The following is a 1,153,433-nucleotide window of genomic DNA, read 5'->3' as shown; positions in this document are numbered from 1 at the left end:
CTCAGGATTACCTTTTGAAAAAAAAAGATTGTTCTATTTATTTTATTATTTTTGTTGAGATATAATTGACATGTAATCGCAATATTTTAGTTTAAGGTGTGCAATCACCATTTGATGTTTGTATACATTGAGAAGTGATCACCAAAATAACTTTAGTGACATCTGTCACCCTCCATAGTTATAAGAACAATTTTTTTCTTGTGATGAGAACTTTTAAGGCATACTCTCTTAGCAACTTTCAAATATACAATACAGTATTATTTTTTTAATATTTATTTGTTTCTGAGAGAGAGAGAGAGAATGAGCTGGGAGGAGCAGAGAGAAAGGGAGAGAGAAAATCCCAAGCAGGCTCCACACTGTCAGTGCAGAGCTTGATGAGGGGCTTGAACTCACAAACTGTGAGATCATGACCTAAGCTGAAATCAAGAGTCAGACTCTTACCCAACTGAGCCACCCAGGTACCCCTACAATACAGTATTATTAACTTAAGTCACCAGGCTATACATTACATCCCCCAGGCTTACTTTTTTTACAACCAGTATCTTTGGACCCCTTTCACCCATTTCACCCCACCCCCCACCCCACCCACTGCCTGTGGCAACCACCAGTCTGTTCTCTGTATCTATGAGTTTTGTTGTTTGTTTGTTTAAGTTTCTGTATATAAGTGAGATCATACAGTATTTGTTTTTTGAGTCGGCTTATTTCACTTAGCATTCTGCCCTCAAGATCCACCCATGTTGTTGCAAACGGCAAGATTTCTAAAGATTTACTTTTTGACGTAGAACTTGACAGAATGCCCCAAAGTATGATTGACATGACAGAAGAATTTTTCAAGCCCTTAAGAAGACCAACTAGTGTTCATTGTTTGCCTTCCCCTCGGGATTTCATTCGGATCGCCATATCATGGACCTTGGAATTTGAGCAAATTCAGAGAACTTTACTTAGGGACTCACTTTATGGGCACTGCCAACTTCATGTAATTTATGACCTAGAATCACCCCAGTATATTTTCTTGAGTCAGAACTCTAGCAGCCCACAACCTGGATTTTTCTGTTGTACAGCCCAAACCTCCAGTTTGAAAGCTGGGCCTGGGAAGCACACCGGCCCCAGTTTATATTTCAAATAAACGTTGGACTTCTAGTTTACCAAATCTAATACCTAAATATACCTAACCATATTATAAATTTGTGTATGTAAAATAAACATATCTAATGTAGTATATTTAAATCTACCCAATATAGTGTCTAAAAAAGATTACATTATTGGTCTTTCTAGTACTTAAAACTCTCACATGTCTAGCAAGTAGCAGAAAATGCACAAACTCGGCTCTAATCATTTCCTAACGACTGTGTTTGTCTGTTTTGTGTTTTACTTGCTAATCCCGGGATCGAGAGCCTCTACTTGATATACATTTATCTCCCATAAAAGTCCTGTTGCTTCTAAAGCTTCATTCTCTCTCTCTGACTCCCCTATTCATTGCTCCACTGTGCCCCCTTGTTGAGCTCCAGAGCCACTTGGTCAACCTCCTTCTCCAGATCTCAATTTGGATTTCCCACCCGCACCTTTGTGCTTTTAATCCAGAAGAGTGCTTTGACTCTCTGTCCTATGAGAATTCTGACTGAATCCTATGCCTTTTTGTCATCATCATCCAGGCCACTCACCACAGTGTGGGATATAGATTTGATTTGTACCTATTTCTTGTCACCTGTATTATAATCAATAATTAATTAAATCAGGTAAATCCGAAGTTGTCGGGCGTCTGACTTCTGCTGCCACTATCACTGTCCTATTTCAGACCTTCATGCCTTCTTTCCTGGGCTATAGGGATCCTGCTAGGAGACAATTGCAATAACTCAGGCCAGAGATTGTGGTTCGTGCACCAAACTGGTGGATAGGTTTCATGGAAATAGTGGGAAATGATCTCATCTGGATAATGGGTTTTGAAGAAAGAGCATAAAGATTTCCTGACAGATTGGACATGGGGAGTGAGAGAAAGAGAGAGGTCAAGGTTAGCTTCTAGCTCAGTTCGTGCACTGAGCAGCTGAAAGGAGGGGCTGTCATTAATTGAGATGGGGAAGACCGCGGACAGAGTGCATATGGGGAAAGGAAGAGGAGGATTTCACATATGGATGTGTTACATTTGAGATGTCTATTTCACATCCAAAAGGAAATGCAAGCAGGCCACTTACTGTAACAAGACTGGCATTGAGAGGAGAGATTCAAGCGAGAGCTACAACTGTGAAAGTCATTAGCAGAGAGATCATGCTTAAAACCTTGAGACTCGATGACATCAATATAGAAAGGAGCATCAAGGGGCGCCTGGGTGGCTCAGTTGGTTGAGCGTCTGACTTCGGCTCAGGTCATGATCTCGCGGTCCGTGAGTTCGAGCCCCGCGTCGGGTTCTGTGTTGACAGCTCAGAGCCTGGAGCCTGTTTCGGGTTCTGTGTCTCCCTCTCTCTCTGACCCTCCCCCGTTCATGCTCTGTCTCTCTCTGTCTCAAAAATAAATAAATGTTAAAAAAAAATTAAAAAAAAAAAAAGAAAGGAGCATCAATAAAGACATGAGGGGTCCGAGGACTGAGCTCGCATGAACTCCCACAGACACAAGTGAGATTGACGGGGAGAAACCAGCAAAGGAGGAGAGGTTATAGTGCCCACTGAGTGAGGGGGGAAACCAGGGGGGTTTTCTGAGAACTGAAGTGAGAAAAACTATTCCCAGAGCTAATGCATCAGTTTACTTTAGGGTAAAGCATTTTCTAGCCATATCACATGGATGTCACCTAAGACGCATTTTATTCTTGAACTAGATGGGACCAGCAACTATTGATGAACCACGTTCGAAAATTTCTTACCTGTGTTCAAGCTTTATCTATAAAAAGAAATGCTGTCTCAACATTTCAGTACATGAAGCACTTCTTAAACTTTCAATGACACGTATTACCTAAATATGATATAGCATGGAAGAAAAAAGAGTAAATGCAAATAAAGCATGCTACAGACTGAATGTTTGTATCCCCCGCCCCCCACCCCAAGTCATATGTTAAAATCTTAAACTCTGGATGTGAGGGTATTCGGAGGTGGGGGCCTTTGAGCAGTGATTATTAGGTGATGAGGGTGGAGCTCTTACGAATGGGATTCGTACTCATAAAAGAGACTCCAGAGAGTTCCCTTGCCCCTTCTATCACGTGGGGATGATATGAGAAGTTGGCTGTCTATGAACAAGGAAGTGAAGCCTCACCAGACACTGGATCTGATGGTACTTTGGGTTTGGACTTCCCAGTCTCTGAAATTGTGAGAAATAAATTTCTGTTGTTACACCACCCAGTCTGTGGCATTTTGTTATAGCAAAATGTCTCTCTCTTTGTCTCTAAGACAAAGCATAAAAAAAAATTATCCTGAATCCAATAATATGAATATAACCATTTATTTAACTTGTTTATACATTTTGATGTAATGAACATCATTTTGATGAGCTTTTTTTTTTTTTTTTAAATTTTTTTTTTCAACGTTTATTTTTGGGACAGAGAGAGACAGAGCATGAACGGGGGAGGGGCAGAGAGAGAGGGAGACACAGAATCGGAAACAGGCTCCAGGCTCTGAGCCATCAGCCCAGAGCCTGACGCGGGGCTCGAACTCCCGGACCGCGAGATCGTGACCTGGCTGAAGTCGGACGCTTAACCGACTGCGCCACCCAGGCGCCCCAGATGAGCTTTTAATATACATATGTATATCTTTAAAAAAATTTTTTTAATGTTTATTCATTTTTAAGAGAGAGACAGAGCATGAGTGGGAGGGGCAGAGAAAGAGGGAGACGGAATCCAAAGCAGGCTCCAGGCTCTGAGCTGTCAGCACAGAGCCTGACATGGGGCTTGAGCCCATGAACTGTGAGGTCATGACCTGAGCCAAAGTCAGACACTTAATGGACTGAGCCACTGAGGCACCCTTGTATATCTTTTTGGGTAATATAAAATAATTTCCTTCAGGTGAATTTTTAGAATTAATATTTCTGGATCCAAAGATTTTGAAGAATTCCATTTAACTGTTTAAGTTAATAGAATCTGTGATGTATTTTAATTCTTGGATGCTAAGTTTCTTCTATTGTTTTTCACTTTATAAGTATAGATGTGTGCATGTGAGTGTATATATGTACTTGCACACTGATTTTTTTCAGATTTACTTGGTATGTAAAAATCTTGCTGGCATTTTAATTGGAATTGCTTTAAACTTGTATGATAATTTAATTTTAAATACATAGATTTTTTCAGCTAGGAACATAGCATGCTTCTTTTTTAAAGTTTATTTATTTTCAAAGAGAGAGAGAGAGGCAGAGAGGAGAGAGAGAATCCCAAAAAGACTCCCATTGTCAGCGCAGAGCCTGACATGGGGCTTGATCTCATGAACCGTGAGATCGTGACCTGAGCCGAAATCAAGAGTTGGATGGTTAACTGCCTGAACCACCCAGGCATCCCCCCGCCCCCCATAGCATGTGTCTTTATTTAACTAAACTTACTGAATATCCCTTAGTTATTTTTTATCCCTTTCTTTTATATGCCAAAGTAAAGATTACATGAATAATACAAAGGACATTTTTTTTCCAAATTGTTTTAGAGTAAATTATCCATATGATGTGCTATCACCTCAAATACTTTAGTAATTCTTACAAGTAAGGACATAATCACAACATAGTAAATTACCATCCAAATCAGGAATTTAACTTGTTAGATTTCTAGCATGCATTCCATAGACTCCATTCAGATACTGCCAGTTGTCCCAATAATGTCTTTTATAGGAAAATAATCAAATCTGGGATGAAGTGTTGCATTTAGTGGTATGTCTTTTTAGACCTATTCCATCTGGAATAGTTTCTAAGTCTTTCCTTAACTTCCATGACTTTGGCACCTGAATATTATAGACCTTTTTATACACCATCTGTCAACTTGAATTTGTTTCTTCATATGGACCTTTGGCAGGAACATCACAGAAGTGTTGCTGCATCCTTCTCATTGCATCCTATCAGGCGGTGAATGATTCTGTTTGTCTCATTACTGATGTCCACTTAGATCTCTTAATTAAGATGTCTTGTGGGTTGGATTATATTTCCCAAGAAGATAGGTTGAAGTCTTAAGTACCTGGCACCTATGAATGTCACCTTATTTGGAAGTAAGGTCTTTGTGGATGTAATCAAGCTAAGATGAGGTCGTGCTAGACTATTATGGGCCCTGAATCTAATGACTGATTAATACAAGGTAGTATCTGCCAGATTTCTCTACCATAAAATTACTTTTTAAATAGTAAATATGCTTTTTCTCACCTGAGGACTGTCTCTGAGATTAGGTAGGAAAGTCCCTTGTAAAACTTCTACTCACCAGTTTTTAGCATCTAATGGTGCTTCTTGACTTAGTATTTATCTTCATTATGATTGTCAAATGGTGACTTTTCTAATGGCATCATTCCTTCTATGTGTATTTGTTGGCATTCTACTCTAAGGAAGAGATTGTGCCCTCCATTTATTTCTTTGTATTTTTTTACCTGTATAGATTCACCAGTCAAGGGGTTATAAGTTGCTATTATTACAGTGATGCTCAGATTGTCCCAGCAAGAAAACTCCTTCCAATGGGTTCCTATGCCCTTTTGACATATTCCATTATTCTTTGACACAACAAAACTGTTCACGTCCACTCTGTACTTTTCTGCCCTTGCCCTGGCCTTGTAGTCAGCCTCTTCTACAAGGAGCCACGGTTCTTTTTAGTGGAGGATATTTAAGAACCAGGTCTAGGTGCCAGGTGTACCCATTGTTGTGGAGGTGTTGCTGCACGCAGTCTCTCTCAGGGAACAGTGTTAAGAGGATACATGCATCAGGGATGCCCGGGTGGCTCGGTCAGTTAAGTGACCGACTCTTGATCTCAGCTCAGGTCGTGATCTCACAGTTTGTGAGATTGAGCCCAGAGTCCAGCTCTGCACTGACAGCATGGAGCCTCCTTGAGATTCTTTCTCTCCCTGTCTCTCTCTATGCTCCTCTCCCACTTTCTCTCTCTCTCAAAATAGATAAACTTTAAAAAGAAAGAAACATACATCGATACAGGCACACACATACCACCGACATCTGTATGTGTTTCTCCATCTATTTATATACATGCTGAAGACCATGCTTCACACTCAGTACCTCCAATTTGAGTCCTGCAACATAGGGTTTATTTTATTTTCTCCCTTTTCATACTTATAACCCTTTCTCTGACAGTAAGATGTATGGCTTCCAGTATTTTGTTATTCATTTAACATACTTGTATTTAACCAATCTCTTTCACTGCTTCCACCTCCAGAGCTTTCCCACACCCTGTGTGGAATGCTTTTGTCAAAAATCAAAACAAGCTGCTTCTGCTTCTCTGTGTAGATACACCCCAAAGGTTTGGAGACCCTGATGGACCATAGATGCACTGCAGTGCGAACCTCTTTTCACAGGAGGCAGCCAGGCCTCCATGATCCATGCACTGTGTGGATACCACCTTCACCTTGACTCCAGTAGCCTTGTCGTGTTGTGAGGAAGGAAGGAAGGAAGGAAGGAAGGAAGGAAGGAAGGAAGGAAAGAAGGAAGGAAGGAAGGAAGGAAAGAAGGAGGGAGGGAAGGAAGGGAGGGAGGGAGGAAGGAAGGGAGGAAGGAAGGAAGGAAGGAAGGAAGGAAGGAAGGAAGGAAAGAAGGAGGGAGGGAAGGAAGGGAGGGAGGGAGGAAGGGAGGAAGGAAGGAAGGAAGGAAGGAAGGAAGGAAGGAAGGAAAGAAGGAGGGAGGGAAGGAAGGGAGGGAGGGAGGGAGGAAGGGAGGAAGGAAGGAAGGAAGGAAGGAAGGAAGGAAGGAAGGAAAGAAAGAGGGAGGGAAGGAAGGAAGGGAGGGAGGGAGGAAGGAAGGGAAGGAAAGAAGGAAGGAAAGAAGGAGGGAAGGAAGGAAGGAAGGAAGGAAGGAAGGAAGGAAGGAAGGAAGGAAAGAAGGAAGGAAGGAAGGAAGGAAGGAAGGAAGGAAGGAAGGAAAGAAGGGAGGAAGGAAGGAAAGAAGGAGGGAGGGAAGGAAGGGAGGGAGGGAGGGAGGGAGGGAGGGAGGGAGGGAGGAAGGGAAGAAAGAAGGGAGGAAGGAAGGAAAGAAGGAGGGAGGGAAGGAAGGAAGGGAGGGAGGGAGGGAGGGAGGGAGGGAGGGAGGAAGGGAAGAAAGAAGGGAGGAAGGAAGGAAAGAAGGAGGGAGGGAAGGAAGGGAGGGAGGGAGGGAGGGAGGGAGGAAGGGAAGAAGGAAGAAGTGAAGGCAGGCATACTATGTCTCATCATTTTTCAGTTGATTCTCTTAGATTTTCTAAATCGCTCATAATAACATCTGGAAATAATGATAGATCTCTCCTGACTTTCTGATATTTTATCAAATTGCACCTCTGGGAAAATGTTGACTAATATGAAGCTAATCTATTTTGTCTTACTTAAATGGAAATGTTTCTAGTGTTTCAACTTTGTGCAAATATTGGCAGTTTGCTTGAGATCGACTTTCTTATATTAGAACTAAATACTAATTCTTGTTTTACTTAGCTTTTTTTTTTTTTCAACGTTTTTTATTTATTTTTGGGACAGAGAGAGACAGAGCATGAATGGGGGAGGGGCAGAGAGAGAGGGAGACACAGAATCGGAAACAGGCTCCAGGCTCCGAGCCATCAGCCCAGAGCCCGATGCGGGGCTCGAACTCACGGACCGTGAGATCGTGACCTGGCTGAAGTCGGACGCTTAACCGACTGCGCCACCCAGGCGCCCCTTACTTAGCTTTTGTTAAGAATAAATGTTGAGTTGTAGCAAATGTATTATTGGCATCTATTGAGATACTAGTTTGAGTTTTTCCCTATCATATAGTGATATACTCAAACACATGAATAAATATCTTACTATTAAAACATCCTCACATTTTTAGAAAAGAGACTAATTGTTTAAGGCGCATCGTTCTTTAACTTTATGACTATTTTAAATGTGACTATTTTTCAGGAATTGTATATCATTTATCGTGCTGTCTTCTTCATATGTTGGTGTCGGGGTTATACTAATTCTGGAAAATACACCTAAAAGTTTTCCTCTCTAATTTATGCTTCAAAACACTTAAGTAAAATAGAAGTGACTTGAGTTGTGGGCAACTTGTTTGTAAGACATTAGCTCACACGGCCATTTTGAAAGGAAGAAGGTGTACCTCTAGGACAACTTTAAGTATTTCTTCCATTGTCGGCAAGCTATTCAGATATTCTGCTTCTTCCTGATAACATTTTAGTCATGTGTATTTTCCTGAAGAAGAATTTGTTTAATCGATACTTTTAAATTTACTTTCAAAGAGAGCTGTAACGTTTACCGTCTGTTCTGCATTCATGTGCATGTTCTTTTTAAAATTTTCTTTTAATGTTTATTTATTTTTGAGAGAGAGACACACACAGTGTGAGTGGGGGAGGGGCAGAGAGAGAGGGAGACACAGAATCCAAAGCAGGCTCCAGGCTCTGAGCTGTCAGCACAGAGCCCGACGCGGGGCTCAAACTCACGAACCGCGAGATCCTGACCTGAGCTGAAGTCGGACGCCTCACCGACTGAGCCACCCAGGCGCCCCTCATGTGCATGTTCTTTTGTAATACATGTTGTGTATCTTACTTCTCTCTCTTTTGCTCACATCTCTCAGGCAATTCTACCAGAGGTTTGTTTTTTCAGGGCTCAGCACATTGCTCTGTAAAGGGCCAGGGAGGAAAATATAGTCTTTGTGGGCCATACGGCCCCTGTCACAACTGTTGGCCTCTGCTCTTATAGCATGAAAGTAGCCAGAGACAGGACATAAGTGAATGAGGGGGGCCGGGTTCCCACACAACTTTATTATGGACACTGAAATTAGAATTTTGTATAATTTTCATGTGTCATGAAATATTATTCCTCATCTCACCCCCTCCCCCAAATATTTCAAAATCTAAAAACCATTTGAACTCCAGTATAATACAAAAACAGGTGGCAGGCAGGATTTGGCCTGGAGGCCACAGTTTTCCAGCTCCTAAGCTATTTCACAGATTTGGGCAAAAAACAAACAAACCAAAACCCACTTACATTCCTTTATCACACCGGTACCTAATTCTTTGTTCTCTAAGTTACTTGACATTGAATAATTTAGTCATCCCTTCCATCTACTTCTATTAATGTTGATTTTTCTCTGTCTTCTTGAGTCAAATGTTTAGTTTTTCTCTCTTATTTTTCATGAGTGTTCAAGTCTACAAAAATCTGTATAATAATATAACAAACAACCGTATCTTTATTGCCCTGCTTAATAAGTAAGAGATTGCAAAGAGAGAAAAGCACTTCCATGGTTGGCTGCCTGGTGGACAAACTAACTTTCATACCCTCCCAATGGAAACCATTTTAAAAATAAAAAAAATGCTGGATTAATTGTGTTTTGAAATCTATCACTGAGCGACATAAACAGAAGGAGCCAACAGAAGGTTGAAAACAATTTAAAATCAGGGACCTCAAAGGGTTGATCAAAAAGTGTCAAAGCAACATTGGCCCTGGGAGGGTTATTGCCAACTCTTTGTGATCCAGAGCCTCTGTTGTGATTCCTAAGGGAACACAGAGGGAAAGAATTTCTCCTGGGCTCTCCGGAGCAAAGAGCTAGGGCCTGAGGGCTGCCCCTTAGGAGAGGATGAATACACATTAAAATAGCTCGACTTGAACTGGGCTCTGTGGGTGAAAAAAATCACCTCCTGTGAGTACTTGTAACCCAGAGCGGCTTTCACACCCCCTTGGAGCCTGAATTCATCCCACCTATGTGGCTGAAAAGCTGGAATTGAGAGTGTAATATAAAGTGGTCTCAGATTGATAATGCTTTCAAGTGATTGGCAGAAAAGCAAATAAAAACCTTCTCGGAGCAATGTTATTTTCAGGTTGGTTTGAAAAAATTTCTGCCAGGCACATGGACATACATTTTAAAGTCTCCAAAGGAAATTACAGAAATAACTAAGCATAACTCAGTCTGAACATGGTTAAGATAGTGGAACTATCAGATTTAGAATATAAAATAAATAAGTAGGTTTAGGGGCTCCTGGTTGGCTCAGTCAGTTGGGCATCCAACTTCGGCTCAGGTCATGAGCTCGTGGTTCACGAGTTCAAGCCCTGCGTTGGGCTCGGTGCCGACAGCTCGGAGTTTGGAGCCTGCTTCGGATTCTGTGTCTTCTTCTCTCTCTGCCCGTCCCCCAGTCATACTCTGTCACTTTCTCTCTCTCAAAAATAAATAAAACATTAAAAAAATTTAAATAAAATAAGTAGGTTTTAATGTAGAAAAGAGTGTCTTGAAAATGAGAGAATGTTGTGTGATATTATAAAATGACTTTGAATATTTGAAAAAGAAGAGGATGAAGCAACTAGAAATGAAAGATAGGATTTTTTTCAAGGTTATAAACAGCAAATTAGACCACACTAAAGAGAGATTTGAATTCATGAATAGAAGTTAGACTAAAAATATTGCCCAAAATGTAACCCAGAGAAAAACAAAGAAATGGAAGGATGAAGAGCTGGGTAGAGAGAAAATGACCAATGTGTTATATACATGTAATATATATTTCACATAAAGGTATTTGTATTGATATGTGTGTATGTGTATATGTATATGTATATATGTGTATATAATAAACATACATGTATATATCAGAGTTCCAGGGGGAAAAATAGTGTGAGGATGAGGCAAATATATTTTTGTGAAGATTACAAATATATTTTACATTTGTAAAATATAATGGCTAGTAATTTTACAGAATTGTTGAATGATACCAAATTCCAAATCCAAGAAACCCCAAAATTTCAAAGCCAATTGCAGAGAAATGTACACACAATTAAAACCTTACAACACCAAAGGGAATGACCAGTTAGAAAAGGGAGATCACTGGGACGCCTGGATGGCTCAGTCAGTGAGGCAGCTCAGGTCTTGATCTCGCAGATCGTGAGTTCGAGCCCCATGTGGGACTCTGGTGCTGACAGCTCAGAGCCTGGAGCCTGCTTCAGATTCTGTCTCCCTCTCTCTCTGTCCCTCCCTTGCTTGTGCTCTGTCTCTCTCTCTCTCTCTCAAAAATAAACATTAAAGGAAAAAGGAAAAGGGAGATCACTTATAAGGAAATAGAAATGATACTGACAGCTGAATTTCTAGCAGTAACAGTGGAAGCCGGAAGGAAAATAATGCTTCAGTGTGCTGGGAGGGGCCAAAAAAGCAAAACGATATTTCAAGGAAATAAGACCACTGTTAATTATGTAGTACAGGTAGAAACAATATCTCTGGCGGGAAGGATGAGATTCCAAAAGGAGTGTGTGTAAAGGCAATGGTAAACACGTAGACACAATTTCATATTGTGAATTTTACTGCATCTCGTGTTGTTCTGTGGCTCCATGATTATCTGTTTTCCAGAATTCAATAAGAGGAGTTGAATGCTAGACTCAAGTCTCCACCTTGAAAGAAAAATTTGTTAGTTGAAAAAAAGTTTTAAATAAATGTAACGCATGCATGTGGCACACAAGTAAAGAAAAAGCAGAAAAACAAATGTAAGGTATCGGGGCGCCTGGTGGCTCAGTAGGTTAAGCGTCCCACTTCAGCTCAGGTCATGGTCTCACCGTTCTCCAGTTCGAGCCCCCCGTCAGGCTCTGTGCCGACAGCTCAGAGCCTGGAGCCTGCTCTGGATTCGGTGTTTCCCTCTCTCTGCCCTTCTCTGCGTGCGCTCTCTCTCTCTCTCTCTCCCTCTCTCTCAAAAATAAACAAAAAAATAAATGTAAGGCCTCATAATTTATCAATTATTAATATTTCAATATATTACTTTTAGTCTTACCTATCGAGACTTTTCACTTCATTAGATTCATGTTATAATAAAATGAGGCTTTTTCCATAATGTTGAATATTCTTCAGAAATACCCCCTCCATACCGCTGCTTACGGTATCCTTTGAGTGTGCAGTAAAGTATCTGAGGGTAGCTACATGCTCACCAATCCCATTTCTTCTTCTTGGGCACACAGGTTATTTTTCCTAGCCTTCTGGCATTAATTTTGGGCCAGTGATTATGTTCTGGCCAGTGACATAACATGTAGAACTAAAGTATATCACACGCAGGGAAGGCCCTAAAATACCTCGAGGGATCCTCCTGTAGCTGAAGGCAGGGCCAGCGGAGGGCTCTGATGATGCCCTAGCGGTTGGCCAGGAGTCAGGATCTAAATGTTCTCATATTGGTGCTGATTTAGAAGTAGACAGCTAGGGCCAGAGGACATAAGAATCAGGTTATAGAGGGACACCTCGGGGGCTCAGTCGGTTGGGTGTGCCATATGGGAATTATAATTGCCTAGTGCAAAATTTCACTGTGCTATTTAAAGGAAATACTACAGGGGCGCCTGGGTGGCTCAGTCGGTTGAGCGTCCGACTTCGGCTCAGGTCACGATCTCACGGTTCTTGAGTTCGAGCCCCGCGTCGGGCTCTGTGCTGACAGCTCAGAGCCTGGAGCCTGCTTCGGATTCTCTGTCTCCCTTTCTCTGTGTCCCTCCGTTGCCCACACTCTGTCTGTCTCTCTCAAAAGTAAATAAACATTAAAAAAAATTTTTTTTAAAGAATGAGGTTATAGAATATAACACAATCATCATTTGGGTAAAATAACTAAAAAAAAAAAAAGCTTATATACTGCTGTCAATTAATTTCAGAAGAAAAACCCCAATCTTAGGTAACCTCTAGTTACAGCTCTCATTAGCTCAGGTGAAACCATTTATTTATTGTTTGTAGTGACCACACCCTTTCCTGGGCATCCAGAGCAGATGTTTTAGAAAAAGTGCCCTAACAGCACTTTCTTGATATGTGACTTGACATTCTCTACCCTTTGTCATTTTACTGTTGGGTTTAGAATATATTTTTTCAAATCCATGAACTTTTCATATATTACTGGCATGTTTCCCACTTTACTGGTAGCTTTTACAATTTATGGTGTTTTTGATGCAAAACTTTTAACTTTTTAAATCATAGGAAGTCAGACTTCTAATTTTTTTGGTGTTTATAATTCCTTCCACTGATTTGATTCCTAGAACTGTGCTATCCTAAAACAAACGTTTTTTTTTTCCCCCCTAGACAGGCTTCAGGTTCTACAGTCAATTTTTTACCCTGCCTGGAATTCGTCTGGCTATGTTTGCAGGTGGGAGTTCATATTTAACATTAACATTAAAAATAATTTTAGAAAACAAAAATATAATTCTGCTCATCGATGGTGTGCTTATTGAGCAAGTGCTAACCGCTTTATGGGAGCCGCTTAATTTATCCTTGCAACAGTCCCATTTGAGAGATGAGGACAAGGACCTACAGCACTTTCAGTGACCAGCCTATGGTGACGGGGCTGGGAGGTGGGGCGGGGGGAGGCGTGGGGGGCAGCTTACTCCACACCCCCGAGCTCCCACTCTTGGCTTCTGTGCTGCCTGGCATCTTTTTCACGGAGGCGTGAGGGTGATATCTGTAGAGTCAAGCCGGTACTTTATTGTACATAAATTCTTACCCAAACTCAGTGCAGTTCATGAAGTATCATTTCTGTTCCGTTTCTCTCTCTGACTCCTGCATTACCTCATTATTAAAATATGGGTGATTCTCAAGGAAATTATATGAAATGTCACTCTACGTTAAGCTTTTAGCATTTCCTCAACCTAATTGCAACTTCATCTTTTTTTTTTTTTTTTTAATTTCAGTGATACCTTATTGACATTTTCTTTGCTAATTGACTCTTGGGAAATGTTGAATGTCCATCCTTTTTAATTGAGTAGTTATTTGCACACTTGTCTTAGATCCTATGGCGGGTTGCAACCTTTTTTTAAGACATAGGATTTATCTGTAACACCTACACTGTTTTCTCGTGCTTATTCAGTAGATCATTGTCTGATTTGATTCTTTTAAATTGGAGCACGTGGATTGAATTTAGTTTATTTAAAAAATACTATTGTAGTGCCTACGATACTACCTGCTGGATTTTGTTTTGATGCGCACAGCCACTTAGTAACGCAGGAACTATTACTGCCCCATTCTCAAGGTGGGGAAATAGAGGCACGGGTGAATCGGAATTTAAGCCCAGACGGCTGGCTCTGGCTTGCGTGTTCTGTATTCACTGCGCTATTCAGTGCTACCCAACCTGATGATTGGAGCGTTAGGTGGTTGGAGATGGCTGGTATTTGATGTTACCGTAGAGGCTGTAAGACTTCACTTAGACAGATGGTAAAACACAGGTAGGCTGAGAGAGGGAGTAAGAGCTTTCTCAGCAGAAGAAACCGCTTACATCACACGGCCAAAGCAGGAGCATCTCGTTTGTGGAAATCAAGCAGACTTCGATGGCGGCTATCTGTTGAGAGATCACATAACTTTGGGGGGGAAACATGTTACCGACAAGTCCTTGTTATTTTAAAAAATAATTTCTGATCCCTACTTTTTTTTTTTTTAATCGGGTCTCAGCAATTTACAATTCCACTCTCCCCTTGTAGTCCACTATTTTTTTCCCCCGCTGTGTGCACAATGCTAAAAAGAAAAACGATGCCAAGTGGCAGGAAAATTTGCATGTTAAGTTTGGCTTGCATTTTCCAGGCTGGGGTTGTGGCAAGTTGAGGGAATTATGTGGTCCCCAATTTTTTCCAACAAGACATCATCGTCGATTATCTGGCTGCCATCGCTCATCACTGTGCAGCTGCTCCCCTGTTCTGTTTGTCCTAAGCTCTCTCGGACTCCGTGGAAGTCAGATGGAGGCAGGGCATCCCGGGAGGCAGGCTGGCTTAACAGCCATAGGAGACAGGTTGGGCATCAGTGAGGAGGCAGGCAGGACTGGCGGCACTGGTCTGCCTTCTGCAAACTATTTTCTATTTGATATGCTAACACATTGCTGGAGCTGGTCTTCCTTAATGCAAAAGGAAAAAAAAATAAAGCTTTTTTGTGGGAGACTCGAAATGGTCCCCCGAAATCTCTTTCCTTGTCAGTGTTTGACCTTACTGCAGACGTCCCGTGACCGTTCCATTTAGAAAAGGGGGAAGTTGGGGAGATGTCAGAGAGCGAGAGAATGAAATTTTGCATCAGGTAAAATTTCTGCACAGATATTTCAGAAGGATTCATAATTCTGTGGCTGTATACAAATGATCCATTTTGTTAATCTGAATTTCTAGGGTCATTAAAATTTTTTTCCTCTGCTCTGGCGTAGTTTATTACTTAGAGAGAGGGGGGGGGGAAAGGCCAGTTTAAAACCAGGTAAGGCAAGAAAGCTGACAAAAACATAAATTAGAGGAAGAACTTAATTTAAAAAGTGTCAAAAAGGATAGATAGTCTTAGTTCAATAATAAAGCTTGGTTCAAGAGCCTTCTATCTTTAAATAAAGCGTTCAAGCACTCTATTACCTGTATACAACCAATCTTTGATTTCCAATCTAAGTCTATTTTTGCTTCTCGTGATTAGCATACAAATGTGAAAAAAAGAAAAAAGTGGTTACATGCGTGACGATTAGGACATGCCTTTGACTTTAATGTCACTGATTTGTCAGGTTAGAGGTAAGGAAATGAATTGCTGCTTGACGGGCTCCTTAGAGGTAAATCTCGTCCGAAAATGACTCCTATCCGTCTCCTTTCATTCGCATTGTAAGTTCATCACGCGAACCACAAGCACATAAGCATATATTTGTTTTAAAAGAAATAAAGCGCGATAGCATACGGCAACTTGCGAACGCGGGCAGGCTGTGAGCCGTGGGCAGTGCTGTCTCCCTGCACGGTAGCTGTGGGTCCAGACACGGCCTAAACGTGGGGCCGTGGGTCAAGAACCGTGCGCGCTAGATACAGGAAATGAGAGGGTGAAGCGTTGAGACAAGGCTCACGCTGGCTGCTGGCTCAAAGACAGGAGTGCCTGAGGCCGAAGGAGTCTTCCCTGGGCTTTATCTCTGGGCCCGGTGTTGAAAGGCACCACCTGTCTGCAGGCTTTCTGAAAACGGCACCGCATTTACTCCTGTCTGTGCGGCGGGCAAGCCCGCACACCGGCTAAAAGGGGAAGCTCCCTAATAAAGTTGCTCCCAAGGGACACGTGTCACCTCCCTGCCTACCTGTCTCCCCTGAATCTTCCGGGGAACCTTCTCCAAAGAGAGGGTCCTCGACCGCGAGAGCCTCCGGCTGGCTTCTGGTGCCTGGGGTGTGCTGAAACAGCAAGCTTCCTGGCGGGGTGGTCCCGGGACGGGGGGCCTTGCGGAAACACAGTTTCAAACACTGTTTCGCCTACAGCATCGGTGGCTGCTGACGGATGGCCCCATTTACATCAAAGGCAGTTATTATGCATGAAACCGCTCAAGCATCATTTGTTTCAGGGAGTTCAACCAGTCCATTTTTCAGTTCCCTTCTGGTTCAGGGTCAGAAGCAAATGAAGGATCTCAGGCTGGCTTCACTGAGGGCCAATGATACGTCCCCTGTATTTACAGCAAAATTGTTTAAAGAGTCTCAGACTTAGAGTATGGGACAGTGTCCTTTCTGTGGGAAACTGTAATAGGGCTCGAGCCCCTATTCACGCTGCACACAAATTAGTCTAAACAGATAAACTATGCCTGGGACTCACTCAGACACTCACGATTGTACACGTGTGAACAGTGTGGAGTAAAGATGCCCACCGTGTGCAAATACGTGTGGAAAACCAGGCCACGGGCCACTGTTGGAAATGCCAAGTCAGTGAATTTGAACTTAAAGGAAACCATCTTATTTCACTTTTTTAAAAAGTTGTTTAGAGAGAGAGGGAGAGTGTGTGTTTGTGCACGGGGGTGCTGACAGGGGAGGACAGAGGGAGAGGGAGAGAGAGAATCTTAAGCAGGCTCTACGCCCAGCACAGAGCCCGACAAGGATCGTGACCTGAGCAGAAATCAGGAGTCAGGTGTTTAACTGGCTGAGCCACCCAGGTGCCCCTTATTTCGCTTTTAGATAAGGCTTCAGGTTTCATTCCAGGACAAGAGATGACTGATGTGGGTTTGGAGCTCCACTCAAAAGATCACTAACATTTGTACAGTGCGTTGTAGTTTTAAAACAATATATTATGTATAAATAGTGAGTAAGGCATTATCCCCACTTATCATCGAGGGAACCAAGTCTCCAAGATGTGTTAGCGCTAAGCAGGTATGAAAGGACATACTGAGCACTATACGTGTTGTGTAAGTTACTCGCCACAGCAGCGTAAGTTGTGTGTGTGAAATGTTCTTGCTTTTTTCCTTTTCCTTAAATGGTCAGCACAGCCGGCTCTGTCTACACAGCAGTTGAGGGAGCTCCTCGGTGCTGATGGCCGGGACCTCCAGGACAGGGTTGAACTGTGCATCTACCTACATTTTATCTCTCCTGCTATCCCATATTACCTTTTAAGTAACTCTCTAAGGGATCATGAAAGTTAATGGAGAAAAAAAAACACTTCCTATATAATTTTGCAGAAGTGAGGCTTCTGTGACTTTGCACATGTACCAAAATCACATTTGGGGGAGGGGATCTGTACGGATGTATAAATGTCTACCCATATGGAGTTCAAAGTCCAGAGGGAACAGGCATAATTCTTATGATCTTCCCACCTTCTGCAGATATTGTTGAGGCCATGATAGAATGATGTATTTTAAAAAAATTGTTCAATGTTTATTTTTGAGAAAGACACACAGAGCGTGAGTGGGGGAGAGGCAGAGAGAGCGGGAGACACAGAATCCAAAGCAGGCTCCAGGTTCTGAGCTGTCAGCACAGAGCCTGACGTGGGGCTCGAACTCACAAAACCGTGAGATCATGACCTGAGCCGCAGTCAGGCATTTAACCCACTGAGCCACCCAGGTGCCCCGATAGAACGATATTTAATTTGATGGGTTCCGTGTGCCTATTTGTTCACAGGAAAGAGGCCAAGAGAACTTCATTATACACAGATCCCATATCTGAGATTTGCTTCCTTTATTTGAAGGGAGGAGGCAGAGTTGATTGACAACCTAATTTCTAAGCATTAGTGTCTCAGTATTACAAAACCAAGGCTCTGTGTTTATTTGCTTGTGTAAGGTTTTGTAGATGAGCCCCATCATTTAAAAACACTCAATTGTAAATCTGAATAAAAGTAAAAACAATTAAACTCAATAGACACGCACTGGCATTAAATGCCTCCCTCAGTATTCCCAGTGATCGCTGAAGGGAATGTCGAGCCAAGACTGTTCCCTATAGGACGGCGTGCCGTAGCCTTATTCATTTTATGTTAATAACGCGGTAGAGTCCAGAGTGAGAAGATCCTGCCCAATGGATACACACCTGAGGCTGCTTAAGGCAGTAGGTGGATATACTCGTAAGAAATCCTATCTTCCGGTGTCATCACATCTGCTAGCAGATATTTGGTGCCCACAGAATATATTTAATGAAACATTTCTTCTGTTGGTCCACACACATGCACAAAATGTAGCCAGTCCTGTTTGTCTTGGTGCTGTTGTATGCTGTGGTCCCATCTGGCTTCCAAATCCAGCACCTCTTACATCAGGGCATTTCTGTGTGTAAGTGAAGCGATGCTGCTTTATTAATGCACACGAACAGGTGCTTCTTAAGCGCTGTGCCAGAATGAATGTGGGTTTTTTTTTTCAGCATTATTGCACGGACCACTAGAAATGGTACCAGTGAACATATTTCTAAATTTTGAAGTTAAATATTTTTCATGAGAAGAGAGTTAGTAGGATCTGTTTTGGTGATTTTCAGTAAATACCAGAGAAGTTTATGTACATTTCCAGTCATGGTATGAATACTATGCAAAAGAATGGCGAACGGGGGCGTCGGGGTGGCTCAGTCGGTTGAGCATCTGACTCTAGATTTCAGCTCAGGTCATGGTCTCACAGTTTGTGGGATCGAGCCCCACGTTGGGCTCCAAGCTGAGAGTGCAAAGCCTGCTTTGGATTCTCACTCTCTGCTCCTCCCAACGTGCTCTCTCTCTCTTTCAAAATAAATAATAAATAAACATTAAAGAAAGAGGATGGAGAACATACTTATTCATGAAACTGGAAAGTTGAGAAATAGAAAGGAAACACACTATCATAAGAGTTATTGTAAACCAAAAGATGAAAACATACAAAAGTATTTTGAGCAAAGATCAGCAGTTACAGATCTTTAAAGTGGATGAATTCTTCTGGAGTATAATTAATGTAGAGTGTTTATCAGTGGCATTATTACAGTGATACCACAAAAGAGAAATAGTCAAGTTTGCTTTAATATTTTACTCAGTTTCCAACAGTCTGAAACTTTTTTTTGATAAACAGTAGGTTAATTTTGTTTTTCCAAAGCAAACCACAGCAAGCCTCACAAGCACTCAGGACCTCAACAAACTAATTGAGCTTCCGTGACGTGCCGGGTCTGGCCAGCCACTGTGGGCAATTTAACAGAGCAGTGAGACAGACAGCTCAGAGATAGAGCACGTGTGACCTGTACACCGAAGGGAAGGGCATCTGCCAAAATATTGCAGTTCTTTCAGCAAATATTTGATAACACCTACTTTGTGCTCAGCACTGGGGGTGAGACAGCGCACGAGGCTGATGGGGTCTTCTGCCTGGGACCTTAAATTGTGGTGGGGAGGAGACTCTGAGGTGATGGTAAGTATCAGGCAGTGATTGGCACTGAGATGGAACCGGCAGGGTGTTCTGACGGAGAGAGATGAGGGCGGGGACTGAGGTGGTACTCTGGAGGCTTCACTGAGGAGATGCCGTCCAAGCTGGTGATGGGCAGACAACAGCATCCAGACACGGTAAAACGTGCCCTTGAGGGAATGATCACGCACAGCCCTAGCATGGGGCCAAGGTCATAGGGAGCATTACTCAGCCTTAAATGTACGGTGTTTTTTTGTTTTTTTTTTTTTTGAGATTAAACCCCGTTTTTGTCATCTGTAGCGAGGTAGCTTCTAAGTTGTTTTCTGGCCAGCAAGAGTTGGAATTCTTTGATTCTGCGGGCAGGTTGCTTGCTACAGTTCTGTTATGTCTCACTGTAGTACAGATACCAACAGAAGGTTCCCTAACGGCCACTCTGAGGATCATCTAGGAAAACAGGAAAAGATTTCAGGACTTCCACCCAAGGACGCGGCACCCAGAGCCCGAGGCTGTATCTTGAAGACGATGCTTCCCGCCTGTCCTTACCACCCACCAAATCTGATCGCTCGTTCGAAGCCCAGAGAGCCTGAGTTGACTCCTGCAAACTCTGCGTGAATTAAGTTGTAATATTGAGGAGTCCCTGCCCACTCGTTCCAATAATGCAGCTTCTTCACGGCTCTTCTCCCCCTTTGACCTGTTCTGTCCGAATTTCATCTGGTACTGCTGAGTCTGCTCTGGCCAATATATTTTTTTAAAGTTTATTTATGTGTTTTGAGAGAGAGACAGATGGAGCACAAACGGGAGGAGCAGAGAGAGCGTGTCTGTCAGCATGGAGCCCGATGCAGGGCTCGAACTCATGAACTGTGACATTAGGACCTGAGCTGAAATCGAGAGTCGGACGCTTAACTGACTGACCCACCCAGATGCCCCTACTCTGGACAGTATTTTTGATGGCCTTTTTTGCTGTTTTGAGAGTTAATTACCACAGTCTTTATCTTTCAAAACTTTCTGGTGATATTAGCACTACTTTTCAGGCAATGCGGAGTGACAATCTGTATTTCTTTGAGACGCTTTTCTCATCATACTTTCTCATTCTGGCCTCATCTTGTGCTCTAACGCCCTCCTCTCTTTCTTCAGTCTTATTTACAGATGCTCTAAAGCTGTATGAGGATTCGGTGTTCCTACCTGATGCGTCAAAGTCAGTGACTTCTGCTGCTGATGGAATGGTTGTCCCCTGAGAGGGAGTTTTTGATCTAGTTACAAGAGAACGCCATTAGGTTCAGGTCTGAATGGCCAAGTGGCCATTTAACATCTACTTTTTTCATAATGTTTGCTGTGGCTTTTTCTCAGAAAGGTTAGCTGGGGGAAGAAAGTTTTTCAAAGTGCTTATATAACATGCTTTATTTAGTGACAGACATGTCATGGCCCTTTCCTGCCCTCCCTCCCACCATGGTAGTTGCCCATAGCTCCTTTTGCAGCCACAACCCACTATGTCGCTCTGTTTCTGGCTGACCACGAGACAGCTGCTTGAAGCTGCTGGAAGCTGTGGGGTGGGTCCCGGAGCCTTCAAGTTGGTCTCTGATCCTTCTCTGGAAGCCCAGAAAGACTGAATTGACTTCTGTAAAATTTGTGTGTATTAAGTTGTAATCGTGGGGGAGAGGGGAAAATGGGTGATGGGCACTGAGGAGGGCACTTGTTGGGATGAGCACTGGGTGTTATATGGAAGCCAATTTGACAATAAATTATATTAAAAATAAATTAATTAAAAAATAAAATGGAGGTTATTGCTCTGAAAAAAAAAAGTTGTAATATATAGGAGTCTCTGCCCACTAGTTCAGATAATGTAACTTTATTTTATAAAATGCCTTGTAGTTTCTAGTTCAGAACATCTGTTATGCTGGATAGGCAGAAAAACCTAACTTCAATCCTACCCACCCGGTCTTCCCGACCCCACAGGCTGATACAGTGCCCACGCTTGGGGTAGGAGTGACCTACTTTTGGTCCACACAGTTTACTTGATATGTAGCCCCTGAGACCTGACCACTCCCTTTCCCATTTTTGCTATGCTGTCTCCCTTTCTCTCTACCTCTTCTGAGGGAAATTCTATGAAGAGTTAGTTTGAGATATTTATTTGTGTCTAAAAAATCCCTGACGGGACTATGCTTTTAAATTGCATCTTTGTTTGTTTGTGTAAAATAAAGTTAGAAAAGTTTTCCAGCCCTCCCCTACCTTGTCTCTAAGACAAGGAGCACAGAGACATCACCTTCTTTCATACAATTTAACACAAGGACAAAAAGAAACTCATTTAGAGAGCAAAACGTTATCCAGACAATCTTACTATATGCTGTTAGCATGTAATGTGATTATTTAGGACATATTCAGCAATCCTTGCAAAATTTTTGGTATCTTGGATAGATTGAATGTACATTAAAATTGGGGGATGACTATCATTTTAATATCTTCTATTTTATCTGGACCTTTATGTATTTTGATGTTAACCTTTTAAAAGGCTTCCTAGGGGCGCCTGGGTGGCGCAGTCGGTTAAGCGTCCGACTTCAGCCAGGTCATGATCTCGCGGTCCGTGAGGTCGAGCCCCGCGTCAGGCTCTGGGCTGGTGGCTCAGAGCCTGGAGCCTGTTTCCGATTCTGTGTCTCCCTCTCTCTCTGCCCCTCCCCCATTCATGCTCTGTCTCTCTCTGTCCCCAAAAAAATAAACGTTGAAAAAAAAATTAAAAAAAAAAAAAAAGGCTTCCTAGAGGGGTACCTGGGTGGCTCAGTTGGTTGAACGTCTCACTCTCCGTTTTGGCTCCGGTCATGATCCTGGGGTCGTGGGATCAAGCCCCGAATTGTGCTCTATGCTGAGCGCGAAGCCAGTTTGGAATATTCGGTCTTTCTCTCTCCCTCCACCCCCCCCCCCCCACCATTTGCTCGCTCTCTCTCATATAATAAATAAATAAATAAATAAATAAATAAATAAGTAAATAAATAAAGGCCTTCTAGAGTAGGTTTTTATTTTTGAACAGTTTTCTTATAAAATTCAGTAATACGTTTCTGCCATAGATACTGTGGATAAAGTATGTTTGCCCAGTCTTTCCTTTAGACCAGTGGTTCTCAAACTTGAGAGTGCGTCACACTTAACCAAAATCACCTCACGGGCTCGTTAAACCACAGACTTGCCAGTCTCACTCGCAGAGTTTCTGATTCATAGGTTTGGAAGAGAGGGTAAGAATTTGCATTTCCGAGTTCTAAGTGATGCTGGTTCAGAGCCCAAACCTTGAGAACCACGGAGTTGGTGATTATCTAGAGGCAGTGTGGTTTGGTGAAATGAGCATGCGTTTTGGAGTCAGACATGTCTGGGTTCAAATGTGAGGAAAATCCCGATTGCCTGGCCGTGCATAATTAGTGCAGGATGAGGGCAACCGCTCTTCCGGTACTCATTAGCATATCCCAGCTAGTGGCCAGCTAGTGCAATGTTTATAATCCTCATCCCCTGTTAAATTAAAAGAATTTGCAACAAGGAACAAATGATAACAATGATGATACAAATGCTTTCTATTTACGTGGAATTTACAGCTTAAAAACTATCACGCATATAAGGAAGCGGCATGGCACAGAAAAACTATGGAACTTGGGTCCAACACCTGGATTTGATATCTGCTGTTTTATGCACAGTGATATGACTTTAGGCAAGGCATTTCATCTCTTGAATGCTATTATTTCTTACATGTAAAATGGAAAAAAAAATCATGCCAGCTTCATACAGTACCCAATACCAGATGCAATGTTTTTTTTTTCCTTTTAAAGTTCACCTTTTTCTGTGTCTAAATGTGGACAGTTGGAAATTGACTAAAAGCCAACTTCCTATGAAGGGATTTTCAGTTGTATATAATTTCTTACATTGTTGTGGAGTAACAGGAGGAGAATCAACCTCACAACTGGCACTTAGACTTGTCAATGACCATTTCCTAGGAAAGACGTGCTTCTTGAGGGAAAGAGCTAATGAACACCAATAGAAAATTGTGGTAGAAATTGGATATTTTCCACAGACCCTGAAGGACTAGATAGTATTCTCTGGGATCAGTGGGGGGATGATCATTTCAGGTTATGCTCTAGATCATTCAGGGGGCTCTGTGTCTCCCCCCCCCAAACATATGTCTTCAGAGTTATGATCTCTCCCTCTCTCCCAGATCAAAAGCTGTGTTTATTTCTTGCCACCAACAGCTACATGTATGAAAGGTTTGGAAACGCATGTTTTGTTTTTGTTTTTGTTTGTTTGTTTTCTTGCCATGCAACCCCACTTCCTCCCAGTCTAGGTCAGAGCCTGGCAGTCTGACCTCTCACTTTTAGGAGGAGAGGTTGGACACAAGGGAGAAAGAGAAGGAAAATACAAGGTAATTCTGTTGTTGAGGTAGACACATCTCTCTCTGCAACAGAAAGTTAAACTAAAGAAATGTGCTGGATATGTGGGATAACAATTTCTATGTTCATTACGTATTTCTAGACTTTATTTCTAAGAGTAGAAGACTGGAAAGGGAGAAACGACGAAAATCATAGCCTTCAACTTGGACCAGAATCAAGCCTGGTGGTAAACATGAATATAAGGATAAATAATCAGTTTTCTTGTGTAATAGAAACCAAGTCCTGAGACGCTTGGAATTGAAAGAGATCTTAGAAGCACCACCCCGCCCCCTGCCATCCACCTTTACTCTATGTAGAAAATCTTCTCTGAAACATCTCTATAGACAACCATACAAACTTTCCCTACACGTTTCCAACAATAAGTTAGCATGTTCCATTTTCAAATATCTCTCATTGTTCAAAATGTCCTTCCTGATGGTTGGCCAATATTCTCTTATTACCTGAAATTATTGTCTTTTTAAATGTTTATGTATTTATTTTGAGAGAGAGAGAGCACACAAGCAGGGGAGGGGGCAGGGAGAGAGAGAGAGAGAGAGGGAGAGAGAGAGAGAGAGAGAGAGAGAGAGAGAGAGAGAGAGAATCTTAGGCAGGCTCTGCTCGGTGAGTTCAGAGGCTAGTGCAAGGCTCAGTCCCATAAATCATGAGATCATGACCTGAGCCAAACTCAAGAGTTGGATGCTTAACCCACTGAGCCACCCATGCAGCCCATATTGTCTTAATTGTGCCTTCTGATGGGATACAAAATATAGGAGAAAAAATACCTTCCAGATATGATAAGCAAGTTTCCTAAAGATGTTTCCAAACAAGAATGGGCAACTCATAAGTAAAGCTACCTTTGATTTTTTGGGGGAAGAGGGAAGTGTATTTTCTCCTTCACTCTAATCCCTATTAGGGTTTGCAGATTCTCTATTCTAATCCCATCCTTCCTTTTTTCTCAGTGCTTGAAACCCTGATGCCCTGCCCTTTGGGACTCATAGTCTGTCATCAGTAATATTCTTTATAACCTCATCTTCTTTAACCTTCTGTTCTAACCCAAACCTTGCTTTCCTCTCAGGACAGTGCATCCCCTGCAACTCTTGAGAAGTGGTGGCTGTTTTCTCTCTGATATCCATCAAGATAATGGGCATAGAGGGAGACGGGTGTCCTTCTTAATCCTTCCCACCATCCCTGCCATCCCTTCCCACCATCCCTGCCATCGCTGCCACCATCCCTACCATTGTTGATTCCAGAAGCATTCTCCTGTCCCTCCCTAAACAGCTACAGCCCTGCATCCTCACCCAGGGACAGCCATCTGGACATCCCTCCATCACTTCCTCTGATTCCTTGAAGATTTTAGCTCCAGGCTCAGAGGCACGCTCTTAGACAACTGGGTGATTTTTTCAGGGTGATTTCAACATCCACATAGAATGTATGTCATAGATGATTCCTTTCAAAACCCTAGCACTTCAATTCTTGGATTCATTCCAGCCACTCCCAGGTGTGCCCCTGGCCAGGAACCATGGTGCTTCGTTGTCTCACTTACAAGAATCTCTTCTGAGCACCCCGCCTTCTCTCTCCCAAGCAAGGCCATTCCAGCTCCCACATCCTCGGACTGCCGTGGGGACCCAAATCTTTTACCACTGGTCACCTAACTTTCTGTGGTCAAACTCTCAGATCGTGTCCGTGCATAGCACCCCGGCTCCATGCCCTCTCTTCTTCCTCTTACTCTCTTGAAAAAAAAAAAAATCTTTGGTTAAGAACTTGATAAAAAACCTTGGTTAAATCCCTTTTCTGCCTTTTTGCATCTGCACCAGAGTGGCTGAATGGGCCTGGATTGCCTTCCAGCCAGGCTGACTGATCTGATTTTACTTTATTGTATTTTAAGTTTATTTATTTATGTTGAGGGAGAGAGCAGGCAAGAGAGGAGCGGAGAGGGAGGGAGAGAAAGTGTCCCAAGCAGGCTCCACAGTGTCAAGGCAGAGCCCCATGTGGGGCTGGAACCCACAAACCGTGAGATCATGACCTGGGCGGAAACCAAGAATCGGACGCTTAACTGACTGAGCCACCCAGGTTCCCCTGACTGATGTCATTTTGAACGAGACCGCAAATCTCAGCCCCGACTCCACATGCCCCCAGTTTGTTCATGACTCTCCTTGTAGATCTGTGTCTCCAAACCTCCAACACCTCTTCCTTCGTCCTCACTCTTAGTCGATGAACTTTTACCAAGAAAACTGGTGCCATCAGAAGAGAACTTCTGCAGGGGCGCCCGGCTGGTTCAGTCGGTTAAGCGTCCGACTCCTGATTTGGGCCCAGGTCACGATCCCAGGGTCACAGGATCAAGCCCCGCATCTGGCTCTGTGCTGAGCGTGGAGCCTGCTTGGGATTCTTTCTCCCCCTCCCTCTGCCCCTCTCCCCTGCTCTTAATCTCTCTCTCTGAAAGAGAGAGAGAGAGAGAGGGAGAGAGAACTTCCGCAAGCTACCATCTACCAACCTGACTAGCAGACACTCAGCTTTCCTGTGTCAACTGTCAGCGCTCTGATCCAAGGCCAGCCCGCACTTTCCCACTAGATCCTATCCCATCTCACAGGTGCAAGGGCATCTCAGCACACCAGCCCTCCTCCTACGCTTCCTCTTACGTCCCTCCCCCCCTTCCTCTTGGATCATCACCAGCAGCATAGAAACCCTCTATCATTTCTCCCTTTTTTACGAGACTTTCGGAAGCTGCCTGGACTACCCTTCTTTAACCTTCACCTTGTGCCACACTCCTCTGCTTTCCTTGCCAGCAGACCTCCTCAAAAGACTTGTAGGTACCCCCTGAACCCGATTCCCCATCCCTTCTCTCAGACTTGGCTTCCACTCAGGCGTTTGCCCATCACGCTACGTAAACTGCTCTTAGAGTCAACGGTGACGTTAACATTGTCACACCTCAGTCTTGTCTTTGCCTGAATAATCAGCATATAATTGTGTATGGTTAATCCTTCCTCAAAGCATTATGTTCATTATTTCTGACTCCTGGAAATTCTTTCCTTTTTTTCTTTTTCTTTGCTTTTCTTTCTTTTGTCCCTCCTTCCTTCTTACCTCCTTGCTTCCCCCTTCTTTCATTCCTTTCTTTTTTCCTGCCTCTTTCCTTCCTACCTCTTTTTTTCTTTCTTACTTTCTCTTTATCTTTTTTCTTTCTTTCATCTTTCTATCCCTTCCTTCCTTCCTTCCTTCCTTCCTTCCTTCCTTTCTCTTCCTTTCTTTTGATTTCTTTCTTTCTTTCTTTCTTTCTTTCTTTCTTTCTTTCTTTCTCTGTCTTTCTTCCTTTCTATCATTCTCTTCCTTTCTATCTTTCTCTTCCTTTCTTTCTCTTTCTTTCTTTCGTTTTTTTCTTTCTTTCTTTCTTTCTTTCTTTCTTTCTTTCTTTCTTTCTATCTTTCTCTTCCTTTCTTTTTATCTCTTTCTTTATCTTTCTTTCTCTTTCTTTCTTTCTTTCTTTTTTCTCTTCCTCTTTCTTTCTTTCTTTCTTTCTTTCTTTCTTTCTTATCTTTCTTTCATTCTTTTCTTTCTTTCTTTCTTTCTTTCTTTCTTTCTTTCTTTCTTTCTTTCTTCCTATCTTTCTTTCATCTTTCTATCTCTTTCTTTCTTTCTTTCTTTCTTTCTTTCTTTCTTTTCTTCCTCTTTCTTTCTTTCTTTCTTTCTTTCTTTCTTTCTTTCTTTCCTCTCTATCTCTGTCTCTCTCTACATAAGTTAGACTTTCAGGTCACTGCCATCTCTTACTTATTTCCCTGTCTTGCTGGCTTCTCCTTTTCAACTTCCTTTGCTCCTGCTTTATCACTCCCTTGACCTGTGAACTGTTGAGGATGTAGGCTACCTGGAGCCATCTCACTGTCTTGTGGCTTTGAACCCCGTTGTTGTATTGACAATCCTCACATCTCCAGTTTTCCCTGATCCCTAAACTCCTATACCAAACTTTCCTCTCAGCATCTCCATCTCAGTGTTTAACAGACACTTCAGTCACGCCATGCCACACATGCTCCTTACCTTCCCCTCAACATGGGGCTCTGCCTTCCCTTTCTCAGCTGATGGCAGGTCTATCTATCTGTTGTCAACTCAAAGGCTTTGGAGCCTGAGCTCCTGGGTGGGCTCAGTCGGTTAAACGTCTGACTGTTGATTTCCTCCCAGGTCACGATCTCACAGTTTGTGAGATTGAGCCCCATATCAGGCTCTGTGCTAACAGGGCAGAACCTGCTTGGGATTCTCTCTTTCCCTCTCTCTCTCTCTCTCTGCTCCTCCCCCACACACACTTGCCCTGACACTCTCTCACTCTCTCTCAAAATAAATAAATATTTTTAAAAAAGTACTTTGGAGACCTCCTTGATTTCTCTCTTTTCTTCTGTTTTATATCTAATTAATCAACCAATCATCAATTCTGACTGCAAAATACATCCAGAAGGTGACCACTTCTCATCACCTCTCTCACGAGTGCCCTGGTCCAAGCTATAATCACCTCTTATCCGGATGATGGCTCCTTAACTGGTCTTTTTGCTTCTACCCTTATTATCTTATACACACTCTCTTTTTTAATACACTCTTCATAGTACAGTAGCTAGAGAACTTATTTTAAAACTCAAATATGTAACTCTTTTACTCAAACCCCTCCATTTTTTTAGGAGTGAAGTCCAGTTCCTTAAAATTCAAGGTCTTAGATAATCCAGCCGGATATAGTAGATATGCTGCTTTCTCAGAGCCTCTGCTGTTTCCTGACTCAAGCAGGTACTTTAGGAACTCTAGCTTTAACCCACGACCCGCTCGAGGGCACCTGTGGCTTTGGAGGATAGTTCCGGTACTAACCAAGGGATCTGTATCTCAGGCACTTCCCTTTCTCTGCCCGGGGACTACTCTCTGACCACTGGATTGTGCTCAGCCTACACAGGGCAGGCCGGGAGTACCAGGGAGGGAGGGGAGTACTCCAGCTTGCTCATGCCCTGATGGGGCTGTTCTGAGGTGTGTTTTTTCCAGCCTCTCACAGGTTCCCAGTGGGGCTCAGCCCCAATGGCCCACAGTGATAAGCCAGCCAACAGAACACTATTTTTCTATTTTAAGCTGTTATATAATTAGAATTTTCAAACACTATTTTTTTTAATGTTTATTTATTTTTGAGAGAGAGACAGAGCCTGAGTGGAAGAGGAGCAGAGAGAGAGGGAGGCACAGAATCCAAAGTGGGCTCCAGGCTCTGAGCTGTCAGCACAGAGCCCAACACGGGACTCAGACCCACGAACAGTGAGATCATGACCTGACCTAAAGTCGGACACTTAACCGACTGAGCCACCCAGGTACCCCAGAATTTTTTAAATGTTGACTCATCATTACTGAATGAATTATTGAAATTAATTAGCCCAACTTTGTCATGATAGATTATCTTTTTGATATATTATTAGATGAGTTTACTAATATTTTGTTTAGAATTTTGTGTCAAAGTTCACTAGTAAGATTATCCTGGAATTTTCTTTTTCCTACTATTTTTTTCTCTTTCTTCCTGATTTTGGTATTATTATTCTACTTCATTTCATAAAATGAGTTGAAGAGTATCCCCTCTTTTTCTATTCTCTGCATGAATTTACATATGCTGGAATTACTATTTGTGAATGCTCTGGTAAAATTCATTTGCTAAACCTTCTAGAACCATGTTTTTTCTTTTTCAAGGTAGAATTTTATGTACCATTTGAATTTAATTAATGCTATGAGATCATTGGAAATCTAGATGATTATGAGTCAGGCTAATCATTTATGATTTTAGGGGAATCTGTTTGCTTAAGCAGTCTTCAAATGTATTGGCATAAAGTTGATAATATTATTCACATTCCTAATGCATCTCCAAGTACTTCCCCTCTGCAGTTCTAATATTGTTTCTTTGTACTGTTCTTTTCTTAATCACTATTACCCGAGCTTTCCCTTTGTAAATGTCTTTTCTTTTTTAATTTTTTTTTAATGTTTTATTTATTCTGAGAAACAGAGAGAGACCCAGAGTGCGAGCTAGGGAGGGGCACAGAGAGGGGGACAGAATCTGAAGCAGGCTCCAGGCTCTGAGCTGTCAGCACAGAGCCTGGTGCGTGGCTCGAACCCACAAACTGTGAGATCGTGACCTAGGCTGAAGTCGGATGCTTAACCGACTGAGCCAGATGCCCCTGTAAATGTCTTTTAAAACAACTTTTGACTCTGGTGAGCCCCTCGATTTGATCTTTATTTTCATTTACATTAATACCTGCTATTTATTACTTCCTTTCTTATCTTTCCTTTATAATTATTCACTTGTTTATTTTTTTAACTTTGTAAACTGGCTGTTTAACTCATTTCTTTTCAGATTATCTTCTTTTTTATGGAAAGTATTTAAGGCTAAGTAGTACATGCATTTCTATTTCCGGTATACATACATTTAAAGGCCTAAGTCGACACTAGTTTTTATATTCCACCGTTTATAATACCTCGTACTTTTGTTATCTTCTTGTGTTTTCTAATAGCCTTGTGTCAGTGAGTTAGTTAAAAGTATTTCAAATTTTGATTTCTTAATGTGTTTTTCTTTTAAGTTGCTCTTTGTTATTGATTTTTAACTTAATTGCCTTATGCTTAAAGAACATGATCTTATGATATTAATTCTTTGAAATTTATATTCTAGTGTATCATCATTTTCATAATATTCAATGTATTTTTTATAGTTTTTATTTAAATTCCAGTTAGTTAACATACAGTGTTATATTAGTTTCAGGTGTACAATATGGTGATTCAACACTTCCCTAAGACACCCGGTGCTCATCACAAGTGCCCTCCTTAATCCCCATCACCTGTTTCACCCAGCCCCACCCCCACCTATCGTCCAGTTATCTATCTATAGTTTGTTCCCTATAATTAAGAGTTTGTTTCCTGATTTGCATGTCTCTCTCTTTTTTCCCTGTGCCCGTTTGTTTCTTAAATTCCACACATGAGTGAAATTGTATGGTATTTGTCTTTCTCTGATTTATTTTGCTTAGCATAATACACTCTATAACTCCATCCATGCCATTAAATGGCAAAATTTCATTCTCCTTTATGGCTAATATTCCATTGTCTATATATGCATCTTCTTTATTCATTCATTAGTCAATAAACATTTGGGCTCTTTCCATAATTTGGCTATTGTAGATAATGCTGCTATAAACATTGGTGTTCATGCATCCCTATGAATTAGTATTTTTGTATTCTTTGGGTAAATACCAGCAACATTTTTCACAGAGCTAGAACAAACAATCTTAAAATTTGTATGGAACCATGAAAGATCCCAAAGAGCCAAAGCAACCTTGACAGAAAAAAGCAAACTGGGAATCACCACAATTTCAGACTTCAAGGTATATTCAAAGCTGTAGTCATCAAAACAGTATGGTACTGGCATAAAAATAGACACATAGATTGGGGCACCTGGGGGGCTCAGTTGAGCTTCCGACTTCAGCTCAGGTCATGATCTCACAGTTCGTGGGTTCGAGCCCCACGTCAGGCTCTGTGCTGACAGCTCGGAGCCTGGAGCCTGCTTCGGATTCTGTGTCTCCCTCTCTCTCTGCCTCTCCCTTGCTCAAGCACTGTCTCTCTCTCAAAAATAAGTAAAACATTAAAAAAAATAGACATGTAGATCAATAGAACACAATAGAAAATGAACCCATAACTACATGGTCAGTTAATCTTTGACAAAGCAGGAAAGAATATCCAATGGGAAAAAGAATGTCTCTTCAACAAATGGTGCTGGGAAAACTGGACAACATCATGCAAAAGAATGAAACTGGACCACTTTCTTACACCAGACACAAAAATACATTCAAAATTGATTAAAGACCTAAATGTGAGACATGAAATCATGAAAATCCTAGAGGAGAACACAGGCAGTGACCTCTTTTTTTTTTTTAATTAATATTTACTCATTTGTTTATTTATTTTTTTAATGTGAAATTTATTGTCAAATTGGTTTCCATACAACACCCAGTGCTCATCCCAACAGGTGCCCTTGACATCGGTCACAGTAACTTTGTACTGGATATGTCCCCTGAGGCAAGGGAAACAAAGCAAAAATAAACTATTGGGACTATATCAGAAAAAAAAAAGCTTCTGCTCAGCAAAGGAAACAATCAGCAAAACTGAAACACAATTTACAAAATGGGAGAAGAAATTTGCAAATGACATTATCTGATAAAGGGTTAGTATCCAAAATATATAAAGAACTTATGTATGTTTTTAAAGAATTCTGGGTTCTACAGAAGTCTGTTAGTTCAAGTTTGTATATTGTCTTAATTATCTACAGCCTTACTGATCTTGATCTGCTTTATCAGTTACTGAGGGAATTACGTTCCACATAATAATAGCAATTTGTCAGTTTTTATTAGAGTTCTCAATTTCTGCTTTATATATTTTGAGGCTACATTATTAGATGCTTATAAATCTAGAATTGTTACATGTTCCTGAAAAACTGTTATCTTGATAAATTGTTATGTCATGACAAACCATAAAGAGAAATCTTGTGGTTTCTCTTAGCTTTTTCTTTGTTTTTCTTCTTTCTTGCCTTATTTTGAACTGATAAAAATTTTTTTCTTCAATTGATAGTTCATTTTTACTGGTTTCCGTAGGAACCATCACATGTGTTTTACTTAATAAGATTAAAATTAATATCTTCACCATCCTCTCACACAACACAACCATAGGCTTCTTTAAATAAATTCCAATCCCCCTGACTCCTATCCTATTTTCAAATTACGTTAAATAATTCTTCCCCAATTTTGATATTATTATTATTGATCTATGCGTCAGTGTTTGTTTCGTTTGCTCACATGTTAACCTTCTTCATTTATTAATGTTTTTGCCTGTCGGACTTGCATTTGGGATGTTCTGATTCTTCCTACAGCACATTGTTTAGAAGACCTCTCATGGGTGGGTCTATTTGTAATAAAGTCTTTATTTGTTGTATTGTCTGCAAATGGTTTGCTTTTCCTTCTGTTTTTGAAGATAGAATTGCTCACTCTACAGGGCTATGTTGGCAGTTATTTTCTTATGGTTTCTCCTAGCCTTTGGAGATGGTCTCCAGAGTCCCAGCTTCCTTTCTGGTTGCAGAGAAGTCCCCTAGCAGTTCACTACATTTTCTTTCAGATAATATCGTACTGTTTTCTAACTTTCCTTAGTGATTTACTAAGTAGTGGATCTTCACTATCATGTGGGCAGGTATGGATTTTCTTTTATCTATTTTGACTGGAATTCACTGTGGTGCAGAAATGTGAGGAAATTTTCAACCACTTTCTCTTTGAGTTCCTTGATTCTTCCTAATATTTCTTTTTGAGATTCCTATTAGACATATGTTAGCCCTTCTCATTCTATCTTCCATATTTTTGAGTCATTTTAATATTTTAATTTATCTTTTTGTGCTACAGTCCGAGTAAATTCTGCAGATCTCCCAGTTCTTCAAATGTGTCAGTTTTGTTGTTTGGCCCATCTGCCAAAATTCTTATTTTATTTGTTACATTCTTCATTGCTAGGTGCAATAATTAGTTCTTTATCAAACCTGCCTGGTTGTTTTTGATACGTTCTTGTTCGTTAATCATAGATTAGATACATTCATTTATTTCTTCAATGATGCTGAATTTATTTTATATTTTATAGACATTATTTCCACAATTTGCAATTTGATGAGTCTGCTGTGGCTGTCCTTTTCTTTTGTTTATTGTCTTTCATTTGTTTCATTCTTTTTATAATTAGTTCTTCACACGTTTTCTTATTGTCTTTTGGAAGAATGTGCATTCATATGCATTGGAGCCTTATCTGTAGGCATTCTTTGATGATGGAGTAAAGATCTGTTCCTTCAGGAAAACTGGTGTTTGCTTCCACCAGGAGGCAACCCAGACCACTTTAAATTCTTAACCTGGGTTTTGGGGGACTACAGCAGTAGGTGGATTCAGGTGCCAAACCCACCCAAGACTAGTTGTTATTACAACTTACTATTCTTGTTATTTGAAGGTGGAATTGTTCACCATGCGTATCTAGGTTAGTGGCTATTTTCCACCTTCCATCAAGAGCCAAGTCCAAGGCAGGCAACTTTACTTTTAGTTACCCTAGATGAGGCATTTTTTTCTCATTAATCTTCTCACTTGGGGCATTTCTTTCTGTGGGCCCAGGCTTCTCAAGTAGTGGGGGATGATATTTCCAAATGTCTTTCTCACATTGCGTGACCATACGCTTCGTCACCATTTTCTGCATAGCCAACTGAAACCAAAGCTCCAGAGAACCAGGGATTGGCAGACGTTCCCAAAATATCTGTTAGCATCCGCTCGTGCTCACATATACATATATTATTTATTTATTTAATCATCTTGCCTGTGTTCAAAATTATTTTGTGTTTTTATCTTTCACGGGAAGGTGTTTTTTAATTTAATTAATCTAAATATTGCAAGCAAATGGAAACTACATAATGTCTTCTCATCTTCTGTGCAAAAACAAAACAAAACAAAAAGCCCTCTTTCCCCAAACTTCTGATGCCTAGGGTAATCATTATGCTCATTCTTGGCCAAGACTCATTTAGTAGGATAATGTCGGCATTTAGATCAAAATCCATAGCATCCAGTTACAGATAAATAATCCAAAATTCGTGGCTATCACAAACATTAGTAGATATGGTTTTGTTATTGTCAGCTAGAAAGTTCTGCCTACATAGTGTATCTTCACAAGATAATTGATTTTATAATATTTTGTGCATTTGTATAATGTGCAAAACATGATAATGTATCACACTCACTTCAATAGTGGAATTGCTATCAGTTCTATGTGGTTGTCCTGGAAACAGAAAATTGAGGGTTATAAGATAAAAATGGTCCTTTTCTTCGTGTGAAATGTATTTATCTTAACAACAAACCCTAAAAATCTTAATAAGAACTTTAAAAGTAATCCTGGAGTTTAAGGATGAGCTAAATGCTTTGGTTATTTAATATTTTCTAATTATTGCTGATGATACTAGTTTTGTTTCTGCTCTTAAAGTTCTAGTTTTTTTAGTATTAACCTTGATGAATACAGTAGCATGCTTTGAATTCTCTTTGGGACGAGTCATGGCCTATATAATCCGATCACAAACACAGAGACCAAATGATGTTAATACATTTCTTCTGAAATCTAAGAACATTGTGAGAAGGGAAATCCTTTTTTTTCCGTTTGAAATTTCAACATGGCAGTGTAGGAAAGAGGAGGAATGTGCTGTCTTCTGCTGTTCTGTTATTTTATTTTAGGATAAACAAAAGAGCTATAACTTCCAGGATTTCAGGTACCTGAAACAAGAGAGAACTTGGACTGGTTTGTGATGTTGCCAAGAATAGGGCTCAGGGTGAGTGGGAACAAATGTAATGGTGTCTTCTGCTGGTCTGTGTCATGCGAGGACATCATAGGCCACTCTTTGAGGCATTGTTCAGCACCAAACGACCCCTACTGTCGTCTGTCTGCAGGCGATCTCTAATCTAGAAGGTGTCAAATACAGCTAGACAAAAGAGAGTTTATGGCTTTGGCCATAATTTGGAGAAAGAGTTGTTTTCCACTCTCAAAATAGATTATTTAGTTCCCTGGAGAATTAAAAGGTGTGGAATTGGTTTTGCGAACAGTGACTGAACTGGTTAGTTACGGTAAGGCTGTGCGTGCAGATTCTGAGAGGGGCCAAGGGACGGAGTCAATTCCTCTCCTGGGACAAGGTGTCTGCTGAGAAATACAGGATCCTGGAATGTCAAACATAACTTATCTAAAAGAACGGGGGAGATAACTTTCATTTTGGGTTTCGTGGAGGACCGTCAGATGGGAGAGAGAGAGAGAGAGAGAGAGAGAGAGCGCGCGCGCGCGCACGCGCATGTATGTGTTTATTTTTTCCCGAAAACACGGATCCCTAGAGAAGTGTTTCTCACCTTTGTGTCTTGCTACACTAGTGGGCTCTGACCTTCTAAATTTCAGAGGCCGCCAGCGTTTTTCTTTCATCTTGCTTATGTGATCTGGGGATGAGAAACACTGTGCTGTGGGGCTGTGAAAAATCTCATATTTATCACTATATGCGATTTGCTCAGGAATGGGGTCCACAGCTTTTATCAGCTTCACAAAATGGCTTGTGATACCCTCCCCTTAAAAAATATTAAATGATTTATTATAACAGCCTATCTTACAGATAAGTCTCTTTAGTTTCCAGAAATCATGGCATATTTTCTATAATTCCTCCAACTTTTTAGTTAGGAGGATAATAATTTACCACAGATAAACATCTACTTGCACTGTACTTGCATTTCAGTAATGAAGAAATTATTATTGTTTGGACCTTCAGCAGTGATGGATTGGATTTGGCAAAGCTCGATGATATGGCACACTAAACGCACTGAGACGAAATTGCTTCAAAGTTGATAAAGTGAAACAAATGAATTTAAACTTGAAATGAACTTTAACAAAAGTCATCCATCTGATTTTAGTTATAATTTACTTTGTAAAAGGACATAATAGACACCATTGTAATCTAGATAGTAGAAGACAGTGTGCATTTCTATTCACAAGGTCAAAAAGCTTTTATTTACTTATACTTTCCCTACTTTAGTTTCAGAGTCAAGGCTTATTTTAAGTTTTGGCTTGCAGTTGAAAAAAGGACCAGATGTGTCCCTCATTAAATTATTTCTTAAGCATTTGCATTTAAAACCTACATCAGTTGATATCTGGGGTTTTCACTATACGTCACGCAGAAACCAAGCCTGACAACAGTGGAAGGTTTTCAGTCTGCTGGAATAAATAACATTTTTAGTAAAAGAACATCAGAATGAAAATGTTATAAAGCCCTGTATATGGTTTGGCTTAAGATAAAAAAAAATTTTTTTCTGTATATTTCACATACTTAGACTAGTAAACATGTACGATTTATACAAAGTTGTATTCTTTCATTAAATAAGTAATACGAATTTCAAATCTTGAGGAAAGAGAAAATAACACACCAATTATTATACTATGAAAGTAACTGGACTGTTTTTTGCAGACTTCAAGGCTGGATGGTACATCTGAACAATTTTTTCTTTTTTTTTAATGTTTCTTTATTTTTGAGAGAGACAGAGTGAGAGCAGGGGAGGGGCAGAGAGAGAGGGAGACACAGAATCTGAAGCAGGCTCCAGGCTGCTCACCACACAGCCCGACGCGGGGCCTGAACCCACGAATCGCGAGATCGTGACCTGAGTCAACGTCAGACGCTTAACCGACTGAGCCACCCAGGCGCCCTAGATCTGGACAAATTTTTAAAAGTGGGTTGTTATTTGTTATAATTGGATGGTTTTTTTTTTTTTTTACAAAAAAATTGATTTATTCCATATCAAAACTAGATGCAACTACAATGTGGAATACACTTGCTGTGAGAACAGGGGTGACTAGTTTGGGGTTTTGTATTTTGGGGTAAGGTGTTCAACAAGACAGAGAAAGCAGGACCGACCCCTCACCTCCTTCCCCTTATTATATATGATTGGAAAGGATCTAGTTTTTTACAGAACAAAAAGCATTGTGTCATTGACATACCGTATAACTCTTCCTTCCTTTATGTTACACTCTAATGAAATTTTGCTTAAGAGATGTTGATTTCTGAAAACTAAGTTTTCACGTAAAGGACATATATATTTGATATATATACTTATGTATTTTTGTATTTGATACATTTAACATGTATACGTATGTCTTGCTTTTACATATGTATGGTTTACCTATGTGTATATATTTTACGTTAACCGTTTGGATGTATTTTCTTCTAAAGGAAATCCGGACAGCATATAAATATCAATGACTACATTTCAAGAATGAATGTGGAAAAGTGGGAAACTGCTTAGTGCTTATTGCATTTGATACATTTTTCTCTTTTTTTTATTTTTTATTTATTTTTTTTCCACGTTTTTATTTATTTTTGGGACAGAGAGAGACAGAGCATGAACGGGGGGGGGGTAGAGAGAGAGGGAGACACAGAATCGGAAACAGGCTCCAGGCTCTGAGCCATCAGCCCAGAGCCCGACGCGGGGCTCGAACTCACGGACCGCGAGATCGTGACCTGGCTGAAGTCGGACGCTTAACCAACTGCGCCACCCAGGCACCCCACATTTTTCTCTTTTAATTGAAATTATTTTCAACATTTCTACTAGCAGTTGATGTATTCTTTTTCAGCCACTCCAAGAGAAGATGTCAAGTTATCTGGAGTAAGGTGAGAAGTATTATATGTCTGTAAAGGCTGCCAGTGCAGAGAGGATACACAGATGTGTCATGATTTAAAAGAAATTCACTTAAGCGAGTAGTGTCAATGGGTTATAGAACTGCTGAACTCATCTAAAGCATTGTGGAATAAAATGTATGAGAAATATAGTATCCGTAATTAAGATCTTTAATGAATTGCCTTGTTAATCCATACAGTGTATGCATGTTGCAACATTTTCTAGGCTTAATTAGTGTACTTGATGATTATGTTTATTTTCGGATGTACACACTGATTAAGCATTGTCCATACACTGGAGCTTGAAACAAGATCAGTCTGTAAAGTAGTACCTAGTCGCCTAACTGGGGACTCAAAATGCAAATAGATCAACTTATGTAAAATTAAATTAGTTCTAATAGAACCCATTTTGCCTGAGCAGCTGGTGTCACATTATAAACAGCGTTCTCTTGTTGTAAGAAATAAAGGGCTTCTGTTGACAGATCCTTATATCCTTTTAAGCTTAAAAAACTGAATGCGTACAATGCGAGGGTTGAACTGCAACTCTTAAACACAAGGAACCATGGAGTATGTTCAGTTAACTCATTCTATTGTGCTCTAGAAATGCAACTCATTATGCCATTATGGCATTCGGAGGAGTGAGTGCCAGGTTTCCAAATGCTTTTCATCAAAACTCCTGTTTTTAGTCACTTCCAACTTTTGTGAATTATCTGTGATGTTAAAGTTCTCCAGAGAGTCTTAGCTCAGAAATTCAAAATAATCATATATTCCAAAATTTATTGAATACTTCTCTGCCTTAACTTGCAAATGCTTTTCTGCCTTCTGTTTAAGGTTACATTCATAAAGTCAAATTTAGGATTTGGGAAGATAATAGACCAAAATTTATTTTAAAGTTACCTTCAACACTATTGGGAAAGCGTCTGTTCATTCATTTGCATATTCCACAAACATTTATTGAATAGTTCCTGATCCGTAGCATACTCTGGACTTGTGTGAAAGACAGCTCCTGTACTCAGGGAGATGGTGACTTCATGAGGAATAGATTCAGAAGGTAGATAAATGACAAATGTCATTCTGGATGCCATTTGGAGGTATTAATAGTGCACTGGTGGAGAACAGAGATCCTAAAAGGAAAATCATTGCTATAGACTACATGGACACTCATTCACACAACTTCTGTAAGATCTATTTCCTGGAAAACCGTAGAGGTCATGAATCCATGAGTTTTGGGGGAGAGAGAGTTGGGAAAAAGATATTACGTGGTGATATTGTGTATCCATTGATAAGCTACCAGATGGTAAGCGTCATAGAGAACAGCACCTTCAGGAGACTTAAGAAATATTCAATAGCACTATGCTTCACCATTCAAAGGATAAAATGACAAAAGACTCTTGCATTAATGGTGGCAGTATCCGTTGGTGTTACCATAGTATAGAGCCGCCTGGAAGAAGGTATCAAATACTTTAAATACATTTAGACACTTTGGTGAAGTATTTTTATTTTTGAGAACCTTTTCTAAGTAAAAACCCTAAAAGGGAAAAAACATTTCCAACCAAGGATGTTCACCACAGCGTTGTTTATAATGGAGAAACACTGAAAAAACTTTGTCATGCGACCGGGGAAGACTGAGCATCCCATGAGATAAACATTTGATAAAATGAAGTTGGTTGACCCCGTCCACTAAAATGACTTTTACAAAGACTTGAAAAGATTTGGAAAATGCTAATTCTATGATGTTACGTGAAATTAGCAGGACACAAATTGTGTATGCAATGCATTAAAAAAATGTAAAACAGGAAATAACCATTTTTTTTCCCATAGGAGAAATTCTGGAGGGAAATAAAACAGATTATTATTGTTCTTTTACATTTTTATTTTCCAAATTTTCTCGAATTCCATTTGTTGAGGAGGGAAAAAAACCTATTAAAAATATAGACCAGCTATAAGAAGTAAAAATATGGTTTTGCCATGATTATTGAATTTAAGTTTTTAAGGGCTTTCAGGTACTCACTTGGCAGTCTTCATCCCTGAACTTTGAGAGAATGTTCCAGAAGAAAGGGCCAGTAATGAAAGGACATTAAATTCTGGGTAAGAGATTCGGTAAATAACCTGGAAAACTTGGCCCAGAGCAACTTCTGTCAATTTCTTCATGTAAAATGAAGAGCTTGTGCTAAGTGACTTCTAAAGACCCTTGAACATCTCCCATTTGGATTTCATGATCCCACCATGAAATTGGCAGTGCAGAGAAGAGTGTCACTCCCTTCTGATGCAGAAGATACGAATACTCAAACTCCAGATGGAGAGTCACTCAGAGGAGAATCCAAGCAATTCCACAGTGCACTGTAGTCTGCCCAAAGACGGCTCCAAAGCGTGATTTCCAATCACATTGAACCACACCTATTGGCACTGAACTCATACCAGCCCAGCTGCTCATTGGCCCAAAGGGCAGTGATAAAATCATGCCTTCATGTAGTGCTAACATACTATTATGTGACTTGCTATTAAGTTCTTTAAGAAGCCTGGTATCCCAGGATATGCTAGTCTTATACCTTAGAATTGAGCATTAGGGTATGTGCCTGCCTTCACCATCTTTGTGGAGAAAATCAGCAGTCATGCTGTGTGAGAATGCATTCACCCATTTATCCATGCATTATGGTTCATTTTATATCCTTTTTAAATGTTTATTTATTTTTGAGAGACAGAGTGTGAGCAGGGGAGGGGTAAAGAGAGGGGGATACACAGAATCATAAAGAGGCTCCAGTCTCTGAGCTGTCAGCACAGAGCCCAACGTGAGGCTCGACCCCACGAACTGTGAGATTGTGACCTGAGCCGAAGTTGGACACTTAGCAAACTGAGCCACTCAGGCGCCCCAATTTATGGTTCATTTTAAAGGTTTCCTAGGAATAAACCCCCAGTTTACATCCAAATGGAGGATGATGGGTCATCTTTCAAGGTATACAGTCCTGGTTAGGGTCTTGGATCTTCTCCTGAGTGTGGGCGTGTATTTAACTGACAGCATTAGAGAGTTTCACTCATGAGGAAGCATCATTGAAGCCATCACCACCTGGCACTGGTCTAAATCTTCTCCCACAGAAATGACATTTAGTGATGAGTACTTGACGGGCATCCTAGAAATGCTAAAATTTATTCGTAGATTGAGTCACAACAGCAAAACTCTGTCCGGTTTGGACTCCGTGTGCTATAGCTTGATGTGATCAGCCTATACGGAGAGGCAGTATGAAAAGTCCTGTGTCCTGTGAGGGTATGGCTGAGTACACTGCCCGTCGTGTTATGTGGGGTCTTCTTATGACTCAAAACTCCAGCCAACTTCAGCTCCAGGAGCAGCTGCACTTCTCCCAAGCAATGGGTCTGTTGTAATGTCACAGGTACTATGAGCTGTGTGACTGCTGTCCCTGCACACTGCTGTGAAAAAGCTCATAGCAATGTTGCTGGAATACCCACAGCAAGGGAACAGGGCTTTCTGTCTGCATTCTTCAGCCATATCCCTGCGTAATTTTATATCCCCCAGCTAGATTTTTCTTTCCTTTACTCCTTCTTTAGATGTACTGTACATTCTTGTATTTTATGAATTCTTATTAATATTTATTATGATCATGATTACTTTGAGAGTGAGAGTGAGAGTGTGCATACGTGAGGGAGAGAAAGGCAGAGAGAGAGAATCTAAAGCAGGCTCCACACTCAGCGCAGAGCCCGAGGCGGGGCTCAGTCTCACAACTCTGAGATGATGCATGACCTGAGTCAAAATCCAGAGTCTGATGCTCAACTGACTGAGCCACCCAGGCACCCTGCATTTTATGAATTCTTATAAGTTGCTTTAAGTTCTTTCTGGAATGAACAATACATTCGTAAATAAGTAAATAAATAAATAAATGGTCTTCTGTGCTGCAGCATCATCACTCAGTGACCTGGAGGCCAGGCCGGCTAAATGTTGGGCAAGGTCTTCCCCCTCAGGCATGTCCTTAGCTCCAGATTTTGAGACCTGTCGAGGAAGGACGTAGCTTATAACTTAGTCAACAGTTACTACCATAAGTGAAACACGGTAGCAAGTTGGATATGAGGAGACTTGGGAAGGCCGCTTGTGGCTGCTGTCTGCATTAACACTCAGTTTTTGAAAATGAAGAAGGAGAGGGATTTGTTTTTATGCGTACAGACACATTCACACTGGACCAAAATGCTCTCTGAAATTTCTCAATATTTGAATGTTGTCATCATCAGCAGGTAGGTAGTGAGGGATCCTTCGTGCACTCTTCTGTGCCCAAAAGGAGCTTGCTGGTGAACAGGAAGAAATGACAATAAATTAGCACATTTACATTTCGGGGTGAGCTATGATCATTACACTTATTTTCATGGGCTGTTTCCTTTTAATCTCACTCTGATCTCAGATGTCTATGCCCAGATGAATTAGACACCGAGATGAAAGGCAGGAATGAAACAGCAGTTGAGGGAAGCCCAGAGAGGATGCATCCAAGATAAGCTTAGGGCCCGGCAGCCAGAGAATGTTCCTGCTCTTTGCCACTGAGCCTGACAGCCGTGTGTTACCTCTGGACTCCCAGGTGAAGCGTGTTCACGTGAATACCCTGCTTAAAATTTATATGCGGCCAAGAGAATGCATAACGCTCGTCTTAAATACAGGCTGCATAGTGATGATTCTGCCGTGTGTTTTGATTATTTAAGAATAGAGATAGATTTTCCCATTAGGTGGTTTCATGTTCTCTTAACCACTCTTACTGCTTCTTGTTATTTTTCCCCGCATAATCACTGAAGATTGCAGCCCCAGATCACTGTCTTCCTCTCCAGCCTCCTAATACTACTGTTGGCAATATGGTAGCCCATCTCACACACTGGTCTCTCACTCCTTGGCCTCCCTGCCCCACTGATCTTTTCTTCTATCCCCCTCATGGTTCATGCTCACATTATGCCCATGACCATATCATCACCAGTAGCTTCAGTGTCTCAGAAGTTTACATTTTAGGCATCCATTCCTGCCTGAGTACTTTTCCTTCTTTCATGAGCATGGATGCCATGATGCATCATTACACGCCACTGAGACCACCCCAGCCCTCACCCCCACCTGTTTAAAACTCACCTGTTTTAACTTATCGTACTCACCTGTTTAAAACTCAGTCCTTCTTATAACCAGCCCCACCTCAACTCTGCAGCTGCACCAAAGCAGAAACACAGAAATGGGACTGGTCTGTGTCCTGGCTGTCCTCAAGCCACGGCACCCCCTTACTTTTCTAAATAACAGTGGAAAGTGGAAGCTTCCTTTGCTGTTCTGAACATGTACATTTCCTTCACTGTGCAATGGATTTCACATCTTCCACTTCCTTAAGGGGTTCGTTCTAGTTACAGTGCCCTTTTCCATTTCATCATCAGCTTGTCCTCTCTTCTGTGTCATTCCGTAAGAACAAAATGATACATCGTTTTTAAACAAATTTTCCTTGACCTCATCTCCAACTACACTTATATTCCCATCACTCGGCTCCTGTACATGGTCACAGTAACACATCTTGATAGAACCATCTATTGTCCTGTCACCACTTCTGTGCATCTCATTTCTTCTCAGTTCACTCCATGTTATTCATGTTCCTAAAACTGCTCTTGCATGGTCTCTATTGACCTCAAATTGCCAATTCAGTGGTTACTCTCGTCTTCAACTCATCTGACCACTTGCCAGTATTTGATGTATTTGAGGCATCCTTCTTAAGCAACTCTTTTCTCTTGATATCTGTGATATCACCTGCTCAGTCTCTCCTACTGGCTTCTCCTTGTGCTCTTCCTTAAGTATTATTTTGTCTCATAGTGTGGTTGTTGGGTCTCTACCTTTCCCTACAGTGACACTTTCCCTGGGGAATCTTAGCTAGTCCTTTTGGCTCTAAACACGATCTTCATGGCTATGATATCCAAGTTTATATCTTCTAAATTGGAATTTCTGCTGAAATCCAAAGTAGTATCAATAGGTATCTTAAGTTTGGGAGAGTATCTTAATTTTAATAATTTTATTTTATTTTTTATTTTTTTTTAATTTTTTTTCAACGTTTATTTATTTTTGGGACAGAGAGAGACAGAGCATGAACGGGGGAGGGGCAGAGAGAGAGGGAGACACAGAATCGGAAACAGGCTCCAGGCTCCGAGCCATCAGCCCAGAGCCCGACGTGGGGCTCGAACTCACGGACCGTGAGATCGTGACCTGGCTGAAGTCGGACACTTAACCGACTGCGCCACCCAGGCGCCCCAATTTTAATAATTTTAAAGACAACCTTTATTTTCCCATACCTATCAAAACTTATTCCTTCCAGTTTCCCTGTCATAAATGAACTCCCTTCTATGCAGTTGCTTGGGTCCACAATAGGAAGTAATTCTTTTCTCATTTCAACAAATTATCCTTGGATTCTGTCTCTAAAATATTTCCTGAATCTGACCATATTTCTCTATCTCTGCTCCGGTTCTAGAACATAAGCTACCTTATAGCTTCCTGGATTATTTTAACAGCATTTAATTGGTCGTTTGCTTGTCCTCTGTCTTCCCTCAGTTTGTTCCCATGTAGTGTCTAGCGTGATCTTGTAGACGTGTATGTAAGTCAGTCTGTGTGTCTCCTCTAGCTGGAGCCTTCTAGTAACTTCCCCTTGCACTTGAAGTAAGTCTAAGCGCCTTGCCACAGCCTAAGCCCCAAATCATCTGACCTTACTTCCTGTTCTGCCCTTCGAGCCCATTCCTTCTGCTCCATGGTAAGGCTTTCCTGTTTTCCTGCTTATTCTGGAATTCAGGCTCTTTGTGACAGGAACTTTGTCCCATTCTTTGTAGCATCTCCGGAACATAGAGCGGTGTCAGGAACAGTGCAAATACTGTCAACACTGATAGTGACACAAATACTGATAAATATTTGTCAAACATATGCACCTGTAGAGCTTAAAACTTATACCTTAATATAACCTCAAGAAACCAGATACTTACAGAATTGACTTTTACGGTCAATTTAATTATATGGTGACTAAGTATAGACAGTTTATATTCTATGACACTTGATGAAAATATTTGTAAGATGTATAAGCAATCTTTCTTTTCTTAGTGAATACCTAATTGTAGACATTTTCTTCTTCTCAAGACAAAACACTGAATTATTTTTACTGTCTTGACTGTTTTATTTTTATTTTTGGTTGTTTAAAAAATGAGCTCTTTTGAGTTTAACACCAAGTATTCTTTTCGTATTTACACATTACCATGTCATATATTTATAATGAGATAAGTCATTTAGATGATATTTAGATGATGTACATACTCAAATTTTGACCCCAAAGGTTTTTTTTTTTAATTCAGTGTATATTCCCTGCTAGAGCAATAAGTAATATAAAGTGAAATTGTCTATGTGCAGTTAAAATGAGTTGGGTAGAGAGCTCGTGCAGAAAAGTTTGCTCTTGGGGCGCCTGGGTGGCGCAGTCGGTTAAGTGTCCGACTTCAGCCAGGTCACGATCTCGCGGTCCATGAGTTCGAGCCCCGCGTCGGGCTCTGGGCTGGTGGCTCAGAGCCTGGAGCCTGTTTCCGATTCTGTGTCTCCCTCTCTCTCTGCCCCTCCCCCGTTCATGCTCTGTCTCTCTCTGTCCCAACAATAAATAAACGTTGAAAAAAAAAAAATTAAAAGAAAAAAAAAAGAAAAGTTTGCTCTTTATTTCACAATAACTGCTCCTTGTCTGGACAATTTAAAAAATTATTAAGATTTTCATTATGTTAACATTTATTTCTTTTTCTGCGTTCTCTTTAGCAAACTCTGTGCCTTTGCGATGCCGCGACTAATCCCAGGAGATTAGAGAGGCATATTTAGGACAGGGTGGAGGAAGCATTTTCTGGAAAACAGCTGATGGCAGGAGAGAATTCGCACACATTGCTGGTGTTCAAAAGCCAGCTTCTCACATTGCCCTTGAGTCAGTATGTCTCCTCCAATCTGGGTCTTAACTCTTTGAGCATCTTTAGATTCAGGTGCCCTCGGTGGTCTGGGTTTTGCTTTAATAAACTTCCACTTAGTTTTTTTCTCTTTTTTTCTTTTATTTAGATTTTTTTTTAAATATATAACTTATTGTCAAATCGGTTTCCACCCAACACCCAGTGCTCATCCCAACAGGTGCTCATTTTCAAACCCATACCACTTTGGAGACAGTTAGTTTTTTACAAATCTAAACATACTTTTACCATACGCTCTACAGTTGTCTTCCTCGGTACCTACCCAGAGGGGCTAAAAACAATTACGTCTCACAAAAATCTGCACATGGGTGTTTGTGGCAGTTCATTGCCAAAAACTTGAAAGCAACCAAGAGGTCTTTTGGAAGGTGAATGATATATCTCGACAATGGAATATTAGTCAGTGATTAAAAAAAATTAGCTATCAAATCATGAAATGATGTGGAAAAAACCTACATGCGTATTATTAAGTGAAAGAAGCCAATCTGAAAAAGTCTATATACTGTATGATTCCAACTATGTAACATTCAGGAAAAGGTAAAACTGTGGAGATAGTGAAAAGATTAGTGGTTGTCAGGGGTTGGTGGGGAGGGAGGGATGAACAGGCAGAGCACAGAGGATTTTTAGGGCAGTGAAACTACTCTATATGATATTATGATGGCGGATACATTTGCCCAAACCCATAGACTATATACCATCAAGAACGAACCCTAATGTAAACTGTGGACTTTGTGTGATAATGATGTGTTAGCGTCAGCTTGTCTGTTGCCACAAATATACCACTCTGGTTGGGGGGTGTTGATAATGAAGGAGGCTCTATGTCTCTGGGGGCTGGGGAAATATGGGAAATCTTTGTACCTTCTTTTCAAGTTTTCTGTGAACTTAAAACCTCTCTAAAAAAGAAAGTCTTATAAAAAAAACCTTTTTAATTAAAAAATGATTTTCCATTGGAAGTCCAACAAGTATCATTTCATTTGTTCATTTTGGATCAGTGGTTTTGAAATTTTGAACTTTTAACATTATTGACCTGTTTGGAACAATTACCTTAATGAATATTTCCTTCTTAATTTGTAAGGCCTTTTGGAGACTTATTATTTATAAATTCCATTTGGCTATCACTTTTCTTAACATCTTATTTCTTAATGTTTAAGAAATAGGATATCCTTACCCCCAGCATACTGGGGCATAAATTCAGCTGGAAAATGTCACTATTTAGAGAGTGTAAAATAGTCTTCACTTTAAAAATCTGTATGGTATTATAAGAAATTAGAAGGGTTGGGGCGCCTGGGTGACTCAGTCGGTTGGGCGTCCGACTTCGGCTCAAGTCATGATCTCGCGGTCCGTGAGTTCGAGCCCCATGTCGGGCTCTGTGCTGACAGCTCGGAGCCTGGGGCCTGCTTCGGATTCTGTGTCTCCCTCTCTCTCTGCCCCTCCCCCGTTCATGCTCTGTCTCTCTCTGCCTCAAAAATAAATAAACGTTAAAAAAAATTAGAAGGATTAAATACACACAGCAATGTAGTAACGACAGATTTCCTCGCAATAATAATTAAATGTGAGGAACAACATTTTGCATACAGAGCTCTGCAAAGATAGAATGGATTCCCTCAACCCTGTCACCTGAGTGCATTCTCTTCAAGGGTGTTAGCTGGCACAACTCTAAGTACTAGCCTTAGAAGACTACAAAATCTTCTTCCAAAGGCAATGGTGTGTGAACCTGTCTTAACTTTTGGGGATTATGTAGCTTTTTTTTTCTCTGAAAATCTCAAAGTACTTTTGAGCTATCCGTGTATCTATCCGGGAGATATTTCAGTGGAGAAGAGGAGCAAACCACACTTTCTGTCTGTGTGTGGCAGAATAATCCGATGTACTCACACCGCAGTATGCGAGTTGCCTGTCAGTTCCTCAGTCTGGATGTGGGTGGGAAACGGACACCAGCGTTTGCATCATCGTACCAGAAATTTACACCGTTCGTTCCGATGCTCCAAAGAGGCAGAAGAAGCCTTTCACAGAAGCACTGAGGCCTCAACAGCTTGGCTCTCTATATTCGGGTTTCTGGAGAAAAACCACAACCAGTATAATAGCCTGAGTACGGGAGTAAGACAAGTTTTAGCATCTTTGGAGAAAAGTATTCTGGGAGACAGAGTAACATTTAATGCCTCTCCTGTTTCATTATGAAAGTATCTTTGATATATAACATTATATAACTTGAAGGTGTACATCCTTCAAGTTATATATATTGATGTATTGTAATATGAAAGCCATGGTCTCTTTTTTCAACGTTTTTTTTTCAACGTTTTTTATTTTTTTATTTTTGGGACAGAGAGAGACAGAGCATGAACGGGGGAGGGGCAGAGAGAGACGGAGACACAGAATCGGAAACCGGTTCCAGGCTCTGAGCCGTCAGCCCAGAGCCTGACGCGGGGCTCGAACTCACGGACCGTGAGATCGTGACCTGGCTGAAGTCGGACGCTTAACCGACTATGCCACCCAGGCGCCCCTATAACAATAGTCTTCAAAGTTCTTGCTTCATAAGGGAAGTTGGGGTTTGGTCTGTGCAGTCAGTCAGGACTCTGAGTGACTGGGGCCCCACCATCTTCATCACATGGCTTTTGAGGTCATCTCTGTGCGCTTGGTGTAAGAAGAGCTTGGAGACGCAGTGTCGGGGAGTTTATAGGCTGGACTGGAAGTGACAAACGCATCTGCCTTGGTACGCAGCCATACCCAACCTCAAAGTTGGGACACAGCCTGGTTGTCCCAGGAGGAAAAGGGAAGCCATAAGGAGGGCCATAACTGGATACGCTTTGTAGAAAAAAGTGCTGGAGGCAAAGAAAGAATGTCCTGGAAGGAGGCTGTCAGAGAGATTGGGTATGAAGACATGTTAGGGCTCTGATAGTGGATGATGAGAGCTTGAAACAAGGCATTGGAAATAGGGTTGGGAAAGTATAGTGAAAGGAGTTTGTGAAGGACTGTGACAGTTGGGAGCACGCTAGAAGCCTTGTCGGAGCCCAGGGTTCCGGTTTTGGGGGGGGGGCTGTCGTATAGGGCCAGTTGGAAGCAAGGTGACTCGTTGGTGACTCAGCAAGATGAGGACTTTAAAATCTGCACTTCCTGATAAGATTGAGAAGGTTTATGTTGTTTGGGACTTAACCCGAAATGGAACGAACAATGAGAATGAAAAGCGCCTTGGACCTTATGCCAGTGCAGTGGCTAAGGAGGCTCATCAAACAAACTTGGCATTTTCGCGCTGTTCAGAGCCCTCCCCCGTGCTGTCAAACAGAGATGAAAACTGAATGAGACAGCCCTGAGTTCACACCACATTTACCATCCGTACCTCATTTCCTGGGTGTGTGTCCAGAATAGTCTCTGGTCATGACATCGGTTCAGCAGAGTCTAAGAAAAATGTTGTGTGATCTCTGGAAATACGTTCACCATTTTAAAGGGCTTTGCAAATGATTTAGATGTGTTTTCTCTTTTTCTCACCCCTTTAAAAGTCAGTGGCAGCAGCTGGGCATTCAGAGTGCCATGTCGGTCTCACCTCCCATCCGGGGGGATATTCCGAGCGTTAGCCAACAGCCTTGTTTGTTTTGCTTGGGCCATTCTGAAACCAGCCTTTCGCTCTTGCTGTGTCTTTTCTTTTTGTTGTTTTAAATGCTAACTGTTCAGTCATGAAGACACTTACTTCAAACACATTTACAGAACTAATTGTAGAAGCCACAGAGAATCCTTTGTTTGAGACATTGTGGTCTACTCTGTCAAATCACAGTAAGAAGGAAACCGGGAAGTCAAATGATCCGTCTGCAAAATGTGGGTTTTTTTCCTAAGTGGAATTTAATAGGCTTGTCTTGCCCTTCTGTGAAGAGAAATAAACTGATTATTATGGTCTGAATGTTTGTGTCCCTCCCCCAAATCCATATGTTGAAGCCCTAACCCCCAATGTCATGGTATTTGGAGGTGGGGCCGTTGGGAGGTAATTAGATTTGGGTAACGTCATGAAGGTGGGGCCACCAGTTGGGATTAGTGCCCTTAAAAGAAGAGAAAGTGACTATGCATCTCTTTCTGCATCATGTGAAGACACAGTGAGAAAACAGCCATGTGCAAGCCAGGAGGAGAGTTCTTACCAGGAACTAAGTCACCTTGATCTTGGATTTCTCAGCCTCTAGAACTGAGAGAAATAAATGTCTGCTACTTAAGCCACCCAGTCTGTGATATTCTGTAATAGCAGCATGAGTTAAGACACTAGTTTAAGGACAAATTTATCTAACTAGAAGAATTGCTGTGTGTGTGTGTGTGTGTGTGTGTGTGTGTGTGTAGAAGGAGGGAGTATGCAGAGAAATGAGAAATCAAGGACACACACACCTGGAATGACTTTATAAATGCCCTGTGTACTTATACTGCTGGTCTTTCCATGGGAACATGACCCAGGACAGGCAAGGGTGCTGAGGAAGAAGTGGATGAGCACATCACCATGACGACTCTTTTCAGAGCACCGAAGTCCATGACCCAAAGCCACCATTTTGCCACATGTATAAAGTATATAAAGAGAATTTACCAAAGACTTTATGCAGCTGAGTGATGGTCCACATCACTTGGTGAACGAAAACAAGGCCGACTGAAAGTGAGCTGGCCACCAAGTGCATAGACAATATGAAATTCAGCTGCTTGGTGACAAAATAAAACGTTATCTATCTGACATTAAGTCTATGTTGCAAATACATCCATATACATGTAAGAGATACAGAGGCAAGTGTAAACACAGGTGTAGGTATTGGCATAGGTATAGTCAGAGATCTACACATAAGTAGAGAAGTATATATGTGTATATATATATATGTGTGTGTGTATATATATATAGTTGTGTATATATATGTATATGTGTGTATATATATGTATATATATATATGTGTATATATATAGTGTGTGTGTATATATATATATATATATATATATATATATATACCATGCTTCTCAGCAAATATTTTATGCTTGACTATATTTTAAACTATATTTAGTGTTCATGTGGTTCCTCATAAACATAAACACTTGACAAAGGAAGATCTTTAAAATCTCTTATTGATTCCGTCCATTTTACATGAAAGATCTTCACTTCCTGAAGGTAACAGCTTTGTAAAGGTGTAGGAGACACAGAATAAGATGCAAAGGTTAGAGGCAAACCTCTTTCTCTGGCGTCAGTTTCTTGCAAAAGCACCAAACGGTAAAAGGGAAAGAATTTGCCGGAGAGTGTTCCCATCAGATCTTTAGTGGTTGCCCCTGATCTGATATGATGTGCAGATAGGAGTGACATTGGCAGTTCTAGTGGTGAAGAGTGTGAACCTAGGGGCAGAGCACCTGAGGTCGAGTCCTACTTCAATAACTCTACTACAGTAGGTACCTGGGAAATTTGGCGAGAGTTTAGTGCCTCGGCTTCCAGATTAATCCATGAAAAGCACCTCCCATAAGATAAGCACGAAGACAAGTGTTAGCTGCCATTGCTGTTGATAATGGCATCACCATTACAGGAATCATTTGAGCTAATATGTAGCTGCATTGGGGATATCTCATCATCCATTTATTATCAAAATATCATTTGATTCTGTAATTTTCCTAATATCTGATTCCATTTTGCTACATTTTATTGGCTATAAGTACATCTACTTTTGCAAACAATTATAGCAGATACCCAGAGTCCATATGTCGAGATTAAAAATGGGAAATGTGAACCAGATGGGCAATATTCTTATGGCTGAGCTTGCTTCGTTTGACCTCAGGCAGCGGGTGGAGTTTAGGTGTTCTGTCTACACCTGACCCTCACAGAGCATGCTCACAAATGTTAGCGTGAAAAGCGGAAGACCTAGAAGTCGAACCTGTAGCTTGAACTTGCAGCATCACTGAACTCTGGTCAACCTGACCTTTACTACCAGAACCTGAGACACATCAAAGAAAACTTAGCCACTTATCCCCGGGGAGCCACTGCTGACTTCCTTGGGAGAGAGTCTGAACCACCAAAGCAGCCTGGATCAGGGAGGATGAACTCCCTGTGTCAGACCGCTCTAGTCATTCCTAAGTCACTTTCAGTGGGGGAGCCGGGGAGCAAGTATGACCAGCACCTTGAGAAATCCCATGCCAAGTACTTGTAAAATTTTAGAGCTAGAGGATTTCTTTTTGGTCTCCCTAGGGATTACACCAATGCTGGACAGTTTACTGTGCCAGGCAGCAATTAGCTTTTGAGTTTAAAATGCATTTAAATGGAACTTTCAGAATTCCAAAATTAGCTTGACATCATGCTTAGTGGTGGAAGACTGAATTCTTTCCTTCTAAGATCGGGAAGCAAAAAATGATGCCTGCTTGTGCCACTTCTATACTATACTGGATGCTCTAGACAAGGCAATTAGGCAAGAAAATGAAATAAAAGTCATCTGGATTGAAAGGAAATAGGAAAACAATATCCATTTGCAAGTGACATGCTGTTGTATATAGACTTGTATACAGAAAATGCTGGGCGCCTGGGTGGGGCTCAGTCTGTGAAGTGCCCAACTTTGGTGTAGGTCATGATCTAATGGCTTGTGAGTTCGGGCCCTGCGTCGGGCTCTGTGCTGACAGCTCAGAGCCTGGAGTCTGTTTTGGATTTTGTGTCTCCCTCTCTCTCTGCCCTCCCCACTTGCTCTCTGTCTGTCTGTCTGTCTGTCCCTCAAAAATGAATAAATATTAAAAAAAAAGTATGAAAAGAAAATGCTAAGGAATCCACTGGAAAAATAATTAGAACTAAAAAAGTTAAGTAAGGTTTGAAGTTACAAAATAAAGTTAAAAATTAAATATATCTCTATACAGTAGCCATAAACAAAACATGAAAGAAAACAAGTTTACATATAGTAACATCAAAGAGAATAAAATACTTAAGAAGAGATTTAACAAGAGAAATGTAAAACTTTGAATACTCTAACACATTGTTGAAAGAAATTAAAGAAGGCCTAAATAAATAGAAAGATATATTCTTGGATTGGAAGTTTGAATATTGTTTAGATGGCAATAGTAAGCAAAGTGAGCTACAAATTCAACACATTCCCTTTCAAAATCACAGCCGGCTTCTTTGCAGAAAGTGACAAGTTGATCTTAAATTTCATATGGAAATTCAAGGGACTCATAATAGTCCAACCTTGAAAAAGAACAAAGCCGGAGGAGTCACACTTCCCAATTTCAAAAGTTACTGTATTCAAAGTAGTGTGGCACTGGAATAAAGATAGATGTGTAGAACATCAGAATAAGATATAGAGTCTAGAAATAAATTCCCACGTATGGTAAATTGATTTTCAACAAGGGTTTCAAGACGACTCAAAGGAGAAAGAGTAAGAATCACACAGAGAAATTGGATTTCATCAAAATTAAAAACCTTTGTGTTTTAAGAGACAAAATCAAGAAACTGAAAAGACAACCCATACAATGGGAGAAAGTTTTGCAAATTATATATCCAATAAGGGACTTGAATCTACAATACATATATAGAGAATTCCTACAACTCAATTACAAAAAAGACAAATAACCCAATTTAAAAATGGACAAAAGATCTGAATAAACAGTTCTCCAAAAAAGATATACAAATAACCGAGAAGCACCTGAATAGATGCTCAGTGTCATTAGTCAATAGGGAAATGCAAATCAAATCCAAGAGATACCAATCTACATGCCTTAGGAGGGCCATAATATAAAAAAAAAAAAGACAATAACAAGTGTTGGTGAAGATGTGGATAAATTAGAACCCTATACAATGCCTATAGGAATGTAAAATGGTGCAGCTGTTTTGGAAAACAACCTGAAAGGTCCAGTTAAACATAGGGTTATCAAATGACCCGGCAATTCCACTTCCAGGTGTATACCCAAGAGAAAGAAAAACATATCTTCACACAAAAACAGGTAAGTATGTGTTAGCAGCATTATTGGTAGATGCCCCTCAGCTGGCAAATGGATAAATCAAATGTTGTATGTCTAAACAATGCACCATCATTCAGTAATAAAGAGAAATGTATGGATACATGCTACTACAGGGATGAAACTTAATGGTATCATTCTAAGTGAAAGCAGCCAGTTACAAAGGGAAAGATACCGGATAATATTGTGAAATGCCCCAAAACGCAGATTCGTAGAGACCGAAGGTAGATTAGTGGTTGCCTGGACTTGAAGGAGGGAATTGGCCAGTATTGAATGAAGAGTAAGTGACTGCTGACAGTTATGGCATTTCTTTTTGGGGTGATAAATGGTCGCATAACTATAAATATATTAAAAATCCTTAAACTGGATGCTCTAAATTGGTAAATAATTTGGTGTGCCGTTTATATTTCAATAAAGCCGTGATTTAAAAATTTTCCAATATTAGATGATACGTATCTTTCAGTGTTAATAGCATCCATTAAAATTCTGAAACTGATCAGGTGGCTCATGTCTCAGCTAGAAATACATGTTGTCATCAGATGTACCTGGGGCAACATCGTTTCCATCTTGTAAGGGTTCACTAATGGTATAACTGATACCACAGTAAAGGCATTCATTTGAAAGAGTGGCATTTAAGGGACTGTATACTCCCTGTATGGGGATTTTCATATTGGACATTGGCTGTCCCTAATTTGTCCTTGCACTGTAGTATTGCCTTTATTTAAAAAAAAATTTTTTTTATTAGTTTTCTTTATTTTTGAGAGGCAGAGAGAGACAGAGCACGCATGGGGGAGGGGCAGAGAGAGAGAGGGAGACACAGAATCCGAAGCAGGCTCCAGGCTCCGAGCTGTCAGCACAGAGCCCGACGTGGGGCCCGAACTCACAAACCGTGGGATCATGACCTGAGCCGAAGTCGGACGCTCAACCGACTGAGCCACCCAGGCGCCCCTGTAGTATTGCCTTTAAATAGCACAGTGAAATTTTGCACTAGGCAGTTATACTATTAACAATGCCAAATGTATTGCAAAAACCTTGATGGATTGATAGCCCTCATGTTAGGAAGGAAAGTGAGCCTAACTATACCCACCCGCTCACACGGCCCATAGATCTACTTTTTTTATATTTCTAATGTAATTTATTTATTTTGTGAGGGAGAACAGTGAGCAGAGGAGGAGCAGAGAGGGAAGGTGAGAGAGAGAATCCCAAGCAGGCTCTGCACTGTCAGTGCAGAGCCCCATGTGGGGCTTGAGCTCACAAACCGTGAGATCGTGACCTGAGCCAAAACCAAGAGTCGGGCACTTAACCGACCGGAGCCACCCAGGTGCCCCCAAATGGAACTATTTTTAAGGTCAGGTTGTAAAGTATTTAATGTTGTACCCAATTTAAGGAAGGAGTCAACTGCTCTATTTTAATTAATACAGACTTGGAGGACATTAGCATAAGAGGCTGAAGGAATTCTGTCTCTGGGCATGTGCTTCCGATTCCTTGGAGGGCATGTGCTCAGAAGGCAGGCCAGGGCCAGCCAGAACAGGTGGGAGGTGGGGAGGGGGTGCCTTTCATAAAACCAAAACCGGGTAAGGGAACGATGGGGGGCAAGGGTCTCAAACTATGTATTTAGGTCCTATTGGAAGAGAAGACTATCTTTTACCTCCCTTTTCCCTCTTCTGTACAGAGAGCCTAGTACAGTGTCTCTGAGGTTTCTTACATGTTGAATGGATGTGAGAACGTTTAAATTCTTTCGAAAGACCTTTCATAGCTCTCCTCTGGTAGGGCAGTCAGTTCTTATTCATGTGTTTTCTTTTCCTTTTCTATTATACACAGAGTCTGATGAGCTCTTAGGAGACGGCCATGGTGGTTTTTCTTAAAAACTGCTTTTAAGAAAAGTGAGTGGACTCAAACTTTAAAAATGTGGCTGTGTGGTTCAACCCTACAAACAAACAAAAGTGAAATCTTCATTTTTTTTATTGGTTCGGAGGAAAATATTGCCAAGGGTGTTTTAAAAATAGTTCTGGGGAAATATTTGGAGACAAGACTCTTCACTCAGTGTTTCAGCCTGACACGTTTCGTGAGAGCCCCACCTGTTTTTGTGAGTTTGGTAGTCATTCCTTAAAATGGAAAAGGGCTCGTTGGAAATTCTGAAGGATCGGCTGTTTTTCCATTATTTAATTTATTTAATACTATTGGGGGCCGGAGAAACACATCAAATAGCCACTCGGAGTCAAGGCTTGAAGCAGCAGTGTGAAAAACCTCCCCGGTGAGGACTGAGGACAGCGCGCCCCGCAGAGGGAAGGACAGCAGCGTCCGGTCCTGAAGCCAGTCCTGGAGACAGTGCTGTGGGGCTCTGAACTAAAAGCCCATTCTGTGTGCGACTCACACGGAGTCTGGTGCGGAATAAAGCTCTGCTAAGCTCCACCCAGAAGTGTGGTTGCCTTTGTCATTTTAATTGGTCTGTGTTTGTGAAGTGGGGCCTCTATTTACTTGTAGCTTGGGGCTTGTGTTTACCAAGCCTGGTGGAGGCCAAGTGACGGGGCTCCTGCGAGCTCTCCCGCTGTATCTTGAGGCACTTTTCTTTTCAGTATCTGTGCCTGTCTAATTCGTGAGCTTCTGTGAAGCAAGCACAGGAGGGTACAAGGCCTACAGGGAGGAATTATACCTAATTACTCAAATAATTGCTAGGCTGTTGCCTTCTTAGTCACTGAAAATAATTTCCAGGTCCCTGGCTTTTATAGATAGTCTTCTAGAGGCAGGAGGACACAGCCCCCTTTTTAACGCAGCCCATTCACTCACAAAATCAGAACACTCGAGCCTGCAAAATTAATAAGCACCACTTCCATTACATATATTTTAGGTTGTTGTTGCCGTGGCGATAAAGTCAGGGACATTGAATCTCCTCTGTTGAGCCATTGTTATCATCCCTGGCCATCTGCTGCAGAGGAGTGATATTCGGTCTCATTTGCATGATGACTGATATATGGGAGGTTTGGAAGGACATATGCCACAGCAATCATGTGATGGAAATTAAAGTGAAAGTTTTGGGCCCAGAGCCGAAAAAAAATCTGTGTATGCGCATGAGGCTGTTGATGTGCAAATGTGAATCATATTGAGAAGGTCTGAATAGGGAGGTGTGACGTAAAGAGGGGACACAAACGGAGGTGCTTATCTCTAAGCAGTCAAAGGCACTGGATGTCATATCATGGGAACTACCTTTCAAAGACACAGCTTTAGTGTTTCCGTTCAGCACACGAGGGAGGCGAGAAATATAAGTTTTGGAAACAAACAAAAAAGTAAGTTTAAAACTTTGGAGCCGCGTACTGTTTACGCTGACGTTTAAGGCACTCGGAATTTTAGTAAGTTTTCGTGTCTTAAGTTGTAACGTTTAGTTTTGTTTCTGGGGGAAGAAAAGCCACTACTAAAGGCTGAAGTTTAGAAGTGGTTGATGGTTTTTCTGATGTTTGTTTTTGAACTTCTCTGGTTTCTGCTGTGATGTGTATATGCTTGGTCATTATTTTAAATGCTGTTTCTCTCTCTCTCTCCTTTTTCTTTTCTTTCTTTCCTTTTTTTTTTTTTTTGGTAAAAAACGTTATTGTATCTGCTTTGAGAAGGATTTCAGAATAAAATGCCATGGTGCAATTGCATTTATACTGCATCAGTAACACTTTTGTTCATATACATTTTTGAAATGTGCAAATTTGCAACAGAGAATATTTGATATGAAGTCATACTTGCTACACTTTTTTCTTTGCGACAGAAAAATTACCAGCAAGATCCCACATCCGACATCTCACTAGAATAGAGGAGATCTTTGGCGGGGGGGAGGGGGGGCTGTCAACACAATAATATCAGTTATTTCTATAAATGAATAACCAACATCAAAAGGATGGTTTTGTTGTGAAAAGTCAAAATTCTGGTAGTGGCTGCACATAGGCAAAGAGTTTATGGGAAGTCCCGAAGAAATTTGAATTGATAAGTATTGTATTTATAATCTGGTCTTTAAATGTTTCGAGAATTGAATAAGAGCAGCCTCCTTAAAAAATGATACGGTTCATTTTTTGATAAATGCAGATGTCAGAAGACTCTTTCGAAAGTTAAAAAGTAATATTAGAAAAGGCTGAAAAATGAGAAAGACTTAATACTAGCCTTGAACAAAATTTTACAGAAGGATGAGTTCAGTGAAGTAAAAGGAGAGAGAAAATATACCCTGATAAACAGGACTTTGCCTCATATTCCTTTCGTCCTAACAAGGCATTTATTAATCGTGCTTGCTTTGATACACGTGAAAATAATAGAAGTCTCGTAAGAGGGTGTAGTGAGCTTTTTTTCAGTTTCAAGGAACAAAGCAGCTAATAGCAAAGTATGTAAAATAACTTCTCCAGTATTGATTTTTGAAAAGATAGAGGCTTCTCGTCAGAAAAAGTTATATCAAATCTCATCTTAGGCCATAACTAGCACTACAACATCCAGGAAACAAAAAAGAAAAACCAATGGTGAACAAATCTCGAATACAGTTGTGTATGCTATTTTTATGTTAGAAGAAAAGTAAATGAGTTCCAGGGAATAATCAGATTCATAGTCTAAAATAAAACTGAAACTAGACTTTGTCTTCTTTTTTTTTTTTCCTTGCAGCAATCATCTGCATATGATCTTACTTTCATGTATGTAACCTAAGATTACCAGTGATCTTTTTTCTCCTTCTTCTAAATATTCAATTAGTCAGTGGTGATTATGATGTGGCCTTCTTGGCTTACTCCAATATTAGATTAATATAGATTTCTTGCCAAATTAGCGGAAATCACTGTTGCACATAAGAGTGACTCACTCTTTTTTAGTTGTATTCATGTTATAGAAGCAGCATCGTTTTAAGCTTAAAAGCTTTTATATTTTAAATCTGGATATACTGTACCTTGGAGAGCATAAGGTGGTTGTATTTAAAACGTTTCTACAGAACACATTGGAACTTTTATGAGATTCTAATTTAGTTATGTTTAAAGGAATCCTCTTTTTTTTTTTTTTTTGAAAAGTGGTTGTTACTATTCTGCTCTAACATCCATCAGTAAGATTTAAAGTTTCCTGGTTCTTTTTGAATTAGACATTTGGAAGTGTAAAGAACTTGAAAAGGAAGAGAAATGTTTGGAGCTGTCCATGGTGGCATGCTCTTTAAAAAGTAAACAGTTCTATAAATTGCATATCTACATACTCTGTGGAATTGGCTTGATTACCCTTTTTAAAGGTTGGAATTAAATTCTTATTAGATAAATTAACCTGGTACACGCAGTAGTTCGCTGCAGAAAATGTAACTATGGTACTCATCACTAAATTGCAAAACTTTAAACTTCCATAATGTTAATCAGTGTTCCTGTCTACAGCTTTAGAGTGTTTATGAGTAAACAAAAATCACAATCTATTAAATACATAATTCTTTAGGTTGACATTAATATGAGAGCTCAGTGCAAATAGTTTCCATGGTAGTAGGGCAATGTGAGCAAACATCAAAAAATGTAACTTGCATGACTTTATTGCTCTTGAAATTAATTCTTGTCCTTATGTGACCTGCCATGTCTGCTATAGAAATCTAAAAGATCATAATTGTTTGATATGAAATGCAAAAAGAATAGTTAAATTGAAAGTTTAACATCATGAAATTCAAAATCCCAAGCGGTATATAAACATTAAAAGAAACTTTGGACTGCTAATCCTAGGAAATGAGTTTTATGGATTGAATTCAACAAGGCTTCAGAAATGGTTCCATCTGCTGCCTAGCAGCTGGCGAAAGGATAAATTTAATTCATTAATTCATTTGGAAAAAAGGATCCAAGTAGTAAAGACTTCATTGCTCATAATGCATATAGGTGAAAACACAAACTGAAAGCTGGTCCAATTGATCATCCTAGATAATGAGCTACATTTTGTCTTCCCTTTTTTGGTAAAGGTCTTAGTGATTGAGTCAATACGGTGTTGATTTTTATGACAATAACCAATCATTTCCAATCATTTCAGTGATAGAAAAAAACTCAGGGAAATTTAAAGTCAGTCACAGTTTTTAATGTAGGGGGTTGTAGGCAATAGAAATTATGCATTTCTGATTTTGTGCACTGTATACATGGGTAGCAGTATGTGTATCTCTGTTTAAAATATATGCACATATATACCCTGAGTCATATACATTCTGAATCACTTCGATGAACTACTTATGTTAGGTGGCATTCTCCCATTTGTTGAAATAATCACAATTCTTGGGTACTCAAGATCAATATAAGTAAAGCATATTTTAGCTTCAAAATTCATAGTTACTCAAAAGTTGCAAGGTTCAAAATAACATTTGTTTTGTTTTCTTATCCTTCTACCCTTCAAATTATTTGCCTCCGTCTCTGTTTTCACTCACATCCTGCAGAGGACTTCAAAAGATACCAAGTTGTACATGAAGTAGGCTTTTCTCAACTCCTCTGTTGTTAGGCACTTTGACATGGAAAAAAAGATCTCGTTGGCTACATTGCCCGGGACTTTTTAGTATCTTTATGTAAAAGTAATGGAGGTTTAATGCCCAGTTTCTTGAATCATTTCAATGAAGTCAATGTGATGAGGCGTGGGAAAAGTTAATGTTGAATCCTCTTTAACTTATGATTGTATTGGTGGATTTTTTTTTTTTTTTCCGTCTGCCAGCATTTTAATGAGAGTGAGGTTTCCCTTAGAAATGTATAGCTTGCCTCTCAGGCAAGGTAAATGTTTCCTGGTTGCCAGTTAATTGATCCATGATAGAGATAAGAACATCCCTGGAAGGTAGGCGGCTGCAGCAGCCTGCATACATTTTAGCACTTCTTTTTGGACGGTGATTTCATGAATGGTTTTTGACTTTTCTTTCTCTGTGGCCCATAGCTCACTGTGGTGGGTTTGTTGGATTTACTATAAAGATTCTGTCTGCACCCTGTGGGTTGGGTTAAGAATCAGGGTTTATGCATTTACTTGTACTGTTGCATTGTTTATACAGCTTTGGTTTAGTTTTGATCTTTTTTTTTTTTTTTTTTTTTTTTTGCCTTTGAGGCTCTTCCACAGTGTCAGCTGCTGACTGATAGTAGGAAAACGGCCTCGTGGTGTGAATGAAAGGGACCTAGCGGTTGGTAAACAGAGATAAGGAATAAATAGAGCACAGGCAAAAGGAGATAGTTCTGTGGGGGCCCAGATTGCTGCCAGTCTGTTCAAGGGAGATGCAGAGGCTGTCCTTTTCCCAGATTAAATTAGTGTGCGAAATCTCCAGTGACCTCCTCCCCTTCTCCCCATACTCTTTAGCCAAGCTGAACAGCCTCTGCTGTAAAGTATTCATTTTATCCAGGGACAAGCTGGACAATAGAACTCTCCCTGATACTTATGGACAGCTGTCCTCATTCATAGTGCTCTCAGTATTTCATTTTTCATAGGAGTTAAAAGGGTTTTTACCTTGTAACTGAAAGAGGGCATAAATGCAACTTTGCCAGTTCTGAGGCTGCTGGGGCAGGGGGTGGGACGGAGGTGGGGGTGACTTTGGAGTGAGGAGAAGCTGCTAAGGAGAGCAATTCTTTTTTGTTTTGCTAATATGATTATCCCAAGGCAGAAATTACATTCTAAATCGGGGTTCCTCGCAAACAGAAAATATCTTTGATTCTGAAAGTTTCCTAAAATTAAGGTCACCAGTGCAAGCTAGATAATTCATCTTCGCCTGCTCTACCCTTGTTTTGGCTAAATACGCATGCATTTTATTACCTGCAAATAACCACCCGTAAATAGTAAGCCTGTAAGATACCTCGGTAGTCCCATATATTTTTTTTCTTTTTTTTTTAGTGATTTACTGCAAATATATTCAGCATTTGACTGATTAAATAGACCTTCGGCAACCTTGAGGGTCACTGTGTAGAGTATGTACATAGAAAATGCATCAGCCCATTGTACCCTGGCAGCTAATGAGATTGGTCGTTAAGTAAATGACACAAAGCCTACAAAAAAAGCTTAGCAGCTCACTAGAGTATCACAGAGTGTCCCTGCACACCACACAACGACACAAACACTGGACTAACCTAGCCCACCCCTGCTTTATTCTACATCACTGCTTCCCTGATGTCAGCGTGAGAGGCAGAACAAAGGCTAGGAGGCACGGGTAAGTCAGTCTGGCAATTAAGCCCTAGGGAGAAAGTAGAACAAATCTGAGCCTAACCGTGGGGCTGAAAGTCCGGTTCTCGACAAGTAGGTCAGAATGAAGGGATTTTGCTATCACTTCTGGAAATGTTGCTTCAGTGATCAATGCTCTTGCGTTGTTGTTATTGTTGTTTTGTTTTGCCGTTTCGTAAAAGTTTTTGAATTTCAGAAGTAAAGTGTACCCCAGAATGCAAGTGAACTTGAATTTGGGAAGGTAGGCTGTTTGTGGGAGAGATGGTGCTTTCACAAATGATGACCATTCAGGTGTGTGTGCAGGTTTGAAAAACTTTCAGAGGCATCAGGCAACTTTGATTTTAGTTAGTCCTACTGCTTTTAAAAGATAATGGAAACCTTGAGCAGGAATGCGTGCAGTGAGGTTCATTCTTGTCAACGTAAAATCGTCCCATCTGCTAAGGTATATTTAATTTCATTTGTGGGATAACCGTTTCCTTGATCAGTATCTTAAAAATCAATCCATCAAACGCAACAAAACAAGAAAATAAAGGCGTCTCTGTTCTTCCTGTGTTCCATTTCTCTTGGATCTGCAAATAAAATCATTGCTGCAAATCTGTAATATTGAATAGGATTAGTGATTATTTGCTTGCTGTACTTGGGAAAAAAATCAAAGCTCTCTGACACTGAGCAGCATGGACTTACTGTGTCCCTTGGAAAAATGCATTTGCAGTGTTGAAGTATAACATTGCAGGATCCTTTAGAGAAATATGGCAACAGGAAGTTGCCAGAAAGTCTTATTTGCCTTGCTGAAATGTCTGTCTGCCTTAGACTTGTGTACTCAGAGGACGTTTAGTTCAAGAGAGGATGATATTGTTACAAGACATTCAGGTAAATGAACTATTTTATTCTAAGAACTGCCAGCTTAGCGGATTGTCAGTGGCTTAATAAACTCTGACAATCTCACAGAAAACATTTTAAAAAGTATTGTTAACATAAGGGTGGTGTTTTTAAAATGGATGGATTCATAGTATCAGTGTCAGGATTGAATTTTTAAAACCACTGTCATTTAATATTAGAATGGCATGTCCTAATCATTTGTTCGTAAATTAAAACTCTCCATATTATGCAGAAATCAGTTTGCTAACTGGCATGACTTGCCCTGAAACATTTTTATTTACATAAGAATATAGAGATTTTAGGATACAGAATAAATCACTTATTGTTAATATTCACGAGAGATTCATGATAGAGGTTTATAATATGGTCTGGGTGACCAGAGGTCACATACTTCGTCCTTTTTTTTTTTGGTCTCAAAGTACTTTTCTTCTTCTAAATGTGTTCCCAACATTCACTCTATTTATATAATTCATTTAAGACTGTGTATATAGTATATAACCTATATTATGTATTACAAACTCTATTATTTTTATAGTAGCCAGAACTGGGAAGGAAATAAATTTTGTGAACAGGTATGACAGTGTCTTAGTAATGCCAATTAAAATATATGTGGGGAAGATACACTACAATTTTACTAAATTAAGATCTTTCTCACAAGTAATCTCATCAATGTGGGAGAAATCATGGGAAAAGCAAGCTATCTGACAATGGCTACAATTGCAACCTACCAATTTTAGTTTCAAGTAGAGTTATGCAGCTAATTTCCTCTTCCAGGCATTCTAGATATACCGGGGATTTTTTTTCTGTTGTGAAGATTTTGGATTTGGGTCTCAGGTATTATAAGATATTTTTCTGTACTTGCTAATGTTCATCATATTAATACAGGAGTGAATTGTTCCAAAAACACACAGTCCTTCTGGTTGGCTATAAATATTTTTCCCCTGTCCTCACCAGTACAACAAAGGGTGGGAAAACTTGACTGAAGTCCGTGCAGTTGCCTCACTGTGGACAGAACTGAGTGGAACTTTCACAGAAAGGTAGTTGCTATCCCTCAACACAAAATAGGGCTGTGCTGTAATTAAGATGAGAGGGCACAGATCATTACTTTGGCTGATTTGAACTTGTTTCTCTAAGTATTATTCTTGAATTTGAGAGAGTTTAAAAAATTTCAACTATGGAAATACACCAAGAAAGTGGATTTATCTGCTTTATAACTTTTTTCTTTAAAGAAATTTAAGGAACTTAATTTCTGTTGACAGAAGGAACTTTTATTTAGATCCGCTTATTTGACAAATAAGTATTACTAAAACTACGTGGTTCAAAGGATTGTACTGGGTGCTGTGGGTGATATCGGAACCTCATTCTCACACCTAAGGGTCTACGATCTAGGAAGAACTATAAAGCGTTTCCTAGAGAAGAAGTCACTATAGGTGCCACATGAGCGACACAAGCAACAAGAGAATCTACGACATCCCCTTCTCAAGTTCATGTGTTTGAGACCTGGTTCCACCATTTACTAAGTCTGTGGCCGTGAATAAGTGATTTAACTTTTCTGGGCCTTGGTTTCCTGGTCTGTTAGATGGGGGGCCAGAGTAGATAAATCTTGCCTTATAACTCATGTGAAAATTAAATAAGATAATGTATCTAAAGTCCTTGGTATATGGTAGGTGTTCAAAAAGTGTTTGTTTTTTAACTTTCACTTGGAGTTTGAGACAATAAGTGGACATCCCAGTATCATGTTATATACTCGCTATGCGTCCGCTTCCATCAGTACAGAACTCTCTCATGTTTTCCCTTCCAGAGCCTTAAATGTTGTGAGATTCCTTGAAGGATTGTGAAAATTCCATTTTACATGGCTGAGTGCCCATATCCAGTCTAAGGTAACACGTTAAACATACTAAGTGTATATATACTAAGTATATATGATTAAATTGGCTTATTGTGCATACTTTTATTAATGGCAATCAAAAGTATACGTTAGAATTTCATGACATGTCAACTTTAACTTTCTGTAAGCGGAAATACTTAATTTTATCTAATTTCAAATGACATATCTATAATTTAAGTAGTTAATTACAGCAAAGGTCTTCAGGTAGTAAGATTATTAGGTTTACCCCTCATTTCTTTTTTATTTTTAAAATTAGTATCTTTATTATTTGCCCCTTTAGGATTTATTTCATAAGGTTTTGGCTTGGGTGGTTTCTTTTAGTTGATACTTTGGATTTGGTTGAAAAAAATTCCCTTTCCAAAGACATTATGATTGAAAAATATTTTAGCACCTGCATAAAGAAACTTGAAGATAGTTTATTGTCGAATGTCTTAAAATTCCATTTCAATGAACTCTTTTTTTTTAATTTCTTTGTAAGTATTTGAATGTTGTGCTCTCAGGTTTTGCGTCAAACATGTAAGCTTCTGGGCAAGAATTATTACTTTTTCGGTTTAATTCTCCAGACTGTGATTGTAGGAATATCTCTTCTCATAGGATTCGACCTGCAACATATAAGGTGCAACTTTGAGAGAATTTTGGAGCTAAGAGCTCATAAATCCTGTATATCCACAAGTAAATTGGGTTGACCCACAAAACTGTCAATGCCTTCAAAGTCTTATTAGTAACTTATTTATACTCTTGAATAGGGTTATCTACAACATATAATAGCTTTGTAGATCAGAACATTTTAATTTATTTGATTTATATAGTGTAAATACGAAGGGGCCAGAGCTAACTGCACAGAATACACGTTCTCCAAAAACTCCCACATATTATATTTGTTGGTCTGTCATAGTGAACTGCATGGTAATTGATACACTATTGAAGAGTTACACTTGGTAATTCCATGAAAAACATTTACAGTATAATTTCATTAAAAAATGAGTATACAGATTTCTGTGATACATTTTTCCACTTTTTCCAAAATTTAAAACTTTAATTTCATTTCCTAAATTTTGGGTTTTTCCCCATGAAGGAGAAACATGGCTAAAGGCCAGTAAACCTTGCCTTATCTTTTTTTTGCAAAGGTATCACGTATGTATCCAGTTTCTGTATGAGTGAATTCATGCTTGGCATGAGACAAAACTTAGTTATCGATACTTATGATGTTATGCAGAAATGAAATAGTTAATTATTTAGATAGAATAAGCAGTGTTTTCTTTCCTGGAATGTAGATTAAAGAGAACCAGAAAACAAAAAATGAAAAATTGTGTTATTGAAAACCTAATTTGTAAAGAATGCCATCAGCTAGAAAGATGCATCTACTGTTTGCTGTTTTGTTTCTGTGGTCTATTTGGTATGAATTTGAATGAAGGCATTTACCTCTTTTAAATTTTCTTCTTTCAAATATCAGACAATGGTAGGAATTAGTCGAAACATTTCTATTCTGGAGGGTGGAAAGGGGGTGAGAAGGAAATGTGTTCATGAAGAACATGAAATCAAGGAAAGATTGAGGCTGACAATATGACTACTTTAGAAAGGGGGCAAAAATTAGAGGATGCAACCTATTTTGTGCACAGCCCTTGATCTTTTTGTGTGTGTGAAAGATACCAGTGTCTACCAAAAGGGTTAAAGAAAATGCATTCTGTTGCATCTGCTTACTAAATCCCTTACTTTAGTAGAAATTCAAATTTTGTAAAGATTATTCGTTTTATTGATGCATATAATTATAATCACAAGCCATCTGCTGATTTGGCAGGCATGGTTAAAATTCTCTAACTCTCATAACCTTTCAAGTACAGTGCCCTTGGGACTCTATTTCACTTTTATATTTTGGAAAACATGTAGGGACAAATAAGGGCGGTCATCTGCAGAATGTCAGACGTGAGGAAATGAAAGGATGGAGATCGGGGTTGCTGTTGTGGTTATTTTTAATGGTAGAGGAAGTTATTTTTCTCTTTTTTTCTTTTTTTGCTTCTGACTTCATGAAGGATTATCCTAGATTCTATGATGTATTTGGGAATTTTTTTTTTCCTAGGGATTAAAGCTCTCTCATTTTACTCCTGAAAGGCAGGTTCCAAGTCTAAACAAAACAAACAAATAAAAAAAAATCTTCCCAAATGCTGCCTACATTGGTTTTCACAGGTAAATTAAGTATATTTCCCTTAGACTTTTTGAACTAATAGAATATTCCAGCGGCCTTATTTTTCTGAAATACATTCAATCGAATAACCTTCCAGGCACAGATTTCAGATTGTAAAACAGTGTGTACGTGTTGATGCCAACCTTTTAGCTTAAAGGTCAGATTTTCAAATGTTTTTTTTTTTCCTTTTCTGCATGAAATTATGTACTGACCGGATTTCCCCTGGCAGGTATCTTCGTGGGGCCCTTCCTTGCCACCATAAACCTCTGAAGTTTGGTGATGTTCCATAGCTGATTCGCTTACTTCCTTGGGAATGTTTCTTCTGTAATCAAACCAGGGGATTCCAAGGGCCAGGATTTGCAGATTAGAGTTGATATATAGGCCATATCACAGCAGACTACAAGTGAGGTGAGGGCAATCTGAAAAAGCCATAGGATCCCAGGACTTGGCTTTGTCAAATAACGGAAACGTGCGCATATACGTCCCCTGTTTCCCTCTCTCTCTCTCTCTCTCTGTCTCCCTCACTCACACACACACACACACACGCACACGTGAAATTATTGACCCAAGAACTATTCTTAGGGTTCGGCAAATAAGAAAAAGAACTTTCGGTACAAACATTATGGATATGAATTTTTTTCGTAACAATGATGATACGTATGACAATATTAACAATAATATTTACCAGGTGCGTACACTGTGCCTCCCAGTGTGTTAAGTTCCTTGTAGGTATTCTATAAATCAATACCCATGGTATTTCCACTCGTGTTCCCCTTTTGCTGGTGAGACAACTGAAACCGAGAGACATTTAAGACATTTTTCCTTCGGTTACCAGTCTCCAAATCTATGCTCTTAATCTGTTCCTATGCTACATGGTGTCTGGGCACAGAGGGGGGGTGGAGGGGGGTGGAAGGGCAGAAACAGTGTCAGCAACGTCGTATCAAATGACAGTGGGTCTCAAGTGTGCCTGGGTTGCACTTATAGTTAAATATCATTAAGTAGTCAAATGATTCTGACTTGACAAGTTGCTTCATTTTCCTTATTGATAGCATCTGTCATATTAAGAGTTAATGCTGGGTAAACCCTATGCTCCTTGTCATTCCCCAAATTCTATAACTCTGTGAACTTTTTATAATGCAAACATCCCAGCAGTTTGAAAGATAATTCAGAGACAGCCTAAGCTTTTATTATACCTCTCTAAGACATCCATATTTAGCATGCCAATTAACCTTGGTTTCAGAAGTAGCCTGTGCTAAGAACCATATGAGCTGTAGCTCTGATGCTAAACATCAGATCAAAAGTTAAACATTTGGCCAAACAGCCAGAAATCTTGCTCGCAGAATCTGTGAGCATCCACACAGATACTTAGAAGCATCTGATAATTGAATTCTGCCTCTGAGTACTTTGGTGTCAAGCAGAAGACATGTTTTGTTTTGTTTTGTGTTGTTTTTTCTATTTTATAATGATAACAATGACACGGTGCTAACCACCCTCTTGAGTACTTTCCATCTATGAATTGTTTTAATTCACACAACAACCACGAGCAGAGCAACAACCTATAGGGTAGAGTGAAGGTCTGTCAACGGCCCCTTTTTACGGATGAGAAGACTGTGCCATGAGGAGGTGGGGCAACCAGCCAGGGAATCCGGGGCTATAGGGTCAGGGCTCCCACTGACCCGAACATACGTGGCCTCGGGTGTGATGTACCAACCTCTGTACATTTGACCTCTGAGCCTTCTCTCTGTGGGTTGGTTAAGATTTCTCTTTGCTCAAAAACTGTTTCAAAACACAGATTGCAGTTTGCAGATATGTTTAGACACCGTAATATTTATTTTTGTATTTTGGATCTCCAGCAATTACTGTCACAACACTCAAATAGTTTCCTTCTATGACTATGGAAGATTATCGTCAAAGCATTTTTACATCCTTTGCAAATACCATGTTGAAAATATAATACTAACTGAAAAGAGCCAACTTAATAAGGTTTGACAAAAATCCTTTAGAAGAGAAACTATATTTAAAATCATTTTATTCTTGGGACGCCTGAGTGGCTCAGTCAGTTGAGTGTCCGACTCTTGATGTTGGCACAGGTCATGATCTCACGGTTCTTGACATCAAATCCCAAGCAAGGCTCTACGATAACAGTGCAGAGCCTGCTTGGGATTCCGTGTCTCCCTCTCTCCCTTTGCCCCTCTCCCGCTTGTGCTGTCTCTCTGTCTCCAAATAAATACACTTAAAAAAATAAAGTCATTTTATTCTTCTCAGAATCTGGCAGAGAAGCTTTGAACATGGTGACAATTGCACAAGTAATTGTTGTAAGAAAGAAAGAATGTAAGAATGAAGACTTTTAGTCACAGCGGAACTCCTCCTAGGTAGATAGCATATTAAGTTCACAAAAGATTAAAATAGTTTATTCATCTGGGTATGATTTTCAGATATCGTTTGCATTTTACACGTAAATTTTCCAAGAAAGCCAAGCACTAAGAAATTGTGAACAGGTTACCTAGGCTTCTGTACCACTGCGCCTGTGCAAAGGTAAAACAGGATGTGGTCACAGGCAGTTCCACTCTGCCACTCAACCTTGATGTAGGTGGGGCCAGGGCATCTCATCAGGTTTTGTCAATTCTGTTTCTCCTCTGAAAGGTAACGTTATGGCCTGAAGAACAGAATGACCACCTTTGCTTCGAGGTAGCATTATTTCAAAGAAGAGGCATTTACAGAGCCTTGAATCCATCCATTCAAAAAACTAACTAAGAACCTACTATGTTCCAGAAGCTGTGGAAAGCAGTGTAGACAGACATAAACACTGTAAGATCTCACACCATAGTAGGTGACACAGCACATTGATATTCAGAATACAGTGGGACCTATGCCATGCAAGAGGCAAGCCCAGGACATGAATTTGAAAACTGGTCAGGAGTCATAAATGACAACCATCTGGCTTGGATTACATAACCAAGATAAGAGATTCAGAAGGAAGAGGTTATTTACAGGAAAAGATGATGTACACATTGAGTACAGACAAACAGGCGTGATGTTGAGTATACATTTGATCAGTGGATCAGAAATTCAAGAGTGAGACATGGGGTGGAGAGATGGGCATTTGGATGTGGCTTCCAAGGATAATATAGGGAGAAAAGGACCCAAATTAGAAACCCCAGGGAATATCAGTAGATAATGGGAAAACAGGAGGAGAGTCCATGAAGAAGGAACTTAGAGAAAGCTGAAGAAATCCAGGAGTGACAAAACAAAGACGTGAACAGCTTCTTAAGGAAAGCAATGACTTAAGACCACAGACTGAAAATGCATGACAGGCTACTCCAAGTAGGAAGCCACTGGTGATCTTAGAGAAGCTTCAGTGGAATGAGGGGTTTGAAGCCAGATGGCCATGAATTGCATAGGGAAGGGAAGGTGACAACAAAAAGTCTCGAGGGATTTGAAGAAGTTTGACTCTGAAGCACAGAGATATCAATATAGAGAGGAGAAATATGTTTATATACTGATGGAAAGGAACCAGAGGAGAGAAGAAGGCTCAAAAGTTTGAAGGTCTGGAAGGAAAACCAACTAGATGAAGTAGGAAGCAAATGTTAATGGAGCCCCATGGAGAACCTACCCTTAGAAGGAAGGAAAAAGCCTCTTCCTCTACAACTAGAGCAAAGGTAGGATGGAGACAGAAATACACTTGTAAATGTCGAGGTAAGAGGCTAAGACCATTCAGAGTTGATAGCCTCAACATTCCCTGTGAAATCAGGCAACAAATTCTAAATCATCTCTATGTGAAATGGTTTTGTATGGCAAGTGCCTTTAACCTGGTACTTTGTATTATTACACTCACATCCTATTGTTAAAAACAAAAGGTTTTACCTGTTATGTGTAATTGATACTGACACAGAAACTCGGAAGACTAATGGGAACCAGAAGAGCTGGGGACTTTCCTCTTGGATTTGAACCGTTTTAAGTTAGGAAGGGTGAAGGGGACGTGGGGAGTGTCCTCTCCTCCTCCGCGAGGAGCAAGGAGTGAAAAGCAGGAGGAAGAGATTGGCTTTTCTCCACGAGGACAGTGTCCAGCACGTTAGGGGCAACGAATTTGGATCATAGCAGGCAGCGGACCCATTGCTGCGCTTAATGTCTCTTCTTTTGGTACTTTTTTCCTTATTTTATCTGGGAGATAGAACTGCCAACTGTTAGCTTTCTTACTTTTACCACCTCTGTCCCAGACAAGGTCCCGCTTTTCATACCCGGATGACGCTGTGGCCTAGAAACGGATTTCCTTCCTTTCACTTCTCTGCTCAAAGCCATTCAAGGACATCCTATCACACTTAAAATAAGATGCAGATTCCTCATTCTAGTCTGCATGGCTCCACCTGTTTTATAAAACAGCTTTATTGAGATATAATCCACATACCGTACAATTTGCCCATTTAAAGTGTATGGTTCAACAGTCTTTAGTATATTCAGGGCTATATATCCATTGCCGCAGTCGATTTCAGAACAATCTTCTTCCCCCAAAGAAACTCTACACCCTTTAGCCATCACCTCCACCCCAGGGTCTAGGCGACTACTAATCTACTCTATGTTTCTGTAGCTATGCCTATTCTGAACATTTCCTATAAATGGAATCATGTAGTATGTGGTCTTTTTTGTGACCGGCTCCTTTCTCTTAGCATAATGTTTTTCAAGGCCTCATCTCTGTTTTAGCACATATGAGTACTTGATTCCTTGTTACTGATGAATAATACTCCCTTGACTGGATATACTTAGTTTTATCCATTCAGTAGTTTATGGACATTTGGGTTGTTTCTGCCTTTCCACGATTAAGAATAATGTTGTTATGAACATGCCAGTAAAGTTTTCTGTGGACATATGTTTTCATTTCTCTTGGGTATGTACCTAGGAGTTGAATTGCTGGATTATATAGTAACTCTATGTTTAACCATTTGAAGAACTGCCTGATTGTTTTCCAAGGCGGCTCCATTGGAAAACACCATGCAGTAAAATTACATTTCCACCAACAGTTCTGTGGAGGTCTGATTCCTGTACATCCTCACCAACACTTGTTATTGTCTGTCTTTTTCATTATAGTTACCCTAGTGGGTATAATGTGGTATCTCATTGTGATTTTGATTTGCGTTTCCCTAGTGACTAATAATGTTGAACATCTTTTCATGTGCTTATTTCCATTTGTATGTCTGTTTTGAAGACATGTCTATTCAAGTCTTTTGCCCATTTCTTTTATTTTTATTTTTTACCATTTATTTATTATTGAGAGACAGAGAGACACAGAGCATGAGCAGGGGAGGGGTAGAGAGAGGGGGAGACACAGAATCCTAAGCAGGCCCCAGGCTCTGAGCTCTCAGCACAGAGCCCGATGCAGGGCCCAAACCCACAGACTATGAGATTATGACCTGAACTGAAGTCAGATGCCGAACCAACTGAGCCACGGAGGCACCCTGTTTTATTTTTAAGGTTTATTTATTTTTGAGAGACAGAATGTGAGCAGGGGAAGGGCAGAGAGAGAGGGAGACGCAGAATCCAAGGCAGGCTCCAGGCTCTGAGCTCTGAGCCATCAGCACAGAGCCCGATGCGGGGCTCGAACTCACGAGCCATGAGATCATGACCTGAGCTGAAGTCAGATGCTCAGCTGACTGAGCCACCCAGGTGCCTCATCCTTTGCACATTTCTAACTGGGAACTTTGTCTTTCTATTATTTTTTTTTACACCCCCCCCCCCGTCTTTCTATTATTGAATTGCAATTGTTCTTTATATATTCTCAATAAGAGGGCTCTGTTTTCACAGAGCACATGGTTTTTCTGCTCTTTCTCAAATGAATAAAGATTATTCCTTCTTCAATCTGAAATACCCCCAACTTCCAGCTTGCATTGTTTCCCAATAGTGCATATCACTGCTTAGATTGCTCTGTATATTTATTGTTTCCTTGGCTTTTGGTTTGGCTTCCACACTGGAATATAATTTCTGCTGTCTATCCCTACTTCTCTGTCACCGACCCTGTGATGATGAGAGACTGTTGTGATAAAATACTTGCACCTTGGAGCTAGAATTCAGTTCCCTGCACTGCTCCTCCCTAGCTGTGCAACTCTGGGCAAGTACTTAACTTCTCTGTTTTAATCAACTCATTTGAAGTATGAGAATAATAAGTTATCCCTCATCCATATCATTGTTGTACAAATTGAGTTAACATCTAATATACATAAAACATTTATAGCAGTATCTATCACAAAGAAATAATAGAATTTAAAAAGTTGACAAGTATTTTTGACTGATACTTAAAAGAATTTTCCTACTGTTTAATATCCAAAGATTTAATCAATCTTATCAACACATGGCCTCACCATGACCACACAGGGTTATGAATTGGGTACTACCTACCTGTGGGCTTTGCCTAAGAAGTGAGTTTGGGATCATGGAATTTTGTAGAATTTCTACGGTGTGCCTTGCCTTTTATGTATGATTTATCATGGTAATCCTCACAGCTCTAGAGGGAGGTTCTGTTATCACAGCTTTTTAGAAGATGAAGAATCTGATGATTAGGGAGGTTACAAAGTTCTGAGATCTAGAACTAGCAGCTGTCAGAGTTAGGATCCCAGTTCGTATGGGTGTTAGTTCTGTGACAAAGCATGGAACCCTCTAAATCTGCCTTGGGCCAGGGCTCAGGATCTCCCGTCATTAACAAATCATTTCCAGGTCATTTATCACTGTCTTCCCTATATACTGGCTTTATTATTTTTTTTAATGTTTATTTTTGAGAGAGAGAGAGAGAGAGAGAGAGAGAGAGCGAGCACTAGCAGGGGAGGGGCAGAGAGAGAGAGAGAGAGAGGAAGCCACAGAATCTGAAGCAGGCTCCAGGCTCTGAGCTGTCAGCACAGAGCCCAATGTGGGGCTCAAGCTCATGAACCTCAAGATCACAACTGAGCCACCTGGGCACCCCATGGCTTCGTGATTTTTTAAGTCATATTTCAGTGTCTTTATTATTTTAACACTTATTACTGATTTTCTGAACATTCTGTGGAGCCTATAGTCTAAATGCGGCACAAAACATTCCTTGACTTCATTCTATCCTTGTAGGTCTTTCTACGCTTTGCTCAGAGAAACACATAGTTGTCCAGCATCACGCTGCCTTCTTAGCCAGTGCTACATAGCAGGAATAAACACTGGCCTCAGACATGCTTTTGAGTACTAGCTCTTACTGACAGTGTGACCTAGGTTTGCGTAGCTTCCGGGACTAACAATGATGTCAACCTCCCTAGGTTCTTGTGAGGTTTAGATAAGATAACAGAAACAGAAACTGCCTAGTCTGGTGCCTGAATCAGTGTCGATGCACAAATTAATGGCAGCGATAGCTGAAAGCCTCATCTGGGTTTTGTTTTTACCTTTTCCCTCCTAAATGTATTTCACTCAAAGCATCATCTACTTCTTTCTGTCCTCGCCACCTCCAGTATTGTAATTCGAGATCAGTCTGCCTCATAGAACATTCATTTATATTTTCATGGTCAATATTATGTTTCTTTCATTATCTTTTTATTTTATGGTTTTTAAGAACTGCTCTGTGTACTCTTTTTAGGCATTTGTAATGTGCTACTCTTGTAATTTTAACATGTGGTTCAACTGGCAGTGGCGTTTCTTAAATTTCAATACCCCCTTCCCTTTGTGTCAAATCTCTAGTTTTGTGTGTTAAAGATATAATAGTATTACATGTGCTTTTTGCCCATTTTTTAATTTGTCAGATTAATCTCAGTTTGGAAGCAAACTGTTTGTAAGATTATTGTTTTCTTCTTTTGAGGTTTATTTATTTTGAGAGGGGGTGTGTGCATGAGCAGGGAGGCCAGAGAGAAGGACAAAGAGAATCCCAAGCAAGGTGCATGTCCAATGCAGAGTCCAACGTGGGGCTCGATCCTGTGACCATGAGATCAGGACCAGAGTTGCATGCTTAACTGACTGAGCCACCCAGGTGCCCCTAAGATCATTATTTTCTACTTCACTAGTCATCAGATACACCATCAATAATTCAATAATCTACTTTAGAGCATTGCATCTATTACCCTTAGCTAATCTAAATGTGTGTTTTCACCAGCACAACTTTTTGCTACACTGTATGGCTATTTTCGCGGCTCATCTCTAAATACTACATTCATTGTTTTCCTAAAATCCCTATCACAGAGGCAGTGACTTCAGTATAGTTCCTGTTTTCTTAATTAGTCACCTGGTACTCAGTCAGCATTCTTGTTGAGTATCTTTTCTATGAAGGGAAGCCAAAGGGAGGTTGTCCTTGCCCTGCAGGAGCGTCTTGTCTAGAGCAGATGACGTACATGTCAACAGTGACTCGTCCTGGTGGGCCAGGTGCTGTGATAGGTGTAGGCGAAGCTTCCTATGGGAACACGGAGCCAGACCTGAAGCAGGAGGTCTTAACAAGATGGAAGGAAACCCATACAGGTTCCTCTGACGTAGAGCCTACGTTTCACGAGCACTCTTATCATTCGCGATGACAACACATTGTGTCTGTGAGGTCTCTAAAAGCAGGGATCCCATAGTTCTTCCAAGACACTTTCTTCCCGCACACGCTTTTTTGGGAAAAACGTAAGGCAGCCCGAAAATATGTAACCTGTTACCTCTGACAGCACACTAAGGTCAGATTCCCTCACTAGTCTGCCACTTTAATGAAACACTGTAATAGGGAGAAACCGATTGGCCAATGAAAACCAACAAAAATAACAGACTGGAATTGAATAAGCATAGGACAAAATGCCTGCTGTGAACTGTACTAACCTCTGATTAATCACAGGAGGCAACTATAAAACCAGATGTTCAAATGACCAAAGGCACGCATTTAGTCGGATTCATTGTAACCCTTAAAAACCATCCAAGGAGAAAGACCAGTTAGGAGCTTGATAGTCACATGCAGGTTCAGCCCATGACAACAGTGTGTATTTTCATTCTAAATGGGTCTGATTGTGAGTGCTTTACTCCAACTATACATGTTGCTGTTTGTGCTTTTGGAGGAGAGTTCTCATCAGAGCCATCAGGTGATTCCCCCATGTTACCAAGAAATAAATTCAACACCTACATCTCCTCAAAGATTTTCATTTTATTGCCTCTCTGATTTGTACAATGGATATATCTGTTCTATTAGTGTGGCACACACCATATATCCCTCTCTACTCACCTGTTGACGTAAAACTCTACCTGTTGACGTAAATGTTTTCCCTCTCATCTCCAGGAAGGTTCGAGTAAATAAGTTAATGAACTTATTAAATAATACTGTTCTATATCAAGAGGGTTGGTTACACTGATATTAATCCAATTCCTTATTTGTGACATTATCATTTTCTTGCATTTAGATGAGATTGATACATTTATTTATTTATTTATTTATTTATTTATTTATTTATTTTTTAATGTTGATTTACTTTTGAGAGACAGAGACAGAGACAGAGATAGAGCACGAGCACGAGAGGGGCAGAGAGAAAAGGAGACACAAAATCCAAAGCAGGCTCCAGGCTCTGAGCTGTCAGCACAGAGCCCCATGAGGGGCTCGGACCGTGATAACATGACCTGAGCCAAAGTCAGATGGTCAACTGACTGAGCCACCCAGGAGCTCCGAGATTGATACTTTTAAAGTAGCTTCGTTAAAAAAAACACAAACATCAGTGAGATAGCAAACCCCAATGAGTGATGGCAAGGATTCAGAAGGGGCATTGATTCTTTTTAAAATCTTTCTCCTGTGCTTACTGATATTTCTTACATTGTGCCATTGTCTCCCAGCTTTACCGGAGTATAATTTAATAAGTTCATGTTTCAGGATACTGAGTAGTTTTTCCTGGCCTGAATAAATCAATGCGGAAGCATCTAACTTCTGCTCAGTGAGAAACTTGGGGTTTGGGCGACTCACCCTTCTCTCTTTACTAAATCACATTCGGCAATGTTTCGTTCCATAATTTACCTTATTATCAACTGGTTGTATTCTCCTCTTCCTAAAACACGTATTTTTATGAATGATGTTGCAAAATGCCCTTTTAAGAGCTTTATCACTGAGATATTTACATGAACAGAAATGCAAATGTATTTTTAGTATTAGGCTAAAAGGTTTTTTTTATCTTTCAAGATTTCAGGATAGTGTGTTCCTCAAAATAGCAATGATCGAAAAAGAACTTCACATGGTGTATATAAGAAACTTGTTGTACCCGTTAGAAATTGTCAGAATTTACTAAGGCTGGTAAAACGTTGAAGTCTCAAAGAAATTTGCATCATTGCTTGACATTAAAATTTGTTTTTATGATATAATTTTTGTTTAATTCATTCCCATATTTTATTTGCTTTTGGCAAGTTTAAATATTGTGCAGTCTTAGACTCATAATCTGTGAGCTTACATTTGATAATGGCACCTGTAATGAAGAAGTACTTAATTGCTGTTTCTTTCTTGACATGAATGGCTTCCTCTGAAGGGAAGATCACGTTCAATAAGCTATAAAGTGGTTCTCAGAACGTGTTTCAGAACATTCACGTTTTCTCTGTTTCTTCCTATCATAAACTATTAAGAACAGAGCAAGTAAACACCTCTAGAATAGAGTGGAAGTGCTTCTGTTCCGTGTAGAGTATTTTGCCTTTGGGGATTAGGATTCTTCAGTGCATTTAATAGTGACTGTCTAAGGCAGTGCTTCTCAACATGTGATCGACAAACCATCAACACCTGCATCATCTGGGCACTTGTTAGAAACGTATATTCTCAGGCCCTGCTCCAGAGTACTGAATCGGTAGCCTGTGCTTTAACAAGCCCTCCAGGTGATTCTGACACCGGCTGAAGTTTAAGAACCGCTGCTGTGACACTCCACTATTCAAAGTGCAGTCCTGGAAGCACCTGCACCCTCATTAGAAATGCAGGACATCAGGGTGTCAGAATCAGGACCCGCATTTTAACAAGGTGTCCAGGTGATCCTTATGCATATTAAAATCTGACAGCCACTGATCTAAGGGTTAAAGCAGGAAACTTACCAGTGGGAGCGTGTCCTCTATTCTGAGGCATTTTGGAGGCTGTCAAAATGGACCTCAATAGATACTTTACGTTTTATGTTGCCTCTCAGTTCCCTCTGGAATTAAAAAGGGGGAAGAGATGTGTGAGCCGCTTGGCTGCGATGTTCAAAAATACATAAAGGCACACTGTGTCTACATTATGAGATGGAGAACAGAACCATTATCTGGGTAGCAGAGCTATTATCTGTGTGATAAATCATATGTGTGTATAAATGTATGTACATGCACACATGCCTGGATACATATCACGCGATGACCTAGAAATATTAGGTGAAGGCCTAGTTTTCAGGTCTAAAGTTCTCTGAAAATTCAATTTTCTCATTCACTTTTGATGTGCAGATAAATCTATGTTTTCTGTCCTTTTGTTTTTGTTTCGCATCTTTATATGTTAGATTACCTTTGACCTTCTAGGAATCTTTTTAGAAAGTCTTTTTACCAGTCAAGGAAGTTGCGAACTTTCAAGGCTCCGTCTCATCCCCATAGGGTCATTGTCACGATGCTAGGGAATATCCGTGAGACAAAACTACGCGTGGGGTGACGAAGTTTGCCTCTTTCCAAGGATCTGGCCTTTTACACAGACCGCTGGTGAATCCAGTGGCCTGGGAGGACAAGAACAGTGGACCCAGAAAAATCTTACTTGTAAAACAATGTCTTTAGCGTGGAAAACGCATGAAAATTAAAGGAGTAAAAAAAAAGATCCTTTGAAGTCTTTGCACAACAAACACCCCCGTATGTAAATAGGACTGTCACTCGGTGTTTGTCCACAACTAGAGCTCCAGATGAACCAGTGTAGTGCGCGGTGACAGGAACAGCTGACTCATTAGCAGAGAGCAGTGAAAGGTAATTAACCCTGGGAAAAGTACAGCTGCCGTGCGGGCTGTTCCTTTCTGTAGGATCTGATTAGAAATTAGTGTTAAACCACTGATTCTTTTTTTTTTAAAGACTTTCACTCTCAGGTGTGTCCCTAGAAAAGGTTCTCAAATGTATTTATATACAAAAGAGCTCAAACCTAAAAAGCATTTTCTGAAAACAGCAGACACCTGTTTTTCTTGTCGAGAGGGAGTTCTTTTGAATGAATACTATGTTTGATGATTCAAGATTGGTAGTATCCCCACCCATACTCTAATAGTCAGTATGTAAATCACTCAAAAGGATTGTTTTATATAGTTAATAAGCTGTAGATAATTGCCATTTAATTAAGTTTTCTCTCTCTTTTTTTCTCTTTCCATTTTTCCTCTGTCGACGCTTCTCATCAGTAGCAATGGAAACTCTCCAGTTCAAATCCAATGAATATTAGGGAAGGTAAGTGAAGACTATTTAAAAATAAACTTTGCCCTCAAAGAGAAGAGATTCCCAACTTTTCACCAGCCTTCAAAAACTTGAGAAATTCAGGAACTTCGTTTTAGCGGACAACCAAAGATATTCCGTTTTGCTAATGTTGGTATCATCATGGTAATTTGTGTTATATTCATTTTTTTTTTGAGGGTGCGTACACCTACTCATCCTGATTGTGACTTCGCATGGCTCATATGAAGAGCATTAAATCTTTAACACAGTCAGAATTCATGTATGTAGCTAAAAAACGTGGTAGACAGAATAATGCCCCCCCTCCCCCCGCCCACAAAAGATGTCTGTGTCCCGGTTCCTGAACCCTGTGGATACGTTACGTTATGTGGTAGGAGGAGGGTGATGAAATGAAGAATTTAATGATGGCGAGATTATGCTGAATTATCCAGGTAGGCCCAATTAATCATATGTTCCATAAGAGAAGGGTAGGGGAATGAGTCAGGGAGATGCCACATAAGAAAAACTCAACTCAACCCACCAATGCTGGCTTTGGAGACAGAGGAACACAGCCATGAGCCAAGGAATTCAGCCACCTCTAGAAGCTGAAAACGGAACGGCTCTCAGTTTACAGCCAGCAAGGAAACAGGGACCTCAGTCCTGTAACAGCAAGGAACTGGAGTCTGCCAACCGCCCAAATGAGCAAGGAAATGAATTTTTTCCTGCAGCCTCCAGAAAGGAGTGCAGCCTGATTTGATTTGAGCCTAGTGAGACTGTACCAGACGGTGGGCCTGCAGAGCTGTAAGAGGACATACCTGCATTGTTTTAGGTCCATAGGGTTTTAGAAATTTGTTACAGCAGCAATAGAAAACTAATACAGAAGAGAAGCCAACCGAGAGATGGGATGTATTTTACAGTCGGCAATATAAATCCCGTGAAGAATTTCCTGTGTGTGAATGGAGAGGAGAAAGATCCCTCAAGAGGCTAAGACGGGTGGTCTTTAGGAACTGGAATATTCATTTCGTAGATCCCAATGACGGTTGCCATCAACTCTAAGATTTCTGTCTTCTGCTTTGCAACCCTCCTCCCCGCCATAGACACACACAAAAAGTCTTCACATGATACTTTTGTAAAACACGGTGCCTGTATCATTCAAAGTGCCAATGAGTGCCTAGCTTCGTTGGAATGGTCAGTGAGTCTGTGTTTAACTGAACAAAGGCAAAAGGAGTGGAAAGTCGGGGGACGGAAGGCCAGGTCCCTGCTGCAGAAGGAAAGCTGACTTGACAGTCCCTAAGTAGGCTGAGCCTAGTGCTTAGCAGGAGATAGTGATCATGGGGAGCCTGGTTCTACCCCCGGCTACCTGTGTGAGCACCGCTGGGTAGGGCAGCGCGTTCACCTGGTTTCCTTACATCACGTGTAAAATGGACAACACCGCCTCAGAGGCACATCGTGCCGACTAAGGAAGAGGGCGAGTGAGTACTTACCCTAGTGCCTGTCACGTGATAAGAGTTCAGGGAGGGTGAGCTAAATTTATTTAGAAACACCGTGTCACTTTACTGTTTTGATTAAAAAAAAAAAAAGTAGATGGGGCGCCTGGGTGGCTCAGTCGGTTGAGCGTCCAACTTCTGCTCAGGTCATGATCTCGCAATTTGTGGGTTCGAGCCCCGCGTCGGACTCTGTGCTGACAGCTCAGAGCCTGGAGCCTGCTTTGGATTCTGTCTCTCCCTCTCTCTCTCTGCCCCTCCCCTGCTCATGCTCTGCCTGTCTCTGTCTCTCAACAATAAACATTAAAAAAAAATTTTTTTTTTTAAAGTAGATTACTTTTGTCTTTCCTCATGGCTAATGCCATTTTCTCTCCAACACACAAGTGATCAGCTTGGCGTGTATGGGGAGACGTTGCTTCAAATAAGATGTTTGAGCGCTTAATAGGTTTTTCTGTCACATGGTGAATAAGAAAAGTGAGAAATAAAAACCGGAAACTGGAAAGAGTTTACAAAAATTAGAGATCTTCCTAGATTGTTTTCTTGACAAATTTGGAAAAATAAGACTATCTTCTAATTTTACCTTTGGCTTTTATTCCCATAAGAGGGTCAATTTAAATCACAAACTATAACTTTTCATATAAATTAGATAAAAGTAGACATTGGGGAAACCTGACCATAAATTCTGTTACATTTCATGCCTGCTCTTGTTTGAATTTTTCGGGAGCTGACATTTTCAACATGAGGGAAGACAAAATTATAAAATCTCCTTAGCTGGGAGAGCAATCAGAAAAAATCTAGAGAGTTCCGGATGCTTTGTGTCTGGGATGTTTTGTATTCAAATACAATTAATGAAGTATTATCTCAAGCATCTGAAGAATATTCTTTTTGATTTAACTCAGTAATCGTCTACTGAGTACCTACGCCGGCCGCAGCATTATGTTGAATGAAAGGTCAACAGAACACAGCCTCTCGCTTCCATGAGCTTATACTGACGCGGAGAAGGTCAAAGCGACATGAGTGAGATAATATTAGACCCAGCGGACAAATCGAGATGAAGGTGCCATCAAAACACTGTTGGGATGCAGAATTCTGTGAGATGCTGTCACTCGATCCACTACACGAGCGACAAATCCCTTTTTTGCAGACAGATTTTATAGGTCTGACACTAAAGGGGACAGTTCCTTTGAAAGTTACAGTTGAAATGAACAGATTCTAACCATTTAATTGTAGCTATTTAATTTTGACCATTTAGTCGTCTTTGACCCTTGTGTAACTATATAAAGTTATGGCTGTAATACATTGTTTAGCCAGGCCGAGTACAATGTCAACTATTTGTATCTTTTCAATTGGCCTTTGGGGACATTTATTTATTTTAGTCAAAGTTCTCTGAATCTCTCTAGGGATGAATTCTTCAGGAAACATCATTTTCGAGAAGCTTATCCAGTTTGGTCCCATTGTGCCCTCTGCCTCCCTCCATAATCATGCTTGCCACATCTCACTGGAATCCTCAATTTGCTTGTTTGTACTCGTGAGGACAGGAGTTGTGCTTTATCTGTCTCTTCATGCTGACTGTTGCGTATGGGGCAATCCATCGGTTGGTGCTCAAGAATTGTGTATTAAGCCAATAATAAGTAAATTTTTCCAGGAGAAATATACTTATATTAAAAGAATCTGTATTCAACTAAACACTGCACTGAGAATAAGACCCAAGGATCATTCTTCAAAAATCCAGTGCCCCACAGGCCTCAACAATTGAGGGTCATGTCACTTGCTCTGTAGATTTCAGTAGATTTTCCCATTCCATATTTCGTAGTCAGATAATAAAGATAAATGACTCTATCCTTTTCATTTAAATGTACAGAATGTGGTGAAGATATTAGTGATAAATAGTTACTGTTGGGAAAAACAGCAGACTTGTGGGGAAAAATTCTTTAAAAATCTCTTAAAAATGGATCAGGAAAATGGAACATGTCTAAGCATTATTATAGAGCATAGTGTATAGCAATCTATGTAATCAAATAGATTAAGTAGAGAAAATTCCCTTTCCATAACATAAAGGGAATTTTTGAATCAACAAGTGCCCTTTGAACTTTATTAAAAATGTTTTGACCTTGTAAGGTTGTTTAGTGTGGACTCACCCAAAATAGCACCTTTAGTTGCAACACAAGCCTTGAAGTTAAGTGGTTAGTTTAATAAAACAGAGTTTCCATAGTTACCACAGGAGAACAGAGGATAACTTTTATTTCTTTGGCAGTCAGGAAGGAGCTTTAGAAAAAAGATTAAGCAAACAGATCCAAGCAGGTTCATTACGTGGGGTTCACACCTGATTGGCTTTTTGAAAGAGGAAACTCTTGATATAACAGGAAATTAAAGTTTTTGCCACTAAAATTAAGAAATGTGAACACCCCCTTTGGGCATTTGCAACTTGATTTTGAGTCAGAAGGAAAGCTAGTTTAAGAAGATATCTCCACGAGATGCAGTTTTGCTCACAGCGTTACATTAATAAACCACGCCACAAACAAGTGGTTAAAAAAAGCCCCTCTAGAAGACAGCGATGCCTTGTTCTACATGACAGATCAGACAACCGTGGGGCGAACATTTTGTTGAAAGGCCCGATGGAGGGCAGGTGGACGTCCATGCTGGCGAAGATGCCTCCCTTGCCAGCTTCATTGTTTTCTCAGCTTCGCCTTGAGATGCGCTGTCTCCTAGAGCTAACGGAGGTCGCTTTCCGTGTTGTCCTCTGCTGTGTCTCAGCCGAGGAGTTCTTCCCGGTTGACTGTTGAGAAACAAAATGATGTGGTTCCACGGATCTCACCTTCAGCTCCTGAGCCTTTAAAGCAGCAGTGATTAACAGGACTTTTACAAAGTTTCTGTGTAGTTACAAGGACAGTTTCAATCTTCTGTCATTTTTTTGCATTAGCTATGATTATGCTTTTACCACAAAAATGCATTTGTTTTAAAGGTAACAATACAGACTAGGAGAATAGCTTATGTTTCATCTATATTTATCAGCACTCACTGTACATTTGTGTCTTCATTACCAGGAAATATTAAGGGACATTGTGCCATCTATTCCTGTTTACAGTTTATTATGCAGAGATAGGAAACACTTAGCATGTAAAATGAATGTAGAAATTATTCCTGGATAGAAACACGGACATTTCCCACTCGTTGGCTCTTTCTCCTCCATCACCGGATCAGAGTGTAATTGTCAGTAATCAGGCCTGCTTGCTGCTGATAAAACCACTCTGAATGCTAGCAGCCTTCTTTGTGTGATGACTCAATTATTCCAGAAGTGCCTCATCAAATCTGCCCCATCAGCTGGGCTAATAAATAAGGAGAAGAAACTGGCCCCCCAAAGCAAATTATAAATCCATTTGCATTAACCATTTCGCTGGTCCATGATCTAGGCAGAAATAAGCATGGCACATTGTGTTAAGCTTATTTGAATATGTTTATAATGTTTACAGCATGCAACTTTTTTTTTCCCACAAGGTGTTGGAATTATCAGTCATGAATGGCATCTAAATGCAGTTATGTTAATTGCAGCAAGGCTTTAAGTATCTTTGAGGGCTATTTTGTTACTTAAATCAGGTGAAAGTGAAATCTTCTTGCAGGGAGAAATATGGGTGTTGCACAAGTTATTGGCATTGCTTTCCAGTTTAAGGAGAAAAGGCTTGTGTTTAATTTTTGCAGGTACTGGAAGGACAAATACAAATACTATAATGACTGCTAGTACAAGTACAATTACTTTATATCTATCACAGTGGAAACCAGAAGTGATTTTGATGCTCTGTATGACTTCAGCAATTTGCAAAGCAAAAATTGCATTTTCTGGGAGGAGATCAGAGTTGCCATAGCACTCCTTGGACTTAAAATTCCTTGAAAGATTCTAGAGGGCGGAGATATCAAAAAGCCAGGCAAGCCAGTAAAAATCAGTTAAATCCACTCATGGAAATGTTGTACGTTGGCAGATCTCATTTTTATTCTTTTAAAATGACAAACTACGCTGAGTGACGGGAAGGCTTTTTTATAGTTGAACTTCAGTAATCCGTCAGGGAAGGAAAAAATGTTCAAAATGGATCATGAACGGCAATTTGGTTGCTAATATCAAAGAATTAGTCTTGCTGAATACGTAAGGATTTAAAATCCAGACGTTCTCCCTAAAAGTGAGTGATACCGTTGACCCACTTTGGAGTGGGGGCTGGTCCCTCTGCAGAGTAGCTCCCCATTTGCTGAAGCTCTTTCCGCCACCCCTACTATGATCAGGAGCCGAATCGGGGTTGATGGTAAAAGGAAAGCTGGTGGCCAATAAACAGTATTTATCTTTGCCTAAAACAACTTAGACGAAACTCACTGCCCCTCTTCATTTGCTCCAGCCAGTGAAGCATATCCTCTAATCTCAACCTAGAGAGCTAAACAGAAAGAAGTCGCCTTTGATGGCGTGAATATACGGTGGCGATAGGCTGACATAATTTTTGGGTATTGATTTGGAAATATATAATCTGTGACTATGATGGAAAAGCCAGTTGTATAGCTCATTGGTTAGACATTCCAAAATAAGGGCTTTGGAGTTTCATTAGATATTTAATGAAGCTACAGGGCGAATGGGAAAACAAGGAATTTGTCTAGGGAACCATAGCATTCAGATTTCTACAGAATTTGACTCTAAGTTAAATTATCATGCTGATTCGTATAAACATACACCTGGAAACTTAGGACTGTGAAGGATATTTGCCTTAGGGTTCAAAAAAATGAACTGAGCCAGGATACCCTCCCTCCCCCCAACCCCACTTTCTCATCATTCCCCCTAATGAACAATCGGTAAAGACTTGAATCTTTGAAAAGCGACTTAGGAGATTAAAGCTATTAGAAGTTGTGCAGACACGGCCTCAAATGATGGCAGTGCTGAGGTGAATATGCTGGCATCCTTCTGGTTTTATTTTACTGCTGGAAAGACTAAGAGTGGTCTGTCTCTGCAGCTTATATTAACATTCCAAACTTCCGAGAGGACCCGGCCGTGCGTTTCCATCCCGAGTGAAATACAGTGGTCTGGTTCCATCAGGCAGCAAATTCCAAACAGAAATGGGCGGAGGTGGTGAGCTCCTATTATATTAGTTAGTACTTGTAGGGCTACAAGTGTAATAGGCCTTTCATATTAAATCTATTGGCCCTGCCATCAGATTTTTCACTTTAGTTGGGAGTTTTTGTGGGTGTGTGTGTTTTTTTAATATTACGTGTTTTGTTGTTGTTGTTGTTGTTGTTGTTGTTTTTAACCATAAACCAACGTGTGGTTCTCTGCTTAAGGATACAGTGGGCATATACATCGTATTACTTTAGGTCATTCACTCCCTCACTCCCCCCACCCCGACCACCTTTAAAATATAATCTGATATACCCTTTGAAAAAAACCACAGAGCAGATCCATTCTATCGTATCGTTGGTTGAAGGGACCGTCTTTTTCAGAAGCAAGTATTCACCCATGAAGCAGCTGTAAAGAACTAAGAGGCCCTAATTATTGGCATATAGTAAAGCAGACAAATGAAATACTTTGTGATGACTCCATTTAACAAGTAAAGCCACGTCTTAATTAGAGAGCACATTTAAGGACTCTGTAGCCCATTAGGCTATGAACCCTTTGGTGCTCGGCACGTAGTTTCACGTTTTAAGATTGGGTTTCATAAACATCTGAGCTTTAATGGAAAAGTGTTCATCCTGGCAGGGGGATAGAACTAACTGTGTTGCGAGTCGTGGGAAGTTGGTCAAGATGCCAGGCCTTAAGTTCACTGTTCCACAATGTCTATTCCCTATGAATATATGAGTTAGTCCTCAAGTTTTACAAAATGGTTTAAGAGCAGCAAAAGAGATTGAAGTATGGCCATTGATAAAAATGTTTGTGGTTTTTGAATAAGGTATCTCCCTGATGTAACAATAGGACACTCTTAAGGAACAGAAGGAACCGATTTCAGTGGAAGATTCCTTTTAGCATCAGCCACCAGTGTGTTTCTATGAGCGGGTGGGTGGAGTTATGAATGATAGGCACGTGCACTGGGGAGCCTCTGAAAGGCTCCAATTTCCCATTTGTATTTGGGCGTACCTGGACTTCTCCAGCCCTTTTGTGTCAAATCGTATTCCTAAACTTATATTTTGTTGGTGCCCTCCGTGCACTTCTCCAAGTCGATCTCAGCTGTGCTGCCTTAACTCTCCTCCCCAGGGAGGGGAGAGACAGCAGATGGGGTTAGGGCAGAGGGCTGATGCATCTGACAGCAAACGGCCGGGTTGTTGAGTGGAAGCTGCGAGCGTCAGGAAGCTACTTTTCCCCTGAGAACCAACTAACCACTGAAGAAAGTTGAAAATGAGCCCTTTGAGAAACGCTATTAAAAGTAGTAAAAAATTGCAATTGTGCAGATGATGTGCTGCTGTGTGCTTATTCGGATGCTAATGAGTTTGACATTAGGGAACTCACAGGGTTTACAGCTACTCCCTTATGTGATTCAGTTCTTTATTGGCAATCTTTGAGAAAATAAATGGAAAATGTATTGCTAATAAATACATAACACGATAGGGTATTAGACAAAAAGCCATTACTTTCAGGATTTAGAAAGAGCTTTGCTCACCAGTGTGACTGTTTTCCAGGATCTTTTGTTTTAGGTTAGAGTGTGGCAAACAAAAGGGAATAGGCAGGTGGAAAGCTTCGGGACTCTTTCTGAAGTGAGAGTGAGGTAGAGGAAGCCAAACGCATTTCCAGAGAAAGCCCCCCTCCCTTTTATCCCCCTCGGTGGCAATCGAAAACAAACTAAGAATTCCCAAGCCCCTGTGCCACTTTTCAATTCTTACACCATGTGCAGTAATCTGCTCTATCACTGGAGAGAGTTTTATACCTATTTTTCCCCAGGAACTACGGTTGCTGACTTGCGTTGAAGAAGCATCTGCTTAATGTCTGGTCAAAGCTTACAAGTGATCCAGAAATCTATGGTTAAAAAGCCAAGTACTTCACAATCTACTGCAAAGGGGGAAATACAGGAAGATAGAAATCTTCTGCAAGGAAGGTTGGTGGCTCGTGTTTGACCCAACAGCAGAACTGCCGGAGATAAACTCTTTAGATGCGCATTGATATATGTGCTATTTGTATAAATAGCCCCTCTCTAGGAGGCTGAGTGCGCTGTGCTGAACTTCAGAGTTTCCTCTCAAGGGCCAAGTGGCCTAAAGACAGATTCTGTTCCCAGCCCTGAGACCAAATAGAGGAGAAGGAGCTCTGCGTTCTGTGGGTGCAAAGTAAACCAACGGCAAATTGTTTCTATGGAAAGCGGGTTGGAATATTGGCAAATAGCGTGATTGCGACAGCCTCGTTAAAGAGAGCTCTAAACAGCAAAAGGATGAATTTTGAATCTGTCTTTTGTGACTTCTTGAGTATAGTACTTTCCAAATCTTGCTTGAACTTTTTTTTTTGGTGGTTAAAAGTAAAAATACCAGTAATAATAGAGTCCCTTTTACCCAATTTGTCTATAAATTGAAGACGATATATATATATATGTGTGTGTGTGTGTGTATATATATATATATGTCAGTAATAGAAACAAAAATGAATTTGGCTACCTTTAAAACCGTAAGAATCTTTTTCTGATTGATATTATAGCATAAAATTTTTCTGTTTAGAGTTAGAGCCCAAGCAAATTACAGGTAAAAGTGTCAGTGTGTTGCCCATTGTCCACTTCAGGGTTTACAGCTGGTCTTCTGTTTCATCTGTCCTCTCTGCTGTGCCTCCTTTCTTTTCTTTTTTTTTTTTTTCCTCAATAGAATGAATTTAAGGACTTCTCACTAAAGTGGACAAACACATTTAGTCACTTTGACAAAGCAGGGCAAACTGAGTTGGCATACAAGTTACCTGAGAAGAAGAGAGGTAAGGCAACATTTTTTTTTTAATTAAAAGGAGAATATGTTGAAATAAAATGCAGCCAATCAAAGCATTTATATAAAAGCTCTCCTTTATAACAGCACTTTGTGGATTTGCTTTGAAAGGAATTTGTTAGCGCTGAATTTAGAACTGGCATTTTTGTCAGAAGCCTGATTGCTTTAATATTTAAAAGTATGAAACAGGTGAAGTCCTTTGAGCCTACAAATGCTTTTGCATATCGATTGGTATATATTATCTGTTCATACCTGTTTACCTTTAAAGAAAATTTCAGCATTAAAATAGTCTTAAAAGTCCATTTAAATTCATTTGTACAGAAATTAGTTTACTTAAGGATTAAGAATAAACAAGTGAGATATTTTAAAAGCACTGTGGGTGACTTCTATAGTTAATGCCTACAAACACTGGGAAGTAAGGACTTGAGTTGACCTTGGGAAAAACCTATTTAAAATAACTTATCCCTATACGAAGGAGCTTGTCTTCTGACAATTACGTATTTGGTGCACAGGCAGCTCAATACATCAGCAAGAAAAACAATTTTTAAGGCCCTTTTAGGGTGTTACTTACTCTGAGCTATCTTTAAACAGAGCCTATTAAAAACAATACCAAAAAAAAAGTCTCCTAAAACATAAAGCTGGCGATTGCCCCCTTATGTCACAAAGCTGTGACTCAGAGGCCATGGTACAGCGACTAATAGAAATCCTTGGCACACGTTGGCTACCTAAGGGAATAATAGAACTATTTGCTGGAGTCGTTTGGCAAAAGGACACAAACATATGGCTTTGGTTTATATTCCGCTTTGCCAGTTGTGCGAAGTTACAGGATGAAGTCTACAATAGCAGTGACAACTCAGAAATGAGAAATGAGGCTCAGAATAGATCAACTTCCTTGTAAAGCTCCCCAAGCTTGTCTCTGCTCTAAGGTTGCTTTTATTGCAGGGAGTTTCTGAGTGAGTCTGGAAATCCCTGTGAGAATCACTTCCTCTAGGGGGAATGTGGTGCCGTTGGCCCTCAGAAAGCGCAATGTTGCAGAGCACTGGACTTGATCTGACCGAGGACTGAGGGTGCTGCTTCCTGAGGTGTGGCGGTTGTCGGGGTGGGAAGGATTAGGGCAGACAAGAGATGAATCCTCAATCTAAAGAGGACACATCATTTGGGGCGCCTGGGTGGCTCAGTCAGTTGAGATTCCGACTTCAGCTCAGGTCATGATCTCACATTCTGTGAGTTTGAGCCCCGCGTCGGGCTCTGTGCTGACACCTCGGAGCCTGGAGCCTGCTTTGGATTCTGTGTCTCCCTCTGTCTCTGCTCCTCCCACACCCGTGCTCGCTCGCTCTCTCTCTCTCTCGCTCTCTCTCGCTCGCTCTCTCTCTCTCAAAAAGAAATAAACATTAAAAATTTTTTTAAAAATTTTAAAGGGAACACATCATTCAATTCTTTGGCTTTCTTACAGGATCAAAGACTGTATCACAAGAGACATAGAGGTAGGAACAGAGAGTTGGAATCAGGGATAATTGTGCCCTAATAAAGGAGCCAGAAGATTTTCATTGTGTTTAGAATAAGGGATTCTTATTCTAAGAATAAGTGAAAATTATTAACATGACAGCTTGGATGATGTAAAGAAGTTTTTTACTAGTTGACATTTTTTAAAAAGTTTATTACTCTTTTAATACCCTTTCTGAGTAATTAAGAAGCATATGGGAAGAAAATCAGAAAAGTAAAAAGAGGGTCCAAAGAGAGACAGCAAATACTTGAACATTCCATCTCAGTATTCCTCTCAACAAGTGAACTATTCTTTTAGTATCACAATTCACGTTCCCCGTCCTTTCCCGGTGTAACAGGGAGACAGCTTTTGCTGCCGTTTTGGGCTGATCCAAACCTGTATTTAAAAGAAAATGATGCCAGGATCAGAAAAAGAAAGGGCACTCCGTGTAAGGTTCTTTGTTCTTCAATCTGGCCAAATTGCATCCCAAGACACTGGCCTCCTCCGGTTGTTTCGTTTTCTGGGGTTCGCCTTTTCCAACTTCCTGAGTTTCTCTTTGTTGATTTTTTTTTTTTAATGATTTTTGTAAAGGAAGCATCCACTGAGGATAAAAGGCTCCTCATAGAGAGGACCCCAGGACCTCTGCTCGGCAGTCACAGAGCTTCCTCTCTCCACTGCCACGTGTTCCCCGGGATTGAAACGACATCTAACACTAGTCATGTGGCACCAGCTACAAAAATGCATGGCCAGTCCAAAGCCCTGAGGAGGGCAACACAATGAAATCTTGTTAAAAGTGAAAATTATTGCAAGTTGGGTGTATGTGGAGGACTTCTCAAATTAAAGGTAGCTACCGTCAGAGATTATGTGTATTTAGACAGTATTAAGATTAATTAAATCAAGATGTATACTCAGAACGTTATGATCACTATAGCTTTTTCTGTTAATATTAAGAAATTCGTGACTACTTACAAATATAAATATGTGTGTGTGTAGAGAGAGAGAGAGGATGTCAGTGTCTACAGTGCTATTGAAAGGAAAACTAAAACTTCAACATCACCAAGAGATATTTTTTTAAGAAGTGATTAAATATTTACTTGAAAAGAAATTTTTTTACCATTATGTTACAATGAGATTTTGAGCGAACAATAAAAATCAAAGGGAAGTAAATCTCCTCACATACCGGTACTTTGCTTGTGTGAATGAAAGCAAAATTGGGTTTACGAATCCTGTGTCCTGCCCCTTGATGCTCTCGTTCCTACAAACCAGCAATTTCAGCCCAAAGGAAGGCACCGGGGCGATGTGGACAGGAGACTCGCTGATTGTCCCTGATAAAAGTGCCAGTAAGAAAAGATGGTCAAATAAAAGTAACTAGGAATTTACGACGTATGCCTGTATGTAAGTTTGTAAGTATATAAGGATGTTAAATAAGAGGTTTCCAAATTCAGTTAAGTAATCAACTTTCATTTTATGGTTATTTTTCTTCTTCATTGTCTATCGACATGTTTCTATTGTTGGTTCTTACATGTCCTTCCTACAAGTTTTGCGTTGTCACCTTCTTTATCTCATAAGTGTCTTTCCCTCTTGTCATTTCTCCTTGTTATTAACTCCTCTTCCCAGAGAACTGAGAAGTGAAATCTTTTAAAATTTTTCTTCATGGCTTTATTAGGAAACCGAAGAAAGAACCACTTTTTTCTCCTTTGCATATAAATGTTGTACGTAAAATCTTCATACTTGTAGGTTAAATGTACTTTTCTCAAAGTAGTTTCAGATCAAGAAAAATAAATGGCAAAGCTTACCTTTAATATTTTATATCTATTGAGATATAGATTGTCAGAGCGAGGAGGTATCTGAGAAAATGTCTTGTTCCCATCCATAAACAATGAAATGAGATAGACAAAGGTTCTAAGAAACCTCCAGAAGAACAGCTTTTCAGAAAATCAAATCTCTGTTTTGAGAAAGGAAGTGATTCATTAAGTGTTGCCAAATTCATTGGAGCCTTGTCAATAGCATTTGGGACTTAAGCAGTAAAAATGATCAAGTCTTCTTTTCCAACAGGAAAAAAAAAAAATGTTCCCAGAGAGAAATGTAGTTTCCCAGATCGTAGCAGGAGTTAGTTAGGTCAGTCTTCCCTATAGCCCTGGGAAAAGTTTAAAGGAGGGGAATTCTATCCCCACCCCCATCCTGGTCTCAACGCACGCCCTGAGGCAGAAACCTCTTCTTACCTTTAAGGAGCCGTTCCCAGAAGGAGGTACACACTGAATCTGAGGTTTGATTCTACCAAAATTAAGTCTGCTTATTGGGAATGTATTAAAATCCATGAGAGTATTCCATATAAAGAATACTTAGAAATTTCCACTCCCATTTATAAGGTTTTGGAAAACAAAGACTTACCTTCAGATTGAGATCTGTCAGGAGAGCGAGCCACCTCATGAATGTTAAAACCTTCGGCCCCTAAAAAGAAAGCACATTGCTTTAGGTTTCTGATGTCCTTATTCCCCAGTGAGCTATCAGACAGGACTAGGCACGGAACTTAGTAACTTTTATTATTTTTCGGTTGTGAAGCGGAGAAAGAAGGTGAAATATATATTATGGCCTCCGTCCATTTCACTCCTACCCCTTGGCCCACAAGTTAAATTTGAAAACTTAGCTTAGTTACCAGTCTTTAGAATGTTTACATAGGATGTATATGCTACACCGTCAAGAGGACAATTGTGCCACAAAATACAATTATGGGGCTAGCATTCCGAGCATAATCAAGCAGAGGTCCATGAATATTTATGCATTCCTTCCAATGACTGTAATGGGGAGGCGGCTGCATGGAGTGGTTGCAGACCAGGCGGGTCCAAGGGGATAGCTGAACTGCAAAATGGAAATAGTCTTAAAGCTGTTATAAAGAAGATTACATTGAAGGAGGTGTCTGAAACTTTTCTGCTTACCTCGGGGCACTCTTTGCAACCTGCGTTTCAGTTTCGATTAAGAGACTCCTGGAGTTCAATCTTCACTTGCCTTTTTGGGGGAGATTTTTCAGAGTGGTTGGGGAGAGCTCATAGCACCTGTGTGGCAGGAGACTGTTAGAGTTATGTTGAGTCACTACTCACCCACTGGAGTAGCTTCCTCAGAAATAGTTGGTGGTTTTCGTCATTTGAACTCTCCTTGCTACTGACCTCTCTTAATCGAGTTACTCCTGTAGCCCATGGAGGGGAGTTTGCATGAGTTGAGCCAATTTATATGCAACAGAGATACTCGTGGAGGAGGAGGATTTCACAACGCAATGCTCACCATCCTGAGTAAACCGAGCCATTTTAATCCCAGGCAGTGCCACATCTGTCATAAATTCATGTGGTTTTAAAAGAAGGGAAAGCTACAGGCAAAAAAAAAAAAAATCACCTCTGTTTTATCGTTGTTTCCTCTCATCATGTGGTTTTCAAATATTCCTAACGATGGACCGTTTTATTTAGACGAAAGTGACTGCTGCTTAGCAAAAGCAGTGGACACTTTTTTGTTTGCTAATTTAAAAAAACAGTTCAGTGATTGGTGTGGTGTTTATTATGAAATGATGACAAAAGGGTACTGGTGGTTTTAATAGTTTTAGCTTACGAGAGCTGTCGTTAATTTTGTCTGTAGTGTTGCAGGTGAAAAAATGCACAATGGATAAATAGTCTATATTGGTTTAACTGAACATAATATATAGTATGTTCTGGAGTTGTTTGTCTCAATAGACTATAGTAATCAAAAGTAATGAACCTATTATGTGCAGGACCTTGGAGAGCGTCGAATGGCAGTAAAAGTGTGGCACATAAAAGGTTTATTAAAGGAAATTAAAGTCCATCATTGCCACACCTGCTCCCCTATTATAAGTCTATGGCAGGTCAGTGCCTTCAATCACAACCCAGCCTCAGAGAGCAGAGATGCGTCTCCCATTACCATTGCAGTCACACGGCATCCACACTGGTGTCAGGATTTAAGGATGGGCGCCACGGAGAGTGCCTTCTGCCTGCCTCGCGTTCCCAGCAAGCAAAACAACTTCTTTGCGTTGAAGAATTCCTTCTGCTAGTGTGCAAAGGTGAATTAAGCTAGCGATGATGGCAAGGTTCTAGTGAAACGGATGGGAGTAGTCATGTCTGACTGTTATCTCCAGAGGGGCAAAAACAACAGGCTTTTAAAAGTCTTTCCATCCTTTCGGTAGCTTATTTCATCGCATTAAAATATTTAGTAATGATGCTGTAGGGAGTTTGGTGCTGACACACATGATGCTCAAATTTCACTTTCCTTATAGATTTGCATGATTATAGCCGGTATTTATTTCTGGAATTCTGGGAGTCAGTGTATGTCATTTGATGATCAACATTTCCAGTGGTATTTTGAAATGCCGGTATTTCAGGGGGTTGCCTTCGTGTTGCTTTTTACCCAGGGGATTATTTTTCCCGAATTAGAAGGAGGTATGTATCAGAAAGGGTCTAGAAATGCAAAGGAATCAGATTTTAGTAAAATCAGCCTGAAACCTTTTGGTTTGGCATTTGAGGTTTTGTCTCCCTTGCAACCACTGTTATTCAGACAGTCCTTTTTGTTGTTGTTTTTTTTTCTATCTGCGTAATGCCAGAAGTGTTTGAATCGCTAGCAAACACTTACGGACAAGGACATCTGCCCTCTTGTCACTGTTTCCTCTGCCTTCAGCATCTGTAAAAGTATTTCCAAAATTCATGGACTGCAGGAGCAGTCACAGGTCTATACCTGCCGAGGATGAGTGCTATTCAAGGGCATGGAAGGCTGGTCTATTTTTCATAATGACCTTCAGAACTTGTAAGGACACGTTTTCATATTTTGGTCAATATCAAAGGAATGACCTCAGGACTTTGTGTTCATGTTACAGATGGATGCAGAGACTGAAGATAAAACGCTGCGTACCCGCTCTAAAGGAACCAAGGGTGAGTTAGTAAGCAGGTTCCATGACACCGTGCCCACCACACCATGAAATATGGGAGTTCCAATGCTCAGTCCCTAATGGGTAGTCAGAATGATTACAACTTCCTCCGGGCTTCTTTTTTTATTTTTTTAAATCAAGCTAGGACACTGGATCGTGGCATTGAGAGCTAAATATTATGAACCAGGAGCTAAAGGACTCAGAAAAGTCCCAATGGTGTATGATGCTGATTTTTACAAAATGCGATCATGAGTAGATTTAGACATCATGCAAAACGACACAAGGGTCAGCAAGGGAAGGAGGATGCTTCACAGAGACCTCCAGATGATTGAAGTGACCTTTAATGGGCAAGGGAAAAGACAGAATTGTTAGTTTCCTGCCAAAGCCAGTTTTGATTTTTATGTTACCTGGTTTAGTGGCTCCCAGTCTAAACTTAGTTCGAGTAAAATGACGATGTTTGTTTTTTGCCTGTCCCTGCTGGGAATTTCCGGCAGCTCGGCAAAGTAATGTTTGAAAGGTTTAACTTGCTGGTTATCCTTCTCTTTTTGGAGCCAACAGATGGTAATGTAATATTGAAATATAAACAGGCCCTTGATGATCTAAACATCTGGAAAACAGGATTGACTGGCAATAATACCCCTTAAGGAAAATAACTTTTATTATAATTAGCTATATTTTTGTGACCCTTAATTCTAAATGGAGAACTGTAGCTCACCATAGCCTCTGAAAACACTCTGGATAGCTGTTTCTTACCCAACTCTTCTCCCCAGAGGCCTCGCTAAGGAAGACCTGAGTCAGGAAGCGATAGTGCAATTTGTTCGGAAGGGTTTGAGATGTACGGTCGAAAGTCGCTAATCAAATGGAATGCTTTCCATAGTGATGTTCATATTTGTAGTCAAGTTAAATAATTCCTGTTTGACTTGAAGTCCAGAATCCCCTCAATTTTTTTTTTTTTTTTTGAGAGAGAGACAGTGCGAACAGGGGAGGGACAGAGAGAGGGAGAGAGAGAGAATCCCAAGCAGGCTCTGCTCTGTCAGCGCAGAGCCGGATGCGGGGCTCAAAGTCACGAACTGTGAGATCGTGACCTGAGCTGAAGTCGAGGGTTGGACGCTTGACCGACTGAGCCACATGGGTGCCCCTGGAATCCCAGAATCTTTAATAAATTCCAGAATGATGTGTTTTTTAGTTCAAATGCAACCATGGTTGTCTTTAGCGATGATAACCAAAATGCAGAATGCTATGCAAGATGCGGCAGCATTTTCTACCCAAACAGAAGTTTGATACCATGTCAGTGTCTAATTTTACTTCAAGTTACCTTAAAGTTACTACATTATATATCATAATATTTAGAATGCAGTAATTCTAGACATTAAACTTTTACGCAGCAAACTTCTCAACAGAATACAAATTTAAGAGAAGAAATGACTCGTATTGTTATTTAGGATAAGCTCACATCCGTCATACATCCGGCATACTAGAGACAGTATTTGGATTATACGAATCTCTTGTTTTGACTTCTAAAAGCACACTATTCTAGCAGACTTTTAAAATGTGGGTCTTTTAATTTGCAATTCTTCTTGTACTTTGAATTCTTTTGGCACATGATATCCACCCTTAAATAGAGCCAAAATGTTCTTCTAGAAATGAAACAACTGTTTTCTCGTGCGGCATGAGTAATCTTTAAAACCACCTGTTGTCTTTCTCAATATGCTGCTTACCCTTGTGTAGGCAGGTATTTATAAACATGAACTTCTTTCATTCGCATCATTTGTCAGAAAAATCAAAGCTCTTTTTTTTCTACAAGATTCTTATTTTTAAACCATTCTTGACATTAGCTCAGCTGAACAGATCTTCCTTTCTGCATACAAGTGACATTTATGGAGCATCATCTTGGGACACATTTAGTAAAACTTTACGCGTTTTATTTAAATACTTGTTTAATGTCAATAAAAATGTAAGCTTGGGATCCTTCTGAAAAACTTCATATAAACAATAGACTTGATATAAAAAAAGAATTCAAGTCCTTCAAATTCTTGTAAGTTTTCAGTGACTCGTTAAAGACAGGCCTTTGAAAAACCCAACCCATGACTGTAAGGCCCCAGGGTCACCTGAGGCACTAAAGCCAGAGTCATCTGTTCTGGGCCATATTCATCTACCCACTGGTTTCCAAAGACGCCAGAACCAGAAAAGATCAATCTACCCAGCAGGAAATTAAGCGGGGTCTGCACTAACCATTTATCGGTCATTAACTCTGGGTGCGTGAAAAGTTTTCAGAATTATACGGTTTTCAAAATTATAAACTGATTTTCTCTTTCTTTCTTTTTGTCCACAGTGCCAATAGATTCTCTAATTCAGGAGCTTAGGTAAGATTTGCCCATGTTACTTTTTCTAATATCGATTGGCTTTAATCATTAGAACGTTTTGTACTTTTCAAAGCGGAGAATCCCTGTGTTAGTATGAACCATAGGCCAACAGGCTTCTTTGTCTGTACCCCAAAGGAGAAGAGAGGGGAAAACCACCGATAATTGATTCAAAACAATTAGGGCTAATATTTGGATAAGAAAACACAACCACATTTTGCTGTGATGTAGTTTCCCCACTTTTCTCTGTGGAGTATTTGCTTTTTCTGTGCCCATACCTCACCCGTGGCTTGTGTGTGCCCTGGTGGCCAGTGAAGAACTAGCTGTCGTCCGTGAACCTGAGCAACAGATGGCCCAGGTGCTAAGTTCTCCAGTTTCTGTTTTAAATAGATAATTCTATCATCAGTTTTTACGTGTAGACATTGGAAGATAATAGGTTTGTGGGTGCGTCCATACATTTCCACCTCAGATACTGAGAATGCCCCCCCACTCCAGGCAATGTTACGAAAAGTCCACTGCAATAGGTTTTGCAAAATAAACTCCAATTCGAATTTTTGTTTTGTAGCGTCTCTGTCAAGGTGTAGTGTATGAAAAAATACATTTTAAAAAGAAACATGTGCCGACGATACATATTTTGTACTGATGATATTTTTTTAGAGAAATGGTGTCAGGGCAAGATGAGTCCTTTGTCCCTCGTCTAGATTTGCTATTGCAAACCCAGAAATCCTCCAACCTACGATCTAACCCACCTTTCTGAAAACAACGATGGTCTATGTGCGTTCCTCCGGAAAACGTTTGAAAACCGTTCTTGACGTGGTTATTTTTCCAGGCAACTGTGTTCTGTCATTTCCTGAAGCAAAGGCTCTCTCAGTTCCACGTTTCCTAGGATTCATTGTGTCGCGGTTTCAGTCCACTTGCTTCGTGGAACACGTGTCTATCAGCACCGTTAGACACCCATGCTGATCTCTTCTCTGTGCAAGTTAGTGGGGAATCGTCAACGAGAAGTTTATATTTGAAATTACTTGAGCAGAACGGATAGCACGCTCACACTAGGACAGGATTAAATGAATGAATTGTCTGGCTCGCTTAAATTCTCGCTTTGTAAGCCTGCTCTCATGTAAAATTCCTATCTGTTTGGAGACTTCATGTTCCCTATAGAACGATCAAAGGAAGTTTAAAACGATCAAGGGCTCACAGCACATGAGACGTTTGCCATTCCAGTGGTTTCCTAGTGGCCCACTGCCGGGACGGGGCACCTGTGAACTCGCGGTCTTTCCCCTTGTCGAAATAACTGTGTCTCCAGTCCGTCCTTCCAGGGAATGAAACCAATCTGGGAGGGAAGAGAGCCTTTTGAGTCAGAAGTCTTGAAAAATAACTTGAAAGAGAAAAGAGAATTTTGAAGGAACAAATAAGTGTGTGCTTTGGCTTAAGGAGAAATCTATAATTCATAGAGAAAAAGGAAGGAATCAGCAGAGAGCAGCAACTTTGTGGGGGAAAATGTGTAATATCACCTTTCTAGGGCAATGGAGGTTACTATTTAACCACGTTGTTAGCTTTAATAATTATAATAAAATGCGAGTGCCCAGGTGGCTCAGACGGTTCAGCGTCTGATTCTTGATGTCAGCTCAGGTCTTGATCTCCGGACTGTGAATCCAAGCGCCACACTGAGCTCCGCACTGGGCGTGAAGCCTACTTAAGATAATCATTATTGGGGCGCCTGGGTGGCGCAGTCGGTTAAGCGTCCGACTTCAGCCAGGTCACGATCTCGCGGTCCGTGAGTTCGAGCCCCGCGTCAGGCTCTGGGCTGATGGCTCAGAGCCTGGAACCTGTTTCCGTTTCTGTGTCTCCCTGTCTCTCTGCCCCTTCCCTGTTCATGCTCTGTCTCTCTCTGTCCCAAAAATAAAAAAATAAATGTTGAAAAAAAAATTAAAAAAAAAAAAAGATAATCATTATTATTGTGAAGCAAAACTAATATATATTGAGCTCTCGTGTGCCAGACACTCTTGAGCGTTCTTGGTTACGTTATTATTTGGCTTAATCCTCACAATAACCATTGAAGGTAGAAACTATGATATTTCCAATTTTTAGATGAAGAAAGCGAAAAGAGTTTTCGTAAATAGGTCAAGATTATGCAGCAAGTAAGTAATCCAGTCTTTTAACTCAGGCTGGCTTCTCAATTGTCAGGCCATGCTTTCTCCCATGCACAATTAATACTAACCATCTAGAATGTAAATCAAAAAGACATGGTCTGTTGTTCATATTCCCAGCAGCTGGATTTTTTTAATTCTGTATTTTAACCGTATGGTTTGCTTTTCAACAGCTTAGTTTTCTGAAATTCAAACAAAGAAGGTGGTTTGATTAAAAGTGATAATATTTCCTGTTTTCCTAATTCTCTACAAGTGATTTTTTTGTCAGATATTCAACTTTACCTAATTTCTCATTAGACCAACTCAGAAAGCTGGTGATAATTGCTGGGAAAATTCATAAACAAAACTAAGTCACCTATTTTTTCTTTAATACGATCCAGTTTATAAAAATTACTAACTGATGATTGTTTGTTTTATAATTACGAATTTTCAACAGAATATTCATGCTTAGGTGTGTGTTCCAGATTGTTTCTTAGATGGCTTTAAGTTGACCAAAGTATCAACCAGAAGTGTTAATTCTATATAAATCTTGGGAAAATGTTCTGATTTATATGGAAGGTTATGTTTTTAGTGTCTTTTAAATTTTTGCACAACTTTATCCATTTGCTGCAACTACTCCTCCAACTTATTCTGCAGATTTGCTCCAGAATCCAGGGTTTTTGTGCACCTGAATTCTGAGTATCTTAGGAAATGGGACACATTTTCCCCAGTGTAAAAGTTACGGCTGTTTTCTAGGGAACATTGGCAACTTTATTTAGTTCTTTTTAGAATGCATTGGACATGTTATTGCTTCTAGAGCTACTACTTACAAAAATACTAATACAAATGAAGCTAATTTAAATATACTGTATATTGTTCATGACACTAATAAAAATTGATAGTGACATTCTCATCTTCTTATTATACTCTATGTCAGCTACGATCATCACCATTAAAAAAGCAATTTATAACCACAGGCCCACCTTTAATCACATTCCTTATTAGCATTTCCAGTCTTTCCTCCAGCACAATACAGGTTACAGGTGGTGTGGAGAAGGCGCTGTCGTGTCTTTCTAAATCATGACCACTGTATTATCTCTGCTTTTCTTTTATTACTAGTATCCTTAATCTGACCCGAATGCTATTGCATCTACTAACATTGGTAATTGTCTCATGCATTGGCAAAGTGTTTTACACCAATCCAGCCCTTTCCTCTAATTAGGAAAATATATTCTAGCCTCTGAAACGGCTTTCCTATGTGACTACTTAGAGACACAAATGAATTCAAGACTCTTAAGTGTATTAGATTCAGATCCCACTGTCCTTTCGTGGCCTTATTACCGCTTACTGATTTGTTGGCTTCAGTCTTTTAATGAAAATTTCAAGTTAGTTGTCTTTTTACATTTTTTTTCTTTTGTATAATTTGTTTCTTCATTTAAAACCACGTTATTTGGCATTTTCTTGTAAATTTTAAAATGGTATTTTTTTTAAGTTTATTTATTTGCTTCGAGAGAGAGCACAAGAGAGCACGAGTGGGGGGAGGGGCAGAGAGAGAGGAAGAGAGAGAATCCCAAGCAGGCTCCCTGTTGACTGTGGGGCTCGATCCCACAAACGTGGGGTCATGACCTGAGCCTAAGTCAAGAGTCAGATGCTTAACTGACTGAGCCACCCAGGCACCCCTAAAATGTTAAATATTTTCTAGGCTTACTATAATCAATAGGCTGTAGATTTAATCATAACATTTAATCAGCATGTGAAAAAAATTGCAACCTACAGATTTAGATGGCTTTCTCTCTTTCTTTTTATCTTATTTCATTCATGACAGTCTTCATATCAGTTAAATGTTTTACTCAATAGCTTTTCCAACTTGGAGGGTGGATAAAGTTTCTTTTAATAAATATGATTTTATTGCAACTACTTATGGCACCGATTTCTGGAGATGACAACTAAAGGAAATAAAATGGACATAAGCTGATTTCTAAAATTAAGTGTCCCATAAATCGATCATCCAGGTTAGAGGAAATACGTAGCTGTAATCACGAGGTTGGAGGAAAGAAGGAAGAAAGCCTCGTCTTTCCTTTCATTGCTGTGATTTCCAAATGCAGAGCTCAGTTCATGCTTTGGGTATTTAATAGCATATCTCCTACATTTGTGTCTTTCTAAATGTTGTTGCCAAGCCTATAAATTAGAATCCAGGAGCCTGACACCTTAAAGAAAACTCATTTTCTTATGGGCTATTCTGGGGGGCAGGTGAGAGTGACAACCAAGGCAGATGATGGTAAGGATTGGATATCGAAGAGAAGTGTCCATCTGGGGGTGCCTGATGCGTCCCCATTCATTTGCCTGCTCTCCGCCTTCCTCGTCCTCACCTCTGGGTAATGGATAGGCTCTTGTTGGACATATGACATCAAAGCATAAGATCAGTTAATCACTCCAGAGAGATCATTTGTGCCTGCTAGGGTAAGAGAGTGTCTTAAAATAGATTAGGGAGTCTTTCAATAAGAGTGAAATTTTTAAAAGAGTTTGTTATTTAACAAGAAAATCCCATTCACCATAATTCTATCATATATTTATGTACTTACATAGCCTTTAATAGCATTTAGCACTGAACCTGCTATTGAGTGGGCCTTCAATAGGTGCCTATTGAGTGAGTTGTTGAAATAACACGCAGTGTCTAATTGGATCCATACAAGCAGCCTGGGGGATAGTCAGGACAAATGACATGAGCCACATTTAACTTATGAGCCGAGTAGGGGAAGTTAAGGGATTTATTTATACAAGGGGTTTGAGTAACAAGTGACTGCACTGGAAGTAGAACTTAGATTCTGTTTGTGGTGCAGGGCACATCCCACACATTCCCAAACCCACTGCAGTCGGTGTATTATTTTCCATTACCACAAGCCCTCATAGAACCCCTCGCCTCCCCCGCCCCTTTTTTCTTTGACTTTTTGGAGCAGTTTTAGCTTCACAGAATAACTGAGCAGAAGGGGGAAGGTACAGGGACTTCCTGTAGACCCGGTGCCCCGACACACACAGCCTCCACCAGTATCGACACCCCCACCAGAGCGGCTCATTTGTTACAACTGATGAACCTACGTTAACACACCAGCCTTCCATGTCGTCAACCACATTTGGAGGAAATAATTACTTGAACTTTATCAATAAATTAATAAATCAGGTTGAAATCTATCTGCCAACTGACCCCGGCACATTTTCTTTATTCACCACGGTGCCAGTGATAAAGAGGCCAGTGTCCTTCCTTTCTCGATTTTTTCCATGAATTGATCATGCGATTTTAAGTCTATGTTAAAGTGTCAGGAGATGATACAAATCTGTCTCCTCTATTTGCTTTTCCTTTCAAAATGCTACCTCCGGGTGATCTACCATGGGCTTTGTACTTCGCAGATTGATTTTTATTTTTTTTTAGTATTTATTTTTGTGAGAGTGCAAGTGGGGCAGGGCTGGAGAGAGGGGAACGGAGGATCCAGAACGGGCTCTGCAATGACAGGCTGACAGCAGCGAGCCTGATGTGGGGCTCGAACTCAGGAACTGTGAGATCATGACCTGATCTGAAGTCAGACGCTCAACAGACTGAGCCACCCAGGTGGCCCTCGGGGACTGATTTTATGGTATGGGAGGCGTGTGTCACTTAACATTCACCTGAGACTGATGACAGGCATTTAGAAATAGGCCAAGGATGGGGTCCTGTCCCTTCAAAGCACGTTGAACTTAGAGACTAAATGGCTGTATGTGTTCCAGTTGGCACATCGTTTCTCTATTTTTATATCAATAGTATATACTATATATAAAATTGTGATTACATGGGAAGAGGCAATGTAACTTAATTGTGTATATTCTATTTTAAACTAACATTTCTGCATTTCAGAAAAATGCTATGGAGCTTGTAAGTAAATCCTGAGAGTGAAGTTTCTCAGAAAAAAATAAGAACAAGAAAATGTGCTTTCTTTACCTTTTAGTTTTACATTCAAATATTATCGCAAGGATCATATTGGAGCAGCCAGGCTACGGGGTCACACCTGCTCCTGATGTTGGAAGTGATATCACTGGTCCGTGTCAACCAATAGCTTAAAAGAGTCTGAGGCACTAACATCTCTAGAAATCTGACATTTTCTAAAACTGTGACAAAACACTGCCACTGTGGGCCGCACGTGAAGATTTACCTCACTGTGGCTTTCAGATTTGTGGAGCTCACCCGCCGAGATAATTTTTTCCAGCCATTGAGCGTTTCTTTTTGTGTAACATAAATCTTTTTACACAGCAGTGTTTGCCACTCTTGACTGAGGAGTGAACGTTTCCTCTGCTAGCTGTTCATTTGGGGCTCCCTCCGCATCAGTGGAGTGCGGGTGTTGCGGGAGAGAGAACACTAATGGTGTCGGCATCATAACCCCGGGGAGTTATGTGATACTGTCACCGTGGGTGACGTGAGCAAAGTGCGACAGGCGTGGAGCAGGAGAGATCACTTCCAACTTGGGGATCGAATGTGGCCCTGTAGCCTGGCTGATCAGAGTATCTGCGTGGCTGGCATGCCCTGGGAGCTTGCTGGAAATGCACTCTCAGGCCCGGCCCAGATGCATTTTCTCAGATCTCTAACCTAGTAACATGCATACTTAACTTTGAGAAGCACTAGCTTAGACTTTGCTGCTTACTTGGACTCTCTATTGCTAATTTTCAACAGTGTGGATCAGCAGGGAAGTCAAATGTTTGGGCTTCTTTGGGATTTTCCTAGTTCGTGGATTCATGGGTTGATATAGAAGGCTCCTTAGCCAAGAAGCAGCAAGACTTGACCTTGAACACTTCTCCAAGGTCACACACCAGCCACTGATAGAACCCCCAGACCTAGGTCTGGGATTAACCCATTGTTTGCAATTTCATTCGTCGAAAAGTCGCAGAATACTGAACAGTTTTAACGGCAGTGTAGCAAAAAGTACGAGCCCTGGTCTCCTGTGAGTCTTTGTTTTGACCTCTTGCAAGTGTTTGAAATCAACCAAATCTTCCTTAAATATTTTCCACAGATCATTAGAAAGCGAAAATATGTAAGGATGCTTTGTAAACAGCGTATTATATGCCTCCGTGGATGACTTCATAGTCATCCAGAGTTTGTTCTCAGAGTATTTAATGATTATGTCTCAAGCAAAATCCAAAATCTCCGTCAGCTTCCGTACGTCACATGACTGCCTTGCCATTTTGACACCTTAGTAACTAATAGGCTGAGGTTCCTTCTAACTTGCCTAGGCACTTTGTTCCCTTTGGTCGCCATCTTCTCGCCCTAATGTACTCTTTTTATTTAATTATTTTTAAATTTACATTCAAGTTAGTTGACATGTAGTGTAATAATGATTTCAGGAATAAAATTTAGCGATTCGTCACTTACATATAACACCCAGTGCTCATCCCAACAGATGCCCTCCTTAGTGCCCCTTGCCCATTCAGCCCTCCCCTCCCCCCAAACCCAACGCCCCTCCAGCAACCCTCGGTTTGTTCTCTGTATTTAAGAGTCTCTTATGGTTTGTATCCCTCTGTTTCTATATTATTTTTGCTTCCCTTCTCTTATGTTCATCTGTTTTGTATCCCAAATTCCACGTGAGTGAAGTCATACGATATTTGTCTTTCTCTGACTGACATAATACACTCTACCTCCATCCACGTTGTTGCAAATGGCAAGATTTTATTCTTTTTGATCGCCGAGTACTATTCCGTTGTATATATGTAGCACCTCTTCTTTATCCATTCATCAGCTGATGGACATTTGTCGCCCTCGTGTGCTCTCGAGCACCTCGAACACAACGTGGAATTATTTAACACTATTGCTTGTTTCACCTCAATCTTTCTGGAAGGGGAGGCATTGACTTTAATCTTCAGGCAGAACACTTCATGTCTTCCTGTTATGTTTTAGGTAAGCGATACCCATTTGAAGTCCCATCTCAATCGCATTGTATGCTTGCAAAAATAATGTTTCTGACATCTTGCAGTATTTTTCCTGCATCAAGTGTAAAATGAAATACGTATGTCCCACAGCGTTGACAGATCGGCTCCCGCAACTAAACCACGGTGTGCTTGAATTTTCAGTACTTCCTCACCATGGGTGACTTCTCATAACACGAATGCAAACCCCACTTAGGATGTGACCAGTTCACGTGGTAGAAAGAACAGTGGATTAATAGCAGCCCTGGGTTCTGGGAGTTCTGTCAGTGGTTAGCATGTGACTCTGGAGAGGTTCTCAAAGTCTTGCTGTCTTGTTGGCTCAGGAAACTTCTGTAAAGCATTTTGAGTCCGGGCCTCTGAATTCACCCAACTTCCCTCCATCCCCATCCCAAAGTATAGCTACATTGAAACTCTTGCTTTATTCGGACCTGTCCTCTGAGTTCATCTTTGCCTTAGAACCTCTCCTTGGCTACCTTTTCACCTGTTGGTGTTTTCCTTGCATGATCTTTCTCCTTGTTTATTTTCTCTTCTTGAAAGAGAAAGCGTTGTTTTTTGTTTTTTTTTTTTTCTAATCACCTTTATCCTCACGTTTTGGTCTTCTAATCTCACCACGATGTTGTTTCCTACAGGAAACCCCAAGGCCTAAAGCTACTACTTATCCTTCTTTTTATAAAGTGCTCTTTTCATCTCAACTCTGTTGTAATCGATTCCTGGCAAAATTCTTTCCTTCATCTTCTCCCACGTGGGATTCATCCTCATCCTTTAAGGCAAATGACTAATGTCATCTTCTCCAGGAACTGTCCCCGTGACCTTCCAGACTGACTAACAATTTTTCCATTGTGTACCCAAAGTACTTCTTTTCTTGTCTGTGTTAAAGCAACTGATCACATTGAATCATAGCTATTTTATTATTCATTCGTCCATCTGTCCACCCATTCAAAAGAAAGCAGATTCCCTGCCTTCAAGTTTACAGTTTGATTGGGAAAAATTAAAAACAAAAACTAAAACTAAAAACTAAAAAATTTTAATTAGTCACACACAATTTTGCCTCAATACACTTTTATTTGCTCAACTTTTTAAGGACAAAGAATCTATTTTATTCACCAGTGTATCCCTAGTACATGATGTTACTAGAAAAAAATTTATTTTGCATTGCCTACCAATGTTTGCATTTAGAATAAGTAATGTAGTTAGTAACTCATTGTAAAGGAATTTCTATTTAATGTCAGTACTCTTTAACTATTTTTATATAGTGCCCACAACTTCTTTGGTTCCAAATTCTTAGATTCTTTCCCTCATTCTGTCCCTTTAAAGTCAAGACTGTTTAGCTAGCAAAACTCCCTGGCTCCTTAACTACAAACCAGCCTCCTCTGGCTGGCTTCGAATTCACTTCTCAGTCATATTTCTATCGTCAATAAGTGTCTTCCTCTACAAATATATTTTATCAAAGTATCAGACAGAAAAGTGAGGTGACTTTAATTCTGTTACTTCTCCTTTGGTCTCATTTGGTCATTTGCAGCCAGGAAGAGAAACTAGGACTGGAATAGAAATTCACATTTCTGTATTTGTATGAAGGATCAGCCAAACGAGTCCTCGGACAGGAGTGGCCTCATGCCACAAGGTCAGAAAGTAAAGCCACCCCTGGACATGTGATCACTTAGAAGGAATCCAAGGCTGGGGCAGCCAGGTACAGAACAGTGTAGATAAGGAAGAATGTCTTGAGCTTGGGGTTTTTAAAAAGACCCTCACCCTGGTTCTCAGCCTGAGGCACAGGAGCACATTCTCATCAGTGGGGGAGGCACTTTGGAGATGTTTCTCAAAGGTGGGGTGAGAAATGCATTCTAGGGACTTGTTTCCAACTCAGGGTCAGGGGAGTGGGCCTATGTGAGGAAGTGATTGCAATACGTCTGTGAGGTCACACTCTCCACCACCTTTCCTGTGTGGGGGTCCCAGAGGAGACTCCGTTCTGCTAGGTCAACTCAATGAGAACAGAGAGAATTTAGACTCCAGAGCCCTCAGGGTGTTTGTGGTCATGGCTCCAGAGCTTCTGAGGACCCTGTGTCCTTGTAGATGGAAGCTAACACAAAGCCTTCAGTCTCTCCTGCAGGATCGCTAAGCTCTGGGTTCCTTCAAGTAAGGACCGGCGGGTTCATTCTGCCATGATCATTTTTTTTAACGTTTTACTTTATTTGTTTTGAGACACAGAGCGTGAGCAGGGGAGGGGCAGAGAGAGGGAGGGAGACACAGAATCTGAAGCAGGCTCCAGGCTCTGAGCTGTCTGCACAGAGCCCGACGTGGGGCTCGAACCCACAAGCCGTGAGATCATGACCTGAGCCGAAGTGGGAGGCTCAACCGACTGAGCCACCCAGGCTCCCCTGCCATGATCATTTTTAAAGAAACTTGGCTTCCCGACACGGCACACTTCCTGATTTCCTCTTAGTTCTTCGTATCTTCTTAGTTCTCATTGATAGTTCACCCTCAACATCCCAGACTCTAAACACTGGGTCTCCCCAGGTGTGTCCTTGATCTTTTTTGCAGTTGATCCTTTGATGATCTCATTCAGGCTTTTAATATATTTACACACAAATAAACCCTTTCTCCCTAAACTTCACACTCCAACTGTGTAGTCAACATCTCCAAATGGATCCCTAATGTGTATCTCAAACTCAATAATCCCAGACCGAAGTCATGATCTTCTATAAATTGGACACACCCGCAGCCCTCCCCGTATCAGTACCTGGGAGGCACAAGAGCCCTGGAGCCATCCTTGACTTTTCCCTTCACACTCTAAATGCAATCTCTCTGGACATTCTTATGTGTTGAATTTCAAGATAAGCCCACAGTTTGACCCTTTCTCCCCACCCCCACTGCTCTTTCCAGGCTCCCAAACCCTCACTGTTCACTTGAGTTACTAAGATAACTTCCTCACCGGTTTTCTTCCCTCTGCCATTAGCAACTTGCAGTTTACTCCACAAGGCAGCCAGAATGATCTTGTTAAAGGGAAACTCAGACCATGTCACCGCTCTTCTCAAAACCTTCCAATGGTTTTCCCTTTTCTGAAAGAAAAGAAAAAAAATTATTACTCTGACCTGGTCTCTCTGACCTCTCCATTGTCTCTTGTGTACACATGCCGTTCCCTGGATCAGACTTGCTGATGCCTCAGGCTTTTATGTGCTGTTCTCATTGCCTAGAATGCTGTTCCTTGCATTACTGCAAGTCTCTGTCCCTCTCTTGCTTCAGGTCTTTACTCAAATGCTTCCTCGTCAGCAAGGCCTTCCCTGACCTCAGCCTTTAAAATGCCAAGCCCTCATTTCTCAGCTTTCTCTATTCTCTTTCCCTGTTTTATTTTGGGTGGGCAAAAAAAAAAAAAAAAAAAAAAAAAAGAAAAAAATACCTTTTCACATGTGGTACAACTACTTACTACCTTGTTTCTAATCTGTCTTTTTTCAAGGCATCGTTAAGTTTCCTGAAAGCAGGAATTGTGATCTTTTATTTCATTGATAATATCCCCAAATCTAGAAACGTGCCTGACACTCGCATAAGGAGCTAATGAAAAACTTTGCCTAAATGTGTTCCAAGTACTATAGAAAGCAATGGAATAAGACAAGAGCTCACAGTTTTTGAAATAGCCTGCGGGTCATGAAAACACAGTGTGATAGTCCCTATAGAATAGATTTATGTAAGGGAGCACGCTGGAATGAGCAACTAATCCTGGTGGGGTTTGTCCCGGGTTGGAAGGTTGAGAGGGTGTCTGCCCAGGCAACTCCAGTGGGCAGAGAGAGGGCACTCTGTAAAGATGAGTTAAATTCGACTGAATGGCAAAGTCTTCGATCAGCCTGGTTCTTGGCCTGCTGTGGGTTTGGGTGGCTGGGGGGTCAAAGGAAAAGGAATGGAAAAGAACAGAGGTTGTCCCTCGAGCGTATATGGAGGCCAATTTCCTCTGTTACTTCAAACTCACTTCTATTTGCCCATCCTGAACAAGATCGCCCCATATTTTTAAAAGCAATGAAAAAATCATGTATCCGAAGAAAGATTATACTGTAAGATCCAAATGTCTTTATTTTTTCTGATTTTTGTGCTTAATGAGTTAAGCTTTGATAATCAGTTTCTCTCTACATCTAAAAACAAGGGATGATTTCTTAACAACACTGTAGACCAAGCCTGCAAATAGGTTTTTAACCTCATGATATCTATTAATCATGGAAACATCCCTATAAGTACTGATTTACAAGATGGCTCCCCGAAGCCCAGCCAACCAATGTGTGGGTCAAATGGTGAAATGAGTATCCTGAGCCCTCGCGTCCCCTGAAGCACTACTGTCCAACTGGTCTGGATGAGCGAGCTGTGGCTCAGAACTGGGTTCCCAGTTGCTTTGGTGCTCTCAGAGAAGCAGTTTTGTAATACTCTGAATGAGGCTATGAATTACAAAAACAAGACTACGTGATGGAGTATTAAATTCGAATGGAGTCACTGATAAGACTGTCACTCACTCCTGCCCCCGCTGGTGAATGGAACTGTGGGGGCATCTTATGAGTGGCCCAGGGGGTCAGCCAGCCTGCTAGCTTGGGAGGCAGGAGAACCATGTGGTGACCAGGCCTGTCTGCATGGGGGCAGTCTGGGGAAGTGGCTCCTCAGAAGCTCTGGTGGTAGATAGCAAGGAAGGCACAGGCACATGTAGAAGGGGCTGGGTTACCGGAAGTGAGGTGTGGGACTTACAGCTTCATTGGTGGTTGCATGTTTGTAAAGCAGGGACAGCCTTTCTGAGTAAGTTATTTCTGATTCAATAGGATGCTTGGCTGCTGAAACAGTTTGCAGATCTGTGTGTGTACCTACATATACCTTCACATACACACACACACAGAGACATTACACATACGTTTATATACACGTAATTATACCAATATATTAAAGTAGGTGATGGCTACTAACTCAGTACTCACTTTGCTGTTTTAACCCTGGTGCTTCCTTTTAAATGTTACTCCAGAACAGCAGCCTAGTTCTGTGAAATGACTCATAATATGTCCTCGTGAAGCTGGGAAGGATAAATGGGAACATTCGATGTATCAGACAGTTCTTTCTCATAGCAGAGACCTTGTGCATATCTGTAGGTTTCTAGTATGTCAGTTCAGAGGACTAAGAAAGGAACCTAGGTTTATGGACCGAATATCTGCATTCAGGTAAAGGTCAGGAAATAAAATTGGCATTTATGATAGGAGTCGTGAAACAGCCATGTGCTCTTAAAAAGTCATTTGTCCTAGTAGTTACTCACATTATTTGATGAAGTTCTGTCTTTGTATCTGTATTTGTGCCTGTTTGTTTCGTTTTCTCTCAGTGGGTATACCTCTGCCTCCTAGAGATGTGTCTGTGTCTCCCAGTCTTTCCCACTCTAGACTGCTCTCAGTATCTGTATTTCTGTTCATCTTGGACAATCGAGTTGTTCCCCTCCCCCACCCCATGCTTGGTTTCCTTCCTTCCCCCTCCCAACCTTCCTGACTTCCTTGTGATCTCTTCTAGCTCATTCTCTCATTCCCTCTCTCAGCTCTCCTTCTTTTCATAGTATCTGTCCTTGTGCAAATCTCTTTTCTACACGTCCACGCTAGATCTACCCTACTTGAACTTCAGAGGAACATTCTTTTGAACACCGAAAAATGTCTATAATGGAAACCACAGTGGGAGTTGCCAGAAAAAAAAATCAGCGACTAGTGAAAGGGTCAACTTTGATAAACTCTGTTCTAGATGACAAAAATAACATGACTCCCCCTTTTACTACAAAATAGTACCAATATAAATAATACCTGGTAAAACTATTCGCATATAAATTTCATCCAGGAGTAGTGAATTCATTACATTGCAAAGAAAAGCAGCCACTAGATTAGCTTTTAATATGCAAGATATGGTTATAATTATCCATAGTATGTGAAAATATTTGATTCTGACATCAAATTTTTACACATGTATTAAGCTTTATTCTCAATAACCATTCAAAACCTACTCCGTAGAGAGAATTCATATATGCACATCTTGGGAAAAAGAAAATAAAGTGTTCATACTAGAGAACAGAAGGACACCTATACTTTATTCATTATAATACTAATTAGACCTTTGTGTTTCCTGATCTTCATTTAGAGCTCTACTAAATTAACTTGATATTACTTATGTGGCTCTGATTTGAGTGTTTCCAGGAGTGATTGACCCACAGAAACAAAGAAGCTTCAAACCCCATCACTAGTTAATGGTTTTTACTTTGTAAATAAATGAGATCATTTTCATTAATAAGGCTACGCCTGCATCACAAACATGTAGGAACTTGATATTCAATAGATTTGGGCATGGTGTACAATAGAGATAAGTTTTGATAAAGTTGTCCACAATAAACTTTTTTTTTCTCCTCTGAGTTGTCTGGCTAATTCACATGATCTTGAATTTTTTCACATAGTCATGTGTTAAATATTAATTACCTTTGTATTTTTGTTCAAAAGTAATTTTTTTTTTTGAGAGAGAGAGAGAGAGGAAGCTCAAGTGAGGGAGGGGGCAGAAGGAGAGAGAGAGAATCTCAAGCAGGCTACACAGCATGGAACCTGATGCAGGGCTCGATCCCACGACCTGGGAATCACGACGTGAGCTGAAATCAAGAATTAGACACTCAACCAATTGAACCACCCAGGCACCCCATTTTTGTTCAAAAGTAGTTTAAATTATTTTTTTTACATTTATTTATCTTTGAGAGATAGAGAGACAGAGCACAAGTGGGGGAGGGGCAGAGAGAGAGGGAGACACAGAATCCGAAGCAGGCTCCAGGCTCTGAGCTGGCAGCACAGAGCCGGATGTGGGGCTTGGACTCACAAACGGCGAGATCGTGACCTGAGCCAAAGGCGGACGCTTAACTGACTGAGCCACCCAGGCGCTCCTGTTCAAAAGTAATTTTAAAGCAGACGTTTTCTATGTGTATTTTATAATCACTGTCCCTGTCGCCTTTCTGACGTTCTGTTCAAAAGTGAGAGCTGAAGTGGGATTTTGGCAGGGTCTACGCTCTGTTCTGCACCCTCCGTTAAAGCCTGAAGTTCTCGTTCCGATTATTAAATAACTGCAACTTACTTTGAGCCCTAAGTTTTATGACAAAGTTAACTGGTGTTTTTCTTTCCTTAGAAGCATGCGTGGAAGGGTCGTTTCTCTTCCAGCTGCAGAGAGCACTTGCCCGGTGTCTAGATGATCAAAGCAGACACTTCATTGTCTCTAGGAAGCCCGGGCCCCATGCTACACACACATATGTAACGTCTAAACACGTATAAGTAAAGTATGAATAAGGTTTAAAGTCAGGGAGAAGACGTACAGGGTGTCAGTCCTGGCGAGACACGCGCCAAGCAAAATAAAACGGGATGTTGATTAAATGGCCAGATGATTGAAGCTTTTCTACAGACTTCACGGGGGTGATTTGAAAATAGTATGAAGATACTCGTATTTAAGATTTCTTTTTCTTTCAAGTTTGAAGTTTGGGGCTTAAAAACCATGTCCCCCAGGGAAGATCCAAGCCAGCATGGCTGGTTCCTCCCGGGAAGCAGGGCTCCCTGACATCCCAGTGTCTTGTTGGCCGAGCTTAGGCAAGTGGGAGGGGTCGGAGGTGGAGCAAAGGCACGGCCCAGCCCCCCACGTCAGTGGCACCTAAGCCTTCCTGTTTAAATTTAACCATTTTTGAAAGCATTTTCTGCTAACAGGATTTCTTCTAGTAGCAAAATTGCTATATAAAATTTTATAAAACATGATGCTAGGGAAATTAAAGGAGAGTACATTTATTTTCCTCTAAAACTAGGCATTTGTGAATATGTCAAAGAAATGAATGTATACGGTTTTATATACTAACATAAGATACACAAATACTGTATTTTTATCCCCATTATCATGGAATTTCACAGCTCTCATTATTTTAACTTATTTTATGTTATTTTATTGGCTAGGAATAGAAGTTACAAATAAAAGAATTCAGATTGTTGACTCATTAGTTACAATAAAAAGAGTCACTTTGAACTCAACTCTACAAATGCATTAACTTGAATTGTCACAATGCTATTCTTATTCAACCACATTTAATTTTTTTAGCAGATACAATCTATAATAAAATACTTATAGATCAATTAAGATGATGCAATAATCTTAAAGTGTTTGTTTTTTTTTTTAAGTAGGGCTTATTTTAAATATCTTCTCCTCAGAAAAACTATTCTGAGGGGCGCCTGGGTGGCTCCAGTCGGTTAAGCGACCAACTTGGGCTCAGGTCATGATCTCGCGGTTTATGAGTTCAAGCCCCGCATCGGGCTCTGTGCTGACAGCTCCTAGCCTGGAGCCTGCTTCCGATTCTGTGTCTCCCTCTCTCTCTGCCCCCCCCCCCTCGCACTCTGTCTCTGTCTCTCCCGAAGGTAAAAAAATGTTAAAAAAGAAAAAAAATATATACTATTTTGATAAGACAAACATTAATGAACTATGTGAATTTCATTTTTGTATTTCTTTAGGATTAAAATAAGATCCCTACATTCCATTTTTCTTAATATTTTTAGTTTTATACTGATACTTGACAAAATATAAAACCACATATATTTTTTATTTTATGTACTTATAAAAGTATTTTGAAGTATTAATAAATTAAAAAAATGTTTTCATGTTTATTTATTTCTGAGAGAGAGAGAGAGACAGAGAGACAGAGTGTGAGTGGGGGAGGGGCAGAGTGAGAGGGAGACACAGAATCCGAAGCAGGCTCCAGGCTCTGAGCTGTCAGCACAGAGCCCGACTTAGGGCTTGAACCCAAGAACCGTTAAGATCATGACCTGAACTGAAGTCCGATGCTCAACCAACTGAGCCACCCAGGCACCCTGAAGTATTAATAATTTAAAATAACAGTCTGGCTTCGATGAAGCTAGATTTCCCAGCAAACAATGACGAATCTCTTTCTGTACTTAAATTCTTTCTGAATTCTTTCGGTACCCTCACCCTGAAATGCACAAACTGATCATCTCTTGCTGTCTTCAATTTTCTGATTTTATCTTACTATATCCAATTTCTTTTGGGAGAAATCTGTATAACCCATCACATTATGTTTCTGAAAACATGAATGAACTATTTATATATTGCATGGCTAAGCTGTTGCTGTACGTTAACTAAATTGTTTAGTCAATCTATAGGCAATTAAAAGAAATTTGGTGGTGCACACATTATTTACCTGAGGTACGTCATTTGCCTGTGGCTATAAATTGCAGGAAATGTATATTTTATGTTACACCATATTCCAAAGTTTGGTGTATTGTGTTTTACTGAACGGTTGAATAGTTCTTTCTATAAAATTCTTGGGTTCGTGTGAGGATTGAATTATTTGTAAAAAGGCATGATTGTTGTGCATTCTTGGAGAGCAGAGTTTGGAACTGATTGGTTCATGACATCATGGTCGCTTGGTCAGTCTTCACGGGGACCGACTAGGATTTCTTGACTTACCTGCTACTGTCAGCTTACCTCCCGTCTCTTTCTGCCATGTTGCAAAAGCACATCCTCAGTGGTGAAGGGAACTAGAAGCAAAAGTTCACAGAGGTCAGTGAACTTCTGTTGCAAGAAGGTGGGCTAGCCACGTCGCGCGCACATTCAGCGAGTAGCTTTTTGGTGCGTCTCCTGGAGGAAGGCAGTTCCCTCGATTCGTGTTTGAACTGCTGTCATTTTTATATGCTTCCATCTGGGTGGAGTTGAAGTGTTCACCAGCACGGAGAAGCGACAGGAGGTCTTTAGGGAGATTGAAGAGTAGGTTTTTATTACTATTATTGTTGCAGTGTGGCTTTGAATGGCTTGACTATTTTATGAAAAAAACTGTTGTGGATGTTAGAAAATTAATCTACCATTCGTAAAACTTAATCTCAATTAAATGAGCCAAAAGGCATCTATTAGTTCTGGCCTTATGGGGAAAAACCTTCCTCCCTCTTGTAAACCTGATATTATCAAATAACCTTGCCCGTGGAATCAGTGTTCCATGACGGCAAACCAACCATCGGTAAATAGCAACAGCTTAGATGCTGAATTTATGACATGAGTAGTAGGAGAAGCTTAAATTATAGGTTTACTGTTGGGCACACTCTAGCTTGACATAGCTCCGTAAACATGAGCATGGCCACAAGTTTCCAAGACAGAGCTGAGAGCCGGCTCATGAATTGCAGGCACTGTCCTCAAAGAATGAACAATATCGCTATAGTCTTCCTTGTAGATTTGCCATTTACAGTAGCCTTTAGGTTCTGTCGGGAATCACGAGACCCATTTCAAATGAAGACGGGATTTTCACTTTCCCACAGGGTCCTGTCTCCTGAGTTGCTAAAAATGCAGTCAAGTAGCTATTGTCGACTATGGGTATCCATACCTCAGAGTGTTGGGGTGCAGAGTTTTAGGAAAGAAAGTGACGCTTCTTAAATTAAAAAAGAAAAAACCTGCAGAGAAAATATAACATTGCATCAGATGTAGCATCATGTCCGGGCTAAAAATTCCTGCACATTTGCCTATATTCTTACCAGCAGTGATTTAGGCATTTAGGGTAATCCGTTCACTTTGTGGAAAATACAGTGGAAAAATATTGAAGACCCAATTTTCTAGCACATAACATTAAGATTCCATTTTCTTTCTTGCTTTTTTTTGTTCTTTTTAGTGAGGTTCTTAGACTTCAATAGGTAGTGTTTTAGATCACTAAAAGGAAGTTTGTTGAAACACAGGGACAGGCGAGTCGATCCTGTCTACCTCTTCTCTGAACTACTGTCTCATATATTTGTTGTCACTCATTTCAAACATAATTACAAATTCCCTCCCGTCAGTTATTTTTGTCTCATGTGTTTCCTTTCTCCCCCGAGTTAGATTATGAGTTCTTAACGGAGATCATGTTTCACACTTTTGCATATTTTATTCTGCTGAGCTAATAACAAGCTCCTTGAAAAAGTCACTGAAATATGCCAATTTTTTCAAATTTTAAAATTAAATATATAACGAGACTCACCACGAATGGCTATCCCAATGGAGTGATGTGAAAAACATATGTCAAAACAATACGCTATGTTGTCAAAGAAACTAACATGGTTTTTACTATCAGTCTTCCAAGTAGAAAGCATCAATGTTTCTTGGTTTTCTAAGTGAGTAATAATGAATTGTGCCTTCATCTTCTTGCCTCGAACGGAGCCAAGAGCAAAGCTACATACTGCAGCCAAGATCATAAATTCTCTCAGAACAAGAACTGCAAGAGAGACCGTATCCAGTTCTGTAGGTCAGGGGTGAGCTGCACACCTACCAGGGCTTTCAGCCTAGCAGGTACCTGCCTGCAGCCCCCAGGGCTAACTTCATCAGTCCTTACCCAACATTAGACCCCCTGAGAAGCAGACCGAGACATGAATGTGCCACACGATGTTTTGTGTTTGTTTTCGGTGGGCAGGGAGGCATGTTCTTGGGAACAGCACCCATCAGAAGAAAGGGCGGCAGGATTGCACATGGGGAGATGAATTGCAGTGCGGTTGCAACAGAAGCCTCGGCCATTTCTACTGAGAGCTCTGAGATTGCTCTTCAGAGTTCGTCCTTCCTTAAGGCCAGGGTGAATGCGGGCTGCCCCTGTGGGGACGTGTTTGGAGTTACAAGTTCTCTCAGGGCAATTCTCTTGGATTCAGCTAAGAGCCATTAGAGTCCAGCACTCTCTCTAGGCGGGGGAAATGAGCACCTTAATCCTGAATTGGAGCGAGGGTAAGGGCATATCATGGCAACCACTACAGTCTACGTGTCACACTTCGGATCCACCTGCTTCACATATCAAGCTTAATTTCTATTTACTCGTCTAGTCATTCCCTACGTCCTTGTCAAGTACATCTGCTTATCTAGATGGCTTACTTGGTGGCCTGACTCAGACCTTCCTCCTTAAGGGATCTGAGCCCCTGGTCAGCGTAACATTCAGATTCTCTGTGTGCTGCACATGTTGATTTGTTGCCGGTTCGGCTAGGAAAAACCAGGAGACACCTCGGTGGATCACTTGGGTGCTAAATGTATTCTTCTCTGTCCTGAAAATGTAACAGCCACCTCACTTCTCCCAATGATCAGGGTCAGTTACTCTTTCCAGGATGATGACTCTTCTTTGCCTGCGCAAGAAGCCCAAGTGACTGAGAAGCATTTGGGGCTTAAAGTTTAACAGGACTTTTACTATGTTCCCGGATGTAAGCATTCTCCTTTTGGGGACCGAGATCATCAGACCCACAGAGTCTAGATTTAGGGTAAGGGATATATAAGTCCCTCAAGTTGGCCGCTGGAAGTCAGGGTACACCGAGCCACTCCTAATCTACTTCATAGCTCTTGGACCCATATATTCAAACTATCAAGGACATAACACTATGCAATAATCATTAAAACTGCATATTGCCAGGGGCACCTGTGTGGCTCAGTCAGTTAGGTGGCTGACTCTTGATTTCATGATCTGACCGTTTGTGAGTTTGAGCCCTGTGTTGGGCTCTGCACCGACAGTGCAGATTCTCTCTCTCCCGCTCTTGCTGCCCCCCCCCCCCAAATAAATAAACAAACATTTTAAAAAAGTGCATATTTCCAGTTGACAGGCTTACCCTGGCCTGGTGCTCTCCCCTGGCCCTAAACCCAGTGGGTGGTGTACCGTAACCCAGAGCTTGTACACAGTCCACACAGGGGACATCCCTTGAATGCCTGGCTTTGTGTGAGGGCTTGTGTTTCTCAGTGTCAAGAGGCTGAAACATTGTAGAGATAATTCTTGGCAGGCCACCTTATTCAGGGCCCTGAACAGACAGGCAGACACTCCCTCAGTCTTCCTACAACCACCCCTTGAAGCCTGGGAGAGGTAGCTGTTCACCTAATACATAGAAATAAACACAGAGTCAAGCAAAATGAAGAAACAGAAGACTATGCTCCAAACAAAAGAACAAGATAACATCCCAGAAAAACAAAACAAAGCCACAACACACACGCGCACACACACACACACACACACACACATACACAACCTTTAATGGAAGATAAGTAATTTACCTGATAAAGAATTCAAAGTAATGCTCATTAAGATGCTCACTAATCTTAGGAGAATAGATGGACACAGAGAGAACTTCAACAGAGTAATAGAAGCTATAAGAAAGAACCAAACTGAAGCCACAGACTGAAGAATACAATAACTGAACTGAAAAATACGCTAGAGGGGTTCAACAGCAGACTAGGTGAAACAGAAGAAAGGATCAGCGACCTGGAAGACATGGCAGTGGAACTCACCCAAACAGAGCAACAAAGAGAAAAAAGAATTTTATTTTATTTTATTTTTTTTAATTTTTTTTTCAACATTTTTTTTATTTATTTTTAGGACAGAGAGAGACAGAGCATGAACGGGGGAGGGGCAGAGAGAGAGGGAGACACAGAATTGGAAACAGGCTCCAGGCTCTGAGCCATCAGCCCAGAGCCCGACGCGGGGCTTGAACTCACGGACCGCGAGGTCATGACCTGGCTGAAGTTGGACGCTTAACCAACTGTGCCACCCAGGCGCCCCGAGAAAAAAGAATTTTAAAAGGTGAAAATAAGGGACTTCTAGGACAACATCTGTTAGAAAAGCATTCACTTATACGGCTATCAAAAGGAGAGAGAAAAAAGAACAGATAACTTATTTGAAGAAATAATGGTGGAAAACATCCCTAACCTGGGGAAGGAAACAGACAGATCCAGGAACTCCACAGAATTTCAAATAAGATGAATCCAGGGATCCACCTCAAGATACATCATAATTAAAGTGTCAAAGATTAAAGACAAAATCTTAAAACAGCAAGAGTAAAACAACTTGTTATGTACAAAGAAACCCATAAAACTATGAGCAGATTTTTCACCGGAAACTTTGTAGTCCAGGAAGAGGTATCATGATATGTTAGCAATGCTGAAAACAAAAACTTGCAACCAAGGATATTACACTTGTAAGGTTATTCAAAATTGAACGAGAGATACAGTGTTTTCCAGACAAGTGAAAACCAAAGTAGTTCATCACCATTAAACTTGCCATACAAGAAATGCTAAACGGACTTATTTAAGCTGAAAGAAAAGGTACTAATTAGTAACAAGAAAATGTATGGAAGTAAAAGCTCACTGGTAGAGGTAAATATATAGTTAATTCAGTAATTACTTATAAAGCTACTATGAAAGTTAAAAGACAAGAGTGGTAAAAAAAAAGTAACTATAAATGTAAAAATTAAGAAATAGACAAAATAAAAAGATGAAATGTGACATCAAAAATACAAAATGTGGGAGTGCGGAATAAAAATGTAGTTTTAGAATGTGTTCAAACTTAACTTGCTTTTGACTTAAAATAGACCAGTATATACAGGCTGATATATGCAAGCATCATGGTAACCACAAAGCAAAAACCTATAGTAGATAAAGAAAAAATAATGAGACCGCAATCTAAAAATAACACCAAAGAAAGGAATCAAACCACAATGGAAGAAAGCAAGAGAAAAAGAAAGAAACAGACAGAAACTACAAAAACAGCCGGAAAACAATGAACAAAATGGCAGTAAGTACCTACCTATCTATACTTTTAATGTCAATGGATAAATACTCCAATCAAAAGACAAAGAGTGGCTGAATGGATAAAAAACAAGACCCATCTCTTCGCTGCCTACAAGAGACTTACCTCAGATGTAAGAAAACACCCAGACGGAAAGTGAAGTGTTGGAAAAAGATGTTTTATGCAGATGGAAACCAAGAAAAAAGAGTTGGGGTAGCTATACTTATTTCAGACAAAATAGACTTAAAAGCAAAGATTATAATAAAAGATAAGCAGGGGATTCAGCAAGAAAATGTAACATTTATAAATGTTTATACATCATGCATAGGAGCACCTAAATATGCAAAGCAAATATTAACAGACCTAAAAAGAGAAATCAATGACAATACAATAGTAGTAGGGGACTTTACCATCCCACTTACATCAATAGATAGGTCATCCAGACAGAAAATCAAGAAGGAAACACTGACACATTAGACCAGACAGATTAAACAGAACATTCCATCCAACAGCAGCAGAATACACATTCTTATCAAGTGCACATGGAATATTCTTCAGGATTGATCATATGTTAGGCCACAGAATAAGTCCACATAAATTTAAGAAGATGGAAATCATATCAAGCATCTTTTCAAACCACAATGGTGTGAAACTGAAAATCAATCACGGCAAATAAACTGGGAAAAATCACAAATATGTGGAGATTAAACAACATGCTACTAAATAACCAAAGGTTCAATGAAGAAATCAAAGGAGAAATAAAAAAATACCTAGAGAAATGAAAATGAAAATACATCATACCAAAATATATGGGATGAAGCAAAGGCAGTTTTAAGATGGAAATTCAATTGCAATCCAAGCCTACATCAAGAAACAAGAAAAATCTTAAATAAACAATCTAACTTTACACTCAAAATCTGAAATAAACTGACTTTACAGCAAAAGGAACGAGAAAAAGAGGAAACAAATGAAGCCCAAAGTTAAAGAAAAGAAGGAAGGAAATAATAAAGATCAGAGCAGAAATAAATGGAATAGACAGCAAAAAGACGATAGAAAATATCATTGAAACTAAGAGCTGGTTCTTTGAAAAGATAAACAAAATTAATAATCTCCTAACTAGACTTAATAAGAAAAAAAGAGAGGGCTCAAATAAGTAATGTCAGAGGTGAAAGAAGGGAAGTTACAACTGATACCAAAGAAATACAAAGGATCGTAAGAGACTGCTATGAACGATAATATGCCAACAAATGACAACCTAGAAGAAATGGATAAATTTTTAGAAACATAAAATCTTCCAAGACTGATTCATGAAGAAATAGAAAATTTAAATAGACCAATTTTCAGGGATATGGAAGCAGTAATCTAAACCTCCCAACAAAACAAAAGTCCAATCCCAGATGACTTCACTGGTGAATTCTACCAAATATTCAAAGAAGATTCAATAGTTATTCTTCCCAAATTTTTCAAAATGTTGAAGAAAAGGGAGTATTTCCAAACTCATTTCACAAGGTCAGCATCACCTGGCTACAAAAAAGCAGAAAAGGATGCACAAAAAAGAAAATACAGGCAAATATCCATGATAAACACAGATGCAAAAATCCTCAACAAATATTAGCAAACTGAATTCAACAATACACGAAAAAGATTGTGTACTGTGATCAAGTGGACTGTATTTCTGGGATGCAAGGATGGCTTATCATCCACAAATAAATCAATGTGACACACTATATTAACAAAATGAGGGATAAAAAATGTTATGATCATTTCAATCAATGCATAAAAAGCATTGAAAAAATTTAACATCCATTAATGCTAAAAATGCTCAACAAAGCAGGTATAGGAGGAATGTACTTCAAACAATAAAGGCCATATATAACAAGTACACAAGAAACATCATACTCAATGGTGAAAAACTGAGAACTTTTCCTTTAAGATCAGGAACAGGGCAAGATGTCTACTCTCAACACTTTTATTTAATATAGTAGTGGAGGTCTTAGCCACAGCAATCAAACAAGAGAAATAAATAAAAAGCATCCAAATTGATAAGGAAGAAGTTAAACTGTCACTATTTTCAGATGACATGATACTATACATAGAAGACTTTTCTAAAGCCTTCACCAAAAAACTTAGAACTAATAAACAAATTCAGTGAAGTTGCAGGATACAAAATCAACGTACAAAAATCTGTTGTGTTTTTATACACTAACAACAAACTATCAGAAAGAAATTTAAAAAACATCCTTACAATTGTATTAAAAAGTATGTAGGAATAAATTTAACCAAGGAGGTGATACATCTGTACTCTAAAAGAGGAGGACGCAAATAAATGGAAAGATATCCCATGCTCATGAATTGAAAGAATTAATATTGTTAAAATGTCCATGTAACTCAAAGCACTCCACAGATTCAGAGTCATCCCTATCAAAATGCTAATGACAATTTTTCCCACAGAAATAGAAAAAAAAATCCCCAAATTTATATGAAACCACAAAAGATTCTGAATAGCCAAAGCAATCTTGATAAGAATAAAGGTGGAGGCATCACACTCCCTGATTTCAAACTATGTTACAATGCTGTAATAAAACAGTATGGTATTGGCATAAAAATAGAAACATTCATCAATGGGACAGAATGGAAAGGTCATAAATAACCCCCCCACACCCACCCACACACACACACACACACACACACACACACACACATATATATATATGGTGAGTTAATTTATGACAGAGGAGGCAATAATATGCCATGGAGAAAGATCAGTCTCTTCAACACATAGTGTTGGGCAAACTGGACAGCCACATGCAAAAGAATGGAAGTGGACCACTATCTAATACCATACACACTAATTTAAAATGGATTAAAGATTTGGATATATGACCAGTACCCACAAAACTCCTAGAAGAAAACATAGGCAGTAAGATCCTTGGCATTTCTCTTGGTGATATTTTTTGGATCTGACTCCAAAGCCAATGACAATGAGAGCAAAATAAACAAATAGCACTACATCAAACTAAAAAGCTTCTGTACAGTGGAGGAAATCCTTAGGAAAACATATAGGCAACATCTTCAATGGAAGAAGATATTTGCAAATCATATATCTGCTTAGGGATTAATATCCAAGATATATCAAGATCTGCAACTCAATAACAACAACAAAACACAAACCATCTGATTAAAAATGGGCAGAGATCTGAATAGACATTTTTCCAAAGATATGTAGTTTGCCAACAGACATATTAAAATATGTTCAACATCACTCATCATCGGTAAAATAAAATCAGAATCACATTGAGATATCATCTTATACCCACCAGGATGGCTATTATCAAAAAGACACAAAATAACAAGGCTGGTGAGGATGTGGAGAAAAGTGAATGTTTGTGTACTGTTGTTGGGAATATAAATTCATGGAGCCCCTATGGAAAACAGAAAGGAGATTTCTCAAAAAAGAATAATTAAAAAAAAACTTTCGTATATTCCAACAATTCCACTTCTGGGTACTTATTTGAAGAAAACAAAAAAAATTATTTGAAAAGATATATGCACCTCTATATTCATTGCAACAATATTCACAGTAGCTCAGATATGGAGACAAAGTGTCTGTCAGTGAATGAATGGATAAAGATGTCACACACACACACACACACACACACACACACACACACACACACTGGAATACTACTCAGCCATAAAAAAGAATAAAATCTTGTATTTGTAACAACATGGATGGACTTTGAGGGTATTATGCTTAAGTGAAATAAGTCAGATGAAGAAAAACAAATGCCATATGATTTCATCTTGGCAGGGTATCACCTCCAAAGGTAGCATCTCAGCTATGCCTTCAAGAAGCCATTGTATCACTCCATCAGGCCAGCAATTTCTGCGATGTATGGTAAGTGATAATAACATGTACCCAATTATTTTGTTCTCATAGTCATCTTCCTAACAGGATCCTGTGGTCCAATGAGATGTATGAGAATTTCTTGTGTGGAACAAACATTCCAGAAGCCCTCAGAGAGTGGTGCTATGAGGCTCTGAAGGCGAGAAAAACAAGTCCATATCCAAAATATGTGTCAATTCCAGTCAAGTTAAATTGCTGCCCCTTCCAGAATGAAAAGGGCCCACTGGCTGGTTGGTCTTCTCAAAGGATGGTGTCATACTGGGCACGTGCCATTTATTTCTTTTGCTGACACACAGGACATTGGGCTGTGAGAGTAGCTAATTCAGTCTTGGTGGGAATCCGTGTTTTCGGTATATTCAATGCCTCCTCCCCTGCCCCTGAGTCTACTCCATTAATGACTCCATTGCAACAGCATCTGAAAGCTAAAGAAAGGGCCTGGCTGATGTCTGACAAGGCCATTGTGTCTGGAAGGTGGTTTAATGCTCATTTCCTGGTATGTGCTATGTGGTGGGTGTCATTGCACAAGACAAAGGCCTTCAAATTTCATCCTAACTTTCATAACTGCATTCACATGCCTTTTCCTCAGACCTTCTTGTCCCTGATTTTCCAGCTAAACCATTCATCTCTGTCCCTGCCTGACTAACTAAACTATTCGCTGTGCCTATGGGCACCTATATTTCCTTTCCTTGGCAACTTTTCTCTTCATGCAAAGTGGAGGGCCAGCTGCATCCCTGCCCTGTCCTGTAGCTCCGCCCACTGGGAAGTTTCTTCTCTCTGTCCTTTCAGAGCCACCCTTACATGGTGACCTGTGGCCTGCTTTCCAGTTGCCCTCAGATGCTGAGCCAACTCATTTATAAATCAAGTTCATCCTTTTTCTCCCTTTGTGTCTGATATTCAAGACCCCTATATGTGGCTCATCTGTGGCTGTTGATGGTGAGGTACTGCCACCATAGTGGTGGATGTTATGGAATCTGATCGCTGATCTTGCTTGTTTCCTCTAGACTTGCCTCAGCCTAATGGTGGGCCTTCCATGACTTCTATGCCTGCTTGACATCATGACTTGGTAGATCTAACAGAAACTAGTTGACGATGGCCATCTCTGGCCTCAAGTTCAGGGATTCTATCTCTGCCAGTGCTGTTTTTTGAGAATTTCTAATTCTTTGCTGCAATGTTGTGGCCCTCCCCCAGAGGCCTGTGGATTTATGTTGTGATTCTTCCATTAGGTTGTCATTTTCTTATTTATTTGCAAGAAATCTTTATATATTCTGTATGTAAAGTTTTTTTTTTTTTAAGTAAAGATGAATTGCAAATACCTTCTCCCATTCAATGGATTGCTTTTTCCACTCTCTTCTTAGTCTTTTAAATCCATAATTCTTCTGGGATTGTTTGTTGTATATGATATAACGTAGAAGTCAAGACATTTTTTTTCAGATAGACAGCGAATTGACTCAGTGCCATTCACTGAGGAAACAACCCTTTTCTCAACAATACCTTTGTCAAAGATTGAGCACATATGTGTGAACCTATTTCTGAACCCAGTGGATAGAATATCTGTTGTGTTACATTGGTCTATTTGTTTATGCTTGCACCACAACACCCTATGTCAAGTACTAGAGATTTATGATAAATTTTGACATTTAAAACTGTAAGTCTTTCAACTTTGTTGCTTTCTTCAAGATGGTGTATGTTGTTCTTAGTTCTTTTCATTTTCATAGAAATTTTACAGTTAACTTGTTAATTTCTATTTTTTAAGTTTATTTATTTATTTAGAGAGATAACAATTGTGAGCAGGGGAGGGGCAGAGAGAGAGGGAGAGAGAATCCTAAGCAGACTCCGTACTGTGAACGCAGAGCTCCATGCGGGGCTCGATCTCACAAACCATGACATCATGACCTGAGCCGTGACCAAGAGTTGGATGTTTAACCCACTGGGCCATTCAGGTGCCCCTTAACTTGTTACTTTCTAAAAAAAAAAAATTACTCTTGGGACTTTGAGATTTCACTGAATCTAATAGATAAATTTGGGGAGAATTGAAATCTTCCAACACTGAGTTTTTAATTCCATGCACATCTTATATTTCTCTGTTTAGTTCTTTAGTTTTCTTTAACTGTTGTTTTGTGTAAGTTTTATACATCTTTTTTTAGATTTATCCCTAAGTATTTTGTATTTCTATGCACTATAAATGGTTTTATTTTTTAACTTTTTTTCTAATTAATTTTTTTTTATTTGAGGGAGAGGTAGAGAGTGGGGGAGAAGGGAAGAGGGAGAAAGAATCTTAAGCAGGCTACACGCTCAGCACAGAGCCTGATGTGGGGCTTGATCCCACGACCCTGGATCATGACCTGAGCTGAGACACTCAACCAACTGAGCCCCCAGACCCCCCCTCTAATTTTTTATTGATGGTTTATAGAAGCTCAAATAATTTGTAATGACTTCATTAAATTTGCTTTCTTACTTTGATATTTTATCTGTAGATTCATTTGGATTTTCCTTAAATAAAAGGATACCTCTGAAAATAATAATTTTTTTTCTTTTTCAATCATCATACTGTTGTTTTTTTTTCTGAATCATCCTTAATTCAAATTTATACTCCTTGGTTCCTTTCCACAAGTCTGTGGTGTTCTTCCTAGTTAAAAGAAATCCACAGGAATACCTATGATGAATATTCCATAGAAATGGAACCTATCAATAATTTCCATAGGCTCAGGGATTCATAACTTTCATTGACTTTTGTATTTTATTTTTTGAGGGGAGTGTACTCAGAATAGATCTATTGCCGAACCTGCATTTTTTAATTTGCTACATGTCTTCTTGTAACTTGCATTGAGAATTTATGACTGGAAAATAAGCTGCAAAACTGTAGACCCCACTGTTTATTGGACAGATTTTGGGAATTCACAGTTTTCTAATTTGTTGTGCTCTTCTTTGAAATCTGAAAGATCAGTGGATGTGACTTCTAAACATACTTCCAGCCCTGAGTCTATCATTAAAGTTATCTAATTGTTGTTTTTCTCAATCGTTGTTTTGAATGAAATTTCAGCCATATGTTGTCATCAAAGGGAATGCCATTTCAAATTAGACTCTGAGTTTCTAAATGGAAGCGTTTCTCAAATATGTAACCAAAAATTTCTCCCAAGTAAACATACAGATCTTTTAAAGATATTTTAATAAAGTCAAAACCACAGATATGAAAATGTGCTGTTGAAAGGTATTTGGTGCATTGATAAAGTTCCCTCGAGGACTGTGGATGTTTAAAGCAACAGTTTGATTGAATAGAACAATCAATGCAGGGCTGAGTGTATTTTTTCTCTTTCTTTCTCATCTACTAGAAAAATATAGATAATAGAGCTCATTTATTTCCTTAACATTTCAGAGCTCCGCAGATGGGAAAACACAACCCAGTGGAAATTATTTCTGGCAACCTTGAGAAGATATGTTAGCATTTTGTGGCATTTCTTTCAGTGACATGTAAAGCATGGCTTTCCCTCATTGCAGTGTCACAGTGAAGTGTCACAATAAAGCCAAAATAGTGTGCCCTCAGGGAAAACTAGGGAAAGGGACCATTTTCCATGCACACACAAAGGGTAATATTTGTTATAAAGCCTTTCCTTTTAGCTCCAAATGCTGCCTGGGCCATGGCTGCTTTGCAATGGAGAAATGCACAGAATGTGAGATTTAAAGCAAATGTTATGTATAAATCTCGTGTAATTTATGTAAATATAAATAATATGTAAAAAATTAGAATGCATTTACGGACATACCAGCGTGCATAAATCTATGCAGTATGCTAGGGAGAGAGTTTGTGATGTCGCATTGTGACAGCATCAGTCTCATGTTGGTGGAGTTCAAGGAGCACTGAGCCGGGAGTCAGAACAGTCCTATCGTAACCTATTTTAGTCAGTAACAGCACAGATGTTATCTTCTCTATCCACCACATGTGATATAGAAATTATTATCCCTATTCGAGGGATAAGGGATTTGATGTTCCAAAAAATACAATTATTTTTTCCAGGTTACACAGATAATACTCCTTAAGGAACTTCCTACCCACTATCAAACACAATCATTTATTTTAAGCTAAATTTGTACTTTCAGTAAAACCTTACATAGCCCCTTCATCCTTGCACAGTTAGTATTTGGACCTAAACAGTGAACTTGAGTTTTATTACCATTAAATATCATCTCATTAGGTTCACCCTACAACCCCAGACTATGGACACTTTGGGGATCTTAATTACATTTTGCAACATGATTTTCATTGCTGCAACTCAGTACTATCTCCGGATCTGACGAGCGTCCTACATACCTGCACCTAAATCATTGGGCAAAGCCCTGCGATAGCTTCCTTCCAGTTAGAGACGTGGCTGGTTGACTCAGGTATAACTTCACCCAGTTGCCAAATGCATATGGAAATTAGCAACTTCATTGTTTTAATCTGGCAACACATAGGAGAAAACATGAGCTTTGGGGTCCAGCAGCCTGGGATTCGAGTATCAGCCACACCATTGACCAGATATGTGATTTTGAGAACGATACTTGTCTTTATAAGTCAATTTGGATAACAGTGTTAATGACACAAAGTTTGTAAGGATTGTCCAAGTAATAGACGGTCAGCCTCATTCATCAACCATCAAAGCAAGAAATGACAGTTTCCTCATCAACCAGTTAGTAAACCAGCCCCGCCACCCAGGTCTTACTGATCAGTGTTTCCTGCCGCTGACAAATCTTTGTTTTGATAAACTTTCTTGGCCTTTTCCCTGGCACAGATGGTATGCTTAAAGTGGTTCTTAGAATCCGCTTTCTTTCCCTGCTTTAATACCTGAATGACATTTGCCAGGAGCCTCTCTCATTTTCTACGCATCTTCTTGGTTTGAGATCATAGTTTAGTGGTCTGGTATATTTTCTGAGCATCTTTAATGGAAGTTCACTTGACTCAGGACACTTTAACTCGTTTGGGGAAGTTCTTGAACTCTCCTCCCATACCTAGGAAATGTACCCATTTTGATAAGTTTCTCTGTCCCCCTTCCTCCCCAGGTCAGTCTCCTTGACGAAGAAAACTCGTGTCAGGCTAGTTCTGCTTCTTTTTGCACATTCCCATTACCTCCCCACGTTGTAGACTTTTCCTTGAGAAACCAGCAGATTTAGGCCGTGTAGGTTTCCACTTTCTGCAGTCTCCATATGAATGCTGTATATCCACCACCATAGAAAGGCAGGTTTTTGCTGCCATGGTCGTCTGATTACATTCTCTCTTGTTCCATCTTCTGTTCAGGGTCGCTTTAAATTTGGGCTCATCAGAGAGATTTTGCAAAGGGAAATTAGTTTATTTGGGAAGGCCACTGTTCTCTTCTGGAGGATAATTTTCAATTACCCGCTTTTTAATCTTTTTTTTTTTTTTGAAAGATTTCTAACCCTCTCGGATTATCTCTCTTTCTATATTCCTTTTTTCCTGAAAGGAATAGCCTTTTTTTTCTCCCTCTGAAGTTTTTTAAATCTGCCGTTCTAAGTTCAAGAATTCACGTACAGCTGTAATCACATAATTTTTGTGAACGGGGCCACTGTCTTTGCATTGATGTTCATAAGAGAACAATTTAAGTCCTTTATCTACTTGATAATATTACTGAGTATTCAGTCATTTTTTTGTGATGGAGTAAGTAATATCTTATTGCTCTAAGATTCTCTGTTCTGGATCTTTGCTTCTAAAGCTTTGTGCTTTTCTTCAAAGAGCATTTAATATTTCTCACAGACTCACTGTGGGCTAAACCCTCTGGTCTTCCTGGATCTTGCCAAGAGAATGTTTGTCTTAACTTCAGCACATAGAGTGATCTGCATTAATTCTGAGTGAGCTATAGGTAGGAAATCTGTTTTGAAAGGGCCGCCCTCAGGAGCATTTCCAAATAAAATCATACGAGGACAAGAATAGGGATAAACTGTTGTCCATTTTTGTGAAATCCAATCTTATGTCTCCTCCTTTTATTTGTTTGTTCTGTGTGCCAAATGGGTGAGAATCAAAAGGCAGAATGCCACGTAGCATCTTTCCACCTTTTTTTATTTTTTTATTTTTTTATTTGTGACTGGAGATGGGCTGACAGAGTGTTCCTAGCTTACCCCTCCCTTTATGCTTTTTCCTTTCAGGTCAAAGCTCAGGATGTGGCATCTCAAGTTTGGTGCACAACTGTGGGAGAGATAAGCAGTTTGGGTAGCAAACAACTATTTGAAAAACCTTGTGGTTTATCCATACTGGACAGGTTTTGTGTGTGTGTGTCTGGTGGTATATTTTTCACATTAGCTGTTTCTTAGGATTAGCAAACCAGTACAAATCTTGTTTCATCCCTCCCTGGGTATTTAATGTAGTGCCAAGCAAAGCACAGATTAACATATGCTTACTCAGGATTAAGGATGATTTTTTTTTTTTTAAACTCTTCTGATAGGCAGTAAAATAGAATCCACACAGTTCAGTAGAGTCAATGGATGGGCTGTTTTCATTAGTGCCAACAACTAACCCTAAACCTTTGGTCCCAGGTGTCCACAGGCTTTGGGTTGCACTTCATGGAAATCAGATGGCAAGTAGCAGTAAAGTCTTTTCTCCATGTTCTTAATTTGCCTCAATCACTACAGTGCTGCGTACGATTGTTCCATGGCGAAGAAGAGGAGAGCTGCAGAGCAGGCTTTGGGCGTCCCAGTCAACAAGAGAAAATCCCTGCTAATGAAGCCCCGACACTACAGCCCGAACGTGGACTGCAGAGAAGAATGTGACGACAGGACCGAGGCGGAGGAGGAAGATGGCCTCCCGGAAGCCAGCGATCACACCGCCTCAGGTAGCGAGCAGGAGTGGCCCAAACTTTGTCTACTCCCTGGCACCAAAGACCCAGTCTTCACTTATGTAGAACATAGTCTGTGTGGCTGTGAAGGCAGATTCCCATTTGGAAGCAAAAGCAAACCTTGCTTTCACTCAGCATCCATTTACTGAGAGCCGATGTTTTTCAGTCGGTAACTGTGGAGAGTCTAAATACAAGCCACGGAGAGTCCTTGCCCCGAGTCCATTTTCAAAAGTATAGAATTGGACTGTGCCTCTTTTTGAAGAAAATAAAAGATACTAAGCCTTAAAGAGAACCTCGACTCCCTAATAGGACGGATGTCTATCCCTGAAAGAACCCTTAGAAATAAAAGGGCAGACATATTTAAGCTTAAGGTATCTAAGATAGGACATATATAAATAAAGCGTTTACTTCTTTTGTTTTATAAACATGCAGAGTATTATTTAGCCACTACCCCCCCCCAAATATATTTGGTAATAACACAGACTAATTCCGGTGGCCTGTGACCTTAATATTTTTACCATTCTAAAAATAAGTACTTACAGCAATGGACTTAGCAGAAGGGACCTAAAGTTGGCCGTCCAGGGTCTCCTTCAGTGGGAAAATGATACATTATAGAAAATGTATCACTGTGCCCATTAGTTCAGAAATAAATAATTTTCATTTATCTTTAGGCATGCATTATATTTCGTGAATTTGACTCTTCACTCACTCATGACATGCCATTTGCATGCTAAGTGATATGTAGTTACTCTTTTGAAATTTTAGGATGTGTTTCTCCCCAGTTCACAGTTGCTTCTATTCGGCCCATGGCACTCACAGCACCCCCAGGAGTTGGACCAGCACCAACCACTTTATGCATGAGGCTGAAATCGAAGGACACACAACATATCTCAAAAATCTATGAAAAAAAAATAAATGGAAATCTAAAGCTTGACTGGTTAGAAAATGAAATGAGGTGTACATCTATTCTACGAAATACGTCTTTTCCGAATGTGACTTTTTAAGGAATCAAAATGCACTCAATAAGATGTTATTTGAAAAGAAGTATGTATTATACAAGCCAAAGGCAGTGAGTTCTTAGATCATAAATATCTGTTATTGAAAGAATCATAGTAATAGCGATAGGTATTACTAGAAAAGATGTAAAAGCGTACTGACTGAATGAACACAAATGTCAGGTCACAACCATCAGATCTTCGGTAATTTGGGCTTGTGAGTAGTTTGAGATTTTGCAGTTAAAACAAAGTTGTATTCTGATTTGACAGTGTTTAAGTAAACGTCCTGGCTTTTCTGTAGTTAGCATATGGCTTACAGCCTCATCGGTCATCTGTAAATTACAATCATTCTTGACTCTTTGTTTCCTTGAGCTGGTCAGTTTTTCGTTGATTTATGAAAATTGCGGGGTGAATCCGGTATTAGGGAAGGTCCTTGAATCGATGTGGTTAGGCTTGAGGCATAATTCATCTAGTTGACATTAATTCACCGAGTATTTTTTTAAACGGGCATCTTTTACACCAACCCATTCTTGTAAGTACCATGAGGACAGGACTGTTCTGCCCACTGACTTCCTGCCTTTCACGTTAGTCACGTGGTCATCATAGATGCATAATATCAACCTAGAAGATGTACTGTCAAAATGTTCTCAGTGAAACATTCTGTTACAAGCACTGATGGACATCTATTTGCAGGTTCCCAAATGTTATCTATTTTTATATTTAGCACTCGAAGCACTACTAGTAATGAATATGGTGAAATTATAGTGGTAGTGGCCATTATTTTTGCATTCTTAATATATTCCAGGCACATAAATTATATCACTTAATCTACCCAACAATGACATGAGGTACGCATGATTATGGTCATGATTTTACAGATGAGATCCCTGAAGACCAAAGAGATTTAATGCTTAAGGTAATGCAGCTCATAGGTGTTGAAAAGAAGATAATTAGGACACAACTGAAGGATAAGCAAAATAATTATTTCCCAGCTAACCGTGCTCCATAATCCAATTCTCCCATGCTCTGACTACCTCCAGAAAGTAGACAGGGCAGCATTTTACAACATCAAATCACAAAGTCACATTTCCAGAAATGACAGGTCACAGATGCTCCTATCCTGGCTGAAAGAGCAAAACTCTCCGTTGGCTTCAGTCTATGAGCCCGTCACCCCCTCTCGCCAGAAGGAAAGAGAGCTGAGTTAGGGCGCAAGTCAACATCGGGGCTTTCCACCTGTCCTCTCCTTTACTCCGGGTACCCCAAGGTCTTTACCTGCCCAGGGGTGTGGCCAATTGTGTCTTCAGCAGGCAGTTCAGACGACAAAGAGAGGGAGCAGGGCTCAGGAAGGCTAAGGCCCTAAGCTTGAATTCATTTAATGGCACAACTGCGTCTCCTACCCTCAACTGGCTATCTCTCAAAGAGCTGCAGGTGGACATTAGTGGTGATAGAAGAGATTGTGGAAAACCCATACAGATGCAGCTTCTTCACTGGGGCAAAGGGAAGACAAGTTTGCAAAGTACTACCAGGAGGTAGGTAGGGCAAGCGCGTGCTTCCCCAGTGCAGACGAGGAAAGGAAGGTCACCTGGAAGTGAGATTAGCCAAATGTGTGGAGTCCCTCCTCAGTTTTTTTTTATTTAATTTTTTAATGTTTATTTATTCTTGAGAGACAGAGACAGAGCACAAGCAGGGGAGAGGCAGAGAGAAAGGGAGACACAGAATGGGAAGCAGGCTCCAGGATCTGAGCTGTCAGCACAGAGCCCGACGCGGGGCTCGAACCCCCGGATTGCGAGATCATAACCTGAGCCGAAGTCTGACGCGTAACCGACTGAGCCACCCAGGCGCCCCCCTCTCCTCAGTTTCTAAGCATGCACTGGTGACTCAGGGAAATCTGTCACAACTGTAAGAGCTCTAGGGGCTGGGATGATCGTTTTAACACATCTTACCTCTCAAAAAATTGCAAATAGTGAATAAACCACCCCGATTTTAGAACTTTGAAGGATAAATTCATTTTTCTAGGGCTTTTGTTCCCAGCAGAGTTTACATATGCAAGAGACCTGGAAAACTAATTTGTCTATAGAAGCAACGTTGATAGTTCCAGAAACAGAACTAAAATCCAATTATAATAAAATCCACTTATATTAAAGGAGGCAAACTCCAAACTTGTGATTTTCAGGTGACTTTTTAAAATTGTTTTGATGTAGAACAGCAGACACGTAATGTGAGAATCCATTAACATAGACTTTCTAGGATGACCAGACATCTCAGAGTAGAGACTTTGATTTAAAGCAAATAAACAAATGTGAACTTTTACATATTGGGCAAAAACATTTATTTTTTTTTTACCCCAAGTTGCAGAAGGTGTCCTCCAAGCTCCGTCCCCTCCTCCCTACTCCACACTTTGAGATGCTCTCAGGGGGAGGGAGGGGTGTCCTAGGTAATCACCCAAGGCTCTGACCGCCCCCAGGAATGTACCCTAGGAATTTTCTGACCTATGCTGCTGTGGTGCTGAGAAAGCCGAGGTGTGGTTCCTTGTTAATTTTTGTCGTGTGGTTGTTGTTGATTCATCTTTACATATTTTATTTATAATTTTATAATTCAGGAGCCATTCTTCCTTACTGCAAGTCAGCTGACAATCGTGTTTTAGTATCTTCCTATAAATTCACTCTTGAAAGCATCCAAACTTGGGAAAACTTGGCTATTAGTACGCTGAACAGTTTCTCCTAAGGGTCGCTGTGTTTTGCAAGCATCACCCGTGGCGTATGCACTTCCTGGGCTGTGGGATGTGTTGCAGAGGGATGGGCATGGAGTTGGGAAGCACGTGGCTCTGGGTCTGGATCTGGAAGCCCCCAAACCACACCCCTGCCGCCACTGGTTAGCTGTGTAATCTTGAGCAAGTCCGTAGCTTCTGAGAAATAGTTTCCCTTCTGCAAAATGGAATAGACCTTTCTTGTCCTTGTTGTAAAGATTAAATGCAATAAAGCACCGAACACCATGCCAGGAACATCAGTTTATTGTCCTAGGATGTCATTGGATCATCCTCATTTACAAGAACAGGACTCAGAACGCAGAAAGGCGCTGCCGGGCCAGCAGTCTGGCCCCAGTCTCTGGACCTCAAACCTATAGCGGTCTTCCATCCGCATTGTGCATTGTGCATTGAAACTCCAGTTTCTTTTCTTTTTAATTTTTTAAAAATATTTTTATTATTTTTGAGACAGAGAGACAGGGCATGAGCAGGGGAGGGGCAGAGAGAGAGGGGCACACAGAATCCGAAGCAGGCTCCAGGCTCTGAGCTGTCAGCACAGAGCCCGATGCGGGGCTCGAACTCACAAACCGTGAGATCATGACCTAGGCCGAAGTCGGACGCTTAACCGACTGAGCCACCCAGGCACCCCTTGAAATCCAGTTTCTAAAGGCAGTTGGTGGGAAGTTCCATAGTATGTGTGGTGTCGGTGAGGAACTGGCTGAGTTCCCTTCACACTGGACCGTGTGCCCTTTCTCAGACGTCGGATTCACTACTTATTATCTTTTTTAAATTGTTGTTTAAAGTTTATTTATTTTGAGAGAGACGGAGCACATGTGGGGGAGGAACAGAGAGAGAGGGAGAGAGAGAGAGAGAGAGAGAATCCCAAGCAGGCTCCGCAGTGCAGAGCCCGATGTGTGACTCGAACTTAGGATCTGTGAGATCATGACCCAAGTTGAAATCCAGAGTCGGTGACTTGACCAACTGAGCCACCCAGGTGCCCAGATTGACCACTTATCCTAAACAAAAACCAGGGGCACCTGGGTGGCTCAGTCAGTTGAGCGGCCGACTTCAGCTCAGGTCATGATCTCGCAGTTCGTGGGTTCAAGCCCCATGTTGGGCTCTGTGCTGACAGCTCAGAGCCTGGAGAGGGCTTCGGATTCTGTGTCTCCCTCTCTGTCTGCCCCTGCCCCCTTTCAAAAGTAAATAAACAAAAACCAGGCCCCACCTCATTTAGGTGGAGGGGTCCACGTATCCTCTGCCGTTACTGTCTTCTGAAGTTGTATCTGGGGGAAGGGAGAAGAGAGCCACCGTTTACGAACACCTGTTGTGTGGCACCCTCTTTGCATGCACTCCCGTGGGACCTCCGCAGCGGGCCTCACTATGCGCGTGAGGACACAGGCTTCGGAAAGGTGCAGGATGCCTTCGGGGTCTGCACAGACGTGAGCACGGGAGCCCACAGTCAAAACCAGGTCAGCTGTTTTTAATGGCAAAGGCACAAAATAAATCACCAGTGGCCCGGTGAAAATAAAAACACACTAACCTAAAAAGGTAGGCAGCCCATTACAAAGCTAAGAGAAGTGAGCAGCCCACCACAGATCTATCAGGCTCAAAAGCTGACTCAACTTTGTTTTGTTTTTGTCTTTTTGTTTTTTCCCTTGTAACGACAGAGAAAGCCAGAGAGGGGTGGGTCCGTGGAAAGTTGGTTTGCAGATTTGCGAACGTCCCCGGAAACCGTCGCGTGCCACGCACGTAGGCACCTCTATCGGCAGGACTCCTCTCTTTCTGAAGAATAATTAATAAATATTTTCTTTTAGCATGTAGCAAACAGTTGAACCAAACAATTATGTAAACTGGAAATGACCCAAAATGCTAGCAGTTAGCAGCGGCACAGTGAAACGCATTGTCGTGCACATGTGCGTTTTTGTCGCTCCCGCCTCTCTGGTGATCTGCACTTAATAGGAATATTTTAAACTATGTAGCTAAGCAACAGAGGTAATTGTTGCTTTCTAGAGCTTTTGTTAGCACTCTCACACAGCCCAAATATGCATAATTAGGTATAATGTCTATAAATCATTATTGTACACATGTGGGTAGTTAAGTGGAGTGAGAGAATAGTTCAATGAATTGAGCATATTCACTGAAAATGCTTTTTATTTGTTTTCTGTAGTTCATAATACTTTAAAATTATCATAACCCTTTACACTTTCTCCTAATAGCCAACCGTGACATTGAGAAAAACTTCATTTGCATTTTAGACTATGTTTAATATATTATTTAAACTTGGAATTCCTCTGATATGAATTCAGGAGAGAATAGACCGTCCTATCAAATATTATGTGCTTGTTTTTCCAGCCTCTTTTCTAGGAAGTAAAATGTTAAATTTTTCAGTTTATGTTGAATAGATCCCCACAAAAGGCTGCACCCTATAATCAGCATTATTTAAAGGGGCTAGTGTTGTGACTAAATTCTTCCCTGCATCCAAAAATGCTTTTAGTTACTATGGCAATATTTACTTGATCCTGGCAGTCCAGTGTTGATTTAGGGAGATAATTACCAGAAAGGAAGATGATGGAGATGTATTTTTGAGTGTCCTTGTCAGAGACAATGTTTATAAAAAATTAAATGAGACCAAAAAAGGCACATTGTCTTGGGCGCAGACACTCTCTCCTGCAGCCGTCACACAGGATGGCTGCCCTTTTCTTCCCTCCAAAGATGTTTATTAACACAGAATGCACTTCACTTGGTGTCTTTCACAGTCTTTAAGGGGGCTTATTATTTTGCGTTTTCCATCCCCCACTCTGCCTTTAGAGACACAGAGAGGGCCCTGCTTCCTCTCCTTTTTTTTTTTTTTTTTTTTTGTCTTAGTGAATATTAGGGGACCACTGCGGGGCTGTCAGGTGCATTTCATAGCCGGGGCTGGGTTACTGGGAAATCTGCATCTCTGCACCCTGAACGGGTGCGTTTGCCCTGGGACCGGCTTGGGTAGGCTGACTGTCGTTATGCATATACGTGCACACACACACAGCTAAACACACACACGCATACGTGCGACTATACACGCACACACTGTCCCTGCAGCTGGGCCACTGCCAAGAGCGAAGGGGGGACACTAACAACTGGACTAGGACCACAGAGATCCGGTGGACTGTTCTGGACGGAGCGGCACGTGGAGGCCTGTTCTTAGTCACAGGGCTCTTGACGGTCAAGACTCCAGTTGACCCTCTACTGAAAACGATGAGTTCATGTGCCACATACTGCGGCCACTCACCTCTGGTCTCGTTGCCTTCTTACACAAATGTGTGCAAATACCAGGCCGGAAAATGTGTTACTAGTTAAGATATACGATCATGCTAATTCATCCCATTTGCTTGTATTTCCCTTGGCACGGAATTTCCGCGTGACAGTTATGAAAGTGAACAGGAAGCCTTGAAAGCTTCAGAACTCTTCGTCACCATCTCTCTGTGGATGTATTTTGCATTTTAGCTAACATTCCACGAAATCTGAAAGTGTGCTTGAGAAACTGTGGAGGTAGAGAACAGAAACCAAATAAGCTTTGAAGATACATTGCCACGCCAGCAGAGAAATCTGATGTTTCTGTTATAATGCATAGTATTATGCATATTTGGTTTCCTTCTGGCTGGCTAGGATTTGCAAATAAAGAGGTATAGTAAGGGCGCCTGGGTGGCTCAGTGAGTTAAGCGTCTGACTCTTGATTTTGGTTCATGTCATGATCTCATGGCCATGGGATTGAGTACCGCATTTGGGCTCCGCACGGAGCGTGGAGGCTGCTTGGGATTCTCTCTCTCTCTCTGTCTCTCTCTCTCTCTCTGTCTCTCTCTCTCTCCCTCTGCCCCTCCCCCACTCATCCACACACACTCTCTGTATGTGTGTGGATACAACAATTTCACATGCAGCACTCTGTTAAGTATCTATTTCAGCACCCTGGAAACAATTAGCTCTTAATATACTGAAAATTCTCCTAGCTCACTTCTTTAAATGTAATTCTCAGACTATTAAGGTCTGTTTTGTTTTGTTTTATTTTAAGAAGATACATATTTTTCTCTTCAGTGTTTATAAAATTGATAGAGCTCACGTATTCACATATTGTACTTACTCTATATATGTATCTGTATCAATGGATCTACATCTATTTGTGCAATTTTCTTAAAATAGTTTTTGCTTTTTTTGTTTGTTTGTTTTTTTTGTAAATATTGGCTTTCTTTTTCCACAGAAGAAACCATGATAAAACCTATGGATGAGCACCTTCATTCAACTGCCCAAGAAAACTCCAATGGGAAGGAAGACAGATATGGCTGCTATCGAGAGCTCGTGGTCAAATCTTTAATGCACTTGGGGAAATTTGAAAACCATGTGTCTGTTCAGACCGTGAGTGAGAATTTAAATGGCAGTGGCCTCCAGTGTGCCCAAGCAGAGAGTGATGAAGCGGACGAGCACTTCGTGGTTCATTCTGATGACGGAAAAGAAAAAATCAATGATCCCCAGCTTCGGTTCTGCTCTTCAGATGACAGCGAGAGTAACTCTGAAAGTGCGGAGAACGGATGGGACAGTGGCTCCAACCTCTCAGAAGAAGCCAAACCGCACAGGGTCCCAAAGTATATCTTGGTGGATGATGGAAAAGACCTCCTGGGAGCTCCTGAAATCAAAACCGAAGGTGACAAGTTTATCTCTTGTGAAAACACGTGTGACCCCGAAACGGACAGGAGAGACCCACAGAACACTCGCGTGGAGCCACTAGATGGCACAGGCCAGCCCTCGTGCGCGGGCGTGGAGGGAGATGGTAACGGGAGCCTGGCAGCCATGAGAGAAGAGTCCCTTGACCTGGAGAAAGCGAAGGGGAGCTTGAGTGTGCTGGAGCAGGCGATTGCTCTGCAGGCTGAGCGAGGTTGTGTTTTCCATAACACCTACAAGGAGTTGGACAGGTTTCTCTTGGAGCACCTGGCTGGGGAAAGGAGGCAGACCAAAGTTATTGACATGGGTGGAAGACAAATCTTGAACAGTAAACGTAAGACACATTTTTTTTTTTTTTTTTTTTTTTTTTTTTTTGCATTTCTTTTAGGAATAAAATGGCTTTAAGGGTTGGGAAAAAAAAATTAGTGAGATTTGATGATCACGTCCAGGTAGCTTTTGACAACTTGATGCAATTTAAAAAACCAATATATATTATAAAATAAACGATTTCTTTCTTTTTGTTTTTTTCTGCTTTGCTCTCTAGATTGTTGTCAGACCAAACTGGGTCAGTTTTGCAGTGTTCTTGCACACAAAAAAAGGACCGTTGCCCCTATTTCTTTGAATATGGCTGCTTCTTAAAAATATATAGTATTCCTCATGCACTACTTGATTGGACATGTTAGAAGGACATTAGTACTTACTGGGTTTTAAATCCTTTTATTGATCCAATCAATTCCAGAAATTTCATTTTTCTTTCCCAGCCTCTTTTTGGGGTCATCTGACTGCTTCGGAGCTTCAGGAACTGGCAAGTCAGCCAGGATGATCCTTCTTGGATGAAACTGGATGTTAATGCTGTTTTAAGCCTGTGCTTTTTGCCAGGGCTCTAACTCAGGGCCCCAAATATCTGGGCCAGACATGAATGAGAGGATAGATGTGCCTGGACTTTAAAATTGTTCCTCAACTTTAGGGAAAGTGTGTCCCCTGTCCCATAAGGGTATTCCTCCCCCACCCCAAGTGTTGCACCAGATGGGCCTGGTGGTAATTCTCAAGTGGTGGTTCTCAAGGGCCTAGAAAGCTTGTTTCAAATGGGTATTTCCCAGATCCCATCAGACCTACTGCTCCAGAACGTGCATTTTTAAGCACATTTTTCGGATGATTCTTGGGTGCCCTAAAGTCTGAGAACCATAGAATTCGGGGAGGCATATCTTAGAGAAAATCAAGCTCATGGCCCCGGGGAGCTTACAAGAAAAATGTCTTAGTTTAGATGATCTTCTTGCTGAGATTTATGCGAAAATGAATTGCACAGTTTGTCCTTTTAAGTCGATATTAGTACTCACCTGCAATCTTGTCAGTTATTGTCTTGCAGCTCAGAGCTGAGAAAATTAAAAAAGAATAAAATAATGTCATGTAGTGAGGAGCAAGGTAACAATACTATGCAAGCATCCTGCCAGCGTCGGGAGCAGGATGGACTATTAATGAGCAGTGCGTGTAGTTTGGGACAGGACCTACTGAATACTTAGCTCTGCGCGCTCCACTGGTATGCAACTTGTTGAACTTACTTGTGCATGTGCTTATTGTTGTTTTTTTCTTCTTATGAACTACAAAATCAGAAAAAAAAAGATAAAATTGACTTCAGATTCCAAAAAGTCATTATTTGTGAGATACAACATTTCGTTCATTCTAAGATACACAGTTTTCCCATTTAACATCTCTGAAATCAGAAGGGTACGCCATCATTTAACTTCTAGTTGTTGTTGTTTTTTTCTTACTAGCACACAAAATGAGGTTGCATCTTACAATTGATGATATCTTCCAGCCCATGACATTCAGTGTTTGGAGACACTTTAATTACTTGTGCCATAGCTTAAAATATTTGGTCATTTCTATAGAACTTAAAAATTTTGTTTGTCTGTTTTCAAAAAGACAACAAGGCCAGAATCTGTGTTTGTGAACACGGGTCATGTAAGACTTAGGGAATCGCTAACGAGGGCTGGGTGACTCAACAGCGTAACCAGGCGTGCCTTGGTGCCATGGTCCTGCCTCGCGGTGTTAGAAGCCTATGCAACAAGATCTAGACCAGACCCGTACGAAACAGAGACAAAGAGAGGTAAAGCTCATAACGCACGAGAACCACAGGCTTCGTCTAGAGGGTGCCTGCAGCGTCCAAGGTAGGCATTCATTTCCCTGATCCGTGTTCCAGGCGTGGGAGCCAGTGGCTTAAGAGGCGCCTCTTTGTCTGCTGTGCAGTCCACACTCCGAGGTCAGTACTCACGCCAAGGGCCATTCCAGCTCTCCACGAGACTGTCCTAACTTCCCATCCGCCTTGGGCGTGCAGCCCCACTTGTTAAGGGAGAGAGTGCTAGCATCTTAAAATATCGTTTCACTCCAGCCTTCAGATGAGCCAGGAATCCCAAACTAATAAAAGTTGGTCTCGTTGACTAAGCATTTAGCGAGGCTGGAGGTCGCAGCGGATAGAATTTATCGGACAGCCTCAGACGCTGGCAGAGCCATAGGAACAATCACATGAGTATATCGGGTGTGAATAAGACTGTCCCAGGCAAACGGGGACGGAAGGTCACCGGGGGATGAGGTCACCCTCATGAAGATGCATCCGGCAGAGAAGATCAAAGGAAAAGAGCCAGGCCTGAGAGTCACCTGAGAGCGGGCTCCGTCTTCTTATCATGCAAACAGGTTCTGCCCCACGGAGCGTTCCATGGCATCCGTTTCACCCAGCGGAGGAGGCTTCCAGGCAGACGCGCCTGATGGACTGTCAGCGGACCACACCTGGTCAGGTGCCAGCCCTGCCTTATCTCCCACACCCTCTCTGGCTGCCTATAGACAAGTAACGTGGCGAGGAGAGGAAACAAGAGGCGCCAGACCTTTCAATGTGGTTTAGAAATGTGGCCTCACCTGGACGGGATCCAAGGGAGGGAGGGCATCGAAACCCGCACGGCGTCTCCTTTGCTCTAATTCCCTCTCGTCAACCCTCCTCATGTCACCTGAGTCGAACCTCGAGGATTTTTGATTCTCGGTCTACAGACACGATAGGCCTGAATCGACTCCAGAGTTGGCAGCGTTGGGGGATTTACGTACCCATAAAACCACAGAGCAAGTCAACACTCTTAACGTGCCTCTTGGTGTCTTGCAAAAAACAGAGAACAGTCTGGACACCCTGGCATTTATAGCCTGTGCCTCCTTAAACGTAAACGCCCACGCGAGGCCTCCCTGTCTTCGGGCTGTTCATTTCTCACTTGCAATTTCCAGCTTTCTCTCTGCCCACCGTCCTTCCCCGGCAATGCGTGCGGAACTTGAAGGGTCCTTGGCCCCTCCCGCTTTGCTGGAAGCCTGCCCCCAAATAATTGCATTACATACAACCTGCTGTGCCCATCTGCCCAGGACCGTTAATAATCCAACAACTGGGGTGGCGTGGTATCACACAGGCACGTCTGCTCGTCGCAGCAGCCTCCCCCCCCGCCCCCCCCCCCACCGGAGACGGCTGTCGCATCCCGCGACATCGCTCTGCCGTCGGTGCGGTGCTTGGGGCGGGAGCATGTGGGCCCCCTCCTCCAGTGCCCGCGGCCTTCGGGCGGCAGGATCTCGCAGGTTATTTGCTGTGGCTCCCAGCATCGAGTGGGTTCGCTTTCTGGACCCTGGGCGTGCCCAGAGGCTGGCGAGCCAGCCTGGGCTGTGCACCAGCCCTGTCTCTGGGGCTCCCAGGCCTGCTCTGATTCTGGTTCCTCTGTCAGCACCGGGAGTGCCCCGTGATTGGCCTTACCGTTCCGCTCCCGAGCTAGGGGGTGGCCTGGGCTCTAAACACATTTCTGTTTTCAGTTTACGTACCGTCGGAGTCACGACTACGAAAATGTCTCCAGAAGGCCTCTTCTGTGTCAGTTCCAATCCCACCGCTATTCGTGCGAATCCTCGTTTATTTCACATATTTTATTTGTATTTGTACTCCTATCAGGCTATGTTTATTTTTATTTTACACAGCCCTTTATCTAACCCACCCTCAGCACGGCTCGATTCCCGCCCTCGCCCTCTAGGCCGCGGCCCCCTGGTGGCCTGACAGGTGGTGGCGCAAGGCATCCCTGCGGTCCCCTCTTCTACCCCGATGTTCCCGGCACTGCAGACCTCTCGAGGCTCCTCCACTCCGTACTTCCGTTCCCCCTAGAATGTTTCCTGGCCGGCCCACCTTCCTGTTGCCTCAGGTTTCAGTTCCCGCATTCAGAGTGAATTAAGTAAAAAAAGCTTCTCCTCAGCTGCTCCGTCCTGATCCAGAGTGACAAACCGTGGGGGTTTGGGGACCTTGGGCCTCGGCGGCAGTGCTGATCGGTGGGGCATGGCACCAGACGGCCTTCTTGACTCCTGCCTAACTCTGGTCAGAGCAGGCTCCGCCCCAGGTAGGACCTGGAACCTTAGGGCAACATGAGGGCAGGGGGCCACAGGGCCGAGACCAGAGCAGCCCTTCTAGACATGGTGGCTTCTCAGTTTTCTAACTTTGAATCTGGCTTTCTTGAAATTCCTTGAATACGACATCGTTTGGGTTTGAATAAATTCATTCTTCTTTCTCACTTTCTTTTCTTTTCCTCCCCTGGCGGTGGGGTTCGTTTCTCATCATGAGACTCTAACTACAAGACAACTTTAGACCATCTCCGTTTGTTAACACTCGCCTGCCCCGTGTCAGCCTTTGCTCAGGAAACCAAGAAAATTGAAAATGTTTTTCATGCTTCCACAGGTCTCAGTTGAGGGTCTGATTCAAGGCAGCGTGAGAAGAATGTTTATGATGTAAACACGGAACGAAGTGAAAATGTCACCCCACAAGGCCACTGTGTTGAACGGGAAGGGAAAGAAGGCGTGTCGAATGAATCTCTTGATTTACTTTCTCTGTAGATTCACCGAGGCCTGAAAAGAGGGAGACCAAGTGCCCCATCCCGGGGTGCGACGGCACGGGACATGTGACGGGACTCTACCCCCACCACCGCAGCCTTTCGGGGTGCCCCCACAAAGTGCGGGTTCCCCTGGAAAGTGAGTACTGCTTATCCCCAAAGCAAGTAGGCCTCTTCCCATATGTGCCTTGGCATCGGGGTGTTACCCTCTTTCTCCTCCACTGTGGACTTAGGGATGCAAATAGATTCCTCTCTGCCTCACGATAATTTGCAAGTAACTAGATTAATAGAAAACTTGAAGTAAGGGTGCCTGGGTGGCTCAGTCGGTTGAGCCTCAGACTCCAGCTCAGCTCATAATCTCACGGGTCGTGGGTTTATACCTCACGTCACTCTGTGCTGACGGCTCAGAGCCTGGAGCCTGCTTTGGATTCTGTTTCTCTCTCTCTCTGTCTCTCTCTCTGCCCCTCCCTCACACTCTGTCTCTCCCCAAAATAGCTAAACATTAAAAAATTGTCTTTAAAAGAAGAACACTTGGGGTACAGTTAGGTCAATAGAACAGGAGACAACCGACGTTGAGAAAAGAATTTGTTACCGTTCCTGAGAGAAGGGTGCGGGCCACGCCAGGCAGGGCCACGCAGGGAAGCGCAGGCGTCCTCCAGCGGTGTGGGGGTGGGGGGGGAGGGGTTACCTGCGGCTTCTGTGGGAAGGCGCAGAGGAAGCAAGCTTAGGACTGGCTAGTTTGAATATTCTCAGTAGGCTCTGGGGCTTGGGGGTTGTCCATTAGTGTCTGATACCTGGCAGGGGGAGAGTGCGAGTCTGATAAAGGAGGCGGTTTTGGGTGTGGGCTCACGATTGGTTGCTTTGCCTTCGAAAGCTATTTGAGAGGGCAGTCTCTCCGGGGTGTGCGGGGCCCCAGGTGTCCAAGCATCAGAACACAGAAAGTAAAAGGCACGGTTCATACGCTGTGTGACCGCACAGCCCTTCCTCACCCGCGGGTGTGGCTGCCTTAAGCCCACGAGCGGTCTCAGCCTCGGTGCTGCATCTGAGTGTAAGGGATGCATCCCACCCAGTGTCCACCTGGCCCCCGCTCCCTGTAGAAGCTGGTGTTGGCGGCCGTGGCTCCCCAGGGCGTCCTGCAGGAGCGGAAGGCGCTGAGCAAAAGCAAACATCGGTTGGTCTCACGAGCCACAGCCTCGCTCTGACGCTAGGAGACTGGGGAAAGGGCGGGCTGCCTCCTCAGTTTCGAAGCATCGATGTGCCACATCCTCTCCTCTCTGAACCCACTTATTGAAATCCCTCTTGGGTCATCCAAGCCACAGTGGTGGGGATGCCTCAGCGTCCGCTCTCTCCAAAGGACGCTTTTGCCAATCACCGAATCTGATCTGCTCAGCACGGGCCTACCAGATCAGCCCTTCACCCGCCTGCTTACCCGGTCGTTCACCCGGCCGTGCTGTTTCACCAGTAGCTGGATGGCGGTGGGGGTGGGCAGTGGGGGGCAATGGACAAGGAAGCAAAAGAATACCTCTTAGAAAGTAAAGAAGACTGTATTCAGGTCACACTGTGGGGAAAAGATGGAAAGAACGATTTGACAAGGAAAGGCACATACCCGTAAAAGGAAGTTTTTGAACTTCTCAGGTTAGGGAAAACAGAAGCAGAATAGTCTCGTTTGAGCCTGGTGTTACCCACACCGTGAAGTTTAGAGAAACTAAAACTTGAACAAGCTTGCTGAATTTCATCGTTGAAGTTCTTCAAGGGCTCATTGATTTCAACCCAAACACCTGTGGGAGGGAGCGTGGAGGGTTATATAACCAAGTTCGTGTGAATGCAAAGCTGGGAAGTCAGTCTGTCAGTGCGTTATGTATTTATGGTGTATTATTCTCTTCTTTTATGTGACATTTTGTGCTTAGTTCTTGCCATGCATGAAAACGTGCTCAAGTGCCCCACCCCGGGATGCACAGGAAGAGGGCATGTGAACAGCAACCGCAACACCCACAGGAGGTAATGGTGATGAGGCGCCAACCTTTTCCCTTACAAAGAGACGTGGCAGAACCTTTCCCCCAAGAAAGGAAGGAACTAACAATGTGTTACCAAAATCGCTGCATCGCTATCAAATATGTTGCCACTTGAAACAGAGAAGTATTCTCAGCATGTGCGGAGTGAATCAAACAAAAAAACACAATTTACTTTCCTAGAAATTTTCATGTAGCAGCCAGTTATGCAAACAAAAATGTTCTATTTGAAGACTAGAGTTATGTATTCATACAGTCACACAAATAGAACGTGTTCTGTTTTGCTCTGGAATCTCACCATGGCTGTTTTTGCATTGAAAGGAGTTGCGTAGGGTTTATCTTGGACTCCGTCCAGTAAGCACTAAAAGGTACAAAAGAGGGGCGCCCGGGTGGCTCGTTCGGTTAAGCGTCCGGCTCTTGGTTTCAGCTCAGGTCATGATCTCACGGTTCCCGAGTTCGAGTCCAGCGTCGGGCTCTGCACTGACAGTGCGGAGCCTGCTCGGGATTCTCTCTCTCCTTTTCTACCCCTCCCTGGCTGTCTCTCTCTCTCTCAAAATAAATAAATAAACTTAAAAAATAAAAAAAGGTACCAAAAGGGCTTCAACGTACTGTGGTTCTCACTATGAACCGGGATGAAGATTCCAGATGCATTACATTGAGATTGTCACCCACTTAAAACACATATGTGCATTTACACACAAATGTGTTGGGTATATGTAAATGCTTTTGTTGGAAATTCCTACTGTTTTATGTGTACTTTATACTATGTATCGATTATGTGGTCATGAGATACCATTTGACTCGTAAGCATATGGCCAGAAAACTTCGTATTCTGTACTTTAAATTTGAACTGATTTAAAATTAAGTCCCTAGGGGCGCCTGGGTGGCGCAGTCGGTTAAGCGTCCGACTTCAGCCAGGTCACGATCTCGCCGTCCGTGAGTTCGAGCCCCGCGTCGGGCTCTGGGCTGATGGCTCAGAGCCTGGAGCCTGTTTCCGATTCTGTGTCTCCCTCTCTCTCTGCCCCTCCCCCGTTCATGCTCTGTCTCTCTGTGTCCCAAAAATAAATAAACGTTGAAAAAAAATTTTTTTTTTAAATAAAATTAAGTCCCTAACATTTTTCTGAAGATCTTAAGATAAACCATGGAATTTTCATGCTAGCTTCTATAGCTGGGCACATTCCAATTGGAGTGAGTGCATTCTACTTAAAATGTTACGGAGTTTCAGAAGAATTTAGATTTTTCTCCCTTACACAATTTTCTGATTTTAAAACTGAGTTTCTTATTCATCAGTTCTGGGATGTGATTGGGGGGCGGGGGAAATGATGAAGGGGGGGAAGGGGGCTAATGTTAATATGACTTCACATTTAACGTATGCCAAGTACGCTGTAAGGTACATGCCAAAGCAAATTACTTCATCTTTTTCACTCAGATCCTCCTTTTTTTTTTTTAAACAGTCTTTCTGGTTGTCCAATTGCTGCAGCTGAAAAATTGGCAATGTCCCAAGACAAAAGTCAGCTTGATTCGCCCAAAAGCGGCCAGTGTCCTGAGCAGGTTCACAGGTATGACCCTCCCATGGCGTTCCTAGTAGGCTGCCCGTGCCATGCTCCCACACGATGCCACCCATGTCCCCTCGTGTGCCAGTTCCCTATGGCCTGACCTTCGTTCTCAACTACCAGGGTCTGAGAGGCTGGCCCCGTTAATTGTACTGTCACTTAAATGGGCTTAAGTGGCCAGACCCTCCAGAAGTTCACCATGAACTTGATCTGCATGTAAAGGAAACATAATGTGGGTGAATCCAAAAGAAATAAAGTAAGGGCTCCTGGGTGACCCGGTTAAGCGTCAAACTCTTGATTTCTGCACAAGTCACGATCTCACAATTCATGCGGTCAAGCCCCGTGTTGGTCTCCGTGCCGATAGCCTGATAGCATAGAGCCTGCTTGGGATTCTCTATCTCTCTCCCTCTGTCCCTCCCCTGCTCTGGTGCATGCGCTCTCTGGCTGTCTGTCTCTCTCCAAAATAAATAAGCTTAAAAAAAGAAATATATGTTTATAACATATATTAATCAAATTCTCTGTCACGAAGTGCAACCCATCCCCCACTAGTTAGGTAAGCACTCCCGATGATTAACCTTTATGCCTGCAGAAAATGCCTTCATAAATCCCTCATACCTACCCAAAGTATGTGATGGTGTATATTCATTCTTCTGTTCCAGCTATACATGTAGTTCCTTTAAAACAAAAATTCATTCCATGAGTTGATAACTATTAATGAAACCTCTCCTATTTGCCCCAAGTACTTCATAAGTTCTAGCAGGTTGGAAGACCTTACATATCCCTAAAAAATAAGCTATGTGTGATGGCACAATGAGAAGTTGTATGTTTATTAATATACAAATCGTATATGTAGGAAAAGTGATTTCGGGGTTAAAATAGATGACCAGATCTTCATTGTTGTTACTGAGACACTGAAATGCAAAGTAATTATTAGGAGTATTTTCAAGATAGGACTTCCCTTAATATGTGCTCTTATAGATTTAATTAAAAGAGTCAAAATCCCATGAGTGGAGAACATATGTCAAGCAAAGATCATGAATTACCAAATAGCAATGAAAAATCTTACAACAAAGGGGCACCTGGGTGGCTCAGTCAGTTAAGTGTCCGACTTCAGATCAGGTCATGATCTCACGGTTTGCGAGTTTGAGCCCCACATGGGGCTCTGTGCTGACAGCCCTGAGCCTGGAACCTGCTTCAAATTGTCTCTGTTTCTCTCTCTGTCTCTGTCTCTCTCTCTCTCTCTCTCTCTCAAAAATAAATAAATAAACATTTTGAAAAAAGACAAAAACATCTTACAACAAAGTTCTTGGGTAACGTGACCATATTCTCTTAGTTTCTCCCTAAGCAGGTTATTTATCAAATACAGAAATAGCATGATGTTTTATTTTGCAAATTTCTGAAAAAAATAAATGTTGTTTTAGGCTAGAACACTGATATATTAGGGGTAGAAACCAAGTTACATATACAATAATTAGACCAACTAACTACTCAAATATTTTTATGTAGCAGCTAAAATGTATTTTACCTAATCCGAGAAATATCATTGAAATTTTGGCGTTCGGATGAGTCAGGGAAGTTTTGGTGGAAAACGAAAGAAAAACACATACGTATTTTCGATGTTGCTAAATCCTGAGAGGTACACTTGTTTATGCTCTTTACCATTAGACGCATATTTGTGTTTTTCTTGGTTACACAAATATGATGCCCTTGTTTAATCTAAGTACAGTGGTTCTAAGGAAATCGTTAATTCAGATGTAACTTGGATTAAGATAATTCTATTGAAAAATGTGATAGCTGTGACAATATGGTAACTGTGATTCATACTGAAATGATGGCAGTTTAATAGATAAAATAATACCTTAAGTATTATTTACATCAACAAAAACATTCAGACGAAAGGGGGAAAAGGGTGAAAAGCCTGAGAAACTCCTAATTCAGAAGTCAAGTTTCTGGTGCCCATACTGCCCCTGCCCCCGTCAGGCTCCCATCAGCTCTGCTGAAGGAGAGCAGGGCCCAGCATTGCTTCTTCCGAACTGACTGTAATGCCATCTCGACACCAGCTACAATCGTGACTTTTCGTGAATCAGCCAATCTGATGAACAGTCCTAACAAGCAGAATGCGCACACCTTGTCAGTGCCCTAATGATAGTCACATGGCACTTTCCTCTGTGGAGCTCAAAGCGCCAACAGTCATCAGACACTTGTTCCTCATTGCATCCGCATAAGATGCGTGCAAAATTGCACATTCCTCTTTTACTCATGGGGGACTCGGACCCATGACATGCAGCCTTACCATAGCCACCCGGAGTCCTCAGTACCTCCTGTCTCTGGCTCCTGGCACTCTGTGCTTTATCCTGCTGTGACCACGGCTCTTTTCCACAGTGCACTGTCTCTGTGGGTACCAACAGGCATGACACATTCGGTCTGCTTTAAATTCTGATGCTAATATGCTCACCAAGAGTTTCACCATATTTCTTCTGAACTCTCCCCTTTTTCTTCAGGACGAGCTTGGTGAAACAAATTGAATTCAATTTCCGATCACAAGCCATCACCTCTCCCAGAGCCACGGTGTCAAAAGAACAAGAGAAGTTTGGGAAAGTTCCATTCGATTATGCCAGTTTCGATGCCCAGGTTTTTGGCAAACGCCCTCTCGTACAAACAGGTCAAGGACGAAAAACACCACCATTTCCTGAATGTAAGCTTCAAATCCTAATCCTTATTCCAAAACCAGCACCTTGCCTGAGTGTGTTGGGGGGGGGGGGTGTACTCAAATGTAGAATATTGCTCAGTGTCGCTCAGTGTTCTGATTTTGCATGAGGTTACACTGAATATGGTGAATAGTTAATGGACTAATTATTTTACAAACATTGTGCCATTGCTGAATCGAAATACAGTAATTTACTAAAGAAATATTTAGTTCACATTTAGGTGGGATTGGGATTAATATATTGAAACTGTAATAATCATCACAATTTTGGTTCATACTGAGATTATGGAAATTTAATACATAAAATGTTGAAATGCTACTTCAAATGGTACTTAAATCTGCAAGAGGAATTAGTCCGAAAGTGAGAGAAGAAGTGAAAAGTCTGAGAAGCTCACGGTTCAGAAATCAAGATTTTACTAGAGAGCAATATGGTAACCGCGTATTTAAAAATGACTATAGAGTCACTTGAAGTGTGTTAATACTCCAATGGCGTCACATCCATGTAGAAGATCAGAGCTCAAAGATGCTGGGATATATACAACTTGGGTGTTCTTACTAACACATTTCTCCAAGTGTTTTAGAGTCTTTGAATATTCTAATGAAAAGGTAAGAGAGTGAGCGTTGGGAGAAACCCAGGCATGACTTCTTTGTCGTGGTAACAGTCATAAGGAAAGAAGTGAAGTGATTCCCCAGTTTGAGTTCTCCATAGACCATGGATTAGTTACAACATACACATCCATGGAATCTCTTCGATCTACCTAGTTACCTAGACTGAGAGCTCTTAGGACACATACTATGTGCTTCATTCTCTGGTGTTGGTCACTTCCTTCCAAGAACTGGCGTGTTATATAAAACCTAGCAGTGATAAACAGACTTGAAAGGAACTGGCCCATCGAGAACAAGTACATTCCACTCCAAAAGATATTTTATCTATTCTTTCCCAAAATAGGCCCAGCCAACATAAATAACACTGACAATAATCCTGTTAGATCCAGGAAAAAATTCGTTTGCACCTACACATACACACGCAATGTTCTCTATTATAAAAATGCAGAATATACCCACATGCATGCACATACACATACATGTTTGATTCGGGTGAAGCTGGTTAAGGGCATTCTATACACTTACGCAACACAGATGTTGGTTTAAAAATGCAAACCATTCAGTGACATTCCTACGTTTTTACAACCATAGGAACAACATTTGGTAATGCTTTCAATTACTTCATGAAAAATAATGATCCAATATTTAGAATAAGCAACACTTACAGCAAAATAAATAAGTACTTCTATGTTACCCCACTTAAATCTTGGGTGTTTCTCCCATGACCTTGAGTGATGTTTACAAACACCCAGAGTGAAGGGAAATATGGTTAATTTTCTCTCTCAGTAATGCCTTGGTGCCACAGCAGAAACATAAAACCGAAACTCAGCCTTGATAACTAAATTGCCTTTCTGTTCACCCTGAGAACATTTTCTCTGTCCTTTACTTATCGTGCTCTACCTAAATATGCAAAATGCCAGCTCATTAAAGACACTGCCGTGTATGTAGTCCCATGTAGTTGGACGTGAGGAACAACTTCTGCTGCTTTAAGCACAAAACAAACCTGAATGTCAAATAATAAAAATGCAATTCGATGTCTAAATATAAACGGTTACTATGAAAACAAATGTCGAAAGGGTACACTTCTTTCTCTACAGGAATCACTGGTCCTCACACATACACGGTTCACAGATGTACGAGTCTTAAGCTCCCGTAGTCTCTGATGGGTTTTGCTAATGTGGTTTTTAATCTACAATTTTTGCCACAAATGCTTCCAGTGCACCTGCCCCATCACGTGAGTTACAGAGTTTTTACCATCAGACGTGTAAAGACGAGAAATATCAAGAGAATAGACCTTCTTCCCCAGCAATCACAACGTTTGGTCTGGGAGACTTCTGCGAAAACCGATCTGAATCCCCTTTGTTTAATGTACCAGTAGACAATGGATCGTGTTTTTTTAAAATCTGTTCTTAACGTATTTCAGTGCAAGAAGTTGTATCTTTAAAACAAATCTATTTAATGACGAAAACCACGTCCGTGCAATTGCTAATCAAATCTCTCTTCAACAGCAAAGCATTTTTCAAATCCAGGGAAATTTCCTAATCGACTGCCTAGTGCGGGCGCCCACACACAGAGCCCTTGTCGTGCCAGCTCTTACGGCTACGGTCAATGTAGTGAAGACACCCACATAGCAGCAACTGCTGCCATCCTGAACCTCTCCACCCGCTGCAGGGAAACTGCAGACATCCTCTCCAACAAACCACAGAGTCTGCATGCCAAGGTAGGCCAGTCCAAGAGCCCGGAGGGTGGGCCAGCGACTGAACCGTGAGAATAAACTGCCTTTCGTGTTCCTAACCACATTCACTGCCACGCCGCTCCCCCACCCCTGAAGCACATCCCTTCCCCGTCCTAGGAAGAGGGCCTGAGCGTAGTGGCTTCGGGGAGGGGTGAAAGAGTGTTGTTCTTGAAGGCGGTACCCCGGAGTCTGGGGAGACGTGCGTTGAGGAGATTTGTAATTTCAGACCTGGCTTTGTGTTGGGGACTTTGTAGATTTCAGACAGACCTTTGTGTTGGGCGCACAGGAGAGAGGCTTGCCGTTAAAACCAGTGTGAACAATGGAAGCTTTCTGCTGTGAAAGATGGTAGGGAATGTCGGGGTACACAGGGACTTGTGAAACAGTTGCAAAACTGACCCGTGCGATTTGGTGATGGTCCGCATTACTACTGTGTCATGGAAGGTAGTCTCAGCTGCTATGGTATTCTCAAAGGACACATAGTAAAACCTGGATACACTAAGTTAACATGAGATGGTTTGGGAGGTGGGGGGCACTTGAGAACTCGGGGCGTTCAAATCCAAAATCAAATTCTGCGAACTTTCTGAAGATGCCACATTTCTGAAGCCCATGAGATTAACCACGTCTCTCCACTAATCTCTCCTCTCTAACAACGAGAAGTAGACATCCGTGTTTAGGATACCTTGATGGCAACAAAAAACAAAGATGTCCCAGTTCTTGCCTTTTGAAGAGGAGGGGTTTCTCACGCTCCAGGGTAGCCAGCGAGCCTCAGAGCCCCAGAGGGACTAGAAGAGCCTCTCCGCAGGCCGTCAGCTGGAGCCTGTAACTCCTATCTACGCAAAGGGCTCAGTTAAAAGAAATGCTTGTCCTCCTTAGATGGCTGAAGCCAGCTGAAGCAAAGTGCCCAGGCCTGTCTGGAGAAGAGACTTTTTACCCTTGCTTTAAGTGGGAGATCTCCTGGGTTAAACTCTAACCCCGAAACTCAGGCGATTAGCGTGGATGGCTCTCTTTTTCCCTGTAAGCTCAACCCCATCCCTGGTGTGGTCAGCTGCTCACCTAAGCCTGCCAGGCCTTCAGGAGAGCAGGGAACGTGGTGCCATCGAGCATTTGACAGAAGAATCAGAATTAGCTTCTGGACAAATCTGAGCCAAGTAAACCCCAGGAAGAGTTGGTGGCCAAAAACCACTCAAAAACAATTTTTAAACAAATGAGGTTCTTAAACAAAGAAAAATGCATCCTCTGAAAACGGTAAAGAAAATACCGAGCTATCCGAATTCAAAAGGATTCAGGTCAGAAATTATTTGTACAAACGAATTATTATTTAGGGTGCTCTCAGGGCTGCTTTAGTTAATTTTTATTCATTTTTTAAAACCTGAGTAAATTTCTCCTTTTGCAAAGGGATGTTCTAACACGCAGCTAGTTGGAGAAAGCCTGAAATATCTATCGTCTTAGTATTTTAGCTTTATAGTATTTTAGCTTTATAGTATTTGTTGTTAAGGCTGTCCTTTGAGAATAATGATTAATGCTACCTAAATTACTTGAGCAAAGGGCTGCAGAATGAAGGCTTTCCATCTGCGTGTGTAGATATTTTTTTGTTGTTTTTTGGAATTCTGCCTTTAACCTTTATATTCTTCACGTTCTGTTAGTTGCTGGGGCCAGATAAGGAATCAAACAAAGATGACCGAAATCTGAGAGTTTGTTTTTTTTTTTTTTCTTATTGCTATACGCGTTTTGTTCTTTTCTTGAATACTTTCTGGTCAGAAGCGTGACTGTTAAATTGGCGCATTCCAAAAATCCAAATAAGTGGCTTCTGCGTCTGTTCTTACACCCCGGTCGGGAGCACTGTGCGTGCCAGGGTTATTCTGCGGAGCGGATGCCCCCGCCCGGGCTGACAGGACGCACTGTGTGTCCCAGCCCCCAGACAGCCAAGCAAGTCTTACCCGCAGAAGCCAAACCACTGATGTATGATGAGGAAGAGGAGACACAGAGTGCAACAAGCGACTTTCAGGCGGACTTTATTCCACTCGCAGTTCCAAAAGCCGTTTTCCTACAGCGGTGGTGAAAACAGGACAAACAGGCCCCCCCTACGGCGTCACTACGGGCGAATCCCTCTTCCAGGCACACGTTCGCACACGACTGCAACGTCTTGCAGAGCTCTCTCCTAGCTGGACCCTGTGCTCCAGATATAAAAGAGGACCTCATAAATCCCTGAAGCCACAGCAACAACGACAAAAATAATGATCGTAGCGAAACAACGAGAAAAGGCCGAAGCAATTAACCCCGCCAAGTGGCCTCTGATCCAAGAGTGCCCAGCGTAAGCTAGTTCTACTCGGTGTTACACTTTGCTCCGTGCCCTTTACCTAATCTAGGATTCACTACATATGAACAGTCCTCCCCTCCATGTTGCATGCTAGCCGGATTCTCTATCCACTGTGATTTGATTTTTCCTCCGTGGTGGTTCCCGTGCTTATTCCTGCTAACCCAAACCCGCAGATCTCTTGAGCTCCTTGTCTGGTTGGAAGGATGTAGAGGTATACAGACGTGCCCTCCTCTACTCTTACAGCTGAGCAGAGGAGCGTTTTTTGATGTCCTAGAGAGATACTCTGGCAGCTGGACTCTTAGCCGTACCCACGAAACGGTCTACGAGGGTTCGACTGGCCAGCTGCGTGTTAAATCCTGCCACAGACCCTGCCTTCAGGGAGCTTATGGGCAAGGCAGAAAGAAAGAAAGAGTCGTCCCGGGTGGGGAGCTAGGTTTCCAGAGGTGACATTTCTAGTGTGAAGGGGAGGCAAGAGTGGCTTTTATGAGAACTTGGCTGAGGGCAGACCGCTCACTTCCTTGATGGCATGGGCTTCTCTGACGTTGCCTGAAGAGCCCGGTCGAAGAACAAATTAGAGACCACGCTGTCACGTGTGGAGGCCACCTTTTTAAAATCAAGCCAAAGGACACTAACCTTGAAATTGCCTTCCTGCCCAGCTGTTGGGGGCACATACAGGTTTTCTCTGTGCCACGCGTAAGCTCACGACTGCCTCCGAGTTCAGTGGCAGGTTCATGGTTTCGTGCGAAATCCCTGCTCTCGTAGAAAACAAAGGGAGCAGAGACCGTTCAGAGAGTCAACGCAACTGTGAGTTCCTGCAGAGTCTAGAAGCAGTGAAGGGACAACGCGGATACTCTACGTCGTTCTTCTGAAGCCGCGCGGCCCCAGGCCGCGGTCTGCCCGACGCCGAGACGCTTCCCTCAGGGACCCTTTCCCCACACCGCGTTGAGAAAAATCAGTGCTAACATTGCCCGTCACTGCCCCACTGAGTCCATTAAAACTTGAAAGCAGAGGTTAGGAGGAATTGTGTATTTGTTAAAAGACAATCCGGCACGTTCCCAGCCCATGTACACCACCCACATCACCTGTATGTTGTCTTAAATATCTCTCTAAGGCATCAAGTCAGAAGAAGTAGTCAGTGGTACCCATAGTGGTGGGTATCGTATCGTTGGTATAATGTCCTTCGTCTTAATAATAGGAGTTTGTAAAACGGGCATGGGCCACAACCTCAAACACTCCCTCTTTGGTCCCACGGCCGTCGCTGCCGTTAGGGGCCCCGCATTAGCAGAAAGGGGCAGCAGGCGCAGAGCAAGCCCGGGTTGGCTGAGTTGGCCGAGCGCTTTCCTCTGGCCCCGGAGCGCACGGGCCAGTGCTTGTTGGAGACCCTCCCCGCGGCCTTCCTTCCTCCCGCCCTCAGCAGCAGAGGTAGGAACACGCACGCGGTCTATCTTTATCCCGATCGCTTCTGCTTGCCAAGCATTCTGTTGTTTGTTTTGGTGTTTTCCCCACCTGTTTAGACGAAGTGGCATATGCACAGTATGCCTTAAAAGACAACAAAAAACTGACACTCGGTTGAAACGCTTAAAGTTCAAAATCTGTTTTGTGCTTGAATAAGGCCGAGAAACAACATGATAGCACTTCACCATTCTTGCTGCCCGGTATCAGAAATCGCCTGATGGCTCTTGGGATGCTTAGAATCCAAAAGCAGCCTTTTTCAGTAACTTGAGTATCGTGTCAGATTGTATCACGTATTTTCAGTGAAATGTTTCAAGAGACGTGGGTCACAGATCACAAGGAACCAACTGATATGTGTGATTACATTTAATAATTCTCTCCTTGCCCCTGAGTGCAGTAGCAGTGGGATGTCTCTTTCAGCATCGAAAACCCAATCAAATTGTTATTATTATTAGCTGTCATTTATTGAACACCTACTATGTGCCAGGCACTCTAAATAAGCACTTTGCCTATGTTAATTCTTTTTTTTCATTTTTTAATAAACATTAATAAACATTCATTTAATGTTTATTTAATTTAATAAAATTTAATAAACATTCATTTTTGAGAGAGAGACAGAACGTGAGCGGGGAGAGAGAGCGGGCAGAGAGAGAGGGAGACACAAACTCTGAAGCAGGTCCCAGGCTTTGAGCTGTCAGCGCAGAGCCCCACGTGGGGCTCGAACTCACGAACCATGAGATCATGACCTGAGGTGAAGTCGGGCGCTTAACCGACTGAGCCACCCAGGCGCCCCGCCTATGTTAATTCTTTTTAATCCTTCTAGAAACTCTGTAAAGAAGGTATCATCCCACTTAGCAGATGAAGAAATAGTAGCATGGAGACATTAAATAATTTTCTCTTATTAATTGGAACTAAAATTTTAGTTCATACCTGTCCAATTTCTTACGCTCTTGAAGTTCTTATCATTATCTTATCATTATCATTATCATTATCTTATTATGTGTTATGTAGACTGCTGTCCAACTTAAGAATCTTCACTGACTTTGTTTCCGAGTCTCAGACAATGACTTTCGGGAAATGGTTAGAAATTTTATTTTAATTTCATACCTTATGTCAGACACTGATTTCTCCCCTGAATTCCGTCATTCTATTTATATTGAGCACACTTTGTAAGCTAATACTCTGAACTTAATAGTTTTGATGCTCAGGTACTACATAGTAATATATACTATATATATATTTTTTTATTATTAATACCCTACCTGCTTTGACAACATCAGATAGCTTTCAATACAGAAAAGATCCAAACAAAGCATCTGGCAGCAAAAGTGGAAGAACATGAGCCAGAAGGTGAAAGTCGGGGGCTAATCGCAGCAGCAGCCTAAGCGGAGGGACGCTTAATGTCTGCACTCCTGTTAGCCAAGTCAAAAAGGGAAAGACGGCCTATCCTGTGTTCATGGAAACCTTGTCGAATAAGGAAAACAAGGCTGTCCTGTTATATCTGTGTTTTGAGAGTTAATAAATTTAAGATAAAGTTCTCTTTTTGCTTTTACTTCATCGCCATCTTTGAATGTATACTTTTTCATTATTAAAACAATTGTAACACTGCCATTTGCCTGGATAATATTGGAGGCTTGCTTTAAGACTACCTTCTAAATCCAAGCACAGTAATTTCTGTGTTTTCCCTTTTGTTCTTCAGAAAACGAATGTCTACCCTTTCCCCCTGGTTGTAAGCATAATAGGGATTCGGGGTTGTTTCCTGCTTTCCGTGATAGACATCTTTTCCTGATTGCAACAGAAGCCTCATCAATATCATTTTACTGGTTGCATAATGTGCCATTAAAAAATGCAGCATAATTTCATTAATCATTTCGCTCTTGGTGGACATCCGAATCACCTCTTATTCTATAATACCAATAAGGATTTTAACGAATAATTATTTCAACTTTCAGTTGAATAATAACTTATATTTATTAAATTACCTTTCCTGACAATCTCCTCTATGCATAACACACCCTTCCGGAAGGCAGGAACAGTATTTTTCCAATCTTCTTTTCCCAAATATGGATTCTCAATAATGTAATTAATAAATGCATCCTGCGTGGCACCTGTACCTCAAAAGTGGCTGAAAGTGATGGTCCTTGGTGTCGCTCCTAAGTTGGAGAGTGCATGGATGGTATTAGACCGACGTCTACCCTCAAAAAAACCTTTAAATTTAAATTGATATGATTAAAATAAGGGTCTGGAATGGCACTTTGAGAAATCAGAATATGAGAAGGTGGCGGTGGGGGTCCACATCGCGGCCTCTCCCACCACCCCCTCCTTTTTGCGCATCCTTTTGGAGGTTCAGGCACAGACAGAAGTGGCGTCTATTGATACGGCTGTGAATAAAAATCCATGCAGTAAACGTGTGATCCACCCATCTATGGGCAGAAAGGGACCCTTCTCTGGTACTGTGTGTAATTGTTGAATGCATCTGTGCGCTCACTTAAAGCCCATCTGTACCCTGCTACCCAAACGTGCTTTCTCCCTGTCAAGTCAGGTGCTCAGAGCAGCCGGCTGGGGCGCGGGATGTACAAGAGTGCCTCTTTTAAACATTAGGAGTGATTTTTCCCCCCAATCAGCTCATTATTACTCAAGATGTAGAATCATCACAACTCTGAGAATCTCTAATTTTTTATTTACTATTTGGATTTTCTTCCGTAAAAACTAAAATATATATATCAGTGTTGTCTTGGAATAGTTGATATTTTTTTCAGGGAGATCGAATCTGCACTATTTATGGGTTTTGCACTATAAAACTCTGCAGCCCAGTCACATGGCTTCTTTTTCCTAAGCCATCTGTCACAGAGGTCTGGAATTTTATGTGAATGTTGGTTGTGCAGTCTTAACCCAAGTTTTTTATTTTTTTAATGAAAAATGTCAGCAACTACAATATTTAGCATTTTACTTCACATTGGCCATTAAACTTGATTACTATAGCTCTGTTTCATTGCTATAGTTACATATCAGCTATGATGCCAAGAATTATTTCGATGGGCTCACGGCAGAATACATTGTTAGATCCCGGAGAAAGCACGTGGCACGGATATGGTTAATATCTTGGATTTTTGTAACTAAGGTTTATTAATGCTGGTATAAAAACGTATTTGATATTATACAGATGGCATAAGATGTTGTGGTTACTAAGTTATTATCCCGGATAAGCTGCACTGTCAAATTCAGGGCTTAAAACTATCACAGGAGATTAAACTATTTACTAAAAAGGACAGAAAGATATAGCCAAAGCATCTTAGCACAAACATATTAGAAGTATATTTACCTCCCGCAAATTTAATAAAGCATATCTACCTCATGGGCTGAGAGGTTGAAAATAGGAACTTTGCAGGTGAAACAAGCGAACAGAAGAGGGGTTTTATTTTCTGATCAGGTGCAAGCAGTGAGCCTTTGGAGGCGGCTACCTTGGCCCACCCTTCAGTGGCAACTGTCGGGGGGGCGGGGGAGGCAGAGTGTAAATGGGGAGTTAAAATAAATCCCCCGGGAAGTAACTGGCTACCATATGTGTTAGGGATCTTGCTAACGTATTCAAAGAGACCTCCTGCTTTGCCAGCCAAAAGGAAAAAAAAAAGCGGAGACATTGTCCAAGATTTAATTGTGAATTGGTAGATGATAGCGAGAATACCCGAGAGGTATTTATCTGGCCCAGTTAGGAGAGAGCCCAGCACGCTGTCCCGCGTTCTGAGTTACTGGATGGCGGTGACCACAGTTGACGAGAGCACAGAGGCCGTCCTTAGGAATGCATCATTTGGACGACCCGGAGCACCTGAGCAGTTGTTGGGCCTCGAACCTTAAAAAACAACAACAACGGAAACATAGCCAGAGGTATCCCAAGGAGAAAGGCTGTGAGGTGCCGTGAGTTTTAGTTTCATACTAAGTATCTGGAAAATCGTCATCTTTATTGTGCAGTTTCACTGTATAATTTACTCCCAAGCAGTCCCGATGGCAACTGCTACCTACCGCCCCCCCTTCCCCCCAGTCAACGACGGTTTGCCCTATCTGGCCTCCCACCCCCGCCCCCACAACGTAACAAAGCTTTTCTGGCTTAAGTCACCCAGGGTAAAAGGTCACGTTCCTATGAATCTCATATTTCAATAAAAATTCTCTTGCAGCTGGTTATTTTTGCATTTATTTGTGTTAGGTTAATAGTGTGATGGGGGGCCGAGCTGGGAAGGAGCGCTGTGCCTTTTTATAAACTCAAGTGTTAATGCTATAAATGATGAATTGAGAGTGATAATTCTGCAAGCCAGGACAGGAGATTTAAAGCTAAACTTCAAAAAAATACATAAAACAGGGTTAGCCAATACATTTAGCGTTTGGAACATCTTATTTATATTAGGCTCTACTTTGTTTAAACCCCGAAACACGAAGCTCGCTAATGGCACTGCTCTGAAAAGTCTGCCTAAGAATTGAACATTAACCAAAGCAAATCAGAAAGCTAGATTTTAAATCAGATATACTTACATAAAAGCTTGCATTTAAAATGATCCCTTAAAAGCCCCACGTGGCTAGCTGTAACTGCAAACTGCTTAAATGTTTTTCTGTTTCCTATTGTATACCAGGGAGCCGAGATAGAAGTGGATGAAAATGGCACATTGGACTTAAGCCTGAAAAAAAATCGAATCCTGGACAAAGCTGCACCCCTAACTTCCTCTAACACTTCTATTCCAACTCCTTCCTCTTCCCCATTCAAAACAAGCAGCATTTTGGTCAATGCAGCCTTCTATCAGGCTCTCTGTGATCAAGAGGGCTGGGACACTCCTATCAACTATAGCAAAACTCATGGGAAGACAGAGGAGGAGAAAGAGGTATTGTTTCAATGTCAATCACTAAGTTTAAGACACAGCATGGTTGGACAGTATTCTTAGCTTTTTTTTCCTCCTGAATTATTTTTCGTATTCCTGTGTAGACAATACATAATTCTGTACCTTGTTTCAGACTTTGGTAAAGTGGTGATCTTAAAATTTCATCAGAAATTGAGAAATGTATCCAACTTTTCCTGTCACTTACCTAAAATGACGTCGCCATAGTACATCGTATCCCCATTTGGGCTGCAATTGTGTGCACTGAATGAGAGATTATATTATTCATCCCTTCAGAACACAGAGGCCTGTAAGGTGCCATATATAACCCAGCACTGAAATGCCAACGTGCTCGTTCTTTCTGAACCAGAGGGTAGAAGATGAAGTCAAATCAGGGATAAGTTAGAATCAGGGATAAGTGTCAGATTCATTCCCTTGGTTTCATGAAGGAACTATTAGGATATCTACATATAGAGCCATTGGCCGAGGTATGTGGATCATGAACGTTGGGCGTCTTGGGCGTCTAGATTGTATCAATCCCAAAGTCAAGGAGATGCATCTGTGTATTTGGTTCTCTTTGGAGTGGTTTCACCCTTGAAAGCCAGATGTCACTGTGCAGGATTCATCAAGCCTTCATCTCCATAGTTTGAGCCACCTGGCTTAGTCTGATTAGTCCTGACTTAGAGTCATTCAAAAGAATTCATGGCCAGAAACCTCCACTGTTTAGACTATATCATTACAAATGGGACCCTGTTACAGGAGTGGTTCATTTTGCTTTGCTGTCAGGAAACTTGTTGATACTTGCTGGTTGGTACGTTCAAAGAACTAAAATAGCTACTGTCTTTGGAAGTGTCCATCACCTTTTTGAGCTTTTTGAAGTTCAGAAAGTTTGGGGGGAAATACTGATTTGATTTTTAACATCTGAGAGCTTAAGTTGACGTAAAGAAGCATAAATGTGACATAGTGATCACAAGACTGGGTTGTTTCTGCAATTCTCCTTCCTTCCTTCCTTCTTCCCTCCCTTCTTCCTTCTTTCTTTCTTCCTCCCTCCTTCCTTCTTTCTTTTCTTCCTTTATCCCTTCCTTCCCCCCTCCCTTCTTCCTTTTTTCTTTCCTTCCTTCTTTCTTCCCTCCCTTCCTTCTTCCTTCTTTCTTTCCTTCATTTATCCCTTCCTTCCTTCCTCTCTCCCTTCTTCCTTCCTCCCTCCCTTCTTCCTTTTTTCTTTCCTTCTTTCCTCCCTTCCTTCCTTCTTTCTTTCCTTCCTTCATCCCTTCCTTTCCTCTTCCCTCCCTTCTTCCTTCTTTCTTTCCTTTCAAGATTGTTGATTCAGTCCCCCTCTGTAGTAGCCAGCTGTAGAGAATGGGCCTACCCTCCCAAACCACTCAATCACCAGCTAGTCCAAGAGCTGAGAAGACCACGGCTCATCCCACTCTATACCACCAAAAGGAAGCCGAATCCTAGTCAGAAGATCTATTGTTGAGGGTTTGGTAAAAAGTCTTATGTCACATGAAGTATGGTATTTACAAAGTAAGCATAACTGTGCCGTATTCTTGGATGGATCCCATGAGGACAACACCCACCTTGTTTGGGAGTATCTCCATGTCATGTGCAGGGTGGGATGTAGACTTTCTGTCCCCACCCTTGTGACTGTGCTATAAATGGACCATGGTCAACAGTCACCAGAAATCTTCCCTCCGGTGTCAGACATACTGATTCAGTCTTGAGTAGTAATGAAGAAAATTTGTGTCAAGTGGGTTCTTGTTTTCCTTTAGGGTCTCTTGTATTGTTTGATCTTGGTTATAATTTTTGGCATCAGCAACAATGTCAACATTGCATTCACATTCTGAGACACACTTCCCATTTGGGGGTCTAGTAAGTGCCTGAGGAACCCTCCTTGGCTATTCGTCTTATCAGCCAGAAAATGAGGTCTCATAATAAATACTTTATCTTTATTTCCAATCTCATTTATCTATGTAATTCCAAAAAAAATCTGGATTCACCCTGGAGATTCAACTAGAGTATGTTCTTATCTAATGCTTATATATCTGTGACAGTGTTTTGTTTCCCAGCAAAATCGTGGAGAAAATGGATTTGTTTAGATTAGATTTCTGCTCTTTTCAGAAAGGCTAGCTTACTTCAGGTCTGACAGTAGAGACTTTTACTGCTACTGTTTACAACCTAAGCATTCTGAAATCTGGAATCCAGAAGCTGTGTGGAAATTCAGTGTCACTAAGAATAACAAAAGAGGACGTTGAAGATGCTAAGTGAGTTCTCGAGGTCAAAGTGCTTGCCCTAAGTTTGAGTTGACAATATTTTTTAAGCTTAATATTTATTGTCACAGTTATTTGACCATGAGCAATTCATTGCTTGGGGAAACTATACCTGATGGGGACACACACACACACACACACACACACACACACACAAAAGTGTTTCTAAAGCACTGTGACTCCCTAAGACAATTTCTCAGCCCTCGTTCTTTGTGCCTCCTTCTGCGCCAAGGTAATCTACAAATAGACAATGTTTTTCTCCCTGTTCTGAATCTTGTAAATGAAAACTGTGATACTTGATAGTTACTATTTTGAAAAAATAGATTGTATTCATTGTCCTCGTTGCGAAAGTAACAGAGGGACACCGTAAGGATAAAGATAAGGGATCTTTAGACACAGTGTCTCATCATCCTAACAATCCTGAAAAGCAGGATTATGGTCAGAGTTTTTGGAGGAGAAAATTGAGACTCGAGGAGGTAAAGTTGTTGGTCCTTGGTCATACAGAAATTAAGAAATGGGCCTGGGATGTCCTAAAATGAAGAAAGAGGAGAAGGGTGAAAATAAAGAGAAGGAAAAGATTAAAAAGCACATCAAGTAATGGTGACAGCCGGGAAATATTGAGAAATTAGAAAGGAAAGGGAAGAAGAGAACAATGAAGAAACGGTACTTGTCGGGAAGTGGCCAAGGCAACAGTGGACCAAGCCCCCCTTGACCCTGATCTACAGGACGTGACCACACTTTTCCAGTGAGCCCAATGGGATGTTGTGCTCCGCCCAGGCCATAAGCTGTGAAGGGTGGTCAGTTCTGCTCTGACACCCCCGTCCTGCCCGTTCCCACCTCCACCACCTCCCCGCGCCCTGCCACACAGGACACTCACACACGTACACGCACACACAACCAGAAACAGAGCGATTATTTCTAATTCATTGTTATCTAGTTCATATGCACAACAGTTGCTTAATTTTGGTGGTAATTTTCAGAAAATATTGTCTGTCTCTCTCAGTGAAATAGCCTGTCCAGATGCCCCCTGCAAAAAAAAATCCTGAATCTGGAAAAAACTCAAAATATCTCGAAAGGAAAGTGCGGAGAAATAACTAGGGCTGTCAGTTGCATTCAACTGTCAGTTCTCCAAAGATTTCAGGGCTTAAAATGTTAAAAGTGCCAGATGCTATTATCTGTTATTCATGTTACCATTATGTTCTGGCCTTTACTGAAATCAATATAAACTTCCATCTGTACATTAAAGGAATTTCATTGCACCCATATACTCTCTAAATGCAATGCATATATACCGCATTCTCTCTTACATGTCCAGAGGATAAAATTATTATTTTTAAAATTATAGCTGAAATTTTGAAAAAAATTCTTCCAAATGATATTGACTTATTTTTTACTGGGTGCTGTTTAAAATTTTTTCTAGTATAAAATGCTTGTGCAACAAAATTAGGAATTCTTTCAGTGATGGTCGTCTGTGTATATGCTCTCTGCAGGTTTCTAGGGGTAGGATGCTGAGTGAAGAAAAGGGAAAAAGACAGTTATTTCATAATGTAATTGCGTGCATAAGAGTCCATAGTTTTTCTAAGAAGCTGCGAAATATTTAAAAGGTCATATCCAATAAAATTATCCTATTAAAACGTTACCACATGTTCCTATTCCAAATTAAATGCCATACATTCTGCAAGCATTATGTTTATATACATTTTAGTCACAATAATAGCATAAATTTTCATAAGTGATCATTTCTTTCAAAATCCCTTATTCTCTTGCCTCTCATAATGTATAGATTCCGCAGTTCAACAATAGCTTATAAACTTTATATGTTTTTATGTTCATCTATAAATGTACACGCCTTTAGGAATACTTTGTTCTTAATTTTATCATGAAGAAAATAATAAAAGGCTCTTTTTCATTTTATGCCATTTTTAAAAAAAATTCAGCACCTAGACAGAAAAACAAAGGCTGTTTCACACTGAGACAATGTTGGATTCAGCATTTGTGTCTACTTTCAAAAAGCCAAGACGTTTATAAATTATAGCAGAAAACACTCCCCGGGTGGACTCCAGATAGCCCCAAATGGTGGTATTATCAGGTTTAAGGTCTTATAATTAGGAGTTGCTTCATGTTAGGCATTTACACTGTAGAGCTTGAAAAAGATAAGCACCATCCGTCTATTTTGCTGTAGATTCCATGGAAGGGGCGTCAAAGGAGCATTTCTTTTTGTATCTTAGAAGGCAACTACTAGCAGGCATCCATTTCTCTTTATTTTTAAACGGTGCATTATGATCTCCTACTATTTTCAACATATATCCATTAAATACAATGGAATACTTAGCACTATAAAGAATATACAGAAAGAAGTTGGACCAAACCAGGTTTTATTAATTTGGTCTGTGGATGGTGTTACTTGAGATGGTTTACCAATGTATTTACCGCTGTGTGGTTTTGTGGAAAACAGCCGAATTGTTATCCAAGTAATTAATGAAGATGATTACACGTGCCTTTATGACTGAGCTCAAGGTTTGAATTTTTCCTTGGTTGGGAAAACCCAGGGATTTTGTTTTTCCACTGATTTTGAGTGTAGACTCAGAATTATTAAAATATATACGTTTTATTATATATATTATATTTTGCCATCACATTTTTATATCCATTTGACTTAAATGAGATTTACCTTGAATAATTCAGAATAGTTTTCTCATTTTCAACAGATCAGTACTTTTGAGAATTAGAGTAGTTTTCCATATTAGTTAATCTGATTTTAATATTAAATCCAGGAAGCATTATATTTACTGGATATAAGCTTAAGGATGAATGTAAGCTAATTATGTAATTGAGGAAAACCATCATTAGTTTTCTGTAAGATAATATATCAGACGGTATATAAATTATTTGAAAGGATTAATAAATCTTCCTTATGAAATCAAGATCAGTATTAAGCTTAAAAGAAGGCCACAAAAATGAGGGGTAAGCCAGCAAGAAATTCCATCCAATGAGTAAAAACATTACAAGATACTAAGCAAAAGAGGTAACTTAAGAAAATAGGAAATGATGTGAGGATAAAAGCGATTATCCAGAAAGATCAAACCAAATGCCTACATATTGTGGACCAATTATTACATCTTTAAACAATTTAAATGTTAACTTTTTGTATATCAGAAAGAACATTTTGTTAACCTAAATTTACTTATTCTTTTTCATTTAAAAATTTGTGGTTCACTTTTGCAATATTTCTTTTGTTTTACCAATGACTGCTGTGTACGTAAAGAACTATTTCTACATTCTCCAGGAAACATTCATTATACAATAAAATCAGAAACATATTCACTATATAGCTCAAGAAATGCCTCTGTAGTTATATTTGCCAAAATGTCCTCATGAATTATAATTTTCTTTTCTTCACCAAGGATAGAGGTCCATCCTAATCAGGATATCATTATACTTTATTAGCTCATTAATTTTGAGTACAAATCCAATGAGGAACTTCAGCTAAGTCATTAAGCTAAAACTCAAATTCCACCCTAATGACTCCATATACAGTTGTCTTTTCAGGTTCCCTAATGCCTTCTGTGCTTCTGTATTTTTTTTTTAATTTATTTTTTCCAGAAAGACCCTGCGAGCTCTCTAGAAAATTTAGAGGAAAAAAAGTTTCCTGGAGAGGCCTCCATACCAAGTCCTAAACCCAAGCTCCACGCGAGAGACCTCAAAAAAGAGCTCATTACGTAAGTCATCCTCAACGGCATATTCTGCGAGATTCTAGAACTAGGAGACTCAAGTTCATAATTTTGAGTAATCATATCCTGATTTGTGTAGCTGATTTTCGGAATGTTTTAGGACAATTTCAACCAGTCGATAGTTAAGTGTTCGATATGTACCGAAATTTCTGCTTAGAACTAAGAGAATTACAAAAATCAAAGTGTACATGACGAGACTTCATGCTAAGAAATGATTTAAAAACACAAAACCAATATAAAACAATTAGAAATGTTTACATTTTTTGTTCTGTTTGGCTCATCAAAATCTTTCGTTGTGCTTTGTTCTATTGTGTCTTTATCGTACCAGTTGCTAGTCTCATGGCCTTAGACAAAGTTTTTTAACTCATTTGAACCTCCAGTTTCTTAAATGTAAACCAGGGATATCAATAGTCATCTCATGAAATTGTGAAAATCTAGTGAAATAATCTATAAGAATATATAAAATGCCTAGCGGGCAGAATGTTCTCATTTTGTGATAACTATTACTACCTGTGGCATAGACTAGGTCACAGTATTCTACGTAAGATTATTGCATTTTGTCCACTAAAGGCATAAATATTTTTTTAATGGGGAAGTACATTAATTCATGTTCCTATTGAAATTTTTTTGATAAATTAATCACATTTAATGAGAATTTAAACAATTATTACATTGAAAATTTTAAAATATTACACCTGTGTTTGAAATACAGGCGGCAGCCATTTTCTTTTTGATTTTACAATAAATATTAAATACCTGTCAGTAAATTAATGTTCCTTTCCATAACATAATTAACAGTATTGTTATCACACAGATGATACGAAAAACTTACTACCCGTCGGTCTAACCTCCCTCGCAGACTCACAGATTTTCCTGGGAGGCGGAGACCGGGGGTGCCTGGGTGGCTTAGTCGGTTGACTCTCGATTTTGGCTCAGGTCATGATTCCAGGATCGTGGGATCAAGCCCTAAGTCACGTTTCATGCTGAGTGTGGAGCTTGCTTAAGATTGTCTGTCTCTGTCTCTCCTTCTGTCCCTCTGCCCTGCTTATGCTCTCTCTCTAAAATTAAAAACAAAACAAAACAAAAACAAAGCAGAGTCCAGCTTTTTCTTTTTGAAGAGGAATTTTTACATTTAATTTGGGGATTCTGTTAGAACTCAATTACCATTTTCACCATGATGAGTGTAGTGATGCTCTACAGTCAGTGGTGATGATGGAGTGAGAGATCCAGAATCCATTCTTCTTTATTTTCTATAATTTTTATTATTTTTAAGTTTATTTATTTATTCCGAGAGAGAGAGCACAAGCAAGGGAAAGGCAGAGAGAGAGGGAGATAGAGAATCCCAAGCAGCCTCTGCACTGTTAGCGTGGAGCCCGACACGGAGCTCAATCCCACAAACTACGAGATCGTGACCTGAGCCAAATCAAGAGTTGGATGATTAACCACCTGAGCCCCCGGGTGCCCCAGATCCAGAATCCATTCTTAAGAAGGCACATCTTTTTAGGACTACTTGGGTCTAGCTATTCTCTCTATGGCAGTGGAACAATTGTTAATTTATTCAGTAATAATTAAAAAAAATTTTAATGTTTATTTTTGAGAGAGAGAGACAGAGCATGAGCGGGGAAGGGGCAGAGAGAGAGGGAGACACAGAATCCGAAGCAGGCTCCAGGCTCTGAGCTGTCGGCACAGAGCCCGACGCGGGGCTCGAACTCACGAGCGGTGAGATCGTGACCTGAGCTGAAGTCGGACACTTAACTGACTGAGCCACCCAGGCGCCCCTTCAGTAACAATTTTTCGCATGCCTACCATGTGTTAGTAGGCACATATAGATGCTGGGAATATAGGAGCAGACAAACTCTGCCCTTCCAGAAAGTGTCTCCAAGGAAATGAACGGGGTGTAGGGCTAGAGAATGTTGCTTCTGGGTTGGTTGAATGAGTTGAAGAAATGTTTATGTTTTGATCAGAGGTTCTTAATCTGACCCTACTGACCCCAGAAGATCCAAGGCAGTGCTTCAGGGAGTGTGTGAACCCGACAGCATTTCATGTAAATGATTTCTTGGGTAGGGGAGGTAATGGTTTCCATCACCCCTTTGAGAAAAGGGTTCTGTGACTCAGAAGAGTTTGAAGACCAGGGCGCCCGATGGCAGTAAGCACCAGCTAAGACTGCGGTAGAGGCTGGGAACAGGGACCAGGTTCCGGGGGGGGGGGGTGGTGCAGAGGCCCTGAGCTGAGCCCTGAGGGCCAGCTGGACCTGGAGAGAGAGTGAGAATGGAGCCAAGCAACGGAGAAGAGGGCCTGGCTGCAGGTTTGCACTAGCAAGCCATGGGTTTTAGACAGAGAAGTGAGCTAAGGGTGTAGACCTCAGGGGGAACAGTGCACAGAATTATTGTGAGGCTGGAGGCCCTCGGGGACTGTGTCAGGAAGGTCACCTAAGACACCGATGTAGAGATTCAGACATGAGATCATGAGGCAGTGGCCCCTGGGAGAGGATGCTAGAGAAAGTCTAGAAAGAAAGGGACAGAGTGCTCATTACAGAACTTGAGGAACACACCTGAGCAGTGTGAAAACAGAAGCCCACAGAGAATGCAGAAATGAGGCCGTTTAGAGGTTCGGGAGGGTGACCGTGGCAAATGATTGCCATGGGAGCAAAAAGCTAACAGAATGCCAAACTGGGCATCATTGGGTATTATTGGCTTGCACCCTAAGTGCAAAGAGGTTAAGAAAATGCTGAACAAACCTTGGGAAAACGGGTCTTACAAAGTCACGGAGGCAGAGAAGGGAGCACGAGGTGGAGAAATTCAGAGAAGTTTGTGCGCAGGGACAGCACAGGGACAGCCACCGCATCAGTGCGGTGATAAAAACTAAGATTGTGGACCTTGCCCGGCTCGCACAGCCTCATTCGGCCAGCCTTGGAGACGGGCCACCGTGTGTCGTCAGATTTTAGGGCGCGATTCACACAAATTCCTTACGGACATGAGTTGACCTGGGCCTGTCAGACCGGAGGCGCCGCTAAGTTCCTTCTCCCGAGTTGTCGGGCAGGGGAGTAGAGATACCAGGATAGACGGTGGTAAGTGAGGAAGGGGAGAGGCGAAGGGGGTTTCAGGCAAAGACGAGGCAGGAGCCGCTGGTTTCCTACATTTATATCCCCAGCAGGCGGGATAGTCCTGGCTGGGTTGTGTTTAACGTGAGTGAGGGAGCGAAATGCAAGCAAATATTCTCTCTGTGTACGTGGTGAAATATTAAAGCGCATTCTTACACAAATATATTTAAAGCTGCCGATCAGTGAGACTTTCTAGCAAAAAGTAACCCTTCCACTTAGGCACCAGCATCTGTTCCTTCTCTTCTGAATCCCTCAGCATAAAAGTATGTTTAAATTTTTTTAGTAAGAAGACTTAAAAGCCCTCTCCTGACCCGCCTTTCACCTCAGCCCCCGTGTCTTCAAGAAAGCTGCCTCTACTGCGTGACTCAGTTTCTCCCCTGAATTTCTCTCAGACAGGCTTGTGCCTTCACCGTTCCGCCCAAAGCGTCCCCAAGTTCTCCAGGGGACCCATCTGGTGTGAGTTCTTGGTCCCCTTGACCCTACTTGCCGGGGCTGCAGGATTCAGCAGAGCTGATCACGTCCTGCTCTGTCTCCAGCACCTTCTAGGGAACCACACCTCAGGACAGTTTCCCACCTCACCGAGGACCCCTTCTTAGACTCCTGGACAGCCTTCCAAAGGCAGAATGTCTCAGAGCTCAGTCCTGGAACCTCTTCTCTCCTCTGTCTACACTCAGTCTTTTGGATGTAGGATGATGTTGGAACCATCTCTACTCCAAGGACTCCCAGGCCTATGTCACCTCCGCTTCCAAGGGCCCGTGGCCAATGAGCCGTCCCTTCCCGGTAGGACCCTGCCCCTCCCTCCCCACCAGCCACCCCTTCTGCTTTTCCCCTAAGGCTTCACGGCCTCACTATTGCCATTCCATCCGCCACACCACGGACCTCTGCAGGGATCTCCCTCAACTCTTCTCTCAGATGTCACTGCCCTGACGGGTCTTCCTGGCTACTGTAGCCGCCCCCCACCCCCAGCCCTCGTGCTCCCATCCTCTTTCCCAGATCTCCTGCGGTCCCTCAGTATTTAACACACTCCTACATTTTGCTCACCTGCATTCTCTGTTGTCTGCCTCCCCCACTAGAGCAGGGGGGCAGGAGGGCAGGGGGGCAGGGGGGTTCTTCTTTCACTGATTTTGTGTTCTCCTACATCCACGCCATTGGTAAATAATATTTACCAGGCTGCCTCTTCGTTCCCAGCTGCACGAACATGAATCGGGAGCAGGGAACACATCTTAAATGCTGTTGCAAACCTTGCACCTAGGAAGTGTTCGATGAAATTATTCCTAGGGCAACATCGATTTATTGGCTTGACCTGTGACTGATATTTAAGTAATCTCAGATTACATTCTTTATGGACTTCATAAAGAACTTAATGTTCACCTGGAGCCTGGTGGCTGGAACAGTGTGATGGGTGTAGTACCAAACACACTAAAGGTTCAATTTCACCGAACACTGTTTCTTCCCAGAGGTGACCTGGGGTCAGCCATATACTTGCCTCCTCGTGGGAGAAAACTTTGTATGGATTTTGTGTCTGCATCTTATTTTAAATCCCTTCAAAAATGGCAAATTTTCATCCTTTAAAGGTCAATATTTGCAAAACGTCAGAGTCATTCCAAACTAAATGTAGTGTGAAAGATTGATAATTAACCTGCATTGTCATTTTGAACAGAAAAATGAAGTGAGATTATTTTGTGATGGGCACTTCTTTTTTTTTTTAATTTTTTTAATGTTTATTTTTGAGAGAGAGAGAGAGAGAGAGAGAGACAGACAGACACAGAGCAGGGGAGGGGCAGAGAGAGAGATACACAGAATCCAAAGCAGGCTCCAGGCTCTGAGCCATCAGCACGGAGCCCAGTGCGGGGCTTGAACTCACGAACCGTGAGATCATGACCTGGGCCGAAGTCGGACGCTTAACCGACTGAGCCACCCAGGCGCCCCTTGAAATCCAGTTTCTGAAGACAGTTGGTGGGAAATTCCATAGTACGTGTGGTGTCGGTGAGGAACTGGCTGAGTTCCCTTCACACTGGACCTGAAAACATTGGGAACAGTTTTGGGAATACAGTCTTGAATTCCTGGGCAATTAACTCTGTAGAGACCTTGTGGCTCTTTCCGCATCTTCCAGATGAGATACCGCTGATCTTCATGTAACTGCAGTAGTTCACGGGTTTTGTTAAAGTCTGACTACTCTATAGTTTCATCCTTTTTAAAAATTATGTTTTGCTTTGTGTTTCTAACAGATAAATGTACCTTAATTACTTACCGGAAACCATTTGCAGAACAAGATTTTTTAAAGTTTTTTAATTTATTTTGAGAGAGAGAGAGAGAGAGCACAAGTGGGGGAAGAACGGGGGGGGGGGGGAGGGGGAGAGAGAGAGAATCCCAAACAGGCTCTACACAGTCAGCACAGAGCCTGATGAAGGGCTTGAACTCACGAACTGTGAAATCGTTAGCAGAAACCAAGAGTCAGAGGCTTAACTGACTGAGCCATCCATGTGCCCCAAAATAGGATTGTTTTTAATGTTTGTTTATTTTTGAAAGAGAGGGAGGAAGAGAGTGGCGGAGGGGCAGAAAGAGAGGGAGCGAGAGAATCCGAGCAGACTCCCGCTGGGCTTGGAACCTGAGAGGGGCTCTATCTCACGACTGAGAGGTCATGACCTGAATCTAAATCAAGGGTTGGATAATTTAACCAACTGAGCCACCCGGGTGCCCCTCAAAATAGAATTTTTTAATGTTGATTAGAATAAACTGTCTTAGAATTTGAGGCCACTTACTAAAGGAACTAGCGTGTTTCCTTTCTCCAAGGTTAATACTTTCATTTGCAAACCTTCCCAGAAGATTTTGCCCAACTAGTTAGGCCCATGTGATTGGGTAAGATTTTTCATTGCAGACTTGTTTTTGTTTTGTTTTGTTTTGTTTTTTCATTTAAAAAAAATTTTTTTCAACGTTTTTTATTTTATTTTTGGGACAGAGAGAAACATAGCATGAACTGGGGAGGGGCAGAGAGAGAGAGAGAGACACAGCATCGGAAACAGGCTCCAGGCTCCGAGCCATCAGCCCAGAGCCTGACGCGGGGCTCAAACTCACGGACCGCGAGATCGTGACCTGGCTGAAGTCGGACGCTTAACCGACTGCGCCACCCAGGCGCCCCTGTTTTTTCATTTTTTAATGTTTATTTATTTTTGAGAGACAGAGCACAAGCGGGGGAGGAGCAGAGAGAGAGGGAGACACAGAATCCGAAGCAGGCTCCAGGCTCCGAGCTGTCAGCACAGAGCCTGACGTGGGGCTCGAACCCACAAACCGCGAGATCATGACCTGAGCTGAAGTCGGACGCTTAACCGACTGAGCTGCCCGGGCGCCCCTGAAGATTTGTAATTTAAGCCAGCTATCAGAATCTGAAACAAAAGCTTTTCCGACAACACCGACATCTCCAATCCTTTCTTTATTCTTCGACCTCTTTATACCACCAAACTTAAAAAAAGTAATTAGCAGCTAATTAAATTAATTAATTGGCTTTATTATTTTATCTCCTAAATAATTTTAGCTGATTGATTTAAAAATCACTGGCACTTCCTTGCCTCTCCTGGCAGTATTAACAGGAGTCATTTAAAAATAGAAATGAAATGAAATAATAAAATAAAGTACATACAATGCTGTTTTTGCACACTAGGTGGCCATGCATTTCTAAAGCGAGGATTCCCAGGCAATTAAACACATCTCTCACGCTCTGAATATTCCAGTTGCTTTAGTGTTCAGAAGAGATTGTTTCTTCCTTTAGTGGGTGAACGGCACTTGCAAGATCACTCAGCTCAAATGTTGATCGTTGTTCTTTTTTTTTTTTTTTCTTTACTTGTTTACGTACATCTATAGCTTTTGCATTTTCCTTTCTGAGAACCCATCTAGGGAAAGTGATGGGGGAAGAGCTAGGCAATTCAGCTTAGATCAAGCCCTGAGAATCAAACATCTCCCTGAGAGATGGAAATGTTCTGAGTCTTCTAGTCTCTTTAGATTACCTGAAATTGATTAGAAAGCAGCTCACAGGGGAAAAACACAAACGAAAAGAAACTTAAAAGGTGGTATTTCAAAAAGCCTTAGATGTTGGCAATTTGTCTCTAAATGTCCCTTCAAAGAGGTAAACTCTGTATTCTACACATACGGGTAAGCCTTCACGTTAGGCAGCGTGTCAGAGAAAACCAGAAGCCTGAATGATGTAACTGAGTTTTCCTCTGATTAACATGGCCACAAACAGCACTGAGTAGGCTGGGGTCAATCTGCTTACTCCAAATGAGTGACTTTTGAGCAGCATCAGAGGAAAATAAATGACTGGGAAACCAAGGGATCTATTAACTACAGAAACAAATCCCCTTACGTTATTTTTAAAACACATAAGATGTGCAGAATGTGACCAGCTTCTGAGATAAAATGGAGTGCACCAGTACCGACTCGGGGCTTTGGCAGGTAGCCTGGAGAGCCTACTGCTTTGGTTGTTAATTAGCAATTGTCTATGTTGGTTTCAAGCTTTAGATGAAACTGGTCCCAAGCTTTAATAACTAAGTTTCTTATCTGCTTCTGTATCGTCAGCAACTTTCCCATCTAAAATGTTAGCTTACCTTTCCAGAGATAGGTAGTGTGTTCAAAGATTTTCTTTTTCAGGCAGTTTTTAAAAATGTATATGAAGTTACTCTGATGCCCTTCCCTTAAAAACTCACAAAAATTCCTTCCTAAAATCTGGTATGTACTTGGTGCCAGTATGCCCAAGAGCCATTCTCATCATAAAGCACGGGTTTAGGACATTTATGTTTTCAAAGAAATCAGACATCATTGGTTGTTGACTCATAACATCATGAGGGCATATATTTGCGCATCGCTTTCCTACATGATTCGAGCCAGAGAACTAATGTGATATTGAAAATGAATACCTTCAGGGGCACCTGGGTGGCTCAGTCGGTTAAGCGTCTGACTTGGGCTCAGGTCATGATCTCACAGTTCATGGTTCAAGCCCCTCGTCAGGCTCTGTGCTGACAGCTCGGAGCCTGGAGCCTGCTATGTCTCCCTCTGTGTCTCCCTCTCTCTCTGCCCCTCCCCCACTCATGCTCTGTCTCTCTATCAAGAATTAATCAAGGTTAAAAAAAAATTTTTTTTTAAAGGGTCTGACACTCAACCAACTGAGCTACCCAGACTCCCCTAGTTTAAAAAAAAAAGAAAAAGAAAAGAAAACGAATACCTTCAGATCTGGCCAGTCTTCTCTAGCTAGTCTCCTGGTTCCTGTAGGACATAAGTCCTTAGTTCGCTAGCCCCTGCGTGTCCTGTACTGTGCTAACCGATCTTGAAAAGAGACGATACATCATAACCTATAGACACAGCAAATGAATCTGTGAAAAGTGCTTGACTTTATGTATATATTTTTTGACTCAGCTGTCCAACGCCAGGATGTGACGGAAGTGGCCATGTCACAGGGAACTATGCGTCCCATCGCAGGTACCTGATAGCCTACAACATCTTATTCTAATGTAAATACTTTGTAAATTCTTATTGTCACCCATTCTAGAAAGGCAGTATCTGGATCCCGAATTGAAGAGTGAGTTAGTTGTGGTTGGGGGCATTTTGGGTTTTTTTGGTTTTTGTTTGTTTTTTTTGTTTTTTGTTTTTTGTGGGTTTTTTTTTTTTTTCAGAAATAAAGTGAAGTTAAATCTTCTGGCTTTTTATTTATATGGTGTAGAAATCATGATTTTTGGTCAAAAATGTTTTTCTGGTCCTATTATGCAGATCATAAACCAAAAGCTAGAGTTTATGTCAGGGCTTTGGTTCTATCTAGCTTTAGGACTCAAGTGAAACCAAGGTAAGACAGTAGAGTCACTTGGGTTGACCATTCACCTTGTCAGATGTGGCATCCTCCGTCCTGGGCAATTAAAAGGTCAATGTGTTAGATGAAGCAATGCAAAAAAGCTGGGTTTAGCGTCTCCACTTACCTCTTTGTTGATGTGATTCGCTTTCCCTTTGGGCATTGGTTTCAACCTTTAAGCCACCACAGCTCGGCGTGCAATGGAAATGAACTCCAAGTCAGTAATCATCGTATCACTGAGTTCTAGAGTCGGAGAGACTCATTGGGTTAAAGCCCTTCATTTGATAGCAAACCTGAGTCTGTGGGAAATAACTGAGGGGCCCACAAGCCCAGACCGGTCAGGGTGGCAAAGCCAGATTCAAACCTGGTTGTATTTTTCCCAGTGTTCGGTCACCAGTAAATGTAGCATATATTCACAGACTCAAGATGCCATTTGAGTGGGATTTGTACATGTCAGTGTTGTGTGTTTTGCTTTTGTTTTTCTCATCCCTCTTTAGTGTTTCTGGATGTCCTTTAGCAGATAAGACTCTTAAATCCCTCATGGCTGCAAATTCCCAGGAGCTTAAGTAAGTATTGGAACCAAGACTTCCTTGCCCTGCACCCACTGAGTCAGGACTCCCCGCGTTCAAGACCTGTGGGGTCCGTACTAACAAGTAGTAAATCACACCTAATGAAAGTATGACCAATGCACTCTTTCACCAAAAAGTTCAAATGACTAAAACCAACTCCCTCTAATTTAATTTAGTTAATTTGCTCGTTTGGGGGATTTTTTTTTATATTATAGTATTTTTTAAAGTAACCGTGTAATAGTTAAACATAATGCTTTTTTCTGTTGATTTCAGAATTTATACACTAAATCAGAACTATGAAGTTGTGGCAAAGCCCTTTCATCATCTAATTTTAAGTAAACGGCATAATATTTTGCCTTATGGGAATTTTGAATCATATGATTGTCTTTCACTTTTGGGAGCTAGGCACAATTCTAGCTCATTTCAACCTAGTGTACAGGATCTCAAAGTCACATGTTTATTATCTTTTACTTAATGATTTTATTTTAATTTTTTTTAAATTTTTTTAATGTTTATTTATTTTTGAGATGGACAGAGACAGAGCATGAACGGGGGAGGGGCAGAGAGAGAGGGAGACACAGAATTGGAAGCATGCTCCAGGCTCTGAGCTATCAGCCCAGAGCCCGACGTGGGGCTCGAACTCACAGACCGTGAGATCGTGACCTGAGCTGAAGTCGGACGCTTAACTGACTGAGCCACCCAGGCGCCCCACTTAATGATTTTATTTTTTCCTACTTTTCTCTTCTTTTATTCCAAACTTCTCACTTGTTTATTTTCACATCTTGTTACATTATATATAGAATAATAAGTTATAATCCATCTGAATAATAAGTTATAATCCATCATTATATTTAAAAATATAATAGGGCATAACTTTAGAAAAGATAAGGAATAACATTAAAAAATTCATGAAACTTATTTGCAAATAATAATATTTTAAGAAAACTGAGTGTTACTAAGTCTAGTGATAAAACAATATTTGTATAAATAGTAGAATAAACATTTGATGTCTAAATCACAAGTAAAAATGCAGAGATTTTATTTTCTTTCTTTTGTTAGTCTTTCCATTCTCTAACTTGTTTAAAATTCTCTCTCTAAAAATTACAAAAGACAAATTTATGAAATAAGAGGTGATATTAAACAGATATAAAACTGGGGAATTTTGGTACCAGAAATAGTGAAGTGAACTATGAAATATGCAACTTTTCTCATTTTCAATATGTAAAGTCCAATTGATTGTGTCAGTATAGACTCTGGAAATCGTTCTATACATTGCCGTTTTTCTAGACTGAAATGTCAGAATGTTAGGTTGAGAAATAATTAGCAGATTGGAAAGAGAGAAGTGCCAGTGAAAAGAGAGAAATACTCAATCAGACTTATCTTACTTGGTACTTTTATTCAGTCTTACTCAGTTGTTCTAAATGTCTACATTTCCCTGCCTTAATTGTAACTGTGGGTTTTCTGAAGTATTTCCTCTGAGCATTATTTCTAGAAAAAAAAATGTTGATAACATATTGAAAGCATGTAGGTCGAGAAGTTCTATAGCAATATTCAGTATTTACAGGTTTTGTACAGCCATCTGATAGCTAACATCTTTGGGGTTTTTTTCTATACAAAAAAGAAAAAGAGACATTTCATTGACCTCTTGTTTAGATACTCCAGTAGAATTCCAAAACAAGGTCACTGAGTTTTCTGTAATTGCAATATACTAAGAAACCACTATTTTCCTAGAAATGTTAATAAAAAAAAGACCAGCTTTCAGTCCTCTCCTACAATGTAGAATATCAACTCGGTCTTTAAAAGGTCGGTTAAAGATACAAAGCCGGTTTCTCTGGTTAGCTCGCCGAGATGTATGCCGATTTTAAATTTCATTTGGGAAAAAAAGCATTTACACTCTATGTTCTGCCTCGGGACTGGATATAAAAGTATTTTCATGAAAGTTCAGTGGGTTAGAGTTTCAGAAAAGGAATGGTATTCATGTTGCTTATTATTATTATCATTATTATTATTATTATCTTCAAACTCTTGTTTGGGGAGAAATCTGAACCAGGGTGAGCATACAAGTGGAACACTAACAATGATAATGTGTACAGCAACCTTCAGAAAAGCAAACGTCTTATATTGGCCACTGTGTTTTCATTAGTATTGGGGATATTTTAGAAAGGTAACGATCGGTGAGAAGTTGTATCAATTTTTACTTTCAAGTATGTTTTGAAACCTATTCCTACTCAGCGTTCCAAGTAGAATTGGATTCCCCTTCCTCTTTTTCCCCTTCTCATTCCAAATTTAGTGGTTGATTGTCGATAATAGCTATTGGTAGATTTTCCAAAAGGCCATTTAAGTTGGGCCATGAGGCAGAACAGACCAGGTGCAAACGACTTGGGTTCTTTGGCAACTATATTAATGTGCCAAGTGTCGGGAGCTCACACATACCACTCTCGTCCGTGTGAATTTAATAGATTATCACGGTCGTGGAGCAAATCAAAGAAAATAAATCGTGCACAAAAACAACTTGGAAAACTTTTTTTTTTTCTTAAGTGAGAAAGAAAAACTTTGCATGATGTAGACAGAAGGCCAGCAGTAGGTTGCGGGCCAAATTTCCGATTCCTCCCAAAATAAAGTCAAAAAGAGGAAGAAAGAAAGAAGGTAGGATAACAGCTAATGCGTTGTCTGCCAGGCATCACACGGTAGTTATCTTATACATCTTAACATATTCTTTATTTTTTTACTTTTTTTTTTAACATTTATTCATATTTTGAGAGACAGAGAGAGAGCACAAGCAGGGGAGGGGCAGAGAAGGGGGGAGACACAGAATCCAAAGCAGGCTCCAGGCTCTGAGCCATCAGCACAGAGCCCGACGCGGGGCGCGAACTCATGGACCGCGAGATCATGACCTGAGCCGAAGTGCGACGCTTAACCGACTGAGCCACCCGGGCGCCCCCACCTTAACATATTCCTTGAAAATGTATTCTTAGGCAAAAACTCATTACATTTAAGGGGGAAAAAAAGAGCCCCACAAAAAGCAACTCGTTCTGTTTAGTTCTACTTGAACGTGGCATGCTCCCCTTCCCTCCCCCACAACCACGCGGCCGGCACTCTGTTCCTGTGTTTTCCAGGTGTCCAACCCCGGGTTGCGATGGTTCCGGGCACGTGACTGGAAACTACGCTTCCCACAGAAGGTAAGATCGATTTCATTTCGGAAGTAGCGAAATCAGAACTCTGACGCAGCGGCCAGTGAGATCACGTGGTTTGGTTTTGTTCTCTGTCATGCACATATTTAGTTTGTCCGGCTGCCCTCGTGCCAGGAAAGGTGGTGTCAAAATGACTCCTACAAAGGAAGAAAAAGAAGATCCTGAGCTCAAGTGAGTGTGACCGTTGAGGTGGGGCACCGGGGCCAGAAGCCGCTTGTTGGTCAGATGGGCAGGACATTGGTTGGGAAGCAGACGAGCGTTTGGGGAGAGGGGGTAGCCTATGAAACGCACGGACGCTTGCAGCAGCAGTCAGAGGGCTTAAAAGCTCAAGAAAATTGTCTTATTCCTAGCTATGTGTACACAGTTCTTTGATAATGCAAAACAACAGTAATAATAAAGAAAAGAGGAAGTTTATGCTTTTTCCAGAGTTTTAAATGGAAAGCAGCCTGGTGGAAGGGCCATAGCGTGATAAATATGGCAACATTTCCCCCCAACACTTTAATTTTCATTAAGGTACAATTTTGTCTAAATTAAGTTCCCTCTGCTGAGAAATGTGCTACCAAGTCTTGGATAATATAGGCAGCTACAGATGTAGAAGTTTGTAAATTTCTTGCTCTACAACATTTCTAAACGCGTTACTTCGGCATTTAAGAAACCAGCGTCCCCATTCTACGGGCAGTGTGCCATACAATGTAGGGCAAAGTGGTTAACGTTTTATGCACTTGGTCTTTTGTTTGGAGGCAGCCTAACACAGTGCTTACGTGATTGGCTCTAGACCTAAAACGTGTGGGTGTGAACATGACTCCATTTCTAGGGAAATGGGTGGCAAGTTACCTGAGCTCCAAAAGTTTTCCCCACCTAAAAAACGGGATAATAACGCTCTCTGCCCGACGGGTTTACAGTGAAGATTACCTGAGATCAAGCAACGAACCTTCCTTAGCTTGGGCCTGTGGACCACTCTGACTGCGAATACAATGCTGTTTTGCTAGTTGGACTGGCATTTTCAGAGCTCCTTAATTTCACCACTTGCCATCTATTTGGTATGGAATCGCCGCTGCCTTCCCATTCACCTAGTTACAGTGCTTCCTGTAGAGTTTTCCCCTGGCTCCCTGCTGGTAACATCTCTGCTCTGTCTCTCTAGATGTCCTGTGATAGGGTGTGACGGCCAAGGTCACATATCAGGTAAATACACGTCCCACCGCACAGCTTCTGGCTGTCCCCTGGCCGCCAAGAGACAGAAGGAGAATCCTGTCAATGGGGCCCCCCTCTCCTGGAAACTGAACAAACAAGAGCTGCCACACTGTCCCTTGCCAGGCTGCAACGGGCTGGGCCATGTAAATAATGTTTTTGTCACCCACAGAAGGTAACGTCTGTTTTCTGTCTTTTGTTGTGTTGTTGTTGTGAGGGTGTGTCACCTCAGTGGCTTTGGGTCGAGGTGGGGAATCCCTCCTTGGGGTCATCAGTCGTAGCCCTTCAGATGTTGCGACGAGTCTTGCCGGATCGATGTTTGATGACTTCGAGGAATGAAAAATGCTATTTTCTCTGTCTCTGAAACTTTACTCCGTAGTTTGCAAGGGCTGTAGAAATTGCATTTGGTTTTGGGGTTCTAAAATTTGCTTATGCTGCTACTTTTTAATGGTTTAGTCTTTTAACGGTCTGCTTCGATTTCAAGTGGTGATATTTACTCCGTTATGTGGCGTAATTGTAAACTTTCTCTTTACATATTTATGTCCCTCCCTCTCGTGAACTGGCTCGATTTCAGGCCGAATTGTAGTTATTTTGCTGCTGGGGAGATGTGACTCATCCCCAGCAGCCAGAAAGAGAATGACACAGTGACTACTAAGGATACCACAGGATGAAAGAGGTTTAGAAAACCCTTTATAGTTTCACAATGACTTAATTCCTTTATCACTGGGTGTCGTGGATTTCAATGGAGTCCTTTGTTGGGAACACTGATCTTCGTCCAGCTTTTTGGTTCACATTCTACCTAAAGAAAAGAGGCTAGAAGATTCACCACACACTTCTCTAATCAAGGAGGGCCCTTCTAGTCTTCTGGCCCCCTGTGCACGATGCGGATTTGACATCCAATGGAGCTTTAGTGAGCCCTGATGTTTTGCGTATGCAAATTGAGCAAAGCGGGGGTGTTCTAGATTTTGTTTGATTTTAAAGATACGTATCAATGGCATCAGAAAATTAAGCCTTTCAGGAATTGCTGTTTTAAGTGGACGTATAGCCATATCTGCTTATCAAGAAAACCTAAATTTTTGAAGTGTTTTTTTTTTTCTGATTTTCAAATGCACGGTCATGTTCACAACAGCACACACTGTCCTGAGTTTGAGTCATTATTTCATATTCGGGAAGGACAGTCACAAATCAAGTGTGCCTGATGGCGTATTAACTGCCAAGTGGCGTTACTTTCTTATCGCGGACTCGGTAATATCCATGTTAACACCGATAATGAAATATTAACGCCGTCCTATGGGGGGCACATCCCTCGGTCAGCAACAACAGAATGATCTTTAAAAATCATGAAGTTTTAAATGATGACACTGAGGCTTGGTGAGGATAGAGAGCAACAGGGACTCTCACTAGAGGTGCAAGAGAATCGCTAGAGCCGATCCCTTCAGGAAGTCAGGTTGAGAAAAGAACAGATGAACATTCCCAGCCCCCCAGACACCGAGCTGATAGGCTTACGCCTTGGAGAGTCTCCTGCACACGGGAGCCCAGAGACATGTCAGAGAATGTCTATGGGAGCGTTGCCCTCCTAAGTCCAAACCGTGACCCACCCACATGCCCGCTGACAGTCAAGTGCATAAGTGAGCAGTGGTGTCCACGGTGAAAAGGAAGTGAAGCCTTAGTGAATTTTAGAACACAGTGCTGAGTGGGAGAAAATGCTGAAGAATATGTGTGGTGTGATTCTGTTTCCAAAAAATTAAAAACAAGGAGAAGAATTGCATTTTAGAAAGCTAGGTCCTCATTCACCTACAGGCAATGGTGATCTCTGGGGGCAGGAGAGGTGACTGTTGAGGGCACGGGGAGCTTCAAAGTCATTTTCGTGTTTGAAGGTAAAAGGTGTTCACCTTGACGGTGTTCTTTAAACTGCGAATATACGTTGTATGTATCAATGCACATATTACGTGCTTCATAATAAGAAAAAGGAAATTATGAGTCAAAAAATATAAGCTTCAGTATTAATGCCAAGATAGAACTTTGTAGGAGAAAGAAAATAACTGTTTAAACAAATGAATAATTCAGATTTCACTGTTCTTTACTGGAGAGTTCTCTTGCTGTTTAAAGGGTTTAAGAGACTGACTTCACTTTGGCGTATTCTCTTTAAGGTGGAATGCTTCTCTTTACTCTAGATAGAATTTAATGAACTAACGTAATAAAAGGCCTAGCTTATAGCCTGGCACATAATGGTGTTTAACCCAGACGATTTCCTTTCCCTTTCATAAAAATTATATTAACATCTGCATATACATACATCTATATATATATGCAGTAATTCATTAATAATTCATTAAAGTGAGAATGACTTATGCTAAAATAGCGCGTTTTAACCTCGGATACACTTTTATATATTCTGTATTTTGACCCTCAAATCCCTGAGGTTTTTTGGTACTCTCTCCGCTCGCGGACAATAGCTAACATCTATTCAGGGCACGCTCTGTTCCAGTAGAGAGCACTGTTCTAAGTACCTTACGTGCTTTATTCCTTTAATCCTTTACAAAACCCTGTGAGCTACAGAGGTAGTGCAATTACCCTCCACCGACAGAAGAGGACGAGTGCAGGGAGGTTCAGGAATCGCCCTTTGGCAGGCGGTGTCGGGACAGCAGCGCCCCTGTCGTGACCCTCCTTGGTGTTCGGTGAATCTGTGTGCCAGCCTCACGCACACGGTTTGCCCCCAGCCGTTCTCTAAGGTAAATTCTGCCGTTTTTTTCATGCTAACGTTCCGCAAAACGGGAATAAGTACAAAATTTACCTTAGAGGATGGTCGAGAACAGTTTGGCCCATGCATTTACATCAGCATAATATTTACAGACTATTTGAAAACCTTGCTTTAAGTCTTACATGACAAACTTCTACTCTGAAAAAAACAGCAGTCTGAGAAGACAAATGATTTTATATTAAAACACACACACACACACGATGGATGTTTGTAGTTTCAGAACCAGAACTTCTATGACCTCATTTAGTGCTATGCCAGAACTTTGTAATTTGTTTGAGAGCTTTAATATACACAGTGATTTCCATGCAAATCGTGTCATCTGCTATTTCACTTTAACAAGGCAGATGAAGATATAGTTTAACATCGCGCTGATAAGTGATAGACTTATACACTGGGTCAAAACCATTGTGACCTGCCCTTTCTCCTGCCTTTGCAACTCGGAGCCCAGACCGTGATGGTGACACCCCAGCCAGCCTCCACCTACGCAGCAGGTGGAAACCCCGTGGAGGAGTTGTTCATCCTCAAATGGGAAGACAACCGTTGATCGTATTTTCCTATCCCGTTGTTTTAAATTTAAGATTTGTTTTACCCCCTGGAAGATATAACTACGTTGGAAAATACAAAATATCAAGTGGTATTTTGAAATCATATCCTCACTTTCATAACTTCCCGTACGCTTTAGCTCTAAGTCACACAGCTGCGGACGCGTCACTAACTCTCCTCACCACTGTTACAACTGGACGTGTGTTGCCCTACGGTAGAAACAGAGCAGATTGTTTAGAGGACAGGGCCAGAGAATGTTCCTGAGCTGTTAAAAGCCATCACTGTTCCACTACAAGTGGACTTACAGGTCACTTTCAAAATCCACCTTACCAGCAAATACTAATCTTGTTCATGACAGTTTTCTGAGAACACACTATGTGACATAAAATAAGACAGACTTGTGCTAACTTTGCAGAAAAAATACAGATAATGAAGCTTATAGGCCACACTTTACAGTGAGAAGCTTACAAAATAAGGAGAATCCAGTTCACGGTTCTGTTTGTGCTTTTTCATTATTTTCTTTTCTGATGCTAAATATTTCATAACTTAGCAAATTTTGGCAAACCACATGGCCTTCTTTTTATATGTAATATTATATATCTATTATTTTTATATTTCACATAATCTCCATATACAATGACTTAGAAGTCATTTAAAAACATATTCATTTAGCAAACATTTATAAGGGGCTTTGCTTCAGAAATATTTTCTTTCACTCTGCCGAGTGTCCTGATGTTCAGGTCGAAAATGATTGTTTCATATACGAATTGTAACCAAATGTCTGTGGGGAAAAATATTTGAAGTGGCTGATTTGTGACCAGTTTTAATGGTGCTTAAAAATCCTGTCTCTAAAAATATAGCAAAGTTGCAACAGAATTAATGGTTGCTTAAAAGAACAAAACTGTCTCATCATGTACTATAAGATACAAGTTTTGTTCAACGTTGTCATGATCATTTTGGTGCAATTTAAATAAAACGGGTGATATTAAAGAAAGGAAGCATAGCAGAAGGATGTAGCTATTAAGGAAAAGGGGTAAACCCCACTGCAGGAATAGACACTGCCCACAGGGAGCGCATCTGAACATATTTACAGTGCTTCCTTTTAGTCTCCTTTCGGAGTAGAGATTTTTTAAATGACAATTAACGTTTTAAAAGCTAGAGGATAAATTAGAAACAGTCCCGTGCCCAAATGGTATGCGCTACACCTGTTTATTTTTATTATTTTGGGTGTGTATTAATTCAAGCCATTCTGTAAAGGTCAGACTACAGTATATAAGAAACAGGAGGAAGTAGATTCTGCTGTATTATTCATGGAATTTTGACTAATTTGGAACAATTCTTATTTGTAGCACATACGTACAGTCTTACATTTATGGAAAATAAAGGGACCACTACAAAAAAGGCACTTATATGAATGCAGAATAGTAACTTTAACAAAAGTAATTAAATGATAGTATCAGCAGTAGCTATTTGTGTTTTGATTTAAAGAACAAAAACACAAAGCACTACTACATTATTTGAGGGCCTTTGCTTTCGTTTTCATAGATGTTACGTGTTATTTCTACAAAGAGACTGCAGATTATAATGTAATTACTTGGCAGGCAAAGACAGTAAGTGGGAATACAAAATTTTAATTTTTGTAAGACGCAATGCATGTGAAAAGGGAGAAATAATATGTATTTCACACATTGGTATAATTTCCATGTTCACAGCTTATCTGGATGTCCTCTAAATGCACAAGCCATCAAAAAGGGCAAGGTCTCAGAAGAACTGATGACCATCAAACTCAAAGCGACAGGCGGTAAGAGCACAGAGCTGAAGGCCGCCGTCCCCACCAAGGTCTCAGCCGGCTCCCCAAAGTGTTCTCGCGCCAAAGGACTCTCTAAGTGGGAAGTGCGATTTTAATATACAAGAAGGAAGCTTTCCTTGAATTTGAACTAGAGCCATAACTTCGTCTAAAATGCAATTTCTTGGGTTTTTTTCCCTTCCTTAGTAAGGATCTCCAACGGAAAATCAAGCAATGCTATTCAAGGGATTAGGAAACACTGGGTGAACTTTTGTTTCCCAGTGCTCAAAACGACAGCTTTTGCATTAGTGTGTGTGTGTGTGTGTGTGTGTGTATGCGCACACGTGCGCGCGTTCCCAGTATAAGTCTTCTATTAAATTCCAAGAAATACAGTTTTTGGCATTTATCTTTGAATCCTCAAATTTTGTTCCGTACTCAGAATGATATTTTTATGATGAATCTGGATGATTTAAATTTATATCCAAATCTGTATCTGTATTTCCCTGGTGTCAATGCCTCATCGAAGTTAATAGATGCAGTTTCTGAGCTCTGTCTTTGGATCCTTCAATTTCCCTTTGATTCTTGAGCGCTTTCCCCAAGATTTCTCATCACTATTATCTCAGGCACGTGTTGTTTCCTTAGAACATCATTCTAAAGCATCCGCAAACCATGGCAAAGCAATCGTGTTTGCGTTGGAGATTTATTTGATGGTGTCTTTGGCACATAACTGGAACGGAGCAACCGTTACTTTACTTCTTTGAAAGTGTTGCTCCATTTTTTTAACTTGCGTATGAGTGTTTAGAACGAAGATGCGCAATATCCACAAGAGGGCAACACTTTTGAGCTTCCTACTTCCCTCTAAGTCTTTCATCTGCCATCAGATGTGTTATTTCAAGTGGCCCCTTGGGGACCTGCTCTTCCTCCCGCAGCCACCGCTAAGAGGCGAAGGGGGTTGGGGGAGGAATGGACACGCTGGGGGTTAGGGGCTGCGCTCGCCATTCTGTCCCACATTTAGATGCTCAGCGAAAGTGCTTTCTCCAGGTGTCTTCCTTGTTCTTTAGAAATACTCCTCACTTCTCAGCGGCCTCTTAGCACATTCTCTGTGAAACTGGCACAATTTAATATTTATTTATTCACGTGTCACCTTATTTCAAACAATATGTAAATGAAAGGGAGTGCGATGCTACATTAAAAAAAAAAAGCTACTTAGAAAGTAATTCAAAAAAAAATGAGACAAAAGGAGATCGAAGATAAGGAAGCCAGGTGGGCCAAGCCTGAGGATCCCGGAAGGAACGTGTGAAGCAAGGCACTTCGCAGTGGCTCAGAAGGGATCTCGGATTTGACTTCCGGCTTTTCAGAAGCCAAAGCAAAAGGAGAATATAATCGCTATGAGAATCACACCGTCAGCAAGTAAATTTGGAGCAAAGAGTTTCTCAGGAACTGAGTGCGTGAAGAAAACATTTCCCATGAATCTTCATTATAAGAACCCAGCAACACCTTGAGCAGTAAAGGTAACGGAAGTCACAGAAGTCGCAGGCTGCTCCTGATAAAGAACAAGACGCCCAGCTGTTGGCACTACAGCAACTTACAGCGAAGCCGTGCGGGGCACACGGCTCTGCTGGGCTGCCCAAACCCCCTGGTAGACGGTCACAGAACCCTGGGGGCAGCTGGACCGCACACACGTCCTTCGAAGGGTGCTTTATAAATTGAGCATCTTCAGCCGAACTTTCAAAGGACATGGGGCAGCAGCAAGATGGCTAGAAAACATTGACAAGTGTCTGATCTGCCTCTGTTCCAAATGGGCCAGGACATTGGAAACGGCACAGCCTCACAATCTAAGGAGCCAGGGGCCGATGCTCATCGAAAGCCTGAGAACCCACAGTGACTTGTGTGTGAGGAAAACCCCACCTGGTTCAAGTCAGGGTCAGGGAGGACATAAGTTCATTTGAGGTCCTCTATAACAGTGGGGCATCATCCCGTAGTCCCCTGGCCCCCTGCCTTGAAGCTTGGACACAGCCGTGGTTCCCTGGATGACTTACAAAGGGGGTGTAACCCAACACTCTCTAGGCCCTAAGAAGAAAGTCAAATTGCAGTAAACTCAAGAGTGCATATGACTGTCAGCCTCCTGGTGGGCTATATGAAGTTAAACTGGGTACCGATCATTCAGGCAAATTGGTTAGTTGCAGGAGACGTTGGGAGCATTTTACCGACAAACTAGTCAAAACATGGAAGCTCTACACCAAAAGCACTTACATTCACTTTAGAAGAATTGATCTTTAGTTCTCTGCCCTTGCCATAATTAAATTGCCACCATGACTAGTCCTTGATAGTAAAATTACAATGTCTGTACATGAACAAATGCTTGCCCTTCTATTCTTTGTGGGACAAGTAAAAGTTACGATGGTTGACCTACGTATACGTTCTTATACTTAGTAGACCTTTCTAGGTCTTTCCGTGTGGCAGAGTATCATGTTCTAAATATTGTTATACATCATTCTTTTCTGGATAGAGCTCTAACTACTTAAAGCCCCTTACAAGTTGAGTATGTCTGCTGTATACAAGTATATGCATCCCTTATAAATTTATACAGAATATAAAATATCGTTATAAATTAGGTAATCCCTAGTTATATATATTAGGCACAGATTTAACCTAAGCAAAGAAAGCATCTTCCTTTGCTTTTAAACAGGTACACCCTTTAAAGAAACAGGGCCACTGAATAGTTCAGCAGAATACTCTTTGGAAAGTTTATATGGCTTCCTTGGTTAACAATACATAGCTGACCTACCCCAGGGCCCTACTTCCACTCTACGTTCTGTTGTGTGTGTATCTGTCAGAGAACATCAGTGCACACATTTTATGGATACTTTCAAAACAGATTAAATATCTATGCTAAAGGTAGCATTATAATGGTTGAGAAAGCATATTCTCGAACCGGAGAGCTTGTGTGCTGAATCCCAGCTCTACCGCTTACTACTTAACCCCTTCATGCCCTGGTTTTCCCATCCTTAAAATGAGTAATAAGCATACCTGCTTCATGGGATCCTTAAGAGGATCCAGTGAGTTCACACTGGCAAGTGCAGGTGTGAAGTTCATCGGTTGCAGCCTCCCAGCTCCACTCAGTGGTGGAGGCTCTTAAAGACCGTAGGTAAGGAGAGGAGGGGGGCAGACAAATAAATCAGTAGAAATAAATAAAGTCATGTATTCATGGGAAAAAAATTACAAAAAGATTGGCTGAAATGCCTCCTCCCCCAAAATAAAATATCTCCCCCAATCCCAGAAGTCATAATGAAAACATTAGTTCATGTATTTATTAATTGCATGAGGATTTATGGAATTTATGGAATTATGGAGAATTTATGCTATTACCCTTTTGTGAGATCTCGTCTCCAAATCATACTTTTCCCATAGGTGTCCAGGTACCTTTTGTTACGAGGCATCTTCTAAATGGCCCCATCGTGGTCAAGAGACGTGAGCGTTCTCACTCTCATTGGATGCCAGGGGAATGCAATCCTAACTAGATCTCAGTACTGAGAATCGGGGCTGTCAGAGTCTTCTCGCAAGCATCCATGACTTAACAGCCAAAATTAAACCCTTGGTTTTCCCTCTGGAAGCTGCCATTCCGCTAGCCTTCCTCATCCCAGGGATGCCACTAGTCGCCAGCTGCTTGAGCAGAAACAAATGGTCTTCCTTGAGGCCTCCATGTACTCATCCCCTTTCTTCCATCCGTCACAAGTATTGCAAATCCTACCTGCAAGTTTTATTTGAGTGCACTTCCGTCAGCCCTGCTTCCACTGCCATGGGGCAAAGGGCCATCCGACGAGCCAGGACCCCAGGGATAATCTCCTAACCAGTCTCCTGGTTTCTACCGGCTCCCTTTCACCGCATCCTCTACTCAGGACTGAGCTATGCTTTTGAAAAGCCAACCAGATCGCATCAATTCCCCTGCTTAAAACTCTTCACGGGTTTCCACTGCCCGAGAATAAACCCAAGCTCTTTGTGAGGTGGCCTGCTTTCGTCACTCACCGTGTGTTCATTCACAGGGCCCTTCTTACAGTCCGGGGAGCAGACCTTCCCATTCATTGCCTTCCCACCCCAGGCCTCTGTGCTTTCTACCCCGTCCCCCGGGATGCTCATCCCACCCGGGTCCCAAGCTTTTCATGGGCCTGCCTTTTTTGTAGTGGTAAAGGCTCAGATTAAAAGAGCCTTCCCCAGTGAGGGTTCTCAAAGCACCGCGTGTGTTTCCTTCCCAGGTCTTCATCTTTTATCAGACTTAGGGTCTGCCTCACCAGATACTATGTAAGAAAATGCCATTTTCTGAAGTGGAATTTTATTCCAAAGAGACAGAAAGGAAAAACAATTTGACAAAGAAATATAGCAATAGAAGCTTTCGTCTGCTGAAATCAGAAAAATGCCAAGTGCTTAGAGCACTCGGAACATGTTTAATTGGGAATCTGCGCTCCCTGGTGTCATCCAAATCAAGTATCTCAGACCCAGTTGTCTGAAGAAGATCCTGTCTAGGGTAGCAACCAGTTGAGCTCGGTGCTCGGAATTCTCCAGGTGCAGCCAGCCAGTTCGGAATAAATCCTGAGTCCCGTATCCCGGATGTTACAGAACCATTAGTGTGGTCCTGGGGAATTGTGTATTTTTTCTTAGGAGCCGTGTCCCACGGTTGACTCATATTCAAAACGATCGAGGTCCTGAACTGCCGGGATCTTAGCTGTCGGTTCGCTTTTCTTCTTTCCTGAATCTCGGAGCCCAGTTGTAGATCGATCTTGTGAAGTACTCTCTTCATTGGTGCCCGCTTGGCCCGTTTTGATCCAGGCACTTAATTCCTTCCAATAAGGCAGTACGTGCCCACAAAACGCCCACCTGGTTTTTCCTGCTGTGTGGAAAGCTTCAGGGCTTACGGGTTCGTTTTAGCATTATATTGGTAAGCGTTGTTCGCGTTGTTGTTGGTGGGCATGCCGTGTGTTGCCAGGTTGGGCTTTTGTGAATGTGCCGCGTATGTCTCATGCCCGCCTCCCATTGCACACAGGCGGCCGTTTGTCTTGGGTGTGGACCTGGGAATGGAGTTGCTGGGTCACAGAGCATGGGAGGCTCACCTTCAGGGGACAAGGGACTCTTTTCCAGGGTAGTAACCCCAGGGCAGAATGTAGAAATGTAGAAAAGTAGAAAAAGCTCTTTTCTACTCCCTCGTCTCACAAAGAAATCCCATCTTGTAACTCTAGAACCCACTCTTTTAGAATCTTGAATATGGGTCAGGGTAAAAATTCAGCATTTCGAATTAACACTAATTTTCCCTTAGCAAACCACAAACAAAACATAAAATGACTTGTATTCTCATTGTCTCACATTTCCGTTTGCACTCAAGAGGGTCTGACTCTTTGTAGGTATAGAGAGTGATGAAGAAATTCGGCACCTGGATGAAGAAATAAAAGAACTGAATGAATCCAACCTTAAAATTGAAGCAGATATGATGAAACTCCAGACGCAGGTAAAAACAACAAAACGACAGAAAGCTATTCGTTGTCTTTAAAGTGATCACGACCATTAGTGGGGGCAAAACACGGAACCGTTAAACCCTATGATGAAAGATAAACCGTTACCTTACTATGAATACACTGAGCGTGCCTCTGTGACACCATATTGCAAAGCTTGGGTAGGTAGGACGGTCACCCCGGGCCACCACTGGTTTGGGTAGCTGGAGGCAAAGCTACTCGTGCGTTTGTCTTGGGTGCGTTAAAGGATTTAGAAGCAAAGCCGATCGTCCTGTAATTAGAGTCCCGCAGAACACATGGTGATTTAGAAAAATTGTCACGAAAAAATACAAGAAGACTTAGTTTTATTCAAAACTCAAATAAAACAGAGCAACTTTTCCCATTTACTTTTTCTGGAACACCTCTGAACGTGTGTTTGTTAGAAACAGGTCTTTCTGGAGATTTTCCTGGACAGAGTGTTTACTGAAAAAACCCAAGCAGTTTCTCAGTTCTGTAATCTCCTGTGTTATGTCTGCCCCACCCCCTGACTAAATGTATCCAAATGGAAATTAAAAGTTCAGTCCAGGATTTTTTTTTTTTTTTAAACACGAATAATGACCATATTGCAGCAAGGCAGAGGGATGAGAATAATGAGACAAAGCCTGGGCAGAAGTTTCTTCCCCCCTTCTGTCTTCTCCTGAAACATGGGGTTTTAGGGCCTTTCTGGTTACTGACTCTCAGAAGTCCTCACTCACTGTGGCTTCAAACAGAACTTGGTTTCCTAAGCCACCGTGACCAGTTTTATAATCTTCCTTTAATAGCTAGCAGGTATACAAAAGAGCTTGACGCATTGGTTTACAAATCATGGGGACTCCTCTTGGGAACCATTCGTGAAGCAAGCAAGACCTCTGCCCTCAACGAGCTTAAAGTCTAGAAGGGGGAGATACAGGATAAAAAAATCGTACATGACAAATTACATTGTGTGAGACAAGGGGACATGGAGAGGTGGCCGGATTTTAACCTGGGCCTGGGAAGAAGGAAATGTGTTGACAAAGACTTGAGAAGCCGAAGGGGGTCGTCAAACAGGTATGGGGGCAGAGCATTTCAAACCGTAAAAACCACAAGTGCAAAAACCCTAAATCCTGAGAAGGCCCAGAGTTCTGAGAAATAGCAGAGGGGAGCATGTGCAGGTGAGTGCAGGTGAGTGATTGAGGTGGGGATCCCAAGAGAGGTCACCCATGGAGCATCCCAGAGGCCCGTTTAAAGAACTTGGTTTTTATTGCAGAACCATTGGGTTTTTATTATTATTATTATTATTATTTTAATGTTTATTTTTGAGACAGAGAGAGACAGAGCATGAATGGGGGAGGGTCAGAGAGAGAGGGAGACACAGAATCCGAAGCGGGCTCCAGACCCCGAGCTGTCAGCACAGAGCCCGATGCGGGGCTTGAACTCCTGGACCGTGAGATCGTGACCTGAGCCGAAGTTGGACGCTTAACCCACTGAGCCACCCAAGTGCCCCAGAACCATTGGTTTTAATTTTGGCTTTAATGCAGAACCATTACGGGGTTTTGAGCCAGTATCAATCAATAAATCCATCATATTTGATCTATTTTCGGGCTTACATTTGAAGAGACTGGTATTGGTAACTGTTGAAGACGAGCCAAGAAGAGATTGCATGGGGCCAAGCCAGGTGCAGGGCCACCTGTGAGAAGGCATCCACGGTCGCTCCAGGGGGTGGACCCAGGGGCCGGCAGTGCAGGTGGGGACGGTGTCCATCTTGGAGACTGCGAAGGAGGAGCCCAGTGGGTGTGCAGTGAGAGAGAAAGAGAGCCTTCAGGGACACCTCGAAGGTCTGCGCGAGGTTCAAGTTGCTACCGTTTGGGTAGGCGAGGACTGCGTGTGGAGCGGGATTGGGGGGAGCAGCGAAGGCTCCCTCTTGCACCTGCTGAGCTGGAGACGGCCACCGTCCGGCCACGTGGAGAGGCGGAAGTGGCGACTCACGGGAGAAGTCCGGGCTAGAGATGTAAACTTGGCGATGCGATCCCAAGACTTAGAGTGGTCGCATGGGCTGCGGTTTGGTGAGGAGGAGCTGGGGGGCACGCGCTCCTTGGCAGTGAGGGTGAGCAGGCGCCCTTCCCCCGGGGAGGGAAGCCTTTCGCGCTCCCCCAGATCAGCCGCTCCTACCCCGGGTCCTTTCCGTTGCAGATCACCTCGATGGAGAGCAACCTGAAGACCATAGAGGAGGAGAACAGGCTCATAGAGCAGAACAACGAAAGCCTGCTCAAGGAGCTGGCTGGCCTGAGCCAAGCTCTCATCTCCAGCCTCGCGGACATCCAGCTCCCGCAGATGGTGAGTCCGAGGCGGCACCCCCGCAAGCAAGGTCGCCGCCGGGCTGCCGGCCGCGGCCGCTGCCCGGCGACGACCTCCCCGCCGGGGACCGTGGCGGATACGCAGGCCAAGTTACAGTAAGGCGGAGCGTGGTGGATCTCGCCCGAGTCCTTTAGAGTTGGCGGCTGATTCAAATCTCGCTTTACGATGTGAGATGAATGTCGGAGGCCAGAGCCCCCTCGCTGAAAGTTTGTTTCTAAATGGAAAGCTTAAGCCAGCCACCCAACTCAAGAACCATGTAAAAAAAAAAAAGTTTTTTAACTTGGTGGGGTTTTTTCCTGCTAAGCATGAAGAACATACTTAAGTTCTCCCATGGAATAAAAAAGTGAGCTAGACATCCTTTCAAGACCGAAACGTGTTTGAGTTTTGGCAGCTATTTAAAATGCAGAGATAACGGGTTTCTATCACGTTTTCGTAAATAAAACACACATTTGGAAGAGAGGCTGCATTGTTGAATGCTTTTCATTTCATTAATGCATGCATTTTTAGAACAAGTTTTTTAAAGCTGCAAATTTTTTGTACAGAATGATTTAAAGAAGCAGCAGTTTAGTGACAAAAGATGACCGGGTTTCCTGAAAGCACGAAATCCTTCAATTTACCCCACTTTCCAGCATGGAGCCCTCATCCGACTCAATTCCAAATGTGTCTCTTGACAATAAGAAAAGAAAATCGATAATGTCATAGTAGAGAACACAAAGGAAAATAAATTATTACTTTATGGCCAGTATCAAGGTAAATTGTTGGATATTATTATGATACTATTTATGAACGTTTGTGTAATTCCTACTTGAAATTTGTATTCATTAGTAGCTCTTCCTTCACAAGTGTCATAAAAATAATCACTACCATACAAGGGACCATGTACCCCATACAGCTGTCTACAAGGCATTCTAGTGGTGAGATTTAGGGCTGATTACACTACCCGTTCACACACGCAGACACCAAAGACTGAGCCTTGGCATTCGCATTCCGTAGCTGAGGAAATCAAAGTTCGGAGAGTTCGTGTAATTTGATCAAGGTTCAAGAGCCAGGTGAACCCGGCTTTACCGTGTGGCCTTTACTCACCTTGCCGCCAGGGTCGTAGTCGGGTTACAGACTCTCCAAGACACACACGACAGGGCAAACAGGAAACTGTCGACAGGGCAAACAGGAAACTGTCGTTAGATGACATTCATGATTTAAATCAGCACTTTGCTGAAATAAGGCACAGAAAGACAGACATCATGTTTTTTCACTCACATGTGAGTTGGGAAACTTAACGGAAGACCATGGGGGAAGGGAAGGAAAAAAGAAACAGTTACAGACAGGGAGGCAAACCATAAGAGACGTTTAAATACACAGAACAAACTGAGGGTGGAAGGGGGTGGAAGGGGGTGGGGAAAATGGGTGATGGGCATCGAGGAGGGCACTTGTTGGGAGGAGCACTGGGGGTTGCATGGAAGCGATGAGTCACAGGAATCCACTTCCGATGCCAAGAGCACACTGCACATTGTATGTTAGCGAACCTGACAATAAATTACATAAAAATCAATCAATCAATCAATCAATCAGCACTTTGCTCAGCACAACAAAATAACCGTCAGATTTAGCAAGCCTGCTTTCTAAATAGCAGCGATAACAATAACATCCTTTATAGTATTTAGACCTTTTTAAATGCTTTATTTTTGAGAGAGAGAGAGAGAGAGAGAGAGAGACAGAGCAAGAGTGGGGGAGGGGCAGAGAGAGAGGGAGACACAGAATCCAAAGCAGGCTCCAGGCTCCGAGCTGTCAGCACAGAGCCTGACGTGGGTCTTGAACCCACAAACGTGAGAGGGTGACCCGAGCCAAAGTCGGCGCTTAACCGACTGAGCCACCCAGGCGCCCCCAAAAATAAACTTTCTTTTTAAATTTTTTAATGTTTATTTTTGAAAGCGTGAGAGCATGAGTGGGGGAGGGGCAGAGAGAGAGGGAGACACAGAATCCAAAGCAGGCTCCAGGCTCTGAGCCATCAGCACAGAGCCCGACGCGGGGCTTGAACTCACGGACCGTGAGATCATGACCCGAGCCCAAGTAGGATGCTTAACGAACTGAGCCACCCAGGCGCCCCGTATTTAGACCTTTTAAAAGTCCTTTCTTCCAAGCATTTTGTGAAGCAAGTAAAGCACGTGTCACACGTTTTCAAAAACGTGGGGAAATGGAGGCACCAGGAGGCGGTTAGTGGCATTCCCCCTGTGTCATCCATTTCCCTTCAGGCACACGTGCGACTTACACGTATCAAGTGACCACTGTGTGAAGCACCCCACTAGGCAAAGGAGCTACCAAAACACACAAAAAGGATAAGGCACAAGCAGATCCTGACTTTGCGAATCTGAAATGCTACCGAGAAAAGAAACAGAAAAATAAAAAGTACGTTACAATGATGTCGCAATGCATCGAGGGAAAAATGGACAAAAAAGCGTCTGAGGATGAAAAAGGAACAATTTCCACCCGGTCTGTGAGCAACTTGCTCCGATCTTAGCCCTCAATCCCAGCCCAGTGCTGCCACAGGAACCACCTGGTTCCAGCAAAGCATTCCTCCGCAGCCCCTCGGACGTTCGCCTTCTGCAAACAGGGAGTCTGGGCTGTGCCGAGCGTGTGCAGTTGCTGAGGCTGCGTCTGGAGGGAAGTTGTGCAGCTTCGAGGGGTCCAGCCCAGTAGCTAGACATCCACCTCGTGTGGCTCCAAGCTGAGCACAAAATTCCGGACAGTCCATCACATCCAGCCCATTAACGGAGTAAAGACGGAACAGGTGAATCCCGACACCCTCCGTGTAGCCACGGGCACCCTTCCCTTCCCTCTCAGACTCTGGGGCCATTGCTACCCTTTGTGTTACTCGGTCCCCCTTTTGTCCCAGCCTCAATCACTCTGATTCGTTCAATGTGTTTTATCTTCATTTAGGGACCTATCAGCGAGCAGAATTTTGAAGCATATGTAAATACGCTGACAGACATGTACAGCAATCTGGAACGGGACTCTTCCCCAGAATGCAAAGCTCTGCTGGAAAGTATCAAACAGGCAGTGAAGGGCATCCATGTGTAGGACCACAGCGCCGCGGGGCAACAGAAATTGCAAACAGCAGGAACACAGCCGGATCTGGAAGGGGCCCCTGTGCTGCGAAGGCGCGCGGGTGGCCCTACTGCATTTACGATTGCAACATTGCACTAATCCCCACCCCCCTCCCCCCCAGCTGACATAAAAAGGAGAGAAGAACTATGATAGACTCTGTGGATTAAAAGCAATGCAGTCAAATATTAGATCTTATTTATTTTCATATGTTTTTATTTTATTTCTTCATTGCACTCTTTTGGGTTATTTTTGTTTGTTTTTGTAAAGTATATGTAAAATAAATGTGACATTTTTATATTTTATTTATTTCTAATCAAAGAGTTTTTTTATCTTTTAACTGCATTTTGAAGTCTGCCATATTTTTACAAGTGTGTTTATTAATTTATTTTCCGATAGAGTTTAAAGAGAAAGGCACCTCTCACATCACATATCTTGCTGGGTTTCAATGAGAAAACCGAAAAGCAAGAAGGAAATCCTTGGCGAAGGACTGCACTATGGTCCGGTTTGATTTTTATTGCGCACTTCTTTTCCCCCCTTTCACTGGCTTTTGTATTTGTAAACGGGCTTGCAGCGAGGAGCGGGGAAGAAATAAGATAAATAGCGCCCACTAGTGGCAAATGCGCACTCGCAGAAGCACAGCGTACTGAAAGACCGCCTGTTCAGAATTTGTCAGCAATAATTAAATATAGCAATCAGCAAAGTATTCGACTTGGCTGTACGGTCTTAGTTACTATGGATTATTTATTTGACATGTTTTAAAGAAACATAAGCTTTTTTAGTGATGCAGATTTGTCTGTCTGTTTTTCAAGTCGTATCAGATAGTTGGCAACTCTTATCCCAAGATGAGAAATAAGGCTTGATGTGACCAGCCAGGCTTCCCTGCCATATGTGGCTACGCTATACAAGTGACAATATTGGTGTAGATTTGTACTTAGCAAATACAAACACGTCCAAATGGGAGAATTTGTAGGTACCATATCCCCTGAAATAGCATTTATCTTACTGGGTGGACTAGAAAGGAATGGAAAATACACGAACACGCGAAAGAACGTTACTCCTATGTGAGTAACTGCTTTGAACACTGGCGACGTTGTCTTACCCTCCTTAAGCAACAGGAAAACTTCCAATCTGATAAAAACCAAACAGGCACTACAAAGTGTACACAACTCACACCCACGCAACACCCACAGATACACGCACTCACACACACTCACGCACACGGGAAATTGAGCCCGCAATCTTGAATTTCCGGGTGGATCAGAGTTTAGTAGTTGCTATAGTAAAGGCAATGTCTATTTCAGGGATTGTAAAGTAGTTAAGCATTGTTTCAAAAGTTTTTTTATATTTATTTTTTTTAAGAAAAAGGTATAGACAACCAGCTAAACTGCCTTTTTGGTGTGCACACACACCTCGTGTGCAATGTGCCTCCGTGTAAATGGACACTTGAACTTAGTGTGGGCTTCATTTTCTGTGCTCTAACAAAAGTGTTTATTTTTTATTAGCCTCATGGATACGTAGATTGAAAGTGATGGCACTCACAGGCTTGATATATTCCACTGTTATTACTGTTACCTGCACAAATGAAAAGGAGTATCGACAGTAATTCCACTCCCATGACACTGTGGTCATTGTTATGTACTAAGTGGGGCTTATCTTCGGATTGGGGTTCATTTGAACCCTTGAACCTTAGTTTAGTGAAAATGAGATGTCTGTTCTTAGGTAGGAACGGTGTTTATTTACAAATCAATTTAAAAAAAAGAAGAGCTACCATATGTGCTGTCTATTATAAATGGGACGCCAAACAAAGTTTTCTATTAAAAGTTACGTACTTGCAAACATTTTGCTATACAGTCCTCGATAGATGCATACGAATAAGTTCACTTATGACAAAGACGAAAGTTTAATTTGCTAAATATTTTAACAAGTCTGTTATATATTTTATTTAATTTAAAAGAAATCTCTTACCGACCTATGTATTTATTACTATAATTTACTATGGCTTCGGGTTAATTTATTTGTGTTGGCATAGTTTGAGCAGAATGTTTGGTGAAATATGTTTGTATTTATTTGCCTCCTTGGTACTTGATGTGTTTTGTCATGTGCACTGATTTTTTTTTCCTTTCAACTCTGTTAAAGGTAGATACTGTAAACTGGGTCTTTTGTAAACCACAAAAAGGCAATGATGTATGCATTTTTTTTATTTCAAGTAGCTTGTTTGTACACTGTTTCTTCAAATGATTAATATTTCTTACATCAAAGCAACGGAATTGTGCTCAGTGCTGTACGTTTGATGTATGGTAGGAAATAAAAATTGATAATGAGCTGTGCTGTGATCTTTCTCGGGCCACTAGCTACGGCCCACCGTCGCCATGCCACGGAAAGTTCGATCCCCGAGGAGCTCCGCTGAGGTGAGCTACCGCGGAGTCGAAGGGCCCTGGTGCCTTTCAGTTGTGTCAGCCGGGCCCCTCGGCTGACGGCCTCTTCCCGAGTGGACAGGAGTTTTTGCCAACTGATCAGTTGTCTCGGCCTTCGGTTCAGTACACACATGCGGGCCAGCGGATGCCTTTGGGGCAGGGGGGACCTGCACTGGCACGAATGGGTCACCAGATCCCCTGTAGCTAGTAAGCAGGAAGACAGAGGCCCCACCCTGCGAGTTCCACAACCGCTTTGGGGACTGGGTACATCCCTGTATCCATCCAAGCCCGCTGAACTCAAAGGAAAGGAAAGTCATGGTGAGTTCTCGACAACGTCTCCTTTGCCTCTGTGTTCTTCCTCGCTAATGTCAAGCGGCCAGCTTCATTTAATTGTCCGGTTTCTGCCCGGCTTTGCCCATCTGTAGGACTAGCTGACGTTATACTCCATGTGGTAAAACCCCTGTACTCCATGCAATGAAGCAGAATTGACCGAAGGGAAGTCTGGGTGGAACCCCAGAGGCACGCCCCGGGTTGCACTTGAGGGGACCTCCACGGGGCGGGGGTTGGCGCCCGGCAGTTAGTGACCAACATGGCTCTGAGTCACGAAAGTTATTCCTGTCGAACGGGCACATGACGCCCCCTGGGAAAACGGGTTACCAGGTGCAAAGCTGCTCGGCTGTTCTCAGCTCACCCTCCGCAGCATGTGTGCATCCTGCCCCGACTGGGATTTTCCATCAGTAACTGGGGTCTGTGGCCCTGTCTCTGAACACGCCAGACGAGGAGCGCGAGTCCTCTGGGAAATAAGAGCGTGATGGGTAGGCCTCATACAGTCACACGACAGAGGTTTAACCGGAGGACACTTACGCCGGCCCCGCTTCTGGCTTCCGTGCCCATCGGCCCGGCGAGGGACAGCGAGGTGAGTACCGGCTACCGCGATGGCCGTGCAGGCTCCCGTGGAGACCGTGTGCACAGGGAACTCAGGTCCCGGAAAAGCGCCGGTTTCAGGGGCCCTGGGCAGGTGCGCGGACAGGCATTGCGGGCAGCAGGAACTGCATGTGCGAAGGCATACTGGTGGGACCAATCGTCAACAGAGCAGACTAAGGCAGTGAACAGATCAAAAACGTCGGGAGAAGCGAGGAGGCGAGTGCCCGACCGGGGCTGCGCTGTAACCGGCCACCTTGAGGGGTGTTCATTTCCAGGAACAGACTCCAGAATGCCAGCGGAAGCTTCAGGACCACGGAACGGCGGGATCGGATTTCCGCTGGAGGTAGTCCTGCAAACAGTTAACGTTTTCTACGTCAAAGCGAGGCAGTTGGGCTCAGCGCTGTACCTTTGCCGTCCGGGAGAACCTAACAACTGACGGTGAGTGTTGTGCTTGTCTTCCAGCTCAAGACGTTCCCACCTAGAGACCGTTCCCACCGCTGCGTGGAAGGTGCCCGGGTCTTCAGGCCCAGAACTAAAACGTTTCCACTTGAACCGATGTCCTGGACGAAACGAAAGGCGCCGCATGAATCTCCCACTTGCCTCGCTGGAAGAAGTTCTGAAAACGAACCTTGCGATGATACCTAGATGATTTCTTGACAGTCACAAAACTCATGTTTTCCACCTCTCCTCCCACACAGCATGACCATTTTAGTGTGCTCTGGGAATAGTGCCCTGCTATTTCCTCTCATTATTCAGCAGATAATTATAAAGTAAGCAGATTTAATTGGCTAATAGCTGTCTACACTGTCACACACCATCAGTGGAGCCTTGGATGCTGCGTCTGGTGAAATCCTCAAACGCATTCATGGAGTCAATAGTGCCCCGTCCGATTAAACTGATGAGGAAACTGGTGCTCCAGAAAGTGAGTGACTTGCCCCAGACCAGAAAACTGGGAAAAGGTGGAGACAGGATCCGACCTCTTTCTAACCTTTGGAAGGTCCAGTCCACGGGCATCAGTCTAGTTACTGACGGTCTAGAATGGTCAGATGCCGCCTCACGGTTGGTAAACAAGAGCTGGTTAAGACGGCTTGAGCCCCTGGGCTGGCTCGCCTACGCTTCACGGCCACAGTGCATGGGATCACGATCCACATTATACAAATAGAAACCTGAGGCTCAGACGGGATAAAGAGTTTGCTTGAGGCCCCGGAGATAAGTACCAGGGTCAGGATTCAACCCAACTCTGACCCGGAGGGCAGCTCCTGTCCCTTCTGCAGACCGTCATTACTGTCTTTAGCCAACCCCTGGCTCGCTGGCCGCCATCCCCCCCGCCACAAGTCGCAGTCGCTGGGCAAGAGGCGGTCATTGGAATCACCACTCCAGAGAAAGTTGTTCGCAGAAGCATCATTTTTCACATTTAAACCACACTCTTATGATGTATTTCTCTTGTAAGGGCGTAGCAGAAAAATATGACACTTTAATAATTTATTTGATGAATTGGGATTGAAAATCTTACTACGCATTGTATTAACAGCCAAAAAAAAAAAAAAAGAAAGAAAATGTAAAAACTCATTTTTTTAGGGCAAAACAACATAATTACTGTATTCTGGCACCAGCTGCTTCGTGTGTGCTCGACAGTTTGGGATTGACCTCTGCCCAATAAAAGGCCACTGCACTGACCTTTACCAGCTATTAAATATTCAAAACCATAAAGAGAACGTGAAGTTCCCTGGTCTTAAGAAACAGCTGTTGTTTTACAATTTTCCACTCAAATATGTATTACCATATATAAATACAGTCATCTTTCTTCTGTGACTGATGATTTGGTTTCAGACGAAATCGGGGGTCGGACGTATGAGCTAGATATGCACTTTGGGGATTTGACACCTTAATAATGCTTTTAAAGGACCACACTTTTAACCATGGGACATCCTTGTAAACACTTATTTCCAAGACTGGTGTACTTGAATTTCAAAAACGAAGAGGAGAACCTTCAAGGACCAGAAACATCTCCACCCACACAGCTGGCTGTGCCCAGGACACAGGTCACTGTCCTCTCCGACATGTCTCCACTATCGGGTTGTGTCCATTAGCATGAGTTTACTATTCCGGGAAATCTCTGCCCAGGGAGAAAAATTGAAAATATTTTCATTATTTGTTCCGGGAACTTCTTCACAATGCCTTTATCTGAACAGGAACTGCTCAAGGTACTCTCAGAGTAAATACCCCTCTCAGGACAACAGCCAACCCGAAAGGGCTATTCTCTCTTCTAGACTCACTTTGACCCAGCTTTGCTGTGGCGTCTCTTCTAAACTGTTATGTCGTGAATCTATCCCATTCCAATTGCACTCTTATTAAAAAGTCTTCCTTAAATCAGACCCCCCAGACCACACAAACATCCCCCCTTTGCAAAGACTCTGCCAGGGTAAACTGAGATTTGTGTTATCAACAGATCATTTTGTCTGGATTCTGTGGGAACAGCATTCGACACACCCAAGTAATTCCCACACACAGCCAGGAATCCATATCTGGATCTTCAATTTTTCAGTAAGCAGGTACACCCCTGGATCAATTTTGAATCAGCCAGCAGCTAAGAGCTTGACTCTAAACATTTTCCACAACCTCACTGGATACTTCTGCAAACGTAAACAAAACTGAATGCTTTTACTCCCTCCCACATGCCCTTTTCCATCTCCCTCAGATCATCTAAATCGGTAGGAAAGGGTAAATAGTCCACAGAGCCAGGGGAGGAAGAAGAAAAGGAGTAGAGGGTGGAGGGGGTGAAGGGGGAAGAGTGCCGGAAGCCGAGCAATCCCACCAGCCTGACGGCAGGGCCTGGGCGGTGGATGGATCGGGACTGCAGGGCGGCCCGCCGACAGCGAAGCTTCTTATATTCCCGCTTTTATGTAATTTGGCCTTAATAAAAGTACCTGGGGAACTGTCTCTTGGAGAATTGCCCTCCACAGGCCCCCTGGGAAAAGAACCATTGGGGAAAGAAAATAAGGTTCCGCAAGGAAATTGTGCGGCCCTACATTTAGCCCTTGCCACCCCCTATAAAGGCTCCTCTACCTACAGGAAGGATAGCCCCATACATTGCCCAGCCAAGGAAGGAAAAAATGGATTTGAAAGCCCCACTCCAGTAACTAAGGAGTGTATCTATGGGCACAGGTTACTCCGACCTCTAGGCCCACTTGGCCCCCAGGAGGCATTCCAGGTGATGACTGAACCTAGTCGGTTAAAGTACAGAATGGTTCATTAGTTCCTAGGTGCATGGTCTCTCTGAGAATGTATAAGGCGTGGGTTTCTAGGGCCTTCTTGGCCCCCTCCTGGCACCTCGGACCGAGGCGAACACTTTTGTTCCTTAAGCCACAAGCGGTTCAGAGAAACAACTAAGAGGTCACGTCCCTGTAACTGTTCCACTTGAGGTGTTGAGAGATAGATGACCTTTCACGAAAACAGCATAGCAAATGCTTTTAGATGATAGACAAATGTAGATACATCATGAAAATAATGTAAGAAATTAATCAATAAGCAAAGGGCAGGAGGGAACGTTATGAGAAAATAACCATGTTATTCCTTGAAGGGTGATTACACATAGGAACATTTTTAGAATCAGGTAATGCCAGAAAACATAGATGACGCACGCTACAAGGAAATTGCTGGCAAATATAATGCCACGTTTGCCACAATAGAGCGGCCAGTTCGACCCACTGCTGTTGCCTGTGTCCGTTTTTATTTTTGTTTTATTTTTTTTTTCACTTTTTCGCCGACTCCGTTCATCCTTCCCGCTGGAGCGGGACTCCGGCAAAAGAGAAGAAACAAAGACAAGAAAAACGATCGTTCCCTGGTAACATAAGGATTTTGAAAAGTAAGTAAAAAGTGAATTCAAATTCCTTACACGGAACAGAAGGTGATTCATGGGGTCCGGACATGCACCAAGCCTGCTCCCTGTTTCCATAGGTGCTCCGAAACACTCTGTGTGTATGTGTGTATGTGTTAACGTTTGTTCGGTGCTCAGTGTTCGCCGGGAGCTGCTCAAGTGCTCTACGTACATTATTTAACTCTCAGTCCAATTCTGTGAGTTAAGAATCCTAATCATTACACATTCTGAAAAGATTCGCACAAAGTGGTTAAGTAACTTGTGCACAGCTGGGGACGGCTTACCCCTTCACGTCCGCTCCGCCCTCCCCTAAAGAGCCGCCTTGTTCCATCTGTCCCGTGCAGACTCCCCTCCCAGCCTTCCTGCCCTTCCGGCACCATCTGCAATGTTAGGGGCTGAGCGCTGCATTACGGCTGGCGCCACCGGAGATACAAAAGAATCTTGGGTGTATTGAGTTGAATAGACTACGGTTTTAAGATGAAAATTCCCCTTTTCTTTTTACTTATTTTCAATGTAACTGCTAGAAACTGTGAAGTTACACGTGTGGACTTCACTACACGTCTATCCAAAGGTGCTTTCTGACCATTCCTTCTGCAAGAAGCCAGAAGAACATTCAAAACGAAAATCTAAGAACATATTCTGCTCTTTTACCTTTTCTACAGCTTAGAAGTCAATAATGATTTTTGTTTGTTTTTTTTTTTTGAGGGAGAAATCCTCCAGCTATGAAAACATATGAGATTATTATAATTTTTATGTATTCAGACAAAGAAACGAAGTAGCTAATCAGACCATAAAATCCATAGGTATACCAAATAAGCTAGCATAACCTGAAAATCTAATCATTTTAGTTTGCTTTTTTTTTTTTAGAATAACCAATCTACAGAATCAAATTCTGATTTAAACAATCACTAATAGGGGTGCCTGGGTGGCTCATTCGGTTAAGCATCCAATTCTTGATTTCAGCGCAGGTGATAATCTCACAGTTTGTGAGACAGAACCCCAAGTCAGTGCAGAGCCTGCTTAACATTCTCTCTCTACCTCTCTCTCTGCCCCTCCCCTGCTCACATGCTCTGTCTCTCTCCCTCTCAAAATAAGTAAATAGTTTTTAAAGAAACAAAAGATCGCTAGAATAGTTGGAATCTTTTTTAGTACATAGCTACATATAGTGCTGACTTAGAAGCTTAGAGAGCCTACAGGAAATTAGAAAACCCAGAAAAGGGGTCCTGGTTGGCTCAGTCAGTAGAGCATGTGACTCTTTTTTTTTTTTTAATGTTTATTTATTTTTGAGACAGAGAGAGACAGAGCATGAATGGGGGAGGGGCAGAGAGAGAGGGAGACACAGAATCGGAAACAGGCACCAGGCTCCGAGCCATCAGCCCAGAGCCCGACGCGGGGCTCGAACTCACGGACCGCGAGATTGTGACCTGAGCTGAAGTTGGACGCTCAACCGACTGAGCCACCCAGGCGCCCCAGCATGTGACTCTTGATCGCAAGGTTGTGAGCCCCATGTTGGGCATGAAGCCTACTTAAAAAAAGAAGAAAGAGGAGAAGAAGGAGGTGGAGGAGGAGGAGGAGGAGAAAGAAAAAAAAACATCAGGTGGATTTCTTGTCTTTTACACAAGCACAACCTTTTGTTGATTAAAGAAACTGAGTTCATTACTGCCACAGGAAGAGAGCACTTCTGGAAGGGGAAAGACAATCATGGGTTATTTATACTGTGGGGTTCTGGTTGAAGACAGATCTTTCTATGACAGTGCCTAACTAGGATCGGGTCATTTACGTGATATGATGGCTTACAATCATTGGACATGGGTTAAGAGGTGAGCATTCTGCAGGGAGTCTTGGAGAGCAAATAGATGTTTGATGCTATCTATTGAAAATTGACTGCTCTGATGTCCATTTAAATAGGTTTGGGATTGGGGGGGGGTGTTCTGAAATGAAGAATAAAGTTATTTGCAGCTTTATCTTCCTGGGCAGAATTTCCTGGAATTGAAAAGTCAAGTGGATAAAGACACTATAACAATATTAATTAGTTGTATTAATGTATATGGTAAGATGGTAAGCTATGTGAGATAGATGTTTCTGCTCTCCAAGGTAAATCTTCAGAGATTTTATGGTGGGGTTAAGGAATCCTGAGGCCTTAAGGCTGACAGGGATGGCCTACTGTGGGGACCAGCTAGCCAACCTCAGCAGGAGTCTCTAGGCAAAGGGACGCCACAGGTTCTCAGAATGTTGCAGGAGCAAGCCACTATCTACTAATGACCATAGCACAGCCTGACCATAGACGCCTCAATCCAACACTCCTTTACTGCGTGTGTCTGGGAAGGGATTAATCAAAAGCATACACGCTGTCTTCGCCCCCAGCACACAGACACGCGAACCTTGAGTAAGTCAAAGTTGATGAGCACCCAAAAGAAGGATGTCTAATGTAACCCAAAAGCTGCTGAGCATATGTAATCTTAGAAAGTCTCTCCACAAAGCAGGTATTTGTACCTATATTTTACATAGGGCTCAAGAGAGTTAAGTCCTTCAAACCCAGGTCTGTCTAACTCGAAATACCGTGGTTCTCCCCACATTATATGCAACCTGGTCCTTGACTGAGAAAAATATTGGACCTGGGAAGGGGAGGAAGTAGATGGTAGAAAGTAACTTGGGAACACCAGCTGGGAGGCTACTGCAAAGGCTGAAAAGATGGTGAGGGCGTGACCAAAGGTAATTACAGTGGAAGTTAGGAGGAAGGCCAAGTTCAAGGAAACATTTATAAAGGTAGAATTATTATAACTTTGAGAGTAGGTAAGAAAATTCACACACAATAGATGATTGATAGATATATAGATAGATGATAGAGACATGATAATGATAGATGATAGGTAGATAGATAGAGATACACAGATGGGTAGATACAGATAGATGAATAGATAGATAGATAGATAGATAGATGGATAGATGATAGATATAGATAGATGATAGTTTTGTTTGTTTGTTTGTTTACGACAGGTGGAAAAAAAAACACCTCTGAAGCTGAGCTGATCATCTAACGCTGGGCTTCTCAGGTGTGGTGAGCAGGCCACAGTGAGTCCCGGGGTTCTGCCCCGTAATCTCTCAGGGGTGCAGCAGTTTCAGAAGAACAGGAAGGGGACTATAATCCAAATGATTATTCCTGCAGAAATCCCCTTTATCAGTTTGGTTCTTAAGAATTGCACATAAGCTGTGGATGCCCTGGGTTAGTTTATACAGGCTAACATTTTGTTAATGGGGTGCAGTTCGTCTCTGCAAATGTATTTTTGTCTGCTGTGCCTTATGTTTGCGTTGATTACGTTTTCATTGCCTTGTTTTGTTGATACAGAAGTGAAGCAAGGGCCCAAAACTGATTTGTCGACGTGGAAACGAAGAGACGGCAATTCCAACACAAGTATTTCAACCTAGAAAACATACTCCCGTGAGGCAGACACGAACACTCTCCCCACTGATATACGGGGAGACTGAAGCATGCAGGGATTTCCTAAACTGGGATCACGTGGGGCGCCTGCGTGGTTCGGTCGGTTAACCACCCAAGACTCTTGATTTCAGCTCAGGTCATGATCTCACAGTTCGTTGGTTTGAGCCCCACGTCAGGCTCTATACTGACAGTGCAGAGCCTGCTTGGGATTCTCTCTCTCTCTCTCTCTCTCTCCCCCTTCTCTCCCCTAAAATAAGTAAATAAGCATTAAAAAACTAAAAGCCACAAACTGCACTCTTAATAAATCAATCAATAAACTGGAATTATAAAGCTTCTAGGTGGCAGAGCTTGGGTTTGAACCCCACCATTTGGGGTCTGGAGCCTGCATCTCCAAACACTGCCACACAGCTAACGGGGGAGCCTTTTCTCTTATCGCCCAAAATCTGTGAGATTCTTTTTTTTTTTTTTTTTTGCCGAACGAATGACAATTTTTAAGCCATTATTTATACTTAGTATCAGTACTAATGGAGCACCTGCTAAGTGTGAAAAAAGGAAGGGCGTTAGTACTGGTTCAACTTGAATGCCAACCCACAAACCACTTCATTCACAGGGGGCAGCTGGCATTGCAATATGCTTCTTGATCTTAATGCCGTGTTGAAGGAAAGAGTGAAAGTTGGAAAATTACCTTCAGACAGCAAATATACACATTCTTGGCGTTCTTTGTAAAGAACCGGGAAGTGAGTTTGGTTTTTCACCCTGAAGTGCGCTTTCTAATAAAAGGGAAGACGTACGTGCTAATTGAGACCTTTCTTTCTTTCTTTCTTTCTTTCTTTCTTTTTTAATGATTTTATTTTATTTTTAAGATAGAGCGAGCAGGGGAGGGGCAGAGAGAGAGGAGGACAGAGGATCCAAAGCAGGCTTGGTGCTCACAGCACAGAGCCTGACGCGGGGCTCGAACTCAGGAACCGAGCCGAGCGGTCATGACCTGAGCTGAAGTCGGTTTCTCACCTGACTGAGCCACCCAGGCGCCCCTAATTGAGATTTTCCTTAAATGAAGAATGAAATAAAGATATTTTTAATTACCCCGATACTGCTAATGAAATCATCTCTCAGATTTCATGCAGCTTTGTTAGGTTGGGATCTCAAAGACAGTGTCAGAAGTATGATGACCCTATAGCTTTAAAAGCAAAATATCATAATTTCTAATGTTGAGGATAAGACACAATTTCCCGAATACAGCAAACTGCAGATCAAACAGTTCAATCACCTGGAGTTAATACTTGCACAAAACTTGATTATTTTTTCACTCAGTGGAGAAAGAAACCAATGTCCCATTATTGGATATACTTACAAGCTATACTAAGATCAAATACGTGCCAAGATGCTTTCAGAGACACATGCGACCAAGGAACGGATCAGAAATCCATTTCCAGCTATTATCCAAGTTAACATTGAACCTCTCAGTGTTTCAGTGGGAGGCATTTGTCACCTTAATACCTTTGAAGCACTGAAATTACGAAGAAGTGGGAAATCTTGGCATTGTTTCTGGGTCCATGTTCAATCAGATATCCAGAACTTCCTGCCAGAGCCCGTGAACAATTGCTATCCTCTGAATGACTAATAATTACGCCAGGATTTTCTAATTTTGCTGGGTTTTGTTTTTTATGTCTTTTTTCCAAGTATAATTACCGTACAGTGTTCTATTAGTTTCAGGTGTGAAATAGAACGATTCAACAAGGCGACATGATTCTCGGCGCTCGCCATGACCAGTGTGCTCCTAATCCCTTTCATCTATTCCACCCATCCCCCAATCCAGCTCCTCCCTGGCAACCAACACTTTGTTCCGTACACTTAAGTCTTTTTTGTTTTTCTCTCTTCTTGTTTGCTCACTTGTTTTGTTTCTTAAATGTCATATGTGCATGAAGTCATGTGGTATTTGTTTTTCTCTGACTGACTTATTTCACTTAGCATATTATATCCTCTAGACCCATCCAAGATTTTCCAATTTAATATAAAGAGTAAACACCTAATTGTGTTAGATTTTTTTTTTTTAATGTTTATTTTTGAAAGACAGACAGAGCATGAGCAGGGAGGGGCAGAGAGAGAGGGAGACACAGAATCTGAAACAGGCTCCAGGCTCTGAGCTGTCAGCACAGAGCCCAACACGGGGCTCGAACTCACGAACTGTGAGATCATGATCTGAGCTGAAGTCAGACACTCAACCGACTGAGCCACCCAGGCGCCCAGATTTGGTTTATTTGAACCTAACAGTAAGACCCAATTAAGAGGAGCTTTAACATCATGGAAAGTTCTTTCTCTCGTTCTCTCTCCAAGAAGTTGGATCTCTCTAGTTCTATCCACCTTTCTATTGATTTTACTTTTGAAACAGAGAGAGAGAGAAAGAGAGAGAGCATGAGCAGGGGAGGGGCAGAGGACAGGGAGAGAGAATCCCAAGCAGGCTCCGTGCTGTCAGCATAGAGCCCAACACAGGGCTTGATCTCACCCAGGGGGACACCACGACCTGCGCTGAAATCAAGCGGCGGGGCCTTAACTAACTGAGCCGCCCTGGCGCCCCTTTCTGATCCTACCCCTAGGTTGCCGCCACAAGGTCATCACGAGTCAAAACAGCTGCCGGATCTCCGGCCATCTCTCCTGCATCCCAGGCTGAGAGAAGGATGGCAAGAAAGGGAAAAGAGCAAAAACCAGAGCCACAGAGCTCAGCCAAGTCCCTTGAACCAGCCCCCAGAGAGAACAGTCCTGCTTACTGCGGCCGCGTTAGTGACCTCGACTTACCTCACTCCAGTAGAGTCGGGTGTGGGCGGTGAGGCGGGGGGCAGACCTGCCCTCCCGGCAGCCCTCCTCCTTCCGGGCTTCTCCCTCCCTTCCAGCCCCTCTCCCTCCTCTGGGTGCCTCCTGGGACCAGATGCACAGCTCCAGCCTCTCCCACCCAAACTGTCCTCGGGTCAGACCGCGGCCCTCTCAGCCCCCCGCGCTCTCTCGCTTTTAGGTCCTCGGATCCTTGCCCCACCCTGTGTGGGGGAGCCCTGAGCCAACAGAGGACACCCCCTTTCTTCCACTACCCAGTGGAGGCGAGGTTGGGCTGTTGTAAAGTGTGAATGAGTTTGGGTTTAATGGCAGTTTTGCCTGGCACACGGTAGGACTTTTCAAGCCCCCTCTGCCCGTTTCTGCTTATTTTTAATAATCACAGCTGGGCTTTTTTCCGGATCTGTGCTAAATCCTCACGTGTGGGCAGGAAAGGGAGTCAGAGAGGCCAGGGGCTCAGGAGCCCAAACGTCGAGCATCACAGATCCCAGAGGCTCTGAGGTCTGGCTGAGTTAGTTGTTACTCTGCTTTGTGTTTAGGTGTAGTTGACATGTTACATAACAGTGCCAGGTGTATAACATCCTGACTTTATATTTGTGTATATTATCAAATGACCAGCGAGTCAAGTCTAGTTAACATCCTCTGCCGTGCCCAAATTTATTTTCTTGTGATGAAAAATTTTCAGATCTATTCTTAGCACCTTTCAAATACACAATAGAGCATCATTAACTGCAGTCATTACGCTGCACGTTACATCCCCAGGGTTTATTTGCTGTATAGCTAGGAGTTTGTACGTTTTAACCCGTTGTGCCCACCCCCTATCCAAACGCTCTGTATCTGTGAGCTGGGGTTTGTGTGTGTGTGTGATGCGTTTGTTTTTCAGATTCCACATTTGCGTGAGATCGCTGTGCGTCTTTCTCCGTCTGACTTCTTTCGTTGACCGTAATGCTGTCAAGGTCCATGCACGTTGTTACAAGTGGCAAGATTTCATTCCTTTTTAGGGTTAACAGTCCACTGTATATGTATATATATGCCACACCTTCTTTATCCATTCCTATATCCATGGCCACTTAGGTTGCTTCCCTGTCTTGCTTTGTGAACAATGCTGCTGTGAACGTGGGGGTGCATTTTCAAGCAAGCGTCTTTGTTTTCTCTGCACGAGGACCCAGAAGTGGGATTGCTGGATCATCCGGCAGTTCTATTTCCTATTTTCAGCGTTTTGAGGAAACTCCATACTGTCTTCCGGAGTGGCTGCACCAATTTCCATTCTCCCCAACAGTGCACCAGGGTTCCATTTTCTCCACGTCTCTGCCCACACTCGTTATTTCTTGTCTTTTGGTCACAGCTATTCTGTCGGGTGGGAGGTGACATCTCACGGTGGCTTTGGTTTCTGTCTCCCTGGTGACGAGCGATGCTGAGCACGTTTTCATGTGGCTGTTGGCCGCCTCTTTGGCTTTGGGCTAGGGTCTTGAAGAAGGAGAGAGGAACTGCAGTCTCATAGAAAGACGGTGGGGCTGCTGAGATGGCTGCGAAAGGGTGTGGTGCTCTCGCTCCAGCGCTGCCCCGGGGGTCTGGGGGCAGTGACGCTCTGGGGTCCCCTCGGCAAGGCTGCTGCTGCTGCCCAGCTGGAACTGCCAAGGGAGCCATATCTTCTCACCCCTGACCCCTCTTGACTGTTGCACAAACCCGGGGGAAGACTACCGCAGCTCTCTTAACTCTCAGATCGCCCCTCTCGGAAGGGGACCTACGATGTCTCGAGGCTCTCCTGTGGGGCTGGGCCAGAGTTTCCCTCTGTGGACCCTCTCCGTGGACTTTCTTGACATCCCACCCTTGAGGGCCTCCTCGTCCCTCCTTCCAAACTCCCCTGCCAGTTTTTCCCGGGAGCATTTCCCAATGTTACACGCCCTGGAGTCCTGGTCTTAGGGACTTTGGGTGAAGGACCCAAGTAAGACAGCACAGGGAGAAGGGGAGTAGCCAGTGGGCAGAGTAGGGGCGTGGCTAAATACAAGCCTTATCACTTCACCACCCTGCCTACACCTGACCTCTTTTTTTTTTTTTCCAGTTTCTCTGAGAAATACTAATCAGCATACATCACTGTGTGAGTTTAAGGCACACAGCGTAATAGTTTGAATTACATCTATTGTGAAATGTTTAACACAATAGGTTCAGCTAACGTCCATCTTCCCGTATAGATACATGATCTCTTACTTTGAGGGCATAGAAGGGCCAGGCACCCACAGGAAGCCCGATGATGGGATCGTCCTCCTCTACATTTCACTTTGAAACATCTCAACCGCAAATCGTCGTTTTTCACTTTCACCCAAACATGTAAGATAATGATTCATATTAGCAAAAACTGTAAGGCACTTAGGTAAGACATTTGATATAGAGTTAAAAACATCTGTATCTGTTTGAACACAGGTTTTTTTTTTTTTTTTTATTTTTTCTACTTCTCCTCTAAAGGTTTTGGCACTAAATAGGCAGAGCCTGAAAAATATTACAGCCTGACTCATGTTAGCTAATGTTATATAGATTTAGAAAAACAAATTGGCCAAGACAGTTTTTCAAAACTGCTATGCAATAATCTAATGCTAATTTCTCCGCTGCAATTACATTTGGATGTGGCACTAAACAATGAGTAAATCAACTTTTCAATAGCCTTTTTTAGCCTGTTCCTGTGACTGAATTATACACATTTCCCACGATGCTCTTAATTTCAAAACTCATTTCCTATCATAGTGCATATCATTTTTCTGCATGTTCCCTCATGAATTTCAGGCTGTTTCTATATTTGATTCCTCAAGCACCTGATTTAGTTAGGGAACTCAATGGGAGGAAAGCTTATGTCACATATAGATAAATGCTTTACTCTTTAGTAAGAAGGTTGGGTTACACGGCCTGCGGAGAGGAGCTCATTAAAATGCAGGGGTGAGGGTTATGTATTTCATGCACTGTGACAACACCGACCCAGTTTCATCACCTTTCAACAACCTATTTTAATTTGTTTTCCTTCCCTCTTTTTTGTCCTCATAATTCTTTTCCAGTCAACCCTATGCATTAGTTCTATTTGAAAATTAGTCCAATGTATTCTCTGATTTAATTTGGCCCAGAGCCCTGGTTGGTAGATTTGTAGTCAGTTGATATCTACTCTCTATTTTGCAGACCCAGGACAATTTCTCTTAATAATGTCCTTTAATGGTCCCTAAAACATTTGAAGGCTTTTGCTGAAACTACACCTATTAAAGTGTACTTTTATCCACCTGGGGAAACCCAAAGAAGTATTCGGAAAAGAGTACAACATAATGTGACCATCAGTGTGCAACTTCCTCACAAGACGATGTGTGGCAGGACATCCTCTCAAGCCACAAGGGAATGCGGTCTCCTCCCTTCAGCGGGTGCACGAATGCCCTATCAGAGAAGATGGAAATAGTGAGATCCACAAAGCTACACTCTCAGCATGTGACTGATACTAGAGCCAGTCTGGATGTGGTCCAACCACATCACCCTGCTGACTTAGGCAGGTTCATCAGGACTCCTCAACATGTTTGGGTCACATCACTGGCGAGAGAAACCAGACAGTGCCGAACTGACTCTCCATTTCTCCCAATGTTTTTGTTTGGACTACAGGGCGGGGATGCCCAGGTTTCAAGTGATCCCAGAGACAGTCAAGCCCCAGTTTCAAAGGCAATTCTTGAAACTACAGCTCCAGGCCACCCCCGCAAAAAGGTGCTCCGATTCCTGAGAGAAGTCTCTGGAATAAAGGGAAAGTGAGGATCAGGAGAAGCCCACCAGCCACTCCAACAAGGGATGTTTGAATTTTACTTCAGTGGCAAAGTAGGGTCTCAGAAGGAAGTCCAAGCGAACTGCGAGATCATGACCTGAGCGAAGTCAGATGCTCAACCGACTGAGCCACCCAAGCGCCCCTTCACAACCTTTCTTGGCCTCGGTTCCTCCCACTATCTAAAGTATCAGTTTAATCTAATTCAATATTTGTTGCATTTCCACCTAGGAATAAAAGGCCCAGTCTCCTATATGAATTCCTTGAACAACTCAAAGCTCATCTCTGATGAGGACAAGACCTGGACTGGATTTCTTTTTGATGTTGGGCTATGCTAGGGGGCAGAACTGGGAACCTCTGTTTTGTTCAGTGCATTCAACCTCTGTTTTATTCGAACCAACCAACACACGCTGCCAGCCACATCTAGTAAGGAAGGAGTGAGATCCCAGGAAAGAGACGCTGAGGTGCAAATTTGCATGGAGGATGTTTAGTGGGAGTGTCCATACAATCAGAACTGGGCAGATGGGAGAGCTGAGCTGTGATCCAGTCCATGCAAAGACTTCAGCTGAGCTCAGCGGGGACTCTGGAGCCCAAATGGCTCCACATTGAGGCAAGGGAGCTGGGCCTTGAAACTCCCCCCACCCATAGATGAGTCCTTAGACCCTACCAGCTCTGTGGAGGGGGCATGGCCAGGCCAAGGCAGCTTACTTCAAGACAAGGGCCCAGCTGCAAGCTGGCTAGCCACACTCCCAGAAACTGGGGTGAAGGGGTATCAGTGCTTCAGCCCGGTAGTGAGGGACTGGGGGGTGCCCCTGGCACTTACCCCAAGCACAATCACGTAAGAGGAAGTTCTTTTTCTCCTCACTGCATCGCAAAGCCAGATGTATTAAGTGCTATAGTAGAGGGAAGATCAACTCCGCCTGACGAAGCCAAAGAAAGTGTTGTGGAGGCAATAATATTTAAGCTGGGATTTGAGGAACGGATAGAATTCTGGAAAACTAGATGGAAGATGGGCTTTCTAAGTGAAGGAAACAGTGAAAAGAGGAATAAAAAATGCATTTTTTTTTTAGAGGATCAGGTCTGGGGAGGCAAATATCACTCGGCCAGATTTAACTAGCACAAAAGGTAGGAAAGGGAAAGTAAGTAAAGAAAAGTTGCAGAAACAAGAATGGCACAAATGAGAGATAGGATGAGCAAGACCAGACACAGGGCAAGCTCCTGGTGTCTAGAGGGCAGAATCCTAGCCTAGAAGTGACACTCACTCGGGAACTGAGTTTGTGGGGTCCATTTCACTGACCTTCCACAAGATTAAATAATAGCTCCGGGCAGCGTTACTTACAAGTATTAGAAATGTCCTCAAGGGCTAGTTTCAGAATCCTTGGGATATTGAAGAGAATTGAGATTTAACTCGTCTCCACCCCGTCTGCTGCTGGCATCCAGCACTTTCCCTCGCACACATTAGGGTTCCCAGAGGGACCCTGTTCTTCTGGTGGCTTCTCCCTCTAAAACCCCGCTTCCAGGATTCTGGCCCACACTCAAAGCCATGGCAGAAGTCCACATGACTTCCTCCACTTGTGAACACCTGTCAGACAAGTTCACGAGCTAGCCTGAGTTCACGCAGCCCCGGAACTAAAGCCAGGTAGGTCTCCCTGCCCCCAAGCCTGTCCATTCTGTATTTAGATTAACGAATTCAAGGGAAGGGGGCGGGGTAGGGGAAACCTCCTGGTACATGCAGAGATTGTACTGAGTTTTAATGTTTAACATATCTTCTAAAGAACTTAACATAATGTATAAAGTATGCTCATCACTCACATGTATGCCAGCCTAGTTATTATGAGAGATTCTTGAATAAACTCCTTTCTCTGACTCACAGTGTATGTCTTTTTAAAAATATGTGAAACTTCATCTATCTTTATAAGAGCCACGTTAGCAATAATTGGACAAAGAATACAACATTATAAATGCTTACAATTTTGTTACTAATTCATAAACTATTCATTTCATTTAAAAAGAGTAATAAACGGATACAATTTTGACTATATAATTTACGGTAATGGACTCATTCTCTGTTGGCTCTGTGGAAAAGCGGACAGAAATGCAAAGCATGTGACTACTTTTAATATATATTGGAAATAGCCCTGCTTTATTACATTTCATGAAAGGCACAGGAAAAACGTCTCCACCATGCTCGTTTTTGTGTGACTCCTGGTGAAAATAACAATGACGATGTTTGTTGTTATTATTTGATACCTGGTTGTATTTTGTCTTGCAAATTATTCTTTATTGACACACAAATACATTAAGAAGTAAATATAGAAAGGGGCACCTGGGTGGCTCAGTCGGTTAAGCGTCCGACTTCGGCTCAGGTCACGATCTCGCGGTTTGTGGGTTCGAGCCACGTCGGGCTCTGTGCTGAGAGCTGGGAGCCTGGAGCCTGCTTGGGATTCTGTGTCTCCCTCTCTCTCTGCCCCTCCCCTCTCATGCTCTCTCTCTCTCTCAAAAATAAATAAAAACATAAAAAAAGAAGTAAATATAGAAAAAAATGCACTGAAAATCAGGAAACACAAATATTAAAAAGATTTTACAAAATGTTAGTATTTAAATGTACACAGAATTCATTAGCAGCCATTTCCTACAGCAGTAAATTCCTTCTTCTTACCTTCCCCTTATACGTCCTCAAAAATTGTCCTAACATGTATTTTTATAAATATGTTATCACTGGAGAGATGAGTGGGAAAATCTTAACAGTTGAAACCTTTCTCATAGACCACGCTGAAGGAAAAAAAGGCCTGTAATTGTATCCAGAAAACACTACCGGGTACTTCTGTGCATCATGCTGTTCTCAGAAAACGTGGAAGGAGGATCTAAACTTTGCTGTGATCATAGATGCCAATCTCATTCATCAGAGTGGAAGGAAGGGACGGTGAGTTAAAACAGGAAAGCTATCGTGCAGCTAGACATTTTGACCCCTTCTTCGTCTTTTAAGTTGCATTTCCCAAAACAATGAGACCAGCAAGGAGAAAGGAACTGTCATGAGAGAGGAGGCCACCGCGCAGCTGAGTGGCTTATGTCCAGGCTCCGTGGTGCCTGGAAGGGGATGAATGGGGGTGCAGTCTGGTCATCATGAGCCTTGTGCCCTGGCCTGGAGTGTGCCACCAGAGGACATGGCTGCCTTTTCCTAGTGCTTCCATTTAAACGGGCCCCTGTGTTTGTAATTGACTCAAAGGAAGCTGAAGTCCTCGAAATAGCCTTAAAGCAAGAGTATACAGAAAGTGAAGAGTGGTTAGAAAGCGGATGTTTAAGGGGTGGGTGAGAGAGACCTGCAAAGAAAAAACAAGAACTAAAAGCCAGAAATGTAACAGAAGCACTAAGAGAAAAATAGCATCATAGAATTCAGGGAAAAGCCTCAGAATTCAGGGAAGAATATAATGAACAATGCTGAATGTAAAAAACAAGTCCAAAAGACAATAATTGACATTTGTCCTTTGAATAAGGTCATCTGTAGGTCACTTAGGACCTTCCCAGAGCATTGGCACGTCAGTGTCAGGGGCAGGAGAGAGAAGAGAAGGAGACAAGCCAGCAGCTAGAAGGACAAGCAGGATCAAAGGAATCCTTTTGTTTGTTTCTCTTGGAAGAGACTTGAATGTGATTATAGGCTGATGGGAAGAAACTGGTAAGAGGCATGGATATTATTTATAAAGAAATGTGCTTGAATAACAGGTTTTTTTTTAACCTTTTTTATTTATTTTTGAGAAACAGAGACAGAGCACGAGGGGGGGGGGGGGCAGAAAGAGAGGGAAGCACAGAATCTGAACCAGGCTCCAGGTTTTGAGCAATTAGCACAGAGCCCAATGCAGGCCTCTAACCCACGAACCTGAGCTGAAGTCAGACACTTAACCAACTGAGCCACTCAGGGCCCCCAGAATAACAGTTTTGAGATCCTTTTTTAAACCTCTTTTATCTTCTTTCAACTATCTATGTTTTATATCCCCCACCATCAACCTCATATTACTTTCCTGTATCAAGTACACTTTTGGTCTATTAATTTGTGTTCATTACAATCATTAGTGTAATATCTTGTTAATGGCATCTCATTATGATAATTTTATGCTGTTGAAAATACTACTTGCAACTTACAGATGTTACAGGCCACATTCTCTCTCTCTATTTTTTCTATAAAGTCCATAAGTGTAGAAGGCAAATAGATTTTTAAAAATTCATTATTCTTTACAAAAAGATTATTAAGGTCATCCTGTTAGCCTAGGAAAATGTCTATGGAAAGTTTCTACTTAAAATCATCACATTGGTCATACAGCGAAGGGTCAGTTTCAAGAAATTCTAACAAGGGAAAATTAACACAGAGCTAAAAATTTAACTTTGCTTTCTACCAGCCTTCTTACTTCTAGGTATTGACCCAAGAGAAATGAAAGCATCCATAAAAATATTTGTACACGAATGTTCGTAATAGTTTTATTTGTTATAGTACTCAACTAAAAATGACCCAAATGTCCACCAACAAGAAAATGGAAAAACAAATTGTGGTACATTCATGCAATAGAATGCTTCTCAGTAATAAAAGGTAGTGAACCATTGAGGCATGCAACAACATCATGGTGAGAGAAAAATACCGGACAAAAGAAGAAACAGTATATTCTGTGTGACTTTATTTATATAAAATTCTAAAAAAAATAAAAAGTAATCTATAGTTCTAGAAAGTATAAAGTGGTGTCAAGGATAAAGGGTACCAGAGAAAGATATGATCTTATTCAGCCTGTTGCAATAGAGAGAATGTTTGTTTGAGTTGGTTTCTATAAGAATAGAAATATTGAGGGACGCCTGGGTGGCTCAGTTGGTTAAGTGTCCGACTCTTGATTTCAGCTCAGGTCATGATCTCTCGGTGCATGGGCTCAAGCCCGGTGTTGGGCTCTGGGCTGACAGAGTGGAGCCTGCTTGAGATTCTCTCTCCCTCTCTCACTGCCCCTTCCTCACTTATACTCTCTCTCAAAATAAATAAATAAACAGGTTTTAAGAAGAATATAAATTTTGAGAGCATGAAAAGTACTGGAAGTTAAATTTTCTTAATTTCTAGGTATTTCAGATATATTTAGCTTAGATTGTCTCTAAGGCAGTCAGAGTATAGTTCCTTTAATTTAAGAGATTTTGTAATCTAATTTATTAATACTATCCGGATGTAGGGAAATGTTACGCACTCACACGATCACAGACATATAAATATGACATAGACAGTGTAGCTTTATGAATTCAATTCAAAATTTTGCCATGGGTCAAAGATAAACACAGGATTGCATACTTACTGTTTTCTTTTAATGTTTATGTATTTATTTTGGGAGACAGAGAGAGAAAGCATGAATGGAGGAGGGGCAGAGAGAGAGGGAGAGAGAGAGAATCCCAAGCAGGCTCCATGCTGAGCCTTGATCTCATGACCATGAAATCCTGACCTGAGCTGAAATCAAAAGTTGGATGCTTAACCTACTGAGCCAGCCAGGTGCCATACTCATTGGTACATTTAAAAAAGCTGTTCTCTTCCCAAAGGGTATGAATCCTTAATTGATTTGAAATCAAAATAGATAAAATAGAGCAGACTAACAAACAGTTACAAGATCTCTACAAACCATCAGTGCACTTAGAGAGATCACAAAATGTATTGACCATAAAACCATAAGAAGCCAGTACCAGGGGCACCTGGATGGCTCAGTCAGTTGCACGTCTGACTCTGCACTTCAGCTCAGGTCATGATCTCATGGTTTCTGAGTTCAAGGCCCGCACAGAACCGGCAGTGTGGATACAGCCTGGGATTGTCTCTCTCTCTCCCTCTCTCAGGACCTCTCCAGCTCATTCTTTCTCTCTCTCTTTAAAAGGAAATAACTTTCAGGTGTGGAGTTTGGTGAGTTCTTTATAGGTTTTGGATACTAGCCCTTTATCCGATACGTCATTTGCAAATACCTTTCCCATTCCATCGGTTGCCTTTTAGTTTTGTTGATTGTTTCCTTTGCAGTGCAGAAGCTTTTTTTCTTGATGAGGTCCCAATAGTTCATTTTTGCTTTTAATTCCCTTGCCTTTGGAGATGTGTTGAGTAAGAAATTGCTGCGTCTGGGGCCAAAGAGGTTTTTTCCTGCTTTCTCCTCTAGGGTTTTGATGGTTTCCTGTCTCACATTCAGGTCCTTCATTTTGAGTTTATTTTTGTGAATGGTGTAAGAAAGTGGTCTAGTTTCATTCTTCTTTATGTTGCTGTCCAGTTCTCCCAGCACCATTTCTTAAAGAGACTGCCTTTTTTCCATGGATATTCTTTCCTGCTTTGTCAAAGATTAGTTGGCCATTCATTTGTGGGTCCAATTCTGGGGTCTCTATTCTATTCCATTGGTCTGTGTGTCTGTTTTTGTGCCAGTACCATACTGTCTTGATGATTACAGCTTTGTAGTAGAGGCTAAAGTCTGGGATTGTGATGTTTCCTGCTTTGGTTTTCTTCTTCAATATTACTTTGGCCATTCGGGCAGAAGACATGAATAGACACTTTTCTAAAGAAGACATCCAGATGGCCAAAAGACACATGAAAAGATGCTCAACATCACTCCTCATCAGGGAAATACAAATCAAAACCACACTGAGATATCACCTCATGCTGGTCAGAGTGGCTAAAATGAACAAATCAGGAGACTATAGATGCTGGAGAGGATGTGGAGAAATGGGAACCCTCTTGCACTGTTGGTGGGAATGCAAACTGGTGCAGCCACTCTGGAAAACAGTGTGGAGGTTCCTCAAAAAAATGTAAAATAGAACTACCCTATGGCCCAGCAATAGCACTGCTAGGAATTTACCCAAGGGATACAGGAGTGCTGATGCAAGGGGCACTTGTACCCCAATGTTTATAGCAGCACTTTCAACAATAGCCAAATTATGGAAAGAGCCTAAATGTCCATCAACTGACGAATAGACAAAGAAGATGTGGTTTATATATACAATGGAATACTACTTGACAATGAGAAAGAATGAAATCTGGCCATTTGTAGCAACGTGGATGGAACTGGAGGGTATTATGCTAAGTGAAATAAGTCAGGCAGAGAAAGATAGTTACCATATGTTTTCACTCATATGTAGATCCTGAGAAACTTAACAGAGAACCATGGGGGAGGGGAAGGAGGGAGGCAAACCATAAGAGACTTAAATACTGAGAACAAACTGAGGGTTGATGGGAGGTGGGGAGATGGGAAAGTGGGTGATGGGCATTGAGGAGGGAACCTGTTGGGATGAGCACTGGGTGTTGTATGGAAACCAATCTGACAATAAATTATATTTATGGGGCACCTGGGTGGCTCAGTCGGTTGAGCGTCCAACTTCGGCTCAGGTCATGATCTCGCTGTCCGTGAGTTTGAGCCCCACGTTGGGCTCTGTGCTGACAGCTCAGAGCCTGGAGTCTGTTTCAGATTCTGTGTCTCCTTCTCTCATTGCCCCTCCCCCACTCATGCTCTGTCTCTCTCTGTCAATAATAAATAAACATTTAAAAATTTTTTTAAAATAAAATAAATTATATTTAATGTAAAAAAAGGAAATAACTAAACTTAAAAAAGAAAAAAAAGCCCATACCAGAAATCAAGTACACGAAAGGAAGCAAAACCAAACCCTCACAATGCTTCCAGAAGAGAGTTCTGGCAGGAGTCAGACCACAGAACCAGAAGCTCCTCTCACTCCTGGGTCCCCAGCTGGCCAACCAGGAATGGAGCCCTTTGAAGATCTTGTCACCCAGATGGAGTAAATGAAAACTCAAAGTCAAGGTCCAATCTGATGGAGCCAAGGCACCATGCTGTCAAATCCAAGTGCACTGGACAATTAAGGAGATGATTTTATTCAGGCTATCGCATTCATTAATGAAGACTATCTCAGAGAAAAGAAGGCAGGTCGACAAGAGATTCATCCATCTCTCTGTTGGGAATCATTAAGAAGGGTGCAGATGGGTCTTAGCTCAGAATATACAAGGGTAGGCAGTCCTTTAGTGTGAGCTCTTTTTTGGAATACAAAGGGGTGGAGAGACTTTGGAAGACAAAAGGATGGGATGTTTCTTAATTGTTGTGGTTTTTCAGGACTTAGCTTAAGTCACATTGTCAGTGGTCGCCTGAGTTTAGGGGAAAGGGTGGGAGGAGAGAGGCGAAAGAGGACTCCAGAGGCACCAGAAAATTTGCGGTGTGATGGAGATCTTCATTGTCTTGATTGAGGTCATGGTTTCAAGCAGTATAAAAGTGTGAAAAATTATCAAACTGCACGTTTTAACTGTATGTAGTTTAGCGTATGTCAGGTATACCTCAAGAAATAGGTTGAAAAAAATACGCTTGATAGAGTAGACTGACTGGCATAAGATTTCTTTTCAAGAAGGGATTGTGATCATATTGTGAATTACCATGTTACGTTCAAAATTTTGGAAGTGACACCACTGTTCATAAGATATTTCACATGTGCTCAAAAACGGAGTCCTTTACCAAATTATATTCTGTATTTTATTTTTTTTTAACGTTTATTTATTTTTGAGACAGAGACAGAGCATGAATGGGGGAAGGTCAGAGACAGGGAGACACAGAATGCGAAACAGGTTCCAGGCTCTGAGCTGGCAGCACAGAGCCCGACGTGGGGCTCGAACTCACGGACCGCGAGATCATGACCTGAGCCGAAGTCGGCCGCTTAGCCGACTGAGCAACCCAGGCGCCCCAATACTCTGTATTTTAAAATTAATAATTATTTCAGGAGATATATTCTAGATGCTATAAATTTCTACCATTGCTAAGAATCCTTAATATTCAATCACTCGACTTAGAGCTATTTTCTCAAGTCAGCAATTGCCATTACATTATGAAAAACCAACTTTCTGCCTTGTTTAATTCTAATCTGCTTTAATGTAATAGAAGCAGTCCCAAAAAGTTATGATTAAGTATAACTTTTGTCAATTAACCATATTTAAAGTTAAGAAAATAATTTAATATTTATTTTTTATTCCGTTTGTCTTTTTTGTTGCTGTTTCATTTTTTTAAATGCTTACTTATTATTTTTTTTCAACGTTTATTTATTTTTGGGACAGAGAGAAACAGAGCATGAACGGGGGAGGGGCAGAGAGAGAGGGAGACACAGAATCGGAAACAGGCCTCCAGGCTCCGAGCCATCAGCCCAGAGCCCGACGCGGGGCTCGAACTCACGGACCACGAGATCGTGACCTGGCTGAAGTCGGACGCTTAACCAACTGAGCCACCCAGGCGCCCCTAAATGTTTACTTATTTTTGAGACAACGAGAGACAGAAACAGAGCATGAGCAGGGAAAGGCAGAGAGAGAGAGGGAGACACAGAATACGAAGCGGACTCCAGGCTCCAAGCTGTCAACACAGATCCTGACGTGGGGCTTGAACCCACAAGTCGTGAGATCGTGACCTGAGCTGAGTCAGATGCCCAACAAACTGAGCCATCCAGATGCCCCTTTATTCAGTTTGTCTTAAAGTTACATTTAAAAATAATCTAGCACCTCTTCCAATTTCTTCTTATAATGACACAGAAGGGGACTGAGGACCAATTCATGTGGTACACGTACGTGTGAGCGTCATGTATTTTATGTGCCAGTTGACGGGTCAAGTTGTGCTTTTAAATTACTAGAGTAGGAGTCTTAATTGTTTCTTTGAGTGAGAAGTGAAGGCAGGGATGAAGGTAGGATAAAAGTGAGAGATGGAGAGAAGAGATAATAACATAGCATGTTATTGGGCAAAATAAAATGTGGTGGGAGGGGGATGCCCTTAGGATAACTGCTCGGTCAGTCTTGTATCATTTTACTGAAAGGAACTTGAGATTTACAAGCAGAGTCCACTAACTGGACTTGTAACTCGGGTTTGGGATGAAGTTTGAGGTACTCATGGATCATCCCAGGGAATATGCAGTTATCTGTTTCATAAAGGAGATGTGCAGCTCAGCAGAGAACTTTATCAGGCCAATAGAACTGAAATATTGAAGAAAAAAACCACTCTTACACACCTCAAGGGGAAAAGCATTTGTGATATTGAATTACCTAAGAAACTGCTAAAGTTACATGTTACTTTGTATAAATTCTTTATCATTGGAAAATATTCAGATTACTTTAGCAGTATTTTTCTTTCATGAAATCTAAGTTTATTTATATCTAATAAATTGAGGCCTGGCATTGCCCACATATTGTAATTTTGTTTTGGCTTTCCATATATAAATTACTTATAATAAAAATGTTTCATCCTTGTTACTGGTTGAGTTGTGCACACCCCCACCCTCCCACCCCCGGAATTCATATGTTGAAGTTCTAACCTCCAGAACCTCCAGCTTTATGTGAGATAGGATCTTTAAAGGTAATCGTTAGACTGAGATTAAGTTAGAGTGGACTCTAATTCAATATGACTGGTGCCCTTATAAGAAAAAATTAGGACCCAGGCACACATACAGGGGTGTGGGGAAATAGGCTTCTACTTACATAAACGGATTAGGAAAAAAGATTATGGTGGAAAGCCGCCACCACAGGGTGAAAGCCCCTGAGGTTAGCTGGTGAAATAAAATATTGTAATGGGATCACAAGTAACTTGTTATAACCTGCAGGGAACTACTTTCCATCTGGTGCCAATGTACCGTGATGACAAACTCCACTTGCCCCCCAGACCCTTTGCTTCTTACTCACACAAGTTGATGATTAATGTCTGATTGTTTTCTTCACGTTCACCACGTGGGTAATATCTTGTGAGCTCAACAAATACAGAAATGAAACTCCTGATCTGGGCTCTTGTCTCTTCCCAGACAGTAGCCTCTCTCGTATTCAATTCTGCGTCCACTCTCTCGCTGGACAAGGGAGAACTCCAGACTCATAGTCTGTGACACAGGGGAGTCCCGTGGGAACATGGAGATGGCCATCAGCACTCCAAGGAGAAAGGCCCTAGACAGATCCTTCCCTCACTGCCCTCTGAGGGAACCCACACCTGATTCAGATTTCTGGCCTCCACACCGTGAGGTAATACATTTCTGTTGCATACTTTGGAATGACAACCCCAGCAAACTAACATAACTAATATAACCTCCTATGCTCTGTTTATACTATAATGGATTAAGGAAAAATAACCTTTAGGCCAGTCCTCAAGTTGACTGTCATCTGAAGTCCATGCTGGCTGGGATACAAGCAGCAAGCTGACAATCCAATTGTTTTGTTATTTGCCCTAGTTTTAAAAGTGTTTAAGAGGAACATCTGTGCACTACTCATGCGCAGTTGCTGTTTCACCCACAGGCAGCTGTAGGACCCCCAGACAAACATCCCCACATGGAGATAACTGTAGTGTGCAATACAGCCACAAAAGCAGGCAATCAGCATGTGCTTTTCATTTTCCCTGTGCCAGTGCTGGGGTGCCAGTTCTGAAACTCCTATACCAAAGAAAGAAAAAAAGAACACGTTTCTCAGTCCATGTAAAAGAGCGTTTGATCAGCTCTGAATAAGTTTGGCAAACTTGCCTGATGTAAGAGACACATTTTTTTTTTTGCAGGAAAAAATCTGTTTTGATAAACTTTCAAAACCAGTGAGAGGTTGTTCACCATCATCCTTCAACAGTCCATCCTGTATTAAAAATTATTAGATTAGGTAAAAATGTGAAATAGTGAAGATTCTATCATTTTGTGATTTATGGCGTTCTCACTCATGTCTGCTCAGGGCGATAAATTTCATTAAATACTCAATAGTCACTAAGGAGTTGAAATTTGACGATTTCTCCAAATTCCCATTTCCTGCAGGCTGGTTACTGCTGAGAGGAGGACATCCTGTAGGTATGAAAATTGATGATACTGCCCAGCGAATTTGGAAGTAGGTTTTCAAATAATTAAAATAACAAAAACAAATATGGATTATCATCCCTCCTTGCTATTAAAAGTATGTAAGTCTTCATGTAGAGCAGATTTTTAATGACGCAAACTACTAAGAGTTGCCATACGTAAAAGAATCTCTTCTTTAAAGAGATTAGAGGGGTGCTTGGGTGGCTCAGTCAGTTAAGTGTTTGGCTCAGGTCATGAGGTCACAGTTCGTGGATTCAAGCCCTGCACTGGGCTCTGTGCTGACAGCTCAGAGCTGACAGCTCAGAGCTGTCTGTGCTGGAGCCTGCTTCAGATTCTGTGTCTCCCTCTCTTTGTGCCACTCCCCCACTCATGCCCTGCCTCTCTGTCTCTGTCTTTCTGTCTGTCTCTCTCTCTCAAAAATAAATAAACATTTAAAAAATGTAAAGAGGACAAAGGGCTAGTATCCAAAATCTATAAAGAGCTCACCAAACTTCACACCCAAAAAACAAATAATCCAGTGAAGAAATGGGCAGAAAACATGAATAGACACTTCTCTAAACAAGACATCCGGATGGCCAACAGGCACATGAAAAGATGCTCAACGTTGCTCCTCATCAGGGAAATACAAATCAAAACCACACTGACATATCACTTCTGACTGATGCCAGTCAGAGTGGCTAAAATGAACAAATCAGGAGACTATAGAGGCTGGAGAGGATGTGGAGAAATGGGAACCCTCTTGCACTGTTAGTGGGAATGCGAACTGGTGCAGCCGCTCTGGAAAACAGTGTGGAGGTTCCTCAAAGAATTAAAAATAGATCTACCCTATGACCCAGCAATAGCACTAGTAATTTATCCAAAGGATATAGGAGTGCTGATTCATAGGGGCACATGTACCCCAGTGTTTATAGCAGCACTCTCAACAATAGCTAAATTATGGAAAGAGCCTAAATGTCCATCAACCGATGAATGGATAAAGAAATTGTGGTTTATATACACAATGGAATACTACGTGGCAATGAGAAAGAATGAAATCTGGCCTTTTGTAGCAAGTGGATGGAACTGGAGAGTGTTATGCTAAGTGAAATAAGTCATACAGAGAAGGACAGATTCCATATGTTTTCACTCCTATGTCGATCCTGAGAAACTTAACAGAAGACCATGGGGTAGCAGAAGGAAAAAAAGTGGTTACAGAGGGAGAGAGCCAAAACATAAGAGACTCCTAAAAACTGAGAACAAACTGAGGGTTGATGGGGGGTGGGAGGGAGGGGAGAGTGGGTGATGGGTATTGAGGAGGGCACCTGTTGGGATGAGCACTAGGTGTTGCATGGAAACCAATTTGACAATAAATTTCATATTTAAAAAAATGTAAAGAGATTAGAATGTCACTAGTAATTCAAGGAGTTGTACTTTCTCCTGTGGTCTTTGGTGCAGTATCATATTCCTACAGTTGTAGAGTCCAGTGTTTCACACTTTCCAAAATTCCAGTATATACTTTATAATAGTTGCTATTAAGTAGATGCTTCTAACACTTTCTTCCTTTTTATACATATTCATAGGTTTTCTAGCTCCATATTTCTCCCTCTGTCTGTCAATATAACTGTCTCCTCTCACTCTCTCTTTCTCCCCACCTCCTCTTTCATTTCTGTAGTTAAATAATCTCATCTAACTGATTTGCTTCATAATCCCATATCAAGTTGTGTCAGGTTGAATTGGGCTGCAACTCCTGTGCTCTGGTTATGCCTCTGTTAAACAATAGTGATGTGTGCTATCTCACATAACAGTATGTGTAGACACAGGGCAAGCTTCAGGTTGGTTAGCTCATTAGCTCAACTGGTCAACCAGGTGTCAGGTTCCTCCCATCTCTCTGTTCTGCTCTCCTAAATATCATCTTTATCCTCAACAGTTCCAGGCTTAATGCCATCCAGGGGATGGAGGCAGTCCATTTTTTCCTATGGCACTCCCTTAGGAACAAAAATGCTTTTCCCAGAAAGTCTGCTACAGAGTTCTCCTCACCCCTCTTGTCCCCTTCCCTGAATCAACTGTTAGGGGGATAATGAGAGATCAATTGGGGTCACCTCTCTATCTTCTCCTGCCTCTCTCACTGTGGTCTTCCAGGGCTGAGCAGATTGTCATTATCGTCCTGATACTCCTCACGCCCAAGCTTCTAGTTCTTTGGCTTCCTGGCATTCTTCCAGCCTCCAAGACTAAGACCACTGAGCTATCACAGTGAGCTGATGTCAATTTCCCCTTGTGTCCACAAATGCCTTAACAAAAAGATCTTCCCAGCACCTTCCCTCAAGTCCCGATCACTGTACTCCAGACTAGTTAACTGCCTTGCCCATAAATATAGAGTTAATTGCCAAGGGATGTTCAGCAAAACACAGGAGTTCACCCAAACCTAAAGGTTGGAAAATTATAGCGCCACAGATGTGAGGAGATGGACAATTCAGTGGTAAACAGAGAGGAATAAAAAAATAGAGGGTGTGGCACTTCTAAAACCCTCTCCCCAATAATTAATTATCATTCCTATTTGAGCTTATTTGAGTTGGGGTTCTCTTCCTCAACTAAAAGAGTCCTGTCTAATCAATCACCCCCTAGCTAAATCTCTCCAAGTCTCGTGTGCCTGCTGGAATTAACATCCTGTCAAGAAAAACTGCACAGAGCTGACAGACCCAGTTCTCTACAGACCAAACTGAGCAACTTGTAGGGCAAAAGCAAAATCCTTAAGAAGCTTCAAGGCAAGCCAAGAAGACTCAATGCTAAGTCCAAAATGGTGAGAGTGGGAATATAAAAGGAAAAGAGAGAAGAACGAGAGGAGAAGAGGCAGGAGCTGAAAAAGCAAGCAAGGAGGTGCATGAGTATGCTAAACTGTCTTAGAGATACAGACTCAGGTTAAATGGACTTTCTTTTTAAATTAGGAGAAAACAGTGTTTTCCTCCCAAAACTGACATGAGGTAATAAATAAGGTGCTGGAAACATTGAAAACTAGCAGATTTTTTTCTTCTCTAGCTTTAGTCACAGTGAGATAACATATAAGTGAGTTGTTGAGGGGTAACGAATTCAACCTTCTTAAATTAATCGATGCTTCTCATTCCTTCTGCCTTTGTACAACATGGAAGCTGATGTTCTCTAGCATTACCAATGAGATTACCAGTGAAGAATGTACCAAAAAAAGAATGCCTCTTCAATCAATAATGTTGGGAAAACTGGACAATTACATGCAAAAGAATAAAACTGAACCACTATCTTATATGATAAACAAAACTAAGTTCAAAATGGGGGTGCCTGGGTGTCTCAGTCAGTTTAATGTCCTGCTCTTGGTTTTGACTCAGGTCATGTTCCCATGGTTGGTTTTTGAGTTCAAGCCCTGTTTCTGGCTCTGAGTTGACAGCATGGAGCCTGCTTGGGATTCTCTGTCTCCCTCTCTCTCTGCCCTTTCCCCACTCATTCTCTCTTTCTCTCTCTCTCTCTCTCTCTCTGCCCCCCCCCCACCTAAAAATAAATAAATAAATATTATTTTTAAAAGGGTAAAAAAATAAGCTCAAGATGCAATAAAAACTTGAATGTAAGACCCTCAAAAAAACAAACAAAAACACCTAGAAGAAACCACAGGCAGTAAGCTTTTTGACATCAGTGTTAGTAATATTTTCTGGCACCCTCTTTTCAAGCAAGGGAAATGAAAGCTAAAATAAACAAATGGGATTGTAGCAAACTAAATAGTTTTGCATGGTAAAAGGAACCATCAACAAAACAAAAAGCAACCTACTGAATGGGAGAATATGTTTAAAAATCATACATCTGTTAAGGGAATAGTCCAAAGTATATAAAGAACTTACAACTTGAGAGGAAGATGGTGGAGTAAGAGGAACCTAGGCTTGCCTCATCCCATGAACACATCCCATGAATTAGATAACTATCAAATCATCCTAAATACCCCAGTAATATACCCAAAGACTGACAGAACAAACTCTACAACTAAAGAGAGAGAAGAGGCCACATTGAAGAAGGTAGGATGTGCAGAGATGTGGTTTAGGGAAGAACTAGATCACAGCTGCTGTGGAGGGGAGAGAGCTATGGTCACAGAGAAGGGTGGGAAAGACAGAAGCACACAGGAGAATGTATAAGGATAATGTTTTCCCAAGCCATTGGCTTGGAAAATGAGAGGGGCTGAATTTCATGAGTTCTTGCAACCAGCAGGTCTTAAAGTCTAGAGTTTTAAAGGTCAGCAGCCTTGGCTGGAATAGATCCCAGAGGGCACTGCCCTGTTCCTGGAGAGAAGGCAGCCAACCCAGGGACAGACAATGTGGAAACACTGAGCTGAAGAGTGCCTACAGCACAGAGTGGGAGATTATTCACTCTTCTGGGAGCATGTCCCTAAGAGGTAGCATTCATGACACACCTCTCTAGGAACAAAAGAGATGGCCAACACCATTCCCCTCCCCCATCCTTCAGCATAAACAAAGAGCAACTTGCAGGAAACAGTGCAGCACTAACAGTGGCTGCCTAACTTGCTTACACCAAGCCCCACAACCCTACACACTTTTGGGACAGCCATTCTCAGTCATGTTTGCCTCAATCCCAGTGTGGCCAGTCCCACTGCCCAAAGACCAGCACAAACCCCTGCCCACACCATGTCTCCCAACCAGAGAGTTCTGCAGGGCCTCAGTTCCAGTGGAGGTGGTGACAGGTCTCGTTTCACAACAGGACCAGAGCACCTAGGTAAAACTTGCCACACTGAGTCCAGGGAACAAACACTGCCCACTGCAGGCAAGAAGAGCCTTGCAGATGACTAGCCTGAGGATAGAGCAGCCACAACACCACAGTGCTCACATGACACACACCAGACACACTCCCTGAAGTGCTTAGCACCGGGCACTACATGACCTCTTCTTCATAAGGCCATGACATTCAGGAGCAGGAGACAAAACTGGATTTTCTAATACAGAGAGGAAGGCAGAGACTTAGACAAAATGCAGAGACACAGGAATTTATCCAAAACTAAACAACAGGTTAAGGCCATGGCCAGGGAGCTAAGTAAAACAGATAGAAGTCACATGCCAGATGGAGAATTTAAAGCAACAATCATTAAGGATACACACTGAGCTCGAGAGAAGAACAGAAGATATCAGTGAGACCTTTCAAACAGAGAAAAAAGAGTTAAAAAGAGTCAGTCACAGATGAAGAGCACAATAAATGAGGTTAGAAACACACCTGATGCAATGAAAGGTGGCTGGAAAAAGCAGAAGAACAAATTAATAACCTGGAGGACAAAGACATGAAAAGCAATGAACCTGAACAAAAAGAGAAAAAAAAAAAACAATTATGCAAAATGAAAATAAGTTTAGGTAATTCCGTGACTTCATCAAACATAGGAACATTTGTATTATAGAAGTCCCAGAAGATGAACAGAGAAAAGGGGGTAGAAAATTTATTTGAAGAAATAATAGCTGAAAACTTCCCTAATCTGGGGAACAAAACATACATCTAGATCCAGGAAGCACAGAGAACTCCCATCAAAATCAACAAAAGCAGGCCAACACCAAGACATATTGTAACTACATTTGAAAATACAGTGATAAAGAAAAAAAAAATCTTTAAAGCAGCAACACAAAAGAAGTCATTAACTTACCGGGGAAAACCTATAAGGTTAGCTGGACATTCTTCACCCAAAAGTGGCAAGTCAGAAGGGGGCGGCATGATATATTCAAAGTGTGAATGGGAATAATCCGCAGCCAAGAACACTCTATCCAGCAAGGCTATCATCAGAATAGAAGAAAAGATCGTTTCCCAGACAAACAAAAACTAAAGGAATTTGTGACCACTAAGCCAGCCCTGCAAGAAATATTAAAGGGGACTCTTTGAGTGCAAAGGAGAGACCAAAAGTGACAAAGACAAGAAAGGATCACAGAAAATCTCCAAAAACAATAACACAACAAGTAATAAAATGGCAATAAATACATACCTATCAATAATGACTTTGCAAGTAAATGGACTACATGTTCTAATCCAAAGACATAGGGTGTGAAAATGGATTAAAAACAAACAAACAAAAAAACCCCCAAGATCCACCTATATGCTGCCTACAAGAGACTCATTTGAAACCTGAAGACACCTGCGGATTGAAAGTGAGACAGTGGAGACTCATATATCATGCAAATGGATGTCAAAAGAAAACCAGAGTAGCAATATTTATATTGGACAAACTAGACTTTAAACAAAGACTGGGGGGCGCCTGGGTGGCGCAGTCGGTTAAGCGTCCAACTTCAGCCAGGTCACGATCTCGCGGTCCGTGAGTTCGAGCCCCGCGTCGAGCTCTGGGCTGATGGCTCGGAGCCTGGAGCCTGTTTCCGATTCTGTGTCTCCCTCTCTCTCTGCCCCTCCCCCGTTCATGCTCTGTCTCTGTCTCAAAAATAAATAAACGTTGAAAAAAAATTTTTTTTTTTAAAAAAAACAAAGACTGGAACGAGAGACAAAGAAGGGCATTATATAATAATAAAGGGGACAATCCAACAATAAGATATAAGTGTAAATACTAATGCATACAACATGGGAGCACTCATGGCTTTGAATGACACACTGGACCAGGTGGACTTAACAGTTACATTTACCACATTCCATCCTAAAGCAGCAGAATACACATTCTTGTCAAGTGCACATGGAACATTCTCCAGAATAGACCACATATTAGGTCACAGAACAGGCCTTAATAAACGAAAAAGACTGAAGTCATACCATGCACCTTTTCTGACCACAAGGCAGTGAAACTAGAAGTCAACCACAAGAAAAAATTTGCAAAAACCACAAAAATAAGGAGGTTAAACAACATACAACTAAACAATGAATGGGTCAAACAGGAAATCAAACAAGAAATAAAAAATACATGGAAACAAATGAAAATGAAAACACAGTGGTCCAAAATATTTGGGATGCAGCAAAAGCAGTCCTAAGAGGGAAATATAGGAGAGATCCAACAAGGCGGAGCAGCAGGGGGACCCGAAGTCCCCTCGTCCCTCAAACACAGCAGTGTTGAGGCCAAAGGACTTTGAATTCCAAGAGTCCGGGCTCCAGAGTGACAGAGACGTCTCTGGGCACCCACGGGGACAACCTGGTGGGCCATAGGTGCGTGATTGCGAGTTGAGAGAGATAAACCGAGCTGCGTAGGCACGGAGGGGCAGGATCCCCTTCTGCAGAGAGACAAAGGAAGAGGAACGGAGGCTGGGGAAGCACAGGACTGTATCTGGGGGAGAGAAAAACCACCGACCCGGCGACAAAGACCCAACCCCTGACTGCGGGGCCTCCTCCGGACTGGGGCTGGCCGCCCTGCCCTGTTCATGCACCTGGGGAGAAGGGGGGCCAGCCCCAGGCTCGGGAACTAGTTCGGAGGCCCAGTCCGCGGTGGGAGAGAGCGGTCCCCTGCCCTGGAATGCCGTGGGAAGAAGAGACTTAGCCTTTCAAAGGACAAAGACTGCCTGCACCCGCCAGCCAGAGGCCATAGATGGGTGGCGCCGGGTGGCACTTGCCCAGAACCGGGGCACACGGAGCGGGGTCCTTTAAGACACCGGGGTTTCGATCCCAGCCAAGCACCAGGGAGGCTCGGGGGTCAGCGGAGCAAGACAAACCACCTCGCTCAAGCCCGCAGCACTGCGAGGACAGCCTTGACCCAGTGGTTTTGGACACCGGGTCTGGAGAGAAGAGACTGGGTGGTCACTATTTTTCTCCCCGTCACCAACAAGGCGGGGCCGCAGGGAACAGACAGCGGCAGGCCCACCGTGGAGGCGGGCCCCGCCCACACCAAACCACGCCCCTCCGCACCTGCTAACTGTGGATCTACCGGAGCGGGATTGACGCCCAGGCACCAGACGGGCCCTCCTCCAGACCAGCACTGTCACTGCTTCCAAGGCACCCAGCGGTTTTGCATTTCCTGATTTAATTCTTGGACAATTCTTATTACGTATACATTTTTTTCTTCCTTTTCTCTTTCTTATTTCTTCCCTCCTTTAGTCTGGGTGTTCTAGTTGTTGGTTCGTTTAGGCAGACACCTTTAATTTATTTTCTTTATACCTGTTCTACACCTCCTTCTTTATCTTCCTTTCTCTCTCTCTGCATTAAGCTGTATAGTCTCTCTTCCCGGTCAATTTTCTTTACCTTCCTTTTTCCCTGTCCCTATCATTTCACTCTTTGTATGAGATAAGGCCTCTCCCATCAACAATGCTCCCACCCCGTTGTTTGGCTGTAGCTGGTGGTTTTGGTTTTTTTCTGTTTGTTTTCTTTTCCAAGGCTACTTCAATGAACAAATCAAAGCATGCCTGGTGAAGGGTCCAACACATCACTACGAGCAGGGAGATAAAGCAACCAGAGTCACAACAACAGAGAGCAAATAACATGCTCCAAAAAACACTTCCTGAAGGGCTAGGTCCTGGACAATGTATGATCCCTCTTTAATATATTAGTGCTTACAGGTGCAGGACACATAACAAGCTTGTAAAACTCAAAAGGAACAGAAAACTAGCCAAAATGATGAAACAGAAAAATTCTTCTCAAAAGAAATTCCAGGAAGAAATGACAGCTAAAGAATTGATCAAAACAGACATAAACAACATAACTGAACAAGAATTTAGAATAAAAGTCATAAGATTAATCTCCGGACTTGAAAAAAGCATAGAAGACAGAAGAGAATCTATTGCTGCAGAGATTAAGGGACTAAAAAATAGTCATGATGAATTTTAAAAATGTTGTAAATGAGGTACAAAATAAACTAGAGGCAATGACAGCGAGGATAGAAGAGGCAGAGGGGATAATAAGTGAAGTAAAAGATAAAATTATGGAAAGAGATGAAGCTGAGAAAAAGATTAAAAAAATCCTGGACCACAAGGGGAGAATTAAGAGAACTAAGGGATTTAGTGAAACGTAATAATGTCCGTATCATACGAGTTCCTGAAGAAGAGAGAGAAAAAGGGGCAAAAGGTGTACTTAAAGAAATCACAGCTGAGAACTTCCCCAATCTGGGGAAGGAAACAGACATTGAAATGCAGGAGGCACAGAGAACTCCCTTCAAAGGTAACTTGAATCGCTCTTCTGCATGACATATCATAGCGAAACTGGCAAAATACAAAGATAGAGAATTCTGAAGGCAGCTAGGGACAAATGGGCCTTAACCTACAAGAGGAAACACATAAGGGTAGCAGACCTATCTACTGAAACTTGGCAGGCCAGAAAGGAGTGGCAGGAAATATTCAATGTGCTGAATAGGAAAAATATGCAGCCAAGAAGCCTTTATCCAGCAAGCCTGTCATTCAGAATAGAAGGAGAGATAAAGGTTTTCCCAGACAAACAAAAACTGAAGGAGTTCATCACCACTAAACCAGCCCTACAGGAGATCCTAAGGGGGAACTCTGTGAGTGAGATGTTGCAAAGCCCTAAGAGGGAAGTATATAGCAATACAGTTCTATGTCAAGAAGCAAGAAAAATCTCAAATAAACAACCAAATAATACACCTATAAAAGCTGGAAAAAAAACCAACAAATGAAGCCTAAAGCCAGCAGGAAGAAGTAAATAATAAAGATTAGAGTAGAAATAAATGAGATAGAAACTAAAAGATATATCTATCTATCTATCTATCTATCTCATGGATCAATGAAACCAGGACCAGGAGCTGGTTCTTCATAGCATTAATAAAATTGATAAACCTCTACCCAGACTTATCAAGAAGAAAGAGAAAGGACCCAAATACACAAAATCACAAATGAGAGAGGAGAAATAACAACCAACACCATAGAAATACAAACAGCTATATTATGAGATATTATGAAAAACTATAACCCAACAAATTGGCCAACCTAGAAGAAATGGATAAATTCCTAGAAAAATATAAATTACCAAAAATGAAAGAGGAAGAAATAGAAAACTTGAACAGACTAATAATCAGCAAGGAAATGGAATCAGTAGTCAAAAAACTCCCAAGAAACAAATGTTCAGAGCCAGGTAGCTTAACACATGTACTCTACCAAACATTGAAAGTAGAGTTAATACCTCTTCTTCTCAAACTATTCCAAAAAATAAAAAAGGAAAGAAAACTTCCAAATTCATTCTATGAGGCCAGCATTAGATAAAGATAAAACCAGATAAAGACATCACTAAAAAAGAGAACTACAAACCAATATACCTAGTGAACATAGATGCAACAATTCTTAATAAAGTACTAACAAACCTAATTCAACAATACATTTAAAAAATCATTCACAATGATCAAGTGGGATTTATTCCTGGGTTGCCAGGGTGGTTCAATATTTGCAAATCAATCAACATGATACATCACATTAATAAAAGTAAGGATAAGAACCCTATTATCATTTCAACAGATGCAGTAAAAGCATCTGATAAAGTACTACATCTATTCATGATACAAAAGAAAAAAAACACTCAACAATGTAGGTTAGAGGGAACATACCTCAACATAATAAAGGCCATCAATGAAATCATTCAATCAGCCAATATCATCCTAAGTGGGAAAAAACTGAGAGCTTTCCCTGTATGGTCAGGAACAAGGAAGGGATGTCCATTCTTACACCACCTTTATTCAACATACTGCTGAGAGTCCTAACCACAGCTATCAACAACAAGAAATAAAAGCCATCCAGAGCATCAAGGAAGAAGTAACATTTTTCACTATTTGCAGATGACATGATGCTATATATATAGGAAACCTGAAAGACATGACCAAAATCTGCTAGAACTGATAAATGAATTCAGTAAAGTCACAGGATACCAAATCAACATACAGAAATCTGTTGCATTTCTACACATCCATAATGAAGCAGCAGGAAGAGATATTAAGGAATCAATACCATTTATAATTGCACCAAAACCAAAAAGATAGCTAAGAATAAGTCTAGCTAAAGAGGTGAAAGACCTGTTCTCTGAAAACGATAGAACACTGATGAAAGAAACTGAAGAAGACACAAAGAAATGGAAAGACATCCCATGCTCATAGATTAGAAGGACAATTTTTTTTAATGCCTATACTACCCAAAGCAATGTACACATTGAATGCAATCCCTATCAAAATACCAACAGCATTTTTGACAGAGATAGAATAAACAATCCTAAAATTTGTATGGAACCACATAAAACCCCAAATAGCTAAAGAAATCTTGAAAAGGAAGCAAAGCTGGAGGCATCACAATTCCAGTCTTCAAGTTATATTAGAAATCTGTAGTGATCAAGATAGTTTGATACTGGCACAAAAATAGACACATAGATCAATGGAACACAATAGAAAACCCAGAAATGAACCCACAACTACATGGTCAATTAATCTTTGACAGAGCAGTAAGGAATATCCAGTGGGGTGGGGGGTACATTTCTTCAACAAATTGCTTTGGGAAAACTGGACAACAACATGCAAAAGAATGAAATTGGACCACTTTGTTACACTATACACAAAATTCAAAATGGATTAAAAACCTAAATGTGAGACATTAAACCATAAAAATCCTAGAAGAAAATACAGACAGTAATTTCTTTGATACCAGCCTTGGCAACTTCCTTCTAGATATGTCTCTTGAGGAAAGGGAAACAAAATAAAAAATGAACTATCAAAATAAAAAGCTTCTGTATAGTGAAGGAAACAATCAACAAAACTAAAAGGCAACCTATGTGTGCAAATGACACATCATACAAAAGGTTAGTATCCAAAATCTATAAAGAACTTATCAAACTCAACACCCAAAAAACCAGTAATCCAGTGAAGAAATGGGCAAAATACATGAATAGACACTTTTCCAAAGAAAACATTCAGATGGCCAACCAACACATGGAAAAATGCTCAACATCGCTCATCATCAGGGATGATGTGTGCAACCTATGTGTGCAAATGACACATCATACAAAAGGTTAGTATCCAAAATCTATAAAGAACTTATCAAACTCAACACCCAAAAAACCAAGTAATCCAGTGAAGAAATGGGCAAAATACATGAATAGACACTTTTCCAAAGAAAACATTCAGATGGCCAACCAACACATGGAAAAATGCTCAACATCGCTCATCATCAGGGAAATACAAATCAAGACCACACTGAGATACCACCTCATACCTGTCAGAACAGCTAAAATGAACAAATCAGGAAACAACAAATGTTGGCAAGGATGTGGAGAAACGGGAACTCTCTTGCATTGTTGGTGGGAATGCAAACAGGTGCAGCCACTCTCGAAAACAGTATGGAGGTTCGTCAAAAAAATTAAAAATAGAACTACCCTATGATGCAGCAATTGCACTGGTAGGCATTTATCCAAAGGATACAAAAGTGCTGATTCAAGGGGCACATGCACCCCGATGTTTATAGCAGCCCTGTCGACAATAGCCAAATTATGCAAAGAGCCCAAATGTCCATCAACTGATGAATGGATAAAGATGATGTGATATATATATATATATATATATATATATATATATATACACACACACACAATGTAATATTACTCAGCGATCAAAATAATGAAATCTGGCCATTTGTAACAATGTGGATGGAACCAGAGTGTATTGTGCTAAGCAAAATAAGTCAGTCAGAGAAGGTCAAATTCCATGTGATTTCATCCTTATGTGGAATTTAAGAAACAAAACAGATGAACATAGGGGAAGGGAGGAAAAATAAGGTAAAAACAGAAGGGGAGGCAAACCAAAATAGATTCTTAAATACAGAGAACAAACTGAGGGTTTCTGGAGTGGGGGGATGGGCTAAATGGGTGATGGGAATTAGGGCGGGCACTTGGGATGAGCCGTGGGTGTTGTATGTAAGTAATGGATCACTAAATTCTACTCATAAAATCATTATTACACTATATGTTAACTAACTTGGATATAAATTTAAAAAAAAAAGAAAACTCAATATGCAAAAAACAAATAATCCAATTAAAACATGGGCAGAAGACATGGATAGACATTTTTCCAAAGAAGACATATAGATGGTCAGCATTTACATGCAAAGATGCTCAACATCACTTACCATCAAGGAAATGAAAATCAGAACTACAATGAGCTACCAACTCACACCCGTCAGAATGGCTAAAACCAACAACAGAAGAAACAACACATGTTGGCGAGGATGTGGAGAAAAGGTAATCATCTTGTCCTGTTGGTGGGAATACAAACTGGTGTAGCCACTCTGGAAAACAGTATGGAGGTTTCTCAAAAAGTTAAAGCTAGAACCACCCCATAATCTAGCAACTGCACTGCTACATATCTACCCAAAGAATACAAAAATACTAATTCAAAGTGATACATACTCCCTTATGTTTATAGCAGCTTTATACAATAGCCAAATTATGGAAAGAGCCCAAATGTCCATTGACTGATGAATGGATAAAGATGTGGGGTATATACATATAAGGGAATGTTACTCAGCCATAAAAAGCAATGGCATCTTGTCATTTTCAATGACATGGATGGGGCTAGAAATATTATGCTAAGTGAAATAAGTCAGAGAAGGTCAAATGCCATGTGATTTCACTCATATGTGGAATTTAAGAAACAAGACAAATGAGCAAAGGTACGGGGAGAGAGAGAAGCACACCAAGAAACAGACTATCAAGTATAGAGAACAAACTGATGGTTACCCGAGGGGAGGTGGATGGGGGGATGGGCTAAATAGGTGATGGGCATGAAGGAACACACTTGTGATGAGCACTGGGTGCTATATGGAAGTGTTCAATCACTGTATTTTACACCAGAAACTAATATTACACTGTATGTTAACTAACTGGACTTCAGATAAAACTTAAAAAAAAAAAGAACAAACATATAGCCAGTACAACAATGAATTCAAGTATCTTTCCCACATTCACAACTAAGCAGTGAACATTCAATCAACAATAAATTTACATCTCCCAGATCATTCCTCATCTTTGACTATATGTCATATTCTCTTTTCTAGTTCCTGCAACTAAGACTTTACCATTTGCCTGTCCATTTCCCTCACTCATCATTCTGAATTTAGTTTTTACTTCTACTGATTTTGATTCACATTTGTCCCATGCTAAATGACATTTAACACCTGAAACAGAAATTGACCCTCCAGAACACATTTCATTTCATTTACTTTCAATAATCCCCACTAATGACTCAAAATAAATTTACAATCAAAATCAAGTTACCACTTGGGAAACGATAAGTAAAAAATTAAAAAATGGCAGAAGACTTGAAAAGACATTTTTTTAAAGACATGTAGGTGATCAACAGATATGTGAAAAGATGCTCAACATCACTTACCATAAGGAAAATGCAAATGAAAATTACAATGAGCTATCACTTCACATCTGTCAGACTGGGTCTTATAAAAAGGACAAAGTGTAACAGATGTTGCTGAGAATATGAAGATAAGAGAACCTTCATAAACTGTTGGTGGAAACGTAAATTGGTGCAGGCACTAAGGAAAACAATATGGAAGATCCTCAAAAAATTAAAAGTAGAACTACCATATGATTTAGCAACCCCACTGCTGGCTATTTATTCGAAGAAAACAAAAACACCAATTTGAAGCGATACATGCAGCCCATGTTTATTGCAGCATTATTTATAATAACCAAAATATGGAAGCCACCTAAATGCCCATCAATAGATGAGCAAATAAGGAAGATATGGTACATATACACAATGGAATATTACTCAGTCGGAAAAAAAGAATGGAATCTTGCCATTTGCAAGGGCTAGAGAGTAAATAAGTCAATCCGAGGAAGACAAATACCATATGATTTCACTCATACGTGGAATTTAAGAAACAACACAATCAAGCATAGGAGAAAAAAAAGAGAGAGAGAGAGGCAAACCAAGAAACAGGCTCTTAACTATAGAGAACAAATCGATGGTTACCAGAGGGGAGGTGGGTGGAGGGATGGGCTAAATAGGTGATGGGCTTTAAGGAATGCACTTGTCATGATGAGCCCTGGGTGTTATATGGAATTGTTGAAACACTATATTCTATACCTGAAACTAATAGAACACTGTACTTTAACTATACCGGAATTAGAAACTTAATAAACAAACAAAAAAAGAGGTACAAAGTTTCACTTATAAAATAAATAACTCATGGGGATGTAATATACAGCTTAGGGAATATAGTCAAATTGTAATAAATTTGTATAGTGACACATGGTAACTAGGCTTATCCTGGGGATAATTTTATAATATAAAAATATCAAACCACTATGATGTACACTTGAACTAACAGCATATTTTATGCCAACTATACTTTTTAAAAAGATAAGTAACTGAAATATATTCTAGTCTTTGCTCTGCAACTAGCATTGGATAAACCACTTAGTTTCTCTGACTAAACTTCCTCCAACAATAAACTGAGTTGGATTCTGTGATCTCTCAGGTATCTTTTTCTTCTAAGGACACGTTATTAAAATTCTAATGAAACCGTGTCAACCCCTGCAGTCATCTTCTTGCTAGTCTGTTGTTTCTTGTACCTCTCCCAAATCTACTTGTTCTTAACACTGGCTTGAGAGCAGAAGGTACTACTCTAAAAGTCATCTGGTCAAGGCTACAACTTATAACGGGTAAGTATGATCAAAATGAAATTAAGATTAGAGTTGGTTTTTTAACACCTACTGGGACAAACTAAAGAAGTTCTATGTCCATCAAGAAACATTTTCTGAAACTAGTAAAGTCATTTAATCCAATAATTCCACATTAATATAATTTTCTATTCAGGGCTGAGCCATATGAAGGCCTATGTATGCATAAATAGATCCAAGTAAGCCTCTTCACTGTAGATTTTCAGACACTTCTCTAGGATGACCTGAGAGAAGCCACTTTAATAAAAACAGCTTATATTAGAATATAAAATTTACAGTAGAAAAAAATTGCTATATGTGTTGAAATTCCTAAAAGGTGGCCATTTTCTAACATCAGAATGGATACACTTTAACAAATGGCACATTTCTTCTGCTTCATACAATGAGTAAGAACTTTGGTTTTGTGACATTATCTATAGGGAGAAAAAATATTTGTATTTTCATTCAACTACCACGAGTTTGACTTTTAAAGTGCTATAGTAGACACCTTTGGTATTAGTCAAAGTTAATCATGTCCCAATTCTCTCAGGTAGGTAAATATTCTTTGAAAACAAACAAGGGGGTGGACATTCTGTGACAATGAGATACTAAAGGCATTCAAGGGTTTTGTATTAACCATTCATCTTCTACTCAAGAACCTATTAAATATTTAGATATTATTTACATTAGTTTCAGCCTTCTGCTAGACTCAGTTAAGCCATCTGCTGGAGATTTCTTACTCTGTTTTGTTTTTTTAAGTCTAAGCTGATTCTAGCCCCACCCTCTCTCAGAGGGGAAATACAGAGTTTAACATGTAACCATACAACTGTTTAGGTGCTCTGAACACCCCCATATCACCTCTCCTAGGATGTTAGGGATGATCCGTTGTCCAGTTAATTATTCTGTATTTGATTGGTATTCAGCAGACAAATCCCTATTTTTGGTCTAACAACATTTAGAAGCCAAAAGAATTACAAATTTTACTTTGGCAATATGCGCAGTGAATATTTCAGAGAAAGGTGTTAACAGCTCTTGATGTGATTAATTGAAGGTATATAACGATCAGTTTCCCAATTTCACTGGACTGTTTTCTGTGAGGAAGAGAAAACAGTCGTGCCTATAAAGGATGTCCATGGGTACTTGGTAATATGCATTTTACCATTGTTACTGGTGCATTGAAATGATGAAGGGGAATGTGGAGGGATAAGAGAAGCTACTTTTGTCTTGGCCAGGATTTTCTTTTTCTTTTTTAATGTTTATTTATATTGGAGAGAGAGAGAGACAGAGACAGAGAGTAAGTGGAGGAGGGGCAGAGAGAGAAGGAGACAGAATCCCAAGCAGCTCCAGGCTCTGAGCTGTCAGCACAGAGCCCGACATGGGGCTCGAACCCACAGACCGTGAGATCATGACCTGAGCCGAAGTCGGACGCTAAATCGACTGAGCCACCCAGGAGCCCCTTGGCCAGGATTTTCTTGTGTTTTCTCACCTGCAAATCTGTGAACAACAATCATTGACTTTTCGAGGATGTTTCTTTGTTCATTGGCTTGGCAGTAATAACTCTCCCCCAAAAGAAACTGTGTTTTTCCTCCAGGTTGGAGGCTGGCTTCAGTCTCATTGGAGGCTCCATCCTGTCACCCTGGAGTAAATTCACCCTTATGCACACTCTAGTATGAATACAGGAGATGTTCGTTTAACTCTCACATTCATGTCCTGTGGACCTCTGGTTAGGTCCACTATTCTTTACTCAGCTTTTTTCAGTTCTCTATCTCAGAAGGGCGAGCCACCTTATCTTAGGTTTATTGTGTGTAGACTGAAACCCGTGTTAATGTTAACATAAAATGCTTATATAAGGGCATTTTTATTGAAGTATAATTAACATACAGTGTTATGTTAGCTTCGGGAATACAGTACAATGGTTCGACAATTCTACACATCGTTACTCAGTGCTCCAGTTAAGATCCGGCGCTCTTGACCTCCTTTATCTAGTTCGCCCATCCCCCCACCTCCCCTCTGGCAACCAGCAGTTTGTTCTCTCATATCTTTGTTGTTGCTTGTCTCTTTTTTTTCTTTGCTGGCTCATTTGTTTGGTTTCTTAAATTCTACATATCTGTGAAACCATATGGCACTTGTCTTTCTCTGCCTGACTGATTTTGCTTAGCATAACACTCTCTAGCTCCATCCAGGTCGTTGCAAATGGCAAATTGCATTCCTTTTTATGGCTGAGTAATATTCCATTATAGCTATATCTTCTTTATCCATTCACTTATGGGTGGATACTTGCTTCCATATCTTGACTATTGTAAATATAATAGAATGTTTAAAAATAAGCAACAAATAACAGGTTATCGGTGAGTCTTTCCTTCACACACCTCAGTAGCTGAGATGTCTGAAGGAAGTGGAAAGACAATGGTCAGAGCTATAAAAGGATCAGAATAGACTCAGGTACACTCTCTCTTTTAACTTCTGGGAGTTGTTACAGTGACATTACAATTAGCTCCTGTAATAACGTCCTATTGGACTTCTGTCCCAGTGTTTCTGCCTCCCCTCACTTGCATTCTCCTTCCTCAGGCAGTTCTTGACAATTCATGCTAGGATTTGCCAAAACTCCTTTATTCTCAAAGATTCCTTGTTAAGCAGGCCCAGTGCTGATAATAACCAAAGCCTTTAGGCAGCCTTGGTGAACCTAATCCTTAGCGTGTCTCATCCCATGTCTGGTATGAAATCAGAAAAAGCTTTCATTCAAGTCATTAATGTTTAATTTTCCCTGTTTTGTGCATCTGTGCGTAAAACTTAAAAAATCATTTTGGGGTGCCCGGGTGGCTCAGTCAGTTAAGTGTCCGATCTCACTGTTTGTGAGTTCGAGCCCCGCGTCAGGCTCTGTGCCGACAGCTCGGAGCCTGGAGCCTGCCTCCGACTCTGTGTCTCCCTCTCTCTCTGCCCCTCCCCTGCTCATGCTCTGTCTCTCTCTGTCAAAAAATGAATAAACGTTAAAAAAAATTTTTTTTTTTTTACGTTTATTTCAAGAGAGAGCACGAGTAGGGCAGGGACAGAGAGAGAATCCCAAGCAGGCTCCGTGCTGTCAGCATAGAACGCGACACAAGGGTCAATCTCACAAACCATGAGATCATGGCCTGAGGTGCAATCAAGAGTCAACTGCTCAACCAACTGGGCCACCATGTGCCCCCAGAATATTTTCTTTTAAAAACAATGAGTTACACTTGGCCATCACATTGGTAAAGTAAAAAAGGAGATGAAACTAGTCTTGACCAGGGTTTTTGGAAATAAGTTTTCTATCACATCGCTGTTAAAAGCATTAGTTGCTCCTCTTCTGAAGGAAAACTTGTCAACTTGTATCAAAAACTGTAAAATGTTGGTACCTTAGATCCAGCAATATTATTTCTAAAAACGGCACCTAGTAAAGATGTGTGCAGAGAGGTTCATTGAAGCATTGTTTATAAGGAAAATACAGAATTATCTTCATTGTCACATAAGAGGATGGCTAGGTCACTCGTGGTACATTCATACAATAAAATACTATAATCCATTAAAAGGTACCTTAAAGTTATGTGCGCTAATCTAGAAAAAAAATTTCCTGATACACGCATGAGGAAAATTACAAGCTTAAAACAATAAGGAACTGTAACAACAATTTACCAATGGTTATCTCTGCTTAATGAAATTACCGTTGAAATATACTTCTTCTTTTCATACGGACATTAAGATTTTACTGCATAAACTTATATTTTGATATCTTTCAAGATAATCTTTAAAACTTTCAAGTTTGTTCCATTTTTTTTTTTAATTTTTTTTTTCAACGTTCATTTATTTTGGGGACAGAGAGAGACAGAGCATGAACGGGGGAGGGGCAGAGAGAGAGGGAGACACAGAACCGGAAACAGGCTCCAGGCTCCGAGCCATCAGCCCAGAGCCTGACGCGGGGCTCGAACTCACGGACCGCGAGATCGTGACCTGGCTGAAGTCGGACGCTTAACTGACTGCGCCACCCAGGCGCCCCAGTTTGTTCCATTTTTTAAAGAAACATCGGGACTGTCAACATTAGCTACTCCATAATAACGTTGAGACAAATTATTGGGAAGACAGATGTAACAAAAAGAGGAGGCAACAAAGGCATGCATAGTTGGAATTCACAGATCATTTAAGACTTATTTTCATATCTTCTCTTTTTAAGCAAACATGGAAATAAAATCAGTTACTGAGTTTAATTTCAGCAATTTCTTGTGTTCCCTAACAAAACTGGAGGACCATGGTGAGTGAACCAGAGCAAGAGGAATCATATAGAGCCCCAAATAACTCACCGATTACACACTTATTGACCTACTGACTTGGTCAAGTTTGGCTATAGGCCCTTGATTATCAACATTCATGTTAATCAAAAGATAGTGAGAGGCCCCAGTAATTTTGCTGGGGTGGTCACTGGAGCACATTGTGAAGGAGTGAAATGTAGACATCCACAGCAGTTCCTGTCACAGTATTTTCCACACCGCATTTCACCTTCATGATTATTATCTCCGACTAGACTGTAAACTCTTAAGAGAAGGACACATCTGTTCTTCCCACAGTTAGAGCTCCGTTTCCCTCCATATGCCTAGTACGGCTACTTTGGCAGTTCGCTGTATTTGTTAAGGGAATGAATCAATGAATAACAAATGATCGTTGCCGCTCTTCCACCCATAAAACAGATCTCAAACACTCGGTTTCTGCTGCTTCTGATCCTGTGCTCTCGCCAGGAATCCCAAAGGTCTCAGAGAAGACCACGGGCAACTTCCTGTCCCTTCCCTCAGCCTCAGTGACTTCATCCAAGAGCAACTGTATCTGTCTGGGGAACTGCCTTGAGGCAAAGTAGTTGCATGAGCTCCTTGAGGACAGGGATAGTCTCTCAATTCCCTTCAACCCTTATCTACCCACTGGAGGCCCCCCGCACCCTAGGCCTGGATAAATATCACCTCCCTCTGTCTCCTCTCCTCCAGCTACAAGATTCAGCCAGAATGCTAGATAAATTTATTTGCAACAGAGAAGAGAAAATAAGTTGCCCTACCAGTGTTTTAATTCAATTCCACATATTTCATAGTCCCAGAATTGTCTCAGATGGAAAAATTGGTCGGAAAGTATTCTTTCAGCAATTCTCCAAACTACCATTTGGAGCCTGGATAATTATTAACGCCAATCTAATAATAAGAGGACAATCTGTTTGTAGATATTTTCCTGGCAGTAGTTCGATGGTTTCAGTCCACTTTGGATCATTAAAAAAAAAAAAAATGTTTCATGCTTTTACGTTATTATCAAGTTGCTAATTTTTTACAGTTACAAAATTCAATTTCATAATGACAGACTTTGGGAAATTTTTTGTTATTCATTCTCACAATCCAATTTTCCCTGAAAGAAAAAATTGCATATTTTCCGTAGAATTTTATAAGGGCTTTGGCTTCCTTAGATTTTAGGGTATTTTCCCCCCAGTACATTTTGAACTATTCTTTTTAGTGAAGCAGTATCAAAATAATTTTTTTCCTCTGGGTTTAAGCATTGATATATGCATTTTTCTGTTTTCTGAAATTTTGTTTTATGAAATGAACAACATTCATAAAGTTACACCCTAACAGTAAATTGTACAAGGGTAAAATAAGTCATCTGAAACTCAGATTACGGTTCATCCTCATGATTAAACATAACATTACTGACATTGTTTTTCCAGCTTTATGCCGTAATACCTTTCCGATTTTCTCCACTGTGAGGAGAGTGTGTAAGTTCATAAAGCAACTATTTCTGCAGTTGGTAATTGTGATAACTGCACTCCCACTGGCTTTCTCCCCTACCTTGTATTGTTAGAGCATCACACCCACCCACCACATGATTATAGTTATCAAACACTTGTTATGTTTTATTCAGAATCCAAAGTTATTTAATACCACCTTTGCTGGTGACTCCCAATTTTATGCCGTTAGTCTTGATGTAACCCTAAGCGTCGCATGTAATTCAATTGCATACCTGGTATCTTACTTGACTATGTAATGGGTATTTCAAATTCAACAAACCAGAAACACAGTCCTTTACTAAAGATGTTATCCTCCTCGGCTTTCTGACCTCAGCACCCACCTTCCACTCAATTACTAAACCTAAAAACCAAGAACTACCCTAAACTCCACCTTATTGTCCATTCCCCTCACCCAACCTGAACGAATCTCAAGTTAACCCACTTTTCTTCTTGGCTGGATCACTAACAAGCTTCTATTTTTCACCTCTTCATTGCATTCTGCTCTCAGTGGACAAAATGACCTTTAGAGAACATAAATCAGATCATTCCACCCCCAGCTGTACCTTGAAACCCCTCAACATCTTCTCATTGCAGTTAAAAAATACTAGGTGATTAATGTTAGCTTGTCATGGGCTGATTAAATGATAGTTTTGCATCCTAACAGACCCAGAAGACAGGCATCTCATGGGCAAAGCGCAAAGTGTACTTCTGATAACACTGTTTAGAGAATGCTGCTGAGTATCGGCCAAGTAGGCTGCTGCTAGCCCAGCCCTGGAGTAGACAGGGGCACTTCCAGATGACCATGGGTCTGATGACAAGAGCAAGCAGAACCCATCACACAACACAGCACAGATGTGACACATGCCTTCTGCAGGCAAGAGTATTCTCCCACCAAAGAGAGAGCTCAGAAGGGGCACGCTCTGCTACTTTTCCGAGTCTCACCATTCAGCAAAAGCACTGGTTCCCTGGCGACGGAAGGAAGCCGGAGAATTCCCCTCATGGAGACACGCTTCTTGGGACACAGAGTCTCCCAACACTCAGCATGGCTATAAGACCATTCTCCACCTCGCTCCTGTCCTACTCCTCCCCAGAGAACTCTTTTACCAGGAGATCAGCCACAGTGATCTCCTCGCGTGTCCTCAGTTATGTCAAAGTTTTTCTTCCCTGCTTCCATGTCTTTGACTGCTTTGTGCCTGCAAAGGGTCCATCTCAAGCCTGAGCACTTTTCATCCTTAAGGTCTCGTATCAAGTGGCATGTCCTCAGAGATGGCAAACAGAACCTAAAACAAAACCTTAGGAATATGCCCAAATCCATCGGAACTGCTTACTATTGGAATTATTCTTTTTAATCCAGCAATTTGATGCTTATGTAACACAGGCATAAAGCATAGAAGCAGAAATGTTGAAAATGAAGAATTGGAGGGCATCTGGGTGGCTCAGTTGGTTAAACGTCTGACATCAGCTCAGGTCATGATCTCACGGTTCATGAGTTCGAGCCCCATGTTGGACTCTGTGCTGACAGCTCAGAGCCTGGAGCCTGCTTTGGATTCTGTGTCTCCCCCTCTCTCTCCCCCTCCTGTGCTTGAACTCTATCTCTCTCCATCTCTCAAGAATAAATAAACTTTAAAAAAAGAATATTGGAAAAAGATGTTAGGGAAACCAAAAGGTAGTGTAGACATCTTTATACTAGACAGAAGGGACTTTGAGGATAAAGCATTAGGACAGATGTTGGGAGATGATACATAGTAATAAAGAGGAACAATTATGCTAGTAGATACAATGAAGTCATGAACTTGTATGCACAAAATGGCCCTGAGATATTGATATAAATATAGATGTATAGGTATAGATATCCTCAAAATCCAATGGAATCTTATGGAAAACTGCCAAAACTATCATCTTGGTAGGAGACTTTAACACATTCTCATCAGAAACTGATAGATCAGGGTTCCTGGGCGACTCAGTCAGCTAGGCATCAGACTCTTGATTTCAGCTCTCGTGGTTGTGAGATCAAGCCCTGCATCGGGCTGTGTGCTGAGTGTGGAGCCTGCTTTGGATTCTCTCTCTCTCTCTCTCCTTCAAAATAAATACATAAACATTTAAGAAAAACAAAAAAAGAAGAAGAAGAAACTGATTGATAAACCTGGAAAAACTAAGCCATGCCACATTGGCTTCAAGACCATGCAGTGAGACAGGCTTTAAGGTACCCCCACAAGACCGTGAAGGCTGGAAGGTCAGTGAGGAAATGGGCAGCTCTCACTCTTAGTAAATGGACAAAAGGATTCCTAATAAAATTAGAGATGTGGCTAAGGAGATTTCCATGGCGAAATACCCCTGGCTTCTATTAGCTGTTTATAATAAAATATGAGAGAAATAAAATGAGCTAAATAAGGAAGTGGTTTATTTTTAAGTGAAATTTAGAGAAAATATAGAAAGACCAAAACCAAAACTGTTTTTCATCCCTGGTCTTTTTTGTAGTGAAAGAGTCTCCACATTATAAATTTCCTGAGAGCAAAGATCAGACCCAGAAAATAAATAAATAAATAAATAAATTAATTAAGTAATTAATTAAAGAGAGTGGTCCCAGGAACATAGCCCTGTAAGACACTTTGCTAAGACTTCAGGAACGTTAAGGCAAAAACCTCATAGACTCTGTCAGAGTCACAAAAGAGCTCCATTTCCAAGTATCTTAAGACTGTACTTCATAGACTACCCAGGTAGATAGTAGGGCTTCTAAGAATTTTAATACGTCCCTCACCACTCCGACTTTCAGCTCAAAGTAGCAAAAGACCTTTCTTGAAGGGATTTATGGGTATGACTTTTATTCAATGGAATAGATTTATAATTTGATATACTGCAAATATAATGTCTTTTAAAAGGACTTATAATATATTGGACTAAAAGGGCCAGAGATGGTTCAAAATGCAAAAGAGGCTTCTAGGCCTCCAGGCTCCCATGGAAGAAAATAGGCTGTGTGGGGAAGGGTTAACTTAGCAGATCTGAGTTTCTCAAACACATCACATTCTCAGGAAATACCTGATTCACAACTTGACCCTGGCTTGCTCCTAGGATATGAGCTCGGGGTCCCAGAATATTCTACTTCAGAGTGCTTTTGTATACCTGATGCTATGGGGATGGTTTTGGAGTGGCTAAAGTAGGTTAGGCAGGCACTCTATGCCTACATGACTGATCCCAATAAAAACAGTAGATGTTAAGGCTCAGATGACCTTCCCTGATAGTCAACACTCCCGGTATGTTGTTACATATCACTGCTGGAAGAATTAAGTCTGTCCATGTGACTCCTGGGAGAGGACACTGGAAGTTTGCATCTGGTTTCTCCTGGATATTGCCCCTTTAATGATTTTGATATGTATCAGTTTACTGTTATAATCCATAATCATGAGTATAACAGCTTCTGATTTTGTGAGTCCCTCCGGTGAATCATGGAGTGAGGATGGTCTTGGGGACCTCTGATACAGTGGGCAGCAGAAGTGGGATTTTCTAGAATAACCCTCACTCACTTGAAATATGGTGAAAGCATTGCTTGGGGAAAGGCAGGATGATAGTATGAGGGAATGACAAAATTCTGATGTCCAAATGGCCACCAAGTCACCTGTGAACTAAGACAACTGCTGTGCTACAATCAGTTATTGGAAGCGAAAACTATCAATGGAATTTAGGAAGATAGACCCGACTCCTGAAGCTTTGGCTCACTGGATATGGAAGGCAATGCAAAACAATGAGTAACTAAATATGCAATCTTAGTTGTGTTTATCTGTAATAGCTAAAATGAAAGCAAAGGGTTGTGTTGGGGCAGATCCTGGCCCTGTGCCAAGCTCAGATGGTAACTGGTTTGAGCTACAGCTTTTAGTCTCAGGGTCACACTGAAGGGACAATTTATGCTGGAACAATAGATAGCTCCTCTAGGACAGAGGCTAGTCTTGGTGGTGAGGGGAGGCAAAACCAACAAACTACTGATACTGGCAGCTTTCCAAAGAGCTTTTACTAAAATGGATTGTGACAGTGATTAACTTGGGAAAGTCTGGTTTCGAACACTGCAGAATGGAGGAGCATGTTTGGGTCGATGCTTTTCTGGAAATATCTAGGGAAGAAGGTATGGAAGAAGAGGCTTACACAGCTATGCAGTTTTTCCCAACATCCCCTCAATGGGTCTAGGACCCAAGTGACAATGGGGGTGCTAGAAGTAAGAATGACCCTTAAGCAAGAACTTTAGCCAGAATTTCTAAGGGCTTATGTGGTGGATTGTGGCTTCCCTCTTACTGTCAAATTTAGGGTTGACAACGAATACAGCTCTATTACCTAATGATTGAGACAGCCCACTAATTCTATACCTAACCTTACGCCATATCAATGTAACCTTACCCCATGTCAGTGGGAATAGACTAAGCAGGAGGCACTTGACAGATGAGCATCACTGCTGGCAACTCAGCCAGCACAGTGGTGGGACCTATGTTCCTTCCAAAATTGGGAAAAGTTGGGTAAAAATCAATGACAAATGGAGAAAAGGCAAAAAAAGTAGCTAAGGGTAAAGGAATGCATAATAAGCTATGAAACAATGGAAGTCCAACATTACTTTGCTGCCTCAAGAAAAGCTCAGAGGAAGAGATGATATTCTCTGAGTTTAATTATAATAGATGCCTGAAAGGGTAAAGCTGCATACTGCCAAGACCACACCTGCTTTTGAACCTGACAGGGTTAAAATAGAAGCCTGCAAACACGAGAGGGCTCACTCTAGGAGACATTTTGACCATACAATACGATCACGAACTAGACCACTTTTTAAATAATGATGAATGGGAGTCTAGTAATATGTCAATAACTTTTGACTCTTATTTTTTAGGTCACATTTATTACAAAGGATATCATTTGGCAAGGAATTTCTGGAAACTACTCCACACAGAGCCATTGGGCCACATAGTGTACAATTCTTGGCAGACTGATCTATGTAACTATAAACCTTGATGACCAGATGCTTAGAAAAGTTCCTGGTTACAGTGGATAAAACACAGAGACTGCATGCCTTACACGCTAAAATGTGTTGTGCACAAAAAACATACCAGCTCTGTTCTTGTGGATGGAAAACTTGAAACAGAATAGAAAGGATAACGGGAATTAAGCAGTACACATCACACGGTGGATCTCAAATTCCCTAGGAAATGGTCCCACCCTGAGACAAGAAAGGCTGTGGTGGCCTCATGGCATACTCAGACTAACTTACATTTGGTGTCACTACCATTCACCTGACCCTAGCATGCAGAACCTAACATTTTTGGGCATAGAACTAGTGTCTAACTGCACTTAAGCCATTAGGATACAGTGGCAACATGCATGGTGGAGTAAACAACACTAGCCCATGAGATAGGAAAGGGCTTTAGAGGGAGACTGGTGCTGGTCTAGGTAACCCAGGACAAATTGAATTTACTTTAAATGAGGAGCAGCACTCAGAAATTAAAAGATTTATTAACTAGAATAAGCATACTCAAGGGTATTCTCTTCTAGGAAGAAAACAATGGATGAAAGTCACCTGGGAAGATAATGAGGTTTTAGTGAAGTGGTCAAGCAAATCCAGCAGACAGTGCGTCATAAAGTCAGGACCCAGCATTGGCAAAGGCTTGTCCCTGGCCCAACAGGGTCTCTTGACTATTTTAACACAGAAGGAGTCTGAAGCAGCCATGGGACAACGGCCCTCCATCCTAGCTGCTGAGATCCAAAGGGCACACCTATGAAAAACTTATGGACCTTTACAATTATCGAAATTCTCTGAGGGCACTTGTAATTTACTTTGATGCACGATCACTGCCTTCATCCCAAGAATAGATCAAAATAAGACATATCTTGTAGTACAGTTAGCTGGATTAGGAAACATTCTGTTTCCCTTCTGTAGAAAGGATGTGGACCCCACTATATAACAGCACACAGTGGAAGCCAGTCTCAGTACAAGGCTTCTAACTGAGACAGAAGGACAGGCCTTGCCCCCCAACTGACTTGGAATCCAAAAATACCAAATCACATCCAACTATAATCATGCCTGTTCATTATAATTTCTTGTATATGGGCAAGGGATTATTTACTCTGTTGAGAAGGCTTAGCAAATACATCTATAATTCTTACTGATATGTTCTGTAATAAAATTGAATTTTACCATGACCACATTGCAGTATGGTGTAACATTGGCACTGTTGATAAAATTCAAGTACCTTCTGTAAATAATTGATCCAATAATACTGATACTGATGATCAAATGTGTTGGGAGATCAAGTTAAAGCCCCCACAAGACGTAATGCCAATGGAAAACCACTTGCCTAGGGAAGAACTGTATTTAGCAAACCATCAGCTGAATTCTATATGAAATAGTTCTGTACAAGTTTATCACAAGATACAAATAATAGATCAAGGGGGAGAGCAAATAAATCAATACAAAAATATGAAAATGTATGTAATGGCTTTAAAGGATGGATTAGTTGTTTCTTAAATCTATCCCTATCTCACCCTGGCCTCTCCAAATGTTAGTCATATTTATACTTATATTACTACTGTATCTCTTGTATAAATGTTATACTAAATGTAGGTGTTCATAAAAATATGATTGCCCAGGGCAAGGACCAGGACAGGTGGGATATGCAGAAAAAGGTGAACTTAGGAGGTCTCGGTTGCTCAAAAACTGCACATTCCCAAGAAAGATATCATTTCAGAACTGGACCCTGACTGGTTCCTGAGTAATGAGCTGTGAGCCCCTGGAATATTCTGCCTGATAAGAATAATTCTGTATGCCCGAGCCCTTGGGCCATGCTGTACCGGTTTGATCAGAGAGTTCATACTGATGATGTGATTTCTGGTGTGTATCTGATTTTCCTCTGGAGTCTCAGTAAGTGAGGTGTTGTGTGCCTAGATAACTGACCTCACTAAAAACTCTGGACAGCAAGGCTCAGGTGAGCTTTCCTGGTTGGCTACATTTTACTCATACTGTCACACATTATTGCTGGGAGAATTAAGTGCATTGGGTCAGTTCACTGGAAGAGAGCGCCTGAAAGCTTGTGCCTGCTCTGTCCAGGACATCATCCCATGTCCCTTTTCCCTTTGCTGATTTTACTCTGTATCCTTTCACCATAATAGGCCATAACCATAGATATTACAAGCTTCCAATCTCTGTGAGTCCTTTGAGTGAATCGCTAAAAGTGAAGGTTGTCTTGGGGGCCTCCAACACACGAACTGTGAAAGCTGTCATGCTGTAAGCAAGGGCCATTTCTCATAGAAAAGATATGACTAAGAGTGGGGTGCCAAGGTCCATGGAGAAACACCCTCAGGTGGCAGAAGGGGAACTAGCAATCTGTGCCTGTCAGGGTTTCAGAATTGCTATGGATCAGTGACTGCCAGGGGCCTCTTATTTTCCTCTTTTCTGATTAGAGGTATCCAATTTTCCTTATCACAGCCTCGCTGAAGTCCGTTGGTAAGTGGACGACAGAGAATATGAATCTTGAGTTCACAGGTCTTCAGATTGAGAGGGTCCACTCCCAAGGAGCCTCACCTGCACCTGGACCTAATTTAGATAGGGAGATCAGTAACCTCAAGCATGAGCCCTAGATCGTAATAGAATGAGACATCTGGAAGACATTCTAGGGGATAAGTGTATAAAGTATATGGTGGAAACATGAATCATTGAGGGTCAGGAGGTGGACTGTGGTAGTCTGTTGAGTTGGTACCTCCACTTAACCACATTTCCCAGTATTCAGGCTTCCCCTTGAATCCAGGCTGGGTCTATGACTTGATTAATCAAAAGAATAGGACAGAAAGATGTTGTGCTCATTTTGTGCTGACTCTTAAATTCTGGAAGCTTTGACTTTTGCACTTTGGAGATCCCTGAGCTTCCATGTGAGAGGTGTGGCCAGCCTGCTGGAGAAACCATTTGAGGAAACTTAGTGTGACACCATGTGGACAGGCCACAGGGAACAAGAGTGAGAACAAGAGCAAAGGACACAAAGACTACACACAGGGAAACTGATAAACACAGCCAACAAAGAGATCCTAGTCTGAGGGTCCCAGCCAGCCATTGATGCCATCTCAGCTGAGAAACTAGAAACGAGTGGAAAGAACATCTTAGACATTCCAGTCCCAGAAGATATCACATGGAGTTGGATGAACCACCCTGCTGAGCCTTGTCTGAATCCCCAACCACAGATTCATGAGTACATAAAACGGTTGTGGTTTTGAACTGCAAAGCTTTGGGGTCATTTGTTTTGCAGCAACAGATATACTTTAACAAATGCTCCCCCAACATTCCACTCTCATTTTACCAGCCAGTTCTTTCTTCTTGTCAAGAGTTAAAGCTGCCCATTTGATTGGTGGAGTATGGAACCTAAGTCCGAGTCCATTTCTGCCACACCAGTTCTGTGATCCAGTCCCTAACCTTGAAGTTCTATTTTCTCACACAGGAAATAGGAATAATATTGCCTTGCTGCCTCATGGTCACAATTAAGTAAAATTATAATAGTAAAACATCTTTGAAAGAACTAAGCTTATTCTTAAGTTCTTCCCACAATGGAAACTATTAATTTTTATATGAAGGGACTTCTTCCCCATGGGCCATTGTAGGACAGTGAACACGGTGACTACATGGGCCATGTTCAATAGGTGTCTGTTAGGTACTACAAGATGTCAATTATCCTGGCCATGGAATAAGAAGCCACAGCCTTCCAAAGGATACAGTTTAGACTTACATATATTTTAAAGTGACTATTTTGACTACCATTGAGACCATAGGGTCTTTAGGCAGCTGCTTTTCGACAGCATGAGCAGGAACTTTAGAATTAGACGAACATGGACTGACTTGGTTACTTTACGCATGATTTTGGATGTCACTTCACTTCTCTGCAATATACTTCCTTTTTCTGTGGAATGAGACTATAACAATACACATTTCACTATTGATATTACTTATTTAGTTGATTAGATATAACATTGTGTTATTTATCAAGCTTCTATTCAGTTTTTCTTTAGTTTTGTCCAAAACTTCCATGAAAACAAAATATTTCTTTTTGTTTTTAATTTTTTTAACATTTATTCACTTTTGAGTTACAGAGAGAGACAGATCACGGGCAGGGGAGGGGCACAGAGAGAGGGAGACACAGAATCCGAAGCAGGCTCCAGGCTCTGAGGTGTCAACACGGGGCCCAGCGCAGGGCTCGAACCCATGAACCGTGAGATCGTGACCTGAGACGAAGTTGGATGCTTAACCGATTGAGCCACCCAGGCACCCCATAAACAAAATATTTCTAATAAAATAACTGTACTAATTACTAGCACTAAAATTTGTATTCATCTACTCATCATAGGGACTGTTTTAAAAATTTACATAATTCCACAAGGAATGCACCTATTTTCCATTCCATGAATAGAAACACTAGTGGTTGTTTTTTAATTAACGTTAGAATAAATTCTTATTGCATGAATTAGCCAATAGATGGCAAGACTTCAGAGAAAACTGAACTTCTGCTGCTCCTGTGCAAAATACTATCTGCATATCCAAAAGATCCTTAACAAAGATATAATTTTTTAATTCCAGCTTTGCCTATTTATATTTTAAGTGTTATGGTATCTTCTTTCAGTCTAATAATAATTTGCATTTTTGTATAATTTTAACAAAAAACATTCCATGAAGCATGAAAATATGATGATATGCTGTAGTGCTATGTTAAAAATGCTTAGTGCGTTAACACTAGAGAAGATACATAATTCATCTCAGAATAGATGGTTCTTCGTTCAGGAAAATATGTTTTTTTAGGGAAAAGATAGTCTCCAGAGTATAATCTGGAAAGAGATGGAGAACAAAGGAAGCTGATTTTTTGCATCTGAATTAAATGTTAAAGACACCAGGAGAGAGAGATTGAGTAACACAGGGACCAAGAGCAAAGACAAGCCTGTGAGGACCCCATGAGGAAGAGCTATTTAGGCAGCATGCCTCCCCCTGCTTCTTTTGGCCATTTTTGAACCCCCCTGCAAAATCTGCAGCCCCCGGAAGCATCTTGTCCTTTCAAATATTCTATAATGTCTCCCTCTAGACCATGCGATCTCAGGTGTTTTAACGTGCTATAAGCCTGGGGCTCCGTTCTGATGCATATTTGCATAGTTTTGTAAATGCTGTGTTCCTTTTGCAGAATCTGCCCTCAAGTTTAAATCTACAAACGGCAGCTTGAGTCGGGTTTTGTAAATTAAAATAATTTTCAGGCACACTGGGACATTCATATCCTATATTATCCTGGCACTCTTGGCAAGAGCTCAAAAGTAATTGTACACTACATTAATATTAAACAAGCCCTTTAAAAATCTTTCTGAAGGTGGTGATACAGTTTCAGTGGCTTTCCCCCCACCCCCCGGGCATTTATAAATATCAAATTGGTTTAGCAAAGAAGCACTATTAGAAGGCTTCATCATAAACTGCACCTCTTAAAATAATCCTTCAATATACCATGTAGTAATACCCAAATCTATGGCATTGAAACAGATGGCACAATTGTGCTATTTAGCACCAATGCCACTCTTGGACTGTTAATTCCTATTATAAAATTTGAGTCATGGAGGGGGAGATTATGCGACTGGTGCTGGTCAGAAGCGTGTTTTCATAAGGTCACACATTTATTATTTTTTTAATGTTTACTTATTTTGAGACAGAGAGAGAGATGACAGGCAGGAAAGGGTCAGAGAAAGAGGCAGAGAGAATCCCGAGCAGGCTCCACACAGTCAGCGCAAAGCCCGACATGGGGTTCCATGTCACGAACCATGAGATCATGACCTGAGTTGAAACCAAGAGTTGAATACTTAACCAACTGAGCCACCCAGGTGCCCCAAGGTCACACATTTTTGACGTTAGTTTGTGCAGTAGGAAACAGGGATCTTATTACACTTATAGCATAGCAGTGTCAGAAATACAGGAGCTTAGTTTTAGGAAACTCTGGGTTTGCCTCGGTTAAAATCAAAGCCTCCTGGGATAGGTGTCAAGAAGTTGGCTGACAGAACCCCAAATTTGCACCAACCTTCTCTTATTTGAGAGGCTCTTCTGAAACAAGAGGGCAGAATGAAATAATGAAATCATGGCAGAATGAAGCAGGAAAGCAATATCTTGTTTTCTGAAACTGGACAATATAAATAACTCCAATGCTTAAAAGTGGTTAAAACTGTGCAAGAGCCTCTTACAAAGGAAGGGGCACAGCTTCATGCTACTTGTTATCCTGAAAAGAGAATATCAAGAAAGAAAGGAAGAAAGAAAGAAAGAAAGAAAAGGAAGAAAGAAAAGAAAGAAAGAAAGAAAGAAAGAAAGAAAGAAAGAAAGAGAGAGAGAGAAAGAAAGAAAGAAAGAAAGAAAGAAAAGAAAGAAAGAAAAAGAAGGAAGAAAGAAAAGAAAGAAAGAAAGAAAGAAAGAAAGAGAGAGAGAAAGAAAGAAAGAAAGAAAAGAAAGAAAGAAAAGAAAGAAAGAAAGAAAGAAAGAAAGAAAGAAAGAAAGAAAGAAAAGGAAGAAAGAAAAGAAAGAAAGAAAGAAAGAAAGAAAAGAAAGAAGAAAAGAAAGAAAGAAAGAAAGAAAGAAAGAAAGAAAGAAAAGAAAGAGAAAAAGAAAAAGAAAAAGAAAGAAACAAAGAAAGAAAAGAAAGAAAGAAAAAGAAAGAAAAGGGAGGAAGTCAAACGATACTAAACGATACTTCTTCTTTTCCAACCCACAGAAATGGTATGTGTATGGGGGAAGACAGTGAGTTAACAAACCTCAAAAATCTTAACAATACCACCAAATGTGCAGAACAGTGGTCCAATGGGTTTGGTTCTTTGAGGAGTTAGCCCAAAAAGATGCAGAAAACATCTGAAAGCACAAATGCTCCTCACCACTTCCACTACAAGCTGGGGAAGACTGCCAGGATTTGTCTTATTTCATTTGGTTTGGTTTTGTTGAGTTTGGTTTTGTTGAGTTTGGTTTTGGTGGAAATAGGAGGAAATGAGAAGATGTTGACACACCAATTATGGAAGACAATATTAATGTAAAAAGGCTAAATTATCAGTCCTTGCATTCGCTTGCTAACAAAATTCCACAAAGTGGGTGGCCTAACCAACAGAAATGTACTTCCTTACAGTTTTGGAGGCTGAAAGTCCAAAATCAAGGTGGCAGCGGGTTTGGTTTCCTACGAAGCCTCTCTCTTTGGCTTGTGGGTGGCTGACTTCTTGCTATGTCCTCACATCGCCTTTCCTATATGTGTGTGCATTCTTGGTGTTTCTTCTTCTTATAAAGACAAAAATCATATTGTATTAGGTCCCAAGCATATCATCTTATTTTAATTTAATTACCTCTTCAAAGGCCCTGTCTCCAAATACAGTCACGTTGTGGAGTACTAGGGGTTAGGAATTCAACATATGAATTTGGGCATGGAGGTACAATGAAGTCCATGATGGTGGTCTAAAATAATCTGTGATCTATCAATAGAGACTTAGTAAAAGGTGAAGACTTAAAGGGGAGTGAACAGAAGGTCTACTTTGGGCATGGATATGTGAGGAGCTCCACAGACCCATCCCACAGTGGAACTGGTGAAAAACCATAAAAAGATGCCATTTAAATTCTCTGGAAATAGTCCTAAGGTGAAACACTGAACGAAGGGACATTTATTCGAAAAAACCTACTAAAACTCGGTCAGAACAGCAAGAGTCTATGGCATTTGAACCATGACCCATTCCTCTCTCCCTTGTTTCCTTCCGCTGAGATGGCAATTCCACTCCAGATGCAGGTAGCTGAGACCACAGGGCTCCTCTCTCCCCAGCAACCCTGCTGGATGGCTCAGGTATCTTCCTGGGAGAGGCAGGTTTCAGCATTTATCCTCTCAGAAACCTGGCAAAGAAGCTAAGTTACAGAAGGGCACAGCCACGACATTGGGGCTCTCTTTTGTGGAGTGGTGGCTCTAGCTTGATTGCAGACAATGGATGTGCTGGGACCTGGATGTCTCTCAGCCCATACATGGCTCATGAGGTGGAGACTTCCCACCTGAAGAGACGAGCTACGAAGACCAGAAGTGACTGGTAAGACAAAAACAAAGTTTTACTCAGAAGGGGACCCTAGGAAGATTATAGCAGACTTCTCACCTGAATCATCAGAAACAGCAGAAGTCAGAAAAAAATGGGTAACACTTTCAAAGTGCTCAAAGAAATAAACATCAACAAAGACTTATAACCAGCAAAGTTATCCTTTAGAAACAGAAGCAAAATATAGACATTCCCATATAAACAAACACAGAAAAAAAAAATGCTGACAGAAGATCTACCTTACAAGAAATACTTAAGAAAGTTCTTTGGGGGGCACCTGGGTGGCTCAGTCGGTTGAGCTTCTGACTTTGGTTCAGGTCATGATCTCACAGTTTGTGAGTTCAAGCCTCACGTCGGGTTCTGTGCTGACAGCTCAGAGCCTGGAGCCTGCTCCGGATTCTGTGTCTCCCTCTCTCTCTAACCCTCCCCCGCTCATGCTCTGTCTCTCTCTGTCTCAAAAATAAAATAAAACATTAAAAAAATTTTAAAAAGAAAAAAAGAAAGAAAGAAAGAAAGAAAGAAAGAAAGTTAGTTCTTTGGACTGAAAGCAAGTGATGGTAATTTGAATCCACATGAAAAACAAGGGTTTTGGTAAAGGTAAGTATGTATCTACAAAAGACAGCATAAATGTGTACTTCTCCTTTCTTCCATTAACTGATCTAAAAATCAATTATATAAACCAATATGTATATAGAGGTTACATATTTGGACCTATAACATATCAAGACATTTGCCCAAATTGTGACACAACAGAGAAGAACGAGAGCAAAGCTGCATTAGACTATGGAAATTACCACAGATGGTGATTCACAACCGCAGGAACAAATGAAGAGAATCAGCAATGGTAAAAAATAAGGTTAATATAATGAAAGCTATAAATATACACTTACTCTCCTTTCCTGTCTCAGCTCTTTAAAAGATATGAGCTTGTATAATTTGTAACCATGTATTGTTAGGTTTGTAACATTTATAGATGCACTATGTGCAACAATAATAACACAGAAGGCAGAAAAAGGAAATAAAGCTACATAGGAGTAACATTCCTTTATCTCGTTGGAATTAAGTCAGTATAAATCTGAAACTGATTTTTATAATCAAGTCTAGAGCAACCACGTAAGGAAACAACTCAAAAAAACTGTGAAAGGGGCGCCTGGGTGGCGCCGTGGGTTAAGCGTCCGACTTCAGCCAGGTCACGATCTCACGGTCCGCGAGTTCGAGCCCCGCGTCAGGCTCTGGGCTGATGGCTCAGAGCCTGGAGCCTGTTTCCGATTCTGTGTCTCCCTCTCTCTCTGCCCCTCCCCCGTTCATGCTCTGTCTCTCTCTGTCCCAAAAATAAATAAACGTTGAAAAAAAAAACTGTGAAAAAAATATTTAAAAAATCAAAATGTTATGTTAGAAAATATTCACTTAATGCAAAAGAAAGTAGCTAGGTCGTAATAGAGGAACAGAAAAGAAGTAAGACACTTAAAATAATAAAATGACACACATAAATCCAACTATATTCAATAGTAACATTAAATGTGAATGGATTAAATAATCTAATCAAAAAGCAGAGATTGTCAGACTAGATTTAAAAAAAAAACATTCAACTAGGGGCGCCTAGGTAGCTCAGTCAGTTAAGCATCCAACTTGGGCTCAGGTCATGATCTCACAGTTTGTGGGTTCGAGCCCCATGTCGGGCTCTGTGCTGACAGCTCGGAGCCTGGAGCCTGCTTTGGAGTCTATGTCTCCTTTTCTCTCTGTCCCTCCCCCACTTGTGTTCTGTTTCTGTCTCTCAAAAATAAATAAATGTAAAAAAAAAAATAAAAAACATTCAACTATACGCTGTCTATAGGAAACATACTGTAGATTCAAAAATACAAAAATATTAAGTCAAATGAAAAAAGGGACCTTACTTCCAGCCTTATAAAAATAAAGAGGATTATTAAGGAGTAATATGAACAGTTTTGTCAATAAACTAGGTGATTTAAATAAAATGGATGAATTCTTAGAGAGACAAAAACTACTGAAACTGACTCAAAAAGAAATAGAAAATCTGAACAAACCTATACCAAATAAGGAGATTAAATTACTAAAAATATATTAATAAAAAAAAAAAAAACTATGTTGAAAGAAACATGCAAGGTCAGATAGCTGCACTAGTGAATCCTACCAAACGTTTACAAATCAATACAAATTCTTCATAAACTATCCACCAGGAGGGAACACTTCCCAACACATTCTATAAAGCCAGTGATTACCCTGACACCAAAACCAAACAATCATAAGATGTCTAAGAAAACTAGAATGATAAAGAAAAAAACTATGAACAAGTGTATCTTATGAATATAGATACAAAATCCTTCAAAAAAATACTGGCCAGCTGAAACCAGAAACATAAAAAACATTTTACACCATGACCAAGTGGGGTTTATCCCAGCAATCCAAGGTTGGTTTACCAGGTGAATATCAATATAATACACTATATCAAGTGAATTATAAATAAGATTAGCCAAAGGCAAAAAGAACGGACACCTCAAGTGGAAACCACCAGATTTTTATTTAGATTGAAGTTCTCTATTATTCACATTGTCTAGTATAAAATAGGTTTTTGATAATTGTGGATAACAACATTTAAACGTCTGCATATATATGGCAGGGCTTTAAACTTAGGGCTTCTCTACCCAAATGTTTCTCATGGTCTATATTTATTAAGAAGCCCCATAATTTCCCATATTAACACTCCTTTTTCCCCCAACATTCTAAACAAAATAAGCTGTTTTAACCAATAACTAGTAATGGGTACTTCCTGACAATGGCTGTTCAAAAGACTCCCTTTTTTGAAACCTCTAAAATCCCACAAGAGTTCCCTGAAGTAATGAGATTCCCATCATCAAAAAACTATTTTGATTCCCTACTCTGTGCCTTTCAAGGCAAGAGAGTGTCCTAGCATATTTAAAAGTGGTGCACACACAGAAGAAAAGTCACGGGCACAACATAGCCATGCTGGTTCGTCTAATTGTACACACCGAGGATGGGCCAGCTTCCTTTTTGCTTCTCCAGCTATAAGGACCCACCACACAGAGGGATGGTGCTTAGAGTCATCATTCACAAAAGAAGGAAAATTGAAAAAGCTGGAAAGATATTACTCTTGTTTCTGTCATTATGACATATTTCAGACATGCCAAAAAGTCTTTTTTAAATTTTTTTAATGTTTATTTATTTTTGAGAGAGAGACAGAGACAGAGACAGAGACAGAGACAGAGACAGGGGAAGGGCCAGAGAGAGAGGGAGACACAGAATCTGAAGCAGGCTCCAGGCTCTGAGCTGTCAGCATAGAACCTGATATGGGGCTTGAACTCAGGAACCGGCAAATCAGACCTGAGCCGAAGTTGGGAACTTAACTGATTGAGTCACCCGGGCACCCCAAGACAGGCCAAGGAGTCTTAAGGATAATTTAAAAAACACTCATGTATCCTGAATCCAGCTTAAGAAATCAGCTGATATAGACACATTTCGTTCTTATATGTTGTAACACTCGTTCCATTTGTTCATCGGCCTTTATTTTAATTACATGACAAGAAGTCTGAAAAAAATGCCTGGGTAAGAATTAGAATCACAAGTTCAGGTCACATTCTTTGGCTGAAACAGAGACAACTTTTGTACCTCAGGCCAACTGAAATCTTCTTGTCATAATTGCCATTAGCTGCCATGGGTTTTGATTTTTACTTGTTCAAAAGTAAGCAATCAAAACATCGCCCCCCCAATCCCTCTAAATCAGTCTGTATAAAACTGTTCAAGGGTGCCGGGGTGGCTCAGTTGGTCAAGTACCCAACTTGAGCTCAGGTCATGATCTCACAGTTTGTGAGTTCGGGCCTCATGTCAGGTTCTCTGTGGTCAGTGCAGACCCCATTTTGGGTCCTCTGTCCCCCCCCCCCCCCCCCCGCCCCACGCCTCTCCCACTTAGGCTGTCTCTATCTCAAAAATAAATAAATATTAAAAAAAAATAAAACTGTTTAAAAGTCTCTGGCATATGCAGGTGAATGTACATTACAGGAAGATTTTAGGGTATCGCTGTTAATTACCTTTATAAAAAATTTTAGGCTTCTTTTGTCATTCATTAGATATTCAGATAACTAATACACCTACCATCTGTTTTTTTAATAAATCCATATAACATTATACATGAGTATGGAAAAGAATCACTGCTTATTTAGGCCGTTTTTAGGCTTTTTGAATCATGGTTACAGCCAACTTCAGCCAGCGGAGAGATAGCATTGTTATTTTATGAGCCAGGCACTTCTCAACATTCCAACAGGAAGAGTAAGTTTGGAAGTATTGTCATTTCTGATTGTAATCCAGTCTGGAAGCTGAAATAGTCATCTAAGTATATATTAAAACCTCTTATAAAATCATCTTGTGAGAAGCAATTGCAGAAGTTGAATCAAAGTGAATTTACATTCTAATTTATGAACACTGCTTGGTTTCATCTTAGTAAATATTTCACTAAGGTTCTTAAAACACTTTCTCTGTTAACAGTTCTGCTTCAATACATTGGAAGTGGTATTTCCAAAGACTAAATTGCTCCATTCTCTGATTTAGTGGAATGTATATGCCATGTTTATTTTTTGAAGAATTACCGATGAATCATAGTGAATTTTCTTTTAAATCTTGGAAATGACCCAGAGCCATGACTTATCCATCGCTATTCTCATAAAATATAACACTTGGTAAGAGAAAAGGATTCAGAGACAGATCTAACATATTTTCTCCCTAGTTTCCTGGGAAAAGGGAAGCTATGGGGTTAAATCAGGGTAAATAATTCACTACCTATTGTTCACTCAGAACAGAAGTGAAAAGTCAAATATGTGTGTTGCTGTGTTAGTCTCTGAGGGATGCTGTAACAAAATACCACAGCCTGGGTGACTTAAACAACAGGAATTTATTTCTCACAGTTGCGGATTCTGGAAGTCTGAGATCAAGGTGTCTGCAGGGTTGACTCCTCTGCATCTCATTTCAACTTAATTAACTCTTTAGAGACCCTGTCTCCAACTACAGTCACACTCTCAGGGACAGGGGGTTAGGGCTTCAACAGACGAATTTAGGGGACCCAACTCAGCTCATAACAATTACACAGCACTTCTGCAAAGCCCACACTCTCACCAGCGGGCAGAGGCAGAGTGCTCATACATGGGGCCACTTTCCGAAAGAAGCCCTTTTGTTTCAATTCAAGACGATAATTTTCATCCCCGTTTTCAATTCTGACTCAACGCTATCTGCTCCAGCTGACTCAAAGAATCTGATAAATATTTACAGGGAGAGAAATAAATTATTGGACACCCAACTGAAAAGAAAACACTCACCTTGTGTTTCTAAGATAGCCAAGTTTAGACTCCAGCGCGTCTTCTGGCATTTCTGAAGTCACTTTGGCAACTGTTAATAATGGAAATGCTGCTCTGCTAACAGCAAACATTTCCAATGATCCCACCAACGGACCGAAAGCACTTCAAGCCACAAGGCACAGCCATCAAGCATATGGCCCTACTGTCCTGGTCACACTTGCGTCTCCAGGAACAAGCCGAGTCCTGCTTCAGTGAGGTTCGAGGCACCAAGAGTCTGACCTTTGCCTTGACACTGTTTTCTTCTGGTGGACTCAAATTTAAGTAGAATGATTCTAGTCCTTCTTATACATATAAAAACATATTCTATCACTTTTATTTTTGTGAATGCAGAAATGGAATATTATACATACTGGACTTAAGGAAATCACGTTATATCCTGGGCACCTATCTAACACTCCTAATCTCTATGGCTTGGGAACGTACTACCAAAGAACCTCTGTAGCTTAAGGGTTCACGCTCTGTAAGGATTCATGCTCTGAATTCAGAGCATGAATCCTTAAGCTGTGGCTTAAGATTCATGGCTTAAATAATTCATGCTCTAGCAGCCCCTAGAGCTCAGTGGTGAGTTCTAGGCCTGATGTAAGAGAGAGCCCCTGGACAGGACTGTCCTAGGAGAAATGTCACGAGGCCCAGCAGACCCACTCAGCCTCTGGGTGAAAGGAGAAAAGCAATCTGGGATGAATGCCTTCTTACAAGGCTCATGCTAGAGTGTCTCCATCTTACCTGTTTACTTCATGTTCACAAGCCTAGAAAAATGTACATGTTCGTCCTTCCTTCCTTCCTTCCTTCCTTCCTTCCTTCCTTCCTTCCTTCCTCTCTTTTCCTTTCTTCCGTCTTTTCTTTCTTTCTTTCTTTCTTTTTCTTTCTTTCTTTCTTTCTTTCTTCCATTTTTTCTAGTTTTAGGAAACTAAAACTCAGGGCTGTTGCTTTCCTATTAGCAAATAGCTCCTAACTCGAAATGCCAAAATTCCACCACATGGTCATCATCCTCCAAAACCTGTGGTCTTTAGGTGTCTCATGCCTTCAGTTAGGTGCAGAGGGAAATGCCTGGCCCCTATTGGCCATCAGAGTGGGGCAACCTTTTATGAGATGTTCTGTCAACAACTTAGGGAAACCTAACTAGCACAAAAGGAAGTTCTATAGAGTTCTCAAGTTTTTGAGAATATAATTTCAAACAAGTATATGTATGAGTTCTTTTTATAGGAGTAAACTTGGTTCAGAAGACTAGTTTCTGAAAAAAAAAATTTTAAAAATAATTAAAAAAATAAATTAAAAAAATTTTTTTTAAAGACCAGTTTCCGAGGACTTAGTAAATATTTGTTGAGACAAAGAATAGAGACGTGTCAGGAAGTAGGTCAACCAAAAATGAGCACATTTCCTTTGATGATAAGCATGACTGCACAGGCAGCCCAAACCCTGCCTCTGTCTCCCACTAACTATGGTGTCATCAGGTAAGTTGTTAATCCTTCGTGTCTCATCTTTTTCATCTGTAAAATGAGTATAAAACTAATAGGTGAATGTATAAACTGTAATACATCCAGACAATGGAATATTATTCAGTTCTAAAAACAAATGAGCTCTCAAGCCATGAAGTCACATGCATATCACTAAGTGGAGGAAGTCGATCTGAAAAGGCTACATACTGTATGATTCTAACTATAAGACACTCTAGAAAAAGCACAATTATGAAGACAGTAAGAAAAAAAAAAGTAGTTGCCAGGAACGGGGAAGGGGAGGGACGAGACAAATGAGTATATAATGAGTACCTATGTCAGTCAGCCTGTCGGTCAGTAAGACCAATGGGTTACTCTACATAAACCACTAGAACTGGTTGGGGCACAGTCAGCTCCAGACTCCTACTACTACCGCTACCTCTGTACTAGCAATCTGAAGAAGAGGGGCTGTCACATCTATTAACCCTGAAGACTACTTCAATATGGCCAAGAAAAGGAGGAAGGCCGTTCTCCAAAGCCCGCATGAATGAGTTACTGAGAACCTGAATACTGTGTAAAGAGATTGTTCACAAAATTGAGTGCGAAGGACTCAACGTTTACGTCCTTCAAAATGTATATGTTGAGGCCCTAACCCCTAACGTCGTGGTGTTTGGAAGTGGGGCCTTTGGGTAATTGGGTCTTGAGGGTTGAGCCCAGATCAATGGGATTAGAGCCCTTCTAAGAAAAGACATTAGAGAGGTAACTTCTCTCTCCTCCAGGGGAGGACACAGCTAGAAGGTGGCCATCTGCAAATCAGTAAGAGAGCTCTAACCAGGAACTGAATCAGCTGGCACCTTGATCTTGGACTTTCTAGCCTCCAGACTGTAAGAAATAGATTTCCGTTGCTTAAGCGAGACAGTTTGGGGTATTTTTCTTATATCAGCCTGTACTGACTAAGACATTGAGTGAGTGTCAACAGCACCTGGAGGGCTTGTTTGAACTCTATGGCCCTTCCCCACAGAGTTACTAATTCAGTAAGTATGGGGTAGGGCCCAATAATTTACATTTCTAGAAAGTTCTCAGGGGATATGATGTTGCCAGTCTGGGAACCGCGCTCTACGAACCACTGGTTTACTGAAAAGCCTGGCTCTGAGTTGGAGATGAGTAGAATGGCAAATGACCCAGGTGAGAGGCTAGTTGGAATCAGCCCAAGTTTTTTTTTATTTTTTTTAATGTTTTTATTTATTTTTGAGACAGAGAGAGACAGAGCATGAGCAGGGGAGGGGCAGAGAGAGAGGGACACAGAATCCGAAGCAGGCTCCAGGCTCTGAGCTGTTAGCACAGAGCCTGACACGGGGCTCGAACTCACGGAGTGTGAGATCCTGACCTGAGCTGAAGTCGGACGCTCAACCAACTGAGCCACCCAGGCACCCCGGAATCAGCACAAGTTGTAAGCTAGAGCTGTTCAAATAATTGGTACTCCAGGTAGATCCAGAATTCCTTGACATCATTTTTTTCCAATGAGGTAAAGTCTAAGAACACATGGAAAATGTAAGTCTAAAAATAATGAAAATATAAAAGAAATGAAACACTCAGTTCCAGCAAAATTGCCCAACATAAGAGGAAAGGGAAGGGATCCACTTTTATGAAGTGAGTTAAACTGCTAAAACTTCAACAAAATTTTTCATAAAATTGCAAGGGAGGAAGGCTCAAGATGGTGTTATGGAAAGACCTTGAACTCAGTCTTCCCAAAACAGAATAAATCTACGGCTACATATGAAACAATTCCCTCGGGTAAGGAACTACGTGAACAGCACATCCACAAAAGAGGATAAAAAGGTCACATCAAGTTGGGTATGAGAGGTGGAGATGTGGTCTGGCAAGAAACTCCACTCCAGATGCCAGAGACTCACAATCAGGAGGGATCTCACGGTATGAAACTTGCCCCTGTAGAGTGAAGGGTTTATGCCCCACATTAGGTACCTGACCCTTGGGACCTACACCAAAGGACAAGACCCCATGGCATCTGGCCCTGAAAAACAACAGGGCTTACTGCCAGGAGAACCACTGGGTTGTAGGAAATAGAAAATCCACTCTTAAAGGGTTTGTGCACAGACACAGTCACTTCAGGTTTCAACACCAAAGGAACAATTTGACCATATGCAAAGGGGACTCATTTCTTAATCTAAAAGCACCTGCTAGAGACACAGGCACATGTTGTGTTGGGACTCTCCCTGGGGACAGAGGTGCTGGTGGACACAATTCGTGTTCTCCTTCTGCCTCGCTGGTGCCAGTGCTGGCAGGTGCCATTTTTGTACCTTCCCCTGCCACAATCCATCAGCAGGAGTGCCCTGCCCCCACATGCCATGGCCATAGCTCACCCCATCACAGCCAGCAGGCATGTGCAGCATATACAGGGGATGCCCTCTGAGCGCCTGGCTGTGGTGGCCAGGGAGGATTGTGTTTCGGACACCATGGGCCTGAAGTAATTGGAGAGACTATCTTTGGCTGGCCACCACCCCCAGGGCACTGCACAAACAGCAGGCTGACACACGTCTCTAGTCTTCACGTGCAACAAGCCTTTGTGCCCTCAGCTTCATTGTAAGGAGCAGGTTTCAGGTTTGTCACACAACCAGAAGCTACAGGGGTGTCCCCAGGGAACGTGCACAGGAAGACACTATACAGTGCCCTTCCCTGGCTCCACCATGGCTTGCTGATACCTCCCAGAAAGGAGTTTATTCGCTTATCTAAAGCAATGATGTTTCGAACTGTTGCCTAAGGGACACCTCCAGAACTCCTGATCTGGAAGCCAGCAGAGTTTACAATTATAGACAGGCCCACAAAACTATATATATTTACATACCTTAAAAGCTTGGGGCGCCTGGGTGGCGCAGTCGGTTAAGCATCCGACTTCAGCCAGGTCACGATCTCGCGGTCCGTGAGTTCGAGCCCCGCGTCAGGCTCTGGGCTGATGGCTCAGAGCCTGGAGCCTGTTTCCGACTCTGTGTCTCCCTCTCTCTCTGCCCCTCCCCCGTTCATGCTCTGTCTCTCTCCATCCCAAAAATAAATAAAACACATTGAAAAAAAAAAAAGCTTTACGCATGCACACACACATACATACACACACACACACACACACACACACACACACACACAAGCTGCTACCTGAGGATCTGGCTTATAATTAGCCTGAACTAGGCACTATCTGAGACCCCTTCTTTTGGAACACTGGAAGGTCTCGGCACACCCTTAACAGCTGGGACCTATGAAGAACAAGTCAGGCTACTTAGACAATTACAAAGTTCTGATTTTAAAAAAAAAAGCTAGGACAATGTTAAATAACAAATTTCATCTCCTATATAAAACCACACCTTCAAGATTGGGAGAGGTAGCTATTTAGCCTGATATATAGAAACAAATGCAGAGAATCTAGCAAAATCAGGGAACATAAGAATATGTTCCAAACCAGACAAAACCTCACAAAAAGACCTTAATGAAAGAGAGGTAAGTAATGTGCCTGATAAAGAGTTCTAAGCAATGGTCATATAGAAGCTCATCAAACTCAAGAGAAGGATGGGTGAACACAGTGAGAACTTCAACAAAGAGATAGAAAACATAAGAAAATACCAAACAGAAGTCAGAGAGCTGAAGAATGCAATAACCGATCTGAAAAATACACTATGCGGGTTCAACAGCAGACTGAATGAAGCAGAGGAATGAATCAGCAAGCTGGAAGAAAACGTAGTAGAAATCACACAGATAAAGTAGCAAAAAGAAAAAAAGAATTTTAAATATTTAAAATAGCTTAAGGGACCTATAGGACAATATCGAGTGGAATAACATCTGCATTACAGGATTCCAATAGGAGAAAAGAGAGAGAGAAAGAGGCAGAACACATATTTGAAGAAATATTATTAGCAAGGAGATTGAATCAGTAATTAAAAACCTTCCAAACAAAAGTCCAGGAAACAGACAATTCTACCAAATATTCAAAGATTTAATACCAGTCCTTCTTAAACGTTTCCAAAAAATTGAAGAGGAGGAAATGCTTCCCAATTCATTTTACAAGACTGGAATTAAGCTGATACCAAAGCCAGACAAAGATCCACACAAACAAAAGAAAGTTACAGCCCAATATCTCTAACGAACATAGATGCAGAAATCAACACAATTTTAACAAACCAAATTCAACAATACATTAAAAGGATGATACATCATGAACAAATGGTATTTATTCCAGGGATGCAAAGATTGTTCAACATCCACATATCAATCAACAGGATACACCACATTAACAAAAAAAGGATAAATTTCATATCATTACCTCAAAAGATGCAGAAAAAGCATTTGACATAATTGAACAACCATTTATGATAAAAACTCTCAACAAAGTAGTGATAGAGGGAATGTACCTCAATATACTAAAGGCCATATATGACCCGCCCACTGCTAACATCGTACTAAATAGTGAAAAGCTGAAAGTTTTTCCTCTAAAATCATGAACAAGGCAAGTATGCCCACTCTCACAACTTTTATTCAACACAGTATTGGAAGTCTTAGCAATAGCAATTAGGCAAGAAAAAGAAGTAAAAGCCATGCCAAATGGGAAAGAAAGAAGTAAAACTGTCTCTTGCAGATAGATTTCTTTATATAGAAAACCTTTAAAACTCCACCAAAAAACTTTTAGAACTAAAAACTAAATTCAGTAAAGTTACAGGATACAAAATTAATATATAGAAATTTGTTTCATTTCTTAAACTAACAACCTATCAAAAGGAGAAATTAAGAAAACAATTACATTTATAATCACATTTAAAAAACTCAGAATAAATTTAACTAAGGAGGTGAAAGACCTGAACACTAAAAACTACAAGACATTACTAAAAGAAATTGAAGAAATAAATGGAAAGATATTCCATGCTCATTTATTGGAATAATTAACATTATTAAATGTCCATATTACCTAAAGCAATATACAGATTCAATGCAATCCCTACCAAAATCCCAATGAGACTTTTCACAGAACTAGAACGAATAATTCTAAAATTTGTATGCAACCACAAAAGATGCCAAATAGCCTAAGTGATTTTGAGAAAAAACAAAGCTGAAGGTGTCACGCTCCCTACTTTCAAACTGAACTACAAAACTATAGTAATCAAAACAGTTTGGTATTGTCATAAAAACAGAAAACAGACACATAGATCAGTGGGACAGAATCAAGAGCCCAGAAATAAACTCCCACACATATGGTCCATTCATTTATAATAGAGGGGTAACAATATATCATGGGAAAAGGACAGTCTCATCAATAAATGCTGGGAAAGTGGACAGCCACATGCAAAAGAATGAAGACCCCTGTACACATAAATTGCACAAAACCACACCATATACAGAAGTTAACTCAAAATGAATTAAACACTTAAATGCAAAACCTGAAACCATAAGATTCCTAGAAGAAAGCACAGCTGTAAGCCAGTCGACATTGGTTGTAATCATTTTTTTTTTTCTTTTTTTTTTGAATGTGACTCCGAAGGCAAGGGCACCAAAGCAGGGATAAACAAGTGGAACTATATCAAACTAAAAATCTTCTCCACAGCAAAGGAAACCGACAATGAAACAAAAAGGCAACCTACTGAATAGAAGACGTTTGCAAATCATATGTCCGATGAGACGTTAATTATCTAAAATATGTAAAGAACTCATACAACTTAACAATAAAAATATTCAATTAAAAAATGGGCAGAGGACCTGAACAGACATTTTTCCAAAGAAGACATACAGATGGCTAATGGGCCCACGAAAAGGTATTCCACATCACTAATGATCAGGGAAATGCAATTCAAAGCCACAATGAGATATCACCTTACACCTCTTTGAATGGCTATTATCAAAAAGACAAGAAAATCAGGTGTTGGCAACGATGTGGAGAAAAGGGAACCCCTGTGCACGGTTGATGGGAAGTAAACTGCTGCAGCCACTGGGGAAGACAGCATGGAGATTCCTCAAGAAACTAAAAATGGAACAACCGTATGATCCAGTCATTTCGCTTTTGCTTATTCATTCAAAGAAAACAAAACTACTCACTTGTAAAGATCTGTGCACCCGTATGTTCGCGTATCATATTCATAACAGTCAAGATATGGAAACAATCTAAGTGCCCATTGATGGGTGAACAGATAAAGAAGATGTGGGATAGATGGAGAGATGATAGATAGATAGATAGATAGATAGATAGATAGATAGATAGATAGATAGACAACGGAATTCTATTCAACCATATAAAAGAATTTAATCTTGCCATGTGTGACAACATGGATGGAACTTGAGGGTATTATGTAAAATAAGTCAGAGAAAGATAAATACCATATGCTTTCATGTGTTGTGGAATCTAAAAAACAAGTTAACAAACAAAAATTCATAAATACTGAGAACAGATTGGTGCTTACTAGTGGGGGAGGGGTTAGGGGTGAGAAACAGGTGAAAGGGCTCAGCTGTAGTGACGGATGGAAATGAGACTTATGGTGGCGATCACTACACCGTGTATACAAACGTCAAAGTATGATGTTGTACTCCCGAAACTTACATAATGTTGTATACCAGTTTACCTCAATAAAAAACAAACAAAAGAATCAAGGCAACAACAATGAAAATAGAACAGAGAGGCATGTGTCACTAACTTAGATATCAGAAAGAAGTATGTATGCTGTTATTAAAGAATCACAAGAGGGGCGTCTGGGTGGCTCTGTCGGTAAGTGTCCGACTTCAGCTCAGGTCACGATCTCACAGTTGGTGAGTTCGAGCCCTGCATCGGGCATCTGTGCTGACAGCTCAGAGCCCGAAGCCTGATTCAGATTCCATGTCCCCTCCTCTCTCTGCTCCTCCCCCACCCATGCTCTGTCTCTGCCTCTCTTTCGAAAATGAATAAACATGAAAAAAATCTTTTTAATAAAATAATAATTAAAAAAAAAGAATCACGAGATATTCAATACCTGGAAAATCAAAGAGAACAGGAAACATTCTGAGGACCAGCCCCTGACAGGGAATGGTCCTCTCTCGGAACCCCAGGGCTCGAGGTCAGCGACCTCAGCTCATTCCTCTATCTACCAAAAGTGATTCTCTGAAGGAAATGAACACGCAGAGTGGGGAACACCAGCCTGAGGGGTCAGTCGTCGCAGCGCCAACCACAAGAGGCAGTGGAAGCGGTACAGGAGGAGTAGACTGTGTCACCTGTCCGAGTCCTATCCTCAGCTCGACCCCAGGAGAGCATGGCCACTTGGAAAACAGGGGCACTCAAAACAGGGGTTTGATTACCCTGGATGGGGAAGAAGCACACATCAATAAGGTCTTGGGTCTGTAGCTGCAGCTGGTGCAAATTTCTAATGTTTGCGATGAACTCTGCAAACTACTGGGAGGAAACACTATGCAGAGATGAGCTGGGGCCCAGCTTGACGAGCGAATTCTCGCAGCGAAGCCTACGTCCGTACAGTAGTGGACACTAACTGACCTTGCGTTGAGACTGAAACAAAAAATGGTTCGATCTCCCTCCTTCCATCAGACGTCACCGTCTCTTCGCCCTGGTCTCAGCTTGCTACGTTCACACTGCATTCACTGCTGGTTCGGCGGACGTCCTTTCGCTTCAGTTAACGGTGACACCAACAGTGATTTGCTTGCGTAGGTGTCTGTTGTGTACGTGTGCACGTGTGCGTGCGTACATGTGCGTCTACACTTGTGCACGTGTACTGCGCCCTGTGTGCCTGTGTGTGTGTCACGTGTGCCGTTTGCGTGCACGTGTGCCGATGAATGCACGCGTATGTGTACATGTTCATTTGACGGGAGTGGAGCGCGTAGTGTGGTGTGTGACCTACTGGCCTTCTGGATTCTCCAGAAGGTGAAACAGTCAGCGGCTTGCGTTGCCTTGGCTGGACTTCTGAAATCCTGAAGGAAGCGCGGTTGGCAGAGACGGCCACGCAGCTCCAGCTGCCGCCAGGAATCACAGGGAAGACTTTTTGGCTGAAGCTAAAGGGAGTAAGAAACGGGAGGGTCATTTGGTGCTTTCTACTTTCTCCCTGGAAATCTGTTGACGTACAGGAATTCACCGTGGTCAAATAAGGAACATTTTTACTTGCTGGTCCTTTGGAAGGACGCGCCTTTAGTTGGCCTTCTAGTTATGTTGCAAGCACGCGCCTTTAGTTGGCCTTCTAGTTATGCTGCAAGGATCCGCCTTTAGTTGGCCTTCTAGTTATGTTGCATAATGTCTGGAGACCTATACTGTCAGCTGGGCAGGCCCGGAGCGGGAGAATAGAAGAGGAAGGGGGTTGTCACCCTCAGGACGACACTGTTCTGGAGCAGAAAAGGGGTGCAGGGCACACGTGGGCTGGTACAGTCAATGTGATCTGGAAGGCTGCAGGCTAAGCCGGATGTCAGAGCGCCCGTCTCCCGGCAACTACCCCAAAACTGATGAGGAAACATTCAACCGATGACTTCCTCCATCTGGAAATCAAACCGCAGCCTGTTGCAGAAAATGAAACCGAGAGGAATGTTCTCGTGCCCTGACCACCTTTCCCAGAACACCCTTGGCCTCTCGCCTCTGCCTGCATCCCATACTCAGTGTCCCTGCAGGTGGCATGGCTTCTCTGATTGGAGGATTCTGAGGGGACATTGCAACCCCCTCCCCTCCCCTGCCAGTGGCTGCCCGACTTCCTGGTATGCAACCCTCATTCAGTCAACCCTCCAGCCTGCAAGGGAAGCTTCCAGCCTGGGAGGTGGAGTCCATTTGGGCGGGAAGGGAGAGGGTGAGAAGGAGGGTGGTTACTGACCAGACGCCATCTGCGTGAATCGGTGCATTCGTGCATCAGTAGGACGGAAGCTATCATTTTGACCACCTGTCGGATTCCTGCCTCTACTTCTCCAGTGGTTCTGAACTTGGAGAAGGGTCCGAAGAGTGCGGGACTATCACTGCTCAAACCCCAGCCGTGGTAGCAAAACCCTTTATTGGATATGGCTAGATTGGCCGTGAGGTATGAAGACCGGCGTCTGCAGCTCTCTCATTTCTGTTTGAAACTCTGCCACCCCGGCTTTCCCACGGGTGAGCCCCCCAGGGACGCGAGATCCAGGGGAGTCGTGATGTCTGGTTTTCACGGGCTATATCGCTGGAACTCCGCTAACCGTGACGCCTGGGCTGGGAGAGGGCAGGAAAGGTGAAACCCCCACCAGTACAGAACTCCAGACTCTGGCTCCAGCCCATCCCCCACCAGCCTCTCAACTGCTACCAACCGAGCAACACGCAACCAAAAAACTATGCAGCACGAATCCCACCTTCTTCATGAATGTTTCCCTCTGCATCCCAGTCAAGAGTGTTTCTCGGCCTTCGGTAAGGCATTCACGACGTTCTAACCTATTCTGGTACTCCCGGCTTCTCTGCCACTTGACTCTAAGCCATTGGAGGGTAGGAGCTTCATCTTCTTCATTGCGTGTCCTTAGGAGAGCTTGCAAAGAGCAGTTGATACAAGTTTGTTCAATGAAATCAGTTTTACCTCCTGTCGAAGTATTTAAAGTGCTCGGCGTTACGGCTTTGTACATTCGTCCCAGGGGGAATTATTCTTTACCACCCAGAAATTGTGAATTGCATTTCAGATGAAAGCTTTTGATTAAAACAGGCCTTGCTGGCAAAAGCCCCTCATGTCACTAGCTGTGAGTGGTGCCAGGATGCGAAAATGAGCCGGGTCCCATCCGGCTTTCAGATTTCAATAAACATCAATACTCGTACGTTTAAAACGGAAGCAAAATCCTTCAAAAGATCTTAAACTGTGCTGGAGTAAGGATGAAATATACTGCTGATCTGAGAGTTGGCACGGCAGGCAGAATTTCTCAGCTCTTTGATCAATGCTGAAATGGCCGAGAGTCTCACAATGGAAAATAACCATGTAGGTTACGCAGCCAGATCCCTCCCTTCGTGGATGAGGAAACTGAGACTCAGACGGGGCCGCTGATGGGACCGGTGACTTCACCGCTGGTCAGCTGAGGTGCTCGGGGCAACACCTCCCCCTGGCTCCCCGCGAGGCTGCGGAGATTGCCAGTTAGTCCAAACCCAGCTGCTGAGAGAGCCACCAATGAGGCCACGATCCAAGTTGTAGGAGGAACAGTCTGGAGGCCATGCTCAAGGCTAGACAGAAGCAGAAAAGCAGGGGAGAGGGGACACCCTGGGCCAGGAGGAGGTGATGATGGCATGTGCTTTAGGGGATGTACTGGGGAGAGAACATTTTATGGAAATAATTTGTTTGATAAACTACTTTCTAAATTTTTTAAGTGTATTCATTTGAGAGAGAGAGAGAGAGAGAGAGAGAGAGAGAGAGAGAGCATGAGCAGGGGACAGGCAGAGAGAGAGAGGGAGACACAGAATCTGAAGCAGGCTCCAGGCTCAGCTAGCTGTCTGTCAGCACAGAGCCCAACGTGGAACTCGAACCCACGAACTGCGAGATCATGACCTGAGCCCAAGTAGGATGTTTAACCGACTGAGCCACCCAGGTGCCCGGTTTGATAAACTACTTTACTTTCTAAATAAATTAAGGAATGTTAGTCCCCGATATTCTTTTTTATACTTATTTTCCAGTGGTTCCTGCCAGATTGTCCCTCTGGGCAAGACATAAGAAAATGATAACGTTAGAGCTCTTGTCCACGACACAGAAGACATGTCTTTTTATCCATCTCAGAGGAGGAAACAAAAAGACCTGAAAACGCAAAATAGAATACGTTCACACTTTGGACTATCATGCAGCTATGAAAAGACTAAGGTAGAGCTTCTGTAGTGATGTGCCAGCACTTGAAGAACACCCAGGTAATTCTGTGAGTAATACAAGTCAGTGAACAGCCTTATAATACCAGCCCACTTATTCAGAAAGCAAATGGGGCAATAGTCAGCAGGTGCACAGCCCTGTGTGCATAAATACAAAGGCATCTCCCTTGAATCATCTCCACAGGAAAAGGGAGCATGGCCTTGCCAGTCTATATCCATCCACGCTGTCCAAACATTTGCTAACAAGGATGTATTTGTGTGATAGTTTTGTTAAAAAATAGATTGAAAGCGTGCTTTACTATACCAATTAGGTTGGCATTGCAGACAAAAAGGACATTTCTACCCAACTTTCTTGGCTTGTAGAGATAAGCAAAAGCTGCAGTGAGAAAGTTTTGGGAAGATGTGGCTTTAAAATTTTTTTTATTTTATTTTTTTCTCATTTGTTTTTTAATGTTTTATTTATTTTTGAGACAGAGAGAGACAGAGCATGAACGGGGGAGGGTCAGAGAGAGAGGGAGACACAGAATCTGAAGCAGACTCCAGGCTCTGGGCCATCAGCCCAGAGCCCGACGCGGGGCTTGAACTCCTGGACCGTGAGATCGTGACCTGAGCTGAAGTCGGACGCTTAACCGACTGAGCCACCAAGGTGCCCCTAAAATTTTTTTTAATGTTTATTTATTTTGAGAGAGAGAGAGAGAGAGAGAGAGAGAGAGAGTGAGAGCATGAGCAGGGGAGGGGCAGAGAGAGAAGGAGACACAGAATCCAAAGCAGGCTCCAGGCTCCGAGCGGTCAGCACAGAGCCCGATGCGGCCCGATGCGGGGCTCAGACTCACAAACTATGAGATTGTGACCTGAGCCAAAGTCAGACGCCTAGCCGACTGAGCCTCCCAGGCGCCCCGTGAAGATGTGGCTTTTAAAGGGCCAAGAGGAGCAGGTCCAGAAGCCTGGGATCGGGTGAACCCTGTTGTGGTAAAGCATAAACCTGTCCAGAGAGGCATCAGCTGCTGTCAGTGCAACAAGGCAGCACGCCCGGCTGGGTGGCCTCAGAAAGCCACACGTATACCTGATATTTTCCTGTAGGGACTCTGTCAGCGATTCGAATATATGGGTTATAAGAATTTATCACGCAGTCTACTATACAGTTTAATCAACAATGTGTGTCTGTTTCTTTTCTTGATATTTTTATAATAAAAGTCTTCTCCCGTGCACGACGTTAGCTTTAGCAGATCAAATGAGACAACCTTTCCGCAGTAAGCACACTCCTCTGACTCAAAGAGTGGCTAAAAATGACATTAAAACTTTCCCCACATTCTCCTTTCCCTTCTTTTCTTTCACTTATCACAATGATCTGAGGCCTCACTGTCTGTTTCACTGTTGTTTTGAAAATTACTTGGGCTTCTAAAGAAAAAGTGATCCAGTGATTAAACAATTGATTATCTTTAAGATTGATTAAGGATTGCCTGGGGACCATAATTTTATTGCAAATACATTACGCATAAACTACAGAAAAATCACCAACTAACTTGAACCTGCGGAAATATTATTACTGTAGATCCTAACTAATACTGAATGTGCCCCCTTTTAAAATGAGAAAATAACCTTCAGCTCCTTTAAAATGTAGAGTTTGGCATTTTACTAAATTTCATAGGGAGAAAATGTAATGAGTCAATAAACCCAATTTGGAGGCTGGTTATTGTCACATAAATTAATTTGCCTGCTAAATGATCAGATTCACATCCACCTTTTTCCCCACCATCTGCCTCACAACAAAGTTGGCATTGTACTCCTTTGAGGACGGACTATAAAAATGTCATTACTTAAAGGCTTATTATCCACCAAGTCATGTTAAACTCCAATTTCCCTGTGCTTGCTAGCTAACCAGGTAAAGAACGGAGTTTAGATTTTTTTTTTTTTTCCAAAAAAACTATACACACCAGTGGTATGCCTCGAGGCATTTCTTTTTATCGGGCTATTGTCCAAAAGAGCAGTGCCGCCATGTGACCTTGGACTCCTGCTTGGCAAGCCACCCCCATTTAGTGGGAAGATGGCAGGCCACGTTTCCATGGCTCGGTTTTGACTTGTCTCTCCAAACACTTGTGATCTGTGAAATCTCTCCTGACTGTCACACTGAGTGATCCCATCCCATTTCTCTGCGCAATCAGGCACCTGGCAGGCTTTGCCAAACAGAATGCTGGTCAGGGAGGGGTGTGCGGGAGCCAGATTTTTGCTCTAGCCAAGTTCTAAATATGACCCTGATGGAATCCAAAGGCCAAGATAATCCTGACCAGGGTCTTCATACAATCCTTGTTTGATGGTAGAAGGAGAAATATGCTCAGTAGAAAAAACAAACAAACAAACAAAACATGGCCGATATAAAAGAACTGTTTAATATTTAAAAGTTTTTAAAAAGTCAGACACCAAATCCAGAGTCACTACTAATTGCCTTTTTTTTTTAAATGGCTAAGCTACAACACCCAGTGGTCAGTGATGATTTTGTGTTTTTATTTTTTGCTTTTTCATTTGTCTTCCCTAGCAGTCAGGGTAGCATTAAATATACCAAGCCATTCTGTGCTGTATAACTCCTACCGTTTAAGCTTCACCATAATGATATAATGTGGATTTCTTGTTTGATGACTCAAATTTTTTTTGGAACTATGTGACATGTAGATAATTGCAGCTAGTCAAAAAAATGGCTGATAATTATATTACTTGAGGAAAGAATAGTGGAGAATATATTTCGACCTCAGCTTTTCACAAATATATTCTTAATCCACTAAAAATTTTGAGAATTTACTCTATGTTAAATATGCAAAAATAAATACAATATAAAAAATAGATGGCCCATGCAGGAAAATCAAAAAAGTAAAAAGTAATCTACTCTAGTATGTAATACAAGAAAATATGATGTTAGGTACAATAGAGGGACGGAGTAAGCAAGGTCCCTGAGAGCAGCTGGGTCTAGCATGGAATGTGACTGGCCAGATCCAGGCAGGAATTCAGTTCTCGAGCGTTTCAAATGTCATGCAAGAGACTTTAGAATTTGTCTAGTTGGGAGCCATTGAATAATTTCAGGCAGAAGATTGGTACAAGGTATGAGTTTTGGAAAGCGCATGTATTCCAACAGAATCAGAGCAAATGTGTTGGGACCAGGGTGAAATTCGCAGTGTGGACACCAGAGGAGGCTGCTGTGGGTCAATCCAGGAGAAGATTCTGAGTCAGAGTCACATAGCAACAGCAGGGACTCACAGAAGTGTGGGTTCAGGTGATGAGAAAGGACCATGGTTAGCCATCAGTGGGAACAACACAGTGAGGAAGGGAGAGGTCAACTAACTATGACTCCTAGATGACTGTCAACGACAGCTCACCAAAACCACGTGGGATGAATTTCCATGTCCAGTACAAGTGGTAAGAATGAAAAACAATGAGACACACTGATCACACAATTTACCTGATGGGCAGGCTGTTTGGAGGGAGGTAAGGAGGATTTTGCTGTTCCAACAGCATGAAGACGAAGCAGAAGGAAAAGGACAGAAATCTAGTCATCAAAGATTAACGCCCAGCCATCCAAAGAAGCATTTGGGGATAGTAGAATGGGAAAGGAAATGGGGTGGATTCAAGTTTTAATTTTAAATTTGGGTTAGAAAGTGGTGAAAAGACAGACAAGACCTTGAAACACGCTAAATATATTGGTGGCAGTGGGAAGGGGAGGGATATCTAGAGGTCAGTTGGAAAAGGAAAATGGTGACAAGGGCACAGAGGACAAGGAGTAGACACCCATATGTGACACCTCCATCCACACCCAGAGAGAAGCTTCTAGTCTCAAGGTTGGCAGGCAGCCCAAGCCACAGGAGGTGCTCGCCCCTCCTGAGCTCCAGGTCGCCTTTCCTGAGCTTGCCCTGGGCACTGTCAGTCCCTGAATCTACTGGAATCTTGTCTCCATAGAAGATTTGCTAGTCGGTGGGTTTTCTCTGCAAGATCCCGAAACATCTGGCTGAGTGTTGGGACAGCTTGGGAGGAACCAAGAACACTTAAGCAACAAAAGAACACCAAGTCAACTTCCAAGGGTTGAGGTTCCTGGGCCAACATGAAATTTGTCAGGATAATCTAAATTGTGGAAACTAAGTCATACTGCAGATACTTGCCTTGAGACTTACATTATATGAACCTGCTATCTTTCTTCACTCAAAATCAGATAATTTCCAGATAACGCTTTCCCTCAGTACTGCACAGTCTCGGCTTGAAGGCTTCATTTCCAGAAGAAATTTAAAAAATTCAATCATGGCCTCACCATAGGAAAGTTAAAGGGAATCCTTCCCAAGGTTAATGTTAAAAAAGCCCGAAGTTCATTCTACACTGTGGCATTATGGAAATAATCCCAACCTCCCGAATATAGTTTGAGTAGACAAGAGTGCTATTAGAAATCAAAAGTATTATAGACAACAGAGGAATTACATTTACAAATTGCCATTTGTATTCAGAAAATATAACATCTATTGCAAAGATACCCTGTGCATTACTTACATTATTTGAGACCACTTTTTCATACTAATGATTTCAGTACCACATAGCAATTTAAAACCTTTTTATCCTGTACTTTTTGTGAAGACACTTTTGGTCATTTTCATACCATGAATGTTAGTGATAATGGCAAACATCCATCTGAATTAGTTACTATCTGATTTTTGTTTTATTCCTGTATACTCTTCTAATTTTCAGTTTAAAAATCAAACATATTTGACTTGAGACTGCCAGTTCAACATCACCAAACTTTTCAAAAAATTGGTGCTAAGTTACACATTAAGTTCATTGAAAATTTAATTCTATTCTAAGTGTGCTGAAAATTAGGCATATTTATTTCCTCTAGAAGACAGCCTTTTGTCTCAAAACACCCTTTAGTAGTATTGACTCATTTTAACTTTTGGAACCAGGTTAGGGTGCCTGGGTGACTCAGTCAGTTAAGCGTCCAACTTCAGCTCAGGTCATGATCCCATGGTTCGTGGGTTCGAGCCTGGTGTCAGGCTCTGTGCTGAGAGCTCAGAGCCTGGAGCCTGCTTCCGATTTTGTGTCTCCCTCTCTCTGTCCCTCCCCCACTCACACGCTGTGTCTCTCTCAAAATATAAATAATAAGCGTTAAAATTTTTTAAATTTTGGAATAAGGTTAATTTTAACTATATCAGTATAATATGGGAAATAAATTTTATTCAGATTTTTTCTAGAAATTGGGGTTTCTGAGCTCCTATAAAATTTATTGGTCTCTCTTTTTGATGTTCTTGTTATTATTATTCCTGTTCATATGCAGTTAATTTTCATTCTCTCCCATTGTTTCTATAGAGTCCAAAACCACAGGTCTAACATGTCTTAAATATTATGCTATGATTCAGTAATAATAAATTTTTGTGACAAAGATGTTGGTATAGAATCAATACCCAAATCTATGCACATCATTTCATTTTTCTTCCTGAAAATTATGACAAATTTAAGTACTAGTTTACTAAAAGAGGTCTGCTATTGGAATAGGACTTACATTCTTTCGACAGAAATGAAATAAAAGCGAGTCAAATGTCGGGGATATACTTAATGCTGAGTGCACACACATACAAGCACACGCGTGCACAAAGCACACGTACATTAGAAAGTCTGAAACCTACGGGTATTTGCTTAGAGCGAGAGATGCTAGAAGATCTATACGACACATTCATTATTCAGATCTCGGCTAGCAACTCTGAACTGGGACCATTTAAACTGAATTTTGTTAACTCACTTTGATAATAGGATTAAATAGCTGAATACCATTTGTTCACCCCAGAAGCAAGTACTTTCATCATGCACAGCTGTTTGAACTTGAAAAATACATAATGTTTCCAGGCCCTGACTATGTATTTCTTAAAGAACGTGGAAATATCTATTCTACTGTTTGAAATAACACATAATAATGCATTTTAATACATAAGCGATGTAGGGGTGCCTGGGTGGCTCAGTCTGTTAAGCGTTCAGCTCTTGATTTCAATTCAGGTCATGATCTCGCAGTTCATGACCTTGAGCCCCGCCTCAGGCTCTGTGCTGACAGCCTGCTTGGTATTCATTCTCTCTCTCTCTCTCTCTCTCTCTCTCTCTCTCTCTCTCTCTCACTCTGTCTCTCCCCCACTCACGCTCACTCACTCTCTCTCCCTCTCTCTCAAAATGAATAAGTAAACTTTAAAAAATACTTAAGTAATATAAAGAGAATATCTAATGAAAAACAACAATTTGATCTTAAGAGATTCCGGAGCATATTCTGAAAAACCCAGAAAGTCATAATTGATGAGCGTCGTAATGCAGTATTTTTGTCTCCACCTTCTTATCACCGCTGTAGTAAACATAAATGCTTTTAAGGAAAAATGTTCTTGGCTACTCTTTACAAAATTAATGCAGACCTCTGTGTTACAATCCCTGTGGATCTCTAAGGAAGCCAAATTAACAGGTTGAGAAAGGGACAGTCCACTGTCTGGGTCTGATTTAAGAAGATTCTTCAAAGAGTCGGTTAGTGTGTGGTCGTTCAAAGACTCTCCTCCTTTACATAATCCCACAGCTATTTTTACAAATATGACAATAAGCCCCCAAAAGATGGGAGCATCTCTATCATTAGGGCCTCTCTCCCCAGACTTACAGTACCTGGTGTATAGCAGATACTCAATAAATATTTGCTGAGTGAAAGTTTCTACCCTTTCTAATATCAGGGTGAGAACTGAAAGACAAGAAAAGATCCAGGCAAATAGAAGATGCCGTGAATATTGTGAAGGTACCTCACCTTCTCTTTATATTGAATTCTACTTGATAATTAGAGGTAAGGCTAAATATATAGTGAACATATTCACCAACATGATTATAGACTACTCATCACCCCAGCCAGGAGCACACATGGCTCGTAAGGACCAAAGAGATCAATGGACTATGGACAGATGGAAACACACCATCAAAGAAATCAGAGAATGGCAGAGATAACTGACCAAAGGGTAGCCTAATGGATGAACTGCCCAGCTTGTTTGGCTAAAGACATATTACGGAGCTAGCCCACTGCATTGAGACATAAGGCACAGAACTAGAGGCAGAAGATCTTTGGAAATGTACAAGACAATTGGATGCCAACGGGAGCCTACAGATGCCAATTTCTGAGTCAGAAAAATTGTACCCGGACCTCCTGTCAGGTAAGCTACCTAAATCAAGTTATTTCTTGGTCCTCTAAAAATTGAGCTTCTTTCCTTCCTTTCTGCATACTCCTTTTCCCAAGGAACATTCTTCTTCTCTTCTCTCAATACTGGCTATGGGACTATTCTTATTTGTCCGGTTCCCATTCTCCTTGCTAGCTCAGAAAAAAAGAAACACACTGCGTTAATTGGGCTCTTACTACTACTTTACCAAAAGGCAACGGGAGATTTAGAAAATAGCAAGCCAGGTCTCAAAAATTTGGAAGTTTCAAAGGCTCAGGAAACCACCTGAAAATAACTGGCATGAGTTTTCATGTGGGCGCATCCTTGCTCTAAGCGCTTTGCATGTACCAGCACATCGTTGTCATGGCAACCCCAGCAGCTAGGTGCTATCATGATTAGTCCTTAAAATACAGAGACCAAAGTTTGCACAGTAGTCATGCCATTACCTGGGCTGTAATACAAAATAATCCAGGCCTTACTTCTCACAGCATTTCCTCTGACTCTTTTCTAAAAAGTCTGGAAGTTTCTCTGCCAGGAAACCTTTCTTGATTCCTGGACTTCCTCGCGTCTACCCACCTCACCCCCCTGAAACATTCTCTCAATAACTTGTAACTTCTCTCTGTGAAATAAGGGGAAATAGCACTCACTCCCGAGCACTGTTCTGCTCGCTTTACGTAAATGTCTTCACATAACCTTCAGAGACAAGGTAGGAAGCATTTTCCCCAGTCCATAGGAGACAATGAGACTCAGAGACGTGAACGGTTTCCCCAAGTCAGGAAGCCGGTGCTCGCGGGCAGGGTTTGATCCTACACTGTCTCAGCCTTCCATGCTGCCCGCCTTTCGGCCAAGCAGGTCGTGGTCACTGATGCGGTCCACAAAGAGACACTGATTAGCAGAGAAGGTAAAACTTCCCCCATAAATTCAGAAATGGCAGCCAGTTGCCCAGGGACGAAAGTCTAGAGGCCTGGGCTGAGTAGGAAGAGACAACTCCCAGAAGAACACAAATGTCACCAATGTCACCGTCCTGATTCAAACGGCACCGGCAGGGCTCAGCGGAGGAACCGTGCACCTGAGCTGAGCTGGATGTGCTGGTCGGTAGGAGCCCAGCGCTTTCCACACCAGTCTTGCAGGTAACTTCTGTGTGCTCCTCCCAAGGCTTCTCCTCCGCCCTGTACCAGCCCTACATTACCTCCCGGGGTTCCTGAGTCCCAGGAGAAGATCAGACGAGGGGCAAGAAGCAGAATTGTCACTCCTGGCCCCTCCCCAGCCTGCCAGCAGGTTCCTCCCTTAGGTTCCAGGTGTCCTTAAGGCGACTGACTTTTCCCTCCAGCCTGGGGACACCCCTGCTGGTTGTTTACGCCTAGCCCACTCCTTAGGAAGCAGCCGTCTCAGAAATCTTCCTAAAATGGTCCTCACTGGAGCGTGTGTGTCATCCTCTCGCGGCGGATTCCGGGACTGATACACACACACAACTACAAAACCAGTTTGAGGAATATTTTTATCGTAGATTCCTACTTGAAGAAATTATAGAAAATATAGAAGATATAGAAAGATTACTTTAAAATATATAAGAAATTGTACTTTTGTTGCCACCTGTATCTATTTAAAATTCATTTTGGAAGCATCGAAGTGATGAATTTACACGTTAAGACATCTAGTCTTCCGCCCCCGCCCCCCTCCTTTCTTTACCTCCCGGGTATCTTTCTCAAAGGCTACCACATTCAATTCCTTTAACTATTTCCTCAACCTTTACCTCTATGCTTCCAGTTTTAGAGATGTCTACAATGCCTTTTTTTATTTGTTCAACTCTGGTCTACTGACATCTGGTTGTGAAGGACAGGATTTAGCCTCTATCCTGGCCACCCCTACTTTTCTCCTGCTTTCCTCCCAGTATAAAAACATCACAATGTTTCATCATTCACACTATGTGTAAATACCATCATTGGCCTGGAAGTATTTTTTCACTGCCGAGCCCATCAGTGTACTATAAACACATTTTCTTTTCTATACAATTTTATTAATTGACTGATTTTTTTCATCAGCTTGATTTTCCACATCCCTATTATTGTTCATTCTTAAGCTTTCCAACAGGATCATTTAAACACTCTGAATACAACTTTCCATACAGTCCAGCATATCCAGTAGCTTATCAGTTAATTTTCTTTCTCCCAGGGAGGGCCCTGTTCTTGGGCTCCAACAGAGACTGGATATCTCGCTGTCCTGCACAGCTCCCTCCCTGGGACTTTTGCTGCCTTCTTATCTGTGTCCTGTCACTAGAACCCGAATCTTACTCTATTCTGACTTACACCTTCACACTGGGGGAAGACCTCCTCTTTTCTTTGAAAGCGTATTTGAGTGGTCAGCTTTTTGAGAAGTCCCTTGTATGGAGTTGTCTGCTCTGTCCTCGCATGGTGGAATTATTGTCCTTTGTAATGTGGAAAGTATGTCTCCATTGTCTTCCTCAATGGATTTTCAGAAGCATCAGAGCATCCTGATTTTTTGTCTTTGCTTCAAACATTTATTTTAATCTCATGATACATTTAGATTCTTTTCTTTATTGATCATTGTCTTGGGGAGTCAGGTTAGTGGGAGGAGATGCTAGACCAACCCGGAAATTAATTTTCTTCAGTTTGGGGGGGGGGCGGCTTTAAAAAATGATTTTTCTCTCTCCTAGAGAAAACTTCTGTTTTAAGGAAATGATTTTAAGAACGCAGACTACTTTTCTTATTTTTTTTAATCCTTCTTTTCCCAGTTTTCACTGTTTTACCGTCTTATTTTCATTTCTTCTGGTTTGGGCTTTCTCCACTCTATCTTCTGAATCTTCAACTGAGTTTTTAGTTTGAGTTCTCACATATTTTGTCATCTAGAGTTCTTTCTTATTCCCTCTTTGTTCCTTCTGATATTTTTACATGAATAAATATTATCTGTTATTTCTCTGAAAGCATTAGATATTATTTTACTATTTTATTCTAATGCCTTTATTATCATCTCCCCACTGAGTTCCTTTATTTTCTTCCTATTTTCCTTTTTTTTAATCATTGACTTTATGACTTTATTGCTCTTAATTCATAATTAAGAATGAGACACTGATAACCCAATTGAGACCTGCAGCTGGGAAGGACTTGTAAGGAGTCGGCTTCCTTAAAGATGAATCAGCTGGGGAGCAGGGGCCTTACAAGTCCCTGATCGCAGGCATTTCCCCTGAGGCTGCTCTGTTTCTCTAGAGGAGAGCCCCCCCACCCCAAGGTGCCCCCTGGAAGGGAATGCCAGGAGCCAATGGGGAAAGGAGTATGAACATTCCCCCATGGACCTCTGCAATCTCTCAGGTTGCCTGATTTCTTCTACTCATCCCCGTCCCTAATCTGTGTTGGTCCTGGTGAGTTTGGGGCTGATGTGACTCATTTTCACCAGTGACTAAACTTCTAAGGTCATTGTGGGAAAGGGCTTGTGGAACAGAGCGGAGAAGGGGAGAATCTAGGACCCAGCTACTCCACCCTTTCCAGACGCTCCTCCTGTCCTTGGCCCTGGCCATCCTCTACACCTGGTGGCTTCCCTTCCAAGGTCCTTCCAGAGAGCCTGGGCAGGGCCAGGCTGTCCTCATCAGCACTCCCTCCACAGATTCTTCCTGTTCTGCAAGCTCCCCTTTAGTCACCTTTAGTCACCACAGTGCTCCCTGTGACCACTCGGCACTTGTTCTCCTTATGACGAACAAACTAAAAGTGCCCATTCACTTGGAGTTTGTGGACTTAACACCTTTCTGAGTTTTTAACCTTCATTTCGTTGGTGAAGGAGCCAAATAGTTAAAAGTTCACGTGATTAAAGGTTATCAGAGGCCACCTGGCACCCGATATGACGTGGGCCAGGAGCAAATGGTCAAGGAAAAATTCTTGAAACATTTTCAGTTGAAGAAGGTGTTTCTGTTAAAGCACTGGGGCTGGACTCCTCGTGGGCACTGGGCGCTGGTATTACGAGGAGTGATTGATTATATACTTTTCAGTTGGGAGGGACAGAGATAAAGAATTTTCATATGTTAAAGAAGACAGGATCCTGGAGTCCTGGCTATTGTCAACCTAAGGTTGTTTTTCCCTCTAACAAAGCATTACCTTTGAGACATGAGAGCTCCTGGAGGAATGTGCCTCAAGTATCTGTGGTTGGGCAGCGAGTGGTAAGGAAATTTAATTTCATCTACATTTCTTTTTGCCTTTGCTCCTCCCCTCAGCTCCCCTATCCCATTGCGTGTTGCCCTCATCCAAAGCCTTTTTCTTTCCATTTCAAACTTTTCTTTTTATTTCCAGGGGAAAAAGAGGAACCTAAGACTCTTGTCTTCAACTCAAATGGAAATATGGAATTTAATGTGATTCACGTGGAGATGTTTTTTGCACGATCTTTTTTTTATTATTCTTCTCAGGAGTTAAGTAATTTTTTTTTCCTTTTTGGTTTTATAGAACATTTATAGTGGAGGAAAAACATCCAGAGAGGAAGCTGTGTTTAGCCAAAGGCTAATAGTCAATATTTTGACTGGACACATAGGAGAGACTCTGTAGAGCTATTACAAAGGAGAACCAAAAGCTGGCAGTCATGGTAAATAAAACATTTGTGTGTTTATGTCTGAATATGAAGAACATATTCATGGAATTAAATGGAATGAAAGCAACACGAGAAGCACAAAGCCCAGTGATGATACGTGTGACAATGTGGTGGTTACTTTCATGTGTCGACTTTATGGGGGTGCCCAGATATTTGCTCAAACATAATTCAACACGTGTCCATGAGGGTGTCTATGAGGGATGAGATTAACATTTAAGTTGGTAGACCAGGGAAAGCAGTTTGCCCTCCCCCACGGGCCTCATCCAATCAAGGCAGGCCTGACTAGAACAAAAGTGCCCCTCTCCCAAGAAAGTGAGAGTTCTCCTGCCTTAAAGTCTTCAAACTGGAACATAGACTCTTCCTGGTCCTACAGCAGCTTCCAGCCTTTGGACATGAACCGGGACATCAGCCATTAGCTCTGCATGCTTTGGACTTACCAGCCTCCATAATCACGTGAACCAATTCCATACAATAAATCTCTTTTTATCTATCGATTGATCAACTGATTGATTAACAGGTATGTGTGTATATATGTATATACACATCCTATTGGTTCTGCTTCTCTGAAGAACACTGCCTAATACACATTGTTGGTATTGTACTGACGACCCCCCCCCACTCCCATCCTTGTGTCTGAATCACAGTCACTGAGTTAGTTAGCAAATCTGGGATATCGTTAACTCAGCAAGCATTGGAGGGTGGGCACACAGTGGGTACTTTATTCTTTCATTTAGCCAAAATATATTGATTACCACCTGTGTGGCAGTCCCGGTCCTAGGTTCTGGAGAAATAACATCTGCCTAAAGACAGAGGCCCTTCTCTCATGGGGTTTACGTTGTCTTGGGGGGCAGACAGAGCAAGCATGTCAGATGGCAATCAATGGAGAAGGAGGTCAAGCTAGGGAGGGTGGTCAGGGAAGCCTTACTGATAAGTTGGCATTCCATGAGAGTCTAAAAGAAATAAGAGAACCAATCAGGCAAAGGTCGGGAAGACAGCAAAGATTCCTGACAAGTGCCCAGACCTTGGGGTGGAAACGTGTTCGGGACATTCAAGAAATAAGGAGGAGGCCAAGGTGGCTGAAACAGAGACATCAACGATGAGATTGGTAGAATCATCCAGCAGCAGCCAGGGGCCAACTCAGGAAGAACTTGGAGGTCACACGAGAGCTTTGGATCTTGTTCCAAGTAAGAACAGAAAGCCTCTAGACTGTTTTGAGAGAAAGAGTGAAATTATCTTATTTGGGTCACTCAGGCTCCTGATGAATGTTAGCCTAAAGGAAGGATGGGGCAAAAATATTATTATTATTATACTGTCAATATTATTGTATTATCATTAAGATTATGGTTATTATTATGTGGAAAACTATGAAAGCTTATGAAAGAAATTGAAGAAGATGCAAAGAAATGAAAAAACATACCATGCTCAATGAGATACCACCTTGCACCTGTCAGAATGGCTAAAATTAACAAGTCAGGCAACAACAGATGTTGGTGAGGATGCAGAGAAAGAGGATCTCTCTTGCACTGCTGGTGGGAATACAAACTGGTGCAGCCACTCTGGAAAACAGTATGGAGGTTCCTCAAAAAGTTAAAATAGAACTACCCTACGACCCAGCAATTAGACTACTAGGCATTTACCTAAAGGGTACAAAAATGCTGATTCGAAGGGGCACATGCACCCCAATGTTTATAGCAACGCTACCAACAAGAGCCCAATTATGGAAAGAGCCCAAATGTCCATTGACTGATGAACGGATTAAGAAGATATGGTGTGTGGGGCGCCTGGGTGGCTCAGTTGGTTAAGCGTCCGACTTCAGCTCAGGTCATGATCTCACAGTCTGTGAGTTCGAGCCCCGCGTCAGGCTCTGTGCTGACAGCTCAGAGCCTGGAGGCTGCTTCAGATTCTGTGTCTCCCTCTCTCTCTGCCCCTTCCCCACTCATGCTCTGTCTCTCTCTGTCTCAAAAATAAATAAAAATATTTTAAATTTTTTTAAAAAAAGAAGATATGGTGTGTGTATATACACACACACATATATATGCATACACACACACACACAAATACACACACAATGGAATACTACTCAGTGATGAAAAAGAATGAAAATTTGCCATTTGCAATAATGTGGATGGAACTGGAGGGTTTTATGCTAAGCGAAATAAGCCAGTTAGAGAAAGGCAAGGCAAATGCAAGGCAAATATCATATGATTTCACTCATGTGGTATTTAAGAAACAAAACAAATGAACATAGAGGAAGGGAAGGAGAACTAAGATAAAAACAGAGAGGGAGGCAAACCATAAGAGACTCTTAGTGATAGAGAACAAACTGAGGGTTGCTGGAGGGGAGGTGGGTGGGGGGATGGGTTAAATGGGTGATGGGTATTGAAGGCACTTGTTGGGATGAGCACTGGGTGTTATATGTAAGTGATGAATTACTGGGTTCTACTCCTAAAACCAATACTACAGTGTATGTTAACTAACTTGAATTTAAATAAACAAAATTCTTAAAAAGATCGTTATTATTTTAAAATAAAGAACTACAGGGACGCCTGGGTGGCGCAGTCGGTTAAGCGCCCGACTTCAGCCAGGTCACGATCTCGCGGTCCGGGAGTTCGAGCCCCACGTCGGGCTCTGGGCTGATGGCTCAGAGCCTGGAGCCTGTTTCCGATTCTGTGTCTCCCTCTCTCTCTGCCCCTCCCCCGTTCATGCTCTGTCTCTCTCTGTCCCAAAAAATAAATAAACGTTGAAACAAAATTAAAAAAAAAAAAAAGAACTACATTTGGCATACAGAAGAATAACTGAACTACAAAAAATAAAAACAAGAAATAAACTATAATATGTGAGTTGATAGATGTGTTAACTAACTTTGCCACCATATTGTGGTGATCATTTTGCAATAATACATATACCTGAAACCCATTAGGTTGTACACCTTAAACTCATACGATGTAATATGTCAATTATATTTCAATAAAGCCAGAAAAATAATTAATCAATGAAATGTTTTTTAAATAAGGAAGTAAGAGTAACTGGAATGGGAAGGTCTGAGCCAGTGCATCCCCACTTAAGGGGACAACAGAATTCCCCGGAAGCCTTGCGAAAACAGACTCCTGAGCCACAGCCCAAGGGCTTCTGACTCAGTCCATGTGGAGTGGGGCCAGGAATGTGAACTCCAAGAAGCTCCCAAGAGAGTAGCCTCATGTATAAGTGACACTGATCTACAGATTTTCTCACTGTTTTCATTCTCTCTCACGTCCCGCTAAAACGTATATACTTAATACTGACAGAGCATATCATATATTTTTTTTACTTGCATTCTGCCAATGCTTTTATTTAATCTCTGCTTACATGTTCTGTCATTCATTCCATAAATATCTGACGGTGTACGTACGACTTGTAAGCACACGGTAGGCATTGGGGCACAAGTCCTATTTTTTACGATCGATCGTAGAATGTCCTAGAAAAGGAAAGCAAGAAAATGTATTTAGCGAAAGGTGATCCTAAGATGGCTGAGATGTGAACGGTATTAAGGAAACGTTTTCCTGTAAGCAAGCGATAATTGTTGCTGTCACCCGAGGATTCGAGAGCGCTTAGCGCTTTAGAAGGAATCCATGATCTCATTGGATTCTGTCTTACACCACAGTACGCATTAGGTTTGTTTAGCAGATGAGGGAAAAGTGTAGAAAGATAAACGGGTTTTCTCAAGACACGAAGAATGAAAGAAGCAGCCTGGACTGGGACCTGGGTGCTCTGGTTGACAACCACATGCGTTTTCCCTTGTAACTCGCTGCTCTTCTAAGAGGACAACAATGAGGATGGAGGTTACATTTCAACATAGAAAGTAAAAGGCCAGCTGGAATCGCTCATCAGTACAATCTCGCCATCCTATTTTTTTGCATACAATTCTATTATATTCCTCCTCAAGCACCTCCCTTAAAATTCCCTTCAACATATACCCTTCATTATGTGGACTCATTGAAATGAAATGAAGGAATACTGGAGGTTATTGGAAACTAAACAAAGGTGAGGAGCCATCGTACCTGCTTAGGATATCATCAATGTTCAGACACATAGATGGCACGCTTTGAAGAGTTGACTCTTTTCTTAAAATATACACTATGAGCACCAAAATAACCCCATGGTAAAAAATATTTTTTCGTAGTAGGAGATGTTTGTTAAAAGAATACATGAAGGGGGCGCCTGGGTGGCTCAGTCGGTTGAGCGTCCGACTTCAGCTCAGGTCATGATCTCGCGGTCTGTGAGTTCAAGCCCCACGTCGGGCTCTGTGCTGACGGCTCAGAGCCTGGAGCCTGTTTCAGATTCTGTGTCTCCCTCTCTCTCTGCCCCTCCCCTGTTCATGCTCTGTCTCTTTCTGTCTTAAAAATAAATAAACGTTAAAAAAATTAAAAAAAAAAGAATACATGAAGAAAATAAATGCCCTACCTTATAGAGTGCTTTGTGATTTGTTACTTGTTTTCGTTGTTTTTGTTACAATTTTGTTACTTGTTTTTAATTTACCATCACAGTAGAGCTCTAAACAAAGTATGTCTAGTAGCTTTATCATCATTGTTTTGCAAATGAGAAAGTCAAGCCTCAGGAGAGCCACCTGACCGCCCATGGTCACATGGGATCCATCTGTTGTTAGACATGCAGTATGGTCCAGGGGATTGGCATAGCTACTTGACATTGATTAAGATGATGCTAAGATGAAAATATTTCCCCCTAAATGCAAATTGTCTTAAATGTATTACTTAAGGTTCTCTGGTTGTATCAGGAACTCACTGTGTGTGACAAGTCAAAAGGGACTTACTGAAGGGCTCTCAGGCAATCTCCAGAGCAGGAAGGAAACTGCAGAATTCAGCTTTGAGCTGATTAGAACCAAGGGCAGCTCTGGAGACTGGGTGGGGTGGACAATTTGACATCTGCAGACAGATTGTGGTTTGGATAAAGAGCCTACCAGGTCACCACTGACCGCGCAAGAAACACCTTGATCTACAGTCTTAGCAAGACTGAGACGTCTTGGGGGAGTTAAATCCCTATTGTAAACGTGGGTGCTGTGACCTAAGGAGAAACAGACACTGGGCAGGCAAAATGACATCTGTCCACTCTTCTTGGTTCACAGCTCTGGCGTATTTATGGTGATGCCAAATGGAGAGCAGTCCAAACTAATCTGTGCAATTCTCCAATGCACCTTATTCCTAGCAAGTGGAAAAATACGGTTTAAAATGCAGAGTTGGGTAAAATCCCAAGGAAGTTGAAATTTCCAAGCCAACAGGAATAACTCTTTTATTGTTGCAGTTTTTCTCAAGAGAATAGAGCTATCAGAGCTGAATAGAACATTAGAAGCTCTGTAATTAATGGTCTGAATTAGGTTTGATTTTGTATTTAACCAAATTTTGAATGATTGAGGACCTCGGAGTTAAAAATTCTGAGTTGAAAGGACAGAAGCCGGTTGCTTCATCCTAGCAATTATTTTGTTCAAGGAAATCAAGGCCGTGGAATTTAGGTTTCTGGTTTCTCTTTCATATCAGAAGTTAAACTGAAAATACATTATTACAAAATGGCAAGATGAGATTTTTCTCACTGCCTCAGCTGGACCTCATGTTCTGCTGGAGCTCATAGGTGATATTGATAGAGCACATCATAAATACTTAGTTGCATCCTTGTCAATTCCTATATGTAATCTCTGCTTACATATTCTATCATACAGTCAATAAATATTTGAGAGTATGCTGTAGCTAGGCCGGGATACAAAGACACAAACATGAGTAGAGACTTACAGACATCATAATGTAGCCAGTGCGGCTGGAGAACAAATGATGGGTCTCTTGATTGCCTTTTTTCTAACAACAGCACCCCAAGGTAAGCACGGTTATGCCCACCGCATAGACAAGTTGTACCTAGAGTCTACGGACCTGAAGGTTATGGTGCCAGAATTCAATCCCTGTGCCCCCAAGCCTGTGCTGTTTTAACAAGACAAAGCCTTCCTCAGAGGGACCAGCTATGTACATGAGTCACACATGGATAAATGCTGAAGGGGTTGTACAGTCCGCTAGGGGACCCCAGAAGACTTCACAGTTCGTTCTACCTGGAGAGATGGTGACACGTGACTTGAGCCTTGAAGCACATATGCAACACTGTGCCAAGCAAAAAGGGAAGAAAAGACATTTCACGTAGAGCAAACAATTAGCAAAAGGAGCACAGACTTTCTATGGAATGATGAATAGCCAGGTGATAGGATACATGCTGACGGGGGATCCTGAATATCATGCTGAAAAGATCAGCCAGACCCAGTCACGAAACTCCTACAAGGCATCGAAATTAGTTTTGTTTCTCAAAATACTGATGACTGTGGCTGAATGTGGCCATGTGACAGGAACCATCACCTGATATTTCCATCTTCCCGGTGTGGAAACGATAGATATACAGGCCTGGGAGATGTATCTGTCTTGGTAGATAGATAGACAGACAGATGCGAAGAGAAATATATGTTAGAATTAATTGTTTTAGGGGCACCAAGGTGGCTCAGTTGGTTGAGCGTTGGACTCTTGACTTGGGCTCGGGTCATAATCTCACGGTTGTGGGATCGAGCTCCGGGTCAGGCTCCACACTGAGCACGGAGCCTCCTTGAGATTCGCTCTCTCTCCCTCTTTCTGTGTCCCTGTCCCCTGCTCACACACTCTCTCTCTTCTAAAATAAAATTAAAAACAAAAGAATTAATTCTTTTTTTTATTTTTATTAAAAAATTTTTTTAACGTTTATTTATTTTTGAGACAGAGAGAGACAGAGCGTGAATGGGGGAGGGTCAGAGAGAGAGGGAGACACAGAATCGGCAACAGGCTCCAGGTTCTGAGCGGTCAGCACACAGCCCAACACAGGGCTCGAACTCACGGACCGCGAGATCCTGACCTGAGCCGAAGTCGGACCCTTAACCGACTGAGCCACCCAGGCGCCCCAAGAATTAATTCTTTTAATTCCGAATACAAAGTGAATACATTCTCAATACAGTGAAAAGTATCAATCAGCAGATACAAAATTGCACATGTTAAACCACACGATATAATCACAACAGGGGCGCCTGGGCGGCTCGGTCGGTTGAAGGTCGGTTGAACATCCGACTTCAGCTCAGGGCATGATCTCACGGTTTGTGAGTTCAAGCCCTGCATTGGACTGTCTACTGTCAGCACAGAGCCTGCCTCAGATCCTTTCTCCCCCTTTCTCTCTGCCCCTGCTCCACTCATGTTCTCTCTCTGTCTCTCTCTCTCACTCTCTCTCTCTGAAATAAAATAAACATTAAAAAAAAAGCAATATAATCCCAATAGTGATAACCAACAATAATGTCACAGGGTGGCGTGTATAGATAGATTTTTTTTTTCAGAATCCTGTTTAATTTCGTGAGAACATCAGACAATGTACTCTCTTCCCCCAAATCCGAGATTAGACTTCATTGAGAAACAGAATGCTAAAGTCGGCTTTGCTCAGAACCGAGAGCTCCCAGGACTGAGAACAGAGAAAGCAGGAGCCGAGGAAAAAAAAGAGAATGACAAATGTGAAATAGATGCATTTTAGAAACATATATTTAGGCCCCTGCCCGTCAGAAATACTCTCACAAAGTATGTCTCTCACGTTGGAAACTATTGCTTTATTAAATCATTCACATGGTAGCCATCCCACATTCTGAGTCTATTTCTCTCAAAACAAATGAACATTTAAAAAAAAAAAGGGGGGCATATTTGTCAGTGCAGGATGATTTACAAATTTTAGGGGAGGAAGCTGCCGGAAGACGACTGTCACGTTGGTCTGACTCGTGTCCTACCCCTGGATTGGCATGACCCAGGGACAGTGCAGCCTGGCACAAACCAAATTTCCCTAAGTGCTCCTTTAATTCCAGAAAGGAGAGCAAGCCTTGTTAAGCCTGGAGACTTCCAAGTTCTGAGATGCTCTTCTATTTGTTTGCTTGAATGTGCAGCACTAGGTGAGGGGCTTAAACTTTTACTAAAATACGGTGATGACTGAGAAAAACACAGATTTTCTTTCACTTTTTTTACTTCTACAGCCCAACATCAAATGCTTTACTAGAGTAGTTTTCTGGGTTTTTTTTTTTTAATTTTTCTGTTCAAGCTAATATGATTAAGTTCATTGAAGATGTCCAAGAGAACCAAGTAAAATTATTTTTTTTAATTTTTTTTAACGTTTATTTATTTTTGAGACAGAGACAGACAGAGCATGAACAGAGCAACAGAGAGAGAGGGAGACACAGAATCCGAAGCAGGCTCCAGGCTCCGAGCTGTCTCCACAGAGCCCAACGCGGGGCTCGAACTCACGGACCGTGAGATCATGACCTGAGCCGAAGTCGGACGCTTAACCGACTGAGCCACCCAGGCGCCCCCCCAAGTAAAATTATTAAAAGAGGGTGTGTTTTATTTTCAAAGCTTTGGTTAAATTTTTATAGAAACAAACATAAGTAAATCACATATAAAAATCAGAGTTGTTTTTCTTCAGGATGTATTCTGTCATAGTCATTAAGATACAATGCAGGGGCACCTGGGTGTCCAGTCGATTAAGGGTCCAACTTCGGCTCAGGTCACGGTTTGTGGGTTCCAGCCCCGCATCGGGCTCTGTGCTGACAGCTCAGAGCCTGGAGCCTGCTTCCGATTCTGTGTCTCCCTCTCTCTCTCTGCCTCCCCCACTCACACTCTGTCTCTCTCTGTCTCTCAAAAATAAATAAACGTTAAAAAAAAAATTTTTTTTAAAGATACAATGCAGGAGGTCTTGACAAAATCTGACCCGCAGAAAGAAGCATTTCTATTTGAAGCCATTTTGTGGAATATCAGCACATAGCTTTGTCTTCCTGAAATATATAAAAGTATTCTATTGTAAAGTAAATTATCCCCCTATCATCCCAGGTGGGCTTTTTTAAACAGAAGACAGATAGTGGTATTCCTGTGTTCAAGTCCTGGAATGGCTTCCTGGCTCCTCAGAGTCATTGCGAAGGTTCTTACAAACGCACCCCTGGCATCCAGGAGCCAGCCCAGCACTCACAGATAACTCACAGCACAAATGAGTGTTCTCCCACTGACCACAAGCCATTTCACACCAACATCAGACAAGGCCGTTCTGCGGCCACGATCCACCGAACCTGGAGCAAGGCCACCCTGTCGCCTCGTCTGAACAGTCAAAACATCAAGTTCAAACCACAAAATGACCGAACATCCCCCTCTCCTGGCTAGGATAAGTCACTGCGCTCTCTTTATAAATCCGCATTAGCCTTGCTTCTCATCACATCAATAAGACAGGTATCCAATCACTTTCTCCTGACAGTATCATTCCTTAGCCATTCTTTGATCCCTCCTCCACAACCACCCAACACAAGTCCAAATCTTATCAGCGTTTCTTTCCAGCACCTTCCTGAGATGCCCCTGGTTCCTCCTGGTGTGCAAACTTCCTCAACCACACTTGTGGTTTTGGTGGGCATTGGATTTTCCCACCATGATGTGTTTTTGCCTTTGGCTATTAAATCCAAAAACAAAAACATGGCCTCCGATCACTTTTTCATCTAATTTAATGAAATTTTGTGAAGTATTAAATTGAGAATTGTTGAAGGTATGGCTACAGACTTCACATTTCAAATCTACACTGTCAGGGCGCCTGGGTGGCTCAGTTGGTCAGGCACCTGACTTGGGCTCAGGTCATGATCCCACGGTTCATGCGTTCGAGCTCTGCACCGATTTGCAGAGCCAGCTTGGGATTCTCTCTCTCCCTCTGTCTCTGCCCCTCACCGACTCGTACTTTCTCTCTCTCTCTCAGATAAATGAATAAACTTAAAAAAATAAAAGAATAAAATCTACATGCTGATTTATTAAGAACTGTTTTGCAGGATGAAAGAGATTATTCCTAACAGGAAGTTGCAGGATCATAACACCGTTTCGTTTGTTTGTTTTTCATATAACATACCAAACTGTGGGCGTTCTTACCAACTAAGCCCAGCTTCCAGGATTGCAAGGGCAAAGGGCCTCGGATCCATAGGAGGGAGGAGAGGGCATGTCTTGTAATCACAGACTGACAAACTTCAAAAAGGCCGTCTAGAGAGAATCACAATGTCTGTCTGGAGAACGTAATATTGACGATTTGCTCTTTTTTATGGAGATTTTAACTTTGTTTTTCCAGCAACCAACCTGTAACACTGACCATGACCGAGATTTTATCTTTACTGACACATCTACAAAGACGCAGACATTTTTATGTCCTGGATGCCTGCTTCGTAAATATTGTGCTCTCTGTGACGGCTCTATGCTATTGCTAGTGTATCTCTCAAGATAATAAGCTGAGGCTCATTCTTACGTAGTAAATACATTTTCAATTTTTTCGTAGCGATAACTTCAAGTTTTGTGTGATTCACTGTCAGATGTGATTAAGTTTTCATTGTTTGTTTGGTTTGTGCCTTGTAATATTACTAACAAAGAGCTTCTTTTGATTGAAGAGTGACCATTCTGTCATTTTTTAATTTTTAGTTTGTGTCTATGTTGGTGCCATTATTTTTTTTTAATTTGTTTGAGAGAGAGAGAGAGAGAGAGAGAGTGTGTGTGTGTGTGTGTGTGTGTGTGTGTGAGCAGGGAAAGGGGCAGAGGGAGAGGGAGAAAGAGGATCCCAAGCAGGCTCTGCACTATCAGCATGGATCCCCTCTTGGATCTCGATCCCATTAACCAAGAGATCATGACCTGAGCCGAAATCAAAAGTCGGACACTTAACTGGCTGAGCCACTCAGACACCCCGGTGCCATTCCTCCAATTCACGGTTTCTTTGCAGGAGTATTCTTAGTCTCTTGTTCGTTTTGTGGACGCGGTTTAGTTAATACCAGAGAATGTAATCTGCAAGTACGTTTAACTAGGCCCAACCAAACTGCAATAACTTTGCAATTTGCTGAAAGCTAACAGAGATAACATGATGCTCTTGACCCCGGGGGTTATGGCTCCCAACTGTTCTCTCAGGAGGCTTTGCAGCTGTGCTTGAAAAGGAACCAGACACAGGGACCTCGTGAGGACACAGTCTTCATTGGTAATGAATCTCACGGCAGCTTAACTGCTTTACTTATGACATATAAAAATACACGTGGAACGTTCTAATTTTTCCCTCCTACACTGCAATAGAGCAGAGCACAGCTTCTCATACTACCTTTAGTGAAGGACTAGTGGGCTTTCCCCCCCTTTCTTGGACACATACTTTTGCAAAATATAATAAAAATAAATGACTAGGAAAATAATTTTTTAAACATGCATTCAAAACACACGAGAAGTTTTTATTATTATGGTATCCATAGAATGTAAAATTACTGTCACGTGGCCATAGCTGTTTCTAAGCGTTCGCTCTCAGTTCCCGCGCTGATCTCATCACAGACCAAGAGCCTGTGGGTTGGCACCGGCCCCACACCTTGCTCAGGCAGGGCGGCCCAGAACTCCGAGCGGGGAGGTTAGCTCCCTGAGGACAGAAGCGGGGGCAGCATTTGCTACTGTACCCCCAGTACCTGGCAGGATGTCTGGAACTTAGAGGGTCCCCAATACACACTTGTCCAACAAATGAATGAATGCAAACAGGAATGATGTAAACGGAGCACCATTCATTCGTTTGCAAACATTTACTGGACATTTTGGTGCGTGTCAGGCATTGCTCTAGATGTGGGAAATGAAGCACTGGATAAAACAGACTCAGATCCCTGTGGTCATGTTGAAAAGAGGACAGCATTTATTAATACCAACCAAATATGTACACCAAATGCTGGAAAACAGGAATATGTATCAGGTGAGTGTCTTTAAAAAGCTCATACCCTTGGGGTGCCTGAGTTGGCCAGTTGGTTCAAAGTCCAACTTTGACTCGGGTCATGATCTTGTGGTTCGTGAGTTCGAGCCCCACGAAGGGTTCTGTGCCGTTGGCTCAGAGCCTGGTGTCTGCTTTGTATTCTGTGTCTCCCTATCTCTCTGCCCCCCGCCCCCGTTTGCTCTCTGTCTCTGTCTTTCTCTCTCTCAAAAATGAATAAACATTAAATGAGCTTTTTAAGTTCATACCCTTTGATTTCATAATTTAATTTGGGGGAACTATTATATATTTGTTATGTAAATATATTCTATATAATTATATAATGCATATAATATGTACATATTACAATATACACATATATGTGATATATATCATATATAGTGATATATATGATATATACAGTGAGATATATAGTGAGAAATATATATCATATATATGTATATAGTGACAGATAGATAGAGTGAAAAGTTAAAAATCTACCACCTAAAAATCTGGCAGGCTAGAAAGAAATGTTTAAATAAAGATTTCTTTAAAGTGTACTTGGTGCAATATTCTGCTGTTAAATTGTATGTCAACCAGAGTGAAATATTGGTGGGTGAAATGATGTAATTGGATCTCGGATTGCGTCACAACACCCCAGGAGAAGCCAGGGAGGAGGGAAAGCGAGGGGAGGCACAGATGTGCCAGCAGCCTCTGCCCAAACGCCGTATCTCTGCCTTTGCGCTGCGATGGCAAGTGACAGAATGGCGAATACCTCCGGGGAGCTCACGATGTGCCCAAGCAGTGTGCCAAGTCCTTTAGCTACTTCAGTGAATCCTCACAAAGCCCAAAGCACATACCTACCGAGTGGCAGAGTAATGGAGGACATACCTGCCTACTCAGGCTGTCAGGCACGTCCCCTGAACCACCACTCTGCAAATACAACTACAAAACCCACGCCAGCGGCTTTTCCAGAATTGGCGTGGCCTCACCCCAAAAGCAAATGAGAGTCTAACTTCTGGCAAAAGACAGAACGAAAGGAGGTCTTGAAATGACATTCTCATCTGCTTTTACCCTCCCGTCAACTGTTCCTTTCAAACCAGTCAACGTCTGCCCTCAGCTCAGAACCCTTGTATCCCTTCCATCCTTGTCGAACATCTCTGCTAGAAGAACTCTTCTCCCAAGTCCTTGTTTTAGGGATGGGACTTAGTCCAGTGTTGGTCACTATAAAACTCTTCTCTCCTCTTTTACATTTAGCTTCCAGAATCACACATCCTCTTCCTCCGTACTAGATGCATATAACTGAGAGAATGGCTTTTAACAGAAGTATCTTATCTACAAAGATGTAGAGGTCTGTCTTCGTCACGTCTTTGTCATGATCAAGGACCCAGGTGGTTTGGTGTGACTAACGCCCGAAGCTCCCAGGAAGGAGTGATGGCAAGAGGTGAGCACCCTGTGTACATTTCGTGCTAAAGAGTTGAGATGTTCCCATAGGCAATGGAGGAGCCACTAAAGCAGGACAGTAACCTTATCTGATTCGCACCCCAGAGTGATGAAATGTTTGTGCAACAAGGCGGCAGGGAAGGCAAGGAGGACACAGAGGATGTCCTTACAATAGTCTGTGAGAGTTCCCAGGGCTTGGATTAGGCCAGTGCTTCCTACATTTGAATGATTAGCTCCCATCTTTACAGTTTTTGTATGGAGAGTAAAGACGACCTTTAATTTAACTCTTTTTTTAGTAATTCATTTAAAAAAATTTTTTAAGTTTATTTATTTTTGATAGAGACAGAATATGAGCATGAGCTGGGGAGATGCAGAGAGAGAGAGAGGGAGACACAGAATCCGAATCAGGCTCCAGGCTCCGAGCTGTCAGCACAGAGCCCGACGCGGGGCTCGAACTCACGGACTGAACCCCGAGATCATGACCTGGGCCGAAGCCAGACGCTCAACCGACTGAGCCACCCAGGTGCCCCTAGTAATTCATTTTTAAAAGAAACTTTATATTATTATTATCACCATAAATTGCATGACAGAATTATTTGTCATAAATAGAATAGAGGTAGGAAGATACATTCAAGAAAACAGAATCACAGTCTTGAATCCTAGCTAGGCATTCTTGCCATGTAGGGGTCCTTCTTGGTTGATAAGGATGATTTTAGGGATACACTAGCTCCAGGCTGAGATCTTTTCTTCATGTAATTGGAAGGAGTTAAAGGGAATAACCTTTTCTACATGAGTCAATATCATGTAAAACCACATCCAAGAAGTATCTCAAATGACCTCACCCCTTTCCTGTACATCTCACTTCAAAGGAATCCCTGAACAAGATCATGGCCTTGGCAGTGAGGAAGCGAACCCAAGGTCCACTTAGGAGGCCCAAATCATAAAACCAGGGGTCAGACGAGAAAGGCCGCTAATTTCTCATGTCAAAGTCCCTTCCCTTTTTCAGATGTTAGAGTCAACCCAGTTAAAGAAAACTTTTCAGGAAAACAAAATAAAAATTGGAAGATATGAAAGACATATATGTCATAATATACACATATTACATAATATATATAATACTTTTCTGTACCTTATCCACCGAAATCACTCCACAGAAATGGTAAGGAAATGGATATTTAAAAGAATTTCTTTAATGTTTATTTATCTTTGAGAGAGATAGAGTGTGAGCAGGGGAGGGGCAGAGAGAGAGAGAGACAAAATCTGAAGCAGGCTCCAGGTCCTGAGCTGTCAGCACAGAGCCCAATGGTGGGTCTCAAACCCATGAAGTGCGATATCGTGACTTGAGCCAAAGTCAGACGCTCAACCGACTGAGCCACCCAGGTGCCCCAGAAAACAGATATTTTAAACAAATACATTGTAATGGTTAAGGATCTAAAAGAAGGTGATGACAGAAAAAGGGTTATTTCATATTTGCCCATTATTATAAAAAATAAGTTACATCTCTAGCTATTGTATGTCTGTATCTCTTTCCTTCTGTCAGTGTATTAAAAGGACAAAAACAATTGTAAAAGGTTCACCTTAATAATTTCAAGGATTTATAACCTTAACATTCTGATTGTTGTAAGAAACTACATTTTAAGCACATTGGTTATAGGAAATTTTGTTTGTTTAAACTTATGAACAATCTTTTTCACAGGAGCTTGATTTTAATTAACTTCCTCGTCATAACGAACTATAAAGGCCTCAAAGATTTTAAGTAGGCTATTAATTATATGTGGAACAGAGCATTTTCTTAAGAGTCAGAAACATCTAAAAGCATTCATTCTGCCTCGTAAAGTTACTACTCAAGTAAAATACATAAATGCTTTAACAAGTTAACTTTAATATACAGTGGAAAAAAATCTAACCTTTCACAAACTAAAAGAACAAAATGTAAAGTGCATGAGCTCGATAATCCAAACCTAAATTCTTCATTCAACCTGCTCTTCCTTCCTATCAAGTGTTACAATGCTTTGTGGGCAGCTCAGGATTTCAGCCGGTTGTGTAGGAAATGACAGGAGAAAAGTGGGTCCTGAGCAGGCCTGGAAGCCCTGTATTCCTGGTGCAGCCGGGGATGGAGTTTGAAAGGGAGGTGGCCAAGCCACACAGAAGGGACACGCAGGTGATGCTGCCCATGGCAGGAAATCGTTACTTCCCACGCAGCACAGGAGGCAGGGCCTGAGGCTTCCGGATTGCAGCTCCTCTAAGGGCCCTGCCTCCAAATATAGTCGCATTCTGAGTACGGGGGGCTAGGACTCCAACGTGAATGGGAGGGAACACGGGTCAGCCTAGAACACCCAGGGCAGTTTTATCCTCAGCATATGCCACACCGTCGGTTTTCACACGTACTCAAGACGGAACTCCGTAAGGTAGGCTTCTGTCTCCTGTTCTAGTTCCTCGCAAGGAAAGAGCACCACGTGCAAATGATAGCTGTCGACCCAGCATCGAATAAGACACTGACATCTTGAACTTCAATGGGATTCCTAGATCTGAAAAGCCCCGAATGAAATAATAAAACCCAATTCCTGAAACTGCCCGGCCCAAGACAGGACCCTGATGCCACCGCCACACAGGTTGTGTTCCAGGGAGGGATTCACGCAGACTGTTCTGCAAACGCCCCCATCCCGCACCCCCAGGGGTGCCAGGCCGCCCCACCTGCCTGCCGCCCCCCACCCCGAGCTGGCCCCTTCCCTACACTGATTCTAACCAGTCTGTGGCCCCCGTCCTCAACTGCCCTCCCACATAGAACAGCATTTGCTGTGAACAGGGGTGAAGGGAAGGAAGACAAAGAAAGGAAAGACCATCTCTGACAAGGTGGGCTTAGGGAACCCTGGGGTGCGCTGTTCAAGCTGAGCACCACCCCCATCGCCAAGGCTGAGCGGTAAGGCCGCCTCAGGAGACAGGAGTGGAAGGGACACCGGCCTTGGCATCATCAGACCTGAGTTCAAAACACGCGCGGCCGCCTCCCGGCTGTACCATGCAGGCGTCGTAGCACACATTCATAACCACAGGTTTATCATCAAGAGCTGCGCTCTTCGATCCAGTGGCCACGAACCACACGGGTGGTTACTGAGCACTTGAAACGTGGTTGGTCCACAGGGAAAGAAGCTCTAACTGTAAATACAGCCCGGATTTCACAGTCGGTACAAAAAAGAAGAATGTGAACTAGCACGTGAATAATCGTATGAAGACTGCCATCGAAATTATAATATTTCTGAGATGCCAGTTCAAATATATGATTAAAATAAATTTCACCTATGTCTGTGGCTTTTTAAAAATGGGACGATAGACCATTTTAAATCACCTATCTGACTTGTGTTCGGTTTGTACTGGAGAGCACTGATCTATAACACGACTTTGATGGCCATCTGTCCTGGTCTGACCAGAAGAGTCTTAAATCATGCCTAGTGTCCTTATGGAATGATCCAGTTTGGCACTTTTCCTGGATTTTTTTTTTTAACAAAGTAGTACTAATAGTTGCATGAAAATACGCTGGAATGAGTTTGCAGATCGGCACGCTACATACCTATATGCCTATATCACCTATTTCTTTTCCTGACCCTTTCCAGAAGCAATTTTACTAACACCTCCCTTTCAAGGACACATGCAGGCACTTACGGATTAAACAAAATGCACTCAGAAACAGGCATATTTGCAAATACTTGCGCATTTTGACAGCTGCGGCTTCTCCTTATGTCGGTCTCTTTATATTGGAATGACACCACAGCTGGTGTGGGCACACTGTGAATTATGTCTGCATCATAACCAAAGTCAAGGGCTTCTCTGCTCCCCAGCTTTCTTAACTGCGTAAGACCAACATTGTTTCCATGCCTCTGCGCTCACCCAGAATGTTTTGTAGTATCATCCCCAAACTGGTATCTTGCACATGGCAGAATTTACTGTGCCATTGCTAAGTGCTTCAACATCCATAGACACGTTTTGACATTAAAACTATTACGGTCCATAGGGAGAAGTCAATGGAAAGTACCAATAATTCCAACTTTATTAACTCCAAATGGAACTTTGAAAAAGACCGAAGGCAATTTTATTTTTAACAGCTTTAAATAATAACTATATTGAAAAAAATATTTTCAGAAAAATACCAGCTCCATGGTATTTTTAAAAAAAGATAGGTCTTAAAAGTTGATTAAAGTATTTGAATATAAAGTATTACAGTATTTGAATATTTAAATCTATAGCAAGAAAAAGGACTCTGCCATTTGAATGATCGGATAATCGATATAAAGTTGTTTAAAATTTTTTCTTCAGTATACACAAATATATGCTATTTTTCTTTTTCAGAAAGAGATTTTTGAATGCAATTATTTTGCAGATCTGCCCCTATAATAAACCAATGTGTTGGTTAATAAATTGATATTTTAAACTTTTTTTTTAAATTTCGGGACTCCTTTTTATTCTCAAAAGTGTCCCAAGATAGGTAGGTGGTCTACCATTTGGTCAAGAGACAAGCCCAGAAACAACCATAACCCCCACCCTCCAGGGTTGTAGCCGAGGTCTGTGGGCTTCGGTGTGAAATGGTGTGCACATATATCCTTCCAGATGCATCAGTCCTACCTGTGACCATGATCCTTCCACAATACCCCCGTTTCCCTCCTTTCCTTTTGCCTCGTCTTCAAAAGCACTGACAATCAATGGTGTTATTATTACACTTTACTAGCATGTTAAAAATACCCTTTAGCTAAGAACTGAATCATTAGCATATAAAACTTCTCACCCAATTTGCCTGTTCTGAATAGCTCTCTTTTCGGAGACTTTATGGTATAGTATGAGACCAAAGAAAGTGTCTTTTTCTTCAAAGTGACTACATGATCTCAATTTAGAATTTTTATTACCTAACAACTGTACCTTTCAAGTCAAGAGAATACTAATTAAATCAAGGCCCTAGTGGTATAATCTTTAATCATAACCTAACTCACCAATATATGTTTTAGCATTAAACAAAATACAAAGATTAATTTATTATGCTGCAATCATGTTAATTATGCTAATTTACTACCTTAATTATTAAGACACCACCATACCTAAGATGCCTTAAAAGTGAGTATGTAAATGAAAAAGATGATGACATTCCATTCAGAAGGTTGAAATCAATTGTCTTTTATCGTTTGGGGTTAGATTTACATTTTCTAACACGTGGTCTTCCCAAATTTTTTATTTCAACACTATTATTCAAAATAGAAGATAAAGGCTAATGAATCAGTCAGAAATCTACCCTGCCTGAGACTCTACAGGACACAGGCTGAATTTAGAGAAAAGAAAGGATCAGGTCCTGCCTGAAACACTAAAGGCCACGGGTGAATTCAGAGAAAAGGAAGGTTCAGGTTCTGCTATTTCCTTCAGTCCTACTTCTGAGACTGTGCCCGGAAGCCTGTGCTTAGGGACACAGCGGCCTTCAAGGACAGCGGCGTCGCGGCCCCTACCGGTCTCGTCCCGACCCAGCAGGCACAGAGCGCCCCTGGCAGCTCTATACCAGAGGCAGCAGTGTCTGGAAAAGCCCAGAATTTCTGGACCGTTCTGCAGTTGTATTCTCTCACGAACTGCACTCACTGCAAGCTTGTGAAGATGAGGCTCACTGCTGAGGTTAAAACAGAAGTCCCAGTTAAAAACGCAAGGCAACCTGTGATCGGGAAAACCGACGGTTCGAACCTTCGAGAAAAACTGTCACGGCCCCGTGAGCCATTGCTTTCGTGCCTCCCCCTCCGTTTACAACTAGTCAGACATCCACCGGGACTGGTGCGGTCCGTCCATCCGTGCAGGGGGCGGGGGGAGGCTGGACCTCGGGGAGGCTGCAGAGACAGAGGAATCGGGCGGCAACCGGGGGGCGGAGGCCGTGGCGCTGGGGTGGCACCGGCAGCAGTGGGCAGCAGCGAAGAAGGTGGAGGGTGAGACTGGCGGGAGGCGTCTGCAGCTGGAGGGGCTGGCTGCTCTTCCTTAGAGCCCAACTTGCTGAGAGGCCACCTTGGCTGTGGACTGGGGGAGGGGAAGGGAGAGGAGGGGCGGGGTGGGAGAAAAGCAGACAAAGAGCTCGGAGCACACTTCCCGACGGCCGTCCCCTGGAGTTCAGCCAAGAGGCCCCGCTAGGTGCCCTGGGATTCCCCTGCCTGTGGATTCCCCCCAAACCTGAGCAACCCCAAGGGCTAGCACGCACCTCCCCCGACTCTGCCACTAGCCCTTTTTTTTTTTTTTTTTTTTTTTTTTTTTTTTTTTTTTTTTTTTTTTTAGTGTAGGCTCCACGCGGGGGCTTGAGCTCATGACAGGCCCAATCCAGGGGCAAGACCTGAGCTGAGAGCCCACTCTTACCCGACTGAGCCACCCACCCAAGCACCTTTCTCTTTTTAGGCCGGCTCCCAACTGCAAAGGCCACACAGCTCAAGGAAGAGAAACTAAAACCTTGTGCTCAAGCGCCACCTACTGGAAAACAAAAGAAAGGCTTCTAATTGCCAACCTATTGAACTGTGAATCCAAATGAATAAAATCTTACCCAAGTGTGAACAGTGTTCAGTATTTCAAGGGCAGCGACAGAAGCCCGTTTCATCGAATGCCAGGAAAAAAAATCACAGTAATACGGTATCACAAACAGAAAATGACAGATCTTCAGCAACCAAATAGAGACATGGAGTATTGTGAAGTCACTCATTTTTGACAGCTGTAATGAAGAAATTCAACAAGCTCTGTAAAAAAAACTCAGGCAATTCAGTGAACTCAAGAATAAAATTAATGAATGGGAGTGCTTTACCAAGGAGACTTAAATTCTAAAAAAGAACCAAACAAATTCTGGAGCTGAAGAACTCAATAAAGGAGATAAGGAATGCATTGGAAAGCATTGGAAATAGAGCAGATAAGATGGAAGAGAGAATAAGCAATCTGGAAGACAGGAATCTAGAAATGATTCCAGTGTAAGAGACAGAAGATCTTTTAAAAGTGAAGAAATCCTCTGAGAATTACTAGACTCTGTTAGGAGAGTGAACATAAGAATAATGGGCATACATATATGAAGACGGAGAGGGGAAGAAGGCAGAGAGGTTATTTAAGGACACTTCCCAAACCTGAGGAAGGAACTGCATATCCAAGTCTGTGAAGCTAATAGAATACCGTATTATCTCAATGCAAAACTACCTTCTCCGAGATACGTTACAGTGAAGCTGTCAAAAGTCAATGATAAAGAATTTTAAAGGCAACCAAGGAAAGAAAGTAACTGACAAAAACAAAAACAAAACAAACAAACAAAAAAACCACTCCCATTAGGCTATCAGCAGATCTTTGGCAGAAACTCTACAGGCCTGGAGAGAGGAGAATGACATATTTAAAGTATTGAAAGATAAAAAACTGTCAGTCAAGAATAATCTAATTTAAAACTTGGGGCGGGGCACCTGGGTGGCTCAGTGGGTTAAGCATCCAACTCTTGATTTTGGCTTGGGTCCTCATCTCATGGTTCGGGAGTTCAAGCCCCACGTTGGCCTCTGTGCTGGCAGTGAGGAGCCTGCTTGGGATTCTCTTTCTCTCTCTGTCTGCTCCTTCCCCACTTGTGCTCTCTCTCTCTCAAAATAAATAAACTTAAAACAAATTTAAAGAATACTCCATCCAGTTGAGTTATCCTTCAGATATGATGCACAAAGTCCCAGGCAAAGCTAAGGGAGTTCACCACCACTGGATCTGCCTTACAAGAAATGTTGGAAGGAGCTGTTCAAATTTTAATGAAAAGACAAGAGTACACAAAACTTTGATTAAGGTGATATATAGGCAGTCAGAATTTTAAAACCGTAACTCTATTTTGGAATTGGGTGTCATTTATAGCATAAAGTTTAAAAGAAAGAAATATTAAAACTATCGCCTCTACAACTTGGTAACAAAATCACATTAATTTAACATTAACAATATAAGAGAGGAATAAAAGGATAGAGGCTTTATAAGTGAATGAAAATAAGTTGCTGTCAGCATAAAATTACTATTTTATTTATAAGATGGTTTATGCCAGCCTCATGGTAACCACAAAACAAAAATCTGGAGCAGAGACATGAAATATAAAGAGGGATACTGAGAAAATCACCATGGAAAACCACCAACTCACAAAGGTAGAAACAGAAGAAAAAAGAAACAATGGAGATAACAAAAGAATTGGAAAGCAGTATTAAGTCCTTACATATCAATAATCACCCTAAATGTAAATGGATTGAACTCACCAGCAAAAAGGCACTGTGTAACTGAATGGATAAAAAAAGCATGATCCAACCATATGCTGCCTAGGGAGAGTCATTTCAGCTCTAAAGACACACATACGCTCAAAGTGAAGGCGTGGAAAATGATATTCCACGCAAGCAGAAAACAAAAGAAGGCAGGCATAGCCATGCTCCTATCAGGCAAAACAGGCTTCAAGCCAGAAAACATAACAAGAGACAAAGAAGGTCATTACATAATGATAAAGGGATCAATAGATCAAGAAGTTACAACAATTATAAATATGTACATTCCCGGCACCTGAGCATTGAAATATAGTAAGCAAATGCTAACAGATCTTAAGGGAGAAATAGACAACAATACAATAATAGTAGAAGACTTCAATACCGCACTATCAGCAATAGATAGATCATCCAGACAGAAAGTCAACAAGGAAATATTGGACATGAACCATGCTTTAGAACACATGGACCGAACAGACATATACAGGACATTTCATCCAATAGCAGCAGAACACACATTCTCCTTACATGCATGAACTTTCCCCAGAATAGATAATATGCTAGAACAGAAAGCAAATCTCAGCAAATTTAAGAAGATTGAAATCCAATATATAAATGTATCACAGTGACACATTGTACACCTTAAATTTACATGTTTATTTAAAAATGAAAAAAAAACTGTCTTACCTGCTTTGATCCTAATATAAAAAATAACATCTTTTTTTTTTGCTAATTTATTTAAGTACCATAAATTATGCCAAAGGTGGTGTTGAGAGTGAGTTGAATCAATGAATTGATATGAACTGGTATAAATATATTATTCATTATTATTCATTATCGCATAATATTTTATGACATACAGAGGAAGACTCTATCTTAGATTTGCATCCTGGCTATGCTGCTTACAAATTGCATGATCTGAGGCAATCGGTTTCATCTTTCTGGAATCCTGTATCTATAAATGGTTATGGATTGTGCTTGGTTACATATAAAGGAAAATCCAAAATGACTAACAAGATAGGCATGTATTTCTATCACATGTAAACTCTAGTCATTTGGGACCCTAAAACTTTCTATCTTTCTGCTCTTTCATTCTCAAATTCTGAGCCCAGGGGCTTTTATTTTTAAGATTATTTCATAACCCAGTACAGTGCCTGGAGCTCCAGCCATCACTTTCATAGTCCAGGAGGCAGGAAGAATGAAAAGGAGAGGGTCAGAAGCCCAAACAAATTAGGTTCCTTTAACATACTCCCCAGAATTCCCACACAACACTTCCAATCACATCTCCGTAAACAAAATGTAGCCTCACGGTTTCATCTAGTTGTAAGAAAGGGTAGGAATTTAAGCCTTTAGCTAGGTACACTGACAGTTCCAAATGTAGTAAGAATTACACTCCTTAGGAAGAAGATGGGCATGGATATTGGGAAGCAACCACCTCTAGCAGTGTATTTATATGTAAAATGGAGTAAATAATGCCCAACCAAATGGTGTGGAATCCAGTTCAGGTTTCCACTAAGAATCACGGAGGCCTGAGAACCCGGAGCACCGAGGGCAGAAGACTGGAGTTAACAGCAGTCAGGCAGAGACTTCATTCAACCTTTCTCCACCTTTTTACTCTCTTCAAGGCCCTCAGGGTGTTGAAGGATGCCCATCCACGTGGGGGAAAACCATCTGCCTTACTGACTTCACTGATTCAAATGCTAATCTCTTCTAGAAACACCCTCACAGAAACACCCCCAAAGTAATGTTGGAGCAGATACCTGGGCATCCTGCGGCCCAGTTAAATTGATGCACAAAATTAACCATCATTCCCTGTGAAAGCAGCCCACCCTCCCAAACATGCATCAAGTAAAGTCTTCCTTCACTTAAAGACACATAATAAGCTCACCTAGGGCAGTTTCCATGTGAAGGAGGCCTATTTTCCTTAAGATCAACTCAGCCAGCCCTCGTTGCCACAAGACCCAAACCCGGTGACATATATCGGCATCTTCGGGAGAAGAACAAAACCTGACTGGAGGAAATCGTTCGTGCACCAAAGGAATTGCGAGATTTTTATGATCTATGTTATCATAAAGCTAAGGGATCTGTATGAGGATGCATTTTCATGATGTCACGTCAAGGAGAATATATTTAAAAACCATAAGGAGCCAAATTTATCGAAATGGGTGCACCTGCCAGAGAGTCTGAATTTAATGTATTACCTCATGCTGTTGCAGATAGCTCTGACAGGTTGTTTGGGTTCCTTGTTGTTGTTGTTGCCGTTGTTTTATTTGAGTATAGTTGACACATGATGTTACATTAGTTTCAGGCATACAACATAGTGATTCCACAACTGTAGGTGTTATGCTATGCTCACCACAAGTACAGATACATACAGTCTCAGTGTATTTGGTTGGTTGGGTTGGTTGAACCTTGGACTTAATGGTAGCTTAGAGAAACAAATATATTAAAGTGAATATATCACCCCATGACCTGTATACCCACCCGCCCATCCACTGCATTCCCTTGGAGGAACCAGAAGACCCTGCATCCATTAAGACATTGAGAGACGCATTAGGGAGTGGGTCACCCGCATCTTTGCAAAGCTCAGTGGTGACACTGCTGTCTGTACACCATATACCAAGGAAGGAAATGCCATCATTGAGATGGATTCCCTGATTTGAAGGGTGCAGGCGGCAGAGTCCTAGAATGGTGGAGTTCAACTGGCAGTCCATGACTCCCAGAGGCAAAGAGGGTCCACTAACCATAATGGGATAGGGAAGAAGTAGTCACCAAGATGTGTTGAACCACTGGATCTTTGGCAGTGGCTAATTGACCACGATGTCCCTACAATGAAAGAGGAAAATGGCCTATTGAAATGTTACTTGATCTCTATACCAGGAAGATCTCCAGTTTTGTGGCCAGAGTCTGGACTTAAGACCTCAAAATGGAGGGTCATGAACTTTTATCTCGGTTCCATACCTAAGCCATTCACAAACCCAGAGTGCCTTGACTAAAGTGTAGGCAGACAGGGAGAGTCCCTTGAGAAGGGACCCTGCAGCACCAATACAAGTGTATAAAGGATTCCTTTCTTACACTTCCCCAAAGGTATGTGTGGCCATTTAATGAAGTCACTACACCCTGGAAAAAAAAAAGGAAATACCTAGACCTTTGGGGATTATTAGGCTTTGGTTCTGAATTGATACTATTTCCTCAGCACCCAAATTATAGAATTATAGAATTACAGAATTCCAATAAAAGGAGGGGCCTATAGTGGTGAGATGATGAATGAAGTTTGGGCCCAAGTTTGAATCATGGCAGACCATGGATTCATTAATGGAACTTATGGGTATTTTCCTGTTTTGCTGAACGTGTAATTAGAATAGACATTCTGACTTTGGAAACAAGATCCATTATGATAGAAAAGACAAAGTCGAAGCCCCTAAAACTTCCTCTCCCGACTGGTATACAAACCAATGACAATACACTTGCAGGGTATTTGCAGAAATTGTGCCACCATCAAAGACTTGAAAGATGTAGGGTACATGCGTATATCTAATTTGCCTCTTCTTCCTATGCAGCAGATGAAAGGGTGTTCCAGAATGACTTTGGATTGTCATAAACATAATCACATGATGCTGTAATGTAGCTGCTCTTCCTCATTGCTATCTTTATTAAAGCAAAGAACACAGCCCTGGATATGAAGTATTGATTTGCCAAAGGCTCCTTTCTCTCTACTAGTCAATAAGGACCACCAGAAGTGGTTTGCATTTTTCCCAGTAGGGCCAAGAGAACAGCTTTGCAGTCATACCTCTGGGGCTCATCAACTCTTTTGCTGTCTCCCATAACATGGTTCAGAGAGATTGTGATCATCTTGATATTCCACAAAATACCACACTGGGCCACTACATTGATGATATTGTGATAATTTACCAAATGAACAGACATAAAAGTTACTCTGGATACCTTATTAAGATACATGTGAACCAGAATACAGCAGGCAAACTCCATGAAAATTTAGGACCCTAACATTTCAGTGATGTTTCTGGCACACAGTGATCTAGAGCATGAAAGAAGAATGACATGTAATGGCATCTTGTGATGGCTGCCACTGATTTCAGAGGTATAATGCCTGGTGGGCCTGGTGGGCCTTTTGGATTCTGCATTTTGGTGGGTTGTTTGTAGTAGCATTTGAGTATGTTGCTCTGACCCACTTATCAAGTGAACCAGATGCCTGTCCATTTTAAGTGGGGAACAGAGCACAAGAAGGTTCTGCAGCAAGTTCAGTCTATGGTGCAAGATGCTCTCCTACTTGGGCCTATGACCAAGAGGTAGAATGATACTTGTAGCATTTGTGGATGTTCAGAGCCTTTGGAAAACACAGATAGGGAAAGCATAGCTCAGATCTCTAATGTTTCACAGTAAGTTCAAATCTTCTGCAGATAACTATTTTCTTTTGTAGAAATAGCTTCTGGCTTACTCCTAGGCCTTAATGAAAGCTGAATGTCTAATGATGCTTCATCAAGTCACCATAAGGACAGACACCTGTCTGACCCAATAAGCCATGAGATTGGACATAAATAGCTACAATTTATTATCAGGCAGAAAAGGATTTAAGATCTTGCTTGAGCAAGTCATAAAGGTACAAGTTATAGGACCAGATAGATAAGACAACCTTCATCAACTCCTGTATCACCTCTTTCCCTTCAAACCATACCTATAAACTCAGCGGGGGGTGTTACTGATGACGTGTTGAATGAGAAAGAAAAAAACTCAGGCCTGGTTTGCAGATACTTGTCTCTGAATATGCTGGCCCCAAGTGAAAGTGAATGTTGACACTGACACAATTATGGACCCACTCAGGAGTGGCCCTGCATAAGACTAGTAAAAGGAAGTCTTTTCAGTGGAAAATGGCCTTGTGTCTGTGGCATTAACTAATATCATAGACACCATCACCTAGATATAAGAATGGAGCCTTTGAAAACTCAGTTTTAGTGCCAGTTGGGATAAAAGGACACTTAAAGCATGGGCTTGAAGCTTACAGAACACAGTAAATGCTTTGAATCCATGACCAAGAAGTTATGCAGTTTCTCCTACAAAATATATACTGGTTCAACAAAAATGAACTATTAGGCCCTCATGAAAATAAAAAGTTTCTGCACAGCGAAGGAAACAATCAGCAAAACTAGAAGGCAACCGACAGAATGGGAGAAGATATTTGCAAACGACATATCAGATAAACGATTAGTATCCAAAATCTATAAAGAACTTGTCAAACTCAACACCCATAAAAGCAAATAATCCAGTGAAGAAATGGGCAAAAGACATGAACAGACACTTCTCCAAAGAAGACATCCAGATGGCCAACTGACACATGAAAAAATGCTCCACATCACTCATCATCAGGGAAATACAAATCAAACCCACAATGAGATACCACCTCACACTGAGTCAGTATGGCTCACATTAACAACTCAGGCAACAACACATGTTGGCGACGACGTGGAGAAAAAGGATCTCTCTTGCACTGCTAGTGGGAATGCAAGCTGGTGCAGCCACTCTGGAAAACAGTATGGAGGTTCCTCAACAAATTAAAAATAGAACTACCTACCCCTATGACACAGCAATTGCACTACTAGGCATTTATCCAAGGGATACAGGTGTGCTGTTTCAAAGGGGCACATGCACCCCCATGTTTATAGCAGCACTACAACAATAGCCAAAGCATGGAAGGAGCCCAAATGCCCATCGATGGATGAATGGAGAAAGAAGATGTGGTATGTACAGACAATGGAGTCTTACTCGGCAATCAAGAAGAGTGAAATCTTGCCACTTGCAACTACGTGGATGGAACTGGAGGGTATTATGCTAGGTGAAATTAGTCAGAGAAAGATAAATATCATATGACTTCACTCACATGAGGACTTTAAGAGACAAAACAGATCAACCTAAGGGAAGGGGAGCAAAAATAATATAAAAACAGGGAGGGGGACAAAACAGAAGAGACTCATAAATATGGAGAACAAACGGAGGGTTACGGGAGGGGTTGTGGGAGGGGGGATGGGCTAAGTGGGGAAGGGGCATTAAGGAATCTACTCCTGAAATCATTGTGGCACTAGATGCTAACTAACTTGGATGTAAATTTAAAAAAATAAATTAAATTTAAAAAACAAAAACGAAAAACAAACTGGTTCAGGAATCAAGGGTGAAAATGGCAATGGCTCTTCTCACTTATTTACTTACTAGCTCACTCATAACATGTCCATTGCCCATTCCTGAAACCTGGAGCTCTGCTAGTTTGGAGGTCTTGCTTCCGAGCAGAATTCTTTCACCAGAATGATAATAATTCCACTGCACTGGAAGTTGTGACAACCATTTGGCCATTTGGAACCCTCATGCCACTGAACCAGCAGGCAGAGAAGGGAGTTACTATCCTGGCTACTTGACCCTGGACACCGGGGACACTGGATTCTCCTTCACGGGGCGGGCAAAGTCTGGAAACCAGGTTTCACCCAGGGCCTCTTGGGACTTCCATGTCCAGTAAGAAGAAATTGCAGGAAAACTCAAGCAACAACCTCAACGCAGAACCACTGACAATTCAGCAAGTTTGGCAATGAAGGTTTGGGTCATCCCACTGGGTAAAACATCCTAACCTGCTCAGTTCTGGTAAAGGAAAAACACACACTGACTGGTGGAAGAAGAAAGTTACAGGACTGTGGCAGCTGGTGCCTTTCTCACTCGTGTGTACATATTAACTAATTTCTTACCTCTTCTCCTTTCCCTTAACTTGATACAAGGCCTGCTGGTGATGGTTAGCTTGCCAAGTTTGTGTTTTGGTAACAGAGTATTCAGATAGATCTGTGATGGAATTGAAAGAATAATTAACAGGAGCTGGAAATGCATAGTATCACTGTTGGGACTTTGTGGGTCCCTGCTCTGGGGAAAAAGTGAAAAACTCTTGGTACAAAAAGATAACTGTGGCTCATTAGGAAGATGTATGGAGTTGTTTCGGATGTTGTAAGCAAGTTCAAAAATATATGCAAGGTGCATATAAATTGTATCAATGAGTAAATGTACTTTCTCAGCTTCAAGCCCATTCTTCTAAACTCTGTTGTGGGGGGGGGGGGGCACCTGGGTGGCTCAGTTGGTTGAGCATCTGACTCTTGATCCCGGCTCATGATCTCACAGTTTGTGAGTTTGAGCCCTGCATCAGGCTCTGTACTGACAGTGTGGAGCCTGTTTGGGATTCTCTCTCTTCCTTTCTCTCTGCTCCTCCCCTTCTCACTCACACGTTCTCTCTCTCAAAATAAATAAATAAACTTAAAAAAAATTGTTTTAAATCTGTTGGGACTCTGCAGACCACATTTATATCTTGCCCACTGGCTCCACGTTAGGGTCTGCCAATCAGGGCACAGGAGGGTGACCGAAGGTTGAAGGAAGAAGAAGGGACACACTCCTGTCATCGTCACGCAGGCGATGTCCCCTGCCTCTGCTTGTAGCGGTTTGTTCCAACAGCAGCAGTCCATTCACAGACCCAAGCTCATCTTGTCCCTTCAGAGATCCCAGCACCGGTCGGCACCTCGTCTTTGGAGATGTGGTTCCAGCCCGCTGGCGCCTTCTATGAGCTCAGAGACACTGGTATGGTCAAGCAGCCTGTCTTCCACAAGGCCTCCTCAGTTCTGAGGGTCCCATCTGCTAGTACGTAAGTTCTCACGATATCACCCACGTCCCTTTGTTCCCCCAGCCCAAGACGCAGTAACTGCTTCTTGATGTGGCTGCCTCTGTGAAAACAGAGTCCACCCCTCCGAATTTTCATCTCACTGATACTAGTTAGCAGTCGTTGTGTCGATTCTCTGTTAAAATAACTGGTGTGGCTTCTGTTTCCTGACTGTCCCCTGACTGATCTTGTGGACAAAACGACTTTGGACTTGGGGGAGATGAGAAATCCTGGGTGCACAGTGCACGAGCTATATAACTCGGTCATCAGTCCAAGTGTTAGTTCCCTTATGTATGAAAATGAGATCATAGTATTGCTAAAGCTGTGACGATTCAGTGATAAAATTCAAGCAGAACAGGCTTATTCGTGAAAACCACAGTGCAGATGTACAGAAACGAAACAACACTTTGATTATAGAAGTCAGCTTAGCTCTAAAACACCGATTTCCATTGATGGTGGACATAACCTTGCCGGCCGACATGACTGCTTCTGAGTCAATCCCGTCACTCTTCCCTTTTCAAGGATCCTTTCCTTCTGTCTTCTTTCGAGGTCTGTCTGTTTGGCTCCCGGACTGTTGTGAAGCTTAGGCAAAATGGGGCATCGGGCCAGCGCATCACATCCTGTCCTCACGGGCTCCTTGGGGGCCTTTCATCTGCCTTGTTTTCGGTGTTATTCTGTCCTTGGTCCTCGCTGTGGAATTCTGGCTAGTTCTCTCCATCTGGATGACTCGCAGCCAATTGGGCCACCTGTCCCCCCAGTGACCCCAGACGCACACATGCCAGCCGACACCCCAATTCAGGACCCTCTCAGTCTCGGCTCTGCTCCCTGGGGTCTCCCATGCTCACCAGGCCCTCTGCAACCTGGCCTGGGGCTCTGGACAGTCAGATGGCTTGAACCCACTGCCTCCTCATCCCCTAACGTCCCAGAGGTGTCTGGGCCTCCCTCCCCAGCTCCTCTTCCTGGACGTATCTCCAGACGCTGTGGCTTTGTAGAAAGCCATGCTCTTTCTAAGAGAAAGGATTTATTTTCACTGCAAACCAAGCTGTATTATTTGAATTTTCTGCCACAAGTGGATTGTTTCCATTTTATTTTTAAAATGGCACAGAGATAATCTGGGCCATAGATCGTGACTCATTTTTGCATTCTTACAATATTTTCTTCTGAAACTGAGTAAACGCTTGACTGACGTGGACAGGGGCACATTAAAAACTTTCCACAGCATGTGCAGATCCTAAAGCGTCTGGTGACACGTCCCGTGTCCCATTCCGTAGTGACTCGTCTCAGCCGCTGGCCCACACAAAGCCAGGCAGCCTCAGCACCAGGAAGGACAGGCACCCAGAAGAGCAGAGCAATTCTCTGCTTCAGTAATCGTGGCTTTCAGTCACACAAGGAATATTGCAGGTTTATGCTAGATGAGGCTTGCTTCCAATTTATTATACATTATTCTACAAAGCATTACTCATTATTCCGCATTTGTGTGAAAGATAATGTCGTTAGTAGGCAAGAAGCAGAATGTGGCCAGGGAGTTTACCAAAAAGAATGGATTCAAAACCATGCTTACTGATTATGATCCTTATTGGAGCAGGGACAGAAAAAGAACTGGTTATGTATTAGCAAAAATCAAATTGTGATTTAAAGGCAGTAATTTAGTTAACCGAATGTATGCCTGTGATTAAAATGCAATATTGCTGTGATTATAATGCAATCAGCAAATTATTAAGCTGCAATCAAAATGTAAACAAGTCCTATGTGTCTGCCAGAAGTCTCCTCAGCTCATTATTTTTAACTCGATCTGTAAACTAGTTTTTAGTAAATAGACCCTTTCATATTTCTCCGCTGTCACATTCCATTTTTTTCTTTTAATTTGTTAACTGGAAGAAAATACCAGAGGGATGTTCTCAAAGAATGTAGTCTATCTTTCCAAGTATAATTTTTAAAAGTATACAGATCAGGGCTTATCAGTATTATTGTACAAAATTCAATTTGTTTAAAAAGAACGAAACATCTTGCTTGCCTGTTTATGACACAAAAAAAGTAAGCAACATGTTAATGAATGATAAGCTTCACACTATTTTTATGATTGGTAAATTAGTTTACAAATTAAGTTAAAAGGTCACAGTACCTTGAGTATATAAATGTACTCAATGCCAGCCGTGGATCTGATCACACTTTGAAAATATTTTAATGCAGGCAATTATTAGATGTTAAAATTATAAAATTTTCAAGTACCTTGAGTATATAAATGTACTCAATGCCAGCCGTGGATTTGATCACACTTTGAAAATATTTTAATGCAGGCAATTATTAGATGTTAAAATTATAAAATTTTCAAAATGTCACAAAACAGTGCATTTTATTTAAACCATACATGTTGACCTCACCCCCCCAGCTTTCTGTGGTTGGCCCACATTCTTTAAAATATTTGACTGATTTTCTGAACCTAAACCATACGAGAAAGAAAGAAACCACCTCTCAAATATTTCATCCGTCGTATCCTAGTACCTGCCCCTAAGAGAAAACCTAGAATATTTTTCACCCACAATCTCCTAATTTTTACTTGAATTTAACATTATAGTGCCTACTGTTTACTATGAACCATCGTCTCCAGACTTCTTTGGATTCCTGTAACATAATCTTCAATGAAGCTTTGTGTTTCATCGGAAAACTCTTGCTAGAAATTCTGACTGTACCTCTAATGTTGCAAGATAGGTGGGCTGGGCTGTCTTCAGGTTGAGACACAAAAGACTATTTCTTGTAAGCAAAATAGAGTGCCTCAGAATTGTTTTCTTAGACGAGGGTGGGTCCCAGTGGCAATTACCGAGTTTGAGGCTTTGCTTTCAGACAGCCTGCATTGTCTGTCTCTGGGACTGGAACAGCCCGGAGGCATCTTAAAACTGACCTGGTTGTTAAAAGGAATTTTAATTTTTCCTTTCTATGTCTTCTGCTTTAAAATAACAAGCAACAAAGTTAAAACAAACAAAAAAAGTAAAATATAATCTTTTCTAATTTTTAAACACTTAAATATAAAATCAGTGTATAAATATTTTTAGGCATTTTTCTTTTTTCTTTTTCCATGCAAAAAATTTTATGAATCTGTTTTTTCCATATGTTTGCCTTTTAATTTACAATAAAATTCTGTGGTTTACTTATTCATTCTATAATTACTAAACATTTGAGTTGTTTTTAGTTGTTATTAACACATTATACAACAAGCTATCTTCATACAAATATTCCCACCTTTGAAATAAGTAAATAAAATGAATTGTGCAATCCATAAAACCAAAAAAAAAAAATATTTAATCACAACAGTAAAGAGAGAACTCATTGGATTTTAAGAACACACTACATACAAACAAGGAATATGTTCTGGGCAATGTTCTAAGTGACTTACACATATTAACTTTTAATCCTGCAAACAATGTCATAGAAGTGAGATAGTTTGTCATCATTACAGTGGTTACATTTTATAGATAAGGAAACTGAAGTACAGAAAAGTAAAGCAACTTGCTCAAGGTCACACAGATAATACACGAAAGAGCTAATATTCCAACGCAGGCTGACTGGAGTCAGAGCACGTTCTCGCAACCATTACACTACACTGCCTCTCTAATGACTGTAAAAATAGAGGATCCAAAAGTAAGAAAGACTGGATTGAGATAGTGGACTGAAAACAAAATGATAGTAGACACACACACACACACACACACACGCACACACAAGAAGGAAGGAAAGAAGGAAGAGAAGTAGAGAGAGAGAGAGGTAGGGAAGGTGGGAGAAAAAAAAGGAAGGAAGGCAGAATCGCAAAATCTATGACATCGTTAGAAAGCAAGAAATAGGCAGCAGTGGAAGAGAACGTGTGAGGAATTCCTGGACAATGAGGCCATCATAGTGGATGGGTCGGCGGACCAGCTGAGAGCACCTCAACACACACACACACACACACACACACACACACACACACGCCGCAAGAGGTGTCAGCAGTTGGCCTAGTCTAGAGCTTTAACCCCAGAACATGTCCTATGAAGAGAGTGAACTAACTCCCTTTGGATTGTTCCATGTAGGGAGTAAATACCTGAGAAATAAGGAAGCATTGAACCATCATAACAACCATAAAAGAGAAAGAAAGAAAAAAGAAGCCTCTATACAGAATGGGAACCACCCAGCCAGGTAAAGATGGCTTTACCTGGTCCTTTGGGTTCCCTGTCCTGCCTGTGTCATGCTCATGACCTTAACAAACATGAGCCTGTCATCCACACAGCTCTCCCACCTTACTGACCTGCCTGGAGTCAGCTCTCTCACTCAAGGGAAAAGCCAGTGGGAAAATGGACCTAAAAATTGCAGAAAAACTCACACCAGCAACTTGCAGGAAGAGGGAGAGAATCACCAGGTGGAACAATTGATATTTAAAAGTCTAAAGTGATTCAAGACAGAAAGTAACTTAGAAAAAAAATTAATTAGGGGCGCCTGGATGGCTCAGTTGGTTGAACTTCCAACTTTGGCTAGGTCAGGATCTTGCAGTGGTGAGATCGAGCCCTTGTGCCAGACCCCGTGCTGGGTGTGGAGCCTGCTTAAGATTCTCTCTCTCTCCTCTCCTTCTTCTTTTGCCCCTCCCCTCACTCCCTCCCTCCCTCAAAAAAATTAAATTAAATTACAAAAAGAAGAAGAATATCTCTCCCAGCTAAAGAGAGGCATCAGACCTTGAGTTTACAGGCCTAGTCCAATATGAAATGGGAAAGCATTCAAAGACCATGACCTATATGCATCCTGATGAAATAAAAGAACCCAAAAGACAAATAAAATACCTAATAGCTACCATTATGATGGAAGATGGGGGAACAAGGATCAGATGGCATCTGGCAATTAGATTGCTACTAGCAATTGGTAATTAGATTGCTTTAAATAATGAACATTATCTTCAAAGTTCTGAGGGAAAAATGCCAAGTTTCTCCACTGGAAAGGTACAATGTTTCCTTTTCCATTTTCTATTAAAAGCCAGTCACTACATCCGGCCCACTTCTCCTGGAGAAAGAAGTATCAATGAATGCACGGACAAATGTTAAAAGTAACCACAGTAAAGATAAATATTTTGACAGAGATACACAAATATTCTGTTCCTTCTGAAAGGTTGAAGCTAGGATTTCAGCTCTGCTTAAAGTACAGCCATCATGTACTGGCTCGGCATGTGCCTACACCAAGATGACAGCATACATTCTCCTCTCTTCTTCATACCTATGATCAGAGGCCCCTCCACAGCCCTATATAAACTAACACACACCACCCTGAATCCTCTGACCACTGTCACTTTTCTTTTTAGCACTAGCTGACCTTCTATTGTAATTACCTATTGTAACCACCACAATGTAAAGTCCATGAGAAAGGGATTTTTGTTTATGTCTTTCATTGCTTTATAGAGTGCCTACATAGAATCTGAAAATTGTTTGCTGAATGGAAAACTAAATATTAATATTATTTGGAACCAAAGGACTCTAACATTGTAATTTATATTTACATTAAATAGTATTTCTTGTCTTTTTGAAATTCACCTATTATTCAGTCAACATTTAATTGAATACCTGCTATATGCAGGAGTTTCATAGAGGGAGAAGAAAAAAATCGTGATGGATAAAACAACACTTTCTTTTTCTTATTATTGTTTATAAATGCACAGATCTTCACAATGTTATTTGAGATAAAGGTCATAATGGACAAATTTCCAAATGCTATTGGCACAAAAGAAAAATAATTAGTAAGTCTACCTGCGTAAGTCAAAAATGGAGTTACCACCTTAGTTTGGACTGAAAGAATGAACTAGCTACTTAGAGAAGAGAGCTGAGTGTATTTTAAATGGAGCAAGAAACCTATAAATAGTCATACATAAGCATGGAGTCTTGAAAGAAGTCAGTGAATAATTGCTATGAAGGGAACCAGAGCCAATTTCGTGGGTGAGCAACCTGTGCAGCTGTACATGGCCCTGTTCTCAGAAGGACCTAGTGTTTGCCTAATTTTCTGTGGGCACTTGTTTGCAATTCTTAATAATTTTATCTTTGAACTTGTGCTTTGTAAGTGAAGTGCAATGGGATGTTGAAGCAGGCACATGAGCAGAAGAGATCTGAGTTATTCCCTGACCCACTGGCAGATAGCATTCACAGTACCTCATGAGCACAGAATTCCATGGTCCCATTACAAGTGAAAGTTCAGCAAAACTCAAAGTTAAGTACAAGAAAAGAATGGTTAAGTCTACCACTCAGTAAGTTGAGGCACTGACAACCCAGAGAGGCCATGCTTTTCATCCGAGCCAGAACTTCTAGAACACAGAAACTTCTAGAAGCCAGAACTTCTAGAACACAGAAAGAAGGTATGCTATGAAAAACAATGACCAAGAAAACCTATCATACCTTACTTAATGAGTTCTTCCCTGTATCAGCTGAAGATGATGACATTGAAAGGAAGGGAAAGATAGGGCAACCCACAGTTCTTTTTCCTCTCTGTCCTTTGTCACTCATCAGTACGCCAAGGCAGAGAGCCTTGCTGGAATGTACAAGTATCAAGAAGCAAATGAAAACAGCTGAGTTTGTTTTCTATGGTGTTTCTGTTCTTCTCATAAGAATGAAGCGCATATGTATATGCACAAGCCGTGAAATACAAATTGTGTAACTTCAGTGATTTTGCATATGAGTTTGATACTCTCCTATCTGCATTTTAAACTGGCACCATACCACCTAAAGGGGAAGGGTAAGAATCATGCTAATAATTACAAATGTTAGGGACAGAAAACTTATTTGAAGAAATAATGGCTGAAAATGTTAATAACTTGGGGAAGGAAACAGACATTTAGCTCTAAGAAGCATAGAGAGTTCCAAAGTGGGAAAAGTTATAAGTGCCTACCTAAGGAAACAAGAAGAATCTCAAATGAACAACTGATTTTACACCTCAAGCAACTCAAAAAAGAAGAAAAAATGAAGCCCAAAGTTAGTAGATGGAAGAGAATAACAAGATCAGAGTGGAAATTAAACTAGAGACTCAAAAGACAAGATTGAAAAGATAGATGAAACAAAGAGTCAGTTCTTTGAAACATAAACAAAACTGACAAACACTTAGCTAGACTCACCAGGAGAAAAAGAGAGAAAGCTCAAATAAGTAAAATCAAAAATTAAATAGAAGGAACCATAACTGATACCACAGAAATACAAAGGATCGTACTACGAACAACATATGCCAATTGGACAACCTTGAAGAAATGGATGAATTCCAAGAAACATACAACCTTCCAAGACTGAATCATGAAGAAATAGAAAATCTGAACAGACCAATAACTAGTAAGGAGATTGAGTCAGTAATCAAAAACCTCTCAACAAACAAATGTCCAGGACTAGATGGCTTCACCGGTGAATTCTAACAAATACTCAAAGAGGAATTAATACCAATCCTTCTCAAACTTTTCCAAAAAAGAGAAGAGGAGGGAACTCTCCCAAACTCATTTCATGATGCCAGCATTACCCTTATACCAAAATCAGTCAAGGGCACCACAAAAAGAATATTACAGGCTAATACCCTTGATAAACATAGATACAAAAATCCTCAACAAAATTTTACCAAAATAAATTCAACAATACAGGAGCGCCTGGGTGGTTCAGTCAGTAAAGCATCCGACTGTCTCAGGTCATATCTCTCCATTCTTGAGTTCAAGCCCCATGTCAGGCTCCACGCTGACTGCTCAGAGCCTGGAGCCTGCTTCGGATTCTGTGTCTCCCTCTCTCACTGCTCCTTCCCTGCTTGTGTTCACTCTCTCTCTGTCTCTCAAAAATAAATAAACATTGAAAAAAGTTAAAAAAAAAAAAAAAAAGATCTCACACCATGGCCAAAGTGGAATTTATCCCAGGGATGCAAGAGTAGTTCAACATTCACAAATCAATGTGATCTGCCACATTAACAGAATGAAAGATAAAAAATACATGATATTCTCTACAAATGCAAAAAAAGCATCTGACAAACTTCAATATCCACTTATGATAAAACCTATCAACAAAGGAGGTATTGAGGGAATGTACCTCAACACTGAAGGCCATACATGACAAGTTAATTTCACACTAAATGATGAAAGCTGAAAGCTCTTTTTTTCTGACATCAAGGATGTCTACTCTGGGCACTTTATTCAACATAGTATTGGAAGTCCTAGCCACAGCAATCAGGCAAGAAAAAGAAATAAAATGCATCGGAATGGGGAAAGAAGTAAAACCATCACTACTTGTGATGACACAATATTACATATAGAAAATCTTAAATATTCTACCAAGAAACTGTTAAAACTAATAGATAAATAAGGATAAAACATCACAGGATAAAAAAGTCAATATACAGAAATCTGTTGCATTTCTATACACTAATAACAAACTATCAGAAAGAGAAATTAAGAAAACTTTCATTTATAATTGCATGAAAAAGAATAAAATACTTAGAAATAAATTAACAAAAGTGAAAGACCTATACCCTGACAACTGTAAGACACTGCTGAAAGAAATTAAAGAAGACATAAATAGATGCACAGATATTCATGCTCATGGATTGGAAGAATTCATATTTTTTAAATGTCCATATGCCCAAAGCATTTTACAGATTCAATGCAATTCCTATCAAAATTCCAATGGCATTGTTCATAGACATAGAACAAACATCCCTAAAATTTGTGTGGAACCAAAAGATCTTGAATAGCCAAAGCAAACCTGAAAAAGAAAAACAAAGCTGGAGATATTACACTGCCTGATTTCAAACTATACTGCAAATCTATAGTAATCAAAACAGTATGGTATTGGTACAAAAATAGATATATAGATCAACTGAACAGAATAAAGCAGTCAGAAATAAACTCACACAGGCATGGGTCAATTAACTTATGACAAAAGAAATATATAAAAGAAAGAATATACAATGGAGAAGAGACAGACTTTTCAATAATGGTGTTGAGAACAGTGGACAGCCACATTCAAAAGAATAAAAATCAGGGGTGCCTGGGTGGCTCAGTCGGTTAAGTGTCCAACTTCGGCTCAGGTCATGATCTCGCGGTCTGTGGGTTCGAGCCCCACGTCGGGCTCTGTGCTGACAGCTCAGAGCCTGGAGCCTGTTTCAGATTCTGTGTCTCCCTCTTTCTCTGCCCCTCCCCTGCTCATGCTCTCTCTCTCTCTGTCTCAAAAATAAATAAATGTTAAAAAAAAAAAAAGAATAAAAATCAGATCAGTATCTTACACCACACACAAAAAATTAACTCGAAGTGAATTAAAGACTTGCATATAAGACCTGAAACCATAAAACTTCTGGAAGAAAACATAGGATGTAATCTTCTTGACACTGATCTTGGTAGTGAGTTTTTGGATTTGACTTCAAACACAAAAGCAACAAAAGCAAAAACAAAGTGGGACTACATCAAAATAAAAAGCTTCTGCCCAGCAAAGGAAACAATCAACAATATAGAAGGTCAACCTTTTGAATGGAGGAAAGTATCTGCAAATCATATATCTGATCCTTAATTTCCCAAATATGTAAAGAACTTACACAACTCAATAGCAAAAAAAATCCAATTAAAAAACAGGCAGATGATCTGAATAGACATGTTGGCAGATGGCCAACAAGTACATGAAAAAATGCTCAACGTCATTTTTGATGTTTTGATGTTTCTCATCAGAGAGAGAAATGCAAATCAAAACCTCAATGAGATATCACCACATACTTCTTAGAATGGCTATGATGAAAAAAAGAAGAAATAACAAGTGTTGGTGAGAATGTGCAGAAAAGGGAATTCTTGTATACCATTACTGGGAATGTAAATTGGGTGCAGCGACTATAGAAAACGGTGTGGAGGTTCCTCAAAAAATTAAAAATAGAACTACCACATCATCCAGCAATTCCACTTCTGGTTATTCATCCAAAGAAAATGAAAACATTGATTTGAAATATATATGTGGCCCTATGTTCATTGTAGCATTATTTTCAGTAGTTGTTTCAGTTGGAAACAACCTAAATGCTCACCAAAGGATGAATGGATAAAGACGATGTCACATGCATGCACACACTACAATATTATTCAGCCATAAAAAAGAATGAAATCTTGTCATTTGTAACCATACTGACGGACCTTGAGGGCATTATGCTAAGTGCAAGAAGTCAGAGAAAGAAATACTGTATGATCTCTCTTATATGTGGAATCTAAACAACAACAACAAACCAAGCTCATAGATACACAGAACATATTGGTGGTTGCCAGAGGTGGGGGTGGGAGAAATAGGTAAAAGGAGCCAAAAGTTACAAACTTTCATTAGTAACATATTAGTCATGGGGAGAAAATGTAAAGCATGGTGGCTATTACTATTATTTTTTTTTGAGAGAGAGAGAGAGAGAGAAAGAATCCCAAGCAGGCTCTGCACAAACAGCGTGTAGCCTGATGTGGGGGCCCGAACTTACAAACCTCGAGATCATGACCTGAGCTGAATTCAAGAGTCTGACGCTTAACCAACTGAGCCACTCAGCACCCCGGCATGGTGACTATTCTTAATAACACTGTATCGCATATATGAAAGTTGGTAAGAGAGTATATCTTAAATGTCCTTGTCACAAGAAAAAAAATCTTTTGTAAGTATGTATGGTGACGGATGTTAACTAAACTTATCGGGGTCATCATTTGACAATATATACAAATATTGCATCATTATGTTATACACTTGAAACTAATACACTGTTACATGTCAATTACACCTCAATAAAAGTTTTTTGAATTTTCTTTACTAGAAAAATATTGTGTCAAAAACATAGCAAGCCCAGAAATAGGTGGAAGAAGGAAGAGAAAAAAAAATTTATGTTTAGTACCTTTAATGACACTCTCATGCTATTTACCTGTGCTCTCATTGTGCACCGGACCTTGTCAAAGATAAACAAAGCCAGACATTAGTTAAAACGTTACGGACCGATTTTAATCAGTAATAACTACTGCAATATGGAAAAGAGCCCAGCATGAACAGCATTCAACTTAGATTCTCTGAAAGGTGACTGCACAATTTAAAGGGAATGTGAGTACCTAGGGAGGTAGTGGGGGCAGTGGGCGGGAGCTCGGTGGAGACAGGGAAAGGAATCCCTAGGAGCAGAAAGGGGGTTGGTCCGTGTGACTAGGCCATTTGAGCTGGCTAACTCACGCTTATCCTTACCAAAGTCAGGTTCCTAGACTCTCACAAAGACCGGGAGGGAGCGGTCCTATCTTCAGGTGTTGGTTGGAACAGTAAATTCTTTTGACAGCCTGGACCTTTTCCACGAGGGACGGGAACATAATGGGGACGGAGGGATTGCCTTGAGGATGCTGCCTTGAGCTGTTAGAAACTATGCTGGTGTTTGCTCGGGTCTCTTAGTAGGGGCTGGGTGGGGACACAATCATTTGTACTTAAGAGTCTGCTTTCAAATTGTAATGTTTTCAAACTATGCATGTGATATGAAGAGTATCAACTATCTTTGGCTGAATATTTTTTTTTTAGTGTCTTAAACCTGGTTCCTGGCAAACTAAAACTAATTAACACTTACTCCTTTCAGTTTCTGTATTTTGATTCTTTAAAATATCAACTTCAATACTGTATTGCTCTATGGTGCAGGAAATAAGCTACTTTAAATATATACTTATATACTTAAGACTTAACACATAGTATGTAATGTCTGATTCTGAATTAAGAAGGTTTTCTCTAAATTCAGCGGTGGAGAAAATTAGCTTCATAAAAATGATTTAGAACTAGATGGAAATGTTTTATTTCCGTGTTTCAAGAAAGAAAATTAATGAGTCTCTGGGACCATTAAACTCTAAATAAAAAGTTCCTCTGCCGAAACGTTATTTTTTTAAAAAGAGTGAAAACATCTTTGGAGCCAATAATATGCTATGTAGGTTTGGAAAAAATGACTCATTTGGGGAGTGTGAATGTGACTAAAATATTTAGTGAGCTTCCTTCACTACCTAATATGGACCAGTTCAGACAAGCCTGCATGTTTGCTCAAGTAGATAAGCAGTAGGGAATCTAAACTGTAGCCTTTGCAAAATCTCCTTTATTACTAAGTGGTTCCTATGGGATATCTTTCATTCGTGCATGCATTTATTCACTTCACAAAAATCTGTTGAGAGTTGGATCCATCAAAGACAAGGCCTGCCGGCCTGGTGGGAAAGTCAGTCACATCAAGGACCCCACAGTTCAGTCCTGGAGGGAGAGGGGACAGCCAGACACAATCCACACAGTCCAAAGAAATTTCAAAATAAGTTCTCTCTTAGCTTAGGTTTCTCCAGAACCCAACTCTGAAACAAGGAAGGTATGTGATTTGGGAGTTGATTCCAGGAAAACACCACCCGGAAAGTGGGTGTGTTATAATGTCATGTCTCCCCTGGGATTCCTGGAAGTAAGTGCCATGGGGACACTGGATGTGGTGCTGGAGTTGGGAAGTCCCCAGCTTATCCCATGGTGACGGCTGGGGACAGCGAATTGGTAGGGTCCCAGCGGTGTGCTCCGTGGACTTTACATGGGTTTCTCACTCTAGGTGAGTATAAGACCCTCCTAATATTTCTTACATGTCCCTGGGTCTCCTCAGAAAAAAACGTCTTACCATTCCTAGCCACTTCGTCTTTCGGTACTATCCCTTCCAATTCTGGTTTAGAAGAAGATGAAAAGCTTGAAGACAGTCTTCAATGATCAGTTTTTGCCTCGAATTTTATTTAGTCCAATAATTGCTCTGCCAGACATACGGGGATGCTGTCAGGAGCACAAAGGCAGCCTCTGCTTGGGACAGTTGAAGAAGACTTCTTAAAAGGTGAGGCTTAAAACGGATGAGGAGTTTGCAATGTAGGGACGGGAGTAAAGCCATTCCCGGGACAGGAAAGAATGCGTGCAAGGCTCCAGGGCGCCCTAGAAAGAAGAAAATGTGCTTTGTGCCTGGAGTGCTGGGTACAAAGGATGTTAGAAAAGAGGTCTCAGGTTGGACAGAGCCAGACAGCACATTGGAGGATTAGGAAGGACAGCTGCCAGAAACAAATGCTTTCCTCCAAACGTGCTAGTAACACTAAAGATTTCCATAACCCAAAGTCAAGTACAATGACATAATAGAAAGGAAGACACAGCAAGTTGGGGGGAGTGGGGTAACATAGCCAATCCTTCATTTATCCATAATGGAAATAATAAATACTAACTAAGTAATAATAGAAATAACGAGCAACGAGGAAGAATTTAAAATGGCAACAAAATATGGGATGTACAAGTAAGACAATTAGATGTTACTAAACAGGCTAAAAATGATTGCATCTAGGAATGGGGCCCGGAATGAGATTAAGAGGCAGTAAGTGGATGAAGAATCATTTGACTTCTAAAATATGGATATGAACATGTGTTAGGTCCATAAAAGTAAGGATAATTTTATTACAACTTCGCAGTTCAGTACCTAAATGAATGTAGTTAATCAAGAAACATTATTTGCACGATCCTCTGTAAGATGTGTTCCATTGTTAGCGACTCTCCTGCCAAAAGAACCATTGAATGTTCTGACTGGGGAGCTCTGAAAAACTTTCTTACTTCCTATAGATTTATTAGAATTATGGTCAGTAGAGGCTTATTGCCTGTTAGTGTGTTAAAAGTTGGTTCCATTATCGGTTTAAATAATTTTCCATAAATGCAGTCACTCTGGAGATCAAAAGTCTGCATTAAGATAACAAAAAAAAATTTCATCATGTTCTCCCTAGAATTCAGAATCTCTTTAAAGCTGTGTTAAATATTAATAGAATTCAAATTTTCGAGGTTGAATGCTGAAACTTTGAGGGAGAGAGGCCACTAGCAGTATTTTCTTGCTTTTTGGTTTTTCCACTGGGAAAAGCCAAATGTGAAAGTGTTTTCTGCTAAACAATCATTGGCCAACATCCATTATGTACAACTGGTTTTCTAACTGAGTAATTTTATTACTCATAGATGAATGATACTAACTCTTTCCCTAGATCCCCTCAATAGAACCTTTGACTGCCAGGCGACCATCTACAAACACCAGACAGGCTTAGCAGAAAGATAACATGAGCCTATGATTCCCTGCTTCAGTTTTGTCAAGAACGTGTCTTTTGACAAATGTGTGGGTGCGCGCCCATGCACGCGGGTCTTTCCTATAACAATAAAGACCGGGAAATAATTGGCGTTTTAAAGTCCTGGTAAAATGGTAGATGCAAACAAAAGACAACTTTTTCCTCCAAGTTCCTGTCAGTGGCATTGTGTCTGTCGCTTACTGGACCTTGGCAACTTGATATGCAAAGTGTGTGTACATCCCGGGCTGTCATAAATAATAAATAGCCCATCAATACATTGTTGCAGAGTGTTTATTGCCTTAGATTTAGATGACCACACTAATCACTTACAAAAGAGAATAGTTGCCTGAAACTGTTTTTTTTTTCCTGTGGTGTTGGTGGATTTCTATCATAAAAACCTTGATGAATTTTGGTGCATATTTTTATAATGGCTGACCAGAGTTGGTTAAAGCCACATACTGTGGCCATGAGATAATGCAAAGCTAAGTGACCCATATAGAAACGAATTGAGTTCCATACTGTGGCATTGGCTTCATGTGCTAACTAAACACATGACTTAACCTCACTGAACAGCTAGGTCAAAAAACATAGATCATACTACAAACTCTGGTGGATTAAGAACCCCAAGTGATACATTCTCCCACGACACCTGAATGTCATCATGAAGGGAAAAGAATGAACAAAAAGGATGAGATGAGGGGGTATATTTTGCAATAAAACTAACCGACACTTGAGGCAAGGAAGAGATTTATCAACAATTTCACATCATGAAAATGTGTGTTATAAGAGTTAAGTTTGTCAACTCCTTTTGAGGACTGTTTGTTGGGCAGCACTTTGAAATCCACTCCAGGAATATGGTGTAATAATTTTATAATGGATACAAGTTACTCTTCACTTAATTTGTTAAATGTCAGCTATCCCTCCCAAAAGTAGACAATTCTTTTGACTCGGTGTGATTTAGTAATATGACATCTGTCGTGGTTTTGAAAATTAACAAACTGCCTGATTTTCCTTAGTCCTGAAATTTGTAACCTTGCCACAAGGTGGCAGTAGGTCTACTACTTCAAGTAATTAACTACCGTCCTTTCTTGAGATCCAAATTTCGACCAAGAATTTTGTACAAATTCTTGTTGGTATGTAAATCCAGTGTATAAGTCTACTAATGTTACCAAACATGACAGATACGGAGAGTACAAAAGGCATTTTTATGGTCATGTGCCCCAAGGAGATTTGTGTCTGTCTGTTCTCAGCTGTGCTGGGCCCCCAAGGATGGTCTGACACCAATAACTCTTCAAAGGCATTTCTGACGGGGACAAAGAATAATATAGAAGTCTTTCTGAAATGGGTATAATTTGCTACTCACCTTAATAATCATAAGTTGATCATTCTGAGCAATAAATTACTTACTGCATTCTATTCCTAGGTTTTTTGTTTTGACATCAACCCCCTCCAAGGACATGCGTCATTCTGTGACTCCTCAGCCTGACCTGCATCCCAGAGATTTCCTCAGAGGGAAAATCTAGTCCATCACGTTTGGCATAGTTACTCCTTCAACAATTGTGGACTGAGGTAAAAATGTTCACTTGTGGAGGGGAGCAGAAAGGATAGGGTAGGAAGGACTGTGCAGTAACAAAAATATAAATGTTACAGGGGCGCCTGGGTGGCTCATTTGCTTGAGCGACTGACCCACGATTTTGGCTCAGGTCATGATCCCAGGGTCATGGGATCAAGCCCCGAGTCAGGCTCTGCACTGAGTGTGCCGCCTGCTTAAGATTCCCTCTCTTGGGGCACCTGGGGGGCTCAGTCGGTTAAGCGTCCGACTGCAGCTCGGGTCACGATCTCGCAGTTCGTGAGTTCAAGCCTCGCGTCTGGCTCTGTGCTGACAGCTCAGAGCCTGGAGCCTGCTTCAGATTCTGTGCCTCCCTCTCTCTCTGCCCCTCCCCTGCTTATGCTCTGTCTCTGTCTCTGTCTCTCTCTGTCTCAAAAATAAATAAACATTTAAAAAAAAAAAGATTCTCTTTCTCTCTCTCTCTCTCTCTCATCCTCTGACCTGCTCATGCTCTCTCCCTCTCAAAATAAATAAATAAATAAATAAATAAATAAATAAATAAATAAATAAATATTATAGTCCAATAAGAGTGGAAGCAAGCAATTTGCTGACTTCTGCACGCCAGATTGTGTGCTAATGCTTACGGTGTGTTTCTATGTTGCCTTGCTGGGTAAGCCTCAGGCTCCTTACCTCTATGTGAGGATACTGTTACCTGCCTCCTGGGGACATTATATCAACGAGGTGGCTCATACAGACTCAGCGATAGACACCAAGAGGTTGACTAACTTCATTCAAGTCACAATTCTAGTGAAAATGACAGAACTGGACTTTAAACACAGGCACACCCATTGCAAAGCCCGTGCGTTCAATTTTCTTGCAACACTGTCTTTGGTCTGTATTCAGAAAACACTTTTTGACTTGTTTTCATCATCAAAATATTACTTTTTCTTGATTCATCTGTTGTGTCCCTTTTAGTGAATTTTCTCCAATTAAGTGTTTCTTAACTTTCTGAGGTCACAAATCATTTGAACATCTGAAAGAAGTTCTGCACTATTTCCACCCCCAAAACAAATGTCAAGACAATCTTGCACATAACTTCAGGAAGGTTAGTTATATGCCCCCAAAATTCTTGCATGAAACCTTTTACTTAACTATCTTATTTTTAAAATCATTTTCCAGTGTTCAGTTGGTGCCTGTTACACTAAATGTGTGTGTTCCCTCCACAATGTACATAGTGAATTCCTAACCCCAAGTATGGTTGTATTTATAGATGGAACCTCTAAGAAAGTAATGAAGGATAAATGAGGTCATAAGGGCAGGGGCCCAGATCTTATAGGATTAGTGTTTTTGTAAGAAGAGATACCAGAAAGCTTGACATGCTCTCTCCCTCTCTCGCTCTCACTCTCTCTCTCTCTCTCTCTGCATGCAAGCACCAAGAGAAGGCCGTGTGAGGACATGAAGGCAGCCATCTGAACACCAGGTAGAAAATCCTCACCAAAAACCAAGTTGACCAGAACATTCATATTAGACTTCTAAAATTGTGAGAAAATAAATTTTTGTTGTTGAAGCTACCCAGCCAGTTGGTATTTTGTTATGAAAGCCCAAGGTAACTACAAGGGCATCCCCCATAAGAAGCATATCAAACCCACAACTATTCAGAAACTTTCATGGATGTTCACGTTTACATCTTAAGTTTTAAATTTTAATTTTTTAATAAATGCTCACTTACAGAAAATTGAAATATACAGAAAAACAAAACTAAATTAGCAATTAGTTTTTTCTTTCTACAGATTAAAGGTAACTACTATTAAAATTTTAGTATGCTTTCTAAAATACAGTTTTGATTATGATACATGTATAATTCCATATATTTTTTAGTGAACACTAGACAGAAACATTTCTCAATTTGATTAAAATAGCTGAATTAAATTTCTTCAAACATAAACATTTCTAAATTTAGCTTATTTTTAATTTTTGACATAAATTTTTAAATATATTTGATGTTATGAGTCACAGTATGAGATTATGCTTTTTTAAGGCTTTTTTGATTCGGACAAATCACTTTTCTAAATAAGAAAATAAGTTATTTATTTTTATGAGCAATTTATGCATGTGAAATATATGTATGTATATGTGTGTGTATATATATGTGTGTGTATAAATATTTGTGTGTATATGTATATATTATGTATATATAATACATATATATATATGTATTACATATATATATGCAGCTTTTGCTTTGCATGATTCCAGTATGCATGAATTTCAGTTACCATGACCTAGTTAAATAATACCAGTTCAACACAATTCAAATTTTGGTTGCAATGGTTAAGTAGTAAAGCATTTATCCTGCCTGAAGAGAGGTCTGATCTTTGCCCCCAGCCCCTGGGAGATAACCTCTACGTTGCTGGAGTTTCTAGAGCAATAGGAGTCTCTTGTCATTCATGGTGGACCCCTCAAACAACACTGACAGTTTATGCTAAAATGGTGATGAATGGTGGATGCATTGGACCACTGGTATCAGCCCAGCCTCTGGGAAAGTGGTCAGGATTAGAGATTGAATTCAACCGTTGGGCAATCAATCAATCAATCAATCATGCCCATTTGTCTAAATCCCGATAAAAACTGTGGACACTGAACTTCAGGCAAGTTTCTCTGGTTGGCAATACTCCATGTGTCACATAATGTTGCCAATAGGGTAACACATCCTGAGGTCAATGGAAGCTTTATATTTGGAATCTTTCCAAAAATGTTTGATATATAATAATATATAATAATTAACCAGTTCTCTACAGGTAAACATATGTATATATGTGGTTCTCAGAATAGTTTTGAAACATAATAAAACTATGCATTTGTATGTGCTTTTCAGTTTTCAAAGTGTTCTTACATTCATTTCATTTATTGCTCAAAATACTCCTGAGGCTTAGCTGCTTCTGATGGCAAATCATCGTTCTTTTATGATAGGTGATTCTGAAAATTCTAGATAGACCAACAGACAAATAAGTCAACAGAGTGCTCACCGAATCATGGAGTCTTTCCCTTGGAAACGATCCTACAGACCATGCCATTGACAGTTCATTTTAAGCCTGAAAGATAAAGAAAGTTATCCCATATCAAATATTCTTCCACAACACCAAGCTACTATTCACATATCTGTAGAATAGGTTTTTAAAGTAAAATGACCTGGAGCGCCTGGGTGGCGCAGTCGGTTAAGCGTCCGACTTCGGCTCAGGACACGATCTCGCGGTCCGCGAGTTCGAGCCCCGCGTCGGGCTCTGGGCTGATGGCTCAGAGCCTGGAGCCTGTTTCCGATTCTGTGTCTCCCTCTCTCTCTGCCCCTCCCCCGTTCATGCTCTGTCTCTCTCTGTCCCAAAAATAAATAAACGTTGAAAAAAAAAATTAAAAAAAAAAAAAATAAAGTAAAATGACCTAAAGAAAAGACTATTTTCCTCCTGGTACCCATTATAAAAGTCAGAACCCATTCCAATGGAGAGTTTTTCTCAACCACAATGGCGGTGAAGAGACCTAGGGATTTTGGCTGTGCGCACTAGCTCTACATCATAGGTAGTTACACAAACAGGGGGGTTTGGTGAGTAAAATCATCGGTTTGGGCAGAGCTGGACCCAGGTTTCCCTCTTAGTCATCTGCTTACCAATTGGTTCCTTAGCTGGTTATCTGACCACTCAGCCCCACTTTCTTCATCTACATAATGGAGTATATAAAAGTAGCAATTATCTTAAGAGGATGTTGAGAGGACTAAAATGAAATCATCTCCATAAAGTATCTGACACAGTGCCAATGATACAGCAAGAGCTCAGTAAATGTTAGTTATATATGTTGGCACCAAATGTTTTCCTAACTTCAGGATCTCTGAAACCTTTCACTCGAACTCAAATTACAGAGTTTCCACATAAGCCATTCTACGTTTTTGCTTCTTCTGGAAAATGACCCTCTTCCTTTGAGTACTCACAAAATTTGGTCAAATCGATTAGTACCAGATTTAAAGCTATAGGGTTCTCAACACCTAATGAGCATAAGTATAAGCTGAGAAACGTAGATATTAATGCAGATACTTGGGGCCCCCTATACAGAGATTACAATTCAATTTGTTTGAGGTACAGCCTAAAGATCATTAGTTTTTACAGTTTCTTAGGTGATTCTAATGTATAGGCAGAAGTATGAAACCAATACTCTAATTTATTACAAGTTCTATAATTTAAATTTTAAATTTAAGGCTTTATAGTTAAAATCTGACCTTTGCATAGGGAAATAAAATGCAGTCAACAGAAACTATCCCTAAGGAAACTCTGATGTTGGACTTATAATTAAAACTTTTTTTTCTAGGGGTGCGTGGGCAGCTCAGTTGACTTCTACTTGGGTCACAATCTCACAGTTCATGAGTTCAAGCCCCATGTCAGGCTCTGTGCTGACAGCTCAGAGCCTGGGGCCTGCTTCTGATTCTGTGTCTCCTTCTTTCTCTGCTCTTCCCCTGCTTGCTCTCTGACTCTCTCTCTCTCTTGCTCTCTCTCTCAAACATAAATAAACATTAAAAAAATTTTAAAAACAAAACCCCTTTTTTTTAGTTTATTTTCAGAATGGGGGGAGGGGCAGAAAGAGACAGGTAGGGAGAATCCCAAGCAGCCTCCATTCTGCCAGTGGCAGATCCCAATGCAGGGCTTGAACTCATGAACTGTGAGATCATGACCTAAGCTGAAACCAAGAGTTGGGCGCTTAACTGACTGAGCCACCTAGGTACCCCATTACTAAAAGATTTTAAATCAAGCCCAATAGATATGTCAAAGAACTAAAGGATACAATTTTGAAAGAAACAGTTCATGACAGTGTTGCCCTACCAAATGGAGACTACCAGTAGAGAGAAATTGCAAAGAAAGGACCACATAGAAATTCTGGAGTTGAAGAGTATAACTTAAATGAAAAAACAAAACAAAACAAAACACTAGACTTAACAGCAGGTCTCAATGGCAGAAGAAAGACTCAGAAAAGTTGAAGATAACTGTCTAAGGAAGACAAAAAAAAAACTAAAGAAAAATGAAAAGCACCTCAGAGATCTGTGAACAACTGAAAACATGGCAACTTATATATAATGGAGTTCCTGAAGGAGAAGGGGAAGTGAAAGAGGCAAAAGGAACACTTGAAGGAAAAAAAGGGCTGAAAACTTTCCAAATTCATAAAAACACCAATTATTTAAGAATTTCTGCCAACCCCAAATAGGATGGACTCAAAGATATTTTCACCTCAAAACATCAGAGCCAAACTGTCAAAAACAAAGACAAAAAGAGAATCCTGGAAACAGCAAGTGAAAAGAGATTCATTCTGTACAAGGGATCCTCAACAAGATTTATGACTGACTTCTGATCAGAAGCTATGGAAGCCAGAGAGCAGTGGGACGACACATTCACAGTGCTGAAAGAAAACCGTCAAGAATTCTGTGTACAGCAAGATGATTCTTCAAGGTGTAGGAGAAATTCAGATATTCCCAGGTAAAGAAAAACAGCGAATTTATCTCTAGCATTCCTGCATTACAAGAGATACTAAAGGGAGTCCTTCAGGTTGAAATGAAAGACATCAGCCAGTAACTTAAATCCGTGCATATAAAGAAAGAGCACGAGTCCTGCTCACAAAGGGGAACGTGACGGACAAGGTACGTGTATTTTTGCATGCAATTCTTTCCTACTTCTATCGGCCCTAAAATATATTTACGGGGAGCCTGCGGGGAAGGGGGGGGGTTCAGTCAGTTAAGTGTCCTACTCTTGATTTCAGCTCAGGTCATTGCAAAACACACAATTTAGTTTCAAAGAGACAAACTGGTTGAAAGTAAAGTTTAGGGGGCGCCTGGGTGGCGCAGTCGTTTAAGCGTCTGACTTCAGCCAGGTCACGATCTCGCAGTCCGTGAGTTCGAGCCCATGTCAGGCTCTGGGCTGATGGCTCAGAGCCTGGAGCCTGTTTCCGATTCTGTGTCTCCCTCTCTCTCTGCCCCTCCCCCGTTCATGCTCTGTCTCTCTCTGTCCCAAAAATAAATAAACGTTGAAAAAAAAAAAAGAAGAAAGTAAAGTTTAGGAAAAATATAGTGTGAGAACAGTAATCAAAAGAAATATTGGGTGGCTATACTAATACCACAGAAAATGGACTTAAGGCAAAAACTGTTACTAGAGATACAGGACGTTTTGTAATGACAAAAGCATAGACTATTTGGGAAGACATATAACTGCAGATAAGAAAGTAAAATAATAATGAATAGGTAATTTTATAGAGACAGAAGAGTTGCCAGAAGCTGAGAGGAAATAATGGGCATGTGGTATCGTTTTGTGGTTATAAAGTATGTAAAATTAGAATATACTATGAGTAAACTGCGCGAATATACTAAAAAAAATACTGAATCGCACACTTCAAAAGGGGGAACTCCGTGATACGTGAATTATGTCACAATAAACTTGTTATAAAAACCAAAAAGCAAAGGCTTCTAACATGTTGCTGTAGTCCCGTTGTTCTCTGTTCAGTAACTTAGGGAGCTTGGCATAGCAGAACTACAGTGCCAGCTTCATCGTCCTCAGTGACTCTGTCCTTACACCCTTGTAGAGATAAAGTGAGCTCCATTCACCTTTGCTAAATAATAGTTAATGGGCTAAAGAGTTGTCACATGTTTCAGCTGTTGACCAGGCGTGGGAAAGCGAAACACGGAATTCTTAGGACCTTCTGTGGAGAAAAACATACTGAAGCAGTGATTGAAAGACCAACTGTTTGCATGATATTACCTTGTAGCCTCCCTAAGTCACCTCTGACTGAGCAGTTGGTCTACTTCCCAGTTATTTACTTGGGAGAAGAGGAGACTGAGGATCCACTGTGATTCTTCGATATTGCCAGACCGACCATTTCTAGTGGACGCTGTTCATGGAAGAAATCGAATCAATGGCGTATTTTCAACCACGTGGCGAATAACCAGATGCAAAATATGACCCTATAAAAGGCATCACCTAAGTGAAGCAGCATACTTGGAACTTACTTATCTTAATGAAAACTACCCTCTTGTGTATTTCTAAATTTCTTGAGACAGGTGGGAGTGTAGAACCCCTGGGTAAGAATATACATATCTACATATATGCTATATGTATGGGAGGCTCCCTTATGAAATGTGACCTTACTTACATTTCTAAATGCCTTCACCTGATTAATGCCAAAGTTGTTTAACTTTCATGTCATAGTACCCTGGCAGAGGTGAATTCGTACTCAGAAAAAGCTCATGTGATACTTCTGTGATATGGAAATATCTTCCTTGTTATAGTAAGCATCGGCTGCATACTAAAGCCTGCTCAGCAGCTGGGATGACGTAGGGAGAACCATTCTGGTGTCTATCAGTTGTCCATGAAAATTGAGAGTCTGTGTGTCCTCAAGGTTTCTATTTTTTAGGAGCACTAAACACTCACTGGAATTTTATTTTTTTTTAATGTGTATTTATTTTTTTTTTAACATTTATTTATTTTTGAGACAGAAAGAGACAGAACATGAACAGGGGAGGGGCAGAGAGAGAGGGAGACACAGAATCTGAAACAGGCTCCAGGCTCCGAGCTGTCAGCACAGAGCCCAACACAGGGCTCAAACCCATGAACCAACTGTGAGATCATGACCTGAGCAGAAGTTGGATGGGGAACCGACTGGGCCACCCAGGCACCCCTAGAATTTTAAATAATAGAGGAACCAACCGACACAGTGGAAACAACGGTTGTATATTCCCTGATAATTTGATACTGGGATCGTTTTACATTGCTGCAGTGCGTACAATAAAGCAATGGCTGATCAAACTTTGTATATGAGGCGCCGCGTGTCGGGAAGTACAATCCCCTTGCGACAGCTTTATCAACATTCAATCTGCAGTGCAGCTATGACTGCAAAGAGCAATGCTTAGGCAGCTCTCCCCTCCTAGCTTCCTGCACACGTTGCCCAAACGCACACCCTGGTGAGTTCACCAGATCACCTTATCTGAACCCTCCCCCTCTCTAACTCCTTCCTATGCTTTACTTTTTCTTCCCGGAATTAGCCCCATCTAAAACTGTTATTAACATTTTTCTTACTTGCATGTTCCTTTCCTCCTCCCCTATTAAACTCTGCATGCAGAGATTTTTCTTGTTCATGACCTCCAGCACGAGAACAGCACCTGCACATTGTAAGCACCCAGCAATGTATGTGCTGGATGAATAAATAAACGTTCATTTCGGGCTCTGAATGCACAGCGGCGTAAACTTTCCCAGCTCCCTAGTTTTGCATAAACGTGAAAGTCAATGAATTTTTAGTCTTCCATCAGTCAGGAATTTGGGCTCCGTTGCAGGCAAACCTGTGTCCTCCCTTGGGACTCGCTGGTGAAAACCTCTGGACTCTAGAGGGTCATGGTTGTCGGGTTCGGCTATCCCGAAGCCTGGGTGTGTGACCCGGACCTTAGGAAGTCTTGGGTTCTAAGAGAAGATTTAATGCAAGTTCATGTCTCCAAGCTCAGAGTGAACCAGAAAAATACAGAGGCGTAATTGGTGGCAGTTAACATTTGGTGAAGAGAGTGATAGATTATATCTAAATGTTTGTGTTATTTTAAACCTCTCTCCTAATTGCATGTTATGTTCATTCCTAGTTGTGAGTGACACTTGCTTGGTAAAATCCCATCTGCTTTCTTCTGCCTTCCGGAGCAGCTGTGTGTTGCTAGAGGAAATTACAAACCAAGCTGAATGGTTTCACTTTAAATTCATGACCACAAAACCGAAATGGGCCCTTATCATGGTGCAGGACTCCCACTATGTTTCTTTAGTAAGATAATACTCCTCTACACCCCTCGGCAACGGTTTCAAACTTTTTTCTCTTTTTTAAATCTCCTCCCCATACATGTTTCACCGAGACTCTGGAAGCCATAAATTAGACACACTGTGCCTGCCCCATCTTTTTCCCCTTCTGTTACAGGAGAGAAAAAAAATGTCTTTCCTTGTTAGGGGCTGAATTACGTGCCCCTCCAAAGTTCACATATTGAAGCCCTAACCCCCATTACCTCGGAATGTGACTGCTATAAAATCAATGCTTGTACACCCTCCTCCGCATGTAAGAGGACAGAGCCCCGTAAATGGGATTAGTGCCCTTAGAAAAGAGGCCCAAGAGAGCTCCCTTGCCCCTTTTGCCTGTGAGGACACAGTGGAAAGTGGGCCATCCGTGAACCAGGGAATAGGCTCTTACCAGACACGGACTCTGCCAGCACCTTGATCTTGGATTTTGAGCCTCCAGAACTACAGGCATGTTGTTTAAGCCACCTGGTCTATGGGACTTATTTCTTCAGATGAGTAGGTTTTATTTCCATGAAGATTATGCCTTGCATTTATTATAGTCCCAACAGCTTCTGGATCATTCCTATTCAGTGTATACTTGCTGTTCTGAATTGTGAATGTGGGGTCAGAAATTCTGGTAGAGCTGAGATTACTTTTACTTCTGGTACATTAAATGGGTAAACCATCCCATTTGTTGGAAGTATGAGCTTTACTCCCTAGGGAAGGGATAAGAAAGTCACAGGTAGTGCATTTGTCCAAGTCAGATTCAGTTTTTCCCTGGATTCCCATCCCACTGGGTTGGGAGCAGGTTCAACCAGGGACCTAGCAGGGAGTTTCTTCCCCTGCCCTCAGGGTTGAAGGAAAGTGTTTGGCTTCCCATGCCTTCCAGAACACTGGCCACCGCTAACATTTTCACTGTCCAAATCTGAAAACATGGAGCTCAAAAAACCTTGAGCTGAATTTGAAGACAGAGTTCTTTAGCAAAGCAAGCCCCCAGGATTTAAGTCTCCCAGGGACACCACATTGCTGTTTCCCTCTGAGATGACCCTCCCTTCCATGGAGTCCTGTACGGAAACCTCCTTGGCCCTCTGTTTCCCCCAGATCTCCTATCAGTAACATCTGCTTTGGTTCTCCTTCCGTTTTCAGTAGGCCTAGGTAGAATCTACTCGACTTTCCTCTAGGAGCCTACTTTAAAAATAAAGAAAACCTGTGACTTGGCCGAGCTTTTTTAATAAATGAGACTGGGGGAAGACAAAGTTCTAGGTATAGATGAAAGCAGGAAAGATATACAATTTTATTTGCTTAATCCAATAGGAATGTATTCAGTGCCCATTCTTTGCCAAGCACAGTTCTAGACATCAGTTGCAGCAGTTAGCTAAACAATATTCCTGCCAGCGTGAGGCTTACGTTTCATAGAAAAGACAACATACAAGAACATTCATTTATTCACTTATTCAATCAATGGTAGATGCTTTGAAGAAAAGTAATGAGAAACAAATGAAGAAACAGCAATGAAAGTAAAACATAGATTGTAATGTCAGGAAAGTCTGAAGAGGTTGTCACAGGGAAACCTGAACAAAACTATGGAAGAAGGACATGTAAATACAGAGAAGATAAAAATCATTCCGGGACAATGGAGCAGGGAAGCCTCAAGGTTCTCATCTTGGCTTGCTCAAAGACCAGCAAGGGAGCCAGCGTGGCTCAAGGGAGAATATGCGAGGCAAAGAGACTGGAACTTCACTCAGGTTCCCATCAGGGAGAGATCTGTAGGTCAGAGGTGGAACTCTCAATGTGTTCTAAGTGCGATAGAAGCCTTGGGGAGCATTCGTTTAATTGCTGCTTTGGGTGCTTTGGGTGCTGCTTTTAGATATCACTAAAGCTGGCCAAGAACAGAAGTGTCTTTTGCAAAATCTTAGTCATTCCACAGTGTAGCTAGGACTGGGGCTGGGGGCGTGGCGGCAAGGATGTGATGTTCATTTCACAGCGTGGATCCATTTTCATCCTTTTGTTGGACAACTAGTACACCCTTCAAATCAAGAAGGGAGCATTTTTCCTGACAAAATTTCTTGAAGTATCCTATTAAAAACTTCCCTCCTCTATTTTATCCTTATTTTTTTTTTTTTTTGGTCGTGGTGCATCTGAAACACCTATTACTTTGATGTTGGACCTCCCATAATTATCTCCTAATTTTCATACATTTCCCTCTTATTTTGCTTCTCTCTTTTTTCGTTGAGAGATCATTGACATATAACATTGTATTAGCTTCAAGTGTACAAAATAGTGATTTGATATATGTATACGTTGTGAAATGATCACCACAATAAGTTAACACCCATCACCTCAGGCACATAATGGTAATTTTTTGTTCTTGTGATGAGTACTTTTAAGATCTGCTGCCTTAGCAACTAAACTATACGATTCAGTATTGTTAACCATAGTCACCACGCTGTATGTTACATCCCCTGGATTATTTATCTCTTAACTGGAAGTTTGTACCTTTGGACCCTCTTCCCCGCCCCTCACCCCCACCTTCACCTCCAGCAACCACCAAGTTGTTCTCTGTATCTACAAATGCAGCTTTTTGTTTTGGTGTGTGTGTGCGTGTGTGTGTGTGTGTGTGTGTGTGTGTGTGTGTGTGTTTTCAGGTTCCACATACAAGTGAGATCTATGGTATTTTTCTTACAGCAGCTCAAACGGTCTACAGCAGTAACTATATTTGAACATGGGGTCTTTATAGAGATAATTAAGTTAAAATGAGTTCATTATAGTGGCCCTTAACCCAGGATGACTGGTGTCCTCATAGGAAGAGGACCTTGCATACACAGACATGCGCACACAGAGGAAGACCACATGAACACACAAAGAGAAGACAGGTGAAGGAAAGGGTCCTTCTCCCATAATCCTCAGAAGGAACCAAACCTGCTGTGACACCTTGATCTCAACTTCCAGCCTCCAGAACTGAGAAAATGGTTTTCTGTTGTTTAAGCCGCCCAGTCTGTGGCGTCTTGTCAGGGCAGCTCTAGGACACTAATGCGTTCCTTCCATCGTAATACGTACCAGAAGTCAATCCCTTCAACCGTGATTTGGTGCTCATACCTCTCTGTGTTCTCTTGCCACTGCTTTCTGTTGTCCACTCTCCCTTGAATCACCAATCGTATGTCTTAAGTACCAACTATAGAAAATGCCTCTTCAATTTTATCATTTCAGCCCAGAACGCTCTTCTCAAGTCCAGACTCCTTTGTTTGCTTGACTTTTCCATTGAAATATCTTTGCAAATACTTCAAAGTAATCTTTTCAAAATAGAAAATTCTTTTCTTCTACACATAACTTGTATTCCCCAATTTTTCCCACCAGCTTCTTGAGCCCTTAAATTAGAGCCCGTGTGATCACTCTTGACTGCTGTCTTTGCCTATCAGATCCTTCCATACCTATCAGTACATTCCATCATCAGCAGACTCTTTGCCTAAAAGATATGTGCCATAACATTCCTCTCTCTCTCTCTCCACTACCATTCACTAGTTTAGGTCACTCGTGCCTCTCACCATAAAGGTTTATCACACCAAGAACTTACTAACTGGTCTCTACCCCACCCCAGCCAGTTTTCTACACAGAACCCAGAATGGAATTTTTAGTACTTAAATCGGACCATGTTGTTTCCCTCCTCAGAGTCCTGATGTTCCTTCCCCAAGCACATAAATTTAAATCTCGGGACCCAAGGTCCTGCAGATGTGGCCAGTGCCCACCTGCATGACCTCTTCCCTTTGACGCTGTGTTTGTGCCCTACCCCAGACAGCCTCCTTCATCCCATTCAGGACCCTTGCATAACTTTTTCCTTATATTCCATACGCCCTCTTACCCTCCACTCCACATATAGCCAGCTCTTTTTCATCACACAGGGCTGGGTTTATATGCTGCCTCCTAAGAGGGCTTTCTTGGCTATCTTCCATAGCATGTTCCCCTCCCATATTTCTTCTCAGTAGCCTGGGTTGATTTTCATTTATAGCAAGACAAATTTTAGTAAATTTTTATATGTGTTTTTTTTTTTCTCCAACTCTTCCACCTGAGTACCAGCTATGCAAGAGCAGGGACCACATCTGTCCGGTTTATCATTTTATCCCCAGCATCTACCACAGAACCTGATGAATAGCAGGTGATCAATTAACAGTAGGTAACAAAGAATACATATTATAGAAAATGCATAAACCCTTGTTCTCCAAGCTCGTAGTTATCCATACCTATTTTTTAAAAACTAGGATTTCAGCCACTGATCCTTGAAGCTTCAAATCTATAAAATGATAACATACATCACATGTTCCACACGGCAAGCAGATCATTTACTATTTCCTGGCTACAAGCAGGAGGAGTCACAATGTACTAGGTTAAGACAAAGGGCCAGAAGTGGCAAGAAACCTCCACAAACTTGTTCTTCAAGAATAATCAGTGCCCTGGGTTGCATGAGATTAGTGTCCCCTATTATAATATCATAAGTTGCATGAAAAAAGAGGTTACTCCAGTGTCTTGGTCCCAAAATTATGAAAATGTGATTCATTTATTACAAAGAGGTGGACAAATCTTAGACAAGTCAGTTGACGTTGCTTTTTATTTGATGTCCTGCCTAATGAGATGAAGGACAAAGTTTAGCTTTGCAATCAAAGCAAATTTCAGATTTGCAAGAAACACCTGGTTTAGCCCAGATCTTCTAGAAAGCAGAGCAAGAAAAAAGGATTAAGTTCCTAAAGCTTATTTGAGAGGTGCAAGCCCAAAACAGTGAGGTGAGGAAAAATGCAAAGCCAGGCAAAGAAATGTATGAGACACCGTGCGTATGACACATGACAATACTTCACATCAGCTGGAAAACAACCAGCCTGTCCACGTGCAGGGCTCTGGGCTGTCCCCACTAGAGGGGAGGAAGGGTGAGTATATTTGCTCAGCTCCCTCCTGTGTACCATTTCTCATCATTCAAGGTTTGCTCTGCAGGCGGCTCATTCCCACACCCTGGCTCTTGTCCTCTGGGCAGGTGGGAACCAATTCCCACATTACCTGGTATTCGTGCAGGTCTGAAAGTGGAAAGGCAACTCGGCATGGGTGAGGCACCAAGTGAGAGGAGAGGGAGTCAGAGAATCTGAGCTAGGACGAGCCTGCCTGTAATCAAAAACTTTCTCTTTAACTTCCTCCAGAAGATATCATCCAGGGGTGCCTGGGTAGCTTAGTCCGTTGAGCACCCAATTCTTGGTTTCAGCTCAGGTTATGATCTCACCGTTCGCGGGATCGAGCCCACGTCAGGCTCCAGAATGACATCAAGGATCCTGCTTGGGATTCTCTCTCTCCCTCTCTTCTGGCTCCTCCCCCACCCTCAAAATAAATAAACTTTAAGAAAAAAAGTGTAAGGGGTGCCTGGGTAGCTCAGTCAGGTAAGCGTCCAACTTCGGCTCAGGTCATGATCTCACAGTCTGTGAGTCCGAGCCCCATGTGGGGTTCTGTGCTGACAGCTCGGAGCCTGGAGCCTGCTTCCGATTCTGTGTCTCTGTCTCTCTCTCTCTCTGTCCCTCCCCTCGCTTGCACTCTACTTCTCTCTCTCTCAAAAAGAAATAAACGTTAAAAAAATTTTTTTAATTAAAAAGAAAGAAGACATCATCCAAACTAAGATTTAGCACCTCCAGAATTAGTTACCTTCTTTTGTTAGGAAGTTTTAACTTTTCTTGAGCTAAAATCTGAGTCCTGACAGTCATGCTCTTACTGCTTCCATCTGTGTTCCCTTCACTAAGCGCAGGCAGGAGACCGAGCACATTACTGACATCATCTCATGTATTCCTTACACGAACCCTGTGAAGTTAGCACAGTTGTCCTTAGAACAGAAATGAGGGTAATGAAGTTTAAATCATTTTTTAATGTTTATTTTTGAGAGAGAGACAGAGAGACAGAGAGAGAGAAAGGAAGCAGAAGAGGGGCAGACAGAGAGGGAGACACAGAATCTGAAGCAGCTCCAGGTTCCGAGCTGTCAGCACAGAGCCCGACGCCGGGCTCAAGCTCACGGACCGTGAGATCATGACCTGAGCCGAAGCCAGATGCTCAACAGACGGAGCCACCCAGGCGACCCGAGGGTAATGAAGTTTAAATACATCAACTAGTAGAGACAAGTTTCCACAACTATCCAGGGATGAGCTGGCACATGAATCTGAGCTGCCTGACTGAGCTCAGACTGAACCGCTGTGTAGACTGCCACCTTTCACAGCCCTATTGCTCAGGATTCCTTCCCTGGATGACACAGAAGCTTATCATCTCGTCAAAATAAAACCCCCTTCAATATTAGAGGTGGCTTTCATGGCCCAAGCTCTCTCCACAGCCATTCTTTATTTTTCATGATTGCCTTGGTCAAACTATGTTGGTCCTTTAAAGGTTCTTGGAGATCATCTCTTTATACAGCCATTTCCTGCCTTTAGGTACAAATGAGGAGAAAAGAAAGTCTTCCTCTGTTTTCTATTTTAATTTGGTCTTTCTGCAATTAATACCACACACACACACACACACACACACACACACACACACACACACACCACCCCTTAAATCTTTTTTTTCCGATGGCATCTAATACTAGAACTCGATATGGAAGAATTTACAGCTGTACTTCACAGCTTGTTTTTTTTACAGCATTTAGAAGTGTTTTTGTTTTCTAGCAGAATTATTAAGTGTTACTATATTAAATTCATTTACAATGCTTCTGTTTTGTTTCCAGAAAATTCTGATTTCTCAAGGGTTGGGTAAAACTAATTGCCAAACCCCAGGAAGAGAAAATTAATGTTAGAATAATATTTTCTGTTCTGTTTTTTTATTGGAAAAGTTAGAACTTCTTGTGGTCACAATCGTCATGGATTAAATCTCTGATAGATACAGCGTATTAAGTCATTTAAGGTAAAGTTTACATTTTAGAATGGAGAAGTTAAGGAAATAGGGTACAGAGCTATGCAAACTTTGCTTTGGATCCCAGCTCTGTAACTTTTACTAGATGAGTGCTGTCAGGAAAACCACTCCAATGATCTAACCTTGCTTTTGGCAAATTGAGGGTAATGGTTTCTATCTCACAGGATTTGGGGGAAGACGAACATGAGATAACAATAGTTCTTGACTCAACTTTAATAGTCATTAAATGGACTCGTATTTTTCGTGATGGCTATTGTTAACATACCTTTATAACATAAAAGTAAGCAAGCTTTGTTGTCCTCAATATTACCCATTGTGAATGTTTTCATATCAAAGATATCAGATTCAACAATCAACACAGATTTTTTAGGCAAATTAATGCAAAATACTTCTATATAGCTGCATATTCAAAGATGTCCCCTGGGAAATACCAACACCCCGCATATACTGTTAGGTGTTCCATGAGAAAAGTTCCAAAATTAACACATGTGGGAAACAACATGATATCCCCTCTCGAACGTTCACATGCACAATAGCATACTAAAGGCTCAGAGATTCCTTATGGGAAAGAACCTATTAAATTGTGCTAACCCAACGTATTTTGGAAATTACTTGGCCAGAAAATACATATCTTTTTCCATAGAACATCTAGTACTGTCTCTCTCGACACTGGTGTCACATGGGACCGAGCTTGGGAACACTTCATGGGAACATGTGAAGTGGGAGTAGCAATACCCACAAGGGAGGATCCGTGGAAGCGTCATGTGGAAATAATCGTTTGGAGTGTGCTTCCCTGATGCTAAGGAACTCTGAGTCACAATGTAATTATATGGCACTAGCACAGTTGCCTTACTCCAAGCAGTCATTTTCATGCAGATGACTGGTGCAAAATAAAACGGCACATTATGCACAAGGCAAAGAAGTGCACACCGCTATTGGCTCAGGCACTGTGAAAGCAGTCTGCTCGCTTTGGTGGTGCCCGGACGAATTTCGCTATGGTTTGTTTTTCAAAATATTGGTTTAATTTGTGAGTCTATATTTCGAACACTGGTTTGCCTTTTCAAAGCGAGCAGTCATGGCAGGACACTGCAGGAATTTTGTGAAGGCACTTCCTGCTTCCTAGCCGAGCAGTGAAGGTGTGCAGGCGAAGGCAGGGACGCGGAGCCGCAGACTTGGCAGAGGGACAAGCTTTGGTGCTTACGAGCTGCTATGCCCTCTGGATATTGGTTTCCCATTTGTGACTCTGGAACAAGATAACCTATGCAGTAGCATTTTCCATAGTGATAAATTCTGTGTACATACAAGGTATTAGTATCAAAGTCCATATTGCTAAAAGATGGCGAAGAAAGGTCTACACGTGTGTATGAGTGAGAAGTAACAATCGTGACTACAAATTTGAGGGGATTCCTATTCCTCTTTGCTCACATTTCTAAGTGGGGATTTCTGCACCATTCCCCCAAATCTCAGATCTATATCCGAGGACCAATTTCAGCCTTTACACGGCTCTCCACATAAAAACTGACTTATCTGAGCAGGGAGAAGTTGGCGTCTGACATCCATCAGTCCCTTGTCATCTACTGGTTATGATGTTCACTGGGACCTTGGTGCCCAGCTCCTTGCCCTCTGCTCGTGGCTTCCTGCTTTTCTTTTCTCCCAAGTGGCCTCCGGGGGCAGGATGGGACCCCAGGGGATAGGGGAAAGTGAAAGGAGCCTGCAGTGTGGGGTGGTGAATTTCAATTCAGAGATGATATTACTAGCAACCCTATTTTCTTAGGGTAGAAGGTGTGTAACTGGTTCTTCAGAGAGGAATCCAGTGACAAAGAGCATTACTTATAAAAACCACATATCAAGTCTGTAACAAAAAAGACAGACCATATCTAGTGTTGAGGATGTGGAGAATACGGACCCCTTATATGCTGCGGTGGGAACGTAAAATGGTGCAGTTGCTTTGTTGCTTTGGAAAAGAGTTTGGCAATTTCTAAACATGTTAAAAATGAACTTACTATGTAACCCAAAAATTCCACCACTGGAAATTCGCCCAGGAAAAATACAAGCATGCATCCACACAAAGACATGTCTATAAAACTTCCTAGCATCCTTATCCGTAACAGACCAAAATTGGAGACAATCCAAATGTCATGAACAGATAAATGCATCAGGGTCCTCTGGCTGATGCAGCCAGAGAGTGTGCGACCTTGATCTTGGGGTTGAGTCCGAGCCAATGTTACGTGTAGAGATTAGTAAAAAAATTAAAGAAAAAAAGAGATAAATGCATTCAAAGTGTTGTGTATTCATAGATGGAACACTATTTAGCTAACAAGCAATGAAGTACTGAGATGTGCTAAAACATGGATAAATCTCAAAAGTATTATGCCAAATGAAAGAAACCGGATGAGAAAGGCCACATATTATGTGATCCCGTTGATATCAAATGGTCCGAACACACAAATTCATGAAATTGGAAAGCATATCTGTGGTTGCCTAAGGCTAGAGAAGGATTGGGGATTAACTGAAAATATGCACCACGGAGTGTTTTGGAGGGATGGAAATGTTCTAAAGTCAGATATTGGTGATAATTGCACAACTCTCTATATTTTCTAAAAATCACTGACTTGTACTTATAATGGGTGAGTTTTATAAAACTCAGTCAAGCTGTTATGAACGAGCAAAGCAATGTAATATGTAATAGTTTAAAAACTGGTGTGCTTAATGTAACTACTGAAATACAGGTATTTTATTTGAACATATGCTTCCCTGGCACCTCCACCTTCTGCCCCGAGCCAGCTGTGGGGGCTGCACTCCACAATCACGCTGCCCCAGTGTCTCTGGAGCCTACAATGTTGGGTCCCAAAGGGGAACTGGGCCTGCCAGTGGAGGCGGGCACGGAAGGCAAGGATGACGGCTTCGGGGATGCAGAATGTTACCATCAGCTCCATGCAGGACCAGATCAACTCCTGTCTGGGCCACTTGGAGAAGAACGACCACCTCCATGCCCTCCTCCGGGAGCTGCTTGAGTCCATCGGGCAGACAAGCCCTAAGTTCCAGCGGCAGCTCGGGGAGCCTGCTAGTGATGCCAGTCCCTAGGCTCTGGGAGCCCCAAACTGCCCCAACCCTGCCTCCCTGGGCTAAGCTCTGGCCTGGGCACTCACCATTTGGCTTAGATACCTTCTCGAGGGCTGGCCTACGGGTCCCCTGGGGGTGTGTCTGTCTGGGCCGCCCTTCTGCTACTCCCTCTGGTGTGCCTGGGCCAGCCCCCAGCATCCCCTCCTGGGGTCAGGTGTGGGTCTGCAACCCACCCACCTTTGCCTGCCTGCCCCATTTCATGGCATTTCCCACTCTGCCCAGGCCTTGAGTGTCCACATCAAACAAATCTCTAATGAGAGAGAGAGAGAGAGAGAGAGAGAGAGAGAGAGAGGAGGGAAGGAAGGAAGGAAGGAAGGAAGGAAGGAAGGAAGGAAGGAAGGAAGGAAGGAAGGAAGGAAGGAAGGGGAAAAGAAAAAGGGGAAGGGAAGGGAACAGACAGGAAAGGAAGGGAAAGGAAGGAAAGGAAGGGAAAGGAAGGGAAAAGGAAGGACAAAATGTGCTTTCAGCAGTATTATAGTTCTTTGGGTGACTATTTTCCTCTGCCATTGAATGTATCTTAATAATTATATAAGAATTTTCACATACAGTGAAAATTCTGCTACCAGTAAAATGCAGTCAGCAGGATTTATGAACTAATTTACAGGCAGTTCCCATTTGCAGGTCTATATTGTAGCACCTTCACATCTGAGCAGTAAGGCCCAGGAGTACTCCATACCCCAGAAGCTCTTGCAACATGGAGTCCTGTGAGAGTATTAAATTTGCAGAAATCCTATTTTTTTTAAGGATTTTCTTAATTTTGATATGAAATGGATATACACACCCTTACAACTACTCAATATAGTTTTCAGTGTATAGCACCTTGCTTTCTGAAAGACTATATGTAAATTCTCTGGCTAATCCCTAATGCCCTTAACACCCCCTGCTAATATACTAGCTACATGAAATACTAGCTACAGGAAATATTTCATTAAAATAACAGTTTCATATCTACAGTGCCTTGAGGAGTGGTACCTTACATTACCCTTGACTAGTTTTTGTTTTTGTTTTTGAAATCAAGAAAATGTTTATACAGCCCTACAGAGGGGCGCCTGGGTGGCTCAGTCGGTTGAGCGTCCGACTTCAGCTCAGGTCATGATCTCGCGGTGAGTTCGAGCCCTGCGACGGGCTCTGTGCTGACCGCTCGGAGCCAGGAGCCTGCTTCAGATTCTGTGTCTCCCTCTGTCTCTGCCCCTCCTGCTCATGCTCTGTCTCTCTCTGTCTCAAAAAAAAAATAAATAAATAAAAACATTAAAAAAAAATTTAAAAAAGCTATACAGAGACCTGATTCAGTGAACTGATAATTTATTAAACAACACTCCTGAAGTTTAAGGGCCACGCCCAGAATATTTATTTTCTCCAGGGGCCTTACTGGTAGAGTTAGGCACATTAATAATAACAGAAGCATTTTTATGTTCTCTACCCTTCAATAAAAACGATGCACCATTACTTAAATCCTATAGTTCTGTAAGACAGATGAATAGATAGTCAACACCAAACCTGGAAAGCAGTAATTTCGGTTCAACTGTTACTTTTCTCATGCTCCGTCGCTGCAAATTCTGACAGAAACTGACAATGCAGTTGCTAAAACGAGTATGAAAATGATAATGAGAATCAAGAAGTACAACACTGAACAACTAATCAGTTGCCAATAATTAAAACATTTTGGAACAAAGCACCATGAAAAGACAGATTCTGTGATTGCTAAAGCTGCATAGACAAAGAACACCATGGCCAAGTAGGTGCCAGTTCTGCACCTGAAGCATTAGCAAGTCTTAAACCTCGACCCCGGGTGGTCAAACAAATGAGAAACCACCAGCAAGAGCTCCCCGCTGGCAAGGAATAGTTGTGTTCCCTAAAATCTCTTTGAGGAAATGAGGCAGAACATTTCTAGGCGCAATGAGACTTTTTAAAAGAACGTCATGCTTTTTTCCCCCATACTCTGAAAGATTAAAAGCTACTCCCTGAGTTGTACATGAAAATGACTTTCCAGGGGTGCCTGGGTAGCTCAGTCGGTTAAGCGTCCGACTTCGACTCAGGTCATAACCTCACGGTACCTGGGTTCATTTGTCGGGCTCTGTGCTGACAGCTCAGAGCCTAGAGCCCATTTCGGATTCTGTGTGTCCCCCTATCCCTGCCCCTCCCCAACTTGTGCTCTCTGTCAAAATAAATAAGTAAGTAAATAAGTAAGCAAATAAATAAATAAGAAAATGGCTTTCCACACCAGGCAAAGTTATCAGATCCGTTTAGGACTGGTTTTTTTTTTGTTTTTTTTTTTTTTAATGGGATACGTTTCTTTTTCTCGGTGACATAATAAGACCTAAGGAAGGCTTCCCTGCCTAGAAATCTCTGAAGCTGTTTTACATTTAAAAAGTTTTTAATTGTGGTATTATACCCAACATAAAATTTACCAAGTATGTTTACGTGCACAATTCAGTACTGTTAACCATGTGCACTTGTGCAAGCCATTTCCCGAGTTTTTTCATCTTGTAAAACTGAACGTGTATATTCACTGAAGTCTATACTCCTCATTTCTTTCCCCCCCCCCCACGGCCCCCGGCAACACCATTCTACTTTCTGCCTCCATGAATGTAACTACTCTCAGTAGCTCATCAAGTAGAATCGTACAGTGTTTGTTTTCTTGGGACTAGTTTATTTCATTTGGCACAGTATCTTCGAGGCACATCCACAATGTAGCACATGTCAGCACTTCACTCCTTTTAAGGGCTGAGTAATAGCCCCTTGTATGTATATACCACATGTTGTGTATCCATTGATCTGTCAATGGGCCTTGGGTTGCTTTCACCTCTTGATTATTACGGGTAATGCTGCTATGAACATGAGTGTATGTTCTATCTCTTTGGCATTCTGCTTTCAATTCTTTTGGATGCATACCCAGAAGTAAAATTGTGGGTAATTCTATTTTTAATTTTTGGAGGAACTGTCATATTGTTAATCCATAGTGCTTGTACCATTTTTACATTCCCAACAACAGTGCACAAGTTTTCTAATGTCTTCGTATCCTTATCAATACTTGTTATTTTTTGATTTTTTTTTTTAGTAGTCATCCAAATGGATGTGGAATAGGGGCGCCTGGGTGGCTCAGTGGGTTGAGCGTCCGACTTTGGCTCAGGTCATGATCTCCCAGCTTGTGGGTAAGGGCCCCGCATCGGGCTCTGTGCTGACAGCTCAGAGCCTGGAGCCTGCTTCGGATTCTGTGTCTCCCTCTCTCTCTGCCCCTAACCCACTTGCATTCTGTCTCTGTCTCTGTCAAAAATAAATAAACATTGGGGCACCTGGGTGGCTCAGTCAGTTAAGGGTCTGACTTCAGCTCAGGTCATGATCTCGCAGTCTGTGAGTTCGAGCCCCGCGTCGGGCTCTGTGCTGACAGCTCAGAGCCTGGAGCCTGCTTTGGATTCTGTCTCCCTGTCTCTCTTCCCCTCCCCTGCTCACGCTCTGTCTCTCTCTGTCTCAAAGATAAATAAACATCAAAAAAATAAATAAATAAATAAAATAAAAAAACATTAAAAAAATTAAATGGATGTGGAATATTATCTCATTGTGGTTTTGACATATTTTCCTAATTAGTGATTTTGAGCATCTTGTTACATGCTTGCTGGTTTTAAAGCCTTTAAGTTGTAAAAACATGGCCAGTTTTTATATGGTCAACCATTTTGTCTCTAGATTCCCATTCATCGTGCTATTTGTTCAGAAGATTTCCTTTCTTTGGAAGCATTTTTAAGAAATCATACTTTGAAACATACATACATGTCTGCAACAAAAAGATATTTCAAACCTCTGTGCTTTTAACTGTAACCATCTTTTTTTGTTTTTAGTTTTTTTTTTAATATTTATTTTTGAGGGAGAGAGAGAGAGAGACAGAGCATGAGCAGGGGAGGGGCAGAGAGAGAGGGAGACAGAATCTGAAGCAGGGTCCAGGCTCTGAGTTGTCAGCACAGAGCCTGAACAGGGGGTTTGAACCCACGGACCGTAAGATCAGGACCTGGGCTGAAGCAGGACACTTAACCAACTGAGCCACCCAGGCGCCCCCTGACTATGACCATCTTAACAAACATATTTTGTAAAAAAAAAAACAAAGTTACAAATAAGCTTAGCCTAATGGCTAGAAGCGTGAGCAAAATTCTGTTCTCACACTTGGGTTGGTGGTTGTGTTAGTTTGCTAGTGCAGCCATCATAAAGTTCTACTGAGTAGCTTAAACAACAGAAATTTATGTTCTCATGATTCTGGAGGCTAGAGGTCCAAGATCAAATTTTCATCAGGGGTGACTTCTTTGGAGGCCTCTTTCCTTGGCTTGTTGATGGCCTCTTCTCCCTGGTCTTCACACGGTCTTCCTTGTGTGTATGTCTGTGTCCTAATCTCTTCTTATAAAGGCACAAGTCATATGGTATTAAGGCACACCCTAATGACCTTTCTTAACCTTAATTATCTTTTTAAAGACCCCATCTCCAAATACAGTCACATTCTAAGGACATGGGGCTGGGATTTCAAGGTGTGAATTTAGAGGGGGAAACAATTTCCCCCAAACTAGCTGTAGCAGATGAAGAGAAGATAATGCACTTCTGTCAGAGCCCAGCTGAGAGTTCAGACTCCAAATCTAGCTGGGAAGAAAGCTGTGTGGAAAAGCCTGTTATGGAAAAGTAACAATATACTACCCAAAAGGTTATCAATGGCCTTCATAGCATTGAGGGGGGTTGTGTGTAGAGAATGAAGAGTCCCTAAGGTCAAGAAAAACAGAAAAACAGAATCTGTCTTCTTGGAGTGGCAATAAGATGACCCTCAAGAGAAGGAGTCACGCTCTTTTGTATTTCTTTTTTGTTTTTTTTTTCTTTTTTAATTTTACATCCAGTTTAGTTAGCATATAATCCAATAATGATTTCAGGAGTAGATTCCAGTGATTCACCCCCTATGTATAACACCCAGTGCTCATCCCCCCAAGTGTCCTCCTTAATGCCCCTTACCCATTTAGCCCATCGATGGCTCAACCCACAAACCCTCCAGCAACCCTCAGTTTGTTCTCTACATTTAAGAGTCTCTTATGTTTTGTCCCCCTCCCTGTTTTTATATTATTTCTGCTTCCCTTCCTTTATGTTCATCTGTTTTCTATCTTAAATTCCACATATGAGTGAAGTCATATGATGTTTGTCTTTCTCTGACTAATTTCATCCAGCATAATACCCTCTAGTTCCATCCACGTTGTTGCAAATGGCGAGATTTCACTCTTCTTGATTGCCAAGTAATACTCCATTGTATATAAATACCACATCTTCTTTATCCATTCATCTGTAGATAGACATTTGGGCTTTTCCCATATTTTGGGATGGTGCTGTGTGGGAAAATAGTTTCAAGAATTCCTTATGCTTACATAAATGGGTTAAAAAAGCTTAAGGTGGAAAGCTGCCACCACAGGGTGAAAGTTCCCAAGGTTAGTTAGCAAGATATTGTAGTGGGATCATGAGTAACTTGTTACATCACCTGCAGGAAACTACTTTCCATCTGGCACCAATATACTTTTATCACTACTTCAAACTCCACTTGCCCTCCAGACCCTTTGCTCCTTACACACACAAGTTAATGATTACTATCTGATTGTTTTCTTCAGCACGTTCACCACATATGTAAGATCTTGAGAGCTTAACCAGTACAGAGATGCAACTTTTGTTCAGGGCTCTTATCTTCTCCAAGACATTAGCTTCTCTCATTTTCATTTCTGCATCTGCTCTCTTACTGGACAAGAGAGAACTCCAGACTCAGAGTTTATATGAGACTCACAGCTGCCATAAACATTGGGGTGCTTGTGCCCCTTTGAAGGACACACATCTGTACCCCTTGGATAAATACCTAGGAGTGTAACTGTTGGGTCATAGGGTAGTTCTATTTTTAACTTTTTGAGGAACCTCCATAACTGTTTTCCAGAGTGGCTGCACCAGTTTGCATTCCCAACATCAGGGCAAAAGAGATCCTCTTTCTCCACATCCTCGCCAACATCTGTTGTTGCCTGAGTTGTAAATTTTAGCCATTCTGACAGGTGTGAGGTGGTATCTCATTGTGGTTTTGATTTGTATTTCCCTGATGATGAGTGATGTGGAGCATTTTTTCATGTGTCTGTCAGTCATCTAGATGTCTTCTTTGGAGAAGTGTCTATTCATGTTTTTTGCCCATTTCTTCACTGGATTATTTGTTTTTTGGGTGCTGAGTTTGATAAGTTCTTTATAGATTTTGGATATTAACTCTTTATCTGGTATGTCATTTACAAATATCTTCCCTCATTCTATTGATTGCCTTTTAGTTTTGTTGATTGCTTCCTTCACTGAGCAGAAGTTTTAATCTTAATGAGGTCCCAATAGTTCATTTTTGCTTGTATTTCCCTTGCCTCTGGAAATGTGTGGAGTAAGAAGTTGCTGGGGCTGAGGTCAAAGACATTTTTGCCCGATTTCTCCTCTAGGATTTTACGTCTTACATTTAGGTCTTTTTGTCTTACATTTAGGTCTTTCACCCATTTTGAGTTTATTTTTGTGTATGGTGTAAGAAAGTGCTCCAGGTTCATTTTTCTGCATGTCGCTGTCCCGTTTTCCCAGCACCATTTGCTGAAGACGCTGTCTTTATTCCATTGGATATTCTTTCCTGCTTTGTCAGATTAGTTGGCCATACATTTGTGGGTCCATATCTGGGTTCTCTATTCTGTTCCACTGATCTGAGTGTCTTGTTTTTGTGTCAGTACTATACTTTCTTGATGATACAGTTTTGTAATACATCTTGAAGTCTGGGATTGTGATGCCTCCAGCTTTGGTTTTCTTTTTCAGGATTACTTTGGCTATTTGGGGTCTTTTCTGGTTCCATACTCTCTTTGGTATTTCTATGGCTGTTGTTTCTTTCAACTACCAAGGACTGGCTCCTAACCTGTTGTGGGCCCCTCTCATGGTTCTCTCTCTTCCTCAGCCTTGCATCTATCCACTTTATTCTTTTTCTGTGTGTTTTACTTGGGCTGCTACCTTAGAAGGGAAGCCTTTTCCTACTTCCTTTGGGAAGACATTAATATTTGTATTGAGGGTTAAGCTGCTCATCAGGCAAAAACATAAATGCAACCCATTACCCAAGTAACAGAATTCTTCCTTGCATCTTGTTATACATGGAATCCATTTCAGTCTTATTAAAATAAAATCCTCCATGGATTAGCTTTCTGAGCAGGCAAAACCTGTTGGAAGTTGAATTTATTTAGAGAAATATATATCCTATACATAAATATTAGGAATAAATTTAACCAAAGAGGTGAAAGATCTCGACACCAAATATTATAAGACGTTGACGAAAGAAATTGAAGAAGACACAAACAAATGGAACGATAGTCCGTGCTCAAGAACTGGGAGAATTAATAATGTTAAAATGTCCATACTACCCAGAGCAATCTAATGATTCACTCCAATACCTCTCAGAATTCTAATGGCATCTTTTACAATCCTACAAAATTTGTGTGGAACCACTGAAGACTCCTCATAGCCAAAAGTAATCTTGAGAAAGCCAGAAGCACCACATTTTCTAATTGCAACCTATACTACAAAGCTACAGCAATCAAAATAGTATGATATTGGCAAAAAATAGACACGAGGATCAACGGAACAGAACGGAGAGCCCAGGAGTAAACCCATGCATATATGGTTAATGAATTTTTGACAGAGGAGCCAGGAATACACAGCAGGGATAGAACAGTCTCTTCAATAAACGATGCTGGGAAAACTGGATAGTCACATGCAAAGGAATGAAACTGGAGCACTACCCTACACAAAACTCAGCTCAAAATGGATTAAAGACAAATGTAAGACGTGAAATCATAAGACTCCTAGAAGAAAACATAAGATAATCTCCTGGACACTGGGGCTGGCAACCATTTTTGGATTTTACACACAAAGCAAAGGTAACACAAGCAAAAATAAACAAGAGGAACTACATCAAACTAAAAAGCTTCTGCACAGCAAAGGAAACCATCCACAAAATGAAAAGGCAGCCTATGGAACAGAAGAAAACATTAGTAAGCCATATATCCGATAAGGAGTTACTATACAAAATATATAAGGGACTCATCCAACTCAACAGCAAAAAGCAAACAAACCAAGCAACCAACAAACAAAGAACACGAAGCAACTGAATTAAAAAGTAAGCAAAGAATTTGATTAAACATTTTCCCAAAGAAAGTATACAAATGGCCAACAGGTACATGAAAAGATGCTCAACGTCACTACTCATTAGGGAAAGGCAAATCCAGACCACAATGAGATATCACCTCATACCTGTTAGAATGGCTATTACCAAAAAGACAAAAGGTAAGTATTGCTGAGGACATGGATAAAAGGAAACACTTTGCACTACTGGGTGAGGGGGGTGGGGAATGTAAATTGGTGCAGCCACTGTGAAAAACCAGTACGGAGATCCCTCAAAAAATTAGTAATTGAACTACATTAGGATCCAGTAATCTCACTTTTTGGCACACATCCAAAAGAAATGAAAACAGGATATTGAAGAGATATCTGCACTCTCATGTTTGTTGTTCACAATAAGCAAAATATAGAAACAACGTAGGTGTCCATCAGTGAATGAATGAATAAAGAATATATATACATATATATATATATATATATATATATATATATGTAGGATAGAACCACATATACACACATATATACATACACATATATATATGTAGGATAGTACCAGAAAAGACCCAAATAGCCAGAGGAGTGTTGAAAAAGAAAACCAAAGCCAGAGGCATCACAATCCCAGACTTCAAGATGTATTACAAAGCTGTAATCATTAAGACAGTAAGGTACTGGCACAAAAACAGACACACAGATCAATGGAACACAATACAGAACCCAGAAATGGACCCCCAAATCTATGGCCAACTAATCTCCGACAAAGGAGAAAAGAATATCCAATGGAAAAAAGATAGCCTCTTCAGCAAATGGGTTGGGAAAACTGGACAGTGACATGCAGACACATGAACCTGGACCACTTTCTTACACCATACAGAAAAATACATTCAAAATGGATGAACGACCTAAATGTAAGACAGGAAACCATCAAGATCCTACAGGAGAAAACAGGCAACAACCCCTTAGACCTTGGCCACAGCAACTTCTTACTCGGCATGTCTCCAGAGGCAAGGGAAATAAAAGCAAAAATGAACTACTGGGACCGCATCAAGATAAACAGCTTCTGCTCAGTGAAGGAAACAATCAACAAAACTAAAAGGCAACCAATGGAAAGGGAGAAGATATTTGCAAATGACATATTGAATAAAGGGTTAGTATCCAAAATCTATAAAGAACATATCAAACTCAATACCCAAAAAACAATAATCCAGTGAAGAAAGGGGCAGAGGACATGAATAGACACTATTCCAAAGAAGACACCCAGATGGCTCACAGACACATGAAAAGATACTCCACATCACTCATCATCAGGGAAATACCAATCAAATCCGTGATGAGATACCACCTCACATCTGTCAGAATGGCTAGAATTAACAACTCAGGAAACAACAGGTATTGGCCAGGATGTGGAGAAAGAGGAACCGTTTTGCACTGCTGGTGGGAATGCAAACTGGTGCAGCCACTCTGGAAAACAGAATGGAAGTTCCTCCAAAAGTTAAAAATAGAATTACCCTGTGACCCAGCAGTTGCACTAGTAGGTATTTATCCAAAGAATACAAAAATGCTGATTGGAAGGGGCATATGCACCCCAATGTTTACAGCAGTGCTATCAACATAGCCAAAGTATGGAAAGAACCTAAATGTTCATCAACTGATGAATGAATAAAGAAGATGTGGTATATATACATACATACATATATATATATATATATATACGTATATATATACGTATATATATACGTATATATATATATACACAATGGAATATTAGCGATCAAAAAGAATGAAAACTTGCCATTTGCAACAACATGGACGGAACTAGAGTGTATTATGCTAAGCAAAATAAGTCAATCAGAGAAAGACAAATATCATGATTTCACTCATGTAAAACTTAAGAAACAAAACACATGAACATAGGAAGGGAAGTAAAAATGAAATAAAAGATCAAATAAAACCAGAGAGGGAGACAAACCATAAGAGACTCTTAATTATAGAGAACCGAAGGTTGCTGGAGGGGAGGTGGGTGGGGGGATGGGCTAAATGGGTGATGGGTATTGAGGGCACTTGTTGGGATGAGCACTGGGTGTTATATGTAAGTGATGAATCACTAAATTCTACTCCTAAAACCATTACTACACTGTACGTTAACTGACGTGAATCTAAATTAAGAAAAAATATATACATAAAGTACAGAATATTATATAAAAGATGGAATATTATTCAGTCACAAGACAAAGGAAATCCTGCTCTTCACAGCACCATAAATGGAGAGGGCATTATGCTAAGTGAAATAAGTGAGACAAAGACAAATACTGCATGGTATCACTTATATGTAGAATCTAAAAAAAGAAATCAAAGTTATAGAAACAGCAGAAAAGTGGCCCCAGTGCTAGGGCCTGGGAAATGAGGAAAGTTTGTCAGTTATACATCCGTAAGCTGAAAATATACGTATATTTAATGTATGTATGTATATCTGTGTGTGTGTGTGTGTGTGTGTGTGTGTGTGTAATTTAAAGGCATAGGTCAGGTTGATTCTTATTTCTAAAATTAAATATGTATTTTCTGCCTACTAGGCAGTTGTGCATAAGAAGTCTAACATTCCATTTTGCCCAAATAAACAGAAGTGGAGGGATTACTGTGGGACACAAATAAATGGAAAGATAGTCCCTGCTCATGAACGGAAAGAATTCAGTGTTAAAATGTCCCTACTACCCAAGCACTCTACAGATTCTACACGGTCCCTAGCAAAATGGCAGTGCACACACACACACACACACACACACACGTCTCCGACTGGCTTGAACTGACCAGGTGGAGATGAGTCACCGCTTATGTTTTATTCGGTTCCACCCCTTCCCACAGTCCTCCCAAAACTGTGTGCCAGGCTCTTAACCAGAGGACTGGAGACCTTAATCCCCTGCAGGCCAGTCCTAGCCAGCCTTGACGGGCCTGTCTCCTGACTCCTCACTCCTTGAGGCCTGTGAGCGTACTCCAGGGCCCCATGACGCTTGAGTAAACCTCTACAACCAGCAGAAGGACTCCCGCTCCCCATGCCTGGCCTGTGGCCACAAATGTGGGAAGTTCCAACGACGGCTTTCATGTCCCCTCTCCTTTCCTTACTGCTTGTGGCTCAGTTTCAGTCCTCAAGGATATGTTTGTTTATCAATGAGGATAACAATCCTAGTCTCATATTTAGACCAAAAAAGGCTAGTGAGGGGGTTCATCCAACTCAATGCAAGACCAGAGCTCTCTCCCCAGCCCTTGCTCCCCTCCTCATTCTCCCAGGAGCAGGCTCAGTCCTGGCCCTCTGGGCTCCTGCCCTCAGCGAGCTGCCTCTGGAGACTGAGGGCCCAGGGTGAGGTGGCTTTCACTGAACCACATCCTCACAGATGAGCTCTTCTTCCAACCTGGGGTCAGCACACCTTCCTTTACTGAACTTCTAGCCTGTGATTAGCAAAAGCAGTCCAAGGCAGCCATGGGGCTCGTGGGTGGCAGTGTCACCGTGGTAACACTTCCTCAGGCTGTCCGGCACCACACCGAATTTGGAGTCGGAAGGGGAAAACCCGCACTCAAGATGGTAGGTGTGAGAAAGAGCAGAGTGCAGGAGGCGGTGGGGGCCGGGCCAGCTCAGGAGCATCTCCTGGCCACACCATGGACAACATTGTCCCTGGCGCATGTCTTCCTCCCTCAGGGGCTAAAAGGGGCACCACCTGTGCAGGCAGTTGGGGGAGGAGGGCAGTCTTGCACCCTGGGGAGTCATAGAAATGAGCTCCACAAGGAGGTGTCTGTCTGGATTAGAAATAGGGAAGTGGTCTTGCAAAAAGAAGAAAAAAAAGAAAGAAGAAAAAAAGAAAGGAAAAAGAAATAGAGAAGTGGTCTGCAAAATGGAGAGAAAATGTAACTTCTTGACAAACACATTTTGTGGAGTTTTTGGGTGGTCTGATTAGCCTATGAAACATGCCAATGCTTGGTTCTGAGGCCTTGGTATCACAAGGAGGGAGAGAAGGAGGGAGGAAAGGAGAAAGGATTTTAAAAGGACATGCGAGGGGCGCCTGGGTGGCTCAGTCGGTTAAGCGTCCCACTTCAGCTCAGGTCATGATCTCGCAGTTCCTGGGTTCAAGCCCTACATCGGGCTCTGTGCTGACAGCTCAGAGCCTGGAGCCTTCTTCGGATTCTGTGTCTCCCTCTCTCTTTGCCCTTCCCCCACTTATGCTATGTCCCTCTCTCTATCTCTCACTCTGTCTTGAAAATAAGTAAACCAACAAAAAAAAGGACATCGATGTCCTTAAAAGGACATGCTATTCAGAACTGTGATCTCATAGTATGCACTGTAATTAAGGGAAGGAGTCTGAAACCCAGACCTGCTTTAAATCACGTTTCCCCGACTTAATCTCCAGCTTTAGGCACTATCTACTATCTCTGCCAATTTCCTTCTTTATTAAACACTCACCTCAGAAAACCTTGTCTAGCCTTTACTTTCCCCTAGCTAGTAGGTAGTCTTTATGTAACTGACAGGTTAGGAGAAAGATCTTCATAGACATATATTAGCCTTGACTGAAACCTACTTTGAAGTAGAAGTGAACAGTATTGTCTAGTCCCATGAGGCTGGTGTTACACAACGTCAACATTTTATTTAGTCATTAATGACATTACTGAGCACCTATTATCAGATGCAATGTTCTAGATTGTGAGAATGCACCAATGAATGAGACCAACCAGGTACCTGCTCTTGTGCAGTTAACATCCTTGTGGAGGAAACAGTCAACCGACAAGTAACCAAATGAAAAACAGTGTCAACAATGATGAGTGCTATGAAATGATTAAAACAAATTTTAATGTTTATTTTGAGAGACAGAGAGGGCACACAAACAGGGGAGCAGCAGAGAGAGATGGAGACACAGAGAATCCCAAGCAAGCTCCACGCTCCCAATGCAGAGCTGGATGTGGGGCTTGAACTCATGAACCATGTGATCATGACCTGAGCCAAAACCAAGAGCCAGTTGCTTAACCACCTGACCCACCCAGGCATCCTGAGTGCTATGAAATATTTTAGGGAGTGTCGTGATAGAGAGTGATGTAGGGGTTACTGCATATTGGGTGACCAGGGAAGGCCCTTTGATGAGGTGATATTTGAACAGACCCTGAAAGACAGAAGCCCCAGATGCAAAGGCCTGCAGGCAGAAACGTGCTTGGGGTTTTGAAGGGCAAGAAAAGTAAGCCTGTGTAGATGGAGGTAATGAGACACCGTGGGGGATATCTGAGCAATCCTGACTGCTGTCTCCTTCTGTTACCCAGGACCCTAAAGAGCCAGAGCTCATGAACAAATGTGGAGAGGTGGGGAGGGTGGGTAGAATGCAGCTCCAGGAGAGGCAGCAAAGCCAGGGAAGTGAAGAAGTACCCACCCAGGCAGGCGATTTGAGGGGAGCACAGAGCATCATGGAGCCTGGAGAATGCACATGGCACCTGAGTATTCTGCAGCAAGAGTCCAGGATGCTGGCCTCCAAGAGAGCCTCCAATCCTCCCATCCTATGCTCCTGAATCCTGGCCTTCCTGTGCACTCAGAAGAGAGCTTAGACGTCACTTAAGCAGCATCCGTGGGTCCTAACCTGAGTTCATCTGCAATAGCAGAACCACTTTTGGTTGTGGGTTATCTTTATTCCATTCTTTCTAGACAGTATTCTGTTCATAACATGGAGAACACTGCCCATCTCTCTCTTCTCCCATTTTTTTTCACTGGGTAGTATGAACACTCAATAGACAATGTTGGAATTTGTTTAAGAATTTTAAAACAGGAGTGCCTGGCTAGCTCACTTGGTGGAGTGCGTGACTCTTGAGCTCAGGGTAGTGAGTTTGAGCCCCACATTGGGTGTAGAGATTAGTTAAAAATAAAATCTTCAGGGATGCCTGGGTGGCTCAGTTGGTTAAGCGTCCAACTCTTGACCTTGACTCAGGCCATGATTTCATGGTTTGTGGGTTGGAGTCCCATGTCGGGCTCTGTGCTGACAGCATGGAGCCTGTTTGGGATTCTCCCTCTCCCTGTCTCTCTGCCCCTCCCTTGCTCATGCTCTCTCTCTAAAAATTAAATAATCCTAAAAAAAAAAAATAACACATTTAAAAAAAGAATTTTAAACTAGAAAAAAAATTGAAAAGCACTTTCTTTTTATTTATTTTATTCTTAAAAAATATTTATTTTTGAGAGACAGACAGGCAGAGCAGGAGCGGGGAGGACAGAGAGAGCAGGAGACACAGAATCTAGAGCAGGCTCCAGGCTCCAAACTGACAGCAGAAAGCCCAATGTGGGGCTCAAACTCACAAACTGTGAGATCATGACCTGAGCTGAAGTCAGATGCTTCACCAAGTCACCCAGGCACCCCAAAAAGCACTTTCTTTTTAAAGAATAAATGTAATACCTTCTCCTGGTTTCTTGACCTTAGGATATGTTAAAAGCAAAAGAAAGGAATCCAAATGACTTGAAACACTATCAGGATCAGTTCCTTTTAGTAAAAGTTGATTGAACTTCTAGTTTGTAGTGGGCACTGATTATACAATAAGTTAATAACCAAAAGGGTGAGTGAGGCAAGACTACTACATATAAAGAAAAGTCCATTTGGAAAAAAAGTTTATTTCCTTGTAACAAACAGCAGGATGTATGAGTCTAGAGCTTAGGAAAATATTGAGATAGAAAAATATTTCCCAGCCACAAATTCTACTGTAACTTTCTATTTAATTTTGTTAATGTTTACCCATTTATTTTGAGAGAAAGTGAGTGAGCAGGAGAGGTAGAGTGAGGGAGAGAGAGAATCCCAAGCAGGGTCCGTGCTGTCAGGACAGAGCTGGACTTGGGGCTCAAACTCACAAACCGTGAGATCATGAGTCCTACTGAGAGTTGGACACTCAACCAACTGAGCACCCAGGCACCACACCAACTTTCTATTGAATTTTAAGTATCTTAAAGTCAATCTTCCTCCACAAATTAGGGAAGAAATACATATTCGACAAGAAGTAGATGTTATGAGATTTCCACAGATTATAATCCACGCCAGGCCAATTGCCTACATGCAGGAATCCAGGTATGGCACCAGATACAAATGCTTTATTGACCTCTGTGTCAGTCCAGTTTAGGTCTTATTTTCCTCCCAGAAATTATCATGGTGGAAGGACTGACATCTGTTTTTTGTCTTCTTGATTTTAGCCATTCTGGCAGGTGTGATATCTCATTGTGGTTTTGACCTGCATTTTTGATGTTGAGTGACGCTGAGCACCTATTCATGTCTGTTGGCCATCTGTAGGTCTTCTTTGGAAAAATGTCTATGAAGGTGCTCTGCTGATTTTTTAATTGAACCGTTTGTTTTCTCGGTGTTGAGTTGTAGAAGTTCTTCTTATGTTTTGGATATTAACCTCTTATCAGACATATCATTTGCAAATATCTTCTCCTACTCAGTAGGTTGCCTTTTTGTTTTGTTGATGATTTCCTTCACCATGCAGAAGTGTGAGAGGATTTGACGCTTTAAATGAGCTAATTAAAATGCAAGAGTGGAAAAGAGAGGAGTAGACTTTAAACAAAATAACGTGACCCCATGAAAATACCCAAAAGTCTTACATTTGACTGATGCATCCTATGGTCATTGCACATTAAGTAAATAAGTAAACATTACAAAATAAATAAGCAAATAAACTTGGACATGGAGTCCAAAGAAGAGCCGCAAAGTTGTACGTTACGCGGCTCACTCTAGTAGAGTATGAAAACGAAGTGCTGAGCTGCTACTTGAACTGTCTTGGCAGGTCTCAGTGACAGAGACACTGCATGGGATCAGGAGTCTTGTGGAATATGGCTGTTCCCACCGTTAAAATAGTTAAAATACTCACCAAGAGGAAGGAGCAAAGATCAAAGATGGCTCACACACAGGTGCTAACAGCTGCAGAGACTTTGAAGGTGCACTTTGGCCAGATTAGCTCCTGGGCAGAAGCTCTTCTCACCTTTTAAAGAAGTCCTTTCAGGACCAATTATCAGAGCTTTCCAACATCCATTAATCCTAAATAGCAATAACTGCTTGGAGACTTATCAGGGACCTCAAACTGGAGAACACTAACAACTCGGAAGGTTGGAGTCCAGTTTAGTAATGGTGCATAAATCTCAGTCAGCGAAACGGGAATGACAGTAAGAATTCATTAACAGTAACCAGTTCCAAGAATGATCGATACCTTCCAAGTGCACTTCTGTGCACTTAAATCTGAACGTGTCCTGTGCTAAATCTACCATCATTTATTTATGCACCGTAACATGAAACTTGTAGTGCTTTAAGACAGTACTGGTGGGGACTGAAAAGTAATTTGAGCAAGGAGAAACTGCAATTCAAATATGGGTATCATAATGGTGAATAGTAAATGCTTACTAATTAAAATTGTCTTTGAAGTTATTGGCAATAAAATTTTAATAACTGTATAATGTTAATATTGGATCAAATTAATTTGCTAATAAAGTTAGTACACTGAGTGACCTTATGTGAAAAAAATGTAAAAAGTTTAGTTGCAAAGTATATTTATGGGAGCAAATATTTTAAGATTTTGAGAAAAAGTATGAGGTTGAAGAGAAGAAAAGGTGTCTGATGGATGACTGAGTTTAACTCCTTAAACTCATTCTAAAAGCTTTCCTTTAACTACTACAAGTGATGACAGTATCATCTACAGATTATGCCGGAGTCTCCCAATGAAGTAAATTCTAGAAATAGCCTACTTAATATTAAGAACAAAAACTAGGAATCCTAGTTGTATAACCCAGCCACAGAGGATGGTGAAATTAAATGTGAGCTTTGAGATGAAAAAGTAAGACCCCGAGAGTGTGAATGACTTACCAGTGGCCAAACAGGGAATCATGCTGAGTAGGGTCTTGAAAACAAATCCTCAGACAGGTGCTAGTAAACCTTCAGTGGTGCCAGACTGTCTGCAATAAATTAAATCATTCCATCTCCTCTCCATTTGGAGAAAGAGTGTCTGCTTGACAAACGGTTAGGTGAAAGCCTCACTCTCAGGATGGAAATCAGCTTAGCTCCTCTGCCAAGGTGCAGAGTTGTTTTTATGAGAACTTGCAAAGTTCATACAAAGCAGGACAAGAGATTTTTTAGCTTTGTTCATGAAGCTTTTCTTTATTCCATTACTTTTTAGTCTTACATAGAAAGAATATTTTGGGGAGCAGTATGCACACTTATATTTAAAAAGCATTATGATCAATGTGATCTAGATTTGAAAGTTCTCAGTTAAGATTTCACATTTATTTTTAGATTCTTTTGTAGTAGGTTATCAATAAACAAACAAAAACAATGATACATTCATACCTAGTTACATGTGGTCAGTTTGAGTGTATGAAAGGTATTCATTAATAAGTTCACCCATCACCATATTAAAAAAAAAATAAAACCATCCTCCCTTTAAAATTTTTGAAGTTTTGTTTTAAAAGTATGATGATATCTGGGAAGAGTCCTGACACCTTAGTTATATACTAAATGTTTTATTTCAGATTTTTACAGTTAGTAGCTTTCTGGGAAATTAGTTAGCTCATAGTGCATCTCAGTGTTTGTGATAGGAATCACATTATAATATTTTTACTCGTAACTTGTGACATTTTTTACTTCAACCGTGTATCAAGTGTAGCACAGCGAGGGACAGATGTTTAAAGTAACTACACAGTGCAGCATGTGCTCACATACATCTTTCAAGTTTTTTTTAATGTTTATGTATTATTGAGAGACAAAGAGAGAGCGTAAGCAGGGGAGGGTCAGAGAGAGAGGGAGACACAGAATCCGAAGCAGGCTCCAGGCTCCGAGCTGTCAGCACAGAGCCCCATGCGGGGCTCGAACCCATGTACCTTGAGATCATGACTTGAGCCAAAGTCGGACGCTTAATCAACTGAGCCCCCCAGGCGCCGCAACATTCATCTTTAAAACTGTCTTGGTTCGCAATTGGCATAAAATTTCTCTATGGATATATAAAAATAACATCATTCAACTTCAAAATACTGTGTAACTTATGATTCTAAAAGCACATTGGAGACTAAAATAGAAAATCTAAACCAGCAGAAATGCATGGGCTGTATGGAGCAAGCGAGATTCCAGAGAGCACTTCTTGAGGCAGCAATGAGACACCTACTGCTCTCCTTGCAGTGGCTGGTGCCTCTCCTGTGATTCCCTCTCTGTGCTCCCCTCTTTCTGTCTCCACTGTTGGGTGAATTGCTGATGCTGCCAAATGAGTTGCAAGATTACTTTATCTGAATGCATGTTTGGCCATGACATTCTAAATTTTTAAAAATTTCAAAGTAGATGTTTTCAACGGACATGCAAAAATACAAACCGAAAAGGCAACACAAATCCTGAACGTGACAGAAGATCAAGAATTATTTGTAGGGGCGCCTGGGTGGCTCAGTCCGTTAAGCGTCCGACTTCCCCTCAGGTCATGATCTCATCGTTTATGGATTTGAGCCCCACATCAGGCTCTGTGCTGACAGCTCAGAGCTTGGAGCCTGCTTCAGATTCTGTGTCCCCCTCCCTCTGTCTCTGCCCCTCCCCTGCTTGCATTCTCTCTCTCTCTCTCTCTCTCTCTCTCAAAAAAACAAAAAAAAATTAAAAACATTTTTTAAAAATTAAAAAACCATTAATTGTAAATATTTAAAACTATTATCAGTATCAGGGTTAGAAAGATTCTGTACCAAGCCCAATGTGTGGGTATTTTCCCCGTACCACCAAAAATGAGTGTTCTTTGTGTAAATACTCAAGTCACTTCTGAAACAGAAATGTTACTTGGAAACTGTGTCAGATCCTACAGGTTAAGGGCTCTGTCCCACAAGACTGCTCCTCCCCCCAATTTCAGATGTCAATCACAACTTCAAGTCCCTCTCTCTGTCCCAGAGATCAAGGGCTGGAACTGAAAGTTTCAACCCTCTAATCAAGTTGGTTCCCTTGGCAACCAGCTCCCCCAATTTAGGGGATTTCCAAAAGTCACCTCATGAACATAAACTCAGTGGTGGTTAAAAGGGATCTGTTACAAATACCAAGACAACCAAAAACTCCAAAGTGATCTCAGAGACGGAGGACAAGAGACCAAATATTACAGCAAAAGATACTCCCATTGTTTTCTACCTAGGAAATTCCAAGGATTTTTGGACTCAGTACTAGAATTGGGGACAAAGACCAAATATGTGTTTATTGTAAGTCACAATAAGCATAGTCCACTCCCTGGTCTCCAGGGAGGGAAGAGGGGCTGGAGGTTGAATGCATCACCAATGGTCAATGACTTAATTATCTAAGCCTCCACATAAACCCAAAAGGTTGGGGTTTGAGGAGCTTTTAGGTTTATCAACAGGTGGAGGTTCAGGGTGAGTGGCAAGCTCAAAGAGGACACTCTTCTCCATGTCTTGCCCTACACATTTCTTCCATCTGGCAGTATACATCCTTTTGTAATAAACTGGCAATCTAGTACGTTAAATGCTTCTCTGAGTTTTGCGAGCCACTCTAGCAAATTAATCAACCCTGAGTAGGCCACTGGAACTTCTGATCTATAGCCCAATTGGCCAGAAGCACAGGGAGCAATCTGGACTTGCAATTGGCATCTGAGGTGTGCGGGCAGGTGGTCTTGTGGGACTGAGTCTTTAATCTGTGGGATCTGATGCTTCTCCAGGTGGACAGTGTCAGAAGTGACTTGGATTATAGGACACCCGGCTGATATTAGAGAACTATTTAACGGTGTGGGGCAAACACTCATACACACAAAAACAAACAAAAAGTCACCACAAATCCCAAATACAACATCCCAAATATTTAAAGCTATTTTCAAATAATTTTAGGATTAGAAAGATCCTCCCATTTAAAACACCTACTGCTTAACTTTCCTTCATGTCACCTTCATAGGCTTGAAAAACTTCTAAAATAATGGGAATTTACTATCCAATGCACCCAATTTCCCTTATTATAAAATAGCTCTTTGCCTCATAATATCTTTCCTGGTAATAGTTCTACCAGAGTTTTGATATTTTCCTACATATGGTTTTGCTATGTGTTCTCTGAGCAAACTGGGTATTTTTTCTTGTTAAATTTGTTTGTAGTACACACACACAGTTTGGAAAAATCTGGATCCTTTTAAAGTGGATGTATTAATTGAAGTGAGGAGCAAAATGAAGGAATTCATGCAGAAATGATAAAAGGATTTTTGAAAGTTCACTATATTAATTATACTTTGTTAATATATAAGTATTATATTAACAATCTGTGCTGTATTGTTGGATATGTTTCATTGTCTAAATATATACTAAGTAAGTTAACTATATGTTGTTATGTGTACTTATTCGTTTAAAGTGGAGACACTTTAGATCCGGATTCAGCCATCACATGCATAGGGAATGCAGAGCTTCGTTTCTATGGCTGCTTTCAAATATGTGCCATAGTTAACAGTAATGTCTTAAAAAGTAACTCAGGGGCGCCTGGGTGGCGCAGTCGGTTAAGCGACCGACTTCAGCCAGGTCACGATCTCGCGGTCCGCGAGTTCAAGCCCCGCGTCGGGCTCTGGGCTGATGGCTCAGAGCCTGGAGCCTGTTTCCGATTCTGTGTCTCCCTCTCTGTCTGTCCCTCCCCCGTTCATGCTCTGTCTCTCTCTCTCTCCCAAAAAAAAAAAAAAAAAAAAAAAAAAAAAAAAAAAAAATGTAACTCAAATAACCTGATGGAGACATCCAAATTCCCGGTGGCAGAGTGTATTTCACATCAATTTTTTTATTGAAGTATAACTGACATACAGTATCCTATTAGCTTCTTATGTACATCATGGTGATCCAGTATTTTTGTATTTTACAAATGATCCCCACGTTGGTCTAGTTCCCAACTCTCACCATACAAACTTAGTATTATTGACTATATTCCCTATGCTGTACAATATATCTCCAGGACTTATTTTATAACTGGAAATAAGTACCTTTTCATCCCCATCACCTACTTCATGCATTCCCCCAACCCGCCCTCCTCTCTGGCAACTGTCAGTTTGTTTCCTGTATCTATGAGTTGGTTTGTTTCATTTTGTTGGCTTGTTTTTAGATTTCACATACAAGTGAAATCATATGGTGTTTGTTTTTGTCTGACTCATTTTACTTAGCATAATACCTTCTAGGCCCATCCATGTTGTCACAAATAGCAAGATTTCATCCTTTTTTATGGTTAAATAAAAATTATATATATGTATATATAATATACACTATTTTATATATATATGTATATATTATACCATAGTTTATTCATCAGTGGCTTGCTTTCATATCTTGGCTACTGTAAACAATGTTGCAATAAACATAGGGAGCATGTATCTCCTTGAATTGGTGTTTTTCTTTTCTTTGCATAAACACTCAAAAGCGGAATTGCTGGACTGCAAGGTAGTTCAGTTTTTTGAGGACCCTCCATACCGCTTTCCACAGTGGCTGCACCAATTTGCATCCCCACCCACAGTGTACAAGCATTCTCCTTTCTCTATATCCTCACTAACAATGGCTATTGTCTTTTTGATAATAGCTAATCTGACAGGTGTAATGTGGTACCTCATTGTGGTTTTGATTTGCACTTTTCTGATGATTAGTGATGCGGAGCATCTTTTCATGTGTTTGTTGGCCATCTGTATGCCTTCTTTGGAAAAAGGCCTATTCAGGTCTTCTGCACATTTTTTTTAAGATTATTCATTTTTTTATTGTGAGGTTTTATATATTTTGGCTATTAACCCCTTATAAAATATATAATTTGCAAATATCTCTTCCCATTCAATAGGTTGCCTTATTTTTTCACAGTTTCCTTTGCTGTACAAAAGCTTTTTCTGTGATGTAATCCCCCCCCTTTTTTTTGAGAGACAGGCCATGAGTGGGGGAGGGGCAGAGAGAGAAGGAGACACAGAATCCAAAGCATGCTCCAGGCTCTGAGCTGTCAGTGCAGAGCCTGACATGGGGCTCGAACTAGTGAACTGCAAGATCATGACCTGAGCTGAAGTGGGCCGCTTAACCGACTGAGCCAACACGCAGGCGCCCCCCCCCCATCCCGTCTTTTTTTAGATTTTGTTAGTCTTGTCTGTGGAGACTGGTTCCTCCCCCTCGCCCCAAGATATGTGTATATATTTATTTATACATTTATAAATATAGCTAAGACTGATGTCAAAGAGCTTACTGCCTATGTTTTCTTCTAGTTTTATGGTTTCAGGTCTTACATTCAAATCTAATACATTTTGAGTTTATTTTTGTATATAAGAGAGTGGTCCAGTTTCATTCTTTTATATGTAACTCTCCAGATTTCTCAACATAATTTATTGAAGAACTGTCTTTTCCCCATTTTATGTTCTTGCCTGCTCTGTCATAGATTGACTTATCTGCATGGGTTTGTTTCTGGGCTCTCTATTCCATTTCATACACCCATGTGTCTATTTTCATGTCAGTACCATATTGTTTTGATTACCATAGCTTTGTTGTACAGTTTAAAACCAGGGCACAGGATATCTCCAGTTTTGTTCATCTTTCCCAAGATTACTTTGGCTATTCTGGGTCTTTTATGATTCCATACAAATTTTAGGATCCTTTGTTCTAGTTCTGTGGAAAATGCCATAGGGATTTTGAGGGGGATTGCATTGAATCTTTAAATTTGCATAGTATGGACTTTTTAGTAATACTCTTTCAACCCATCAACATCTATTTGTGTGATCTTTCATTTTTCTCACCAATGTCTTACAGTTTTCAGAGTACTTGTCTTTCATCCCCTTGATTAAATTTATTCCCAGGTATTTTACTCTTTTTGGTGAAAATGTGAGTGGGACTTCTTTCTTAATTTCTCCTTCTGGCAGCTCATTATTGGTGTATGAAAACACAACTGATTTGTGTATGTTAATTTTGTATCCTGAGGCCTTACTACATTCTTTTACTCTAATAGTTTTTTTTTGGTGCAGCTTTAGGGTTTTCTATATATAGTATCATGTCATTTACAAATAGTAATAGTTTTCTTTCTTCTTTCCTTATTTGGATATGTTTTACTTATTTTTCTTGCCTAATTGCTGTGGCTAGGTCTTCCAATATGTTGAATAAAAGTGGTGAGTGTAGGCATCCTTGTCTTGCTCCTGATGTTAGAAAAATAGCTTTCAGCCTTTTACTGTTGATTACAATGTTAGCTGTGGGCATGTCATACATGGTTTTTATTATGTTGAGGTACATTCCTTCTATATCCATTTTGTTGAGAGTTTTATCATAGACATTGAATTTAGTCAAATAAATGCTTTTTCTGCCTGTGTTGAGATAATCATAGGATTTTTATCTTTTGTCTTGTTAATGGGGTGTACACATTGACTGATTTATGGATGTTGAACCATGCTTGCAACCCTGGAAAAAATCCCACTTGATTGTGGTGTAGGATCCTTTCAATGTTTTGTTGAATTTAGTTTGCTAATATTTTGTTTAGGATTTTGGCATCTATCTATATAAGGAATATTGGCCTATAAATCGTGTGTGTGTGTGTGTGTGTGTGTGTGTGTGTGTGTGTGTGTGTGGTGTTTCGTCTGGTTTGGGGTCAAGTTGGGTGCTGGCCTTGTAGAAGGAGTTTGGAAGCACTTCTTCCTCTTTAACATTTTGGAATAATTTGGGAGGACAGGTACTGACTCTTCTTTAAATGTTTGGTAGAATTCACCTATGAAACCGCCCTGGACTTTTGTTTTTGGAGAGTTTTTAAATTACTGACTCAATTTCATTACTTATCAGTGGTCTATGTAGATTTTCCACTTCTCCATGATTCAATCTTGAAAGGTTGGGTGTTTCTAGAAAGTAATCCATTTCTTGTAGGTTTTCCAGTTTGTTGGCTTACAATTGTTATAATCCTTTGCATTTTTGTGGTACCAACTGTAACTTCTCTTTCTGATTTTATTTGGATCCTTTTTCCTTTTTTCTTGATGAGTCTGGCTAGAGGTGTATCAGTTTTGTTTATCTCTTCAAAGAACCAGCTTCTAGTTTCATTGATTTTTTCCTATTATATCTTTAGTCTCTGTTTCATTTATTTCTGTTCTGACACTTACCATTTCCTTCCTTCTAACCCTAGGTTTGCCTGTTCTTTTCTAATTCCTTTATGTGTCAGATTGTTTATCTGGGATTTTCTCTTTTTCAATTTTTTTAATGCTTATTTGTTTCTGAGAGAGATGGAGACAGAATGTGAGTGGGTTAGGGGCAGAGAGAGAGACACACACAGAATCTGAAGCAGGCTCCAGGCTCTGAGCTGTCAGCATAGAGCCCAATGCGAGGCTCGAACTCACGGACTGTGAGATCATGACCTGAGTCGCAGTCAGACGCTCAACTGAATGGTCATCCAGGTGCCCCTGGGATTTTGTTTCTTAAGGTAAGTCTATATCACTATGAACTACCCTCTTACAACTGCTTTTGCTATGTCCCATACATTTTGAAAAGTTATGTTCCATTTTTATTTGTCTCAAAAATTTTTTAAATTTCCTCTGTTTTCTTCATTGATCCACTAGTTGTTTAGTATTGTGTGGCTTAGTGTCCATGTGTTTGTGTCTTTTCCAGTTTTCTTAATGTAACTGATTTCCAGTTTCATACCACTATGGTCTGAAAAGATGCTTGATATGATTTCAATCTTGTTGTATTTGCTGAGGCTTCTTTTGTGGCCTGATATGTGATCTATCCTCAAGAATGTTCCATGTACACTTCACAACAATGTATATTCTGCTGGTTTTGGATGGAATGTTCTGTACGTATCAATTAAATCCATCTAGTCTAACGTGTTAAGGCCAATAGTTCCTTATTGGTTTTATATCTAGATGATTTACCCATTGATGTAAGTGGGAAACTGAAGTCCCCTACTATTTGTATGCTGTCAGTTTCTCCCCTTGTGTCTGTCTTATTTGTTTTATAGGTTTAGGCCTTCCTATTTTGGGTGCGTAAATATTTACGAATGTTATATTCTCTTCGATTGACCCCTTTATCATTGCATAATGTCCTTCTTTGTCTTCTGTTACAGTCTTTGTTTTAAAGTCTATTTTGTCTGATATGAGTATTGCTACTCCAGCTTTCCCTTTATTACCATTTGCACGGAATACCTTTTTCCATCCTTCCACTTTGACTCTGTGCATGTCCTTCCATGTGAAGTGAGTCTCTTGTAGGCAGTAGACTCGTTTTTCTATCCATTTAGCCACTCTATGTCTTTTGACTGGCATATTTGGTCCATTTACATTTAAAATAATTACTCATAGATATGTACCATTTTGTTAATTGTTTTTGTTAACTGTTGACATTTTGTTAACTATTTTGGGTTGTTTTGTAACATCAATTTTAATTTAAGAACACCTCATAACTGAGTTCTTTCTCTAAAGGTTGATAAAACAATGTTTCCAGAAGAATATTATATTCAATTTAAAATTCACTCTTAAATTTACCTAAGTACCAACACAAGATTAGAGGGACATCAAGGTTACTCTTGAGGTTATTTTTAAATATATAGTGAAACTGTGGTTCGGCGAAGTCAGATGACTTACCCAAGACCATACAACTAAGTGGGATATTCCATACAAAACCTCTGTTTACAAGTTTTGTTTAAGGAAAGATGTTTGACCTTAACATAGTACAAAATGTTACTAGTTTTGTTCTGTGGTAATGAAGTAAAAGTACATGAGCCGGCTGCCATATCTCTACCCACTTTGGCTAAGTTTTAGTAAGCAATTAACAAAACTCACAGCAATTATACACTAACATTTAAAATATGACTTGAATAACTTTATAAAACATTATTATGAGCAAACCATAGTACCATCTGTATAAACAAATGAGATTTTCTTGCAAGAGTTTTGTCTTCATCAAGGCTGAGTATGAATAAAGCCATGAGATGTCCCAAGACCCAAGGGAAGAAATTAGCAGCAATGTAAACTGGTTCTCTTTTTGTTTATTACTTAGGGAGGAGGGAAAAGTTTTACTCTTCTATTGATATAGCAGAATGGTTAAGAACAAAGTATTAAAGTTTTTCCTTCCATCCCAGGCATAAACATTAACTGAAAACACCTATGTTGCACGAGACAGCTTGTGCCCTGACCACACAGAATATATATTCTACCACAGGCATAAAAGAGGTCTACACTGAATGGTAGTGGCTACACACTAGTGCAAGTCTACATTTCACTGAGCTTCAGCTCTCCTACAAGTCTAATGAAATTAGTATTAGTTCCTCAGTTACATGGAGAAGTGCAGTTTTGATCATAAAAAGAGATAATGCATGAAAAGTGGATAATACAAAGTTAGAAACATGGTAAGGAGCAATTAAGATGAGCTACTATTATAGATTTTCTTTTAAGGACCATCTAAGGGAAGGGTTCATGGTTTTTTTCCCCCTCAACCAGGCTAGATGATCTTTTTTTTTTTTTTTTAAATTTTTTTTTAACGTTTATTTATTTTTGAGATAGAGAGAGAGACAGAGCATGAATGGGGGAGGGTCAGAGAGAGGGAGACACAGAATCCGAAACAGGCTCCAGGCTCTGAGCTGTCAGCACAGAGCCTGACGCGGGGCTCGAACTCACAAACCGCGAGATCATGACCTGGGCCGAAGTCGGCCGCCCAACCGACTGAGCCACCCAGGCGCCCCAAGATGATCTTTTAAAACGACATTTTATATTTGATTTTCCTCTTTGTAATAACAGCATAGTGATTATATCTGAAGTAGGCACCAAATAATCAGTGATTAGCTCACTGACCAACTGGCTTAATGAATGAGTGGCTATTATAGTAGTCAATATTTTGCTTTTCATCTTTGCACTCTTTTCAGACTTTTCATTCGTGAGTTTAATAGCCACACTGTGTACTAAAACATAATCTCTTCCAAAAAGATACTGTACTCCTTTAGTATCTAATTGACACAGTATCTCTAAAAAGTAAAATTTTTAAAAATATAGAATGATGCAAAAATCACAGGCAATATGAAAAAAAAGATAAATTGGACTTCATCAAAATTTAAACTTTTGTACATCTAAAGACACTATCAACAAAATGAAGGCAACCCACAGAATAGGAGAAAATATTTTCAAATTATATACCTGACAAAGGATTGATATTTGTAATACATAAATAACTATAACTCAACAACAACAACAAAAAGCAACCTGGTTAAAAATGGGCAAAGGGTTTGAACAGACATCTCTCCAAAGAAGACACACACACGGCCAATAAGCACATGAAAAGATGCTCATCATCACTAATCATTAGGGAGATGGAAATCAAAACCACATCCCAATTCACACTACGATAGCTATCATAAAAAAATAAAAACAGTAACAAATGTTGACAATGACATGGAGAAACAGGAATTGTTGTGCATTGCTGGGAGGGATGTAAAATGATGCAGATGCTGTAGAAAACTATATGGCAGTTCCTTAGGAAAAGTTTCCTTGGGGAAAAAAAATTAAACACAGAATTACTATTACAATCCAATAATTCCACTTCTGAGAAAATAGAACTCAGAACTCACAGAACTGTGGCTGGAAACAGAGACTCAAACAGACTTTTTTTTTTTTGTATATCCATGTTCAAATAGCATTTATCATAGTAGCCAAAGTGTAGAAATCACCCAAATATCTATCGATGGGTATACAAACTGTGGCGTGTGAGTAAGTAAGTAGTAAATAAATAAATAAATGGATTCAGCCTTAAAAAGGAAGGCAATTCTGGTACATGCTAAACATGAATGAACCTTGGAAACATTATACTAAGTGAAATAAGCCAAAAGGACAAATACTATATGATTCTACTTACATGAGGTATGTAGTCAAAGTCACAGAGGAAAAAAAAAAATAGAATGTTGGTCCCCAAGGTTTAGGGGAAGGGGGAATTCTTGTTTTCCCATAAAATTCAGTTTGGGATGATGACCGATTTCGAGAGATGGACAGTAGTGACAGTTGTACAACACTATGAATGTACTTAATTCCACAAAACTGTATGCTTAAAAATGGTTGAAACAGAAAACTTGTTATGTACATTTTACTGTAACTAAAAAATTATAAAGTTAAAAATAAGACAAATGTCCAGAAAAATTCTTTTGAATATTAAAATAACAGTGATTAAAATAATGAAAATGAGTTCTTATGTAATATCAGTGTATTAATGATGACGGAGGAGTTCTAAAAATTTTTGACACAATTATCTGAATAGACTACTCATTTCTTTAAAAAATTCATTTCTTTAATTTCTAAATACTTTAGCCATTTCAAAACACATTATTCTATATATTGAAGTAGAAATATTTCTTATGGCCATTCACTAACCTGTTTGCAATGTCTACGTACTTTTTCTGTTACAAAGGTCCTTCTTCTACTTAAACCAAATGTCTCACAATGCAATTTAATCTCTTGTCTTCTTTTTCAATGTCTAGTGGATTTGTTGTATTTGCTTTATTAAAGATGATTCAATATCCCCAATTAAAAAAAATGTGGCAATTCAGCTATCTTTAAGGAAGCAATTTTCATCTGAAATTTGCACAAACCTTCATTTCCTTCACAGGGCAAGAGACAATGATTGGAACAGAGCCAAAGTGAATTCCTGAGACTGAAGCTTTTCCATCACGGAGCTCTGGCTGCATTGCAGTCACGGTGGTTTAGGTAAATCCCTATGATGTTACCAAAACAAGGACCATCTGCTCCCAGGCCACACTCCCATCCTGCTAGAGAGCTGTGTTTCTTGGCTGCATTTAATTAAGGCAGAGGCTTATTAGCTTTCTGTGACCAATCTGTTTTATGTTTAATTATAACTTGCTTTCTTAATGTGCTATGTACTTTAGGAATAAAAGATTAAGAATAGCAAAGTTGTGAAATTTAAATACACATATTTTTCTAACTTTTCCTTTTGGAGTGCTCGATTGCAAAGTATGTATAATAGAAGCGATTCAGTACTTCCAGAACAGTTTCCTTCTGATCAAATATTTGCATTATCTGGAAACCAAAATAAATATTCAATGCAGAACTGGAGGTCAAGCCTTTTCCACTCTTATCTAATTCCTCATTCTCCCAAGTTAGCTACATTATGCTAAAACTGAAAAAAGAAAACGCATAAGGAAATTAGTATCTTGTTTGGGTGATTTCATATTTTGATTCATGAACGGGAATAGAAAACACTTCGCAAACCAATCTTTAAACGAGGAGATAATTCTGTTAATACATGAGTTATCAGTACCTGTTTTCCTCAGTGAAAGTCATACCGACATTCATTGTTTTTAATTCAATAAAAATTGACCTGGGGCACCTGGGTGGCGCAGTCGGTTAGGCGTCCGACTTCAGCCAGGACACGATCTCGCGGTCCGTGAGTTCGAGCCCCGCGTCAGGCTCTGGGCTGATGGCTCGGAGCCTGGAGCCTGTTTCCGATTCTGTGTCTCCCTCTCTCTCTGCCCCTCCCCCGTTCATGCTCTCTCTCTGTCCCAAAAATAAATAAAAACATTGAAAAAAAAAATTTAAAAAATTGACCTAAGAAACTAGAAATAACTAGCCAAAATCTGTGAAAAGTGAGCTCGTAGCTCTGACAGACGTGGAGCCACATCTTTGTTGCCTGGCTTCAAGTTTACCAAGTTTGTGTAGTATATGCTGCATGCTGTTCGGTGCCTGTGGTTTGAACAGAACTTCGCACATTAGGAAGAGACAGACACACAGGCAGAGACTAGCTGGGACAGGGCTGGCCGCTCCCCAGCCTTGTCACCTTGGATGTCAGCTCTACTGCAAGGTGCTACATCTGCAAGAAAGGACAGTTATTTTTGTCACACGTAGGGAAGTTATGTTGGCTACAGGCGGGGGACGGTTGGATCCCAGAATTAACTGAGAACTACTACAACTTAATCTCCTGTCCATCCAGACACGGTGCAAGCCACTGGGGGTCACAAAATACATAGGCGAGTCAGGGCACTCCTTACAGCTCCCCAGGAGGTTTCAAATCTGTGGTCCTGGGCCATGAGGCTTGCCCTGAGCTCACCTCTCCCCAGAAGTCCCTCATCTCCTATCCTAGGGCTCCCGCGGCCCACTGGGCTCCATGCTCTACCCCACAAGTGCTAAGCACACTTCTCCCTCAGGACATTTGCACTGCTGTTTCCTGGGCTAAAAGACTCACCTGCAGATACTATCCTCACTTCACTCAGGGCTCTGCTCAAATACCACCTCTGCCCTCAGGCCTTCCAGGCAACAACTATGCTTTTGTAGACTTCTTGTTCCAACACAGGGTACCCCTGAGCCGGTCTGTTTATCTCCATAATATATATTCCTACCTGATGTACCATAAACCTGTTTGTTCACTGATTTATTGTTTGTCTCTCCCACAAGAATATAAGCTTCACGAGGGCAGGGACTTTGTTTTGTTCGACGTTGTGTTCCCATGGATTGAGAACAGTTTCTGAAATGTAGAAGATAAGTAAGTAAACAATTGTTTGGGGAAATAAGTGAATGAATGAAGGCATAATTGTGGGGGAGAGAGACAAACAGGTCAAAACACTTGGAGCAACACTTCTGGGCGGGGGGCCAGAGAAAAGACGCCCCAGACACGTGATATCTGAAAGGGATCTTAGAGAGAGATGTGCCAGGCAGAAAAGGAGGAAAAAGAGCATTATATTGCAGGAGGGCAAACACAGGAAGGCACAGAGGCACAGAGGCACAGCACTATTAGGTTCAAGGAAAGGTGGAACATTAAGTTTCATACACCACGTGGTTTCAAGTGGAGAAATTACACTATTACAGCTGGCACCTAATTCAACACAGGAAGTCAGACTCCCGGCACACTCAGCTGGGTAATTGGAGTAGCGTTAACAGACTATTCACAAAGGTGGATCAGGGTTTAAAGATACCAAAAAGGGCTCACGTCACTCCCCGGGAACCCTTTGCCAAGCCTAGGCCTGAAGTGGAAATAGAAGACAGGCCAGACCCAGAGAGGGCAATGAGGAGGGACACGACCCACCCTGGGATCTCCCAGAGGCCACGGAGGAAAGGTGTGCCTCGACCTCCCCTTCCCCCAGCCTCCTATCATCTTCAGGGCCTCCCACTAGCTGAATCTAACTGGAAGCCTAAGGTGGGAGGCTTTTGTTGATGTGGTCCATAGGGCAGGACAGACAAAATTCTGAGGGACCATGAGAAGATAACCACAACAGGAGAACTTTCTGTAGTGGGAAAAACTCTTCATAGAGCACCTTGAGATGGATGGTGAAACCCCAAATTTATGACCCGACAACCAAAAATGTTCATCATTTTAGTGCCTGCACAGGCAGCAATGAGAGAAGTTTGTTTTGCTTCAGAGGAGGAGGGGAGAATGTGAGGAGAGAGAAGGGCAAGGGAGAGAACTCTTGTGTCTGCCGTATACAATGTAGCTTCTCCCCAAGGACCACAGACCTTCAGCAGCCTGCATATTCCTGAGTAGATCCATGGTTTTTGTGAGTAGATTATCTTTGTGTGTGTGTGTGTGTGTGTGTGTGTGTGTGTGTGTGTGTGTGTGTGTGTGTGTGAGATCTCATAAAGGAACTATGTTTCACACATGGGACAACCCACCAGCCCTTGCAGAAACACAACTAAAGAGGTAGAATAGGCCCTCAAGTTCCCATAAATCTTTTAGGGCTATTAGTTTTCCACAGGCTACAAAATTGCCAAGCTTCATCCAATTCTACCTAGATCTTTTGGTTCCAAAGAGTTGTAACTTTAGTTGTAGCTTACAATTATTAAGAAGTGTGGACTTTTTTTTTTCCTCCAAGCAATGGTCCAAATATGGAGGAATTTATGTAGGAGGTTGTCATGGTGGGTTTGTGGAAGGTGGGCAGAGTGTCCACTTAAAAGAGGTTGTAAAAATAGGTTAGGCAAGAAAGACAATGCCCCCACCTATGACAAAGCCGCTGAGAATGTTCTGGGCTCTTGGAAAAATGTATGGCCCTACACTTAGGCCATGAATATCATCCTTATTAAATCACTCAGGGCCCGAGTTCACATATACTTAGTCCTTAAAATGTTTCACTTAACATCCGCCCTTTGTTCAACTGCCACTAATCACTTCCTGTGTGCATTTTCTGAGGGGTTTTTCTTTCACTCCTTGGGTTTCTTTTAGATAGAGGTCATAACTTCTCTTTTCTCCCCCATGCAATGTAACACTGTGGTTCCTCTAGAGCTCCTGTCTTTCATACACACTCCTTACCATCTGGTATTTTCATGAATTAATCATTCTAACCAGCAAATGATGGTTTCACCTTACTAGTACGAAAGGAAATTTAAAGTCCCTGTTATGTTATATTGGAAGACAGAAAGGTGATGTCTTTAAACACTAAATGACATTTCTTCTCTTTAGGAAAAAAAAATATTTCAGGAAAACAAATGCTGACCGAACATGGTAAATTTGAGCATTCGGAAAAGGCCAGAGTTCTCATAATACCATCAACATAACCCAAAGTCACTGTATATAAGCACCTACTGTCCCACATGCTTATCTGAAAAGGCATGACTTCAAAGGAATGTCGAAATTTAAAAGACCATTGTCCTTGGTAGAGACACTAATTTCCTAGAATTCAATGGTCCTGTTTCCTGTAATTTTCATCTTTGGGAAAACCATGGTTTCCATGAGATGTGACATTTATTAATGACATTGTTTTTAAAAGTTGTTTGAAAGTCATCTAACATGAGGCATTTTCTAATACATACACACGAATAAAGTTCTATATTGAGCCGCAGATAAAATCCATGCACACTCCTACATTTATCAACTCAAAAATGAATAAACAGATAAAACATACTTTCATGTACTATAATGTACCCTATGGCTATAAGCATAGTTATTTTAATAGACTGATCTATCATCGATTTTTAAAAATTTTGATAGAGCCGGCTAAAACGTTGCTGAACCTTGCTTCGCGGTGCACTGCAGAAGCATTGAAGAAAAATCCCTACTTACAAAGCTTTACCCGTGGCATACGTGCCACGCTCACACCCAAATGGTATTATTTTTTGGAATACACACTCTTGGATTGCTTGAACCACTCAACTGCTTCTTAGTAGTTTACAAAACAGAAAAAGAATTAAGGACTCTAATGTGATATTAAAGGTTAGGTCAGAAATGTTAAATAAGGAAACTGCTATTCAAAGAACATGCATTTTGCATGTGGGAATGCGGAGTAACAGTTACTAGGTTCTTTATTCTCATTCCGTCTAAAATTATAAAAAATGCAAAACATCAGGTAGCTTATTCAACGCCAGCGTACCTCAAAAGTTATGAATTTGTACTTTAATAATGGACTGGAACTGTGTTTCTCCAAGGGCGATTCTCAAAACACCCGCATCAGGACTATCTAAGATGTGTATCAAAAACGCCATTTCCCAAATGTGCCGCAAGACACGAGTACTCCTGAAGCCCACAGTGTGGGCTCTACTGCCGTGGGAAAAGAGGTCTCCTTAACCTCTGCATCTCTGGCCTTGATAACCTGCCTCAAGGAACATGTGGCACCCCTTTCAGTCTGGTAAGATACGGTTCAAAACAGAAAGAGAACAAAAACACGAGATGTTTTTTGGTCTTTACATCTTGCTCTAGAGTTTGTGTGCCTGAAACTTTGTTATATTTTTGTTACAATACAGACTCGTTCTTCCCTCAGTGCTCTGGACTAAGGAAGTAGGAGTTGTGATTTAGTGCTACTGATGGTATGAAGGAGGGCCGAGTGTCTCCTCGCCAGGGGCAAGGCAGCCTTTACGAAGCTCGGCTGTGGGTTTACTTAACAAGCCGATTGACTATGTGGCTCTCATCATAGGCTAGCCAATGTTCTGAGTGCTTTACCAGTAGTGTTGACTTACACAAACCTCTGATAAGCCTATCAGGTAGGTGTTATTGTTATCCCCGTGACACATTATGAATGAACGCTTTTTTTTTTTTTTGTCACCTCTCTTGAGAGCCTCGTGTCTCAAGTTCTCGGAACTTTGAAACGCACCACCAAAAAACAAAACACAACAAAAAACTTTGCGAAAGTAGAAAATGGAGAAATTGGTGCCTAAAATGTATTTCCTTGAAGTGTTCCTGGGCATGGAAAATCAGACTACTGAAAAATTCTTCTGCTGGGGGTCCTACTTAGAGCTCTGGTATAAATTTGGGACGTACCAAAGGGAAAGAGATGTCACCCCTGAAACTCCGGGCTCTGCCTGAGACCTTGCCCCTCCAAACACTTAGGTGGAAGTCCCCTCCTCCCTACGGCCTGGCCAAGCTGCATTCAAGGAGGCTCCTAGTCCCCTCTGCAGCCTCAATGACAGGCAAACACCAGCTAAGGCAATACATTAATCTTTAATAAAAGAGCCAATATTTTGCAACGTGGTCATCCACAGAAGCTGCGCTTCACGTTTACAATGGTAAACTGTAATCACGGTGTTAAATATTTCTCTAAATTGTTCCGAGGCATGAGAACCGGACTTCAAATTGGCAAAGGGAGAACAGGGCACAACTCACGTCAAAGTCCCTCTCAGGAGGACACAGCTTCAAGCAGCCAAACTTGTGGTGTCTGTCCACTCCAGGTGGATCTGGAAGGGCGTATCTGAAAATTAAACGTGTGTCAGACTTTTTCTTTTAACTCCCTGTAATCTCCACATTTCATAGAGAAGGGGAGGACTGTGGAAAGGAATCAACATCTCCTAACGGTTGATTATATGATGCATTCACCTCCTTTTTTAGTGACTCGGGCAATTAAAAAAGAGCAGTCAGAAGAGTTTCTCGTATCAGCTAATATATATTACATTTAAAATGATGTGACATTGTTTATGATCCCCAAATGATAAAACATCGGGCCTAAAATTAATTTTTCTAGGTGTATTAGGATTCTCTAGAAAAAAAGAACCAATAAAAACATATGCATGTATCTCTTTATAAACACACACACACACACACACACACTCTTTAACATATCTATAAACAGGTCTGTGTGTCTGCCTGCATATTTATCAGAAGAGGGAGAGAGATATATTTTTTTGTATAAAATCTTGGGTTTTTATTTATTTTTTATTATATGAAATTTATTGTCAACTTAGTTTCCATACAACACCCAGTGCTCATCGCAAAAGATGCCCTCTTCAATGCCCATCACCTACCCTCCCCTCCCTCCCACCCCCCATCAACCCTCAGTTTGTTCTCAGTTTTTAAGAGTCTCTTATGCTTTGGCTCTCTCTCCCACTCTAACCTCTTTTTTTTCTTTTTTTTTTCCTTCCTCTCCCCCATGGGTTTCTATTAAGTTTCTCAGGATCCACATAAGAGTGAAAACATATGGTATCTGTCTTTCTCTGTATGGCTTATTTCACTTAGCATAACACTCTCCAGTTCCATCCACGTTGCTACAAAGGGCCATATTTCATTCTTCCTCATTGCCACGTAGTACGCCATCGTGTACATAAACCACAATTTCTTTATCCATTCATCGGTTGATGGACATTTAGGCTCTTTGCATATTTTGGCTATTGTTGACAGTGCTGCTATAAACATTGGGGTACAAGTGCCCCTACTCATCAGCACTCCTGGATCCCTTGGGTAAATTCCTAGCAGTACTACTGCTGGGTCATAGGGTAGGTCTATTTTTACTTTTTTGAGGAACCTCCACACTGTTTTCCAGAGTGGCTGCAGCAGTTTGCATTCCTACCAACAGTGCAAGAGGGTTTCCATCTGTCCACATCCTCACCAGCATCTACAGTTTCCTGATTTGTTCATTTTAGCCACTGTAACCCATGTGAGGTGGTATCTGAGTGTGGTTTTGATTTGTATTTCCCTGATGAGGAGCGATGTTGAGCATCTTTCCATGTGCCTGTTGGCCATCTGGATGTCTTCTTCACAGAAGTGTCTATTCATGTTTTCTGCCCATTTCTTCACTGGATTATTTGTTTTCCAGGTGTGGAGTTTGGTGAGCTCTTTATAGATTTTGGATACTAGCCCTTTGTCCGATTTGTCATTTGCAAATATCTTTTCCCATTCTGTTGGTTGCCTTTTAGTTTTGTCGATTGTTTCCTTTGCTGTGCAGAAGGGAGAGAGATTTATTTTAAAGAATTGGTCAAGTGATTGTGGGAACCAGTTAATCCAAACTCAGCAGGGTGGGCTGTCAGACAGGAGATGAGGAGAAAATTGATATTGCAGTGCAAGTCCAAAGGCAGTCTGGAGCACAGTTCCCTCTTTCTCAGAGGGCCTCAATCATTTTTCTTGTAAGACCTTCAACTGATTGGATAAGGCCTGCCCACAGGATGAAAGATAATCTACTTTACTCCAAGTCTATTGATTTAAATGTTAATCCCATTTAAACTATACCTTCACAGCAACACCTAGACTGGTATCTGACCAAATATCTAGGTACAATGGCCACCTAGTCAAGTTGCCACATAAAATTAACTATCACAGTAGGAAAATGATCAATGTTGTGTTGATGGGTACTTTGATTTAGTAACATTTCCCTTTTTAAATAGAATTTTGGAACTAGAAAGGTTTTTAAAGATGAAATATCTTAAAATCAGAGATGTGTAAAGGATGGCCCCCACATCACGGTTGAGAAGTATCAGAGTTCACTGCTGCACCCCCAGAACAAAAAGCACCCCTGGCACTTAGGAGTGAATTCGCTCTATTCTAACACACACAGCACTGCCGTGTGTCAGGCATTGTTCTTCTCAAACATTATCATCAAGTCCTCGAACCTATCTTGGGAAGCGGGTACTCTATTATTTCCATTTTACAGACACGGAAACAGAGTCATGGAGATACAGCTCACGTTGCTGATGGAGCCGAGCTCACGCTCAAGCTCAGCCAGTGTGACTCCTCATCCATTTGTCGGCAAGCAAGGCTTCTGGCAGTTTTGTTATTTCTCTGAGTTCTGGGAGACCACAGCCCCCCAGTTCTCCCCCCTGAAGTCTATTGGCCCTGCAGTCCCATTCAGAATTCTTCACCATCCTTCACACTGCCTGGGAGGGGCAATGGGGTAGGGCCAGGAAAACTTATTTTACAATCGTACAGCCTTTCCTGCAGAAGTGCTCTAGCGTTATTTTCAGGATCAGACATTTGATGCATATTTTGCATTTCTTACTCTTTTCAGTTTTCTGCAAAAAGCAGATAATAGTAAAAGTTGTTCCTATCATCCTATGTTATTTGCAAGACCTGTAAGTAATTCAACTCCAAATTCACAGCTGTGTGAAAAAAGAAATTATTTCACCATATTTATTTAATTCTAAGTGCAAAATGGGGAAATATTTCTTCTCTTCCTACTCATGCCTTCCCAATTGAATTAGGGTCCCAAAGTCAACTCCTAATCTGAGTTTATACTGGTGTTTTCACAGGCCAGAATAGGCAACCAGAAATCCTTACAGAATGAGATCCTACAGGACTCATAATGCACAGGGCTTTAATCTCAGAGGTAACTCACCAGGCGTGCCTAGAACTCAGATTAAGACTCTAACAAGAAGATGATATGGAGACCACTTCAAATAGTTTGCCTTGTGCCCAAGGTGGGCAAGTGCTTGTCCTCAGTCAGGAGAAAGATGGAATGTCTCTGGGCTCCAATCGGAGGCAAAGGTGAACGTGGATTTGAGAAGGTGGACCTTGTTACTCAACTATCCCTTGACCTGGGTACACTTGTTTCATATAACTTGACAGAAGAGAAAGCGATACCCCATGCTCCCTTCAGAGGAAATTGTGTGAAAGTGCTAAATAGTTAAATAGTAAAACAAAACATAAAAACAAAATCTCTCAGTTCCTGCAGACACAGATGTATTGGCACTAATCAGGAAGCACATATGGATCTGTCTTAGAACATTGTTTTCACAGTTTGATCCTGTGAGCTTATTAGAAATGCAAATTAATGTGCCCCATTCATATCTACTAAATCAGAATCTCTGGAAAGAGAATGAACCAATTTAGAGTTTTAACAAGTTTTCTATGTGATTCTTGGGCACATTAGAGTTTGAGAGCTACTGCCTCAGCAAATATTTTTAAAAAATGTTTATTTGTCTTGGGGGGGGTGGAGAGAGAGAGAAAGAGAGAGGGAGGGAGAGGGAGAGGGAGAGGGAGAGGGAGAGGGAGAGGGAGAGGGAGAGAAAGAACATGCATGAGCTGGTGAAGGGCAGAGAGAGAGAGAGAGGGAGAGAGAGAATCCCAAGCAGGCTCCATGCTCAGTGTGGAGCCCAATGTGGGGCTCAATCCCATGACACGAGACCACGACCTGACCGGATACCAAGAGCTGGATGCTCAACCAACTGAGCCACCTAGACTCCCCACGAATATTTTTTGTTATACCTCAACCTCAATCTAGAGGTAACACTTACCCCTTTCCCACCCACAGAAAGCATGGTATAAATTCATCCCGTCAGTACAATCCAAGCAAAATACAGGAGTTAAAGCCTGCTTGAGAGACAGCATAGTGTAGCGCAGTGGTTCTCAAAGAGTAGGTTTTGTTGCATTGAAGATTTGTAGCAATCTTCAGGAAGCCAGCCAGTCTGCATGAGGCACTGCTCTGACTCTCAGGATAGATCAGGGGATAGGTCGGCCAGGGAGAGAAAGAACAAAGCACCTGCTTCGCTTCACGGAGCTCACTCCCAGGGCAGGGCAACACTTGAGAATGCATAAATGGCATAACTTCTCATGGAGAGGAGTGCTACAAAGAAAATAAAACAGGTGCACTGGCTACACAGCACAGCAATGGGGGGAAGGGGCAAGAGGGAAAACTCTGGGAAGTCAACTTTTCAGACGAAAAATAAGAGACAGCAAATGAGAGATAGTAAAATGTAAACTGCACAGCATGTGTTATGTTATATATCTATAAGAATTGTGATGAGTTAAGATTCAAGAAAGCATGTAACCACATCTAGAAAAGGCTTTCGGATGACATGAAACCTAAATCAGGTATTTGACTGACCCTACTTTGGAAGCATTAGGTATTCTTAGAGATCAAAGGGAATTTATTACTAGAAATTGAAATACAGAGCAGTTAGAGGTGCAGCAACAGAATGACAAGTGACCACTTGAGGCTCAGCTACAAGGAAGCCCAGGCATTTGGTGCAGAACAGCATGAAGCAAAAACTGGGAAGAACTCACACAACAAGAAGGAAAATCTGCAACAGATAGACCCAGCTTGCTGAAATTTGTACTAGTTCTAAATGAAGAAATATTGAAAGCTAATTTAGAAACACCAATTTAAGAACATTAATGTATGTTCTGCAAAATTTGTTGCATAAAATTATGCATACTTGAACTGTAAACTACACAATTCTCATTCTGTAGTAGTCCTTCCATTAAATCCTTTTTATAGTCCATATTTATCAAGTCCCAGGTTGAACAACCCATCTAATTTAATTATAATTATAATTTTATTACAAATAATAAAAATGATATGACCTTGAGAGCTCACAGAGATTGGAAGTTGGGAAGAGAAAGTGGGAAGTGAATGCCATCCTTTTACAGAGTGGAAAACTGAGAGGCTGTTTATGCTGGGTAGAGCAGGAAACACAGGCTTACATAGGTTTTTCTAAAGATAGAAGATATAGAAACAATAAATTCACAGGAATAAACTAGAAGAGAAGTAATAGTGAAGGGAACAATTTCCATATCCATTATTGGAAGAGGATGATGAAGTCTAGATTAGATGATAATCAATCAATAAATGGCAGTTCATGCATAATTTTAGAATAAGGAAATAGGCACTACCAAAATTTTAAAGGGAATGGTTAGAAGTAGTGCCCCATGGGAAGAGTGGGTCAGGGGTAAGGAAGGATGGGCGAAGGGACTGTTGACTTTAAGTTCTACAGGAAGATTCGGTTTTTATTAACCATGAGACACCTCACTTCGATACAATTTAAATATGGAAATTAAAAAAAAAAAACTTTCCAGGCATCGTTGTAAATACATATGTGGACCAGTGGACCTGTCAGTGAATTCTAAGTGCACACTGTTCTCATGCTTAGAAGCTCACAACAGGACGCAATAAATAGCCTTTGTGGCACTGATGACCAATGTGCTGCCTGAGGACAGCCAGCATCAGAATCACCTGGGGCACGTGTCACACAGTAAAATCCCTGAGCTCAACTCAGAACCACTGACTCTGAACCTAAGAGACAGGAGGACGGTGACAAACAGCATTTTTAACACACGAGGCTTCTGTGGATACGAATGTCATAAGACTAAGTCTTCACAGTATTTTAAGCACTAGATTCTATGAAAATCCGAGGTGACAAGACAAACAATACTTCTGAAATTGAATGCAGGGGCTAGAGTTAATGTCGGAACCCACGGCTACTACATACCTGAAATGGGGGCTACCAGAACCCCTGCCTCGGTAGGAAAGTGAGGAGCACAGCACTTTGCACCATGCTGACAGTGACAGGGAGAAGTGGCACATCTCTGGTCTGCAGGAGCAAGAGGAGCAGCAGTTAAGGTCAAGGGATGACAACAGACATGAACTACTGGGACCTCATCGAGATACGCCAGCTTCCGCACAGTGAAGGAGACAATCAGCAAAACGAAAAGGCAACCGATGGAATGGGAGAAGATAATTGCAAAGGACATATCAGATAAAGGGTTAGTATCCAAAATCTAATAAAGAACTTACCAAACTCAACACCCAAAAAATACTTTCGTGAAGAAATGGGCAGAGGACATGGATAGACACTTTTTGAAAGAAGACATCCAGATGGTGCACAGACTCATGGAAAGATGCTCAACATCACTCATCATCAGGGAAATACACATCAAAACCACAATGGGATCCCACCTCACACCTGTCAGAATGTCTCATGTTAACCTCTCAGGCAACAACAGATGTTGGCGAGGATGTGGAGAGAGAGGATGTCTTTTGCACTGCTGGTGGGAATGCAAACTGGTGCAATCAGTCTGGAGAACGGTATGGAGGTTCCTCAAAAAATTAAAAATAGAAATATCCTACAACCCAGCAATTGTACCACTAGGTATTTATCCACAAAAAAAATGCTGATTTGAAGAGACAGATGCATGCCCAATGTTTATAGCAGCACTATCAACAACAGCCAAAGTATGAAAGAGCCTGAATGTCCATCAATGGATGAATGGATAAAGAAGATGTGGTGTATATACATACAATGGAGTATCACTCAGAGATAAAAAAGAATGAAATCTTGCCATCTGCAACAATGTGGATGGGACTAGAGTATATTACGCTAAGTGAAGTCAGTCAGAGAAAGATACATATATGATCTCATGCATATGTGGAATTTAAGAAACAAAACAGATGAACACAGGGGAAGGGAAGGAGAAATTAGATAAAAATGGAAAGGGAGACAAACCATAAGAGACTTAAATACAGAGAACAAACTGGGTTGCTGGAGGCATGCTGGGTGGGAGGATGGGCTAAGGGGGTAAAGGGCAGTAAGGAGGGCACTTGTCGGGATGAGCCCTGGGGGTTTATATGTAAATAATGGATCACTAAATTCTGTTCCTGAAACCATTATTACACTGTATATTAACTTGGATTTAAATAAAATTTAAAGAGAGAGAGAGAGAGAGAGAGAGAGAGAGAGAGAGAGATGACAGAACCTACACCAGGCTTGCAGCAGGTGGGCATCAGAGGCATCCATCCCAGGACGCTGCCAAGCGAAGGTGTGCATTTGAAATGAAGTAGGACCTTTAGTCATTGAACTGGTGAGATCCGGGGGCTAAGGACTATTTCTCCTAACACAATTATTTATTCACAGTCTTTGAATACTCCTTGCTGGGGCTGGTGTTGCCTGAGAAAGAAAATGATGATGGAAGGAGAAGGACGGGGAGAAGATTGTCAGTGTTTTCCTTGAGATCAATATACAGAAAATATTTTAAATCAACATACATATTTTTAGCAAGACTTACTAAGCTCAGTTTGTGGTTCACTTGTAACATTTGTTGATCCTCTAATATGTGTCTGACATTGCGGTATGGAAGGTGAGGAAGAGAAAATGCTTGCCCTCAAAGCTACAATTCAGTTAGAGGAGCAAACCGGTAGACAATTATGAAAGTGATGGAGGTGGCCTGACTCTCCCTGGAAAAGTTAGAAATGGTAGTGCACTTTGAACGGAAAGTCAAAGATCTAACAGGTCCACTGGCAGGCTGCAGCTATGAGCACTCTGACGGAACTAGAGAGACTGTGGTGATAGATGACCATGGAGGGGAAGCCTGTGGCTGTGGCCGTTCTCATTGAGGCTGCTCACTAGAATCATCTTTTCAAAAGTAATTAAAAAAGACTTTAAAAAATAGTAAGTGGTCAGTGAAAATGAGGAAGTAGGCAATTGTAAGCACTCATCCGTCCACAGAAGCATTAAAAAAAAAAAAAATCAAAGGGAAACGATCAGAGCTACCTTTGCTCTGGAAAACAGCCAATACTAAATGCTGAATAAAGGTAAAAACTGAAAAATGGTAGAAAAGCTTCATGGCATTTTTACTTGCCCTTGCCGCACCCCCTCCCCAGCTCAGGGGTGGTCTTGAAGAAGGCCACCCACATTCCCAGTGTGGGACTCTGGTCTCTGGCTCTGGAAGGAGCAGAGCAGAACTTATTTGCAAAGAATTGGGTCTCTATGTTTTAATCTGTCTGAGGCTATCTGAAGGACGGACAGGAAGCATTTGTTTTTGTTTCAACTCAGAGCTCAGGCTGGAAAGGCAGTAGGTATTCCTCAAATCATTCTAAAATGAACTAGCAGCCTGTAGTCACCTGGACAAAAGATTACAGTTGAGGTGTATGACAGAGTCCAAAAACTTAAAGGGAAAGCTGGAAAGAGAGTGTCTTTAGGGAAGAAGGGCATGCAAAATCTTCCATGTACATTATGGAATTTAGAGGGCTATGCATACAGCCAAGACAGGATATATATTCACAGAAGGAGTGAGAAAGCCTTAAGCTTTCACTTCCGGCTGATTTCTGGGCTTAGTGAACTCAGGAAGAACATGGAGACAATACTCTAAATGGTCTGGCTAAATACTGATGGAGTGCACTAGCAAACAGCCAAACTGCAAAGACTGGGAGAGGAGTGTGTGTGTGTGTGTGTGTGTGTGTGTGTTGTGTCCTTGGCATTTTTGTTTCTTCTTCTTCTTCTTGTCCCCTTAGTTCATGGTGTTCAAGGAAATTACTCTCAAAACACTAGCTGAATACAACCTAAAGGAAAAGAGGCTTCAGAGACCACACATGACAAAGAACACACACTTTACAAAAATACTTCAGAAGGGTCACTAAACAAAAACATCCCACAGCACACAACAAAAACAAATGCTGAGGAAGGGGAAAAATCTGATTTCCAGTTTTACTACATTATACTGTTCAAAATGTCCAGTTTTCAATAAGAAATTATGAAACATACAAAGAAACAGGAAAGCATGGCCCTTCACAGAAGTAACAGAAACTGACTGAGGAAATACAGATTTGGACTTATTAAACAATGACATTAAATCAACTGCCTTAATTATGCAAAAAAATCCAGCGTAGTCAGGACAATTATGTATAAACAAACAGAGAATAGCAGTAAAGATATAGACATTATAAAAAGGAACCAAATAGAAATTCTGGAATTGAAAAGTACAATAGCTGAAATGAAAGTGAAATTAAAGAAAACCTAAATAAATGGAAAGACATCCAGTGTTCGTGGATTGGAAGACTTAATATAGTTAAGATGGCAATCTACAGATTCAATAAAATCCCTATCAAAATACCACTGTTTTTTTAAAATTTCTGCAAAGGTTGAAAGCTTTTCCTCAAAACTTATATGGATTGTGAAGAGCTGTGAATAGCCAAACAATGTTAGAAAAGAAAAACAAAGCCAGAGGACTCATACTTCCCAATTTCAAAACTTATTATAAAGATACAGTAATCAAAGTAGTGTGTACTGGCATGAGGAAAGACATACAGACCAATGAAACAGAACAGAGTTGATAAATAAACCTATGTGTCTATGGATAGTTGATTTTCAACAATGGTGTCAAAACCATTCAATGCAGGAAAAAGTCTTTCAACAAATGGGGCTGGGACAAATGGATATCCATATGCAAAAGAATGAAGTTGTACCCCCTACCTCACACCACAGGCAAAAATTAACTCAAAAAACTGGAACCATAAAACCGTTAGAAGGAAACTGAGAGGTGAAAGTCTTCATGACTTTTATTTGGCAATGGACTGATTCTTAGATACGACCAAAGCATGAGAAACAAAATAAAAAAAAAAAAAAGATAGATTCAGCTTCTTGAAAACCAAAAACTTTTGCGCACTTAAGGACATTATTATCGAGAAAGTGAAAATACAACCTACAGAATGGGAGAAAACATTTGTAAATCACATATCTGATAAGGTCTAGTATCCAGAACATATAAAGAACTACAACTCAACAACAAAATAATAACAAATATCCCACTTTAAAATTAGGCAAAATATGTAGACATTTCTTTAAAGAAATATGCAAATGGCCAACAAACACATGAATAGATGCCCTACCTCATTAGTCATTAGGGAAATGGAAATCAAAACCAAAATGAGGTACCATTTCACACCTATTAGAGTGGCTCTAATAAAATCAAACTGGAAATAACAAGTATTGGCAAGGGTAGATAAATTGGAATGCTCATACATTGCTGGCAGGAATGTAAACTGGTTCAGTTGCTGTGGAAAACAGTTCGGTAGTTCCTTAAAACGCTAAACATAGAATTACCATATAGCTCAGCAGTTCTATTCCCATGCATTTTGAAAGGACTAAAAGCAGGTACTAAAATCCATTTGCCATGCATACTCATAGCAGCACTGTTCACAACATTCAAAAGGTGGAAACAGCCAAATGTCCACCAATGGATTAATGGATGAACAATTATGTATACATACAGTGGAATGTTATTCAGCCATGGAAAGAATGAAGAACATTGAAGATAATTTGCTAAGCGAAAGAATTCAGACACACAAGATCACATATTGCATGATTCCATTTAGATGAAACATCCAGAAATGTTAAATATATACAGACAGAACAAAGACTGGTGGTTTCCGGGGGGCTGGGTAAGGAGGGGGATGGGATATAACTGCTTATTGAGAATGTGGTTTTCTTTTGAGGTGATAAAGAATTTAGAAGTAAATAGAGGTGGCTACCTCTGAATTAGTCACTTTTAAAATACTAATTTTATATTATGTTAGTTTCACCTCAACAAAAAAGGCACAACAACAATGATAACAAAGCCTGGACATCAGCCCACACCAATTAAATCAGCATTTTCCGGCATGAGGCCCAGGAACTTTTAAGTCTTCAAAGCTATCCAGGTGATTCCAGGAACATCCAGATTTGAGAACCACTGGGCTGGATTGCGAAGAATTTGCTTTTTATTAATATTGTTTGTTGTTTTTCTATACTTACAGAGAAGGAAGCCGTTAAAGAATTTTAAATAGAACAATATGACAACACATGCCTTTTAAGATATTTGGTAGCAGAGTGAAGAAAAATTGAAGGGGGCTTCGACTGGAATCCATTGGGTTTGCGGGGACTCAGACCGATAGGCCCAATCCAGACAAAGCCAGTGAAAACTGACAAGACCCAAGAAATAAAACATGTGGAGGTGAAGTGCAAGGAGAAATTTGTGACCTGCAGTTTTCTGGCTCGGGCAATTGAGTAACTAGTGTTATCATTAACTGAAAGAAAGCTCTGAGGAGACGGAGGTAAGAAGAAATGCTGGATCCCAGGCCTGCCTCTATCTAGGATGTACTGAGCTTGAGGGGATGTGCCCGCAGGACATGTGGGTAGAGCTATGCAATGGGCAGTCAGAACTATTCCTCTGGAAGTGCTGTTAATAGTGTGCTGATGGGCTTTCCACAACATAACCTCTCCGACACTTACGAGATTCACAAAAAGGCAACAAGATAACACCAAAAATAAATTAAGACTGGCAGCGTATCTCACAATAACTGAGAAGGAATTTCCAAAAACAACACCCGAAGCATTACTAGAACGACAATAAGCAACACATGTTTCGTCACCAAAACAAAGGGAAACTTATTTCTTCCCCCAGTGCTTACCTTATGACTCTGAAGCTGAGGGTTTCTAACTACCTTAGTACATACCGAACCCTCTACTTTGAGGAAACATCTAGCCTTCTGTCTTAGTAGCTCTATGGTCGTTTCTACAACCATCGTGAAGCTCTGAATCCCAGAAATCAACAGAACAAGCACTGGCAGAGAAGGAAGAATGACTCTAGGTGCACATAATTCTAGGAAGTATAACCCCAATTACAGGAAGCTGCCTCCACAGGGCATCACAGAAGAGACTCGGCCGGAAGGATTCTCAAGTACTTGACACATCAGCCATATGTGCAGGGCCTTTGAAGAGCCTAAAAAGAGACACTATTGTCTTAAAAGATGAGAGAAGGTTCTTCCCCCCTACTTCTCCTTCTAAGTATAACTAAAAATCCCTGAACGTTACATATAAAAACAAACATAAGAAAACTATGAAAGTTGGAGAGAAGACGACAAACAGGATAGGGACCTTAGGACCTAAGGAACAAACCGGTGGTGAGTTCCTGGGTTTTCTTTTTACCTCATTCTCCCAGACTGGAGAAGCTGGCGACCCAGAATCACAAATGTGATTGTGCCAAAAATAAAAACAAAAGAAAACAAAAACAGTCACAACGTACGCCTGCTATCTAGTCAAAAGTTGAGGAAATAGACAGCTTAGCAATACAGAAAACCTTTAGACAATAACTGCTTTACTGCCAAAGAATTTAGGCAGTCTCTGGCAGCTAGAAAGGCAAGGAAGGGACTCTCCCATAGAACCTTCTGGAATGAATATCCTGCTGAAACCTTCATTGTAGTCTAAGGAGCCTGATTTTCAGAATTCTGACCTTCAGAACTGTAAGATAATAAATTTCTGTTGTTTTAAGTCACTAATGTTGTGGTAATTTTTTACAGCATTAATAGGAAACTAATAAAGATTTTGGTACTGAGAGTGGGGTGCTGTGGAAAAACAATACCTAAGAATGTGGAAGTTGCTTTAAAATTGGGTAAAGTGTAGAGGCTAGAAGAATTTTCAGGAGAATGATGGGAAAAAGCTTGGACTGTTTTATCATTATTTTATTTATTTTATTTTACAGACAGAGAGAGAGAGAGAGAGAGAGAGAGAGAGAGCGAGCATGAGTGGGGAAGGGAGGCAGAGGAAAAGAATCTTAAACAGGCTCTGAACTCAGCCTGGAACCCAACACGGGACTCGATTCCATGACCCTGGGACCCTGGGACCCTGGGATCACAACCTGAGTTGAAATCAAGAGTGGATGGATGCTCAACTGACTGAGCGATCCACGTGCCCTGAAGACTGGATTGTTTTGAATACATTGTTAGTTAAAATACGAATGTTAATGGCTCTGCTAGTGAGAACTCAGAATGAAGGACAGGGTTAAGAAAATGATAACAGTATTAGAGAATACTTAAATTATCATCAATAGACTGTGAATAGAACAAAGACATGAACGCTTGGAAGGAGATGAAGAATGTTACTGGGAATCACGGGAAAAGGGATCCTTATTTTACAGCAGTATCTTAGCTGAATTGTTTCCTAATTTTGTGTGTGGTTTTTTTTGTTTTTGTTTTTTGAGAGCGAGCAAGCTAGTGTGAGCAGGGGAGGGGCAGAGAGAGAGAGGGAGAGAGAGACTCCCAAGCAGGCTCCACACTCAGCACGGGGCTCCATCTCACAACTGGGAGATCATGACCTCAGCCAAAATCAAGAATCGGATGCTTAACCAACTGAGCAACCCAAGCATCCCGCTGTTTCCTATTTTTTATGTGGAAAGCAGAACTTACAAGTGATGGATTTACACACTGTTAATTTTTTTTTTAATGTTTATTTACTTTTGAGAGAGAGAGAGAGAGAGGCATAGTGCAAGCGGGGAAGGAGCAGTGAGGGAGACACAGAATCTGAAGCAGGTTCCAGGCTGTGAGCTGTCAGCACAGAGCCTGACACAGGGTTTGAACCCACGGTCTGTGAGATCACAAAAACACTTAACCGACTCAGCCACCCAGGTGCCCCTGGACTTACACATCGTTAAAGAAAAATAAATTTCATGATACTTGTTAAAGACAGGCTGTCACTAAAGACGGGCTGCGAGAGATTGAGCTAAACAAGAGATTGAACTGTTACAGGGACAAGTGGAGATTTATAGCCAAGGAGCAGGGTAGAGGTCTGTGGATGGAAAATTACTACGAGGAACCATCAAGGGTAGGGGGATTCTGGCTAAACTAACTTGAGGGGACTTTTGCTGAAGACAGGCTAACAAAGGTTGGGGATGAACGTGATCAGATATCAAGGGTGGGGATTTTCACTAAACTGACCCAGCAAGGTTCTTGCTTAAAACTGAACTAAATAGGCCAAGGACAGAGCTCAAGGGCAAGGCCTAGTCAAAACAGGACTGAGGAGCCTGACTAAAGTTTGGTCATTGGAGAGAATTTGTCAACGTTTAGCTGAGGGGATTTTCAAGCAGAGTGTTGAAGGTGAAGTCTGGTTCCTTCCTACTGCTTATAAGTAAAATGTGAGAAAAAAGAGATAAATTGAAGAAAGAACTGTTAAGCAAAAAGGAATTTGGGCTTGATGATTTAGGAAATTTTCATCCTATCCGGACTGTCAAAGATGCTAAAATTGAGAGATTCACTGTCAGGAAAGCATGCTCTGAGAGACAGCCAAGAGTGTGGCTGGATAACCTTTTGGTAGTGCCTCAGAAGGACAGAAAGGTTGGAGTATTCAGTCAACAGGGGGCTCTGTGACGAGTAGGCATCTGACTCATCTGAGCAAAACCCTGGAATAAATATGGGATTATCTAGGAAAGACTTGTGGAGAAGCCTATTGCTTCATGGAGTGAATCCCTGAGACATACATGGGAGACCCACAAGGAGCTTGGCTGAAACACTGCACTGAAACGGACCAAGGCAGAAGGAAATAAAGACAGGCTGTCCACACTGTCAGACTCCCACAGTCCTAGAGATGAGAGAGAGGCTGGTAAAACCCGACTGCAAATAACTGCTACCTTTTATGAAAAAAGAAAGATGACTCCAGGGGTGGGGCCAGGAGCCAAGGGCAAAGGTGAATCCATGAGCACAGAGGATTATTCCCAGGCCTTAAAACCTAATGGAGTTTGACAAGTTGGATTTCTAAACTGCTCCCAACTAGTACGTCCTTTTCACCTTCCATTTTCTCCTCTTGGGGATGGGAATGCCAATAACTGGTATCCTACACCTGTCCCATCATCATATTTCTTGTTTTCTAGTTTCACAGGTCCCAGATTGACAGGAATCCAGAAGTCATAAAGAACATGTTCTTTGAGTATAATGGAATCTAACCAGAAATCATTTACAAAAAGGTAACAGAAAAAAATTTCCAAATTTAGAAATTAAACAGTATACCTCTAAACAGCCCATAGATTCAGAAAAAAAAAAATCTTGAGGACAATAAAAAAAATTAAACTGAATGAAAATAAAAACATAATATATCAAAATTTGTAGAACACAGACCAGCATTAAGAAGAAAATTTATAGCACTACACTGCTTATATTAGAAAAGAAGAAAGTCCCAAATAAATATGCCAAGCTCTCACCTCAAAGTACTAGAAAAAGAACAAACTAAAACTGAAGGAAGCAGAAGGTAAAAATAAAAACAGAAATCCACGAAATTGAAGGCAAAAGACAATAGAGAAAAATCAGTGAAACAAAGACATTTTTGGGTAAAGATTAATAAACTGACAGACCTCTAGGAAGACCAAAAAAACAGGAGAGAAGATACAAATTACTAATATCACTAATGAAACATGAGATATCACTACAGACCCTGCATTCTTCAAAATGATAATAAAGAATACAAAGAAAACTCTGCACACATAAGGTTGACAACTTAAATGAAATTACCACAACTCATCCAGTATGAAATAATGTGAACAGTTCTGTAATTACTAGGCAAATTGAATTTTTAACTAAAAACCCCCTGAAAAAGAAACCTCCAGGGACATCTGGGCAGCTCAGTCAGTTGAATGTCTGACTCTTAATTTCGGCTCAGGTCATGATGCCAGGATCGAGCCCATGCTGAACATGGAGCCTGCTTAGGATTCCCTCCTTCCCTCTCCCTCTGCTCCTCCCCCACTTGCACATGCGTGCATGAACGTGGACTCTCTCTCTCTCTCTCTCTCTCTCTCTCAAAAAAAGAGATCTCCAGGTTCAGATGGTTTCACCAAAGAATTCTACTAAACTCCAGTTTAAAGAAAATTTAACTCCAATTTACACAATCTCTTCCAAAAATTAGAAGAAAAAACACATTCTAATTCACTCAATGAAGCCAATATTACACTGATATTAAAACAAAACAGTAAAAAAAGAAAACTACAGATTCATATCTCCCATGAATATAGATACAAAAATTCATTTTTGTTGTTTATTTTTTTAATTTAAATCCAAGTTAGCTAACATATAGTGTAATAATGGTTTGAGTAGATGCAAAAATTCTTAAAATATTACCAAATAGAATCCAGCAATATAGAAAAAGAATTATACACCATAACCAAATGGTGTTTATTCCAGAGATGCAATTCTGGTTCAATATTTGAAAATCGACCAATGTAATTACCCTATTAAGAGACTAAAGAAGAAAAATCACGTGATTGTATCAATATATACAGAAAAAGCCTTTGACAAAATTCAATATCCATTCATGATAAAAACAAAGTAGAATATACGAACATTTCAATTTGATAAAGAACATCTACAAAAAAACCTACAGGTAACAGTATGCTTAATGATGAAAGCTTAAATTGTTTTACCTTAAGATCAGGAAAAAGGAAGTATACGTATTCTAACCACTTACAATCAACAGAACTGGAAATTTAGGCAACACAGTCTATATAAAAATCCCAAGAAATCTACTCATGCACACACAAAAGTTCTACAACTAATAAGTGATTCAGCAAGGCCACAAGATATAAGGACAACATACAAATATCAGCATTTTGTATACTAGCAATGAGTATGTGGAAACCAAAATTTATAATTCAATACCATTTACAACTGCTCAAAAAAGTGAAATATCTAGTTGCATATTTAACAAAATATGTACAGGATTTGTATGCTGAAAACCATTAAACACTCCTGAAAGAATCAACAACATTACAAAGTGAGAGATATTCTGCGCCTATGAATGGACAAACTCAACATGGTATGTCCACTCTCTCCAAATTTTGAGATACAGATTTAATATAGTTTCTACGAAAATCCCAGAAATGTAGTTTTGTAGGCGTGGACATGAATGTTTTAATACTTATATGGAAAAGAAAAACAATAAAACAGCTAAAAGAATTCTGAAGAAGAACAAAGTGGGCATAATTGTTCTGTTTTAAAAACTTATATAGCTAGTGAGCCTGGGTAGCTCAGTTGTTAAGCATCTGACTTCATTCAGCTCAGGTCATGATCTCATAGTTCATGAGTTCGAGTCCCACATTGGGTGAGTTTAAACCCCACTTTGGGTGAACATCAGCCCTACTTCAGGTAAAACACAAGCCCTGGGTGAGCCCTGCTTCTCTCTCTCTCTCCGCCCTTTGTGGGATTCTCACTCTCTGCCTCTCACTCATTTGTGTCCTCTCTCTCCCTCAAAAAAACAAAAAACCCAACAACAAACTTATATAGCTAGAATGATAAAGACTATGTGGCATTGGCAGAGGGATAAACTCATAAATCAATGAAACAGAACAGAAAACACAGGAACAGTTCTATATACATACTACAAACTGTTTTTTGATAATGGTGCAAAAGCAATCATGGAGGAAGGATAATCGTTTTAATTAATGATGCTAGAGAAACTGAGTATTATAGGAAAAAATAAAACTCAGCCTAAAACTCATACCTAATATAAAACATTAACTTGAAATGAATCATAGATTTAAATGTAAAACCAGAAAACTTTTGGAAGGGGAGGCGTTCTTAGGCATGATCCCCAAATATGGATTTATAATAGACAAAATTGATATATTGGACTGCATCAAAATTAAAACTTTTGCCCCGTGAAGCACCCTGCTGAAAGATGAAAAGGCAAGCGATAGACTGGGAAAAATACTTGCAAACTACAATTTTGACAAAGGACTCATACCTAGAATATGTCAAGAACTCTCAAAGAATGACATTAAAAACACAAAAATTCAACTAGAAAATGAAAAAAGACATAAAGAGACATTTCACTAAAGAGAGTATACCAATGGCAAGCAAGCACATAAAAAAGATATTCAAGGTCACTACTATTAAGAGAAGCTAAAACAAAAAAAAAAAATCAACAATACGACAGACTGGTGAGGATGCGGAAAATCTAGTTCCCTTGTACATGGCTGGTGATAATGTAAATATGGTACAATCACTGTGGAAACTAGTTTGGCAGACTCTTAAAAAAAACTGAACATATACTTACCATATGATCCAGCGACTGCACTTCTTGGTGTTTATTCCAAAGAAATGAAAGTTTACGCTTGCAGGAAAACCTGTATTCGATTGTTCATAGGAGTTTTCTTTGTAACAGTTCCAAACTGGAAATGACCAAAGTGCCCCTCAATAGGCGAATGGTTCAATTGATTGTGGTACATTTGTACCATGGAATACTGCTCAGAAATAAGGGAGAAACTACTGATACACACGACAACTTGGGTAAATATCAAAAGATTATCTTTAGTGAATAATGCCAATCACAAAATATTATAGATTGTGTGACTTCATTTCTGTGACATTCTTTACCTGACAAAATTAGACATGGAAAACAGGTTAGTGGTTATTAGAAGTTAGGGATGGTGGGAAAGTGGCTGTCATTACTAAGGGGTGGTTGATGGAAGAGATTTGCTGATCTTATTGATGATACAATAGTTTTATGTCTTAATTGCACTGGTGGTTACAGGAACCTACACAAGTAATAAAATTATGTAGAGTCATACATACAGAAGCAATATCAGCAAGATGGTAGATAAGGAGGTCCCAGCCCCACACCGCCACCCCCCCCCCGCCCCCCGCAACAAAACCAGTGATTGAACAATTACCCATGGAAGAAAACAGCTTTGGGAAAGCTTCAGTGCACAACTAAGAAGCTGCAGCAACCCGCTGGAGCATAAAAACCAAGGAGAGCTGCACAGAAAAGTTCAGGAAGCATTTTATCTGTGTCAACCTCATTCCCCAGCCCGGCATAGCATGGCGTGGAGAGGGATCCCTTCAGTTGCAACTTCTTCTGGGGGGAAGGGGGGCGGGGAGTGGTGGTGAGGGCAGGAGGACCCCAGCAGCCCTCACCACCGCAACAGACGCCTACTGCCTTTGCCAAGGAGGCCCACCCGGTCTTTGCTGATGCCCACACAGCTGCCTGAAGACCATGCTGCTGAGCAGGACGCTCTCCTGGCTGCAGCCGCCTCTGCACTCCCTACTCCTACTCCGATGGGGCCATGGCTGCACACACACCTCCAGCCCTGGTGCCCCTGCATCCCCCAGAATCAGTGCCGCCACAGGCCTCCTAGAACAAGCATCCCCATAGACCCCCCCAGAAGTGGCATCCCCACATATCCCTGGACATGTAACTGCTGTGTACCCCACCTAGCAGGCAATCTCATACCTACTACTGGTGACGGTCTTTCCCCACAAACGACAATTCACAAAGTCTGCAACAGGTCACTGTTCTTTCATAGGCAGACACCCAACACGGAGCCACAAGGCGTGCACACTGACACCCAACACAAAGCTACGAGGCGTGGGCGCGCGCACACACACACGAATCAAAGAAACATGACACCATGAAACAATATATTTCCAATAAATAACTCCAAAAAATGGAGATCTACAGATTTTCCTGACAAAGAATTCAAAATAATAGCTTTAAAGATGCTCAGTGAGCTTCAAGAGAACACAGATACACAATGAAATCATGAAAACATGAACAAAACAAGAAGTTCAACGAAGAGACCGAAATCATAAAAAAAAAAAAAGAACCCAACAGAAATTCTGGAGCTCATGAATACAATAAATGCATGAAAAACGCAACAGCAGACATGAGCAAGCAGAAGAGTCACAGTGAGACTTTTCACACTCGTATTTTGGTCTTCTCTTTGTGGAAATGGGAAAATTATCCACCCTCTTGCAGACAGACTGAGCCTATGAAAGGTTTTAGCTAATGAGTTCTGGGCAGAAATGCTGTGTGTCACCTCCAGGCTGGGCCACTTATTTGCTGGCGTAAGACACTCCAAGAGCTATCTTTTCCCATTATAACAATCGTGCAAAGCACATGTTGAACACGGTGGTGTCTGGGGGCGCCTGGGTGTCTCAGTCAGTTAAATGTCTGCCTCTTGATTTTGGCTCAGGTCATGATCCCAGGGTCATGGGATCAAGCCCCACGTCAAGCCCCATGCTCAGCATGGAGCCTGCTTGAGATTCTCTCCACTTGCCCCATCCCCCTCCTGCTCACTCACGTGTGTGTGTGCTCTTTCTCTCTCAAAAAGAAAATTAATATGGGGGTGTCTGGAATACTGAACCTTTCCAAGGAGGACAACTGCCTACAACATCACCTGATAAACTTCTGTTGTGCTAAGCCACTGCCAACTTTGTGTTGTTAGAACAGCATAATCTAGCTTATTCAGACTGATATAGTGGAATCAGTTATGTATCAGGAAGCCATATAATTTATCATCCAAACCTGGACACCTTTGAGTCTAAACGGATACACTATTAATAATTACAACAGGACAACAGTCATAGACTGGAACTGTCCTGGGTGACCAAAATGTGTGGTCACCTCAAATATGTGGTAAGTAAAAGCAGAGGTATTGGGAACATCTGACCATCAGATAGCTCTCCAAGAACATTCTCTAGTGGCATGTTGGAATGTGGTTAAAACCACAGCAGACTGTGCAAGTTTTAGATAAGACAATATAGTCAAAATGTTTTTCTAGTCCAATTAATTTTGAGTTTGTGCTCATATTCTATAAAACAAATGAGAAATTTTTAATTTGAATTGTATTTTCAGGTCTCCTCTCTCTGGGATTTTCAGTTTTTATAGAAAGTGAAATCATTGAGGAGGCTCTGCTGGTTCATAGTGGTTACTGCTGAAATGCCCATGTGCCAGCTGGTGTGGACCCTTCACTTCTGTTGGTCCTACTGATTCCATTCTGCCTTTGGGGCATGAGAAAATGTAGTAAAACTGTTAACTCCAATTCTAAAACTCCAGCCTCTCTGGATATACCATGCATCCACTTTCTTTGAGGTTTTGCCCCCTCCTTGGGGCACTGTTTGGTTAAAAAAAAAGTTTTGTTTTGCTGCCCCTTAGATGCAGGGTCACCTGTTTCATTCCCATTCTGGGAAGGGCCTGGAGGGTTATTTTTGTGTAAGCAAAGTCTGGTTTCTGCCTTGCCAATACTTTACCTCTTGAACAAGGCAAAGAACCACACAACTTGGCTACCTGCTAAAACAGATTAATAAAAAAGGAAAAGTTGTCAGATAAAAATATAAACGACTGGTTCAGAGATGTAGTTCATCTTGCAGCCCTTTAATTAGAAACTGAAGGAAGCTAACAAAAAGTCCTCCAGAGTATAACAATCTAGTGGTCGCTTACCACTGAGGCCAAAAATTCTCTATCATTGGTAGAATATCATTATTTAATTCCCTTGTAATAATTTTAGATTTTAAGAGTTGCCTAAATAAAAATATTCCTGAAAAGAAATAAAGCTGATTTTATATATGAAGCATCTTGGTATGAATTCCTTTATCATATGGTCTTTCTAGCTGAGTTCTGGGTTCAACAGGACACATTGCAGAGAAGCAGAGAAACGGATGGGCCGTAGGACAATACAGATGGGCAAGGTGTGGATGAGACTCTAGAGGGATACCTACACAGCCTTAGGCAGCATGACTGCACTGTTCCCTGAAACTATGACACACTCTGCTCCTGTCACACACTGATTTATAGTCCGTTCTGGCAGCAGGAGCAGTGGAAGCAGGGGGAGCCAACCATTTGTGCTTTTTGGATTGCCTTTATCACTTAGCCACGACCTTCAAATTGGGCAACACTGAACACTTTTCCAGAGGGTTCGGTGTTGACCAGACTCTTTAAATGTCTCCTTGAAAGGACAGTGAATTTAAATCACATTCTGATTTATCCAGCATTTATATTACTCAGCATCTAAAAAATGGTGTTGATTATTTAGGACAAGGGTTTGCTTTAGGATTTCTCATTTAAAAGGTTTTGTTTTGTCCTAATAATGGATTTGCTGTCACAAACCCTATTTTTAATATTGATTTTGGCAAATAATTCCATTCAGTGGGATTTTTAAAAACACGCTACTTGAAGACCATCTAGTTCTCGGCAATTCCTCATAATTATGGTGTTCAACATTATCAACCTATTTAGAGGAGAAAGAGTCTATAAATGCTAGTTATCACGTCAGTGCCTGGACTCACTACTGTGGTTCAGAATCCGATCAAGTAAGTCAGGCTTTTGGCCAAGTAATTTATCGTCTTCATTTCAGAATTCTAATGTCATAGCTTAAATACACACACATACACAGTAACTTCATGTATATTATGAATCACTAAGGCAAACTCTCAAATGGCCTGACCTCATAGCAATAGTTATGTACACTATGACTTTTAGCTCTGAGATAAGGTACTAGAATTAATTACACATAAATAAAGATGAACATGGCTTCCCACTGTCTGATGCATGACCATCAATATCTGGTCTTATACTTTTCTACACTTAGCTCCTATTATCCCTTTTGTACTTTATATTCTAGCTAAAAGAGACTGATCACCACTCTTCGAAAATGCACTATGAATTTTCTATTTCAGTGTTATTCTTTATGCTATTCCCTTCGTAAAATGACTGCTTTCTTCATCTTTGTAAAGTAAAAATTCTATCTAAATTTCAGATCTTGATTCAAATTTGACTTCTGCCATGGAGCAGCGTACCCTTTTTATTATGTCATGGGTCACTTTCTTTGTTGTATTATTTTAGTACAAGTTTACTAAGAAAGCAATAATGTCACATATTGTTGTACATCTTTAGCATCATACTTTTAAGAAAATGTTCTTTGAATTTTTAATATTCTTCAAAATTGAAAATTGTTACATAAAATTTAAAATATTTTTATCTGTAGTTTTGATGCATGTAGTTTATAAGCAGGATTTTAATGAAGGGAAAGCATCTACGTAGGTTAAAAACCATAATGGTTTTAAGAGTTAAAGCCACTATTTACTGCACACAATAAATTAGAAATGTTTATTTTCCTAAAAGAAATTCCTTTTAATATTACTTGGCAAACAAAAAGAATGAAATCTGGCCATGTGCAACAAGTGTATAATGCTAAGCAAAATATGTCAGAGAAAGACAAATATATGATGTCATTCACATGTGGAATTTAAGAAACAAAACAGATGGACATAGGGAAAGGGAAGGAAAAATAAGGTTAAAACAGAGAGGGAGACAGACCATAAGAGACTCTTAAATACAGAGAACAAACTGAGGGTTGCTGGAAGGCTGTTGGGTGGGGGATGGGCTAAATGGGTGATGGGCATTAAGGAGGACACTGGTTGGGATGGGCACTGGGTGTCATGTGTAAGTGATGAATCATTAAATTCTACTCCTGAAACCATTATTACACTACATGTTAACTAACTTGAATTTAAATTAAAGGAAAAAAACAAGAAATTCCTTCTGTTGAGAATTTTTATATTTTCCTTTTATTGGAAAAATCTCCAGGATCCTGTCAATGTTAAATCTACTACATTTGCCAAGTCACAGTTAATAATCCATCTGCAAAACATGAGGAGCTCACCAAATGACTTCTAAGGTAACGTTCAGTTCTTAAAATTTTTATACTACTATTCCATAATTTCATCTTCTGCTTTACATACAACTGCATTAAAATATGTACTCAAGAAGGCAAGGGACTTTGCTGACGTACTACCTGCTGTATCTCCCACGCCCAGCATATCTTACATCCTAATAAACACTTGATGAATGAATGAGTTTGTCCTCCCTCCCCAGAAGTTTATATATTATGGAAATTCTACTCAATACATTTTTTTGTGGGGCACTGATCATGAGCAGGCCATGGTGGTAGGCCCCAGGCTCCTATTAACCTTCTCACAAGCTATTTAGAAAGGCTTGTCAACAAATATGAACACAGCTGTAAAAGAAGTTAAAAACAAAATAATATGGAAAAGGCAATACAAAAGAATGAGAACGGTCAACTAATTTGGCCGATACGAACTTTACTAAATGGAGAATGGGAGGTATTGACAGGTTTTAATTTGCTCTCTCCTCCCTTTGCTCTCTTCCTCCCTTTGTACTCCCTCCTCCTCTCCCTGTCACCCTCCTTCTTAGAAATGTAACATTTGTAGATTATAATTCTCATGGTACCAAAGAACAGGAAATATAGAAATGAATATACTTCCAGTATTTCTCTCCCATTCCTCAGTAAAAGACTGAGATCAACAAATTTGAAAGTTACATGCCATTACTGTTCAAGTTTATAATTAGTTTATATGCGGCTCTCTGAAATAAGCCTTGGTATATTTAAAAAAAAAATCTAAAAATGGATCTGAATCCAGATCCAAGATGACAGTTATATTTATTTTCTTAAATATTAATGATGTCTGAAAATTGAATAACCTACTTTTCCTATTTATTAGTGCTTGGATACCCTGGAGAAAGTGACAATGAAAACTTGGAAAAAGAAGGAGAAGTTGAAAGTTTTCATGGTTACAGAGTATCTTAAATGCTGTTTGTCAATAAAATAACATCCTTATTATATCTTATTATTTTAACAGCTTAACATACATAAATATATGTGTACTTATAAAATAGTTATTACCTAAGTAGAACAATCCCTTCCCTAAATTGTTACTCTAATGAATGACAGTAAAACACAGTAAAACCTTGATTTGTGAGCATAATTTTTCCAAAACATGCTTGTAATCCAAAGCATTCGAATATCAAATGAATTTCCCCATAAGAAATGGAAACTTAGATGATTTATTCCACAACCCAAAAAATTCATATAAAAATGATTATAATAATGTAACATAATACAAAATAATAAAGAAAATACAAAATATAAAGAAAAATAAAGAAATTAACTTGCACTTACCTTTGAAAACCTTTGTGGCTGGTATAAGGGAGACCAGAGGAGGGTTATTGTGTAGGCTGACTTTCACTATCACTAATGGGATCACTGCTATGTATTGGCTCAATGAAATCTTTTTCTTTTCATGCAGTTTTAACAAGGAACCTATCCAATGACATTTGCTTTTCCCTCCTTTTGAGCATTTCGTGGAAATGTGACATTGCACTGTCCATGAACAGATTCATCATTCACACTGCTACAGCCTTATTTGGATGGTGCTTTTCTACAAAATTTTGTACTGTTTCCTATATTTTACACATCTCTCTAATCTCATTTGAAGTGAGGGATTCCTCTGCCTTTTTCTCCTCCTCCTCTGCAGACGATGAGATGCAGATGTAGACCTCTTCTAAAATCTTGCTATTTCGGGCACTCGCATACCTCGATTGTACTTCTCAATGATTTCCTTCTTAACTTCTGCTGTGATCATCTTCTTACTGTCTTTCTTTTCAACCTCTTTATGCATGGGGGCCATTGTATACGCTTGCATGGATGTTGACTACAGTACAGTATTAATAAACAATAAATATATAATGTAAGTGGCAATAAGGCAGAAGAAAGGGTCTACATCTGCAGGCAGCCTGACCTAGGATGAAGCAGAGCATTCCTAAGCTTACTCTTGTATGGAAAAATCAAAGGACTGTCAATAGGCCTTTGAAGTGACAAAAAATATACTAATGACAGTTGTGGGCACCTCCCAACGTTCTGAAAAATTACTGATTACTGCCAAACGCTGCGGGCTGACACCAAGAATCCGAGCATAGGAGACGATCACCCACAATCCTACAGCGAGCAAGCGAGAGAGACAGAGAGAGAAGAAGAGGAACCACTGGCTCAGTTGGCATCACGTACTACTCGTATTGCAAGACATTGCTCATCAAGTTAAAATTTATTAGAAATGCTTGCTCCTCTTGTGGAACACTCGCAGAACACATCACTCGCCATTCAAGCTTTTACTGTATTCACATTTGAGTTCCAGAAACCAGTCTGTTTTGCCAAATTTGAAACTAAGAAACAATGTAAATTTCACAACAAGGAAATGTTTTAACTTGTCCTTTTAAAGCTATTATAGAGAGGCAAAATCTGATATATGGAGGGAAGACAAGTTCCAGGGCAAGAGAAAAAGGGGGCAAAGATACACCCAGTATACAATTATTTCAACTGTTTAAGATGAAGCAATAAAAAGTTCTTTTGTCCTATCCAAAAGCAACAAAATACACATTCTTTTCAAGTGCACATGGAACATTTTCCAAGATAGATTATATGTTAGGCCACAAAACAAGTCTTAATAAGTTTAAGAGGATTGAAATAATGTCAAATACCTTTTCTGACCACAATGATATGAGGCTAGAAATTAATTACACAAAGAAAACAAGAAAATTCACAAATATGTGCAGATTAAAACAACATGCTACCAAACAACCAAACACCTTTTCAAAGACTAAAAAAATCCCTTGGATTTGTAACATACTAAAGTTTATAGGATGAGCAAAAGCTGTTCTAGAAGGAAGTTCACAGCAATAAATGCCTACCTCAAAACAAGAAGTCTCAAATAAACAATCTATGTGCCCTAATTACCCTGAAGAAACTAGAAAAAGAACAAAAGAAGCCCCAAATTAGTAAGAAGTAACAAAATAATGAAGAGCAGAAATAAATGAATAATTACCAAAAAGACCATTGAAAAGACAAATGAAACTAAGAGCTGGTTCTTTGTAAAGGTAAACAAAACTGACAAACCTTTAGCTACACTCACCAAGGAAAAAAAAGAGGACTTAAATAAGATAAAATCAGAAATGAAAGAGGAGATGTTACAACTGATAGCACAAGACTATCATAAGAGATTATACTAAATAATTCTATGCTCACAAACTGAACAACCTAGAAGAAATGGATAAATTCCTAGAAACATACAACCTACCAAGATTGAATCATGATGAAATAGAAAATTTGAACAGACCAATTACTAGTAAGAAGACTGTCCAGGTAATCAAAAACCTCCCAACAAACAAAAGCATAGGATGAGACAGCTTTATTGGTGAATTCTACCAAACATTCAAAGAATTAATACCAATCTTTCTCAAACTCTTCCAGAAAATGGTTGACGATGGAACTGTTCCAACTCATTTTACAAGGCCAGCATTACCCCAATACCAAAACCAGACAAGGATACCACAACAAAAGAAAATCACAGGGCAATATCCCTGATGAACACAGATGCAAAAATCTTCAACAAAATATTAGCAAACTAAATCCAACAATACGTTTAAAGAATCATATACCATGATCAAGAGGGATGTATTCCAGGGATGCAAGGATGGTTAAATGTCCACAAATCAATGTGATATACTACATTAACAAAATGAAGGATAAAAATTGCATGATCCTCTCAATAGATGCATAAAAAGAATCTGAAAAAATTCAATGTCCATTTATGTAAAGACTCAACAGAGCAGGTATAAGGGAATGTACCTCAACATAATAAACACCATATATGACAAGCCCACAACTAATACCATATTCAATTAAAAAAAGTTGAGAGCTTTATGGGGCACCTGGGTGACTCAGTCGGTTAAGCGTCCAACTTCAGCTCAGGTCATGATCTTACAGTTCGTGGGTTCGAGGCTCTGTGCTGACAGCTCAGAGCCAGGAGCCTGCTTTGGATTCTTTGTCTCCCTCTCTCTCTGCCCCTCCCCCACTCATGCTCTGTCTCTCTCGCTCCTTCAGAAATAAAATAAACATTAAAAAAAATTTTGAAAAAAAGAGGTTCAAGAAGAAGAAAAGAACGCTTGCAGCTTTATTCAGCACAGTATTGGAAGTCTGAGCCAGAGCGATTAATCAAAAACAAGAAATAAAAGGCATTCAAAATGGAAAGGAAAAAGAAAAGCTGTCACTATTTGCAGATAACATATTATTTACAGAAAATGCTAAAGACCCCATTAAAAATATTAGAATAAATTAATTTAGCCAAGTTGCAGGATACAAAGCCTATACACCAGATTCTGTTCCATTTCTATATATTAATAATGAACTACCAAAAATGGAAATTAAGAAAACCATCTATTTACAGCTGCATCAAAAAGAATAAAATAAATTTAACCAAGGAGGCAAAAGACCTGGATATTGACAACTCTAAGACATTAATGAAACAAATTGAAAAAGATACAAAGTAAGTGGAAATATATTCCATACTCACGGATTCAAAGAATTAATGCTGTTAAAATCTCCTATTACCCAAAGCAACATACAAATTCAATGCAATCTGTATCAAAATCCCAAAGGCATTTTTGAAAGAAATAGAACAAACAATCCTAAAATCTGTGTGGAACCATAAAAGATCCCAAACAGCCAAGGCAAATTTGATAAAGAGCAAAACTGGAGGCATCACACTCCTTGATTTCAAATTATATTACAAAGCTATAATAATTAAAACATTGTGGTATAAAAACAAATACACAGACGAATAGAACAGAACAGACATCCAGAAATAAACTCACCCATAAGTGGTCAATTTATTACTAAAACAAAAACAAAAACCAGAAAGAATATACAATGGGTAAAGAACAGTCTCTTGAATAAATGATGTTGGCAAAATTGGACAGCCACATTCAGAAGAATAAAACTGGACCATTATCTCAGACCATACACAAAAATGAACTGAAATGGATTAAAGACTTGAACATAGGACCTGAAACCATAAAACTTCTAGAAAGAAAAAGAGATGGTAAGCTCCTTGATAGAGGTCTTAGCAGTGATTTTTGAATCTAAGATCAAACACACAAGCCACAGAAGGAAAAGTAAATTAGTGGGACTATATCAAACTGGAAAGCTTCTGCATAGCAAAGGAAACCATCAGCAAAATGAAAAGGCAGCTTACTGAGTGATAGTATTTGCAAATCATTACTGATAGCAGCTAATATCCAAAATATATTTTAAAAACTCATACAACTCAATAGTGAAAAAACCCCACAATCCACTTAAAAAATGGACAGAAGATCTATTATTCCAAGGAAGACATGCAGATAGCCAACAGGTACATGAAAAGATGTTCTACATCACTAATCATCAGGAAAAAACAAATCAAAATCATAATGAGACGTCACCTTACACCTGAAAAATGGCTATTATGAAGGGGTTTGTAATGAACACAAGACCCCCCTCAAAAAAAGAAAAGAATGGCTACTAACAAAAAGACCAGAAATAACAAGTGTTAGCAAGGATGTGAAGAAAAGGGAACACTTTACAGTGTTGATCAGAATGTATGTAACTGGTGCAGGCGTTATGGAAAATAGTATAGAGGTTCCTAAAAAAAATTAAAAATAGAAGTACCATATGATTCAGCAATTCCACTTCCGGGTATTTATTCAAAGAAAGTGAAAACAGTAACTTGAAAGGATATATGCACCCCATGTTCATGGCAGCATTACTTATGTTAATGAAGATATGGAAACCAGGTAAGTGTCCACTGATGGATGAATGGATAAAGTATTAGTGGTATATGTGTATAAGCAAATATTATTCAGCCATAAAAAAGAAGGAAATCTTGCCATTTGTGACAGCATGGATGGATCTCAAGGGTGTGATGCTAAGTGAAATAAGTCGGACAGAGGAAAACAAATACCCTGTGATCTCTTATATGGGGAATCTAAAAAATGATAAATAAATTAATAGAAAACAAGCTCACAGAGAATACATTGGTGGTAGCTAGAGGTAGGGAGTGGAGGGTGAGAGAAATGGATAAATTGTTTTTTAGTCTAAGTGAGTTGAAAAAAAAAGTACTTATGTTATTACTTCCGAATTGTTATTTCATATATTTAAATGTATACAGCAATAAATTATCTAATTCATCAACTTCTTAGACATAGGACATCAAAACATATAAACACAGCATTTAGATAACTCAATTTCTCAAATCATTTCATAAATGAAAAATTTTCTCTTCAATAAGACTCATACTAACTAGTCCTTCTTCCTTTTTTTCACTGAATATCAATTTACTTAGTAATAGAATGGATATTATACATCATTTTAAATACCACTTGGCAAATTTAATATTACATTAGTAATTATAGCATTTGACAAATGTAAGATAAGTAACCTTAAGACTTCTCAACCTGGATGATCAAATGGATTATCTGTATAGCTCTTTAAGTATAATGATATCTCCCCAGCCAGCAGAAAAAGAGTTGATGTAGGAATCAATTGTCCATTATAATGGACATACTGTCCATACAATGGACCATTATAATGGACAATTGATTCCTACATCAATACTAAATAGGTTACTTTAGCAAATCCTAAAAAAGAAATGAGGCCTAAACCAATTATTTAAGTATTGTTGATGTTTTTATGTATACGAGGGATCTCTATATAGAAATAACATATATGTACATATATAATGGTTTATAAGTACTAGAGAGTAACTCTCTAATTAAAATTCATTCTTAATTGGACATACTCTGGACAAACAAGTTTCATTTTTAATATTAAACAGGGCAGGAATTTCTGAAGTATCCCCTTAAAGAATAGGATCAAATGACTTTGGGAAAGTACAATTTTATGTTTAACATTTTAATGGTCAGTGAATTTGAGAGGCTGAGAGCAACTTTTCTGCTTTTCAGTATTTTGCTATGAATACTTTTGGTGGAGAGAGGTGGCTCAACACAGCAAGTCACGTGTATTTACATATTTTGTTAGGTCTCACACGAGTTCTATTCTTTGATGTTCCAAGTTTTCTTTTTTCTATTTTTTCCAAGTTTTCTATTTTCTAAGATTCTATTATAATTTTATATAAACTTCATCACAGCTTTCAAAAACACATTTGGAAATTTCAGAAAATATAGAATAGCTTGAAAAGGCTACAAAAAATATTGGAGTCTGATCAACTTGGCATTTTGTCTAGGTAGTTCCTATGGTGGAAATAAAGAAAATAAACAGTTGCTAAACATGAAGGCCCAATAATGCAGCAGGGGTGCACAATTCTGGGCAACTTCCCAGTATGGAAAGGATTGCCTGGGCAGTCTTTTCAGCCACACCCACAATCACAAATACCATCTTTACATGTGAGGCAACAAAACATCATTGTATTATGACTTCAAGGATTGAGAAAGGCTCATAAAGGAAAAAATATTGGGGTGGGTATAGTTGCAATGAGTATAGTTGCCTTAGAGAGGGATCATAGTAAAGGCACTGGGAATGCAAGGAGTGGAGTATTTTCACCAAAGAAGCCTATATTTTTACCCAATTTCATACTTTTTAATGATTACAACCGATGGTTCTCAAATTTTAGCATTTACCAGAAACGCCCAGAGGATGTATTAAATTAGGGCAGGGTCTCATGAATTTGCACTTCCAGTAAGTTCCCTGATGTTCTGATGCCTCTGATCCCAGATCACATTTTGAGAACCACTAGTTTAAACAAAGTCTTTTTCACTTTACTTTAGAGAATAGCTACTTTTATCTTGTCATAAGGCTCTTAATCCTTAATTCTGACTATACTGTTGCTCAGGATGTGAAGCAATCATAAGTGGAATCCCCGACAGTGAGATACCATACAAGGGAGAAATCTTGTGATTTACAAAAGGTGCTAATGGCCATAGACAAAGATATAAATTAGAAGAATCCTTTTAATGGGTCAGCTCTAAGCCTGTTTTCTAGTTCCTCAATTTGCAAATTACATAGCTATTACTTCTCCGGAATGTAGGGGGTTAAGCTTTCTCCTTCATTTTCAAATACTAGTCCTACTCTAGAAAACATTATCATCTTCCCAACAAAATACATTTTTGCTTCTTAAAGTCATCAACATAAGGAAATGTTGATATGTTTTGTTTTTCAAACAGAAAAACAAGTACTGTGAGACTAACCCTCTTTTAGAGAGGAAAAATTTGTCTTTATTGTGTTCTGGGGGGAGGGGTAGCCAGGAGGTGATGGGACTTGTAACTGTACTGAAAATAGTACAAGGAAATAAAGTTGTAGAACAAAACAGTTCCATATTTAGTAGGATTTAGTGTTGGGTTTTCCCCAGACAGTGCAGGTTAAATGAAAGCTATAAGGAAAATTTTTCAGGCCTCACAGGCCAGCCTTGGCACGATAAACCAAAACTAAGACCTATTATGCAACACAGGTGTTTGCAAAACCAGATGATGTGTTAATCTGGGCAACACACGGAGACCTCAAATTCTGAGGCTGAAGAAACACACAGCAACCATGCCATGCCTGTGGAATGGTGAACTCCTAGGAAGGGGACAGTACTTCGTAGGCTGAGTCTCGTTTAATTCAGTAAGTATTTGTTGGATGTCTTCTGCATTCAAGAAACAGAGCATATCTGACATTACAAGGCCCCTACCTGCCCGGTACTCTGCATTCACAAGTATCCACTTTGGGTATTGTCCGCTTAACATTAAAAGCGAAACAACCTGGTATGGAGAATTAAGTTGTTACAGCAAGCGAGGCTTTGCTGTTGCCAGGACCAGACTTGCTACAACAGTGGACCGGGAAGTCTAGGAATACAATGTTTGGGGGTTATCTAAATTCATCCCGGGCTAAATACATCTCTGAACAATTCTGCATGATGGAGTAACTTAAATTGTCCATTCCGCAGACGGAGAGTACCGACATTTCAGCAGACATTGTACTATCCACTGTTAAGTAATAGCGAACACAGTGGCCATGTGCCCAGACTTTGTGGATTATCAGTCATTCGGAAGACACACGCTCACCAGAAGTAAACTATACATGAAACATGCTCAATGGAGGCATAATCAGAAGCCGTCTAAATGATATAGATGGCATGGCACCGTGAGACATGCGTACCACAGAAGATACAGTCGATGGCTTATTTACTGTTCAACTACTAACCCACAAAATACCACTTAGTCCTACTTATTAACAAAGTACTTACTAGTAGTCTTATTAAAAATAATCTGTGGTCAACTTTAAATGTAATACAGTACGAGGAGAAAGAAAAGGGTCCAGGACCCTGAAAAATGCACAGCAGAATGGAGAAAGTAAATGCACACACGAAGGGGAGAAAAGAGGGGGCAAGTCCTAGCAGTTGCTTAACGATTTTAACTATTTTTCTCAATAACTTCTACTTAATTTGCTTATGGCAAGATATTTTCACGTGCTAACATTTCTGCCTGGAATAGCAGAAAGCTAATCCTGTAAGACTGTTATATGATCTCATCACAGTCAGGAGTGCGCTGGGACCAGGCCAAGGGCCAAAAAAATCTGTGCAAGGGCTCTAATCTGGACGGCAAGCGAATAGAGATTTTGTAGTTCGGAGCAAAACGCCCCCTGTATTTGCATTCGCATCAAACAACACAAAGTTCATTAAAGTAACACCAGGTTGGTGGCTTGATGGCCGACCACGGCAGCAGCAACTTTGCTCTCGTTCGCAACATTTGTTTCGCGAGGCCAGCTCTGCCCGGGCTCGCAAGTTCTCCTTTCACGCATAGATTACTTAACCACTTTGTACGCCATCAGCTACGGTGGGAAACAGTAACCAGGGCACCGAGGCCATTCTGATTTACAGGGGGCAACCTACAAAGGTAGGTACCCGAAAACCACTGACGATCTGAAAACCAAAACCGGGCAGAATTCAAACAACGCAAGCCTACTTGGGGGCGGGAGTGGCACACACACGGAGACACTTGGGAGTAAGAAAGAAAAACCCTGGCACAAAACTCACTGTACTTACGAGGAGACATACTGACTTGCAGGCGCACTAAACGTCACTTCGAAGTGTGACCAGCCTGCTTGCTGCCCAGGTTCACGGGGCTGCGTTTTCTCAGCCCTCCGGACCCTCGTCTCCTTTCCCTGTGTCAACTTTCGAACCCCTCTCCCTCAAAACCCTTTCTCTCCGCTAATGCGCTACGGGATGTTTACGCAAGCCACGAGGAACTTGCTTGGCACACGTGTCACCGGTTGTAAGTGCTCAATTTGCTAAATGATGAACACGTTAGCTGTGGGGGCAAGCCCAACGCCCGAGCCAGGCCGAGAACGCAGGGAAAGGCGCTGGCCCGGCGACGGAGGCGTTAACACCGGGCGGTGGGGAAACTTCTGGGCTCTAAGCCGTCACTTTAAGGCGGCACAATCCTGTGGAAAATCCTTGCTCTTCAGACAAACCGGTGAGCACGTTCCGCTAAAGCTTCTGTATAGTTACCCCGCGGGGACGCACCCTCGCATGTGCTCCGACACCTAGACGCCCCGTCCCGAAGCGCGGCGTAATAGAACCGCCTCCCCGAGGGCAGGCCTCCTCCCTCAACTCCAGCGCCGCCGCCGCGGACAGCCTCTCACCTATTCAGCCCCTAGGCGTCCTGACGCTAGGAAGGGGGCGAGGAGGGCGATGCCCTGTTCTCGCGGGATCTCTCTCAACCGGGGCCGTCCCCAAGTCTCCTCAAGACCTCGCGTTGTTTGGGCGTGGGGGCGGAGCAATCCCTGTGGGGGGGAGGGGCGGAGCCGGATGGGGGCGTCCCCGAAGCCTTGTTGACTCCGGCGTCCTCCTGGAGCAGTTCTCGCGCCCCCTGCTCTGCGCATGCCTAGGTTCCCGACGACTCCCGGGGCCGCGACGGTCGGGCTTCCCCAGCCGCGGGTCCGGGCCCCGCCCCTCCTCCGGGCTGCAGCGGCGGCGGCGTTGGCGGCGGTGGTGTGGTGGCGGTGGGGGCGGCGGGCTGCCGTGGAGCCCGCCGAGTCCTAGCGCCTGACCCTGCGCGTCGCTGCGGCGGGCCGGACGGACCGTCTCGCCGCAGGTAACGCCGCTGCCTGCGGACTCGGGGTCGTGCGGGTCGGCGCGTCCCGCGTGCTGGAGTGTGGCGGCGGGTCGGGGAGGTCGGGGGCTGGGGAGTCAAGGGAGGCCGGAGGTTTCGAAGGGGGCCGGGAGGTTGGGGGTCGGGGTCGGCAGGGTCGCAGGGGCCGGGAGTCGAGGGCGGTCGAGGGCGTCTGGCGAGGTCGAAGGGTATGGGAGGTCCGGGCGGATGGTCCTTGGGCTCTGACCCGGGCTCGGGGACGAGGACTCCCTGACGCTGCGGTCCCAAGACACCCACGGGCCCCTTCAAGGCCTTTTCGGTTCCACCCCGTGACTTTCTGTTGTTGTTTTGATTTGGAAGGAAGAGAATCCAGCCTACGTAGGCTCGGGGAAGCCTTGGGGGTTGAGGCTGGGAAGGGATTTACGAGGCTAGAGCAGGCGCTAACATTTTCTTACTTTCTGGGTTTTTTTGTTTGTTTGAGCGTTTACTACCGTTCAAGTGTGGTGCCCGTTTTTTAGGGCGTTTCGAACACTGACGTAGAGAGGAGCCCTGAGTAGAACCAGCGGGAGTAATCTTGCAAATGCAAGATTTTTTTTTTTTTTTAACTTCTAGTACTGTATTTTTGTAGGTCTTTTTTTTTTTTTTTTTTTTTTTAACTGAGAAGTCATAACTATGTTTTGAAAATTACACATTAGAAGTATTTGGGTACGGAGGAGAAAGTACAGTTTTACCAGTGGCTGTTTTCTCCCGGTTATTTTTTTAATTAACAAAATTACTACGTGCTCTTTAAGAAAAAAAGGAGCTAAACAATGAAGACGTCTGCTCCCCACCCCCTTCCCCCCATTTTCCCCTCTTACTACCCAGGGTAACCAGTCTACAAGTGTGGTGTTTAGCCATTCAGGATTTTTCTATGCTTGTAAGTATGTTTTAAGAAGAAAATTGGGATCATCCATAGTATATATGCTTTTTATTGGCCAAGGGTACTCACGTTTAGTCCTCCATTTTATTACATACCTCATTCTTTGTAAAAGCTACATAGCTATGTTGGTTTTTAATGCTGAACGTTGTATCCAGTTTTTCTGTAATGTTTCAACTATTATTAAGTAGCTTTGAACAAGGGTTACAAGCTGTTATTTTGAAACAAATGTGGTAAAACTTCAAGATTGTCTAAGGCCAGATGGGGATACTTACATATTAGGCAAGTTAAGTAATATGTTTACACAGAGTTTATGGTAGCTTACATGAAACTTGGATGACTCCATAAAGCAGGTTTCTAAAGTAGTTTCTTTTTTGTTTTTTGGTACGTGCATTTTTCAAGGTAGATTTAAATTCCATACAGTCAGTTGAGAACAAAATCAGTTCCTTAAACTTGAACCTGCTCATGTGAAGAAAAAGTAAAAGGTAGAAAGCCAGTGGCCTAGAAGTTTGCATTTCAAAACAGATTAAAAAAACAAAACCTCCCAGCAGCCAGGGACTAAATATTTTGATAGTCGACCCTAGGGAGTGAGCTGGAAGTGAAACAATGATACTACACTGCTTGCTATTAAATAAGACAGAAAGCTGGGAAATTACCACATTTTGTATTTCTGTGTGCAGAAGTGCTGGAGGCCGTGTTGATCTAATCACTGGCATGTATTTATTAACAATGCACTGTGTGTTCATCCTCTTGCTGGCTTCCAGGGAAAACATAGAACTGAACAAGATCATCGCAAAGAAGTCTGGTTCTAAAAGCATGCATATGTCCTGAAATCTTAGGCCCAAGTGTATACTTTTTGGGGGAGCTGTGGCTCAAAAGGAGCCAAAACATCTATGGCATTTTAGTTACAGTTGCTGGTAATAATATGCTTTTTCTTTTTTATTTCTAACAACATAGGTGACATTCTCTCCAGTCTGAGGATTAATAAACAGGCTCTGATAGATTAACTTAACTGCTCAAGATCTCATCACCTTTTTAGTGGTGGTGGCTGCGTTAGATTCAGGATGAAGCCAAGAACCTGTGTTTTCTTCTCTGCCGTGTTGCCTTTCATTAACGAACAGTGTCTTACAAAATTGTTGAGCTTAGAGTTTTTCCCTCTCTTTGTGCTTAGAGATGTTCCTTACAAAATAGAGACACGAGTATAATCATATGCATTCAAAAATAGCCTAAAAATATTATGAAACTCTGGTATCCTTTTAGATGAGGTTTCTGGTGCTGTGTTATTAAAATATACCTTGAGCTGGTGTCATTAAGAAGGTGAAGGATTGTGTTATTTTAGTCACTCTGATGCCATGCTAAATTTGGGTATCATAGTAAATTGTAGTTATTGCAGGTGTCTTCTTAAAAACTTGGATGGGTAACCTCATATAGGTTAACATTTTTATGAATTATAAACTACTAAGATAAAAAGAGTACAAAGAAGGCCCTAAAAAATGATCTCATTTTTAGTATTTTGTAGTTTCTCAAAAGCTCATCATGACAATTTAATAAAGTGTAGGTCCTAATATTCTGGTATATAGTACGTGTTTTAGTTTCCTCGCATATGTCACACGGTTGCATTTTAAAGAAATACGGCAGAAACTGAAGTTAATAAAGTACGATCAGTTGTAACATGTATTTGAGAAGAAACCCACATATGGGAAAACATTTGAGCTTTTATTTCTTGGTGATTGTTAAGGATGGTAACTGGATTCATATCTAAATGGCAGATCTGCTCTTGATTATCTCTTGGACAACTTAACACTGAAAGCGAGTAGGTTTTATAGTTGTGGGATACAAAAATATGTCAGCACCAGAAAGATGTCTTTAGAGTATGTTAAGACCTATTGACTTTTCAGCTGTTGAAGGGTGGGGAATACAATGCTGCATGTGTGTATTTTCAAAAATTAATAGATCTTATTGCTGATGGAAAGAAATAGAAAGTTTATTTTGCAGTTTAGCCTGAAGTCTTTTTTTGGAGACACACATTCAGGTGTCTCCGCCCCCCCCCCCCCCCCAATCAAGAAACTATGTAGGTCCTATTAATGATAACAAGAGAAGCGTTAGGTAGGATCCAGAGTTTAAAATGTAGTTGGGTTTTAAAAACTGTTTAAACCAACTATTGTGGAATTTCATAGAGGATTGTTGTTCCCTCAATGTTCTGTTTCTGGGGAGAAACTAGTTAAGATGAAAGAGAAGCCAAAATAGAAGGGAAAAAACCTGGGAATTGGCTGTCTCAAGTAGACAGAGGGAGAGGGGTTTCCTGAAATAGTGGGTAATCAGTAGAGTCAAATGTGTGGATGGATGTCAAGGAAGATGAGGACTTAAAAGTTACACTTCTTTGAGCTTTGAGATACTGGAAAATTATCTAATTATACTGTGTTAGCTGTGTCTTGCTGGGGGTTGAGTTGGAATAATTAACACTTTTCAGTCACTTGCAGGCTCTTAGAACCTGTAACAATCACATCATCATAAGTCAGTTTGTAATCTCAGTTCTACGAGCATCTAAAGAGCTGTGGAATGCACAGTGCTGGCAAGGCTTTGTCTTCTCTGTAACTTGCACAAGCCAGCACCTCAGACTTGTGCCTTCGTGTGGCCTTGGTGCATTTTCTCATCCCACTTCTCTGCAAGTGTTACTTTCGATGGAGTTCACAGCTCCGTCTTTAGAGTTGTCTTTTCTCTTTTCCAGTCGCACGCACACCCCTGGTTTCCACTGTTCATTCCCTCCCCTGCTGAAGTCCCAGTGTGCACTGCCAGCCTCATTTTCTTTCCTAAGCTTCAGACCTGCCTTCTGTTCTTGATAAACTCTGTAAGCAACTCTCATTTTGTGATCTGGAACCAGAAGATTCAGAATTAAACTGCGTCCTTTACACATTGAATCTTCCCCTCATTTTCTTGTGTATTTTAAAGGTCTTACCACTTTCTTAGTCACGTAGGCTTAAAATCAAAGGCTACCTTTGATTCTTCGTTCTCTCTTTTTCACACAAAGTCTTTGTACTTCTCTTGCGTTACGGTTCAGAAATCAGGTTCTCCCGCTGCTTTTCCATTTTCTCAGCAACAGAATACTTTGAATCCCTTTGCCTCAACTGCCATTAATAGGAGACATCCCTAATCTCAGGTTTTGCCATTCATCGTGCCTACTGCTGTCAAATTAATTGTCCTAAAGGCAGTCCTGATCACGTTTCCCCCCCCCCTGACAGAAGCAAACAAAACAAAACACACTTCTTGAATGTTTCTTATGCCAGCCTTTGTCCTTAATGCTTTGTTCTCATTTGGTCGTCCTAGTAGTTTTCTGTTGCAGATACTACTTTCCTCCTCTATAGATGAAGAAATTTAGACCTCGCAAGCCTGGAAGGTTGCTAGTTGGTAGAAGAGGTGGAATTTGAATCCAGAACGTGTCTTCCAGCTGTTCCTCCCCAGAGTGGCTCCTGATCAACTCTAGAGTGAAGTTCTTGTTCCTTAGGTTTGCCTTTCAGGTCTCAGCGCTCTTTTTGGAATTTAACTCTTGTTTTATTCAAACTTGTGTTTGCATTCTTTCTGTAAGAGAAAGAATGTAAACTCTCTTGGTTTCTCACGCATTTCCACTTGGAATTTTCTCCCTCTACTATCTCTGCCTTCTGAAGTCCTTCAAGTAAAAAGGCCAGCAGATAACAGCTTATTTCCTCTTTTCTGTCTTCGGGGTGGTAAGGTCTCCCCTTACTCGTGTAGTTGCTTAACCTCTTGATAATCACTTTCTCTTCTGAATTTGTCTTTGAGTAGTCTAACAGTTGTAACTGGATTATAAAATCCTGAAAGCAGAAACCGTGTCTTTCTGTTGTATTTCCCAGGGGATGATCAGGAAATACGTGTGGACGAATATGAAAATGATCACTAGTCATCTCCTTTAATGGCATTTAAGTAGGGTTTGATTTTAGTTGCTAGATGACACAAACAGTAGTTTACTGGAGATTTTAATCGTGTGTGTATATATAACAAAACCAGATTTTCTTGTTATAGGCTATCAAACCAGTTCTTTGTTTCCAGCTTGATTATGATAATCCTTATTGAGTATGACAATTGGTTATGATAATTGTGATAAGTTTACTTTTAAAAATGCTGTTTTGTTTTTCTATATGCATATGTGAGTTCATTGTATATAAAAGTTCTTAAAATTAATGGTTTGATATTTGAATTCTTTTCTATGCTATTAGACGGATTTTCAAATGAACTGTAATATTCTCATAATTCTTTGGCCTCAGCTTCTTCTCTGCTTATATGGATATGAAAAGCAGAATAAAACTTTCCCTATACTGCAGTGTCATTTTCTTCCTTTTGGTGATATTGGGACTCTCCCCAGCTGTATGATTCGCTGAAATGTCCTCCACAAATTACACATAACTCTTTGCTTCCTAAAAAGTTCACATGAAATTTCAGACTTATTTGAACCCATCAAGGTTAATGGTTACCATGCAGAATTTACAATTTTATATTTCTCCGGTATCTGTCTTTGCGTCCCAATATCGTGTTACAGTTTAGTAACTTATTAAGTAATTATTGCTTCATTAAATAATAACAAGGTGGGATATCTTGGTGATGGTGTTGGGGGAGACATTTGGGGTTTCTTTGGGGATGCTGAATGCATGATTATAAAGGAGTGAGGTTGATTCTCAAGCTAATCAATTTGCCAGTCTGCCTGCTGTCAACTTTCTAAAGTGTTCACAGCAACCACAAATGCTCTGGAAATAAAAGTTATAAGCAAGTTTAAAAATAATTCATCGACTTTAAAATTAGGTAATATAGTCACATGGTTCAAATTTCAAGTGTACAAAAAGTTTTGTACACTGGAAATGTCTCCTCCTCAGCCTTCTGCTTTCCCCACTGGGACGTAGCCATTCAAGTCTGGCATGATGTAAAACTAAGAGTTTACTTGTATGCAAGTAAATGTGAATAAATACTCTTTCTCTTTACATAAAGATGAGGTACACTGCACGTGGTTTTTCACTAAATTTATCACTTATTCCATATCAGTAGGTAAAAAGCTTCATTCTTTAAAAATATGTTTTGCAGCCTCAAAGTATTTGCCCTCTATAGTCACATATACAGATTGTGTATGTAATAATTTAACTATATTTTCTCTTGGTGGGCATTTAGATGGTTTTCAGTTGTTTACTGCTATACCCCCTGAAGCAACAATTCGAAGGAAGAGAAGGAAAAAGTAGCAGCTTCTTCCCTGTAGGGGAAAATAAAGCTTGAAAGCTGAAATGGATGTTTCATGGTGGGGAATGAAATGGCTATCTTTTCTGCCCTGGATGATTAACGGCTAAGTGAATGGAGAGAAGGCAAAAAGGACAGTTCGTGCAAAAATGCTTGCTGGAATTCATCGTCGACTGTTGAATTGGTAGAGTAGGGACAGCAGTCCTGATGGGTAGTTCCCAGGACTAGTTGTGTGCCCTGGGCAAAGGTCAGCCCCGGATGTGTTTGGAAGTGCTGAGAAGTAATCCTTGATACCTAGAAACTGGTCTCTGGGACTGTGGCCTTTAACAATATACTTAAAATAGATCGGAAAGCCATTCAGGTGATGAACTAAATTCCCTGTGTATCATCTAGAAGGAAATCTCATGGCCTGCAGTGCAGTCTATTTCATGTGGTCGTTAGGTTTTTTTCTTTATTGTATTATTGCGTGTTCCAAGATCAGATTTGAACTACTAAAATGAATGAAATTAAAAGAAAATTTCCTTCTTCAGTGAGCCTCCCCCCTTCCACATCTATTCCTCTTAGGTTGCTTGGGCAATGGTTTTTTTAATAGTGTGGTGTGAATCCTTTCAGATTTTTAAACGGAAAGGACACATACATTTTAAGAATGTCAGTCAGAATCCTGTTGAATAACAAATAAATGGTAAGAATGATAAAAGTCACGATTGAGTGAAATAAGTGAATAACGTGATGATGGGATACAAGGTAAACAGTGAATGCCCTTTGATTCTTTCAGACCAAGGGTGCTATAAACACAGAGCACTGTCCTGTGAAGTGTAGCGACTGCTTAGGTTCTGTGGCCGCTCTATCAGGTTACCCCTGACAGGTCGTGGTTTTTTTTTTTTTAATGTTTGTTTATTTCCAAAGGGGAGAGAGACAGAGTGTGAGTGGAGGAGGGGCAGGGAGAGAGAGGTGCGCGCGCGCGGGCGCGCGCGCGCACACACACACACACACACACACACACACACACACAGTATCCGAAGCAGGCTCCAGGCTCTGAGCTGTCAGCACAGACCCGACGTGGGGCTTGAACTCACCAACTGAGATCATGACCTGAGCCGAAGTCAGATGCTCAACCGACTGAGCCACCCAGGCGCCCCCGACAGGTCGTTTAAGTTGTGTAGCCTGTGACTTTTATTTTTTTAAAGTACTACCATATGGCTTACTGAACAGTGATGTATTTTCTTTGTCATTTTGCAGTCATTCTGTCTTAAATGTGGGATTTGAGTGTTCTGATTGGCATTAAAAAATTAGGTTTTAGATGTTTGATAGATTGGTCTTTTCACAGTGGTCCTGCGTATGGTTTAGGTTTTTAGAACAGTGGTTCATTTGCACTGACTTATTTCTGTACACCTGTGATTCTCTTTGGTCACCTAACATGCACTTTACTAATCATTGTAGAAATAATAAGTAAAAGATGGCTTGTTTTCGCTTTTTTCTCCATATAACAGCAGTAGGAATTCACTGTAGAAAACCCAGAAAATACAGATAAAGAAGCAAAGGATTGTCAGGAGTTTACCACCCTGGGATGGTATATCCTGTGGTTAATTCTGAGAGATTTCTATGTTACTGAGAATACAAACTAGAAAAGCCCAGCTTTATAAATCATGCTACCACATGAGGCAGATAGATTGGGTGATGGAAGTGTGGAAAATGTGTTTTGAGTTTTCTCCCATCTGGATTCTTCACTGGGTAACCAAGGCTGTGGTAGGCCCTCCGCTTTGTCGATTTGTGCACATGTCCTGCCCAACGCGAGGTTGGTCCTCTGTTGGTGATGGGAGAGCTACGCGCCTCACTCAGCTTTTGTTCTGCTTACGTGTCGTTGTGTTTCAGTAGTCCATCTTTGAAATACTGGAATACTTTGAAGTACCTCTTAATGCATAGAATGAGTACCTTTCAGTTGTCTGTAATCTTGTTACTCTCAGTTGTGTTAGACAAAAAACATTTTACTAATTTAAATAATGTCCATTATTTCATTTGATTCTTTTTTTTTTTTAATTTTTTTTTCAACGTTTATTTATTTTTGGGACAGAGAGAGACAGAGCATGAACGGGCGAGGGGCAGAGAGAGAGGGAGACACAGAAACGGAAACAGGCTCCAGGCTCTGAGCCATCAGCCCAGAGGCCGACGTGGGGCTCGAACTCACGGACCGCGAGATCATGACCTGGCTGAAGTCGGACGCTTAACCGACTGTGCCACCCAGGCGCCCCTTATTTGATTCTTAAAACTGAGGCATAGTCCATAGGAAGGGTAATGGGCACTGGTGAGGTTAACAGTGTTAAGGTAAAGGCCAGGAGCTCAGACCTTCATAAATGTTTGATTCTGTGTTTTTTCTCACTGTTCACCCCAAGTTTGTTTTAAAGTTCAGTGTCTACCTGCTTCCTTTTATATCCATTACTACTCTCTGTTGTGTAGAACATTATTAAAATCAAGTCCTGCTCCTGAATGTCTCCATATTTTTTGTCTAGTGTGTCTTTCCGTTCGTTTTTAGTGAGACACAGAAAACATTTACCTGCAGGCAGACTATTTTTAAAAGGATGCTGCTCCCTCTTGAGGTCAATCTGGAATCATACTACAGTAAAAAAAAAAAAAATTATTTTTATTTTTAAAATTTTTTAACGTTTATTTATTTTTGAGAGAGAGAGAAAGCGCTAGCAGGAGAGGGCAAGAAAGAGGGAGACAGGATCCAAAGCAGGCTCCGCGCAGTGAGCGCAGAGCCAGAAGCGGGGCTCGAACCCACAAACTGTGAGATCATGACCTGAGCTGAAATCAAGAGTTGGCCACCTAACCAACTGAGCCACCCAAGGTGACCCCCAAAGTTTCTTAAAATTAAGTATACGCCAACTTGGTGAACTTCTTGTTCTTTTTAAAATAGTTACTTTGAGGGGCGCCTGGGTGGCTCAGTCAGTTGAGCGTCCGACTTCGGCTCAGGTCATGATCTCACAGCTCGTGAGTTTGAGCCCCATGTCAGGCTCTGTGCTGACAGCTTGGAGCCCTGGAGCCTGCTTCAGATTCTGTGCCTCCCTCTCTCTCTCTGCCCCAACCCACTCGCATTCTGTCTCTGTCTCTCTCAAAAATAAACATTAAAAATTAAAATACTTACTTTGAGACACGGAGCGTGTGCCTAAGAGAGAGAGTGGGGGAGGGGCACAGAGAGAGGGAGAGCAAAAATCCCGAGCAGGACCCACATCCAGCACAGAGCCTGAACCTGGGCTCACAAACTGCAAGATCATGACCTGAGCCGAAATCAAGAGTTGGACTCTTAACTGACTGAGCCACCCAGGCGCCCAGTACTCCGTTAAAATATGACAGTTTTGAATCTGCTACAAATCTTGGCAGGTACCAACAGCTAAGAAAAGATGTATATGTTGTACAGGGTCTTACTCATGCTGAACTGAATTTTTGTAAGCGCTCAGTGAATCTGCATAGTAGCTCTCCATAATTCTAAAAGCAAGGTCAGGAATTAAGCAGCACTGTGCCCTAAGAGGTTTTTAAGCTTGAGCTTATATTTAGGCACACTTTTTCCCAGTGGTGTAAGTATTAGAAACACTGCAAGTTTTTTGTAGTGCTGTGTTCAAGGGTTAGGATTAGGCATAGATTTTCTAAGAGAAAAATGATTACATGGCTTAATAATAACCAGACCAGACAGTTGATGGTTTTATTTTTTGCAGTTTTTCCAGTTGGTACTTCAAATTGAATTTCAGGGTCTCTATGGGGTTCTTTTACTAAAAATTAGTCTGTGGTGTAGTTATTGTTGATTCAGTTGGAGGATTTGTGACCATGCATTAAGAGAAAATGAATTCCATGGGGCGCCTGGGTGGCTCGCCGGTTATAAGCATCTGGCTTCGGCTCAGGTCATGGTCTCGCGGTCCGTGGTGCATTCTAGCCCTACATCAGGCTCTGTGCTGACAGCTCATAGCCTGGAGCCCGCTTCAGGTTCTGTGTCTCCCTCCGACCCTCTGCTGCTTGCACTCTGTCTCTCTCTCTCAAAAATAAATGTTTAAAAAAAAAAAAGAAAATGAATTCCAAGTTCTGTCCAGGGATACGAGCATGTGTCTTTGCACTGATTATTCTTGCAATCTCTTATTTCCTTTCCTGTATCTCAGGGGGAAGATAGGATAGGTGACAGTGGACTTGGGTTACATATTACACATTTAAGTTGGGTTTGTTTGACTCCCTGTGGAGCAGTACTCTGCTGGAGATAGAGGGTAAATAAAATCTGGGGAGTGTATGTAGTAGACAAGTAATGTCCTTCCCCCGCTCCCCCCCCCCCCCCCAAGAGGTTCATGTTTTAATTTCTGGAATCTGAATATGTTATTTTCTATGGCAAAGGGAAATTAAAGTTGCCAATCCCCTGACCTTTGAGTTAGGAAGACTACGCTGGGTTTTCCTGATGGGCTTGGTGTAACCACAAGGTTCCTGGTGGGAAGTGAGGACAGGAGGCGGAGCGAGGAGGACTCCGCCTGATGTTGCTGGCTTTTCAAGATTCAGCAAAGGGTCGTGAGCCAAAGAAGTAGGTGGATATTAGACCCTCGAAATGCAAGAGAACAAACCCTGTTAAAGCTTCCGGGAAGGAATCCAGCCCTGCTGACACCATCATCTTAGCCCTGCGAGACCAGTGTCAGACTGTTGACCTCTAGAACTATAATGTATTGAAGTTGTGTGGATTTAAGTCACTGATGTTTGTGGTGGTGTGTTAGGGCAATGGTAGGAAAGTAAGGTAGGTACGTAGATAGCATTTGCTCTCTTAGGGAAATGACTGCTAAGCAGTCCCTTCCGCCAATAAAACACGAAGATGACCCTCATAAAACTGATAAAACTAGTGCTACTGGGATTTTGTTCTTTTGTGTGTCGTTTTTTCAGAGCACTGAAGGGAGTGAGCGCCAAAGGGAGGGGTGGAGGGAGAGGGAGAGAGAGAGAGAATCTTAAGCAGGCTCCACTCCCAGCATGGAGCTTCCCGTGGGGCTCTATTCCGTGAGGTCATGACCAGAGCAGAAACCAGGAGTTGGATGCTTGGCTGACTCAGCCACCCGGGCGCCCCAGTGCTAGTGGGTTTAAATGGTGGTGGCCTCGAGCCCCTGCCAAGTGGATTTCCTCTCATTTTTGCAGCTTCCTGGAGGCACCTCTGAATTTCTGGAGCTGCTTCTTTTCTTTAATGATAAAGTTGCTCTACTGGGCAAGTGGGTCAGAATGGTGTGCAGGATGCTAGTGAAGTTGGGAGAACCACAGGCATGAAGACCAACTGGAAGTTAGTTTCAGTACTCTAGCTAACATTAATAAGGATAATGACAGAATAGCATTCTGACTAAAGAGGAGTATGAATAATTGAAAAAATTGCTAGTTTGAGAGGTGAGGGACTAGAAGGTTTTGGGTTCACACATAATTTGGAGTGATGGCAGGAATCCCATCCCCTGTGAAATTAATCTGGAAACTTATTAGATGCACTGTGAAATTTGTGCTAAAGAGGAGGATTTTGATTGAGTCAGCAGGGTAGCGGAAAGGAGAAATACGTACCTGCCCTAGAATCCCTGAGGCAGTTATGTTGGAGAAAGGCAGAAGCAAAATCAACAGCCATGACATTGTTTTTCTGGCAGACGAGAGTCTGGGATCCTTGTCAGTTTGCTATGTGGAGTCTTTCCAGTTGGGAGGCAAGAGTCTTGTACTTGAAGAAGTTGTACATGTGCTTTGTTCTCAGTAGAAAGGAAAGACTATCCCTGCGCATTCACTGTAAATACACAAATTTCTACCCTAGGCTTGCCAGCTGTAAAACATGTTTGGAGAGATTAGAGTAAGGTAGTGGGATAAGACAGATTCTTACCAATTACTGTTTTTGAAAGTATTTTTGTTCCTCGAAAACACAAGTACGTCCCAACCCAGCACTCCTTAAAATAAAACAAATGCCCTATAGAAACGTAAGGCTGTCTTTCTGGCAATTACCTCTTCTTTGCTGGTCAGTGCGTTTTAGCACAGTAGCACAGTGTGCGTGGCTTATTTAGTGTCATTTACTGTTGATTTCTTCCAAAATTGTCTTCTGCTAAATGAGCGATACAACAAATCTGTTGAATTCTTTAGTGCCTGCTTATATCTTTAGTTTTCCCTCTACGGTTTTGCAACTCTGGGACTGTTTTATTCCAAGAAATATTTTTTGATGCTCTTTTCTTTCCTTTTGAAACGCCACTTACAAGAAGTAACCTTTACCATTGCTTATCCCTGGCGTTTGTTTCAAGAATTTGGCTTTGCTGTTAACCTGCTCCTTTATTTCTCTGTGGGTTTCTATTTTTGGCTTACCTAACATGCATACGTGAAATTGAATGAGTTTTTCAGTGGTTGATTTTGTCCTTTTCCAAGTGTGCTAATGATCATTGAAATCTATAGGGGGGAAATGGGCACCGGAAAGGTCCCGTGCTGCATTTAACGAGCTCATGTTTAAGCTGACTCCCAGATGCAGCCACTAAGCCATCCTCCCATCTAAAATTTTGACCACGATGGATTTCCTGGGCAGGAGTGTAAGATGGCAGAATTGGCAGCTGCCCTCAGTGCTCTTAGTCACTTGTCTCTCTGACGTTCCTCTGGGATCAGGAGGGACAGCTCTTGCAGCACGGAAAAGCTGGTGACAGGTGTTTAACATTTTGCCGTGAAACTAAAACTCAGAGAGTTGGAAGTTAAAAAAACAACCAAGAATGTTTGCGGGAGATAGCAATTTAAGTCACACGCAAGGGACTGTGGATGTCTGGCTGCAAAGTTTCAGGCTGCTGTATTGTCGGTTCATTTTATTGCCTGTCTGCTTGTTCTCCGTCGCCTCACTGACCTGACTGTAGTCTCCATGGTTGTCAGCATTGTATCAGTCTAGTCCAAACAGGCCGGAGAAACCACACAGGGTGATACGAACAGGGAAAGTTCAATGTAGAGAAGTGTAGAGAAACATTAACAGAATTGACTGGTCAGCAGAAAGAGAGCTCTAAAGAATATGGAAATAGAAGGATTCGCCTCTGCCCCTAAGGGCCATATTTAAGCACCCAAGGAAGAGGCCCACCCAGGGCTGAGATCCAGACTTCGTTGAGAGAGCGTGTGGCTCACTGGGTGGCAGAGAAGTTGCTCTGGTGCCTCCTTAATGGATTTTATAGAAATCTGCTTTCCGGGTACCAGCGAAAGATGTTCACAGAGAGGTGTTTTCCCAGAGGCTGTCTTCGACCAACCACCCAGGGGAGGGCGCTGGGGGAAGCCACTGGCTGTTAACCCGCAAGCACCGCAGAAGCCTGCCGAACAGTGCACCGGACCTAGAAGCAAAGCCCTTTTCTCGTGCAGTGTCCAGCACCATCCACTCGTGCTCCGGCCAGACATCACCTGTCAGTAGGAATTGATGCAGGAAATAGAATTTTTCCCTATTTTCAATTGAATGAATTTGACATATGACACTATAAATTTAATATGTGTGATGTGTCACTGTGATACATTCATATCTTATGGTTGCCTTTGTAGCAATATTTTTCTTTTAATATATATATATTTTTTTTGAGAGATAGAGCATGAGCAGGGGAGGGGCAAAGAGAGAGGGAGACACAGGATCTGAAGCAGGCTCCAGGCTCTGAGCTGTCAGCACAGGGCCCGACTCGGGGCTCAAACCCACCAGCTGTGAGATCATGACCTGATCCAAAGTTGGCGCTCAAGCAACTGAGCCACCCAGGCGACCTGCCTCTGTAGCTTATATTTATCACAGGACATAATTGCAGTTCAGTATTGTCTGTATTCATTATGCTGGGCATTAGATCTCTGTAACTTATTAACTGCGCGTTGCATGTTTGTACTCTCAACCCCCATCAGTTTTACCCCCCTGGTAACCATGATTTTACCCTCTGGAAGTAGAATATTCTTCTTTTTAATTTTTTTAAGTAGGCTTCATGTCCACTGTGGAGCCCAGTGTGGGGCTTGAACTCAGAACCCTGCGGTCAAGACCTGAGCTGAGATCAAGAGTCAGATACTTAAGGGACTGAGCCACCCAGGCGCCCCAGAAAATTTTTGATTTGTACTTCATCTCTCTCTGGTGGAATCAGGGCAATTAACTGCTGCTGCTCTTAAAACCTCTCTCCGTTGCTTTTCCTCCCTGTGCCATTCTCAACCTTTCTCCCAGCTGAAATGATGGCAGACACCTTTTGACATAAAGGCCAGTTCCTGTTTTTATATTTTGTTCCCAGTCAGCTGGTCTTGACTCTTTCTCGTTTGCCTGTATTCTCTGACATTTAAATATCAAAAAGCAGTCCTAGTCCCCGGACCAAATAGTTGAGCACCGCTTCTCTCTTTTTACTACCCTGACTCAGAAATTAGCTCTGTCTACACCTTAAGGAAGGACTCTACGCTTCTTCCCTGGCTTACTTTAACACGATGGGGGGTTTGTTGTTTTAAAACCAGATAAAGGCTTGTTATCTCAGAAAAGGCATCACTTTTTGAGCTTTTGTTGTATGATGTACTGGAAAGAAACTTGGAGCCTTGAATTCTTGGAGTCTTGAATTCTGTCACAGTGGCCTTGAGCAAGCAGTTTTGTCCTGTGTGTGACTGGGTGAACTTGATACTTTCAGGAGTTTTCTTCTTTACAGTTTGTTTTTCTTGACTTCCTTTTCACGGATATCAAAGTGCCGTATCTTATCTGGGTTTATATGCGCAGAAAACTGTATGAATTATGCCTCTGCTGTCATGGATTACAGACTTTAAATTCTAGAATGAGATTTCAGGTGTCAGCAATACATAGGTATCCCCCATTTTATGAACGTCCACATTGTACCACTTGGCTTTTGCAAAAGACCTGCATTAGTAGCTGTTTTCACTAACTGAAGGAAATTGGAAGAGAATTTTCACTTTTATGAAAAGAGCCATTACCTTACTAATGTAGGTCTTTCTGAAAGCAAAGTGGCCTTGGAAAGACTTCGGGGGTGGGGAGAATACCTTTGCCTCAGGCCCCTTTGGGTTGAGAAAGTTTTCTCAGGGACACTCTGGGATAGCCCAGGAAACCTGTAGTTTGTTTTTGATTCATTTTATTCTCCTTTTATTGTGACTGCCACAGTGCCTTGCTGTAAGGAAGATGCCCAAAAGGTCTTGTAAAAGTGAATGATTTAGAAAATGTGGTACCCATGCCCCGGTTGCTTTCAGGTTGCCTTTCTGAACACATTTTAATTACCAACCTTTGTGTAACTCTTTGTACTTCCAGTATTTGCAAAACTAAAGTATTCCTTCTTTTATGAAATTTATTGTGGTTTCACATTGCATTAATAATTCAGAAGAACATTTGTTGAGGTCCCCTGCCCGCGCCCTCCTCCCCCACTGTGTTTTTGTCTCTTTGTGTCTATTTTTTCCTAGTGAGAGTAATCTCCTCACTTCCCATCCTGAGGGCATTAAAGTGTCCTCAACTCTTTCCACCTTTATTAAGGACTCTGGAATCTCTACTGTGGTATCTCTGCTCCCAGGTTAATGTAGTATCATTACATTGTTGAAGATTATTTGTATGTTTACAATATTTTTTTTTACATTTTTTTAATGTTTATTTTTTTGAGAGAGAGAGAGAGAGAGAGAGAGAGAGTGAATGGGGAAGGTGCAGAGAGAGAGAGAGAGAGAGAGAGAGAGGGAGACACAGAATCCGAAGCAGGCTTCAGGCTCTGAGCTGTCAGCATTGAGCCCAATGCCAGGCTCCAACTCATGAATCTTAAGGTCATGACCTGAGCCGAAGTCAGCTGCTTAACTGACTGAGCCACCCAGGTGCCCCTGTTTACAATAATTTTTTACGTATTTTTGGTAGCACACATTTGTCTGTCTCTGGCTATTACATTTCTGGTTAACTTGCTTTTGTTTTGAACTCCTGAAACATTCATTTTGCCTTTTTTTTTTTTTTTTTTTTGTAACTGTAGTATCGCCAACTAAATTTTAAGCTCTGTAAGCTTTTTCTCATCTGCGATGAAGTATGCCCCAAAGCAGACCAGAGTAATAGTGCAGTGGAGGGTATAACTTGTCTAGCACTCAGATATCTCTGCTCTTCTTCCCATATCTTTTTACTGGGAAACTAAACAAAATTGATCACTGGGGGTGGTCTTGAATTATCTTCTTTGTTATAAGGTGCGTCAGTCTCAAAGGCAGAAACAACCTGAGAGGTCTGTGTAACAGATATTGGTCTCACCCTTCCATTTTCATTAAATGAATATCATGCCGAAGTTATTTTATTCATTCGTTTAGTCTCTTTCGTCATTTACTGTTTGCTTCCACTATAGCCTCTCTGGTAAGTGATAGGAATTGGTGAGTAGCATGTGGAGCTTTCTCTTGAAGAAAAATAGTCCTACAGTCAAGTGGGTGAGAAATGAAATAACTTTGTGGAGCAGTGTTTCAGGTATAGTCACGGGTGTTTGAGAGCACTGAAGAAATGCACTGTTGTGGCCCCAGTGTTTGTGTCCCTGAAAAATTTTAATGTCGAAGCCCTAACCCCGAGTGTAGGTGTATTTGGAAATGAGGCCTCTGAGGAAGTAATTAAGGTGAGTACAAAAGGGTCAGGCTCTGATCCTGTAGGAATAGTGTCTTTATAAGAGGAGATGTCAGTGTTGGTTCTCTGACCACACAGCAGGGAAAGGCCATGTAAGAGAGTTCTCACCAGAAGCTGACCATGCTGACACCCTGATCTTGGATTTCTAGCTTATAGAACTGTAAGATAATTTGTGTTGTTTAATACCAGCCTGTGGTATTTTGTTATGGTAGCCTTAGCTGGCTGATAGGCCCCTGAGTGTTCTGGAGGTGGGCTTAGAGGAGATTTCTAGGAGGAGGGGTTCCTTCTCGATTGAGAGATCATTGTAAAGCACTTGGTTGAGTGCCAGGCATCTAATAAATGTACTACTTATTTAGTAAGGTACTTAAATTCTACTAATGGACAAAATCAGGCCTATGGAATTTCAGAACAAAGGCTGAATACTCTGCTTGTGGATGTGTGTACAGATACAGGTATATTTTTAATAATACTGTTGTCCGGTGGTATGGGGTTCAGGTGACAGTCTGGGAAAGTTGAGGCTTTTGTCTCATGACCTTGTTTGTGGAAGACAGACAAGTATCACCTTTGTTAGGGAGATTCATCTTGAGGGGACTGTGGCAGTGGTAGTGAGTTTGCTGTGGAGGATGGGAGCGACTGAAGACCAGAGGTATTGCTAGGTGCTATTGAAAATCCAGTTGAGATTGAAGAACGGAAATCTTTAGTGGTACCGATCCAAGTGGTGGATTTTTTTTTCTTCTGTAATACTCCACGGTATAGAACACTCCACAGAAGAGAGATACTGGATTGATGCAAAGTCAGGCGTTTACAAGAGGAGTGAGGCAGAAAGTTAGAACGAGGGGTTGAAATAATGGAAAGTAATGGAGCGAAGCCATGTTTATCGGACATGTTTGGTTTGGGAAGAAAGTGATATTGATAGGTGTCAGCAGATTATGGTGCATGGCCCAAACCTGGCCCACTGCCTGTTTGTGAATAGCCTGCAAACTAAGAATGGTGTTCACATTTTAAAAAGTTGGAAAAAAAATTTAAGACTAAGTGAGAATTATATAAATGATGTATAAATGTATCTGTAAATATGTGTTATAATTTAAGTTGCAGTGTTCATAAATAAAAAAACTCGGAACACAGCCATACTTGGATTTACGTGTCGTTTGTGGCTGCTTTTGCTCTTACAGGCACAGAGTTCAGTAGTTGTTAACAGAAACTAAGGCCTGCAGGTCCTCAGTTATTTACTGAGGCCCTCAGGTCTTTGATGGATGATCTTTGCTGTAGCACTAGTGACAATGAGTGTGGTGGTAGGAAAAGAATGGGCAAACTAGATGTCAGATGTGGTTGTAGAATAAAATAAGGATCCGGGGGTTGGATAGCGGGTGGGAGTAGGTCCTTGGAGTTGAACTTTGGGGCTTGAGTAGTTGTTGAAGACGCTCAGTTACTTGTGAGAGCCGGAGCGCGGAGACCGCAGCAGAGATTCCAGGGCTCCTGCTACCGATGGAAGAGTGGACACTCGAGTGTCTTCCGGTGGGAGTGGGGGAATGGGAGATTGCTGTTAATAGATGGGAAGATGTAGTAGAGAAAAATGCAAAACATGTTTTCCTCCACCTTTTGCAACCAGAGTTTGGGTTTATTTTGAATCACTGTTTATCTTTTAGGCATTCATAAACAAAGGGAAAGTATGTATGTGTGTTTTCTGTAGCTTTCTGTTTTATACGTGTGTGTGTATAGTTGTCCAAGTCAAGTTAATGAGCTCATACTGATGATTCCTTCAATTCTGTCCAGCATCGCAAGGTATATTCGCAGTGTCTTTCTCCAGTCATTCCATGCTTTGGTTTCCCTCAGAAACATCATCCAGCTATTGAGATCTTGGTGAAAATTGACACCTAAAATCCAAAGTATTTTATAGATATTATATATAGATTTTTATGCATTTGATAAATGTTTCTTGAAATGGGACCATGGTCTTTTATGAGGGGATGAAGTAAGCCTGTGTTAATAGAAACCAGTAACGTATTGAGTACTTGCTATGTGACAGGGACTGTTGTAGGCAGTTTACATACATTATCTCAGATACTTCTCACGCTAATCCTGTGAGGTAATTATTGTTACCAATATTGTTTTTATCATGTAGCAGCTAAGGCCTTGAGAGGTGAATGATGTTCCTGAGATCACATAGCTAGAAGTTATAGAATTAGGGTTCCAGTCTAGAACCTACACTGTGTTATATGATCTTTAAGTATAATTTTTATTTATGTTGACAACAGCACATTCTGTTAGAATATCACTTGTAATGAAGCTACGACTTGATATGAAATTATTATAATTTGATACATTAATATTCATTCTACAAATAATCTTTTTAAGGGTAGCAAATGAGTAAAATTGTTACATTCCTATTGATATAAATCCTGTTGAATTCAGACCAAAATTTTACATTGCGTTAATGTTCTAACTCACCACTATAACCCGTATGGATTCAGTCTAGATATACTTAATACGTTGTTTTCTGTAGTAGTTTCATTTCGGGCATTTTTTTTTCCTTACAATCTCCAACAAATTGTCATAAAGTCAGGTTTCAGGAATATTGCTTGCTATCAGTAATTAAATACTGAACTTAAGGAAATTTTCTGAATTTTTAAAAAAGAAGCATTCTGCTCACTTAATTTTAAGAAATCTTGGCATGCCTAGGTGGATCTGTCGGTTAAACGTCCGACTGCTGATTTCGGCTCAGGTCATGATCTCACCATTCATCAGTTCAAGCCCTGACAGTGCAGAGCCTGCTAGGAATTCTCTCTCTGGTGGCCCTCCCCATCAAAATAAATAAACTTAAAAAAAAAAAAAATCTAAACAAAGGAGTAAATTCGGCCTTTTTGGCTTTATACTAATGTTTGAATAGATTTTCTCTTATCTAAGATTAGTATATAATGACTTGCAAAAACTTGGGTTTCTGACTTGTGTGATTTTTTTTTTCTAAGTTAAAAAAATTTTTTTCTAATGTTTGTGAGAGAGAGAGAGACAGAACATGAGTGGGAGAGGGGCAGAGAGAGAGGGAGACACAGATTCCAAAGCAGGCTCCAGGCTCTGAGCTGCCAGCACAGAGCCCGACGTGGGGCTGGAACTCACGAACCGGGAGATCATGACCTGAGCCGAAGTAGGATGCTTAACCCACTGAGCCACCCAGGTGCCCCAATGACTTGTGTGATCTTGGACAAGGCAGCTGCTGGGGCTCAGTTCTTTATCCATGAAATGAAGCGAGCTTTCTGTAACTCTTACCTTATAAGAAAGCTCTCTAATTTAACTTTAGCTTCTGGAGTTTGGTCTCTTAGTCCTGCATAACTGCCATAGTTCCTGAGGTGTAAGTAGGCGCCCAGTTTTGTTAATTGAATGAGGAAATCACCAAATGGAAGTCTTTTGTGCAAAACTTAGAATATCGAAATGGAAGGCAGTACTAGTAGGTTTGAGTAATTTTTTATGGAGAGCGAGAGCATTTAGTATTTTAAAGTGTACTATTAATAAACATTCTCAGTTACGAGTACGCAGTTTGCTGTTTACAGTTCGAAGCCCAATCTAATTAGTATGAAATAATTCCTTACATTGTTAAAAGCTTTCAGTTGTGTCAGTTTATTGTGGCCAAATTGAAAGTAATTTTTAAACATTTTTTTTAATGAAAATACACTAACCATTTAAGAGACTAATTTCCATGAAAAGAGATTGTCTACTGCACTGAAGCCATTCTTTGACTTTCTGTCTTCAGTGTGCCTGTGTCCTGCTCAACTTGCTGGACCAGTGGTGAAGAAGTTGTTTAAGTGAAGCCTGGCAGGAGGTACTGAGCTATAGTTTAATAAGCTTTTACAAGCGTTTTGGTGGTTCAGTTTGGACAGTTTTCTCCAAATGAGTTCTGTTGGTACAAGATTAATCATTTAAGGTGACCACTTCCTTTAGAGCTTGTAGCATTGTGGTGATGATCTTACGATTACAGTTTGAGAACTTCCTTAACTTTCTCTGGGTCATGAGTAAAAACAGGGATAGATAATGTGGTGTGTGTGTGTGTGTATTTGTCAAAGGGTCTCAGACATACATTTGCTGTTTTATTTCTGATAATGTGAATATTAGTGGTAATGCATGACATTAGATCTATGAATAAGACTGAAATATGTCTTATATGGAAAATCTAGAACAAATTGTTCTCAATCGGTTTTCTTCACATGGGTAGTGCAGGTAATACCACCTGTCCTGTGTAAATATCCTGGAGTAGTTAATGAAATTGTATGAGTTGGTATAGAAGCGCTGCAAATTAAAATGATGTATAACGAGGTATTTTGTTCTATGTAGCTTTCACTGCCTGTCCATAGATAAAATGGTCATGGTGGACTCTGGAAAGATACCATTTTATAAGGCCAAAAAACTTTATAGTTAACCTGTTTACATTTTTTATTTTTGTGTAGCAAATATGCTTAGACAGTTTTAGAGTTGTTACAGGTGCCATCGAGAAAATTTGATTTAGTAGCAGTATCTTCCAGGTGAAAAAACTAAAGCCAGGAAAGATAACAATTGGCTCAAAATTGTGTGGTGTGACAAGGCCAGCCTTTGCATTCCCCAGTATGATATGCAGGAAAAATATCTCTGGTGTGAGTTCATGTTTTGGTTTGTGATGGGAACAGATGCCGGTCATCTGAACTCCCAAATTGTGGAATTTTGCTTTGGGGATATTCTTTTATTTTTATTTGAATATTGTTCTTTGTGAACGCAAAATGTTTCAAATAAAAGAAGCCCAACTTTAAAAGACTGACCGGAGAGGAGCTGACAATGTATATGCTTTTCTCTCCTGCTTCCCTATTGATCTCATGACGTCCTAAGAGCATCGTTCAGCAGACCAGAAAGCCCAGTGTCGGTTCAGTATTCTGCTTCAGACTTTCCCTGAGCTACAGGAGGTAAATAACTCTTCTGTTTAAAAAGTTTTTCTGGGCCGTAGCTTCTGTAAGGAATTTTTTTTTTTTTAAGTATTAAGGTTGGTTAGTACAACACTTAATGTTTCTTGAAAAATTGAAGATGTTAAGCAGTAATCCTAAACTTTGAGGCAGTAATTCTCTGAGGATTTTGGTAGTTCAGAGATACGTGGGACTGCATATCGAGGGCATTTGGAGTATACTTGTGTGGTGTTTAGGGTTACACACGTCTAATGGTGTACTCATAGAGGTTTTAAGAGGTCATATATTCAGATCTTAGAGTAAAAGGAGCGGAGGAGACTTTGGAGGTACATGAAATCCTGTAATTTTCAAAATGATAAGATTTCAGCTTGAGTTGTCTCATCTTGTCCTTTGAAAATGTTTTATATTCCTCTCTCACCTTATATCCCATATCTTGAACTCACGTAAAGCCGCCTCCTACTGTTTTTTCCAGTCTTGTTTGAGTTTGCGCTGGTCTTCACTGCCCCCAGCAAAGGAGAATAGGAAAGTTAAAAGAATGAGAGGGGAGGTAGAGGGAAGAAAAAGGCATAGGAAGCAAGACTGGAATAGAATTGAGAATATAACTGAAAAGTCTACGTCTGTGAATATAGGCACCTTGCAACTTGATAAATATCAAAATATAGAACCTGGTTGCTTCTAAACAGAACTTTATTTTGTTACTTGAGACTATGTGTAGTAGTGAATTGAAGGGTTGGGGAGGAGACGACGATCTTGAATTATCTTGAGAGAGTGGCTTATCAGCTGTCTGATCAGATGAAGATTCCAGAGTTCAAGAGAATTTAAAGGAAAAATACAGTTTCACTTTGCTGGTAGTTGTTAGGTATGTTCAAATTTGAAAGTATTTCCTGAAGTAAAAAGCTCGAAGTTGCTCTTACAGTGTATTATGTTTGTTATTTATTAAATGCTTGCTAACACCTTTACAACTGTGATGAATATTTTAAATATTTATTTTGTCTTCGTTTTATTTGATCTTTATTATTGAGTTTACAATTTGGATAGAAAAGATGTGTTGAACAAAAGAAAACTATACGAGACAGCTACTTTTTGCTGATTTATGGAACAAATGCTCCATTAGAGAAAATTAGCACAGGTGGAAGTTAGCTAGTAAGTTACCAAAGAGAGTCTCGGTACCTGCCTGCCTGCTTCCTGAGCCCGTGTAAGTGAGCACAGAGGGCAGCTGGTCCTGATGTGGGCCTCGTGGCCTAGTTTATGGCCCAGAGCATGACAGAAGTCACTGCATTGGTTTGTGTTTGTGGTTTTGGTTTTTTTGTTTTTACATTAACCCCTCTCAATCAGTTTACATGCGAAGGGCTGTATTATTCCTTTCCCTTCTGTATACACTGTAACTTGGCTTTTCTTTAGGATTTACATTTTCACCCTGTACTTCTGTCTTCAGGAGGTCACTAAGTGATAACGTCACTAGATTTCAAAACTGACACTTACTTTTTTGTTTCCCCTTTTCGGTCCTTTGTGTTTAAAAATGAATGTTTTGAATGTGTCTTTTTTGTCCTAGATGTGAAAGAAAGTGAATTATTTATTGGACATGTGTACGTTAGAAGTCTTATGCGCAGTGCACTCTTTACAAATTTATGATGCAGTTAATATTTTTCCCATTTTATAGACAAGGGCAACTGAAGATCACAGGTTAGACTTTTGCCTGAGGCTGCATAGTCAGTACATGACATCAGATGCTTTATTTCCACTATCCCATTCTTCTTTTGGAACCCAGAGTACTAGAGGGGAGGAAAAAGGAAATTGGAGAGAGGGAGGGAGATCTGGATCTTCTTAGCTAAGGGGATGAAAAGTTTACTTTTGAATTATGAGCCAGGAGCCTCTTTGCAAATTGTTCTGTTTCAGAAGGGTTTTATGGCTTGCCAAACTGGATTTGAGTTGTGGCTCAGCTACTCATAAGCTCTGAGCTTTGGTCTCCTCAATATAAAATGAAGTTAGCACTTCCTCATAGAGTTTTGGTGAAGAAATAGAGCCCAGGGCCTGTATGTAATAGAGACATAGGAAATTGCTTGTGTATATTATCACTAATAAAAAAAAAATTAAGGTGTGTATTTATCATTGGATATAGACTTACCTGGATGTTCTCCCGGTAGCTTTGGGCGCATGAGTAGTGAATCTTTAATGTTGGAGGAAAATATTTTCCTTCTGCTCTTCTAGGTTCTTTGGCTTCTCTGATAATCAAATTAAGACAGATTGATGGGAGAAAATTTGAATTGTATGGGAGCCCCACAAAGACAGACCCAAGGAGAAGCTGGGCAGTTGAGGTTTACATGCCATCTATCCATCGAGAGCTACGAAGTGGGATAGGGGTCTGGGAGGTCATGGGGAGGTTCACGGGATGGTAAGAGCAGATATTCGTCCTACTCTGCAGATGGGTCAAGAAAAAAAAAATGGCCTTGGTAATAGCTTTCTTTCTGGGCCCACCTCCTTAGCTAAACTCCTTTAGGTAGTTTAAAGAGAGGTAACAGTTTTGCTTTAGGCTGCTGGGTCTTGATTGCCTTCAGCTCAAAATGGTCCACATGCCAAAGTGGTACATCTCAGGGAGACTTGTTCTGAACCCCTTCATTAGTCTGTCCTTCCCTTTTCTTTCTTTTGTCGTTCTGTATTTATATCTCATCAGATCTGTTTTCCATCACTGAGAACCCCCTCTCCCCCCCCCCCCCCCGTGTCTTTGCACACTCAAAACAGGCTTCGTGCGTGGCTCCTCTGATCTTTGAGGCGTGAGGAAGAACCACCCTCTGCTCATGCCCTCAAATAGCGTGTTGTCCTTTGGATGACTAATCTTCTTTCCCCCAAAGCGGGTGAGCCCTGTCCTCACCTTTGCAGAGAACGGAGCAGCGAGCAGCACCTGGCTGCCTGCCCCTGGTCGCTAGGAGGGAAAGAGCGTGAGTCAGCGTTCACTGTTCCCCAGCGCTGCGACATCTGTCCGCCATCTGTTTGCCGCCCGCCTCCTTTGACTTGTTTTTAACCTTCCGTAAAACATCCCTAAGGAGCCTGAAAGACACCGTAAGATTGAACTGGGCCTTCTGTAGATCTTCCCCTAAACCAAATACCTTGAAACCACATCCCTTATTTTGAAAGACTGGCAAGCAACTTTTGGGAACACCTTACAGATCATCTCAGGTGAGCTCGTGTGAATGTACGCACCCTGTTGTGTTCCCCCGAACCCCAGCACGCATACTAGAAAGAAAGTGCCAAGGAGCGAAATTGTGTTCCGTGAGTTGATATGATGACTTCGTTTTCAAAAGATCTAACTGCATAAGCTGTCCAGTCTTCTGGCATTTCTCTATTCTGCCTTGGCCTTTTCTTTTTCTTCGATTCCTTAGTTTGCTTTTATTGTTTAATGCAGGACTTGAACATTCCCATTTCTTTCATTTCCATGTTTGGAGAGAATGGCAGGAGTGGGGCACCAAAAAAATGTGATCAAAGTCACAGAGGTGCCCAGGCATGGACAGACATTCCTGCACAACTAGAACTCAGCTGTCCTCAAATGCGGGTTTGATGCCAAAATGGCAGGGAAATTAGAGCTCTGGGGAACCTTAGGAATCCTAGAATTTAGCCTCTTCATTTCACAGGTGAGGAAATGATGTTTTGGAGAGCTGCCCAGAGCCATACAGCAAAGTTTATCAGTGGGACCAAGGCTAGACCTTAGTCTCTTGGCTTGCATTTGGCACTTTTCCATGATTGAGGTGGAATTATCTCAGAATTAACAAACGACAAACACTTCTGTGACTTAATGCTGCGATGGTTTTTTAATAGTGTTTGCTTTAGTCATAAAAAATGAAGTGTATTTCAAGTTAGGGAATTATTATTGAATTATCACAATATTCATTACGGATTTTAACTTACTAACTCTTCACATACACAGTAAGTGTAATCCAAAATTCACTGCCCAGCAGTCAGGGAGGGGACTGATTATATTTTGGTGCCTCCATGCGGTGGGATAGCACACCTGGATTTTGGAAGAATTTTTGATGACGTGAAAATGCTTAAGACCTATTTGGCAAACGTTTGAAATTATAATATTAGTAATTTCGTTAATAAGAAAGCATATATGTGCTTAGAAAGTGAATATTAACAGTGGCTCTTTAAATATTAGGGTTATGAATCATTTTTATTTTACTTGGTTTTCAAATTTTATGCAAATGCACATATTTTTATAATTGAATCTGTCAACATTATGGAAATGTGACTTAATTTATAATCATTTTCCACCCACTTTTAGGAACTGTGTGATAAAATGACTTACCTTTGAAGCTCTGTGGTATAAATTGTTAATAATCTCTTTTTCTTTGATTTTTCTACCATAAACTATTTTATTAAGTGCATTTTTATTCCTTCAGAAATTATTTTCTATGTGTCTTTAGATTCATCTGGTCTAATACACACACACACACACACACACACACACACACACACACACACTCTTTATATTCAGCTTTACTTGTCAGTTTTGTTCAAATAATGCATGTGCACAATTTAGAAAGTCAAGTGATCCCTTGAAGACAAAGCCTGGCAGTTCATGGCTTCACTCGTTTCTACCTGGAGACTCACACTCCACAGGGAACTTAACGTGTTCAGCTCTTTCATGGTAAGGAAGTTACCTCCACATTGCTAACTAAGATCATTCTTTTGCTCTTCTTCTTAAATATTTAGACAGCGTTTAGCTTCTGGAATCACAGATGAGGTGTTAGCTCCCATACCCCTCTTTTCACCTCTTCCCTCTCATCCTTCCTAGTGTGCTTAAATGACTATTTGCGTTAATTTTTTTTTTTTAATGTTTTTATTCATTTTTGAGAGAGAGGGAGTGAGCAGGAGAGGGGCAGAGGGGGAGACACAGAATCTGAGTCAGGCTCCAGGCTCCGACCTGCCAGCACAGAGCCCGACGTGGGGCTTGAACTCAGGAACCGTGAGATCATGACCTGAGCTGAAGTCGGATGCTTAACGGACTGAGCCACCCAGGCGCCCCAGCGACTACTCACATTAAATCAGCCACTGTGTTTTCGCTATTCTGACTGTATAAACATTGTCTTCCCCAGACCAAACAACGAATTGTAATTATGTTCTCTTTCTTTTACAGTTTTGGTGTTTCCTTTACATCTTGTTTTAAAATTAGTCATACAATATGTCTCTCATCTCAAAAGCCTTTGCTGGCTCCATTGTCTGCGGGAGGAAGTCCAAGCGCTGTGTGTGTGTGTGTGTGTGTGTGTGTGTGTGTGTGTGTGGCCTGCAAGCTTCCTTTTTCATGTCTCTTAGTCGTTCTTGCCTCACCAAGCACTGCTTCTATTCCTGCGCTTCAGCTCTGCGCTATTATTTGTAGGGCCTTACCGGGGGCAGACGCATGGCCTCTTGTCTCCTCGTCTTTTCCACATGTTTTGAATACTTTTCCTTCCTTCTGCCTTCTTGCTTACCCGGTCTTCCACCTTCAGGAAAATCTTCCTGTCCTTTTATTGCGTCCCCGCGTCTGGGCTGAGTGCTCCATAACGTCCTTGCACGGCTCTGCTTATCCCATTTCACAGTTTTGCGTACCATCTCTTCTCCAGACTGATCTGTGGTCCCTCACATTTCCTAAGATGCTTCAAGGGCCTGAGGTCAAGTACTGGGTTTTTCTATAACATCTGAAAACACCTACTAATGTTTCACAAAACAGCGGGACGTGTGGGAGAAATAGCCTTAGGGCATACCACTGAAAACCTGTGCAACTGTATAACCAGGTTACTGACAAAGACAGACAAAGATAATAGCAATCCTCGTAAGATTTCTAGCATAGCTAAATCTACTGGGATTTGCACCTGGCATCACAGTCCTTCAGTCTTTCCCAGCCTTAAACCCCAGGGTTCATCTTCGTTTTGAAATTTAGGCCCTAGAAGACAGTTTGCTTATGGATATCATTTTATTTTCATATGTATATTTTCATCAGAATTTTAAAATCTGAACCTGGATATAGCCTTAATTCATATGTTGTTTTAATTCAGGGACAGTGTCTTATCATTTTTTTTCATCTGCATTCACAGCTTCCCCAGACCACTTGAAGTAACTGTGACAGCATCTACCTTAGAAGCAGGTCCTCTGTAACTTCAGCTTTTTGCTGAAAGTTTTTGTAAGTTGCTAAGGTGTCTCTGTAATGTGCATAAGCTTGTACCTTGCTGTCAGTTCAAAGCATGAACATGCAGACCACCATGACTGTTATCTGCACATCCTTACCTTACATATTGTTTAAGGAAACATGATGCATTGCGGTGATTGCTCCTCTTATTCCAGAAAACCTTTCCTGATCACCTCCCTCCTGGATACCCTACAGCTTTGTGTTCAGATGTGTTTCTTTCCCATCAGACCAGAGTGTCCTAGAAGTCTGGTTCAGGTCTTGCGCTGCTCCTCCTTGACAAGGTGATGTGTTTCCCAACTTTCCAAGTACCTGCTCTCCAGTCTCTTGCAGTAGATCAGAAACACAGATTACACTGCACTCTCTGAAATGGAAGTGTAATTCTCCTGCCCTTGTTAATCTCCCTTCCTTGTTAATACCTGCGGCTGACTCGGCTGCATCGAGTAGATGTTCTTAAATTAGATTCAGCTCATGGGTTTGCAGGAACTCAGGCTCCTTCTGAAGCTGCGTAAAACTTTTCCTTCCTTCATTTGTCAATGAGAAGGACCAAAGTATGATCGGATTCTCAAAAGGATCCAGGCTTAAAAAAAAAAAAAAAATCACTGGCCAACGGGATAAAGGTTTTAAGGTGATCGAAAGTACCCAGCTGCGTGTAGTTTCTTAAAAGGGTCATCTACTCTGTCGCTTTAATACCAGCCATTTCCTCAGCCTTTGATTCCCTTAGTCCTTTAACTATGCTACCCAGTCTGTGCCTTCTTGAGAAAGCTCTCCTGGGTTCCTGGATCCACTTTCCTTTGGGCTCCTGTAGCAGCAGTCACATGCATTGCAGTGTCCCAGCCAGGCCTTTACAGATTGTTTCTACTTGAAAGTGGGCAAGGGATTGCCTTCCTCATAGGCTTAGCGTAGCTTTTAAGGAGACCATGTGTTTTAACGAAAACACTGAGTATGGTACAGGGTCGGTCAGCAAATGGGAACAGTTCTTACTGGTTTGATTCTTCATCCTGCCTTTCTCACCACGAGTGAGCACTTCTGTGTAGTGAAGTCAACATTTGTTTGTTTGCTGTGGTAAGTTGGGGCAGGTTAGAGTCCAGAAGGACCTGAGAAGGATTGGGTCACTCCTTAGCCCTGGAAGCAAAGGGAAGGGGAATAGTTTTTCAAACTAGTAAAATACAGCACTTCGAGGAGAGCCATCAAATGTCTTCAGAGTCAGAATTAGGCTTCATAAAGTCCTGCGGTAGGTGCCACGCTGGGACTGATGAGCGTAGCCACTTTTTCTTCCATCCCGGGAAGGCATTCACTCTGAGTACCAGGTGAAAAGTTCGCCTACGCCTAGAGGCCGTGTCATGAAAAACAAAACGAAACAAATCTCTAATTGCTAGAATTTTGCTCAGCCAATTAAGATGCTTGGGTTAGAAAGGGATGCCCAAACTAAGACCTGTGGAAGGAAGAGCACGTTGACGTCTCCAGCTGCGCCGTGTGCTGCCAAGTCGACTCATTGAGGATGGTGCTGTAAGCCCGTGTGTTTTTCCAGTTACTTCTCTTTGGGGTTGTGGGGGCATTGGAGCCAGCCAAGTCACTTGTTGAAGTGAGTTTCCATAAGTTAAATAGTGTGACATGAGTTCACAGTATTTCCTCTGCTTAGAGAGTTTAAGGAGATCACAGGAAAAGACAAAAGAGGACACAGACAGACAGTGGGGACAGGGCCTGGTGAGGAAGCTGTCCCTGGACTATTGGGACAGTTCAGTGACAGAAGTCTGAGAACCCTGAGGAAGCTCTCGAGGCCTCTGTTGCTCTTGTACTCAAAAGTCAAGAGTGAGGGTACAGCCCTGCCAGGGCCGGCTGTCAAAACTCTCTTGTTTTTGGCTATGGGCATTTCATTTCTCACTTTCCCTCCCGTGACTTATTAATTCAGAAATTAGTTGTTACGTGAAATTCATTTATTAACCGTGGTTGAATCAAAGATTAAATTGTGTATCATGATGATGTGTTAAAATTCTTAGTTTATCAAGTTGCACTTATGTTTTCATTTGAAGATGCTGAAATTTTTAGTTGAAGTTTATTGTACCTGTGTGTAACATGTTCTGGTGCTTATGCTATTAAAGTTTTTAATAAAATTTGTGGTCTCCTTATTTATCGCCACAGGGTTTACCAAATAAAACACTTGAACACACATGTTTGTGTGTGGGTGTGTGTATTTTAAACATGTGGGAGTTTGTTTTAAAGTGGGTTTGTTTTGTTTTTGTATTCAGTGTTTGGGTAATTATGTTGCTTTGTGTTAACATTTTGAATTTATGTGGTGCACTTAAGATTTTTAGCATTTAGGTGGTAGTGGATTTCTAAATTTAGGAAGTTTTAAGTCAGTGAAGTAATTCACGCATGTTAAACTAGACTCACCATACTCCGAAGGCTGCCTGCCTTAATGATTAAGAGCATGGTTTCTGGAGTCGGAAAGACCTGGAACTGTGTCCCAGAATTGTCGCTTTCTAGAACAGCTCTGTTCAGTGTGGCAGCTACTGGCCACACGTAGCTGTTAAGCATTTGAAGTGTGGCCGGGGTGCCTGACTGATTTTTACATCGTATTTAATTTTACTTAATTTAGGTCTAAATAGCCACCTGTGACTAATGGCTACCCTATTTGGCCTTTCAGTATGAGGTGACTTAACTCTTCAGTGTCCAAGATTTGCCACAGGTACAGAAGAGATCGAACTTAAGCTACCTTCTGTGGTTGTTATATGAGTAGATAATAATCTTGAGGAACTTAACTCTATGTCTGGAACAAAATATATCCTTGAAAAATGGTAGTTATGATGACTATTATATATTTACTAAACTGGAATTACTTTCCTTTGAGCATTAATTTAAACCTGTTTATTTTTATTCTTCCCTTTCAGGATTAATTTATTTTTGGAAATCAAGTGCAATATTAAAGGGAAAGCAAACCACACTCCATTATTGGAAGCCATTTCTGCTAATTTTATTACATTTTAAAATTTATGATTTGATTTGAATACTATCATGGGAGGAGCTGTGAGTGCTGGGGAAGATAATGATGACTTAATTGATAACTTAAAAGAAGCTCAGTATATCCGCACTGAAAGAGTGGAGCAAGCCTTCAGAGCGATTGATCGCGGAGATTACTATTTGGAAGGCTACCGAGACAATGCGTACAAAGACTTAGCCTGGAAGCATGGCAACATACACTTGTCAGCACCTTGCATTTATTCTGAAGTTATGGAAGCGTTGAAACTTCAACCAGGATTGTCTTTTCTTAACCTGGGAAGTGGAACCGGATATTTAAGTACAATGGTGGGCTTAATTTTAGGTAATTTTATTTTTGTGAAATTTTATTTTAAAAAGTAAGCCGAGTTTGTATAACTGTTTATGATTTCCAGGGTTTGTAAATTTGTATACCTTTGAATGTATATACTCAATAGAGTAGTTCTCCTCCTTACTTGAGTGTGGAAACACAAGGCAGTAGCAGTCTTTTCTTCCTCTCAGCCCTGACCCTGAGAGGCAGCATGTGCATCTCATCCTAGACTGAAGAAGTCCTCGGAAGTGTTTTTCAGCCCCCGGTCATCGTCTGTGTTCAATATTGGACAGCTGGTAGGCAGAGAGCTCAGGAGTCTCGTGTAATCTGTTTCAGGTGAAGGGCTGTGATTGGCGGCTGGCGTGGAGTTTCGTGGTCCTCTGTGTCCCATTTTAAAGGGAAGGCTGCCAGGTTTGTGATAGAGACACAGGAGTGGGCGTAGAGGGGGTGTAGAGTATATACATGGCACTGGTGAGGCAAAGGAAGGGATTGGAGAAAGAAGGTACGTGTCAGTAAGCTTGAGGAGGACATGCTGTCTGTTCCGTCAGGCGTTGTTCGTGGTGTAAGTATATAGCAGCGATCCAAAGGAACAGATCTCTGCCTTCGGGAAGCTGGCTGGGTGGTGGTAAAAGCACTTTACGTAGAGTACCTCATTTAATGATCCTAATTATCCTGTGATGTACGTACCATTAGGATCCTGCGTATAAAGGTGAGTAAACTGAGGCACAGAGAGGTTGACTGACTTGCCTCACTCAAGTCACATGGCTGTGAAGTGACACCTGGGAAAGACGGAATGTGGGTTGAAAAAGCATGGATGGAGGAAAATATGCTCTGAGACGTGATGTTGATGGAAACAGCCGTTATTTTTACCAAGTGCTGCTACGTGACAAACATTGAGGTAGAACACCAAGGCCCGTCACGTAGACTCTTGCCCTGGAGTTCACAGACTGATGAGAGTGGAGAGACTTGAGAATCAGCAGTTTTCATCCAGTGTGACACACGCTATCGTTGAGGCATGTGCTCAAGTTGTAGTGATGAGACGGTGAGTTAAAATTCATTCTGAAGTGATGGAGAACCATTGAAGGGTTTTGAACAGAGAGATGAGTATACTCTCGTAGGGGGAGTCTGTGTCTCAGGGTGTGGGACAGTCCTAGTTTGTCCCTGTTGTCCTTGCATCGGTATTTATAATGTCCTTTTCTTTCCTGAACTGTCCTAGTTTGGGCAGCCAATTATGTAGTCCCATGAAATGACTTTAAAGGGATTTTCAGGCCTGAGATTCTCCTTTCTTACACACTGACTGGCTCCTTACTTTCTCTCCTAGTCCTGGAACCTGCAATCCAGCTCATAAAAAAACAACTGAGTCAGTTCGTGATACATGATACAATCTAATAAATAAAACATTCTGTTTCATCCCACAACTGATGAGTATGTTTTTGGTACGGGATGGTATGTTAAAAAATGGTGGCAAATTATTAATTTTTACCAACAAAGAAGTTTAGCAGCTTACATTTAAAATTGGTATTCCTGCCCTTCCTGAGACAGGAACTTCTCAGCAGGTTGGGGACCCCAGACATCGATTAACTTTTGAAAAAGGTCCGGTCTCTAGGGTTTGAGACTGTCTCCAAATGAAAGGAAATTAGTCGAGGGAGTACGGACAGCTTTTAAGAAACGGGAGTTGCCTTTTTGAAACCGTGCATTTTTTGGCCAGCTCTGGCAGCTTTAGGCTGGAGTCTAGGCCTCACAGCCTGCCTGGCCAGTTTCAGAGCACCTGTTACCCTCTCTTCCACTTCTCTAGCCCTGTCAGCTGGCTCCTGCTGACGGAGGTCAGTCGTAGCGCAAGGGCTGGGGGGAAGGCGGGTCATAACTAGTTAGCAACCTTGCTAGCAGTGAGATTGCCCTCTTGAACTCTACTCAGTCTCCTCTCCAAGAGATTCATTTCCTGTGGCCAGATAGATGCATCTGTAGGCTGACCTCAAGCTTTATTGTGTCTTGAATGTCTACATCCATACCAGAGTGCAGCGTGGAGAAACAGACCCCCGTGTAAGTGATCCACGGTGCACTAGATGTTTTCCTCCTGTTACAAGGCTCCAGGGTGTCATGGTCTTTAGTTACATGTATGACGATGGTTACTGGACATTATGCCAGGATTTATCTGTGTCTGACAGAGTGAAGGCCAAGATAAAGTTCTTCGTGTTTTGATGTGGAATAGTCCTTTGGTGAGGAAGATAAAAGCACTCTAAAGAAGGAAAGGCAGAAAGCAGAGTCTGTAAACCAATGATTACAGCTAATAAACCTTGGATTGGTCTAGCTTCTGAGGAAGCCTAATCTTTTTACCCCTGCCTCTCCGTTTTTGGTTTGCTTTGTGAGTGCTTTAAGCCAGGACAATGGAACTAAAGAAAGTTGCTTCTACGTGCCCTGTCATTAACCCGAGCATGGGGAGTCGGATTTGGGTCCATTGCTTCACAGTGACCTTATTACCAGAAGCTCTGTCCTTATTAAGTAACTAACCTCATGGCTCTAAGCCATGCTTCTCTCCCGGTCACAAGATGAGGGTGACAGGTGCGCACCATAGGCAGTGGTTCTCCTCCGAGGACACACCGAGCTTGATCTGGAGGAATCCTGGCTGACGCCCGGAGAGTGCGGTGCCTGTGGTTTGGTAAATACAGATGAGAAAAATGCTCATTGAGGAATTTCCACCGCCACTCCAGAAGCACACCTGTAGCACGTAGGCTACAATCTTGCGAGAGCTTTTGTTCAGTGAGAGGAAGTTAGGTTTACTTAATACCAGGAAATTTCTCGGGGCTGAAGCAGTTGTTCGTAAGTGGAATGTGTTTTTGCTCCAGACCTGGAGAACGGATCACTCCGACTCCTAATGTGCCTCATTTAGACAACTTATTTCACATTAAAGATAAATTCTTATTCCTCTGGCTTTTCCTTAAGTCTTCTGAGAACTAAAGACTGACTGACACAAAGAATCAAGTACTGATTCCTCCTCTCAGTGCTGTCTTTTTCATACCTATGGAATCCCATTGAAAAGCAGGGTGCAAGAAAAGGGCTCCCAAGTCCTCAGTTTCCCAGAGTTGAGTTACAACTATCAGATCTATGAAGGCAAATCGATCTTACGATCTTTCTAATTCAGGTGGGGGTGGTTCTCCATTCCGATCCTTTTTGCTTAGGTATTCCCTCCAGTTTTCTTACATAACCCACGATGTAAAAGTTATAGCTTTCTTACGAAACTTAAAGTATCGGGGTTCATCCAACTTAATGGTTTCCTTGCCTAGTTCCTGAGTTAATAGAAATGACTGCAGAAAATGCCAGAATCATTCCAATACTATGTTTGCCACTACCTCAGCTTACGGTACTACTTCTTAAAGGTAAAACAGTTGGCAAGCTTATGTGCTGAACAGGCAACTTCCTGCCCACACTGTATCGCCCAGTTGCTGGTGAGTTAGGCTACGTGTTGCTGTCACGTCTCTGTACTCTTTTTCTGTTTACCAGAGGACACTGAATGGTCCTCCTTCAACTGCCGTGAGATTGCTTTGACTTGAGATGCTCCAGTATTAGCTTTCATTTTGGCCCCCTTCCCTCTTTAATGAGGTATGATTTACATTACCCCATTTTAAGTGTGCAATGAGTTTTAGTAAATTTGCAGTTATGCAAACATTATCATAGTCCAATTTGAGAATACTTCTGTCACCCCCAAACATCTCCCATTCCCAGTTGAATCCACTTCCTGTCCCCACCCCAGCCCCTGGCAACCATTCGTCTACATTGTTTCTATAGATTGTCTTTTCTGTACATTTCATATAGGTAGAATTATACAACATATGGTCTTTTGTGTATGTTTTTTTCACTTGTCCTTATGTTTTCAAGGCTGTAGCATGTATTAGTACCTCATTCCTCTTTTATGGTTGAATAATATGTTATTACATGGGCATACCACATTTGTCCATTCACCACTTAATGGACATTTGGGCTACCATTTTTTAGCTATTAGGATCGATACTGTCATGAACATTCACATGGTGCAGATCTTTGGGCATCTGTTTTCATTTCTCTTGAGTGGATTCCTAGAAGTGGAATTGCTGGGCTCTATGGTAAATTTGTTTAACGTTTAAGGAAATTGTCAAAAGTGTTTTCTAGAAAAGTGGCTGCACCATTTTCTATTCCCACAATGTACGAGGCTCTGGTTTCTTCACTTCCTTCCTTACTGATGCTTGTGTGGTGTTTTGTTTTCTTTTTGTAATAGTATCATAGTAGGTATAAACTGGTATCTCACTGTGGTTTTAACTTGTACTTCTGTAGTGACAAATGATGTGGAGGAGAATCTATTCCTGTGTTTTTTTAGTCATACCCATGTTTTTAGTTAAATGTCTTCAAATCTTTTCCCCATTTTTTAATTAAGCTGTTGGGTGTTCTTATTGATGTCTAAGTGTTCTTTATACATTTTGCATACAAACGCTTTATCGGAAATACGGTCTTCAAATATTTTTTTCATGCTCTTTTAAGCACCTCTTTTAGGAATCTATTTTGGCTCACTTTAAGCCAGAGATGAATCAGGGAAATCCAGAGTGGTCTTCAGCCCCCACCCCCCATTCTTTTTGATAAGACAAAACACATTCTGCAGGTTCTTAGTGTTTGCTTTAGAATATATTTTGTACTAAACCAAACCTCAGTTATTCCTCTATCCACCCCATCCCCCCGCCCCTTTTTGTGTGAGGATTGGTTTTTTTCTTTTTCTTTTTCTTTTTTTTTTTCTTTTTAGGAGTTACAAAGGCTCTTGGCATCTGCTTTATTTTGGGCTCCGAGCAGATCTGTTTTGAAAAGCACCAGTTATTTCATTTAGGCTACTCGTATTTTCTGAATTCAGTAAAACTCATCGCTGTTTGAACTGTTCCTTCTTTGTCCCAGTTAGTCTTCTGTGCATCCTCTGCCCACAGACCCCGTCTTGAGTTGCCATCACTAGTCTATACTTCAGGGCTCTTCCCGTTTTCACTTATGGTTGTGGAGTGGAAGTCATTACTAATCTCAACCATCTTTCATTTTTACTCCCTCTAAAAATCAATACCCACGTGATTTTGTGTTTATGGACTATTACTGCTAATTATTATAGGGCAACAAATAGTAATACAAACATCAAATATTAGGAAACTACAGATTTTAGAAATTTTACAAAGTTTTCACAGTAATTTCTGGTTATATTTCCTCATACTGTTCTTCAGAGTTCCAAGGCAGTCCCCTTGGTGTGAAAAATCTTAGGTGGTTCTTGCACGTCTTGAGTTTGTATTTATCTTCAGGATGAAGTCTCCCCAACTCAGATTGTCTTTGTTTTACAGTTAGTTGCTCCCTATCGTTTGTGAATTTGCTACTGAAAATTTATTTGTAACTCTCAGGTCAGTACCTGGTGGCTTCTGAGGTCATTTGTGCACGAGAGCAGAGGCGTGAACACTTTGGGTCACTCTGCACGTTCCTCACTGGGGTGGACGGGGACAGCTGTGCCTTCTTGTCACAGCTGGCTTCTAGAGGAGCCTAGCCGATGAAGACAGAAGGGGACAGTGCGGCACCAGCAGCTCCTCTGGTTCTGGGGCCCGTGTTTGGCCCCTCCTGGGACGCTCTCGGGCAAACATCTCTTAGCGGCTTGGAAGCTCGTTTTCTCTTCTGTAAAATAAAGCGAACAAGCAGATTGAGTTTTTAGGCTTTAAGATTATTACGTGTTTGAGGTACGTGTGTGTGTGTACGTGTCTCCCCTACTAGAGTGGTTCGGCACTTGGTAATTCAGTGTTTGCTGAACTTTATAGAACATAAACTGCCGTAGTTAGGAGTGTCAACCCTGTGTTTCGGAAGATTACTTAAGCTTTCCGAATTTGTCTCTTTATGTGTAAAGTAACTTGTGAAGATCTCACAGTGTAGGAGCTGGTGCCTATTCCCTTCCTCTCCTCATACAGTTTTCCCTGAGCGGACTTGGTCGGTTGGACTGAGCACGTAGATGAGAGCCAGAGATTGGCTTGGGTCAGCAGGGCTACTTGGCCTGCTGGAGTTCCTGATCCCTTCTAGAACCTGTCTTAACATTCTCTTGGAGTGTGGCTTCTGCAGGGGTCGGCTCAGCTACCCTCCCACACCTTTGGCATTCAAAGATTCTTTCCCTGGATTTCAAGTCTCTTTCCACTGCCTTTGTGAACACTTTTCGTCCTGTTAGGGAAGCTGATTTGGCTTTGGCTAGCGAAGGGTGAGGGGTGGATCTTTTCTTCTGTCTTCAGGTAACATGCATGTACAGAGGATTCACCAGTTTCTAGCACCAAGGCCTGGCCTGTCTCCTGAACCGGGGACCCTCTTGATCTTCCGGGCTGGGCCAACACACTGGATGCTGAATACATGGTGCTTCCCGCCCGTCTCTTCAGTGTGCACGAGATTCTAGAAGTGTAGCCTGTTTCCGGCTCGGGTCACCGTCTCTTACTCTGTTCCACACGAGGCAAACAGTTCACGTTTTCTTTTTCCTGTTGTTGCTCATTCTGGTGAGAGGTAGCTTTTTATTTTCTACCCCAAATTCTTCCAGGTGGAAACCTGGACATCAGACTCTCTTCACTCTTTCATCAGTTTTTGTGGAATGGGTAACATACTGGTAGGGTTAAAAAATTCCCAGCGAATCGAAAGGTATACTCGAAAAGGTTTTCCATTTCTCTCCGTTTTGTCTAGTTGGCGGGTCCCCACTTCAAGAATAACTTCATAGAGTTGGGGACACCTCTACTTTTGCATGATACTCACATGATTATACGGATAATAGCTGACTTGAAGTCATAATCTCCTTCGGTACATGAAGGAAAGTATGTATTGCATTTTAGAAGATTCCCATCATAGCTAACGTTAACAGACTTCTTTTGAATGGAATGTACTTCCCTCAGTCTTCCTTGGAGTGCCTCATTCTGTGGTGGTAACAGATAAAATAGATTTGCCGTATACTTAATGACTTTTGCCGGTATACTTGATATTTAAATTTAGACATGAAAAATACACATTTTAGGTTTTGTGTACATCTTTTGCTTCAGTCCGAGTTGTGAACCTTTTAAGTTTGGGAGCGTAGGTACATTTTTGTACTTTTTTATTCCTTCAAAGGTGTTTGTTATATTCAACACTGTGGTGGCTGCTGAGGATCCAGCAGAGAACGAGACCCATCCTGTACACTTGAAGTTGTGCTTCTCATTTCTGAACTAGCAATAGAAGCATTGTTGTCAGTTTCACCGGCCCATTCTTCATTTAGTTCTCTGTTTGTTATGTGAATTGGTCACCATGCTGGCCCCAGTGTGTCTTCAGGTATTTCACAAATATGCAGTGCAGTGAAAGAGCTGCTGAAAATCGCTTCCAGGGGAAATGATTGCATTAAAAAGAATTTAGATCAAGTGTAAAGCTGTTTAAGTTAACTTTTAAAACTGTTTTTTGTAGGTGAGCACGTTTTATTCTCAGTTGATTGAATTTACTCTGGTAGAAACCTAATCTCTATTTTAATGTTCCACCGTAGATGTGTGAGATAGTCATAAGTTGCTGTGAACATACTAGACTTGAGTGTATTCTTAGCCTGCTGGGTGGAAACATGTAAATGATCTGATTGTGACATCTGGTTTTGGACATGTAGTTTACTTAAGGGCTCGGATCTATTTTCTGTAACTGTTTAAGCCAACATGTTCAGATTTTGTGTAAACGTACATCTAGAATTCAAGTGTAATAAAGAAAAATAGCACTTAGAAATCCGCCGTCAGCTGAGAGGAGCTCGAGGGACTGGAGCTGGAACTTTCTGGAAAATTTTCAAGATTTGCTTCATGAAGCCTTTCCTAAACCTACAGAGCAGAGAACCAAGTCTAGTCTAGTCTTAGGTAGATCCAGCTAGCTTCAGAATGGTTATGTGAATGTGGCAGGACTCAGTAAACATTTGACCCTGTTTTTCTTTAACGTGCTCTTTTTGTACAAAAATGTACGGAAAACCGTAAGAAATTGTTATCTTAAGTGGCAATATATGAGATCAATTTCTTTCTATCTAGTTAATGATTACTTAATCTTTTGCGGATTGCTTTTACTTCCCTTTCTTTTATGTACCTTTGCACTATTTATGTCTCTTTGTTATACCCCAAGATGTTTACAGAGAGAATGAAACCTATTCTCTTACCTGTTACTGTCTCTGAATTCTTACAAAGTTGCTTATAAATCTTCCCCCAATGCTTTATTTTATACAACTAAAATTAGTAATAAAATATCATTGGAACTTATTAAAAAATGTTTTTACATTATATATTTCAGTTGTTATTGAGAAACTTTATACTAGTTTCATAGAACTCAAATAACTGATTCATCTGCTCCCTCTTGTGGTAAATACTTAGTTTTATCCAACATGCTTTTATTGGTAACACTTTACCAATGAGAATAGAGATTTGGATAGTCCAAAGAGATTTTAAAAATCAGGAGGATGTGGCTAGTGTGCTCAGCCTGGACTGTGTTTAAGGTTATCTGTAGGGCCTAGGCCACACCCTGAGAGATTCCCTTGGTCTGTCTGGGGTGGGAACCAAGCATTTACAGTTTAATTTTTTTTTTTAATTTTTTTAAAATGTTCATTTATTTTTGAGGGAGAGAAAGAGTGTGAGCGGGGGAGGAGCAGAGAGAGAGGGAGACACAGACTCCGAAGCGGGCTCCAGGCTCAGAGCTATCAGCACAGAGCCCGATGCAGGGCTCGAACTCACAAACCATGAGATCATGACCTGAGCCCAAGTCAGACACTCAACCGACTGAGCCACCCAGGAGCCCCTAGGTTTTCCTAATTGCTATTTGTCTTAATTAAACTTTGATTTCTGTGTATATTTCTATTTTTTCTTTAATGTTTAGCTATTAGAGATAATGGTCAACTGTTAGTACTTTTATTTTTTTAATACGTAATACAAAAAATGAAACCGTTAGCATTTACAGAAAAACCTCTTCACATTGGCAAATACAGAATAGAATTGGTAACCACTGAATACAAAGTTACCTTTATACTTTATCTCTTAGATGGTGCTAGAAAGTGTTGACACTTCTTTTGGATACTGTTTCATTTTTTCCGTTGTACCTTTCTGTTAGAATTCTTTTATTAATTTGAAAATCTGAAGACTATTTTTTGGTGATCTCTTTGACTAGCCCATTATTTTCTGATAAAAAGTTATATGTATGGGTATAGTCTGGACACTTTAGACAAAAGGGTGTAATGACAGAAATGTCTCCTTCCCACCCTAGGTCTCTGAGGCCCTTTCCTTGGAAGTAGCTGTGTTTGTGTTCTTAGTTTTCTAGGTTTTATTTTCTGCTCTATTTAATGCCTGTGTCAAATATGAGTTGTAATAAACAGCATCACACTACATTTTTATCGTATATTTAAAATGTTCCAGTTGTATTTTACATTCTAAATAAATGAGATATTGGCAACATTGTTATTTAAGTTCTGTCTTTTATTAATGAATTCTCTTAAATTTACTATTTTTAATATGTTAATTATACAGCTTAATAGTGATAAGGATATGTTTCCATGTTACTTACATTTCGTTCATTAAAAAATCATAAATGGTGTATTTGCACTAGAAGTTAATACATAATATATTCTGCGCGTCTGTTTACGGTATGGTCAAACCCTTTATATATTAATGAAATTGTTTTTATACCCAGGTAATGTGAAAAACAAGTTATGTGAAAAACATCCTTAAGAAATTTTCTAAATGAACTTTAACCTTATTTCCAAAAGTTGCCACTTTGGTTTTAGACAATAAGCAGAAAGCAAGGAAAGAAAAAAGAGACTTCTAAGTGATGAGCCACCTGTGTAGTCCCTTTGAAATAGAACTCAAGGTCAGACTCCCTCTCTTAAGAAAGCAGTGTGAAATACTGAATACAAGCCTTGATTTCCAGATTCTTTACATGACACCTTTATTATGTAGCTTATGCATTTGGTCTTAAAGGAAACTTCAGATTCTAGCAATATGGATGTTTTTCATTGATTTCTTATCCATGTAGCCCGGGTCTGGTCTCATAAGCATAGTTGATTACTATAGCTAGATTCTTAATGAATAATGAAAATATGGAAGTCTTTGTTTTACATTAAATGGATCACCTAGGAATTTATCTCCTAGAACAGTATTTTCCTCAATATGTGCATAATGTTAAGTAATTATGAGTTGAGTTTTTTTAGTGAGGAAAACTTTGTTCAGTGTTTCCTAGCATTCTTTGTTTCCTTATGGAAATTCAAGTTATTAAAGTATTCAGATTCAATATAAAAAAGAGATGTCCCCATGTGTTCTCTGAGTTTATTTATTTATTTATTTTTTTGCCACTTTCATTTTTGAAGACAGGTTATTTTTGTTTATGGTAATAATCAGGAATTACAAGAGGTCTAAAATGATACCAGATAGGATGTTCCAGTTTTCAGACGACCCAACTGTTTGACTGTAAGGAGACCAAAACAGAACATTTAAGATTGCATCAATCAGCATAACTTACTTTAAAAGTATGAAAACACTGCAAAGGTAGTTAATTCTACCCGTTGTGTTTTGATGGATCATGTACCTTTTTACCCGTATCTGAATACATTTTTCAAGTATAACCGTTTTTTTTTAATCATATTAAATAGAATATGTTAGAAATACAGTAGGTTAAAGCATTATCTGATTTTGGCTTGAAGATAGTATCCAAACATTTTGGTTTAATTTTTCTAGTTTAGGTAGTTTGTAGATCATACATCATTTTTTTTTTCCAGGTGCCCTCTGAACATTCAAACATGATAATTGGTGACTGATTTTTTTTGTTTAAAAAATCTTAGAGGTCAGTAGAACTCCACTATGTATTGTATTTTAATGACATTCAGTAGGGGGTATATCCAGTTAATTAGTTCCTAAGATACAAGATACAAAAAAGAAGTATGTATAAGATAGGGAAGATACATACGCGTATTTTTTTCCTAGAAGACCAATTTCAAAATAGAAATATAACTAAAGTATAGAGTAGAAAACTCTGGCTCAGTTTTGGAAGTCAAAAGCACGTAGCCTAGCCAGGTGAGATTGTGTTACTGTCCTGTGTGTCACGGGGCAGGCGGTAATGCGCCCAGTAGCTTTGGGAGATGTGAATTCGGTTGCCGGTACTCTGTGACTGTCCCAGGGTGCCCTCCCAGTACCATCTCCTGGGGCTCAGAAAGCTCTCCTTTTCTTCATTCCTAGAATGTCACTCCTCCCTGGCTGTGGGTAGAAAGAAATGCTAAGTGAAGTGTGAGACACCGGAACAGAAGAGTAAACTCGGCTGTGCAGTCCTGCCGTCTGGTGGCCACATTCTGCTAGACGTGGGGAGCTCCGGAAGGCATAGAGTGTAGGAACTTAGCATATAGTGGGATGTGTGAGACATTTATAGAATAGCCGTGTTAGCCCATGGTGTCAGGCACTTTAGAATTACCCAGTTTTTAACAAGTGATAAATGAAAATGTAATGGTGAAGAACTCAAAACTTTAGATAAGAATATGATTATTTCTTAGTCAATATTGTCCTGACAGATGGGCTGCTCTCGAGAGAACTCTCTATAACTTAGTCTTTGTTCTTCCTTCCTTCCTTCCTTCCTTCCTTCCTTCCTTCCTTCCTTCCTTCCTTCCTTCCTTCCTTCCTTCCTTTTTCTTTCTTCTTTCTTCCTTTCTTTTTCTTTTTTCTTTTCTTTCTTTCAAAGCCATGGAAACAGTGAGATTTTCGATTCAGCTTTTTAAATCTGGCTAGCAGACATTCACATATTCAAGCCTTTTAAATGCCCCTGTGGTAGAAAAGTGAGCAGAAGTTAAAAGAACTCTGTAAAGACATATTACTATACGTATATGTGTGTGTATTTATAAATATATATATTTTATAAAAATGCTGCTGCTGCTACAATTGCAGGTCCTTTTGGAATAAATCACGGGATTGAGCTTCATTCAGATGTGGTGGAATATGCCAAGGAAAAACTGGAGAGCTTCATCAAAAATAGTGACAGCTTTGACAAGTAAGTATTCACATCTATAGTTTTGATTTGAAAGCAGTTGATAAGCAGCTAAATATGACATGTCTGTTCCTCAGTGCTGTTCATCGATCCTGAATTGCTCCACCGAATGCAGCAGAAATCAGTGTGGTATAAAATGACTGAAAAAATTAAGTTAGAGGAATCACGCTATCATTTTTTTTCTGTGTAACTGTAAATTATAAATAAACACAAAGTAACTTTTGTAATCATTACTATCACAGCATCCGTCGCATCCGTCACTGACGGATGCAGTGATTGTAATGGCGGTAGGGTTACATTCCATTCATTAAAAATCATACAAGCACCTTTTCTGGCGTTAGAAAATACTGTTCTGAAACTGGTTTTATACCTTTGGAGTGGTAATTTAATAGTTCTGCCCTCTTTAACATAGGGTGATACCTGTTAGCATACAAAAGACTTTTTTTTTTTTTTTTTTTTACATTTATTGATTTTTGAGAGACAGAGAGAGACAGAGCACAAGCAGGGGAGGGGCAGAGAGAGAGGGAGACACAGAATCCGAAGCAGGCTCCGGGCTCTGAGCTGTCAGCACAGAGCCCCATGCAAGGCTCGAAATCACGAACCACGAGATCATGACCCGAGCCGAAGTCGGACACTTAGCCGACTGAGCCACCCAGGTGCCCCCGAAGGACCATCTTAAAAACACTCAATTACCTTGTAATATAACTAGAGTTAATTATCATAGAAATATATTGATCTATTTTGTGATAAGGTTTTGTTGAAGCCATTGCTTTGTAAAATATTGTTTTGAACTCGGACTTTCCCTTAGAGAGTGCAGACTTTGGTCCTTCGCCTGGCCGGGGAGTCTTCTCAGTGTGCAGTGTTCCTAAAATTCAGCAATGATAGCGCTACGGGGCAAGGGTGTCTTATGCTGAAGTACACGAACTCTGCGAAATTGTGTAAAACGTGATGGCATATCTTCCAACTAGTCATATTTTCCAAGAAAGCCTTAAAGAGCTTAGAACACTAGCTTAGAACAAGGTCACCTTCTCTTGCAAAGTTTTAGTACAAAGCCAGAGTTACTAACTCTGTCGGGAGTGGGCCTTCCCCACTCATCTCTAGACCCTGGCCACGACCACAGAGGTGAGAAACTTGGGAGTCTGAGTCAGGGCTGAGGGCTTTTTTGTAAGAGAGTTTCAGCCTCGGGACAGTGCATGAAAGAAGTGGAGAAGGCCCTGCGAACGTGTGCCGGAGTGTTTTTTCCTCTTTCCTCCCCTTCTCTGCCCCTCCTCTCCGTCCCCCTGCTCTTTGCTTTTTCTCCCCTTGCCTTTGCCAGTGTGTATCTGTCCTCTGGCAAGTGGCACTCGATTGGTTGACGAATAGAAAACGGATACGCTGCTGCAAATCCTCAGTGAAGGGGAGTCTTCTGTCTGGCTGTGGTTGTAATCGGGTTATGAGAGACCTCAGGCGGGCAGGCTGGAGTGAACTGGAACGTGTTCAGGTTTATTTTGTCCTATAGTTAATTCCATGTATTTGAGCAAGCCATTTGAATTTTCTGCGCCAACTTGGGGAACACCATCCTTTGTCTTATTTATGCTTGTCTTTATAAGTAGTTAAAATTTAAATCACATTGGAATCATTTTTCAAGTGCTTACCGTGTTGGTTCATATTCTGTTTCCAAGAATAACATATTGTTTGACAGAAAAAAAAAAAGTTTTTAGCCGAAGTTATTTTATAGGAAATTGGGATTCAGTTTTATCATCCTTTTGTGTCTTATCATTTCTGTCTGCTTATTTGTAACATGTTAAATGCTTAAGATGTGGACAGGAATGTTTTTTATATTGTTGAACAAAACTATAGAATTTTGTTGAATTTATTGGATTCCTATTTTATGTGTTTTGTTGTTGAAACAGTATACACAAAAGGGCCTTTTGAATACATTTGAACTTAGAAAATACAGAGGCACTATTAGTAAAAGCCAGTGTTTAAGTTCTACCATGAAGTCTGGTGTTACTAGATAGTAATCCATTTCCAACAGAATGCACTCAAGGATGAACCTTGAATCCCTGAAGCATCTCTATACAGGTATCTATGGAGCTCAAGTTTAGTGCTGACAACTAGGCCTGGGAAACAATAGAATATGTTATTATTTAAAGCATTTCTATGTTGATGTAATTTAAATATCAAATAATCCGTAACAGAGAAGCTTGAAGACTATATATTTAAGTGTCTCAATTAAAATTTTTTTTTCTAAAATTGTTTTCATATAATTATAAAACAATTAAAATTTCCTTGTGTTTCTTGAATTTGTTGTTACTCTGTGATATAGATTTGTTATTCATAAAATGATGAATTAGAAAATATGGTGATACGATTTCTCTAAATGTTTATAATTTTTAATGGTCTTGCTATTTTAGTTAAAATAGACTTTATAACAGTTGTTTTTGAAGCATTGCAACTTTTTAAAGCAGATTCGTACATTAATAAACTAGTCTAAAAAATTAGTTCTGGAAATATTATCTATTTTGGTTTTCAGGTAGTGTTCTGAAGTATTATTTAAATATTTCAGATCTCTATATAGAAGTCTCTTACATCCAAAGAGCACTAGGTACTGGGAAAATGTTTCCATTTGCGTAAAGTGGTGAGTGGTTGGAAGCTGAGATATCAAAGTCGATGAGTTCTCATTGGCCTCCTGTTTTGGTCCTTTTATATTTGGTTTTGGTGACAAACTATAAAGATATAATAGTGTTCTTTCTGTCTTGTGTTTTGATGATTTCTTTGCAATTTTTTGGTGTTTGTGGATGATATTTCTATTTATATTAACTTTTGGAATTTGAAAAAGTTGCTGTGCAAAGTGATTTTAAAAATCCCATTTCTAAGCAGTCACATTATATTGTAAACAGGTCATCAAGATACATATTTTAATTAATAAAATAGAAAGTAACTGGAAAATTAATTGCTCTTTATGTATTCCTTAGTACCAGATTATTTTTGATTATGTGTAACACAGAATAGGTAGCTGAAACGTAATACTCTTCCTTCCTTCCTTATCCTATTGGTTTGGATCTTTTTTGGGGGGGGGGTGGGGAGGGTTGGATGTTTTTTAATCAGTTGCTTTTTCAAAACTATTATGTCACTTACGATTTAAACTGCATTTTTAAATTTTCTTACATGTATCAATTGGAGATCATAACTCCAAATACAGTAGGTAGGGAAAAAAAATCCATAAACTACTCAACCTTAAAATAAATAATGTAAGGTGACCTTTTAAGAAATGTAAGTGTGTGTTTTTGTGTTTATTTTATAAAGCAAGCTGGGTTCCTGAGTCTTGAAAGTAGTATTTCTTCTTTTAGAAGAAAGTGTCTTTATTGTAATGTATGCATTTTAAAATTTTCTTTCCATGCCTTACTCCTATATCAGCAAACAAAATAATTTGGAGAGGCTACTCTGAATTGACTGTATTTGGAGATGGGCAGGAGTGGGAGCTCTATTGTATGGTTTATCCTTGCTCTACGTTGGTATTTCCAGATTCGTTGAAATTCCCTTATAAACATGACATTTGATTCCTAGGGTCCTCTAAAACATTGGCAAACTTCTCTAGTCAAGGACCAAGTAGTAACTACTTTGGACTTCCTGGGCTAAATGGTCCCTTTAGCAACTGCTCAACCCTGCCATAATGCAGAAGCAGTCTTAGACACTTTGAAAGGGAGTGGGCATGAGGTGTTGTAGGGACACTTGCTTTACAAAAGCAAGCAGCAGGGTGGATTTGGCCTGTTTGCTGACCCTTGTATCTTCACACTCTTGAGAACACCTTTATTTTAGCCCACTCTGATCTAGACAAGTCTTTGGGCCTAGGTCTTAAAGGCCCTTAGGTGTCTGGCTTTCATGAGGGAAGAAGTTTGGAGAAGGTCAAGTTATAATCAGTATTTGTGCTTGAGCAGTAAGCAAAATAATCTCTCCGGTGGTAGTTGCTTGGAAGAATAATTCAGTTAAAGTAGCCTGAATTGTAAACCTTTATCCTGTAAATGCTTTGCAAATGAGTTGGTAATTGGTATACACTTTTTTATAGCAATATTATGTATTTATATAATATATACATGCGCATGTAGTTGACTCAGCTCCCTAGAATGCATGCTTTGGAGTGTGCCATTTCCTAGGAATACATCGCTCGATCCTGTCTCCCCTCCCTTTCAAGGATACTTTAGCTAATTCTGGGAATAGTCTAACATCAGTAGTCAAATGAGTGCAGCATTGTTTGATTTATTTGAAGATTTTCATTCCGTTTGAACAGAAGACTATAGTTTCTATGTAGTTATATACATGAGTCATGATATGAGTACTGAAAACAGTAATGAGATAATAAAAAATAATAGCACCTAATATGTATTGTCTGTTCATTAAGTACCACGTACATTCCACGTGCTTAATCCACAGTCCTAGAAGCCATTTTGGTGTCCACATTGCCCAAGTGGGAAAACTGAAGACTGGACAGGCTGTGACCTCGGCTATGTCCATCTTTTTATTTACTTCTGAATTAGCTATGATGATGTAAACAGTGATTTATCCCAATATTTGTTCCAGCAGGAAGCTACCCATGAATGACAGTCGAGCAGTTTAGCCCCAGATACAAAAGTTGAAGCAGCGCTTATATTTTCGTCATTTATTTCCCTTTGATTAGGATTAAGGAGGGCTGTTAACATGGTTAAATGCACGGTAGCATTTTTATTACAAAGCATACTTACCCTGTTCACTGATGAAACTCACCTATGGTGTGAGTTACTTTTGGGGGCAGAGATGAGTGAGCGAGGCAATGCAGTTGAGGTATGAGTTTTAGTTAAGTGCAGATAGTATACTCTTCTATGTTTCAAAGATGTAATTGGCTTACGGCAATGTCTAGTGGCCTAATTTGATTTTTAAGTATAGGTTTGTGTTGCATGTGCTTTGATTTGCCTTGGAAAAATGCTTCTATGTCCTGTCGACTTTACCACTAGAATAGTCCTGCTTCCTCTTTAAGAGAATTATGGCATACTTGAAGTAGTTTTGCGATCTGTAAATGTCTATTCAACATTACTTCAAAATATTTCTCAGATATTTGAATATTTTCAATACACTAGTAATGCTCAGATGGTAGTTTTATAGCAATTACTACAGGTTGTGAACTGTTTTCAATCATGACATACATTCAAATGGTGGTAACAGAAGTGCTTGAAAATAGTCACCCGGGCTATTCATCAGTTCTGTATTTTTAACATCCGTGAGAAATGGCACGGGGAAAAGTTGGATTTAGGAGAAGAAATTACCGTTGAAATACTTGGACGCTCGCTTTTATGTGATGTGCCTGTCCTGTTTCCTATAAAGTGTTTAGAGACTGGTTTTGATCCTATGGATTTTCCTAAAGCTTCTTTCAATGAAAAAACACTGTATTTACTTACTCTTCACACTTTGCTTTAAATAATGCTTGAAATTATTCTGAGATGAGATTGATGCAGTTGGAAGGGAAAACACTTGAAAAGGTAAAGTCTTTGCTTTTTAAATTTTACACTATTCCGTAGCTTAATTATTGATTGTAAGAGATTTTGAATGGTATAACTGCATTTGGAGAGCAAGAGATAATAATATTTCCCTGGATGTTTCTTCCCAGTGGAAAATTCTGAAGTTTTGCCTTGTTTTAACTAAATAGTCATAGCTCTCAAGACCCAAAATGTATATTGTGACTAAGTGTTTTAAGAAAAAGAGGTTTCTGTGATTCATTTGGCAGGTGGTTTTGGATGAGGTCTGAGAACAAGGTAGGATTCTTTCCTATGACCTTGAAATCCTTTATTCCATTGGAATAATTGTCTAAACTTTCAATGACAGCATCCTGTGGCACATGATAAACTAGGTGTGCAAATTGTCAGCCCCCCACTTCAACAGTGTATTGAAGGGGAATGTTGTTTTTTCTACTCTCAGTCAGCTCCTAGACCTAGACTATCCGTCTAAGAGGGAAGCTGCAGGGCAAGGCTAGGTCACCCTGATCTCCTAGCAGCTTATCAAAAGAATTATATGGGCAAGTTGGCAAGGTCCCTGCTGTGAAGGAAATCACCTGTCCGACTCCAGATGAAGATATTTCAACACGCACCTATAAAGAAAACCACTGCTAAGGTAAGTGATGAGAATCCCAGTGTTATTTCGGGCCAGTGTTCGTGTGTAAGCCAAGATATGTGCTCTCTGTTTTCCCACAAATGATTTCCAGTGTACGTTATTAGTAAGAGCACGCCAGATAGTTTTCCCTCTCCGCGTAAGAGAGTCTGAAAACAGTTCCTGGCTTTGCAGATTTAAATCAACAAATGATTAAAGTCTAAAGTGAATAAATTTGTAGTTATTACACGCATTTCAGAGCTGTTTATTTTGTGTACGGATAACTTCTATCGTTAGGTATAATTCAGTGTAATTTGGGAGCGTGAGTCATCTCCATCTGGGAGATTTTGTTTTGGAAATTTTCTTCAAAGAATAAAAATGATTGCTACTTTTCACTTTACTAACAGACATAAAATTTTAATGAACTTTCCTAAATTAAGAATAAAAATTAGAGCAAGCACACGTGAGCCATAATTTATGAATAATAATAACCACGAAGGAAATGCCATTTTGGTTTGCCTCCCTGCTCCCCCGTAGGTTTCGTGTAGTTTTTGATTGATGTGAAAAAATGGAATTTGGGTTTTCCTTTTCACTAATTTTAACCTAGATTTCCTGTATAGATCTATAAATAGTGTAGTACTATTTTGTAGTAAACTGAAAAGCTCTGGTTAATTTATTGCTGAAGTCTTCCAGATTATACACAGATTGTATTTGTGGTTTAAAATATGTCCTTTGCCTCTATAGAGGTTTGTGGAAACTTAGGTGAGATGCAGCTTTCAGAAGATAGTGAAAGCCTACGGGAGAACATGTTTTCTTTATTTTCCTGTCAACACTGGAAGAATGAATAGGAGTTGTAATTTACTCTGATGACACAGTAGCTACCGTCCACGTCTCCAGTCAGTCGTCCAGCTCTCTGTAAATATTGCCTGGGCATCATCTGACACGGGTGGGGGCACATCCATAAACATTGGCCTACACACATCATTAGCCATGGAATTGGTGTGAGTTTATTTACGTGAAATGCTGTTATAAAAATAAGCCACAGTTTTACTGTTAGAATACAGAATGTCTAAGATCCTCAAATATGTACCTAGTTAGAAGGACTAAAGCCCATCTCTAAGTCCTTTATTAGGAAAGATAGTCCATTACCTACTTTTTTTTTTTAGATACAATGTATAAAATCATAATGCATTTTGAGAATTGTTTTGTGTTCTTTAATAATGTGAAGGATTCATGTATTACTGGTAGAAAAGGTTAAGCCATAGTTATAATCAAGAGTCTCCAGATGAGACACTATCTCTGGCAGATATTTTTCTTAATGACCACTAAACTGGTAGTGTTACAGTTTTTTGGTAATGTGTTTGGCATATCAATTTTCTTTCTTTTAAAAAAAAATTTTTAATGTTTATTTTTTGAGAGAGAGAGTGCAAGTGTGGGAGGGGCAGAGAGAGGGAGGCACAGAATCCGAAACAGGCTCCAGGCTCTGAGCTGTCAGCACAGAGCCCGACGCAGGGCTCGAACTCACAAACCGTGAGATTATGGCCTGAGCTGAAGTCGGATGCTTAACGGACTGAGCCACCCAGGCGCCCCTGGCATATGAATTTTCTATGTTCTAGATGTTCTAGTGCCAACATTTGAAGACATTACAGTGTCCTCAGTTTTACTTATGTCCTTGAAATTTTACTATGTTATATCTAGAAATAGTCCAATCCTTTTTGGAACATCTCAAGTTCCATTAAACTTCCAGATCTGAATATTCTGTTAAAATAAATTAATTTGACTATGTTAAATGAAAGTGTAAAGAACTCGTATGTATTTGTTAGAAATATATGTTCCATTTGCATTAGTAGAAATTTATAGATTTAGAGATTGCTCCCTAAGAGAAAGCAAAATATACTTGTTCTGATCTGCACTCTAGGGGGAAAAAAGATGAAGTCATTTTCCTAAAGTTATTGTGGCTTATTTAAGATCTTCTGAAAGGCCCAAAAAAGTACCTTTCAGTTATAGGACAGTTGATTTATTCATTAAAGGTGAGGATTTTTTGAAATTATTTGAGTTTTGCCTTTTTTGGCATTTTGAGAAAAACTATCTTCTGTAGCATGAAGTTACAGCTTTTTACAGTGACCAGTTTAGTACAGCAAGGATCATCATACTGTTATAGAAAGTATCATAGGCACATATTTTTCTGTATCTTTCTGGGCAAGTTTCTCTTCTAGTCCTAAGATTTTTTTGGGTTCCTACTCAAAGTGGATAGGTAGAAAACATTTATGTTTTTTGTATGGTTCTCTTAGTAATTGTATTCTGAGGACTGTCATAGGTGATGGAGATACATTTAAAATTCAGAAGAAATATTCACAGAAATAGAAAGGAATACCAGGGGAATGTTTCAAAGGGAAGCCTGTATTAAGGAGAAAGTATTTGAAGCGCCTCGTCAGAGATTATAAGCAGAAGGGTATTTGTTTAGTATCTTTAGTTTATGTGGCTGTTGAAATACACACGCCCCTACACATAAATAAAAGAAATATTGCGCTATTTTACATTTATTTTGGGCTAAATCTTTGAAATCCCGTGTGAATTTTATCCTCACAGTACAGTTCAATTTGGACTAGCTGCATTTTAATGGCTCAATATCCACATGTGGCTAGTGACGACCATCTTGGCTCCCCTGTGGTTCTAGATTGTCCTGTCTCATCTTGACATTTCTCAGGGAGCCTTTCTCCGATTCCCTAGGTCTATTTCCTTTCATCCTTAGTCTTATGGAATCATATTCCTTTCCTTTAGAGCATTTATTATAGCTGTAAATCTGTATTAGTGACATTCTTTGATTCTTGTCTCTTCCACTAGATGTAGGCTTGAGTGTTTCCCATTCTGTTTCCAATCTTTACACACAACTGGGCTCGATAAATAATATTTCACTTAATGAATTGTGCTTCTTAGGAAATTTGACCAGAATCACACCTTTGATTTTAGAATCAGGCACTAAATTATTTCTAATTAATTTTGCTTGGATGAGGACGGATAAACTGTCACTAATCTGAGAAGTGGTCTTAATCGTAAGTTGTGTACTCATAATGGTGTTGTCTTAAGTAATAGTTCTGTAAGTTACCATGTATTTTTAACAAATAAGAAGCTTTTTAAACCGTAAGCATATTTTTTAAGTTGATTTAATAGACTTGATAAAAGAGGTTTAATAATTTAATTTTTAAAATACAAATTCCCAAAAAATAAGACTGACTTAAATTATCATAAAATTAAATTATTTAAGATGAATTTTTATAAGAATAAAGATTTTTAGATTTCATTGAAAATAGTCTAATGTTTTCTTGTTAAAGAATGTTTACTGTGAGTTTCGTAGAATGATTAAACCACATGATCCACAGTATCTTATACTTAAAAGTCAAGAAACTATACATTGGCCATATTTTAGGCAATCATAGGTCATACCATAATCTTGAGTTTAAAAGGAATTTAAGCATGGCCCTAACCTAGGTGCACTATATGTGTACCATGCTAGTAGGAAGAATGAGATACTGTTAAAATAGAGTTGGGTAAGATTTCATTACTAAAACTAATACTTGAACTGTGTCTTGAAGGGATGGTAGGCATTTATCAAGGGAAGGAGAGAGGGAAGGGTATTTCAGTCAAAGGAGCAGCATGTACCCAGCTACAGGATTTCCAAACAATTCGTGCTAGTTCCTCTAAGCAACTAGAAGCACACACAGTTGACTCTTGAACAACATGGGCTTAAACTGTGCAGGACGGCTTAAATGCAGATTTTAGTACGGTACTATACATGTATTTTCTCTTACTTATTTTCTTAATATTTTCTTTTCTCTAGCTTACTTTTTTGTAAGAATACAGTATGAAGTACATGTAACTAAAAAATGCTAGTCATCCGTTTATGTTATCATTGTGAGGCCTCCGGTCAACAGTAGTTTGTTAGTAGTTAAGTTTTGGGGGAGTCGTAAGTTATACTCGGATGTTTGACAGCAGGGAGGGGGTCAGCACCTCTAACCTCTGCCTTGTTCAAGGGTCAACTGTAATTCAGTTTGGCTACAACATAGTATGTGGGGGGGGCAGTGAGGGGGAAGAGCAGGGAAGGCAGAGGCAGGAAACGAATCTGGCAGGACAACTTGATGGTAGAGTCATAAAGAGCCCCATGTGGCACTCGAAGGAGCTTCACTCCGTCCTCTGCAGTAGAGAGCAAAATGATGGAGGGGAGACCTGAAAAGTGTGAGCAGCGAGGAGGCAGTTACAGTGAAAGAAATAATGAGGCATGGACTCTACCCTAGTGTGGGGGTATGGGGAAGAGAGGGGACACTGATAAGTCATCCCATCCCAACTCCTCAACCCTTCCCACCCCACCTCTAAGCCTCCACTAAGAAGATAGGGGACCAAAGACAGGGCATAGTTCTGGTAGACTCTTCTTTAAACATTAGTGAATATAACGTGTCTGTTGTTCAGTGAATTTTAATGAAAAGTTGTTATGTAAGAAGTCTATTAATTAGCAAAGGACAGGATATGTTTTACAAAGTAGAAATGATTATGAGTCAATCTTTGTCATTTTTTACCGCATGCCGAAACTTTTAACATGGATTATTCCATCCTCAAATAATAGCCTGACTTTTACGTGTGGTCATATTAACGTTAATCAACTTAAAAGGATATTCCATGAATTAGTTTTCTAAAAGATTATATGTTTTATTAGTGCATTGGGTTTTAATTAATGTTATACGTTAGAAACTATTTACAGATTTGTTACACCTTAAGGAATAAAGTAGGAGTCTAAATAGGATAGTTTGTAAAAGCATAACTCTCTATACCATGAACCAACACTGTAACCAGGAACAGGCGGCCTGGACAAGATGCCTTTGCTTTGAAACCCTATCTCCTTCTGTTGCATCGGGAGATCCCAGGGGCCAAAGCAGCAGTCACATAACAGCCCTGTAACGTAGCTCTGCTAAAATCTCCCTAATCATAGTGGTTGCTGAAGTGCGTCCTTTCCTGACGAAGCTTTGCCACTGTTAGCCACGGCAGAAATGTCAAACAGAGATGTGGACTGCACGAGCCCTTTTCGTGGCCGCTGGCCCATCGGCTTTTTTTTTTTTTTTTTTTTTTTTTTTGGAAAGGGCAGTGGAAGGTGAACTTAGTGTATATCACTTGTGGGGCATCACAAGATTGGTATCATGAGGAGCTTTTCCTTATGCTCGTTTTTTAAGCCCTAAGTGAAGTTTCAGTATGGCAAAAAAAACAGGTTGTTTTAAAAATGTGAATTATATCATTGATAATAAAACTATATATTTGATCAGTTTAACTTCATAAATATGATATTTAAATCAAATCTCCTGATGTTTTATCCTTAATTTTGGTAACTTCACTATTTGAAAGAAGTGGATTATGTTAATTTTTTTAGATTTAACCTTTTGTTTAAATGAATTAAAATATATTTGTTTTTTCGTGCAGATTTGAGTTCTGTGAACCCGCATTTGTGGTTGGTAATTGCCTCCAGATAGCGTCTGACAGTCATCAGTATGACCGCATTTATTGTGGGGCTGGTGTCCAGAAGGATCATGAAAACTACATGAAAATCTTACTGAAAGTTGGAGGCATTCTGGTCATGCCTATAGAAGATCAGGTAACTTCTACTGTCCTTTGCTTAAGCATGTTAGTTTAAGGTGGGAAATGTTCTATCCGTGAAAAGTAGGCTGTGATTTTTAAGGAAGCGGTACTCTTCACAGATCTAGCTATAAAAACAACAAAAACAAAACCTTGAAACAGACTCTTGAACCAAAGCAGATACAGAAGAGATCCTTCTACTAGGGTTTGAAGAGATTTTCGTCTCCCCAGAGCTTAGCCTGTGTGATGTTTGCCAAGTTGCTTCCTCCCACAGTTTTTGTACCCAGAGCTGTTCAGTTGGGTGTGAAGATCTCTACCAGCCACTCAGTTTCTGACATTCTTTAGTTCTTTGAGCGTAGAAAAGAGAAATTCTATTTGGGATTTGGACTGCTTAAATCCGTTAAAGAAACAAGTAAATTTTTAAATCTTGATTTAGTATGACATAGACTCATTTGAAAATATTTTTTCAGTTATTTATCTGCCTTCGGTTTGGAATTATTAGGGATAGTAAGTGTATGAAATACTAATGTATTCAGGAAATGGGTGGCTCTTTCAAAAGGAAATTACTTTAAAAATTTATAAACATGGAGCGACCTGGGTGGCTCAGGCGGGTAAGTGTCTGACTCGATTTCAGCTCAGGTCACGATCTCACGGTCATGACCTCAACCCCTGTGGAGCCTGCTGGAGATTCTCTCTCTCCGCCTCCCTCTACCCCTCCCCTGCTTGCGCTTTGCTCACACGTGTGCTCTCTCTCTCTCTCTCTCTCTCTCAAAAAAAAATTTTTATAAAAATGTATTTCAAAACAAATCCTTAATATTCATATTAACCTAAATTTGAGACGTTTAAAATGCCTTGTGGTTTACACGGTAGGAGATAAATTATATAAGACAACTGGGACCTTGCCTCATCATTTTGGAGTTTATAATCTTGGGGGAGGGGGTCCCTTAACATCACAGCATGTTATTTGCAACTCAGTAGATTTCACCATTACCATGCACTAAGCTCTGTAGCAAATTGTTTGTCCGTAATTAAAAAGACATAATATAAAAACATTCATTAAAAAACATTCCTGGAAAAACATTGTTACTTGAATGCTTCCAGAGTTGAGACTCCCAGATGAACAATCTTCTGTTATCTGTTGAAAATACCTTTCCAAATATTTTTAAGATAGGGCTTCCCATTGGTATTTTATTAAATATTAATTATATACTATCATCTGAATGTCAAATGGGCTTATTTTTATAATAGAAATTGAAGATATTAATTCAGCTTGATCAAGCCATGTACTGAGCTAGTTTTTTTTTTCCCAAGGACTAGGGATGAGTTTTTGCCAGGTAGGTAAAACTTGTAATGCTCTTGTGATTAATTACGTTTATTTGTGAAATACTAAGTTGCGATTAGAATTAGAATCTGCATTTTATGACCATCATGGGCAACCATGAAGTTGACTCATTGGTACAGTAATCAGAACGTGGTTTTATTAATGCTTTATATAATGCTTTAACCAAACAACTGAACCTATGTGAGACATCTAATTTGGGATCCACTGGAAGGTGTGGGTTGGAATGAGACCCCTAGAAGGTATCAGACCCCAAATATAACATGATGGGTCACTTGACCATATTTGGATATTCCATATACATTGATTTATCTATCTTGAGCTGCAAATATTTGTGATTTCTTCTGTATTATTTTATGGTAAGTATTTAAATGATAGTAATTTGGTTGCATTCAAATACAGGTGATTATATGGCAACCATTGGCAGTTATTCCATGAAAACAAAATTGTGACTGTAAGGCGATCGCATTTCCAGGATTAAGCTATTCTGTTTCTGTGTTTTCCTCCAAATAGTTAACACAAATTATGCGAACTGGACAAAACACTTGGGAAAGTAAAAATATCCTTGCTGTTTCATTTGCTCCACTTGTACAACCAAGTAAGAATGATAATGGCAAACCTGATTCTGTAGGACTCCGTAAGTAACTGTTGGTCCTTTCCGACTGAACCGTGACTGTTGTTAAACTCTTATGGTTGGGATTTAATGGACTATGTGATTATGAAAAATCAAATAAACATGCAGTTATATATTCAACAGGTTTATTCAGCTTTTTTGTGGGGGTGGGTTAAAACTCCTACCTTGCACCAGACACAGTTAGCTGCCTTCATGGACATATGAAAAGAAGGGGCAGGTCAAAGAAATCATGCATTTATTAATTATAGCTGTGACTTTACTAATTATATTAAATTTGTTGTCATTTTCTACACAGAAGGATGACAAACACAACAGCCTTTATTTGAGCTGAAAAGAGCTTGGTGGTTCTAAGACCAGAAACAAGTTTCAGGGTAGTCGAAGTTCATTGGCTAGAGTATAGAAGATAGATTATATACAGGGCTTTCCTTATCAAAGGTAAAGTCAGTGTTGGTTGTGGATACACTTGTTCGAAGGTAGAAAAATAGTAGACTGAATTGTAGGCGGTGGTAGAGAGAAAAAGAAGGATGGAGAGTTTGGCCTTGAGCGGCTAGCTGAGTGGTGGTACCATTTATTGCTGTTTGCAGGACTGGTGATGGAATAGTTTGGAAACAGGTGTGGGAAGATCAGGTATTTTATTCTGGCCGTGTTTGAGTTTCCTGTTGGCATGCACATGGCAGGTAGTCAAGTGGTTGTAAACCCACTGCACAAGGGGAGGTGTAAATTGGGAATCCTCAACCTAAAAATGGCATTTTCAGCTATGAGAATGGATGAGAGCACTTGGGGGAGAGTGAGGAGAGAGAAGAGGTGTTTGTGTTGGAAATCAAGAAAAAAACAGTATTTCAAGAAGGAGGAAGTAATAAACTTACTGCAGCTGAAAGTAGAAACAGAGGGAAGAGTAATATTAATTGGCTTGTGATGTATCATGATTTTGGAAATCAATGAGTAAGATTCCTTCCCCAAAATGAACTAACTTTACCATGGTAGACTTCTTGCTTTAACTTGCTTTTTAAATGAATATATTTCAAAGGAACCTGGCGTTACATTTAACTTTATTTTCATTGTTTATTTTACCCTCTTGTGAGCTACGTGGTTTTCGTGGCCTGTTTTTCCCTCTTCCACGTTCTTCCCAATGGAGAGAAGGATTTGGCGGTCAGATAGCTAGGAATTGAAACGTCATTTTTATCACCTACTAAAGGAGTTGGGGCGGAATATGGCTTAGGTCCGCACCCTTAAATTAGACTATCCACGCAGCCACAGGCAGTAGTGGCCAGCCTCCCGTCGTGTGGGCTCGCTCCGTAAATGCAGGGGAGCAGAGCTTCACGTGTGGGTGAGCGGAGGAAAAGACCAGGGAAAGGCCACACGTGGACAGCTGCTTCGCACGCACGAACCATACAGACCGCTCCTCCTGCCGTGGGGACGAAGGTATGTGGTGGTGCAGACAGACCCATGTGGTTCTGTGGTAAGGGGCAGTGAGCGGCAGGGGGGGGTCTCTTCCCTAGACCCCGGGAGAGGGCTTCCTAGCGTTCTTCTGTAACGGGAGCTGCCATCGGAGAGACCTGTTGACCCCTCTTTCCAGATTCACAAGATGCATCAATTCTGACACAGTGCTCTTACTTTAATCTCATTTAGAAAGAAATCAGGCACTCAGTTCAACAAAAAATTTGAACCTTTCACAATTCGGAAAGTGTTAATCAGCCATTTTTTCCGAATGTACTTGTTGCTGTTGTATGTTACTCACAAGATTGAGTCAATCTACACAACAGAACGACATAAGACGATTACATAAGGAAACTTGAGTATATAGAAAATTGAAAATAAGAATGATAAAAAAAAAGGATTATCAAAAAGATCCATTCTGTTAGTAAAGTTACTCTGCTGGAATGTTGAATTTAAACTTCCTTCCTGTCTGTTCAGAGACACGTGTTAGATGTATTCTGGGACTGAAAGGGACTGGTGCTAGGAACACCAGAATCAAGTAACTGTCACTTGTATTCACATGCATTGTACAGTTATTTCAAAGTATACTTTTTGGTAGACCATACACACACATTCCCTCGTATATATAGGTGTATGTATATACCATATACTACATACTATAATATTTAGTAGACCATACCGTACGAAGATCATTGAATATTTCAACTCCTTGCTAAAAGCAATAACTAAAAGCAATAATAATAATAATAATAATAACAAAGTAAAACTATTTTTTCCCTCCTGTTTTCCAAATATCAGAATTACAGGTCATATTTATGACCATTTTCGTTAACCTATCATAACAGGTTAGAGAGTCACAAAAAAGAAGTAATGAAAAAAATTCTGTGACACAGTGGCCTAACCACAAATGTAATAATGTATATCTGTAAAGATATATAAGTGTCCTTATAGAGGTCCCTGTGGATTTCTGTGCATCAGCCATGTAGGTGTTTCACTTTCTCATGGAGACTGTTGTAGCCCGAGACATTCCTCTTTATCTGACAGTTTCCCTAGTTTAGTGTCCTTTAGAGGAGTCTAGTTTGTAAATGTGGTTTTGCAGTAACACAGTTACAAATGGGCAATTTTCATTCTTTCTCATTTTAAAGATGTCCATACAGTATAGCTCTAGGTAGTTAATAAGACTATCCTCTGTGGGTTGATGGACATAACTGTGAATGTAAAGTAGGGGCATAAATTTGGTTGAAAGGGATAAAAGGGGGAAGAGCCTAAATGAAAAAAAAAATCCGTCATACCTGTGAAATACTTACAGGTGAAACGATCTATCCAAATTTGTCATCACAATCGTCTGTGGTGGATTTGGGAGGAAGAAATGGGAGTGTGGTAAGATTAGCTGTATGGTGAGGGTTCAAGCTGAGTGGTACGTGGGGTTCGTTATACTATTACTCACTTGTATACATACTCGAAAGTCTCTACAATAAAAGGGAAAAAAAATCATCAGCTCCCAATAGCATAAAAATGAGCCAGGAATTACGATTTTGTAAAAAATAAAAGCTTTTTTATGAATAATGTTCACAGAACGAAAATGTTCTGAAGATACTATTTGACAAAACTTAATAGGATGTTTGGAAAATAAGAACAAGTTTCTTCTGTTAAAATTGCTGATTAGAGAACATTATTTCATTAATTACAGGGGATTAAGTTACGAAAGAATGTTAGCAAAAAAAGAGAACTAAAAAAATACACATGCAAATCTCTGGCAAGTGTATTTTGTAGCTATAAAATTGCCTGTATAAATAGTTACTAAAATGTAGTTAGAATTTTCCTCAGGTTTATCGCTGCTTTTGATTCAATTCACATCTTCTTTCCTTTGTTCGCGGGGTGGTATGCAACATTCTAAAGGAGCTGCTTCAAGTTCAGGTGGGCCCTTTAGAAGGGGAAAAGGAAAAAGGGAAAAATTCTATACCAACTTAGACAAAACTTTCCTCCATACACCACCCACTAGATACTTCATCTCTCAGACATGTGGGTTTTTCCACCCCAAGGAATTCTCGAATTCTCTGTGGACACCAAGTAGGCGTCCTGTGATCTGACCCCTCCTGTCACTAACCACTGTTCGCATAGACCCCGAAAGTTAAAGGGCTTGTACGAGGCTGCCGCCATCTCCTCCAACTTGAGCCCCCAGCCACAGGTACACGTTTTCACCTGTGTTTCCGTCAGCCTGGCTGTAAATCAGGAACTCCCGTGACCCCTTTCTGGAATTCAATAATTTGTTGGAGTGTCTCACAGAACCCAAGAAAACAGTTCACTTACTGGATTACGGGGTTTAGTGTAACGGGGGCCAGCGCAGAAACAGCCGGCTGGAACCGAGGCACAGAGGGTTTGTGGGAAGGACCCAGCTTCCGCGCCTCCTCTGCGGGCCCTTCTGGCACTTGCACGTGTTCATCAGCCCGGAAGCTCTCCGAACCCTTGCAGTGAAGGCTGTTTATGGAGGTTTGATTGATTAAGTCATTGGCCATTTACGACCGACTCAACCTGCAGCCCCTCGTCCCCTCCCAGAGGGTGCTGGTCAGCCCACTCACTCAGGGGCTTACCAAAAGTTGCCTTATTAGCATAAACCCAGGGGTGCTTGAAAGGAACCTGTTATGCTCTTACCACTTAGGTAACTCCCAGGTGTTTTCAGAGCTCTGTCAGGAATGCAAAGCCAAATGTATATTTCTTGTTAAAAATCTCAAGGGGCAAGAGACTTCATAAATTGTGGCAACAGTTATGTGGCCACTTATAGAAGCTGCTGTTTTTGTAGGTTCAAAAGTGGCCCCAAATCAATGCTTTTGTGAGATTGGCCTAAATATAATGCCCTTTTCAGTCGTTGTTAATAAAAATGAAAATGCTGACTGCTAGGTTCCCGTGAAATCTTTGCAGAGACTACCTTTTGGGAAACAAATAGAGCTTCCGTGTGCATGTTAGAGATAACCTTAATTATAATTTTGGAGTGAAAGCTTTGATTCAAAATAAAATTTTAATAGTAGTCAGGGTGAGTATCAAATCCTTAACTCATAACTGGAAGCATTACAAACAAGGGAGTGTTAAAGAATAGAAAATACGGGGGGATTTTGAATATTTTCAATTCTGAGAATTATCTAAAAGTTTGTGTATCATTTAGACAAACTTTACGTGAAGCTCTTGTGGGTGCTATTTTAGGACTTAAGTCTGAATCTTTTTCCATTCTGGGTCTAGTTGGTTCTTTATGAAGTGAGGTATTCTGACAGTTTAGGATTGCAAGGTTCATCATTCTAACGGTGTCCTTGGAATAGCAGTGTTGGCAGAGGACGAACATAGTTCGGGTGTGAAAAGAAAATACCGAACATGAGGGCAAGGTGCAAGAACAAAGACCAGCTGAAAAGACTAATTATAGCTCTATTTCTTAGCTCTTTTATTAAAATTCCCAAGACTCTTTAATAGATTTATTCTCCACCAGCCTCCCCCACCCCTGCTTTTTCAGTGTTCACTCAGGCACAGGTTTCTTCTGTGTCCACACTCCCCCTTGGGTGCTTGCCAGAGGCTGTTGGCTCTCAGATTTCTGTCCCCAGCCCTGGCCTTGCCCCTGAGTCCCAGACACATGATTCAGCCGCTTGCGGTTGGGCAGGAGCAGAGACCGCGCAGTGAAAACGCCCACGTTCAGGTCCCACCTCCTGTCACCTACGACCTCTGTGACCGGGACCAAGTTATTTCACTTCTGTCTACTTCCTTTTCCTCAGCGCTAAGTGTGCTGTTGCCTGTAACACGCAGAGATGGTGGCCAGCGTGTCGCTGTTGTTTTCCTTTCTGAACTCTTCTTCCAGGAGATGTTCACGGACATTCCAGATTTCATACGGAACAGAGTTTTGATTTTCTCCTCCCCAGCTACTCTTCCTCTTTGTCGTGTCAGTAATTAATTGACAGTCGCATCTACCAAGCTGCCTGGGCCAAAGACTCTCCCACATCCAGGGCCCGTCCAGTCTGCCTTCAAAGTGTGTTTCGGACTTGTCCGTTTCTCTACGTCTTTACTGCCAACCTCCCTTACTCTAATCTGCATCGCAGTGTGGTCAGATCTCAGGTGGATTACTGGAGTATTCCCACTGGGCTCCTGCTCCCTCTCTTTATGATCCATACTCCACAGCGGACCCTCAGTGCCATTTTCATTGCATTATGACCCTGCCTTTTTAACACCCTTGATACAAGGCACATTTTTTACCAGGGCCTGTAAGATCACCCCTGATCACCTCCCTTACTGTTTGCTTCCTGCTCTAAACTTCATTGACACCAGCCTTCTTTCAGCTCTTTGAACGCACTAAGCTCATTCACCTTCTAGTGTTTCGCCATTCCCCGTGCATGAAGCTATTTACAGACGGCTGTTTCTTCGTATCGTTTAGATGTTAGCTCAGACACGCCTCTCCTAGGGGAGACCATTGGGACTACCCAGTCGGAAGTAGCCATACCCCATGTTACTTTGTATGTCATTGGTGTTTTTTCTCATATCTTCTTTTTTTGTCATAATTATTTTTTATCTGTCCCTCCCCCCAAATATATAATCTCCATAAGAGCAGGGACTTGCTTAGTCTAAATCATTCACTCTATCTAAATGAGCTCTTTAATAGTACCTGGCGTATAGTTTAACACATGGTTGTTGAGTGACTGTGAAACAGCTTAACAATTTTGGGCGATAAGCAGAACAGGTTGGTAGTTTACACATTTTAACATATAAGAGATGAGATTTCCCCTCTGTTTTTACTTAACCAGTGTTCACAAAACTCATGGTTGGCAGAAGCAGGACTTGAACTCAAATTGTTATATGTTTCAGTTTCCATGTTGGATAGTTGGGGGCAGGCCCAGACAGGAGAACAAATGGTTTTTAGTCGCACATGCCCAGTGTGGCCCTTGGGAATTCTTTTCTATTTCAGATTGCAGTAGGGGAGTTGAAAAAAAGTTTGAAGAAAAGATTTTGTCGTGGGCCACTTAGGCATGTGCTGAGGGATCATTGAATCAGCCTAGAAAGGCCTCCCATGCTGGAGTTTTACCAAAAACCCCGTCCCTTGCTGCGGCATGTATCCAGTCTGTGATAGGGTCTAGGGGAAGGAAGCACTCGGACCCTTGGACAGGGTGACAGACTGTGCAATTCTAGTATCTGCAGGCCCCTGTACGCAGCACAAGGAGGAAGTGCCATGGCCCCTCGTTCCTGGAGCTTACAGTCTGATGGTAGAGGGGGGCCAATTACAGTCTGATGGTAGAGGGAGGCCACATACCAAAGAGTTCCTACAGAAGGCAGGATTTCATAGGTTATAACAAAAAAAGTTTGCAAGGGAAGTATCCAGAAAAAGAGTACCAAAAGTAAAGAAATAAAACATACATGGAGAGTTTTTAGTGCTGTTTAACTGAGGAGGGTTATGTTTTGTTTCGTTCAGGCATTTGAGAAGGCTCCTTGATGGTAGTTTTATTTCCACAGGGATGGCAACTAGGAGAAATGAAGTTCAAGTGGGATGAGAGAATTAATTTCTCTATGTCTAAAGCATTGGAACAGAGCAGGCTACAAGGAAGAGTATGTGTTCTAGGGCTTATGGGTTTGTAGATCTGTGGGAGATGGGAGCGGAGGACCGACTGTATTTGATAGAAGTAAACATCAATAACTGAAGGAAATCTCAGTGTTTTGGCCTGTTTTGGTCTATTACATTGTATACAGCATGATTTCTGGCGGGCCTTTGCCTAAGTTGTACTTCCTGATTTACAGAGGAAAACTCGGTGTGTGTGTGTGTGTGTGTGTGTGTGTGTGTGTGTGTGTGTGTACACCCACACATGCACAAGCTTTAAAGCTCAGACTGAGGCAGTCGTTCAAATGTTGCCTTTGAGTTTTAGGAATAGATCGTTCTCTTGTATGGTTTTCAACATCAAAAATATAAAAAAATATATGTGGTATAAAATCTGTCTTCTCTTCTTATCCCCTAACTGCTTCATTCTTACGGAACCCGTTTCTAAGTTCTTACTTCCTCTTTCAAAGAATTTTCATGCATATACCTGGGGACACACATACACACATATCTACACATAGACACCTCCCCGCTTTCCACAGAATTGAGAATGGTGGTGTGGCATATAGAGAGCACCTTTGAAATCTTTGTTAGAAAAAGAAGAGGTTTTATACTTGGTGTTTTCTAACGTTTGCTAAGAAAGATTTTGTTCTGTGAAGAGATGAGCAGTGTATAATGTTTTGCTTTTTTATGTGTTCTGTGTGTGTGTTTTGTTTGCGCTTTTCTTTTTTTTTAGCTCCCTGTGCTGTCCGGAATCTCCAAGACTTGGCTCGCATTTATATCCGACGTACACTTCGAAATTTCATAAATGATGAGATACAGGCCAAGGGGATTCCTCAGAGGGCTCCACCCAAAAGGAAAAGAAAGAGGGTTAAACAGAGAATCAATACTTACGTATTTGTGGGTAATCAGCTTATCCCTCAGCCTCTAGACAGTGAGGAGGATGAGAAAATGGAGGAGAATAACAAAGAAGAGGATGAGAAAGATCACAGCGATGCCATGAAGCCAGAGGAACCACCTCAGAATTTACTGAGAGAAAAAATCATGAAACTCCCTCTCCCCGAATCTTTAAAGGCTTACTTGACATATTTTAGAGAAAAATAACTTAGATCAAGAAGAAAGAATGCCTACTGATAATTCCTTTAGTCTTGAAAATGTAGCATTTGTTAGGAGTTAAAAGAGAGCGAATTCTTTCAACAGAGCGAACTATAGTGGAAAAGGTATAACTTGTTTCCGTCTTAGTGATAAAAATGATGTATTCAGTAATTAAAAAGAATCCCTTTTTATAAGATATATTTTTCTTTAAATCTTGGAAAAAAGGCTGTTTTAACTCAGAGTGACTTCAAGAGTGGAATACAACAATACTCAAGATTTGTGTCCCGTAAATCCTTTTCTGATTCCTGACAGATTTGTAGTGCTGAGGCTTACATTTCATTTCATAGAAGGTTACATAATTGTTAAGCATATACTGGTTTTTGAACAGCAGTTGTTTTCCTTTCCTCTATGAAAACCTCCTGAGCGAATTAGGAAATCAAACGCTGTGTAGACCCACTCACCTTACTTTGGTTGCAGTCACTATTGTTGAGTTGCTGTAGTATCCCGGGCAATCGATGAGTGCAATAACAATACAGATGTTGAATAATTTAGCTTTAAAAAAAAGTTTCGTGGAGTTCAGTGGCACTGCTACTTTTGCTTTTGAATCTATTGCCAAAAGACATGGGAAAATATCTGCTTCTCTCCTAGAGATTTTAAGAGCACATCAAGTGAATATTAAATAAAAAGTATATACTCAATACAGTTCTTGATTTGTATGGACCCTTTACATTTTCAGTATTTAAAAACAATGAGGTTATCCTACTCTCTGGAGTTTTAGAAGATAGTATGTGTAGGATGGGTTTTTCTCTTGTCCACTGTATAAAGTGTTTGGTTTAAAAAAAAAATCACTGTTGTGTATGACTGTCGATACGACAGACAGGTAGGGAGTAAGCTTGAGTAACGGCCCCTTTCTTGGGTGGCTCTCAGAAGCAGGTGCACTTTAGCAAATGGAACTTCTGGTTCATTTGAATCTTTGTCTTTGACAAGGTAGGACTGAGCTAGCCTCAGAAAGAAACTCATCTTTGTCGTGTAGGAGATGTTCACGGGAATTGTATGTAGATGCCTCTTGTTTTGAAAATCCAATTCAGAATCATAGTGTAATCTTTGGGACCTATGTTGTGCTCATTTAACTTTCTCACGGTGTGTGGGTTGTTTGTTGTTGTTGTTGTTTTTGGTGAAGTTCTAATGATCACTTTTTTCTTAATATCACACACTTAACTATCCATCATTTGAATATTAATCATAGCTTATCAGCGATACAACAGTAAATGCCATTTTTGATTTGTTCCTTTTCTTCCCACTAGGGCCTGAAAATAGTCATTCCTTGTTAAGAAAGTACACAATGGAACATACTTATTACTTCATGTAACATGAATTATGTATTTTTTAAAAGGAAAAAATTGAGTGTATCTCTTATTACCACCAGCATCCCTGTTCCCCGTAGTTGATCAACTATGTTTAAGGAAACCCAACTGATACATAGTAAAAGGGTTGTTATTATCTCTTTTCAAAGATTCAACTACTAGTAATACATAGTTGGCTTAAAAAATCTCAGCTCTGGTAATTCTACACATTTAAAAATGAGCATTTGAAATATTCTAAGTATGAATTATCTCAAGTAAATAAGGGTATTTTAGTAATGGGAAAGATAATTTCATGGAAGGTGTTTGTTTTATACCAGTGACTATAGGGCTAGGTGATAGGGGTTGGGGGGTTGGGTGTTCTCTCCACAATTTTTTTCTTTCTTTAGATGATTGCTAAGCTGTTACTGTTAAGAAATGTCCCATCTCATTTCTATCAAGGAAAAAAAAATAGTTGATACAATTGTCATCTGTTAGGAATGGTCACTTTATTTTAAATTAAATGTTAGTTTTAGAAGTTTAGTATTGTTCCTGGTGCCCACCTGTTTTTATCCAGCCCCCCCACCCCCACCCCCACCCCCCACCCCGGCCGCCCTCTCCGTACTCACTCTGTCGGTTTTGGAGCTCGTGTCCAGATAGTAAACATACATATTCTTAAATGATGATTTTACTACTCAGAAGAGAGTTTTTGTTAAGGATATATTTGAAGATTGACTGGCTCACATGGTCTTTTACTCTGTGGACCTTGGCAAAGTATACAGTAGGTTTTCGTTGCCATTACATATTTTTGTCATTGAAATGTATCTTTTGTGTTTTTAAATGCATCCATTTTACAGTTGTGACTTTATTATTGACTTTAAATAAAGAAGTAGAAATAAATGAAAATTAAAGTGAAAGCCCTTTTATTAATGGGAATATATTAGAATGATCAAGAATATTTTGGGTTCGTGTTTATTTTTTAATGAACTCATGGTTACTTGGGTGTGAATAATTACGCTTTATAGGTGGAAAAAGTAGCAAAGAGAGGTAAAATTAAATGAAGATGATGAGGACTATAGTCATGGGGTTTTAACAGCCAGATAAAACACTGGAAATAATCTAGTCTTTTCTTTTGTAGAGAGGAGGGCTAGGGAGATAGCACGAGTCTCCGAAGTCAGACAGCTAGATGGAGAGGACTTTAAATAGCATCCAGCACCTGATAAACCTCAAGACATAACGACCTAGAAGACAGTTTAAGTCTACACTTCTTACTAGTTGATACATTTGGTTCTAGCCCTAATAAACAAAAATGTCATTAAAACAGCATATGCGTCACGGTTAAAACACCAAAAAGGTTAAGTATTGGTTTCTAGCTGTTTGAGAGGACAAAAGTGAAGCAAAGCCTGTTCGATCATGGGAAGACTCGGAACGTTATTTTAAATAAGCAGTTGCATATAATTCAGTTTTGTTCTCTAGTAGCCTGGCATTTTCTTCCTAATTTAGGAAATCTCTATACCAATGGATATATGCTTGAATTATTGTATACGGTTCATTGTCTGTATTTGAACATCTCATTTCCTTTGGAGTGTTGCCACCTTTGAAGACAGTGTAGGCTTTTTTTTTTTTTTTAATTTTATAAAGTATTAGGTATATATGAAGGATATTTAGAAGATATACGCAAAACACAAGGAATAATAATTCAGCGTACATGGAAGTACACGGGTGTACCTACTACTGGGTTTGACTACTGGCATCACCGTGACCTGGGTGCCCTTCACAGTGTCCTCTTTATTCCCCTGGGGGGTATTCCTTTTGTGTCCCTCCCGACCTTGCTCTTTGCTATAGCGTTACCACATATGTTCGTGTCTCTGAACAGTGTATCACTTGGCCTCATACTTGGCCTCATACATACTGAACTTCACAACTGGAGCTCTACTCTTGTTCTGCAGGTGACTGTCTCAGTCCACACTGCCTCTCTGAGATCGATCCATTTTGTATGCAGCTGAGTCAGCACCCGCAAACTCAGTCTATTTGCTCATTCTGCTGTCCATGGACATTCGTTGTCACGTCAGCTGGTTTGGTCGGCAGCATTCTTCAGCATGTCTTGCGACCATACGCGTGCAGGAGCCTTCACACAGTGCACACCTGGGAGTAGAACTGCTGGATCATAGAGCATGTTTACATTCACCTTCACTAGATGGCGCAACATAGCCGAGCAGCGTGTGCCTTCCTGCCACGTTCACATGTTCCAGCTCTTCCGGGACCTCACCTGCGTCTGATGGCGATCTGTGCGTGTTGAGCAGTGTGAAGTGTTACAGAGGCTTTGTTACTGGTTATGGAGGTTTTGTACCTTTCCGAGTGTTTCTTGGTCTTAGGTTTCCTTTCTGTAAAGCTTCTATTCAAGTCTTTTGGAAATGATTTAAAGAAATTGGCTTTCAGGGTTCCTTATGTCTTCTGGCTGTTAACCCATTGTCAGTTACGTGCATTGCAAATCTCTTTTGTCAGGTTGTGGTTTCTGTTGTCATTCTGTTTGTGGTGTCTTTAGTGAATTAAAATTTTCAATTAAAAAAATGAAAAGTTTTTTTTTGTTTTGAGAAAGTTGTGTGTGTGCATGCGCGCACAAGTGGAGGAGGGGCAGACAGAAGAAGAGACAGAATCCTGAGCAGGCTCCTGCACCATCAACACAGAGCCCAGAGCCCGATGCCAAGCCTTGAACTCACAAACCATGAGATCACAACCTGAGCCAAGGTCAAGGATCGGGCGCTTAACTGACTGCACCACCCAGGCGCCCCTGTCCCCCATTTTTTTTTTAAGAGTGGGTACAAGTAGGGGAGGGGCGGAGGGTGAGGGAGGAGAATCTTAAGCAGCCGCCATGCCCAGAGTGGAGCTGGATGTGAGGCTCAATCTCGTGGCCGTGAGATCATGACCTGAATCGAAATCAAGAGTGGACGCTCAACTGACTGAGCCACACCGGCACCCCCACGTTTTCCATTTTAATTGTGCGAGATTCACCTTCACACAGCCTCGGTCCAGGATCATGAAAATACTAGCCTGTATTTTCTCACAAAACTTCTGTGATTTTTATCTTTCACATTTAAGTCTGTAGTACACCTGCTACATATATACATATACATATACATATACATATACATATACATATACATATACATATATATATTTGCATAAAGCGAGAAATAATATACATATACATATACATACATATACATATACATATATATATTTGCATAAAGCGAGAAATAAGTTTTTTTTTTTACATCGTTGATCAACTGTTTCAACACCATTTTTTGACAAGTCCCATTTTCCTCCTCTGATCTGCAGTTTCAACTATCATAAATTAAGTTTTCATATGTTTGTGCTTTGTGTCCAGATTTTCTTTTCTGTTTTATTAGTCATTTACGGATTCCTGTGCTAAAATTGCACAGTCTTACTTACTACAGATTTACAATAATTCTTGATCTAGTGAGGTAAGTCCTTTCAACTTAAATTTCAGGAATATCTTGGCCAATCTTGGACCTTTTGACTTTGATAACCATTTTAGAGCCAGCGTCTCCGATTACATGCACACAGGCTTTTTGGGATTCCCTTTGGAATCACACTGAATTTATAGATCAATTTATGTGAGAGGTAACATGTTTATGATACGGAGTCCTCCGATCCATAAATATGGTACTTCTTTTATTTACATCTTGTTAAGTGTGTTAGTAAAGGTACACAATTTTGTTTCAAACATCTTCAGATTTTATGTGTACATGTTTTATATTTTTCAATACTGTTGTAATGTTTATTAAAATTATGTTTGCTCTGTATTGGTTTTTGTACATTCCTTAAAACACTGTTGTGATTGTTCTAAATTTTCTACATAGATAACCAAATCGTCTTTATAGAGACAGTTTGTTTTTCCCTTTGGATATTGTTTTGTTTGGATTTTGTTTTTGTTTGCATATATGCTAGTTGGGGCCTCCTGTAGTGTTGAATAGAAGCAATGAACAAGAGCAGCCTTGTTTCTTATTTTATTGCCCATATAAAGTCATTTAAAAAAAATTTTTAAGTTTATTTTAGAGCATGAATGGGGGAGGGGTAGAGGGAGAGGGAGACACAGAATCAGAAGCAGCTCCAGGCTCCGAGCTGTCGGCACAGAGCCTGATGCAGGGCTGGAACTCACAAGCTTGGAGATCATGACCTGAACCAAAGTCGGACTCTTAACTGACTGAGCTACCCAGGTGCCCCAATGTCATTTTAAATAAATGGCATGGTGTGCTTAGAATACATATTGTGTTGTTCAGTATAGTGTTCTGTAAATGTCATTTGAGTCAAATTTTTTACTGTATTCAAATCTAATACAGTCTAAACATTTTTTCTGTGCTTTTGTGATTTTCAGCAAAATCTCTCACTTTGATGGTAGAATGTCAGTTCGTTGTAGTTCTCTCCATTTTTGCTTTGTATATTTTGATGCGATGACACTACACTTTAGGTTTGCTATGTCCGTTTGGCGATTTGAACCTTTAAGGGTATGTGGGAACCCTTTTTATATTTTTATATTCTTCAAAGTCCATTTGGTTTGATACTTATGTAGCATTTAAAATTTTTACTTTCAGTGTCTTCTATATCCTTATTTTTGCGACGTTTCTTATTAACATATAGCTGAATCTCTTAAAAAATTAGAGTTTGAATTTTACTTAAAGCAATCCATCCATTTACATTCATTTTAAATGTTAGTACCGAGTATTTTGTGCTATACACCTTTTTCAATATTTTTGTTCTCCTCTTTTTAAAGGATAATTGTTTTCTCTTAGTTTTTTTCCATTCCTATTTATGTGTGCTCCTTCCCCGCCCCCCCCCCCGCTCAATATTTTAAAACACTCACCTAATTTATCAAAGTCTGAAGTTACCCTATCTTCCTAAGTGAGGCAAGGCACGTAGGACACCTCAGCTCTGAAGTCATCACTTCAAAATTAATAGACTAACATATTGTATGTATTATTTCTAAATATGTAAGCCCCTAAGGTATGCCATTAGCTTTACTCCCACATTTGCACTGTTTTGTTTTCTGCTCATTATACCTTTTTTGGTCTTAGGTCATTACAATTTTCTTTTGCTTAAAATACATCTTTTTTTTTTTTTTTTTTTTTTTAATTTCAGCGTGCGAGCAGGAGAGAGGGACAGAGGGAAACAGACAGAATCTCAAGCAGGCTCCACACTCAACAGAGCCTGATGATGCAGGGCTCAATTCCACAAACCTGGGATCATGACCTGAGCCAAAATCGAGTCAGACACTCGACTGAGCCAGCTAGGCACCCCCATTTTTTTTTAAGTTTATCTTGAGAAGGGGGAGAGGGGCAGACAGAGAAAGACAATCCCAAGCAGACTCTGTGCTGCGAGTGACCAGCCGGACAAGGGGCTCAAACTCACGAACTGTGAGATCATGACATGAGTCAAAATGAAGCGTTGGATACTTAACCAATGGAGCCATTCAGGCGCCCAGGCTCCCCCATCTTTTAAAATTTCTTTTAGTGAAAGACTGTAGGTTGCTAATTCTTAGTTGTTGTTGTTGTTTCCTGTTTGGAAAAATTTCGTCTTCTTGAAAAGTATGACCGTACAATTTTAGATTAATGGTATTTCCCATAGAACAGTGGAGTTACGTTTCTATATTCTGGCTTTCACTACAGCTGTTGAGAAGTCGACCAATAGCCATTCCTTTGAAGGTTATCTGTCTTTTATCTTTGTACTTTAAAGATTTTTGTCCTGACATTGCAAATATTCTTGTCTTGGCATTCTCTAGTTTCATAAAATGTGCCTTGGTATGAATTTTTTCATTTATCCTACTGGTATTTGTGTCGTAGCTGTGTGGGTTAGTGTCTTTCATCAGTTCTGGAACTGGCCATTTTTTTCCTTATAAATATTGGTCAACTTTTTGTCTCTCAGCAATGAATTTAAAATAATTTCTTCAAATTGATCTTCTACTCACTAATTCTCTCTTTCGTTGCATTAAATCTGCTGTTAAACCCTTACATTGGGTTTTAATGTCTTAATTTTTCTTTTTCAAACCTGTTTGGTTGTTTTTATAATTTTCTGCTCTATATTTATAAATTTCTGCTATTTATACATTCATTTCTCTAAACCTACAGGTCCTACTATTATATTCCATATATACTTGAACTCTTATGAGGTGGGCTTCTGTGCATGATGTTTTTTTTGTTCTCTAAATGTTTATTTTTGAGAGAGAGCGAGCGTGCACACGCGAGTTGGGGAGGGGCAGAGAGGGAGACAGAGGATCCAAAGCAGGCTCCACGCTGACAGCAGAGAGCCTGATAGAGGGTTCAAACTCACCAACCATGAATCATGACCTGAGCTGAAGTCAGACGCTTAACTGACTGAACCATCCAGGTGCTCCTGTGCACTATGTTTCTAAGGCTTTTATAACTTTCTCTTACATTTTGTGGGTTTTGACTAAGCCAGAAGCACTACTAGGGCATGACCTCTTTTTAAGGTTTTCAGACCACTCAGGTAGAAAATTCATGTAAAAGCTAATTTGGGGATATTATATCTCCAGGGAGATTTGTTTTACTCCCTCCCCCTCTCAAGTGTGAAAGGCAATTTTCCTTGCATTTTGTGAGTGGATGGGGGAAGGGGGTAAAGTGGATTGTTTCTAGTTCGTCCTTCATGAACTTGATGAAAATACAGGTTTTCCACCACACGGTCCACTTAGGAAAGGGCTTTTTCTTCTTCCCGTCTACCCCCAAATCTGTTTATTTTACTTGGTTAAGCAAATACTCTGAACCAACCTGTGCTTGCTTACCTTGCCAGCTTCTCATTTTCCCTTCATTTTGGGACTCTTGTATGTGTCTTTCACTTAGCACATCGATGTATTTTTGAAAACGTTCATGGTATTTGACATATCTTAATGGTTTTCTGCAAGGGAGTTGTTCTAAGGCATTCTGGGAAAGAATTTACAGCCTGTACTGGCTGTGTCATGCACGTCGTTCTCTGTGCCTTGCTTGCGGTTCTTTGCCCTGTATTCGTGGGAGGTAATGGCTAGATTGTCTCATTTAATGGCAGCTGGGGTTTCTAAGGAAACCTATGGAAAGTGTATAGTCCATCCTGGAAAAATGCTCTATGAATACAAGCTAATATTGTATTTTGAACTGAAAACGCACACATTTGTATGCCTCGTCCATCCAAGCCCTCCAAGTCACAAACACTGGTGTAAGAGCATAGTTATTGTAAGACGTGGGGTTGAAAAGAAATCTGCTTTAGTTTATTGCGATAGACTTAGTAAAATACACATGAACAATGTCAGCATGCTTAAAGTGTATTTTAAAATCCTCCTCGTTCATAGAGATTGTTTTCTTCTGATCTTTGTATTTTAAAAATGTTAAAACCCCACGTATTTAAGTTTGAACATTTTGCCAAAAGAGGGCAGTATTCACCCGCAGTAGCATGAAAAGGGACTGAAAACTTACTGGAAAGGAGGCGAGTGAATTTATTTTTCCTCATAAGGTTGATAAAGTTTGACCAAACTAGACCTTCAATGCCTAGATTTGTCTGCCAGTCTGGTTCTCTGGGATGGTTGCCCCAGTGGGACCATCCCACATTTTCATGTGTTTTTCTATTACTTTGACATTTTTTTAAGTGCTAGTTCAGGGGGAAGAGTTGTTTGAAAACTTTAAGGATAAAACCAAAAACCTTTCCCAAATACCTGCTTAGAGTGACCCAAAAAGCACGTGTGTAAGGCGTGGTCATTGAAGTCTGTCCCGGCCCGTGTCTCAGGGCCACTTCCCTCAGGGACCCGTGGCCGGTTAAACCCGAAAAATGAGGCTCCGGCCGGCCGTGGGGCACCGGCCCCGAGGTGGCTCGGCCTTGTACTTTGCGCGTTTGTTTTTCTATCAGCTTGTCCCCTCTGCGCGTTGGTACAGGAGTTCGCGGTGTAAACACACAGCCTTGAACGTTAACTATTCAAGGAGGAAATCGGAAGTAGCTGCTTTGAATCTCAAGAGTGAGGTGCTTTGGGTTTCAGGAGTGGAATGCGCAGGAGGCAACGAAACCGATTTCTGGAAGCACGGGAAAACGTGAGCCTGGACCCGCGAATTAGAACCCTGCCTGCCCTTTAGGGTTTGGCGATATTACGGGATAAAAAGGAAAGCCGTTGTGCACTGGTTCAGTGCATCACGAATCCACTCGAGCTTCAGAAGGACAGACAGCTCGGGGCCGGAGGCCCGGGCTTACGTAACGCGCAGTGGAAGCCACTTTGGAAAAGCTTTACACTTGCGTTCCGCCGCCTGCGGCGCACGCTCGTTTCCCGAAGCGGCTCCGGCGGGGACGAGCTTCTCCGCGGCCCTCGGGGGGTGCGGCGCCCCCTAGAGGCGGCGGGCGCCCCCCGCCCTGTAACGTGATCCCCCTGCTCCTGGATTGGCCAGAAGCGGAGTTTTCCCCGGGAGCCGCTCGTAGCTGGGCTCCCAAGCCGGGCTCCCCACGACGGGCCCCGCACGGCAGCCGCCGCCGCCGCCGCCGCCGCCGCCACCGCCGCCACCGCCGCTTCGCTTCCGGCAGCGGATGGAGCGATGGCGCCCAGACTCCCCTGCTGGACCACTTGCTTCCTCCTGGTCGTGTGGTGCCCGCCCGCGCTCCCCTGCCCTAGCCGGTGCCTTTGCTCGAAGAGCACCGTCCGCTGCATGCACTTGATGCTGGATCACATTCCTCAGGTGCCGCAGCAGACCACAGTCCTGTAAGTTCACACAGATGCCGGTGCAGCGCCGCTCCGTTGCCCTCTGCCGGAACTGAGCGCTCCTCTCTTAACTGGGGTTCCTGATGCGGTGCCTGCTCCCGGCAGGGAGAGGGTTTTTCCGCTTTTCAGACAACTTAATGATTCTGCTTTGTGGGACTAGAAAATGTGAGCGAGGATGAGCTGAAATAAATGTATTTGCACTGGGTGCAGTTCTCTTTTCCAGCATCTTCCAGAACTTGCTATTGAGAATTTTCATCTTTGTTTAGGAGATTTCCTGCGTAGGTTCTCAGGTTATTCCTTTCATCCTCTCCTCCAGAAACTTTCAGACTCCTAATTAGGTCAGCATGTATCTGTCCCATTTGGAAAGAACCGACTTGGCTTCGGAATGTGCTTCCAATTCATTATGTGCGGGCGACCTGGATTTTTTCTGTTCATTGTTGGGCTTTGCGTTGGGCGTCTCAGGTGGGTGACGTTCTCAGTCTCAGGCCCTTGAGGGACTGTTGGTTTTCCAGGGCGGTCCCTCCGAATGGACCAGGAGAGCAGAGTGCTTGGAAGCCTTCCGGAGCAGTGACTAATCAGCATCCGGGAGGCATTCTGGGATGGTAGAATAACCCGCAACATAGGAATCAGGTGGGCCTGGGTTCCAGTTCCGCTTCCTTCTCTTCAATCTGGCGATAGTAAGCCTGTGTCGTAGAATTGACGTGGGGGTTAAATTAAATAATACGTGTGAAGTGCAGATCTTTTGTTACTATAGTTTTCAAGCCTTACATCACAAGACAAGGAAAATCGCCGAAAGGAGAGATTTGAAGGGTTCTCCCTGGTAAAGTTTTTGTGGATTGTGTCATGTCCGTGGAAGAGGGAACTCCTTTCCCTGTTCCAAGTCCATTCTTGAGCAGAGGGGAAATAGCCCAAGATTCCTGGAATTTCGAGATGTGAGATAAGATTAGCACCGTGTGTGTGTGTGTGTGCGCGTGCGCGCGCGGGTGTCTTGGTTATAATCATGAAATGAGGATTTTAACCTGCTAATGAAAAGTCGAAGCTAGTGGTTGGTGGCTGTGTAGCAAGAGAGAGAGAGATTTGCCACACGTGCTTTTAGGAATTTTGATTGAGCCTTTTGTTCGTTGCTGCAAATACCAAAATATGTCTTACTCTCAAAACCAGTAAGACAGATTCTTGAGCCTGGGGCCCCTGCGTTGTGCAGCCAGTCAGAGCACTGCTCCAGAGGGGCCTTCGTCCTCGTCACCATCCCTGTGTCACTTTGTAAGAACGGTTTCTGACAGGAACAGAATCTTGGCGAGGAGACGGCTTGTCTCATCAAGTGCCATGGACTTAAAAGGCCACCTAAGTTCCAACCTGGACCTAAGATTTTGCTTCTTTGGTGTTTCAAAGAAGAAATGAGCCCTCAGACACTCTCTTCTGGATGTAATGGGCAGGACTGAAAGCACACTGTCCGTGTACCTTTTTAGATGTTTACTTTTGAGAGAGACAGCACGAGCAGGGCAGGGGCAGAGAGAGGGGGAGACACAGACTCCGAAGCAGGCTCCAGGCTCCGAGCTGTCAGCACAGAGCCCGACGCGGGGCTGGAACCCACGAACTGTGAGATCGTGACCCGAGTTGAGGTCGGACGCTTAACTGTGAGATCGTGACCCGAGTTGAGGTTGGGCGCCCCAACACTGTGCATGTACTTTCGAAGAGCCTTCCACTCCATGTAGAAATAAAGTAGTTCTCAGGTTCCAGACCAGGCCTGCCCGTGAGGCAGATGCCCTACAGATGAAATGTGTGTTGCCTTGGGTGAGTTCTCCACTTCTTGTCTCAGTTTCCTGGTCCATTCAATGGGGACGCTAACTGTGTTCACCCTCTAGGGTCATTCTGAAGATGACATGAGATAATGCATGTCAAATACTTAGGAAGGTGTCTGGTCCTACTAAGCACCACGGAAGGGTTCACTGTCATTATATTTACAATTAAGGTCAGGAGCTGCAAACCCAAAGGCCTACCGGAAACCGGTTGGTACAGTAAAGACAAACTACTGTGTGAGTTGTGTGTGGGACAGCTCGGCTTCGGGGGGGGGGGGGGGGGAGCGCGGGGAGGGAGGGGGAGGGAGAGGCGGTCAGCGGTCTGGGCCGGCCAGCTCCTGAGCTCCTGGCTGCCCTGTGGGAATGTGGGCCTATTGTTAATGAGCTTGCCATATTTTTAAGAAGATGCAGAAGTCAGAAATGAAATTCCCTAACTTTTACATCTTAGAGGATAATTAAGTTGTTTGCTCGTTTTTTGTCTTGTTTTGTTTTTTATGAAACGCAACAGCATATAGGCCCCACCACACGCATTTGTGGATTCCTTTTATCCGGGGACCTTTCATCTGCGACCTTTATTAGAGAAATGGCACAAAGGCCAAGAAATGTATGTGACGTTTACAAAACTTGGCGCTCTACCTCTTTTGGGCCCCAGATCAGCTGACCTGGGATTCCATGGTCACGTGAGCAATATTATGAAAGTATGCGAGTAACTGCATCAAGCTAAAAATGCTGAAGAAAAACCCAGTCAGCCTCTGAAAGCTGAGGCGGAGGGGACCTGGCCAGATTTCCCCCTAGCAGCAGCATCAGGAGTTTTTGTCAAACCACGCTCAGATGTGTGTGGTCATTGTGACAGTGGGAACGGTGCAACGACATGTCGCATGATACGTAGCCAGAGTGCTTGGTAAATTTCATGAGCGGCAGTATAATTTTCTTGATTTTGCCTTTACGTGTTTTGAAAATTTTAACCTTAATACAGAAAATATTATTCTCAACCGTAGATAAGGAAACTTCACTATACTTAATGACTGATTATGGCTAATGAGTGTTTCAAGTATGGAAAAACGCAGAACTACTCTCCCCCCCCCCCCATTTTAATTTAATTCCATCTATAAAGATATCATTGGGTGTTCAAAGCAAGTATCAGCAAACAGTCCATTACCATTTATTTATTTATTTATTTAATGCATTTATTTCGAGAGAGAGAGAGAGAGAGTGGAGTAGGAGTAGAGAGAGAGAAAGAATCCTAAGCAGGCTCCGCCCTGTCAGCACAGAGCCCCCACACAGGGCTTAACTCATGGACGGTGAGATCACGACCTGAGCCAAGATCCAGAGCTGGGTGGGTGCTCAACAGCCTGAGCCACCCAGGCGCCCCAGTCCACTACCATTTGGAAACTGTCACTCCTCAAAGTGTATTTTAGCAGAGCAAATCTTTCAGAGTTGGAATTGGAATTAGCAAACAAAAAATTTCTAGTAATGAACTTCGGAGTGCCTGTTCAATAGTCAGAAGCCCTGCTTAGCTTTCGTTTTTACTTTAGCCCCGGGTCATTAGGTTGTACCTCCGGAATCTCAGTCGCTGGTTCAGAAATAAGATGTTCTTTTTTTTTTTTTTTTAATTTTTTTTTCCAACGTTTATTTATTTTTGGGACAGAGAGAGACAGAGCATGAACGGGAGAGGGGCAGAGAGAGAGGGAGACACAGAATCGGAAACAGGCTCCAGGCTCCGAGCCATCAGCCCAGAGCCTGACGCGGGGCTCGAACTCACGGACCGCGAGATCGTGACCTGGCTGAAGTTGGACGCTTAACCGACTGCGCCACCCAGGCGCCCCCAGAAATAAGATGTTCTTAGAATTTCCGGGAGTGAAAGAGTGAGCATCAGTGGAACTCAGGGACTGTGATTAAACGGACTCTAAAAAACCATCTCAGTTTCACGAGAAAAATGGAAAAAATGAGAATTTCCCCCAAAGCTTTAAATTCACCAGTATGTACAGTGTGAAGTTTTCACTATTTAATTGAGGCATTTCCTTTATGTATGAAGCCGCCTTGCCCTCCCAGGAAGACAAACCTCGGGAGGAAGGCTGGGGGTGGCGAGTGGGAAAATGACTCGTTCAGTCGTGAAAGCGTTTATCCAGCCGATAAAAATGTCATCTTGTCCGAGAAGAAAACAGGATTCCTTCAGCTCTTTCCAGTTTCCAATCCAGTTAGATTTTTTTTTTTTTTAATTTAACCCTCAGGGGTTACTTTGACCTTTGAAACAGAATTTTTCATAACTTTTTTATAACTGACGTAACTTGTTGGCTTTGAGTTATCACTTGCCGGTGGTGAGCAGGCCTGGGCGCCCTGGATGCTTCCCCCATTTGGCCCGATTGAAGGGAAGCATGAGGGCCCCGACTGAACTGCATCTAAATTCAAACCTCCCCCCGGTTGCGGACCTGTTGGGGAGAGAAATGGAGCTAAAAGTTGAAACGCATTTCCCATTTCATTGGCCACTTCGTAAGTCAAGGTACACTATTTCGGCACGTGCCTCCAATCTTGGGGACCTAACGCCGTGCAGCCTCACCACCCTCGTGACTCAGGACAGCTCGGTCCTCAGAGAAGAACGAGAAGAGGCTGTTCTAGAAGGGGCGGTGAGTGTTCGTGGAGCCCACGTGAGGATTTGGGGCGGAGGAACAGTGAGGAGAGGGCAAGGTCAGGGGTGTGGAGGGGGAAAAGCCGCCAGCTGTCGGCCCCACTGTCCAGGGTGGGGCCCGGCCCTGATCCCTGGGAGTCACCCTTCATTCAAGCCAACCTACAGGAGAATTAGTTTAGGGGAGAAACGAGTCCCATGTGGGCGTGTTACTTTGGAGGTCTCCCGTGGGACAAACAGTTGAAGTGCAGCGGGTGGTTATGGGGACCTGACCTGGAGATGCAGATCTGTGACGTTGAGCACTCCCCTAAGCCACCAGGGAAACTGCAGGGCAGAGGAGTGTGACGGGAACGCGCCCCTGAAGGGGGGAGAGTGAGCCGGCCAGGCCACCGCAGGGAAGGCAGACGACGCCTCCCGGAGTGGCAGGACCCAGGGACCGCGGCGCTGAGCTTGCGCGCTGAAGGACAGCCTGACCCTCGGACGGTGCAGATGACTTCGCAAAAGCAGCTTCAGCTGGGGAGCAGAAGCCAGACTGCAAGGATTAAGGAGTAATAGGCCGGCTTTTCCAGATTTCAGAACTTGGCCTCCGTCGAGGAGGTGTTAGCGTCCCCCTCTGAGTGTCGGTATCCTCATCAGCAAAATGGGGACGCATGATTGCCGAGTGATGCCAGGATCCATGTGATCTTGTGGGGGGGGGTTCCTACCATGGTCTGTACCTGGGCGATCTGTGCTGATTAAATGAGTGGAGTAGTCTAGTGTTTTCCACACTGAGCTCTGCATTTCAGTCCCTCCTGTAGATTCTATGTGAGATGAAAGAAAGCACTGCACAATGGCAGCTTTTAGGGGGGTAGTTATCACACGAGGTGGCAAAGCTGAGGTTCCCATTCTAGTTGGACAGCTCCTGCATATATGAAAAGCTGAACAGAGAAAGCTTGTTGAGTTTTGCTTGGGCATCCTGGCGGGAGAGGCTCAGAAATACAGTAAGCTCGGGAGGCCAGGGGTGCAGCCCTGAGAGTCCCTGGAAGAAGAGCGTGCATTAACTCAGCCAGGAGGAAATGGAATTTCCCAGGAGGCGCTTGTAGAATGAGCCAAGGCAGCCTAGGCTACAACTCTGGAAAGCCCCGCAGGCCAGGGGAACAGATGTAAGCGGGAGCCCGGCCCACCAGCTGTGGTTGCAAGGTCTGTGCGCTGCACAACTCCACCCCGTGCTGGGCATGCTGCCCCTGGGGAGAAAAGAGAGAGGAGTCCGCGAGGAACACGGCCACCGAAGAAGGAGGAGGCGTCCCAGAGAGGAGTATTGTCGGTATTTCAAGAGGGAGGAGGGTGGTCAAACCCGGCAGAAGTGGAGATAGCAGAGTGCCGCGTGTGCCTTCAAGATGTTGGAAGAGAAGGAGAAGGTCGAAGGGATCGCGTTGTTCTCGTTTGTTGTCTAGAGGGCGGGGATGCTTCGTGTGAGTGGCAGGCAAGGGGAATGGGAAGTCGGGCGGGAGGAGTAAGGACGGGAGAGAGGGGGAGCCGGTATGTTTTCGTTGGACCTTGCAGCTCCGAGGGGAGCTGCATCAGTGCATCGCACATCAGTGTGAGAACGTAGCTGAGAGCTTGAGGTCCAGATGGACGAGGCAGGGTGCAGACCCTCTTATCGGAAAGGGAGAAAATCCAGCAGGACACAGGCCTCAAGCCTCAGAGCCAAGGCATCTGGAGACCATCACGGCTGCGGCAGATGGATGTCCCAGCCCAGGCTCGGAATGAGTCTGATGTTTCTGGCGAGAGAGAGAGAGAGAGAGAGAGAGAGAGAGAGAGAGAGACGTTATAAGGATGGTGAGAATTACAGAAATTCAGTTCAGGAGACAGTGGATGTTGAGCAACCGGATGTTTCTGTTAATTTATTGTGTTCAATTTAAAGTGTTGCTTATTCGGTGGAGTGGTCAACTTGCTTAAGGTGCTTGTGTTAGCTCAGGCTGCTGTACCAAAATACCACAGACTGGGTGATTAGTTTTTTTAAGTTTATTTATGTATTTTGAAAGAAGGAGAGAGAGAGAGAGAGAGATGGAGAGGAGGGGCACTGGGGGAGAGAGAGAGAGAGAGAGAGAGAGAGAGAGAGAGAGAGAGAGAGAGAGAGAATCCCCAGCAGGCTCCATGCTGTCATAACAGGCCCGATGCCGGGCTCAGTCTCGTGAACCACAAGGTCATAACCTGAGCCAAAATCAAGAGTCGAACACTTAACCAACTGAAGCACCCAGGCGGCCCTAGCCTGGGTGATCGAAATGACATTTATTCCTCACAGTTCTGGAGGCTGAGAGGTCCAGGATGTCTCATGCAAGGCCTCTTCTGGTCCGTTGAGATGCTGCCTTCTCATTGAGCCTCACAGGACGGAGAGGGAGACCATCTCTTTCCTGTCTCTTCCTGTAAGGGCGCTGATGCTATCCTGAGGGCTCCCCCCTCGCGACCTAAGTACTCCCCAAAGGCCCCACCTCCTAACATCAGCACCCTGGGGATTAAGGATTCAACATGTGAAATTGAAGGGGAATCAAGAACTCAGCCCATAGCAGTGACTCGGTTTAAGTTATCGAACTATTTATCAAAAACAAATAGGTTAGTGACCGAATTGAAACATCATGGTGTGTTCTTTATTTAACCCTTTCCACTGTGAGATACAATAAACGATTTCTTGAGATACATGGGAGGTATATATGTTTCACAATTCTCCTTCTTGCTGTTGCATAAAATGAAGCATATCTGACCAAAATTCGAATCATGGCAACTTTTCCAAGTGCGACACGAAATATTTAAGCATTTTAAACAGTCTGCCTTTCTTTCGGGCGACTGAGTAGCCACAACAGATGACACGACATGGTTTTATTGTCTGACTCCACACTATGCAATGAAAAACAGGGTTATGTTTAAAAGTCATCTTGTTTGACTGTTTCAGACTGATCAGTTTGGACTGATCATTCCGTTCCCAGTGATTCTTATCTGAGTAGGAGAAAAAAAAATACGTTTGGATTTTGAAATGGAAAAAAGAAAAATATGAACCTGATTTCAGCTAAACATATTAAAAAAAATCCGAAGTCTACTAACTTCATTTATTTTAACAAGCAGAACCCAAAGGCCCTCATTTAACCTCAAATACTACAAAGCGCTAATGGCTGGATATGATAGGATAGATATCTAGAATACGGTGTGTAAATGTTTTCCAAGGGAAAGGACACAGATTTTTTTGGGGGGGGTGGGGAGATTTTCTTTTAAGTTTCTATTTTCATGCCAGTATAGTTAACAGACAGTGTAATGTTAGTTTCAGGGGTACAATATAGTGGTCCAACAATTCTGTACGTCCCTCTACAGACGTAGAGGGGATGATAAGTGTCCCCCTAATCCCCGTCGTCTATTTCACCCAGCCCGCCACCCACCTCCCCTCCAGTAACCACCAGTTTCTTCTCTATAGTTACGAATCTGTTTCTTGGTTGGCCTCTCTCTGTCTCCCCCCTTTGCTCCTTTGTTTGATTTCTTAAACTCCACAAATGAGTGAAATCATACGGTGTTTGTCTTTCTCTGACTAATTTCGCTTAGCATACTATTCTCTCACTCCATCCACATCATTGCAAATGGCAAGCTTTCATTCTTTTTATGACTGTGTAATATTCCATTGTAAATATATACTACATCTCCTTTATCCATTCATCAGTCCATCTACACTTGGGCTGTTTCCATAGTTTGACTGTTGTAGATAATGCTGCAGTAAACATAGGGGTGCATGTCCCTTTGAATTAGTATGTTTGTATTCCTTGGGTAAATATCTAGTAGTGGGATTGCTGGATCGTAGAGTAGTTCTATTTTTAACTTTTTAAAAAAAGTTTATTTCTTTATTTTGAGAGACAGAGCGTGAATGGGGGAGGGGCAGAGAGAGAGGGAGAGAGAATTCTAAGCAGGCTCCGTGCTGTCAGCACAAAGCCCGATGCGGGGCTTGATCCCACAAACTGCAAGATCACGACCTGAGCCAAAATCAAGAGTCAGGTGCTTAACCGACTGAGCTACCCAGGCGCCCCTCTATTTTTAACTTTTCGACGAACCTCCATACTCTTTTCCAGAGGCCGCACCAGTTTGCATTCCCACCAATAGTGCGAGAGGTTCCTTTTCTCCGCATCCTCACCAGTACGTTTTGTTTCTTGTGTTGTTGATTTTAGCCACTCTGACAAGTGTGAGGTGGTATCTTAGTGTGGTTTTGATTTGGGTTTCCCTGAGGATCAGTGATGTGGAGCATCTCTTCATGTGTCTGTTGGCCATCTGGATGTCTTCTTTGGAAAAATGTCTATTCGTGCCTTCTGCCCATTTTTTAGTTGGATTATTGGTTTTGGGGGATTCATAAGTTATTTATGTATTTTGGATACTGATCTTTGATTAGCTATGTCATTTGCAAATAACTTCTCCCATTTCATGGTTGCCATTTAGTTTTGTTGATTGTTTCCTTTGCTGTGCAGAAGTTTTTGTTTTGTTTTGTTTTTTTTGATACAGTTTATTTTTGCTTTTGTTTCACTCGCCTCAAGGGACATATCTGAAGGAAGTTGCTATGGCTGATGTCAGAGAGGTTACAGCCTGTGTTCTCCTTTAGGATTTTTATGGTTTCAGGTCTCACATTTACGACTTAGGTCTTTAATCCATTTTGAAGTAATTATTGTGTTTGGTGTACGAAAGTGGTCCAGTTTCATTCTTTTCCAGTTTGCTGGCCAGTTTTCCCAGCCCCATTTGTTGAAGAGACTGCCATTGGCTAATCTTTCCTGCTTTGGTGAAGATTAATTGACCATAGAGTTGTGGGTTCATTTCTGGGTCTTCTATTCAGTTCTGTTGATCACTGTGTCTGTTTTTGTGCCAGGACCATACTGCTGTGATCGCTACAGCTTTGTAATATAACTCAAGGTCTGAAATTGTGATGTCTCCATCTTTGCTCTTCTTTGTCAAGGTTGTTCTGGCTATTTGGGGTCTTTTGTACTTCCATACAAATTTTAGGATTGCTTGTTCCAGCTCTGTGAAAAATGCTGGTGGTATTTTGATAAGGAGTGCATTAACTGCGTAGATTGCTTTGGGGAGTATAGACATTTTAACACCGTTTGTCCTTCTAATCCATCAGCATGGAGTGTTTTTTCCATTTTTTTGTGTCATCTTCAGTTTCTTTCGTCAGTGTTTTATAATTTTCAGAGCATAGGTCGTATACCTCTTTAGTGAGATTTATTCCTAGGAACAATTGTAAACGGGATCGATTCCTTAATTTCTCTTTCTGCTGCTTCATTAGTTGTGTATAGAAATGCAGCAGATTTTGGACATTGACTTTGTATCCCGTGACTTCACTGAATTTGCATACCAGGTCTAGCAGTTTTTTGGTAGAGTCTTTCAGGTTTTCTGTATAGAGTATCATGTCATCTGCAAATAGCGAAAGTTTGACTTCTTCCTTGCTGATTTGGATGGCTTTCCTTTTTTTGTTGTCTGATTGCTGTGGCCAGGACTCCCAGTATTACGTTAAATAACAGTGGTGAAAGTGGACATCGCTGTCTTGTTCCTGATCATACGGGAAAAGCTCTTAGTTTTTCCCCACTAAGGACGATATTAGCTGTGGGTTTTTCATATACGACCTTTATTATGCTGAGGTATGTTCCCTCTAAACCTTTGTTGAGGTTTTTTTTTTTTTTTTCATGAATGGACGTTGTACTTTGTCAAATGCTTTTTCTGCATCTATTGAAATGATTGTATGGTTCTTATCCTTTCCTTTATTACTGGGGTGTGTCACGCTGATTAATTTTTATTTTATTTTATTTTATTTATTTAATTTTTTTTAAATTTTTTTATGTTTTATTTATTTTTGAGGTAGAGAGAGACAGTGTGAGCAGGGGAGGGGCAGAGAGAGAGGGAGACCCAGAATCCGAAGCAGGCTCCAGGCTCTGAGCTGTCAGCACAGAGCCTGACGCGGGGGCTCGAACTCACGGACCGCGAGATCATGACCTGAGCCGAAGGGCGACGCTTAACCGACTGAGCCACCCAGGCGCCCCTGATTAATTTTTAAATATAAAACCACCCTTGCAGCCCAAGAATAAATCTCACTTGGTTGTGGTGGATGATCTTTTTTTAATGTGTGGTTGGATTCGATGTGCTAGTATTTTATTGCGAATTTTTGCATCCACGTTTCATCAGGGATGTTGGCCTGCGGTTCTCTCTTTTACTAGAGTCTTTATCTGGTTTTGGTTAGATAATGCTGGCCCCATTAAATGAGTTTGGAAGTTTTCCTTCCTCCTCTATTTTTTGAAATAGTTTGAGAAGAAGAGGTATTAACTCTTTAAATGTCTGGTAGAATTTCCCCAGGGAAGCCATCTGGCCCTGGGCTTTTATTTGTTGGGAATTTTTTGATTCCTGATTCAATTTCTTTGCTGCTTATAGGTCTGTTCAAGTTTTCTGTTTCTCCTTTTTCAGTTTCGGTGGTTTGTATGTTTCTAGGAACTTGCCCGTTTCTTCCAGGTTGTCTAACATGTTGGCGTATCGTTTTTCATAATGTTCTCTTATCCTTATATTTCTCCAGGGTGGGCAGGGGCTTGTGCTGGTCCTCTGGGCGAGGGGCCCCCCATGCTGGGACTGAGGCAGGCTTGACTGAGAAGGGCAGTTCTGCCAGAGCACAGTACGGGGAGGCCTGGGGTGAGCAAGTGAGGCAGCCAGTGTCGGTGCCGCGCCGGTGACTTTGTGCTCGTGCTGAGAGGCAGGGAACTGAAATGGTGCCAGCCAGCATCTTTGTTCCCAGAGAGGCGTTTTGTGAATGCTGCCTGTCAGGGGTGCGCTGTGAGACCAGCGAACGATCTCCCCACCGTGTGCCCCAGGTGTTCCTCCGATCGTTATTTCCATGCCGTCTGCCACCCCCCCCACCCCAATTGTTTGCCCACCTTCTCTCCAGGAGCAGGGCAGTGCCCTCTGGGCTGTATCCCTGCCAGGCGCCCTGACCGTTAAAACTGGAGTTTCAAGGCCTGCTGGTCGCAAGAACCCACGAAATTCAGCCCCCCTCATTTGCCAAACCAGTGGCTTTGGGCAAATGTTCTCTTTGTGCATTCCCCTGTGTGCTCCTCTCTCTCTTGCCCTTCTCCTCGACCACGGCTACCCTTCTCTGCAGCATCCAGAATCTCTTTTTCCCCTGAACCCCATCTCTGCACTTCCTACCTTCTTGGATGGGGCCTCTTCTCTCTCTTTCGTTGTGGAGTTTCTTGGCCAGTCTTCAGGTTGATTTCTGGAGTATTTGGGATGATTTGATAGTTATCTAGTCGTGATCGTGGTACGAGACGAGCCTAGGGTCCTCCTACTCTGCCGCCATTTTGCAAATCCAGGAAGAGATCTTAAAATTCATTTCCCAATGCCACCTGGATTGGGAGCCCCACGAGTCATCAGTAGAGGCGGCTGCCTGCACACACGGTTTGAAAAAAACCTAGAGGGATCCCCAAGTTAGATTCCCCAACAGCTTACCAGATCCCAGCATTTGCCACCATCTGCCCTTGTGTTAGATCACCCAAGACTCCAGTGAAAAGCACACATTTTGTCTTGCAGGGATGTTATGCCCTCACAGACCAAATAGGACCAGGGAATCGGTTCATTAAATTCGTACCAGAGTGTAGCCCCTGGACAATTAAAAAGTCTGTGGGTTGTGTCTCTAGGAAGGTGCAGCAGGAAGTCCGGAGATGCAAGAACCCAGCAGGCCTTGTACCCGCTGCTCTTTCTGCCCGCGACGAATGGACACCTGTTGTCCTCGCTTGGCCTGCTTCTGCTTAGTCTTCAGAGGTCAGCTCGAGCTCGCCTCTGGGAACTGGTCTCCATCTCTTTTCCCTTCCTCTCAGTCTTTGGGAGATCCTTTTCCCGTCTTGACCGGGGAACATGCCGCATGGGATTAGGGTTGTTAACTGTCTCCCTGACAGACCAAGTCCCTCCAGGGCAGAGAAGACAGATTACATCGCTTCTTTTCAAACTCTGAGGGCCCGCCAACATAAAATATGTTGAACGTGTAAAGGAGCCAACTGGCAAAATGAAACTTGAGAGGTGGTGAAAACGTCGCCCACTTGGCACTTTACGTAGGGCAGGCCCTACCTTCTATGAAAGCTGCAGACTGCCCTGTTTGGCCTGGATTAACATGATTTCTGACAGTTGTGACCCTGACCTCGTGCTTCACCTGTGTTGACCACCACTCTTGTAAGCACGCTATGTGATGTGCTACTTAATCGCAGGCTTAGGGAAGGAAATCAGTGCCTAGACACAAACATCTCTGGCAGAAATGAAGGAGAGAAGAGAAGAGAATTGGAGGCCCAAATTCCAGCACGTAGACGTGTGTTATCTGAGCACAGACTCATACTGTAGTGCAGGGGCAGGGAGGAGGTACTTAAGAAGATCGTCGCTTCTCCAGGGGATCCCCTCGGTTTCAACAAGATGTCGGTGCACAAAAAGATGGTTTGTTTCCTTCTTCACCCCACGTACGTGGGACAGAGTGCCTTCCCACCTGGAGCTCTCCCCGTCCTGTGTCACCCGCCCAGCTCCCTGTTGGAGACAACCAGACTTTGATATCATCTATATTTGACCATCTCTCAAAACGAGCATAGATGAAGAGCTGGTGCAATGTTGAGAATTTATTTTCAAAATGCTCAAAATCAGCTAAAAGCAGCTACCAACTAGGGATTATAACTCAGGGCCCATGGGAGTTCTTGTCAGTGCTCACAGGAACATCCCAAGAAAACAGGGCCGTCCATCATTACACCGTTTAAACTTCTCCAAATTAGTTTCAGGAGTATTTTATTTACTTACACCTCACATTTGTCTAGAAACTATTTCAAGTGGCTACTAGTTATTTTTAGTCCCAGGAGAAGACAAAAATCAATGTTTCCCATCTACTTTTTCTAAATCTTGTATTTTCCCTTTTTGCACTTGTTTCTGATAATGTTTTTCTTTCCTTTTTTTTAAGCTTATTTATTTATTTGAGGAGGGGAGAGAGAGAGAGAGAACACATGCAAGCAGGGGAGGGGCAGAGAGAGAGGGAGCGAGCGCAGCCCAAGCAGGCTCTCAGCTGTCAGCGTGGAGACGGACTTGGGGCTCAAACCCGTGAACCAACCACGAGATCATGACGTGAACCCAAATCACGTGTAGCCAACTGAGCCACCCGGGTGCCCTCATGTTTTTCTTTTTAAATACTAATCTCTTCGGACTTACTGAACGCAAAAGAAGAGGAAGTAGAATTCTGTCAGAACAGAATACCATGCTAAGTGTGACATCAACAGAGTTGTAACCTCGTGCCGAATGTTAGTCAGACACCCAGGTTATTCTACCGAGAGGGAACCTGTACAAAGAATCTGATATCGAAGAGTATCGATCATTACCAAACATACGGAGGATTTTGTATCCACGATGAAATTTCCATTTGCCTTTATCCAGCGCAGTAGGTCAAGTTGAGTTCTAACCTGGACTGTCTAGAGACAGCAGGAAGCTAACTAACTGTACTAAGGGTAGTCGAAATTAGCACTCTGACTTTTACAGAATTGCCCAAACTGGCAGGGCTGCATGTTAGGCCAAACTTCCGGTGCAGCGTTCACTTTTCTTCCTCCAGCAGACTTGAGCAGTGAGGTCCTGGCCAGGACAGCAGAAAGTCACTGGGCTGAATTGTCACGGGTCCCTGGGTTACCCCAGCCACTGGGCATTCTCTCTGCTACAGAATGGCCTTTCCTTTTATGACCTTCAAGTCCTACATGGTTGCTTCTAAAAAGGGGTCATTCGGAATGACGCTATGCCGTATCTATGCAGGGTGCACGGTACCTCCCGGCCAGTTTGGACCAGGTGCTTGTAATATGATTCCAGTCACGCTGGGAATAAAGTCCCATTGAAGGCATTATGACTGCATGGCGTGTCAGTGTGTAAATTTAGTAAATTTATGTTTTGCCTAAAATATATTTCAGACTAACAGGTCCGGTTGAGGGCACTGTTCTCAGCAGCGAGGATCACAGACTGCCTACATTGGAATTTTCCTTTCACGATTCGTTAGCGCACATCCTTGGACAAGTAACGGAAGTCCGTTGGCTTCTATCTTCTCTGTAATAGAGTGCTTACCATGTGTCAGGAACTGTTTAAATGTTACTTGCTGTAATTAGCACGAATATTATTATGGCCATTGAAGTCTGGAGGTACAGATGTCAATTCTCCCATCCAAGTACTAACCAGGCCCGACCCTGCTTAGCTTCCGAGATCAGACGAGATCGGGCGCGTTCAGGGTGGTATGGCCGTAGACCAGATGTCAATTCTAAAAGATCCTCTGTTTCTCTCTCTCTCTTTTGTGTAAGGCAGCATATAAATGTTATTTACAAAGAATCTGAAAATGACTGACTCCTGTCTCTTGAAACTAAAAACTTACTTTTGTTGAGAAAGCATTGGAAACACTCTTAAGCATGACTCTACTAAGGTTGTGTCTGAAACGATGACTTGATGTTCAGAAAATGTTATTTGTTTCTGAAACTCAGGTTTTTACAGGGTGTGAGAATTACGTGCGAGTCAAATCATTAGCCTAGAGAGGAGGGGTTAGTGGATTGTAACCTTTTGGTAAGATTTGTAGATTTGCTTTTTTCCGGTATAGAGTTACACTTGTGGTGACATTAGGGTCACCCCGCTCAGATTTTGTTCTGGTCCCAAAGCCACCACCCTATTTTATTTAGCAAGCAGCTTTGTATAATGGAAAAGGGGAAATTCTTTAAAGTCCCTGCTGATTACAATACAGAAACGATTCCTAGTTCTGGCAGCGAATGTCATAGGTTAGAGCAGAGTTTTATACCACTTAAAACCGTAGATTGTGAATTGTACATTTTTTTCTCAGATTCTAGTGTGTGTTAAATCGGGAGACTTACGCTGTGGGAAAATGCTCTCTTCATCTTTCCCTCGGAGATATGTGTAGGGAAGGAGGAGAAGCTTAAGTCGTGTGTGTGTGTGTGTGTGTGTGTGTGCGCACACACACCGCTGTAGGAGTCTGAAACTCTAGAGTTGTTAAAAAGAAAAGAAGATGGACACAGTGAAAAGATCAGTGGGTGTCAGAGGCCGGAGGGAGGAGGGATGAATAGTGGAGCCCAGAGGATTTTTAGGGCAGTGAAACTGTTCTCTACGATACCACAGTAGTGGATACATGTCAACCTGTAGAATGTACAACGCCCAGAGTGAACCCGAACCTGAACTGTGGAGTGGTAATGATGTGTCACTGTGGGTTCACCAAGTATTTCAACTATAATCGCACTATCCTGATGGGGCTATTGGTGTCGATGTTGACAGTTGGGGAACTCTGTACTTCCTGCTCAGCTTGGCCATGAATTTGATACAGTTCGGAAAAATGAAGTTTATTTGAAAATAGAAAATAAATAAAAGAAGATCCCTGGGGAGGTCCGGCACAGGAGTCTGGAAAGGAGCAGGGAAGTTCTGGAGATCAAGAAAGTACCTGGAAGCAAGGGGGTGGGCCCAGGGCTGCAAAAGCAAGCCACCTGTGAGCTAAAATCTCTTGGCCCAGGAGCAGAGTGAAGCCAGGTCCAGTGTCTGGGAAGGGAGCCTCTGGATGGGCCTACAAAGAAACCAGGCGTCCTGGTGTGGGCCTGTTTATAGTATGACCAGGCGGTCATCAAAATTCGAGATGTGAGTAAAGCATATATCAATTTAACTTTATTTTAGAAGTTTAGATCCTGCTGCTATATGCTTCCCCCATGCTTCTTGACAACTTGTTTACAACAAGTTTACAACAAATGTAAACAACAAGTGTTTACATTTACTTACTTAACGTTTTCCCTATGACTTTTAAGCTCCACAAAAGAAGGAATCATTCGGTCTTTGTTAACCCTCTCCTCGGCTCCTGAAGGTGTCCGGAATTTGGGGGATGCTCGACAGGCATTTGTCAGGTGAAATGCCCGGGAGCTTTACCATGAACAACAGTGGCTTCCTGCCAGGCTTGACCAAATGTAGGAGGCAGATCCTCCGGAAGATCTGACGGCTCCCCTGGGAGACAGGCGTTGTCTTCACTATTCTGTCATTGTGCAGATTCGGCTTGGAGCCTGCACCCTGCTGGGACAGAGACAAGGAAGGCCCTTGCCCCGTGGAGCTTTCGCAGGACACAGAGAGAAGCGGGTCTGGGGCAGGAGGATGTGCTTGTTTAGATGGAGTGGTCCCAGAGGCCCACTGAGGCAGAGACGTTTGTCATGGGATCTGAATGACCAGAAGGAGCGGGTTTCCGAGGTTTGGGGTGAGCCTGCCGAGCAGGGGCCAAAGGGAGGGACCGGCATGGTGCCTTTGAAAGAAAGGCCAAAACCAGATGAGGCGAGAAGATAGGCAGGAACCTAGCAGGCACGTGGAGTGGCTGCGTTCCAGCAGGACTTCCGCGACGGTGACGCGGAGATCTCCGGCAGGGGGTGCAGGTGCAAGGTGGGTCAGGGTGGGGGGACCAACACCTGGGCCCTGAGGTCTCGAGGGTGGTGCACGGCACATTCCAGAAGTTTCTCTCCATGAGCTGGGGCTGGGTTTCCTGGACGCCATCAGCCCAGGCCCTCCAGGGAAGGGTCTCCTTCCAGACGCCTCTCTCCAAGACTGGGACTGGGTCCCCAGACCTCATCACCCCCTGTCCCCTTCCTTCATCATTGCACCCAGGCAACTGGTCTTCATACTTCGTGTCCCTTGTGTGGCTTTGCTTTTGTTTTAGTTTTGTTCTAAGCCAAGACTCCCCATCTCCCTTGTCTCTAGGCCCTTGTCTTGCCCTTAAACTCTAACCTTGGGAGCCTAGAGCAGTGTTTGAGAGAGCAGACTCCCCACCATTGTTTCCCTAAAGGAGCAGAGGAGTCCTGGGGTCTCCCCTCAGAGGGAAAATAAGGGCTCCACATGATTGCTTCTGGGAAGAGGGAATAAAAAAAGGCATAGCCTTAGAAAGGCTTCTCCTTTATCTTAAAAAAAAAAAAAAAAACTGGTAGGAACTCCCGGCAAAATAATAACAAATGAGATAAAAAATTTAATGGCAAAATTTAAAAGCAATTTAATAAAGGTTTTGGGGAACACCGACTCTTAGGAGTCTAAGGCAAGTTTCACCTGGGAAATTGGTGACTGACAAAATATCATACTTGCTGTTTGAATGCAGGTTGGTAAAGAATTTTTTGCCTCTTACTCTTGCCTCTAGAAGGTTGTCTATCCAGGATACTTTCTGTCACTTTTCTTTCAAACTGGGGTTTGCACAAAAAAAAAATCTATTAACGAAAGTTAACATGAGGGGCACCTGGATGGCTGAGCCTGTTAACTGGGTGACTTTGGCTCAGGTCATGATCTCTCACGGTTGGTGAGTTCGAGCCCTGAGTGGGGCTCTCTGTTGACAATGAAGAGCCTGGAGTCTGCTTCAGATTCTGTGTCTCCCTCTCTCTCTCTCTCTCTCTCTCTCAAAAATAGCCATTTAAAACAGAAAAATAAAATAAAAATAAATACAAATTAAAAAAAGAAAGTTAAAATGGAAGTAAATCTTATGATTTATTTCCATCCCTGGCTCTAATTTCATAATTTTCTTTTCCCATAAAGTTATATCATACCTTTTTCCTTTTTAAAAATACTATATTTAATGTACCTTGAATAATCTCACAGATTTTAATACACTAGAAGCATTTTGAGAAAAGCATCTGTCTTGGCTTGTTCATTATGAGTCTTGTGGCATTTTAGATTTGCTATAAACTTCCCAGAATTGAAAAATAGGGGAAAATTTAGTAGAAAAATATTACATTTAGGGCAATAATAATAATGGTTACAATAATTCATTTATAAAAATGACTAAATCTGAACATCAGGAAACACAATTTTCCCTTTCATTTTCAAATACGTGTTCTTATTTCTAAACTCCAACCCCCTTTATTTGTATGCTCTTTTTCTTGAAAGATACTCCTTGGGGGGATCTATCTCGTAATGAAAAGCCTTTTTCTAGTGAAGGCCATACGGAAGCCAAAAAAGGGGAAAATGGGAGAAGATAATGCTCCTAGTTCCTGTGGCTTGATTTGTTTTGATATAGCATTAAAATTACACGGGAATGGGGGCACCTGGGTGGCTCAGTCGGTTGAGCGTCCGACTTCCACTCAGGTCATGATCTCGCAGTCCGTGGGTTCAAGCCTCGTGTCGGGCTCTGTACTGACAGCTCGGAGCCCGGAGCCTGCTTCGGATTCTGTGTCTTCCCCTCTCTCTGCCCCTCCCCCACTCGTGCTCTTTCAAAAAATAAACAGATAAACATGAAAAACTAACTAAATAAAATTGCACAGGCATGGCATCGTGGAAGGCCATGAATCAGAATACCTGTTTTCTTCTGACCCTAAGAAAATACATGATCTTGGGCAAACCATTTAAGCCCCAAGCCTCCAGGATTTTCCTTCTCCTCAAGATATAAACTGAAGACTATAACCAATAACTGCACGAGACTCTGCTGAATACTGGTCACGGCTTATCCCTGGAGACTCTTGTGTCCTGCCCAAACCCTCATCCACCATTTGCACTTTCTAAACTCAATGATTATCTTTTTTTTTTTAATCTTTATTTTTGAGAAAGAGAGACAGGGTGCGAGCGGGGGAGGAACAGAGACAGAGAGAGACACAGAATCCAAAGCAGGCTCCAGGTTCCGAGCTGTCAGCACAGAGCCCGACGTGGGGCTCGAATGCACCAACCGTGAGACCATGACTTGAGCTGAAGTCTGATGCTTAACTGACTGAGCCACCCAGGTGCCCCCATGATTATCTTTTTGGAGGAAGAGAAAAACCAAATTTTATCATGGTCAGGGCATTCTCTGTTTTGCTTTTGTTTTTGTAGAAATACCAACATGTTATCTGTGACTTTCTACTTCTGATTTCATCATCCCGTGTTTAAAGTGACATGATCATCATCTCTTGAACTGTGAAACTGTGCCATGAATGAGTCGGTGGGGGCCTCCGCGCCTCCTCTCCCGCTCCTCCCCCACAGGGGCCTTTCCTTTGGAGAATTCACCCTTGTGCTATTCTCAACCCCACATTTTAGGTGAGAATAACTTCATTCCTAGCTCTAGAGTAATATTTCCATGAATCCTCAAAATTATTAGCTGATTCACAAACATTTATTGCTAGTAGTTTCTGTATTAATCAGAATAGCAATAAAATCCCATTTTCTTCTCACAACTATAAATGTGCACGTCTCAAGGGTTATTTAATGAACCATGCTGGTTCTCTCATTCAAGTCCTTTGACAAAAACAAATAGCCAGCATTACATTGTTTGTAATGAAACCCAAGCAGTGAATTCTGTACTTAGTGTGAGGAGAAGTTTTAGAGAGTGTGAAGTACGATATGCAAGAACATATTAGAAACAGCTTGCTCTATCTACAATGAAATATTTAGTGCCACTAAAGATCTTGATGGCGAGCCCAGGACTTCACTGGAGACCATTTGCTGAGAGAAGTGCGTCTTGGGTGTTTATTCATAATTTTACGCATCATAGCAACACCGCAGTCTGGAGTATTTCAGTTATTTCAACAAGCAAGAGACACATGATGAAGATGTTTTCACTTTAACCGAAATATAATTCTTCTTACTAAAAAGAAGGGTAAACTGAATCTCGTTTTTCAGTCGTTTTAGGCACTAAATTATGACTCTTTTCTCCATGTATCATTCTATGCTATAAAATGTATAGCAACATAATAAAGGGAAGCCATGTGGAATGATGGTGTCTAACTGCAGGAGAACATTCTGTATTGCTTACTAAGTGCTCCTCCGATGAACAAACATACTGTTTATTGTGTCTTCAGACATTCCTCTATCTTTTATTACTAGAAGCAAATTGTATTTGCTTCCTTGTAATATTGATGCAATTAGGAGTAAGGCTCCTGTAGAAAGAAGTGGAGGGTGTGAAGAGGGGGTGTGATAAGAGGGTGCATCAGACCGGCCATCCGACTGCCTGATTTTCTGTTTAATGTCATAGGAACTGTCAAAGGCCCCGAGGCTTCTTGGCTACTCACAATAATTTTGTGTTGTACTTGTAATAAATGGGAAAGAAGCATACGATATCCGTGAATGAGATTATGGTAGGAGTGCACTATGCTGATCTGGGAATTCACAGAAATAACAAAAAGGCACGATTTGTCAAGGAGAAATGATTTGTGTTTGGCTGCTGGCATTTGCAGGTTGGTTCTTTGGCAGTTGTACATGGATCTTTCACCCATTCACAGACGTGAAAGTCACGTCTCACTGGAATGCCTTCTCAAGAGCTGGACGAGGAAAGTAAAATTATTTATTAAATATGTCTACTCCCTGCTGCAAAAAAAGGGGGGGGTTAAAGATTTTGGTCTCAGAGGACTTTACAGTCTGCTAAACTACGAGTATTTGAGCAGGGATTTCCAAATAGTTGCACTATGCTATTATCTGTTCTACCAACAAATGGTTATTAATGTTTTTCCAAATTTACTTTTTTGAAAGAGAATATATTTAATCAAAGTCCATCTGTCTCCCAGAAGAGAGGGACAACCACAACTTGGGATTTTCAAGCACTGAACCTCCAGATGTATCTCAGGGATACAATTTTAGCACTATGGATTTAAAATATTTCAATTCCATTTGACCAATTCCTTTCCAACGGGACTCCTTCTGAGCCTTACTGAACATAGATAGCATCAGTTGTTTTTGGTGGTGCTGTAGTAGGAGCCCAGCCATCTGACTGATTAAACTCTTACAATTCAGAATGCCCATTCCCTGTGGAATTTCTCTTGGTTGAGAGAAGGCGTGGAGAGGGCCTTTCCCCTAAATATCAGATGTGCATCGTATTTCAGTAATGGCCTCTAGTAGATTACCCTCCGTTTATCCCATATTGAAGACAGGAGAGTATTATTTCTACACAAAGTTTAGTTATCATAAGACATGAATAGGAAAGCATTGAAATTAAGAGTACCCTGTGTTCTCTTTTGGTCTACTGACTCCTGGTGTGAACGCTTCAGTTTTAAAGGGATGTGAATACTCTAGAAAGCCAAGCAAAAACACGTTGCCACGATTCGTGATTCCGTTGCTGTTATTTCTTGCCTCAGGATTCTCTATTAACGAAGGCATTAAGTGTTGCTGAGCTCAGCAACATAAAGAGGCTTTCTGTAATGGCCAGTGGTTACTGGCATTTCAACCTTGTGTTCATCATGGTGTAGATAATAAAGCACTTCCCATTTTCATGGTAGGGGTGTGCATACCCACCCAAGGCCAGCTAGTTCCGGACACCAATGACTTACGGTCTAAGAACTCTATCTTTTGGCAAAACAAACTGGAGTCAAATGGTCTCCGACTAAAACTATACTACTTTAAATCTATCTTGATACATTTTTACCCTAGAGGAAGCCCAGAGCCGTAACTGTGCGATATCGAATTTTTTAACTCAACTTTTGTAAAACTTTCTACCTGTTTGCATACTGTCCATTACCTCAATGATCAGCCAGTGCAGATCCGAGAATGCTGTACCTTTTTTATAAGTCAATTTGCTTCATGAATATTAAAATCTCAGATTGCCCTCTGCTTCTTAAATTGAGTATAGAGGGAATGCTCAGTAGGGAGATTGTTTGATATAGTCAGGACATTTATAAATCCCTAAAGTAAATTTTCTGCCTGGAAGGAAAATTTAAAAAGCATAAGGTTCTGTTAATTCTGGAAGATCGTTGTTGGTAATCTTGGCTTCACGGATACATACATGTCTTGACGTGTTAGCTAGAAGCTACTATAGTTTAGCTATAGAGTGAAATTCTTTTTTTTTTAACATGCTGTAAAGCAGTGAGCATATGCTGGAGGGATTATTCGGCATAATTCAATAAATACGAGAGGTGATTGAGAAGCATCCGTCCATATTCTTATGTGGAATGATTTATTCAACAAATATTTGATCAGTGACTATCAGGGGCCCTGCCCTGTAGTAAGAACAAGGGAGGAGAATATGAGTCAATTCTTTCAGGAGCTTGTAATCTGCTGGGAATGAAAGTAAACCCACCAAAAGGCATGATGAGGCCTGTGGTTGGAGGGGCTAATCCGACTTTATCCAGATATGTCAGGTTGCAGCACACTGCTCTTTCTGCGTGACCTTAAAACATAGTGGCTCATTCTTTGACCTTCTTGCCATTGAAAGATGATGCTTGTGTTCCTCTCCTTGAACCTGGGGCATCATGACTGCTCCAACCCATAACGTGTGGTGGGAATCCTGAGGCCACTCGAAAGGCCAAGTGGTGCTGGTCAGTTTTGGGGACCCTCGCTGCTGGAGCACCGGGGCCCCTAATAAGGGTCTGGCTTCCCTGAAGCATGTGTGGTCACTACAGACCATAGTCCCCAGGAGGTCAGCCTTTCCATGTTTTCACAGAGGCCCCAGACACCAGCCACCCCTGCTGTGTCCTGCCCACCTTTCGGACCCACGACACCACGGTGTTTTAAGTCACTAAATTTCAGGGTGGTTAGCTTTGGAGTCTTTGCACTGAACATGTTTTATATGGTGGTGGTAGCTGAGAATGTTCTGGAAGCAGTTGGGTGAGGAGCAGGAGGACAGTGCTGCAGGCAGGAGCGGCTGCGGCAAAGGCTGGCGTCGAAAGTCACTCTTGCAGGGGCGCCCGCAGGTCATGATCTCACAGCGCGTGAGACTGAGCCCCGCGTCAGGCTCCGCACTGACAGCCTGCTTGGGATTCTCTCTATGCCCTTCCCCTGCTCACACTCCCTGTCTCTCAAAATAAATAAATAAACTTTTTTTTGGGTTTGTTTTTAAAGAAAGTTACTCTTACGCTCATGCACCTCTGTTTTCTGACATTAAAAAAAATTTATCTGGAATAATTATGACATGAGAGCATCACACCAGGAAATGGAAGTTTCGTAGCAAAGAGGATGACGAATTCACATGTTCCTGTGAGCAGCAGACAGCGGGCACCCCTTGTCTGCAAGACCACCCCCGCCCCTCCTCTGGTGACAAGCTTCCCTAAGAAGTTCCTTTTCTCTGGAGGGAGAGGGTCCCAAGAAACATGTTTTATGGGAACGTGGCTATTTGCCAGTAGATGGGAGTGAGAGTTCTCACTGAGAAGGACTGAGACTCAGAGCCAAGTCCAAGTGAGCCAGTGAGCCAAAGTGAACCAAAAAGATGACATCACATGTAACTGGATGAAGAGTCACAGGGCAACGAACGTGCCTCAGAGTCCCCCAGGATGATGAAGTTCCAACTGAGTGTGACTTCGAATCAGTAGCCTTTCTGCGGCTGCCACAGGTGCCCTTGTTCTTTAACGCGTTTGCGTGACGTGTTTGAAAATAGCCAGTCAAGGCCACGTGTGTGTATGTGCCCCATGCGTGTACACAGATCGTCCAAAGTAAACCTAAAAAGACGTTGCATCTTATGTTCCCTTTTCCCAAACCTAAAACGCTCACCACAAAAGCAAACACCCTTTTGGTTTACAGATGTCCTCCACACTGTCCGTATATAGTGTAAGTTACTTAACCTACGCATCCTAATTTTTAAAGTTGTATCGGTTTAGGGTAAATGGTCGTGGACGCGTTCTCCTAGGGGATGTCCTTGGAGCTGAGCTGAGGTCCTCGGAGTCATGGGGACTGACATGTTGTCTTGGCGGTCCGAGAATTTTCTGTGACAAAAGCTGTGGCGTTTTTTTCATCCCGTTGGCGTTCTGAACCGCCCACTTTCAGTGCGTCTCACAACTGACCTTGCAAGCAGATCACCGGCAGATGCGGTTACAGAGCACGTTCTGGATCGGGAGGTCTTAGGAAGGCTTACCGCATGTCTAACACATTGTCCGGTGGGGACAGCGGTGTGAGTCTGGGACTCACAAGGACTGAGGTGCCACTTTTCAAGTAGCGTCACTGCCTGCCTGGTGTCTGAGTGATCGTATGTGACCCGTGTTGCACTGCCAGAGCCGTCACGGTTGAAAAAAGCAGTGGGATGGCAACTTCTTGCCGGACAAGCACCCTTGTCAGTGAAGAAGAGGCAAAATGGCATTTATTGGCATGCATGTTCAGGACGAATCCTGGCCCCAGGGTGCACCGGAACTCGAAGCTCTGGGCCGCCCACGCTCTCCGCTTCTGCTCGACCTTCACTCTGTGGGCTTGGCCTGACCTCCTCAGATACACAGCCTTCTCCACGGAATGAGGAAGGTCACCACTCAGGTTTCACTACATCCTCCATCACTGCATCATCTGGCTCGGACCTGTTTTGGTTCCTGTCCTTACTCCTACTGTCTGGTGTCCCCTGCATTTGGGATTTGGTGATAAGCAGTTGGAGGCAGATAGGAGGCTCCCTGTCACACACCCTGGAAACTCACAAATGCCGTGTGGACTTGCCCCCCCCCCCCCCCCCATCAGACTGTGCTTTTTTGTGGCCTTTCCTTGTGGCCTCGCTTAGAGAACACTTACACAGTGGTTTACGGTGTGTGTGTGTTTGGGGACAGGGTCATTACACAGAGCTGGTGCACTGATGAGAGACCATAAGCCGACGAACATAAAATATTAATATTCACCCATGATCTGTTTGTTAACAGTATTATGTCTTTACCCCCTTTTTTATTAGCGCTAATTTATTTAAAAATTTTTCATTGTTTTCAGTTTCAAATGCATAGGGTGTTTTTAGAGTCAGCTCAGCACCAGGTCAGGTTGACAAACTCCGAGATAGGAATAAAGTAGAGATTCGATAAAAACTAGCCAACGACACTCAAGCTATTCCCAGGTTGTAGTGTTTGCACGCTTTCAAAATCCCAGAACCGCGAATAGCAGGAATCATTGGGTTCTTTAAAAAGTAAAAGAGCATATTTTTGGATCAGAATACTTGCAAAAACTGCATCATAAATAAAATATAGCTTCTGGCAGCAACGGCAACGCCAAAAGAAGACACCAGAGCTATTTTAAGAACTGCCATTATCTTTCACTGAGAGCAAAAGCTCGGGAGGCTGCGCGGCAGGTAGAGAGAGCTGGGGTTTCAAGTCGGACAACTTGCGTTTGAACCCTGGCTCTGCCCGGTGGCAGCCCGGTGGCCTAGGGCAGCTGCTCCGTGTCTTGGAGCCCATCCCTCCCTCTGTGATCACATCTGACGTGGAAGCCTGTGAGTGGGAAGCAAACAGTGAGCTTACGGCGACCAGGGTGCTGCGTCCCCAGTGACCCCTCGGTGACTCGTGCATCTAAGAAACCGTGCAGACGGATGGCGAGGGTGATGGACCGACCGTGCCCTGTGGTCGTTCTGTGTGCTCGAAGGGGGTCGTGATGACGAGCCACGCCCGGCCCTGACACCTGTCACTGAGGGCACGGCAGAGTGCCCTATCGTGCAGCCCCCTCCCGAGGTCCCTGCCCCAGGCCTGTTCCCGGTGCAGGAAGACTCTCCTAAGGAATGCGGTCGCTTCACTCGTTACCTTGTTGGTAAGTGTTCGTTTCAGGGCTCGAGTTCGTGAACATTTACTGACATCCGTGGCTCTCACTTCTGGATATTTCTATTCACTGCGTTTTCCCAGTACACGCTGAAGGATAATCTCTCTACACCCGACCTGACCTGATGAAACGTTGAGTACTTGGCACTGACTAAAGTCGTGGAAAAAAATAAAACAAACCAAAAAGAAAAGGCAGTTAACAGAAACTTCAGACCGAATGTAATCAATAAATTTGATCGCTTTTTTCGGGTAATGGTTGATGAGATTTTACCTGGCACGAGGTACTCTGTCAGACACGGATTTGTTTCCTCCCTTTGAGGATTTTGGTGCAGTTTAAATGTATGGAGAATGATTACATTCCAAGCCGCATCCCGGGCACTGGACATGTGTTAACATGTTTTGATTCTCACAACTCTATGTGGTAGATAATAAAGCAATTTCCATTTTAGGCATGTGGAAATCGGCTCAGAGGGGCGAAGGGACTTGACCAGTCACCCTACTGGGTAAATGGTGGAAAATTGGAACTTGTTTTTCTGCCTTGGGAGGAAGCATTGATATTTAACAGAGGTTTTAGAGGCTATTCTCATTCACATATAAATGTGTATCTATATATGCATATACACACATATACATGGATACACATATGTATACATATACTTACATATACATATACACGAATACATATATGTATGTTCATATTATATTTATATATATTTAATGGGCATGTGGCTGTAAGACATCATGTAGGAAGGAGTAGTTAGTGCATTTTACGTACATGTTTACCTTTACTTTTTTAAGTGTTGATTTATTTATTTTGAGGGAGAAAGAGAGGGAGAGAGAGAATCCCCAGCAGGCTCTGCGTTAGCACCTCACAATCGTGAGATCGTGACCTGACCTGAAAGCAAGAGTCAGACACCCAGCCGACCGAGCCAGCCAGGTGCCCCTTCACTTTCACTTTAATGTGAAAACCTTAAAGGTTGGAATCAGGGCTTGTGTAAACCTGTAGTGAAGCACTTTAAGTTGCCGACGGTAAGGTGGGTAATGGGTATATGGTGTAGGCTGTTTACAACCGCATTTATTGCTGGGCTGATAAGATTAAAACCAGAACAAAGCAAGAGGGGGTGTCGAAGAAAAAATTTTTCTGACAGTTGTTGAAAGGCAAGGAAGACTTTATTCAGGGGCACTGTGGTAGGTGCTAAGACTGTCATGATAGGGGAGAGAGATCAGGTTCACCTCTGGGTATAGCTGGGATTTACAGCCTTTGAGCAGAAGGAGGGAGTCAGTAGATGGAGTGTTGCTAAGAGACATCAAGGGTGAGGGGAATTCTTGCTAAACTGACTTAACAGAATTCTTGCCGGGGGCAGAAGACGACGATCGTCTATTAAGGGTGGGGATAATCTCTTGAAACTGACTTAGTAAGATTTCTGCTACAACTGGACTAGGAAGTAAAAGACAGGGTCTGGTTGAGAGCAGGGTTCAAAGGAGCCCGACTGAAGTTTGTTCAGGGATGGCACTGGGGAATCCTATAAGGAATCAGGGAAATGTGCTACATCCGGACTTGAAGACAGGACTATAATATGCATTTGAATGTTAGTGGATGGAGGGGTGTGTTAAGTCGGCTTTGGTATTTTTCTTTCACGACTAATTTCATGATAAAGTTAATAAATGCTAAAACCATTGATTTTCTACCTATTCTCCAAATACATGTCTACTGAGGGTACGAAATTTCATTAGCTTTGTTTCTACTCTTAAATTGATGAGTTTTGGGTTTCTTTTAGTAATCAGTCTGTAATTTTCACTAAGGGCCTTTGTGGATGGATAGATACTAATTGGTAAGCAAATTACCTAAGTAAATAACTATTGTATGAACATGTTCAACATGATTAATGGAAGAACAAAACCAAAAAAGGCTATATTGTTCTTAGGTACATTTTTACTTTGGGGAGGAAGTGAATCACTCTGAAATCATAGATTTTTTAAATTTTTTTTTTCAACGTTTTTTATTTATTTTTGGGACAGAGAGAGACAGAGCATGAACGGGGGAGGGGCAGAGAGAGAGGGAGACACAGAATGGGAAACAGGCTCCAGGCTCTGAGCCATCAGCCCAGAGCCTGATGCGAGGCTCGAACTCACAGACCTCGAGATCGTGACCTGGCTGAAGTCAGACGCTTAACGACTGCGCCACCCAGGCGCCCCTGAAATCATAGATTTTTAAAAACCTCTTACTTGGGTGAATTGTAAGTGAAGCACAGTTCCATGATGGCTTGAAAATACCTGTGTATCTTACTCTCGGGTATGAAAGTGTGTTAAGATGTTAAATGCTTTTTTCCTGACCTCTTACGTAACCTTCATAAAACAATATGGGGGAGTTAGTTGCATCATTTTCTACTTCATATTGTATTCTTTTTTGTTTCTTTATTTTCCTTTATTTTTGCCTGTATCATATGAGACCAAACGATAAAAAGACAAACTGATGTTCTAACAAGAATAACCAAGGTCTGTTCTTTTGTTTCCACCTAATCCACAGACTTCTAATTTATCTTTTTTAAAACTCTTTTTTGTGAACTTACAGAGGCAAGAAGAGGTTCACATGGTTCTTTTAAATGTCGAATCAACCTAAAGTTATTAACATTTTAATCTTCCCACCCTGGCTAATTTAGAAAATGTAACATTGATGATACTTCTCTGGAAAGTAATAAAGAATAGCTGTTAAAACTGTCAGTTAATAAAACATTTTTATGAATTAACTAGTGAGTACCACTGGAAGGAATCCCCTTTTTTTTTTTTTTTAAGTTTTATTTTTCAACGTTTATTTATTTTTGGGACAGAGAGAGACAGAGCATGAACGGGGGAGGGGCAGAGAGAGAGGGAGACACAGAATCAGAAACAGGCTCCAGGCTCGGAGCCATCAGCCCAGAGCCCGACGCGGGGCTCGAACTCACGGACCGCGAGATCGTGACCTGGCTGAAGTCGGACGCTTAACCGACTGCGCCACCCAGGCGCCCCGGAATCCCCTTTTACTCTAATGAGGTCCAACATTGTCACCGTCAGTCAGCAAGAAAAATTCTGATATTCTTTCGAAACAAAGTAGCAGGTAAGACAGACCACAGTTTGACAACGCACTTCAAGTTCTGAATATTATGAAATGAAAGAGTCCTGTTGTTTCTATTACCATGAAACAATTAATGTTGCAGAAATCTTAAATAACTTTCCTGTAAGTTATACTACCATGGATTAAAGGAGACATTCATTTCAAAGTGCTGTCTTGAAGTTACACTGACGGTATTTGATGGGCTTTTCAAGTTATCTTCTTCAGAGTAACTATCTTTTTATACACCATTTTACGTGTTTTATAAGATTTTCTGACTGCTAATTCCAGGAACAACGCGAATTTAAGTGAGTATTTCACTGAAGAAGGAGAGGATTTGCAAACCTAACTACAAACCACCCCATCATACGTTACACGTAAAAATTCAGTTCCGTGGAGCAGCCTTGAATAACGAGGGACGAGGAAGGAACGGCTGCTGAAAATGGCTTAATTCCTATGTGCTTCACGGAGGGACTTTTCAGTATCAAAGTTTTAAAATGCACGGTTTCTTAGCAGAATGTTGACCTTGATCAGTGGTAGATGAGAGTAGCTCATGGTAAAACCACAGCACGCTGGGGACGTCTGACCTCCGGGAGGAACGCCAACAGCATGCAGGCGGCTTGGCTTGCCCTTCTCGCCTCCCGGGATGGGGACTCGGGGACACACTCTGAAGGGGGAGCGCGGAAGGACCTCGCCACGGTCCGCCCTCTGGGCGTCCAGCTTGCTCAGTGAGTCTGCCTCTCTGCCCTTGGCCACATTCCTCCAGGCCCAAGCTGAGCGTCAGGCAGGAGCCCTGCTGACAGAGGTCCTAACAGAGGCTGCTTCCTTCAGGCTGAACTCTCCTCTCCCAGGGAGTCTCCGGCCAAGGGGGTAAATCACCTGAAGGGCTGGGGGTGAGGTGGTGTTTGCTAGAGCTGGAGGCGGGGGCTTGAATCCCAACTCGTTCCTCACTCGCCCTGACTTTGACTATGACAGAACAAAAACAAAAAGGTCAGAAAAGTCTTACCTCATTGTGGCGAGGGTTACACAGGAGGACATACGTCGGGGGGTGGGGGGCACGAGGTCTGACCCACAGCGAATGTCAGCTGTCGCTTCTGTTTCCAGACATGCCGGGTTCCTGTCTCGGCAGCGGCACCGTCCTCCTCCTTTCCGATTCCCTTTGGTCTAAGCTGCGTTCGCCCATTCTCTTCGTATCCCAGTCTCCATCCTGTCTTGTACGTGCTAGAGCCCTGCTGTGTCCTTGGAAGGGTTGCAGTAGGTCAACGTACTTACGGAGAACCCCAGCATGCCAGCCTGTCACCAGGCGGAGTCTGACTTCTTGGTCCGCTGTCTCCGTTAACAGGGCCGTGTGTCCTCGGCCTTCCACGGTGGGGCCCTTCCAGTCACCCTGGGCTCCCCGGTGCTCTTGTTTCTGTGGCACAGCGTGTGACACGGACTCTCGGCCTTCAGCCCTCCTCCCTCCTGCCCACCCTCCACTCCGACCCCAGAGGCATCCCCTCAGACTCGAGGCTGCCTCAGCCTCAGGTGGAAGGAGATCCGTCACAAAGTCACATTCCTCAGCTTCCTACTTCTCAATCACAAAGTCGCCCTCCTTGGTTTCCTACTTTCCTGTTCTGAGAAAACTCCTCCCAGAGGGGCAGGGGGCGGGGGGGATGCTCAGGGCTGATGTTTCTGGACACGTGGCATCTACCATTTTTCTTTTCTGCCACAGCTTGTTGAACCGACAGCAGCTGCTCCACTGGGGTCTGCCCACATCTTCCAAGGTTCCAGGTCTCCCACCCCACCCTCCAGTTGCTGCCAGAACGCTCTTCCTAAAAAGGCAAATCTGGTCTTGAGAAGCCCATTAGGTTCCCTTGACACCACATGGATTCCCCCCAAGCAGCAGGTGTCATTTGGTTCCGGCTAGGCAGAAAAGAGAGTGTGGGAGAGGTGAAGAGACGGAACCCCGAGGCACCTAGAATGTTCACGCCCACCTCCTTGATGTCCCGCGGCCTTCCTCTCCAGCTAATTTGGTTCACCCCCCACTGCTCGCCTCCCTGTCTCTCCGGTCTCTCACAAGTGCCATTGGCTGTCTCTGGGGGATGCTGTTCTCTCTCTGTCTCTCCCCCCTGCCCCTCTCTGCTCCAGCACTGCTCCTGTGGCAGGTGACACACCTTCAGGGCCCTTTTTCCCTTAAATGTCCCCGGTGATAATTTGGGGGTCTTTGATGTCTGAGGGACAGGCCCTGAGGCCTGAATGTCTCAGGGCACTTCGCATGTGTCCCCACCACAGGCCTTATTGTAAGGATTACAGCGGATGAAGTGGATCATGTCATTATTCAATACTTACAGGGGCGCCTGGGTGGCGCAGTCGGTTAAGCGTCCGACTTCAGCCAGGTCACGATCTCGCGGTCCGGGAGTTCGAGCCCCGCGTCAGGCTCTGGGCTGATGGCTCGGAGCCTGGAGCCTGTTTCCGATTCTGTGTCTCCCTCTCTCTCTGGCCCTCCCCCGTTCATGCTCTGTCTCTCTCTGTCCCAAAAATAAAAAAACGTTGAAAAAAAAAACAAAAAAAAGATTAAAAAAAAATACTTACATACTTCTTTTCCCAGAAGATTACAAATTCCTAGTGTAGTTAGGAAAGGGTAGTGTTTATAACGATCCTAATTCAATGGCTGTTTGTAAAACAATGGGTTAATGTAGTCTGTGTTTACGAACATTTGTCATCTTGTGGGGCTGTGGGAAAGTGTTGTTTCTTTTAAAACTTCCCCTTAACCTTGTCTGTGGTATTGAGATTTCTCAGGAGCAGAGTGGGTCCTGATGGACTTGGCGAGGCATGGCTTTTATCTTAGACGTCCTTTTGAAAACCTGAATGCAAGCCCGTGGTTTTGGAGCGCTCTTCAGTTCTGGTGTTGTTTTTGGCTTCCAGAGACGAGACCGATAATAGCGTGCTGTCACATGTGGGTCGTTCTCTGTAGTATCCCACATACTGTTGTCACCACGCCGCTGTCCATGTGTCTGTGCAGGTCTCTGGGGAGCAGACATTCTCCTTTCGTGGGAAGATGGTGTGGCAGGCCGTGGTGGTCACTGGCAGGAAGATGTTTGTATCTTGCGTATGAGAGGCCACTCTCTGAGAGCTGCCTACGTGGCCCCGTCTGCCATCAGGAGCCAGCACAAAGGCACCCGGCAGTGTTTCTTTGAACTTTAACATTTTCATGACCGCCACTTGATTTCTGCTATGAACATACCCTTCTCACGGAAGACCTGAATGTTTCGTCCGGTTTCGAAATACGACGTAACCACCTTAATTTTTAATTTTAAATTAAATGAGCAGTTTGCATCTGAGAGCTGAAGGTCCATGGTATCCTGATCCAGAGGCTGGAAGAGAGGACTGATGATACAGAGATCACTGTCACCTAGATCCAGGGACCAAAGAGGAGAGAGAAAAGCCAGGCAACATCTGCCACAAGGCAACAAGAGGGAAAACTGCTTTGAAGCCAGGAGTTAAGGACATGCTGATCGCCCTCCAACTAAGCCAGGTTTTTGGAGCCTCTGTTTCCTTTTTTGTAATAGTAGCTTCACGAAGGCAGAGACTCTGTCTTACTTTGTCACCTTGATAATGGCGACTCACTTAAAACTTGTTGACAGGATGAATGTATGGTGATTCTACGTTTCTTTTAGTACGAAATTTCTATTGTTAAGTGTATATCATAGGAAGAGGGAGACACCATTGAAGAAACAGGATATCAGATTATTAAAGCCATGCAATTCTTTTTTTTTTAATATAATTTATTGTCAAGTTAGCTAACATACAGTGTACGTGTACAATGTGCTTTTCGTTTTGGGGGTAGATTCCCGTGGTTCATCGCTTACATGCAACACCCAGGGCTCATCCCAACAAGGGCCCTCCTCAATGCCCATCACCCATTTTCCCCTCTCCCCAAATCAACCCTCAGTTTGTTCTCTGTATTTAAGAGTCTCTCATTGTTTGCCTCTCTCCTTCTCTGTTTGTAACTATTTTTTCCCCTTTCCTTCCCTATGGTCTTCTGTTAAGTTTCTCAAGTTCCACATATGCATGAAAACATGATATCTGTCTTTCTCTGACTGACTTATTTCCTTTAGCATAATGCCCTCCAGTTCCATTCATGTTGTTGCAAACAGCAGGATTTTATTTTTTCTCATTGCCAAGTAATATTCCATTGTATATATAAACCACAATTTCTTAATCCATTCATTAGTTGATGGACACTTAGGTTCTTTCCATAACTTGGCTATTGTTGAAAGTGCTGCTATAAACATTGGGGTACAAGGGCCCCTATGCATCACCACTCCTGTATCCCTTGGGTCAATTCCTAGTAGTGCTATTGCTGGGTCATAGGGTTGTTCTATTTTTAATCTTTTGAGGAACCTCCACACGTTTTCCAGAGTGGCTGCACCAGTTTGCATTCCCACCAGCAGTGCAGAAGGGTTCCCCTTTCTCTGCATCCTCACCAGTATCTGTTGTTTCCTAAGTTGTTAATTTTAGCCATTCTGACTGATGTGAGGTGGTATCTCAATGTGGTTTTGGTTTGTGTTTCCCTGATGATGAGTGATGTTGAGCATCTCTTCATGTGTCTGTTAAGCCATGCAATTCCTGAATAGCCACAGAGGAGAAGGGGCAAAGCTCTCATACACAGGTGATTAAGACTACCCAGAGAATAGGAATGAGATCTGTGAAGTCAGCACCAAATATCAAGTACTCTGAAACAGGATAAAGTCCACTCAGGAACAAACCCTTTAGCTAAGACAGTAAGTTAGCGAAAGGGTAATCTAGATCCATAACTGCACTTGTGAATTGCAACAAGAGTCCAGGTTGGCAGCAGGAGCCCAAAGATAGCAGATAACTTGGAAGACATCAAGCTTTTCTATTACCCAAGCTGGTTTCTGGAGAAATGGTAACTGTTGAACCAGTTGCATTAGAGTCGATGGAAGGTTGTGTAGGGGCCTTCGGCTGCTTCTGGACCTCAAGCACAAAGTCTCAGGATCACGGCATTTCTTCAAATGTGAACTGTTAGGCATATAGTAAGCCATTAATAAATGTTTCTGAAATGAATCAAAGGTGTGATGTTAACTGAACTTTGACGTGACTCAACTAGGAGATGTACAGTGAATGTCACCATTTATCTGTCTGCCAATGATGTGTATTCTTGTTCATTCTGTGGTTTGGCCTGACTTATGATATATAGAATGGTGGCTGCTGGACATGTTTTTAAGTTATTACGTGAGTGTCTGTGCACATACACACTCATGAAAAGTTGAACGCAGCTTGGCACTCAGAGGTTCCTTTTCCTTTTCTGTTTAAAATTTTCATGGCTCTGGGTGCCTGGGTGGCTCAGTCATTTGAGCGTCCAACTTCGGCTCAGGTCATGATCTCGCAGCCCGTGAGTTGGGACCCAGTGTCAGGCTCTGTGCTGACAGCTCAGAGCCTGGAGCCTGCTTTGGATTCTGCATCTCCCTGTCTCTCAGCCCCTCCCCCACTCATGCTCTGTCTCTCTCTGTCAAAAATAAACATGAAAAAAAATTTTTTTAATAAAATTTTCATGGCTCATTTTGGATGCTGAGAAAGCTCTTCTGGTCTGGTATTAGTATGATTATCTAAACATTTAGAACTTGGCTTTCATTGGCATCGTGAATTTTTTCCCAAGTTCTTTTCCCAGAATTTGCATTCATATTTGAACTTGAATGTAACAAAAGTAACTCTCCATAATTTGCTCCTAATGTAGCAGAAAGACCACTGAATTTGCTATCAAACATGGATTCTTATAAATACTCAATTATCAACTTGCTGTGTATGTTGAATAAGTCAGTTAAATTTTCTTGGCCAGAGGAAGCACTTTTGGAATGGCAGAATAGCGACTTCCAAAAATCTATTTATCCATTATAAACAATAAGGACATTGGCAAAAACTGACAAAATCTTTTTTTTTTCCCCCTCACAATTCTGGAAATTAACCAAAAGCTTACAACAATCCAGGGAGCATTTATGTAAGAAAAGTGACTAAATTTCACTAAGGACTGAGCTTTGTGATATTTTACTTGCTTTATTCCACTCTCTTTATCCTCATGTCCACAGTAGCCTTGATAACCAACAGCTCAACAGTCATGGTAATTGTGAGGATCACTAACAGAGAAGAAAAGATTTAAAAATCCTTACTATAGATCAGTCCCTGGAGAATTATTACTATTTGACCTATGTGGAAACTCCTCCAGAAGTCCTATTCACCCATCTTATCTTTATTTTATCTGATTCAGAGCTTTCTTGGTGGGGAAAGCCTTATCCTTAGGGAGCTGGTTGAAAACAATGAGCAGCAGTGGCTTAATATCACAGATGCCCTACGCAAAGATAGTTGGGGCAAATGGGAAGCTGGTCACAAAAACTTAAACGGAAAGTAGGGAAATGAGTGTCTGTAGAAAGCTTTGAAAAATGCTGACATGTTCCAGGGAATGTAGAAGGCCATGCACATGTGCAGGAAAAATTTGAAAAGACCCTAATCTCTTACATACGGCTGACCTTGACATCCTGCAAAGCAGGGAGTGAGAGCTAAAGCAGCATAGTAAACTGAAAGAGTTTTGAAGGCCCAACACACACACACACACACACACACACACACACACACACACACCACACTGAGCAAAGGGTGGAAGACTTATTGGTTCAAGGCATTTAAGGAAATTGCTCTTTTATCATTAGCTAACTAATGATTAGCTAATTGAACAGAGACTTCAGTGGCATTACAAAGCAAAAAATACAGACTTTAAAAAAAGATTTCAAGAAAACCACTGAATAAGTAGCAAAAACAAACTGGGGGAAAGCTTCTGATTTTCTGTATTGCCTCATTACATTATCTTAAATGTTCAGTTTTCAAAAAGAGGGAGGAGGGGGACAGGGAAAAAAGAGAGAGAGAGATGCAATGAAACAGGAAAGTATGGCCCATGAACAAGGAAGAAAAAACAATCAATAGAAATTATCCATAAAGAAGCTCAGATGTAGGACTTAAATATTTCAAATTGGCTCTCATAAATATGTTCAAAGAACTAAAGAATTGTTCAAACAATGCCTAAAGAAATAAGGGCAGTATAAGAATTATGTCTTACCAAATAGAGAATATCAGTAAAAAGATATAAATGACTAAAATGAACTAGATAGGATTTCTGGAGTTGCATAATACAAAAATGAAAATAAAAAAACAACTGGAGGGGCTGAAAAATATTTTTGAGCTGGCAGAATAAAGAATAAGTAAACTTGAAGACAGATCAGTAGAGATTATCTAAATTATCCAGTCTGAGAAACAGAAAGGGGAAAAAATGAAGGAAAATGAACACAGCCATTGGATACCATCAAGTGTAACAACATATACATAATGGCAGTTCTAAAAGGAGAGGAGCAGGAGAAAGGAACAGAAAGAATGGTTAAAGCAGTAATGGCTGACAACTTCCAAAATTTTCTGAAAACAATACACACATCAAACAAATTCAGCATACTCCAAATAAGATAAAATCAAAGTGATCTACACCTAGTCACATTATATTCAAAGTGATAAAAGCCACAAAGAATTTAAAAAGCAGGAAAAAAGAAGCATCACATACAAGGGGTTCTCAGTGAAATTCACAGTCAATTTCTCATCTGATACTATGGAAACCAGAGGGTATTGGATGCCACATTCAAAGTGTGAAAATATTGCCAATCAGTAATACTACATCCAGCAAAACTGTCCTCCAAAAATGAAGAAATTAAGACATTCCCAGATGAGCAAATACTGAGAGGATTCATTACTAGCAGACCTTCTCTGCCAGATATACTAAAGGGATTTTTGTTTTCAGGATGAAATAAAAGGACACTAGCCTGTAATTCAAATTCATACAAAATTTTTTTTTAAATTATAAACGTTACCAATCAGTGAAAGCATATTTTTGTTTATAGTTCTTTTCCTATCTGACTTAAAAACCAACCAGATCAAACAATACTTAATAAACTGTGTTGACAGGTTTATAATAGAGATGTAATTTACATGACAATAATAGCACAAAGGAGTGAGGATGGAACAGAGCTCTAGAAGCACATTTTATTTACTTATTTTGCATACTATTTTTAAAAAATGTTTATTTATTTTGAGAGAGAGACAGCATTGAGCGGAGGAGGGACAGAGAGAGACACAGAATCTCAAGCAGGCTCCAGGCTCCGAGTGGTCAGCACACAGCCTGACACAGGGCTCAAACTCATGAACTGTGGGATCATGACCTGAGCCAAAGTTGGATGCATAACCGACAGAGCCACCCAGGCACCCCTATTTTGCATACTATTGAAATTGGTATGGTGTTAACGCGACTAGTTTCATTTACAATTTTAACTGTAATCCCCATGATAACCACTAAGAAAATAGCTCCAAAAAATTGTAAACAAAACAATGAAGGGATTAAAATGGCACACTGGAGAGATCTGATTTAACAGCAATATAAAAAGCAGTAACTGAAGAATAGAGGAACAAAAAATATGAGACATAGAAAACAGAAGGCAAAATGGCAGAAGTATATCCTACCTTATCAATAATTATACTAAATGTAAATGGATTAGACACTCTAATCAAAAGACAGAGACTGCAGAATGAATGAAAAAGACATGATGCAACTATATAATATCTATAAGAGACTCATTTTGGATTTAAAGAAACAATTAAGTTAAAAGGAAAAGAATGGAAAAGATATAGTATGTAAGCAGTAGCCAAAAGACAGCTGAAATAGTTATACTAATACCAGAAAGAATAGGCTGTAAGACAAATTTTTGCTAGAAATAAAGCAGGAGCTTTATAAATGATGAGAGATTTAATCCATGATAAACAAATGATAATTATAAACCTATATGCACCTAACAGCTGAATCCCAAAATACATGAATAAAAATTGATAAAATTGAAGGGAGAAATAGACATTTTAATAATAGCATTATTAAATAATATCTTGATAGTGTTAATAATAGTATTATTAAATTATTATAATTATTTGATACTTTCAATACCTCAATACTTTTAATAAAGTAATTCGAATAATACAAAGCATTAACTCTGGAATGGAATTTAAAATCAGAAAACAGGGCCGCCTGGGTGGCTCAGTTGGTTAAGCGTCCGACTTCGGCTCAGGTCACGATCTCACGGTCTGTGAGTTTGAGCCCCGCGTCGGGCTCTGTGCTGACAGCTCAGAGTCTGGAGCCCATTTCAGATTCTGTGTCTCCCTCTCTCTCTGCCCCTCCCCTGTTCATGCTCTGTCTCTCTCTGTCTCAAAAATAATAAATAAACATTAAAAAAATTATTAAAAAAAATAAAATCAGAAAACAGAAAAAGTTGGAGGACTTGTACTTTTTAATTTCAAAACTTAATACAAAGATGTAGTCATCAAGACTCTGTGATAATGGCATAAGGATAGAGATACAGATCAATGGAATAGAATTTGAAGTCCAGAAATAAACTCATATTTGTGATCAAATGAATTGACAGGGTGCCATGAAAATTCAACGTGGATAAAGCAGTCTTTCAACAAATGGAACTGGCATATCTAACTGTACATCCACATGGAAATGAATGAAGTTAGACCTCTGTTTCAAATAAAACTTAATGCAAAATGGATCATTGATAAAAATGTAAAAGTGAAAACTGTAAAACATAGGAGTAAACCTTCATGGTCTTGGGTTACAGAATGGATTTTTACATACAACACCAAAAGTACAGCGCCAAAAGAAAAAACAGAGGAATTGTTCTTCGTCAAAGTTAACAACCTTTGCATTTCAAGAAAATGAAATGCACCACCAAGACAATAAAAAGATACGTCAAAAATGGGAGTAATATTTTCAAATCTTATGTCTGACAAGGGTCTAGTATCCAGAATATAGAACACTTTCATGTCAACAAGAAAAAGACAACCTGATTAAAATTGGGCAAAGTATTTGAATAGCTTTTTCTTGAAAGAAGATACACAAATAGCCAATAAAGCACAGGAGGTGATGTTCAACATCATTAGCAATTAAGGAAACGCAAGTGAAAACACAATAAAATACAACTTTACATACAGTAGGATGGCTAAAATTAAAAAAGGGACAGATAATAAGCGTTAGCGGACGCAGGTGTGGAGAAACGAACCCTCATTCACTGCTGATGGAATTGGGAAATGGAGCAGCCCCATGGGAGAACAGTTCTCAAAATGGCAGTTTCTCAACCTGTTAAGCACGGAATTACCCTATGAACCAGAAATGCTGATGTTAGATAAATAAACAAGAAGAATAAAAACACATTTCCACACAAAAGGTTGTACACAAGTGTTCAGATCAGTATTATTCATCGGGAAGAGTGGATAAAGAAAATCTGGACTATCCATATAATGGAATATTATTTGGCAATAGAAGGGAATGAAGTACTGATTCTTGCACAATATGGATGATACTTGGAAACATTCTGCTAAGTGACGGAAGCCATTTACAAATCATCATATATTGTATGATTTTATTTATATAAATGCTCAGAATAGACACATCCATAGAGACAGAAATGTGGATTAGTGATTATCAGGGGCTGGGAGGTAAGAGTCAATGCGGGAATTACAACCAATGAATGTGGTATGATGATATGAATAATGGGAGATGATTATACGGGGTGATTTTTTTGGGGTGGTACAGATGTTCTAAAATTAATGGCGATGCCTGTAAAACTGTCAATATCCTAAAAACCACTGAATTGTACCCTTTGGGTGACTTTTTTAGTTATGCAAATTGTATCTCAAAAGAGCTATTATAATTTTTTTCGCTTGGCCTTCACTTTCTCATTTGAGAAATAAGAGAGTTGGGGTTGATTATCTTTATAGCTTCTTCTAGCTCATTTTACTCAAAAGACATATGCCTAGGAAGTTGTATGGAAATTGAACTTTTTAAAGCAGAAACCTACCTGTTTGCTCATTGTTTCCTTCTCTGAGATACTTTAATTTTATTTCCTATGTTCTTTGTTAATCCTGTACTCTCCTCCCCCATTTGCTCTGTAGAGAATGCGAACATATCAAGGCTTCCCAAGAGTATACAGTTTTTAAAATTTTTAAAGATTATTTATTTATTTTCAGAGAGAAAGAGAGGGATAGAGGCAGAGAGAGAGAGAGAGAGAGAGAGAGAGAGAGAATCCCAAGCAGGCTCTGCACTGTCAGCATAGAGCCCCAACAGGGCTGTGTGTGCCAGGGCTTGAACAGGGCTTGTGAACAGGGCTTGAACTCATGAACCATGAGATCATGATCTGAACCAAAATCAAGAGTTGCACACTTAACCAACTGAGCCACCCAGGTGCCCTGAATGTACAGTTTTTTTTTAAAAAAAGAATTTGTATGTGTATACATGCAATACATTGTGTTAAGTGTAAAAGAAATCATTTTAATCTGGCAAGAGAAGTGATCTAAATTAAGTGACTTTTTCGTAACATACTTCAGTTTTCTCAATAAGCATTTTTGGAATACCTTTTATCAAACAGTAAACTCTGGAGGCACTAATGTAAGTGGAAATATTTTAGATTAAGTAGGCACAACAAGAGCATTCAAAAAGGAATACCAGAAAAAGTGGGTTTAATTTTAACTCTGATATGGGCAAGTCTATTAAGAACTTTTAACCTTAGGTTTTTATCTTAAAATATAGACAATAAGGGGTGCCTGGTGGCTCAGTCGGTTAAGTGTCCGACTTCGGCTCAGGTCATGATCTCATGGTTCACGAGTTCTAGCCCTGCGTCGGGCTCTGTGTTGACAGCTCAGAGCCTGGAGCCTGCTTCAGATTCTGTGTCTCCCTCTCTCTCTGCCCCTCCCCTACTCACGCTCTGTCTCTTTCTTTCTCTTTCTCTCTCAAAAATAAATAAAAACATTAAAATAATTAAAAATAAAATAAAATACAGATAATAAATAAGCATGTATATATGGATGTATATGTGGGTATGTATCATAGATAAGTAAACATGTATACATGGGTGTACATGTGGGTATTATAGATAATAAATAAACATGTATATTTGGGTGTATATGTGGGTATGTATTATAGGTAATAAATAAGCATGTATACATGGGTGTATATTGGGTATGCATTATAGATAATAAATAAACATGTATTATAGATAATAAATAAACATGTATACATGGGTGTATATGTGGGTATGTATATATAAATATAATTACTGTGCAGCATGCCCTTAGTATTCATCAGCAGTAATGACAACATAATAGGTGACATTTATTGAGCGCTGGATGTGATCTAAGTGAAGAATCTTTCGTGATAGGGATTATTCCTCACTCCATTTTACAGATGAGTAAAACTGAAGTCACCCGGTTAATGGAACAAACAGGCTTTTAGCCTTTTCATCCTCTAGGAAACGTTCTTCACAATAAAATCTCAGCAAATGTCCTGAGGCCTGTAGGAACCCTGACATTTGTAAAAATCATGTCCTATTTCATTCTGTGCAGTCAGGAGCTACTGAAGAGTTGAATGATTTCCTTCAGGCCAAGGGTGGAAGTTGGCTGGGGACAGGGGGTTCCCACGGAACTAAAGAACATGAGTGTTTCTGTTACAGAAGAGGAAGAGAATTTTGAAGCCACCCTGGGACCTCTGTGTTGGGTTTGAGCCTCACTCACCTACTACCAGCTCTCTTTGCGCATACACACTATATATCACGGATATTAGTGCTGAGCTTTTCAAATGCCACAGGTCCGCTTTATTTAAAAAAAAAACTATTTTTTTTTTAGAAATGACATGCTATTCTAATCATAGATGTTTTAAGTCTCATCACAATACATTAATAATACATGGAGCTGGAAAGTTCAAGCACTCAATCATATTGCAAAAATCGCATTTGAGTTATATGTCAGTGTATATGTTTATCTCACAACCTATGACAGATTATTAAAGGATTCGTTTTATTTCTGTACTGGGAAGTAGGAGTTAAACAATATTTGTATTTAGCACAAAATGCTATTAATTGTGCTTTTCCCATAGTGTGTGCGTGGTTTGTTTAGAAGTTCAGTTAAACCATACTAATTTATGAGCTGCAGTAACTTCATTAACTGCCTTATTCCCTCCTCCTGGTCTATCATCTTGTTAAACCAAACCACCAGCTGGAATATGGAGTTAAGGAATCAAATTTAAAAATCAGCTTTCCTTATACTTATCAAGGATGAGAGGTTTCCTAATTAGTCTTGACAAGGAGTCAGTTTTGATGTGCTTGTAAATTTTATTATTACATTAAAGGACACATTTGTTGGGGCGCTCAGCTGGTTAAGTGTCCGACATTGGCTCAGGCCATGATGTCGTGGTTCATGGGTTCGAGCCCCGCGTCATGCTCTGTGCTGACAGCTCAGAGCCTGGAGCCTGTTTTGGATTCTGTGTCTCCCTCTCTCTCTGCCCCTCCCCCACTCACGCTCTGTCTCTCTCTCGCGCTCTCAAAAATAAAATAAACATTACAAAAATTCTAAAAAAAAAAAAGTACACATTTGTTTGTAAACATTGAATGATGATAAGGGTAGCAGGAGTTCCAAAGTAATTGTTAAGAAATTTGAATTTTTTCTTTTTTCTGGAGAAAATTAGCCCAAGAGTTATTAGGGAAGTTTGAGATACACGGAGAGTCTTAAAGGGACCCTCACTCAGCAAAGTTTGGAGGTGGCTAAATTTAGCAGGGTTCACTAATGGCTGGGAGCCCCCACAAGTGCATGTGCCTTAGCTAATTCACCCGTGTGACAGCCGTGTCACCAAGCAGAACGTTGCCTGGATGCATCCACGTGGAGACCCAGGTTAAATCAAATGCTCAGGCACCTGGCTGGGAAATTCTAGAGGGTGAGGAACTTAAGCTCTTCTGATGTTCAGTCCAGTAGGAGAACGTGATTTTACGCTGCATCATTGCTTACTTTTTCTTGCTTTTAGTTTTCCACAGCATTAAAATGTGAGAAACTAATGAACGGTCATTTTTAGAAGTGTTTTTAAATGGAGAATTGATCTGTTTACAACTCTTTCCTATGGAGAATTTTCCAGTCTTTTCCCCTCTCTGCTTCCCGCCAATAATAAGAGAGTGCAGGTTGTGTGCTAGTTGGAATGCTTCGTGGTCCTTCCCTGTGGCTCTTACACTCAAAGTGGGACATAAGGGAAAAAACCCAAATGTGTAGAGTGAAAATTCTGAGATGCCCTATGTAGAAAACAGTGCAGTGATGAAACACTGGTGAGTGGGGTGGAGGAGTTTATTTAGAAACATCAGGGTTCCCTTGCCCGAGAAAGGGGTATTTAGGTTGAGACGTGCAGAATGAGAAGGCAGCCATTTGAAGAACTTTCAAGCAGAAGTGTGCAGTCTAAGGAACGATTTTGGCATTAGAGAAACTGAAAGAAGGGCAGTGGGGCTTCGTGGCTGAGAGGAGAGTATCACAAGACACTTAGTAGATGAGGTGAAGGTGAGAAGCCTCCTTCAACCATCCCGGGGCAAATGAACAGCCCACGGGTACCTCTTCTCTAGAATCTGGTGCTAATTGCTGGCACAGCACACACATCATAACCCTAACATCTGATCTCATGGTCAACTCTGTTCTGGTCCTGGAAAATGCTTCTTCACATATCTTGCCTCAACTCCTCAAAACATAGGGTGATGTTACCTCTCCAAATGCTGCCAAGATTTGTGGGTTGTACCAGTGCTAACACTGGAGAAAGCCACTGCTTTGGGGTGCAGAGAGGATTTGAGATATAGGTCAGAGAAAGCCCGGATACGTTAACTTGTCAAATCCCTCCACTCAAATTAGCATGGAAAGCGTCCTAATTATTGCATACTAAAGTATTATTTCCCAATATTGTTGAACATTCATTTCCTTCATTGTCTTCATCTGGCCATCCATAGTCTGGAAGTACTCATAAATTAGCACGGTATTTGAAACAGCTGTACATGGTGGCTAAGGAATTTATAATGATACAATATAATTTTAATTTATAATAATACAATAATAAAACAATTTATCTTATCCTTAAATTCACAACACTCTACATCTATACGTTCATGTGTCTAGTTGTAATATATGTGAAGCACAATACAAATTCTTTACAGTGGTAACTGTATAGACCTAGAATGCTTACTAACAAATAGATTTACTTTTGTAAAAATGTTTAATGAAATTTAATTGCATTTTTATAATTAAATAAAGATTTTAGTTTAATCTGATTTAAAATTTGATTTAAATTTTGATATGGAGGGGTACCTGGCTGGCTCAGTCAGTGGAGCACGTGACTCTTAATCTCAGGGTCCCGAGTTCAAGCCCCACATTGGGCATGGAGCCTACTGTAAAAATAAAATAAAATAATAAAATAAAATAAAATAAAATAAAATAAAATAAAATAAAATAAAATAAAATAAAATAATAACATAAAATATAAAATAAAATATAAATAAATAAATTTGATACAGATTATAATTTTGCAGTTGCCTTTTCATTTTATTGTTTCTGATTATCTTATTTTAATTATTTCCCAGCTTTATTGGAGTCTAATTGACAAAATTGTGTATATTTAAAATGTACAGTGTGATGCGTTGAAACATGTATACATTGAGAACTCATTACCACAATCAAGTTAATGAACACATCATAGCTCACACAGTTTTCTTTTTTGGTGTGTGTGCATGAGAATGCTTTAATTCTACTCAGGAAATTTCAAATCTATGATACGTCACCATGCTGTACACTGAACCCTCAGAATTTACTTTATAACTGAAAGTTTGTACCCTTTGACCAACATCTCCCCGTTTTCCCCACTCCCAAGGCCTTTGGAAACTACCATTTTATTCTCTGATTCTGTTTGAGTTCAACATTAAAAAATCTTTAAGATTACCCATATTAGTGATAGTATACAATGTTTATCTTTCTCTGATTTATTTCCGAAAATGTCCTTCCAGATTCAGCCATGTTGTCACAAATGGCAGAATTTTCTTCTTCTTTTTTTCTTTAAGTTTAGTTTTGAGAGAGAGACAGAGACAGAGTGCGAGTGGGGGAGAGGCAGAGAGAGAGGGAGACACAGAATCCGAAACAGGCTCAAGGTTCCAAGCTGTCAGCACAGAGCCTGATATTCGATATTTGTATTTTAATTTTTTAATGTTTATTTATTTTTGAGAGAAGGAGAGAAAGTGTGAGTGAGAGAGGGGCACAGAGATAAGGAGACAGAGGATCCAAAGAAGCAGGGACCAGTGCTGTTAGCACAGAGCCCGATGAGGGTCTGGAACCCACAAAGCACGAGATCATGACCTGGGCTTGATCCCATGAACTGCAAGATCATGACCGGAGCCAAAATCCAGAGTTGGAAGCTCTTATTAGTTATTCAGTTGTATGAGCTCCCAGTATATTTTAGATATTACCCTCTTATCAGATATATGGTTTGCAAATACTTTTTTCCTATTCTGTAGGTTGCCTTTTCATTTTGTGAATGGTTTCCTTTGCTATGCAGATGTCTAGCTTCATATATTCCCATTCATTTATTTTTGCCTTTGTTGTTTTTTGCTTTTGAAGTCAAATCCAAATAAATCTTTGCCAAGGCCAATACCAAGAGGCATTTTCCCTATGTTACCTTTTAGGAGATTTAAGGTCTCAGTTCTTCCATTTGAATCTTTAAAATACATTTAGTTAATTTTTGAGAGTGGTGGAAGATAGAGGTCCAGTTTTATTCTTTTGCATGTGGTTATCCAGTTTTCTCAGCACCATTTATTGAAAAAAAGTATCCTTTCCCCCTTGTGCATTCTTGGCACTCTTGTCAAAGACTAGTTGACCATATTTCTGGACTGTGTATTCACTTCCATTGGTCTATGTATCTCTTTGAATGCCAGTATTGTACTGGCTTGATTAATAGTTTTATAATCCAGTTGGCCCTTGAACAACACAGTGGTTAGGGGCACCAACCCCTCATTTGGTTGAAAATTTGTGTATAACTTTTGACTTCCCCAAAACTCAACTACTAATAGCCTACTATTGACTGGAACCTTACCAATAACATAAGCAGTCCACTAACAGACATTTTGCATGATATATGTATTATATATACTATTACAATAACATAAGATAGAGAAAAGAAAATGTTATTAAGAAAATAAGAGAAAATGCACTTATGTTACCATATATATATTTATTGAAAAAAATCCACATGTAAGTGGACTCATGCAGTCCAAAACTGTATTGTTGAAGGGTCAACCCTATAGCTTGAAATCAGGTGTGATTTCTCCAGCCATGTTTTCTCGGGATTGTTTGGGTATCTAGGGTCCTTAATGGTTCCATATGAATTTGAGGATTTACAAATAGGTTTTTCTATTCCTCTGAAAAGTGCCATTATAGTTTTGATAGAGATTGCATTGAATCTGTGTATCATGTTGGGTAGTATGGATAGTGAGACAATTATTCCAGTCTCTGAACACAAAACATCTTTATTTGTATCTTTAATTTCCTTAATTGATGTATAGTTTTCACTGTACAGGTTTTTCATCTTCTTGGTTAAATTTATTCCTAAGTATTTTATTCTTTTTGATGCAATTTGTAAATTGGATTGCTTTCTTAATTTCTCTTTCAGATCGATATTTGGTATAGAAAAGCAACAGATTTTTCTATGTTGATTTTGTATCCTGCAACTATACTGAATTTATTAGAGTTTTCTGTTTATAAGATCATGTCATCTGCAAGCAGAAACAATTCTACTTCTTCTTTTCTGATTTGGATGCCTTTTATTGTTTTTTTTTTTTTCCTTGCCTAATTTTTCTGGCTAGGACTTTCAGTACAATGTTCAATAGAAATGGTGAGAGTCGGGGGGCGCCTGGGTGGCGCAGTCGGTTGAGCGTCCGACTTCAGCCAGGTCACGATCTCGCGGTCCGTGAGTTCGAGCCCCGCGTCGGGCTCTGGGCTGATGGCTCAGAGCCTGGAGCCTGTTTCTGATTCTGTGTCTCCCTCTCTCTCTGCCCCTCCCCCGTTCATGCTCTGTCTCTCTCTGTCCCAAAAAATAAATAAACGTTGAAAAAAAAAGAAATGGTGAGAGTGGGCACGATTGCCTTGCTCTTAAATCTTAGAGAAAAGCTTTCACCTTTCATCATCAAGTATGACATTAATTGTGGACTTGTCATATATGACTTTTATTATGTTGAGATATGTTCCTTTTAAACCCACATTGTTAAAGTTTTTATCATGAAAGAATGTTGAATTTTGTCAAATGTTTTTTCTGCATCTGTTGAAATGATCGAATGATTTTTATCTTTCATTCTGTTAATGTGGCATATCGTATTTATTGGTTTGTGTATATTAAGCCTTCTTTGCATCCTAGGGATAAATCTCCCTTGATCATGGCACATGACCCTTTCATTGGGCTGTTGAATTTAGTTTGCGAGTATTTTGTGGAGGATTTACGCATTTATGTTCATTAGAGATACTGACCTGTAATTTTCTTTTCTAGTGTCATTTTCTTGCTTGGCAGGAGAGTAATGCCTTGTGAAATGATGTTGGACATGTTCCTTCTGCTTCATTTTTTTGGAGGAGTTTAAGGAGGATTGGCATTAATTTGTCTTTAAATATTTCGTAGGATTCACCACTGAAGCCATCTGGTCCTGGGCTTGTCTCTGTTGGGTGTTTCTGATTACTGACTCAATCTCCTTACTAGTAGTATGTCTTCAGATTTATCCATTTCGTTTTGATTCAGTCATGCTGGGTTGTGTATTTTTAGGAACTTATCCGTGTCATCTAAGTTAGCCAGTGTGCTGGTGTATAAGGGTTCATTCATAGTAGTCTCGTATGATTCTTTGTATTTCTGTGCTAACAGTTGTCATGTTCCTCTTTAATACCTGATTTTATTTATTTGGGTCTTCTTTTTTATTTTTTTCTTAGTCTACTTACAGATTTGTCAGTCTTTCCCAAACCTAGCTCTTAGTTTTGTTGACCTTTTTCATTCTTTTCTAGTTTCCATATTATTTATTTCTGCTCTGATCTTTGCTATTTCCTTCCTATGCTAACTTTGGGCTTAGTTTATTCTTTTTATAGTTCTTATAGGTATAAAGCCAGGTGACTTAAGATATTTATTTTTCATTAATGTAGGTACGTATTTTTATCAACTTCCCTCTTAGAGCTGCTTTTGTTGCACTGCCAAAGTTTTGGTGTGTTATGTTTCAATTTTCATTTGTTTCAAGATATTCTTTCTTATTTCTCTTTTACATTTTTTGATCCAATGGTTGTCCAGGTGTGTGTTATTTAATTTCCACATATTTTTGAATTTTCCAGTTTTCTTTCTATTATTGGTTTCCACTTCCATTCCATTGTGGGCAGAAAAGATATTTGGTATGATTTCAGTCTTCTTAAATGTGTGAAGACTTGTTTTGTGACCTATAACATGTGATCTCCCCTAGATAATGTTCCATGTGTGCTTGAGAAGAATGTGTATTTTGCTGCTGTTGGATGCAATGTTACATATATGTCTGTTGGGTCTGTCAGGTAAAGTAGTTCAAGTCTAATATTTTCTTATTTATTTTGTTGTATGACCTATCCATTGTTAAAAGTGGAGTATAGAAGTTCCCCATTATTGCATTGCCGTCTATTTCTGCCTTCATATTTGTAAATATTTGCTTAATGTATTTAGTTGCTCCAATGTTGGATGCATGTATATTTACAATTGTATATCCTCTTGATGAATTGACCATTATTACATACTGAACTTTTTCATCTCTTGCTATAGTTTTTGACTTGAAGTCTATTTTGTCTGAAGTAAGTATAGCTGCCCCTGCTCTGTTTTGGTTTCCATTTGTGTGGAATACCTTTTTCTGACCCTTTACTTTGAGCTTGTATGTATATTTAAAGCTGAAATGAGTCTCTTGCAGGTGGCATATAGTTGAGTCTCTCTTTATTAGTCCTTTCAGTCAATCTTTGTCTTTGGATTGGAGAATTTAATGCATTTACATTTAAAATAATTATTGATACCTAAGGAGCCACTATTGTGTACCTGTTTATCATTTCCTGGATGTTTTATAGTCCCTTTTTTCCCCTTTTTTCCTTTGTGATTTGATAATTTTACATAGTGGAATGCTTTGATTCCTTTCTATTTTTCTTTTGTGTATCTACTCTAAGTTTTTGTTTTTGGTACCTAATGCCAATGAGGTGCACATAAAATATAACAGTCTGTTTCACACTTCTAACAACATTGATCACTTACAAAAACTCTACTTTTGTACTCTCACCCACAACATTTATATTTCTGAGATAACGTGTATCCATTAACAAATTGCTGTAGCTATAATGATTTTTAATATTTTTGTTCTTTAATATTCATACTAAAGTGGTTTCCTCATTGCCATTATTCTGAATTTGACTATATACTTACATTTATCAGTGAGTTTTATACTTTCACATACTTTTATTTTGCTAATTAGCATCCTTTCATTACAGCTTGAAGGACTCCTTTTAGCATTTCTTGTAAGGCAGGTCTAGTGGTGATGAACTCTGTTAGCTTTTGTTTGTCTGGAAAAAGCTTTACCTCTCCTTCAGTTTTGAAGTTCAACTTTGCAAATACAGAATTCTTGTTTGGCACTTTTTTCTTACAGCACTTTGAATGTATCATCTTACTCTCTCCTGGTCTGCAGGATTTCTCCTGAGCAATCTTGCCATGGCATTCTGAGGGTTCCCTTGTTTGAGATAGTTTTTTTTCCTCTTGCTGCTTTCAAAATTCTTTACCTTTGATTTTGACACTTTTATTAGAATGCATCTTAGTGAGGCCTGTTTGGGACTTACAAGCTTTATGTGTGTAGGTGTTTATATTTCTTCCCAGATCTGGGAAGTTTTCAGCCGTTATATTTTTAAGTAAGCTTTCTGCCCCTTTTTCTCTCCCTTCTCCTAAGACTTCCATAATATGAATATTGTTTTGTCTGGTGGTGTTCCATAATTCATGTAGGCTTTCTGCACTCTTTTTCATTTTTTTAAAAAGTTTTTATTTAAATTCCAGTTAGTTAACATACAGTGTCATATTAGTTTCAGGTGTACAATATAGTGATTCAATACTTCCGTACGACACCCGGTGGTCATCACAAGTGCCCTCCTTAATCCCCATCACCTGTTTCACCCATCCCCCACTCACCTGCCTTCTGGTAACTCTGTTCTCTATAGTTAAGAGTCTGTTTCTTGGTTTGCCTCTATTTTACCTTTGCTCATTTGTTTTGTTTCTTAAATTCCAAATGTGAGTAAATTATATATTTGTCCTTCTCTGACTTATTTTACTTAGCATAGTATTCTCTAGCTCCATCCATGTCATTGCAAATGGCAAGATTTCATTCCCTTTTTATGGCTGAGTAATATTCCATCACACACGCGCACGCGCACACACACATATCATCATCATCATCACTACTTTTTTTTTTATTATTTTTTTTTCAACGTTTTTATTTATTTTTGGGACAGAGAGAGACAGAGCATGAACGGGGGAGGGGCAGAGAGAGAGGGAGACACAGAATCGGAAATAGCCTCCAGGCTCCGAGCCATCAGCCCAGAGCCTGATGCGGGGCTCGAACTCACGGACCGCGAGATCGTGACCTGGCTGAAGTCAGACGCTTAACCGACTGCGCCACCCAGGCGCCCCTCATCACTACTTTTTTATCCATTCATCAGTAGATGAACACTTGAGCTGTTTCCATAATTAGGCTAACTGTAGATAATACTGCTGTAAATATTGGGGTGCATGTATCCTTTTGAATTACTATTTTTATATTCTTTGGGTAAATACCTAGTAGTGCAATTGCTGGATTATAGGGTAGTTCTATTTTAACTTTTTGAGGGGCTTCTTTCAGTCTTCTTTCTATTTTCTCCTCTTACTAGATAATATCGTATGACTTGTTTTCACTTCACAGATTCTTTCTTCTGCTTGATTAAGTCTTCTGTAAATGCTCTTTATTGCATTTTTCATTTCATTTATTTTATTCATCAGTTTCAGAATTTGTATTTAGTTCTTTTTTTTATAATTTCTATATCTCTGTAAACTTGTCATTTTATTCATTTATTTTTTTTCTTATTGAGTTGTCTGTGTTCTCTTGTAGCTCTCTGAGCTCCCTTAAACAATTATTTTGAATAATTTTCCAGCAATTCATATATCTCTATTTCTTTGGGGTCACCTATTGGAAAATTATATGTTCCTTTGGTGTGTTACCTTTCCTTGATTTTTTGGCATTTCTTATAGCCTTGCATTGACGCCTGCAAATTTTCTGGAGCAGTCACCTCATTCAGACGTTAGAGATTGGTTTTAGTGCAGAAAGACCTTCACCTGCGCGTGGGGGAGAGGGTGCTGGCTGGGTTGGATGTAGTGGTTCTGTCTCTGGGGAAGGCTCAGGAGTGTCGTTTCTATGCAGCTCTATCAGCTGAGGTCAGTGTTGGTGAAAATTGCAGGGGTCCTTCTGGTGTCCACAGAGGTGAGGGCTGTTGAGATCTTTGGTGGCAAAGTCTTCTGGGACCACCTTACAGCCCTTTCTTCTGTAGGGAATGTTGTGGCTGAGGGGGTCCCACTTGGTGTTTTGTCTGGCGTGTGGCTGTCCTCATAGTGGTGATGACACTGATGTCTGATACTTGGGTGCCACGGGCACTTGTGGCCAGTAGCAGCTCTGGCATCTAGGGCACTGGCTAGCGTGCAGTGAGCGGCTCTGGTGCTTGAGAAATGGGTGCTTGCTTGCAAAGCAGCCGTGGAACTGGGGTCTAGAGCCCGGTGCACACTGAGAGGTAACGGCTCTGGCATCCGGGGTGCTGGCTAGCCCGCAGTGGTGCTGGATCTGGTGCCTAAGACCTGGGTGCAGGGCTGACCTGCGGAGCACAGGCGAACACAGCAGCCACGGGGCCAGAGCACAGAGCACAGGCAGAAGTGGAGCAGTTATGGCCCTGGGGTTCGTCGTGTGGACCGGCTGGGGGTGTCGGCAGCTCTGGTTCTGGGGTAGTGCAACAGAGGCTCCTTTGGGGGTGGGGGGCAGTAACGTCTTTTCCCCAGGGGACTATGCATACAAGCATCCTCCACTAGGCAAGCTTCAGGGAGTCTGCAGCTGCTGGGGGGCTGTCGAGGCCTTCAGCCACAGAGGCTACCCAGGGCCCTTCACGGGCCAGGCCACTGTCCCTCAAAATGGCACCTGCTGAATGGCTGGTATTGTCAGCCCCGCTTTCTTCTTCGTTGCTCCCCTCTTTCAGACATCTCTGCTAAGCTGATCTCCCCAGCAATCCTTTCTGCACAGTTATTCTTTTCCTCTTGCTTCACTGTGTTGCTGTAGGATCTTAATTGGATTCTTGAGCCCTCCTGAGGCTATTTTCACTTGTGAATAGCTGTCTAATTGGTTTTTTTGGTGTTTTTTTTTTGTGTTTTTTGTTTTTTGTTTTTTTTTGTTTTTTTTTTTGGGTCAGGGGGTTGAAGGCTGGTATCTCCTGTGCCATCTTAGTTCAGACTCTTTTAGAAAAATTCTTTTTGTCAAAATATACATGAAAAATAATTTATTCAGTTTTTTTTTACATTTAACCCATACTTTTATGTTTCTATGTTTGAATTTTATAGTCTTTGGATACAATTACATTTTAAGAAATTATTTAGATCACTGAGAATAAGTGTATGTCAAGATAGGGCTAGAAAAGAAGATGCAAAAATTAAGCTCAGGAAAGGGGAGAAAAACAGCAGAAAAATAGAAAAGTTCAAAAGAATCTGCTTGAACATTTTAAATCCCCAAACCATGGAAGAATAGGCTTCTGTCAAGCATGATCCATATACAATTGGCAGAGCGCATTACACATTTTTTCAGGTTTAGTTACCGACCAAAAAGCAGAAACAAGCCATTGCCAATTGTTTAGATATTTACCACTGACCAAAATAATGAAAATAAGCAAGAAAACGATTCTCATGAAATCTACTACGTTGTCAGGTCTGATAAATTCCATGAAATTATAATCTTTACTAAATGAAGCTTGAATTACTGATCGAAATAATGAGAATAAATGACAAAAGTATTCACATCAAATTCCTAACCCAGAAGTAACAAATGCGATCCTGTCAGCTGTGAGATGATGAAGAAAATGCCTTCCCAGAGCCAGCAAATCGGATGAAAAAGATGTCTGTCTTGCGAATCTCTACTGTCTTTTGGAAGCTGATCCTGGAGAATGACTTTCAGCCCTTGTTGTCTGGAGGGTTGTTTTTAGAAAAAAACCTGATTCAGTTTAATGATGTGATTTTTTTCATTGAATGAAGAAGAAATATTTAGAAACTAGCCCTTGCTTTAAGTTCAAACATTATGTGTACTTTGTTACCACTGCCCCATGTTTTGTAGCCAATCTCTATGACCAGCTTTTGGCAGTGAAGTTGTTTGTGATGGAAGCATTTAGGTTCTTTATGAAGAGAATATAAAAAATTACTATTACAGAGAAATGTACACATGACACAGTTACTGGAATTAAAACAAATGGGAAGAAATAGCAGAAAATTAGTAGTGTTTAATCAACAAAAGTAATAGCCAGTATAAAACATTGGTCTGATGTAAAAGTACAAATGTCCAGGGGTGTCTGGGTGGCTCAGTCCGTTGAGCCTCTGACTTTGGCTCAGGTCATGATTTCACAGTTTGTGAGTTCGAGCCCCACATCGGGCTGTCTGCTGTCAGCACTGGGACTGCTTCTTTGGATCCTCTGTCTCCCTATCTCTCTGCCCTTCCCCCACTCACCCTCTCTTGCCCTCTCTCAAAAATAAGTAAAAATTAAAAAAATAAAAATACAGATGTCCAATATCCAGCCAAACATAATGATTTTTTTTTTAATTTTTACTTTAGTGTAAGCATAGATATCTGGAATTTGAGGCTAGAATGTCTGAATATGTCAGATAAATATAAAAATAATGAAATAAATTAAAACCATGTAAAATGATAACATCAAAATGAAATTATTAACATAATGGGAATGTTGTACAGATCCAGATATTTCTTTAAAAGACATGAGATTTGTAATACATGTAATAACAATGTACATGCTGAAATTAAGCATATTTTGTAGTATTTCCCATGTATTTTTCATATTCAGTATCCCTTTGCAATTGGATATGTAGAAACTGTGGTTTTATCCTGAGTTTAAATATCACTTTAAGAATTTTATTGACAGTTGCAGCTGCCTGAGTGAATGCAATTCTCAAAATTGAAAAACTCTCCAAGCACAACAGTGCCTAGAAAGATGGTCTAATTCGGCATTATTCTCAATAAAACGAAATTATGTGGAAAATCTCGATTGTAATCACATAATTAGTGATTTTGTTGATATGAAGGCAAAAGATACATTTTGTGAATAAATATGTGAACACGACTGAGTTACTTATGTTTTCATTTTACTACTCATCTACCACTGCATCTCAATTCAGGCAATAATTTTCATATTTTTAAAGATCTTATTATCATGAAGGTATACTTGTCAAGAGAGTGATAACATATATTTTATTTAATAAGTTAGGCTTACATCATTTCATTATTTAGGTGAATAGTGTATGGGGCCTATTTGTATTCATTTATTTGATAAATTTGATGTTACAATTTCTAAATTTAAAGTGTACAGTATGTTACTTTGATACATTAGTATATTGTAACGTGATTCCCATTGAAGCGTGTTTATGACATTACATCATTATAACACAGTATTGACTGTATTCCTTATACTGTGCCTTAGGTATCTTATGGCTTATTTACTACTCAATACAATTTTGTACCCTCAATCACCATCAGTCTTATTTCCCTACACCTATACCCTGGAAGCCACTATTTTACTTTCTGGTTTTATTTTTTTAAAGGCTTGACTTTTTTAAGATTCTACATACAACAGATATCATCAGTACTTAAGTCTGACTTATCTTACTTAGCATAATATGCTGAACGTCCAACCATGTTGTCTCAAATGGCAGGATAACTTGGGTGAATTATTTGGGGGGGGGGGATATATATCATGTATTTATATTCATTCATTGATGGGCATTTGGGTTGTTTCCTTATTGTGGCTATTGTGAAGAATGCTGCAATAAACACGAGAGTAGCTATGTCTTTGAAATACTGATTCTATTTTCTTTGGTTATATACGCAGCAGTGGGATTGTTAGATCATATGATAGATATATTTTTAAGTTTTTGAGGAGTGTCCATATTGGTTTCCATAGTGGTTGGACTAATTTACATTCCCACCAATAGTGTATAAGAGTTTCCTTATCACCACATCCTTCCCAGCTGTCTTGTCTTCTTGATGATAGCCATTTTAGCAGGTATGAGGTGATATCTCATTATGGCTTTGATTTGCATTTCCATGATGACTAGTGGTGTTGAGCATCTTTTCGTGTGTCTGTTGGCCATTTTTAAGTCTTCTTTGGGAAAATGTCTGTTTAGTTCTGCCCATTTAAAAAAAAAAACAGGGTTTTTTGTTTTTGTTTTTTTTCAGGGTGCCTGGTTGGCTTAGACAGTTAGGCATTCAACTCTTGATCTCAGCTCAGGTCTTGATATCTGGCTGGTGAGTTCAAGCCCTATGTTGGGCTCCACACTACATGTGAAGTCTACTTTAAAAAAATAATATAAAAATAAAAAGAAACAGGTTTTTAAAATTAAGTTGTGTTAATTTTTTATATATTTTGGATATTAACCCCTTATTCAATGTATAGTTTACAAAACGTTTTTTTTTTTTTTTTCCATTAGGTAGGCTCCTATTTCATTTTATTGTTTCTTTTACTGTATAGAAGCTTTGAGTTTGATATAATCCTATTTGTTGATTTTTGGTTTTGTTGTTTGTATTTTCGGCAATATTTCCAAAAAGCCATTGCCAAGACCAATGTTGATGAGCTTCTTCCCTATGGTTCTTCTAGGTGTTTTATAATATCAGGTCTTATTTTTAAGTCTTTGATCCATTTTGAGTTAATTTTTGTAAGTGGTGTAGGATCCAACTTTGTTGCTCTGCATGTGTTCCCCTAGTTTTCTCAGCACCATTTGTGGAACAGACTATCCTTCTCTCATTAGGGACTCTTAACTTTCCTGTTGAATATTAGTTGACCATAAATACTGGGATTTAATTCTGGACTCTCTGTTCTATTCCCTTGGTCTGTGTGTCTAGTTTTTTTGTTTTGTTTTGTTTTTGTTTTGTTTGCCAGTACTTTACTGTTTTTATTACTATGGCTTTGTAGTATAGTTTGAAATCAAGAAGTGTGATACCTCTGGCTTTATTTCTTTTCTCATGCTTTATCATTAGTGTAAAGGAATGACACTGTTTTCTGTAAGTTGATTTTGAAACCTGCCACTTTGCTGGAATCACTGATGGATTCTACCCATTTTTTGATTGACTCTTGGAGATTTTCTATATATAAAATTACATTATCAGCAAATAGCCAAAATTTAACTTCTTCCTTCATAATTTAGATGCCTTTTATTGCTATAGCTGGAACTTCCAGTACTATATCATAGTAAGAGCAGTAACACTGTCTTGTACCTATCTTAGGGGAAATCCTTTGAAAATAATGTTAGCTGTGGGTTTGTTGCATATAGTCTTTATTATATTGAAGTATGTTTCTTCAATTCCCAATATGTTAAGGATTTTTATCATGAAAGGATGTTTTATTTTGCCAGATGCTTTCTCTGAGTCTACTGACATGATGTGATCATGTGATTTTTATCTGTCATTTTATTGATGTAATGAATTACATTTATTGATTTTTGTATACTGAACCATTCTTGCACCCAGGAATAAATCTCACATAGTGGTTATGCTATATAATCCTTTATATGTATTCCTGAATTCAGTTTGCTCATATTTTGTTGAGAAGTTTTGCATCTATATTCATCAAGGATATTGACCTATGAGTTTTCTTGTGATATCCTTATCTGGTTTTGGTGTCAAGGTAATACTGGTTTTGTAGAATGAGTTTGAAATTGTTCCCTCTTTCTTGATAGTTTGGAAGAGGATTGATATTAATTCTAATTTAAATATTTGGTGAAATTTACCTGTGAAGCTTCTGGCCTGGAGTTTTCTTTGTTGGGATTGTTTTTATTACTGACTCAATTTTTTGCTTGTTGTTTGGGTTTTTTTTTTTATTAAGTTTTAAATTTTAATTCCAGTATAGTTAACATACAGTGTTATATTAGTTTCGGGTGTACAATATAGTAATTCAACAATTTTATACATCACTCAGTGCTCATCATGATAAGTGTCCTCTTAATCCCCATCATCTATTTCACCCATCCCCTCATCCACCTTCCCTCTGGAAGCCATCAGTTTGTTCTCTATAGTTAAGAGTCTGTTTCTTGGTTTGTCTCTCTCTCCCTCTTTTTCCTTTGCTCATTTGTTTTTTGAATTCCACATGAGTGAAATCATATGGTATTTGTCTTTCTCTGACTGCCTTATTTTGCTTAACATCATATTCTCTAGCTCCATGTTGTTGCAGATGGCAACATTTCATTCTTTTTTATGGCTGAATTACATATATACATATATATATACACACACACATATATATATGTATATATATAAAATGACTCTGATTTAGTCTTGGTAGGTTATGTGTTTCTAAAAATGTATCCATTTCCTCTAGGTTATGTAATTTTTTGGAATATACTTGTTCATAGCAGTCTCTTATAACTTTGTGTTTTTGTAGTATCAGTTATAATATATCCTTTCATTTCTTTTTTTTTTTTTATTTAATGTTTATTTATTTTGAGAGAGAGACAGAGAGACAGAGCTTCAGTGGGGGAGGGGCAGAGAAAGAGGGAGACACAGCATCCGAAGCAGGCTCCAGGCTCTGAGCTGTCAGCACAGAGCCTGACATGGGACTTGAACCCACAAACCGCGAGATCATGACCTGAGCTGAAGTTGGACACTTAACCGACTGAGCCACCCAGGCGCCACTATCCTCTTTCATTTCTAATTTTGGTTTTTCTCTTCTTTTCTCCGTCTATAAAGACTTGCCATTTTTGTTTATTTTTTTGAAGAACCAGTTTTTAGTCTCATTGATCCTTTTATTGTTTTTCTGGTCTCTATTTTATTTAATTCCACCATGAGTTTTATTATTATTTCTTTCCTTGTGCTAACTTTGGGCATAGTTTGTTCCTCTTTTTCTAGTTGTGTGAGGTATAAAGTTAGGTTGTTACTTGAGACCTAATTTCTTAATAAATGCATTTACTGCTATAAACTTTCCTCTCAGAACTGATTTTGCTGCATCCCACAAAATTTGATATGTTGTATTTTCAATTTGTTTCAAGATAATTTTTATTTCCCTTTTAATTTCTTTGACCCATTGGCTGTTTAAAAGTGTGTTGTTTAGATTCTACATAGTTGAAGATTATCTTGTTGATTTCCAATTTCATGCCATTCTGGTCAGAGAAGATAGTTGGTATGATTTCAGTCTTCTTAAATTTGCTAAGATTAGTTTTGTGGCCTACCATATGATATTTCCTGGAAAATATTTTACATGCATTTGAGAAAAATGTGCATTCTGCTGCTATTGGATGGAATATTCTGTATATGTCTGTTAACTTCATTTATTCTAAAATGTGGTCAATTTCAACATTTCCTTGCCTATTTTCTGTCTGGATGATCTATCCATTATTGATAGTAAGGTATAAAAGTCCCCTACTGTTATTATATTGTTGTCTGTTTCTCCATTAAGATCTGTTACTATTGGCTTAATAAATTTCAGTGTTCAATGTTGGGAGATTATATATTTATGATTATTATATCTTCCTGATATATTGACCTCTTTGTCATTACAAAATGACCTTCTTGGTCTTTTGTTACCATTTTTGGCTTGCAGTCTATTTTGTCTGCTATAAATATGGCCTCACTCACTTTCTTTTGGTTTCCATCTGCTTGGAGGATCATCTTCCACCCCTTCACTTTGAGTCTGTGTATCTTTGGGCAAGCATGATGAGTCTCTTGAGGGTAGCACATATTTGAGTCTTTTAAAGTCTACATCTGGGCACTTTGCCTTTTGATGGATGTCTTCAATTCATTTAGATTTAGAGTGATTACTGATGTATGAGGACTTACTACTGCCATTTGTCTTTTGTTGTTTCGTTGTTTTGTATCGCCATTGTTTCTTTTTCCTTGTGTTTCTATCTACCTTGTTAAGTCTTCCTTCATGAGTGTGTTTTCTATGATGATTTTCTCAGTTCCCCATTTTTTGTGTTTCTTGTCTTTCCTCTAGATTTTTGTTTTGTGGTTACTCTGAAGTTTGTATAAAGCATCTCATAGATGAAATTGTCCTTTTTCTGTTGATGGCAACTTATTTTCATTTCTCTATACAAGTTCTGTCTTTTTCCCCCTCCCCTTTTATATTTTTGTCATCATGAATTACCCTGTTTTTGCTTTGAGTTCATTGCTAAATTGTAGTAGCTACAGTTATTTTTTAGTATGTATTTTTATTGTATTAAAATTTTTAAAAAGTTTACTTATTTATTTATTTATTTTGAGAGAGAGAGAGAGAGAGAGAGAGAGAGAGAGCGAGCGCACAGGAGAGGCATAGAGAGAAGGAGAAAGAATCCCAAGAATCCCAGGCTCAATTTCATAAGCCATGAAATCATGACCTGAACCAAAATCAAGAATCAGATGCTTAACTGAGCTACCCAGGTGCCCCTATAGTTATTTCTAATGTTTTTCCCCTTTAACTATAATTAAGGGCTTTAGTGAAGTGTTTAACATCCTATTCTAAAGTAGAGTTACAAATTTCTGATTCTGTTTGTTTAACATCTTATTCAAAGTTTTGTGTAATTTTGTCTTTTCATTTCAGGTAGAAGAGCTCCTTTTCAACATTTCTTGTGAGGCAAGTCTAATGGTGGTAAACTTTCTCAGTTTTTCTTGGTCTGGAAAAGCTTTATTTCTCCTTCATTTTTTTTTAAATTTTTTTCAACGTTTTTTTATTTTTGGGACAGAGAGAGACAAAGCATGAACGGGGGAGGGGCAGAGAGAGAGGGAGACACAGAATCGGAAACAGGCTCCAGGCTCCGAGCCATCAGCCCAGAGCCTGATGCGGGGCTCGAACTCACGGACCGCGAGATCGTGACCTGGCTGAAGTCGGACGCTTAACCGACTGCGCCACCCAGGCGCCCCTATTTCTCCTTCATTTTTGAAGGAAGACTTTGTTGGTAGAGTATTTTTGGCTGTCTTATCTTTTGATACTTCGAATGTGTCAGTCCACTCCTTTCTGGACTAGAGTTTCTGCTGGGAACTCTTCTGATAGTCTAAGGGAGTTCCTTTTAGGTTGCTCACTTTTTTTTCCCTGGCTGCCTGTAAGATTCTTTATCATTGACATTTGACAGCTTCATTATAATATCTCTTCGAGAGGGTCATTTTGCATTGAGATAGTAAGATGATACATTAGCTTTATGGACTTGTATGCCTAATTCTTTCCTCAGATTTGGGATGTTCTCTGCTATTGTTTTTTAAAATAACCTCTCAACTCCCTTCTCCTTGTCTTTTCCTTCTGGTTATACCATTATTCTTATGTGGGTCCTCCTAATACAGTTTTGTAGCTCTCATATGGTTTCTTCGATTTTTAAAAATCCTAGTTCTTCCTCCTCTTCTACCTGAATCATTTCTAGATTCCTGTCTTCCAGATCGCTTATTCTCTCTTCCATCTGCTCTTCTTTATTACCAATGTTTTCTCATGAATTATTCTCATTTATTGAGTTCTAAAGAACTCCAGAATTTCCATTTGGTTCTTTGTTAGTGTTTTAATCTCATTAAAAAGCATGCATTAATTTTATTCTTGAGTTCAGTGAATTGCCTTTCTGAGTTTTCTTGAAGTTTGTTGAATTTCTTCACAACAGCTGTTTTGATCCCAGTCTTCTGACTTTGTGTTTGGTTGCTGGAGAATTGTTATTTTCTTTTTGTGATACTGTATTATCGTGATTTTTCATGGTGTTTGATGAGATGTGCTTCTGCAGGCACATTTGAAACACTGAACACCTTTCTTTTTTGGGTAAAGTTTTGTTTACTTTGATTCTAACAATTTGACAGGTTGACAATTAGAAACCTTTCTTTTGCTTTCCAGCAGGTGGTGCTACAGCACAAGTTTTTGGTTTTTTTTCACTTGAGTTGCTTTGAGGCTGTATTTGGGAGCATACACTTTCCACCCTCCACCCCTCCTGCCAGGAGGGTCACCAGTGCTGACCCCTGGTGCCAGGGCCAGGTGCCCTGGTGCCATCAATGCCGCTTCTGTGGCCAGGGTGTCACTGAGTTCCTGTGTGTCACAGTGTATGTGTGACTGTGTGTGTTTAGGGAGGGTGGAGACTGGTGTTGGGTGTGCTGCTGTTGCTGGGGGGATGGCAAGGTTAGGTGTCATTGGAGCCATGGGCACTGATGCCAGGGTGCCTGGGTCACAGGTGCTGCCGCTGTTTCTAGAGGCACATGGCATGCAACAACGTGGGTGCTTCCCCACCTCCGGGACCTCTACAGGGTACAAGCCACTCACCCTCAGATGTACAGAAGGATGGGTTGCCCAGCCATCCTGGTGGTGTCTGCAGTGCAGGGCATCCTTTGTTGGGATGTGGATGTCCAACTGGTTGTACCTTAAAGGGGAAAACAAAAGGAAGGAATCACACCCCCATGATGCTGAGCTCACTCCTTCATTGTATTCTTGCCTGCACCCTGCAAAAGTCAAGGGCTGGCCTGAGTAGGTGAACCTTCATCATTCAGTGTTGCACTTTCTTGTGTTCTCCAGTAACTTGTGCAAAGTGAGTGCTTAATAAATGTTTGCTAAATGAATGAAATACTGCTTCCCTCAATTCTACTTGTCAGTACAACTTGACTTTCAAAGCCTAGACGAGCATTCATTCTCAGAGAAGCCTTTTCCATTCCTCATCAGCCAGACGTCATTGTTTCTCCCGCTTCCCTTCTGCAGACCTTACCTCTGTGCTACATCCTATAGTCACTGTGGATGCTCTCAGCAACACCCCCCTTCCTCCCCAACTCCATCCCACCAACAGCAACTTAAGGACAAACATACTGACCTTTACCAGTTTCCCACAGGATTCGGCATATAGATATCATTACATGTTTTCTTTTACTCACACTATATTTTAAGAAATTGATGTGAATTCTTATAGTAGAATCCCTATACCCCACATTGATGACATAAGTACTTCTGGTTTTACCCTTTTGCTATAGAATTTTTAACCCTGTATTAAATATACACATAACAAACACTGTCCAGTGAATGGTTCTTATAGTGTTTCAGTATAAATCTTTATGGCTTATTATCAAAACAGCTAACAGAAAATTAGCAAAATAAGTTTCAGATTCCTGGCAGGTTGATAATTGAAATACATGGTTTGAGGGCCAAAAGGTGCATTGGTTGGTTGAGGTTAAGTGTGATTTTCTATAAAATCAAAAAAAGGAATGCATGCTAGTTTGCAGTGTCTGAGATGTTTTGTCGAACAGAGCTGCATTACAGCCAGGCTCTGGGTCAGTATTTTTCAGCCTTGCTTATTTAATTGTAAATCTCCTTTTGGAAACTCCTGTATCCTGTTTGCTATAGATGATCAGTTTTTAGCTGCCATAATTTCCCCAGAAAACTGCATACCCCTTTAAGCACCTTATTTCTTTTTCATTTTTCCTTCTCTATAAAGGAATCTTCCCAACTTGACCCTAGCTGAATTTCTCCATTCTTTTTATTCTGCTTGCTTCAGGCAGAAAATAAACCAGATCACCAGTGAGCCATTTGGTGTGAGATGTACAGGTTTAAGTACGTCATTGAGTTACTATTTAAGGATGACTGATATTATGGATCAGAGTGAAAACATAAAAAAAGAGATGTTCTTTTTTTTTTCAATTAAAAAACAACTGCAAATGAAATTACATCAGTTTATAAACATTTGAAATGCATTCTCATTTTCCAACTGTTTGGTAAAAATAGAGGGATTATTGCAATTCCTGTGGGTCTTTACTCTTTCCTTAAGGACAATCTTTGTCAAGGATTCTGCCTGGTATTCATTGTCTCCCACTTGGGAAATCATGTGATGGTGGCTTAGCGAGGAAAATGAGTAATCAGTATTCAAAAATACTTTTTAAAAGAAATAGCTGATAGCAATTTATGGCTTTGGGTAAACTTAAATGAACAATGGAAAGGGGAATTAGCTTTCTCTGAAAACCATTCTGCTGGATTTTACATGAGCAAGAGAAATCTATTTGGAGGACAAATCTGTGCCCCGAATAACGAGTGTGCTATCACTTATTTTCTATAGTTATAAATGGTCAAATGTCCACTGATGGGGAGGCTAATGGTACTGGTTGGCCGTGACCAAGTGTTGGCAAGCACTACCTGCCTTTCCTGAGTCTGTACTTCGGTCTTGACCCAAAACACCTGAGCCACACAATTTGTGTACAACCCACCCACCCCCCTCCCCCCCACATCATTTGCTCATTCGTTGTGAGCAGCCTTTGTAATGTGGAAAGTATTCATGGGGAGGTGAGATGTGACTACCAAATTAACTTCCATCTGCAGCGAAAGCCAAAGTTTTTCCCCTGCTGCCAAACCAATTCCCTGGGGCTACCATAACCTGGTGCTTTATTGTAATACAAGCAAATATCACTGAAATCATGACCAGTAATTTTAAACTAGGTGGGCATTGGGAAGAAATGAACAATGAGGACAGTAAACGTCACTGCAAATATGTGGGCTCACCGACCACCGCCCCCAACTCATTTGGCAGGGGACTATAGTTTTGGTTCATGGTGCTGGAATATATGATCTATATTAAAACAGTTTTCTCTAGGTATAAATTGAAATTACAGAAGTACTTACCTTGGATAACAAAGAGGGGAATTTGGAGAGAAAACTACTTACTTTTCTAAACCTTTAATTTGAGATTTTCTAGGACCAGGTAGAACTATGAGGAAGTCAGAAAGAAAAAGGATGAAAGCAGGACTTTTCTATGCCTTTCCTCAGCTTCTGCTTCCTATAGTTCTTTGTTGAATCTGGGCGTAGTCAGAGGGCAAGACTGGGGGCTTCAGTTTTGGATTACAGCAAGTGTTCAAATCCAACATTCCATTTTTTTCTTATCAGACCTTGGGAATTGATGGTAACTTGGAGTCAGACAGGTCAACTGATATATGCAGTGAAGCTGAGAGAAACCATGAGCCTTAGCATAGTATGAAAGAAACATGCAAACTTACTTATTCACACATCACAGGGAAGTCATCAACTGGAAATGTTGGTTAAAATTGGAAGAAAATAAAAAATACTCTCACAGGGCGAAATCTACAAAAGAATTACTCAGACAAGTATGATATAATAGTATTTGACCTTAACAACATGGTCTTTAATGGTGATGTATGTCTACAGTGTGCCTTAAGTCCTTCTAAATTCTATTTTGTCAAGAAGACAAAATAGAAAGAAAAAGCTTTTTGTTAAGCTTTCAAGTAATTAGAATTAGGATGGATCTGCTTACATATTTGGCACAGTATCTAAGACATCTTGTTGCCCAGAACACATTTATATGACCTATGATGAGGTCTCTTGATTTTTTTGGCAAAGTAAGAGCAATGCTATTTCTGTTTGAAAAATCATTGCAAACTGTCTGAAAATACTTCTCCTCTCTAAAGATTTTTTTTTTTTAAATAACTCTGGCATTTCTCTGGATTAACTTTGCTTTTTCTCGGCCGTGTGCACAAAGTTGAAAACCACCAAAGCAATTGTGGTTCTTGTCCCAAGCCAGAGAAGAGTTTCTCTGTCTGAACTGCTGTTTATTAGCAAAGACAATTTGTGTATTCAAAGGGGGATTGATTTTTAGAAGGTTGTGTCTGTTGAGCCACATACCTAAATGTTGGGTACACAGTGTAGTAAAAAAAGGTTTTGTGTTCCGTTCTGTTTTCTGGGAAGCTGATCCTCTAGGCATCTGTCTAGGTGATTTAATCCACTCGGGGCCTCCAATTCAGGTTGAAACTCTGAAATGTATCATGAATATTGACATGGTTGGTATTTGTGAAAGTACTGTTCTCCACTTGGTATCATTTGTGCATTTTTTCTCCCTTTTTTACTGGAGTGTTCTACACAGTGTGTGTGTTTTGATAAGGTACATTGGAAGTAATACTTCACATCGTTCTAAACAGGGCCTGGGATACTTCTGATCAGCCTGCACTACATCACTTGTTCTAATAGAAGAACACAGTGTCCGAGAGAAGGCAAATACAGGGGAAGAGAAAGAAGATGCACGTTGATATCAATGCGATTCATCCTAAATTTATAAATCAAACTTGTATTATTTAATTTCTAATATACTTTAATAACTGACATTTATCAACACCCACACGCCGTATGAGGTAGAGAAGGGTTTCAGTTAACAGGAGAAGAAACAGAAGACCCTGAAGGTGATTTTGATTGGGAGTTTCATCGGGGGTTGCAGGCTTGGCCAGGGTTTATGACACCACAGTATCTCCCTGAGAATCCTAATTCAATCCCTACCTCTGCTCAGAGCAGCAGAAAATGAACCCAATAATTCCTGCAAGGTGCCAAGGTGAGGTGAACTAGCAGGGGAGGGCTTTGAAGGCCTCTTAGGAGGGGTGGTTTGGAGATCCACCAGGGTGCTGAAACTCTGTGACGAGAAAGGTTCCTTCCAACTCCCAGGGGCTGTAATCCTTGAGGATTACAGGGGAGGCTCTGGAATTCTCAGGCATCTTGCTTGGATGGCAGTGAGTAGCCTCTGATTTATCCTTTTACGGCTGCCCCTTGGTGGCTTCCGTTGCACTTTATGAATACTCTGCTGTGGATCAGTTGAGGGCCCACATAAGTGTGATAATGCTCTTCTCTCAGCAAACTTATATTCTGGTGAGACACGTCACAGTTCTTCAAATACCCCAGGGCACTGGGACTGATGTGAAGAAAAAGGCTCTAAGGAAATTGGTAGCTGCGAGGGTAGGTAAATAAGGGAATCTCCATCATGCCACGCTGGGGCTGAGGGCAGCTTTATAAGTAACCCTGGCTTAAAAATAATTGTCAGGTCATTTCTTTCCAACAGATTACTATCCGTGTAAATATCAAACCTTCCTGGAGTGTCATTGGCCATAATTTGGAAGATTGTTTCTATATAAACACAAACATCTGCAGACATTCTTTGAAGTAATTTTATCTTCTTGTATCACATAATTAGAGTCACTGAATAATTTAAAGCATATAGACCAATGCAATTGCTACCAGTGCCAAAAGGTTTAAAACTATTTAAAAAGAGTTCATAGTGACTCCTTTTAAGTTGTGATTTTTTTTTCAAGTTGTTGGCTAAATCTGTCCTGTTACATTCAAACTAGTTAAGTCTTTGAATTTGTAATGAAATTTGAATGAACTTTGAAACAGACAACAGGTAGTTTTAAATCAAAGGAGGTTCTTAAATAAAATACCCCCTCTGCTTACTTTTAATGTCCTCATCATGAAAATAAGCACCCGGTCTTTCCCAGGGAACTTTTAGCAGGTTATTTAGGACTGACAAATGCCTCAAAGCCCAGCTGTCTTCATCGCGGGAGCCGCGGGAGAAGGACACAGGAAGGTAGATGCTTCTCGCCACTTGGGTGGGGACTCCGGGCACACTGACCTCCCATTGTTCTTTCTCCCCATCTTTAATTCCTCGTGAATTGTATCATTACTTGTGCATAGGTTTCTATAACCCCCACTTCACCCCCATCCCCAAACTTTCCAGCTTTTCTTCTTGGGCCCCACTGTGAAGCTGCGGAGGAGCCTGGGCCGGGTGGGCAGAGCCGCAGGAAGAAACCGCGGTGGAGCTCGGGCAGGGTGGGCGGAGCTCAGGCCGGGTGGGTGGAGCTGTAGGAAGGAACCGCGGTGGAGCTTGGGCAGGATGGGCGGAGCTGCAGGAAGAAACCGCGGTGGAGTTCGGGCAGGGTGGGCGGAGCCGCAGGAAGAAACCGCGGTGGAGCTTGGGTAGCGTGGGCGGAGCTGCAGGAGGAAACCGCGGTGGAGCTGGGCCGGGTGGGTGGAGCTGCGCAAGAAGCCACAAGACTTCCGCCCTGTCCTTGCACACTACCTGCTCTGCTGGAGTCGGAGGCTGGAACTGTTCCTCAGCTCCGCACAATCCCAGCTTTCACTGCTGGGTTTCAGGTCAGCAAACAAAAATGGCCTCCACTGAAGACACAAACCCTTTCACTATCTGCTTTCAGAACATGGGAGAACGAAATCTAACTTGCTTAGGATTCTTCTTTTTTTGGTATTAATTAGGAGATCATCTCCCAAAAGTAGGCAAACGTGCCTTTAATAGTTAGAGAACCGATTACTGTTGTAAAATGACAAAATGTATGTGTAAATCCCAGGCGTTCTATTAGGTGTCACTTAGTAGTCTAGCGGTGTCTGTCACACAACTTCAGAGAGCCTGAATTACCAGCCTCTGCCCGAGTCCTCCATCAACAAATGATCCATGTGATCCTGGGTAAATAACTTTGCTAAACGCTCTCAGTATGTCGGCCCCTTTACTACTCAAGATACTTACAAAAAGCGCAATTATTGCTTCTATATTTAGTCAAAGAAGCTGAGACCCAGAGAGGGGAAGTAACTCTTTTTCATTCCACGGGCTTGTGAATAGGGGTGAGGTCAGACCCCTAGGCAGGCTGTCTTCTGAAATCAAGCTCTCGCTCCTGACACCTGCTATTTTGGCGTAAGGTAACTTTTAAATACAAAGTTACTTTTTACGGTTTGAAAGACCAGGTTGAATTCATTAACGCTGTGGCCTGGGAACTGACCCAAGCTTCATCTTACTTAGCTAAAAGACAAAGCTAGTGTGACACCAGCTAATTATGTTTTAACTCGTGTTAAAGTGTACCCTGAGAATGTTTCCGGACTGCTGGAGCGTTGCTTTTGTGTTGCCACCTCCCCTTGAACCCTGGTCTCCTTTACACCTGGGAAGCTTGTGGACTGAATTTGCTCTCTCCCCGAGGTCGGTAGGGGTGAGATTCATATTCAACATTCAGGTACTGTAGTGTGCTTTAATCTTAAACATCAGTAAATTCCAATAAGTTCTAGTTAGAAAAGGTGAATCTTTATATTATTCTCATAGAGAAATCATATTTATTTTGACTAGACCCGTTTGCTGTCTTTCCAAAGTGGGGAAAAAAAATCTATAGTAAAAAATGTTGCTAGAGGGAATGGCTGAGTGATAGTGAAATGATTTGTAATTGTTGGCCCTTGATTTTTATTAGGATTTAGTACCCATTACTGACACTTACTGACCTGTTTTGCACTTTATTTGCCTTGCTTTCATTTCAAGTGAACAATCTTTTGCTACATTGAGATATGACAAAGCTCTGGTTTCCAAAGACTCACATAAAAGCTCTGGTTTCCAAAGACTCACATAAATAAGATACTGTTCTGCTGAGATTGAACTATATTATTTTTCCCAATGAGAGAAACATTTTTCTCAATTTTACCTTTTTTTTTTTTTTTTTTTTTTTTACTTTGTTTGATCTTAGATCTTTTAACCCATTACTGCTTGTCCATGCTAATGTCAAATATGAAGTGGTCTGGATAAAATTTCCGTATCTACCTTTTTAATTTTAATACTATGAGTTATTATTTCATGTTGGTCCATGAGAGGCATGATTTCTAGGTAACTTGCCATCCTCACCAGTTTAAGAACTTCTGAAGAAAAAAGCGAACATTCTATAGGTTGGGTGTTGGGAGTTCAGCATTGTGTGAAATGCAGTTTCCTTCCTAAGTGAACTTGAAATTGAGAAGGGTAAGCAAGTGTGGGTAGATGTATTCATAGCAGAGAATTAGAAACTGGCTGCGGTGTGATGTCGACAGAAACTGAATGTGGTATAAAAGCATAGAGTAAAAAGAAGCAAGTTTTTCCTGGGGGTGTTAGGAAGTGTCTGAGTTTGTGCCATTTGAGCTGGGTTTTGAAGGGCCATTGAGTTCACCTGGCGAATAAAATGGCAAAGGGCAAGGTAGGAAGATGAAATAACATTGGTAATAAGAATGGGAAGGTGCTTTATGAGTTTCTGTGGCACGTAGGTGCTTTATGAGTTTCTGTGTGTCTGGGGACTTGCCTGTTGCCCCAGAAATGGTGACCAGAACCTACTGTAGCAAACAATGGTCCCAGATTTCCCCCTCATTATAAAGAAAGCCGACTGTGACTATTGACTTACCCACTAGGTATCCTAACAAGAAGCAGACGAGACCCTTCTATAATCAAACTCCATCCAGACATCCCCTGCCTGATCCAGATGAAATAACATTGGTACATTTGAACATATAAACCTGTCAAAATTGTGTTAACCTGATAGTTCAGTCCTAGTGGATATCTAGCTGTTTTAATTTCTGTTTCTTTTATCATAAGGGTTAATTGCATTTTGGGATATTTTTGTAGGTATTTGTGTTTTATGCTTTGTAGCTATTTATGTCTTATCTTTCAACTTAGAGAGCGATGTTCATTAAGATATTAATTAATAACTAATATGTTAGTAGAGTATATTTACAGAATTGCCTTAAAAGTATCATGATAGTAAGTTTCTATGTTAATTTGGGAGTAATCATAAGATAGTAAAAATGTGTAGTGTGTATTATGTACTAGATACTAGTCTATGGACTTTCTATGGATTAATTGATTTAATGTCCATAATAAACTTATCAGAAGAATCCTGTTCCCATTTTCGAGATGAGAAAACTGAGTGATGTGTCCATGGAAACACAAAGGGCAAGGGCGAATGGAGAGTCGGATCCCCTGCGCCTAGTTCCAGAGCCTGCCCTCCGTAGTGGAGGAGCCTTACTGAAATGCTGCTGGGCACCTTGACATTAAAAAGTGTACCTGCTCTATCTTCTTGTTATAAAGGTGCGATTCCCAAAAGAGACATTGGAAGAATTTGATCACACAAGGCTTCTTTCTTGACACACATCATGATCAATCTTTGTTTCCATTACCTGCCTTCTTTCTTTCTTTCCTTCTTTCCTTCTTTCTTTCGAGAGCACACACACTCAGGCACTAGCTGGGGCACGAATTGGGGAGGGCAGAGACAGAAGGAGAGAGAGAGAATCCCAAGCCAGCTCTGCACTGGCAGGCAGCGCAGAGCCCCACATGGGGCTCGGATTCACGAACCTCGAGATCATAACCTGAGCCGAAACCAAGAGTCGGCCGCTTAATCGACTGAGCCCCCCATGCACCCCTGCCATTTTTTGTTTAGAAACAGACATTCAGTTTCCTGGTGGGTTTATTTCATTTGGGGCAATATAGGTTTAATAAATAGTAATAATAATAATAATTGTGGTGGCTTAAAAAAGTAGTTTTGCTTGCATGAATTTGCTTGCAGCTCAGTGAGTTCATTATGGGCAATCAGCAGTTGTAGCCCAACCTTCTCAAGTTCCCGGTGTAGAACCTGAAGCCCAAAGGCTTACAGGGCTGGGGCACCAGGGTGGACACAGGAGGTTGGTCTCCTCATTTCACAGCTGGGTTCTTCCGACCACAGCACCTGGTTTTCTAGGTCTTCCAACTATTGCATTATATAATTGATTTTTCCAAAAAAAAAAAAAACCAATTGTGTAAAAGTACATGTAATGTAAATTGACAATTTGAAGCACGTTAAATGTCCAGTTTTGTGGCATTAAGTACATACACGTTGTTGTGCAGCCCCTCCCACTACCATCCATCTCCGGAACATTTTTCCATCTTCCCAAACTGAAACTCTGTACCCATCAGACAACATATTGCCTTCCCCTCTGCTCCTGAGCCCCTGGCAACCACCATTCTCCTTTCTGGCTCTATGAATTTGACTCCTTTAGATGCCTCACATATGTGGAGTCATGGTATTTGTCCCCTTGTGAGTGAATTATGTCACCTAACTGGATGTCTTCAAGGTTTACCCATGCTGTAGCAGTAGGGTTGTTTTGGGGAATTAATACATAAAATATAAGGCAGGTAAGATAAGCCCTGACAGTAAGCTCTTTGCAAGTTGTTATTGTTATTAATTTTAATTGTATTTGGAGTTTGTATCAAACTCCTACAGACTCTGTGGCTTGAAGCAAGACAAATCAACAATCCTGTTACGGTTCTGAAGGCCAGAGGTTCGAAATGAATTTCACGGGGCTAAAGGCAAGGTATTGGCAGAGCTGGCTCCCTATGGAGGCTCTAGGGGAGAATCCAGTTCCCTGCTTTTTCTAGATACTCCCTGTATTGCTGGACTTGGGGCCCTTCCTCCTCGTCAAAGTCAGCCGCACAGCATCTTCTCTCCTACTTGACCTCTGCTTCTGTCCTTCCGTCTTTAACTTCGACCCTTCTGCTTCTCTCTTATAAGGGACCTTGTGATTATGCTGGACCCAGCTGGATAATCGAGGATACGCTTGATCTTAGCCAAAAGGCCGAAAAGCGATAATTGAGGATAATTTCCCCATTTCAAGACCCTTAATTTAATCACGCCTGCAAAGTTCTCTTTGTCAGATAAGGTAACATATTCACAGATTCCACTGATTAGGATATGGACAGTTTGGGGGAGCTTTATTCAGATAATAATAATAATTTAGGATTTACATATGGAAGGAATGTTATTTGTTAACTCTTTGCTAATCACAACAGCAGTGGTACTTACCTAGGAAATTGTTAAATCTCAACACTCACTTCAAATCTTCGGAATCAGAATGTGTATTTTAACCAGATTCCTTATAGATTTTTTAAATGTTTATTTATGTGTTTTGAGAGAGAGAGAGAGACAGAGAATCTCAAGCAGCGTCTACACTGTCAGCAGGGTCTGACACGAGGCTTCATCTCACAGACCGTGAGAACACGACCTGAGCTAAGCCAAGAGTTGGACACTCAACTGATTGAGCCACCCGGACACCCCTAGATTCCTTATAGATTTCAAAGCACATTACTGTTTCAAGTGCCCTGCACTGACTCTTATACTCCCACTGTGATTTAAAACTTCTGCCCTCACCAAGTGCCCTAATATTAGGAGACAGTAGGCATGGATAAATATATTGCCTCAGTTTTATTTTATCTGCTTGATCTTCCCTTACTAATAAAATTACCACAACACTGAGGATTCAGAATCTGAACTAGAGTGTGGCAAACTTATGTCTCAAATGAGACTTTAAGGTGGTTATAGGATATAACGATGTTTGCTTTGGGAGTGATCGCTGACACTGTTTTTACCCAAAGTTAGTGTCTAACATGGGATACCCATCTGTGCTCTCTGTCTCCAGGGTCATTAGGTGAGAGTATTGATTGATGACCCCGGGAGCAGAGTGGTAGTGCTTTTTGTTTTAGATCAAATGATCTGAAGATGAGTAAAGTCTGCAACTCTAAGCACATCTCTCTCCCCTTTTGGTTGTCTAACTTTTGACAAGAATATAAATTTGGAGATGATTTCTTATACAGCCTTGCTGGAGAGATGGACAGGATTTTAAATGGAAGTGTGGTACAGGGGCTAGACCAACAGACCCAGGTGTTTTCTTCTTGTTGTTACTTGTTTGTTGGATTGACTTCCTCCTATTAGGCTGTTTTGTTTTGTGTTGTTTTGCTTTGAAAGGTGTTTGAGGTTTTTTTGAAAGCTGGAAGCTTTACCTTAACATACCATTGAATTACTAGTAAAAAGTCCTTTAAAATTCCATTGTATTAGCAAGTTGTTGTCAGGTGCCAGCTTTATATTTCATTTAGCCTACAGGCATTTGGTGTTTGCTTCGAGTCCTCGTTAATGAGGAAGTGGGTCTTCCAACAATCTTGTACCTTAAATATCTATTTTAAAATTAGCTAGTAGTATGAAATTGGCAAATGTCATTTCCATCCAGAGTTAAAATTTTCTTCCGCTTTCTTTTCCTTATAACACGTTGGAAAGATAAAGACCCTAGCATTTATTCCAGGGACTCCCGCGTGACCAAGAAAGGCAACCAAAAACAAACAAACACCAAAAAACAAGAAGAGGAAATACCGAGGCTGTCTCCTTTGTGTTACGTTCAGTTTCATTTGGGCTGTCAGGTAGTGTACTTTTAAAGGCACTACTTTGTTTCATTTTAATAGGGTGACAAAAGACTTAGTTTTAAATGAAATGAGGGGAGCATTTTGCATGTCTCTCTTTCTCTTTTACGAATGATAATGTCGCATAAATACCTTCTTGGAACTGGATGATGATCTGTGGTTCCACTTCTATTTCAGAATTTATTAAATTTCAGAAAAACTCGGATTACATACCCACAGCACACGCCATTGGTTCTAAAATTTGTGCTCCCTCTGCGTGCTGTATTGGCCTATCTGGTGAGTCCTTCAGATTTTGCTGAAAATGTTTTCTATCAAGAAACATCATCTCTCCGTTTTCAGATTATGATCTGCCTACTGCGGTAAACAAAGCAGTGGGTGTCTACTGAAGCTTGTTGGATTTTACTTCTGCTAACCTATTTTCTGATAGGTATATTTTAGTGTTTCCTTGATGTCCTGGTGTTTTGTTTTCCCTCTTTCCTAAATTTAAAAAATTGATTATTTTGAGATAATTGTAGATTCACATGTGGCCTTAAGAAATAGCAGAGAGAGGGGCGCCTGGGTGGCTCAGTCGGTTAAGCGTCCGACTTCGGCTCAGGTCATGATCTCACAGTCCGTGGGTTCGAGCCCTGCGTCGGGCTCTGTGCTGACAGCTCAGAGCCTGGAGCCTGTTTCAGATACTGTGTCTCCCTCTTTCCCTGACCCTCCCCTGTTCATGCTCTCTCTGTCTCACAAATAAATAAATGTTTAAAAAAAAAAAAAGAAATAGCAGAGAGATACCTTGTATGCCAGTTACCCAGTATCCGCCAATGGTAACCTCTTGCAAATGTATAGTACCTTGAGGAAACTGACATGGACACAGCCCATGCCTGTCATTCAGACTTTACCTGTTCTACGTGCAGTAATTCTGTGTTTGTGTGTGTGTTTGTGTGTGTGTGTGCGTGTTTGGTTCTGGTAGATTTTATCACATGAGTAGATTCACGTGACAACAGTCAAAATACAGAAAAATTATGTAAAAAGGATTCCTTGTTCTCCCCTTCTTTAATCGCAGTTCCTCTATCCCCACCTCTGGCCATTGGCAACCATTAATCTGTTCTCTTTTGTGATGTCATTTCCAGAATGCTATGTAAATAGGGTATACAGTTTTAGATTAGCTTCCACCCAGCATAATTCCCTTGAAATCCAGCTAAGCTGTGCTGTGTCAAGTTCTCATTCGTCTTTATTGCTGAATAGTGTTCCATGCTATGTATATACCATAATTTGCTTAACTATTCACCCACTGAAAGACATTTTGTTTTTTCCAATTTTGGGGTATTTTGGGTGTAAATATGGCAGCTGTGAACACTTATATACAGGACTATTGTGAGCATTACTTTTAATTTCTCTAGCATAAATGCCAAATAGAGAAATTACTAGGTCATATGGTAAGTATACATTTAGCATTGTAAGAGATTGCCACACTCTTTTCCAGAGTTATTGTAATATTTTTACATGCCCACCAGCAATGTATGAGTGATCTAATTCATCCAAATATTCACCAGCATATACCATTTAGATATATTTATGTGGGTCTATTTTGGGGTTCTCTATTCTGTTTCATTCACTTGTATGTCTGTCCCTTCTCTAAAACCACACAGGCTTGATATTGTAGCTATATAGTAATCCTTAACATGTAGACTGATTTTTTTCCACTTTTTCTTTTTCAAAAAATTTTATACTGTCTTTTTTGCCATATAGGTCTCATGTCTTTCCACGTATAGTTTAGAATAAACTTCTTTATGTCCACAAAAAGAATCTTAATTGAATTTTGATGGTAATTGAATTAAGCCTATAGATCAATTCAGGGAGAAGTAAAATCATGTTGAGTTATCCAATCCATAAACATAGTATGTGTTTCCATGTATTTAGATGTTCACTGATATCTTTTGTAATAAATATTTTGTAATTTTGTTATTTTTTAATTTTGTAATTACAAATAAATATTTGTAATTTTGTAATTTTTAGGGTACAGATCCTCTACATGTTTTGTTATATTTACACCTAAGTATTTCACTTTATTTGGAGTGATTGTAAATGATACTGTGTTTTTAATTTTGGTTTCCTTAAGTTCATGATTGGTATATGGACATGTAATTATTGATCTTATATTCTGCAACCTCACAGAAATCACCTTTTACTTCTAGGAGATTTACTTACTTATTTTCGTAGATTCTTTATGATTGTCTATGTAGACAATAATGTCATTTATAAATAGTGATAATTTTATTTTTTCTTTTCAATTTATATGCCTTTTATTTCTTTTTCTTGCCTTATTGCAACAGCTTAGAACTTCTGGTACTCTGTTGAATAAGACTGGTGAGGGAAAATCCTTGCCTTGTTTCCAATTTTAGGGGGAGTTACTCAAATTTTTTTTAAATCATTAAGCACAATGTTAATTATAGGATTTTTGTAAATGTTCTTTACCAGGTTAGGGAAGTTTTCCTCTGTCTGTAGTTTGCTAAGAGTTTTTGTTTTTTTAGAATCATGAATATGTTTTGAATTTTGTCAAATGTTTTTTTCTGAGTCAAATTATAAGATAATATATAATTCCTTTTCTGTAGTGTGTTGATATGACTGGTTATAGTGATTGGTTTTTGAATGTTGAACCAGCCTTGTACATACTCCTGAAATAAAACTCAATTCATCACAGTATGTAATTCCCTTATACTTTCCTTTATACTGTACTTTTGATTTGCTAATATTTTGTCAGGTATTTTTGTATGTAAGTTCATGAGAGATATTGATCTGTAGTTTTCTTCTTTTGAATTATCTTTGTCTAGTTTTGTTATTAGGGTAATATTGGCTTCATAAAATAAGTTGGGGCACGTTCTCTAGTTTTCTATTTTTTTGGAAGAGATTATATAATGTTGCTGTTAATTCTTAATCAAATGTTAGAATTCTCCAGTGAAACTATCTGGCCCTCGAGAGTCTACTTTTTGGAAATTTCTAAATTAAAAACTGAATTTCTTTAATGGTCATGGGATTCTATTTGTCTATTTCATGTAGGCTGAGTTTTGGTATTTCGTGACTTTTGTGGAAGTTGTCCATTTATTTTAAGTTGTCAGATTTATAAGTGTAAAGTTTTTTTGGAGGCTAGCATGGTACCAGATGTTGGACGTACAAGAGGTCAAGACAGTTTTTCTCCCTGCCCCCTCTGGCCTTTTTATCCAGTAGTACCAAGTAATTAATAATGTGCATTAATAAATAAATATGTATGACCTTAATCAGTAAATGATCTGTCTCTGGGATATCTCCTGTTAGTCTATCAAGTTGAAGAATTGATCACGATTGTTCTAATTGAGTGTTCTGCACGTGAGACTTCTAGGAGGCTGAGAACACTCACCTTCCACGTTCTCAGATTTCCACGGTTGCTAATTTTGTGAGTCTCAGTGGCTCCATGCTTAGCATTGTCTTTCAATTTTCCTTGGAGGTTTTAAAGAACAGGGCAGAAAATACTGTCTACACTTGATTTATTATGTGTCAGCCTAGAAAATTCCAGATGGTTTCTCTGGTATTTTTGCCTCATATTTAGAGGAATACTTGTTTGAAATTGCTAGGCTCGATGCCTGTTTATACTGTCTGTGTCTTTTATCTCTCTCCTGTTAAGATGTTAAGATAATCATACAAATACTATGTATTGATGATGAACTGTAAATTCCTAAAGGGTTAGGAATTCTCTTGAACTCTCTTTTCTCAGGCCCCAACTGTTATAACCAAATTATTTCCATCATTTTGCAAGGACAAGTGGGATTTAAATAGACCAATTTATCTAGGCTATACATGCAAAGGAATTTAGGGTATTGAAAGAATCAACTATTTTCATATATGTCCTGTATTTTTGCTTTAGTTTTTTTTTTAATTCTTATTTTTAGCAAACAATTTAATTCCAGTTAGTCTGAACTCATTGTTTGTTTACCTCTTCTCTTTTCCAACAAACTTAAAAACAAAACAAAACAAAACTCTTAGAGCTGTAAGTCCTAAAATAAGGAACTTTGGAAGATGTTACCCTATTGACCCAAGCTCTGTAATATATTGAGAGTGAAATTTCATGTAGTGACAGGAATCATCTGCTCTTTGCTGATACGGTGAGAATATCATTCCTTAGCTTGAAAGACATACTTTGAGTCAAGGGTACTTGGTGGTAACTGCAAAACAGGTATTTAAGATGTTTATTAACATAAAATGAAATCTTCCTTTGCAAGGATGCTACTTAAAACTCATTTTGAGCCAAGTAAATCTGCCTGTAACTCTTATTTTTTTCCCTTGACTTATATCACACCCGTTTTGTTCCTTTCTCCTTCATGTCTCCTCTTTTTCCGAAAATGAATCGGCAATAAACTTGATTTCTATTCGTGGTAAACACACGGTGTGCAGATCTTTTACTCTTGCTTTAATTTTCTTAAAACAAAGTCTGCCCAACTGAACACTCTTGAGTTACATTTTAACAAGGTCTGTCAGTTCTGGGTCAGCCTCTTGGGCACGAAGTGGGAGCCAGAGTCTTAAATTGCTTTATAGGGCTCCTTCGGGGATGGAAAGAAAGAAGGGGAAGGAAGAAATATGTTACTTATCTATATTCTTCAGAATGCTAACGAAATATGTTTTATGATACCAAGCAAGGCCAATACCAGGTTTTCCCTTTCCCCTTGGCCTTAGAGTTATTCCCAGATTTGATTCCAAAGAGGTTGTTCCTGGGTATTGTGTTCATGCCACAGATAATTAGTGAGTACCTACTATGTGACAGGTACTATTCCCAGAGTAAAATATACAAACAGAAGTCAGACTCCCACTAGAGCTACTAAGAAACAAACAGATCTGAAAATAGCCACAAGGCATCTATGTGTGTAGGGAACACAGAGCAGAGCATTGTTGAAGCACACCTGTGGTCCCACATCAGTACTTATTTATGTATAAACTGTTATTATGATTATTTACTTTTGTGTCTCCTTCCATTACAGTTAGCCCTTAGGCTCAGAGATGTTTATCTTAATCATCTTTGTATTCGCGATATGTAGACAATCAGTGGTACTTAGGAGACAATTGATCAACTGTTTATAGACTAATTAGAAGTTTTCCCCCCTATCACCTCAAAATATAGATGATGGTTTGACAAAACCCAGATTATAAAAATAAAGCAGGGGCGCCTGGGTGGCTCAGTCGGTTAGGCGTCTGACTTTGGCTCAGGTCATGATCTCACGGTTTGTGGGTTTGAGCCCCACGTAGGGCTCTGTGCTGACAGCTCAGAGCCTGGAGCCTGCTTCAAATTCTGTGTCTCCCTCTCTCTCTGCCCCTCCCCCGTTCGTGCTCTGTTTCTGTCTCTCACAAATGAGTGAATGTTAGAAGAAATTTAAAAAATATATAAAGCAATTATTTGTTTACAAAATGTGCTAGAATTAAAAATGAGTCCTGAAATTTGGGATGTGTGATTAAGGAAAGAAAAATAAATAAAATTCAGCAAAGGTTACTTGATATTCTATATTTTATAAATATAAAATAGGGGCACCTGGGTGGCTCAGTCGGTTAAGTATCTGACTTTGGCTCAGATCATGATCTCATGGTTCGTGGGTTCGAGCCCCACATCGGGCTCAGAGCCTGGAGCCTGCTTCGGATTCTGTGTGTCTCTCTCTCTCCTCTGCCCTTCCCCCACTTGTGCGTGCAGTCTCTCTCTCTCAAAAATAAATAACCAGTATAAATATAAGATATATCTTATAAAATATTTATATATTACAAGTATATTTGTAATTATATTTTAGAGTAGTTTTAGCTTCACAGCAAAATTGCGTGAAAAGTACAGAGTGACTGTATGCTCCTTGCCCACCCCACCACCTCCCCAACTATCAACATCCTCTCCCGGAACGGGCATTTGTTACAATCAGTGAACCTACAGTGACATGTCATTTTCACTCAAAGTCTATAGTTGACATTAGAGCTCACTATTGGTGTACATCCTGTGGGTTTTGAAAAATATAACGGCATGTATCCAACATTGTAGTATCATACAGAGTATTTTCACTGTCTTAAAAGTGAAAGTGTCCTCCCTTCTCTCTAACCCGTGGCAACCACTGATCTTTTTACTTTACGTAGTTTTGCCTTTTCCAGGATGTCCTAGCGTTGGAATCCTACAGCATATATAGTCTTTTCAGATTGGTCTCTTTGACTTAGTAATATGCATTAAGTCTCCCCCATGTCTTTTTACGGCTTGATAGCCTTTTTTTTTTTTTTTTTAATATTCCATTGTTTGGATGCATCGTGGTTTATCCATTTATCTACTGACGGACGCCTTGTTTGTTTACAAGTTTTGGAAAGTATTAATAAACGTTAAATATCTTGTGTCGATTATAGTGTGGCTATGTTTTCAACTCATTTGAGCATGATACCTGGATCATATGGTAAGACTGTGTTTACTTTTGCAAGAAACTGCTTCACTGTCTTCCAAAGTGGCTGTACTGTTTGCATTCTCACCAGCCGTGACTAAGAGTTCCTACTGGTCCAGAATTTGGTGTTGTCAGTGTTCTGGGTTCTGGACATTCCAGCAGGTATGCAGTGGTATCTCACTGTTTGAATTTGCAATTCCCCAATGACACATGATGTTCAGCATCTTTTCATATGCTTATTTGCCACCTGTATGCTTCCTTGGTGAGTTGTTTTTTTGGGCGTTTTGCCCAGTTTTTAATTGGATTGCTTGTTTTCTTGTGGTCAAGTTTGAAGAGTTCTGTGTATGTTTTGGATAGCAGTTCTTAATTAGATACGAGTTTTGCAATTATTTTACTTCAGACTGGCTTGTCTTCTCAATCTCTTGGCAGTGTCTTTTGCAGAACAAAAGCTTTTTATTTTTATGAAGTGTGGCTTATCAATTCTTTCTTACATGGATCATGTTTTTAGTGTTGTAGCTAAAAGTTCTCACCATATCTAAAGTCCTTTAGATTTTCTCCTATGTTATTTTCTAGGAGTTTTATAGCTTTGCATCAAAATTTTTTTTTAATTTTTTTTTTTTTTAAGAGAGAAAGAGTACGGGTGGAGGACAGGGGCAGAGGGAGAGAGAGAGAATCTTAAGGAAGCTCTATGCTCAGCATGGAGCCTGAAGCAGGGCTTGATCCCGTGACCCTGGGATTATGACCCGAGCCAAAATCAAGAGTCAGACATTCAACCGACTGAGCCACCCAAGTGCCCCTATAGTTTTGCATTTTACATTTAGGTCTATGATCCATTTTGAGCTAATTTTGCTAAAGGATGTAAACTCTGTCTTTTTTTTTTTCCTTTATTTTCTTCCTTCCTTTTTTCCTTTTCCTTCTTTCCTACTTCCCTCTTTTTCCCTCCCTCCATCCCTCCCTCCCTCTTTCTTCTCTTTTCTCTTTTCTTTTCTTTTCTTTTCTTTTCTTTTCTTTTCTTTTCTTTTCTTTTCTTTCATGGATATCCAGTTGTTCCCGCACCATTTGTTCAAAAACTATATTTTCTTTTTTGTATTGCCATTGCCTTCCTGTTAAAGAACAATTGACTCTAAGTTTGTAGGTGTATTTCTAAGCTCTTGACTGCTCCATTTCTCTGTTTGTCTATTCTTTGCCCACACCACACCCCCTTTATTTATTCATTCATTCATTCATTCATTTATTTAATTTTTTTTTAACGTTTATTCTTGAGAGAGGGAGAGAGACAGAGTGCGAGCGGGAGAGGGGCAGAGAGAGAGGGAGACACAAAACCCGAACAGAATTCGAAGCAGGCTCCAGGCTCCGAGCTGTCAGCACAGAGCCTGACGTGGGGCTCGAACTCACAAACTGTGGGATCATGATCTGAGCCCAAGTCAGACGCTCAACCGAATGAGCTACCCAGGTGCCCCACCACAGCCTTTTTATTATAAGAAACTCCTATAGTAGCTTTGAACTTGGGCAGTGTTGGTGATCTGACTTTGTTTCCCTCTCCAGTATTTTGTCGTTTATCCTGGGTCTTTTTCTTCTCCATATGATTAGAATCAGTTTGTCAATATCCCCAAAGTAACTTGCTGGGATTTTGACTGAGATTGTGTTGAATCTACAGATGACATTGGGAAAAACTGACATCTTGACAATTTTGAGTCTTTCAGTCCTTAACTGTGGAATATCTCTATTTAGTTATTTGATTTCTTTCATCAGAATTTGGTAATTTTGTCATATAGGTCTTATGTATATTTTGTTAGACTTATACCTGAGAATTTAATTTTTGGGGGTGCTAATGTAAATGGTATTGTTTTAAATTTCAAATTCCACTTGTTCATTGGTGGTATATAGGAAAGTGATTGACTTTTATATATTAACCTTGTGTCCTGCAACCTTGTTGTGATTGATTCTTAGTTACAGGAGTTGTTCTGTCAGTTCTTTCACATTTTCTTTTTTTTTTTTATTTTTGGGACAGAGAGAGACAGAGCATGAACGGGGGAGGGGCAGAGAGAGAGGGAGACACAGAATCCGAAGCAGGTTCCAGGCTCCGAGCTGTCAGCACAGAGCCCGACACGGGGCTCGAACCCACGGACCGTGAGATCATAACCTAAGCCAAAGTCAGACACTTAATCCACTGAGTCACCCAGGTGCCCCTATGGAGCATTTTTTTTTTAATTTTTTTTTTCAACGTTTATTTATTTTTGGGACAGAGAGAGACAGAGCATGAACGGGGGAGGGGCAGAGAGAGAGGGAGACACAGAATCGGAAACAGGCTCCAGGCTCCGAGCCATCAGCCCAGAGCCTGACGCGGGGCTCCAACTCATGGACCGCGAGATCGTGACCTGGCTGAAGTCGGACGCTCAACCGACTGTGCCACCCAGGCGCCCCCCTTTCACATTTTCTATACAGGCAATCGTGTCATCTGTGATTGTGTTGACTTAAAAAAAATTTTTTTTTTAATGAATGAACATGAGAGAGAGAGAGAGAGAATGAGCAGGGGAGGGGCAGAGAGAGGAGACAGAATCTGCAGCAGGCTCTGCACTGTCAGGGCTCAAACCCACAAACTGTGGGGCTCAAACCCACAAACCATGAGATCATGACCTGAGCTGAAGTCGGAAGTTCAGCCAACTGAGCCACCCCCACGCCCTGATGGTATTGACTTTTAAAGGAAGGTTGGAAAAGCTCTTCTGCTTGGACAGGGGAGTTTATTTTTACTTAAGTGCCCCTCCGTTAAAAACTGTTCTACAAACATGTTTATAGTAGAATAAAATAAACTAAATAGCTTTTATATATGTCCCTTAGAAGTACAAAATTTCCCCTCATTAAGGGGAACTCATTAACCAGTTCACCCCACTTGTCCTAAGATTGGTACTACATTTTGAAAAAAGTTACCAATTACAGATCTTTAAGTTTAAATCTGATATTGTGTATGTAAGGTGAAAGAACAAAAATACAACTGGGTAAATCTGAAGATGTAATTGGCTTTATTAAGCAAATCATGAACCCAGCAGCATCCTAACAAGTAGGGGGAGCTCTGCGGAGTTGTACAAAATGGAAGGTTTTTATAAGAGGGAAGATAGGGCAAGGAGTCATTAGCAAAAGAAAAGAAAGGATTGTTTCAGGCAAGGTCTTAGGGGTAAGGACAAGGAGTCTTATTATGCAGAATACCTCATCTTCCTTTGGGGGTTGGAAAGGGCCCCTGTAACAGATTACCTCATTGTTGCTGATCAGAAAATTCTGGATGGATTGGCTTAAAATTTCACTTCTGGAGAGGTTGAAAATGCAATTAAGTCTTGGTTTGCTATCTGGGGACAAGTGACTCCACCTTGGGCCTCTGGTTTTCTTTTTAACAAAGGTTAAATATTTTAGCAATGGCCCAATAAAACTACACAATAGCCAAGGTGATCTTTTTAAGACAGAAATTGAATTAAATCACTCCCTTGCTAAAAACTCTCAAGGCAGGGGTCCCTGAGTGGTTCAGTTGGTTGAGCGTCTGACTTTGGCAGAGGTCATGATCTCACAGTTTGTGAGTTTTAGCCCTGAACTGAATTGGCCTCCCTGCTGTCAGCACAGAGCCCACTTGGGATACTCTGTCCCCTTCTCTTTCTGCCCCTCCCCCACACATGTACTCTGGCACTCTCTCTCTCTAAAAAATAAACAAAGATTAAAAAGAAAAGAAAAAAAATTACCCGAAACTCTCAAGGCAGCTCCCTATGGAACTTTATGTGGAATTCAGATTGCCTTCATGGACCAGGAGCTCTGCCTGATTTGCCCCTGCCCATCCCCCAACTCCATCCCTTATCTCCCTGCTGTTCTCTGTTCTCCCAGGACCTAACTTCTCCTTTGCCTCAGGTTGTTGAGCCACAGCTTGGAAGGCCCAAACTTCTGATTTTCAAAATGTTGGCTCCTTTTTGCTAGAGGGACTCCTATTTATATTGTCTCCTTACTGAGATATTTCTGACCTCCCCCCACTCCCACTGGAGGTCAATCAGCATCCATGGCTGGCTGTCAATGGTTGTCACATCTATCAGTATTATTATGTCTTCCCCTGTAGGTGTCTTCCTAGCACTTTTCAATGCCTGATACTGTCTTGTAAAGTTATTCATTTGCTTCTCTATTATCCATACTTGTCCACCATTATTTGTGTTGCAAGAAGTTGGGAATTTGGGGGATCAAGTTCTTGCCCTCTCCTTTATCAGAATGCCCAGTGTCTAGCCATGCAATAGATGTTTGTTGCAGAAATAAGTGGACATTCACTATAAAAATGATAAAGATACTACACCTTGCAGATATTGAGTGTGGTATTATTATAAAATGTAGAAGTATGTAAAGGGGAAATATACACAGTTAACACGTATGTATGAAATCACATAGTTCTTTGAAGAGAAACTATTTTCTTGGTAATTGCCTTTTGGTGGCTTCTGAGATCTTTTTCTTTTGGCTCATGATATACATGTGATCACTCGCTATCCCTGCTCTTGATTAAGCATTGAGCCTGGAAAAGCCTTCGAAGCACTGGCCTTCTATGTCTACTCAGAGATACCACGGGGACTTACCTAGCGGAAAATTTTATTTCTCCAATGTTAAATGATTTCTAAGGCTTTCTTAGATGATAATAGTTAATAATAATACAGATAATTAACTTATCTGTAAAATAAACACACATGAGAAAATAGCCTTTGATTAGCAGCAACCTAGAGAATGACTAAAAATTAGGAATTTGTATCAGTAAGATTTTTAATGTCAATGTGACTAAATTATGGTTTGATACAAATGAATGGGTGATAGGTTAGCAAACCAGTTGGGTAGCACTGAATTGAGCTCATTCTTTGTAAATACGTTGGTCTTACAATAAAATAGCTAGAGAGGAATGCTTTCTACAGGGCCATGTGGTGAGTCTGTGGTAGGATTAAGGGTTTTATTAGACTTGATCCTTGCCACAAATCTATCTATTTAAGAAAAAAGAAATAGAGAAGCTTGGTTTAAAATCGTGAAGTTGATTTTGTTTATAATCTATATTTCCTTTGTAAACCCTTGTTTTGTTCTGTTTTGTTTTGTTTTTTGGTTTCAGGAAATGGATGGGGATTTAAAAAGGGAGACAAGATAATATTTGAAAGTTAGTATTCTTCTTCTCCTGTGTATTATCCAACTATTTGGTGTTCATAAAATTAGTCCTACCACTGGGGCTCCCGGGTGGCTCAGTTGATTGAGTATCCAACTTGTGATTTTGGCTTGGGTCATGATCCCAGGGTCATGGGGTCAAGCCCTGTATCAGGCTCTGTGCTGAGTGTGGAGCGTGTGTGGGATTCTGTCTTCTCTCTCTCTCTGCCCCTCTCCCCTGCTCGCTATCGCTCTCTAAAGTAAAAAAAAAAAAAAGTCATCCTACCACATGTACAGACTATAGATGAAAATGTAAGATCAATGATTATGGAGGCTCATTAGGCTTCAAATTGTGCAGTTATGGGAAGTTTGCATGGCCATATGTGTCATAAGTAAAAAGCTTATTCTGATCCAAAAGTGGGATAAAACAGATATGTGATTTTTGCTGAGTTACTATTTGGAACTTGTTGCTGATAATGTATCTGCCAGAAGCACTCAGTGTTTAAAAATATTAAAAACATTGTAAGAAATCGAATACATGTGTAAAATTTAGGAGAACAAAATTTTACTTTTATCTTCTTTTCTCTCTTCTTTGTTTATATTCCCCAAATGAATGCTTGGCTTTTCTGTTTTTATAAGTGGTCCTGCAGTAGCAGACAATTTGAGACACTAGCACTGTCATGAAGAGAAACATTTTTATGGTATTATGCATTATTGAGAATGTTTCATATTAACCTATTTATTGTTAGAGTGGGATACGGTACAAAAAGTTTATGGACCCCTACTGTATACCTGTAGGCTGGAGCAGTTTTTATGTGCTTATACTCAGTTCAGTTTTAGTGTGTTCGGTTGTAAAATGATCCATGAATTAAAACCAAACAAAACAAAGTGCCGTGTTCAATGGTAAATGCAACCCTCTAATGCATTTGGGATCAGCATTTGGGATTCTTAGGCAAACTCTATCTTGTTTCTAGTGTGTACTGAATTTATGCTTGTTTTCTAGCACCTCGGGAACCATTTCCTCTTTGATACAAAGTACTTCTTTCAGTTAGTACTATATAGAGATCATTTTATTAGTGTGAATGGACTAGTTAGACTCATGGACTCATCTCATTCAAGATGCGCCAAACTTTCTTGGATGGAGGAAGGCCAGGCAAGGCTAATGGCTCTGCTCTCATTCACGACAGTAATGGAGTCCTACTTGAACTACAGGAAAAGAGCTGAAATTCTGGAATAAACTTAGGAAGTCTTGTCTGGGTGTAAAGTCTGGAATTACTTTGTAACTTCAAATTGAATGTTCTAGAAGGGTGGCAGATTCAATCGAACTTTCCAAGAGAGTTGACTGTTGTTTTTTTAAACGGTACTTTCTTTTCATGGGGTCAGCGTAATGAAACTTAGAAGAACTCAGGCCGAATTCATAGTTTGTAAATTATTTCCAGTTTTGTCTATCTTAAGCTTTCTGCTGTGTGTTGTTTAATGTTCTGTGAGTCTGTTATCGTATAACCTAGACTGAGCTAAAGAGTGGCTCGAAGAACAGTGATTAATAAGAAGGCATCACGGACAGCGTGAGGACCCGTCTTCCTTACGTTCTGTGTCTCTTGGCAGGGTCGCACCTGCCTTTTCCCGGTCACAAGAGATTTCCCTGAGAGCAGAGAGGCGTCGAGCGGGAGGTGAGGCAGACGTATGGGCATTTCAATGAATCCCATTTTTCTGGGGTTCACCAAACCGTGAGATAGAAGGCATAGGTTCTCCACTCGTTAAGAGACTTTAGCCCAAAGGAACCAAGAGCTGTTCACGCTACCCTGGGCCGTAGAGATAGTGGAGTTCAGCGCTGCTCACTTCGGAGCTCTTTTTAGTGAGAGAAACGGGCGAACTAGTAAAGCACCGGTTCGATGGTGATGAAGTTAGAGCTACCACTGAGATACTCACAGGGTATCAAGTTTCAGGAGATGGAAGGTAATTGTAGACAACCCCTACTTTTACAGAAAGCTGAAGTGCAGGGTTTGAAGTGATTGAGTTAAGGCAACATCATTAGTTACTGCCTGAGCTAAAATATCTGGACCAATATTATTTAAAAAGGTCAATGAGGGGTGCCTGGGTGGCTCAGTCAGTTTAGCGTCCGACTTCAGCTCAGGTCACGGTCTCGCGGTCCGTGAGTTCGAGCCCCGTGTCGGGCTCTGGGCTGATGGCTCAGAGCCTGGAGCCTGCTTCTGATTCTGTGTCTCGCTCTTTCTCTGTCCCTCCCCCATTCGTGCTCTGTCTCTCTCTGTCTCAAAAATACAAATAAAACGTTAAAAAAATAAATAAATAAATAAAAAATTTTAAAAAGGTCAATGGTCCCATGGAAACCTGATGAAGCGGATTTTTTAAAAAAATCCAATAAAAGCATCTCACAGGACAGGATGATCTGTGTTTTAATTGCCATTTGAATATTTGCCTGTTGGCCAGTTACGTTTGAGTATTTGCCGTCTACGCTCATAAAAAACAATCGTGAAGCGTATTGTTAGCAGAAACTGGACTCTGGCCCCAGTCCAAATGTTCTTCAGTTGTCCCCTGTGTCCTGGGACTTATAATTCATGCCTGGGAGCACTTGGTAATACTGATATTATGACAGCTCAGCAGCTAATGGAGCGTGGCGCCTCAGGTGCCAGAGGTAGAATGTTCACCTCCAGTGATGGGGCACAGCACGCGGCTCTGGGGGAGAAGAGAGAACATTTCGCCCTTGAATGTGTTCACATTCAGGAAGAGCGTCTTTAATTTTGTAGCTAGGTCTGTCATAAAACAATAAAACAAGTGGTGTTAGAAACACATTTACAAAAACAATTAGGATTTTCAACGTGTTTGTTTGATATTTTTTTCTCTTCACTTCAAGGATTACTAATAATAACCTCGCTTTTGTTTCTAACTCTGGTATTCCTTGCTGATGAGAAAGGTGAACACGTTGACTTGCCTGATGGGGCACGCGTCATACTCTGTGAGTGACAGGCGTAGCACCGTGAGCATGGGGACGGTGCGGTTGATTCTCCAGCAAGCATTTATGGGAAGCTTGATATTTTCTTTTTTTTTTTAAAGTAAATGTTTTAAAAAATGTTTCAATTTTTTTTTAAATGTTTATTTATTTATATTGAGATAGAGAAAGAGCATGAGCTGGGGAGGGCCAGAGAGGAGGAGAGAGGGCATCCCAAGCAGGCTCTGCGCTGTCAGCGTGGAGCCTGGTATAGGGCTCGAACTCACGAACTGTGAGATCATGACCTGAGCCAAAATCAAGAGTCAGATGCTCAACCGACTGAGCTACCCAGGTGCCCCAGGAATCTTGCCATTTTCAAGGCATCGCTGTAAGCATCGCGACATAACAAGACCATTCAACGGTCTCTGTCTTCAGGACCTTATTATATGGTTGACAGGAAAGACACCAAAGACCCAGAAACAAGCAATAAACAGAGTTTGTGCCGAGTCCAAAGAACATTGGTGGAGTCTGGAAGAGTTAGAGAAGTCTGGTTTCCGGGTGAGAAGGGCGCGTGTGCGTGATTCCTGGAGAAGGAGCTGGGCAGGGGCTGAACCGAAAGATGTGCGAATTCTAGTCGATTGTATTGAAAGGCACAGCAACGATAGCACTCACAAGGATAAGGTGAGGGGTCCCTGGGTGATGAAAAAGATGGGCAGGGAGCTGTGGGCTTTCTGAGGAAGTTTTCCTGTCTCCTCTGGGCCTGTCACCTCTGCCAGCTGTGGGTGGACTTCCCTGGGGCCGGTCCTGCCATTTTACCACCTAGGAAGCACTGTTCATGGCTGTCGTGACAAGTGGCCTGCTTTCAAAGGGCACACCCACCCTCCACAGGGAAACGTGACTTCAGGTTATTGAGAATACTGCCTTCTGCGATGCCGCGTGTTCACCGTTAGCTCCTTCACAGAACAAATATGTTGTGGCAGGCATCGTTCAGTGACGTGAGAGCTTGGAGGAGAACTAAACAGTTGGGGTCTCTGTTCTCCTTGGGGATCTCTGGACACCCTTGTCCAGGGGGTGGACCTCTCCAAGGGGTCTCTGGACACCCTTGTCAATCTCCTTGACGACGACCTTACCCTGGAGATTCCCCAAATAGCCATCGGTAGCCTCAAACTCTCATCTGCACTCCGGTCAAATATATCCAACTGCCCCTGTTCACCTTTGCTTAGATGACATACTCCACAAATCCCAAACCGAAGTAGCAGTTGTACATACTTTCTTCCAAACCTGCTCCTTTCAAAGATTTTCCGCAGCTTGGTGAGTAGCCCCACCATCCAGGGATGGTAAGAGAATGTCATCCTACTTGCTCCTTTCCTCTTTCCTTTTCTGGGCCTCCTGCCCCCAAGACGCACACGGACATACATTCAATTCAATCATTAAACGCCCACCCCGTCTCCACGCTGCCCCTCATTGCTATTACCTTAGTTCTCCAGCGTTATTCCAAGTGGCTCCTGCCTCACTGCCTGCTACTAGATATATTTTTCTCCAAGTTATTTCTCTAGTTGTCAAAGGTAAACGTTCTGTAGGAACCACTCTGATCATGCCACTTCCCTGTTTAATGTCTTCAGTGGCTCCCTATTGCCCTCAGGAAAATGTCCAGACATGGTTCACGGCCCTCGCTGGCTGGATGCCGCATGCTTATCCGTCCCCACCAGCCGTGGCTACCTCCCCGTCCCAGCCATAGTGTCAGTGAGCCCATTCGCTTCTCCTGACTGAGACACTGCACACAGGGAGTCTCTCTCCTCGATGTGTTTCCTTTCCCTTTGGAGCCTCAAGGAATCCTTTTCTGATATTCTGCTCAGGTTAGTTGCTTCAGGGGCTGCTTCTGCTGTCCCCTGAGTGGTTCTGAAGCTGAGATCACCTCAGCAGGGTCCTTAATTGTCAGCTTTACCTGTCAGATCATAAGTTCTGGGAAGGCAGTGTCTGTGTCCGTTTTATTGTTTTATTTATTATTGTTGTTGTTGTTGTTAATTTTCTCACCTGTAATTGTGAGGCCTGGAGACATTAGGAATCGTGAATTAAAGCGTCTGGGTTTGATTTCAGGTCAGTTTGACTCTCACGTTGTGTTCTGTCCACCACATCACATCCCGCTGTCTTCCCTAAGTTAACTCACACTAGTCAAGAAGATTGGGATTTTTTGGAATAGTATTCAGAAGGGAGACTAGTGTCCCCACACCATCCAGTTCTGTAACACCTACCGTTCAATTCAGTCCTGACGGGATTTAGCTGGAGACAGTGTCAGACCCACAGGTTAGGGCTCAGTAGCCCAGGCCTGCCCCCCAAGACCCCCTTCAGGCACCAACTACAAGTCCAGGTGGCCACCTGTGTTTCTGACTGACTAGCTGTATATTGGAGGTTCCCACCATCCCCTTCTTGGATTTGATTACTTTGCCAGAACAGCTCATAGAACTCAGGAAAACCATTTACTTCACAGATTACCAGTTTGTCAGAAGAGGATATAATTCAGAGACAGCTTAAATGAGGAGATGCACAGAGCAGGTATGGGGAAGGGACACAGAGTTTCCATGCCGTCTCCAGGGGCACCGCCCTCCCAGCACCTCCCCGTGTTTACCAACCCAGAAATTCTCTCCTTGTGGGTTTTTGTGGAGGCTGTATTCCACAGGCAGATTGATGCAATCATTGGCCATTAGCGATTAATTCAACCTCCAGCCCATCTCCCCTCCCTGGAGGTGGGAGGTGGGTGGTGGGTGGAGCGCTAAAGGGGTGAGGCCGAAAGTTCCAGCCCTCTGATTACATGGTTGGCTCCCCTGGCAACTAGCCTTCGTCCTTAGGTGCTTTCCAAAAATCGCCCATTAACATAAACTGCGATGTGGTTGAAAGGAGTTTGTTATAAGTAACAAGACTTTTTTTTTTTTTTTCTCCTTTATCATTCTGGAACTATTACTGAACCTGGAGCTATTTGAGCACCAACCACCAAATATTTTCACAAAAAATTCTCCCACTGCTTTTATTACTTAAGACATTCCAATGGTTTTGGGAGCTGTGCTCTAGAAACAGGACAAAGACTAAATACACATTTCTTACTGCAAGTTACAATGTCACAGCTAAAAGTGGATTCTTGAATATAAAGGCTTGTTTCAGTTTTTGTGGTCTGTGCTCATTTTCAGGGCTTGGCAAAACTTGACCGACTGCGGTTTGGCGGCATGGGTCTAGGGTTTGAACATAGTCTGCAGACTGTAGCTCGACCACGGGTAGAAGCTCTTTGTTTCAGGGCTACTTTCTGCCCAGCGAACATTGGCCCAGTCTGGGGGCTCTGCTGGAGTCTTCTCTGGCTTTGTGGCCTATTAGCCTTGGCTCTCTCTGCCTATCACCATCCAGAAGCTTCCTTTTGTGCATAGACATTCTGGGGCCATGCTGGGACCGCCTTTGGGAAGAAGATGAGCTATGCCCTTTGTGTGTGAGTGACTGCTCAGTCTTCGCTTATGTGGTGACAGTGGACACTCGTTCTTATCTGTGTGTTCACGGGGCCCGTGGTGTGAAATTATTTAAGGCCAGTAGGGAGTTGGCAGCAAGAGGAAAAAGTAGGTGACAAATATCTTCCTGTTTGAATGTACACCTTCTTCAGTGACTAGGATGATGTTTGATATTTAGTCCTAGTTGTTTCGCCGAAATAACTAGCCAGTAAGTGAAAAATACACTCAATTTTTGAGTGTACTTGAATTTAGGGATTGCTGTGCTCACAAATATCCAAGCTATTTACAAAATATCAGGACCATACTTTTTTTTTTAAACTTGGGTTCATAGGGGCGCCTGGGTGGCGCAGTCGGTTAAGGGTCCGACTTCAGCCGGGTCACGATCTCGCGGTCCGTGAGTTCGAGCCCCGCGTCAGGCTCTGGGCTGATGGCTCAGAGCCTGGAGCCTGTTTCCCATTCTGTGTCTCCCTCTCTCTCTGCCCCTCCCCCGTTCATGCTCTGTCTCTCTCTGTCCCAAAAATAAATAAACGTTGAAAAAAAAATAAAGAAATAAACTTGGGTTCATAAAAATAGATAAAATACTATGTATAAATTCTCAGAAAAACATTTTTTTCACATGTGATTCATATGGGTAACGTCCTGATGATGCAAAATAAACCTGATTTATAAATAATATCTGCTTTGTAAATAATAGCTGACTGTAAGCTTAGGAAAACAGAAAAGAATTAAATTCCTATTTATAAAGATATTTTCAAAATGTAATAAAAGTTACAAATATCAATGTTAAACATAGCTTTTTAATTTTTTTAATGTTTACTTATACTTGAAAGAGACAGTGCATGAGTGGGGGAGGGGCAGAGAGAGAGGGAGACCCAGAATCTGAAGCAGGTTCAGGTTCTGAACTGTCAGCACAGAGCTCCACATGGGGCTCGAACTCACGAACCACAAAATCATGACCTGAGCCGAAGTCGGAAGTATAACCGACTGAGCCATCCAGGGGAGGCGCCCCTAAACATAGCTTTTTAAAAATTTATTCAGACACAAGGAAAAAAATGCCATGCAAATTCATTTTTAAGGGCAATTTCCTTCTTTATAAATTTTCCTCCAAACTCAGATAAAGCTTATCTTTAGTCTATCAGCATTTTGATAGCAATGATAAGTTCAGCATCTTGGAAAATTAAAACCATCCAGCTTCTAAAGTTATAAAATCAATGGAGGAGTTCATGCAGATAATCAGTAACAATTTCCAAATATATTTACAAAGAGGTGGAAATCTCTAGTCCTTGGAGTGTCACATGAATTGTCACAGTGAAAACTGTAAAATGAGTTACCTCGAACAGATGTGTCGATCCGTGAGTTGAAAGTACGTGAAAAGGCATATTATAATATACTTTTCAAAAATAACTCTATAGAATATAGAAAATATAACTGAAGCAAATGTGACTGGGAAGCAAGTGAAAACTGTGCCTTTTTAGGGCAATATATGAAAATACAGGTAAAGGCAAACTATAAAATTTTAGCTATGGTGATATTCTCGGTTCCCTGTGGGTGGCTGCCATCTTTTTTGAAGAGAAAAGAAAATCTAAGGCTGGAAAAGTGTGCACTTGAGTTCAGATAACTTACACCTCTTTCCCTCAGAGTCCAGTGCAACCTGTGATACTGGCATTCCTCGACCTTAGTCTCTCACCAAAAGGAGAGGATGCCTCCCTGCTGGGTCCAGAGACACATTCAGCTGGTAGGGCCTTTCTTTCTCACTTCTGATGGTAAGAAAACAAACAAACAAACAAAAAAAGCCACTTTATCATCATGAGTCTGAAAGCCATCTGCTAAGGATGTTAAAACAAAAGGGTCGTCCGCGATGGTGCTGCTGAATGCGACAGAAGCCCTGGACAGCCTCAGCTGGTCTTTTCATGGGATGTATCTGTTCGAGCCTGATTTAGATTTTCTATTGTTTGCAGCCAAAACCATTCCAAAGTGATATACTAGGAAAGGGGAAAAAAGAAAGAAAGAAAGAAAGAAAGAAAGAAAGAAAGAAAGAAAGAAAGAAAGAAAGAAAGAAAGAAAGAAAAAGAAAGACAGGAAGGAAGGAAGGAAGGAAGGAAGGAAGGAAGGAAGGAAGGAAGGAAGGAAGGAAAAGAGCACTTGTGTAAATAGTGTAAATATGGGTCGTGATTAAAACTTTGCTTTTTAAAAGCCTCCTCTGTCTTCTTCACGGTGCACACTGTGGGGAAGCTTGTCTACCTTCGTCCCGATGGTTACACGAGCTACACCTGCGGTGGCTTCCTACCTTCCATTGGTCCGTCTGAAATTTCTCTCCTGCTGTTGTCGTGCTCTCCCCCATTACCATTGATTTCTGTGCTTTGAGTTAGACGTACACACAATAATCTGGAAAAAAAATCACGACACACATTCAGGGTCTTGTGGCATTGTCCTTAAGGAGTCTGAAATGTCTTATTTTTCACCGGGTCTTTTTTTTCCCCCCCAGCGTGAGTCCAGTAGCTTATCAAAATGGATAGCATCAAGACATATTAGATAGCTACACCTCAGTTTAACTGTTGTGTCGGACTGAAAGTCAGTCCCATTGCACAGAACAGCAAAAGAAGGAAGAGCATTTCTGTATTTCGGGTACGTTTTATTTAAGTGTCTTTTATACATTCGAACATTTGAATACGTTTGCTTTAGGGTATTGCCTTTTTGAAGAGGTAGCGGTGCCACCGGAACCGCATTGGCGCCAAGGTACACCCGTCAAGAAATAAGTACCAAGAGGGAATTGCTTTATTAAACATAAAACTTTCCTCTGCTCATTAGGTTCTTGCCAGATGGGACTTGAGTGTTTTGAAGGCAGACATCCACGTGGAATTGTGTTCCTGACATTGATGAATGACTTTCTGAATCCCGGGATGGAGGTTTCACTCTAGGGTTTCAAGGATTGCCAGCTCAGGGTCTGACTCTAACTTGCCATGATATGCAGACCTGTAAGAACCGGGGTTGCCTGTGGTTGAGTGACCACACTAAGGCATCAGCATCTCTGACTCCAAAGGGTACAGTTAAACTCTTGAATTTAAAGGCTTCTCTTGCCAAGATTCTTCTAAGTGGATGGAATACGACTTTTTTCAAAACACTTTTATTACGCTTTTAGGTACAAGTAACTTACTGTGTCTGATGAGAAGCAGAGGCAGAGCAGATAGAACTTTGGATTGGAGACCAAAGCCATTGAGATTCGTAACAAAAGAGGTCTGTTCTGTCTCAGGGTCTGCTACTTCTACCTGACTTGCTACCGGACTGTGTCCATGAACTTGACCGGAAGCACTTCTTCTTTATACAGCTGACCCTTGAACAACATGGGTTTGAATTGGGCATGTCCACTTTTATGGGCATCTTCTTCAATAAATACGGTATTGTACTGTAAATGTATTTTCTTTATGACTTTCTTAATAATATTTTCTTTTCTCCAGCTTACTTTATTATAAGGATACAGGTTTTGATGCATAGAACATACAAAATATGTGTTAGTCAACTGTTTATGTTATCAGTGAGGCCTCCAGTCAGTAGCAGTTCAGTTTTGGGGAGTCAAAGTTTATATGTGGACTTTTGACTGTACAGGAGTCAGCATTCCCAATGCGCATGTTGTTCAAGAGTCAGCTGTATTTCATTAGTATCTTTGGAGGGTGAATATACTGGCTAACATTATAATGTTTGTAGGGCCCCTTGTACAGGGACACCATGCTGTTTCTCTTAAGTTCTATTATCGGATGTCAGAGAGGTAGCTATTTATATCTGAAGAAACTAAGAATGAGAGAAGTCTATAATTTTTATGGTCACTTATTAGCAAATGACATTCAAAGCCGTTTTTTCACTCTGCTGCTTAGTATAGTCATGATAGTTGTGGTTGGCAGAGTTGGTTTACATCCCAGCTTCGCAGATGTTTTTGGGCAAAGAAGTCAATCTCTTGCCGCCTCAGGTTCGTCATCCAAAACACAGCTGTAAAATAATGCCCATGTCAGTATTGTCGAGAAGAGTAAACAATGTCCTTCATGCAAAGAACTCCCTGCGTATGGCACACATGAGCACTCAGTACGCTGTGGCCTTTATTGCACTTACACGTAATGATGTATCACCTCTGTTTACTTGTTCGCTAGATCGGAGCTAAATATGTGGTCTGTCAGTAGATGATTATGGTGTACAGATTTCAGCCTTGTTCTTGACTGCATCCATATTTTGGTTTTCTTTTGTCCTCGTTTTATAATTTATGCAAATATGTTTTCCAGTTTCATTCAAGTATGATTGATAAATACAAATCAAATAAAATTTGTATGTATTTAAGATGTACATGTGATGTTTTGAGATGTATATATTTATAGGTATAGGTATAAAGATACATACACACATGCATATACATACAAATGATAAATGATTACCACAGTCAAGCTAATTAATGTGAATGTCTTTTACATATTGCTCTAAGCTACCTTCAACCCCTTCTGGAGTAAAGGAGCACGTAAAATACATGCCTACAAATAGACTCTTCCTAGGGAAAGAGCACCTAGCCACATTTTACTTCATGGAATGTCTTTCCTCCTGTACTTGGTGACAGCATCTCATAGGCTCATGTAATAGGCAGTGCACTTGATATATTCACGGATGTTGTCTGTATCTTAGAACTCTGGCCTAGGATCCATATATGTCTGCTAAGTCATGGAAGCATATTCAAAATATGTTAATGAGACAAAACTAGCTCGTTGTACTAGAGGGTGGAGAATTAAGCATCCAAGCCACAGGAAGGACCCATGTTCACTGTTGAATGCTAGAGGAAATGAGACTTCTGGACGGACAGGGTACCCGGTGACCGAATGAATGGTGGTAGCAACGGAGCCCCACCTGGAGGCTGTTTTAAAGAATCTTGAAAGTACCTTTGTCAGACGATGGGGCAATAGTTGAGCTGAATAAAAAAGTAACTACTCTTATTGATTTCTGTGCTTTAGGAAGCGAGACAGGTATTTCATATACGTTACCCCTAATATGTACAACAATCTAGGTATTTTTAATTCCATAGGAATAATGAAACTAAGCTCGTAAAATTAAGTAACTTGCCCAGGATCTGTTTGTGAATCCCATACTCCATTCTTTGTAAATGACTCATCATACACCCAAAGTCCGTGCTGTTCACCACTACAATATATCTCTATCACATTTAGTGACTCTTCGCTCAACACAGGCAAAAGTGATAACAACAACAACAGTAATAATAATAATAATAATAAGAAGAAGAACAATGCTAAGGAAAATAAATTTAGGTTGTCATAAGCTATTGCTGTATCAAGTGACTGGCTCCGAAGGTAATGAGAAAATATGTGTGTGTGTGTGTGTGTGTGTGTGTGTGTGTGTGTGTGTTCAAGAGTGAAATCAGATATTAGTATCTAGACACAGAAGAAAAACCAGCACATTCATCAATTAGATTCTTGTTTCTGTAAAAAAGTAAAGAATACACAAATTACATTTAATAAAACCTCATGCTCTTATGTTAAGAGATACATGAAAACATTGGCTCTGCCACTAGCAGATGTTCAGAAAGTTGAAGATTTTCATATTATGAATCCCGATGGTTTCTTAAGGTTCTTATTTATTCAGACACACTAATGACTTATAAAGTAGGAGAGATTAGCCAAAGAAAACATTTGCCAATACTGAAATAAACATGCCAATTTAGCTCGTTTTTATGGGCTGAATAATTTCCTGTCCCAGTTAGATCAGAACAGTTCTGTATTTATTGAGGGATGTTGCTGAAATGTATGATTCAAGTTGTCAGATGACACGGGATTTATCTTCCCTTCCCACTGATTAGACGTGAGACTTCAGTCTCATCTCTAGGCCCCTCAAGGATCCAGTCCCCTCATCCATGGAACTGGTAAACAGACAAGCACGCAGACATCTTTTGGGGCTTCCTCCTGCTGTGTTCTGTGTCGTCTTCTTACCCTACATGAATATGTTAGGGAGTCACCTCTTTTGTAAAGCCAACTTCTTGGAACGTTATCTCCTCTGTAGTACCACCAGATGCCCCGTCTCAAGACCATTTAAGTTAAAAACATTTTATATATAATTTTTATGACGACACCAGTGGCCTCGTCACATAATTTCACAGATATCAGAACGAGGTGGCATCACTAAAAGAAAGCACAGTACCCGAGTTAATGAATTCGAAAGAGTCTGTTGATAACAAGGTGGGAGAAATAAATGTAAGTGACCTGAGGAAAAAAACCCAACAAACCACACCCTGAGTGCTGGCCCGGGAGAGTCAAATGCGGACAGCGCGTGAGGCGGGTGGTGAAGGGCCGTGGCCAGAGTGCGAAAACAGCAAATGAGTAAAAACAACCGAAGAGTTGGTTTGGTTTTTAAAGTCAAAATATCACCGAGTTTATTGGCATCATTGTGATATAGGCTAAAACAATTTAGAAAGGAATTCTTCCTTTCCAGTCAGTGTGTCAAGATTTTTATTATGCTGCCATATTTACATTTAGTTCATCTTTTAAGAAGCAACAGAAACCTTAGAGTTGAGGAAAATGGCAAAGGTGTCAGCAAATATCACTGGTCCTATGTTATCTGTGTGGTGAAAGCCAGCAAAGGGTTCAATTTTGCCTCAGGAGAAGTTGGACATGCTTTCCTTACAGCACTTACGATTTCTTCCTCAGCCAAAGGAAGAGTATCAGCACTTCGTTGATGCTTTCACTGTTTCCTTGGGAAAGGGAAACTGCAGCCCTTGAATTTGTAAGGTGAGTGGAAAAACAGCATATAATAGAAAGGGAAAGAAGTCTGACTGGAAGTCTATTTCATTGTCCATTCAGAAGATTCATTTTAGTTTGCAAAATGACACATTGGAAGAAATACTTTATATTATCATTCCCCCCCCCCCCCCCCCCACTCAGTCAATTATTTCCCCCTCTGGACTATTCTCTTCCCTGGACCATCCTGTCTTGAATTCTTCTGTGAAAATTAGTGACATTTTATTCTTTCTAGATTTTCAGTGCTTTCACCATTGCATCATTGTGGTAATAGGATCTCAATATTTAACAATGTCAGTATTTAAACTTGAATGATTTCCTCAGTATTATACTCAGAAAAGCCTCCCCCCCCCACCTTGAGTCATTAAAAAAAAGAAAAAAGTACAGACAGCTTTCCAGAATGACTGAAGTATCTGTTCACTCTACGTATATTCAGACGGTCACCAGTCTAGCGGTAACGGAAAGCTGAGATCCCCTCAGTGCTGTAAGACGATGATGGTGGGTAATGGCACCACATTGTTACTAAATCAGCGAAATGGTGTCTTGGATTCATCAACAGTGCAATGTAGTCAGTGGCAGGCAATCATTCTGTGCGAAAGGGAAAGTCTGAAGGCACCAGGAAAGTACCGGGGGCGCATTTGCCGAATCAAAAATATGAGGCCTCGAGGATAACATTCTATAAGATGTGACCAATTTACGCAGTAGTCATTGGGGATGACTTAATTTTACCGGTTACAATATTCTCATCTTAACAAGGGGGTGGAATCAGTGTGCTCTCTATTCTGAAAAGCTTTAAAAATCATTGCAGGTGACTGCGGGATCTTGCTATTTTTGCCATTTCCTTCATTGAAAGTTCCCACAGAACGATTTCCATTTTTATTATACGGATTTCGCAAACAATTGCATAAAGAATTAGAATGATACAGAGAAAAGCTAAGGTTTTTTTTTATGGTCTACTTTTATTTTAAGAAAACAAATGACTATTTTGCTTGGATCTGACGTCTAATGTACGTTGGGACTACATTTCAACCCTCATTAAGAGAAACAGTTCACAATGGTAAATTCCGTTTTGTTAATCAGCTCTTCTTATACTCTTATCATATTATATTTCGACTCCTCAAAAAATGCGTGCATTTTCATGGCGAGCACTTTATTATTTCACTGCATGTTTTTCGACTTTGGTACTAGAAGGATAAAGCCCATTTTACTAAACAGGCCTTTCAGCCTGTTGGTTTACACTTGATGAATTTTTCATGCTGAGACAATTGGGTCTCCGCATACTCATACCAGTGGTTCTATCTTCAGATTCGTTGATATGAACCGATTGCAAAGAGTCGGAACATGTGCACCGGTCTTGTCTGTGGAACCAGGGTGACTGCAAGGCTGCTGTCCCAGGGTGATGTTAAACGCGTTTCTTTTCCCCCTCAAGTGTCCTGTCGTTACTCCACGCAGTCAGCCAGCTGCTGCTTTTGATAAGACTGCTCTAGGAATTTAAAATGTGTTCATTAAAAACACCACAGGCATATCAAACCTGAGATAAGAAATGCCTCGTGGCCCTATTTCACGTGAGACTTTTTATGTGTGTAGCCTCAGAGTACTTGATGCCTTTTGCACAGCTGCAAGCTGATCTCATAAATACTTGGTCAAGTTTAAGGAAATCTCCCCAATTAGATTTTCTGAGGATAAGAGATGGGTCCTGGTTTGAAGGTGTGTTTTGCATAGTGAGGCATTTAGAAAAACTCCAGATGCATTTAAACTCCAAATGTTAGTTAGGCAGAATTTTTATTCACTCACGTTTTCGGAAAAAGATCCAAATGACCTTAAAATTTGTTCGCGTTAGGGATGTAATTGTGGTCAGTACCCTTTCAGCTCATCCTTCCATACTTTTTATTTCTATAGTTTAGTGTTGCATAATGTGAAATTATGTCCAGAATTAATGCTCTGAAAGCCTGCAAAATTGTGAATAATTAAAGAAATGTCTTATTTTATTGCCTATTAATCATAAAGTATTAGAAAAATTTCCAAAGCAGGCTGGAAGGTTTTAACAGCCAGAATTCAACAAACCAGATTATATAATTTCCTGAGCATGTTGTTTAAGTTTCAACCCGTTCTTTACTCCTCCACATTTTAGGTATATGGTGTCCCATTTTATGTCCTTTTCACTCAACGAGTCCACTTTAATATTTCTTGCAGGGCTGGTTTAGTGGTCATGAACTCCTTTAGTTTTTGTTTGTCTGGGAAACTCTTTATTTTTCCCTCTATTCTGAATGACAGCCTTGCTGGAGAGAGTATTCTTGGCTGTCGATTGTTCCCAGTCGGTATTTTGAATGTACCATGTCACTCCCTTCTGTCTTTCGAGGTTTCTCCTGAAAAATCCACTGATAGGCTGATAGCCCTATGGGGTTTCCCTTGTATGTAACTGTCTTGCTGCTTTTAAAATTTTTTATCGCTACATTTTGCCATTTTAATTACCGTGTATCTTGGTATGGATCTGCTTTGTTCATTCTGTGAGGAGTTCTCAGTGCCTCCTGAACCTGGATATCTGTTTCCTTCTCCAGATTAGGGAATTTTCCAGCTATTATTTCTTAAAATAAAATTTCTGACCCCTTTTCTCTTTCTTCTTCTTCTGGGACTCCTGCAATACAAATGTTATTATGTTTGATGGAGTCACTGAGTTCCCTAAGTCAGTTCTCATGTTGCATATTTTTTTTTCTCTCTTTTGTTCAGATTGATTACTTTCCATTACTCTGTCCCCTAGGTCATTAATTCGTTCCTCTGCTTCTTCCAGTCTGCTGTTCCTTCCATCAAGCATGTTTCTCGCTTATTGAGCCCTTTATATCTGCTGTGTTATTCCTTATCTCAGTGTTAAGGGTCTCACTGATGCCTTCTACTCTTTTCTCAAGTTTAGGGAGTATTTTTATAATCACTACTTTAAGTTCCCTATCAGGCATCTATTTCATTTAGATGTCTGGCCGCGGCCTTGTCCCCTTCTTTCATTTGGGACAAGTTCCTGTCTCCTCATTTTGTCTGAGTCCCTGTGCCTGTTGATGTGTGTGAGGAAAGTCAGCTTTGTCTCCTGTTCTTGGGGGAATGGCCTTATGAAGCAGAGGTCCTATTCCCCAGGGCATGTCTCCTTGTGGAATGTCTCGAATGTGTGCTGTGTGCACTCTGCTGCCGTGTCCTGGCCGCTTCATCCTTTAGGCCAGATGTCTGCAGACGCTCTCTTTGTCTGTTTTGGGCAATGTTTGGTCCCTGGCCCGAACGTGGTGCATTCTCGCCAGGTGTGCTCTGGCCTGCTTGTGAGATGTGTTGCCACGGCCACCAGATAGGAGGCTCTGCAAAGCTCCCAGGTCAGGAGGTGTCGTTTGAGCAGGGGTTTGGGCCAGACTTCTATGGTGGGGGCTTGCTGCTGCACGGGGACTGAGGCAAGTGTCTGGGAAGGGCAGTCCCACCAGAGTGCAGGGGGGTGGGGCTTGGTATAAGCAAGCTAGGTAGTGAGTACTGGTGCTAGCTGGTTCCCACAGGTGGCCCTGTGCTCATTATACTGAGGGGCAGGGGATGGAAATGGCACCTGCCAGTTCCTTTGTTCGGAGAGGAGTCTGTCTGTGAATGCTGCCTTTCTGGGACATGCTGCACGATAAGCAAGTAACCCCCCAACTGTGTGCCCCAAGAAGTCTTCTGAGGCTGTTTCCATGCTGTGTGTCTGTGGATTGTTTTCCTGTCTTCTATTCAAGAAAAGCCCCAATGCCTCTGGCCTCCCCCTGGGCTAAGTCCGCTGACCTTTAGAAGCTCCAGGCTTTATGCCTTACTGGTTGCAAAAACTCATGAAATCCAACCCCCTTGCTTTCCAAGTTAACTGCTCTGCGGATTCGTCTTCCCCATGTGGGTTCCCCTGTGTGCTAGTCTGTCTCTCACCCTTCTCTGTGACCAAAGCCACCACCCCACTGCAGTGGCCACAGTCCGTTTCTCTCCCAAACCATACTTCTGCACTTCCTACCTTCTTTGCTTCTTCTCCACCTTTAGTTGTGGAGCGTGTTCTTCCAGTATTCGGGTCCAGTTCTGGGGTATTTGGAATGACTTACCTGGACGTACTTACCTGGTTGTGTTTGTGGGATGAGGTGAGCCTGGGATTCTCCTGCTTTTCTAAAAACCTGAGCATGTAGTTTACTCTAGATTTACCTTCTGGAATCTGTGTCCAGTATCTAAAATTTGCCATAGAAGGCAAGTTATTTTTTTCTTACGCCGTAGGAGCTAAAGACATTATAATTTTCTTATAAGAGCTGAAGTCATCTATTTTGTTTATATTCATTTTGATACTTGTGATCAATGTCTAAATACTTATTCCACAAATACTTATGAAATGATTACTGTGTCCCAGATGTGGTCCTAGGTGCTTGGGATAGATCAGTGAACTAAAAACAGAAAACTTCCTGCCCTCGTGGACTTATATTTTAGCAGAGGGATAGAGAAACAAGTGAGAAATATGACAAACAAACATATTTTGTATGGTAATAAATGCCACATATAAAGGACAGTTAGGGTAAGGTAAAGATGGCTAGGTGTGCTAGGGAAAATGATACAGCCACGGTATTTTTTGCTGGCACGTTGTAAAATTATATTGTCTTTATATGTACTGTACTTTTGGAAACACTACTCTAGGCCAGCATTTGGCCTAGAACACAAAGCCCCCTAACAGAACACAACCACTTGACAAACGTAAATTGGCAAATTTACTAGGAATGTAGAATAACTCTAGAATCTAGAAGTCACAGTTCTCTGGATCCCTATTATGTATTATTTCTGTCTAGTATTTCTGGAGCTTCATGACAAACTTGCAACTGTGTTAGATCTCTGTAAATGTTATAATCTGAGGCCGAGCTGAGCCACGTACGTCACTGTCAGGCAGAAGATCACCACACATCTATGTGATCACAAGACAATTTCATGTTCACTTCAAGTGGAAGGAGTGAGTTGCTTGTACACAAATTTTATTGACTTAAAATCTGGCATATGATGACTTTTGTCTTTTTTTACTTAGAATTTCAGCAAAGGGCTGGGCTGGAGGGGGACATTATAAAAAAAGTACCCATTTCTCATTGGAGAAAACTAAAGTTAAAAAAGGAAGAAACCAAAGCGGTGTGTGGCAGTAAGTCTTTAAAGCTCAAAGTAGTTTTGTGAAACAAAATTCAAACAGTAAGTTCAATTAGTAAAGCAGTAACTTGTCTGAATATACTAAAAAAATTAAATTTATTGTTTTAAGCATTTTATTCATAAACAAAAACTATTCATAGCACAGCAGCATTTTCTTGATTCACACAGATGCTTAATTCCCGAAAAGGATGATAAAAGGAATAGAGGACCACAAATATTAAAACACAACGTCTTCTTTATTCAAGCCAGTTTTTCCCGCTTAGCTTTAAATTTGTGAAATTGTTGATCCTCTGGCTGTGGTTGGATCACAGGCTGCAGGTTTCATTGTTAGAAACAACTGTCGCTGGGGCACCTGGGAGGGCGGTTCGTGGGTTCGAGCCCTGCCTCCGTCTCTGTGCTGACAGCTCGGAGCCTGGAACCTGCTTTGGATTCCGTATCATCTTCTCCTTCTGCCCCTCCCCTGCTAGAGAGCGCTGTCTCTCTCAAAAATAAATAAATGTTAAAAAAGGTTTTTTTTAATAAATTAAAAAAAATAAAAGCATTAGCAGTTTTGTAAACAGACAAAACTCCCCAAACCTGAGTCTCCTTTCTTTTACAATTTCCCTGGCCTGCCTCTTCCTGGCAGTATCCTATTCTGACATGCAGTCTACAGAGTAGGCTGTTCAGAATCCGTCGCTGACTGGCGTCCCAGAGCCCCGTGTGGGAGATGCCTGAAGTCACAGAGGTCGATAAACCAGCCAAAGGCAAGAGGAAGCGGGAGAGAAAGTATTTTTTATTTATTTATTTATTTATTTATTTTTCAACGTTTATTTATTTTTGGGACAGAGAGAGACAGAGCATGAACGGGGGAGGGGCAGAGAGAGAGGGAGACACATAATCGGAAACAGGCTCCAGGCTCTGAGCCATCAGCCCAGAGCCTGACGCGGGGCTCGAACTCACGGACCGCGAGATCGTGACCTGGCTGAAGTCGGACGCTTAACTGACTGCGCCACCCAGGTGCCCCGAGAAAGTATTTTTCATCTCTGTTCTTCAAGATTAAAATACCTTGAATGTTTTCTTCTGGTTACAAAAGCAGTGGATGGTTAACATAAAATGCTACAGAATAATAGAAGCGTAAGGTAAAAATGATCTTCTTCCTTTTCTTAGCTACCTCTGGATGTGTCAACCCTGCTGGTCTCTGGCCGAGTGCTTCGGACAGTGTCCCAAAAGGCTGGGGAACCTGGGTGCTTGCTCCGCTCTCCCCTTCCCTGTGATAGGAATTCTTTCAAGCCGGGGAGTTTAGTGTCCTCTTGGCATTGAGTGGTGCTGGTCTGGGGGAAGGGGTGATGCTTCAAAATGAAAGTGTTCTTCCTTCCTTTTGGGGTGTGCTTATTCTCAGGTGTTTTGTTGCACGGTGTTGCTGCAGCTTCTGAAGTGGGCTCCTGAGCTCTCCCAGAACTATTTTTGTTCATGAATCGCTGTCTGGTTCTTGGTCTTTATGGGGAGACGAAAGCTGGGGCCCCCTGCTTTACCATCTTCGTGAAAAGAATCCTGCGTCTGTGTTTATTAAAGGATTATTTACCCCAGTGGGGAGGAGAGGTAGGAAACCAAACCTTTGGCAATACTAGAGATGCTCAGTCTACTGGAAGTGGGTATGATGCATAATTTATTAAACTAGCTGGTTGAAAAATGGAACTAGTTTGCATTTGGGGCCATCATAAGCAATGAAACAGTCCAAGCAGCCTCAGGAATGGTGCAGCTGTCCCTGGAAATGCTACACAGAGCAGAATTCATTGGAATCCAACCATTAACCTCCAGAGTACTTTTCTACGGTGCTGCTCCCTAAAGCCCTGAGCATTGCCTTTGATCCTTCATTACACTTCCAGAACTGGGAAAGTGCTGTCTGTTTGGTAGCCTTGTAATGGAATTCACTGGTTTGGGAAAACTGGATGACAAACAAGAGGAACACAAGAGGCCTCATCTTTTTTTTTTTTTTTTAATATTTTATTTATTTAAAACATTTTTTTAACATTTATTTATCTTTGAGAGAGAAAGAGAGACAGCGTGCAAGGGAGGGAGGGTCAGAGAGAGGGGGAGACACAGAATGTGAAGCTGGCTCCAGGCTCTGAGCTGTCAGCACAGAGCCCGACGCGGGGCTCGAACCCACGAACCGCGAGATCATGACCTGAGCCAAAATCAAGAGTCAGATGCTTAACCGACTGAGCCACCCAGGTATCCCAGTTATTAATTTAATTTCTTGAGATGTTTTATTAGCAATATGCCAGAGAAAGTAACCTAAGGAACACCTCCAGCACAAGATGTATAAAATATTAAATAGATTTTCCTTTAGTTTTATAGTAGCATTGGGGAAAAAAAAGGAGGCTATCCTGGAATGTTAAGGTGAAGAGAAATCTTAGGTCCAGAGAGCTAGGTCGAGCAGGCAGTCATTTTCCGGGTGGGCTGGGGCCACCCGCCACAGGCAGTGATGTGGAGACACCCCAGCCTGAGAATCAAAACCTCAAAGTTTGAACCATGGGACAGCAAGAATATTTGCTGTTCCCAGTCTTTTCACTAAGTGAACAAAGGGCAACTGTTTTCTTCTGCGAATTCTCAACCACAAACCAGCTCACAAACAGACTTGGGGGCATGAATTCACATTGCTTGGGTGACCTTAAAGGCCATGAGGTGAGGATTTAGTATAAAATGTTTCTTGGTAGGTGCGTTTATTAAGGGCTAATAAAGAAAATGTATATACTAATAAAGAAAATTAGTCTGTATAGACAGACTAATGATTAAGATCCAAGAGCTATGAATTTCTACAAATTAATAAGAAAAACACTAGAGAAAAGACCACAATACAAAAGGCATTTTATGTAAGAGAATACACCAAAGGCCAATAAACCATTAAAAAATGCCTTTCTTGCCTTTCTTCAAATCAGAGAAATGCAAATAGAAATAATAAGCTACACTTAACATCCACTTTAATGACTAAAATTAAAAAGACTAAAGACCCCGTCACATGCATGTGCATCGGTGAGAACGAGTGGGAACCCAAACTGGTTCAGGCACTGGAGAAAATGATTTGCTCTTATCTAGTAAAGTTGAATCCATGCATGTCCTATAGCCAGCCATTTCATTTCCGGGTACATAACCTGGAAAAATTCTTGCACACACATACTAGGAGACCTGCCCCAGACTGCTCATTGCATCGTTGTTTGCGGTAGTAACTGTTACAAAAGTAACTAACAACCCAATGTCTTCTGCTCACTGGACGGATAGACTGTGATATATTCACAATCCAAAGTACTAGACAGCAGTAAAAACGACATGGCCCGCTGCTCTACACATCCACATCCATTTTCAATTAAAGACACGGTCTGCCAAATATCTACACATGATCCCACCTTATGAAATGTTCAGCAGCGTGCCTCCTACCGTCTATGGGTATACCCACGTGTGGTAAGCTAAGAGAAAAGCAGGAGAGGGATGACACACAACAATGAAGGCTGGTGATTACCTCTTGTCAGGAGGGTGAGACTAGAAAAGGGTGGACACAAGGGACTTCGAAGTTATTGGTAGTTTTCTATTTTATAAGCAAAATCATTAGTACATTGGCATTTTCGGGGGTTTTGTGATTTTCCAAGTAGGAAACACTTCTGATAATAGATTATTTTTTCCTTACAAAAAAAATAGATAAAAGTACTAAAGTAATTTTGTACTCCTTTGCTATGGGAAACAGCAGAAGAAATAAACACTCTAATTGTCCAAGAAAATATCTGTGCACAATATGAGCTTAAAGCATAATTTATGAGACTCAAATTTGCAGGAGGGATTCTTAATCGTGATGTGTTTAAATTGCTTGTTCTTTTTTTTTTATGTTTATTTTTGAGAGAGAGAGAGAGCATGAGCAGGGGAGGGTCAGAGAGAGACAGAGACACAGAATCTGAAGCAGGCTCCAGGCTCCAAGCTGTCAGCACAGAGCCCGACACGGGGCTTGAACCCACAAACAGTGAGATCATGACCTGAGCTGAAGTTGGACGCTTAACTGACTAAGACACCCAGGCGCCCCTAAGTTGCTTGTTCTTTCAAAATATATACAAGAATTAATAGGATTATGAGCTGAACAAATTGAATTAAATAGAAAGCCTTTTAGAGGGAGATTCTGAGTAGACACTAGAAGTTTCTCTTAGGACTAGGCAATGTTTGTTACCCATAGTTTCTGATGGAGTGGCTCGGTGTGGCTGGGACTGGACTCCAGGAACCTGTGTTTTTATCAAGCATGTTCAATGCAGGTATTCCAATCACCATGTCTTGAAAAACATTGGGTTAGCATTGAAGTTAATAGTTTGCAAGTTTTGTCAGATAGAAGGTAGAGAAACAAAAATGAAAACTAAGTCCTCGAATATTTGGCAAAGATACGATTATGCTTGTTTATTTGAAAAAATTCAGTGAAAATAACAGATGAATCAGTGATCAATTCTCCATAAAGAACACACAGTTATAGGGAAAACATTCAGAAATTTCCCTTTGGCTGTATTCTGTGGACAGCTGTAATGAGAAACACCAGTATCTTTTTTGCTATGAAAAATGTCTCAAATTGAAAAATCTGTGCCTTGCTATTAAATTATACCTGTAAAAAGTAAGTTTGATTAATGTGCTAAATGTAAGTTCCTCAGCACAGAAAATTAAAGAAGTTCCTTGAGAACTAAACGATTAATTGCAAAATGCGGTAGTTTTCCACACAGTATACCTGATGCTCTATGTAAATTTAACCTTAGCTGATTAGCGAAGGTTCCAGAGTTCAGAGAGCAGGGGCAGTTGTAAAGTGTAGAAAAGAATATTTCTGAAAAGATTATTCTCAACATGGAGGGAATGTGGTGATCACAAATGAGGCTGTGGAAAACGTAGAATCTATCTGCATGTTCAGATTCTAGGATCCCTCCTTTGCCACCGCATAGATTATGTTGAGGTAGAAAACAGCCCGAAAGTTTTGTTTTGGTATTTTATTTCAATGTATTTCCGAATTGGCTGGATACATTTGATAGTGACTGAACAAGTACATACCTTCTTTGGAACTCGGATAGTCCAAGTACAGTTCTGGGAACACGGATAACAGTTCATGTTGATTCCGGAAGGAGGTAATTTTATTTAATCTTCCTATCAGCCATATGGCAGAGGCACTATTGTTGGGTCCATTTAATGGGGAGATTGAGGCATAGCAATTTAAGTATCTTGCCTAACGTTTCACATTTAGTCAACTGTAGGATTAAATTCATGCCCCAGTCACAACCTACTCATTATGCCTTTCAAATAGGCTTGTAGGTTGAAGGGAAGGTATTAGTTGATTCTGACCTGCAAGATCATAGTGAAAGCTGGAACATTCCTTTGCATAGCTGTATACAGTATTCGGATTTAAAGCAATTTTTTCTCTACCATATTTTTTTTAAGTTTATTTATTTAGTCTGTCTATCTATCTATCTATCTATCTATCTATCTATCTATCTATCTATCTATCTATCATCCATCTATCTATGTTTTGGGAGAGAGAGGAGGGAAGGGGCAGAGAGAGAATCGCAAGCAGGCTCTAAGCTGCCAGCATGGAGCCTGAGGTGGGGCTTGATCCCACAAACCAGGAGACCATGACCTTGGCTGAAATCAAGAGTCAGACACTTAATCCACTGAGCAACCCAGGCACCCCAGTCCACCATGTTTTAAAACTTTATTTCTCAAACCTCTCCCACTTGTGTCATTCGCTTCCCACTCTGAATTTCCCAGGACTCTGGTGAACAAGGGTCATGGTTCCACTTCAGCTCTGGGTCACAACATTCCAGCAGTTAGATAAGTAGCAGAATCACCTGCCAAGTGGCAACTAAGCCACCCCAAATAAGTCAGTCTAGACGTCAATCTTTCTTCCTCCAACTGGCTATGGAAGATGAATGGCTGAAATAAATGGAGGTGCCACTGCGGTATTGGATCCATTATGCAAACTGACCACACTTGACTTGAAAAGTTGTGGGAAAATAGTAGAGTCAGTTCTTCTTCAGTTGAGCCTGGATGGGAAACATATTTTTTCAGTGTCATGCAAATATTTATAGGAGTATTCTTGGTTAGTACACTTTTCACTTTTGGCATATTAATAAAAAATAAGTTGGTTAATAGCCAATCTTCAGGATTTATCTAAAGTCCAAACTTTGGACCAGTGGGTCTCTGCCTTTCCTGTACACTGGAATTACATGGACCCTTTTAAAATGAACTTAGGACCAGGTACATCCTCCATCACTTACCTCAGAATCTCTGGGGATTGGGACTCAGCCAGCAGGATTTTAAAACTCTCCTTAGGTGTATCTGAAGAGCCGTCAAGGTTGAGAACCACTGTCTTAGCTATTTCCCATGCGAGAGCCATTTGGTTTGGTTCTAAGCAATTAAAGGAACTACATTTTCTTTATTCTTATATCTGGAAAATCCTGTCCTCGTCTATTAATAAAGATAAAATAGAGTACCTCACTTTCTCTTGATGGAAAAGCAATCAAGCGTTCAAACAGAGTTGAAATTTGTTTTGCTAGAAGTAGAGAAATGTATGGCGGAGAGAGAACCGCCACTAATGTAAATCGGTTATGCTGGTAATCTGTTTAATTACAGCGATGTCGAATGTGGGGTGAAATATGTGGCCGAGGAGGTGACACTAATTGCTGTAATTAGCCGCCAAGGACTAAAGCACAGACGATCTCTGGAGTTGAGGAAGTGGAATCGGACAACGATTCTATCAGTTTTCAGCCTGAAGGAAAACCCTTTGAATTTTGAACTCATCTTGTTCTAAAACAAGGGGGAAATTAATCATAACTGAATAATGCATTAAATCTGTTCTGGAATGATAGCACAAATTATTCAAAGCAATATGTGAAGACCTGCTAAATATGGAAGAGGAGTTTTTAATGCAAACTGGGCGAAGGAACCTAGTGACTTCCTATGTGAGATTCACCTGCGTTCATACATTTTTAATAGGTGTCGTCTGTAATATAATTACATAAACAGGATGAAGATACAATTGTCTATATAAGTATATGTGAAGTAGTAATAACCAAATGCTAATGATAATGCATATAATTTATGTCATCTTATATAGAACATATTTTCCTGAATATACTTATAATTGCATGATTTTGAGAAAAGGACAGTGATTAATGTTAGGAAGCTTTCTATAGAAAACTTTTCTAGATGGGAGGAGTCTTGAAGGCATGTATTGTATTAAAATCCCCCCTCCCAAAATATATATTGCCTCGCAGAATATATTGCTTATTTTATGCATTGTTAGATACGTTTACACCTATAAACCTTTTGGTGAATCTTTGTAGAACAAGAATAGTCACCTTTTCTATTTCCTTAGTTAATTTTGAATGTATTTATCTATATTTAAGTGATAATTCAAAGAACTTCATCTGTAACTCTCCTTACATATGCATCTATTTTTGTCTGTTAGTTTCTACTTTGAAAAGCAACACCATAATCAGGAAAGGCCATTCTAAAGTAGAGTGTGTCTATGTATATGTGTGTATGCATATGTGTGTTTGTGTATGTGTGCATGTGGATATGCATGTGTGTCTGTGTGCATATGTGTGTATGTGCCTGCATGAGCATGTGTTTCTACGTGTGTGTGTGTGTGTGTGTGTGTGTGTGTGTGTGTAGGGATGTGCATGTGTGTAGGTGACTTGGGTCATGTCCAGTAAGGAGAAGCTTCCTGCATTCTACTCTGTCCAGATGCTCTTCCTATTGAACCAGCGTCTAACAATGCAGGGTACCATATCACATACCACAGACTGGATGGCTTCAGCAACAGACATTTGTTTCTCATGGTTCTGGAGGCTGGGGGGTCCAAGGTGAGGGTGCCAGCCGGGTTGGGTTCCAGACGGCCGCCTTCTTGTTATCCTCATAAGGGAAAGAGAGAGCTCCAGTGGCACCGGGTCTCTTGGCTCATAGCTCCGTCCTGATGCCCCCGTTTAGCTTAATCATCTCCTGACGGCCCTGGCTACAGGGCATTCACATGAAGGATTATGGCATCAACATGTGAATTTTGGGGCTACAACCCAGTCTATGGCATTCAGAGTCTATTTTCTCGCCTAAGATGAAGTCAGTGCTGTTTTCATGGCTGTAGCAAGTGCCCACTGCCAAGAACTGAAGTAGATCACGGGGAAATAAAACACATGATACTTCACTCAGACAATGGTATGCCTGAATTTGTACCTTTGTGTGGTATTTTAAGAAATTGAGAGCTAAAGTTTTATTCACCTTCAGATGTACTTTTTTTGTATCAGCCCTGTTCCCTGAGGAAAGTGGAAAATCTTGTTGTCCAAACCACTAGCCTGTGAAGGATATGAAGTAAGAGTCAGGGGAGCATGGAGTTAGAGATCAAATAGCCTCTAATTATCAGCTTCCCCAGGCACTTGTCCTTGAAACTTTTCAGCTCTCATGTTCCTTAGTTTCAGATTTACCTTAGCTTTTTCTAGCAGAAGAAAGCTCACATTTCCTTAAAATAATGAATTGGGTCATTTAATGTGAAAATGTAGAGGAATCATACTATCCAATATGAATGGCTGCCATGATCGACTTGGGAAATGACAGTTAATGGAAACACACATGCTTTGTACTGTCCTATGTATTATTGTCTCTGAGGGTCTCACTCATTCAATATATCTTTTATGTAATCATTATGACACCAAACACAAAACGGTAATAATGACAAAGTGGGAACCAAATATGCACCAGATTCTGCGCTAAGAGCTTTAATAGGCTGTCTTTATTCTTAAAAAATCCCGTCATGGCATAAAAGCCATCCCTATTAATAGGACGCTAAATGTTTCTCACAGAAACTAATAGGAAATAATAATGCCTTTATTTTCATCCTTTCCTTCATTCTTAAGCAGAAAGACAACTGATTAAATGGGTTGGTGGTACTGAAGGAAATCCTATGCATAAGTAAAGGGGCTGCTCCAGCCCCAGTGGACCCCAAAACTACAGCGGGTACAGACATCAGCACAGGCTCTCCTGGCAGCCTCTGAGGTTAATCAGCTCTGCTCATCCATCCTTCAGTTTCTAGTAAACATAGTTTAGTTGTATCCTTGACTGCTTTCCAGAGAAGCTCTGAATCCACTTGGATAGAATCACCATGTATGGTTTATGCCAAAAGACAATGAATAGAAGGCTTCCTCAAATAGCTTAAACAGCAAAGATATAGCATAAATACAGTGTGCCACGGAAGATGATGAGATCTGGAAGCATGAAGAGTAGATTTTCACAGAATTTCAGGTCAGAAAGTACCCTGAGATGGCCCTAACATTAGTCTGGTTTCCAGCCCAATACCTCCTTGTTGAGTTTAAAGAAAGTTAAGTCTAATATTGCCCTGCCATTTTATAAGTGGAAAACCTGGAGAACAGAGAAAGCGAACGTCTTGTTTAAGGTCACAGAGCTCACTAATTGTAGAGTCAGGGCAAGAGCCCAGGTGCTCTTGCTCCAAATTCAGTGCATTTGCCTGAATGGCAAGGCTTAGCCACTGGAGGATAGTTTGGGGGTCACATGGTTCTCCTTTGTGCCAAACAATATGCTAATCAAGATGTTAAATGCATTAGCAACTCTGTTTAATTAAGGGTTATCGTAAATATTACAACTTGAGCATCTAAGTTCTCATCAACTTGTTTGAAATCTCTATGAGATTTGAGTGTGAGCACCCTTTTGGTTGTGTCCAGGGGGTAGCCACTGGGGAAGCATTTTTCCTCAGGAGGCCAGGCTCATGCCCATCGCCCTCCCATTGGTGGGACTGGGGGTTATAAAGAGAACACTGCTATGTTTCCCCCTAAACATTGTGTTTTGGAATTTTACTTGAAGAAAAACACACCTGTGATTTGTTGACTCTGAACATATTATCTTTATTAGGTTAAATTCTTAGTTTGTACAGTTTTCCGCTAAAGCAACATACATCCTTTGATCACATATTTGCTAACAATGACAGATGCCCTTCCATGTTATTCATAGCCTGTGTACTACGAGCCAGAATCAAAGCGATAGCAACATTGCTTTGAAATTCTCTTACTAGATGGATGATATGAAGCAGGAAGCTTAAAATAAGTATCCGTTTATCTTCTGTGAAATGAAGATAATAATTTGGAGCCCAAACCCAGTGGTTAGTATGAAATAAATGTGTTTTTATTAATCCTAACTCAATGGCAGTATAGATTTGTAGCCTTGATGTGGAACCAGCAAATCTTCAGTTTATTCTGTACGACACTGAGCTTGACCAGTGTTTTGAGCAAATAGGACTTTACTATTTTGTGCTCACCTCTTGAAGTAAATGGAAATGATTTTCTTATGATGTGATATTTTCATGTTAGAGTTTGCCTAACCAAATTCAGTTTTTTTTACATGTTGGGATCATTAATATTCCTTAAATGGATAGAGGCTCGGATGTCTTCAGAAGACAGATTGTATTGGGGCGCCTGGGTGGCGCAGTCGGTTAAGCATCCGACTTCAGCCAGGTCATGATCTCGCGGTCCGTGAGTTCGAGCCCTGCGTCGGGCTCTGGGCTGATGGCTCAGAGCCTGGAGCCTGTTTCCGATTCTGTGTCTCCCTCTCTCTCTGCCCCTCCCCCGTTCATGCTCTGTCTCTCTCTGTCCCAAAAATAAATAAACGTTGAAAAAAAAAAAAAAAGAAGATTGTATTTAAGCATGGGGAATCTGCCTGAAAATAACTTTGAAATTTGCCACCAGAATAAATACTAAAGCCACAAAATTATGACTTCTAATGTGAGTCTAAGTATAGATATAATTTTTTGAAATTCATTTAACTATTGCATTTTGTGTAGTTTTTATTTATGTTGCAATTTGGAGGCATTGATAGGGACTTCTGCAATTCTGCCAGTGTATTTTCCATGTGGGTGATGAGAACTGTCACTTCTTTAAGATAAGGAGTGGTTTTTTTTTGAAGTTTATTTATTTATTTTGAGAGAGAGAGAACAAGGGAGGGGCAGATGTGGGGGCGGGGAGCATTTCAAGCAGGCTATGGGCTTACAGTGCAGAGCCCAATGCGGGGCTTAAACTCATGAACTGTGAGTTCATGACCTGAGCTGAAACCAAGAGTCAGGTGCTTAACCAGCTGGGCCACCCAGGTGCACCAGTATGGAGCGCTTTTAGTGGGAGAAAGCTGTCTACTTTTTAGATCTGTGGAATACCACACCTAGGAAACTGTGATCTGAGGAAATAGTCAGGAAATAGTGGGCTAATAGTTAAGAAATTAGTCCATTTGGACTTGAAGCGTTAAAGCTATAGTTTTGGCATGATATTGAAAAGATGTATCCACCCTAGTGAACCCCTCTGCTCCCTCTGTGATTTATTTCCTGGGTTTCTTTTGGGCTCTGTTCCAATAAAATTCCTTCCCACTCCCACCAACTCACTCTCCTAACTCTCCTTTATTAGATTTTTGATTTATTACTAAGTTTTCAAATACTTGCTGAGGAGGTTTCATAGCCAAGACAAAAACAATTACTCTCTTGTTAACTTTCCTCATGTAAAAATTTATTCTCCCCTCCGTCCCCCAACACATTGTATTTACCATTCCAAATTCCCATATGAATCTGACGGGAGACAGTCAAGAGATTCCCATATTCAAATAGCTTCACATTTGTCTTACTCTTGCTTTCTCTGTGTTTTTGGAAAGAATCATTTGAGAACAAATGACAATTAGCAAAACTAATTTAGTATTGAATATTGCTTTATGCTCATCAGTTAAATTCTTATAGTACAGGGAGAAAGAATTAAATAGTGAAATTTCTTTAGACCCTGCTCTTAGTATCTCTCATCTTTTGCAGGCTCTGTTAAAAGATAAATTTTGAGGCGTATGAAAATCTTCAGAGTATATTTGAACAAAAATCAGTCAAATCAGGCAGAGTCAAACTGGATGTTGTCAGGAGCACTCCACTGACAGGAGCCCAGGGGAAGACTTGTTTTTAAGTTTATTTATTTATTTTGAGAGAGAGAGAGAGAGAGAGAGAGAGCGCGCGAGCAAGCACAGGAGGGACAGAGAGAAGGGGAAAGAGAGAATCCCAAGCAGGCTTTGCATCGTCAGTGCAGAGCCCAATGTGGGGATCAAACTCATGAACCGTGAGATCATGACCTGAGCCGAAAGCAAGAGTTGGATGCTTAGCCAACTGAGTCACCAAGGTGCCCCAGGGGAAGACTTGTAAAGAAGATGTGGAAGGAAGCAAAGCAAAAACACTACTCGATTGGCTAGAGCCTGAGCATTTGCCTTATTTGGAAAAGCCTAGTTGGCTATTTGTGACTGGTGGTCCTTAGGTTTGGATTTCTGAACTTTGAGGGATTTACAGGCTTAGGTTTTAGAATGCTTGTGTAGACTAAGACTTGGAGCCACATAGTCTAATGGCTTCTTTGTTTAATTGATTTTATATTTCTTAGAGGCTGGCCTAGGGAAAGTGGAGGTTTGGAGATTGGGATGGCTGTAATGGAGACCTCATCCAAGGGGGGGTCTACCTGTACTTGCCACAGCCTGAGTCTCCCTTGGCCTCGGATGCTTAGGGGTATTTTGGATCTTCCTATAAACAAGTCTGAATTTAGGTTATAAGACCAATAGACACCTGAGTTAGTAAGAGGTTGTTTGGATCACTAGGACTATGGGGCTTTGAAATACACCTTTTGAAACTATACTTATGGATGTAAGAAATCACACATTAGCCTTCTTCTGGCCTGGGGCGAGGATGTGAGTGGAGGGAGAAATAGAGATGATCTTGGCATTGATCAGTGGTGCTGTTAACTAGCGACACCTCTGTCTTGGTGCCTTTTGATAGCTTCCCTTAGATGGTTTGCTCCGGTTTGTGTTTTATTTTATATTTAAGATTTTCCATTTCAAATTAACTTCCTTAATCAAACTTGTAAATATTAAACTCTAATTGAACAGCTGTTTCCTCTAGAAGAATAATACTTTTCCACATATGAGATCAGCCCATCAAGCTGTTGATCATCCACATGCAGTTGTGTTTGGTCTTTGCACAAGGGAAAAAATAAAGGGCTGACTTTCATTATCAGAGAGGCTATGAGGACATGAGTTTATTATTTCTCTATTACTTCACACAATGTGATATAATCTTTTATTAGACTTTCTCTACGAGCTGTTTGGAAGGAAATTAAATGTACAGCCTGTGAAACTCAAGGAGGCATCTCTGTGGTGATGAACTTTTGGTAGAAGCTCCTATTTATGAGGGATTTTAAAGTTGAAATCTGTGTTCAGTTTCAAGACAGTCTACCTCGTTGGAACATGTTTTTCTATGAATGGGAAAAGAATTTGCATTTTCATAGGACCAGTTTCCTCTCTATCTTATTTCCTTTAATTGGCAGAATGACAGGTGCTAGTGGAAAGCTTTTGAGACAGTTCGTTGTTAATGTTTGGGTCTTCTTACAATTATTCATGTTTTATATTCTTTTTCTTTAGCATCAAGGCTCATTGGAGTGGGAAGTTATTGAAGCAGTTATTTCATTAGAAAAAAATGCATGAGATAACAGTCTCTTAAAATATCACTATTTTGGGTAGCATATATAAGACTGACTGCTACACATGATGCTGAAAGAACCATCCGCTTCCCCCAAATAAAATCAACTAATAGACCAAATGAGGATAGAAATATTAGCTGTGCATTGATTTGATCAATAGAGAGGTTATGGATGGCGGGTCATAAATGTGTAAAGAAATTCTTTAATTGGCTTACATATACATTTTTGCCTAAAATAGAAACAAATCTGGATGTCTGCGATGGCTCCTAAGTTGGAGCTGAGTACAAAGAGTTGAGAGAAGTCACCAAGAGCCCAAGAGCACAGTAGCTTTGGTGTTGCCAGGGTCGGTGAGCCTCCTGTCACAGAAAATGTGGCCCTTGCATTTCAGAAGATGCTGACATAAGCCCCATGCAGCCTCCAGCCTTGCCCTATGACCGGGCTCCAAGCAACTGGCTTGGACACAACCTGCTGTTTGGACAGATGAACTCAAATATAGGCAGCTCAGTGAGTGTGACAGTGGATACGTTTATTTGGTTGGGTAGTTGCAGGTGTCTGAAAGCCCACATTTCCTACCAGTGTGGTTAGGGAGACTGCTGTAGCTCCTAATGTACAAACGTAGCTCCTCCCTAGGAAGGCAAGCCCCTGAAGCCCACGTAGAGGAAGAGGGATTCCACTTGGGGATGATGGTCATTATCCCAGAGATCTCATTCTTCCTGATTTCCACACGTAAGGACAAGGCAAGCTTTTGTAATTAGGTAATTCTTTGGGAAAGATGTGTGCTCACTGATTTTAGAAACATGTTCATCCAGGCTGAGTTTCTGTCTAAAGTCTGCCTTCGTGTTTGATTTCACTCACAGCCAGTAGCGGCTAGTAAAAACACGTGCGTGGTACCATACCGTCGCTCGATGGGTACTGTGAGTACCCATCACAGTACCAAGTCTGGACGTAAGGGTTGACCAGACACAAAATACATTTTGCAATTTGATGTTGTCATTGTTGTCAACTCATGCCAGAAAACTCGGGGTCCTCTAAGATCCCACCCTCCTCCTCTAACTGGCTCCAACCCACAAGGCCACCAGAATGTTTTTTCAACCCTCTTATCATTTAACTAAAAGACCGGCTACATCAATTGCCAGTGAATTACATTGACTTTGCATTATGTTTTGTTTGTCTTTCTTTTGAATCCCCCAAACAGCCACAGAATGCTCTTTCTGAAACGCAAATCAGATCGTGTTATTCTCTTGTTTAAAAATCTTACATGAGTTCTAAATACCTGTGAGATAATATTGAAATTACTCTGCCTAACTGTACAGTCGGCACATTCTTGACTTCCCTCTCTTTCTCTACCCTACAGCCATCGGCTCCCCTTCTCTTGCCCGATGCATCTCTACTTTCTCCGGCAAGACCGATTTGCTACTGCAGTTGTATAACAGAATTTTTAAGAAATACTGGGAAAAAAATGTTTACTGATCAAATGCTTTTTTTATTACAAAGGAAAATAATTTTCTTATAACCTAGATTTCCTACTTCATTGAGCAGAAGAATATCACTGAGACCATTGGAACAACGTATGAGCTGAAATGTCCATCTTGGTGGTATTTTAACATGAACAACACTTTAACAGCTCTTTAATCTTTCATTCTGAAAGTAGGCTGAGGGTTTTAATGTGAAGGTATTTAGGCTGTTTTTGACACACAGACCATGGCTTGCTCGTTTCTTATAACTTCAGTGACTGAGGTGTCGTTTCCTCCCTTCCCATTGATGTCTTGCTTTGTCACTATGTCACCTCCATACTCATTATCACAGTTATCATACCGTAGCACAACGACTATTTTCAAACATGTTTATCTCCTTTATTGGACCATGAGTTCCACAAACACAGAAACTTTAATCCCTAGTGATAACGCCTGGCATGGTACACAGAAAGAACTTAATAAAACTGTTGCATCAAATGTAATCAGTCATATGATCTTTCCAATTCCATTCAGTAAGACTTTTGTGATGTTCTGATTATAAAATTACTTACATACTCATATAGAAAACTTGGAAAAATGCAAAATTAAATTCCACAGACCATATACTTAACATTTTGGCATATTTCCTGTTCCATATACCTATATATATATATATATATATATATATATATATACACACATACACACACACACATATATATATTTATGTGTATACATACACATGAATTTACATATATAAATTATATAGTAAGTATATATTATATATATTATATATAATAGAATTGGAATCATGGCCATAGATACACTTAAAAAATTTTTTTTAACGTTTTATTTATTTTTGAGAGAGACAGAGACAGAGTGCAAGCGGGGGAAGGGAAGAGAGAGAGGGAGTCACAGAATCTGAGGCAGGCTCCAGGCTCCAAGCTGTCAGCACAGAGCCTGATGTGGGGCTTGAACTCATGAACCCTGAGATCATGACCTGAGCTGAAGTCGGACACTTAACTGATGGAGCCACCCAGGTGCCCCCATAGATATACTTTTTTTTTTTTTAATTTTTTTTTCAACGTTTTTATTTATTTTTGGGACAGAGAGAGACAGAGCATGAACGGGGGAGGGGCAGAGAGAGAGGGAGGCACAGAATCGGAAACAGGCTCCAGGCTCCGAGCCATCAGCCCAGAGCCTGATGCGGGGCTCGAACTCACTGACGCGAGATCGTGACCTGGCTGAAGTCGGACGCTTAACCGACTGCGCCACCCAGGCGCCCCTAGATATACTTTTTAAATGCATTATGTCATGAACATTTCTACCATGTCTTATTATCTTTCAGACTATATTTCTAGAAATGGAATTATTGGACTAAAGTATCTGATAACTTAAAACTCCTAAAACATAATGACAAATTGCTTTAGAGGAAGGTGGTTAACAATTTTCACCTTCACTAGCTGAGTATAGATGTTTGGTTTTGCTACATTCTTGCTGCTATTGAATTTTTAATTATTATTATTATTTAAACTTTTGCCATGTGATATCACATATCAACACAAGATGAGAAATTATATTTGCAATCTTTTGGTTATTAATGCAGATGACCAATTTTCTCAAGTCTAGTATTCACTTCCATTTAGTTCACTGTGAAATGTCTGCTTCTGCCCTCTATTCATGTTTCCACTGGGGTTTTGATGTTTTTCTTATTGTCTTTCTTTGTAAAAGATAAAATATTGAGAATATTAACCCTTTCTGATTTATTATAATAATTTCCTATAGTATTTGCCCCTTGTTTTTGCCTTTTGGTTTTTATAATCTTTTGTGAGGTATAATGTTTTTCTTTTTTTTGAATGTTTATTTAGTTTATTTGAGAGACAGAGAGAGACAGAATGCAAGTGGGGAAGGGTCAGAGAGAGAGGGAGACACAGAATCCGAAGTGGGCTCCAGGCTCTGAGCCGTCAGCATAGAGCCTGACGTGGGGCTCGAACTCACAAACTGCGAGATCATGACCTGACCCGAAGTCAGACACTTAACTGACTGAGCCACCCAGGCACTCCTAATATTTTTCGAAGCTGTAATATGTTTTGATTCAGTCTTTTGTCACTTATTCTATCTCTTTATGCATATGAAGTATTTCATCATTCAAACCTTAGAAATGCCCTTATGTTTTTATTGTTCGATTTCTTGTTAGGTTTAACTTTTTATCTATCTGGAAATATTTTGATATTTTGTATGGAGTAAGGATTTAGTTTAACTTTTTTCATTAATTCGTGGTCAATTGCCATGCATATAAAATGCCATTCTTCTAGAAAACTACTGTTGTCTCCATGCTTCCTGCTCAATAAGTGTTAAAAATATTGATCTCAGATTTGATCATTGATTTAATGAGTCATTAAATCATTAATTAATCATTAATTGATTAATGAGTCAAATGGGACTCATTAAATCAGAGAGCCATGACTGGAGAAAAAGGACAATTAATACCATCTTGCTAGCTTCTTATTTCGATGTCTGAGTCCATGGGGGGACGCACAGGTTTTCATTCTTCCTTTCGTTGCCCTGTTATTTCATGGCCGCTGTGAATCATTCTAGGCTGGGAAGAAAGCATGGGTGTGGTTCCTTATACTGAATTCTCTCCAGAGGTATGGAAGTGCCGAACCATTATTGTGAGGTGTTATCACATTACTAAGTGAGTTCTAGAGAATTGCTTCAAAACAACATCATGGTGCACTTGGCTAGAAAATAGATCTATTTTCTAGATTGATTTACCCCTAACCCCACTGGGAAGAGCAGTCAAGGGCAGAGATTACTCATAATTACCTCTGTCTTATTAGAAAGAACTGGAGGACTCATGGCAGAGAAGGCTCATCTTCAGGTACGTCAACCTTGGGCAAGAGTATTTGAGTTTGTTCAATGCAGAAGATTTCTGAAATTTTAATGTCTGAATAGAAGCTCAGGTAAATCATGTTACTTACACTCTTTATGCAGTGTTCATTACTTCAGTAAATACCTGTTGCTTTGGGCCCTCCTTTTAAAGTGTAATGGGAAGCATAACAGAAGCACCTGACAAACAAATATATCCTAAACCAGTGTAATTGGAAAACAGAATGGACTAAGAGGTTGGGAGACGATATGCTCATCCATGGGAGTGTGTGAGGGATGTGAGGTTGATGGTTGCTTTAAAAGAATCGTTTACTTTGAACTCAGTAGTGCCTGTGTTAATGTGTGTGCACGTAGGTGAGGGAGAAATGGGGTTGAGACTGGAGAGGATGGAGAAAAATTCAGAGTGGAGGAAATGAAATGAGAACAGGCTTGGAGACAGAGAAATGCTACATGTGTTCAGGGAGTAAGAGATAATAGGGTTCTTAGGATAAGTAGAAAGGGACGAGGTTACCAGAGTCCACATACACGGGGCTCAATCAGTGGTTCTCAGAGGGATGGATGGTTCCACTCTCGGGGGCCTGGCCAAATCTGGGTTAGGTTTTTGGTTGCTATAGCAACCTGCGAACTGGCATTTGAAGAGTGAGGGCCTGGCCTGTTAAGCAACCTGCGATATATGGGGCAGACCTAGTGAGTAATTTCCAAACCCTCAACTTTCAGATTTGCCACTAGATATTCACGGAGATGGAAAAACTTGTGCGCAATGATTTTAGCCTAGAATCCATTCCGTTTCACAGAGGTCATTTCTAGTATAGTTGACAGAAGGAGAAGGGAGGAATAGAATAAAACCAGAAATACGTAGACCCACTGGCTTGTGCCAGTGAGAAACTACCATTACTGTCGCTATTTGTTTTCTATGGCTGCACGGCAGGTCACCGCAGACTTAGCGCCTTACAGCAGCGGTACCCGCTCGCCAGTTCCCAGTTCTGTTGCTCAGGCATCCGGATACCGCACGGCCGGGTTCTCGGTCAGCATCTCCCACAGCTGAAATCAAGCGTCAGTGGGGCCGCTGCCGCCCCTGAGGGCAGGTCTTCATGCAAAGTCACGCATCTTGTTAGCAGAACTCACTTCCTTGCAGTCTGGGGCGAAGGTCCCCGTTTCTTGGCTGATTGTCCCCTGGGGGCCCTTCTCAGGTCTCAGCAGCCACCCTCTGCCACCTGCCACGTGGCCCTCTCCACAAAATAGTCATTTTGCTCCTTCAGAGAGAGGAGGAGAATGTCTGCATGGTTTCGAATCTCTTCCTTTGCCTCTGCTCTCTGGACTCAGATGAAAGGGCTCATGTAATTAAGTCAGGCCCACATAATCTACCCCCCTTTTTTAATGTTTATTAATTTTTGAGAGAGAGAGAGAGAGAGAGAGAGACAGACAGACAGACAGACAGAAGGCGAGCAGGGAAGGAGAAGAGAGAGAGGGAGACACAGCATCCAAAGCAGGCTCCAGGCTCCGAACTGTCAGCACAGAGCCTGACGCGGGGCTCGAACCCACAAACTGTGAGATCATGACCTGAGCTGAAGTCAACCACTCAACCGACTGCTTAGTCCTACTTTAATCACCACCAAGTGCCACTGTTCGCTAGTCTTACTTTTTTTAAAGCTTTATTTCTTTATTTTCAGAGAGACAGAGACAGTGTGAGTGGAGGAGGGGTAGAGGGAGAGAGAGAGACAGAGAGAGAGAGACAGAGAGAGAGGGAGGGAGAATCCCAAGCAGGCTCCCCCCTGTCAGCACAGAGCCCGATGTGGGGCGCGAACCCACAAACTGTGAGATCATGACCTGAGCCGAAGTCAGATGCTTAACCGACTGAGCCACCCAGGTGCCCCAATCTCCCTTTTGATTAAGACCTTAATTATGGCTGCAAAGTCTCTTTTGCATGCAGTGTGATATGATCATGATAGTGATGGTCCATCATACTCACTGGTTCTGTTCACACTGAAGGAGAGGGAATTAAACAGATATGTACGTGGGGGTGTGGACTCTTGGGAGCTACCTTAGTATTCTAATTTCTAAATTGTCTGGAAGTATCCAGAAAAACTTTGTGCCAGCACCCTCATGTTCGTGGTGATGGTTGAATACTTATCAGATCTGGTAAATTCTAGTCTTCGCTTTTATTTTGGCCTTGACAGTGGATCAGATACAAAGAGATTATGTAAACTGGACACAGTTACCACTTCTCTTCTGAGAGAAATCATCACAGGGTATTTAATAAGTGTGTGGCTGCATATGCTAGTGGCTGTAATACCAAGCTCTGCTTTAATATATTGTCTTCTGCATGGGGAAGCATACATAAATATTGGTGTCGTATTGTAGTGTTTGTGAATTGCTATCTAAACTGGCTAACTTGGCAAGTATAATTTTGTTTTATATATTTCTTTATTTCATTTGATGTGTAGGTATTTAACATGGAGGTGGGTGAGAGGGTAAAGAATAGAAATGAAGTTATGAAACAATACAGGTGAGAACAATAGATTAGAGAAAGAAGAGGAGATCGAGCCCTGGAAAACCAAGTCTTCTCTGCTTTCCTCCTCCCGGTGCTGGGCTGTTTGCCTACGTTTTGCTACCACGTGATTTAGACTCCTCCAGGGGGTTCTGATGAACTCTAGTTTGAGAACCAGTGCTCTAGTCGAATCACACAATCTTACCTTTCTCTCATTCTTTGTATCTATCTCTATCATCTATCTCTATCTTTATATCATCTATCTGTCTGCCTATCTCTCTATATCTATGTGTCTCTCTATCATCTACTGTCTACTATTTACTATACTATGTAGCTCGCTATCTATCTACTTATCTATTATCTTTCTCTATAAATGTCTTCTTACTGAAAGTCTGGAGACAATACTATTTTATGCATTTCCAAAAATTTAGCATCTATAGGTTAACAAAAGTTTAGAATTTTAGGTTAAGTTCAATTGCAATTCCAGGGGAGGTAGGTCAGAAGAAAGTAAGTGGAATAAGGCTATCACAGCTGTGCAGCAAGGAACAGGTGAAGGCTGGAGCTGTGTGTGAAGAAGGGCATGAGGCAGTGAGGCTATTCGTTCTTGAGTTCACACGAACACTGCACCAATAAGTGGGAATCCCGAGACCCCCCCAAAAAAGTTCTTCATCACCCGTGGTTGGGGATCAGGCAGAAGGCTTACCAGAAGTCTCTTGGTGTCATTTCCTGTTCTGTTTTTGCTTTAACGTTAAAACAGTGCGGTGGTAGAGACTAGCCCACAGTAGCAAAGATATCCAGAAAATGTCCATTGTTTGGCAGTTCTTCTTTCGAAAAGTCTTTTGACTGAAAATTTCCTCTAGAAATCTTTCCTAGAACGTATATATAATGTTTAAAATACTCTACACAGCTCAGTTTATGGTCTTTGTAATGGTCCGTGTGTAATAGCCCTATTTTCACTCTCGCACTCAAACAGTAATTTGCTAACTGTATTCTAGTGCCGGACTGTAAAGATCACCCCCTTCTTATTGGGCTGGTTCTGCATATTTTCTTTCTTCTTTATAGCTTTTCACATATAAAGTATTTTTATGTGTGCATATATTCCCTTACTCTGTTGGCCTAAATACATCCTAGACTATGCTTTGTTTTGTTTTTGTTTTTTGTTAGTGGTAGACTTGTATAGATTCCGTAACAAAGAGCGTCGAAGTTTTACAAAGCGCTAGAATGCTAGAGGGCGTGCCAAGGCCCAGTGGAAACGGAGCATCCGCTGCAAGTTGGAGGTGACAGACAGGTACTGGAAATACGGCGTTCCACGTATGTGGAAAAATGCTTCAAAACTGCAGTCGAGCTGTGCTTTTTCTTTTTGAGTTGGGTTATTTTGAAACTGCTACCATGTTTTTTTTTTTCCCTGTTAATTCTTCAACTTTGAAAAAACAGTGGTGTTTCTGGTCATCTGTGGGCCATCCCCGAGACAGACTGGAGAGGGAGTGGGGCGGCAGGAGCCTGGTTGCTGGCTGCTGGTGGCTTCAGCCCACACCGCCTCTCGCCTGCAGAGCCGCAGTGCTGGGGGTCCCAGGGCCGGCCTGCTTCTGTGCGAAGTTTAACTGGAACAACCAGAAGCAAGGAAAGTGACGGCATGCATGCCGACCCTACTCCTGAGAAATCCAGGAATAAACACTAGGAAGTAAACAAAGGAGTGAACCCTAGTAAACACTAGGAAGCCGGATACCGGGCCAGAAGTGGGAGAGAAAGTTAGGAGGTAAAGGCAGGCGTGATCTGGAGAGTGAAAATTAAGGGGAAGAGGAGTAGGAGGTAAAAGAAGTAAGGAGAGTAGTTCTCTTATGGGAGCTTCTGTGCAGGCGTTGACGAGGGCCTGAGGGAGGGGAGAGAAGGGTATGTGTTTGGCTTGTGCAACCTGAAGAAAGCTTACCCCTCACTCCCCGCCAGGTTCTTACAGAAAGTTTGCTTTTTTTTTTTTCTTTCGTTATTTAATGGGTCAGCCTCACGAATGCTTCATATCCACTCATAAAGGTGTACCCAGATCCTACACTGGATCACAAATATCATGATGTCCTTCCATCCCGGTGATAGCATCCCCCACAAGTTTGTCTCACTCCAGGAGGAAGAACCACCATGACTACAGCCCCAGGCATGCCCTATTGATGTTTCTGGGAAAATCCAGGAACTCTAGAGAGCACCGTTGTTGGGAGGGCAGGGGTAACACAGATATACCCGCATTCCCTCCTCCCCCACTCAATACACGTAAAGTTTGGTTTGTCACTAGGACTAAATCATGGCAAAAAAGGTATTACTTTTGAGAATATGTGAATAGTTTCCTTGAAATACACAAACACACGACATCAAATATACCAAGAAAATAGGTTTTCCTCCCTGTAATAAACTTTCACGTATAAAGTTGTCACTGAAAGATTCCTGGACTCTATCGGATAGGACCCTCATTGGCAAACTAGTCATTGAAACCCTGGATAAATTCGAGAAACAGCCAAGCGAAGAGGACCACCCCTGCTTTTTTTGTTTATAAAAAGACAGTCCTGTCTCACCATCCACAAGCTTCAACCCAGGTGCGTGCACACGAGGTACAGCTGCCACAGAGACATCTGGCCTCGGGGAAAACCGACTCCCATTTGGACAGCATCTGTCTGCTGTGGATAAGGTGGCACCACAGTGTTAAGTACATCCGCACAAGTCTGGAGATTCACAACCGCAAAATAAATCGTCAAAGCCTATCGTAAATGAAAAGAAAGTGAATATTTTTGAGCATAAATCAAAGTAAGTAATAGGAATAGAAGTGGCCTGTGACTTTTATTGTGTATTTTTCATAAACAAATTTCAGCAGATGGTAACTTGAGAGTAAATAGCACAGTTCTTTGTTGCTAATGGATATGCGTGCCCCAGGAGAAAGTTACGCGCGCGCGTATCAGCAGGGACAACCCTCGCCTTTCGTCAGTCAGTCCCACTTTGGGGAAGCTCTTCTGTCGGGAAGGGTAACAGAGGTTTGCACTTAGCTGAAGGAGATGCATGTTCATGAAATTGGCGCTTGTCAGGCCGCCATTCTGGCGACGAAAGGGACTTCTGTCTCCAGACTTTGAAGCTCTGTCCAAGTTCACATAATACTGACCATATGCTCCATGTCTCTGTCTGGTAGCTGAGGTGTGAGGCCCCCGTGCAAAATGAAAAGTCTTGTCTCTGACTTCTCAAAAGTGAGAAGGGTGGGCATAAATAATAATAATAATAATAATAATAATAATAATAATAATAATACCTTTTATTGAACACTTACTATAAGCCAGCCATTTTACACCAACTCTCTCCAATTGTCTTCAATAATATGAATCAGAAACTCTTAACTCCCATTTTCCAATAGATGTTATATCATTTGTCTGAGGTTGTACAAGACCTGTGACTCTGATGTGGGATGTCTCAGGCGATAGTTACACATCATACTATTTCACTGAATCCCTATTTGTAGATGTAACTACAGGAAGCTGAGGCTTAGAGAGTTTACACAAATTCCCAGGACTTCCAACCAGGTCTCCCTGATCCATTTGTATATGCCCTTTTCACTGTAATCGTCTATTTTGCAGGCCCCCTAATGAAGAGGATATATTATCTATCCAAAACAACATTCCAAGTAAAAGGGAGAAATTAATCAGATGCCTATAACTGCAATGGACATTGAACAGTTAAGCCGAAAGGATGGAGTTCTGAGACGGGTATCAGAGACGTGTGAAACTGACTTTGGTTTAAGCCACTTCTCTGTTCTGGAGTTAAATCCATGGCCTGGCATTTTTGGACCGTATTTCTGATAAAGGAATTGCAGCTTACAAATGAGGAAAACTCACGATTAGGAGATGTCTGATAATTAGCTAGGTGGAGAATCTAGAATAGGTGGTGTAATAATGAGGTCTTGGAACATCAGACCAAGTCAGCTGTGATTTAGTAAGAGCAGTAATTTGATTCTTGGACACCCACCATATGCCCCCTCCACCTCCGCCTGTGTATCAGAACCAATGCTTGAAGAGTAATATATTTTGCCAAAAACAAGATCCAAGTTTCTCCTTCCTAGACGATGCTCTGTGAGCATCCTGCATCCTGCCTTCCCTTTACTTCATTTTCCTCATGTGAAAGAAGGGGTTTTATGAGATAATCTCCATGGACCCCCCCCCCCCCAAGCTCTGTCATTTTAAACCCTCCAGACCCTTTGTCATTATTCAGCACATTCTCCAGGAACTCCTGAAATCCTTCCTGATAGGAAGCCCCATTTCTAGGGTGAATTTTAGCTGTAACTCTGCCTTAAGGTTTCAATCCATTCATCTAATACCTGAGGAACTGAAAACCTATAGTTTCCGTATTTACTCTCATTCTGAAATGTTTTATCTATAAAACTCTGAAAACAATTATAATTGCTTCAAATCTCATTTCATTTTGGGCAGAGATTTTGTACAAAGAAGTAGTATATGCTTTTTTTTCTTAGAATTTGAAACCAACATTTCCGATTAATTTTTTTTTTTTTTTTTTGCGACGGAGAGAGCAAGCATGAATACGAGCGGAGGAGGGGCAGAGGGAGAGGGAGAGAGAGGATCTTCAGCAGGCTCCACACTCAGTGCACGGATGTGGTGCTCAGATCTCGTGACCTGAGCTGAAATCAAGAGTCAGACGCTTGACCAACTGAGCCACCCTGGAGTCCCTCAAATTAATTTTAATTTTTTTTTATTTCAACTTTTTTTTTAATTTTTTTATTTTTTTTAATATATGAAATTTATTGTCAAATTGGTTTCCATACAACACCCAGTGCTCATCCCAAAAGGTGCCCTCCTCAATACCCATCACCCACCCTCTCCTCCCTCCCACCCCCCATCAACCCTCAGTTTGTTCTCAGTTTTTAACAGTCTCTTATGCTTTGGCTCTCTCCCACTCTAACCTCTTTTTCTTTTTTCCTCCCCCTCCCCCATGGGTTCCTGTTAAGTTTCTCAGGATCCACATAAGAGTGAAACCGTATGGTATCTGTCTTTCTCTGTATGGCTTATTTCACTTAGCATCACACTCTCCAGTTCCATCCACGTTGCTACAAAAGGCCATATTTCATTTTTTCTCATTGCCACGTAGTATTCCATTGTGTATATAAACCACAATTTCTTTATCCATTCATCAGTTGATGGACATTTAGGCTCTTTCCATAATTTGGCTATTGTTGAGAGTGCTGCTATGAACATTGGGGTACAAGTGGCCCTACTCATCAGCACTCCCTTGGATAAATTCCTAGCAGTGCTATTGCTGGGTCATAGGGTAGGTCTATTTTTAATTTTCTGAGGAACCTCCACACTGCTTTCCACAGCGGCTGCACCAATTTGCCTTCCCACCAACAGTGCAAGAGGGTTCCCGTTTCTCCACATCCTCTCCAGCATCTATAGCCTCCTGATTTGTTCATTATGGCCACTCTGACTGGCGTGAGGTGATACCTGAGTGTGGTTTTGATTTGTATTTCCCTGATAAGGAGCGACGCTGAACATCTTTTCATGTGCCTGTTGGCCATCCGGATGTCTCTTTAGAGAAGTGTCTATTCATGTTTTCTGCCCATTTCTTCACTGGGTTATTTGTTTTTCGGGTGTGGAGTTTGGTGAGCTCTTTATAGATTTTGGATACTAGCCCTTTGTCCGATATGTCATTTGCGAATATCTTTTCCCATTCCGTTGGTTGCCTTTTAGTTTTGTTGGTTGTTTCCTTTGCTGTGCAGAAGCTTTTTATCTTCCTAAGGTCCCAGTAATTCACTTTTGCTTTTAATTCCCTTGCCTTTGGGGATGTGTCGAGTAAGAGATTGCTACGGCTGAGGTCAGAGAGGTCTTTTCCTGCTTTCTCCTCTAAGGTTTTGATGGTTTCCTGTCTCACATTCAGGTCCTTTATCCATTTTGAGTTTATTTTTGTGAATGGTGTGAGAAAGTGGTCTAGTTTCAACCTTCTGCATGTTGCTGTCCAGTTCTCCCAGCACCATTTGTTAAAGAGGCTGTCTTTTTTCCATTGGATGTTCTTTCCTGCTTTGTCAAAGATGAGTTGGCCATACGTTTGTGGGTCTAGTTCTGGGGTTTCTATTTTATTCCATTGGTCTATGTGTCTGTTTTTGTGCCAATACCATGCTGTCTTGATGATGACAGCTTTGTAGTAGAGGCTAAAGTCTGGGATTGTGATGCCTCCTGCTTTGGTCTTCTTCTTCAAAATTCCTTTGGCTATTCGGGGCCTTTTGTGGTTCCATATGAATTTTAGGATTGCTTGTTCTAGTTTTGAGAAGAATGCTGGTGCAATTTTGATTGGGATTGCATTGAATGTGTAGATAGCTTTGGGTAGTATTGACATTTTGACAATATTTATTCTTCCAATCCATGAGCAGGGAATGTCTTTCCATTTCTTTAAATCTTCTTCAATTTCCTTCATAAGCTTTCTATAGTTTTCAGCATACAGATCCTTTACATCTTTGGTTAGATTTATTCCTAGGTATTTTATGCTTCTTGGTGCAATTGTGAATGGGATCAGTTTCTTTATTTGTCTTTCTGTTGCTTCATTGTTAGTGTATAAGAATGCAACTGATTTCTGTACATTGATTTCGTATCCTGAAACTTTGCTGAATTCATGTATCAATTCTAGCAGACTTTTGGTGGAGTCTGTCGGATTTTCCATGTATAGTATCATGTCATCTGCAAAAAGCGAGAGCTTGACTTCATCTTTGCCAATTTTGATGCCTTTGATTTCCTTTTGTTGTCTGATTGCTGATGCTAGAACTTCCAGCACTATGTTAAACAACAGCGGTGAGAGTGGGCATCCCTGTCGTGTTCCTGATCTCAGGGAAAAAGCTCTCAGTTTTTCCCCATTGAGGATGATGTTAGCTGTGGGCTTTTCATAAATGGCTTTTATGATCTTTAAGTATGTTCCTTCTATCCCGACTTTCTCAAGCGTTTTTATTAAGAAAGGGTGCTGGATTTTGTCAAAGGCCTTTTCTGCATCGATTGACAGGATCATGTGGTTCTTCTCTTTTTTTTTGTTAATGTGATGTATCACGTTGATTGATTGGCGAATGTTGAACCAGCCCTGCATCCCAGGAATGAATCCCACTTGATCATGGTGAATAATTCTTTTTATATGTTGTTGAATTCGATTTGCTAGTATCTTGTTGAGAATTTTTGCATCCATATTCATCAGGGATATTGGCCGGTAGTTCTCTTTTTTTACTGGGTCTCTGTCTGGTTTAGGAATCAAAGTAATACTGGCTTCATAGAATGAGTCTGGAAGTTTTCCTTCCCTTTCTATTTCTTGGAATAGCTTGAGAAGGATAGGTATTATCTCTGCTTTAAACGTCTGGTAGAACTCCCCTGGGAAGCCATCTGGTCCTGGACTCTTATTTGTTGGGAGATTTTTGATAACCGATTCAATTTCTTCGCTGGTTATGGGTCTGTTCAAGCTTTCTATTTCCTCCTGATTGAGTTTTGGAAGAGTGTGGGTGTTCAGGAATTTGTCCATTTCTTCCAGGTTGTCCAATTTGTTGGCATATAATTTTTCATAGTATTCCCTGATAATTGTTTGTATCTCTGAGGGATTGGTTGTAATAATTCCGTTTTCATTCATGATTTTATCTATTTGGGTCATCTCCCTTTTCTTTTTGAGAAGCCTGGCTAGAGGTTTGTCAATTTTGTTTATTTTTTCAAAAAACCAACTCTTGGTTTCGTTGATCTGCTCTACAGTTTTTTTAGATTCTATATTGTTTATTTCTGCTCTGATCTTTATTATTTCTCTTCTTCTGCTGGGTTTAGGCTGCCTTTGCTGTTCTGCTTCTATTTCCTTTAGGTGTGCTGTTAGATTTTGTATTTGGGATTTTTCTTGTTTCTTGAGATAGGCCTGGACTGCAATGTATTTTCCTCTCAGGACTGCCTTCGCTGCGTCCCATAGCATTTGGATTGTTGTATTTTCATTTTCGTTTGTTTCCATATATTTTTTAATTCCTTCTCTAATTGCCTGGTTGACCCACTCATTCGTTAGTAGGGTGTTCTTTAACCTCCATGCTTTTGGAGGTTTTCCAGACTTTTTTCTGTGGTTGATTTCAAGCTTCATAGCATTGTGGTCTGAAAGTATGCATGGTATAATTTCAATTCTTGTAAACTTATGAAGGGCTGTTTTGTGACCCAGTATATGATCTATCTTGGAGAATGTTCCATGTGCACTCGAGAAGAAAGTATATTCTGTTGCTTTGGGATGCAGAGTTCTAAATATATCTGTCAAGTCCATCTGATCCAATGTCTCATTCAGGGCCCTTGTTTCTTTATTGACCGTGTGTCTAGATGATCTATCCATTTCTGTAAGTGGGGTGTTAAAGTCCCCTGCAATTACCACATTCTTATCAATAAGGTTGCTTATGTTTATGAGTAGTTGTTTTATACACCTCAAATTAATTTTTTCGACCAATATTTCACAAATGAAAACCATTTATTTATAAAATTAATATTGACTTCAAACCACCTATTTGCTATTTCTTCATTTCTTCATTTTTAATTCTGACACATAAACCCATTAATACAAGATACATAATTCATTAATAGCAGTTTTATTGCATGCCAAAAATACAGTTCAAAATCCCTTTTCTTCTGAATAGATTGGACAAATACTTTTTTTTCCCTCCTGTTTAATCAGTGGGGAATAATGATTTGGCTGAATTAAACATATGCAATATGTTACACAGATTATCTGGTTTTATAAAGGAATAATCAGGATATCATGGACTAATGAACAAAGGAGGTATGCAGGGTGATGTATGGCTTTAAGCAATGGAAAGTCATTCAACTATTTGGCACCAGAAATGCTTACCAAGTATTTTCCTCCAATTCATCACCAAAACAAATGAGAAATGTAATTAGAAACAAAGTGAAGGCTTTGGCAGTAAACTCTCTTCTTCTAAATTAGAGCTTCAAGTAAACAGTCATATTTGAATCCTGCAGCTACCACAACTAAAACTGCTCTGGTTTAATGAGTCAGTTATGAGGATACATCTCTACTCTCTCTGTTTTCTTTGTCCATTAACCTTGACCCATCTCAGGAGCTGAGTCCCACCTGGAATTCTATTCTGAGCTCTTGGGTCATTGTGTTCCTTTATTTTTTGACTGCTTAAAAGTTTTCGCTAAGCTTACTTTCTATTTTTCTGCCTTTTTCATTAGTTAAAAAATATTTGTTATTTGGACTAGGCATGTATAGACACTGAGTTAGACAATGTATAGTGATGATACAGAATACAAACATAAACCTGTCCTAACAGTTCTGAAAATTAATTTAGATAGAAGAGATAGAGGCATTTGGCCAAGAAACACATTATCCCCACGTTTGGTAATTCTAAGCCAGGTGGGAGGGGTCTAGTTGACTCTGGATGGGGAAATGGACAGCTTCTGGAACAGGAGCACTTCTTCTCTCTTGAAGAATGAAGAAGGGAGGGCTCGTGGTCAAAAGCAATCCCATCCCCAGAGAACAACAGAGAAAACAGAGCCTTGTCAGAGAGCAATGGCCAGGACAGATAAAGGAACTAACGGGTTTAGAAGACACATGTAGGGTATTCATAGTAGATAGGCTAACAACATCAGTAATAAAGTCAACAGATCTGTGTAATAAGACATGTTTATTGAAGACTTCCCATTTACGTACATTCTTTCATTTAATTATCTTAACCTTGTCCTATGGAGGAATAAAAGCTTAGAACTGTGAGTAACTTTCCCCAAAACAACACAAAATATTGGATGTTACACTAAGGATGGCTGGAAAAAAATTGTAAGCGGTGTAATGGGTTAAGAATTTATATAAGGGGCTTTCCGAAAGTTTTCTGTATTGACTGAAGCGGAGCGACCTTGCAGCAGGAAGACCACCAAAAGGGAACAGCAGTATTTTAATGCAGAAATGACTGGAGTTCATGAGAGCAAGTGGGCTCCAAGATATGAAAAAAGTGTATTGAGGAAGGAGGGGGGGGTTGTTAGGCAGATGAAGGGCTATGTAGACTATAGGGTGATTGATATTCATTTTTTAAAATATTTTTTACTGTTTTATTTATTCTTGAGAGAGAGAGACACACACACAGCATGAGCGAGGGAGCGGCAGAGCGAGAAAGGGACACAGAATCCAAAGCAGACTCCAGGCTCTGAGCTGTCAGCACAGAGCCCAACATGGGGCTCAAACTCATGAGCCGTGAGATCATGACCTGAGCCGAAGTCGGACACTCAACCGACTCAGCCACCCAGGCGCCCCAGGGTGATTGATATTCCAAAGCTAGTCCTCAGTTTCCTGTGGACTTAGAGAAGAGGCCATCAATTCCTGCTGTTACTGTCCAAGAATCTGAGACCTAGGGAGAAAACGAAATGTGTTCACAGTGGACACAGAAGTGTTGCAGAGCTGTTAAGTAAATGCTTTGGAAAGAGGCAGATCTCAGTGTGAAACCTCACCGCTGCTCTGAACTGTCCGAGCACATCGGTAGCACTTGGGCAAGTTGTGGAGCGGAGACACATCAGTCCGGCAAGGGAGTGCCAAAATGTAGGAAAGCGCAGACCCAGTACACGTGACATGGTGGCTTGGCTGCCAGGTCCCCCACAGCCGTGGTGAGAACCCCGACTCCTGACTCCTCCAGCCTAGCAAGCTGCTCCCGTGTCAGGGCCACGCACAGCAGAAAGACTTTGAACCGGACGAAATTCACGCGATAGCCTGTTTCAGGGTGCTGCTTGCCTGGGCTAACTTCTCATCCAACAGCAGTCGCTTGAAGTTAGGCAGACAACAACAACAAAACCCCGTGTCTAAGGTTATCCGAAACCTGTAAGACGTTTCTCTTTCCAAAGTGGTGGCATCCAGTTATTTCAGGGGCTCTCCTTGATGCTCAGTTCAAGACGGCCAATTTGCCATTATTTCCTTTACATTTCAGTTAACTAGCGCTGAGAGATTTCAACTCCCGGGGCTCTTCAGCTTTACTCACTGAATCCATCTCGGCACCAGTCGGCCTGAGTTTCATGCGTCACCGAGCAGATACATGAAGCTTCAATGCAATCTTTTTGTCTTTTTGGGCTATGTAATAGAGTGCCTTCTCAGCCACAGTGAGAGGAAAACAGGCGATGACTCGAATCCTGTTCCTTAGTATGTATAAAAGGATAGAGAAATGTATGTAATTCGGAGACACCACGTATATTTTGTAAATTTCAAAGAGATGAAAAGACATTTCTGAAATTTAATGGTTGAGCCTATTGGATCCATAAATGAATCTGATGCAGCTTCAAGATTTGAGCCACATTGTTTTAACCAGTGCATGTATTATTTTTTTTAAAGTTTTCTTTTTAACGTTTATTTATTTTTGAGAGAGAGACAGAATGCGAGTGCGTTAGGGGCAGGGAGAGAGGGAGGCACAGAATCCGAAGCAGGCTCCAGGCTCCGAGCTGTCAGCACAGAGCCCGACACGGGGCTCGAACTCACAGACCGCAAGATCTGACCCGAGCCGAAGCCAGACGCTCAACTGACTGAGCCACCCAGGTGCCCCTAACCTGTGTGTTTAAAAATTACTTCCTTACTTTGTATTTAAGCTCTGAGATTATTTAAAAGACATTTATTTAGCATCTGTGATCTATTGGTATTTCCTAATCAAATATTGGAAGAGTTATGCCCACATCTAAAAACCTATAAAAGCCTAAATTTTTTTTCAAGTCTGAATTGCTGAGGGGCTAACGTCTTTCTGTACATCATCTCTGTGTTGAACCAAACTATTTAGAGAGGCAGGTTTTGCCACTCTTCAGTTTCCTATACATTTAAGGGACCATAGGTTCTCAGCATTAAAAGGGTTGTCAAAGTTGAATACATCTTCTGCTTGATTCTTCTTTATGATGTGCCAGCTGGGTCACCATCTAGCCTTTGTCAAGATGTCTGAGGTCATGAGCTCTGAGTGTTTTCCATGCTGATTCATTTCATCGGACAACCCTGACTTAGAAACTTACAACATTTATTAAGCTGAAATCTGTCTCCCTCTAGCCGCTGCTGTCTATTGTCCTCTTTCGAGAGGAGCCCATAAGCATATGTGTGATTATAACAGTGTTGTTCACCTTTATAAAAGAAATACTTGCTCATTGCAGAAACTCTGGAAAATATAAAAAAGAATGAAATATAAAAATGAAATTCCTCTGTATTTCTGCCCTGCTGAGATAATCACTATTTGCATTTGGTATCTTTTCTTATAGACCTTCCTATGTGTGCTTATAAGCACACTCGGGTGTGAAATTAGAATTGATCTCTGGCTCTATTTATACACTGTTTTTGGAACTATACCTCACGTTGTGAACTTTTCCCCACATCATTTGATACTCTTCAAAAGTATGGTTTCAAATAGTTAAAATGTTTGCTGTGCCATAATTTACTTACCATCTTCTGAATTTGTTGGTCACTTAGTTCAGATAAATATATGTTTCTAGAATTTGGAATTACTTTCAAATATTTGAAGAGAGTACGAGTCTTTTCGAAGTTAAATATCCATCAGTTTTTATTCAAATGTTTTTCCTCTGATATGGTTTCTCTGCCTTTCTTCATCTGAATTGATTTCTCCTGAATTGAATATTGTTTTACCCACAATCGAACACAGTATTTTGATTGACGTCTGAGCATTACCGAGCCAATTAGAAGTGTTTTCTTATAATTGATTAATGTTCTTCGATAGTCTAATAATGCAATGTAATATTTCATTAGCATTTTCACTGACTAGTGTTGGCCAATACTAGCTTTACGCTTAATTATTTTTAGTTTTTGTAAGTTTGTTTGTTTGTTTGTTTGTTTATTTATTTTGACAGAGACAGAGACAGCATGAGTGGGCAGGGGCAGAGAGAGAGGGAGAGAGAGAATCCCAAGCAGGCTCTGCACTGTTAGCACGGAGCATGATGCGAGGCTTGAAGTCACAAACTGCGAGATCATGACCCGAGCCGAAACCAAGAGTCAGGCAGTTAACCAACTGAGCCACCCAGGTGCCCCACACTTAATTATTTTTAGATTATACAACCTCACAGAGTACCTGGTACATAGTACTTGATAAACACTAATGAATAATAACAACAAAATCCAAAAATGATCCCTTTTCATCTTAGACTTCTGTAATTCGGTGTTTGTGCCGTAAAGGATATTTACTCATTTTATATTTAAAATTTGTACCGTTATTCCAAGGGTCACTTAGAATATGGCTATCAACAATATGTGATCTTCTCTTCAAAGCTTCAGGCTGTTTGTAAATTTGGCATTTCCTTCATTATTGTTCTCCATTTCATTAATAAGATGTTGAGCCCGACAGAACTGAAGACATGGGATTCTGGTACTTTTTGCAGAAACCTCCTTTGAGGTTAAAGTCAATCCATTTATCTGTAGCTCTTGACCAGCTTTTGACCAAGTTTCCACCTGGTCCTTGTGAGGTAAGTTATTTAGCCCACTCTGTTATCTTAGCTGCATTTTCCAGATTCTAATACTCAGTTAACGAATGATTAGGCTTGCAAGAATTAATTTGTTTTTGGTGAAACCATGCTAATTCTTGGTAATAATTATTTAAAATATGTACTTATTAACCTTCTTCAAATAATCCATTTAGTTTCTTTCCAACGATTTAAGTCGAGTTCACTTACCCATCAAGTAACCCATTTAAACTACTTAGATTTTAGTTAATTTCAAAATTCTTTTCTTCCCTGAGGTATGTCTAGATGGAACATACCTCAACATAATAAAAGCTGTATGTGAAAAACCCACAATGAACATCATCCTTAATGGGGAAAAACTGAGAGCTTTCCCCCCAAGGTCAGGAACAACACAAGGATGTCCCCTCTCCCCTCTTCTATTTATCAACATGATACCGGAAGCCTATCAAATACCATATAGTACCACAGCTATCAAATAGCAAAAAGAAATAAAGGGCATCTAAATCAGCAAAGAAGTAAAATGTTCATTCTTTGCACATGACATAGCACTCTATACAGAAAACCTGAAAGACTCCACCCCAAAACTCTGCTAGAACTGATAAACAAATTCAGTAAAGTCACAATGTACAGAAATTTGTTGCATTTCTATACACCCATAATATGCAGCAGAAAGAGAAATTAAGGAATCAATCCCATTTACAATTGCACCAAAACCCATAAGATACCTAGGAATAAACCTAACTAAAGAGGTGAAAGATCTGTACTCTGAAAACTATAAAACAGTGGTGAAAGAAATTGAAAACAACCCAAAGAAATGGAAAGATATTCTATTCTCATGGAGTGGAAGAACAAATATTATTAAAATATCTATACTACCTAAAGCAATCTACCCATTTATTTTATTTATTTATTTTTATTTATTTATTTTTTTCAACGTTTATTTTTTTTGGGACAGAGAGAGACAGAGCATGAACGGGGGAGGGGCAGAGAGAGAGGGAGACACAGAATCGGAAACAGGCTCCAGGCTCTGAGCCATCAGCCCAGAGCCCGACGCGGGGCTCGAACTCAGGGACCGCGAGATCGTGACCTGGCTGAAGTCGGACGCTTAACCGACTGCGCCACCCAGGCGCCCCGCAATCTACCCATTTAAATCAATTTCTATCAAAATATCAGCAGCATTTTTTTTTCATAGAGCTGGAACAAACAATCGTAAAATTTGTATGGAACCACAGAGGCCTCAAATTACCAAAGCAATCTTGAAAAAGAAAAGCAAAGCTGGAGACATAACAATTTTGGACTTCAAATTATATTACAAAACTATAGTAATCAAAACAGTATGGTACTGGCACAAAAATAGGCACATAGATCAATAGAGCAGAATCAAAAACCCAGAAATTAACCCACAACTATGGTCAATTAATTTTTGCCAACGCTGGAAAAAATACCCAATGGCAAGGGACAGTCTCTTCAACAAATGGTATTGGGAAAACTGGACAGCAACATGCAAAGGAAAAAAAACTATACAACTTAAAAAAATTTTTTTAATGTTTATTTTTGAGAGAGAGAGAGAGGAAGCAAGAGAGAGAGAGAGGGAGACACAGAATCTGAAGCAAGTTCCAGGCTCTGAGCTGTTAGCACAGAGCCTGACGCGAGGCTCGAACTCACAAATTGTGAGATCATGACCTGTGCTGGAGTTGGATGCTTAACTGACTAAGCCACCCAGGTGCCCCAAAACTATAGCACTTTCTTACACCACACACAAAAGTAAATTCAAAATGTGAGACCTGAGGGGCACCTGAGTGGCTCACTTGGTTGATTGTCTAACTTCGGCTAAGGTCGTGATCTCACGATTTGTAGATTTGAGCCCTGTGGGTTTGCTGCTGTCAGCATGCAGCCCGTTTTGGATCCTCTGTCCCTCTCTCTCTCTCTGTTGCTCCTCTGCTCATGTGCTCTGTCTCAAAAATAAAAATAAAATAAAAATAAAAACTTAAAAAAAAGTGAGACCTGAAACCATAAAATATCCTAGAAGAGAAAACAAGCAGCAACTTCTTTGACATCAGCTATAGAAACTTCTTTCTAAGTATGTCTTTCGAGGCAAGGGAAACAAAAGCAAGAATAAACCATTAGGACTACATCAAAGTAAAAAGCTTCTGCCTAGCAAAGGAAACAATTAATAAAACTGAAAGGCAACCCATGGAATGGGACAAGATGTTTGCAAATGACATCTTTGATAAAAGGTTAGTATCCAAAATATATAAAGAGCTTATAACACTCAAGACCCAAAAAAACAAATAATCCAATTAAAAATGGGCCAAAGATATGAACAGGCATTCTTCTGAAGGAGATATCCAGAAGGCCCACAGACACATGAAAAGATGCTCATCGTCACCAGGGAAATGCAAGCCAAAACTACAATGAGATATCACCTCACACCTGTCAGAATGGCAAAAATCAACAACACAAGAGACAACAGTTATTGGTGAAGATGTGAAGAAAGGGAACCCTCTTGCGCTGCTGGTGGGAATGCAAACTGGTGCATCCACTGTGGAAAATAGTAGAGAGAGGTTCCTCAAAAAAGTTAAAAACAGATCTACCTTATGATCCAGCAATTGCAATACTGGATATTTATACAGAGCATATGAAAACACTAATTCAAAGTGATACTTGCACCCCTATGTTTACAGTAGCATTGTCTACTATAGCCAAGACATGGAAGCAGCACAAGTGTCCATCAACTGATGAATGGGTAAAGAGGTGGTGGTTTATATACACAATGAAATATTATCCAGGTATAAAAAATAATGAAACCTTGCCATCTGCAGTGATGTGGGTAGAGCTATAGAGTATTATGCTAAGTGAAATAAGTCAGCAAAAGAAGGACAAATACCATATGATTTCACTCATATGTAGAATTTAAGAAACAAAATAAACAAGCAAAGGGGAAAAGAGAGAGAGAGACAAATCAAGAAACAGACTCTTAATTATAGAGAACAATCTGATGGGAGGTGGGTGGGGGGTGGGTTAAATAAGTGATGGGGATTAAGGAGTGCACTTGTCATGATGAGTGCGCGATGTATGGAAGTCTTGAATCACTATATTGTACACCTGAAAATAATACCACAGCATATGTTAACTAACTGGAATTAAAAAAAAAAAACTTAAAATAATCCAGGCAATAGCTGGAGCTTTCAAGAACCTTTAGAAATGGGCCATTTCTATTAAAGCAGTTTGCTCTCAGTAGAGACTGTGTACTTTAAATATTGTGATATATGGAGTGAATCTTTATGTGTACTAATGATATAATATGACCTAAATGAACTTTAATTCAACTGACACAGAAAGAGAAAGTCAAATTATACTTTAGTGTATCTTTGTCATTCTGGAAATGGATATATAAATATTTTTACATAGAAAAAAGATAAGAAGGCTGTATACAAAATTATTAATTGGGATTCTCTCTAGGGGATTCTCTCTGAGTGATTAAAATGCTGTTTTTAATGCTTTTTAGTGTTTTTCAAAATTATTACAATAGTATTTCACCAAACCTTAAATTAAAAAATGCTATTTAATATAAATTAAAGCAACCCATGCTCCATGACTTATGTACACTGAGACTTCCAAGAAAGAAAAATAAAAGTCATACTTAACTATGACTTCTTTTACCATGAAATCATGTGAAAATGTCTTGCCAATAAATGTCCACATGGGTAGATAGAAGTAAGGAAAATAAAATACTATATGTTATAAACTGGAAAAAAATAAATTCTTTGTGTTTCATTTTGGATGATTTCTATTGATGTGCCTTCCAGTTCACTAATCCTTTCTTCTGCAATATCTAATATACTGTTAATCCCATACAGTGTATTTTTTTATTGCAAAGATTATCATTGTCATCTTTAGAAATTTGATTTTAATATCTTCATGTAATTATTTAAGTTTTTGATCTGTGAAATTCGGATTTACTGTACTTGTCTGATAATTCTAATATGTGTATCAGTTTTGGTCATTTTCAATTGATTATCTTTCTCCTTATGAAGCATGTTTTCATGCCTCATTGCCTGCCTGGTAATCTTTGATGAAATGCTTTACATTGTGAATTTTATAATTTTGGGTGCTGGATATTTTTGTATTCCTATAAATCTCTAAGAGCTTTGTTCTGGAATGCAGGCAAGTTATTTGGAAATGGTTTGATGCTTTGGCATCACTGCATTTGGTACTGTTCATTCTTTCAAGTGGTTTTTTCTCTGGTGCTGAGTAGTGCTTTCACACACAACACTGACTGTTGTGCTGAATACTTGAGAGGGCCTTCTGTGTATCTGGTTCTCTTTCTCTATGTCCTTTTCTTGTCTGTGATTCTGTGTCCTAAGAATTCCAGCACTGAGGCAATTGTTGGGTTAATCTCATTTGTTTTGAATCCTTTGGGAATCACTGCCTTTCATTGCCTACGACCTGCTGTCAGTGTTTATATATTTTGTCTGTTTCTTCCATAATTGTTTCAAGTGGGAGGGCAAATCTGGTCTTATCCTTGTTGCTCCGTCTTCGCCAGAAGTAGAAGAAATTGCAATTTGGGTTTAAATCTTGGATTTAAATTGTGGAATTTTGCTAACTGTGGGATTTTGATTTTTGATTGATTGATCTTTAAGCTTTAATCTATTCTAATCTTTTTTTTTTATATGGAGCATTTAGTCTATTTGGATTTATTGAAAATACTGATATATTTTCCTTTATTTCTATGCTCTTTTCTGGTTTCTGTTTTTCTTACCATTTCTGTGAATTTTTAAGCCATTTTTCTTTCTTGACTTCTTTTGATTATTTTTCTTTTCAATTTTTCTTCTGGCAGTTTGAAAGTCAATCACTTCATTTCTATATTTTGTGATTTTACAAGAAATTTTATCATATGTCTATAATAAAATATATAATCTATACGTCTAAATATAATCAATATCTTTACCTTCCTCTCAAATAAGGACAAAAATTTAATTTTAATAATCTCCTCTGGGTATATATTCCCTTTTATTGTGTGTTTTAATTCTCTCTCTTTAGAACTCACGACAGCAATTATCTTTAAATTTACACCGTCAGTATATATTTATATTTATTTACTTTATTTACTGATTCTTTGTTCTTATTTTCTTCTTGCAAGTAGAATTTAGCATAGATGTTCTGGGGAAAAACACTTAGCTTTTATTTTTCTGCCTGTGTAGAAACAGAGATAAAAATTAGTAGGTGAGATACAGTCACATAATTTGACAAATGGTAGTAGCACAGTATTTAATTGTGTCCTTTAGGAGTAAACTCAGACCTTTATTTCTAAATAGGATTTGGTAAACAATATAAGACTACACAGGTCTCTGCTGTGATTTCTGAGAAGCTATAAAAGGAGAAAACTAAAAAAAAGAATGAATGAATGAATAAATAAATAAATAAATAAATAAACAAATAAATAGAAAAAAACTTAGATTTTATTGCATCTTTAACCCCCAACACTGCAAGGTTTTTATTTGGGACATGTAGATTTCCAGTACGATAATTATTAAGCTAATTCAGACTAATAATAATTACTAAGAAAATTCAGACTGATGGTGACTTTATACCTAATTATTAGATTTGGTAAGAGTGTTTATTAGTACAGAGGTCAATAATTTTCATCTTTTCCCAAATGAAGACAATACATTCAGTTCACAGAGGTTAAAGAAATTGCCAGTACTGTGCAGCTAGTTAACGGTAGACCTTAATCTAAAACTCACTGCTCTTTCTAGTGCATCATACTTTATCAGCAAATGAGCAATTTAAAAATGATTAAAGAAATCATAAAAAAAATTTATCATAAGAATCACAAATCCTGATGATATTACTTCATTGTTAATAAATGTGGAATTACAGAAGATATGGAGAGGTGTAATATATTCTTTGTTCTTAGGTGTCCATGGAGGTATTCTTTGTGTGCATGTATGTGTGTGTAAAAATACCATTTTGTAATAAAAAATTAAAAAATCCCATCCCTTAGATGAGCACATGTCTCTTTTGGATCCTGAAATTCAGGCAGCTAGGCTAAATCCACTCCTGCTCAGTATGGCCATCTTGCTCTTGATAGTTATTTTATAATCCTTGGTTAATTAAATCAGGAATTTAATATAACTTTATGAGTGTGTGTGTAGTGCTTATATGTGTGCCTACATATGTAATAAATTCCTGTCAATATGTGGCACATTTGAAACCCTGAAGTTACCCTGAAAAGTCTGATGAACCATCTCCTAATCAAGAGACTAAAGGATGCCATAAATTATAAATTGCCTAAGAAGTTTGAACTGTTTCCAAAACCTAAGTAAGCAATTATAATCATTCCATCATTCCAGTCATACAATACAACTGCTGACTAGAAACTACAATGAATTGTACAGTATTCTTTTGCTCATTAAAAAAGATTTTTCTGAAAATAGGTCATAACGTTACCATTTTTTTTTCATTTCTGTTACTAGAAGCAAACAATATGTGCTCTAATGGAAAATCACTTTAATCAAAGTCAGAAGATCTGGTATCTAGTCCCCTTTCTGGTTAATTCTATGAACTTCTGTAGACTGTGTTTCCTTATTTTCTAAATCTGGATTGTAATACGTGATTGGTAGCTTTCTTCCAACATAGCATTTTTGGCTAACCTGAGGGATAAAATAAGTTGACATTTTAATGTTTTCCTTCCCTTCATTCATTCTTTTTTAGATCATACAATTTCTGAGTGACTTCAGTGTACATGTTACTGTATTATTTATTTTTCACAATATTTGTTTTACTTTATACTTACTGTCTTCTTGATAGACATACATACATCATTCCTCAACACATGTTTATTGGTCATTTATTGTATGTAAGAGCATGTAGGAGTTTATGGACTTTATGATCAGGTGATCTTTCTAGAAATATCTGGAACATTTGATAAAGACTATGTTTCAATCTTTATTTCTCACACCACTTAAAGGAAGAATAATTTTTTGAATTGGAGATAATATTGTTTAATATATTATTCAAATTTTTAATGAGACTGGTATGTAACGGGATTGGAGAATTGACATGAATTATGATTCTGTACCATAAATTGAAACATAACACCAGGAATCATGTACATTTTCACAAATAAGTTACAGACACTATAGAAAGAAATGGGTTGAATAAAATCCTTCCTAAAGAAATCTTCTCTTCTTTCAACCTGTCATGTTATTAACATGATAATTATTAGAAATAAGATTTCGTATTATGGTAAACACTGGTGGAGTTCACCATAATTCTCAGCTGCTTGGCTTTTCGTTCAATAAAGGCTCTACAATGTTGGTAAGCTTTCTGAGGCTGACCCAAAAATCCCTCACCTGTGACACCAAAAGTGGAAAGTCCAATGCCTTCTCACTCAGGGATTCAGCTCTGTTGCAGGCAGAACCTCACCTATGTTGACACCTAATATTTCAAACAGGATGATTTTCAGGCATGGAAAACAGATGGAAGCAGATTTGTGAAGACCCATTTCTGAGCCTTAAAACAAAAGGCTTTGCTCTGAAATGAGCAAACATGTAATGTAACCACATGCTCTGGGCTATTTCTGAACATACCTCTAGTGCAAATAGATTTCAAAGAAGCAGCCCCCTTCTCTTTGTCTGTTTTTAGTAAGAGGAACTGAAGTTGCACTTTCTTTTATTTTTTTATATGAAATTGAGTGTCAAATTGGTTTCCATACAACACCCAGTGCTCCTCCCAACAGGTGCCCTCCACAGTGCCCATCACCCACTTTCCCCTCCCTCCCAGCCCCCATAAACCCTCAGTTTATTCTCAGTTTTTAAGAGTCTCTTATGGTTTGCCTTCCTCCCTCTCTTTTTTCCCTTCCCCTCCCCCATGGTCTTCTGTTAAGTTTCTCAGGATCCACATAAGAGTGAAAACATATGGTATCTGTCTTTCTCTGTATGACTTATTTCACTTAGCATCACACTCTCCAGTTCCATCCACGTTGCTACAAAAGGCCAGATTTCATTCTTTCTCATTGCCAAGTAGTATTCCATTGTATATATAAACCGCGACTTCTTTATCCATTCGTCAGTTGATGGCCACTTAGGCTCTTTCCATAATTTGGCTATTGTTGAAAGTGCTGCTATAAACATAGGGGTACAAGGGCCCCTATGCATCAGCACTCCTGTATCGCTCGGGTAAATTCCTAGCAGTGCTATTGCTGGGTCATAGGGTAGTTCTATTTTTAATTTTTTGAGGAACCTCCACACTGTTTTCCAGAGTGGTTACACTTTCAAACAGTTCTACTATGAACTTCCCTTGGCTATTGTGGTCATTTTCTCAGCGTGTTGATTTCTCTGTTTTTGCTACCCTATTCTATAATGTAGTGAGGTCATAGACATTTACTTAACATCCTTAGCTCTTTGGGTGAGAAGTTACTGCTGATCTCACTGTGGGGTAAATTATGGCACAAAAATACTATTGCAGAAAACCAGCCATGAAAATAGCAGATTGGTAAGGAGGGAAACCGTTCTTCTAGAAGTCAGAAATAAATACTCTTTTTCAAGTTTTCACTGTGTGAAGATTTAGTAGGGCTAATGTAGGGGAAAAAAGACTTTGTTTTTGCAAAAGGTATATTTTGTAACTACAAAGAGTGTAATGTGCTCATTCATTCGCCTCTTTGTTGAACCAAATTACATTTCAGTGGCCACGTGCAGTGGCAGGCACAGAAATTGCGGGCTGTGTTCCACGTGCTTCCAGAATAGTAGCTAAGGAAGGGGGAAAGGTACACTGAGGGCATGGTTGAGCTTTCCTTTTTCTTTTCTTCTTCTTCATTTTTTTTAGCGATACACATATAAGTATTTGTCTTTGACTTCTTTCACTCAGCGTATGCCTTCAAGGTCCATCCATGTTGCAAATGCAAGATTTCCCTCTTTGCTTATGACTGAATAATATTTCATGGTATATACCACATTTAAAAAATCTGCTCATCCACTCACGGACCATTAAGTTGCTTCTGTGTCTCAGCTATTCTAAATAATGCTGCAGTGAACATGAGAGCACACATATCTTTTCCAATTAATGGTTTGTTTCCTTCAGATAAATACCCACAAGTGGAATTGTTGGATTATGTGGTAGTTCTATTTTTATTTTTTGAGGACCTTCCATACTGTTTTCCATAGTAGCTGTACCAGTTTGCAATCCCATCAACAGTGCACCAGGGTTCCCTTTTCTTTACATCTTTGCCAACACTGTTGTTTCTTACTTTTTTTTTTTTTTTAATAACAACCATTTTAACAGGTGTGAGGTGATGTCTCACTCTATTTTTGATTTGCATTTCCCTGAGAATTAGGGATATTGAGCACCTCTTCGTGTACTAATTGGCCATTTCCATGTCTTCCTTGGGAAAATATCTATTCAGATTCTCTGCCCATTTTTTAGTTGGACTGTTTATTATTAATATTATTATTATTATTACTTTGCTATTGAGTTGTAGTTACATATATATATATATATATGTTAGTTATATATATAATTAACTTATATATTTTATTAACCCCTTATCAGAAATAGACTTGAAAGTATTTTCTCCCATTCAGTGAGTTGCCTTTTCATTTTGTTGATGGTTTCCAATGCTGTACATAAGCTTTTTAGTTTGCTGTATCCCACTTACTTAGTTTTGCATTTGTTGTCTTGCTTTTGATTTCAAATTCAAAAAAATTTACCACCAAGACCAATGTCAAGGATCTCACTGTCTATGTTATTTTTCTAGGAGTTATTTTTATTTTTATTTAAATTCTAGTTAAACATGCAGTGCAGTGTTGGTTTCAGGAGTAGAATTCAGTGATTCATCATTTACATACAACACCCAGTGCTCATCACAAGTGCCTTTCTTAGTACCCATAACCCATCTAACCCATCTCCCACCCTCCTCCTTCTATCAACCCTTAGTGTGTTCTTTATCATTAAGAGTCTCTTATGGTTTGTTACCCTCCTCTCACTTTTTTCTTTTTTCTTCCTTCCCATATATTCACCTGTTTTGTTTCTTAAATTCCACACATAAGTGAAATCATATGGTATTTGTCTTTCCCTGACTTATTTTGCTTAGCATAATACACTCTAGCTCCAGCCACGTCATTGCAAATGGCAATATTCCATTCTTTTTGATGGCTGAGTAATATGCCACTGTATAAATATACCACGTCTTCTTTATCCATTCATCAGTCAGTGGACATTTGGGCTCATTCCACAGTTTGGCTGTTGTTGGTAATGCTGCTATAAACACTGGGGTGCCTGTGCCCCTTTGAATCTGTATTTTTGTATCCTTCGGATAAATACCTAGTGGTGCAGTTGCTGGATCGTAGGGGAGTTCCATTTTTAACTTTTTGAGGAACCTCCATACTGTTTCCCAGAGTGGCTGCACCAGTTTGCATTCCCATCAAAAGTGTAAAGGGCTCTTTTCCTCCACATCCTCACCAAGACCTGTTGTTTCTTGTGTTGTTAATTTTAGTCTGATGGGTGTGAGGTGGTATCTCATTGTGGTTTTGATTTGTATTTCCCTGATGATGAGTGATGTTGAGCATCATTTCGTGTGTCTGTTAGCCATCTGGATGTCTTCTTTGGAAAAATATCTATTCATGTCTTCTACCTATTTCTTAACAGGATTATTTGTTTTTTGAGTGTTGAGTTTGGTAAGTTCTTTATACATTTTGGGTACTAACCCTTTTAGTTTTTTTTATTTTTTTCTTCACTGTGAAGAAGGTTTAATTTTGATGAAGTCCTGATAGTTTTTTTTGCTTTTGTTTCCCTTGCCTCTGGCGATGTGTCTAGTAAGAGGTTGCTGAGGCCAAGGTCAAAGAAGTTGCTGCCTATGTTCTCCTCTAGGATTTTGATGGTTTCCTGTCCCACATTTAGATCTTTCATTCATTTTGAATTTACGTTTGTGTATAAGAAAGTGGTCCAATTTCACACTTCTACATATTGCCATCCAGTTTCCCCAACACAATTTGTTGAAGAGCCTTTTTTCCCCCCATTGGATATTCTTTCCTATTTTGTTGAAGATTAGTTGACCATATAGTTGTGGGTACATTTTTGGGTTTTTTTATGCTGATCCATTGATCTGTGTTTCTGTTTTTGTGCTAGTATCATACTGTCTTAATGACTATAGCTTTGTAGTATAGCTTGAAGACTGGAATCATGATGCCTCTAGATTTACTTTTATTTTTCAGGGTTGCTTTGGCTATCCAGGGTATTTTTTGGTTCCATCAAATTTTAGGATTATTTGTTCCAGCTCTGTGAAAAATGCTGATGGTATTTTTATAGAGCTTGCATTAAATGTGTAGATTGCTTTGGGTAGTATCGACATTTTACCAATGTTTGTTCTTCCTGTCCATGAGCACGGAATGCTTTTCCATTTCTTTGTGTTCTCTTCAATTTGTTTCATAAGTGTTCTATAGTGTTCAGAGTACAGATCATTATCTCTTTGGCTAGGTTTATTCCTAGGTATCTTATTGTTTTTGATGCAGTTGCAAGTGGGATCAATTCCTTGACTTCTTTTTCTGCTGCTTCATTATTTGTGTATAGAAATACAACAGATTTCTGTACATTGATTTTGTATCTTGAGACTTTGCTGAGTTCATGTGTCAGTTCTAACAATTTTTGGGGGGGGGATCTTTCAGGTTTTCTACATTAGAGCATCATGTTGTCTGAAAATAATGAAAATTTGGCTTCTTCCTTGGAAGAAGCATCCTTTTGGATGCTTTTTATTTCTTTTTGGTGTCTGCCTGCTGAGGCTGAAACTTCTAGTACTATATTAAATAGTAATGGTGAGAGTGGGCATCCTTGTGTTGTTCCTGACCATAGGGGAAAAGCTCTCAATTTTTCCCCATTGAGGATGGTATTAACTGTGGGTTTTTCATATATGCCCTTTATGATGTTGAGGTATGTTTTGTCTATCCCTAGTTTGTTGAGGTCTTTTTTTTTTTTTAATCAAGAATGGATGCTGTATTTTGTCCAGTGTTTTCGTTTTCCTGTATCTATTGAGAGGATCATGTGATTCTTATGCTTTCTTTTCTGATGTGGTATATCACATTGATTTGTGAATAATGAACCAGCCCTGTAGCCCAGAAATAAATCCCACTTGATTGTGGTGAATAGTTCTTTTAATGTACTGATGAATTCAATTTGCTGGTATCTTGAGAATTTTTTCATCCCTGTTCATCAGGGATATTGGCCTGCAATTCTCCTTTTTAGTGGGGTCTTTATCTGGTTTTGGAAACAAGGTATTGCTGGCCTCATAGAATGAGTTGGAAGTTTTCTGTCCATTTCAATTTCTTTGAGGAGAATAGGTATTAACTCTTTAAATGTTTGGTAGAATTCCCCCTGGGAAGCCATCTGGCTCTGGACTTTTATTTGTTGGGAGATATTAGATTATTGCTTCCATTTCTTTGCTGGTTATGGGTCTATTCAGATTTTCTATTTCTTCCTATTTCAATTTTGATAGTTTCTATGTTTCTAGGGATTTGTCCATTTCTTCCAGGTTGCGCAGTTTGTTGGCATATAGTTTTTCATAATGTTCCCTTATAATTGCTTGTATTTCTGTGGTGTTGGTTGTGATCTCTCCTGTTTCGCTAGTGGTTTTATTTATTTAGGTCATTTCTCTTTTCTTTTTGATAAGTCTGTCTAGGGATATACCAATTTTATTAATTCTTTCAGAGAACCAGCTCTTAGTTTCATTGAGCTATTCTACTGTGTTTTTTGTTTACTTGTTCCTGTACCATTTATTTCTGCTCTAATCTTTATTACTTTCCTTCTTTTGCTGGCTTTAGGCTTTATCTGCTGTTTATTTTCTAACTGTGTTAGGTGTAAGAGTAGGTTGTGTATCTGAGATGTTTCTTGCTTCTTGCTGTTGGCCTGTGTTGCAGTATACTTCCCTTGAGGACCACCTCTGGTGCATCCCAAACCTTTTGAACTGTTGTGTTTTCATTTTCATTTTCTTCCATGTACTTTTTAAAATTTCTTACCTAATTTCCTGTTTAACCCATTCATTATTTTTTTAATTTTTTAAAAATGTTAATTTTTTTTATGAGAGAGAGAGAGAGAGAGAGAGAGAGAGAGAGAGAGAGAATAAGCAGGGGAGGAGCAGAGAGAAAGAGAGACAGAATCCCAAGCAGGCTCCACACCATCAGTGCAGAACTCATAAACTGTGAGATCATGACCTGAGCTGAGATCAAGAGTCAGATGCTTAACTGACTGTGCCACCCAGATGTACCCTCATTCATTCACAGTAGGGTGATCATACCCTCATTCATACCCTCATTCATCATAGTAGGATGTTTTTAACCCCATGTATTTGTGGTCTTTCCAAATTTTGATTTCAAGTTTCATAGCGTTGTGGTCTAAAGATATGCATGGTATGATCGCAGTCTTTTTGCACCTGTTGTGGCCTGATTTGTGACCCAGAGTATGATCTGTTTTGGAGAATGTTCCATGTGCACTCAAAAAGAATGTGTATTCTGCTTCTTTAGGATAAAATGTTCTGAGGATATCTGTTAAGTTCATCTGGTCCAGTATGTCATTCAAAGCCATTGTTTCCTTGTTGAATTTCTGTTTAGATGGTCTGTCCATTGCAGTAAGTGAGGTATTAAAGTCCCCTATACTACTGTATTATTATCAATGCATTTCTTTATATTTGTTATTAATCGATTTATATTTTTGGGTGTTCCAAGTTGGCATAAATATTTGTAATTGTTACATATTCTTGATGTCAGATCCCGTAATTATGATATAGGCCCTTCTTCATCTCTTGTTACAGTTTTGGTTTAACGTCTAGTTTGTCTGATATAAGAATGGCTACTCCAGCTTTCTTTTGACATCCAACAGCATGATAGATGGTTCTCTATCCCCTCACTTTCCATCTGCAGTTGTCTTTAGGTCTAAAATGAGTCTCTTGTTGAGAGCACATAAATGTGTCTTGTGGTTGTTTGTTTGTTTGTTTTATCCAGTCTGATATCCTGTGTCTTTTGATTGGAGCATTTGGTCCATTTACATTCAGAGTAATTATTGAAAGATACAAATTTAGTGTCATTGTGTTACCTGTAAAGTTTGTTGTTTCTGGTGCTGTTCTCTTTTCCTTTCTAGTCTTTGTTGCTTTTGCTCTGTTAATCCCCAGGAAGTCCTCCTTAATATTTCTTGCAGGGATAGTTTAGTGTTATAAGCTCCTTTAGTTTTTGTTTGTCTGGGAAACTCTTTATCTCTCCTATTCTGAATGACAGTCTTGCTGGATAAAGTATTCTTGGCTGCATATTTTTACCATTCATCACATTGAATATATCATGCCATTCCCTTCTGGCCTGGCCAAGTTTCTGTGGGCACATCTGCTCTGAACCTGATTTGTCTTCCCTTGTAGGGTAAGGGCTTTTTTTCCCTTGCTGTTTTCAGGATTCTTTCCTTGTCTGTGTATTTTGTGTCTTCAACTGTCATATGCCTTGGTGATGGCCATTTTTTGTTGAATGCAATGGTTGTTCTCTGTGCTTCTTTGATTTTGATGTCTTTGTCCTTCCCCAGATTAGGGAAGTTTTCAACTGTAATTTGCTCACATAAACCTTCTGTCCCCCTTTCTCCCTTTTTATCTTTGGGACCCAAGGGATATTATTTTAACATGTTTTTATAAGTTGCTGAGTTCCCTAAGTCTGTTTTCATGATCTATTACCTTTTTCCCTCTCTTCTTTTCATCTTCATTATTTTTCATAATTTGATCTTCTATATCGCTGATTCACTCCTCTGTCCATCCTTCTTGTTATGGCATCCATTCACATGTTATAGTTCAGTTAGAGTGTTTTTAATTTTTGCTTGACTAGATTTTAGTTCTTTTATCCCTGCAGTAAGAGATTCTCTAATGTCTTATGCTTCTATCAAGCCCAGCTAGCATCCTTATAATTGTTTTAAATATTAGTTCAGATATCTTAATTATATCTGTATTGACTAAATCCCTGGCAGTCTTTTCTTCCTGTTCTTTCTTTTGGGATGAAGTCCCCATCTTCTCCTTTTGGAGGTCAAAAAAATAAATAAATAAAATAAGAAGGAAGCTAGTTCCTAGATATGTTTTAGTCTTCTTGCTAGGAGAAGCTTGATAGAAAAATAAAAAGCTAAAAACTTAGTTATAAAAAATAAAATAAATGGGGCGCCTGGGTGGCTTAGTCGGTTGGGCGACGGACTTCAGCCCAGGTCATGATCTCACAGTTTGTGAGTTCGAGCCTCACGTCAGGCTCTGTGCTGACAGCCCAGAGCCTGGAGCCTGCTTCGGATTCTGTGTCTGCACCTCTCTCTGCCCCTCCCATGCTCATGCTCTGTGTCTCTGTCTCTCAATAATAAATAAAACGTTAAAAAAATAATAAAATAAATGCAATTTAAAAATTACTCTTTCTTTATCCAAATGAAAACAAACAAAACAAACAAAAACCCAAAGGAAGCCAGATCTTGTTTACCCTAAAGCTAAAGCTTTTCAGCACTCCAGGATCAGTAGACTTGATGCCTGAAGGCTGTTTGTGCTGGTCTTCTGTGGGAGGGGCCTGCTGGTCTGATTCTCAGGTGGACTTGCCCTAGTGGAGATGTGCCTTCAGGGCGGTGTGGCTTGGTGTATGCAGCTGTGGTCTCCACTGGGTTGCACTATTTTTCTCTCACTGAGAAAATCTAAAGTCTGTCAGCTTCTCAGATAGTTCTAGGAATGAAGTGGGCAGATGTGGGGATTTGATTTCCAGTCATTTGTGTGGGCCACATAGGTCACATTTCCCAATACTCAGGCCGATTTGGTGTGTGACATCCAGGTACAAAATTTCAAGTGTCAGTGTCCAGTTTCATAGAGGGCTGTCTATTCAGTTAACTGTATTTCTCTTTTCTTTTGAAAAATGGACTTTGAATTAGAGTATGTTTTCACTAATATTTATGGAAGTTGATTTTTCATTTACTGATGCTGATATTGATATAGGCATCTGATGTGCAACTGAACTGAAACTTAACTTTTCATTTGTTTTATGTTCTAGTATTTCCTAATTTGCCTGCTATGAACCATAGCTGATTCATCCCACTATGATTATTGTTGTTGTTATTATTAAATACTCTGTCTCAATATTTATGCTAAGGATGCAAACTTTTTGCCTGTGTATGCAAAGATGACTTAGACATATTGCCTGCTCTTAAGGAGCTCCCAATTTAGCTGTGTTGGGTGGGCAGCAGAGACACTGTAATTAAAAAATTACCATGTTGTATTTAAAATGTTGTAATAACAGAATATATACTGATGATGGTAATGTTACAACTACTAGCACTTACCACATTCTAGGCACTGTTCTTTTTTTTTTTTAATGTTTATTTACTTTTGAGAGGGGGAATGAGAGAGAGAGAGAGAGAGAACAGGGGAGGGGCAGAAGAGAGGGAGACACAGGGTTGGAAACAGGCTCCTGGCTCTGAGCTGTCAGCACAGAGCCCGAAGTGGGGTTCAAACCCACGAACCATGAGATCATGACCAGAGCCGAAGTCGGACACTTAACCAACTGAGCCACCCAGGCGCCTCTCTAGGCACTATTCTAAATAATTTGTATGAATTATGATATTTACTACAATGGGCTGAGTATCATTGTCCACATTTTCTGATGAGGATCCGCTGAGAAAGTATGGGCTTTTTCAAAGTCACAAGGCTGGATAGTGGTCATGACCAAATTCAGTGTGCTTCCAAATTCTGAGCCTGCACTTTTAACTATAACACTAAATTGCCTCCCACTGCAAAGGCCTCAGAGGGACACATAGGACCCCAAAGAGTGGTTATGAAGGCATGCATTCCTGAGGAAATGAAAAATGGATTTGGAGGCCGATCTCAGCATTGCAGTGTGGAAGCCAGTCTGGGCATTGATGGTGAGGGACACCCAAGTAGAGAGCACAGATGACAGCTGCTATCACTGGCTGTGCCTCCTTCTGACTGACTCTGAGGCTGCTGCAAGGGTGATGCCTTCAACTTTATCATGGAGGTGATATTTACATGTTGTCTTGGAAGGGACTTGAGCATGTGACAAAGAAGAGAGGGAAGGGCATTCCAAATACAAGAACATGTGCACACGTGTAGAGTTATGAAACAATGTGACAGTGTATGATTGGAAAGTTTGGTTTGTTTCACTCCAGTGTGACTGGGGGGGACAGGCAGCGAGCTATGGAGCTAGGTCTGTGGCATGCAGCCAGGATCAGCTTTCACCTGTGTAACAGGGCACCCGGAAAGTGGCTCTCACCCCCGACAAGTCCTGGGTCACCACATACGTGATGGAGAACCAGGTCAGGGGAGATCTTTCTGCCTCCCCCAGAGCAAAGTAACAACCCTGTGGCCAGAAACAGGAAGGACGAGCAAGATCAATGTAATCTGGGATGAAACTATAACCAAGTCTGACTTCAGCGATTCTGTAATTTTCTTTCAGACTGTGTTTATTGGCTTGTGTGGCATATACCTGTCTAGCAGGGTCCAGCAGCGTTGGCCATCCCCCGAGGCATAGGGGCGTTTATTGGGACGAGCCGTGCTTAACATGAAAAGAAAGGACAGAAAAAGTCGAGATGGTTGCATAGTATCAAAGTGACCTCAGTGGTGTGAATTGTGTGAAGTCATTAATTTGAAAAGTTAAACGTTATTATTTCGAAATGTATTTTCACCTCAATGGCAGAGTTAGTAATGTCTTTACATTTAAGAGGTTACACTTGAGTTTTGTGTGAAAATTCACTCAACAGCTTCTTACTCCCCCAAAGACATTACTTTATGCGATGCAGTGCGTTATCGCCTCAGAGTGAAGCTTTGCCGCTGGCTGCTATTTTCCCACGTAAATGAGTGGGATTCAGTGAACACCTTCAGCCTGTCATCCGGTCCTTCTGATACCGTGACATTTAGGATACACTAAACCACCTCATCTCTCGCGAAATCATTTCTTTGACATAGAAGAGAGGACTGCCCTTTAGTGACATCTGCTGGAAGAACCAGGTACATCAAGGAAGAAGAAAATCTGGAACTCTTTGGTCAGGGTTTCTGTTCACTTTAAGGTTTCCAAGATAGGAACACCACGCTTCAAAATTACAATGCTTTCTTTTACATTTGGGTGCTTTTAAGTATGTGGGTAACATATCTGGACACTGGTGTTAGTGCTGACTTCCCTTGGACTGGTTCACACCTTCTATTGACGTTATCAACTGTTGGCTCATTTGTGCACATGAGGGGTATTTGTTAATTCTAACCATGTAAATCCCTGAAAGAGAGAAAGGATTTAAGTGGAATACTAACTGCCCTGTCTGAGGAGAGTGGGAATTCAGTTTAGGATAACGAGGTGGAAATTATACTAAGATGAAAATGAGGAAACCTGTTTTTTTGATACAGCCTCTGGTCATCAGTGGCTGGCAGATGATGAATGTTGATCAATGTGCCCTTCCTTTGTCCTGGGCCCAGTTGACTCAGCACAAGTTTAAGGTAAGGTGGGAGCCTGGAGACAGCACCTACTTTGTAAGCAGATACGCTCGGAGTGATTCCCCACGGCTACTTGCCTTGCTTTGAGGTGAATGAAATGTTTGGAATGAAATCAACATATTAATACCTGTCTCCAAAAGGTAGTGTTGAACTTTAGCCAGGATGAATAGGTGAGTACGTCTTGTACATAAAAGTCAGAGGTTGGACTAATTAATCTGTAAGACAACTTCTTTTTAAAATGTTCTTTAAGATTTTATAGCAGTACTTGTTTGTTGTAAGAAACTGGGACAGTAGAGAAAAGTACAACCTAATTCTTTATGTTTATGTGTGTGTGTGTGTGTGTGTGTGTGTGTGTGTGTGTGTCTAGCTTCCAATTTTAACATTCTGTGAGCACCTTATGGCTCTCAGTGCTTTAAGACCCATTGCTTAATTGATTTCCTCATCCCGGGGATTTTGTGAACAAGTGTACTGGAAAAAGCTTCAGTCCAGCTTGGCTTAATTAATAGTTTGAGAGGGGATTGCAATCCATTTCTGGAAAATAGTGCAGAGCTGGGCTGGAAATTTCACTGAAGAGCAAAGTGAAGCAGCTAGATGGAGGAAGCATTATAAGATTGTTCTAGTATCTTCTTTGAAGTCTTCATAGTATTCTGACATATGTATAGGCACTTTAGCCATTACTGGAGATATGTCGATAAGTAGTCAACATATGAGAAACAAAAGGGAGGGGGAAATCGGAACTGTCTGCCCAGCACCAAGCCTAGGCAACGTTCTTTCGCACACCACCTGCCCTTCCTTTGTTGTGCTCCTCACTGAGCCGTGTCAGTGCACTAGTGTTAGTGCTGATTTTCCCTTGAGCACTGCAGCAACACCTTGTCAGGAGTGGAGGCCGCTCAGAGCCACCCTCCTCAGAGCTTTTGATATGCAGACCTGGCCCTTCAGTGACTGTGCATATTTCCTGCATATTTCATGAAGGTTTGGAAGGCTTCCTTAAGCCTCCCTGGCCAGGCTTCCGAACCAGCTTTCTTACCCATGGCCCGTTTCACTCACTGACACTAGCTCCCTCCCCCTTGCAAGGGATGGCATTTGGCCAAGTGTGCCCAGGTCTTTAGAAAAGCTACACTGAATGAAGGAATGAATGGACATCATCATTTCTTACTTCGGCTGGCAGGGTGGGGGGAGGTGATGGTGGGAATATCAGGAGTCTCGGGGTTTTCTAGAGAAACTGGACAAATTGAATGAGGTCAATGAGATGTTTCTCAGAGAGAAGACCGAGAGATTCATTTTAAGGAATTGGCTGGTGCTCTTGTGGGGGCTAGCAAGTCTGAATTTTGAAGAGCAGGCTGGCAGGCTGGAGACCCTGGAAAGAGTTCATTTGCAGCTTGAGTCTGAGGCTGCTTGGGTGGGGGGCAGCATTTCCCCTTCCTCGGGGCACTTTCATCTTTTCCCCTTAAGGGGCGTAACTGATCAGATAAGGCCCACCCACATTATGGAGGGTATCTGCTTTACTCAAAGGCTACTGATTTTGGTGTTCATCACATATAAAAATATACTTTCACGGCAAAATCTAGACTGGAGTTTGACCCAAATCTGGGTACCATGGCTTAGCCAAGCTGACACATAAATTACCCTTCGTATCAAGTTAACTTCAGGCCAAATAAACAGCAACAGACGATAACCTCGAGCTTTAGCTGCCTGACACTTGGTAGGCAGAAAATGAACCTGACATCAGAGAGAACCAAAGAGCGGGACTGGGTATCTATCAGGCAAGCCATGCACTGAGTGGTGTTCTCCAGCTGCTGTTTTTCAGGCCTGGAAAATGTATTTCCAGTTCCTACCCTGAAAGGGCTGTAAGAAGGATACAGAAGTTGTAGGACAGCAGGACAGGTGGTAGAGAGATCTCTTGCAGCCTTCCCCTCATTCCAAGGTCAGGGCAGTCTAGACCCTGTGGGTGAGGGGCGGCAGCTGAGAAAGGAAGACGGAGGCCCGGGCAGCTTCGGGAGCTGGGATGACGCGGGGCAGAGCTGCAGGGAGCAGGGTGTGCGCATGCTCTGACTCCAGAGACAGGTGGGAGGTAGGGGTGTGCGCTCCGGGCAAAGATGACGCTGGCCAGGCCGTCCGGAGCCCTTTGGCTTCCTCCTGCCCTTCCGGGAAGCCAGCGGAGACGAGAACCTGCTTACACTGTTTCTGCAGTTTCCTGCTTTTGACTTTACGGTGCCTTCGTTGCATCCCCGCCTTCAACAGGAATGCTTTTGACTCGAGTACAGATCTGCTTGATCTTTTTTTCATGAGGATAGGCTTTCTGCCAGAATGCATATTTCTCACTTAGGAGAAAACAAGTAGCACACTCAGACAGAAACCAGCCTGTGAAGTTGGTGCTCTCTGAGGTTTTGCTCTCTCAGGGCCGGATTCTTCGCTCTCGTGGCAGGAATGGGCCCCCTTCGCTCAGGCATCCGCTGTCATAAAGCCGAAGACCATCTCCAGCCCGGGCAACTGTTAGGAGGGCCCTCACCACGGCGGGACCAGAAGAGCTGTGTAGCCTGGGTCTCACCTTCAAGAAGGAACTCAAATTGAGACTTTGATTTTATCTCCTGATGACCTATGCATTCAGTCTAATGGTGTTTTCCAAGAGCATCACATTCATCTTAGGATTTCAACTAGACCACCATCTGTGGGCAATTCCAATTTTATTTTTTGTGTTTAAAGGCCTACTTGTTTAGCGTTTACAGAAAATATGCCCTGTGTTTGGCATTTATAAAATATACTGGGAACCTTGGGATCTGCACCAGGTCTGGCTTCACTCTCCCTCCGTGAGGTCTTTCTCTGGACTTTTCCACACACTGACACAGTAGAACTCCATCTAACCTGCCCGGAGGGTGTGTAATGGGTGCTGACGGGGGCGTGGTGCCCCTCATTCCCGGGAGGAACTAAATAGCAGGATCTTGAGCTATGCTAATCTGTTTGAGGCTAGTTCACGTTGCTGTCTGTCCATGCTTGTTCTCTGCCCGCTGTCTACGATGCAGAATTGTTTAAAACTCTTTTTGAAGAAGAATCTTCTGGACTGAATTTGAACTAAAACCCGTCTCTCTTTGGTTAGAAACATGGATTCCAAATCTCTCACCATAAAAATCATGAAACCTTTCTTCCCAGCCTTAGCAGCTTGAGCCGGGGGTGGGCCAGGGAGACAGACAGACAGACTCATGTTTAACCACTGCCAGGAAGCACATGTGCTCAGCTTTCATACTGGTGCATTTCCTAGAACTGCTTCTAAATTGAATTGCAGTGAACAATAAATGGGAGGAAAATTGGTAATGATTATTTTTTGAATATTATTTAATCAATATTACATATATCATAAAGGGGTAAATTGTGCAGGATATATAATAATTCAACTTTTACTCTATGCAAATGGTGAAAATATGCCACATGTTATGCTAAGGGGAGTTTTATATAAATGACAAATTTTGTGTGGGTGAAATTGTAGTGACCCGTCGAGCAAAATAGAGGCAGTAGGGGAAGATGAATTATGTTTTTGGATAAATTTATTTTCCCAGAGAGCAGAATAATCCAAATTTGGTGATCATTTAAATTCAAATGATCTTCTAGCATAATTTCATTAAAAAATGTGGTAAATATTACTTTAAGCAATTCATTGTGCAATGCCCCATAAGCAATCTTAAAATGCAGCAATTAAAATTATCAAGGGAAGTCTTTGCTTAGAATTTTAGTTTATAACATACCTAATTATACAAGTTTATGTAGTAGAATATACTAGCAAAGAACGACAGGTGTGAACATGTTAACTTTGGTGCATTTGAATATGTCTTATGGGAATTCAAGTGAATGTGGAGAAAATCCTTGGGGCTCTAAGTGTGCTTTGCTCCTCTGGAAGAGGTTTCCTGTGGCTGCCTGAGCGGTGAGAACTGTGGGTGGTGTATCTCACGCTTCCCCGAGTAACCCTTGGGACAGTGGACACCTCGCCGCACAATTCTTGTGGCAGGAGACCTTAATTTTGTTTGCTAGTGAAGACTGGAGGGATTTTGGTAGCCAACACATCTAGCACCTTGACTTTCAAATCAAGCCAGTGAAAAGTTAGGTTTGCATTTTGGTGATTAGTTCAAACATCTTTTATCGTTATTTTTAATTACTTATATTACTGCTATGGCATCTAAGTGAAAATAAATTGGGAATTGGTATCATTGTGTATACCCTATGATCTAGCAATCCTATTCTAAATATGTTCCAGAGAAACATTTTTTCACGTGCACAGGGAGACATGTATGAATGTTTATTGAAATACTGTTTGTAGGGGGTGCCTAGGTGGCTCAGTCCTTTAAACATCCGACTCTTGATTTCGGTTCAAGTCATGATCTCACGGTTGATGAGATTGGGCCCCACGTGGGGCTCTGCACTGACAGCCCTGAGCCTGCTTGGGATTCTCTCTCCTTTTCTCTTTGCCCCTCCCCCTCTTCCCCCCCCCCCAAAAAAAAACCACAAAAAAACCCCTAAAAAAAAGAAATATTGTTTGTAAATATTGTGAGAATTTGAAAACAGTCAAAATGGCTGTTAGTAAGAGAATACATAAATGAACTGTGAAATGACATGATGATGTATTATAGGACAGTTAGGGATAAATATCTAGGTCTTTATGTGTAAATATCTAGAAAAGATGCAGTTGAGGGAGAAAAAGAGAGTTTTAAAAACTATAAAAATTTGAGGCGCCTGGGGGTTCAGTCGGCTGGGCGTCCGACTTCGGCTCAGGTCACGATCTCGCGATCCGTGAGTTCGAGCCCGCGTCGGGCTCTGTGCTGACCGCTCGGAGCCTGGAACCTGCTTCAGATTGTGTGTCTCCCTCTCTCTCTGCCCCTCCCCTGCTCACGCTCTGTCTCTGTCTCAACAATAAAATAAACATTAAAAAATAATAAAAATAAAAACTATAAAAAATTTGATACATTTTTGTAAATTTAAAAGCACTAAATATTTTATATTTACCTATGTTTATTTTCATATTTTTATATGTATACATTTTACCTTATATTTATTCACATACCTATATATGTGTGTGTGTCTGAAAAGGAGCATCACGCTCAGAAGAGAGGTTACATGTGGGAAGAAGGAGACATAGCTAAAATTAAGATAGTGCTTCAAAGAGACTTTTACTTTGCCCATAATATATTTTTACATATGATTTGGGTAATCAAAATAAAAATGTGTGGAATTATGAGTAGAGCCAACGATATCAAGTGAAAACAGCTGTTGATTCTAAATACGGGCAATAAAGAGTATTCTTTTCTTATTTGTACTGTTATGAATTTGTAAAAATTTTCAAAGCCCCAAAAAAGGAAAATGATTTACCCTTTTATATTTACTCCTTTCTTGTATTGTTAGAAGCTCAATTTGGGGGGCGCCTGGGTGGCGCAGTCGGTTAAGCGTCCGACTTCAGCCAGGTCACGATCTCACAGTCCGTGAGTTCGAGCCCCGCGTCAGGCTCTGGGCTGATGGCTCAGAGCCTGGAGCCTGTTTCCGATTCTGTGTCTCCCTCTCTCTCTGCCCCTCCCCCATTCATGCTCTGTCTCTCTCTGTCCCAAAAATAAATAAACGTTGAAAAAAAAATTAAAAAAAAAAAAGAAGCTCAATTTGGGAGTACTATTAGGATTTATGGTTTGGTGTGAGAGGACAGTCCTTTCTGTAATTTAAAGTTCCTGTTTTGAAGGGAAACCAATGGGTCTAGGGTAATTGGATTTATATAACTTTATCTCTTATGTGTTTATAGTGAGTATTTCACATCATTTATGAAGCTTCTTTTAAAAATATAGAGCAGACACATCAAATAACAACGTATGATATTTAAGCATTGTGTTCCATCTTACAAAGAGGTGTATTCACAATGAGTTATTTTAATTGAAAGTGTTTTTAAAAATGTCACACATATTTTTTCTTTCTTGGTGTCAGGATTTAACTGAAACAGCTCCTATAAAATTGTACATAGGGGTGCCTGGGTCAGTCAGTTAAGTGTCCAACTCTTGATTTTGGCTCAGGTCATGATCTCATGGTTCATGGGATGGAGCCCCGCCTCGGAATTCTCTCCCCATCTCTCTCTGCCCCTACCCAACTCATCCTCTCTCTTTCTCTTTCTTTCAAAGTAAATTTAAAAAAAATTGTACATATTCTTCCGACATCAACTCAAGAGAAACATAAAATGATAGGATTTAAGAGGTAATTTTATAAAGATTTTTATATCAAGTATTCTAAAATAGAACTACTTTTTATGGTGGTGAAGAATTTTATTTTGAGAAATTAATTGAGGTGAAGTAGATCCTTCCTTCCTTCCTTCCTTCCTTCCTTCCTTCCTTCCTTCCTTCCTTCCTTCCTTCCTTCCTGATTGTTTGTTTTCCTGACACACTAATACTCTGTAAAAGCTTTCGGCTATGATTTCCCTTGGGTCTCACACTTCCAAACAAATTATTTCATCTTTCTACTGTGCTCCCTACATGAGTGATAGAAACCGGCTCAAATAAACTTAACCAAATGACAGCTTCTTGCCTAGATACCAAAAAAATAAGGAGGCAAATTTGGTCTCGGGAATAGCTGGATGCATAGCTTTGTTTTCTTCTCCCACATTTTGGCCTGATTTGTCTCTGGCCGGTCTGGGCGCTAATAGCCCTAGGTGCTCCTTGTTCATAATCTCCGATCCCAAAGAGCATAACTCTCTTTTCTTCAGCACCGGGTGACACTCCTGAATGCCCCCAACTTGCTTTATTCTGAGTCCTCTGCTTCCCACAGGAGAAACGGTGTCCGAGGAGATGGTGATTTCAGTTGGCTGGCCTTAAACACCCTCCTGAAGGGCACCTGGTTGACACTTCCCCCAAAATCACAGGGAGTGGGTCTAGGCAGACCAGTACCTTAAGTTGGCTTCCTGTGCATAGCATTTTGTTTGTTGCTCTGTCAGACCACCAATACTTCAGATACTAAGTAACGTAATTATCGGGTTGTCATCCTCGGCCCATCTGTGCCTGCTCAGTAGCTGGAACCAGGTAGGAACCACGTATTTTGTGTCCTTGTTACTTAACACAGTATGCGACACGTACTTGGCACTCGATAATTTACATGCTGCATAAAGCGATATATTAACTGATGAATGAGAATGTTGGTTGTCTCTCTTAAACTAATTGTTTTGTTGACTTGGTTTAATACTTCCGTAGAAGGCTGTCATACTCCTGGACTATGAAGAAAAGTTAACTGTTTCATAACTTTGCCTAAACCCGCGTAATGGTGTTACGTTGAGTTGATAAGTGACATCTGATCTGTCGATGTTTTCCAAAGTACTTATGCTCAATTGGCATGTTGCCATATACAGAATTTGTTTTGGTGTCATAGGAATATGACCTAAAGGAAATGCGGTAACTGCCTTCAACACTGGGAAGAACGTTGTAACTGGCTGCACTTGCCCGGCACCTTTGGACTAGCATACACACTGATATGCATAAGTCGCCAGAAACAACAGACTTCCCTACTGATCGGTGCCTAATGTACCTAATTCTGCCTTAGGTTTGGTCTTTTAGTGCCGTGTTTGGTTATAAAGGGAGAATTCATTTTCAAGCTTCTGGAAATAATAACACCACTGGAATGTGCATATTATAATCTTTTTCCTCCTTTTTGTGTTCCCAGAGACTTGAGGTTTAACAGAATACGAGAAATTCCTGGGAGTGTCTTCAAGAAACTTAAGAATTTGAACACTCTGTGAGTACTTATCGCTTATCTGTGAGGCTTGTAAAATTACGAGCTAGTTGGATTGCAATTTGCCATGAAAAGTCATTTTGAGAGTAAAGAACAGAATGGGTGGGAATTAAGTTTCGCTAGCACTCTTATAATCAGAGATTCTCTGCTTCTTTCCACTGCTTATGTTTTTGTTACCTTCTGAATCTGGGAGATATTCCTACTCATCTAATTGTCCTTTGTATTCTGTTTGTTTAGAAAAGCTTCATGGACAAAGAAACTGAGAGAAAGAGTAGTTAAACAATTTGTCTGTGGGTCCCCTATCCAAAGCAATAGACATGGAATTAAAATTTATGACCTCGTGACTCCAAATTTCTGGCTTTCACCAACATGCTACTGGATCATCTCCTTGTTTGTAATACTCTGAATATTTTTAAAATCATGTATTTAGGGGCACCTGGGTGGCTCAGTCAGTCAAGCATCCAACTTCGGCTCAGGTCATGATCTCAAGGTTCGTGAGCTCAAGCCTCACGTTGGACTCTGTGCTTATAGCTCAGAGCCTGGAGCCTGCTTCAGATTCTGTGTCTGTCTGTCTGTCTCTCTCTCTGACCCTTTCTCACTTGTGCTCTCTCTCTCAAAAATAAATAAATAAACATTAAAAAAAAACCAGGACCAGGCCTGGGTCTGGTCTCTCGCCTATGCTTAAAAAAGATATATATATATATATATATATATATATATATATATATATATATATATAATGTATAATATATGTATATATAATACATGTATGTATATATACATATACATATATATACTATGTATATATATGTATATATTTATATGTATATATACTATATATATATGTATATGTATATACAAAATAAATATATATATAAAAATCATGTATTTAGAGGAAAAGTTACAACTTTATGGCTAAGCTCTAATAAAATATTTCAATGTGTATTACCCGTATTTTATTCACTCAACAGATATTTATATCTGTGACCAGCTTACCAGTTTGCTGGCTTTCGATCCAGACTAAAATACACAGGACCCTGCTATGGTATAGCAGATGGTCTGACCTTATGGACTGTTAGTAAAGAAAGACCCAACTATAAAAACGTATGTAATAAAAATTGACAACTGCTATCATAGAAGAGAGTAGATGTTAGGAGAGGTGATGCTGGGGGCTTACATGTACTAACAGTGCTCTATATTTAAAATTTATTTATGCTGCACTTAATCCAGAGGGTGAAATCAGTGGAAGTTAAGACTATTTGTGTCGTTAGAACTACATGGGTATGTTAGTCTTCTTGACGTAATATTTTCATAATCAAGTTAACAGTGTTTTCAGCTTGGCTGGATTTATCGCTGTATTACAGCCAAGCTAGTCCTTCTAACTTTAGGGTTGAGATTATGACTTTATACTTGTGCTTTTCCCAGCTGGCTTCTTTCCAATTACTGATGCCTGAATACACATACTTTATCACGATAATTCTGTTTGGGGTGATGTAAGAGCATAAGGAAGTAAGGACTACAAGGGTTATTCCTTACTTAACAATAAAGCAGTTGTTCTCAAACCAAAATATGTAAAAAAGTTTCCTAGAGAGCTTGTGGATGTGAAGACTCCCTCTCCCTCAAAGATTCTCATTGAACACTTTTTCAGGAGGGACCCAAAGATTTGCATCTTAACTAATATCTCCAGGGGGTCTGACACTTGGGGAGTATCCTCATTGAAGCCTTCTGCCATTATCTACTGAGATATGGAGGTGATAGAAAAGCAAAGATATTATTAATTTATCAGATTGTTAATGTTACCAAATGTTATCAAACCTCTTCTTTCAACGCAGTTGCCACTTTAAAAGGTTTTTGAGGAGTGTAGCAAAATGATCTCTATCACTGTTGGGCCACATTTTGGAGTTATAGTACACAATACTGTAATTATTAATGAACAGTCCACCTCTTCATTTGGTAGAAGCCATACTTATTAATTTGTGTCTAAATACTTTTATTAACAACAAAACTGGAACAGCGATCACTTGTGGTGTTAATTACATTGAATACTTTGCCTTGTGTACATTAGTTCCATTCCCTGCTGCAGCCCTGTATGGTGGATGTTATTTCTGTTTTACAGATGAGGACACTGAGGCTTATAAGTGTGATGTCATTTACCCACATTCACACATCTAGAAAGGGGCAGAGTCAGGATTCACACACGCTTTGATTGATTAACTGCTGGTTAGCCAATGGTTTCTTATACATGATAGCTTTCAGGAAGGCTGAAATGACAGATGATGGGTTACTTAAATAGTAAGTTGTGCAAGAGAGAAAGAAGTGAGGTCAGAAATGGGGCACTGAAAGACTCTGGGATTGGAGAGAACTTGTGCGGGGCCAGTGTGATAAAGACCCAATTGCTCAACGAGTTCTGAGGACCCAACAGAGTTAGACTTACAAGTATGTTCATGAAAGTGAGGGAAAAGTAAACCTTTGAGCTGGTGTAATTACTGAGTTCCTTGTTGTGTGTGTGTGTTTTTTTAAGCAACCAAACTACCAAATTTTGTAAGAAAACCTCAATGTTTAAAATATTTCTCAATAAGATATAATTATGAAGTCTGATTTTATGTTTTATGTAATGTGAAATCTTCACTATGCTTCATTTTACGAGAGCTTTTTACCGTGTTGATGAATCAGCAGTCACTATTTCATTTATTTACTTTTATTTAAAAATCTGGTGTAATAATGTTGTTGTTTTTTCCCTCTCAAGACTTTGAAGGATTGATGTTTAATGGTTTGCCAAGGGTTTTACTCTGTAAGTAGCCATAACTTTAGTTAAGATATTTGAGGGGCGCCTGGGTGGCGCAGTCGGTTAAGCGTCCGACTTCAGCCAGGTCACAATCTCGCGGTCCTTGAGTTCGAGCCCTGCGTCAGGCTCTGGGCTGATGGCTCAGAGCCTGGAGCCTGTTTCCGATTCTGTGTCTCCCTCTCTCTCTGCCCCTCTCCCGTTCATGCTCTGTCTCTCCCTGTCCCAAAAATAAATAAACGTTGAAAAAAAAATAAGATATTTGATTTGTTTTTATGGCTATTCTGTGATGTAGCAAGGGAACAAAATTTCCTGCAGTAAGTATCAGCATAGTTTTCTAGTTGGAGGTATGCAGGAGAATTTAAAACAAGGCATTCATTTCTGGGATAATAGAAACCTGTGGACAAGATTTGGCTTTCCATCAATTATTACTAATAAGACTTTGGTTGGATCTCTCTGTAGCTTGTTTACATTGTAACTTGCTTTTTTTATGATGAAAAAATAACAACATATGGGTTTATGCCAGTCTAGCTAGTATCATATGAATGATCCAGATTAAAAAAAAAATCTCAAAGATACGAATAAAATGCAAAAAAGGAACTCTTTGAAAGTCTGAGAGACAACCAAGGCAGCCAGGACTCGAGAAGCTAACATCTGGGAAAGATAGGAGGCTGGCTGAGCTGACTCAAACCTTCGGTGCAACTTTTCCTTGTCTGGTCATTTGCCAATTCAAGATGCATGGCCTGGGGATGAAGAGGAGACAGGCAGTAGCCTAGATTTCATGGGGGTCTCACCGGACTGGGAAGAGAAAGGCTGCAATTGAAGACCACTGTGACAACCAGCACTAGAGGGCCGGGACGCCTGAGAGAAGGCAGCTGCCCAGTAGTGAGGTGAACATTTTGCCAGCCATTTCAATGGAGGCACTTGCTGACTTAGAAGACAAACGTATAGGGGAGAGGTTACCAAGAGGCCAAGGAGAAAGCAACTCCTGAGACTAATCAAAGCTGATCAGAGATTTGGGCCATTTCAAGATACCCGAGAAATAAAAGTAAGACTTTAGGGCCCATCACAGAAAAAAGCACCTGATAAATACCCCTGGTTTTAATTTTGTGCCCCTGAAGAGCTATGCCCTAGAAGCACTGGACCATCCTAGACTTGGTGAAGGTCATCTGTATTCTGCTGCCTCCTAAAAACAAATCGCTCCTTCTCTGGAAAAGTATAAAATGATCCAAACCCTCTACCATTTTTCACACATCACGTCTGGCAGTCAGTGAAAGGTGTCCAGGCATGCCAGGAAAACCCAAAGAAAAAGCAGATAGCTAAAAATGCTACGTTTGTTTAAGATTTTGAAGTTATAAAACAGAGCTTAAAATAACTAGGATTGACATATTTAAAGGAGTATATTAAATGAAAGAAATTTTCACCCAAAGGAGGAAATTATTCTGTTTTCTTAGAACTAAACAGATCATTGCATTTGGGGGTTGAGTAGCTTGCTTTAGTCATAGATGAGAATATGGCAGAAGGGAGAATCAGCGTCCTGAAAGACAGGCCATTAAAAATTACCCAGATAGAAGCACCTTGGGGGAAAAAAAAAAGATGGAAAACACAAGAAAGAGAGTAAAAGACCGGGACATGACAAAAATATCTACATGTAATTGGAGTCACAGACAGAGATGATAAAGAAAATAGGACAGAGGCAGTATTTGAAGAGATTTTAAACACCAGTGTTCCCCTGGAACAAAAGATACCAACCCACAGATTCAAGAAGCCTTATGATACATGTAGGCTGAATACACAGAGAACTACACTCAGTCACATTGTAGTATATGCTGAAAACCAGAAACAAAGGGGTCATTTAAAAAATATTTCTAGGTAAATGTATATTATCTTCCAAGAAATAACCATGGAAATGGTGAAAGTTAAAAACAATGGAAAGGCATTTTGCTGAAAAAAAAAAGGAAAGACTTGAATTATATTCACAGGGAAATTGGCCTTTAACAATGAAGGTAAAAAAAAAAAAAGACATTTGCAGACACGTAAAAGCTGAGATAATTTCCAGTCAGTAGGCCTGCAAATTGTTTTTCCCCTCAAGCAAAAAGAGAAGGATCTAAATCGGAAATGCAAGTGTAGGAAGCAATGAAGAGCACATAAAGGGTAAAACCTTTGACTAACTTTAAATTATTGTTTATTTCTCATAGTAATGTGCATTTAACATATGTAGAATGAAAAGGCATGATGACAACAGCACAAGATGTAGGAGGAGGTTAAATGCAATTAAAGTGCTTTCAGATGTTTTCTTTGTTAAGAAAGTGCTAAAATTATCAATTAAAGGTAGGCTTTAATTAGGTCAGTATAGGGGCGCCTGGGTGGCTCTGTCGGTTAAGCCTCTGACTTCGGCTCAGGTCATGATCTCATGGTCCGTGAGTTCGAGCCCCGCATCAGTCTCTGGGCTGACTGCTCAGAGCCTGAAGCCTGCTTCGGATTCTGTGTCTCCCTCTCTCTCTGCCCCTCCCCCGTTCATGCTCTGTCTCTCTCTGTCTCAAAAACAAATAAAAACGTAAAAAAAAAAATTAAAAAAAAATTACGTCAGTATATCTGTTGTAATTTCTGGGGCAACCACTACAAGAATAATAAGGAATGTATACTTAAGTTAATAAGAGATTAATTGTTAATTAGACAATTAATTGTTAATTAGACAATTAGACAATTGTTAATAAGACAATTCAAATAATAAAAAGTATTTGATTAAGCCAAAGAAGGCAAGAAAGGCAAAAGGAACAAAGAGCAGACATGAGAAAGAGAGAAATGGGGCACCTGGGTGGCTCAGTCAGTTAAGCATCTGGCTCTTGCCTTTTGGCTTAGGTCATGATATCATGGTTCATGATATCGAGCCCTGCATTGGGCTCTGTGCTGATAGCATGGAGCCTGCTTGGGATTCTGTCTCTTTCTCTCTCTTTCTGCCCTTCTTCCTCTCACACTCTCGCTGACTCTCAAAATAAATAAACGAACTTAAAAGAAATTGAAAGATGGTGTATTTAAACACAAATACATCAGTGATTGCATATAACATAAATGGATTAAATTTTTTAATTAAATTTTTGACTAAATTTTTTGTCAGGCTGGATTAAAAAAGGAAGTAAACTCAACTATATTTTGTTCCAAAGAAACAAATATAAGGGCACATAAAGGTCAGAAGTTGAAGCCTACCAAAGAAAGCAGTTTTTATTATACTAATATCTAACAGAGTAGATTTCATCCTGGATAAAAGGCCAATTCAACAGGAAAATATAATACAAAAACTGTGTGTACCTATAAAATTTATAAAGCTAAAATTAACAGATATAAACGGAAAAATAGAAATAGCCATGTGTATGTAGGATTTTTTAAAAACTGCACTAAAAGACAAAAATGAATAAGTATATAAAACCTGTTAACAGATAACTAACCAAATTTACCTAACATATATGAAACACTGTACACAACTGTAAAATAAATATTCTTTTCAGGTGCACATGAAACATTTATAAAAATGACCATATTCTGTGTCGTAAAGCAAGTTTCAAAATATTTGAAAGCATTACAATCATATATAATATGTGCCTTGATTATAGTGAATTTAAGCAAAATTCAACTAAAAATCCAGTTCATCTAGAAAATACCAATAGTTTGGAGATTAAGCAATAAATACTCTTCTAAATAACTCTTGGTTAAAATAAAAGTAAAAAAAAATATTTTGAACTCAGTAAAAATGAAAATAGGAGACATGAAAACCTGAAATATACAGCTATAGGAAAGCTTAGACGGAAATTCATAGGCTTAAATGCATGTTTTAGAAAAGCAAAAAAATAAAAATAAATTGTTAAACATCCATCTCAAGAAGCTAGAAAAAGAACAGAAAACAAACCAAAGATAGAAGAGAATAAGTTAAACAAGAAACCCAGAGATCAATGAAACATTATATAAATTATAATTTTCACAAGCCAAAACTTGCTCTTTAGAAATGCCCAAAGTCTTTTTGTCTTTTAAATCAATTATATGAGAGCTGGTAGTTAGAGTAAACAACTAAAGAGAGAAGAGGCACAACTTAACAATATCAGGAATGGAAAAGAGATCATCATTCACATCCTATAGTCATTAAGACAGACAAGGAGAGATTAGTATGAACAACTTTATGCCACTATATTTGAAATGTTAGATTTAATGGGATAAATTGGTCCTAAAATACTTAAACTGATACAGAGGAGAATCCCATTAAAAGTGTTAAATTTCAGGGGCACCTGGGTGGCGCAGTCGGTTGAGCGTCCGACTTCAGCCAGGTCACGATCTCGCGGTCCGGGAGTTTGAGCCCCGCGTCGGGCTCTGGGCTGATGGCTCAGAGCCTGGAGCCTGTTTCCGATTCTGTGTCTCCCTCTCTCTCTGCCCCTCCCCCGTTCATGCTCTGTCTCTCTCTGTCCCAAAAATAAATAAACGTTGAAAAAAAAATTTTTAAAAAAGTGTTAAATTTCACACAAAGAGACAAAACCATTAAAATCCTTTCCCAGGGGCACGTAGGTGGCTTACTTGGTTAAGATTTCAACTCTTAATTTTGGCTCAGGTCATGATCTCATGGTTCATGAGTCTGAGACCCCTGTTGGGCTCTGTGCTGACAGTGCAGAACCTGCTTTGGATTCTCTCTTGGCTCTCTCTGCCCCTCCCCCACTCATGCTCTCTATCAGTCAATCAATCAATCAATCAACATTTTTTAAACAGGAATCCTTTCTCAAAAGAAAACCCCAGGCTCAGATAGCTTCAGCAAAGAATTATTTGAAATATTTTTTTTAATTGAACTAATTGTGACACAAACCTCGCCAGAGAATAGAGACAGAAAGTACTTTTCAACTTATTTTATAAAGCCAGCATAATCTTCACAGCAAAATGCAGAAACATTTTTAGTCAATTTCTCTCAAGAATATAAACATGAAGATATTAAATACAATGTTAGCAAATGATTCTACCAATGCATGAAAAAGATCATGACCAAGTTAGGTCTATTCCAGGAATTCAAGTTTGGTTTAACACACAAAAATCAACATTATTATAAGTCATATCATTTCAGTAAAAGCAGAAAACGTCTCATAAAACTTAACTTACTGATTTAAAAAAAATCTCATAGCAAGTTATGGATGGAAGGGAACTTCCTTAATTTGGTAGAGTATATCCACTAAAAATCAGTAATAAACATTCTACTTAACAAATAGTAAACACTTTCCTCCAAAAATGTGGAATGAGACATGAATACTCATTTGTAAAATTGACATTCAACATTATTTTGGAGGCAGTATTTTTTTACCATAAGGTAAGTTAAGAATAAAAAGTGATGAGGATTAGAAAAATAATTAAAATGGTAATATATTTACCACAGGTAAAATATTTACCTGTGTCATTTTTGTGTACACATGAAATACAAAATATTCAGATGGGCTACTAAAATTAATAAGTCATTTTGGTGATGTAAAGAATAAAGTGTATTTCTATATTCTAGCAACAACCATCTCAAAAATGAAAATTTTTAACCGATACATTTTGCAATAACATTAAACATTTTGATAAGTAGAAATAAATGTAACAAAGGCCATAACTCTCTGAGAAAACAACAGATTACTGGGAGAAATGAAAGAAATCTGAAATAAATGACTACAGTATCATGATTATGAATTCAAAGACTTGATATTGGTATGATATCACTTTTTTTCAACCTGATTTATAGGTTCAATGCAACCCCGGTCAAATATCAGCAGGCTCTTTTGTGGAAGTTTATAAGCTGATTCGACACGAATAGTTCATCAAGTATTAAAGAAAGATATTGTAGAAAGATTTAAACTAGATGTCAAGCTTTATTGTAAATAAGAGAAATAAAAGTGTGGGATTGTTTCAATGGCAAAGAAACAAATGAAACAGAGTGAGGAGTCCAGAAACAGACCCACATGTAGATGGTCACCTGAGCTGTCACAAATACGTACTGCATTGAAGTGTGAAAATGAAAATTTTTTAGTAAATAGTGCAGTTATTTGGATAACCACGATGAAAAATATTTTAACCCCATTTCACTACTTTGCCATGTGTACAATAATGAATTCCAGATGGATCATAGATCATATAAAAGGTAAAAGTAACAAGGATTCTAGGAGATAGCATAGAAAAGAATCTTTATACACTTTGGACAAAGATTTTCAGAGTATACAAAAAGAAAACAGTGAAGAAAATGACTGATAAATTCGATTTCATTAAAATTAAGAACTTCAGCTTACTAGAGACACTTTTATGAGTAAAAAGAGAAGCGACAGGCTGGATATTTACAATTATGTATATACCATAAAGGATTTGCATCAAGAACTCTTACATATCAATAAATAAAAGGCAAGATCCCTAACTAAAAATATATATAACATGTTTGAACAGGCATTTGACAAATTATAATTTCCAAATGGTCAATAAACTCATGCAAATGTATATTCAGCCTTCTTTGCTGTCACAGAAATGCAACATAAGATCACGATGGGGTTCCTCACGCCTCCATTACAACAGAAAACACTCAAAATAATCAATAATAATGGAGCCAGTAGACTTCTTACAAGTTTCCAGGACGAAAATTGGCTCAGTTATTTTAGAACACTATTTAGCCGTGTCCACTAAAACTAAATACCCGTAGATCTGATGACTCAGAAATTGCACATCTAAGCATCTAATCCACAGAAAGGAATATACATACATTTCAAAAGTTATGTATAAGAACTTGGTTGAGGGGCACCCGGGTGGCTCAGTTGGCTAAGTGTTCAGCTTTCGATTTCAGCTCAGGTCATGATCTCATGATTCCGGAGATCAAGGCTTCCAATGGGCTTTGTGCTGACAGCACAGAGCCTGCTTGGGATTCTCTCTCTGCCCCTCCACTGCTCATTCACTCTCTTTCTCCTAAAATAAATAAACTTAAAAAAAGAGAACTTGGTAGAAACATTATTTGTAATACTGAAACTGGAGAAAAGCCAAATTATCCATAAGTAAATTGCAGTAAATTCACACGATGGAATACTATAGAGCAAATAAAAAGAATGCGTTACAACCACCTGCAACAACACAGATAAATCTTGTGAATGAAATGTTGGGAGCAGGATGCCAGACACAAAAGAGGGAATACACATGTTATGACTCCATTTATAAAAAGTTCAAAACCAGGTCAAACGAAATGCAAACTTTCCATCTTGCTAGAAGCTGAGGTTTATTGACAAGCAAGGCATGAGGGAGGTTTCTGTGATGTTGGAGATGTTCAGTTTCTTGATTTGTGTGGTGTTTATATGAGTGCTTTCATTTTTATATACAAAAATATCAAGAATACTTAAGAGGTCATTAAAATATTCACCATAAATGGATAGCCATAAGTAAACTACTATTTTGATGGGGAGATTGTACATAGTGTCTTATCTTCTTTTTACTTTTCTGTATTTTCAAAATTGTGTATAATGAGAGTCTAGTATTAAGAAGAGGCAGAAACTATTGGGGAAAAAAAAGATGGACAGATTAAATGTACTAACCTATCAAGTCCTAGTAAACTTAAAGTTATGCATAATTAAATATAGAACAAACTACATTCCTGTAAGCTAGCACAGTTAGAATTCTACAGCTAGATGTGGTTGTAAAGAAGGAACAGAAAGAGAGAAGCACCTGGGGGAAAGCACAAAGCCCCAAAGCCATTGGTTTGCATATGAGAGGGGCTGAATTTTGTGAGTTCTTGCAACCAGTAGGTCTTAAAGCCTGGCGTGTTAAAGGACAGCAGGCTTGGCTGGGATAGAGCCCAAAGCACGCTGCCCTGTTCCTGGAGAGAATGCAGGCAAACATCCTAGAAACAGAGAGCATTGAAACAGAGAGCATTGAAACAGCAATCTGAAGCTGCCTGGAGCACACAGTGGGGGAGATTATTTGCTCATCTTGTGAGTGTCCCTGGGAGGAAGCATTCAAGGAGATATACCTCTCTAGGACCAGGGGAGCTGGCCAGCACCAGCTCCCCCCCTGCACACCAGCATAAACACAGAGCCACCAGTGAGAGGCATTGCTGAACCATCCTGGCTGCTTGCCTTCCTTACACTAAGCACCACTCCCTACCTGCCCTGAAAGGACTGCCCTTCTCCATCAAGCTTGCCGCAGTCCCAGGGCAGTAGGCTCCTCCCCCCAGAAGACCAGCACAAACCCCTGTTCCCACCATGTCTCCTGATCAGAGAGTTCTGGTGGAGTTGCTGTCAGTTCTCATTTCACAAGCAGACTAGAGCACACCTAGTTAAAGCTTGCCACATTCAGGCCATGGACCAAATGCTGCCACAGCAGGCAACGAGACTGCAGACGACTGGCCTGAAGGATAGAACAGCCGCAACACAACAGCAGAGCACACACAACCCACACAAGGGACCTTTGCTGAAGCATCAGGCCCTGGGCACTATATGCCCTCTTCTTCATAAGGGTACTACTTTCAGGAGCATGAGACATAACTGGCTTTTCTGACACACAGAAGAATGCAGAGACTTAGACAAAATGCCAAGACGGAGGAATTTATCCCAAATTAAAGAACAGGAAAGTCCAAGGCCAGAGGTCTAAGTGAAACAAATATAAGTCACATGCCTAGTAGAGAATTTAAAGCAACAGTCATAAGGATACTCCCTGGGCTTGAGAAAAGAATAGAAGACATCAGGGAGACCCTTACCACAGAGATAAAATGTAAAATAATTAAAAAAGAATCATTCAAAGACGAAGAATGCAATAAATGAGATTTGGAACAATGAAGATGCAATAAATAGCAGGGTGGAAAAAGCAGAGGAAAAAATTAGTGACCTTTGGCTATTTGGGGTCTTTGGGGTTCCATTCAAATTTTAGGATTGTTTGTTCTAGCTCTTTTAAAAATGCTGGTGGTATTTTGATAGGAATTGCATTAAATGTACAGACTGCTTTGGGTAGCATACACATTTTAACAATATTTGTTCTTCCAGTGCATGAGTTTGGATTGTTTTTCCATTTCTTTGTGTCTTCTTCAGTTTTTCACCAGTGACTTATAGTTTTCAGAGTACAGATCTTTTGCCTCTTTGGTTAGGTTTGTTCTCAATTATCTTACTGTTTTGGTGCAGTTGTAAGTGGTGTTGATTCCTTGATTTCTTTTTGTGCGGTTTCATTATTGGTGTATAAAGATGCAACAGATTTCTGTACATTGATTTTAAATCCTGTGACTTTGCTGGATTCATGTATTAGTTCTAGCAATTTTTTTTGGTGGAGTTTTTCATGTTTTCTACATAGAGTATCATGTTATCTGCAAATAATGCAAGTTTGACTTCATTCTTGCTGATTTGGATGCCTTTTATTTTTGTTGATGTTGTTGTTGTCTGCTTGCTGAGGCTAAGACTTCCAGTACTATGTTAAATAACAATGGTGAGAGTGGCCATCCCTGTCTTGTTCTTGACCATAGAGGAAAAGCTCTCAGTTTTTCCTCATTGAGGGTGATAGTAGCTGCTGTTGAATATATTATGCCATTCCCTTCTGGGCTGCCAACTTTCTGTGGACATATCTGCTGTGAACCTGATTTATCTTCCCTTGTAGGTTAAGGACTTTTTTCCCTTGCTGGTTTGAGGATTCTTTCCTTGTCTATGTATCTTGTGAATTTGACTATATTTCTCGGTGTCGGCTAGCTTTTGCTGAGTTTGATGGGAGATCTCTGTGGATTCGATATTTGTTCTGTTCCCCAGAGTAAGGAAGTTTTCAGGTATAATATAATAAAATAATCCTTCTGCCTCCCTTTCTCTCTCTTCCTCTTCTCAGACTCCTATGATAAGAAATCTTATCATGTTTTAAGAAGTTGCTGGATTCCTTAAGTCTAAATTCATGATCCAATACTTTAATTTCCCTTTTCTTTTCAGCCTCATTATTTTCCATAATTTTGTCTTTTATATCACTGATTCATTCCTCTACTTTGCCCATCCTTGTTATCATTGCATCCAGTCAGTTTTGCATCTCGGTTATAGCATTTTTTGTTTTGGCTTGACTAGTTTTTAGGTCTTTGATCTCTGCAGTAAGGGATTCTTTAGTGTTTTCTATGCTTTTCTCAAGCCCAGATACTATCCTTATGATTGTTTTAAATTCTAATTCACATATCTTACTTCTGTCTGTTTTGATTAAATACCTGGCCATGACTTCTTCCTGTTCTTTCTTTTTGAGTGAATTTCTCCATCTTGTCATTTTGTCTAGGTCACTGTGTGTGTGTGTGTGTGTGTGTGTGTGTGTGTGTGTGTGTTAGGAAAGTCTGTTACATTGCTGCTCCTTAGAGTGATGGCTGTATTAAGAAGAGGTTTTATACTATCTTGGACCTGGTGCTTCAGGAAGTCTATGAGAGTGTGCACTCTGCTGTTGTGTTTTGGCTGCTCCTTCCCTCGGGTCAGTCCTCTGCAGGGTTTCCCCTTGCCTGCAGAGGGAAGAATTTAGACCTTTTCCACTGTTTTTCAAGCTTTAAGTAGGTGTGTTTTGGTCTGATTGTTAAAAGAGGCTAGATCCTATTTCCCATAAAGCTGAAGCTCTGCAGCAATCTGTGATCACTAGACTTGGTGCATGGGAGGGTTTGTGCTGGTCTTCTGGGGGGAGGGGCCTGCTGCACTGGTTCTCAGGGGAACTTGTTTAGGAAAGACACATCTACAGGACACAGGGGGGTGGGGTTTGGTGTAAGTGGCTCCATATTCCCCTGGGGGTGCTGTGTTGCTCACTGAAGTTGGTTGGTGCTGGTGGCGCCACCCTGCTCTCTCATCGCTGGAGAGGAGAGTGCTCACCCACCACCGTTTAGGAATCCCTTACAGAAGAGCGTGTCCCTGGCTTTTGTCAGATCCCTGCTTTCACCCTGTTTGTGTCCCAGCTATCTGCCTTCCAGGCAGGCACATTGTTGTGTTTCAAAAGTCCAAAGTTTAGGGACCTGGTACATTGCAGACCTGCATTCATCCTTTGGGGAGGGTCTTGCTCTGCTGTGGCTGGTGCTAGTTTGTCCCATAGAAGCACTCATGTGACTATACAGCAGTTTAGAGTTTATGGTAAAGCATAGACAAAGCTGGGACCAAGGTTTGTTGCATGCAGCAGGCGTCTCTGATCCTATGCTACTGAACAGGGCAGCATGTGGGTGGCCACCGGCTCTTTTGTCCCTGGAGAGGCTATGCCACGTCTCCCCAGTGCACTCCAAGAAGGGGAACTGTTTGTCGTCCCCTTGCGACCCAGGGGATCCTCAGACCATGCGCTTCACTATCAAGCCTCTGCCCTCCTTTCCCACAGGACTGCTAAGCCTGCCAGGCATGACCCTGGAGATGGGGTGGACTTCTAAAACTTCAGACTTTCAGGGGTATCTGGGTGGCTTAGTTGGTTGAGCTTCCGACTTCGGCTCAGGTCATGATTTCCCGGTCTGTGAGTTTGAGCCTCACATTGGGCTCTGTGCCGACAGCTCAGAGCCTAGAGCCCGCTTCGGATTCTGTGTCTCCCTCTCTCTCTGACCCTCCCCCATTCATGCTCTGTCTCTCTCTGTCTCAAAAATAAATAAACATTAAAACTTCAGACTTTCAGCTCTGCTGTTTATAAAAAGTTGTGGAAGTCAGCCCCTCTCCGTTTCCCAGTCAGTGGTTTTGAGGAAGGGTTTTTCTTGTGCTGTCCCCTGCATGCTGCTTTCTCTCTTTCTTACTCTCTTTCTCTCTCACTCCTCTCTCCTTGATCATGGTTCCCTCCCCCAAATCAACTCTCCACACCTTCTGCCTTCCACAGTGTGGCCATTTCTCTCCCTCCCGGTTTGTTCTCTCACTACTCACATTTCTTGGGTGTCCAAAATGGTTTGGTATTTATCTGGCTGTGTTTGAGGGGTGAGGCAAACATAGGGTCCCCCTACTCCTCTGCCGTCTTAAGTCCTCCCTCTCTATCTTCTAGAAACATATATTCTGAAATATGCTTCAAGTAAAAAATGTTGGAAAAAAAAGTGTTAACTGCGGAACTCATTTAACATAAAGCATGTCAGAGGGGAGGTGGGTGGGGAGATGGGTCAAAATACACGAAATGGATTAAGGTACATGTGTCATGATGAGCACTGAGTAATGATGTATAGAATTGTTGGATTACTATATTGTACACCTGAAACTAATATAACACTGCATGTTAACTATACTGGACTTAATATTAAAAACTTAACTACGAAAAAGAATTATATGGCTAGAATCACAAGGAGACCACCAGAGTCCAGTAGGAGGCAGTTGAATGGCCTCTTGCAAGAGACAGCTCATTCCCGTCTTTGAGAGGTAATGACAGTAATATAGCCACAATGTTACCAATTTGTTATAAGGACAAAGGAAAATAAGGAAAAAAAAAAGCTTTAAAAATAAAGTTTAAATTTTCATGAAAGAGGATTAACAATTTTGACCGCGTGGCTTTTTACACCAATATACAATACAAAGTGAAATCAAGCATCTGGTGATTTTGTTTCCTTGGGTCACCTTTGCACTAATTGCAATGGGAGATTCTCTGTTTCCTTGATGTTTAAAACAAATTCCAGCCACTGCTCCTATAATTGTAAAAGAGTTTTCTGGAAAAGAGCTGGCGTTGTTGTTGTTGTTGTTGTTACTAAATACAGAGCTTGGTAATAGGTTATTGAAAAAGGAATCTGGAAACATTATATATTGCTGGGCCCTAAGGGCTAGAGGGTAAGACCAGGAATCTGTTATCCAAAGACCCTGGATTTTACTGTCTGCAGAGCAGTGTGTCAGGACTCTGTGACTCACCGGCCTGTTTGAGCTTTCTAGTTTCCGGATGAAACTGGTAAGAATAACACATTTGGGAAGCAGGCCCAAATTAAATTATGGATAACTCAAATGGATTACTCAAGTGGACAACTCAATTATTCTTATAAGAAAGATAATTGAGACCCAGAGGAACAACAGTAATTGATAAACACCATGGACAAACGTTATGCTATACCACAGAGATAAAATAAATGCATGCTATTATTTAAATAACACGACTGAAACACATGATCTCAGTCCAGTGCTGATCCCCTCTGGTTTGCTTGCATTCTTCTGGGAGAAAGCCTTCCTCAAATGGCAGAGTAAAGAGAAAGCTGGGGAGAATGTCGGAAGTGGGTATTGTTTCTGGTCCTCCAAATAGTCTTATGAAATTTGGTGAGTTACTTCACCTTTCTAAGTTTTTATTAACATATCCCCCAACTTTTTAATTTGAAAATTTTCAAATCTGCCCCAAACTCGAAAAAATAATACAATGATTACCTGTGTACCTTTTACATAAATTTTCCAGTTGTTAACATTTTGCTACATTTGCATTTCTCTCTCTCTTTTAAAAAAAATTTTTTTTAACATTTATTTATTTTTGAGACAGAGAGAGACAGAGCATGAACGGGGGAGGGGCAGAGAGAGAGGGAGACACAGAATCGGAAGCAGGCTCCAGGCTCTGAGCCATCAGCCCACAGCCTGACGCGGGGCTCGAACTCACGGACCGCGAGATCGTGACCTGAGCCGAAGTCGGACGCTCAACCGACTGAGCCACCCATGCGCCCCCCTCTCTCTCTTTTTATATGCACACATCTATGTGTGTATGTACGTATTCATGTATTTATGTATTTGTTCTAACTGACTGAAACGCTTCCAAATAAGTTGCAGATATGATACTTCATCTTCCATAATTTTTTATGCGTCTCCTAAGAACAAGGACATTTTCTTACATAACTGCAATATCTTATACCTAAGAAATTTAATTTTGAGTCAATAATAATATCTGATGTAGAGTCTATATTCAGTTTTTCCCAATGCCCCTCAAATTTCATTTATACGTAGCTTTTCCTCTCAACCCAAGACCCATCAAGTGTAGGTTATCATGTCTCTTCTGTATCCTTTAATCCAGAACCCTCACCTCACTTTTTTTTCCCCCAAACATTTATGTATCTTAAGAATTCAAGCCTGTTATTTTGTAGGATGGATCATAATCTGAATTTGTTTTATTATTTCTTCATGATCAACTGTAGTACTGCTAAGTTTGATTACTTGGCTAAGGTGGTGTTTTCACCAGATGTTTCCATTGTAAAGACACTTTCCCTTTGTAACAGGTGTCATGTGGGTGATATTTCCCCTGAAAGGATAGTTTCCCTTTTAATAAGTATCCCATGGGTGATACTTGGAGCTCTCATTTTATACCCTGTTCTCCAACAGTTTTCATCCACTGGTTTGGAACCCACTGGTAACCCTGCCTGAATCAACTATTATATTGGGGATTGCCAAATAGTAATTTCTGCCTATCATCCTCTGTTTTATTGGTTGGCATTCTTCTGTAAGAAGAGTTTCTTTCCTCATTAATTTTAGGATCATTATGCACTCAGGCATTTTTTTCCTGTTCATTGTGTTATAATCTGCTGCTGTCATTACTTTTTGATGCCCAAATTATTCCATATTTGATCATCGGAACCCTTTGAACAGCTACTTCGTTCTTCTGACATGTTCCCATTAATCTTTGAATATTTCTTTGCTTTCTGGTCCAAAGTGGTCCAAGCTTACTTTTAGCTTTTCTGCCACAGATCTAGAAATAGCCTAGGAATTGGGGTTCTTTTAAATGGCAAATAATATTTAGAAAAACAAAAGTAGGGGCCTTTAAATGTATAGCTACACACATATTTGCATAGTCATGGGTTTATACTGATACTGTTAGTTCAGATCCTACATCACAGGTTTTTTCTTCATTCTCCTCCATTACACGTTTACATATTCTTCTTCCGTCATGAGACCTACTGGTTTCCAAAAATAGGAATGTATTTACTCATCTGCTATATTCTACATATCACTCACTGTAGTTTCAGAATTATTGATACCAAATACCACATCACAACCAACATGCTAAGTTCAGTGTGTGATAACTCTGTAACTCTTTTTTTTTGTCTTTTGTATCATTGAGACAGTACAGTCAGCACGCTGTATTTAAAAGTTACTCAAACCTATTCTTTCCTCTGTGTGTGTTTTCTGTTTGCTGTATAGTTAAGTTCATTTGTTTCTGCTTACATTCATTTTTAGGTTTTGAAAGAAGTCTTGTTTGTCATAATATGCACATGTCTCAAAAGTCAAAAGTATATTAAGAAAAGATATATTAGGGGTGCCTGGGTGGCTCAATCGGTTAAGCGTCCGACTTTGGCTCAGGTCATGATCTCACGGTCCGTGAGTTCGAGCCCTGCGTCGGGCTCTGTGGAGACAGCTCAGAGCCTGGAGCCTGTTTCAGATTCTGTGTCTCCCTCTCTCTGACCCTCCCCTGTTCATGCTCTGTCTCTCTCTGTCTCAAAAATAAATAAACGTTAAAAAAAAAGAAAAAAAAAAGAAAAGATATATTAAATCTCATTCCTACCTTTATCTTTTCTACCCTGTTAGCATCACACCCTACACCAACTATTCGACTAGTTTCAGCTTTATCTTCCCCACATTTGTTTTGTAGTAATATGCAAATATGTATGTAACTAATATATAAACACAGCAAAAAAGGTGTATATGTATCTTATTTCATTTTCTGTCTTACACAAAAGGTGACATATCTTGCCTTTTGTCATTCGATAGCGTATTCTGGAAATCATTGCACAATAGTTCACCAAAGTCTTCACGGAAGTATCTCTATGGCACCATTGCACTCCATTGTGTGGGTTTACAGTAGAGTATTCATCCAGTCTCCTATCAATAGGCATTAAAGTTTTGTCCGATATTTTCCTATGAAATATGCCATAATAAAACAATGAAGTCACTCATACATTATCTCCTATGTATGGAGTGAAACTTGTATATATGGTCCTGTTGGATATTCTTAATGGCTTTTATTGCAGGACAGTTTACACTGTCAATAGCAATGCATGAGATTATCTACTTCACTGTAGACTCATCTAGATCATAGCCATCAAGCTTTTGAATTTGATTTTTTGCTGATCTGATGGGTAAGAAATGATATCTCATGTAGTTTTAATTTTCATTCTCATAATATGAGTCACGTTAAAACATCGTTCACGTGTTTAAAAGCCACTTAGATATCTTTTCCTATAGACTGTTTGTTCATGTCCATTGCCCATTTTTATATCAGGATTTCACTCTCTGTGTTCATGTTAACTGTTTTTATTCTAGAGAGAGTAATCCTTTATATGTAATGTATGCTACAAATATATTCTCCTGGTTTTTTATTTGTCTTTTAACTTTACTTAATGTTTGTTGTTTGTAATATCAAAGTTTTTATGTTAAATTTTAGGTAGTTAGGAGTGCCTAGGTGGCTCAGTTGGTTGAGTGACTGACTCCTGATTTCAGCTTGGGCCATGATGCTAGGGTTGCATGGGATCGAACCCCGTGTTGGGCTCTGTGGTGGGCATGCATGGAGCCTGCATAAGATTTTTTCTCTCCCCTCTGCCCTCTCCCCTGCTTGCACTCTCTCTTTGTCTAAAATAAAAAAAAAACAGGTAGTGGAATTTACATATCCTTTCTTTTATTGCTTTTAACCTTTGGACTATATTAGAAAGCCTTTCTTAAATTCCACACATGAGTGAAGTCATATATTTGTGTAAGGAACACAACAGATGAACATGGGGAAAGGGAAGGAAAAATCAGGTAAAAACAGAGAAGTAGGTAAACCATAAGAGACTCTTAAATACAGAGAACAAACTGAGGGTTGCTGGAGGGGAGTTGGGTGGGGGGATGGGTTAAATGGGTGACGAGCATTAAGGAGGGCACTTGTGAGCACCGGGTATTATATGTAAGTGATGAATCACTGGGTTCTACTCCTGAAACCAATAACACACTGTATGTTAACTAACTTGAATTTAAATAAGTAAATTAAAAAAGAAAGAAAGAAAGCCTTTCCCCACCCTGAGTTCATAAACGAATTTATCCATATTTTCTTTCAGTAGTCATATGGTTTCATAAATTTACATGTAAATCAGAATGTATTTTGATGTTTCTTGTGAAGTATGGATCCAATTTTATCTTTCACCTAAAGCCAAATGGCTACCATTTGTGATAACACCATTTATTTAAAAATTTCAGTCACTTTTATCATACATGCTAAATTTCCATAGGCACTGGAGTTAATTTTGAACTTTCTAATCTTTTTTACTAATAGACTTTATTTTTAGAACAATTTTAGGTTTACAGAAAAATTGAGCAGATATTACAGACATTACAGATTTCCTGTATGTCGTCCTCCCTACTGGCACGCAGCTTCCCCTAGGATTAGCATCTCACATTAGTCTGATACATTTGATAAACTAATGGAACAATTGTACGTACGTTATTATTGGCTACAGCCCCAGTTTATGCAGACTTGCTTAGTTTTATGCAGACTTGCTTAGTTTTACCTAAGGTTTTTCTGCTGTTCCAGGATGCCAGCCTGGATACCACATTACATCGAGTTGTATTTCTTTAGATTCCTTTTGGCTGTGGCAGTTTTTCATAATTTCCTTACGTTTGAAGACTTTGATGGTTGTGAGGAGCACTAGTCAAGCAATTTATAGGATGCCCTTCTATTGGAATTTGTCTAGTTTTTTTCCCTCATAACTGCGGCTATGAGCTTTGGGGAGAAGGACCACAGAGGCAAAGTGCCATTGTCAGAACATCTTTTCAGGGATGCAGGCTATAAAAGTGATTGATGCTTGTGGCCGCTGACCTTGGTCACATGGCTGAGGTGATGTTTGTCAGGTTCCTTCACTCTAAAGTCACTCTTCCACCCCTCCCTTTCCATGTTGTATTCTTTGGAAGGAATTCATTGTATGCAGCTCACACTTAAGGAGCGGAACTTGGTCCCCTCTTCCTTTAGAGTGGGGTATGTCCATATTTTTTAGGTATTCTGCACAGATTTGTCTCTCCTTCCCAAATTATTTATTTATACCAGTATGAAGCTATGGATATTTATTTCATAGCTTGGGTTACTATCCAAACTACTTTATGTTGTTGCTCAACTTGTTCCAGCTTTGGCCACTGCAAGCTCTTTCGGTTGGTTCTCGCATACCTTTGACAACACTCCCATCACTGTGGATTTTTTGTTATTTTTTTTTAACACTATTTTACTTTCTAGAATTAGTCATTTCTCCAGCAGTCATTTACCCTGTGTTTTGTTTTTGTTTCTTTTTGGGAATGGTATTAGAAACCAGAGTCTGGGCACTGTGTTTCTATTCTTTTTTCCATTGGTTTGTCCATTCATGTGCCAGCACCACATGTTAGTATAGAGGCTTACTAGTGTATTCTAATACCTGGCTGCCCTTTTCTTCTCCTTGCCCCCATTGTTGCTTCTCTTTTTTAGTTTTCCCAGCTTTTCTTTATGTTATTCCATGTTTGGTTTTCATTTGAGATTTAGAATCAGTTTGTGTAACTCTTGGGCATCTACATAAGAGGATAAGTCCCGAGTCATAGGAAAAACCTAAGTATAGCCTTAGTGGATGCTACCAGATAGTTTCCTAAAGTGGTTGAACCAACTTATGCTCCTATTAGCGATCTGTAAAAGAGCCAACTACTCCACCATCACATGAACGCTTGATATGTCAGTCTTTTTCATTTTTAGCCATTGAGTGTAAGTGGTTGTTCACTGGGGTTTTAATTTGTACTTCCCTTATGGCTACTGATGTTGAGAATATTTTTATATGTTTATTGGACATTTGTAGAAATTCTTTATACATTTTGAGTATTCTTTCGTCAGGTATATGTAATAAGTATATTTTCTCTCAGTCTGTGGCTTGTTTACTCTCTTAATGATGGCTTTTGGTAAACAAGTTTATCTAAATTTAATGAAGTTTAATTTACCAGTTTTTAATGGTTAGTGCTTTTAGAGCTATTGAAGATATTCCTGGCCACCTTAGGGGTATACTTTTTATTTGAGAATTTTATAGGCTGGTTGGCTACTCCCAATTATTTTTTGTGCCTGGAATTGGTAGGGGAGTCAAGAATATGTTCTATGTGGGTGTCCAATTGCTTCTTGACCCATTATGACAAGACTCACTCCTTCAGCACTGTTGCAGTGACACTTTTGACATAAATTAAATGACTACATTTGTACGAGCTGTATAGTTCTGGAGTATATGTTGTGTACCATTGGCCCATTTGTCTGTACCTGTACCAATGTAATACTGTCTTACTTACTGTTGTTTTATAATAAGACTTAAAATCCGGTAGTGTAAATCCTACAAGTTTGTTCAATTTCCATAGAAAAGGCCTCCTGTTACTATGATTAGGATATATAAATTTAAAGGTCATTTTGGAAAATATTGACTTTTGTACAATACTGAGTAATCCAATTGATGATACACATTTTCTCTTCATTCAGTTAGGTGTTTACCGTATCTCAATGCAATATTTTTGTTTTCAGTGTAGAAGTCGTGCACATTCTTTATTCAGTTTATTCCCAGGTAAGAGATTTGTGTACGCACACATATGCAGACACATATATATCAAATGTAGTTACTAAATGCCATTTAAAATTTAATTTCTGTTTCTTGCTAATACATTTTTGTATACTGACTTGGCATTCAGTGACCTTATTAAATTAATCCTTCTTAATTCTAATTGCATGCTTATAAATCTTTGGGAGTTTATATGTACACAGTCATGTCCTTTAGAAATAAAAAGTGTTCCTTTCCAGTCTTTATATGACCTCAGGGAGATGGCATGTGATGTCAAGCTGTAGATTTCTTTGTAAGGCTTGTTTTGAGAAAATAGTGGCACCTGAAGAACTGGTGATTGATCTGTGGCACAACTACTGATAAGGGTTAGTTGGTTAGGTCTTTACTCTTACTGAATTACAAAGTAAATGCATTTTTCTTACTTTTGTTGCTCAACAATTAACCTCATCACTAGTGGCTAATAGACTAATTTATCTGCACAAATCTGGTGTTGTAGCATAAATTGCACTCAACTTCACCAACATGAGACCAATTATTCTGCCTCTCGATCCGGTCTGATCCTGGATGTGATTCTCGTAGTGCGATTTCCAGCAGCAGTAGGCCTAAGGTATTGAATGCAGTGGTGGCCAATGGGAGGAACTGTCATGGTAAGGCGACTGAGAGAGGGCATGCTCTCTCTTATCTGTGGCTGGTCTTTTCCTAATGAGTTGCTCTTCCTCATGATCTTACAAAAGAAAATCACAACATGAGGAGGATACAGCAAAGGTCTTGATGTCTATGTTTTTCATTCTTTACATTTTATGACAGAAATGGGTGTTGGTAACTAAAGGGCTGGAGGAGAGAATCCAGGCAGATCAGAGAAACTTTCCGGTTAGTAAATAGTTTACTCCAAGACCTCTATGAAGACTTCCTCTTTTTATTTTCTGTCTATGCCTGTCCGTCATCGGATTCTGAGTATCACTCTTTTAGTCCCTTGACTCCGTCACTATGTTGCTTTATAAAACGAGGTAACATCTAAGACGCAGTACCCCTAGGGAATGAATGCAGATGCTGCTAACTAGGTTTTCATCTTCCAAAGAATGTTTTTCATCTACGAAACAGATCAATAATTATATTTTTTCTAAAGTCAATAGAAGAGGTTTAATTAAAAATCAAGGCAAAGCATTTACTATTTATCGTACATATGCTATATGCGTAGTATCACAGTAGATGGCTGACAGTGACTGAACATGTGACCTTGAGTCAGTCATTTGACTTTTTGGGTCCCAGTTTCCATAAGTACAATATTAAAAATTCACATACCTCTTAGTGGAAAAAATAATTCCACAACAGGAACATTTTATAAGGAAAAATATGAAAAGTATAAGCTTAAAAATACAGTACATTTAATGAGAAAGTTTCAAGTCCCATGAAGGTGTGTTACTTGCCAAGTCTCCTTCAAGTTCAATAGGGTGTCTCCAGACTGGTGAGAGCATGGCAATTATAACAATGCTGGACTCTATGTTGGTACTTCAATTGCTTTAATGTCTTATCTGACTAATTGAATACGCAATTACCAGCCAAAGCGGATTCTCTTCTCTTTAAGACTTATTTTGAGCCTAGAAATTTTGCTGTTATTTCTTCTTTAGAAATCCTTTCACAATTGCAGGCAAGGTGGTTGAATCTATAGTAATTTTTCTCTATTCCATATTCCACCTGATTAATTATTCTTCACTAGTGGGTCCCAGTTAGTAGAAGAAAAAAGAAATAAGGTATATAAATAGGAAGTTTGTTCATATCAAAGTGCACGAGCACTAACCCAGATTTGTAATTCTTACCCATTTGTAATTTTTTATGTTATTTAAATTTTATTTTGAACATCGTTTTTAAGCACACTAAACGCTTTAGTAAAACATACAAAATCATTAGAGCAACATAAATATAAGCCTAATGATAGCTTTTGGAATCATCTACCTGGGTAAGAGTTCCAGCTTTGATTTTCCTGGTTGTGTGATGTTAGTTTCAGTGTCTGTAAAAGAGTGTAATCCTACTTCCTTGAATTAATGTAATTATTAAACAAAATATTATGTGCAAAACATAATGCGTGAAGTTCAAAGAAGATGTCCTGTCTCCTAGGGCGGCTGTAAAAACTGCCACAACACTGGTGTCTTAAACCAAAGGCAATTTATTCTCTGACAGTTCAAGAGGCCAGAGGCCTGACGTGAAGGTGTTGGTGGGTGTGGGGGTGGGCCTCTGGAGGCTCTGGGGAAGAATCATTCCTTGTGTTCTTCTCCGGTGTTCTTCAGACTGCCTTCTGTGTGTGTGCACATGTGTGTGCTGTCTCATCAGCACATATGCCCAGAATAACTTCCCATAATTTAATCCTTAATTCAATTGTGTCCCTGAAGATCCTTCTTTAGTATCAGGTAATCTTTATAGATTCCAGATATTAGACCTCATGTCTTTGGGTGGCCATTATTATTTTTTTAAAAAAATTTTTTTAACGTTTATTTATTTTTGAGACAGAGAGAGACAGAGCATGAATGGGGGAGGGGCAGGGAGAGAGGGAGACACAGAATCGGAAGCAAGCTCCAGGCTCTGAGCCGTCAGCCCAGAGCCCGACGTGGGGCTTGAACTCTCTGACCGTGAGATCGTGACCTGAGCTGAAGTTGGACGCTTAACTGACTGAGCCACCCAGGCGCCCCATGGGTGGCCATTATTAAGCCTAATACAGAAAAGTAAGTGTTCCTAGTTATTATTCAAGTGTTCCTAGTGGTCCCTAACCACTATTATTCATAGTGGTGTTAGTAATAAGAGCAGTAGTATAAAAATAGTGTATATTTAGAGACACTCTATTTCTGAATCTCATAAGGAAGGATGATGAATGGAAAAGGCTCACTTTATGTGACTTTGGAAATCAGTACTAGAAAAGGAAACATTATATGAATCCCAAGTTATCTAAGAATCAAATATTAAATATTTTGAGAGTTCCTCTATTGAGTTTAAAAAATAGCTTTAAAGGTGGAAGGAAAGAAGCTAATATTGTTGAGTGCCTTCACTGTGTCTGGAAGTATGTACTAATAAAAAATAACAGTGTCCTATATTTATGGGGACACTGTCGTAAATGCTTTTCATCTATTTCCTCATTTAAGAAACCCTATGAAGTGCTGTCATAAACCTTATTTTGCGACCAAGGAGACTGCGGCACAGATAAGCTGGCCACCTTGGTCAAGGTTGCGGAAAAATTAAACCTGGAGCCTGTATTTGGAGCCAGGTACTCTGGCTTCGGAGTTCAAGCTCACAACTGCTTCATAACACTGCCCCTTGCATGCAATAGTCTCTATGTAATTTGGGGAAACTTTAACTACTGTATCTGTAAGATGATAGCTGTGACATTTTTCTGTATTTTCCAGCAGGTTTGCAGAATACTCAGAGGAATAGTTTAGTTCCTCCCTTGCTGGGTTTGGATGCTTCTAGAACACACTCAGCGGCGTGATTATATCCTTTCCTTCCCTGAGAAGGTTTCTTCGTTTCCTTACGTCAGTGTCCTCCCTTTGCCCACCTTACTGCCATCTCTCGGTACTGGCTGAGAATAGAGATTTCTGGGGTGGGTGCCAGGAAAATCTGGCTTATAGAAAGTCCATGAAAAGCCCTTCTCTGATAGTTAGGTATGACCCAGGGATCTCTTGGCTGTGAGGAGTGGACTACTTGGGCAGTGGAGCCTCCCTGGAGTCTTCTTATCAGGTGTCTCTGCCTTAATTTATGTTGCTCTGAATTTAGAAACCCTGCTTACAGGAGAATGAATACCGGTAGTTACAAAAAGGAAGCTCCAAAATGGTGAAAGACACCAAAGAACATGCGTTTATCTTAAGATTGTATTATTTTTACAATGCATCTGTGTTTTAAATTCACTGACATTGGGGTGCCTGGGTAGTTCAGTTGGTTAGGTGGACAATTCTTGATTTCGGCTCAGGACATGATCTCATGGTTTGTGAGTTTGAGCCCTGCTTGGAACTCTCTCCCTCCTCCAAATAAGTAAACATTAAACAAATTTTAAATTCACCGACAGTCACATGCACTTACACTCCTAGCTCATCTACTGTGTCCATCCTCCTGCTATACTGAATGAATGGTTTTTCCTTCTTTCTAAGACCATACATACCCTGGATCGTATCCCTTTGTACCTAGCCAATGACAGCATGCTTGCAATTGTCCCCTCTCTCTTCTGAATCATCAATTTGTCCTTTTCTATTATATCTTTCAAACAATAAAACAGGCGCTTTACAGTTTGTGCAATATTAAGAAATAAGTTTCCTTTGACCAACATCTGTCTCCTTCTCTAGCTATTTCTCTATTTCTTTTCTCCCCTTTAGGAACAAGGCTCCTAGAAGTGTCATTTTTCAGTGTATCTATGTGCTTCCCACCCTTTTTTTCTTAAATCGACTGCAATCCATTTGTAACACTGACATTGCTCTTTTCAAGGTAACCAATGGCCATGACAAAGGTGTCAAATCCAAAGGTCATCCCTCAGTGTTCATCTTGCTTAATCTATCAGTGGTTTTTGACACAGATGATCCGTCCCTTCTTTTGACATACTTTCCTAATCAGGCTCTGAGTCACAACTAATGTCAGTCAACTAGGGCTTTCCTAAGCCCCCCCCCCCACCCCCATATAGACTAGGGGGGCTTAAACAACAGAAATTTAACTTCTCACAGTTCTGGAGGGTGGAAGTCCAAGGTCATGGAAAACCCTAAGAGTTAAGTGGACACAGCATGTACAATGACAGCTTTGATTCTTTCTGCCATTATCCACCTTTAAAAAAACTTTTTAGAGGGGCCAAAACACATTTTTTACATTTTAATATAATTGGCATACAATATCCTATTAGTTTCAGGTGTTCAACACAGTGATTTGATATTTTTATACATTACAAAATGGTGTCCATGGTAAGTCTGGTTGCCATCTGTCATCATACAAACTTATTACAGTATTATTGATTATATTCCATATGCTGTACATTACATCCCTATGACTTACTTCATAACGGGAAGTTTGTACTTCTTAATCCCTTTCACTTATGTTGCCCAATCTCCACCCCTTCTGGCAACCAATATTTGTTTCTTGTATCTATGAGTCTGTTTCTGTTTTGTTTGCTTGTTTTGGTTTTTCAATTGCACATGGAAGTGAAATCATATGGTATTTGTCTTTCTCTGACTTATTTCATGGAGCATAATCACCTCTGGGTCCATCAGTGTTGTTGCAAATGACAAGATTTTCCTTGTTTTTGTCTGTATAACATTCCATTGTGTATGTATATACCACACCTTCTTTATCCATTCATGTATCTATCAGTGGATACTTTGCTTGCTTCCATATTTTGGCTATTGTGGATAATGCTGCAAGGAACATAGGCATGCAGAGATCTTTTCAAATTGGTCTTTTGTTTTCTTTGGATAAATCTCCAGAAGTGGAATTGCTGGATTTTTGCTAGTTCCATGTCTATCACTCTTTTAATTTTTGGTAACAAAAATAGGCTCTCTGGTTCATAATGGCAAACTGGTTGGCTTTTATTTACATTTTACTAGGTCTGCCTATTTGAGTGTTTAAATTGAGTATTTGTTAAAATATAAATTGAGCCTGGTTCATAATGACACATATTGGCTTTTGGTAGAGGTTAGTATTTACATTTTAGTAGATCCACTATTTCGAATGTGTGTCAACATGACTGAATCCATCTTTGACACTTGCCATTCAGCAAAAACCAAGGACTGAAGTCTTGAAAGTTTGTTTGGAGGTTCCCAACAGAGCATATGTCTACCTGGGAAAGTTGCCCTCTTCCACAGAGCACTAGTTGTATGAAAGATACATGTAAATAGTCAAGGAAGAAGGAGACATGTCACATTAACCAAACTAGAACTCTTACCCCGAGTGTTAGCTACTACCTTTAGGGTCAGAGAACCCTCATTATTCAATGAGGTTTTAGAAAAATAGATTGAGGTGAGGGAATGGTTTGCTTCTTATAACAGAAATATAGCTTTTATTTATTTTTTTAATGTTTATTTTATTTTTGAGACAGAGAGAGACAGAGCATGAACGGGGGAGGGTCAGAAGGAGAGGGAGACACAGAATCTGAAGCAGGCTCCAGGCTCTGAGCCGTCAGCACAGAGCCCGACGCGGGGCTTGAACTCACGGACCGTGAGATCATGACCTGAACCAAAGTCGGACGCTTAACCGACTGAGCCACCCAGGCGCCCTGAAATATAGCTTTTATATTCATATATCAGAGAGAATGACAAGTCCTTGAAGATGGTGTTGGTTTATATATTCCTACAGATAGATAGGTAGCTAACTCTCCCAACAGTGGCTGACAGATAGTATTATATAAGTGTTAGTTCTACTTATGATCTTTGATAAAATACTTCTTGTTATTGTCTCCTCATTAATTCAGGTCACTCGATGCCACCGTCACATTAGCACATTTTTAGCATAAAAAATAAAATTTGGTTTTAAAATTGCATTTTTTTTTTTGAGTTTTCAAAGGCATTGCTTTATGACAGACGTTTGGTCACAAAGGCCTTAATTCTGGCATGATACAATGAAATCCTAATTTGCTCATTATTTTGGGAAAGCTCAAAGACTACAGGATATTCAAAGAAAACCTTTAAATCTTTGATTGGCTGTTTAGTAAGTCTGGTTATAAAGAAGAAAAGAGTGATAGAATTGCAGATCACAGTTTCTTCCCTTAGAGTACAAAAAATCTATTCTGAATAAATATTTTAAAGACAGGCTATTACTGGGCTTAAGCCAGGAAATCATTTCCATGCTGAGTTTCTCCTTTTTCTTTTTCTCTGTCTTTTTTGTGACTGGAACTTTGTTCTTTCCAAACTTCTTAACTTGATTATGCCTGTAAGCAATCCCAATCATGTGCTACCATGTTCGAATCAAAATATTTTACTTTTATTCCTTGCTATCCAGAGCACTGTCTGAAATCTAGACCCTCATATTTTGCACGAGAAAACAGATTTTTCTCCATTAGAAGGAAATCATTATATATTTAACATTTTAATATTTATGATATCACAATATGATATGATATATCATTCTGTATTTAATATTTTATTAAATATTAAAATTTAAACATGTTTTCAGTTTAAGCGAATCTTAAGGAATCCGCATAGATGGTTATAAAATGACAGAATTAGTGTGATTTGACCTACTTGGGGTTAGCTTGAAGATTAATCTATTTACTAATATTTGTCTTCATAAATATTTGATGGCGATGGTGTTTAGAAGTCACATGAGTGTTGTATAATTTATGAGAGTAATATTTTAAAATCATATGTCACTTTTTTTTCCTATGGGTGAAGTTAGTCTTCAGTATCCTAAGGATTCTAGCAATTTCCTGATAAAGCAGGCACTCATGGGAAATAGAAACGCTAGGTGACTTGGGCAAGCATTGTAACAAGGGACCTCGTCACTCTGACTCCACATTCTATTATGTATTCTCCAAATTCTATTGCTGTCTTGTATAACACTTTTTCAAGTACCTACAGTAATTTTTCAGGTTTCTATGTATTATATTTTTTTATTTTTATATCCCCCAGGACTTAGGAATAAATCTTGAACATGGTGGATAACTTTTCATAATAATTATTTAAAAATTTAAATTATTAAAGCTCATGATAATTATTCATTGCTTACCACTTAAACTTTTCATTATTTAAAACTAAGTTTTATTAATAAAACATATAAAATAATGGATAGGTGACGATCATCATTAATTATAAATACTTGTTGTATCTTGACTACTTGATGGTAGATTCATGTTTAAAATGACTTTCGGACTGGGAACCCCCAAGCCCTTGGCTATATCAACTTCCTGGGTTGGATTTTATTTTATTTATTTATTTATTTATTTATTTATTTATTTATTAAAAAAAATTTTTTTTCAACGTTTATTTATTTTTCGGACAGAGAGAGACAGAGCATGAACAGGGGAGGGGCAGAGAGAGAGGGAGACACAGAATCGGAAACAGGCTCCAGGCTCTGAGCCATCAGCCCAGAGCCCGACGCGGGGCTCGAACTCACTGACCACGAGATCGTGACCTGGCTGAAGTCGGACGCTTAACCGACTGCGCCACCCAGGCGCCCCTGGATTTGATTTTAAAAACGTCGCGTCTGCTTTGAGAAAAGGAACACATATGTGTACCAGAAAGACATGGTAAGGTAGAATAGGCTTCCAGTCACCACCTTTTCATTTAATTTCTTTATTTTTAACGCTGACAATCATTCTTTGTGGCAGCTTATGTATAGTGTGCAATAGTTTGTTTTAGACAAGATTTCTATTCGGAGGACTTAAAAGTAAATCTTTTCTATGATGAAACATAAAATGAGCAGAAATAAGACATGGCATGATTAGTGGTAATGTGAAAATGCTAGATTCAAACGCAAAATTACCAGAACAGTTTGGGCAATCAATACTTGGGGGAACAGGACGCCTGACTGTTTTCTTCCTACCTGTGAGAAGGATTCACTTCTGCTCTCAGGGCCTGGGTCCCAGACACCGGCTTTGGGGAGGTAAATCCCACAGCCAGTCACGGGGGCTGAGAAAGCACTGTTCGGATCATCTACAGTTCCTTCCCTGGGAGGTGTTGGGATGGGCAGGATTCACAGTCGCTTCTGGATTCCTTTGTACTCCTGGGGCTGACAGGATGCTGGCAAGAAACCAAGAGGCTATTTACCTATGTGGCTTTCTCTTTCCCGCGGTGTTGAATCTGGAAGCATCGTCTATAACGTTCTTTTCTGAAAACGGCCGAAGAGTGACAGAAATGACAGTGGTAGAGAGGGAGGAACTCAAGAAAAGGGTTTGTCTGCGTGTTGTCCTTTCTTACAGGGCCACTGAGGGAGCCCGGGGGTACGCAGGGCTCTGGGCTGGCTGCTACGGATCACCCCAGCAGAGAGGGAACGTCCTCCAGCACCTTCCTTGCAAAGCGAGGAGATAAGACATGGGCAACCGCAGTGCTTGAAACACAGGCAGAGAGCACGTGATCCAATGCTTCGATAGCCTGGGAGCCGAGTGCACACCCCGCTTGCGTGCACGCATGTGCTTGAAGGGCGAGGGCCAAGCAGCCCAGAGTCGCGAGGAGAAAAGCGAGCGCTTCCTGGATGGTTGCCAGGAACCCTTCCAAATGCTTTGCACTCGTAACCCATTTACTCTTTTTACGAGTCCTCCGAGGTCCCGTTGTGGTCCCAGGCGCTATGAAGCACCAAAGACTGGGTGACACAGGCCAGCTCGGTGGGAGAGCCAGTGTTGAGCCCGGAGTGGGGTGCTCTCCGTCCTCCCTGTGCCGTGGGGTGACTTCCCCCAGGACTGCAAAGAGGAGGGGAGCCTTTCTGCCGTGGAGGATCTAGCTGGAGAGAAGGCAAGGAAGAGGTGAAGTTTCAAGCCAGGAAGCTTAGGAAGTGTTGCATTTCTTCTTGCTGAAGTTCGACAAGTCTAATGTCGAGAAGAGCAGGCTTACACAGGCCCACGGAGTTGGACGGGGGCCCCCCGAGCCTCCTTGACTTCCTGCTCGGAGGTGGGGTGCTGAGGCGCTCTCCCTGGCCAGCCTTCACCTTGGGTTTGGGGTCGGGGAGGAGGGCGCAGGGCCCAGGGGACATCTGAGCCGCAGGAGACAAGAGGCAGGCGAGCCTGCCTTCCCTCCACAGGTCTGAGGCTTGATTTTCTCTTCGTCTGTCAGAAATAAGTCTGTACACCTGGCTGATTTTGCAGAAGACACCGCGGGTCCGGTGGGCTGTGTGGATGACCCGCTTAGCCGGGGAGCCAGGGCTCGAATTTGGCTCCCTTGAGTCCTCATTCACAGCTGTTTCTACCGCCGCTTGTTCATCTTGCCCTTCATGGCTTTTCTGCTCCTTAATTGTCCTGTGGTCACTTTTTATTAGTCTTTTCCTTCTTGAGAGTCCGTGTGTCATAATAATAACGTAAGACCTTATTCTAGATGATTTCTAACATTAACACAAATTGCTTAACATACAGACTGTTACTGGTACATTGTCAGGCGTTAAGTGACCTCAAATCATGTAAAATATCCCTCTGTACCTGTTTTCTGCTGCCGCGTGGCAAAATTACCACAAACTACCTGGCTGGAAACAAAGCCTGTTCCTGAACCCACTGCTCTGTGGGACGAGGGAGGCCTGGCAGGTGTCAGTGGCTGAGTTCATCCCTGGAGGCCCCGGAGAAGCACCTGTTCCCGGGCCATCCGGGTTGTCACAGAATTCAGACCCAGGTAGTTGTAGGAAGGAGGCTCCTGCTTCCTCGCTGACTGTTAGTCGGGACTCATTCTCAGCTGCTGGAGCCCCTCTCTGGTGGGAGGCGGCCCCTCTCCATCTTCACAGCCAGCCATGGCCCACCAAATCCTTCCATGCTTTCCGTCTCTCCGACTTCCCCTTCTGCGGGACGAAGTAGACAAAACTCTACTTTTGAAGGGCCCATGTGATTCTGTCAGTCCTGCCCAGATACTCTCACTTTCATTAACTCGAAGTAAACTGATTCGTTAACTTTAACTCCATCTGAAAAAATTCCTTTTGCATTTGTAAGGTGATACAGTCACAGGCATGATGTTTCATTATATGCAAAGTCTCATCCCTGGGGAGTAGATCCAGTGGGAGGACATCTTAGGATCCTGCCTGTCACACCCTCCCAAGTCTGTAATTCTGCTTCACTTCTTGTATATATACAAATATATTTATGGTCTTGTAATATTATTTTAATGCATTATATCTTTCTCAATAAGATTTTATATGAGCACTTAGTAGGAAATTGATAAACTACTTCTGAATGCTCGTTAGTTTTAGAATACCAATGTTTGCTATTATTCCATTTATATTATGCAGAATACATGCTTGTATGTTACTATAAAGCAATCAAATACTATTCTAAAACCTACAGATTAGTAGCAACTTTATGATGTGTGGAAATCTGTAATATATGCTCACAAATGGGAACAGAAAATTTGAGAGTAATAGTTATAAAATCCAGTTGAATACATAAATACTTGATGTATATTCCTACTCAAGTTTTTAAAGGAGAAATTAGCAAGATAGAAAAGTACGATTTTTGTTCATTTTACAGTATATTAGTAATATGAAAACTATGACTCATGAATCAATCAGTTGCCAAACTTTAAAGGGTAAACTGCAATGCTATTTAGCAATGTTATTTTCATTTCTTTAGAAGTTTACAGAAATAACAATATGTTGTCCTGAGAAGGCACACAAAAGTAATTTATTTAGTTGTTAGGAGAAACTATTTTTGTTTCCTTAAATGACTGAGTTGTAAGAAAGTCCCAGCTGCAAGTATGCAAATGCCATGGTTACCCCCATGAATTGGGCTTTTGTAATATCCTGAATTCCAAGAAAAAATAACAAGCAAGACATTAAGGGTAAATGTTTGCAACATGTTGCCTAAAACCGCTCTGGGAATAAACTGTAGGGCTGTATATGGCAAATTAGGAAAATTTCACATATTGAGAGTTTTTAACCACTCTCAGGATTAAAGACACTTTTGAAACCTTAAAAGTACAAAAAATCCTTTCAGGATATCTTTCAAAAATATGGCTAAAGCCATGTGTCTTCAGCTGTTACTTTCGTTCAGTGACAAATTTCATCCAAATTTTTCTTTGTAACATCTTCGTTGTGTTAAAAAAATACATTTTCAGTTTTTCCTTAAAAATACAAATAGGTTTCCATAGCAAAATTTTTGAAGTCTGATCTTTATTACAGATCATATGCTCCAGATGGTGCCTCCAAGCCTAAAAGTATTTCCCCAAATATACAAGAAGTTGTTAGAACTTTCACCTGTGTAAAAGAATATTGGGACCCAGAAGATTTAGCCATTTAAAAAAAATTTTTTTTAACATTTATTTATTTTTGAGACAGAGAGAGACATAGCATGAGTCGGGGAGGGGCAGAGAGAGAGGGAGACACAGAATCGGAAACAGGCTCCAGGCTCCGAGCCATCAGCCCAGAGCCCAACGCGGGGCTCGAACTCACGGACCGTGAGATCGTGACCTGAGCTGAAGTTGGACGCTCAACCGACTGAGCCACTCATGCGCCCCTAGCCGTTTTTAAATTAAGAGCCACCAACGTTTTTCTGAGTGCTCATTAAGGACCAGACTACCCAAGTTCAGTCCTCATGATAATTGTTTAGGGTAAGGCATCATTATTTGCTATGCTGTGCAGGCTGAGATGGTCCTTTTGGATCTGGGATTCAAACTTATGTCTGCATGCGTCCGGAACCCCAAATTTTAATCACTGTACTTACTGCCACTGTATGACTCATCAGTTCCCAGGTGGAACAGCCTCTTCTTTATTTCAAATTTACCCTCCTCCAAAGCCCCACTCTTCCCCATGAGAGGTGCAGGCAATGACCTTTCACGGGGTGCCCTTCCACCAAGATGTGCATTCTGAGGCATTCCAAGCGGAGAACTCAACTTATCAGTGCGTTTTCCTCTGAAAGGGGAATTAAAATATAAACAGTCGGCTGATAGTTGGAGACTACTGCACCTTTCTCTTTAAAAGCAGATAAGGTTTTCCAAAGGAACACAATAGCAAGTTAAGAGTACCAGGTTCTTAGGATACAGTTCCATCCTGATTCCATGGGATCCATCAGTCCATCAGGCAGGTTTTCTTTCAATTTCTCATTTACTGTTTGGTTTACTGAAGTCCATGGAAATGGAACTTTGTCCCCAGTGCCAACACCTGCTGACTTTCAGATTGTACGGCCTCACCTTTCTGACTGCTTTGTTTGCATTTCCTATTTCTGGCCTATTCTCTGCTTTGGTAATTGCCGGTGTCTTTGCCCGTTAGCCTCAGTCCTGCTGCTGCCATATGGAGAGCCTGGTGACTGGCAGCTTTTGTAGAGAGAGGTAGCACCTGGGGGCTCCGAGGACCATTTTCATTTCACAATGACTCAGTGGGGAGCTGGAACTTGACAGCCAAGAAAGAGGCAGTGAATTTCAAAATGGTGGAGGGTTTTTCAAAAGACCTTTCATAACCATTTGGAAATCTCTGTATTTGAAAAGACCTGGGGTACAGGAGGACTCCTCACTGTGTGTATGTGTCTGTGTGTGTGTGGGGGGGTGTGTGTGTACCACTAGAATCAGAAGGAAAGAGGACACCTTTCAAACCCTCTTGGCTTTATTTTCCCTTTCCATTGTTAATAGTAGAACTAGATCTAACAGGCATTACTTGAACTCTTGAGCCATTTATGTTCTTAAGTAAGCATGCTTGTTTCATTATAAACTGAACGCATATTTAGTGCAGACACCTTGTTAAAATGAAGAAAATTCAGATATAAACTATCAAACCCAAAACAAATCCCAACACTCCGAGAACATTGTCTTGCTAACACTTGGCATATTTCCATTTAGTGCTGACTGATCCAGAAGTCATTATCTTTTAAGTTTCCCAGCCACTACATGGCACATACACACACTGGAATGAAAATCCAGCGTTCTGTTTGTATTTCTGTTTCCAATGGCATCAAGAGAAACAAGAAAATTGTGGCACTCAGTAGAAAAGCATCATACTTGAAGAATGCAATTCTAATTTTGAAGTTAATTACAATAGATTAGATAGAACATTTATATGCTCTGTTTGTGCTATCTTTTGGGCATCTCCTACTCATCTTTTGCAAATTAAAATGTCCAAATGTCATATGATTTCAAGAAATGGGTCAATAAAATTCTATTGCTTTTAAATTTCATATGCATTTATTCAGTTTAAAGGGGTTAGGGAAGATTGGGGTAGCCTTTGCGCAAACTGTCAAATTGGTGAATTATGCTTTTGATTTATTTTCTCAAACTTCCCTGGGGTTTTCTGTGAATAGTGCAACCTCCTGACACTTCTCAGACCCTCTTTGGTTCCTTTCATTTGTGCATGTGTGTGTACACACATCCATGTATATACATATACATACACAGATATAAATACAGATGTGGATACAAATATATACATGGGTGTATTTTTTTCTAGAAAGAATTTAGTTTAGTTTCCAGCCCAACAGAGACGCAACCAATGGATTTATACTTTGGCGCATTTAGGCACCTCAATTATAGTCTCTCCCAGACTTAAGCCATGACCAACCCTGACTCCACATCTCTGTATCCCCCTGGCCGTATTTTCCTTCTTGGTAAGTGATGATGCCATTGTTCTGGTAATCCAGATTTGCAATTTGGGAGTAGCCTTTGATATGCATTTATGCCTCCATAGTCAGTAGCTTATTAACCATGATTTTATCTCTAATCCTTCAGTCCATTTTTCTCTCCTCAGCTTTGATTTGGGTTTTTGGCAAGTCTTCCTTGGATCATGGCAGTAATTCCCTTTATTAGGCAGCGTCTGACAGGAAACAGTGGTACACACAAATTGGGCATTCTGAGGAGAGTTTAGCTCAGGGACTGTTACAAAGGTTTGGGGATGGTGTAGAAAAATACACAGAAAAAATGCAGCATCCTATGCTTAGCCTTATCCCGTGACTTCATCCCGCCTGAAGGGTAACAGGAGAGAACAAATATCAGACCTAGATGCGGACACACAGAGAGCTGTGGAGAGAGGCATTTAACAGAATTGTGGCCTGAAGCTGGAGGCTGGCAGTCCTCTGCAAATCTGTAGGTAGGAAGCTGGGGAGTAGATACTGCCATTTTGTTCTCCTTCCTCCCTTCGGGATCTTGCTGCTGCTCCGCGTTGGCTGAAGCTAACTGGAAGTCCAAGGGCAAAGGAGCCGTCGTTTTCTAGTTTTAGTTCCTGTAGGTCAGCACAGGGCCAGGTGGAAAATGGCTAAAAATGGATCCCGACGGCAAACAGAAACTACTCCAGCCTCCTTTCACTGTCTTGCTCTACCTCCCTCCACTCTAAACGAACAAGATAAAAGAAGTCTTCCTCTTGTCACATTCCATCCTAAATGTGAGACAGAAACTATTAAACTCCTAGAGGAGAACACAGGCAGGAACTTCTTTGACATTGGCAGTAGCGACTTCTTTCTAGATACATCTCCTGAGGCAAGGAAGCAAAAAAGTAAACTTTTGGGACTTCATTAAAATAAAAAGCTTCTGCACAGTGAAGGAAATAAAAACAAAACCAAAAGGCAACCTACAGAATGCGGGGAGATATTTGCAAATGACATATCTAATAAAGGGTTAGTATCCAAACTACATAAAGAATTTATAAAAGTCAACGCTCAAAAAATGTGTAATCTAATTTAAAAATGGGCAGAGGGCATGAATAGACATTTTTCTGAAGCAGACATACTGATGACCAGCGGACACATGAAAAGATGCTCCCTGTCACTCATCAACAGGGAAGGACAAATCAAAACCACAATGAGACACCACTTCCCACCTACCGGCACGGCTAAAATCAACAACCCAAGAAACAACTGCTGCTGGCGAAGATGTGGAGAAAGGGCAACCCTCTTGCACTGTTGATGGGAATTCAAACTGGTGCAGCCACTCTGGAAAACAGTATGCATGTTCCTCAGAAAGTGAAAAATAGAACTACCCTGCAACCCAGCAAGTGCACTACTAGGTATTTATTTACCTAAAGAGTACAAAAATGCTAATTCAAACCTATGGCCTACCCCAGAATTTAAAGAGTGTCAATTGTACAGCATTCTACAGATAAAAAGCATGTAAAAAAACCCTGTTTATAGCAGCATTATCTACGATAGCCAAATTATGGAACTTGCCCAAGTATCCACCAGCTCTGGATAAAGAAGTAATGGTGGATTAAATGGATAAAATTCCAATACAATGGAATATTACTTAGCCATTCAAAAGAATGAAATCTTGCCATTTGCAATGACATGGAAGGAGCTAGGAGGATAATGCTAAGTGAAATAAGTCAGAGAAAGACAACACCAACTGATTTCACTTATATGGGGATTTTAAGAAACAAAACAAATGAACAAAGGGAATATTTTGATTACTGATTTGATTTTTGTGCTGATTACCAGTGTGTTCACATTTTCTATTTCTTCCTTTTTCAGTTTTGGTAGTTTATAAGTTTCTGGGAATTTATCCAGTTCTTCTAAAAATTTTTTTTTTCAATGTTTATTTATTTTTGGGACAGAGAGAGACAGAGCAGGAACGGGGGAGGGCCAGAGAGAGAGGGAGACACAGAATCGGAAACAGGCTCCAGGCTCCGAGCCATCAGCCCAGAGCCCGACGCGGGGCTCGAACTCACGGAGTGCGAGATCGTGACCTGGCTGAAGTCGGACGCTCAACCGACTGCGCCACCCAGGCTTCCCTATCCAGTTCTTCTAGGTTGTCCAATTTGTTGGCATTTAGTTTTTCATAATGTTCTCTTGTAATTTTTGTATTTCTGTGGTGTTGATTGTTTTCTCCTCTCACTTGTAATTTTGTTTACTTGGGTTCTTTCTCTTGTCTTTTTGATAAGTCTGGCAAGGGGTTTATCAATTTATTCATTTAAAAAATTTTTTTTAAAAGAACCAGTTCCTGGTTTTATTGCTCTGTTCTATTTACTTATTTATTTTTGGTTTCTATATCATTTATTTCTGCTCTAATCTTTATGATTTACCTCCTTCTGCTGGCTTTAAGCTTTATTTGTTGTTCTTTTTCTAGCTCTTTTTTGTGTAAGGTTAGGTTTTTTCTTGCTTCTTAAAGTAGGCCTCTCTTGGTATAAACTTCAATCTTAGAATCACTTTTGCTGCATCTCAAAGGTTTTGAACTGTTGTGTTTTCATTTTCATTTGCTTCCATGTATTTTTTCTTTCTTTTTTTATTTCCTGGTTGACTTATTCATTGTTTAGTAGCATAACCTCCTTATATTTGTGGTCTTTCCAAATTTTTTCTTGTGGTTGACTTCTAGTTTCATAGCATTGTGGTCAGAAAAGGTACATGGTATGATTTCCATCTTTTTGTATTTGTTGTAGCCTGTTTTGTGACCTAATATGTGATCAACTATGGGGAATGTTCAATGTGCACTTTAAATAAGTGTGTATTCTGCTGTTTTAGGCTGGGATGCTCTGAATATGTCTGTTAAGTCCACCTGGTCCAGTGTGTCATTCATAGCCATTGTTTCCTTGTTGATTTTTCTACTTAGGTGATCTGCCCCTTAGCGTAAGTAGGGTGTTAAGGTCCCATACTGTCATTGTGTTATTATCAATTAGTTCCTTTATGTGCATTATTAACAGTTTTACATATTTGGGTACTCCCATGTTAGGTTCACAAATATTTGCAATTGTTGTATCTTACTGTTGGATTGAGCCCTTTATGACTGTACTGTTCCCTTCTTTGTCTCTTTTTAGTCTTTGTTTTAAAGTCTAGTTTTTCCACTCTAAGTATTGGTACTCTGACTTTCTTTTGACATCCATTTGTGTGATAAATGTTTCTCTACCCCTTCACTTTCAATCTGCAAGCATCTTTAGGTCTAAAATGAGTCTCTTGTAGGCAGCATATAGAAGGGTCTTGTTTTTGTTTTTTTTTTTTTATCCATTCTGACACCCTATATCTTTTGATTGGAGTGTTAATCCATTTACACTCAAAGTCATTATTGATAGATATGTATTTATTGCCATTTTATTACTTGTTTTGTCCTTGTTTTGGAGATTGTCTCTGATCCTTTCTTGTCTTTGTCGTTTTGGTCTCTCCTATGACCTCAAGGAGTCCCCTTTAATATTTCTTGCAGAGCTGGTTTAGTGGTCGTGAACTCCTTTAGTTTTTGTTTGTCTGGGAAAATCTTTGTCTCTCATCCTATTCTGAATGACAGCTTTGCCAGATAGGGTATTCTTGGCTGAAGATTTTTTCCATTCAGCACTTTGAATATATCATGCCACTCCCTCTGGCTTGTCAAGTTTCTTTTGCGAAATCTCCAGCTCTCCTTATGGGTTTTCCCTTGTAAGTTAAAGACTTCTTTTGTCTTGCTGCTTTTAGGATTTTTTCTTTATCACTGTATTTTGCAAAAGTAATTACCATAGGTCTTGGTGTTGGCCTGCTTTTGTTGATTTTGGTGAGAGTAGTGTGTGTCTCCTAGATCTGGATGTCTGTGTCCTTCCCCAGATTAGGAACGTTTTCTGCTATTATTTCTTGAAATAAATTTTCTGCCCCCTTTTCTCTCTCTTCTTCTTGGAGTTCTATAATATGAATTATATTATGTTTGATGGAGTCACTGAGTTCCCTAAGTCTATGCTTGTGTTACATAATTGTTCTTTTTCTCTTCTGTTCAGCTTCATTATTTCTATATTTTGTCTTTAAGGTCTTAATTCATTCTTCTGCTTCTTCCAGCCTGTGTTGCTTGCATCAAGACTGTTTCCAATCTCATTAATGCATTCTTCATTTCTTATTGATTCAGTTGTGATTCTTTAACTTTGTGGTAAGGGTCTCATTGATGTCTTCTTTTCTCAAGCTCAGTGAGTATCCTTATGATTGTTGCTTTAAATTTCCCATCAGGCACATTACTTACAACTATTTCACATAGATCTCAGGCTTGGGTCATATCTTGTTCTTTCATTTGGTATAAATTCCTCCCTCTTGACATGTTGTCTAAGTCTCTGCCTTCTTCTTTGTGTTAGAAAAGCCCGTTATGTCTCCTGCTCCTGAAAGTAAGTAATCGTCTAATGAAGACGAGATCATACAGTGACCAGAGTCTGACACTTCAGGGAGTGTCTCCAGTGTGTGGTGCACTGCTCTGCTGTTGTGTTCTGGCTACTCTGTCCTTCAGGCCAGTCATCTGCAGAGGCTCTCTTTTTCTGCTGTGGGCATTGTTTAGTCCCTAGGCTGAATGTGGCAGGTTTTAAGTAGGTGTGCTCTGATGTGCTTGTGAAATGAGACCTGACACCACTTCCATGAGAACTGGGCCCTCTAGAGCTCTCTGGTCAGGAGATGTGATGTGGGTAGAGGGCCTGCTGCACTGGGACTCGGGCAAACTTGACTGAGATAGACAGTGACGCCAGGGCACCGGGGATGAGGTTCAGTGCGAGCACGTTAAGTAGCCGGTGTGAGCTCTGTGCTTCTTCTTACAGGCGGATCTGTTTTTACGCCGAAGAGCAGAGGAGGTAAATGGCACCAGTCAGCTTTTTATGGGAAAGGTGTCTCCACGAATGCTGCCTCTCAGGAACATGCTCCAAGAAGAGTGAATAATTTCTCTACTGTGTGCCCCAAGCATTTTTCAGATTGCTATTTCCATGCTCTCTGCCCCTGGGTTGTTTGCCTGTATTCTCTCCAGAAACGGTACAGCACCCTTCATGTTCTATCTCAGCCAAGCTTGCTGACGTTTACAACCCCTGGCTTAAGCTCTGCTAGTAGAAGAATGAATGAAATTTGGCTTTTCTCATTTTTCAATGGCTTTGTAGAAATATTCTTCTTGTGTGTTTCACTGTGTGTTCCTTTCTCTCTCATCCTTCTCCATGACCATGACTCCCCTCCCTCTGCAGCACACATAACTCTTCTCTCTCCTAAGCTGTGTCTACACTTTCTGCCTTCTTCAGTATGCACTCTTCTTTCCCTTTGGTTGTGGGGTTTGGTCTGTCAGTCTTTAGGTCAGTTTCCAGGGTACTTAGGATGATTTGATAGCTATCTGGTTGTGTTTGTGGGACAAGATGAGGCTTACCACCATATTTCAACTTTTTATTTATGCATACTTTTTATACTATTATCAAAAGCAATTTTACACTAATTTATTGAGAATGTATCCCAGGTAGGTCCAGAGTTGTGTGCCATGTTAATGATGGGTTGGAAACTTAAATCCAAGGTGGGATCCAAGTGCCATTAATCCCAAACTGCACAAGAGTCATGGTCTTAATTGGTGACCAGCAATTGAGGAGAGCAGAGCAGAGTGGTTAAGGGGGGATATCTCTTCTTATAGGAACTAAAAGGCATAATTTGTGTTTAGGATGGCTATCTCAAGGAGATAAACCTTTTCCCAAAACCATGGGCTCTTTTTGTTTTTTTCTTTGATTAAATTTAAAGTATTAGACCCATTCCTCAAGGCTAGAACTCAGTGTTGAAAAAATTGAGCAGTTATTGAAGAAAGTCAATAACAGGTGACCTTGTTTTTTAGTCTAACCAGGCACAGAGTAACAAATTCATGAAAAATGGGGCTTTGAGAACATCGCACATACAGGACAGGAAGTCAGAGAATTCCTATGGTTTTAAGGGAGGCAGCTCCTGGGCAGTTGTCTAGGTATGATGGTTGTTACCTGGTGACGTCAGAAGCTTCTCCATACATTTAAGATTTTGGGAGCTTCCCTCAACCCCCCGAGGAACAAGTTGAAATAAAGAATGTTTAAAGTAGTGAACAGCTAGCTCTCCAGAAGTTCTCCTGGAAACAGCACACAAACACTCTTGTTCTTTGTTTCCCTTTAAAGATTGCTGGTTTCTCTCATTTTTGCCTATGCTATTCTTGCTCTTGGATTCATCCTTATACCTTAATTAGTCTGTTTGTGATTTGTCTTACCTTTGTTTCCTGTCTCCTACCACTTCTCTTCACCACTATCACTATGTTGGTCCGTTACCTCAATTCACCTTAGCTTCCTGCTTCCCACCTCTAGATTCTGCCTACTTTTCTCCTCTCCTTCTTCTCATACTTTGATCAGCTGTAACATTTAACCTGTAGGAAGTGAGATGGTAGGCTGCCACAACACCAAAATAGGTTTTGTGACTACTGTATATCATTCTTATTAGTTATTACTCCCTTGTACATGAAAATTGAGGCTGGGAAACTGGAGACCGTAGCTGGGATCCTTCTTGAGGCCTCAGACTCAGTGAGTCTTAGCTGAGCATGGTTTCTTTCCACAGGGGATATTTGTTGCAACTGGCAGAGGGGATGCTCCAGCATCTAGAGGATAGATCCCAGGGGTGCTACTAACCATCCTGTAATCCACAGGACATCACATCTCCCAACACAGAGTTATCCAGCTTCAATTATCAACACAGCTAACGTTGAAGACCCCGGTCTTGGGAACACTATATTCCATTGGATTTCCTGAGGTCTTTCCAAAGAGAAGCCTTTATTTCCAGGTCATCCTTTACCACCCTGTCCCTACTGTCATCCTCACACTCTATAAATAACCAACCCGACGTCCCTCTCATTTTCTATTTCCATATATATTATTATCTTATTTCAATCCCAAGTCAATTGTGGGGTATCCCGCTCAGTGTTATTATGATGATTTATTTAAAAAAATTTTACAGATGGACAAATTCAAACTCCAAAATACTCAGCACTCAAAAGATTTATTGAAGATTAGAACACATAATATTTTTATTAAATAGTGCTTCTTGCAGTGCCCTAGAGTCTCTCTTTTAAAGCTGCCATTCATCCTTAGAGAGTCATAAAAGCTTTAGAAATGACTTTATAAGAAGTCATAGCTAACACAATGGAATCTTGAGAGTTTTCAGGTTAATCTTCGTAGAATTGGCAGAGGGCTGGGGGTCTGGGTTAAGTGATTTGGGAGAGGATCTCATCAATTTGAGTATTTCTACATTCAAGACTCACTGAAAATAAGGTTCAAAGCAGGAAATGAAAGAAATCTTTCCTTTTGCCTCACTAAATTAAATTTATTTTCTCTTTTTCTTCACCTTATTAATTCTTTGTGGCATAATGATTAAAAAGGAAGCCCAGAGGTCAATGAAAGTGGTCACAGCATCCATCAGCTTTCTTATTGTGCTGAGCAGTATCGGTGGGTAGGGGAGACATTTCTCCTGATAGTATAGTGGCTTCCCAATAATTTCAACAAGCCACCATTGATTACTTGTTGTAAGGGTAGAGAATTGGTTGAGAGTCATGGTGATAATGAGCAGCCCAACAGCCAAAAATAAGTGGACTTCATATCACCTTTGTTATGACCATTAGGGATTGCAGCTTCCTGAGGTTGACAAAGAAAATGAGATATTAATTACGACTATTAGTGCAAATTAATTCTCAAAGATGGCCTGCAGTGTTCCGTGGCTGGAATGCCTTGGACTGTCATCTGAGGGCATAGGAAAGTTCTTCCAGTTGCTTTCACTTCTCGGGTCTACCACTATACCGAATGGCCTGTGGGATGTTGGAGCTTGACATTTAATAAAATATTTGTCTCTTAAGTGCCTAAATATATGGGTCAAACTGTATTTCACAATATATCTAAGCATGTTAGCTTATCAGAAGGAAAATATCCCAAGCACATAAGCTTTAGAAAATTGTATGAGGCGGAGAGGCAAGTTCTTTCTGGGATACAAGGCACTTTTTAGTTACTAAAGGTTTTGGGGGGGACCTGGGTGGCTCAGTCGGGTAAGTGTCTGACTTTGGCTCAGGTCATGATCTCATGGTTCATGGATCTGAGCCCCGTGTCGGGCTCTTTGCTGATAGCTCAGAGCCTGGAGCCTGCTTCGGATTCTGTGTCTCCCTCTCTCTGCCCCTTCCCCACTCACACTCTGTGCCTCTCTCTTTCAAAAATAAATAAACATTAAAAGAAAAGAGGTTTTTGGGAGGTTGTGGGAAATGTGAGAAAAGTAACCGTGCCTTTCAATGCAGTAGCCTATGGAGGGAGCCATCTATGTGGCTTGATACGTGGCTCATCCAAAATGAGATGTACTTTAAGTATGAAACATGTTTGGGTGGCAAAACATCTGAAAATAAGAGTCTAAAAGAGTCTAAAAGAGAGAGACAGAGACAGAATGCAAGTGGGTTAGGGGCAGAGAGAGAGGGACACACAGAATCCAAAGCAGGCTCCTGGCTCTGAGCTGTCCGCACAGAGCCTGATGCGGGGCTCTGACTCATGAGCTGTGAGATCATGACCTGAGCCAAAGTTGGAGGCTCAACCAACTGAGCCACCCAGACACCCCTCTTTTTACTTTTTTAAAAATGTAACTACTAGAAAATTAGAAATTCTATATGTCACTTGCCTTTGTTGCTCACATCGTGTTTCTATTGGGCATCCTGCTGTAGATGTTTGGGTTTTTTTTTTTAATTTTTAATGTTTATTTATTTTTGAGAGAGACAGAGACAGAATTCAAGTGGGTTAGGGGCAGAGAGAGAAGGAGACACAGAATCCGAAGCTTGTCAGCGCAGCGCCCGATGCGGGGCTCAAACTCACGACCCGTGAGATCATGACCTGAGCCGAGGTCAGACGCTTCACCAACTGAGCCACCCAGGCGCCCCAACCTGCTGTAGATGTTTAAGGCTAATTTCATGTCCCTGAAAACTCTGCCTTTGAAAGTTTGGCTTAAGTACCCTATAGTTAGAGAGTATTGTTTCTAATGTGGCAGGTGCTCACCCCTGAAGATTTATCCTGTTTTGTCTTTGTCATTGGGCTAGCAAGAACCATGAGGGTGAAGCTTCGTCTGTTTCACAGCCCCGCTGGAATATGAGTGATAGCGTTGCTAGCTGTCAATCTCTGATAGGCACGTTTTCACTTCGTTAAAAATATGCTGTGATGAGAAACAGACTCACATTTCATCAGTTTCACTGTTGTGAGAGTCAACACAAAGAGACATTCAAAATGAGACTTTTTTTTTAATGTTTATTTATTTTTGAGACAGAGAGAGACAGAATGCGAGTGGGGGAGGGGCAGAGAGAGAGGGAGACACGGAATCAGAAGCAGGCTCCAGGCTCTGAGCCATCAGCCCAGAGCCCAACCCGGGGCTCGAACTCACGGACCGCGAGATCAGGACCTGAGTTGAAGTCCAACGCTTAACCGACTGAGCCACCCAGGCGCCCCAAAATGAGACAACTTTTAAGGTCTCTTTAGGTGTAACATTCTAGGATGATCTGCACTGCAGGATCATGTCAGCTTCTCGTCACACGTGTGAGTAATTTAACAAGAGGTGATTTTTTCCTTGTTTGCTGAAGTCAATCACACCACAATTCACAGTCATATAGCATTTGGCGTCTTTTTTTTTTTTTTTTTTAGAAGAGCATCTAACCTTAATTTTTCTTTTATTCAACATTAAGAAATTACTTTTATTTATTATTAAACTCATAACTTAAGAGCCTTATCTCTGATGTTGGATTTTAAAAGGTACTTAGTAAATTTATATTATTCTGTACACCTGGCCTTGGGATTCTCTTTTTAATACTGGAATAAAATGGCCAAACCTGGGTGAGAGGCCAGGAAAATTGGAAAAGAGTATCTAATCTGACCTATTTTACATTTCAGCAAATCTATCCTATCGGCTGGGTAATTTCAAATTTCATAGCCTGCCTCCTTCAAAATAGATTTAATATTGTTAACTATATGCACATAAGAGAGAAATGTCTTTGATGTAGTATATGTCATCATATCTTTCATAATCATATCCCGGAAGGAATGTTTGTATTTAATATGGTATAATACAAGAATATAGAAAAAACAGGGGTGGCTGGGTGGCTCAGTCTGTTAAGTGTCCAACTTTTTCTCAGGTAATGATCTTATGGCTCATGAGTTTGAGCCCCACATAGGGTTGTCAGTGTAGAGCCTGCATAGGATCCTCTGTCCCCTTCTCTCTCTGCCCCTCCCCTGCTCCTGCTCTCTTTCTCTCTGTCTCAAAAATAAATAAACATTAAAAAAAAAAAAAGAACATACAAAAGTACTAGGTATCTGACCTTGGGGAATTTACAAACACTAAATTCTTCTATCTAAAGTTGGGGAGAGATTTACTATAGTTAGCAATTATTTCTGAGTAGTGTCTTTTTGTTTGTTTGTTTTTAACTTTCTTTGTATGTGTCTGTGTTGTCTACTTTTTCTATAATTAGCACAGGTTATTTATGTAGCATTATAGTTTCAATATAGGTGACATGAAGATCACATGTTCCTAGTGCTGTGTGAGCTCAGAGGAATAGACATTAGCTCTGTATGTTGGAAGAGGACACAATAGCTGTTGTCTGTCTGTATGTATAATATGCACTAAATGCATGCGCATTCCAATTATTTAGATTTAGAATGTTCAAAAAAGCTTAACATTAATGTCTTACACTAACGTTAAGGCCTAAAACTTTTTAGAAATCTAAGTGCATAGACAAATTTTTCAATATTAATAATGGATTTTACAGATTGGATAATATACTTATTTTACTGTAATTTTGTAAGACGTTTCTTAAAGTCGTTCTGCTCTGCCTGCTATATTACTAAAAATGCACCCTTTCTTTAGTTTTGGTCTAGGTCTAAAAATGTCACATTTTTAGTTACTGCTTGTAATAATTATTTGTGGTGAGACAATATATGAGCACAATTGGCAGTATTTTGTCAGTGTCCTGTTTCCTTGTTTACACTTGACTGGTGAATTCTTTTTTAATTTTCTTCTCCCTTCTAAAATTTCTAGTCTATAACTGGCATAATTCTTTACGGTGAAAGACTAAAATGTTCTTTGGTACCATTATTTATATCACTAAGAGGTGGTATTCCATGACATTAGGTCAGAGAGAGGAGAGACAGGAGTTATCATTATGGAAAGACGACAAGAGTATCATGGTCAACATAAGATACGATTGTATAATGGAAACACCCACAATCAACTGACAGGAGAATACCTCTTTTAAATAGTTTAGATAAGTGGAAAGACAAATCACATTCTTAGAGAGGTAAAATCAATATGGTAACATTTAAATGCTAATTAAAGTATCCAGGGGATTTTTCTTTTTTTAATTTGAAGAATGTTCATAAAGTATGCTGGGGTGGGTGATGGGTGGGGGGGGGTGGCTCTACAAATAACCATTAAAATTACTATTTTAAAAAGAAGAGGGGTAGGAACTACCCTATATAGAAAACAAAACAGAACACAACATTTGAAATATTTCTATCCTAATGTGTCTAGAAATAGACCCAGCTCATGTCAAAGATATGTATATGATTATATTAACATTGCAAATCACAGAGGAAATATGACTATGTAGGTCAATAATAATGACAATACATAAGTAATTTGGAAAAAAATAAAAAATTAATTACAGATAAGTCAGATATTTAAGCATCAAAATAAAACCACAATAGCTTAAGGAAAAATAAGCTTTTAATGCAATTTTAGATTCAGAGAAGCCTAAGCATGACACAAAATCCCAAAGCTATGAAAGAAATGACTAACAAATTTCATTACATAAAAATTTGAAACATTTTAAATCTTATGATATAAATAATATAAATATATATTTATAATATAAATATAAATCATATAAATCTGTATGATGTAAATGATAGAGAGCTGAGGGGCGCCTGGGTGGCGCAGTCGGTTAAGCGTCCGATTTCAGCCAGGTCACGATCTCGCGGTCCGTGAGTTCGAGCCCCGCGTCGGGCTCTGGGCTGATGGCTCAGAGCCTGGAGCCTGTTTCCGATTCTGTGTCTCCCTCTCTCTCTGCCCCTCACCCGTTCATGCTCTGTCTCTCTCTGTCCCAAAAATAAATAAACGTTCAAAAAAAAATAATACTAAAAAAAAATAATAATAATAGAGAGCTGAAAGTACAAACTATAATCTTGAAATACTGTTCCTGACATGTTATAAGCAAAAATTTAAATTTTTTACATGCAAAGAGTTCTTAGCAAATTAATAACAATAAAGAACCAAGTGGAAATACAGAAAGGATCTATGTATTTACGTTACAGAAAAGGAATCAAATGACCATCAGTATGCACTTTCAAAATAGCTATATCTTTCTTTTACTTCAGAACATTTAGATTTGAAGGCTTAAAATTTCAAAAGATAGAGAGGACAGTTTATCCCTTGGATCTGTGAAAGAATTTGTCACTCACAGAGAGATTCCACATGTAAATCTACCTTTTCCTTTGAGAAATATGCTTGAGGAGCCGATACATCCAATGGTAGAAGTGTGTCCTTTAAATCTGCCTAGTTTTTTCTTCCTTTCCTCCCCTACCCCTAGCCTTTTTTTTTTTTTTAACTATTTGAACTGCAAATGATTTATATGGAGCTTATAATAATGCAAGTATTTTTAGTGGTATTAGTGGTGGCAAATTTTCAAAAGATAGTCATTACTAATTTGGGTCAAGAATCTCTTGGTAAACTACGGAATCATGGGTTACAGTCATTGAAAGTGTCAGACTATTTACTTCAGGGAGCACGGAAATGAAGTGTTAAGGGTAATCCTGCCGTGTTAAGGGTAGCAGAACCATATTTCTGGAGAGTGTCCAAATGAAAAGTAAACATAATTATAAAGCTGAAACAGATTAACGTTATTGCCACTTACCAAAAAACCCCTATTTTATTTGTACTTAAATGTAGGTATAATGATTCACTCTCAGTAATTCTTGGCATTACCTTGAATGGAAATTTCATTTGACACAGGAGAAAGCTCAATTTTGCTTCTCCCCACGTTGATGGATACATAACTATGCAAAATCTTTTATCTTTCCAATAGTTACGAATTGCTTTTTAACAAAACATTCCCGCCCACACAGTGTGCGTTTGTCTATCAAGTGTGACGTGGGAAACAAAGGCAAAAGAAAAAATTAAATTTCCTTACTACTTACAGCCCATTGACAAGTCCTTGAAACAGGCAGAGTGACCTTTCTCTGGGAGGTATCCCTAACCTCCTCCCAGCTTGAAGGTATATCATCATTCACCCACCACAACCCCAGTGCAGCGCTTTCTGCCCACGGGTCCTACGCCTATGCTTGAATAAGGCCACCTTTTTGTACCAAACAGGGCTCAAGAATTCTTTCTTGGCCATCAGCTCCAAATCCCATTTCCACATCAGAATGTCCGAGTATGTGTGTGGGAGACCATTTCAACAATGAAAGATAAGGTTAATAAAACCAGCCCGTCAGTCTGTTGCTGGTTTTTCTCCCCACAAGGTCCTGATCATCAGGATTGCAGACGTCCTGTTTTCAGGAATTATTTTATTTCCTCAATAAAAGTGTAACATTTTTCTTGGGGGTGTTGTTTGCTTCTCTTTTTCCCCCTCCCTGGCAAAATAGGCAATATTAGGATATAGAATATAACCACGCATTTTCTAAAGCATGCATTGATTTTTTTGTGAAAGGATGTTAGATATTGTTTTATGTCCTGAATGTCCATAGAATTACTCATAAATTTTGAGTACACCTCCTTTATGAAAAATTTTAAAAAATAATATATATGACAATGACTATAATCATTTAACCAGAACATTGTTAGGAATACGTTCCATCCGTTAAAATTACAACAAAGGTATTTTGATGAAAAACATACTGCTTTGAATAAACCTTAACAAGTTATATGTACTTATGATTGGAAAACACATTCAACTGTGAACCACTTTAATGGATTTGTTTCCTGTCAGCAATAAAAACATTTCTAAGAAAACCTATGAGTTAAATTGCTTGATCGCATACTTTAGATTATTAACACTCATATTGAATTGCAACATTAAAGAAATAAAAACAACTTCAGTGCAATTGTAGAAATTGAATGTTTTTTATTTTTAACAAAATTTAGATAACTGCATAAGAATATGCAGAATATAGGCTTTGAGCACTTTTTATGTACTGAAGAAAGATGAATGAGGATAAGTAGTATTTTTTCCTTTTTCAGTTGTGGTATTGAAAGGCACTAATGACTAAAGGCATCCTTTGTATTAAGTGGATCAACTCTTTCCTAGGCACTAGGCACTGGGGAGAATTAAGAAGCTAGTCAGTTTCCTATATTCTGTGTTTCAGATGAGATTGAGACTCTCTACACACACATACCATGTAGCACACAGACAAACCTATCACATAGAAGGTGCACAGACTACATATACACCCACGCATGCATGTGCACGTACACATATTCAAATATGCATCTATGTGCACACATATGCATATAAACACACGTATGTAAATATATGCATGTGTGCGTATGTACGTATACTTTTTTCTACATGTGTTGTTGCATGTGTTTAATAGAATGTGGGGACAGAATAGTCATTCTTCAAGTAAAAATAGTTGTACAATGGCAGTTTGGGGATTCTAAAGGAAGTATAGTAATGGATTTTATACATTAGATTAAGAACATGCAGAGACAGTAAATGACAAATTTTCTCAGGACAATGTGACTGCTATTACCTAGATATCAACTATCTGTGTTGCTTTTAGCCAGCTTAAACATTTCTTGAACACATGGTAGACTATAAAGTTGATTAGATCATTGACTGAAGCTCAGAATTATCCATAAAAATGGACATTATCTCTGTATGACATCAACTCTAATGCATGCTGTAGACCGATTGTTCTGCCTCCCTGGTGGCCAGAACGCTAGGCAGAAGTGGCGAGGAGTGTCTTTGGTACCATAGGTGGGGCATTGGATCGTGGCTTCAAATGCTGTTTGGGGAACTGTGTGGCTGAACCTTTAGTTGTGCGTCATGGGGTGAGTAGGTTAGAAACAGTCGTGTTTGGGGTCTCTGGGATGTCTCCGTGTGTATGATGACTAAAACCATCACCTGCTCCATTGGCCAAAACACTGTTTTCCTAATAAGTCATACAAAAAAAAAATGCACGAAACAAATATTTTTATAATACACTCAAAGTGAATCCTTTGACATTTTACTCTGACAGTAGATACTAGAAGCTTTGGAGTATTTAAATGCTATATGATATTCAGAATAATGTGTGCCAATCCAATTAGTAGACATTCCCTGTACATTTAGACATGCCATCATAATTTAAATCTGAAAGAAATTCAAAGTGTATTTAGCAGGAAAAGCAATCTGTAATTTTTATTTGCTCGACTGCTTTTCCAAAGTGTTCAAAGTGGCTGAGAGGTGATTTTCTGTAACTGATTTTCCTGTTCAAATCCAATTTACTTTTGCCACCTGTTATTTTTCTCCCTGGATTTTTTAGAAGTCATTTTTGGACCATTTGATAGTCCTATAATAAGAACCTCACTTCCTATGGTGTAATTGACTCTCAGTTTGACAGTTCAACAAATACACAATGAGAGTCCACTGTGGGCCAAGAGCTGTGATATTTATTTTTCCAAGTAAAGTGCTTAAGCCTGGGTGTATATAACTCTCCATCTGTTTATTTAGAAACATATTCCTCTGTCATTGTGACTTTGTTGATAATTTTCCTTTTATCCCAGGGTTTATAGTCCTCCTTTAGGGGTATTTTTGGGTAATTTAATAAATAGAAATTACTTTTGAAGGCTTTTATGACAAACTACTATTTGAACATAGGCTTTGTTGAGTAGAAAATTATAAATTTGTAAAGTTAATGAACATGTCAGTAAATGTTTTTCTACTATGTAAAGCACTATTTCTAGTAGAACTATTATAATATTTGCAGAGTCTGTTTCTCATTTTGGGATCTTTGTTTGTTTTTGTTTTTTCAGTCTCCTGAACAACAACCAAATCAGACAGATTTCCAGAAATGCTTTTGAAGGACTTGAAAATTTACTTTACCTGTAAGTTGCAAGAAACATCAACAATAACTTATGGTGTTGATAGATTATTTTTGGTCTTTTTGTTTGCTTTAAGCGAAGTAATTCTTCATCTTCTTGAAAACCACTGCCAACCTTTACACAAAACACATTTGAACATTTCTAAGTGAAGCCAGTTGTTGCTTTCAGCAGATTATTCATCTGAACACAGTTGAGTATTTGTGCACATTTTTATTCCCTCCCATCCCTGCCACAAAAATTCTAACTTGCCGAAAAATAAAAACAAAACAGTTTGTCCAACTTTCACATTCAAATCTAATTAATCAATACTTAGGAAAATTGCATAGATCCTAGAGAAGCTTTTTATATCAACAACTCAGCCATCCAAGACCTTCTGAAGCCAGTGAACACATGACAGTTAGGAACTTTAATGAACCTGGATGAGAACCAATTTTTGGAAAAATTAGCTCACAGATACAACCGTTGACAATTGCGGTGCTCTTTTGTTTATCGCAAGGAAAGGAGAATAAAGCTGTTTCAAACGAGTCCCTATGTTGACTCAGAAACCATGATGGTAAGTTGAAAGTTGGGAGATCCTGACTGGCATGCTTACCTGGAAGACTGAAGGAAGGAACCAGAAGGACATTTGTTTAAACGAGGAGTGAGTCCCACACTTTCTTTTTGAAGAATTTTAAAGACGTAACTAACATTTTTACACAAGTATGTCCATTTGTGGATTCACTTATAAGCACTTTGTATAAAAAGTTGGTTGCTTTCTAGAAGGGAATACGCTATCCTACCTCCTTAGCTCCCTTTTCATTTCAGCAGTAATCATAGAAACTTCCTGAAGCCCGAGATTTCATATCTACACATCAGCTCTGGAGTCTTACAGCCTTTTGTGTTCAGCTGAGATACCCCAGCCTAACAGGCAAGGCTTTGACCAGCTTTTTTTTCTTTTTTTTTTTTTTTAAGTTTATTTATTTATTTTGAGAGAGAGAGAGAGCGAGCGAGCACCAGTGGGGGAGGGGCAGAAAGCAAGGGAGAGAGAGAAGAGGATCCCAAGCTGGCCCCACACTGTCAGCGCAGAGTGTGACGCAGGGCTCGAACACATGAACCGTGAGATCGTGGCCGGAGCTGAAGTCAAGAGTTGGATGCCTAACTGACTGAGCCACCCGGGTGCCCCAGCTTTTTTTTTTTTCAATCATTCCGTCCTAAATTGCTGGTTCCTTCTTAGAATCAGTCCATTCTATTTGCTGTCCTAATTGCTGACATGCCCAGTGTGTCCGTTTTGATCTCCATGTGGGAAACCTTACTAAGGACCTTTCAAGCTTCTAGACTGGTGGCGTGAGTGGCCAGTCCTTATAAGTGAAGGAGCTTTACCCCCTCGTGTTTCATTCCAGGCCTGTGGTTCTGTAATTCTTTACTCACTGGTATGTAAACAGTATCACCCTACAGTAAAACAAGCAAATTAATAAAAAACATAAAAACTTCATAATACTGTAAATAATGCCTTAGAAGAAACTTCATCACTAGTGCAATACTTAGTAAAGAATCTAGTGAAATGGCAGTTATTAGGAAGAAATTAATTTTGGATAAAATGAACCTTCAACATTGCTGGGGCTTGGATCGATGACATGTCCAAGTGCAAGTATCTGCTCTGTGCGAAGGAAGCATGTCACAAAACGTCCAATCAATTATCTGGCCAGTTCAGATACTACTCATTGAAATAGTTTTTTTTTTGTTTTTTTTTTTTAATGTTTGTTGTTTTTTGACAGAGAAAGAGAGAGAGAAAACAGGGGAGGGGGCAGAGGGAGAGGCTCCAGGCTCCGAGCCGTCAGCATAGACCCCGACGCAGGGCTCAAACTCACGAACCGTGAGATCATGACCCGAGCCTGAAACCAAGAGTCAGATGCTTACTTGACTGAGACACCCAGGTGCACCCAGATACAAGTCATTAAATGAAAGATAAAAATCTTCTGCAAGATGTGTGTTTGGGAAAGGAGATAATTTATAAAAGTTTCGTTATGCAGTAGGTTGTGAACAGATTCATGTGGCTAATGAAGTAAATCTTTCCATGTTTTCACTAACACTGCCAAGTAAGGATTACCTGTCAAATCGGAGAAGTTCGTAGGGATTGTATAGGGCTCCAAGATCAATTTGATGCAGACCACACCTGTCTGGATAAGAAGAAAATGGAATTGTAAGGTTTAGAAGAAAATGTCGGGTCTGAGGCAGTTGAAGATGGCCCAACTTTGCCACTTTGTGTCAATAATACCGTAAGGTTACGCTGGCCGTCTGCTGTCATCCTGTGAGCTGATCCATCGAAGATGCTGGGAGCGTACCTGAGCTCTTTGGAGAGAGGATTGACAAACACTATGAAAAATGGCGGCGTTCGTTAATTCGGTGGTCTGTGGAGATGTTGGGGTAGGCAGTGGGGAAGGAACCCGGGTGCTAGTGTATAAAGATGAAAAGGCATGAGTAATACCTATATATGTGTTTGGGGGATAAAGACACACGTACTTATAGGACAATAGGTTTTGTAATATGGGCACATGTAAGACGGTGCCAGAGCAGAGGAAGACCAATTCTGCTTCCCAGTGTGATGGGCAGGTTGGACTTCAAATAAGGGGGTGCTTAGGAATTACTGAATCATCGACCGAAGCTAAGAATTGTCGATATTGCCATGATGGCATCAGCTCTAAGACTGTTGTTTTGTTGTCTTGCCCACTTTTGCCAGAATACTTAACCACAATGTTGAGGAAAATAATATGCAAACGGCATTCACAAGGACCATGTTGACTTTAAGATGGCACGTGTTGGTTGGCGCAGTGGGTGCAGGAAGAAGGAAGGAATGAGCTAACTGGGAGCCAAGGGGTCAGACCGGAAAGACCTTTGACGGGAATCTAGACTGTGTTGTATTGTTGATGAGGAGACGTGGGGAGAGTTCTAGGGGACGGGTGTGACTGGTTCTGCGGTTTGAGAGAGGCCAGTCTGGGAGAACGGGCAGGTTCACTTGAGGCAGAGCCTCAGTGGTGGGAAGGTACGCCAAGGTCGCCTGAAGTGCCGTGCATGAGGACAGCCCGGACGTCGGTCTGCAGTGGGGCTGCGGAGCTGGAGAGGGAATGTGGTTGTAGATTTGTTTGGTGGCTTTCTGGCAGATGAGAGGCAACGTCTGCTCTTCTCACAGGAGATCCCCATTCTTGTCTCGGTCCGTGCCACGAATACTCCGGTTCTCTTGCCACTGCCCTGGGAGCCTTCCCTGGCCCCTTTCCTACTTGTCCTTTCCTTACACATTCCCACTCCTCCACACACCTAGGTTTTATTTTCGACTCCATTCCCTGAGTCTTTTTTTTTTTAATATATATATTTTTGGACATTTATTTACTTTTGAGACAGAGAGAGACAGAGCATGAACGGGGGAGGGTCAGAGAGAGAGGAAGACACAGAATCTGAAACAGGCTCCGGGCTCTGAGCAGTCAGCACAGAGCCGGATGCAGGGCTCGAACTCACGAACCGCGAGATCGTGACCTGAGCCAAAGTCGGACGCTTAACCGACTGAGCCACCCAGGCGCCCCCATTCCCTGAGTCTTCAGCTCGATCATTCAGAGGATATACTGTGTAATTTGACGTTTAATTATACTTGGTGTTTATTTCCCCTTCTCTCCCTGTGTCTCTGTGTTGAGGTCTCCATGGCCACACAGTTGAGACTCAGGGTCTTGCCTGTATTTCTCTCCAGTTGATACAAAGCTTAGGAAACAATTCTATGCTAGCACATGTCTGTTTCTCTCTTTTCAGAATAAGGGTAAATAGCACCCTTATTCTTTACGTTTGTATTTATTTATTCTCAGAGAGACAGAGACAGCATGAGCCAGGGAGGGGCAGAGAGAGGGGGAGAAAAAGAGAGAATCTCAAGCAGGCTCTGCGCTGCCAGCACAGAGCCCGATGTAGGGCTTGAACTCATGAACTGTGAGATCACGGTCTTGAGCCGAAATCAAGAGTCAGATGCTTAACCGACTGAGCCCCTCTTGTGCCCCCAGCACCCCTGTTCTTGAGCTGCTTGGTATTTTTTTTTAAGTTTGTTTTAATGTTTTATTTATTTTTGAGACAGAGAGAGACAGAGCATGAGCAGGGGAGGGGCAGAGAGAGAGCAAGACACAGAACCTGAAGCAGGCTCCAGGCTCTGAGCTGTCAGCACAGAGCCCAACGTGGGGCCCGAACACACGAACTGCGAGATCGTGACCTGAGCTGAAGTCGGACGCTCAACCGACTGAGCCACCCAGGGGCCCTGTCTTGTCTCAGCTTTAATGTCATCTCCCTAGGACTCACTCTAGGTCAATTGACCCTCTCCTCCTTTTTTCTCTATCACAGTGCCCTGTTTATTTCATTTATCAGGTATACCATAACTGTTGATGTTTTCCCCTCATTTGTATACTTATTTTCTGACTTCTCACTGGATTCTGTGAAGGCAAGTGGCCATAATCCTCTTATATACCAAATATCCCAGCCTCTAGAACAGAGTGAGTGCTTATGAAATATTTGTCGACTAAATAAGAGAATATAAGGTGATCAATAAATGCTTGATATTTGACTGATTAATACTTTTAATTATGCTGAGTTCATTATTTCTTGAAAAGGGAGATAACACCATTAAACGTGTGAGCTTTTTCAATAACGTATATCTATCGGTCATTTCCGTTGCGCCTTTTCCCAAGGATTCCAAGTGTTTGTATTACATAAAGTAGTTATAGTGCATGTATATTTAGGAGACTAATTTTTATTAGACCAGATATACCACAGAGTTGCAGTTCTGCCCTGCCAAACACAAAGGAGAGCACGTATTTTCCCCTAAAACAAAAGCATCTCTGAACTCTTCTGAAATTCTAATGTGTTTTGGTCCAAAACGTATCATTGATTCCCCTGGGCAAAAACAAATTGAATATCTCAGGATGAATTTTGCTTTCAGATTCACAAGAAAAAGCATGATTGTTTGAGGATATCTTTGGAAACTGGTTCATTTAAGGTTGGCTGAATTTTGGACCTAAGATACATTGAAAAACTGAGAGCAAAATGTTCCTTTTATTTGGTGTAGCAGACCAGCAACGGTTATGAACAGCAACCCTGGTATTCATTATTCTTAACCAAGTTAGAATGCATCTAATGATAAACACCAAAATAAAATTTTATTTTTTCAGAAACATCCTGGCATCTCTACAAAGTGATGATAATCTCATTACTGATGAGCATTGAACAATTTTAAAAAACTTATCCATAGAGTAGGAGCTGTTGCCTATCTGCTCATATTTGAGATATATTGAGCATTATTTGGTAGTATTTATAGAGGAAATTTATTCCACATTCAAATCCATAATTTTGTTTCTGGGTTTGGTTCCCAGAGTTTCTTCTCTGAATTATAGCTTCTTTCTCCTTCTAGTCCAGTCCTTGGCATCACTGTCCTCATGAACTTCTATGACTGAATGCTACCCCCTCTGCACAGACTCAACTTCTTAGATCTTTGGCTGAATATGTCATTTGAAGTTGTATATCCAGCATTGGCCTTTTCCATCTCTCTCTAGTCTCTGAATTTACTTGGAGTGTACCACATTCCCTTTACATCCGGTAGAAAAAAAAGATATTCTTGTGGAAATATTGGGCAATTTACAAGCAATGAGTTCTCGGGCAAGTGATTACCACCTTTAATAGTGTGAACTTGAGGGACACAACTGTCATCATTTCCGGCCACTCTGTTAATACACCCTGAGCATTAATGGCAATCTAACAAAATGAATGAAATTTCCATGAAGTTTCTTGTTCATTGTATCAGTTAGCTTTTGCTATGTACCAAAGTACTCAAGAACTTAGTGACTTAAAATAGTAAAAAATTACTGTTTCTCATGATTGACTTATGGGTTGGTTGAGCAGATCTTCTGATCTAGGCTGGCTCAGCTGAGGCTGGAAGCTGTAGGATGGCTTTACTCACATATCTGGCAATTGCCCAGTGTCAACTGGGATGCCTTTCTCCTCCACGTGGTCTCTCTTCCTCTATCCAGCTAGACTGTGCTTCCATATCCAGCTATGATCTTATCCCTAGTCCCAGCAGAGATGAACTTGTCATGCCTTTCTTGTGTCATGTTTGCTAGTGTCCCATTTCCCAAGTCAAACCACACGGCCAAAATCTAATTCAAGCATTGGAAAAATGGATTCTACCTTTCGATGGGCAAATCAGCAGAATCACCTGGCAAAAGGGTGTGGCTCCAGGCATGGAGAGAAACCTGTGGCCATTTCTGTAATCTATCACATTCACATTGGGCTTCCAAGAGTGAGGCTCAAGTTGCAATAACAATCAAGCATATCTTGATGTAGTCACCAGGATAGACTTACACGATGGGCACTGTGTTCACAAAGGGAGAAGAGGTCATTTCCACTTGGGAGCCATAGGGCTGGAAACAAGTTAGACTTGATGGAAGGAGCAATGCTTTAGCTTAATCTTGAAAGGAAGATGTGTGAGAAAAGGCAAGACATGGTCTGGAATGTTTGGGAAATGGCAACTGTCCTTTAATGATTAGATTGTAGGGCCCAAATAGAGCAGGATGAGAGATAAGGCTGGTGAGTTTGTGAAGACTAAATAATGGGGAAGGGGAGGTTTGTATGCCAAGCTCTCTGTTTCCCCTTACTTACCCCTTATTTGCTTCTACTCACTCCAAACCAGCCTCTGTTCCTACTACGCTATTAGAAGTTCTCTGACAAACGCCACTCGTGTTGTTAAACACGATTGAAAATATTGAAAATATTCCATTGTATAGTATGTTTAATTATGTCTAGTGGTTTCCTTTTGTCGACCCCTCATCCTCTTGAAAAGTTCTTTGGTATTAATGACAGCTTTCATGTTCCTGGTCTTCTCTTCACTGTTCTGTCTGTTTTGTCTCAGACTCCTTCACCTAGAGTTCTGTCCAAGGCTCTGTTCTTTTTCATACTGTGGTTGAACACGTCTGCTTCCAAGGTTATCAGTTGTTATCCAGATGCTGCTGACTCACAAATATTTATTTCAAGCATCAATTGTTTTATGTTTTCAAATCTACACGCACACACTTGCTTTCTCAATATTTCCACTGACATGTCCCATAGAAGTTTCACATTCAACATGATTTAAACTTAACTAAACTATCTTTCTCCCTTCAAACTTGCTACTTATTTTCTCTCCAAACATGCTTCTTATTTTGGGAAATGGTGACAGACTCATCAAGTCATGTGAACTAAATATCCATGCATCATACTGGCCTTCTCCCAGTTCCTCTCCCACCGTATCTAATTAGTTGTAAGTACTGTAGGCTCTGCTTTAATGCTGCTCATATCTTCCCTCCCTATCCATGCCCACCATGCCGACTTACATTTAATCCTTGTTACCCAACACCTTGACTGTGAGAAAACCTCACTTCTCTGTCCAAGGTCTTCCTCTTCTGTGTCTCTGAAAGACAATTAATCAGCTATCTTTTTAAAAAATAAAGTTTCGGGGCACCTGGGTGGCTCAGTCGGTTAAGTGTCCAACTTCAGCTCAGGTCATGACCTTGTGGTTCGTGAGTTTGAGCCCCACATTGGGCTCTGCACTGACAGCTCGGAGCCTGGAGCCTGTTTCAGATTCTGTGTCTCCCTCTTTCTCTCTGCCCCTCCCCTGCTTGCGCTCTGTCTCTCTGTCTCTGAGAAATGAATCGACCTTAAAAAAAAACTAAAAAAAAAAAGTTTCAATCATGCAGTTCTTCTAAGGGTCCTTCATTGGCTCCCCATTGCTGTTTGGATGAAGTAAGATATAATGAGCACCATATACACTCTTACTTCTTCAGCTTCTTCAAACCCTGTGCTCTGAAGTACCTGATGTGTTATATTTGATGGCTCCCTGAGTAGACGCCTTCAGGTCGTCTCTGAGTTACTGGATTATACTGGTGTTGTGGCTTCCTGTGATTCCTTCCTGTTCCCTGATTCTGGTACTGAGATCACCTCACAGATCTATTATTTGTTATCACCTACTATGTATATGAACAGCATACAATATCACTAGTCTGTGAAACAATCCCGTATGCCTTTATGACCAGAAAAATGGACACAGAGTAAATTACTTTATCAGGGACACAAATGTGGGGATGCTATGCCTTGTGAACAATAAAAGGGGAACGAGAGGGGAACAAGGTGTCTGTGGTAAGGGTAGGGGGGAGTAACACATGTTTCCAACCCTATGTGGCAGGTAGTGCCCTGATATACTGAGTGGAGTGGTCTGGTCCACGTAGCAGGTATCCACTTGGAGGCATAGCTGCCTCTCCCTGCCTTGGTGAGTGAAAACCCATGTTTCCGAGGCCACGCATAAGCTCCATCCCTGCCACGGTGGCCACTTTGTTCATGAGCCCATTGGGCAATGGCAGGAAGGAAAGGCTGTGGAAAGAGGCTGGCTAGTATCCACAGAATGGGGCATTTTATCCAATTGATTCTTTAATCCTCCTCTGCTGAGGTCATCCTTTGCTGGACATTCACATAGCACGCAAATATTTTTATGTGTTTTGCCATGTAGAGAGATATAGTCACTCATCTCTTCCAATTTCTTTTGTCACCCAATTTTCCAATCACGTTCCTTCCAAACATCTGGCCATCCACTCGGATGATTTGCCGTAGCCCATGAATTGGTACATATTAGCATATCTGGCTTATCTCTCCTTCCAACCAAAGTGAACAACCCGTGTGCTGCTTGCAGTTCTTCCCACTGGCAGGGTTTTCCTTCACCACCGTCTTCAGGGATGTCCCAGAAGGGGGCTAGAGTGTGGCAACTCTGCACTTCTGGGTGGTGCCTGCATCCTGGGCAGAACCACGTGTAAACTAGGCCCGAGGTTCCTCTTTCTCTGCCAGTTGGTCTTAGGAAGCTCTCCATGAGGCCATAGCTACAGGCTGGGACAGAAGGTGGTAGAGCAAGAAGAGGAACCATGGGCATTTAGGTCACTTCTTTATGTCACTTGTTTTTGGCTTTAGGTCCTGCTTGGCCTTGATCGTGTATATGTCACCTCCATGTGAGGGTGGAGTGTTGCTGTACACATCCAGCTTTAGGGCTTGGTGGGTCAGATAATACCCAGCTCACGATGGACAGCTCACATCACATGGTAACTTGTTGGCCCATGGATAAGCATTCGGTCTCTCTTTTTTTTTTTTTTAATTTTTTTTTAAATGTTTATTTATTTTTGAGACAGAGACAGAGCATGAACGGGGGAGGGTCAGAGAGAGGGAGACACAGAATCTGAAACAGGCTCCAGGCTCTGAGCTGTCAGCACAGAGCCCGACGCGGGGCTCGAACTCACAGACCACGAGATCGTGACCTGAGCCAAAGTCGGCCGCTCAACCGACTGAGCCACCCAGGCGCCCCACATCCGGTCTCTTTTAAGGCTCAGTAGCAGGCCAAGAGCTGTTCTTCAAAAGGGAAAGTAGTTATTATATATTTTTTTTAATTTTTAAATATTTATTCTTGAAAGAGAGTGAGAGCGTGTGTAAGCAGGGAAGGGTCAGAGAGAGAGGAACACACAGAATCTGAAGCAGGCTCCAGGCTCCGAGCTGTCAGTGCAGAGCCCAATGTGGGGCTCAAACTCACGAACTACAAGGGTATGACCTGAGCCGAAGTTGGATGCTTAACCGACTGAGCCACCCAGGCACCCCAGTTTTGTTTTGTTTTGTTTTGTTTTTCAATTTTAGTTATATGTACTTTTATATTCTCAAGTTTTTATTTGGGTCTTTTTTGTATTTTCTATTTGTTGGTTGAAACCTTATTTTTTTATTTCCAGCTTATTTGTGATTAGGTACTGAAACATTTTTATGACTCCTAAGACATATATCACAGCATTCTAAAATCACTGTTGTCTTGCCGTTGGCATCTGTGTTAGTTTGCTAAGGCTGCCGTAACAAAGAACCACAGACTGGTGGCTTAAACAGGAGAAGTTTATCTTCTCAGAGTTCTGAAGGTCAGAAGTCCAAGATCAAGGGGTTGGCTGGGTTGCTTTCTTTTAAGGTTCCCTCTCCTTGGCATGTAGATGGCTGTCTTCTGTCTGTCTTCCAGTGGTCTTTCCTCCATGCATCTACGTATACACACACATGTCCTAATCTCTTGTATAAGCATGCCAGTCAAATTGGATTAGGGCCCACCCTAATGACCTCATTTTACCTTAATTGCCTCCTTATAAAGGCCTTATAATCAAATAGAGTCACATTCTGAGGTATTGAAATTTAATATTCAGTTGGGAGTGGGAGTGGGGCACGATTTAGCCCATAACAGCATTTATTTATTTATTTATTTATTTTTCACTCAGTTTGATATCTTCCTGGTTCTTATTATGGGGAGTAGTTTCTGGTTAAAACCTGGACCTTCTTGGGTATTACATTATGAGACTCTGGATCTTATTTACTCTCTTTCGCTGACTGCTGCTCTGTTAGGGAAGGAAGGTGCCTTTTCATTGTCCAGTGGATGGAAGTTCAGGGTCGCCAGTTGGCCTCCATGGATATCCCTGTGGTAGTGGGATTCCTTGTTACTTCTAGGCAGAGTTGGGAGTTGAGGTTTTCCACTGCACCTCTGCTGACGTGTTCCTCACTGGGAGGAGTGTACATGCTTCATTATCGCCCCCCACATGGCCTGCACTGACACCAAGTAGAGGGGGTGGCTTTGTTACTGCTTCATGGTGGTGAAACTACTGACTGTCCACCGGGCACCGGGGCCTGATGCCACCCCAGTGGGGCACACGAGGGACAGCTCTTTACTGCTGGTTTGGGGTGGGGGGTAGAGACTTCCCAGGTGGTCGCTACTGTCAACTTGGGTGGGTTTCATTATTTTCACTCTTGGGGCCTGATGGGCCTGATGGAGGTGTTGGGCCTCATTTGAGCCTCACAAGGGTGGATGGAGGTCTAGCTCCTCGCTTGGCTCTCACTGGCATGGGTGGGGACGGGGCCACAGATTTTCTGTGGTGTTTGGCTGGAGTGGAGTGGTTCTTTCCCAGAAGTTTTCTGTTGTGGTAGACTTCCCCATTGCCTCATTAGCGTGAGTTTTTATTGCCTGCATTCACTGACACGTCCTGGTTGTTGGATGTTCAGCTTCACATCTGGAACTACTGAGCAAAAAGAAAACCCAGAAAGTGACTGCTATGTTATTCATCGTTCGTTTGCTCAGACATCAAGCTCCTGGGCATCTGGCTTCAGTGGGCCAGGGAATAAGTTTGGGAGTAGGGTGGACGTTGCCATTGCTATGAGTCCCTCCAGAATTCTCCATGGAGGACCCAGTCTATCCCTCAAGTCTCAACCCAGGGTGCCTGGATGCTGAGACCCAGTGGCCTGTGCAAGAGCACTTTCTCCTGCCTTCTTCTCCCTCAGGCATGAGGCCCTCACGGTGTGTTGGATACGACATGGCCTTGCCCACCAGGACATGTCAGGACAGCTTTTCTCCTCACTGTGCCCTTGATGTGGAAATTTGAATGTCGGTTACCATTAGATCCCATATGTGGGAGTAGGAGCTGGTATGTTTTCTCTCTCTTTTTTTTTAATTTTTAAAATGTTTTTATTTATTTTTGAGACAGAGAGAGACAGAGCATGAACGGGGGAGGGGCAGAGAGAGAGGGAGACACAGAATCCGAAGCAGGCTCCGGGCTCCGAGCTGTCAGCACCGAGCCCGACGTGGGGCTCGAACTCACAGACTGTGAGATCATGACCTGAGCCAAAGTCGGATGCTTAACCTACTGAGCCACCCAGGCACCTCTAGTTTTTCTTTTTCTTTTTTAACAAAAAGAAAGGGATGCCTGGGTGGCTCAGTTGGTTAGGTGTCCGACTCTTGATCTTGGCTCAGGTCATGCTCTCAGGGTTCGTGGGTTCGGCCCCGTGTTGGGCTCTGTGCTGAAGGCACAGAATTCTCTCTTTCTTGCTCTCTGCCCCTTCCCCACTCATTCTCTCTCTCTCTCTCTGTCTCTCTCTATCTCTGTCTGTCCCTCTCTCTCAAAATAAATAAACTTAAAAAAATAAAAAAACAAAAAGAAGAAATAGCTAATAATCACAACTCTCTAGTATATGATAAAATTCCTTTGTTTTTATTGTGGCAAAATATATATAACATAAAATTTACCATTTTAATAATTTTTAAGTGTGTAATTCAGTGGCATTATGCACATATGCACAATGTTGTGCAACCATAAGTATTTTCCATTTCCGGAACTTTGTCATCATCCCAAATAGAAACTCTGTACCCGTTAGACAATTATGTCCCATTTTTCCCTCTTCTCAGGCCCTGAAAATCTCTATTCTACTTATGTCTCTATAAATTGGCCTATTCTAAGTACCTCATATAAATGGAATAATTCAATATTTATACTTTTGTGTCTGGCTTCTTTCACTTAATATGATGTTTTCAAGGTTCATCCATGTTATTGTATATGTGTTATCTAAAAATATATATTTTTAAATGTGTACTTATTTATTTTGAGAGAGAGAAAGAGTGCAAGAGCAGGGGAGGGGCAAAAAGAGAGGGAGAGTGAGGATCCCAAGCAGGCTCCCCACTGTCAGCAAGGAGCCCACTGCAGGGCTCAAACTCACAAGCCCTAAGGTAAGCGTCAAGTCAGATGCTTCTTAAATAACTGAGCCACCCAGGTGCCCCTAAAAATATTTTTTACAATCTGTGAAAATGGTTCTGAGCTGACGATTGTATGCTTGGAGTTTGTCTTTAGCGATATTATAATACATATAATACTGTATTATAATACGTATAATACAATAAGACCTTGGTTTGTGAGCATAATCTGTTGCAGAATCATGCTTGTAATCCAAAACACTTGTATATCAAAGTGAATTTCCCCAAATGAAATAATGGAAACTCAGATTTGTTCTACATCCTAGAAATATTCATATAAAAATGATTAAAAACCTGTAATATACAAAATAATAAAGAAAATACAAAATACAAAAGAAAAATAGGGGTGCCTGGGTGGCTCAGTCAGTTAAGCATCCTACTTTGGCTCAGGTCATGATCTCATGGTTCTTGAGTTCGAGCCCCATGTGGGGCTCTGTACTGACAGCTCAGAGCCTGGAACCTGCTTTGGATTCTCTGTCTCCCTCTATCTCTGCCCCTCCCGCACTCATGCTTTCTCTCTCTCTCTCTCTCTCTCTCTCTCTCTCTCTCTCTCTCTCAAAAATGAATGAAAAACATTAAAAAAAAGGGGGGGCGCCTGGGTGACTCAGTTGGTTAAGCGTCTGACTTCAGCTCAGGTCATGATCTCACAGTGCGTGAGTTTGAGCCACGCATCGGGCTCTGTGCCGACAGCTCAGAGCCTGGAGCCTGCTTCAGATTCTGTGTCTCGCTCTCTCTCTGCCCCTCCCCTGCTCATGCTCTGTCTCTCTCTGTCTCAAAAATAAATAAAAACATTTAAAAAAAAAAGAAAAAGAAAAGTGAACAAATTAACCTGCACTTACCTTTGGAAACCTTCGTGGCTGGTGTGAAGGAGATAAGAGAGAAGAGGGTTATTGTGTAGGACGACTTTCACTATTAGTGAGAGGGGCATTGTATACACTGGCATGGGTGTTGACTACAGTAACGATAAACTCTTGTCATATACTGTACTTAGTGTGACTGGAAATAAGGCAGCAGAGGAAAGGGTCTGTATCTGCAGGCAGCCTGACCTAGAAGGAAGCAACGCATTCCTAAGCTTACTCTTGTCTGCAAAAGCCAAGGATGTCCACAGGTGCTAAAGTGACAAAAAGACACTAGTGCCGATTGTAGGCACCTTCCAACATTGTGAAAAATCACTGATTTCTGCCAAACACTGTGGCCTGGGAGCGAGCATCCGAGCATGGGAGACGATCACCCACCATCCTGCAGTGAGAGAGAGAGAGAGAGAGAGAGCGAGAGCGAGAAGAACCATTGGCTCAGTTGTGATTATGTGACGTTCAGCATCATGTACTACTCGTATTGCAAGACATTGCTCCTTTACTAGAAATGTTTACTCCTCTTGTGGAACACTCTCAGAACAAGTTACTCGCAGTCCAAGGTTTTGCTCTACTTTCTTTCCAAAATGAATAAATATTGATGAAAAATGATGATTAAGCTCTTGGCCCTGGTTGTTGCAGAACTGAAATAAATTTGTTATTGAAAGCCAGACTTGAATTTCAAACGCAGATATCTCTGGAATACTTAGCACATGTTAATAAATAGAACTTTACTTCCAGTAATTTAAATTATCTGGCAAATTTTTTTTAAAAGGACAGAGATAAATGATGATATAATTTTTAATTGTCATTTTTCTATGACTGTTTATGAGTTTTGGAAAATTATAAATCATTACCTTTGAAATCATGTAGAACACAGTTTTAGAGTATGGAAGAAACTTTAGTTTTTCCCCCATGTAGTAAGAATAGATGTGGCTTCCGCAGGAACTTTGCCCATTTAAAGACTTTTGCACATGTGTTGTTTCAGTTATACAACAAACCTACTGCTTGACTCTCACTAATTCTCGTTTGAATGTTAGAATTACATAATGAGTAAAATGCGATACTATAGTGTGAGTATACACTGTTAGTAGAGAAACACATTTAAAAAGTGGGAAAATGGCTTCTCATAGTGGTACTTTTTAAAAATAAAAAGCTCCAGGTTTGTTGGGTTTTCATGTTGCTGAAGACACTGGAAAGAATGCAGAGACAAGGAGGATGAAGAGATAGAAAGATAGAAAAAAAAGAGGGTTTTCTTTTTCTTTTCCTTTCTACTCTTTTATTTTAAACATAATATCAGTTTAGTCTTTCTTGGTTGCAATAGAGCAAAATAAATAAACAATGAAACTGCTCAGAGGGGCTTATAACTTGTAGAGGTACTGCTGGCATCAGGCCTGGTTTGATCCAGCGGCTCAAAGGGTTACAGAGGGTTTTGTTTCTTTGCATCTCTCAAGTGGGCCATCTCTTAGGTCTCGGCCATCCAGAAGCCCTACCTGGTGGACCTTGGAAGCTCCATGTGTCCCTGTTGACTTAGCAAGATTTCTGTTCGGACTCGTAACACCACCTTATGCGGGGAAAAGGATGGGTCTGTTCTGTTGACCCATGAGTAAAATAGAGGAAGCATTTTTGATACATGAGAAGCTTAGCAACGTCCCCTCTTGTTTCACTAGTTCAGGTCCTTCCCTGAACCAGTCACAGTGGCTGGAAGAATGGAATGAGTCCCTGACTTTATGACCCTGGAGCTGGGTATAAGCAGCAGAACTAAGACACAGGAAGTGAGTCCGTCAGCTATTCCCGCGGCTTTTCAGAGCTGCTGTGAGAAGGAAGCAGGTGGGCACCGGGTGGCAAAACCATCTTCAAATTCTTGCACCATTTTCTGTAAGCATCCAAACACATTAGTTATTAGGCAAATATCTTAACTTTTTCAGAGAAACTGTCTCAGGTCAGGTTCTGAAGAAGTTTTATGATGATGTATCTCTTGATTTATTACTGAGGAAAAATATGGCTTTATAAAATTAAATCAGTTTTCAGCTTTAATGGAGCAATTATTTTTATTTTGAACTTCTATGTCTTATTCAAATAGAGTAATCTTTTAAAAATGTTTAAAATAGCTTATTGGTTTGAAACGTTATGATTAATGCATATGATAATAAAAATAATCTCATAATGCGTTCAGCAGTCCCAAAAGTTTAAAGTTAATGCTATTCTTAAAAATTTTTTTTAAGTTTATTTATTTTTTGAGAGAGAGACAGAGAGAGGGAGAGAGGGAGAGAGGGAGAGAGGGAGAGAGGGAGAGAGGGAGAGAGGGAGAGAGGGAGAGAGAGAGAGAGAGAGAGAGAGAGAGAGAGAGAGAGAGAGAGAGAACGTGAGCAGGAGAGGGGCAGAGAGAAAGAATCTCAAGCAGGTTCTCCACTGTCAGCAAGGAGCCCAATGCAGGGCTTAAACTCATGAGCCATAAGATCATGACCTGAACTGAAATCAAGAGTTGGATGCTTAACCAACTGAGCTACCCAGGTGCCCCCGGTTAATGCTGTTTTTGGATAGCAATTCCCATCTTGGACTAACCTCTCATCCTTCCTTAAAGGGCTATTAATTGATACTAAGTTGTCTTACTTTTTTAAGTAAATAGAATTTTATTTGCCTTTGTAGAGGCCCATACAGTTGTCATGTTTGCTTAAAAATATATGTTTTATCTCTGTGTCTGCATCATAAAATACTTGAAAGAGCTAAAATATGCATGTAATTTTATGTTATAAACATCCTAATGCTTTTTATGTCCTTTCAACATTTTAATTTGAAAAGTTGTAAGCAATAGAAAAGTTTGAATACCTGACATATCCTCCGTCTAAAAACTAATTAAAAATTGCACTTACTTTGTATATTTTTATGCATAATACATTTTTACTAAACCATATGAAAATAATGTAAACACACTGTACAAGTCATACTTTCATACTGAACAGCTATTTACTTCAGTTACTATTACCTGATAAATATTGTCAACAAATAGAAAATCGTTACATAAACAGATATCAATACAACTGTATCAGTAACCATTTATGTGAATGGTGTAAATACAGCAATTAAATGAAAGACACTATTTGAATGGATTTAAACAAAACAATTATATGTGTCTGCAACACCCCCCCCCCACCCCTTTACATTTAAAACACATTGAGATAAAAAGTAAGGCCATGGAGAGAGTTGTACCATGCTAACACAAAAGAAAATTATAGAAGCTATATTAATTTCAGGTAAAGCAGACTTTAGGACAAGAAAAATTATAAGGGATAAAGGGCATCATTGCCTAATGATAAAGGAGGTTGATTCTCTAAGAAGACGTACAAGTCCTTAATGTATATGCACCTAACAATAGAACATCATATTTTGAGGCAAAAACTGATAGAACTGAAAGGAGAAATAGACTAATCCATTCTTATAAGTTGGAGATGTTAACACCTCTCTATAAGTAAGTGACAGATCCATCAGGCAGAAAATCAGTAAGGGCACAGTTGGGCTGAATATCACCATCAGTCAACTGCATCTAATAGACGTTTGTAGAATACTCCATCCAACAGCAGAATAAACATTCTTCTCAAGTTCACATGGAGCATTTACCAAGATAGACTATATTTTAGGCCATAAAACACATCTCAGCAAGTTTAAAATGATAGAAGTCATTCAGAATATGTTCTCAGACAATAACGACTTTAAACTAGGAATCAATAACAGAGAGATAGTTGGACTATTCCACGGTATGTGAAGGTTAGACAACAAATTTCTACATAAGACATAGTTCAAATGTCCACCGACTGATGAATGGATAAAGATGTGGTGCATATGTGTATATGTATGTATACACACCATAGGATATTACTCAGCCATCAAAAAGAACGAAATCTTGCCATTTGCAGTGACATGGATGGAGCTAGAGAGTAGTGTGCTAAGTGAAATAAGTCAGTCAGAGAAAGACAAATACCATATTATATTACTCATATGTGGAATTTAAAAAACAAAACAGATGAGTAAAAAGAGAGGCAAAGCAAGAAACAAGACCCTTAACTATGGAGAACAATGTGATGGTTGCCAGAGGGGAGGTGGGTGTAGGCTGAGTTAAATAGGTGATGGGCATTAAAGAGTGCACTTGTGATGAGCACCAGGTGTTGTATGTGAGTGTAAATTGTGCACTTGAAGCTAATGTAACACTGTATGTTAGCTAACTGGAATTGAAATAAAACCTTTTAAAAACATTTTAAAAATGAAAAAATAAGACATAGTTCAGAGAAGTTTCAAGACAACTTAAAAATATTTTGAACTGAATGAAAATGAAAACACAAATTATCAAAATTTGAAGAATTCCGTGAGAACGGTACTTAATGGACATTTATAGCATCGAATGCATATTTTAGAAAAGAAGATCTAAAGTCAATAATCTAAGCTTCCACCTTAAGAAACTAAAGAAAGAAGAGTAATATAAACTTAAAGCAAGCAGAAGAAAAGGAGTAATAAAAATAGAGCAGAAATCAGTGATCCTAATGGCAAAACCAGATGACATTTTAAGAAGGGAAACTACCAACTAATATCTCTCATAAACATAAATGCAAAAGTCTTGAACCAAATGTTAGCTACTCAGATCCAACAATGTACACCCAAACCACATGAGAATTGTCTCAGGTGCATAAGACTGGTTCAACACTTGAAAATCAATAAGTATAATCCATCACATCAACAGGATAGAGAGGAAACATCCTATAATCACATAAATAGATGCAGAAAAAGCACTTGACCAAGTTTGACACCCATAATAAAAATTCAACACCCTTAATAAATCCCTGAACAAACCAGGGATAGAGGAACTTCCTCAGCTTGATAAAGAACTGTACAAAAATCCCTACAGCTCACAGATAATAATGAAAAACGAGATGATTCCCCCCCTAAGATTGGTGATAAGGCAAGGATGTTGCCTGTTACTACTCCTACTTAACCACCATCCTGGAAGTTCCAGCTAATGCAATTAAGACAAGAAAAGGAAATAAAAGGTATACAGATTTGGAAGGAAGAAACAGAATTGTATTTGTTCTCAGATGACATGACTATTTGTGTTGAAAACCCCAGAGAATCAACAGAAAAACTCCTGGAACTAATAAGCAATTATAGCAGGGTTGCAAGATGCTAGGTTAATACACAAGTCAATTGCTTTCCTATATACCAGCCAGTGGGAGACTATTCAAGCTAACTCCTTTGTTCTTTGGAATGATCCCATTAAACTTTGAGTCCTTTTTTTTACTGCTTCCAGTGAAGGATTGTATGTTATATACTTATGCTGCCGCAGACCTGGAAGCAGCCATTCCTTCAAATAGCTTGATTAGTTCTGGTGGAAAATAGCATTTGAAAATAAGATCTGAATGCCAAGTGTCTTTATTAGGACATTAACTGTAGGATTTTTGAGGGAGCGGAAGAAGGTTTTTTTTTTTTTTAAATTGTGATTTTATATTTATATGAATATAATCTAACAAATTGGTGCAGCCACTATGGAAAACAGTATGGAGGTACCTCAAAAAATTAAAAATAGAACTACCATTCTCAGTTTTGGGTGTATATCCGAAGGAGTTGGGCTCAGGATCTTGAAGGCTGATTTTTCTTAATTTCTCACTTCAACACTTGTATATCATTTTTCTTAGAGTGATAATCTTTGTACATACTAATATTATTCTTCAAAATCTTGGTGCCAATTGATTTTATCTTATAATTAATATTCTTTGCAATTTAAATAGCCATATAGCTAAAACATTAAACCCACTATGTTTAAGATTTCTTTTCATTTCCATTTTTTTCCAATAGAAAATATTCTACATACATTGTAAAGTTGGAGCAGTTTGGTAACACCTACCTGAAAAAAAATTTCTCTGTGTTTTTCTGTTACCAGTTTTGTAGACCGTAAGGTCAGTTGTTTTTCTATTTTTTACTTCATGTTAACTTTGCATTTTATTTTGTATTTAATCACATATTTAAACGTGTTAATTGTTAACGTGGTTAGAAATTTTAATTACATAACAAAATATATTCAAGAAGACTTGTTTACAACCTTTTTTTCTTCACTTACTGCCTACCCACCCCCTTGTACATAATAGCCCTAGTAGTTGGTTTCTGGTTTACTATACCTGTGTTTTTTAATGCAAAAGTATATATATATATATATATATATATATATATATACACAACACACACACTTTTATATATATATACTTTATATATATATACTTATATATATATATACTTTTATATATATACTTTTATATATATACTTTTATATATATATACTTTTATATATATTATATATATATGTTTATTATATAAAATATATAAATTGAAAAAATATATATTCTTTATGCCAAAATAAATATATATGTTTACCATATGTTTGTTATATATAACATATTGTAATATATATATTACATATTCTTACTCTTAATTTTTTTAAATGTTTATCTTTGAGAGAGAGGGAGGAAGAGAGAGAGCATAATTGGGGGAGAGGCAGAGAGAGAGGGAGACAGAGAATCCCAAGCAGGCTCCATGCTGTCAGCACAGAGCCCCAGGTGGGCCTCAAACTCACAAACCATGAGCTCACGACCTGAGCCGAAGCCAAGAGTTGGACGCTTAACCACTGAACCACCCAGGCACCGCATGTTATAACATGTATATTACATCTTCTTATTCTTTTTTTTCTTTTCAACGTTTATTTATTTTTGGGACAGAGAGAGACAGAGCATGAACGGGGGAGGGGCAGAGAGAGAGGGAGACACAGAATCGGAAACAGGCTCCAGGCTCCGAGCCATCAGCCCAGAGCCTGATGCGGGGCTCGAACTCATGGACGGCGAGATCACGACCTAGCTGAAGTCGGACGCTTAACCGACTGCGCCACCCAGGCGCCCCTACATCTTCTTATTCTTAATTGTTTTTTGTGTAAAAATAAACAATCAAATTATACAATATGTGGAAGGTTTTGGTTTTTTTGTTTTCACTTAATAAATACTAGACATCACTGTATAGACTTTCATAGAGGGCTTTCTCATCTTTTAAGGCTTCATTGTTCTCCATGATGTGACTCTACCATATTTTATTCAGTCAGATCCTACTGATAAACATTTGAATAGTCTTCAGTGATTTTCTTTTTTAAAAGATTATCAAATCTTGTGTATATGCCATTTTTTTTTTGTAGAGGAATATCTGTATTTCTAGAAGTCGGATTACTGTGTCAGATGGTAAACATCTATTCAATTTTTGCACGTATTGCTAAATTCCATTCCCTAAGGGCTGTGCTATGATGCATCACCGCTAGCAATGCACAAGAGGGCCTGTTTCCATACAATCTCAGCAGCAGGTCAGGTTGACAGAATGGAGGACTTTTTTCCTCAGGGTGAAAGGTTAGAAATGATATCTCAGTAGCGTTTTAATTTGCGTTTGATCTTAGGAGTGCAGTTTAATATCTTTTCACGTGTTTGAATTGGTTTTATGTGTGTTAAATGTATGCTGTCCGTAATGGCTTTTGCCCATTTTATGATTGAAAGTTTGTTTTTCTTCTCAAATGTTAATCTTTCTGTGGTAATAGCTCTCAAAATTTTCTCTTTCTTTTTTGACTTGGATATGCAATTTTTTGCCAAGTGACATTTTATTATTTAAAAAATATTATTTTTGAATTGTTTCTGGATTATGAGTCACAATTAGAAAATCTTCCACCATTCCATTAGTAAAAGAATTCATTGTTGAGCACCTGGGTGGCTCGGGCAGTTGAATGATGGACTCTTGATTTGGGCTCAGATCATGAATTTATGGTTCTGGGATCAAGCCCTGCCTGGGGCTCTGCACTGAGCATATGGAGCCTGCTTAAGATTCTCTCCCTCCCTCTGCTCCTCTCCCCCACTCATGAGCTCTCTCTCTCTCTCAAAAAAATAAAATAAAGTAAAATAATTTTAAGAAGAAATAATTCATTTTTTTCTCAACACCTATTATTTGAAAATGAATCTGTATTATATTCTAAATTTATATATACAGTTCTACAGCTAAACCTTTTATTTTGTTTTCCCCATTGGACTATTCGTGTGCCAACACCACACTGGTTTAATTATAGAGGTTTTATTGAGTTTCCTAAATATATGTTATATCCTGTCTCCTCGTTGAACTTCTTAATTAGGGTGTATCTAGCTTATTTGTTTACTTTTCCATAGAAACATTAGAATCAGCTTATTCACCTATGTAAAATTGTGTTGAGGGTGCCTGGGTGGCTCAGTCGGCTGAGCATTCGACTCTTGATTTTGGCTCAGGTCATCCGACTGAGCCACCCAGGCGCCCCAAGGCCATTGATATGATAGGTTCATTTTATAGTTTGTAATCTTACTAAATTCTCTTAATGTTTTGGTAATAATTTTGGGATTGATTATTTTACAATTTCCAGTCATACAATCATGGTATCTGGAAATGAAGATAGCAATCAGTATGGGTTTTCTTCAGTATTTTAGATGATAATCACAAATATTGCTCCATAGAATTATTAAATGGTGAGTTCAGTTGCATGTAATTTTGCATTGATATTCAAATATGAGTTTATTGTTTTCTTGTGCAATTTTCCTCAAGTTTAGATACTAACGTTTGATTCGAATGACAGGTGATTAAATATGAGGGTAGAGAGAACTTTGGATGGCTTATTTCTTAGTTCAAGACCATGCCCTCCTGCTGAGAGAGTGAAGTACAATTTGTTTAGTTAATACAGCCTCTTTTTGGTGCGTCTTCAGATTCTATGATGTTGTCTTATTTTGGTAAGACTTTTTGGCTTCTTCCTTCTTTCCATGGAATACCACTCTTCCACAAGATGCCTCGCTACTTTGAGGTCCCCCCCCCATTCACTTTCCTGGCCCCTTTCTGTCAATTCCCAGGAACTAGGGCTCTGCTTTCCCAGGACGGACAGGTTCTCATCAGGTTGGTACTCTCTCAGCGTTCCTGTTCCACGCCCTCCTCCCATCTCTCTCTCGTCTATAAACTCCTACCTGATACTTTTCTGCAAAGCAGCCTCTGGAGCTCACTTTGCTGATGTTAGTATTTTCCCTACTTAAATGTAAATTGAAGTGACTAATTTTCTGTTTCTCCTAGTGATTTGTGTTTTCCTCTTAGCTGATTTGCAAGATGTATGGACAGATTCAAATTCAGGCTACCATTATCCCACAGGAAGCTGGAAGTTCTCTTGCTGGTGTTAACCTAAGTAGCAGTGTTTCTTGAATGTATACTTTATTGTTTTAATCAACATGTGTGGATCTAACAACAGAAGTTCTGTTTCTTTTTTTTTTTTTTCCTACTATTATTTGGTCACCTTTTCAGTATCATTTTCTATAAAAGATGAATCTAAAAGGAATCTGTGTATATGATATAAAATTTTATGGGCAGTTTTCAGTTTTGAGGCTCCTCAATGAATATTTGATAATTTAGTTTAATTTTTATGAGGCAGTTCATCATTTTTAATGTGATAATAGAAACGTATTTAAGACTTTACATGCATCTGTACAGAGATTGGATCAATTTTTTTTTAATGCCTCAAGATGTGATCCCTGAAAAGTAATGTAGTTCCTTGACATTCTGATAGTCGGAGGGTCCTTTACAGGGAGGTATATCTGAATCCTTTGGAATAAGTTTACAACATACTTTTATCTGGTCTATAGCCCTGGAATAGAAGTTTTCAACTTTACCGTATATTATTATCATCTGTGGAGTTTTGAAGAATCCCAGTGCCAATTCCATCTGCCAGACCCATTATTAAATCAGAATTTGCAGGGGCGCCTGGGTGGCGCAGTCGGTTGGGCGTCCGACTTCAGCCAGGTCACGATCTCGCGGTCCATGAGTTTGAGCCCCGTGTCGGGCTCTGGGCTGACGGCTCGGAGCCTGGAGCCTGTTTCCGATTCCGTGTCTCCCTCTCTCTCTGCCCCTCCCCCGTTCATGCTCTGTCTCTCTCTGTCCCAAAAATAAATAAAAACATTGAAAAAAAAATTAAAAAAAAATCAGAATTTGCAGAGGCATGCTCCCAGATACCAGCCCAAGGCCTGAGACAGAGCTCAAAATGATGTCTTAGAAATGTTATCGATTCATATACCCATACACTGATTCACATACAACCACAGTTGAGAACCAGTGGTGGTTTTTGAGACTGCAGCTTAATGCTGCTTATCAGCCAGTTGAAGAAACATGGTTCTAGAAGGTTCTTTTTCTTGCCATCCTCACATGTAGCTATATTTTTGAGATTTGGGGTCAAAGCAAGATCTTCCGTAGTATCAAATAACACCAAGGAAATCTCTCCAGTTAGACATAAATCTCCACTAGTCACTACTGCTCTGAAAAACTTATAGGAGTTCTAATCTGTGGGAAGGGAAAGTAATTTGGAACTTCCAAAGTTTCAGTAAGCAAGTTTTGGAAAAGCAATTTCTTTTTCATTTTCAACTAGAATTGTGATTTCTATGGTTTGTATGGAGATAGATTGCCTCAGAATCAACTGGGAAACTTGTTAAAAATGCAGTTTCCTAGACGTCACTCCAAGAGAATTGGATTGAGTAAGTTTTGGGGCAAGCTCAGGAGCCAGTGTGTTTTACAAAACACCAGAGGATTCTGATGCAGGCACAATCACAGTGACCTCTAACCTGGGCAGGGGCACATTCTACAGGAACTTGACGGAACGTTTCAGGAATTCTGATTGCCTCGGATCCTCAGAGGCGCAAGTAGGAATGATCCGGGTTTCGCCTTCATGACACCCACAAAAATCAAAGAGACTTAAAAATGAAATAACTTTGCCATCCCGTAGTTGAAGAAAAAAGGACGTGGTGCTTACGTGTTACATAAATTTGTTCTCACCAAGCCTTTTGGCCAGATTAGTTACATCCTCCTATCTGTAAATCCATTCACAGTATCCTTTCCTGTAGGTTTTCAGCAGCAGCCGTGACAGAACCAAAATACCTCTTGTGGATCTGTTAATATGTGTTTATCCCCCCTTCAGAAGAATCCTGTGATATTTGCCAGCTTGATGAGTGTAACTCTTAGTTCAATATATTCTGTATGATAGAATAGATGGGAAAAGATTGTTCTAGACAAACATTTCTTTTCCTCAGAGAAGTCACTACCCAATACATGTGACCTCATTCGTCAGAATTGTTTACAGTCACGCTAAGTTTTAGAATTTAAGGCAGTGATTCTTAATATTTTGGATCAAGGCGCTCTGAGAATCGGAGAGCCTTGGAACTGTCTTACCCAGATATCTGAACATATTTAAATGAAATCAAAGTTTCCATTTATTTTTAGAGAACCTGTGAACATCCCAAAGCTCTTTAGAGCCACATTGCAGTTTAAAAAGTCCTGATATAAGGCATGTAGTATTTACATGAATTTAGAATTTAATAGGATTTGTTATGGTTTTCAGGTATCTGTACAAGAATGAAATTCACGCCCTCGACAAGCAAACCTTTAAAGGACTCAGATCCTTGGAACAGCTGTAAGTAATAAACACTTCTTTCTTGAATCATTGATGGTTGCCGTTCGAGTGCAAGCTCTTTTAATGCCATTATGTGATAGTTGAGCAATTATTTTAAGCTTTGTCAGGCAGCTCGAATGATTGAATATTCTGTCATCAGTTGGATAAAAATCAGAATGTATGATGGAGTTGGCATGAGGGCAGGAAGACAGAGCCCAGCTGGAATCCCAGCTCCTGCATTTATTAGTGGTGTGCTATTGGGCAAGTTGCCTTCCCTGAATTTCTGTTTCCAAATCTCGGGAATAAAGATATTCCTGCTGCGAAGATTAAGATATTCCATGCAAAGACTCTAGCTGATCATGTGACACAAAATAGGCATTTCATAGAAGGTAATTGATAGCTGTGATTATTTATTAATTTATCAAGCTCATAGACATTTAACTGATATGGGAATTCCCAGAGCATGACATCTAACCCCTCATGTGACAAATTAATAACCAAATCCGATGTTAATTAAATGACTTGCCTCAGGTTAAAAGATCTACAACCCAGATCTCCTGATTGTTATCCTCGTGCACTTTTCACATGTGATGCCCTCCTGCTGGTTTCAAAGAGTTTGAAATCTCATAAACTGTAGGTTCACCTTTCAGAATTTCAGTGTGAAATAAGAATTTTCGGTATGAAAAAGTCATGATATATAGTTACACTGCTACCGACTGGCCATTTGATATTTTAATCAGATATTTCTCTCAATTATTAGTGTCTGTGACGCAAAATCTAGTTAGATATTTGAAGAGGTTTTGCCTCATTCCTGACAAGCTACGTGATATTTTTTGCAGCTTAGAGATATAGAATGCTCTTTGATTTTTAATTAATACGACTCTTAAATACCAGAAGCTTTTGACTCTGAGCTTTATTTCTGTCTTCAATGTGGCTTCTTATTTTCAAAAGGCTGTTTGCAATCATTTCTATAATAAATATACTTCATAAATGTCTGAAAAAAATCTAGATTTCTTTTTTCCTGGAGGGCCAAAGTGTTAGGTTATAGTATTAAAATATGATCAATCAAACACACTCTTAAAAATTATCGTTTCCATCTACTTCTCCCCTTGTTAATTTTCTTTTACACGACTAATGATCTATCCTGTGGCAATGTTTCTTCATCTTTTCCTTTATTATTTTAAATTGTGTAATGTTTTAGGAAATTTTTACTACATTGTGGAACCATCACAAAAACAAATAAGTATAAATTCTTTAATAGCAACAACAAATAAAATCTTTATGACTGTGTTGTGTTGTTCATCAAATATATTTACAAATGATTTATAAAAATTAACATGAAAAGTTCTAATTCTAAAGTGCACATGATTCTCATCAGTAAATGCTTTACATTCTGATAACAATCATTGGTCTTACTAACATTGAGTAATACTATTGTTTAAAGCCATGGAAACAGGCATTTCTGCTTGCTAATTTTAAAGCATGATTCCATGCTCTTGTGAATCATTATTCAAAGAGGATTTTTGGAATACAAAGATGTAATCTCTAATCCTTGGAAATTTTCATGATTTTAATCATAGCTCTGAAAGTCAGTTCATTTCCATGTATCTCTCCCAAACTAAAGAGCTTGAGGTACCTGAAATATTTGTTCTTTAAGACCTATAATAAATAGGATTCTTATTGTACATAAGATCCTTATTTCTTTTAAGGATTCTTATTGTACATAACTGTTTTAAGATTAAGTTCCTTTTTGAGGAAGGCAGGGACATGTGAGAGGTGTTTGTGCAGCCTTGCAAATATGGTAGGGCATTGTAATACCAATTCTGCTACTGACGTGACCGTCTACATTCAGTATGAAAATACACTTTTTGATTTTCCTTTCATCTTTAAGACACAGTCTGTGGTTTAAAAAAGTGGAAATGAGCAGTGAGGAAGGGATATTGAAGAAGGATTTGTGGGCTTAATTCTTTTTTTCTTTTTAAGATTATTTATTTTGAGAAAGAGAAAGAGACAGAGAGAGCAAGTGAGGGAGGGGCAGAGAGAGAGGGAGAGAGAATCCCAAGCAGGCTCCGTGCTGTCAGCGTGGAGCTCGGCCCAGGGCTCAAACCTGCAAACGGTGAGATCACGACCTGAGCTGAAACCAAGAGTTGGATGCTTAGCTGACTGAGCCAACCGGGTGCCCCAGCCTAATTCTTTTTTTTTTTTTGTTTTGTTTTTTTTTGTTTTTTTTTTTTAATCTTTTGGTCAGTTGGAAATTTGATAAACTGCATTCTTTTTTTAAAACCACCTCATTGAGGTATGATGGACATACCTCAATGGCTGTGCATACTTAATGTAAACAACTTGAGTTTAGAGGTAAGTGTTCACCTGTGAAACCATTGCCAAAATCTATGCTATAAATATATCCATCACTTCCAAAAGTTTCCTTTCATCCATCCCCCTAGTTATTATTATTATTATTATTATTCATTATATGTGATAAGAACACTTAACATCTATCCTCTTAGCAAATTTTTAAGCATACAATACAGCATTAAGTTGTGAAACTATAACACTACAAGAAGAAATCATACAGAACATCTTCTTGACATTGGCCTTCAATGATTTCTTGGATATAAAGGAAAAGCACACGGGGCGCCTGGGTGGCTCAGTCAGTTAAGCGTCCGACTTCGGCTCAGGTCATGATCTCAAGGTTCGCGAGTTTGAGCCCTGCATCGGGCTCTGTGCTGACAGCTCAGAGCCTGGAGCCTGTTTCCGATTCTGTGTCTCTCTCTCTCTCTCTCTGCCCCTCCCCCGCTCATGCTCTGTCTCTCTCTGTCTCAAAAGTAAATAAACGTTAAAAAAAATTGTAAAGGAAAAGCACAGGCAACAAAAGCAAAAATCGACAACTAGAGCTATGTCAAACTAAAAAGCTTCTGCACTACAAAGGAAGCCATCAACAAAGTAAAAGACGATTTATGAAATGGAAAAAAAACATTTGCAAACATTCATCTAATAAATCCAAAATGTAGGGAGAACTCCTAGAATTTAATGGCAAAAGCCCAAATAACTAGATTAAAAAATAGGCAAAGGACTTGAATAGATATTTTTCCAAAACAGACACACAAATGGCCAACAAGTATATGCAAATGTGCTCGACATCACTAATCATCAGAGAAATGCAAATTAAAACCACAGTGTGAAGTCACCTCACACCTGTTAGGATGGCTATTATCCAAAAGAAAAAAAAATACCGCAGGGAAGGATGGTGTAGAGGAAAGGTAATTTCTTGTGCGCCATTGGTGGGAGTGTAAGTTGGTGCAGCCGCTATGGAAAACAGTATGGGGGTTCCTCAAAGAATTAAAAATAAGATTACCATGTGACCCACCAATCCCACTTCTGGGTATTTATTCAAAGAAGTTGAGATCAGGATCTCAAAGTGATACCCGCGCTCCCACGCTCACTGCAGGGTTATTTACAATGGCCAAGAGATGGAAACAATCTAAATGTCCATTGACAGATGAATGGGATAAGGAAAAAATATATATGTGTGCATATATATATGTATACACGCACACATACATACAATGGAATATTATCCAAGCTTAAAAAAGAAAGAAATTCTGCCATTTGTGATAAAATGGTTGAGTTTGGAGGGCATTATGCTAAGTGAAATACGCCTGACACAGAAGGACAAATACTACATAATGCCATTTCTAAGAGAAATCTAAATAGTCAAACTCAAAGAAGCACAGAGTAGAATAGTGGCTCCCAGGGGATGGGGGAGGGAGAAATGAGGAGATGTTACTCAAAGGGTACAAACTTTTAGTTATGCAAGATCCTAGATGCCTAGAGATCTACTGTACAAAATAGTGACAAACCACATTCTGCTTTAAGGGTGAATCCTGTCTTTGTGTTGCATTAGATTATCCTCTGTGTGTTGGCTACATGAAGAGAAATTTTGTGATTAAGCACAACAGAGTTATAAATTAAAACACAAATCTTATTTTAAACATTAATAGGACATTGTTATTTTTATAAAGTAATTTGTATCCTTATATTGATTGTGTCAGGGGAGTAATTATCTTTATAAGAATTATAATGATTGAATTTTTATGTAGGAAGATAGAATGATTACAAATTAAGAAAGTGTATATTAAAATGAATACATTTGTGAGGATACAATCAGTTTTACCAAGTGGAAAGACCATATTTCTTGGGTATAATTTTCCATTTCATATATAGCCGAACGCCACTGGTTAAGGGGGATGGTATCTTCAAAGCATGTTCTTATTCTACAAATGACACAGAGGACTGTAATGCTTCTACCTTTAAAAACAAGAGTAACTGCCATGTGCTGAGAAAGCACGGTTTAATGGACCTTGAGAAATTTAACAGAAGACCATGGGGGAGGGGAAGGGGAAAAAAAAGTTACAGGGAGGGAGGGAGGCAAACCATAAGAGACCCTTAAAAACTGAGAATAAACTGAGGGTTGATGGGGGTTGGGGGGGTGGGTGATGGACATTGAGGAGGGCACCTGTTGGGATGAGCACTGGGTATTGTATGGAAGCCAATTTGTCAATAAGTTATTAAAAATAATATTTCTTATTAATCAGCCGTCTTGCTTTCAATTAGCTCTTCATCTAAAACTTCCATCTTTATTGTACTGATACATGGACCTATTTTCATTGGTTACTTTTTTTGCCATTGAATGTCTCATCCGAGCCTCCTTAGGAGGCACGAAATATGTCTCATGAAAATGGTATCTTCTAGTCATTTTCCTCTTAAGACCATTGAACTAGAAATGACAGTATTTTAGTTAGTCATTATTGTTTAACTTACATTTCCTTTCCGGTGTCTAACTTCACATTCCTTACTTTTCCTGTTCTTTAGATGTTTACTTAATCCTGAATGGTCTATTTTATCTAGAGTATTTCTGTTAGATAACAGCAGGCTTTCATGCCTGTGTTAAATTTCACTCCATGCCTTAAATATTAACATCTTATTCCATTGTCTACCGAAATCATGGAAAGAGGCAGAACAGTGTTTCTGAAAACACAAGATCTTAGAAATCAGACTGAACTAAGTTTGATCTGATTGAACATGTGCCGCGCTTATTAACCTTTCATTGTTTTTTAAATGAGGAGAATAATAAGTATGTGCCAGGCTGGCTCTGAGATCTAAGGATAATATATATGAAACACTTGGCAAGAGAAGATCCTGAAAGAACAATATCTGTGAATTTCTATAGCGATATTTATTATTTTACTAATTATTTTCCGTACAACTTTTGACAAGAAACAGCTTATTTATTTTTTACTTTTAAGAAACGGATAATTTAAATGGTGTGTTTTAAAATGCAAATTTAAATTTAACCAGTGATACAAAATATTAATTAACTTAATTTCTTTGACCTGTCGTGATCTGTTTTTTTTTTAATTTTTTTTTTGATGTTTATTTAGTTTTGAAGGAGAGAGAGACAGAGCATGAGGGGGGAGGAGCAGGGAGAGAGAGAGAGGGAGACACAGAATCGGAAGCAGGCTCCAGGCTCTGAGCTGTCAGCACAGAGCCCGTCACGGGGCTCAAACTCACAAACGGTGAGATCATGACCTGAGCTGAAGTCGGAAGCTTAACTGACTGAGCCCCCCAGGCGTCCCTGTCTAGTTTATTTTAAAGGACTTTCCAACTTGATTACTTACTGTAAACCATAAATGACTATAAATGCTAAAAAGATAATCTTTTTAAACATGTAAATATCTCAGATTGTACAGTTAATATTTCAAAGCTTTTAAAAGAAATCTTATTGTTTTCAAGAAGTTTCAAGCCTAATTAAAATTTGTTAAGCATCTAAAATTACAAGAAATGGGATATTGGCATAATGCTTTTGGATTTATCGATGCTTTGAAAATACACAAATTCTGCCTGGAACAAAAGAATATATGTGTAAAATTTCTTTTGCTCATTCATTGCCTGAAAGTCCTGCATTAGAGCTACTTTGGGTTTATGTCCATTGTCAATGCCATTCATCCAAAGACCACCAGCAATATTCCCATAGTTAAACAAGTTGAGTTTGTCACTCCTTGCAGTGTGACTGAGAACACATGCTATGTAGAGTCATAAATCGGGAGTATCAGTAAGAGGCTGTGAGAAAAAAAAAACACAACATATTTTAAACTTAGACTTTGGCTGGGTGATTTTGAGAGGATAGGAAGGCAGGGATTTGCTCTAAATTGAAAAATGCCAGAAAGCGTGCACCAGTCTGTGATTGTGTATCGTAATAAATCTTATCTATAGAGAGTAGAGAATAGAATGATGATAAAGCTGTAATTGGTAAGGATATAGCATTCACTCAATCTGGTCAAAAGAAGAGAATGTTTGGCATTTCGTGGGTGGAAAAGTAATCTTGTTTTTATTTGTGCTTAGACAAAATTTAGAAGTAGCCGTGTCTTGTACCATTTTATCAAGGTCTCAGGGTAACCCTGTCTTAGCTTGAATTCTGTGAGATTACGTTTAGTAGAGTCCCATGGTCCATCCATGAGTGCCAGGTCGGTTTCTGAATGTCGAAGATAATCTTTTTTTTTTTTTTTTTTTTTCCTTTCTCAAGATAAATTAGAGTCCAGAATTCAGAATAGAAGATAGACCATTATGGTGGTAAAGATTCTTCATTAAAGACTTTATTTAGTATAACCCTTCCATCATGATGACTAGTAACTTATTCTCAGTGTTAAAAGCATCTTTGATGTATAACATCTAAAAAGGTTTCACTGATTTATAAACAGAGACAAATTTCTTCTTGTAACTACGATGTTGTAGGAGAGAGATTTACATTGTGCTCTTAAAAACTAGAAAACCAGACAAAATATATAAAGCAGCCATTTTCAGACATTGGACAACAGGCAACAAAGAGCTGTGATCCGTGACACAGGGACACAAGATGTGATCTCTGTGATGTCATAGCTCACGGCCCAGAGGGAGCTTCCAGACAGAAGCACAGGGAAGATTACACAGCCAGAGACTAGCTACGTTGAGGAGACAGAGATTGGAGTTTGGGGATCGTGGCATGGAGAAAATTGGAGGTATGGGGCACCAGAGAGCAGAGAGCTGCACAGAGAGAGCCTTGGAGACCTGAAGAAGCTTCTCCTAGTCTTTGTCTGGATACTGATCAGCACAGGTAGTTAGAGGAAACTACCTGCGCTCAGAAGAGGACAACTGGAAAGCTCTAAGTCAAAAAAGTGCCAGAAACTCCTACACAGGCCTGAGAATAGTTTGGGCTACCTCCAGCCAGTACGGAAGGACCTCATGCGACATAGCACTGGAAAGAGTCCTCAGCAAAGTGTCATCTTGATAGAGGGGCTACATGAGTCCTTTTATGAAGACTCCTTGACCTGCTCTGGCACAGGTTAAAGAAAACCAGAGAGAATCAAACCTCTCTCAGTGCCAGAATGAAGTCCACTATTTATCAAAGAAGTGCAACAAAATCTAGCACCCAGTAACCCAACATTAACAATTCTCATCCTTGAATCAAAAATTGCCAAGCGAGCACATCATGCCAGAGTTACAAAATCAAGAAACCAAAATATGATGGGACGAGAGGAGAAATGAACAAATTCAACGCTCTTCTGTCAATAATTGATAGAAAAGTAGACAGAAAAATCACCAAGTGTATAGAAGACAGGTATAACAGTATCAACCAATTTGACCTAACTGGTATTAATAGGGCAATCTGCCTTAAGCCTGAAAACTATACAACATTTTCAACTGCACAAGGGACATTGACCAAGATAGTTCATAGTCTAAACTACAAAATAATTCTCAATAATTTTCTTTTTTTTTTTTTAATTTTTTTTTCAACGTTCATTTATTTTTGGGACAGAGAGAGACAGAGCATGAACGGGGAAGGGGCAGAGAGAGAGGGAGACACAGAATCGGAAACAGGCTCCAGGCTCTGAGCCATCAGCCCAGAGCCCGACGCGGGGCTCGAACTCACGGACCGCGAGATCGTGACCTGGCTGAAGTCAGATGCTTAACCGACTGCGCCACCCAGGCGCCCCGATAATTTTCTTTTTTTAACAGCAAAATGGATTTATTCACAAATAGGAGAGAATTGCAATTTGGGGCAAGCAGGCTATGGTAAGCCAGAGGCAGGTCCAACAAACAAAGGAGAAAATGTTATTTCATGGGGAAGGAGGGAGTTGGGAGCTGTTGTTTTGGACCAAAGTCTATTGGAGAAAAGCAAGAGTTCAGGCTGATGATGGTTTCTCATTGGCTGAGTTGCTGGCGTCGTTGATTTCTTACAGGAGATGCGATGTGCATCTTTTCCTGTTGTTGCCTGTGATTGATGATTCTTACCTGTTGATGACTCTTCTGTTGGGGTCTGTTATCCACACTTCTTTCTGTAATGGACACAAAGTGGTATGGTGTGAAAGCTCCCCCTTCTGGCCTCTCCAATCCATTTTGGTGAGGTTTCCCTTGACTAATTTTCACATTTCCTTCTTTTGATTAAGATCTTCCTTTGAAAACTTCACTGATGGAGAGTTAGGTTTTCTTAATTCAGTTGTCTTTTGGGCTTTGGCATCAAGACTTTTTCTGGATGTCCTGCCCCACACCGGAGAGAAATTGTATAGATTGCAGACCTACTGAGGTCACATGTGAATAACAAGGAGTAGGAGGGAGAACTCTCAGGTACTTGCATCTATAGTCCGTATTTATGGAAATCATAAGCATTGCAGATCATCTCCATGTTGGGTACCTCATTTTTACAAAGGTTTGACAGGCAGCAAGTACAGAATCAAAAGTCACATGACATTTCCCAATTGTAGATGGTTCTAAATCCACACCCTCGGTCTGAAAGTAGCCAACTGAGAATATTTATTGATACATATTCTGACTGAGGGGAGAAAAGTCTCCCTCCAGAGGCAAACCTGGAGTCATATATTCCCCTCGGAAGTCCCCACCTAAAGCAGCCATGACAGAATAGAGTGCACTGCAAGAATACGCTGAAAGAACGGAGTGCATTTGGGAAGATACAGTGTGGGTAGAAACAGGAAGCAGTAGCTGATAAACTCTTTGCGAGACAGCAAAACTTCAAAGACATTTTAAAACAGTGTTCTCAAAAGAAGGGTTTGGAACTAACTGTGTCACCAGTAATACAACCTGTGAAGTTGTAAATTCACGAACCATGAATTTGGATAAGAATGCAGAGACAGTTGGATACAGATGTGGTAAAAGATACAGAATGGACTATTACTCAGCAAATACAAAGAATCTTGTCATTTGCAGCAACATGGATGGACCTAGAGGGTAATATGCTAAGTGATACAAGTCAGAGCAAGACCAATGCTGTATGATTTTGCTTACGTGGAATCTAAGCAAACAACAGAAACAGACTCATAGATAAGGGAAACAGACTGTTGGTCAGAGGGGAGGGGGAGGGACAGATGAAACAGGTGAAAGAGATTAGGAAGTATGAACTTCCAGTTATAAAATGAGTAAGTCATGGGGGTGCAGTATACAGCATAGAGAATATAATCAATCTGTATGGTGACAGACGGCAACTAAACTTACCACGGAAATCATTTCGTAATGTATAAAAACATCAAGTCACTATGATGCACACTTGAAACTAATAGACCGTTATGTCAATTATATGTCAGTGAAAAATGAAAGGACAAAATAAAATTTGCATGTTGTGAAAAACAGAAATAAAAATCGCCCTCCTTTGTTAGAGTAATCTTTTTTCAGAGTGCACTCCTGGGAAGGAAAGACCTTAAGCATAACACCTTCAGCCTCAAGGTTTTCTCTGTTGGAAATGACACCTCCAGAAAGACTCTTCTCAACCTTGCTGGAAAGGCACCTGTCAGGTGCCACTGACCAACCCTTGTGCCATGAATCTCCTGGGAATAGACTTTTGGATTCATGTGACACATCTAAAGAAGGCATCAAACCCTGCCTGGACCTGTACACCATCTGGCGACCTGAAAGAAAAGATTTCTTGAAACCGAAGCAGATGATAGCTGATGAGATAGCAGTCCCAAGACGTCTGGACCAGACCACTTAGAATGTTCAGTAAATTTTGGAGCATTGAAATCATATAAAATATCTTTTCTGATAAAACAGCATTAAATTAGGGAACGATAATAGAAAGATATCATATAAATTTCCAAATTGTTAGACCTACCAAGCAATTCGAAGAAGAAATCACAAGAAAAATTAGGAAATATTTTGAAGAAAATAAAAATGAAATGACAGCATACTGGAATTTTGAGGATGTAACCAAAGTAGTGGCTGGATTGCAACTTATAACATTAAACATGAAGATACCATGTTTGAAGGATGAAGATATCAAGTCAGTGATCCAAGTTTCTACCTTAAGAATCTAGAAAAGTGGAGCAAATTATATCCAAAGTAAGCAGAAAGAAGGAAATAACAAAGATGGGTTAAAATCAAAGAAGTTGAAAACAGAACCACAATAAAGTGGATACACACAAATCTTATTTGTTCAAACGAGCAATACCATTGATAGACTTTAAGCCAAATTTTCAGAGAAAAGGGAGAAGATACAGTGTATGGATATCAAGAATAGGGGGGCAGTACAGATACTATAAAAACACTAAATGGATAAAATAAGGGTTTATCTTGAACAATTTCCTTCCAATAAATTGGACAACTTAATGAAATGAAAAAGAGACTTCAAGGATACAACTTATAAAGTTTACTCAAAAACAGATAGTCTGTATACCTATATATTAATATATATAAAAGAAATTATATTTGTAGTTAAAATATTTCCAAATAAAAATAAATTACGTGTCTAGATAGGTTCATTGGTGAATTGTTACAAACATTTAAGGAAGAAATAAGTCCAATTCTATACCTTTTTTTTTTTTAAGTAAAAGAGGGACACTTTCCAACTCATTTGAGTTGCAGTCACTGTATGATAACAAAGTCAGACAAAAGCATGACAAGAAAAGAAAAGAAAAAGCCTGTATCCCTCATTAATATAGATGCAAAATGCCTTCACCAAATATTAGAAAATCAAATCTAGCAAATTATCTGAAAGGTATAATAAACAAATCATGCACAAGTACATTTAATTTAAGGAATACAGGCTGGTTTAACATTTGAAAACCAATATATTTCACCGTATTAATAGATTAAAGAAGAAAAAAACGTGATCATCTCAGTATATGCAGAAGAAGCATTTGACAAGATTTAACAGTCATTCATGATAAAAATCTTAAGCAAATTAAGAGTGAACAGGAATTTTCTCAACCTGGGAAGCGACATCTAGGAAAGGCCCTTGCCTAATTCATATTCGGTGGCAAAATGAGTACTTACTTAACTTTTAAGGTTGGGAGCATCGCTTCTTGGCCTTTTGGCTAAGATCAAGTGTAAGGTTGGGAGCAAGGCAAGAATGAAAGGAAAGACGCATGGAAAGATGCTCATCATTCTAAGTCATTAGGGCAATGCAAATTAAAACCACCATAAGATACCATTATACACCCTTTAGAAAGGCTAAATTAAACACACTAAAAGCACCAAGTGGTAGGGAAAATGTGGAGCGCCTGGAACTCTCACACGTGTGCTGCTGGGAATGCAAAATTACAGTCCCTTTCAAACACAGTTTTGCAATTTCTTTTAAAGGTAAACATTTAAGACTGGGACACAGCAATTACACTTTTTAGTGAAAGTATCTACCCCGAAGAAATAAGACGTATTTCCACACAGATGATGATGATAGCATCTTTATGAAAATATCCCTAGACTAGAAACAACCCAGATGTCTATCAACCAACTGGTGAATGGATCAACAAATTGGGGTACATCCACACGGTGGGCTAACACTCAGTAATAAACAGGAATAAACCACTGATACTCATACCATCACAGATGAATTTCAAGCACATACGCCAAGTAACAGGAGCTAGATAAGTAAGACTTTATACTGTCTGAATACATTTATATTACATTCCAGGAAATGCACAACTCTAGTGACAAAGACCAAGTCAGTGGTTTCCTGGGGTGGGGGGTGGCGGTGGGTTCGGGAGGTAGGATTGGCTGCAAAATATCTGAGAGCATTTTGGGGGGTTCATGGAAACAGTCTATGCCACATTTGTGATGCTGGTTAAATGATGCATACATTTATCACAACTAATTTATTTGCACACTGAAAATTGTTTAATTGTTATCATATGTAACTTATACCTCAATAAAACTGACTTAAAAGTAAACAAAGACGAATGACTATCTTATTATCATTATTTGCCAGATGTTTCCATGCCTTTACCCTCATTCCCACTTTTGTTTGCCAAATCTATGGTTTCTTATAGCGGCTTATGGTAAGTCTTGCAGTCGGGTAGTAAAATGCTTCCAATTTTGATTTTCTTTTTAAACATTGCCTGCATTCTCGTATGTAGTTTAGAATAAGCTTGCTCATTTCTGCCCTCTCTCCATTACCCACTCCATTACCACCAGGTAAAAGCCCTCTGAGATTTTGGTTGGAATTACATCGAATCTGTAGGTGGAACGTTTATCGCCAAACCCAAACATGCCATCAGTAGATTCAGACCAGATGTAGCAAAATGAATTCTTTTGGGTGGAAGTCTATCCAAAGCAAAATTTTACTCACCTAAGGAGTTTGGGTAAAATCAAAGCACGTCTTTGGCCAGTAACTGCATCACCTGTGTCTTGGGTAGAGCAGCTGCGAGAACTTTCCGGAACTCGAAGAACTTGAGGGCTGGGTGTGTGGTTACAAGGGACTGCAATTTGATCCTATTTCCTGAGCGTCATTAAAAATCAATTTTGAAGCACCTTTCTAGGAATAGTTCTGTTCTTGCATCAATTCATTTTGTCTTTCTAACTGGCTTTGTGACGTTTGAGGTATAAATATAATAAAATAGCAAAAATAATATAAAAACAGGGAGGGGGACAAAACAGAAGAGGCTCATAAATATGGAGAACAAACTGAGGATTACTGGAGGGGTTGTGGGAGGGGGAATGGGCTACATGGGTAAGGGGCTTAAGGAATCTACTCCTGAAATCATTGTTGCACTATATGCTAACTAATTTGGATGTAAATTTTAAAAAATAAAAAAGAAAATTAAAAAAAAAAAAGAAAATAGAAATACGATATTCCCCGTTGTTCATGCTCCAGTACATCCCATTCTGGGTCTGGGATTGGCTTTTCCAATCCATTCCAAAGTGTCATCCTACTCCTCGCTGATGTACCCCCGGCATGAAGCTAGCTCAGGCAAACCCTCTTTTGGGCACCGCATGAAAAGAAGGCTTTGAGGACCTTTCCCTCTTCTGCACAATTCTGGATAAAATCTGTAAGACAAAGAATAATTCTGACTTTGAAATCTCCAAGTTTGTTCTTCAATAGCACATGGATGTTAAAAACAGAGAAGTTCTCTGATTTTTGGGGTCTCTCCAAGGTTTCCTAGGGAAAGGCCCAGACGCTCACACTGAGAAATAGGTCGGTGGGGGTGGAGTTGAGTGTTTCTCATCTCCCCTGTCGCCCTGTGTTTGCACACGGGTGCTTCTGACTGGCTGGGATCAGAGGGAAGGAAGGCGCTTGTATCAGACTTCAAGCATTGCTGTCGCTAACATGTCTAGAGAGGAGAATAAGATTTAGGGGCTTGAGTACGTTTTGAAGTCGTGCTGTAAACAATTGCTGCCAATTAATCTGTGTTTGGGTTTTTGACCGAATTTCCTTTTCTAGCTTATGTTGCAAGAGGACAGTTTGTGGATTAGTGTTTCTAAAGTTAAAACTTTCATCTGCCTTGCAACACGCTCAGTAGTGTTCCCGAATCAGAGAATATCCAGCCTGGCAGCGTGTGAGAATCACCCAGGGAGCTCATAAAAATAGCACTGGCTGCCCACCCTTGCAATAAATCAGAATCTCAGGAAAAGGAGGCTGGAGTTTCTTTTAAGGTCCCCTGGGAGATTCTAATGCACAGTCAGGGTTGAGAATCATTATCTTTACCTTAAAGGTATCACATATCCTCAAGATACTATCCGCATCTTATCTGGGTTTTGTTTCCTTTTCTTTCGGCAACCCTCTCCTAACCACCGTCACTGAGAGTTTATAAGCCCTGTTATCCAGAGTCTACCTTTATCTGGCATAAAAGCCGTGCCAGGTACCAGGCAAATAAACACATTAGGTTTGGGTTTTAAATGGATTATTATAAATATTTGGGTCCAAGTACTTAAATGGAAATCATCTCAACTTGTTTTTCTATGCCGCAGAGCACTTGGGTCATTGGCCTCGATTTCTATCCTTCTGTTCATTCCCAATATAATTGCATGAAAGCACTGTGTGTGTGTGTGTGTGTGTGTGTGTGTGTGTGTGTGCGCGCGCGCAGGCGCGCGTGCATTTAGTGGGGGATCAGGGGCAGGCTCCTTCAGCTCTGTTTAATATTATAGCTAATATTTGTGTATAGCATATGCCTTTGAAAATGAATATCGTAAAATGTGTGATAAATTGTAAAGAAAGAACATAAAAACTAAAAAAAATATTTACATTTATTAAAAAGAGGACTTGGATTATTTAGCAAACAGTATGCCTTTATTGACCAGTATAGGAAAATACTAGGCTCCATCACTTCTCTGTGCTCAGGACTGTATCATTTACTCTTCTGGAACCTTCCCATTTCTCCTTTGCCTTTTATCTGCCCTCCTTCGTGATATCTTTCCTTTAAGGATATGCTCAAGTTGTTTTCACACAACCCATTCTTGAGCCTATGTTCCCATTTAGCTACTATTCTCTTTCCTCCCTGTTTGCATATCAAGTATACATCACATTGTGACAGAGAACTCAGCTTTAACTGACCTCAGTAAAAAAAAGGTCATAATCCAATGACTTACCAAAGGAAAAGCCAAAACAAGCAAACAAGAAAACCTCAAACAGCAAAAAACCAAGACGCTATGCTCCATTCCAGCTCAGACATCAAAAACGGTAAACAATACCACAGATTTTTCTCAGGCTTCATCATTAACACAGTGTTTTAGTACACATTGTGGCATTTCATTTTCTAGTAACTGTGAAGTAAATGTTTCTATCGTAAAATTAAAACAAACCAACCAACCCCGAATCCTGGGGAATTTGAAGCTAAATGTCCTGCGCGTTGTTGCCCAGTCCCAGCTAGCGGTAGAGTGAGATTGGTACTAAGGTCCTTTGCTTCTGAGTGTTGAGTTTTCATGAGAATATCCCTATTTAATACTGTAAAAATAGCAGGATTTTTGTCCTAGAAACATTTTACCTTTTCTCAGTCTGGTTATTTCTCAAGTGGTGACGATGAGACATGTGTATGGAGCCGGTGTTTCCGGAGTAATCGCGAAGGTCCTCGGGGGAAGCGTGCCTTCCCGTCCAAAGGTCAGGACGCCGCTGGCTCATCTGCTTATTCTGCACTGTAGACACACCAGACCCACGGCCTCAACTCTTACAGCAACTTTATCTGTATAAGAACCTGTGGCAAAGATTTGCAGATCACGGTAGTAAAATTCAGCCAACAAATATTATGTATTCAGCGGCATTTAGGGCGTTTTCAACGGAGTGGGGCTGGTGACAGGGGAAGAGGCTCTTCACCATTCCCTTATGATTGGAGTTTGGCCGTAACTGACTCCTGCTTCTGTACTTGAGATCGTATGCTGTCCACTGAGCTGTTGATGGCCGTCACCGTGCTTTCCTTGAATGCCTCCTTCTTTCACCTCTTAACCTTTGTAGATGCCCTTGGCTGTTCCTGGCATCCCATCCCTGACTCAGCTCCTTGCTCAATCACCTGTGTAAGTCAGGGCTATGTCTGACTTAAGTAACATAGTCTCTCCTACTCCACCTCCCTGCTTACCTAAAAGATCTTTGGCTTTATGCTTACTTGCTCTTGAATGCGTCTACCTTCCTCTGAGGGATGAGCCCCTGGGCCGCACCTGGTTCCTGTCACCAGGCAGGGGTCTGCGGTCTTTGCACTGTGCTAACCTTGACAGCCGCTCCAGACGTGACCCTTAGGGCCTGGCGGCTGGCAGATGGGTTCTCTGCTTTCCTTCGGTAAAGGCTGGGCAGGAAGGACAGGATAAATGACAATAAGCATGCCTGACACATCTCTTGGAAAAAGTGGAGACTTTGAAGCACACGGTCTTATGTGGTCTATATGGATACCACATCTCGCTGGGCAGAGACAGTGAGAACTCCCTCCCCTGGTTTCAGGTCCTTGGTAGCCCTACAGGGATGCTGGCTAAACTCCTTCTTGGGGTTTGTTGGGTTATGGTCTTCGATGAAACTGGACACTTTCAGCAGCCCATTTCCATTGGTGTCAGTCCAGAGGCTCAGGGATTGTTTTAATGTTTTAAAAAGTCACAGACTATGAGGATGCCTGGGTGGCTCATCTCAAAAGGCATCGGACTCTTGATTTTGGCTCAGGTTATGCTCTCACAGTCGTGAGACAGAACCCCGCGTTGGGCTCCACACTGAGCATGGAACCTGCTTGGGATTCTCTCTCCCTCTGCCTGTGCCCCTCCCTCCCTCTCTCTTCCTCTCTCTTTCTCTCTAGATAGATAGATAGATAGATAGATAGATAGATAGATAGATGTCACAGGCTATAGCCTTCCCCATTTGGGCTTTCGTATGACTATAATTCATTCATTCATTCATTCATTCATTCATGTGCACATTCAAAATATTTGAGCGTCTACTTTGTGCTAGGTATTTTGTAGGCACTGGAAATCAGTCGGCGAGTAAAACATAAAATACTAGCCTCAAGGTGCTTACGTTCTAGGGAGGAGAGAACAGACACAAGTCCATATGTGAAGCAGCAGGGAGACGGTTGTGGCATTACTGTGAAAGGGTGAGTTGTGGTGTTACATAGGGTAGGTGGGGGCTTACAGTGAGGGACATTTGAACAGAGACCGAAGGGAGGAAGGGAACCATTTAGAGACAGAGCATTCCAAGAAGAGGGTAAGTGCAAAGGCCCTGAGGTAGAAACTAAGGAGAGAGATCTATTGGAGGAACAGCAGGGAGCTAGTTGGGCTGAAGTTCAGGGTGAGCGGAGAGCAGCAGGGATATGTGGGCTGTGGTGGGCAGTTGGTAGTTGTGGTGGGCAGAGTGAAAGAAGAAAGATACTTGGAATTTTGAGCTGACAAGTGATGGATCTGATTTATGTTTAAAATGATCATTATTGCTTCTTTGAACTATTCGCTAGGAAAAAGGCAAGAAGCTTAGAAGCCAGGATGGCAGAGATGGGAAGGAAGAGTATTTGTATTCTGGATATATGTTGAAGATAAAACAGGAGTTCCTGAAGATCTGATTCATAAGGTGAGGGAAAGACAGAAAAGAAGAACGTGTCCAAATTCTTGGCCTAGCCAGGATTTTGTAATTTTGCCTCCCCTGGGCATCATTTGGCAACACGCGGAAGCGTTTTTGGTTGTATGGTTGGGGAACAGAACGTGCTACAGCAATCCACTGGGTAGAGGCCTGGGATGCTACCAAACATCCTAGAACACACAGTACCTTCTGCCTCCCCAGTAATTAGCCAGCCCTAAATGTCAACAACGCCCAGATGGGAAAACCCTGGCTTAGAAGGACAGGTTTCATTTACTGAGATGTGGAGAACGCACGAGGTGTGGCTGGGGGGGCGGGGGGAGCAGGAGCTCCGTTTGGACGTGGCGAGCTGAAGGTGCCTGTTGGATGTTCCGGGGGAGATGGGGTCAGGTCCCCGGGTATGTCCGCTTGGAGTTGAGGACAGGGGCCCAGATTGGAGACTAGCTTTGGGCGTTTTCATTGTATGGATAAGACTACGTCCACCAGGCAGGTGAGATGAGTTAGGGAGGTACAGATAGAACAAAGAAGAGATCTCATTCAGACATTAGGAGATTTCCAGACGAGAAGGAAACCCAAGAGAGAATTAGAAATGACAGGTGAATGGCGAGAACCTAGAGAAGGTGATGCAGAAGCCCAAGAACATTCGCAGGTCCTCAGGAGTGATAAGCCATGTTCCCTGCATTTGAGAAGTCAAGAGAGACAAGGACGCAAACTGAACATTAGACTTTGTAAACCAGTCATCAGTGAGCCTCTTGGCAAGTTACTCCAGGCACAAACGGGGGCAAAAACCCAAGCGCAGCAGCATCAACAAAGACCGTGTGAGGAAAAGAGTAAGACGCTGACCGTCGGTCGCATCCAAAGAAGGCTCTAAAAATGCCGGGTCCCAAACTCTGAGCAAGTATTTCCGTGGGCTTGTTTCCAGCCTTGTCTGTGCATGTGTGCGTACGCAGTGGGACGTGACATTAGAATATATGTGGTTTTAGTTGCACTTACTTCTATTTTTTCTTACTCATTTTATGTGTCCCACTGTATTATTTTTACCACACACTTAACAGCTTAAACCACACAACTTCCTTGGTTTACAGTTCTTGGGGGCAGAATTTCAGCACGGTCTCACTTGGCTAAAAGTAAGGGGTTGGCGGGGCTGTTCCTTTTCTGGAAGCTAGAGGGGAGAATCCGTTTCCTGCTCATTTGGGCTGTTGGCAGGATTCAGTTTCCTGTGGTTGCAGGACCGCAAGCTCGGGGCCTGCCCCAACTTCTAGAGGTGGCCTGTGTTCCTTGGCTCAAGGCTCCCTCCCTACAGTTCGAACTGGCAGGGGTGGGGGTGAGTCCCTCCCCTGTGCTGAGTCTTTGCTCTTTCTTTTGCTGTGACACCTCCCTGCTGGACTCTCCTTGTCCATTTTTAAGGACTCATGTGATTATATCCCACTCACATAATCCACCCAGATAAAATCTCCATTTCATAGACCTTGACGTTAAGAACATCCTGCAAAAGTTCCCTTCGCTATTTCACGTAACATATTTGTTCACAGCTTCTGGGAATTAGTGCAGGGTTGTCTTTGGGTGGCCATTATTCTGCCTACTGCAATAGCATTAGGCATTCTTTGATAGCACGATTTAATGGCGAGACATTATTAGCTATGTGGATGTATTATAAGTAATTTTAAACATTTCTTTCATTTTTGGATATTTCAAAGCTTTCTATGTTCAGCAGTACCATCGTGACATCCTTTTGCCTTTATTGTTTGTTATACCCTTAAGTGAAATTAGTTATATCTTTTTGACATTCCCTGGCAGAACTTATTTTCTCCCCATTTCCTGCTTCCCAAGTCATTTTCTCAGCTGCAAAGCACATGGGGTGCCAGTCATTTTCAGTCCTAGGACAGTTGTCTAAATAACTTACGGATGAGTCCATTGAGCTTTTTTTTGTTCGTATTTTCATCCACTCGTGGTTATTAATATTGCAATCGTCTTTGGTCTCTCCCTTTTCTGAATCGTCTCTCACACAACCACTAGATCAGGCAGATGAGGAAACTGGGGCACAGAGAGCCTACGCTACTTGGTCAAGATCAAACAGCCAGTGAGTAGAGGAACCAGGATTAGACCCAGGAGTCGGAATCAGATTGCACTCCAAACCTCTGTACGTGCTTCCTGTTTTGCGTTCCTTTCTTGACTCTTTCTTTTTTTCAGAGCCCTAGAAAAGTAACCTCTGTCTTTACTCCATAGGTTTCCACTGTGCGTCCCCGGTACAATTTTGTCACACCTCTGTGGATGTTTCTCTCTACCACAACTAGGTCAGAAAGATTATGAAGAACCTGTGTTGACTACTACGACCCATAGCTCACTTGACGTTTTTTACGTGCAGAAAAGTAGCGACCATTTAGACAACTGTCCTGAGCCCGAGGCCAGAATATCTCCTGAGGCCATACCTCCCAGAGTGGTTGTAAGGAGTCGATAGGGTGACTTATGCAAAGTGGCTAGATCAGTGCCCGGCAAGCATGAGATGCCACAGAAATGGTGGCTGCTACTGTTCAGGTGATCGTCTTGAGGGAGGGGTGAATATCACCAGGTACAGATGGGAATTTGAGGGTAGAAGGCAGGGGAGGAGAGCGTACCGGGAAGGTGGAAATAGGAGGGCTTGTGAGTAAAGGCACTTAGGTATGAAATTTACACAACGGCCTCATCACGGCAAGAAGGGGGCGCGAAGGTAAGAACCCATGTAAGTTCCACGTCCCGGTGGGCCTTACACGGTGTGCTCAGGTGTCTTGCTGGGTGGGAGGAGCTAAGGAGTGATTTAAGCAGAGTGATGCTTTAGAAAGATTCCCTGGCAGCTGTCTAATAAATGGGCTGCTGCATCCAAGACGAGAGGCAGCTAAAGAAATCATTAAAGGGAAGCGTCAGAATGAACACAACGGCGTTGCGGATGGCAGGGGAGGTGTGTGAAGAAGGTAGAAAGTATACCAGCTGCTGAGCGGGCAGGAGGGTGAAATGAGGTGCTGGGTCAGCTGAGCGAATAGTGATGTCTTCTCCTGGACAAGGTACCGAGAAGGGGCAGGCTGGAGGGAATGCGATCCAATGCTGCGTCCCAGGTGCCCATAGGACAGTCAGGTGGAGATGTCTCGTAGGCAGCTGGAAATGCAAGTCTGTCCTGGCTGAATAAATCGGAAAGCTGTAAGCATAGCTATAGGTAGATAGTGGTCAAGGTGGTGGGTGATGTTTTCTCGTAATAATTGTTGGAGGTATTTTCTTTCAATGGCAATTAAACTGCAAGCATAATTAACATTCAATCATATATTGGGAAAGAAGGTAAAGAGTAGGATATATTGTATGTTTGGAAATGCAGAGCTTGAGTGACAGGAAGAATAACTATTTAGTGACAGAAATAGAAGAGGCAGGAGGAGGTGGGATGGAGAAGCATTAAAATAGATACCCTCGGTGCTTATCCCAGAAATGGAAATCTTCCTGAACTGCCGGGACATGTCTCCTCACATCCCTTCTAGATGTATCTAGAACCTCAGCTGCTATCTGCCACATTAAATTTTAGACACTGTAGGCTTAGCAGGTTGACTATTAACATAGACACTAACCCCATAGGCTGTCTCACTCAATAAAAATTTAAAAGCCCCTAAGATTCAGTTACTCAGTCATGGTGGTAGATGACTCATTCTGAAAGCGAGTAGCTATTCTGGTGCGTTGTTATGCTCCTTTCGTCCTGCAGGTGTCACCATTAACTCACAGTCCTGGCCTCCGCGGGCTCGGCAGACAGGCAGTGAGTGAGGCCAAGCACCGAGCGCTGGTCCACACGGGTCCTGCCTGTCCAGGACTCCTGTGTCCAATACTTGTGCTTTGGGAAAACGCTGAGGACATTGAGGACAGATTATGTAGTACAGTGGGGGTGACGTAGCCAAGAACCTGGGTTGGGTTTCCCTGTTTCTTATTTGTCACAACTCTATAAAATCAATGTTGGTGGTTTTAGGGCAATAGGCTCAAAATCAAGGGTGAAGAATATGCACATTTACCAGGTAATGTGCTGTCCAAGGTCCTGGTTTCTTCTTGTCGTCAGAGAAGTGACTGTTGGCTTTTTAGCAGTCGCCCACGGCTCTGCTAAGGGGAGAGACAGGCTGCCAGAATTTTCCTTGAGCCAGAAATCATGGATTTTATGGTGGTGTCTCTGACTGGCTATCATTCAACCCTGACTGATCCTTATAGTACCATCTCGATTTTCCTTCTGTTGAAAGGAAATGGCTTACTGAAGTGTTCGAGTGAAAAGAGATGTTGTATTAAGTTGGATACATATTTCTGACCGTGAGTAATTCTAGATACATACAGAGAGGCAGAAAAATGGGCAGCAAAAACATGTTCCAGGTGGTAATTACTGGGCGGTGGGGTTTTTAGAGTTTTTTTTTTTTAAAGGCACTTTCTGTGTTGCTTGAATTTTCCTCAGGTAATATATCATTTTTTAACGGCTTTTTTGAAGTATAATTTAAATGCCATAAAACTCACCCATTGAAAAGCCACATGTAAGTTTTAGAAAAGCTGTCACGCCATTCAAAATCATGAGCAAGTCAGACAAAAGACAAAATGGGCTTCATGGAGACTTTCCTGTACTTGTCCTGTTGTGGGAAAAGTGAGATGTGTGGAGACTTTTCAAAGATTTTTTGGATGAAGGTGACAGATAAGCTCAACTAGCAATTTTTGAAAACAAAAGCAACGTTTGCTTTAAAATTGTTCTTCCTTCTTTTCAGCTGTCAGTCCCCTGGCATTGTGCCGTGTCCAGAACAGTGCCACACAATGCCTTTGTTTCAATAAAGCAAGGTGTGCAGTTCAACAATTTCGGTGTTTTCCGGGATGCTTCGGAACTTTTGCATTTCCAACATCAAACTTTTTCAAAGATTCCAAAAGTTTCAAGATTGCAGTCTTGGGTTGGAAACCTCCCAAGAGCAATTTCCTTTCAAATTGTGCTGTTTCTATTTCGGGAGAGAAACGGTGATCACAGAATAGAATTTGATTTACAGAATTTCCTGTTCTGTAATTAGGCACAAACTAAAAGTTAAAGAAGCATTTCATGAGGCCTCTAAACATCCAAATGATACTTCTGAAAGACAAGTAAAGAATTAATTGCAGAAAGTGTATATTATATTAATGGTTTTATTTTTTTCAGTTAATGATTCCATCGGGAGAAAAAGTACATCCAGAATGAAAATCTAGTGTCCTGTATTTATATAATCTTTTGACTCCAAATTAAGTGGAAAAATTTGCTGAAACGTTGAGAGTTGTGGCGATCTTTCGAAAAGTCCAGAGAAAAAGATTTAAGGAGGGTTTTTGAAACACTCATAGTGTAACAGTTTAATTACATTGACTTTTAGAGAAAACAGGACAATCCAATTGCCCATTACATGTCAGCCATGAAAAAAACAATTTTCGAGCTTCTCAGCCAGAAGAACTTTAACTTCATGGTAGCTAATATTTATTCTATGTCTATGATGTGCTTGCACACTCTTAGTTACCTTTTTTCATTATAAGAAAACACAGATTTTCAGAGGACTAAAACAGTATCCCAAGTAAGAAGGTATAAGAATGTATAACAATATGATTATATTTAAAATAAGGTCATGCATCGAATGGTATATATAATTCCAGTCATAAGTTGGGAGTCATGAGAAGTTAGGCGATGTATGTCGGTGAAGTGGCCGCTCACTGTAGGTCATGCCACAAGTGCGTTTGAGTGTGACCTTTATCCTTCTGCAGAAGCCCCTGTGCATCTGAGTTACAGGCGTAAAGTCTTTCTCCGAGGGCCTCAGCTTGGTGGGGTTTCCGACGTGAGGCTAAGTTTTTTGTTTTGTTTTTTTTCTCCATTGTTCTCTTTAAACATTCTTGGGGATTTTCCTCTGTCAGCCCTTATTTTCATCTTTGGAAGATCCAAAGAGAATTTTCAGATTTCTTCCAGAGGTTAAAAAAAAAAAAGGTCTAGCCTGATCTAGTTCACTCTTTTTTTTTTTTAATTTTTTTTTTCAACATTTATTTATTTTTGGGACAGAGAGAGACAGAGCACGAACGGGGGAGGGGCAGAGAGAGAGGGAGACACAGAATCGGAAACAGGCTCCAGGCTCTGAGCCATCAGCCCAGAGCCTGATGCGGGGCTCGAACTCCCGGACCGTGAGATCGTGACCTGGCTGAAGTCGGATGCTTAACCGACTGTGCCACCCAGGCGCCCCTAGTTCACTCTTTTACTGTATCCGTCATAACTTCTTCTCCTTCCGTTGCTCAGGGTCATGTCTGCGCTTGAGTTTCCTGCTGTTAGAGGGGAAAGGGTCATATGTGCCCACCTTACAACGTGAACACGGGAGTCTCCTTGGGAACATTTGACTGAAGATGTATACAAGTGGGCAGGAGGGGGATGCTGTTGTATTGACATTTCTGGGACAATGTCGGCTTGCGTTTTCTGCCTTTCTTTTCTTTTTTAAGTTTATTTATTTATTTATTTATTTATTTATTTATTTATTTAGAGAGAAAGAGAGAGAGAGAGGGAGAGAGAGAATCCCAAGCAGGCTCCACACTGTGTCAGTACAGAGCCCGACATGGGGCTGGATCCCACAAACCATGAGATCATAAGCCTGAGCTGAGATCAAGAGTCAGACGCTTCCTGGGTGGAACCACCCAAGTGCCCCTCAGTGTGTGATTTCATCAGGGCATGGCATATTCATGGTAACGGGCCTTGGGGCATCATTAAGTTCAGCAATACCCATTTGTGTTTGGCCTTCTTTTTTTTTTTAATTTTAGTTGATAAAATTAAGAACAGGATAAATCAACTGATTTTCTCAATGTCACAAGGCAGGTTAATGGCAGACCAAAGTTGGAACTCAGGGTTTTGGACCACCAGTCAATTATTTTCCAGTATGCCATGACTGCTGGGCCATGTTGACTGCGTAGGCAACCTGATAAAGAGAACATTTCATTGTTAAAATAGTTTTCAATTGTTATTAAGAAAAACTTGCAGAGAATGAAATGGATGAATATTAAAGATGCTTTACAACTTTCTTCTATTATATATAAGAATATTTTTCAAATGTATGTCATTCACAAATCCTAATATCGTGATCAATTGTACACTTAACTTTTCTTTAGACACATCATAGATACTTAACTGTGCTCCTCTTGTACTGTGTTTCTTCCACAGTGCAGAATATACAACTGGCTGTTCATAAATGTGTAGTTTTAATTTCCCACGAAAATAATCATCTTTTTCTTATAGTGAAGGTTGATCTCATAAAAAGATAGCACTCTTGTAGGTAATTCCTTTTCTAGATAATGGGACTAAATCAGGTAATAATTTTATGTTTTCCACAGGGACAGATTATTTTATTACATGGAAGAGACTTCTGTTACATTCTCTATAATGCCAATGATAATAAAAAAATGTAGTATTTTTTTCAGTGAAAACCGGACTTACCTGGTGGTTTGTTTCATTTACTCCACCCCACTATAATTTCTTCAGTGTGCCTTCATCAGCACTCAGCTTGCCTATCTCTCTGTTGGATGAGTTGACAGTCCCCTTCTACTCATTTACTCACTTCACAACTGTCGACACAGACTGGCTAGTGGTGGTCAAAACACAGAATCCAGAAGAGGAAAGGATAAACGTGCTTTTATACAGATTTACTAATTTCTTTTCTTTTTTTTAAACAGCATCTAAGATAGATGCCTCCTTCCCATTTTATTTCCAGTGCATATAGTCAAGCTGCATTCAACTTTGTTAGTTCTGAAGTTGTATGATATCTTCTTTTCTCATTATATTAGAGAGGTCAAGAATAGGAAAATAAAAGACTATATTTGCCTTTCATTTATTTTCTTTTATGAAGGTTATTCTTTGTTTTGTAGGTCCAAGTTTCAGACCTATATCGGTTTCCTTCTGCTGGAAGAACTCCCTCAGTGTCTATATGTGTGTGTGTACCTCAGTTATTTTTTTAAACTTTTTTTTTAACATTTATTATTTTTATTTTTGAGAGAGAGATCGAGCACGAGTGCGGGAGGGGCAGAGAGAGACGGAGACACAGAATCGGAAAGAGGCTCCAGGCTCTGAGCAGTCAGCGCAGAGCCCAAGATGGGGCTGGAACTCACAAACCGTGAGATCATGACCTGAGCTAAAGTTGGACAATTAACTGACTGAGCCACCCAGGTGCCCCTGCACCTCAGTTTTTATTTGAGAAAATTTTTATTTCTCTTTAATTTCTGAAGTTACCAGGTATAGAATTTTAGGTTGGCAGTTTTTCTCTTTTAGTGATTTATTTCACTCTACTTTTCTTCTTGCTTGCATGGTTTCTTTTCTTTTCTTTTCCTTTCTTTTCCTTTCTTTTCTTTTCTTTTCTTTTCTTTTCTTTTCTTTTCTTTTCTTTTCTCTTTTCTTTTTTCTTTTCTTTTCTAAATGTTTCTTTGTTTTTGAGAGAGAGAAAGAAACACACAGCATGAGCGGGGGAGAGGCAGACAGAGAGGGAGACACAAAATCCAAAGCAGGGTCCAGGCTCTGAGCTGTCAGCACAGAGCCCGACACAGGGCTTGAACCCATGAACTGTGAGATCATGACCGAAGTCGGACGCTTAACCGACTGAGCCATCCAGCTTCCCCTTGCTTGCATGGTTTCTGACAAGAGGTCCAATGTAATTCTCATCCTGGTTCTTCAGAAGATAAGTTTTTAGTTTCCTTTTTGACTTTTACCTCTTTCAAGGCTTTCTCATTGCCTTTGGTTTTCTGCAATTTTAACATATCATGTTTAGGTTTTTTTGTTGTTGATTTTAATCCTGCTTGGTGTCCTCTGAGCTGCTCGGGTCTGTAGCTTAATATTTGGCACTAATTTTAGAAACTTTAAGCCCTTATTTCATCTACCCAGTTACCCCTCTCGTATTCCAATTATGCACATGTTACAACTTTTGATATTTTTCTATATCTCTTATACATTCTGCTCTTTTAAAAGTTCTTTTTTCCTCTCTGAGTTCAGTTTGGGCAATTTTTATTGACTTATTTCAAGGTGTCTGATGTTTTCCTCAGCTGTATCAACTATACTAATGTGCATGTCAAAGGTATTTTTTATTTTTGTTACTGTGCTTTTTTTTTGAGTTCTGGCATTTCCTTTGAACTTTTTTAATAGTTCCCATCTCTCTAAGATTATCTAACTAGTCTTGCAAGTTGCTTACTTTTCCACTAGAACTTAGGGTGTTAGTTATAGTTACTTTAAATTCTCTGTCTGATAAATTCCAACATCTCGGTCATGTTTCAGTTTGCTTTTGGCTATCGCTTTGCTCTTTAGACTGTTTTCTCCTCAGATTTTGGCATTCCTCATATTTTTTTTTTTTGTTGAAACCCAGAAATGTTGAATAGATTCTGGGATGCAGATTCTGAGGTAAATAAGCTTGTAGTGTGAGAAGTGATGTCAGTCTGGTCAGGAGTGACGAAATCTGTGGTTGAGGTTTGCTCAGTGATCCTTGTGTTTGTCTCTCCTCTCAGTTTGGGCCCTTGTGCTGCTGCTTCTTAACAGTCTCTTTCAATTTTTCCATCTTTGATCCACAGTTATTGCTACTGGAGGTTTCTTAGCACATGGATAGGAAGTGGTGGTTGGACATTGTCTAATCCTCTGATTACACTTTGGTCTTTGTGTTTTTTTGTTTTTATTTATTTTTTATTTTTGAGAATGTGCAAGTGGGGGAGAGGGACAGAGAGAGAGAGAGAGAGAGAGAGAGAGAGAGAGAGAGAGAGAATTTCAAGCAGCCTCCACGTTCAGCATGGAGCCCAATGTGGGGCTTGACCCCACAACCCTGGGATCATGACCTGAGTTGAAATCAAGAGGCTGTCACTCAACTGACTGAGCCACCCAGCTGCCCCTACACTTTGGTCTTTGGAGTGCACAGGGGGCCTGTGTCTTGAGGATGTGGCTTTCATAAGTGTCTCTGTCCTCCCTCCATGGGTAGAATTATGTGCCCCTGCTCCAGTCTCTTCTCCAGTGTTCCTAGTGTCTGTCTGTGAAACCCTCTCCCCTCTAGGTTTATGCTTTCCTTTCTTACTTCCATTTGTTTTCTTGAGGGAAACAGAGGCTGGAGTTGGGTTGGAGAGGCGCAGCTGAGGTGGGATTTCACGGTGACTCTCTGGTGATATCCTGCCCAAGGTTAGTGAAGACTTTGTTCTGTAAGGGAGAAAAGTCTGTGCACTTGACATGATGATTATTCTTTCTCTCCTCTTCCAGGGCCCTGGGGGAAGCTTTCTGATTTCCCCCTTGATCCTGTCTGTAAGAGCCTAATGAGGTCCCAGAGGAAAAGGCTCTGAAAGTGTGGGGGCTTCCTAAACTGCAGCTGACTCTTGGCCTCTAGCAATTTGTCAAAATTCCCCCCTTAATGTTCCCATGAGCTTGTAGCATCTAGTGGTTTCTGCTCCAGGTAAGCAAATCTCAGGTCCTGTATCTCCTTGGAGGTTACTCTCTTTTCAGATTTAAGGGAGATGGTTTGCCCGGAGACCCTACGTAGTTCTCTGATGAGTCCAAAAAAATAATTGATTTTCACCTTGTTCAGCTTCTTATTGAAAGAACAGGAATCCTAACTTCCAGTTTCTCCTTTTAAATTTTATTTTTAATAAGTAAAAATATATCTATTTAAGGAGTACATCATGAACTTCATATATGTAAATATTTTATATATAAACACTATAGGTATATTTCATATATATATATAGTGAAATGTTTACCACAGTCAAACCAATTAACATATTCATCACCTCCCACAGTTACTATTGTGTGTGTGTGTGTGTGTGTGTGTGTGTGTGTGTGTGTGTGTTGAGAATACTTGAGATATACTGTCTAAGCAAATTTCAGGTATACGATACATTATAATTAAGTGTAGTCATCATGCTATGCATTAGGTCTCTAGAAATGAATCATAACTTTAATCAATAACTCCCCTTTCCTCTCCAGCCTCTGGCAATCACCGTTCTACTCTCTGTAACCACGAGTTCAACTTTTTTTATTTTTTTTATTTTTTTGAGTCTACATATAAGTGAGTTCATGCAATAGTTGTCTTTCTGTGTCTCGCTTATTTCACTTAACATAATGTTGTGTAGGTTCATCCATGTTGTGGCAAATGGCAGGACTAACTTCTTTTTTAAGACTGAATATTATTCAGTTGTCTGTATACACTACGTTTTCTTTATTCATTCATCTGTTGTTAGACACTTAGATTGCTTCCATACTTTGCTATCATAAATAATGCTGCAATGAACATGGGAGTGCAAATATCTCTTAGAGATAGTGATTTCATTTCCTTCGGATATACACCCAGAAGCGGAATTGCTGGATCATATGGTATTTCTAGTTCTCGTTTCTTGAGGAACCTCCATAGCGTTTTCCATAATGTCTGTACTAATTTACGCTCACACCAACAGTGCACAAAGTTCCCCTTTCGCCACATCTTCACCAACATTTGGTTTTGTTTGTTTCTTTGTTTGTTTTGGCTTTTGATAGCAGCCATGCTAATAGGTATGAGGTGATACCTCATTGTGGTTTTGACTTGCTTTTTCCTGATGATTAATGACCTTGAGCACCTTTTCACATACTGGTTGGCTATTTGTATGTCTTCTTTGGAAAAATGTCTATTCATTTTGCATTCCCAAGTCTTCCATTACTATTTTCTCCTTGAGGGGGTTGACCCCTTAAGTACTTTCTCAGCTATTACTTTTTGTGCTAGTAATCTCTTGATCTGCATTTCTTAATCAACTTACTCAGAGACCTGCTGCGTATTGTCATGGTAGCTTAAGCTCTTCTGTATGATTAACAACGTCTCCTTCTCCTCCTCTTCTTTCTTATTCTTTTTCTCCATTTCTTCAAATAATTTTTTTTAACTTTTTTATTGAGGTATAGTTGACACACAATGCTATGTTAGTTTCAGGTGTACAACGTAATGATTCAGCAACTCTATACACTACCCTAGGCTAACTCCAAGTATAGCTACCCTCTGTCACTACACAATGCTATTGCAATACCATTGACTATATTCCCTATGCTGTGCTTTTCATCCCTGTGTCTTCAAAGCATTTTTCATTGCTCTTGGACTCAGATATCGCTTTTATGTTCGCCTTCATTCTACATATTCAGTCTAGATTTTTATATCTTGCTTGGTTTCTCCTAAAGTCTCAGGATTAAATTACCAATGACTTTTTGCTTGTATTTCTTTTCATCCACTCAAGATAAGAACAGTCAAATCATATATCAATATTTATACTTTCCTACGGGCCCACCCAGCTTCTTAGTCCAAAGATTCCATTTCTGTTGATAAAAATGTCTCATACTAAAATTCCAGAATCACCTTGTATTTTGCATCTCTTTTATCTTTTATATTGTCCTTTAATTCTTTTCTTCCTCCTCACTCCTCCTTCCCCCATGTGCTCCCGTCTTCATTATGTGTTACTTGCAATTGGCACCTACCGGGTTATTTTTTGCCATCGTTATTTCTCCTCTCTAGTTCATTCTTTGTATCTCTGTCCGATTTATCTTCAGCCACTTTCTATCTCATTAATACATAATTGCCCCATGCCACCTGCAGGGGTGAAACCAGATTCTCTCCTCTCTCGTTCTCAAGGTACTGTGTAATCTAACCTGTCAGTCATCTCTTACTTCCATACTGCATATAGTCCTTTACCGAGGTTAACGTTTTTTTTCTGCTATGATTTATGTTGCTTTCCCATCACTGGCCTTTTTCTCTTGTTCCTCTCTCTATAAGAGCCCCTCCAGATACGAATGAAGGTTATTTTAACATGTTCCTGACAGCTTAAATTCATAGTGATCTCTGTCACCTGCAACCAACCCAAGCACTCAGCTGTATCCCACACTTTAGAAGGCATTCTATGCTGCCTTATGCGGTGGTTGTTGCCTAAGCTTAGGTCTGCATATCCACAAGCATTGTGCACTCGTTGAGAATAGGGACTCTGATGGTCTCTGACACGCTGTAAGCACCACGCGCCCAGATGGAGTTCCAGGAGCACTCCTATGCCAATTAAATTTCAAGGTGGGCATCTACCTGTTGGGTTACCAAACCCTACAGAAGCTCTTGTTCATTTGATATGGGAGTTGACCATTATTTCTTATCTGTGCTTCAAAAAGATTAACATGTTAAAGAAGCCTATGATAAAAGCAAAACAAGATAACTGACTGTGAAGTCAAGGGGTAACACTGTGAAGAAACTTGTCTGGGGGCACCTGGGTGGCTCAGTCAGTTAAGCATCTGACTTCAGCTCAGGTCACGATCTCACAGTTCGTGGGTTTGAGCCCCACATCGGGCTCTGTGCTGACAGCCTGGAGCCTGCTTCAGCTTCTGTGTCTGCCACTCTCTCTGTCCTTCCCCTGCTTGCTCTCTCTCTCAAAAATAAATAAAACATTTTAAAAATAAAAAAAAAAAGAAACATATCTGTAGCCTTACAGAGGTTTGTTGGGGATAGAGCCTTGCCATTATATGACAATAAATTAAGGAACTAACTACACTAAACAGAAACAATCTGTTAAAGCCAACATTAATCAAAACCCAAATTATGTTTCTTTTGATTTAGCACCCAACTATAAAGGCATAGAGTGGAGAATAAAAAGGGCTCTTTGCCGTTAGCTGTTAATTTACAAGGGCTCAAAAAATATAGTCATTAATATATTATTGATTAGATGCTGATCTTCTTAAACTGGAAGCAACAGTTACAATGTACTAGACTGCAATTAATCTCAGTTTTTTCCTCTGAAGCTAGTTGAAAGCTTGTCACCAGTGAGGAAAAAAACAAATCCGTGTAAAACTGTCCCTGGAAAAAACATTTAAAGAGCAATTATACATATAACAATACTATCACTCATCTTTGATGTGCCGTACAAAGCGACTGTGATTAAGGGGCACCTGGGTGGCTTAGTCGGGTAAGCATCTGACTTCAGCTCAGGGCATGATCTCATGGTTTGTGGGTTTGAGCCCCGCGTCGGGCTCTGTGCTGACAGCTCAGAACCTGGAGCCTGCTTCGGATCCTGTGTCTCCCTCTCTCTCTCTGCCCCTCCCCTGCTCACACTCTGTCTCTCTCTCTCTCTCTCTCTCAAAAATAAATAAACATTAAAAAAAAAAAAAACAAGTGTGATGAGTTTTCTTTTGCACTTACTGTGAAGTCAAGGGACAGCACTGTGAAGAAACTTGTCTGGGGGCACCTGGGTAGCTCATTCGGTTAAGCACCTGACTTCAGCTCAGGTCACGAACTCACAATTCGTGGGTTTGAACAAATCTTCTGCTCTGGCAAAGAGGCCAGACCTAGTCTTAGAAACCATGAGTGTGACAGAGTTAAATCTCAAATGGGTAGAGAAGAGTTTTATTAACTGACCGTTTTAGTTCTCTAAGCAATATTATACACACACACACACACACACACACACACGTAGTTGGTTTTAAACTTGTTGACAATAAAAGCAGTTTGTGCAATTATGTAATTAAATTAACATTTGCTTCATAACATACTTTAATATATGTCAGCAAATTGCAGCTAAAATACAGGATCATATTTTATTGGTGCACATCAATGGTTCTCCACTACAGCTTCTGATAAGAATAAGCTGGAGAATTCGTGAAAAATAACAGTGACTGTGCCTCGTCCACCCCAATTAAGTCAGGATCTCTCAGAGTGGGTGATTCACATCCACATAAAAAAAAAAAGTTTCCCGGGGCGCCTGGGTGGCGCAGTCGGTTAAGCGTCCGACTTCAGCCAGGTCACGATCTCGCGGTCCGGGAGTTCGAGCCCCGCATCAGGCTCTGGGCTGATGGCTCGGAGCCTGGAGCCTGTTTCCGATTCTGTGTCTCCCTCTCTCTCTGCCCCTCCCCCGTTCATGCTCTGTCTCTCTCTGTCCCAAAAATAAATAAAAAACGTTGAAAAAAAAATTAAAAAAAAAAAAGTTTCCCTAGCAATTCTAGTGTTCCACCAGGGTTGAGAATTAGTAATGAAAGGTTACAGTAAATTGAAATGATCACCTAATACCGTTCTATTTACTTTTGCATTTTTTTTCTTCAAAGAAGGAAGAGGACAGAATACGCGAAAACAAAATGAAAGCTGGGTAGTTAAGACCTTTTTCATAATCAGAATATATGATAAATAGGACTGGAGGGCATCAAGCTCTATGGCCTTGATAGCTTCTAATTCTTTTCTGCGCGGGTTTTCCTGCTGAAATAGGGCCTTAGAGATATTTTAACTCTTTCAGCATTTCAGTGTCCATTTAATACATAATTTATACAGCCTAATTTATACAGCACAATCTATTTCTAGTGTGATGAAACAGCTAAATCAACCCTGGCAACGTGTTAGTACCGAAGAGTGACTTACGATATAACCAATGACAAGAATAAAGATGATTGTGTGACTTCAGCCTCGTTATATCCTTTCTTTGTATTTCTCATCTCATTCTGGGAAATGAGAATAATACTGTACACTCTAAGGAAGGCTAATATTTTAAAACCAATTTTACGTAGAAATATACTGGGATGGATGTCAATTTAAAGTAAGATGACGAGCCATGAAAAAAAGTTTTTATTATTTATCCTAGTGGATTTTCTGACTATCAGTCCTTTTACCTTAAATGGGAAATAGAAATGAAAGTATATTCTTGGAAAGAATGTAATTTCTGTCTGCTAAAGCCAAGATTCTCGCAGAGACTCAGATTTAAATACCAGTGTATCTGCTCAATGGGCCAAGTGAAAATCAACTTCTTTCTAGAGTCGAGTTTACATTTCTAATCAAAAATGGCTGTGCAGTATTTCACAATCACTTATCTACTTTATACCTTGCACGTTTTACATGAAGTGAGTAGAGAAATATGACTTGATTCTTTGATGGAATTGTGATTGTGTTAGTCATCTCAGATGGAGTTTTATAAATATGGAATTTGCTTTGTAGGATTGCAGAGTTTTGTTTCACAGAAATCTGTAATGATATTTTTTTCTGAGTCAGAAACATAAAGAAAATCTACCTGAAGCTGAAGCAATATTCTTCCAACTGTTTCATTATTGAAAAGACTACCTCTTATTATCCCTCGGTGATGATTCTAAATTGAAGTTTTACATCCAAGTGGTTTAAAAAGTTGCTGAGAGGGTTTCCAAAACTGTTATACATCTTGATGAGTATAAAAATTGAACCAGGTGAGCACTTTAAAATTTCGTAAAATTTGAAGTAAGGAAAGAGGGAAGAACTAATAGAAATATGATATCAAGACAGTCACAATTATTCAGTGTCAGTGTGTGTACTATGTGTTTATATGTCTCTCTCTATATGCATGTGCTATATATGTAATATATATATGTGAATAATGCTTTATTCACCCTCGCCAAAGCTCCAAAATATTGTTATTTTCTCTCATGGCAAATGGGGACGCTAGATCTCAGGGAGTTTGGGTTATGTGCCAGAAATCACACAGATTATACTGAGGGCTGCCCTATACCTAAACCCTGTTCTAAATTCACAGAGAGGGGAAAGAGGAACAAAATAAACGTGAAGACTGACATTTTCCTCATGGCTCCGAAGGACTTTAGTCACAGACGGGGAAGATCAAAATGTAACAAAACATTTATGATGCAATTGGATAAATGTTTAATGGATGTGTCATGAGAACATTGGCACTGGGCATTCAATTTCTGAGTCAGCTTTCCAGAATCACTGGTATGTGTTCAGAACACCGTTTTCCTCACCCTCTTCTCCATGCTTTGGCTTTTCTGCAGCTTGCAATTCCTTGAATGCAGTCTGAGTTGATGGACATGTGTCCCCTACCTGGAATGTTCTTTTCCCCGTGTCGGTGTATTTACCTAGAGACACATTCATTACTGTCTTTCAAAACATTAAACATTTTAGACTCTGCAAAATATTCTATAATTCCCATCCCTCATCAGTTGCTCCATAATCCCATATCTCCAGTGATCCTCCCCTCACTATGTTTTAAAATTCACATTATTTTTTTCAGTACCAGATTATAAGCCCCTAAAGGATTGAAGCATAGCTCCTTTATTTGTGAATTTCCACCTCCCAGCTGCATATCAGGCATTCAGCTAGTGCCCAATAAATGGGTTTTGAATGCACACCAATGACTGAATAGAAACACAGATCATGCCTGGGTAAGTGGGGAAAAGTCTACAGAAATCATGACGTTTTAATGGGGTCTGAAGGGCTGTGTAGAAATGTCCGAGGCAAGAAGTGACAAGGCGCTTCACACAGGTGGTAACATGAGGAAAATCATGGCAGAGATTAGTCTGGCAGGTAAGTCTGGTAAATTAAATAGGAAGGTTGAAGGGGTCAGAGGCTGAGGCCATTTCGAAAATGTAGCTAAGAGTTGTGTTATCCAGCTCTCATAGTGCAGATCCTCAAGAATTTGTCTGCAGACTGAACTTCAGAAGCGCTGGGCTAGGGGTGCCCGGATGGCTCAGTTCGTTACGTCCGACTCTTGACTTCAGCTCGGGTCATGATCTCACGGTTCAGGAGTTTGAGCCCCGCATTGGACTCGGCACTGACGGTGCAGAGCTTGCTTGGAATTCTCTCTCTCTCCCTCTGTCTCCCCTCCCCTGTTCACACACACACACACTCTCTCTCTCAATAAATAAACTTAAAAGAAAAAAAGAAACCCTGGGCTAGCACCATGCTGTGGAGAATGTTGTATGTGAATTTTATCTTAGGTCTGTGGAGAAAGGATTGAAGCAGGGAAGAATGAGACTGGGAACGCAGATGGGAGCCTCTGTAGGGGTCTCTCCTGAGGCAAGACAGAAGCCTAGAGAAAGACAAGGTGGTGGGGCTGAGGTACGGGTTGTTCCCGGAGGTGATTTCACCACCACAACCCAGCAAAGCAGTTACATTTAGTCTTAACCTGGTCCTGAGATGACTTGCCAAGACGTTGAAAGAACATCCAGTCACTCAACCAACACCAAGTACTTACGGTATGCCAAACACTGTCCTGAGACCTACCACACTATGTTTCTCTGGGGAATACAGCAATGAGCAGAAACAAAGTCCTGGCCTCATGGTGCCAATATCTCAGTTGGAGAACCAGGCAAAAACAAACACATGTAAAATACTTTCCAGTTGAGAAATACCCCCAAGCGAGGTGCCAGCCCAAGTGCACACATTTCAAAGGCAATAAGGAACATTTGCCCACATTAGGAATAAAAGATTTAGGAGTTGGAAGTTATGAGAAAGATTTTTGAAGAAGCCTTTTCTGGAAAGAACTGTGTTGTGATAGTCTCATCACCAGTGGTGAAGTACAGGAAGGAATCCCTGCTAACCTGTAAGTAAGAGACCATTTCCAAAGCTTCCTTCAGGATTTCTTGCAGTTTTGAGGGCATAATGGGCTGGTGTCTCCATTCCAGAAGATCCAGGAGGTCAGAGAAAGCGGACCAGCTTCTCTGATGCAGGCGGAAAGAAGAGTGCTTGGGCTGGTGACCTAGCTTTTATTACAAGGAGTTTTCAGAGCATAAATATTATAATCCATGGCATTGGATAAGATAATTTAGGGAGTGGGTATAGATAGATGAGAAAAAAGAAATAAGAGAAATAAAGGACTTCAGATTTACCAGTAAAGAAGATAAGTAAGGAGAGGCCGGCCAGAGACCCAGAAGGATTGGTCAGCAAAAGCAGTGTTAGATGGAAATTGAAGGTAGATTGTCTCCACTCTGGTCTCGACCTCTCAGTATTGCCTCTCTGATCCAGAATGTCATAGTATAACGCTCTAGCTAGGCCGTCCTCTTATGGTTTTAATTCTCACTAGGGAAACCTCGATCTCTCTGGATGATCTTCCCTCTTTGATCTCCATCAAAACTCTCTCCCACTGTGCCCTTTAGAATTCTGCAGCTCAATGACAAAAATGTTTCCATATCTGCAAGCTTTTCATTGGAAGCTCTACCACCTTCTCTCTTCACCTGGGATCAGGCTGTGCTTCTTCAACACTGATGTTCTAAAATCCCTGTACAGTGAAGTCTAGCACTTTCATCAGCTAACGTGACTTCAGGTCTAAAGATTTCCTTTATTTTTTTTTTTTTTTTTTGCCATGGATTTATCTATTTAGCTAATGTCACACACAGTGCCTCAGATCCGTGTTTCTCAAAGCATGCTTCTGTAAAGTGTATGCTATAAAAGAGGAATTTTGCATAGTAGCAATGACTTAAAGCAAAAAAATGGGCAATGGTTGAGATCAGTGTGGGGATATGATTTTTCTCCATTTTCCCAGGACTGTACTTACTAGGTTTTCAGGTTCTCCACAGAGACGTGAAGGGTCTTACACAGCTGCCAGGGCTCAACTTGGGCTGACACAGTCTATGTGGACAATGGACACATATAAGGCGATGTCATTTGTTTGAATTATTGCATCCTTGGAGGTCTAAAAACCCAGGTTGATTTACGTTATCTTCCTTTATCAGTCCTGTGTATGAGAAACAATTTAGATTGTACTGTTGTACAACCTAGAAGATTGGTGTATTACAAAATACCATAAATGCTTCACTGAGCAAGTCATGTGAAGTTTCACAACATAGTACTCAGTCTCCTTATTAGGGTCTCAAGTTTGCATTTGGAAATGTTCATCCAGTGACATTCCTTACATGTGTAGAAATCTGACACTTTGTGCAAAATATGAAATTAATGGCTTAAAAAAGGAACGAGGATTATACTCTGGAAATATGTCACATTTGCCAATTGAACAATTGAGTCTTCTTTGCAATTCTATTAACTATTTCATACAACTATCGTTATGATTTTCTCTTCATACCTTTTCCTATCACATTACCTTTTGTATGTTAAAAGCTTATCTACTATGCATTTCTTTCTTACACTTCCAACCAAGATAGAAGCAATGTATTCTTTGTGCAATGCTAATATACCCATGACTTCACAGCAACCAACTTCCTCAGTGAGAAAAACAGCTCTGTGTTCTTCAATTACTGTAAACTGGTCTATTCACGGTTGACAAGCCTTCTGTAATCCGTATATGGCTTAAATCCAGAAATAACATATAAAATAAAACCATAGCTGTGGGCACAGAGAAAACAATATTCATTTATGGGAAGCTTTGGTCGATGACCTTTCTAGTTCTCTCTGAGGTGTAAATCCCCAGGTGGCAATCAACCGTGTCTGGAAATTGGATTTATGGGTTCCACTGAGAGTGCATTCCAGCCTAGAACATTTAGAGAATTAGGGAATTTTAAAGTTGATAAGAATGTTGTGGAGCCAACTTAAGTCTAACTTTTATAAGGTTTGCCTTTAAAAAGTGAATTTGAGGGGCGCCTGGGTAGATCAGTCGGTTAAGCGTCCGACTTCGGCTCAGGTCACGATCTCGTGGTCCGTGAGTTCGAGCCCCGCGTTGGGCTCTGGGCTGACTGCTCAGAGCCTGGAGCCTGCTTCCGATTCTGTGTCTCCCTCTCTCTCTGCCCCTCCCCCGTTCATGCTCTGTCTCTCTCTGTCTCAAAAATAAATAAACGTTAAAAAAAAATTAAAAAAATAAAATAAATAAAAAGTGAATTTGAGCTTCTGCAGCCAATTTAAAACAAAAGGCAACGGGCATATATGCATTCAAGTAAAAATGTTGTTCTCTCAAATGTTTGTGAACAGATGCATTTACAGGAAATTTTGAAACATACTGCATCTAATGACCTTTCCTGGCTTTTGAGTAACTTTTATTATAGCTTCCTTCTGTTCCTTTTGGAAAAGTTTTGTTATTGACATAGTAGTCAAATGCCATGCCATGCTTACTGCCAAGCAGCCAGTAAGGTCATGCTGCTGGGTGAACTATAGGCAGGCTGCCCTAAGATGGGCCACTTTGGCCTGAAGACGATTTTGAGTTAAAAGCACTCCAAACCCAGAGGATTCAGAAGCTCTTTACCTCACCCTCAACTGCCTGCCTGTACCAGGAAGAGTACTATTGACAGAGACTCCTCTTTACCCAAGAAACTTATCTATATAATGGGACACGCTTTGTTTTTTCAAACGCCTCTTTTTACCTTCTGGCTGGTGGTCTTTCTCCCCTTGGTATCCTCAGACGCCTCCCCTCCCCCTAGCTCCTATAGGCATCGGGTTGTCTGTCTTGGGAATTTCCATGTCTGTGTGGCTTCCCCATACATGTGCTATTAAATTTGATTGTCTCCTGTTAATCCGTCTCATGCTAATTTGATTCTTAGAAGGACCAGTTAGAAGGACCTTGAAGAGTAGAGGAAATTCTCTCTCCCAAACAGAGCTAAGGACTTTTCTGATTCTTTGCCCATCCTGGCTCAGTTTCTGAGGCGATTTCTACCCAGGAAGAAGGCAGATGGCCCAGGCTCTAGCAAATCAAAGACTGGCTGGCTTCTTATGCTTCCTCACTGCTTGACATCTTCAGAGTCTTTTCAACTAACCTGACCCTTAAAGCCAAGAACCAGTCTGGAGGCACACAGCCTCACTTGGCTGGGATCCCACGTTGGGCTTTAGCCTGCACTAATCTCTCTTTTACCTCACCTCTCACCTGTTAATCTCCTTCTTGCATCCAGGCCCTTAACACCCCGCTAGCTACAGTCCACCATGTTGGAACAAGTCCCAGATGCCTCATGCTTCCATGAAAATTGATTTCATTTGTGTGAAAACTCTGGAGGCTGAGGGAAAGGTGGGTCATGCGTGAGGTGACCCTCCCAAGATGTTCCTTTTCTCCTTGGAACTAGTCCTACCTCTCTTCCTTCTTACATTATACTCTCACAAACAAATCTACACTTTAACGGCTTGGACAAGCACGTACTGGAATATGTCCTCCCTTGTGATTTTGGTCCTTCCAGTGACCCCTGTCTATGCCATCTTCCTTAGAAGTCCCATGGCACATGTTCTGTCCAGTTTATTTCTGCCTCTGTCTTCACAGTCAGGTGGTTTAGTCTTTGCACTTCTCTTTAGCCTATTTCTTTCCTCTAACTTTGTTGCTTTCTTTTCTTCACAGCACGAGCTCTGAAATTTCTCCAGTATGCTGCTTTTATCTGAAATACTCTTTACTTTTTCCGCTTTCAAAGTTTTAGTAGATGTGTGAGGTGTGTGCAATACCCCATTCAGGGGATTTTATGGAAATGATCTTAGAAGGAGCCATCTGACCTGATGAATATTGTCCGCTGTGACCATGCCATAAAATTATGGCGCATGAAGGAAATGTGAGGTCATGTCGTTATTACCTTGGGTTTAAATTCAAGTAAGTATTTTAGCAAGTAACTTAGTGAGGTAACGGGACATTGGAGTTCAGGGCTTGGAAGAAATATGACAAATGCTGTATGCTGGGGAAGGGGACATTTACTTTTTCCCCTTCTCGTGTTTCTCCAACATTTCTTCTCAAGCGTATTGTATCCTTGATAGGGGAGGGTTGCCTGCTCCACTATGGGCATTCCTCTCCTTTCCCTTGCACTCTCCCCACAGAAAAAGGAAGAACAAATTTCATGGGCTGGCGATTTAGAATTGCTCTGTGATGACCCGTGGTGATGGCCAGGCCAGCCCAGCTCTTTCTGTTCTCTCTACAGCTAGCCTGCAACCCGGTCGCGAAGTGGCCTTGGAGAGTGGTCTCCAGTCCTAGGGATATCTCTGAAAATGAGCTTGAGAAGGAGGACCCTATGATTTCGATTTGGAAGCAGGCAGTTGGAGGCCCTGCTTTGGCCTCAGCACTAAACCAAGTTGTCCATTCTAGTTTTTCAAAAGAACTCTGCATTGGGAGTCACAGAATGTTGGTGCATACAAATAACTGCTTCTCAGTCGGCTCTTGGTCATGTCTGTTGTATGAAGGACAGGAGTACGGGTGGTAGGCCTTGGCCAAAAAGTCCCTATGCCAAGCCCCTGTCTAAAGTTCTAAACCTTATGGATTTTCTCTGCCTCCTTTGCCCTATATTCCAATCAAATGCCATGGATATCTGCCGCATTCCAGGAAATGCTAGGTGATTTTTATATATGAACTGCAGTTCTCGGCCACCTTGAAACAAGGCGTCATTTGTTCCATGTCACAAGGAGGCTAGTGATTTTCCCAACGTCACAAAGTAAAGGGTCGCGTAGGGAGGTGACTACAGGCTCCTGTGCCCAAAACCTGCGGTCTTTCATCGCACCACACTGTCCCCGTGCAAGGCCTGTGGTGACCGGTGCGTTTTCTCTCGGGTTTTCCCTGCATCACGTTACACTTGCTCAAGTTCGTCCCAGACGCTCGTTTCTTCATTTCCACACCACTCAGGTTTCCTCTTATTCTGTTCCCTTGTATTGCCTTTGGCCAGAGCGTGCCACTAAATCACAGCACTGATGATATCAATTCCCTACCCTTGACCCTTTCGATTAGTAACTCAAACAAGCACACATCTATCAGGGAAGACAGCCTATCAGGAGACACAAGCAGTCAGAATAATAAGTAACATATAGAATCACGTAAGTCTATGGCAAAAATTTTAAAGGGTGCGTGCTTAGGAGTGCCAGGGACGTGGGAATGTGGCTGCAATCTGAAACAGAAAGGGTCAGAGGGGGCCTCACTCAGCAGGTGCATGAGAGGCAAGACTTCAACTGGGGAGGGATGTGGTCGGAGGAGAGACACAGGCTCCGTCAGCATGGGACGCGGCAGACCACAGGAGCGGATTTGCTTTGTATGGTGAACGATTTGCTTTTTGTCCTGCGTGAACCCTGCAGGGGTTGGAAGAAAGACGTGGCGGGATTCGTCCGACACACTTTAAAATGATGACTGACTTCTGCCTTTTCCTGCCTTCTTCTGAGTTCTCTGTTAACAACAGACTGTGGCCGGGGGTGGGGGGGTGGGGGTGGGCAGGGCAGTAGTCGGGAGGCCCTTGGTATAAACCAGGCCAGAGGGGGTGGTGCCTCTGCCGCCCTCTGTAGCAGTATAGGTTTTACATGGGTGCGCATTCTGGGTCTACGGAAGTAACCCCTTGGATGTAGGATATTGGAGGAAGAAAGAAGGCAAGGATGCTGTCAAGATTTTTTGGCTTAAGCAACAAGAAGGAAGTGCCATCAGCTGGGAGGGAGGAGGCCCTGGGGGGGGCGGTTATGGAGGGATAATCAGGGTTGCAGACTTGCACGTAAGTGTCAGAACTCTACTGGACAGCCAAATGAGACTTGGAGGCAGGAGTGGGAAAGAGTGGTCTGGACTTCCCGTGCGGCTGGGGTGTCACTGTTCTGCAGAAAATGTTCACAGCCACAGGACTGGCTGGCACTGAGTGTGGATGCAAAGTGGGAAGCCTGGGGACTGAGCCCTGTGCCTCCCGCACAGGAGGCTGGGTAAGAGAGAAGGAAAGAGCAAAGGGATCGAGAAAGAGCGACCCTTCTGGCAGAAGAGGCACCAGTGTGGAAAGTACAGTGAGGAGGAGGGAGTTACCAACGGGCTCAAATGTCATTGAAAAATCAAATTTCAGCACCCGCTCTAGCAGTGACGATAAAACCGTACTGAACTTACCTTGCTTGCTGTAGTGACAACTCAAAATGTGCTCCTCTGTCTTTCTTTCGTATATTTCTGTGACATTTCGGAGTTGATCTTGCCTTTTACGTTAAGGAGAAAATTGAGGGCAAAATTTCAGAGACGTCTCCCTCGCTTTCCTGGCTACCAGGATCCTGTCATGAATTGGTGCCAGCCTGGTTCACTGGGTCACTCTCTCAGCTCCTGTTTAAAGTGACGCCTTCCAGTTGTGCATTGGTACCATCCAGTCCCTTCCATCCTCTGCAGGGTCTTCCTTAACTTGCTTCTTTTAGTTCTTTCCTCCTCTCCTCTGGCACCCTTGTAATTGCTTCCCGCCATTTTGTTCTTCCCGGGCTCTGGAGTGTCTCTTCCACTCTCCAGTCCTTCAGTGTCTGCTCCATACAGCACCCAAAGTCACCACCACTGTTCCTGCTTAAAAAGCAAACCAGGCTTGAGGCACCCGGGCGGCTCAGTTGGTTAAGCATCTGACTCTTGACCTCAGCTCATTTCTTTATCTATCTCAGGGTCATGAGTTCGAGCACCACGTTGGGCTTTACCCGATGGGCATGAAGCCTGCCTAAACAACAACAACAGAACACCAGGTTTATATCACTATACTGTGCACCTGAAACTGATATAACACTGTAAAAAAATAACATAAAAACCAAACCAGTCTCCAGCTCAGCGTTTTGCAACCTCGGCAATGTTGACAGGAAGGGCCAGGTAATGTCGTGGGGGCCGTCCTGTGTTGAGGACTTGGAGTGACATCCCTGGCCCCTTCCCATTGGATGCCTGAAGGAGCACCTCCCCCAGCTGTGACAAACAAATGTATCTTCACCGATCGCCAGATATTCCCCTGAGTTGGAAACCTCTGCTGTAGTTCCTCTCTCTCTCTCTCCAGCTAACTTCCAGTCTTTTGTTCACACTGCTACCCGAAGAATGTTTCTAAAATAAACATTTCACTAAGGATTTCCATTTCTTTAAATCTTATAATGTGTCCTGATTACTTTCAGGATAAAGTTCAAACATCCTTGCTGAGTTTCTAGACTTCTGCAGGCACTTATGCCTCTGTCCAACTACTTCTGTTCTGGAAAAGAGCCTCGTGCTTTCACTCCTCTGTGCTTCACATATACTTGTCTTCTTGCTTCCTAAAACTGCCTTTCTTCTTTTGCATCTAGGTAAGTACAGCTTGTCTGTAAAAATTAGCTAAAGGATCCTGTTCTCTGCACAACTCTTTAAATCTCAGTTGGATTCTTCCTATGCCCATGGCATTCCTTGTGATCATTATCATAATACATATCCTACTCAACTACGGTCATCGATTTCTTATCTTTTACCTCTAACCAGACTGGACTCTCTGAGAAGGTCAAGGATATTGTCTTACACTACAGAGGAACTCAAGAAAGCTTAGTCATGCTTTAATATGCTAAAGGATCACAGAGAAGTAAAGTTATTTCTGACATGAGCAATCATTATGGTCATAGTGGAGACAGTACCATTTGAATTGCACCTAAATGGATGAGAAAACATTTTAAACACAGACACTGGTTTAACAAAAGGTTTAACAAAAGAGGTGCTTGGGTGGGTCAGTCAGTTGATCTTTTGACTCTTGATTTCTGTTCAGGTCTTGATCCCAGGGTCATGGGGTTGAGCCCGCGTCCGTCGCTGTGCTGAGCTGAGTGTGGAACCTCCTTGAGATTCTCTCCCTTCTCCTTCTTCCCTTGCTCTGTGTGCATGCTCACTCTCTCCCTCTCAAAATAAAATAAAATAAAATAAAATAAAATAAAATAAAATAAAATAAAATAAAATAAAAATACATAAACAAATAAATAAATAAAAGGAGATCCAGACACAGGGAAATTGAAATTTGGTTAAAGGATGATTAGACTCATGTGAGGGAGGAAGGGAGTCACAAGTTGGCACGAGATCTTGGGAAACTTTGAATTCCAGCAGAAGAAAGTGGAGAGATATTAGGGACCCTAGTAAGAGGCCGTTGTAATTAGCACTTTTTTTCTGTAAGAGCTATCAAACAATCCAATATAGTAGATTGGAAAGAAGAGGGTTGGTTTAGATGGGCCATTTATAGCTATTAGTTCAGGAGAAAAGAAATAAAGACTGGAAATTGGACTATACCTAAACTGTTTTCGAAACATGACTTTTTCCGTAAGTATTCTAATTTAGGATTTGAATAACATTTTGAGGAATCTAGCTTGTACAGTAAAATTTTCAACTGGTTTTAACTGTTTAAGAATAAATATAATCCTTGTATAATAGATTTTGGTAAAATAGACTATTATTGACTTCAGCACAGCATGCAAATAAGACACTAGAAAGCTTTTCTCTTGAACCTAATGGATTATGGTAATTCAGTCAATTTTTGTCTTTAAAACCAGTTAAAATAATTTACTGTGCTCTGAAATAAAGATCTCCGTTCAAATGCTTAATTAACTGCTAAACTGTATGAATAATTTATTGTTCTAACAGATCGTTCTGACTTGCTATTGTGCAATGAAGCTAGAAAATGCATATTTTAGTCTCATCTGATTCGCATGGAAAGTTGGGAGTCACAGTGGTGCATCCAGCAGGCAAAAATTCTCTGGTGCATCTGGAGGCAGGGCACAGAAGATCTCCAAGTCAGCCCTCACCTCTGTGTGCCTTCTCTGAGGTCTGTCTTAGGTGCAGGATTGTTGAGGGCTTTATTTGAAACGTCTCCTTTGCCCTATGCTCCCCGCACCTATCTCCTTAGCTTATGTTTTAGATAGACGTGTGCAAAATTATATACACGGGCACACCCAGACTCACACACACGTATGTGCAACTTCTGTCTCCCAGCAGCACTCCTTTTTCCTTCCTGAACTCAAGGCTTTTGAGGAAATAAGAGGTAGCTACTTTTTCCAAAAGGGTTGGGAACACTGAACTTCCATTCTTTTTGACTGTGCAGTTAGAAACAGATAAATACAGTGTTCTCCTCTCCATCTCTGCTCTCACGTTAGAGTGGGGTTGCCAAGGTGATGGTATGGCACGGTGGATTTGTTTTTATGTGGCCCAGTGAGTTCACACTAAAAGCTAAATCAAAACTAGCAACTTCTCTCCCCGAGAACGCTCTTTCTCTATTATATCTGTTATTTTTGTTGTCATTCTCTGGCCGCATGTTCTTGCTCTGCTCTGCATGTTTTGTAAAACTTGGGAAGATTTTTGTTCTCATTTGGGCGGGCTAATACCTGCGGCTGGCTGTGTAAGTAAATATTTACTCAGAGCGGTCAAGTATGGTGTCCTTGCCCACAGAAAATTGTGATTCTAAAACATCTCTTTGGAATGAGATGAATTCAGAAAGCCCCAGGAATCTGCTAGATGTCCTCCAGGTTTGTTAGTGCCTAATGATTCTTTAAGGTTTTAGGAAATGCGATTAAACATACATTATTGCAGATCTCACAAAAGTCAGGCCTCTGTCAAAATTTGTCATGGTTCTTCCTCGAGAAAATGCAGTGCCCTTACAGGATGTTGAGCCAATATTAACTCAGAAAGTTTTCATTACAGTTCCTAAGCCAGTCCATCTTTTGTTTTACACACCCTAGAATGTACTAAGAGTTCAAGGTCTTAGCCTCTTCTTTGCAAAGTCAATGCTGTGTGAAACTACTGGCTGGTCATTTGTTCTTTCAGTGATCAACTGTATAGTGAGTATCTATCTATCTGTTAGGCCTGTGCTAGGAAACTGGGAATGTTGGAAATGAACTTAAACCCAGCACGGTCTCTGTCTTCATGGAACTTAGAGTCTAGTTAGGGGAGGTAGACATGGATCAAAGAATCACTCAGACTAGTATAAAATTGCAACCGTGAAGGGCAATGAAAGCCTGGAAGAGGGGATTTGACAAGGAGCCCGGAGAAGGCTTACTGGAGGGAATAACACAGTTGGGATCCGAACACGGAGTAGGAATTCAAGCAAAATGAGAAGGGAAAGGAAGGGGAAGACTGCATGAAGACCTTTGTGGGCAGGAGCGTGGCAAATACGAGAGCCCGGGAGAAGGCAAGAGTGCCGGGGTTGAGGTGGTGAAGGAGAGTGGGGTAAAAGGGAAAGATGGAAAAGAATTTTCAGGTGAGATCATGAAGGGACTTGGCTCTGTTAGAGAACTTTCTCTTCGTTCTCGTACAAATTGAAAACATTTAAGAGTTCTCACAAGTATTTCCAGAGGGAAGAGAGGAGAAAGATGTAGCCAGACCAGTTGAATACTTTCTGTGTTGCAGCACCTAAGGTCATGCCCTGGTCTAGTGTAGCGGTTAAAGGGGATGGGATGAATTCAAGAGATACTTAGAAGGCAAAATCAAAAGAATGAGGAGTTTGTATAGGATATAGGGAATGAGGGAGGAAGGGTCAATCCTAGTTTTCTGACTTCGCACACTGATATGTGTGCACAGGAGAGCAGGTGGGTTGGAGGGCGACTATTACCCTGGCCGCAGACGTACTGGGTTTGTGACACCCATAGGATAGATAAGAAGCTAGGTGTCTGAATCCAAATCTTAGAGGTACAGCTGGAGGTATAATCTGGAAGCCTTTTCCATAGAGATAATTGGAACCATGCATGTCGACGAAATTATCTAGGGAGGCTGTGTTTGAATAAACATGAAATGACAATGGTGGTAATTTTCTGTGTCTAAATTTGTGTCTTATTTGTGTCTAAATTTCTTTTCTTTTTAAAACCTTTTTTTAATGTTTATTTTTGAGAGAGAGAGAGAGAGAGAGAGAGAGAGAGAGCAAGCACACACATGTGGGGAAGGGGCAGAGAGAGAGGGGGACAGAGGATCCAAAGTAGGCTCTGTGCAGACAGAGGAGAGCCCGATGCGGGGCTCAAACCCACAAACCGTGAGATCATGACCTGAGCTGAAGTGGGTCACTCAACTGACTGAGCCGCCCAGGTGCCCCCTGTGTCTAAATTCCTTGGAAGGATTCAAAACAAAATTCCGGTCGCTTCAAGTGATCATTCACATTTATCTACCTTCAAGAAGTGCTTGAAAATGTCAGAATTTTCAACAGCCGAGGAAAAGTGAGGTTATAAGAGAGGATAGACTTGCTATGTTATCACGTTGAGTAAAGAGTAAAAATCAAGCCTAAATACTTCTCTGACTGGGATAAAGCCATGGCATAAATCAACTAAGCCTAACAAAACATTGTACTGCTTTGAATTGGGTTAAAGTAAAAGAAAAAATTGTTTTTTGAAAAAAATTATGTTAGGAAATTTGTTGAATCACATGGACAAAAACCTTAGACGTCTGTGCCACAACCAAACAGAATTCTCTTGGCTGTCTTACTTCCCTGCTAGGAATAAAACCTACTTTTGTGCATGTTTTCACATTCATTAGTAGTGAATTCAAATACTAGTTGCTTATCCTACTATATAGTGTATTAAATTGAAGTTCAGTAGAAAGTATGTGACCTGTAAGAGACCCGGGATGAACCTAGAATTGGGGAGATTTATTTTGGGGAAGTGTTCCTTGAATGGGGAATAAACAGGGCTGTGGTTAGAAGGTTCTCAGTATTTGCATGTTGGAAAAGATTATGCATTTCTTATGAATCACTAAGTACACGTTGCAAAATAGAGAATAGTTAAATGTTAAAATCAGTATTTTTCAATTACTCTAATTACTGCAGCATACAAATCACAAAATCTATTGACAAAAAATGTAATTCTAGATTAGCCCTTCACATCACAGTAGCTACAGCACTGAACAGAATGTTGTACGTTATTTTAACTTTTAGATTGTCTCCTGGCCCTGATTTTAATTGGCTCAGGGCTCCCTACAGAAAGGGCTGTTCATTCGCTCATTCTTGTTCCCTCCTTTGTAGTTACCCGCGTTCCTGTGCGAGCTCTGGGATGCGTGTTTGACCCACGATGCCGAGGGAAAGTGTTTGTGCTAAACTCCAGTTTTTATGTGGTGAAAATTCTAGTAAGGAAATTGTTCACGAGAAGTTTAAAAAGTAGGAAGGAAGAAAAATGAGGGCTCAGCTCACTCATGAACTGGAGTACTCACTTTCAGAATCTTCAAGGTGGCATTCAGGTGGCCAAAGGACAGACCTGGGCTTGGGGCCCCCTTCCCTGTGACTTGTTAGGGTGGGCCAGGACCTGGAATGAGATACTTTCCCTCAGTTAAGATCTCGACACCTTCCAGGAGAGGAAGGCACTCATGCAGTGGGAACAGCAGCCAGGCACGCTGAGGAGTAGCCCCCGGGGGTGTTTGCGAGCACAATCTCGCTCCACGTGTGGCTTGGATTTATTACTGATGAGCTCGTGACTTCTCCGTGTGGAGAAGACATTTCCCTCCTTGCGAAAGGCTTTGCCCCTGACCCGGGTGAATCAGGTCTCACTAGGCCATCTGTATGTGCTCTGCCTGTCTGCTGATCTGGGTGCAGCTGTTCCCTTGGCGACCAGACAGGCTGTTGGGCCCATGTGAGAAGAGAAACCTATGCCCAAACCGAACCGCGGTCCCAGCAATTCCAAGCTGTGTGAAATTGAGTAAGTACCTTAACGTCTCTGTACCTCATTTTTCCCAGTTAAATAATGGGGGTATTCATAGAACTCATCTCGGTGTAGCTGTGAGGATTTAAAATGACCAAATGCACGTAAAGTACGTAGAACAGTAAGTGTTTAGTGTTGTTACTATTACTATTATTTAGTTCATGCTAAATCGGAAGCCCTGATCAGCATTGATTCATATTCATTATGAAGCGTCCATTTGCACTCTGTGAGCACGGAATCCCAACCTGCGATACACGTTACTTGAAAGAAAAGTCCTGTGACAGACCCCTTTCCAAATCATTCTTCACTGTAGTCCCCGAGGCTCCTTCCTCTCCCGCTCCTTCCTCCCACACCTGGTCTTACCCCCCAACACCCGATCCCGTCTCTTCCTTCTCGAAGTCTTCTAGGCTCTACCTCTGGCACTGGGCGCTAGACCAATTACAGAAGTCATGATTTTCGGGAGGGCAGTGTGTGGTGGTTGTGTGACTGTGTATGTGTCACATAAAGGAACAAAGACAAGGCTGTTTTATGCAAACATTAAAGCAATTATGTCACACGGTGTCACTGTTGTAGCTTTTATAATTAGTGGAACCCTCGGAAGGAACATGGCGACCACCAGCCAAGAGGCCAAATTTCACAGGGTGCAGGGTTGGCTCCCGGATCCAACCCAGCACAGTCGGCAGTGATTGTTCCTTTCCAACTGCAACCTTTTCATTCTGTTGTAATTATCATGCTTTTACGCTGCTGTCTGAAGTGCTCAACCTATGAGAATGATTTTATAAGAAAGGAGCCTAGGAATGAAGTAGCCGCGTCTCTTTTCCTTAAAAATCTTCTTTTCTTCGTTCAAAAGTAGTTCCAACTGTGATTAAATAAATCTATTTAAGCGTAAACATGCAAAATGTAAAGCTTCTCTTCCTGTGTCCTCCCTTCAAGTCACATCACTTTCTGTTGACTAAGTCAAGTGCAATTTATTGTGTTCTTCCGTCAGGACATAATTCAGTGTGAGATTCGGTGTGTCCTTTCTCGTGGTGACTTTTGTGTTTGCGGTGCTTTCCTGGAGGAAATTCACTGTAGACTGCTGTACGCGGCTGTTGGTTTCATTTTGACGACTTGAAAAGGCTGTGTTTAGAAGTCAGGTGCAAGGTGATTATTTAAATTAGAAGTCAAGTGCAAGGTGAATATTTCAGTTAGGAGTCGGGTGCAAGGTGAGTAATGAAGTATGCGGCTTAGCAGTGGATCTAAGACTTGCTTTGCGGAGTCCTCTGCTTTGAAGGCTTGTTTCTCCATTTCCTCACAGAATTTCTGAGAGAAAGGGAAACCTTTCTGTCGTCAGCTGTGCTGCTTTGTTACTCTGAGAGATGCCTTTCTGAAATGGCCGCTTTGGAAACATCCACTGGGTTGATTGCATAGAGGGGTACCAAGGACAGAGAAGGTCTAGTTCTAAAGGGATTAAAAAAGACACATTACTTTTTGTATATCCTCTGGCATAATTAATTCGTTTCAAATATTCATATTAATACAGTGTGTCATTCCTTGTTCTCTCTAGACTGGAACATTCCCTCTATCCTGAAATGTAATAAGCATGTGGTCACTTGTAATGTGTCTTCTTCTGATTCCAATCTTAATTATTATTCTAGCTTCACTTTAAAAATTTTAAGGAGTAGAGGAGGAACTTCACTAACACGTAGCATCTTTCTATTCAAGAGCGCTACCCAAGAAAAGGGGTAACATACTGCTTCTGGACGTGCTTCCTATTGGTTCCTGGTTGGAATGTCCGGTTTTTAGGACCAAAACTGTAGAGCAGAGGGGACTTGAGATGCTTCAGAGCTGAATTTCAGCCGAGGCTGTTGTTAATTTCTCGTTTTATTTTACTTACCAGCACGCGAAATAACCAACTTGTTTTGTGCCTTGCAGCTATATTCACTTCAACCAAATAGAAACGCTACAGCCGGAGACCTTTGGAGACCTTGTGAAATTAGAAAGACTGTAAGTGTTGACTGTTTCCACGTCCTTTGCTTCTGCTTTACTTCTTTTGTTTATACGTGTTGACTGCCCGGGAGATCAGGACATTTTGTTGTAAGCCTAAGAAGCAGGGCCTGCGCCTTTGTACTATAAGATGCAGTCACTGTGAGACAGTCTATAGTTTGAAATCCATGGAGAAAAGATGAATCACCCAATTAAAAATAGGGCAAAAGCGATGAGCAACATTGTGCGAAGGAGGTAAAGCCACTTTGAAAACTTGAGGCAGAATTGACCACAGTTAACCATACACAGGCCCTGTGACCTATCGATCAGTCCCACTTCTGCTTCTAGACACAACAGATGTGCACCAGGAGGCACATTCTGGAATGTTTACGGCAGCATCGCTTCTAACCCCTCCACCCTAGAACTGACGCGAGCACCCGACAACAAAAGAAGAGAAATAGATTGTCGCGTATTCGTAACCCAGGAGACTCTACAGCACATACGAGTCTCAGAAGCGTTCTGAAACAAACAAACAAAAAATCAAACATCGAAAATCGCATAGTCTGATTTTGTTTTTAGGAGAAATTCAAAAACAGCAGAAACATGCATGGTAGCTAGAAGTTAGACAGTGGTTATCTTTGGAGAGAAGGAAGTGATGGGGGACAGCAGGAGGGGGCTTCTTCAGTGCTGACAGTTCTGTCTTTTTCTGTTTTCCCTGGATGGTAACTACACAGCTGCATTCACTTTTGGGGAAGTCATCGTGCTTACAGCATGGTGTGCACACGCTTCCAGACGAATGTTATATTTAATACAGCTTTATGCGATAACAGTAACAAACCCAGAGGACACTTGGACAGCCTTCTCTTGTGTTGTTTTTTACCGGATGAAGATGCTCTAACCCTTAATCTCTTCTGTCCCTTATAGTACCAAACTGATTGTGATTTTAGGAGAAGGTATGGTATTTTTTTAAAGAATAAAAAAATGCAGAATGACAGAGCTGCACTGAATCAGGAATCATTGCACTGAATCATTCAGCTACACTGAATCAGGAATCTGTTTCAATTAAATATACTGGGGAAAAAATTGGAAATTAGGAGTTTGTAGGTTCTGAAAAGGATGCCCTTTCATAGGGATACAGGAAATAGACCCTTAAAATGGAAAGATAAAGAAAGCTAATCAACTGCTTTTCCCATGCCATTACTCTAACCTTATCTGCATATGGAAGCACGGGAATTGTAATGCATGAACTTGCCTTATTTGGATTTGTGTGTTTGTTTTGCTGAAGGAATGAAACGGAGGAGAGGGAACTGGGTAGGAAAGCGTTCTGTACCCTTTCTTGTTCTGCCAGCTGTGAGCAGTGAGTTCCGCCTTGGCAGATTTCTCCTTCTCAAATACTAGACTGAGGGAGGACAGGCTTCCCTCTTTAGTTGCCCCTCCACACAAAATCCATTACTTTTCTTCTGTCCTGTAATTTTTTCCCCTTAGCGTTTTTTGCCACAATCTCTTATCTGTTGGTGACCTTTCACATTCTGTCCTCTTGACTGGTATGGATTTATTTATTGTATTGGCCATCTGGGCTATTATTTCAGTAGAGTTCTGAAAGAGAATGAGGCAAATTCGTATGCCTAGCCCACTATTTTGAGTCGGCATTCTTCTGCCTCTAACTTTGAAGCATTTGTTGAAATGACATTTTAAATGTTAAAATTAAATGATCGTATTAAGGTATTTCTCACTCTAAACAAATTCAGGCTGACTTTGCCTGTAACCACACGTCCGCAAGTAATGTGCATTCAGCAGCAGCGGCAGCAAGAGGAAATCTAGAATAGTTCTTTATTTATAGGCTTTGATAAAAGCCCCCATGTGTTGCATTCATAAATAGCAACCCCTACCACTTGTGTGGAACGTTCTTTTCAGTGGAGGCATGATGCCAACGCAGACAAGTGAAGACCTGTGTCTTCGTCTTTTCTATGAAGAGGAGAATTACTTTGAAAATCCTGGCCCTTTACCAAAGTTAGATTTTTCTCCAGTAGATACAACTTCTCTTTAAACAGTCATAAACTATGTATTATTACATCACCAAGCAAAAGACTATATGCATTTGGTGAAGCCACATGGATTTAAACCGGTAATCGAGAGCTTGATGCACAGGCAGAAGATTGCAGTCATGCCTCTGGTGAAGTGTACAGAATTCTGATTTTTTGTCTAATAATTCACGGTTGCTATGGAAGAATGATACTGTTTCTCCCCAGTGCCACTGGCCAATTGCACAGTGGTGAGATCTTGGATGTTCTTCATAAAGCTGGCTCCTTATATTTATTTTTTATGTTCATACTGACCTCAGCAAGCCATAGTTTGTATTTCGCCTGCTTTTTGTTTGGAATCTTTAGTGAATCTGTCTTTAAAAAATGGGGGAAAGAGATCAAGAGGAAGAAAACCTTGATATTCTGTATCCATAAAGAACATTCACGGTGACTGAGCATACATTTGGTTTTATTGGTTTGGGGAGAATACCAGTTTGAAACAACATCACACTAGATGCTTTACGGAGTCAACCGACCTGGAAAAATGTCTTCTTTCTCAGGCATGCACCTCACTAAAGCCAAGGCTTTCTTAAGAAGCTTTCTCAAGGTGTTAGGAGCTGAACAGGAAGTTTTCTCTACTTCTTAGAAGGCTCTTGGATTTCCAATGGATATATCTTTAAACGCTAACGTTAATTTCAGGCAGAAGAGACACTTTTCTCTCCTCAGAACATTAATGTTGAAAAAAACCCTCATTCATGGCTTGGCTTGTTTGATAGCATGTATATTTCTGTCACAGCAAAGAGATCAATCTTTGTATCAATTCCAGTCCAATGGATACTGCTAATGTTTTTAATCAAGTGTCTTTAACGGAAAACATCAGCGGCAAATAATTAGACAAACTTTCCAATACAGGAGGAGGTGCTTTTTAGGACTTGTTGGGACTAAAGCAGTCAAAGTGATACTTCCACAAGCAGAACTCAACACATCATCTGCAAAGGCATTTTGAAGATTAACTTAAGGGAAGTTGGAAAGAAGAAAGAGAAGGCGGCACAGGCATGCATTGTCGCACCCCTGCTAAACAGGACTGCTGAAATAGTGCTTCTGTTTTAGTACTGTCACTGACATAGTAGTCTAGGAATTATCTAATAACAGTAATTATAATCATAGTAACCCCATTTTATAGACAAAGGAACAAATAGTTACAGAAATAACAAGTGGTGATAACACCTGATTCGGGAAGCCCAGTAATATGTAAGACATAAACTAATGTTGAAATGACAGCAATTTGGACATTTTCATCACTGTACAAAATTAAGGAAAATTGTTGACAATGGTTTTTCAATATTTACATACCTTGCTTCCAAATCTGTGGTGGTGGAAATGTTATGCTTTTTTCTTGATTTGATTTGCCTGTTCCACAATTAATTCTGGTCTACTTGGCTTGGAAAATAGATAACATCTTTCGATCTCTGATTATTGATGCAATTTTCAGCCTTTTAAATACGTTAAGAGAATAATCAGCAGCCTTTTTACTGTTGTTATCACAATGCACTATGCTAGTTATAAATAGTCAAATAAGCTTGTAGTCCAGCAAACACACACACACACACACAGACACACACACACGAATAAGTTGTCCAAATTATTTGGCTTTCCCCAAGGTTCAGCTGAAATGTACTACAAGCTTTTTCTCCATTATGAAATTCTATTCCAATATCCCCTGAGATATGAAAATGGATTAGGGCTTGTGGGGATTTAGAATTACTCTGTGACTTCCATCTGTACACCCGTCCTAACCTGTTTACTATTTCTTCTCTAGTCATTGCTTCTTAGTTTGGTGAATTGGGTGGGGCAGAGGATGATGAGTATAAGGAACTAAAATAGTAAGGATCAGGAAAAAATTTCTGTCTATTCAGATGTGCTTCAAATTTCCAAAACCATAAAAACGTTTTGCTCCTTCTGACTCCCTGTTACCTTAATCCCTAATAGATAATTAAAATTAAGCTAAAAACATACATTGCTAGGAAAACATGGTCAGATGACCCTATTAAATTTTGAGATAGGAGCACTGGTCATGAAGTAGGACTCAGAGGGAGGCTCGATGTAGCTAATTGTTAACACTTTCTACATAGTATTCAATTATTTGTGCCCATTTCCTACAGTCTTCAGAAATAAATGGCATGAAGGGATGCCTGGGTGGCTCAGTCGGTTGAGTGACTGACTCTTGATTTCAGCTCAGGTCATGATCTCAGGGTCGTGGGATCAAGTCTTGCATTGGGCTCCACACTGAGCGTGGACCCTGCTTGGGATTCTCCCTCTCTGTCTCTCTCTCTCTCTGTTTCTCTTTCTCTCCATCTCCCTCTACCTGTCGCTCTCACTCTTTCTCTCTAAAAGGAAGAGAAGAAAGAAATGGCATGGAGCTTTCCTCTGTTTTGCAGATTATTGTTTTGTCTTCTTTTCATACACATGCCCTTGGTTGAATATGCTTTCAGTGGTGCTAGTGAGAATGGGAGCCCAGCTGTCATCTGCTAGCCCTAATCTCTCTCGTCACAATGCAGGGAGGTGGTATGGCCGGGCAGCGCTCTCAGGGAGCCCAGACCCGTGCTGGACTGACCAGGTGAAAGGAGAGGTAGAAATCCTGTGGCATGGGCCTCCTCCGTTGCCTCTATCCATTACCTCTGGTGATGGAACCTAACTGGGAAGAGGAAGCCAGGGTCAAAAGAGCCTGGGGACGGGCTGCTTCTGTGATTTTCACGGGCTGTGGGCATGGATTTGAAAGCGAACACGCAAATGGTTGGCTGAGCCACGGACCAAGCGGCACCCAATGGGACTGGAGTTTAGCTAAACCGCAGGATCCAGTCAATCATGGTTTGCTTGTGGCCCCCTGCAGTCATACATACACTACTGTGCCATTTGTTTTGATGAAAACATTCTCTCTGTTGATTTCCTGTGTGTTTAAAGACTTCCTTTTGTGGTTTTCTCTTTAGCACTTGTAATCTCTAACTAAAACAAAAAATTAAAAGACAAAAAAAGAACACGGATGAGAAAATACCAGTGTAGTGGCAGAAACGTGCATGTAAGTCTTTAAAACGACGCTTGCATATTTGTCTTTCCTCACTGAGATATTTTTGAAAATGTACTATGGAGTCACAATTAGACTTTTTGAAAAAGTCTCCTAAATCGTCCTTACTGTGCTGCGATTAAAAGTTACCCTTTGTTTTTCAGGTTTTTGCATAACAACAAATTATCGAAAATCCCGGCCGGGAGCTTTTCTCATCTGGATTCATTAAAGAGACTGTAAGTGAAAGGAAGCGTGCAAACACAGAAACCATATGATTTCCCCCCAAATAAATAAACCCCAAGCGATGATTTGCCTTTGTCTCCTTCTGCCGTGAAAGATCATTGCAATTTTAGCGTGGTCGAGAGAAAACGGTTTCGTTAACCGCACAGCGATAGAGGACACAGATAGTCTACTGAGCTTTTTATGTATTCCCTTAGAAGTGACATTCAAAAGGAATATTGAAGACAGAACTTTCCTCGGTTCTCAGTAATTTCCTTGCTGGTCAAATCTAAAGGCTCCCAAGACTTCTTTTCCTTTCGCTTTTATTTAAAAAAGAGATGTGAGAAGTTCCAAAGAAAGTCTGACTCCTCTGGCCAGACTTCACAAGCTGGGCCCCGTTGCACCGATGGTTACGGGCACAGTTCATTTCTTCCGACACTAAACAATTCAGAGCGAACACCCCAATCCTGTTTTAGTCTCCAGCTGCCTCCCTTTTCCGTCTGCCTCTGTGAATCACTTGCCTTTACCCTGATCTGTCTCCGCACCGTGCTCTCTGGGTATACTTCTGCATCGTTGATGGATTTCTGGTTGTTATTTTTCCCCTGGGTGAGTTGCAGTTATCAGATAAAGATCAAATGTCCCACTTCCCGGTGCCAGTTGGAGGGGACACGGGGGCAGACTCACAGAGGTTTCTTTCTCAGCCTTCTTGGGGGCCACGTTGTTGCTGTTGTCTTTCTGGTGTGATGTGTCCAGGTCCAGGTTGACAGGCAAGGGAAGGTGAAGATTTAAGTAGGTATTGGAACACCAAGGGAGAGAAATGTGTGTTGTACTTGGTGCCTGGAAATCACACTTGGAATCGCTGTGTTTCTTTTTTTTTTTTTTTTTTAATATGAAATTTATTGACAAATTGGTTTCCCTATATCACCCAGTGCTCATCCCAAAAGGTGCCCTCCTCAATACCCATCACCCACCCTCTCCTCCCTCCCACCCCCCATCAACCCTCAGTTTGTTCTCAGTTTTTAACAGTCTCTTATGCTTTGGCTCTCTCCCACTCTAACCTGTTTTTTTTTTTTTTTTCCTTCCCCTCCCCCATGGGTTCCTGTTAAGTTTCTCAGGATCCACATAAGAGTGAAACCATATGGTATCTGTCTTTCTCTGTATGGCTTATTTCACTTAGCATCACACTCTCCAGTTCCATCCACGTTGCTACAAAAGGCCATATTTCATTTTTTCTCATTGCCACGTAATATTCCATTGTGTATATAAACCACAATTTCTTTATCCATTCATCAGTTGATGGACATTTAGGCTCTTTCCATAATTTGGCTATTGTTGAGAGTGCTGCTATGAACATTGGGGTACAAGTGGCCCAATGCATCAGTACTCCTGTATCCCTTGGATAAATTCCTAGCAGTGCTATTGCTGGGTCATAGGGTAGGTCTATTTTTAATTTTCTGAGGAACCTCCACACTGCTTTCCACAGCGGCTGCACCAATTTGCCTTCCCACCAACAGTGCAAGAGGGTTCCCGTTTCTCCACATCCTCGCCAGCATCTATAGTCTCCTGATTTGTTCATTTTGGCCACTCTGACTGGTGTGAGGTGATACCGGAGTGTGGTTTTGATTTGTATTTCCCTGATAAGGAGCGACGCTGAACATCTTTTCATGTGCCTGTTGGCCATCCGGATGTCTTCTTTAGAGAAGTGTCTATTCATGTTTTCTGCCCATTTCTTCACTGGGTTATTTGTTTTTCGGGTGTGGAGTTTGGTGAGCTCTTTATAGATTTTGGATACTAGCCCTTTGTCCGATATGTCATTTGCAAATATCTTTTGCCATTCCGTTGGTTGCCTTTTAGTATTGTTGGTTGTTTCCTTTGCTGTGCAGAAGCTTTTTATCTTCATAAGGTCCCAGTAATTCACTTTTGCTTTTAATTCCCTTGCCTTTGGGGATGTGTCGAGTAAGAGATTGCTACGGCTGAGGTCAGAGAGGTCTTTTCCTGCCTTCTCCTGTAGGGTTTTGATGGTTTCCTGTCTCACGTTTAGGTCCTTTATCCATTTTGAGTTTATTTTTGTGAATGGTGTGAGAAAGTGTTCTAGTTTCAACCTTCTGCATGTTGCTGTCCAGTTCTCCCAGCACCATTTGTTAAAGAGGCTGTCTTTTTTCCATTGGATGTTCTTTCCTGCTTTGTCAAAGATGAGTTGGCCATACGTTTGTGGGTCTAGTTCTGGGGTTTCTACCCTGTTCCATTGGTCTATGTGTCTGTTTTTGTGCCAATACCATGCTGTCTTGATGATTACAGCTTTGTAGTAGAGGCTAAAGTCTGGGATTGTGATGCCTCCTGCTTTGGTCTTCTTCTTCAAAATTCCTTTGGCTATTCGGGGCCTTTTGTGGTTCCATATGAATTTTAGGATTGCTTGTTCTAGTTTCGAGAAGAATGCTGGTGCAATTTTGATTGGGATTGCATTGAATGTGTAGATAGCTTTGGGTAGTATTGACATTTTGACAATATTTATTTTTCCAATCCAAGAGCAGGGAATGTCTTTCCATTTCTTTAAATCTTCTTCAATTTCCTTCATAAGCTTTCTATAGTTTTCAGCATACAGATCCTTTACATCTTTGGTTAGATTTATTCCTAGGTATTTTATGCTTCTTGGTGCAATTGTGAATGGGATCAGTTTCTTTATTTGTCTTTCTGTTGCTTCATTGTTAGTGTATAAGAATGCAACTGATTTCTGTACATTGATTTTGTATCCTGCAACTTTGCTGAATTCCTGTATCAGTTCTAGCAGACTTTTGGTGGAGTCTATCGGATTTTCCATGTATACTATCATGTCATCTGCAAAAAGCGAGAGCTTGACTTCATCTTTGCCAATTTTGATGCCTTTAATTTCCTTTTGTTGTCTGATTGCTGATGCTAGAACTTCCAGCACTATGTTAAACAGCAGCGGTGAGAGTGGGCATCCTTGTGTTCCTGATCTCAGGGAAAAAGCTCTCAGTTTTTCCCCGTTGAGGATGATGTTAGCTGTGGGCTTTTCATAAATGGCTTTTATGATCTTTAAGTATGTTCCTTCTATCCCGACTTTCTCAAGGGTTTTTATTAAGAAAGGGTGCTGGATTTTGTCAAAGGCCTTTTCTGCATCGATTGACAGGATCATATGGTTCTCTTTTTTTTTGTTAATGTGATGTATCACGTTGATTGATTTGCGAATGTTGAACCAGCCCTGCATCCCAGGAATGAATCCCACTTGATCATGGTGAATAATTCTTTTTATATGCCATTGAATTCGATTTGCTAGTATCTTATTGAGAATTTTTGCATCCATATTCATCAGGGATATTGGCCTGTAGTTCTCTTTTTTTACTGGGTCTCTGTCTGGTTTAGGAATCAAAGTAATACTGGCTTCATAGAATGAGTCTTGAAGTTTTCCTTCCCTTTCTATTTCTTGGAATAGCTTGAGAAGGATAGGTATTATCTCTGCTTTAAACGTCTGGTAGAACTCCCCTGGGAAGCCATCTGGTCCTGGACTCTTATTTGTTGGGAGATTTTTGATAACCGATTCAATTTCTTTGCTGGTTATGGGTCTGTTCAAGCTTTCTATTTCCTCCTGATTGAGTTTTGGAAGAGTGTGGGTGTTCAGGAATTTGTCCATTTCTTCCAGGTTGTCCAATTTGTTGGCATATAATTTTTCATAGTATTCCCTGATAATTGTTTGTATCTCTGAGGGATTGGTTGTAATAATTCCATTTTCATTCATGATTTTATCTATTTGGGTCATTTCCCTTTTCTTTTTGAGAAGCCTGGCTAGAGGTTTGTCAATTTTGTTTATTTTTTCAAAAAACCAACTCTTGGTTTCGTTGATCTGCTCTACAGTTTTTTGAGATTCTATATTGTTTATTTCTGCTCTGATCTTTATTATTTCTCTTCTTCTGCTGGGTTTAGGCTGCCTTTGCTGTTCTGCTTCTAGTTCCTTTAGGTGTGCTGTTAGATTTTCTATTTGGGATTTTTCTTGTTTCTTGAGATAGGCCTGGATTGCAATGTATTTTCCTCTCAGGACTGCCTTCGCTGCGTCCCAAAGCGTTTGGATTGTTGTATTTTCATTTTCGTTTGTTTCCATATATTTTTTAATTCCTTCTCTAATTGCCTGGTTGACCCACTCATTCGTTAGTAGGGTGTTCTTTAACCACCATGCCTTTGGAGGTTTTCCAGACTTTTTTCTGTGGTTGATTTCAAGCTTCATAGCATTGTGGTCTGAAAGTATGCATGGTATAATTTCAATTCTTGTATACTTATGAAGGGCTGTTTTGTGACCCAGTATATGATCTATCTTGGAGAATGTTCCATGTGTACTTGAGAAGAAAGTATATTCTGTTGCTTTGGAATGCAGAGTTCTAAATATATCTGTCAAGTCCATCTGATCCAATGTCTCATTCAGGGCCCTTGTTTCTTTATTGACCGTGTGTCTAGATGATCTGTCCATTTCTGTAAGTGGGGTGTTAAAGTCCCCTGCAATTACCACATTCTTATCAATAAGGTTGCTTATGTTTATGAGTAATTGTTTTATATATTTGGGGGCTCCGTTATTCGGCGCATAGACATTTATAATTGTTAGCTCTTCCTGATGGATAGACCCTGTAACTATTATATAATGTCCTTCTTCATCTCTTGTTACAGCCTTTAATTTAAAGTCTAGTTTGTCTGATATAAGTATGGCTACTCCAGCTTTCTTTTGGCTTCCAGTCGCATGATAAATAGTTCTCCATCCCCTCACTCTCAATCTAAAGGTGTCCTCAGGTCTAAAATGAGTCTCTTGTAGACAGCAAATAGATGGGTCTTGTTTTTTTATCCATTCTGATACCCTGTGTCTTTTGGTTGGCGCATTTAGTCCATTTACATTCAGTGTTATTATAGAAAGATACGGGTTTAGAGTCATTGTGATGTCTGTATGTTTTATGCTTGTAGTGATGTCTCTGGTACTTTGTCTCACAGGGTCCCCCTTAGGATCTCTTGTAGGGCTGGTTTAGTGGTGACAAATTCCTTCAGTTTTTGTTTGTTTGGGAAGACCTTTATCTCTCCTTCTATTCTAAATGACAGACTTGCTGGATAAAGGATTCTCGGCTGCATATTTTTTCTGTCTAGCACCCTGAAAATCTCGTGCCAATTCTTTCTGGCCTGCCAAGTTTCAAAAGAGAGATCAGTCACGAGTCTTATAGGTCTCCCTTTATATGTGAGGGCACGTTTACCCCTTGCTGCTTTCAGAATTTTCTCTTTATCCTTGTATTTTGCCAGTTTCACTATGATATGTCATGCAGAAGATCGATTCAAGTTACGTCTGAAGGGAGTTCTCTGTGCCTCTTGGATTTCAATGCCTTTTTCCTTCCCCAGTTCAGGGAAGTTCTCAGCTATGATTTCTTCAAGTACCCCTTCAGCACCTTTCCCTCTCTCTTCCTCCTCTGGGATACCAATTATGCGTATATTATTTCTTTTTAGTGTATCACTTAGTTCTCTAATTTTCCCCTCATACTCCTGGATTTTTTTATCTGTCTTTTGCTCAGCTTCCTCTTTTTCCATAACTTTATCTTCTAGTTCACCTATTCTCTCCTCTGCCTCTTCAATCCGAGCTGTCGTCGTTTCCATTTTGTTTTGCATTTCGTTTAAAGCGTTTTTCAGCTCCTCGTGACTGTTCCTTAGTCCCTTGATCTCTGTAGCAAGAGATTCTCTGCTGTCCTGTATACTGTTTTCAAGCCCAGCGATTAATTTTATGACTATTATTCTAAATTCACTTTCTGTTATATTATTTAAATCCTTTTTGATCAGCTCATTAGCTGTTGTTATTTCCTGGAGATTCTTCTGAGGGGAATTCTTCCGTTTGGTCATTTTGGATAGTCCCTGGAGTGGTGAGGACCTGCAGGGCACTTCCCCTGTGCTGTGGTGTATAACTGGAGTTGGTGGGCGGGGCCACAGTCAGACCTGATGTCTGCCCCCAGCCCACCGCTGGGGCCACAGTCAGACTGGTGTGTGCCTTCTCTTCCCCTCTCCTAGGGGCGGGATTCACCGTGGGGTGGTGTGGCCCGTCTGGGCTACTTGCACACTGCCAGGCTTGTGATGCTGGGGATCTGGCGTATTAGCTGGGGTGGGTAGGCAAGGTGCACAGGGGCAGGAGGGGCAGGCTTAGATCGCTTCTCCTTAGGTGATCCTCTTCAGGAGGGGCCCTGTGGCAGCCGGAGGGAGTCAGATCCGCTGCCGGAGGTTTGGCTCCGCAGAAGCACAGAGTTGGGTGTTTGCGCGGAGCTAGCAAGTTCCCTGGCAGGAACTGGTTCTCTTTGGGATTTTGGCTGGGGGATGGGCGGGGGAGATGGCGCTGGCGAGCGCCTTTGTTCCCCACCAAGCTGAGCTCTGTCGTCCAGGGGCTCAGCAGCTCTCCCTCCCTTTGTCCTCCAGCCTTCCTGCTTTCTGAGCAGAGCTGTTAACTTATGACCTCCCAGACGCTAAGTCGCGCTTGCTGTCGGAACACAGTCCGTCAGGCCCCTCCGCTTTTGCCAGCCAGACCGGGGGCTCTGCTTGGCCGGCAAGCCGCCCCTCCGCCCCGGCTCCCTCCCGCCAGTCCGTGGAGCGCGCACCGCCTCGCCGCCCTTCCTACCCTCTTCCGTGGGCCTCTCGTCTGCGTTTGGCTCCGGCGACTCCATTCTGCTAATCCTCTGGCGGTTTTCTGGGTTATTTAGGCAGGTGTAGGTGGAATCTAAGTGATCAGCAGGACGCGCGGTGAGCCCAGCGTCCTCCTAAGCCGCCATCTTGCCGCTTCCCTCGGAATCGCTGTGTTTCAAGGATCACGAATCATCAGGAGGAACGTTCATCCAGCACCAGTCCATTGTTTTGGGCTTTCGTGCTCTGTTTTCTGTCATGGCAGTTCTCAGCGCAGATGCTGCCTCCCCCGTCTTTTCTCCTCGGGCTGTGCTCTTTGTGCTCAAACCCACCAAAGCCTTGCTTGGTGATTCTCTTCACCTGCCAAAATCTTCCTTCTCAGAGCTGGTTGCACTGAGCCGTTTGGAAAAGTACACGCGTGGATTCTCATTTGCTGTTGTAATAGACTTTGTCTTCTAGAGCAGTTTCAGGTGCGCAGAAAGTAGTGAAACTTCCCACGTACCCTCTGTCCCCACACACAGCCTCCGCCACTCTCATCCCCCACCAAAGTAGAATAGTTCTTAAAATCCACACGTCGGGATCACCCAACGTCCGTAGCACATCTTAGGGCTCACCCTTGGTATTGCACATTGTATGGGGTCAGATGAATGTGTAACGACATATAGCATATGGAACGTCGTATGGAATATTTTCACTGCCCTAAAAGTCCTCTGTGCTCCTCTGTTCATCCCCTCGTGCCCGCAGCCGGCTCCATAGTTTCATCTTTTCTCGGATGTCATATGACTGAAATCTTACAGCATTCAGCCTTTTCAGATGAGGTTCTTTCATTTAGTAATAGGCACTTCAGATGCCTGCATGTCTTTTCATGGCTCAATAGAGAATTTCTTTTTAGTCTTGAATACTAGTCCATCGTCTGGTTGTACCACAGTTTATTTCTGCCTTCACCTGCCGACGGACACGTGTTTGCTTTCAAGTTTTGGCCATTAGAAATAAAGCTGCTAGAAATATCCACGTGTAGGGTCTGAGTGGACATAAGCTGCACGTGCTTTGGATACATACAAAGGAGCGTGGGTCCTGGATCTTGTGGCAAAAGTATATCTGGTTTTTGAGAAATTGCCTGGCTGTCTTCCGAACTGGCTGTACCAATGTGGTCCCACCGGCAGTGAGAGGTCACCGGCATTCAGGGTTGTCAGGGTCCTGGATTTGGGCTATTCCGATTGATGTATAGTGGGATGTTGTTGTTTTCCACATTCTTGGTTTTGAGTCATATCTGGAAAGTGAAAAATACCAAGATATTTTGCAACAAGTCAATAGGATGCTTTATTCTGGTAGTGGGAGGAATATGTTTTTTACTTGCCTTCTTCCTTTTCTTGTTGGATTTGTTATACCATGTGTGGTTAGAGTCACTGTCTTTGTATATTTGCGGTTATAATTCCCATTAAATGTTTCTTTTCTACATAGATTTCTACCTGGGTATCATTCTTGACTTCTCAGACTCTCAGAAAGTCTTGAAATGCTACATCCCTTGTTTTTTCCCCTAATCTCTTTGTGCTATTCTTTCTTGTTAAATTTTAGTAGCAGCTTTTTTGTTCTAACCTCTCACATTTAATGAAACGCATTCACTCCATTGCTGGAACGCACACAGAGAAGCAAATACTAATCAGGAAGCAGAGGGAGACCTTATTTTAGAGTGATGTGCCATTATGTATATTCTATGCATGCACTGTCTTTATTTCAAATGTTTTAAGCCACTTTTATTTATTTATTTAACATAATTTATTGTCAAATTGGCTTCTATACAACACCCAGTGCTCATCCCCACAAGTGCCCTCCTCAATGCCCATCACCCATTTTCCCCTCCCCCACCCATCAACCCTCAGTTTGTTCTCTGTATTTAAGAGCCTCTTATAGTTTGCCTCCCTCCCTCTCTGTTTGAGACAATTTTTTCCCCTATCCTTTCCCCCGTGGTCTTCTGTTAAGTTTCTGAAGATCCACGTATGAGTGAAAACATACGATATCTGTCTTTCTGTGACTGACTTATTTCACTCAGCACAATAGCTTCCAGTTCCATCCACGTTGTAAGTTGTGTTGATGTTGTGTTCATAGATGGATGGTTCACTGGTCACTTCTGGTCATGGTAAACTGACATACAGACGATTTGAGCCAGCTCTTCCAGGATTCATGAGATCTTGGTCAGGCTGAGATGGTGAGCCCTGGTTCCTGTTATTCCAAATCCTCAAACCTGTGCCTCTCCAGGCTGTAATTTATACATGAAAATCAGAATACAGGAAAGTAACTGAAGGCTAGTAAATAAGCTGTGTGTACCATCAAATAGATTCCATCTTCAACAATGAAGTCTCTCAACAATTGAAAGAGTGTCACTGCATTGGTCGCATCTGGGAGTCCGAGAAACCTGTGTGGCTCACATGTGCCCTATCAGCACTGGGAGCCGTAGGGGACACCGGCTCGTGGTTTCCCCGTCTGTACCATATCATTTCTAACTCATGACGACCACATTCCTTCCAAGAGTACTGAGAAAGTTAATGAAATTCTTTTTAAAAAGTGCTTTTGGATTGGGGCGCCTGGGTGGCGCAGTCGGTTAAGCGTCCGACTTCAGCCAGGTCACGATCTCGCGGTCCGTGAGTTCGAGCCCCGCGTCGGGCTCTGGGCTGATGGCTCAGAGCCTGGAGCCTGTTTCCGATTCTGTGTCTCCCTCTCTCTCTGCCCCTCCCCCGTTCATGCTCTGTCTCTCTCTGTCCCAAAAATAAATAAACATTGAAAAAAAAATTAAAAAAAAAATAAAAAGTGCTTTTGGATCTTTATGTGAAAGGGATTATGTAAGCGTAAGTGATATATTACTGTATTTTCAAATAGAAAGATTTGAATTTGAACTTACCCCGTGCTTTTTTATTCCCTTTCAAGTTGCCCATTGAGCAGTGAACAGACCCAAGTGGGTAATTATTTTACTGTTGTGATTCTTGACTGAATGCTATCAAAGAGAAGTTGTCTTTGATTTAGCACATCGGGTGTGATATTTGATGTAAGAGAACCTTCAAAATAGAGAACAGTGAAATGGCAGTGATTTTAAGTGTGTTACTAATAAGTATAGGCTAATAAAGATTAAGACAACCCACTTTTATTATTGATAAAATGGTGTTTTATCTAGTTTTATGTAGTGTTTTATTTTTCAAAATTTATGGCTTTAAATGATAGGCTATGTTTTAAGTGGTGCTTTCTCAGTATAAATTTGGAAACACTCAACTTGTAAAGCCTCCCCAAATGGATTTTTGTGCAAAAATATAGTACTATATGTTTTTTCACTACCATAAAAATTCTAGTACTATATGTTTTTTCAAATATAAAGGAGGTTTTTTTTTTAATGTTTATTTATTTTTGAGAGAAAGACAGAGCATGAGCAGGGGAAGGGCAGAGAGAGAAAGAGACACAGAATCTGAAGCAGGCTCCAGGCTCTGAGCTGTCAGCACAGAGCCCGATGAGAGGCTCAAACTCACGAGCTGCGAGATCATGACCTGAGCTGAGGTCGGACATTCAAGCAACTGAGCCACCCAGGCTCCCCTCAAATATAAAGGAGTTTTTTAAGTGGCAAGTGAAAAAAGAATAACCTATAGTTGTTTTATTCATGTTTTGTATCCCTGCAATGGATGAATATTTTAATTGAAGTCAGTGGTCATAAAAAGAAGAAATGAAATCTTATGCTCTAGTGTTGTTAAAACACACAGGCATGAGGATACGTATGGGAAAGAGTGGATCGCTGATTAATGGAGGGTTGTTATGTAAGCAATGATGACATCAGGGAAATGGAACATTCAAGAATGGTGGGTCCCAAGGGAATTGTTGATGTCCTGGCTTTGGTTCAACTCAGAAATCTCATGGTGATACTAAAGTGAGAATTTACACCTTAATATTTAACAACAAACTGCTTTTGATAAAATTACCAGACATTAAACTCAAAACATAAATCAGAATGAACTTTGGGCTCCTTCATGTTGAAATAGATCAGTTTTTTAGCAAAGTAGCTGGTTCAGTAAATCAGTCAGTGACAAGGAACAGCCAAGGACACTAAACCCAATACCTTGCTGAACAAGTACTAGTCAAGTGTTACGTCTTATACATCACTCTGGACAAGGCTGAAAGTATTCTCTGTTTCAGTTATGGCTTTATTTTCTCTGTTTAGTGTGAAATCTTGATGGAAGCATTAAGCAAATAAAATCCATACCATTCAGTAACCTTTTAATGAATGTGAGACTTTTTCCCCTTAATTTTAACTATTTAATGCTGCTAAATATAGCTAGTTTTCAATGTAATACAGTTTGAGTACAATATAACAATCTTATGAACGAAGCATCTACAATACACTTCACAAAATTATCAGACAATAAATCTTTCTTAAATTTATTAAAAAATGTACAATTTTCTCGAATTATAAATTCCAAATCTAGAGAAGAACATGATTTTTTTTTTTTTTTTACTTTTAGCTTACTATTCCCAGTAACTTGCTACTAATACAGATTCCTCAGTTCAAATAGCTAGGTGATTTTTAATTTTATATGCAAATTGATCCTTTAAATTCCTTTGTTTCCCAAATGATTTTAAAGGACATTTTATACAATAATTAAAAAATATAGCATTTTTAAATTCTTAAAAATCACATAAAGCATTACTTATGACAATAAAATTTGGACAACATAACATCCCCGTCATAAATATATTCATATTATCATTTCATACCTTGAATTCCCTTGTGCAGAGTGTGACCTCATTACCGCTATAGACAGACTTGCGGATTTCATTTAACTAATGCTGCCCTTTCACCCTTCGGATGGATGAAAGAGATAATTTATCACTTTGTGTACCCTTTTGCTACACATCTTTTGGCAAGAATGGAGGTACACACCATCAATCTCTTTGGTTATCTATCAATTTTATTTCATGAGAAAAAAAAAAAACGTGCTGTAAGGGATTTGGAAAACGTAGTAAAACTTAGCGAAAGTGAACAACTTGTGGGCCTAGGTTAGGAAATACCACAAAAAAAATGTGAAGGGCCTACCCATCCGGTCTGCCAGAGACACTCCCAGATGCGGGCCTTTGTAAGATGGCATCATTTCCAGTGATAGCCAGGCCTGTTAACGCACACACACACACAAACAAATTTTAAGAAGTCCTGCCTTTGTTCTTTCGGAAAATTGAAGATACAAGAGAACACAGGCCTATCCATACTGATGTCAAGGTGGTTTGCAAGAGAAAAGAGCCAGTCACCTGAGGCAGCCGCCCAAATCAGACACAGCACGTTTATAGGCCTCGTTTGGGTAATAAAGCCTCTACTCTTTCTTGTAAGTAACCTCTGTGAAAAAGTTAAAAAAAAAAAAAAAGTATACTACCAAGTATAAATTCTCTGTTCTTAACATTTAAAAGATCTGTAACTTTTCACTATGTATAGTTTCAACTCTGAGCCTTCTCTAAGACAAGTAAGCATTCATTTGATCCTGTAGTTATTAAGGTCAGCTTACAGGTAAGTGTGTGTTGTAGTCTGTTGATAGGTACCGACGAATCCTGGAGTCAAAAATGTGACTAAGGAGGTAAATTGGAGGCAGTTAAAGATTTTAATTCTGAAGATGCAAACAACATTAATAGTCACTCAACAGCTGTCATTCTTGCCTGCATGCCTAGGCGTCTGGATTCCAATGCCCTAGTTTGTGACTGTGACTTAATGTGGCTGGGGGAACTTATGCAAGGCTATGCCCGAAATGGCCAAACTCAGGCTGCTGCTACATGTCAATATCCCAGAAGGCTCCAGGGACGCTCCATTGCTTCCGTAACCGTGGAGGAGTTCAACTGTGGTACGTAATTTTCTCTGTGCGTGGAAAACGGAGTTGTCTTTTGTTTGCCTTTTCTATAAAGGTTTGTTAACACAATGTTGCATTTAAAAGAGCATAATATCAAAAGATGCTATTAAGAGGTTTAGTTAAAAGTATGGTCAATTTCTGTTTCATTATCTGCATTTTCGCCTAAGGGAGTTTTTATCATCATAAACAGAGTTGGGAAAGTCCTTGAAGATCATTTAAATCCAACTTTCAAATTTCCTCAAATATTGAGGAAAACTGTTTTTCAACAAGGTCACAGGACACTGTGACTGGCATTAAAGTTTCCACTTATTCCTCAGCATCACTTAGTGCCGCTAATGATTAATAATTGAGGTTTTTCAGGGGTGCCTGGGTGGCTCAGTCGGTTGAGCCCCGACTTCAGCTCAGGTCATGATCTCACAGTTTGTGAGTTCGAGCCCCGCCTCGGGCTCCGTGCTGACAGTTCGGAGCCTAGAGCCTGCTTTGGATTCTCTGTCTCTTTCTGCCCCTCCCCCACCTGTGCTCTGTCTCTCTCAAAAATAAGTAAATGTAAAACTTTCTAAAAAACAAAAAAATAAATAATTTCGGTTTTTTCAACTTTAGATCAAATAGTTATTAGTATTCACAATATTAATGCAAACTTTGGATTTGATAAGCATAGCTCATATTCTTGCAGCTTTGATAAGGCTATCAGCCTTTACTTGAAGATCCAAGTACAGCTTCTTAGAATATTATTTGGTTCTCACCTCAAGCTTTTACTATAAATAAGATAATACCTACCTATGTATCTATCTAATCTATATTTATATATAGCTTTATTTTTTTTATTAAAATTTTTTTTTCAATGTTTATTTATTTTTTTTGGGACAGAGAGAGACAGAGCATGAACGGGGGAGGGGCAGAGAGAGAGGGAGACACAGAATCGGAAACAGGCTCCAGGCTCCGAGCCATCAGCCCAGAGCCTGACGTGGGGCTCGAACTCCCGGACCGCGAGATCGTGACCTGGCTGAAGTCGGACGCTTAACCGAGTGGCCACCCAGGCGCCCCTATATATAGCTTTAAATATGAATAGCTGAATGTACATACATACATGTGCATGTGTGTGATAATCGGACTCCTTGGAGATTTAGTCACGTGATAGCTTACAGCAGACATTTTCTTTCTAAAGTCCCATTCACCGGAGGCCAAGTTTTTTTTAACTTCTCTCAGCAGGTTATTTGGAAAATTATATCAATATGATTTAACTCCATCCAGATTGAGAAGAAATGTAACTTGGTCTTTATTTCCAAATAAATCGCAAATTGGTCCATACTTTCCATCTTTACTCCCAACTTCAAGTTTATGTTGTGGTCCACTTTGCCTGGAATACAGTACATCTTAACCGGTGTCCTGGCTTTCATTTTCCTCCCTCTCCAATCTATTATATTTGGGGAGATCTTTTAAAATACCTATCTGATGATATAGTCCTTTTTGCTCTGACTCTTTTATAGCTGCCCACACCTGAAAATGAAACACGAAATCCTGAACAAGGCCACACTTCCTGTATGTTGTATCCTCTGGCTCCTCTCTGTATCCCTGATCCAGTCTTCCTGTCCGTTTGCTCAGTGAGGTTTACCCGTCACGATGGTCTTGAAGTTCCTAAAAGTTCTTAAGCTTTTTTCCAATTCAAGGGCTGTCTGCATGCTTTTTACTCTGTCTACGGTATTCGTCTTGCACGTCTCCTTATAATAGCCCTCTTCTTAAATATGAATTACTTAGAAAGGCTTTATTTAATCTCGCTTTCTACCCACCTTCTCCCTATCACACCCACACTGAGTCAAGTCCCTTTTTATCATCTATCTGTCAAGTCACCATTTATTTTTCTTAGCACTTATCACAATATATTATTATACATTTTTGTGTTTGTTTAATTTCAGTTGTTTCAGTGAAATGATAAGCCTATGATTACAGAAATTTTGTTTTGATCACTGTTTCATTACTGGTCTTAGCATTGGGCCTGACATACTGTAATGTTGAATTTTTTTTTTTTTCATAAATATATAGATGAATCAAACTACCTTTCCAGAAAGGGTAAGGCCAAGTGTTGATCATATGGACTTTTGATGAAGTGGTTAAGATTGGGACCTGTATAACATTCTTCAGACATATTAGATCTGGTTATTTGTTAAGGACTGACAATCTCAAATCATGTACTTATGAAAAGAAGAGTTTTATCATTTAGAAAGGTTTAGAAAAATTTGTTAAGTTTGCCATAGAAAAGTGAAATTCCCTGTCTAACATTTTTCTCTCATAATTTAACTTCAATAATCTTATTTGATTCATTAAAAATCAATCTACTTATTAAAATAATTTAAATGTTTCCGTGTTTTACCTCTAATTATTACTTGAGAAGGGAAACATTCATTTATATTAATAAGGAATTTTGCTCAGCCAGGTTTGAGGTCTAGACATACAAATTCTTATAAATGGTATAAAGTGGACATTAGATGGCTAATTGTCTAGGAAGGCTGCCTACAAATTTCAAGCTCAATTGAAGTACTTGGCTTGAAATATTGACCCATAAAATCAAACTTCTTCCATAAATATGGTTGTATTGAACTACTAGAAATAAAAGCACAGGGAAATTTATTTCATTTACTTCATTAGAGATTCCTTTATGCACCGAATCTTTCAAATTTCTGAAGTTTTGTTAAATATATGTCTAATGTCTAAACTGGCATATTACTGGGTAACTGCAAGACAATCTGTAAAACTTTAATGTAGATGGATATTAAATATTCTCAATCTTAGGATACTATAATTTTGTGTCTTTAAAAATACACCAATAATTCTTTTGTCACAGAGAGTCCCCGAATTACTTTTGAGCCCCAGGATGTGGAGGTAACATCGGGGAATACTGTCTACTTCACTTGCCGAGCAGAAGGAAACCCCAAACCGAAGATTACTTGGATACACAACAAGTAAATATTAAGCATGGATGTGTGTTGTATTCTCTTTCCAATTTCATTAACCCATTTATCTTGTTTCAACTAGTTTATCTAGAGATGAAATTTCCCAAATTATCAGAATTTCTTAGAGACAAAAATGTCTTTTAGCATTCATCTTTTGACTTGTCCAAATTATCTGGAGGCTTTTTAAAATTTATATTTCTAGACATTAATGATTGTGAAATTGACTAAAGGGATTTTGTATTATTTCTAGAAGGAAGTAGTGGGATAATAATAAACTAGCGTGTTTTAAAATCTGAACATAATTAGATGTAACCTCATCTTAATTATTTTAGTTGCAAACTGACATTTTACATTTGGTGTTGCAAATTTCACACAATAAATCGGTATAACGTGATGTAAGTGAATTGGCAATAAAGGATATACAAGATTATTTAAAATACTAGTTATTTCTTTTATTCTCATTGCACTATTTGATAAAACGTGGTATGTATCAATCTAAAAGTCTGAATATAAAATTAAATAGCAATAACAAACTTAAAAAATTAAAATAAACGTCTAAAGAACGAGTGGGAAAGTGATATGAAATAGACACATAGAATGAACTACATGTTTGATACAATTCAGTCACAGGACTTGGATAATTATATTTTCATTAATTACATTATTGGTACCTAGCATGCCTCGCACGTGTCCTTCCCAGGCTTGCACAAAATCTCATTGTTTTCTGTCGTGTGTATAATTGACACTATATTTTTATGCTTTCCTTCACAAAATATTCTGATATTAAAATAGTTTGTGTCTTTTCTGTATATAATTTGAATTTGTAATTTTAGTAAGAAACCCAGACATGTTTGTAAAATGTGTTTTTAATTCTTGCAGAAAACTAATAAGTGTAGGTTAAAAATAGCTTGGAAAGAAGGCAATTATGAACACTATTAAATTTGGAATCTGGCCCAGGAGAAAGACTTCAACTGATAGAAGACTTCAATTTATTTCCATCTGGAGATTGTTCAAGGGTACTTGAGAAATAGAAATTGCTGCTTGTCATGTCTTCAGACTGCTTGCTCTGCCTTCTTACAGTTTAAATTCAGTCATTATGTTTTCAAGGTTATAAAGGCACTGAAATAGTATTTAGAAAGGGACAAGTGAAATCCTGTTGCCTGATGGAATGTATGGCATAAGGGTTTTAAATATGGTGACTGAAGAAACTAAGATGCATTTAAAAGGAAACAGAGAAATGGACAAAGAAGGAATAAAATGAAGGAAAGGTAAAGTGTAGGCAGAAATTTCTGTTACGGTATTAACCATTTTGCATAGAAAAAAAGTAGAGGTGAAAGGGAAGAGCTGTTACCAAGCAATATTTAACATCACCAAATCTTAACTCACCCATTATTTGTCGTTGAGTATTTTTTTCAAATAGAAAGATAACATATAGACTGAAAGTGCATGAAACTTAAAGTCTAGTAGAGCAGATCATTTGAAACAAACATCTATTTAACATAAACCAAGCTAAGAAAAAAAAAATACAGCCAATTCATTAGAAGCTACCTAGGTGTCCCTTCCTTCACACTGTCTTTTTTCCTCCCCCTAGAGTCCTCTATCCTGACTTTAGGGTCCATAGAGCAGTGTGTTCAGAACTGATTAGACACGAGCAAAGGTAGAATTAGAGAATTAGAAGGTACGTTTGTTGGAGTAAATTAGCTTTCCGGATGGTTAAGAAACACAGAGACTATAATTCAAAGGCCCAGGACATATCCAGTAGGAGTTCCAGAAAGATAGGTTAGAAATAATGAGCTGGAGTCAATGTTTAGAGAAGTAATAATGAGGACTCTTTCATAAATGAAAAAAATCATGAGATTTCAGAATAAGAACTGTACTGATTCCCACCCAGGGCTTAAAAAAGAAATCTATACCTGGCGCGTTATGATCAGAAAGTTGAAAGAGATAAAACCTTTCATTCCAAGATAATTTTCAGATTACCTTCAAATGCATAGCGATTACACTGACAGTTAACTGTACGTGGCTAGAAGGCAATCGCATATATTGAAATGGTTGAAGAAGAGAAAATCTAGTTTCCTTCTGTTTTATATTCAGCTGAATTATCTGACAAGTAAAATGAAGACATTTGCAAAGAGTTGAGCCTTACTTGGGGATATTTGCTAAAAGTAATACAAGTTAGAGAGATGTGATATGCAAGAAGTAAAAGTAAAAAGCAATGTATTTTTTTTCATTTTTTTTAATGTTCATTTATTTTTGAGAGACAGAGAGACAGCATGAGCGGGAGAGGGCAGAGAGAGAGGGAGACCCAGAATCTGAAGCAGGCTCCAGGCTCTGAGCCGTGGGCACAGAGCCCAATGCAGGGCTCAAACTCAGGATCCGTGAGATCATGAGCTGAGCCGAAGTCGGACGCTCAACCGACTGAGCCACGCAGGCGCCCCAAAAGCAATGTATTTTTAAACATGTTGATAAATATGAATAAATTGAGATTGTTAAAGTATTGGCCAACTTTAAAGTAAGAGAGAAGTAAAATGTTAGATGATACGAATAAAAATATTGTAAGGAGAGAGGACATAATGAAATCATTTCCATGTCTCATATTTGAGGTGTAGAATGATATTAACTTTGGATTTAGAGAAGTCAGGAAGACCTGGTAAAAATTATGGTAAAATACTAAGAAACATGAAGAAATACAACTATTCATGCTTAGAGAAAGGAAAGAGTGATTAAAGAAAACTGGACCGGTCAACAAAAGGCAGGGAGAGATAGAATTAAGACAAAGGCAAGGCAGAGGAAAGAGAAAATGAACAAAATATCTCATTAGAAATAAGTTTAAATACATTAGTAAAAACAATACATGTACAGATTAAATAGCCTTTTGAAAGACATTGTAAGATTGGATTGAAAAATTCAGCTGTGTGCTATTTATGTTTATCTAAAACATGATACTGGGAGGTGTTATATGGGTGAACATATAACAGCAACGTTGTGTTAGTCAAAATAAAGGTACTATATCAATATTAATATCAACCAAAATAAATTTCAAGAAAAAAAGATAATTACATATGGTTAGTAATTGCATATCATTAGATCACAGTGATAAGAGCAGCAATTCACTTGGATATAAGAACCATTTTTGATGTAAGTTTGGGAGATTCTTTAGGCTTCTCAGGAGGAGAGTAAAGTGATTACCAGTACCTAGAAATAACAATCAAAATAATTTTTTGATAAATGATTGATTGAATTCAAAGAGGAGGGAAACCGTTCCAGCTGGAAGAAGGAGTAAAGGCACAGGATAGAACTTGCTGTGATAGGATTCAGGAAAGAGGGTGCATCATATTTGTTGGGATGAAGGTTTTGCTTATGAAAGTAATAGAAAAATATGAAAAGTAACTGGAAGGCTGATGACTTTGGCTTTTCCTTTATAATCTTGGAGTGCCACTGGAAGATGTTGAGCGAGATAGTCACGTGACTAAAGAGGTTTCTAAACCAGCCATGCTTTTGAAGATAATTTAAATTTGTGGGCATGCATGGTAACTTACTTATCTTTCTATTTCTGGTACCTAGCCACAGAGCCTAGTTCTTAGAAAGCACTTTGTAAATGCTTGTTGCAATGAATTGCCTTTAATAAATCAAACCTGTTTGTCGGCACATTTGCAAGGAAAACAAAAATCTAAGAACATTCTACTTGTGCGCACCTTTGTGTTTTTACATATGATTGCTACTTGGTTTGCACCAAGTTGACAATGTGATATGTATATTGAGACACGAAGACCTGCTTTGAATTTTTGAAGGAACAGCATGATTCGTGAGCAAACAATTTTTATCAGCAAACAGAGAAATAACCAGGGAAAGGGATTGGTGCGTTGTAAATGCATGGGTTTGATGTGCTGGGTTTAATTTTTTTGGTTTGATACCATTTGGTTTTTGTGGGTTTAATTTTTTTGGTTTTATACCATTTTAAAGAGTAAAAATTGCTGAACTCTGTTGCATTGTCTAGCCAGAAGACAGATACCATATACACACTTGGTAACTTTTGATATTTTGGGATTCAGTTTTAGAACGACTTTTTCTTGCCACATTTGCTTTATTTCTCTGTGTGTAATGTGGGTGTACAACTATTTTTCCCCTCCACTTCCTCCTCCATTTCCTTTTGTCCCAATTCTCCGTCACATAGAGGCTGAGGCAGATGCTAGGTTGTTACTAGCCTGTCATTTTATGAGACTCTACCTCCATGAAGGAGGAGACTATGTCTGTCATATCGTTCCAAGGATCTGGGAAGGGTTAAATTATAGTTTCTTATAAAAGGATACAACTCAGGAGCAGCCAGATGGAGAGGGCAAAGTATGTGGGAAGGGGTGCAGACCTTCCGTGCTTTCTGAGTGTCATGCTCCCCAAATATCTACGTGTTTACCAGCTTGGAAGCTCCAAGAACAAATTTTTTAAGAATTTTTTTTAACGTTTATTTATTACTGAGAGACAGAGAGACACAGAGTGTGAGCAGGGGAGGGGTAGAGAGAGGGGGAGACATAGAATCTGAAGTAGGCTCCAGGCTCTGAGCTGTCAGCACAGAGCCCGACGCGGGGCTCAAACTCACACACTGCAAGATCAGGACCTGAGCCAAAGTCGGTCGTTTAACCAACCGAGCCACCCAGGCGCCCCTCCAAGAACAAATTTTAAAGAAACTAAATCATCTTTGGAAAAGATGCATTTCCATTATTGCTGGCATGTTCCTTTGCAAGTAGTCTTTTTTTTTTTTAATTTATTTTGAGAAAGAGAGCATGTGTGAGTGGGAAAGGGGCAGAGAGAGAGGGAGAGAGAAAGTCCCAAGCAGGCTTTGAGCTGCCAGTGCAGAGCCTGATGCGGGGCTCAATCTCACGAACCATGAGATGACAACGTGACCTGAAATCAAGAGCCGGATGCATAACTGACAGAGCCACCCAGGCCCCCCTTTTGCAAGTAGGTCTTTATTGGGTGTAAGGTTAGATGATTTTAGAATTGTGTTTAGAATCATTAGTTTAATACTAAATGAGACTTTTGAATGTGGGCACTTAAAGAAAACGTGCTTTCTGATGTTCATTGCAGGTTACTGACACTGAGTAGCTGTTTATACTTACAGGAATGTCCGTCATCTAGTTCCCTTGCCTATGCCTTGCATGACTGACCGTTCAGAAGCACTATTGTTTTTCCTAAAGTGAATCTCTTCAAAAATAGCAACTTGAAGTTCTTACTAACTGGTAGTTTTTCTTTTTTTCTTTTTAATTTTTTAAGTTTATTTATTTTGTTTTTAAAAATTCTTCTTTTTAACGTTTATTTTTGAGAAAGAGGGACAGAGTGCAAGCGGGGGAGAGGCAGAGACAGAGGGAGACACAGAATCCGAAGCAGGCTCCAGGCTCCGAGCTGTCGGCACAGAGCCCAGCGCCAGGCTCAAACTCCCGAACCGCGAGATCATGACCTGAGCTGAAGTTGGATGTTTAACCGACTGAGCCACCCAGGTGCCCCTATTTAATTTGAGAGAGAGAGAGATAATGCAGGAGAGGCAAAGAGAGAGGGAGAGAGAGAATCCCAAGCAGGCTCCGCACTGTCAGTGCAGAGCCCAGTGTAGGCCTCAAACTCACGAACCGTGAGATCAAGAGCCAAAACCAAGCATCAGATGCTTAACCCACTGAACCACCCAGGTGCCCTAGTAACTGGTAGTTTTTCTTAAAATTAGGCTTTTCAGCGGGTGAAGAAGAACAGATTGCATCTGTGTGTCCTGTCTTCTCTGCTCCACTCTAAAAAAACGGATGTGAAATATGGCCATTGTGTGCCTCCTTATCCTTTGTGACAGAAATTGCTGAATAAGGATGATTTCTCCATCTCTTTAATTGAACATGCTTTAGTTTTTACATATATAAAAATAAGATGAGTTATTATCCTTCAGTGATGGCACATATTTAAATGAGTAGACAAACTTGAAAGCTGTTGGCTTTGTAAAACAAATTAAAAAGAGAAATGAGATCCCCTCAATGGACTTTTTCCATTGAGGAATGGATAAACACCATTTTCCTGGTATCCCCAAAATGGTCCAGTTCCGTTAAGAGGGCCTAACATCCAACAACTGGGTAAATGGGTTGTGCTTATTTAATGCCATGTCATGTAATTGTCCTTGGCTTTAGCTAGGTTGTCTTCAATATGAATATTTTCCTACTCCTTCACGAAATGTGAACGCATTCTGAATGACTCACAGAAAAGAGGTGCAAAACTTACATATGATCGTCTGATGATTTTTTTTAATGGGAATTCAGAGGTTTAACAATGTGCAGAAGTATCTTTCATTTAGGTAGATGGCTTTAGTGTTTAAATTCATGCTGCTTTAGGGGTGCCTGGGTGGCTCAGTCGGTTGAGCATCTGACTTCGGCTCAGGTCAAGATCTCTCAGTTGGTGAGTTCGAGCCCCACGTCGGTCTCTGTGCTGACAGCTCAGAGCCTGGAGCCTGCTTTGGATTCTGTGTCTCCCTCTCTCTTCCCCGCTCATGTTCTGTCTCTCTCTGTCTCTCAAAGATGAATAAACAAAAAAAATTAAAGCGGTGCCTGGGTGGCTTGGTCGGTTGGGCGTCCGACTTCGGCTCAGGTCATGATCTCACAGTCCATGAGTTCGAGCCCCGCGTCGGGCTCTGTGCTGACGGCTCAGAGCCTGGAGCCTGTTTCAGATTCTGTGTCTCCCTCTCTCTCTGCTCCTCCCCTGTTCATGCTCTGTCTCTCCCTGTCTCAAAAATAAATAAACGTTAAAAAAAAAAGTTAAAAAAAAAATTAAAGTCATGCTGCCTTGGAAAGCAGGACATTTAAACCTCCTTCCTTTCTATCGTGTCTTGACTTGAAACCTGTGTTTATGGGGCGCCTGGGTGGCGCAGTCGGTTAAGCGTCCGACTTCAGCCAGGTCACGATCTCGCGGTCCGTGAGTTCGAGCCCCGCGTCGGGCTCTGGGCTGATGGCTCAGAGCCTGGAGCCTGTTTCCGATTCTGTGTCTCCCTCTCTCTCTGCCGCTCCCCTGTTCACGCTCTGTCTCTCTCTGTCCCAAAAATAAATAAATGTTGAAAAAAAATTTAAAAAAAAAAAAAAAAAAAAAAAAAAAAAAAAAAAAAAAAAAAAAAGAAACCTGTGTTTAGGATACAGTCTCAGAAATGGGAAGGGACAACTAGGATTTAAACTAAAATGTTCTGGATTATTAAGATAATTTTAGAAGCTAACATGTCGATATACACGAGCCATATTTATAAGTTCCTATATGTTCAGTCTTGTTAAGTGTTTGAGACATGATTGGGATTAAATAACATGTGTAAAACGTGCGTTTCCAGCCATTCATTGGATTTGGAAGATGATACTCGACTTAACTTGTTTGACGATGGGACACTCATGATCCGAAACACCCGTGAGTCGGACCAAGGTGAATATCAGTGCATGGCCAGAAACTCAGCCGGGGAAGTCAAGACCCAGAATGCCATGCTCAGATACTCCAGTCCTCCAGGTACGGCTTTTCTTCCTGAGGGAACTTGGGGTAAATGCCTCAGTTCTCCATCAGTTATTTGCACTAGAAAATGACTTATGTTGCTTCTTTAAAGGATGGACTGCTTAAAAGTGAAACTATTGCCATTTTCTATCACTTTCTAGTCTTTTACAGAAATTGTTTTTTTTCTCTTCAAGTTTTTTTTTTAAATTTCCTGCCTCCGTTCTCTTCTCTCGTAGTCACCACAGGTGCTGTGCCAAGACTGCTGTTCTCCTTTTGATGACCTATCCGGCCTCCTCAGAAGACGCCCCGCCCTCCTCAGACAGAGGGACTCAGTGGTACCTAGGCAGGGCTGTCATCCTTTCTAACAAACGTTCAGTTATTCATTCGTAATTAATTACCCACCAAATATTTACTGAATGCCTACTGAGCTTGCTGTTGAAGATTCTGTGGTTGACAGCCTGTGCTCCTTTAACTTTCCAGGAGCTTTGCTTTGCCCTAAAGTCAGCGGCCCATGTAAACCAGCCACAGTGACTGTGACAAATTTGTAGTAATATCATTTTGAGAGAGCTGATGGAAAGAGTGACACTGTTTCCTCAGCCCTTACCGAGTCGATAGTCTATTAGGTGATAGATTAGGCGATTAGCCATAATTCAACAAAATGGCAGGTTTTATGACAGGTAAGGAAAGGGGATAGGAGGATAAAGGAGAGTTCGTTGTGCGCTGGCAAATGTGTAAACGCTGGCTCTGGGGGCGAGGGAGCAACCCTGAGGTGCAACATTTGCCGACGATTGACGAGACACCGATGAATTCGGAGTTGGGAAGAGATACACAGTAGAAATGGGAATTTGGAGTTGAGAAGAGATGCAGTAGAAATGCTACTGCATAGCATTTCTACCCTGCAGACGCAGATGTAGACCATCTCAAAACTCCAGATAATAGCAAAATGTGAAACAATGAGAAGTGGTAAATGTCAGAATTGATCTTTGACGTTCAGGAGGTTTATTTAGTTGTAAGTTTATGTCACTTGATTTTTTTAACAATGGCTATGCTTCACAAGCAGCTTGAAAGATTCCCCAAATTTGATAACCGGCCCTCTAGAGTGGGCCACCGCACAGCCCTGTGAGAGGAAGGGCCCTTGGAGCCGACTTGGAGATCTGTGTTCGTTCAAGAAAGGATTTCCCGGGACCCGGGACCTAGAGGCTGAAGGCAAGAAGTAGGAAACAGCCAGATAAAGAGGACTGAAACCTCATCATAGTAGAAGGGGCAGTAAAGGTAGTCAGAGCAGGGCACATTCAAGACTGGTTGCCTCGAGGGTACAGATGCAGAGTTGGGGATCCTTTGAGATTTGGGGGGCTGTAAGACAGAGCTGAATCATTCATTACTGTACTCAAAGTGTGACCAAAATTAGATTTCTCTTTTAAAATGGTCGTCCAGGCTGCGGTTCGGAGAACAAGCAGGAGGACAGAGTAAGGTGAGGGGGCCGGGCAGGCTGTGGCGATGACGCAGAGGAGAGCAGTGACGTTGGATGGGGCAGTGACAGAGGGAGTAGAGAAAACGCCACTGAACTAAGAGTTACTCCAGCAGAATTGAGGCATTTGAGTCACAGATTGACTGGATTCAGGAATTTCCTACGGAGTTCTTCGGTACTTTCTCATCAGCACGCCCACTAGCTCTTTCCAAAGCATCATCTGCTTTGCCCTCTAGGTCAAGCCTGACTCTGCGCACGGGAGTATTCCTACTTTGACTTCTGGACACTGCTTTTTCCTGATCCTTTTCTAAGGTCCTCTCCTTCTTTCTCAAAGACTTCACCCTGCCTTGACCGTGTTGTTCCCCACACCCTCCAACACCCACCCTTCCTCCAGTTGGCCTGCCCTAACCACATTTCTTCCTCTTCCGTTGAACCCTCCTTGACCTTTGAAGCAATTCCCAAACATCAAACTTGAGTGATTTCTGTCCATTTCACAGATTCTATTGCTGGTATCTTTCCTGAGATTTGGATTGATCTCACTCAACACCGCCTTCGTGCTCATCTTCACATGCAATTTTTTACGTCGCTCAAACCCTTTCGCCTGCACTTCATCTCACGTTTGCCATCACTGTTGATGTTATTAACATCCTCCTAAAACTTCAGATTCAGCCTCCACTGCTATCTTTTCTTGATCAAGTCTCTAGAAATTTGGTTCCACGATGTATCGGATTATCTTCCTTTTCATTTTCACTGCCATTGATTCGTTCCAAAAACCTTTTGTATCTCAATTATTATAATACCTCTTTCCATTTATCTACAGCCCTTTACACCTTAGTGTAATATAATGATTTCCAAGGTATGTTGGAGTTCTTCAGACTATGTGGCTTGTTTTCTGTTCTCGTAGCTGAAGCATAAGCTTACAAGGACGGGAGTATGTCTTGTGCATCTTTTCAACATCTAGAACATTTTATCCATCTTAAGGCATGCAATATTGTGAAAATTAAATCTTGATTGTTGAATTAGATTAAATGCATTTATCTCTGTTCTTCATGGTATATTTATCTCAGAAATTAAGGAGCCCCCCAAATTAGACCCGATAATGAGGCATTTTTAACACCCTACCAAGTCTTTAATTTCTGCTTCAGATTTCTAGAAAAGATGACGCTCTTAAGAATCGATGAGTGGAACACCCTATGTGGAAGTCTAAGTTTTGTATTTACAAGAATACTTACTATCGTATTATGTTTGGCTGAAAGTGTCAGAAAATTTGATGAGACATGACTTGAACACACACAGTGTGTGTGTGTGTGTGTGTGTGTGTGTGTGTGTGTGTGTGTGTGTGGTTTATTCAGGTGCCACAAGCAGTGTGGGAGTCTGGACCGAGCTGCCACATTAGCCCAGGGCTCCAATGAGAGCTTTCTGTTCTTTAGTCCTTTGCACATAGACCTTTTTCTCCCCTCATACTTGTCACCTGTTGGTACGCAGTTGGCTCCTGGAACCCAAAACTCATGACCAAGTGCCAGGCAGCAAACAGAAGGAGCAATGACTGACTAAACCACTCTTATCTGGGAAGGAAACTCGTCCAGTGACATGTGTCTACACCGTGCTGGCAGAAGAATGTCACACGGATACCCTTAACTGCAGGCGAGTCTCAAAAGGGGATATTTTTCAACGGAACGTTTGAACAGTTAGCCCTGAAATAAAAAATAGGTGTGCCCCAGTGTGTCTATGATACATCCCGGCGTACAGGGAAGCGGTCTTTAAAAAAAATTACATGTTTATATCAAATCTGGATTTCAGATCTAGACATTTTAGGGGCGCCTGGGTGGCTCAGTTGGTTTCAGCTCTCGATTTCAGCTCAAGTCATGATCTCCAGGTCCGTGATGAGCGTGGAGCTTGCTTCGGATTCCCTCGCAACGGCTCCCTCTGCCCCTCCCCCACTTGAATGGGTGCACACACACGAGTGCTTTCTCTCTTTCTCTCTCAAAAAAAGATCCAGATATTTTAGTTTTAATTATTTGAGAATATGTATGTATATAATATTTTAGTATAGAGTCATTTTGAAAATGACAAACACGTAAAAACCACAGTGTAGAATAAATAACCCTTAACGGCTACTGGCTGTATTTTGTTTTGTTTTCCTCTTTCCTTTAGCCAAGCCTAGTTTTATAATCCAGCCCCAGGACACAGAGGTTTTAGTTGGCACGAGCACCACTTTGGAATGTATGGCCACGGGCCACCCACACCCCCATGTTACTTGGACGAGGGGCAGCGGAGAGGCCCTGGATGGATCCAGGCACCTGGCTACTTCCGGAGGACTCTACTTGCAAAATGTCACCCTGCAGGACCACGGTCGATTTACCTGTCACGCCGCCAATAATCAAGGCTCTGTCCAAGCCACAGCGAACATAATTGTACAAGGTACGGGAGCAGGAGGTCGGGATTGAAATGTTCATGCTGCCACACTCAGAAAATTATTTTTCAACTTAAAAAAAGAATGTCATGTACATCGGTGAAGAGATTTTTGTATTTGCCATGTCGTTTTTGACATAATAGACTTTTCAAAACTAATCTGCTTCACATTAAAACTTGCCTTTATTTTTACTTCAGTCTTTATCCCCATGCTGTAATCAACCATTAGCCACAAAGGAGATGAAGCCATTCATCTGGCAGCAAACTGTCAAAAGATATTTGTACTTCAGCACGCTGTACAGACGTAGGAAAGACGCTTTAGATATGGAAGTGGAAATTCTGTGCCCTATGTTCATAGTCGCTTACCAAGCTGTCTACTCGGCATAGCTCGGGAATGCGCTGACGGCTCTTACGAGCCTGGGCTGTGTAACTAAAGCAAGAATAAAACTATTCTGAGTGCTACAAGTAGTTTATATGCATGGGCAGGCAATCCTGTTGTAAAGAACGTTGTGCTTTCGTGCTATGCTTTTGTGATTGACCTGGGCTGCCCCTCCCTTTCTGTTGTGCTGGTTGTGTGTGCGGGTGTAGGTACAGGTGCACATGTGCTCACATACGCACTCAACACTCCTTGTGGGCTTAGAGGTGTAGTAAACAGAAGTCTTACTTGAACGATGTCAGATGTCCCGTTCTATCCAAAACTGCTTTTTATCGGCTGACAGTGATACCTTTCGAGGGCTTCCTAGAGCCACGAACAGTATAGTTAAGAAGTTACGTTATTTTACTCAACACACTTGCATAAGGTGTTATCTGTCCCAAAACCAGACCCTGGGAAACATGGAACAACAACTCATGTTTAGGAACATGAGTCGGGGCGACTTCGGGGTGGTGAGTGCTGGCTGCTGGGGAGCAGTGCGAGTGGCCCTCTGGAAGGTTCAGCACTTCACCCGTCCTGCGTTTCCAGCATTCAGTAAATGTTTGCCAAATTGCTTTTGCTTACCATCAGCTCTTTAAGTAGCAATAGATCAATAACTTCTTGTTCCCATTCGTATGCCTGAGGAAAGAATTGCGTTCCCCCTAGAAATGTTAATACCATGGGAAAACATTTTCTATACTCTAAAAAAGGTGTAGAAATGAAATTTTTTCGTGAAGTCCTGGGTAACTCCTGGGGGGAATTACTTTTAAAGGACCCAAACATTATTTTTAGGCTTTCCATGTGTCCGGGTTGAAAACTGCTTGCAAAGAAATACTATTTGGGTTTTTTCCTTCCCTTATTTTGTATCTAATGTCTGGTGTTGAGAAGCATAACACCTAATGAGGCATTTACACTCTGACAGGCTCCTTTCTAGTCCTTTGTGTCTCAGCTTCTTGCATTTAGTTTCTACTTCTGTTTTTTCATCTGGATCAGTTGACGTCTCACCAAACTCTGACGTTTATGGTGCTGTTCATTTCTCATACTACAATACGCTAACGATTTCTTTTTACCAGGCAGTTTGCACTGAAATTGCCACCTGCTTGTCCTTTTGTCCCTTGCAACTGTGTAGTTGGGTTACTTGTAGGTCCCTGTGTTGAGATTTTTAATCGGTCTTGAAATGGTCCGTTAATCATTCAATACATTTACAAAAGAGGCTTCTTTTATTCGCCTAGTGCACAGACTAAATATTTTAAGATGTACCCCTTTGTGTCATCTTAACAGATGTTCTATCAATGTTCTTTAGTTCTTTCAGTGTCCATCTAAGCCAAGAATACAATGGCCCACAGATTAATTTCCTTCCCCAGACTGGCTGAACAAATAATAAAATGAAAAAGAAAAAGCCTCAATGGAAGGTGTGAATCACAGTATGGGGCACTTAGGTGAAAAAGCCTATAGTTCCCAACAATGTAAACAAAAATGCTTTTTGTATGAGGCATCATGGTCGCGGATTTTGTAAAATCCACCAGAAGGGTGACTTCTTTTAAGAAAATGGCAGAACCTTTCTCCTAAGCATGTGGGGGTTTAGCATCGGAGCTGGGACTGTTGGTCACCATTGTTAAGTGGAAGGCCCAGAAATGTGACCTCCGTATTCTTGTTCACTTACTCCAGCCTGCACTGCCTCCCTTTGTGATGTTTAGCTCTTCTGAGTTTTCTCCCCATTAGATCTCAAAATTTCTTCATTGATCTAGCAAGTTGGCCATTTTCATGCGAGGAACAAGTATAAAATGATCATTTATTTATGTTTTTCCTAATTTCTGGTAGGATGTGGTCTCTGGGAATTAAAAATATTATTTTCCATGAAACCATATGAAATGCGCTTTTCACCCAGACTTGGCTAGAGTTTTGTTATTACTAAAAAGTCAAAGTCAAATTTCCCAACATTTGTGCCTTGACCAAATGACTTGCTATAACCCCTCCCTACTTTTGCTTTATAGCTCTTCTACTGTGTCACGAATCGATTTTTTAATGTCGAAATATTTTTGTTCATTTCAAGTTATCCCTAGCAATTTTAAAAGTTAGTGTAATGTTCCGAAAAGAACATCAGGCTAGGGGTTGAGTGGACTAAATTTTCATCATGTCTCTGAGAGTTACTGAGTTCAACCTCCCCCAGCCTGGATTTCTTCATCTGTAGGACATGGAACCTGAGACTGCTGATCTGTGGACTGTTTTCTAGCTTGACTTTTCTAAGATTCTATTGCAAGCATCTTGCAAGCGTTCCTGAGGGCTTTCATAAATTTGCATGACCTTGGAATTTATCTTTTCCCATTGTTCAGCCTAGTGCCTTACTTAGAACTGAAGACTTTTAAAAATCTTTATTACTTACACACAATGTGAAAGCTGGAACATATATACCTTGCCTAACATTATTTATTTCATCATGTTTCTTGTAAATCCAGATGGTAAGGAAGGGCAAGGAGGGGGTGAGTACAAAGATCAAACAGCAAGGAGAAGTGGTCAGGTCATCTCAGAAAGTTGTTTGAAAATCTCCTCCCTTAGGGATTACTGGAGATCATTGTGCCCTTGAGTGGCCACATAGATCTATTTTGCATATTAATAAAAGTCATGAACAGATTCTATAACTGTACATGCAGCTATTAGCTATTTAAACAAATTCAACTGCAAAAGATCTGAACACTTGGAAATCTTGGAACTTGGACTTAAATGCAACTTTTTCAAAGCTATCGCATCATGTGTTACAGGAAGCATTTTTTTCCTGAGATTAACAGAATGACTTGTTTCAAATTTCATCATGTTTATGAAAGTTTGGAGGAAACAATTTTGTTAATGGTTCAAATACAATCCGTAGCTTTATATAGGTCTATCACAGTTAATAAATAATACGTGAAGCAGATTCCATAAGATTTAGAAATACTTCCTTCCTATTAACTACCACTTTTCTGCCTCGCAAACCAGGTATGTGTATTTCTGGTTTCTTTACAAGTAGGCACAGACATACACAAACACCTACATACTCTTAGTAGCTTTCGAGTAAATAATTGGAAACAAATTCCAGTTAAGCAACTTATTTATTTGAGAGAGAGAAATTGTGCGTGTGCGCACACGTGCGTGCGTCTGAGCAAGGGAGGGGGAGAGGGAGAGAGAGAATCTTAAGCAGGCCCCATGCTTGGCGCAGAACCCCGTGTGGGGTTTGATCTTCCAACCACCGTGAGATCATGACCCGGGCCAAAATCAAGAGTCCCAAGCTTTACATACTGAGCCACCCCGGTGCCCCAAGCAACATGTTTAAACCTATTTCCTTTTTTTCCCCTCTTGGTATTAAAAATTTATGGAGTAGTTTTTAACTTTGATGTACTTTTTCATTCTCTTTAGCTCCTCCACAATTCACAAGAATTCCCAAGGATCAAATGGTGCTAGAAGGACATTCTGTAGAATTTCTCTGTGAGGCTGAAGGCAACCCACCTCCAATAATTGCCTGGACCAAAGCAGGTATTAGCATAACCACAAGTATTGTGGGAAGAAAGAAATGTCTTCTTTTATGAGAGGATGAGACAGTTTAAACTAAATATTATAGGTACGTCTCCGGATTAAATAGGTCATCATAATTTTTCGTAAGTGTTAAGTTTCAACATTTGAACGTGTGGCTTTCCTTACATAATCCTCTCTGGGCCTCAGTTCCCTGATTTTTTTTTTTTTCTCCTCACACTCACCTCCTCTCTAGCAACCATCAGTTTGCTTAGTTTCTTGATTTTAAGATGACATTATTGGACAGTTCAGTGGTTTTAAATATTTTTTAAAGTGGCAGAATTCTCTTTTAGTACGAAATGAAACTGTTAAGTGCAGTGAAACCAACCATAAGTGAAACTCTAGCATGTGAAGCGGATAAAAGTGAGCTGCTGTCTTTTAAGTGTGGGGTGGGTGTGGGGTGCCTCTGAGGGGGCCTGCACTTCTGGTGATCCCTGGGGCATTAGACAACAAGGCCTACAGTCTCTGAGATGAGAGCTCCTCCAAGATTTTGCCGGTCTTGGAATTACCTTCATATTAGTTCAGATGACCAGGTTAAATTCTAAACACGGCAACATTTGTGAATTGCTTTTGGCTAAAAGTTTTGCCCTCATCTTTACAAGAGTAGAGTGGGTAGGAGGTGAACTGCGAAGGGGCAAAGCCAAGATTCACTTCTCCCTCCTTTTCTTTACGAGTTGCACGGCCTTGGGTACATACGTTAACTGTGTTTTTTTTTTTTTTCCCAGAGTCCTCTCATCCATATGCTGGGAGTGATTGAAGAGATTGCCGAAGGCACAGGGTGGTTGTGGGGATGGTTTTGAATGGATTTATACTCATAAACATATAGAAGAGTATTTGGCTCATTTGTGTCCATAGTAAAGGTTCACTATTACTTTTCCCTGTAGAGCAAAACACTTCATAAGATACAGATTGTCACTGAGATAGTTGAGAATGGAAACCCATTAACTTGTTAGTGGCCGCAAGGAGTGTAAACTCAGTATTAAGCTCAGGGGTGGTAAAGTGCAATGTTGGCCTGAAGTATGGCTGTGAGGGTTAGCAGCCCGAGTGTCACAAGTGCCACCATTCTCCAGATGCTGTCTCAGCACCTTAAATGTTATAATTCTATAATGTTGTCATAAGCTAAATATTGCATACATGTGTTGAAAATCATATTTAGGAAAAATGGTATTTTGGGGGAATCTAGGAATAAAAACTGTTGTTAAAAAATAAACAAATGCAAAACAATTCCTCTCCTAGCCAATTTTTGCCTTGTTTTCACTGCATTAAATAAAAAGTGGGGGGATGGGGGGATGGGGGGCGGTGAAGAAATAGGCGTCTTGGGTTAGCCTGTGCAATACCTCGCATGCCCTCTTAGGAATTTTAGCTTTTATTCCAAGAGGAGTAGGAAGCCACTGTAAGCAAGGGTAATGTTGGAATAAGATTGGTTTTGAAATTTGCACCCTAACTGTGGAAAATATAACTGAGGAGCAAACGTGAAGGTGGAGGGATTCGCTAGGGGGCTGATCAGTTTCTCCTTTTGGGGGCTGGTCAAGAGGGGCTGTCCAGATTCCAGGACGCAGTGGTCGGGGGCGTGGTCCCAAGAGTGGGATATGGAGGCTTTCTGGAGGAATCCCAGCCTTTACCCAGCACCCGACACACTTCTAGCCGTCAGCTCTCCGAGCCGTAACGATGGCGTACAAAGTACTTTCTCTCTTTGCAGGGGGGCAGCTCCCTCAGGAAGGTCCACATGCAGTTCTCTCCTCTGGCACTTTGAGAATTGACCACGCGGCACATCATGACCAAGGCCAATATGAGTGTCAGGCAGTCAGTCCATTGGGAGTGCAAAAAGCGTCTGTCCAGCTGACTGTAAAACCCAAAGGTAATGCGTGCTGTGATTGGGTCTACATACCTGAAGAGAGCGCCTCTGTATGTGTCTGATTTCACACAGCCTCCGGAACCTTATTACTTAAGTATTTTTTAGTTTAGAAGATCTGAGAAAGGAGCGCCTGGGTGGCTCAGTCAGTTGAGCGTCCGACTTCAGCTCAGGTCGTGATTTCGCAGTTCATGAGTTCGAGCCCCACATCAGGCTCTGTGCTGACAGCTCAGAGCCTGGAGCCTGCTTCAGATTCTGTGTCTCCCCCTCTCTCTGCCCCTTTCCCGCTCATGCTCTGTGTCTCTCTGTCTCAAAAAAAAAATAAAACATTTAAAAAAATTAAAAAAAAAAGATCTAAGAAATTGCAAATTTGATAACCTTCTTCTAATCAATTGTTAAAAAAAAAGACCTGAGGATTTAATTTCTATTAGTGATAAGTATTAATATCATGTTTTCTTCCAAAAATATTATTTTGTGTTTTCTTATAACGTTTTTTTTTTGCAAAGCCAGTTACTTAGCTCTACCTTTGGAGACTAACTCACAGAAATATACATTTCTCACAGCCAATGGGCTGAACTGTGGTCTTAATATTGATGTATCTTTTATTCTTAGGGTTATTGAGAATATACTGCAGACACTCTGTCTCAGAGTCATCATGAAATACAGTAGTTTGGTTTATCAAAAATAGTAATATTCTGGAATGAGGTTGGGTTATTGGTCCATAATTTATCATTAAATGACATGTTAAAAAAAAAAAAAGGAAAACTCAAGGCTTACATTTTAAAAGACAGGTCCAAAGTAAGAATGAAAAATGGTTGTTATTAAATACTGTGGAAATTTCTTTTTAGTTACTGGCTTATATTGAAATGAAGGAACTTAGTTACTATGTATATATATTATCTAAACTGTAGTTTACATTTAGACATAAGTTCCTGTCTTCACAAATTTGCTATAATTTGTTTTGATGTAGTGGATCTTAAATTCAGAGGTAACGCATATTTAGATAACGCATATAAAACCTAGAGACAAAGGTTGTCTGGATGTAGCAATATAAATGTGAAAAGAAATATTAGTAAGTGTTGAAGTGTTCAATGATGCTGGAACATAGACACAAGATTACACGGAGCTAATATCTATGTACAATCTAGTATTTATTCCTTTCTCAAATGCTTGTTATTATCTCTTTTTTTTTTGATGGAAGTTGAGGTTCTATGAAGAGGTAAAAAGATACTAGGGAAGGTGTGCAAATAGCTACGGAAATGCATGGGAAGATTTGAAAACGCTATTGAAAGGTGAAGGCAACTGCCATGGCCTTGGAAAGCCCCATTTCTTTGGTCCGTTCTTTCTAAGAGGAAATGCCAAAAGCTGCTCTGTGGAATATTTAAAACTACTTTTGAGTTGGTTTTCAACAAATTCAGCTATTTTAAAAATCAGAAGGTTTTTACATTAGTATCTTTTTAAAAAGGAGGACATATGTAATCAATGCACTGTAGTCTAATAAAATATAGCACGACAGTGCTGAAGTTAATGGTTTTAGTGTCATCCTTTTTTTTGCCACATTGTTACATCCTTCCACCTCAATGACCTGCCTCCCACCGACCTTCTAGATCTCAATTTAGAAATACGCTCCTTCCCTAAGGAGGGTTCCTTTCCTCCACTCTGTAAGATGTCATAAGATACCGCTGTTGAGATTAATATTAGAATAGACCATTTAATCTAATAGGTGACCGATGTGGAGGAATTTGATAAATGTATCAAATATCCATAGCTAAGAAAGTATCATTAGCAACAGGCACAGATGTAGAAACACTACGAGCAAGTTTTTTAGTGAACAGAGAGCCCTGTGTGTTGAACGTACACTATGTGAATAGGGTGGAGGAGAGGGTTGTAGGGAGGAAATGCTTGGGATGGTTGGTTGAGTTCGAATGTATCAGATCTTGACTATAGGCCATGGAACTTTCCAAATGTTGACCATATCTATTATGTAGGATATTAATCAGCCTAAAGTGAATAGGCAAATGCTGGAGTAAAGAAACATTAAAAATAAGAAACCATTAGAACTATGGCTATAGTCAAGCGATATGTTAGGTGACCTGACTATCCATGACAATGGGAATGGAAGAATTAATGAATTCAAGTAAATGTATAACAAGTGGAACCATTTTATCTCTGAAATTATTAACAGTATTTTTTCCCAATAACTACCCCTGAAAATATTCTGTAGACCCCGTTTTGTGTGTATTGAAGTGTTTCTCAAAGTGTGTTCTGTGGATTGCCAGTGGAGGAAATTTCCAAGACCCTTCCAGGGCGCGGTGGTTTAGGTTAAAGCTCTTATAATATCAAGGTCTTATTTGCCTTTTCCACTTGGTTGACATTTGCACTGATGGTACCAAAATAATGGTGGGTAAAAATGCTAGAGCCTTAGCATGGACCAAAGCAGTGGCACCAAACTGTACCAGTAATTTGTATGTTCTTCACTTGCAGTGGGAAAAAGATAATAATTTTATTTAACAATGTTACTGATAGAACAGGAGGAAAGCACTACTTTTATTAAATCTTGGCCCTCTAGTAGATGTATGGTGAAAGAAAGAGGCAAAAGAAGCTGTCAATTATCAAGTTTTGCTATAGTATCAAATATGTTTCACAATGATGTGTTAAATATCTTAAAATATCCCTACATTTTTGGGGTGCCTGGATGGCTCAGTTGGTTGAGCATTGGACTTCAGCTCAGGTCATGATCTCATAGCCCCACGTCGGGCTCTCTACAACTCTGCAGTCAACGAAGAGCCCACTTCTGCCCCTCTCTGCTCAGACTCTCTCTCTCTCTCTCTCTCTCTCTCTCTCTCTCACTCTCTCATAAATAAATAAATAAATAAATAAATAAATAAATAAATATCTTCAAAAAGTTTTTTTAAATAAATAAAATATCCCCACATTTTGCAAATGCTTACCTTTGCAAGTATTTTATTCATATACTTCAACTAAAATGTCTAATTGCAAGAGATTGAACTCAAAAGCAGTTTTCAAATATTGAGATTTGGGGAAGTGTTTACTTTTGGAAAATTAATTAATGGTCACAAAGACATGTTATTTATCTGACTATTGTATGAGTTTATTTCTGCCATCTTTGAATAAGTAAATAAATTTTGAAGTTCTCAGATTTAATTTCTACTATGGTGAACATGGCTGCATATAACCAACATAAATAAAAGCTCTTGGAGCTTCTCCATAATTTTTAAGTGTCAAGTGTTCCTGAGATTAATGGGTGTTTGAGTTGCACTCATCTGTTGGATCTTCTTTGCCTGATTTCTAGATCTTTTCTTTTTCTTTCTAATCCCTTTAAACTTTGTTGCCACATCATTTTGCTAGCCTTTTTCATGTCTATCCTTTATGCCCCTTGCTGTGTTCTCAGTGGTGTACGATCCCTCCAGAGATGCTGCTAACCTTTAGTTATGCAATAGTTTTATTTTTTCCACTAATATTTTGCTCAAGTATATGCAAATATATATAAACACTGGATGAAACTAGTAATTTTATAGAAACATATAATTAATGAAAACGAATTCCGGAAGAGAGAGAAATATAAACAGAAGATAGCAGGGGGGAAAAAATGTTGGCAGGGATCACAGCAGTGCAGATACACAGCTGTTACTCAGCAGCATGGCTGAATAGAATGTTAATTATTCTGAATATTAAACTTGCAAAAGAGTTCCCTCCAATAAGAGTATGTGGTTATGTGGTTTCCCAAGGAAAACCATCACATGTATAAATAACAAAAATTCTAATGCTGCTTAAGTGGTTTTAGGAGTTAGAAATTAATAAACACACTAAAAATATTCTTAGTAACACAAACATAAGCTTGAAAATAAAATCCTAAGAATTCATTAAAATATATCAAAGGAAAACTATCTTGTGTATCTATGCAAAAAATCTAGGAATGTAAATAAAGAAATATAATTTGAAATCATAAATAACCCAGTAGCACATGAAAAACATATTAGTCCATAATTAAGTGGGTTTTATTCCAGAAATTTAAAGAGAGTGCAATAATAGGAAAGCTATTAATATATTTTATCATATTAATGGATTCAAGAAGAAAAACCATGATTCTTTCCATAGATGCTAAAAAGACACTTGATAAAATTCAGCATTTATTCTCATTAAAAACTGTTAGTTAACATAGGTCTGAATAGACATTTTTCCAACATGATAAAATAGATTTACATCCCTAGATTTTTGCGTAGATAGACAAGATAGTTTTCCTTTGTTATATTTTAATGAATTTTTAGGATTTGTTATCAAACAACTCTTGCTTTACTGAACTCATTAGCCAGAATCCTGCTTAAGAGAGGAATGATATAAATATTTTCACTAAAGAAAGGATTTCTGCTGTCATTCTATCATTTAATATAGATTTAGGGAGACAAATAATTACAGTTAGCCAAGAGACACAAGAAAGAATAACCAGGAAAACTCTGAAAAGGAACCATAATTAAGGAGGACTTATCACACTAGGTTATAAAATATACAATCAAGCTACAGAAATTAAAACAGTGCCTCGCTAGTACATTAAGCCAAAATATATAATCTACAGGTGGATTTCCGTTCATATGGGGATGTCATGTCTGAAAAAGATGGCGTTTCCTTTGAGTGAAGAAAAGGTAACGACTCAATGAAACATTTGGGAATAACTGGGTAGACCTATGAAAAATAACACCGGGTACATATAACACAGATTCTGTTCTGGAGATGTCTTCCCAGTCAGGAGGTGTGTGTGCCTGGCTCGTCTTGAGACCCGTGTCATGACCTCTTCCACACACAGCTTTGCTTGGTCTTTTCTGCTTTAGGTAGCCCTCCCTTCAGCTGTTTTGGTGGAGTGGGTTTTAGTGCTTCCCTAGTTTTACTGAAAAGGAAGCTTGTAGTTTTATAAAAAAAAAAACAAACCCAGCAATACATTTCTGTCTCTCGTCCTCCCTGTTTATTGATTTCTGAAGAAAAAATGGAACTGCCACCCTCATGCTACCAGACCAAAAGTCTCCAATTGTTCTTTTCACTATTTGAATCTCACAGTGTATACACAGTTCTTTCCCTCGCCTTCTCTCCGTGCAGGCCCGGGCAGGTGACTCCACTAGGTTGGGCTGTCCGTCTGAGAGTAGGGACTGGGAAAGGGCAACGTTTAGTTTGTTTTTGTACACTTTCTTCTTCTTCATCTGTCAATTCTTCTTGCCTAGTGATGGCCCAGAAGGAAGGGAAAGGAAGGGACAAGCTCACTGATGGGAAGCCGATGGCAAGGTGACCCTCTTTGATTTTGTTGCCGCCAGGTCTTGCCTGGTTATCAGGGTCCCCTGTATGGCTAGCTCTCTACCCTTATATGTATATCACTCAGAGTTCATATTGAGGTTCCGCTACTACTCAGATCCCGGGTATGGGAGACCCAGCTCCAGCTTGTGGCCTCTTAGCCAATCTTCTTTCTTCTCACAGCTGGTTATTCCATAGCCTCTGCTGATACGGTTTCCTCACTCAATGGGTAGTCCCAGTGGTGGGATTACTGGTTAGAGAGAAAAGGCAGCTCACCTGTATCAATTAAACTAGCATCAAGGTTCATAGAGTAGTTTTATGAAGCGGTAGAAGCCACAAGATGTTGGAATCAAATCTTCAAAGTGTTTCAAGAAAAATAACGGTAAATCTGGTATTGTATAACTATCAATCTTTCAAGTATGAGGGCTCAATAAAGATATTTTCAGTAAACTGAGAATGTTTGCAACTATAATACTACTTTAAGGAAATTTCTAAAGGCTATACTTGCTAAAAAAAAAAAAAAGATCTCGAAAGAATGACTGACATCCAAAGAACAATGCAAACAAAGAAACTGCTGAACACGAAGGTAATATTAAAATATTTTCTGTATCAAATATTAATAATTGTAATTGTTATAGTGTGGCACTGAATAACAATCACATAAATGAATACTACCTAACAATGGAATATCACTTAGGAGAGTGATTATTTAGAATTCAAGTAGTATAATATTCTTATATATCTGGCAAAATGTCAAGGGTAAGTCTCAAAAAATAAAAATACGATCGTAAGTTTCAGATCAGAAAGGTGAAAAAGATGAAGTTAGAAAGTCAACAAATTATTTTTTTAAGTAAAAGGTAGGAAAAGAGTAAAAAAAATCTGGCAGTTATTTTGCAGACAAATTCTATAAATGTTTTAAGATCAATTCAGTTTTATACCAACTCTTGACAAAGAATAGAACAGGTAGTAGTTCCCAACTTTAACTAATAAAAGACATTATGAGAAAAAACTTCAGAATAATCTGTATACAAAATATTGACCAACTGAATTCAATGACATTAACGGAGGACAAATTATGATTTTAACCAATGTAAATAAAATAATTTATGATCTATTATTAAGAAAAGATCTTAGCAATACAGAAATAAACAATTAAAATGTTTTCTACAAAAAAGCGTTTTGTGTATAATGTATATAACACTTTTGAAAATGACGTTTCTCAAGATAAAATGTTAGAATTGTTTCCTTTGGGAGTAGAAAGGAGATTACATTTACTCAACACTGTAATCGAAGGTCCTAGCCTGTGCAGGAAGAAAAGAAATAGAAACAAATGTTGTGGATTTAGAAAGAATGCATAACATTTTATTATTTATACGTAACAGGATTTTCCTCATACATAATTGAAAAAAAAATTACAAATATACTATCAGAAATACTAAGAATTTAGCAAGATCATTGGTTGATCTTAACAAGTAAAAATATTGTTCTTTTACATGTCAGCAATAAACAGAATACCTAATTTTAGTTTTAAAATGATACTTCTTTTTTAAATGTTTTATTTATTTATTTATTTATTTATTTATTTATTTATTTTAAATTTTTTTTTCAACGTTTATTTATTTTTGGGACAGAGAGAGACAGAGCATGAACGGGGGAGGGGCAGAGAGAGAGGGAGACACAGAATCGGAAACAGGCTCCAGGCTCCGAGCCATCAGCCCAGAGCCTGACGCGGGGCTCGAACTCACGGAGTGCGAGATCGTGACCTGGCTGAAGTCGGACGCTTAGCCGACTGCGCCACCCAGGCGCCCCAATGTTTTATTTATTTTTGAGAGAGAGAGCATGAGCAGGGGAGGGGCAGAGAAAGAAGAGGACAGATGTGAAGCCGGCTCTGCACTGAGAGCCTGATCTGGACCTCGAGCTCATGGACTATGAGATCATGACCTGAGCTGAAGGCAGATGCTCAACTGACTGAGCCACCCAGGCGCCCCTGAAATAATACTTCTTAAAATAGCAAGAAAGTATCAAGTAGTTAAAAATAAATGTAACAATATGCTATTTTTGACTATATGTACAGTACTGGGCTGCATATCCCTAGAGCTTACTCATCGTGCTTAACTGAAACTTCATATACCCTTGGACTAGTAACTAACTAATAATTTATTAAGAAGGGGGATCATATGTTGAGTGTTTTTACTACAATAAAATGAAATTTAAAACAAACACATAAATCTACAAAAGATGTGCAACAACTTGTAGAAAAAAAGTTCTGTTGAAAGAAGTTGAAGAGGACAAATCCTATTGTACAGATGTTAGTCCTTCCAAGGTCGATTTATAGGTCAGTGCAATTGCAGTGAAAATCCTGGTGGGGGATGAAACATTGATTAAAATTGCATATGAAAGAGCAAGGAATAATCTAATAGCAAGATGTTATAAATCTATCGTAATTAACATATTGTGTTATTGGTATAGGGATTGACAAATTGATCAGTGGAACAGAAAGGCAGACCTTATGTATTTATTTTTTATTTTAGAGAGAGAGAGAGAGAGAGCAGGAGCAGGGGTGAGGGGCAAAGGGAGAGAAAAGAATCTTAAGCAGGCACCATGCTTAGTCCGGAGCTGGATGGTGGACTCGATCCCATGACTGTGATATCATGACCCGAGCTGAAATCAAGAGTTGGACACTCAACTGACTGAGCCATTCACACACCCCAAGAAAGACCATATTAATTACAGTGGTGGTGCTGCTCACCTACAGAAAGTAGCTCTCCTCAATAAATAGTGATAGGCAAATGGTCTGACATCTTCACTTTACTCTATAGTCCAGAATCAATTCCAAATTTAAAAATAACCTTAATATTAAAAAGCAAATATATAATATTTCTGAATAAAAATAAGATTTTTATGATAGTAGTACAGCAGAACTTTTAGAGCAAAATATAAAATCCACTATAAGAAAAGATCGATAAAGTCATCCACATTAAAATTTTTGTCTTCCATTCACCTTTAAAAAAAGGAACAAAAGATATTTGCCACATCTATAACTGATAAGTGGGTTTTTTTATTATTTATAATATATGAAGACAGTGCTAGTTCAATAGCAAAAAGGACAGATAAATTAGCAAAAGGGGAGAGATAATGAGTACAGTTTGGAAAAAGTTGCATTTAATATGCTTGTTGGGACTGAATGTAGATGTCTTTGTGAGCATGAAGCTAAGTTGTGTTGTCTATGGTTGTGAATGAAGTCGTTTAGAACCAAGGGGGTGTGTTGAGTGAGAAGATGAGAAGGCCAAGGATAGGAATTCCTCATAATGCAAAAGAAAGAAAAGCTGTGAATTATACCATTACAAATGGCCAGTATGACACAAAAACCCAGAGGAGAAAGGAATACCAGCAGCTAAGAATTATCTCCAAAAAGTGACCAAGTGGGTCAAAAGCTACAAAAAGTTGCTTTCAGTAAAGACTGATTTTTTTTTATGATTCCGAATTTAAGGACCTGAAGAACAACAATTTTCATGCAATCAAGGGAACCAAACCCTTCTCGGAAGTAAGCTTCAGAGTAAAGGGGAGGGGGGAGGTGGATACACAGACGCTATTTTTTTCTAAGAAATTTCCTTGTGAAGGAGAGCAGTAAAAAGTGTCAGTGGAGATGCAGCAGGGATATGGGAGAATAAGGGGAGAGACTATTTTTCTGAAAGGAAGAAGCCAGGAAGTTGGAAGAGAGTAAGTAACAGATGGTTCAAGGTTTCTCAGGTAGCAAGATGGGATGGGATTCGCAAAATCCGACGAATACTCCAGTAAGAAGAGGTATTTCTTCAGTTTAGTTGAGGAGAGAAGGGTAGTTAAGAAGTATAGAGAAGTACCTCTACGAAGTGGAGTTTAGGAAGTTAAAAAAATTATAGCCTGGGGCGCCTGGGTGGCTCAGTTGCCTGAGCTTCCAACTTCGGCTCAGGTCATGATTTTAGGGTTCGTGGGTTCGAGCCCCACATCGGACTCTGTGCTATCAGCTCAGAGCCTGGAGCCCGCTTCGGATTCTGTGTCTCCCTGTCTCTCTGCCCCTCGCCTGCTCACACTCTGTCTCTCTTTCTCTGTCTCAAAAATAAATAAATATGAAAAAAAATTTTTTTAATTTATAGCCTGATGGCTTGTCTTTTTTTTTTCCCTTGTGGAATAGAAAATGTCAATATTTTGTAGAAGTAGAAAATGCTAATATTTTGTAGGAGAAGGGTGTGCTGAGAGATGGATTTTTTGTTGTTGTTAAATAGGATCTGAAGTGACAAAGGCAGGTTAATTCTGACAAGACAGGACACATGATCACTCCAGATATTTTGAAGAACAGACACGAAGAAAACAGTGCAAGTGTATTGAACAGAAGGACAATGGGTAAAAGGAGTTGGGAGTTTGGGAAGGAAAGTGGCAGAGGTGATGAAACTTGGGGTCTTGGCTGAAAAGGGAAGAGAATGACACTGGATGGGGTTTGTCAACAGGAAGGAAATGGAAGGTTCCCAGCAATGTAGATGGCGTCATAATGAGGGGATGAAAGACCAGGAGGAAGAAGAGGTTTTGCTGTAGGGTGTGGTATTAGATATTTTCAAAAGATTATAAGTGATGGCATATAAGTGGTGGTAATGAGTAGCTGTTGAGACAGGAGGTGAACATGGCTGGAGATAGGGGATGTCACATAATGGAGGCCATGATGTGAAGTGTTGGCTATTAGAGATCCCTTGGATGAGTCAGGAAGGTCATTGCCTAATAGAGTCACTAGTGCTCACGAGATGTCCTCCATGTATTGTCAGGAATCCATAAGCCATAGTTTAAAAAAACCCAAATACATGTGCTAACTTGGCATATAATGTAAGATTTGGAAATAACAAAATACGATTCTCACTTCAAGAACAGAATCTTTTTATCTTCGTAATAAATTTTTGATGTTACCATGTATTTTTATTCCAACCATAGAAAAAGTCACCAAGAAAGAAATGATGAAAACCCCTTTGCCCACTACTCAAATGAAGAAATAAACATCACAAATAGGCTGCAAGATTGTTTGTTCTTCTTTTCTATCTGTTCTCAGCCCCAGCCTACTTGCCACTAACCCGGGTTTGGTGCGCATTACTCCCCTGCATGTCCACAGAGTTGACTTATTTTAGTTCAAGCTTTTATTTTGAGATAATTGTAGGTTCACAGTTAGTTGTGAGAAGTAACACAAAGAGATCCAGACTCATTACCAAACTGCAGACTCCACCTACTAAAACCCTAGCAACTACCAATCTGTTCTCTATTTCTATAGTTCTGTTGTCTCAAGAATGTCACATAAATAGAGTCACACAGGATGTAATCTTTGGGGGCTGGTGTTTTTCATTCAGCATAATTACTTGGAGATTCATCCACAGTTTGTGTGTTATCAGTTATTCTTTTGATCATCAAGTCATTTATCAGTTATTCTTTTTACTGCTGAGCAGTATGCCATGATGTGAATGTACCATAGTCTATTTAATCTTTCACTTGTTGAAGGGCATATGGCTTTTTTTTTTAAACAAAATTTTTTTTAATGTTTATTTATTTTTGACAGAGAGAGAGAGCGACAGAGCATGAGTGGGGAAGGGGCAGAGAGAGAGGGAGACACAGAATCCGAAGCAGGTTCCAGGCTCTGAGCTGTCAGCACAGAGCCTGACGTGGGGCTCAAACTCACAAGCCATGAGATCATGACCTGAGCCAAAGTCAGGCACTCAGCTGACCGAGCCACCCAGGCGCCCCTAAGGGCATATGGCTTTTATTGTTTGATTATTACTAGGAAAGCCACTATACATATTCCCATTCGGGTTTTTGTGAGAGTTAAGTTTTCATTTCTGTGGGATGAATGCCCAAGAGTGCACTTGCTGGATTGTATGGTAATGTCATCTTCGTTATTTTTTAATGTTTGTTTGTTTGTTTGTTTATTTTGACAGAGAGAGGGAGGGAGGGTCAACGAGAGGGAGAGAGAGACTCCCAAGCAGGCTCCACCCTGTCAGTACAAAGCCCGATGCGGGACTCAGTCCCATGAACCATGAGATCGTGACCTGAGCCGAAATCAAGAGCTGGATGCTGGCACTGACTGTGCCACCCAGGCGCCTGGGTAGTGTCATCTTTAAATTGTTAAGGAAGTTCCTAAATTATTTTACAGAGTGGCTTTGCCATTTTATATCCCCAACAGCAATGTATGAGTGACCCACGTCCTTGTCAGTGGTTTGTGTTGTCCCTAGGTTTCATTTTAGCCGTTCTGACAGGGGTGTGTAGTGATACCTTATAGTGGCTTTAACTTGCATTTCATTTCCCTCGTGACTAATGACGTTGAACACATTTTCACAGGTTGATTTGTCATGTATATTCTCTTCAGTGCAATGTCATACCTTTTGCCCATTTTCTAGTTGAATTGTTTCAACTTACAGTGTTGGATTTTGAGGGTTCTTTGTATATTCAAGACACTGGTCCTCTGTCGTATATGCAGTTTGTAAATATTTTCTCTTAGTTGGAAACTGGCCTTTTCATGCTCTCAACATGGTCTTCCCAACACGAAAGGTTTCAAATCCGACAGAGTCCAGTTTCTCAGTTTTTTCTTCAGTGGATTATATTTTCTTTTGTTGTTGTTTAGTTTTGAGAGTGGGGAGGGGCATAGAGAGAGAGAGAGAAAGAGAGAGAGAGAGAGAGTATCCTAGACAGGCTCTGCACCGTCAGCACAGAGCCCAATGCAGGGCTTGACCAAACTCACAAACTGTGATAATGACCTGAGCTGAAGTCAGATGCTAAACTGACTGAGCTGCCCAGGTGCCCCATGGTGGGTTATACTTTCAATGTAGGATCTAAGAACTCTTTGCCTGGCCCTACATTCCAAAGATTTTCTCCTGTTTTTTTAAAGTTATATGTATAGTTTTACATTTTATATTTAGGTGTGTTGTCCATTTTGAGTCAGTTTTTGTACGAGGTGTCAAGCTTAGGTTGTTTTTTTTGTTTTGTTTTGTTTTTTGCCTTTGCGTACCTAATTGCCCAACACCATTTGTTGAAAAGGACTCCATTAAGTTGTTTTTGCACCTTTGTCAATAGCAGTTGGGCATATTTGTGTGATTGTATTATCGGGTTCTTTTCTCTGTTCTATTGATGCAGTTGTCTGTGCCCATATTCATCAATACCACACAGTATTAATTACCATAACTATATAACCAGTCTTAAAATCTGGTGGGTTCATTCTTCTCACGTTATTCTTTTTTGTCAAAATTGTTTAGCTACTTCAGTTCCTTTGCATTTCCATATACATTTTAAAATAATCTTCTCTGTATCTCCAAAAACAATCTTTGTGAGATTTCGAAAGGAACTGCGTTAAACCCAGTATCAATTTGTGGAGAAATAACATCTTTACTATCTCGAGACTTCCAATCCATGGGTACGATAGATCTCTACGTTCATTTACATCTCATTTGATTTCTTACATCAACATTTTGTAGTTTTCAGCATACAAGTGCTATACATGTTTTGTTAGTTATATATGCAAATATTTTAATGTTTTTGAAAAATTGTATAAGGTATTCTTTTTTAAGTTTTTGTGTCTATATGTTTATTGCTTGAATATGTAAACATAATTGATATTTTTTACATTTATCTTGTATCCTGCGATCTTACTGAGCTCACTTTGAAGTATTTTTGTAGATTTCTTAGAATTTTCTGTGTAGACACATATCATCGGCAAATAGAGACAGTTTTATTTCTTCTTTTCCAATTTGTATGTCTTCTGTGTCCTTTCCCTGCCATATTACACTGGCTATAACTTCCAGTACTATGTGGAATCAGAGTTCTGAGAGAAGACATTCTTGGCCTTGTTTCCTATCTGAAGGGGAAACATTCACTCCTGCACCATTAAGTAGCATGTTTATTGTAGGTTTTTGTCTGTGTTCATTTTCAAGTTGTGTAGGCTTTCTATTATTATTTTTCTGAGAGCTTTTATTTAATCATAAATGAGTATTAAAAGTAGCGAAATGCTTTTTACACCGATTGAAATTATCAGGGCATTTATTCTTTAGTTGTTAGTATGGTAGATCCCATTGATTGATTTTCAAGTACTGAACCGGTCTTGCACTTCTGAAATAACATTTTAATATTGATGAATTCTATTTGCCAGTGCTTTATGAATGATTTTTGTGTCTGTATTCATGAGAGGTACTGGTCTGTAGGGTTTTCTTTTTCTTTTTTGATTTTGACACTGTCTTATCTAGTTTTGATATTAAAGTAAGCCACCTAAAAAGAGTCTGGAAACACACCCTCCTCTTTTAGTTTCTAGAAAAGATTGAATGTTGGATAGAATTCTCTAGTAAAGAGATTTTAATTCTTACCTAAAGATTGATGTCCGAGGATTAAAAAAAATTAGGAATTCAATTTCCTTAGTAGTTCTAGGGTTATTCCAACAATCTATTTTATATTAGGTAAGACACAATAGTTTGGTTTTTGAGAAAATAAAGTAAGATTGAGTCGCTTTATTTTAGCCAGCAATATATTTTAGATGTTACCGTGTATCTTTCTTTTAGACTTAATGAAAAGATATTGAAAAGGAAAAATGAAAATGCTTGTACCTGCTACTTAGCTGAAGAAGTAAATACTACAAATATTTAAGGTTAAAGGTTAGGGTTAAAATATTAAGGATAGAAGCTGTGTATAGTTCTCTTCCTTTTTTTCTGTTCTCATATCTATCCTGAGTACCACGGCTTTGATGTTTATTATTCTCTCAGATGTCCTAGTAATTGCTTTTTAAAAAAACTAGTATGGCCAACCTATGTCATATCCAGGTCTATACCATTTGACTTGGATGAAGCACGCTGACAAAAAATGATATTGACATGATGTCATTTTGATTCGCTTCCACAGCTCTCCCAGTGTTTACTCAACTACCTCAGGACACGAGTATACAGGTTGGCAAGAATATAAACATTTCGTGTCATGCTCGAGGAGAACCACAGCCCGTGATTACTTGGAATAAGGTAGGCTCTCAGCTAAAAGTAGAGTAATATTAAAAACACTGACCAATGTATTGACCTACTGAAAACAGGTAGCGATTCTCACATTGATTTATTACTGTTGTGATTTTTGCTAGCGAGGAATACATTTTACACCGAGACAAGTTTATTTCCTGTTTCTTTCTTGTTCATCTTTTAAGCGACTGCATCTGATTTTGGCTCAGGGCTTTGATAAAATTTATCCTTTCTCATTTGCTTGGTGACGAAAGCTTCATAAGCATAACTTAATTCTTCTAAGGAAAAATTGCTTTTGTCTCATATAGATTAGAAGTTTTAGTGACGAGCAAGAAACAATTTTGAATGAATAACTCAGAAGTGGCTTAAAAGTAGGGCATTAACTACAGCAAGAAAAGAATGAAAAGCTTGGTATTAAAGCAAAGGGATATGAAAAAAACCCTCCGGTAGGTCAAGACCTCAGCGACTGTAAAACAAATAGCTTCTCATTTATATCTTTTACTTCCTTTGGTTCTTTGAGCTATATCCTTTCAATGTAATTGTTTCTTTCATTTTAAGATTGTTATCAAAATGAAATGATTGGCCTCAGATTCTGATGTTCTCAAAAATAAGTGATGTTGCATACATAAGAATGTCAGTTTTTACAGAGGATTTTGACAAAAAGTAAAATTGGTGAAAAGTTGCAAAGCCCTTTTCCGAAAACGCTTGGTTCATTTTTGTTGTTGCCAAATAGCAACAAGGCCTTATTTTTGGTGGCTCCCTTTTGTGCTGTGGCTGAGCATCACGTGTGGTTCTCTGTACAAAGTAAGTTTATCGTGATCTCAGAGCTGAAACTTTGGGCTCACGTACTCTCAAATAGTCTGAATAGTTTTTATAATTTCTTTTGAGTGTAATAGGAGATGACTCGAATATTTTTATACTAAAGATAGGAAGTGGAAAATACACATTTTGGTCAGTCTCTAAAGCCTTATTTGGCATTATACTAAATGCTCTCTCATATAATCTTATCAGCAAAATAGCTCAGTCTAATTTCTAAAAGGTAGCTTCAAATCCCAAATGAATTGATGGAGGGCTGACTATATGCCAGACATTTTTTATACACTATCACATTTCATGTTTATAGTGATCTTAAATTCATGAGTTTAAAATGGCTGTGGGTTAGGCTACTTTTGCTACAAGCAACAGAAACTACCTAAAATAAGGAGATCAGGAATTTATGGGAAATCTGCCTGATAGCTCAGAGACTCTAAGCAACAACTTAGAACTATAGGTTTAGCCTGAGGGGTCTGGCCGTATGTAAGGACAGCAGAAAGGAGTGCTTTTTGCAAAGATGTGATGATGGTCCAGCAAGAGGAAGTGGAGGGAGGCAGTCCTGAAGGAAAGAGACCCTCTGGGCCTTACTGCCTGTGCACCTGCTCACTTCTTACCCCTTCTGTACTTCTGGTGGTTTTCCACCTACCCTCCATCTGGTAGGTCCTGCTTCTTCCTCCGTCGCCTGCCCTGAGTTACCTACCAGCCACCGGTCACCTTGGACTTGTTTTCTAGTAATGGTCAAAGACAACTGTGAGCATCTGAAGACCTATAAGGCATCTTTTTCACTCTGAACCTTTCTGGTTACATTCGGGCCTACTGGCCATCACTGGGATCTGAGTTCTTTTGAAACAGCAGGTCCCATTCTCAGTTTCCTGTGTTTCCTGGGGAGGGGTAGGAGAGAAGCGTCTCTACTCCTGCTCCACTCTGGTGCAGTCCCAGAAAGCCAATATCTTTTCCTTTTTAAAAGTTAACAGCATAGAGGCGCCCGGGGGGCTCAGTCGGTTGAGCGTCCGACTTCGGTTCAGGTCATGATCTTGCAGTTCATGCAAGTATTTTGTGTCCTCTGTCTCTCTCTGTCTCGAAAATAAATAAAGATTAAAAAACTGTTTAAAGTTAATGACATAATAATGAAAAGTACATAAAGCATACTAATAATTACTGAATACATTAAGAATTTTTTTAATGTTTATTTACCCTTGCGAGAAAGAGACAGAGGTGTGAGTGGGGGAGGGGCAGAGAGAGACACACACAGAATCGGAAGCAGGCTCCAGGCTCTGAGCTGTGAGCACAGAGCCTGACATGGGGCTCGAGCTCATGAACCTCGAGATCATGACCTGAGCCAAAGTCAGACACTCAATCAACTGGGCCACCCAGGCTGTCTGTCACTGAATACAGTTTAATAATATTTCATATGAAATGTAGTCATTTTCTCTTCTTAAAGTAGTGTTTTAATTAAGAAACACCGATATGTGAAACTTTGCAGCAACATAAAGCTTATGAGTACATGTGAAGAAGAAATAGAAGAGAAATCCATAATATGAAAATATCTTGGATGGTTTTAGGTTGTAGATTTATGAAAATTTTCCTTCTTTTCAAATTTTATTTTTACTGTTGTTGTCAGAACGCTTTTGTAGAAGAAAAATATGAAGAAACGGTATATTTTCCTTCATGGGAATTATTTTAAAATGATCATAATAGGAAATAATTACATAATTGAATTTTGAGTTTCATATTTATTATAGAGAGGGAGACAAACTGTGCTTCCTGACAAGCACTTCCTCTCTCTTTTCTTCTCTTCATTGTATTCATAAATTACCTCTAGTGCCTGACACAGTGAGTGCTCAGATATTTGTGGAACAAATGAAGCTATAGAAAACAAAATGTAAGGTGTTATTTTTTGAACGATCACATTTTCTTCCCGTGGCAATTCTTCCCGCTCCCTAGGCAGGTGTTCAGATTACGGAGAGTGGTAAATTCCATGTCAGTGGTGAAGGCGTGCTCACCATCTATGATGCAGGGCAAGCAGACCAAGGAAAGTATGAATGTGTGGCTCGGAACTCATTTGGCCTTGTTGCGGCCAACATGTTTCTCACGGTCATCGGTAAGTGTGGCTCCTTATACAACACACATCCGTGTCTTTGACAGCTTCTACTCCTAGTCCTAACTGATTCGCCTCACTACCCTATATGGTCCCTTATATGTTCTTTCTAATCAAACATGTTAATATTAGCTCAAAGTTATTTTATTTATTTATTTATTTATGTATTTATTTTTATTATTATTATTTTTAACGTTTATTTGTTATTGAGAGAGACACAGAGCATGAGCAGGGGAGCGGCAGAGAGACAGGGAGACACAGGATCCAAAGCAGGCTCCAGGCTCTGAGCTGTCAGCACAGAGCCCGACGTGGGGCTCGAACTCACAAACCGTGAGATCAAGACCCGAGCTGAAGTCGGATGCTAAACTGACTGAGCCGTCCAGGCACCCCACAATTATTTTATTTTTAAAATCTAAGCTCTGAAGTGTAAACTACCTGAAAGGGTATCAAACACCAGAGCCAAAAGTGAACGTAAATGGCGAGGATTTGCAAATAAATATATACCATGTTTTCTTAGTAACTGAAAATTCTGGAATATAAGATACATTCATAGCTAAATGAAAGTGGAGTCTGGAATATAAGATACATTCATAGCTAAATAAGTGGAATTTAACATGTATTAGTTGCTCCAACCTAGTGTATTTAGTTCTACAGTAAAATGAACAATCAATCAATCAATCAGTCACACTTCTAGGGGAGATCCGCCACTCTGAGAACAAATATCTCAATATTTAGGAACATTTATGATTGGCCAACATATTTGGCATTGTTTTACCTTTCAGCATCAGTCTGGTGGTTTAGCTGGAGCCCTCTTCCAGTTGGTTATCAATGGTGACTGTTTAAAAAAAGTTGTCATTGTATTACAAAAAATAAAATCCTTTTTTAAATTTTTCACTGACTCAGTTTGCATTAGACGTGAGAGAGTCTGTCTGTAGGCAGACTCAAGAGGCGACCTCAGCCCTGGTTGTGGAAATGGAGACAGGCTGTGATGGCGGACGGGCGTGTTCTCCACGTGGGAAGGTATTCGAGAAGGCATAGCACATGGGGACACGTGAACTGACATCAGGGCTTTTGAGGAGCTTTTGCCTTATTGACAGTCAGCAGTGGAAATAAATGAGTTCAGCCACGAGCATATGGAGCACTATTTTGGGCTTTGCCTGCTTTTTGGTTTCCTTAGAAATGGGCAGATTTCATAAATAGGGTTTTGCAGATTTATTTTTTCCTTTGAGCTCTTATGGGTCTATAAAAATATTGGGTAACTCTTCTCATTATAAATACAGGCCTGGGTAAAAATAGATTTATGTAATTAAATCACATCCTTAGAAATATCACTATCTTTCCATCATAGAGCACAATACTTTTATCCTCTTCTACTTGTGAATTCTCCTAAAATATCAAACTTCCAAATATTCTATTTGTTGGGATATTTTTATAAAGTGCAGATTTTTATTAATGGCACATCAATCTTCACATATTTATTATACTGTATTGTAAAGATGCATTCTCTGTAGAATATTATTCCTAAAATTATAATAATGTAGCTAGTAACTGTCACATATGTATTCTAGGAGGATCAGAAATTCTTTCTTATATAGAATTTCTTAAAGTTACAAAATCTTAGCCTTCCTCTCTGTTTGCTATGAGTTCATGTTTTTGCTGATTTAAAATCTGTGATAGTTGTGTTTCTTTCTTTCTTTTTTAAAAAATGGTTTGTTTAGTTTTGAGAGAAAGAAAGAGACAGAGAAAGAGAATCCCAAGCAGGCTCTACACTGTCAGTATGGAGCCCAGTGCAGGGCTTGAACTCACAAACACTGAGATCGTGACCTGAGCCCAAATCAAGAGCCGGATGTTTAACCAACTGAGCCGCCCAGGCACCTCAATTGTATCTTTTTATAAATTTATGGGGTCCTTTTTCTGCTTCTTAACTATTTATGAGATCTATGGGAAAATATCCTTGGGCATTTTGGAAAAAAACCTTGCTATAAAATTTATATTAATATCTTTTATGTTTTAGAAATGCTAGAAATCCTTACCACTAAACAAACAGACACAAAAACAAATATTCTCTCTCTGCCTCTTCTCTCCCTGTCTGTCTCTCTGTTTTGCTCTGTCACATGCACACAAACACTATAATCACAGCGGTCAATATTTTAGAATCTCCAGCATAAGAATTTCATTGTGGTGGACTGAGGTTTAACTACCCATTTTATATATACACATTAACAGTAAAACATTTAGATTCATATGTATTAATCACTCTATTCACCAGATTTCAAAACAGTGATAGATAGCATTTATCACTATTCTGCTCTGTTGCACAGAAAGTAGAAAGGCGGGCTACAGGGTTAAAGTAGTACAAAAAAAAGAAGTTAGTCAAGAAAAAAATTATGTTTTTCGCTCTGGAGACATTTATATGTCAATATAAGGGGAGATGAATTTATATTTGCATCTCATACCAAATAAATTTTATGATATTAGAAATATTTTTATAAAGAGAAGAAAAAATATGAAGATATACATTTTTAAGTTTTGAATAAATTTACGATTTAAGACAAGTGGTGTGTGTGTGTGTGTGTGTGTGTGTGTGTGTGTGTGTTTACACAGCCAAAATTAGCAGAATAGGAGGAAATGTGTCAATATAAAATATCACTTATGGAACATTTTATGACTTAGGCTCTTTCATTCACCAGTCATCCTAATTAAAGGGAAAAGACAGTTCATTATGGGAGGATTTTCCAATCTTCCTGCCCCAATGTAGCAGTTATGGAATGTTGTAACTCCACTCAGGGTGTAATAAGTGATACAAAGAGGATCATGCCTTTTGAGTTTCCATCCTGTACTGGAGTATATAACCATAGAAAGTAATCCAAAATAATAAAAATAAACAACAACAATGAAAGCAAAATCTGGGCTATATATATATATATATATATATATATATATATATATATATATATAGCAGACCAAGGAAGTCCTCTCTCTCTCTCTCTCTCTCTCTCTCTCTCTCTCTCTATATATATATATATATATATATATATATATATATACCATACATTTGAATGAGTTGATGTTCAAAGTAAGGCATTTATAATAGCAAAAAAAAAAAGGGTTTCCACAAGGTGTAATTATTTTAAGGAGTTTTTTTTCCATAGATGTAATCGATTTTTAATAGTTTTAATACATGTTTAAAAGCCTTTAAGGCTGATACAGTATTTACTGAGACCCTCTCCCCTAGGCTGTCCTCGAAGTATTTTACATTGGCGAACATTACACAGATCTGCAGACTTCTGTCTCTGGATAGTATTTGGCATATGAAAGCTACACATATTGCTTTAAACCAAAAAAAAAAAAAAAAGCCTCACAATTTTGGTCCAAAACATGATTTATTTTAACGCTTCCTATATATATTGATATGCCGTTAAGTGTTCTGAAGTTCATAATTCACTGTATGTTCTTCTGACTCATTTCTTGCTTGTGAAAATGGCTCAGTCTAACTGAGGACACAAGATGTTTATATTGAACATTAGCAGTGTGAGACAGTGGGAGAAAGCCTGGGTTAAGTCATCATGCTTTTACCTTTATTGATCTCAGCCACTTTGGATACCGTACTTACCCATAACTAGAATTAACTTTCTCATTTCTTAAAAAAGTGGAATTGGACACTCTCAAGAGTCCTTCTTGGCGTAGGAATTCTGCTTCTCCAATAGTATTCAAATGTGCAGCAATAGTCCTGAAGCAGTTTTGAGCACATCTACACGACGGGATGTTTACCAGTGAGACGCTGGGATAATATGCAGACGAGGCCAAAAACGAAATAGTGACACAGCATTTGTTAAATGAAAATTCTGCAGCACAAATAACACACACGGACTGTTTGTGATTATATAACAATAAATCTAAACAGCGTCATCTTCTCTGAAACTCCGAGTTGGGGATCGAATTGTATGTTGGACATTTCATTTTGGATGACCCACAGTTCTTCCAATTCCACATGTTAAAAACCCATCTTGAATGTATTCGCAACTGAACTCCCTTCAATACAGTCCATAACGAGGTCCTTCTATAAGGAGGAAGTCAGAGCCTCCTCCGATTTTTTTCTGCTCTCTCCTCCTTCTTTACCCTAACTGTATTACCAGTTTTTGCTGCAAATAATGCTTCTTTTCCATTTCACCACCTGACCTCCTCTCTTATAGTTCATTCTTTGGTCATTTGGGTTTTTGCAATAGCTTTCTAAATAATATTTCCACTTATAATATTCCCTACCTTGAGTCTATCCTCAACCCGATAAGTTATAAGTGAGAATTAAGGTGGCATCAGTTGACTTTAAGTTAGTGAGACCTTTCCTTTTATGTTAAGTAAATAACCTTTATTAAACTGATACTAATATTACTAATAAAAAGTTAACATTTCTTGGGCATTTACCATGTGTTCCAAGTGCTATATTATCAATTGGCTTATTTAATTCTTTTGGGATCTAGTTATTTTTGAAATTGTGAATGAATAACTCAGATTTTTGACATTCTAATCCACCTACTTGTCATTGTCTAGACAAAACATCTGTTTCAAAACCACTGAAGTTGTTGCTCAGTGAGTGAGCTATGAACTATCAGAAAATTTTAATTATCTTTACCCAAATATATCAATGAAGTAAAATTGATATTGAATCATTTTATTTTTTTTAATTTTTTTTCAACGTTTTATTTATTTTTGGGACAGAGAGAGACAGAGCATGAACGGGGGAGGGGCAGAGAGAGAGGGAGACACAGAATCGGAAACAGGCTCCAGGCTCCGAGCCATCAGCCCAGAGCCCGACGCGGGGCTCGAACTCACGGACCGCGAGATCGTGACCTGGCTGAAGTCGGACGCTCAACCGACTGCGCCACCCAGGCGCCCCATATATTGAATCATTTTAAATTGCTATTTATGTACCATGATTATGTCATTAATTTACATAATAATTAATAGATACATGACAATCTTGTTCACTTGTCAGACTTTAATAATACAATGGTGAAATATTTCTATAAACAACAACATATACCTAATACACATCTGCATATGTTTATAATACCTGTATCCATTTTGAACACATTTCCCATCCATTTATATAGAAAACCTATTGTTTTTTAGAATGTTTTAAAATTTATTTTGAGAGAGAGAGAGCGAGCATGAGCAGGGGAGGGGCAGAGAGAGAAGGAGACAGAGAGAATCTCAATCAGGCTCTGCACTGTCAGCACAGAGCCCCACATGGGGCTCAATGTCAGGAAACGTGAGATCATGACCTGAGCCAAAACCGAGAGTCGGACGCTTAACAGACTGAGCCACCTAGGCACCCCTATATAAAACCTATTCTGAAAACATACGTCTATCCTGATATAAGCCACATGTTAATAAAAATTAGCATTAAATTTCAAGAACAAAATTTTAGAGTAGTAATGTTTGGATAGTTAAGAAATTATAAAGAAAGCAAATAATGAAAATCAAAGGCACACCTCAATTATTAAAACCAAAAAGAAGTAGTTAGTGTCTTTCCTTTCCCATTTCTGAAATCATGGTGGAGCCTGCAAGACAGTGAGCCCATTTACATACTTAATGATGCAAAATGATGAGTAAGGCAGAGTTGTTGCTGTTCAGAGAAAATTATCTCACAGAGGCAGTCATTAGTGTCCATTTGTATGCTGTGGGACTGTCTGGTTTCCTAGGACATCTCTGTCCAGCGTCATTGGCAGTCTGCCGTCCTCTTTAAGGGAAGATTTAATGTGGTAAGGTCTATTTAGTTATGATAGTTACATTACCTGGCTACTTTTTTCCAAGATGGAGGGGGAGATAAAGAATATGCAGTTGTGAAAGAAACTCAGCTTTTATTGAGGTCTAGGGATTCTGTGGTGAGAGTGAAGGTGTCCTGTGGCAGTGTTCCTCCTCTGGCTCCGTCCTGTTCTGCCCTCTCCCTCCCCCCCCCAGCCCCCACCCCCTGCCACATCCTTCCCATCTGGGCCATGCTCTGACAGGGTGGGCTCACAGTAGTTGGTGGGCCATGACCCCAAACTCCCCTTTCCTCAAAGGACTCACATTTATCTTTGGACTTTATCTTCCTTGGAGGTGATAGGTGATAGGTGCATGGACAGAACTGAAAGGGGATGTTCATTAGACAACTTTAAACGTGATCGTTCTGTAACCCTACTGACACTTCTTCCCCACATTTTAAGCCCAAGATTTAACAAAAGAAAATGATCTAGTTCTTCCTTCACATCTGCAGAATTTTGCATAAAAAGATGGAGAATATACTCAACATTTTCTGAACATTCTACCCCTACAACGTCAACTGAGGTAGTTTTTAAGACAAATAAAATATTAATAGTATTGTTTGATTCTAATGTGCCCCAATAAACTGAATTTGCTCCGCATAATGCAGTGCTGTTCTGAGAACATTATGGAAATCTGTTCGCAATTTGTACCATAGCAAATAAAACAATACTGAGACCGAATGAATAGTAAAAAGGGTAGTTTTATTTTATCATAAAACTATGAAACCTTAAGAATTCATAATTAAAATGACATAAGTGAGAGTTATTGTTACCACAAATATTTTCTTTGTGAACATGCTACATATTTAATGTACTTTTAATAATCTGTGAACAACTTTTATGTGCTTTCTGTTTGCGCACATTATAATTTAATTATTGCAAACAATATTTACATATTTTGCCACTTTTCTTGTTACTTTCCTCTCCTTTTCACATCTCCGCACTTGTTGGTTTCTTATTAACATGGAGAAAAAGCGGGTCAAGTTGAAGAAATGATAGGACGACAGAGGAGCAATTGGTAATAGTATGAGAGTATGGATTACTTATGGGTTTCGAACATAGTCATTATTGAAAGGCACCTAATATTTGCATCGTGACCTGTAGTTTTCAGAGAACTTTGCATGCCTTTTTATTTAATAATCATGTTTGGCCTGAGCTATATGTTGAGCAAGTCTTATTATTTCCACTTTATGAATAAGTCAAAAGATGAAGATGAGATTTTTTTTAAATTCCTTATGCCTATACATTTTATACAACCATAATAGCCAAACTATTTTACAAACAGAATAAAAGCAAAATTATGAAACAAATAAAATTCAGATTAACATGTTAATCGATGCTCTCCCAAACTTTAGATATCGTTTCCCAAGTTCTATCTGCCATAGTGAACCGCCTTTTGAGTTTTGACCTGCATTGTGCACTGTGTGATAACTCAGCCCTACACATAACCTTCTTACTTCCAAATCCAAATAGACCTTTGATCGTGTATCATACACACAGGTGCAGGGGTCCAATGACAGTAATTGTCATAAATAAGAACACATCGTTGATGCCACTCTCTACACTTGAGGTTCGCGGGTAAGGGAGTTAAAAGGAAACGATAAAGAAAAGGCTAATGTCTCGTCCACCAACAGGTCAGCCTAGATTGATTTGATTGATCTTGGTTCCTTTATTATCAAGTAAACTTAACAATTTGAGTGGGCTTATTCTTCCTGACCTGTTTTTGAACATACCACAAGGTATATATCATGTTAGGTATTGGAGAATATTGTTTTCTCATAATCATTGCAGTTATATTGATTGATTGCTTAATTGGTTGATTAATCCATCTGCTTATAAGCCAATACCCCTCCTCGCCACATGCTCACTATGTATGTAGCAACTACAGTGCATTTATATTATATTTAATTAAATCATTTTCTGGTAATCTCAGCTTCGTAATTCTTACATTAAGCACGCGTTTTAGCATCAGGGCATGTGTCCATCCAGCTAATTCTAACAGCTGCATGGTATTTCATACTGTACGTCCACCACATTTTTCCCACCCACACTGCCATTGCTGAAAGTTTTCCCTAATTCCTTCCACACAAAGTTGCAATGAGCACTCTCGTTTGTATCCCTTATGGATTTGTTGAGAATTTCTCTGGATATATATACGTGGGAATGCGATTGCTGGGTGAGGGGGTGTGCACATATGTCAATTTCGTAAGTAAAAGCAAATCCAAAAATATATAGCTCACTAAACAAAATCTTGGAAATAGGAGTGTCAATGCTACATTCTCACCAGCCCACCGTGTCCACTCACCCCTGCCAAAAGTTGCCATTAATCAGCTGTTTCATTTTCTCCAGAAGCATAAAATGGTAGTTCACTGGTATTTTAAATTTTATTTATGAGGCTTTCAACATCTGCTCTATACTTCCTAATTTGGGGGGTTTCCCCTTTTGCAGCTTGACTGTATGTATTTTTTCTCAGTGCGTTACAGGAATTCCTTGAATGAAACAGAATATTCTACGTCAGATTTAGAAATTACAAATATGTTACCTATTGTGTTATTTGTCTGTGACCTTTTTGCCTCTGTGTCTTTCCTTGAATGGAAAATGTTAATTTCATGTAATCAAATTAATCAGTTTGTCTCTGTTTCCTTTCAATTACCTTTAGTGAATGTATAGTTAATCCAATGTGATTTTTGAACTCTAAAAGGTAAAATTGATGTTCTGGAGTTTTAATATTGCGGTCATGATAAAGACTGAATTGCATTGACAGTATAACCTCCATCTCATAAGTACTGCCCATAATCCCGTTTATCAAGTACGTCTTTCAAGACCTTGATTTTACTGTTTTCCTTATAATATCTATATTATTGGTATTTTTTCTGGAAATTTTTTATGTTAGTGATCTTTCTAGGACAATGAACCAATCCAATATGTGTGTATTTTTGTGATACAAAGGAATATTTTTTATAACAAGCAGTTGTGGAATACTATTTGCATTCCTCTAGTCCAAAATACATAAACATAGATATATGTACTTCTATACATATAAATATACATTTGTAATTTAATATATTATATAATGCAATATATGATACGTAGGTGCTAATATATAAAGCGCACACCTTCCTATTTTTATTTAAAGTTTTCACTCTTTTGTATCTCCTTAATGACATTATCTTTAAATACAATTGTTGGAGCTATACTTACTCTCGCTTTCAGTGTTCAACAATGCAAAGAAGTTATTGTTTTAATTATGTCATATAAATTCTTGTTATGCTTTTAATATTCTCACTAATGAAAATTAGTGAGAATTCTCACTAATTCTCTCTACTTTAAGTCAAAAGCTTCCTTTGTGGATAATATCCAAATTGATAGAATTCTCACACACTGAAGAGCTATAGAAACAACATGAGTTATTTTTCACTGAGTTCTTACTGAGAGTTCAATTCTTGCTGTAAGAAATCTCCATAGGGATGTGATAATATTTACTTCATTTTAATGTTTAACATTAAAGCAAGGTGGCTGAAGAGATAGGCATTTCATACCTTTCCAAAGATGACAAATTACTAACACACTTGGATCCCATTTGAATTGGTGTTACAAAAAAAGAAATATTTCACATAGCTTTACTAGATTGTGGAATGTTTTTGTTCCCTAAATAATGCTGGTATTGTTGCTGGAAGCTTTGCTTCGGGATCGTTAACCTACTCTTCTGCAATGGACAGTATCATGTGGACACTGTATAACATTTTTATTGTCTTGGAAGTTTTTGTAATGCCATTTATATGAGATCGTTCCTAACTTCAAGGTCTGTTTGATACTTTTAATCATGGAATTGATTTTCAAAGCAATACAGGCTAGACAAGCTGGCGATGACTTTGTTGAATCATCCATTCTTGACGCGGTACAGAGGGTTGACAGTGCAATTAACTCCACACGAAGACATTTGTTTTCACAGTAAGAATTTATTTTATTTTGATTGCAAAATTGTTTTCACTTCAGTTCTACTTGGTTTTTATAATCTCCATAAATCACAGCAGGCATAGTGCATAAAGTGCCAAAGTAGGTGTTTTCTTCAGTTTTGTGTTATCACCCTCTGGGCTAGCCACCGTTGCCAGCTCAGCCTCAAAGAGAATGAAACTTATTCCACATAGGATCCAAATGGCAGAAATTTACATCACAGATCTGCTCTGTGTGGCCCCACAATAGGGCTCGGGCAGTGGGCTCTGTTAGGTCCTCAACCACCCACCACTATCAGACCCAGTGCTCCTGCCAGTTCCGGAGTTGACACTGATGGTCAGGTTGAACACATCTGGTCGTGAACCGACAGCTTACAGGTGGAAGTTTTGTTTCGGATAATGTAATATTTTGGTTTGTTTTCATTTGAGTCACCAGTATCTTTAGAATGGTGAAGCCTTCCAGTTCTACAAAGTCCCCGTCAGTCCTAATGGAAGTACATGGGGCGCTTTGCATCCCCCGAACGTATTAAAGAAAACAGAACTGTTGTCTTCAAAGTCAAAGCCTATACCCGGTCTTTGTAGTTGTTGGTCAAGAAGGAATATGTTATAATGCCATAATCCAGTACAGCTCTCTTCCCTGCATACTTAGAAACAGCATGGCGTCCTGATCATGGACTTGTGTTCTAGAGCCATCCACCCTACTTATAGTCTATTGTGATTCCTCACTTTATCGCTTTCTATCTGGGCAACCTTGGGCAAGTGACTGAGCGTCTTAGTACCTCAACCTTCTTGCCTGGAAAATGGGGCTAACGATGAGATCTGCTTCATGGACATACTTGTTAGGAAGATTGAGTAAGTTAGTACAGATAAATTGTTTCAATAGTGTCTGTCACATAGAAAGGCTTAATTAAAGTGAGCTATTAATATGATCACTATTGTTCTGTGATCTAAAGTTAATTATGATTTCAGACACAGAGTACCAGATGTGCCTTAGCTGACCAAAATCTCTCAAACAGTCTCGCATTCTCAGTGGCTAATATTCTTTCAACATACTTCAGTTCTTCAATGTGTACAAACCACTACTGTGTGCTCGTCAGTAGGCTTGGTACTTGGAATATAAAGATGAATAAGGCATTATCTCATCCCTAACACAGTCTTTCTGTGGTGGAGGACACAATATGTCAGCAATTTAAGTACATCTCGTTGCATACGTAAGAGTTGTATGTGACGATACAGAAGTAATTGAGAAGGTGGTAGTTCGTTGGGATTACTAGGGAGACTTTGTGGGGAGAGTGATGCCTGAGCAGGATTTTAAAGGTGGATGGGAATTTCCAGGCAGTTACATATGAGGAAAGAGAAGACAGTGCCACGACCCAGAAACTGGGTGCACTGCACACTATTTCAGAGGGTTCACTAGGACCTATGTGTGGACCCCACAAGTTTATTTTTCACCATAGGTGTTGCCTTTTATACAAAACTGCTCTTTAAAGCATTGATTCATTAAAAATGTATCTTTTGAGTTCAGCACTGCCACTGCCACTTGGGACTCACTAATGAAATAGGAAAAGAACTCTCAGATCCCCTGTGAAGCTTATCGTGAAGCTTTCCTTCTTCTTGATTGTTCGGGAAATGTATTCTTCAATGCACAGTACACGTGAGATTCATGGATTCTGCAGGCTTGCCTTGTGAACAGTGCTGTCTTTTGTCACTTGCAGAAAGCCTCGCACCCCTGCTGATCTGCTGGCTCAGTTTCGTTATCCGCATGACCCGTTTACTGTGGAGACAGCCAGAGCTGGGGAGATTTTTGAGCACACGCTTCTGCTGATCCAGGAACACGTGAAGCAGGGGCTCACCGTTGATCTGGAAGGCAGAGGTCAGCTTCTGGAGGCATTCCGTTCTCAGCCTCCTGTCCGTAGCGAAACTGATCGTGCCTCAGCTTTTCTCCTCCAAAACACCATGTGATTCAGAAATTAATTTACCGCTTTTACCAAATGGATGCAGACGTTTCTCGTAAGAACTGTAATTCAAAAGAAGTATGATCACGATGTATCCAAACCTGTCAAGGTCTACCAGCTGTATATGTCTAGTATATCTAGGAGAACCATTTTAGGTGCACTTACTTTTTGAATCCAAAAGATACTACTCCTTCCTATAGTAAAGGCTTTACTCCCAGGGTAATGTGCCTCTACTTATCATGGGAATCACCTCAGTGATTCAGCGAATTTATCTGAATTCCTTCCTCTGTCTATAGCTTACGTATCCCTTCCAATCTTTTTTTTTTCTCTTTTGCTATACTGAAATTCTCATGTTTTTTTTTTCCCCAAAGCAGACATTTATTTAGTAAATGTCAAATGAGACTGATATAGAAATCTTTCATATTTTCTACATCTTTCTCTTTAAAATTAAATGAATGTGATTCTTTGCTATACACTGTGTGCTCTGTGAGCACAACAGCAACTTCTAGAGGTTTGCACTTTCTTTATTCCCCTTCAGAAAATAAACCAAGATACAGTGCACAGGGCCGTTTCTGTGCCTGACCCACGCCTTAGTGCCCTATACAATTTTTCCAAAGCTCTATTTAATAGCCCCTAGTGGTCCGTTATGTCTCGGGTTTCATAGCTTCCTTAAGAGAAATATCCAAGTGAAATTTCCATAGAGTCCATATTAGCACTTGAATCAAATTTCTGTCTGCTTAATTTTGAGTCTTACTAGCATGAGTTAGCCAAGGTCAGGTCTGCGAAAGCCCAGTTCTACATTCCTAAGTTTCAGGTCAGGACAATGGGTCTTTGATTTCTCTTCTCACACATATCTATTAGAAGAAGCAATTTTCAAGAATAACTTAGTCTAAATACATAACTAGAAAATAAGCAATCAATATCTACAGATTTAGCTTTGCTAAAATACGCATCCACTGTGCATGATGCTTATTTTGCCAAACCGAGTATATATTCTCATTTAAAATATGAAAGAGCGTTAGCAAAATTTTCCCAAGAAAAAAACCCACTATGTTGTCCTACCTCTGTCTTATTATTTGTGAAGTTAAAGGCCGTTTTTTCCCTCCAGGATCAGTTTGCCCTGAAAGTGAACCCAGGATCCAAGTCTTTATATACAGGAAGATTATTGTACATTTCCAAGATTAAGGTATCTGAGGGCCCAACCCGAGACCATCTTATCCAGAGGAAAGACAAGTGGTCCTGGTATCATGAGCCAGTTTCTGATGATTCATTAGGGATAATAACTCTTAGCAAACAGGACTTAGTGAACAGTCTTTGCAGATTTAGGATTATGCTGCAGTTTTTTAAGCTCTGTTAAAAGAGGGGCTCCGGAACACCTCCGGGTTGTGTGGGACCTTCCCTGGGGAGTGGCAGTTTGTAATAGTTTGGAAGTTACTGCTTCACCCCTGCATGTCAGATATCATTCGGGTTAATCTTCACACCATCCCCACGAACACATCTTAGACCCTGTCTTCCAGGAGCACAAAACCTGAAAGAAAGGATTCTGAACTGGAGGAAAAAAAGTTACAATCTTGTGATAACAAATCTTTACCAACATTGTATTGGTAAAGACGCAGAACTAGGAGTTTGAGGAGAACTGGAACGTGTCTCTCCTTTCTTGTTCATTCTAGCAGTTAGTCATTGCTCCTAAGAGAGGCATCACTAAGCATCCCCCACCCCCATTAAAAGTTTTTTAATGTTTATTTATTTTTGAGAGAATGACAGAGCGCACAGGCGGGGGAGGGACACACAGAGAGAGGTGACACAGAACCTGAAGAAGGCTCCAGGCTCTGAGCTGTCAGTACAGAGCCTGGTGTGGGGCTTGAACCCACGAACTGTGAGATCATGACCTGAGCCCAAGTCGGATGCTTAACCCACGGAGCCACCCAGGCGTCCCCCTCGCCCCCCCCCCCCCCCCCCCCCGCTTTTATTAGAACTTGGAACTTTCGGTTTTGTTCTAATGAAATCCTGCTGGATGTAGGAAAGACGTGTGCCCCCCCCCCTCCCCGGAGTGGCCCGTCCCCACGGCTCCTGGGTCCGAGGTCCCTCCCCTCCCTCCGCCCCAGGGACCGCCGTCCTCACTCCCTCCCTCGCTGCTCTGCATTTCAGAATTCCGCTACAACGACCTGGTGTCCCCGCGCTACCTCAGCCTCCTCGCCAACCTGTCGGGCTGCACCGCGCACAGGCAGGTGCCCGACTGCTCGGACCTGTGCTTCCACCAGAAGTACCGAGCCGCGGACGGCACGTGCAACAACCTGCAGCACCCCGCGTGGGGCGCGTCCCGGACGGCCTTCGAGCGCATCCTGAAGCCTGCCTACGACAACGGCTTCAACCTGCCGCGCGGCGCGGGCCGCCAGCCCCTCCCGTCGCCCAGGCTGGTGTCCACGGAGCTGGCGGCCACGGCCACGGTCACCCCGGACGACCGGTACACGCACATGCTCATGCAGTGGGGCCAGTTTCTGGACCACGACCTGGGCCACACGGTGCCCGCGCTGAGCACGGCGCGCTTCTCGGACGGGCGGCCGTGCAGCGCGGTGTGCACGAACGACCCCCCCTGCTTCCCCATCCAGCTGCCCGACGGCGACCCCCGCCGCGCCCAGGCGGCCTGCCTGTTCTTCGCGCGCTCCAGCCCCGTGTGCGGCAGCGGCGCGACGTCGCCGGCGGCGAGCTCGGTGTACGCGCGCGAGCAGGCCAACCAGCTCACCTCCTACCTCGACGGCTCCAACGTGTACGGGAGCTCGGAGCGGGAGTCCCGGGCGCTCCGGGACCTGGCCGCGCCGCGGGGGCTCCTGAGGACCGGCCCGCCGTGGGCCCCCTCGGGAAAGCACCTGCTGCCCTTCGCGCCGGGCCCGCCCACCGAATGCGGCGGGCCCGGGCGGGCGGGCCGCAGCCCCTGCTTCCTGGCCGGGGACCACCGGGCCAACGAGCAGCCGGCGCTCACGGCCATGCACACGCTGTGGCTCCGGGAGCACAACAGGCTGGCCTCGGAGCTGCGCGCCCTGAACCCCCACTGGGACGGAGACACCCTGTACCACGAGGCCAGGAAGATCGTGGGCGCCGAGCTGCAGCACATCACCTACAGCCACTGGCTGCCCAAGATCCTGGGGGAGCCGGGCATGAGGCTGCTGCGGGGGTACCGGGGCTACGACCCCAGTGTGAACGCGGGCATCCTGAACTCCTTCGCCACCGCGGCCTTCAGGTTCGGCCACACGTTAATCAACCCGGTCCTGCAGCGGCTGAACGGCAGCTTCGGGGAGATCCCCGAAGGCCACCTGCCACTGCACAAGGCCTTCTTTGCGCCGTCCAGGATAATCGAGGAGGGCGGGATAGACCCCCTCCTTCGGGGGCTGTTTGGCACGGCGGCCAAACTGCGGGTGCCGTCCCAGCTGCTGAGCCTGGAGCTGACCGAGAAGCTCTTCTCCAGCGCCCGCTCCGTGGCCTTGGATCTGGCGGCCACCAACATCCAGAGGGGGCGGGACCACGGCATCCCCCCCTACGCCGACTTCCGGGTGTTCTGCAACTTGAGCTCGGCGGAGAGGTTCGAGGACCTTCGGAACGAGATTAAAGACGCAGGGATTCGGCAAAAACTGAAAAAGTAAGTGTGCAAATGCTGCCTGGACGTAGACGTTTCTCGGGAGCGGAGCGGGAGAAGCGTTAAAGGAGAGCTTTGCGCGGACGGCTTTGGCTGCCTGGGGATGTGATTGCGGTCGTTGCTAGCGCGGGAGGACTCAAGCATTAAAGGAGGGGTTGCTAGACACTAAGCAGGAGCCGCCTTTGTGGCTCAGTACTGCTGCCTCTTTGCTAAGTACTTGTGAGTAAGTCTCAACTACGAGACGAGGGGCTGGCGCGCCTGGCGCACGCATGCTCCCTGGTAACCCAATAAAGGCCTTTTCACTGATGTGATAAGGTCACAAGTTCTGATGTAAAGCCTCGGAAAAGGCCATCCGTCACACGGGCTTTCTTAGGCAGGGCAAAGTAGTGAAATGAAAACAAAAGTTAGTTTTTGCCGAAAGGACAAACAATTCTAAATTTATCGTCAGAACGCAAGTCGAAGCTCATTCACCGTATCGTTAATGTCTTTCAGTAAAGTATTAGTATTATGTTCTCTTCTTTTCGTATTTTTTTAATTACTTTTTAATGTTTATTGTATGTTTGAGAGAGAGAGAGCATGAGCGGGGGAGGAGCAGAGAGAGAGAGAGAGAGAGAGAGAGAGAGAGAGAGAGACAGAATCGGAAGCAGGCTCTGTGATAGGGTCACCTCCCTAAGGAGGAAAAAAATCGTCAAGGCAACCTGGCTCTATGTGCACCTGAGAACATCCCTCATGACCTTGTAACATGAGACCACTCAGACCGCATGTTTGTGTGTTACCATATATGGGAGACAAAGAAGTGGAAAATATACTAAAAACTACCCCCTGGACTGTTTGGGGGCTCAGTTCTTAGGGTATGAACGCAACTGAGCAGTACCAGCAGGAGTAAAGTTGCTTCCTGGAAAGAAAAGCCTCAGCGTCAGGACTCTGTGCGAGAATCCTGCTACAGCTCCAGACTGCGAGCTGTCAGCACAGAGCCCGACTGGGGGCTTGACTCCGGGCTCCACTCGGGGCTCGAACTCGTATGTGAGATCATGAACTGTGAGATCGTGACCAGAGGTGAAGTCAGCACTTAACCCACTGAGCCACCCAGGTGCCCCAATATTACGTTCTTTTTATGTGAGATTCAGATTAACTTTTACCAGTAGAGTACGTTTCCAGGAAACAACTCTACCTGTTCCTTATGCTCCCCACCATTCATCCCCTAAAACAATGAAAAAAGAAAAAAAATGTTTCATTAAGAAGTTTTGTCTATAGTAGGCTAAACATAGGCTTACGTGTTTATTAATAGCTTATGGTGTATTAATGGGACATCTTTCAGAGAAGCTTAAAATTGCAAATTATGGAGCTAATTGTCAATATTAGGACTTTTTTGGTAACACCAAAGATGTGAATGTGTTTATGCCACTAGAATCTGTTTCATAGTGATGTAGAATGTTAAACTGTGAAAATGATAATACATGCAGAACAAATCAGAGCATCCTGCAGGTTGAATTTGCAGAACATCGACTTTGGACTCAGGGAGACCTCGTTTAAATCATTATTCCACCCCCTATTAGTGCTGAGAGCTTGTGAAAAGTATTTAAACAGTTTAAATATCTATGTATGAGAAAGCACTGCGTCCTCAGAGTTGTGCAAAGATGAAATTGTATAGAATGTATCAAATACCTACAGTTCTGGTGCCTCGTGGGCAATCAGTAAGCGTTAGCTGTGGCTACATTTATTATGGCAGGATCATTTCAGTTGTCAGCATCATTATTAGCTCGCACATCTGCTGTGATCCCGCCCTGTGCTAGGCACTGAGACCCGAGATGAAGGAAATAGCGTCCGTGCTCTGGAGAGGCTGACAGCCTGCTGGGAAGGCAGGGAGCTGGCTGTAATCGGTGTGGAAAGGGCTGTCATAGAGATGGGAATTGAATGTTATGGGAGCACAGAGCTGAGAAATGGAAGGTACGTGTGAGATACACAGCAAGCTACTGATAAAAGATGCCATTTGATCTGCTCCTGGAATTTTCTGCGTGTGATAAGTTGAATGACGTGGGAAGAGCGGGCAGCATCCCAGGGAGAGGGAAGAAGCAGGAACGTGTGGGGCTGTGTGGCAGGAGGCTGGGAGTAGGAAGGTGACCGGGGGTAGCTTTTAAAGGGCCCTGTGTGCCACGCGAGGGAGTTTGATCTTCCTCCTGTGTTTATTTACTTTTTATTATTTTTTTAACGTTTATTTATTTTTGAGGCAGAGAGAGACAGAGCATGAACGGGGGAGGGTCAGAGAGAGGGAGACACAGAATCGGAAACAGGCTCCAGGCTCTGAGCCGTCAGCACAGAGCCCGACGCGGGGCTCGAACTGACGGACCGCGAGATCATGACCTGAGTTGAAGTCGGCCGCTTAACCGACTGACCCACCCAGGCGCCCCTTTCCTCCTGTGTTTAAAGCAGGAGAGTGACTGAGGAGAGACTTCTCTGTGAAATGCTGACCTGCACCAGATCCCTGGGGAGGAGGAGAGGCTCCAGCAAGGAATTCCATGGTTTCTGGAACAATCCAGGTGGAGCGGGAAGGCAGCATAGGAAGGCAGCATAGATAGGCTCCTGATGGTATATGCAACACTATCGGTATTCTAAACGTTTCCTGTGAAGACACTGTCTGCATAGAATAAACCTGGGGGCAAGGCTTGCTTTGCAATTCATTGGAGTCCCACTTCTCAATATGCAGCTTACTTGCAAATTCACCACCAATTATAGAGTAGCCGAAATGTGTCCTTTGACAATGTTCTCATCACAGGGGCGCCTGGGTGGCTGAGTCAGTTAAGTGTCCCACTTTGGCTCTGGTCACGATCTCACAGCTGGTGGGTTGGAGCCCCGCGGGCTCTGTGCTGATAGCTCTGAGCCTGGAGCCTGTTTCCGACTCTGTGTCTCCCTCTCTCTCTCTCTCTCTCTCTGCCCCTTCCCCATTCGCGCTCTGTCTCTCTGTCTCTTAAAAAACTAAAAAAAAAAAAAAAAAAAAAAAGTGTTCTCATTACAACGTCCTCCTGAATCCTAAAGCCCTCAGGCTGCTGGTCATTGACGGAAGTGACATTAGGCCGGATCATAGATACCAGCCCCCTGCTGCAGGACACGGCCTCCCAGTGGCCAGTGCAAGGCAGGACTGGCCTCTGAGCTGGACAGTGGTCCATACACTGCACACTGTTCACACGACTGCCTGGCTTTCTGTGTGCTCCTTTATTTTATTTTATTTTATTTTATTTTATTTTATTTTATTTTATTTTATTTTATTGTTTTTTTTTTTTTTTTCTGTGTGCTCCTTTAATGCATTTGGGACCTTAACACTGAGTCTTCTGAAAACTGAACAAGGAGTCCTTATCCTGGCTTTGGGGGATACTGGAACCATGGGAACTTTTGTGCAACCTGGTGCAAGTTCTTAGCCCGAGGGGTGCAGGACTGACCAGGGTGGGTGGGTGCGGGAGGCCAGGAGGCACAGCAATGCTACGTTCCCCTTAGGCTGCCACGGGTCTGACTCTGCCCTGGCTCTGGCCGGACATCCTTTGTGAATTTGGAAAGAGCAGCCATGGACTCATTCAGCCATGAGCACAAAACAGGTACCTTGGAGTCGTGTTGACCGTCTCCGTCTGCAAGTCTGTAGATTTCTGTTTGTCAGGGGCTGATGTCACTGGCTCTAACTAGGCCGATTTACACAGTTCTCTCTGTACCTTCTGTTACTTGTTACTTGTTTTCCTTTTCACGTTAATTTGCAAGCGTGGCTTTAAGTTTGTTTCTAAACCTCTCCAGGCAAATGTGGAAGCAAGGAGAGTGCATCCTTAGGTCAACGAAATAAAGGCTGTCCCGGAACATTAAAAACTTCATAGTTCAGGTAATCAAGACAGATTAAGAATCGGCTAAAGCAGAGAGTCATAAAAATAAGGCCTAGGCTCGTCTTAGGTATTTCAGCTTCACACATTTGAGCGCACATTAAGTCCTGTAACTTGTGCTTTGGGGCAGGAGGGGGGCGGGGAGGTGAGGGGCAGAGTCTGAATTCCGGTTTTGTTATTGCTGCTGTGACACAGATCTGCTGATCAGGATTCTCAGTCACCGGGTTTGGGCATAAGCTCATGCCCAGGCTGAATCTTTTGTGGGTACGGGTTGGTTCCGAAAGGGGAATAGGAATGTTCCACGGAAGCGATGGTATGAATGCAGATTCCTTGTTTACATTTCCCCCTACAGTTTATAGTCACGTAAGGCGCAACTAATTGGCATTGGGGTTTGACTCTCCTTTTGACGATCCTTCCCCAAACCCTGAGTTTCGTTTTCACAGGACTGAGTACTCTCCTCTTTTACACAAAGGTTTCATTATTTTATGTAACACATAATTAAATTACATAATCCAAATCACAAGTATGGCTGTGATAAGTTTGTAATCTCCACTGATTCCCAGCTGACAGCTCACGAGGCTGTAGCTGCAGCTCGGGCAGGAGTCGCCAACCCCAGGGCCGTCTGTCCCCATCCATGTGGGCAGGACAGCAGGTCGGCCAGGAGTCCCCAACCCCAGGGCCGTCCGCCCCCATCCACGTGGGCAGGACAGCAGGTCGGCCAGGAGTCCCCAACCCCAGGGCCGTCCGCCCCCATCCACGTGGGCAGGACAGCAGGTCGGCCAGGAGTCCCCAACCCCAGGGCCGTCCCCCCCCATCCACGTGGGCAGGACAGCAGCTCGGGCAGGAGTCCCCAACCCCAGGGCCGTCCATCCCCATCCACGTGGGCAGGAATGGGGAGCGCAGGCTCCACACCCAGCATGGACCCTGAAGCAAGACTTGATCTCATGACGGTGAGATCATGACCCGAGCCAAAATCGAGAACCAGACGCTTAACTGACGGAGCCACCCAGGAACCCCCACTTAATAGTTTTAATCGACATACAACATCTTCATATTCCAGAATATATCCCCCCCCCATCTTTAAGGGTCATCAGGTCTACAAAGCTAACGATTTTCTTCACTTGTGTTAATGTTGAAGGCTTGTGACAGTTCACCACCTGGAAGTAAAATCTGATTTTCCTTGTTGCTTGTACCTTCACGTTGGATCCTTTAGGTAGCTTTTAAAAAGCCGGAACAACATTGGAAATCCATGCTATAACTTTCTCTGAAACGACCACGAACAGCACGTGATCTGTCACAGGAAAGCCGCACTGGGACAGGGTTTTCGTCACCTTTCGGTTCATTTCAGTCGGAATGGGGAGGCGCTTTGGATTCTCCTCGAGGAGCTCAGGGTCGGGGGAATCACAACCCACATAACCCTCTCCTGTGACACGTGGAACAGGGGCAGCTAGCAAATCGGTAAGAATTTCTTCACGAAGGTGGTGTCAAAACCCAGCCCCCCATGCTGTTTCCCACGGTGGCTCGTCAGTTTACATTCCCACCAGCAGTGCACCGCGGTTCCTCTTTCTCCGCATCCTCGCCAACATCTGCCATTGCCTGAGTTGTAAATGTTAGCCATTCTGACAGGTGTGAGGTGATACCTCACCGTGCTTTGGATTCGTATTTCGTATTTGGACGAGTGACGTTGAGCATACAGAGAAACAAACAAAACATTATTAGTTTTTTTACTTGAACCTTGAAATTTTTTCCCCTATTTTTTAAAGTTTAAATCCAAGTTAGTTAACATATACTATAATGATGATTCGAGGAAAGAATTTAGTGATTCGTCAGTTACATACGACGCCCAGTGCCCATCCCAACACGTTCCGTCCTTAATGCCCGTCACCGTGTAGCCCATTCCCCCCACCCAACACTCCTCCAGCAACCCTCAGTTTGTTCTCTGTATTTAAGTCTCTTATGGTTTGTCTCCCTCTCTGTTTTTATCTTATTTTTGCTTCCCTTCCCTTGTGTTCATCTGATTTGTTTCTGAAAGTCCTCATATGAGTGAAGTCATATGATACTTGTCTTTCCCTGACTAATTGCGCTTAGCATAATACACTCTAGTTCCATCCACGTCGTTGCAAATGGCAAGATTTCATTCTTTTTGATTGCCGAGTAATACTCCATTTTGTGTGTGTGTGTGTGTGTGTGTGTGTGTGTGTGTGTGTGTATCACATCTTTATCCATTCATCCATCGATGGACATTTGGGCTCTCTTTGGGTTTTCCATATAGAGTATCGTGTCATCTGTGAAGAGTGAAAGTTTGACTTCCTCCTTGCTGAATTAGATACCTTTTATTTCTTTTTGTTGTCTGATTGCTAAGGCGAGGACTTCCAACACTATGTTGAATAACTGGTGAGTGGACATCCCTGTTGTGGCCTGACCTCAGTGGTAAAGCTCTCAGTTCCCCCCCTTCCTCCCTTGCCTCCCCTCTTCTTCTTTCCCTCCTTTCCCCTCCCTGCTTTCCCTTGTCTGCCCCTCCTTCCTTCTCTTCCTCCCTCCCTCTCCCTCTCTCTCTTCCCTCCTTCTTTCCTTCCTTCCTTCCTTCCTTCCTTCCTTCCTTCCTTCCTTCCTTCCCTCCCCCCTCCCTCCCTCCCTCCCCCCTCCCTTCCTCCCTCCCTCCTCCTTTCCTCCTTTCCTTGTCAAAATGTTTTAGTTTTCAAAGAGTTAGGGGCGCCTGGGTGGCACAGTAGGTTAAGCGTCCGACTTCAGCCAGGTCACGATCTCACGGTCCGTGAGTTCGAGCCCCGCGTCAGGCTCTGGGCTGATGGCTCAGAGCCTGGAGCCTGTTTCCGATTCTGTGTCTTCCTCTCTATCTGCCCCTCCCCCGTTCATGCTCTGTCTCTCTCTGTCCCAAAAATAAATAAACGTTGAAAAAAAAAATTCAAAGAGTTAAAAGACCATACAAAAATTACTCAAAAATGAATTACTTATTTTTTAACTTTTTAGAAGATCTTTTAATATCTTTTATTTATTTTGAGAGAGAGAGAAAGAGCATGAGTTGGAGGGGCAGAGAGAGAGAGAGAGAGAGAATCCCAAGCAGGCTCCACACTGTCAGTGCAGAGCCCAATGCAGGGCTTGAACTCACAAACCATGAGATCGTGACCTGAGCTGAAATCAAGAGTAGGACGGTTAGTCAACAGAGCTGACAAGGTGCCCTTATTTCTTTTTTTATGGGATTATTTTTACTCTTAAAAAAACACGCTCTTTCTCTGTATTCTCTATTTCTATTTTTCTCTCTATTCTTTGCAAAACATATAATAAGCAGAACGTGAGGATTAATCATCCATTGAGTGGCGAACATAAATTCTCAAACAGAGAGAGGCCATTTTGAAAGCTATTTTTGAATCCTCTTTTGAAAATATAACGTGTGTATTTTTTGTGGATGTGGTTACTTCTGTTCTTTAATAAGTGCGAGGTTTTTTGTCACCCATTCTCACGGGGATGTGCAGCTGCCTCAGCTTTTTTAAAGAATAGCTTATAATTTGCCAAGCAAGTAATTTATATTCAGTACCTACTCCTATCTTGTAGCTGCTTCACTGGATACTATTAAAAAAACAAAAGCACTTAGTTTCTCCTCTTTTCCACCCTGAGGTACCACAGGGTCAGACTGCAGTGACGGCTTCTCAGTAGCTTACGTCTGTCTCTGCCCCCCTGCCCCCACTCTGCTCAGGACTTGGCCCTCGTTCCCTCAAGACTCCTGGCTCTTGTGCTTCTAAATGTCTCAAACTTCCATACTCCTACCTGCCTTAAAGGACCTTTCGTCAACATCAGCCCTTTGACTTCATTGAATGGTTAGTATGTTAGCAAGTTCAGTTGCTGTGAAAACAGTGACTCTTAGCCACTTCATGCTAGACCACTTGGAAAATCTTCCAGAAGCTTCGAACCTTCTTTTGCAGAGAAACGCAGCAAAACTACACAACCCAGATTCTGCATGTATTATTAGAGGCCTCAGATTCTTAAAGCCGCCCATGGACGCTCTTCTCCCATGGATTTGGCACCCATATCCGTCCGGCACCCTCCTTTCCCCCTCGGGCCTACCACGCATGTGCAGTGGGGGCCCGCCCGCCTCGTCTCTTGAAATGGTTGCTCCCTTTAGCCAAAAGCAGCCCCAGACTGGAAACTCCCCTCTGTTCTTAGTCCTTGCTCAACTGTCCTTGTCTCCTGTCCCTATTGGAGGGAGTGACTTTGTTCTTTCAGTTACAGAAGGATACTCGACCGTTTAAATATAGCCAGGCCTCCAGAGGACCGGCATTTTCTCTCCACCTCTTATCGCTGCTCCTTTCTGTTCAGGATTTATTTTTCGTTCTCCCTCAGCTCCCTTATCTCCTGTTTTATACATATGGTGCACTGCAGATGGCTCTCTCTCAGCTCCCAAGGTCACATACAGGATTTCAGAGCACAGCCAGCCCAAGATTCCCGAGTATCGTATTTTCTCTAAACAATACTTTTAGAAGTACACCGTCTTACAATTATACCAACTCCTGTTGCTAGACCGTAAATGCCATTTTTAGAGCCTTTCCTCTCCTGGTCGCTTTCATTCCGTCACATTTCTGCCTTTCTAGGGAACGTATTAATTTAATGACGGGGTTCCAAGAGTCTGTCCTTCTTGGTTGCAGAGAAATTGTCTCATTTATCTCTGAGTCCCCAGAGCTGAGCACATGGCCTAGTGCAGTGCAGCACTTTGGGAGACACCGGGGAAGTGTGGCCGCCTGGCGAGGCTCCTTTTAGTTCCCTAAGGGCCCTGGGTTTGAAAATTAGTCTCAGTTTGAAGCCTCTGACTGGACAAAGTTTTCTTAGGTGTAAACCAAGTTTTTACACTTATCCATACCAATTTACTTTTCCATCAAATATTTAGTGGCCTCAATTAACTACGATGTATTCTAATTTTATACGTACAAAGGAGTGGAAAGGTACAGCACAGCAAGCCACATGTGTGTTCGATTCTTGCATTACCTTCACCCCAATTTCAAAAAATTAAAAACTCATTCAATCAACCTTGTAGCCCTGAAACAAGGAAAACACACGACTGAGCAAATAAAAAGTGACAAGAGGCCAATTAAAAATCAGGTTGTCAGTCAGTTATACCCAGAGGTCCCGTTCTTAGAAGGCACTCAAGACCGTTCATTTAGCAAAAACGGAATGCAAAATAATTAATTCAACACTTTAAAGCATGACATTTAATGACATTTAATTTAGCATCAGTTTGGTGGATGTTATCGTGATGAGTCTTAGTAATTGTGTTTTAGAAATGAATTTCTTTCAGAATCTGCCTTTATTCCTGCCTTTGAAAATTGAGGCTGTATTAGATTATTTTACCATGATAATCATTGAGGACATTTATACTATGTTATACTGTTATGCTATACATTATGGTAATATATACTAATATTATCCTGTAACTTAATTAGTCCTGGTTCTATACAAGATGAAATAATATTTCTACATACTTTATAGAACACTTTATCATGATCAAAATATGTGCTTCATTTTATTTTTAAATTCTATTTTGCCAAAAAATATATATCTGGATGCAATTTAGTATATTTTGCCTAAATCTCCCAATCTGACTAAACCAAAATTACATTTTTAATCATTATATGGCGACTGTAATATGCGGTGAAATGCACATTGTAAGTATACAGCGTGATGACTTTGAACAGTGTTCATACCTGTGTAATGATTACCCGGTAAAGACCAAGAACGTTTCCTCACCTCAGAAATTTACCTCTTGCTCTTTGCACTTAAGCTTCCCACCCAGGCCCTCCCCGGCCGCCCCCGATCAGGTCTCTATCACTGGTGGTTTCTGGGACTTCATGTAAAATGGAATTGTACCGTCTATACTCTTTTAGGCTTGGCCTGTTTTGCTCACCGTGCTTTTGAAAATTCACCCAGGTGTCAGCTGTGTCCATAGATGAGATATTTTGTTGTGAACGTGAGTGGTAGTATTTGTATGGATGTACCCATATTTGTTTATTCATTCACCTGAGGTGGCCATTAGGATGTTTCCAGTGTTTATTCTGAGTGATGCTGCCAGTGAAGACTCATAGGCAAGTCTTTGCGTGGACTTCCGTGTCCGTCTCTCTTGAACGGAAGTCTAACAGTGTACTTTCTGGATCACTTGGGAGCTCTGCTTGTCTCTTCTTCAGGTTGATATTTTCCACTGATTTTTCTTTCAAGTTCACGGGCTCTTCTGCCGTCCTCAACCCCCTTTTACAAACGTCACGTGAAATTTTCATTTCAGTTACACCGGTCCCCGAATTTACATGTCTTTACGGTTGCCAGTTCTCTGGTGACGTTTACCGAAATGATACCTCATTAAGAACGTATCTTATTTAATTTTGGAGTACGTCGGTGAGAACTCCTTTAATGTCCTTTCCTGATCAGTTCAACATCACAGCCGTACTTTTGGAGTTGAGTAGCATTGACTACTTCTTTTCTAATGTGCGGACCACATTTTTTGTTTTCTGTCTTGTAACTCTTCAATGCATATCAACTACTGGGATGCCACCTTGGACTTGGATAGGTTTTTGCTTTATGGTTTTTCTCACTGGAAATATGGAAAGCCCAGGGCGTTATCCACTGGGCCTCACTGACTTGAGCGGACCAGTCTCCAAGCTCTGTCTCCCATGCAGATGCTAGGCTTTAGGCTTTCTTGGAGTGTGTTTTATCCTTGTGAGGACAGAGCCGATCCGAAGACTTGGTGTTCTGTGCCTTGCCTGTCTGTCTGAGGTTACTAAGGTGTTACAGGGGTCTTCTGTTCTGATTCAACCCCCTGTGGTCGTTGCTGTCTCTAGGACTCAGGTATTCCCCCCACTCAAGGGCTGGCCCAGCCCCTCCCAAGCTCTGGCCCCCTCCGCTCTGTGTTTCAGCAGCTTCAGCTGCTCTGAATTCTGGTCAGGATCCCTCAGCACAGCACCACCTTGAATTCTAGCAACGTGCACGGCCTAGGGTAAGTTTTCCCCAGGCACAAAGCTGGGCCTTTGTGAGAGGTTTCCCTTTCCTCAAGTCTCTTAGGTTTATGCTGCCTATTGTCCAATGTCTGAAAACTATGCACTCATATTTTGAACTCTTTTATGGTTGTTTGTAATGGAAAGACTAGTCTCTTTCTGTGGTAGGGTCCCCTCCATAAGGAAAACAAAAACAGAAACAAAAAACCTCAAGGCCACCTGGCTATACACATACATGACAACATCCCTCATGACCTTAACATGAGACCACTTAATCAGACTGCATGTTTGTGTGTTACCATATATGGGAGACACAGAAGTAGAAAATATATATATATATATATATATATATATATATATATATATATATATAAAACTAAAGGGGCGCCTGGGTGGCACAGTCGGTTAAGCGTCCGACTTCAACCAGGTCACGATCTCGCGGTCCATGAGTTCGAGCCCCGCATCAGGCTCTGGGCTGATGGCTCGGAGCCTGGAGCCTGCTTCTGATTTTGTGTCTCCCTCTCTCTCTGCCCCTCCCCCATTCATGCTCTGTCTCTCTCTGTCCCAAAAATAAATAAACGTTAAAAAAAAAAACAAAAAAAAACTACAGGGGTGTAGTTCGGGGCTCAGTTCTTCAGTACAAATCCAACTGAGCCATGCCAGCACGAATAAAGTTGCTTCCTGGAAAGACAAGCCTCAGTGTCACAGCTCTCTGTGTCTGAGAATCCCACCACTTTTCCACTTACGACTCCACAGCCAGAAACAGAATCTTACATTCATTCTCACGCAGGTAGTTGTTTCCCCTACGATTCAGCCTTAGTGCAATTGTTTGCACAAAAGTTGTTACCTTCCTTAATTAAATCTGTATTTTAGGTTTCTCTCTACCTCCACCTGACTTTTTAGCACCATTCTCTCTGTGTTTTCCTCCGCTGCATTCCTGTTTTCTTACAGCATCAGAATTATGGCAGAGCACAAATTAGAACATGTCACCTCTGCTTAAAAACATCATGGGATTTCCTCTTTCCAATTAGGTTAAGAAACATACTGTACTTGGAGACAAGTCCCTTTAGACTCTGACACGAACCTACATTTCCAGCTCTGTTTCTTGTTTTGCAAGCCAAACCCCGGGCGTTCTGTGCGTTACCTGTTTCGCTGTTCACTTTTGCCCTTTCCCCCCAGAACGCCATGATCTTTCTGGCATTTATGTCTTTGCATAAGCTGTTCCTTCTGCCTGGAAAACCTTCCTCTCCTTCACCTCCTCGGTTAAGACCACCTCAGTCTTTCAGATTCAAATCAAAGTTTTTGAATATTGTTACCTCTGCAGAGCAGACTTTTCCTCCGTGGTCTGTAGGCACTTTGTTCTTACTTACAGAAAAATACTTCTCTTACTGTGACTGCTTATGTGCTCAACCTTTTCATTGAACGCTGAGCGTCCTGAAGGAAAATGCTGTATCTCCTTAAACTTTCTATCCTTCACATCTGGCAGCCTTCCTATCTAACAATGCCTGGTTCTTCGCAAATATTTGTTAGAGTACATATTTTTTTGTTGTTTTATTTTCCTTTTGGTTTCGAAGGATTTTAATTCTTCTTGCTTTAGATCACGGATTTGGGCTATGTAAATCTTTACAAATAAATTTAAATTGAAGTAAATTGTAATATGTCACATAAATAATTTTTACTATATCTTAACTTAAACAACTACAAAAAAAAAACCCTGTAAAAATTGCAGTGTAATTTGTGATGATAACATGAATAGAATATGAGCATTGGGAATTATTTGCAACTAATTTACCAGTTAAGGAATTAAATCTGAATTTTAAATAGGCAAGTTTATTTTCTCTTATTTTATCATGACTTCTGGCCATTAACAGTACCCAGTAGAGAATCGCTTTAAGGACAGTAGTAGTCTAACATGTTTGATCAACTTTTTATTTTTTAGCCCAAAGCCTAAATTAAATACTTTGGTTGAGTATCGGACCTGATGGGTGCATGTTCATACATGACCTGTCTGTGAAGATCGCCTTAGAATAGTTAGGGCAAAAACATTCATTAAAATACTAAAAAGTAAAATGTAACTAAGAATTTCCTTCCCAGCTGTCCAGTGGAAAAGTTACTTTTCAGAAGCTAAAAATATAATCAAGTCCCTGTTTTTCTCCTGTGAGCTAAAAATAGAAAATTGCTTTGCTACAAGCTCTTGAGAAGAAAAGGCTAATTTCGACTGACATATGCCTTGTTTACTTACTGTTTACTTCCCGATAAATGTTCACATGCATCCCGGCCTCTCAGGACTCAGTTACCACTGAGTTGTGTGGAAATACAGGTAGCTTGTGCTCTGCTAAGGAAGCTCTTTGGGAACAGTGGGGGTCTTCCCAGGTCCCCGTGTCACACTGTCCCAGAACACGCCTGCAGTGTGCGGCCAGTGGGGGCGTCTCAGCGCACAGCATCCGACTTGACGTGTGCAAAGGGAAAGAAAACTGCAATTTCGATCACAAATCAAACATAAATGAATGCTATATTCGGATTGCCCATCAAGTCTGTCCTTTTTTTCTCGGAACCGTGGGTGGTCTGTTGAAGCCGATGTCCCTGACTGCGGGCCTGTTTGTTGCCAATCTATAGAACACGGTTATTTCTCAGGCAAGTGGAGCTAAGATCCATTAGTGTCAGTACCTGTAGCAAGAGAGGCACATGCTACCCTAATGTGTTGTAATCTTATATAATCTTCCCTTAGAAAAGAAAGAAAGGAGCAGTGGGGGCGCTATGGAATTACATTGTGACAGTCCCATTATCCGGTGACATTATGCTAGTGATTTAGAGGGGGGCAGGCTAACTGCCCTGAAAGTCAATTGAAGTAAGTATGGGTCTCATTAGGCAATGATCTTTTTTTTTAAGTTTTCCAAAGCTATTTTTTTTCTCTGCTAAAAAAGAAAAAAGAAAGTGATAACATAGCCACGTGTTGCCTGTTTTCCGATATATCCTGTTCCGTTGTGGTGTTTCCTACTTTTCATGTCTGTTGAGTTATTCTATGACATCATTTTCTCCCCTTGGAAACCCAATTGTATCCTGTCTGTTAATCCTTCAATGTCCTCTCTTCTGTAATTTCACCTTTTATTTAAAAAAAATGTTAAACATTTATTTTTGAGAGAGAGAGAGAGAGAGCACAAGTGGGGGAGAGGCAGAGAGAGGGAGGCATAGGATCCGAAGCAGGCTACGCTCTGTGAGTGCCTAGCCCGATGGGGGGCTTGAACTCAGGAACCGTGAGATCATGACCTGAACCAAAATCAAGAGTCGGCCGCTTAACCGACTGAGCCACCCAGGCACCCCTTCACCTTTTATTTTTTAATTAAACGTAAGGTTTCTTTAAAATTTTTTCTGGTTCCTTCTTGTGTCCCATAATTTTCTTAACCCCCTTGTTTCTAATTTCTTTAATTTAATAAATCCTTTTTTTTTCTAAATTCTGTTATCAACGTCTTAGCTTTTCTGTTTGCATGAAGAGCATTGGTCCCCTCAGTATTAGATCAATTCCACAAACATTTGTTAGGTTACTCTTATTTATAAACCAGGATTGAGAAAGGGGAGGCAGCACAGAGGAATTAAATGGCATTGCCACATTTGACAATCTCTCAAGTGCGATTTTGAAGAATCTGTCAGGTGCCGTTTCAGTCATCGTGAGGACTCTTTTGTGCTTTGCCCAGCATCTGGAACTGCGTTTACAAAGTCAGGGGACCCAGAATTGCAGGGCTTAGCATGTATCCATACGCACATTTTATAAGCACATGTAGCCACGTGGACACATCACAGGCTCTTTCTAGGGCCCGAGGAGGGACCCCGGTGGTTCCAGCTCTGAAGAGTTATTTTCATTTGCCTCGTGGTAAGTCTGGCTCTGGGCCATTACTCAGTAACTAGACCTACCCACCACAGATACTTTTCCTTGTCCAAGCACGTATCTCTTAGGGTTGCTGAGTCTATGGCATCTTTGCAACGGGTGAGGCAGAGCATTGTGCCCGTTTGGGTCCGTCCCAATTTGTACCTGGGGCTCTTCCAAGGAGAACAGATAAGTGGTAATGAGAGAAAGGCCCAATCCCTTGGGGAGCCCCTGGGAAGGCCAAAGACTCCCAGGCGTATGTGACCCTAGGACTAGGGCCTGTACCCCTGGACGCATGAGACTGAAACGGCGCTATAAATGCTAAAACTTCAGAGTAAATGTGAATACTCCTCAATCCAGACTCCAACACAAGGTTTGGGAACCTATAGTTCACAGGCTGGCCACCTGTTCTTATAAATAGTTTTATTGTTACACAGCCATACCCATTCATTTGCACATTAAGTGTGATCAGTTTTCCATTATAGTGGCAGGGTTGAGTAGTTGCAATAAAGATTGTGTGGCCCGAAAAACCAAAAATATCTATTACCCGCTATTTAAGAACGAGGTTGCTGATGCCTGCTCTAGTAAAATACAAACACAATAGAAGAGTGATATTCTTTAATGAATTCTTCTAATTTATCTCAAGATTTGGGAATGAAACTGTTTATTTTAGGCTTATAATTTTCTCATATCAAAATAAGACACTCACATATCAAATTATCTCAAAATGGAAGTCAGGTCTTTCTTGTTAATCTTAAATTTTATGGATTTTATAAGGCAACCATTTAACACATGAGGTGCTGTTTTTGTTTAAATGGTTTATGTTTCAAAATGAACAGAATAGTTCAGGTGGAACTTTCCTATATATGCCATGAAGACTTACCCACTTTCTAGGTCATTATTTTGTGAACTAGTGTTAACTTGGCCAAGCACAAACAGTTGACAAGTGGAGAATTTATCTGATACTGAAGTCTAGGCTTTATCCACAGCCCAACTAGAGTAATATATAGCTCTGCATTGTTTCCTCTGATTGCTGTAACAAATTATCACAAACGTGGTGACTTAAAATGACATAAATTAATTATCTTAGAGTTCTAGAGATGAGAAGTCTGGAATATGTCTCATTGGGAAGAAATCATGGTGTCCCTTTCTGGGGGCTCCAGGAGAATCTATTTCCTTGCCTTCCTAGCTCTAGAGACTGCCTGCCTGCATAGCTTGGCTTGTCTACTGTCTTCAGAGCCAGCAATGGCGGTTGAGTTTCTCACATGACATCATTCTGACACTATTCTGTGGTCAACTCTCCCTGACCCATGCTTCGGGCTCTTATCTATTTTGAAGGACCCGTGTAATCACACCGGTAATCCACAGTCATCTGCCATCTCAACATTCTTAATTTACTCACATTTACGTTTCTTTTGCTGTGATAGTTAACATACTCCCAGTTTCCAGGGATCAGGACGTGCTCATCTTTGTAGGGGGAAGCGGAGGTGAGAGGTACATGGTCATGACACAAAACTTACCATTGCCAGTACTTTCTTTACTTTTTAAAAAATTGCCGGTGGTGGTGTTTCATACTGGCTTTAGAACAGAAGGAGAATGCGAGAAACATTTTAATCCAGCACATACAAATAAAGACTCTGATATCAGACCACAGGAGTTCTGGGCACTCTGGGACTCCTTCTCACTGTGTCGCTCTTTGTAACCTTTCCTAGTCTCCTATTTCTAGTTTCTAAAATGAGGAATGCCATGTTTAAATGAAGCTGCTTCAGGTTCCAGTTGCCAGTAGTGTTGATTCAGGAGAATTAGAGAAAAATATTCTGCAAGTAAAGCTGGAAAGAATGTGTCTCCATGGGAGTGAGTCTTTCCTTTTCTGTTCATGGTAGCATGACATACACGTGAAAGGTACACTTCAGATTGGAAGTGAAACGGATTGACTCTATATTATGCAAAAATCTTAACAGGTCGTGTGTAACTCGAAAGTTTTTTTCTCACAACATACATACCAAAGTGGAGTCGGGATGATCTCATTTGTGTAATCTCTAGTCTTGGTGTTAAAATTATTGAGGAGCTTTGGTATTCATGTCCATGACTATCAAGCAATTTCTCCAAACTTCACAATACAAAACACACTGTTGTCACTGTTGAAAATCTGTGCTTTGTGCCATTTAATTAGGGCAGCTGGTTGCCTCACTGAACAGATAAAAAGCCCAGGAGACCTTGAATGTACATCTTCACTTGTTGGCTGCAATTGCAGAAGGCAGTTGATGTGGTTTCCTGCTTTAGTGGATGAGAAAAGCAATAATAACTTTTATCATGCAGAATTCGTAGAATACACGGAAAGTATTTTTAAGTGCTTGATAAGTTAAAGGAAAGAAGTGCGTGAATTAATATTCGTACTTACCTGAGAGTATTAGAGAAGCTGTAGGACCCAGGTGATGTATCTCGTGATGTATCACCTCGTCCTTTTCTAGGCTCAATAGTGACTTTGAGAACTTGGGCTAATTTCATGGCCTGCGTAGGTTTCCAGTTCCTTAAGCGTGTTATTCATCAGCTAGGACATCGGAAACTCCTAGAACGTGCTAAAATAGGCACGTTCAAAGGAGCCTTTGAAAATATTTGAGTGTGAGGTAGACCTAAGCTGATTGGAATCAGTTTAGAATGTTTTTAAATATTGAATCAAGTCAATAATTGCTTTCATTCTATATAACACCAGATGTTCTTTGCAAATTTGGGATGGCTTGGTCAAAATCCCCATTACTGCATTAACTCTGAATGGTACTTTGTAACCTTTTTTAGCTAAGGTAGAATTTTTTAAGTGTGACATCTATAGTCAATGAATTCGCCAGTTTATTTTCTATCTTGAAGTACCTGAAGTAACATTTGAAAGTGCAATTAAAATATGTAAACATATTGTGCTGTATATAATATTAAATTTTTTCTTTGTTGTTCTTACCTATTCCATTATTGGGAATAACAGAAAAGCAACTTTAAAAAGAGTATGACATGTTCTATAAAGAATTTGACTAATAGCCTCCTTTCAGTGACAGTTTGACTTTAAGAGAATTTCTTGGGAAATAACCAATTCAGTAAAGTAAGCCTCTTTTTGTTGTTGTTGAACTTTTTCTTAGACCTATTGAATAAAAAGTAAAAATACAAAGAAGGGTTTTAAACATTAAAAAGCTCAAAATAAAGGGCAATTTTTACATGCCATAAAGGACAAAGAAACTAAAAGCTGGGGAGAAATCAGTGGTGAATGCCGTCTTGGCCCAGGAGTTATGATACATGAATAGTGGTTCTAGAAATCAGAGGTGGGGGTTTTACTGCCCACCTAGGGCCAGGAGAAGCCTCCCACCTATTGTAGGCAGAGGGCTGAAACAGAGATGCCTGCACAAAGGTGGCTTCATCTATTCAAAGGATGAAGGGAATGAGAAAAGCACTTTCCATCAGGAAAGAGGAAACAGCAAGACAGTTTCTTGACTAACCGTCAGGGGTTGATGCTGGAATGGAACACGAGGCTTTGTGGAATATTTCTGAAAGCCCGTGTTACACAGGAGAGAAATGTGAATTTACTCAGATGCCGTGATGCTGGAAAGAGCAGCAGCGTGGAGACCACCCCCGGGACGTGTGAGACCATGAAGATCTTGGCAAAAGCTCGGGTGAAATCACCGTGTAGGTTTTCCACAAGCTGACGTGTATGGACAATCAGCGGAAAGACAAAACAGACTCCTAGGATGTTGTCTCTGTCACATATGCACACCAGTTAAAAACTGATGGGGTAAGTAAATAGGCAGATGATAGCCAGAGATGAGAACAAATGAAAAGCAGTAAAACAAAACAAAACAAAACAAAACAAAACAAAACAATCAGGATGCGAAATCAAGGGAGATGAGGTCAGTATGAAAGATACTGTAAAGGTAATTAAGTAAGTAAAAGAATGTGTAGATACCATGTTAAAAGATACTGTGAAAGTAATTAAGTAAAGGAATGAATAGATACCGCATTAAAACAAAAGGAAAATGTAAGAAATACAGATATTTGAAAAATAAATAGAATTTTCAAACATGATATACAACTACTTAGAGTAAAGAATTAATGAACTGGAAGAGAAACTCAAAGGGATCATTCAGCATGTAATACTAACTGATAAAAAGAATAAATCATAAGAAAGATTCAAAAACACGGGGTGCCTGGGTGGCTCATCGGTTGAGTGTCCGACCTCTTGGTTTCAGTGCAGGTCATGGGACTGAGCCCCAAGTTGGGCTCCACACTCAGCATGGAGCCTGCTTGGGATATTCTCTCTCCCTCTCTCTCTCTCTCTCTCTCTCTCTGCCCCTCCCTTGCTCATTATCTCTCTCTCTCTCCCTCAAAAAAAAATAACAGACATGGAGAAAGATTGCAAATGCCAAATATTTATAGACATTTCAAAAGATAGAGAAAGGAATGCAGGCAAGACACAATGGAAGAGTTAATGGGAGAAGAGTTACAGAATTGAAAGACTTCAGTCCTCAGATTGAATGAGCAATGTACCCATCTACTGCCTACCTAACTTAGAGTTTAAAACAAACCTGTGTCTTTGAAGCCTGCATGGTTAAGATGGGCTAGGTTATGGTCATCAACAACCACAAATCACACAGGCTGAACTTGGCAGACGTTTATTAATGGCTGACTCATGTTAAGTGTCTAACTGAAGTTGGAAATAATAAATATAAAAGCAAAAATTAATAAAGTGGAAATGTAAAAACTGAGAGTAATTAATATATCCAATTGCTAGAAACAATAAAAACACAAAATAAGCAGACTTTTTAAAAAATTGCTAGTTTTATTTTTATGAAAATAATTTTGAAAGTCTTATTACATAAATAATTTCTTAATTGATCTTAGGATAATGAAAAATACAATGCCAAATTAGAGCCTTTAGAAATTGGAAATCGTCAAAGAAAAGCAACCAAATAGTCTCTGGGCTCTAAGTAAGGCAAACTCAAATTGTAAGGAGCACATTGTATTGTGGAATATATAAAGAGATGAAACTCTGTTCAGTTTATTGGATGAAACCAGCAGACCTCTGGTAATCAACCTTAAGACAACATCAATAAAATCATATCCTAGTATCTCTTTTTTGGTAAGGAATGAAAAATGTTTAAAGTGCTTCTCCATCAAATCACGAATAGTAGTAGAATAATCTAACATAATTAAAGGAGAGATGATTTCAGGAATGTAAGAATGAGTCAGTATCAATATAATGATCACAATAGAATGTCCAATTATAAAACCCATACAATCATCTGAGAATGTGACAAAGTGACATTTGGTAAAATTGAATACACATTCAAGATGAAAGTCCTAACAGCCACAACACCTACAATAACAACAACGGCAGCATAATTCTTAGTATTCAGGGAATAGAAACATCTTTGACCATTATATTCACCAGTGCGTTCAATTATTAATTAAGCTAATTAATAAGTATTTATGAACTGTCTGGTCTGTTCTTGCTATTTGCTTAATAACAGGCACACAGTCAATATTCTAGTGAAAAAGGCAAATAACTAGCCGTTGTGTGACCAGTCCCCTTCTGTTACCTCTGTGACAAACACTGCTGAACTCTCACAGACTCTTTCATGCTGAACCCGGATATGACCTCAGAATTCTTCTGGACGTGGTTCTCATGGCAACCAGCAGTCGCTCCCATTTGATTGGACTTCGCACACCAGAGGTGACCTCCTCACGACCCCTCACTACAACTAGTCCCATCTGGAAACCCGGGAAGGCTCTATTACCAGTAGTTTATGTGGCCTTTGAATTTCAGTGCAATGCGCCATGTTGGGAAAAGCGAGTGATAGGAGATACGAAATGGGGACTGCTTATTCTCGTAATTTGCGAATTTTCACCATTTTAGAATGTTGTCTCGAAGGGAGAATTGTAAGAGGAGGTGAAGATGATGAGATGTTAGCAGTGTCATAGTTTGTGGTGGGTTTTATTTGCTCTGTGAAGAAGGGTCACAGTCATCTGTGAAGGTGGAAAGGTAGAGCAATGGGAAGTTGGATTTGGGTGGAGAACGTCTAAAATAGTAATGGATCAGAGTGGAGGAGGTTCAGATGGAGTACCAAACCAAAATTGTTTTGCAGCTTTGGAGATACAAATGAAACTTATAAATCAAATGTTTACAGTTAAGATCAAGTAAGGTAATAAAAATAAAATGTTTATCACTTAACTGACATATAGAAAAGACTCTATCTACTCTCTATGTCTATTTATCTCTCTACCTACCTACCTACCTACCTATAAGCTATCTATCCATATCTTTCTATCTATATCATCTACGTATTTATCTATCTACTCTCCATCTATTTGTCTATCTATTATCTATCTTCCATCTATCTAATCTAATCTATCTGTCTTGCTACAACTACAATGACATATGGAGTAAGACTTTGGAGACTTAGAAGAAATCTCCATTTTTGTGGATACACTTTTATATACTATAGTTTGTGTTTTAAACACCTGTTTAGGCCTTCTGGTGGGCCTGTGCATTTTAGACCAGAGTCTGTCAATTAGTTCTATTCTTTTTTTTTTTTCAACGTTTACTTATTTTTTGGGGGACAGAGAGAGACAGAGCATGAATGGGGGAGGGGCAGAGAGAGAGAGGGAGACACAGAATCGGAAACAGGCTCCAGGCTCTGAGCCATCAGCCTAGAGCCTGACACGGGGCTCGAACTCACGGACCGCGAGATCGTGACCTGGCTGAAGTTGGACGCTTAACCGACTGCGCCACCCAGGCGCCCCAATTCTATTCTTAATTCCAGACTAGTGTTTAGAAAACTCCAGAAGTTATTAAGAATTTGTGGATTATAAAAAGGGTTGGGGCACCTGGGTGGCTCAGTCAGTTGAGTTTCTGACTTCGGCTCAGGTCATGATCTCACGGTTCGTGGGTTCGAGCCCCACGTCAGGGTCTGAGAACTCAGAGCCTGGAGCCTGCTTCAGATTCTGTGTCTCCCTCTCTGTCCGCCCCTCTCATGCTCTGTCTGTCTCAAAAATAAATAAACACTTAAAAATTTTTTTTTAACAAAGGGTTAATTGTGTATATGTCATAATCAGAATTAAACCAGTAGCTTATTACTGTATTTCCTTAAGTGTGGGATGCTTACCACAGGATGTATATTAGATAATTTTATGTGGTTTGTAGACATGACATTCAGTAATATTTTCTCATGCAGTGAAAAGTGTATTTCCTTTCCTCTTCAACTTATTTTTCTGTGTCCCTGGTTATGATATGATGAAAAGTCTCTTTAGGGCTTTTCATGTCTTTAACATCCAATGCTTACTTGTTAAGGAATCTTTTAAATAAAAAGAGAACACTTCTTAGAGCCAGAGATTTCAAAGGGTTGCTACTATGTGAGTAGAATTAATAAAAATGTTTTGTTCAGTATTTGTATTTTATCCTGACTGTGAAAAATATACCAAAAAAGCAAATTTCTCATCTACGGCTACCACTGGGGTAAAACAGAGGAGGGATTTAATTGTTACTAGTTGCCATGCTGTAAATTTGCGGATATTATTTTCGTGCAAGATACTCTTGCGGAATGTTTTTCAAATCTGTTACTGTTCCATGTGCATGAGTTTCTGATGGGGACAAACCTGTCCTTTTCACGTGAGGGAGTCCTTCCTAGTCTCCATGACTCCATGACTGCAGTATCTCTGTCTTGCTCTTGGATTCTCTGCTTTGGTTTTATGCTTTTGTTCTTCTGTTTCTTTCCATTCTTTATTCTAGTCTTTTGCCCCTTCTCTTTCGCTTTTCTCCTAACTGATCCCAAGATAGAGTATCAATGATTATTTGTATTATTATAAAATATATAATTAGAGTCTTATAAATATATAATATATAGATTATATATAAATATATATATTTATATATAAATTATAAATATATAATTAGAGTCTTATACTCTGCTTCTGAAAATTTGATGACTATTAGCATTTTTAGTTCTCTATAAAATATTATGTATAGTAGCTTAGATGATTTTCTTCATACAAAGTTGTAGTAGCAAGAAAAGTTCCTCTTCTTGTGAAAGCAAAAAATGGATTGTATTATATATTTGTTCAAAAAAAGTGATACTTTATTTTCCCCCTTTGCCTAATTTTCTGTGCTATTTCCATTACAGAGGTAATGTTTCTTAAAGATAGAGCTTTATGGTGCTCCAAAATGCATAAAATCTCAATTGTAGAGGAATTTTAAAAGAAAAAAAAATATGATGTCATTAAAATCTTTCAGGAGGCAGGTACAGTCCTGAGATGAGTTTCTGTTAAAAAGTTTTTTTGAGGAATTTCACCTCCCCGTTAAGGAACTCACATTTCTTTCTGGTGTTTAGGTCACTTTAAGTCAACCATAAAGTTACATTGGACGATGTGTCTGATGTGACTAGTCACACTGGTGACGTAGTGTGTGCTCATTGTTTTCATTTCTTTAATGGTTTTGTCATTTGCTTCTGTCAAATTGAAGCAATCATCCTGAGGCAGAAGGAATTTTTATTTTGTGTGAGAGTACGCAAGGGCATGTTGCTTTTTTGAAGGTCACGTTTCATATTTTTCTCTCCAAAAGCTACTAAATGATCACATTTGTTCTAAAAATTCAGAAGAGGGTGGGGAAGCTTTTCCCCAAGGACACCTTCTCCCAAGGCACCATTCCTTAGTGTTTGTGGTAAAGCCTTGTATTTGTTTCAGTAAAATTATATCTTGCTACATTATCTGTTTTTCACTTTGAATCAGGAACCATGGAGAGCCCTGAAAAGAAAAAATTCTATACAGGACCTTCTCCCCTGGTGTCTGTCAGAGCCATCCAACTGAAAGGTCTTATTATTCCTCCTTCTAAAGCAGACTCGAAGTCAGACTGTCGTTAGGAAATTAGATAAAGATGGACGCTGTCATCTTTGGGGCGTGCAATCGTTCATGCCGAGGTTTGCAGATCTTTTCTTTCAGCTCTTTGTGCATCAGAATTGTAATAGAAATACCACTCTCAGCGTAGCTGGACTTTGTTTATTTACTCTTCTCAGTCTGTGTCTGGCTTGGCTTGCAGTGATGGAAAAGGTTAGAAGCTAAATTCTATTAAACACAGTTAAATGTTACATTAGCAGAGCTTGGAGACCGTGAAGACGGTTTTCACACTTGCTTTGGGCATTGCACACTAATGTGCCACTTAGGCCAACGTTATGATCCCAAGCACCTGGAACGTTCCAGTTTGCTCCCGCACTGCACACCAAGGAGGGTGGTGTCACTGCTGTTGTCAGTGTAGGAGCAGCACTGATCAGGTGCCGTCCCAGATTATGTGACTTTTTACAGTCATAACCATGCCGCCTTTGTGTTGGGTTACTCCTTTCAAGTATGGAACAAACGTTGTTGAGTGTTTGAGTATTAGCTTTCGGGAGGAAATTGAAGAAGTGAATTGAGGGGCGCCTGGGTGGCTCAGTCAGTTGACCGACTGACTTCAGGTCATGATCTCACATCCATGGGTTTGAGCCCCACGTCGGGCTCTGTGCTGACAGCTCGGACCCTGGAGCCTGCTTCGGATTCTGTGTCTCCCTCTCTCTCTGCCCCTCGCCTGCTCTCTCTCTCTCTCTCGCTCTCTCGCTCTCTCACTCTCTGTCTCTCAAAAAATAAAACATTAAAACATTAAAAAAAAACTGAATTGATATACCAAAGAAATTAAACATAGAAGCTGGTTTATAGTCTTCCTAGGGACTAATTATAACCAAGGAAGAAGAAATACGAGGCCTAGAATTTTAAAAATTAAAAAACTAGAGCTGACATTCTCCTGAGTAATGCAGATGAATGGGTAACAAATGTTTGGAGAACTTACGGATTTCAGACCTCCCTCTAATGCGGTTGGAGCTCAGTATTGTTATTGTTTCAGACATACTCCAGAAATGATTAATAACTTACTCAATATGGTTGGTACCTATACTAAGTGTCTTTAAAAGGCTCATAGTATTTCCTGGAGCTATGCAGTGAGCCACAATAAAAGCAGTAAGTTACAATAGGGATAGGAGTGGATTGGTTAAAAGGTGAAAAACAAATCCATATCAAAGGACTGACATTAACAAAGCCACGGTTACGCTCTATGAGAAAGTTCAATGTTCTAATTTCTAAAACCCCAAACTACCATTTCTTTTATGAGCTCTTAACAATTCACAGACTTTTTTTTTTTTTTGAGAGGAAGAGAGTGCAGGAGAGCAGGGGAGGGGAAGGGGGAGAGAGAGAGAAGAGAGAGAGAGAGAGAGAGAGAGAGACTCTTAAGCAGGCTCCGTGCCCCACTCAGGTTCTGCCATCTCTTGATTGTTAGATCATGACCTGAGCGGAAAGCAAGAGTGGGAGGCGTAACCGCCTGAGCCACCCAGGAGCCCCAGAAACATTTCATTGGAACACACGAATAAGACAAGTATGCCAGCTACCATGGTTAATATTCAAAGTTGTATGGAAACCATAGTGAAGACAATAAAATAAGAAAGAGGTAACTACTGGAAAGGATAAAATAAAACTGTCATAATTATTTTTTGCAAGTTCTCTACATATAAGGAATATAGGAAAAGTCAAATTGCGATACCAAATGAGGAGAAAAGACTAACAAAAGTTGTACAATACGTTAGGAAAGAAAATTGGATAGTTTCTAGAGAACACCTAAGAAATAGAGTCATGTGTCTCATTCAGGAGAAGCAATATTCAATAATTCAAATGTGTCAGTATTCTCCTAAAATGATGTATTTATTGTAATTCCAATTAAGATCTTAATAGTTCTTTGTTGTGGCATCCACAAGCTGATTTTAAAATGAACTTCATAGAGAAAATGGCCAAGAAGGATCTGAGTGATTTGATGTTCCAGTTAGCAACACTTATTATACAGCTTTTAGTAATTAACATAGTGTGATATTGATTCACGAATAGACAGAAAGACTGATAGAATAGAAAGCCACACAAAGAAATGTGCTTACACGTGGAACCATGATATTTGAAAGTACTGCCAGGCAAATTAGTGAGAAATGAGAACATTCTCAGTAAGTGGTGCAGTAAAAATTGGCTATCCATGGGTAAAAATGAGTATGGATTCCTATCTCACATCACATATGAAAATCAATTCCAAATAGATGAAGGGCTTACATCTGAGAGGCAGAAGTTTAAAACTTAAAAAAAAAAGTCAGAATCTCTTTATGGCATTGGGGAAGAAAATGTTTTTTTAAGTAAAATTAAAAAAAATACCACCTACAAAAAATTGAGAAAATTGACCTTAAATTCAAAAAAATACTTTCATCGAAGTCTAACATAATGAGAGGGATTAATAAAAGAGGTCCCAAATTTGGAGGAATACATTCGAACATAGATAACCATGCATTAGCATCCAGAATATATACAGAACTCCTAAAGTGAGAAAGAAGAACACCACCCAATAGGAAGATGGGAAAAAGGCATAGTGTAAATAGGCATTTTATGTAAAAACAAAAAAAAACAAAAAAACAAAAAAACCCCTCAATCAATATGTAGCAGATGCCCAACTAAATAATCAAGATAATGAAAATCCTAGTGAAACACCTATTCACACCCATCAGATGAGCACAAATTCTACAAAGCAGACATATTGTCAAGTTAGCCTTAGAAAAACAATGGTCATTTGATTCTTTGATTCGGCATCTCTTAACGTGGCCTCCTACAAAACTACGAGACTACAAAGAAGACACATCCAAAAACACATGACTTATACATTCAGAATTCGAAGGTCAACAATGGCATCAATTTCAAATTGCTTCAAGTTTGAAAATAACCCCCAGCTTCCAACAGAACTTCCATTGGAGCTCCACCTCCATGCAAGTGTGGGTGTGGAGAGAAGGATGGAGCATTCAAAAATCTCTGTGGACCAACGAAAGGGAATCGGCATAGATGAACTACAGGAAAAAAGAAATCTCTCTAGAAGGACAAAGTCCGACAGTAAGTGCTAAGTCTACATCGCCGAATATGGCTCCAAATACAGCTCTGGTGTCTACACCAATCCCAGGGCCGAAAGTAACCAGAGATAACCATTTTTAGGGACCCAAGGAGATAAGGAGAGAGGGGACAGTGCCCCTTCATATCCGACAGGAAGCTAAAGTAGAATGAAGTGAAATGAAGAATGCCTAAGGAATGAAAGAGAAATAAAGCGTGCCAGTGCCTGCTCTCCCCTGTTGCCACCAACACTGCAATCAACGATGTGTCCTGCACGGCAGTGACAGAACCGTATGCTGCCCAACTGGAAATCCACTTCATGAAATGCCTGGGCGAAGAGGGGGCGGGGGACTTCTTTCAAATAAAGCTACGGAGCAAGAAAACAGAAATGCAAATCAAAACATTACAGAGAAAAATTCTCCCGGGGGGGAAAAAATGGAAACAGAAGGAATCTATAATGCAACACTTGAATCTGAATTAAACAAGCACTCAAACACTCAGACAAGTACTTGGAGATATAAAAGCCCAGCTATCATCAGAAAGTTAGAAAAAAGATGCAGGAGAAGGAGAAGATCAGGGGGAGGGGGAAGGAGGAGGAGGTAGGAGAAGGAGTAAGAAGGGTCGCAGCAATGATACTGAACTAAACTCAAAAAAAATATTGAAGAAATTCAATGTGCCAAGGGCACTACCTATTAAAGTTGAAGATACACATGTGGATATGTATCACATACAACTTCTATATGCTTATTATGAGCATATGAACTGTACATATATTTTAGGCAGTTTGGCTTTATCTATTAAAATTAAAAGTGTGTGCATTTGAAGAGTTAGTGTTGGCATGTTCTAGAGCAGGGATCCGCAAACCACAGCCCATTGGCCAAATCTCACCCACCGCCTGCTTTTGTAAAGAAAGGTTTATTGGAACACAACCGCGTCCATTTTTTTATATGCTATCTTTGGCTGCTCTGGTGAAAAAGGGAAGAGTTGACTAATGGCAAAATGTGGCACACACACTGAAAATATTTGCTATCGTATCCTTTGTCATAAAAAGTTCCTAGTCTAGAGAGACCTCTGTCCGTATGAAGAAACATGGGTGAGAGTGTTCACAGTAAAATGTTGCAAACCACAAATATTCATCACCAGTAGAATGGACGACTAAATCGGAAGAGTATCCAAGGGGCTACTCTAGGGCCGAGAAAAGGAACTAGCTGCAGGGGGGTACAGCAACAGGACGAATCTCCAAATAAACTGTGGTGTGAAAAGAAGTATGAACATTATGTTTCCATTTTTGCCAAGGTTAAAGCATATGAAGCTAAAGTATATGGAGTCCATGGAATCGTACGCATGAAATAAAGTGTTAAGGACAGGTCAAGTTGTTCCCATGTTTAGGAGACAGGGAAAGACGGTCTCAGCAGCTCTCACATGGAGTCTCATGAGTACTGGTCATGTTTTCTTTCTTTAAGTGGATGGTGTGTCCAAAGCTGTTTGGCTTAAATTATCATTAGCCTTATGATAGTTTTTAAATTTTAAAAATCACTTCAAATCCCAAATCTAAGGATCATTATCTTTTTATTTTGATTTTTTTTAATGTATTTTTTGGGAGACAGAGAGATGGAGTGGGGGGAGGGACAGAGAGAGAGGGAGACACGGAATCAGAAGCAGGCTCCAGGCTCCGAGCTGTCAGCACAGAGCCCGATGCGGGGCTCAAACCCACAAAGCACGGGACCATGACCTGGGCCGAAGTCAGACGCCCAACCGACTGAGCCACCCAGGCGCCCCTAAGGATCATTATCTTTTTAGCAAGAAAGAAATTTATCTAACACATTAAATTATTTCCACAAACTATTTTTTCACTCTGTTTAGCATAACTATCAAATACACTGACATGGAAATTTTTTAATGCTTAGTGTATTTGCTACATGTTTCTAGAAGAATTAGTTGGATATAGATCTGCAAACACACACACACACACACACACACACACACACACACACACACACAGAGAGTTATATTCCATATACTTACAGGATAATTAGAAAGAAGAACGCAGTACATCTTACATGAATGGTGTTAAATGCTCTTAATTGGGCCACTGCTCTGTTCCTGGCCAACTGGGTGATCCCTGAATTCTTCCGTCATCTCAACGTTGTTGCCTGTGAAATGAGAATAAAAATCATCTCTGCCTTTGTTTTTAGTGTATATAAAATGCAAAAATTGCTTTGCAGTCCTTAGTATAAATAATTCTGTGAGTGTCACTTTGCCAGTCCAGCGTGTGATGTCTGTCTGCTTGGTTTCAGGTTGTACGGCTCTCCAGGCAACATTGACCTCTGGCCCGCCCTCATGGTTGAAGACCTGATCCCTGGTACGAGAGTGGGACCAACACTTATGTGCCTGTTTGTTACCCAGTTTCAGCGGCTAAGAGATGGAGATAGGTGAAGAATTATGTTATACTTCTCGAAGATAACAAAATTGGGGTTTTCTCCCAAATCATGCATTATAAGTATGAGTCTGTACTTCCTATGGTTTAAAATATATTGGATATGAGAAATAACAAATGGCATCTGGTCACAGAATTTTTCTGACCACTGATAATACCAGATGGCATCCATTTTTATAAGTTCTTGTAAATCTTTGTAAGAAAGGAAGAAATAGACTGACTAGGAAGGGCATAGAAGTCAGTAGTTAAAAGAATGCACCAGAGGCGCCTGGGTGGCTCAGTCGGTTAAGCGTCCGACTTTGGCTCAGATCATGATCTCACGGTCCGTGAGTTCGAGCCCCGCGTCGGGCTCTGTGCTGACAGCTCAGAGCCTGGAGCCTGCTTTGGATTCTGTGTTTCTCTTTCTCTCTGCCCCTTCCCCGCTCATGCTCTGTCTCTCTCTGTCTCTCAAAAAATAAATAAACGTTAAAAAATTCTTTTAAAGAATGCACTGGACTATGACGTGCACAGCATATCACCTGAAACCTGTTGCCTCATATGTACGGTAGTACCCCGGGTGCATAGACTGTGGCAATTGTAAATGATGTTGGTGGTGCAGGAGTTCACAGCGGGCTTGAGGCCCCATCCCTTCATCCTCGTGGGAGACCGGTTGACCCAAGACCGGACCTCCTCGCAGAACTGTGTGCTGAGGGCACTTACTAGTGGAAGAATAACTGGGGCTTCTTCCTAAAAATCTCTTGGTTTGGCTAAAGTATATCTACTGTGGATCAACTTGAATTTATGAAATTATGACAGCTGGCAGGAGACGGAAGTTAGTGTAATCTCTTTGTTGCAAGGCTAGCCAGGGATAAAAACGAAGAAAACTGAAAAACTAAGCAGCCCCCGCCGAGTTGGCATGGGACACACTATTAGCTCTCTTCTGTTACTTGAACCAACTGTGTTCCGGGGCCCTTGCTGTATCTTCTGGATCGTTAGTACAGTCTTGAGTAAGGGCTAGGATTCTTGTGAACCTGTTCGACAGTTCAACGTTCTGTATTATCACAGCAATTATATATTTACACAAAGGACTTAAACACTGCCTAAAACTTAGTTTTTTTTAAATTTTTTTTTCAGTGTTTATTTATTTTTGAGACAGAGAGAGACAGAGCATGAACGGGGGAGGGTCAGAGAGAGGGGGAGACACAGAATCCAAAGCAGGCTCCAGGCTCTGAGCTGTCAGCACAGAGCCTGACGCAGGGCTCGAACTCACGGACTGTGAGATCATGACCTGAGCCGAAGTCGGACACTTAACCGACTGAGCCACCCAGGCTCCCCTAAAACTTAGTTTTTAATTAAAGTTACACTAAAAACTATTTTTTTAATTTTTTAAAAAAAGTTTATTTAATTTGAGAAAGATGCAGAATGCTAGTGGGGGAGGGACAGAGAGAGAGGGAGACTTTCAAGCAGGCTCTACACTGTCAGCGCTCATGAAACTGTGAGATCGTGACCTGAGCCAAAATCGAGCTCAACTGACTGACATAGCCAGGCATCCCCCAAATTATTCTTTATTTAAAATTTTTCTTCCCAGTCTCTTCTATTTATGAATTATATTATAAAGAAAGTAGTAACAGATGTAATTCCTTTATTGCACATTGGCCAACGTTCAGAGTACAGTATTTCATTTTAATGTTTATAAATTAGTTTAGGCACTCTGGATTTATTGCAGCACATAGCAGTGCTAATATGTTCAATCGATAATAATTTAAGAATATATGTGGTCAAAAACTAAGCAAATTTCGGAAAGCTTTGTGTTTTTTTTTTGAATAAACTGTTTTCTCCATGTGTATTAATTTACTAGGACTGCCATAACCAAGTCCAAAAGACTGGGTGGTTTAGATAACGAATATATTGTCTTGCAGTTCTGGAGACTGGATCAAGATGGGGGGTGTTGATCCCTACTGAGGACTCTGTGGCCTTGTAGATGGCCAACTTCTCCCTTTGTCTTGACAAGGTCTTCCTTCTGGACCGGCCTGTGTCCGTATTTCCTTTCCTTGTAAGGACACTAGTCATAATGGATTATAATCGTAATTCCCCCCCATGACACTCTAATGACCTTATTTTTACTTAACCGCCTCTTTAATGGCCCTGTCTGCAAATAAAGTCACATTCTGAAATACTGGGGGCTAGGATTTCAACGAATGTGAATTTCGAGGGGACACAAGTCAGCCCATATACCATGTGAATGGTAACGGCCTTTGGCGTCCTCTCTTCTGTTGGGTGCCTGGCTTGAGAAAAGTGCTTGGAAATATTCCCTGAAGGAATGAACAAGGGCTCACTTTAATAGTGTTTTTAAACTGTATTTGTTTTTTAATTGAAAATCGAGTGTGTTTATTCTAATTAGCTAATAGATATAATCAACTAGTATGTATTAATGATTAAAAAGCACTATTTCTCTTTTAAGCAAACATGTCAGTCTTAAAATTGTTCAGGTAATTTCTAAGGCTAGCTTATGGAATTTTAGGTTAGAAGACGTGCTTTTCTTTATTTATCTTTTAACTTTGCAAAGCTTTATTGAATCGTTTTGTAAAACGTGAATAGAAAGCGATCGTTCAAAGCAGGGGATTTAAGGACTTTATCAACACTGGAGGCAGTTGAAAGCGTGCTTGGTTGGAGAGCAGACAATCCTTTCCGTATCTTTGCTGCCAGGGAGCTCTGCCGCTGCGCTGTCGCCGCTGGGCCCGCAGCTCAGGGCCCTTCTGGGAGCCTCACTGCACGCCTCTCCCTGCTGGCCACCAGGTTCTGGTATGAGAACCCCGGAGTGTTCACCCCCGCGCAGCTCACTCAGCTGAGGCAGGCGTCCCTGGGCCGCGTGCTCTGCGACAACGGCGACAACATCCAGCAGGTGCAGGCCGACGTATTCGTGAAGGCGCAGTACCCGCAGGACTACCTGAGCTGCAGCGAGATACCGCAGGTGGATCTGCGCGTGTGGCAGGACTGCTGCGAAGGTGGGTGCGCGGCGGCCGCCAGCGTGGATCTGCGCAGGCGCGCCGGTGTGTAGCCGGGTGTCCAGGCCTACGCCCCTGAAACAAGGGTGCGCGCGGAAGACCGCGCCTGCGCTCTTCTCCCTTCGGAGGTCGGGAGGATGCTGGAGAGGGCCACGGGAAGGCCAGAGTGCATCTCCCCCAGCCTCCTCAGAGTGGGGACGGCCCGGCAGTGTGGGGCGGGGCTTGTCATGGGGAGGGACCCGGCAGGGCGGGGCTTGTCTTAGTGGGGCTTGTCATAGAAGGAGGGGCCCAGCAGTGTGGGGCGGGGCTTGCCATTGGGGGAGGGGCCTGGAAGTATGGGGCGGGGCTTGCCATAATGGGGAGGGGCCTGGCAGAGCAGGGAGGAGCTTGTCATAATGGGGAGGGTCCCAGCAGAGTGGGGAGGGGCCCGGCAGAGCAGGGAGGGACCTGTCATAATGGGGAGGGGCCCAGTAAGGTGGGGAGGGGACTTGGTCATCCATCTGGTCTCTTGTTCTCAGTGCCCTTCAGATGACTATGGCAAACATCAAACTCCAGTCATTGGTACTGCATACGCCTACTTCCTGGGGGTCAGCTGAGTAGAGAGAGGAGGAAAAAAAATCATAGCATCTCAGCTATTTAGACTATTTAGTCTCTCTAAGATGTCACAGGCATGTTCATTGGAAATTTGGGGATGTCCTGATAGAGAACTTTGTCTAGTGATACAACATAATTTGCCACATCTACCATAGCACGTTTTACGAGCCAGACTGTAACTAAGGTGCTTTATAAGCATGCATTTTGTCATCACAATAACTCTTAAGAAATGTAGCTCTCTTCTCCTTTAATAACGACTTCGGCTCAGGACATGATCTCACAGTTCGTGGGTTCGAGCCCTTCATGGGGCTCTGGGCTGACAGTTCAGAGCCTGGAGCCTACTTCAGATTCTCTCTCTCTCTCTCTCTCTCTCTCTCTCTCTCTCTCTCTGCCCCTCCTCTACTCACACTCTGTCTCTCTCTGTCTCAAAAATAAGCCAAAAAAATTTAAAAAATATGAGAGAATGTCGAACCAAAAACACAGCAACACCCGAATCAGTTTCCTTTTTCTCTATGGTGGGTTTTAGGGGACAGAAAAAAGTCACTTAGTTCTGTGAGGGGGAGGTGTAGTTTTCCTCCCCTCAAGTTCTTGGTGATGATGGCAAGGAATAATGAAATATTTCCGGCTCGCCAAAACATGGGACGCAGGGAGGCGACGTGCACGACAAGATGAATGGCAAGTAGTAACACTCCTCTTGCTTTTCCTCCGTCTTCAGACTGGGCACTGAGCCCACTGAACAGAGGAAAAAAATAGATGGCATGGCAGGGTGTGGGCCACGGTGAAAATAGCTGTGCTCTGGATGGAAGCGATGACTCAAGTCCAGGAAGCAAAAGCTGTGGTCCCATTATGCCCACATGTGCCTTTTCTAGATTCTCATACCGCCAGCCCCGTGTTAGGTGATTCATACATAACACCTACCTACCTCATAATCTTGGTGAGTCTTTCAAGGTGAGTATCATTATCCCCACTTCACAGAGGAGGAAAATGAGGCTCCTGGATGCTAAAGACAGAGTCTGAGGTCCCCCAGCTGGGATTTAAACCTACATATGGCCAACCTGAAGGCCTCAGCTCTTTTCTCTGTGAGCACCGTCTCCTTGCAGCACCCGTGGGACAAGAGCGCAGCACAGACTGTGGGCGGGCACCAAATGACGGCACCCCGCCTCTTCCACCCTCCCTTTCCTTCGGCCCTGTGGCTCCAGTGTACCAAGTTCATACATCTCAGGACCAGGAGGAGAGCTCCTCTCGTTACTTAAATGGTAATGCGTTTCTTGCTGGCAACATTTGTTAGGGAAAATGCAATGCAAAGATTTAACAGACAAGGGGAGGAGAGAATCTTGAGTGTGTGAAGCACTCTTATTATTAAGATCCTGGGGCGCCTGGGTGACTCAGTTAAGCGGCCAACTCTTGATTTCGGTTTAGGTCATGATCTAAGGGTCAAGAGATGGAACCCTGAACCAGCGGAGCCTGCTTAAGATTCTCCCTCTCTCCCCCTGACCCTCCCCACCCCTTGCGTGTGCGCTCATACTCTCTCTCTCTCTCTCTCTCTCTCTCTCTCTCTCTCTCTCAAAAAAAAAAAATTTTTTTTTTAACATAAAAAGATCCTAATTTGTGGTCTTAGGTCATAGTAAGAATGCTGTTTCTCTGATAACATCTCAAAAATACCTGGAAATTTATTAACCAGTAGCAAATATCTATCAAGAAGTTGTATAGAAAAATGATGTATCTTCTTTTATGGCACTGTCACGTAAAAACATTTTTTTAATGTTTGTTTATTTTTGAGAGAGACAGAGACAGAGGGTGACCAGGGGAGGGGCAGAGAGAGAGGGAGATGCAGATTCCAAAGGAGGCTCCAGGCTCTGAGCTGTCAGCACAAGAGCGTGACGCAGGCTCGAACCCGCGGACCAAGAGATCATGACCTGAGCTGGTCAGATGCCTAAGCGCCCCCCCGCCCCCCACCGAGCCACCCAGGCGCCCTTATGGCACTGTCATTCTTTTTTTTTTTTTTAATTTTTTTTCAACATTTTTTATTTATTTTTGGGACAGAGAGAGACAGAGCATGAATGGGGGAGGGGCAGAGAGAGAGGGAGACACAGAATCAGAAACAGGCTCCAGGCTCTGAGCCATCAGCCCAGAGCCTGAAGCGGGGCTCGAACTCACGGACCGCGAGATCGTGACCTGGCTGAAGTCGGACGCTTAACCGACTGCGCCACCCAGGCGCCCCGGCACTGTCATTCTTAAAACCACGCGTGGCTACATGGTAACACACCTCTTCCCTCCACAATGGTGAGAAGTCATTTCAGGAGCAAAATCACCTAAGCAGACAAACAAATCATCGCGTGAGGAATCTCAACATGTTTGTCGTGAGGACCCTTGTAAGTAGATGCAGATTTTATATTTCCTTGCGTTTTTGACCCACAAGCGTATTTTTTTCCCCAGAAAAACTAATTAAAAGACGTTCTTTAAAATGAGAGACTTTAAATAAAGACATTTGGCAACTGCTCAAAAGTGGACCCCTTATTTATGGCGTAAGCTTCTTGTATCTCCCAATTAACAGCAGCATCCAAGTGTTTAGAGGCAGATATAATGATTCAAATCACTAAGAGTTGTTTTGTAGATTGTTGCTGTGTCCTTTTCCTGAGGCTAGACATTGTAGTGGTCTGCGTTAACTGGGGCCAGAAATGTATCAGCCACATTGTGTCCCCAGCTCAGACCTCAAGTTGTTACTTTCGCAAAGCGTTAGTGGATGTATTGAGAGGATGTATGAGAGGACCTAGAAATCACTATTTATACTAATCATTATACTTGTCTTACTCGTGTTCTCATTCCTGTTGAAGAATTCTTCGCTCTTCTCTGATTCTCTCATTCTCAGATTAAGATGAATACAGTAAGGGTGCTTAAGTGATTTAATTGTTTTAACCGACCTTTTCCTAGAGAAAAACGGAGCCCTGTTTGGGATTTGAACAGCCGCTCCAGGCAATCTTAGTGGTTTATCTTTATTAGAAGGAAAGGTATTATCAAACTCACCCTCAAGTAAACTGTATGTCTTTTGAAGAAGAAATTTTTTTCAAGACGATTTCTTTGCTTCTGTTGCCCATAAATAGTGGCTTACTGGTGAATACTGATTATCCAAAGTTGCAAATTTGAATTTAACTACCAAAAAAAAAAAAAAAAATCATGGGGAAATTGTTCCTGTCCTAAATGCACAAACACATTCCAAAACAGTAATAATGTAAATGCACTTGAGGTTTAGATAACTATATATTATTATTCTTTGTAGGTAGAAGGCATAAGACCTAAAAGATGGACATGGGACTTGAATGTCACTTAGAGAGCTGTGATGCTGTGCGTTTGTGTAGGCTATGAAGTGGTGCAGTAACTCAGAGTATCGAGTTGCATTTCATTTTCAGTTTGCATGTCATTTGTCATATTATGTCATACATTTAGGTTTGTTTCACACCATTGTATCAATATCCCTAAGTCATTAATGGGCATATTTGCATATGTCAACATTTATGTAGCCATTTAAATACCAACGCTGATATTCCCCCAGGCTGGATTATATGCAAAAAAGTAAAGTTGCTTTGTTAAAGGATATATGTTTTTTACATTAAAAAAACATTTTTTTAACATTTACTAATTTTTAAGAGATGGGGAGAGACAGAGCATGAGTGGGGGAGGGGCAGAGAGAGAGGAAGACACAGAATGGGAAGCAGGCTCCAGGCTCAAAGCCATCAGCACGGAGCCCCACACAAGGCTCGAAATCACGGACCGTGAGATCATGACCCGAGCCGAAGTTGGATGCTTAACCGACTGAGCCACCCAGGCGCTCTGCCTAGATGTAGTTTTTCTCATCAACTCAGTCTCAAACTTAGTGAGCAGTTTCTTCGACAAAGGGAAGTGTGAATCTCATATTCCTTAGTTACTACATATATATATATATATATATATATATATATTCCTTAAATATTGTATAAAATATATTTTTTCTTTCGAAATATCCTTGGGCGTCAGGCCTGCACAATTTACCCTCCAAATCTTTTTTCTTATCCTTCCTATTTCAACCTCTTATATTTTGCTAAATGTTCTGATGTATTTTTTGCATATGACCACTGATATCAAATTCATTAATTTCAGTCTCAGCAGGAACTATCCTCCCTTTAAATTGCTCTTTACTTTCTTAGTTCCAACATCATCTAATTAAGCTTTAGGAGGCTTTTCTCCGCATCATTTGCCCTGCCTTCAATTCCTTCACCCTGATTCTCTGTCTCTTCTGACCCGTGGGTGTATCGTCTCCCATTCTTGCCTTGGCTCTGTGGTTCCTGGAAGGGACACTTACTTTTCCTCTCTTGGATCATGGGGGGTCAGGTCCGGTTGCTGACATTACCTCCATGGCCAAAAAACCTTGCAGAAGGTGATCAGCCTCTCCCAGGCTCCAGGAAGGCAGCCCATCTCCCCATGATGGTCTCCACCTTCTGAGAAGTGGAGATCCCCAGCAGAAGGGGCAGAAGCTATCAGGGAAGCCACAGAAATCTCCATGTCAGGTCCTTCCAGAGCTGAGCTGCCTAGTTCTCTTCCCAGGTTGGACAGCTCCCCAGATGCCAGGGACCCCTTAGGAGGACATGGCCTTGCCCTTTCTCAGGGCCTCAGCGCGGCCCTCTGCCGGCCCTGGTGCATGCATTGGCCTGCAGGGTCCCAGGCGGCGCCTCGTGCCCCGGCGGGAATCCCTGCAGTTCCTAGGGCATCCTCCAGGGGGCCAGGTAGGCACGTTTCTTCTTGCCTTTTGTTGAGCCAGACCTTCTGATCAAGGTCTAAGCTCTCTGGGGGAGGCATGGGTTCATGAGCTGTCCTATGTGACAGCGTTAACCAGCAGATGTGGTTGCTGAAGGTCGTGGAGGTTCCTGTTTAATCATTTTATGCACACTTTTGTGTGGGCTAAAAACATACTGAAGCAAGCTGTGAGAAGGCTAGTTTTGATCTGAACCTAAGGTGGGACCTGAAACTCGATTACAAAACCCTGGTGTCTTTGAAGATGAAAAGGCTTCTTATGTGGAAACTCAGGAGTTACCACAAGGAAAAAGCAAAACACATTTTAACTGTTTACTATGTCCTTCGTGCTCTCTCCTGTCCCGTTGTCTGGGCAGATGTAAATCCCACGGTCTCTAAGCCTGTTTTAAGAGACTGTTTCATTTAAAGAGGACTTACTAGGATTCATTTTTAATATTGTAGTCAGATCAAACTTCTCACAGGTTTCTATTTGGTCATTTTGTTTCCTTGTGGAGAAACTTGGGATATGACATCTATCTGTTAAAGATGATTATTTTTTCTGCAGTACATCTGTTCATTTTCATTAAGTAGACATCCCTAAACTCCCCATTTTCTTCATGTTGCATGGTTTGCAGTTGCTTCAATAATCTGATTTTGCAAGTTAATTATTTTCTAAGAACCCTATTATAATTTATCAACTTCTTTATTTTTAATTTATTTTTGAATTTTTAATGTTTATTTACATTTGAGAGAGAGAGAGAGGGAGGGATACAGAGCATGAGCAAGGGAGGACAGAGAGAGAGGGAGACACAGAATCGGAAGCAGGCTCCAGGTTCTGAGCTGTCCACACAGAGCCCGATGTGGGGCTCGAACTCACAAACCATGAGATCATGACCTGAGCCGAAGTAAGATGCTTAACTGACTGAGCCACCCGGGTACCCCTGATCTGATCTGTTTCCTTCCAGACCCAAAATAAATCCATACATCCCTCTGTTTAAAAACAAAAATCACACAGCTAAACTCCAAAAACTTAGGGACACCAGGAAAACTTGCCTAGACATCTTGTTTGTTCCATTTCATCATTGCCTACTTTCTGCCTTTTGCCTTGTGGGTTTCTTTCTCTGCCCAGCTTCTCTGCCTTATGGGTTTATTTCTCTGCCCGGTTTATTTGACACATAGGTTTAAACCATCCGCTCTGTTGACTCCGATTCTGTCAATATGAGCAAACACCAGCTAAATATGTGTGAACTGATTTATTTGAAAGTATCTACAGACAATTGGATGCCGTCTATCAGGATGATCTCCTTCAGGAACCAGTCACTCAAGGAGCCCGTAATTTGAACAGCCGCTGCTGATAGTATCAGAGAATGTGGGAGAATGACGAAGACAACATGGGAGGCATAGGCTGGTTCTGATAACAAGATGCATGTGTTTGGTACAAGGGATACAGCAGAAAACTAGGATGCTTATGAGTTAGTCTTTAAATCTAGCACTCTGGAATGATTACTATTGGTATGGAGTAAAGAAATAATATTCTAATTCAAATCATGGAAGATTCTCGTAAAGATTATTGTACCTACTGTTCGTGAGGTTTCTCTTTTTCTGAGTATGTGAGAAAAATGCCATTCAGACATGTCCTGTCTCTAGACATGTGTGTCTGTATTATGTCAAAACAACTTAATAGGTTGATTCAGAGTGTATATAAACATCAGGCCAGTTTGTGGAGACAATTATCAGATGCATAAATTGCTTGATTTGGTGTTACTTTTACTTCAGCCGGCAGGAAAGTAGGAGTTCGTTGCCATAGGTATGAGCTAGAAAACAGTAAGTTCTTACCAAAAATATGGAGAAAAACATGAGGAACAAAGCGAGGTCCAGAACAGAGCCTTAGCTGTGGAAGTTATCTTAAAAGGAGCACATATTCAAAGTATTAATTGATTTGATTTGATTTGATTTGATTTGATTTGATTTGATTTGAAGGACTGAGAATCACGGAAACCTTGCAAGGGAATTGCTAAACTTCTAATTATCAAAAGATCATAGCAATCAAGATTAGCCAACGACAGAATGAATACATTTAATAAGAAAGTTACAAATCTTGGGATGCTTGGGTGGCTCCATCAGTTAAGTGTCTGATTCTTGTTTTCCCCTCAGGTCTTGATCTCACGGTTCATGGCTTCAAGCTCCGCACTGGGCTCTGTGCTGACAGCGCGGAGCCTGCTTGGGATTCTCTCTGTCTCCCTCTCTCTCTGCCCCTCCCCTACTCACTTTCTATCTCTCTGTCTCTCAAAAATAAATAAAAAAATAAACATTAAAAAAAAGAAAGTTAAGAGGCGCCTGGGTGGCTCAGTTGGTTAAGCGTCCGACTTCAGCTCAGGTCATGATCTTGCAGTCCGTGAGTTCGAGCCCCGTGCTGGGCTCTGTGCTGACAGCTCAGAGCCTGGAGCCTGTTTCAGATTCCGTGTCTCCCTCTTTCTCTGACCCTCCCCGTTCATGCTCTGTCTCTCTCCATCTCAAAAATAAATAAATGTTAAGAAAAATTAAAAAAGAAAAGGCCAACAGACTTATTTTACCAGCACGTAAGATAATGCAAGATTTCTTAGATTTTCATTGAAATTTAATATAACACTTAACATAATTTATAAAGCATAAAGCATTTCACATTATATTTCTACGTTCTTTTTATCCCTTAGTTATCTTAGTTATAGGTCTTCAGAGCTAGAGATAACCTGAGAGACCATCTGATTTGAAAAAACTAAGAGACATGGGACGCCTGGGTGGCTCAGTTGGTTATGCATCCAACTTCAGCTCAGGTCGTGATCTCACAACTTGTGAGTTCCGGCTCTGTGCTGACAGCTCGGAGCCTGGAGCCTGCTTCCAATTCTGTGTCTCCCTCTCTCTCTGCCCCTCCCCGCTCATGCTCTGTCTCTCTCTCTCTCTCTCAGAAATGAATAAACTTAAAGTATATATATATATATATATATATATATATATATATATACCACTTCATTTTGAGATGAGGAAGCGAACATTGCAAACATCGGAGGAACCTGCCCTCGTTATTTATTAGCACAGCTCGGGATAGAACACAGATCTCAGGTTCAAGTCCAGGTTTTGTTTTGGTTTCTCCTTTTCTTACCTTGTAATGTCATAGCTCGTTTTGTTTTCTCTCTACTTTCTGTAAGTCCCTTTTACCCGTAGTAAATACAGGAACTTTTCTTTAGCTGGATGCCCTTCCTTTTTAGAATCCTGTACTAACATTGTAAATGCAACACTCTTGACATTCTACCATCAATTTAAATTAATTTTTAGTATCATTTAATCAATAGATCAAGAGCCTTTGCATAATATTATAGACCTCACAGATGCAAATAGCAATATTCACAAGTCCTTCTTGCCAGCCTACGTATTTCAGCAGACTGTATAATTGGCACATTTGTTTGTGCCATAAATCAAATAAATCTCACTGTACTGATAAAATGGATTTTACATAGAGCATAAAACATTTCCTTAAGTATCAAACAGAAAATGATTTATTCCCCACTCATTTTAGAAATTAAAAAATAACATCTAATGCAGGTGATGTATTAAGACACCATGCCACTTGACTAAATAAAACTTCTTTGAAATAAAACAATTTCACAAAGAGCCAACAGATGTATATTTTCTCCTGGGATTTATGGAACCATCTGGTCTTCCAGTTTCCAGCTGCATCGTTTACGTTAAGTTCTGTCTTTAAAGCATCAAGTAATTTTAAATACAGTATATTTTACATACAAATGTAAATATATTTATGTTTACTCTTGACTTTAGTTCAAATAAATTGTGCTTATGTTTGTAAACTAATGAAAGTTTAATTTCTTCCATAAGAGACTGATTTTATTACCATAATATTTCATGATGTTATGGCTGTTTCATGCTTAACTTACAAAAAGCCTTCAAAGTGTTGCTAAAGAAGTAAGATTTCAGCAACTCCTATAAAGCTTTAATGAACTAATTAATTTGCAACAGCGTTCTCAGGATTGTCTTTGAAAGTTGTTGCTGTTTCTAATAGCGTGCCTTGGGACATCTCCCCCTCTCCTTGGCTGTGCTGGTACAGTCTTTTCTATGAAAAGCGTGTTGACCTCGAGGTGAAGAACAAACCTCACGAACGGGATTAAGTTGCTCTGAACAGCCCTGAAGTGATACAAAATATGATGTGTTCCAATGGGGATACAGTTAATGAATCCAATTCTACTGATACTATTGACTTTACATGCGGCGTGAGGTATTCCCTGGAAAATGACATCTCGTAAGTTCTGAGGATATTGAGTTATCTTCCAAAGACAGCCTTCTCCATTTATTTACAATCTGTGACATCCCAGTGGGGAAAAAAGTCTTCTATCAGAAGTAGGTTGTTAAATAAGCATGGTTCCATTAAGTTGTTTAAGTTAGGGAAAGGCCTCTTAACCCCCAAAATTTGTGTTTCTGGTAACCAAGTCCCATTTAGTGTCACTGTAAAATTTTTAAAAAGTCCTCGTTATATTTAGAATTATTAGTGATGTTTAAGTATTGACTCTGATAGTGAAGTGTGGTCCCATGAAGTTACTTACCAGTAACTAAGTAACTAAGTTACTTACCAGTAACGAAGGATGTAGCCTTGGCAGCTCACTAGGGGAATAAAATCAACAATGTAGAAACTAAGGGAAACACTGATGAACCATAAGCAAAAATTAAAGAAAGCTAGTAAGACTCATATGTAGCTGAAGTTCCAGTGTACTAAGAGAATTATTAAAAGCAGAAAATTCTTAGCTGTATCCAAAAGCGATTTTAACTCTACATCATTACAAGACACATACATAAGCCAAATATTTAGCGTGTATAAATATAAAAGCATAGGTAAAGTAAGTCAGGCACATGAAAAGATAGAAACATGAGTGGCAATAACAATATTTTAAAAAGTTGAATTTAAAGAAGAAAGCATTGGTGGAAACAAGGTCTACTTTTATTTAACAATCTATAAGTGTCACAGTTAGAAATGCTAATGTGTGAAATATCTCAGCATCTATTTAGCACACTTTAAAGGAATTGGATGTGAATATTATTGAGGAGATCAATTTATAAGAGGTAATATCTGGGGCCCCTGGGTGGCTCAGTCGGTTGGGCGGCCGACTTCGGCTCAGGTCATGATCTCGCGGTCCGTGAGTTCGAGCCCCGCGTCGGGCTCTGTGCTGACGGCTCGGAGCCTGGAGCCTGCTTCTGTTTCTGTGTCTCCCTCTCTCTTCCCCTCCCCAGTTCATTCTCTGTCTCTCAAGAATAAATAAACACTAAAAAAAAATTAAATACAATTGTTACTTAGGCATTTGTAAATCATTTGAACAGATAGTTTGTCAAGAAGGTAATGAAAATTAAGTGGAATATTTAATGCTTTAATAATAAATTAATATTTTAAATAAGTGAACACTTTAGTTTTCTAAGGCTGCCATAATGAGATACCCCCGGCTGCGTGGCTTGAACAGCAGACATTTCTTGTGTTACCATTTTGGAGGTCAGAAGAATTGCAGGTACTGATTACAGGACGTGAAGGAGACTCTGTTCTCTGCCTGTCCCCCGGCTTCCCGTGGTGGCTGGCATTGACATTACTTGGCGTCTCCTGATTCACCCCAGATTCTACATTCATCTTCACGTGGGTTTCCACCTGTGTATCTGTGTCCAAGCTTCCCCTTTGTATAAAGACACCAGGCACACGGGATTAGGACCCACCCTCCGTCAGTGTGAGTTCTTCTTAACTAACTACATCTGCAGTGGCTCTTTGGCCAAATAGGGTTACAGTCGGAGGTATCGGGGATTATGGGTTAGGACTTCAACATATGACTTCATGGGGAGCATCGTTCAATCCAGAAAAAATGCCTTTCTGTTGTTTGAAGCCAATGCGTGGTAACTTGTTACACTGCAATAGACAATTGATACAGTTGTAAGGTGAAAAGAAAATGGAATGCTGATAAGAGTATGAAGAAATAACTATGGTTTTCTGCTGTGACCCCTCCCTTCAAAACAATTGGGAAAGTTCAGTATTGCTCACTAATTCAGATGAAACACCATCTAAAGATAGGAAATGTTCATATACTTGGTTCCTTCATAGGAACCAGGAGCTAGGAATTTAAGTTGGCTGTTGTATTATATAAATACAGTATAAAACCACAGCATTGAGTAGAGTTGCTCTCAAACTCCCCCCAAAATTGATTGTCGTTTTTATTATGTATCTTTAAGTTTCTGTCTGTACCTTTTTTTTCCTTTTTCTCTTCTCGCCAGCAAATGAGAAGCGCTAAAATGTTAAGAAACAAGTGCCGAAGATAACTTAAAACAGTGTTACATATTTTTGCCAGTTTTTAAGGCTGTCATCATTGATATATTTTTAATATGTGTAATGCAGCATCAGGACACCGATATTCCAGAGTTGCAGGGTTTTGATCAATTCATGGAAACGTGCGACTGCCTGAATCACGGTGGCTTCACTTCCCCTACTTGAATTTTATTTGTTCACCCATCAAGGAATGTCCGTCCACTCCAACGAGTGAGAATATCCAGGCCTGTTCCTAAGGCATCATGCTGAATCCTCTGACTTCATTAAATTAATCATCAGTGTCTATACCCCTTGTCCTGACATGGCTCCTTACCATGTGTCCACCTCTGGGCCAGACTAGATGGGGTCTAAGTGCAGATATGACTCTTAGGGACATTATTAGATTCTACATGCCTATTGAAATAAACTTGCCTTTTCTCAGTACTCACTGCCAAGCAGACTAACACCATGTTTCTACTCGTTTAATTTGATGGTGCATTTAAATAGCAAATTGTTGCTTTTGTACCAATTCAGCAAATTGTTCTGTGCTGTTTTTCACTACAAAGAAAAAAAAAATCCTGAAGTGTTTTTACCAATGATTTGGGGCGGGGGGGGGATTGTTTTTTAAACTCACTTGGAATTGCCTTGAAAAAAAAAATCTGCCTACACATTAAGTTTTAATTCATTCAAGGACATTTTTTGAATGCCAGTTGTATGCTTATGAACAAAAACATTTATAACTCTGACATTATGCAAAAGTTGTTTATGAACTAAATAACTCACTTATCTTATTCTCTAACATTTATTCCAGAAATAAGGGCCATGTTTGAGCTTCCTCTGTGCCTGGCATTCTTGCTGAGTGCTTTGCTCCTCTTAGCTCATTTAATCCTCTCACCAAGTCCATGGGATAAATTGTGTTACCGAGCTCTGTACTGATGAGAGCGGAGTCAGCAAGTTCAAATTGCTTATCCAAAGTAATATAATTGAAATGTGGAAGACGTGGTACAAAGCCAGACAGTTTGATTCTTGCAATCAAACTCTTAAACACAGAAAACGACAAGAAACTGGATATTTAAAAATAATGGTTCGTCCTCTTCGATTTCATTCATTCATTCATTCATTCAAATATTTATTGAGTATGTATCATGTGCAGGTGCTGTACTACGTGTTGAGGATAAACTGGCCGGTAGGACAGAGCCCTCCTCTCTGATATCTTCTGAACCAACAGAGAGTGGTAGATAGGTGTGCGCAGAGCGTTAAGAGAAGGTGATGAATTTCCATCTCACCTGGTCTTAGCAGTTCAAGAAAGGCTTCTTAGAGATGGTGACACGATACCTGTGGTGTTTGTTACTCGGGTGAGATCAAATAAAGTTGGCGCTGGGTGGTGAGCCACCAATGGCGCCGTTGAGAGAAATGAAGAGAGAGGAGATGTGCACACAGGGAAGGATTTCTTTTGGTTCAGTAAAGATCTAGGCCTTCATTCATAGGACACAGGCTATGGGATGGGTTGGGGAGGACAGGGAAGGCTGTGCCCAATGGGAAGTTCCACATACTGGCGCACACACACATTGCCTGAGGCTTCTTGGAAACGAGCCATGTTGCTTTGTCTTCATCCGCACTTCCTGATGCTATTCCTGAAGCAGGAGCTGCTGTGCTTATTTGTGCCCCACCCCCAAGTCATATGTAGACCAGAAATTTGACAATACTTTTGAGCCAATTTGAATTCAAGTCATTAACTAGCCCTATTCATTCATTCATTCATTCATTCATCTATCCATTCATTTCGTTAGCAAAGAATGGTACCATTATTTTGAAGTTGCACAAACATATCTAAGAGTTTTAATCTTGTTATTTGTATATTTCTCATTCTTTGGTATAGTGTAGCAGTTAAGAGTTTGGACTTTTGAGGGGCGCCTGGGAGGTGCAGTTGGTTAAGCTTCTGACTTGGGCTCAGGTCATGATCTCGCGGTTCGTGGGGTTGAGCTCTGCATCGGGCTCTGTACTGAAAGCTCAGAGCCTCCTTCAGATTCTGTGTCTCCCTCTCTCCCTGCCCTTTCGCCGCTCATACTCTCTCTCTCTCTCTCTCTCTCTCTCTCTCTCTCTCAAAAATAAACATTAAAACAATTTTTTTTTAAAAAAAAGTTTGGACCTTTGAGTCCAAATGTCTGGATTCAAATCCTGCCTCTTCTGTAAAAGCTGGAGTACCTCAGAGAAGGTAGTGTAACCTCTCTGTGCCTTAGGTTCCTCAAGTTCACAATAGGGATAAAAATATCCACCACACGTTATGACAAAGTTTCAAATAAATAATTGATGTCAAGCCTAAGAACAGAGTTCGAACAAGTGTATATACATATTTATATCAGATATATAAGCAGAGGTGTAAAACCAAAGCATCTACCAAATTAACATACTGTTTAAATTCAGATGTTGTTTGCACAAGAGCCAAATACTCAGCAATCAAGGATGCTTTGCTTCTTCAGCTATATATAACTAGGGATGATACCAAAGTGAATTTTTAAAAAAAAGATGTCAGGACTCAAACAGCTGCCACATTAAAAGACCTGCATGGTCATTGCAGCCCTAGTGGGTTGCCCACCCAATCCTCCACTGATAGAAACTCTCAGTGCTCCTTCTCTGGTGAAACACGGGTGGGGGGAGTGCTTGTCTGTGTTTCTGTCCACATAATGTGCAGCGCTGTATGCCTGACATTACAAAGACCGCTCTTTGCCTTTGGGTTTTATGTATATGACCTTGCATGTTCTGTTGGTGCTTTAAAATACATTCTGAAGTTCTGTCTCCCCCCCCCCAAAAAAATGAAAGATGATAGATAATGTGAGTTGACCTGCAGTCCCTTTTCTTTACAGTTTTTCCTTTTTAATGAGAATCAGAAGGGGAGATACTTGACTGGAAATGCCATGTTTTTCCACTTGCAAACTCTTCAAAACTAAGAACCACACCTTATTCCTTTCAATTTTCCCTGCATTGCTTAGTGTAATACCTTTGTTTAGGAAGTTCTACCTAAATATTCATTGCCAAAAATGATATATTGTTCTGAAAGAGAAAAACTAGGTTTTATTACATGAGTTAAACCTAATGTTTTTAGCTGGGTTCTTTTTGTTCTCATTCCTATTTCTTTGTTTCTCACCTAGATCTGCAAATATTTATGGATTGCTGATTATTGATGAGGTGCTAGGTTGAGGCAGTGGTGTAAAAATAAGCATGTATAGATCTGTTAGTGTAATGCATAGCTTTATGTATAATGTCTGAATACTGTAGTTTCAAAAGTAACATAAGAAACGGTTTCAGCAACATGCATTTCCCACCAGTTGATCAGCAAAGCTGCCCAGTTGAGGTAGTTTGTCATTGCCACAGTGACACCTCCCTTGAATACTTCTCTGTCCCCAGGAATTCTGTAGTTTCATGTTCCACCTTGTCTCAAGTCTCCCACCTGTCCCGGGGCTCACCCCTTTGAAGTGACTCAGACTTTGGAATAACCCATTTCTCTCTGCTTACTTACATTTACTGGTTTTTTAAAAAAGTTTATAAACATTTGTGTATTTTTTGAGAGACAGAGCATGGGTAGGGGAGGGGCAGAGACAGAGAATCTGAAGCCGGCTCCAGGCTTTGAGCTGTCAACACAGAGCCCGACGTGGGGCTAGAACCCACGAACTGAAGTCGGACACCGAACCGACTGAGCCACCAGGTGCCCCGCGTTTACTGTTTGTAAGTTGTATAAATAATGACTTTCTCATTGAAAACTGGGAAAAAACTGGGGCGCCTGGGTGGTGCAGTCGGTTAGGCGTCCGACTTCAGCCAGGTCACGATCTCGCGGTCTGTGAGTTCGAGCCCCGCGTCGGGCTCTGGGCTGATGGCTCAGAGCCTGGAGCCTGTTTCCGATTCTGTGTCTCCCTCTCTCTCTGCCCCTCCCCCATTCATGCTCTGTCTCTCTCTGTCCCAAAAATAAATAAACGTTGAAAAGAAAAAATTAAAAAAAAAAAAAAAAGAAAACTGGGAAAAAACAAAGGAGGTAGAATAAGAAAAAAGAAATAACAACTGTAACCAGTGTTCTAGACACATCACTGTTACCATTTTGACATGTTTTCATTTCAGTTTATTTTCTATACATTTTAATATTGGTGAGTTCATACTGTATAATGAAGTCTTTTTTTTTTTTCATTTTGTGTCAAATTTTACAGAATTTGCAGTTCATTATGTTGTTTGAAAAACTCAGTCTTCAGCTTTGCTCAGCAATTTATCATGGGCACGTTCCTCTTGATTTTAATTTTCATATACTTAAGTTGAAGTTGTAAGTTGTCTTTACTCCCCCTTCCCTTAGAAATAACTGGATAACTGCCCAATACAAAAAGCTACAGGGTAAGTCCTTGTTCCCCTCCAATGTATGCTGCCCTGTGTAATCTTTTAGTTTCAACTGCATGGTGAAATGCTCTGGGATAGTTATCATGTTCCTCTTCCATCTGGTTTTTCCACCAGTATTAAAAATTCCTTTATTTGTTTGTTTGTTTGTTTGTTTATTTTATTTTATTTTTTTTGAGCTTTAGTAGTTTTGCTCTCTGGAAAAGTAGGCTCTTCTATCGTTGTTTTTTCTTCTTCTCAATATACCTAGTTTGCAACCCAACTATTTTCAGATGAAATTTAAAGGGCATTTTTTGTTGTCGTTTCCTATTTACATAACAGCTTTCATACCGTTCTCCTATATTTTTTTAATTGTGGTGAAAAACACCATTACTTCTACACAGAACGTGAAATCTCCCGTGCTCACTAACCATTTTATGCGTACAGCCCAGTCGTGTTAACTCAGTGCACATTGTTGTGCAGTCAAGATCATTTAAAAAAAAACTCGTCTTGGGGCGCCTGGGTGGCTCAGTCGGTTAAGCGGCCGACTTCGGCTCAGGCCATGATCTCACGGTCCGTGAGTTCGAGCCGCGCGTCGGGCTCTGTGCTGACAGCTCAGAGCCTGGAGCCTGTTTCGGATTCTGTGTCTCCCTCTCTCTCTGACCCTCCCCCGTTCATGCTCTGTCTCTCTCTGTCTCAAAAATAAATAAATGTTAAAAAAAACTCGTCTTGAGATGGTAGGCAGGGTAGATAAAGTAACTTGAAGGGCTCGGAATTTCAAGCATTCTGTCTACCGCAGTTTTGTTCCTTTCGTCATTGTCAAGTCCTCCGGTGAGCCGTGTCCTCGGCCATACTGCACTGACTGAAGGGCCTTGCACCCCCCTCCTCAGCTCAAGTGTTAATCAGGACGGTGATGCCAATGTCACACGACGCTCATGTGGATGCTTTTCCCCCACAGGCTGTAGGAGCAGAGGACAGTTGAGAGCATTCGCACAAGAGTCTCGAAAGAAACGCTCTGCTCAATACAGCTATCCTGACGAGCAAGATAAGGACTTACGTGATCTGAGTCGTGGGTATGTACAGAAGTATTTAATTTCTTTAGGCTGTTTACTAGAGATTTGCTTCAGATGTACAGTTTGAGGGGTTTTATAGGAACCACAGTCGACTCATTTACATGCAGGATAACTTACACGAAGATGGACAAATAAATAAATTTTGTGATAAATATGGGTCCCTTTTCGCCGTGAACATCATATCCAGGGCAGGCTTGGCAGTAAATGCTTCTCAACAAAGTACAGAACATTGCACATCGTGAGTGTTATTTTCGATTCCTTAAATCGCATTATGGATATTGCTGTGTTTTAAATTCTTTTTGAAAATAGGAAACTCAGCATATTGTTTGTAAGAAAAGCAATAATGTTTATCAAGTTAAGTTGAGTTGAGTTCATGTACAGTCGGTTGCAAGGAAGGTTTAATTTGTGACCAAGATGGGATATTTTTGAACTCTTGGGAAATCGGGAAATGTCTATCTTGTTACTTTGAAATTTGTTAGGACTTGTCTTGTGACACTTATATACGAGCTTCATCTATGGTTACTTCTTTACGTTTCTCCTCACATTGTCTCAGAAGCTTCTGAACACGGAAACAGGATATATTCAAGTAGCTCCTTTTCACTGAGTAAATATCAGTAGATGCTTGTGTAATTAAATTACCCAAAACAACAAACAAATAGAACCTTTGTAATTCACAGCCCCCTAGGAGGGGTACGTTGTTACCACACACTAATAACTTTGTCCTTCGTAGCAGCCTCCTAAGTATTATAATTCAGCCAAATTCAAAGTACATCATTGAAGTTCCTGTCTTCAATTGAAGTGGAAACTTGTGAAGTAAGATTTACTTACTGTCTTGTAAGATTTGCCGTCTAGGAGGGGAGGCAGGGTCATCTGATGAGAGGGACGGGTAAAGGCTTCAGATTCTGGCACAGGTTCATGGCGTTTCCACTGCATAATTCCAAGTCATGTAAAATTTCAGAATCTCCGCTTCCTCGACTGTAAAATGGGCAGTACTTTCTGGGATTGTTATGTTGGGAATACGTCTATGTGAAGCACCTAATGGTAATGTGGGATGTGGCGTTTTATAGGCATTCCATAAAAGCCAGGATAGCAAATGCTGTTCCAGTGCTCACTATATGCCGAACATTCTTTTTTTTTTTTTTTAATTTTTTTTTCAACGGTTTTATTTATTTTTGGGACAGAGAGAGACAGAGCATGAACGGGGGAGGGGCAGAGAGAGAGGGAGACACAGAATCGGAAACAGGCTCCAGGCTCTGAGCCATCAGCCCAGAGCCCGACGCGGGGCTCGAACTCACAGCCCCCGAACATTCTTTTAAATACTACGCAAATAGTAACTCATTGAACCAAAACGCTCGTGCAGGTACTGATACGAAATCGAATTCGGATGCCGTGTGGTTCAGAACAAGGTGTAGTTAGTTCTTCTGGGCCTTTAGCCTAGGCAGAGGCAGTATCTTGAGGAAGCGACTAAGGTTTTGATGAAGGTTTAGGGATTACCAGTGTGGAAGAACAGTGAGCGTAGTCATGGGAGCAAAGAAAAGTGAGGTGTGTGTCTGGAGAGTGGTAAGGCTGGCGTGTCTGAACGAGCAGGTGGGTTCACTGCTTAGGGATGAAGAGCATTCCGGAAGAATGTTCTATAAAAGGAGATGGAGGGGCGCCTGGGTGGCGCAGTCGGTTAAGCGTCCGACTTCAGCCAGGTCACGATCTCACGGTCCATGAGTTCGAGCCCTGCATCAGGCTCTGGGCTGATGGCTCAGAGCCTGGAGCCTGTTTCCGATTCTGTGTCTCCCTCTCTCTCTGCCCCTCCCACGTTCATGCTCTGTCTCTCTCTGCCCCAAAAATAAAAAAAATAAAAATAAAACGTTGAAAAAAAAAAGGAGATGGAGGCAGAGAAAGAAAGGGCTTTAATTCCAGGCTAAGGAAGGAAACCTATTCCATATGTTCCTGGGGCCCCTTCTTGCAAGGTAATTAGACCACTGACCAGGAGCTGGAGCCCCAGTGAGAACCATCTGTAAATAATTTAAGTGGCAGAAAACAGTCACTGGGCCGTTACGTAACTTAGCATTTCATTTGCTTTGTAATTCACTCTCCTCCATGACATGCTTCACCAGAGAAAACTTGGAAATAGATGTTGGCCCACATATTTGCAGGCGGGTTTTCTTTTCTTACAAGATGTCAATGGGCATGTGGCTCTGACGGTCACGTCCACACGTATGTGGCAAGGACAGCACAGCCAGTACCTGCCTTCTGCCCCCTCCCCCCCCACGGCCACATCCAGGTCCTTCGAAAAGATTCATTTCACTTGTTTGGAGGTGATAACTGAATGTATGATATTATCCACACTCTTAAGATGACGGTGACCTTGTCGAAGTTGCGCTCACATGCGGCCTTTTGTCACTTGGCTACAGATTGGACGATTTCAATTTCAGCCTCCTGCCAGTCTTCCCGTATTTTACGCTCACACACGTTGAAATTGGGAGTCATCGTTGACATGACAATAAAAAGATAATAGCAGCTTTGTTCTGTCCTGTAGCGACGTACTTCAGTGACCCATTGTAGGTGGTTCTGTGCTGCTCGGGCACAAGACATTCGTATGACGGAAGGTGGGGGGGGGCGTTCCAGGGGAAACCCGGCCGAGTTTGCTGACCGGCTCCTACAGGGCCAGATCCCCTTGATCGCCGTGCGCAGAGCACACAGGCTATGGCTTCACTCGTGTTTTTCTCCGCACATTCATCTTTCTTGCATTGACCCTCCCTCACCTCGACACACTGTTCATGAGTTCGCATCACTTTAACTCGACAAATATTACTGCTCTTTCATCACAAACTCCATGCTGAATTTCATGCTTCTAATAAGAATTGAAAATGTAGTGGGGCACTTGGGTGACTTAGTCGTGAAGCATCTGGCCCATGATTTCGGCTCAGGTCATGAGATCCAGCCCTGTGTCTGGCTCCAGGCTCAGACTCCCTCTCTCTCTGCCCCTCCCCCACTTGCTAGCTCTCTCTCTCTCTCTCTCTCTCTTTCATAAAATATTTAAAAATGGGAGTTTAAAATACAGCAACATCCATACTGTCCATGTTTCCTTTCATCCACCACCACCCACCAGTAATCTCCCCAGCTAGTATCTTTGTCTGTTTTCTCTCCTTCCACATTGCCTGAAACAAATCTAATCAGGCCTAAAATGTGTGGTTAAGAAAGGACTTTTAAATTTTGTTTCTAAAAATCCCGATTTGCATCTAGCTGTGCAATTTAATAGCTGTATAATATGGACATGTTAACAACCTTCTAAGCTACAGTATTCTCATCTGAAAAACAAGGCTATTTCAAGTATCTCTTAGCACCGCTGGGCGCCTTGATTGAGGTGATGATGTGGCCTCCGGGGCAGAACAATCAGAACTGCAGGGTCCCTGAAATGGGTAAAGAACTACGGTCTGCTTTATTTAGCCTCGGTGACTCACCCACACCCCCTACTCCAGGCAGAAGCCATTACTTTCTTCTCTGTCTTCCTCGTACAAATGTTGTATTTCCTGCTCGCTGGTCACCCAATCTTTTCTGAGAGAATGTGAGCAGCCTCCTTGCTGGAAAGCACCCCCACATCTGTGTAGTGTAATGCCGGTCACATGACCCCCCCCCCACACACACACACATCCTTGTTCCATTGTAAACACCATCCGATTGTGTAAAATCCGGTCTTGCCAATATCAGCTACTCCCCACATTCCTGCATTCAATGCGTTAGATCTTGGTGATGCCTTTAGACAATCATGCAGACTTCTTTGTGGTTAAATCCCTCTGGTTAGACGCTGATGATTTACAGGAGAGAGCACTATGAAGACAAAAATCTCAGATAATTTTAATTCAAATCATCCATTGTCATTAATATCATCCATATCGACACTTGTGCCCTTGAATTGATTTGAACACAGCATCATAGTAAAAGCTGGTGTATGGTCCCTATTGATTCGTGGCCCCTCTAAGTCAGTGTCTTAAGGGACATAGAGTCGATCTAGTGACTGAGCGTAACTGGCAGTGGTAACTTCTGTTCTTTTCCAGTGCTACCTTTTTCTAACTTCTCTCCCTCTGAGGAAAACTCTGTAACATGTCCTTGGTTTAGGAATTGTTTTACAAGCTCATAGGACATGTCTGGGAAGCCATTTTCTTACTCAACAATAGAGGACAGACATCAAGCAGAACAAAGGGGAACCGTTTGGAAAGTCACGACGACTTCTTCACAAGGAACAACTTTTAACAAAATTTGGAAAAAAAAAGAAAACTTGACATAGCATGCCAAGTAAATCAAATTTATATATAAATATTTTTAACAAGATAGCATAATCATAGGTGGGTAGAACTTTCATTTCAGTTCTCTAAACTCATTATTTACCTCTGTCTTTTGAGAACTTCAGTTGAGCTCCAGGAATTATCTTTTAAATTCAGCCCGAGAATTTTTATTTCCTTTTATTATCGACAATACTGAGCTATTTTGCATCTGGTTTAAGATTAGATTTTTGTCAGACTAGTATTCTTATCTTAATTTAGTTCTTGCCATGAATTTATAATAGAGCAAGGAACTTTCCCACCTGGGTGCTATATAATATATAATATTTAATTTGTCACTGCTCTTTCACTGTGAAATGAAATGAACAATTTTTAGCAAAAGACATAATTTGAGATCTAAATAATATGTCAAATAGATAGGTAATACTTCATGGCATTCCCTTTATTTCCTAAGAAACATTTCCTTATCATTTTAACTATGTGAAGCAGATGTGACACTCTGGATTGTCTCCTTAAGTGCCATTTAATTTTAATTTCTAATTCCAGTCACATCTTTTTCTTTTGATGGTCACACAGAGCAGCAGTGACAATGCCGTGTACATTCCAATGCCTGAGGAATACTTGTTGATTTTTTTTTTTATCATGCAACTTTTATTTTTCAGCGTTTTATTTGCTTCTTGTACACACAGGCAACAAGATCACTTGTCCGTAGTTGGAGATGGTAGAAATGTGACGTTTCTGGCAAAAACAGAGTTTGCCCAAGATTTCAGCAATTTTGCAGCAGAAATTCAAAAAACCATCAAAGCTCTCAGAGAACAGGTATGTTCCCACGCCCAAATAATATGCCCTTATTGTATAGATTGGAATAAATAGATTAAAAAAAATCTGACCAATAACTCTGTAAGTATATAGCACAATACCGGGATAATAAAACGGGGTTATTATATATGTGGAGAGCTTCCTTGTAATAGTTGAATTCAGGGAAGGAGGACTTGGGTAAAACCCACATCCTGTCTACTAAATGCCGATGTGTTCCGCACGCAAGGGTTCCTGTGTCGGGGGCTCTGTTCCTGCTCAGTGCATCCCTAAATAGTTGTGTTTGATTCTCTCTTCATCTCTGTGGATGTAGATAATTTGTAACAGGCACAACGCGTACTTTTCTTATAATTTTTTTTTTTTTTTTGGATTGGAGTCAAGCAAGCCTCTTAGGGATTACTGCTTTGTCTGGCTTTCCTTTCCTGAAAAAGTGATTGTTGAAAATGAAATTTCCACATGCTTCCACACTTTTGCTTATTTTCTCAGTTGTCCTGGCTCATGGTTTATTTCGCTTTTCCTAAAACTTGGGAAGGAACCCACTGAGAGATTTGGCTTGATTAGAAATGGCAATTCGATGGTTTTATTCAGACATGGAGTCTGATCTCTTTCAAGGCACGGTGCCATGCTGGCTGTTCCTTTGACTTCAGTGTTACTGGCTTTAGTATATGCTTTCCTTTGTACCGTCAGCGCCTTGAGGCAGAAAGCACTGCGGGAGGTGTGAGAAGAACCCAGGGTCTGCTGCCAGGAACTTCCGATTTTACGAGTTGTCTGACCTGGGCAATTTATGTAACCACTCAGAGCAAGTGTCTGGCCTCTGGACTTTCAGGAATGTAATGAGAATCATATGAGATTATATGGCAGGGGCACTTTGCGAACAGTAACCCTCTCAATGTATTACTGTTGCGTGTGAACATAAACATATCATCTCGCATAGAAATGGGAGATTACCTGCTTGCTGTGTGTGCCACCCTGAGGGGCTGGCCGCAGCCACGGTCCCCTCAGTGCTCTACCTACCCATCAGTGCCCGTCCTTGTGACCAGAACGCCCACTTGTCCGGTCACGGGTCCAATCTGAACATAAATCTGAAAGATGTGAAGCATTGTTTCTAGAAGGTTATTCTTAAAGGTTCAAGTTATTCTATCTTGGCCTGGTTGAGGGGACCTAGGACTCTGGGACATCACTGAGTCTGGGAACCTCTGTTTCATTTGCAGTGAGCTCACGTGTCGTAGAAGAGATAAATTATAATGGCAAGACAGTGTCCTTAGCACTGGGCTGCAGAAGGTGGACCCTGCTGATTTTAAACACTAGTCCATTTATTTATGTAGGAAATTCTTTTTTTCATAAACCTCTTTTATGGGATTTGCAGACACAGGTAGAATCCATAAGTAACATTTCAGTCCAATTTTATCTACACGTTGTTGGTGATAATTACACCTTTGATATGTTTTATAGTGATTAGAAGCATCCCAGATACCCTAAGACTACAGTAGCTGGCCCTGCTACGTGTCCAATAACACTCTGCGGTCGCACGTTATCTCTAAATCTGTCCAGAAAAAGTGTTTTTCCCTGTTAATTTGCTCTGTCTCTTCCATTCCATTGTAAATTTCTTAATAGCTGGGACGATCTCACCGCTGGATTCTCTGTGCCTGACACCTTGGTTTGCGAGCATAATTCGTTCTGGAAACGTGTTTGTGATCCAAAGCACTTGTATATCAAAGCGAATGCCCCCGTAAGAAGTAATAGAAACTCAGATGATTCATTCCACAACCCAAAAATATTCACATACAAATGATTACAATACTGCAATATAGCGCAAAATAATAAAGAAAATACAAAACGTAAAGAAAAATAACTTAACCTGCACTTACCTTTGAAAACCTTCATGGCTGGTGTGAGGGAGACAAGAGAAAGGAGGGCTATTGCATGGGACGACTTTCACTATCACTAATGGGCCATTGTATACGCTCACACGAATGTTGACTATAGTACAGTATTAATCAACTCCTGTCATATACTGTACTTAATGTAACTGACAATCAGGCAGCAGAGGGAAGGGCCTGACTGAAGAGTCAGCCTGACCTAGGATGAAGCAAAGCATTCCTAAGCTTACTCTTGTATGGAAAATCAAAGGACTGTCCATAGGTCCTTTGAAGGGACAAAAAAATATACTAATGCCAGTTGTGCGCACCCCCCAACGTTCTGAAAAATCACTGATTACTGACAAACACCGCGGCCTGAGATTGAACTTCCAAGCATGGGTGATGATCCCCCAAAATCCTGCAGTGAGAGAGAGAGAGAGAGCTGGCGAGCCAGCAAGAAGAACCATGGGCTCGGTTGTGATCATGTGACATTCGGCATCACGTACTCCTCGTATTGCAAGACATCGCTCGTTTATCGCGTTAAAATTTATTAGAAGTGTTTGCTGTTCTTGTGGAACACTCACAGAACAGGTTACTCGCCATCCAGGGTTTTCCTGTGCTTGTTGAAAAGCAGTCTTTTTGTTGTAATGCAAAGAGTGTCAGAGCTATCAGGAATACAAAGGGTGTGTTAGGACCGGACAAGGCTGGAAGAGGCAGTTAAAAGGTCCTGAGAGCTCTTCTAGAAGTCCGAGGTTTCCCTTCCACAGATGGGAAGACGTTGCAGTGGTGCACCGAGCTGCGTGCGCGCTGAATGACGCCTAACAAAATCTTCACAGGTAAAAAATGGGATAAAGAAACAACTGTGACGTAATACCAGCATTGGGAAATCAATGCAGATCATGTAAAGGAGATTGGACAAGGAGAAGAGTTGAGAATGGAACACAGATAAATGGAACCCATTTCCTGGGTGGCTCTCAGGAGCGTCTACAGCTACACCTAGGACCAGAGCAGTAGGCACTCAGAGGTGGACAGGAAGAAGACAGGAGTGCTGAGGGCAAGCCGTATTTTCAGATAGGAGAAGCCCTTAGGATTTGCTACTAATCTGTCATTACTGTACAAAGACCTGAGTTTCAATGTTGAAATGGTGAAAGTGAGCCTCTTCGCTGAAGACAGACATTTCTGACGATGCAGCGTGTGCAACTTTGTGGCTTTTCTATTGCCCGTCAACATGGATGCAATATATCCTGTAAATAAATAAAAAACAAAACTCAAACGCTTTGATGTATGAAAAATGAGCATCCAGATAAAGTCATGTGTATTTTTCTTGGTCAAATTTAAGACAATGAAGAAGTAGATTAAACAGGATATGGAAACAGTAGTCCATAGTGGTACTCCTCATACAGGAGATTATTGTTGTTCTTGAGACCTGTCCCTTGTCTATGATAAAAGATTCCAACCTTCATTATTAGCGAAGGGTTTCGACCTTTACTTTCTAACCCTAGGTGCATTATGTCTACGGGGCTGTGAGATAGTGTCAGTCTTGACAGTTTCCATTGTTTGTCGTTTACATTTATTAGGTGACTTTGGAATGTCTAGAAAAGATATGCATTGATGTTGATCCCTTAACCATGATAGAATCAAAGTAATGAAAGTGGTCTGCAAATTCCATGCTATTCTAGCTGCATTGTAGTTGGTGGATTATAGCGGATTATATTTGCCCTTTAAATATGATTCTGACCATTGCAGAGATAATTAGAGCCAAAGCTACACTCGGAACATTTAATTATTTCAGTTTTTGATAGTGCCTGATTTACTTGGCTGTGGAGGGTGTCTGGTCGGGGAGGTGGTTGTATATAATAAATAATGAGATGATATTTAAAAAAGTATACCTTTAATTAAAAGTAAACTCTGAGCGAGGTTTTCAAATTGGTGTCACAGTAAGTACTTTATAAAGAATAGTTGAAACTTGGGGACAAAATCTCAGATCCCTGGTATCATGTTGAATGAATATAGAGTATAATAAGACATATATCAGACTCAAGCCATCAGATTTTTAAAAGGAAATCCAAGCCATCCAAATCGGGTCTTAAACCACTTATTTCAAGTTCTATTCAAGTTAAATAAGGTAGACAAGGTTGCATTTAATATTTAAAATTAATAAGATAAGCATATACTATATTTTGGTATAAACGTCAAGACATAATAAAATTGAACCGTGGTCTTCATATGGTATATGCTTTTTCCACAATGCTTTAGTATAATGGGTATATTTTCTCCTTTTCTAGGACCCTATCATATAGGTATTTATTATTTTATGGTTGAGGTTTATGTTGTTTATACCTCTGTCGTTGTGACATCATTAGCCAGAGCTAGAATTTACTTAAAACATTACAGGCTAGGAATTTATCTTGCAGATATAGCTTTTGCTTGTAGAAAAGAAAATGTCCTGTATATTTTGATGCAATTTCCAGGGCCACAAGGTGAGAAAAATGGAGTCTACCTGTTTTACTATATGGAACTAAATTTTCACAGAATTATGTAATCATGACAGGCAACTTATTTTTCTGTAACTTTTCAGAAATTGTATCGTACGCAGTCAGATCTCAGACCAACTCAAAAAGTGCCTAATTTTGAGTATTGACGAATAGCACAGGGGAGATGCACAGATCTCACTGAACTATTTGCATGTGTTTACTTAAAATCATTTGGAATAGCACATCAATTTTATGACATTTTAGAGGGAATTTTATTTTCTGATAGTTTCTGATAGTTTGTTATTTCTTGTTATGGTTTTTTTCAATAGAAAGATGAAATTCTGAAATTAAATGTAAACTGTAAGCTTATTTTATTACCCAAGGGGATGTATTGTATAAGTCAGGTCTCAGTGAAAATAACAGAAACTCCTCTAGTTGTTCCAAGAAATATTGGATTTTCATACAAGAAGTCAGAGGTTTTCACAACTGTTTGGAAAAGTGAGAGGAACAGAAGTCATAGAATCAGGTGCGGGAAGCTGTTTGGTCCACAGGAGTTTGCCTGGAAGCCACAGTGAATCTCAGCAATTTTGCAGAAGCCTCGAGGTCAGCCTGTGTACCTGTTAACAACCGTGCTTGAGAATAATACTGCTCTCCATCCCAATCCTACGTGAGCGCCTCTCATGGGTAGGACTAACCCAGAACCATACACGGAAAGAGATTGGGGTATGGTTGTCTAGATTTCTCCTGAGATCTGTGGAAAGGTGCAGTTGATGATAAGTTGATAGGTAATCCATGGCCCATATTTAGGCAAGAACGTATATTTCGCTCTAAGTTGGTAATTGGTTGGGTGGTGGGAAGGACGGAATGTGAAGCTAGAAAGACACCTTATGGTCACAAAGACAAAATTCTTGGTCTGAATTCAAATTCGTTTAAACAAACAGTCCAACGGGTATGAAGAGAGATATACAGAGCAATAGATTGACCATTGCAATTTATTAAGCCAAAGTGAGTCTTTTCATGAGTTCAATGGGGGCAAAAATAATAATAATTTAGCCTGGGGAAGAAAAGCATAAATTATAACTGTTCCAGAAAACCCAGATCCATCACTTTATTGAACAAGTGTATGAGGATGAGTGAAAGAAAGGAATCAAAGATACTCCAGAGGCTTCTATTGAATTAAGGGACAGGTAGTGTTACCAATGTAACATTAACTAATGTAACAAACCATGGAAAGTGAAACAATGAAAGCTAAAGGAAGTTGTGACATACATAAGGAACAGAAAGATGTCAAGTATGGCTGGAGAGTAGGTAATCAAGAATAAGAAAAATGACATGAGGTGAATCTGATGTTAAAAGTACTTCTGGTAAGATCCCCCATGGAAGTAAGGAACATGTAATTGGACACGGAAGGATAGATGATCCTTGTTACAAGTGGCAAAGAACTTAGGTAATTTATGCCTACTGTTTTGTGGAACTCTAACCTGTGAGCGATGACCTTGGATATCTAGCTGAGGAGATTTCTAAGCAAAGTATTGAAGGAATGTTCTGACTTAACCTTCCTGCTTATAGTAAAATGCAAAAGGAGAAAGAGAAATTGCAAAAGGAAATGTTAAGCAAAAAGCAACCAGAACTTGAAGATTTAGAAAATTCTCAGCTTCTCCTAGGTACCTATCTGTGAGAAATGAAAACAGAGATCCACATGTGAACTTGTATATGAGTATTCAGAGTAGTGTTATTCCAAAAGTGAAGATAACCCAAATATTTATCAACTGATCAACCAGAATGTGGTGCGATGCGATGGAATATTTACTTGGCTGTAGAAAGGAATCGAGTACTGATACATGCGACAACACTGAGGAGCCTTTAAAAACATTACGCGGGGCGCCTGGGTGGCTCAGTCGGTTAAGCGTCTGACTTCTGCTCAGGTCATGATCTCACAGTCCGTGAGTTCGAGCCCCGCGTCAGGCTCTGTGCTGACGGCTCAGAGCCTGGAGCCTGCTTCAGATTCTGTGTCTCCCTCTCTTTCTGCCCCTCCCCTGTTCATGGTCTGTCTCTTTCTGTCTCAAAAATAAATAAAACATGAAAAAAAATAAAAAAATAAAAACATTATGCTAAGTGAAACAGACCTGTCAGCAAATGTCGCATACCACACGATACACAAGCTGTCCAAAGCTGTAAGGCTTGTAAACAAATCTATAGATTTGTAAACAAAACAAATCTATACAGATAGGAAGTAAAGCTAGTGGCTCCGGGAGTGGAGAGGGAAATGGAGGTTGAATGCTGATGCAGACAATGTTTCGTTTTGGTGTAATGCAGTGTTTTAAAATTCGATCGTGCTGATGATTGCACAGTTTTGTGAATATGCTAAAAAACACCGAAGGAGAGAGGTTTTCTAAATTCCTTGGGGTTTTCAACATAGACGATTCTGTCATCTGTGAATAAAGGCAATTTTGTATCATTCTTTCCATCTATATACCATTTATTTATTTTTTCCCTTTATATATATATATATATATATATATTTTTTTTTTTTTTAACCTTTATTCGTTTTTGAGAGACAGAGAGACAGAGCATGAGTGGAGGGGGGACAGAGAGAGAAGGAGACACAATCCAAAGAAGGCTCCAGGCTCTGAGCTGTCAGCACAGAGCCCAACGCGGGGCTCAAACCCACAAACCGTGAGATCATGACCTGAGCCGAAGTCGGACACTCAACCGACTGAGCCACCCAGGCGCCCCTATTTATTTTTTTATTATTTCATTATGACTAATGCCGTAAGATGGTAAATGTAAGATAAAGAAATATAAGATGATTTACTAGGACTTCTGGTAAAAGTTTGACTAGGACTGGTGAGAAATGAGTTCCCCGTCTTAGGTGACCGGCACCCTGAATCTCATCATTGAATATGATGATTTTTGTAGCTTTCTAAAATCAACTTGTGAGAATTCCTCATTGTTACGGGTTACTGAGAGTTTTCATCATGAGTAAGTGTTGGATTTTGTCAAGTCTTCTTTTGTTACTGGTATCATAAACATAATGATTTTTTTTTTTTTAGTCTGTTGATATCATAGATTCCACTAACTGGTTTTGGATGTTAAAAGTCTTGTCTCCCATGAATGAATCACACGTGATTATGATACGTTAAGTGTTGTTATACATTGTTAGATTAAATCTGCTGTGTTGTTGCAAATTTAACCATCCCAGTGCATGAGAGGTACTGGTTGGTAGCTTTCTGTTCTCCTAGTTCTTAATCTGGTTTTGGCTTTAAGTATTCTATTGGCTTCTATGTTCTGGAAGGGGTTGCGAAGTATTGCTCATATTTATTTCTCCTTTCCGTGTAAGTCACCAGGGATTCCATCTCGGCCTGGCGCTTTCTTTGTTGGGAGGTTTTTAAATTACTGATTTAATTTTTTAATAGATACAGGCTGTTCAGGACATCTATTTCTTGTGTGAGTTTTGACACTTTGTGTCTTTAAAGGAGCTTATCCATGCCATCTGTTCCTTGAAATGTACGACTAAAAGCCCTAAACATCACATTTAAACCAACAAAGGAAGACTCAGAATGGTGGAGAAAAGAAAGTTTTCTGGCTAGTGATCGTGGGCCCCAAGGAACAACGTAATGTTTCCCGGGTTTCAGTGTTTTTGTTTTTTCCTCACGTAACCCAGTTTGGAGCTGAATAGTCTGGCAACTTCGAAATGACAATAGGTAGAAGGAAAGAAAGGCCGAACGAAACCTCGCTCTCTCTAGGCAAAAGACCAGGAAATGGGCGGCCTAGTGTTAGAGAAAACTCGCAGGCTATAACCACCCTACCCCAGCTAAACAAAACAGACAGAACTGTGAGTCCACCCACCGTCAGCAGTGCTCCTCGGTGAGGAGCCCAGACTCCCACCCACTCCAGCTGTATTGAGGCATCCTGACTCCCCCGGTGAGGCTACTGTCCTAGGAGGCCAAGCAGAAAACAGGGACTTGCATCCCTTGTAGATGGCTACCATCAAAACCAGTGGAGACTGTGGGCACTTCTGCTCTTACCCAGTAGCGGTGAGGCACCCCTCTCCTTCCCCACTGGGGTGGTGTCAGAGGAGGCCTCTTGGACAGTTAGGACCTTACACTGCTTCCCAGTGGTAATGAGATCACCATTTCCTTTCCCCATCCGGTGGTGTGAGTGGAGGCTGGGTGAGGAACAGTCAAAAAACGTACCTACCTTTCCCAGCTAGTGAGGTATAAGTGGAGGCCCAACGGAGAGCCAAGACTCTCAACTCCATATAGTATTAATGAAGAGTACTCCCTTGGGCATCAGCAGAAACCAAGTGGGGAACGTAGACTTCTACTCGCACACGGCAGCAACGGTGTGCTGCCCTCCTCCTGCTAGAGCAGTTTCAGAGGAAAACACCTGCAGCAGAAGGTTTAAATAACAGCCAGAGTTCTCATACCATAACACTCAAGATGTCCATATTCAATAGAAAGTTATTCATCGTGCCAAGAACCAGGAAGATCTCAAATGGAATGAGAAAAAAAAAAAGACTGTGGAATCCAGCGCTCAAGTGACAGAGATACTACGATGATATGAGAGGGATTTTAAAGCAGCCACCAGGAATTCAAGGAAAAGAACACAGGGAAGTGAAAAACAGAAACCACAAGTAGAAAACAAAACAAATACTAAATTGGTATATTTAAGCCCTAACAGAGCAATACTTTTATTAGATGTAAATATTCTAAATATCCCGATTGAAAGACAGATATTAACAAACTATTTAAAAAGCATAACGTGGGGCGCCTGGGTGGCTCAGTCGGTTAAGCGGCCGGCTTCGGCTCAGGTCATGATCTCGCGGTCTGTGAGTTTGAGCCCCATGTCAGGCTCTGCGCTGACAGCTCAGAGCCTGGAGCCTGTTTCAGATTCTGTGTCTCCCTCTCTCTCTGACCCTTCCCCATTCATGCTCTGTCTCTCTCTGTCCCAAAAATAAATAAACGTTAAAAAAATTAAAAAAAAATAAAAATAAATAAAAAGCATAACCTAACTCTAAGCTGTCTACAAGAAACTAACTTCCAAGGTAACAATAGAGGAAGATTGAATGTAAAATGGTAGAAAATATATATTATGCAAACATGAATCAAAATAAAGCAGGAGTAGCTAAGTTAATTTTGGAGAAAACAGATCTCAGAGGAAAGATTACCAAGGACAGAAAGGGATATTCTATAATGATAAAAGAACCAACCGCAAAGAAGACAAGTCTTAAGCATACATGCACTAGTTAAGAGAACTGGAAAATATTTGAAATATATGGAGCAAAAACTAATAAAACTGAAAAGAGAAATAGACAAATCTGCTTAGTTCAAAACTTTAACACTCCTTTCTCAATGATACAGAGAACATCTAAAAGGAAAAGTCAGTAAGTTTCAGAAGAATGCAAAAATGTCTTCAAACAGTAGGATCATTTGTATAGCATACTCGCTCTAACATAACAGAACACTCCCTCTTTTCAAGTGCCCATCTCCAGGACCAAAACAGACTTTATTCTGGATTATAATAGAAACATTAATAAATTTTAAAGAATTCAGGTCATAGAGAGCTTGCCTTCTGAACACAGCACGGTAAAACTAGAAATAAGAGAAAAGCAACAGGACAGTGACCAAATATTTGGAAAGGAAGCAACACACTTTTGAAGAGTCCATGAATCAAAGAGGAAGTGTCAAGGGGAAATAAAAAAAATACAACGAACTGAATGAGAATGGAGCATAAATTAACATAAAGTAGCACAGAGAGGGAAATTTGTAGCCCCAAATACAGACAATAGAAAAGAGGAAGTGTCTCTCAAATCAATGTAAATTTTTATCTCAAGAACCTAGAAAAGTAACAACTAAATAAATTCAGTGCAAAAAGAAGGAAAAATCTTCACACCTAAATTTGAAAGCTTAGATCAAGTGGACTAATTCCTTGAAAAACACAAACTACCACAATTCGCCCAATATGAAATAGATTATTTGAATAGCTTTATAGCTGCCAAGGAAATTGAATTATTAATTTAAAAAAATCTCTTCCCCAAATTCTTATGTGCAGATGGCTTCACTGGAGAAGTCTACCAATTTTTAAAGAAAAATTAACAGTAATTTTCCAGTAATAGCAGAAGAAGGAAAACTTTTCATTTTTTGAAAATAGTATTACTCTGATACCAAAAACTAGACAAAAGCAATATAAAGACAGAAACCACAGAGCAATATCCCTCAGGAATATGGATGCAACAACTTTTAATAAAATATTGGCAAATAAAATATAGCGATACATGAAAAGAATTATACAACATAATTAAGTGGAGTTTATTTGAGGAATACAAGACTGGCTTAATGCTCAAAATCAATCAGTGTAACGCACTGTAATGTAGTAGGCTAAATGGTGAATGATTGAATGCTTTCCTTCTAGAATTGCCAATACATAAGGATGCCCGTTGTCACCATTCTTATTAATCACAGTGATGGGAGTCCTTGCCAGTGTAATAAGGCAAGAAAAGGAAAAGGTCTACCAATTGGAAAGAAAGAAAGAAAACTATTTTAAGATGATTTTCTAAGAGGTCTTAGAAAATTTCAAGAAATCTACCAAACTATTCCAAGAATTAATAAGTAAGTCCACCAACGTCGCAGGATAGAATATACACAAGATAAACATACAGATAAAATATATTAATAAATAAAGATAAAAATAAATTAAAAATAAAGATAAATAAAGATAAAAATAAATTGTATTTCAGTACACTAGCAATAAGCACATGGGAAAATAGGCAAAAGAAAGTTATGGTCCAGCATGTTTTTTGACTTCCCACCAAACAGCCTCTTATTCTCAAGACTTCATAATTAAGTCCAGAACAAAATTTCATCGTGCATTATATCTCTTATATTTATGGTACATAGTTCTCAGACTATTTCCCTTAAATAGTTTCTTTGTCATTTGAAAATACTTTATTCCCCTGAGCTCCAGGAATTTACAATGGATGTGTTGCTGTCATTTGTCTATTTTGCTTTTCTATACTTTTCTCCTTGAGGATAGAAATTGTCACCTAAATATCTTTTTCATACCTTAGAATTGCCTCTCCTTTTTTTTTTGTTTTGTTTTGTTTTGGACTTACTCAACATTACTAATGTTTTCATGTTCTCAGTATTTTTAGAAATAAAAGTATTGTTGTTTTTGTTTTTTGTCTTAGTCTTCTAGACCATAATCACTAACATCTCTAGAGATTTTTATGGTTTTCGTTCACCCATGATCCTGCTCAGGCAAAGACTAATTCAGTCCACATCTGGTCACTCTAAAACCCTATCATTCCTGCCTCCATCATAATTTTTAATTTATCCTACAATCGTCTCCATTCTCACTGCTTGCATGAAGCCGTAGATTTAGCCTTTTAGTTCATCAGTGTTTAGGTGGCATATACTGCATACTTAATAATCCTATTGGGTAATGAATAAATTAACGAACAATGGATGTCACTTCCCAAGCGTAGCCACTATAATAATACATTACCCCCAAAGGCCCATCCTGCTGTCCTACTTCAACCCAAATGTGGTCAAATATTTTACATGATCAATTTTATTTATTATTTATTTATTTATTTATTTATTTATTTATTTATTTATTATTTTTACATCAAGACTTTTTGTTTCCTTCATGAATGCCAAGTTCATGAGTATTCTTGGCTCTTTAAAATGTAGTCCTGACCCATTTTTAAATCTAATTTCCAAATAACTTTTTTCACGTTTTATGTTTTTCTTTCCTCCAAGGTTAAAATCTCACTGTTCACCCTCCCCTCTTCCTAACTTCATTCACATATTTTCCCTCTAGCTGAAATGTACTGTCCCCTTGCCCACATGCTCATGTACATAAATACTCCCATAGCCAAATGCCATCTTTATTCAAGGCCTAGCACAAGTACCATTTAAATTGTAAGTTCTTCCCTGATTACTCCCTTTTCTACTCCATTTCCCTAGAAATAATGGTTTTTCCTTGAAATCCCATGCCATTGTGTGTATGCTCTTATGACACACAACATATGGGCTTGTAGCATACTTATTTTTGCACAAATCCTCTCTCCCTTACTATACTGCAGACTCCTTAAGAAGAGAAACCCAGGAATATTTATCATTGTAGTCTTCCCTAGGACTAGCTGACATATAGCAGGTGCTCAATAACCATTTAAAAATAAATCATTGCTTTTACGTCTTCAGGACATCTAATTTGGTCTCTTGTTTGTATCCAAATTTTTCTTGGGCACAGCAGTTTCTGTCACATATAAAGAACAATGGTCAAGTCTTTGAAATTGTTTTATAATTTCCCACCAAATAACAGAGTTCAGAGAATCTGCAAGGAACGTTCACTAGGGAGAAAAACATAATGATTCTTAGATACACACTAGAAAGGTCTTTTGAGAATATAGGATCTAGTGCTAATGATGCTCATATGAGTTTGCTAGCACAGAAGTCACAAACACCACAGGCTAGGTGGCTTTACGACAGAAATTTATTTCTCAGAGTTCTGGAGGCTGGAAGTCCCGGATTAAGGTGCTGACAGAATTGGTTTCTCTTGAGGTCTCTCTCCTTGGTTTTCCTCTTCACACGAACTTGTCACTGGGTGTCTGGACCCTAATCTACACTTCTCAGAAGGACACCAGTCACTGGGTGAGGCCCCATCTCCATGACCACATTTTAAGTTAATTACTTAAAAAAATTTTTTAAGTTTATTTATTTATTTTTAGAGAGAGAGAGAGAGCGTGAGCGAGCCATGAGCTGGGGAGGGGCTGAGAGAGAAGGAGAGTGAGTCCCAAGCAGGCTCCACACCATCAGCACGGAGCCCGACATGGGGCTCAAACCTACGAACCGTGAGATCATCACCTGAGTTAAAACCAAGAGGCGGGTGCTTAACCAACTGAGCCACCCAGGTGCCCCATTAAGTTAATTACTTCCTTAAGGACTTTGTCTCCAAATACAATCACATTCTGAGGTATTGGGGGTTAGAGCTCCAACATACGACTTTTGGGGGACACTGTTCAGCCCATAGCAGTGCAGCTGCAACTTTCCTAAGTCATTCAGTGCTCTTGGACTTAGCCTCTTCTTTTGGAAAACTATATTATTTTCATCCTTTCTAAAATTCCTCTTAATTAAGCATCTTTAATTTCTCTGTGGACCATTACTCTTTCGTAATGCGTTCTCTAGAATGTATCTTGGCGAATGTCACCATCATTTAGAGGCCTTGTGAAACCTGGCACTTCGCAGTCTTGCATTTTTCTCTCTTCCCTCCCCCCAGGCCCACCAGTGAGCTCCACCTGCCCGGTGGCGTTTCCCACTCTCACTTCTAACTTTCCCAGCTGAGCCCATGTGGATCTCCTCTGCCCTCACTGGTCTGCCTTCATAATGTCCTTACAGTGATCACTGTGATTCTTCCCCCATTGTCTAGAGACTGTAGTATCTAAATTAATTCATCAGACTCTTAAGGTCCTGATTTTTTGGCTGCCTTGACTCCCTCAACACTCCCCCCTGTGCCTTTTACCCTTCCACAGCAATTTATATTCCCGAGATACTGACCTGTTTGTGGTCCCCACGCTTTGGTCAGACGTTTTCCCTTTTGTCTGAAACGCCTTTTCCCTGCTCGTTCTGAATGATTTTGTCACATGTCCGCTCACAGCTCAAATGCTTCTCCCCACGTGACACCTCCCTTGTTCCCTGAGGGAGAACCGAGAGAGAGGGTTGCCATCTGCTTTCCCTCTGATGTACGTACCCTCATTATCTAACTGTGACTTACTGACCCGCCGTTCTACCAAATCTTAAGCTCCTGGACACCCTGGATTGTTTTATCTTTGAAATCTAATAAACATTTGTTCAAGGAATGCTGTTTATGATCACCTGAGTGCAAGAAAATAAACTCTTGACTTGTTGAATTAAGATGAATGACTACCGAGAAGATTTCTCTCAAATATCTAATTTCACTCATTTGATTCTAATCCTATTCTTTTGTAACTTACCCGTGTCAGATATCAGATCCGTCTTCAATATTTTGCCACATCTAGGGAATTATTAGCTTCGACCCCGGATGACTGAGATTCAGTAAGTTTGGGGTAAAAAAGAAAAGTTAAGAAAAATTATGTTGGCTTTGAAGTTTCTTTCGCCCTCTAGGTGTGTGCTCACACGATAGAGCATTTCATCACACCGTGTTAGTTATCTGTTTTGTTGCCCTGTTTCAATTCCCACTTCCTTTCCTTCGCCTCCTCTGTCAGATAAACAAGCTGGAGGCACGCCTCAGGCAGGCGGGATGCACGGATGATGAAGGGATTCAGAGGAGAGACCACGAACACTGGATGAAAGACGACTGCATTCGCTGTACGTGTAAGGTACGCGTTGCCAGAAGTTTCTCCATCTTCCTCTTCCTGTTTTACTCCTGCTAGCCTGCCACTTGAGACGTAGCCGAATTCAAGAGAGGGACTACGGTCTCTCTCGTGAGTAGATTTGAGGCCTGTTTTCAAGGTCAAGCTACTGATGTGAGTTCTCGAGGTTTCTGGTTATCGATGTAAATACGGCCGCTCCCTAAGGAGCACTTGTTGGACACCACGTGGGCTTTTCGCATTTTCACTGATGATTGAGGGAGCTGATGCTCCGGGTGTTTAGTGGGCTTTTCCCAAGGTCACACGAGTAGACAGAGGCAGAAATGGGGCTTGAGTTCATCTCCTTGTTCTCCAGTCAGGCTCGCGATGGTGGTGTTGCCTGAAAGCACTTGGTTAAGTGTTAAAACACGTCTCCTGGGATCCACCAGAAGGGAGCAGCTCAGTGTTTCTCGAGTTGAGTTTTTGAACAGAGCTGATGCCGATCGCTGCGGCCTCTCCCCACAATGAAAACCCACGAGCTTCCTCGTGTAGGTCACACCCCGTGCCCTACGGTTTGGGAGGTAGCATTTTATAAGCCAGAACTTCCAGCCTCGCCTTTCATGCTGCACGTTTAGAAATAAGGCATCAGGCAGGGTTACGTGTAAAAATGAGCTCATACCGTGGGTAAGTTTTCCTGACATTGAGAGAGCCAATCAGAGTGCGTGTCAGCAGAAACTTTTAAAAAGGTCATGCCACTGTCAGAAACATGGACATAAGCTTTGAATGTTGCCTCTCAGAGTGGCCAGGTCACCTGCGTGGTGGAGACTTGTCCCCTGGCTGCGTGCCCCCGTCTGGAGTCGGTGAAAGGAACCTGCTGTCCGGTTTGCGGAGACCCGGCCGATTCCCCGGAGAAACGCTAACCAGTGTCATCGCTGTCGAGCCCTGAGTGGGGGAATTTCTCAGGAAAAGACAGGCACGTCGGACTTCAGTACTTTTCACCCGGAGTCACACTCCAGGCGCAGAAGCCACTGACAAAGTAGTTCATTTAACTCCCCGACACACGGGAGATCTTTTGTCTTTCCATCTTCTAATGTACCGTGAAGTAATGCAAAAATTCAAGTCTATAAAGTACATAGGCATTATTTTATTGTAAGAAGGATTTCGTATTGAAAGCTACCAGTTTTATTTGCCGTACATGGAAATGAAAAGAGTATCATGCAGCATTGTTTTGTTTTGTTTTTTGTTTTTTGTGTTTTTTTTTTAGATCTGAGGATTGTGGAAAAGCTCGCATGTCAAAATTCAGAGAGATTTTATGATCTCCAGGAATTTTGAGAGAATGCGTTTTGCACTCAGAGAAAACATCTGGAAAGATTTTTGCGATAGCTTCGGCACAACGCGTGATGCTGCTTTCCTCATTGCGCTCTGTCTTTTGCATCTAGAACCTAGATAATGGCCAGATTTTGCTGGAAAAGCACTTCCCGTAACCGTCACTAGGCTCTAACTTGTAGAACATTAGGGGGAGGTCAGGGAAAGTATAATTTGGGGGAGCTTGCTATGTTGTACATTTGGCTGGGAAATACAAACACTGTGAAGGGAACGAGCCTTCAAAGGAGCATGGCACAATACCTGCCTTTCCCTTGTGCCATCCTTGTCACGTGTGAGGTGTCAAAATTGAAATTCTCCGAGTCTGAGCAACTTGGGAACAATTCAAATCTGAATTTACTGTCAGAAAAATGGGAAATGTCTGCGGCTTAAACAAAAAGTCGTGCTATGAGGTTTCTCCTAATTTTGGCACTCTGTATAGCATCTCAAATACAACCCAATATAAAAAATAAAAATTAAAAAATACAGCCCAATAGAGAACAGGTTTAGCTATACTCAGAATTGGATATTTAGTAAGTTAGGTGAGTTTCTTATAATCAATGCTTTTAAAATATTGTGCACCCATATGTAGGGGTTGGTTACGGTTGTTGGTAGATTTCTTTAAGAAATTCTTTGTTCTAGAACCTTCGAGGAGAGACTTCATGTAGTGTCCTGCCCAGGGAGGCTCTTAGGGTGATAACTCTACTGATACCCAGTTGCAAAATAGACATTTAACAACAGGCATCATCTCCCAGTATTTAGAAGCATTGTGTGAAGTGCAGGACTCATTTTAGTCAAAATATCCTCATGGTTTTAGTATTATGAGTGAAGAAAGATGTTTTTGGAGTTTGACGATGCACATCATTATTTTAAAAATGTGCTGGTGATCCCCTCCCAAGATCCCAAATAACTTCTACGAAACAGTTTACGGGCAAAACGTAGTATGTCTTAAAGGTTTGACATTTGATGCCTTTTGAAATCCAAAATAATTTCTGCTTAACGTTTCGAAAGGCAAAACGTAGCAGGTCCCAAAAGCTTGACATTTGGTGGCCTTTCAAAACCCAACAAAGTGAAATGAAGCCAAACCTCGTGGAAGTGTAATTTGTTCCTCTGAAGCAACCACAGCAAGCATATTGCAAATGACAGTAACACAGCTAAGAGTGGAGGCTTCTCGTCATGTTCATTTGTCATTGTATCCTTTTCTTCAAGTTGAAGCAAGACCTGCATGGTATCTCGTGTTATTTTTTCTACCCTGGCCACAAGTTAACGTGGATGCCACCTGGTCAATGTTTGGTTCATTAACCATAAGCAAATATCAAAATAACAGCATCAAATTATCATTTAAAATGGAACACGGGAATTTTCAAGCTTGTCCGTCAGTCGACAGTTGGAAAGTATTCAGTCCCCCTTACAGATACGGTTATAATGCGGATTACCTTTCTTCTTTCTTCATTTTACTGCATTTCATTTATTTCACTACGTTTTTTTAAATGTTTCATTTTTAAAAGTTCATATTGCACACAATAAAAATTTCAAATATTTCCCAAGGATATATAAACCTTTGTATTCCATTCCTGCGGTCCAAATGCGAATGCTGTTTTCAGTTTTGTATGTGTGTGTGCGTGTGTCTTTGTGTGTGTGTATCCTTCTACATGTTTTCTAGGCCACACAAGTGTGATGACACAAGTGTTTCTTCCTTAGTGATTTTGTTTATTCCAGGGAACCATAAAACACTGAGAATCCAAGTGTATTCGTTAACAGTATTTGACATGTTATATTCTGCCATGAAATCTGCTGGAGGTAAAACGTAATGTTTCTTACGTGCGACGCCTCTCTCATCTGGGAGGAAGGAGGGATCCACAAGGAGGTGTTTGCAAAGAAGATGAAAGCATTCTTGGGCTTCGTCTTTTCCTGATGTCCTCTGCTAAAGAAAAGCAGTTTTTTAGCCACGTTGTATGATTGCCTGAAGAAGTAGGAAAATATCTCCTCTCTTTCAGGGGCTCTTTAATGTCTACTCTTTCTCTCTTCTGTGTATAAGTGGCCACCCTGCACATGGAGCTGCACACCATGTAGTTGAAGGGGTGTAGACCGTTTTTATTTGAGATTGGCTTTTAAAAATAGAGCATTTACCCGACAAACAGTCTTTAACACTCACATACGGCAAATAACAATGTTTAAGAATGAGTCCTTAGGGCGCCTGGGTGGCGCAGTCGGTTAAGCGCCGACTTCAGCCAGGTCATGATCTCGCGGTCCGTGAGTGCGAGCCCCGCGTCGGGCTCTGGGCTGATGGCTCAGAGCCTGGAGCCTGTTTCCGATTCTGTGTCTCCCTCTCTCTCTGCCCCTCCCCCGTTCATGCTCTGTCTCTCTCTGTCCCAAAAATAAATAAACGTTGAAAAAAAAATTAAAAAAAAAACAAAAAAAAACCCCCAATATTCACTTAACCGACTGAGCCACCCAGGCATCCCCTTAATGTTTATTTATTTTTGAGACAGAGAGAGAGTGCAAGCAAGAAAGAGAGGGAGACACAGAATCGGAAACAGGCTCCAGGCTCTGAGCTGTCAGCGCAGAGCCCAGTGTGGGGCTCAAACTCCCTGACCGAGAGATCATGACCTGAGCCGAAGTCAGATTCTCAACCAACTGAGCCACCCAGGCGCCCCAAGACCTTACTATTTCTAAGTGGCAAGGGCCGCAGTATGGTATTTTGGTGTTCTAAACAATGATTTTGTTGGACTAGATGGATGTAAAATTCATTAATTAGACACAGAAAATATGTGTCTCTTGAAACGTATTTAACAAGTTAACTTTCTTGATAATGGATGAAAGATTCCGTGTTCTGCTCATTGCTGGAGATTCCTGAGAGAAGAGATTAAATCATTATGAGATAGATGTCTTTTTTGTATCATGACAGGCAAGTGGTTCTTTTACACAATTAGCTTCAGGCAATAAAGACAGAGTTTTGTGCTTTAAAACGGACATAAATGTGCACTATGAAATTCAGGAATGGTAAAGGATCTTAAGAAGCAATTTTCTGAAGCACAGTTTGAAGCCATGTGTCATTACGTTAACAGCTCGGAAATTACAGGCGCTAACACACCACGCTGGCGTGGGGACTGCTCATGGCAGTCAGAGACAGAGTGGCTGTGCTTCAAAAACCAGAGCTGACCTGTAAATAAGAAGTCATGCTGACTTGGAGCCCCAGGCGGTGTTCCAAGTAGCAAGGTACTCCACAGGCAGCGGCAACAATGGGAGTTGCAAACCCCCCTATCATTTTGGGAGACCACCCCCTGTGCTCTCACCGGCTTCAAACTTTATTTGCAGAGGAAGTTCTACTGCAGATCCAAACCACACCTTTGACGTGGTCATTTAATAGCAGGAGCCGCAGAGGATCTCAAGTGCAAAAGCGGAAAAGGGTTATGTGGTTGATGTAGAACAACAACAAAATTCTGAGGATCCGATCGACAGTCTTAATTACTCAAAGATGGCTGTTATAGACTTCAGCAAGCGTGTTTTTATTTTATAGTGTCAACAAATCCTTAGGTTTCTAATGTAAAATCAGGCCTACAACAAACATAACGGGGATGAGTTACAAATGAGCTGGGGGTGTAAAGGCTGGGACAAACACAGGGACGTCGCAGGAGTACTGGTATATCATGGAACCTGGGGGCTGCCCCTTTCCAGAGTAGAGACAGAACGGAAATTGGATTTTGTATCCTTCAGCATACTGAGATTGAAAGAGAAAATCAAGTCTATACTGGAGGTCAGTCATCAACAAACATTAAAAATAGAAGCAAGCAAGGGGAATCAAAACCCAATAAATTAGAACCCAGAAATCAAAGTGAAGAGTCATGGGGAAAGGTAAGTGCGTCCATTTATAATGTATGTGTTTCTAGGTGTTGTTCTGATAAATTTCAGCGTTGGGATTACCATGCCTATGGTACCTGTTTTCATTCCCCCAGTACATTCTTAATATTCTTTTATATTAAGAAAGTTTCCACAGATGTGACAATATCCTGGCTACATAGTAAAATGCATCTACTTTATGATATGGTCTGGTTTGTATCACCTTATCGCCTGATACCAAAACAGAAAATAGGTTTAAGTGTACCTGAAATGTGATAGTAAAACAAGACAGAAAATGGTGTGTAACAATTGTTCAAGCTATCAAATTAAACAGCATGAGGATACCATGGATTTTTGGTTGTGGTAGATTTTTTAAAAAATGTGTTCCTTGCCGTTTAGGGACCTGACTCAGTAATATATTCACCTTAAAGTAGGTCTAAAAACCAAATCAAAGATGGAAATTGTCAGTTTTGATCTCAAAAGCAAGCAAAGAAACAAACATATGTACAAAAAACAGGATCCAACCCTATCCTGTCTACAGGACACTCACTTTAGATACAAAAATACAAAGAGGTTGAAAGTGAAACGGTAGGAAAGATGTACTATGAAAACAGGAACCAGGAAAGTTCCAGTGGGTCTACTAATACCATAGAAAATATATACTAAAACAGAAAACGTTACTAGACATGACAGAAATGTTCTCAAATCCATCAGGAAGAGATCACCATTAGAAAGACATACACATCTGAAAAACGACCCCTAAAACATTACGTGGCAGAACAGAAAAGAAATCAGGGAAGAAATCGACAATTCAACAACAGTAATAGTTGGAGATTTCAATATTTCACTTTCAATACTGTATTGAAAAATTAGACAATATCTCAATAAGAATATGAAATACTTTAAAAACAGTATAAACCAACAAGAAATAACAGACACCAGTAAGAATAACATGCCACCAGCATAATACACATTCTTCTCAAGCACACAAGGAACACTTCCTGGGACAGATCATGTGCTCAGCCAAAATACAAGACTTGATAAATTTAAAATGATTGAAACTACACAAAATATGTCCTATGATCACAGTGGACTGAAATTAGAAATCAATAATGAAAAATAGTTGGGATATTAAAGAACATGTAGAAAATTGTAAACCACACATTGCTAAATAACCAGTAAATATAGAAGAAATTATAAGAAAAATTACTTTGAGATGAAAAAAAGAAAACATATCAAGACTATGGAGTGCAGATAAATTTGTGGTTATAGAGAGATTAAGAGCTGTAAATACCTGTATTAATAATAAAATTAATATCTCAACCCAATAACCTAAACTTCTGCTTTAAGAAAATGGAAAAAGAGAACTTAATTAAAGAATAGTAAAACAGTACAGATAATAAAGATTACTAATCTTTATTAATATAGTTGGCAGGCTTTAGGTAAACTAATCCAAAAAATGAAACACCCAAATTACCAATATTAGAAAGAGGGAGTACGATCATAAAACATATAGAAATAAAAAGGATTATAAAGGGATGCTATGGATAACTGTATGCCATAAAATTACATAACTAGGTGGAAGAGAAAATTGCTAGATTCACTACCAAAACTAACTCATGAGGAAATAGAAAATCTAAACAGAACAAACACAAATAGAGAGATTTAATTAGTACTATAAAAAACCACCTACGGAGGAAAGTCCAGGCTCAAATAGCTTCGCTAGTGAATTCTAACAAACACTTAAAGAATTAACAGCAATTCTGCATCAACTCTTCCAAAAAATACAAGAGTTGGGAATACTCTCAAACATACTTCATGAAGCCAATATTACTCTGCTGTGTTATTTCATACCAAATCCAGACAAAGATATCATAATCAAAGACCAGTATCTCTAATGGGTACAGATGTAAAAATCCTCAACCAACTACTAGCGAACAAAATCTAGTAACATATATAAAATATTCTATATCACATCCAAGTGGAATTTATCCCAAGAACTCAAGTGTGGTTTAACATCTGAAAATCAATTAATGTAATTCACTGTATCAATAGAATAAAGGACAAAACCCCACAGAACATACAGCTTATCTTATTATATGCAAACATAACATTTGACAAAATCCAATACCGCCATCTCATGGTAACAAACCTCAACAAATTAGGACTAGAAAGAAACTTTCTCAAATGATAAGGGCATTTATGAGAAACCAAGAGCTAGCATCATCCTTAATGGGGAAAGACTGAATGTTTTCCCTTAAGATCAGTAAAGGTTACCCATTCACCACTTTTATTCAGTTATGTGCTGGAATTTCTAGTCAAGGCACTAAGACAAGAAAAAAAAAAGTTTAGCTTGAAAAGAAACTAACCTATCTCCATTTGAAGATATGATCTTGCATATAGAAAATGTTAAGGAATCCACTAACAATGAGTAGAAATAATAAGCACATTCAACAAGGTTGCAGGAATATTAGGTCAGTATATAAAAATCAATTGTATTCCTATAGACTAGCAAGAAGCAGAGTGAAAATGAATTAAGATTCTATATTTTAGCATCAAAAAAGAATAAAATACTTAGGAATAAATTTAACAAAGGAACTTAGAATTTTTTTTACTCTGGAAATAATGATATATTGTCCAAAAAAATTAAAGAAGATGCAAATAAATAGATATTCCATGCTTATGGATCAGAGGATTAATATTATTAGGATGGCAATACTTGCCAATATAATGTACAGATGCATGCAGAGAAGAAAATCATAAATGTGTTCAGAGCACAGTGAGTAGACCACTTTGGCAAGAATAATCATGTGGATAGAGAAACTTCAGGAGAAAAATGGGGTCTAAGTTTTGAATGATCTTGAAGGCCAATCTTAGAAGATGGAATTTAATTCTTTAGGCCATGGCCATCTTGTACAGGTTTTTGAGTAAGGAGGTGCAGTTATAAGTGCTTTAGGAATTTAAGTCTGGAGAACATGTGCAAACTGGATAGGAGAGCAAAGGATTTGAGGCAATGAATGTAAAATGTAGTGGAAGTTACAGTCACAGTGAACTTTACTCCATTTTAGTTGGTCTGGGCTCTGCTGTCCAATATGGAAGCCACAGGCCATGTATGGACATATACACTTACATTAAATACTAGTAAAATCTTACGTCCTCCGTTGCACTAACCACATTTCAATTCTTACTCAATTGTGACTAGTGGCCACCATATTAGTCCGCACAGATAAAGAACATTTCTATCACAAAGAAAGTTCTATTAAACAGAAGTATTAAGAGGCTTATCTCTTGATTCTATGGACCCATGTTTTATACTTGGGACATATAATGTAAAGACAGAATGAATGTAAGCCAGGAAACAGAGGGCTCTGGGCCCAATGCCCCTTTTTGAGCTGATCCAATAACAAATAAAAGGTGCTACCTGGATTCCTGCCATCAAATGATAAGAATCTGTACTACGAGCCATAAAGAAAAATGGAAAGTAACATGCAATTGTAAGACATATTTGAAGGGAAAAATAACGGAAACTAATCCTGTATAAATCAACGAGCCAAACTGATAAAAGGGTTACTTATTTACTCTTTAAGTTAAAAATATCCGTTTGTGAGGAGCAATTAACCTTAATTGAAGTTGATCCTTAAACAACATGCAGGTTGGGGTGCCAGGCACCCCTGCAGTTGAAAACTCATGCATAGCTTTTGACTACCCCCCCAACTTAACTACAAATAGCCTGCTGTTGACCAGAAGCCTTACTAGTAACACAGTTAGCAGACGCATATTCTGTATATGTGTTATATTGTATTCTTAGCATAAAGTAAGCTAGAGAAGAGAAAATGTTAAGAAAACCATAAGGAAGAGAAAATACATTTACAACACTGTGCTGCAAAAAGAATGATCTCTCTGTCTCTTTTATTAGAAAACAAAGACTTGCACAGAACCCCTTACCCCCTGGCGATTTCTGATTTTCTTGGCTAGTACCCTATGCCACCTGACCACCCCTACCTGCAAGGAAGCTTTGGAACATGAGTGTTTAACTCTCACAGTTTCTGTGGTGGGACAGCCACACGGGAGAAAGAATTTATGGATGACTACCGGTCAGAGGACCTTCAGTGTCTGCCATAACTACATCACTTTCTTCTAGGTATCAGGATTATTATCACAATTGGTGGAGAAATTGTTCAGGATATTGGTTTCTATTGCATGGTTCCAGGCAAGAATTGATAAAGTGTACAAGTTAGGCCAATTATTTTGCTTTTGAGGATCCCTTTGTTGTATCGCGAAGGCGTTATCTCACAGATATACGGGTATTTTATGTTTTTATTATAGAAATAGTGGGACATTTTAGCTATCTTCATTCTTTTTTTGCCTCAAGAATATCAAATGAGCGGATATCAGTGTTAACAGGCAGTCGAATTGGATTGACTGCCAAAAAAGTAGCAATTGATTTTTGTATAAAAGTAGATTAGTGCTACTGGGCTCTACTTTGTTCAATGAATTATTCATGTCTAGAAGTTATTTATGCTTCTATGTCATGAAAAAACAATGGAAAAACCACTGAAAATAACTACTTGACACAAACACATGATATATGGTAAAACAATCTACTCGTCTACTCTGATAATGCATCATGATGCTTTCTTAGTGATGGGGCAGGATGCAATTAAATATTTGCTAAATTGGACTGAAAACTAATCAGTCCAAAGGAAATATAAAGGCACAGTTAGGAAACATTAGAAAACAAACATATAATCTCATTTTAATGACTAACTACTGTATTAGACCTTGGAGATAAACAATTCAATGCACTGCTACCTTTGAGTGTTCCTGTTTATCTTCTAGAATCACTATTCAGTAGGCATCTGATCCCATAGTCTGGTTCCCAGGGTTATCTCTGGACTCCAGGAATTCTGACTTACACTGAAGATTTGGACTGTAATTAAGTCAAGGGAAATGGCCACTAAAGACTAGCTTGCCAGTATTCCAGCAACTTCTAAAAATTCAGAAGAATCCCTAAACTAGGGCTTACGCACGTAATCATAATCAATGGCTTCCCATTACTCTGTTGAGATTGGGTAAAACATACCTGTCTCAGATGGCACACTAACTCCTTTACTCACCTTGGGTTAGTGGGCCCCAAGCTCTTAAGCATACTCATAATATTTTTGAACACATGTTAAACGCAAAATTTGTGATAATGGTAGGGGGGATATAAAATAAATAACACATTTCTTCTTATTCAAGAATCTCCTTTCTAAAAGAGAAAACAAATACCTAGGATAATTATCCAAATATAAAGGTTTTTTTTTTTTAATGTTTATTTATTTTTGAGAGAGAGAGACAGAAACAGAGACAGAGTGTGAGCGGGGGAGGGGCAGAGAGAGAGGGAGACACAGAATCCGAAGCCAGCTCCAGGCTCCGAGCTGTCAGCACAGAGCCTGACGCGGGGCTGGAACTCACGAACCGCCAGATCATGGCCTGAGCCGAAGATGGACGCTTAGCTGACTGAGTTAAGGCATCCGGGTGCCCCTAAAGGGATTATTATTAATACAGTGAAGATTTAGTGGCCTCTCGATGACTCATTAAGGGTCTGACTCTTAATTCGGCTCAGGTCATGATCTCATGGGTTTGTGGAACTGAGCCCCGCGTCGGGCTCCATGCTGACAGTGTGGGTCCTGCTTTGGATTCTCTCCCTCCCTCTCTCGATACCCCTCCTTTCTCTCACTCTCTGTCTCTCTCTCTCTCTCAGAGTAAATAAATAAATAAATACAATGAAGATTCAAATAATGTGCTATAGAAGTATGCATTATATTGAATTTTTAGATTGAATGTAAAGGTATTAAATTACTTCCCACGTGGGTATATGCACGCACACACGTATCCTTCACTTTCAGAAAAGCCGTATATTTATTTTTAAAGAAATTGAAGAGACAATGTTATGAATGTATATATACTCATATGCATATGTGTGTATATACAATAGTTACTGGCCCTCACTGTATGCATAAGTTTATCAAATATTAGCAAATATTCTGCAAAGTTGTTTTACAAACTTAGGCTCCCACTAGCAGAATATGAGGAATTCTATTCTTCCCTTAGGAATCCCATATCTTCCCTTAGGAATCTTAGTATTGGCCAACTTTAAACATCTCGTTGTTATAGCTGGGGGCACCTGAGTGGTTCAGTCGGTAAAGTATCACAACTCTTGATTTCAGCTCAGGTCGTGATCTCGGGGTCATGAGATTGAGCTTGGCATTGGGCTCTGTCCTGAGCACTGAACACGGAGTCTGCTTAAAATTCTCTCTCTTCTCTGCAACCCTCCTCCAAAATAAAAAAAAAAAAAATTAAAAGAAGAATTTATATTAAAAAAATGTATTTCCTATATCTGACATGCTGACATAATGTGATTTTTTTCTGATAAAAAGTGAAAAAGTATTTTTGTATGTTTATTTTCCATTCGGATTTCCTCTTTGTGTGTGAATTACCGCTTCATATCCTTGTCTGTTTTTTCATTAGAAAGTCCTTTTCTTAAACATGAATTTTTAGGAGTGCTTTACATATCTTGTGTTATAATCCTTGGTCATTTGCATGCATTGCTAAAATTTTCTCCCAGTCTTGACTTCTCTCTCTCTTTGTTATAGTAGCTTCCGTAGCGTAGACATTTCAGGCTTTAAAATGGTTGACATTATCAGTTTTTCCTTTATGATTTTCCTTTACAATTTTGAGCTTTTTCAAGACGTCCTTCCTAGTCTTGAGTGCTACATATTTTTTTCCTAAGAAAGTATTAAGGTATTTTTCCTTCCTTACTGTTAGTCTTTTTATGTAGATCTAACGGTATTTTTTTAAGTAATGATAAGCGCACTATTAACTGATGAACTGATACCCTGTTTTTTAATCCTCTGTTGTGTGTGATGTTTCCACGGGCCCTGGGTTTGTTTCCGGGCTCTCTGCGCTTTTGGATAGGTCTCCTTGTCCATCCTGGTGACAAATTTCACAAAGCCTTCATCACCATAGCTCCATAGCAGGTCTGGATATCTGGGAGGGCCGGCGGAGGCACTGTTTTCTTCAGAGGTGTCTTGATAAGTTTTGGTCCCAGGCATTTCTGTATGAATTAAAAAAAAAGTTTTTTAGTGTCTATTTTTGACAGACAGAGAGAGATAGAGCACGAAGAGGATGGGGCGGAGAGAGAGGGAGACAGAATCCTAAGCAGCTCCAGGCTCTGAGCTGTCAGCACACATCCTGATGCGGGGCTTGAACCCACAGACCGCGAGATCATGACCTGAGCCGAAGTCGGACACTTAACCGATTGAGCCATCCAGGCACCCCCCTGTATGAATTTTTAAATCAGCTTTAAAAGTTCCGTAAAAGAAATCCTACTGGGATTTTGATAAGAATTGCATTAAATTGATATATAAATTTAGCAAAATGATATTTTGTGATATTAAGTCTTTTCGTATATAAATACACTATTCCATACACACATACCTACACACACACACACACACACACACACACACACATTAGGTCTTCTTATTTATTTAAACATTTTGTGTTGTTTGGCTCGTGAGTTCGAGCCCCGCATCGGGCTCTGTGCTGGCAGCTCAAAGCCTGGAGCCTGCTTCGGATTTTGTGTCTCCCTCTCTCTCTGCCTCAACCCACTCGCATTCTGTCTCTGTCTCTCTCAAAAATAAACATTAAAAATTTTTTAAAAAATTTTGTGTTGTTTTTCAGTAGTACTGCATTTTTTCCATAAATGTGTTCCATATATTTTGTTAGGTAAATTTCTGGAAATATTGGATACTATGGCTATTATAAATTAAATATTCTTAAAACCATGTTCTCTATATATTTGTTGCTGGCACAGAGAGTTTTATATTGATCATAAAGCTAGTAACTCTTTTGAGTTCTTTAATTAGTCCTATTAATTTCTCTCTAGATCCTCTTGAATCTGTTAGGCAAACGACTATATACTATGTACGAATTCAAAGTTTTTTATTTTTCCTTCCTATGACTGTACATTATATTTCTTCTTATTTTTATAATTTTGCATTATTATATTGACTAAGGTCACCCACGCAATTTTGAGTAAAAGTCATGATATGGAACATTTGCTCTTGGTGTTAAATTTAAGCGCGATGCTTTTAGCCTTTCACAGCTAAGTTTCGTATTTGTATCAAACCCATTTGATTGTCACATCAATACTGTGCGGCCGGTAAGATGTGTATCACGTGCATCTCGCAGTTGAGAAAACGGAGGCTTAGGAATGTGAAACGGTGGCGTAAAGTCAATCCCAAAGGCAAAGGTAGGCGTGGAAGCCGGGTCTTATACCACCGAGGCCCATGCTTTTTTTTTTTTTTTTTCAATATATGAAATTTATTGTCAAATTGGTTTCCATACAACACCCAGTGCTCATCCCAAAAGGTGCCCTCCTCAATACCCATCACCCACCCTCCGCTCCCTCCCATCCCCATCAACCCTCAGTTTGTTCTGTTTTTAAGAGTCTCTTATGCTTTGGCTCTCTCCCACTCTAACCTCTTTTTTTTTTTTTCCTTCCCCTCCCCCATGGGTTTCTGTTAAGTTTCTCAGGATCCACATAAGAGTGAAACCATATGGTATCTGTCTTTCTCTGTATGGCTTATTTCACTTAGCATTGCACTCTCCAGTTCCATCCACGTTGCTACAAAGGGCCATATTTCATTCTTTCTCATTGCCACGTAGTATTCCATTGTATATATAAACCACAAGTTCTTTATCCATTCATCAGTTGATGGACATTTAGGCTTTTTCCATAATTTGCCTATTGTTGAGGCTGCTGCTATAAACATTGGGGTACAAGTGCCCCATGCTTTTTTCAACAACATTTCGTGCTGCTTCCCCAGGAAGGCTAAGGACAACACACAGTCTGGACAGTGTAGCATCCACACACCGAGTGCAGCAAGAACCAAGGTGCGAGCTGTCCTCGGCAGCTCAAGACGTGCTCTACCAGAGACAATCAGGAGGGACATCTCACTGGGTCACTCGCTTAAAGATAAGCCATCTCCCTCAGGTTGGGGGAGAAAGTCTGGGCGAGTTTTCATGCTGTCGAAAAAGATACCACCTTGCACCGGAGAAGGAGCCTCTCTGTTTTGTTTTTAATGGCTGGAAAAGCCATGTACCTTTTCGGCCTCCTGCTCGGTGCCTCGGCAGAACTTTCAGCCCAGAAGCCACCTTGTGTACCTGCAACCGCCCCGCGCATAGTAAGTAGCTCTACCTTCTTTCTGGGAGCTGCAATTAGAATTTTTAAAAGGCCTTAAAAGGGAACGAGAGCGGGCTCATGAATCCTTTCTGCGAAGTTGATTTCTGACTTGTATTATTTAATTTTTAATTCAAGAATGCAGATGCTGCTTTTTGCCTTTGCTGCATGGTTTTGAAATTCAGCTCTCGAGCACCATGCACAGCACTAATTATATGTATGTATATATATGTATGTGGCTGCAGCCGCCTTATCTCTATTCATCTCAGCTCTCAACCTGCTACGTCTCTCTCTCTTGAGTGGCTGCACGCTGTCATACAGGCTGACAACATAGAAATCACTTCATCTGCCCACTCTTACTTTCTCACTCCAAAGCATGTCGGGAATGTGACACATGCTCAGGATTCTTCAACTGGACATTTTTAAGGTTTATAGTTCTATTTCTAGACAGAAAGCAAAAACCATGTTAACCGGTGTCAACAATGCAGAGACCCACTGCTTTGATCGCTTTCAGGACATACAAAACAGTACAGCCTCTCTTTGTAAAAGATTACTGGGATGCTGTTTCTAAGCAAATGAAAAATAAATTATGCAAATGAACATAAACAGGTCATATGAGGCACCTGGGCTTCTGGAGTATGGTCATGAATATAAAATTGAGGGTCTCGAACAATTAGGTTAATATTTTCAGTGAAAATCATATGTGTGTGTCTATAACTAAGAATCAAGTTTATTGTATGAGTGTTGCAGGCGATAATGACAAGCCTTGACCCTCTAAATATTAACTATGGATTAATAAGAATAAATTCAATTACTAGAAAAGCCCAATGTAATGAATGAAATGAGTAAGTACAGATGCTCCAATACCTTCACTGCCTTAATAACTGAGATTTCTCTGCCATTCCTTCAAGGGGCTTGGGTTATTTCAGAGACATGTCCCCAGGAATTCAAGTTGATGAACGTGCAACTTTATTGTTTTAATTAACAAATCAAATAACACTAATTGTGAAAAGTTGCTTTGAGGACCAGGTGGATGTCAAGCATTTCCTCGCGACGGTGTAATCACGACCCAACACCAAACCAAAGCCGCTCCAGATATCAAGTCAACCCAGAGCGTGTTCTCAGCCGGAGAATCGCAGCGGGCTCTGGAATGCGGCGCGCTCTCCCGGACTGTCCGCCCGCCCACGTGACCCCAAATACACCTCATGACAAATAAACGTTGTGCTTGCCGCCCACTCACCTTCTCTGCCCCTCCCTGAACCTCTCCCTCCTTGTCTCTATGAAGCCTCCTCCACCCAGAGATTCAGGGCAGCGCGGTAGAGCCCGGGCGCAGCTTCAGAAGGAAAGGTCTGGGGCGCCTGCGTTCCTGTCTTCCACTGGGTTCTGGTTGGGGTCATGGCCATTACCCTACATTTCACCCTGCCTCTCCAGAGGAGGTGAAGATAATACCGCCTCACACGGTTGCTGTGCGCAGTTATGAATGTCAACTTTAAGCAGTGATTAGCATAGAGGAAATGTTAGCCAGAGATACCTAAGATTCTCTTTCCCTTACTACTTCGGAACAAAGCTATCAAAGAATACTCCTTTTTGCAGACCCGTATCAGGTAGATGGGAGCATTCCTAAACTGATTCTCATTTGGTTCCTTAATAATAAATTAGATGGGGGGGGGGGGGCTAAACCAAATGTTAAATGCCATTTGTCAATATGCCTTGGAAGCAAGGATGCTAATTTCCGAAATTGCCATATAAGTGTCTTTATTTGACACAAAATTACATCATATTTCCCCCATCCCCGCATTCCTGGAATCCTTTAGCTTCTGGGCACTTCCATTGTACGGAGAAAGTTTTGTTTTATTTTAGGACAAAAATAAATGTTCCATTAAACTATTTGTCTATTTCCCTCTGGATTTTATGTTAAAGCATTATTACTAATATAACTTTTCTTGTCATGTCAGAATTTTAGTTGAAGTCTCAAGGCTAAGGCTAAGGAAAATTGGTGGTTAGTACCCACATTCAAAAGAATGGTGCTTGTATTGGTCAGGGTTCTCCAGAGAAACAGAACAAATACAAGGGTGTGTGTATGTGTGTGTGTTTACATATATACATGTATATGTATATATGTGTATATATGTATATATGCATATATGTACATATATACACACATATATAATATAAAATATATTGTATATGCAATAATATAAATAACCAATCTATCCATATGAAGATATTTATCTATTTGTCATATAGAACTGGCTCATGCAGTCATGGGGGGCTGACAAGTCCCACAATCTGTTGAAAGCAGTTGGTAGCTGGAGACCAGGAGAGCTGGTAATATAATTCCAGTGCAAAGATCAGCAGGTTAGAGAGCCGGAAGAGCTGATGTTTCATTTCAAGACGGGGAAAAGTTGATGTCCCAGCTGGAAGGAGAATTCATCAGGCAGGAGAATCCTCTCTTACGTGAGAAGGGTCAATGCTTATATCCCAGTAGGCCCTTATCTAATTGTCTGAGGTCCGGCCACACTGGGGAGGGCAAAGTGTTTTACTTATTCTGCTGGTTTAAATACCCTCACAGACGTACCCAGAATAATGATTGACCAGATATCTGGACACATCGGGGGAGGAGTCCGAGTGTGGAAGAAAGAAGGCCTGGGATCTCCCACCTCCAAGTACAACCGGTGAGCTGTGGTGCCCGGTGCTGCCACAGGGCCTAACGAGTCACGTGTGGATGCAGCGACTCTTGACCCCGTTCTTCCTGCTGACACCGGAAAGCAGGAGGTCACCAGCGCCATCTACCTTAACGAGAGAAGGAGAAAGAGAATCCACACAGAGGAGTAGCTCCATTGTTGGGAGTGGCAGTGCTCTGTGGGTTCTCCTTTGGGTAGCTCAACAGCTGAGAAGCTGGTCAGGCTATTTGGTGAGATCTTTCTAAGGAGGCCGCCTGCCAGGATGAGGGACACTCAGCAGGCGTGAAGGTAAATCATAGTAGGTCAGTTGGGGGACTAGAAAGGGAAATGACTAAGCTGAGAAGAGGAGATAACCTAGGATACAGTTCAGGGTTTTCGGACACGAACATGCAGAGGTGAGTGGTGCAGGTCGGGGAGGCATCTCTGCTCCACACAGTCATGCGGGAAACCCAGGCTCTTCCCATGGTCACTCCGTCATCTCCTAGGACATTGTCTTCTTCTGTGTGGTCAAAGCTGGTTTGTGAAACCTCTGAGATCCAGCTGAAAAGTGGCCGAATGCTACCTGGAAATGGTCCCCTACCAACGAGACCTTCCTTAGATGGTCCCTGCAAGCCACAGCGTGGCTGGGAATTGTCTCGTCCAGCTCGGCTGACATTTGTTTAGTTCATCTCTGTTGCTGTGGAAGAACGGGCACCTAGTAGTCTCGTCTGCAATGCGTGGGTGTGTTGCTTGCAATCAGGAAGCTTGGAGAGACTTCCAAGGGTCCATAAGACACTGCACGGGAGTGGTGACATTTGGAGGCTTAGCGAATGGAGAGCATGCTGACTATCGCCCTATTAGACCAGAGGCTGAACCCTCTCCGGCAGCAGAATCCGTGCCCTGTGACCTTGGATCTAATGTATGAACTGTCTCTTCTAATCGACTCTCCTCTTGCCTTGCCCCTGAATTCATGACAGATGAGAAGCCCTCCCTAGAAGCAGGGGAACTAAAAGAGCAGGCACAGCTCCCGTCCTGTGGCATATCACTCAGCAAAGGATCAAGCCTAAGCAGGCAGTTTGGAACAATCCTTGAATCACACGTCAGATCAAGGTTTTGCAGTAGTCTTCTCAGGCTGTTTTTCCTTTCTGAGTGTGACCAGAAAGCCACGGGACGTGCCCGGGTGTGAGGAGATGCTGGAGGTGGGGTCAGAAGTTGTTGCAAAGCTATGATGGGAAATAAACAAACTTTGGTTTGCCCCTCATTTAGCTTAGTACAATCAATATACCAGATAAAATACTGTAAATGTCTGTAGCATTTTCTTCATTTTACTGCCAATATAGGCTCAAGTACATTAGGGGTGCTGGGGAAGAATTCTTATATATACCCCAGAGTAGGGTCGGGATTTTCAACCTTTCCAGAATTCTTAGTAGGAAATAGGCAGGAGCAGATTTATAATATTTTACTGCACTATCATTCCTATAATGTTGCCAATTAGCTTTTTAAGAAATGGCGCAATTGTTATTTACATATATGTTTTTAATGCTTTTAAAATCATTAAAGGTGGTAACGGTAATTTCTCAAGACAAAATTTGTTAACACTCACTCTCCTGAAATTATACTGTTTTTTATTTTATTTTATTTAAATTTTTTAATTTTTTTTCAACGTTTTTTATTTATTTTTGGGACAGAGAGAGCATGAACGGGGGAGGGGCAGAGAGAGAGGGAGACACATAATCGGAAACAGGCTCCAGGTTCTGAGCCATCAGCCCAGAGCTTGACGCGGGGCTCGAACTCACCGACCGTGAGATCGTGACCTGGCTGAAGTAGGACGCTTAACCGACTGTGCCACCCAGGCGCCCCATATGCTGTTTTTTAAACACACATCTCAACTGACTAACCCTCCTCCCCGAAAAAAGCTATACCCAAACCAAAAACAAAAATGCCAAAGCTTTGTTATTTAATCTCTGTTCTAGTTTAGATTTACTAATTAATGCTTGCATTTTGGGGTATATTCAATGTACTATTCAATTTGGTTTCAAAATTTCTGGCCACTGTTTGAACGGCTTTCAAATTACAATCTTACTGAAAACAAATGGATTGAATAATCATTCTGCTTTTACTTCTGGTAATCCGCATCCACATTTTCCACATTTTATACAGACACACACACACACACACACACACACACACAAATTTTAACCGTGTATTATTTGGTAAATTTCCTCATTATTGATTTTCCAGGCTCAGTGGGGGAAGAGGAGTTCTTTATAATAGTTTCTTCATTTAGCTGTGAAAATTTGCTGAGGGATTTTAAAAGTCACTATTATTTCTGCGAAGAAGGCATCTAAAATTTTCTGAGGCTATGGAATGATGGGCCTTTAGCAAAAATAAACCCTTAGTCTGTTTTACTTAGTGTAGCTCACATTATTTTTTAATGAATAAACATAAATGCTTTTTGGAGCTGGACTGAGTAACAGCCGAGGCAGCAAAATGCTACCCTTCCCTAACCAACTTGTTTTCCTGCGTGTGCGATTCACCGTCCGAGCCTGGATTATGTCACATGTAATTAAGGCACAGGAGGTTTGAAGCTGAGAAACTAGGAAGGATTAGAATAAGCATAGAAATTGATGAAATGAGGATTTCACACACCAGAGGGCATTTTGAGAGGATGGTAAATCAATGTGTGTCTGGAGGTGTTTTCAGACCACGTGCATGTAATTTTCCTCTCCTTTAGGTCATTTGAGGGGAGTTGACGTCGATTGTTTTGACTGCCCCCCCCCCCCAGGCCGGCTTCTGCCCCCGTGGCTGGTCTCCAGGGGTCCTCGCTGGCAACTGGCTGAGACTGTCACCAACCAGATTCCACAGACATGGGGAAGGGATGTGAGCCAACTCGAGGAAATGTCTGGTCCTTCTTTTGTAAGATGTAGATGGAAACTAAACTGCAGTGTTGTGTAAAGGTTTAGAGTATTAGATGGCCCACGGTGAAAGATGGGAAGCATTAGCTCTGTTGCACGCTGCGGCGAGCACAGGAGCCATCGAGGAGACAAAGAGGAGTCAGGCCAGGAAAGGAGTCTACTTCCAAGCGTGAGGTTGTGGACACCACATGTTGTACTTAATCTCAATCGCTGTGGGTAAATTAGTTTACCTTTAAACATCACGGACTTGTGCTGCTTATCGTCGGTGGTGAAACATCACACAATTTGTTTCCTGGGGAAGTTCATTTATCTTTATGGCAGCCGGAAGAGGAGAAAGGTCTTGTGGTGTTCTCAGTGCATTAGAAGCATCTGTATCTTTCATGAAGGACTATTATCATACTTTTTAGTTCTAAACCATCTATATTGGCTTGCGTGTTCTTTATTTCTTCTTAAAGTTATATTTTTGACCGTATTTGTCAAAATCTCCTGTTTTAAGAAACTCGTTTATTTGTTCATGGAAACAAGACTTGACTCACTTTTTCCCATTCCCAAGACCCACTGTAGAAATGAAAGTGCTTGGGCGCCTGAGTGGCTCAGTCGGTTAAGTGTCTGACTTCGGCTCAGGTCATGATCTCCGGTTCGTGGGTTCAAGCCCCACGTCGGGCTCTGTGCTGAGAGCTGGGAGCCTGGAGCCTGCTTCAGATTCTGCGTCTCCCTCTTTCTCTGCCCCACCCACGTGCATGCTCTGTCTCTCTCTCTCAAAAATAGACATTAAAAAATTTAAAAAATTAAAAAGAAATGAAATTACGACTAAGAAGTGATTGAGAATAAAGGAAAAAATTCAGGCTTTTAAATTTTTTTTAAGGGAGCTGTCAATGGCTAAAGGTCTTTGGAAGATGATTTTGATAAAGGTGAAAGAACACAGTTCAGCACATTAAAAATTAAATCATTGGTGGTAAGGACCTCGAAGTGATTTGTTTTATCACTGTAATAATGCAATAAAGAAAAAATCCTTCAAAGCTAAGAGGAGAAAAGGAGCTAAGCAAGATTTTGCTTTTGTTCCCTCTTTTTTAAAAAGTGTATGTAAAGCCTGTGAACGTTTGGAGACACTGGGGAACTTGATGGCATGAGAAAGCGAATGAAGACATGGAATTAGGAGAAGATGCATCTCTCTGTAAGGTCGCTGAAATGGTGAACTTATAGGAGGAATTCTTCATTTTGATAGAAGGAAATAAAGATCTCCCTCTGAGATTAAAGTTAAGAATTAGAGGCGGCTGGAAGGCGTAAAAGTTCTGCCAACTTAACAATAGCAGTGGTTCACTGTATTCACAGATCTCCAAAAGACTTAAAAACTACCCTTCGGGTAAGGGTCCTTGTAGACTCCCCAACCAGGTAAGTGGTAGTTTTTGGAGTCAGGTGAAACTTCTTCTAGGTGGAGCATATGACTCACAAGTCAGCCTCAATACCCAGCTTTTGTCAACGTCACCTGGCCACCAGCCAGTCCTCTACCACGCTATGGCATCTGTCATCAGTGACGGCTCACCTTGGAGACCTTTCATCAGGTCCATAGTTGGAGACACATCTTGCGCTCCACCGTGAGCGGAACCCAGCTCCCTCGTCCCACAGCCCTCTCTAAGCTCTACCTGGAGTCAGCCCTTAGGTGTTTCCTCCATGTGCCTCAGATGGCCCTGTGCCCTCTGAACCCCATGGAAGAAATGATTCTTCGAAGCCCTTTTCACTTGGTGTTTATGAGGCATGTGTGAGAACAGCATGGTGACATCTTTCCTGACACACAGGGCCCCCTTCATTCTATGTTCTCTTATTCCAGGCTTCCTTTTCCATAGACTGGAGTGGATGGCAGCCCAGTGACTGCAGAACTGGGTTCACAGCATCTTAGCCTGACCAGCACAGAAACTCTGCACCTGCTCAGGCCTGGACCTCCTTGACTGCCGGGAGTACTAAGTAACTAACAAAGTCCACCGGTTATTTTGTTCTTGACTAACAAGCAACCTTCTGAAGAATTTGCTTGGAGACGGAAGTTCCCAATGATCGCATAAGTAGAGAAGGTTTTGCTTGACATTGGCCTGTCCTTAAAGCACGTTACAGATCAGACTCTCTGCACCTTGAGAAGACATCTCAAAATAAAAGGGTGAGAGTCCGTTTCAGAAACTAAAGCATCTCAGATGTGATCAGTGACTCAGAAATCTCATCCACCTACCTCTTTTTTAAGACCTTTTTCAAGTTCAAAAGAAGAAAAGTAGTTCTGGGTGACCACCAAAGACAGTTTCGCTCACTTTTCCAGGGGGAGATATATCAATAAACCAGATCATATTTGACCATTTAAGATTTTTAAAAGGTCTGAGGGGCGCCTGGGTGGCTCAGTCAGTTGAGCGTCCGACTTCAGCTCAGGTTGTGATCTCACAGTTCGTGAGTTTGAGCCCTCATGTCGGGCTCTGTGCTGACAGTTCGGAGCCTGGAGCCTGCTTCGGATCCTGTGTCTCCCTCTCTCTCTGTTCCTCCCCTGCTCACATTCTGTCTGTCTCTCAAAAATAAATAAAGATTAAAAAAATTTGTTTTAAATAAAATAAAAAATAAAATTTTTACAAAGTCTGTATGATGCCAGACAGTTGTCTACCAGACAACTGATACTTGCAATTTCAAAAGTGATTTTGGCCCAAGTATAGGCTACATTCCTAACACAATTGAAAAAAAATAATTTTATAAGAGGAGCGTCTGGGTGGCTCAGTCGGTCGTCTTCAGCTCTTGCTTTGGGCTCAGGTCATGATCTCAGGGTCTGTGAGTTCCATCCCTACCTCAGGCTTTGTGCTGACGGTGCGAAGGCTGCTTGGGATTCTCTCCATCTCCCTCTCTCTCTGCCCCTCCACAACTTGTGCACACACACACACTCTTTCTCTCTCAAATATAAATAAGTAAAACATAAACAAAATGATAAGGATTTGTTTTTAAATTATAAAAGTTAAAAAAATTATAAAAACTTATAAAAGATTAAAAAATTAATCTTTTTATAAAAGATTAATAAAAAATTATAAAAAATTACAAGTAATTTGTTTAGGTTTACTTTGTTAAGTGAACTGTTTACTTTGATAACATTTCTGAGTATCCAAATATTCTAAGCCAAACTATAAGGATGTTCCAAAAATTTAATTTGGTTTTACAATTTTAATTCATGTTTCTTTTGTTATGGTCACTTTAGTCTTAAAAAAATGAAATCTAAGATGTAGTTTTCCATTTATAAGTTACCAACAAATGCAAATAGATTAGGTCTAAAATCTTGTTTCTAATCCCTTCTACTTAATGGATTCAAAGCATTCTAAACTTCGAGGGGTAGTTACATTTGCCTTTTTTTTTCAATGTTTATTTGAAAACATTTTGAGAGAGAGAGAGAGAGAGAGAGTCAGAGTGGGGGAAGGGCAGAGAGAGAGGGAGACACAGAATCTGAAGCAGGCTCCAGGCTCTGAACTTCAAGCACAGTACCTGACCCGGGGCTCGAACCCACAAACCATGAGATCATGACCTGAGCTGAAGTCAGACGCTTAACCGACTGAGCCACCCAGGCGTCCCACATTTGCCTTTTGATAGTGCTTTACTGTGACTTAAGTAAGGTATTTTTTAATCTTATGGTTACATATATTTTGTACTTCCAAATCACTTGTTCCCAATTCACTTTTGAAATATGTGACTTTCCTTCATGTTGAAAACACCCAGACTCTCTGAAGGACAGTAATAAAATAAAAATCTCTCAGTGAGAGTAATGGTGAAGCTTTTAGTCTTTGCAAACACTAAAAGCCTCATTAAAAGCATATAAGCCATATGTAAGCTTCATTCTTAATTATTTTGCTCATTATTTTAATCTTTACTGCAAAGTCATTAATTAGAAATTTCAGAACTTGGCAGCTGTCACAGATGTACCATTAAGACTTTTAGCAGCACATTCAATTTCGTTTCGTATTCAAATTATTTGAAAGGTTGGATATCATTACCCATTTCCTAAAAGCTGTAGAAATACACACTGTTTGCTTGTGCCTAGAACCAATAAGTAATTTTTAGCATTTCCAAAATCCAATATATTCCAACATAGCCTTAGAAATTTGCAATTCAGTGGAACTGAACTTGGCACCATGGAAACCTTGACTCACCAAGATGGTGTTTTCTAAAACAAGTCTGTTAACTCTGTGTGGTCATGATACTATGTACATGGGTAAGTTATGAATTTTTTATTATTCCTTAATAGTTTGAATGATAATTGGTTGAGCAATGTATAGCATTTAAAAAGTTAATATAGAAAGTATTGAATGTGCTCGCAAATTAATTGTGATTTATTGCACATAAATTAAATGCAATCATTTACTCTAAAAAGAGACTTACAGAGAAAGACAAATACCATATGGTTTCACTCTTATGTGGATCCTGAGAAACTTAACAGAAACCCATGGGGGAGGGGAAGGAAAAAAAAAAGAGGTTAGAGTGGGAGAGAGCCAAAGCATAAGAGACTCTTAAAAACTGAGAACAAACTGAGGGTTGATGGGGGGTGGGAGGGGAGGGGAGGTGATGGGCATTGAGGAGGGCATCTTTTGGGATGAGCACTGGGTATTGTATGGAAACCAATGTAACAATAAATTTCATATATTAAAAAAAAGGAATTTAAAAAAAAGAGACTTCAAATGGTAGGAGGTGAGGAAAGTCACTCTGCTTTCATAAAGTCGTTTATCCAAATTGTAATTTGTTTAAGATTCTTTTACTTTCAAATTACATCTAGTTTCACACAACTGATGGAGTGACAGTGGCGTTTGTTGTTTTTGTTTAGTGACACACAAACGAAGTTGTCATAGTATAGAGTGTATTCTTTATGGAATTTAAAAGTTAATTAGCCAAGAGGGGATCTATGTAAATGAAGTAATGAATCTGCACAAAGATTATATCTTCAAATACATATCATCAAGGAAGACAAACATATTCCAATCTATAGGCACCAAAATCAGTATTTCCAAGATTTCTTGGAGCAAGGGTTATGCAAACTCTTTCTGTAGGAAGCCCGATAGTTAATATTTAATTTTTTTTAATGTTTCTATTTATGTTTGAAGGAGAGAGAGAGACAGAGCATGAGCGGGGGAGGACACAGAGAGAGGGAGACAGAGTGTCTGATGCAGGCTCCAGGCTCTGAGCTGTCAGCACAGAGCCCGACATGGGGCTGGAACTCACTAATCGGGAGATCACAACCTGAGCCAAAGTCAGACGCTCAACGGACTGAGCCACCCAGGCACCCCTGGATAGTTAATATTTTAGACTCTGTAAATCAGGTGGTCTTTGTCACCACTCCTCAACCCTGTCCTAATGAGACAGCTCTGTGTGTAGCCAGAAAGTAACCACACACAATGTGGGAACAAATGAGCGTGGCTGCATTTCAATAAACTTTATTTACAAGAAGAAGTTCATCTTTAAACCTCCCAATACTGGGGCGTCTGGGTGGCTCAGCTGGTTGAGCGTCGGACTTTTGATTTTGGCTCAGGTCGTGATCTCCTGGTTCATGAGATCCAGCCCCATGTCAGGCTGTGCCAACAGCAAGGAGCCTGCTTGAGATTCTCTCTCCCCGCCCCCCGCCCCTCCCTTGCGTGCACACACTCTCTCCCTCAAAACAAATACAAAAATAAGCCTCCCAGTACTTCCTTCGTGTTCCTCTCAAGTCTGAGACTTGTCCCAAGTTCATTCTCCTCCTGTTCACCCCTCGCTCCTCACTTTCTTTTGGGAAATTTTATTTATTCTTATATTCTTACTACCACTAGACTGGTCTCTCTTCAATAATTATCTGGACTTTAGAAATAAATTTTTAACTCCGGTTACTGGTGGTATTCCTGCCACTAACTGTCTTCCTTATTTTGACACCTGCCATTTTCACCATTCATTCCTGGTGTGTTTATGACAGTGCCTGGCACCTACTGAGCTCTCTTTAATGTTCATATCTCAGAGAGGTAAGGGATCATATTTACAGGTGACTAGAACGTGGTTCAACTATTTCATTCAACCAAATATCTCCATTTGTAAAAATATTCTCAAAAGAAGTCCTGTCTCAGTTGGTGAACTTCATTATAACTGAAGAGGCGATAATTTAATGTTTTCTAATTTGTTTTCTACTCCCAGGTGAATATTTTTTTAAGTTTATTTATTTTGAGAGAGAGGGAGGACATGAGGAGAGGAGGGGAAGAAAGAGAGGAATCCCAAGCAGGCCCTGTGTCACCAGCATGGAGTCCGATGTGGGGCCGGAACCCACGAACCATGAGATCATGACCTGTCGGAAAACTAAGAGTCAGACGCTCAACCCACTAAGCCACCCAGGCACCCATCATACCAAGTGAATTATTGTAATCTCTGGGAAGATTACAAATTATCCTAAGTTATGAATTGCTCTAAAATGTGTGTGTGCATGTGTGTGAAAAGAAAGCAGGAAATTTTTATGATGTGAGACTATTGAATGAAGAACTCTGGGTGGTTTGGAAGAAAAGAACAGAAAGTCTGGGCCAATAATAAGAAAGAAAAATGTGATGGACATAAGTTGGAAAACTCATCAAATTAGACGAAATGGACTTTCAAATAAATTTCAATCACCAAGATAAATAGGAGGGAACCAAACAATAAATCCACTCAAGTAGTAAGTCTACCAAAATAATGAATCTAATGAAGTTACTGAAGACAAGAAAGCAGATCCTTTGAAGTTGTTTTTTGTCTTTTTTTAATGACAACGGATATAGATTGTTTTACTCCATTCTTAATCTCATCTTTGGCTTCAGTTCAAATGGGCCATGTTTTAAAGAATGACGATCAAACTAACATGAGTTCATTTACTACAGAAATTCCACATGTGATCCTGGTCTCATTTAGCAACGGCAACTCACATCCTGGGCAGCAAGTTCACAGGAATCAAGTGTGGGATCCGCAGGGCTGTTGATGAGATTGACTCACCGTTGGTATGAAGATGAAGAAACGGGGGAATGGCGAACTGTGTGGCTCTGTCGACACACGTATTTCTCGAATATTCTTTTCGAAATAAAGTGCAGAAAAATTCCTGGGCCAGAACATCAAACGTTAGTCTCTGTTCTTGGCCTCCAACATCTCCACCAAGGAAGAGTTCAGCCTGTGTGTTCCCTGGCCCAGGCTCCAATCTGCAGTCAGAAGCTTCAAAGTGTCAATGGAGACCCTACCAAGGTGTCCCGCCATTACATCCAAGAACACAGGTCCAAAGCACAATTCAACCACAGTGCCCACATCAACATTGTTTGTTTACACCTTTCTTTACATTCTTTTTTTTTTTTTTTTAATGTTTATTTATTTTGAGAAGGAGAGAGACACAGCGCAAGCAGGGGAGGGACAGAGAGAGAAGGGGACACAGAATCCTAAGCAGGCTCCGGGCTCTGCGCTGTCAGCACAGAGCCCTGAATGGGGTTCGAACTCCCACCATGAGATCATGGCCTGAGCTGATTTCGGACGCTTAACCAATTGAGCCATGCAGGCGTCCCCTTTCTTTACGTTCTTATCGCTGTTCTTCTCCTGGTCATCCTAAAACCTGGCTCCTTTTTTGTTTTTCTCTGTCTCGTTTTACGTTCAGTTTTCACGCGTAATCAATTGCCAAATTCTAGGAATTCTATTTTTGTGATGTTTCTCAAACTCCCCCTTTCATTTTCTACTCCATAGATTTGGCTCTAACCCTTTAATTAAATCTCACTAGCTTATGAGAAAAGCCTCCTAGGTGGCCACCCAACTTCCATGTTTTTTTGAATTTCAATCTGACCGAACAATTAGAGTAATCTTAGTGGGAAGCTTTCCTGCGCAAGTCAAAGGGTGTCCTAATTCTGTACAGCAGCTGAGGGAGGCCATTTTGCCTGGTACACAGATCACATTCCTGTTATCGGAATAGTTGCTCAATATTCCTGATTTTAACACTTTGTGAGAGCTGTTCTTTCCACCTCAGTTGACCTGAACTCTGCCTCTCGACACTCTCCATGACCTTCAGGACTAAATTCAAAACACAATGAAAAAATAAGAACGACATTGATTACCATCTTTCAGTTGCTCTAATAAACACTTGTGACTTCAGCTCATCTAACACCGAAAACAACAATATCATAAGGTGGATTCTAGTAATTTTTCCATTTTCCAAGGGAAAAAAAATCCCCTTGAGAAGTTTAAAAATGTTTGTGGATCTCTTCCTATTCAACAGGTTTTTATTTCCAAGCCCCTTATAGGATTTTTTAAGTTCTGTGTGTGGTGCTATTAATTCTGGAGATGCTCGTTTCTTGCTCATTCCTTGCTGACCTGCAGGTTCATTGAGAGACGAACCAGCTTTTCTATCTTTTATGTTCCTCCCAGGATATAGCTAATGCTTATGCATGCTGGGTGCACATCTTGTACTTGAATAGCCCACTATAAATCTTCTGGAGATAGTGTGTATGAGTAGCCGGGTCTACTTGCCTCTCCTGCTGATTTCCACCTGATAATACCTTATCCCTGTTAAATCTCTGCTGCACATATTACGTTTTCTGGAAAGTTCTCTTTGTTTTCTCCCATACGCATTTGGCCCTGCCTGACTTACTTTATGGAATATTATTGTGTGATACATCATGTTTTAATTATTTGCTAATTTTATTCTCTTCTGGCCCCCCGACACCTCTGATAATCTAAAAGCTCTACCTGTTTGTACCGACCTAGCACCTTATCTTATAATAGTAGTTGCTGAAAACTTATTTTGATTGAAATACTTAAACTTTTCCCCCATGGTACTAATCAGAGTAAAAGCCTTAGTTATTGTCAAAGAGACCACAAACCGGGAAGACTTCAAGAGCAAAGTACTTTCTCATTTATGTAAGAACTGGCGGTGAGTCTTTAACATCATTGCACATCAGTGCAACAGCTCAACAATGTCTGTCTTACGAAGACATTCGGAGGCATTGGCTGACGGTGACTCTTCTTGACTCTTCTCTCTGGATCATGTGTCTGTCAGAGTCTTCCTGGTTACTCTAGCCAGTGAGAAGAGAGAGACAGCATGACACAGAGACCTTATAGGGCACACCAGACATGGTGTGTGCCACAGCCACTCATCATCCACTGGTTCTGAATAGTTACATGACCACGTCTGCTATAACAGGTCCATACAGGACGTATTTCATTAGGTCTGGGTGTGGGTCCTTACAGTATGATTATCTTTAAATTAAATCCAAGTTATTTACTTCCTCCCACCCCCCCCCCCCATAGAGACACCTCTAGTGTGAGGCATATCCAAGGTCTTCATGATGCATGCAGCTCTGATTAAGAACAGGAAAACCCAGAAAGCACCAAGAAGTCACTGACACGTAGCAACTATTAAATCCTGCCGGTCAGGAATTGCAAATATTTCCCCCCAGTGCATCTTTTCAGAGTTAGCCCATCTGTCCTTTCTTCTTCCTGAACTCTAAAAGAACTCCCTTGTCTGTGGGCCTCCTGGGCCCCTGACTCAGCCCTTCAGAAGATTCTTCATTGACCTTTGTTCTTCAGACCACATCTGAAGTGGATGTTGGAGAGTATGCACCCTTCTAAGACTGCATACATTTTACAACCTATCCCTGGGTGCATTGGTTGAACGGTGGTCCCCCCAAAAGACATGTCCATGTGCCCATGTCCTGATCCGGGAAACCTATGAATGTGACCTAATTGGAAGAAACCCTTTTGCAGATGTAATTAAGGATCTCAAGATGAGATCATCCTGGGTTATGAGTTGGTCCTAAATCCAATGATGTGTCCTTATGAGACAAGAAAGAAGAAGACGTGAATACAGGCACAGAAAAGTAGGTGATGTGTAGATGCAGGCAGAGATTGCAGTGATGTGGTCACAGGGCAAGGAGTACGTGGAGCTACCAGAAGCTAGAAGAGGCAGGCAAGGAGGGATCCTAGCCTAACGCCTTCAGAGGGAGCGCGGCCCCACCACCAACTTGCTTTTGGACTCCTGGCTTCCAGAACTCTGAGTGAATCATTTTCTCGTATTTATAACCACCCAGATTGTAGCGTTTTGTTATGACAGCCACAGGAAACTAACAGACTAACGCAGGGAGGCTCAACCTAGTGTTTGTGAGCACAGAGATCAGTCTAAGACCTGAAAAATTGGACATTTTCAGTTCAAGCTTGTGGTTGCATATGCAGTACAACATAGAAGGTGTTTGAGATTCTACTATTGCACCCTCCATGGTGGCTCTGCCTACACCCCAAACCATGGCACGGTCCCAATTGCCAAGCCTCCTGAGCCGGCTGGGGTCCTAGTCAAGGCCCAGCTCGGCCTGGTCTGCCTGTCCCCACCCCACGTCTTCCATTTCCAGGTTCAGATGAGACGACTGGGACGCAACATGGAATTAACCCGCCGTGGGAGCCGCTGGACAGATGGGGACTGAGTTGTGGCAAGGAACGGGGTGGACGCGGTGCCCTTTTTGTGGGCTTCTCTGAGCTGGGGTTACAGCCTCTCTTCCCATTTTCATCACAGTGACAGTCCTGGCCTTGCACCTTCCAACACAGCATCAACACTTCACTCCTGTCCTCAGGCTCTGGGTTCTTGAGGGCACGAACTATGATTGTAGCCTTTTGATCTCTGGCTCCCAGTGAAGTCCACATGCCAGTAACCAAAACCAAAGTTCTCTTCTGGATTTAGTTTCTATGACTGCTTACTTGATTTGCTTATTCAATTCAGGCATTTCTCTCAATTTAATGATTAATAGCTTGTGTTCATTTGAATGCATTTGTTCTAGGCAGGTTGGTAAGGGCTTTATTTCCTGCCATGTAGATTCCAAAAGCATGAAGGTTTTTAAACCATGCAAACACTCAATTTTTAGTCTCCCTTTGTTTACTTCTGTTTCTGCCTGGAATTTGGTTAATTCTTACTTTAGAGCATCTCAGATTCCTCTAGTTATTATCTCTGGTGTATATATAATCCATTGCATTTATTCCTAATGAAGATTAAATAGACTATAAAAATCCAGCATATACTTGGTAGACAGATCTGTCTAAATTCTAACTGCCCACTGAGGTGTGCTACTTGGATAAGTAAATAGACTTGTCAAAGGCTCATTTTTTTTATGTGTAAACAATGGTCTTAAAATTATACATCTTATATGATTGATATAAGAATTGAATTAACAATGCCTATAAGTCCCCAGTAAATGAGAGGTATTTAGCAGGCTTAGAATAAATAGTGGTTTTTGTTGTCATGTCTCAAGAGATGTAAAAAGCCAAATAGTTTTCAACAAGCAATTAAGTTCCTGAAAGAAGTATTATTAGAAATACTTGATACGTACAATTAATACATTTAATTATCTATTTATCTATCTATCGGTTTATAATTTTTTTCAATCTCATAATAGTTATTTTTTCCCAAGGGAGAAGAAAAACAAGGTTATATATTAAAGAAGAAGGATAAAAGTCAGTATTTGAGATAATAAGACAGTAAGATATCTTAGAAGGAAAAAAATAATTCAATCTACTAAACTAGTTTGGTTAGGAGGTGATAAGAAGAACATGATGTAGAAGAATGAGGAGTGTATGATTTATAATTTCATAAAAGAACATTTACGTGGCATAAAAACAAAAAAATGTAGCCAATTCTTGCAACATACTTTGCTTAAAAAATACTCATATTCTCTATTAAGTCTTAACATTTACTCTACAGACGGCACTGAAATAGTTAAGTTGGGTAGAGATTTCATTTTGAAGACACTATTAACCCCTATTCAAGGAGGCCTTTGTTCGGTTTACGGCTTATATCCGTTGCTGAATTTTTTTCTAATGTCATTTCTGCACTGGCAGGGGCTGATATTTTCCTCTCTCTTCCTGGATGGTCTTTGCCATTTCCTCACCACCTTCAATTTCATTACAGAGCTCTGCACTCTGGCATGCTTTATGTTTATTTGGCTACAAATATAAAACGTGTCCTATGACTGCCAGAAAGGAACCAATTTTCTTCTGCTAGTTACCGCAAAGTCTCGTCTATTGCCATTATAATTTCTTTAATAAAAAGTAGGAAGAAAAGGAAAAGGTGTTCTTCACACCTATTGGCTCGTATTCCTCCAAATCTACCTTTCATGGTCAAAGTTTGATAGACATTAATTCGATATACTATCTAACCATCAGTTAAAATCTATCCCGGACAATCGTTAAGTTTTTTCTTATCTCAATTTTGTTGACGGTGCTCAGCTGAAATGCACAGATGGGGTCTTAAGCCCATTGCACGGAATATGGATATCAAATATAACAAGTATATTATTTTGTAATCATTTTTCTCCACACCTGTCACATGCAATAGACTACGTGTCTATGATAACAAACGATACATTTTATCTTTACTCCCCTTCAATCTAATGTGTTACCCATTTCCTTAGCAGGCACTTCCCAAATAGTTCACTAATTAAACCGACTTAATTGCAAATAAACTGACTTAATTAGAAAATATCGTGGCTTTCAAGTATAAAAAGTTATTCTGCAGTTTGCAAAATAAGACCATTGAAAGTGGGTTTTTCGTATGAGAGTAGCTTAGGTTGCCTGAAATAAGAAAAACATATTAAATGTCATTTTTCTTGAAGTTTTTGAGTGTTTTTTTATGCACGTTACTTTTTATCAAAAATCTTACACTGAGGACCCACGACTTTTCATGATAAAGGCATGGTGATTCCAAAATGAGCATTTTATCTCATATTATAGCTGCCATGCTTATTTATTTCTAAACAGATGCTCATACATGAGAATTGGATTATTTACTTTTCAACACACACCAAAAACGTCCTGGGTATGCTCATTTATTTTTATTCCTCCTCCGTCAGTATGGATTTCTATCAGAGTTTGGTTACATTTATTTGGGATGTGCAAACTTGTGTGGCATTAAATCATTTAAGTATTTTTGCCATACCTGCACTGGATAACTCTCCACACCGGTGGATGGGGCGCATACAGTTTACTGCACGGGTTTTGTGGGCCTCACAGAAAAAGACAGTCCCAAGGAGCAGGCCATTGGCTGCATTCATGGGGAAGACCAGATCCATTCAGTGTGGCTTATTAGAATACTGTAGCAAAATGCCCTACCCATCTATGGATATTCACCTTATTAATATCTGGAGTAAAATAAAGTGAATTATTTTTCTTAAAAATTTTTTTTAATGTTTTATTTATTTTTGAGACAGAGACAGAGCATGAGCAGGGGAGAGGCAGAGAGAGAGGGAGACACAGAATCGTAAGCAGGCTCCGGGCTCCGAGCTGTCTGCACAGAGCCCCACGCGGGGCCGGAACTCACGGACCTCGAGATCATGACCCGAGCTGAAGTCAGACGCGCCACTGACTGAGCCCCCCAGGCGCCCCTAGTGAATTATGTTTCTAAATGGAATATTTCAAAAACATCAGTTGTTTAGAATCAGATTTAGGTTTTCAGTGGTGAGTTCCGTGAAGGTCAAATCAGTGGCTAAAAAAAAAAAAAAAAGTCACTGAATGTAAGGTGATGAATACTCTGTAACCTGCAGAGAAGACAGCCACTCTGGATAGAAAGATCTTCAGCGGACTCCTCCAGCTGAGCCCAAACTAAGCCAAACCAACTGAAGCCTGACCTAACCTAACCCAAGCCGCAACAAATGGGTAACCACGAATTCTGACATGTTGCCGCAATGGCGAGCTATAGAGTACAAACCCAGCACATCAGGAATATCAAGTGTCATCCGGAAAAATTCTGATGACCCAAAGGCTTGGGAAGTATTTGACTTCAGCAAATACCAACTCTTAATGAACATGTGATCCTTTGGAAAGCACCAGTGAGTGTTTAATTTTGTTACTGATTCCCTCTCTAGAATCATTTTAAATAAAAATTAGTCATAAACTTGTATGTTTCAATATTGTGACTACTAACATAGTTTTCAACACAATCAAGTGAATATTTTCATACACTGGTAGCACAGTGCAGGCGGGGATTATCCTTTTGAAAATGACGAGATAATTTTTGCTACTTTAACTTGTTGAATTGCCTTCAAGCCAAACATATGAAAGGATTCTGTCAAAATAAAAGTATTCACCTAAAATAAAAGTTTCAGAAAGCACTGTAATAAACCGTAGATAATCTTGGCTTCTTCTACACCACTAACGTAAAAAAAACAAAGTAGAGACAAAGTAAACAGGTAATTGGTTTGTGACAGTCCATGTTTAAAACATTCCCAGATAACAAAATTTAGATTTACAACCCTAAGGAATGTAGGCCGTGTTTAATAATTTATCACATAATCCTTCTTCATTTGAAATGCTTTCCAGAATACCTGTGATTAATGTGAATAAAAGATGTATGCATCTAGGAATAGATAACTGGAGGGAGATGGATAGATAGACTAAGCATGTGAATGGCTTCTATTTAAAACAGATGACACACATCTGATAAACTTTTTAAAACTTAAGATGTCAGAGGACAGCAGATTTTCTCGAAGTTTCAAGATAAGATAAAAGTGCAGAGTCTAGGGTAATATGGGATGGGGTGCGCGTGCCTGAATTTGCTCACGCACACTCTTCCCGGAATACTTTTGAGAGACATTGCAAGTGTATATGTCACTTGTAATTCTCCAAAGCCTCCTATATAACTACAAAAAGCCAGTTTGAGGTAATCAAGTAACAGTAATTTGCTTGTTTAACTCAATATCTACTTAATTTCTTGACACATATACACATTTAAACAGACTTTTACATTAACACACGTATGATCGTATGGATTCTTTTAAGTGTGTTTACAAATGTTTCTATTTTATGCCTGTATCCTTTCCTCTTTGTCTCCTCTCCTTCCCAATTCTTCCCATTTCTTTTCTGCCTTTTGTTAATCTAACAACCTTGTGTATATCCTTCGACATATTTCTGTAAGCATATAAATATATATAATCAATGACATTTTTAGTTAATGATGACTTTTTTACACATGGCGTCATATGAGACATATTTCCCACATTTTGTTTTTCTATCACATCTCTAGAATAAGAAACTTAATAAAATCATTCCAAACTCATTTACTCCATTTCATTCTCTTGAATGATTGATTGTATGATACATCTTAATGTAGATGTATCGATGTATCCTAATCAAATCTCCAATTTATGAAAATTAACTTTGTTTAACATCTGTGCTACATAAAACATCCTTTTCCTTGCGTTCTTCACATTCTTGCCTCGATATCTGCAAGGCTGGTTGTCAGTCTTAACTGAAGCATTTTTTTTTTGTATTTTGTGAGTGTGAAATCTATTTGCAAAAAGCCTTTAGGTTTTGGACAGATGGACCAGGCTTTGGGGTAGCGATTCTCCCCTAACACATCCAGCTAGCACTTCTAATAGTGTTCTACCTTGTCCGGTGTAATTGATGAAAATGATCATTTATGGAAGTTAAGTCCATTCCACCACCCAGAATGTAAAAACGTGGAGAACTTCCATGAGAGGTTTTCGCGGGGCAGGCCTGAAGTGGTACCCATCACTTGCTTTCAGGATTTTTAACTAAACTTGATAGTTTGGCCACATCTACCTCCAGGGAAAAATGTAGAGTAGTTATTGTATATGCAGGAAGAATCCCGTGAGTATTTTTTCTCCACAATACAGGCTGGAACTTTATGAATCATTTGATTTTCAGACTTCAACTTTTCCATTATGTTGTTTCAGTCAGGTAAAGATATTTTCTTTCCTAGCGTGTATTTAATTATTATATCTTCTGCATCATTTCTTAATGATTTTTATCTCTTTTAATTTTTGTTCTCTGAGTTGAGAGAATTTTCGTTTCTTCCTCGTTATAGATCTCGGTAATGACCCATTTTCTTTAATTTGGTTAGTTTTTTTTTTTTTTTTTTTTAAGTTTTATGGCAGACAGACCCTCAGGTGATATCCCATAATCTTTGCTGTTTGGTGTTCACATCCTGTATAATCCTTTCCCTTGATTGTGGGCAAGACCCAGGATTTAGTTTTGACCAATAGATTATGGCAATGATTATGGGATATCACTTTTCTTGGCCCTCAAGAAAGAGCGTGCCAACTTGGAAAGGTCCTATGACAGGAACCTCTAGCCAACAGACAGTATGCAGCTGGGATCCCCAGTCCTACACATGTGAGGAAACAAATTTTGGCAACAACCTGAATGAGTTTGGAAATGGCTGTGTCTCCAGAGAAGAATGCAGACCAGCCAATACATTCACTGCATCCTTGTGAGACCCTCAGCAGAAGACCCAGGTAAACCATACCTGTAATCCTGACCCCTGGAAACTGAAGAAAATGAATTGGGCTGTTTTAGGCTGCCACATTCCTATTGTTGCACAGCAATAGAAAACTATCCACGTAGATTGAAAAGTAGGATTTTTGTTTGTTTCAGAGTGCCTCTCTCTCTTTCTTTCTTCCTTTTCCTTTTTTCGGCTGTACTTGAAAGTTAAGTAATTTATTTTAATCCATTTTACTCCTGTAAAAGTAGGGTCTGATCTGAGTCCTATTTCTCTAATTGTTCAGTCTGATCCATTGTACGACTTACTGATCTTCTTTGGATGGCCACTGTGCTCCTCTTCTGTCAGCACGTGGGTGCTAGACAAGGTGGCTGCTGTATTCTGATAGCAGAAATCCATTCGGTATACCGTAAAGTGGGCTTCTCATTCCTGTGCCATAGCTGATGTTTGATGGAAGGTTGTACTCCTGGGTTGAGGTATTTGGAGAAAATCTCTCTGCTCTACTATCCCTGTGGTGCACAGATTCAGAGGGAGGCAACGCTTCACTACCCTTTGCCTTTGGGGATCCTGAGGATTGTGCATGGTCAATATTTACTTCCTTTTATGGAGCCCTCGGATGTTGGAGAACCAAAATCTCTTCAGGATTAACTCTTTCCAAGTCTCCTTGTTAGGATTCCATCCTGGTGGATGGACCCATGCATGGGTCATTTACTGGAATCCTAATAAAACTCAAAACATCAAATGCTGTCACCCTGAAGTTCTAGTGGTCACTTGAAGAGGCAAGTCACATGGGATTCGCAGTACAGGAAACAAGGGTTACTCAAGTGGTCATGTTTCCAGAATCTTTCTGTAATTGAATAATTGTCAATATTTTATAGTAATAAATTTTACTTATTTTTCACATAATACACATGTTATTGTAAACCAAAATTAGTTAAACAAATAAGCCTAAATAAGAAACTAAAAGTTAACTTTTGGGGCACCTGGGTGGCTCAGTCAGTTAAGCATCTGACTTCAGCTCAGTCATGATCTCCTGCTGCATGAGTTCGAGCCCCACGTCGGGCTCTGTGCTGACAGCTCAGAGCCTGGAGCCTGCTTCGGATTCTGTGTCTCCCTCTCTCTCTGGCCCTCCCCCACTCACGATCTCTCTCTCTCTCTCTCTCTCTCTCTGTCTCTCAAAAATGAATAAACAATAAAATTTATTTTTAAAAAGTTAACTTTTCTCCAATATTAAGATTATTACTGCTAATATATTAGAGTATATGTTCCATTTTACCATGTATGTTCGTTATTTCACATTTCTTAGACATTCAGGGTCATACTATATAGACTTTTTTTCACTTAACAATATACAGTGTATGTTATCACATATTAATAAATGTCTTCCTTATTTAATTATTGAATTTAATAATTAATTTAAGTATTTAATTAAATTCCTTATTATTTAATTTCTTCCTTAGTCTTTAAATTACTCTGTGTGGTATTCAGTTACCCCAACTTTACATTATTTATGTTACCTCCGTGTTTCATATTAATAATGCTACAGTTAATGGCTTCATAAATCCATCATCATTACCTTTTTTTACTTGGAAAAATCATAGAGATAGAATTGTTGGAGCGAAGTTATGTGCACAACTTAAAGGTAACCAACAATTCGTTTGTGGTGGGGTTGGAAAAAATGGGAGAGAAGAAGAGAAGCTGAGCCTGGAGAGGTGAGCAGAGGCCAGACTGTGATGCAGCTACCGGGTCACAGTAAAAAGTTGGCTTTTATTCTAAGAGTTTTATCAAATGGCAATGGAGGGTGTGAGCAAGAGTCTCTTCTGCGTTTTTTTTAAATTTTTTTTTCAACTTTTTAAAATTTATTTTTGGGACAGAGAGAAACAGAGCATGAACGGGGGAGGGGCAGAGAGAGAGGGAGACACAGCATCGGAAACAGGCTCCAGGCTCTGAGCCATCAGCCCAGAGCCCCACGCGGGGCTCGAACTCAGGGACCGCGAGATCGTGACCTGGCTGAAGTCGGACGCTTAACCGACTGCGCCACCCAGGCGCCCCACTTCTGCGTTTTTGAAAGAACAATCTGGCTGCTGCACGGAGCAGTAGCTGTGGGGGGCCAAGAGCGCCACAAGGACACCTGTTTGGAAGGTATTGCAGCTAAGAGGTGATGGGGCAAAGCAGCCACTTCCCAGGTGTGTTTTGCAAGCACAGTTCTCCGATCGGTGGAACACAGGTCTATGGGGAAATAAAGAATGAAGGATGTTGTACATGTGATGACCTAATCACTCAAAAGGCAAAATACTGAGTTGGGAAAGACTGAAAAGGGCAGCGTTTAGGGGAAGGTCACGATTCAAGCATGTTATTTCACTTTTGTAAATTTCGACATGACTTGGGACACTTCGTGGCAAATGGAACAGACCTCTAGGGGAGAGGCCCGGACTAGAGGGATACATGTTGTAGTCATGATATTTACAGCCATAATGCAACATGGAGTCACAAAGACATGGAGTGTAGGTTGAAAAGGAAAGAAGACCGGATACCGAGGTTTAGGGAAATCCAACATTTAGATGTGGGACAGGAGGGGACAGCGAATGAGATTGAGAACGAATGTCTAGAGGGGTGGAAGAGAAAACAGGTGAGTGCACCTCTCAGACTAAGTGAACAACATCGAAGAACAACAGGGAAGAAGGAACAGCTGAGGGGTGACAGTCGGCGCAAAGACGCAGAGCTAGCCTGTAGGCTCCCAAAGACGGAGGGGCGGGGGTTTGGGGGCTGAAGACCCACCTGAGATGGAAAGTCCTGAATTCAAAGTCACATCACAAAGCGCAGTTGCGTACTCTTCCTGCTCTTCTTAATTTTTGTGCAATTTGTAATTTGCCTTTATGCTGGGTAATCTTGACAAGTAAATTAGTTAGCGAACTACCTATAATTTAGTGCGTACTGCGAAATGTTATTTTCTGTAGTTTAAGTGTATTTACACGTAATTCCTTTATGATAAAGACGTGAAGCAAAAAGGGCCCTTCAGATGTTGCTAACCATCAGTATCTCAGCTGTGGGGGACCTACGGCTGCTTAATGACTCTACATGCCTGTGGGGACTCAGCAGATCCGGCCTATGATGCCATTGCCGCGTGGATGTACAGCTCAGAGAATAAATGCTTTGTGGCATAAACGCAGATATCCTTCCTCTCCTGACCCCCCTGACTACGTGGTAGAGGTCAAAGGGGATGGATCTTGATATGAATGAGGTATTACAAAATAAGTACGTTACTAATCCTCTCTGCATCTTATGGACAATTCATGTTAATGATCAAAGACACCGGGATTTAAGAAGCACGTGAGTGGTCATGGTTAGCTTCCCAGGATTCATCAAATTCAAGCTGAATTCAAGTAGAAAGCAGGATTAGGAAAACATTTGATGAGAGGACATTCCACTCAGAAGCCCCGAAGGAGCTTAGCGTGAGCAAAGGCCTGTTAATGAAAAGCAGCAGAGCCTGTGGATACACACAGGGGAAGCACCTGCGTGAGATAAATGGTCTGGAACAGTGGAGATAAAGGTTTCGTCCCAGAGGTGGACTCGGGACTTTTCTTCTCTCTTCTTTGTGTGGACACGGTTGGTTTCCTCCTTTGTGAGATGGAGAGACAGTCGTGACGACAACGTTGAAGGTTTCTTACAGCTGGAAGGACGCGGGGAGGACTCGGGGGGCTTATCCTAAATGATTTGAATACTCTCGGGAAGGCTGGTTTTTAAGATTTCTTTGTAACCAGGGTGTTTTAAAAATCAATATTAGTGTATCTGTTAAAAGTGGAGCAGCGGCAACGTATTTAGTGTTTATTGTTTGAAGACAAAATTTTCTGCACCTGTAGTCTTTACCTTGTTGTCATTGTGTGCATGTGTGTGGGAGTATGCTTCTGCAATTTATTCTCTTTCAGTGACTTTGGTGACATATCAGGTTCTCCGTTTTGTTCTCTCCTGGGGTCTCGGTTGGTATGTCAACTTTAAGGACCAGCTACACTTTGGCAAACCAACTGTCAGTTCTGGGGAAAAAATAGCTACTTTCATTGTACGAAAAGTTGCTAAAACAGAAGTAGAAACAGACAGCTTTTAGTCAGAATTCCAAATGACAGGGAATGACATATCTCTTTGACACATGGGATGATAAAATCATAACTGTATTATGGTGCTTGGATTCCTGACTTCATCTGCTGCCTTTGATAATCATTTGAGTTTTTCTAGTATTTTTATAATTATTTAGAATTTTTATATCCTTTATATTAATTAATTATGTCAAACATTAAGGTTTTAATTATGTCATTACATTATGTCATAACATTAATTAATTATGTCAAACATTAATAGATATTAATAATTAATATTAACAATGGGTCATTTCTAGAGTTATGATCAAGCTGTTAACATTTAAAAATCATATTCCATGATCTAAAAATGATTTATTTAATATATGTAAATGATTAAATATTTAATCAATGAAATCAATTACACAATAATTAATATTTAGTAATTTGTTTGCTCATACCACTACTAAGTATCCTAATACTATTTTATTTAACCAGGAGAGAAGCAATGTACCATTTTATTAAAAACACAGATGTTTTTTTATATTGTATTTCCTCATCACAGACTTCTCTGAATCTAATACAGGTTTGGGTGCCTTTCTTAGGCAAGGTCAGATACATACTCGGAGAATTAGGACCAGGAAACCATCCTGGTGGTGGACGCATGAAATGAGTCCCTTGTGGAGTCCAAAATTGGGCATTTCTTTTTCCAGAGCCCTGTGCTTCAAAAGGATAGTGCATATCGTGGTTATATCTGAAAAACGCTTCTACCTGTCCTCTCTCTAGCATCTGTGGGTTCTGTGGGGGAGATTGATCCTTTGTCTTCCTTCAGGACGGACATTGATTATTTTAACGGAATCAGATAATTATCAGCTGCCTCCAGACAACGTTTTGTTTTGTGTGTGTTTGTTCAGGGAATGAGAACCTTTCCAACTCCCATTCCCTTGGCCAAAAGGATTAGTTCAAGAATGAATATTTGGCCAAAAGCCAGTAAAATGCAAAGGTGATTGTGACGCTTTTCTGGGGAAGTCACATTTCTGACTCTTAAGACGGAGTGGCAGAAAGTCAATTGTGGGGGTGCCTGGGTGGCTCAGTTGGTTAAGCAACAGACTTTAGCTAGGGTCATGATCTCACAGTTGGTGGGTTCGAGCCCCCGCCCCTCCCCGGTAGGGCTCCCTGCATACAGAGCCGGCCTCAGATCCTCTCTCTCCCCTCTCAAAAACAAATAAGCACTGAAAAGAATTTGAAAATAGTTCTGTGTTCCTCTGAGCCTTGAATGGATGTGACACCAAGGAACACAAGCAGCATGGAGAGGTGGAAAGTGTGAACGACCTGCAGAGACTTTGAGCTGGGGACCCACGTGGACTGTATCCGATCAACGCCTGCTGCTTTACATCGTAAGAGGTTTGGAATGAGTTATTTTACTCATAGCTTAAAGGACTTTACGTGATTCAGAAATCTCTTTCTCCTCCCCTCATTTTTCTCTCTGTCTTGCCACCAAGCTCAGAGTCTTTCATTTTTCTTGCTTCGCCATTTTCACATCCTTGAGCGGCAAAGTTCTGCAACGTAAATACTTGTTATATAGCCCCAAATACCAAGTCAGAATTTTCAGTCAGTTCCTTCACATCTGTCTTTTTTTAAAATGTTTATTTTTGAGAGAGAGGGAGAGAGGGAATGTGTGCATGTGCAGGGGAGGGGCAGAGAGAGAAGGAGACAGAGGATCCAAAGCTGGCTCTGTGCTGAGAACAGACAGCCTGATGGGGGCTTGAACTCATGAACCGTGAGATCATGACCTGAGCCCAAGCCAGACACTTAACTGACTGAGCCACCCAGGAGCCCTTTCACTTCTTTTGAATAAACTATATAATTCTAGGAAATAAGAGAAGTTATAATTTTATGCAAAGGAGCATAAGATTACATTTGAAAATGCATCACATCAAATTCAAGTTATAAACATTTTAGGTGAATCCTACGTCGGATTTAAATTTCAGATGTTAAAAATATTTCCGTGAAGTTTTCAGTGAGTATTTATCAATAGGAAATAGAAACACAGTTGACCTAACCAAATATCTGAAAAACCAGCCCAGATAACAGTCTTTTGGTCATCTATAAACGATTAATTCATTCTGCCTTTCTGATTTAAGAAGAAAGGGAAGGGGAAGCCGTGAAATGGCATACGCTGGGCACAGTCTCTTAATTTTGGGATGTGCTGCTCTATTTCAGTTAACTACCAAATGTGGCTAATGTACGGTTTACTTGGATTAATGTCCATTTCTTAGATAACTATTTTTTTAAATCTACCTCCTGTAGTTTGACTATCAATATGACTCTATTACTGAAATAGCTACTTATAATTTAACCAGTATAAGAAAGGTTACTTTTTAGTATTCTCCTGAAAACTTGATTACACTATTCTTTGTAATCAAAGAATCAAATTTGATTCTTTGTTTTGATGTTTAAAACAATTATTTTTCTTTCATTAGAAAAAAAATCATTCCTATTCTTAATATGTAATTTAATAGCTTATATGTTTGGTTTGCTCTGATTATTCTCTATTTACCATTTTTTAAATACATTTCTGCTTCATCTTTTATTATTTCTCATAGATCTGCTTATTGAGTACATATTTCCCACTGGTTAACGCGGTGGTCTTAGGGTACCTTTCCATACTATGGGTGATTTTCTAGACAAACACCCACTGATCCCATCACCCCCATTGGAAAGTTTCACTTCTCTCCTACCCCCGCCATCTGCAGAAAACAGGCAAAGGCACTCCAACTCTGCTGATGGGCAGAATAAAAATCCCACTGAATGAGTTTGATGGTAAAGTGAGCATGACAGAAGATAGGTCACTAGCTTTAAGGACAGAGGAATAGAGTTTACACAATCTGAACAACATAAAGAACACAGAATGAAAAAAAAAAGAGCGGAGTCTCAGGGACCTATGGGCCAAGAACAAAAGAGCTAACATTCGTGTAATTAGAATCCAAGAAGGAGAAGAGAAATGTAGCAGAACTGAAAAAGTATTTAAAAGAAAAAATGGCTACAAACTTCTCAAATAGGGTTAAAGACAAATATACAGAACTGTGGAAGTGGATTTTGCCTCTATCCTCTGAGATGCTTTGACTAGAGCCTTGAAAGTTAGGCTGACAGAAGACAGATTAACAGGAGAAAAGGCATACAAATTTTATTTCATGTTAATTTTTACGGGACACAGGGACCTTCCCGGAAAAGAAGACTCAAAGAAGTCAATAGGTCTGAGAGTTTCTGTACAATTTTTAACCTAGAGCAATAAATCATGAGAGAAAGAGGTTTTTAGGCTTCTAGGGCTTGTAAGCTATGAGTGGAGAGATATATGAAGGAAGCTAATGCAAGGTAAGGGCTATCTTAGTGAGGTTTATTTGTGTAGATCTGTGCTGATGCCAGCTTTCTGTCTCCTTCGTGACCATAAATATTCCCTGAAAGAGGGATTTATGGCAGTTCTTATTTTTCAGAAGTCTCTGCTTTTAGTCAGATGAGGGACATGTAGGGATGACTTTTTTCTGCATCTGTTGCATCTCAGAAGTCCACATCTCAACATAATCCTTATACCAAAGTAACGTATTTTGGGTGGCATATTATGAATCAAGGAGGTGAGTGGACCCCAAATAGGATGAATACGAAAGAATCCATGCTGATAGATCATAATTAAACTTCTGAAAAATAAAGACAAAAATACATGAATGCATCTCAAGAGAAATGACACATTACCTGTAGGGAAAGACCAATTTTAATGTTGGTAGATAATTCATCTGAAACCATGGAGACCCATAGGAAGTAGCAGGATATGTTTGTTGTTGTTGTTATTGTTTGCAAGTCATTTATTCTCCTACACAAATCTAAACACATATAACAAGGTCTCAAAAACAAAAACAAACACACAACGAAAACAAAACACAAATGGACAGATTTAAAAACAGGTCACAGACTTTTTTCTGCAAAAAAGATGTACAGGTAGCCAACAGGTATATGGAAAGATACTCAATGTCACTAATCATCAGAGAAATACAGACCAAAACCATTAAGGACACCGTTAAGGAAACCACACACCCGTTAGGATGGTTTTTTAATCCAAAAACAAAGGTAACAAGTATTAGTGAGGATGTGGTGAAATTGGAACACTTGTACACTATTGGTGGAATTGAACAATTATGTAGCTGCAATGGAAAATATTATGGAGGTTTCTCAACAAATTAAAAAATAAAATACTATATGGTCAAGAAATTCTACTTCTGGGTATATTTCCAAAAACATTGAAATCAGGATCTCAAAGAGTTACGAACACTCCCATGTTCACCACACCCCTATTTGCCATCAATAAAATGAAAGTAGCAGTATGTTTTAAGTTTTGAAAGAGTAAAACTGAATTCCACCCAGCAAAAATATCTCTTAGTGTAAAAGGGAAATCAGGACATTCTCAGCAGAAGCAAAGCTAAAAGAACTTGTTACTAACCAACCTACCTTAAAGAGTGTCTAAAGATGATTCTATAGGCAGAAAAGAAATGATAACAGAACAAGGATTAGAACCTCATAAATTGAAGAAAACACTGCAATGAGTAAAGATAGGAATAACTGTAATAAACTACTCTTTTTATGAATTTTTTAAACGCTATTTTATAGTTGAAGCAAAAATTATATCACCAGGTGATATGATGTTGACTATATGCTGAAGAGATATTTAAGGAAAGTATATTTAAAGGGTGGGGAGTATAAGAAGACCTAAATGGATGTAAGATTTCTAGTCTTCATTTGAAGGAATAAACCATCAATACCAACAGGCAGTGATAAGTTCCATAATGTATATTGTAATACCTAGAGCAACAACTAAGATGACCATATCAGGCAGTATATTAAAAAGGCAGCATATATAAATCAAGATTCAACCCTAAGTAATATTCAAGTAACTCCCTCAAAAAAGGTAAAAAAAGAGAAATGAAAAAGCACAAAATGGAGGAGATGTAAGCAAAAACACATACTGAGATTGCACATTGGAGTCCACACATGTGATAATTACCATTAATGTAAATGGTCTAAATACACCAATTACAAGATGAAATTAGCAAAGTAGACCAAACCAAATGAAACCAAACAACCATCATTTATATGCTGTATACAAGAAAAGTGCCTAAAAGAGAGTTATAGGGTTAGGGTGAAAGCGAATGGATGGAAAATATACCATGAAAATATTAGTTAAAAAGAATAAATGGCTATATTGATATCAGATAAAGTAGACTTAGATCAAAGGAAATCACTAGAGAAAAATAGGGCAATTACACAATGATGAAAGGGTCAGTTAACAAAGAAAATACCGCCATCTTAAAAACGTATGCACTGAACAAAAGAGATGCAGAAGATGTGAAGCAAAAAAGTTGACAGAACTGAAGGGAGAACAAGAAAAATTCGTAGTTCAACTTGGGAATGTCAGCAATCAACTCAACAAGTGATTGAACTATTGGATGACAATCAGCAAGGAGAAGGAAGAATGAAACACCGTTACCAACAGAATCAAGTCAGCATATGGAGAACCCTCCGCCCAGCAACAGTAGAAGATAAACTTTTTCTCAAATGCCCATGGAAAATTCACCAAGATTGAGACCATATGCTTGTGCAGAAAACAATCTCAATCAAGTTTTAAAATACTTAAATTATACAGAGTATGTTCTCTGACAATAATGGTACCAATCTAGAAATCAATAGAAAGATAGCAGGAAAATCTCCAATCACTTGAAAATAAACTACACACTTCTAAATAATCTATGGGTCAAAGAGGAAATCTCAAAGGAAATTTTAAAAGCACATCGAACTGAATGAAAATTAATGTGCAACATATCAAAAGATATGGGCTTCAGCTAAAGCAGTGCTGAGAGGGAAATTAATAGTATTAAACACTTATATTAAAAAAGGTTTTGAATAGATAGTCTCAATTCTTACCTCAGTAATCTAGGATAAGGAGATCAAATTAACCCAAAGTGAACAGGAAGAAGGAAATAGTAAAGGTAAAAGCAAAAATGAACAAAATTGAAAATAGGAAAACAAACAGAAAATGAATAAAATAAAGTTATTTCTTTGAAAGAATCAATAAAATTGATAAACCTCTAGCAAGATTTGCAATGATGAAAAAGTGTAAGACAAAAAACTCAAAGTTATCAAGAATAAAACCTGGGATATCACTACAGTTCCTGTAGCCATTAAAAAGATAATAAAGAAATACCACAGACACCTTTGCTCTCATAAATTTGCCAACTTGGAAGGACCGATTCCTCAAGAACTCTCAATCCTCACCCAAGGTGAAATAGAAAAGCTAAATATTGCTATAATTATAAAAGAAATTGAATTTATAACTTGAAAGCTCCTGAAAAAGCTGTCTCCAGGTCCAGATGATTTTCCTGGAGAATTCCACCCCAAATTTAAATAATTAATACCAATTTTACAAAATATTCTTACATAAAAGAGAAGACCAAGAACCATTTCTCAAGTCGTTTTATGAGGCTCATCTTACCTAGGCATGCAAACTAGACAGAGTACAAAACAAGAAAACTACAAATCAATATCTATCATGAAATTAGATACAAAACTTCTCAACCAAACATTAGCAAATCAAATTCAGAGATGCATTAATATACTATCTTATTTTGTCCTCAACAGTCACATGGGTAGGGACCGTTTATTATTTCCATTTTGCATTTGGAAAATGGAGCCCAGAGAGCAGAAAGAGCTGGCCCATATCTGTAAACTTGGAATTGGCAGGACCTGGATTTCAATCTAGGTTGTCTAACCCCAACTCCTGTCTTCTTAACAATCACAATAATGCTATACATTCCTTATTCTCCTTTTAATGGTGGAAACTGCCAGTTGCCAAAAAAAAAAAAAAAAGTTTCTTCTTTTTTTAGTTGTAAAATCCTGCTGTTGGCATATTGCTATTCAATTAAAAGATTATGTTAGGTGTGTCTTTGTTCCTAAGTGATTACAAGTGGCGTTTAAGCAAAATTGTTCTGTGAGGTTTCAGGGTAAACTCCTTGAGGTACTTTGGCTTGTGCTTCATCTTCTTTCCTTCTTCCCACTACTGATTAAGTTGCCATGATGGCTGAGTCCCCAGTAACCGTGGTGGACCATGAGGTTAACCGAGAATGGTTGCTGCATACTAAAGACAGTAGGACTTGGGGCGCCTGGGTGGCACAGTCGGTTAAGCGTCCGACTTCAACCAGGCCACGATCTTGCGGTCCGTGAGATCGAGCCCCGCGTCAGGCTCTGGGCTGATGGCTCAGAGCCTGGAGCCTGTTTCTGATTCTGTGCCTCCCTCTCTGCCCCTCCCCCGTTCATGCTCTGTCTCTCTCTGTCCCAAAAATAAATAAACGTTGAAAAAAAAATTAAAAAAAAAAAAGACAGTAGGACAGGAGTTTAGAGACTGTTTCTTGGATTATCGGGTGGATTTGCCATATATATATTATCGGATATCCTACTGTCAGATTCTGTCATGAGAGAAATAACTATCTTGTTTAAACCATGGTTCTTTTGGGCTTTCAGATATATGAAATCTAACTTAATCCTAACTTATACTCCTACCATATTTTCCTAATTAATTCGAACACAGATAGTAAGAAGCCACAATCACCTTATTTATCTTCCATTCTGCTGATGTTAGAAATACAGGCGTAATCCTTTGCTATTTATCTACATCCAATTTGGCATTTTTATCTGCCCTGAAAGGAATGAAATATGTTTGAGATTGTTATTTCACAAACCTATTATCTTTTTACTATTATTTTTAAGATTGACATTAATAGATGTTTTAAATTAAATTCTACAGGATTGATACTTGCCGGGCTTTAGACAAAAATATTTCCTTCAGGCTTCTCGTTACTGGTGTTGCCAATAAAGTCGCTTGGCCCGCAGCCTGCCTCTACAGACTGATTTATGACTGCCAGCACTCGGGAAGCTCACAGAGCAGACTGAACTTGTCAGGGAGAACGTCGTGGAAGCCCATCTTTGACTTGTGAGAGTTGTCAGATGACATTAGCATTCTGCACCGTTCTTTTGCCACCTCATTATTTTTCTCTCATTGCAATAACATGGACTCTTCACTGGTAGTTCTTTTTCACCTCATTTTCATTCAGGTAAGGGAGGGAAATTATATGTTTCCTTATGTCGGTTTCCTGGGCATATTTTCATAAGACTCAATATTTAGGAAAGGTGTATCAGAATCACATTATTTAATAAAGGGTACTTTATTAAAAGGTCATGATTTACATTTTTGATCATTGACATTAAACTAGTAAGTGTTTTTCTCTATATGTAGAGACATTGAATATTATACAAATGTTGAGTTAAAGAGCACTTACATTTATTTCTGCTGGTTAATGAGTTATTAGACATACTTACTTATAATGATACTACATTAATCTATTATACTAATGAATATCTTATTATTAATAACTGAAGCATTGTAAATTAGTCTTCTGAAAATGCCTACATAGCAAACATACACTGTTCAGGAAGATATAGGGCAGAATGGAGTGCTTCACATATACAAACATCTATGACAATTCAATTGGATTCATCCAATTATTCATCCTCTTCCTCCCTCAAAAAAAAAAAAAAAGAAGAAAAACATCTAAAAAAGCCCAATTTCCAGCTCAAGAAAATATTGGAATGCAAAGGAAGATGCCTTCGCGTATTTCCTAGTTGAGCTCATAAAATACGTAGGCAAATAGTCTTCAGCCATTCACCAGTGTGTACACAGATGACCCATATCTCTTGTGTCAGAGATACTATGGTCTGAAAGTTTGTATCCCCCTCCCCAAATTCAAATGTTGAAATCCTGACCCCCCCGAAGACGATGCTATTAGGAGTTAGGGGTTTGGTTGGGGCTTAGGTCTTGTACAGCGTGGGGACACAGTGAGCGCTGGCTATGAAACAGGAAGTGGGCCTTTGCCAGAATGTGACCACGTTGGACTTGTGCATTTTCGGAATGTGAGAAATAAAGTTCTGTTATTGATCAGCCACCCAGCCTGTGGTATTTCGTTATAGCTGCCCAGATGGACTGAGACGAGACCACCAATGTGGTAAGAATTAGCACCCGTCATCAATAGCAAATGAATGCCTGAGAATAGCTGTGGAGACAGTGGCCCAGAAAAAGGTCTTGGTCGCACTGCTGGCTGTTTTGACCATTTGGAAGAGGTGACAAATGGATGTTAACTGAAATGCGCATCATTCTTCTCTTGGAACAGAAACATCCTCAGAGAACACAATGAAGAGTTTGAAACAGCAGATTCTCTATCTATTAAGCTTGCGATAATTTATTTGACACAAAACCAGATAGGCAATAATATCATAGTGTCACCTGAGCGTACCACACTCCCTCACCCTCGGAGCAGTGGTGTCACTGAAGATTGGAATGACACTGAACAACTGAAATACTTGTTACATAACCAGGGGCGAAAAGTGTTCAATGAAAGCATCGACTTAATCATTTAGCTCATCTTGTCTTTATAAGGAAAGGAGGGGAAGTAAGGCATGTACTTCAGGTTTTTAATTGAGAAGTGGGAATGAGGTGGTGGGAGAAGAAGGCAAATACACCAATTTATAAACCACCTTTCATGAAATATTTCTTTCATTTGGCCCCATTTAGTGGTCCCAGGTCCATTTTTCAACTTACACATATCCATGGAAGGTAGGCTAGATTCACAAATGGCAACGCTTACATCCTTACATTTGACATAAAACAGCTACCATTAAGCTTCCTGAAGGGACAGCAGAGTGGGTCATAACTTCACCTCATGTACCAATTTACAGGTCATTGTGAAAATGGCTCCAATAATCAGTGACAGGAATGCTTCAGTGATTATTTTTACCTGCCAAATCCTGTGACATCTCCTCAGGGGTGGGGCCGAGAAGAAGTGCTATCGAGGCTACTGTTACTGGGACTGTAGGCTCTATGGTTGAGCACTAGGTCAGAGATGGATAACTTGACTTGGGGCAAGGATGTGCATGAAACACACAATAAATACAAATGAGGACATCATAGAAGACGGACGGTCACTCACACGTGGACCTCAATTTCACGAGCAATGCAAGAACCTATTTCCATGAGAGTAACTCAGAGCAAGGGAGTGATATCCTAGGTTATCCTTTTGGGATATCGTGCTGGCTGAAGGGCAGTACCGGGAGAGACCTCTGATTCTGCCACAGAAAAGGAGATATTTTTAGCTCCACCTAAACATTCTGCCTGGACAGTTGGTGAAAAGAAGTTATGCAATGCTCCTACTGATTCGTCCGACAGGTAATTGACTACAGCTCTCTTCATTTTATGGCTTCTAGGGCATGTTTACAATTCTGGATTTTTCCCAGATGACTGAGTGAAATACTACCAACATACAAGGTAGAAAGTGCCAAGTCCCGTCGCTTTAGCTTTTGCCCTCTGTGTGGTCGTAAATCAAGATTGTATATTGCAGAGGCGTCTGCTCGAATACAACGGGAGCGGGTTATGGCTGCCTATGGTATGTAAGAACTCTTTTCACTAAAGAATAAGTATGGGGATGAAAAACATTTAAGGAAATCAGAAATAGAAACTTAGCCTAAAAGGAGCGAATTTGGGAGTGTTTTTGTTAACCTGATATTATTGGTAAACTCTTTTCTGGAGTTTTAAATTTGTGATCTGGTGACCCAATATTAGTGATAAATCCTCTCTCAAAGCATGCAAAGAATGTTTATAGGCAGTTTCATGGCATATGCACAGGGAGATGTATTTGGGAATTGAATATACTTAATTGACAGTCTAGTGGGAAATGTAACAGTTTAGGGCACAGACTATTTTCTCCAATAGCACTGACCAAGTGAATATTCAGTTGCACAACATATGTGATCACTTGATCAGTATGGGCTCCGTTTTGCCACTTTCTCTAGGGATTTTAGACACTTAGTCTCGATTACTAAATCAGGTCAAAATCCAGGAGGCTCATCACCATGATGAAAATGACTACTCCTGGAGCACTATATAATGAACTGTCTTCCAGGAGTCTGGGCCCAGCTGGAAATCAGACAGGGGTGGGAAAGAGGGGCAACAAATCTTTAGGCGAAAAGCCTAATTGTCTGAATTGAACACTATACCAACAACATTGGAGATGCCTTGCCCTTTCACTCAGTGAGGAAGCGTGAATATTTTAATCACTATACTATCTGATATTTTCAGATGTTAGTGAACAGGTGTGGTCGTGTCCCATACGTGGGGACAGCATGGAAAGACTAAGGTATGGCAGAACAGCATTGAAGTGTGGCCTAAATTTATTTCTTGTGGCCAACATACAGTTGGGTTCTGTTTCTCATCTACTGTTGACCGTCCAACTCTTAAATTAGCTTATTTAGAACACTGATGTTTAAAGTGGGCAGTGACCCAGCTGCCTTAGCATCTGCCTTTCTTGTCAGTCTAATTACCCCCCTTATTTTTACTTTTGCTTTTGGCTCTCATACATTTTCTGATCTTAATTAAGCATTTTACATGGTTTCATTTATTTCTTCTCCTCTCTTAGCCCATCGGTCGTCTTATTTTTTCTTTTCAACAGTTTCCCTTGAGTTTGTTACACACATGTACAGCTAACCCAAGCCTTCTCTCAAATAACACTCTAAGGGGGCACTTGGCTGGCTAGGTTTGTAGAGCGTGCGACTCAGTCTCGAGGTTGTAAGTTCAAGCCCCATGCTGGGGGTAGAAATTAATTAAAAATCAAATCTTAAAAAAACCCACAAAAACCATATCACATTATACCACTTCTTCATGGGTATTGAAACACCTTGTAACAGAACACTTTCAATTATTCCTTCCAATACCTATAAAATTACTGCCATTCCAGTCCATATCATCATAAGCTATAATGACCAAATATTTCATTGTTATTACTTTAGTACATTGCTATCTAGTACATCATTTAAAAATATATTTTATTTTGCCATTTATTCATTCTCTAGTGTTTTTCCTTTCTTTATGCAGATCTGAGTTTCTGCCCCATATCATTTTCTTTCTTTCTGGAGAACTCTTTTCAACGTTTCTTGCAAGGCAGTTCCCCTGGCAACAAAATCTCTGTTTTTCTTTGAGAAAGTCTCTATTTCTCCTTCACTTTTGAAAGATGATTTCACATATTGGTTACAGAATTCTTGGTTGGTACGTTTTTCTTTCAACATTTTAAACATTTTGTTCCACTGTTTTCTTGCTTTCTTGGTTTCTGAAGAGAAGCTGGTTATAATTCTTAACCTTGTTCCTCTGTAGATAAAGTTCTCTCCCCCATCTCCTGCCCCCAAACTGGCTTCTTTCAAGATTTTCCTCTTGCTCTGTGATTTCTGCACTTTGCATATGCTATGCCTAGTTGTAAAATTTAACTTCCAGGAATTTGTCAATTACAGTTAGGTTTTTATCCCTGCTACTGGTTCCAACAGCAGTTTTTTTCTCCTGAACTTATGCTTGGGTGAGTTGTGATTCTTTGTGTCTGCCTGTCTGTCTTTCCAATTTGGGGGACAGTGGTTTGCCCTCTGATTTCAATTGCCTGATGCATCTAATAAGGGGTGTTGATTTTTAGTTGGTTCCATTTTTGGTTTTTTTTGTTAGAAAAAAAGAGGAGATAGGAGCAAGGTCTGTCAAACTCCTAAAATGACGGACTGGAGACTGGAAGTTACTCTAAATTCCTTTAAAAATGTTTTTAATGTTTATTCATTTTTGAGAGACAAAGAGACAGAGCATGAGTGGGGAGGGGCAGAGAGAGAGGGAGACACAGAATTTGAAGCAGGTTCCAGGCTTGGAGCTGTCAGCACAGAGCTGATGCGGGGCTCAAACCGATGAACTGTGAGATCATGACCTGAGCAGAAGTCGGACGCTTATCTGACCTAGCCACCCAGGTGCCCCCTCTAAATTACTTTTGAATATCTTATTCTCTTGAATATCTACTGTAAGATTCTATTTTAGGGAATGTAAATGAACTCTTCTAAGAGGACCTGGGATGATAAAATTTCCCTCTCAAGGTCTTATCTTAGTCTTTTACAGACATATATGTGTGTGACACTGATGTAGGTTGTTAATATTGGATGTGTTTATATGATGTATCTTTAAAATGCCAAACAGCCACGAATAGCTCAGTCATCTTTAATCGTTATAATTTTAAGTAGTTATAAGGTAAAACACTCATCAGTATAAAACCTGGTTTGAAATACTGTTTACTTATGCATATATTTATAGATACATAGACATTGTCATTATTAAGTTTTATAATCCACTAGAATTTTGAGATGAGATTCTAACTGAGTGTTGCACTCTACCTCAGGTGTGGACAGTCTAAGACCAAAAGGTTAAATTTAGCCCATCAGCTGTCTTTATAAATAAAGTTTTATTGGGTCAAAATCACAAGTTCATTTCTTTTCATATTGTCCACAGCTGCTTCTGCACTACCACGGCAGGGTTGAGTATTGCAATCGAGCCTATATGTCCCACAAAGTCTAAAATATTTATACCCCCATCCTTTATAGAAAAAAGTATTACAACTGCTGTTCTTAGTGGAGCAGAGATTTGAATTTTTTCTATATACAAATATTTAACAAGTAAAAACATTTTACAGAGGTGAATTTTCTTTGGTTTTAAAGCCTTTAAGTGTGTGTGTATTTGTTATAGGCCATCGATATTTCTATGCTGTAAGGTGGTCGTTTAAAAGTGAAAAAAACACTTGTCTTTATATTGTGAGTGGAACAACTATTTATTTAAGAATATAGGGTCTAGCAATAGAAATGAAGTAGTTTTGTGAGTTTCCCTTTTTGTTGGATTTTCATGATGATTTCATGCCTTCACGTCACCTCTGCTTCCTCCTTGTATTACTGCCATGTTGGGATCCTCCAATCACTCGTCTTCATTAATGAACAACTTTGTCATCTGGCCTAATACCTTTCCTTTCATGTTGCCTCTGTCACGACCCTGTCACACTTCAAGAGTCCAACTGTGGCTCAGGTCACCATCTCACGGTTCACGAGTTCAAGCCCCACGTCGGGCTCTGGGCTGCCAGCTCAGAGCCTGGAGCCTGCTTCGGATTCTGTGTCTCCCTCTCTCTCTGCCCCTCTCCTGCTCACACTCTCTCTCTCTCTCTCTCAAAAGTAAATGAACATTGAAAAAAATTTAAAAAAAACCATTGTAGATAATACTCTAATTCACTCCATCTCCTCACCTCCTCTGTGTTTTCCTTTACTTGGACAGCACCTGACCCAGTCCCATGACATACCATGAACCTCATCACCAACAACACTGGCACCTTCTTTTCTTACCCTGTTGCCCTGCTTTCTTGTTAACATCTCCTGACCCAGCTTAGCTTTCATGGTAGTTTGCTATAATTTCTCTTGTTGCAGACATGGTGAGCTCACTCTTCTCTTCCTCCTGTTAAATTCTTGTGATAGAAAATCAATGCTTGTAGAATTTATCTAGTCACTCTGACACCTCAGAACATTGCAATATCATGCTGAAGAGTCTCACTCAAATCCATGACCACAGATTACAAATGGATACCCCTCAGGGTCCAGCAACCCGCCCATACTTCCTTAGTATATATATATATATATATATATATATATATATATATATTTTTTTTTTTTTGCGTTTTCTAAAATGTCTATGGGACAACTTCTATCGCCTCAACAAGTTTTAAGTCTAGTCCCCTTTCTCTTTCAGCGGATGGTCTTACTTTACATATCATTGAGGAATATGGAAATAACGTGGCATATTGTCCCTTTCCTTATCACCACAAACCAAACCACCTGCATTCACTCCCTCTTCACTTATTTCCTTCTTGTTACAATGAGTAGATTGTCTCAGTTCCTGTCAAAGACCCACCCTCACTCGAGTATTGGTCTTACTTCCCAAAGACTTGGTTCTCTCTAGTATGTCGTATCTCCCTGGCATCACCAATATACCTGTTGCTATTGTTTCCCTTCTTTTAGCATACCACCATGTGTCCCTTCAATAACATCATCCGTCATTCGACTCCTCGGCCCCACGCACTTTTCTAGCTACTGCTCCTTCTCTCTATTCCATTTAATAGAAGAACAAGAAAATATGTGTTATTGACATAATATTTACGTATTGAACAGACACCGTCTTCATTTCTTCAGCTCGTCTTCTCTTCTCAGCCCCCTCGAGTCAGCCCTTGGGTCTGGATCTTACAACTGGGTGCTCAAATCCAGTACCTACCCAGCTGCTTCCCAATAGTTGATACAGTTGACCATGTTTCATCCCTTGGGCTTTTTCTGTTTTACCCAAACAGAATGTTCAGTGTCTCTGTCCACCATATTCCTCTATTAACTTTCTCTTTTTTTCTTTTTCCTTGTGTGTCTTCCTTTTCTTCTCGTCTTAAAAATGCTGTGGCATTTGCTCCCAGCCTCTTTTATCTTGTTCATCTACCTGTTCTCTTTACTATATCAGCTCTGTTACAGCTTTAAATACACCTATATATCAACGACTCTCAAATATATTCCTTAACCCTGAGTTGTCTCCATCACCTTGGACTCATATATCAGACTGTGCCTTTGACATCTCCATTTGGATGTGAAATAGGCACTTATTTCAGACTTAACACGCTCAAAATAGAACTCTCCCAACTGTATTTCTCAGACCCCAAATGTGGAAGTAATACCTCAGTAGTCATTGATCTCTTCTGCACCCAGTGTCCAGATTCCATCCATCAAGCCTCATTTGTTTCATGCTTAAAATACATCCTGAGCCTGGCCATTTCTTACCACCTCCACATTTACCTCCTTGTTCGAGTCACCATCCTCTGCCCCTTGATTAATTGCAGCTTTGTTTCGCCTCTTACATTCTAGCTCCTTAAGATACATCTTTCACGTAGCAATCAATAGAAAGATTTTTTTTTAATGTGACCATGTAACACCCTTATTTAAAACTCTCTGACATTTTATCCCAAATTTATCTTTGCCTAAGAGTGTCTGCAAGATTTGGCCTGTGGGTTTATCTCTAACCTTTCTCTCCTTAATTTACAATGTTCTGTTCTGACTCACTTTCAGGCACTTGAGTACATGATGTTCCAGCCCAACTCACTGGTTACTCCTTCTCTCCGGACAGGTCTCCTCCTCGCTTTTTACAGCCTTTGTTTACTTATTTATTTTTCTGGAAAGGGCTTCCTTGAGCAAGTGATGAAGGAAGCTGCTCAGTTACTCTTCCATCATCTTATTTAATTTTCTAAGTTCTTTAGGAGACTAATGCCAGTAGCACGTAGACTTCCTGAGAGAAGGAGTCGTATGTGTACAGGTTCTACCTCAGTGCCTAGGGCAGTGCCTGGCGCTGGCTATACATCAATCACGTGAAGGAGATGATGAACTCGGTGAAGTGAGTTCAGTGTGATAGGGAAACATCTAAAGAAACTGCGGTCCTCTCAAATGAGGAGAAGAAAAACATTTTGGAATAGAATTAAGCAACAGCTAAGTTTGCCCAATACAATCAATGAATGAGGGGTTTTAGTTGTTAGGTTTCAGATTCAATCAGGTGAATCTGCAGGCCCTGTACTCTTTAAATGATGGAGTTTTGTTCCTGTGACTTTATTCTTGTGATGCGAGTGACGTGAGCTTTGTTTTGTTCTCGGGTTTCATATTCTCAGTGAATGTCTTGGGTAAGAATTGAGGCCATTGTCCTGGCCAAATACCCCAATGGTTGAGACAAAAATACTGAGTAAAGAACACTGATTTGTTTGGAATGATGTAAGTTTTAGTGGGTAAATATATTAAATATGAATCCCATAATAATGAATTAAATATTAAAAATTTATGTGGTGCCTCAGTTTTATGGGGTGGCTCAGTCAGTTAAGCTTGTGACTCTTGATTTTGGCTCAGGTCATGATCTCACGGTTCATGGGTTCAAGCCCCCATCAGGCTCTGTCCTGACAGCACAGAGCCTGCTTCGGATTCTCTCTCTCCCTCTTTCTCTGCCCTTCCCCTGATCGTGCTCTTTCTCTCTCTCAAAAGAAATAAAACTAAATAAGATAACTTAAAAAATTATGAAGAAAATCAAACCCACTTTCTTCATATTTTTGTGTTACTTTTGGAACAACTGTGCACATTCAGTATTGTTGTATTTATTTTGCTTAAAGGAACCTGTCGGATAAAAGATCTAATAGATAAAACTTAGTTTTCGATTTGAAAGGTATAACGAGACTAATTACCTTAATACCGATAACGGAAGTAATTAACATTAAAAACTAAGTCTTCACTATAAAGAGAATCCACCCTAGTGAAGTTAGAGATGCCCATATTCTCAGGTACATCATCTAACATTTTTCATTTCATGTGATCTTTATGAATCAGCCTCCGTGAGGTGGGTCTCTTCCATTCCGTGTGCAGGCGGCACATGAAGATACATTAGCTTCATCAATACTACTTGTCATCTGTCAGTCTTCCCGGCTTCTAAACACTTTGCTTATTTTTTATCTCCTCCAGTGGCTAATTTCTCCCCATCATTCTCTAAGGAAACCTTCCCTCACCCCCCAAAATAGAAAGATGTGCTTCCCATATATTCCCTTTGCTTTCTGTACAAACCTCAAGACAGTACTTATTTCCGGGACGGTTTATTTGACTTTCCCGGACCCTAAGCTCATCATTGATAAGGGTCATATTTTTTTTCACAATTATAACCTCAATGCCTTGCACATGTTTTATTTTTTTTTTCCAATCTTGATGAGTAATTTCTTTCTTCCCTTTCTCCTTTAATTGAAATATGATTGGCACATAAAATATATATTTAAGGTATACGACAGGAAGAACACATAAGGAAGAGCTCCTTGACATTGGTGTTGGCAAAGATTTTTTAGATTTGACACCAAAGGCATAGGAAATGAAAATAAAGACAAAGAAGTGGGAGTACATCAAACTAAACGGTGTCTCCACAACAAAGGTAACAATCAATGAAATGCAAGGTAACCTATGGAATAGGAGAAAATATTTGCAAATCGTATATCCATGAGAGGTTAATGTCCAAAATAGATAAGGAGTTCCTACAACTCAATAACAAAAGAACCAAATAACCTAAATTAAAAACAAACAAACAAACAAAAATGACACAGGATCTGAATTGACAATTTTCTAAAGACGACATATTAAGGGTCAATGAGTATATATATATAAAAAGATGCTCAACATTACTGTGAAGAAAATGCAAATCAAAACCACAAAGAGATACCACCCTGTTCATCTTTTTAGCACACAGTAGATGCTAAGTAAGCATTGCTGCTAATTGAAGATATGTGAGTACAGCCACACAGTTACAGCTTTCACCCAATTATCTTTTTTACCTTGGAAACTCTATTCCTTCCAAATTCATCTTTCCTCCTCCAAATCAACGTTTACATTTACAAGTTTCTGAAACAAAGGTATTATTAAAATAGCCCCGAGTGATTGGTAGTAGGAAGCTGGAGAGTAAAATATTGCTATATCTTTTATGAGTAAATAAATCAGGATATGCTTCAAATTGATTGTTAGTCGGATATATGCCAGTTAACCCAAATAGAACTTCGGGAAATGGAGCAGGGAGATCCTGTACGAGAGCGGGAAGCCAAAGAATACACATGTCTATAACGGTTTTAAATTCTAGGCCATCAGCATCCCCAGCACCTTCATAATCGGACATCGATCTGTGCTATATATAGAACAAAATCGTGACCCCCCAGTAGCTGACACTCGGCAGGTGGAGGACGTGGAGATCACACGCGATGCGGGATCCAGGGCAGTGGTGGCCACGTGACAGCCAGGAGGTACCCAATGAGTGTTCTACAGCCAAGGCCAGTGCCTGGTCCAGAGTAGGAGACAGATATTTTTGAGGTGAGTGAAGGAACGAATGAATGTGGAATCGAGGTGAGTCTTAAAGAGACGAGTAAATGTATTTGGCCAACCTTTTTGAATACAGGTTCTTTATGAAGCCCAATGATAGTTCAGACATATCTTGGGAATGTTCCCTAGCGCCCCTGCACTTCGCCTCTCCGTTCCTTCCTGCTGTCCGAGAGCCGTGTGTATTTAACAGGCACGTTTTAAAGCCCTCCCCTAAGAAACAGTTACGGTGAAATGTTTAGTGTGTGTGAAGGAAAGCTTTCAGCACCATTCATAGCTGGGCATAGGCAAAACTGCCTGCTACGGTCTGGGGAAACTATTTAAAAAGAGGTTTAGTAGCAGAAGACTGTTTTCACGTTGGCGTTTCCATATGGAGAAGAAGCGGGGGGGGGGGGGCACAAGAAAATAAAGGAGCTTGGCAAACGCGTTTTTGTGTCTCTTTTTTAATGCTTTTGCACGTGGCTCACTGTATTTTTGCTACTTTTACCTTTAAATACAGCTGTGCTGAAAAAGCAAACGCTGGTGATACCTGGGACTGTTTGCAAATGGAAGTCTGAGGAAATCTGCAAGACGATAATACATCTCAGGCGAAATTGTCATCAGATCAAATGCTGCTCTTGAACTATCAAAGTTTTTATAATGAAATGCAAAATCAAGATGAACTTTGTCGTGTTAAAAACACCTAATGAATTAATTATAGTCCTCAAGTAGGCACCAGTTTGAAGGAGAATTGGAATTTTGTTGCCATGTCTTCAGGGATTATTTCATTTGTGTAGGTCAACAGATTTAATCATTCCGAATTCACAAATGCTTTTAAGAACATTTTGCAGCGATAATGGAAAACAGGATTTGACAGCAACGTTCGCATGGTGCTCGACACGATATTGCTCCTGAAATAATTCATTTGCTATGTTTAATCTATGGAAACACGGGTTTTTCATTAACATTACAAGTATTCTCTGCTGGCGTCAGATCAATATATCCCCACAAGTAGCATTTATTTATATGACAGGAAAAAAAAATTGAGATAATTTACTTTCCAGATTTATTCAGGTGAACATATTCTTTACAAAAATTCCAACGAATCTTTGAAAATAATAACAGCAACTTTGTAAGTAATAACACACTGTCACACCCTTTTCATCCCTAAAGCCGTATTACTTTGCAAAGAGCGTCGCTTAAATGTGTGGAGGGCATATATCCCAAAGTAGTGCAAATTTAAAAGTAGTGTGAAATTCGACTTTACGCAAAATATCACGTTAACTATTAACTGTCTTATCTATGAAAACTAATCATAAGAGACACAAGGAAAAATCAACTTTATGTTTCTCTGGTGCCAAAGACTCTGATATATTTTGTGTTTCCTATTTTCTTATACCACATGTCTTCTCAGTTCTAGCTTATAATTTGAGTTTTCAATTTTCCTAGACACCATCCAACCTACTCCATATTTTTGATGTAAAATATCTTGCTTGTCACAGAGCTCGTTCCTGCTTTTACTTTATTTTTAATTTATTTTCAATGTTTATTTTTGAGAGAGAGAGAGAGAGAGAGAGAGACAGAGCATGAGTGGTTGAAGGCAGAGAGAGGGAGACACAGAATCTGAAGCAGGCTCCAGGCTCCGAGGTGTCAGCACAGAGCCCAATGCGGGGCTCGCACCCACAGACCGTGAGATCGTGACCTGAGCTGAAGTCAGATGCTTAACTGACTCAGCCACCGAGACGCCCCAACATTTTCCTGCTTTTAATATTCACCTAATGTTAGTCTTGATTGATATGCCATTGCTCTCAGGCAGCCCTGTTACTGATATTATGATTATTTTTATTATAGATAATATTTGGATAATCCGATGTAATTATACAAGATCTGGAGGTTTTGTTTATTACCACACCTTCTAGTGTTATATAAAATAAGTTATTTGCAATCATGGTTTAATAAAAACAAAGTAAATGTGTCAGACTAATTCTCTGGCTTTTGAATCATTAATTTTGGCATCGTGAATGTATAGTGTACGTATTTAGACATTGTTTATGTATGTACTGGGTTTATGACCCCCCCACCAATGTCAAGATTTATATAAGAATCACAGCCTCATCTAGAGCTGAACATCATATTTTTGCCCAGGAGCCGCAAAGAAAAACATTGACCAAAAGACAAAACAAAACAAAACAACCCCCCAAAAACCACAATAATGTATTTACAGGGAAACTTAGCCACATTTCTAATTACTCAATTGAGTCATCTGTCTCTATTTATCTTCTTTGTCCCGTTGCTTCTAATGTCGAAACCTTGTGAATGTGGATAGATTGTATTCACCTGTTGACGCTACTTTCTATCGTCAAGTGTTCTGTCGAACACGCTAACTGGCCAGGACAAGTTGGGATTGGTATCATTATTATTTTAAATACCATGGCCAAAATACAGTTGATATCAATATTTGTTTGTGTCTCTATTTGGATGGCCATGATGAAATCACGGGGAGATCATTACATCTCCAACAGTTATGTTGGGAATCTGAATGCCTGGATTTATACTTGTATTTGCGTGTTATTCCTTGTTTATACACAGTGCAATGGCAGTGTTTCTGTTTGGTTGGCAGAGTTATGTACGTGGTGACTCCGTGAGGCAGACTTTTTCTTTTTCAAGCTGTACCATTTCCTAGGGGCTACAAGTTTAAATGCAGTGAGGAGAAGGATGGCACCCTACCCGTTGTGGCAATGGGTAAGTAACCTAAACTGTCTGAATTTCTACTTCTTCGTGTGCAAAATGGAGAAATGCACGAATCATTGATGATTATGTAGTCATAGAAAACAGACCCCTGAAGAAAATCACATAAGAAAAAATATGGAATATACTTTACATGCATTTTTATACTTTAGAAACATGTGCAACGCTTTCTAATTTTTTAAAAATATTTTTGTTTATTTTTGAGACAGAGACAGAGTGTGAGTGGTGGACGGATAGAGAGAGAGACACACACAGAATCCGAAGCAGGCTCCAGGCTCTGAGCTGTCAGCACAGAGCACGAAGTAGGGCTCGAACTCAGGAACCACGAGATCATGACCTGAGCCATAGTCTGTCCCTTAACTGACTGAGCCACCCAGGCACCCAAAGCTTTCTAGTTTTTGACACTTTGCTTATTCAGAAACAGCACAGGCAAAATAAACTGCAGGTCTCGCAACTTAGAATATGAATAGAAATATTCTACAATATTTAAATAATGTCAGCATAGGGGCACTTAGGTGATTCTGTTGGTTAAGCATCTGACACTTTTTTTTTGTTTATTTGGTTTTTGTTTTGTTTTGTCTTGATTTGATTTTTTTAATTTTATTTTAACGCTAGTTAGTTAACAGATAATGCAATAATGATTTCAAGAGTAGAATTTAGTGAGTCATCACTTACAATAACATCCAGTGCTCAACACAACATGTGCCGTCCTTAATGCCCATCACCCATTTAGCCCATCCCCCACCCGACATCCCTCCCGCCAACCTCAATTCGTTCTCTATATTTAACAGTCTCTTATGATTTGCTTACTTCTCTCTATTCATCTTATTTTTCCTTCCTTTTCCCTATGTTCACCTGTTTTGTTTCTTAAATTCCACATATGAGTGAAATCGTATGATAATTATCTTTCTATGACTGACTTATTCCACTTAGCATAATACACTCCATTTCCATCCACATTGTGGCAAAGGGCAAGATTTCATTCTTTTTGATCACCAAGTAATATTCCATTGTATATATACGTACCCCATCTTCTTTCTCCATTCATCACTTGATGGACATTTGGGCTCTTTCCATAATTTTGGCTGTTGTTGATAGTGCTTCTAGAAACATTGGGGTGCATGTGCCCCTTCAAATAAGCATTTTTGTATCCTTTGGATAAATATCTAGTAGTACATTTACTAGGTCATAGGGAACTTCTATTTTTAATTTTTTTGAGGAACCTCCGTACTGTTTCCCAGAGTGGCTGCACCAGTTTGCATTCCCACCAACAGCGCAAGAGGGTTTGTTTCCCTTTCTCCGCATCCTCACCAGCATCTGTTGTTTCCTGAGTTGTTAATTTTAGCCATTCTGACTGATGTGAGGTGGTATCTCAATGTGGTTTTGATTTGTGTTTCCCTGATGAGTGATGTTGAGCATCTCTTCATGTGTCTGTTAGCCATCTGGATGTCTTCTTTGGAAAAGTGTCTGTTCTTTTCCTTTTCCCATTTCTTTACTGGATTATTTACTTTTTGGGTGTTGAGTGATAAGCTCTTTATAGATTTTGGATACTAATCTTTTATCTGAGATGTCACTTGCAAATATTTCTCCTATTCTGTCAGTTGCCTTTTAGTTTTGTTGATTGTCTCCTTCACCTGACAGAAGATTTTTATCTTGATGGTTTTTATCTTGATGAGGTCATAATAGTTCATTTTTGCTTTTGTTTCCCTTGCCTCCAGAGACGTGTCAAGTAAGAAGTTGCTGCAGCTGAGGTCAAAGGGGTTGTTGCCTGTTTTCTCCTCTAGGATTTTGATGGCTTCCTGTCTTATGTTTAGGTCTTTCATCCATTTGATATTTATTTTGGTGTATGGAGAAAGAAAGGAGACCATGGACAGCATGTCGCTGTCCAGTTTTCCTAATACCATTTGCTAAAGAGACTGTCTTTTTTCCATTGGCTATTCTTTCCTGCTTTGTCAAAGATTAGTTGGCCATTCGTTTGTGCATTTATTTCTGGGTTCTTTATACTGTTCCATTGATCTATGTGTCTGTTTTTGTTTCAGTGCCATACTGTCTTGATGATTGCAGCTTTGTAATACAGCTCTAAGTCCGGGATTGTGATGCCTCCAGCTTTGATTTTCTTTTCAACATTACTTTGGCTATTTGGGGTCTTTCCTGGTTCTTTTTTTTTTAATTCTTTAACGTTTATTTATTTTTGAGACAGAGAGAGACAGAGCATGAACAGGGGAGGGGCAGAGAGAGAGGGAGACCCAGAATCGGAAGCAGGCTCCAGGCTCTGAGCCATCAGCCCAGAGCCTGATGCGGGGCTCGAACTCAGGGACTGCGAGACCGTGACCTGAGCTGAAGTCGGACGCTTAACCGACTGAGCCACCCAGGTGCCCCGGGTCTTTTCTGGTTCTATACAAACTTTAGAATTGTTTGTTTTAGGTCTGTGAAGAAGGTTGGTGTTATTTTGGTAGGGATTGCATTGAATATGTAGATTGCTTTGGGTAGTAACAACATTTTAACAATATTTTTTCTTCCTATCCATGAGCACAGAATGTTTTTTCATTTCTTTGTGTCTTCTTCAATTTCTTTCATAAGCTTTCTATAGTTTTCAGCATATTGATCTTTTACCTCTTTCGTTAAGTTTATTCCTAGGTATTTTGTGGTTTTTGGTGCAATTGTTAATGGGATCGATTCTTGATTTCTCTTTCTGCTGCTTTATTATTGGTGTATAAAAATGCTGCAGATTTCTGTATATTGATTTTATATCCTGTGATTTCGCTGAATTCACATATTAGTTCTAGCAGTGTTTTGGTGGAGTGTTTGGCTAAGCACGATCTCATGTCAAGTCATGATCTCAGAGTTCATGGATTTGAGCCCCCATTGGGCTGTGTGCTAATGGCATGGAGCTTACTTGGGAATCTCTCTCTCTCCTTCTTTCTCTGCCCCTTCCCTCCACGACTTTCAAAATGCATAATCATTAAGAGGAAATTTAAATAATGTCAGCATAAATGAATAAGATTTCTTCCAATAATAAAAAATGAAAAAGTTCATAAAATCTAACAAAATATTTCATATCAGAGCAACTGCAAATTAACACATTATTCTTTTGCACTGAAAAAGCACTTAATAACATTCAAAAATAATTTCTTATATAATCCTTAGAAAATTAGAAATGGAAATATCCTCTTTAACATTATTAAAGTATATATACCCTCCTATTAAGCTAACATAGCATATACTACTAGTAAAGCAGTGCCTTTAAATCAGGAAAACAGAGATCTAGATTCACTATTATAATGAACAAAGTTGAATATAGAACAAATAAATGAGAAATATAAATATTAGAAAGGAAAAAACATAATTGTTACTTTTAATTATGTGATATTTAGAAAACCAAGAGGAACAATACAAAAATTTGGAGAACCTGAAGTCTGATGCTAATTCCAACACTATGAATTGGTTTTGTAGTGAGAATACTTCATAGGAGTGTTCAGGAAAATGTTCAGATACAGGTTGAATCTGGAAAAAAAAGTTTCACAATATATTAGCAATGAACAGTTGAGATACATAATGGGGTAAAGAATTACATTCATTTAGCAGTTTTTTATTCAACCAGCGCATGTTTATCAGAACATGAAGTTCCTTAGAGATAATGAGAATGTATTTGGATCTGTTCTAAGGCAATGGGAAGCTGGTTTTCACAAAAGAACTTATATGCCAGGCACCAGGGTGGTTCAGTCGGGTAAGTGCCTGACTCTTGGTTTTGGCTCAGGTCATGATCTCACGGTTTGTGAGTTCGAGCCCCACGTTGGGCTCTGCACCAACAGTGCGGGACATGCTTGGGACTCGGGACTCTTTCTCTCTCCCTCTCTCTCTGCCTCTTCCCTTCCCCCCCCCTCTCGCTGTCTCTCAAAATAAATAAATAAACATTATAAAGGGGGATAAAAGGAAATACATGCCAATAGACCTAGGGAAAAGTAGCCAGCCTCAGTATTAATAAAGAAGTTAGAAAAAAAAACCCAAACTCAAAAATCAAAAGAATATCACATGGACAAATATTAATAAAAGTGATCATTCTTAACACGCTTAAGGTACAGTGACATAGGTATTTTCATACATGAAAATAGCATCAAAGGATGTAATTTTCCTAAAAGGAATTCATACACAGCTATAGTTTCAGACATGTTTATACCTTATGAATTGTTGACCTTGTAAAGGAATGTATATGAGGGAAATAAACAAAGATGACAGCGAGATAAATATCCTCATCACAGTATTTTATATAGAAAAATAATTTTTATTTTTAGTCGTCTGGACTTGACTAATAAACTAAAGACTGAGTACCTCTGCTTTGAGATAAAACAGACTTCTAGATAAGAGTGTCACTCCTGTCACATATTACCTGTGTGATCTTGGACAACTTTCTTACCCTTTCTGCGGCTCAATTACTCCAACTGTAAAAGAGATAATTACAGTAACACTTGAATACTAAAAGACCTAATGTTTATGAAGAAACTTAAGATAGCAGTGAGTAGAAAAGTAAAACACAGAATGTTAAATCATATATGATCCAATTTTTAACTATATAGTCACTTTCTGCATGTATAAATCTGTATATGGATATGCATACACTATAAAAAAGGCTTGATTCTAAGTCTGAACTGCAGACCATGTATACACATAATACATGCAAAAGTATCCTTAATTTTAATGGTTAGAAAAAAAACAGGTACAGTTTTGGTTATCGTGATGTTTGTTATCAAACAGAGTAAATAAACATGTAACTAAGTAGAGAAAAATAATCAGAAGGGAGCAGGAGATTAGGGTTATGGCTTAAGGTAAAATTTTCTTGATTGTTTTCTTTACTTTCCAAATTTTATATATTGTGTAGTATATATTTGTTTATTTTAATAAAAGTGAAATTTTGATTTTAACTGAATCCACTGATTTATACATTTTTATAAAATCAATAAGAAGCTTTCTATACAACACACACGCACACACATACACACACACACACACACACTCACACGGGAGAAAGAGACAGAGAGAGAGAGATGAGGGCAATGGAGCCTTAAATACTTAGATTCTCAAACGTCTCTTTTTCTTTACCTCATTTCCTGGGCTGGGGGTAAACTAGATGCCAGCCTTCATGAACTGCATCCGAAATTCATAGCATCCGCCTCACAAACGTGGAAGAAAATCTTTGAAAAATCAGAGCTGGTGTACTTACTAGAAGCACAAATTCAGGCAAGCGTGCCTTGGGCACCAAGCACGTTTCCTCATCATTGCCAAATGCAAAATGCCAGCACCACGTGTGAGGCCTCCAGGTCAAAGCCATGAGCCTGAGGCCTGTTCATGAGAATTCTCTAAATCGGCTTCCCCACCTTTAAGCAGCATGAAATCCTTATTTCATACTCTAATCCCTGAGTCTGTAACTCCTCTCCAGGGGCTGATTGTTTTTCCTACCCTCAGGTTAGTGTATTAAAATAATTGATTTGTGTTGTGATGAAGAGAAAGATATTTAGAACGGGAAGAAAGTAAAATTCTAAGAAGCCTTAAAAACGGGAACGTGGAAGTTAAGAAAGGAACTTGGAAAAGTTATAAATCAGGTTAATGATTCTTGAACGGGGACAAGGAGAAAAGAAAAAGCTCAAAGCAAAATTTGTATCTTCTAATTCTGTGTGATGCCACATCCACCAAATGCAAGCTGTAATGGTTTGAAGAAAACTTACAGATGAGGTCAGACAGTGTAAAGGAAAGGAATGAACATTAATGCTATCTTTCTAAAAAGATATTCCTGGCGAAAAGATAAAGAAGTGTCTTTCTCTGACAAAGAGATAAATACGTTCAAAGGCCTTCAGAAAGAATGTCAGTGCATTCACATATCATTTTTAGACCAATGGAAACAAAGTGATTTAAAAGATTCTTTTCAGAGGCCTAAAATTTGGCAGCATCTGGGGAATAGTGGTTAAAATGAAAATATCTTCATAATCTACTTATTTGATTTTTTCAAGCATGCCTTTTTAACATAATTATTTGCGAGTAAGAGCCAAACATAAAATAAACAGTTACAATTGACAATAAAGTAAAAAGATACATTCTTCACCTAGAACAGATTAAAATGGGTAAAATAACTTTTATATCACTTATCTATTATCTATCTATCTATCATCGATCATTTATTCATCTAATATGTACATCGTCAAGTTACACAAATCATTGAAATACTGTAAAGTCACTAAAGTGGAAAACAGTGAGACCAAAAATCCGGGTCTGTAAGAAGCAATTTGATTGTTTACTATGATTTGGCTTAATCGTCCATTTCTTCAGCAAACATTGGCTAAGTGGCTAATCTATAACCTTGGTTAGGCAGCAGGAATTGAATGGCAAAAAGACAGATACAGTTTTGTGGTCTTAGGTTATATTCTAGATATGCATACAGGTAAAAGCTAGTAAGTATCCATGAACAAATTCACATTGTGATAAGGTAGAGATGGAACTGAGACAAAATATTTGGGGTGGCAGGACATGCCTACTATATCATTCAGTGTTCAATTAGGGAACTAGAAACTGTACCGAGGGACCAGGAGTGAGCGGAGGCGGAGGAGATGGCTTCCCAGCCGCCGCCTCCCCCGAAACCCTGGGAGACCCGCCGAATTCCGGGGGCCGGGCCAGGACCAGGACCCGGCCCCACTTTCCAATCTGCTGATTTGGGTTCTAGTTTATTGACAAGACCTGGACAACAACACTTACCAGAGTGCCCCCACCTATTCTTCCAAGGCCATCACAGCAGACAGGAAGCAGCAATGTGAATACTTTCAGACCTGCTTACAGTTCATTTTCTTCAGGATATGGTGCCTATGGAAATTCGTTTTATGGAAGCTATAGCCCTTATAGTTATGGATATAATGGGTTGGGCTATAACCGCCTCCGTGTAGATGATCTGCCACCCAGTAGATTTGTTCAGCAAGTTGAAGAAAGCAGCAGAGGTGCATTTCAGTCCATTGAAAGTATTGTGCATGCATTTGCCTCTGTCAGTATGATGATGGATGCTACCTTTTCAGCTGTCTATAACAGTTTCAGGGCTGTATTGGATGTAGCAAATCACTTTTCCCGATTAAAAATACATTTCACAAAGGTTTTTTCAGCTTTTGCATTAGTTAGGACTATAAGGTATCTTTACAGATGGTTACAGTGGATGATAGGTTTAAGAAGAGGCTCTGAGAATGAGGACCTATGGGCAGAAAGTGAAGGAACTGTGGCTTGCCTTGGTGCCGAGGACAAAGCAGCTAATTCAGCCAAATCTTGGCCAATATTCTTGTTCTTTGCTGTTATCCTTGGTGGTCCTTACCTCATCTGGAAACTTCTGTCTACCCATAATGATGAAGTCACAGACAACACCAACTGGGCAAGTGGTGAGGATGACCATGTAGTTGCTAGAGCAGAATATGATTTTGCTGCTGTGTCCAAAGAAGAAATTTCTTGCCGTGCTGGTGATATGCTAAACTTAGCTCTCAAAGCAACCCAAAGTGCGTGGTTGGCTTCTGGCTAGTCTTGATGGTCAAACAACAGGACTTATACCTGCTAATTATGTCAAAATTCTTGGTAAAAGAAGAGGTAGAAAAGCAATGGAATCCAGTAAAATTTCCAAGCAGCAACAATCTTTTACCAACACAACACTAATTAAAGGAGCCACGGCTGCTGATTCTTTGGATGAACAGGAAGCTGCCTTTGAATCTGTTTTTGTTGAGACTAATAAGGTTCCAGTTGCACCTGATTCCACTGGGAAAGGTGGAGATAAACAAGATCTTTGATATCTTTCATGTTTGCCTGCAATTGAACTATACTTTTTAAAAATTACTTCTTACAAAGAAATTAATCTACAATCCAATGAACACATTTGTTAATGGCTATTCCAGGTGTTTTGCTGCTAGAAATTATTAAAGTTGTACACTAGTATGTTGGTCTAGTGACCTGGTTACATTTTACGAGTTCTTAGACCATGAGGGTATTTGTTTCACCTAGATTTTAAGATTATGGAGACTGCTGTCATTTTCATCTTATATAAAATCCTGTGTTTATTGAAAGAATAAGTTTGGTGAACTGTAGAATACACTGTTTGCTACAGTAGGGGTCACTAATGCTTTTTAAAGTTAGAGATTTGGAATTGATTTGGAATCCTCAGATAACGAATGATAACACACCAATATGAGAACAGGCAAAAGGCTATTTTTTTTAACAACTTTAATTAAACTTAATAATAAAAATTTTCTGATCTGTGTTATAAAAAAAAAGAAACTGTACCAAGGATATATATATATATATATATATATTAATAAAGAAGTGTATTAAATATATTTCAATGGTCACTAGCTACAAAGTAACAGGTGGGCAAATCATGCTAGTAAAAAATTAGCGATATCAAAGCAGAACACTATGCAAGTTAGTGAAAGTTATTAAAATCAAATGACTGAACTTTTCACACCAACATGGTAAAAAGAAATATGCTTCATTCTAGAGATCCATTTCCTCATTGGTATTGACATTTGGTTGAGATGGAAACTATTCTTTTATTAAAACTATTGGGTAACTGGGAAGTCTAATCATAGAGCTAGATTTTTAAAAAATTTGACAACTTCCATTCCTATATGTTAAATACATTAAAAATTTTTTTGACTCTAATTTATGTGGGAAGAGGCTTTGTTTAATTTTTCTATTGCAAGCTTTCAATGCAGTCTTAGTTTTATTTGCCAGGGACCACGGGGAAGGGAAAATGGGGGATTTCCAATCAACATGAGGGAAATTTTAGTTAAATAAGATCAATAAGCTTTAGAGATCTGCTGTATAACATTGTGCCCCTTATAACAATAATATATCGTAACTAAATATTTGTTAAAGGGATAAGTTGCATGTCAAGTGTTACTACCACAATAAAATACAATAATTAAAAATAGAAAAACAAATGTCCCACACAAAAGGATAAGTCTTGTCAAGTATCTGGAGAAATTGGGATGATTATATACTGTTATTGATGATGTAATGTGCTGCCATGGAAAACAGCATAGAAAGTCCTCCAAAAATGAAAATTGAAACTACCATATTAGAAATTCCATTCCTGAATGTATGTCCAAAAGAATTTAAAGCAGGAGTTTTGTGTTTTTTTTTTAAATCAGGATCTTAAAAAGATAGGTGCACTCCCATGTTCATTGCAGCATTATTCACAACTGTCAAGGTATGGAAACGTGTGTCCATTGGCTAATGAACGGATAAAGAAAATATGTTCTATACATACAATGAAGTACTTACTATTCAGCCTTAAAAAGGGAAAATATCTTGCCATTTGTGACAATATGGGTGCACTGCAGGACATTATGTTAAGTAAAAGAAAGTGGACACAGAAGAAAAATACTACATTAATACCACTTGTGTGAAGAATCGAAAATAGTCAAGCTCATAGGACAAACTCATAGAATGGTAGTTGCCAGAGGATGGGGGGAGGCAGAAACAGGGAGGCATTAGTCCAGAGACTTTTTGTATCGCATAGTGCTTATAGTTAACCATATGGTACTGGGCACTTTAAAATTTGTTAAGAAGGTTGATCTCCTAGTAAGTGTTTTTATCACATACGCAAAACACACACATGCACAATACCTCTGAAAGGTATTGGGTATATCTATCTCTTTGATTGTGATGCTGGTATTACAGGTGTTTATTTAAGTTAAGGTCCCAACTTATTGAATTGTATACATTAAATAGGTGCAGTTCTTAGTTTACAAATTATATCTCAATCAACCCTTAAAAAAAAACTCAGTGGATTAACTCAAAAGAAATTTATTTCTCATTACTGACAGATTCTAAAACTTAGCAAGGTAGACTGGTATGCAGTCACATGAGGAACTAGAATCTTTTTTTTAAATTTTATTTTTTAAATTTACATCCAAATTAGTTAGCATATGGTGCGACAATGATTTCAGGAGGAGATTCCTTAATGCCCCTTACCCATTTAGCCCATCCTCCTTCCCACAACCCCTCCAGTAAGCCTCTGTTCTCCATATTTAAGAGTCTCTTATGTTTGTCCCCCTCCTTGTTTTTGTGTTATTTTTGCTTCCCTTCCCTTATGTTCATCTGTTTTGTATCTTAAAGTTCTCATAATGAGTGAAGTCATATAATATTTGTCTTTCTCTGACTAATTTCATTTAGCATAATACCCTCTAGTTCTAGCCACATAGTTGCAAATGGCAAGATTTCATTCTTTTTGATTGCTGAGTAATACTCCATTTTGTATATATATATACCACATCTCCTTTATCCATTCATCCATCGATGGACATTTGGGCCCTTTCCATACTTTGGCTATTGTTGATAGTGCTGTTCTAAACATGGGGGTGCGTGTGCCCCTTCGAAACAGCACACCTGTATCCCTTGGGTAAATGCCTTGTAGTGCAACGGCTGGTCATAGGGTAGCTATATTTTTAGTTTTTTGAGGAACCTCCATACTGTTTTCCAGAGGGGTTGCACCAACTTGCATTCCCACCAACAATGCAAAAGAGATCCTCTTTCTCTGCATGCTCGCCAACATCTGTTGTGGCCTGAGTTGTTAATGTGAGCCATTTTGACAGGTGTGAGGTGGTATCTCATTGTGGTTTGGATTTGTATTTCCCTGATGATGAGTGATGTGGAGCATTTTTTCATGTGCCAGTTGGCCATCTGGATGTTTTCTTTGGAGAAGTGTCTATTCATGTCTTTTGCCCATTCCTTCAGTGGATTATTTGTTTTTTTGGGTGTTGAGTTTGCTAAGTTCTTTGTAGATTTTGGATACTAACCCTTTATCTGATATGCCATTTGCAAATATCTCCTCCCATTCTGTTGGTTGCCTTTTAGTTTTGCTGATTGTTTCCTTCGCTGTGCAGAAGCTTTTTATTTTGATGAGGTCCCAGTAGTTCATTTTGGCTTTCGTTTCCCTTGCCTCTGGAGACGTGTTGAGTAAGAAGTTGCTGCGGCCAAGATCAAAGAGGTTTTTGCCTGCTTTCCCTTCGAGGATTTTGATGGCTTCCTGTCTTACATTTAGGTCTTTCAACCATTTTGAGTTTATTTTTGTGTCTGGTGTAAGAAAGTGGTCCAGGTTCATTCTTCTGCATGTCGCTGTCCAGTTTTCCCAGCACCACTTGCTGAAGAGACTGTCTTCATTCCACTGGATATTCTTTCCTGCTTTGTCAAAGATTAGTTGGCCATACGTTTGTGGGTCCCTTTCTGGGTTCTCTATTCTGAGGAACCAGAGTCTTTAGCGTGAGGGTCCTTGTATTTACTGGGCACCTTGATACCCACATATAAAACTGCATTTCCCAATCTTCCTTGTAGCTATATTTATGCTCATGAGAGTTTGTTCTGGTTAATTACACATAAGTAAATACATAATGTGGTCTATTTAAGAGGTCTCCTTGAAAAGCCAGGGGTTTCTTATTTTTTATTTCTTTCCTTTTTTTTTCCTGTGTGGTAAAAAAAGCCAATGTGTAATTATTCCATCTTTTATCATTACTTACCTAAAAGTAAATTATCTTAGAGATCTTTGTTTATGGATTTATATTACTGTCTGACGGCACATTCTTTCAAACTAAGGAATTTTCTAAAGACAATGTGTGGGATGGGAGAAAATATTTGCAAACCACATATCTAATAAGGGCTAATATCCAAGATACATAAGAAACCTATACAACTCAACAGCAAATAAAACAAAACAACAACAGAAAACCTACCAAGTAATCTAATTTAAAAATTGGGCAAAGAATGTCAGTAGATGTTTTCCCAAAGAAGATACCCAAGCAGCCAACAGGTACATGAAAAAGTGCTCAACATCACTAATCATCAGGGAAATGCAAGTCAAAACCACAAGGAGATGTCACATCTGTTACAATGGCTATATTATCCAAAAGGTAAGAGACAAGTGCTAGCAAGGAGATAGAGAGTTGTAGGTGGGATACCTGGGTGACTCAGTTAAGCCAGATATGAAGAATGAGTTTGTAATTTTTCTGTATCATCATCTGAATCATACTCTTTCAGGTATTTTCCTGACAATAGGTGGGATTATTTTACTGGCTACATATTCTCTTGTGATTATTTAACTGCTTAAAATAGCTTTTGCGAGCAGTTTCTTGATGTGTTTTCCTTTACTCCTGCACATCGTTTTTATTTGGCATCATCCTAGTGAAAATTATTCATGTTTTACAAATAAAATAAGGAATATTTTTGTAGTCTGTACTGGAGTCAATCAAATAAATTAAAAAAAATTATTTATTTAAAAAAATTTTTTTTAACGTTTATTTATTTTTGGGACAGAGAGAGACAGAGCATGAACGGGGGAGGGGCAGAGAGAGAGAGACACACAGAATCGGAAGCAGGCTCCAGGCTCTGAGCCATCAGCTCAGAGCCTGACACAGGGCTCGAACTCACGGACCGCGAGATTGTGACCCGAGCTGAAGTCGGATGCTTAACCGACTGAGCCACCCAGGCGCCCCTAAAAAAATTTTTTTAACGTTTATTTATTTTTGAGACAGAGAGAGACAGAGCATGAACGGGGGAGGGTCAGAGAGAGAGAGGGAGACACAGAATCTGAAACAGGCTCCAGGCTCTGAGCTGTAAGCACAGAGCTCGACGCAGGGCTCTTGAACTCACGAACTGCGACATCATGACCTGAGCCGAAGTCGGACGCTCAACCAACTGAGCCACCCAGGCGCCCCAATCAAATAAATTTTAAGCAACATTCTTGGCCACTGCGACTTGTAACATTTACATTATATAGTTGCATAGCATGTGTAATGTCTTAGCAGTGCACTATACTACTGTGGGAAAAGATTAATGGCATATATAAAGATAACTCGCGTGCTAATTGACTTGTTGAAAGGTAAGGAACAGAAAATATTTAACTCTGGTTGTGAAAGAAGTAGCTCTTTATCAACTTTCCCCTTCTGTCATTAGTAGGTTACAATAAGAATCTAACATAGTTATGTTTTAGAGATAAAGAGATGCTCTCAAAGAGCATCATTATGTGCATCATTTATTCATGGCCATATCTCTGTACGTAGCCAAGTTTAAATTTGTGGATCATCTTTGTCAAAAGAACAAACCAGAAATGTATCTATGTCTAGACCAAGAATCCCTGGGACTATATTTCATAGGTAGTGTTGAAGCCATAAACCATCTAGGGTGGTGGTTAATCATTAGCCAAGTGTCTGAAATTGAATCTTCTAAGTAGTTTTCAGAAAAATATTAAAAATGTGCCTTAATTATCCTTGAGTTTTTCCAGAATTAGAATCATAAGGTGGTTGAAATTCATAAAAGAGCTTGACAAACAGTATAAACTTTACTTTTTAGAAAAAGTTGATATTTAAAGTATATCATCAGCCTTACCTGCACAAATATTTAAGACACTTACATAGGTCTATGAACATATTCAGGAACAAATGGCTAATTTATATTTTAATATGTAAATTTGTTGGGGCACCTGCTTGGCTAAGTCCATTGAGTGCCTGACTTCAGCTCAGGTCATGATCTTGCAGTCCGTGAGTTTGAGCCCCGTGTTGGGCTCTGTGCTGAGAGCTTGGAGCTTGGAGCCTGCTTCAGATTCTGTCCCCCTTTCTCTCTGTCCCTCCCCTGCTCACATTCTGCCTCTCAAAAATGAATAAACATTAAGAACAGGTTTTAAAATATAAATTTGTCTCCTAATAGTATTATAATGGGACCTGTTCAGTTCTCTTACAAATTAGCAAAAGAAACAAGTCTCATGAAGAATTTCACTTGCTACAAATAGATTTTAATAGTTAAAACATGCATGAAAAATATTTATTTTAAGAATTGAAAGAGTAAAATGGATTTCCTTTAAAGAGATAATTTAAAAATAACCATTTATTCAAACTATCCAATGCTCTCTCATAAAAGGTGGGCAATCTGATTACTTCATTTTGCAACTAACAATAGGTTAATTGAAAAGATTTATAAAGCAGTTTGGCTCCTGTGAGATTTTTTTAAAGAATTCAGTTGTTTCTAGAGGTGGTCATTTAATTTTAGAAATCTTGCACATTTACAGAACCTAAACCAAGACAAAATATATAATATACAATTAGTTTAATAATACTATTCTTAAAAACACCTAAAGCTATGTACAGCTTTAAGAACACCAGTAGCCTATAGTCTTACACAGCATATTTTATATTACCATCATATTTCTTCAAGTTTTTATTTAAATTCTAGTTATCTAGGATTCAGTGTAATACTAGTTTCCGGTGTAGAATTTAGTGATTCATCACTTACATACAACACCCAGTGCTCATCATTACAAGTGGACACCTTAATCCATTTAATCTATCCCTCCTGCGCCCACCTCCCTTCCCTAATCCTCAATTTGTTCTCTCAACATACGAGTCTGTTTCCTGGTTTGCCTCTCTCTCCCCCTCCTTATATTCACCGATTATGTTTCATAGATTCCACATATGAGTGACACTATATGGCATTTGTCTCTTTCTGACTGATTCATTTCACATAGCTTTATACTCTCTAGCTCCATTCACAGAGTTGCATTATTAAGTATTTCCCCATATGATACAAAAGGACTGATTTGAAGGGACACACGTACCCCAATTTTATAGAAGCATTAGCAACAATAGCCAAATTATGGAAAGAGCCCAAATATCCATCAACTGATAAATGGATAAAGATGTGATATATATATATATATATATATACACATATATATATATAAATGGAATATTACTCAGCCATACTATAATACTTTTAACAGAGATAATTATAAAAATCTAAATCACTGAATAAAAACCTTGACTTAAAATGTTCACTTTCACATTTAGAGACATATGCTTTAATTTCGGGGAAATTTTATTAAGATTGTGATCTAGCCAAATGAGTAAGCACATCCACATTTACATGACAATGCCATTGTTTTATTTGCAAACAATGTGTGTTTATTGCATTCAAAAGAAGTTGTTTTGTTGCATAAATAAATCTTAAATGACAAACAAGACTTTTTATAATTCCCTCATTGCAGTTGTGTGTGTGTGTGTGTGTGTACATTAGTAATTAACAATCACGTGTGCCCCATTGCTAAACATTCTGCACAATTATTAATACTTGTTAATTCATTTAAATCTTATAATTGCCCTGAGGTAGGTCCTAATGTTATACTCAGTGTTACTGATGAGGAAACTACAGGTAGAGTGAGGGAATCCGAGTTCAAAATTCCTGCTTTTGACCACTGCAGCTGTGCATCGTATTAAATTAACCGCTATAGCTATTCTGTTAATGACATTTTCTTTAAGATTTCTCTGGAATTTGATAAATTAAAATTATAACAGATTTATGTGACCTATTGTAAAGTGGTAGTATATAAGGGTGTATAAAATTGAAACAAGAATAGAATCCAGGAATAGAGGCACTTTACTTGCTAATGAAAAAAAATAACACTGTAATGTAGTCTTGACAAGAGTATCTTTTAAATAAATGGTTATGAATCTCTTAAATTGAAAATAACTTTTGGGGGGCGCCTGGGTGGCTCAGTCGGTTAAGCGTCCGACTTCGGCTCAGGTCATGATCTCGCGGTCTGTGGGTTCGAGCCCCGCGTCGGGTTGTTTGCTGACAGCTCAGAGCCTGGAGCCTGTTTCAGATTCTATGGCTCCCTCTTCCTCTGACCCTCCCCTGTTCATGCTCTCTCTCTCTCTGTCTCAAAAGTAAATAAATGTTAAAAAAAATTAAAAAAAAAAGAAAATAACTTTTGGGGTGCCTGGGTGGCTCACATGGTTGTGTCTGAGTCTTGATTCTGGCTCAGGTCATGATCCCAGGGTCGTGGGATCAAGCCCTGTATCAGACTCCTGCTGAGTGTGGAGTCTGCTTAAAATTCTCTTTCTCTTTCTTTGTCCCTCTCTCTGGTTTGCACACACACACACACACACACACACACACTCAAAACATAAATAAATAAATAAATAACCTTTGAGCTTCATGGCATATATAAACATCAATCCTAGATTAATTATAAATCTTATTATGAAGAATGAAACAATACAATCTTTAGAGACATACATAGAAGAAGGTTTCTATGGGATAACTTGGGGCAATATTTCTTAAAGGAGGTACTAAAACCACTAGCCACAAAAACTTTTGCTGAATTGCATTTATTTATCAATAAATACTTCAGATTATCAAAGGTACTATTAATCGAGTGACAAAGTAGCCAAGAGAGACATAGAAGGTAAGGTAATCATAACACATAATTCTGACAGCATATTCATATCCAGAAAATATGAAGAATACCAACAGATCGATAATAAAGAAAAAGATAATGTGACACAAAGATGGGCAAAAGTCTTATAACACTTCACATAAGAAAATCTCCAAATGTCCGACATATGCAACACTGTTCAACTTCATTTGCTACCTGAAAAAATGCACATTGCAACCACCGTGCAATGCCACTACACAACCTAAGGAAAACTAAATGGAAAATGACGATCCAAGTGGTGTCAAATACATGAAGCCACTGAAACTGATATATTGCTCGTGAGAGTGTAAATTAGAACCACCACATCCAAAAACTGTTGGGCAGTGATCTGTTAATGCCAAATACGTGTATACTTCGTGACTCAGTGCGTCTGGTCCTATCCATACAGTAAACTAAACTAAGGATGCATATTCACCAAAAGACAGGCTGAAGACTATCATAGGAAAACTATTCATAATAGTCTCAAAATATTTTTTAAAAACCCACATACCAAATCTCCATCAACAATAGAATGAAGTTGGTAGCTAAAAAGAAGACTGATAGCTGAGGTGTGTGCTATCAACGAAAGTGAGACATTGTACATCAATAGGAATAAACGAAGTATAATCACATGCAAAAACTTACGCAAAACTCACAAAACAGTGAAGGAAGCCAAACATAACGTGCAAATTCTGAATAGTGCATTTGTATAAAGTGAATAATTTATGGCGTTAAAAGTTTGTGCAAAGCCACTTTGCTAAATGGCTGTCTATGGTAGTAATAGTGACTTAGAGGAGGCTCTGGGTTTGTTCTGGGGAGCAGTGATGTTCTCTCCACCTTCATATTGGTGTGGGGAATTTTATCATTTTGTAAAAATTCACTTTTACTTTATGCAATTTTGTATATGTATCTTGTAGTTTATAAAAAAGTAACTTCAACATTATAGTGGAAAATTTCTTAAAGTTATTCATAAGGATCCATATTGAAATTGTCCTTGTCTTATAGACATTATTTATTTTAGTTATTAAAACCATTTCATTCTGAACCCAGTGAAACATGACAATGTGACAACCAGATTTTCATTTCCATTCTCTAGGTGACTTACTGTCTTTAATATTTTTTTTTTTGCTAGAGTTAGTTTTGATTACTTGGCAATTATTTAAGATCCATAAATATTATGGAAATATTGGCATATAAAAACAAAAGGAAGAAGGCATAAAATCCTCTCCAGTCTCTCCTATTAAAGCACATTGAATAGAAAAGTCTAGATGCAATAGAAGAGGGATCAAGGTAGGAAGAGCTACTGATCAAAAACTTGTCCAAAAACGTGTTACTTCAAGCAATTTCCCACAAATTTCCTAATGTATCAATAGAAAATACTTGGACTAAATGAATGAAGTGTTCAGAAATCAAAACATGGATTTGCAGCCACTTCCAAGCCCTTTAAGTGGCTAAAGGAAATCATCGGTGTAAGCACAAGTAGTCCCTGTGGCTGTTATACTGGGCGAGCCACTTAAGCCTCTTATTGTAGGTTTATTTATTAAATGAAGATAATATTTGATGCTTGATAGATTTTTTTACAATAGCTATTTTCTTTTTTAAAGCTTTTTAGACTACAGTTCTAAAAGTGAGATTGATAGTAAATTAGAGTGTAAATATTTTTGAGCCCTCTAGCTTAGAAGTACTCATACTCTAATTCACTAGCAATCTCCTTTTGGAACCATCGTCTAGTTTTCATCTGTTGTGAATAAAGCTGCTATAAACATTCATGAACTGATTTTTGTGTAACATGGGTTTGCCAACATAAATTTGTACTTCTCTGGGAACAAATGGCCAATGGTTTTCTAGATTTACAATGTCATTTTACATTCTCACCACCAGTGGGTGAATCATTCAGTCTGTAGGTATCTAGTATTATCACTATTGTAATTTAGCCAAGTTGATAGGTATGTTGAGATATCATAAATTGCAGTTTTAATTTGCACTTCAATGATGGTTAATGATGTCAAACAGAATTTCACGTGTTTGCTTGACATTCATATATATCCTACTCAATGAAATGTTTCTTCATGTGTTTAGCCCAATTTATAGCTGGATTTTTAAAAACTGTTGACTTTTGAGAGTTCTTTATATATACTAGGTACTAGTCTTTTGTCAGGTATGTGGCTTACAAATATCATTTCCCAGTCAGTAGTTTGTCTTTTATCCTCTTAAAAACCCTTTACAGAAGCAAATAAAAAAAAAATGAGCAGAGTTCAATACACACACACACACACACACACACACACACACATATATATATATATATTTTTTTTTTCTTTACAGATTGGCTTTTTGTGTCAGTTTTAAGAACACTGATCATTTTGTTTAGAGAAATTGCTTAAATGATTGTTTGGATGACTTTCTTGAGCTGTTCTTTTAGGATATATATTTATCAGTAGCAAATTCTATTAATTTTATGTCAGCGGAGAAGTCTTGACTTCTCTTTTATTCCTGAAGGATATTTTTATTGGAAATGCAATCTGGGTTGACAGTACTTTTAGCACTTGGAAAATGTGCCGCTTCCTGATGACCTCAGGGGCTTCTGAAGAGAATCTGTCATCTTCATTGTTTTGTGGTTGTTGTTATGGTTGCTGTTTTTTTACCTACAAATAAGATACTGTTTCTCTCCCTGCCTTCAAGACTTTTTCCCTTTCCTTTGTAAATTTGAATACGATCTGTCTTGGTGTTTATCCTGTTTGGTATTTACACAGGTTCTTGTATCTGTAGGAGTATGTCCTTTGTAAAACTTGGGAAGTTTTCAGACATTCTTTGTTCAAGTATTTTCTTAGCCTTGTGCTCTTTCTCCTTTTCTCGCAGCAGTCTGATACGAATGTTAGAAGTTGGGTTATGATCTCATTTGTCTTTGAGGTTCTAGTCATCTTTTCTTTATTTTCTCTGTTGTTTAGGTGGCATAATTTCGATCATTCACCCAGTTCACTTGTTCTTTTTCTGCCCCACCCACCCCCGCTGCTGGGGTACACGTATACTGAGGCTTTTATTTCAGTTCTTAGAATTTTAACATCTCTGTCATCACAGCGTTGGCACCTGTGAATGGTATTTTCTCATTCAAGTTGAGATTCTCCGTGTTCTTGGTATAATGAGCTATTTTCCAATAAAACCTGAACATTTGAGGCTTCGGAATTTATATAAACCTTCTGTTTATATCGCTTCGGAATTTATATAAACCTTCTGTTTATACCTCTAATATCGCTCCAGTAGGGGAGTGGAGGTACCCACTCTATCTCCCAGTGGAGAAAAAAGTCCAAATTCTGCATTAGACCCCGCTGACACCGGAGTGGGAACTATCCTTGTTGTAGCTGGGCCACACTGGGAGTTCCGGATCCTACTGATACCGCCCTGTCCGGGCGGGGGGGGGGAGGGGGGGTAGGAGTAGGGGTTAGTACTTCATTACTACTCCCCACTGACCAGTCTCCACTGGCATCAAAAAAGAGCCTCATTACTGCTGAGTAACGGCCAAAGTTCTGAGACTCCTTGGATGCCACCCCAATGCAGAAAGGAAGGACAACCTCATCACTACTAAGTGGTGGCCAGTCTCCCCTTCTGACCTCCAAGACATCAGTGGTGGTGGGGGAGGGGGAAACCTCATTTATACTGGATGGAGATCTCTTTGCCTTCATTTCATTTTCCCTCTATTAGTTTGCTATTGTTCCTATAACGAATTACCACAAGCTTAATGGCTTAAGATAACGTACATTTATTCTATTATAGTTCTGGAAGTCTGATGTCTAAAATCAATATGTTAACTGCCGGAAGCTGAGCTATCCAACCAGCCTGATGGCAGGGCCCAGGCGGTGGACGGATCTGGACTGCAGGGCGGCCCGCCGACAGCGAAGCTTCTTGTACTCCTGCTCTTATGTAATTTGGCCTTAGCGTTGGTCGGGGAAGCCCCCCTACCAATGAAAGTACCTGGGGATTTGTCAGTTGAGGAATTGCCCATGATGGGCTCCCCGGGAAGAGAACCATTGGGGAAAGAAGATTCTGCAGGGAAATCATGCGTCCCTACATCCAGCCCTTCCCACCCCCTGTAAAGACTCCTCTACCTAAAGGAAGGATAGCCCCATATATTTCCTAGCCAAAGAGGTAGACAAATGGGTTCGAAATCCCCACTCCGGCAACAAAGGAAGGTATCTATGGATACAAGTTATTCCAACCCCTAGGCCCCCTTGGCCCCCAGGAGGCATTCCAGAGCATAACCTGGTGGGTTAAGATACAGAATGGTTTATTAGTTCCTAGCTATACATTGTCTTTCTGGGAGCACATGAGGCGTGGGTTGCCAGGGCCCTCTTGGCTCCCTCCCGGCACCCCAGACCCAAGTGATACTTTTGTCCCTTGTACTGCATGCAAATGGCACAAAGGAACAATTTAGAAGTCATGTCCCTGTAAAACATTCCACTTGAGGTGTGGAGAGCTAGATGACCTTGAAAGGGTAGGAGGGAATGTTACAAAAAAATAACTATGTTGTTCCTTTATGGGTGATCACACAAAGGAACAGTTTTAGAATTAGATAAAGCCGAGAAACATACATAACACAAGCTACAAGGAATTTGCTAACAAATATAATGCCACGCTTGCTACAATAAAGTGGCCAGTCTAACACACTGCTGCTGTCTGTGTCCATTTAACTTTTTAAATTTATTTTTATTTATTTTTTCTCTTTTTCGCCGACGTCGTTCATCCTTCGGGAACCCCGGGACCCGCAGGAGCTGGACTCCGGCAGTTAACAAGACTGTGTTTCTTTTTGAGGCTTCAGGGAAGAATAGTTTCTCTGTTTTTATCAGTTTCTAGAGACTGCCTGCATTCTTTGACTCATGGCTCATTCCTCACATCACCCCAACCTCTTGCTTCTGTTTTCGCATTTCCTACTACTGAATCTTACCCGTCCACTAGCCTTTTATAAAGGCCCTTGTGATTACAGTGAATCTACCTGGATAATCCAGGATAATCTCCTTATCTCAAAATCCTTAACTTCATCCTATCTGCAGAGTCTCTTTTAACACATAAGGTCACTTAATCACAGACTGCTAGGATTAGGACCTGGACAAGTTTGGGGGGCCATTATATAGTTTACCCCACCCCCATCTAAACCATTGTTAATTCTTGCAGTTTCCACTTCCAAAAAAAAAAAAAATCATGATTTTTGTTCATTTTTATCACCCTGATACAAGCTTCCATTTGTATTACATTGACACCTGCCATCAAAGGATTTATGTAGCAGCAAGAATTACAAATTAGAAACCTGAAAATCTTTGGAAAGGTATGGAAATGGGGCTCAATTTTAAAGAATGTTACAATGACTCTAAACCCATATCTTTCTATAATAACACTGAATGTAAATGGGCTAATGCGCCAACCAAAAGACATAGGGTATCAGAATGGATAAAAAAACAAAACCCATCTATTTGCTGTCTACAAGAGACTCATTTTAGACCTGAGGACACCTTCAGATTGAGAGTAAGGGGATGGAGAACTATTCATCATGCCACTGGAAGTCAAAAGATAACTGGAGTAGCCATACTTATATCCAACAAACTAGACTTTAAATTAAAGGCTGTAACAGGAGATGAAGAAGGGCATTATATAATAATCATAGGGTCTATCCATCAGGAAGAGCTAACAATTATAAATGTCTATGAGCCGAATACGGGAGCCCCCAAATATATAAAACAATCACTCAGAAACATAAGCAACCTTATTGATAAGAATGTGGTAATTGCAGGAGACTTTAACACTCCACTTACAGAAATGGATAGATCATCTAGACACACGGTCAATAAAGAAACAAGGGCCCTGAATGATACATTGGATCAGATGGACTTGACAGATATATTTAGAACTCTGCATCCCAAAGCAACAGAATATACTTTCTTCTCGAGTGCACATGGAACATTCTCCAAGATAGATCACATACTGGGTCACAAAACAGCCCTTCATAAGTTTACAAGAATTGAAATTATAGGGGCGCCTGGGTGGCTCAGTCGGTTAAGCGTCCGACTTCAGCTCAGGTCACGATCTCACGGTCCGTGAGTTCGAGCCCCGCGTCGGGCTCTGGGCTGATGGCCCAGAGCCTGGAGCCTGCTTCCGATTCTGTGTCTCCCTCTCTCTCTGCTCCTCCCCCGTTCATGCTCTGTCTCTCTGTCTCAAAAATAAAATAAAAACGTTAAAAAAATTAAAAAAAAAGAATTGAAATTATACCATGCATACTTTCAGACCACAGTGCTATGAAGCTTGAAATCAACCACAGGAAAAAGTCTGGAAAACCTCCAAAAGCATGGAGGTTAAAAACACCCTACTCAAGAATGAGTGGGTCAACCAGGCAATTAGAGAAGAAATTTAAAAATATATGGAAACAAATGAAAATGAAAATACAGCAATCCAAACGCTTTGGGAGGCAGTGAAGGCAGTCCTGAGAGGAAAATACATTGCAATCCAGGCCTATCTCAAGAAACAAGAAAAATCCCAAATACAAAATCTAACAGCACACCTAAAGGAACTAGAAGCAGAACAGCAAAGGCAGCCTAAACCCAGCAGAAGAAGAGAAATAATAAAGATCAGAGCAGAAATAAACAGTATAGAATCTAAAAAAAACTGTAGAGCAGATCAATGAAACCAAGAGTTGGTTTTTTGACAAAATAAACAAAAGTGATAAACTTCTAGCCAGGCTTCTCAAAAAGAAAAGGGAGATGACCCAAATAGATAAAATCATGAATGAAAATGGAATTATTACAACCAATCCTTCAAAGATACAAGCAATTATCAGGGAATACTGTAAAATATTATATGCCAACAAACTGGACAACCTGGAAGAAATGGACAAATTCCTAAACACCCACACGCTTCCAAAACTCAATCAGGAGGAAATAGAAAGCTTGAACAGACCCATAACCAGTGAAGAAATTGAATCAGTCATCAAAAATATCCCAACAAATAAGAGTCCAGGACCAGATGGCTTCCCAGGGGAGTTCTACCAGACGTTTAAAGCAGAGATAATACCTATCCTTCTCAAGCTATTCCAGAAAATAGAAAGGCAAGGAAAACTTCCAGACTCATTCTATGAAGCCAGTATTACTCTGATTCCTAAACCAGACAGAGACCCAGTAAAAAAAGAGAACTACAGGCCAATATCCCTGATGAATATGGATGCAAAAATTCTCAATAAGATACTAGCAAATCGAATTCAACAGCATATAAAAAGAATTATTCACCATGATCAAGTGGGATTCATTCCTGGGATCCAGGGCTGGTTCAACATTCGCAAATCAATCAATGTGATATGTCACATTAATTAAAGAAAAGATAAGAACCATATAATCCTGTCAATCGATGCAGAAAAGGCATTTGACAAAATTCTGCATCCTTTCATAATAAAAACCCTTGAGAAAGTCGGGATAGAAGGAACATACTTAAACATCATTAAAGCCATTTATGAAAAGCCCACAGCTAACATCATCCTCAATGGGGAAAAACTGAGAGCTTTTTCCCTGAGACCAGGAACATGACAGGGGTGTCCACTCTCACCGCTGTTGTTTAACATAGTATTGGAAGTGCTAGCATCAGCAATCAGACAACAAAAGGAAATCAAAGGCATCAAAATTGGCAAAGATGAAGTCAAGCTTTCACTTTTTGCAGATGACATGATATTATACATGGAAAATCCGATAGACTTCACCAGAAGTCTGCTAGAACTGATACATAAGTTTAGCAAAGTTGCAGGATACAAAATCAATGTACAGAAATCAGTTGCATTCTTCTACACTAATAATGAAGCAACAGAAAGACAAATAAAGAAACTGATCCCGTTCACAATTGCACCAAGAAGCATAAAATACCTAGGGATAAATCTAACCAAAGATGTAAAAGATCTGTATGCTGAAAACTATAGAAAGCTTATGAAGGAAATTGAAGAAGATATAAAGAAATGGAAAGACATTCCCTGCTCATGGATTGGAAAAATAAATATTGTCAAAATGTCAATACTACCCAAAGCTATCTACACATTCAATGCAATCCCAATCAAAATTGCACCAGCATTCTTCTCGAAACTAGAACAAGCAATCCTAAAATTCATATGGAACTACAAAAGGCCCCAAATAGCCAAAGTAATTTTGAAAAAGAAGACCAAAGCAGGAGGCATCACAATTCCAGACTTTAGCCTCTACCACAAAGCTGCAATCATCAAGACAGCATGGTATTGGCACAAAAACAGACACATAGACCAATGGAATAAACCCCAGAACTAGACCCACAAACGTATGGCCAACTAATCTTTGACAAAGCAGGAAAGAACATCCAATGGAAAAAAGACAGTCTCTACCAAATGGTGCTGGGAAAACTGGAAAGCAACATGCAGAAGATTGAAGCTAGACCACTTTCTCACACCATTCACAAAAATAAACTCAAAATGGATAAAGGACCTGAATGTGAGACAGGAAACCATCAAAACCTTAGAGGAGAAAGCAGGAAAAGACTTCTCTGACCTCAGCCGTAGCAATTTCTTACTTGACCCATCCCCAAAGGCAAGGGAATTAAACGCAAAAATGAACTACTGGGACCTTATGAAGATAAAAAGCTTCTGCATAGCAAAGGAAACAACCAACAAAACTAAAAGGCAACCAACGGAATGGGAAAATTTACTTGCAAATGACATATCAGACAAAGGGCTAGTATCCAAAATCTATAAAGAGCTCACCAAATTCCACACCTGAAAAACAAATAATCCAGTGAAGAAATGGGCAGAAAACATGAATAGACACTGCTCTAAAGAAGACATCCGGATGGCCAACAAGCACATGAAAAGATGCTCAACGTCGCTCCTCATCAGGGAAATACAAATCAAAAACACACTCAGATATCACCTCACGCCAGTCAGAGTGGCCAAAATGAACAAATCAGGAGACTATAGATGCTGGAGAGGATGTGGAGAAACGGGAGCCCTCTTGCACTGTTGGTGGGAATGCAAACTGGTGCAGCCGCTCTGGAAAACAGTGTGGATCTTCCTCAAAAAGTTAAAAATAGATCTACCCTATGACCCATCAATAGCACTGCTAGGAATTCACCCAAGGGATACAGGAGTACTGATGCATAGGGGCACTTGTACCCCAATGTTCATAGCAGCACTCTCAACAATAGCCAAATTATGGAAAGAGGCTAAATGTCCATCAACTGATGAATGGATAAAGAAATTGTGGTTTATATATACAATGTAATACTACGTGGCAATGAGAAAGAATGAAATATGGCCCTTTGTAGCAACGTGGATGAAACTGGAGAGTGTGATGCTAAGTGAAATAAGCCATACAGAGAAAGACAGATACCATATGGTTTCACTCTTATGTGGATCCTGAGAAACTTAACAGAAACCCATGGGGGAGGGGAAGGAAAAAAAAAAGAGGTTAGAGTGGGAGAGAGCCAAAGCATAAGAGACTCTTAAAAACTGAGAACAAACTGAGGGTTGATGGGGGGTGGGAAGGAGGGGAGGGTGGGTGATGTGTATTGAGGAGGGCACGTTTTGGGATGAGCATTGGGTGTTGTATGGAAACCAATTTGACAATAAATTTCATATATTGAAAAAAATAAAGAATGTTACAAGGATTTGATTTTGCACATGAGTGTGTAAAGAATATTCCAGTCATGGGTAATTTTATACAAACTGGCTCACATTAATTGAGTTTCTACCATGTGCAAGACCTTGGCAACCAATAATCTTGACTTGTAGCCTTGTACAACTGGGGAAAAAATCAGGAGATGCCAAATATATTAAACTGTCTGAGAAGAAACTTACAGAATTGCTATGTTGTAATGAGGTGCATATCGGACAGGTGGGAAGGCATTGAATTGCAACTGTTGAACGGAATTAAGAATATCATTCTATAAAAAAGAAATTTAATGAAATACAACTAACCTGAGTATGTATATGCACCAGCCCCAGCTAGGAAAAGTCTAAATATAGGACTGAGGATACCTACCACTTGACTAAATAAGCTGAAATTTAATAACGGCAATAAGGCAACATGATATCGTAAATAAGCTTGGAAAATTGGAGAGGTTCCTAGAGGATTTGCACACTCATCATTGTATCCAGTGGTTTGGGAAGATTTTTTTTTCCTGTCAGCCAGATGGGTAAAGTGGAGGATGCACATGATGCAATCCACAAGAGTAACTGATTATCACAAAATTAGAGTGAAAAGCAGATACTGACAGATATACAAATGGACGGCATGCGTATTATTAAAAAGACAACCAAAAACCAAAAACTTTTCACCAAAACAAGTTAGAAGATAAAGCTGCAGAGAGTAAGACTTTAGAGTGGTTGCATGTAGATTTGGCATTTTACACCTCTTGGTTTTCCATAACATTCAGCCTTCATTTCAGAATGGGTTTTTTTTTTGTTTGTTTGTTTGTTTGTTTCATGGGGAAGAGTGATACATAGAAATACTTTTGTAGGAATCGGGACTGGGTCTGATTTTCATTAACATTATACTGATATCAGTTGTCACTTTTCCTAAATTTTCCCAGCAAGATATAGCTACATAATGTTTCAGTGTCAAAATGTCAGCCCCAATGTCACAGAAAATTTAAAAGATCAAAATATAAATCAATTGCCTCGCTGCCATAGCACAATTGTTGAATCATAGCCTCTATTCAACTAATGTTGTTCTAGAGACTTGAGATAAAAATGTTTTCCAAAAGAGGGGAAATTTGTTTCCATGTGTGGATTTTATTAAGTTGCCATAACCTTCTAAGCCCTTGACCAGTGTGAGCAACAAATCAATAACTGCTTAAAATCTGAGGATTTGAGTGATCTATCTTGGTGCAGCAATCTATGCAGAAGATTTTATCAAACACTTTAGATATTAAAAATTATTTTCTAAAATACACTTTAAAGTTTTAAATGTGTCTGGCTATTTGCTGGATTTGGAAATGAGTCGTTTTCACCAGATGGGCCCTGGGACAGAATGCATTGTCACTGGACCAGAACGCTCTTAAGGAAATGTAGCAATTTATGTTTTCTCAGCAGAGCATGTACCCTCCAGTCACAAAAATTGTCTGATCTTAGCAGGAGAAATATACATTAAAAAATTAACATTTTTTAATTCAAGAGAACAAACGTAATTTCAGTGTTTTACTAGAGAAAACAACTTTTAAAACCCTGTTATTTAGACTCAGAAAACCATAAAGCCTCATTATAGACTATAACCTAGATTGAAAATTTCACATATTACAGAATTGACTGATAATTAGAACTGAGTAGCATTGCCTTTCAAAAAATAATACCTGAATACATCAATTAGAATTATCTATTAAAATGTAATATTGTTGCTGTCACACCATCAAGAAAACACATGATTTGACTCCTAATGAAGTTATATATTTAAAACAATAGAAGCTTTGGCTAAGAAAAAACTGAATATTAAAATTGGATGGATAAAATTGTCAAAGGATGTGTTGACAATAAAGGTGAATTCAGTAAATTATATATCAAACTGTTTAGTGGGTATTAAATAGAGTTGCCTAAAAAGTGTTTTTTCAGTATCTGGAATAAGAACTATTGTTAAAAAGTAGATATAAAGCTATAAATATGGATTCCTATATATATTGCTTGCGTGTGGGAGCTTGTCTTGTCTAGAAGCTCCAGCCCTCTCCCCAGAATAATTTTTGTAAAACTTCATAAATGTAGTTTCTGGTGTTTCCATAAAAGACCTGCTTAGTCACAAGAAACCTCACTAAAGAAAACAAGATAAATAAACATAAAAAAAAAGAAAGCACAAAGATAGAAGGACTTCATTGCATATTTATTGTTATCCTTGAACAGAAGTGATTCACCCAATTAGGTCATTTTTACTGTGAACAATACGGCCTAGTAATATATACCATCAATTTCCAAGGAAAGAAGGAAGGAAATTAACTAAAGTTAAAATTCTATTTTTCCCCCTTTTCTTGTTATTCTGTTATGAAGGATAATTGTTCTAAATTTTTCCTTTACTATTTTAATGATTTTTTGTTTGATCGTGGTGAAAATGTATAACACGAGATCTACCTTTGCAACAAATTATGAAGTTCACTGTACTATATAAACTACAAGCGCAATGCTATGGAGTACATCTCTAGAATTTATTCATCTTGCGTAACTAAACTTTATATCTGTTGAATAACAACTCCCTATTTTCTCTTTTCCCAGACTCTAACAACCATCATTCTCACGTAAGTGAAATTACGTAGTGTTTGTCCTTTTGTGACTGGCTTATTTTACTTAGCATAATATCCTCCAGGTTGATCTATGCTGTTGCATATGGCAGGGTTTTCCTCACTTTTGAGTCTGAATAATATTCCCTTGTAATGCATACACCACATTCCCCCCCTCCATTCGTTCATCAGTGGATATTTATGTTGTTTCCATATCTTGGCTATTATGAATAGTGCTACCATGAACATAGGAGTGCAAATATCTCCTCAAGATTCTGATTTCAACTCTTTTGGATATGTACCCAGAAGTGGGATTAGTGGATATATCTTTGACAAGGAGCCAAGAATACATAAGAGAAAAAGTAGTTTTTTCAAAAAATGGTGTTGGGAAAACTGAATTTCCACATGCAAAAGAATGGACCCTTATGTTACACAAAAATCAATTGAAAATGGATTAAGAACCTATACATAAGACCTGAAACTGTAAAACTATTAGAAGAAAACATAAGGGAAAATCTTTTTGACATTGGTCTTGACAATGATTCTTTGGATATGACATGAAAAAGCAGAGGCTACAAAAGTAAGAATTGGGGTTCCTGGGTGGCTCAGTCATTTGGGCACCCAACTTCAGCTCAGGTCATTATCTCATGGTTTCCGGGTTCAAGCCCCGCTTTGGGCTCTGTGCTGACAGCTCAGAGCCTGAAGCCTGCTTCAGATTTTGTGTCTCTGCCCCCCTCACACTCTCTCTCTCTCTCAAAAATAAACAAAAATTTTTTTTTAAAAAGTAAGAATGAACAAACTGACTATAGCAAACTAAAACTCTTCTGCACATCAAAGAAAGCAATCAACAAAATGAAAAGACAACCCATGGAATGTGAGAACATGGTTCCAAACCATATGTCCATATCCAAAGGGTTAATACCCAACATATATAAGGAACTTTAACAACTCAATAGCTAATAATAATAATGATAATAATAAATTAACTGAATAAAAAATCAGCAAAGGATCTGAGTAAACACTTCTCCAATGAATATATACAAATGGCTGATAAGTATTTCACACCTGTTAGGACAGCTATAATCAAAAGAAAACAAAACACACAAACATAAAGATGACAAGTGTTGGCAAGGATGTGGAGAATATTGCAACATTTTTGCTCCGTTGGTGGGAATAAGAACAGATGCAACAACAATGGAAAACAGCATGGAGTTTCCTCAAAAGAAGAAGAAGAAGAAGAAGAAGAAGAAGAAGAAGAAGGAGAAGGAGAGAAAGAAAGGCAGACAGACAGAAAGAAAGAAAGAAAGAAAGAAAGAAAGAGAAAGAAAAGGGAGGAAGAAAGGGAGAAAGAGAGAAAGAAGAAAAACAAAAAGAATATATGATCCAGCAATCTCATATCTAAAATATTTTTTCTTTATTTCTTTTTTTATATTTTGTTTTAGAGAGAGAGAGAGCACAAGTAGGGGAGAGAGGCAGAGGGAAAGAGAGTGAGAGTCTTAACCAAGCTCCACACTCAGTGTGGAGCCTGATGTGGGACTCAATCCCACGACCCTGAGATCATGACCTGAGCTGTAATCAAGAGTTGGATGCTCTACCAATGGAACCACCCAGGCACCCCTAAAATATTATTTCTTATAATGTCATTGTCAACTTATATTTTTCCTCTATTTTCTAAAAATACTTATGTATTTTTTTTTTTTAATTTTGATAAAATTCTCCAGTGAGGACTCGGGCTCTGAGATTCTTTTCCTGTCAGAATATTTTTAACTGCAAATATAATTTATTTAAGAAATATATACAGCTTCAAATTTTTTCCTGCATCTCTTTTGATGAAGTTTTTTCCCCAACAAATTTGTGGATCTTTAAGTCTATTGACAGAAAATGTTCTAAGTATATAGAATCTGTAGTGAAATACATTCTATCAATTTTCATATTAGTCATTTGTGTTTATTCTTTCTATAGAAGAAACCCTTGCTCAGACTTGTTAAAGATTTGCTACATTTCTTAATCTTTTCAAGAATCAATTTTGTCTTCATATTTTTTTCACATTGGTATGTTTTTTATTTCATTGATTTCTGCTATTTTTATTTCCTTCTCCAAAAATGATATGTAAATGGCCAAGAAACACATAAAAAGGCCCTCAGCATCATTAGTCATTAGGGAAATGTTAAAAACAACAATGAACTACCACTTTCCGTGCATTAAGATAGTGATAATATAAATAAATAAATAAATAAATAAATAACAAGTGTTGGCAAGGATATTTAAAAATATATGAGGACTTTAAGAGACAAAACAGATGAACATAATAGAAGGGAAACAAAAATAATATAAAAACAGAGAGGGGGACAAAACAAAAGACACTCATAAATATGGAGAACAAACTGAGGGTTACAGGAGGGGTTGTGGGAGGGGGGATGGGTTAAATGGGTAAGGGGCACTAAGGAATCTACTCCTGAAATCATTGTCGCACTATATGCTAACTAATATGGATGTAAATTTTAAAAAATTAAAAAAAATTAGAACCCTTGTACATTACTGATAGAAATTCAAATTGTTGAACACAATATAAGCATGTGACTCAGGCATTCTACTCTTAGATACATATCTAAAAAATTAAAAAGTGATACTCAATGAATGTTCGTAGCAACACCACTCATAATAGGCAAAAGGATATCTTTGGAAATCTGATATTTGATAAAATGTGATATATCCACACAATGAAATATTATTCAGCTTTAAATGGGACTTATTCTATTACATGCTGTCACATAAATGAATTATAAAAACATGCTAAGAGACATAAGCCAGAGACAAAGGACACATATTTTACGATTCCATTTACATGAGGTCCCTAGAATAGTCAGATTCACAGAAACAGAAAGCAGAATAGAGTTAGTGGCTGGGGACGAGGGGAATCATCCAGTGTTTGTTTTTCTTTGACTGACTTATTTCACTTAACATAATACTCTAACTTCATCCATGTGATTGCAAATGGCAACATTTCATTATTTTTTATTTTTTTTAAAGTTTTAATGTTTATTTATTTTTGACAGAGAGAGACAGAGCATGAGTGGGGGTGGGGCAGAGAGAGGGGGACACAGAACCTGAAGCAGGCTCCAGGCTCTGAGCCGTCAGCACAGAGCCCAACGCGGGGCTCAAACTCACAGACTGTGAGATCACCACCTGAGCGAAAGTCAGATGCTTAACCGACTGAGCCACCCAGGTGCCCCAATTTCATTATTTTTTTATGGGTGAGTAATGGTCCATTGTGCATATACACCAGTTCTTAATCCATTCATCAGTCAACAGACACTAGGGCAGTTTACATAATTTGGCTATTGTAGATAATACTGCTATAAACATCAGGGTGTGTGTTTCCCCTCAAATGAATATTTTGTATCCTTTAAGTTAATATCGAGAAGTGCAATTACTGGATCATAGGGTAGTTCTATTTTTAACATTTTGAGGAACCTCCATACTGTTTTCCAGAGAAGTTGCACCAGTTTGCATTCCTGCCAACGGAGGGTTCCCTTTTCTCTGCATCCTCACCAACACGTGTTGTTACTTATGTTGTTGATTTTAGCCATTCTGACCCATGTGAGGTGGTATCTCATTGTAGTTTTGATTTGAATTTCCCAGCTGATGAGTGATGTTGAGCATCTTTTCATTGTTGGCCATCTGGATGGCTTCTTTGGAAAAAAGTCTATTCATGTCTTCTGTATATTTCTTAATTGAATTATCTATTTTTTTTGTGTGCTGAGTTTGATAAGCTCTTTAAACATTTTGGATACTAACCCTTTATCGTATAGGTTATTTGCAACTATCTTCTCCCATTCCTTTTAGTTTTGTTGCTTGTTTCCTTTCTGTGCAGAAGCTTTTTATTTGGATGAAGCCCCAATAGTTTATTTTTGCTTTGGATTCCCTTGCCTCTCATGTGTCTAGGAAGAAGTTGCTAGAGCCAATGACAAAGAGATTACTGCCTCTAGGATTCTCATGGTTTCCTGCCTCACATTTAGGTCTTTCATGAATTTTGAATTTATTTCTGGGTATGGTGTAAGAAAGTGTTCCAGTTTCATTCTTTTGCGTGTTGGTGACCAGTTTTCCCAACACCATTTGTTGAAGAGACTGTCTTTTTCCATTGGATTTTCTTTCCTGTTTGGTGTAGATTAATCGACCATACAGTGATGGGTTCATTTCTAGCTTTTGTATCAGTACCATACTTTTTGATACTACAGCTTTGTAATATAACTTGAAGTCCAGAATTGTGAAGCCTCCAGCTTTTTGTTGTTGTTGTTGTTCTTTTTTTGGTCAAGGTTGCTTTGGCCATTTGGAGTCTTTGGTGGCTCCATACAAATTTTAGGATTGTTTGTTCTAGCTCTGTGAAAAATGCTGTTGCTATTTTGACAGAGATCGCATCAAATGGGTAGATTGTTTGGAGAGGAAAGGACATTTCAACAATATTTGTTCTTCTGACACGTGAGCATGGAATGTCTTTCCATTTCTTTGTGTCGTCTTCCACTTCTACCATCAGTGTTTTATAGTTTTTGGAGTATAGAGCTTTCACCTTTTAGTTAGGTTTATTCCTAGGTATCTTATAATTTCTGGTGCAATTGTAAGTGGGATTGATTCCTTATTTTCTCTTTCTGCTGCTTCATTATTGGTCTATAGAAATACAACAGCTGTCTGTAGATTTGTCTTCTAGGTCACTAATTCTTTTCTCCGTTCATTGCATCAAGCATGCTTCCAACTTCAGTTTTTGTATTCTTCATTTTTTATTGATTTTTTTAACTCTTTAATTTCTGTGGTAAACGTATCCCTGAAGTCTTCTATTGTTTTCTCCCCTCCAGTGATTATCCTTACGATTGTTGCTTGAAATTCCCCAGCAAGCATGTCCCATCTATTTCACTTAGCTCTCTGGCTGTGGCCTGATCTTCTTGTTTCATTTGGGATAAATTCTTCTCTTCTGACCTTTGTCTAATTATCTGCCTTTTCTGTGTTAGTAAGGCCAGTTATGTGTCCCGCTCCTGAGAATAATGGCTTTACAAGGAAGAGGTCAGGTCGTGCCCAGGGCCTGGTGCTTCAGGGAGTGTTTCCGGTGTGCAGTCTGCATGTGCTTTGCCATTGTGTTGTGGCTGCTCTGTCCTTTTGGTCAGTTGTTGCAGAGGCTGTCCTTGCCTGCAGTGGCCAGTGTTTGGTCCTTGGTCAGAATGTGGTGAGTTTTAAAAACGAGGTGTGCTCCGGTCTGCTTGTAAAATGAGACTTGAGCCTACTTCCACTAGAATCGAAGCCCTGCAGAACTTTCTGGTCAGGAGACATGGTGTGGGCCCTGGGGTTTCTGCTGGTCTTCTGGGGAAGAGGCCTATCACGTTGGGGCCGATGCAAGCTTGACTGAGAAGGGTCGTCCCACCAGGTGCCAGGGTGTGGAACTCGGTGTAAGCAGGTTGGGCAGCCAATATGGGCCCTGTGCTGCTTTTCATAGGTTGGCTCTGTGTTTATGTTGAGGGGTGGGATCAAGAAATGGTGCACCCAGATTCTTTGTCCCTGGAGAGGCATTTCCAGTGAAGGCTGCCTTTCAGGGAAGCACTTCGAGAAAAGTGAATCATCTTCATGCCGTGTGTACAGGTATTTATCAGATAGCTGTTTCCACACCTTCTGTCTTGGGTTGCCTGCTTGCCTTCTCTCCTGGATTAGGGCACCACACTCAGGACTCTATCCCAGCCAAGGCTGCCAACCTTTAAAACTCTAGGCTTTAAGTTGCGCTGGTTGCGCTCACAGAACTCAGCCCCTCTCATTTTCCCAGCCGGTGTCTCTGGGGAAGTGTTTTTCTTGCGCATTCTTCCGTGTGGTCTTCTCTCTCTTGCCCTTCTCTTTGACCATGGCTCCCTCTCCTCCACACCACATGTGATGTTTCTCCCATAAACTACGTCTCTGCTTGTCCTAGTTTCTTCAGTGTGGCCTCTTTTCTCCCTTTGGCTGTCAAGTTTCTTTCTGTCAGGCTTCAGGTTGGTTTCTGGGGTTTTTAGGATGATTTGATAGGTATCTAGTTGTGTTTGTGAGATGAGACCAGTCTAGGGTCCTCGGACTCCACTACCAACTTCCCTCCCCTCCCCGGAGAGAACATTCTTAAACTAATGGCAAACACCAAACCACAGAACCAGGAAGCTCATCGAACATCAGATAAGGGAAAAACAAAAAACTAAAAACAAAAAACAAAACCTTCACTTCATATCATATTCAAATTACAGAAAACAGAGGACAAAGAAAAGTCTATGAAAGGATTCAGAGGTGAAAATCCTTGCCTATGGAGGAGCAGGATAAAAATACATTAGACTTCTTGTTATAAACCACGTAAGCAAGAAGAAATAGATTAAATATTTATAGTGTTGGGAAAAAAATCTCCTCTATTTTCTTAAAGTTCTATGTGGAGTGTAATTACCCTTCAAAAATAAATGAGGAGAAAAGGCATGCTCAGATAGATAAAAACCGAGAGAATTCATGGCCCTCAAACCTGCCCTGGAAGATATGTTAAAAGATTGTTTCAGGAAGAAGGAAAATATCTGATGTCAGGATCTTGGATCAGCATACCAAAAGAAAGAGCACAAGAGAGGGTACGACGGCTAATAAAATATTTTATAATTTTAATAGATCTAAAAGATACAGTTCGGTTGTTAAAAGTAATAATGGTAACAAAATGTTGATTGATCATGGACTAAAGATGAATTAAATAAATGAAATCCAAATTTCAAGGGATATGAGTGTGGTATTGGGAATTCTCTGTTACCTGCAGTAACTTGAAGCTGAATAGTTTGTTTAAAGGTGGAATTCAATTAGTTATAAATCTATGTTACAAGCCCTAGGGAGAGCACTAAAAGAAAAATTGAAAAAGTACAATTGATATGTTGAAAGAGGACATAAAATGGAATCATAAAAATGTTCAAATCAAGCTGTAAAAGGCATATATATTTTTGAATTCGTGTTTCCCTTTTCTTTGTGTCAACTCCCAGTAGTGGCATTACTAGAGCATATGACATTGCTTTTTCTTTTTTTTTTTTTTTGAATATTTGAGGAACTTCCATAAGGTCTTCTACAGTGGCTGCACCAATTTACATTCCTACCATCAGTGCACGAAGTCTCTTTTTTCTCCATATCCTCTCCAGCACTTGTTATTTCTTGTCCTTTTTATCGTAGCCATTCTCAGAGGTGTGAGGTGATAGCTCATTGTTGTTTTGATTTGCATTTCCCCGATGATTAGTGATGTTGAGCAACTTTCATTAGATATGTTTTGACCATCTCCATGTCTTCTATGGAAAAACATTATTCATACATTCTGCTCATTTTTAGTTGGATTGTTTTGTGTGTGTGTGTGTGTGTTGTTGAGTCGTATATATATATATATATATATATATATATATACAGATTTTGAATAGTAACCCCTTATCAGATATATCATTTGCAAAGATTGTATACCTTTCAGTAGATTGCCTTTTCTTTCTGTTGATGGCTTCCTTCATTGTGCAAAAGCTTTTTGTTTTGGTGTAGCCCCAATAGTTTATTTTTGGTTTTGTTTCCCTTGCTTAAGGATACAAATCTAGACAAATGTTCATACAGCTTATGTCAAGGAAATTACTGTCTACATTTTCTTCTATGAGTTTTAGTGTTTTGGGTCTCTTACTTAGGTCTTTTTTTTTCTTTTCTTTTTTTTTTTTTTTGTTACTTCGGTCTTTAAGCCATTTTGAGTTTATTTTTGGGTATGGTCTAAAAAAAATGGTCCATTTTCATTCTTTTACATGTAGCTGTACAGTTTTCCCAGCACCAATTGTTGGAGACACTATCCTTTTCCCACTGTGTATTCTTGCCCGTATGCACTCCTATGTTTATTGAAGCATTATTTAAAATAGCCAAGGTATAGAAGCAACCCAAGTGTCCATCGGTTGATCAATGGATAAAGAAGAGTGTGTGTGTGTGTGTGTGTGTGTATTTAAAACTGAGATCTATTAAAAACTGACTTTAAAAACTGAGATCTTACCATCTGCAATAATATGGATAGATATATAGATATAGAGGATATAAGTGAAATCAGTCAGAAAAAGACAAATATCATGTGATTTCACTAATGGTCAGAATTTAAGAAACAAAACAAAGGAAAAAAGAGGCAAACAAACAAAAAACCATACTCATAATTACAGAGAAAAAACTGGTGTTTGCTAGAGGGGTGGGCAGGGGAATGGGTGAAATCGATAAAAAGGATTGAGAAATATAAGCTCCCAGTTACAAAACAGTTAAGTCATGGAAATGAGAAAGTACGGCATAGGGAATATCGTCCAGAAGACTGTAATAATGTTGTTTGGTGACCAATGGTGATGACACTTATTGTGGTGAACACTGAATGATGTATGGAATTGTTGAATTATTATGTTATACACCTGAAACTAGTATAGCACTGTGTGCTAATTATACTTCCACTTTAAAAAGGATAGAAAGCAGACAAGGAACCCTTTAGCAATAAGTAGAGGAGACCTCAAACATAGTCGATATTAATCCAAATATATAAATAATCACTTCAAATGTTAGTTATCTAAATATATCAATTAAGATGCAGAAATTATTAGTATTTATGTTTAAGAAACAAGAATCAACTATGTGTTGTTCACAAGAAATTCACTTGTAAAACAGAGATAGGTTAGAGGTAAAATGATGGAGAAGTATGTGCCATGCTAACACTAATCAGAGGAGAGCTCGAGTAGCTGTATTAATTTCAGGTAAGGCAGCCTTCAGAGCAAGGCAAATTATCAGGGAAAAGGGGAGTTATACAATTATCAAGGGCTCAATTTCCTATGAGTGATCAATTTCCTCAGAGAACAGACAAACTTTAAATGTATATGCACCAAACAATACAACATCAAAATATGTGAGGCAAAAACTAATGGAACTGAAAGGAGTAAAAGACCAATCTGCTATTATATCTGGAGAAGTCAACATATCTCATCAGTTATTGAAAAATGAAGCATGCAGAAAGCAATAAAAATTTATTAAGCTGGTCAGCACTATCAATTGAGTTGCTCTAATTGACATTTATAGAATACATTTAACAACTGAAGAATACACATTGTTCTCAAATTTTCATGGAACATTTATCAAGATAGACCACAATCCGGACCATAAAATAAACCCATTAAAAATTTAATAGAATTGAATCAACACAAATCATCTTCAAACTCTTTGAACAAATTGAAAGGGAGACAGTATTTCCAACATCATTCTATAAAGACATCATTGCCTTGATAACAAAGTCAGATAAAAACATTATAAGAAAAATTCAGGCCAATATCCCTGAGGAGTGTAGATGTAAAAATCCTCAACAAAATACTAACAAACAATTCAAAGCCCTTTAAAAGGATTATATACCACGACCAACCCAACGGAGTTTTATTCTTCAAATGCAAGATGGTTTAACATATGATAATCAATGTAATACCCTCATTAATGGAATAAAGGAATAACAGAATAAAGGAAAAATTTAAGAGAATAGAAAATATACAAATTGTTCTCAGGCAACAATAGAATTGAACTAGAAAACAATAACAGAGAAGTACCTAGACCTTTCCCAAATATTTGGAAATCAAACAGTTTACTTTTAAACAACATGTGGGTAAATGAAGAATTCTTCAGATAAATTTTAAAATACTTTAACTTAAAAGAAAATAAAAATATATTTTACCAAAATGTGTGGAAGACAGAGAAAGCAGCACTCAGTGAGAAATTTATGTTTTCAAAGTTTTAAAAAGAAAAAAAAACAGAACAAATAGTCTATGATATTACTTTAGAAATGTGAGAAAGAAAAGCAATTTAAATCTAAAGAAAGCACAAAAAAGGAATAATAAAAATTTGAGCAATAACCAATGAAATTTAAAAGAGGATAATGATATCAATCAATGAAACAGACAAAAAAAAAGAACATGGAATTTTTAAAATATCAATAAAAGTGATACATTTCTAGCCAGGCAAAACAAACAAACAAACAAACAAACAAACAAACAAAACAAGCAAGCAAACAAGCAAGCAGAGAAAACAAATTATCAATATAAGAAATGTAGAAGTGATCAACGCTAATGTTATCAATTACATTAAATGGATTAACAAGGAAAAAAAAGGACAAGTCTATGATCATAAAACTGATAGGCAGATGAAATATATCACTTCTTTGAAAGAGATCGATTACCATACCTCATACAAAGAGATGATAACCTGAATAGCCCAATGTATATTAAAGAATTGGAATCAATGACTAGTAACCTTCTAAAAAAATTCATCAGACAAAATGGTTTGACTGATAAATTACAAGAAACATTAAGGAAGAAATTATACCAACTCTCCACAATCTCTGGATAAAAATAGAAGCATGGGAAAACTTCTTAACTCATACTGTATGTATAGAATTACCCTAATACCAAACCCAATAAAACAAAACATTAAATAAAAGAAAAATAACATATTATTATCTCTCAAGAACATAGATAGAAATTTTCAACAGATTATTAGCAAATTGATTTTAGCAAAGCATAAAAAATATTATATACATCATGCCTGTGTGGTATTTATTTCACATGTGCAAGTTTAGTTCAACATTAGAAAATAAATCAATGTAATATATAGAATCAACAAACTAAAGGAAAAAAATCATATCTTCATAAATATTGACAAAAACTTTGACACAATTTGACGTCCTTTCATGATTAAAAACTCTCAGCAAAAAGGAATAAAGGGGGAACATCCTAAATTTGATAAAGAACATTTACACAAAACCTCTATTATGGCAAAAAACTGTATGCTTTAGTCCTAAAATTGGAAACAAAGGATGTCCTCTGTCACCACTCCTATTCAATATGGTACTGGAATTTCTACTAAGAGAAGAAAAGGAAATATATGGAATGGAAAGGAAAAAATGAACCATATTTATTTGCAGATTGCATGATTGACTCTATGGAAAATCTTAAAAATTGAAGGAAAACTGTAAACTAATAAGTAAGTTTAGCAAGACTGCAGCATACAAAGTTAACATTTAAAAATTCAATGGGGCACCTCGGTGGCTCAGTTGAGAGTCCGACATCGGCTCAGGTCATGATCTCGCAGTCTGTGAGTTGGAGCCCTGCTTCTGGTTCTGTGCTGACAGCTCAGAGCCTGGAGCCTGCTTCGGATTCTGTGCCTCCCTCTCTCTCTGCCCCTCCCTCACTCATGCTCTGTCTCTCTCTCTCTCTCCCTCTCTCTGTCAAAAATATATAAACATTAAAAAAAATTTTAAAAATTCAATGACTTTCTTATATGTCAATAAATGAATCACTGAACTTAAATATATAATACAATTTACATAGCACATAAATAAAATACTTTGGTATACAAATGAAAAGTGTAGAGACTCTATATGCAGAAAAATATAAAACACTGATAAAATAAAATCTAAAATAAAATCCTATTCCATATTTATAATTTGGAAAGTCAATAATATTGATATTCACTTTTATGGGATTAATTTTACAGATTCAGCACAATCAAAATCAGAATCAAAGCAAGATATTTTATAAAAGCTGACAAACTGATTCTTTGAAATGGAAAGATAAAAGACCTAGAATAGCCATACAAGACTGAAGAAGAACAAAGTTGGAGGACCCAAATTACCGTATTTCCAGACTTACTACAATGTTAACCTAATAGTGACAATCTACTGTCAGCAAAAAATAAGCATATAGATTAATGAACCAGAAGACAGGGCGCACAAATAAACCCACACAAATATCATAACTTGATTTTTGACAAAGTATTTCAATTTAATGAAGAAAGTCTTTCAAACAAATGGTGCTGGAAAATTGTGTTTATTTTCAAAAAATACTACAAAGCCTAGATCTTACACCTTTCACAAAAATTAACTCAAAATGGAACATAGTCCTAAATGTAAAATGTAAATCTATACATCTTCTAGTGGAAAATACAATAGAAAAATCTCTCACTAAAGGTTTAAAGGCGAGCTGTTAAATACATCAGAATTATGATCCAAGAAAGAGAAAATTGATAATTTGGACTTTATGGAAATTAAAAATTTCTTCTCTGCTGAAGACACTGTTAAGAGAATTAAAAGACGAGATGCACACTGGAAGAAAACACCTGTAAAACACATATCTAATGAAAGCCTCATATCAAAAATATACAAAGAAATGTTAAAACTCGACAATAAGAAATAAATAAGCCTGGGGTACCTGGGTGGCTCAGGTGATTGGGCATCTGACATGGGCTCAGGTCATGACCTCACCGTTCATGGGTTCAAGTCCCTCGTCGGGCTCTGTGCTGACAGTGTGGAGCCTGGTACCTGCTTGGGATTCTGCGTTTCCCTCTCTCTCTGTCTCTCTCCTGCTCATGCTCTATTCTCTCTCTCTCTCAAAAATTAATAACAAAAACATTAAAAGAAAAGAAATAAATAAGCCAATTGAAATGATCAAAAGAGCTGAACAGACATTTCATCAAAGAAGATGTACAGATGGCAAATAAAAATATAATGAAATTCTTAATATCGTACGTCAACAAGGATTTCAAATTAAAACCACAGTGATATATGATTATATATCACATATCTCAAGCAGGCTCTGCAATGAAGGTGGATGGGCTTGAACTCCCAAAGCACAAGATCATGACCTGACCAGAAATCAGGAAGTCAGATGCTGAACTGACTAAGCCACCCAGGTGCTCATATATCTATTCTTGATCTGTCAGCTGAGAGGGCCTGGAAACAAGGGCAACCCAGATCTTAATTTTTAGCAAAATTTATCAACAAAAGGAGCCAGAATTCTATGGAGATGTGGTTGATCATGACACTGGCACAGGAAATACATGGCCTTGAGTGTTCTGTAGAGTCAGAAAATAAGACAGTGCCAAACACACACACACACACACACACACACACACACACACATAATATGACAAAAGGGTGTAAAAGTCAACTGAAAGGCCTCCCAATGGTCAAAGCTGGATGAATTTGAGCAACAAAACAAATATGACGGTGTTGGATTATAAGCCAAAATATAAAGTAAGTACATGATTAAATAAATAAACTGGATATGTTAGACAAACCTCTAGTGCAGAAGAATTTCAAATAATTTAGAATATTTTTCTTGAATAATGCTGATTCTTTGCCCTGAAGGATGTGAGGCACAACTCCCCGTTCCTTAAGTGTGGACTGCACATGGTGACTTTCTTTTATATTTATTTTTGTAGTGTTTACTTATTTATTTTGAGAGAGAAAGAGAGAGAGCACACATGAGAAGGGGGGCAGAGAGAGAGAGAATCCCAAGCAGGCTTCGCACTGTCAGCACAGAGCCAGCTTGGGGTTTGAAGTCACAAACTGTGAGACTGTGACCAGAGTCAAAGTCAAGAGTTAAGCACTTAACCGACTGAGCCACCTAGGTGCCTCCATAGTGACGTTCTTTTAAAGAGCACATTATGGAAGGGGAGTAAGTATGGTCTAAAAAACAGAAAAGGCTAACATCAGCAGTGATGAGTCACATTGATGGTATGTATTTTGGGCATGTGATAAGAATGACAGTTTACCTATGTGTTCCTTCTCCATTATTTACAATCCTTCTTTATATATATATAATTTATTGTCAAGTTGGTTTCCATACGACACTCAGTGTGCATCCCAACAGGTGCCCTCCTCAATGCGCATTACTTATAATCCTGGTCTAATCATGAGAAAAACATCAGGCAAATCCCAACTGATGAATAATTGACAAGGTATCTGACCAGTCATCATCAAAACAGTCATGATCATCAAAAGCAAAGAAAGTCTGAGAAACCATCACAACCAAGAAGGGCCAAAGGAGACATTGCTACTAAAGGTAATGTAATATCTAGATAAAGTTCTAGAACAGGAAAAGGGCATTAGGGGAAAACCAAGGAGATCTGAAACATGTATGGATGTTAATTAACAATAATTTACCAACATTTGTTTATCAATTGTGACAAAGGTACCATACCAATGTGAGATATTAATAATAAAGAAATTAGGGGATGGGATACAGCAGAATTCTCTGTACTCTTTTGGCAATAATTCAGTGATTCTAAAGCTTCTAAGGTAAAATGGGCTTTGAGAGCAGAGTGGAGACGGTGGAGTAAGAGGAAGACCTTTTGCCTGCCTCAAACACAGCTACGTAAGTATCAAATCATTCTGAACACCCAGGAAATCGATCTGAGTGAGGACAGAGCAAACAAAATGCACAGCTAGAGGGAGAAAAGAGGCCACATCATGGAAGCTAGGAGGTGTGGAGGTATGATGTGGGGGACCAAAGAACTGCAGGTACTAGAGGGAAGGGACCCTTGATCCTGGAGAGGGGAGCAAGAGAAAGAGAGAGAGAAAGAGAGATAAAGCAGCATGCAGGGAATTACTTAAGGAAAACATTTCCTCAAAACCATTGACTAGCATAAATGAGAGGGGCTGATTATCACAAGTTTTTATAAGCAACAAAGCCAAAGTCTGAAGTTTTAGAAGTTTGTGCCATCACCAGGGTCGAGCCTGGCAGGCCTAGCAGTGTGGTGTTTCTGTGCAGGAGAGAGCCCGGGAGCAGAGAGCGTGCTCTGAGGATCCCCTGGATTTCACTGGGATTTCACTGGGAGAGAGAGTTCCCCCTTTTGGGGTGCCTTTGGGAGAGGCAGCACTGCCCCTCAGGGGACAAAAGAGCCTGCAGGCACTATTGAGCTGCCCTGGTTATTAGCCTACAAGCAGAGGCAGCTGCTGAGGGCCACCAACCTGGATGCTGGCTCTTTGCTACGCATTGTCATAAATTCCAAGTCACCTGCTTGGTTGTGTGACTGATTGTCTGGGACAAAGTGGCACCAACCACAGTGAGGAGAGACCCTCCCCCAGTGGATCTGTACGGGTCCCTGCTGTGCTGGGTCCCTAAAATCTGGAGTCTTGAAACCCAAATGTGTGCCTAGATGAAACACAGGAACGCTGTGCCGCTTGGCAGACGGGTGGCTCAGACACAGACAGGGCGAAGGCAGGGATCTGACACAAGCCTAGGGCACTCTTCTGCGAGGGCTTCCTGAGCAGCAGCAAGTGCGAACTCTCCTCCCTGAGAAAGAGAGTGGGCTGACGCCGTTTGCACCCGTCCCATCGGAACAGATGAAGTTCAGTGAGTGGCACAGCACATACAGTGGAGGCTGGAGCCACCGACACCAAACCCTGCTAGCCTGCATTCTGCAGGTGACTTTGTTTTTTTTTTTTTTAAACCAGGGCAGGTATGATTGAGAGCCATTGGAATTCTACCAGATATTTCAAGAAGATTTAATACCTCTTCTTCTCAAAACTGGACTGGTTTTCTGGGGAAGAAGCCCACTGCTGCCTACTGCTGCTCTGCCTCTCAGTCACTCCAAACACTGGGTCTACAGTACCAGGTCTACTGATCGTAGAGCGCTGCAGAGATCCAGCTCTAGTGGAAATATGACCAGGCACAGACTTTCCTGACAAATAAAAGACAGAGAGACCTAGACAAAATGCCATGACAGAGGAATTCAGCCCCGAAGAAAGAACAAGAAGCAGTCACATCCAGGGAGCTAATGAAACAGATATAAGTAACATACTTGAACCAGAACTTAAGACAACAATCATAAGCTGGGCTTTAGAAAAACATAGAGGAAACCAGGGAGTCCTTCATCACTGAGATAAAAGACCTAAGAACTAGGCAGGCTGAAATTAAAAAAAAATGCTATACCCGAGATGCAAAACTGACTGGATATAATGACTACAAGGATGGAAGAATCAGAGAAATGAATAAATGATGCAGTAAATAAAATTATGGAAAATAATGAAGGTGAAAAGAAGAGGAAAAAGATATTGGATCACGAATGTAGACTTAGAGAACTCAGCAACACCATAAAGCATAGTAACATTCCTATCTTAGGAGTCCCAAAGAAGAATTGAGGAGAAAGAAGGCATAAGATTTATTTGAGCAAAGTAGAACTGAAAACTTCCTTAATCTGGGGGAAGGAAACAGACATTCAAATCCAGGAGGCACAGAGAACTCCCATCCAAATCAACAAAAGGCAGCCAACACCAAGGCATATCACAATAAAGTTTACAAAACACAGAGATGAAGAAAGAATTCTGAACAGCAAGAGAAAATATTCCTAACTGAAAAGCATAGACAAATAAGGTTAGCAGCAGATCTCTGCATGGAAACCTGGCAGGCCAGAAGGGAGTGACATGATATATTCAATGTGCTAAAGTGGGAATAATATGTAGTGAAGAATACTTATCCAACAAGGCAATCATTGAGAATAGAATGAGAGATTCTATAGAGTTCTATAGAGTTTCCTGAACAGACAAAAACTAAAGGAGTTCATGACCACTAAACCAACCCTGCAAGAAATATTACTCTTTGAGTGGGAAAAACCAAAAGGAACAAAGACTAGAAAGGAAAAGAGAAATTATCCAGAAACAACAACTTTACAGGTAGTACAGTGGCACTAAATTCATATCTATCAATAATCACTCTGAATGTAAATGGACTAAATGCTCCAAACAAAAGATGTAGGCTATTAGAATGTATAAAAAAATAAGACCCATTTATATGCTGCCTACAAGAGATTCATTATAGATCTAAAGACACCTCTGGATCCAAAGAGAAAGGATGAAAAACCATCTATCATGCTAATGGATGTCAAAAGAAAGCCAGAGTAGCTACACTTATAGCAGAAAACTAGATTTTAAACCAAAGTCTGTAACAAGAGATGAAGAAAGCACTCTATCATAATAAAAGTTCTATCCAACAAGAAGATCTAACAATTGTAAATATTTATGCTCCCACCTTGAAAGAACCCAAATATATAAATCAACTAATAACAAGCATAAAGAAACTCACTGATAATACTGCAATAATAGTAGGGAATTTTAACACCCCTTTTACAGATCATCTAAGCAGGAAATCAACAAGGAAACAATGGCTCTGAATGACACACTGGACCGGATGGACTTAAGAGATATATTCAGAACAGTTCATCCTCAAACAGTGCAATACACATTCTTTTCAAGTGCAAATGGAAAACTTTCCAAAATATATCATGTTCTCAGTCACAAATCAGGCATAGGCAGATTGAGATTATACCATGCATATTTTCAGACCACAATGCTATGATACTTGAAGTCAATCACAAGAAAAAATTTGAAAATATTACAACTACATGGAAGTTAAAGAACATCTTACTGAAGAATGAAAGAGCTAATCAGGAAATTAAAAAAATACATGGAAGCAAATGAAAATGAAAATATGACAGTCTAGAACCTTTGAGATACAGCAAAGGCAGTCATAAGAGGAAAGCATATAGCAATACAGGTCTACTTCAAGAAACAAGAAAAGTGTCAAATACACAACATAACCTTACACCTAAAGGAGCTAGAAAGGAACAGCAAATAAAGCCTACATCCAGCAGAATACAATAAATAGTAAAAATTAGAGAAGAAATAAATGATACAGAAATAAACAAAAACAGTAGAACAGATGAACAAAACTAAGAGCTAATTGTTTGAAAGAATTAATAAAATTGATAAACCCTTAACCAGACATACCAAAAAGAAAAGAAAATGGACTCAAATAAATAAAATCACAAGTGAAAGAGGAGAGAACACAATCAACACCCCAGAAATACAAATAATTATAAGAGAATATTATGAAAAGTTATATGCCAACAAATTGGCCAATTTAGAAGGAATGGATCAATTCCTAGAAACATACAAACTGCCAAACTGAAACAGGAAGAAAAAGAAAATTTGAACAGACCCATAACCAGAAAATAAATTGATTAAAAAAAAATATCTCCACAAGCATGAGTTCTGGGCCAGATGGCTTCCCATTGGAATTCTACCAGACATTTAAAGAAGAGTTAATACTTATACTTCTCAAACTGTTTCAAAAATAGAAATGGGAGGAAAACTTCCAAACTCATTCTATGAGGCCAGCATTACCTTGATTCCAAAACTAGACAAAGATCCCATTAAAAAGGAGAATTACTGGGGTGCTGGGTGGCTTAGTCAGTTAAGTGTCTGAATCTCAGTTTTGACTCAGGACATGATCTCACGGCTTCATGGGTCTTAGCCCTGCATCGGGCTCTGCACTGGCAGAGCATAGCCTGCTTGGGATTCTCTCTCCCTCTCTCTTTCTGCCCCTCCCCCACTTGCATTGTCTCTGTCTCTCTCAAAATAAATAAATAAACTTTTTTTAAAAAAGAAGAATTACAGACCCATGTCCCTGATGAACATGGTTGCAAAAATTCTCTACAAGATACTAGTACATTAAAAAATCATTCACCACCATCAAGTGGGATTTATTCCTGGGTTGCAAAGTTGGTTCAATATTTGCAAATCAATCAACATCATACACCACATTAATAAAAGAAAGGATAAGATCATATGACCCTGTCAATAGATGCAGAAAAAACATTTGACAAAATACAGCATCCTTTCTTGATTAAAAAAAATCCTCAACAAAGTATGGATAGAGGGCATATACCTCAACATCGTAAAGGCCATATACAAAATACCCATAGGTAATATTCTCAGTGGAGAAAAACAGAAATTTCCCCCTAAGGTCAGGAACAAGACAGGGATGTCCACTCTCACCATTGTTATTGAACATAGTCCTGAAAGTCCTAGCCTCAGCAATCAGACAACAAAAAGAAATAAAAGGCATCCAAATTGGCAAGGAAGAAGTCAAACTTTCACTATTTTCAGATGACGTGGTACTATATGTAGAAAACCCAAAAGACTCCACCAAGAAATTGCTAGAACTGATACACAAATTCAGCAAAGTTGCAGGATATAAAATCAACGTACAGAAATTTGCTGCATTTGTATTCACCAAAAATCAAGCAGCAGAAAGAGAAGTCGAGGAATCATCCCATTTATAATTGCACCAACACCCCCCCCCTAATTCCTTGGAATTAGGAATCCCCAATTCCTAGGGGATTAGGAATCCCCTAATTCCTAGGATTTATCCCCTAGGAATAAATTTCACCAAAGAGGTTAAGGACCTATACTCTGAAAAGAATAGTACACTTCTCAAAGAAATTGAAGATGATGCAAAGAAATGGAAAAACATTCCATGCTCATGGGTTGGAAGAACAAACATTGTTAAAATGTATTTACTACCCAAAGCAATACTCACATTTAATGTAATCCCTATCAAAATACCACCAGCATTTTTTACAGAGCTAGAACAAGCAATCCTAAAATTTATATGGAACCACAAAGGACCCCGAATAGCCAGAACAATCTTGAAAAAGCAAAGCTGGAGTCATCACAACTCCCAACCTCAAGCTATATTATAAAGCTGTGGTGATCAAGACAGTATGGTCCTGGCATAAAACAGACATATAGATCGACAGAACAGGATAGAAAACCCAGAAATGTACCCACAACTATATGGTCAACTAATCTTCAACAGACCAGGAAAAAATACCCAATAGGTAAAAGTCTCTTCAGCAAATGGTGCTGGGAGAACTAGACTGCAATATGCAGAAAATGAAACTGGACCACTTTCTCATACCATACACAAAAATAAACTAAAATGGATGACAGGCCTAAATGTGAGACAGGAAATTATCCAAATCCTAGAGAACACCTCCTTGACATCAGCTGTAGCAACTTTTTACTAGACACATATCCAGAGGCAAAGGAAACAAAAGCAAACATGAACTACTGAGACCTCATCAAGATAAAATTTTTCTGCACAGTGATGGAACAATCAATAAAACTAAAAGGCAACCCTTGTAATAGAAGATATTTGCAAACTACATATCTGATAAAGCGTTAGTATTCAAAATGTATAAAGAAGTTATCAAATGCATCACCGAAAAAATAAATAATGCAGTTAAAAAAATGGGCAGAAGACATGAACAGATATTTTTCCAAAATAGACATCCAGATGGCAACAGACACATGAAAAAATACTCAACAGCACTCATCATCAGGGAAATAGAAATAAAAACTACAATGAGATACCACTTCAACCTATCAAAATAGCTAAATTCGACAACACAGGAAACAATAGATGTTGGCAAGGATGTGGAGAAAGGGGCACACTTTTGCACTGCTAGTGGAAAAGCAAACTGGTGAAACTACTCTGGGAAACAGTATGGAGGTTCGTCAAAAAATTAAAAATAGAACTACCGTATAATCCCACAATTGCACTACTAGGTATTTACTCAAAGGATACAAAAACATTGATTTGAAGGGGCATGCGCACCAGGGGTTATAGCAGAATTATCAATGATAGCCACATTCGGGAAAGAACTCAAAATGTCCATCGACTGATAAATGGATAAAGGAGATGTGGTATATGTGAATATATAGATAATATATATGTATAATGGTGATCCAAAAGAATGAAATCTTGCCATTTGCAACAATGTGAATGGAACTAGGCTGCATTATGCTAAGCGAAATAAGTCAGTCAGAGAAAGACAAATACCATATGATTAAGAAACAAAACAGATGAACATAAGGGAAGGGAAAAAACGAGAGAGGGAAGCATACCATAAGAGAGTCTTAACAATAGAGAACAAACTGAGAGTTGCTGGGGGGATGGTTAGCAAGGCATGGACTAAATGGGTGACGGGCATTAAGGAGGACACTTGGGATGGGCACTATATTTAAGTGATGAATCACTTAATTCTACTCCTGAAGCCAATATTACACTATATGGTAACTGACTAGAATTTAAATAAAAATTGTAAACGAGCAAAACTAAATAAAACACACTGTGTTTTATTTTTTATTTATTTAATTTTATTTTTTAATATGAAATTTATTATCACATTAAGTGAAATGTTTGTTTAAAGAAAAAATTTAAAGTATGATTTCTCTTTTGTTAAAAATACAAATTTGCATATTTCTGATGTCCTGAAAATAAGCCTATATAACTTTTGCACTTTTGTCACAAATATATACAATTTTGAATTTACAGTAGGCAAAAGCGTGGACCTGTCATCAACCATGACTATTCTTTTGTCCCAAATACTTGCGTAACCCTATGACGAGCCGGGGAGCCTTGTCTCAGGTGCAGACTTATGGCATCTCACTTCCCTTTCCTCCTTTGTTGCCAGGAAGTGTCTAAATCTTTTCTCTCTTGCCATTTATAGTCTCAATTTTGATATTTTTATCTAATTGGGAAAGCTCCTTCACACGTATTTAATAGAGAAGTAGATCAATGAATAAATATGTACATTGCTTATTGTAGTCCTTTCACTCTTTGAAAATCTTTTGTTTTCCAACTCTTTTCTGAACACGCTCGTGTCGTTATTTTTAATTTTTTGCTATCTTTGAGTATTTGTCGAAAAGTCTTCTATAGGCAAGAAAAAATAGGAAGAAAAGGCTTTTCAAGGAATTCATCTTTAAAGTGTGATTTTTTCATTCTAGGAAACCAAACAAAAAGGATGATTAAGTACTTAAATAATTTTTATGCCTTGTTCATGTAACTGTAGTCAATGCAGCTGTATGAGGTCAAGAATAAGAATTCCACATTTTCTGAACTGAAGCGTACTGAATCAATAGGTTTCATGAGACTATTACAGGTTGCCCTCACAGTGTGAGAGATTCCACGTGTATTTTTTGTGTTAAATAACCATTTTTTTATTGAATCAATGTCACAAGTGTATACCCAAACCAAGCAAACAAAAAACTCGTTCACATTGTTTGAGGAATAAATTAATACTGTACACTGAAGTTTTTCAATCCCTTTAAAGATCTAAAACACCATTTTATTGTGTCCCTTTCTTTTTTTTTTAACATTTTTTAAACATTTATTCGTTTTTGAGAGACAGAGGGAGAGAGCACGAGTGGAGGAGGGTTAGAGAGAGAGGGAGACACAGAATCCGAAGCAGTCTCCAGGCTCTGACTGTCAGCACAAAGCCCGATGCGGGCCTCGAACTCACAAACCGGGAGATCATGACCTGAGTGGAAGTCCGACGCTCAACCGAAACCGACTGAGCCACCCAGGCGCCCCTTATTGTGTCCCTTTCTAAATATACTCTCTCTCTCTCTCTCTCTTTCTCTCTCTCTCTCTCTCTCTCTCTCTCTCTCTCTATATATATAATATATTAAAGTACATGCATGCTAAAATATAATTTTATTGAACAGAGGGACTACAGAGTGATCAAGGTCAATGGACTGGAATTGTTGTTATGGCCCCAGGTTCCATGATGCCCTAGATGTCACTGCGGCAGTTACTGTAGACAGTGAGAGGCCCACTTTCAATATATTTGGGGAGGTAACAGACTTTGAAGTCTGTATCAATCCCCTCATTTATTCCTAACAATCATTGATTATCTCCATCGTCTAGATGACAAACTTTAGAAGTCAAATCACTTGACTCAGGTCAACCAGTGAGTATGATGTACAGATGAGATTTGTCTGACTTCACGGCCTAAGACGTTTGCAATTGCACATGATTGCACATGTTACATTTTAGGATCCCCCATTTTATTTAATCAAAAGTACTTGTTGCCGGAACTACACGCACTCGCACACACAATCAAGGTGCAAAGTTTTAAAAACACAAAACTTGTTTTCCCTCCGACCCTTTCCACACCCAGTCACTATTACCACAAAGGGCTATTATCATTGCTGTTATTTTCTCAAATGCCAAAACCTTCCTGTAGGCACTTCTGTTCAGCTTGCTTTGCAGACAAAATGTGCTCCTATCCCGTCATTCTCTACGCGTGTGCAATTTTGGCGGCACATAAATTCTTTCCTGAAATGTGATTCCTTGCTCATGCTGTTCTTACTCAATTTCTGATGCCCTGTTGTTTTGGACTGAGTCCTTCTGGCTATAAAAGATGGCTTCCCAATGATATCGAACCACTTTTCCATTTTATATTGTGTTTACCATACTCATTAATCATGGTTAGAAAAATATTTCAGTGATTCAATGTTCTAAATCACTCATTTGCTGTCTTTAGCTTATCAGTCTCTTTGATTGACTCCTTTTTTCCGGCATCCTCTGGTTTCTTCCTGTTACCCAAGGTTATTGAAGGGGAAATTTGTGGCATATTGACCTGAGATATAAACCATCTACACTTAATCTATTGAAGCATAAGCTTTTTATTTCAATTAACGGCCACTTAGAGTGTGCCTGGCCTTGTGCTAAAAGCTTTACATATGTTATCTTCCCTAACCCTCACACTTTTTAATAGGTAAAGGTTAGTACTGGAACTTTAGATATAAGGACAATGGGCACAGATTAGAACTCAGGTATGAGTTCCAAATCTAAGCTCTTAACCCGCTTTAATGTCTCTACTTGTGAAGATTTTATCATATGCTTCCAGATTTCTTTGGTGGCATTCTGTTGAATAATTCATCATAATTTGGTCTTCTGGAAATAGTTTAAAAAGTATAAATAGATTCCACTTTCATAAAAACAAGATAACAAAAGAAGTTTCTTTATTTTCTTGACTTTTGGATGGAGATATATTTTTCTGTCTTATTTTACGGTTCAATTAAAATCCCCAAGCACATTATTATCATGAGAGACATCCAAATATACCGTTTGGTGTAATTTTATCAAGTATGAGTAGATTTATTTTAGAATAAATTCTTGCATCAGTATATGACTGTAATAAAGTTTTGAGACTTTGATTTTCAGCAAGGAAGTCATTTGCAGGTTATTTGGCAACAACTGCAGTATTACTCATTATCCCTACCATACGATTTAATGCCTGGCTCTTTTGTGTGGACGTATTGGCCTACTAAAAATAAATATCGGAACAAGGATCATGCGTAAACAAGTAAGATTAAAATTTTTCGTATCAAATTTGAGTCAATGTCAGGTATGTGTCTATAATATTTTATTATGGACGGGATTGTGTCTACATAATGCTGCTGATTTTTCTACCACAACAGCAAGTCTAGTGCTTCTCACGAAGTAGATACAAAACAAATATTTAATAAATTAGTAAATACTCACTGCTCTGATTTCAAAAATCAATTCAGCAAAGCTATTTTGAGCAAGTGCTACATATTTATCTCTGTATAAAATGTTGAACTGGAACTAAACTAAGGGAAATTTTTGCATATTTATGAGGATTTTTTACATATGAATTAAAAATCATTTTCTCTACAGAAGTCTGTTACTTTCTTAGGCAAACAAGGTGACTCATTGAATGTATTTGTTCATTGTTAGCTTCTACAAATTCAAGACCATTAATTTATTGTTTCAATCACACCCGAGAAAATATCTTAATTTTATTGTCATTAAAACCTTGGCCATCTTTTAAATACTGAGTAAAACCTGGTCCATCTTTTAAATACTGGGTTATGGAAAGAGCCTAAATGTCCATCAAGTGATGAATGAATAAAGAAATTGTGGTTTATATACACAGTGGAATACTACTTGGCAGTGAGAAAGAATGAAATCTGGCCATTTGCAGCAACATGGATGGAACTGGAGAGCGTTATGCTAAGTGAAATAAGCCATACCGAGAAAGATAGATACCATATGTTTTCACTCTTATGTGGATCCTGAGAAACTTAACAGAAGACCATGGGGGAGCGGAAGGGGAAATAAAAAGTTACAGAGAAAGGGAGCCAAACCATACAAGACTTTTAAAAACTGAGAATAAACTGAGGGTTGATGGGGGGTGGGAGGGAAGGGAACGTGGGTGATGGGCATTGAGGAGGGCACCTGTTGGGATGAGCACTGGGTGTTGTGTGGAAACCAATTTGACAATCAATTTCATTAAAAAAATAAATACTGAGTTCTGTAAAACTTCTGACTCAGGGATTTTTCTTTAATTTTGTGTTGAGACAAAACATACATGGTAAAGCAGACAAATCCATAGTGCGTATCTCTATAAATTCTTACATGTGTAAACACTGGGGTAGCCACCACACAGATGAAGATATAGAATACTACCAGTCCTCAGAATGTGACCTCCTGATGCCTCTGAGTTAGCTTCTAATAGTATGTAGACTGTTATCACCATAGACCAGTTATGCTTGATTTCAAGCTTCAAATAAATGAAATTATTTTATATATATATATTTTTGATATAAATTCATTTATGTTCTTGCTTGCAGTAGTAATTCTGTTTTTTTAGAATGCAAATGATGAATATACACCCATATATTTATTCATTTTGGTGTTTATAGACATAGAAATTGTTCCCGAATTTTGGCAATTATGAATTGCATCAGTATGAAATATCTTTTGTGTATCATTTGATGGACATAAACACTCATTGCCAGACGTGGAGGTGCTGGGTCCTAGCAGGTACATATGAGTCACTCTAGTAGATACTGCCAAATTATAGCTGCCAAAGTGTAGACGACCAATCTACACCCCCACCAAGCAACCTATTAGAGTGTCTTTTGTTCCACATCCTTGTTACACTTCGTATCATCTCTCATTTTTGTTTTAGCCATTCTGGTACCTTTATAGAGATATTTCATCCTCATTTTAATTTTTTATTTCCTGATAACAGATTTTCTGTGTTTTTGTGATTGATTTTAGAAGTTCTTATATATTCTGCCTATGAGTCCTCAACAAAGATGTATTAAAGTCATTTCCTCCAGTCTGCTTTCGCTACTCATTCTCGTAATGGAGTCTTATTGGCTTGGTGAGTTCATCATTTTAATAAGGTCATATCATTAATCTTTTCTTTAATTATTAATGCTTTTTGGGTCTTGGTTACGAAGTCTTGCCTATTCCAAGGTAAAGAAGGTATATTCTTTTGTTTATCCTAAAGATTTGATAGTTTTGACTTTTGCTTTAAGTATATGATATATTTCTTTGTCGCCAGTCTAGTGGAAGAAACTACCCTGCAGGTTTATGTCGATGTAGAATTTGTCTTCCTACCACAAAGAAACTGGCATGGAACAAATTCTCTTGTTTCCATAGTTCTGAGGACATTATCCCCCACTATGCAGCTAGAAGGAAAGAATTTGTTTAGACAAACGAAGAGAAATTGTGTAATTGTATTAAGGCAGATTGCCTGTGTAATAGAAATTACTAATAGAAAAGTCTATGATCAATGACTCTCCTGCACCCATTAATGTGATTTCCTCCAACTGTACTAGACAAATAGTTGTTAGAAGAGAAGTTAAAACATATCTAATCAGAGAAAGGGTAGGCTTACATCATTAGCTATAATTTATATACATCTAGGTTTGTTTTTGAGTCTAAGAGAAGACATTTAAGATACATATATTTCATATTGATTATTAATTTACCTTTTCTCCTCCTTTTTCATAACTTTGTTGACAGTATATGGATGTTAATAAAGATTGCAAAACTAAATTAAGAGACACTTTTAATTCTCCAAAGAATTGACTACAATAAATACAATGGTTGGATGTTCTCACAGGGATGCAGGGAGACAGATTCTGGGAAAGTGGCATTACTTCAAATGCTTCATTCAAACATATCTGGTTGGCTATTTAATCATAGGTTTTGTGTGTGCACATGTGTGTGTGTGTGTGTGTGTAAAACTTAGAATATATTACATTTTTAATGCAGAGATTTACATGTTATTTTTATTCTTTTCATGATCCATCTGTATCAGTTTCAAACTATGGTTTTAAAAAAAATTTGGCCCACCAGAATATCAACAAAATTAAATTCAGATGAGTCTTTACAACAGATGTGAGCAAATAAGTATTACGTACAGAATGTCCCCACATTCTTAAAAAAAGTGAACACTTAAATCACTTAGTTTCTCTTCTCTCAGTTTCATCAAAGAACCTAAGTTCAAGACATATTACCTCAGCCTTGTTCACCCTAGTTCCTCTGCCCATCACTAACAGATGAAAAATGGGTTTGATAGAAATTACTACTTGCGTATAAATAAGTAAAACAGGGTCTACCAGCTTGCAAGGAAGAAGTCACAGTTAAAAAGACAGGTTGAATGATGGGTAGTTATTAAAACCACCACACATCATCTATGATAAGTTTATGAAGGTTTCTGTAAGTTCCTGATCTTCATTGCTACTCATCATTGTAAACATTCACTCCATGGAGCCTTTGTGACTAAAAGTAGAGAAATAGGGGTCCAAAACTTTCACTTCCACTCTACTAGAAAGCTGGATAGAGAGGGAAAAGGCCTACTCAAACAAAGGTGGGTTTTTTGTTTGTTTGTTTCTGCATTTTATTTTTTGTTTGTTTGTTTTTAAAGAGAGCATGAACAGAGAGATGGTTGGACGGGGGGGAAGAGAGAGAATCTTAAGCAGATTCCGTTCTTAGCATGGAGTCCAATGTGGGGCTGGGACCCATGACTCTGGGATCGAGACCTGAACCAAAATCAAGAGTTGGTTGCTCAACCGACAGAGCCACCCAGGCGCCCCATAAAGGCTTTTTTAAATGGCGCTTAATATCACCTAACTACATTTTTTTTTCAAATATTTATTTATATTTCGGTTAGCTAAATGTAATACAATAATGGTTTCAGGAGTAGAATGCAATGATTCATCACTTACATACAACCAGTGCTCACCCCAGCAAGTGCCCTCCTTAATACCCATCACCCATTTAATCCATCCCTCCACCCACCTTCCTCCCTCAACTCTGTTTGTTCTGTATCATTAACAATCTTTTATGGTTTTCCTCCATCTTTTTATTTCACCTTCCTTCCCCTATGTTCATTTGTTTGATTTCTTAAATTCCACATATGAGTGAAATCATGTGGTATTTGTCTTTCTCTGACTCACTTATTTCACTTAGCAACGCACTCTAGTTCCACCTATGTAATTGCAAATGGCAAGATACAATTCTTTTTTTAAGTTCATTTTGTTTTGAGAAAGGCGGGCATAGATAAAGAGAGAGAGAGAATCCGAGGCAGGGTCCTCGCTGTCAGCACAGAGCCTGATGCGGGGCTCAGTCTCACCAAACTGTGAGATCATGACTTGAGCTGAAATCAAGAGTCGGATGCTTAATCAACCGAGCCACCCAGGTGCCCCCAAGACATCATTATTTTTGATCCTGAGTAATTTCCATTGTGGATCTATATCTATCTATATCTATATCTATATCTATATCTATATCTATATCTATATCTATATCTATATCATCATTTATATCTATATCATTTATCTATATCTCTCACATCTTCTTTACATTTGTTACCTGTTGACCCCATGAGAAAGTAAGCCCACAGGAGAGCAGGGCCATTGTCTGCTTTGTTCACTCTTGAATTCCCAGCACTTCGAAAGTACCTTTTATATAGTAATACAAAAGCCCACGATATTCATAATGAGAATGAAAACTCAGGATTCTACTTATGACCTGAAGATACTCTATAGGGTAGAAATGATAAATTATTGGAGAGATCATTGAAATAAGTTCTTATCCATCAGATTCAACTATTTTTGTCAAGCTATCTTATTGTATTTAATTTAATATGAGAAGTTATATATGTAAATGGGATTGATAATATAGACTGGATTGCCCTCCCTAAATTCACACAATTTACTATGTAATTCTAATTAACAAGGAGATTAAGATTGTCTGCAAATTACTAGATGGAGCTACCAATTAGAAATGACTTACATATGTGAAATGTCTAGCTTCTTGCCTGCCACACAGCAGACACTCCCTAAACATCATTTCCCTTCTTCTTTACCTTTCTAGACTTTGCTCAACTTAAAGTAAATTAGAATCAGAGTAGTGAATTTTTCAAGTCAATGGTTTAATTTCAAATATAAGGAGCAATTGTACTTGTATGTACAAGTGTAAAGTATACAACTTATTTATTTTAGAGTCAGGTATACAATAGAAACCATATGGGATTAGGAAACTGGCTGACAAAAACTTGAATATAGGCCACATATTTATTAATTGATTAACCTTGGATTATTGTGTTTTCGTTTAGTTTTAATTTATCTATATGCCAAATACTGATAATATTGTCAACATCACAGAGAAGCTAATACACTTATGCTCTCCAAGAGGTCCAATTTGACTCATATTTTAAAGGTTAGCCTGATGTACGAAGGGTTTTAACAAGAACCTAGTAAACTTGTAGTAAAACAAGATGAAACAAACTGCAAACAAGTATGCAGAGAGAACACAAAAGACACGTCAAAGAAAACATTCAGGGAAGAAAGCGTAGCTATAAACCACTGAGTAGAGACTGACTTGAAATAGAACTATTTCACTTTTAAACAAAATTGTTGTGTCTCATGTTCTATAAGAATTATCTAATTTGGATAATATGTTTTAGCCAACCAAAATAGTAGTATTTCCCTTTCTAGAAATGTAACTGATTGGACCAACATCCCCTAGATCATTGTCACTGAAAGTGATGTCGTCCTTAATACAAAGAGATCATTTTTTTGGGATTGCAGTGCCTTGAATGAAGTGATAACATGCGTGTTCTGTGTAGAAAGGAAATCAAATCAGTATTCTAGATGGTAACATTGCCAACAGAGTCATCTTTCACGGAAAAAATGAAATATGTATTGTAGTATCGCACCTTGGGAAAATGTAGCTTCAAAATCCTTCAAACAAATGTTCTATTGGGACCTAGCAGTTCTAGTAAAAAGTTTAGTAGAAGTTTTTGAAACAGAAATCAATAATGTAAGATTTATAGTATGTATTAATTTTTAAATTGTTCTTTAAGACATAGTTTATGTTTTATCAAGCTTTTCTGACACAAATTAATTTAAATGTATGAAATATTGATATGACAGTTTACAGATTCGGAATGTTTGGTCTCATTAACATTGCATTTTATTAAACAAAGATGATGTACTGTTGTATGTAATATTTCCCCGTTTTGATGTAGCATAAATGATTACAAATGAATAACAACTTGGTGAACCATCTCAAGAAGTTATAGCATTTGTTATTCTTTAAGCTTGTACTATGTTCAAGAACCTATATAAATACTAAACTGAATATTAAATACCAAACACTGAAATATAAGTCCTGTTTCTATCTACTAAAGGGCTCATGATATAGTTGGATAACCATATGTATCAAATATATGAGTTAAATAATATCACTCCCTTTTTGATATGTCTGAGGAATAATGTAATAATCCAGTGCTAAACAGGATAAAAGCAAGAACAGTTGTTGGGATTAAGTGATGGGGGAAGTACAGATGGACCAGATCAGATCTGGGTAGAAAAGAAGTGGGAGTAAGAATAGCTTTTAATGCATGGGGCGCCTGAGTGGCTCAGTCGATTGAGCAGCCGACTTCATCTAAGGTCATGATCTCACGGTTTGTGAGTTCGAGTCCCTCATCAGGTTCTGTGCTCACAACTCGGAACCTGGAGCCTGCTTCAGATTCTATGTCTCCCTCTCTCTCTCTGCCCTCCCCTGCTCACGCTCTGTCTCTCTCCTTCTCAAAAATAAATAAACATTAAAAAAAGAAAAAAGAACAGCTTTGATGCAGAGGTAGTAATATGCTTTAGGCATGAACCGGTAGTATGAAGTCATGAGGATTTAGACAGGAAAACGAGAAGTAGGTTTAGAAAAGATGAGTGGGTATTAAAATGTGTACAGAGCAACTTGACTCAGGACTTTGTTTTGCTTTTGCCAGTTTCTTGGGTATTTGGGTTTGGGTTTGTCTGGTGTTTTTCTCATTTGGGGAAGGAAGATGGCAGAGATAAATGTATTTCTCAACATATCATATGCAGGGTACATGCTGTCAGCATGAATTATCATCAATGGCATTAGCCTTGATACCCTGACTAAGGTCACGTTCACCAGGTTTTTCCACTGTAAAGTGAATTCCCTCTTCCATATAGGTACTTTTTGGGAGAAAATCACTACATATAGGCCATACTTCAAGGGTGCCCCACCTCTTTGAGTGGCGAATATTTACATAAATTATTTGGTGTTCTCTGTGAGATGTTGTAGTTTTTAGGCCCTTTTAGTGGATAGAGGTAGGAAATACATGTATGCATACTAATTGTGCATAAACACATCTCGATTATATATAAAATATGTTTTATTTTATTATCTTAAGTGAAATAAGTCAGGTAGAGAAAGACAGATACCATATGTTTTCACTCATATGTGGATCTTGAGAAACTTAACAGAAGACCATGGGGGGAGGGGAAGCGGAAAAAAAGTTATAGAGAGGGAGAGAGGCAAACCATAAGACACTCTTAAATACTGAGAACAAACTGAGGGTTGATGGGGGAGAGGGGAAAGTGGGTGATGGGCATTGAGGAGGGCACCTGTTGGGATGAGCGCTGGGTGTTGTATGAAAACCAATTTGACAAGAAATTATATTTAATAAAATAAAACAGAACGTATATAATACTGTATTGCATATATGTATATAATATAGTGTATAACATATAATATGTATACATATATATGTCCATGGGGCCTTATATTAAGCTAAGCAGTTCCTGCTGATATCCCAGCTCCAATACAGTACTCCATGATTCATACTAGCCTTTCCCTTTACTTATCTCTACAGAGTGATCTTTTAAATATATAATTCAGAGAATTTCTTTTCTCTGCTTAAATCTTACCAGCCCTCTCACCAGAAAAAATTCCAAACTTATAACTCTGACCTACAAGGTCTTATGCTGTACTAGACAAGCTAAACTCATCATTTATTTTAAGGACTGTCTGTGTGAGAGTCAAGAACCTGTCTTTAGCTATTTCTCTGTTTATTCATATGATGAGAAAAAATAAAATAAAATACCATAGTCTTGTGTTTGAACTATAAATTTCAAAGCCAAATTCATTTTAATGAATATTTAATCAATCAATTAGCATTGAATCAATTGTTTGCAACACATCAGTCTTATATTGGTAAAAGGAAAATTATATTAAATTTGGAGTAATATTTTTCAAACATCTGACCATCATGAATCCATTAATCTGGTTTGTCCTATACAAGAGACAACAAGAAAAATCAAATAAAACCATAATAATATGCATTTCATGTGTGGTGGTGGGGGGGGGACACTCTTAGATTAGGAAGTTATACTGTTTGCCGTTCGTGACTCACGCATCTATGTCAAACTCAAGAGACCGCTTGAGCAATAGTAAGGTTTAACATGCTATTAGTTTTTCTAAACTTTATTTAGTATAGACATTTCTAATTCCTAATTATGCTTTTAGAAAGAGGAAAAGTACTTTGTTAAACAGTCCTGGAAACTCAGACTTGTTTCTGACAACTTCAAAACTTCAGAGGCATTTTTCATTACAAATGAATAAATAATACATAAAAGTTGGAAATTTGAAATTTAAGCTCGGAACGAGACAAGAACGGCTTCCCTATCACCTCTTTGGTACCGTTCATGCCTAGAATATTCTACATGGTCTGCTGTTGAATTTAGACATGCTTTTAAAAGTACTAAACAAGTGGGTAAAACTTAATTGTCAAGATCCCCCACAGTTTCTTTCCCTAAGAAATAATGATAGCGTTTTCTCAACGTAGAGAAGAAAATAAAAAATCATCTCCGTTCATGTTTTCTGCCCATTTCTTCTCTGGGTTGTTTTTCGGGTGTGGAGTTTGGTGAGCTCTTTATAGATTTTGGATACTAGCCCTTTATCCGATATGTCATTTGCGAATATCTTTTCCCATTCCGTTGGTTGCCTTTTAGTTTTGTTGGTTGTTTCCTTTGCTGTGCAGAAGCTTTTTATCTTCATAAGGTCCCAGTAATTCACTTTTGCTTTTAATTCCCTTGCCTTTGGGGAGGTGTCGAGTAAGAGATTGCTACAGAAAACATGAATAGACACTTCTCTAAAGACATCCAGATGGCCAACAGGCACATGAAAAGATGTTCAGTGTCGCTCCTTATCAGGGAAATACAAATCAAAACCACACTCAGGTATCACCTCACGCCAGTCAGAGTGGCCAAAATGAACAAATCAGGAGACTATAGATGCTGGAGAGGATGTGGAGAAACGGGAACCCTCTTGCACTGTTGGTGGGAATGCAAATTGGTGCAGCCGCTCTGGAAAGCAGTGTGGAGGTTCCTCAGAAAATTAAAAATAGACCTACCCTATGACCCAGCAATAGCACTGCTAGGAATTTATCCAAGGGATACAGGAGTACTGATGCATTGGGCCACTTGTACCCCAATGTTCATAGCAGCACTCTCAACAATAGCCAAATTATGGAAAGAGCCTAAATGTCCATCAACTGATGAATGGATAAAGAAATTGTGGTTTATATACACAATGGAATATTACGTGGCAATGAGAAAAAATGAGATATGGCCTTTTGTAGCAACGTGGATGGAACTGGAGAGTGTGATGCTAAGTGAAATAAGCCATACAGAGAAAGACAGATACCATATGTTTTCACTCTTATGTGGATCCTGAGAAACTTAACAGGAACCCATGGGGGAGGGGAAGGAAAAAAAAAAAACAGGTTAGAGTGGGAGAGAGCCAAAGCATAAGAGACTCTTAAAAACTGAGAACAAACTGAGGGTTGATGGGGGGTGGGAGGGAGGAGAGGGTGGGTGATGGGTATTGAGGAGGGCACCTTTTGGGATGAGCACTGGGTGTTGTATGGAAACCAATTTGTCAATAAATTTCATAAAAAAAATAAATTTGCACTGATAAAAAAAAAATCATCTCCAGACTGAAGTGAGAGGGTCGTGCTTTGCAATATAACAAATAATACCGATTTCTGAAGAATTAAACAAATCATATCCCTCATTTTGATAAATGAAGTGTATGTCTGTCCCCTGGAAGGAAAATATATTTAACTGTGTAAGGCAGACTTGACCCTACGGCCCATTTCTGTGCATGGCATGACCATGACAGAGAGCTGGACACTTATCTCAAAGATTTGCCAAAGTCATAGCCTTCACTGTTTCTTTCAACCATAAAGTGTTATTTATTACCAATTGCCTGTGGATAAACAGCCCAGCCAGGTGATTGGCATTAAAGCACTTTCTCGCTGTACGTAGAAACATAGCTGCATGAAAGATGTTTATGCTGATTCTAAATTATGATTTCAGTCTCTGCTATGGCTCACAAAAAAAGCTGCTCAATAAATAAAAAAATCCTCTCTCATTCAGTGAAAAGCACTGAGTAAGCACTGTCTCCTAAGGGATGCCCACATATATGCCAAGAGCTGATTTACACTCTCACATGATTTCCTCCAATTGTGCATGTATAATCATTCTTCTACTGATGTGTAATTTCCACAGTGTCATATGACAAATAGGTTGGCCAACGATTTATTCTTTCTTGTGCCTCAATCATAAGAGTTTTTACATTAACTCTGGTACTGGTTGTTAAGTTTCTCAGCAATAGAGTTACTTGGATCAGTTTTTGCTGTGACTAGTATTCCTTGATATTTCTCTAGTTTGGGTCTCTTGTGAGCCTTCAGAGAAAAACAAAAGACATTTCTTACTATAAGACATACTTCTGATCATGTTCTAGAAAAACCAAAAATTTTAGAAAAACATAATGATGGAAATTTTGCCACCTTTGTACATTTTTTTGACAAAATCAATTAAAGGGTAATGTATAGGAATTAGGGGTTTTGGGTATTACAAAAAATTGTAGATAATTATAATTGTGTTTTCTATTCAAAACTTACTTTTTCAGAGCCTTGGCATAGCCATGACATTTAAATATTTACTTTTTATTTATATTCCAAATCATATTCTGTGAGTCATGTTCTCCTTTGACAGTTACATTGCTATTCTGTTTTTTTTTAATACTTATATGTTTGTGTTTTCTCCACTAGTGAGAGAATTACGACTGGTAATTGCTATTTGTTACTTTAATGAATCCTTTTTAGCTTTTGATTCATTTTTGTAAATTAGTGACACAACGAACAATATTTTAGGGGCACCTGGGTCAGTTAAGGGTCAGTGAAGGGTCCAACTCTTGATTTTGGCTCATATCAAGATCTCATGGTTCATGAGATTGAGGCCCATGTCAAGCTCTGTGTTGACAGCGTGAAGCCTGGTTGGGATTCTCTCTTCCTCTCTCTCTCTGCCCCTCCCCTCCCCTTGCTCCCTCTCTCAAAATAATTAAACATTAAAAACCCCCAATATTTTAATAGTAAAAATGTAAATGTAACAAAGTAAACAATGATACATGACTGACACGAAAACAGGTTGTCCTAGCAGAATGGCACCTAGCTAACATAAGGTGGACAGGGCCCAATTTACTCACCAGTCATGCTTACTACTCCGTCAGGTGCAGAATTGAAGGGTGCACCAAAACAACCCTCAATAATATAGATAAATAATGTTTAATCCAATGATTTTAAAAAGCAAATTTAAGGGGCGCCTGGGTGGCGCAGTCGGTTAAGCGTCCGACTTCAGCCAGGTCACGATCTCGCGGTCCGGGAGTTCGAGCCCCGCGTCGGGCCCTGGGCTGATGGCTCGGAGCCTGGAGCCTGTTTCCGATTCTGTGTCTCCCTCTCTCTCTGCCCCTCCCCCGTTCATGCTCTGTCTCTCTCTGTCCCAAAAATAAATAAAAAACGTTGAAAAAAAATTAAAAAAAAAAAAAGCAAAGTTAATGCAGAAATCCCTGATGAATAAAAAATGTCAACCTTTTAAATTAAGATCAGTATAATCCTAATCCTTCAGACTCTAATATGAATCTACAGAGCACTCATAGACATGACAAAAGCTCTATGCAAGAGTGTTCATAAAATATACAAGCAAGCTGAGAAATGTTTATAAATCAGATTGTCTCTGCCTTTTCTTTGGAAACAACCAGAGCAGTTGTGAACCTCCCAACAGACAACTGGGAGCTATGAACAGATTATATTCTAGAAAAACTGATAAAAACTTATGCGCTCCAAGTTTATGCTCTCTGATTGGAAAGAGTAGTATTTTGTGTATGTGTTGCTTGTGTTTAATGAGATGAACTCTGGTGTAGTTTGTGAAATTTCTTCCTTAATTGCAAAATTGTATCTACATCTAAGCTGTAACCGTTATATATAGTAAAAGATACTCAGCACTCTACCTTTTTTCTGTCCATAAAGATAATAGTTTCCACAATTACATATTCAAATTCCAGCATGATATGAGCAGGGTGAAACTGCAATGTTTTATTTAGATCTTCTTTTCCTTGGACTTGTTCCTACATGAAACTATTCATATTAAGGTGAAAAATATTCAGTGTTATATATTTCGTTTTGGGATATAATTTTGCTTGAAATATGTTCTAGCATGTCCCAAAGTGTGCAGTAATGAATCATACACTTTAAATTTAAGCCCTAGGATTCCTACATCAAAGGCAAAATTTCTTTCCATAGCATATAAAATGTTTATGATTCCTGAGCAAATGAAGTCAGTTAAGAAATTATGTATGCAACATAGTTAATGTGCCAGAAAGAGATTAAAGAAAAATACAACATGGCATAAAATCCCTCATCATAAAAGGCTTAAGACCGCATTTCAATCATTGCTTCCATTAATAGCAAGAACTCTAGGGCTTGCCTTAGTGTGACAGAAAAATGTGGGGCAACTGTCACAGTGATTAAACCATAATATCTGCCCACCTCCATGCAACTTCGTTTTATAAGTGTTTGGGGGAGCCCCTCAAACATGAGATGCCTGCTGGGTGGCTTAGATTTTGAAATGCGAAATGGGTATAAAGCCCCTAATGACGAGAGGAGTCAGTCCTAGAATATTAGGTCAAAGCGGTCTACTTAAGTCAAAAACTCTTTTTTATTTCATTTTTAATGTTTATTTATTTTTGAGAGAGAGAGAGAGAGAGAGAGAAAGAGAGACAGAGAGAGAGAGAGAGAGAGAGAAAGCATGAGCAGGGGAGGAGCAGACACACACACACACACACACACACACACACACACACAGAATCTGAAGCTGAGCTGTCAGCACAGAACCTGATGAGGGGCTCGAACTTACGAACCATGAGATCATGACCTGAACTGAAGTTGGACACTTAACCAACTGAATCACACAGGCGTCCCCCAAAACTCACTTTTTAAAAACAAAAGGATGTAATCTCTTGGTCAGATTAAACTGAAACAGTTGACATGGTGAGAGTATGAAAGACAGCTTCTATTCCAAAGAACTTGGCTTTATTTTTCTCTTTCAATTGTTTTAATGTCTCAAAAACATCTCAAGAAGGAACTCAAAAAGCAATTAACATCATTTATCACATTGAAAACATCTCAAGGCAAGAGACATAGTAATGCCAGTTGAAAAAAATATATACATAAAGGCATAGACACATTTTGTACATATACATTAGTATTTCTTTTTTTAAAAATATAATTTATTGTCTAGTTAGCAAACCTACAGTGTATACAGTGTGCTCTTGGTTTCTGGGGTAGATTCCTGTGATTCACTGCTTACATACAACACCCAGTGTTCATCCCAATGAGAGCCCTCCTCAATGCCCATCACCCATTTTCTCCTCTCCCCCCGCACTTTCCCCATCCACCGTCTGTTTATTCTCTGTATTTACAAGTCTCTTATGGTTTGCCTCCCTCCCTCTCTGTTTGAAACTATTTTTTCCCCTTCCCTTCCCCCTTAAGTTTCTTAAGTTCCACATATGAGTGAAAACATATGCTATCTGTCTTTCTCTGACTGATTTATTTCACTTGGCATAATGCCCTCCAGTTCCATCCGTGTTGTTGCAAATAGCAGGATTTCATTCTTCCTCATTGCCAAGTAGTATTCCATTGTATCTATTAACCACATCTTCTTTATCCATTTGTCAGTTGGTGGACATTTAGGCTCTTTCCATAATTTGGCTATTGTTGAAAGTGCTGCTATAAACATTGGGGTACAAGTGCCCCTATGAATCAGCACTCCTGTATCCTTTGGATAAATACCTTGTAGTGCTATTGCTGGGTCATAGGGTAGTTTTATTTTTAATTTTTTTGAGGAAACTCCACACTATTTTCCAGAGCGGCCGCACCAGTTTGCATTCCCACCAGCAGTGCAAGAGGGTTCCTGTTTCTCCACATTCTCACCAAAATCTGTTGTTTACTGAGTTGTTAATTTTAGCCCATTCTAACCAGTGTAAGGTGACATCTCAGTGTGGTTTTGATTTGTATTTCCCTGCTGATGAGTGATGTTGAGTGTCTTTCCATGTGTCTGTTGGCCATCTGGATGTCCTCCTTGGAAAAGGAGAATTATTTGTTCACTGGATGATTTTTTTTTTTTTTTGGGTTTTGAGTTTGGTAAGTTCTTTATAGATTTTGGATACTAACCCTTTATCTGATATTTCATTTGCAAATATCTTTTCCCATCTAATTGGTCTCTGGATGAGGTACCAATAGTTCATTTTTGCTTTTATTTCCCTTGCCTTCAGAGATGTGTTGAACAAGAAATTGCTGTGGCTGAGGCCAAAGAGGTTGTTGGTTGGTTTCTCCCCTAGGGCTTGATGGTTTCCTGTCTCACATTTAGGTCTTTCATCCATTTTGAATTTATTTTTGTGAATGGTGGAAGAAGGTGGTCCAGTTTCATTCTTCTGCATGTTGTTGTCCAGTTCTCACAGTGCCATTTGCTAAGAAACTGTCTTTTTTTTACATCGGATACTCTTTCCTGCCTTGTCAAAGATTAGTTGGCCATACATTTGTGGGTCCAATTCTGGGTTCTCTATTCTATTCCGTTGGTCTATGTGTCTGTTTTTGTGCCAATACCATAATAGTTTGATTATTACAGCTTTGTAGTAGAGGCTAAAATCCAGGGGTGTGAGGCCTCTTGCTTTGTTTTTTTTTTTTTTTTTTTTTTTCACAACATAACTTTGGCTATTCAGGGTCTTTTGTGGTTCCATACATAGTTTAGGATTGTTTGCTCTAGCTTTGAGAAGAATGCCAGTGCAATTTTTATGGGGATTGCATTGAATGTGTAGATTCTTTGGGGTTGTATTGACATTTTAACAATATTTCTTCTTCCAATCCATGAGCATGGAATGTTTCCCATTTCTTTGTGTCTTCTTCAACTTCTTTCATAAGTTTTCTATAGTTTTCAGCGTACAGATCCTTTATGTCTTTGGCTAGGTTTAATCCTAGGTATTTTATGGTTCTTGGTGCAGTTGTAAATGGGATCCGTTTCTTGAATTCTCTTTCTGTTGCTTCATTATTGGGCATAACGATGCAACCAATTTCTGTACATGGGTTTTGTATCCTGCAACTTTGCTGAATTCATGTATCAGTTCTAGCAGCTTTCTGGTGAAGTCTTTTGGGTTTTCCATGTAGACTATTATGTCACCCGTGAAAAGTGAAAGTTTTACTTCTTCTTTGCCAGTTTGGATGCTTTTATTTTATTTTGTTGTCTGATTGCTGAGGCTAGGACTTCCCAAACTATGATAAACAACAGCGGTGAGAGTGGACATCCCTGTCGTGCTCCAAATCATAGAGGGAAAGCTCTCAGTTTTTCCCCATTGAGGATATTAGCTGTGGGCTTTTCACATATGGCTTTTATGATGCTTAGGTATTTTCCTTCTATCCCTACTTTCTTAAGGGTTTTTATGAAGAAAAGATGCTGTATTTTGTCAAATGCTTTTTCTGCATCTATTGACAGGATCATGTGGTTCTTATCCTTTCTTTTATTAAATGTGATGTATCACATCGATAGATTTGCGAATGTTGAACCAGGCCTGCAGCCCAGGAATGAATCCCACTTGATCATGGTGAATAATTCTTTTTATATGCTGTTGAACTTGGTTTGCTAGTATCTTTTTGAAAATTTTTGCATCCATGCTCATCAAGGATATTGGCCCGAAATTTTCCTTTTTTGTGGGGTCTCTGTCTGGTTTGGGAATCAAGGTAATGGTGGTTTCATAGAATGAGTTCAGAAACTTTCTTTCCATTTCTAGTTTTTGGAAGAGCTTGGGAAGGATAGGTATTAACTTTGCTTTAAATGTCTGATAGAGGGGCGCCTGGGTGGCGCAGTCAGTTAAGCGTCCGACTTCAGCCAGGTCACGATCTCGCGGTCCGTGAGTTTGAGCCCCGCGTCAGACTCTGGGCTGATGGCTTGGAGCCTGGAGCCTGCTTCCGATGCTGTGTCTCCCTCTCTCTCTGCCCCTCCCCCGTTCATGCTCTGTTTCTCTCTGTCCCAAAAATAAAAAACGTTGAAAAAAAAATTAAAAAAAAATAAATGTCTGATAGAATTCCTCTAGAAAGCTATTTGGCCCAGGACTGTTATTTGTTGGGAGATTTTTGATAACTGATTCAATTTCTTGGCTGGTTATTGTTCTGTTCCAATTTTCTAAAACCCTGTTTGGGTTTTAGTAGTGTGTGGGGTGTCTAGGAATTTGTCCATCTTTTCCAAGTTGTCCAGGTTGTTGACATATAGTTTTTCATAGTGTTCTGTAATAATTATCTGTATTTCTGTGGTGTTGGTTGTGGTCTGTCCTCTTTCATTCATGATTTTATCTATTTGGGTTCTCTCTCTTCTTTTTAGAAATCTGGTTAGGGATTTATCAATTTTGTTTATTTTTTCAAAAAAACCAACTTTTGGCTTCAGTGATCTGTTCTACTGTTTTTTTTTTTTTTTTGGATTCTATATTGTTTATTTCTGCTCTGATCTTTATCGTTTCTCTTTTTCTGCTGGGTTTGGGGTGTCTTTGCTGTTCTGCTTCTAGTTCCTTTAGGTGCGTGGTTAGGTTTTGTATTTGGGATTTTTCTTGTTTCTTGAGATAGGCCTAGATTGCAATGTATTTTCCCCTTAGGATTGCCTGTGCTGTATCCCAAGGGTTTGAACTGCCATGTTTTCATTTTCATTTGCTTCCGTATATCTTTGAATTTCTTCTTTAATTGCCTGACCCATTCATTCTTTAGTAGGATGTTCTTTAACCTCCATGCATTTGGAGGCTTTCCCATTTTTTCTTGTGGTTGATTTCAAGGTTCAAAGCATTGTGATCTAAGAATATGCATGGTATGATCTCAATTACTTTACATTTATTGAGGGCTGTTTTGTGAGCCAGTATGTGATCTATCTTGGAGAATGTTCCATGTGCACTTGAGAAGAACGTATATTCTGCTGCTTTTGGATGCAAAGTTCTGAATATATCTGTCCAGTGTATCACCCAAGGCCATTGTTTCTTTATTGATTCTCTGCCTAGATGATCTGTCCACTGTTGTAAGTGGAGTATTAAAGTCTCCTGCAATTACCATATACTTATCAATAAGATTATTTATGTTTGTGATTAATTGATTTATATATTTTGGTACCTTCAAGTTGGGGGCATAAAGATTCACAATTGTTGGCTCTCCTTGATGGATAGACCCCATAATTATTATACAATGCCCCTTTTCATCTCTTGCTACAACCTTTAGTAAAATCTAGTTTGTCTGCTGTAAGTATGGCTACTCCAGCTTTCTTTTGACTTCCAGTAGCATGATAGATAGTTCTCCATCCCCTCACTTTCAATCTGCAGGTGTCCTTATGTATAAAATGAGTCTCTTGTAGACAGCATATAGATGGATCTGTTTTTTTAATCCATTCTGATACCTTATGTCTTTTGATTGGGGCACTCAGTTCATTTACACTTTGGGTTATTATTGAAAGATATGGATGTAGTGTCATTGTGTTATCTGTAGATCTTCTGCTTGTGGTGATACCTCTGGTCCTTTGTAGTGTTTGCAGTGTTCCAATCACAGACTCTTCTTAAGATCTCTTGCAGGGCTGGTTTAGTGGTGATGAACTCCTTCGGTTTTTGTTTGTCTGGGAAAGCCTTTATTTCTCCTTCTGTTCTGAATGACAGCTTTGCTGGATCTACCTTTGTAGGTTAAGACCCTTTTGTCCTTAGCTGCTTTCAGAATTCTCTCATTATCTTTATATTTTGCCAGTTTCAGTAATATACGCCATGGAGAAGACCTATCCCTGTTAAAGCTGAAAGGAGTTCTTTGTGCCTCCTGTGCCTCCTGGATTTGGATGTCTGCTTCCTTCCCCAGATTAGGGAAGTTCTCAGCTATAATTTGTTCGAGTAAACCTTGTGCCCCTTTCTCTCTCCTTCTTCTTCTGGAACTCCTATGATACAGATACTATTATGTTTCATTGAATCACTTAGTTCTCTAATTCTCCCCTTGTGGTCTAGTATTTTCTTAACTCTCTTTTCCTCAGCTTCATCATTTTCCATTATTTTATCTTTTATTTTACTTATTCTCCCCTCTGCTTCCTTCATCCTTTCTGTCGCTGCATCTAGTTTATTTTGCACCTCATTTACAACATTTCTTAATGAGTCGTGACTATTTCTTAGTTCCTTGATCTCTGCAGCAATAGATTCTCTGCTGTCTTCTATGCTTTTTTCAAGCCCAGTGATTAATCTTATGACTATTATTCTAAATTCTTGCCCAGATATATTGTTTATACCTGTTTTGAGCAATTCTTTAGCTGTCTAAATTTCTGGAATTTCTTTCTGGAATTTCTTTTGAGAATTCTTCCCTTCTGTCATGTCCTGGCTGGGATTCAACCCCCAATGTCTTAAAGGCTCCTGCTCTGCATGCCAGGTTCCAAGGTAGAGTCACTCCGCCCAGCCGACAAAAGGCCTCTGGCTCCTTACAGTGCTGAGTGGGTGTGAGAGGGGCCAGATTGTCCCACTCCACAGTCTCCTGGTTTGTTCCACTTCACAGTCTCCCATGCCTCCCAGGAGCTCAGCTGAGATTCAAACCCTGATGTCTTAAGGGATCCTGGTCCATGCCCCCTGGTTCCAGGGTAGGGCCACTCCACCAACCAGTGGACAAATGTGCCTACATCACCCATCTTATATCCCCCAGTTTGCAGGCATACACCTATGACCTGCCAAGTCGTCCCCATGGGCCCCTGGATATGTTTCTGTCACTCTGTAACCTGGGTTCCTGGAATTCCAAGTCTTCTGACCTCAATACTGCTGAGTTTGGGGGACGAGGGAACTTTGGGTCCCCCTACTTCTCTGCCTTGTTGACTCCTCCTCCCACACATTAATATTTCAAAGAAAACTGGTTTCTAATCTCTTTTTGGCAAGTAGGCTTAATGATAAGTTGAGCTAATTCAAAAGAAATATTCCAGAGAGAGAGAGAGAGAGAGAGAGAGAAAAGAAAGGAAGAAAGAAAGAAAGAAAGAAAGAAAGAAAGAAAGAACAAGATAAAATATTGCTTCCTTTTTTTTTTAAAGCAGCTTCTGCAGCTGTTTAAATGTTTTTTAGGAAGTCAGTGGGAAAGATTGAGTTGGAACATTCTCTGGCTTTTATTTTACTGATTTAATTTCAAAACTTGTCTACCTCTGTGAGTGATGAATGGGAATCATCTATCAGGTAGATAGAAAGTAATAGAGCTAGAAAGGTGGTTTTCAGCTTTGTTCAGAAGGCTATCAATAACTTGAGAGACTCATTTACGCGTGAATACAAGTCCTCAAGGAGTCTGTTTAGTTACATTTGGGAGATCTGGAAGGGGATATGGAAGAAATGTGTCCCTATCACTAAGACAATGTTATGACAGGAATGAATCACTTTAAAATGGATGGAATATAAATTATTAAGTGTCTCTTGGGGAAGATACAGTATTCAGTGCATCATAAGTGGGTTTCTGTTTAAATAGCTACAAGGTTGCCACTCAGTGCAACAAAATGATGATTAAAAGTGGAAGTAATTGATAATCAGTTCGGGATGATTATTAAGAAGATGCACGAGCCTATTCAAAGGAAAACAAACTTGGTTCATTCTTTTGCTGCAGCTTGATGAGAAGATAAGGATGAAGACCTTGGATTTCAAGAGCACAAGTAACTAATAATAATAAATAGTTACAATAATAAAGGTTTTGTTTGTTTATTCATTTAAAAATCTTAATATTTAGGGGTGCCTGGCTGGCTCAGTAAACATCTGACTCTCGATTTTGGCTCAGGTCATGATTTCACTGTTTGTAAGATCTAGCTCCGCCTTGGGCTCTGTGTAGACAACATGGAGTTTACTTGGGATTCTCTCTCTCCCTCTCTCTCTGCCCTTTCCCCGTTCATGTGCACACACACTCTCTCTCTTTCAAAATAAATAAACATTTTTTAAAAAATATTAATTTTCAGAGCAGTTTTAGGTTCAAATTAACTTCAATGAGGCCCAATTTAACAAATTTACCTTTTATGGAATGTGCTTTGAGTGTCAGGTCTAAGAATTCTTCACCAAGCTTTAGGTCCCAATAATTTTCTCTGACTTTTTTTTAAAATTGTATAGTTTTATGTCTTACATTTATGTTTGTATGCATTTTCACTTAATTTTAAAAATGAAGTATAAAGTTTAGATTGAGGTAGTTGTGTTTTTTAAAAATATTTTTTAATGTTTATTTCTTTTTGAGAGAGAGAGAGGGACAGAGAGTGTGTGCATGAGTGGGGGAGGGGCAGAGCGAGAAGACACAGAAACCGAAGCAGGCTCCAGGCTCTGAGCTGTCAGCACAGAGCCCAATGCGGGGCTCGAATCCATGAACCACAAGATCATGACCTGAGCCGAAGTCGAATGCCTAACCAACTCAGATTCCCAGGCACCTGAGATTGAGGTAGCTGTTTGTCAATTTGTTTTTTGTTCTTTTGCCTATAGATTTCCAGTTGCTCCAACAACGTTTGAAAGACTACTTTTTTCCATTGAATTGTTTTTCGCAAATTTTTCAAAACTCATTTGTAGATTTTTCCCCCATTTTTTAGAGAGATAGAAAGCCAAGTAGTGGAGAAGGGAAGAGGGAAAGAGATAGAATCTTAAGCAAGCTTCACAATCAATGTGGAGTCCGACACAAGGCTCAGTCTTACGATCCTGGGATCATGACCTGAGTCTAAATCAAGAGTTGGACACTCAATCGACTGAGCCACCCAGATGCCCCAGTTGTGAATATTTTTATGGGCCTATTTCTGTGTTTTCTATTCTGTCCCACTAATCAATGTATTTATCCATCTGCCAATACAACGGTCTTGATTACTGTAGCTATGCATTATGTGTTAACATCAAGTATAGTGATTATTCCCACTTTAATCTTTTTCTATTTGTTTTATCATTGCAAGTCTGAGGTCTTTTCCATGTAAATTTTTGGATAAAATTGTCTATGTATACAATAATACCTCGCTGGGATTTTGACAGGAATTATATTAAACCTATAAATCAATTTGGAAGAAAATTACATTTTTTAACTGAGTATTCCAATCCACTTTCTCTCTATTTAGGACTTTGATTTCTTTCATTTGAGTTTTTAATGTCAGCATACAGAGTCTACACATCTGTGTTAGATTTATATCTACAAGGATTTCAAATTGGGTAGCAACTGTAATGTATTCTTAATTTTGGTTTCCATGTGTTTATTGTTATTATAAGATCATGAAATTGATTTTTTTCATTAAAACTTTTATCTTAAATAGTTCATATTTCCAGATAAAAAATCTGAAGAATACAGAGTTCCCTCATACCTTAGATTCAATTGCATCCACCATCAATAACCTAAATTGGTATAGTATAGTGTCATAATCAATGAGGCAAAATTGATATTATTACCATTTAAAGTCCATACTTAATTTAGATTTTCTTAACTTCAAACCAATGTTATTTTTACATTCTAGGACTTTATCTAGGATACTTCTCTATATCTAGTGGTCATGTCTCCCCTGGCTCTCCCCATGATAATCTCTAAGACATTTCTGAGGAACAATGGTCCATGGTGACATAAACAGACAATAAATAATTGGATAAAATAGATAAATACTCTATGAGGAAGGATTGAAAATTATTTATATATAACATATTAATCATGTTTTCTATTTTCTTTGTTTTATGATGTGCTGACTACTTGGGGCCTTGGTGACCCTAGAAAGACTGGCCTGCATAGGGTTAGCTAATTCCAAAAGATAGTAAGCAACCTGCCTGGGAGCACACTTCTCACATGCAAGCCAGTTGTTCAAGAATGCCACTGTTTCATGAAAACCACAATAAAGCCTCTTGCTTATGTTTCCCCCTCACCCTTTATGCCTCTTGACTGGCCTTCATGCTTCCCCATGTGGCTCTGCCTGGTGTGGATGCCCCTGCCTCTTGGGAATTTTAAGAAATAGACTCTTTTACAAGCATCATACTAGTGTAATTTTAAGTGGGATTGAATCCTAATTTCTCTTTCTGCTGCTTCATTATTGGTGTATAGAAATGCAACAGATTTCTGTATGTTGATTTTACATCCTTTGACTTTGCTAAATTTATGTATCAGTTCTAGCAGTTTTTGGGTTGGGTCTTTTGGGTTTCCCACATAAGATATCATGTCATCCACAAAGAGTGAAAGTTGACTTCTTCTGTGCCAATTTGGATAATTTTATTTCTTTTTGTTGTCTGATTAGCGACGTTAGGATTTCCTAACTTTGTTGAACAACAGTGGTGAGAGTGGACATCCCTGTCATGTTCCTGACCTTAGGAGGAAAGCTCTCAGTTTTTCCCCATTAAGGTTGATATTAGCTATGGGTCTTTTGTATATGGCCTTTATGATCTTGAGGTATTTTCCTTCTATCCCTACTTTCTTGGGGGTTTTATCAAGAAAGGATGCTGTATTTTGTCCAATGTTTTTTCTGCATCTATTGAGAGAATCATGTGTTTCTTATCCTTCATTTTACCAATGTGATGTATCAGGTTGATTATTTGTGGATATTGAATCAGCCCTACAATCCAGAAATATATCCCACTTGATCGTGGTGAATAATTCTTTTAACGTATTGTTGGATTTGATTTGCTAGTATCTTTTTGAGAATTTTTGCATCCATATTCATTGGGGAAACTGGCCTGTAATTCCCTTTTTTAGTGGAGTCTTTGTCTGGCTTTGGAATCAAGGTAATACTGGACTCATAGATTGAGCTTGGAAGTTTTTCCATTTGTATTTTTTGGAACAGCCTCAAGACAATAGGTGTTAACTCTTCTTAAATGTTTGGTAGAATTCCCCTGGAAAGCTATCCAGCACTGGACTCTTGTTTGTTGGGAGATTTTTGATTACTGATTCAATTTCTGGGTCTGCCCAAGTCTTCTATTCCTTCCTGTTTTAGTTTTGGTAGTTTATATGTTTCTAAGAATTTATACATTTTTTTCCAGATTGCCCAATATGTTGGCATACAATTGCTCATAATATTCTCTTATTATCGTTTCACAAATGAAAGAGGAGAGGTCACAACCAACACTGCAGAAATACAAACAATAGTGGAAAAATGGTCAGAAGAGATAGGCACTTTTCCAAAGAAGACATCCAGATGGCTAATCGACACATGAAAAGATGCTCAACATCACTTGTCATCGGAGAAATACAAATCAAAACCACAATGAAATACCACCTCACACCTGCCAGAATGGCTAAAATTAACAACTCAGGCAACAACAGATGTTGGCAAGGATGTGGAGAAAGGGGAACCCTCTTGCACTGTTGGTTGGAATGCAAACTTGTGCATCCACTCTGGAAAACAGTATGCAGTTTTCTCAAAACACTATTTCTATTAGAAATAAAGCTACCCTATGACCCAGCATTGCACTACTAGGTATTTATCCAAAGGATACAAAAATGTTAATTCAAAGGGGCAAAGAACCCCAGTGTTTATAGCAGCACTATCAACAGTAGCCAAATTATGGAAAGAGCCCATGTCCATCAACTGATGAATGGATAAAAAAGGTGGCACATATATACGTACAATGGAATATTACTCAGTGATAAAAAAGAATGAAATTTTGCCATTTGCAACAATGTGGATGGAACTAGAATGTATTATGCTAAGCAAATAAGTCAGTCATAGAAAGTGAAATATAGGATTTCAGTCTTATGTGAAATTTAAGGAACATAACTGTTGAACATAAGGGAAGGGAAGGAAAAATAAAACGAAAACAGAGAGGGCAGCAAACCAGAGACTCTCAAATATGAAGAACAAACTGAGGCTTGCTGGGGAGGAGTTGTGTGGGGGGATGAGCTAAATGGGTGATGGGCATTAATGAGGACACTGGTTGGGACGAGCACTGGGTGTTATATGTGAGTGATGAGTGGCTAAACTTTACTCTCAAAACCATTATTACACTACATGTTAACTAACTTGAATTTAAATTAAGTGAGAATAGAAATAAGAGTAGCTTTACTGTCATGGGCAAAACAACAACAACACCTCCCCACAAAAAAACCCTCGAAACATCATACTATGACTGATTTTTAAAAAACCATAGGGTATGTTATGAAAGAACAATCTGCCTTCACAAGGTAGCGCATAATACTTCACCTCAGAAATTTGGGCTGGATATAGTGACTTCTTTCAAACATGTACCGTAAGAAAATAGGGTGGTGAAAGTCAACTTTACAGTGGAGAAACTTGACAACCACTACTTCAGGTTCAACCAGGATGACTTAATACCAGTGAGATTTTAAATAGTTCACTCTACACTAAAAGATCCAAAAAGAAATTAAAAGTTTACTTAGAATTGTGTAGTTGTGAAAATACTTCATATTAGAACTTATGTGATGCATCCAAGAGGTATTTCAAAAGGTTTTTAAATCCTTGGAAGAAAGTATAGGATGACATCTTGGATTTGGCAATGTTTCCTTGGAGGTGACACCAAAGCTTCAGGTAACAAAACAAACAAAAATACAAGTTGGACTTCATGAAATTAAAAAAAAATAATGTTTATTTAATTTTTGAGAGAGAGAGAGAGAGAGAGAGAGAGCGAGCAATCAGGTAAGGGGAAGAGAGAGAGGGAGACACAGAATCCAAAGCAAGTTCCAGGATCTGACCTGTCAGCACAGAGCCCGATGAACTCAGGAACAGCGAGATCATGACCTGAGCGGAAGTCAGATGCTTAACTGACTGAGCCACCCAGGCGCTCCCTTTATGAAAATGTAAAAAAAAAAAAAAAAAAAAAAGTAAAGAAAATTATGCACCAAAAGACCCTATCGATAGAGTAAAAAGGCAACCCACAGGATGGGAGAAAATATTTGCAAATCATATATCTGATACGATATTAATAACCCACGCATATAGAATAGCTAAGACTCAATAACCAAGCAAACAACCTGATTCAAAAATGAGCAAAGGACTTGAATAGACATTTCTCTGAAGAAGATGTATAAATGAAAAGATGTTCAACCTCACTAATCGTCAGGGAAATGGAAATCAAAACTACAATGAGATACCACCTCACAATTAGGATGGCTAGTACCAAAAACAGAAAACAAGTGTTGGCAAGGATGTGGGGAACTTGGAGACCCTGTGCACTGTTTGTGGTAAGGTAAAATGGTGCAGCCACTGTGGAAGACAGTATGGTAGTTTCCCCCCAAAATAAAAAAAATAGAATTACCATATGATCCAGCAATCCCACTTTGGGGTATATGCCAAAAAAAATTGAAGGGAGGGTTCTGAAAAGATATTTGTGCAATGTGTTCATAGCAGCATTATTCTCTAAAGCTAAAATGTGGATATAACCCAAATATTTACTGGCAGATGAATGGATAAGTAAAATGTGGTAGATACATATTATTTTTCTTTTAAAAGGAAGGCGATTCTTTAATATCCTGCAAAATAGATGAAACATCGTTCCTAGTGAAATAAGCCATTAAGAGACATTAAGAGACACGTCATTAAGAGACAAATACTGTTATGATTCTACTTACGTGTGGTACTTAGACTTGTCAAAATCATAAAGACAGAAAGTAGAATGATGGTTGCTAGGGACTGAGGGGGAAGGAAGGATGAACCAGCAGAGGATTTTTAGGGTAATGAAGCTACTCTAGGATACCTCCATGATGGATACTTGTCATGACACATTTGTCCAAACCCATAGAATATACAACAGGCAGAGTGAACCTTGTTGTAAACTGTGCACTTTTACAGTGACGGTAACATATTAATGTAGATTAATTGCTTATAACAAATTTTCCACTCTGTTTGGTAATGATAATGAGGCTTTTTGGGGAGTCGCAGGGGGGTCAGGGTATGTATGGGAAATCTCTATACCTTCAACTTAATCTTGTAGTGAATCTAAAACTGCTTTGACAAATAAAGCCTGTGAAAGAATATGAAGACAACCTCATATTTATACAACAAAAGTAGACCAAAGCTTCTGATAAAGGATAAGTTGTGTCATGAAACTATAATTGTTATGAATTTGAATGTATCACATAACCTAACGCCAAAGTATGTAACAGTAACTTCAGATAAAAAGGAGAAATTGGAAGGAAGTAATAATAAATTAATTCTCCTAGCTCCACCAATGTAATTAGCAGTCTTGATGAAAATTGCCAAAATATGTTCCTTGGCTCGAACAGTATAGGAAAGATGCTTGAATTTGAATTGCCTTTACGTCTATTCCACTCCTAATGACATGTTCAGCTCTACAAGAAACAGAAAATTATGATGCCAATTAAATCATTACAGATCGTGAAAAAGAATAAATATCTACATTATTTCAACATTATTTTTACTCACCTGTGGCAGTTAATTTTGTGTCAACTACTGGGCCATAGGGTATCGAGATATTTGGCCAAACATGATTCTGGGTGCTTCTGGGAGGGTGTTTTAAGGTAGATTGAGGAAAGCATATTGTGCTCCCTCATGTGGCTGTGCCTTAACCAAATGACGAAAATGGATGACTTCCCCCAAGTGAAAAAGAATTCCTCCTGCCTGCCTGTCTTTGAACTAAACCCTCAGCTCTTCCTGGGTCTAAGCCTGCTGGCCTTCCCCCGGGAACTGTCAGACTGTCCAGTAAACAGGTAAGTAAAAACCCTTTAGATAAAATCTATGTGACACTTCAGCCATGTTGGAGTTTCCATTTCCCTAAACGACCCCCAACAAGCAAATTTCGTGCATCGGACTTATTTTTCTATGTGGCAAGTGTAAATTTTAATTTTGTTTCCTGGGAAATTGTTCGTACTTCTTGTGCGATTCAGATCTCTTTTCCTGTGCATTGCTTCTCCTGTCTGTTTAGCTATTTCCTGTCTTTATTTCTTCTCAGAATTATTTATACATTCTCAATGTTAATAATGTTTTTTAAAATATTTATTTAAATATTTAAATAAGTGAGACAGAGAGTGTAAGCTGAGGAGGGACAGAGAGAGTCACAGACTCCTTAGCAGGCTCCAGGCTCTGAGCTGTCAGCACAGAGCCCAACACGGGGCTCGATCCCACGAACCACAAGGTCATGAGCTGAGCCCAAGTCTGAAGTTCAACTGACTAAGCCACCCGGGTGCCCCAATAATGTTTTGATTATAAATATGAAACTTTTGTAAGTGATAAAAGTACTGTGTATTTATTTTTCATCACCACCCAGCTCCAGAACTCGTTTGAGATAAATAATTTTGGGTGGGTCTTGATCCTTAATTCATTTAGCAGTATTCATGCCTGTAGCCCTCATACCTGACCAACCTGGAAAAGGATCCTGGGACTTGCATTGGAGTAGTCATTTTATTTATTTATTTTTTTGTAGGAAAATACGCAGAATATAAAATGTACCATCTTGACCATTTTTTAAGGGCACAGTTCAGTGGGATTAAGTACATTCATATTGTTGTGTCGCCATCACCACTGTCCATCCCTATGACTCTTTCTGTCTTGTAGAACTGAACCTCTATACCCATTAAACAATGACTCCCTTTTTCTCCCCTTATTTTTATTTTTATTTATTTTTATTTTTATTTTTTTTTGGGGGGGGACAGAGAGAGACAGAGCATGAACGGGGGAGGGGCAGAGAGAGAGGGAGACACAGAATCGGAAACAGGCTCCAGGTTCTGAGCCATCAGCCCAGAGCCTGACGCGGGGCTCGAACTCACGGACCACGAGATCGTGACCTGGCTGAAGTCGGACGCTTAACCGACTGCGCCACCCAGGCGCCCCTCTCCCCTTATTTTTAGAGTGTCCATAGTTTTGCCTTTGCCAGATGTCGTGTCGTTGAAATCATACAGTATGCAGCCTTTTCAGGTTGGCCGTTTATACTTAGCCATATGGACTTAAGTTCCTTCATGTCTTTTCATGGCCTCGTAATACACTTCTTTTTAGTGCTGAGTAACATCCCATTGTACAGACGGACCACAGTTTGTGTGTCCATTTACCTAGGGAAAGACACCTTGGTTGCTTCCAAGTTTGGACAATTATAAACATAGCTGCTGCTCCTTTAGGGGAACACCAAGGAACACAATGGCTGGATCGTATGGTAAGGGTTTAATTTTGTAAAAAAAACCTGCTAAATAGTCTCCCAAAGTTACTGTACTACTTAACACACCGACAGTGAATGAAAGCTGCCTGATGCTCCCCTCTTCTCCCTCATGGGTGCCGTCAGTCTTCTGGATTTTGGCCATTCTAACAGGCAGGCTGTGGTATATCACTGATGCTTTAAATTGCACTATCCTGGTGACAAATCATGGGGAGCATCTTTTCATAAGCCTATTTGCCATCTATACATCTTCATTGGGGAGGTGTCCGTATTTGGCTTGTTTTCTTATTGTCGAGTTTGAAGATTTTGTGTATATGTTGGCTAACAGTCCTTTATCTACGTCTTCTTAAAATATTTTCCCCCAGTCAGTGGCTTGTCTTTTTATTCTATTAACATTGCCTTTTGCAGAGCAGCTTTTAATTTTAATGAAGTCCAGCTTACTAATTAAGTCTTTCACGGGTCATGCTTTTGGTCTTGTATCTAAAAAGTCACTGACACGCCCAAGACCATCTAGGTTTTCTCCTATGAGTTTTATCTTCTAGGAGTTTTATAGTTTTGTGTTTTGCGATTAGGTCTGTGACCCATTTGGGGTTAAATTTGTGAAAAGTGTGAAGTCTGTGTCTAGATCCATTGTTTTGCATATGGATGTCCAGTTATTCGAGCACCATTGTTGAAAAGACCATCGTGGCTCCATTGTATTGCCTTTGTCAAAGATCAGTTGACTATACTTCTATGAGTTTATTTCTGGGTACTCTATTCTATAGTTGTCTCCGTTGGAATCTGCAAAAACTGCTATCTCTTTGTTTGCATTTGTTTAATAAAATTGCTTATTCTTTTACTTTCATTTTTCCTGTCAGTTTATATTTACACTTGCTTTTATCTTAAGTGTTGTGAGTTTGAAAAAACAAATCTTTTTGCCTTATGGGAATTAGCCCTGTGAGATCTAATAGACCTGTTAATCCTAATTTGTCATCTTTTTATGTTTAATTGAGTTTATAATGGTTCTTTCAGCATATTGATTTTATTTCTTTCTGGTATTTGTATACTTCTCTTTTTCTTCAGTCCCTCATAATTACTTTAATAACTCTAGAAGATACAGTGAACATTTCTTTTTGTTCTTTTAATTAAGACTGGCAATTTAATTGATACCCTCAAATATAAGAAAATCGTCTTCTGGTTTATTCTTCATCCATGCATTTCATACATAAGGAGAACTGCAAAAATACAAGTTCATTTGTGACAAATTATCACAAAGTGAATTAAGCATTTAAACAATCCTCAAATCTCTAACCCTATTCTCTCAAAAGGTACCTACTACCCTGACTTCTAAATCTAGAGTGCATTTGTTAGTGGTTGGAGTTAACATGAATGGCATTACAGAACATTCTTTTTTTATTTTTATTTTTTTGCCTCTGACTTCTTTTATCCAACCTTACGTTTGTGAGACTTATTACGTTATTTTTTTTTGTAACAATGAATGATTTCTTCTGATTGCTGTATCACATTTCATCATATCAATATATTTTCAAAATGGTACCTAGTGAATAACAGAATTTGTTAACTTTAATTTTAATGTGGTATTTTAACAATCTTTACTTTATAACCTCTTAAGTTTCTGTGAAGTAATAGTTCTTCAAACTACATTTTTTATAGATATTACCTGGTATTGTTAATTTTATGTGCCAACATGACTAGCAGGTGCCTACCCACATGTTTGATCATTTCCTATTGGTTCTGTTTCCCTGGAAAATCCTAATAAATTAATCCATGTTTTATTTGAGAATCTTTACTTTCATATATTTTACGTTTATATCCACAACCTATCTATAATCAATTTTTCGATTGATATAGAGTAACAATTTTCAGAAGATTATTTAGATAAATTTGCACAAATTGATCCAAAGGGTAAATGTGCGTAAATAAATATCATATATTCTTATAGCTCTTGAAATTTTCTGGAAGGAAACACTAAGAACTATTAAAAGTGATGATTTCACTGGAGTGATATCATCAGGTGTGGCTCATAATTTCTTACTTTGTATGGATGAAACGGAATATACAGTGGTGGTTAAAGTGTGCTTACAATCTGTTCCTTGCCAAACAGAGCTCTGAAATCATTATTTTGTAGGGTTCCAGAAGAGATTGAGATGAAAAATGCAACAGGAAGCGTCTCTCAGGAAGCAGGAAGCGGTCTTTGCTCTTTTCCATTGTTGTGCCAAAGATCAAAATTATAAAACCTTTCTTCTTGCTGAGAGTCATTACCTCTTCTCTAAAATGTCACTTGGGTAGCCTGTAGAAACAGCACAACTCTTACTGGTTACCCTGGGGTTTGCTAATAACTTGCTGCAGAAAAAAAAAAAAAAAAAAAAAGAAAGAAAATAAAACCATGCTGTGAATAGGCCAAGTAACGAAGCCTGGAGGAATTAGGAAACTCTTTGTAATCCTGGTTGTGATTTCCAGTAAACCAAACTAATTAAATCAAGTCCAGCTCAGGTTCCATTTGATTACTCTATGGCATGCCATGGTGTTGAGGGTCTCTGGAACCAGCCTATAAACACTTACTGCGCATGATGGACTTCCAAAGCCCATGTTTTGATGACTAACAGCATAAAAGAAGATTTTTACAATATGATCTGAGAATATTATGGCCCTTTAGTGCAATACAAGTTAGCACTTCCTTTCCTCATTCTGTCGTGTAGGAAAAGAATGCCATTATTTAGTGACCTAAAAATGAGGAATGCATCTTTGAGCCTAGACTAATCAAAATCTACGTTTTCGGAAGAAAGATTTACAACCAGTAAGAGAATGAAGAAAACATGAGAGTAAATAAATGGTTTTCCCCTAGCCGATACATAAAATGTTCTGTGATGTTGCTAAAATGACATACCTGGCCGAGAATGTATCTAAAGATGAATCGCGTCAAGATGCTAATGAAATTGATGCGATGTTGATGTATGTGCAGTCCTAAGGTTCAGGCCAAATTCAGAGTTTGCTTTATGCAGACTTGAGGTTCGTTATCTCATGTTATGACTGCAGTTTGAGGTTCAGTTTTTTTTGTGAATCGTGGCAATGACTGTGGCTTTAATGAAGTTGAAGTTTCTGGCTGTTGTCAGTGAGATCGCCTCCCAGCTGCGGGAAGTGGTTCTCACTCGCACTGGAAAGGGTCGCTCTGTGACCTTTGGTGAGGGTGGTAGTGTTCAGAATAAGTGATCTGCTGTTAGGGATGTCGCTGGTGAGAAGGCCACTCACACTGGCACAAAGGAAACACCGTCTCAGAAAAGTTTCCTCGGTTAGTGTCCTCATTTGGAGAAAAGCTTATTGCTTCAAAATACCCATGAAATTTCGGTTTCCCATACAAATAATAAAGAGTGATAAGCCGAAAATAAATTTTATTTTCTTTCGTGCCTTTCCTTTGAGTATGGGATGATCTGTAATAATCCATTTTAAAATAATGCGCGAAAAGACCATTTTTTTTCAAAGAATCAGAAAACTATCTTCAGTTACTCTCTTATTCAGCTTTTCTCTGACTCTTCGTGCTGAGGTTCAGCTTTTAAAAAAGTTGGCAAAAACACCTGACTCACATCAGACACCCGATTAATGCTAGGTCCTTTTAGTTTTGATATTTCCAATTAAAGTAGGGAGGGAGGTGAAAACCCATTTCTATTTTAATTCTTCAAGAATGAGATTACGTGCATTTTTGTCTAGACAAAATTTGAAGTATATTTTAGTAGGGATTTGTTTATATGGTCTCTCAAATTAAAGTAACAGAATTTTGAGTACGAATTTAAATTTCTTGTTACTCCTATTCATGTATTTCTCAAGAAAAAGTTTATTTAGAAGGCTGAACTCAGCCTATCAGATAAACTATAGGCACTTCATTAGAGATCAATGAAAGAAATCTCTCTAGTATGTTACAAGTACACCACTTTTTCAATGGTGGCTTTCAGATATCAACCAACAGCACTGCTTGTTTTCCTAAGAGTGAAGCCCTCAGGGATGCCTGGGTGGCTCAGTTGGTTAAGCGTCCAACTTCGGCTCAGGTCACGATCTCACAGTTCATGAGTTCGAGCCCCGCGTCCGACTCTGTGCTCACAGCTCAGAGCCTGGAGCCTGCTTCAGAATCTGTGTGTCTCTCTCTGCCCCTCTCCCTCTCACGCTCCGTCTGTCTGTTTCTCTCACAAATAAATATATATTAAAAAAAATTAAAACAGAAGAGTGAAGCCCTTAGACAGAGGTCAAGGCTTTAATTTATGATTTCTATCAAGTATTTTATTTATTTAATTTTTCCATTTTATTTTTATATACTCTGTGTTTTGTGGCATTTGTGACATTTGCTAATGATTAGGAGCATCTCTCTGGAGTCACACTATCTGAGTTCAAATCCCCCTGGAAAACTTTGTGTTAATCTGACCCATTCCCATTGGAATTTTTTGAGAGAGAGAGAGCATGAGCAGGGAAATGGCAGAGAGAAAGGAGACACAGGATCTAAAACAGGCTCCAGACTCTGAGCTGTCAGTACAGAACCCAACGTAAGACTTGATCTCACAAACCACAAGATGATGACCCGAGTTGGAGTCACATGCTTAACCAACTGAGCCACCCAGGAGCCCCCACATGGGGTGGTTTTGAAGGTGAGATGAGATAATACACATAAAAGGCTAGGACTATGCCTAGAACATTATAGATTAATAAATATCACTTATTGTTGTTGTTATTGGACAAAGATAAATGATCACAGTATAAATTTTGTGCTCAATTACAGATTGATATACCTCATTTCAATTACATCCACCATTACTATTTCGATTTTGAGTGACGTTGTGCATATTTGGACAATTCAATAATTGCAGGAGTTTAGTAATCCCTGCGAAATTCCTTAAGAATACAAAAGTACTTAGTATAACTGACATATTAGGAGTTTAGTAGACACTTTTTTTATATATATACCGGAAAAGAGTATATTTCAAGTTTTCGCTAGAAATTGCCTAACTGCTTGGTATTTGTTATTTACAAACTTTCTTGCTTTTTGTTATTTCTCATTTCCTACTAGCTTCATAGCAAAGAAAATACCTTATATTATAGAAAGAGCTGGGACTACAATGTTTAACAGTGTGATGTCACAAAACTGTGTGAGTTATATATACAGACCAGAGCTAAACAAGAAAAATGACAAATGATTATGGAAACCCTCATTGACAGTGCTTTGTCTCTAATTCCATCACCAACTAGGATAATTTAAAATTGACCATGGATTAGCTGGAAATAGGTTACTCATGCAAAAAAGATACCATAAATGAAGGCAACTAAGCTTTAGTTTAAATACACAATTTTAGGGGCGCCTGGGTGGCTCAGTCGGTTAAACATCCGACTTCGGCTCCTGTCATGATCTCACCGTTCGTGGGTTCGTGCTCCACATCAGGTTCTGTGCTGACAGCTCAGAACCTGGAGCTGCTTTGGATTCTGTGTCTCCCTCTCTCTCTCTCTCTGCCCGTTCCCCACTCACACTCTGTCTCTGTCTCTCTCTCTCAAAAATAAGCAAACATTAATAAATAAATAAATTAAATAAGTAAATAAATACACAAACCACAGTTTTAATCAGTGAAATTGAATAGCCTTATTCTGGTGGAATAATCATCTGGCTTGACATAGAAAGATCTGTGTTATGATCCTGGCCATGCTACTTGCCCCCAGTGTTAGTTTGAGCAGGGCCTGTGAACGCTCTACACGAGGACAGCGATGTTGCAGCTGACTAGAAGAAAAGAGCTGTTCCTTAGGGCGTCCACCTGGCTGCTGATTCCAGTTTCTCAAGAGGACACCACGGTGGGGGGACTGGCATGGTCTAGTGTCTGTTCCCAGCTTTAGAATTTCAGAACTCGAAATTACTAATTTCTTCAAACGGTTCGGTCTCTTTGCAAATGTAGGTCGATGACAAAACACACACGAAAATAGTGTATGAATGGAAGGACACTTTTTTTTTAATTTTTTTTTTAACGTTTATTTACTTTTGAGACAGAGAGAGACAGAGCATGAATGGGGGAGGGTCAGAGAGAGAGAGAGAGAGAGAGGGAGACACAGAATCTGAAACAGGCTCCAGGCTCTGAGCCGTCAGCACAGAGCCGGGCTCGAACTCACGAACCGCGAGATCGTGACCTGAGTGGAAGTCGGACGCTTAGCCGACTGAGCCACCCAGGCGCCCCTAGAAGGACAATTTAAAATATAGAATGTAAGGAAAAAAAGCCTCTCAAGTTCACAAAAATTCCCAGGAAAGAGAGTTAGACAGACAAATATACTCAGCAGATGCTTAGATGCTTGGTGAGCGTGGAACCAGGAAGATAAAAAAGTGCGACATCTTGGCATAAATTAAATCTACTGGTTTTTATTCTTTATGTTCTGACATACATTTCTCAACCTTTTTTTACACAATGACTACTGACTTTGATAATTCTTGAGCACATGGTAGATTTAAAACTGAAGCTTTTTCCAGAACCATTTTAAGGAAAATAGTAAGTCTGTTATCAGTCTTACTGATCATCTGAAATGATTACCATGTTTCACTAGCAAAATAATTATAGTAATACAATCTATTTTTTGCCAGCAGTTTTTATACTTAGATTCTTATTACAGTAAGGAATTTTTTATTCTGGTTTTGAGATCATTCCATAAGATCTTTTTGTTTTTGTTTTTGTTTTGGGAAGATACAAAACAAAACACAGTGTTCTTACCTCAAGTTATCACTCAGAATCTAGTAAATGAATAGAGTAGTGACCTACAGAGAGGTCATCAATTCTACCCAGAAGTTAACAATTTATTGGCTAAGTGATTTTTGCACAAGTTCTTTAAACACTCTGTGAGAATATGAAATGTGGAGATATTAAAGATACTTAAGTGGCCCACGTGTCGTGTGGGACATACGTGATAGTGGAACAGTGCGTGGCAAATAGCAAATGTAATGTGATTTTCAATAATGATACATTTTTAAACAATAAATCAAAACTTCCAGTTGCAACCAGGATGAATTACTCCCCCGGGCTGCCAGAACCCCTCTTTTAAACTAGAAAATTGGGGGGGAGGTTCGGCTTAGTGACATTGCCACTCGATGAAGGATCCCACCTAATTCCACTAATCTCTTGTTCCCTCCCATCTCTCCTGGACCGGCCACTGCAAACCTCTGATCCGGAACGGCCACGGGCACAGACAAAATAACTCCAGGAAAGGCCAAAGGATTCGGAGAGGGTAGAATAAAAATAAGAAAGCCTTTTTGGCAAAACAAGCAATCGTCACTCACCCAAATGCCAAAGCGCAAACCGGAAACTGTAGGCCCCTCCACACCCAGTCCCTCTGGTTGTGGTTTCAGCGGCTCCAACTGACAGCTAATCTTCCTTCCCCCATGGGGGGGGGGGGGGAACAGGTGCAGCTCTGAATATCCCACTGAGGTAGGATGGTTGGGCTGGTGGGGGCTGATCTTCCAGACAGGGCCCAAAGAAAGAGGCATGATTCAAGGCCGAGTGGGAACCCGCTCTTGCGTCTCCCTCCAGTGGAGGGAGGTGACGCTTGGATCCCTCCAACAAGGCAGTGTTAGCAGGACCCAGCAGAGAGCTGGAGCTCTTCCCCAAGCGGCGTCAGGGACGCGGGATCCAGCCTCAGGGAACGAGGTCCTGCGAAGTGAAGCCAGCGCCCACTCCCCTTGTGTCTCTTCCCCACCCCCTCCCCCTCCCCCCCGGGGTCAGCAAGGCGCAGTGGTAAACTGAGCTTCCGCGGCTACCCTGGAGCAACCAAGTCATGCACATGTGCGTTCCACTTCCTTGCTTTGTGCTGAGATTGGGCCCAGCAAGGAGCTCAGCTTCAAGCACCACTTGAGGGAAAGAGGGAGCGCGGAGTCGGTACTCCACTTTCCAGGCAGGTGTCACAGGGATCCGCAGGTATCACCTGGGTGAAGGGCGCCCTGTGAATCTGCATTTCCGCCGGGGCAAAGAGGCACACACACCCCTCCTCAGGCTGCCTGCCGCCTCCAGAGGGGGATTGCTTGCTAAAAACTAATCAGAGGGTAAAAATACAAGCAGTGGGATTGAGAGTTTCATACTATTGTTTAAATGTCCACAATACAATGAAAAAAAATCACTCATCATCCAAAGAAGCAGGAAAACTACAATTCAGCTGAGAAAAGATAATCAACAGACACCAAGACTGGGATGAATCAGATGTTGAAGCTCCCTCAGGAGGATTTTAAAGTAGGCTTCAAAGATTACTTGTCAAGTTTTACAGTCTTGACATAAATAAAACTATATAGAATCTTAGAAGAAAACCAGAAGTTATAAAAAAAAAAAGAACTGAATTGAAATTTTAGGACTAAAAAAAAATCACCGAAATAAATACATTTGCTGGTTGGGCTCAAAAATACAGCAGAGATGACAGAGGGTAGAATCAATGATAGGTGAAATCAGATCAATAGAATTAGAGAGAGAGAGAGAGAGAGAGAGAATAGATTGAAGAAGAAAAATAACTATGGAGTCCCAAAGACCTGTGAGACAATAAAAAACCCTAATATTTCTAACATTGTGTCCTTGGGTCCTAGAAAGACAAAAGAGAGAGTGGGACTGAAGAAAGAAAGAAAGAAAGAAAGAAAGAAAGAAAGAAAGAAAGAAAGAAAAAGAGAGAGAGGGAGGGAAGGAAGGAAGGAAGGAAGGAAGGAAGGAAGGAAGGAAGGAAGGAGAGAGGAGGAAACAAAGAAAGGAAGAAAGGCTGAAAACTTCACAAATTTGGCAAGAGCATATCCTAAACGTTCAAGTAATTCATTGATCTCCAAATAGGATAAACTAAAAAAAAAAAATCCACAATAAAGCACGTCATAATTAAACCTGTGAAGATAAAGACAAAGGAAAAAAAAAACAAAAAAACCTTGAAATCATCTGAGAGAAATTGTGTGTTATTTATAGGGTGGAAATGAATCAAAGTTGACTATTCATATGAATCTGCGAACACCAGAGAAAAAGAGCACAACATATTTCCTCTTTAACAGCTTTATTGAGATAGAAATCACATATCATACACTCAAGTGTGCAATCTAATGCCTTAAAAAATTAGATGTATGGACCTGTGTGTCACCAGAATCTAATTTTAGAACATTTTTATTACTCAAAAAAAAAAAAAACCCAAGAGCCATTACCAGTCACTTCCCATTCTCTTCCACACCCTGCCCCACAAGCACTAGCTTACTGGCTCTCTCTCTAGATTTTGTTATTCTGGATATTTCATATGAGTGAAGCAAACAATATTTGCTCTGGTCTTTTTTGATTGGATTCTTTCACTTAGCATTATAATTTCAAGTTTCAGCCATGTTGTAACATGTCATTACTGCAATTTTATTGACAAATAATATTTTATTGTATATATATGTATATATATATTGTAATAAGATATATATCATGGTACGTTACTTATCTATTCATCAGTTAATGGATATTTGGGTTGTTTCTGCTTCTTGGGTATGATGAATAATGCTGCTATGAATAATTGGTTTTTTGTGTGTGGCTATTTTGTTTTCAGTTCTCTTAAGGACAATCAGAATACAGACCTAGGAATGAAATTGCTGGCTCATATGATAACTAGCAATTTGAGAAGCTGCCCATTGACTTTTCTCGGCCGTACCCGTTTCTCAGACTCTCCTTGTTTTTTATGACCTGACAGCTTTTAAGAGTACCACTCCGGTATGTTGTAGACCGTCCCTCTCCTGGAATTTTTCTGATGCGCTCGTCACTATTAGATTGGAGTAATGTGTTTATAGATGAGGTCAGAGGCCAAGTGTCATTTTCACCCCATCAAGGTTACATACAATCAAGAGGATGGGTTCACCTAGATTACCTGGCTGCGGCAGTATTTCTCGGGATTCTCCATTGTAAATTTCCTCTTTTTATTTCCTCCCCATATGTTTTCGAAGGAGATCACAGGCACACGGCTGTGCTGAAGAAGTGGGGACTTTTGTTCCTCCAAGTACTCCTGCAATTACTGATTTATGTCAGTATGGAGTCACGGATATTAATTTTACACATTGGATTAGAATCTAGTAAGTTTTCACTTCCTAAAAAACCACGTTTGCTTTCCATCCCTGCGGATTTTTCTTTTCCAGCATGTCACACAAATGGAAAATAAATGGGGTTTCTTATAAACTGAGTATTTTTTTGTGCAGCCTTTTGGATTTGACATTCCATCATCTTATTGCATCTATGGGCAGTCGTTCGTTTTTATTACAGAGTGGTATTCCATTCATGGCCTACCACAACGTATTGTCCCTTGGAAAGTTAAAAGGTATTTAAGTTGTTTCCACTTTGTATAGTTATAGATAAAGCCGATATAAACATTTATATCTAGGGTTTTTTAAATGAATATAAGCTTCATTTCCTTCTGGATAAATGCCTAAGTGTGGGATTGTCGAAGTGTATAGCATACCTAGGTTTAAATTTGTAAGGAACTGGGGCGCCTGGGTGGCGCAGTTGGTTAAGCGTCCGACTTCAGCCAGGTCACGATCTCGCGGTCCGTGAGTTCCAGCCCCGCGTCGGGCTCTGGGCTGATGGCTCAGAGCCTGGAGCCTGTTTCCGATTCTGTGTCTCCCTCTCTCTCTGCCCCTCCCCCGTTCATGCTCTGTCTCTCTCTGTCCCGAAAATAAATAAATGTTGAAAAAAAATTAAAAAAAAATTTGTAAGGAACTGACAAAGTATTTTCCAAAGTAGCTTACCACCTAACATTCACACTTGTTACTGTCAGATCTTTTTTTTCAACTTTTCTAATAAGTATGTTTTAAAACTCATTGCAGTTCTAAAATGCAGTTCTCTAAGGACTAATTATGTTGGGAGTCTTTTCTCGTGATTATTTAGCGTTCACATATCTTCTTTGCTGATATTCCTATGCAAGCCATTAGCTCAATTTTTAATTGTGTGTTTTATTATGGGTTCTGAGAGTTGTTATATTTTATAGAGAAATTTACTTGATCATTTATACATTTAAAAATACTTTTACCATTGGTTGTGTATTTTCCATTCTTTAAAAAAAATTTTTTTAATGTTTATTTTTGAGAGAGAGAGAGAGAGAGACAGAGTGTGAGCTGGGGAGGAGCAGAGAGAGAGGGAGACACAGAATCTGAAGCACGCTGCGGGCTCTGAGCTGTCAGCACAGAGCTGGATGTGGGACTGGAACCCATGAACTGTGAGATCATGACCTGAGCTGAAGTTGGACACTCAACTCACTGAGCCACCCGGGTGCCCCAGTATTTTCCATTCTTATCAGCTTATTTTGAAGAACAGAAATTCTTGATTTTGATGAAGTCCAACTTACTATTATTTTTTAAGGATTGCGCCTAATTAATTTTTGCCTATCCCAGGATACTCAGATTTTTTTAAATGTTTTCTTTGAGAATTATAGTTTAAGTGTTATGTTTAGGCCTATGGTACATTTTTATTTAATTTTGTATATTATGCAAAGTATGGGTAGAAACTCTTTCCTTCCTTTCTCCCTTTCTTCCTTCCTTCCTTCTTGCTCTCCTTAATCCTCTAACTCTCTTATCTCTTGCTCTCATTCCTTCTGTCCCTCTAGCCTCTTCTTTTTCTCTTCTTTCCCTCTATTTCTTTTTCTTTTCTTTCTTTCTTTCTTTCTTTCACCGTGGTATTCAATTGTGTAGTCTTTCATATATTTGAAAACCTCTCCTTTCTGTCTTGAATTGATTTTTCATCTTTGTGAAAAATATACTTACCATATATTTGTGGGTCTAGTTCTTGATTCTGTTCCTTTCCATGGATCTATGTATCTACCCTTTAGCCAATAATACATTAGCATGATAATAGCTAGAAATCAGATAGGTGAGGTCCAAACACTCTTTTCAACGTTGTTTTGAGAATTCTTATTCCTTTTGTTTTCATACACATTTGAGAATATGATAGTCAATTCCATTAAAGTTTTGCTGGGATTTTGATAGATATTGCATTGATTCTATACATTGCTTTGGAGAGGAGTAAATTTTAAAAATCTCACATCTTGGCAAGAGGAGAAGATGACGGCAGAGTAGGAGGCCCCTAGGCTCATCCTGCTCCTCTATCAAAGCTAGATAAGTATCAAATCATTCTAAATGCCCTGGAAACCAACCTGAAGACTGACGAAACAAACTCCACAACTAAAGGAAGAGAAGAGGCCACATCAAAGAAAGTAGGACAAGTGAAGATGTGTTTTAGGGGAGAAATGAATCATGAGTACTGTGAAGGAGAGAGAGCTGTGGTCAGGCAAGAGAAGGGCAAGAGAGAGAGAGAGCACAAAGGGGCATGCACTAGGAGAACACTTCCTCAAAGCCATTGATTAGGAAAAAGAGAGGAGCTGATTTTTATTAAACTCTTGTAACCAGCAGGGCTTAAAACTGGAGTTTTAAAGGTCAGCAGTCTTGGCTGGGATAGAGCCCTGAAGGCACTGTGCTGCTCCCATAAAGAAGGCAGGCAAATAAATCGGAGGCAGACAGTATGGAAACAGTGATCTGAAAAATGCCTGTACACACAGCAGGGGGATTATTCGCTCTTCTCAGAGTGCTTTCCTGAGAGGCAGCATTCACAGAGACACCTCTCTGAGAACAGAGGAGCCAGCAGGCACCATTTGCCACTCCCACCCCTCAGCACAAACACAGAGTCACCTGCTATAAGCAGGATAGCACCCACACTGGCTACCTAACCTGTTTCCTCTGGGTCCACACCTCTGTACTCTGGTGAGACAGCCCTTCTCAGTCAAGCTTGCCTCAGTCCCAATGTAATAGGTCCCTCCTTAGGAGACCAGCAGAAACCCCTGCCTGCACCATATCTCCTGACCAGAGAGTTCAGCAGGATCTCACTTCTAGTGGAAGTAGTATCAGGTCTCATTTCACAAGCAGACTAAAGCACACCTAGTTAAAACCTGCCACGTTCTGGCCAAGGACCAAACAATGCCCACGGCAGGCAAAGAGAGCCTCTGCAGATGACTGGTCCGAAGGTCAGAGCAGCCGAACACAACAGCATATTACATGCAGCACACACCAGACGTGCTCCCTGAAGCACTAGGCCCTGGGCACTACATGACCTCTTCTTTGTAAAGCCATTACTCTCAGGAGGAGGACACATAACTGGCTTCTCTAACACAGAGAAGAGGGTAGAGACTTAGATAAAATACTAAGACTGAAGCATTCATCCCAAATGAAAGAACAAGATAAGCCACGGCCAGAGATCTAAATGAAATAGATATAAGTAACACGCCTGATAAAGAATTGAAGGCAATAATTAGAAGGATAGTCACTGGGCTTGAGAAAAGAATAGAAGACATCAAGGAAACCCTTACCACAGAAACAAAAGAGTTGAAAAAGAATCAATCAGAGATGAAGAAATGAGACTGGAAATAGGCTTGATACAATGAACAGCAAGCTGGAAGAAACAGAGGAACAAATAACTGATATAGAAGACAAAAATGGAAAATGAAGCTGAACAAAATTAGAGAAAGAATTATGGAACACAAGAACAGACGTACAGATCTCAGAGACTCCATCAAACACAGTAATATTCATATTATAGGAGTTCCAGAAGAAGAAGAGAGGGAAAAGGGGAAGAAAATTTATTTCAAGAAATAATAGCAGAAAACTTCCCTGATCTGGGGAAGGAAACAGACATCAAGATATAGGAGGCACGCAGAGAACTCCCATTAAAATCAACCAAAGCAGGCCGACACCAAGACGTATTATAATTAAATTTGCAAAACATGTGATTAAAGGAAAAGTCTTAAAAACAGCAAACAAAAGGAGTCCTTACCTTACAAGACTTACAAGAAAAGACTCATAAGGCTTGCGGGAGATTTCTCAACAGAAACTTGCCAAGCCAGAAGGGAGTGCCATGATGTATTCAAAGTGCTGAAAGGAAAAAATCTGCAGCCAAGAATATTCTCTCCAGCAAGGCTATCATTCAGAATAGAAGGAGAGATGAAGAATTTCCTGAACAAACCCAAACTAAATGATTTCATGATCACTAAACCAGCCCTTTAAGGGGACTCTTTGAGTGGAAAGGAAAGACCAAATGTGAGAGAGATGAGAAGAAACAACTACAAGACCAGCAATAAAATGGTGATAAATACATATCTTTCAGTAATTATTTTGAATGTAAATGGACTAAATGTTCCAATCAAAAGACATAGGGTGTCAGAATGCATAAGAAAATAAGACCCATCTATATCTTGCCTACAAGTAACTCATCTTAGACCTAAAGACACCTGTACATCGAAAGTGAGGGAGTGGAGAAATTTTTCTCTTGCAAATGGATGTCAAAAGAAAGTTGGAGTAGCAATACAGGCAAAGTAGATTTTAAAACAAAGACTATAATAAGAGACAAATAAGGCACTATATCATAATAAAGGGAACAATATAACAAGATGATCTGACCATTTTAAATATTTATGCACCCAACCTGAAAGCACCCAATAAATAAAACAATTAATTACAAACAAAGAAGAACTAATTGATAACAATACAATAATAGTAGGGGACATTAACACCCACTTACATCAATGGACAGATTATATAAATAGAAAATCAATAAGGAAACAATGGACTTGAATGGCACACTGGACCAGATGGGCTTAACAAAATATACCCAGAATATTCCATCCTAAAACAGCAAAATTCACATTCAAGTGCACGTGTGTCATTTTCCAGAATAGATCACATAGCGGGTCACAAATCAGGCCTCAACAAATACAAAAAGATTGCAATCACGACAGGCATCTTTTCTGACCACAATGCTACAAAACTTGAAATCAACCAGAAGGAAAAAATTTGGAAAAGAGCACAGATAATGGAGATTAAACAACATGAATGAGTAAAGTAGGAAATCAAAGGAGGAATAAAAAAATACATGGAAACAAATGAAAATCGAAACACAAAACCTTGGGTCGAAGGTCCAAATTGAAGGTCCAAAACCTTGGGAAGCACCAAAGCAGTTAAGAAGGAAGTATATAGCAATAGGCCTACCTTAAAAAGCAAGAAAAATCTCGAGTACAACCTAACCTTACACCTACCTAAAGGAGCTAGAAAAGGAACAACAAATGAAGCTAGAATAAGTAGAAGAAAGGAAATAATAAAGATTAAAGCAGAAATAAATGATAGAAAAACTAAAAAACAAAAACAAAAACAAAAACCCAAAAACCAGTGGAACAGATCAATGAAATGAGGAGCCGGTTCTTTGAAAAAGTTAGTAACATCGGGGCACCTGGCTGGCTCAGTCAGTTAAGCATCCGACTTTGGCTCAGGTCATGATCTCGCAGTTTGTGAGTTTGGGCCCCGTGTCGGGCTCTGTGCTGACAGCTCAGAGACAGGATCCTGCTTCATATTCTGTGTCTCCTTCTCTCTCTTCCCCTTCTCTCTCTCTCTCTCTCTCTCTCTCTCACACATAAACATTAAAAATTTAAAAAAAGAAAACATTAATAAAATTGATAACCCCCTAGCCAGACGTACCAAAACAGAAAAGAGACCCAAATAAATAAAATCACAAATGAGAGAAGAGAAATAACAACCAACACCACAGAAATACAAATACTAGATGCCAATAAATTGAACAACCTGGAAGAAATGGATACATTCCTAGAAACATATAAACTTCCCAAACTGAAACAGGATGAAATAAAAAACTTGAACAGAATGATAATCAGCAAAGAAATGGAATCAGTAATAAGAAATCCCCAACATCCAGGGCAATCCAGGGTCAGATAGTTTCCCAGGGGAATTCTACCAAACATTTAAAGAAGAGTTAATATCTACTCTTCCCAAACTGTTCCAAAAAATAGAAAAGGAAGGATCATTTCCAAACTCATTCTGTGAGGCCAGCATTACCCTGATAAAAAAGGGATAAAGACTCAGCTAAAAAAGGGACCTACAGGCCAATACCCCCAGTGGACATCAATGGGAACATCAATTCTCAATAAAATACTAGCAAATTGAATCCAGCAGTGCCTTAAAAAATCATTAACCACAACCAAGTGGGATTTATTCCTGGGTTGCAAGCGTGTTTCAATATTCACAAATCAATCAATATAGTACACCACATTAATAAAAAAAAGGATTAGAACCATATGATCATTTTAATAGATGCAGAATAAACACTTGACAAAGTACAACATTCATTCATGATAAAAACTCTCAACAAAGTAAGAGTAGAGGGAACATACCTCAACATCATAAAGACCATATATGAAAAATCCATAGCTAATATTGTCTTCATTGGGGAAAAATTGAGAGCTTTCCTTCTATGGTCAGTAACAAGACAGGGATGTCCACTCTCACTACTGATTTTCAACATAGTATCAGAGGTCCTAGCTACAGCAATGAGACAACTGAACAAAAACAAAAAAGAAAAAGAAAAGAAAAGAAAAGAAAAGAAAAGAAAAGAAAAGAAAGGCATCCAAACTGGCAAGAAAGAAATCAAACTCTATTTGCAGATGACATGATACACTGTGTAGAAAACTCAAAAGACTCCACCAAAAAATTGCTTGAACTGATACACACATTCAGTACAGTCCCAGGACATGAAGTCAAGATATAGAAATCTGTTGCATTTCCATCACTAATAAGGAAGCAGTGGAAAGAGAAATCAAGGAATCAAGCCAATTTACAATTGCACCAAAGCTGCAAGATACCTAGGAATAAACCTAACCAAAGAGGTGAAAGGCGTGTACTCTAAAAACTATAAGATACTGATGAAGGAAGCTGAAGAGGACTCAAGAAATGGAAAAAACATCCCAGGCTCATGGATCAGAAGAGTAAATATTGTTAAAATGTGTATACTACCCAAAATAATCTATATATTTAATGTAATCCCTATCAAAATATCACCAGCATTTTTCACAGAGCTAGAACAAACAATCCTGAAATTTGTATGGAACCACAAAAGACCCCAAATAGCCAAAGCAAACTTGAAAAATAAAAACAGGGACCCCTGGTAGCACAGTCGGTTAAGTGTCTGACTCTTGATTTCATCGCAGGTCATGATCCCAGGGTCATCAGATTGGGCCCCACATCAGGCTCCATGCAAAGCACGGGGCCTGCTTAAGATTCTCTCTCTCCGCCCCCACTCTGTCCCTCTCTCCCACTCTCTCTCTCTGTCTCTAAATAAATAAATAAATAAATAAATAAATAAAAATAAACAAACATTTAACAAAAAAGACAAAGAAAAAGAACTGGAGTCATCACAATTCTGGACTTCAAGTTATATTACAAAGTTGTAGTGATCAAAACAGTGTGGCACCGGCACAAAAACAGACACAGTGATCCAGGTAACAGAATAGATATCCTGAAATGAACTCCCAACTTTATGGTCAATTAATCTTTGACAAAGCAGGAAAGAATATCCATTGGGGAAAAGACAGTCTCATCAACAAATGGCATTGGGAAAACTGTACAGCAACATGCAGAAGAATGAAATTGGGCCACTTTATTACAACATACCCAATAATAAATTCAAATGGATTAAAGACCTAAATGTGAGACAGAAAATCATTAAAATCCTAGACAAGCAGATAGGCAGTAGCCCCTTTGATGTCAGCTGTAGCAACTTCTTACTACACATGTCTCCTGAGGCAGGGAAACAAAAGCAAAAATAAACTTTTGGGACTACATCAAAATGAAAAGCTTCTGAACAGTGAAGAAAACAATCGACAAAACTAAAAGGCAAATAAAAACTACATACTGAATGGCAGAAGATATTTGCAAATGACATATGTGATAAAGGGATAGTATCCAAAACATATAATGAACATAGAAACTCTACACCCCCAAAATGAATAATCCAATTAAAAAATGGGCAAAAGACATGAACAGACATTTTCCCAAAGAAGACATCCAGGTGGTCAACAGACACATGAAAAAATGCTCATCATCAGGGAAATACCAACCAAAACCACAATGAGATATGATTTCGCACCTGTCAGAATGGCTAAAATCAACACCACAAGAACAATGGGTGTTGTTGAGAATGCGGAGAAGGGGCAACCCTCTTGCACTGTTGGGAACACAAACAGGTGTAGCCAATCTGGAAAACAGTATGGAGCTTCCTCAAAAAGTTAAAAATAGGACTACCCTTCAATCCAGCAATTGAAACACTGGTTATTGACACAAAGAATACAAAAATGCTAATTTAAAGGGATACATGCATCTGACGTTGGTAGCAGCATTATTTCTACTACCCAAATTATGGAAACAGCTCAAATGTCTGTGGACTGAGGAATGGATAAAGAAGTGGTTTGTATATGTGTGTGTGTGTGTGTATATCTATATATCTATATCTACAAGTATCATTTATATCTGTATCTAGATCTGTAGATCTATAGATATATAGATATATGTAGATCTAGATATATAACAGAATATGATCCGTAAAAAAGAATGTTATTTTGCCAATTTCAATGACATGGGTGAAACTACAGTGTTATACTAAGCAAATTAATCCAGTCAGAGAAAGACAAATACCATATCATTTAACTCATATGTGGAATTTAAGAAAAAAAACCCAATGAGCATAGGGAATGAGAGAGAGAGAGAGAGAGGAAATAAACTATAAAGAGCAAACTAACAGTTACCAGAGGGGAGGTGGGAAGGGGGATGGGTTAAAAAAATCATAGGGATTATGGGGGGCACTTGTTGTGATGGGTACCAGGTGTTGTATGTAAGTGTTGAATCACCTGAAAGTAATGTTACATTTCCAGCATGTAACCTAACTGGACTTTAAATAAAACCGCAAAACGAAAAAAAAAAAATCAACTCTTTCTTCCTACAGACTCCTAATATCTATTTACTTAGGTTTTCTTAGAGTTTTAAAATCTTTTATTTTTTTTAATGTTTATTTATTACCTGCCTTCTCTTCTAATGTAACACCTTCAGCATCCATTTCACTTATGCTTCCCAGTTCTTTCTCTACAGTTAATTAACCAAGAGCACAATAATTTTGATGTGTAAGCTCTCTCTTTCCAGTCAGACTCGTACATTGGATTTCCGAGGCACGTTGCCATCTGGACCTACACGGGGGCGGTGCAGCACTGAACATTTCACGGTGGTGCTTAAGGAACATTGACATTCCTCTGCTCAGCAAATACTTCAGGTATTTCGCAGTGTGACTTCTATGCTACCTAGGAAATTTCACGTAAGAGGAAGGCCTCCTATGTAATAGACACAGCAGTATTCAGGACCTGACTCCGATTTTCTTTTCTCTTTGTCCTGATCCACAGGCCATCAAAGATTTGAAATGATTTTCAGGCAGTTTTAAAAATATGCATACTCGATGACCATAATTCAGAAGAAATTAAGTTTAGACTTCGTAAATTTTCATTACTAATTTCTGTAGCGCAAATGGACATGGCCAACCCACCCCCCACGTTCCTGGCATCTTATTGGCCCATCGCAGCGTTGTGGGGTGATAATCCCACCGTCGAAACGGAGCTTTGTTCTTGACTGACATTTCGTTTGAGGTATCCATTTCCCTGCTGGTATCCAGAGCTACCAAATGTTCTCTAATTTAGTGCTAATTCTCACCGGCTTCCAATCAATTAGATCAGATATTTAATTCTGTTTTTTAATAACAGTTACTATATTGATCAGGTTATTGGTTGCAGGCCACCACATTCTTTTTAAAAGGGCTTTATTAAGTGATGCTACATATTAACCTAACTTGAATGATGAAGTCATATTAATTTGTAGACGTTGAAGAGACATTACATGTAGGTTTAAGAATCAAGTGTAAGGGGACGCCTGGGTGGCTCAGTCAGTTAAGTGTCTGACTTTGGCTCAGGTCATGAACTCTCGATTCGTGAGTTCAAGCCCCATGTCGGGCTCTCTGTGGTGACAGCTCGGAGCCTGGAGCCCGCTTCGGATTCTGTGTCTCCGTGTCTCTCTCTATTCCTCCCCCACTCGCTCTCTGTCTCTCCCTCTCACAAATAAATAAACATTAAAAAAAGAATTAGGTGTAAGTAAAAAGATAGTTTACGTATTTAACTGATACAGTAATATTGTGTCTTCATAAGATAGAATATATCTTTGAACTAAAATAAATAGAAACTTGTAAACTATTTACTTTATTGTTGTGTATATGTTCTAAATGTCTTTGCTGGGAACTTTCATCACAAAATTAATTATAAGATTCTTGACTGGTGGCTTGGTTGAATGGCCAAGCAGTTTGGAAAACATACAAAGGATCCTATTTGATCACTCGGCTACCGCACCAAAATTGCTTAAGGCACCAATGCAGTGAACACATCAGAGTTTCTAAAGCCTGCTTTTTATTTCAAGGTCATTTTTCCCTTGGGTGAAATCACTGAATCTGATGCTCTTTGATATTATCAGACAAATCTACCAACTTTGACTTTGGTAAATTTTCATTTTGTTCTCTTACCTACCAAGTCGGATCAGTTAAGACCCGGAATCAAATATCTTCTTAGATCCTCTTCCCGTCATAGATCAATAATCATACATACATGAATGTTACCAAAAAGTATGGGCAATATTTTGTTGGTGGGGGTGGTAAGAGAGTATCTGTACCTGTCCGCATAGGAGACGTCAAAAGTGCCCTGATAGTTAAAGTATGACCCCTCTATGATAAGAGAAGGATGAACACAAATGTTCTTTAGCTCAACTCCTGTGAAGGGCAAGAATCATATTTTAAAGAATTTGGAAGTGAAATATAAAAGTGGAAGACAAGGTTCTGGTGATGGCACTTAAACTACAAATGTCCTCATTAAATAGCGAAGTCTAGGAATTTGATTTCTGGAACATACGGCCTTGTCAGAGAAGAACTGACAACGCTGTTAGTGTTTCTAACTGAATAATTCAAGAAAAATTACCACATTGAGTAAGTTGAAAAAATGCTGACCATCTGTAAAAGCTCAGCCTTCAGCTGAGGGCTGTCACCTTAACAAGTTCAGATGTTGGTGATGGCAGGTGCAGTATCGCTTGGTGTTGGGAGTGAAGCTTCGTGTCTCTGATACATTGAAAAAGACCATTCCAAACCACGACGTGAGTAGGAAAGGATGTCATTGTGGTCGATAAGACTGCTACTGTACTGGGACTGGCTTAGTGAGCTTTGATCAGACAAGTGGCTTCTCCACACATGAGAATTAATTTTACATTGGAAAGTTGTGACGTTTAGATGGACAGGAGTATGCCGGTTGAGTTTCGTGTTGCTACAGCAGCCCGTGTCTGACCTACTCAGCTGTTGAATGCCCATGATACATATACATACAAAATGCTTCTCCTTCACATTTCAAACCAAGGGTCCATTTCCACTATTTCTACGAAAAGAGGTGAGAATAAGAAAATACATTTTTTCCAAATGTAATATGATGTGCATATAACATCAAGAAAATTAGTATCTATGGGTGATGTAGTCTATTTCCTAAAAATCTTTTTAATGTTTATTTATTTTTGAGAGACACACACATAGCGTGAGCAGGGGAGGGTCAGAGAGAGAGGGAGACACAGAATCCAAAGCAGGCTCCAAGCTCTGAGCTGTCAGCACAAAGCCCGACGTGGGGCTCGAACTCATGAACTGTGAGATCGTGACCTGAGCTGAAGTTGGCCACTCAATCGGCAGAGCCACTCAGTTGCCCCTGATGTAGTCTATTTCTTATAAAATATGCTAAATTAGTATTAAGCATCCAAAAGAAAATAACATAATGTACAGGTAGAGACCTGTGTGGTATAGTACAAAAGGCATAGAAGTTAAATTCATAATATCTTGAATGTGGTTTCGACTTTGCCACCAACATTTTTTATTACGCGATATTTCTCAACCATAGTTGTCTTGTTCAAATCATAATGACAATAATGACTACAAAGGTATAAGAACCAAATGTAGTAATGGATATGAAAATGATTTTCAAGTTTTAGTCTCTAGGGAAATACTCCTGAACATTATTAAATGTCTGCTTATTTTCTGTGAATGGGCATATTCATTCCTGCTGTTTCTAGATCCTAGTGCCAAACCTTCAAAATATCAATGAGACACTCATCTATGAATGATAAGCAATGTTCTTCACACATCATATATTCAAAATAAAGTGTCTGTATATATATGTACATGTATATATCAATATGTACTGATTACCAATTTTTAAAGTATTTATCAGCTCACAACTCATCAGCTATTTTCGGTGCTTAATCTGAAGACATTTTACGACTTCGCAGTGGGAAAAGCTCATTATGTCAATATCAGTGTTGATTTTTCAAGTGGAAGGGAGAGTTAAAATTGTAGGTGACAGAATGATTAAAATTTTTTACTGAATCACAAAACATTTTTAAATTAGTTTTGAATTATGTTATTACACGAATTCAGAAAACACTAAGAACTCTGATTTGTAAAATCACTATTTTCTCCCACTGTTAAAAAGTGTATGTTCTGGAGTACCTGGGTGGTTCAGTCAGTTAAGCATCTAACTTTGGCTCAGGTCATGATCTCACAGTTTGTGAGTTCGAGCCCCGCATGGAGCTCTCTGCTGTCAGTGCAGGACCTGCTTCAGATCCTCTGTCTCCCTCTGTCTCTCTCTCTCTCTCTCTCTCTCCCCCTCCCACTCGCATGAGCTCTATCTCTGTCTCTCAAAAATAAATAAACATTAAAAAAAGTGTACATCCTTGCTATTCTTTTAGGGCACTTGAGAATCAGAAATACTCATGATATATCACCAAATGCAATAGCCAACATTAGCAAATTGCAAGAGATGTAAGGCGATGACATTATTACCCAGAAAGATCAAAGTCCTTGAAGAAAATATAGCCAGGGATAATATCACTAATTAGTAGTATGTGGTAGAAAAACTAATAAGTCATTTATTGAGTTAAATGAAAGGATTAGAGAAATATTTTTCATAGACTTGTTAAGTTTTATATATTTAAATGCCTTTTAAAATCAAAACCACATTGTTTGTTGCTGTACCTTTAAGACAAAACTGAAACAAATAAAAAGGTCTTGTGTTGATCAAGGCCTCACTTTTTTTTGGAGGTGTTACTCCTATCTATTTGCGTCTTTATAATAAGTGTATTCACCAAACGGTCTTTGGGTTGCTTGAATATTTACTTTTCTGAGAAGTGGAAAGTGACGAGAACATCTTATTGTTTGCTCAACACAAGCATGTGACTTATGCCTGAGTAAGCTTCATTCTTCTCTGGAATATCTCCAGCTAGAGATTTGAGACCGTCTTCTCTGCCTGGATTACACTGCGTAAACATTTAGGCCTGGCCTGTTGGAACCGTCTTTCCTTCCATGGGGACAGCCACCAATGACAGAGGAGCAAAAGGAGAAACGGGGAGAGAGACTCACTTCTCCGGTCACAGGGTGCCCAGTGCCTGAGAGGCTAGTTCCTACAATACCTTCCCCTTCAGTGAATTCCCCTGTGTCTTTCCCAACAATCTTGTACTTAAAAACAAAACTTAGAGTGGTGCTGGTAAGAAGTTCCAAGCAAAGCATGAAGACACATGCGGCATTTGGAAGAAAATGTAAAAGGTTTTTTTAATGTATTTAGTTTGAGAGAGAGAGAGCAAGTGAGCACGAGTGCAGGAGGAGCAGAGAGAGAGGGGGACACAGGATCTGAAGCAGGCTCTGTGCTGACAGCAGAGAGCCTGATGTGGGGCTCGAACTCACGAACCGTGAGATCGTGACCTGAGCTGAAGTCGGACATTTAACTGAGCCGCCCAGGCACCCCAGAAAATGTAAAAGTTTATAATAGATTTACAGTATTAGAACAGAAAAAATACTAGGCTTTAAAAAACCGGGTGAGAGATCAGGGGTCTAGTATCACAAAAGGCAGAGGCAGTGGTCCCATTAAACGTATGACTACGTCTTCCCAAGCTTCGTCAGCCTGTTTACATGAATCACAATAATGGAATGACAATAAATATAACAATATAAATTCTCTCAGTTCTCTGCATCTGTATCCCTGAAAAAGGTGGATTTCTACAGTGTTTTTGATGGGGTGCTTCATAGGAATTCGTGTAAAATCTCTTGTCATTTCCCACTGATAATCTTCTGAGAACAGGTGTTTCCCACCAGAGTCTGAGAATGACCATCTGTGCCTATCGCCATCACCTTCCCCCTATGCCGAAAGTACGGGAAAGCCCAGGGGCAACATTTTGAAAAGCTCTGCTGAAAATCTGTAAGAACTTTCCCCCGTTCATGTTACAATTTGATAATTTGATGGACAGTTACCTTAGCGGTGCTCCCTGACTTTCGGGGTCTTCCCGGGTTTTTATAAAACTGTTCTTTCTGCCTTCAAGTACAATCCCATCCCTCAGACAGGTGAGGAGGAAACAGACAGCGATGGTGGGCACACTGCTCAGAACCAGCCCTCCTTCCTAGCCTAAGGCTCTCTTACCCAGTCCAGCTTATTGTTTCTTAGTCCTTGTTGCCTTGGGGTAAGTTCTCTTCGAAGATGCTTTCTCCTCCTTTCAAAGTAGGTTTAAAGGTTTGTCACACAAACTTGCCAGACCTATTTGAATTTCCTGTAGATTCAAGCCGGATCAGCCATTTTTGGATGCTTTGGCAAAAGAGACCTGGAAGAAAAAGCACAGGTATAAGATATGTGGGCATATAAAAATGCTTTAAAACAGAAATTTTTCTTCAAATTTTCTGAAAGGAAGTAGAACAGTTTCCAAAATAATCATCTTACAGATCATCTTACACAAAAATTTCGTGTCTGACCAAGCTGTAGGCTCTCCTTCCAAATTTTCTACTGGAACATGAACTTATTTGTTTGGTATCAGCGTCATTTTCAACCGAGTTACAACTTCCTGCTCTGTATGTTTGATCCTAGTATTGCTTGTAGGAACATTATAAGAAAAGAATGAGAAAAATAATGGCTATGTTTTTGTAGAAAATAATCAGGTTGGCTTGATCTTATTTGGACAAGAGTCACTTCACTTTATTTGTTACTCACCTCGAACTATATAATGTTGCTTTGCAAAGAAAGCTAGATTCGTAGTGGAGTAAACGCTTCTCATTTGTAAAAGACAATCGTTAATGTACTATTCAGGTTTATTTTTCAGCATTATTTGCACTATTTAGTGATTGATATGGTGTGATTTCTTTATTTGTTTAATACTCTTTTAGGCCATTGTAGAACCAAAGACCGTTGGCCTTGCCTACGGAACACGAAAACAATCCTTGTGAAGCTTAAATGCATATTTTGCCTTGAATCTTTAGTCTATTTTTTCTTGAATCTCCATTACCATGTAAATTCCATACATGTTCTGCTCAGTCACATGACGAATGGATATTGTCATATTGTCAGGTAATGAACATGCAGTTAGTTTCATTTCAGTGGTCATGGATTTCCATTTGTGAGGCAAAGTAATATTCTTGCTTCCTAAAATCACCAGTTGGGTCATAGTTAAGCACTGATGTGAAATCACTTAATGGGGATCTATTTGAATACCAGATTTGAAAAATGCAGTTTTCCGGACTCTTTTTTGGTATTTACTCACCATGATTTAAAAACAAAGGCAGTAGTATAAGGTCACGGCTTTTATATTGCTTCTATACTCTTGGTGAATGACTTTGATTTGAGACACCAGTCCATAAGTGAGAAAGGCCTGTGGTGAGTTTGCCTCTCCCTCTTAACGGAGGCTCCTCAACAGTTCATGATGCCGAAGGCCCTGCAGACACAGAGGGCATTCCAAATGCCTTGTAACCCTTCAGGCAACTCACATGAACTGAATCATAAGCAAGATGAATAGGAGGTCTGAAAATTGGTCTACCAGCCTACACACCAAAACTCAGATTGGTGGGTAACTCCCATTAGCCAAACACTAAGTAGATATCATATTAATTAGCGACCGCTCAGGGTAACACTACGTCCAGTGCAGAAATGAATGGAAAGCTCTGTGCTGTGTTATCATCATCCCACAGCAATTATGTCTAGAATATAATTTGGCCTGTGAAGCTCGTGCAATAGCTGTGAGGCAGCATGTTGATGGAGCCTAGAAGAAGAAGAATTAAAAATTCTCTAAAATAGTGTGCAGGTCTGTAGGCCTCTGTAGTCCAAAATTTCTCAGTGACGTACTTTGACTCTCGAGGCAACTAAACACAAAATCAAAGTTTCTTTTCCTTCTAAAACTCTGAACAGGATTTTCAGGTAGTTAGGACCAGTCACTTCACAGAGACAAACGAGAGATTTATGTAATATTGCACTAAATTGAGACTTTTTTAAAAAACAATAATTGATCCTGCTTTGTTCATTCTGTATGTTGTCTAATGAGAACTAAAATAGGATAGAAAGCAGCTTTGCAAACAGTTATTAAGGTAACGTTATTGAGTGGCCAGTTAGCAGAAATAGCCAATAGAGAACTGTACCATTTTAAAATAAATGTTAAATTTCTTTTAGTATGAATATAGATCTTTCATGAGATTATTTGGAAAAAAAGTGGTTAAGAGTTAGCCACTTTTGAAAATGATAGATTATGTCATATTTTCTCTCTTTCCACTATATGATACATCCACTTATATTTTGTTATTTAAAAATGTACACACACACGCACACAGATACCGCCACGTCTCTTTTCTATCAGGTAAAGATAAATGATATATCTTTTACAAGGAGCAAAACTGGATGACTCAAAAAGTAGGCAAAACACATATACGCCTAGAGAAACAGAAAAAAAAAAAAGGAGGATTTAAAGTTTGCTAATGCAGTATTTTTTGGAAAGCAGTAAGTTAGTCATCATAAGAAAAGGTAGTATTCCTCACTCTTAAGTAGTATTACTTTTATTTTAAATTAGACATGGCATTGGCCCAATATTTTCAGGGCCTAAAAGTCTTCATCTGGCTCTGCTGAAGAGACCATTCTGTGACCACAGAGTGACCTTTCTCTTTGAAGCCTTATGAATCTCCTCTCAGGAAGCTCTGACCTCAGCTCCAGTGTTCTCTTTCCCCTTTTGGCGGGTAGACCCTAGGGAGGCCCACCTCATTCTGTCCTCTGGTGTTTACACTCTGTATAATCCCCTCCTCTTGAATATGGGTGGGACCTGAGCCTTGTTTCTAGCTGATAGAATAGGCCAAGGTGGAAAGATGTTGCCGATGTAATTAAGGCCCCAGACCAGTCGATGTTAATTTGATCAAGAGGGAGATCATCCTAAGTGGGCCCGACCTAATCTGATAAAGGCCCATGAATGACGAGCAGGGAACTCCCTGATCTGCAAGATTCTCCTTGCTGGCTTAATGAAGTAATTGCCCATGTTAGAGAAGTCCCTAAGACCGGGAATCGCAGATGGCTTCTAAGAACCGTGGTGACCTCCAGCTCCTAGTCAGCCAAAAAGCGTAGGTCCTCGATTACACAGCCACAGGGAAATAAATTCTGCCAACAAAACGAATGCGCAAATTCTTCCCTGGTTCAACGCCAGCCAAGAATGTAGCCCAGAAATGCTTTGACTGCAGACTCGTGAGACGCTGAATAGAGGATCCAGCAAAGCTCTTCCTGGACTTCTAACTCATGGAAAGCGGGAGATAATAAGTGGACATTGTTTTAGGCCACCACGTTTGTGGCGACTTATTCCAGAGCAAGAGAAAACTAATAGATTTTCCTTCTTGTCTCCAGCCTTTGAGACAATATGTTGTTTCTTCCCAGTGTAATTAAAATTTGCCAGAATTATGAGAGTCTCAGGGAGTAAACCATTTCTCTCCAGGAGTTCCTAAAGGGAAAGTTGTCGTGTCGGTCGGACTAGACCAAATCTCTTCTTCTGTGAATACTCCCATTTTCTCTTTTATGGCACCACACCACAACCGCTGAAAATCGGCAGCCTCCTCTTTGCTTGCCTTGACTTTGCCAATGGACTTATTATTTCGTCAATCCAGTTAAGAAATTACACAATTTTCCTTGGCGATGTACTAGATTTCATTTAGCCGAAAAATGGAAAATTTTAAGAATACACTAATTGTTTAGTCTCAAGAACAAAGACATCACCCTTCAGATTACATAAAAATACTCTCTTTACATTAAAAGGAAATCCTCTATAATCATGGACCTACAACTTTAGTAGATTTTCTTTCTCTCTGTGAGTTATCTTCCAGTGTAAGTCTATGCCTTTAAATGTAGATCTTCTTCAACCTGCAATGCGGTTGTATCCCCATAAATGCATTGCAAATTGAAAATATCACAAGTAGAAAATGCTTGTAATACATGTAAACTACTGAACATTATGGGCTTAGACATGCCTGCCTTAAACTACTCCAAACGCTTCTATTAAGTTGAGCAAAATCACCTAACATAAGACCTATTTTGAGGGGCACCTGGGTGGCGCAGTCGGTTAAGCGTCCAACTTCAGCCAGGTCACGATCTCGCGGTCCGTGAGTTCGAGCCCCGCGTCAGGCTCTGGGCTGATGGCTCAGAGCCTGGAGCCTGTTTCCGATTCTGTGTCTCCCTCTCTCTCTGCCCCTCCCCCGTTCATGCTCTGTCTCTCTCTGTCCCAAAAATAAATAAACGTTGAAAAAAAAAATTAAAAAAAAAAAAGACCTATTTTGAAATAAAGTGTTGGCTCTTTCATGTAACTTATTGAAAACTACACTGAAAGTAAAAACCGGAATGGTCGTATGGGCACAGATGGTTGTCACTGCACTGGCTGTTGATTCTTCTGACCATGCAGCTTCCTGGGAACTGTGGCCAATGCCAACACCCAACATCAAGAGAGAGGGTCGCACCGTATATCACTAGCCCCGGAAAAGATCAAAGTTCAAAATTAAAAGTATAGTTTCTACTAAATGTGTATCGCTTTTCCCTCATAAGTCGAACCATCAAAGTCAGAGACCGTGTGCATATGTTTTCAGGACAGACCTGTTGCAGTTGCTTTTCATCAACTTTCCGAAAAATAAAGCCCTTTCTCCTAGTATTCTTCAAATCACGTGCACACAGAATGGATGAAATTATCAGGCCCTTGCGTGAATCTATGGAAGGTCACTGTGAGATGGGATGAAATCAATGTGAAAACAAGACAGAGAAACAAGACTGAAAGAGACAACCTGACCCTGCATCATCATAAGTAAAAAATTCCTTAATTATTGTCAATCTCCATGAGAACTTGGTGGAACCTGTGTAAACAGCTCTACTCAACTGTCACCTGCTGGCTTCAGTCCAGTCAGGCTTTTCTCTCTCTTTTTTAACTGATCTTATTTGCAGTGCAAAGTCATTTCATACTGTCCCTTTTTCTGTTTGTCTGCTGAAATCCTCGGGAGTTTTCTTATTTAGTGAAAAGAAAAAAGAAAAAAGAAACCCAAGTCATCTGTTTTACATTGGAATGGTCTATTTGTATTGATATTTCCTTTTGATTATAAATTACGCATGGTACGTTGTTAGTTATGCTCTGTAATTTCCACTGAAAACTCAATAATCTTGTATAAGGAGATAGATTTTCAGGCTCATTTACTTTGACAGAATATGTGATGCACAATGAGGCAGATTCATTTGCCCAAGCTATTTCCTGATATAAAAGTTATACAGTATGAACCCAATCAGAGGGACATCAAATTTCTCTGGTTACTTCTTGTTTAAGAGCAGTAAACACTGAGAGACAAGAGGAGAAAAGGGGACTGAAAATGAGCATTTATCGAAAGCAAAGTACATGTCAGTCTTTATTAGCCATCATCTCATTGAATTCTAATAATAAACCAGTAAAGTGGTATTGTTAGCCCATTTCGAGGTCAGGGAAACTGAAACTCACGTAAATAAAAGAAATACATTGAACAGATATGTGTGGAACATCTTCTCTCGGTCAGATCTCGTAGGCACTGCCGATTGCAGAGTCATAGAACACTTGGGCAACCAACTGGAAGTTTGATTCTAAGCCTCATTGTAAAAAAAGTCTATGTCTTGTCCACCGTGATGAGTTGATAAATTAAAAACAAATTAAAATATGGTTTTTGAAGCAGGTGAGGTTTGTTTTAAATTTCTGCTCCATCATTTATAAGATGTGGAACCATGGTCACGTAATCTGATCTGATTTTCAGTTTCCCTATTTGATTCCTGAAGTTAATTCCTGAAGCCGATGGTGTCTTTCTCTTGCTGCCTCATCGTGGAGCTAGACGGAATGTTGAGAGAGCACTGAGCCCTAGCCTGGGCTCGGTAGATGAAGTTTACTATTGTTCTCCCTGCCCGGCAGCTTAGAACTTCTATTCTAAGCTTGCTCACAGTGGTAGCCCCCCGCACGCTTCCTGAATAACTTAATAAATACTACCTTATTAACAGTAAATGCAGTGATTAAAAGAATGCATTTTAATCTGCTTCATGAAGAAATCATTTAATTGAATGAACAATTGAATAGTAATTGAGTGATAATTGAATAACGTCTGTCCCACCTTCTTTCTTGTACATTACACAGTAAACAGGCACTTGTGTCATTGACACACTTTACCCGCTATCGGACCGGCCACTTTTAGGGTGTTCTGTACTTTTCTGAAGGGAATTCTTCCACCAACAAGTTAATTGGCAAACAAAACGCTCTACAATTTACTCTTCAGAACTTAGTACTGGGGAATGGGGTGGGTTTTAGAGGAAGAGGCAGACGCACATATAATGTCCATATGAAAGTGATTTGCTTTGCGTAGCCGGCTCTGCCTTGTCCAATGGCATATGGGCTGGACTGCTGGGCACTGGACAGAGAGAGGGAGAGAGAGAGTAAGCAAGACAAAGGTGTGGAAAGTTCCTCCAGCTCTGCCATGAATCTGCTCGGTTAGAATGCTTTCTGCTGCAGACATGAAAGTGGTCTTCCCTCTAACTGACAAACGGCTTAAAGAAAAACATGCCTCCAACGGAGGAGAGGAACTCTATAAGGCGGATTCTCGTGGCCTAGATTCTTTGAAATGTTTTCCAATGTTCGTTTGTAACATTAGCATTTTGCAAATCCGTGAATGGAAAACGACATGCAAGTTTGGGAGTTTTTATCAAGCAACCACCCGAAGGACATTTTCCAGGATTCAAGACAGAAACCATGAGCTAAATTTACAATTCACAAGGAGGAAGATGCATTTTGTTTTGTCCTCTTAGTAGAAGTTCTGAGGTTTGATGTCATTCACCTATAAGGTAGCAGAAGCCCCTTACATTCCTGTTTAAAGGGGACATGCCAGGGTGCTGGGTGGCTCAGTCGATTAAGCGTCTGACTCTTGGTTTCGGCTCAGGTCACGATCTCACGGTTCGTGAGACTGGGCCCCTTGCAAGGGGCTCTGGGCTGACAGTGCAGGGCCTGCTTGGATTTCTCACTCCCTCTGTCCCTTTGCTCCTCCCCAACTCATACTTGCTCTCTCTCTCTCTCTCTCTTTCTCTCAAAATAAATAAATAAACATAAAAAAAAATAAATGGGACATGCCTTTTGGAAACAGCAGCCCTACGCCTGGGTGGCTCAGTCCGTTGAGCATCTGACTTCAGTATAGGTCATGATCTCGCAGTTCGTGAGTTCGAGCCCGGCGTCGGGCTCTGTGCTAACACACAGCTCAGAGCCTGGAGCCTGCTTCAGATTCTGTATCACTCTCTCTCCGCCTCCTCTGCTCATGCTCTGCCTCTCTGTATCTCTCAAAAATAAATAAATGTTAACAAATATATAAAAAAAAAATTAGAAACAGCAGCCCTAGTCCCGCTTATCTGAGGTGTTGAGGAATCCTAAAAACAGAAAGGTGGACACTAACAAAAAGCCTGCAGGGGTGTTAGTGGCTAGTTTCAGGTCACGTGCACTCAGGGGACACAATAGCTTTCCGTAATGAAAAGCATTAAAGGGTACATTAGTTTCATGGGGCCACTGTAACAAAGTATCCCAAACCGGGCACTTTAGAACAACAGAAATGTATTGTCTCACAGTCCTGGATGCTGAAAGTCTGAAAGCAAAGCATCAGCAGGGCCGTGATCCCTCTGAAACCTGTCAGGGAAGGATCTCTCCTTGCCTCTCCAGCTTCTGGTAACCTGAGACGGTCCCTGGCTTGGGGCAACAAAAGTCCCATCTTCACACGGCTCTCCCTGTGTCTGCACACGGTCCCCCATCTGTGTTCGTCTCTGTGTCCAACTTTGCCCTTTTTGTAGGGACGTCAGCCATATGGGATTAGGACCCATCTAAATAATTGCATTGTAGCTTGGTTACCTCTGTGAAACCCCTCTTTCCAAATAAGGCCACATTCTGTGGTCCTGGGAGTTAAAATTTCAATACGTCTTTCTGGGAGAGGCAGTCCACCCCATAACACTGGGTTACGGGCGGAGCTTCTGGTCCCCACAGAGCCCTGCTCTCTTCGGAGAGGAGTTAACTTTACTAAGGTCTGTTCTCCATCTCAGAGGGAATGTTTGCACCCACCTTGCGAGTGTAGGGAGAAAATAGCGGTGGTCCCTTTCTCTCTTGCGAATAGCTAGGCTTTGGGGGACACGGGAAGCCAGGAGGCAAGCACATGAGTCAGGGCGCTGCTGCTGTGGGAACGGGGGGCTCCACGGTGGCAGGGCCCCGGGAACAGGTGAGCCTGGAGGTGGTGGCAGGGACACCGGTGGACGGGCGGCCACTGTGTAGCCTTCCTGCTAAAGATTTCCACTTCATCTCCTGGGAGAGAATCTCAGAGGAAACTGGGACTCTCCCGGGCTCGAGTCATTGGTTGTGATTTATGTCCTCCTTTAAAATAAATGTTTATGTTTTATTATTATTATTATTATTATTATTGCATATGTAATGTTGCATTCTTTTCCTGAAAGTGACTGAATCAATTTAGAAACTTCAGGCACAAATGTGTCTCCGCCTCTGGGAGGAGACCAGCCTCAGTGAGACTGTAGGTGTTCAGATGTTCCTCAAGAAGTGACTTTCATCAAGGGCAAATCTGAACTGGTTGAGACGCTGCAGGTGGCCGTCCCGCAGGTGGCGAAGGCCTACCCGGGTGGGCGAGCTGTGGCTGTCCCAGGCACTCAGCCTCCCCTTGGGCACTCCCCTTGGCCCTCCACCCTGACCTTCTGCCTGCCAGGATATCTCCATTTGGAAACCTTTTCTGGCTGCCCCAGGACGACAGTGGGTAGCTTGTATACACTGCAGTCAGGGTAACTAATTCCTGCTGAGTTCTTAGGTCCCACTCTGTGAGCCCCGCAGACCTCCGCCCAGGCCCAGGACAGGGCCTGACATGTGACAGGTGCACTGGCTCTTCTCAAATTTTTTTAAAATGTTTATTCATTTTTGAGAGAGAGAGAGACAGACAGACAGGGTGTGAGCAGGGAAGGGGCAGAGAGAGAAAGGGAGAGACGCAGAATCCGAAGCAGGCTCCAGGCTCTGAGCTGTCAGCACAGAGCCCCACGCGGGGCTCGAACCTGCAAACCGTGAGATCGTGACCTGAGCCCAAGTCGGAGGCTTAACCAACTGAGCCACACAGGCACCCTGGCTGTTCTCTAAATACACGTAAAGTGGTGACCTGGATATTATGATGGGGACTTCGGTCTTCAGCAACAACCACTCTTTATACTTTTAATGATTTCCCTTTACTTCCTCTCCTTACTCCCTTGAGGGAAGTATCTGGTGGCTTCTCTATTTCAGTTCTCCAGTATCTCAGGTTTTGCCCTTAAAAGTACCTTGTGTACCCATGGCCTTCTGCTTCTGCTCAGGTGATGTCCCCAAATTAACTCTCAGGTTTGATCTTCACGTTGGTCTTTTTTTTGCTCCCTAGAAAGTATCGGTGCTCTTTATTTCCCACTTTTATATGGTATCCGTTTACCTATGAACAGTTCATCTTGCCTTTTTTCTAAAGGAAAAAAATGGCTAAAACAAATAGTCATTCCAAAGATATATTTGTGTTATTGGGCACCTGGATTGCTCAGTCGGTTAAGCGTCCGACTTCGGCTCAGGTCATAATCTCACAGTCCGTAGGTTCGAGCCCCTCATCGGGCTCTGTGCTGACAGCTCAGAGCCTGGAGCCTGCTTCAGATTCTGTGTCTCCCTCTCTCTCTCTCTCTCTCTGCCTCCTCCCCTTCTCTTACTCTGTCTGTTTCTGTCTCTCAAAAAATGAATAAATGTTTAAAAAAAAAGACATATTTGTGTTATTCACTGTTAAACACCATCTACTTCTCTTCATTAGAGAATCAAGAGTTTACACGTGTGATCATTTTATATAAATATTATGTTCATACTCCATGTATCGACTAATAGGCCATTTCATTAGGTTATCCATTTCCTTTAAACCATGATATTTTTTGTGACTGATGTTGTCATCTCCCCAGGAATTTGTTATAAAACCTCCCTAGAGGAATGGGATCTGATTTCCCCTATCCAAGAAAATAGCCCCCTAATCTTGCACGTACTTTTAGAAGTTGAATACAGTGACATTTTCAGTGAACTCTTAAAAGGATAGCATAGTTTGGAACCATTTCTCAGTAAAAGGGTGTGCTGGTTGTATCAGATAATGCGAGAAATACAATCAGGTTTCTGTTTCCTGTTATTCTCTAATGTTACCAAATGTGTCAACAAGGGAGAGAGACTGCATCCCAAATGAGGGAAATTGATGTGGCCCTGTTTCACAGTCATTTTGTGCCAAGGACTGCTGCTTCCGGGCCCCCCACGGCTCTAAACCACACAAGTTCAGAATTTGGTTCCATACTCGATTCATGTTAACATTTCACTTTTGCCTTAATGACCCAACTGGGTTTGCCCCACAAGAGCAAATGAAAGCTTTTCCATCAGTCCCAGTGCATTTTTCTCCTGAATCTCTTTAAGCATCAGTTATTATTAGTTCTTATTTCTATCTCAATATGCTCTTACCGACTTCTCATTTGTATGTTAGACTTTTCAAATTAAGTAGTTACAATTGGTTGGTGAAGTATCTGTTTACATTTTTCAGCCTCTGGGTTTGAACGTTTTGTCACTGTTTGAATCCTTGTCATTCCAGTTGGAACTGTATGAGACTAACTGGATTCGTTTCTGTTCTTGATCCATCCCAGTCTACACCCACCTTGACCATCCATTGTTCGTGATGTCTGAGGGCAAATTATTAGTCACTTTGCATTCTTCCTTGCGTTTCGTATCATTACCATGACTTTCTCTGTTGATAGGTAACATGCACATCTTCACATCACAAAACGCTGTTACATGTGTGTATGAAACCAAAAGTGCCATTCTTTAGAGTAATACACAGCAGATGAACATGTGACTGATAGTCTATCACCTAGATACAAGTCTGACCATGTTAATTATCTCCTTCAAGTTCTGTAAAAATGATAAAGGGCAAAACAGGTTCAATAAAAAATGTTATCAATGTATTTAATTCAGCGATTCCCATGTTTCTGTTTTGTTTTTGTTTTAACTCCTTCCTAAAGATTATATACATCTCATGTAGCATTTTTTGAAATGTTTGGAATGAATTATTAATCCGTGATGCTCTACTAAGGTGCCCAGTAAGCTTTTTGAAAACTATTTTAAAGCATAAAACGTCCATTATTTAGACTCACAAAGATGGAAAGGCCAGGCTAAATTTTATCCTATTATACTGTTTAGGACTTCTGGAAACAGACATCATGATGCCCGTTTGACCAAGAATCTTTTATGAGAACTTGTGTCTAAGTTGAGGTGGCCGACAGAAGTCGGGAAGATTTCCTTACCTAAAGCACAAACAGAAGTCTCAGAAAGAAGTGATCATTGAAATGATCCAGGATCGGCACCTACGTGTGAGTGCACGCACCTGCACACACACACGGGTATACACACATGAATGCATGAACACATACACTGGATCAGTAACAAAAACTGGTGTAACAGTCCTTATCAAATTCTTGGACCACTAAGAATATATTCAGAGGCTCCATTTTGAGAAACTCTCTAATCAGTATAAACACAACATAATGAAATAGTCACCGAATTTAAAACCCTATCATGGCATCTTCTAATTATTTAATAAAATTAGGCTAGAAATGGCACTTTGATATGTAAAGATGGCTTTGGCATTGACAGACTTGAAGCAACTGATCAGCACAGCCTCTGTCCACCGTCTCTGTCTGGCTCCAACTCTTTGGGCTGGAAAATTTCAACTTATTAAGGCTTTGGTGCTGTTTATCCAACTCTTTCTAAAATCTTTAATATCAAATGTGGGAGAGATTTGATATGTATTTTGTTCCCAACCTTTTTTTTATATAATATGCACTTCGCTCTCTGCTTGCCTTTAGTATTTATTTAATGTGAAAATTCGTTTTTCTTTTTCATCAATATAGGAGGATATTTTGCCTGGGTGAACCAAATATACAGAAATTGATTTCATGCTTCATGTGTCAATTAAATATTTAGTTAGCAACTGTGTTTACTTGTTTGCTTGCTTGTTTCTTTCTCAGTTAACCACTCGGGTGAGCAAGGATATTGTATTCGTCAATTTGGGCTGCCATGACAGAATATCACGCCTGGGTGGCTAAAACAACAGAAATTTATTTCCTTATAGTTCCAGAGGCTGAAATTCCAAGATCAAGGTGTTGGCAGGGTTAGTTTTTGGTAAGAGTTTTTTTTCTTGGATTGTAGATGTGTAACTGTTTTTCCTGCTGTACCCTCACTTGGCCTTTTCTCTGTGCATGCCCAGAGTGACCTCTGATATCTTTTCCTCTTCTTATAGGGACAGAGAACCTAAAAGATTAGGGCCTCACCTTATAGCTTCTTTTAACCTTAATTACCTCCCCAAAGGCCCTATCTCCAAATATAGTCATATCGGAGGGGTAGGGCTTTAGCATATGAATCTTGAGGGGAGAGGCACAATTCAGTCTGCAACAGATATATATTACATACAGTTTATAATGTTTAAAATAGTAAATTATTATTTTTGGGTAATCCAGTAAATGAGTCTGATTCCCAGGAAGCTGACTTTGAGATGGAGATTCACATGTAGGAAATTTGCTGGGAAGAATTCTTCAAGTGGGACACGAAGAAGAAAGGGGCTTTGCAAAAGATCCCGGCTGTAACGAAACCAGCCTACTATCTGGGACACAGGACCATTAACTCAAACAAATTAGACTCTAGTGTCTTATCATCCCATGGTGGAAAAAAAATGTCATATGGAGTACAGAGCAAGTCCCAGTAAGAAAATTATAGCATTTACTCCTGAGGCATTTAAGCAAGGTCATGCTGTTTGTAGTAGAAAATTATACATTAACAAAACAAAACAAAGCAGTTTTGGGCATGCTATTGTATTTGGCAGATAAGAAGTGCTTCACCATGGGGCATTATGACCTTGCAGTCAGAACTTTCCATCATGAGTTGAGTTATATGAGATACTCCAAGTCATATGACCCTTTGACCTCAGGAACAATCCATATGAGTTAGAAGAGGCACCTGCCAGCTAAGAAATGAACAAAGCCAAAGCCAGAGTGAGATGCATTAGCAACTGACCCAGGCTCAGTGTCCCTCATTGCTGCACCGGAGTTCTGTTTCAGGGGATGGGGTCACTGAGGACCGTTGATGGACAAAGAGACAGCTGAGCTTGATTCACATATTGGTCATGAACACAAGCTGAAAAGAGAAAGACAGTGCATTAGAGCCTCACTCAGAGGTCTTATGGAAAACTTGCCAGAGGCCACTGCTTATCATACACTACGCTTTAAAAGAGAAGGGGTAAGGAGCGCCTGGGTGGCTCAGTTGGTTAAGTGTCCGATTTCGGCTCAGGTCATGATCTCATGGCTCGTGAGTTCAAGCTCTGCGTTGGGCTCTGTGCTGATTCCTCAGAGCCTGGAGCCTGCTTTGGATTCTGTGTTCCCTCTCTCTCTGCCTCTCCCCTGTGTGTACTCTCTTTCTCTGTCTCAAAAATAAATAAACATTAAAAAAAGAGAGAGAAGTGAGTAGGAACATACAGGTATGTATATGTATAATACATATATGATACAATACAATACATATATACATATATGATCTATATAGATGAATTGCTTAGAATGGGCACAGAGTATGATGGGATATATGGCCAATGGGGCTATTACCCAGAAGCCATCTGTTGTAAGGGGGATGCTTGTTATTTAAGTGGAAAGATCAGGAGTGAAAAACTACTTGGCCTGTGGATGTCAGTCAGCTTTTGACCCCTACCTCTTCCCGTATTATTAGGTAGGTGGCAATTTGGGTCCTCCAGGAAACAGACTCTGAGAGGAATTTAACATCTGGTATGTGTGGTCCTCAGTGAGGCCCTTAGGAATTAAACCTGTAGAAAAAGAAGGTAGGAAGTGTCACTGGGTAGAGAAAGAACACAACCCGTGATTAGATCTCCTAGTTTCGGCAATCCTATGGGATTCTGGAGCTAAGAGGGACTGAGTTGTTCCATGTTGGACCAAAATAGCCAGAACTTAAAAATCCACTTGAGGGGCACCTGTGTGGCTCAGTCAGTTAAGCATAGACTCTTGATTTTGGTTCAGGTCATGATCTTGAGGTTGGTGAGATTGAGCCCCACATCAGCATCTGCACTGACATCATGGGACTTGCTTGTGATTGTCTCCCTCTCCCTCCCTCTCTCTGCCCCTCTCCTGCTCTCTCTCAAAATTAACAAATACATATTTAAAGAATAATACAATAAAATCCATTTTAATCAGTCACTGAAAATAGTCTGTGCAGGGAAAGAAAATGACCTTCAGTGAAGTAGCTTTCCAGAGCTGGGATAATCCTTGAAGGAGCTGACTGGTGAAGACTTGTTTGATAACACTTCAAGCACGAGGGCAACCAATTTTCCCTGAAGGTGGAATGTGGTGGTATATCTCCATGTCCAACATAATCTACCACTCAGTTTTGGAATATGACCTTAGTGGATGCAGCATTTGCTTTAATCATACAACCGGTAAATGGTGTGGCTTCCACCGATCTCCAGAACATGAGTCCAGGGCCAGTGGCACCGCAGGAGAGCTAATACCAAACGCCCTTTCACTATTTCACCTTTCAGCCACTAAGGAGTTATTGCTTCCTATCTCATCCTTAGACTTGATGGCTTTGAAGGTCTTGGTTCCCAAGACCCAAGAGAAAATCACTTCCATCAAGAAAGGTGGCATGGAATTGGGAGCTGAGATACTCTTCAGGTCATTTGGACCACTATATGCCACTAAAGAGCAGTCACAGCAGAAAATGACTGTTGGCTGAGAATATTGGTCCCACTTGCCATGAGAAACCTAGGTTACTTAAACACCTTTGGGCCAATGAGACTACACCTAGAAGCCAGGGCACAGCATGAATTCCTGCATCTAAAAGTAAATGCCAATATCTTGACCGAGATAAGACCACCGAGGACACAGGTCCATCAGGATGAAAGATTTATATCACACTCCTGTTATGTTCTATAACATAGAACATAGAACATTTAGTCAAGGTATGAGCAGAAGGTAAGGGGGGCATGAAATAAATGGAAGGAGGGCACTGTGTCTAGTGATCATTTTTCTAGAGGCTGATTTTGGCAACTCTGTGTATTTTAATTATTTCTTCCTACTTCTTCAGTATTCTATTTGTGCATAAGTGGAGTCTAATGTCATAAAGTAAGTTCCAAAATTGAGCATAAAGATATTTATATCATGTCATGATACACCATGGCCAATGACGATGACACCTTCTGATATTTCTTCTTGTGAACAAAAGGCAGGAAAGAATACTGGGTGGAGATGTGGTTGTCTTTCTCTGGTTATTCTCTATTGGTGTCTCCCAGATGTGTTCTGTTCTCTTTCCTCCTCGGCCAATCTCTGTGGCCCACAAGGATCTTCTTGAAGTTTCCCATCATCCCAGATCTTTCCCAGCTGTCTTTCAACTGGGAAAGAACATTGGGAGACACAGAAATGCTATTGGAAGATAGAATGAAACATAAATCAAGAGTATTTCTTCCCTGCTCTCTCCATGCTGTAGTGGCAAATGGTTGCTCTCTTAAATATTTCAGCATGTGTTATTTTCCTTAATCTCAACCACGCTCTATCCATACTTCCTTGATTAAAAACTCAACATTTAAATAATCTGGGGTGGATTCTGTTTCCTGCTAAGACTGTGATTGGTACAAATATTTCAATTAATAGTATCTGTACAGTCTAACACAGTCACCTTTAAATCAGTTAAGCTCTTTACTTTCTACTAAAGTACCTGTTGGCCACATTTAGGTATAACCATGCTGTCAGTGATTCTGTAGTGATGTGTTTCTAGATTCCTCTGAAAGTGTCATTCTATAAGTCCAAATCTGCTCCTGCTTAATTTGGTGTTGTTCTCAATACAGGGTTTTAATCAGTAGTTAGCCCTCTTGGAATGAGTTATCTATAACATAAGAAAAACATTGGAAAGGAAGTCTTGTAATAAAATAGGAAGGGAAGGCAATGGAAGTGCCTAACGACAAGAAAAGCCCTCAAGACAAACCCATATAGCAATCTATTATGATCTCAATTTTGTAGATTAGAAACAACCTCAGAGTGTTGAAGGGATTTGTGCTGGCTCCCACACTTTGTAAGAGGGAGTGGATAGTAAATGTTATTAGAGATGCCATTAACTGGAGACCCTTAAACACTATTCTCACCATGTCTATTCCATGTTAGGGTTTAGGACTTTTGTGCGTGTGGTGTGTGTGTGTGTGTGTGTGTGTATATGCGTCTTCTCTATTTTCTGATTACCGGTTCAAGAAGTGGAAATCTGGTGGTCTTTCATTGATTAAATTGACCTTTTGCTTAGCTTTTACTTTGCTTAAATTCAGAGTGTTTGGATTTGATATTTTAAGTGCCTTAGGTCAGTATTGGCATATATGTGCTAAAAAAAAAAAATAGCTTCCTTGAAAATAAAGATCTTAGATTGCAGAGATATGGGGGCAACAAACAAACAAACAAAACAAAACAAAACAAAATACCCCAAAACCAGGCTATAGCAAGTATGGGGGAATCATAATCTCTTGTGCCATCATTCATTTTTATTAAATGCCTTGGCTGTCACCTCGGGCATCTAGCTACTCCTTACAAAGTTATTATTTCTTTACTTTGGTTGACAGGAGATTGATCAAATCTGCTTGTAGAAATCTAAATAACATCAGTAATATCAGGGAGCTGGTCATGTTATTTTGAACCTGTCTAGAGCATTTTTCTGGAACTAAAGTCTATAAATGAAATTTTAAGAAATAAACCTAGGTTGATATTTTCAACCAATAGATGCACCACTTTAGTTTAAGATTGTGGGACAGAAAGTAAGTCTAGAATAGTTCATGTGATTTTATTTTGTAATTGCTTTAAATATATATATATGTATATTACATAGAAACATGTATTATATATTGTATCATACAGAAAAAGTATTTGAAATTTTTTATTTGGTTACATTGAGGCACAGTTTAGAAGGAAATTATAGATGTTTTCCCAGGAAACTTATTTATCTGGCTGACAAGCTTAAATTTGTACACATGAACAGACCTTGCTTTTGTCTTCATGGAGTAGTCTTTGAAGATATCTTGGTAATAAGGACAAAGGGAGATACACAAAAAAGGTTGAATTTCCTAATATTCTAAGTGTAGAAATCCTTAGCACTGTGAAGCAGCTATTTGAAAGGATTCATTTCATAAATATTTGTTAAGTCTTGTCATTCATCCCATAGATATTTTTTGGGTATCTACTTTGTGCTAGTCTCCAGAAAATAGAATAATTTTTTCAAGCACAATTAACACATAGCATTATATTAGTTTTTGGTGTAACATAAAGTGATTCAACAATTCTGTAAGTTACTCAGTGCTCATCACAATAAGTGTTCTCTTAATCTACTTCACCTTTTTCACTCACCCACCCAACCCATTCCTCTCTGGCAACCATCAGTTGGTTCTCTGTATTTAAAATCTGTTTTTTTGTCTCTTTTTCTCTTTGTTCCTTTGTTTTGTTTCTTAAATTCCACATATGAGTGGAATCATATGGTATCTGTCTTTCTCTTACTGACTTATTTCACTTAGCATTATACCCTCTAGCTCTATCTAGGTCGTTGCAAATGGCAAGATTTCATTCTTTTTCTATGGCTGAATAATATTCCATTATATATATATATATATATATATATATATATATATATATATATCCGCATCATTATCTGTCCATCTGTCAATGGACACTTGGGTTGCTTCCATATCTTGGTTATTGTAAGTAATGCTGCAATAAACATAAGGCTGAATATATTTTTTGGATTAGTGTTTTTGTTTTCCTTGGGTAAATACCCCATAGTGGAATTATTGGATCATATGGTAATCCTATTTTTAATTTTTTGTAGAACCTCTATACTGTTTTCCACAGTGGCTACATCAGTTTGCATTCCCACCAACAGTGCACATTTCTTTTTCCCCATATTCTTGCCAACAACACCTGTTTTGTCTTCTATTTTTGATTTTAGCTGTTAGGTATGAGGTAATATCTCATTGTGGTTTTAATTTGCATTTACCTGATTTACTGATCACGCTCAGTGATGCTGAGCGTCTTTTAAGGTATCTGTTGATTATATGAATGTTTTCTTTGGAGAATTGTCTGTTCATGTTTGCTGCCCATTTTTTAAACTGGATTATTTGGGGGTGGGGGTGCTTGGTGCTGAGTTGTATAAGTTATTTATATATTTTGGATATTAACCCCTGACCCGATATATCATTTGCAAACATCTCCCATTCAGTAGATTGCCTTTTAGTTTTGTTGATGATTTTCTTTGCTGTGCAAAAGCTTTTTATTTTGGTATTGCCACAATAGTTCAATTTTGTTGTTGTTGTTTCCCTCGCCAGAGGAGACATATTTAGAAAAATGTTGTATGGCCAATGTGAAGGAAATTATTGCCCATGTTTTCTCCTAGGATTTTACGGTTTCAGGTCTCATAGCAAGTCTTTAATTCATTTTGAGTTTATTTTTGTGTATGATGTAAGAAAGTGGTCCAGTTTCATTCTTTTGCATGTAGCTGTCCAGTTTTCCCAATACCATGTGTTGAAGAGAATTGTTCCATTTTATATTCTTGTCTTCCTTTGTCATAGATTATTTGACCATAAAAGTACAGGCTTATTTCTGGGTTCTCTATTCTGTTCAATTACTCTCTGTGTCTATTTTTGTGCCAGTACCATACCGTTTTGATTGTTACAGTTTTGTAGCGTATCTTGAAATTGGGAATTGTGATACCTTTGTTCTTCTTTCAGGATTGCTTTGCCTATTTGAGGTATTTTGTAGTTTCATACAAATTTTAGGGTTATTGTTTCTAATCGTGTAAAATACGCTGTTGTTATTTTGATAAAGATTGTATTAAATCTGTAGATTGCTTTTGGTAATACAGAAATTTTAATAATATTTGTTCTCTCAATCCATAAGCATGGAATATGATTCCATTTGTGTCATCTTCAATTCCTCTTACCAACGTTCTACAGTTTTTGGAGTATAGGTCTTTCACCTCTTTGGTTATGTTTATTCCTAGATATTTTATTCTCTTTGGTGCTATTGTAAATGGGATTATTTTCTTAAGTTCGATTTCTGCTACTTGATTATTTGCGTGTAGAAATGCAACATATTTGTGTACGTTAATTTTGTATCCTATGATTTCACTGAATTCATTTATCAGTTCTAGCAGTTTTTTGGTGAAGACTTTAGGGTTTTCTATATATAGTATCATGTTACCTGCAAATAGTGAAAGTTTTACTTATTCCTTACTAACTTGGCTGCCTTTTATTTCTTTTTCTTGTTGAGTGTTTTGGTTAGGTCTTCTAGTGCCAGTGAAATGAAAGTAGTGATCTTGTTCCTGATCTTAGAGGAAAAGCTCTCAGTTTTTACCCATTGAGGATAATATTAGCTGTGGGTTTTTCATATATGACCTTTATTATATTAAGGTATGTTCCCTCTAAAACTACTTTGTTGAGAGTCTTTATCACGTATGGATGTTGTACTTTGTCAGATGCTTTTTCTGCATTTATTGAGATGATTGTATGTTTTTATCCATTCTCCTGTTGATGTGATGTAACACCTTGATTGATTTGTGAATATTGAATATTCTTGCGTCCCTGGAATAAATCCCACTTGATCATTCGAAATGATTATTTAAATGGTTTGCTAATATTTTGTTGAGGGTTTTTGCATCTATGTATATTAGAGATGTTAGCTTGTAGTTTTCATTTTTGTGGTATATTTATCTGGTTTTGGTATGAGGGCAATGCTGGCTTTGTAGAATGAATTTGAAGCTTTAGTTCTCTTCTGGTGTTTTTTGTTTTTGTTTTTTTTTGTTTTGTTTTTTTTTTGTAAGTTTGAGAAGAACAGGTATTAATGAACTCTTCTTTATATGTTTGGTAGAATTCACCTGTGAAGCCATTTGGTCCTGGACTTTTGCTTGTTGGGAGTTTTTTAAATAGTGTTTCTATTTTACTGCTAGTATTCAGTCTGTTCAAACTTTCTATTTTTTTCCTGATTCAGTTTTGGAAAGTTGTATGTTTCTTGGAATTTATCCATTTCTTCTAGGTTGTGCAATTGGTTGGCATATAATTTGTCATAATATTCTCTTGTAATTCTTTGTTTTCTGTGATATTGGTGGCTATTTCTCCTCCTTCATTTCTGATTTCATTTATTGAGTTCTTTCCCTCTCTTTCTTTTATGAATCTGGCTAAAGGTTTTTTGTTTTTTGTTTTTTTTTATTTTTTTTTCAACGTTTATTTATTTTTGGGACAGAGAGAGACAGAGCATGAACGGGGGGAGGGGCAGAGAGAGAGGGAGACACAGAATCGGAAACAGGCTCCAGGCTCTGAGCCATCAGCCCAGAGCCCGACGCGGGGCTCGAACTCACGGACCGCGAGATCGTGACCTGGCTGAAGTCGGACGCTTAACCGACTGCGCCACCCAGGCGCCCCAAGGTTTTTCTTGATCTTTTTGAAGAACCAGTTCCTGGTTTTAATAATCCATTCTATTGTGTAAGTCGTGAGAGTGTGTGTGTCTGTTTCATTTATTTCTGCTCTAATCTTTATCATCCCCTTCCTTCTACTGGCTTTAACATTTGTTCTTCTTTTTCTAAGTCCTTTAAGGGTGTAAGGTTAGATTGTTTATTTGCGACTTCTCTTGATTCTTGTGATAGGCTTATATTGGTAAAATCTTTTTCTTAGAACAGCTTTTGATGCATCTTAAAGATTTTGGACTACTGTGTATTCACTTTCATTTATCTCAATGTATTTTTTGATTTCCTTTTTGATTTCTTGGTTGATCCATTCATTGGTTAGTAGCATGTTATTTAACCTTCACGTATTTGTGTTTTTTCCACATTTCTTTTCTTGTGATGGATTTCTAGTTTCATACTGTTGTGGTTGGAAAAAATGCATGATATGATTTCAATCGTTTTTGAATTCGATAGTCATTTTGTGGCCTACTGTGTGTGATCTATTCTGGAGAATGTTCCATGGGCACTTGAAAAGAATCTGTATTCTATTTTTTATGGAATGTTCTGAATATATCTGGTTCAATGTGTCATTCCAAGCCACCATGTCTTTTTGATTTTTAGTCTGGATGATCTACCCATTGATTTAAGTGGGATGTTAAAGTCCTCTATTGTTACTACACTATTATCAATTTCTTCCTTTATGTCTATAAATAGTTGCTTTATGTATTTGGATTCTCCCATGTTGGGTGCATAAATATTTATAATTATTATAGCTTCTTGCTTGATTGCTTCCTTTATGATTATGAAGTGTCCTCTTTGTCTCTTGTTACAGTCTTTTTTTTTTTTTTGAAGTCTATTTTGTTTGATATAAGTATTGTTGCTGAGGCTTTCATTTTTCTTCCCTTTGTGTGATAAAGCTTCTTCTATCCCTTCACTTTAAATATGCAGGTGTCTTTAGGTCTAAAACGAGTCTCTTATAGGTAGCATATAGATAGGTCTTGCTTTTTTATCCATTCAGTCACCCTATGTCTTTTGATTGGAGTGTTAAGTCCTTTTACATTCAAAGTAATTATTGGTAGGTATGTATTTATTGTGATTTTGTCACTTGTTTTATGGTTCTTTTTGTAGTTCTTCTCTGTTCCTTTCTTAAATGTTTCCTTCCTCCACTGGTTTCATGTATATGATGCCATGCTTTACATACTTTCATTTTGTGAATCCCTTGACTGGTTTTTACAGTTGTATTTGATTTTATTGTTTTTGTGATTAATCTGCTAGTTTTATTTTGTTTGTGTTTACCTGTGAACTTTTTCCCTTTCTTCATTTTCTTACTCCTGGTTATTGCCTTTTCTTTTCGCTCAATGAATTCCCTTTCATGTTTCCTGGAAGGCTGGTTTAGTGGTGATGTACTCCATTAATTTTTGTTTGGAAAACTCTGTATATCTTCTTCTATTATAAATAATTAGCTTGTTGGGTCGAGTACTCTGGGTTACAGGTTTCTTTTTTCTTCTTTTCAGTACTTTGAACTGAAGGCATGCCACTCCCTTCTGGCCTGCAAAGCCAGAAGGAAATTTGCTGTTAACCTTATGGGGTTTCCCTTGTATGTAACTGTTTTCTTTTCTCTTTCTCCTTTTAAAATTCTCTCTTCATCACTACTCTTTGCCATTTTAATTTCTATATATCTTGGTGTGGATTTCCTTGGGTTGGTTTTGTTGGGGCCTCTCTGTGCACGCTGAATATGGATGCCTATTTCTTCCCTCAGAGTAAGGAAATTTTCAACCATTACTTCTTCAAATAAATTTTCTGTCCCCTTTTCTCTTTATTCTCCTTCTGGGATCCCTATAACAATATTATTATTATGTTTATTATTATTATTATTATGTATTATTATGTTCACTCTTCTCATTTTTGATTATTCTTTTCTCTTTTTGCTATTCAGCTTTACTTCCCATTGCCTGGTCTGTTGCGTCACTGATCCGTTCCTCTGCCTCCTCTAAACTATTATTTATTCCCTTTAGTGTATTTTAATTTCAGTTGTTTAGTTTTTCATCTCTGATTGGTTCTTTTTCGTACCTAAATCTCTGTGTTCAATGTCTCACTGAGATCCCACACTTTTTTCTCAAGTCCAGCGAGTATCATTATGACCATGATTTTGAATTCGTTATCAGACATATTGCCTGTCTCCTTTTCAGTTAGTTCTTTTGCTGTGATTTGGTCCTGTTCTTTCACTTGGGACATATTCCTCTGTCTCCTCATGCTGTCCAACTTCTGTTGTCGTTGTTGTTTTTGTTTTTATGTACGAGGAAAATCAGCTATGTGTCCTGCTCTTGAAAGCAGTGGCCTTATGAAGAAGTCCTGTGGTGCCCTGTAGTGTAATTTCCCTTGTTCACCAGAACCTGATGCTTCAGGGGTATCTCCTATGTGTGTTATGTGCACCCTAGTGTTGGCTAAACCACGTTTGTCTTCAGTTCAATTGTCTGCAATGGTCCCTTTTCCCTGTTGCAGGAAGGGTTGGTTCTCGTGCTTTTAAGGGACCAGTCTGGAGCCTCCTTGGGGGTCAGTTGGGTCAGACCAGATGTCTGTCCCCAGTCTGTCCCCAGTCTGTTCGCCAGGGCTGTGGTTACATCAACCTGCAAGACACTCTTCCTGCATTGCCCGCATTTTGTTGGCGGGTAGGGCCTGCGATTAAACCAGATAGAGATCTGTCTGTTGTGCCCAGTCTGTCTGTTGGGGTTACAGTGACCTCACAAAAGGGCTTTCTCTTTGTGCTGCCTCCTGAGAGATTTTTGTTAGTGGGCTGGCAGGCAGAGTAGATGTCTGCTCCCAGCCCACTGCTGGGGCTGCAGTCAAAATGCGTGTGGTTACCTTCCCTTCTCCTCAGGGCAGGGGTCACTTTGCCAGTGCTGCTGGCTGCTGTTGGGGTTGCTTGCAGAAAGTAACATGTCAGGAACTTCTTTGGAGGGACTTTTGGTCAGTAGAGGAGGTTGGATGGGCTGGGACCACAGGAGAACATGGGGCAACACAGAATGAGCAAACTAGGTGGATAGTGTTCATGTTCTTTTTCCCCCACAGGTGTCTGGTTATCTAGGCTGAGATGGGGAGGGGGAGAAATGATGCCCCCCCCCAGGTCTTTTGGTTTTGGAGATGTTTCCTAAAAATCCCTGTCCCTCCAGCGCACATTCTGAGATTAGTAAATAAGTCTCTTTCCCATGTACTGCAGGCACTTTTCAACAACTGCTTCTATGCTGTACCTGGATGGAGGTTTTGTTATGCTGACTCTTTAGGGGCAGCGACTCAGTTTCCTATCACCTTCTGGTTCTGTCAGAGCTAAGCCCACTGATTTCTAAAGTATTCAGAGTTGAGGTGCCTGGCTGGCTCAGTCGGTTCAGCATCCAACTTTGGCTCAGATCATGATCTCATGTTCCTGGGTTCCAAGCCCTGCATCGGGCTCTGTGCTGACAGCTCAGAGCCTGGAGCCTGTTTTGGATTCTGTGTCTCCTTTTCTCTCTCTGTCCCTCCCTGTTTGTGCTCTCTCTTTCCCTAGAAAATAAATAAGCATTAAGGAATATAAAATAAAGTACCCAGAGTTAAGCACCCTGGTTGTAAAAAAAAAAACTCATGGAGTTAAGGCCTACTGTTTTTCAAAGCCAAAAGTCATGGGGGTTCCAGTGGGGGCTCCAGTAGGGGCTCCTAGTGCTGGGGGTGCCTGTTGTGAGGTCTAGTCCTTTTCCTTCTCTGTACTTGTGGTGTCCTTCCTATTTGTGCTTAGTCTTGCCGGGAGTTGGACTTCCAACTGTGTCTCTGCCCTTAACTACTCTTTTCAGTGTGAACTCCTCTCTGTGATTAACTGGGGAGGGTCTGTTCTGCCAGTCTCAGGATTGTTTTCTGGGTTAGCTGCCCTGAGGTGGCTGTTATCTAGCTGTATCCTTGGAATGAGCTGAACACAGGGTCCTCCTATACCCCCATCTTCCCAGATTTCTCCTGAAAATAGTGTGGTTTTTGAGCTCTTACCGAGAAAGCAAGTTCAGTGCCAAATGTTGCATTTAACCTTGACAATGATTTCGCACAATGTCCAGTGTAAATTTGACAGCTTTGTCATCTAAAATCTTCATTTTCCTGCGTATTTATAACTGAACCTCTTCCTCATATCTTCCCGATAAGGCAAAATATGCCAAATTTATAACACATATCATGGTCCGTTAGGGGTAATATACTTAGCAATGACTGTTTAGAATAATTACAAATTCTAGCCTGTGCGGAACACTGCCATGCCCCCATGAATTGAGCTAAGTGTCTCACCCAATTTGTACTTATCTCAACAGCCCAAGTCTGTTGTGGTCCCCTTTTTATAAATGAAGCAACTAAAGTTCATACATGATAAGAAGCTTTTCCGAGGTGCGCAGGGTGTGTTCTTGGGGGGGATTAGGACTTTAACACAGATGTTTGCCTTCAAAGGTGGTGCAGTGCAGTGAACCCTGATGTTTACGTCCATTTTCTGCCACCGCTCTCTCCAAAACAGTGAAGGCAGAGACCTCTGCTTGTCTGGAGCTCTCTTGGCCACAACTTCAGAGTGATGGTGGCTGCTGGGTAGACTGGCTGTCAGTCAGAGGAGAAAGAAAGAGCTCCTATTCCACTCAACACAAAAGGGACATTTTCGTGGGAGAATCATCTCAAAGGAAAACGACATACGTGAAGAAGTCTTGTCTGCAATGACAAGCAAGAGGAATCTAGACTCCAACTCCCACTGGTCGCTTCTTTTACTGATAACTTGTCAGCAAAATTCAAGTAAAATTCAGCATAACCTCTATCCCGTTATGAATATCTTCTTTAAACGAAAATAATTTTCCTATCCCATAAGGGATTCTTCAAGAAATATAAGGCAATTGCAAAAGAGTACATTTATTAATGTTAAGTTTTATTATCAAAAGAAAATGTACTTATACAGAAGGCTGGAATTTAAGTTTAGAGATGTTGGTCCTTTTCATTAGTATGAATTAACAGCATGACACAAATCAGTAAATAGCATGCAATTATTTAGTAATGAGTTGTAATCATAAGTCATTTCCCAAAGAGTACATTAAGTATTCATTAGAAAAATTAATCACTATTAATGGCATTAATCATTTCAATTAAAAGACTGTGCATTTTTATATGAATCTGGGATTATTTTAATTTCCATCTTTGGAAAAGTCTCAGGTTTTTTTTTTCAATTTTCTGGATTTTTAAAAAACAAAAATAAAATGAACATATGGATATCTGTATACATCTTATTTTTACAATGTTTGAAGACTAACTAAAGTGATTCCTCTTTATGTGGCCATTATTAGTCTTATATGAAGTAATAGAGCCTCGAAAAACAATTCAGTATTTCTAGAAAAAAATACAAAATCTACAACATGGCTTATAAGATAGATCTCTCATATTTTAACATTTACATCTGTATGATGAGTGACATTCTAATTTCCTCGGTCCATTGTTAGGGCAGACTGATGGTTCATTTTGCAAATCTAAAGTTTCGTATTGCATTATAATTCAGCCAATCACAGATGGAATTCTGCATTTGATTTTCACCAATTTAGTTCCACATCTACAGGAGATCAGGGTTTCCTTCAGGGTGCACATAGGCTCTCAGGTCAGTTATGTGGCACTTGAATTAGGAACTAGTGTCGACTTGACTGGGCCATGGGATGGTCCCTGCTATCTGATAAGACATATTTTCTTGTCTTGAGAAAAATATCACATATTTTCTGAAGGTGTCTTGAGGATGTTTCCAGAAGAGACTAGTGTGTGATCTGGTAGACTGAGTAAAGCAGAGTGCCCTCCCATATTTGGCCACTCAGTGCCTAAATAGAGTAAAAAGGTAGAGGAAGGGAGGAGTTGCTTTCTTTGCCTGAAGGCCGAGCTGGGACTAGGATTTTCTGCCTTTAGCACTCCAGGTTCTAGAGCCTTCAGATTCAGACTGGGATCCACCCTTTTGGCTTTCCAGCTTTCCAGGGCTTTGACCTACATCACTAGCTTTTTTGGGTCTCCAACTGGCAGATCGCAAGTCTTGGGACTTCTCAGCCTCTATAACCTAATATCTATGGAAGCTCTTTAGTATGACTAGATTTAAAGACATGGATGGCACTATTCCCATTAGCAAAGAGAGCATTGACGATCCATGGTAGGGATCAATAGTGACATGGAGAATAATTGCACTGAATACTCCTAATCGATCACTACAAGAAATAAAGAGCAAGGTGACTCTCTGTATATTTTAGAATATTTTGGGGAAACTAACAAATATAATGATATTGGTTGGTTTTTCCTGTTTTAGACAAAATGGAGGAAGAAAAGGATGAGCTCAAGGATTCAAATTCTAGTTCAAGTGCCACATAACTGACCTGAAAGCCGATGTGCACCCTGAAGGAAACCCTGATCTCCTATAGATGTGGGACTAAATTGGTGAAAATCAAATGCAGAATTCCATCTGTGACTGGCTGAATTATAATGCAGTTTGAATTTTTAGCTTTGCAAAGTATTAAAGCCAGAGCATTGATTAAGAAAGGATGGGGTCTTATAAACTGGGTTGGCAATATATGGAAAGACCCTGATGACACTGAGAACATTGGTACCCTAAATTTCAATGAGTGTCTTTTCTCAGGGGAAGTGGCCTCACTGCTACCAGAGGCAATGACATCCCCACCCACAGTGATAACAGAGGACTTTCCACTTCTGTCTGAGGTGTCTGAGATGATTAACCATGTACTGCCTGAGGAAATGGTAATGGCCTCTCCTGAGGCAGTTGCCAGGCCAGACAAGACTGACTCTTCTCACAACCCACCCTCACCACCCCTCTCTGCTTCTAGATCTATAATGGGACTTAAGTACCAGTAAGGTACTCACCAAAGGGGAGTGTACAGAGTGTGACCCAAAGGAGGTGGGTCACACCCCGAAAATGCTACGTGAGTAATTTACGCAGACAGAAATCTGGGGGAACACGTGTAGGAATGAATACCAAAGATGTGGGATCATGATGGAAGGAACACTAAGTTGTGTCAGACCAAATCTATTGATGTAGGTTCACTAAGCAGAGATTCTGCATTTAATGGGCTCGCTTGGTGAGTTAGAAAGTGCTCTAAAATTTGCTTGCTTGGCTGACACAGGAACCAAAAGATGGCCTGTCGTGAGAAAATCCGAAATCCCCTGTGGTTTAATGGAGAGAACGAGATGCAAAGGCCTAGGGAAACTGGAATATTAGGGTGGATTCGTTGTTTAAGACCTGCTCATTCACACCGGGAGGATCCAGAAGGTAGGCTTTCCATCACAAGTGTGAGAAATAAATGTGTGAGGGTACCCCAGAATCCTTGAAGAGCTCCATGATCACCCATTTCTAGGCGAGACCTCACGAGGCAAACTCTAGCCACTTAACTGGGAAAATTAATACCAGAGGGGTAATGAGATCTCAGGCTCAGGGGCCAAGAGGAGACACCCAAATGCCAAAGGCAAGGTGGAGGTCATGGGTAGCAGAGTCAAAGCAAATCTGTGGTGTTAGCTAGTTGATCACTGTATTTCTCGAAGTGCATGGGCAGGATGCCTACTAAATTCGTACCTGATCTATCTAAGCAGAAATGTTCTAGAAGAAGTGAGCAAAAGAGTAACCTGAATCATAAAAGGGATTCAGGGACCATTGAGATGGTCCCTCAATTAATCCTCAAACTTGAGCCAATTTATAGACCCAGAACCCCTTGAATAAAGGAAAAGCTGGGTTCCCTTGGGAAACAACCCTGGTATACTAGCAAAACTTTATACTGTTAATCTCCCCAGCTTTCCCCAAAGACTCATAATCTTTTACCATTATAAATATATACTGGAGAAAAGGGGAAAAAAGACAGGTTTTTAGGGGACTTCTGGACACTAAGTCCACTGGCTTGTTTTTTCTTTTTTCTTTTCTTTTCTTTTCTTTTTTTCTTTTCTTTTCTTTTCTTCTCTTTTTCCTCTCTTCTCTTCTTTATTCCTTTTCTTTTTTCTTTCCTCTTTTCTTTCTTTTGCTTCAGGAATTCATTAATTTTACTGAGTTCATTTGTATTACAGTTTTTATTTTTTTCTTTTGTTTTATTATTTTTTTAATGGTCATTCATTTTTGAGAAACAGAGAGTGCAAGCAGCAGAGGGGCAGAGAGACAGAGGGAGACTGAAGAGGCTGAATCTAAAGAATCTGAAGGAGGCTGCAGGCTCTGAGCTGTCAGCACACAGCCCGACACAGAGCTGCATCTCATGAACCATGAGATCATGACCTGAGCCGAGGTCAGAAGCTCAATCAATTGAGCTACTCAGGCACCCCTATATTACAGTGTTTAATTGAGACAAAATTTACGTAGCATTGGACCGACCACTTTAAAGGGAACAGTTCAGTGAGGAGCACTTAGTGCAGTGTCTGTGCAAACATCACATCTACCCAGTTTCGAAAACTCTGTATCACTCTGAATAGAAACCCAGTACCCACTAAGCAAGTCGTTCCTCCTTCCTCCTTCTCCTCACCTTCCAGGGACCAGTCTGCATTGGCCTATATGGATTTGCATATTCTAAATATTTTATACAAATGGGATCGCACAGCGTGTGATATTTTGTGTCTACTTTCTTCCACTTGGCCTAATTTTTTGAGGCTTATCACATTGTACCAAATATCAGTATTTCATTTTTTATGGGCGAATAATATTCTATTATCTGTATACACCTCAATTTTTTATCCACTCGTTCACCCACTGATGGACATTTGGGTTGTTTTCCCCTTTTGGATGTTGGGAATAGTACCTGCCATGTATGTGCGTGTATTTATCGGTTTCCTTTCCTTTAGGGCACATGCTTAGGAGTGGAATGACTGGGTCATATGGCGTTTCTAGGTTTACCACGCTTTTTTATTTGAGTGTGGGGACACACAATGTGACATTAGTTTCAGGTGTACGATGTAATGGCTCGACACGTGTACACACAGGCGTAGCCACCAACTGTCACCATACAAGGCTATTACGGCACCACTGATGATATTCGCCATGTTGCACCTCTCCTCGCCATGTTGTACCTCTCCTCCCCATGACTCATTCCTTCCACAACTGGAGCTTGTATCCTGTAGCCCCCTTCCCCCTTTTTGCCCATCCCCACACCTCGTCCCCTCTGGCAGCCACCATTTTGTTCTCTGTACTTATGGGTCTGGGTCTGCTTTTTGATGGTCTATTCATCTGTTACCATTGTGAAGAACCACCACCCGTTTTCCACCGTGGCTTCGCCATTGTACATTCCCACCAAGAATGGAGGACAGGTCCAGTTTCCCCACACCCTCACCAAGACCGGTTAGTTTCCATTGCTCCCAGGCGGAGTCATCTTTCAGTGCCAAGTCAGACTGCTCTGGCTTTGCCTTTGCCGTCACCTGCTTCTGCAGTGGCCACTTGCAAGCCTAGTTTCCCCCCCCCCTTTTATTTCTGAGCCTATATCCAGATGTGCATGCTGGCCGTGCACATTGCCTTCCCCGTTCCTTGGTATATGTAGTGACTGTTCTGAGTGTTCATTCCCGCAAACGACTTCTTTCCCTGCCTCCTCCTTTTCACGTTGGGGTCCCCTTGATTTTGGCCCTGTGCGCTGTTCCTTGCCCTACATGGGCAGGGATAGTGTATGTCCGTAAACATTTTGACAACACCAGGGCCACTGCCTGGAAAGCTACTCCAGCCTAAGGGAGTAGGGAGGAGAAACAAAGGTCAGCCTCTGTGCAGGTCCCTCAGGGAAATGCTGAAAAGTCAAAACGCAACATTTTACGCTAGGTGTTTTAAGAACCACATTATTTTGAGAACAAGGTCCATCCTAATCCCTGACACTAGCAAACCACATCAGGAACACGCGTCACCATACCTACAGCTGCAGCCGCTACCACCAGCTGGAGAATGGGAGCTGCAGGCAAAGTGAACAGAAATGCCACACTTTCTTATCAAAAATCACCAGCTCCGCCTTTTTTTAATGAACCAGTCCTCTGGTTGTGACAAGTTTTGGATCCGATTCCAGAGTTCCAGGAAATGGATTCTAAAATTCTTCTTTGATGTGAAGTTCTCTTTCATACCCTTAAAGATTTACTCTTGGCTTTCAAGTTGTAAAATTCACTGAGACTGAGCCAAATTCTTGTTACCCTATCCCACAAGTCAGGCTTGTCTAGGTCTTTCCCTTGCCAGTAAGTGCTAATTTTATTTTTCCTGGTTTATTTGTTTTGTTGTTGTTGTTGTTTGCTTGTTTCCATGATGGACGTATAGGGTATATAAGATCAAGACTTCTGTTTATTCCTTTTCTGTGTGCCTTATAGTAGAAAATATGATAGGCATTCATTCAATACATATTTGCTGAATAGACGCAGAATTATCATCTTTTCACAGACTTTCACCTGGATTCTTCAGCATGAATAAATCACTCTTATTTATACTGTAGTTTGTCTCTTACTGCATTTTATTGCAATCTGCCTCGTTCAGCTCTAATGTATGCTTTTAAGTAAGTGCAGTCCTAGTCTGCGAGAGCCTTGAGAATGAGGCTTTTTGTACCTAGCACAATACCTTAGCAGGAATAGATGCTCGGCTATTATTAATGCCTTTTTAAAATCTCCATCTGGATTCCTTCAGAATTTATAGCAAGGCTATTAATGGGCATTCCCTAAATAGTATGGCTTGTCCTCTAGAATGTGTATATTCTGTAGGTAATCATTTAAAGTCAATCTATGTTCAGTTAATAGTAGATTCTTAGTTTTTTTTTTTTACATTTTTTAAATGTTTATTTTATTTTTGAGACAGAGAGAGAAAGAGTGCAAGTGGGGGAGAGGCAGAGAGAGAGGGAGACACAGAATCTGAAGCAGGATCCAGGCTCTGAGCCATCAGTACAGAGTCCGACGCGGGGCTCAAACTCATGAACTGTGAGATCATGACCTGGGCCGAAGTCGAACGCTCAACTGACTGAGCCACCCAGGCGCCCCTAGATTCTTAGTTATTAACTTTTACTACTTACCCTTCTCCCCTCATAAGGTAGGGTCCAACAGAGTGCTTTTATATTTATCAATTTTTGTTTAAAACTCCAGCTACATTGTTTGGGTACAATAATTATTGGAAATAATGAAGGGTATGGGAGAAAGGAAGCAAAAATTAATTCCAGGAAGCTAGAATATAAATGATCTCTCTCTTCTCTCTCTCTTTTTTTATTTGTAGAGTTCTATTGTTCAGAAATACCACAAAGTCCTTTTTGTGGGCTGAGAATAAAACTTTTATATTGATCTTTAACCCTGTTTCATCCTTTTTTAAAATTTTTGGTAGTTTTTCAGTAGTAGACAGGTAATACAGGAAAAACAACAGCAACCAGGACAAAAATGTAGTTAGGAGATAACCAGAAACAAACATTTGGGAGCACATATTTGTATCTTTCACATTATTACTAGTGGGGCAAAAAAATTTACAGTACAAAATTTACAGTACTGTACTGTACAGTACAGTACAGAACAAACATTTACAGTAAGGAGATTGCCAATAAACATTGATGTACTGATATTATGAGTCTTAAAATAGTGTATTTAAAAAAAACTGAGTTGTTCATTATACAATGTTAATTAAAAAGGGACCAAAATCTAATATATTCTGAGACACTTTTGCTGCTTGACAATTTCCAATACTTAATAAAATTGGAAGAAAATGCATCAACAGTTTTAACTGTACTTCAGGGACTCTGAAAGTACAGATACCATTTATTTAATAATTTTACACTGTTAAAGTGTCTAAAGCGTCCATAATGCACATTCCTTTTTTTTTTTTTTTTCCTGTTCATTTATTGACCACTCCAATGCCAAATGTGGGCCCGGGATCCTTACACTCACTCTTTATGGAATCTTAGTGAACTAAATGGAGACCACCCAAATGCGATCGGAGGTCATTTACGCAGAACTTGCTACTTAGCAAGTCATGACGTTTGCATTTGGCAGAAGGTGGGCAGAGCAAATGGGAAAGCTTTAGCATGAAAAAAAAATAGGTAAACTGTCAATTCGGGACCAAGTGCTGATCACCCTGAGCTGGCTGCTACAGGAGCCGTTGGGCAGATTTCCTACGATCACAGATGGTCTCTCATTGTCCATTTGTGTGTAGGTACAGAGTCTCCATCATTACAACTCCCTCTCATGTATTTTACGGCACAGACATAATGTACATTCTTAGTTTTATTTTTAAAGCAAAAACTATTCAAAAGAGACAGCACATGTAGCGTTGTGGGTTACTGACCTAATCTAGGTAATACTACATGAAACATGTAAAGGCTGCCACAAGCCTGGTTACGCCCATAACTTCTCTCTTCATTCACCCAATCTAGCAAGCATTTTCCAAATACGTAAAGTAAGTCAGTTACTGTGTTACATGCTGGGGCCGTGTCACTGAGGGAGACAGAAACCCGCTCTCACAGACCTGCATTTCTCATGACTGTTGCAGCCTGGTCTCCGTCCCTGACCTACTCACCTACTGGGCTGTGTGCGCCTTCAGGCAAGGCTACGCCGGTAAAAGTTACATCTCTGGTACCCGGCATGGGTATGTTCAGTGGCTACACGACTTTTGAAGGACTATAGGAAGTAGTATTTTTTAAACTCTGAAACTCAGTGTCAGTGTTCCGGTCAACACCGGCCACTGAAGGAGTCCATAGGAGGTGGAATACAATTGTAAACTCTGCAGGTGACACCCGTCGCAGAGACTTCTTAAGTGCCAGCCCTGATTTTCTTGCCACGAAGGAAAACCTGTTCGATGCTGCAGTGCGATGATAAGAAAGCAAGAGTGAGCAACCGAAATGTTTTAGCTTCTAGTGTTATCAACTGTGAATCGAAACACAATATTGGCTTCTGGTTTTACTAAGTTTCAACCAAACACTCTCTTGAATTATGTTTTAAAGACATTGAATAAAATATGTGTTAATAAAATATAATGTTAAATACATATTCAGGAATTCATTCCCTGCTCCTTAGGAAAGTGCCTTTGGAGTAAGTTAAAAAGGAGCAAGCGCTGCCTTTGGAAAGAACAAGCTTGGAGAGATGGTTTGGGAAGGACAAGTTTCCTGCTTCTGCTTTTAGGAGCAGGAAGATCTGAGCTCCGGTCATGAAGTGGGACCACTGTGTACACAGCCTGCTTCTTTAAGTGGGTGTGAAACCCCACTGGACCTGTTGCTGGGGAAAATCCAGCACTAGTGAGACCAAGGTCTAATGGCGTCATCTTCATTAGTCCCGTCCACCATGCAAGAAACACCCAGTCCTTGTCCTGAGAACGTGCTGCTTCAGACTCAGGTGAGAACTTAAGAGAGCTGGGGACTGGTACTTCGTGCTTGGCCAGCTTTGGTTTCTTCTCCTTTTTAAGAACATGATGTTAAGTGGACTCAACGTAATCAGTAAATGACTATGTGTTAGAGAAATGGGGGATGGGCTCTTTCCACTTCTCTTAACTTCTTTCCTAAAGCCTTGGCAATGGCAATATAGGATAGCAAAACATAACACTTAGATTTAAAAAGTAAAGTTTCAAAACTTTTCATAGCAAAACAAAGAAAAGGATCAACACAATGTATTTTTAAAAACCAGAAGGAAGGAAACTTTTTTTTTTTTCCTGGTAACTCCATAGGATTGATAAGAACTTGGTTTTTGTCAGTATTCCAAAAGTTTGCATACCATTTGCTCAGCCATAAAGAGGAAAATTTTGACTATGATACTGTTATAGTTCTGAACCCATCTACAATTCTTGTCATCATGTTTGATTTGAAGAGAGAAAAAAGCAACGTACATTATATTAAGACCACAAAATCACATGTCAACATTGATAATGAATTATTAAAAATATGTGCTTTGTCTTAACCTTTTAGGAGTCACAGTGAAAACCTGGAGACAACCCGGATGTCTTTCAACAGATAAATGGTTAAAAAACTGTCATTCATCCATCTCATGGAATATTACTCATTGATGAAAAGAAACAAATTATATTTACACATAACAACCTGAATCCATTTCCAGAGAATTATACTGAAAGAAAAAGCCAAGCCCCAAAGTTATACATTTTATGAGTGTATATTTATATCACATTTTGCAAAATGACAAAATCTAGAAATGGAAAACAGATGAGTGGTTGCCGGGAGTCAGGTGTGGGGAGGTGTGGTGGCAGGAGGGCTGTGGGTGTGGCTGTCCCAGGGCCTGGAGGGACCTAGGATAATGGAAATTTCTGTCTTACTCCGTCAATGTCAATATCCTAGTTGTTACATAGTTTTGCAAGGTGTCGCCAATGGGGTGTGGGGCGGAACTGGGTAAAAGAGTACATAGAATCTTTCTGCATTATTTCTCACATTGCGTATGAACTTATATTAATCTTAAAACAAAAATTTCAACTGAAAGTATTGTGCTCTGGATCTGAAATCCATGAAAGTATGTTTTAACCCTGGTAAATCTTATCGCTATAGACAATTAGAACTCTACCTAAATTCTCTGGGTCTGAGTTTTCCCATCTATAAAATGAGAATGTCATAGGGCTATTGACATGATTAATGAGATTATTGATGTAATAACTAGATTTAAAAAAATAAAAAGTCGGGACACCTGGGTGGCTCAGTCGGTTAAGCGTCCGACTCTTGGTTTGGGCTCAGGTCACGATCTCATGGTTTGTGAGTTTGAGCCCCACATGGGGCTTTGCACTGGCAGCAGATTCTCTGTCCCCCTCTCTCTGCCCCTTCCTCACGCACACTCTCTCTCTCTCAAAAATAAATAAATAAACTTTAAAAGTAAATAAAATATAAAAAGTCAAAAAATTAAAAAATAAAATAAACTGTAAAAAGTTTAGGTGGGGCATGGGTGAAACAGGTGATAGGGAATAAGGAGGGCGCTTGTTGTGATGAGCACCGGGTGTTGTGTGGACGTGTTGAATCACTATCTTGTCCACCGGAAGCTAATATGACATTGTATGTTAACTGACTGGGATTTAACTAAAAATACATTAAAAAGATTAAAAATATATGATATATATTAAACAACAAAAAATGTTGTATAAATTCTAAATATAAAGACTTTGAGGTTAGTTGTTTTTTTCGTTTATTTTTTTTGAAAGAGAGAGAGAGAGAGAGCACAGGTGAGGGAGAGGCATGCAGGGCTCTAACTCACGAACGGTGAGGTCATGACATGAGCAGAAATCAAGAGTTGGATGCTTAACCAACTGAGCCATGCTGGCACCCCAAGGTAAGTTCTCTTAAGAAAATACAACATTTTTCAAATTAAAGGTTATAAAAATGTTCAAATGCTCACATCTACAAAAACTGTAATAGCTTAAACTATTTGGTTTTAAACAGTTGGCAGCAGGATCCCAGTGTTGGGAACTCCCACAGGTTGAAAGAGGACTGGGGTTGCTCTCTTAGCTTCCTTCCCCCAACCCAGCAGACTCTGAGGCTCTATAATACGCACCTTAAAAATTACTGATCTATAATATATAATGGCACCGTTTAAAACATGTGAGAAATACTATTTAGACTCATTTAGACTCATAAATTATTAGGTTGATACAAGGTAAAAGTATAGACCGTAATTTGAATTTTTAAGTGAAGTGCAAAGGGCACTTTATACGGATTATCTCATTTAATCATCAGCGTAGCTATACAAAATTGGTATTATTCATACACCCATATGTAGATTTAAAATTTTTTTTTAATGTTTGTTTTTACTTTTGACAGAGAGAGAGAGACAGAGCATGAGCGGGGGAGGGGCAGAGAGAGAGGGAGACACAGAATCCGAAGCAGGCTCCAGGCTCTGAGCCGTCAGCACAGAGCCCGACGCGGGGCTCGAACTCACACTGCGAGATCATGACCTGAGCCAAAGTCACAGGCTCAACGGACTGAGCCACCCAGGCGCCCCCATATGTAGATTTAAAAGACAAAAGATGCATGGGACGCCTGGGTGGCTCAGTTGGTTAAACATCCAACTCTTGGTTTCGATTCAGGTTACAATCTCATGGTTTCTTGAGTTCAAGCCCCGTGTGGGCTGCTGCTGGCAGCACAGAGTCTGCTTGGGATTCCCTCGCTCTCTGCCCTTCCCTCACTCACACTCTCTCTATCTCTCTCAAAATAAATAAATAAACTTAAAAAAAAAAAAAAGGTGCCGAGAGGATAATTAACTCTTCTAAGTCAGTGAATGGGAAGGTGTTACTCAAATCAAACAGCCTTTGGTCTCAGTCAATTTTCTGTATGCATTTCGAAAGGCTAAGTGAACCGGATGATTTATTGGACTTATAATTTTGGTTTCTTATCTTTATCATTGAAATATCTGTGTTAGCTGAGAAGGACCCCCTTCGGTTCCCCTTGATTTTGTTTGTAGCTAATGACTTCAGTGGAGGATGTTGTAAAAAGACCAGTAAGCAGTCTATTTTCAAAGACCAGTTCAGCTTCCGGGGCTGCAAGCGACAGCCATGCGTATGCGCAAAGAAAGGTGCCGCAATATTTAGATGGATGGAGAGCAGCAGAGAGGTCAGGGTGAGCACAGACACAGGAGACGCAGACCTCACGGTTTCCTCACGTCCGCTTCTGGAAAATCGTGACTCCTAGATTCCGTTCTGGCACCACCGCTCCTTTGCTGAAGGCTGGCCGGCCTCTCTGGGCTAAGTGGGCCACTTTCTCCAGGGATTCCCCATTTCAATTCGGCCCCAGCTTCCAAAACACCAAGACAAAGGCACTTTACGGGAGAATTGCTATCTGCTGGGTACTTTTACCCGCTGTCCTACGGCACATTCGTTTGTTTACACGGATCGGTCTTCCAGTTCACTGGAAGCATCTGGAGGGCAGAATTAGCTAGCATCTTACTTACCTTTCCATCCCTAGCCCAAGCACCTAGTACCTGGTACATATAAAGTTTCTCTGCAAGTGTTTGTGACATGCAGCTGGGATTCCAGAATGTTTATTTCACACGTTTATTTTGACTACTGGGTCATGCAGCTTAACCTGTTCCAACTCAAACTTTTTCCATGTTACTGGACACACGACTTAGTCTTCTCTGTGAGACATCTTATTATTTTTGTGTGCAGGTCATATGCCGACTTCGCATGCATCGGATGCATTTCAGAACAGTCTGACGCTATTCAGTGTCATTAGTGATAAAAGTCACCACTAGTGCTTGTGTCCAGAAAGAAAAGCAATTTCCTGAAAAAGGTTTTCCAGGGGAGAGTTGGATCTCTCAAATTCTTGTCCATGAGTTAGGCACAGTGTGGGCACTTGTGCAAACCAGCCAAGCAATTTATTATAGTGGTGTGCTTTCTTTCTAGGAAATGGCATCGCCATTGATTAGTCATCAATATCTCAGCGGGGAATTCTAGTTAGGTATTTTCAACTGCCTCAAGTTTTCAGATCAGCAGCGTATAATTACAGGCTTACTGTATAATCACTGTCACAATAAAGTAATTGTTGCATATCACTGTTATTGCCTTCTTTTTCTGATCGAAAGCGGTACCCCCGGGTGAATCCCTGGTAAATATTTCATACTAGAATATGAAAATAAAATGAGGCATTGCGAGGACAAAACTTAATTCATTAACTGTCAAGTCTGAATTTAAACAATGTGAAAATGTCCATGACATTTCCTGACTACTATCTGAACCTTCATTTGTTCATGAATTATTGAACTCACGTTTTAAAACTCTTTTCCCCAAACTAGAACAAAAGATATCTGCGCTATAAAACCCCCAATTTTATAAATGGCAGTTTAATGCAGTGCAAAGAGACACTTTAATGACAAGAATGAGTCATTGATAAAGTGAATCTAAATTCTCATAAAATATCACATTTATTCAACTGGAAATATAAAGCCAGATGGCAAAACTGATACATAGAACATGAGTATTCCAGGGTAAAATTGCATTATATTACTAAGGAGTATCAGGACTTTATCATTAAGTGAATTTATTAATAAACTTCCCAAGCTCCAACATAGTAAGCAAGCGCTGATGGGTTGCCATGCTTTAGATGAAGTACTTTTACAGAAATCTTCTAAAAGACTAGTTTTAACTCTTGATTCACTGTTGAAAACGGTGTAATCATGAGATCAGTAAAAAAGAAGAATCTTCTTCCTGTTTCCACGCAGTTGTGGTCGGGAGTTAGTCGATTTAAAGGACCTCACTGAAAGAAATGGAAGCTGCAGGCATTCACTTATTTGAGGGAAGAGAAGAAAAGGGCAGAAAGACACAGGACGCGACCGAATCCTATTTTAGGCCGCGATGAAAGATGAAGGAAGAGTGTTAAAACGTTAATTGACTGATGCATATCATGAGACACGATATGGGTCAGGGGTCTTTATTTTAAGTCCGTGGAACTGAGCTTAGTACACAAGTAACTTACACGGTACCTGTTCTTGGGGGGAGGGGAGAGTTTGGTCTTTAATGATTGACAAAGAGCAGCACTGGTGCGAGAAAAAGTACTGTGGCTGCTTGAACCGGCTTCAAACACATTCTAAAGAGATCCTGCTCAGTTTTCTGGTTAAAATCATCTTTGGATTTCGGAGCCCAAGACCCCGTTATCCCACGAATGGATAATGATCTCCCTATATGCTCTGAGAGAGACCAAGTAAATGTGACTACTGGCCTTGTTTTATTTACCCAATTCCATTGACCTTTAAGCAGTAAAAACATCTTCTGGATTCTGATGACAAAGTGGATGTGCGCATTCTGGGGTTCATTGTCTGTGTGGATTTGGAGGTAGGCTGCTTTTCGTAGGGAAGCCCCCAGATGTATACACACATCACACTACACTCCGGGAAAATAGAGGTGGGCTGAAAAACAGGCACTTGAACACTGGCTCCCCCTTAACGAATGACACTAGAAAACCATCGAGAAAGAGCCTGAAGTTAGCAGTGAAGGTCCAGGTGACGGGATTCTCAAGCAAAGGGCCAAGAAAGATTTCTTAAGACGTGTTTGGTGCAAAAAAGTGATTGTATTAGAGCCCAGGGACAGGACCTGTGGGCAGAAACAGCTGCACTGGGGTTGTGAGGAGTGACTGATGATACATTTTTAAGTTTGTGGAGGGAGGGAAATGGAGATAAAGTAAGTTTCTAAGGTATTTGAAGTGAGGCTTTCAGGACCTTGAGGGGCTAGCTGCTGGTAAGATAAGGTTACTTTCAGCCCCTTTCACAAAACAAAAGCATTAAGGAGCTAAGGCAGCCACGAGTTGCTGAGGTGTCTATCAGTGAGCTGCATGCTTTAAGGAGATTTAGTTGAAGCTACATTTTTTCCCTTTTGTTTTCCTCATCACAGGGAGGGATATCATGTGTATTTTAGGTTACATGTACTGATTGTGCCTGAGGACAGGGCAGGGAGTGATGGGGACAATATCACCCCAGTGCAGAATGACACATCTGAAGGTATCCTTGTTGAAACCAGAGACTGGGGCAGGAGTTACTGGAGAAACGGAATAGCACCGAAATTAAAACAACGGATAGCACTAAGGAAGATCTTTTGACAAATGCACCGAAAACAGTAACAACATACTGTTAAAGAAAGCATTCCTGCCTTGAAAATACAACTGTATTCTGAACAAAAGAGCTTACTCATTTGTCAGTGAATTAGCCTAAGAAGGACTTGTACCCAAACATTTCCAAAGGGCTCCAGAGAGTGCCGAGAAGGAGTTGTGACTCAACGGTTTTGGTTTCAGAAGTTTATATTTAATGATTGGAGTCGGCAGAAAAATCTCTTGGATGTGGAAAGACTGAAAATGCGCGTCCTGTTTTAAAAGAATTATTGGGAAACAGACTCCTTATGGTCATTAGTATGAATCTAAAGGAAGGATTTAAACAATTTTTTCAACGACATTAAAAAACTGGCAATATTCACAGTGAAAACAGACGGGGGCACTGCACGCAGTTCCTTTTAAGGAGTGGTGAGTCCTTGCTCCCAGCTCTTGAGCACCTGTTTCCTTCCACAGTGGACGTGTCCCTCTGCTTCGGGTAGAGTGTGGTCCTCACACTCATTTAGGAACCCCCCCCCCCTTTACCCACAGAGGTGAGTTTCACCTTAGGGGCGGTTCTCCATCCTTACTTCCGGGTAATTCACAGATTTCCAAAGCAGTACCTTCTGAAGCTGTGCAGGGAACGCACGGTTGAGCGCAGGGAGAGAGAGGAAGGGGAGGGAAACCGTCGAAGAGAAGCACGGTAGCAATTCACGTTTCAAAGTTTCAGCACTACCTTGAGTGGAAAGTTTCCCTCCAACCCACAGAACCATTGAGTCTCTTGAATCCAACGTAGGCGCACACACATATGCGCACACAACTTTCATGAGGACAAAATAGAATGTTCACTGACAATATACCTAAATCTATAATAAGGACGAGAAAACATTTTCCTGAAGGCAGAAAAATCTGCAGGCATTTCCCCTGCCATCGATGCCCTAGCACTAACCAGACGGCAGAAATCATGTTTGTAATCACAGTTGTGTTTAACATGGCTGCACCGATGGCCTCGCTCTCCAGTGTCCCTGGCCGGAAGAGGAAAATGCCTCCAACATCCTTGGAGACCACAAGTGACGTCTTTGTTTATTTGTTTTCTCTTATGTATTAATACAGATAAACCCAACACCCGGGGCGCCTGGTGGCTCAGTCCATTAAGTGTCGGACTCTTGATTTTGGCTCAGGTCAGGATCTCACAATCATGAGATCGAGCCCCGCCTCCAGCTCTGCGCTGACCAGGGGACCTTTTTGGGATTCTCTCTCTCCTTGTCTCTCTGTCCTTTCCCGGCTCACAAGTGTGCTCACTCTCTCTCTCTCTCTCTCTCTCTCAAAATAAATAAATAAACACTTAAAAAGAAAAAAAAAACACAACAACTCTACACAAGCTAAAAAGTGACAAAGTTATGAGACGGGTACAATGCCAACAGTTCAGTAGAGATCGCTTTCTTCTGCCAATAAAAAGGCTGTTCTGTGTTTATCCCCATACTTGGCACCAGGAAAACTGTTGACATCTGTAATTCCTTTTATGGTGCCACTTAGATGGCATTTTTGCAAAGGCAAAACTAGAGAGACAGAAAACAGGCCCCTAGCTATGAGGGGCTGGAGATCCAGAAAAGGCTTCACTTTAAGGAGCCTGAGGGAATGAATGGTTTGAGGTGATGTAATTCGTGTGGTGACTCTATATAGGTTTATCAAGACTCACAGAACCATGCCCTGAGTTAACTCTACTGTATATAAATTATGGCCCAATAAAAAATAGAGAAAAAATAAGCGAAAGCTATGTAAATAATAGAATTGTTTCTATGTAGGAGGAAAGTAAAGTAGGAGACATAAACTTGTAATATAAAGCTGAATGTTTAAATTCCACAAGAAGGGGCGCCTAGATGGCTCAGTTGGTCAAACATCGGACTTTGGCTCAAGTCATGATCTTATAGTTTGTGGGTTCGAGCCCCGCTTTGGGCTCTACTGACAGCTCAGAGCCTGGAGCCTGCTTCAGATTCTGTGTCTCCCTCTCTCTCACTCTCTCACTCTCTCTCTCTCAAAGATAAATACACATTAAAAAAAAATCCACAAGAAGAACAAAGTACGCATGGATCACTGAATGGGTAAAAATAACTCACTCTTTCTTTCTTTCTTTCTTTCTTTCTTTCTTTCTTTCTTTCTTTCTTTCTTTCTTTCTATGTTTTACTCATGCATAGTGGTAAAAAGCCTCCACTCACAGATATTCTTTTTCGCATGCACTGAATTTGGGTTCCAAACCAACCCCTAATTCTGTATTTAGTAACATTAGCTTTTCGTGACCTGAAGAGGTCACTTTTTATAAACTTCTTTGTTCTGCCCATTGTAAGACTAATGACTTCTCTTCTGTATTTACTACATTCAATTTTAAGGCTATATATCGCCCATTATTATGTTTCGTCTCATTTTCATTTATTTTTTGAGGTGTAATTGGTGCGTAACATCATATTAGTTCCTGGCATACAACATAATGATTCAATATTTGTATATATTGTGAAATGGTCACCATAATAACTCTAGTTAACATCCATCACCACAGTTACACAAAAATTATTTTTGGTTTCTTTTACTTTCTTCACAACTTTCAAATATACAACATATAATATTATTAACTATAGTCACCAAGCTGCACGTTACTTCCCAATGACTTATTTCCTTTTTAACTGGAAGTTTGTACATTTTTGACCCTTTCACTCTCTTTACCCACCTTGCATATCAGAGAGATCGTGCAGTATTTGTCTTTCTCTGATTTATTTCACTTAACATAAATCCCTCAAGGTCTATCCATGTTGTCACAAATGGCAAGATTATATATATATGTGTGTGTGTGTGTGTGTGTGTGTAATCTATTATATATATAATATATATACAATATACACATATACAATATATAATATATATATATAAAATATGCATGTATACATATATACAATATACATATATACAATATATATGCAATATACGTATATACTCTCTATCTCTATCATCTATATCTATATCATAACTATATCCATATCTATATCATGTATATCTATATTTATATCTATATCTATATGTAGATACACACACACACAATCACACTTTACCTATTCGTTTCTTCCATTTTTTCCGTGTCTTGGCTGTTGTAAATAATGTGGTTTAAACATGGGAGTGGGTTTATTTCTGACTTCTCTCTTCTGTTCAATTGTGTCTCTTTTTATGCCAATGTCATAGTGTTTTGGTTACTATGGCTTTGTAAAATGGTTTGAAATCAGGGATACTGATGCTCCCAGCTTTGTTTTTTCTCAAGATTGCTTTGGCTATTCGAGGCTTCTAGTGGTTCTGCACACAGTTTAGAATTGTTTGTTTAAATTCTGCGAAAAATGCCCCTTGAGTTTTGATGAAGATTGCATTAAATCTGTAGATTGCTTTGGGTAGCATGGGCATTGTAACATTTTACGTTTAACATTAGGCATTTTAACAATGTTCTTTCAATTTGTGAGCAGACAGTATCTTATTTAACTGTGTCTTCTTCAGGTTCTTTTTATCAATGTCTTATAGTTTTCAGTATACAGTCTTTTACCTCCTAGGTTAAATGTATTCCTAGGTATTGTATTCTATTTTGATTCAATAATAAATGGGATTATATTTTCAAATTTCTCTTTCTGATAGTTTCTAATAGGTCAGAAAAGATTCTCCATATGATTTCAATCTCCTAAAATGTATTCAGACTTGTTTTGTGGCCGGACATATGATCGATCCTGGGGAATGTTCCCAGTTCAGTTGAGAGGAATGTGTGTTCTTCTGTTTGGGGATGGAATGTTCTGTGTTATCTAAGTCCATCTGGTCTAAAGTGTCATTTAAGGCTGATGTTTCCTTATTCACTTTCTGTCTGGATGATCGCTCCACTGATGTAAGAGTATTAAAGTCCCCTATTACTAATGTATTAGTCTCTATTTCTCCCTTTAGGTCTGTTGATATTTGCTTTCTATATTTATGTGCTCCTATGTTGGGTGCATAAATATTCGCATATGCTATATCCTCTTGTTGGCTGTCCACTTTGTGTAATGCTGTTTTTTGTTCTTTGTTGGAGTTTTTGTTTGAAAGACTATTTTGCTTGATATAAGCATAGCTACCCCTTCTTTCTTTTTGTTTCCATTTGCATAGAATATCTCCTTCCATTCGTTCTGTTAGTCTGTTTGTATCCGTCATCTGAAGTGAGTCATTTGTGGTGATTGAAGACATGAGGATGTCTGGAAGCTCCATTGATAGTGTGACATGTGAGCAGGTACCTGAGTGACAAGACACAGTCAGCCACATGCAAATCTTGAAGAAGGGACACTCCAGCAAGTTCAACAGCCTGAACTTCCATGACGGGGACCCTGTTTGCTCTTAAACAATTCTCCCCAGCGCACCCCACTTCCAGGAACAACGTTGGTGCTCAACACACAGGAGTTGATGGGCTTAGTCACCACCTCTTTTCTGAAGACCTTCTTCCTAGGTCGGAGCTAATCATTAATATCTGTGTGATTTCCACACATACACATACTGTTGCTAGACCACAACACCGGTAGCTGTCATTTGCTTTCTTGCTCGCAGATACGGACCAAGCTCTCAGGGTAGGAAATGCCGGTTACCCACCTTCACAACCTGGGTCCTAGCTGAGCACTCCTTTTTATTTATTTATTTATTTATTTATTTATTTATTTATTTATTAAAAAAAATTTTTTTTCCAAACGTTTATTTATTTTTGGGACAGAGAGAGACAGAGCATGAATGGGGGAGGGGCAGAGAGAGAGGGAGACACAGAATCGGAAGCAGGCTCCAGGCTCTGAGCCATCAGCCCAGAGCCTGACGCAGGGCTCGAACTCACGGACCGCGAGATCGTGACCTGGCTGAAGGCGGACGCTTAACCGACTGCGCCACCCAGGCGCCCCATGAGCACTCCTGACTTGACGTGGTGTCAGTGCAGGGCTCCTGGTGAGGGTCTGCCCCCCTTACCCTTATTTGCTCTAACAGTAAGACTGATGAGGTAACAGTATTGCTTCACAACTCTGGGAGCTTCCTGTGTATCTTCTGAAAGTGGCTCCCTTGGCAAAGGGCAGGGAAAGGCCGAAAAAAGAGGTAGGCCATTTCAGATCGTTAAGAAGCAATCTTAAGAAGCAAGGGAACTTACATACGAGGCTTGTATTGGGCGGATAGACCTCTGAACCTGCCCTTCAAATCTGAAAAAGTTTATATACAGGCTTTAACTGGGTAGCTTCTGGGAACAAGAAAACAAGTGGAGGACACATTCCAAAGAGGCCAGCGTGAGGAGCTTCCATTTGTTCAGGTCCAGATCGCGATTCAACTAACGGTCACGTCTTTCCAATGGCTTTTCCCAATATTTCACTTTTTGTGACCGGCTCTTATGGTCTCATATGCCCCCTCTTTTTGTGATGCCCTGAGCAATAAGAAGAGTTTTCCTACCATCCAGGTGGCTCATTTGGCAGCTATCTGGCTGCATGGGACACAGGTGTCATAGCAACAACATATGTGCATGTAAGCAAAAGCACAGATTAAGGCAATAATTCCCCAAATCAGTGACAATTTTTTTTAAATCAAGATCCCCGTGATCTGAACCATTGATTTCCTAAGTCCCCTAGTCTGGGGGCTAGGTTACTCCTCAGGGCATTCACTTTTGTCTTTATGCCATTTAATAAAGGTAGAACATTAGCAGACTCCTTAGGTATAAACACACATTTTGTTGGCATGTCACAGATGTCTCCTTGTGAGGCAATAATAATGTCCAAAGCCATTTCATTTTGGAGGATAGTTTTGTTTGTTTGTTTGTTTGTTTTTAATTACAGGCATTCAGTGCTTAGTAAAGACAGGTTTTGTTCACTATCTTTCAAGTCTTGCTGGGTGAATTTAGTATGGCCTATAATGTCCTCCAGGCCAATGAAAGGAAAAAAGATTGCAGCCAAATGATGGTACCAGTAGGAAATAGAATGTACCCATCTGGCCTGAAGAAAAGGGAGGTTGGCAGCTTTAGGGACTTGACTTGGTTGAACATACCAAACACGTTGGCTGGGGGAGGCAACATTGTCAGGTAAATTGTAAATTCCATTGTAAATTCTCATTGTATATTCCATTAGATAATTCCTTTCTCCCCACCCTCAAAACAGATCACTCCTTCCCCAGGCATGATGGGGCTTGTGATTCTCAGCAGCATAGCACCATTGATCCAAGGTGAGAGGACAATGGCTATTTCCTGTCACTTCCACACCCTTGCTGTATTGGGTGTCTTGGCAGGGGTCTCGAGTCTAGTATATGGGGCAATAGGCTCTGCTGGTTGGCCATTTAAATGTAGCAAAGCCTGGGATAGTACTAGTCCAACAACCAAGGTGGTTTTGCCTCTAAGAAATTTAATCTACTGCTTTCGTATGAATTTTTTTCTCCTCTCTTCCTCTCCTCTCTTCTCTCTTCTGTCTTATCCTCTTCACCTCCCCTCCCTTCTCACCTCTCTTGTCCTCCCTTCCCTTCTCCTCCCCTCCTCTCTCCCTTCCTCTCCTCACTTCTCCTCCTCTCCTCTCCTCTCCTCTCCTCTCCTCTCCTCTCCTCTCCCTCTCCTTCCTTCCTTCCTTCCTTCCTTCCTTCCTTCCTTCCTTCTTTTTTCTTTTCTTTTCTTTTCTTTTCTTTTCTTTTTTCTTCTTTCTTTCTTTCTTTCTTTCTTTCTTTCTTTCTTTCTTTCTTTTTTCTCTCTCTTTCCCACTCTCTCTTTCTTTCATTTGTTCTTTCCATTGAATGGAATGGAATTTCCATCTAATTTCATGTTTCTTTGCCCAGTCTTGTATACCATAAGCTTTGAAATCACTATCTATTCAAAAGAGGTATCCATACATGATACTCAACCTTATTAGTCTCCTAATGGTGGCAGCCTGATTTGCATGGTAACAGGAGGAAGTGTGGGTTAAGCCACACAAACCAAGGCATATTTAGAGCCCTCACTCAGAGACAAGGGGCCAATATAACCAACTTGCCAATCCCTCACCAGTTGGGAATTCTGATGCATGGCCCCAAACTCCTTTGGCATCTGCCATGGACACTGTTTAGAACACAAAGGACTTTCTATTACTGCACTAATGGAGTCACTGTATGTTAAGGGCTATCTGGCACCCGTGACATCCCATCTAGGCACCGCAGGGCCACACATTCTATGCACCCGATTTGCTGTGTCCACTGATAGATCAGTTGCTAGGGCTTGTACCGTAGCTAAGGCATCAGCTTCCTGATTGCAAGGGGTGTCAGGGCCTTCTGAGCTGGGACATGGAAAACAGCGAGGACTGCCTCGGGCTCTTGTGGGCAGACCCAAGTATCCCTCTAAATATCTTGACCCCATGAGGGCCAACTCACGAGTCATCTACTCCTGTGCTTCCCATTGTCTAAGCCACATAGTTAATCTCTTTAGAGCAGCCCAACTTCAGTGCAAAGGGTTCATGGTAAGTGCTTATGAATGATCACCAGACAGATCACTCTGAGTTTGGTCCACTGGCTGCTGTGGTTCCTTCCATCCCAAGAGGCTCCACCCAAAGTGGCACTGTGCATACTGCTAATACCTATTCCTTTATGAGGGCATATTGGGTTGGTGCCCCCTCTAGAGCTGGGGCCAAAACCCCAGGGGCCGTCTCACCTTCTGTTGTTTCAGCCTCCATACCCAACCCATACTTCTGGCATCACAGACACATCTAACCCAAATGCCAACCCTGCTTGTTAGATGCCCAGGGCTTGAATCTGTTTCACTGGTATTTTTGCCTTCTCAAAGGTGGCTTACTGCTCTATCCTTAGTCCTATGTGTGCCCTTTCTTTACCTTTTTCTTTAGTAAAAGGGACAGAGGCACCATGGCAGGTAGAAAATACAACTCCTTTAAAACCCCAAATCCCCAAAAAGGCTTCCATCTTGTTTACATTTTTAGGGCTTGTATAGGCTTGTATCTTATCAAACACCTTCTGGAAGAATATGTGTCTTATCCAGCCACACGATTCCCAAAACCTCATGGCAGCGCCTGGGCCTTGACTTTGCTGTGGGCTCACCACCTGTCCTCTCCTTCACAGATGTTTTGGCCAAGTCTGCAGGGTATCAACAAGTCCTCACCTGTTGATAGGATATCATTAATACAATGGACCCATTTTTCTGATGTGGGTAAGGAGAATGGGGACAGGTTCTGGGGTATTATCTCATGGCATATGGTGAGGCTGTGCAGGTAGCTTTGGGAAAGCACTTAGAAGTTTCCGTGTTATCCCTCCCACATGAAAAAGTGTTGATCTTATCAGGTTATCAGAAACTGTCAGTCTTTTCCATGAATCTCTTTAAAGATGAAACACTTTTGCAGAAATACTTTTAATTAAAATATCAGAGTCAAGCAATTAACTGTCTGTAAATGATAAAAGACTTAAAAATGGTCATCATTAAAGAACTGAGGAGAGTGTATTATAATGCAATTGACAAGGGAGTTTCATTATTTCTGTGACATACAATTTGAATTTATGACTGATAATATTATATCAGGACATAATAGATTTTTAGGAATTTTACAAAAATATACCCTAAAGAAAGTGTAGCATCGCTTCTTATTTGTGCTACTAATGAAATTAGTTGTAAAAAAAGTTAGCTTTTCTTTCAATAGAGAAGCCTGTTTTCTTAAGTAATCAAAGACCTGATAAAGACAAGACACAGAATCATTTTTTTCCAGGGCAGATTACGTTAAAGGTATAGAAAAACCTTTGCTTACAATTTTTTATTAAGAGCAGATCTTATTTTAAGATTAAGAGCAGATTTTATTAAGAGAAGATCCATTTTATACCAGTGTACTTTTGATTTAAAATTTTCTTTTCTCAACTTAAATAAATCTAGTTTGGTCCTAGCTTGACCGTATATAAAATATCTTTTAAAGTATTTTTTCACAAACTCTTTGAAACTTTTTATATCAATTTGTCTTTTGTCTTCTTTATTAAAAAAATTTTTTTAACATATATTTATTTTTGACAGACAGAGAGAGGCACAGCATGAGCAGGAGAGGGGGAGAGAGAGACACACACACAGAATCCAAAGCAGGTTCCGGGCTCTGAGCTGTTTGTTAGCACAGAGACCGACGTGGGGCTCGAACTCACGAACCGTAAGACCATGACCTGAGCTGAAGTCGGACGCTCAACCAACTGAGCCACCCAGGCACCCCAGTTTTTGTCTTTTTTAAAAGGAATCCTATAATATAAATTTTACTTTAGGATAAAATTACGTTTTGTTTTTTTTTTTAAACCAATCCCCTATGCCCTTTGTATCTTTTGTTATTCAGAAAACCACATTTTATTTTTATTTTTCTTATTTTGAGAGAGGGAGAGAGATCACGCGTGTGCACACATGAGCTGGAGGAGGACAGGGGGAGAGGGAGAGAGAGAATCCCAAGCAGGCTTCACGCCCAGTGTGGAGCCCAAAGCAGGCACAATCTCACCAAGGTGAGATCATGACATGAGCCCAAATCAAGAGTCTGATACCTAACTGAGCAACCCAAGTGCTTCCCATATTATTTCTCTTATCTACTTTTTATATAGTCATTTTTTAAAACCCTTATTATTTATAATAGTCTTGTGAAAAACCTTAGCTCTTTTACACATCAATTTTGGGGATACCCTTTAGAGGTAAGAAATCATTGTATATACAGAACATCGATCTATGGACATAGAAAAACATACAGACACAAACAGGAAGCCCACAACTTTCATTTTAAAAGTCTCCCCGTGAAGCACGTACCCGCTCACATGGCTAAAGCTTTCCCCTGGTTTGTGAACCCATGGAGGCTGCGGACTTGACTTTTTTGGGCAGGGGAACTCCTACCACAGTCTGTGTTTTCATCTACCCACCGGACTACCCCATCCTGTCCCCTGCACCCCCCCTCCCCCCCCCCCCACCACGTGACCTTCTCTTTTAGTCTGTGTGAGCAAGGATTTGGTTATCTCCTGGGTGTTTATTCCAAGGTCATGATAAGATTGACAGCTTCAAGGGACAGAGACAGGATGTAAGTTTTTTCCTAGGTGTTTTGAAGTGATTGTTGTTTGACATTTTTCGTGTTGGGGGTCGGACAGCATGGGGTGTTGTCCGCTTCCCCGGTCAACCACCTTATTATCTCCTCCTCCTGTGCATCACTTTTCCAGATATCCCACCCCTTGGCGTCCCGATCAGGCTTTGTCACGACTGCTCAGATCTTGATCCCAGGCTGCCTGTGTCCTCTTCACTTTGCAGAATGGCACCTGAAGCTCTCCAGACCTCTCATCCTGCTCTCCCACCCTGCCTGCCAGCCCCGAACCTACCAGAGTACGGACACCTCATGCCCTTCCCTGGTCTCAGCTGTTCCTCCAACCTTTTTTTTTTTTTTTTAAATTTTTTTTTTTCAACGTTTATTTATTTTTGGGACAGAGAGAGACAGAGCATGAACGGGGGAGGGGCAGAGAGAGAGGGAGACACAGAATGGGAAACAGGCTCCAGGCTCCGAGCCATCAGCCCAGAGCCTGACGCGGGGCTCGAACTCACGGACCGCGAGATCGTGACCTGGCTGAAGTCGGACACTTAACCGACTGCGCCACCCAGGCGCCCCAATTCCTCCAACCTTTAACTCCAGTTTCAGCCTCTAGTTGGTGCCCGTGTTCAGGGAAAGGCCCTCAGTAGAGGTCGGCCCACCGCCCAGGCATGAGTTTCCCTTCATCAGGCGCACCAGGAGCAGCTCCTTAAACAAGCTCGTTAAAGCAGCTGGCAGTTTCAAGGCATCCCCGTGCTCCCAAGATGGTCCTCGAGCATCGGACGTCCGGGCTTCCCCTGGGTTCAGTCGTGGATGTCGTCCATGGTCTCAACACCACTGTTCTATGTCAAGGCTGTGTTCTCGGGGCAGCATCTAGGAGCAGGGAAGGTGGGTGCCACGCACACTCCGGGGACAGGGGAAGGAGTGGGAAGCCTCCGATTGCTCGGGTCCAGCTTGTGGGTCAACTGGAGGTCTGCCACTTGCAATGACCTCCCCCAACAGAGAACCACGTTGGTCGTTACCACTTGACAGGGAGACAACCTGGTACTGTCACCACCCCTGCACAGGTAGGACCGGAAGGCCTGTGTGATCACGTTGCCGCAGACCCACCTTGGAGCCTCTGAACTGCAGCCCAGACTTGCCTGCCCTGGACTTCCTGTTAAACGCGAGAAATAAACCCTTATGATCTTGGCCTTTTCATTCAGTGGTTCAGCCAGAAGCAATCTAACACACCGCATAACTGCACAGAGAACTTCTCACATTCCATGAGTGAGATTTGCTGTTCATTTTCTCCTGTGTGTTTTTAGCATCTGATAGAGGAGCTTATGGTTATTTATCCTCGGATGCCCATGACTATGTTAGCAGAGTGAGTGCATCTACACATTTTCCCTTTGGGGGGTTTTCTGATCCTAATTCCTTCTGTCAAAGCACGTGGCTCTCTTTCTGTAAAATGTATCTCCAGATGCCGATCTTGCCTGCAGCATTGCCCGTCTAACCCGCCCTGCATAACCGCAGTGCTCACTCGAGTGGCCCCACAACACCTTATTTATGGTGCTTACCTGCAGATTTCAAACACCTGTACCTTTTGTATAAAGCTTGGAGTCATTGAGGTTTCCCCGTGTGTTTCCAGTCTAGCTGTCCAGATTGCAGGGGAGACCAAGACTATGGAGGAAACAGTAGGGGCCATTTGGAAAGGATGCAAGTTTTTTTTTTTTTAACGTGTATCTATTTTTCAGAGAAAATGTGAGTGAGGGAGAGGCAGCAAAAAGGGGACAGAGGATCTGAAGTGGGCTCTGTGTTGACAGCAGAGAGCCCTACGCAGCGCCTGAGCTCACGAACCATGAGATCACGACCTGAGCCAAAGTTGGACGCTTAACTGAGTCACCCAGGTTCCCTGGAAAGGATGCAAGGTTTTCATTTATTCAACAAATAGTGAACAAGGCAGACAGTGAACAAAACAGATATTTTTTCCCCTCAAAGGATCTACTTTTAAGTTGGTTACACGAGTATGGAACACCTCTTCATCATTACAAGGAGTTCTACGGATGGAAACGTTGAGGGCTCTGCAAGAAGACATTAGTCTGACTTCAAGGAAGGTGTCCTCAAGACCTGAGGTGTGGAAGGTGAGTTAGGGAGTCACAAGTGGAGAAAGAGTACATAAGGCAGAAATAGTAGCATATCCGACAACCCTGAGTTGAAAGCGTACGATATCTTTGAGAAGCAAAAGGAAAGATCATCCGATGCCGGAATGCCCATGGTAAGAAATTTGAATTTGTCCTAAGAGAAAAGACAAGGATTTATGGCTCATCACAGTAGGGTAGGGACTGGGAAAGAAGGGAAAGAAGATGGGGTCATCTGATCAGATTTGTTTTTTAAAGTGAAGATTCTGGGAGGGAGTGGATGGAGGTAAGAAGGCTGGATGTTGCTCCTTTTGTGGTTTGGCGATTTCCGACTTGATGAGCCGTGTGGCCGGCGGCACCATTTTGCAAAACCCATGAATCCCAGGATTCAATCAGCCGGTACTCACAGGAGTATCGTGGGGGAAGGCCGTGAATTCCGACTTGGCCTTCTGGAATTTGCAATGCCTGTGAGACGATCCCAGAAAGTCGTGCGATCTGCTGCCTTCAACAGTGGATCTGGCGAGGGTGTGCTCCTTCATTAGCCACCCTGCAAATCCCCTTCCTCACCTGTTCTCAAGCCTCCCGAGCTCCACCTGCTGGGTCTCTTAAGAGTCCTCCTATCTCCAAGCCAATTGCATATTTTAGGCACGGTTCTAACTCCTCAAATTGATTGTTTCTCCGTGAGTTAGTTATGATGATCTAGGCCCTCTGACAATTAGTTACAGATGTCAAATCAAAATGCACAATGGTGGGAGCACAGTATAATTACCTCTTACTCACTAATAGTACCTGCAGTGAGCAGGGTTATCGTGGCCATTCTTCACATTGAGGTCTCAAGATGACAGGCACCCTGTCTCCTTCCATGGGCTTCTAAGTTCAAAGCTCTGGGTGACTGTCTCCATCCTACGTAGCTGGAGGAGGAAATGGACAGAGAAGGGCATGGATGGAAAATTGTCACGAGCCAAGAGTAGAAGAGCCTCACATGATCTCCTGATGGTCCCCTTGATTTTAGCTTAGTTATAAGGATGCACCCAGCTTCCTGAGAGTCTTAAGAAATGGAATTCTGTCTGCTGGGTGCTAGGAAGAAGTGAACAGAGATTTTGGGAGACAGCTAGCAGGCTTTTCCACAGTCAGGCATCGTATTTTAACAAGAAGCTTGTTTTCTTCTAAAACATTCCTTCTGTAAAGTGCTGATTGTTCTCACGGGTGCTCAGGTAAAATGGACTCCGCAAACCCAACATGAGTTACCCAAACCTCCCTCTCCTCCTGCCCGGTATGAGCAAACACCACTGACAGCTAGTCATTAAGGGAGCCCATGAGGCGCAGTCCACACAGTAGGAGACAAGGGCAGAAGACATGTAAAAACACACACATTGCCTTAGAACTTTCCTTCACACGCATAAAAATTGTTGTCTATTCCTCTGTAATATCCTGGGTAGTACCTTAAATCTCCATTTTAGTCTATGTATACAAGCCATTAATAGCTTAATTACTCAGATCCCGTCTTCCTAATTTCCAGTGGTATTCTCTGATACCCTATGCTTATTTTCCTTATTTCTACCTGATTTCTCTCTTCCCACACTGGAATGTGAGGTCCACAGGGACAGTGTTTCTATTTATCTTTTTCTGCCCTGCTGTCACGTTTAGAGTGATCAATATTCCTTGACCAATAAATATTTATTCAAAAAATGTTTTCTTGGCAAAAAAATGGGTAGGAAATTGCTTGGCAATAATTAAGTAGTATAAGAAGACAGTGAAGATTGGAATACATGTTGAAGGTAGTAGAAAAGGCAACTCAGCTAACCCTTAAAAAATGATTATAGAAAGACATGGGAAGAGACACTAATATTTACAAATGTAATAATAGTTAACCTTTTAAAATATTTTTCCACAGAACTAGGAAACCTGAGTAAAACAGTGGAGGCAAAACATTTTAACATTTTATTTTAATTTTTTAAGAGACAGAGAGGGACGGAGCATAAGCAGAGGAGGGGGAGAGAGAGAGGGAGACACAGAATCGGAAGGAGACTCCAGGCTCTGAGCTGTCAGCACAGATCCCGACGTGGGGCTTGAACCCACGAAAGTGAGATCATGACCTAAGCTGAAGTCAGAAGCTCAACCGACTGAGCCACCCAAGCTCCCCTAGGCAAAACATTTTTTAATTTACTTTTAATTTTGTTCTTCCTGAAAAGCTAGAGAAAGAACACAGAACTGAAAGTAATTTGAAAGTTTCCATGGCAGGCTTAAGAAATTGTCCTTAGACTTAAATCTGATTAAAGAAAGAAAGTGATATTAAAAAGAGACTCAAAAGTGTCAAGGTCACACACACACACACACGCAAAACCCCAGAAATATCAAAGAGCTGACCCAGATTAGAAGAGACAAATGAGCCATGACGACCACATGTAACGTGTGATCCTGGATGGTCCAGGGCTAGAGAAAAGGCATTGGTAAGTACGTGATGACATTTGAATAAGGTCTATAGATAAGACGATACCACTCTATTAGTGTTCATCTCCTAATTATAATAATTGTCCTGTAATTTGTGTAAGTTTTTAACATGTGGGGACTCTCGGTGTATATGGAAATCTTAGCATTGTTTTTGCATCAGAAATTATTTTATTTTATTTATTTTAAATTTTTCTTAATGTTTATTTATTTTTGAGAGAGAGAGACAGAGTGTGAGTGGGGGAAGGGCAGAGAGAGAGAGAGCACACAGAATCTGGAGCAGGCTCCAGGCTCTGAGCTGTCAGCACAGAACCTGACGTGGGGCTTGAATTCACAAACCATGAGATCATGACCTGAGCCAAAGTAGGCTGCTCAAGCGACTGAGCCACCTAGGTGCTCCTATTTTGTTTATTTATTTTTTATGTTTTATTTTATTATTTTTGAGAGAGAGATAGAACAAGTCGGGGAGGAGAAAAGAGAGGGAGACAGAGGATCCAAACTGTAGAGCCTGATGTGGGGCTCGAACTGAGCCACCCCAGCGCCCTGCACCTGAAATTATTTTAAAATGATAATTTTAAAAGAAAAATCTCAGAAATTCGTAGAATATAAAAAGAGTAATAAACTGGCTGTTTTCAAGAGAGCAAAGAAAAGGTATATTAAGAGTCAGTGGATGCCATTTTCAGAATAAGAAGTTTCATAAGCTAGCGTGATCTTAGAATTTATTATTTCAGCGTTTAAAATGTATTATTTTTAAAATAAACTGTTTATTGCATAATAGTACACTTACTACTCTCTATTTGCATGTAGCAATGACAAGATTATGAAATAGAACATTCCCATATTTGTAGTTTATGTTGTCCCTAAAAGCAGAACTGGGACAAGGACTTGGACGCAGATAGTTTAATTTGAAAATTTATCACAGAGAATAGAACTGGGGGGGGGGATTTGGAAGAGTGGAATAAGGAAAGGAAAACCAACCCAGTGGTTGGGGATTGGGCAAGTCAGGACCCTTTGAGGACCTGTGTATCTGATGTACGCATAGGAGAGATTTGTCTAGCCTAACACATGTGTTTCCACATTGGTCAAGGTTTGCCAAAGGAGTGTTGCCTAAACACTTCCAGATTCGTGCGTATGTTTGAATGGCTCAGCAGACTTGTTTAGGTGGGTGGCAGCAAAAGAGAATTTCCAAACAGAAAGAAAACGGTATATAGGAAAATTGAGGACATATGTTCTCAGCCCATACTCCCGCTCAGCTGGTGGCTGTAGCAATCGCCAAATATAAACATTAGACCGATTGATGTTCCGCCTAGTCCTTGAACTTTTGGATCTTCTTGTGCTCGTCATCGAGGAGGTCAGGATCATCGGCCCATTTACAAGTATTGCTGGACATACAAGCACCAAATGATCAATCTGTGAGTGTGCTGGCTTCCAGGTGTATTTCTTTCTGTCTCCTTCGTGTAGTATCATGACTAGATCCTCATGATAATCACTTTCAATGAACTCTACCAACATGCTAACTTCATCCATTGCTTATTGGTCAACCAGCAAGGGGCCCCCAAAACTTTCAGGGGGAAAGTCACAGCTTTGACTTCAGTGGGACTCTTACCGTTTACCCCTAGGGAAGTTACCCCCGCTCCCCGCCGCACCAAACACACATACACATACTGGAGAGAAGCACCTCTTATTCAATGTAATCGTGGACACAGGAAGTATAAACTTCTTTATTATGTTACTTGGAGTGACGTTAAGAAGACCCAATCTTCCTTCTAAGCCTTTGCATTAAAATCTATGCATTTCAGTGACTATGGACACTGTACAGTATTTTATTTGTTGGCTCCGTGCATATACTGTATCTTGCAGGACATCACCCAAAAACTAAGCATAACCTTTAGCTGAGCATTTAATAAGCTTTCCATCACTGGACTAGGCCAGCTGTTTCCACGTAATGCCATGTATGAGCGGAGCACTTGGGCCTCTTGGTTAGGTGTCTGTCATATTTCCACCTCAAAAAATCTTCCTTGGTTTGAGGTGATGTTAATCACGGTCCCCTGTAAATCAAGTATTCTGTAAACCCCCAGATGGTGGTTAATGACAGACGTATTTTGAGTGGGGAAGGCAAGTCCATTTCTAGAGTTGGTATCGAGTGTGGTGAGGACGGATCTCCGTTACCCTCAGGGTGGAAGGTGTCCAAGAATCAGCGTGTCACCAAGAAGTCGGCTCACCCTGCTGGGAAATGGTGCAGGATCAAAAGCTCAGTATTGGTTTCTGATCTTGATAGGCTGGTCTCTCAGCAGTGGCAGCGTGTAGATTGACCTTTGTTAAATGAAGTCTATACTTTGAACCGAAGTATAGACTTCTGCCATCATGAGCGCTCTGTCGGAAAGTCCATGGTGCTTAGCATGGCTAACTAGATAGGTACCCCAGTCGTCATGGAACAAGCCATCTTGTTTAATTGTTGAGTGAATGAACAGCCCAAGGGACAGGGTGCTTCCTCTGCTCACTGATTTGACCTAATGGTTAACAAGGCCAAACTTCGTCCCTGCTCCACACAGGTATTAGGACTCGGCTTCAGCTTCCTTTGGCAAAAGATAGAAGTAACAGTGGTCATATACGCGAAGTAGCACTTAGGATCCTTCTCCAAACGGAAACGTCCTTTCTTTTACTGTCGGTGTCCTCTCAGAGCGTTGGCTTACGTTTGGAAACTGCGTAAAGAATCGCAGGTTTTCATCTTTGTGGCTGAATTCCGCATTCTGCTTTTAAGCTATTGTTACTTTTTCTCCGCTAAGTCAGGTAACTCCCTATTTTCTTACCCACCTCTTCCCTTGGATCACCGGAATAGGAAACACATCCTTCTTGCCTTTGTCACTTGAGAGCTACCACCTGGCCTACAGGAGGTGGAATCTTAGCAACTTCCTGATATGGCCATCGGAAACATGTCAAAGCAGGATGTTCTCTCTCCCTGGACCTTGGCTCCTCTTACAGTTACATTCTGGACCTAATTTTTAGCACATTCTAGCCCCTAGCTGAAAGAGAAGAGTCTTTTTTTTTTTCCCAAATGTTTATTTATTTTTGAAAGAGAGTGGGGAAGGGGCAGAGGGAGGGATACAGAGGATCCTAAGCTGTCAGCACAGAGCCCCGTGCAGGGCTCAAACTCACCCATGAGATCATGACGTGAGATCGAGACCCACGGAGCCACCTGGCGCCCGAAGAGAAGACTCTTTAAATGCTGTTGTGGAAGATGTCTGTCTTGTTCAGGGTTAGCATAATCAATAGTTGGCTAATCTTAGTTGGCTGTTGTCTTCTAGGATTCTAAAACCTTTAACAACCTGGGAAACGGTCACGGTCATTAAGCTATTTAAATGCCACACCAATACTTAAACCCATGCTTTATTTTTCATGTGTACCTCATCATAACCAACCACTGGTCAGATCTCAGTAATTGAAATTTTATTGTAGGTGAGGGATTATCATTTCTCTATTTTTTCCTGCACTCAGGTGTGACTTTCTTCTGACCAATAGTATTCCCATTCCAGAATTTCATCCCGAGGAACTTCTTCCTCATGTACCAATATATTTAACTTGGGTTTTCCCCAAAAAGCAGAGCCTGAGACAAGGGGTTGTGGGCAAGTAGTTAAGTATGGGAGGTAATGAAAGGGGACATAATTGAGGATACTAAAAACAGAGAAACCCGTAAAGGGGGAAATACAATTCAAGAGTGCATGTTGAGCTAATTACTGTTGTGGGTAATTGGGGCTCAATTTAGCTGGGGATCTCTGAAAAGCAATTGTGAATATACCTCAGAGCTGCCTTCATGGAACAAAAAAAAAAGTAGTACAGAAGTCCCAGCAACTGGCTTCTGTCTAATATTGGCAAAGGCTGTAAGGAGTAGTGACTACCTTGCCTTTACGTATTTGCATACATTCCAGAATATCTGAGGGGATTCCTATGGTTATCCCATGTGGCAGCTGCAGAGAAGCCCCGGGCAGAAGAGACACAGTCGAAGTCATACGAATTTAACCAGAGAACACCTGCATTCAGAGCAAGGCCAAAGCCATGACTGAGGCAAAAAGGGTATAGGCTGAGAGCATCTGATCGTGGGCATGGAGATGACCATAAATCAGGATTCCACAGGTCTTTTCTGTGTCCCCATATGGTCACTACCCACCCCAAAGATGACCACTTTTCTGGCTTTCGACACCTTGGATGACATTTGCCAATTTTGAACTTAATTAAAACGGAATTGCATAATGTGAACTGTTTGCAATGA

The 1,153,433-nt window shown here is 40.4% G+C and overlaps 4 protein-coding genes, 4 long non-coding RNA genes and 1 pseudogene across 35 annotated transcripts; 5 read left to right on the top strand and 4 right to left on the bottom strand.

Moving 5' to 3' along the window:
* The first annotated feature begins 57,126 nt into the window (after window positions 1–57,126).
* On the top strand, window positions 57,127–199,815 carry ST18 (ST18 C2H2C-type zinc finger transcription factor). 10 transcript variants are annotated; one of them, XM_023248498.2, is made up of 24 exons: window positions 57,127–57,402; window positions 64,932–65,010; window positions 79,500–79,545; window positions 95,273–95,327; window positions 97,656–97,686; window positions 124,106–124,192; window positions 130,817–131,016; window positions 138,989–139,780; window positions 144,337–144,471; window positions 146,240–146,330; window positions 147,796–147,900; window positions 150,396–150,589; window positions 152,716–152,927; window positions 161,331–161,576; window positions 167,444–167,559; window positions 176,075–176,137; window positions 176,999–177,067; window positions 180,187–180,249; window positions 180,352–180,432; window positions 181,403–181,624; window positions 186,466–186,554; window positions 191,933–192,036; window positions 194,228–194,371; window positions 197,327–199,815. In XM_023248498.2, exons 4-24 carry the CDS (start codon window positions 95,273–95,275, stop codon window positions 197,465–197,467), a joined length of 3,240 nt encoding a protein of 1,079 aa, XP_023104266.1. In that variant the 5' UTR covers window positions 57,127–57,402; window positions 64,932–65,010; window positions 79,500–79,545; the 3' UTR covers window positions 197,468–199,815. The 10 variants fall into 10 exon arrangements, with proteins under 10 accessions (XP_023104266.1, XP_044906097.1, XP_044906095.1 ...); XM_045050162.1 differs by lacking the exon at window positions 64,932–65,010 and having other exon boundaries at window positions 79,503–79,545; XM_045050160.1 differs by lacking the exon at window positions 64,932–65,010.
* LOC123383220 lies at window positions 178,447–196,173 on the bottom strand. Its single transcript, XR_006592735.1, has 2 exons — window positions 195,476–196,173; window positions 178,447–180,398 (listed from the first exon to the last, which is right to left on the bottom strand). It is a non-coding gene; the product is annotated as an uncharacterized LOC123383220 (long non-coding RNA).
* Window positions 199,816–353,696: 153,881 nt separating the features above from the next.
* On the top strand, window positions 353,697–353,943 carry LOC123383219 (annotated as a pseudogene).
* A 68,950-nt stretch (window positions 353,944–422,893) lies between these two features.
* Window positions 422,894–491,807, top strand: PCMTD1 (protein-L-isoaspartate (D-aspartate) O-methyltransferase domain containing 1). 6 transcript variants are annotated; one of them, XM_023248503.2, is made up of 6 exons: window positions 422,894–423,027; window positions 466,014–466,116; window positions 472,042–472,233; window positions 477,673–477,844; window positions 479,678–479,801; window positions 487,529–490,138. In XM_023248503.2, the coding sequence occupies exons 4-6, from the start codon at window positions 477,791–477,793 to the stop codon at window positions 487,894–487,896; spliced, it is 546 nt and encodes a 181-aa protein (XP_023104271.1). In that variant the 5' UTR covers window positions 422,894–423,027; window positions 466,014–466,116; window positions 472,042–472,233; window positions 477,673–477,790; the 3' UTR covers window positions 487,897–490,138. The 6 variants fall into 6 exon arrangements, with proteins under 6 accessions (XP_023104271.1, XP_044906101.1, XP_044906099.1 ...); XM_045050164.1 differs by lacking the exons at window positions 472,042–472,233; window positions 487,529–490,138 and adding exons at window positions 453,692–454,122; window positions 491,177–491,807 and having other exon boundaries at window positions 422,917–423,027; XM_023248502.2 differs by lacking the exon at window positions 472,042–472,233 and adding an exon at window positions 453,692–454,122 and having other exon boundaries at window positions 422,917–423,027.
* LOC109495965 lies at window positions 456,062–456,756 on the bottom strand. Its single transcript, XR_002151693.2, has 2 exons — window positions 456,616–456,756; window positions 456,062–456,343 (listed from the first exon to the last, which is right to left on the bottom strand). It is a non-coding gene; the product is annotated as an uncharacterized LOC109495965 (long non-coding RNA).
* Window positions 459,249–460,150, bottom strand: LOC123383222. Its single transcript, XR_006592737.1, has 2 exons — window positions 460,011–460,150; window positions 459,249–459,765 (listed from the first exon to the last, which is right to left on the bottom strand). It is a non-coding gene; the product is annotated as an uncharacterized LOC123383222 (long non-coding RNA).
* A 3,772-nt stretch (window positions 491,808–495,579) lies between the features above and the next one.
* On the top strand, window positions 495,580–950,239 carry PXDNL (peroxidasin like). 13 transcript variants are annotated; one of them, XM_023248448.2, is made up of 23 exons: window positions 495,581–497,970; window positions 660,674–660,745; window positions 713,195–713,266; window positions 738,165–738,236; window positions 788,367–788,438; window positions 793,664–793,735; window positions 806,046–806,215; window positions 809,061–809,178; window positions 816,503–816,672; window positions 820,277–820,543; window positions 824,337–824,453; window positions 826,189–826,347; window positions 840,526–840,638; window positions 843,387–843,543; window positions 853,187–853,295; window positions 855,013–855,170; window positions 857,401–858,886; window positions 887,850–887,984; window positions 890,675–890,973; window positions 907,965–908,079; window positions 913,043–913,172; window positions 927,752–927,865; window positions 949,673–950,239. In XM_023248448.2, exons 1-23 carry the CDS (start codon window positions 497,807–497,809, stop codon window positions 949,739–949,741), a joined length of 4,410 nt encoding a protein of 1,469 aa, XP_023104216.2. In that variant the 5' UTR covers window positions 495,581–497,806; the 3' UTR covers window positions 949,742–950,239. The 13 variants fall into 13 exon arrangements, 12 of the variants coding, with proteins under 12 accessions (XP_023104219.2, XP_023104216.2, XP_044905929.1 ...); XM_045049993.1 differs by lacking the exon at window positions 949,673–950,239 and adding an exon at window positions 941,914–942,342 and having other exon boundaries at window positions 495,582–497,970; XM_023248447.2 differs by lacking the exon at window positions 949,673–950,239 and adding an exon at window positions 928,633–929,055 and having other exon boundaries at window positions 495,583–497,970.
* On the bottom strand, window positions 853,284–872,657 carry LOC123383171. 2 transcript variants are annotated; one of them, XR_006592624.1, is made up of 2 exons: window positions 871,972–872,657; window positions 853,284–855,314 (listed from the first exon to the last, which is right to left on the bottom strand). It is a non-coding gene; the product is annotated as an uncharacterized LOC123383171 (long non-coding RNA). The 2 variants fall into 2 exon arrangements; XR_006592625.1 differs by lacking the exon at window positions 871,972–872,657 and adding an exon at window positions 856,315–857,050.
* A 46,076-nt stretch (window positions 950,240–996,315) lies between the features above and the next one.
* LOC101093238 (peroxisomal membrane protein PEX13-like) lies at window positions 996,316–997,698 on the top strand. Its single transcript, XM_045049899.1, is given in 3 exon segments — window positions 996,316–996,480; window positions 996,483–997,257; window positions 997,259–997,698. Coding segments are annotated over 3 exon segments (1,203 nt in total). The 5' UTR covers window positions 996,316–996,347; the 3' UTR covers window positions 997,554–997,698.
* Window positions 997,699–1,153,433: the final 155,735 nt, after the last annotated feature.

The sequence above is a fragment of the Felis catus genome, chromosome F2, assembly GCF_018350175.1.
Source record: "Felis catus isolate Fca126 chromosome F2, F.catus_Fca126_mat1.0, whole genome shotgun sequence".
Taxonomy (NCBI): domain Eukaryota; kingdom Metazoa; phylum Chordata; class Mammalia; order Carnivora; family Felidae; genus Felis; species Felis catus.
The sequence above is the reverse complement of the archived record's forward strand: the minus strand, read 5'-3'. Positions and strand labels throughout refer to the sequence as shown.

Coding starts and splice junctions, on each gene's coding strand:
- PCMTD1 (XM_023248502.2), top strand. CDS start 453,816: ATGGGAGGAGCTGTGAGTGCTGGGGAAGATAATGATGACTTAATTGAT. Junction 454,123..466,013: donor AATGGTGGGCTTAATTTTAG/GTAATTTTATTT, acceptor CTACAATTGCAG/GTCCTTTTGGAATAAATCAC. Junction 479,802..487,528: donor ACCTGATTCTGTAGGACTCC/GTAAGTAACTGT, acceptor CTTTTTTTTTAG/CTCCCTGTGCTGTCCGGAAT.
- ST18 (XM_045050162.1), top strand. CDS start 95,273: ATGGATGCAGAGACTGAAGATAAAACGCTGCGTACCCGCTCTAAAGGA. Junction 161,577..167,443: donor AGACAGAGGAGGAGAAAGAG/GTATTGTTTCAA, acceptor TATTTTTTCCAG/AAAGACCCTGCGAGCTCTCT. Junction 181,625..186,465: donor GTTTTTGTCACCCACAGAAG/GTAACGTCTGTT, acceptor CCATGTTCACAG/CTTATCTGGATGTCCTCTAA.
- PXDNL (XM_023248447.2), top strand. CDS start 497,807: ATGGCGCCCAGACTCCCCTGCTGGACCACTTGCTTCCTCCTGGTCGTG. Junction 713,267..738,164: donor CTTGAAAATTTACTTTACCT/GTAAGTTGCAAG, acceptor TATGGTTTTCAG/GTATCTGTACAAGAATGAAA. Junction 793,736..806,045: donor CTGGATTCATTAAAGAGACT/GTAAGTGAAAGG, acceptor CTGCATGCCTAG/GCGTCTGGATTCCAATGCCC.